Below are 1,084,855 nucleotides of genomic sequence, written 5' to 3' on the forward strand. Positions count from 1 at the left end.
CCTGCAATACCTGCAATCTCCCCCATCCCACCTACTCCCAAAAGTGTAAAGCCCGACCACCTCCAACCACTCCTGAACTCACCATGACTGTCCGTCCCCTGGACGCCCCCACCCCTCCTGGCAATTCCCTTCGTCCCCCCCCCCCCCCACCGCTGAGGACATCATCAGGTTCCTTACCATCGTCCTCCAGAATGTTCATCCCTTTCAGCGCCCACACACCCTCCAACAGATCTCCCTCGCCGCCTGTTCCATATTCCAACTCAAGATGTACGCCACCTACTCCAACAACCAGGCCCATTTCACCTTCTCCCGCCTCGACACCCTCGTCTAAATCCCTATCATGGCGCGACAGCAACGTATCCTTTTCAACAACATCCGCTCCCTACCCGCCAACAGGAACCTCTTCCTGCACACCCTTGCCACCCACCGCGTGGATGCCTTCCTCCTTAATGAAACCTTCCTCCAACCCCACCACACCATTCACACTTCGCCCTACCTCCTCCACCGCTCCGATAATCTCCTCCCGATTGCGCGTGGCGGAGTTGCCATTGGTCACCACCTCCAGATCCCCATTCGGCTCCAACCTCTCCTTCGCCATCCACCCCCACCGTCCTACCTTACCCCCACAGGCCGTTCTCCTCCTCCGTGAATCCCGTCGTCTCTACCGTGCCTTCCTCCCCACGCGTGACCCAGACACACTACGACGCCACCGGCGACTCCAGCGACATGTTCGTAATTTGCTCGCAGCTAAGAAACGCCGGGACTGGCGACATACATGCACCCGTTTAAATGCAACCCTACCAATCAACTCGTCCAAGTTCTGGTCGGCCTTCCGTCGCCTTACCGGAACTAATCCCTCCCCCTATTATCCTCTTCTCCATGATGATCACCCTTTCCCTGACTCCCTTAGTAAGGCCAATCATATTGCCTCCTACCTCTCCGATGTATTTTCCGTCCCCGATGATCCCCAGTTCGATTACTCCCTCTTCCCAGATATCCGCGATCGAACTGACACCTCTTCCCCTCCCCTCGCTCCTGGCTTCCAGTACTTGGACAACATTACACACACGGAACTCAATGCCCCTATCACTCCACAGGATCTCATTGATACACTCCGCACAAAACGCAACACCGCTCCTGGTCACGATCGTGCCACCTACCGTCACCTTCGTGAAGCTCCTGTCTCTTTCCTCTCCACCCTGGCCAGGCTCTACAATGTAGTCCTGTCCACCGGTTACTACCCCGACCTGTGGAAAACCTCCCGTATCCTCATGTTCCTTAAACCTGGCAAACCGCCGTCCGCCGTCTCCTCCTACCGTCCCATCAGCCTTACCTCGGTCTTCAGCAAGGTCCTCGAATCTATCCTCACCCGCCGCATCCACCAGCATCTCCGCCAGCACCGCCTCCTTCCCGTCACCCAGTGTGGCTTTCGGCCCTCCTCCTCTTCCGACGATCTTCTCCTTCACCTCACTCATCTCCTTTCCGAACAGCTTAATTCCCGTTGCTCCGCCATCTTCCTCTCACTTGACCTCGAACGCGCTTATGACCGCGTCTGGCATTCCGGTCTCCTCTTCAAGGTCCAAACCTTTGCCCTTCCCATTAACTACAACCGTCTGATCGGTTCTTTTCTCTCCCGCCGTCCTTCCTATGTCACCATCCATAACACCGATTCCTACACCTTTTTCCCCTCCGCCGGTGTGCCCCAAGACTCCGTCCTCTCCCCCCTTCTGTACCTTTTGTACACGGCGGACATGCCGCCGCCGTCGCCCCCCGTCCACCTCCTCCAGTTTGCCGATGACACCGCCTTCCTCGCCCTTGCCCCCACCCTGCAACGCTCCCAACGCCTTCTCCAATCCCATCTTGACCGGTTCACCACTTGGTGCAACCAGTGGTTGCTCAAGGTCAGTCCCTCCAAAACCCAGGCGATCAGTGTAGGCAAAACCACCCCTTCCTTCCGCCTCCTTGATTTCTATCTCACCGTCTATGGCCGTCCTATCGCCCTCACTCCCACCCTTAAGTACCTTGGCGTCACCCTCGACCGTCGCCTCTCCTGGACTCCCCATCTCCAGACAATCCAAGCCAAGGCACGTTCCCGACTCCGTCTCCTCAAGCTCCTTTCCGGCCGCACGTGGGGTCTGGACCCCTCCACAATCCTCCACACCTATAAATCCCTCATCCGCCCTATCCTTTGTTACGCCCATCCAGCCTGGATCTCCGCCCCCCCTACCTTCTATAAATCCCTCCAAATCCTTGAACGCCATGCTCTCCGCCTTGCCTATCGCATCCGTCTCCCCTCCCCCACGCGGATCCTGTATGATCTCATCCCCTTCCCCCACCTCCTCCTTTTCCTTGAAAGGATACGTATCCTGTACACCTCACGTAAACTTGATCCTCCTCACCCGCTCATTTCCCCGATCCTCTCCCACCCCCGCCCACTGCCGCGCCTGTATTCCCACGTCCCACCCGGTCTCCATCTCTCCACCCTCCATACCCTCTCCCAAGGTGGCTTCCGCCAGCTCCCTCTCCCTGATGATGTCCTCGTCCCCTCCATCTACCCCTCCTATCAACTTTGACCCTGCCCCGCCCCCCACTTCCCGTGTCCTTTCCTTTCGGCACCCTCCCTCCCTTCTCTTCTCTTCCCTTCTTTTTCCATCTCCCTGTCCCCTCCCTTCCCCCTCTTCCCCCGGGCTTCCTCTCCCCCTTCCTCCCTCCCCCCTATCACCCCTGCCCGTGGCATCTCTGCTCTCCCCTCTCGCTCTCCCACTCCCCTTCCTCCTCCTCCTCTCTTGGCAGGTCCCCGGACTCGCACACGTATAGTGAACATTCGCGCTTTGGAGATCGTCGCCTTTTGTGTCTCGTGTGTGTGACGTCGTATAGTGTTTTTGGTGTCCGCCGTCCCACTCCTACGTTCACTTGTGCCGTCGGACTCATCAGTGTTTTGTGCGCCGTGCCAACGTGTTTTCAGTGTTGTTATCGTCACATGTGAACGCCTCCGTGTTTTTTATGTCTCTGTGACCTCTCTCTTTTGCCTGTCACTTTGTTCATTGTCATTCACCGTTTTTTATACTCTTGTAAACCGCTATGGCTGAAGAGCGGCGTAGTGTGCCGCTGCCAGCCTACCTGAGTTGTACAGGTTTTAAAATAACAATAAAGTAAAAAAAAAAAAAAAACTATTCGCCGGAATTCGAGGGTCGGATTCCCTCTCTTCTTCATCGAAGAGCCCTGCCGTGTCGTCTGCTTGCCGTCCATACTGCCTGCCGGCGCTCGCCGCCGCCGCCGCCGCCGCCGCCGCCACCGCCGTCGTCGCCGCCTGCAGGGGCTCGCCGCCCCCGCCTGACCGCCGCCGCCCGCTGATCGCCGCCGCCGCCGCCGTCGCCGCCTGACGGGGCTCGCCGCCGCCGCCGCCATCCGGTGCCCGCCGCCGCCGCCATCCGTAGCCGCCTGGTCGCCACCATCGCCGCCGTCCTGACCCTGGTCTACGGCCGTCTTCGTCTTTGTCTGTCCCCAGTTTCTGTCCTCTCCTCTTCGCTCTGTTCGTTCTTGTTTCTCTCTCCCATCATGTCCGCCCCCACCACCACTGTCACTACTACCACCACCGCCATTGTCTATACCTCCCCTTCCGCCGCCTCCACCACTATAACTTGGTGTGCCCAGTCCCACCCCCCTCCTTCCATTCCGCCTCTCCTCACTCTCCCTTCACCCTCTATCTTTTTCGCCCCCTCTCCCGCTTCTTCCTCCCGCTCCTCTCGCTCTGATCCCTTCCCCCCACTCCCCCAGCCTGTCACTGCAGCTCCAGCTCGGGTGGTGGCCCGTCGGGCCACTGCCCACGCCCAGCTCTCCACGTCACCTTCGCCTTCACCGCCGCCACTGCCACCGTCATCGTCATCGTCGCCGTCGCCTTCGCCTTCACCGTCACCGTCACCATCTCCGGCGCCGACTCCGGCCCCGGGACCTGCCACTCCCCGCCACATTCCCGTTGTTCCCATCCCCCACACCTCCTCCGCCGCCGTCAAGCGCCACAGTGGCACTCCTGCTTCCTCTGCTTCTAAAAGGGCTGTGCCTCGTCCTCCTTCCCCCACCCATGATGCCATGGAAGTCTCCCCGCCTGTCCCTGCCCCCTCATCCTCCTCCTCTCCCCCTTCCTCCTACCGCTACCTCCTCTCCCGTTCTGATCCCTCTCTCCTTGAAGCCCGGAACCTCACCCTCTTCCTTCGCCAGCATTGTCCTGGTGCCCCCATCTCCCTCCTCACTCCTCGCCGAGATTCGGTCCTCATCTCCTCCCCCATCCCAACCCTCCACACCTACCTCCTTTCCCGCATCCCTGTCACCCGCTTTGGCCCTCATGCCTCTCTCACCCCTGCTCCTTCACCACCTCCCCCCCGCCAACCCCAACCTCCGCGTCGCCCGCCAACTCTCACCGCCGTGATCACTCGGCTTAGTCCAGTGATCACGGAGGAGGAGGTGTTGGCGGAGCTCAAGGCGCATCCCCATTTGGAGGTGCGTGCGGTTCGCCGCATACATAACGCTACCGGCCCCACCCGCCTTATGCGGGTTTTTTCTGAGCACGCCCCCTCCATTGACCGTCTAATGAAGGAGGGTGCCCTCCTTTTTAACCAGCGGTACAAGGTCGACCCCTCCCGTTCCCCTCCTCAATCCCTGCGCTGCCAGAGGTGTCTGCGCTATAACGCGCACCCCACAGCTGAGTGCCGCGAGGCCCCCACCTGCCCGCATTGTCGGCAAGCGCACTTCCTCAGACAGTGCCCTAACCTCCAATCCCCTCCTTCCTGCAATACCTGCAATCTCCCCCATCCCACCTAATCCCAAAAGTGTAAAGCCCGACCCCCTCCAACCACTCCTGAACTCACCGTCCCTGTCCGTCCCCTGGACGCCCCCACCCCTCCTGGCAATTCCCTTCGTCCCCCCCCCCCCCCACCGCTGAGGACATCATCAGGTTCCTTACCATCGTCCTCCAGAATGTTCATCCCTTTCAGCGCCCGCACACCCTCCAACAGATCTCCCTCGCCGCCCGTTCCATATTCCAACTCAAGATGTACGCCACCTACTCCAACAACCAGGCCCATTTCACCTTCTCCCGCCTTGACACCCTCGTCTAAATCCCTATCATGGCGCGACAGCAACGTATCCTTTTCAACAACATCCGCTCCCTACCCGCCAGCAGGAACCTCTTCCTGCACACCCTTGCCACCCACCGCGTGGATGCCTTCCTCCTTAATGAAACCTTCCTCCAACCCCACCACACCATCCACACTTCGCCCTACCTCCTCCTCCGCTCCGATAATCCCCTCCCAATTGCGCGTGGCGGAGTTGCCATTGGTCACCACCGCCAGATCCCCGTTCAGCTCCAACCTCTCCTTCCCGACCCCACCGAACACCTGATCCTTATTCTCTTCTTCCCCGGCCTTACCGTTACCTGCGCCACCATCTATGTCCGCCCCAACGCTCCTATTCCCTTCGACTTTCTCTCCCACGTCGATCGTACCTTTTCCTCCTACGTGATCGCCGCCGACCTCACCATCCATAGTCGTTCCGCTGCCCAGTTGCGACGGTGGCATCGGTTCCTCTCCACCCTTCAAGGCGACCTTGTCCCCATCCCACAGCATACCCGTCCAGAATCCAACTCCACTCCTGATGTTATCCTCTCCTTCCCCAACCTCCTTGGCCGCATAACGGTGGATGTCCTGGAGCCCCGACCCTCGTACTGACCCTCCCCCTAAGTTTGTCCACGACTATTCCCGTGCCGACTGGAATGCCTACCGGGCTACCCTTTCCACCCAGGTCGATAGCCACCCCTTCCCCTACCACCACCCTGACGATGTCACCCATGCCGCCTCCTTTCTCCAACAGACCTTGTCTGAGGCCGTGGAGGCCCACGTCCCTACTGTCGCCATCCACACCCACCGTCCTACCTTACCCCCACAGGCTGTTCCCCTTCTCCGTGAATCCCGTCGTCTCTACCATGCCTTCCTCCGCACGCGTGACCTGGACACACTACGACGCCCCCGGCAACTCCAGCGACACATTCGTAATTTGCTCGCGGCTAAGAAACGCCGGGACTGGCGACAGACATGCAACCGTTTAAATGCTACCCTGCCAATCAACTCGTCCAAGTTCTGGTCAGCCTTCCGTCGCCTTACTGGAACTAAACCCTCCCCCTATTATCCTCTTCTCCATGATGATCACCCTTTCCCTGACACCCTTAGTAAGGCCAATCACTTTGCCTCCTACCTCTCTGATGTCTTTTCCATCCCCGATGATCCCCAGTTCGATTACTCCCTCTTCCCGGATGTCCACGATCGAACTGACACCTCCGTCCCTCCCCTCACCCCGGGTTTCCAGTACTTGGACAACATTGCACACACGGAACTCAACGCCCCTATCACTACACAGGATCTCATTGCTACACTCCGCACAAAACGCAACACCGCTCCTGGTCACGATCATGTCACCTACCGTCACCTTCGTGAAGCTCCTGTCTCTTTCCTCTCCACCCTGGCCAGGCTCTACAATGTAGTCCTGTCCATCGGTTACTACCCCGACCTGTGGAAAACCTCCCGTATCCTCATGTTCCTTAAACCTGGCAAACCGCCGTCCGCCGTCTCCTCCTACCGTCCCATCTGCCTTACCTCGGTCTTCAGCAAGGTCCTGGAATCTATCCTCACCCGACGCATCCACCAGCATCTCCGCCAGCACCGCCTCCTTCCTGTTACCCAGTGTGGCTTTCGGCCGTCCTTCTCTTCCGACGACCTTCTCCTTCACCTCACTCATCTCCTTTCTGAACAGCTTAATTCGCGTCGCTCCGCAATCTTCCTCTCCCTGGACCTCGAACGTGCATATGACCGCGTATGGCATTCCGGTTTCCTCTTCAAGCTCCAAACCTTCGCCCTTCCCATTAACTACGTCCTTCTGATCGGCTCCTTTCGCTCCCGCCGTCCTTCCTATGTCACCATCCATAACACCGATTCCTACACCTTTTTCCCCTCCGCCGGTGTGCCCCAAGGCTCCGTCCTCTCCCCCCTCCTGTGTCTTTTGTACACGGCGGACATGCCGCCGCCGTCACCCCCCGTCCACCTTCTCCAGTTTGCCGATGACACCGCCTTCCTTGCCCTTGCCCCCACCCTGCAACGCTCCCAACGCCTTCTCCAATCCCATCTTGAACGATTCACCGCTTGGTGTAACCAGTGGTTGCTCAAGGTCAATCCTTCGAAAACCCAGGCGATCAGTGTAGGCAAAACCACCCCTTCCTTCCGCCTCCTTGATTTCTATCTCACTGTCTATGGCCGTCCCATCGCCCTCACTCCCACCCTTAAATACCTTGGTGTCACCCTCGACCGTCGCCTCTCCTGGACTCCCCATCTCCGTACAATCCAAGCCAAGGCACGTTCCCGACTCCGTCTCCTCAAGCTCCTTTCCGGCCGTACGTGGGGTCTGGACCCTTCCACAATCCTCCACACCTATAAATCCCTCATCCGCCCTATCCTTTGTTATGCCCATCCAGCCTGGATCTCCGCCCCCCCTACCTTTTATAAATCCCTCCAAATCCTTGAACGCCATGCTCTCCGCCTCGCCTATCGCATCCGTCTCCCCTCCCCCACGCGGATCCTGTACTATCTCATCCCCTTCCCCCACCTCATCCTTTTCCTTGAAAGGATACGGATCCTGTACACCTCCCGTAAACTTGATCCTCCTCACCCGCTCGTATCCCCGATCCTCTTCCATCCCCGCCCGCTGCCGCGCCTGTATTCCCACGTCCCACCCGGTCTCCATCTCTCCACCCTCCTTACTCTCTCCCAAGGTGGCTTCCGCCAGCTCCCCCTCCCTGATAATGTCCTTCTCCCCTCCATCTACCCCTCCTATCAACTTTGACTCTGCCCCACCACCCACTTCCAGTGTCCTTTCCTTTAGGCACCCTCCCTCCCTCCCTTCTCTTCCCTTCCCTCCCCTTCTCTTTCATTTTCCCCCGTCCCCTCCCTCCACCCCTCTTCCCCCTGGGCTTCCCCTCCCCCTTCCTCCCTCCTCCCCTTTCTCTCCTTCCCGTTGCGTCTCTGCTCTCCCCTCTCCCTCTCCCACTCCCCTTCCTCCTCCTCCTCTCTTGGCAGGTCCCCGGACTCGCACACGTATAGTGAACATTCGCGCGCCGGAGATCATCGCCCTCGGTTTAGTGTCTGTGCCGTCGTGTTTGTGCATCAGTGTTTTTCGCCATGCACGCTCCATCGTTCACATGTGTCGTCTAACTCGTCGGTGTTTGAGCATAGTGCCGACAGTTTTCTTCTTTGTTTCGTCGAGTGTGAACGGCTTCATGTTTTTTAATTATTGTATCTACTGTTTTTTAAGCCGCCAGTCTGTTACTTTTCTGTCTCCATTTCACTTTTATTGTACTACTTATGGCTGAAGAGCGGAGTACACTTTTCCGCTGCCAGCCCACCTTGTATGGGGTGTTCAAATTACAATAAAGAAAAAAAAAAAAAAAAACTAAAGGCCATCAGAGGGTTGGATTCCCTCATTCGAAGGCGCCAGTTTCCAAGGCCTGGGCTACTCCCTGGTTGGAATCTTCGCTTTCGAAGATTCTGTCTGTCTGTCTGTCTTTCTGTTGAAGCTGTTCGTCCGTCCACCCGTCCGTCCGTCCGCCTGCCTGCCTAACTGCCTGCTCGCTGTCCGTTTCGCCTGCTGTCCGTCCGTCCGTCTGTTCACCGCCGCCGCCTGCTGTCCGTCCGTCCGTCCGTCTGTTCGCCGCCGCCGCCGCCGCCGCCGCCGCCGTCCGCCCTGGTCGTCCGACCCTGGTCTGCGTCCGTGTCTGCGTCTTCGCCGTTTCCCAGTTTGTGTCCTTTCCTTTTCGTGCTGTGCGTTTTTTCTTCCTGTCGTCATGTCCGCCCCCACCACCACTGTCACTACTACCACCACCGCCATCGTCTATACATCCCCTTCCGCCGCCTCCACCACTATAACTTGGTGTGCCCAGTCCCACCCCCCTCCTCACTCTCCATTCACCCTCTATCTTTGTCGCCCCCTCTCCCGCTTCTTCCTCCCGCTCCTCTCGTTCTGATCCCTTCCCCCCACTCCCCCAGCCTGTCACTGCAGCTCTGGCTCGGGTGGTGGCCCGTCGGGCCACTGCCCACGCCCAGCTCTCCCCGTCACCTTCGCCATCGCCGCCGCCACTGCCACCGTCATCGTCATCGACGCCGTCGCCTTCACCTTCACCGTCGCCGTCACCATCTCCGGCGCTGACTCCAGCCCCGGGACCTGCCACTCCCCGCCACATTCCAGTTGTTCCCATCCCCCACACCTCCTCCGCCGCCGTCAAGCGCCCCAGTGGCACTCCTGTCTCGTCTGCTCCCAAAAAGGCTCCGCCTCGTCCCCCTTCCCCCACCCCTGATGCCATGGATGTCTCCCCGCCGTCCCTGCCCCCTCCTCGTCCTCCTCTACCCACTCCTCCTACCGCTACCTCCTCTCCCGTCCTGATCCCTCCCTCCTGGAAGCCCGGATCCTCACCCTCTTCCTTCGCCAGAATTGTCCTGGTGCCCCCATCTCCCTCCTCACTCCTCGCCGTGATTCGGTACTCCTCTCCTCCCCCAGCCCTACCCTCCACATGGACATCCTTTCCCGCATCCCTATCACCCGCTTTGGCCCTCATGCCTCTCTCATCCCTGCTCCCTCGCCACCTCCCTCCCGCCAACCCCACTCTCCGCGTCGCCCGCCGACCCTCACCGCCGTGATCACTCGGCTCAGTCCAGTGATCACGGAGGAGGAGGTGTTGGCGGAGCTTCAGGCCCATCCCCATCTGGAGGTGCGTGCGGTTCGCCGGATCCATAACGCTGCCGGCCCCACCCGCCTTATGCGCGTTTTTTCTGAGCACGCCCCTTCCATAGACCGTCTCCTGAAGGAGGGTGCCCTCCTTTTTAACCAGCGTCATAAAGTTGACCCCTCCCGTTCCCCTCCTCAATCCCTCCGCTGCCAAAGGTGCTTGCGATATAATGCGCACCCAACATCTGAGTGCCGCGAGGCCCCCACCTGCCCGCACTGTAGGCAAGCCCACTTTTTACGGCAGTGCCCCAATCTCCAGTCCCCCCCTCCTGTAATACCTGTAACCACCCTCATCCCACCTACTCCCAGAAGTGTAAGGCCTGACACCCTCCTACCACTCCTGAACTCACCGTTCCTGTCCGCCCTCTGGACGCCCCCACCCCTCCCGGCAACTCCCTTCGCCCACCCCCTACCGCTGAGGACATCATCCGATTCCTCACCATTGTCCTGCAGAATGTACATCCTTTTCAGCGCCCACACACCCTCCATCAGATCTCCCTCTCCGCCCGATCCGTTTTCTACCTCAAAATGTACGCCACCTAATCCAACAACCAGGTCCATTTCAACTTCTCCCGTCTTGACACCCTCGTTTAAATCCCTGTCATGGAGCGACAGCACCGTATCCTTTTCAACAACATCTGCTCCCTTCCCGCCAACAAGAACTTCTTTCTCCATACCCTTGCCACCCACCACGTGGACACCTTCCTCCTAAATGAAACCTTCCTCCAACCCCACCACACCGTCCACACTTCGCCCTACCTCCTCCACCGCTCTGACAATCCCCTCCAAATTGCGCGTGGCGGAGTTGCCATTGGGCACCATCGCCAGATCCCCGTTCGGCTCCAACCTCTCCTTCCCGACCCGACCGAACACCTGATCCTTAGTCTCTTCTTCCCTGGCCTTACCGTTACCTGCGCCACCATCTATGTCCGCCCTAACGCCCCTATTCCCTTCGACTTCCTCTCCCACATTGACCGTACCTTCTCCTCCTACGTGATCGCCGCCGACCTCAACATCCATAGTCGTTCCGCCGCCCAGTTACGGCGGTGGCATCGGTTCCTCTCCTCCCTTCAAGGCGACCTCATTCCCATCCCCCAGCACACCCGTCCCGAATCCAACTCCACTCCTGATGTTATCCTCTCCTCCCCCAACCTCCTTGGCCGCATCACGGTGGATGTCCTGGAGCCTATTGGTAGCGACCATCTCCCTGTCCTCCTCACCGTTTCAGACGGTCGTCGCCCTCACCCCGACCCTCGTACCGACCCTCCTCCTAAGTATGTCCACGACTATTCCCGCGCCGACTGGAATGCCTACCGGGATACCCTTTCCACCCAGGTCGATAGCCACCCTCTCACCTACCACCACCCAGACGATGTCACCCAAGCCGCCTCCTTTCTCCAGCAGACGTTGTCTGAGGCTGTGGAGGCCCACGTCCCTACTGTCGCCATCCACCCCCACCGTCCTACCTTACCCCCACAGGCCGTTCTCCTCCTCTGTGAATCCCGTCGTCTCTACCGTGCCTTCCTCCACACGCGTGACCTGGACACACTACGACGCCACCGGCAACTCCAGCGACACGTTCGTAATTTGCACGCGGCTAAGAAACGCCGGGACTGGCGACAGACATGCACCCATTTAAATGCAACCCTACCAATCAACTCGTCCAAGTTCTGGTCGACCTTCTTTCGCCTTACCGGAACTAAACCCTCCCCCTACTATCCTCTTCTCCACGATGATCACCCCTTCCCGCACACCCTTAGTAAGGCCAATCACTTTGCCTCCTACCTCTCTGATGTTTTCTCCATCCCCGACGATCCCCAGTTCGATTACTCCCTCTTCCCGGATATCCGCAATCGAACTGACACCTCTGTCCCTCCCCTTGCTCCTGGTTTCCAGTACTTGGACAACATTACACACACGGAACTCAATGCCCCTATTACTACACAGGATCTCATTGATACACTCCGCACAAAACGCAACACCACTCCTGGTCACGATCGTGCCACCTACCGTCACCTTCGTGAAGCTCCTGTCTCTTTCCTCTCCACCCTGGCCAGGCTCTACAATGTAGTCCTGTCCACCGGTTACTACCCCGACCTGTGGAAAACCTCCCGTATCCTCATGTTCCTTAAACCTGGCAAACCGCCGTCCGCCGTCTCCTCCTACCATCCCATCAGCCTTACCTCGGTCTTCAGCAAGGTCCTGGAATCAATCCTCACCCGCCGGATCCACCAGCATCTCCGCCAGCACCGCCTCCTTCCCGTCACCCAGTGTGGCTTTCGGCCATCCTTCTCTTCCGACGATCTTCTCCTTCACCTCACTCATCTCCTTTCCGAACAGCTTAATTCCCGTCGCTCCGCAATCTTCCTCTCCCTTGACCTCGAACGCGCTTATGACCGCGTCTGGCATTCCGGTCTCCTCTTCAAGCTCCAAACCTTTGCCCTTCCCATTAACTACGTCCGTCTGATCGGTTCCTTTCTCTCCCGCCGTCCTTCCTATGTCACCATCCATAACACCGATTCCTACACCTTTTTCCCCTCCGCCGGTGTGCCCCAAGGCTCCGTCCTCTCCCCCCTTCTGTACCTTTTGTACACGGCGGACATGCCGCCGCCGTCGCATCCCGTCCACCTCCTCCAGTTTGCCGATGACACCGCCTTCCTCGCCCTTGCCCCCACCCTGCAACGCTCCCAACACCTTCGCCAATCCCATCTTGACCGGTTCACCGCTTGGTGCAACCAGTGGTTGCTCAAGGTCAATCCCTCCAAAACCTAGGCGATCATTGTAGGCAAAACCACCCCTTCCTTCCGCCTCCTTGATTTCTGTCTCACTGTCTATGGCCGTCCTATCGCCCTCACTCCCACCCTTAAGTACCTTGGCGTCACCCTCGACCGTCGCCTCTCCTGGACTCCCCATCTCCGGACGATCCAAGCCAAGGCACGTTCCCGACTCCATCTCCTCAAGCTCCATTCCGGCCGCACGTGAGGTCTGGACCCCTCCACCATCCTCCACACTTATAAATCCCTCATCCGCCCTATCCTTTGTTATGCCCATCCAGCCTGGATCTCCGCCCCCCCTACATTCTATAAATCCCTCCAAATCCTTGAACGCCATGCTCTCCGCCTCGCCTATCGCATCCGTCTCCCCTCCCCCACGCGGATCCTGTATGATCTCATCCCCTTCCCCCGCCTCCTCCTTTTCCTTGAAAGGATACGGATCCTGTACACCTCCCGTAAACTTGATCCTCCTCACCCGCTCGTGTCCCCGATCCTCTCCCACCCCCGCCCGCTGCCGCTCCTGTATTCCCACGTCCCACCCGGTCTCCATCTGTCCACCCTCCTTACCCTTTCCCAAGGTGGCTTCCGCCAGCTGCCTCTCCCTGATGATGTCCTCGTCCCCTCCATCTACCCCTCCTATCAACTTTGACCCTGTCCCGCCCCCCACTTCCCGTGTCCTTTCCTTTCGGCACCCTCCCTCCCTTCTCTTCTCTTCCCTTCTTTTTCCATCTCCCCGTTTCCTCCCTTCCCCCTCTTCCCCCGGGCTTCCTCTCCCCCTTCGTCCCTCTCCCCTATCTCCCCTGCCCGTGGCATCTCTGCTCTCCCCTCTCGCTCTCCCACTCCCCTTCCTCCTCCTCCTCTCTTGGCAGGTCCCCAGACTCGCACACGCATAGTGAACATTTGCGCGCCGGAGATCGTCGCCTTCTGTGTCTCGTGTGTGTGACGTCGTATAGTGTTTTTGGTGTCCGCCGTCCCACTCCCACGTTCACTTGTGCCGTCGGACTCATCGGTGTTTTGTGCGCCGTGCCAACGTGTTTTCAGTGTTGTTATCGTCACATGTGAACGACTCCATGTTTTTTGTGTCTCTGTGACCTCTCTCTTTTGCCCGTCACTTTGTTCATTGTCATTCACCGTTTTTTATACTCTTGTAAAACGCTATGGCTGAAGAGCGGCGTAGTGTGCCGCTGCCAGCCTACCTGAGGTGTACAGGTTTTAAAATAACAATTAAGTAAAAAAAAAATAACTAAGGGCACATTCGAGGGTTGGATTCCCTCACTTCCTCATCGAGGACTCGCACTGCCTGGGCTACTCTCAGGGTGTATCTTCGACGTGGAAGAGCCCCAATCGTGCTTGTCGTGCTGTTGCCCGTCTGCACGCCGTCACTGCTGCCCGCCACCGCCGCCGCCGCCGCCGTCGTCGTCTGTTCGCCGCCGCCCGGTGCTTGCCGCCGCCGCCGCCGCCGTCGCCGCTTGGTCGCCGTCTGTCGGTGCTCGCCGCTTCCTCTTCTGCCGCCACCACCTGGTCGCCGCTTCTTCAGCCGCCGCCGCTGTCCCTGTCTCTTGGTGCTCGCCGCTTCTTTTGCCGCCGTCTCTCGGTGCTCGCCGCTGCCGCCGTCCCTCGGTGTTCGCTGCCGCCTGTGATCATGGACGCCCCAACTACCACCATCATCTACACCTCTCCTTCACCTGCCCCCACTGTAACGTCATGGAGTGCTTCCTCTGGGATTCACCCGTCTCATGCACCTCCCCTACTCACAGTCTCCTCCCCATCTATCTCCTCTCCATCGATGCATCCCCACCTGTACGTCACTCCTGCTCCTACCCCTGCTACTGCCCCTGCTGCTTCTCCCGCACCTGCCTCTGTCCCTGCTCCCAACCCCCCTCCCCCTCCTGTCGCCCGCCGAGACGACTTTCCCCCTCTCCCCCCTGCGACTACCGCTGCTTCCCCTGCCAGAGTCTCCGCCCGCCGCGCCACAGTCGCCACCACGGAGCGCCCTACCCTCTCATCCGGTGCTTCTGCGTCACAGGAGGGCCCTGCCTCCCACCACCTCCCCATCCATCCAGTCCCTCATCCCTCCTCCCAGGCCACACCTGCCAAAAAATCTTCCAAACGGCCCAGTGGCGACCTCTCCTCTACTCCTTCCTCCAAAAAGCCAGTGCCCGCCCCACCTCCCACTGACCCCGCTACGGATACCACCCCACCTCCCTCCTCTCCAGCCCCCTCCCTGTATACCTTTGTCCTAGCCAACCCTGATCCGATATTCCTAGATGCCCGCACCCTCACCCTTGAAATCCGGAAGTACATCCCCAGTGCACCCATCACCCAACTTATCCCTCGCAGAGACTCTGTCCTCATCAAGTCTCCCTCTCCGTCCTTCCATACTGATCTCCTCCGGCACCTTCCCCGCATCACGTTTGGGCCCCACGCATCCCTCACCCCATTCCTTACATCCTCCTCTCCTCGTCAACCCCAACCGCCTCGTCGTCCGCCGACCCTCACTGCCGTCATCACAAAACTCAGCCCTGTGATCACGGAGGCTGAGGTGTTGGCGGAACTGAATGCCCACGCCTCCCTGGAAGTCCGCTCTGCCCGCCGTATTTACAACTCCTCTGGCCCTACTTTCCTCATGCGTATCTTTACAGAGTCCGCCTCCTCCATCGACCACCTCCTCACGCAGGGAGCCCTGATTTTCAACCACCGCCACCCTGTTGACCTGTTCCCCTCCTCAATCCTACCGCTGCCAGCGTTGTCTCCTGTACAATGACCATCTCACCCAAAACTGCAAGAACCCACCCACCTGCCCCCATTGTAAAGCCTCCCACTTCCTTAAACAGTGTCCCAACTTCGCCTCCCCCCCATCCTGCAACACCTGCAATGAAACTCACCCCACCTATTCCTCCAAATGCAAAGCCAAGTCCCCTCCCACCAACCCTGAACTCACTGTCCCCGTTCGCCCCATTGACCCACCTATCCACCCTAACAATTCCCTCCGCCCTCCCCCAACAGCAGAAGACATCATCCGGTTCCTCACCGTCGTCCTGCAGAACATCCACCCCTTCCAGCGCCCCCACACACTCCAGCAGATTTCCCTCGCTGCCCGCTCTGTTCTCCACTTAAACACCTACGCCACATACTCCCACAACCAGGCCCACTTTACCTTCACCCGCCTAGACACCCTCGTTTAAGCCCCTCTCTCCCGTTCCCACACCCTTCCCGCACCGAACGCCATGGCTCGTCAACAGTATCGTCTCCTCTACCTCAACATTCGCTCCCTCCCTGCAAACAAATGCCTCTTCATGCATACCCTCTCCCAGCACCAGGTTGACTCCTTCATCCTTAATGAAACCTTCCTCCAACCCCACCATGTGGTCCGCGTCTCCCCTTATCTCCTTCACCACACTGACAATCCCCTTCCCCTAGCTCGAGGCGGGGTCGCAATCGGCCACCTCCGGCATCTCCCTGTCCGGCCACAACCCCTCCTCAATGACCCTACCGAACACCTTCTCCTCAGCCTCTTTTTTCCCTCCCTCACCGTCACCTGTGCCACTATCTATATTCGCCCCGCAGCTCCTCTCCCCTTTGACTTCATTTCCCATGTTGACCGTACCTTCTCCACCTATGTGATCGCCGCTGATCTCAACATCCACAGCCGTGACCCTGCCACCCTTCGGCGGTGGCATCAGTTCCTTGCCACCCTCCATGGTGACCTTGTTCCTCTCCCACAGCACACCCGTCCTGAAAGTAACTCCACCCCCGATGTTATCCTCGCTTCCCCCAACCTCCTTGGTCGCATTGCCGTTGATGTCCTCGATCCCGTCGGTAGTGACCATCTCCCTGTCCTTCTCACCATCTCCTCTACCCGTCCTGCCACTGCAGCCACCCGCCCACCTGCCCCTCCAAAATCTGTCCATGACTACCACCGTGCCAATTGGGATGCCTACCGGGACTCCATTGCCTTACAGGTCGAAAGCCACCCCCTCACTTTCCACCACCCTGATGACATCACCCATGCCTCTTCCTTCCTTCAGAAGACCATCACTGACGCTGTGGAGGCTCATGTCCCTACCAAACTCTTCCACCTCACCGCCCTACGCTTCCTCCACAGGCCGTCCTTCTTCTGCGTGAATCCCGCAGGCTCTACCGCTCCTTCCTCCGCACTCGTGACCGGGATACTCTCACCCGCCACCGGCAATTACAGCGACATATCCGGAACCTCCTTACAGCAAAGAAACGCCGGGACTGGCGTCAGACATGCACATGCCTCAACTCCACCCTCCCTGTCAACTCCTCCAAGTACTGGTCAGCCTTCCACCGCCTTACTGGTAGCCATCCCACCCCGCATTACCCCATCCTCCATGACGATCGACCCTTTCCCGACAACCTCAGTAAGGCTAACCATTTTGCTTCCCACCTGTCCGAGGTCTTCTCCATTCCTGACGATCCCCATTTTGATTACTCCCTCTTCCCATCTGTCCTTGACCGCACTGACACCTCTGTCCCCCGCTAGCCCCTAGCTTCCAGTACTTGGATCGGCTACCCCCCTCCCGCATCAACACTCCCATCACCATGCAAGACATCACACTCGTCCTCCGCTCCAAACGCAACACCGCCCCTGGTCATGATGGCGTCACGTACCGTCACCTCAAGGAATCCCCTCCATCCTTCCTGTCTGTCCTTGCTACCCTGTACAATGTCCTCTTCTCCACTGGATTTTACCCTGACCTGTGGAAGACTTCCCGTGTCCTGCTGTTCCCTAAGCCTAACAAACCCCCCTCTGCTACCTCTTCCTATCATCCCATCTGCCTCACCTCCGTGTTCAGTAAGGTCTTTGAGGCCATCCTCTCTCGCCGTATCCACCACCACCTTAACCTGCACCGCCTCCTTCCTCTTACCCAATGTGGCTTCCGGCCTTCCTTCTCTGCTGACGACCAGCTCCTTAAACTTACCCATCTTCTTTCCCTCCAACTTAACTCCCGTCGCTCTGCTATCTTTGTGTCCCTTGATCTCCAGAACGCCTATGACCCAGGCTCCTTTTCAAACTCCAGACCTATGCTCACCCCATCAACTTCGTCCGTCTCGTTGCTTCCTTCCTCTCCCATCGTCCCTCCTATGTGACTATCCACAATTCCAACTCCCGTACTTTCTACCCCTCTGCCGGTGTGCCCCAAGGTTCTGTCCTTTCCCCTCTCCTCTATCTCCTGTATACTGCTGATATGCCCAAATCTCCCCCTCCTGTTCATCTTCTCCACTTCCCTGATGACACCGCCTTCCTAGCCCTTTATCCTACCCTTCAACGGGCCCAACGTACCCTCCAAACCCACCTTGACCAATTCACCGCTTGGTGTAACCAGTGGTTCCTCCGTGTTCATCCCTCCAAGACCCAGGCGATCATCATAGGCCGCACCACCCACTCCTTCCGCCTCCATGATTTCTACCTCACCATTTACGGCCGTCCTATCCACCTCACTCCTACCCTCAAATACCTTGGCCTCACACTCGACCGCCACCTCACCTGGACTCCCCATCTCCTTACCATCCAAAACAAAGCTCACAACCGCCTCCGCCTCCTGAAACTCCTGTCCGGCCGGACGTGGGGTCTGCATCCTTCCACCATCCTTCACACCTACAAATCCATGATCCGCCCCATCCTTTGTTATGCCAGCATCGCTTGGATTTCCGCCCCTCCCCGGTTCTATAAAGCCCTCCAAATCCTCGAACGCCATGCACTCCGCCTCGCCTTCCGCATCCGCCTTCCGTCCCCCACGCGCATTCTCTATGACCTCATCCCCTTGCCCCACCTTCTCCTTTTCCTTGAACATATCCGCACACTATATATTGTCCGCCGCCTTGATCCCCCTCACCCCCTGGTGTCTCACTTCCTCTCCACTCTCAACCAGTTGCCGCGCCTTTACCGTTGTGTCCCTCCCTCTCTCCATCTCCACACCCTCCATCTCCTTTCCCAACACAACTTCCACCGTCTACCACTCCCGGATGATGAGCTTCGCCCTGACATCTACCCTTCCTACCAACTCTAACCCCCTCTTCCTGCCTCCTCCTCAGGGCTCCCTCTCCTCCCCCTCCCTCCTTCTCAGCGGATTTCCCCTCCTACTCCCCGTCCATCTCTTGTGCCTTCTTTCAGTGTCTCTGCGCTCCCTCCTGCCCTGTCTTCCCTTTTCCTCTCCCGCCCCATGTGTCTCCTGCCTCTTCGTGAACCCACAGTTGCCCCTCCTCTCTTCCTCCCATCGCTTCCCCAGCTGCCCCATGCTCTCCCCTCCTTTTCCATCCTCTCTGCCCTTTCCCTCGGCAGGTCCCGCCTGGTAGTTTTACTCTTCGTCGTGTGTGCTCCAAGTGGATTTTAAGTGTGTTGTCTTCGGAGTGTTTTTCATACTGTGGCCAACTTTTAAACTGTGCATGTGCATCCAGTGTCTTCCCTGTGTTTTAAGAATCTCCAACTGTGTTTTTTAACTTTCTGGTGACTATTTTAACTGTCCCCAATGAACTTCTACATGTCAGTGATTTTTACCTCCATTTTCTCCCCTTACTCTGTTTTATGTTCCCCTTTTTCTTACCTCCTTATGTATGTATTATTTTATTCTTGTTTTAGTTGTTATGTCACTCGGCTGAAGAGCAGCGGATTGTGCTGCTGACAGCCCTCCCCTGCCCATATGGGGCAGGGGCATGAAATCACAATAAAGAAAAAAAAAATTACTAAGGGCAAACCTACGCCCTTCCTATCAACTACATCTGTCTGGTGGCCTCCTTCCTCTCCCACCGCCCTCCTATGTTACCGTCCATCATGCCAATTCCCACACCTTCTACCCCTCTGCCGGTGTGCCCCAGTGCTCTGTCCTCTCCCCTCTCCTCTACCTCCTGTACACGGCAGATATGCCCCAACCCCCCCCCTCCAGTACACCTCTTGCAATATGCTGATGACACCGCATTCCTCGCCCTCGCTCCTACCCTCCAACGGTCCCAACGCCTTCTCCAGAATCACCTTGACCTTTTTGCTGCATGGTGTAACCAATGGCTCCTGAAACTCAATCCTTCCAAGACCCAGGCAATCATCGTAGGTCGAACCACTCGCTCCTTCCGACTCCTGGATTTCTCCCTTACTGTCTGCGCACTTCCTGTTCGCCTCACCCCCACCCTCACCTACCTTGGCCTCACCATTGACCGTCACCTCACCTGGATACCTCATCTCTGCTCCATCCAATCCAAAGCCCACAACCGCCTCCGACTCCTCAAACTCCTCTCTGGTCGGACATGGGGGTTGCTCCCCTCTACCATCCTCCACACCTACAAATCCTTCATCCGTCCCATCCTCTGTTATGCCAGTCCTGCCTGGATATCTGCCCCCCCCAAATTCTATCAGTCCCTCCAGATCCTTGAGCGTCATGCACTCCGCCTCGCCTTCCGTATCCGCCTCCCGTCCCCCACGCGGATCCTCTATGATCTCATTCCTTTCCCCCATCTGCTCCTATTCCTCGAACATATCCGCATCCTCTACACCTCCCGCCGTCTTGAACCCCCTCACCCCCTGGCTGCTCCTCTCCTCTCCCGTCCCCACCCCCTGCCACGTCTTCACCGTTGTGTCCCCCCTACCCTCCATCTCTACACCCTCCATCTCCTTTCCCAAGGTGGCTTCCGTCACCTCCCCCTCCCGGATGATGCCCTCTCTCCCTCCATTTATCCTTCCTATCAACTCTGATCCTCAATCCCCCTCCTTTCCTCTGTCCTTTCCCTGGGCTCCCTCTCCCCCCCCCCTTCTGTCCTGTTTTTCTCCCCACTAAACCTCTCCCTACCTCCCTTCTCCCCCCCCAGTCCTTTTGTATTCCCCTCCTCTGCCTACCCCACTCCCTGTCGCGTCTGCCCCCCACCCCTCTTATGGGTCCTCATCCTCCTTCAGCTCCATTCCCGGATCCCACCTTCGCTTTTACTCTCCTTTCCCCCCCTTTTTCGTTTTCCCATCTTCTGTCCAGTTTCCCCCCACCTGCTCTCGACTGTGGTGTCACATTTGCCAACTTTTTAGTGCAGTGTTCCAGTGACTAATCAGTGTTGTTTGTCTTTCTCATGTTGCGAACAGAAACCATGCTGTCATTCGATGTGAATTTTATTTCCTTTGCGAACAGAATCCAGACTGTCGCCGTGTTTTTTTAATTGTCTATTGTTTCCCCTGTCTACTTCGTATGTATTTTTATTAGCGTCATCATCCCTGTGTTGTTGTTTTAAGTTCCACGATTTCTTTTCGCCTTGTTACTCCCTAAGTGTCCGATTTTATCGCCTGTTTTTTATTATTTGTTCTCTTGATCTTTGTCACAAAATCTGTCGGCTGAAGAGCGGCGTACTAAGCTGCTGCCAGCCCGCCCCCTTCAAGGGGAATTGAAATTCAATAAATGAAAAAAAAAAAATTACTAAGGGTGAACCTCCTTACAGCAAAGAAACGCCGGGACTGGCGTCAGACATGCACATGCCTCAACTCCACCCTCCCTGTCAACTCCTCCAAGTACTGGTCAGCCTCCCACCGCCTTACTGGTAGCCATACCACCCCGCATTACCCCATCCTCCATGACGATCGACCCTTTCCCGACAACCTCAGTAAGGCTAACCATTTTGCTTCCCACCTGTCCGAGGTCTTCTCCATTCCTGACGATCCCCATTTTGATTACTCCCTCTTCCCCACTGTCCTTGACCGCACTGACACCTCTGCCCCCCCGCTAGCCCCTAGCTTCCAGTACCTGGATCGGCTACCCCCCTCCGACATCAACACTCCCATCACCATGCAAGACATCACACTTGTCCTCCGCTCCAAACGCAACACCGCCCCTGGTCATGATGGCGTCACGTACCGTCACCTCAAGGAATCCCCTCCATCCTTCCTGTCTGTCCTTGCTACCCTGTACAATGTCCTCCTCTCCACTGGATTTTACCCTGACCTGTGGAAGACTTCCCGTGTCCTGCTGTTCCCTAAGCCTAACAAACCCCCCTCTGCTACCTCTTCCTATCGTCCCATCTGCCTCACCTCCGTGTTCAGTAAGGTCTTTGAGGCCATCCTCTCTCGCCGTATCCACCGCCACCTTAACCTGCACCGCCTCCTTCCTCTTACCCAATGTGGCTTCCGGCCTTCCTTCTCTGCTGACGACCAGCTCCTTAAACTTACCCATCTTCTTTCCCTCCAACTTAACTCGCGTCGCTCTGCTATCTTTGTGTCCCTTGATCTCCAGAACGCCTATGACCGTGTCTGGCATCCCAGGCTCCTTTTCAAACTCCAGACCTATGCTCTCCCCATCAACTTCGTCTGTCTCGTTGCTTCCTTCCTCTCCCATCGTCCCTCCTATGTGACTATCCACAATTCCAACTCCCGTACTTTCTACCCCTCTGCCGGTGTGCCCCAAGGTTCTGTCCTTTCCCCTCTCCTCTATCTCCTGTACACTGCTGATATGCCCAAACCTCCCCCTCCTGTTCATCTTCTCCAGTTCGCTGATGACACCGCCTTCCTAGCCCTTTATCCTACCCTTCAATGGGCCCAACGTACCCTCCAAACCCACCTTGACCAATTCACCGCTTGGTGTAACCAGTGGTTCCTCCGTGTTCATCCCTCCAAGACCCAGGCGATCATCATAGGCCGCACCACCCGCTCCTTCCGCCTCCATGATTTCTACCTCACCATTTACGGCCGTCCTATCCACCTCACTCCTACCCTCAAATACCTTGGCCTCACACTCGACCGCCACCTCACCTGGACTCCCCATCTCCTTACCATCCAAAACAAAGCTCACAACCGCCTCCGCCTCCTGAAACTCCTGTCCGGCCGGACGTGGGGTCTGCATCCTTCCACCATCCTTCACACCTACAAATCCATGATCCGCCCCATCCTTTGTTATGCCAGCATCGCTTGGATTTCCGCCCCTCCCCGGTTCTATAAAGCCCTCCAAATCCTCGAACGCCATGCACTCCGCCTTGCCTTTCGCATCCGCCTTCCGTCCCCCACGCACATCCTCTATGACCTCATCCCCTTCCCCCACCTACTCCTTTTCCTTGAACATATCCGCACACTATATATTGTCCGCCGCCTTGATCCCCCTCACCCCCTGGTGTCTCCCTTCCTCTCCACTCCGAACCAGTTGCCACACCTTTACCGTTGTGTCCCTCCCTCTCTCCATCTCCACACCCTCCATCTCCTTTCCCAACACAACTTCCACCGTCTACCACTCCCGGATGATGAGCTTCGCCCTGACATCTACCCTTCCTACCAACTCTAACCCCCTCTTCCTGCCTCCTCCTCAGGGCTCACTCTCCTCCCCCTCCCTCCTTCTCAGCGGATTTCCCCTCCTACTCCCCATCCATCTCTTGTGCCTTCTTTCGGTGTCTCTGCGCTCCCTCTTGCCCTGTCTTCCCTTTTCCTCTCCCGCCCCATGTGTCTCCTGCCTCTTCGTGAACCCACAGTTGCCCCTCCTCTCTTCCTCCCGCCGCTTCCCCAGCTGCCCCATGCTCTCCCCTCCTTTTCCATCCTCTCTGCCCTTTCCCTCGGCAGGTCCCGCCTGGTAGTTTTACTCTTCGTCGTGTGTGCTCCAAGTGGGTTTTAAGTGTGTTGTCTTCGGAGTGTTTTTAATACTGTGGCCACCTTTTAAACTGTGCATGTGCATCCAGTGTCTTCCCTGTGTTTTAAGAATCGCCAACTGTGTTTTTTAACTTTCTGGTGACTCTTTTAACTGTCCCCAATGAACTTCTACATGTCAGTGATTTTTACCTCCATTTTCTCCCCTTACTCTGTTTTATGTTCCCCTTTTTCTTACCTCCTTATGTATGTATTATTTTATTCTTGTTTTAGTTGTCATGTCACTCGGCTGAAGAGCGGCGGATTGTGCTGCTGACAGCCCTCCCTGCCCATATGGGGCAGGGGCATGAAATCACAATAAAGAAAAAAAAAAAGAAAATTACTAAGGGTGCCCCTCCCCGGTCCTATAAAGCCCTCCAAATCCTCGAACGCCATGCACTCCGCCTCACCTTCCGCATCCGCCTTCCGTCCCCCACGCGCATCCTCTATGACCTCATCCCGTTCCCCCAATTTCTCCTTTTCCTTGAACACATCCGCACACTATATATTGTCTGCCGCCTTGATCCCCCTCACCCCCTGGTGTCTCACTTCCTCTCCACTCCCAACCAGTTGCCGCGCCTTTACCGTTGTGTCCCTCCCTCTCTCCATCTCCACACCCTCCATCTCCTTTCCCAACACAGCTTCCACCGTCTACCACTCCCAGATGATGAGCTTCGCCCTGACATCTACCCTTCCTACCAACTCTAACCCCCTGTTCCTGCCTCCTCCTCAGGGCTCCCTCTCCCCCCCTCCCTCCTTCTGAGCGGATTTCCCCAGCTACTCCCCGTCCATCTCTTGTGCCTTCTTTCAGTGTCTCTGCGCTCCCTTCTGCCCTGTCTTCCCTTTTCCTCTCCCGCCCCATGTGTCTCCTGCCACTTCGTGAACCCACGGTTGCCCCTCCTCTCTTCATCTCGCCGCTTCCCCAGCTGCCCCATGCTCTCCCCTCCATTTCCATCCTCTCTGACCTTTCCCTCGGCAGGTCCCGCCTGGTAGTTTTATTCTTCGTCGTGTGTGCTCCAAGTGGGTTTTAAGTGTGTTGTTTCGGAGTGTTTTTAATACTGTGGCCAACTTTTAACCTGTGCATGCGCATCCAGTGTCTTCTCTGTGTTTTAAGAATCGCCAACTGTGTTTTTTAACTTTCTGGTGACTTTTTTAACTGTTCCCAATGAACTTCTCAATGACAGTGTATTTTTACCTCCATTTTCTCCCCTTAATCTGTGTTTATGTTCCCCTTTTTTCTCTCCTTATGTATGTATTAATTTATTCTTGTTTTAGTTATCATGTCACTCGGCTGAAGAGCGGCGGATTGTGCTGCTGACAGCCCTCCCCTGCCCATATGGGGCAGGGGCATGAAATCACAATAAAGAAAAAAAAATTACTAAGGGGTGTGCCCCAAGGCTCTGTCCTCTCCCCCCTTCTGTACCAGTTGTACACGGCGGACATGCCGCCGCCGTCACCCCCCGTCCACCTTCTCCACTTTGCCGATGACACCGCCTTCCTTGCCCTTGCCCCCACCCTACAGCGCTCCCAACGCCTTCTCCAATCCCATCTTCACCGGTTCACCGCTTGGTGCAACCAGTGGTTGCTCAAGGTCAATCCTTCGAAAACCCAGGCGATCATTGTAGGCAAAACCACCCCTTCCTTCCGCCTCCTTGATTTCTATCTCACCGTCTATGGCCGTCCCATCGCCCTCACTCCCACCCTTAAGTACCTTGGCGTCACCCTCGACCGTCGCCTCTCCTGGACTCCCCATCTCCATACAATCCATGCCAAGGCACGTTCCCGACTCCGTCTCCTCAAGCTCCTTTCCGGCCGTACGTGGGGTCTGGACCCTTCCACAATCCTCCACACCCATAAATCCCTCATCCGCCCTATCCTTTGTTATGCCCATCCAGCCTGGATCTCCACCCCCCTACCTTTTATAAATCCCTCCAAATCCTTGAACGCCATGCTCTCCGCCTTGCCTATCGCATCCGTCTCCCCTCCCCCACGCGGATCCTGTATGATCTCATCCCCTTCCCCCACCTCCTCCTTTTCCTTGAAAGGATACGGATCCTGTACACCTCCCGTAAACTTGATCCTCCTCACCCGCTCGTATCCCCGATCCTCTCCCATCCCCGCCAACTGCCGCACCTGTATTCCGACATCCCGCCCGGTCTCCATCTCTCCACCCTCCTTACTCTCTCCCAAGGTGGCTTCCGCCAGCTCCCCCTCCCTGATGATGTCCTCCTCCCCTCCATCTACCCCTCCTATCAACTTTGAGCCTGCCCCACCACCCACTTCCGGTGTTCTTTCCTTTAAGCACCCTCCCTCCCTCCCTTCTCTTCCCTTCCCTCCCCTTCTCTTTCCTTTTCCCCCGTCCCCTCCCTCCACCACTCTTCCCCCCGGGCTTCCCCTCCCCCTTCCTCCCTCCCCCCCTTTCTCCCCTGCCCGTGGCATCTCTGCTCTCCCCTCTCCCTCACCCACTCCCCTTCCTCCTCCTCCTCTCTTGGCAGGTCCCCGGACTCGCACACGCATAGTGAACATTCGCGCGCCGGAGATCATCGCCATCAGTGTCTAGTGTGTGTGCTTCGTTTTGTGTTTCATGCAGTTACAACTCAACTGTTCACATGTGCCGTCGCAGTTCTCCGTGTTTTGTGTGCCGTGTCAACAAGTGTTAGTGTTTTTATCGTGCAACGTGAACGGCTTCTTGTTTATTGTTTTTTGTATCTCCATTTTTTGCCCGCCGTTTTTTGTATTGACTGTATCACCTCTATGTCATGTTATTTTTCCACTTAAGGCTGAAGAGCAGCGTACTATGCTGCTGACAGCCCGCCTGTATAGGTGATAAAAATTACAATAAAGGAAAAAAAAAAGAGGGATGTTAGTCAAAATTACCTATTATTTTAATTTACATTTTACTGTATGCACTAGAGAGCTCCCCGGCAAATAGATTGATAATGTTATAAGGCGTAAAGTGGCGAGGGATGAGAGTCAAAATTACATGTCTGTAAGTACACGGTTTTATTTTAATTTGCTGAATGCACTAGAGAGCTCCCCATTTCTCCCCAGCCACCATGCATGGAGAGCTGCATCAAGCCAGTACCTGGGCTGAAGACGCCTACAACAACAACCCTTGTCCTGAAGATGGTTGCTGCTGCATATGTTATTTCTGGTCATTTGATTGTTTTATAATGTTTTAAATTTGCAACTACGGACAGCCGTTTTTTGTTGTATGTTTTTTTTACTGATTTAATTTTCCTTAGTGAGGTTTTTATTCTATTTTGCCATGCTCCTCATTTAGATTTCCCATTATGATGTCACCTAAATATTTAAATTTATCATCGATTTTTATTTCCTGTTCTTCCGCTGTATTTTTGTGGACCAGCTGGCATAATATGTTTTTGCAAATGATATTCTGAGGCTGAGTTTCTGTGCTATTTTTTAATGATTTAACTACTTTAGTAGTTTCTTGAACGTTCTTGGCTAGGAGCATATTATCAGCAACAAATCCCAAGCAGTTTAAACTTTTATCAGTTTTCACACTTCCAATTCTTATGTTCTTTGCATTATCCTTGTACCATTCTCTCATTACATATTCCAGTGCTCAGTCGAACAGTAATGATAATAGGCATTCACCTCGTCTTACACCTGTTTTTATGAGGAATGTTACAGATTTTTTTCTCTAAACCTTACTTTCAATTTAGTGTTGTTTAGAGTAAGTTCTACTAGTTTAATTAATTTTGGATAAAGTCTAATGATCTGCTCTGCACAAATTCTCCATGGTCTGAAACCTTCCAGATTTCCTCGTAACTCCTGTTTCAGTTGTCCCTTGATTGTTCCACATAGAATCTAGGACTAAGTCTTGCATGTGGAGTCTAGGAGAGAGATTGCTCTGTAGATATTCAGACTGCTGTTATCCCCCATCTGGATGACGGTAGTGGTATAATGTTCAGGGAATGGCTATGTCGTCCATCTTTCTGTTAGAGTTATGTGTAAGGAGATATTAACAGTGTGACTTAAATATATTCACATTTCAGAAACAACCTTACCAGTTTTTGATCTGTGAGTTCTCCTTCAACATACAGCAAATTTTAAGAACCTGATTTGTTAGGTTTGGTTTTTGTTGTGTTATTTACACTGGTCTGTAAGATATATTTGCCTTTTTCACAGCCCAAACGCTTATTAAATGCTTCTGTCATGGTTTCAGCACTTTATTTGTTACTGTGTGTCTTCTATCTTTATTCTCAAATATTACCGTAAATTGTTAGTACTACTGCAGTTGTTTCCAAATGATTTTGCAGTAACTCCTGGAAGTTGTTTTGTTGTTTTGACGCTGATAGTTTTTTGTTGATCAGTTCACCTAGGTCATTTCTTAATTTAATGCTTTCTTTTATTTGGTGCTACTTGTCATTTTTAACAGTTGACGTGGGTTGTAACTCATTTTCTTGAAAGGTGTGAATTTGATATTAATTTCAACTATATAGTGGTCTGAGCCTGTGTGTTCTCCTCTCATTGAAGTCGTGGTGTAATTTTGTAGATAGAGGACTACTCAATAAGCGGTGGTAGGAGAAAACATATACAAATATTGTAGAAATACTCCAGTTTAGGAGCCAGTGGCTCCTTCTTCTTGTAGAAGAATTGAAGGGGAAACAAGTGGGGTCAAGGATAAGGCTGGTGAGGTTTGGGAAATGTGTAGTGTGTGAGAAAGCCACCCAGAACACTGGGTCTAGGGAGATTTACCCAGTGGATGAGAAAGAGGAAGTCTTTCCCTCCTCTGGTTCAATTTATGTCATACCAGGAAGAGAGAGCTGTGTTTAATGCAGAGAACTAGCTGTAATCAGGACTTTAAAATCACCCATGGACAATATTGTAATTATCTTGACTTTCTCATCCAAACATAAAAAAATTAATTATGGATTAAAACACTTGATCCCTCAGTTACCAAATGTGGAGCAATGTTACCCATGAAACAAATGACATGTAAAACAAATGACGATCAACTCCCCTATGACAATAGCTGCAAGGAACCACTCTTCTTGACGTTCATCTTATAATCTCTTTTCGAGACACTATTTCTTCCATTCAACTTACCCTGCAAGACCTTTGCCAACAGTGACAGAACTGTACTGTCATTGGCAAACCTTAAACCTATAATTTCTTCTTCATGAACTATAAAAACATGTCCAAATTTTTATCAGTGTCCTTGACAGCTTGTTCAGTGCACAGATTGAATGACACGGTGAATAGACTACAACCCTGCCTCAGTCCCTTCTCAACCACTGTTCTACTTTCACGCCCTTTGCCTTTTACAACTGCTGTCGTAGATTATGATCCAACTGTCCATTTATTGCCCAATAACTTATGAAATACAGCATATGTATGGCTGTAAAAAACTACCAGGAAATATCTAAAAGATGAGTGAATAGGCATGAAATTACTTTTGAATACATTGTGGGATTATGCAGTGATCAATGCTATTACAAATATTTAATATCAAAAACAGTCTTGATCACAAATTATTTATTCCAGAGACCGGGTTCGACCACAACTGTGCTCATCTTAATATCAATGAGTATGAACCTCCTCCTGCTGGTAAATCACTACAGTGCCAGTGTAATCACTACTGTGATTTACCACCAGAAGGAGGTTCTTAATCATTGGTCTGAAAATGACCAAAGTTGTGGTCGAAACCAGTCACCAGAATGAATAATTTGTGATCGAGAGTGTTTTTGATTGTAAATGTTAGTAATACGTGACCTCAAGAATCATCAGATCAGGTTTAGGAGTAAGGTAAGAACAGAAGAAGCAATACTGATTTATTTTGTAAATGAATGGGAATATTACGAAAACAAACACATCCATTTTTGACAGCATGAGTTACATATGTGTTTGTGCTTTAAGGATGTAGCCCAATCAAGATGTAACGAAATCCCATATGTCCTGGAACATTTTGTATTGTTATGCAGCCATTGTTATCACATTCTCTCGAAGTGAAAGCCCACAGGTACAAAAGATTTGGGCTCGCAAAAAATTTTATACTATCAACTCAGTTTAAGGCAGGGAGAATAATCAATATTCCTCTTACTCTTTTATTAATCTTTTTTGTTATTGGTGGTAAGATGTCAGACAGTCGTGATGTTAGTGACAAATATCTGGGGGTAATGGAAAAAGAAAGAATGCAGTGGAGGTTCCAAAACATATAGCCATATAGCGAGCAGAGTGAAAATGAAGCATATATAAATTGGAGAGGGTATAGATACCAACCAAAACGTAATGGCTATATCAGCATGCGTGTCTTAACCTGAAATTTAGTATTACTTCAAAATCAACGTTTAACTACCACAGCGAACATAATAATGTAGAACGTTAAGTTCAACTGAATATGTCATTCTATTTCCAGTTGTCAGATGAAAAGCATGACAACTGAGATGACAGAGGGCAGCAAGATAGAACAAAAAATGAACAGGATGGAATCGTTCAAAGCCTCATAGAAGTAAAACAAGTGGCAAGAAAGAAACCTAGAAGTGATAAGGAATTTAGTGGGAAGAAACCAAAATTGTAGTCATACATTTGTTGGCTATCAAGGTCTGAAGGAAAAATTCAAGTTTGTAAAACTGCCTTCCAAGGTGTTGGTGATGTCAGCAATGGGCGAATATAGCAATATGTTAAAAGACGGTACATCTCCAAGAGATAAAGGAGGAAACCTGGAATGAATTCACAGTTGCGAAAATGGACAACCAACGGCTGTATAATGGAGTGATGACAATGAAAATTTGTTCCAGAGTGGCACTCGAATCCAGATAACACACTTATCAAGAGGATCCTTGTCCCATGGAATATTGCATCGTAATTCAGAATAACACAGGCACTGGTGTGTTGTAAGAGGGGAAAATGTATCCCTGGCGATGCAGAACCAGTGGCTTAAGAAGTGGAAATAAAAAGCACATCGACTCATTTCCAATCCGGGAAGCACATTATGCCAATGAAGAACCTAATTATCTTGACCCCAATCATGTGCAGATTATGTGGCACATGTTCAAAACTATTAAAATGGATATTCAAGTTGATTATCAATTTTATTTGAAAACTTTCCATTTTAATTTAAAATCTGGGGAACCACAGGTGTATATGAGCAGTACATGTGAAGAGATTTGGATAAAAATCAAAAGTCGATCTCTGAATGATGCTGGTAAAAGGGCAGCAATAGCTGAGTTAATAGTGCACAAGAGGTGTGGTGATTAATTCTTCAAGAAATTACACGCAGTTACAGCAAAAACTGACACTGATTCTACTATTGCAGGCCTCTCATTTGATTGTATGCAGAATTTGCAATTACCTCAGATACCAATTCAATTTCCATTTAACTTGGGTCAGATTTCATTAAATATCTTTAATGTGCACAAGTTACAGAGTGCAAGGGCCATATGTTACCTCTATCACGAAAAAGCTCTGATAAAGCCTGTTTTGGAGGCAACAACAAAAACCATGCACTGGTGAGGTTTTTTTAATGCTTGTGGTAGAGTGAAGGTTTCAATTCATCTCCCATTACTTTCCAACAGGAGGGTAGTGCAACCTTGCACATGATAGAGATTTCAACAGATAAAGAGGAAAATTAGGAAGATGGATAGGATATATTTTGTGAAGAAAGATGCAGAATTAGTAATTGACTCCCACAAAAAGATGAATTTTGAAATGAAAATATCAAAAACAGGAGAGGTGCTAATGTTTAATGAATGGTGGCCAAAACTGTACAGAAAGAATAATATTTCTGTTGAAAGTAAAGGAAGGGCTTCACACAGAAATAACTAACAGCACTGCCAGGTAACTCAATTTGTGCAATTCTGTTGTTCACAAGTTAGCCCATTCATTGATGCTTCTGAAGATCACACATTCCAACTGTCTGATCAGACTGGAGTTCTACCAAGCCCAGTTGGGGTCATGTACCCATAAATGAGAAGAACATACAATCTAAGGTGATTTCTACCATTCCTACCAAAAGAAGGAATCATCAAGAGTTTCTAATCTAATGTATACAACTGACCATATGTCAAAGAATGAACCATGAGTAGAGTATAATGCCAAAGACACTGGGAACTAGCCATAATTTGTACGATTTTTGTTTCTACTGGCAAGAAACTCTGAGTTATGAACTGAGTTATGTGCATTTATTACAATATATTCAGAAAAGCCATATGTTCAATTCATAAATTTTAACAGAACATCCAGAAAAATATATTAGGATTACTGGCAGAGCATTGGCATTCATTCCTCCACATTCATTTTAATGGAGTAGAAAAGAATAATTTAAGCATAATATTAAGACATAGAATAATATCTGAGTTATGTAGTGATTTATGTGCATTTATTGCAATACATGCAGAAAGGCCATGTGTTCACTTAAGACATTTTATCAAAATGTTAAGCAAACATATTAGGATTTGCTGCAGAGCATTAGCCTTAATCCCTCCACATTCATCTTAATGGAGTAGAAAAAGAAAATTTTAGCATAATATTAATACATGGAAAATGTATTGTATCATCTGAAAAGTTTAGTATCTTGAAGATGTGGGATATCTCAACATTCCGATTCAAATGTGGAATTGAAGTTCTTCAAGGTACTGGATGAGCAGTGTGATGCTCTTCCACTTTTACAGTTTCAAATAATGACAGCATCTGGAGTAAGTGTAGTTGCTGGGATATGGGTTGTTGTGGGAATGAAGAGAAATATCTCTGAAAATGAACTGAATAATGGGAAATACTAATTGTGAATTAATGGTACAGCCGTGTATATACGTTTCCGTGTTTTCTAAAATGCGTTTTGTACTTGGAATGCTTGAAGTGCAATAAGTCTACTAAAGAGATTGCTTATAAATCAATTATGCGACCCATCTTAGATTACTGGTCAAGTGTGTGGACCTATACTAGATATACTTATATACTGAATTTATACAGAGAAGGGCAGCATCTGTGACCACAAATTTGTTTAATTCATGGGATAGTGTCATATACACACTGAAGGAACTGAAATGGCAAACTCTTGAAGACAGACATAAACTACCCCAAGAAAATCTGTTAAAGTTTTGAGAAAACGCTATAAATGATTACTCTAGAAATATACTACACCCCCCATGTATTTCTCATGCAGGGATTGTGAGTGTGTCAAACAATGATTATTCCCATGCTCCATTCGAGAATGAAACAGGAAGTAACCCTATTAACTGCTACAGTGGGACATACCCTCTGCCATAGACCCCATGGAGGTTTGCAATAGGGCTACACAACCCGAAACTTTAAGTTGACAAACATTTTCAACTACAATAAGCACATTAGACCATAGGAGCAATGCGTAAATTACAATTCTAGGCACAAATGACAAATATATTTAGCAATTTGGAAAGTATTTTTGTTTAGAAACGTCAACTTACACGATGGCCAGAGATAATGGACTACCTTAGTGGTCATAGTTATTGTTTATGACAATGCTGTGTACAAATTATCCAGTTAATAAGCACTTTAAAACAAATAAAAAGGCATTTGTGATAACACTGTATAGAAAGTCCATCTCTTATTTGTGATTAATGAGTTAACTTCGTAAAATAGAGGTATGAACTTGGACATCCATGATGCCCTTTTGCCTACGATAGCTAAAAGTGTCTTTTGTATTAAAATTTTCAGAAAATGGTAAGTCATGGCACAAAATGGAATGCAGTGCCAAATAAAACTCTTTCTAGTGATACCACATTCGGCTGTGTACAATTAGTAAATGTTCACAAGAGATTTGTTGTCTTGAGAAATAACATATTATGCTCTTCTTCTCATAGCACTGGCCAATTTAGAAAGAGATTGTAACAATGTTTACTTATATACACTCTTTGAGGTTTGAAGTTATCACAGATTTTTAGAAATTGGAGTGAACAATTATTCAAGACTTGTACAGAAACAAGACTGCAGTTACAAGAGTCACAGAATGTGAAAAGAAAGCAGTGGGTAAGTGGGGAAAACTGGGTTGTAGTGTACCACTGGTGTTATTCAGTCTGTACATTGAGTATGGAGTAAAGGAAATCAAGGAGAAATTTGTGAGGGAAATTAAAGTTCTGGGACAAACAACAAAGGCTTTGAGTTTTTCTAATGATATTGTAATTCTCTCAGAGACAGCAAAAGGCTATAAAGAGCAGTTGAATGGAATGAACAGTGTGTTGAAAATTGGTCATATGAAGAACAGTGACAAAAATAAAACAAGGGTACAGCTATGTAGTTGAAACAAACCAGCTCATGCTGAGGGAATTAGACTAGAAAATGACACACTGAAGTAGTATACGACTTTACCCAATTAGGTGGCAAAATTGATTCTGACTGAAGTGAAGAGGATATAAAATGTTATAACAAAAAAAAAGCATTTCTTGTTGCTGAATAATACAGCTAGCTATGAATACTTCTGAAATGTTACAAAATAACTTCATGTACTGAGACACTATATTGACATCAGCCATTTGGACCAGAAGAAAATTTGTGCCGGACCGGGATTCAAACCCAGATTTGTTGCTTACCACAAGCACTTGCCTCAAGAACTACAATTACCTGAGCACACTTCCAGTATCAATCAAAACTTACACGTGTCACATAGTCACAACCCTTATACTTGCACAATTCATGATTCCCACACGGGGAAAAACCTCTAAGGCAGAAAAAAACAGCTCACCTTGAAGAAATTGTCCACATGGGACCAAAATTGATGGATGTTATATACATGTACAGTCAACCAAATGATCAGAAATACAGAAAAATTGGACAACTTATTCAAGAGAAAGAGCTTCACAAATGGAGCAAGGCAGTAATGTGTTGATGCGCCATTGGTCCTTACATAAGCTGTTATTTGGCTTTGCATTGATTGATAGATTTGTTAGATGTCCTCTTGAGGGATGTCGAGCCATATACTGTCCAGCTGGTGCTTTAGCTCATCATAATCCTGAGCTGGTCAGAGGGCCTCACCAATAATGTTACATACGTTTTCAGATGAGGAGCGATCCTGCGTCCTCACTGGCCAAGGAAGGGTTTTTTATGCAAGAAGACAAGCAGTAGAAAGTGTCGCTGTGTGGAGATGGGCATTATCTTTCTGAAATGTAAGCCCAGAATGGCTTTCCATACAGGGCTACAAATGGGTGCATAGAATATCACCGACATACAACTGTGCTCTATCAGCCATTGCAGATCAGATGGTGACAGGAGACGGGTGGTAAAAGGATCGCCATATTTATCCCGACATTGTGCCAAGCTCACATCTGTTAGTGACACCAAGCAACAGTGCAAGCAATGGAGAACCTTTTATTTGATGTCACAATTAGAAGCTTTATCTATGTTTATTGCTTACTTATAGTTTGTTAACAAAGTTGGTAAAAGTGCTCAAGTTTATTAATTATTTGCAAAGAGAATTCTTCACACTCAGCAACACTTGTGGAGATGCATTGATTCAAAAAAGAAAAAAAAATCCAATAGAAAGCTCACAACTGCCTCTGACTCATTCAAATCCTTTCTGTCTGGACATGAGGTTTGAACCCCTCTACCATCCTCCACGCCTACAATTCCTTAATTCATCCTATCCTCTCTTATGCTAGTCCCACCTCGATATTTGCCCCCCCCCCCCCTGCCCCCCAAATTCTACGAGTCCCTCCAGATCCTTGAGCGCGATGCACTCTGTCTCACCATCCATTTACACCTCCCGTCCCCACGTGGATCCTCTATGACCTGATTGCTTTCCCCCAGCTGCTCATTTTCCTCAAACATATCCGGATCCTTTACACCTCCCGCAAACTCAATACCCCTCATCCCCTGGTTGCCCTTCTCCTCTCCAACCCTTGCCTTCTCCCGCACCTTCACCATTGTGTCCCCCCTACCCTCCGCCTCTGCACCCTTAATCTCCTTTCCCAAAGTGGCTTCCACCAACTCCCGCTCCCGGATGATGACCTCTCTCCCTCCATTTATCCCTCCTATCAACCCTGCTCCTCACCTCCCCCTCCGTTCCTCCATCCTTTTCCCAGGCTCCCCCTCCCTGTCCTTCCATCCTTTTTTTTTTCCCTGCCTACCCTCCCTCTTCCCATCCTTCGATCCTGTTTTTCCCCTGCCTGCCCTTGCTCTTGACACCCTTCTTTCCCCTGAGCCCTTCTGCTCTCCCCTCCACTGCCTTTCCCACTTCTTGCGTCCACCCAGCCCCCCTTTTTTCTATGTCCCCTCCCTCCATTGGCTCCCCCCTTTTTTTCCTCTCTCCTCCCCCTTTTCCCCCTCATTGGTCTGGGTCCTTCCTCCCTCCATCTGTTGTCATGTTGCCTCTATAGTGCTGTTTCAACTGAGTGTTCAGTGTTGTGTGTCCCCTGACAGTGTTGTGAACAGCCACCATTCTGTCGCTAGTTGTGTTTTTTATCTTGTGAAAACAGAAACCAGACTGTCACTGTGATTTTTTAAATTGTGCTTGTTTATTTACTATGTGTTTTAATCAGCATCACAGACTGTTTGCTTTTATGTTTTCTTTGCATCTTTTTCTCCATTTTTCGATTTTTAACAGTCTCCATTTTATCGCCTGGTTTTATTGTCCTCATATCTCCTAATTCTGTTTGTTAACTTACCTGTAGGCTGCAGGGCAGTGTATTGTGCTGTTGCGAGGCCCCTCCCCCTCCCACCACTCTGGGGGAAATCGAAATCCAATAAAGGAAAAAAAAGAAAAAAATTGAAATAGATATTTGCAAGTGTGAAGGTAAACAGAGTTGGGAAGTAACACAGTTCACAGAAGTTACCCAATCCGCTTCAACTACTGTGTACTGTCTTAACGATCTCAGACTATGCCCAAATACTGATGCTGCTGCAAGCTTGAGGAATGCGCATAAAATACAGCATCGTTAAATGCTTGAAGAATGACTATAGATTATTGGCTTATTTAAGATACCTGTGCAGAAAGAGTAGGTTATGGGAATGCTCAAAAAATGACTGTATTCCAATCATGGGATGGCAAGTAATGTTGTGAAATAAATAGCTAATGATGTGCACATTCAATGTAGTTTTATTATTCCTATCAAAAAGTGAAGAACAGTACTTGGTACATTTATTGAGTTTTATCTTTTGTGGCCATTATTCTGATGCAGTTTTAAACTCTTATTTTGACGTGTATATAAAGATTTTTCTTTGTATTAATGTCCCATTCTCGGAAGAACTTGCTTCTATTCTACATTAGTCATCAACATGATAATCAAAAATGGTTAACATAGTGTCTATTCTTGTTAGCTAACATCAGTACTCACTGTAATCTGTACAGTATTGATAGTATATTTACACGCTGTACTGTGATTTTTGCAATTACATTTTCACAGATTTATTATTCAGTTGTGGCAAAGGAAATGCACTGAGAGTAAAGATGAGCAAAATGTGAAATTGTAACTGTATTAAACATTACAGTATTGATTGAGATTTTATTACACCGGCATTCATTGTCTAATAATCCAGGTTCAACTTGGTTTGCAGGGAACAAGGGCATAAGGTATATTGCATTAGTAACACCACTGACAAACTATTGGCAACAGATGTGAATTTTACCTTGAGGGAGTATCCTGTAAGCTTGCCTCCTGTGTTGAAATACGTATCTAATACTCTTTATTTGTGTGAAAGCCATTTCTAAGTAGCCATTTTTTAATCACTGATCTTGTAACACTGAAATAAATAATATCGCAAACATACAAATCTGCTAGGGGAGAAAATATTACCCAGAATACCTAAATATCTGGAGCCCGTAATGATTAAAAATTATTTTGTATTTAATGTTTTTTGTGTAAACATGCTGAAGTCTGTGAGTTACATATTACACCAAGGAACTTGTGCAAGTCAATTGCACCTTAGTTTCCTGTGCTCACAACGCAATAAAAATGAAACCAATATTTTCCTTGGCCAATGGTCTTGCCACAGTGGTAACATCAGTTCCCGTCAGATCACCGATACTAAGAGCTGTTGGGCTCAGCTAGCACTCGGATGGGTCACCATCGGGGTCTGCGCAGTGCTGTTGGCAAGCGAGGTGCACTCAGTTCTTGTCTCGAGATGTATTCTAACAACCAATCCGATTTTTTAGTTGTGCCATTAATTTCTCTTCTTACCAAATTTATTCAGTACCAGCTATTTAGTTATCCGGTGTACCCATATAATCTTCACCATTCTTCCATAACACTACCTTTCAGATGCTATATTCTTACTCAAATTAATTTTCGGGATGTGTAAACACCTACATTATATCCCTAAATGAACGCTGACATAATAAGATTGAACAGGCGTTTTGTTGTGATGACTGATGTGTAGTGTAACCAGAGGATTAGGTTAGTATGGTTAGGTGACAGTTCGGTTGCGTGTGGCCAAGCTGAATGTGGAAACAGAGTGTTAAGAGTGAAGTATTGTCCCATACCTGGCAGATGGTATTGTATGGGTGGGTACAGTGGAAGTGATGAGGATTTCGTTGTGTGCGAGCACTATCTGGAAGGGGGGATTCTGAGGCCTACTCAAAAGCAGAACTCCTAAGCTACAGTTCAGCGAGTCTGCGAAAGATCATACGGACAGCTCATCCCAGTATGACTAATAATATAACTGACTGGAGTGCCTAATAAGAAAATCACCCTATTAACAATTAATGCAACTGCTGATAGTGGACCAAGCACACTGCTCAGAAGATTATTGCAGACTAAGATGGTCACTCCTTCATAACGAAAAGGTAGACACATCTGGAGCTGTGTGGGTGCCAAGCTATTTGGAGCTTGATGTAACATATTGATTTGTAGAGTAGCATGATGTCTATGTTCATGCCATATTTAGTGCACTTTTTGTTATAAAACGAACTGTAAGGTAAATTCAGAAAGCACATAAGGGATAATAAACAATTATCTCATGAGTGCTTGACATATATTGTACATAATCTACAAAAAATGCAGTGGGGGAATGTCATACTGTCTTTTAACTACATACAATAAATAGTTCATTTGTTTCATGATAAATAGTTGAGAAGATCTAACTTATATTATTACATTACTTCATTATATCACTGTTTGCATTCCATGCAATGACTGAAATTTAAGTATTACATTATTTGGCCAACTTTTCATATTTACTGATACTGCTACAAACACATGGACAAACCCATGAAAAAGGAAACAATTACTTTTCTTTCATAGAACAGTATTACAAATGTTCAGTTATATTAGTAGGACATTGCATAAAACAAATTTACAGAATTTGTATGAAAAGAAAGAAGTCATTGTATGAGAGTCTGCCAGAACAAGAAAGGAACTGTAGTTTTTATATGGGTAGTACTGAGCAAATTGCTTTGCTGGGAGCATCTGCATTCAATGCAATCAAGGAGCTATCTGCTGTTGTGTGTATGCAATCTCCTCTTAACAGACTGTATATAAAGTGAAGACAATGACGTGCTACTGCCTAAGAATCCACATTTACCATTTTGTGGTGATGACTCATGATTATTCTTATATATAAATGTCAGGTCATTAAAAAATAAAATTGGTAATCTTAGTAGTCTATTAGGTGTAAACAAGAAGACTACATTGTGTGTTAATAAACACTGGCTCAGTGAAGGTAAGCTACAACTGAACATATCACAGGGGATGGTCGTGGCATACTTTGGCAGATGGAGCTGGCTTCCGCCACCTGCTCTAATTACACTGCAACTACTACCAATAATTTTTTTCTCTCTTTTCTGACCTTGGGCATCTTTTGGTTCTGATTTTCAGTAATATTTGTATGTGATGTAGGCATAAATCTGCCCATTTGTTATTTAGGTCAGATTTCATTATTACAGTTGTAGTCTCAGTATCTGACAGCAAAAATACAATTAGTTTTGTTTAAAACCATGTTAATTAAAAGTTATGTCTGATTAAAAATTTTACTATAGTAAAAAGCAGTGAAAATATTTTGAGCTAATAAATAGATTTGTTAAGGATGATACCACTCATTGTAAAGACTTGCATTCCAATTTGTCATTAACATAGTTAAAATTTTATGGAAAAAATTAACTTACATGAAAATTATCATTAAAGTTCAGAAGTAGACACATTTTACGTTGTAGATTTTGGCTCTGTGCTTATTAGATTTCATCTTTTACTGCTGTACTTCTGTTACTCCACTTTCTATGCACAAGGTGGCTCACTTCACTAACTGATTGATCCATTAGTTATGAATATTGTATAATTTCCCATGATGTTCAGTATTGAACTTGTACCTGTAAACGCATTAATGCCAATGCCGATGTGTAAAATGATTCCATATACTTTTCCAAAGTCCTAGATCACTACACATCTTACTAACAAAATTATTGTTAATAATTACAGTCTAACCTGAGTAGCAATTTTTTCATATGAAGTTAAGAAATTGGTCACCATCCATCAATAGGACCCTGAAGACAACATATGAAACAGTGAAATCAAAATTGTGGTGTGTGTGTGTAGTTTTGAGGAAACACCATCCTGAACTCATTAAGCTTTTCAGCTTTATGACTTCAGACTGATGTGCTACCGAAGAAGCATCATAGAAGAGACTACATAAATCAGGCTGATGGGCTTACAGTACTTGTGCAGTACAGTGTCCTTAGTGTGGATGATACAAGCCTAGGAAGTTCAATGGAAGCAGCGGCACTGTTACAGCCCATGTTAAAAATCGTAACTATATTTTTGTACTGTATGCTAGACACTAATATTGAAGCATTTGGGCAGTTCTTGGAGAAAATGGAGTTATTTTTTGCATATATATATATATAAAAATAAAAACAAAGATGATGTGACTTACCAAACGAAGTGCTGGCAGATCGATAGACACACAAACTAACACAAACAAACACACAAAATACTAGCTTTCGCAACCAGCGGTTGCATCATCAGGAAAGAGGAAAGGAGAGGGAAAGATGAAAGGATGTGGGTTTTAAGAGAGAGGGTAAGGAGTCATTCCAATCCTGGGAGCGGAAAGACTTACCTTAGGGGGAAAAAAGCACAGGTATACACTCGCACACACACACATATCCATCCACACATATACATCCGCACATACACAGACACAAGCAGACATTTGTAAAGGCAAAGAGTTTGGGCTCTCTGCCCAAACTCTTTAGTTTCCTTAAAATGGATGATTTGTATTGTGTTAATGATTGTTCATAATAATTTTTCTGTCATCATCAGGATTCATTAACAATGCTTCAGAGAACGGCAGGGTTTCGACTACCTCTCATCATGTCCTGAATTGAAAAATATCCCCCCCCCTCCCCCTCCCCCCCTACAGACACCCCAATTTTCCCATGGAGCTTATCCTGTAATAGATGCAAAACCTGAACCATGTGACAACATGCTCCAGTCCTGTCCCAGGCATCTCCCATCCCATCAAAGGTAGGGACAAATGTGAAAGGAGTCATGTGATCTACCAAGTTATCTGCAACCACTTTCAGTCATTCTACATGTCAGGACCACTGCCAAGTTGTGTGTCCACATGAATGGCCAGTGCCAAACTGGCCAAGGACAACTGGATCACCCATTTGCAGAGCATGCCACCGAACATGATATGCCCGAACTCAACGACTGCTCCACTGACTGGATTCTTTCCACCCACACCGCTGCCTGATCTCAACCTACCCTCCTTCCACTCGAGCCCTACACAACCGTCTATCCCACCGGCGCAGTGGCAGAATCCTTTTACCTTCTCTACTTTACTCCACTTCCCCCACAGTCCCAGCATAGCCTGCAGATGCTGCAATTAGCAGCTCATTATCCTGTCTCTAGTATGTCCCAGCATGCTCGCTCGCTCACTCGCTCACTCGCTGTGTCAATGAGTGCACTGTACAGTATAGAACTTAGTATTGCAGTTTTGGGCACCCTGTTTTTTCAGTTGAAAAGGAAGTTCCTTACAAAATGCTTTTTTTTTTAATGTGCACTGCTCTCATACTTAGTTGTATGGGTTGGCGCATTTTATGTTTAAAGCATCTTTAGGAAGCTCTTCATCATCATTAGGGATTCTCAGTTGCCCAGTGAAAAGCTAAACATACTACGTAGCATTACTGACCTGGTTATATAGCTGGTATTCTTTCGTAATGCTAAACTTCTGAAGTCTCATTCTCTGAAATTGGTTGAAATTGTAATATAATATTTCAGTGATGGACATGACATCATTGATTTAAACTTGAGATTACTTCACATTTCTTGGTGCCAAAACACACAATGATGATTAACTTCTGCTATCAACTATTTTTATAATTCAAATAAACCAAGTCAGCTACTACACTTTATGAACCCTAAACAGTGGCAGGTTCTTTCCGTGGTGAAGTCATCATCCAAATCTACAAAAAAGTAAATCTTCAGAAAATAACATTTCATAGAACTTTGTCTCCAAAACTTTACTAACACTTTAATACAAAGAAGTTATGTGGACGACTAGACAGATTTTCCAAACAAGTTCATTAAATAATCACACTGAGTGACTGTAAAAGTAAGATCTGCTCATATTAGTGACTGACATTGGAATGTGGAATGTTTGAGTGAACTCTATGAATGTTCGCATCGAGATATTAAGGTGAAAGTAGCTAGTCGTGACTCTGCCGTGCAGAAGTTCCTGTAACTTTTACTAGGACCTGATTTCCTGTTGCTATATAAAGAGAGCAATTTCGAAATTAGTGGCAATGACATTATGGGGAAGAAAAATAATAATTTGGATTACTTTATTCATACCATGTGCACTTCCATGAGAATTTACTTACCAGCTTGTACATTTAACAAGATAGTTTTCTTCCTTTCTTAATTGTCAAATTACTCTGATAACCAAAGCTATTTTCTAGTTCAGAAAAATTACAGCAAGAAATTATTACAGCTATTATTTTATAAACATACTTAAAGGTCCAAATAATATTATTTTCTGGGTATGGAAACTTTAATTGTGAACAACATTTTAGTTAACGACTTTTCACAAATAACAAGATGTTTACTGATAGCGTGAAATGAGTGCTTTCAAATAATTTGTCATTCTGGAAATATTCAACTGCTAGCTCACAATATGTTTCTGAGCATATGGCTTCTGAATAAAGCAAATTAAATATTTCTCTTAAAAGAACACGTACAGTGAAAAATTAACTATACCATTGGCATTAGCAGAACTCAGATAAACTGATGAATAATTAATTTTACTGATACATTACCTAAATATGACTTTTTACTCCAACTTGCTAAGTTTCAAGTTCCTCATCTGTACACTAGAAGCATGTACTCTGGTGCCCTCACCCCAAAAAAGTGAGTCTACAGTTCTCAAATCCAAAATTGTGCATGTCAATCAGTGTTTATTAAGCTACTGTTGATTGCTTTAGCACTGCAGATAATCTAGCTGGATTATGAAAACCTACCAGATTTGGGATATATTTAATCCAACACACAGCTGCAAGTTTGAGGTGAACACAGTATTAAAAAAAATAAAATGCTGTGAAACAGTAATAGAGCACTTGTGTACATAGAACACAGATCTACAAAAGCAAACATAAGATAGAGTGGCATTCAAGGGCAGTGAGATTAATATGAAAAAGATGGGAAAAAAAGTAAGTAAACTATTCATTAATACAGAAATACTTGCCATAGTTGTTAACACATTTACAACGGTCAATGCCTTGGTGGAAAAATGTTTGCAGTTGCCAGGCACGTACCTCTTTATCTGAACCAAAGGGACAGCCATGAATACCTTTCTTCAGGGCTCTAAAAATATGGAAATCACATGAGGACAGATTGGGACTTTATGGATAATATGTGTTTCCCAGCGAAACTTCTACAGCATACTCTGTACAATCTTGGCAGGCACTTTATTGGCAGGTTGCTTAAACTGTGCCGCAGTTTTGTCTGGGAGGCCTTCACACAACCTCCATAGCATCCCAGTCTCTCCTCGTGTGATTTCCATATTTTTGGAGCCCTAAAAATACATTCTTGGCCATTTGTTAGTTCACACCAAGAGGTGCACACTTGGGGAACAAATATGGTTTCATAGATAACCACAAACATTTTTCCATGGAGTGATTGACCATCTTGTCTCACAGTGGCATAAATGTATTCACAGAGATGGTGATTACTTTTGTAATACTAAACATTTTACTTACTTTTTCCATCAGTCTTATTTTCATTTGACATCCCCTCATACATGGAGCTTTTATCTTGTGTACTCTTTCTGAAGTTTTGCATCAGTGTATCCAAATATACTACAACAAAAAAGATGAATATGACAGAGTTTAGATCCCATGCAGAGCCAATAATAAAATATTTTGATTTCATTCCTCACTTTCAAATTGATTTATTAATTCTGCTATGTTGACTCAATGATAAATCTATAATGGCAGATCCATGATGAGGTTGGGATTTCTTAATTAACACATGCTAAGAGAGATTTTTCCATGTGAGCAGTGCAAACCATACCCTCTGTTTCCACCCTCCCCCCTCCACCACACAAAAATTCATAAGATCAATTTCATGTATCAGTTTCTTTGGGGGGAACAAGGACATAATTCAAAGGAAAATTTAAAACATATCTCATTAGTGACTCCTTCTACTGATTGTCTTACAAACAGATGGCATGACAGTGTACGTTATAACAAATCCAAAGAGGAAAGGCCACTGGACCTGATGGGATACCAGATCGATTTTACACAGAGTACGTGAAGGAACTTGCCCCTCTTCTTGCAACAGTGTACCGTAGGTCTCTAGAAGAGCATGCTGTCCCAAAGGATTGGAAAAGGGCACATGTCACCTCTGTTTTGAAGAAGGAACGTCAAACATATGTGCACAGCTGTAGACCTATATCTCTAACGTCGATCAGTTGTAGAATTTTGGAACACGTATTATGTTCGAGTACAATGACTTTTCTGGAGACTAGAAATCTACTCTGTAGGATTCAGCATGGGTTTCGAAAAAGACGGTTGTGTGAAATCCAGCTCACTCTATTCGTCCACAAGACACAGAGGGCCATAGACACGGGTTCCCAGGTAGATGCCGTGTTTCTTGACTTCCGCAAGGCATTCGATACAGTTCCCCACAGTCGTTTAATGAACAAAGTAAGAGCATATGGACCATCAGACCAATTGTGTGATTGGATTGAAGAGTTCCTAGATAACAGAATGCAGCATGTCATTCTCAATGGAGAGAAGTCTTCCAAAGTAAGAGTGATTTTAGGTGTGCCACAGGGGAGTGTCGTAGGACCATTGCTATTCACAATATACATAAATGACCTTGCGGATGACATCGGAAGTTCACTGAGGCTTTTTGCGGATGATGCTGTGGTATATCGAGAGGTTGTAACAATGGAAAATTGTACTGAAATGCAGGAGGATCTGCAGCGAGTTGACGCATGGTGCAGGGAATGGCAATTGAATCTCAATGTAGACAAGTGTAATGTTCTGCGAATACATAGAAAGAAAGATCCTTTATCATTTAGCTAAAATATAGCAGGTCAGCAACTGGAATCAGTTAATCCATAAATTATCTGGGAGTACGCATTAGGAGGGATTTATAATGGAATGATCATATAATGTTAATCGTTGGTAAAGCAGATGCCAGACTGAGATTCATTGGAAGAATCCTAAGGAAATGCAATCCGAAAACAAAGGAAGTAGGTTACAGTACGCTTGTTCGCCCAGTGTTTAAGTACTGCTCAGCAGTGTGGGATCCGTACCAGATAGAGTCGATAGAAGAGAGAGAGAAGATCCAACGGAGAGCAGCGCACTTCGTTACAGGATCATTTAGTAATTGCAAAAACGTTACGGAGTTGATAGATAAACTCCAGTGGAAGACTTTGCAGGAGAGACACTCAGTAGTTCTTGTACGGGCTTTTGTTAAAGTTTCAAGAACATACCTTCACCAAAGCGTCAAGCAGTATATTGCTCCCTCCTACGTATATCTTGCGAAGAGACCGTGAGGATAAAATCAGAGAGATTAGAGCCCACACAGAAGCGTACCAACAATCCTTCTTTCCACGAACAATACGAGACTGGAATAGAAGGGAGAACCGATAGAGGTACTCAAGGTACCCTCTGCCACACACCTCAGGTGGCTTGCGGAGTATGGATGTAGATGTAGATGCAGATGTAGAACCATAATGGAGGTGCTGAGTTATAGATACATACAATAGAAAGACTGTCAAACAAAGCTTTTGGCCAAACAGCCCTTCATAAGAATCTCTCTCACTCTCTCTCTCTCTCTCTCTCTCTCTCTCTCTCTCTCTCTCTCTCTCTCACACACACACACACACACACACACACACACACACACACACAAAAGCAGAAGTGCAAGATGCTCAAAGTCTTTCCTTGGCAGCCAGAGCCGCAATAGTTACAGCATCAAAAACCAACCAACAAGAATCATTAGCAGTCACAGCAACATCAGAAACAGTAGTTCCAACATCAATAAACAAGCAACCAGAATCACTGACATTCACTGCAACAGCACACAGCAGCAGCAGCAGTGGAAATAGGAGCAGTCATCACACCAGAAGAAGGCAGCCACCCTTGAGAAGCCAGGATTTTTGCTGGGGCAAAACAGTGAACAACAGCACCTTGTAACAGTGTAAGAGAAAATGCATCAACAGAGTGTAAAGTCACAGGTCAGTTGGATTGTTCAAATCAGCTAAGAATTTTCAGTTTGAACATTCAGTGTCTTAAAAACAAGTACCTTGAACTTGAGGTAGCAGCAAATAGTGACCATATTGATTGTTTATGTGTTATGGAACACTGGTGCAGGGACAGTGAACTAAACAGCATAAACTTAAGCCAATATAAACGTGCCAGTCAGTACTGTAGGCAAAATGCCAAAGGTGGTGGTGTATGCATTTATCTAAATCCCAAGCTTAAATTTAAGTTAAGATACGAGGCTAAACCGTTAATCATAGAAAAGAATTTTGAGGCAGTAGCCATTCAGTTATATAGTTTAAGGAAGAAAATAATTGTTGCAGCAATATACAGGTCACCATCTGGAGATACTGAAGTCTTTCTTAAGAATTTGGAAGAAATGCTCAACATTTTCTCAAATGAGAACTCTACCATAATTCTTTGCAGTGACTTTAATATTAATCTATTGGTCCAGAGTCCAGTAAAAAACAAGTTTTTAGACATACTAAAAAGCTTCAACATGTTCCCCCACATATCAGCTCCCATTAGAACAACAGATTCCAGTGAAAGCCTAATAGATAACATCTTCTCAAATGTGGACACACATGAAATTGCAGTTACAAATGTGTATATAGGATTATCAGATCATAATTCACTAACCTTTAATCTCACTGCAACTCCCAAGGAGGAGGAAAATAAAAAGGAGTACAAATGATTTTTCTCTACTGATAATTGTAATCAGTTCAAAAATAATTTAAAAAATGCAGTTTGGTCAGAGGTCCTGGCACAAACAAACACAAATGATGCTTACAATATATTTGCTTCCACTTTTATGACATACTTTGAAATGTGTTTCCCAAAAAAGCTTTTGAGTTATAGATCATCTGGATCCAAAGGGACCTGGATTACACCCGGAATTAAAAAGTCAAGTGAAACCATGAAATTACTAAGTTTAAAGTTAAAAACATGTCATGATCAGCAGTTTGTTGAGTATGTGAGGACATACAAAAAGACTTACCGCAAAGTAATACCAAAAGCAAAATTATTAAGTAATGATAGATTAATAAGGCAGGCTAATAACAAGTCCAGAATGATGTGGAAAATGGTAAAAAAAAGAAACTGGGGGTCAAACTAAAGAACAGGAAATCAATCTTAAAAATAATGAAAATATTCCCATAGAAAAAGATGCCATGGCAAACTATGTAAACAATTATTTTGTAAATATTCCCCTTACTTTAAGTAGTAAATTTAAGCAACAACCAACAGCGACAACTCTAATGGTAAATACCAGCATGATGGCAATGCGAACAGATGAGCATGAAGTTCTAAAATTCATTAAATGCTTGAAATCCAAAATGTCCTCTGGGTTGGATGATGTACCTGTATCAATAATTAAGAAAATTGCTCCATGTGTTGTCAAACCTATAGTGCACATAGCAAACTTGTCCCTTAGTGAAGGGATATTTCCGGACAAACTTAAAATCTCCAAAGTGATTCCTCTATACAAAAATGGTGACAGACATAAAATAGAAAATTACCGACCTATATCTCTCCTTCCAGCCTTCTCCAAAATACTTGAGGAATTAATGAAAATCAGGGTTACAAAATATCTAGAAAAACATAAACTAATAAATAACAGTCAACATGGCTTTCGAGCAGGGCACAATACAGAAACAGCCATATTGGACTACACAACAGAAATAGTAAGAAATTTGGAGTCAAATAAACAGGTTGTTTACACAACTAGATTTATCCAAAGCCTTTGATACTGTGAACCATGTAATATTACTAGAGAAACTTGAAGCAATAGGCATCAGGGGTACTGTTACAAAATGGTTTGAATCTTATCAGCAAAACAGGTCACAAGTTGTTGAGCTGAGGTCATCCAACAATCTTCACAATTTTAAACTCATATCTGAACCAAAACAAATTGAAATAGGTGTTCCACAGAGCAGCATTCTGGGCCCATTGTTATTTCTAATTTATATCAATGATATACAAGCTCCAGACAGCTCAGCCAAAATTCTACTATTTGCAGATGACACGAGTATCATAATTAGTGATATAAAAGAATCATTGTGTACTACAGCAGAGAAAACGCTCTCATACATACAGTCATGGTTTTATTCAAATAAGCTGACATTAAATACAAAGAAAACAAACTTTATACAGTATGGAAGCAAGTGTCAAGGGGAAAATATGTGCCTTATGGTGGATAGCAAACAAATAGAAAAAGTGTACACCACAAAGTTTCTGGGAATGCGAATTGACCAAGATTTAAACTGGAATGAACACAGTGTATATCTTACTCAGAAACTTAGCTCAGCATGTTTTGCCTTAAGAATAATATCCAAGGTATGCAGCAAAGAATGTATTAGAGCAGTGTATTTCAGTTGTTTCCAATCAGTGGCATAAGTTTTTGGGGAAAAACCAGGTCAAGACTAAATGACATTTTCATTATGCAAAAAAGAGTTATTCGTATCATGACACACAGCCCACCACAAACTCACTGTAGAACCTTATTCAGACAACTAAAGATACTTACAATACCATCAATATATATTTTTAAATGCCTGGAAATGATAAGTAAAAATAACTGCGATCTCCAAACCAACTCAAGCTACCATGATCACAATTCAAGGCATTGTAAAGAGTTCCACATTCCCTATATAGCAAAAACTAGAAGTCAGAAACATGTTAGCCACTTAGGAATAAAGCTTTTAAATGCACTTCCATCTCAAATTAAAGAATTGAAAGGCAAAAATAATTTCAAGCATGAAGTAAAAAAATACTTGATGGAAAAATGCTACTACAGTGTAAATGAATACCTGTCTCAGACTGTGGATTGAAACCTGTAGCCTACTTATTTTTTAAAAATTCAGACTAATTAAATTATGTTTTCAACTTTGTAATTATGATACTTAGGAAAAATCTGTTAAATGTCCGTAATACGTTTTGCGTATATCTGTAACATGTTTTGTGTATAAGGCATAGTTCATTATCTAAAATTGTTTATCGCGAGCATGTACTTTTGTTGTTTGGGTAATAAGTTCTTGTACACTACTTATGTACTATGTGTATGTAATTTTTTTGCTGTTTGTATATGTTTGTCAATTTACTATGTGTATGTGTTGTTATGTGTTACGTGTAATCAAATGACAAATCCTGTATCACATGTGTGATCTACTGGATGCTAAATAAATAAATAAATAAATAGAATGTGGCCACATCAGCACACATTGCATTTGTGTGTTGTGTGCAGTCTAAATCTAATGAATACTTACTGTATCCAAAAGCAGTGTTTGACAGTCATTTTGTTGTGCTTATCTGTGAATCAGCGACTCCCACTGTATGGTGAGTAGCAACTATTCTTTTCATAATACTGTCAAACATAAATCTTCCTTTTTTTATTGGTGTGAGATGACAAAGAAAAACCAAACAATTGCTTTTGTTGTTATAACCAGTCCTCTATTTGTGATGTTACGCCATACTGATACCTCTGGTAAGTCACAGTACTGGTACCTCTTCTATTTTACAAATCAAGCACTGGTCATAACTGTTGCTACTCCTACTTGTTTTATTCCTTCAAGATCAGGTTGCATCCAAAGGTCAAACCAAACTGCACATATCTAGAAGAAACTGTTGTAAATAACGGTTCATTTTCATAGCCCATTACATGCTCTCACGGACAGATCAATCTGAAGTTACAAACAGAGGAGAGGTGATGTGTGGAAAGAATCAAGGAAAAAGAACTGAATACATGACAAATAAAAAGCTGTGTATCATTGGCTGAATGTGTTACAAGTGGCTCATTATACCTTATTCTAAACATATACATGATGAATCTCTGATGAGGTTCCTAGGACAGATGAATATTCAGTATTTCTTCATCCCATAAAAATTCAGATTGCTGGAAGTTATGCAGTCAAAAGACTGGTTCAGTAACATCTGACTGCAAACCCAGAACATCTATGATACTACTACAGACCATGAAATAACATTAATATATTACCCGACACATTAATTTGGCACAGATGGTAAAATAAGAATAATGATCTTGGGTATTTTCTTTCGCCTATCCCTAGTAACCACCCCAGAAAATATAATGTTGTGGCAGAGAACATTTGGTTGTGCAATCCTGTAGCCATTCTGTTGTGGTACTGGCTTTGCAATGTGTTTCTGAAAATAAATCAAAGGTATATTGAATGAATTATAGAATATTTTATAGAACCTGGCAGTAATGGAAAGAACAAATATAAGCAGAATAACATCACTAGATATCAAATTAGAAAACATCATTAGAATAACATCACTACATGTTGCAAAAGTTCTACAAAGTAAAGTTGTACGGATGAAGGAAGACGGACCTGGCATGGAAAAGGACAAAGAGGATGGAATACAAGTAAATGAAGGAGGAAAAATTAGGAAGAAGGAAATATAAGGTGTAGATCAGATCTATATACTGGTACTTGGAATGTGAGATCCCTATAGTGACCAGGAGCACTGAAAGTAATGATGGATCAAATAATGAGTCTGAAGCAAAGTATAAAAGCACTACAAGAAATTAAATGGACAGGGAGTGGAGTTTTAGAAAAGAAAGAGGTGAATATATTCTACAGCTGCAGTGGAAGAAATCACCAGCTGGGGACAGTATTTGTTGTACATAATCAATTAAAGCATTTGGTAATAGGATTTACACCCATTAGTCCAAGATTATCAACACTCAGGATAAAGGGGAAATACTTTACCTACTCCATAATTAATGCCCATGCGCCAACAAGAAGAATCCGAAGAAGAAGAGAAAGAAGCATTCTATGAATCTTTGGAAAGAGTATATGATGAGTGCCCAGGGCATGATATTAAAATAACAGCTGGAGACCTAAACGCTCAGGTGGGGAAAGAACAGATTTAGAGACTGATAATTGGCCCCCACAGCAAACACGCAACACATAATGATAATGGAACAGGCTTATACTCTTTGTAGCATCTAGAAATATCATAATAGAATCAAAACTGTTCCCACATAAAGAAATTCATAAGGGAACATGAAACTTATCCGATGGAAACACAGTAAACCAGATTGACCATGTGTTGATAGATGTGAGACACAAATCGGACCTATTGGACGTGAGGAGTCTCAGAGGCCCAATCATAGATACAGATCATTTTCTGGTATGGGTACGCAGTGAAAAGAGACTGACCCAGGGCACAGAAATCTAAAATAACAACTTTAGAATCAGTGGAAGTAAGAGAACAGTATCAGGAGAAGATAACTCGGATTCTGGAAAACGCTGATGAATATAACAATATTAAAGATCAGTGGGAAGCCATAAAAATGACGGTGAAGACATTGGCAAGAGAGATACTTGGAATTGGGACAAGACCAGTAAGACCATCATGGTTTGATACTGAATGTGAAATAGTAACTGAAGCAAAGAACAAAGTATATAGAAGGACACTGCAATCACACTGTACGAGGAGGATAGTAGAAGAATACAAAGAAAAACGGAGGATTGAAAAGAGGACTCACCAAAGAAAAAAAGAGAGAATGGATGAAAGCAAGTGTCAAAGAAATGGAGCTCATGAGAAGCAAAACTGAAATAAGAAAATTCTATAGAGAGGTGAATGCGGACGGAAGACTTTTGGTAGCAAAACAAGCTTAATAAAAAATGAGACAGGGAATATAATAAGTGAAGGGAAGGGAATATGGAAAAAATGGTGCAGGTACTTTGACAGTCTCCTCAATCATAGAAGAACTATGCCAGAGAACCCAAGAGACACGAATGGGGAAGAGGACCCAGACAACAATACTACCCCACCAAATATAGAAGTGAAAATTGCCATGAAGAAATTGAAAAACAACAAGGTGGCAGGGACAGATGGTATTCCAGCAGAACTGTTTAAGCAAGGAGGCAGAGAGCTGGAACAAAGCCCTCTGAAAACGGTCACCAGAATATGGGAAGAGGAGAAAATGCCCCAACAATGGAAAGAGGGTATCATGTGTCCCATATATAAGAAAGGAGATAACATGGAGTGCGGCAGTTACAGAGGGATCACAGTACTTAATTTGGGATATAAAATACTCTCTAATATACTATTTGACAGAATACTCCCAGTCATACAGAGAGAGACGGGGCCGTACCAATGCGGGTTCCTTCCGGGGAAGTCAACCATAGATCAAATATTCACCGTAAGACAAATCTTGGAAAAAACAAATGAATACGGAGTTGGCACGCATCACCTCTTTATAGATTTGAAAGCAGCTTATGATAGCATGAATAGAGAGCAGTTATATCAAGCTCTAGATGAACTGGGAATCTCTAGAAAGTTGGTAAGGCTGGTGAGAATGACAATGAGCGAAACACAAGGTAGTGTAAGAATAGGAGGAATGATGTCCAACACAATGAGTATTAAAAATGGAGTGCAACAAGGGGATGCTTTGGCATGCCTTCTCTTTAATGCTGCCCTGGAGAAGGTGATGAGAAACGCAAACCTTCTGAACAGAGGAACGATCTTCTATAAATCAGTGCAGATACTGGCCTATGCAGATGACATAGATATAATAGCAAGAACCCAAAAAGCAGTGGAAGAGACATTCACAGCTCTTGAACAGGCCAGTAGGAACATGGGGTTAATTATTAATGAACAAAAAACAAAATATATGGCAGCTGGAAAAGCACATAGAGAAAATATGCCAAATGTAATAACAATGGGCAATTATACATTTGAGAGAGTTGAACATTTCAAGTATCTGGGCTTGACAGTTACACATCTAAATGATACCTCCTTTGAAATTAAGCAGAGATTAATACTAGCCAACAGAGCCTACTTTGCCATAACAAGACTTCTATCCTCAAGGCTACTGATTCGTACCACGAAATTAACTATGTATAAATCACTTATACGACCAGTGCTTACATATGCCTCTGAAGCCTGGACATTAACAGCTAAAGATATTGAAACACTGGATGCATTTGAAAGAAAGGTACTTAGACGAATTATGGGCCCAATCTGTGAAAGAGGAAGATGGAGGAGGAGATACAACCATGAGTTGTATACCATATACAAAGACCAGCCCATCAGAAGGGTAGTGAAATTGTCCAGACTGAGGTGGGCGGGACATGTGGCTCGCTTGAATGATACAGAAGTAGCAAAAAGAAGGAAAGCCAGGAGGGCAGAGAGGATGTGGTCAACTAAGAGCCAGATGGGAAGTTGGAGTAATCGAAGATCTTAGGAAGATGGGCTATAGAAACTGGAGAGTATTGGCAAAGGACAGAGAGAGATGGAAGGAAACTGTAGAAGAGGCCAAGGCTCATCACGAGCTGTAGAGCCAAGAATGAAGAAAGACAAGTCAAATTAGAAAATAATTAAGAATGCAGTGATCAGTAACATGTATTTTTTATGTAGATTACAACACTCTGTCATCAATGAGGTGCAAATCAATCACAAAAGAAGTACCTAGAAGTAAAAATTTCTACTTTTGAGCACATATCAAGTTGTCAAATGGTGAAACATATAATCAGCTAATCTGATAATGTATCGAATTCACATTGCAAGTGGGCAGCTGAAAATAGTGATGCTGCAGATTTATCGACAGTCATTATATAGGTACATGTTCAAGGCATTAAGCATTCTAACAGCACCTTCACATTTATACATTTACTAATGTGGCTTGATATAAATAAACCATCACAATTTCAAAAGAATAGAGACTACTTCTACTCATTCATCACATTCTGTATGTCCCATAATGAAGGTGAACCTACAAGGCCAAGGAACATGTGAGGGTTCACACTAAAAAAAGACAACCAAACATTGCTTAAACTGTACACTATATTAACAAGAAACTATCACAATACTGCTTACTATTAGTTCTGTTTTTGTGCCAGTTAAATGTTTTCTAGTGAATTGGAAAGAAAGCTGCTGCTACTTTAGTTATATTAGGAAGCTGCAGGCTGTCTTATCATGAACTTAATATTTACTTCATTAATCAATTAATTTTTCAAAGAAAACAGTAACCTAAATAAGTAATTACACAGGACAGTTTACAACACAGTACTTGCCACCCATCTAAAGAAGGAGTCAAATTCTTGCACTAAGATAATCAGTAGAAGGAGTCACTAATGAGATATGTTTTAAATTTTCTTTTGAATTGGCTGAGATAACTAATTACTTACTGTATGTTAGATGTGAACTGCTCAAATATCTTCATACCATAGTACATAACTTTGTTAAATCCTAGGTAAGAATGCAATGTTTACACAAAAGTTATTTTTGTATCTTGTATTTATAGTGCAGATCACAGTTCAGCTTGAACTGATTTTTCACAGCCACACTACACCTTGACTAAAATAACTCTGTGATTGTGGCAAAGACTGGGAGTCAGCCAACTGCAGTTCTTTCTTGACACCTATGTGCCCGCTATAATGACTGATTTTTTAGGCACCACACAGCTTTCCCCTGCACAGTACAATGCACAGGAAGGGGAGAGCCAGCTGTTGCCTATCCACCTTCCCCAAAGATGTACTTCCCACTGCTGCTGACAACGACAACAATAAAAGTAATCTGAACATACGTTTTATTCTATTTGCATTGCATGTGCAGCTCTTGCTCATTCTAAGTATGTGGAATGATGTATATAATAAACAACCCAGTGTCACCATAGCTGTCTGTCAACCAAGAGATTATTTTAACCAAACTTAGAAGAAAACATAATAATCGTTTATCACTAAGTGGGCCAATGGTTCACGAAAACGTTCAACACCAAATTTTTCTATTATTTTCCCACTAATATGATCTGACAGGTGCCAAAAATTTTTTTAACTTTTCAGAAATTACTGCTATCAGCCACCTTTTGTATTATTTTTCAATCTTTATTTGCCAAGACCAGTTTTGAATCACTATCAGCAGATGGTAAATATTTATTGGATGTTTGCAGCATTGTTGGAATTGTGCAGCTGTGGCCAGGCATGAACTGTTATCTTGCCATATCCACATGAGCCACAAGAATGCTGCAAATATGTAATAAATATGTCCCATCTGATGACACATCACTTGTCAATTGAAAATTGGTCGTGGTAAATAGAAACTGAAGAATAAAACTGAAGGCAACTGGCTACTGTAAACGTTTACACAAACTTAAATCTGAACTCAAATTGCTTCTTCTGGCGGCAACTTCTGCTCTAAATATGGATTTTAACAAAAAACTTGTGGTGTAAAAGACTACAATTATTGCTTGTACAATTTAGAAGTAGATCTAAACATTCTGTAACAGTAACATGAACAGTGACAGAGTCCAATGTGTTCATTATCATTACTTTTCAGGAAATAAGCTGGCTGGTAATCTGTAAATAGCCAGTATGTAGCCATAAACACAAAAAAGACAAAGAGTGTAAAACCAATGTAATCTACGTCATTTTGATAGAAGCAGACCGATGATCCTTGGAACATAGCATTATTTTTAAGTAATTAAAATGCACACAAACTATATCTGAAGAACAAAATCAATTTACATAAAGTGATCTAATTCTCTATTATAAAATGTAGAGTGGTGCAAAGTCATGACTCCACCTGATTTTTTTGACTAATAATGCCATCGACGTGGTGTACACTATTTCAAGCACATACAACATGGCGACCATGACATCAATCATTACACTGTGAACGTGAACAGAATGAATCTAAACGGACAACCAAATGAAGAGGGAAAGCTTAATAAATGATAGTAAGAAAAATGACATCACTGCAAAACAAATATTCATCTAAAAATCAAGCACATGAAATCCTCACAATTTAACACAAAAAAGAAAACTTTTGGTTTTGTAAATTTTGTGTGATGTTTATATCTGAAATGAAGTACTCAGTACCAGTAACCCATACAGAACTCAAAAACTCAACACGATTTTCACTTGACCTACATAGCTCCAACAAAGCCCTGAAATTTCACTTCACCCACGTAGCTCAAGCAAAGGCCTAGATACCACACTTTCACTTTCTCTATCTAAACCAAAGTTCTCAGTACAATACACCAAACCATGCTCACATGACTAATATCAGAAATGTATCCTAACCAACGATGGTATGTCAGTACCCATGATACCTACCAATAACAATCCAACAATTGCCAAATCCTAACAAGGAAATCCCCAAAATTCATGAAACCTTTCATCACCATTGATATCAATATACACAAACAACTTTGCCCATTGCAACAAGCAATGAGCTACTCATAAATACCTGTATCTTCTTCACAATTAAAGGAAACAGAAAAATATTATATCTTCAACCACAAGAAACACATGTCACTAGTATTTCCAAACATAAAAATGAATCCATTACCCAAAATATGAAAATTCAAAGTATCTCACCAGAAAGCCAGCGCAAATTCTTTCATTAGCAACCTGAAACATTCAATTCGTGTCAAACAACTCACTACCAGACATCCAGCACAAGACAGCGCCACAAAATACTACAACACACAATCTACAAACACAAAGACTCAAAAACATAAAGGCTCATGGGCCAAAGCAGATGGGTGTAACATCAGCACCTGACCTTGTGCGAATAACATCATGTTATGTAGGAAATGGTGTTGAGACAATGACTGCCAGTTGGCAAGAAAACAGAACTAAATTGGCATAATGAAGCTTAATTACTGTAGGACATTTGTTCAGAGTCTGCATATTTTCGGTACTACCCAAAAAGGCCAATACTGCCTGCTTTGCACTTAGGGGATCTTTCTCACTATACTGGCCCACAAACAGGACTGACAACATATGTTTATTCCATATGTCCTACAGCATTTTCTTTCTAAGCAGTGCAGCTAACATCTAAAAATAGTCCATTCTAACACTGAAGCTCTAATACTTACATCCAAAACCATTTACTCCCTAATGGTACATGTGTTTAATAATAAATTTACTAGTCACTGATTTGATTTACGAATTTTCTGAATGTCCGGTGAGACATTCATATAAATCCTTCTCTGCTATTTCTGCATCTTGTTTTGCAAATGCAAATTTTCCACAGCATCTCCAGTTTTGCTGCATTCTCTTCCTGTTTTTAGTGAGTTTCATCGCTATATACTTGAGAGACTAAAAATAAAGTTCAACTCAGTTTCTTAACATCTTGATATGTTTAAATGAGGGTTACTTTTGAATAACCCTTCCAACAGCCACTACATCAGTACTAAGTTGCATACAACACAGCTATTAAACTAAGTCTGTCATTTATAATGTGCATGAGTACAACACTACACGTGCAGCTTGAGTACATACATCACAGCATTAAATAAAGTCTATACATTTATATTCTATGGGAAAATACGTTATGCTAACCAAAATCATTTTAACTGATAAACTTACTTGCCTCCCAGAAATGCGAATGCATATTATGATTCCTGTTTTCTCTCCAGCAATTTTGTGTTCCATTTTTCATCTCTTACAAACCACAGTAGCACAAAGCCTATTACTCAGTTATAACAACAATTCCATGCAGCATCTGCCACCTTGACGAAAACAATAACAAACACAGACCTTTCTGTCAAGTGTCAACTCAAAATTTTGTCTTCAAAGTTATTAGTCGCAACGACATTAACTGGATGTGGTAACTTCTGTTAACTGTGTCAATTCCGGTGTTTCGCTGTCGCTAGAGTCTTCCAGTTGAAGGCGTTGCGAGTATTAAATTTGAAGACGAAATTTTTGGCAGACAGTTAGATCTGTGTTTGTTATTGTTTTCGTCGAGGTGGTACATGTTGCGTGGAACTGTTGTAGTAACTCAGGTAAATACGGAAGCGTCTGGTCCCACCCATCTGCTTTGACCCATGACGTCACGAATACGGCAGAAACGACCATATACTACGATTCCAATATGGCATATATAAAGTCGTTACATACACATTATAAAGACGAAAATACATCGAAAAACAAACACACACACGTTCCAAAAATAAGCCAAGTAACACTAACGGGACACACGGGCGAAATTGGGGGGGGGGGGGGACAAACTAAATATAAAGAAAATTAGACACCCACTCCCATGCAAAACCATGCAAAACAGCCAAAAAAACAACATCACAAAACTCCCCAAATTCCACTAAACACGATATCAACTGGAATCAGACACTACCCTTGACCTATATAGCTTAACAGCAGCTCCCGATCCCATAAATTGGGATCAAACACTTCCCTTGACCTATATAGCTCAAAAACATCTCCCAATACCAATTCACAGCCACACATTGGGATCGAACACTTCCCTTGACCTATATAGCTCAACAGCAGCTCCCGATCCAATAAATTAGGATCAAACACTTCCCTTGACCTATATAGCTCAAAAACATCCCTCCACCCCCTCACAAACACTCTAACACGAAATAAACCACCCACCCCACCCTGAGCCGCAGCCACCCACCCACCCACCCACCCGCCCACCCAAACCACCCTAACTAACCATTTTCGGCCTATATATTTTACTAACAGCCCTTAAAATAACCCAAAAACCATAATAGCCATCAGCGACACTCTTCCGCCAACAGTACTCATCCAAATGAGACTGAAGGTTGGAAGAGCGCCGCTTCCCCCTCCCAGGAACTGACTTAACAGCCCCCCCCACATCCCCTCTATTGTATTTGTACAAGCCCCTGTCTCATAATTTTTGAACTCTAAGCTATGGTTAATGACTAATTGATTAAATCCCCTCTCACCCATCCCCCTATATGAAGAAAATGCATCTGAAACTACTGTGGATCCCGGTTGTATGTACTCCTCAATTATCCCCCCCCCAATTCCACCCTAGACCTCCCTTCCACAATCCTAAAAACACATTCAGAACACCCACCCCCTGGAACAACAGCCCCCCACACCCAGACACCAACCACAGACTTACCCCTCCCATACTTCCTTTTCCCAAACTGCGACTCGTCCACCTCCACAACAACCCCATGTCCCCCCAACTTACCCCTGTACTTAATAAACTCAGAACACACTTCACGGCAAAAAGAAAACCAATCAAACGCTCTCCTCTCATGCACACCAGTCTAATGCACACAAAAACTGTGTGGGGATCTATAACAAAAATAATAAGTCACCAGTACAATCTTGTACATGCCCAACTTAGACTTCTCGAACCAGGAACTATGCTGTATGGAACGCCAAATGTCATCCTTTCGACAACACCACATATAACAACCGTCCCTGGTTCGAGATGCCAAAACTTTAGCCAACTTCATTTGTTCGCCACAAATAGAGCACTTCACGATCTTGGCAATTAAACCAAACAGCTGCAAAAACTTTATCAGTTCCAAATCGGAGTTTCCCATCATTTCCCGCAGACGTGCACTATTAATTTTATCCTTCATATCCATTCCTGAACAAAAACAACAACTGATTAATTTACTAAAATTATCACATGACCTACAGCGAACAGTACTAAATCAACCTTCACACAAAACCACTAAATTGTTAACTCAATGAAACGAATTCCACTACAAACACAGCCAGCACTGGAACAATTCTGTATAATGAGCAAGACCAAACTGAGTCCATTACACGACACAAACAAAAGCCTTGAACATACCACCATAGAGCACAACAAATCACAACATGCTGACATCTACAAACATGCCATACTCACAAACCAAACTCTGCGCCGTCATGACATCACGTAACACAACACTCTTATGTCACGGGTCAAAGCCGACGCCTGGGATTGGATGCTTCTGTCGACCCTAACTCAGTAATAGGCTTTGTGCTATTGTGATTTCTAAGAGATGAAAAGTGGAGAGAAAACAGGAAATGTAATATACAATCATATTCTGGGAGGCAAGTAAGTTTATCGGCTAAAATGATTGTGGTTAGCATTTCATATTTTCCCATAGAATATAAATGTACAGGATTTATTTGATACTGTGGCGTATGTACTCAAGCTGCACGTGTAGTGTTATACTCATGAACGTTATAAACGGCAGATTCAGTTTCATAGCCGTGTTGTATGCAACTTAGTACTGTTGTGGCTGTTGGAAGGCTTCTTCAAACGTAACTCTCGTTTAAACATATCGATATGTTAAGTAATGGAGTAGTTGAACTTTATTTTTACTCACTGAAGTATGTAGTGATGAAACTCGATAAAAACAGGAAGAGAAATGCAACAAAACTGCAATACTGTGGGAAATATGCATTTGCAAAACAAGGTGCTCAAATAGCAGGTAACGATTCTTATGAATGTGGCGCCGGACATTCAGAAAATTCATAAATCAAATCAGTGTCTAGTACATTCACTCTTTATTATTATTCATAAGTACTATTAGGGAGTAAATGGCTTAGGATTTAAGTATTAGAATTTCAGTGTTAGAATGGACTACTTTTAGATCTTAGCTGCGCTGGTTAGAAAGAAAATGCTGTAGGGCAGATGGAATAAAAGTATGCTGTCAGTCCTGTTTGTGAGGTAGTATGGAGAGAATGATCTAAGTGCAAAGCAGGCAGTACTGGCCTTTTTGGGTGGTACCAAAAAGATGCAAACTCTGAACAATTGGCAGCCATTGCCTCATCACTGTTTCCTACCTGAGGCTAAGATGAGGCTATTCGCACAAGCTAAGGTGCTACACCCATCTGCTTTGACCCATAATGTCATGGTGAGCCTTGATGTTTTTGAGTCTTTGTATTTGTAGATTGTGTGTTGTAGTATTTGGTGGTGCTGTCTTGTGCTGGAGGTTTGTTAGTGAGTTGTTTAAAATGTATTGAATGTTTCAGGTTGCTATTAAAAGAATTTGTGCTGGCTTTCTGGTGAATTACTTTGAATTTGCATATTTTGGCTGATGGATTCTTTTCTATGTTTGGAAATATTAGTGCTGTCTGTATTTTGTGGTCAGAGATTTTATATTTTTCTCTTTCCTTCAGTTGTGAAGAAGATACAGATATTTATGAGTAGCTCATTGCTTGTTGCAATGGGCAAAGTTGTTTGTGTATGTTGACATCGATGGTGATGAAAGTTTTCACAAATTTTCGGGATTTCCTTGTTAGAGTTTTGTAATTGTTGGATTGTTATTGGTAGGTATCACGGGTACTGTTGTATTCTCATTGGTTAGGATATATTTCTGATATTAGTCATGTGAGAATTGTTTGATTTGTTGTACTGAGAACCTTGATTTAGATAAAGTAAGTGAAAGTGTGGTATCTTGGGCTTTGCTTGAGCTATGTGGGTGACGTGAAATTTGCAATACCATGTTTTAGAGTAGTTGGTTCCTGGTATTGAGAGCTACTAGTATTCCCAGTCTGAGATATGTAGGTCACATGAAAATTACGACACCAATAGTTTTCATTTTTGTAATTATTTGTTAAATTTTGAGGATTTTGTGTGCTTGATTTTGGGTGAATTTTTGTTTCGCAGTGAGTGTAAGAAATCGCTATTCTTTTGAAATTTTGATTGTTTATTTATGTCACACCACATTAGTAAATGTTTATATTGTGTAGGTGCTGTGATGAGAATGCTTAATGCCTTGAAGATGCATCTACAAAAATGACTGTTGTTAAACACCAGCGCCACTATCTCCAGCTTCCCATTTACAGTGTGATGTAATATGTGATCAGATTAACTGGATATGTTCTTCAGCATTTGAGAACTTAATATTTGTTCAAGTGCAGGAATTTTTACTCATAGGTACTTCATTTGAGGTTGTTTTGGATCACATTGGCAAGAGTATGTACCCTACATACAAAATTGATTGGTTTCCAGAAAGGTTTTTCAACAGAAAATGCCATATATGCTTTCACCAGTCAAATTTTGAATGATCTGAATAACCGAACACCACCCATTGGGATTTTTTGTGATCTCTCAAAGGCTTTTGATTGTGTAAATCATGAAATTCTGCTAGACAAGCTCAAGTATTGTGGCATGAGTGGGACAGTGCACAAATGGTTTAATTCGTACCTAACTGGAAGAGTGCAGAAAGTTGAAATAAGTAGTTTTCGTAACATGCAAAGATCAGCACATTCCTCAAACTGGGGAACTATCAAGAATGGGGTTCCACAAGGGTCAGTCTTGGGTCCTTTGTTGTTCTTATTATATATTAATGACTTGCCATTCTATATTCATGAAGAGGCGAAGTTAGTTCTCTTCGCTGATGATACAAGTATAGTAATCACACCTGAGAAACAAGAATTAACTGATGAAATTGTCAATACTGTCTTTCAGAAAATTACTAAGTGGTTCCTTGTAAATGGACTCTCACTGAATTTTGATAAGACACAGTACATACAGTTCCTTACAGTGAATGGTATGACGCCATTAATAAATATAGACCTTAATCAGAAGCATATAGCTAAGGTAGAATATTCCAAATTTTTAGGTATGTCCATTGATGAGAGATTAAATTGGAAGAAACACATTGATGATCTGCTGAAACGTTTGAGTTCAGCTACTTATGCAATAAGGGTCATTGCAAATTTTGGTGATAAACATCTTAGTAAATTAGCTTACTATGCCTATTTTCACTCATTGCTTTCATATGGCATCATATTTTGGGGTAATTCATCACTGAGGAATAAAGTATTTATTGCACAAAAGCGTGTAATCAGAATAATAGCTGGAGTCCACCCAAGATCATCCTGCAGACATTTATTTAATGATCTAGGGATATTCACAGTAGCTTCTCAGTATATATACTCTCTTATGAAATTTGTTATTAACAACCAAACCCAATTCAAAAGTAATAGCAGTGTGCATAACTACAATACTAGGAGAAAGGACGATCTTCACTATTCAAGATTAAATCTAACTTTGGCACAGAAAGGGGTGAATTATACTGGCACTAAAGTCTTTGGTCACTTACCAAATAGTATCAAAAGTCTGACAGATAACCAACAAGTATTTAAGAAGAAATTAAAAGAATTTCTGAATGACAACTCCTTCTACTCCATAGAGGAATTTTTAGATATAAATTAAGAAAAAAAAGAAAAAAAAACAAAAATATTAAAAAAAATTTTTAAAAAAAATAAAAAATAAAGAAAAACAAAAAAAACACAAAAAAATAAACTTGTTATATTAACTTAAGTATGTTGTTAAATTAACCTAATTATGTCATGTATTGGAAAATTCGACTCGTTCCACATCATTACGAAATATCGTATTCATGATCCATGGAACTAGTATTAATCTAATCTAATCTAATCTAATCTAATCAATGTACATAATTTTTTTCTAATTTGACATGTAGTGTTAATATTCTACTTATGTTTGTTCTTTTCATTACTGCCATGTTCCATCAAAAATATTCATTATTTCATTCAGTATACCTTTGATATATTTTCAGAAACATATCACAAATCCAGTACCACACCATAACTACAGGATTGTACTACCAAACATTCTCTGCCACCACCCTATATTTTCTAGGATGGATACTAAGGATAGGCCATGGCGAATACCCAAGATCATTATTTTATATTTTACCACCTGTGAAAATTAATGTGTCTGGTAAAATTTTAATGTTATGGGACTGCCAATAGTAGTATCATAGATACACATTAAGAAAATGAAATGGTTTACATTCCACTGTGAAAACCCACTGTCATAAAATGTTTATTGAAGTGGATGACACTTGTATCTCTTATGTTGGAGTTACTGTTACAATGAATGTGATTTTTTAGTATGAAATCTGAAAAACAACTGCAGCAAAATAAATTTGTTTATTGGAAAAGGAGTTATGTCTCTTACATATGTTATATTGGCCCGTTTTATATGTGTGTTGTTCACAATCCCTGCTCCCATCACTGACCAGAGAAAGCAATTACAGAATCATTGTATAATGTTACATCATGTGTGTGTGTGTGTGTGTGTCTTGGAAGGGTGGAGTAGTGCACACACTTTTGGGAAGAGTTTATTGGTCGATCCACTAATGATTATAGGTCCAAGGATAATATTTTTTGATGGAGTAGCTTACATTTATTCATAACATTGTCATTATTACATAATGGATTTTCCATTGTGTGAAGATTAGTGTTTAATGTCCCATTAACCACAGTAATAAGGACAGACTATCAGGTTTCTAACAACAGACAGTACATGCAATGGATATCTTGCCAAGAGTGGTGCTTACCTCTTACTCTGTGGTCTCCATGTAGATGGACACAATCTCCTTCAAGGCTTTTTGCTTCAGATCTGTGGCTGACTATCAGCCAACTGAATGTTGCCTCAAACCGAATTAGTGATAAGTAAAAATAAATAAACAGAAAAGAAATTTGTTCAGGGCATATACTTGAAACTGATATTAAATTGACAGATTCTTTGACCAAAAGTTGACTTACACTGCACAAAGCATTTTTGCAGTAGAAGTTTTCTTCATAACTGAACTTCATGACAGTTTCTCTTCATAAGTATTTTTGGGAATTATTTCCATACTAGAAATATATATAAAAAGATTTTAGTGCCAACTGAAATATAGTAAGTTTGATTTCTTGGTTATTATTTATTTCTGTTTATCTCCTTACCTTTCCTGATTTTCTTCAGCTGGCATATGTGCCACAGCTGTTTCTGCCAGAATGATGGATTTTCATTTTCTTAAAATGCAACTGAAGGTGGAAAAAAATACTGTTGTATTCAAACAAGGTAAAAAGTAGGAAATTCCATGTAACTGCAAAAGAATTGTAGTGTCGCAGAATAGTAAAGAGTAGGAAACATGGAATATTGTCAAAGTTTCGTTGTCTATGCCGAGAGCCAGAAGCAGCAGGTTAACCAAGAGGTAAGAGAATTGCACACTTATTGGAATGTTTTGTCATACAGGTGCAGTGACCTGGTTACACACAACAGGCGAGAGAGAATTGCTTAGCATGTGGGTTTGTGTTAGACGGAGACTTTCGTAGAGTGTAAGACAGAGGTATAGCGTCAGCTGTACTGTATTTAACAACTTCGCGTAAGTCTGCTGTAACAACATGTAACTCTATCGCAAGAACACCTAAGGGGCGAGTACGGCAGATAAGCCAGCAGTATAAGTGGAATGAATGCATTCATTACAAACGAGCATGACGTCAGGACATTGCTCGTGCTTCCTTTAAATATGCCAGCTTTGATAGCAACAAGGCACTCGGAGTTAGACTTGCAGTTAGATGTGTACTGGGTCGCTGCGTAGGACTCAGCTTGGTGATTGAGATGTTAATCTTTATTAAGGAGATGTTGCAGTAAGGGCAGTCCATCCAGCATCAGACGTGAGGGGACAGTACCAGCTCTGGTTCTCTCTTCTGCTGCCACTGTCAATCGTCGACCCAGGATTAGCAGACATCACAGCAGACTCACTCACTGCCAATGCTGACCACATCAGTGAGCTGTCATCGAGATCGTGTAGGGCCTAGGCCCTGTGCATCCGCCGTCACGACCGGGTGAGCCGACGACGCTGGGGGACTGCAGCCTGTTCCGCCCTTCCACCATGGACGAGCCACCAGGAGGAGCACAGAAGAAGACGGGGTGGGATAGAGTACACTCTGCACTATGAGGATGCCTCTCGTGCCGACAACGCCGGGACTCCAACCCAGAGCCTCTTACGTGCAGCAGCTTGCTGTCCGCAGCCAAGCCAGCTGGCCAGCCGGGTGCCACCAGCTACGCACAGCTGAAGTACGATGTAAGGACATTTCGCCGCTACGTCAGAGTGCGCAGCACTGCGCTAGCAAGACTGGTGCGGCCCAGAGCTGGTGTCATCACTACGAGTCAGCGAGGACTCAGGAAAGGTCGTTGATATCACACAAACTCAGCCAGCCTGTGTTACGCGGGCCACATTGTACTCAGCAGGAATAAAGGGGTTATGAATTAATAATGTTTCTTTAGCGTTTCTGACGCGTCCACAGTCATTTCCTAGCATCCTGACAACTGGAGAGGTCACCACTCGGCTTCCAGTCCACCATTGGCGACCGGGACCACCGGAGCGCCTACAGAATGAGATACTGCGTAATTGGAGCTTCAGTAGTTACATGAGTCTATTTATTTGTATGGAGACTGAGAAGCTGGAAGACTGCAGCGAAGTGCAGGAAGACTTGCAGAGAATCAACAATTGGTGGAGCAGCTGCCGCTGTGAATAACTGTCAAGACAGACCTCCACATTGCTGCACCATATCCTAGTGAGCAACAGTTTGTCATTGAAGAGATCACTCCAATTTATGTTAGCTGAAGTTTTGGTACAAGAACTGCTGTCAACAGAACAATGACCTGTGCTTGTGCACATTTTTGCATTTGTGCAAAAGCAGAGTCAGTTACTTTGCATTTGTTTCTTCAGTGACAGTACGTCTGTAGGTAATAAGTTTCCAGTAACATTACAGTGAGAGAGATACAGTAGATGAAATGGGTTGTGGCCAAGACTGAATTCGTTTGTTTTTCAGGTGCATAGTACAATCATGTAAATTCTTTATCAGTGGTCATCAACTTATTTGGACATAAACCCACAAGAATGAAGTCACTTCTTTTGTATTGGATGAATACAGTTTAAAATAATATAACATATCATACGGCTATGTTACTTACTTGGTTTATGCTTCAGGATCAAAGGGTGTGAGAATTTCAGGTCTTCTGATGCAATAAATCCATCATTTTAGGATGATCTGGGCAATAATTCACTTATTTCTGCAAACATATTTGGGAAAAATAACTTCTTAATAGAGACTCTGCTTCTGTGTATTTAACAAGATAATATTAATGACAAGATTTCTGTGATTGAAATGGAAATGTCTAGTTGGAGGCACTGATTTGATTTTGTAACTTAAGCCATAGCTATTGTAAATGTAAATGATGTGGTTGAGAGATGGTTATGACAATTCATTTCGTGATGTATGGCTGGTGAGTGCCATGTCTAGACATTTGTGAGGGAGGGGGGGGGGGGGGGGGGGGAAGGAGGGGGGGGGAGAGGTTGTGTGAAAGTTTACACATCTCATATCTGTAACCGAGTAGGCTGATGACCAAACAAAAAGATAGCACCACTGTAGTTTCTTTGTCGCGGTAAACATGATGGTGCTACAGTTTCGATGTCTGTCTGATGTCTCTCCTGCTGTGTAATGCTGTGATGGGAGACATCAGCAACATCTTTTGACATGCATCTGGCTGGTGTTAGGCACTTTTCCAGATGACTGAACCCCACTCACAAGAGTTTCACTAAGATATTGACGGCAATGATACAATTAACTCTGAAACACACACTGCCTGAGAAAGCGGATAAATGTGCTTATAATTTTTGCAGAAAAGTTGCTGAAAATATCAAAAATGTTTTGTGTTCAGTAGCTGCAGAAGACTGTTATAATCAAGACTGCTATGCTAAATTAGTGTCAAACCCCTCAACTGTTTGAAATGGGGGGTGGGGGCACAGTATTGGTACCAAGTTTGATGCTGCTTTGCAGGAAGTATGCAATTTTCTAGATTCCTCAGAGAAATCCCAATTTTCACTGTAGGATTTATTGCAGGATGTCAATGAATGACTCTTAGACTGAGATACAATTACTATGAAAATGCTTAGAATGCAAACTGACCAAACATTACAGTTATGGAGTCATTCCCCAAATATTCAATGATCCATCTCCCAACCCCCCAGTCTTGTTAAGGTTTGTTGATGGTACATATTAACAATCTGGACTCAGGGTCAAGGCAACCTATCCACATTCCTTCAGAACCTCAACACCCTTTCTCCTACGTGCTTCACCTGGTACTCCTCTACACAATGTGCCACCTTCCTGGAAGGTGACCTCCACCTCTGTGATGGCTCCATCCACACCTCAGTTAACATCAAACTCACTAACCACCAACAGCACCTGCATTTTGACAGCTGCCGTCCCTTTCACACAAAAAAATCCCTCCACCTACAGCTTAGCCACCTGTGGACGACATATCTGCTCTGAGAACTCTCTTGCCCCGTACGCTGAAGGGCTCACATAGGCCTTCGCAGACAGCAACATTCCCCCAGTCTAGTCCACAAATAAATTTCCAATGCTGTATCCTCACACACCCATAATCCTTCCACCATCCCCAAGAAGCAGCTAAAAGGAGTATCCCCTCATCACCCAATATCACTGTGGAGTGGAACAGGTGAACCATATTGTTCACCAGGGCTTCATCTCTCTTCCCGCCCTGAAGAGGGGCATCGTACCCAAGAACCTTTGCACCCCTCCTAAAGTGGTGTTTCGCTGGACACCCAACCTACACATCATCCTAGTGTATCTCTGTGCCACGCCCACACTCATCTGCTTATCACAAAGATCTTATACATGGGGCAGACCAAAGTACAAGATCTGCCTAACCCACACACTCAGCACCTACTACACTACTTGTGTCACTGGCTCATCCTACCACATTAGAGGCTGGGCCACCTGTGAAAGCAGACATCATATACCAGCTCTGTTGCAATCACTGCACAGCTTTCTGTTTTGGATGACTACCAACCAGCTGTCTACCAGGATAATGGGCACCCCCAAACTGTGGCCAAAAGCAAAGTAGACCGTTCTTGTGGCACAACTTGGAGCTGAATATAAAATGATTGATTTTAATGGCTGGTTCACAACCCAGATTATATAGATCCTCCCCTCCACCATTAGAATTTCTGAACCACACAGACCAGAGTTACCCTTAAAGCATTTTCTCTGTTTCTGAAATTATCCCGGCCTCAACCTACATTAACCTGCTGCCCCTAAATCCTCAACCTAATTTCTGTCCTCTCTGTCCTGTCACCCCTCCCAAGTTAAGTTGCTTTCCTCCCCTCCACCATTAGCTTTTCTGAACCACACAGACCAGAGTTACCCATAAAGCATTTTCTCTGTTTCTGAAATTATCCCGGCCTCAACCTACATTAACCTGCTGTCCCTAAATCCTCAACTTAATTTCTGTCCTCTCTGTCCTGTCACCCCTCCCAAGTTAAGTTGCTTTTCTCCCCTCCACCATTAGCTTTTCTGAACCACACAGACCAGAGTTACCCTTAAAGCATTTTCTCTGTTTCTGAAATTATCCTGGCCTCAACCTACATTAACCTGCTGTCCCTAAATCCTCAACCTTATTTCTGTCGCCTCTGTCCTGTCACCCCTCCCAAGTTAAGTTGCTTTCAGCATGTGCCCCTTCCCACTGGCCACTACAATTGTGCCATCCCATATATCTGCCACCCCTCCCTCCCACATTCCTAGCAGGCAAATTGGCCCTCTATGTCCAAGCTGCTAGCTACCCGTTACCAGCTCACCTCGCTGCCTCCCACATCCTTTCTCTTGACCCACTCCACTTGACACTACCCCGCCACAATCAGCCCACCTGCCACAAAATCAAAATATCACCTACATGTCAGTCCAGCTGGCAGCATGGAGACAGAGAGAGAGAGTGAGAGAGAGAGAGAGAGAGATAGAGAGAGAGAGTTTGTTTTTGTTAGTCTAGCTCGTCAAAGGATAAGTCTTAAAGCTAGCAAGTTTTCTTTCTTTTGTTTGTGTCTATCGGCAACTCCACATCTACATCTACATTTATACTCCGCAAGCCACCCAACGGTGTGTGGCGGAGGGCACTTTACGTGCCTTTGTCATTACCTCCCATTTCTGTTCCAGTCGCGTACGGTTTGCGGGAAGAACGACTGTCTGAAAGCCGCTGTGCGCACTCGAATCTCTCTAATTTTACATTCGTGATCTCCTCGGGAGGTATAAGTAGGGGGAAGCAATATATTCGATACCTCATCCAAAAATGCACCCTCTTGAAACCTGGCGAGCAAACTACACCGCGATGCCGAGCGCCTCTCTTGCAGAGTCTGCCACTTGAGTTTGTTAAACATCTCCCCAACGCTATCACGGTTACCAAATAACCCTGTGACAAAATGCGCCGCTCTTCTTTGGATCTTCTCTATCTCCTCCGTCAACCCGATCTGGTACGGATCCCACACTGTTGAGAAATACTCAAGTATAGGTCGAACGAGTGTTTTGTAAGCCACCTCCTTTGTTGATGGACTACATTTTCTAAGGACTCTCCCAATGAATCTCAACCTGGTACCCGCCTTACCAACACTTAATTTTATATGATCATTCCACTTCAAATCGTTCTGCACGCATACTCCCAGATATTTTACAGAAGTAACTGCTACCAGTGTTTGTTCCGCTATAATATAATCCTACAATAAAGGATCCTTCTTTCTATCTATTCGCAATACATTACATTTGTCTATGTTAAGGGTCAGTTGCCACTCCCTGCACCAAGTGCCTATCCGCTGCAGATCTTCCTGCATTTCGCTACAATTTTCTAATGCTGCAACTTCTCTGTATACTACAGCATCATCCACGAAAAGCCGCATAGAACTTCTGACACTATCTACTAGGTCATTTATATATATTGTGAAAAGCAATGGTCCCATAACAGTCCCCTGTGGCACGCCAGAGGTTACTTTAACGTCTGTAGATTCAATACTTCTGTTTTCCGATGAGTGGTCTCCTGTAATCCTAACATGTTTGTCTTGTTTAAAACATGCATATGAACTTCTTTGAGCAGAATTTCACTAGAAATATTTTTCATAGTAATAGACGTCTTTGAATGATGAACTGTTTTTCACAAAAACAGAAAAATAAAGTTCAAAAAATTGAATTAAAGGGCGGTGGAGGCAGACGCTCACCCACAAGGAGAGGGAACTTTTCTGTTTCTCATTACTAAATCCAGTATGGGTATTTTCCTAAAGTTTCAAAAGCTTATAAATTATTTCCCCTATTTCTCTTAATTATGCAGGGGGCATGAGAAAGGCGACTAGCTACAGGTTGTCCATTGATTATCCTAAACTTTTTTTTTTAAAGTTACCTGAAAGAAATAACACAGATAAATAACTATCAACTATATTCCCTGAGTAACACATATTTAGAACCATGGGTATGGCATGTCATTAACAACATGACTTAACACTGTATCTTATTTTTATTAATGTTAGCAGATGCAAACTGCTCCATTGCTATTCAAGCCTGCCCTCCAACCCCCACCCCCACCCCCAAAAAAATTAAAGGTAAGGTTATCATCCTCCCCCCTCTCCCCTCCCCTGCCCCTAGTCTCCTCCATCAGGGGAAGAGCAGGCTGTTTGAGTGCATGCTAATTACCCTTTCCAGCCATAGGTATTAACAACTTTTACTTTTATTGCATTTATACCCCCTTTTCTTGCAAAAAGCAGATAATTTCTTTTGTTCGATCTTACTATTTTAAACTATTTCTTTAAACTGCTGTTACAAATTTGACACAGAAATAATACACATAGCTAAAGAAAAGACAAGAACTTTGAATTTATATGTGGTACTTGTATAGCTAAGGGATATATTATAAGAAAATGACAAGTAAATAATGTTATGCATTGGGGTTTTTTTCCTCAGGTTCCAGGTTTAGCTGGGACTAATATTTTCCTTTCCAATATGGTAGCCAAAATGGTCTGCCATGGTGTCTCATAGACGACTCAGTCTTCGGTGTCTTTAATCTTCTTCAATGTTGCTGATATTATGATTCAGCTCTTCCTGCTGTGCCAGCCACCCTTTGTAGTATCTTACTTCATCAGCTATCATTGTTTGGGCAATCTTCACTGTTCGAGTTGATCTGACTCTATCCTCTCAGGTAGCCTCTGTCATTCGTGTTGCGCAGTTGGCCAACATCACCTTTTTGCCTTTCATCTCAGGGTGATCACTGTGGATGTCCATCTGGGGTGTCAGTGTCTTTCGTGTTGTTGAGAGTGATCTTTAATTTGGGAGGCTGTTATACACCCATTTGTGCACTGACCTGCATCAAGCATGGCTCAGCTTGTGCTCGCCGGTGGTGGGCTGCTCAGTAGGTGGTAGGCTTCCTTCAGTAGGGGTCAGGCGGCTTCCAACTGAACAGATTGTATGCTCCTTGCAACGAAATTATAAAGGGTTACCAATGAAGTACGTCAATGATTGTGATGATTCTCGTTGTAAATAGGTCAAATCCATGTTCACCTATAGTAAATTCATTAACGAACTAGAAATGTGCAAATTAAAGATGTGTCTTATTGTAACTATGATTCGACAGAACTTTATAAAGTCAACACAAGACCATTCCCACATCAAAACATGGGAAGTAACATTGTTCACAGAAGATACCGCATCCGCTTCAACTACTGTGTATTGTCTTAACGCTCTCAGACTATGCCCAAATACTGATGCTGCATGCTTGAGGAATGTGCATAAAGTACAGCATCGTTAAGTGCTTCAAGAATGACTACAAGTTTTTGGCTTATTTCTACATTAGTCATAAACATGCTAATAAACAATGGTTAATGTATTGTCTATTCTTGTTAGCAAATAACAGTACTCACTCTAATCGGTACAGTATTGATAGTATGTTTAAACGCTGTACTGTGATTTTTGCAATTACATTTTTACAGATTTATTATTCAGTTGTGGCAAAGGAAATGCACTGAGAGTAAAGATGAGCAAAATGTGTAATTGTAACTGTATTAAACATTACAGTATTCATTGAGGTTTTATTACACGGGCATTCATTGTCTAATATTCCAGGTTCAACTTGGTTTTCAGGGAACAAGGGCATAAGTTATAATGCATTATTAACACCACTGACAAAGTATTACCAACAGACGTGAATTTTACCTTGAGGGAGTATCCTGTAAGCTTGCTTCCTGTGTTGAAATACGTATCTAATACTCTTTATTTGTGGGGAAGCAATTTGCAAGTAGCCATTAATATCGCAAACATACAAATCTCCTAGGGGTGAAAATATTACACAGAATACCTAAATATTTGGTGCCCATAATGATTAAAAATTATTTTGTATTTAATGTTTTTTGTGTAAACATGCTGAAGTTTGTGAGTTACATATTACACCATGGAACATGCGCAAGTCAATTGCACCTTAGTTTCCTGTGGTCACAACACAATAAAAAAGGAAACCAATATTTTTCTTGGTCAATGGTCTTGCCACAGTGGTAACATCAGTTCCCGTCAGATTATCGATACTAAGAGCTGTTGGGCTTGGCTAGCACTCGGATGGGTCACCATCGGGGTCTGCGCAGTGCTGTTGGCAAGCGAGGTGCACTCAGTTCTTGTGAGGCCTATTGAGAGCTGCTTAACTGAGAAGTAGCGACACTGGTCACGAAAGCTGACAGTGGCTGGGAGAGTTGTGTGCTGACCACACGCCCCTCTGTATCCACACCCGGTGATGACTAAGGCTGAGGATGACACAGGAGCCAGTCAGTACCGTTGGTCCTTCAAAGGCTGTTCAGATGGAGTTTTTTCTTGTAAACTTTCTTCAACATGCTGGATCATATTATAAATGCATTATAAATACATCTACATTCACTGACTATTATATCAAATGTTTGTTGATAGTAAGTATTTGAAATGAGAATAGTTAATTGAAAATAAAAGTGATGCAGACTTGTATTTGATACCCCTGACAATTTGTACTGATGCACAAATCCATTAGGATATCATACTTAAAAGCATGGGCTGTAACTGTAATTAATTTATTGAGGAAACTTGGATACATTTTGTTATAAGGCACAGCTTCCATTATATTTTATTATAAAGCACAACTTACATCCATTTGAACCTGCATACCATAGTCAGACCTAGGTGCACCTCTGTAATTTTTAACCCACCCACTTCCCTTCAGTACCAAATTTACTTGACTATTCCTTCATGCCTCAAGATGTGTCCTAACAGGCAGTCCCATTTTTCAGTTGTGCCATTAAATTATCACCTTATAATAGTATAAGTAATACATTATTTGGTCATCTTTTCATATTTACTGTTGATGCTACAAATGCATAGACAAATCCATGAAAAAGGAAACAATTACTTTCCTTTCATTGGACAGTATTACAAATGTTCAATTGTATTAGTAGGACATTGCATAAAACAAATACACAGAATTTTGTATGAAAAGAAAGAAGTCATTGTATGAGAGTCTGCCAGAACAAGAAAGGAACCGTGATTTTTATGTGGGTCGTTCTGAGCAAATTACTTTGCCGGGGGCATCTGCATTCAATGCAATCAAGGAGCTATCTGCTGTTGTGTGTATGCAATCTCCTCTTAACAGAAGACTGTGTATAAAGTGAAGACAATGACGTGCTACTGCCTAAGAATCCACATTTACCATTTTGTGGTGATGACTCATGATTATTCTTATATGTAAATGTCAGGTCATTAAAAAATAAAATTGGTAATCTTAGTAGTCTATTAGGTGTAAACAAGAAGACTACATTGTGTGTTAATAAACACTGGCTCAGTGAAGATAAGCTACAACTGAACATATCACAGGGGATGGTCATGGCATACTGTGGCAGATCAAGCTGGCATCCGTCACCTGCTCTAATTACACCGCAACTACTACCAATATTTTTTTTCTCTCTTTTCTATCTCTGGCTGTTTTGGTTCTGATTTTCAGTAATATTTGTATGTGATGTAGGCGTAAATTGCTCATTGGTTATTTAGGTCAGATTTCATTGTTACTGTTGTGACAGTGCCACGACATGATGTCCACCTCATATCTGAGGACATTCCGTATCAACAGCTGGATGGCTTGTGTTCTGAATTTTCGTCCGTGTTCTATGCTGGTCTGGGTCATGCCAAGGATTTTGAAGCCCACATTACTCTTAAACCTACAGCTCGCCCTAAGTTTTTCCGGGCACGCCCTATTCCGGTAGCGTTGCGTGCACCTGTCAAGGCTGAGATAGACAGGTTAACAGCTTCAGGGATTCTCCTTCCTGTTGCCTCCAGCGAATGTGCATCGCCAATCGTGGTGGTTTCTAAACCAAACGGGAGTCTGCGATTGTGTGGTGATTTTAAAGCCACTGTGAACGCTCAGAGCCTCATTGACACTTATCCTCTTCCCCGTCCTGAGGAGTTATTTACCAACCTCGCTAGGGGCCAGTTCTTTTCCAAACTTGACTTATCGTCCCGTGAGGGTATACGTCCTCTACGTCAGCACGTTGCGGCCATTAACACTCTACCCCGGCCGTCTATGGTCAAAGAACTTCAGGTGTTTCTAGGCAAGATTGCTTATTATCACAAATTCATTCCACCCGCGGCGGCGGTAGCTCATCCTCTGCATCAGCTGTTACGAAAAAACGTCCCTTTCTGTTGGTCCGACGAGTGTGAGCAGGCTTTTGTCCGCCTGAAGGCTCAATTGCAGTCGGCGCCTTGTCTTGCCACATTCCGTCCGGGTCAGCAGTTGGTTCTGGCGACTGACGCGTCACAGTATGGCCCAGGGGCTATTCTCGCCCATCGGTATGAGGATGGGTCGGAACGACCCATCGCCTATGCTTCCAAGACCCTCAACGATGCGCAACGGCGTTACTCTCAAATCGAAAAGGAGGCGCTCACTATCATTTATACTCTAATAAAGTTCAGAATTTTTTTGCATTGTTCTAAGTTTCACCTCATCACCGACCACAAGCCACTGGTCTCTCTGTTCGGCCCATCGGCCTCACTTCCGGATAAGGCAGCTCACCGCCTGCAACGTTGGGCCTTATACTTGTCTCGTTTTCACTATGATATTCACTATCGCCCAACGGCATGAAGGCCATTGGGGGATTTCTCGAACTAAGTCCCTGGCCCGCAGGCACGTTTATTGGCCTGGTATTGATTTGGACATCGCCCACATGGTTGCTGCGTGTGGTCAGTGTGCTCAACAACTGGCTGCACCTCGTCCAATGCCCTCTCCGTGGCCTGATCGGGCGCAGCCATGGGAATGGGTGTATGCTGACTTTGCCGGCCCCTTCCTCGGTACTTATTTGCTAGTTGATTGACTCCTTCACGAAGTTTCCGTTTGTTGTTCGATGTCCGTCGCCCACCACTGCGGCGACGACGCTGGCTTTGTCCAAAATCTTTGCGCTAGAAGGCCTTCCATCCACGATCGTCACGGACAATGGCCCTCAGTTCTCTTTGCAGGCCTTCCGTAATTTTTGTACTGGACAAGGGATTCATCATGTTACAGCACCGCCCTTCCATCCGCAATCGAATGGGGAGGTCGAGCGCCTCGTCCGCACTTTCAAAAGCCAGATGAAAAAATTCCTTAGTTATTTTTCCACAGATGACGCTCTGCTGCAATTTCTGAGTTCTTATCGCTTCACGCCTCTGGGTGATCGCAGCCCTGCTGAACTCTTGCATGGCCGCCAACCGCGCACTCCACTGCACCTGCTTCACCCTGTCAGGCCTTGTGCTGTGTCCCCTAGTGCGGGAAAATACTCGGTGGGCGCCGACGTGTGGTCACGAGGGTATGGATCTCGCCCTAAATGGATTCCAGGGGTGGTCAAGCCTCTTCGCAGCCGCCGGCTTTGTGACATACGTACGGACGACGGCACGGTTGTTCGCTATTACGACCAGATGCGCCGACGAGTGGTGGCCACGCCGGTGCCACCGCCCCCTCCTTCGCCTCCACCAGCCCGAGAAGCCAGTCCTGTCGCTGCTGTCGATCTACCGTACGTGTTGATGCAGCCGACGTCGCTACCACATCCGAGTACGCCGGAACCGGCCCCAGTCGCGACGCCGCCTTCCCCGGAACCCATCTCGCTGGAGAACACCCCCAGGTCCACGACACCTATGGATGCTGCTCCGGAGTTTTCACCCATCATCTCGTCCAGGAGGCACGTTCCACTCACGAGCTTCCGTCCTGGACATTTTCGACCATACTCTCGTGTCTCTCTGCGGGATCTTCTCGGGGCCTCATAAGAGGCCACGAATGTCTCCGCACTGTCCGTATCTCCAAGGAAGTGAGTGTTTTTTTTTTCAAGGGTGGGGAAAGTGTTGTGACAGTGCCACGAGATTTAACAGTGCCGCCACGACAGTACGCGCAAACGACAATAGAGGCGCTCTGCAACTCGGCTGAGCGCGGGAGCGCCACCTAGCTACGAACGGCGCCGGCCGCATGTCACGGCACGGCAGTCGAATGAGAGATACTGAGTTGTTATCATGTAACCAGCTATTGTTTCTAAGTGAGTGTGTTTGAATATCCACGCAATTATTGGTGATTAAAGGTTATAACAGGTGTACTGTCCAGTTTGTAAGATATTGAATGCCTTGGCCAGGCTGCTATTGGGAGCATTAGTTTCAGCATCTTATTCGTGAGGTCAGGGTCACCTGCCTTCCTTGCATTGAGGTGGTTGGAGTCGTCACTCTTTCTGCAGTGATTTCTTCAGTGTGGCAGTTTTTGTCCTGTCCCGCCATGAATATTTGTAGCTGTCCCACTGCTTCTGGAACGTGGTCTCGGTTGGTAGGTTCATTGATGCGGATGAAGTCATTGGTGAAGACTTCTACGAGAGTGTCTGCCTTAGCGTCTGGGTCAATTCTGCATTTTTTTTTTTTGTAAGTGAGGAGTACAGTAGGCTCTTGCAGCTCACATGCCCACCTGCGGGCTACCTGATGCCCACAGACTCTGTATGAGTGAAGGCAACCTGCCTGTAGCATACGTGACCATGCTGCCGGGTGTCCAGGTGCTAACCCATATTTCGAATTCGTGCCTATAGTAACTGCACTTATCTCAGAGTGAGCTGACAGGTTCCCATGTAGCACCAGGAGTCTCCAGCAGGGGGACTGTGCAGACTAAACTGCGGAAGTTAAGAAGAGAGAAACAGAATTAACTGTAGAGGATATGCAGATACAGTATGTGATGAAAAGTATCCGGACACCCCCAAACGTTTTTCATCTTAGGTTCACCGTGCTGCCACCTACTGCCAGGTACTCCATATCAGCGTCCTCAGTAGTCATTAGACATCGTCAGAGAGCAGAATAGGGCGCTCCACACAACTCATGGACTTTGAACGTAGTCAGGTGATTGGGTGTCACTTGTGTCATACGTCTGTATGCGAGATTCCCACGCTCCTAAACATTACTATGTCCACTGTTTTCGATGTGATAGTGAAGTGGAAACGTGGAGGGACATGTACAGTGCAAAAGCATAGAGGCTGACCTCGTCTGTTGACTGACTGAGACCGCCGACAGCTGAAGAGGGTCGTAATGTGTAATAGGCAGACATCTATCCAGAACATCACACTGGAATTCCAAACTGCATCAGGATCCACTGCAAGTACTATGACAGTTGGGTGAGAGGTGAGTGAACTTGGATTCCATGGTCGAGCGACTGCTCGTAAGCCACAAATCACGCCAGTAAATGCCAAACGATGCATCGCTTGGTGTAAGGAGCGTAAACATTGGACGATCGAACAGTGGTAAAACATTGTGTGCAGTGACGAATCATGGTACACACTGTGGCGATTCAATGGCAGGGTGTGGGTATGGCAAATGCCCGGTGAACGTCATCTGACAGCGTGTGTAGTGCCAATAGTGAAACTCAGAGGCGGTGGTGTTAGGGTGTGCTATGGTCGCAGGTTCGAATCCTGCCTCGGGCATGGATGTGTGTGATGTACGTAGGTTAGTTAGGTTTAAGTAGTTCTAAGTTCTAGGGTACTGATGACCACAGATGTTAAGTCCCATAGCGCTCAGAGCCATTTGAACCATTTTTTGTTAGGATGTGTTCGTGTTTTCAGTGGAGGGAGCTTGTAGCCTTTGTTGTTTTGCGTGGCACTATCACAGCACAGCCCTACATTGATGTTTTATGCACCTTCTTGCTTCCCACTGTTGGAGAGCCATTTGGGGATAGCGATTGCATTTTTCAACACGATGGAGCACCTGTTCACAATTCACGGCCTGTGGCGGAGTGGTTACACGACAATAACATCCCTGTAATGGACTGACCTGCACAGAGTCCTGACCTGAATCCTGTGGAGCACATTTGGGATGTTTTGGAATGCCGAGTTCGTGCCAGGCCTCACCAACCGGCGTCAATACCTCTCCTCAGTGCAGCACTCCGTGAAGAATGGGCTGCCATTCCCCAAGAAACCTCCCAGCACCTGATTGAACGTATGCTTGCGGGAGTGGAAGCTGCCATCAAGGCTAAGGGTGGGCCAACACCATATCGAATTCCAGCATTACCGATGGAGGGCGCCACTAACTTGTAAGTCATTTTCAGCCAGGTGTCCGGATACTTTTGATCGCATAGTGTATGTAAATACTGTAAAGTAAGAAGCAAGGGGGAATTGCCGCTGGTACCTCTTTTTGAAGCCCTTATCTAATACAAAATACTATCTGCTCACCATTTGGTCTGACTTCTCATGGTTTGGTGGTGTTTACTTGTATTTGAGACTCCAGATGAGAAATAGGCAGAGTAGATGCCATTTTTATTAATGACACAGGAGTTGGAAGTCGTTTCAGATCACAAAGGTTTAACTTGCATTTAAATTGCAGCTACACTTATGAGATACTTGGTCATAGACTTAACAAGAGACGTTGGACCAGCAACATATTAAACATGTTGGCGTTTGTCACACACTTTTAATTTTGTATGAAACACGTTAGAAAAGCTACATTAATAAACAGAAATTTGTCTAACCTCATGATATTGCGGAATTTTCGCACTTCTGGTGACACTGTCGTAACACGAGGTGCACCTGAAAAGTTCGCTGATACTCTCTGAAAATAAAGGAAACAAAAGTTGCTAGCAAAGTTCCTTTAGTGGCCTGCAGAGCAATCACCATTAAATACAAGAAACTTTTGACACTGGTTGTAAAACTATTCGAACCTATCATCAAGTGCTTCTTGTGGAATCTGTACGCACAGTGGTCTCACATTGTTGGATATTTACGAAGTTTGCGAATATTTGTGAATAAAGTACACACATCAAAAAATGTTTTGCATCACTGTAGTTTCGAGAGTTCGGGAACCTGTACACAAAATTGGAATAGGGATCAACATAAACATCATTTCCGCCCTTTTTATTGCTCATGCAAACCACAAATTGCATGTTGTATCACCAACATAGCGAGACCTTCAGAGGTGGTGGTCCAGATTGCTGTACACACTGGTACCTCTAATACGCCCTCTTGAATTGATGCATATCTGTATTCGTCGTGGCATACTGTCCACAAGTTCATCAAGGCAGTGGTGGTCCAGACTGACCAACTCCGCAATGGAGATTCGGCCTAGATCCCTCAGAGTAGTCGTCCATAAACAGCCCTTTTCAATCTATCCCAGGCATGTTTGATAGGGTCCATGTCTAGAGAACATGCTGGCCACTTTAATCGACCGATGGTGTTATCCTGAAGGAAGTCGTTCACAAGATGCCCACGATGGGGGCGCGAATTGTCGCCCACGAAGACGAATGCCTCGCCAGTATGCTACCAATATGCTTGCTCTATCGGTTGGACGATGGCATTCACGTATCGTACAGCTGTTACAGGGCCTTCTCTGACTACCAGCGGCGTACGTCGGCAGCACATAATTCCACCCCGAAACAGCAGGGAACCTCTGCCTTGCTGCACTCGCTGGACAGTGTGTCTAAGGCATTCAGCCTGACAGGGATTCCTCCAAACACGTCTCCGACGATTGTCTGGTTGAAGGCATATGCGACATTCGTTGGTGAATAATGGTCCATTCAGCATGTTGTTGGGCCCATCTGTACCGCCCTGCATATTGTCGTGGTTGTAAAGATGGACTTTGCCACAGACGTCCATCGTGAAGTTACCCATCGTGCAGCCTATTGCGCACAGTTTGTCGTCACAGGACGTCCTGTCTACTCGAAAAGCATTATTCGACATGGTAGCATTGCGCCAGGGTTCGCCCGAGCCAAAATTCATAGATGGCAGTCATCCACTGCAGTAGTAGCCCTTGGGCGGGCTGAGCGAGATATGTCATCGACAGTTCCAGTCACTCTGTATCTCCTCCATGTCCAAACACAATCGGTTTAGTTCTCTCCGAGACACCTGGAAACTTTCCTTGTTGAGAGGCCTTCCTGGCCCAAAGTAACAATACGGATGCGATCAAACCGCGGTACTGACCGTCTAGGCGCGGTTGAACTACAGACAACACGAGCCATGTACCTCCTTCCTGGTGGAATGACTGGAACTGATCGGCTGTCCGACCCCCTCCATCTAATACGTGCTGCTCATGCGTGGTTGTTTACATCTTTCGGCGGGTTTAGTGACATCTCTGAACAGCCAAAGCGACTGTGTCTGTGGCACAATATTCAGTCATCATCTGTCTTCAGGAGTTCTGGGAACTGGGGTGATACAGAATTTTTTTTGATGTGTGTGTTTACTGTCTTAGCTTATTTTCAACTCTTCTGTTCTCATTGTTAAAGTTTGTCGCCAGTCATCCAGAAGCATCCGTCACTCTCCCTTGAGGCTGTTTGGGACTGTGCATGTTGGCTTGAATGCGGCTTATCCTCAACACCCTCCTTTCCGTCTCTGAAGCGTTTACACACACACACACACACACACACACACACACACACACACACACACACACACACACACACACACATACCTCCGTTTGAGACTCATACAGATTCCCGTATGGAGGACACAGTGATAGACATCCCTGGGCTTATGAAACAGCTGAATGGGTTGAAAATAAATAAATCACCAGGTCCTGATGGGATTCAAATTCGGTTTTTCAGAGAGTACTCTACTGCATTGGCTCCTTACTTAGCTTGCATTTATCGCGAATCTCTTGTCCCGAGCGACTGGAAAAAGCACAGGTGACGCCTGTGTATAAGAAGAGTAGAAGGACGGATCCTCAAAATTACAGACCAATATCCTTAACATCGGTTTGTTGCAGGATTCTCGAACATATTCTCAGTTCGCATATCCTGAATTCCCTTGAGAGAGAAGTTGCTGTCCATGCATCAGCACGGCTTTAGAAAGCATCGCTCCTGCGAAACGCAACTCGCCCTTCTTTCACATAATATCTTGCGAACCATGGATGAAGGGTATCAGATGGATGCCATATTTTTTGACTTCCGGAAAGCGTTTGACTCGGTGCCCCACTGCAGACTCCTAACTAAGGTATGAGCATATGGGATTGGTTCCCAAGTATGTCAGTGGCTCGAAGACTTCTTAAGTAATAGAACCCAGTACGTTGTCCTCGATGGTGAGTGTTCTTCGGAGGTGAGGGTATCATCTGGAGTGCCCCAGGGAAGTGTGGTAGGTCCATTGTTGTTTTGTATCTACATAAATTATCTTTTGGATAGGGTGGATAGCAATGTGCGGCTGTTTGCTGATGATGCTGTGATGTACGGGACGGTGTCGTCGTTGAGTGACCGTAGGAGGATACGAGATGACTTGGACAGGATTTGTGATTGGTTTAAAGAATGGCAGCTAACTCTAAATAAAGCTGAATGTAAATTAATGCAGATGAATAGGAAACAGAATCCCATAATGTTTGAATACTCCATTAGTAGTGTAGCACTTGACACAGTCACGTTGATTAAATATTTGAGCGTAACATTGCAGAGTGATATGAAGTGGGACAAGCATGTAGTGGCAGTTGTGGGGAAGGCGGATAGTCGTCTTTGGTTCATTGGCAGAATTTGGGGAAGATGTGGTTTATCTGTAAAGGAGACCGCTTATAAAATACTAATACGACCTATTCTCGAGTACTGCTCGAGCGTTTGGGATCCCTATCAGGTCGGATTGAGGGAGGACGTAGAAGCAATTCAGAGGCGGGCTGCTAGATTTGTTACTGGTAGATTTGATCATCACGCGAGTGTTACGGAAATGCTTCAGCAACTCCGGTGGGAGTCTCTGGAGGAAAGGAGGCGATCTTTTCGTGAATCGCTACTGAGGAAATTTAGAGAACCAGCATTTGAGGCTGACTGCAGTACAATTTATTGCCGTCAACTTATATTTCGCGGAAAGACCACAAAGATGAGAGAGATTAGGGCTCGTACAGAGGCATATAGGCAATAATTTTTCCCCTCGTTCTGTTTGGGAGTGGAACAGGGAGAGAAGATGGTAGTTGTGGTACGAGGTTCCCTCCGCCACGCACCGTATGGTAGACTGCGGAGTATGCATGTAGATGTAGATGTAGATATAGACGTACAGTCGTGGACAAAACGAGCGAGATCCCTCGCCTTTTCGTTACGCTGATCCGCACAGCTTTAAAGTCTGCTACACAGCATAACAGACAAGGCGACGAAGTGCTACCAACATAATATGCACAGGCGTGAGATTGAAAAACTATCTGAAATTTGTCAGACGGTTTTCAATCATGTGTAAGACTATATTAATACTGATTAGTGTGTTAACCACAACACCTAAATATAAGATATAAATGAAAGAATAAACGCTAATTAGCATGAACTGTACTAATAAAAATGAATATCAGCTTATCGAGATAACATAACTGTTTTAGTAAGACTAAGTACTCCAGATCGTTACGAATTAGCAAAATATTATGCGCATTCTTTCCCGAAATGATCTGTGTCAACGTTCAGACCAGTCATACTGGTTTACCGTTGCTGACCTACCATGAACGTGTGCAAATTTAGCAATGCGTGAAGATTCATAACGAAATTCAGTTAAAAATCATTCAGTTATTGACAGAAGCGGAAAAAGTAGGCAGTAACAAGTATGAAATTCTACAAGAGTTTCACATCGATATCCACAGGGCGCCAGTACAGAATTAAGGTAGCAATAAAACCTATTGGGGGCGGGAGAATTTTTTAAAATTCCTTTACTGATAGTCTATCTGCCTCCATCGAATAGAAAACAAACCAGACCTCCCTTGCAGTAGCAAACACCTTTCACTACGATAGGAGACAATCCAGGCAAACAGCCCTCTATTATTACCCCAGACATGAATAAGCCGGCAATTTCGCAATGAAAATGGCAAAATGATCTGCATTTTCTGTTGGATGAAGTTTTCTGGACTCAAAAACATGAATCGTCTACCTGTATGTCACCGCTTATGTGACAATCATTCGGGATGTTTATCGAAATAACAAAAAATTGTTATCAGCGAGTAAATTTAGTAAGATAATGCTGCACCACCCCAGGAAATAAACGGCGACGCAGCTGCCAAACGTATTCTAAAATGTTTCGAATTCTCCATTCTGCCACAGCCAGAAATCGTTTATTAGCCGACGTGTTCCTTAAGGTAGCTAGTAATGGGAATGCTCGCACATTTAAAACGCGGTTGCATTAATAGTGGGATCTGAATTACCACGTGTATAGGCAAACTGATTTTATTTGCATTCCTTTAAACGTGATTTGGATCCTAAGCGTAGCTACGATTAGTATGCTGATGTATCGAATGCAACTGAAACATTTCGAATAAAGAGTAGGGGAAATTATTATGCGGCCCTTATATTCAGTAACTGTGGTAACTATTTTCGTTGTTAGGATTTCGTCACGTAAATCGGTAAAAATCGTATCACTTTCTTGACCGTCTGTCTGTCTACCTAACCCTTAAAACACGTTTACCTCGAGTACGGGTCGACATAATAAGTGGAAATGTATCGCACTTTCTGCGGTATACGGGCCCTTGGTGGTGTAAAAAAGTGAGCTATGTCAACGCAATCTCAAGATACGGCCGTTTATGTAAAGAAAATTTACGCGAAAGGTCAAAAGATGGCTCTAAGAACTTTGCCAACAAACTGCTTAGGTCATCACTCCCCTAGATCTAGAACTACTTCAACCTACCTAACCTGACACTGAAAGAAGGCCCCCAGAGTAGACAACATTCCATTAGAACTAGTGACAGCCTTGGGAGAGCCAGTCCTGACTAAACTCTACCATCTGATGAGCAAGAAGTATCAAACAGGCGAAATACCCTCAGACTTCAAGAAGAATATTATAATCCCAATCCCAAAGAAAGCAGGTGTTGACAGATGTGAAAATTACCGAACTATCAGGTTAATAAGTCACAGCTGCAAAATACTAACACGAATTCTGTACAGACAAATGGAAAAACTGATAGAAGCCGACCTCGGGGAAGATCAGTTTGGATTCCGTAGAAATCTTGGAACACGTGAGGCAATACTGACCCTACGACTTATCTTCGAAGAAAGATTAAGGAAAGGCAAAAATTCTGAAGGTGGCAGGAGTAAAATACAGGGAAAGATAGGCTATTTACAATTTGTACAGAAACAAGATGGCAGTTATAAGAGTCGAGGGGTATGAAAGGGAAGCAGTGGTTGGGAAGGGAGTGACACAGGGTTGCAGCCTGTCCCCGATGCTATTCAATCTGTATATTGAGCAAGCAGTAAAGGAAACAAAAGAAAAGTTCGGAGTAGGTATTAAAATCCTTGGATAAGAAATAAAAACTTTGAGGTTCGCCGATGAAATTGTAATTCTGTCAGAGACAGCAAAGGACTTGGAAGAGCGGTTAAACGGAATGGATAGTGTCTTGAAAGGAGGATATATGATGAACATCAACAAAAGCAAAACGAGGATAATGGAATGTAGTCGAATTAAGTTGGGTGATGCTGAGGGAATTAGATTAGGAAATGAGGCACTTCGTAAAGGAGTTTTGCTATTTGGGGAGAAAAATAACTGATGATGGTCGAAGTAGGGAGGATATAAAGTGTAGACTGGCAATGTCAAGGAAAGCATTTCTGAAGAAGAAAAATTTGTTAACATCGAGTATAGATTTAAATGTCAGGAAGTCGTTTCTGAAAGTATTTGTATGGAGTGTAGCCATGTAGGGAAGTGAAACGTGGATGATAAATAGCTTATACAAGAAGAGAATAGAAGCTTTCGAAATGTGGTGTTACAGAAGAATGCTGAAGATTAGATGGGTAGATCACATAAGTAATGAGGAGATATTAAATACAATTGGGGAGGATTTTGTGGCACAACTTGACTAGAAGAAGGGATCGGTTGGTAGGACATGTTCTGAGACATCGAGGAATCACCAATTTAGTATTGGAGGGCAGCGTGGAGGGTAAAAATCGTAGAGGGAGACCAAGAGATGAATACACTAAGCAGATTCAGAAGGATGTAGGCTGCAGTAGGTACTGGGAAATGAAGCAGCTTGCACAGGATAGAGTAGCATGGAGAGCTGCATCAAACCAGTCTGAGGACTGAAGACAACAACAACAACAACAACAACCTAACAGATATCCATGCCCGGGGAAGGATTTGAACTGACGGCGCAAGGAGCAAGTCGGTCCGCGATATGACGCCGTTGAGTGCACGGCTAACCCGCGCCGGCAAGCTGTTAATATCATCTGGTGTTACTAAAAAGTTACTCACTTCTGGTGAATGATTTTCTCCGCAGTTCATTTAAAAAAGAATAACTAAAATATATTTGATGTTATGGAAGAGGTTGGACGCTTAATTCATTTCCCCTTGTCTTTATTCATGATGTTAGATTCGCAATCTGAGCATACATACTATCCATAACCACGCTTTAGATACAAGTCATAGTCATATATATGCAAATACAACACCTTGGCTTATACTTGAGGTATTTCGTTTCACACGAATGGTTGGCAGAGGATGCTGTTTCTCCAGTGCTAACTATCTCAGCAATCAGCTGACAAGGAGATGGTACGACCGTGGGGTCGGGGATTTGTCCGAAATTTTGTGTGGTGAAAGAGGACCCCTAACACCTCGCGTGGTTAAAATATTTGGACGCACTACCCGGAAAATCCCAGGGAAAATCGATCGAAAGTTTTTTAGGTGCCTTATGAACATAAAATGTTAGCCCACTGACCAGCCGCCGTGTGGCCTGGATGTTTAGGGCGCAGAGTTTTCCGCCAGAGGTCTCGGGTTCGATTCCTCCTCCAGCACTATTTTTTCTGTCCTGTTTCATTTTCTTTTGTTATTCCACCAATTATTCAGAAAGCTTCCCAAACCTACATTATCTTTAACAAATTAGTTACATTATTGAATAAAAAGTATTTTCTTTTTGTCCAACAACAGTGGGATTTCCATTTTTCATTGTAAAGTAGATGAGGAGCAACATTGGGTTTTTAATCAGAATAACAAAGTCGATTGGGAAACATTCAATTATTTTTATACATATAATAATTATAAACAAGAATCGCAGTGGTAATTATCGTAGAAACAAAGAAAGCAATAATTTTTGCAACATCTTGCGCAGCACATAATAGCGTATTTTTTACAATCACAGGGCGTTTGCAATAAATCTGTACAAAAACATGCCCCATTAACATTTACGAAAATGTTTTGAGTTTCTGATAATTTTGAGGCAAACCGGGCATATTTAATCATGTCTCGGGATATTGGTGACGATAATTGAGAGTGAATTATAGAATGAACTTTTATACAATCTTCCTGGGAATTAATTTCACGCTTCTCCTGTAACAATGCGCTGCAATTTTGCAAGCAACAGAAGAAAAAAAAGTACCGGAGCAGGAACGAACCCGAGACATCTGGCGTAAGGGTCCGAGCTCTAACCATGTAGGTTAGACAGCGGTTTGGCAATGGACTAATATTTTGTACTCATAAGCCATCTAAGAAACTTTGGATCGATTTTTCTCGGGATTTTCCGAGTAGTGCGTCCTACTATTTTAACCATGTGAGATGTTAGGGGTCGTGTTTCACCACACAATTTCGGACAAATACACCACGGTCGTGCCATCTCCTTGTGAGTGAACTTGCATATTATACTGGTAGCACTTCGTCGCCTTGTCTGTTATGCTGTGGAGCACACATTAAAGCTGTGCGGATCAGCATAACGAAAAGGCGAGGGGTCTCGCTCGTTTTGTCCACGACCGTACGTCTATATCTACATCTACATACACACTCCGCAATCCACCATACGGTGCATGGCGGAGGGTACATCGTACCACAACTACCATCTTCTCTCCCTGTTCCACTCCCAAACAGCACGAGGGAAAAATGACTGCCTATATGCCGCTGTACGAGCCCTAATCTCTCTTATCTTATGCTTGTGGTCTTTCGGCGAAATGTAAGTTGGCGGAAGTAAAATTGTACTGCAGTCAGCCTCAAATGCTGGTTCTCTAAATTTCCTCAGTAACGATTCACGAAAAGAACGCCTCCTTTCCTCTAGAGACTCCCACCGGAGTTGCTGAAGCATTTCCGTAACACTCGGGTGATGTTCAAACCTAGCAGTAACAAATCTAGCAGCCCGCCTCTGAATTGCTTCTATGTCCCCCCTCAATCCGACCTGATAGGGATCCCAAACGCTCGAGCAGTATTCGGGAATAGGTCGTATTAGTGTTTTATAAGCGGTCTCCTTTACAGATGAGCCACATCTTCCCAAAATTCTACCAATGAACCGAAGACGACTATCCGCCTTCCCCACAACTGCCATTACATGCTTGTCCCACTTCATATCACTAAATGATTTTTAACTGAATTTCGTTATGAATCTTCACGCATGGCAAAATTTGCACTCTTTCATGGTAGGTCAGCAACGGTAAACCAGTATGACTGGTCTGAACGGTGACATAGATCATTTCGGGAAAGAATGCGCATAATATTTTGCCAATTCGTAACTATCTGGGGTACTTAGTCTTACTAAGACAGTTATGTTATCTCGATAAGCTGAAATTCATTTTTATTAGTACAGTTCATGCTAATTCATCTACATCTACATCTACATCCATACTCCGCAAGCCACCCGGCGGTGTGTGGCGGAGGGTACCTTGAGTACCTCTACTGATTCTCCCTTCTATTCCAGTCTCGTATTGTTCGTGAAAAGAAGGATTGTCTGTATGCTTCTGTGTGGGCTCTAATATCTCTGATTTTATCCTCATGGTCTCTTCGCGAGATATACGTAGGAGGGAGCAATATGCTGCTTGACTCTTCGGTGAAGGTATGTTCTCGGAAATTTAACAAAAGCCCGTACAGAGCTACTGAGCGTCTCTCCTGCAGAGTCTTCCGCTGGAGTTTATCTATCATCTCCGTAACGCTTTCGCGATTACTAAATGATCCTGTAACGAAGAGCGCTGCTCACCGTTGGATCTTATCTATCTCTTCTATCATCTGGTACGGATCCCACACTGCTCAGCAGTATTCAAGCAGTGGGCGAACAAGCATACTGTAACCTACTTCCTTTGTTTTCGGATTGCATTTCCTCAGGATTCTTGTAATGAATCTCAGTCTGTCATATGCTTTACCGACGATCAACTTTATATGGTCATTCCATTTTATATCACTCCTAATGCGTACTCCCAGATAATTTATGGAATTAACTGCTTCCAGTTGCCGACCTGCTATTTTGTAGCTAAGTGATAAGGGATCTATCTTTCTATGCATTCGCAGCACATTACACTTGTCTACATTGAGATTCAGTTGCACCATGCGTCAATTCGCTGCAGATCCTCCTGCATTTCAGTACAATTTTCCATTGTTACAACATCTCGATAGACCACAGCATCATCTGCAAAAATCCTCAGTGAATTTCCTATGTCATCCACAAGGTCATTCATGTATATTGTGAATAGCAACGGTCCTACGACACTCCCCTGCAGCACACCTGAAATCACTCTTACTTCGGAAGACTTCTCTCCATTGAGAATGACATGCTGCCGTCTGTTATCTAGGAACTCTTTAATCCCATCACACAGTTGGTCTGATAGTCCATATGCTCTTATTTTGTTCATTAAACGACTGTGGGGGAACTGTATCGAACGCCTTGCGAAAGTCAAGAAACACGGCATCTACCTGGGAACCCGTGTCTATGGCCCTCTGACTCTCGTGGACTAATGGCGCGAGCTGGGTTTCACACGATCGTCTTTTTCGAAACCCATGCTGATTCCTACACAGTAGATTTCTAGTCTCCAGAAAGTCATTATACTCGAACATAATACGTGTTCCAAAATTCTACAACTGATCGACGTTAGAGATATAGGTCTATAGTTCTGCACATCTGTTTGACGTCCCTTCTTGAAAACGGGGATGACCTGTGCCCTTTTCCAATCCTTTGGAACGCTACGCTCTTCTAGAGATCTACCTAGCGTTTATTCTTTCATTTCTATCTTATATTTAGGTGTTGTGGTTAACACACTAATCAGTATTAATATAGAATGAGATTTGCACTCTGCAGCGGAGTGTGCGCTGATATGAAACTTCCTGGCAGATTTAAACTGTGTGCCCGACCGAGACTCAAACTCGGGATCTTTGCCTTTTGCGGGCAAGTGCTCTACCATCTGAGCTACCGAAGCACGACTCACACCCGGTACTCACAGCTTTACTTCTGCCAAGTTTGGAAGGTAGGAGACGATATACTGGCAGAAGTAAAGCTGTGAGTACCGGGCGTGAGTTGTGCTCCGGTAGCTCAGACGGTAGAGCATTTGTCCGCGAAAGGCAAAGGTCCCGAGTTCGAGTCTCGGTCAGGCACATAGTTTTAATCTGCCACTAAGTTTCAGTATTAATATAGTCTTACACATGATTGAAAACAGTCTGACAAATTTCGGATGGTTTTTCAATTTCACGCCTGTGCATAGTATTTTGGTAGCACTTCGTCGCCTTGCCTGATACGCTGTGTAGCAGACTTTAAAGCTGTGCGAATCAGCATAACGAAAAGGCGAGGGGTCTCGCTTGTTTTGTCCACGACTGTACATTTTACCTCCTGCTTCGATACTGCAGACCTGCATTGGTATTCGATGAATTTCTGTCGCTTCTTTCCCTAATTTGAAGCAGAACTTCATGTTAATGCGTGGCTCCATTTTGTGCTTTTGACCGCGAATGCCTTTGTGGGGTGTGGCGTGCGTATGAGCACGAGCATATTGACAGCCGTGGCCGTTGCACGGCTTTTGCAGTACCTGGAGATGCGCTTCGGCGTGGCGGCCCAGCTGTGCGCCAGCATTGCCTTCTCGCTGCAGATGGTGCTCTACATGGGCATAGTGCTGTACGCGCCCGCGCTCGCCATCCGCGCCACCACAGGACTTGTAGTGTTTCCTTTTCCTTCGGGGTTCTGCCGTGAAAATATAAAATAGAAAATCTGTTTGGGTTTTGAATTTTGGTGGTTTCAGTTACGGATAAGGCGGACTTCGTATTATTGATTGAGATCGTGCTGTAATTTGACCGTGCATGCCAGACCGGGTCGGCAACACTACAAAAAGCGACTGTACGGAAATAGCATCAGAAACTAATTGAAATTTACCTTATAATCTTGTTAGATATGCAGTATTAATTGCAATATAGTCTTCATGGCTGTCCTCCTAATTTCTCTTGTAGGACGACCTGTCTTTCACTTTTCTCCGTCTGTTGAAAACTTCTTCAAGTTGTCACTGTCATGATCAATTTACAAATTTATCGATAACCACCTCAAATCACTATTGAAACAACCTCGCTTTGTAATATAATTTTAATTTCCACCCAATAGCACTTTCAACACATCGCCGAAAAATACACGTCTTTCGTATGAAGACAAGAGAGAGAGTGTCATCAATTAGTTGTTAAAAACAAAAACCTACGCAAAAAGTAAAAAGACGAACAAAATTATTTATAAAAATCGGTCGCTGGCGCAGCGCTCTTCTGCGTGCGCGATCTTAAATTATACCTTTGTATTGGCGGAGGCGCGGTAGTCAAAGTACCATTACAATGCCTCCTCTACTGACACGCTCCGCAAGCGAGCGTGGCAGTATAGAAAATTTACATAGATACATATATATATATGAGAAAATAAGAAATTTACATATTACAAAAAATATTTCTGAGCACAATGCTCTTTGCATATCAGTCTTTATATACAGTCTTTTTGGTGTGTATCTTCTTTAGGAGTCGTAACATTAATGTCTTTGAATTGCAGCGTATTATCATTGCTTAGCACAGCGTTTGAATTCAGTTCACATGATTCGTGTTTACAATGGAATTAATTCGAACAATAAATGTTTCTTTAATATTGCTCCAATCTCTTTAAACGTAGTATCGGATTCTGAGTGTGTGTGTAGTGCCTGGATCAATTGCGTGTGACTTGAAGAAAATCCAAAGTTTGTGCAATGTGTCAACACGAATTTGTGATCTCCAGCAGTCGAATTTTGGTGGCGTCTACCGGGGTATAAATGGTCAATGAGGGCACAGGAAACACCTCACTGCCTACGACAGGTAATGAGCTTGTCTTTTACACCAACCTGAAGACCTGCCGGCTTCCACTACAACATACACTTCAAGACATATTGGTACTACGTAAATATTTCTTGACCAGTGTTCCATCACGTTAGTTTCTTCTTTGCATTTTCAGTTCTATTTACATGAATCATGTGCTACATGCACAAGTCCTTTACAGTTCATTAACATCTCCTTAAAATACATTTCTTGATATAGTAAGTACATAAATATACAAATATTTAAATTAATCATTACATGAGATAGTTACATTGTTGTCATATAGTACATATACAGAATTAAATAATAAATATAGTAAATTTTTACGTTACATTCAATATCATTGTGCTGACTTGTGAATTACATTACATTCAGATTGAAATATACATTTTATTTATTTTATTTGTTAGCTCATTCTTTTTCCTTTCATTCCTTTTTTTTGCGTTACACTAGCAACATTTGAAGATAATTGTGGCAACTCGCTAGAATATTCAACTTAAAATTCATCTTGCCTCCTGGAATAAAATTTACACATGTTTCAAGCTTCAAGACAGCCCTCTGTAGGAGGATAGGTTCATGGGATGGTTGCTAACTACTTCATAAATACTAGTAAAGTCATCTCCTACAGTGGCCTACACAAAATAAAATATGATAAATAAAGTACATGTTAACTTATTAGGCTATAGTGTAAAAGTTCCTGTACATAATACCGTATCTAAGTGTGGTGTCCCCACTATTGCTGTTTCTAAGAGTGGTACCCCTCTATTAGGCTACCGTTTCTAAGAGCGGTGCCCCTCTAAATATCTTAGGATCCTAAAAGTATGTACATCCGTATGGTAAGTGTATGTCAATCATGTTCTTACAATTTTTGTGTACTTCATCTCCTTCCTTTCATGAGTATCAAGCAATATAAATAAATGTTTTACTTAGTAAATAAATAAATCTTCTTGGATAATTGGTGCTACGTTCCATGCTGTATATCCATTCTGTATTTACCTTGTGGTACCTGTAAAATTCTATTCATAAATAAATATGTGTGTATGTCTCTCCATACTGTCAGATAATCATGAATTATATAATGTCAAATATTTCATCAACATGTATAAATTTTTCTAATGGAGGGATGAGAGTATGAGCCGCAACAGAGGACTGATGTTTTGTTTTCTCCTTATTCTCCTTTCTGTTTAATGGTGCATTAGTTCAGTACAGTAGATGAGCTTTAATTATGTCATTAGATGACTGCTAAATATGTTCTCTTAAATAATTCTTCCAATCTGAAGTGTCAAGCCTACATAACTCCAATAATTTCACTACAAGTTCCCATTAGTTTAGTGTTTAAGTGTTACAGATTTAAGTCTTCTGGTATATTTCCAACAGTGGCCGCTGTAAACAATTCTTTCCACATAAATCTATACTTTCACCTTTAGTTATAAGAATATATAAGACATCACATAAGTTCTTATCTCAGGCATACCAATCTTTCAATAAATAATATTCTTTCCACTACTTTCATTCTGTATTCCATGAGTACATGTGATATAGCGTTCAAATCTCTTTTCTCTCCTCTCAACATATTCTCAATTACTCATAACATTCTCACCTATCCATTATTCATTCTTCACGAAATAACATACGTATTCCTCATATATATATATATATATATATATATATATATATATATGTTTATAATAGAAGGAAACATTCCACGAAGGAAAATATACCTAAAAACAAAGATGATGTGACTTACCAAATGAAAGTGCTGGCAGGTCGACAGACACACAAACGAACACAAACATACACACAAAATTCAAGCTTTCACAACAAACTGTTGCCTTATCAGGAAAGAGGGAAAGACGAAAGGATGTGGGTTTTAAGGGAGAGGGTAAGGAGTCATTCCAGTCCCGGGAGCGGAAAGACTTACCTTAGGGGCAAAAAGGGACGGGTATACACTCGCACACACACACACACACACACACACACACACACACACACACATATACAGACACAAGCAGACATAAATAAAATATGCTGCATTATCCGTGATCATAACTTCAGGTTTTCCTATTCTTACAAAATAATCTGTTAATAGACGTCTGGTAATAGCAGTGGTAGAACTGAACGTAAAGCATATAATTTTAAATACTTTGTGGAAACATCTAACACAGCAGGGATGTATTTCATTCCTCCACGTGCTTGTGGATAGGGTCCTACAATATCTAAAGAAATTAGCTGTAATGGCCTCTTAGGTATGATTGGGTGCAATTCATTCATGCTTGTGCGATTAGAATATTTGGCTTTCTGACATATTATGCATTTCCTAATATTACACAATACTCTTCACCTTAAGTTTGGAAAATAGCAGTATTGTATAATCTTATCTGTACATTTGGTTACACCATAGTGTCCCCAAGTTCTGTGTGTAAATAAAATAAAATCGTCGACATGAGCTTCAGGTAAGCAAACACACCAATGCTGTGATTCAGGGTTTCGTCGGTGAAATAATACTTCTTTGTGTAATGTGTAATATTTTTCAAGATGTGGGTGTGTTCCTGCACGTAATTTATTCTTTATCTGGATCCACCTGGGATCATTGTCCTGCAATATGGCTAAGTTCCTGCATTTGTAGTAAGGTGCAAATGTACTGTCATACATGAGTAAAATTTTGAAATCTGATGTTTGTTCTGTCACATCTGAAAATTCTTGTAGGCCTTGTGGCAAACGAGATAGAGCATTGGCTATAATGTTGGATTCTCCTTGATGATCAGTATAAAGCTTAGTACGTTTTCCCCATAGAAAGTAGCGAAACTTTCAAAATGCCCATACTATGGCAAGTGTTTCGCGCTCGGTCACTGAATATGACTTTTCGCATTCAGTGAGCGTACGGCTAGCAAAACTTGTAGGTTTGATGACTGTTTGTTCAATTTTTACATGAATTTGGAATAAAAATGCTCTGAGCCCATAGGAACTTGCATCTGTTACTAGGCAAAAGTCTGACCTCAGGTCAGGATGACATAACAACGGTGCATTAACTAAAGCATTCTTAATCGCTTCAAAATCTGTCTGACAGAACTCTGTCCATTTCCAAATATTATTTCTTTTGAGTAAAGATAGATGTGGACTGTTAAGAAGGTGGTAGGGTACAAATTTCCTAAAGAATGAAGATAGACCAAGAAAGGCTTTGAGTTGTTTACGATTCTGTGGGGATGGAAAATTCTTTATTGCATCAATTTTTCTTGAGTCTGGATAAATTCCTTCCGTTGATATGATGTGACCAAGGAATTTGATTTCTCTCCTCCCTAATTTCGTCTTTGATATATTGATAGTGACAACTGCGTCAGAAAATTTAGTCAGAAGTTGCTTCAAAAGATTAACATGTTCTTCCCAAGTAGTGGTGGCAATGACAATGTTGTCAACATAAACTGTGATTTGCGATAACAATTGTGGTCCAAGAACAGCATCTAAGGCTTCAATAAATACTCCAGCACTCACTTGTAGACCAAAGGGTAGAACACAAAATTGGTAACTACGTCCCTCACATAGAAATGCAGTGTATTTACGACTGTTTTTATGGAGGTTCACCTGCCAAAACGATGAGCGGAGGTCGATATTGGTTAAATACTGTACATTATGAAATTTTAAAAGTTGTTCTTCCAGATTTATAGGTCGTGTGTTGATTGGGATTATAACTTTGTTAATATCTTGTGCGTCCAGCTCTAACCTTACACTACCATCCTCTTTATTAACTGCTAGGATCGGACTGCAATATGGTGAAATTGACATTACAATGATACCCCAAGCTTGCATTTTTTCAATCTCTTTCAAAACTGTGGGTTTCTTTGACCAAGGAATATTATAATATGTTCTACAGTATGTTTTGTGTGGTTTAACATCCATCTCATAAGTATAGGTTTCTCCACAAATACCTCAGCAAATTGCTGCAAAACTTCAAGTAATTAAAGTTGTTGTTCCTTTGTCAGATATTCAGATTCTGTGCATTTTTCATATAAATCATTAGGTTTAATTCCCTGAGCTACAGCTTCATTAAAAGTTAAATCACATATGTTTGTTGCTGGTGGATACACCAAATGTAACTGTTCAAACTTACTCTGTTTACTGTTTAAGTTTTTACCCTGTGTTAACTCTATTGTCAGTTGTTGTTGGTTTACGGTTAAATGACATTTCCCTTTTCCTAAATCTGTGATTGCTTGATATTCATTCAAAAAGTCAATTCCTAATATGCAATGCATAACTAATTTGTCTACTACCAGAAAACTGTAATTGAGTGGTATATTTGAAAATGTGAAGTTAATTAGCGCTTGAAATTTCACATTCTTTGATTTGTTCCCGGTGGCACTTATAATGTGACAATTCTGTACTGGCAATGTTTGTATGTTCATTATTTGTTTGAGTTCATTATATAAGGACATTGAAATGACACTTGCTGCTGCTCCTGTATCTGACATTACTTCCACTTCATCACTACCAATCATAACTCGTGTTATAGCCTGAATAATCTTCTTTGTTTTACTGGTACTATTAAAATCTACATCCTGATATAATTCTTTTTCTATTTGTTACTGTCATCATATCGGAGAAAACAAATCGTCGGTTCCGTTGCGCTCTGCTCCCTATCGACCGTAACTCAAGCGCTTAGCTCGGTCGTCGTTCGTTTTCCGGTAAATTCGGTTGTTGCTGCGGGTTAGGTTCATTGCCCAACTCAATAATATTTACATTTCTGTCGCGCGTCACCCAAGTATCAGCTGTTTGGTTGTTGAAATTAACTCGCGTCGCATTGGGAGTTCCGTTAGGTAGGAATTGAGGGTTGCTGTATTGCATGTGTCGTGCCGGTGGTCCATTGTGATTTCCCCATACATTATTTCGTCTTTGACTGTAACTGGAATTGTCATTACTGTTATTCCTGCAATACATGTTTGGATGTCGTTTCTCTGAAAATATCCTGGATGGTACCTGTTATCCTCTCTTCTTTGATCTCTATGATTTCGGTTCCTTCCTCTGTTGTTGTTATTTTGAATATAACTGTTATTGTTCTGATTGTAATTACTGTTCGGATAACCATTATAGTAATAATTACTGTTTCCTTGCCACTGCTGCGAGTTGTTTCTCCTAATATTGAATGGATTTGTCCCAGTGTAGTGCGAATTGTTTCTTTGGGTGTTTTGTTGTGGTGTCTGAGGCAGATTTCAATAGCCTCTGTCATTTCTGTTGTGCGTACGCGAATTGCTTGGATGGATCGGATACTATTGATTGAAATTCCTGATCTCATCTCTGTAAACATCATCTATCTCATCAACATAACTGAAAAAATTCTTTATGTTGTCCTCGGACACTCCTATTAATTTATCACGGTAAGGAAATGGTAAGTGGCTTTTAAGTGTTCTAATTACGTCTGGTAAATCTGCTGGTTTTGTCCAATATAATGTTTTGTCTAGGTAGCGTTCAAAGTATTGACGTAAAGTCTCTTTCTTCCGGTTGTAAATTTCTGGATTGTATACTTCTCGTTTTAAACTTTGCTGTTCTGTGATCGACCAGAATTCCTCAAGAAATGCTTGTTCAAACTGTTCAAATGTTAAACATCGTCTTTTCATTGCTGCTCCCCACTTAGCTGCTCTTCCACGTAACAAATTTGTAACATATCGAATTTTATCGGCTTCTAACCAATGTCTCAGGAAAATACCATCAAAAGAGTGGATGAAAACAGTCGGATGCACTTTGTCTTTCTCATCACATGAAAATGTCTGAAAGTATCCATGTCGTACTAATGTTTCATCAGCTACTCCCGATGGTATTATGGGTGCTGCATTTTGTGTCAAACTGTGCATAGTATGTGGTGATGTCTGATAGCAATTTTGATCTTGTGGTAGCATTGAAAATGGTTCATTGGGATTTGTATCACTCATTGGTAATTCTATTTTCGGCTGTATGCTGGGTCTAGCATTATTCGGATTCTCATTTGTGTTTTGGTTGCCTGTTATGCGTTTTGGTATCACTGACAATCTCGGTATTACATTTTCTTTAAGTTTACGTACCTCTTTCTGAATATTATCTGTTTCTCCCTTTACTTGTTCCTTTGTCTTATCTAAAATGATCTGTGTCATTGTCTCAAACTTCTCATCTAAATAATCATCACATAATTTGCATTCATGTACAAGTTTCTCTGCTAGAGTTGTGTCATTCTTTAAAGATGCTACATCTGCTCTGTCTTCAAGTTTTTCTAACTTTTCCTGTAAGGATTTCTGCTCCAATGTTACATCATTTAATCTGTCTGAAAGGTCTGTTATCGTCAGGTCTAAGTGTTCTTGGTTTGTTTTTACGGAATTGTGTGACTGTCGTAATTCGTCAACTTGGGTACTGGTTTTCTGTTGTTCAAAAACTACTGTTAACAATTTCTCATTACATCGTTGTAAGTCAGTTTTTGTCTCGTCACTGAATTCCACAAATACCTTTTCTTGTCTCGTAACCTTGTCTGGTAAGTCAGTAAATTTCCTTTCAAGACTACTGGTGGTTTCTGTCAAGTCGACAATTTGTCTAGATTGTTTTTCAAAATTTTGTTTTATGTCCCGTGTCAGTTCATCGAATTTAGTGTCAAATTTCCCAATGTCACGTTTTAAATTGTCATTTTTCTCGTCTAAAGTGTCAAATCTTTTGTCAAATTTTCTGTTTTGGTCACCAAGCCTCGGTCTCACTCTGCAATTTCTGTCCCCCACACTTCCTGTCCGTTACCAAACTGATGATTCTTTGATGCCTCCAGATGTGTACCACTCATCTGATCTCCTTTTTTTGTTTAGGTGTGCCACAATTATTTTCTCTCCAATTTGATTTGGTACCTCTTCCGTAATTATCCGAACTACCCACATATCTCTTGGCATTCTTCTGTAGCACCCATTTTGAAAACGTTCTATTTTCTTTTTGTCTGTAGTGTTTATTGTTTTTGTCTTACTTTCATATAATGATACATTCCAAACAGATTCTTCCAGAAAAGACTTACTTAAATATGTGTTAGAAATTAAGGTATTTCTCTTTTTCAGAAAAGTTTCCCTTTCCCTCCTTCATCCTCTCTGCCCTCATTGTCACAATCAGTGGCTCCTTTTCATTTTGGTGTCCAGGTGAGCTACCCCTCCTTCTAACATTCCCCAATCTATCCATCTCTGTTCCCTGAGAAAGAAACTAATAGTGCCACAGTGCCAACTGCAATGATTAGCCCTTTTGCTTTAGATCTGTCTATAAAATAATTGTCAATTAGGATGGGCAGTACTCTGATAGATCCTTAAGTGTGAATAAATGAAAGATAAAACGTATTATAAAAGGAGGGAACCTGATAGCACTCAGTTAAAAAATGGGTGATAGCTTCTGTAGGCTTTCGTATCACCTGTCTCAAGATAATACTAAGAATGATTATAAAATGAAATCTCGAAACCAGTTGTAGCAAAAGTTCTGAAAAACCAGGACTTGGGAGGGTCCTGAGAATATGCAATACATGTGTGAAGGGAAGAAAGTAAGGAAGGAAAAATTAGTATTTAATCCAGTCGACATTGAGATCAATAGAGACGGAGCAGAAGCTCAGGATGTTCAAGGATTTGGAAAAAAAATTGGCCATGCCCTTCCAAAGGCATCATCCTGGAGTTTGGCTGGATTGATTTTGAGAAATCATGGAAAACCTAAACGTGGATGACCAGACACAGATTTGAACTATGGCCCTCCCAGGTAGGAGTCCAGCATGCTAACCAGTGCACCAGCTCGCTTGGTATCTGTAAAGGAATTGACACATGAGACACCAGTTTTAGCAATGCAAGACTGCTGTTCCAGTGTTAAGGTCAATGTACTGACCTGATGGCAGCCACCCATGAAACTGAGACAGACATTGCGAGAATTATAACAGCTCAGTATAGGTCATATAACAGTTTTAGCTTACTGAACTTGTGCATAAACATCTGCAGCTTCTGCTGCTTGATAGTTGGATGTGGTACACTGTTATTAAATGATATCCCAACACTGTGGAATAATGTGTTCGTTTCTCTTCACATTTATTAACACACAGTTCAATTGATGGTCAGCTTTGTGAACTATAGAATGTCCATATCTTTGCCGACATCATTAAGTGGCAGCAATCAGTAAAAAGTCCACCAACACAAATGACACTGTTTTGCACTGTTCCATTGTTGTTTCACAGTTGTGAGGCTATACCAATTCCTTCGTTTTTGTTTCAGCTAGATTGGTGATTGACATATGTCCAAGTGATTAGCAGTAAAATAAAATAAACAGTGAGTTAGGTAACAAAAAAAATTCATGGGCCATGCACGAAAGTGACACAGATGGTGAGCTAGCAGCAAAACCCCCTAATGAAGCTGTCCCCTATGAGTTAATTAGTAATCAAATAATTGGTTGGTTGGGGTCCGATGCAGCTGTATACCGTGGGTCATTACCAAGAAGTAACACCTATCCGTGGCAACGAAGCGACGTAATGAAAGTTTATTTCATTATTGTTTAGTTAAGCAATGCTTTAGCAAGGGTATGTAAGTTTATTTTATGGTTATGTAATCAAACTAAGATTGAACAACGAATTTGCTCACACGTCTTAACCTCGGTATCATAAAGACCACTGCTGTTTACAAGTGTACAAAGTATACCGTGTGCCGGCTTGTGTTACGAAAAACGGTGAACCCACTGGATGGTTAAGTTCGTTTCCTGTTGCTTCACTTTTAAGGGTAGTAATCGGTGACATTTTTCCTCGTTACTTTTCTTAACAATCAACACGAATTTCCCAAATACTTTGGTATCAGAAATGGCAGTATTAGTCTTGCCCAGATTGCATAAATATTGACAGATGCCCACGAGGCTTTCTCATCCTTCAGTTCTTTCTCCTCACCGTCAACTGAAAGAGTGACGTGAACTTTTCTCAGATCCCTGCAGACTCTTTTGACTATTTTTCAGCCCCTCTTCCCACTGAACGCCTACTGCTACGTGACGGTGTTGCAGAGAGCCATAATAGGCCTGGCCACGGGGCTCGCCTTCTCCATGTGGGTCGGCTTCGGCGTCCCCCGGCCAGACGCAGTAAGGCTGCCCACCAGGAGGGACGGCTGCGACTTCAACATTACGGCCACACCGCCGCCACCCACCCAGGACTCCAGGTCGGCCGCAGCATCTCCTCTCACATTTCCGCAGCGTCATAAATTAACACTGTACTTTTTGGGTGCTTAGCTGAGTTGTCCGTTCCATTATTCCACACGATACTTCAACGACTGACCCAGTCATCTTCTTCAGTTGACGTGAGATGTATTATTAAGTGTACCTGCTGCCTGGACTCTCAAAAAATTCAATTTTTTTCCTTTTTTTCACACATTATATCACCTTTGCTATCACTTGCATGACAGTAAAATATTTAGTTTATAAGCTTGAAGGCACACATTCTTTTGATCCCTTTGGGGGAAGGTTTGGGTCATAAGTTGTTAGTTCCACACCTCACGGGTTCCATGCTACAGAGGAAAAACTTTGCTTATTGATATGTAATTTTTAATGTCACGTAGAACCTGTTTTGGGGTCTAGATTCTTCTTCATAAATGTCATTTCTTAGTAACAGTATTGTGAAAAGGATAGTTGCTACTTACCATATAGCAGAGATACTGAGTTGCAGACAGGCACCAGAAAATGAGTTTTTGGCCAACAAGCCCTCATTGGTTGCGCGCGCCCACACACACACACACACACACACACACACGTACGCAAATGGGGCTCATGCATACATGACAGCAGTCCCTGTCTTATGAGGCCACAAACCAAGTCAGGTCTCAGTAGCCAGAGACTGCAATTATCTTTTTCATAATGTTATTACATTCCACCCTAGATTTTCCTCTTTTTTTTTTTTAAGAAAGTCATACGAGGGCTATTCGGAAAGTAAGGTCCAATCAGTTGCAGAAAAGGAAACCACGGTGGAAGCCTGATGAAGTTTTGCACAGATGTGTAGGACAGTGTCTCTAGTACACCTGTCGATCGCGTCACATCCCTCTTTACAGTTCTGAGTGCACAGTGAGCAAGTAAAGATGCCCCAATTTGGAAGGGAGGGGGGGTGCACAGAGATTCCCAAAGATTCCACCTAATGACTTACTTTGTACTAATTGGTCTATTTTGTTGAGTAATGGATGGAAATTCCCATATTATAGTTCCTTACATGGGTGCTGAAAGACATGTTTCCATGTTCTCATAGAATATGACTTTGTTTTTGACTTGGAGATATCTTTTTGTAAAGAATGATGTTAAAATTTGTATCACACCACTATTTATAGCCGAGTTTGACTCCTAGCTCCTGCTGCACTGCTTCACATGTTTGTTTTACAGAGATGACACGATTTTGCCTGAAATACACATTCTCTTGGTGTTCCAGATATTTTGCTAGCCGGTATGTAGTGGGTGTTCTAAAGCCACCGTGTCCTGCTGTATGATTAAAATATGTTTGAATAACTGTTGCAATAAAAAGTCACACGTCTGTCTGTGGACACGATATGTAGAGTTGACTAAAAGAAATTGCAGGGCTCAGGTGCTAGAAATATTTCATTAACATAGCAAACAATAAATAGTTAAGAATAACACTCATCTTAAGTACATTGTTGTACTTGTTGTTCTTGCTTGCTGTCTGGAAAAAAAAGTGGGGTATGATTTTACCAAAAGGGTGTTTGGATCTTGAAAACGTTTCAGAACAATATATCCTTCTCCTTCTTGGTCTCAGGATACTAGCACAATTCATTCATCCAGTAAAATAGTCAACAATGCATTTCTGTCATGTTCTCAGAATTATCTAATCAGGTGTAAAAAAAAAAAAAAAAAAAAAATCAGTTTTTCAGATTTGTTCACCCGTGAACAATGTGTTTCACATGGGTGCAGTGGAGAGAAGTTGCAGTTTCACATGTCTGATCATCGACACAGTTACAAAACGGGTTCCTTTCTCCACAGCTCACTGCCAACTACCTCCAGCTAGAGAAACATAAACCAAAGATACAAGATGGATTGTAGAGTATCACTCATATCGGTATTTGTTCACAAATGGAATGTGTATAATACTTTAATCAAATAGTAATTGAAGTTTTTTTAAGCTTGAATAATCAATTAGTGTTAGATGCAATAAATTTAAAATGGGGTTTTAACAGTTTTAAATATTGTTAAGACCAAAATTCTCTGCTGATAATTGATAAGTGGGAACATAATTTTTCACATATGGTCATCAATATTTCATCCTGGAAACTCAAAATACAAAGGCATAGGCGTTCAGAAATAAAGGAAAATAATTGAATGTGATGTAGGAAAAAACATGGGTCCCAAAACATCAAAATAAATCAATACATTCAAACTAAGGAAATACACTTTGCTAGTGTTACAAAATATTATAATAACAAAAAGTATATTACGTTATACATTAGTTGCAGCTGTATCACTATCCACTGCACTCCAGAACTACACAGGTGTAGGCTGATTGTACTGTGCCGTTATTACCAATGTCTCCTGAAATCAGTAGGCCTGTATGGAAAATGGCATCCACAGTATTTCAGTCACGTCAACAAAGATAAGCAATGTGGCTAGCAATGTTAGAGATGATTTGCTTCTCAGGAGGTCAAGTGTATGTAGCATATCTTACATGGGGCAGACTAGTAGAACAGTTGAGGACAGTTCACTGACACACCCAACTAAAACAGCTCAGCAAATCAGCTGTCACTGAGCACTGCGTCTGATATAATCTTGAGATGAAATGCTGTAAGGCCAGTGTCCTCGTGTAAACACAAAGTTTCTGGGATGCTGTAATTAAGGATTCTAGTAATACAAAGAAGTCCATAAAGTGTAGTAAACTGGGATGGAGATATCAGTTTAAATAAGGCTGGGCACCTTGCTCACAAGGGGTGGTAAACACTGAAGGCATTTGCATTTCACGGAATATCAGTGCGGTCTCTGAAAAACAAAAGAGGATCACAGTGTGTAACTGGCACTAGGAATCAGTCTCAGCTACGAATAACTGTGCGACGTAGACAGTGTTTCGGTCCAGTTGTAGGCCAGGCAGCAAGTATGCATAGTGACCCAGCTAGCAGCTCCCAAAGGTGACGACTGTGTCCGTTGTTGAAATATCATACAGGAACGTGCATTTCACAACTCAGCTGATCACCTGGAAGCACAGTGTCAAGAGCTTCACTGTCCACGGTGGTGTCGGCCTGCAGTAGTAGTGGGGCAGTGAGGAGGTTGTGGACAGTGGGTGCCAAAAGTCACCAGAGCAGGCATGGAGCAGCTACTGCCACATCTCGTACACTTTCTACCTTCCATAGCATATAGGACTTATATTCATAAATCTTTTTAATAAAATATCGAGTAACAATTCAGCGATAACTTCAGCCTGGGATAATGTTAGCCACAGATAATGCAGTATCAACACCACAACCTGCCTTCCTATGTTCTCACCTGGAACTAAAAGAGAAAATTAGTGAAGATCAGCTTTGCACTACCTGTCTTAGTTAAGGCTGTAGATCACGAGTGTGTAAAAAGAGCACCGATGCTATTACACTGAACGATATAAGGATTGGTTCCAGTGTTTATCACAACATGTTCCCATTGCACACCTGGATATGCACAAAATGTGAATATATATTTCGTTATTTATTATTATTAATTTTTATTGCTGTTGTTGTGGCCTTCAGTCCAGAGACTGGTTTGATGCAGCTCTCCATGCTACTCTAGCCTGTGCAAGACTCTCTATCTCTGAGTAACTACTGCAACGTACATCCTACTGAATCTGCTTACTCTGTTCATGTCTTGGTCTCCCTGTATGATTTTTACAGCCCCCTTCCCTCCCACCCCCACTTCCCTCCAGTACAGAATTGGTGATCACCTGGTATCTCAGAATGTCTCCTATCAACCGATTCCTTCTTCTAGTCAGGCTGTGCCCCTCAACTGTATTTAGTACCTCCTCATTAGTTACACAACCTAGGCATTAAATTTACAACATTCTTTTATAGCACCCCATTTCAGAGGCTTCTAGTCTCTTCATGTGTGAACTCTTATCTTCCGAACATACACTGATAAAAATAGCTTCAGAAATGACTTCCTAAAGCTTAAATTGATACTCAATTTTTACATAATTTATCTTCTTCAGAAACGCTTTACTTGCCATTGCCAGTCTAAATTTTATGTCCTCTCTACTCCAGTCATCCTAAGTTATTTTGCTGCCCAAATAACAAAACTCGTCTACTGTTTCAAGTGTGTCATTTCCTAATTTAATTCCCATAGCATAACTTGGTTTAATTAAACTATATCCAATTATCCTTGTTTTGCTTTAGTTGATGTTTATCTTATATCCTCCTCTCAAGACACTGTCCATAATTTTCAACTGCACTTCCAAGGCCTTCGCTGCCTCTGAGGGAATTACACTGTCATTGACAGACCTCAGAAGTTTTATTTCTTCTCCATTCCTACTCCAAATATTTCTTAGGTTTCCTTTTCTTCTTGCTCAATGTACTGATTGAATAACATTAGTGATAGGCCTACAACCCTGCCTCACTCACTCAATGACTTCTTTCCTCTGTTCCCTCAACTGTTATAACTTCCACATGGTGTAAATAGCCTCTTGCTCCCTGTATTTTACCCCTACTACCTTCAGGATTTAAGGAGAGCATTCCAGGCACGGCTGTCAAAAGCTTTCCTAAGTCCACAAATACTGTAAATGTAGGGTTGCCTTTCCTTAATGTATCTTCTAAGATAAGTTGTAGGATCACTATTGCCTCATATTTTGCTGCATTTCTCCAGAATCTATACAAACTTTCCACCAGGTCAGCTTCTACCAGTTCTTCCATTCTTCTGTAAAGAATTTGTTTTAGTATTTTACAACCATGACTTACTAAACTGATAGTCTGGTAATATTCACACACGTCAGCAACTGCTTTCATTCTAATCAATACTAACTTCTTGATTATTCTTAACATTTCTGCATATATGAGTACTTCAATACATTTTTACTGTTCCTAATAATTTATTGAAAAGCTATTGAAACACTGTGCACCTTCCACTTACAAGCAACTATTAATGAAATTCAATGTCTCATAAAACGAGATTAACATAAAATCAGCAAAGAATATACAGAAAACAATCAAATATGGCTCATAATAGTGGAATGAAGCATCACCTGAGAATAAAAGGCTGGAAGTTTGAAAAAATGCACACTGTATGGGGTATTTTAATAAACGGAAAGAGTAGCGTTCAATTAAAATTCCGTATTGACAGTAGAAATGTTGTAACACGTGAGGCTATACTGACCCTATGACTTGTCTTAGAGAATAGATTAAGGAAAGGCAAGCCTGTGTTTGACGAAGTTGATTGGAATACTCTCTTTCAAATTCTGAAGGTGGCAGCAGTAAAATACAGGGAGAGAAAGACTATTTACAATTTGTACAGAAACCAGATGGCAGTTATAAGACTCAAGGGGCATGAAAGGGAAGCAGTGGCTGGGAAGGGACTGTGACAGGGTTGTAGCCTATCCCCAATGTTATTCAATCTGTATATTGAGCAAGCAGTAAAGGAAGCAAAAGAAAAATTTGGAGTAGGTATTAAAATCCATGGAGGAGAAACAAAAACTTTGACGTTTGCCGATGACATTGTAACTCTGTCAGAGACAGCAAAGGACCTGGAAGAGCAGCTAAACGGAATGGACAGTGTCTCGAAAGGATGATATAAGATGAAATCAACAAAAGCAAAATGAGGATAATGGAATGTAGTCGAATTAAATTGGGCGATGCTGAGGGAATTATATTAAGAAATGAGACGCTTAAAGTAGTAAATGAGTTTTGCTATTTGGGGAGCAAAATAACTCACAATGGTCAAAGTAGAGAGGATATAAAATGTAGACTGGCAATGGCAAGAAAAGCATTTCTGAAGGAGAGAAATTTGTTAACATTGAGTATAGATTTGTGTCAGGAAGTCGTTTCTGAAAGTATTTGTATGGGGTGTAGAAATGTATGGAAGTGAAATGTGGATGATAAGTAGTCTAGACAAGAAGAGAATAGAAGTTTTCAAAATGTGGTGCTACAGAAGAATGCTCAAGATTAAATGGGTGGATCACATAACTAATGAGGAGGTACTGAACAGAATTGGGGAGAAGAGGAGTTTGTGGCACAACTTGACTAGAAGAAGGGATCAGTTGGTAGGACATGTTCTGAGGCATCAAGGGATCACCAATTTAGTATTGGAGGGCAGTGTGGAGGACAAAAATCGTAGAGGGAGACCAAGAGATGAATACACTAAACGGATTCAGAAGGATGTAGGCTGCAGTAGGTACTGGAAGATGAAGAAGCTTGCACAGGATAGGGTAGCACGGAGAGCTGCATCAAACCCGTCTCTGGACTGAAGACCACAACAACAACATTGGCAGTTATATCGTGATGTCACACGCACCCCTCACTTGGGATCCACATGTTACACTGTGGGGCGGCGGATGTATAAGTTTGTAAAAAGTAATTAATCTATTGCTGTATAAACGCTTGCGTGTTGAATCAGTTCTGGCTTTTGGAATGTTGTTATTGCTGTCTTTTGCCGTTCTCAACACTGGCTCTCTATTTACTCCGTGACCCCCAGAAAGTGATTTAATAAAACTTGGAGCCAGTAAATAGATATCCTAGTGCCCACTTTACCTGAGAATGTTCTTATAGCTGCAGCTTATAGCTCTGAGGAATTAGGAGATTGTCCGGGATTTCTAATCAAAAAACAGTTTTCCAAAATAGTTGAGTATATTCTGAAATTCACTAATAAAAACCACAAGTATCCCTACAACCTAACTAACAGAACAGTTCAGAGTCTAATACGCTGATGCAACTATAAATGTCCGAATCAAATGTTAAAAAGAATGCTCGCCATAATTTGATGAAAATATTTCATCAAACGCCACGCTAAATGTTTGGTAGAATGTCTGTCCCGCGACGGCACGTGAAAATATGACAAAACGCAAACTGAAGCTGGATAATGAAAATCATTCCAGAATTAACACTTCACATAAAATGTTTTCATAGTTCCGCGTATCTCTAGTAACTTAATACGGCACCCGAGGCTGTTTGTAGCAGATACACTGATGCGACGCGACTGCCGACACAGATGGCGTGTCATTCAGCGTCTGGAGAGAACTGGGGCCTTTTTTCCTCGCGCAGTGTTCATATATATAAAGCCGCGGTGCGGACGGCTGAGGGATCGCCTGATCTTTCCGGCTCTCTCGACTAGCCGCTGGGCTAGTAACGCACCACTTCAAGTTACATAATAATTTATAGCTTCTTTGGCTGATGGCCGCGGAAGCTCTTAATTTAAACGTGCATTCAGCACGCAGGTAAGTATTGATAATAAAATTTTGACGTGGCTAAGTTGAATACTTTCGGCGAGAGAATTAATTTAATTGCCCTGCACGCAGCAGATGAGCTCTGAACTGTCCCTTTTGAGATCCGCTATCGCTATAATTTTATAGGTATTAAAAAGAAACTTTACACATTTTCATAATCATAGCGGACCTCCAACCTATTTAAATCTAAACATCCTAGCCTTATTTACTAGCCTACTTAATCTATCTTGCTTCCTTCAGTTTTGAGACGAAAACCAGAAAATCATGAATGTCCACTAAAGTCTTAATTTGTGAAATCCAAAGTACTGTTTTTATTAAATTATTATGAAAGATGAATCTAAATATAAATTTTGAAGTCTCCAGCTCTGTTCTGTTGCGCCAATGATTTTTCCAGAAAAACGTCCAAATCTCGGAAATGGCTGAAGTTATCGAACTAATATTTAACACACATTAATTTAGTATTATATCTGACATGCTAGAAAAGTTTTAGTTCATTTGCTTGATTTTTAAGGTATTGCGCAACATTTATGATGTCAGAGCTAGTTACAGCAGACTGGCTGACACACAATGGAAACTGATGTGAATTTATTACAGCGTGAGTAGGCTGCTTCCCTACATCACCCTCTACTTAAATTTTTTGTTTATGAATGTTAATGAATGAAAAAAAAATTTAATTACAAAAAGGGAAGCAAGAGTACAGTTTAACTCCCTATGAAAACCAAAATTGAAATATAAACCTGTAGAAACATTAAAGAAAACTTATTACCTACATTAATTATTTAAATTGTAGGCATGTTCACTGCCTTTTAAACAATGTCATTACCCAAAATTTTAAGCAAAGTCAACGAAATATTTTGGCATACATATTGCCTTAGACAAACAAACACATAGAAATTGAAAAATTATAAAATCTTAACTACATTAAATACATTTTTACATACACAAATTCAAAGAAAATAACATGATACATAAACAGATGATTATCTCTTAACAGTCTTTTGTAAACCTGAAAGAAAAGTTCACAAATAATTTTTACACACGTGGTTGTAGCCGCTTTGGCTGGCGTCCTACACTTTCATTCACCAGGGTAGAGAAGGGGAAGTTGCTATGGTGTGCGTCCTTCACGTTCTCTCTAAATTACATGGGGGAAAGGGGAGGGGTCACTGTGAGTTGTGTCCAAGTCACTCCACGCTTTCACGCAGCTACCAGGCTGCCATTATCTGGTTTGTCCTGTAGAACAAACAAAAAGAGTGCCTCAGACTCTGTTCACTTAATATGTAAGGGTGGGTCACAAAGAAATGGGGATATATACATTTTATCCTTTAATATGTTGCTGGAACAAAGTTAACAGAATTTTTTTTTTCAATTCTACTCTCGTGGTTACTTAATTGTCATAAAATCGGTAAACAAATGGTTCAAAACGCCATTAGTCACTTTAGAGAAAATTTATGCTCAAGGCATATAATCATAAATCCTATTTAATCTGAATTTATTAGTTCTGGGCCGGAACACTGAACCAATGCTCGGTATATTCCTGACAAATCTGCATCTTATTTACTTAACTGACTCATCTTTGGTTACTTTATTCTTAGAGATAGTATGAGTATGATTAGTGGTTGTTTTCTCAGCTTCTTTGTACATGTGAGTAACCTTTGGTAATAGTACAGTTGTGAGTGTTCAAAACACACTACGTTCAGTTGACTACAAAATCCACTTATTGGTCCTCTGCTGTTGCCAGTTCCACATCTGCAATTAGGTACTTACTTACTTTGAAGTGTATTTATGCGGAGCTAAAGTAATGTTTTACGTCTGTCAGTATGTTATTTGTTTATTTCGCTAGTGTATGTACTTATTTAACACTCACTCCATTAAAATTTGAAGCACAGGATAGCACGTTTATTTCATATTCATAGTGTACTGCAGTTGATTAGTTTGCTCACGCGACAATCCATTTCCACTCGATCGGACGCTGAAACCTCAGGTAGTCTCTCTCGGACCTACCACTAAACTACATCAAATAATTATGGACGAATGTAATGCTAAATTCCTTAAACCTATAGGACACCATGAGCTGCTCTGTCTCATCTAACATAAGGGTACCTATGGTCGCATTCACGCCTCCAACTCATAACCTCAATACGTGTAGGTGTATCCTGTCACACACTACACTAAAGTAATGGCCAGCTCCAACCTTATAAATACTTCCGGGACGTGTCCTTCACGTCTCAACCACAAACACTGCCCAATTCCATCACACTGCTTTTCCCTGCTACACCAGGTGAGTCTAATCTTACAACTTATCTGCATATTTTTCCTAACACTAAGCAATCTCTTTTACTATTTATTAGTTAGCTTTAATGCATACACTAGGTTTCACTACCACTTCAGATCTTGCTTGTACATGAATTCATACATCTTTTTAAGTTACTGTTGGTGGACCATTTCCAGTAAAACAACACTTTGTACTTATTATATTACCAGGGTACTATACATAATTGTTACTTCAATACATTTTATATCTTAATTACGTCATACTTCTCTATTGTTTGTCACTATTAGGTTTGTCACATTAGGTATTTTTCGTCACTAATCGGTAGATAGAATGGTTACATAACTCATGGCTTGATAGCCATGACAGAAAATTTTAATGTCTGGAAAGAAAAGGTCAAAATTTTTGTAGATAGGAAAGATGAAGAATGAGTGAGATCTGAAATGGGAAAGAAGATCTCACACAGCTGGGACTGCACAGCTGCCACACTGTGTAGAGGTCACAGAACAACCTCCTCCCTACAGCATTCATTCACTACCTATAAATTTCTTTAGGTCGATCACGTTCCTGAGACCTAATAGCTTCTTACTTTTTGGGTATTCCAGCCTATATGCATTGGCATGTGGTTTTCCTATTATCCTGAAAGGCCCTTGGTATACAAACATGAATTTCTTGGTTTCTGCATTTACTTTCTTTGATTTTTCTTTGGTTTTGACAAGGACTAATTGACCTATTTCAAAGCTAGTAGGTACAGCTTTTGCGTCATGACGCTTCTTCCTATCCAACGCTCTTTTTCTCATATTAGCCCTAGCCTTTAGTTTCTTCTCGTCTGTGGATATTTGCGTTAGAATAGGGAATTCTACCATATCTGCAATCACATTGTGCGGTTCTTGGCCAAACATCAATTCACAAGGTGCAAAACCAGTTGCATCATGTCTTAGGTTGTTAATTACATTCTCAAAATACTTAATGTGCTCTGCCCAACTTGAGTGTTTCCGAGCACAATAAGTTCTGCAAAGCCTATTCAATTCCCTCATAATACGTTCACTCATATTTCCTTGAGGGAAATACGCAGATATTTTCAGATGTTTCACGCCGGCCTTATCTAGACATTCCTTAAATCTATCAGAAGTAAATTGAGGCCCATTGTCTGACAGCAAATTCTTCGGAACGCCAACGTTCACGAAGAAATCTTTTTCCAACTTTTCAACCAATGTTTTTGCATTTGCTCTTTTAATTGGGTATAGTTTAACATACTTACTGAATCCATCCACCACAACAAAAACATGGGTGCAACCACCTCTCGAAACAGGAAGAGGGCCAAACAAATCACAAGCCAGTAATTCTAGGGTTTCAGTTGGCTCTACTGAATGCATATCTCCTTGTATTCTGGTGTTGGCAGCACGGACTTTCTGGCACACTACACACGATGCTAGACGCTTGGCCACACGGCGGTACATGTTGTCAAACACAACCTTCTCTTGTAATTTTGCAATGCACTTCTTTGCACCGTAGTGCCCATACCTCAGGTGTACATAGTCGATTAGTAAGTCTACATGTTGTGAGGGAAAGCACAGCTTCCACTCAGAAACACCTACCTTTTTCCTTCTAAACAGAATACCTTTATGCAGACAATAGTATTGTGAAACCTTAGGATAGTTCGCATTTCCTAAATAGCTCTTCACTAATTTCAATTGGTCATCTGCATTCTGCTCACGTCTCAAGTTCTTAATCACTCTCTTTAATGCACTTTCTTCCTTTACTTCGTGCAATGCAAACATTCGAATTTCATTTGGGTCTGTTGCTGCAATTCCCGCGTCATCACAGAGTTCCGCACTTCTAGATAACCCATCAGCTACCAGATTGTCTTTCCCTTGAATATACCTAACCTCAAGGTCAAACTGCTGGAGATACAAAGACCATCTTACCAAACGAGAATTCCTCAACTTACAGGTCTTTAAAAAGGTCAATGCCTTATGGTCACTGTAAACAATTATCTTGTGACCTAATAAATACTGCTCAAACTTCTGTACCCCAAATACAATTGCTAATGCTTCCAATTCTGAGATGCCATAATTTCTCTCTGCTGCCTGTAAAGATCGACTTGCGAAAGCTATAGTCTTGTGCACTTCTTGTTCGTTCTCTATTTCTATTTGGAATATCTCCACAGCTATACCATAGCCACTAGCATCAACAGACATACAGAATGGTTTTTCAAAGTCAGGATGATGCAAAATTGGACTATTAATTAAAGATTGTTTAAGTACCTCAAACGCCTGTTGACATTCTGCTGTCCAAACCCAAGGGGTATTCTTTTTCAGCAGGAGGTGAAGACAGGGAGCATTAAAAGCCTGATCACTAACAAAACGTCTATAGAAGCCGAAAAGACCGAACATTGATCTCAATTGCTTCTTGTTTCTGGGAGCCTCAAATTTTTCAATGACTGCTAGCTTGCCTGGGTCAGGCAGAATACCTTTTCCACTTATTCTATATCCCAAGAAACCTATTTCTTCTTTAACGCACTCTGTCTTTTCAATCTTTAGTTTCATGCCACCTCTCTCAATAGCCTCTAACACTTTCCCTAATAAAGCTATGTGTTCTTCCCAGGTAGGAGTTGCTATTAATAGATCATCTACGTAAACTGTTATTTTATTGCTTAAAGCTGGTCCTAAAACATGGCACATCACACGTACGAAGGCACAAACAGAGATATTAAGTCCGAAAGGTACCACACGGTATTGGTAACAAACTCCTTCGTACAAGAAAGCTGTGTACTTCCTTGAATTTTCCGCCAGTGGCAAATTCCAATACCCACACGTGATGTCCATGGACGTTAAGAATTTTACTCCCCGGAATTTTTGCAGTAACTCGTCCATGTTCTGCGGTCTATCACTTTCCCTAACCACTAGTTCATTCAACCAACGAGCGTCTAAGACCAATCTGACACTCCCGTCTCTTTTTGGTACAACAACAAGAGGATTATTGTACTCACTGACCGCTTTTTCAATCACACCCCACTCTAGCATTCTCTGTATCTCCTTCCGAACTGCCTCCTTCCTAGCTATATGTATTTGGTATGGCTTCCTGAAGAACACTTGGCCGGGTTTCACTTGTAATTGACATTCATAACCCTTGACTATGCCAGGTCGATCCGAAAATACCTTATGATGCCTTTTTAGAACCTGTCTCAGTTCTTCCTTTTGATTGTCTGAAATCCTATCGATTTCCTGCAATTTAGCTTCTATTTTGTCTAAAATAATTGCTTCTTCTTCCTCTTCTGTGTTCAGCTTATTGTCATTACGATTAACACCTTCGTCCCAATATCTCCTGTTTTTCAGAACTCGTATAGGCAGCTCCCAAGTTTCATGATCAGTTACTACATGTTTATCACTAAAAGGGACTGTAATTACTCCGGTTATTGGCAAGACCATTTTTAACTGGCTTCTTTCAAAATCAACAACACTCTGATATTTTGACAAGAAATCTATGCCAATTAAAACCTCAATACTGAGATTGTTTACAATTAAACATGGATGATCAATTAAATTACCATTAATGTTAAAGGGTAGTAAAGCTTCTTGCTTTACCGTTTTTGACACCTTGCCAGTAGCACCAATTATTCTTAGTCCTGATACCCTCATTACAGTAAGCTTGTCTTTACCAGGTAATGCATCAAAGAAGGACTGCGATATTGCACTCACCTCACTTCCACTGTCTAAGAGACAACGTACATTGATACCCAACATATTCACTATTATTATAGGGTGGCTTATTCTAGGTTGTACAGGTGGTTCCTTAGATTCATCTAATAGTTCCTTTTGGATTTGTCTCCAACTAAAGTGATCAACATCTGTCTTCATTACATTTAGGTCACAGTGTGTAGGGGTTTCCTGAATTACATTTTCAGCTGCCTTTTCCAGTCGGTCTATTAATTTCAAATCGAAACACCGCACGACTTCATTACACTTAGTTTGCTGAACATGACCCAAATCACTGTAGTCTGAGCGATTCTGCGCCTCCAGACCGGGCATAACATTAGTTACAGCTAAACCACTTTCACCATTATCGTCAGTTTCCTTCTCAAGTGACAACTGGTCACAGCTACTGGGTTCATCGACCCCAAACAGCCTACCCTCTACATTCCCACTTATCTCCTGTCCTAAATCTATTAGTACATTATCAACATCCTGCACAGGCACTTTAGATAAGAGCACATCGTCCTCATCGTAAATATAAGCATGAATTTCTTCTGCTTCTTCACCTGACAATTTAGTATTTTGTAGCTCATCCCTACTGTTACACAGTTGCGCCTTCTCTTTCTCTTCCCACTTAGAAAGCGTCTCTAACACGGTATCTATCAAATACTGTGAGTGATCTAATATTTCTGTTGTATCCTTAGGTGCTACCAACATTTCATCCATCTGTTCAGTTTGAGTATTCTGATCTGTCTTACCAATTCCCTTAACTACTGGCTTAGGAAAAGTAACCGCCTGGTGAGCGCCAGTGTCCTCATAGACGGGAACTAGTTTTCCTGCCTAGGTCTACTACTGTTTCCTTTATTTTCATTATAGTTAGCTGGCATAGCCTTACTTTCCGTGCTGTTGTTTACATGCATATTTCTGTTTGGAACAAAATTATTATCCCTTGGACGCCATTGTTGGTTCTGATAATTGTTTCCCCAATTCCTATCTCTCTTAGGATGACGAACACCTACTGTTCTGATGTTTACATTGCCATTTTGCTCGTTCCTAAAATTACTACTATTATTGTTATTGACATTTCTGTTATTACGTGCTTGCTCCTCATTGGCAGCAACACGTTCTACACGTTCCAAATACTCAATGAAACGATCCAGATTGTCTCTAGGGGCTGATATAATTCTAGTTTGCCAGTACCATGGCAGTTTAGCTTCCAGACCTAGTATAATCATTTCTGGTTTTAGCTTTTCCGCCAAATGTGACAAACGTGAAATCCATGACCTAGCAAACTCTTTAATAGATTCCTTGCCTGCATTGAAGCGTTTTCCACTCCAAAATTCTCTCAACACTTCATTTTGCTTATTGCTAGACCAATATTCATTAATAAAAGCTGTTTTAAATTCCGCTAATGTTTTACATTTCAACATAACATCAGCTGACCAACGCATGGCGTCACCTGCTAAATGGCTTCTAATAAATGATATTTTCTCTCGCTCAGACCAAGTTGGTGGAATCACATCTTCAAAATCGTTCCAGAAATCTAGCGGGTGGATATTTTTATCTGGATCGAACCGCAAAAACTGCCGACACCCGATAAAAGCGGCGTTTGCAGCTACAACTTGTTGTATGTTACCATTACCAGAAGTTACTGAAGCTACTTTACTCTCAATGTTAGCAATGTTAGTACTGATATTTTCTACTTTCATTTCAACATTATCTACTCTTTGCACAATATGAGTAGTGTCAGTTTTGATTGCTTCTACTTCTGCTTGACATATGTTTACTTTTATATTAACATCTTTAAATCTATCTGAGCACAGTTCAGACTCCGCCTCGATCTTTTCTGTTAACTTGTGCTCCAGCTTCGCATCTTCCATTTGGAAGTCTTTGCGAACCTCAGCGACTTCGGATTTTATTGTCTTATACATTTCAGAAAATTGTTGAGCAACCTTTTTCTTAATATCCTCATGATTGCAATCAATTTTATAATTCAAACTGTCTAGATCTTCTTTCAACTTATTGCAACCAGCCTTGAAAGTATCGTCCATTACCTCCAATCGTTTATTAAAATTTGTTTGGCTGGCCACAATCTCAGACTTTAATTCAGCATTACTGTTTTTGACCTCAGTTATTTCAAACTTTAACTCAGCATTCATTCTAGCATTACTGGCTGACATTTCAGCATTACTGCTTTTGACCTCAGTTATTTCAGACTTTAATTCAGCATTGCTGGCAGCTATTGCTTGTAATATAACATTTAAATCAACAGCCCCAGCATCTTTGGGTTGCTCACGAGCTGGCTTTTTATCACACCCAGGTGACGAAAAACTAGCTCCAATACCAGAATCATCAAAACTACATGAAACTTCTGATTGATTAGTCATATCTAACTTCTCCTTCTTAAACTCTACCATCTCTGATGACTGTTTCATTTTTAATTCATCAGAGAAACTATCATCCAATAAATTTACAATTTCTACTTTCCGCTTTACTACCGGGGTCTCTATTATTGAATCATTGCCCCTTCCCACACTACTGTCAGGAGACAATACTTCATATTTCACCTTAACATTACTACTTTCAAGCATATTTACACTTGAACCGTTGTCTGTATTTACAGTTCCCTCAACAGACATAGGTTCTGATTTAAGTTTAACCTCAGTTTCTTTTGGCGGTTCCATCGCCGACAGTCTTTTGGTACAGGTTAGTAAAATTTTTAACAGCTTTTCACTTAACTTAGTTCCTTCTGCACGACGTATAGCGTTGCCGGCGCGGCGTACCAGGATTCCTGATGCGACGTGGCACGTTGAACTGCAGACGGCTCTCCGACGGCTGTTGTGTGTTTGCGTGGCCCGCAATTGCAGGCTCTGCGCCGGCTGCTCCAGCGGACGACTGCGGTGAGGCGAGACTGGCTTTTCGCGATGCCGGCAGCACCGCTAGACTCAGTGCCAGCTCCGTCAATCCAGATGTGTTGTTAATCCAATTGCGTCGTCCACATGCACACGTAACACATTCACTGTTTTATGCTCAGTTGCGTGTCGCATTTCACTCGCGAATCCGAATAGTTAAAATCACTTTCACTTAGTTGATTTCCCGGCCGATGCACCATATGTGGGGCGGCGGATGTATAAGTTTGTAAAAAGTAATTAATCTATTGCTGTATAAACGCTTGCGTGTTGAATCAGTTCTGGCTTTTGGAATGTTGTTATTGCTGTCTTTTGCCGTTCTCAACACTGGCTCTCTATTTACTCCGTGACCCCCAGAAAGTGATTTAATAAAACTTGGAGCCAGTAAATAGATATCCTAGTGCCCACTTTACCTGAGAATGTTCTTATAGCTGCAGCTTATAGCTCTGAGGAATTAGGAGATTGTCCGGGATTTCTAATCAAAAAACAGTTTTCCAAAATAGTTGAGTATATTCTGAAATTCACTAATAAAAACCACAAGTATCCCTACAACCTAACTAACAGAACAGTTCAGAGTCTAATACGCTGATGCAACTATAAATGTCCGAATCAAATGTTAAAAAGAATGCTCGCCATAATTTGATGAAAATATTTCATCAAACGCCACGCTAAATGTTTGGTAGAATGTCTGTCCCGCGACGGCACGTGAAAATACGACAAAACGCAAACTGAAGCTAGATAATGAAAATCATTCCCGAATTAACACTTCACATAAAATGTTCTCATGGTTCCGCGTATCTCTAGTAACTTAATACGGCACCCGAGGCTGTTTGTAGCAGATACACTGATGCGACGCGACTGCCGACACAGATGGCGTGTCATTCAGCGTCTGGAGAGAACTGGGGCCTTCCTTCCTCGCGCAGTGTTCTTATATATAAAGCCGCGGTGCGGACGGCTGAGGGATCGCCTGATCTTTCCGGCTCTCTCGACTAGCCGCTGGGCTAGTAACGCACCACTTCAAGTTACATAATAATTTATAGCTTCTTTGGCTGATGGCCGCGGAAGCTCTTAATTTAAACGTGCATTCAGCACGCAGGTAAGTATTGATAATAAAATTTTGACGTGGCTAAGTTGAATACTTTCGGCGAGAGAATTAATTTAATTGCCCTGCACGCAGCAGATGAGCTCTGAACTGTCCCTTTTGAGATCCGCTATCGCTATAATTTTATAGGTATTAAAAAGAAACTTTACACATTTTCATAATCATAGCGGACCTCCAACCTATTTAAATCTAAACATCCTAGCCTTATTTACTAGCCTACTTAATCTATCTTGCTTCCTTCAGTTTTGAGACGAAAACCAGAAAATCATGAATTTCCACTAAAGTCTTAATTTGTGAAATCCAAAGTACTGTTTTTATTAAATTATTATGAAAGATGAATCTAAATATAAATTTTGAAGTCTCTAGCTCTGTTCTGTTGCGCCAATGATTTTTCCAGAAAAACGTCCAAATCTCGGAAATGGCTGAAGTTATCGAACTAATATTTAACACACATTAATTTAGTATTATATCTGACATGCTAGAAAAGTTTTAGTTCATTTGCTTGATTTTTAAGGTATTGCGCAACATTTATGACGTCAGAGCTAGTTACAGCAGACTGGCTGACACACAATGGAAACTGATGTGAATTTATTACAGCGTGAGTAGGCTGCTTCCCTACAACACGTATGTACCATATGTATTATCCCCCACATTGCAGCGAGTACTTCTACCTGCACTGCGTGTCGTACCTGTGGGTCGTCGTGCTGGGATTCCTGCTGACACTCATCGTGGGTGGCGGGTGTCGCCTGCGAGGGGGACCGCAGCATGCCGCCGCCAGACCCCGACCTCTTCGTGCCGCCAGTCCGGTGGGCACTGCTCGCGAGGAGAGGGCGCAGGGTGAGTGGCAGTGGTAACAGTGGCAGCACTGTCTCCAGCTGAGCGATGTCCTGACAAGTGATTAGGCAGTCAATTTCAAATATAATCTGTTTGGAGACACATCTACTGTTGAATGAAAAGCTGTTTTAGTGGTGGAGTTAATTATGAAGTGTTTCTGAAATAAACCTCTTTCACTTGTATATGAACTATTATGGGAACACAAAAACTTTCGTGATTTCAAATCACATCTTCAGGTGTACAAGATAGGAAATGTACAATGAACATTATGATAAACAGATAGCTATCATGATGATCACCCCTTCCCTGACACCCTTAGTAAGGCCAACAACTTTGCCTCCTACCTCTCCGATGTATTTTCCGTCCCCGATGATCCCCAGTTCGATTACTCCCTTTTCCCGGATATCCGCGATCGAACTGACACCTCTGTCCCTCCCCTCACTCCTGGTTTCCAGTACTTGGACAACATTGCACACCCGGAACTCAATTCCCCTATCACTACACAGGATCTCATTGCTACACTCCGCACCAAACTCTACACCGCTCATGGTCACGATCGTGTCACCTACCGTCACCTTCGTGAAGCTCCTGTCTCTTTCCTCTCCACCCTGGCTAGGCTCTACAATGTAGTCCTGTCCACCGGTTACTACCCCAACCTGTGGAAAACCTCCCGTATCCTCTTGTTCCTTAAACCTGGCAAACCGCCGTCCGCCGTCTCCTCCTACCGTCCCATCAGTCTTACCTCGGTCTTCAGCAAGGTCCTGGAATCTATCCTCACCCGCCGCATCCACCAGCATCTCCGACAGCACCGCCTCCTTCCAGTTACCCAGTGTGGCTTTCGGCCATCCTTCTCTTCCGACGACCTTCTCCTCCACCTCACTCATCTCCTTTCCGACCAGCTTAATTCCCGTCGCTCCACAATCTTCCTCTCCCTGGACCTTGAACGTGCTTATGACCGCATATGGCATTCCGGTCTCCTCTTCAAGCTCCAATCCTTCGCCCTTCCAATTAACTACGTCCGTCTGATCGGCTCCTTTCTCTCCCGCCGTCCTTCCTATGACACCATCCATAACACAGATTCCTACACCTTTTTCCCCTCCGCCAGTGTGCCCCAAGGCTCCGTCCTCTCCCCCCTTCTGTACCGTTTGTACATGGCGGACATGCCGCCGCCGTCACCCCCCGTCCACCTTCTCCAGTTTGCCAATGACACCGCCTTCCTAGCCCTTGCCCCCACCCTGCAGCGCTCCCAACACCTTCTCCAATCCCATCTTGACCAGTTCACCGCTTGGTGCAACCAGTGGTTGCTCAAGGTCAATCCCTCCAAAACCCAGGCGATCATTGTAGGCAAAACCACCCCTTCCTTCCGCCTCCTTGATTTCTATCTCACCATCTATGGCCGTCCTATCGCCCTCACTCCCAACCTTAAGTACCTTGGCGTCACCCTCGACTGTCGCCTCTCCTGGACTCCCCACCTCCGGACAATCCAAGCCAAGGCAAGGTCCCGACTCAGTATCCTCAAGCTCCTCTCTGGCCGTACGTGGGGTCTGGACCCCTCCACCATCCCCCACACCTATAAATCCCTCATCCGCCCTATCCTTTCTTATACCCATCCGGCTTGGATCTCCGCCCCCCCTACAATTATAAATCCCTCCAAATCCTTGAACGCCATGCTCTCCGCCTCGCCTATTGCATCCGTCTCCCCTCCCCCACGCGGATCCTGTACGATCTCATCCCCTTCCCCCACCTCCTCCTTTTCCTTGAAAGGATACGGATCCTGTACACCTCCCGTAAACTCGATCCTCCTCACCCGTCTCCCCAGTCCTCTCCCACCCCCGCCCGCTGCCGCGCCTGTATTCCCACGCACCCACCCGGTCTCCATCTCTCCACCCTCCTTACCCTCTCCCAAGGTGGCTTCCGCCAGCTCCCCCTCCCTGATGCTGTCCTCCTCCCCTCCATCTACCCCTCCTACCAACTGTGATCCTCCCTCCCTCTTCCTGTATCTGTTCCTTTGGGCACCCTCCATCTCTCCTCCCCTTCTCCCCACTCCTCCCCCGGGCCTCCCCTCCCCTGTCCATCTGCTCCTCCTCCCATCTCCTCAGCCATTGGCATCAATGTTCTCCCCTCTCCACCCTCTCCACCCGCCCTCACCCTTCTTCCCCTCTTGGCAGGTCCCCGGACTCGCACACGCTACGTGGACTTTCGCGTGCCGGAGATCATCGCCATCAGTGTCTCACGTGTGTGACGTTGTTTTGTGTTTTTAGTGTCCACCGTCACGCTTCTACGTTCACTTGTGCCGTCGGATTCATCAGTGTTACGTGCGCCGTGTCAACGTGTTTTCAGTGTCGTTATCGTCGAGTGTGAACGGCTCCGTGTTTTTGTGTATCTGTGACCACTATTTTTTGCCCGTCACTCTTTTCATTTTAATTCTCTGTTCTTGTACTGTTATTGACACCACTATGGCTAAAGAGCAGCGTCGCATGCTGCTGCCAACCTACCTGATTGTTCAGGTGTTAAAATAACAATAAAGAGAAAAAAAAGATAGCTATCCTAATAACCTATGCTGATGACAACCAATATGAAATACACATCAGTGAAATGTTTAAACCCTGATACAAAAAGGAATGGGAGTCGACAACTCAAAGTAAAGTACTGTTACCCACAACAAGCTGGATGTTGTAATTCAAATTAACAGGTTGAAAACTGAAATATTAAATGTGCACCTACCTACAGTTAAAAGAGCAAAATAACAAAACAAGAAAAGTAAAAGCCCCAGCTAGATACATTGAGCGCCCCTGGTTATGAATCCTCACTTCATACTGGGAAGCTGCAGACAGCAATGCTTCAGCCTGCTCAGTGTGCCAGTGTGTTCATGTGTATTATGGAGGGAACTACCATCACCGTGTATATAGCAGGGAAAGCCACAAACATTTTTATTCAATCTAAATATCTTGGGAATGTTTGAGGCCTCTGTTACACAGCATAATCATATAAATTTGTGGATGTCAGAGCAATATATTTTCTAAAGCAAGCAGCAGATTTCCAACTTTAATAGACAGTTATCCAGTGAAGAATCACAATACTACAACGTAAAAGTCCATGCAAGAAAAATATCAGAGCTATAGGATCTCATGCAAGACCTCATGGAAGAATTACAAAATGTGTGAAAATAAATATATTTACTCTTATATAAATGGTATGCAAATAAATGAATACTTGCTTTCCAATTAGTAATCAATCACACCACTTAATACCTCAATATTATGAACATTTGTTGGCTGCTTTCATAGAAGGAGTAATAACTCCATACACCAAAATTCCAGATTTTATTTCTCAAGTTATTACTCTTTCCATTCACTGCAGTATTTTCAAAAATGACAGTCCTGTGATGCAACTTCCTTGGGGGTGACAATCTCCCATCCCCATGCATCAGTAATTACATAAAGATATGCATTGGACAAACCAGTAATATCACTTTTTATCCACTGAAATAACGCCTTTCCAGCATTTCCATAGTTTTGATATAAGCACGCTGTAGGAATGTCATTTTTAAAATGGATTATTTCTCTGTGTGTAACAATCTCCCTTACCTCACAAAAAAGACTTTGCATTTCAGACATAACACAGACAGAATTGTATGAGGTAATGGAGCAGGATGAAATGTAAATATGTGGTACAGTGGGCTGTGTCTTCTGCTGTGCACTTCATAATGAACTTCAGAATTAACTGAAATGTGTAATAAGTGTAATCACTAGAGATGAAATCAGTGAAGATAGGAGGGAGGTCTCGAAAGTTCTCTGCCTCATATTGAAAAACGTGCATTTATGTTTGCAGAATGTTTTTCATCATAATCTTCTTTAACATTAACATATTTCATCCAGTGAAATTTCATCTTTGTAGTGTACCATTGGAAGGATTCTCTTCCACATCTGGAGTTGCTTCTGTGTTAGGTGAAAAATGCTGATGAACAAGTGTAACTTTGAATTTTAAGAAGAAATGCAAGTCTGAGTGAAACATGCTAGGGGAATAGGCTGAACTTTCATCCAACACTTCACAGTGCATATCTAAAAGTAAATTATGTCAAGGTTGTCTATTTACTGCCATTAGGGAAACTCCATGATATACAGTCACTGCAAAGAAACTTCTGAACAAACAAAGATTACTGCATAATAGGTGTAAAACAAATAGTAGGGCTATAGATAGATGCATAATGAAATGCATTTGGCTGTCAAGTTATCAATTAGTGATGCCTTCAATGACTACCATAGCAGAATATTGTGAAAATGACATTTTACAAAAACCAAAGAAATTCTGTTCCTGTGTAAAGGCTGTTGATGCACAAAGTTAGCGTCCAGCCCTAGCGAATGAGACAGGAACTTAAATTGAGGGTAGCAGAGCAAAAGCTGAAATGCGTAACTACAGTTTCAAATTTCCTTTGCAAAGTAAGACCCAGGAGAATTGCTCCAATTTAGTCCTTGTACCACTGAAAAGATGAATGAAAGAAGTATTGGTGCCAGTGGCGTTAAGAAATGGCTGAGATTGTTAAAGCTGATCAAAGCTCCAGGCCCGATGGAATCCCTGTCAGATTCTATACTGAATTTGTGGCTGAGTGAGCCCATCTTCTAAGTATAATCTATTGTAGATCCCTGAAACGAAAAACTGTGTCCAGTTCTTGGAAAAAGGTATAGGTCACACCTATCTACAAGATAGGTAGTAGAAGTGATCCACAAAAATGTCATCTAATATCCTTAACATCAATATGTTGTAGAATCTTAGAACATATTCTGAGCTCAAACAAAATGATGTACATTTAATAGAATGACCTCCTCAATGCCAGACAGCAGGGCTTTCAAACCAAACTTTCACTTTTCTCACATGACATATTGAAAGCTTTGGATCAAGGAAACCAGGTGGAAGTGATGTTTCTTGATTTCTGAAAAGCATTTGACTTAGTACTGCAGCTTTGCTTATTGTCAAAAGTATGATCGTATGAGGTATCAAGTGAAATTTGTGACTGGATTGAGGACGTTTTGGTAAGAAGGACACAGCATGCTATCTTGGATGGGGAGTCGTTGTCAGATGCAGAAGTAATTTTGGCTGTGCCCCAAGGAAGTGTGTTGGGACCCTCGCTGTTCTTGTTGTATGTTAATGACCTTGCAGACAATATTAATAGTAAAATCAGGATTTTTGCAGATTTATTTATTTATCATCATCCCAATGATCACATTTGTGATGTAGGATTTGTCAGGGGACATTTTAACAACTATATAATATCTTTACAAAATTTGTATCTGTGCTGAATTCATATTAATCTATCTTATGTTTAATACGATGTACAACTAATAAGTGTTTTTATAACATAATTTATTATGCACTGATGTAATTTCATTTGTCACATTATCTTAAACATATATTTTATACAGTTGCGCAGAGATATTCACTTATGCTGTAATAGCATTTGTCAAGCATGTGGTTCTTTAGAACAGTTTTAAATTTATCCTCATTTTCCAGCTCTTTGATATGTTTTGGTAGTGCATTAAAAAGTTTGATGCCTTGATTACATACATGTTTCTGGCTTCAGGTCCTTGTTACAGCTTGTATGTGGACATCTTTACATTGCCGTGTATCGTAATTATGGAAGTCTTTATTGGTTTTCATTTTGTCCTGATTTCTTTTGATCACCAACAGACATTTCAGAATGTATAATGATGGAATTGTTAAAACTATGCAGTTATCTGTAATGAAGTACTATCTGAAACATAGTGGGATAAATATTCAGTTAGATCTTAATAAGATTTCAGTGTGATGCAGAGATTGGCAATTTTCTCTACATGTTCAAAAATGTAAAATTTTGCACTCGACATAATGAAAAAACTCATTACCCTATTACTATAATATCAATGAGCCACAGTTCAGATTGGCCAGCTCATACAAATACCTGGTTGTAACGATTTGTAGGGATATGTAATGGAATATTCATACAGGCTCATTTGTGGGTAAAGCAGCTGTTAGACTTTGATTCATTGGTAGAATACTGTTGAAATGGATTCAGTCTACACAGGAGATTGCTTACAAATCACTTGTGTGGCTGGTTCAAGAATATTGCTCAAGTGTGGGACCCATACCAGACAGGACTAACAGGAGATATTGAACGTACATTCTGACAGCTATTGAACTATATGAAATAAAATCATCGGAACTTCTGAACGGCTTGCGTTAGGATGTTCAAATTACATGGTTGGCTGCAGGGCAGGATGGGAATTAGTATGTGGGTACACACAGGTCTTTCACCATTTGCGCATGAAAATGTCACAGTACAGCGTGCCTGAGTGTATAGCACTTGTAAAGGCCTACCATACGAGCAATAACACCCCAACTGTGCTCCGAAGGAAATTTGCAACGAGTTCAAGCTGAAGACAACTAGTCCAAGTGTGCTAACAATCAAGAATTTGATTCGCAAGTTTGAGAGAATGGGTTTTGTCATGAGGACAGTGTCGGCAATATCGGTCATCGAAAAAGGCTGAAAACATCGAGGATCCGTGTGCTGTGTTTCAAACCGGCCACAGGAAATTGATCTGATGAGCTGCACAACAGGTGGGAACCAACCGGAGATACTGCGACAAATTGTTGTTGAAACATGCGTCTCTTCCCATACAAAATTCAAACCCATATGCCGTTAAGCCCCAAGGGTATGGAACAGTGGTTGTGTTTCATCAGCAGTATTGTCCACAGAACTGACAAACAGGACTTTGATCTGATTATTGTTCGGTTTAATGGAAAAGTGCATTTTCATTTAGATGAGTCCGTCAATAAGCAAAATTGGTGCATTTGGGGGGACTGAGAATCTGCATTTCATTATCGAGAAGTCTCTTCACCTTCAATGGGTGTCTGTGTGGTGTGCAATGCCCAGTCATGGAACAATCGGTGCCATATCTCTTGCTGGCACAGTAACTACCTAACAGTATGTGAAAGTTTTGCAGGACCATTTTGTCCCCATTATTTAAAGTGTCCCTTATTTCGACAATAAGTGGTTCATGCAAGACACAACTTAACCCCACAGAAGCAGGAGTGTGTTTAATGCCCTGGAGGAGCACTTTGGGGACCCCATTCTGGCTCTGGAGTACCCAGAGGCCACTGGCACAGGCCACATTCCCCTCATCCAGATTCTCTGGATCTGAAAACATTTGACTGCTTTTTGTGGGGCTATATTAAAGACAAGGTGTACACAATAGCCCCAAAACCATTGCCGAGCTGGAAAATGCCATTTCGGAGGTCATCAACAGCATCATTGTTCAGACAATTCAACAAGTCATGTACAATTTCACTATTCATCTGTGCCACATCATTGCCAATGTTGGCAGATATATCAAACGTGTCATAACCTAAATCCATATATCTGTAGTGACATTTACATGTTGAATAAAGTGTATGCATGCCGTAGTTTGTAACTAATTTACCTTTTTTTTCATATAGTTCAATAGTTGTCACCCTGTATACAGAGCAGGGCAGCACAAATAATCACAGGTTTGTTTAATCCGTGGAAGACTGTCAGAGAGATACTGAAGGACCTGAACTGGAAGACTATCAAAGATAGATGTAAAATATCCCCAGAATGTCTACTGACAGAGTTTCAAGATGCAGCTTTAAATGATTACTCTAGGGATATACTACAATCCCAAATGTATAACTCACACAGGGACTGTGAGGATAAGATTAGAATAATTACTGCATGCACAGAGGCATTCAATCATTCTTCCCGCACTCCATACATGAGCGGAACAGGAAGAAAGCCTAATAACTGGTACAATGTTATGTATCCTCTGCCACGCACCTCACAGTGGATTGCAGAATATGGATGTAGATGTAGATATGAATTTCAATTATGTATGACTCAATATAGTGTAAATAGTATAAAATATGCAACATATCTTCTCATTGTAGAAGAGACTGTGATTACGTTATCAGCCTTATTTCTGCAGCAAAGCTCTACAATCCTTCCCCCTGCCTGCAAATACTCTCCTCCAACAATTCATTGCTGCCTCAGGATTAAGTCCTCTCAATCAAACTACTCTTTCTGTCAAGTTGTGCAATAAATTTCTTTTTTTTTCCATAATTTGGTTCTGTACCTCCACGTTAGTCTACCCATCTAATCTTCAGAATTCTCCCATAGCACCATGTTTCTTCGCAGAAATCCATATTGTTGACATTTGACTTCTATACGGAGCTGCACTTAAGAAAGATACTTTCAGATGAGACCCCTTAACACTTAAATTTGTGTTTGATGTTAATAAATTTCTTTTTTTGTGAATAATTACCTTCCTATTTGCATTTTACATCCTCTCTATGTAGGTCATTGTCATTTATTTTGCTGTCCATATAGCAAAACTCATCTGTAGCTTTCAGTGTCTCATTTCCTAATAAAATATCCCTGCCCCCTCCTTATTTTATTAGGCTACATTCCACTAGCCTTGCTTTACTTTTATTGGTGTTCACCTTGTAACCTCTTCTGAAGGCATTATCCATTCCATTCGACTGATTCCCCTAGTCCTTTGCAGTCTCTGCTACAATTATGATGTTATCAATAAACTTCAGTTTTTTGTCTGCTACCTAAATTTTAATTCCCTGTCCAAAATTGTCTGTTTTCCTTTTCTATTGCTAAATGTGCAAACTGAGTAACTTAGGATATAGGCTAAAACCTGGTCTCATTCCTTTTGTGTCCTTCAGTTCTTCTCTCTGCAGTCTGGTTTGCTACAACCCTGACTCTTTCTTCTCATGCTTTTTAATTCCTATACCTGTACTCTGGTTTCTTTACAGACTGTAAGCTTGTGCACCCTGAATTTTATTCCTGCTATCTTAGCAACTTCAAAGAGGAGATTCTCCTCTGATTTGGCTTGTATGATTCTTTCCATTCTTCTATAAATAATTTGCTAGAAGTTTGCAGTCATGAATTATTAAACTTATGGTTCAGTATTATCACACCTGTCATTTGCCTTCACACCTGTCACTTGCCTTTTTTGAAATAGCAGTTATAAAATTTTTCTTGATGTTTGTGGGTATTTCACCTGTAACACATGTCTTGAACACCAGGCAGCATAGTTTTGTCATGGCTGACTCTTCCAAGGAGCTCAGTATTTCTGGGGGAATTTCATCTATTTCCAAGTGCCTTGTTTTCGCTTACATCTTTCAATGTTCTGTCCGACTCTTCTCACAATGTCATATCTCCCATATCATGTTCATCTACCGCCTCTGTATATATCCTTCCACATTTCAGCCTTCCTTTCTTTGCTAAATATGAGTTTGCCCTCTGAGCTTTTCCAAAGGTTTCTTTAATTTCCCTTTACACAGCATGTATGTTTCCCACAACCACGTAAACTGAATGTCCAGTGTGTGTGACTGTTTGTTTTCCCTGTTATTGTGTTGCAGGTGCTGATTTGTGGGTTCCCAGCCTGAGACATTCCAGCCTTCTCTACAGAGGCTGCAACAACTTGGTCTATTTATTTTCTAGTTTTGTAAAAAAGGAAAAAATTATAAACACTCAGTATTGCTCGGTTTGCAATAGCTGTGCTTTTTATTCTCAGTTCTCTTCTGTTCAGCTGAATTGCTGCAAATAATGAAGCGCTCCAACTGAAGTTAACTGGTATTGCAATACTGCGCAGTGTAGAAACTTTCACAAATGTAACATTTCAGTGGCCTTATTAAATATGGGCAATTGCTTACCTGGTAAACTGTGAGCAAAAGTATGACAATAATTATTACAATATTGGAAAAAGTTCTGACCAGGAAATCAATAATCGTGTGATGAAGAACAATACTACAGGACGGTGGAGGCATTGGATGGTGTAAAGATGGCTGAATAATATTGTTGAATGGCATAGAAAAGATGCCTCCAAAATAAAACTAGTTGCCTATAAAAGGTCACAGTTACAAACCAATCACAAAATTTGCACCTGTACATTTTCCATCATATTTGCTGCACTGTAATTATTTTTCTAGAGCACATTACACTTTAGAAGAATCTGTCTTGCCAAAGTAAATTTTTTTAAGGTTAAAACCATTTTGCCATTTCAGCTTTAAAATTTTTTTAAATATGAATGTTTCTGTATTTCATCATTCACTCACCCACTGTCAGCTGATTTTTGGCACCTGTAGTAAATTGAGTAATTCGAAATCAAGCTGCATCTGTACTTCACTCTTTTGAATAATGCATCAGATTAAATAGAACTCAATACAACACACTGCATTGCTATCTGCACCACTTCCATCACGGCTGAACTTATACAAACACATATTGCATAAATGGCAAAGAAATCAACAAATATGGTATTTCTAATGTGGGTTCAACTTGTACAGTGTAAAAAGAATTTAGTGGTAAACATGTTTTTCATCCATTCATTCACACATTTTGTTCTGGCTCCACATTAGGGGTATGGAGTGAGTTAAAGTATTCATTAAAAGGTGTGAGTAGAGACATGAAATTTGTCGAACATTTGCTGTTGTGTTATCCCTGCTTTTTTCAAGTCATCTTTACTGTCATGACAAGTTCCATTGTCTGTATTCTAGCTTTACTGCTGGTTTTGTACAGCTCCGCAACTTACCTGGTTAATCTGGTTGACTGCATTCTTTTAATATCCCATAGAAGTTTAGTGCATACTTTTACATGTGAAGAAATACTGATCTAATTTAGAATCTGCTTGTTTGCTTCTTCATACATCCTTTTTTTAACAAAATAATTTGTGATTACTTTCTTCTCTTCTATATTTCCTCGGTGCCTCTTTGCCCATTTTAAATACTTTGTCAGTGGGCTACATCCATACTGTTTTCAAAACTAGTTCCTAGAACAATTTATCCAAATATTTGACTCAAGAATCACTTAATTGTTTTGTATTTAGTTTCTAGAATTTTGTTTGGCAGAATGTAGTTGGACATTAGCAACATTATTATTTTTTAAAGGAAATTACTGATCTTCTTATCATACTACTAGCTGCTGTTTTTATCTAATAGTTTTGTGTAAATTTGCACAGAACAGTGTCATCTGCCTACAGAACATTAATGTTAAAGCACAGTTTAACATATACGGTCATGATATTCATTGCTGTGGGAACTGTTACCATCTGCAAGCTGGAACAACACTAGTGCACATTGCAGCGAGAAAGCCTGCAGGATTATTGCTTTTGACATTTTATTGTAATGTCTGTGTGGTTTCACCTTCAGCAGCATCTGTGGAGGCATATGTAGTACATTAAATAATGCAGGTATTGCGTTCCAAACAGCTTTCCTACATTACATATTCTCTGATTTGATTGGAACTGTAATGGAAAGAGTTAACATCATTGAGTAGATACTCAACATGGGTGTCTTTCTGCAAAAAGTCAGTTCTTCTGCTGTTTACTAGTACTTTTTGTTCTTAAGACCTTAACCCAAAACATCTCTCAAGTATGTAACAAGAAACATGTCTCCTAAAGCTTGTAATATTGTTATCACATATCCCCACATTAGCTGACAAAAATTAAGTGAATAGTCAACTGTTTCATATTACGAGTAGATGCAATACTATTGAGAACTTACAGTATTCAAAATGAATACAAAACATGTGTGCAGTCATTTAGTAAGAATCTTGAAATGATTTAATATTGTGACATCAATCACGATGTTCATGAGTATAAATGAAAGATTGCAGAAAATGCAAACAAAAGCAATTCAGAGAACTTTTTCGAATGTTGGCTGAGCACGATTGATGCACTTATGAGACCACCAGTTCTTTTTTTTATGCTGGGTACTTTATACACATCTTCTTCTTTTCCCTTCTATCATTTGGTATGCCTCTAAGAAGTCATCAAATAAATTCTCCTGTGTTTGAGATTTAATAGGCATTTGCACCAAAATTCGATTTTTGCTTTTAGTAGAACCATTCCTCTTTCCAAAATATTATGCTGAGCTGTTTTTCTTGCTGTAACAGACCGAATGTTTCTACTTGAAATTATCTTTGCCATAAAATTACTGTGTTTGCTGTGAGTAATTAGCTGTGGTACAATTCAAACAGGCTCTCCTTCCAGTAAAGCACTGATTGTCGTCACCAGTATCACTCCTGTTTCATGGTGACCATCAGCTACTAAAGTCAGAATCGGCATTAGAATCATCAAAAATGTTATCGTTTTTCCCATTTTCCTCTTCGTCTTCTTTGGTTCAACTGCATAAATCTTATTCTTCTTAGAAAGTTGCTGCATGATGAAGTCAAAAATAACAAATTCACACATACAATAAAATGCTATAAAATAAGAATACTCAAAATAGCAACTGAAAGCAAAATATGTAGTAACTAGAAACATGCAGTGTATTGGACCTACCTAATTATTACACATAATGTGAAACGTGGTCACACAGGCACTCAATTTTGCACTAACTTCTAAATAATATGTCTTATTAATAGGTTGACAAAGTCAAGCTCATTGTTGGATGTTGCTTTACACGCCACATGTTTTAGAATGAATGTTTAAAATGAATGATGGGTCTGAGAGACTATTGTTTTGGGTCAAGGGTTAAAGAAAAAAAAAAAACATTCTTCACCAAATATCTGTAGGCTATAAGGGAATTATAAACAAACTATTCTGTAACGGACTGTTTTATACCTCCCAAGGCCATTAGGAAACTAAAGAAAGACAAATGTGGTCTCACCCACTCTTCCTTCTTTTTCTTTCTTAGTTAGTGCTTATTTTTACGGCAGTACATGAAGTTCCCTATTGTAAAAACTGTTGGAAATCAACATAAATGATACTGTTTGCACTAGTCTGATACCATATTTGTAAACGTAGCTTTCTGTTGGCTTGGAATGCTGCTGTTGCAATATATAACAAAAATGAGTCGGAATGTCGTGACTGTATGTGTTAGACCATAGTTAAACCCGACTAATTATCAGTGTTGGGCATTTAAAACTCCATTGTTCTGATAACCTGTAAGTGTGATGGTGCCACTACACCTTAGTTTTGAATATTTGGAGATTTCCAGTTCTCTACCTGATGTCTGTTGACAACCTTCCAAAAACATTTTCACCAGAACATAAAACTCAGTCCCAAACCCCAGTTAGGAATCATAGTCTACATGAAAAGCATTTTTACTTCTAGTATTTTGGCAGTTTGTCCTAAATTCATTATTATTTACCTCAGATAAGACAAAAGAGTGAACATATGTTTATCTGTTGATGTTGGTTTTTCCACTTTACTCAATATTCTCACTATAGACTAAGTACTTTTTTGGCCTCTGCTTCTCTGCGATAGAGCCTCAATTGGTAGTGAGTGTGCTTTGTGGATGCTTCCTAGAGTGGCTGCTTCTGCCTGGTGATCCATGACTCATATCAGCCCGAATTGCTGCAGGCTCTCCACTATGATGGGATTTACCGTACACAGTATGTGAATTAATGAATGAGTGAAGATTATGCCACAGACCAACATTGAGTGAAAATGTGCGAGGTACACTGTTACCAACCACTCAAATTCCACAGACTGTTTTCATTTTTTACCGCAAAACACAGTAAGTTTTGGACACAAATAGTGTTCTAAGAATTCTGGCTGTGATGAAAAACAGTGACAACATTGCATTGCAGACTGAAGTACAGAACTGCAAAAATTAGCCACAATGTTTACTACTTTACCTGTATGTGCATCCACTGCCTAGAACCTCTTCTGAATCCTATGTAGTTTTCTTTTTGTATTCCACTAGCTATATAATCCATCCAAAACTGTCATCACATCACATTTTGGAAAATGTGGCAAAGGGACCAACAGTATCCAAATAAATGTCAGGCCGATTTATTTTTTAATGTAAAGTATTACATCATCCTCCACAATTTGGCACCATCTCCATGACATTCCGCATGTCGTTATCCCTTGGCCGGACATTTTTCAATATATAGCCCCTCTGTCTTTCATTAAAGTTCATCCTGTCTCTGGTAATCTGTCCACTAGTTAACACTGTCTTCAGTTCCCACTGAGTGGCTATAGGATTTGCAGGGGGTACACTGATTGCACCACCAGTGAAATAGGTGTGGGTTACAAAACTATCCCCAGTCAAAAATAAACTTTTTCAAGACAGTGGTAAAACCTGCTCAGCTCACAGTTAATGCTTTCATGGCAAGTTGTCTTAGTTGCTAACGAATCTTCCAACTTGTGTGGTTAACATTTTAGGTCTCGCATTTTGTCCAGAGCTGTGTTTTGACACCTTCAGAGATGCTCCTGGTGCCACTTTGTTTTGCCGAATGAAGAGTTAGGCATTGGAAAGAGATGTAAATACAAATATTTCATATACAGTGATGAAATATTGTCCACAGCTATATAGAGAAGCCATCAAAGTACATAAATACATGGATGATTTTAACAGAAAAGAAGCCAGGAGACTTAGTGGTATGTGGATTGATAAAAATATTTAATAATGAACATACAGCACTGGAATTGTTACAGATCATAGCCCTCTAGACAACACAACTATTCAACATAGTTGCCATGCATTTATACACATTTGCACCATCATTGAACCCAGACATCAAAACCAAATTTTGGGGGGGGGGGAATCACACTTTTGCTTCTTAACCTATTTTTGTCACCATGTCTGTCACTGTGAATCACTTCAAGAACACATCCTCAATTGACATCTGTAACATATGTTGGAACAGCAGTATCTGTTTCTCTGTAACCCGACTCTTTCATGCAATACCACACACAGCTGATGTCGACTGCAGCATCACTGCACGCTTGGTTCATGGATGACATAAAATCAGCTTTAAAACAGTGGGTCAAGAAGCAAAATACTGAACTATTCCAAACCGGCTTTGATGCATGTTTTAAACAATGGCATAGATGCACTGTCACAATTTTAAATACCAGTGTTATGCAGGGACACTTTGGCCAATGATCTGTACTAATTCTGCTGTTCTTTGTCCACTATTAATTTCTTGATGAACAGTAGCTCCAAAGAATCAATAGTTAAGTTTCATTTTTGCTGGATGTCTGTCAATAACATTAAAACACATACCATGCCCCCTTTTCACAATATTCATGTCACATGCCTGACCTGAGTCTCAGCAAGACATGGCAGAATCAGAAGCAGCTGTGGAAATATCTGACTCTGCTCTATATGACATGTCAGGGCCAAAAACATTTGTGGACCACGAAAGTGCAACCCCAAAGATTTGCCAGCAATTAAAATCTTCTCAATCTGACTGTCTGCTGCCTCGTCTCTATTACATTTTGTATGTTACTTCCTAATCCTTCTAGCAATGTGCCTTTGGCATCTCAAGTAATGTAATTTGTGTCCTAACAAAAATAAATATTCTAATAAAATACAGTTCTCAGTGATGAATGTCTTGTCAGAAAATCACGATTGGAACATATCAAGTTCCTAGAAAAACAAAAATTACATTAGAAATACAGAAAACTCTGCCATTTATGTCGCCTCCCAACTAGTGTTGTCAGACTCACTCACTACCAACTTTGGTCGATTTTCTGCTTGTCCCAGAGCTTAAAAATGAACATAAACAGTCTCGACTGCAAAAAACTTTATTTCTGTAGTTATCGGTTTCTGTCAGTTACTGACCACCTTCAGACCACATATAATGCTGACAGGTGTTGGCAGAGAACAGAGCAGACATTACGAACTGCATTAATGTCAACTGCGGAGTTTTGTGGAGTCCATACCACCTACCATCCGATAGTAACGGAAGGAAACTAGCAACCACAAAAATAACGGTTCTTGTGGTCGAGACTGTTTATGTACATTTTAAAGAACTAAAGAAAACTACTGTTCAAGAAAAATGTTCTCAAAAATTACTGTCCCAGAGCTATCACTGTTTTGAAGTTTTGGGTTGAGAAAGGAGAGATGAATTTGAGGTGGGCTTCTGACTTAATAATTTCGATCTCTTTCTGGTAAACTGTTGAAGAGATTTCATTTTGTTCCAGAGTGCAATAGATCTCGAAGATATGCTTAGCAGTTCTGGCACATACTGTAGCTGCATACATTCTCAATATTTTGTGGTTGTCACGTTTTTTCACTGGACATGTGGAAGGCTGAGCAACAGCTTCCTCCCACACGTAGGAATACTCTATATTACAGATACTGAAGGGTACCGGATATTGTATAGAGGAAGTAATGACTGTGTCCTAGTCATTTGGTACTATGACAACCAGATTCTTCGCAAAGAAAATTAATGAGAAATCCTGATTTGGGGGAAAAATGGCCTCTGTTGGGTTGAAGGTAAGCTATGATGGTCAGGTAGTAAAACAATGAGTGACTTTGAGCTCATGCTAGCTTTCTCACAAAAATAACCTGTGTCAGATGACAGAAACTCTTTCTGCCATAAACTTTTTGGAGACAGGATTTTTTTAACCATCTAACTGTGGATTAGAGATATAACTGGGTGATGAAAATTTTGGGTTTTGGCTGTGGCTGCTGTGATACTGGTTTTCTCAGATGTACTTAATGTGGGTCATCTTCAAGGATCTTAGGGACACATTTAAACATGAAAACCCTTCTTTTAATGGCAGAAAATGAGATGAGTCCCTACTTGAGTGTACTGTGCATGAGTGTGTTTCGAATTAATTAATTCTAAAGGAAAAAATTAAAAAATGGAATATTAAGTTTCATAAATACTGTCACGAATACTGGCAACTTACCCGCTTTTAGCAGTTATTTAAGACTGTCATTACTCTCCGCTATTGCCCTGACCATCAGTCCTCACTTTCATTCTTCATCACCATCCATTTGACACCCACTACTAAATAAAAGCTGCCTCTTCACTTTGCCACACCTTACAAATTTTCACCCACATCCATTCCTACTGCTGCTGCTTGTCATTTTCTAATGTCATCTACTCATTTGTGTAGCTACATGTCCCACCCACCTCCATTTCATTTTGTTTTCATAAACATGTTTCCCATTTCCCACTGTTCCCTGACCCATATGTTGGCTTTCCTGTGTCTGCCACTAATTCCCAGTTTGCTTGCTGTGGATCCTCCCAACATTTGAATAGAATTCTCTTTAAAACTGCAGGTTTCACTCCAACTCCATGTACCAACCTATTATACTACACTCAGTCTAAAACAGAGCATTGGCTCAACAGAAATGCAGTTACCTCAGCTGGATCTTTGCCTGGAACTGTTAGCTGTTATGTAGTGCTGTTACCAAACCGGGCGGTCTTGTGTTGCCATACTTGTGTTTATGTGAGTTCCATCGAAATGTGAGGACACAAGTGGCTACAACTCACGAGAAAGATCCACTATTTTGTACTTGAAGTCCTAATTATTACTGTAGGCAAATTTGTTGGAAGCTCACTGATTACACTTATGTGGCCAGGAGTTGGGAGGTATTGTGTAATGCTGAACTCTTTGTTGAAAATGTTTGTTGCAATAGTAAAACAATCGCAGGCATATCATTTCATAAAGAGGACTTGTGCAGATTAAGGGAAGTTGTGTGAGGCCAAGAACTTGCCAATACAAGTGGAATCTTTTGGATAAGTGTTAAAATAGGAAAAAAAATTTTGGGTAACATAAATTGTGGGGAATTAATATATAAAGCTGTACTTTGCTCCATTGGCATATTTGGGGAAAATTTTCTATTGTATCCAATTAATCTTCTCGTATTCCTCTGACACTGGGTGATCCATGTCATAAGAACTGAGGGCAGCCTTCTTCTGTAACCTTTGAACCAAATGTTGGTTCTCTTGGATTATCTCATGTCCTGTGCCATGTGTTTCATTTCTGTATTGGGTTGATAGTGTAGACGTTCCTTGATCAGTGTACTGATCTTACATCCTAACAGGCTTCACGACATTGTAATATGGTTCATAACATACCTCCATCAATTATAGGACCAATGCAGGAGTAGTGGCATGTCGTAATGGCGTTTGAAGGGTGTATCCTGTTGGTGGAATACTCTGGCTGCTCTTGACAGGCAGTGGTACCTTTGCCATCTAAAGATGGCTCCATATATCTAACATGTCTGTCCTTTGCTCTCCTACTTCTCCACAAGCTGTTCATCTTTCATATCTTAAAAAGACATATCACACTCAAAACTCAAAGTAAATCATTCCCAAAGGTAAATACTTGTGGTGAAGCCCCTTCTTTTTTTGAAAGATTTCCTTTATCAGATTATTCCACATGATATTTCTAGCAGGCCGCTACTTATTGTGATAGCGTGGCAACCAAAATCACAGATAAGTAAATAAAAAATGAAAAATAATTAATAAATAATTAAAAAAAACCTCATCGAGTTTTCCATTGAGGTTTTTGAATATCCATTGGTTGGGGAAAGAACACTGATGAGCTGTATAGGGATGTATCAAACAGAAAGGAGTAAGAGCCACTTTAGGAAAAACTTGATTTAAATCATTCCTAATGTAGTTTGGTGGTTATTGGCTATGTCTTGTTGTTAAGTTATCTGCACATAAAAATGTAATGTGATAGTGTATGACTGCCTTATTGTAGTGGCACATGGGAACTGGTAATGGAAAATACTTTGACATGCTGGTGCATCCTTAGGTTCCTAATACCGTGTGTGTGTGTGTGTGTGTGTGTGTGTGTGTGTGTGTGTGTGTGTGTGTGTGTGTGTTTTTGTGGTTCTACAGGAGTGTATGTGCAGTGTTTGTTGTACTTATAATTAAAAGAAATGTGCCAGCAATATTGTTGTTTGAGGAAGATAAAAGTATTTCCACTTCTGAAATAACTGAGAAGCTAAGTTTCCTGGTCAGAATTTTGTAATCAGTTTGTATTGGAGTGTGTGTGTGGATGAATTCTTCTGCACATGGGTTTCCATTATTGTCATTGCAATGCGTGTTTGGCAATTGCCAACACACACAGACAGACAATATCACATGTAGAAAATGCACATCTCCATTGAGCTTTTGGTAAGTGCCTTTTGTCTGTCATTGTTAATTTTGCAGTTCATTGCAGTAGATTACTTGTTAAATGCCTAATTTGCACAAAAAGCTTGTACTCTTTCCAAATGTCTTCCAGCAACAAGAAGTGATGAAGAGAATGTGTGTTCAGTGAAAAAAGTTTATATTAGTGTTTAAGTGAGAGCATTTAGCAGTATTATAGTGACAACTGTGGTATACAGAATGTGTTAGTGATGTGGGGAAAGAATAATAAACTTTTTGAGATAATAACTTATAACCTGTGCTGTAAATCTGCAGACCACTTCAACAATAGACTCCTACTCCATTCTTCCTTCCTCATGTTTTTATTATTGTTATTGGTTAATATAACTGTTAATTTGTTACACAAAAGATGTGCACTAAACTGCATTTAATGGTCATCACACAGGCCGTATTTTCACATCACTGAAATGTGCAAAGAAGATGGAAGCAGCAGTTGCATCTGAAAACAGTGAAAAGATGGCAGGAAGTAGTCTCCATATACTGGAGGTTCAATATGGTACATCAGGACCAAAGCTTCCTAGAGCTACTATTCAATGCTGAATACAGTGCTTAATAAGGAACAAGGAAATTATAGGAACATAATACATTGGGATGAACTGGTAGTAAACCTTTTAATATGCTCTGCGATTATGCACACTAAATGAAATACAGTGAATCAGCAGGGATGCTGCCATTTTTAACAATGCTGCTACTGACTCAGTTGTACCAGATATTCACTGTTCATCTTGTATTCGTAGCTTAATGTTTACTTGAGTGGATTTCTGTGTTTTGCAGAAAATGCTTCCCTACAACTGTAACAAAGTTGTTGCTGTAATGTTATATCACCAGTTGTGCATCTTTATAGCCCATACTGTTACTTGTCAGTAGCTGACAGTAACGTTTAAACCTTGAATGTAGGTAGTCAGGTCAGTTGTGGAGGAAGTGCATTCATTTAATTTTTTGTTTAACTGGTGGCAATTTGCAGTGTCATGTTTTGTGTTAAGTGGAAGCTAATCCACTGAAATAAATACAGGAGGTACATAAAGTCTGGGAACACTTTCAATTATTTATTGCACAAAAACCAAACACTGTACAGATATCATAGATATGTCATTTTGAAGAGAAACCATGAAAGTTTTTTTTTTTTCTTCACTTATACCGCCACAGTGTAGTTTGGTAATTTGCTTATAGTCAGCGCCAGTCGCAAACATGGCAAGTTCAGGTGCGGAGCAAGCTTTCTGTGTGTTGGGAGTTCGAAATGACCTCCCAGATCCCCAGATGTCACTCTGTGTGACTTCTTTCTGTGGGGACATATTAAAGATGTGGTGCATTTACCGCCTCTACCACGTGATGCAGGAGAGCTCTGGGAGAGAATACGGGAAGCGACTGCCACAGTCAACAATGCAATGCTCAGACAGGTATGGCAGGAATTTGATTACCATATTGACATCTGCCAGCTCACTCATGGTTCACACATCGAATGTTTGGGGGAGAAAAAAACACTTTCAGATTTCCTCTTCAAAATGCCATCTGTATGACATTTCTACAATATTTAGTTCTTGTGCAATAAATAATTCAAAGTGTTCCCAAACTTTATGTACATCCTGTATTTTATTCCTTTAAAGAATTTTCCCAGTCAGCATACTATTAGTCTGTAGAAATGTCATTCCTCGAACAGCATAATTTCTCTGGATGTAACATACCCTTTTACTTTACTATAAATACTTTGCATTTTAAACACAGTACAAACAGATTTATACAAGCTACTGGAATTGGAAGATGTATCAATTACAACAGGAAGTATTTTGTGCCATGCACTTCACACTGACTGCAGAATATTATGTAGCTGTGGAACTATCATGTTTTTTTCATAATCAGTCACTGTAACATATATAAATTATGTTAAAATACTCCCTCTGTCAACAAAGTTTCAGGACAGGTTTTTCTTTTTTTTTTTTATTTCCAAGTTTGCAAAACTGAAAAATGTTGTTTTTATGTGACATGGTACGAGTGTGTCCTTGAAATGAACTTGGCCACATTGCCATGTAAAATCACTAAGTGACAGGACTGTGCTTAGCAACACGCTGTTTAGGTTTTGGTTATGGTCACACAATGAATGCCGATTGTGAGCAATGAATTAACATTATGTTCTGCTTTACGCTCTGGAAAACCACTTGTAAAAATTGGACAATCCCTCATTTCTGTCAAAGGTTATTACTGAGGAAGAAAGTTGGTGCTACCAGTATAGCCCTCACAACAAGTGTCAAAGTGCTGAGTGAAAGGGTGACTGAAAGGAAAGCTCCATCAGGATGTTGCAGACATCCAACGGGCTGTGAGAAATGACCTTACAGCAATTGCAGTTGATAATTTTCCAAACGTTGGCCACTGTGTATAGAGAGCCAAGGGGACTAATTTCGATAGGAGCTACGATAATTACTTGGTAAGTGTAATTTTCTATTTTTTTAAAATACCTGTCCTGGAACTTTTCTGACAAAGGGAGTAAATTCACACCAGAAACCAATGAACTCTGAAGCAACATACTGAAGAGATTTGCAAATTATGTGGCAACAAATTAAAATTATGGCAGTTTTTAAAAAAATACTTTTATAAGCTCACCAGACCCAGAACAACGTGATGTGATAAATCTCAAATTGTTGAACCACTCTTTGTATGGTAAACTTTATCATTGCAGGCAGAATAACTTTTACTGGATGCTGCATTACACTTCCAAGTGACACAGATATGTGGCACTATTTTTTTCAGCACAGTTGCCAAGTCTCTGTAAACAATGGTCAGAACGTTGAACAGTTGTTCGGTTCCTCAACAATAGAAATCTGCTCCTAGGCTGTGGAACCATGCTGTATGAATGTTGACATTATTGGAAAAGCTCTCCCCCCACCCCCCTTGCCGAAAATTGCACAGTGGAAGACCTGGAGTTACCAACTAGCATTGCCCAGGTCTGTTCGACCTTGGTCAAATTGTTGGCACAATTTCATTGCGGATGGACATGACATTGCATTTGGTCCATACACCAAAAGGCATTCACAGAAATTCAGTACACTACACCTTATATATGAACTTACAGTAAATTTCCAGTCGGTACTGTAACACACCAGTATGTCCTGGAAACCTGCAATGTGTACCCTTTCTGACAATGCGTCAATCTCCTTGGACAGTGATCTTTGCATGGGATGATATGTGTAACTTGTCTTCTAAGGTCCCTTCATGCTTACCACACCAGAATCCTGACCACATGTTGACATTTGCACGGCACTGCCCATGAAGTTTTTATAGAGTAGTGTTTTCCATTGCAGATTTAGTCAGAGCCACTGTTAGACTCTGGACTTCAACTACTTTCTTACCTTAAATTTTCTATACCATCAGATGTACAGCATTGATGAATCAACATACTGATTATTTCAAGTAATCCATTTCAATTTGCACTTTTTCTCATTCATATAGAAGACAAGGCTCACAATGCAGAAGAAAAATAATGTTCATTATTGTAAATTTTTAGCCAGCAAAGTTGTATGTAATTCAGAATTCTGTTGATTCTTTAGGCCATAAAAAACTAAATTCCAATCAAGCCATATTTCATTGCATTATGTTCTTTTCTAAATAATAATTCATTCTTACCTACATCTATAAGTAGTTAGACATCACCCAGAAAAGCCAGTCCACAGTTGAATGGACTGGCAAGTGATTGGGCAACAAGTGAATGGGCAACTACTATGTTGGAGGTGCCAGCATTTCAAGTTACTGTCAACAGGTTCATTTCATTTCTCTAGACAGCAAATAATGTCTTTTTTTTCCCTCACTGTCTTTGTGGGTGTTCTACCTTGTGTACTGAATAATATAAACAGTAATCCATAAAAATCACTGACTTATTTTGTAAAGTTTTTAAGTACAGTATCCTAAAACCATTTTACAAAAGTCCTGTTCCTCACCTCTTCTTCGGAGGTCTTCTGCGAACTTAATAACAGCAGACAACTAGGAATGAAACTTTCTGAAGTTCCAGTGTGCTCTACAGTTATTTTACTTCTCTATGTCAGTTTGAGCTGCCACACTACTGCTGATGGTAACATATTTACAACCTTTTCCAAAGCTGTATCCCGCTTTTACCCAGGTTTCATCAAGCCAAATGATTTTGTAAAAATTCGTCCCTACTGATTCAGTCAGACAACGGCAGTGCCAGGCTGTAGTATCTTGGTGCTGCATTAATAACATCCAGCCACAAACAGGCATGTAATGGAATCCTAACTTTCTTATAAATTGAGGCAATAACGATTAACTACCCTGAAACAGGTCTGCTGCGACAAGAGATGCAGACAGTTTTATATGCATTGGCTGTTCCTTTCTCGAATAATACACAAACTGTATATTTTATGATGAGAAAGAATACAATTTGCGACTGTCCTCTTGAGGTGCTTCTGCTTCCCACGCATCACCAATTTAGATGATGTCTAATCTTCTTTTGCTAATGTCTCACTGTTAATTCTTATTATTTGTCATTCACTAATTTTTAGAGCATCAGTAGTTGCTTATCATTTTGTCCAAAGACACCTGTGTGCAACATATTGATGCATTTGAGCCTTGGTGCTGACAGATTACTATACATGAAATGGATGGAGAGAAGAACAGATGTTTGTTGTTGAGCAACTGAATATCTCCAGATGCCTTTCTTCTTGTATCAATCAAAAAATTCTCCACCCTTAGGCCATACTGTGAGAAGATGTGGAGAAAATAATCTCGGAAGGGAACATCGAGGGCAAGAGACCGAGGAGAAGATAATCTCTGGTCTACTTCTTCAACAGGGCCTAACAGGATGAAGACACTCCGTTTGTGGAGTCATAATGCTCCATGATGAGCATGAAAACTTGTGATGATGAAATAACAAAATAGCACCAGTTGTTATTTCCCGTGATCTATCTAAGACATCTGAGTGTGTAAATCACAACATTCTTGTAGATGATCTGAGGTTTTATGGAATTGATGGCACAGCCAACCAACAGATAATATCATACATAACCAATGGAATGTGAAAAGTTATGCATAGTAAACCAACCAATGTAATCAGGGTAGATTCTTCTAATGAGAGAAATCACATATAGGGTTTCCCAAGGTCCCGTCATAGATCTGCTATCATGTAAATTATCACTCGTCTAACACACAACAAACAGAGTTAGTTCATTTTGTAGGTGACACTAGTTTTGCAATCAATCCAAGCATGTATACAGCAGGAGAAGAAATGAGAAACAGTCTTCTTAAACATATCATTGACTGTTTTCTTCACATGGTCTTGCTCTCAATTTCAAAAGGCACAAATTATGCAGTTCTGCTCTCATAGGGGTACTAAACCCATAATAAATGTAACAAATAGGGGGTGGGGGATGATACATAGGGTGGAACATCAAAATTTTCTTAATGTCTATATTGATTAGACTTACTAGGGAAATAAAAAGCGTTCGTAAGTCCTAAAACAAGTTAGTACGGCCATATTTGCACTCGAAAACCTCACAGATATTGGGGAGAGGCAACATATTTTCCATACTTCCATTCAATAATGTCACGTGGAATAAAGTTCTGGTGTAACTTATCTTTGAGAAAGTCTTCTTTGCTCGGAAAAGTGCTGTAAGAATAATATGTGGTGCTTACCCATGGTCAGCTTGTAGACATCTGTTTCAGGAGTTTGTTATTTTGACTACTGCATCACAATATGCTAACTCCCTCATTAAGTTTGCTGTATATAATCCACTTCAATTCAAAAGGAGCAATGATGTGCATAATTACAATACCAGAAGAAAAAAAAAATAATGTTCACTATCCATGTTTGAGGTTGTCTTTTGCACAAAAGGTGAAGCACAATACTACTATCAAAATTTTGATCAGAGACATGTGACACACGGGAAAGTTAAATTTGAAAACCAACTGAAAAGATTCTCCTCGATAACAACTGTTCTGTATTTCTGTTTGTGTACTGATAATGTGTAAAATGTGGTTGGTAGTAATTGGTAATTAACTTCTTTATAAAAAAAAAATAATAAAAACACCCTGTAAATAGTCTGGATGTAGCAGCATATTGTAAATTTGTTACTTGAGCGTAAAATGGTTCTTTCCACATCATTACAACTTGTTGTGCAAATGATCCAGGGAATACGAAAGTACCGTACTGATTCCAAGTTTTTTTTTCTTTTTCATAGTAGTGCAAAAAGTAATAGTAAATTTAGAAGTCCTATAACACTGTACTGTATATATGTGTTATTAAAACTGTCTAAATAACGAACTGCAGAAGGACTGGAATCGGTAAACAGAATAAACCAATTAGGTCAATTGGGGTTACTGATTCCAATATTTGTTACTTTCCCGTAGTAGTTCAGATAGTAATTATTAATGGTGACACCCTATTACCCAGGGCCCAAACCTGTTGGATAAACGATCTAAATAATGAACCATGAAATGGCTGGAATCGGTAAATAGAACTGACCTACATCGTTTAATGCTACTTACTGGTGCCAGCATTTGTTACTTTATGTGACTGTTCATTACTTGTATACCGACAGCTCTTTCAGGATTTGTGTGTCAGTTTCTTCACTTTTCTTGCTACTGTTTTTGTAATGTTTCATATATGTTACGATTTATTTCATTTTCTGTTATTGTGTTACATTTTAGTTTCTCCATGCACAAAAACTCCCACTTTCCCTCAGTAGAATTTTTAGATTCATAATTATTATATATTAACGCTATTTTATAATATAATGACTTCACCACATGCTATACTGTAATAGATTTAAAGGTTATCTGTCCTTTTCTTACTCACATAAATTACGATATTAATTTATTTCAGACATGGATATTACTCTTTTTCTGTTATTTATTTTCGTTACCTTCAGTTCTTTCTGATATAAATCTTGGCTAAGTAATTAATCACCTGTGATTATACATAATTTTATAGTATGGTACATTCTTTTTTTTTATCAGTTACTTTTTTGATCAATTACTTTCAAAGATTATCTCAATGTAGCGTCTTTGCCTTAGATATGACATCACTGTTCAAAGCCGATGGTTGGAATCAGACACTACAATTGACCCTTCAACTGGATGTCGTAACTTATGTGAACTACGTCCCTTACTCTGTCAGTGTAGCCAACAGCTTGCCTTACAACATAAACTTTTAAAACAACACGTTCCTACATACAAGTATACACCACAAAATGTACTGGAGAATGATGAATACAAATTATACTGGAACAGAACCATTATAACAGATAAAACAACGCCACATAACAAACCTGACATCATACTCACCAATAAAAAGAAGAAATTAACACAACTAATTGAAATATCCATACCCAATACAGCAAATATACAGAAGAAAACAGGAGAAAAAATTGAAAAATACATCCAACTGGCTGAGGAAGTCAAGGACATGTGGCATCAGGATAAAGTTGACATTATACCAATTATACTTTCAACTACAGGAGTCATACCACGCAATATCCACCAGTACCTCAATGCAATACAGCTACATCCAAACTTATATATACAACTTCAGAAATCCGTAATTATTGATACATGTTCAATTACCCGAAAGTTCCTAAACGCAATGTAACATATACCGTACAGTTAAAAGGAAGTGACGCTTGATCAAGGTCCGCGTCACTTTCATTCCGAACCAGACCTAAGGTCTGAGAAAGGAAAGAAAATAATAATACGATTAAGCGTGGAATATACCAAGGAGACTCATTAAGTACTTTCTGGTTCTGCCTTGCTCTGAACCCACCATCCAACAATCTAAATAATACAAATTATGGATACAATATTACTGGAACATACGAACACAAAATCACACATTTGCTATACATGGATGATCTAAAACTACTGGCAGCAACAAATCAACAACTCAAACAATTACTAAAGATAACAGAAGTACTCACCAGTGATATAAATATGGCTTTTGGAATAGACAAATGTAAGAAAAATAGCATAGTCAAGGGAAAACATGCTAAACAATTAGATTACATATTGGATAACCACAGCGACTGCATAGAAGCGATAGAAAAAACAGATGCCTATAAATATCTAGGATACAGACAAAAAATAGGAATAGATAATACAAATATCAAAGAAGAACTAAAAGAAAAATATAGACAAAGACTAACAAAAATACTGAAAACAATTGAGAGCAAGAAACAAGACAAAAGCTATAAATACCTATGCTATACCAATATTGAGCTACTCATTTGGAGTAGTGAAATGGAGTAACACAGACCTACAAGCACTCAATACACTTACACGATCACAATGCCACAAATATAGAATACATCACATACATTCAGCAACAGAAAGATTCACATTAAGCAGAAAGAAAGGAGAAAGGGGATTTATCGACATAAAAAACCTACATTACGGACAGGTGGACAATTTAAGAAAATTCTTTATAGAACGAACAGAAACTAGCAAAATACACAAAGCAATCACTCATATAAATACATCAGCTACACCACTGCAATTTCATAGCCACTTCTACAACCCTTTAGATCACATAACATCAACAGATACGAAGAAAGTAAATTGGAAAAAGAGAACACTACACCCATATCATCTAACACAGCCACACATCGATCAAGATGCATCCAACACATGGCTAAGAAAAGGAAACATATACAGTGAGACAGAAGGATTCGTGATTGCAATACAGGATCAAACAATAAACACCAGATATTACAGCAAGCATATTATTAAAGATCCCAATACCAAAACAGATAAATGCAGACTTTGCAAACAACAAATAGAAACAGTAGATCACATCACAAGCGGATGTACAATACTAGCAAATACAGAATACCCCAGAAGACATGACAATGTAGCAAAAATAATACATCAACAACTTGCCATACAACATAAACTAATAAAACAACACGTTCCCACATACAAGTATGCACTACAAAATGTACTGGAGAATGATGAATACAAATTATACTGGAAACGAACCATTATAATGGATAAAACAACACCACATAACAAATATGACATCATACTCACCAATGAAAAGAAGAAATTAACACAACTAATCGAAATATCCATACCCAATACAACAAATATACAGAAGAAAACAGGAGAAAAAATTGAAAAATACATCCAACTGGCTGAGGAGGTCAAGGACATGTGGCATCAGGATAAAGTTGACGTTATACCAATTATACTATCAACTACAGGAGTCATACCACACAATATCCACCAGTACATCAACGCAATACAGCTACATCCAAACACATATATACAACTACAAAAATCTGTAATTATTGATACATGTTCAATTACCAGAAAGTTCCTAAAAGCAATATAACATATACCGTACAGATAAAAGGAAGTCACGCTTGATCAAGGTTTGCGTCACTTTCCATCTTTGACCAGACATGGCGTCTGAGAGGGGAGAGAAATAATAATAACTTGTAGATCACAGCAGTAGCCATTACAATGTTACCAGTGGAAGCTGCTGTGTCAGAGCACAAGAGCTCGTGAGCACCCTAAGTTTTGACACCTTCTGGATTTATTGTTTTCTTTTATTTCTGAATGCTGTTAAAACGTAATGTATATGTGGTAATCTGAAATACATGGCATTAAGTCTACCGCGCTGTGCTGGATTACTCCTCTAGATTCGGTGGAAACTGGCATCAGGATCATGAGCACACCTTCACTTGTGCAATTTTAAGGAGCTTCTGTGCATGCGCAACTAGCGTGTTGTAATTGCCTTACGGGCCTAATAGATACAAATTTCATAAACAACGTGTAGTGTTCATAGCGTGCACAGCTATACTCCTTACGGCGAGAGAAGAGCTCCGACAGTTGACGCGGCCTCGGCGCACTTGCTTCTCGCATCCGCGACGGCCAATCGGATCATGAGCTTTTGTTTACGTTGCCGTGGCAATGCCCCAGTGTTGCCATAGTGCTCGCCAAACCACTGCGAGTTGTGCCTCGTGCTACGTTCAGGTTTGTGTGTACATGTGTGCGTGCTGCTACATCTGTGAGTCTTGCCATATAAGTGCAAAAGCGTGTATAAGGGGAAAAGGGTTTTTGGGAAAGGAGCTACGCTGAAATTCTAAGCACACAAATTTATATACAGATTGCGTGTTTACTTTGAAAGGGAAAGGGTCATTGGTGGGCCTTTTGTTATCAGTGAGAAAATTGGTTGACTGAAAGGCAGAAGCATTGCACATCTCTGCAGCAACAGTGAAGAGAGTTACAAATGCTGAAGAAGCTGCCAATTCAGCTGCGAGCCCTGTTATTGCGATGCCTGGAAACTCCAGGAAGAGATCGTGTTGTGTGACTGAAACAGACAACTTTGTCGAAAGTGCTATCAGGCAACACATATACGCGTACTACAGCAGGAAGGAGAATTCGAAACTTAAAATGTTGATGGCATCACTGTCGGACAGTGATTTGTTCGCAGGCAGAACGACAAGTCTCTCCATTGTTCTGGAGAGGGGGAAAAAAAAAAAAATTGGCTTCCATTGGAAAAAGTTCTCAGTACGAAAGGCATTAACGGAATGCAGAGACACTGTAGCACGGAGATGTCGATTCCTGCACGAGTTGCTAGCAGTCAATCTGGAAAACGTAATACGGATGGACGAAACATGGGTCAATGTGCGTCACGCACATTCTGTCACAAGGACAGACGACACGTGCCACGGAACTATGTGTGTACCAACTGGTAAGGGAGGGCAACTAATTATATGCCATGCTGGCTCTATGAACGGTTTTGTGCCCAGTGCTATGATGATGTTTCAGTCAATAAAATCTCTCATCTACCATGAGGAGATGAATTCAGATACATTCAAAGACTGGTTTGTTACTCATTTGCTACCAAACGTCAGTTCTGGTAGTGTTTTTGTAAAGCACAACGCGCCATACCATTTGTACAATTAGATAAGGCACCAACAGCTGCTGCAAGGAGAGGCGGAGTAGTCAGCTGGTTGAAAGATAATAAAACTGGCTTCGAACAGAATATGTGGAAAGCGGAACTTCTGGAAGTAGTCAAATGATACAAACCACAGAAGATGCATTATGTGATTGATACGTTAGCAGATAACCATGGCTACAAAGTTATTTGTCTTCCACCGTACCACTGCCATTACAACACAACTAAACTCATCTCGGCTCAAATAAAAGTAGATGTTGCGGAGCGAAAAAAAAAAAAAAAAAAAAAAAAAACCTTTACATTGGGTGACACAGAGAGGCTGGTAAACGAGAATGTCATATGAATAACGCCATAAAAATGGAAGAATGTCGTGAACCAGGTTTAGGAGATGGGTAGGGTTTGGAAAAGCCACCCAGAACACTGGGTCTGGGGAGACTTACCAGATGGATGAGAAGGAAGAAGTCTTTCCTTCTTCTGGTTCAATCTACGTTATACTGGGAAGAGAGGGCTGTGTATGTGTAAGGAGATCTTGACTGTGTCACATTTTAACAACCAATTTACAATTTTTTGACCTCTGATATCTTTTTCTACATCTGGGCAATTTGGGGGGACTGATTTGTTAGGTTTGGTTTTTGTTGGGTTGCTTACATTGGTCAGTAACCAGTCCAAAAGTTTATTAAATACTTCTGTCATGGTTTCAGCATTTTCTTTGTTACTGTGTGAGTGTCTTCTAGCTTTATCCTTAAATATTACCGTAGGTAGTTCATACTATTGCAATTAATTCCCAAGGATTTTGTAGAATCTCCTGGAATTTTTGTGATTTTGAGGTTTATGGTTCTTTTTAATTTAATGATTTGTTTTATTTGGTGGTACTTCTCATTTTTAATCAGCTGATGTAGGTTGTATCTAATTTTCTTTAAAGGTGTAAATTTGATATTAATTTCAGCTATGTAGTGGTCTGAGCTAGTGTCTTCTGCTCTCATTGAAGACGTAATGTAATTTTGTAGATTCAGATCCACTCAATAACTGGTGGCACAAGAAAAGATATACAAAGATTATAGAAATGTGCAAGATTTTGGAGGCAGTGGCTCCATCTTCTTGTAGAAGGATTGAAGAGGAAAGAAGAGGGGCGAAGGAAAAGGACTGGTTAGGTTTATGAGATGGGTAAGTTTTGGGAAAGGCACCCAAAAACTGTGTCTGGGGAGACCTACCACATGGATGAAAAGCAAGAAGTCTTTCCTTCATCTGGATCAATGTATGTTGTACTGGGAAGAGAGAGCTGTGTTTAATGCAGAGAACTAGCTGTAATGAAGACTTTAAAATTTCCCATGGACCATATTGTAAATAACTTGACCCAGTTATCAAAAGATAACAACTTTTAATAATGGATTAAAGCACTTGATCCTTCAATTACCAAATGTGGAGCACTGTTACCCACGAAACAAATGACATGTAAAACAAATGACGATCAACTCCCTAATGACAGTAGCTGAAGGATACCACTTTTCTTGTTGTTCATCTTATACACTCTTTTAGAGACACTATTCCTTCCATTCAACTTACCCTCCAAGTCCTTTGCCGACTGTGACAGAACTACACTCTCATTGGCAACCCTTAAAGCTGTAATTTCTTATTCATGAACTGTAAAATCATGTCTAAACTTTTCTTGGTGTCCTTGACAGCTTGTTCAGTGCACAGATGGAATGACACGGTGAATAGGCTACAACCCTGTCTCAGTCCCTTCTCAGCCACTGTTCTACTTTCATGCCCTTTGCCTCTTACACTTGCAGTTGTAGGTTATGATCCATCTGTCCATTTTATGTCTAACAACGTACTAAATCCTGAGTATTTATGACTGAAAAATACTATCAGGAATTGTATACAGAAGTAGTGAATAGATAGTAAAACATGACCTCAAGAAAGATCAGATAAGATTTAGGAATAAGGTAAGAACACAAGAAGCAATACTGAATTATTTTGTAAATGAATGGGAATATTAAGAAAATACACACATCCATTTTTTGACAACAGTGAGTTAGGTATGGTTTTGTGCTATAGTGATGTAGTCTGATTAAGATGTATAAAAATCCCATATGTTCTGGTACTTTTTGTATTATTATGCAGTCATTATTATCACTTTCACTGAAGAGAATGCCCACAGGTACAAAATCAAGATTGGCGCTCACACAAAATTTAATATTGTCAGCACAATTTTAAGAAGGGCAAATAATCATTATTGCCTCATTCTCATTGATTAATCTCTATTGTCATTGGTGATAAAATGTCAGACAGTCATAAAGTTAGTGACAAATGTCAGGGAGTGATGAAGAAAGAAAGAATGTAGTGGAGCTCCCAAAACATGTAGCCATAGAGCGAGCAGAGTGATAAATGAAGCTTGTATGAATTGGAGAGGGAACCGAGTTCAACCAAAACGTCATGGTTCTAACAGCATGTGAGTTCTAACCTGAAATGTAGTATTACTTCAGAATTAAAGTTTAACTACCACAGTGAACATTATAATGTAGAACATGAAGTTCAGCTGAATATGTCATTATGTTTCCACGTGTCAGATGAAAGGCATGACAAGATAACAGAGGGGAGCACAATAGAACAAAAAATGAACAGGATGGAATCATTCAAAGCCTCAGAGAAGTAAAACAAGTGGCAAAGAAGAAGCCTAGAAGTGATAAGGAATTTAGGTGGAAGAAACCAAAATTGCAGTCATGCATTTATCGGTTATCAAGGTCTGAAAAAAATATTCAGTTTTGGAAAACAGCCTTCCAAATTGTTGCTGGTGTCAGCAATGGCTGAGTAGGGCAATATGTTGAAAGAAGGTAAATCTCCAAGAGATAAGAGGGGAAAACATGAAATATATTCACAGTTGTGAATATGGACAACCATCAGCTGTATGATGGAATGACGACAATGACAATTTGTGCCATACTCGGACTCGAATCCAGATAACCCACTTATTAAGAGGAGGCATATCCGAAGGGACATTGTATCATAATTCAGAATAACACAGGTGCTGGAGTATTGCAAGAGGGGAAAATGACATACTGGCAGTGCAAAACCAGTGGCTTAATAAGTGGAAATGAAAAATCACATCAAATCATTTCCAGTCCAGAAAGCACATTATTGCCAATATGAAGATTATGCGGCAGATGTTCAAAACTTTTAAACCGGATATTCAAGTTGATTATAAACTTTATCTGAAAATTAAGCATGGACATTTTAATTTACAATTTGGGCAACCACAAGTGTCTGCGAGCAGTACATGTGAAAAGTCTTGGGTACATATGAAAAGTCCATCTCTGAATGATGATGCTAAAAGGCCAGCATAGCTGAGTTAATAGTGCACAAGAAATTACACCCAGTTACAGCAAAAACTGACACTGATTCTACCATTGCAGGCCTCTCGTTTGATATAATGCAGAATTTGCAATTCCTCAGATACAAAGACAACTTACATTTCACTTGTGGCAGCTTTCATTAATTCTTTTAATGCGCATAAATTACCAGTGGAACAGCCAGGTTTTTGTCTCTATCATGAAGGAACAGCACGAAAAAGTCCTGATGAAGCATGTTCATTTCTTTTTAATTATATAAATGAAAATGGTGGACAACGTGTTAAAGACTTTCACTCATTCTTTGACTGTTGTGGAGGCCAAAATTAAAACCATTCAATGCTGAGGTTTGTTTAATGCTTGTGGCACAGGGAAGGTTTCAGTTCATCACCCATTACTTTCCAACTGGAGGGTAGTCCTACCTTGCACATGATAGGCATACCAACAGACAAAAAGGAAAATTAGCAAGATGGATAGGATATATGTTCTGAAAGAATATGCAGAATTAATAACTGAATCCTGCACAAAGAGGAATTTTGAAGTGAAAATATCAAAAACAGAAGAGGTTCCAAATTTGAAGGAGTGGTGGCCAAAATTCCATAGAAATTCTAATATTTCTGTTGAAAGGAAAGGAAGGGCTTCACACAGAAACTAACAGCTCTTTTATGTGACACAATTTGTGCAGTTCTGTTGTTCACAAGACACTCGTGGTGTTGTTAAAGTAAAGCCATTCATTGATGTGGCAGAAGAGCACACATTCCAACTTTCTGATCAAACTGCAGTTCCACCAAGCCCTGTAAATCAGGCTTAATTGGGTTCATGTAACCATAAATGAGAGGAACATGCACCATCTAAGGCGATTTCTATCATTCCTCCCAAAAGATGACATCATAAAGAACTTCTATTCTAACATATACAACTTACCATATGTCAAAGAATGAACCACGAGTGGAGTATAATGCGAAAGACAATGGGAATTAGCCACAATTTACTTGATTTTTGCCCATATTACAATAAACTGAGTTACGTATTGATTTATGTACATTTATTGCACTGTATTCAAGAAGGCCATATGTTCACTTAATAAATTTTAACAGAACGTCAAGAAAATATATTAGGTTTACCAGCAGAGCATCTGCATTCATCCCTCCATAGCATAATGCTAGTGTTCACTGCAATTAGTCTGTGTTTGCTCCGCTATACAGGTACTGCAGAGCAAACGGTGACAGGAGATGGAGGTGAAAGGCTCGCCATGTTTTCCCCGGCAGCCCGCCGCGCTGACATCTGTCGGTGACGCCAAGCAACAGGGCTTTCAACCTACGGCCGATTATTCGATGTCGAAATAAGAAGCTCACCAGGAACTGGTTGGAAATAACAAAAGCCTCCCTATCTACTGCAGTTGAATGTGTTTAGTTTCTTAACAAAGGTGGTAAACTCATCGTGTCTCTTTTTTATTTACAAAGACAATTTTTCACACTCAGCAATATTTGTGATAACATGTTCGTTAAAAATGAGAAAGAGATACGTAGGTGTGCATGCATACAGAACTTTAGATTTCTTTAATTTTTGGAGGGTTTGTGCCGTTAGGTGCGAACCGGCAATTAGATTGACGATGTTGCAAGTCGCAAAGTGGTGAGGCATGTTAATGAAAATTACATGTCTCGCTAGTTACCATGCATAGTGAGCTGCATCGAGCCTGTAGCTGGACTGAAGGCGCCTAAATATTTAAATTGATTTATCGATTTTGATTTCCTGTTCTTCCGCTGTATTTTTGTGGACACGCTGACATAATTTGTTTTTGCAAATGATATTCTGAGGCTGAGTTTCTGTGCTATTTTTTAATGATTTAACTACTTTGGTAGTTTCTTGAATGTTCTTGACTTGGAGCATAATATCAGCAACAAATCCCAAGCAGTTTAAGCTTTTATCAGTTTTCACACTTCCAGTTCTTATGTTCTTTGCGTTATCCTTGTACCATTCTCTCATTACATATTCCAGTGCTCAGTCGAACAGTAATGGTAATAGGCCTGTTTTTATGAGGAATGTTTCAGAATTTTTTTCTCTAAGCCTTACTTTCAATTTAGCGTTGTTTAGAGTAAGTTCTACTACTTCAATTAATTTTGGATAAAGTCTTAGATTTCTTAGAATTTTTAAAACTGGAGTTCCATGGAGACATTGGATGGCTTCTTAAAGTTTACAAACGTTATTGCCATAGATTTGTTCTGTCTCCTACAGCACACAATAATCAACTTTAAACTAATGATCTGCTCTTCACAAATTCTCCATGGTCTGAAACCTTCTAGATTTCCTCGTAACTCCTGTTTTAGTTGTACCTAAAACTTTAAGTCGACAAACATTTTCAGCTACAATAAGCACATTAGGCCGTAGGAGCAATACGTAAATTACAATTCAAGGCAACAATGACAAATATATTTAGCAATTCGGACAGTATATTCGTTTTGAAACGTCAACTTGCACGATGGCCAGAGATATTGAACTACCTTAGTGGTCATGGTTATTGTTTATGACAATGCTGTGTACAAATTATCCAGTTAATAAGCACTTTAAAACAAATGAAAAGGCATTTGTGATAAGGTTGTATAGAAAAACCGTCTCTAATTCGTGATTAATGAGTTAGCTTCGTAAAATAGAGGTATGAACCTGTGCATCCATGATGCCCTTTTGCCTACAATAGCTAAAATTATCATTTGCATTAAAATTTAAAAAAAATAGTAAGTCATAGCAATAAATTGGTATGCAGTGCCAAATAAAACTATTTCTAGTGATACCACATTCGGCTGTGTACAATTAGTACATGTTCACAAAATATTTGTTGTCTTGAGAAATAATATATTATACTCTTCTTCTCGTAACATTGGCCGATTTAGAAAGAGATTGTGACAATTTTTACTTATATACCAAACTTTGAAGTTTGAAGGTATCACAGACTTTTAGAAAATGGAGTGAACGATTATTCAAGACATGTACAGAAACCAGAATGCAGTTGCAAAAGTCATAGAATGTGAGAGGAAAGCGGTGGCTAAGGGGGAAAAGTGGGTTGTAGTGTACGACTGGTGTTATTCAGTCTGTACACTGAGTAAGGAGAAAAGGAAATCAAGGAGTAATTTGTGAGCGAAATTTAAGTTCTGAGACAAACAACAAAGGCATTGAGGTTTTCTAATGATATTGTAATTCTCTCAGACACAGCAAAAGGCTATGAAGAGCAGTTGAACGGAATGAACAGTAGTATGGAAAAAAAAGCATTTCTTGTTGCTGAATAATGCAGCTAGCTACGAATACTTCCGAAATGTTACAAAATAACTTCACGTACTGAGACAGTATATTGACGTCAGCCATTTGGACCAGAAGAAAATTTGTGCCAGATCAGGATTCGAACACAGATTTGTTGCTTACCACAAGCGCTCGCCTTAAGAACTACAACTACCTGAGCACACTTCCAGTATCAATCGAAACTTACACGTGTCACATAGTCACAACCCTTATACTTGCACAATTCGTGATTCCCACACGGGGAAAACCTTTAAGACAGAAAAAATAGCAACTCACCTCGACGAAATTGTCCACTTGGGACTGAAATTGGTAGACGTTATGTACATGTACAGCCAACCAAATGGTCACAATTGCAGAAAAATTGGGCGACTTATTCAAGAGAAAGAGCTCCACAAATTGATCAAGTCAGTAAAGTGTTGGTCTACCACTGGTCCTCATATTAGCAGTTATTTGGCTTGGCATTGATTGATAGATTTGTTAGATGTCCTCTTGAGGGATGTCTAGCCATATACTGTCCAGTTGGCGCTTTAGCTCATCAAAATCCGGAGCTGGTCAGATGGCCTCACCAAAAATGTTACATACGTTTTCAGATGGGAGCGAACCTGCGGCCTCTCTGGCCAAGGAAGGGTTTTTAAGCATGAAGACAAGCAGTAGAAACTATCGCTATGTGCAGATGTGCATTATCTTGCTGAAATGTAAGCCAAGGATGCCTTTCCGTAGAGTGCTACAAATGGGTGCATAGAATATCACCGACATACGACTGTGCTCTAACAGTACTGTGGATGACAACTAAAGGGGTCCTACTACAAAATGAAATGGCACCCTGGACCAAGGCTCCACATTGACGGTCAGTGTGGTGGGTGACAGTCAGATTGGTATCCCATGGCTGTGTGTAGCGTCTCCCGACACTTCTTTGCTCCTCATCCAGGCTGAGTTACAAGTGGGATTCGTCACTGAAGACAATTCTACTCCAGCCAACGAAATTCCAGGTCTAATATGTGTTTCAAGACGCCCTGAACAGCGGTGGGACACCAACCTGAATGTTGCCCACCATGTGGCCTGACAACCATATGGTCTGGGGTGCCATGTCTTTTCATAGCAGAGCCCCACTGGTTGCCATCTGTGTCACCCATACAGTACAGAGATAAGTCGAGGACATTCTATGCACCATTTTGTTTCCCTTCATAACAAGCCACCCTGGGCTCACATTTCAGCAACATTATATGCGTGTACACTGTGAGAGTTTCTACTGGTTGTCTTTGTGGTTGTCAAACCCTATCTTGGACACCATAGCCGCTGGTTCTCTCCCCAACTGAGAATGTTTGGAGCATTATGGCCAGGGCAGGGCCATCAAACCTGCTCAGGATTTTCATCTATTGATTTCTGTCTCATTTCGCCATTTCATGCATAGTATTATTTTGTGTGTGTTATATCGTGATTTTTTGCGGTAGAGGAATAGATACATCATTGATTGTTCCAATATTGTGTTTATACAGTGACCGTATCTTTACAGCATATTCCTTCAAACATCCATACACATCTGAGAGAGCAGAAACCTCACATGCCGTTACAGCTATGGTAAACATTACAAAATAGCTTTGCATACTGCGGCTATACTTTGATGTCAGATGTTTGTGACACGTGAAAATTTGTTCTTGTCTGGGACTTAAACCCGTAATGTTCACCACTGCTATAATTGCCAATGACAGTGCCTGTTCCTTCAGATTTGCATGCCGTTCTGAAGGAGATAGTATTGTGAAGACACAGATACTGCATAAACAGTTTCGAAGTGCCATATTTCAGTACCATAAGTGGCCTTGGGAATCTGTGCCCATCTTCACGTGGCTGACGTTTCCAGTTACATTTATGTATGCATCAACAGCATGTCGTCAGCTCCTGCACTATGTTCCAGTAGACTATGGTTTGTCTTCCATCAATACATATGTTGTTCTGCGACCTTAGCAAGACAAAGCGTTGTGCATTGGAACATATGAAATAATAGACATCATCAGAAGAGTGGCACACCCAAGGGGAGAAGAAGTTAAAAAAATGCAATAATAAATGGTTTATATAAGAAAAGGGTTCCATAGAACCAAAATTGCACGTAATGCATAATATAAAAATACACTGAACAATATATAGGAAAAAGCAACTTAAAAGAAGAATAACCCAAACCAAATTTTTTTAAAAACTCACATCAGGATGTCAAAGTAATTCTGATTCTTCCAATTTAACAAGAAGGTCACTTTTTTGCCACTTTCTGGCATAACTCAGAATCTGGAGATCATCCAGCATGGGTGGTCGATGCCCTGTTGACTTAAAATTCTCAACAGAGGCAGAATGCTGCTTCATCTGGCCAAAGTCTTAAACCTCCCACCAGTCATAAAAGTTTTGGCAGACATTACACTCCAGTTTATATAGTGGGTGGGGGGAGTAGTTAGCACTTCTGTGTTTATGAGGCTATTCATTAGGTACATGATTGTGCTGGGTTTTGCTGTGGACTTCTAGAAGAATTGTAAATTATCAAACATGGATATGGAGTTAATGATCACCTGCTTAGTGATCAGCTGATTAGTAAGGATCAGAACTACCTTGACACCACGATGTCAATTTTTGAAATATTTACTTAGCCAGTTTTTTTACTTTAGTTATTCTGCATTCAAATTGCTTTTTTGTACTGTGTATTAATTTATGTATTTTTACATGATGCATTTCCAGCCAGTTTTTATGCTTCAGTTCGCTTTGTTTATATTAAGTGTTTGATCAGTTTATTTGAGCCCTCAAATTGAACTCCCCTCAGATACCCCTTTTCTCTAAATGTTAATTCCTTTATATTTTGTATCCTGTAGATATATACATGCAATCTTTGTATTTTTCTAAAGCTACAAATTTACTTTTTAAATTTTAACTGCCAAACAGGGTTTTTGTCATTGTAATTCAAGTTTAGGTGGTAACACTTGCATATTTTACTTCACTTTCTCCTTCCTGCGGATCGTGTCACTCGCAATCTTGTGCACTATGCACGTGGCGTTATTAATTTGTAATGTGTTTCCTGTCAGTCTCACTATTTCACTGTAGTTGTTCGTTTGTCCAAAGCTTGTCTGCTAGTGACAGCTTCCCAACGTTTTGTGAACTTCTGCATACCAGATAGAGCGCCTTCATTGTTGAGCTGTCTGATTATTCGGGTTACCTCACTGAAAGCCCTTGTACTCTTATGGATTTATGGGCAGCACGGCAGGGTTCACGGTGTCAATTCCTTTTAGAACTACTTCAGACGTTAGTTGAGTCCATGCCACATCGTGTTATGCCACCTCTACGTGCTCTCAGGGACCCCGCAACATATTAGGCAGGTACACCAGTTTCTTTGCCCCTTCAGTTTACAACAGAAACATATACTTCCACAACGTAAATTAACTACTTTGTGCTCATTATCACATAGAAAAAGTGTCCAACGAAGTCGGACATTCTGCCACTGTAGCATAATTAACCACACTCTGAACATCTACATCTACATTTATACTACGCAAGCCACCCAACGGTGTGTGGCGGAGGGCACTTTACGTGCCACCGTCATTACCTCCCGTTTCTGTTCCAGATGCGTACGGTTCGCGGGAAGAACGACTGTCTGAAAGCCTCCGTGCGCGCTCGAATCTCTCTAATTATATATTCGTGATCTCCTCGGGAGGTATAAGTAGGGGGAAGCAATATATTCGATACCTCATCCAGAAACGCACCCTCTCGATATCTGGCGAGCAAGCTACACCGCGAAGCACAGCGCCTCTCTTGCAGAGTCTGCCACTTGAGTTTGCTAAACATCTCCGTAACGCTATCACGATTACCAAATAACCCTGTGACGAAACGCGCCGCTCTTCTTTGGATCTTCTCTAACTCCTCCGTCAACCCGATCTGGTACGGATCCCACACTGATGAGCAATACTCAAGTATAGGTCGAACGAGTGTTTTGTAAACCACTTCCTTTGTTGATGGACTACATTTTCTAAGGACTCTCCCAATGAATCTCAACCTGGTACCCGTCTTACCAAGAATTAATTTTATATGATCATTCCACTTCAAATCGTTCCGCACGCATACTCCCAGATATTTTACTGAAGTAACTGCTACCAGTGTTTGTTCTGCTATCATATATTCATACAATAAAGGATCCTTCTTTCTATGTATTCGCAATACATTACATTTTTCTACGTTAAAGGTCAGTTGCCACTCCCTGCACCAAGTGCCTATCCGCTGCAGATCTCACTTTGTTTATCAGGCGACAGTGCGGAACTATATCGAACGCCTTCCGGAAGTCAAGGAAAATAGCATTTACCTGGGAGCCTGTATCTAATATTTTCTGGGCCTCATGAACAAATAAAGCGAGATGGGTCTCACACGATCGCTGTTTCCGGAATCCATGTTGATTCCTACAGAGTAGATTTTGGGTCTCCAAAAACGACATGATACTCGAGCAAAAAACATGTTCTAAGATTCTACAACAGATCGACGTCAAAGATATAGGTCTATAGTTTTGCGCATCTGCTCGACGACCCTTCTTGAAGACTGGGACTACCTGTGCTCTTTTCCAATCATTTGGAACCTTCCGTTCCTCTAGAGACTTGCGGTACACGGCTGTTAGAAGGGGGAAAGTTCTTTCGCGTACTCTGTGTAGAATCGAATTGGTATCCCGTCAGGTCCAGTGGACTTTCCTCTGTTGAGTGATTCCAGTTGCTTTTCTATTCCTTGGACACCTATTTCGATGCCAGCCATTTTTCTCGTTTGTGCGAGGATTTAGAGAAGGAACTGCAGTGAGGCCTTCCTCTGTGAAACAGCTTTGGAAAAAGGTGTTTAGTATTACAGCTTTACGCGTGTCATCCTCTGTTTTAATGCCATCATCATCCCGGAGTGTCTGGATATGCTGTTTCGAGCCATTTACTAATTTAACGTAAGACCTGAACTTCCTAGGATTTTCTGTCAAGTCGGTACATAGAATTTTACTTTCGAATTCACTGAACGCTTCACGCATAGCCCTCCTTACGCTAACTGTGACATCATTTAGCTTCTGTTTGTCTGAGAGGTTTTGGCTGCGTTTAAACTTGGAGTGAAGCTCTCTTTGCTTTCGCAGTAGTTTCCTAACTTTGTTGTTGAACCACGGTGGTTTTTTCCCGTCCCTCACAGTTTTACTAGGCACGTACCTCTCTAAAACGCATTTTACGATTGCCTTAAACTTTTTCCATAAACACTCAACATTGTCAGTGTCTGAACAGAAATTTTCGATTTGATCTGTTAGTTAGACTGAAATCTGCCTTCTATTACTCTTGCTAAACAGGTAAACCTTCCTCCATTTTTTTATATTCCTATTAATTTCCATATTCAGGGATGCTGCAACGGCCTTATGATCACTGATTCCCTGTTCTGCACTTACAGAGTCGAAAAGTTCGGGTCTGTTTGCTATCAGTAGGTCCAAGATATTATCTCCACGAGTCGGTTCTCTGTTTAATTTTTCGAGGTAATTTTCGGATAGTGCACTCAGTATAATTGTCACTCAATGCTCTGTCCCTACCAGCCATCCTAAACATCTGAGTGTCCCATTCCATATCTGGTAAATTGAAATCTCCACCTAAGACTATAACATGCTGAGAAAATGTATGTGAAATGTATTCCAAATTTTCTCTCAGTTGTTCTGCCACTAATGCTGCTGAGTCGGGAGGTCGGTAAAAGGAGCCAATTATTAACCTAGCTCGGTTGTTGAGTGTAACCTCCACCCTTATTAATTCACAGGAACTATCCACTTCTACTTCACTACAGGATAAACTACTACTAACAGCGATAAACACGCCACCACCGTTTGCATGCAATCTATTCTTCCTAAACACCGTCGGTACCTTTGTAAAAATTTCGACTGAATTTATCTCTGGCTTCAGCCAGATTTCTGTACCTATAACGATTTGAGCTTCGGTGCTTTCTATCAGCGCTTGAAGTTCCGGTACTTTACCAATGCAGCTTCGACAGTTGACAATTTCAATACCGATTGCTACTTGGTCCCCGCATGTCCTGACTTTGCCCCGCACCCTTTGAGGCTGTTGCCCTTTCTGTACTTGCCCGAGGCCATCTAACCTAAAAAACCGCCCAGTCCACGCCACACAATCCCTGCTACCCGTGCAGCCGCTTGCTGCGTATAGTGGACTCCTGACCTATCCAGCGGAACCCGAAACCCCACCACCTTATGGCGCAAGTCGAGGAATCTGTAGCCCACACGGTCGCAGAACAGTCTCAGCCTCTGATTCAGACCCTCCACTCGGCTCTGTACCAAAGGTCCGCAGTCAGTCCTGTCGACGATGCTGCAGATGGTGAGCTCTGCTTTCATCCCGCTAGTGAGACTGGCAGTCTTCACCAAATCAGATAGCCGCCGGAAGCCAGAGAGGATTTCCTCCGATCCATAGCGACACACATCATTGGTGCTGACATGAGCGACCACCTGCAGATGGGTGCACCCTGTACCCTTCATGGCATCCGGAAGGACCCTTTCCACATCTGGAATGACTCCTCCCGGTATGCACACGGAGTGCACATTGGTTTTCTTCCCCTCTCTTGCTGCCATATCCCTAAGGGGCCCCATTATGCGTCTGTGTTTTGAAGAGATCATGAGTGCTGTGTATCACTGAAACTACATATTTTCGTAAGACGCATGTATAAATATGAAAAAAATCAATTACGGCCTGTCCGTTTCTAAGGTGGTGGTCCCTTCTGACTCTAATCGCTGGTGAGAGTAGGAAAGTGGATTCACAAAATAATAGCGATTTTAATATTTGTGGCACGGTGTTTATCTTTCATCCCGTATGTTTGTGAAACTTGTCTGGTAATTACAGTAACTGAGGACAGCGTGTGAAGTACTCGCCACGTTCGTTTCGAGACAGATGCAGCTGATTTACGTGCATCTTATAACAGCAAAAAGCCGAACTGCAGCACTCGTCTTCAAGCACAGAGCCGCCGTGGTATCCATCCCATCATTGTAGGTTAGAATATAGCCTACTTCATACATAAAATAGGTTCTGACCTAACCTAACCTCCTCGATCTCGTCAAAAACTAACGAATCAGGTGGGACACACAGTGACCAAGCTGTCAGACGATGTTGGAGGGCAACCTTTGGCGACGGAGTCTGACGACCGTTGTCGGTGGCAATGTGAGCGCAGCCTTATCGCACGTCCCACAATCTTCTGCACCACTGGTCCGTCACAAGTCAACGCGGACGACTTGCCATAGACGAAACAAAATTAATTTCTTCCTTCTATCGTCATCTGAATAGTGAAGCAATGGAGGACTGACCCCAAACCAATTGGAAGAAAAATGCAATTTCACGGCATTTATCCAGCACTTGACATCGTAACGTGAAAGTCATAGAAGCTCCTTAGTTTTGAAATTTGTGGTAACTGAAGTTGATGATTGGATGGGTAGGGAAATAAATAAACAGCAGAATAAAAAATTATTATGCTGCAGTTCTGTAAACCCGATAGTCCTTGTAAACAAAGCACAAGCGTCACATCTTTCCGAAGGGTAAAGTTTGGAAATACTACAGCTCGCGACTCTCACGTTTTATTGCGAGAACTGTTGAAAACTGAGGGTTGGTTTGAGAGGAATGTGGAGTTGCGTTTGGGAGTTACCAGCATCACACATCTCACAACTCATGAGCATGCAGTCACCCACATCACACTCACTACACCGAGCGAGGTTGCGCAGTGGTTAGAGCGCTGGACTCGCATTCGGGAGGACGGCGGTTCAAATTCGTGTCCGCCAACCTGATTTAGGATTTCCGTGTTTCCTTCCCTAAATCGCTTCAGGCAAATGCCAGAATGGTTCCTTTGAACGTCACGGCCGACCCCTTATAGTATGTTTATCCGTTTCAAACGGAATACTGAACAAATCGAATTCAGTAATTGTCCACAGACATACACATAAAATTTTGACACACGCCTCATAAAGTCTGTAGCTGTAATTCAATGACTCGTGAACTGCCGCCACGTATTTGTCAGCTTCTGAAAAAATTCAGACGCAAATATTTTTCCTTTTCTTCGCTGCTTTGACTTGCATCACCAACAATGCAGGTGACACACACAACAATCCTGTGTGGATATCACTGCATTTCATTGCAAGTATTTCGCAACAGTAGCGTTGTATTGGATATGTGTGTGTGTGTGTGTGTGTGTGTGTGTGTGTGTGTGTGTGTGTGTGTAGCTGTGTGAGGTTAGCGCCAAAGAAACCGAATCACTTGTGTTCCTTTCGCTCATTATTCGTCCGACAGTACTGTCTTTCATTCGTACTGCGTAAAATCTAGTTCGTAAGTTCAGGCCAACTGTAGGGAACACTATCATTATTCAGAGGACTGGTCGTTCGCCTGTTGTTTACTCCAGCGCACAGGCATTGCAGAGCAATCGGACCCAGGAGACGGAGGTTTTTTCCGGCAGCGTAACGAGCTGACATCTGTCGGCGACGCCAGGCAACAGTGCATTCAACCGACGGCCGTTTATTCGATGTTGCAATAATAAGCTTAACAGCAAACGGTTGGAAGTAAGAAAAATCACCTTATCTGCGTCTATTGAGTATCGACTGTCTGTTAACAAAGGGGTAATCCCGTTCATGTCTCTTGTTTATTTCCAAAGACAGTTCTACATACTCAGCAACACTAGTGATGATGCATTCGTTAAAAAAGTGAAAGATACGCAGCAAATTCCATCATTCGACAGTTGGATCCCTCACTTCCTTAATGAGGACTCACTCTGCCTGGGTTACACTTAGGGTGTACCTTCGACTTGGAAGATCCCACACTTTACCTGTCGTGTTTTCTGCATGCTGTGACTGCTCGCCGTCGGGGCCTCCTCGCCGCCGCCGTCTTCGCCCCCCCCCCCCCTTCGCGCGCCGCCACCATGTCCCAACCCACCACCACTATCATTTTCCCCTCTCCCTCTGCTGCTCCTACCACCATCATATGGTGCTCATCATCCACCTCCATTCCGGTCCTTCCTTCCCTCCCTGTCCACCCCACTCCTGCGCCATTTTCGGCTGTAACTCCCCCCAACTCTCCCTCCTTTGTCACTGTCGCCCCATCGACATCTGCAGACTTTCCGCCGCTCCCTGCACCACCTCTGACAGGCTTTAAGCCGGCACAGATTTTGGCTGGATTTCGGCTCGCCATTACACAGTCTCTGTGACACCCACGCCCCCTCCCTCTGCGTCCGTCTGCCCCCCACCATCTCCACCTGCAACCCATCCCCCAGCACCGTCTCCACCCTGTCATGACCACAAAACCTTCAAAGCGCCCGAATGTTGACCCTTCACCCGAAGTCTCCTCCAAAAAAAACCCCAATCCCCGTGATCCACCCACCCACATGGACGCGGCCCCGACCCCCGCCCCCGCCACGCCTGCCACACACACCTTTGTGCTCTCCAATCCTTACCCTCAATTCCTTGATACCCGCACCCTCACCCTCGCCATCCGGAAATACTACCCCAATGCCCCCATCTCCCTTCTGATTCTTCGCAAGGACTCGGACTTCATTAAATCCCCCATTGCTCCCTTACACACCGATCTCCTCTCCCACATCCCATGCATCCAATTTGGCTAACATGCATCTCTTACCCCTACCACACCCTGTCCTCTCCCCGTCAGCCTCAACCTTCCCGACGTCCATCAACCTTCACCGCTGTGATCACGAAGCTTAGCCCTGTGGTCACAGAGGTTGAGGTGTTGGCGGAACTCAACTCCCGGCCCAACATCGAAATCCCCTTGGCCCATCCCATCTTTAATGATGCCGGGCCGACTTATCTAATGCGGATATTCAGTGAATCCTCCTCCTCAACTGACCGCCTCCTCACCGAGGGAGCCCTCATCTACGATCGCTGTCATGAGGTGGACCCCTCCCGTTCCCCAGTCCAATCTTACCACTGCCAAAGCTGCCTCTCATACAATGACCAAGTTACCTCTACCTGCAAGAACCCCCCTACTTGTCCCCACTGCTAAGCTTCCCACTTCCTCAAGAACTGCCCCAACCTCACCTCTCCCTCCTCCTGCAACACCTGTAACAAACCACATCCTACCTTCTCCTCGAAGTGTAAAGCGAAACCTCCTCCAGTGACCCGTGAGGTCACAGTCGCTGCCCGTCCTGTTGATGATCCCATCCACCCCAAAAACTCGCTCCGCACTCTGCCCACTGCAGAGGACATAATCTGTCTCATCACCATTGTGCTCCAAAACATCCACCCCTCAGTGTCCCCACACCCTTCCCCAAATCGCCTTCGATGCCCGTTCCATCTTACATCTTACCACCTATGCCACCTACTCTCACAACCAGGCCCACTTCACCTTCACCCCCCTCACCACCCTCGTCTTGCTCTCCCCTCCCATGGTACAACAACCCTAACATATCCTGTACCACAATATTTGCTCCCTGCCCACCCACAAACTCCTCTTCCTCCACACCATCCATCAGCACCACATGGATGCCTTCGTCCTAAATGAAACCTTCCTTCAACCCTGTATCTCCATCTCCACACCTCCTTACACCCTTCACCGCACCGATAACCCATACCCTCTGGCGCATGGCAGAGTTGCTATAGGCCACCTCAAGCACCTCCCTGTCCAGCCCCAACCTCCCCTTAACATTCCTGCCGAGCATCTCACCCTCAGCCACTTCTTCCCCACCCTTACCGTCACCTGTGCCACCATTTATGTCCGCCCTCGCACCCCAATCCCGTACGATTTCCTGGCCCACATTGACTGCACCTTCCCCACCTACATGATTGCCACTGACCTCAATATCCACAGCCGTGATCCTGCCAATCTCCAGTGGTGGCATCGGTTTATCACCACCCTCCAGGGAGACCTGGTCCCCTCCCCAAGCACACCCGACCCGAACCCAACACCACTCCCGATGCCCCATTCCATGACGTCCCTCCTAAACTTGTCCATGATTACTCCTGTGCCAACTGGGATGCCTACCGGGACTCCATTCCACCCAGGGTGATGTCCACGAACCAATCTCCTGATGACATCTCTCGCATTGCCGACTTACTGCACCAGACCTTGTCTGACGCCATCTCCACTCATATCTCCATCCAAGCCATCCACGCTCACCGGCCCGCCCTGCCTCTAGAGGCCGTCCACCTTCCAGAGTCCCGCCACCTCTACCACTCTTTTCTCCGCACTCATGGCTGGGACACACTTACCCGTTACCGGCAATTATGACAACACATCTGCAACCTGCTTACTGCGAAGAAACGCCGTGCCTGGCGCCAGACATGTACACAACTCAACACCACGCTCCCAATAAACTCTTCCAAGTACTGATTTGCTTTCCACGGCCTTACTGGAAACCGCCCCACCCCACAGTACCCTCTCCTCCTTGATGACCATCCCTTTCTTGACAACCTCAGTACGGCCAACCACTTTGCCTCTCAACTCTCTGATGTTTTTTCAGTACCAGATGATCCCCAATTTGATTATTCCCTCTTCCCTGACCTCATGGACCGTACGAATACCTCTGTTCCTCCCCTTACCCCTAGCTTCGAGTACTTGGGCCACACACCATCATATAAACTTGACACTCCCATCAGTACACAGGACCTCAGCGTCACACTCCACACTAAATGCAACACTGCTCCCGGCTACGACTGCATTACCTACCACCACCTTAAACACTGCCCTCCCTCCTTCCTTTCAGTCCTTGCCACCCTCTACAATATCATCCTTGCGACTGGTTTCTACCCCGACCTGTGGAAAACCTCCCGTATCCTGATGTTCTCCAAACCCAACAAGCCTCCATCTGATGCCTCTTCCTATCGTCCTATCTGTCTCACATCAGTGTTAAGCAAGCTCTTGGAATCCATCCTTTCCCGGATCATCCATCACCACCTCTACCAAAACCACCTCCTCCCTGACACCCAATTTGGCTTTCGACCTTCCTTCTCTGCCAATGACCGACTCCTCCGCCTCACTCATCTCCCCTCCCTCCAGCTTAACTCCCGTCACTCCACCATTTTCGTCTGCCTCGACCTCGAAAAGGCCTACGACCATGTCTGGCATCCTGGTCTCCTGTTTAAACTCCAAGCCAACGCCCTTCCTGTCAACTACATCCGTCTGACGGCCTCCTTCCTCTCCCATCGCCCCTCATACGAGTATGTTATCATCCATAATGCCAATTCCCACACCTTCTACCCCTCTGCAGGGGTGCCCCAGGGCTCTGTCCTCTCCCCTCTCCTCTACCTCCTGTACATGGCAGATGCGCCCCAACACCCCCACCAGTACGCCTATTGCAATGTACCATGACACTGCATTCCTCGCCCTCACTCATACCCTCCAACGGTCCCAACACCTTCTCCAGAATCCACTTGACCTTTTTGCTGCATGGTGTATCCAGTGGTGCCTACCGTATACGCCTTCCGTTCCCCATGTGGATGCTCTATGACCTCATTCCTTTCCCCCATCTGCTCCAATTCCCTGAACATATCCACCTACTCTACACCTCCCACCACCTTGATTCCCCTCACCCCCTGGTGGCTCCTCTCCTCTCCTGTCCCCACCTCCTGCCACGCCTTCACTGTTGTGTCCCCCCTACCCTCTATCTCTACACCCTTCATCTCCTTTCCCAAGGTGGCTTCCATCAACTACCCCTCCTGGATGATACCCTCTTTCCCTCCATCTATCACTCTTACCCTGCATCTATCCCTCTTATCAAATCTGATCCTCACCCCCCTCCTTTCCTCAGTCCTTTCCCTGGGCTCCCTCTCCCCCCTTCCATCCTGTTTTCTCGCAGCCAAACCTCTCCCTACGTCCCTTCTCCCCCCCTGCCAAGTCCTTTTGTATTCTCCTCCTCTGCCTTCCCCACTGCCTGTCGCATCTGCCCAGCACCCCTCCATTGGCTCCTTTCCTCCCTCCATCCCCTTCGCTTTTCCTCTCCATCCCCCCCCCTTTTTTATTTTCCCATCATCTGTCCATCATCTGTCTCAGCTGTGGTATGTTACATTTGCCAACTTTATAGTGCAGTGTTCCAGTGAATGTTCAGTGTTGTTCGCCTTTCTAGTGTTGCGAAGAGAAACCATGCCGTCGCTGGGTGAGAATTTTAAGTCTTTTGCGAACAGAAACCAGACTGTCGCCATGTGTTGTTAATTGTTTGTATTTTTTTACCCGTCTGCTTCGTATGTATTTTATTTGCGTCATCATCCCTTCGTTCTATGTTTTATGTTCCACGATTTTTTCGTCATGTTACTATTTAAGTCTCTGGTATTATCGCCTGTTTTTATTATTTATTATCTTCATGTTTTTAAAACAAAGTCTGTAGGGAAAAAAAACAAATTCCATCTCTGGCAGTACCTCAAAAGAGTACCGCCCTTCAGTCATGGCATAGCCACTTATCGAAGTGTTAGGTGTTCCAGGACCTGCCAGCCTGCCATCCCAGCAGCATCTGCGGTCACCTCCCGCCAGCAGCAGTGGAGTGGGGATTCGGCCCCAGTCAGCATTTTGTCCGTCTTTGTGAGCTCGTTGTTTTCTTCTCTAGTTTTGTCCAGTCCTGTCCTGTTCTTTTCCTTCATTTCTCATTGTAATCATGACAACCAGCACTACCACCACCAGCACTACCACCACCACCGCCATTGTATATACCTCTCCCTCTGCCGCCACCACCACAATTACATGGTGTGCCCAATCGCCACCCTCATTCCATCCCCCCAAGCTTCTCACCCTCCTTTCTCCTTCTCCTTCGCTCTTTGTAGCCTCATCCCCTGCTCCTTCCTCCCTCACCTCTTCCTCAGATCCCTTCCCTCCACTCCCTCACCCTGTTCCCTCTGTCTCTGCAGCCCCCGCCAGGGTGGAGGCCCGTCACCATCCCCATCTTTGGCGCCAGCACCAGCAGCCATGCCACGACCTGCCACCTCCACGATCTCCCAGTTGCTCCTGTCCCACACCTCCTCTGATACTTCAGTCGCTGTTAAGTGCCCCAGTGGCACCCCTGCCTCCTCTGCTCCCAAAAAGTCCCAGTCCCCTCCTCTTACCCCCCCCCCCCCAGGATGGCATGGATGTCTCCTCACCTGTCCCCTCTGCCACCACCACTACCTCCTCCTCCTCCTCCTCCTCCTCCTACAAATACCTCCTATGCCGTCCTGATCCCCCACTCCTCGAGGCCCACAACCTCATGAAGCTCCTCTGCCAACTCTATCTCGAAGCTCCCATCTCCCTCCTCACTCCCTGTTGGGACTCCGTTCTCATCACCTCCCCTTGCCCCACCCTTCACTCAGACATCCTTTCCCGAATCCCCATCACCTGCTTTGTCCCCAATGCCTCTCTCTCCCCTGCTCCTTCCCTTCCCACTCCCACCAACCCCAAGCCCCGCGTTGCCCGCCAACCCTTACCGCTATGACCACTTAGCTTAGTCTGACGATCACGGAGGAGGTGGTGCTGTTGGAGCTTAAGGCGCATCCCTACCTAGACGTCCGTGCAGTGCACCGGATTTTCAATCCTGCCGGCCCCACCCTCCTTAGGCCCAGCGCTCACTGCATGCAGCAGAGGCAGAGCCGAGGCAGAGCTGCTTTTGTAGAGCACGCATTCCAATGGGGCACCGCATACTGCACGCAGCCGAGGCGCAGGGCAGGATTAGCTGGGTCAGCCCTCTGTCCCTCTGTCCGAGCTGCACAGTTTTCCTCTGCCTGCGGCCTGAGGGGCCTGTTATCTCTGATCCCATCTCTGTCAGCAGTTCGCACCACCACAGAGGTGGTCTCTGGCACCGCGTTGCGCTTGGCCAGTAGTGACTTTCCAGCAGCAGTGTGTGTGTCTGCGACAGTACCTCACTTTCGTTCTTGTACAAAGTCTTTTAGTTATGGAACATTTCATTCAGTTAGTTCAGGACAACCCAGTGCTGTACGACACCAGTCATCTGGACTACATGCAGAGTAAATTGAAGGACGAAATACGGAAGAAGGTTGCAGAGGAATTACATTACAGCAATTGTAAGTATTATTTATTAATTGATTTATTTATTTTATATGCATTTTCACAATATTAATGACGTAAGTCGTTCTCTTTAGTATTGGCCTCTTTTGATAGCTGCATACTGCCATTGAACAGAACCTTCTGGTGAATTAAAACACTCATTAAATTTTTCTCTCATAAGAAACGCTTCACTCGTGTTTCTGCACCTACTTGGAGCAGGCGACAGAAGCTGGTTGGTACTCAGTGGCCCCATGTCGTCCTCCTCGGCGAGATCATTTGACGTAATGTTATCGGTCCTCAAGTAATTATGAAGTGCACATGTAGCTATCACAATTCTATCTACAGTCTTTGGTTTACACTCAAAAGGCCGTTTAAACATACGAAATCGGGAACTCAAGATACCAAATGCACACTGTACAGTTTGACGAGCACGAGACAGTCTGTACTTATAAACTTTATTTTTGTCATTGCCAGTAACTCTGCATTTAGGGTACGGTCGCATTAAGTTTTTTAATAATGGAAATGCCTCATCACCTACGAAAACGTAAGGGGCTCTATTTTGTTGTCCAGGAAGCGATATATCTCCTGGGATTTTTAAAGTTCTGTCAGTCAGTTTTCTTCCTAATACTGAATTAGAAAAAATATTTCCATCACTAAATCTGCCCATTGAACCGACGTGTATAGAGGTAAATCTGTAATGAGCATCGACAGTAGCCATTAATACTGCAGAGCAATGCTGTTTATAATTGAAAAATGAGGAACCAGATATTTGAGGTTTTCGCAAAATGATATGTTTCCCATCAACAGCTCCAAGACAATTGTAAAACTGCCATTTCCTCTCAAAGTCAGAAGCAATATTTTCCAACATAACTGTTGTTGGCTCAGGTAGATAAATGGGTTGTAGATGCTTCCATATCGCTCCACACACATCATAAACTATCTTCGACACTGTCCTTTGACCCATGCAGTAGCTTAGAGCGATGGTTTTAAACATGTCCCCCGTCGTTAAATACCTAAAATGAAAAAAGACAAGAATCCGTTTATGTCGCATAAGCAGAGTGGACAGAAAGTTACTAAGTGTTTCGACATTTGTGGTACGTGTACACGAAATCACAGATTGTTTCTGTCACTACTAGGGAATGGGGCAAAACTAATCGAAAATGTAACTGTTCACCTTTCTTACGTCACTTTATACGGAAATACATGAAAAACTAAATTCAGCAATTCCTTGTTGCAGGAGAAACAGCGAAAGAAAATTGGAGAGAACTTAGCGATCGTCATCAAGATGGCCTCCGTAGACAGAAAAAGAAGAGTGGGCAGGCAGCGACCTCAGTCCGCCCATGGCTGTACCAAAATCAGATGGAATTTTTAGTTCCATATATGGCCACCAGAGGTACCGTAACAAATATGATGGAAGAGGTAAACGCTACAACGAACGTTGCAAATGATGGTGGAGAACGTGACGTAACAGACACACAGAGAAACGAAACACAAGACGACTTGGGGACGCCATTGACAAAGAAGAATAAGAAAGCAGATGTCAGTAAAATCATTCTTGAAAGTATTAACAGCTACGAAGAGAGAGCTAAGAAAAGAGACATTTTACGTGAAAGATCACTGCATCAAGAAAATGACGCCTTACACCAATTTTTCATGTCGATGTACCTATCAACAAAAGAGATGCCAAAGGCGTACCGAGTGTTGGTAAAGAAAAAAGTGTTTCAGTTAGTACCTGAAACGGAGGAGGAAATTTGACTAAATCAGTGGCTCCACATCATTCATCAATACCATCGTGCAGCACAGAAAATAGTTCGTCTACCACGTCAATATCTGACTCTCCTGGTACGGAGTTTTAACCTTCAGCACCACATTTACTATAAACAGTGTTATCATGTTCATTATTTTAACAAATTTACAGATGGAAATTGTTTCTCTAAAGTTTAATAAATATTGAGAGAAAAAATACTTTATTTCAATTGAATACCTTAAACATACAGCTAATTTTTCTTCTGTAGGTATGGGCTCCCGCTTTTCCTCTTATGTCTTGCTCTATCAGTGTATGAACCTCTTCAAACTGCCGTCTGTTCAGTCGGAAGCTTTCCCTGAATACGTGATCAGAAACTTCCGTAGACAACGCGTATTCGCCATGTGTTCTTCGCTTTTGCATGTACTTGCTTTTCCATAGAGATCTTTCTCTGTTCTTGTATGCACTGTACAATAAAATAACACTCCTGAGTTCCGAATCAGAATCGGAATCTAAGTCTAACTGCATAGACAGACCCACGGTGTACATTGCTGGGCGTTCTGTGTTTCGCGAGCACTGGTTTACCACTGACCTCTGCCGTGCCTCTGCTGCATGTAGTGTGCGCTGACCGGCGAAACCTATGTTGCTCTGCTACGCCTCTGCTCTGCCTCTGCTGCATGCAGTGTTCGGCGGGCCTTATAAAGGGGTCCAGTCCTGTCCTGTCCTTTTCCTTCGTTTCTCGTTGTAAGCACCACCACCAACACCACCATCACCACCACCACCGCCATTGTATATAGCTCTCCCTTTTGCTGCCACCACTACAATTACGTGGTGTGCCCAATCAGCCCCCCCTCATTCCATTCCCCAAGCTTCTCACCCTCTCTTCTCCTTCTCCTGAAGGAGGGTGCCCTTCTGTTCCACCGTTGGTACAAAGTCAACACCTCCTATTCCCCTCCTCAGTCCATCTGCTGCCAGATGTGCCTGCACTACAACGCACACCCAACATCAGAGTGCTGCAAGGACCCCATCTGCCCACACTGCAAACAGGCGCACTCCCTCCCCAGTAACAGCGGTCGCATAGGTTCCTCTCCTCCCTCCAAGGTGACCTCGTCCCCATTCCCCAGCACAACCGCCCTGAATCCAACTCCACTCCCGATGTCATCCTCTCCTTCCCTAACCTCCTTGGCCGCATTGCGTTGGATGTCTTGGGGATCCATTGGTAGCGACCATCTCTCTGTCCTCCTCACCGTTTCAGACAGTCGTCGCCTCTACCCCGACCCTCGTAATGACCCTCCCCCAAAGTACATCCATGATTATTCCCATTCCCCTTTACCCCCACAGGCCGTCCTTCCCCTCCATGAATCCCGGTGCCTCTACCATGCCTTCATTCACACGTGTGACCCGGACACACTACGACGCCACCAACAACTACAAAGACACGTCCAAAACTGGCACATGGCTAAGAATCGCCGCGACTGACGACAGACATGCACCTGTCATAATGTTACACTTCCTGTCAACTCGTCCAAGTACTGGTCTGCCTCCCCCCCCTCTCCCCCCCCCTGTACCATCCTCTCCCTCATCATGTCCAAAATTTCCCTGACAACCTTAGTAAGGCCAATCACTTTGCCTCCTACCTGTCCAATATCTTTACCCTCCCTTACGATCCCCAGTTTGATTACTCCCTCTTCCCACAGAACACCTATGTCCTCCATTTGCCCCTGGCTTCCAGTACTTGGACAACATTACACCCAACGAACTCAATGCCCACATCACTACTCAGGATATCATCACTACACTCTGCACGAAACACAACACCACTCCCAGTCACGATAGTGGTATCTATCGCCACCTCCGTGAAGCTCCCACCTCCTTTCTCTCCACCCTAGCCAGACCTCCCTTTATCCTGATGTTCCTCAAACCCGACAAACCGCCATCTGCTGTCACCTCCTACCATCCCATCAGCCTTACCTCGGTCTTTAGCAAGGTCCCAGAATCCATCCTTACCCGACGCATCCACCAGCATCTCCGCCATTGCCGCCTCCTTTCTGTTAACCAAGTGTGGCTTTCGACCATCGTTCACTACTGATGACCTTCTCCTTCACCTCACTCATCTCCTCTCCGAACAGCTCTTTTCCTGTCACTCCGCCATCTTCCTCTCCCTCGAACTGGAACGCGCCTACGACGGTGTGTAGCATTCTGGTCGCCTCTTCAAGTTCCAAATCTTCGCACTTCCTATCGACTACGTCTGTCTGATAGGGTCCTTACTTTCCCAACGTCCTTCCTATGTCACCATCCATAACATAGATTCCTACACCTTCTACCCCTCTGCCGGTGCACCCAAGGTTCCATCCTCTCCCCTCTTCTATACCTTTTGTATATGTTGGATATGCCGCCACCTTCACCCTCCATCCACCTACTCCAGTACTTCGATGAAATAACCTCTCTTTCCCTCACCCCCACCCTGCAATGCTGCCAACACTTTCTCCAATCTCATCTTGACTGGGTGACCCAGGCGTTCATTGTAGGCAAAACCACCCCTTCCTTCTGTCTCCTCGACTTCTAACTCACCATCTATGGCCGTCCTATCGTCCTCACCCCCACCATGAAGTACCTTGGCGTCACCCTTGACCACCTATAAATCCCTCCAAATCCTCGAACACCATGTGCTCTGCCTCACCTTCTGCATCCGCTTTCCGTCCCCCACGCGCATCCCTCACCCCCTTCCCCCACCTCCTCCTTTTCTTGAACAAATCTGTACACTGTATATTGTCCGCCGCGTTGATCCCCCTCACCCCCTGGTGTCTCCCTTGCTCTCCACCCCCAATCCATTGCGGCACCTTTACCATTGTGTCCCACCCTCTCTCCATCTCCACACCCTCTGCCTCTTTGCCCAACGCAACTTCCACCATCTACCCCTGCCATATGATGTGCTTTGCCCTCACATCTACCCTTCCTACCAACTCTAACCCCATCTTCCTGCCCCTTCTTCAGGGCTCCCTCTCCTCCCCCTCCCTTCTCCTGAGTGGCTTCCCCATCCTACTCCCCCTCCCTCTGTTGTGCTCCCCTTCAGTGTCTCTGCACTCCCTCCTGCCTTGTCTTCCCTCTTCATCTCCTGCCCCACCAGTCTCCTGGCTGCTGACTCTCTTCATCCCACCACCGCCCTTGCTGCCCCTTGCTCCCCCCTTCTTCTCCATCCTCTCTGGCCTCTCCCTCAGCAGGTCCCACATGGTAGTTTTATTCTTCATGGTGTGTGCTCCAAGTGGGTTTTAAGTGCGTTGTTCTGGAGGGTTATTAATACTGTGGCCGACTTTTAGTCTTTGCGTGTGCCTTCAGTGTCTTCTTTGTGTTTTTTAACCTTATGTCGACTTTTTTGTCACCCCATGAACATCTCCATGTCAGTGTCTTTTTACCTCCATTATCTCCGCTTGCTCTGTTTTAAGTTCCCCATTTTTATTGCCTTATGCATGTAACATTTTATTCTTGTCATAATTGTCATGTCACTCAGCAGAAGAGCAGTGGATTGTGCCACTGACAGGCCTTCCCTGCCCATATGGGACGTTGGAATGAAATCACAATAAAGAAAGCACTCCGTCTTCAGGCCGCAAATGGCCCATCGGACCGCAGTATCATAGGGGATAGGAGGGGCATGCAGTCAGCACACTGCTCTCCCAGTCATTATGATGGTTTTCTTTGACCGGAGCCGCTACTATTGAGTCGAGTAGCTTCTCAGTTGGCATCATGAGGCTGAGTGCACCCCGAAAAATGGCAACAGCACATAGCGGCTGGATGGTCACCCATCCAACTGCCAGCTACACCCGACAGCGCTTAACCTGTGATCTCACGGGAACCGGTGTATCCACTGCGGCAACGCCGTTCCCACAGTAAAGAAAAAAAAAAAGCAACAAATTCCTATACATGAAACCATTAAATGTTTACGAAATTTTGGAGGGCTTCTGCTGTGTTGTGCGAGCCGTCAAATAGTTCGTGAATGTTAGATGTTGGGGTGACAGTAACAGTAACACGTTTGCAATTACCCATTCTTGTTTACTTTTCGAATGCACTACAAAACTCATCCCTTCCCTCCAGCTACCGTGCATGGAGAACTGCATCATGCCAGTACATGGACTGAAGACGATAACAACAACAACGGTCGTTTTGAAGATGGTTGCAGATGCATATGTTATTTCTGGTTGTGTAACTGTTCTACAATGTTTTAAATTTGCAACTATAGACAGGCTTTTTTATTGTATGCGTTTTTGCTAATGTAATTTTCCTTGATGTGGTTCTTATTCTACTTTGTCATGTTTGTTTCTCATTTAGATTTCCAGTTATGATGTCACCTAAATATTTAAATTGATCAACGATTTTGATTTCCTGTTCTTCCACTGATATTTTGTGGACCAGCTGCCATAATATGTTTTTTCAAATGATATTCTGAGGGTGACTTTCTGTGATATTTCTTAGAGATGTAAATAGTTTAGTGGTTTCTTGAACATTCGTGGTTAGGAGAGTAAGATCATCAGCAAATCTCAAGCAGTTTCAACTTTTACCATTTGTCACACTTCCAGTTCTTATATTCTTTGCGTTACCTTGTACCATTCGGTCATTACATATTCCAGTGCACAGTCGAACACTAATGGTGATAGGCATTCCCCTTGTCTTAAGCCTCTTTTTATGAAGAATGGTTGAGAAATTTTTCTCTAAGCTTTACTTTGAAATTGACGTTGTTTATAGTAAGTTCTACTAGATTCATTAATTGCATCGTAATTCGGAGTAACACAGGCGCTGGAGTATTGTAAGAGGGGAAAATGTCATCCTGGCGGTGCAAAACTAGTGGCTTAGGAAGTGGAAATGAAAAATCACATCAACTCATCTCCAGTCCAGAAAGCACATTATGCCAATGAAGAACAGAATTATCTGGACCATAAACATGTGTAGATTATGTGGCAGATGTTCAAAACCTTTGAACCCCATATTCAAGTTGATTATAAGTTTTATTTGAAAATTAAGCATGGACATTTTAATTTAAAATTTGGGCAACCACAGGTGTATGCGCCCCCCCATGAACCATGGACCTTGCCGTTGGTGGGGAGGCTTGCGTGCCCCAGCGATACAGATGGCCGTTACCGTAGGTGCAACCACAATGGAGGGGTGTCTGTTGAGAGGCCAGACAAACATGTGGTTCCTGAAGAGGGGCAGCAGCCTTTTTAGTAGTTGCAGGGGCAACAGTGTGGATGATTGACTGATCTGGCCTTGTAACATTAACCAAAACGGCCTTACTGTGCTGGTACTGCAAACGGCTGAAAGCAAGGGGAAACAACAGCTGTAATTTCTCCCGAGGACATGCAGCTTTACTGTATGATTAAATGATGATGGCATCCTCTTGGGGGAAAATTCAGAGGTAAAATAGTCCCCCATTCGGATCTCTGGGCGGGGACTACTGAAGAGGACATCGTTATCAGGAGAAAGAAAACTGGCATTCTACAGATCGGAGCGTGGAATGTCAGATCCCTTAATCGGGCAGGTAGGTTAGCAAATTTAAAAAAGGGAAATGGATAGGTTAAAGTTAGATATAGCGGGAATTAGTGAAGTTCGGTGGCAGGAGGAACAAGACTTTTGGTCAGGTGATTACAGGGTTATAAATACAAAATCAAATAGGGGTAATGCAGGAGTAGGTTTAATAATGAATAAAAAAAATAGGAGTGCTGGTTAGCTACTACAAACAGCATAGTGAACGCATTATTGTGGCCAAGATAGACACAAAGCCCATGCCTACTACAGTAGTACAAGTTTATATACCAACTAGCTCTGCAGATGATGAAGAAATTGATGACGAGATAAAAGAAATTATTCAGGTAGTGAAGGGAGACGAAAATTTAGTAGTCATGGATGACTGGAATTCGTCAGTGGAAAAGGGAGAGAAGGAAACATAGGTGAATATGGATTGGGGAGAAGAAATGAAAGAGGAAGCCACCTTGTAGAATTTTGCACAGAGCATAACTTAATCATAGCTAACACTTGGTTCAAGAATCATGAAAGAAGGTTGTATACCTGGAAGAACCCTGGAGATACTAAAAGGTATCAGATAGATTACATAATGGTAAGACAGAGATTTAGGAACCAGGTTTTAAATTGTAAGACATTTCCAGGGGCAGATGTGGATTCTGACCACAATCTATTGGTTATGAACTGCAGATTGAAACTGAAGAAACTGCAAAAAGGCGGGAATTTAAGGAGATGGGACCTGGATAAACTGAAAGAACCAGAGGTTGTACAGAGTTTCAGGGAGAGCATAAGAGAACAATTGACAGGAATGGGGGAAAGAAATACAGTAGAAGAAGAATGGGTAGCTCTGAGGGATGAAGTAGTGAAGGCAGCAGAGGATCAAGTAGGTAAAAAGACGAGGGCTAATAGAAATCCTTGGGTAACAGAAGAAATATTGAATTTAATTGTTGAAAGGAGAAAATATAAAAATGCAGTAAATGAAGCAGGCAAAAAGGAATACAAACGTCTCAAAAATGAGATCGACAGGAAGTGCAAAATGGCTAAGCAGGGATGGCTAGAGGACAAATGTAAGGATGTAGAGGCGTGTCTCACTAGGGGTAAGATAGATACTGCCTACAGGAAAATTAAAGAGACCTTTGGAGAGAAGAGAACCACTTGTATGAATATCAAGAGCTCAGATGGCAACCCAGTTCTAAGCAAAGAAGGGAAGGCAGAAAGGTGGAAGGAGTATATAGAGGGTTTATACAAGGGCGATGTACTTGAGGACAATTTTATGGAAATGGCAGAGGATGTAGATGAAGATGAAATGGGAGATAAGGTACTGCGTGAAGAGTTTGACAGAGCACTGAAAGACCTGAGTGGAAACAAGGCCCCGGGAGTAGACAACATTCCATTAGAACTACTGATGGCCTTGGGAGAGCCAGTCATGACAAAACTCTACCATCTGGTGAGCAAGATGTATGAGACAGGCGAAATACCCACAGACTTCAAGAAGAATATAATAATTCCAATCCCAAAGAAAGCAGGTGTTGACAGATGTGAAAATTACCGAACTGTCAGTTTAATAAGTCAAAGCTGCAAAATACTAACGCAAATTCTTTACAGACGAATGGAAAAACTGGTAGAAGCGGACCTCGGGGAAGATCAGTTTGGATTCCGTGGAAATGTTGGAACATGTGAGGCAATACTAACCTTACGACTTATCTTAGAAGAAAGATTAAGAAAAGGCAAACCTACGTTTCTAGCATTTGTAGACTTAGAGAAAGCTTTTGACAACGTTAACTGGAATACTCTCTTTCAAATTCTGAAGGTGGCAGGGGTAAAATACATGGAGCGAAAGGCTATTTTACAATTTGTACAGAAACCAGATGGCAGTTATAAGAGTCGAGGTGCATGAAAGGAAAGCAGTGGTTGGGAAAGGAGTGAGACAGTGTTGTAGCCTCTCCCCGATGTTATTCAATCTGTATATTGAGCAAGCAGTAAAGGAAACAAAAGAAAAATTCGGAGTAGGTATTATAATCCATGGAGAAGAAATAAAAACTTTGAGGTTCGCCGATGACATTGTAATTCTGTCAGAGACAGCAAAGGACTTGGAAGAGCAGTTGAACGGAATGGACAGTGTCTTGAAAGGAGGATATAAGATGAACATCAACAAAAGCAAAACGAAGATAATGGAATGTAGTCAAATTAAATCGGGTGATGCTCAGGGGATTAGATTAGGAAATGAGACACTTAAAGTAGTAAAGGAGTTCTGCTATTTGGGGAGCAAAATAACTGGTGATGGTCGAAGTAGAGAGGATATAAAATGCAGACTGGCAATATCAAGGAAATCGTTTCTGAAGAAGAGAAATTTGTTAACATCGAGTATAGGTTTAAGTGTCAGGAAGTCGTTTCTGAAAGTATTTGTATGGAGTGTAGCCATGTATGGAAGTGAAACATGGACGATAACCAGTTTGGACAAGAAGAGAATAGAAGCTTTCGAAATGTGGTGCTACAGAAGAATGCTGAAGATAAGGTGGGTAGATCACATAACTAATGAGGAGGTATTGAATAGGATTGGGGAGAAGAGAAGTTTGTGGCACAACTTGACTAGAAGAAGGGATCGGTTGGTAGGACATGTTTTGAGGCATCAAGGGATCACAAATTTAGCATTGGAGGGCAGCGTGGAGGGTAAAAATCGTGGAGGGAGACCAAGAGATGAATACACTAAGCAGATTCAGAAGGATGTAGGTTGCAGTACGTACTGGGAGATGAAGAAGCTTGCACAGGATAGAGTAGCATGGAGAGCTGCATCAAACCAGTCTCAGGACTGAAGACTACAACAACAACAACAAGGTGTATGCGAGCAGTACATGTGAAGAGCCTCAGATAAATATGATAAATCCCTCTCTGAATGTTGCTGCTAAAAGGCCAGCAAAGCTGAGTTAATAGTGCACAAGAAATTACACCCAGTTACAGCAAAAACTGACACTGATTCTACCATTGCAGGCCGCTCGTTTTATATAATGCAGAATTTGCAATTACCTCAGATACAAGGACAAGTTACATGTCACTTGTAGCAGCTTTCATTAATTTCTAAAATGCGCAGAATTACAGAGTGGAACAGCCAGGTTTTTGTCTCTATCATGAAGGAATAGCACGAAAAAGCTCTGATGAAGCCTGTTCATTTCTTTTTAATTATATAAATGAAAATGTTGGACAACATGTTAAAGACTTTAACTCATTCTCTGACGTTTGTGGAGGCCAAAATAAAAACCATTCAATGGTGAGGTTTGTTTAATGCTTGTGGCACAGGGAAGGTTTCAGTTCATCACCCATTACTTTCCAACTGGAGGGTAGTCCTACCTTGCACATGATAGGCATATCAACAGACAAAAAGGAAAATTAGAAAGATTGATAGGATATATGTTCTGAAAGCATATGCAGAATTAATAACTGAATCCCGCACAAAGAGGAATTTTGTAGTGAAAATATCAAAAACAGAAGATTTTAAGGAGTGGTGGCCAAAATTCCATAGAAATACTAATATTTCTGTTGAAAGGAAAGGAAGGGCTTCACACAGAAACTATCAGCTCTTTTATGTAACACAATTTTTGCAATTCTGTTGTTCACAAGACACTCGTGGTGTTGTTAAAGTTAAGATATTCATTGATGTGGCAGAATAGCACACATTCCAACTTTCTGATCAAACTGTAGTTCCACCAAGCCCTGTAAATCTGGCTCAATTGGGCTCATGTAACGATAAATGAGAGGAACATGCACCATCTAAGGCGATTTCTTCCATTCCTCCCAAAACAAGACATCATAAAGAACTTCTATTCTAACATTTACAATTGGTCATATGTCAAAGAATGAACCACGAGTGGAGTATAATCCGAAGGACAATGGGAATTAGCCTTACTTTACTTGATTTTTGCCCATATTACAAAAAACTGAGTTACGTATTGATTTATGTACATTTATTGCACTGTATTCAAGAAGGCCATATGTTCACTTAATAAATTTTAACAGAACGTCAAGAAAATATATTAGGTTTACCAGCAGAGCATTTGCATTCACCCCTCCATAGAATAATGCTAGTGTTCACTGCAATTAGTCTGTGTTTGCTCCGCTATACAGCCACTGCAGAGCAGTCAGCGACAGGAGATAGAGATGAAAGGCTCGCCATGGTTTTCCCGGCAGCGTACCGCTCTGACATCTGTCGGCGATGCCAAGCAACAGGACATTCAACCTACGGCCGATTATTCGATGTTGAAATAGGAAGCTTAACAGGAAATGGTTGTAAATAACGAAAACCTCCTTATCTACTGCAATTGAATATGTTTAGTTTTTAAACAAGGGTGGAAAGCTCATCCATACCGGTTTTTTTTTTTTTTTTTTATTTGCAAAGGCAATTTTTCATACTCAGCAGTATTTGTGGTGACATGTTGGTTAAAACTGAGAAGGTCAGTAACTATTCGCCTTTTTCCCCTCCGCCGGTGTGCCCCAAGGCTCCGTCCTCTCCCCCCTTCTGTACCTTTTGTACACGGCGGACATGCCGCCGCCGTCGCCCCCCCGTCCACCTCCTCCAGTTTGCCGATGACACCGCCTTCCTCGCCCTTGCACCCACCCTGCAACGCTCCCAACGCCTTCTCCAATCCCATCTTGACCAGTTCACCGCTTGGTGCAACCAGTGGTTGCTCAAGGTCAATCCCTCCAAAACCCAGGCGATCATTGTAGGCAAAACCACCCCTTCCTTCCGCCTCCTTGATTTCTATCTCACCGTCTATGGCCGTCCTATTGCCCTCACTCCCACCCTTAAGTACCTTGGCGTCACCCTCGACCGTCGCCTCTCCTGGACTCCCCATCTCCAGACAATCCAAGCCAAGGCATGTTCCCGCCTCCTTCTCCTCAAGCTCCTTTCCGGCCGCACGTGGGGTCTGGACCCCTCCACAATCCTCCACACCTATAAATCCCTCATCCGCCCTATCCTTTGTTACGCCCATCCAGCCTGGATCTCCGCCCCCCCTACCTTCTATAAATCCCTCCAAATCCTTGAACGCCATGCTCTCCGCCTTGCCTATCGCATCCGTCTCCCCTCCCCCACGCGGATCCTGTATGATCTCATCCCCTTCCCCCACCTCCTCCTTTTCCTTGAAAGGATACGTATCCTGTACACCTCACGTAAACTTGATCCTCCTCACCCGCTCATTTCCCCGCTCCTCTGCCACCCCCGCCCGCTGCCGCGCCTGTATTCGCACGTCCCACCCGGTCTCCATCTCTCCACCCTCCATACCCTCTCCCAAGGTGGCTTCCGCCAGCTCCCTCTCCCTGATGATGTCCTCGTCCCCTCCATCTACCCCTCCTATCAACTTTGACCCTGCCCCACCCCCCACTTCCCGTGTCCTTTCCTTTCGGCACCATCCCTCCCTTCCCTTCTTTTTCCATCTCCCTGTCCCCTCCCTTCCCCCTCTTCCCCCGGGCTTCCTCTCCCCCTTCCTCCCTCCCCCCTATCTCCCCTGCCCGTGGCATCTCTGCTCTCCCCTCTCGCTCTCCCACTCCCCTTCCTCCTCCTCCTCTCTTGGCAGGTCCCCGGACTCGCACACGTATAGTGAACATTCGCGCGCCGGAGATCGTCGCCTTTTGTGTCTCGTGTGTGTGACTTCATATAGTGTTTTTGGTGTCCGCCGTCCCACTCCTACGTTCACTTGTGCCGTCGGACTCACCAGTGCTTTGTGCGCCGTGCCAACGTGTTTTCAGTGTTGCTATCGTCACATGTGAACGACTCCGTGTTTTTTATGTCTCTGTGACCTCTCTCTTTTGCCCGTCACTTTGTTCATTGTCATTCACCATGTTTTATACTCTTGTAAAACGCTATGGCTGAAGAGCGGCGTAGTGTGCCGCTGCCAGCCTACCTGAGTTGTACAGGTTTTAAAATAACAATAAAGTAAAAAAAAAAAAAAAAAATAACTATTCGGCCGATGATGTCACCCATGCCGCCTCCTTTCTCCAGCAGACCTTGTCTGAGGCCGTGGAGGCCCACGTCCCTACTGTTGCCATCCACCCCCACCGTCCTACTTTACCACCACAGGCCGTCCTCCTCCTCCGTGAATCCCGTCGTCTCTACCGTGCCTTCCTCCGCACGCATGATCCGGACACCCTACGACGCCACCGGCAACTACAGCGACACATTCGAAATTTGCTCGCGGCCAAGAAACGCCGGGACTGGCGACAGACATGCACCCGATTAAATGCTACCCTCCCTATAAACTCGTCCAAGTTCTGGACCGCCTTCCGTCGCCTTACCGGAACTAAACCCTCCCCCTACTATCCTCCTCCCCATGATGATCACCCCTTCCCTGACGCCCTTAGTAAGGCCAATCACTTTGCCTCCTACCTGTCCGATGTGTTTTCCATCCCTGATGATCCCCAGTTCGATTACTCCCTCTTCCCAGATATCCGCGATCGAACTGACACCTCTGTCCCTCCCCTCGCTCCTGGTTTCCAGTACTTGGACAACCTTCCACACACGGACCTTAATGCCCCCATCACCACACAGGATCTCATCAATACACTCCGCACCAAACGCAACACCGCTCCTGGTCACGATCGTGTCACCTACCGTCACCTTCGTGAAGCTCCTGTCTCTTTTCTCTCCACCCTGGCCAGGCTCTACAATGTAGTCCTGTCCACCGGTTACTACCCCGACCTGTGGAAAACCTCCCATATCCTCATGTTCCTCAAACCTGGCAAACTGCCGTCCGCCATCTCCTCCTACCGTCCCATCAGCCTTACCTCGGTCTTCAGCAAGGTCCTCGAATCTATCCTCACCCGCCGCATCCACCAGCATCTCCGCCAGCACCGCCTCCTTCCCGTCACCCAGTGTGGCTTTCGGCCATCCTTCTCTTCCGACGATCTTCTCCTTCACCTCACTCATCTCCTTTCCGAACAGCTTAATTCCCGTCGCTCCGCCATCTTCCTCTCACTTGACCTCGAACGCGCTTATGACCGCGTCTGGCATTCCGGTCTCCTCTTCAAGCTCCAAACCTTTGCCCTTCTCTTTAACTACGTCCGTCTGATCGGTTCCTTTCTCTCCCGCCGTCCTTCCTATGTCACCATCCATAACACCGATTCCTACACCTTTTTCCCCTCCGCCGGTGTGCCCCAAGGCTCCGTCCTCTCCCCCCTTCTGTACCTTTTGTACACGGCGGACATGCCGCCGCCGTCGCCCCCCGTCCACCTCCTCCAGTTTGCCGATGACACTGCCTTCCTCGCCCTTGCCCCCACCCTGCAACGCTCCCAACGCCTTCTCCAATCCCATCTTGACCGGTTCACCGCTTGGTGCAACCAGTGGTTGCTCAAGGTCAATCCCTCCAAAACCCAGGCGATCATTGTAGGCAAAACCACCCCTTCCTTCTGCCTCCTTGATTTCTATCTCACCGTCTATGGCCGTCCTATCGCCCTCACTCCCACCCTTAAGTACCTTGGCGTCACCCTCGACCGTCGCCTCTCCTGGACTCCCCATCTCCAGACCATCCAAGCCAAGGCACGTTCCCGACTCCGTCTCCTCAAGCTCCTTTCCGGCCGCACGTGGGGTCTGGACCCCTCCACAATCCTCCACACCTATAAATCCCTCATCAGCCCTATCCTTTGTTACGCCCATCCAGCCTGGATCTCCGCCCCCCCTACCTTCTATAAATCCCTCCAAATCCTTGAACGCCATGCTCTCCGCCTTGCCTATCGCATCCGTCTCCCCTCCCCCATGCGGATCCTGTATGATCTCATCCCCTTCCCCCACCTCCTCCTTTTCCTTGAAAGGATACGTATCCTGTACACCTCACGTAAACTTGATCCTCCTCACCCGCTCATTTCCCCGATCCTCTCCCACCCCCGCCCGCTGCCGCGCCTGTATTCCCACGTCCCGCCCGGTCTCCATCTCTCCACCCTCCATACCCTCTCCCAAGGTGGCTTCCGCCAGCTCCCTCTCCTGATGATGTCCTCGTCCCCTCCATCTACGCCTCCTACCAACTTTGACCCTGCCCCGCCCCCCACTTCCCGTGTCCTTTCCTTTCGGCACCCTCCCTCCCTTCTCTTCTCTTCCCTTCTTTTTCCATCTCCCTGTCCCCTCCATTCCCCCTCTTCCCCCGGGCTTCCTCTCCCCCTTCCTCCCTCCCCCCTATCTCCCCTGCCCGTGGCATCTCTGCTCTCCCCTCTCGCTCTCCCACTCCCCTTCCTCCTCCTCCTCTCTTGGCAGGTCCCCGGACTCGCACACGTATAGTGAACATTCGCGCGCCGGAGATCGTCGCCTTCTGTGTCTCGTGTGTGTGACGTCGTATAGTGTTTTTGGTGTCCGCCGTCCCACTCCTACGTTCACTTGTGCCGTCGGACTCATCAGTGTTTTGTGCGCCGTGCCAACGTGTTTTCAGTGTTGTTATCGTCACATGTGAACGACTCCGTGTTTTTTATGTCTCTGTGACCCCTCTCTTTTGCCCGTCACTTTGTTCATTGTCATTCACCCTGTTTTATACTCTTGTAAAACGCTATGGCTAAAGAGCGGCGTAGTGTGCCGCTGCCAGCCTACCTGAGTTGTACAGGTTTTAAAATAACAATAAAATAAAAAAAAAATAACTTTTCGCCCGATGATGTCACCCATGCCGCCTCCTTTCTCCAGCAGACCTTGTCTGAGGCCGTGGAGGCCCACGTCCCTACTGTTGCCATCCACCCCCACCGTCCTACTTTACCACCACAGGCCATCCTCCTCCTCCGTGAATCCCGTCGTCTCTACCGTGCCTTCCTCCGCACGCGTGACCCGGACACCCTACGACGCCACCGGCAACTACAGCGACACATTCGAAATTTTCTCGTGGCCAAGAAACGCCGGGACTGGCGACAGACATGCACCCGATTAAATGCTACCCTCCCTATAAACTCGTCCAAGTTCTGGACCGCCTTCCGTCGCCTTACTGGAACTAAACCCTCCCCCTACTATCCTCTTCTCCACGATGATCACCCCTTCCCTGACGCCCTTCGTAAGGCCAATCACTTTGCCTCTTACCTGTCCGATGTGATTTCCATCCCTGATGATCCCCAGTTCGATTACTCCCTCTTCCCAGATATCCGCGATCGAACTGACACCTCTGTCCCTCCCCTCGCTCCTGGTTTCCAGTACTTGGACAACCTTCCACACACGGACCTTAATGCCCCCATCACCACACAGGATCTCATCAATACACTCCGCACCAAACGCAACACCGCTCCTGGTCACGATCGTGTCACCTACCGTCACCTTCGTGAAGCTCCTGTCTCTTTTCTCTCCACCCTGGCCAGGCTCTACAATGTAGTCCTGTCCACCGGTTACTACCCCGACCTGTGGAAAACCTCCCGTATCCTCATGTTCCTCAAACCTGGCAAACCGCCGTCCGCCGTCTCCTCCTACCGTCCCATCAGCCTTACCTCAGTCTTCAGCAAGGTCCTGGAATCTATCCTCACCCGCCGCATCCACCAGCATCTCCGCCAGCACCGCCTCCTCCCCGTTACCCAGTGTGGCTTTCGGCCGTCCTTCTCTTCCGACGATCTTCTCCTTCACCTCACTCATCTCCTTTCCGAACAGCTCAATTCCCGTCGCTCCGCAATCTTCCTCTCTCTTGACCTCGAACACGCATATGACCGCGTATGGCATTCCGGTCTCCTCTTCAAGCTCCAAACCTTCGCCCTTCCCATTAACTACGTTCGTCTGATCAGTTCCTTTCTCTCCCGCCGTCCTTCCCATGTCACCATCCATAATACCGATTCCTACACCTTTCTCCCCTCCGCCGGTGTGCCCCAAGGCTCCGTCCTCTCCCCCCTTCTGTACTTGTTGTACACGGCGGATAAGCCACCGCCGTCACCCCCCGTCCACCTTCTCCAGTTTGCCGATGACACCGCCTTCCTTGCCCTTGCCCCCACCCTGCAACGCTCCCAACAGCTTCTCCAATCCCATCTTGACCGGTTCACCGCTTGGTGCAACCAGTGGTTGCTCAAGGTCAATCCTTCCAAAACCCAGGCGATCATTGTAGGCAAAACCACTCCCACCTTCCGCCTCCTTGATTTCTATCTCACCGTTTATGGCCGTCCCATCGCTCTCACCCCCACCCTTAAGTACCTTGGCGTCACCCTCGACCGTCGCCTCTCCTGGACTCCCCATCTCCAGACAATCCAAGCCAAGGCACGTTCCCGACTCCGTCTCCTCAAGCTCCTTTCCGGCCGAACGTGGGGTCTGGACCCCTCCACCATCCTCCACACCTATAAGTCCCTTATCCGCCCTATCCTCTGTTACGCCCATCCAGCCTGGATCTCCGGCCCCCCTTCCTTTTATAAATCCCTCCAAATCCTTGAACGCCATGCTCTCCGCCTTGCCTATCGCATCCGTCTCCCTTCCCCCACGCGGATCCTGTATGACCTTATCCCCTTCCCCCACCTCCTCCTCTTCCTCGAAAGGATACGCATCCTATACACCTCCCGTAAACTCGATCCACCTCACCCGCTCGTCTCCCCGATCCTCTCCCACCCCCGCCCGCTGCCGCGCCTGTACTCCCATGTCCCACCCGGTCTCCATCTCTCCACCCTACTTACCCTCTCCCAAGGTGGCTTCCACCAGCTCCCCCTCCCTGATGATGCCCTCCTCCCCTCCATCTACCCCTCCTACCAACTTTGATCCTCCCGCCCTCCTCCTGTGCTTGCTCCTCCGGGCACCCTCCCTCCCTTCTCTCCCTTTTCCCTCCCTCCTCCTTTTCTCGTCCCTCGTCCCCCGGGCCCCCCTCCCCTGTCCCTATCCTCCTGTCCCCGTCTCCTAAGCCGTGGCATCCTCTTTCCCTCCCCTCTCCCCCTCCTCATCCCTACTGCCCTCTTGGCAGGGCCCCGGACTCGCACATGCTCCGTGGACATTCGCGCGCCGGAGATCACCGCCATCAGTGTATCGTGTGTGCCGTCATGTTTAGTGTTCCGCTTCGCCGTCACACTCCATTGTTCACCAGTGACATCGTCTTCTTCAGTGGTTGTGCGTCGGGTCTCCAGTTCATAGTGTGGATTGTCATCAAGTGTGAACGGCTTATTGTGCTTTTATATTCTTGTGTCTCCTGTTTTTTCCCGCCGTTTTTCTATGTAATGTCTCTTCTTTGTTTATCTCCATGTACTCTCTTCGGCTGAAGAGCGGCGTATTGTGCTGCTGCCAGCCTACCTGGTTGTTCAGGTTTCAAAAATACAATAAAGTAAAAAAAAAAAAATAATAACTATTCGCAGCATTCGAGGGTTGGATTCCCTCTCTTCTTCATCGAAGAGTTTCACTGCCTGGGCTACTCTCAGGGTGCACCTTCGACGTGGAAGATCCCTGCCGTGTCGTCTGCTTGCCGTCCATACTGCCTGCCGGTGCTCGCCGCCGCCGCCGCCGCTTGGTCGCTGCCTTCCGTTCCTCGCCGCCGCCGCCGCCGACGCCGCCGCCGCTTGCCGGGGCTCGCCGCCTCGCCTGGTCGCCGCCTGCCGGTGCTCGCCGTCGTCGCTGCCGCCGCCGCCGCCGCCCCCTGCTGATCGCCGCCGCCGCCGCCAGCCGGTGCCCGCCGCCGCCGCCGCCGCCGCCGCCGCCGGTGCCCGCCGCCGCCGCCGCCATCCGGTGCCGCCTGGTCGCCGCCATCGCCGCCGTCCTGACCGTGGTCTACGGCCGTCTTCATCCGTCTTCGTCTTTGTCTGTCCCCAGTATCTGTCCTCTCCTCTTCGTTCTGTTCGTTCTTGTTTCTCTCTCCCGTCATGTCCGCCCCCACCACCACTGTCACTACTACCACCACCGCCATTGTCTATACCTCCCCTTCCGCCGCCTCCACCACTATAACTTGGTGTGCCCAGTCCCACCCCCCTCCTTCCATTCCACCTCTCCTCACTCTCCCTTCACCCTCTATCTTTGTCGCCCCCTCTCCCGCTTCTTCCTCCCGCTCCTCTCGTTCTGATCCCTTCCCCCCACTCCCCCAGCCTGTCACTGCAGCTCCAGCTCGGGTGGTGGCCCGTCGGGCCACTGCCCACGCCCAGCTCTCCCCGTCACCTTCGCCTTCACCGCCGCCACTGCCACCGTCATCGTCATCGTCGCCGTCGCCTTCGCCTTCACCGTCACCGTCACCATCTCCGGCGCCGACTCCGGCCCCGGGACCTGCCCCTCCTTGCCACATTCCCGTTGTTCCCATCCCCCACACCTCCTCCACCGGCGTCAAGCGCCCCGGTGGCACTCCTGCTTCCTCTGCTTCCAAAAAGGCTGCGCCTCGTCCTCCTTCCCCCACCCATGATGCCATGGAAGTCTCCCCGCCTGTCCCTGCCCCCTCATCCTCCTCCTCTCCCCCTTCCTCCTACCGCTACCTCCTCTCCCGTCCTGATCCCTCTCTCCTTGAAGCCCGGAACCTCACCCTCTTCCTTCGCCAGCATTGTCCTGGTGCCCCCATCTCCCTCCTCACTCCTCGCCGAGATTCGGTCCTCATCTCCTCCCCCAGCCCAACCCTCCACACCTACCTCCTTTCCCGCATCCCTGTCACCCGCTTTGGCCCTCATGCCTCTCTCACCCCTGCTCCTTCACCACCTCCCTCCCGCCAACCCCAACCTCCGCGTCGCCCGCCAACTCTCACCGCCGTGATCACTCGGCTTAGTCCAGTGATCACGGAGGAGGAGGTGTTGGCGGAGCTCCAGGCGCATCCCCATTTGGAGGTGCGTGCGGTTCGCCGCATACATAACGCTACCGGACCCACCTGCCTTATGCGGGTTTTTTCTGAGCACGCCCCCTCCATTGACCATCTCCTGAAGGAGGGTGCCCTCCTTTTTAACCAGCGGTACAAGGTCGACCCCTCCCGCTCCCCTCCTCAATCCCTGCGCTGCCAGAGGTGTCTACGCTATAACGCGCACCCCACAGCTGAGTGCCGCGAGGCCCCCACCTGCCCGCATTGTCGGCAAGCGCACTTCCTCAGGCAGTGCCCCAACCTCCAATCCCCTCCTTCCTGCAATACCTGCAATCTCCCCCATCCCACCTACTCCCAAAAGTGTAAAGCCTGACCACCTCCAACCTCTCCTGAACTCACCATGACTGTCCGTCCCCTGGACGCCCCCACCCCTCCTGGCAATTCCCTTCGTCCCCCCCCCCCCCCCCCCACCGCTGAGGACATCATCAGGTTCCTTACCATCGTCCTCCAGAATGTTCATCCATTTCAGCGCCCACACACCCTCCAACAGATCTCCCTCGCCGCCTGTTCCATATTCCAACTCAAGATGTACGCCACCTACTCCAACAACCAGGCCCATTTCACCTTCTCCCGCCTCGACACCCTCGTCTAAATCCCTATCATGGCGCGACAGCAACGTATCCTTTTCAACAACATCCGCTCCCTACCCGCCAACAGGAACCTCTTCCTGCACACCCTTGCCACCCACCGCGTGGATGGCTTCCTCCTTAATGAAACCTTCCTCCAACCCCACCACACCATTCACACTTCGCCCTACCTCCTCCACCGCTCCGATAATCTCCTCCCGATTGCGCGTGGCGGAGTTGCCATTGGTCACCACCTCCAGATCCCCATACGGCTCCAACCTCTCCTTCGCCATCCACCCCCACCGTCCTACCTTACCCCCACAGGCCGTTCTCCTCCTCCGTGAATCCCGTCGTCTCTACCGTGCCTTCCTCCCCACGCGTGACCCAGACACACTACGACGCCACCGGCGACTCCAGCGACATGTTCGTAATTTGCTCGCGGCTAAGAAACGCCGGGACTGGCGACAGACATGCACCCGTTTAAATGCAACCCTACCAATCAACTCGTCCAAGTTCTGGTCGGCCTTCCGTCGCCTTACCGGAACTAATCCCTCCCCCTATTATCCTCTTCTCCATGATGATCACCCTTTCCCTGACTCCCTTAGTAAGGCCAATCATATTGCCTCCTACCTCTCCGATGTATTTTCCGTCCCCGATGATCCCCAGTTCGATTACTCCCTCTTCCCAGGTATCCGCGATCGAACTGACACCTCTGTCCCTCCCCTCGCTCCTGGCTTCCAGTACTTGGACAACATTACACACACGGAACTCAATGCCCCTATCACTCCACAGGATCTCATTGATACACTCCGCACAAAACGCAACACCGCTCCTGGTCACGATCGTGCCACCTACCGTCACCTTCGTGAAGCTCCTGTCTCTTTCCTCTCCACCCTGGCCAGGCTCTACAATGTAGTCCTGTCCACCGGTTACTACCCCGACCTGTGGAAAACCTCCCGTATCCTCATGTTCCTTAAACCTGGCAAACCGCCGTCCGCCGTCTCCTCCTACCGTCCCATCAGCCTTACCTCGGTCTTCAGCAAGGTCCTCGAATCTATCCTCACCCGCCGCATCCACCAGCATCTCCGCCAGCACCGCCTCCTTCCCGTCACCCAGTGTGGCTTTCGGCCCTCCTCCTCTTCCGACGATCTTCTCCTTCACCTCACTCATCTCCTTTCCGAACAGCTTAATTCCCGTTGCTCCGCCATCTTCCTCTCACTTGACCTCGAACGCGCTTATGACCGCGTCTGGCATTCCGGTCTCCTCTTCAAGGTCCAAACCTTTGCCCTTCCCATTAACTACAACCGTCTGATCGGTTCCTTTCTCTCCCGCCGTCCTTCCTATGTCACCATCCATAACACCGATTCCTACACCTTTTTCCCCTCCGCCGGTGTGCCCCAAGGCTCCGTCCTCTCCCCCCTTCTGTACCTTTTGTACACGGCGGACATGCCGCCGCCGTCGCCCCCCGTCCACCTCCTCCAGTTTGCCGATGACACCGCCTTCCTCGCCCTTGCCCCCACCCTGCAACGCTCCCAACGCCTTCTCCAATCCCATCTTGACCGGTTCACCGCTTGGTGCAACCAGTGGTTGCTCAAGGTCAGTCCCTCCAAAACCCAGGCGATCAGTGTAGGCAAAACCACCCCTTCCTTCCGCCTCCTTGATTTCTATCTCACCGTCTATGGCCGTCCTATCGCCCTCACTCCCACCCTTAAGTACCTTGGCGTCACCCTCGACCGTCGCCTCTCCTGGACTCCCCATCTCCAGACAATCCAAGCCAAGGCACGTTCCCGACTCCGTCTCCTCAAGCTCCTTTCCGGCCGCACGTGGGGTCTGGACCCCTCCACAATCCTCCACACCTATAAATCCCTCATCCGCCCTATCCTTTGTTACGCCCATCCAGCCTGGATCTCCGCCCCCCCTACCTTCTATAAATCCCTCCAAATCCTTGAACGCCATGCTCTCCGCCTTGCCTATCGCATCCGTCTCCCCTCCCCCATGCGGATCCTGTATGATCTCATCCCCTTCCCCCACCTCCTCCTTTTCCTTGAAAGGATACGTATCCTGTACACCTCACGTAAACTTGATCCTCCTCACCCGCTCATTTCCCCGATCCTCTCCCACCCCCGCCCACTGCCGCGCCTGTATTCCCACGTCCCACCCGGTCTCCATCTCTCCACCCTCCATACCCTCTCCCAAGGTGGCTTCCGCCAGCTCCCTCTCCCTGATGATGTCCTCGTCCCCTCCATCTACCCCTCCTATCAACTTTGACCCTGCCCCGCCCCCCACTTCCCGTGTCCTTTCCTTTCGGCACCCTCCCTCCCTTCTCTTCTCTTCCCTTCTTTTTCCATCTCCCTGTCCCCTCCCTTCCCCCTCTTCCCCCGGGCTTCCTCTCCCCCTTCCTCCCTCCCCCCTATCACCCCTGCCCGTGGCATCTCTGCTCTCCCCTCTCGCTCTCCCACTCCCCTTCCTCCTCCTCCTCTCTTGGCAGGTCCCCGGACTCGCACACTTCTAGTGAACATTCGCGCTTTGGAGATCGTCGCCTTTTGTGTCTCGTGTGTGTGACGTCGTATAGTGTTTTTGGTGTCCGCCGTCCCACTCCTACGTTCACTTGTGCCGTCGGACTCATCAGTGTTTTGTGCGCCGTGCCAACGTGTTTTCAGTGTTGTTATCGTCACATGTGAACGCCTCCGTGTTTTTTATGTCTCTGTGACCTCTCTCTTTTGCCTGTCACTTTGTTCATTGTCATTCTCCATGTTTTATACTCTTGTAAACCGCTATGGCTGAAGAGCGGCGTAGTGTGCCGCTGCCAGCCTACCTGAGTTGTACAGGTTTTAAAATAACAATAAAGTAAAAAAAAAAAAAAACTATTCGCCGGAATTCGAGGGTCGGATTCCCTCTCTTCTTCATCGAAGAGCCCTGCCGTGTCGTCTGCTTGCCGTCCATACTGCCTGCCGGCGCTCGCCGCCGCCGCCGCCGCCGCCGCCGCCACCGCCGTCGTCGCCGCCTGCAGGGGCTCGCCGCCCCCACCTGACCGCCGCCGCCCGCTGATCGCCGCCGCCGCCGCCGTCGCCGCCTGACGGGGCTCGCCGCCGCCGCCGCCATCCGGTGCCCGCCGCCGCCGCCATCCGTAGCCGCCTGGTCGCCACCATCGCCGCCGTCCTGACCCTGGTCTACAGCCGTCTTCGTCTTTGTCTGTCCCCAGTTTCTGTCCTCTCCTCTTCGCTCTGTTCGTTCTTGTTTCTCTCTCCCATCATGTCCGCCCCCACCACCACTGTCACTACTACCACCACCGCCATTGTCTATACCTCCCCTTCCGCCGCCTCCACCACTATAACTTGGTGTGCCCAGTCCCACCCCCCTCCTTCCATTCCGCCTCTCCTCACTCTCCCTTCACCCTCTATCTTTTTCGCCCCCTCTCCCGCTTCTTCCTCCCGCTCCTCTCGCTCTGATCCCTTCCCCCCACTCCCCCAGCCTGTCACTGCAGCTCCGGCTCGGGTGATGGCCCGTCGGGCCACTGCCCACGCCCAGCTCTCCCCGTCACCTTCGCCATCACCGCCGCCGCTGCCACCGTCATCGTCATCGCCGCCGTCGCCTTCGCCTTCACCGTCACCGTAACCATCTCCGGCGCCGACTCCGGCCCCGGGACCTGAAACTCCCCGCCACATTCCCGTTGTTCCCATCCCCCACACCTCCTCCGCCGCCGTCAAGCGCCACAGTGGCACTCCTGTTTCCTCTGCTTCTAAAAGGGCTGTGCCTCGTCCTCCTTCCCCCACCCATGATGCCATGGAAGTCTCCCCGCCTGTCCCTGCCCCCTCATCCTCCTCCTCTCCCCTTTCCTCCTACCGCTACCTCCTCTCCCGTTCTGATCCCTCTCTCCTTGAAGCCCGGAACCTCACCCTCTTCCTTCGCCAGCATTGTCCTGGTGCCCCCATCTCCCTCCTCACTCCTCGCCGAGATTCGGTCCTCATCTCCTCCCCCATCCCAACCCTCCACACCTACCTCCTTTCCCGCATCCCTGTCACCCGCTTTGGCCCTCATGCCTCTCTCACCCCTGCTCCTTCACCACCTCCCTCCCGCCAACCCCAACCTCCGCGTCGCCCGCCAACTCTCACCGCCGTGATCACTCTGCTTAGTCCAGTGATCACGGAGGAGGAGGTGTTGGCGGAGCTCAAGGCGCATCCCCATTTGGAGGTGCGTGCGGTTCGCCGCATACATAACGCTGCCGGCCCCACCCGCCTTATGCGGGTTTTTTCTGAGCACGCCCCCTCCATTGACCGTCTAATGAAGGAGGGTGCCCTCCTTTTTAACCAGCGGTACAAGGTCGACCCCTCCCGTTCCCCTCCTCAATCCCTGCGCTGCCAGAGGTGTCTGCGCTATAACGCGCACCCCACAGCTGAGTGCCGCGAGGCCCCCACCTGCCCACATTGTCGGCAAGCGCACTTCCTCAGACAGTGCCCTAACCTCCAATCCCCTCCTTCCTGCAATACCTGCAATCTCCCCCATCCCACCTAATCCCAAAAGTGAAAGCCCGACCCCCTCCAACCACTCCTGAACTCACCGTCCCTGTCCGTCCCCTGGACGCCCCCACCCCTCCTGGCAATTCCCTTCGTCCCCCCCCCCCCACCGCTGAGGACATCATCAGGTTCCTTACCATCGTCCTCCAGAATGTTCATCCCTTTCAGCGCCCACACACCCTCCAACAGATCTCCCTCGCCGCCCGTTCCATATTCCAACTCAAGATGTACGCCACCTACTCCAACAACCAGGCCCATTTCACCTTCTCCCGCCTTGACACCCTCGTCTAAATCCCTATCATGGCGCGACAGCAACGTATCCTTTTCAACAACATCCGCTCCCTACCCGCCAGCAGGAACCTCTTCCTGCACACCCTTGCCACCCACCGCGTGGATGCCTTCCTCCTTAATGAAACCTTCCTCCAACCCCACCACACCATCCACACTTCGCCCTACCTCCTCCTCCGCTCCGATAATCCCCTCCCAATTGCGCGTGGCGGAGTTGCCATTGGTCACCACCGCCAGATCCCCGTTCAGCTCCAACCTCTCCTTCCCGACCCCACCGAACACCTGATCCTTATTCTCTTCTTCCCCGGCCTTACCGTTACCTGCGCCACCATCTATGTCCGCCCCAACGCTCCTATTCCCTTCGACTTTCTCTCCCACGTCGATCGTACCTTTTCCTCCTACGTGATCGCATAGTCGTTCCGCTGCCCAGTTACGACGGTGGCATCGGTTCCTCTCCACCCTTCAAGGCGACCTTGTCCCCATCCCACAGCATACCCGTCCAGAATCCAACTCCACTCCTGATGTTATCCTCTCCTTCCCCAACCTCCTTGGCCGCATAACGGTGGATGTCCTGGAGCCCCGACCCTCGTACTGACCCTCCCCCTAAGTTTGTCCACGACTATTCCCGTGCCGACTGGAATGCCTACTGGGCTACCCTTTCCACCCAGGTCGATAGCCACCCCTTCCCCTACCACCACCCTGACGATGTCACCCATGCCGCCTCCTTTCTCCAACAGACCTTGTCTGAGGCCGTGGAGGCCCACGTCCCTACTGTCGCCATCCACACCCTCCGTCCTACCTTACCCCCACAGGCTGTTCCCCTTCTCCATGAATCCCGTCGTCTCTACCATGCCTTCCTCCGCACGCGTGACTCGGACACACTACGACGCCCCCGGCAACTCCAGCGACACATTCGTAATTTGCTCGCGGCTAAGAAACGCCGGGACTGGCGACAGACATGCAACCGTTTAAATGCTACCCTGCCAATCAACTCGTCCAAGTTCTGGTCAGCCTTCCGTCGCCTTACTGGAACTAAACCCTCCCCCTATTATCCTCTTCTCCATGATGATCACCCTTTCCCTGACACCCTTAGTAAGGCCAATCACTTTGCCTCCTACCTCTCTGATGTCTTTTCCATCCCCGATGATCCCCAGTTCGATTACTCCCTCTTCCCGGATGTCCACGATCGAACTGACACCTCCGTCCCTCCCCTCACCCCGGGTTTCCAGTACTTGGACAACATTGCACACACGGAACTCAACGCCCCTATCACTACACAGGATCTCATTGCTACACTCCGCACAAAACGCAACACCGCTCCTGGTCACGATCATGTCACCTACCGTCACCTTCGTGAAGCTCCTGTCTCTTTCCTCTCCACCCTGGCCAGGCTCTACAATGTAGTCCTGTCCATCGGTTACTACCCCGACCTGTGGAAAACCTCCCGTATCCTCATGTTCCTTAAACCTGGCAAACCGCCGTCCGCCGTCTCCTCCTACCGTCCCATCTGCCTTACCTCGGTCTTCAGCAAGGTCCTGGAATCTATCCTCACCCGACGCATCCACCAGCATCTCCGCCAGCACCGCCTCCTTCCTGTTACCCAGTGTGGCTTTCGGCCGTCCTTCTCTTCCGACGACCTTCTCCTTCACCTCACTCATCTCCTTTCTGAACAGCTTAATTCGCGTCGCTCCGCAATCTTCCTCTCCCTGGACCTCGAACGTGCATATGACCGCGTATGGCATTCCGGTTTCCTCTTCAAGCTCCAAACCTTCGCCCTTCCCATTAACTACGTCCTTCTGATCGGCTCCTTTCGCTCCCGCCGTCCTTCCTATGTCACCATCCATAACACCGATTCCTACACCTTTTTCCCCTCCGCCGGTGTGCCCCAAGGCTCCGTCCTCTCCCCCCTCCTGTGTCTTTTGTACACGGCGGACATGCCGCCGCCGTCACCCCCCGTCCACCTTCTCCAGTTTGCCGATGACACCGCCTTCCTTGCCCTTGCCCCCACCCTGCAACGCTCCCAACGCCTTCTCCAATCCCATCTTGAACGATTCACCGCTTGGTGTAACCAGTGGTTGCTCAAGGTCAATCCTTCGAAAACCCAGGCGATCAGTGTAGGCAAAACCACCCCTTCCTTCCGCCTCCTTGATTTCTATCTCACTGTCTATGGCCGTCCCATCGCCCTCACTCCCACCCTTAAATACCTTGGTGTCACCCTCGACCGTCGCCTCTCCTGGACTCCCCATCTCCGTACAATCCAAGCCAAGGCACGTTCCCGACTCCGTCTCCTCAAGCTCCTTTCCGGCCGTACGTGGGGTCTGGACCCTTCCAGAATCCTCCACACCTATAAATCCCTCATCCGCCCTATCCTTTGTTATGCCCATCCAGCCTGGATCTCCGCCCCCCCTACCTTTTATAAATCCCTCCAAATCCTTGAACGCCATGCTCTCCGCCTCGCCTATCGCATCCGTCTCCCCTCCCCCACGCGGATCCTGTACTATCTCATCCCCTTCCCCCACCTCATCCTTTTCCTTGAAAGGATACGGATCCTGTACACCTCCCGTAAACTTGATCCTCCTCACCCGCTCGTATCCCCGATCCTCTCCCATCCCCGCCCGCTGCCGCGCCTGTATTCCCACGTCCCACCCGGTCTCCATCTCTCCACCCTCCTTACTCTCTCCCAAGGTGGCTTCCGCCAGCTCCCCCTCCCTGATAATGTCCTTCTCCCCTCCATCTACCCCTCCTATCAACTTTGACTCTGCCCCACCACCCACTTCCAGTGTCCTTTCCTTTAGGCACCCTCCCTCCCTCCCTTCTCTTCCCTTCCCTCCCCTTCTCTTTCATTTTCCCCCGTCCCCTCCCTCCACCCCTCTTCCCCCTGGGCTTCCCCTCCCCCTTCCTCCCTCCTCCCCTTTCTCTCCTTCCCGTGGCGTCTCTGCTCTCCCCTCTCCCTCTCCCACTCCCCTTCCTCCTCCTCCTCTCTTGGCAGGTCCCCGGACTCGCACACGTATAGTGAACATTCGCGCGCCGGAGATCATCGCCCTCGGTTTAGTGTCTGTGCCGTCGTGTTTGTGCATCAGTGTTTTTCGCCATGCACGCTCCATCGTTCACATGTGTCGTCTAACTCGTCGGTGTTTGAGCATAGTGCCGACAGTTTTCTTCTTTGTTTCGTCGAGTGTGAACGGCTTCATGTTTTTTAATTATTGTATCTACTGTTTTTTAAGCCGCCAGTCTGTTACTTTTCTGTCTCCATTTCACTTTTATTGTACTACTTATGGCTGAAGAGCGGAGTACACTTTTCCGCTGCCAGCCCACCTTGTATGGGGTGTTCAAATTACAATAAAGAAAAAAAAAAAAAAAACTAAAGGCCATCAGAGGGTTGGATTCCCTCATTCGAAGGCGCCAGTTTCCAAGGCCTGGGCTACTCCCTGGTTGGAATCTTCGCTTTCAAAGATTGTGTCTGTCTGTCTGTCTTTCTGTTGAAGCTGTTCGTCCGTCCACCCGTCCGTCCGTCCGCCTGCCTGCCTAACTGCCTGCTCGCTGTCCGTTTCGCCTGCTGTCCGTCCGTCCGTCTGTTCGCCGCCGCCGCCTGCTGTCCGTCCGTCCGTCCGTCTGTTCGCCGCCGCCGCCGCCGCCGCCGCCGCCGTCTGCCCTGGTCGTCCGACCCTGGTCTGCGTCCGTGTCTGCGTCTTCGCCGTTTCCCAGTTTGTGTCCTTTCCTTTTCGTGCTGTGCGTTTTTTCTTCCTGTCGTCATGTCCGCCCCCACCACCACTGTCACTACTACCACCACCGCCATCGTCTATACATCCCCTTCCGCCGCCTCCACCACTATAACTTGGTGTGCCCAGTCCCACCCCCCTCCTCACTCTCCATTCACCCTCTATCTTTGTCGCCCCCTCTCCCGCTTCTTCCTCCCGCTCCTCTCGTTCTGATCCCTTCCCCCACTCCCCCAGCCTGTCACTGCAGCTCTGGCTCGGGTGGTGGCCCGTCGGGCCACTGCCCACGCCCAGCTCTCCCCGTCACCTTCGCCATCGCCGCCGCCACTGCCACCGTCATCGTCATCGACGCCGTCGCCTTCACCTTCACCGTCGCCGTCACCATCTCCGGCGCTGACTCCAGCCCCGGGACCTGCCACTCCCCGCCACATTCCAGTTGTTCCCATCCCCCACACCTCCTCCGCCGCCGTCAAGCGCCCCAGTGGCACTCCTGTCTCGTCTGCTCCCAAAAAGGCTCCGCCTCGTCCCCCTTCCCCCACCCCTGATGCCATGGATGTCTCCCCGCCGTCCCTGCCCCCTCCTCATCCTCCTCTACCCACTCCTCCTACCGCTACCTCCTCTCCCGTCCTGATCCCTCCCTCCTGGAAGCCCGGAACCTCACCCTCTTCCTTCGCCAGAATTGTCCTGGTGCCCCCATCTCCCTCCTCACTCCTCGCCGTGATTCGGTACTCCTCTCCTCCCCCAGCCCTACCCTCCACATGGACATCCTTTCCCGCATCCCTATCACCCGCTTTGGCCCTCATGCCTCTCTCATCCCTGCTCCCTCGCCACCTCCCTCCCGCCAACCCCACTCTCCGCGTCGCCCGCCGACCCTCACCGCCGTGATCACTCGGCTCAGTCCAGTGATCACGGAGGAGGAGGTGTTGGCGGAGCTTCAGGCCCATCCCCATCTGGAGGTGCGTGCGGTTCGCCGGATCCATAACGCTGCCGGCCCCACCCGCCTTATGCGCGTTTTTTCTGAGCACGCCCCTTCCATAGACCGTCTCCTGAAGGAGGGTGCCCTCCTTTTTAACCAGCGTCATAAAGTTGACCCCTCCCGTTCCCCTCCTCAATCCCTCCGCTGCCAAAGGTGCTTGCGATATAATGCGCACCCAACATCTGAGTGCCGCGAGGCCCCCACCTGCCCGCACTGTAGGCAAGCCCACTTTTTACGGCAGTGCCCCAATCTCCAGTCCCCCCCTCCTGTAATACCTGTAACCACCCTCATCCCACCTACTCCCAGAAGTGTAAGGCCTGACACCCTCCTACCACTCCTGAACTCACCGTTCCTGTCCGCCCTCTGGACGCCCCCACCCCTCCCGGCAACTCCCTTCGCCCACCCCCTACCGCTGAGGACATCATCCGATTCCTCACCATTGTCCTGCAGAATGTACATCCTTTTCAGCGCCCACACACCCTCCATCAGATCTCCCTCTCCGCCCGATCCGTTTTCTCCCTCAAAATGTACGCCACCTAATCCAACAACCAGGCCCATTTCAACTTCTCCCGTCTTGACACCCTCGTTTAAATCCCTGTCATGGAGCGACAGCACCGTATCCTTTTCAACAACATCTGCTCCCTTCCCGCCAACAAGAACTTCTTTCTCCATACCCTTGCCACCCACCACGTGGACACCTTCCTCCTAAATGAAACCTTCCTCCAACCCCACCACACCGTCCACACTTCGCCCTACCTCCTCCACCGCTCTGACAATCCCCTCCAAATTGCGCGTGGCGGAGTTGCCATTGGGCACCATCGCCAGATCCCCGTTCGGCTCCAACCTCTCCTTCCCGACCCCACCGAACACCTGATCCTTAGTCTCTTCTTCCCTGGCCTTACCGTTACCTGCGCCACCATCTATGTCCGCCCTAACGCCCCTATTCCCTTCGACTTCCTCTCCCACATTGACCGTACCTTCTCCTCCTACGTGATCGCCGCCGACCTCAACATCCATAGTCGTTCCGCCGCCCAGTTACGGCGGTGGCATCGGTTCCTCTCCTCCCTTCAAGGCGACCTCATTCCCATCCCCCAGCACACCCGTCCCGAATCCAACTCCACTCCTGATGTTATCCTCTCCTCCCCCAACCTCCTTGGCCGCATCACGGTGGATGTCCTGGAGCCTATTGGTAGCGACCATCTCCCTGTCCTCCTCACCGTTTCAGACGGTCGTCGCCCTCACCCCGACCCTCGTACCGACCCTCCTCCTAAGTATGTCCACGACTATTCCCGCGCCGACTGGAATGCCTACCGGGATACCCTTTCCACCCAGGTCGATAGCCACCCTCTCACCTACCACCACCCAGACGATGTCACCCAAGCCGCCTCCTTTCTCCAGCAGACCTTGTCTGAGGCTGTGGAGGCCCACGTCCCTACTGTCGCCATCCACCCCCACCGTCCTACCTTACCCCCACAGGCCGTTCTCCTCCTCTGTGAATCCCGTCGTCTCTACCGTGCCTTCCTCCACACGCGTGACCTGGACACACTACGACGCCACCGGCAACTCCAGCGACACGTTCGTAATTTGCTCGCGGCTAAGAAACGCCGGGACTGGCGACAGACATGCACCCATTTAAATGCAACCCTACCAATCAACTCGTCCAAGTTCTGGTCGACCTTCTTTCGCCTTACCGGAACTAAACCCTCCCCCTACTATCCTCTTCTCCACGATGATCACCCCTTCCCGCACACCCTTAGTAAGGCCAATCACTTTGCCTCCTACCTCTCTGATGTTTTCTCCATCCCCGACGATCCCCAGTTCGATTACTCCCTCTTCCCGGATATCCGCAATCGAACTGACACCTCTGTCCCTCCCCTTGCTCCTGGTTTCCAGTACTTGGACAACATTACACACACGGAACTCAATGCCCCTATTACTACACAGGATCTCATTGATACACTCCGCACAAAACGCAACACCACTCCTGGTCACGATCGTGCCACCTACCGTCACCTTCGTGAAGCTCCTGTCTCTTTCCTCTCCACCCTGGCCAGGCTCTACAATGTAGTCCTGTCCACCGGTTACTACCCCGACCTGTGGAAAACCTCCCGTATCCTCATGTTCCTTAAACCTGGCAAACCGCCGTCCGCCGTCTCCTCCTACCATCCCATCAGCCTTACCTCGGTCTTCAGCAAGGTCCTGGAATCAATCCTCACCCGCCGGATCCACCAGCATCTCCGCCAGCACCGCCTCCTTCCCGTCACCCAGTGTGGCTTTCGGCCATCCTTCTCTTCCGACGATCTTCTCCTTCACCTCACTCATCTCCTTTCCGAACAGCTTAATTCCCGTCGCTCCGCAATCTTCCTCTCCCTTGACCTCGAACGCGCTTATGACCGCGTCTGGCATTCCGGTCTCCTCTTCAAGCTCCAAACCTTTGCCCTTCCCATTAACTACGTCCGTCTGATCGGTTCCTTTCTCTCCCGCCGTCCTTCCTATGTCACCATCCATAACACCGATTCCTACACCTTTTTCCCCTCCGCCGGTGTGCCCCAAGGCTCCGTCCTCTCCCCCCTTCTGTACCTTTTGTACACGGCGGACATGCCGCCGCCGTCGCATCCCGTCCACCTCCTCCAGTTTGCCGATGACACCGCCTTCCTCGCCCTTGCCCCCACCCTGCAACGCTCCCAACACCTTCGCCAATCCCATCTTGACCGGTTCACCGCTTGGTGCAACCAGTGGTTGCTCAAGGTCAATCCCTCCAAAACCTAGGCGATCATTGTAGGCAAAACCACCCCTTCCTTCCGCCTCCTTGATTTCTGTCTCACTGTCTATGGCCGTCCTATCGCCCTCACTCCCACCCTTAAGTACCTTGGCGTCACCCTCGACCGTCGCCTCTCCTGGACTCCCCATCTCCGGACGATCCAAGCCAAGGCACGTTCCCGACTCCGTCTCCTCAAGCTCCATTCCGGCCGCACGTGAGGTCTGGACCCCTCCACCATCCTCCACACCTATAAATCCCTCATCCGCCCTATCCTTTGTTATGCCCATCCAGCCTGGATCTCCGCCCCCCCTACATTCTATAAATCCCTCCAAATCCTTGAACGCCATGCTCTCCGCCTCGCCTATCGCATCCGTCTCCCCTCCCCCATGCGGATCCTGTATGATCTCATCCCCTTCCCCCGCCTCCTCCTTTTCCTTGAAAGGATACGGATCCTGTACACCTCCCGTAAACTTGATCCTCCTCACCCGCTCGTGTCCCCGATCCTCTCCCACCCCCGCCCGCTGCCGCTCCTGTATTCCCACGTCCCACCCGGTCTCCATCTGTCCACCCTCCTTACCCTTTCCCAAGGTGGCTTCCGCCAGCTGCCTCTCCCTGATGATGTCCTCGTCCCCTCCATCTACCCCTCCTATCAACTTTGACCCTGTCCCACCCCCCACTTCCCGTGTCCTTTCCTTTCGGCACCCTCCCTCCCTTCTCTTCTCTTCCCTTCTTTTTCCATCTCCCCGTTCCCTCCCTTCCCCCTCTTCCCCCGGGCTTCCTCTCCCCCTTCGTCCCTCTCCCCTATCTCCCCTGCCCGTGGCATCTCTGCTCTCCCCTCTCGCTCTCCCACTCCCCTTCCTCCTCCTCCTCTCTTGGCAGGTCCCCAGACTCGCACACGCATAGTGAACATTTGCGCGCCGGAGATCGTCGCCTTCTGTGTCTCGTGTGTGTGACGTCGTATAGTGTTTTTGGTGTCCGCCGTCCCACTCCCACGTTCACTTGTGCCGTCGGACTCATCGGTGTTTTGTGCGCCGTGCCAACGTGTTTTCAGTGTTGTTATCGTCACATGTGAACGACTCCATGTTTTTTGTGTCTCTGTGACCTCTCTCTTTTGCCCGTCACTTTGTTCATTGTCATTCACCGTTTTTTATACTCTTGTAAAACGCTATGGCTGAAGAGCGGCGTAGTGTGCCGCTGCCAGCCTACCTGAGGTGTACAGGTTTTAAAATAACAATTAAGTAAAAAAAAAAAATAACTAAGGGCACATTCGAGGGTTGGATTCCCTCACTTCCTCATCGAGGACTCGCACTGCCTGGGCTACTCTCAGGGTGTATCTTCGACGTGGAAGAGCCCCAATCGTGCTTGTCGTGCTGTTGCCCGTCTGCACGCCGTCACTGCTGCCCGCCACCGCCGCCGCCGCCGCCGTCGTCGTCTGTTCGCCGCCGCCCGGTGCTTGCCGCCGCCGCCGCCGCCGTCGCCGCTTGGTCGCCGTCTGTCGGTGCTCGCCGCTTCCTCTTCTGCCGCCACCACCTGGTCGCCGCTTCTTCAGCCGCCGCCGCTGTCGCCGTCTCTTGGTGCTCGCCGCTTCTTTTGCCGCCGTCTCTCGGTGCTCGCCGCTGCCGCCGTCCCTCGGTGTTCGCTGCCGCCTGTGATCATGGACGCCCCAACTACCACCATCATCTACACCTCTCCTTCACCTGCCCCCACTGTAACGTCATGGAGTGCTTCCTCTGGGATTCACCCGTCTCATGCACCTCCCCTACTCACAGTCTCCTCCCCATCTATCTCCTCTCCATCGATGCATCCCCACCTGTACGTCACTCCTGCTCCTACCCCTGCTACTGCCCCTGCTGCTTCTCCCGCACCTGCCTCTGTCCCTGCTCCCAACCCCCCTCCCCCTCCTGTCGCCCGCCGAGACGACTTTCCCCCTCTCCCCCCTGCGACTACCGCTGCTTCCCCTGCCAGAGTCTCCGCCCGCCGCGCCACAGTCGCCACCACGGAGCGCCCTACCCTCTCATCCGGTGCTTCTGCGTCACAGGAGGGCCCTGCCTCCCACCACCTCCCCATCCATCCAGTCCCTCATCCCTCCTCCCAGGCCACACCTGCCAAAAAATCTTCCAAACGGCCCAGTGGCGACCTCTCCTCTACTCCTTCCTCCAAAAAGCCACTGCCCGCCCCACCTCCCACTGACCCCGCTACGGATACCACCCCACCTCCCTCCTCTCCAGCCCCCTCCCTGTATACCTTTGTCCTAGCCAACCCTGATCTGATATTCCTAGATGCCCGCACCCTCACCCTTGAAATCCGGAAGTACATCCCCAGTGCACCCATCACCCAACTTATCCCTCGCAGAGACTCTGTCCTCATCAAGTCTCCCTCTCCGTCCTTCCATACTGATCTCCTCCGGCACCTTCCCCGCATCACGTTTGGGCCCCACGCATCCCTCACCCCATTCCTTACATCCTCCTCTCCTCGTCAACCCCAACCGCCTCGTCGTCCGCCGACCCTCACTGCCGTCATCGCAAAACTCAGCCCTGTGATCACGGAGGCTGAGGTGTTGGCGGAACTGAATGCCCACGCCTCCCTGGAAGTCCGCTCTGCCCGCCGTATTTACAACTCCTCTGGCCCTACTTTCCTCATGCGTATCTTTACAGAGTCCGCCTCCTCCATCGACCACCTCCTCACGCAGGGAGCCCTGATTTTCAACCACCGCCACCCTGTTGACCTGTTCCCCTCCTCAATCCTACCGCTGCCAGCGTTGTCTCCTGTACAATGACCATCTCACCCAAAACTGCAAGAACCCACCCACCTGCCCCCATTGTAAAGCCTCCCACTTCCTTAAACAGTGTCCCAACTTCGCCTCCCCCCCATCCTGCAACACCTGCAATGAAACTCACCCCACCTATTCCTCCAAATGCAAAGCGAAGTCCCCTCCCACCAACCCTGAACTCACTGTCCCCGTTCGCCCCATTGACCCACCTATCCACCCTAACAATTCCCTCCGCCCTCCCCCAACAGCAGAAGACATCATCCGGTTCCTCACCGTCGTCCTGCAGAACATCCACCCCTTCCAGCGCCCCCACACACTCCAGCAGATTTCCCTCGCTGCCCGCTCTGTTTTCCACTTAAACACCTACGCCACATACTCCCACAACCAGGCCCACTTTACCTTCACCCGCCTAGACACCCTCGTTTAAGCCCCTCTCTCCCGTTCCCACACCCTTCCCGCACCGAACGCCATGGCTCGTCAACAGTATCGTCTCCTCTACCTCAACATTCGCTCCCTCCCTGCAAACAAATGCCTCTTCATGCATACCCTCTCCCAGCACCAGGTTGACTCCTTCATCCTTAATGAAACCTTCCTCCAACCCCACCATGTGGTCCGCGTCTCCCCTTATCTCCTTCACCACACTGACAATCCCCTTCCCCTAGCTCGAGGCGGGGTCGCAATCGGCCACCTCCAGCATCTCCCTGTCCGGCCACAACCCCTCCTCAATGACCCTACCGAACACCTTCTCCTCAGCCTCTTTTTTCCCTCCCTCACCGTCACCTGTGCCACTATCTATATTCGCCCCGCAGCTCCTCTCCCCTTTGACTTCATTTCCCATGTTGACCGTACCTTCTCCACCTATGTGATCGCCGCTGATCTCAACATCCACAGCCGTGACCCTGCCACCCTTCGGCGGTGGCATCAGTTCCTTGCCACCCTCCATGGTGACCTTGTTCCTCTCCCACAGCACACCCGTCCTGAAAGTAACTCCACCCCCGATGTTATCCTCGCTTCCCCCAACCTCCTTGGTCGCATTGCCGTTGATGTCCTCGATCCCGTCGGTAGTGACCATCTCCCTGTCCTTCTCACCATCTCCTCTACCCGTCCTGCCACTGCAGCCACCCGCCCACCTGCCCCTCCAAAATCTGTCCATGACTACCACCGTGCCAATTGGGATGCCTACCGGGACTCCATTGCCTTACAGGTCGAAAGCCACCCCCTCACTTTCCACCACCCTGATGACATCACCCATGCCTCTTCCTTCCTTCAGAAGACCATCACTGACGCTGTGGAGGCTCATGTCCCTACCAAACTCATCCACCTCACCGCCCTACGCTTCCTCCACAGGCCGTCCTTCTTCTGCGTGAATCCCGCAGGCTCTACCGCTCCTTCCTCCGCACTCGTGACCGGGATACTCTCACCCGCCACCGGCAATTACAGCGACATATCCGGAACCTCCTTACAGCAAAGAAACGCCGGGACTGGCGTCAGACATGCACATGCCTCAACTCCACCCTCCCTGTCAACTCCTCCAAGTACTGGTCAGCCTTCCACCGCCTTACTGGTAGCCATCCCACCCCGCATTACCCCATCCTCCATGACGATCGACCCTTTCCCGACAACCTCAGTAAGGCTAACCATTTTGCTTCCCACCTGTCCGAGGTCTTCTCCATTCCTGACGATCCCCATTTTGATTACTCCCTCTTCCCATCTGTCCTTGACCGCACTGACACCTCTGTCCCCCGCTAGCCCCTAGCTTCCAGTACTTGGATCGGCTACCCCCCTCCCGCATCAACACTCCCATCACCATGCAAGACATCACACTCGTCCTCCGCTCCAAACGCAACACCGCCCCTGGTCATGATGGCGTCACGTACCGTCACCTCAAGGAATCCCCTCCATCCTTCCTGTCTGTCCTTGCTACCCTGTACAATGTCCTCTTCTCCACTGGATTTTACCCTGACCTGTGGAAGACTTCCCGTGTCCTGCTGTTCCCTAAGCCTAACAAACCCCCCTCTGCTACCTCTTCCTATCATCCCATCTGCCTCACCTCCGTGTTCAGTAAGGTCTTTGAGGCCATCCTCTCTCGCCGTATCCACCACCACCTTAACCTGCACCGCCTCCTTCCTCTTACCCAATGTGGCTTCCGGCCTTCCTTCTCTGCTGACGACCAGCTCCTTAAACTTACCCATCTTCTTTCCCTCCAACTTAACTCCCGTCGCTCTGCTATCTTTGTTTCCCTTGATCTCCAGAACGCCTATGACCCAGGCTCCTTTTCAAACTCCAGACCTATGCTCACCCCATCAACTTCGTCCGTCTCGTTGCTTCCTTCCTCTCCCATCGTCCCTCCTATGTGACTATCCACAATTCCAACTCCCGTACTTTCTACCCCTCTGCCGGTGTGCCCCAAGGTTCTGTCCTTTCCCCTCTCCTCTATCTCCTGTATACTGCTGATATGCCCAAATCTCCCCCTCCTGTTCATCTTCTCCACTTCCCTGATGACACCGCCTTCCTAGCCCTTTATCCTACCCTTCAACGGGCCCAACATACCCTCCAAACCCACCTTGACCAATTCACCGCTTGGTGTAACCAGTGGTTCCTCCGTGTTCATCCCTCCAAGACCCAGGCGATCATCATAGGCCGCACCACCCACTCCTTCCGCCTCCATGATTTCTACCTCACCATTTACGGCCGTCCTATCCACCTCACTCCTACCCTCAAATACCTTGGCCTCACACTCGACCGCCACCTCACCTGGACTCCCCATCTCCTTACCATCCAAAACAAAGCTCACAACCGCCTCCGCCTCCTGAAACTCCTGTCCGGCCGGACGTGGGGTCTGCATCCTTCCACCATCCTTCACACCTACAAATCCATGATCCGCCCCATCCTTTGTTATGCCAGCATCGCTTGGATTTCCGCCCCTCCCCGGTTCTATAAAGCCCTCCAAATCCTCGAACGCCATGCACTCCGCCTTGCCTTCCGCATCCGCCTTCCGTCTCCCACGCGCATTCTCTATGACCTCATCCCCTTGCCCCACCTTCTCCTTTTCCTTGAACATATCCGCACACTATATATTGTCCGCCGCCTTGATCCCCCTCACCCCCTGGTGTCTCACTTCCTCTCCACTCTCAACCAGTTGCCGCGCCTTTACCGTTGTGTCCCTCCCTCTCTCCATCTCCACACCCTCCATCTCCTTTCCCAACACAACTTCCACCGTCTACCACTCCCGGATGATGAGCTTCGCCCTGACATCTACCCTTCCTACCAACTCTAACCCCCTCTTCCTGCCTCCTCCTCAGGGCTCCCTCTCCTCCCCCTCCCTCCTTCTCAGCGGATTTCCCCTCCTACTCCCCGTCCATCTCTTGTGCCTTCTTTCAGTGTCTCTGCGCTCCCTCCTGCCCTGTCTTCCCTTTTCCTCTCCCGCCCCATGTGTCTCCTGCCTCTTCGTGAACCCACAGTTGCCCCTCCTCTCTTCCTCCCGCCGCTTCCCCAGCTGCCCCATGCTCTCCCCTCCTTTTCCATCCTCTCTGCCCTTTCCCTTGGCAGGTCCCGCCTGGTAGTTTTACTCTTCGTCGTGTGTGCTCCAAGTGGATTTTAAGTGTGTTGTCTTCGGAGTGTTTTTCATACTGTGGCCAACTTTTAAACTGTGCATGTGCATCCAGTGTCTTCCCTGTGTTTTAAGAATCTCCAACTGTGTTTTTTAACTTTCTGGTGACTATTTTAACTGTCCCCAATGAACTTCTACATGTCAGTGATTTTTACCTCCATTTTCTCCCCTTACTCTGTTTTATGTTCCCCTTTTTCTTACCTCCTTATGTATGTATTATTTTATTCTTGTTTTAGTTGTTATGTCACTCGGCTGAAGAGCAGCGGATTGTGCTGCTGACAGCCCTCCCCTGCCCATATGGGGCAGGGGCATGAAATCACAATAAAGAAAAAAAAAATTACTAAGGGCAAACCTACGCCCTTCCTATCAACTACATCTGTCTGGTGGCCTCCTTCCTCTCCCACCGCCCTCCTATGTTACCGTCCATCATGCCAATTCCCACACCTTCTACCCCTCTGCCGGTGTGCCCCAGTGCTCTGTCCTCTCCCCTCTCCTCTACCTCCTGTACACGGCAGATATGCCCCAACCCCCCCCTCCAGTACACCTCTTGCAATATGCTGATGACACCGCATTCCTCGCCCTCGCTCCTACCCTCCAACGGTCCCAACGCCTTCTCCAGAATCACCTTGACCTTTTTGCTGCATGGTGTAACCAATGGCTCCTGAAACTCAATCCTTCCAAGACCCAGGCAATCATCGTAGGTCGAACCACTCGCTCCTTCCGACTCCTGGATTTCTCCCTTACTGTCTGCGCACTTCCTGTTCGCCTCACCCCCACCCTCAGCTACCTTGGCCTCACCATTGACCGTCACCTCACCTGGATACCTCATCTCTGCTCCATCCAATCCAAAGCCCACAACCGCCTCCGACTCCTCAAACTCCTCTCTGGTCGGACATGGGGGTTGCTCCCCTCTACCATCCTCCACACCTACAAATCCTTCATCCGTCCCATCCTCTGTTATGCCAGTCCTGCCTGGATATCTGCCCCCCCCAAATTCTATCAGTCCCTCCAGATCCTTGAGCGTCATGCACTCCGCCTCGCCTTCCGTATCCGCCTCCCGTCCCCCACGCGGATCCTCTATGATCTCATTCCTTTCCCCCATCTGCTCCTATTCCTCGAACATATCCGCATCCTCTACACCTCCCGCCGTCTTGAACCCCCTCACCCCCTGGTTGCTCCTCTCCTCTCCCGTCCCCACCCCCTGCCACGTCTTCACCGTTGTGTCCCCCCTACCCTCCATCTCTACACCCTCCATCTCCTTTCCCAAGGTGGCTTCCGTCACCTCCCCCTCCCGGATGATGCCCTCTCTCCCTCCATTTATCCTTCCTATCAACTCTGATCCTCAATCCCCCTCCTTTCCTCTGTCCTTTCCCTGGGCTCCCTCTCCCCCCCCCCCCTCTATCCTGTTTTTCTCCCCACTAAACCTCTCCCTACCTCCCTTCTCCCCCCCCAGTCCTTTTGTATTCCCCTCCTCTGCCTACCCCACTCCCTGTCGCGTCTGCCCCCCACCCCTCTTATGGGTCCTCATCCTCCTTCAGCTCCATTCCCGGATCCCACCTTCGCTTTTACTCTCCTTTCCCCCCCTTTTTCGTTTTCCCATCTTCTGTCCAGTTTCCCCCCACCTGCTCTCGACTGTGGTGTCACATTTGCCAACTTTTTAGTGCAGTGTTCCAGTGACTAATCAGTGTTGTTTGTCTTTCTCATGTTGCGAACAGAAACCATGCTGTCGTTCGATGTGAATTTTATTTCCTTTGCGAACAGAATCCAGACTGTCGCCGTGTTTTTTTAATTGTCTATTGTTTCCCCTGTCTACTTCGTATGTATTTTTATTAGCGTCATCATCCCTGTGTTGTTGTTTTAAGTTCCACGATTTCTTTTCGCCTTGTTACTCCCTAAGTGTCCGATTTTATCGCCTGTTTTTTATTATTTGTTCTCTTGATCTTTGTCACAAAATCTGTCGGCTGAAGAGCGGCGTACTAAGCTGCTGCCAGCCCGCCCCCTTCAAGGGGAATTGAAATTCAATAAATGAAAAAAAAAAAATTACTAAGGGTGAACCTCCTTACAGCAAAGAAACGCCGGGACTGGCGTCAGACATGCACATGCCTCAACTCCACCCTCCCTGTCAACTCCTCCAAGTACTGGTCAGCCTCCCACCGCCTTACTGGTAGCCATACCACCCCGCATTACCCCATCCTCCATGACGATCGACCCTTTCCCGACAACCTCAGTAAGGCTAACCATTTTGCTTCCCACCTGTCCGAGGTCTTCTCCATTCCTGACGATCCCCATTTTGATTACTCCCTCTTCCCCACTGTCCTTGACCGCACTGACACCTCTGCCCCCCCGCTAGCCCCTAGCTTCCAGTACCTGGATCGGCTACCCCCCTCCGACATCAACACTCCCATCACCATGCAAGACATCACACTTGTCCTCCGCTCCAAACGCAACACCGCCCCTGGTCATGATGGCGTCACCTACCGTCACCTCAAGGAATCCCCTCCATCCTTCCTGTCTGTCCTTGCTACCCTGTACAATGTCCTCCTCTCCACTGGATTTTACCCTGACCTGTGGAAGACTTCCCGTGTCCTGCTGTTCCCTAAGCCTAACAAACCCCCCTCTGCTACCTCTTCCTATCGTCCCATCTGCCTCACCTCCGTGTTCAGTAAGGTCTTTGAGGCCATCCTCTCTCGCCGTATCCACCGCCACCTTAACCTGCACCGCCTCCTTCCTCTTACCCAATGTGGCTTCCGGCCTTCCTTCTCTGCTGACGACCAGCTCCTTAAACTTACCCATCTTCTTTCCCTCCAACTTAACTCCCGTCGCTCTGCTATCTTTGTTTCCCTTGATCTCCAGAACGCCTATGACCGTGTCTGGCATCCCAGGCTCCTTTTCAAACTCCAGACCTATGCTCTCCCCATCAACTTCGTCTGTCTCGTTGCTTCCTTCCTCTCCCATCGTCCCTCCTATGTGACTATCCACAATTCCAACTCCCGTACTTTCTACCCCTCTGCCGGTGTGCCCCAAGGTTCTGTCCTTTCCCCTCTCCTCTATCTCCTGTACACTGCTGATATGCCCAAACCTCCCCCTCCTGTTCATCTTCTCCAGTTCGCTGATGACACCGCCTTCCTAGCCCTTTATCCTACCCTTCAATGGGCCCAACGTACCCTCCAAACCCACCTTGACCAATTCACCGCTTGGTGTAACCAGTGGTTCCTCCGTGTTCATCCCTCCAAGACCCAGGCGATCATCATAGGCCGCACCACCCGCTCCTTCCGCCTCCATGATTTCTACCTCACCATTTACGGCCGTCCTATCCACCTCACTCCTACCCTCAAATACCTTGGCCTCACACTCGACCGCCACCTCACCTGGACTCCCCATCTCCTTACCATCCAAAACAAAGCTCACAACCGCCTCCGCCTCCTGAAACTCCTGTCCGGCCGGACGTGGGGTCTGCATCCTTCCACCATCCTTCACACCTACAAATCCATGATCCGCCCCATCCTTTGTTATGCCAGCATCGCTTGGATTTCCGCCCCTCCCCGGTTCTATAAAGCCCTCCAAATCCTCGAACGCCATGCACTCCACCTTGCCTTTCGCATCCGCCTTCCGTCCCCCACGCACATCCTCTATGACCTCATCCCCTTCCCCCACCTACTCCTTTTCCTTGAACATATCCGCACACTATATATTGTCCGCCGCCTTGATCCCCCTCACCCCCTGGTGTCTCCCTTCCTCTCCACTCCGAACCAGTTGCCACACCTTTACCGTTGTGTCCCTCCCTCTCTCCATCTCCACACCCTCCATCTCCTTTCCCAACACAACTTCCACCGTCTACCACTCCCGGATGATGAGCTTCGCCCTGACATCTACCCTTCCTACCAACTCTAACCCCCTGTTCCTGCCTCCTCCTCAGGGCTCACTCTCCTCCCCCTCCCTCCTTCTCAGCGGATTTCCCCTCCTACTCCCCGTCCATCTCTTGTGCCTTCTTTCGGTGTCTCTGCGCTCCCTCTTGCCCTGTCTTCCCTTTTCCTTTCCCGCCCCATGTGTCTCCTGCCTCTTCGTGAACCCACAGTTGCCCCTCCTCTCTTCCTCCCGCCGCTTCCCCAGCTGCCCCATGCTCTCCCCTCCTTTTCCATCCTCTCTGCCCTTTCCCTCGGCAGGTCCCGCCTGGTAGTTTTACTCTTCGTCGTGTGTGCTCCAAGTGGGTTTTAAGTGTGTTGTCTTCGGAGTGTTTTTAATACTGTGGCCACCTTTTAAACTGTGCATGTGCATCCAGTGTCTTCCCTGTGTTTTAAGAATCGCCAACTGTGTTTTTTAACTTTCTGGTGACTCTTTTAACTGTCCCCAATGAACTTCTACATGTCAGTGATTTTTACCTCCATTTTCTCCCCTTACTCTGTTTTATGTTCCCCTTTTTCTTACCTCCTTATGTATGTATTATTTTATTCTTGTTTTAGTTGTCATGTCACTCGGCTGAAGAGCGGCGGATTGTGCTGCTGACAGCCCTCCCTGCCCATATGGGGCAGGGGCATGAAATCACAATAAAGAAAAAAAAAAAGAAAATTACTAAGGGTGCCCCTCCCCGGTCCTATAAAGCCCTCCAAATCCTCGAACGCCATGCACTCCGCCTCACCTTCCGCATCCGCCTTCCGTCCCCCACGCGCATCCTCTATGACCTCATCCCGTTCCCCCAATTTCTCCTTTTCCTTGAACACATCCGCACACTATATATTGTCTGCCGCCTTGATCCCCCTCACCCCCTGGTGTCTCACTTCCTCTCCATTCCCAACCAGTTGCCGCGCCTTTACCGTTGTGTCCCTCCCTCTCTCCATCTCCACACCCTCCATCTCCTTTCCCAACACAGCTTCCACCGTCTACCACTCCCAGATGATGAGCTTCGCCCTGACATCTACCCTTCCTACCAACTCTAACCCCCTGTTCCTGCCTCCTCCTCAGGGCTCCCTCTCCCCCCCTCCCTCCTTCTGAGCGGATTTCCCCAGCTACTCCCCGTCCATCTCTTGTGCCTTCTTTCAGTGTCTCTGCGCTCCCTTCTGCCCTGTCTTCCCTTTTCCTCTCCCGCCCCATGTGTCTCCTGCCACTTCGTGAACCCACGGTTGCCCCTCCTCTCTTCATCTTGCCGCTTCCCCAGCTGCCCCATGCTCTCCCCTCCATTTCCATCCTCTCTGACCTTTCCCTCGGCAGGTCCCGCCTGGTAGTTTTATTCTTCGTCGTGTGTGCTCCAAGTGGGTGTTAAGTGTGTTGTTTCGGAGTGTTTTTAATACTGTGGCCAACTTTTAACCTGTGCATGCGCATCCAGTGTCTTCTCTGTGTTTTAAGAATCGCCAACTGTGTTTTTTAACTTTCTGGTGACTTTTTTAACTGTTCCCAATGAACTTCTCAATGACAGTGTATTTTTACCTCCATTTTCTCCCCTTAATCTGTGTTTATGTTCCCCTTTTTTCTCTCCTTATGTATGTATTAATTTATTCTTGTTTTAGTTATCATGTCACTCGGCTGAAGAGCGGCGGATTGTGCTGCTGACAGCCCTCCCCTGCCCATATGGGGCAGGGGCATGAAATCACAATAAAGAAAAAAAAATTACTAAGGGGTGTGCCCCAAGGCTCTGTCCTCTCCCCCCTTCTGTACCAGTTGTACACGGCGGACATGCCGCCGCCGTCACCCCCCATCCACCTTCTCCACTTTGCCGATGACACCGCCTTCCTTGCCCTTGCCCCCACCCTACAGCGCTCCCAACGCCTTCTCCAATCCCATCTTCACCGGTTCACCGCTTGGTGCAACCAGTGGTTGCTCAAGGTCAATCCTTCGAAAACCCAGGCGATCATTGTAGGCAAAACCACCCCTTCCTTCCGCCTCCTTGATTTCTATCTCACCGTCTGTGGCCGTCCCATCGCCCTCACTCCCACCCTTAAGTACCTTGGCGTCACCCTCGACCGTCGCCTCTCCTGGACTCCCCATCTCCATACAATCCATGCCAAGGCACGTTCCCGACTCCGTCTCCTCAAGCTCCTTTCCGGCCGTACGTGGGGTCTGGACCCTTCCACAATCCTCCACACCCATAAATCCCTCATCCGCCCTATCCTTTGTTATGCCCATCCAGCCTGGATCTCCACCCCCCTACCTTTTATAAATCCCTCCAAATCCTTGAACGCCATGCTCTCCGCCTTGCCTATCGCATCCGTCTCCCCTCCCCCACGCGGATCCTGTATGATCTCATCCCCTTCCCCCACCTCCTCCTTTTCCTTGAAAGGATACGGATCCTGTACACCTCCCGTAAACTTGATCCTCCTCACCCGCTCGTATCCCCGATCCTCTCCCATCCCCGCCAACTGCCGCACCTGTATTCCGACATCCCGCCCGGTCTCCATCTCTCCACCCTCCTTACTCTCTCCCAAGGTGGCTTCCGCCAGCTCCCCCTCCCTGATGATGTCCTCCTCCCCTCCATCTACCCCTCCTATCAACTTTGACCCTGCCCCACCACCCACTTCCGGTGTCCTTTCCTTTAAGCACCCTCCCTCCCTCCCTTCTCTTCCCTTCCCTCCCCTTCTCTTTCCTTTTCCCCCGTCCCCTCCCTCCACCACTCTTCCCCCCGGGCTTCCCCTCCCCCTTCCTCCCTCCCCCCTTTCTCCCCTGCCCGTGGCATCTCTGCTCTCCCCTCTCCCTCACCCACTCCCCTTCCTCCTCCTCCTCTCTTGGCAGGTCCCCGGACTCGCACACGCATAGTGAACATTCGCGCGCCGGAGATCATCGCCATCAGTGTCTAGTGTGTGTGCTTCGTTTTGTGTTTCATGCAGTTACAACTCAACTGTTCACATGTGCCGTCGCAGTTCTCCGTGTTTTGTGTGCCGTGTCAACAAGTGTTAGTGTTTTTATCGTGCAACGTGAACGGCTTCTTGTTTATTGTTTTTTGTATCTCCATTTTTTGCCCGCCGTTTTTTGTATTGACTGTATCACCTCTATGTCATGTTATTTTTCCACTTAAGGCTGAAGAGCAGCGTACTATGCTGCTGACAGCCCGCCTGTATAGGTGATAAAAATTACAATAAAGGAAAAAAAAAAGAGGGATGTTAGTCAAAATTACCTATTATTTTAATTTACATTTTACTGTATGCACTAGAGAGCTCCCCGGCAAATAGATTGATAATGTTATAAGGCGTAAAGTGGCGAGGGATGAGAGTCAAAATTACATGTCTGTAAGTACACGGTTTTATTTTAATTTGCTGAATGCACTAGAGAGCTCCCCATTTCTCCCCAGCCACCATGCATGGAGAGCTGCATCAAGCCAGTACCTGGGCTGAAGACGCCTACAACAACAACCCTTGTCCTGAAGATGGTTGCTGCTGCATATGTTATTTCTGGTCATTTGATTGTTTTATAATGTTTTAAATTTGCAACTACGGACAGCCGTTTTTTGTTGTATGTTTTTTTTACTGATTTAATTTTCCTTAGTGAGGTTTTTATTCTATTTTGCCATGCTCCTCATTTAGATTTCCCATTATGATGTCACCTAAATATTTAAATTTATCATCGATTTTTATTTCCTGTTCTTCCGCTGTATTTTTGTGGACCAGCTGGCATAATATGTTTTTGCAAATGATATTCTGAGGCTGAGTTTCTGTGCTATTTTTTAATGATTTAACTACTTTAGTAGTTTCTTGAACGTTCTTGGCTAGGAGCATATTATCAGCAACAAATCCTAAGCAGTTTAAACTTTTATCAGTTTTCACACTTCCAATTCTTATGTTCTTTGCATTATCCTTGTACCATTCTCTCATTACATATTCCAGTGCTCAGTCGAACAGTAATGATAATAGGCATTCACCTTGTCTTACACCTGTTTTTATGAGGAATGTTACAGATTTTTTTCTCTAAACCTTACTTTCAATTTAGTGTTGTTTAGAGTAAGTTCTACTAGTTTAATTAATTTTGGATAAAGTCTAATGATCTGCTCTGCACAAATTCTCCATGGTCTGAAACCTTCCAGATTTCCTCGTAACTCCTGTTTCAGTTGTCCCTTGATTGTTCCACATAGAATCTAGGACTAAGTCTTGCATGTGGAGTCTAGGAGAGAGATTGCTCTGTAGATATTCAGACTGCTGTTATCCCCCATCTGGATGACGGTAGTGGTATAATGTTCAGGGAATGGCTATGTCGTCCATCTTTCTGTTAGAGTTATGTCTAAGGAGATATTAACAGTGTGACTTAAATATATTCACATTTCAGAAACAACCTTACCAGTTTTTGATCTGTGAGTTCTCCTTCAACATACAGCAAATTTTAAGAACCTGATTTGTTAGGTTTGGTTTTTGTTGTGTTATTTACACTGGTCTGTAAGATATATTTGCCTTTTTCACAGCCCAAACGCTTATTAAATGCTTCTCTCATGGTTTCAGCACTTTATTTGTTACTGTGTGTCTTCTATCTTTATTCTCAAATATTACCGTAAATTGTTAGTACTACTGCAGTTGTTTCCAAATGATTTTGCAGTAACTCCTGGAAGTTGTTTTGTTGTTTTGACGCTGATAGTTTTTTGTTGATCAGTTCACCTAGGTCATTTCTTAATTTAATGCTTTCTTTTATTTGGTGCTACTTGTCATTTTTAACAGTTGACGTGGGTTGTAACTCATTTTCTTGAAAGGTGTGAATTTGATATTAATTTCAACTATATAGTGGTCTGAGCCTGTGTGTTCTCCTCTCATTGAAGTCGTGGTGTAATTTTGTAGATAGAGGACTACTCAATAAGCGGTGGTAGGAGAAAACATATACAAATATTGTAGAAATACTCCAGTTTAGGAGCCAGTGGCTCCTTCTTCTTGTAGAAGAATTGAAGGGGAAACAAGTGGGGTCAAGGATAAGGCTGGTGAGGTTTGGGAAATGTGTAGTGTGTGAGAAAGCCACCCAGAACACTGGGTCTGCGGAGATTTACCCAGTGGATGAGAAAGAGGAAGTCTTTCCTTTCTCTGGTTCAATCTATGTCATACCAGGAAGAGAGAGCTGTGTTTAATGCAGAGAACTAGCTGTAATCAGGACTTTAAAATCGCCCATGGACAATATTGTAATTATCTTGACTTTCTCATCCAAACATAAAAAAATTAATTATGGATTAAAACACTTGATCCCTCAGTTACCAAATGTGGAGCAATGTTATCCATGAAACAAATGACATGTAAAACAAATGACGATCAACTCGCCTATGTCAATAGGTGCAAGGAACCACTCTTCTTGATGTTCATCTTTCAATCTTTTTTCGAGACACTATTTCTTCCATTCAACTTACCCTGCAAGACCTTTGCCAACAGTGACAGAACTATACTGTCATTGGCAAACCTTAAACCTATAATTTCTTCTTCATGAACTATAAAAACATGTCCAATTTTTATCAGTGTCCTTGACAGCTTGTTCAGTGCACAGATTGAATGACACGGTGAATAGACTACAACCCTGCCTCAGTCCCTTCTCAACCACTGTTCTACTTTCACGCCCTTTGCCTTTTACAACTGCTGTTGTACATTATGATCCAACTGTCCATTTATTGCCCAATAACTTATGAAATACAGCATATGTATGGCTGTAAAAAACTACCAGGAAATATCTAAAAGATGAGTGAATAGGCATGAAATTACTTTTGAATACATTGTGGGATTATGCAGTGATCAATGCTATTAGAAATATTTAATATCAAAAACAGTCTTGATCACAAATTATTTATTCCAGAGACCGGGTTCGACCACAACTGTGCTCATCTTAATATCAATGAGTATGAACCTCCTCCTGCTGGTAAATCACTACAGTGCCAGTGTAATCACTACTGTGATTTACCACCAGAAGGAGGTTCTTAATCATTGGTCTGAAAATGACCAAAGTTGTGGTCGAAACCAGTCACCAGAATGAATAATTTGTGATCGAGAGTGTTTTTGATTGTAAATATTAGTAATACATGACCTCAAGAATCATCAGATCAGATTTAGGAGTAAGGTAAGAACAGAAGAAGCAATACTGATTTATTTTGTAAATGAATGGGAATATTACGAAAACAAACACATCCATTTTTGACAGCATGAGTTACATATGTGTTTGTGCTTTAAGGATGTAGCCCAATCAAGATGTAACGAAATCCCATATGTCCTGGAACATTTTGTATTGTTATGCAGCCATTGTTATCACATTCTCTCGAAGTGAAAGCCCACAGGTACAAAAGATTTGGGCTCGCAAAAAATTTTATACTATCAACTCAGTTTAAGGCAGGGAGAATAATCAATATTCCTCTTACTCTTTTATTAATCTTTTTTGTTATTGGTGGTAAGATGTCAGACAGTCGTGATGTTAGTGACAAATATCTGGGAGTAATGGAAAAAGAAAGAATGCAGTGGAGGTTCCAAAACATATAGCCATATAGCGAGCAGAGTGAAAATGAAGCATATATAAATTGGAGAGGGTATAGATACCAACCAAAATGTAATGGCTATATCAGCATGCGTGTCTTAACCTGAAATTTAGTATTACTTCAAAATCAACGTTTAACTACCACAGCGAACATAATAATGTAGAACGTTAAGTTCAACTGAATATGTCATTCTATTTCCAGTTGTCAGATGAAAAGCATGACAACTGAGATGACAGAGGGCAGCAAGATAGAACAAAAAATGAACAGGATGGAATCGTTCAAAGCCTCATAGAAGTAAAACAAGTGGCAAGAAAGAAACCTAGAAGTGATAAGGAATTTAGTGGGAAGAAACCAAAATTGTAGTCATACATTTGTTGGCTATCAAGGTCTGAAGGAAAAATTCAAGTTTGTAAAACTGCCTTCCAAGGTGTTGGTGATGTCAGCAATGGGCGAATATAGCAATATGTTAAAAGACGGTACATCTCCAAGAGATAAAGGAGGAAACCTGGAATGAATTCACAGTTGCGAAAATGGACAACCAACGGCTGTATAATGGAGTGATGACAATGAAAATTTGTTCCAGAGTGGCACTCGAATCCAGATAACACACTTATCAAGAGGATCCTTGTCCCATGGAATATTGCATCGTAATTCAGAATAACACAGGCACTGGTGTGTTGTAAGAGGGGAAAATGTATCCCTGGCGATGCAGAACCAGTGGCTTAAGAAGTGGAAATAAAAAGCACATCGACTCATTTCCAATCCGGGAAGCACATTATGCCAATGAAGAACCTAATTATCTTGACCCCAATCATGTGCAGATTATGTGGCACATGTTCAAAACTATTAAAATGGATATTCAAGTTGATTATCAATTTTATTTGAAAACTTTCCATTTTAATTTAAAATCTGGGGAACCACAGGTGTATATGAGCAGTACATGTGAAGAGATTTGGATAAAAATCAAAAGTCGATCTCTGAATGATGCTGGTAAAAGGGCAGCAATAGCTGAGTTAATAGTGCACAAGAGGTGTGGTGATTAATTCTTCAAGAAATTACACGCAGTTACAGCAAAAACTGACACTGATTCTACTATTGCAGGCCTCTCATTTGATTGTATGCAGAATTTGCAATTACCTCAGATACCAATTCAATTTCCATTTAACTTGGGTCAGATTTCATTAAATATCTTTAATGTGCACAAGTTACAGAGTGCAAGGGCCATATGTTACCTCTATCACGAAAAAGCTCTGATAAAGCCTGTTTTGGAGGCAACAACAAAAACCATGCACTGGTGAGGTTTTTTTAATGCTTGTGGTAGAGTGAAGGTTTCAATTCATCTCCCATTACTTTCCAACAGGAGGGTAGTGCAACCTTGCACATGATAGAGATTTCAACAGATAAAGAGGAAAATTAGGAAGATGGATAGGATATATTTTGTGAAGAAAGATGCAGAATTAGTAATTGACTCCCACAAAAAGATGAATTTTGAAATGAAAATATCAAAAACAGGAGAGGTGCTAATGTTTAATGAATGGTGGCCAAAACTGTACAGAAAGAATAATATTTCTGTTGAAAGTAAAGGAAGGGCTTCACACAGAAATAACTAACAGCACTGCCAGGTAACTCAATTTGTGCAATTCTGTTGTTCACAAGTTAGCCCATTCATTGATGCTTCTGAAGATCACACATTCCAACTGTCTGATCAGACTGGAGTTCTACCAAGCCCAGTTGGGGTCATGTACCCATAAATGAGAAGAACATACAATCTAAGGTGATTTCTACCATTCCTACCAAAAGAAGGAATCATCAAGAGTTTCTAATCTAATGTATACAACTGACCATATGTCAAAGAATGAACCATGAGTAGAGTATAATGCCAAAGACACTGGGAACTAGCCATAATTTGTACGATTTTTGTTTCTACTGGCAAGAAACTCTGAGTTATGAACTGAGTTATGTGCATTTATTACAATATATTCAGAAAAGCCATATGTTCAATTCATAAATTTTAACAGAACATCCAGAAAAATATATTAGGATTACTGGCAGAGCATTGGCATTCATTCCTCCACATTCATTTTAATGGAGTAGAAAAGAATAATTTAAGCATAATATTAAGACATAGAATAATATCTGAGTTATGTAGTGATTTATGTGCATTTATTGCAATACATGCAGAAAGGCCATGTGTTCACTTAAGACATTTTATCAAAATGTTAAGCAAACATATTAGGATTTGCTGCAGAGCATTAGCCTTAATCCCTCCACATTCATCTTAATGGAGTAGAAAAAGAAAATTTTAGCATAATATTAATACATGGAAAATGTATTGTATCATCTGAAAAGTTTAGTATCTTGAAGATGTGGGATATCTCAACATTCCAATTCAAATGTGGAATTGAAGTTCTTCAAGGTACTGGATGAGCAGTGTGATGCTCTTCCACTTTTACAGTTTCAAATAATGACAGCATCTGGAGTAAGTGTAGTTGCTGGGATATGGGTTGTTGTGGGAATGAAGAGAAATATCTCTGAAAATGAACTGAATAATGGGAAATACTAATTGTGAATTAATGGTACAGCCGTGTATATACGTTTCCGTGTTTTCTAAAATGCGTTTTGTACTTGGAATGCTTGAAGTGCAATAAGTCTACTAAAGAGATTGCTTATAAATCAATTATGCGACCCATCTTAGATTACTGGTCAAGTGTGTGGACCTATACTAGATATACTTATATACTGAATTTATACAGAGAAGGGCAGCATCTGTGACCACAAATTTGTTTAATTCATGGGATAGTGTCATATACACACTGAAGGAACTGAAATGGCAAACTCTTGAAGACAGACATAAACTACCCCAAGAAAATCTGTTAAAGTTTTGAGAAAACGCTATAAATGATTACTCTAGAAATATACTACACCCCCCATGTATTTCTCATGCAGGGATTGTGAGTGTGTCAAACAATGATTATTCCCATGCTCCATTCGAGAATGAAACAGGAAGTAACCCTATTAACTGCTACAGTGGGACATACCCTCTGCCATAGACCCCATGGAGGTTTGCAGTAGGGCTACACAACCCGAAACTTTAAGTTGACAAACATTTTCAACTACAATAAGCACATTAGACCATAGGAGCAATGCGTAAATTACAATTCTAGGCACAAATGACAAATATATTTAGCAATTTGGAAAGTATTTTTGTTTAGAAACGTCAACTTACACGATGGCCAGAGATAATGGACTACCTTAGTGGTCATAGTTATTGTTTATGACAATGCTGTGTACAAATTATCCAGTTAATAAGCACTTTAAAACAAATAAAAAGGCATTTGTGATAACACTGTATAGAAAGTCCATCTCTTATTTGTGATTAATGAGTTAACTTCGTAAAATAGAGGTATGAACTTGGACATCCATGATGCCCTTTTGCCTACGATAGCTAAAAGTGTCTTTTGTATTAAAATTTTCAGAAAATGGTAAGTCATGGCACAAAATGGAATGCAGTGCCAAATAAAACTCTTTCTAGTGATACCACATTCGGCTGTGTACAATTAGTAAATGTTCACAAGAGATTTGTTGTCTTGAGAAATAACATATTATGCTCTTCTTCTCATAGCACTGGCCAATTTAGAAAGAGATTGTAACAATGTTTACTTATATACACTCTTTGAGGTTTGAAGTTATCACAGATTTTTAGAAATTGGAGTGAACAATTATTCAAGACTTGTACAGAAACAAGACTGCAGTTACAAGAGTCACAGAATGTGAAAAGAAAGCAGTGGGTAAGTGGGGAAAACTGGGTTGTAGTGTACCACTGGTGTTATTCAGTCTGTACATTGAGTATGGAGTAAAGGAAATCAAGGAGAAATTTGTGAGGGAAATTAAAGTTCTGGGACAAACAACAAAGGCTTTGAGTTTTTCTAATGATATTGTAATTCTCTCAGAGACAGCAAAAGGCTATGAAGAGCAGTTGAATGGAATGAACAGTGTGTTGAAAATTGGTCATATGAAGAACAGTGACAAAAATAAAACAAGGGTACAGCTATGTAGTTGAAACAAACCAGCTCATGCTGAGGGAATTAGACTAGAAAATGACACACTGAAGTAGTATATGACTTTACCCAATTAGGTGGCAAAATTGATTCTGACTGAAGTGAAGAGGATATAAAATGTTATAACAAAAAAAAGCATTTCTTGTTGCTGAATAATACAGCTAGCTATGAATACTTCTGAAATGTTACAAAATAACTTCATGTACTGAGACACTATATTGACATCAGCCATTTGGACCAGAAGAAAATTTGTGCCGGACCGGGATTCAAACCCAGATTTGTTGCTTACCACAAGCACTTGCCTCAAGAACTACAATTACCTGAGCACACTTCCAGTATCAATCAAAACTTACACGTGTCACATAGTCACAACCCTTATACTTGCACAATTCATGATTCCCACACGGGGAAAAACCTCTAAGGCAGAAAAAAACAGCTCACCTTGAAGAAATTGTCCACATGGGACCAAAATTGATGGATGTTATATACATGTACAGTCAACCAAATGATCAGAAATACAGAAAAATTGGACAACTTATTCAAGAGAAAGAGCTTCACAAATGGAGCAAGGCAGTAATGTGTTGATGCGCCATTGGTCCTTACATAAGCTGTTATTTGGCTTTGCATTGATTGATAGATTTGTTAGATGTCCTCTTGAGGGATGTCGAGCCATATACTGTCCAGTTGGTGCTTTAGCTCATCATAATCCTGAGCTGGTCAGAGGGCCTCACCAATAATGTTACATACGTTTTCAGATGAGGAGCGATCCTGCGTCCTCACTGGCCAAGGAAGGGTTTTTTATGCAAGAAGACAAGCAGTAGAAAGTGTCGCTGTGTGGAGATGGGCATTATCTTTCTGAAATGTAAGCCCAGAATGGCTTTCCATACAGGGCTACAAATGGGTGCATAGAATATCACCGACATACAACTGTGCTCTATCAGCCATTGCAGATCAGATGGTGACAGGAGACGGGTGGTAAAAGGATCGCCATATTTATCCCGACATTGTGCCAAGCTCACATCTGTTAGTGACACCAAGCAACAGTGCAAGCAATGGAGAACCTTTTATTTGATGTCACAATTAGAAGCTTTATCTATGTTTATTGCTTACTTATAGTTTGTTAACAAAGTTGGTAAAAGTGCTCAAGTTTATTAATTATTTGCAAAGAGAATTCTTCACACTCAGCAACACTTGTGGAGATGCATTGATTCAAAAAAGAAAAAAAAATCCAATAGAAAGCTCACAACTGCCTCTGACTCATTCAAATCCTTTCTGTCTGGACATGAGGTTTGAACCCCTCTACCATCCTCCACGCCTACAATTCCTTAATTCATCCTATCCTCTCTTATGCTAGTCCCACCTCGATATTTGCCCCCCCCCCCCCCCCTGCCCCCCAAATTCTACGAGTCCCTCCAGATCCTTGAGCGCGATGCACTCTGTCTCACCATCCATTTACACCTCCCGTCCCCACGTGGATCCTCTATGACCTGATTGCTTTCCCCCAGCTGCTCATTTTCCTCAAACATATCCGGATCCTTTACACCTCCCGCAAACTCAATACCCCTCATCCCCTGGTTGCCCTTCTCCTCTCCAACCCTTGCCTTCTCCCGCACCTTCACCATTGTGTCCCCCCTACCCTCCGCCTCTGCACCCTTAATCTCCTTTCCCAAAGTGGCTTCCACCAACTCCCGCTCCCGGATGATGACCTCTCTCCCTCCATTTATCCCTCCTATCAACCCTGCTCCTCACCTCCCCCTCCGTTCCTCCATCCTTTTCCCAGGCTCCCCCTCCCTGTCCTTCCATCCTTTTTTTTTTCCCTGCCTACCCTCCCTCTTCCCATCCTTCGATCCTGTTTTTCCCCTGCCTGCCCTTGCTCTTGACACCCTTCTTTCCCCTGAGCCCTTCTGCTCTCCCCTCCACTGCCTTTCCCACTTCTTGCGTCCACCCAGCCCCCCTTTTTTCTATGTCCCCTCCCTCCATTGGCTCCCCCCTTTTTTTCCTCTCTCCTCCCCCTTTTCCCCCTCATTGGTCTGGGTCCTTCCTCCCTCCATCTGTTGTCATGTTGCCTCTATAGTGCTGTTTCAACTGAGTGTTCAGTGTTGTGTGTCCCCTGACAGTGTTGTGAACAGCCACCATTCTGTCGCTAGTTGTGTTTTTTATCTTGTGAAAACAGAAACCAGACTGTCACTGTGATTTTTTAAATTGTGCTTGTTTATTTACTATGTGTTTTAATCAGCATCACAGACTGTTTGCTTTTATGTTTTCTTTGCATCTTTTTCTCCATTTTTCGATTTTTAACAGTCTCCATTTTATCGCCTGGTTTTATTGTCCTCATATCTCCTAATTCTGTTTGTTAACTTACCTGTAGGCTGCAGGGCAGTGTATTGTGCTGTTGCGAGGCCCCTCCCCCTCCCACCACTCTGGGGGAAATCGAAATCCAATAAAGGAAAAAAAAGAAAAAAATTGAAATAGATATTTGCAAGTGTGAAGGTAAACAGAGTTGGGAAGTAACACAGTTCACAGAAGTTACCCAATCCGCTTCAACTACTGTGTACTGTCTTAACGATCTCAGACTATGCCCAAATACTGATGCTGCTGCAAGCTTGAGGAATGCGCATAAAATACAGCATCGTTAAATGCTTGAAGAATGACTATAGATTATTGGCTTATTTAAGATACCTGTGCAGAAAGAGTAGGTTATGGGAATGCTCAAAAAATGACTGTATTCCAATCATGGGATGGCAAGTAATGTTGTGAAATAAATAGCTAATGATGTGCACATTCAATGTAGTTTTATTATTCCTATCAAAAAGTGAAGAACAGTACTTGGTACATTTATTGAGTTTTATCTTTTGTGGCCATTATTCTGATGCAGTTTTAAACTCTTATTTTGACGTGTATATAAAGATTTTTCTTTGTATTAATGTCCCATTCTTGGAAGAATTTGCTTCTATTCTACATTAGTCATCAACATGATAATCAAAAATGGTTAACGTAGTGTCTATTCTTGTTAGCTAATATCAGTACTCACTGTAATCAGTACAGTATTGATAGTATATTTACACGCTGTACTGTGATTTTTGCAATTACATTTTCACAGATTTATTATTCAGTTGTGGCAAAGGAAATGCACTGAGAGTAAAGATGAGCAAAATGTGAAATTGTAACTGTATTAAACATTACAGTATTGATTGAGATTTTATTACACCGGCATTCATTGTCTAATAATCCAGGTTCAACTTGGTTTGCAGGGAACAAGGGCATAAGGTATATTGCATTAGTAACACCACTGACAAACTATTGCCAACAGATGTGAATTTTACCTTGAGGGAGTATCCTGTAAGCTTGCCTCCTGTGTTGAAATACGTATCTAACAATCTTTATTTGTGTGAAAGCCATTTCTAAGTAGCCATTTTTTAATCACTGATCTTGTAACACTGAAATAAATAATATCGCAAACATACAAATCTGCTAGGGGAGAAAATATTACCCAGAATACCTAAATATCTGGAGCCCGTAATGATTAAAAATTATTTTGTATTTAATGTTTTTTGTGTAAACATGCTGAAGTCTGTGAGTTACATATTACACCAAGGAACTTGTGCAAGTCAATTGCACCTTAGTTTCCTGTGCTCACAACGCAATAAAAATGAAACCAATATTTTCCTTGGCCAATGGTCTTGCCACAGTGGTAACATCAGTTCCCGTCAGATCACCGATACTAAGAGCTGTTGGGCTCAGCTAGCACTCGGATGGGTCACCATCGGGGTCTGCGCAGTGCTGTTGGCAAGCGAGGTGCACTCAGTTCTTGTGAGGCCTATTGAGAGCTGCTGGACTGAGAAGTAGCGACACTGGTCACGAAAGCTGACAGCGGCTGGGAGAGTTGTGTGCTGACCACACGCCCCTCTGTATCCACACCCGGTGGTGACTAAGGCTGAGGATGACACGGCAGCCAGTCAGTACCGTTGGTCCTTCAAGGGATGTGTGGATGGAGTGTTTTTCTTGTACACTTTTTTCAGCATGCTGGATCATACTATAAATGCGTTATAAATACGTCTACATTCACTGACTATTATATCAAATGTTTGTTGATAGTAAATATTTGAAATGAGAATAGTTAATTGAAAATAAAAGTGATACAGACTTGTATTTGTTACCCCTGACAATTTGTACTGATGCACAAATCCATGAGTATATCACACTTAAAAGCATGGGCTGTAACTGTAATTAATTTATTCAGGAAACTTGGATACATTTTGTTATAAGGTACAGCTTAAATTACATTTTGTTATAAAGCACAACTTACATCCATTTGAAACCGCATACCATAGTCCAACCTAGGTGCGCCTCTGTAATTTTACCCCACCCACTTCCCTCCAGTACCAAATTTACTTGACAATTCCCCCATGTCTCGAGATGTATTCTAACAACCAATCCGATTTTTTAGTTGTGCCATTAATTTCTCTTCTTACCAAATTTATTCAGTACCAGCTATTTAGTTATCCGGTGTACCCATATAATCTTCACCATTGTTCCATAACACTACCTTTCAGATGCTATATTCTTACTCAAATTAATTTTCGGGATGTGTAAACACCTACATTATATCCCTAAATGAACGCTGACATAATAAGATTGAACAGGCGTTTTGTTGTGATGACTGATGTGTAGTGTAACCAGAGGATTAGGTTAGTATGGTTAGGTGACAGTTCGGTTGCGTGTGGCCAAGCTGAATGTGGAAACAGAGTGTTAAGAGTGAAGTATTGTCCCATACCTGGCAGATGGTATTGTATGGGTGGGTACAGTGGAAGTGATGAGGATTTCGTTGTGTGCGAGCACTATCTGGAAGGGGGGATTCTGAGGCCTACTCAAAAGCAGAACTCCTAAGCTACAGTTCAGCGAGTCTGCGAAAGATCATACGGACAGCTCATCCCAGTATGACTAATAATATAACTGACTGGAGTGCCTAATAAGAAAATCACCCTATTAACAATTAATGCAACTGCTGATAGTGGACCAAGCACACTGCTCAGAAGATTATTGCAGACTAAGATGGTCACTCCTTCATAACGAAAAGGTAGACACATCTGGAGCTGTGTGGGTGCCAAGCTATTTGGAGCTTGATGTAACATATTGATTTGTAGAGTAGCATGATGTCTATGTTCATGCCATATTTAGTGCACTTTTTGTTATAAAACGAACTGTAAGGTAAATTCAGAAAGCACATAAGGGATAATAAACATTTATCTCATGAGTGCTTGACATATATTGTACATAATCTACAAAAAATGCAGTGGGGGAATGTCATACTGTCTTTTAACTACATACAATAAATAGTTCATTTGTTTCATGATAAATAGTTGAGAAGATCTAACTTATATTATTACATTACTTCATTATATCACTGTTTGCATTCCATGCAATGACTGAAATTTAAGTATTACATTATTTGGCCAACTTTTCATATTTACTGATACTGCTACAAACACATGGACAAACCCATGAAAAAGGAAACAATTACTTTTCTTTCATAGAACAGTATTACAAATGTTCAGTTATATTAGTAGGACATTGCATAAAACAAATTTACAGAATTTGTATGAAAAGAAAGAAGTCTTTGTATGAGAGTCTGCCAGAACAAGAAAGGAACTGTGGTTTTTATATGGGTAGTACTGAGCAAATTGCTTTGCTGGGAGCATCTGCATTCAATGCAATCAAGGAGCTATCTGCTGTTGTGTGTATGCAATCTCCTCTTAACAGAAGACTGTATATAAAGTGAAGACAATGATGTGCTGCTGACTAAGAATCCACATTTACCATTTTGTGGTGATGACTCATGATTATTCTTATATATAAATGTCAGGTCATTAAAAAATAAAATTGGTAATCATAGTAGTCTATTAGGTGTAAACAAGAAGACTACATTGTGTGTTAATAAACACTGGCTCAGTGTAGGTAAGCTACAAATGAACATATCGCAGGGGATGGTCGTGGCATACTTTGGCAGATGGAGCTGGCTTCCGCCACCTGCTCTAATTACACTGCAACTACTACCAATAATTTTTTTCTCTCTTTTCTGACCTTGGGCATCTTTTGGTTCTGATTTTCAGTAATATTTGTATGTGATGTAGGCATAAATCTGCCCATTTGTTATTTAGGTCAGATTTCATTATTACAGTTGTAGTCTCAGTATCTGACAGCAAAAATACAATTAGTTTTGTTTAAAACCATGTTAATTAAAAGTTATGTCTGATTAAAAATTTTACTATAGTAAAAAGCAGTGAAAATATTTTGAGCTAATAAATAGATTTGTTAAGGATGATACCACTCATTGTAAAGACTTGCATTCCAACTTGTCATTAACATAGTTAAAGTTTTATGGAAAAAATTAACTTACAAGAAAATTATCATTAAAGTACAGAAGTAGACACATTTTACGTTGTAGATTTTGGCTCTGTGCTTATTAGATTTCATCTTTTACTGCTGTACTTCTGTTACTCCACTTTCTATGCACAAGGTGGCTCACTTCACTAACTGATTGATCCATTAGTTATGAATATTGCATAATTTCCCATGATGTTCAGTATTGAACCTGTACCTGTAAATGCATTAATGCCAATGCCGATGTGTAAAATGATTCCATATACTTTTCCAAAGTCCTAGATCACTACACATCTTACTAACAAAATTATTGTTAATAATTACAGTCTAACCTGAGTAGCAATTTTTTCATATGAAGTTAAGAAATTGGTCACCATCCATCAATAGGACCCTGAAGACAACATATGAAACAGTGAAATCAAAATTGTGGTGTGTGTGTGTGTGTGTGTGTGTGTGTAGTTTTGAGGAAACACCATCCTGAACTCATTAAGCTTTTCAGCTTTATGACTTCAGACTGATGTGCTACCGAAGAAGCATCATAGAAGAGACTACATAAATCAGGCTGATGGGCTTACAGTACTTGTGCAGTACAGTGTCCTTAGTGTGGATGATACAAGCCTAGGAAGTTCAATGGAAGCACTGTTACAGCCCATGTTAAAAAATCATAACTATATTTTTGTACTGTATGCTAGACACTAATATTGAAGCATTTGGGCAGTTCTTGGAGTAAATGTATATATATATATATATATATATATATATATATATATATATATATATATATATATATATATATATATATATAAAAAAAACAAAGATGATGTGACTTACCAAACGAAGCGCTGGCAGGTCGATAGACACACAAACTAACACAAACAAACACACAAAATACTAGCTTTCGCAACCAGCGGTTGCAACGTCAGGAAAGAGGGAAGGAGAGGGAAAGATGAAAGGATGTGGGTTTTAAGAGAGAGGGTAAGGAGTCATTCCAATCCTGGGAGCGGAAAGACTTACCTTAGGGGGAAAAAAGGACAGGTACACACACACACACACACACACACACACACACATATCCATCCACACATGTACATCCGCACATACACAGACACAAGCAGACATTTGTAAAGGCAAAGAGTTTGGGCTCTCTGCCCAAACTCTTTAGTTTCCTTAAAATGGATGATTTGTATTGCATTAATGATAGTTCATAATAATTTTTCTGTCATCATCAGGATTCATTAACAATGCTTCAGAGAATGGCAGGGTTTCGACTACCTCTCATCATGTCCTGAATTGAAAAATATCCCTCCCCCCCCCCACACACACACCCCAATTGTCCCATGGGGCTTATCCTGTAATAGATGCAAAACCTGAACCATGTGACAACATGCTCCAGTCCTGTCTCAGGCATCTCCCATCCCATCAAAGGTAGGGACAAATGTGAAAGCAGTCATGATCTACCAAGTTATCTGCAACCACTTTCTGTCATTCTACATGTCAGGACCACTGACAAGTTGTGTGTCCACATGAATGGCCAGTGCCAAACTGGCCAAGGACAACTGGATCACCCATTTGCTGAGCATGCCACCGAACATGATATGCCCGAACTCAACGACTGCTTCACTGACTGGATTCTTTCCACCCACACCACTGCCTGATCTCAACCTACCCTCCTTCCACTCGAGCCCTACACAACCGTCTATCCCACCGGCGCAGTGGCAGAATCCTTTTACCTTCTCTACTTTACTCCACTTCCCCCACAGTCCCAGCATAGCCTGCAGATGCTGCAATTAGCAGCTCATTATCCTGTCTCTAGTATGTCCCAGCATGCTCGCTCGCTCACTCGCTCGCTCGCTGTGTCAATGAGTGCACTGTACAGTATAGAACTTAGTATTGCAGTTTTGGGCACCCTGTTTTTTCAGTTGAAAAGGAAGTTCCTTACAAAATGCTTTTTTTTTTAATGTGCACTGCTCTCATACTTAGTTGTATGGGTAGGCACATTTTATGTTTAAAGCATCTTTAGGAAGCTCTTCATCATCATTAGGGATTCTCAGTTGCCCAGTGAAAAGCTAAACATACTACGTAGCATTACTGACCTGGTTATATAGCTGGTATTCTTTCGTAATGCTAAACTTCTGAAGTCTCATTCTCTGAAATTGGTTGAAATTGTAATATAATATTTCAGTGATGGACATGACATCATTGATTTAAACTTGAGATTACTTCACAATTCTTGGTGCCAAAACACACAATGATGATTAACTTCTGCTATCAACTATTTTTATAATTCAAATAAACCAAGTCAGCTACTACACTTTATGAACCCTAAACAGTGGCAGGTTCTTTCTGCGGTGAAGTCATCATCCAAATCTACAAAAAAGTAAATCTTCAGAAAATAACATTTCATAGAACTTTGTCTCCAAAACTTTACTAACACTTTAATTCAAAGAAGTTATGTGGACGACTAGACAGATTTTCCAAACAAGTTCATTAAATAATCACACTGAGTGACTGTAAAAGTAAGATCTGCTCATATTAGTGACTGACATTGGAATGTGGAATGTTTGAGTGAACTCTATGAATGTTCGCATCGAGATATTAAGGTGAAAGTAGCTAGTCGTGACTCTGCCGTGCAGAAGTTCCTGTAACTTTTACTAGGACCTGATTTCCTGTTGCTATATAAAGAGAGCAATTTCGAAATTAGTGGCAATGACATTATGGGGAAGAAAAATAATAATTTGGATTACTTTATTCATACCATGTGCACTTCCATGAGAATTTACTTACCAGCTTGTACATTTAACAAGATAGTTTTCTTCCTTTCTTAATTGTCAAATTACTCTGATAACCAAAGCTATTTTCTAGTTCAGAAAAATTACAGCAAGAAATTATTACAGCTATTATTTTATAAACATACTTAAAGGTCCAAATAATATTATTTTCTGGGTATGGAAACTTTAATTGTGAACAACATTTTAGTTAACGACTTTTCACAAATAACAAGATGTTTACTGATAGCGTGAAATGAGTGCTTTCAAATAATTTGTCATTCTGGAAATATTCAACTGCTAGCTCACAATATGTTTCTGAGCATATGGCTTCTGAATAAAGCAAATTAAATATTTCTCTTAAAAGAACACGTACAGTGAAAAATTAACTATACCATTGGCATTAGCAGAACTCAGATAAACTGATGAATAATTAATTTTACTGATACATTACCTAAATATGACTTTTTACTCCAACTTGCTAAGTTTCAAGTTCCTCATCTGTACACTAGAAGCATGTACACTGGTGCCCTCACCCCAAAAAAGTGAGTCTACAGTTCTCAAATCCAAAATTGTGCATGTCAATCAGTGTTTATTAAGCTACTGTTGATTGCTTTAGCACTGCAGATAATCTAGCTGGATTATGAAAACCTACCAGATTTGGGATATATTTAATCCAACACACAGCTGCAAGTTTGAGGTGAACACAGTATTAAAAAAAATAAAATGCTGTGAAACAGTAATAGAGCACTTGTGTACATAGAACACAGATCTACAAAAGCAAACATAAGATAGAGTGACATTCAAGGGCAGTGAGATTAATATGAAAAAGATGGGAAAAAAAGTAAGTAAACTATTCATTAATACAGAAATACTTGCCATAGTTGTTAACACATTTACAACGGTCAATGCCTTGGTGGAAAAATGTTTGCAGTTGCCAGGCACGTACCTCTTTATCTGAACCAAAGGGACAGCCATGAATACCTTTCTTCAGGGCTCTAAAAATATGGAAATCACATGAGGACAGATTGGGACTTTATGGATAATATGTGTTTCCCAGCGAAACTTCTACAGCATACTCTGTACAATCTTGGCAGGCACTTTATTGGCAGGTTGCTTAAACTGTGCCGCAGTTTTGTCTGGGAGGCCTTCACACAACCTCCATAGCATCCCAGTCTCTCCTCGTGTGATTTCCATATTTTTGGAGCCCTAAAAAAACATTCTTGGCCATTTGTTAGTTCACACCAAGAGGTGCACACTTGGGGAACAAATATGGTTTCATAGATAACCACAAACATTTTTCCATGGAGTGATTGACCATCTTGTCTCACAGTGGCATAAATGTATTCACAGAGATGGTGATTACTTTTGTAATACTAAACATTTTACTTACTTTTTCCATCAGTCTTATTTTCATTTGACATCCCCTCATACATGGAGCTTTTATCTTGTGTACTCTTTCTGAAGTTTTGCATCAGTGTATCCAAATATACTACAACAAAAAAGATGAATATGACAGAGTTTAGATCCCATGCAGAGCCAATAATAAAATATTTTGATTTCATTCCTCACTTTCAAATTGATTTATTAATTCTGCTATGTTGACTCAATGATAAATCTATAATGGCAGATCCATGATGAGGTTGGGATTTCTTAATTAACACATGCTAAGAGAGATTTTTCCATGTGAGCAGTGCAAACCATACCCTCTGTTTCCACCCTCCCCCCTCCACCACACAAAAATTCATAAGATCAATTTCATGTATCAGTTTCTTTGGGGGGAACAAGGACATAATTCAAAGGAAAATTTAAAACATATCTCATTAGTGACTCCTTCTACTGATTGTCTTACAAACAGATGGCATGACAGTGTACGTTATAACAAATCCAAAGAGGAAAGGCCACTGGACCTGATGGGATACCAGATCGATTTTACACAGAGTACGTGAAGGAACTTGCCCCTCTTCTTGCAACAGTGTACCGTAGGTCTCTAGAAGAGCATGCTGTCCCAAAGGATTGGAAAAGGGCACATGTCACCTCTGTTTTGAAGAAGGAACGTCAAACATATGTGCACAGCTGTAGACCTATATCTCTAACGTCGATCAGTTGTAGAATTTTGGAACACGTATTATGTTCGAGTACAATGACTTTTCTGGAGACTAGAAATCTACTCTGTAGGATTCAGCATGGGTTTCGAAAAAGACGGTTGTGTGAAATCCAGCTCACTCTATTCGTCCACAAGACACAGAGGGCCATAGACACGGGTTCCCAGGTAGATGCCGTGTTTCTTGACTTCCGCAAGGCATTCGATACAGTTCCCCACAGTCGTTTAATGAACAAAGTAAGAGCATATGGACCATCAGACCAATTGTGTGATTGGATTGAAGAGTTCCTAGATAACAGAATGCAGCATGTCATTCTCAATGGAGAGAAGTCTTCCAAAGTAAGAGTGATTTTAGGTGTGCCACAGGGGAGTGTCGTAGGACCATTGCTATTCACAATATACATAAATGACCTTGCGGATGACATCGGAAGTTCACTGAGGCTTTTTGCGGATGATGCTGTGGTATATCGAGAGGTTGTAACAATGGAAAATTGTACTGAAATGCAGGAGGATCTGCAGCGAGTTGACGCATGGTGCAGGGAATGGCAATTGAATCTCAATGTAGACAAGTGTAATGTTCTGCGAATACATAGAAAGAAAGATCCTTTATCATTTAGCTAAAATATAGCAGGTCAGCAACTGGAATCAGTTAATCCATAAATTATCTGGGAGTACGCATTAGGAGGGATTTATAATGGAATGATCATATAATGTTAATCGTTGGTAAAGCAGATGCCAGACTGAGATTCATTGGAAGAATCCTAAGGAAATGCAATCCGAAAACAAAGGAAGTAGGTTACAGTACGCTTGTTCGCCCAGTGTTTAAGTACTGCTCAGCAGTGTGGGATCCGTACCAGATAGAGTCGATAGAAGAGAGAGAGAAGATCCAACGGAGAGCAGCGCACTTCGTTACAGGATCATTTAGTAATTGCAAAAACGTTACGGAGTTGATAGATAAACTCCAGTGGAAGACTTTGCAGGAGAGACACTCAGTAGTTCTTGTACGGGCTTTTGTTAAAGTTTCAAGAACATACCTTCACCAAAGCGTCAAGCAGTATATTGCTCCCTCCTACGTATATCTTGCGAAGAGACCGTGAGGATAAAATCAGAGAGATTAGAGCCCACACAGAAGCATACCAACAATCCTTCTTTCCACGAACAATACGAGACTGGAATAGAAGGGAGAACCGATAGAGGTACTCAAGGTACCCTCTGCCACACACCTCAGGTGGCTTGCGGAGTATGGATGTAGATGTAGATGCAGATGTAGAACCATAATGGAGGTGCTGAGTTATAGATACATACAATAGAAAGACTGTCAAACAAAGCTTTTGGCCAAACAGCCCTTCATAAGAATCTCTCTCACTCTCTCTCTCTCTCTCTCTCTCTCTCTCTCTCTCTCTCTCTCTCTCTCTCACACACACACACACACACACACACACACACACACACACACACACACACACACACACACACACACACACACAAAAGCAGAAGTGCAAGATGCTCAAAGTCTTTCCTTGGCAGCCAGAGCCGCAATAGTTACAGCATCAAAAACCAACCAACAAGAATCATTAGCAGTCACAGCAACATCAGAAACAGTAGTTCCAACATCAATAAACAAGCAACCAGAATCACTGACATTCACTGCAACAGCACACAGCAGCAGCAGCAGTGGAAATAGGAGCAGTCATCACACCAGAAGAAGGCAGCCACCCTTGAGAAGCCAGGATTTTTGCTGGGGCAAAACAGTGAACAACAGCACCTTGTAACAGTGTAAGAGAAAATGCATCAACAGAGTGTAAAGTCACAGGTCAGTTGGATTGTTCAAATCAGCTAAGAATTTTCAGTTTGAACATTCAGTGTCTTAAAAACAAGTACCTTGAACTTGAGGTAGCAGCAAATAGTGACCATATTGATTGTTTATGTGTTATGGAACACTGGTGCAGGGACAGTGAACTAAACAGCATAAACTTAAGCCAATATAAACGTGCCAGTCAGTACTGTAGGCAAAATGCCAAAGGTGGTGGTGTATGCATTTATCTAAATCCCAAGCTTAAATTTAAGTTAAGATACGAGGCTAAACCGTTAATCATAGAAAAGAATTTTGAGGCAGTAGCCATTCAGTTATATAGTTTAAGGAAGAAAATAATTGTTGCAGCAATATACAGGTCACCATCTGGAGATACTGAAGTCTTTCTTAAGAATTTGGAAGAAATGCTCAACATTTTCTCAAATGAGAACTCTACCATAATTCTTTGCAGTGACTTTAATATTAATCTATTGGTCCAGAGTCCAGTAAAAAACAAGTTTTTAGACATACTAAAAAGCTTCAACATGTTCCCCCACATATCAGCTCCCATTAGAACAACAGATTCCAGTGAAAGCCTAATAGATAACATCTTCTCAAATGTGGACACACATGAAATTGCAGTTACAAATGTGTATATAGGATTATCAGATCATAATTCACTAACCTTTAATCTCACTGCAACTCCCAAGGAGGAGGAAAATAAAAAGGAGTACAAATGATTTTTCTCTACTGATAATTGTAATCAGTTCAAAAATAATTTAAAAAATGCAGTTTGGTCAGAGGTCCTGGCACAAACAAACACAAATGATGCTTACAATATATTTGCTTCCACTTTTATGACATACTTTGAAATGTGTTTCCCAAAAAAGCTTTTGAGTTATAGATCATCTGGATCCAAAGGGACCTGGATTACACCCGGAATTAAAAAGTCAAGTGAAACCATGAAATTACTAAGTTTAAAGTTAAAAACATGTCATGATCAGCAGTTTGTTGAGTATGTGAGGACATACAAAAAGACTTACCGCAAAGTAATACCAAAAGCAAAATTATTAAGTAATGATAGATTAATAAGGCAGGCTAATAACAAGTCCAGAATGATGTGGAAAATGGTAAAAAAAAGAAACTGGGGGTCAAACTAAAGAACAGGAAATCAATCTTAAAAATAATGAAAATATTCCCATAGAAAAAGATGCCATGGCAAACTATGTAAACAATTATTTTGTAAATATTCCCCTTACTTTAAGTAGTAAATTTAAGCAACAACCAACAGCGACAACTCTAATGGTAAATACCAGCATGATGGCAATGCGAACAGATGAGCATGAAGTTCTAAAATTCATTAAATGCTTGAAATCCAAAATGTCCTCTGGGTTGGATGATGTACCTGTATCAATAATTAAGAAAATTGCTCCATGTGTTGTCAAACCTATAGTGCACATAGCAAACTTGTCCCTTAGTGAAGGGATATTTCCGGACAAACTTAAAATCTCCAAAGTGATTCCTCTATACAAAAATGGTGACAGACATAAAATAGAAAATTACCGACCTATATCTCTCCTTCCAGCCTTCTCCAAAATACTTGAGGAATTAATGAAAATCAGGGTTACAAAATATCTAGAAAAACATAAACTAATAAATAACAGTCAACATGGCTTTCGAGCAGGGCACAATACAGAAACAGCCATATTGGACTACACAACAGAAATAGTAAGAAATTTGGAGTCAAATAAACAGGTTGTTTACACAACTAGATTTATCCAAAGCCTTTGATACTGTGAACCATGTAATATTACTAGAGAAACTTGAAGCAATAGGCATCAGGGGTACTGTTACAAAATGGTTTGAATCTTATCAGCAAAACAGGTCACAAGTTGTTGAGCTGAGGTCATCCAACAATCTTCACAATTTTAAACTCATATCTGAACCAAAACAAATTGAAATAGGTGTTCCACAGAGCAGCATTCTGGGCCCATTGTTATTTCTAATTTATATCAATGATATACAAGCTCCAGACAGCTCAGCCAAAATTCTACTATTTGCAGATGACACGAGTATCATAATTAGTGATATAAAAGAATCATTGTGTACTACAGCAGAGAAAACGCTCTCATACATACAGTCATGGTTTTATTCAAATAAGCTGACATTAAATAGAAAGAAAACAAACTTTATACAGTATGGAAGCAAGTGTCAAGGGGAAAATATGTGCCTTATGGTGGATAGCAAACAAATAGAAAAAGTGTACACCACAAAGTTTCTGGGAATGCGAATTGACCAAGATTTAAACTGGAATGAACACAGTGTATATCTTACTCAGAAACTTAGCTCAGCATGTTTTGCCTTAAGAATAATATCCAAGGTATGCAGCAAAGAATGTATTAGAGCAGTGTATTTCAGTTGTTTCCAATCAGTGGCATAAGTTTTTGGGGAAAAACCAGGTCAAGACTAAATGACATTTTCATTATGCAAAAAAGAGTTATTCGTATCATGACACACAGCCCACCACAAACTCACTGTAGAACCTTATTCAGACAACTAAAGATACTTACAATACCATCAATATATATTTTTAAATGCCTGGAAATGATAAGTAAAAATAACTGCGATCTCCAAACCAACTCAAGCTACCATGATCACAATTCAAGGCATTGTAAAGAGTTCCACATTCCCTATATAGCAAAAACTAGAAGTCAGAAACATGTTAGCCACTTAGGAATAAAGCTTTTAAATGCACTTCCATCTCAAATTAAAGAATTGAAAGGCAAAAATAATTTCAAGCATGAAGTAAAAAAATACTTGATGGAAAAATACTACTACAGTGTAAATGAATACCTGTCTCAGACTGTGGATTGAAACCTGTAGCCTACTTATTTTTTAAAAATTCAGACTAATTAAATTATGTTTTCAACTTTGTAATTATGATACTTAGGAAAAATCTGTTAAATGTCCGTAATACGTTTTGCGTATATCTGTAACATGTTTTGTGTATAAGGCATAGTTCATTATCTAAAATTGTATATCGCGAGCATGTACTTTTGTTGTTTGGGTAATAAGTTCTTGTACACTACTTATGTACTATGTGTATGTAATTTTTTTGCTGTTTGTATATGTTTGTCAATTTACTATGTGTATGTGTTGTTATGTGTTACGTGTAATCAAATGACAAATCCTGTATCACATGTGTGATCTACTGGATGCTAAATAAATAAATAAATAAATAGAATGTGGCCACATCAGCACACATTGCATTTGTGTGTTGTGTGCAGTCTAAATCTAATGAATACTTACTGTATCCAAAAGCAGTGTTTGACAGTCATTTTGTTGTGCTTATCTGTGAATCAGCGACTCCCACTGTATGGTGAGTAGCAACTATTCTTTTCATAATACTGTCAAACATAAATCTTCCTTTTTTTATTGGTGTGAGATGACAAAGAAAAACCAAACAATTGCTTTTGTTGTTATAACCAGTCCTCTATTTGTGATGTTACGCCATACTGATACCTCTGGTAAGTCACAGTACTGGTACCTCTTCTATTTTACAAATCAAGCACTGGTCATAACTGTTGCTACTCCTACTTGTTTTATTCCTTCAAGATCAGGTTGCATCCAAAGGTCAAACCAAACTGCACATATCTAGAAGAAACTGTTGTAAATAACGGTTCATTTTCATAGCCCATTACATGCTCTCACGGACAGATCAATCTGAAGTTACAAACAGAGGAGAGGTGATGTGTGGAAAGAATCAAGGAAAAAGAACTGAATACATGACAAATAAAAAGCTGTGTATCATTGGCTGAATGTGTTACAAGTGGCTCATTATACCTTATTCTAAACATATACATGATGAATCTCTGATGAGGTTCCTAGGACAGATGAATATTCAGTATTTCTTCATCCCATAAAAATTCAGATTGCTGGAAGTTATGCAGTCAAAAGACTGGTTCAGTAACATCTGACTGCAAACCCAGAACATCTATGATACTACTACAGACCATGAAATAACATTAATATATTACCCGACACATTAATTTGGCACAGATGGTAAAATAAGAATAATGATCTTGGGTATTTTCTTTCGCCTATCCCTAGTAACCACCCCAGAAAATATAATGTTGTGGCAGAGAACATTTGGTTGTGCAATCCTGTAGCCATTCTGTTGTGGTACTGGCTTTGCAATGTGTTTCTGAAAATAAATCAAAGGTATATTGAATGAATTATAGAATATTTTATAGAACCTGGCAGTAATGGAAAGAACAAATATAAGCAGAATAACATCACTAGATATCAAATTAGAAAACATCATTAGAATAACATCACTACATGTTGCAAAAGTTCTACAAAGTAAAGTTGTACGGATGAAGGAAGACGGACCTGGCATGGAAAAGGACAAAGAGGATGGAATACAAGTAAATGAAGGAGGAAAAATTAGGAAGAAGGAAATATAAGGTGTAGATCAGATCTATATACTGGTACTTGGAATGTGAGATCCCTATAGCGACCAGGAGCACTGAAAGTAATGATGGATCAAATAATGAGTCTGAAGCAAAGTATAATAGCACTACAAGAAATTAAATGGACAGGGAGTGGAGTTTTAGAAAAGAAAGAGGTGAATATATTCTACAGCTGCAGTGGAAGAAATCACCAGCTGGGGACAGTATTTGTTGTACATAATCAATTAAAGCATTTGGTAATAGGATTTACACCCATTAGTCCAAGATTATCAACACTCAGGATAAAGGGGAAATTCTTTACCTACTCCATAATTAATGCCCATGCGCCAACAAGAAGAATCCGAAGAAGAAGAGAAAGAAGCATTCTATGAATCTTTGGAAAGAGTATATGATGAGTGCCCAGGGCATGATATTAAAATAACAGCTGGAGACCTAAACGCTCAGGTGGGGAAAGAACAGATTTAGAGACTGATAATTGGCCCCCACAGCAAACACGCAACACATAATGATAATGGAACAGGCTTATACTGTTCATAGCATCTAGAAATATGATAATAGGATCAACACTGTTCCCACATAAAGAAATTCATAAGGGAACATGAAACTTATCCGATGGAAACACAGTAAACCAGATTGACCATGTGTTGATAGATGTGAGACACAAATCGGACCTATTGGACGTGAGGAGTCTCAGAGGCCCAATCATAGATACAGATCATTTTCTGGTATGGGTACGCAGTGAAAAGAGACTGACCCAGGGCACAGAAATCTAAAATAACAACTTTAGAATCAGTGGAAGTAAGAGAACAGTATCAGGAGAAGATAACTCGGATTCTGGAAAACGCTGATGAATATAACAATATTAAAGATCAGTGGGAAGCCATAAAAATGACGGTGAAGACATTGGCAAGAGAGATACTTGGAATTGGGACAAGACCAGTAAGACCATCATGGTTTGATACTGAATGTGAAATAGTAACTGAAGCAAAGAACAAAGTATATAGAAGGACACTGCAATCACACTGTACGAGGAGGATAGTAGAAGAATACAAAGAAAAACGGAGGATTGAAAAGAGGACTCACCAAAGAAAAAAAGAGAGAATGGATGAAAGCAAGTGTCAAAGAAATGGAGCTCATGAGAAGCAAAACTGAAATAAGAAAATTCTATAGAGAGGTGAATGCGGACGGAAGACTTTTGGTAGCAAAACAAGCTTAATAAAAAATGAGACAGGGAATATAATAAGTGAAGGGAAGGGAATATGGAAAAAATGGTGCAGGTACTTTGACAGTCTCCTCAATCATAGAAGAACTATGCCAGAGAACCCAAGAGACACGAATGGGGAAGAGGACCCAGACAACAATACTACCCCACCAAATATAGAAGTGAAAATTGCCATGAAGAAATTGAAAAACAACAAGGTGGCAGGGACACATGGTATTCCAGCAGAACTGTTTAAGCAAGGAGGCAGAGAGCTGGAACAAAGCCCTCTGAAAACGGTCACCAGAATATGGGAAGAGGAGAAAATGCCCCAACAATGGAAAGAGGGTATCATGTGTCCCATATATAAGAAAGGAGATAACATGGAGTGCGGCAGTTACAGAGGGATCACAGTACTTAATTTGGGATATAAAATACTCTCTAATATACTATTTGACAGAATACTCCCAGTCATACAGAGAGAGACGGGGCCGTACCAATGCGGGTTCCTTCCGGGGAAGTCAACCATAGATCAAATATTCACCGTAAGACAAATCTTGGAAAAAACAAATGAATACGGAGTTGGCACGCATCACCTCTTTATAGATTTGAAAGCAGCTTATGATAGCATGAATAGAGAGCAGTTATATCAAGCTCTAGATGAACTGGGAATCTCTAGAAAGTTGGTAAGGCTGGTGAGAATGACAATGAGCGAAACACAAGGTAGTGTAAGAATAGGAGGAATGATGTCCAACACAATGAGTATTAAAAATGGAGTGCAACAAGGGGATGCTTTGGCATGCCTTCTCTTTAATGCTGCCCTGGAGAAGGTGATGAGAAACGCAAACCTTCTGAACAGAGGAACGATCTTCTATAAATCAGTGCAGATACTGGCCTATGCAGATGACATAGATATAATAGCAAGAACCCAAAAAGCAGTGGAAGAGACATTCACAGCTCTTGAACAGGCCAGTAGGAACATGGGGTTAATTATTAATGAACAAAAAACAAAATATATGGCAGCTGGAAAAGCACATAGAGAAAATATGCCAAATGTAATAACAATGGGCAATTATACATTTGAGAGAGTTGAACATTTCAAGTATCTGGGCTTGACAGTTACACATCTAAATGATACCTCCTTTGAAATTAAGCAGAGATTAATACTAGCCAACAGAGCCTACTTTGCCATAACAAGACTTCTATCCTCAAGGCTACTGATTCGTACCACGAAATTAACTATGTATAAATCACTTATACGACCAGTGCTTACATATGCCTCTGAAGCCTGGACATTAACAGCTAAAGATATTGAAACACTGGATGCATTTGAAAGAAAGGTACTTAGACGAATTATGGGCCCAATCTGTGAAAGAGGAAGATGGAGGAGGAGATACAACCATGAGTTGTATACCATATACAAAGACCAGCCCATCAGAAGGGTAGTGAAATTGTCCAGACTGAGGTGGGCGGGACATGTGGCTCGCTTGAATGATACAGAAGTAGCAAAAAGAAGGAAAGCCAGGAGGGCAGAGAGGATGTGGTCAACTAAGAGCCAGATGGGAAGTTGGAGTAATCGAAGATCTTAGGAAGATGGGCTATAGAAACTGGAGAGTATTGGCAAAGGACAGAGAGAGATGGAAGGAAACTGTAGAAGAGGCCAAGGCTCATCACGAGCTGTAGAGCCAAGAATGAAGAAAGACAAGTCAAATTAGAAAATAATTAAGAATGCAGTGATCAGTAACATGTATTTTTTATGTAGATTACAACACTCTGTCATCAATGAGGTGCAAATCAATCACAAAAGAAGTACCTAGAAGTAAAAATTTCTACTTTTGAGCACATATCAAGTTGTCAAATGGTGAAACATATAATCAGCTAATCTGATAATGTATCGAATTCACATTGCAAGTGGGCAGCTGAAAATAGTGATGCTGCAGATTTATCGACAGTCATTATATAGGTACATGTTCAAGGCATTAAGCATTCTAACAGCACCTTCACATTTATACATTTACTAATGTGGCTTGATATAAATAAACCATCACAATTTCAAAAGAATAGAGACTACTTCTACTCATTCATCACATTCTGTATGTCCCATAATGAAGGTGAACCTACAAGGCCAAGGAACATGTGAGGGTTCACACTAAAAAAAGACAACCAAACATTGCTTAAACTGTACACTATATTAACAAGAAACTATCACAATACTGCTTACTATTAGTTCTGTTTTTGTGCCAGTTAAATGTTTTCTAGTGAATTGGAAAGAAAGCTGCTGCTACTTTAGTTATATTAGGAAGCTGCAGGCTGTCTTATCATGAACTTAATATTTACTTCATTAATCAATTAATTTTTCAAAGAAAACAGTAACCTAAATAAGTAATTACACAGGACAGTTTACAACACAGTACTTGCCACCCATCTAAAGAAGGAGTCAAATTCTTGCACTAAGATAATCAGTAGAAGGAGTCACTAATGAGATATGTTTTAAATTTTCTTTTGAATTGGCTGAGATAACTAATTACTTACTGTATGTTAGATGTGAACTGCTCAAATATCTTCATACCATAGTACATAACTTTGTTAAATCCTAGGTAAGAATGCAATGTTTACACAAAAGTTATTTTTGTATCTTGTATTTATAGTGCAGATCACAGTTCAGCTTGAACTGATTTTTCACAGCCACACTACACCTTGACTAAAATAACTCTGTGATTGTGGCAAAGACTGGGAGTCAGCCAACTGCACTTCTTTCTTGACACCTATGTGCCCGCTATAATGACTGATTTTTTAGGCACCACACAGCTTTCCCCTGCACAGTACAATGCACAGGAAGGGGAGAGCCAGCTGTTGCCTATCCACCTTCCCCAAAGATGTACTTCCCACTGCTGCTGACAACGACAACAATAAAAGTAATCTGAACATACGTTTTATTCTATTTGCATTGCATGTGCAGCTCTTGCTCATTCTAAGTATGTGGAATGATGTATATAATAAACAACCCAGTGTCACCATAGCTGTCTGTCAACCAAGAGATTATTTTAACCAAACTTAGAAGAAAACATAATAATCGTTTATCACTAAGTGGGCCAATGGTTCACGAAAACGTTCAACACCAAATTTTTCTATTATTTTCCCACTAATATGATCTGACAGGTGCCAAAAATTTTTTTAACTTTTCAGAAATTACTGCTATCAGCCACCTTTTGTATTATTTTTCAATCTTTATTTGCCAAGACCAGTTTTGAATCACTATCAGCAGATGGTAAATATTTATTGGATGTTTGCAGCATTGTTGGAATTGTGCAGCTGTGGCCAGGCATGAACTGTTATCTTGCCATATCCACATGAGCCACAAGAATGCTGCAAATATGTAATAAATATGTCCCATCTGATGACACATCACTTGTCAATTGAAAATTGGTCGTGGTAAATAGAAACTGAAGAATAAAACTGAAGGCAACTGGCTACTGTAAACGTTTACACAAACTTAAATCTGAACTCAAATTGCTTCTTCTGGCGGCAACTTCTGCTCTAAATATGGATTTTAACAAAAAACTTGTGGTGTAAAAGACTACAATTATTGCTTGTACAATTTAGAAGTAGATCTAAACATTCTGTAACAGTAACATGAACAGTGACAGAGTCCAATGTGTTCATTATCATTACTTTTCAGGAAATAAGCTGGCTGGTAATCTGTAAATAGCCAGTATGTAGCCATAAACACAAAAAAGACAAAGAGTGTAAAACCAATGTAATCTACGTCATTTTGATAGAAGCAGACCGATGATCCTTGGAACATAGCATTATTTTTAAGTAATTAAAATGCACACAAACTATATCTGAAGAACAAAATCAATTTACATAAAGTGATCTAATTCTCTATTATAAAATGTAGAGTGGTGCAAAGTCATGACTCCACCTGATTTTTTTGACTAATAATGCCATCGACGTGGTGTACACTATTTCAAGCACATACAACATGGCGACCATGACATCAATCATTACACTGTGAACGTGAACAGAATGAATCTAAACGGACAACCAAATGAAGAGGGAAAGCTTAATAAATGATAGTAAGAAAAATGACATCACTGCAAAACAAATATTCATCTAAAAATCAAGCACATGAAATCCTCACAATTTAACACAAAAAAGAAAACTTTTGGTTTTGTAAATTTTGTGTGATGTTTATATCTGAAATGAAGTACTCAGTACCAGTAACCCATACAGAACTCAAAAACTCAACACGATTTTCACTTGACCTACATAGCTCCAACAAAGCCCTGAAATTTCACTTCACCCACGTAGCTCAAGCAAAGGCCTAGATACCACACTTTCACTTTCTCTATCTAAACCAAAGTTCTCAGTACAATACACCAAACCATGCTCACATGACTAATATCAGAAATGTATCCTAACCAACGATGGTATGTCAGTACCCATGATACCTACCAATAACAATCCAACAATTGCCAAATCCTAACAAGGAAATCCCCAAAATTCATGAAACCTTTCATCACCATTGATATCAATATACACAAACAACTTTGCCCATTGCAACAAGCAATGAGCTACTCATAAATACCTGTATCTTCTTCACAATTAAAGGAAACAGAAAAATATTATATCTTCAACCACAAGAAACACATGTCACTAGTATTTCCAAACATAAAAATGAATCCATTACCCAAAATATGAAAATTCAAAGTATCTCACCAGAAAGCCAGCGCAAATTCTTTCATTAGCAACCTGAAACATTCAATTCGTGTCAAACAACTCACTACCAGACATCCAGCACAAGACAGCGCCACAAAATACTACAACACACAATCTACAAACACAAAGACTCAAAAACATAAAGGCTCATGGGCCAAAGCAGATGGGTGTAACATCAGCACCTGACCTTGTGCGAATAACATCATGTTATGTAGGAAATGGTGTTGAGACAATGACTGCCAGTTGGCAAGAAAACAGAACTAAATTGGCATAATGAAGCTTAATTACTGTAGGACATTTGTTCAGAGTCTGCATATTTTCGGTACTACCCAAAAAGGCCAATACTGCCTGCTTTGCACTTAGGGGATCTTTCTCACTATACTGGCCCACAAACAGGACTGACAACATATGTTTATTCCATATGTCCTACAGCATTTTCTTTCTAAGCAGTGCAGCTAACATCTAAAAATAGTCCATTCTAACACTGAAGCTCTAATACTTACATCCAAAACCATTTACTCCCTAATGGTACATGTGTTTAATAATAAATTTACTAGTCACTGATTTGATTTACGAATTTTCTGAATGTCCGGTGAGACATTCATATAAATCCTTCTCTGCTATTTCTGCATCTTGTTTTGCAAATGCAAATTTTCCACAGCATCTCCAGTTTTGCTGCATTCTCTTCCTGTTTTTAGTGAGTTTCATCGCTATATACTTGAGAGACTAAAAATAAAGTTCAACTCAGTTTCTTAACATCTTGATATGTTTCAATGAGGGTTACTTTTGAATAACCCTTCCAACAGCCACTACATCAGTACTAAGTTGCATACAACACAGCTATTAAACTAAGTCTGTCATTTATAATGTGCATGAGTACAACACTACACGTGCAGCTTGAGTACATACATCACAGCATTAAATAAAGTCTATACATTTATATTCTATGGGAAAATACGTTATGCTAACCAAAATCATTTTAACTGATAAACTTACTTGCCTCCCAGAAATGCGAATGCATATTATGATTCCTGTTTTCTCTCCAGCAATTTTGTGTTCCATTTTTCATCTCTTACAAACCACAGTAGCACAAAGCCTATTACTCAGTTATAACAACAATTCCATGCAGCATCTGCCACCTTGACGAAAACAATAACAAACACAGACCTTTCTGTCAAGTGTCAACTCAAAATTTTGTCTTCAAAGTTATTAGTCGCAACGACATTAACTGGATGTGGTAACTTCTGTTAACTGTGTCAATTCCGGTGTTTCGCTGTCGCTAGAGTCTTCCAGTTGAAGGCGTTGCGAGTATTAAATTTGAAGACGAAATTTTTGGCAGACAGTTAGATCTGTGTTTGTTATTGTTTTCGTCGAGGTGGTACATGTTGCGTGGAACTGTTGTAGTAACTCAGGTAAATACGGAAGCGTCTGGTCCCACCCATCTGCTTTGACCCATGACGTCACGAATACGGCAGAAACGACCATATACTACGATTCCAATATGGCATATATAAAGTCGTTACATACACATTATAAAGACGAAAATACATCGAAAAACAAACACACACACGTTCCAAAAATAAGCCAAGTAACACTAACGGGACACACGGGCGAAATTGGGGGGGGGGGGGGGGGGGGGGGACAAACTAAATATAAAGAAAATTAGACACCCACTCCCATGCAAAACCATGCAAAACAGCCAAAAAAACAACATCACAAAACTCCCCAAATTCCACTAAACACGATATCAACTGGAATCAGACACTACCCTTGACCTATATAGCTTAACAGCAGCTCCCGATCCCATAAATTGGGATCAAACACTTCCCTTGACCTATATAGCTCAAAAACATCTCCCAATACCAATTCACAGCCACACATTGGGATCGAACACTTCCCTTGACCTATATAGCTCAACAGCAGCTCCCGATCCAATAAATTAGGATCAAACACTTCCCTTGACCTATATAGCTCAAAAACATCCCTCCACCCCCTCACAAACACTCTAACACGAAATAAACCACCCACCCCACCCTGAGCCGCAGCCACCCACCCACCCACCCACCCGCCCACCCAAACCACCCTAACTAACCATTTTCGGCCTATATATTTTACTAACAGCCCTTAAAATAACCCAAAAACCATAATAGCCATCAGCGACACTCTTCCGCCAACAGTACTCATCCAAATGAGACTGAAGGTTGGAAGAGCGCCGCTTCCCCCTCCCAGGAACTGACTTAACAGCCCCCCCCACATCCCCTCTATTGTATTTGTACAAGCCCCTGTCTCATAATTTTTGAACTCTAAGCTATGGTTAATGACTAATTGATTAAATCCCCTCTCACCCATCCCCCTATATGAAGAAAATGCATCTGAAACTACTGTGGATCCCGGTTGTATGTACTCCTCAATTATCCCCCCCCAATTCCACCCTAGACCTCCCTTCCACAATCCTAAAAACACATTCAGAACACCCACCCCCTGGAACAACAGCCCCCCACACCCAGACACCAACCACAGACTTACCCCTCCCATACTTCCTTTTCCCAAACTGCGACTCGTCCACCTCCACAACAACCCCATGTCCCCCCAACTTACCCCTGTACTTAATAAACTCAGAACACACTTCACGGCAAAAAGAAAACCAATCAAACGCTCTCCTCTCATGCACACCAGTCTAATGCACACAAAAACTGTGTGGGGATCTATAACAAAAATAATAAGTCACCAGTACAATCTTGTACATGCCCAACTTAGACTTCTCGAACTAGGAACTATGCTGTATGGAACGCCAAATGTCATCCTTTCGACAACACCACATATAACAACCATCCCTGGTTCGAGATGCCAAAACTTTAGCCAACTTCATTTGTTCGCCACAAATAGAGCACTTCACGATCTTGGCAATTAAACCAAACAGCTGCAAAAACTTTATCAGTTCCAAATCGGAGTTTCCCATCATTTCCCGCAGACGTGCACTATTAATTTTATCCTTCATATCCATTCCTGAACAAAAACAACAACTGATTAATTTACTAAAATTATCACATGACCTACAGCGAACAGTACTAAATCAACCTTCACACAAAACCACTAAATTGTTAACTCAATGAAACGAATTCCACTACAAACACAGCCAGCACTGGAACAATTCTGTATAATGAGCAAGACCAAACTGAGTCCATTACACGACACAAACAAAAGCCTTGAACATACCACCATAGAGCACAACAAATCACAACATGCTGACATCTACAAACATGCCATACTCACAAACCAAACTCTGCGCCGTCATGACATCACGTAACACAACACTCTTATGTCACGGGTCAAAGCCGACGCCTGGGATTGGATGCTTCTGTCGACCCTAACTCAGTAATAGGCTTTGTGCTATTGTGATTTCTAAGAGATGAAAAGTGGAGAGAAAACAGGAAATGTAATATACAATCATATTCTGGGAGGCAAGTAAGTTTATCGGCTAAAATGATTGTGGTTAGCATTTCATATTTTCCCATAGAATATAAATGTACAGGATTTATTTGATACTGTGGCGTATGTACTCAAGCTGCACGTGTAGTGTTATACTCATGAACGTTATAAACGGCAGATTCAGTTTCATAGCCGTGTTGTATGCAACTTAGTACTGTTGTGGCTGTTGGAAGGCTTCTTCAAACGTAACTCTCGTTTAAACATATCGATATGTTAAGTAATGGAGTAGTTGAACTTTATTTTTACTCACTGAAGTATGTAGTGATGAAACTCGATAAAAACAGGAAGAGAAATGCAACAAAACTGCAATACTGTGGGAAATATGCATTTGCAAAACAAGGTGCTCAAATAGCAGGTAACGATTCTTATGAATGTGGCGCCGGACATTCAGAAAATTCATAAATCAAATCAGTGTCTAGTACATTCACTCTTTATTATTATTCATAAGTACTATTAGGGAGTAAATGGCTTAGGATTTAAGTATTAGAATTTCAGTGTTAGAATGGACTACTTTTAGATCTTAGCTGCGCTGGTTAGAAAGAAAATGCTGTAGGGCAGATGGAATAAAAGTATGCTGTCAGTCCTGTTTGTGAGGTAGTATGGAGAGAATGATCTAAGTGCAAAGCAGGCAGTACTGGCCTTTTTGGGTGGTACCAAAAAGATGCAAACTCTGAACAATTGGCAGCCATTGCCTCATCACTATTTCCTACCTGAGGCTAAGATGAGGCTATTCGCACAAGCTAAGGTGCTACACCCATCTGCTTTGACCCATAATGTCATGGTGAGCCTTGATGTTTTTGAGTCTTTGTATTTGTAGATTGTGTGTTGTAGTATTTGGTGGTGCTGTCTTGTGCTGGAGGTTTGTTAGTGAGTTGTTTAAAATGTATTGAATGTTTCAGGTTGCTATTAAAAGAATTTGTGCTGGCTTTCTGGTGAATTACTTTGAATTTGCATATTTTGGCTGATGGATTCTTTTCTATGTTTGGAAATATTAGTGCTGTCTGTATTTTGTGGTCAGAGATTTTATATTTTTCTCTTTCCTTCAGTTGTGAAGAAGATACAGATATTTATGAGTAGCTCATTGCTTGTTGCAATGGGCAAAGTTGTTTGTGTATGTTGACATCGATGGTGATGAAAGTTTTCACAAATTTTCGGGATTTCCTTGTTAGAGTTTTGTAATTGTTGGATTGTTATTGGTAGGTATCACGGGTACTGTTGTATTCTCATTGGTTAGGATATATTTCTGATATTAGTCATGTGAGAATTGTTTGATTTGTTGTACTGAGAACCTTGATTTAGATAAAGTAAGTGAAAGTGTGGTATCTTGGGCTTTGCTTGAGCTATGTGGGTGACGTGAAATTTGCAATACCATGTTTTAGAGTAGTTGGTTCCTGGTATTGAGAGCTACTAGTATTCCCAGTCTGAGATATGTAGGTCACATGAAAATTACGACACCAATAGTTTTCATTTTTGTAATTATTTGTTAAATTTTGAGGATTTTGTGTGCTTGATTTTGGGTGAATTTTTGTTTCGCAGTGAGTGTAAGAAATCGCTATTCTTTTGAAATTTTGATTGTTTATTTATGTCACACCACATTAGTAAATGTTTATATTGTGTAGGTGCTGTGATGAGAATGCTTAATGCCTTGAAGATGCATCTACAAAAATGACTGTTGTTAAACACCAGCGCCACTATCTCCAGCTTCCCATTTACAGTGTGATGTAATATGTGATCAGATTAACTGGATATGTTCTTCAGCATTTGAGAACTTAATATTTGTTCAAGTGCAGGAATTTTTACTCATAGGTACTTCATTTGAGGTTGTTTTGGATCACATTGGCAAGAGTATGTACCCTACATACAAAATTGATTGGTTTCCAGAAAGGTTTTTCAACAGAAAATGCCATATATGCTTTCACCAGTCAAATTTTGAATGATCTGAATAACCGAACACCACCCATTGGGATTTTTTGTGATCTCTCAAAGGCTTTTGATTGTGTAAATCATGAAATTCTGCTAGACAAGCTCAAGTATTGTGGCATGAGTGGGACAGTGCACAAATGGTTTAATTCGTACCTAACTGGAAGAGTGCAGAAAGTTGAAATAAGTAGTTTTCGTAACATGCAAAGATCAGCACATTCCTCAAACTGGGGAACTATCAAGAATGGGGTTCCACAAGGGTCAGTCTTGGGTCCTTTGTTGTTCTTATTATATATTAATGACTTGCCATTCTATATTCATGAAGAGGCAAAGTTAGTTCTCTTCGCTGATGATACAAGTATAGTAATCACACCTGAGAAACAAGAATTAACTGATGAAATTGTCAATACTGTCTTTCAGAAAATTACTAAGTGGTTCCTTGTAAATGGACTCTCACTGAATTTTGATAAGACACAGTACATACAGTTCCTTACAGTGAATGGTATGACGCCATTAATAAATATAGACCTTAATCAGAAGCATATAGCTAAGGTAGAATATTCCAAATTTTTAGGTATGTCCATTGATGAGAGATTAAATTGGAAGAAACACATTGATGATCTGCTGAAACGTTTGAGTTCAGCTACTTATGCAATAAGGGTCATTGCAAATTTTGGTGATAAACATCTTAGTAAATTAGCTTACTATGCCTATTTTCACTCATTGCTTTCATATGGCATCATATTTTGGGGTAATTCATCACTGAGGAATAAAGTATTTATTGCACAAAAGCGTGTAATCAGAATAATAGCTGGAGTCCACCCAAGATCATCCTGCAGACATTTATTTAATGATCTAGGGATATTCACAGTAGCTTCTCAGTATATATACTCTCTTATGAAATTTGTTATTAACAACCAAACCCAATTCAAAAGTAATAGCAGTGTGCATAACTACAATACTAGGAGAAAGGACGATCTTCACTATTCAAGATTAAATCTAACTTTGGCACAGAAAGGGGTGAATTATACTGGCACTAAAGTCTTTGGTCACTTACCAAATAGTATCAAAAGTCTGACCGATAACCAACAAGTATTTAAGAAGAAATTAAAAGAATTTCTGAATGACAACTCCTTCTACTCCATAGAGGAATTTTTAGATATAAATTAAGAAAAAAAAGAAAAAAAAACAAAAATATTAAAAAAAAATTTTAAAAAAAATAAAAAATAAAGAAAAACAAAAAAAACACAAAAAAATAAACTTGTTATATTAACTTAAGTATGTTGTTAAATTAACCTAATTATGTCATGTATTGGAAAATTCGACTCGTTCCACATCATTACGAAATATCGTATTCATGATCCATGGAACTAGTATTAATCTAATCTAATCTAATCTAATCTAATCAACGTACATAATTTTTTTCTAATTTGACATGTAGTGTTAATATTCTACTTATGTTTGTTCTTTTCATTACTGCCATGTTCCATCAAAAATATTCATTATTTCATTCAGTATACCTTTGATATATTTTCAGAAACATATCACAAATCCAGTACCACACCATAACTACAGGATTGTACTACCAAACATTCTCTGCCACCACCCTATATTTTCTAGGATGGATACTAAGGATAGGCCATGGCGAATACCCAAGATCATTATTTTATATTTTACCACCTGTGAAAATTAATGTGTCTGGTAAAATTTTAATGTTATGGGACTGCCAATAGTAGTATCATAGATACACATTAAGAAAATGAAATGGTTTACATTCCACTGTGAAAACCCACTGTCATAAAATGTTTATTGAAGTGGATGACACTTGTATCTCTTATGTTGGAGTTACTGTTACAATGAATGTGATTTTTTAGTATGAAATCTGAAAAACAACTGCAGCAAAATAAATTTGTTTATTGGAAAAGGAGTTATGTCTCTTACATATGTTATATTGGCCCGTTTTATATGTGTGTTGTTCACAATCCCTGCTCCCATCACTGACCAGAGAAAGCAATTACAGAATCATTGTATAATGTTACATCATGTGTGTGTGTGTGTGTGTGTCTTGGAAGGGTGGAGTAGTGCACACACTTTTGGGAAGAGTTTATTGGTCGATCCACTAATGATTATAGGTCCAAGGATAATATTTTTTGATGGAGTAGCTTACATTTATTCATAACATTGTCATTATTACATAATGGATTTTCCATTGTGTGAAGATTAGTGTTTAATGTCCCATTAACCACAGTAATAAGGACAGACTATCAGGTTTCTAACAACAGACAGTACATGCAATGGATATCTTGCCAAGAGTGGTGCTTACCTCTTACTCTGTGGTCTCCATGTAGATGGACACAATCTCCTTCAAGGCTTTTTGCTTCAGATCTGTGGCTGACTATCAGCCAACTGAATGTTGCCTCAAACCGAATTAGTGATAAGTAAAAATAAATAAACAGAAAAGAAATTTGTTCAGGGCATAAACTTGAAACTGATATTAAATTGACAGATTCTTTGACCAAAAGTTGACTTACACTGCACAAAGCATTTTTGCAGTAGAAGTTTTCTTCATAACTGAACTTCATGACAGTTTCTCTTCATAAGTATTTTTGGGAATTATTTCCATACTAGAAATATATATAAAAAGATTTTAGTGCCAACTGAAATATAGTAAGTTTGATTTCTTGGTTATTATTTATTTCTGTTTATCTCCTTTCCTTTCCTGATTTTCTTCAGCTGGCATATGTGCCACAGCTGTTTCTGCCAGAATGATGGATTTTCATTTCCTTAAAATGCAACTGAAGGTGGAAAAAAATACTGTTGTATTCAAACAAGGTAAAAAGTAGGAAATTCCATGTAACTGCAAAAGAATTGTAGTGTCGCAGAATAGTAAAGAGTAGGAAACATGGAATATTGTCAAAGTTTCGTTGTCTATGCCGAGAGCCAGAAGCAGCAGGTTAACCAAGAGGTAAGAGAATTGCACACATATTGGAATGTTTTGTCGTACAGGTGCAGTGACCTGGTTACACACAACAGGCGAGAGAGAATTGCTTAGCATGTGGGTTTGTGTTAGACGGAGACTTTCGTAGAGTGTAAGACAGAGGTATAGCGTCAGCTGTACTGTATTTAACAACTTCGCGTAAGTCTGCTGTAACAACATGTAACTCTATCGCAAGAACACCTAAGGGGCGAGTACGGCAGATAAGCCAGCAGTATAAGTGGAATGAATGCATTCATTGCAAACGAGCATGACGTCAGGACATTGCTCGTGCTTCCTTTAAATATGCCAGCTTTGATAGCAACAAGGCACTCGGAGTTAGACTTGCAGTTAGATGTGTACTGGGTCGCTGCGTAGGACTCAGCTTGGTGATTGAGATGTTAATCTTTATTAAGGAGATGTTGCAGTAAGGGCAGTCCATCCAGCAGCAGACGTGAGGGGACAGTACCAGCTCTGGTTCTCTCTTCTGCTGCCACTGTCAATCGTCGACCCAGGATTAGCAGACATCACAGCAGACTCACTCGCTGCCAATGCTGACCACATCAGTGAGCTGTCATCGAGATCGTGTAGGGCCAAGGCCCTGTGCATCCGCCGTCACGACCGGGTGAGCCGACGACGCTGGGGGACTGCAGCCTGTTCCGCCCTTCCACCATGGACGAGCCACCAGGAGGAGCACAGAAGAAGACGGGGTGGGATAGAGTACACTCCGCACTACGAGAATGCCTCTCGTGCCGACAGTGCCGGGACTCCAACCCAGAGCCTCTTACGTGCAGCGGCTTGCTGTCCGCAGCCAAGCCAGCTGGCCAGCCGGGTGCCACCAGCTACGCACAGCTGAAGTACGATGTAAGGACATTTCGCCGCTACGTCAGAGTGCGCAGCACTGCGCTAGCAAGACTGGTGCGGCCCAGAGCTGGTGTCATCACTACGAGTCAGCGAGGACTCGGGAAAGGTCGTTGATATCACACAAACTCAGCCAGCCTGTGTTACGTGGGCCACATTGTACTCAGCAGGAATAAAGGGGTTATGAATTAATAATGTTTCTTTAGCATTTCTGATGCGTTCACAGTCATTTCCTAGTATACTGACAACTGGAGAGGTCACCACTCGGCTTCCAGTCCACCATTGGGGACCGGGACCACCAGAGCGCCTACAGAATGAGATACTGCGTAATTGGAGCTCCAGTAGTTACATGAGTGTATTTATTTGTATGGAGACTGAGAAGCTGGAAGACTGCAGCAAAGTGCAGGAAGACTTGCAGAGAATCAACAATTGGTGGAGCAGCTGCCGCTGTGAATAACTGTCAAGACAGATCTCCACATTGCTGCACCACATCCTAGTGAGCAACAGTTTGTCATTGTAGAGTTCACTCCAATTTCTGTCAGCTGAAGTTTTGGTACAAGAACTGCTGTCCACAGAACAATGACCTGTGCTTGTGCACACTTTTGCATTTGTGCAAAAGCAAAGTCAGTTACGTTGCATTTGTTTCTTCAGTGACAGTACATCTGTAGGTAATAAGTTTCCAGTAACATTACAGTGAGAGAGATACAGTAGATGAAATGGGTTGTGGCCAAGACTGTGAATTCGTCTGTTTTTCAGGTGCATAATATGATCATGTAAATTCCTTATGAGTGGTTATCAACTTATTTGGACATAAACCCACAAGAATGAAGTCACTTTTTTTGTATTGGATGAAGACAGTTTAAAATAATATAACATATCATACGGCTATGTTACTTACCTGGTTTATGCTTCAGGATCAAAGATTGTGAGAATTTCAGGTCTTCTGATGCAATAAATCCATCATTTTAGGATGATCTGGGCAATAATTCACTTATTTCTGCAAACATATTTGGGAAAAATAACTTCTTAATAGAGACTCTGCTTCTGTGTATTTAACGAGATAATATTAATGACAAGATTTCTGTGATTGAAATGGAAATGTCTAGTTGGAGGCACTGATTTGATTTTGTAACTTAAGCCATAGCTATTGTAAATGTAAATGATGTGGTTGAGAGATGGTTATGACAATTCATTTCGTGAGTGCCATGTCTAGACATTTGTGAGGGAGTGGGGGGAGGGAGGGGGGGAGGGAGGGGGGGGGGAGAGGTTGTGTGAAAGTTTACGCATCTCATATCTGTAACTGAGTAGGCTGATGACCAAACAAAAAGATAGCACCACTGTAGTTTCTTTGTCGCGGTAAACATGATGCTGCTACTGTTTCGATGTCTGTCTGATGTCTCTCCTGCTGTGTAATGCTGTGATGGGAGACCTCAGCAACATCTTTTGACATGCATCTGGCTGGTTTTAGGCACTTTTCCAGATGACTGAACCCCATTCACAAGAGTTTCACTAAGATATTGATGGCAATGATACAATTAACTCTGAAACACACACTGCCTGAGAAAGCGGATAAATGTGCTTATAATTTTTGCAGAAAAGTTGCTGAAAATATCAAAAATGTTTTGTGTTCAGTAGCTGCAGAAGACTGTTATAATCAAGACTGCTATGCTAAATTAGTGTCAAACCCCTCAACTGTTTGAAATGGGGGGTGGGGGCACAGTATTGGTACCAAGTTTGATGCTGCTTTGCAGGAAGTATGCAATTTTCTAGATTCCTCAGAGAAATCCCAATTTTCACTGTAGGATTTATTGTAGGATGTCAATGAATGACTCTTAGACTGAGATACAATTACTATGAAAATGTTTAGAATGCAAACTGACCGAACATTACAGTTATGGAGTCATTCCCCAAATATTCAATGATCCATCTCCCAACCCCCCAGTCTTGTTAAGGTTTGTTGAAGGTACATCTTAACAATCTGGACTCAGGGTCAAGGCAACCTATCCACATTCCTTCAGAACCTCAACACCCTTTCTCCTACGTGCTTCACCTGGTACTCCTCTACACAATGTGCCACCTTCCTGGAAGGTGACCTCCACCTCTCTGATGGCTCCATCCACACCTCAGTCAACATCAAACTCACTAACCACCAACAGCACCTGCATTTTGACAGCTGCCGTCCCTTTCACACAAAAAAATCCCTCCACCTACAGCTTAGCCACCTGTGGACGACATATCTGCTCTGAGAACTCTCTTGCCCCGTACGCTGAAGGGCTCACATAGGCCTTCGCAGACAGCAACATTCCCCCAGTCTAGTCCACAAATAAATTTCCAATGCTGTATCCTCACACACCCATAATCCTTCCACCATCCCCAAGAAGCAGCTAAAAGGAGTATCCCCTCATCACCCAATATCACTGTGGAGTGGAACAGGTGAACCATATTGTTCACCAGGGCTTCATCTCTCTTCCCGCCCTGAAGAGGGGCATCGTACCCAAGAACCTTTGCACCCCTCCTAAAGTGGTGTTTCGCTGGACACCCAACCTACACATCATCCTAGTGTATCTCTGTGCCACACCCACACTCATCTGCTTATCACAAAGATCTTATACATGGGGCAGACCAAAGTACAAGATCTGCCTAGCCCACACACTCAGCACCTACTACACTACTTGTGTCACTGGCTCATCCTACCACATTAGAGGCTGGGCCACCTGTGAAAGCAGACATCATATACCAGCTCTGTTGCAATCACTGCACAGCTTTCTGTTTTGGATGACTACCAACCAGCTGTCTACCAGGATGAATGGGCACCCCCAAACTGTGGCCAAAAGCAAAGTAGACCGTTCTTGTGGCACAACTTGCAGCTGAATATAAAATGATTGATTTTAATGGCTGGTTCACAACCCAGATTATATAGATCCTCCCCTCCACCATTAGCTTTTCTGAACCATACAGACCAGAGTTACCCTTAAAGCATTTTCTCTGTTTCTGAAATTATCCCGGCCTCAACCTACATTAACCTGCTGTCCCTAAATCCTCAACCTAATTTCTGTCCTCTCTGTCCTGTCACGCCTCCCAAGTTAAGTTGCTTTCAGCATGTGTCCCTTCCCACTGGCCGCTACAATTGTGCCAGCCCATATATCTGCCACCCCTCCTTCCCACATTCCTAGCAGGCAAACTGGCCCTCTCTGTCCAAGCTGCTAGCTACCCATTACCAGCTCATCTCGCTGCCTCCCACCTCCTTTCCCTTGACCCACCTCACTTGACACTACCCCGCCACAATCAGCCCACCTGCCACAAAATCAAAATATCACTGACAAGTCAGTCTAGCTGGCAGCATGGAGAGAGAGAGAGAGAGAGAGAGAGAGAGAGAGAGAGAGAGAGAGAGAGAGACAGAGAGAGAGAGAGTAAGTTTGTTTTTGTTTGTATAGCTTGTCAAAGGATAAGTCTTAAAGCTAGCAAGTTTTCTTTCTTTTGTTTGTGTCTATCAGCAACTCAATACTTCTGTTTTCCGGTGAGTGGTCTCCTGTAATCCTAACATGTTTGTCTTGTTTAAAACATGTATATGAACTTCTTTGAGCAGAATTTCACTAGAAATATTTTTCATCGTAATAGACGTCTTTGAATGATGAACTGTTTTACACAAAAACAGAAAAATAAAGTTCAAAAAATTGAATTAAAGGGCGGTGGAGGCAGACGCTCACCCACAAGGAGAGGGAACTTTTCTGTTTCTCATTACTAAATCCAGTATGAGCATTTTCCTAAAGTTTCAAAAGCTTATAAATTATTTCCCATATTTCTCTTAATTTGCCAGGGGCATGAGAAAGGCGACTAGCTACAGGTTGTCCATTGATTATCCTCAACCTTTTTTTTTTTTAAAGTTACCTGAAAGAAATAACACAGATAAATAACTATCAACTATATTCCCTGAGTAACACATATTTAGAACCATGGGTATGGCATGTCATTAACAACATGGCTTAACACTGTATCTTATTTTTATTAATATTAGCAGATGCAAACCGCTGCATTGCTATCCAAGCCTGCCCTTCATCCCCCACCCCCACCCCCAAAAAAATTAAAGGTAAGGTTATCATCCTCCCCCCTCCCCCCTCCCCAGCCCCTAGTCTCCTCCATCAGGGGGAAGAGCAGGCTGTTTGAGTGCATGGTAACTACCCTTTCCAGCCATAGGTATTAACAACTTTTACTTTTATTGCATTTATATCTCTTTTCTTGCAAAAAGTAGATAATTTCTTTTGTTCGATCTTACCATTTTAAACTATTTCTTTAAACTGCTGTTACAAATTTGACACAGAAATAATACACATAGCTAAAGAAAAGACAAGAACTTTGAATTTATATGTGGTACATGTATAGCTAAGGGATATATTATAAGAAAATGACAAGTAAATAATGTTATGCGTTGGGGTTTTTTTCCTCAGGTTCCAGCTTTAGCTGGGACTAATCTTTTCCTTTCCAATATGGTAGCCAAAACGGTCTGCCATGGTGTCTCATAGATGACTCAGTCTTCGGTGTCTTTTATCTTCTTCAATGTTGCTGATATTATGATTCAGTTCTTCCTGCTGTGCCAGCCACCCTTTGTAGTGTCTTACTTCATCAGCTATCATTGTTTGGGCAATCTTCACTGTTCGAGTTGATCTGACTCTATCCTCTCAGGTAGCCTCTGTCATTCATGTTGCGCAGTTGGCCAACATCACCTTTTTGCCTTTCATCTCAGGGTGATCACTGTGGATGTCCATCTGGGGTGTCAGTGTCTTTCATGTTGTTGAGAGTGATCTTTAATTTGGGAGGCTGTTATACACCCATTTGCGCACTGACCTGCATCAATCACGGCTCAGCTTGTGCTCGCCGGTGGTGGGCTGTTCAGTAGGTGGTAGGCTTCCTTCAGTAGGGGTCAGGCTGCTTCCAACTGAACAGATTGTATGCTCCTTGCAACAAATTTGTAAAGGATTACGAATGAAGTACGTCAACGAGTGTGACGATTCTCGTTGTAAATAGTTCAAATCCATGTTCACCAATAGTAAATTCATTAACGAACAAGAAATATGTAATTTAAAGATGTGTCTTATTGTAACTATGATTTGACAGAACTTTATAAAGTCAACACAAGACCATTCCCACATCAAAACATGGGAAGTAACATTGTTCACAGAAGATACCGCATCCGCTTCAACTACTGTGTATTGTCTTAACGCTCTCAGACTATGCCCAAATACTGATGCTGCATGCTTGAGGAATGTGCATAAAGTACAGCATCGTTAAGTGCTTCAAGAATGACTACAGGTTTTTGGCTTATTTCTACATTAGTCATAAAAATGCTAATAAACAATGGTTAATGTAGTGTCTATTCTTGTTAGCTAATAACAGTACTCACTCTAATCGGTACAGTATCGATAGTATATTTAAATGCTGTACTGTGATTTTTGCAATTACATTTTTACAGATTTATTATTCAGTTGTGGCAAAGGAAATGCACTGAGAGTAAAGATGAGCAAAATGTGTAATTGTAACTGTATTAAACATTACAGTATTGATTGAGGTTTTATTACACGGGCATTCATTGTCTAATATTCCAGGTTCAACTTGGTTTTCAGGGAACAAGGGCATAAGTTATATTGCATTATTAACACCACTGATAAAGTATTGCCAACAGACGTGAATTTTACCTTGAGGGAGTATCCTGTAAGCTTGCTTCCTGTGTTGAAATACGTATCTAATACTCTTTATTTGTGGGGAAGCAATTTGCAAGTAGCCATTAATATCACAAACATACAAATTTCCTAGGGGTGAAAATATTACACAGAATACCTAAATATTTGGTGCCCATAATGATTAAAAATTATTTTGTATTTAATGTTTTTTGTGTAAACATGCTGAAGTTTGTGAGTTACATATTACACCATGGAACATGCGCAAGTCAATTGCACCTTAGTTTCCTGTGGTCACAACACAATAAAAAAGGAAACCAATATTTTTCTAGGTCAATGGTCTTGCCACAGTGGTAACATCAGTTCCCGTCAGATTATCGATACTAAGAGCTGTTGGGCTTGGCTAGCACTCGGATGGGTCACCATCGGGGTCTGCGCAGTGCTGTTGGCAAGCGAGGTGCACTCAGTTCTTGTGAGGCCTATTGAGAGCTGCTTAACTGAGAAGTAGCGACACTGCTCACGAAAGCTGACAGCGGCTGGGAGAGTTGTGTGCTGACCACACGCCCCTCTGTATCCACACCCGGTGGTGACTAAGGCTGAGGATGACACGGCAGCCAGTCAGTACCGTTGGTCCTTCAAGGGCTGTTCAGATGGAGTTTTTTCTTGTAAACTTTCTTCAACATGCTGGATCATATTATAAATGCATTATAAATACATCTACATTCACTGACTATTATATCAAATGTTTGTTGATAGTAAGTATTTGAAATGAGAATAGTTAATTGAAAATAAAAGTGATGCAGACTTGTATTTGATACCCCTGACAATTTGTACTGATGCACAAATCCATTAGGATATCACACTTAAAAGCATGGGCTGTAACTGTAATTAATTTATTGAGGAAACTTGGATACATTTTGTTATAAGGCACAGCTTCCATTATATTTTATTATAAAGCACAACTTACATCCATTTGAACCTGCATACCATAGTCAGACCTAGGTGCACCTCTGTAATTTTTAACCCACCCACTTCCCTTCAGTACCAAATTTACTTCACTATTCCTTCATGTCTCAAGATGTGTCCTAACAGGCAGTCCCATTTTTCAGTTGTGCCATTAAATTATCACCTTATAATAATATAAGTAATACATTATTTGGTCATCTTTTCATAGTTACTGTTGATGCTACAAATGCATAGACAAATCCATGAAAAAGGAAACAATTACTTTCCTTTCATTGGACAGTATTACAAATGTTCAATTATATTAGTAGGACATTGCATAAAACAAATACAAAGAATTTTGTATGAAAAGAAAGAATTCATTGTATGAGAGTCTGCCAGAACAAGAAAGGAACGGTGATTTTTATGTGGGTGGCTCTGAGCAAATTACTTTGCTGGGGGCATCTGCATTCAATGCAATCAAGGAGCTATCTGCTGTTGCGTGTATGCAATCTCCTCTTAACAGAAGACTGTGTATAAAGTGAAGACAATGATGTGCTACTGCCTAAGAATCCACATTTACCATTTTGTGGTGATGACTTATTTATTATTCTTATATATAAATGTCAGGTCATTAAAAAATAAAATTGGTAATCATAGTAGGCTATTAGGTGTAAACAAGAAGACTACATTGCGTGTTAATAAGCACTGGCTCAGTGAAGATAAGCTACAACTGAACATATCACAGGGGATGGTCATGGCATACTGTGACAGATCAAGCTGGCATCTGTCACCTGCTCTAATTACACTGCAACTACTACCAATAATTTTTTTCTCTCTTTTCTATCTCTGGGTGTTTTGGTTCTGATTTTCAGTAATATTTGTATGTGATGTAGGCATAAATCTGCTCATTGGTTATTTAGGTCAGATTTCATTGTTACTGTTGTGACAGTGCCACGACATTTAACAGTGCCGCCACAACAGTACGTGCAAACGGCGATAGAGGCGCTCCGTAACTCGGTTGAGCGTGGGAGCGCCACCTAGCTACGAACGGCGCCGACCGCATGTCACGGCACGGCAGTCGAATAAGAGATACTGAGTTGTTATCATGTAACCAGCTATTGTTTCTAAGTGAATGTGTTTGAATATCCACGCAATTATTGGTGATTAAAGGTTATAACACTTTTTGGCGACGGGGTCAGATATTTTCACTGCATTGTGGATTTGTGTGTTCGTGACGGGGCAGACATGGAACAGCTTATGCAAGCGCCCATTGAACAACAAACACGGCTGCTATTCAGGCATTGTCAACGTCACTTACTCATCGTCTGTCTTCCTCTTCTCCGCCTCCGTTCCCTCCTTACGACGAGGCCACTGAAGACTGGGAGGATTATGAGAAGCGTTTGCGGCAACACTTCTTGGCTTTCGGCATTGTCGACGCTCCTATGTGTAAGTCGGTATTTCCATCTTGGATTTCCCCACGGATCTATCAGCTGCTATCTCAGTTAGCCCCTCTGCAGGAACCTGCCTCTCTGTCCTTCCAAGAAATGTATGACTTATTGTCTAACTATTACCGAAAAAACACCCACGTCGTTGCCGCCCGCGTGGCGTTCTACAAGTGTCGTAAACAGCCCCATCAATCTTACCGGACTTGGGCGGCAGAACTACACGGTCTGAGTAGGAAATGTCAGTTTGTCACGGACACTCATCATGAGTCTTATGCTGATTCAATGGTTAGGGATGCTATTCTACGGCTTGCTCCTGATGAAGAAGTTCGGCAACGCGCCCTACAACTGCCAAACCCGTCGTTGTCGGAAGTTCTAAGCATCGCTCAATCCTTTGAAGTGTCTCACGCTGCTGGCGCGCAAGTAGACGCGTGGTGTGATGTAGGCGCTGTACAGTCAACTTTCGACACGAACAATTTGCCTGTTTCACAGGAGAACGAAGATGTGGCGGCGGTTCACTCGCATACACAACGTCGCGGTGGGCTGCAACGCTTCCAGCGACAACAGCACCCACAGAAGCAAGTTCGTTCTGCACTTCCTTCTTGTCCACGTTGTTTCGTACAGCATGACAGGGCCACGTGTCCAAAACGTTGGGCCACGTGTAATTCATGTAGGAAAAAAGGCCACATTGCTTCTGTGTGTCAGTCCCCTAAAGTTCCTGTCGATGAGGACGAGGCATCGGACATGGATGTTAACTGTGTGCTTTCTCAAACAAATAAGTTGTTTGTTACTGTTCGTGTTCTGGATAAAGACATTCGCATGGAAGTGGACATTGGCCCTGCAGTAACTCTCATTAATTCTCGCACATATTTGGAGTTGGGCTCCCCTCCCTTGTCTCCAGTTACGCGAAAACTGAGAACTTATAATAAACAGAAAATTCCTATCATTGGCCAGTGTGATGCTTCCACTGCCTACAAGTCTGTTGTTAGGCCCCTCACGTTTTATGTGGTGGATCACGCGGGCACTGAAAACCTGTTCGGCTATGATGCTTTCCAGTTATTCGGGTTCTCCATTGATGGTGATGTGCACCTCATATCTGAGGATATTCCGTATCAACAGCTGGATGGATTGTGTTCTGAACTTTCGTCCGTGTTCTCTGCTGGTCTGGGTCGTGCCAAGGATTTTGAAGCCCACATTACTCTTAAACCTACAGCTCGCCCTAAGTTTTTCCGGGCACGCCCTATTCCGGTAGCGTTGCGTGCACCTGTCAAGGCTGAGATAGACAGGTTAACAGCTTCAGGGATTCTCCTTCCTGTTACCTCCAGCGAATCGGCATCGCCAATCGTGGTGGTTTCTAAACCAAACGGGAGTCTGCGATTGTGTGGTGATTTTAAAGCCACTGTGAACGCTCAGAGCCTCATTGACACTTATCCTCTTCCCCGTCCTGAGGAGTTATTTACCAACCTCGCTAGGGGCCAGTTCTTTTCCAAACTTGACTTATCGGATGCATACCATCAGTTGCCGTTGGATGCTTCTTCCAAGGAATTTCTCATCTTCAACACTCCTTGTGGGTTGTAGCAGTACCAGCGGTTACCATTTGGCGTCGCTAGCGCGCCGGCCATTTTTCAGCGGTTTTTGGAACAGCTCACGGCTTCTGTTCCCGGCTGCCCCCGTGACATTGTTGTCACGGGGTCCTCCACTGAGTAGCACCTTCGCAATTTGCGTTCACTGTTTCGGGTTTTGCATTCGGCTGGGTTGAGGTGCAATCTGGACAACTCATAGTTCTTCGAACCCTCCATTGTATCTTGGTTTCCACTTGTCCCGTGAGGGTGTACGTCCTCTACGTCAGCACGTTGCGGCCATTAACGCTCTACCCCGGCCGTCTACGGTAAAGAACTTCAGGTGTTTCTAGGCAAGATTGCTTATTATCACAAATTCATTCCATCCGCGGCGGCGGTAGCTCATCCTCTGCATCAGCTGTTACGAAAAAACGTCCCTTTATGTTGGTCCGAAGAGTGTGAGCAGGCTTTTGTCCGCCTGAAGGCTCAATTGCAGTCGGCCCCTTGTCTTGCCACATTCCGTCCGGGTCAGCAGTTGGTTCTGGCGACTGACGCGTCACAGTATGGCCCAGGGGCTATTCTCGCCCATCGGTATGAGGATGGGTCGGAACGACCCATCGCCTATGCTTCCAAGACCCTCAACGATGCGCAACGGCGTTACTCTCAAATCGAAAAGGAGGCGCTCACTATCATTTATGCTCTAATAAAGTTCAGAATTTTTTTGCATTGTTCTAAGTTTCGCCTCATCACCGACCACAAGCCACTGGTCTCTCTGTTCAGCCCATTGGCGTCACTTCCGGATAAGGCAGCTCACCGCCTGCAACGTTGGGCCTTATACTTGTCTCGTTTTCACTATGATATTCACTGTCGCCCAACGGCATGAAGGCCATTGGGGGATTTCTCAAACTAAGTCCCTGGCCCGCAGGCACGTTTATTGGCCTGGTATTGATTTGGACATCGCCCACATGGTTGCTGCGTGTGGTCAGTGTGCTCAACAACTGGCTGCACCTCGTCCAATGCCCTCTCCGTGGCCTGATCAGGCGCAGCCATGGGAATGGGTGCATGCTGACTTTGCCGGCCCCTTCCTCGGTACTTATTTGATAGTTGATTGACTCCTTCTCGAAGTTTCCGTTTGTTGTTCGATGTCCGTCGCCCACCACTGCGGCGACGACGCTGGCTTTGTCCAAAATCTTTGCGCTAGAAGGCCTTCCATCCACGATCGTCACGGACAATGGCCCTCAGTTCTCTTTGCAGGCCTTCCGTAATTTTTGTACTGGACAAGGGATTCATCATGTTACAGCACCGCCCTTCCATCCGCAATCGAATGGGGAGGTCGAGCGCCTTGTCCGCACTTTCAAAAGCCAGATGAAAAAATTCCTTAGTGATTTTTCCACAGACGACGCTCTGCTGCAATTTCTGAGTTCTTATCGCTTCACGCCTCTGGGTGATCGCAGCCCTGCTGAACTCTTGCATGGCCGCCAACCGCGCACTCTACTGCACCTGCTTCACCCTGTCAGGCCTTGTGCTGTGTCCCCTAGTGCGGGAAAATACTCGGTGGTCGCCGACGTGTGGGCACGAGGGTACGGATCTCACCCTAAATGGATTCCAGGGGTGGTCAGGGCTCTTCGCGGCCGCCGGCTTTGTGAAATACGTACGGACGACGGCACGATTGTTCGCCATTACGACCAGATGCGCCCACGAGTGGTAGCCTCGCCGATGCCACCGCCCCTTCCTTCACCTCCACCAGCCCGAGAACCAGTCCTGTTGCTGCTGCCGATCTACCGTACGTGTTGATGCAGCTGACGTCGCTACCACTTCCGAGTACGCTGGAACCGGCCCCAGTCGCGACGCCGCCTTCTCCGGGACCCATCTCGCTGGAGCACATCCCCAGGTCCACGACACCTATGGATGCTGCTACGGAGTTTTCACCCATCATCTCGTCCAGGAGGCACGTTCCACGCACGAGCTCCGTCCTGGACATTTTCGACCATACTTCGTGTCTCTCTGTGGAATTTTCTCGGGGCCTCACAAGAGGCCACGAATGTACCCGCACTGTCCGTGTCTCCAAAGAAGTGAGTGTTTTTTTTTTTCAAGGGTGGAGAAAGTGTTGTGACAGTGACACGACATTTAACAGTCCCGCCACGACAGTACGCGCAAACGGCGATAGAGGCGATCCGCAACTCGGCTGAGCGCGGGAGCGCCACCTAGCTACGAACGGCGCCGGCCGCATGTCACGGCATGGCAGTCGAATGAGAGATACTGAGTTGTTATCATGTAACCAGCTATTGTTTCTAAGTGAGTGTGTTTGAATATCCACGCAATTATTGGTGATTAAAGGTTATAACAGGTGTACTGTCCAGTTTGTAAGATATTGAATGCCTTGGCCAGGCTGCTATTGGGAGCATTAGTTTCAGCATCTTATTCGTGAGGTCAGGGTCACCTGCCTTCCTTGCATTGAGGTGGTTGGAGTCGTCACTCTTTCTGCAGTGATTTCTTCAGTGTGGCAGTTTTTGCCCTGTCTCGCCATGGATATTTGTAGCTGTCCCACTGCTTCTGGAACGTGGTCTCGGTTGGTAGGTTCATTGATGCGGATGAAGTCATTGGTGAAGACTTCTACGAGAGTGTCTGCCTTAGCGTCTGGGTCAATTCTGCATTTTTTTTTTTGTAAGTGAGGAGTACAGTAGGCTCTTGCAGCTCACATGCCCACCTGCGGGCTACCTGATGCCCACAGACTCTGTATGAGTGAAGGCAACCTGCCTGTAGCATACGTGACCATGCTGCTGGGTGTCCAGGTGGCTAACCCATATTTCGAATTCGTGCCTATAGTAACTGCACTTATCTCAGAGTGAGCTGACAGGTGCCCATGTAGCACCAGGAATCTCCAGCAGGGGGACTGTGCAGACTAAACTGCGGAAGTTAAGAAGAGAGAAACAGAATTAACTGTAGAGGATATGCAGATACAGTTTGTGATGAAAAGTATCCGGACACCCCCAAACGTTTTTCATCTTAGGTTCACCGTGCTGCCACCTACTGCCAGGTACTCCATATCAGCGTCCTCAGTAGTCATTAGACATCGTCAGAGAGCAGAATAGGGCGCTCCACACAACTCATGGACTTTGAACGTAGTCAGGTGATTGGGTGTCACTTGTGTCATACGTCTGTATGCGAGATTCCCACGCTCCTAAACATTACTATGTCCACTGTTTTCGATGTGATAGTGAAGTGGAAACGTGGAGGGACATGTACAGTGCAAAAGCATAGAGGCTGACCTCGTCTGTTGACTGACTGAGACCGCCGACAGCTGAAGAGGGTCGTAATGTGTAATAGGCAGACATCTATCCAGAACATCACACTGGAATTCCAAACTGCATCAGGATCCACTGCAAGTACTATGACAGTTGGGTGAGAGGTGAGTGAACTTGGATTCCATGGTCGAGCGACTGCTCGTAAGCCACAAATCACGCCAGTAAATGCCAAACGATGCATCGCTTGGTGTAAGGAGCGTAAACATTGGACGATCGAACAGTGGTAAAACATTGTGTGCAGTGACGAATCATGGTACACACTGTGGCGATTCAATGGCAGGGTGTGGGTATGGCAAATGCCCGGTGAACGTCATCTGACAGCGTGTGTAGTGCCAATAGTGAAACTCAGAGGCGGTGGTGTTAGGGTGTGCTATGGTCGCAGGTTCGAATCCTGCCTCGGGCATGGATGTGTGTGATGTACGTAGGTTAGTTAGGTTTAAGTAGTTCTAAGTTCTAGGGTACTGATGACCACAGATGTTAAGTCCCATAGCGCTCAGAGCCATTTGAACCATTTTTTGTTAGGATGTGTTCGTGTTTTCAGTGGAGGGAGCTTGTAGCCTTTGTTGTTTTGCGTGGCACTATCACAGCACAGCCCTACATTGATGTTTTATGCACCTTCTTGCTTCCCACTGTTGGAGAGCCATTTGGGGATAGCGATTGCATTTTTCAACACGATGGAGCACCTGTTCACAATTCACGGCCTGTGGCGGAGTGGTTACACGACAATAACATCCCTGTAATGGACTGACCTGCACAGAGTCCTGACCTGAATCCTGTGGAACACATTTGGGATGTTTTGGAATGCCGAGTTCGTGCCAGGCCTCACCAACCGGCGTCAATACCTCTCCTCAGTGCAGCACTCCGTGAAGAATGGGCTGCCATTCCCCAAGAAACCTCCCAGCACCTGATTGAACGTATGCTTGCGGGAGTGGAAGCTGCCATCAAGGCTAAGGGTGGGCCAACACCATATCGAATTCCAGCATTACCGATGGAGGGCGCCACTAACTTGTAAGTCATTTTCAGCCAGGTGTCCGGATACTTTTGATCGCATAGTGTATGTAAATACTGTAAAGTAAGAAGCAAGGGGGAATTGCCGCTGTATAATTAGCTGGTACCTCTTTTTGAAGCCCTTATCTAATACAAAATACTATCTGCTCACCATTTGGTCTGACTTCTCATGGTTTGGTGGTGTTTACTTGTATTTGAGACTCCAGATGAGAAATAGGCAGAGTAGATGCCATTTTTATTAATGACACAGGAGTTGGAAGTCGTTTCAGATCACAAAGGTTTAACTTGCATTTAAATTGCAGCTACACTTATGAGATACTTGGTCATAGACTTAACAAGAGACGTTGGACCAGCAACATATTAAACATGTTGGCGTTTGTCACACACTTTTAATTTTGTATGAAACACGTTAGAAAAGCTACATTAATAAACAGAAATTTGTCTAACCTCATGATATTGCGGAATTTTCGCACTTCTGGTGACACTGTCGTAACACGAGGTGCACCTGAAAAGTTCGCTGATACTCTCTGAAAATAAAGGAAACAAAAGTTGCTAGCAAAGTTCCTTTCGTGGCCTGCAGAGCAATCACCATTAAATACAAGAAACTTTTGACACTGGTTGTAAAACTATTCGAACCTATCATCAAGTGCTTCTTGTGGAATCTGTACGCACAGTGGTCTCACATTGTTGGATATTTACGAAGTTTGCGAATATTTGTGAATAAAGTACACACATCAAAAAATGTTTTGCATCTCCTTAGTTCCGAGAGTTCGGGAACCTGTACAGAAAATTGGAATAGGGATCAACATAAACATCATTTCCGCCCTTTTTATTGCTCATGGAAACCACAAATTGCATGTCGTATCACCAACATAGCGAGACCTTCAGAGGTGGTGGTCCAGATTGCTGTACACACTGGTACCTCTAATACGCCCTCTTGCATTGATGCATATCTGTATTCGTCGTGGCATACTGTCCACAAGTTCATCAAGGCAGTGGTGGTCCAGACTGACCAACTCCGCAATGGAGATTCGGCCTAGATCCCTCAGAGTGATCGTCCATAAACAGCCCTTTTCAATCTATCCCAGGCTTGTTTGATAGGGTCCATGTCTAGAGAACATGCTGGCCACTCTAATCGACCGATGGTGTTATCCTGAAGGAAGTCGTTCACAAGATGCCCACGATGGGGGGGCGAATTGTCGCCCACGAACACGAATGCCTCGCCAGTATGCTACCAATATGCTTGCACTATCGGTTGGAAGATGGCACTCACGTATCGTACAGCTGTTACAGCACCTTCTCTGACTACTAGCGGCGTATGTCGGCAGCACATAATTCCACCCAGAAACAGCAGGGAACCTCTGCGTTGCTGCACTCACTGGACAGTGTGTCTAAGGCATTCAGCCTGACAGGGATTCCTCCAAACACGTCTCCGACGATTGTCTGGTTGAAGGCATATGCGACATTCGTCGGTGAATAATGGTCCATTCAGCATGTAGTTGGGCCCATCTGTACCGCCCTGCATATTGTCGTGGTTGTAAAGATGGACTTTGCCACAGACGTCCGTGGTGAAGTTACCCATCGTGCAGCCTATTGCGCACAGTTTGTCGTCACAGGACGTCCTGTCTACTCGAAAAGCATTATTCGACATGGTAGCGTTGCGCCAGGGTTCGCCTGAGCCAAAATTCATAGATAGAGGTCATCCACTGCAGTAGTAGCCCTTGGGCGGGCTGAGCGAGATATGTCATCGACAGTTCCAGTCACTCTGTATCTCCTCCATGTCCAAACACAATCGGTTTAGTTCTCTCCGAGACACCTGGACACTTTCCTTGTTGAGAGGCCTTCCTGACCCAAAGTAACAATACGGACGCGATCAAACCGCGGTACTGACCGTCTAGGCACGGTTGAACTACAGACAACACGAGCCATGTACCTCCTTCCTGGTGGAATGACTGGAACTGATCGGCTGTCCGACCCCCTCCATCTAATACGTGCTGCTCATGCGTGGTTGTTTACATCTTTCGGCGGGTTTAGTGACATCTCTGAACAGCCAAAGCGACTGTGTCTGTGGCACAATATTCAGTCATCATCTGTCTTCAGGAGTTCTGGGAACTGGGGTGGTACAGAATTTTTTTTGATGTGTGTGTTTACTGTCTTAGCTTATTTTCAACTCTTCTGTTCTCATTGTTAAAGTTTGTCGCCAGTCATCCAGAAGCATCCGTCACTCTCCCTTGAGGCTGTTTGGTAATGTGCATGTTGGCTTGAATGCGGGTTATCCTCAACACCCTCCTTTCCGTCTCTGAAGCGTTTACACACACACACACACACACACACACACACATACCGCCGTTTGAGACTCGTACAGATTCCCGTATGGAGGACACAGTGATAGACATCCCTGGGCTTATGAAACAGCTGAATGGGTTGAAAATAAATAAATCGCCAGGTCCTGATGGGATTCAAATTCGGTTTTTCAGAGAGTACTCTACTGCATTGGCTCCTTACTTAGCTTGCATTTATCGCGAATCTCTTGTCCCGAGCGACTGGAAAAAGCGCAGGTGACGCCTGTGTATAAGAAGGGTAGAAGGACGGATCCTCAAAATTACAGACCAATATCCTTAACATCAGTTTGTTGCAGGATTCTCGAACTTATTCTCAGTTCGCATATCCTGAATTCCCTTGAGAGAGAAGTTGCTGTCCATGCATCAGCACGGCTTTAGAAAGCATCGCTCCTGCGAAACGCAACTCGCCCTTCTTTCACATAATATCTTGCGAACCATGGATGAAGGGTATCAGATGGATGCCATATTTTTCGAGTTCCGGAAAGCGTTTGACTCGGTGCCCCACTGCAGACTCCTAACTAAGGTACGAGCATATGGGATTGGTTCCCAAGTATGTCAGTGGCTCGAAGACTTCTTAAGTAATAGAACCCAGTACGTTGTCCTCGATGGTGAGTGTTCTTCGGAGGTGAGGGTATCATCTGGAGTGCCCCAGGGAAGTGTGGTAGGTCCATTGTTGTTTTGTATCTACATAAATTATCTTTTGAATAGGGTGGATAGCAATGTGCGGCTGTTTGCTGATGATGCTGTGATGTACGGGACGGTGTCGTCGTTGAGTGACCGTAGGAGGATACGAGATGACTTGGACAGGATTTGTGATTGGTTTAAAGAATGGCAGCTAACTCTAAATAAAGCTGAATGTAAATTAATGCAGATGAATAGGAAACAGAATCCCATAATGTTTGAATACTCCATTAGTAGTGTAGCACTTGACTCAGTCACGTCGATTAAATATTTGAGTGTAACATTGCAGAGTGATATGAAGTGGGACAAGCATGTAGTGGCAGTTGTGGGGAAGGCGGATAATCGTCTTTGATTCATTGGCAGAATTTGGGGAAGATGTGGTTCATCTGTAAAGGAGACCGCTTATAAAACACTAATACGACCTATTCTCGAGTACTGCTCGAGCGTTTGGGATCCCTGTCAGGTCGGATTGAGGGAGGACGTAGAAGCAATTCAGAGGCAGGCTGCTAGATTTGTTACTGGTAGATTTGATCATCAAGCGAGTGTTACGGAAATGCTTCAGCAACTGCGGTGGGAGTCTCTGGAGGAAAGGAAGCGTTCTTTTCGTGAATCGCTACTGAGGAAATTTAGAGAACCAGCATTTGAGGCTGACTGCAGTACAATTTATTGCCGTCAACTTATATTTCGCGGAAAGACCACAAAGATGAGAGAGATTAGGGCTCGTACGGAGGCATATAGGCAATAATTTTTCCCTCGTTCTGTTTGGGAGTGGAACAGGGAGAGAAGATGGTAGTTGTGGTACGAGGTTCCCTCCGCCATGCACCGTATGGTGGATTGCGGAGTATGCATGTAGATGTAGATACAGACGTACAGTCGTGGACAAAACGAGCGAGATCCCTCGCCTTTTCGTTACGCTGATCCGCACAGCTTTAAAGTCTGCTACACAGCATAACAGACAAGGCGACGAAGTGCTACCAACATAATATGCACAGGCGTAAAATTGAAAAACTATCCGAAATTTGTCAGACGGTTTTCAATCATGTGTAAGACTATATTAATACTGATTAGTGTGTTAACCACAACATCTAAATATAAGATATAAATGAAAGAATAAACGCTAATTAGCATGAACTGTACTAATAAAAATGAATATCAGCTTATCGAGATAACATAACTGTTTTAGTAAGACTAAGTACTCCAGATCGTTACGAATTAGCAAAATATTACGCGCATTCTTTCCCGAAATGATCTGTGTCGACGTTCAGACCAGTCATACTGGTTTACCGTTGCTGACCTACCATGAAAGTGTGCAAATTTAGCAATGCGTGAAGATTCATAACGAAATTCAGTTAAAAATCATTCAATTATTGACAGAAGCGGAAAAAGTAGGCAGTAACAAGTATGAAATTCTACAAGAGTTTCACATCGATATCCACAGGGCGCCAGTACAGAATTAAGGTAGCAATAAAACCTATTGGGGGCGGGAGAATTTTTTAAAATTCCTTTACTGATAGTCTATCTGCCTCCATCGAATAGAAAACAAACCAAACCTCCCTTGCAGTAGCAAATACCTTTCACTACGCTAGCAGACAACCCAGGCAAGCAGCCCTGTATTATTACCCCAGACGTGAATAAACCGGCAATTTCGCAATGAAAATGGCAAAATGATCTGCATTTTCTGTTGGATGAAGTTTTCTGGACTCAAAAACATGAATCGTCTACCTGTATGTCACCGCTTATGTGACAATCATTCGGGATGTTTATCGAAATAACAAAAAATTGTTATCAGCGAGTAAATTTAGTAAGATAATGCTGCACCACCCCAGGAAATAAACGGCGACGCAGCTGCCAAACGTATTCTAAAATGTTTCGAATTCTCCATTCTGCCACAGCCAGAAATCGTTTATTAGCCGACGTGTTCCTTAAGGTAGCTAGTAATGGGAATGCTCGCACATTTAAAACGCGGTTGCATTAATAGTGGGATCTGAATTACCACGTGTATAGGCAAACTGATTTTATTTGCATTCCTTTAAACGTGTTTTGGATCCTAAGCGTAGCTACGATTTGTATGCTGATGTATCGACTGCAACTGAAACATTTCGAATAAAGAGTAGGGGAAATTATTATGCGGCCCTTATATTCAGTAACTGTGGTAACTATTTTCGTTGTTAGGATTTCGTCACGTAAATCGGTAAAAACTTGTATCACTTTCTTGACCGTCTGTCTGTCTACCTAACCCTTAAAACACGTTTACCTCGAGTAGGGGTGGACATAATAAGTGGAAATGTATCGCACTTTCTGCGGTATACGGGCCCTTGGTGGTGTAAAAAAGTGAGCTATGTCAACGCAATCTCAAGATACGGCCGTTAATGTAAAGAAAATTTACGCGAAAGGTCAAAAGATGGCTCTAAGAACTTTGCCAACAAACTGCTTAGGTCATCACTCCCCTAGATCTAGAACTACTTCAACCTACCTAACCTAACACTGAAAGAAGGCCCCCAGAGTAGACAACATTCCATTAGAACTAATTACAGCCTTGGGAGAGCCGGTCCTGACTAAACTCTACCATCTGGTGAGCAAGAAGTATCAAACAGGCGAAATACCCTCAGACTTCAAGAAGAATATTATAATCCCAATCCCAAAGAAAGCAGGTGTTGACAGATGTGAAAATTACCGAACTATCAGTTTAATAAGTCACAGCTGCAAAATACTAACACGAATTCTGTACAGACGAATGGAAAAACTGATAGAAGCCGACCTCGGGGAAGATCAGTTTGGATTCCGTAGAAATGTTGGAACACATGAGGCAATACTGACCCACCGATTTATCTTCGAAGAAAGATTAAGGAAAGGCAAAAATTCTGAAGGTGGCAGGAGTAAAATACAGGGAAAGATAGGCTATTTACAATTTGTACAGAAACAAGATGGCAGTTATAAGAGTCGAGGGGTATGAAAGGCAAGCAGTGGTTGGGAAGGGAATGAGACAGGGTTGCAGCCTGTCCCCGATGCTATTCAATCTGTATATTGAGCAAGCAGTAAAGGAAACAAAAGAAAAGTTCGGAGTAGGTATTAAAATACTTGGAGAAGAAATAAAAACTTTGAGGTTCGCCGATGACATTGTAATTCTGTCAGAGACAGCAAAGGACTTGGAAGAGCGGTTAAACGGAATGGATAGTGTCTTGAAAGGAGGATATATGATGAACATCAACAAAAGCAAAACGAGGATAATGGAATGTAGTCGAATTAAGTTGGGTGATGCTGAGGGAATTAGATTAGGAAATGAGGCACTTAGTAAAGGAGTTTTGATATTTGGGGAGAAAAATAACTGATGATGGTCGAAGTAGGGAGGATATAAAATGAAGACTGGCAATGGCAAGGAAAGCATTTCTGAAGAAGAAAAATTTGTTAACATCGAGTATAGATTTAAATGTCAGGAAGTCGTTTCTGAAAATATTTGTATGGAGTGTAGCCATGTATGGAAGTGAAACGTGGATGATAAATAGCTTACTTTTAAGCAGCACTGTCACAACACTAAAAAAAAGGTCTGTGCCAGGAACAACATACTGCGGAAGCTAACAGGTTCATCGTGGGAAGCTCAACCACACGTTTTGCGCACCACGGGTCTGGCGCCGAGTATCTCAGCAGCGGAATATGCGGCGCCAGTCTGGAGGAACTCAGCTCACACTAAGCAAGTTGACGTCGCCGTAAACGAAACTGTACGTATTGCCACAGGATGCCTCAAACCAACTCCCACAGACATCATTTACCCCATCATAGGCATAGCACCACCCACTATCCGCAGACAAGTAGCCGCCGAGATCGAAAGATCAAAACAAAAGAATGATCCTCGACACCCGTTGCATATGCACCGAAAACAACGTGTCCGGCTGAAATCCCGCAGGAGTTTCATTGAAACTACTGAAGAGCTCGTCACCAAACCCGCCGCAAGGCGGCTAGCTCTTTGGGAAGAAATGGTGCCACACTCCACAATAGATCTACTTGAGGAGGGATCTGCAGGATTTCAACTACCTTTTACAACTTGGAGGTCATTAAACCGGCTGCGCACTGGAGTAACTGGGTGCAAATCAAACCTATTTAAATGGGGTTACAGTGATAGCGATAGGTGTGAATGCGGAGCAATACAGGACTTGGACCACCTACTGATATGCCCAGATATGTCTATGACATGCACTAAAGATGATATTTTGAAAGTCAATGACAAAGCAATCTACGTTGCTAATTTCTGGGAAGGGAAGATATAATTGGTGCATCCGGACACGGAAGAAGAAGAAGAAGAAATAGCTTATACAAGAAGAGAATAGAAGCTTTCGAAATGTGGTGTTACAGAAGAATGCTGAAGATTAGATGGGTAGATCACATAAGTAATGAGGAGATATTAAATACAGTTGGGGAGGAGTTTGTGGCACAACTTGACTAGAAGAAGGGATCGGTTGGTAGGACATGTTCTGAGACATCGAGGAATCACCAATTTAGTATTGGAGGGCAGCGTGGAGGGTAAAAATCGTAGAGGGAGACCAAGAGATGAATACACTAAGCAGATTCAGAAGGATGTAGGCTGCAGTAGGTACTGGGAAATGAAGCAGCTTGCACAGGATAGAGTAGCATGGAGAGCTGCATCAAACCAGTCTGAGGACTGAAGACAACAACAACAACAACAACAACCTAACAGATATCCATGCCCGGGGAAGGATTTGAACTGACGGCGCAAGGAGCAAGTCGGTCCGCAATATGACGCCGTTGAGCGCACGGCTAACCCGCGCCGGCAAGCTGTTAATATCATCTGGTGTTACTAAAAAGTTACTCACTTCTGGTGAATGATTTTCTGCGCAGTTCATTTAAAAAAGAATAACTAAAATATATTTGATGTTACGGAAGAGGTTGGACGCTTAATTCATTTCCCCTTGTCTTTATTCATGATGTTAGATTCGCAATCTGAGCATACATACTATCCATAACCACGCTTTAGATACAAGTCATAGTCACATATATGCAAATACAACACGTTGGCTTATACTTGAGGTATTTCGTTTCCCACGAATGGTTGGCAGAGGATGCTGTTTCTCCAGTGCTAGCTATCTCAGCAATCAGCTGACAAGGAGATGGCACGACCGTGGGGTCGGGGATTTGTCTGAAATTTTGTGTGGTGAAAGAGGACCCCTAACACCTGGCGTGGTTAAAATATTTGGACGCACTACCCGGAAAATCCCAGGGAAAATCGATCGAAAGTTTTTTAGGTGCCTTATGAACATAAAATGTTAGCCCACTGACCAGCCGCCGTGTGGCCTGGATGTTTAGGGCGCAGAGTTTTCCGCCAGAGGTCTCGGGTTCGATTCCTCCTCCAGCACTATTTTTTCTGTCCTGTTTCATTTTCTTTTGTTATTCCACCAATTATTCAGAAAGCTTCCCAAACCTACATTATCTTTAACAAATTAGTTACATTATTGAATAAAAAGTATTTTCTTTTTGCCCAACAACACAATTCATGGCGGTGGGATTTCCATTTTTCATTGTAAAGTAGATGAGGAGCAACATTGGGTTTTTAATCAGAATAACAAAGTCGATTGGGAAACATTCAATTATTTCTATACATATAATAATTATAAACAAGAATCGCAGTGGTAATTATCGTAAAAACAAAGAAAGCAATAATTTTTGCAACATCTTGCGCAGCACATAATAGCGTATTTTTTACAATCACAGGGCGTTTGCAATAAATCTGTACAAAAACATGCCCCATTAACATTTACGAAAATGTTTTGAGTTTCTGATAATTTTGAGGCAAACCGGGCATATTTAATCATATCTCGGGATATTGGTGACGATAATTGAGAGTGAATTATAGAATGAACTTTTATACAATCTTCCTGGGAATTAATTTCACGCTTCTCCTGTAACAATGCGCTGCAATTTTGCAAGCAACAGAAGAAAAAAAAGTACCGGAGCAGGAACGAACCCGAGACATGTGGCGTAAGGGTCCGAGCTCTAACCATGCAGGTTAGACAGCGGTTTGGCAATGGACTAATATTTTGTACTCATAAGGCATCTAAGAAACTTTGGATCGATTTTTCTCGGGATTTTCCGAGTAGTGCGTCCTACTATTTTAACAATGTGAGATGTTAGGGGTCGTGTTTCACCACACAATTTCGGACAAATCCATCACGGTCGTGCCATCTCCTTGTGAGTGAACTTGCATATTATGTTGGTAGCACTTCGTCGCCTTGTCTGTTATGCTGTGGAGCACACATTAAAGCTGTGCGGATCAGCATAACGAAAAGGCGAGGGGTCTCGCTCGTTTTGTCCACGACCGTACGTCTATATCTACATCTACATACACACTCCGCAATCCACCATACGGTGCGCGGCGGAGGGTACATCGTACCACAACTACCATCTTCTCTCCCTGTTCCACTCCCAAACAGCACGAGGGAAAAATGACTGCCTATATGCCGCTGTACGAGCCCTAATCTCTCTTCTCTTATCTTTGTGGTCTTTCGGCGAAATGTAAGTTGGCGGAAGTAAAATTGTATTGCAGTCAGCCTCAAATGCTGGTTCTCTAAATTTCCTCAGTAGCGATTCACGAAAAGAACGCCTCCTTTCCTCTAGAGACTCCCACCGGAGTTGCTGAAGCATTTCCGTAACACTCGGGTGATGATCAAACCTAGCAGTAACAAATCTAGCAGCCCGCCTCTGAATTGCTTCTATGTCCTCCCTCAATCCGACCTGATAGGGATCCCAAACGCTCGAGCAGTATTCGGGAATAGGTCGTATTAGTGTTTTATAAGCGGTCTCCTTTACAAATGAACCACATCTTCCCAAAATTCTACCAATGAACCGAAGACGACTATCCGCCTTCCCCACAACTGCCATTACATGCTTGTCCCACTTCATATCGCTAAATGATTTTTAACTGAATTTCGTTATGAATCTTCACGCATTGCTAAATTTGCACTCTTTCATGGTAGGTCAGCAACAGGAAACCAGTATGACTGGTCTGAACGGTGACATAGATCATTTCGGGAAAGAATGCGCATAATATTTTGCCAATTCGTAACTATCTGGAGTACTTAGTCTTACTAAGACAGTTATGTTAGCTCGATAAGCTGAAATTCATTTTTATTAGTACAGTTCATGCTAATTCATCTACATCTACATCTACATCCATACTCCGCAAGCCACCCGGCGGTGTGTGGCGGAGGGTACCTTGAGTACCTCTACTGATTCTCCCTTCTATTCCAGTCTGTATTGTTCGTGAAAAGAAGGATTGTCGGTATGCTTCTGTGTGGGCTCTAATATCTCTGATTTTATCCTCATGGTCTCTTCGCGAGATATACGTAGGAGGGAGCAATATGCTGCTTGACTCTTCGGTGAAGGTATGTTCTCGAAACTTTAACAAAAGCCCGTACAGAGCTACTGAGCGTCTCTCCTGCAGAGTCTTCCGCTGGAGTTTATCTATCATCTCCGTAACGCTTTCGCGATTACTAAATGATCCTGTAACGAAGAGCGCTGCTCTCCGTTGGATCTTCTCTATCTCTTCTATCATGTGGTACGGATCCCACACTGCTCAGCAGTATTCAAGCAGTGGGCGAACAAGCGTACTGTAACCTACTTCCTTTGTTTTCGGATTGCATTTCCTCAGGATTCTTGTAATGAATCTCAGTCTGTCATATGCTTTACCGACGATCAACTTTATATGGTCATTCCATTTTAAATCACTCCTAATGCGTACTCCCAGATAATTTATGGAATTAACTGCTTCCAGTTGCCGACCTGCTATTTTGTAGCTAAGTGATAAGGGATCTGTCTTTCTATGCATTCGCAGCACATTGCACTTGTCTACATTGAGATTCAGTTGCACCATGCATCAATTCGCTGCAGATCCTCCTGCATTTCAGTACAATTTTCCATTGTTACAACATCTCGATAGACCACAGCATCATCTGCAAAAATCCTCAGTGAATTTCCTATGTCATCCACAAGGTCATTCATGTATATTGTGAATAGCAACGGTCCTACGACACTCCCCTGCAGCACACCTGAAATCACTCTTACTTCGGAAGACTTCTCTCCATTGAGAATGACATGCTGCCGTCTGTTATCTAGGAACTCTTCAATCCCATCACACAATTGGTCTGATAGTCCATATGCTCTTATTTTGTTCATTAAACGACTGTGGGGGAACTGTATCGAACGCCTTGCGGAAGTCAAGAAACACGGCATCTACCTGGGAACCCGTGTCTATGGCCCTCTGAGTCGCGTGGACGAATAGCGCGAGCTGGGTTTCACACCATCGTCTTTTTCGAAACCCATGCTGATTCCTACGGAGTAGATTTCTAGTCTCCAGAAAAGTCATTATACTCGAACATAATACGTGTTCCAAAATTCTACAACTGATCGACTTTAGAGATATAGGTCTATAGTTCTGCACATCTGTTCGACGTCCCTTCTTGAAAACGGGGATGACCTGTGCCCTTTTCCAATCCTTTGGAACGCTACGCTCTTCTAGAGATCTACCTAGCGTTTATTCTTTCATTTCTATCTTATATTTAGGTGTTGTGGTTAACACACTAATCAGTATTAATATGGAATGAGATTTTCACTCTGCAGCGGAGTGTGCGCTGATATGAAACTTCCTGGCAGATTTAAAGTGTGTGCCCGACCGAGACTCAAACTCGGGATCTTTGCCTTTCGCGGGGAAGTGCTCTACCATCTGAGCTACCGAAGCACGACTCACGCCCGGTACTCACAGCTTTACTTCTGCCAAGTTTGGAAGGTAGGAGACGATATACTGGTAGAAGTAAAGCTGTGAGTACTGGGCGTGAGTCGTGCTCCGGTAGCTCAGACAGTAGAGCATTTGTCCACGAAAGGCAAAGGTCCCGAGTTCGAGTCTCGGTCAGGCACACAGTTTTAATCTGCCACTAAGTTTCAGTATTAATATAGTCTTACACATGATTGAAAACAGTCTGACAAATTTCGGATAGTTTTTCAATTTCACGCCTGTGCATAGTATTTTGGTAGCACTTCGTTGCCTTGCCTGATATGCCGTGTAGCAGACTTTAAAGCTGTGCGAATCAGCATAACGAAAAGGCGAGGGGTCTCGCTTGTTTTGTCCACGACTGTACATTTTACCCCCTGCTTCGATACTGCAGACCTGCATTGGCATTCGATGAATTTCTGTCGCTTCTTTCCCTAATTTGAAGCAGAACTTCATGTTAATGCGTGGCTCCATTTTGTGCTTTTGACCGCGAATGCCTTCGTGGGGTGTGGCGTGCGTATGAGCACGAGCATATTGACAGCGGTGGCCGGTGCACGGCTTTTGCAGTACCTGGAGATGCGCTTCGGCGTGGCGGCCCAGCTGTGCGCCAGCATTGCCTTCTCGCTGCAGATGGTGCTCTACATGGGCATAGTGCTGTACGCGCCCGCGCTCGCCATCCGCGCCACCACAGGACTTGTAGTGTTACCTTTTCCTTCGGGGTTCTGCCGTGAAAATATAAAATAGAAAATCTGTTTGGGTTTTGAATTTTGGTGGTTTCAGTTACGGATAAGGCGGACTTCGTATTATTGATTGAGATCGTGTTGTAATTTGACCGTGCATGCCAGACCGGGTCGGCAACACTACAAAAAGCGACTGTACGGAAATAGCATCAGAAACTAATTGAAATTTATCTTATAATCTTGTTAGATATGCAGTATTAATTACAATATAGTCTTCATGGCTGTCCTCCTAATTTCTCTTGTAGGACGACCTGTCTTTCACTTTTCTCCGTCTGTTGAAAACTTCTTCAAGTTGTCACTGTCATGATCAATTTACAAATTTGGCGATAACCACCTCAAATCACTATTGAAACAACCTCGCTTTGTAATATAATTTTAATTTCCACCCAAAAGCACATTCAACACATCGCCGAAAAATACACGTCTTTCGTATGAAGACAAGAGAGAGAGTGTCATCAATTAGTTGTTAAAAACAAAAACCTACGCAAAAAGTAAAAAGACGAACAAAATTATTTATAAAAATCGGTCGCTGGCGCAGCGCTCTTCTGCGTGCGCGATCTTAAATTATACCTTTGTATTGGCGGAGGCGCGGTAGTCAAAGTACCATTACAATGCCTCCTCTACTGACACGCTCCGCAAGCGAGCGTGGCAGTATAGAAAATTTACATAGATACATATATATATATGAGAAAATAAGAAATTAACATATTACAAAAAATATTTCTGAGCACAATGCTCTTTGCATATCAGTCTTTATATACAGTCTTTTTGGTGTGTATCTTCTTTAGGAGTCGTAACATGAATGTCTTTGAATTGCAGCGTATTATCGTTGCTTAGCACAGCGTTTGAATTCAGTTCACATGATTCGTGTTTACAATGGAATTAATTCGAACAATAAATGTTTCTATTATATTGCTCCAATCTCTTTAAACGTAGTATCGGATTCTGAGTGTGTGTATAGTGCCTGGATCAATTGCGTGTGACTTGAAGAAAATCCAAAGTTTGTGCAATGTGTCAACACGAAATTGTGATCTCCAGCAGTCGAATTTTGGTGGCGTCTACCGGGGTATAAATGGTCAATGAGGGCACAGGAAACACCTCACTGACTACGACAGGTAATGAGCTTGTCTTTTACACCAACCTGAAGACCTGCCGGCTTCCACTACAACATACACTTCAAGACATGTTGGTACTACGTAAATATTTGTTGACCAGTGTTCCATCACGTTAGTTTCTTCTTTGCATTTTCAGTTCCATTTACATGAATCATGTGCTACATGCACAAGTCCTTTGCAGTTCATTAACATCTCCTTAAAATACATTTCTTGATATAGTAAGTACATAAATATACAAATATTTAAATTAATCATTACATGAGATAGTTACATTGTTGTCATATAGTACATATACAGAATTAAATAATAAATATAGTAAATTTTTACGTTACATTCAATATCATTGTGCTGCCTTGTGAATTACATTACATTCAGATTGAAATATACATTTTATTTGTTAGCTCATTCTTTTTCCTTTCATTCCTTTTTTTTCCGTTACACTAGCAACATTTGAAGATAATTGTGGCAACTCGCTAGAATATTCAACTTAAAATTCATCTTGCCTCCTGGAATAAAATTTACACATGTTTCAAGCTTCAGACAGCCCTCTGTAGGAGGATAGGTTCATGGGATGGTTGCTAACTACTTCATAAATACTAGTAAAGTCATCTCCTACAGTGGCCTACACAAAATAAAATATGATAAATAAAGTACATGTTAACTTATTAGGCTATAGTGTAAAAGTTCCTATTCGTAATACCGTATCTAAGTGTGGTGTCCCCACTATTGCTGTTTCTAAGAGTGGTACCCCTCTATTAGGCTACCGTTTCTAAGAGCGGTGCCCCTCTAAATATCTTAGGATCCTAAAAGTATGTACATCCGTATGGTAAGTGTATGTCAATCATGTTCTTATAAAGTTTGTGTACTTCATCTGCTTCCTTTCATGAGGATCAAGCAATATAAATAAATGTTTTACTTAGTAAATAAATAAATCTTCTTGGATAATTGCTGCTGCGTTCCATGCTGTATATCCATTCTGTATTTACCTTGTGGTACCTGTAAAATTCTATTCATAAATAAATACGTTTGTATGTCTCTCCATACTGTCAGATAATCATGAATTATATAATGTCAAATATTTCATCAACATGTATAAATTTTTCTAATGGAGGGATGAGAGTATGAGCCGCAACAGAGGACTGATGTTTTGTTTTCTCCTTATTCTCCTTTCTGTTTAATGGTGCATTAGTTCAGTACAGTAGATGAGCTTTAATTATGTCATTAGATGACTGCTAAATATGTTCTCTTAAATAATTCTTCCAATCTGAAGTGTCAAGCCTACATAACTCCAATAATTTCATTACAAGTTCCCATTAGTTTAGTGTTAAAGTGTTACAGATTTAAATCTTCTGGTATATTTCCAACAGTGGCCACTGTAAATAATTCTTTCCACATAAATCTATACTTTCACCTTTAGTTATAAGAATATATAAGACATCACATAAGTTATTATCTCAGGCATACCAATCTTTCAATAAATAATATTCTTTCCACTACTTTCATTCTGTATTCCATGAGTACATGTGATATAGCGTTCAAATCTATTTTCTTTCCTCTCAACATATTCTCAATTACTCATAACATTCTCACCTATCCAGTATTCATTCTTCACGAAATAACATACTTATTCCTCAGCATATATATATATATATATATATATATATATATATATATATATATATATATAAAAAATTGCTGCTGCGTTCCATGCTGTATATCCATTCTGTATTTACCTTGTGGTACCTGTAAAATTCTATTCATAAATAAATATGTGTGTATGTCTCTCCATACTGTCAGATAATCATGAATTATATAATGTCATAATGTATATTTTTCCTTCGGGTTATAATAGAAGGAAACATCCCACGAAGGAAAAATATACCTAAAAACAAAGATGATGTGACTTACCAAATGAAAGTGCTGGCAGGTCGACAGACACACAAACGAACACAAACATACACACAAAATTCAAGCTTTCGCAACAAACTGTTGCCTCATCAGGAGAGAGGGAAGGAGAGGGAAAGACGAAAGGATGTGGGTTTTAAGGGAGAGGGTAAGGAGTCATTCCAGTCCCGAGAGCGGAAAGACTTACCTTAGGGGGAAAAAAGGACGGGTATACACTCGCGCGCACACACACACACATATCCATCCACACATATACAGACACAAGCGCAGACATAAATAAAATATGCTGCATTATCCGTGATCATAACTTCAGGTTTTCCTATTCTTACAAAATAATCTGTTAATAGACGTCTGGAAATAGCAGTGGTAGAAACTGAACGTAAAGCATATAATTTTAAATACTTTGTGGAAACATCTAACACAGCAGGGATGTATTTCATTCCTCCACGTGCTTGTGGATAGGGTCCTGCAATATCTAAAGAAATTAGCTGTAATGGCCTCTTAGGTATGATTGGATGCAATTCATTCATGCTTGTGCGATTAGAATATTTGGCTTTCTGACATATGATGCATTTCCTAATATTACACAATACTCTTCACCTTAAATTTGGAAAATAGCAATATTGTATAATCTTATCTGTACATTTGGTTACACCATAGTGTCCCCAAGTTCTGTGTGTAAATAAAATAAAATCATCGACATGAGCTTCAGGTAAGCAAACACACCAATGCTGTGATTCAGGGTTTCGTCGGTGAAATAATACTTCTTTGTGTAATGTGTAATATTTTTCAAGATGTGGGTGTGTTCCTGCACGTAATTTATTCTTTATCTGGATCCACCTGGGATCATTGTCCTGCAATATGGCTAAGTTCCTGCATTTGTAGTAAGGTGCAAATGTACCGTCATACATGAGTAAAATTTTGAAATCTGATGTTTGTTCTGTCTCATCTGAAAATTCTTGTAGGCCTTGTGGCAAACGAGATAGAGCATTGGCTATAATGTTGGATTCTCCTTGATGATCAGTATAAAGCTTAGTACGTTTTCCCCATAGAAAGTAGCGAAACTTGCAAAATGCCCATACTATGGCAAGTGTTTCGCGCTCGGTCACTGAATATGACTTTTCGCATTCAGTGAGCGTACGGCTAGCAAAACTTATAGGTTTGATGACTGTTTGTTCATTTTCTACATGAATTTGGAATAAAAATGCTCTGAGCCCATAGGAACTTGCATCTGTTACTAGGCAAAAGTCTGACCTCAGGTCAGGATGACATAACAACGGTGCATTGACTAAAGCATTCTTAATCGCTTCAAAATCTGTCTGACAGAACTCTGTCCGTTTCCAAATATTATTTCTTTTGAGTAAAGATAGATGTGGACTGTTAAGAAGGTGGTAGGGTACAAATTTCCTAAAGAATGAAGATAGACCAAGAAAGGCTTTGAGTTGTTTACGATTCTGTGGGGATGGAAAATTCTTTATTGCATCAATTTTTCTTGAGTCTGGATAAATTCCTTCCGTTGATATGATGTGACCAAGGAATTTGATTTCTCTCCTCCCTAATTTCGTCTTTGATATATTGATAGTGACAACTGCGTCAGAAAATTTAGTCAGAAGTTGCTTCAAAAGATTAACATGTTCTTCCCAAGTAGTGGTGGCAATGACAATGTTGTCAACATAAACTGTGATTTGCGATAACAATTGTGGTCCAAGAACAGCATCTAAAGCTTCAATAAATACTCCAGCACTCACTTGTAGACCAAAGGGTAGAACACAAAATTGGTTACTACGTCCCTCACATAGAAATGCAGTGTATTTACAACTGTTTTTATGGAGGTTCACCTGCCAAAACGATGAGCGGAGGTCGATATTGGTTAAATACTGTACATTATGAAATTTTAAAAGTTGTTCTTCCAGATTTATAGGTCGTGTGTTGATTGGGATTATAACTTTGTTAATATCTTGTGCGTCCAGCTCTAACCTTACACTACCATCGTCTTTATTAACTGCTAGGATCGGACTGCAATATGGTGAAATTGACATTACAATGATACCCCAAGCTTGCATTTTTTCAATCTCTTTCAAAACTGTGGGTTTCTTTGACCAAGGAATATTATAATATGTTCTACAGTATGTTTTGTGTGGTTTAACATCCATCTCATAAGTATAGGTTTCTCCACAAATACCTCAGCAAATTGCTGCAAAACTTCAAGTAATTCAAGTTGTTGTTCCTTTGTCAGATATTCAGATTCTGTGCATTTTTCATATAAATCATTAGGTTTAATTCCCTGAGCTACAGCTTCATTAAAAGTTAAATCACATATGTTTGTTGCTGGTGGATACACCAAATGTAACTGTTCAAACTTACTCTGTTTACTGTTTAAGTTTTTACCCTGTGTTAACTCTATTGTCAGTTGTTGTTGGTTTACGGTTAAATGACATTTCCCTTTTCCTAAATCTGTGATTGCTTGATATTCATTCAAAAAGTCAATTCCTAATATGCAATGCATAACTAATTTGTCTACTACCAGAAAATTGTAATTGAGTGGTATATTTGAAAATGTGAAGTTAATTAGCGCTTGAAATTTCACATTCTTTGATTTGTTACCGGTGGCACTTATAATGTGACAATTCTGTACTGGCAATGTTTGTATGTTCATTATTTGTTTGAGTTCATTATATAAGGACATTGAAATGACACTTGCTGCTGCTCCTGTATCTAACATTACTTCCACTTCATCACTACCAATCATAACTCGTGTTATAGCCTGAATAATCTTCTTTATTTTACTGGTACTATTAAAACCTACATCCTGATATAATTCTTTTTCTATTTTCTTACTGTCATCATATCGGAGAAAACAAATCATCGGTTCCGTTGCGCTCTGCTCCCTATCGACCGTAACTCAAGCGCTTAGCTCGGTCGTCGTTCGTTTTCCGGTAAATTCGGTTGTTGCTGCGGGTTAGGTTCATTGCCCAACTCAATAATATTTACATTTCTGTCGCGCGTCACCCAAGTATCAGCTGTTTGGTTGTTGACATTAACTCGCGTCGCATTGGGAGTTCCGTTAGGAAGGAATTGAGGGTTGCTGTATTGCATGTGTCGTGGCGGTGGTCCATTGTGATTTCCCCATACATTATTTCGTCTTTGACTGTAACTGGGATTGTCATTACTGTTATTCCTGAAATACACGTTTGGATGTCGTTGGATGTCGTTTCTCTGAAAATATCCTGGATGGTACCTGTTATCCTCTCTTCTTTGATCTCTATGATTTCGGTTCCTTCCTCTGTTGTTGTTATTTTGAATATAACTGTTATTGTTCTGATTGTAATTACTGTTCGGATAACCATTATAGTAATAATTACTGTTTCCTTGCCACTGCTGCGAGTTGTTTCTCCTAATATTGAATGGATTTGTCCCAGTGTAGTGCGAATTGTTTCTTTGGGTGTTTTGTTGTGGTGTCTGAGGCGGATTTCAATAGCCTCTGTCATTTCTGTTGTGCGTACGCGAATTGCTTGGATGGATCGGATACTATTGATTGAAATTCCTGATCTCATCTCTGTAAACAACATCTATCTCATCAACATAACTGAAAAAATTCTTTATGTTGTCCTCGGACACTCCTATTAATTTATCACGGTAAGGAAATGGTAAGTGACTTTTAAGTGTTCTAATTACATCTGGTAAATCTGCTGGTTTTGTCCAATATAATGTTTTGTCTAGGTAGCGTTCAAAGTATTGACGTAAAGTCTCTTTCTTCCGGTTGTAAATTTCTGGATTATATACTTCTCGTTTTAAACTTTGCTGTTCTGTGATCGACCAGAATTCCTCAAGAAATGCTTGTTCAAACTGTTCAAATGTTAAACATCGTCTTTTCATTGCTGCTCCCCACTTAGCTGCTCTTCCACATAACAAATTTGTAACATATCGAATTTTATCGGCTTCTAACCAATGTCTCAGGAAAATACCATCAAAAGAGTGGATGAAAACAATCGGATGCACTTTGTCTTTCTCATCACGTGAAAATGTCTGAAAGTATCCATGTCGTACTAATGTTTCATCAGCTACTCCCGATGGTATTATGGGTGCTGAATTTTGTGTCAAACTGTGCATAGTATGTGGTGATGTCTGATAGCAATTTTGATCTTGTGGTAGCATTGAAAATGGTTCATTGGGATTTGTATCACTCATTGGTAATTCTATTTTCGGCTGTATGCTGGGTCTAGCATTATTTGGATTCTCATTTGTGTTTTGATTGCCTGTTATCGGTTTTGGTATCACTGACAATCTTGGTATTACATTTTCTTTAAGTTTACGTACCTCTTTCTGAATATTATCTGTTTCTCCCTTTACTTGTTCCTTTGTCTTATCTAAAATGATCTGTGTCATTGTCTCAAACTTCTCATCTAAATAATCATCACATAATTTGCATTCATGTACAAGTTTCTCTGCTAGAGTTGTGTCATTCTTTAAAGATGCTACATCTGCTCTGTCTTCAAGTTTTTCTAACTTTTCCTGTAAGGATTTCTGCTGCAATGTTACATCATTTAATCTGTCTGAAAGGTCTGTTATCGTCAGGTCTAAGTGTTCTTGGTTTGTTTTTACGGAATTGTGTGACTGTCGTAATTCGTCAACTTGGGTACTGGTTTTCTGTTGTTCAAAAACTACTGTTAACAATTTCTCATTACATCGTTGTAAGTCAGTTTTTGTCTCGTCACTGAATTCCACAAATACCTTTTCTTGTCTCGTAACCTTGTCTGGTAAGTCAGTAAATTTCCTTTCAAGACTACTGGTGGTTTCTGTCAAGTCGACAATTTGTCTAGATTGTTTTTCAAAATTTTGTTTTATGTCCCGTGTCAGTTCATCGAATTTAGTGTCAAATTTCCCAATGTCACGTTTTAAATTGTCATTTTTCTCGTCTAAAGTGTCAAATCTTTTGTCAAATTTTCTGTTTTGGTCACCAAGCCTCGGTCTCACTCTGCAATTTCTGTCCCCCACACTTCCTGTCCGTTACCAAACTGATGATTCTTTGATGCCTCCAGATGTGTACCACTCATCTGATCTCCTTTTTTTGTTTAGGTGTGCCACAATTATTTTCTCTCCAATTTGATTTGGTACCTCTTCCGTAATTATCCGAACTACCCACATATCTCTTGGCATTCTTCTGTAGCACCCATTTTGAAAACGTTCTATTTTCTTTTTGTCTGTAGTGTTTATTGTTTTTGTCTTACTTTCATATAATGATACATTCCAAACAGATTCTTCCAGAAAAGACTTACTTAAATATGTGTTAGAAATTAAGGTATTTCTCTTTTTCAGAAAAGTTTCCCTTTCCCTCCTTCATCCTCTCTGCCCTCATTGTCACAATCAGTGGCTCCTTTTCATTTTGGTGTCCAGGTGAGCTACCCCTCCTTCTAACATTCCCCAATCTATCCATCTCTGTTCCCTGAGAAAGAAACTAATAGTGCCACAGTGCCAACTGCAATGATTAGCCCTTTTGCTTTAGATCTGTCTATAAAATAATTGTCAATTAGGATGGGCAGTACTCTGATAGATCCTTAAGTGTGAATAAATGAAAGATAAAACGTATTATAAAAGGAGGGAACCTGATAGCACTCAGTTAAAAAATGGGTGATAGCTTCTGTAGGCTTTCATATCACCTGTCTCAAGATAATACTAAGAATGATTATAAAATGAAATCTCGAAACCAGTTGTAGCAAAAGTTCTGAAAAACCAGGACTTGGGAGGGTCCTGAGAATATGCAATACATGTGTGAAGGGAAGAAAGTAAGGAAGGAAAAATTAGTATTTAATCCAGTCGACATTGAGATCAATAGAGACGGAGCAGAAGCTCAGGATGTTCAAGGATTTGGAAAAAAAATTGGCCATGCCCTTCCAAAGGCATCATCCTGGAGTTTGGCTGGATTGATTTTGAGAAATCATGGAAAACCTAAACGTGGATGACCAGACACAGATTTGAACTGTGGCCCTCCCAGGTAGGAGTCCAGCATGCTAACCAGTGCACCAGCTCGCTTGGTATCTGTAAAGGAATTGACACATGAGACACCAGTTTTAGCAATGAAAGACTGCTGTTCCAGTGTTAAGGTCAATGTACTGACCTGATGGCAGCCACCCATGAAACTGAGACAGACATTGCGAGAATTATAACAGCTCAGTATAGGTCATATAACAGTTTTAGCTTACTGAACTTGTGCATAAACATCTGCAGCTTCTGCTGCTTGATAGTTGGATGTGGTACACTGTTATTAAATGATATCCCAACACTGTGGAATAATGTGTTCGTTTCTCTTCACATTTATTAACACACAGTTCAGTTGATGGTCAGCTTTGTGAACTATAGAATGTCCATATCTTTGCCGACATCATTAAGTGGCAGCAATCAGTAAAAAGTCCACCAACACAAATGACAGTTTTGCACTGTTCCATTGTTGTTTCACAGTTGTGAGGCTATACCAATTCCTTCGTTTTTGTTTCAGCTAGATTGGTGATTGACATATGTCCAAGTGATTAGCAGTAAAATAAAATAAACAGTGAGTTAGGTAACAAAAAAAATTCATGGGCCACGCACGAAAGTGACACAGATGGTGAGCTAGCAGCAAAACCCCCTAATGAAGCTGTTCCCTACGAGTTAATTAGTAATCAAATAATTGGTTGGTTGGGGTCCGATGCAGCTGTATACCGTGGGTCATTACCAAGAAGTAACACCTATCCGTGGCAACGAAGCGATGTAATGAAAGTTTATTTCATTATTGTTTAGTTAACCAATGCTTTAGCAAGGGTATGTAAGTTTATTTTATGGTTATGTAATCAAACTAAGATTGAACAATGAATTTGCTCACACGTCTTAACCTCGGCATCATAAAGACCACTGCTGTTTACAAGTGTACAATGTATACCCTGTGCCGGCTTGTGTTACGAAAAACGGTGAACCCACTGGATGGTTAAGTTCGTTTCCTGTTGCTTCACTTTTAAGGGTAGTAATCGGTGACATTTTTCTTCGTTACTTTTCTTAACAATCAACACGAATTTCCCAAATACTTTGGTATCAGAAATGGCAGTATTAGTCTTGCCCAGATTGCATAAATATTGACAGATGCCCACGAGGCTTTCTCATCCTTCAGTTCTTTCTGCTCACCGTCAACTGAAAGAGCGACGTGAACTTTTCTCAGATCCCTGCAGACTCTTTTGACTATTTTTCAGCCCCTCTTCCCACTGAACGCCTACTGCTACGTGACGGTGTTGCAGGGAGCCATAACGGGCCTGGCCACGGGGCTCGCCTTCTCCATGTGGGTCGGCTTTGGCGTCCCCCGGCCAGACGCAGTAAGGCTGCCCACCAGGATGGACGGCTGCGACTTCAACATTACGGCCACACCGCCGCCGCCCACCCAGGACTCCAGGTCGGCCGCAGCATCTCCTCTCACATTTCCGCAGCGTCATAAATTAACACTGTACTTTTTGGGTGCTCAGCTGAGTTGTCAGTTCCATTATTCCACACGATACTTCAACGACTGACCCAGTCATCTTCTTCAGTTGACGTGAGATGTATTATTAAGTGTACCTGCTGCCTGGACTCTCAAAAAATTCAATTTTTTTCCTTTTTTTTCACACATTATATCACCTTTGCTATCACTTGAATGACAGTAAAATATTTAGTTTATAAGCTTGAAGGCACACATTCTTTTGATCCCTTTGGGGGAAGGTTTGGGTCATAAGTTGTTAGTTCCACACCTCATGGGTTCCATGCTACAGAGGAAAAACTTTGCTTATTGATATGTAATTTTTAATAGCATGTAGAACCTGTTTTGGGGTCTAGATTCTTCTTCATAAATGTCATTTCTTAGTAACAGTATTGTGAAAAGGATAGTTGCTACTCACCATATAGCAGAGATACTGAGTTGCAGACAGGCACCAGAAAATGAGTTTTTGGCCAACAAGCCCTCATTGGGTGCGCGCGCCCACACACACACACACACACACACACACACACACACACACACACACACACACACAAATGGGGCTCACGCATACATGATAGCAGTCCCTGTCTTATGAGGCCACAAACCAAGTCAGGTCTCAGTAGCCAGAGACAGCAATTATCTTTTTCATAATGTTATTACAGTCCACCCTGGATTTTCCTTTTTTTTAAAGAAAGTCATACGAGGGCTATTCAGAAAGTAAGGTCCAATCAGTTGCAGAAAAGGAAACCACGGTGGAAGCCTGATGAAGTTTTCTTTTTGTATTCCACTAGTTATATAATCCATCCAAAACTGTCGTCACATCACATTTTGGAAAATGTGGCAAAGGGACCAACAGCATCCAAATAAATGTCAGGCCGATTTATTTTTTAATGTAAAATATTACATCATCCTCCACAATTTGGCACCATCGCCATGACATTCCGCATGTCGTTATCCCTCGGCCGGACATTTTTCAATATATAGCCCCTCTGTCTTTCATTAAAGTTGCATCCTGTCTCTGGTAATCTGTCTACTAGTTAACACTGTCTTCAGTTCCCACTGAGTGGCTATAGGATTTGCAGAGGGTACACTGATTGCACCACCAGTGAAATAGGTGTGGGTTACAAAACTATCCCTAGTCAAAAACAAACTTTTTCAAGACAGTGGTAAAACCTGCTCAGCACACAGTTAATGCTTTCATGGCAAGTTGTCTTAGTTGCTAACGAATCTTCCAACTTGTGTGGTTAACATTTTAGGTCTCGCCTTTTGTCCAGAGCTGTGTTTTGATATCTTCAGAGATGCTCCTGGTGCCACTTTGTTTTGCCAAATGAAGAGTTAGGTATTGGAAAGAGATGTAAATACAAATATTTCATATACAGTGATGAAATATTGTCCACAGCTATATAGAGAAGTCATCAAAGTACATAAATACGTGAATGATTTTAACAGAAAAGAAGCCATGAGACTTAGTGGTATCTGGATTGATAAAAATATTTAATAATGAACATACAGCACTGGAATTGTTACAGATCATAGCCCTCTAGACAACACAACTATTCAACATAGTTACCATGCATTTATACACATTTGCACCATCATTGAACCCAGACATCAAAACCAAATTTTGGGGGGGGGGGGGGGGGGAATCACACTTTTGCTTCTTAACCTATTTTTGTCACCATGTCTGTCACTGTGAATCACTTCAAGAACACATCCTCAATTGACATCTGTAACATATGTTGGAACAGCAGTATCTGTTTCTCTGTAACCCGACTCTTTCATGCAATACCACACACAGCTGATATCGACTGCAGCATCACTGCACGCTTGGTTCATGGATGACATAAAATCAGCTTTAAAACAGTGGGTCAAGAAGCAAAATACTGAACTATTCCAAACTGGCTTTGATGCATGTTTTAAACAATGGCATAGATGCACTGTCACAATTTTAAATACCAGTGTTGTGCAGGGACACTTTGGCCAATGATCTGTACTAATTCTGCTGTTCTTTGTCCACTATTAATTTCTTGATGAACAGTAGCTCCAAAGAATCAATAGTTAAGTTTCATTTTTGCTGGATGTCTGTCAATAACATTAAAACGCATACCATGCCCCCTTTTCACAATATTCATGTCACATGCCTGACCCGAGTCTCAGCAAGACATGGCAGAATCAGAAGCAGCTGTGGAAATATCTGACTCTGCTCTATATGACATGTCAGGGCCAAAAACATTTGTGGACCACTAAAGTGCAACCCCGAAGATTTGCCAGCAATTAAAATCTTCTCAATCTGACTGTCTGCTGCCTCGTCTCTATTACATTTTGTATGTTACTTCCTAATCCTTCTAGCAATGTGCCTTTGACATTTCAAGTAATGTAATTTGTGTCCTAACAAAAATAAATATTCTAATAAAATACAGTTCTCAGTGATGAATGTCTTGTCAGAAAATCACGATTGGAACATATCAAGTTCCTAGAAAAACAAAAATTACATTAGAAATACAGAAAACTCTGCCATTTATGTCGCCTCCCAACTAGTGTTGTCAGACTCACTCACTACCAACTTTGGTCGATTTTCTGCTTGTCCCAGAGCTTAAAAATGAACATAAACAGTCTCGACTGCAAAAAACTTTATTTCTGTAGTTATCGGTTTCTGTCAGTTACTGACCGCCTTCAGACCACATATAATGCTGACAGGTGTTGGCAGAGAACAGAGCAGGCATTACGAACTGCATTAATGTCAACTGCGGAGTTTTGTGGAGTCCATACCACCTACCATCAGATAGTAACGGAAGGAAACTAGCAACCACGAAAATAACGGTTCTTGTGGTCGAGACTGTTTATGTACATTTTAAAGAACTAAGGAAAACTACTGTTCAAGAAAAATGTTCTCAAAAATTACTGTCCCAAAGCTATCACTGTTTTGAAGTTTTGGGTTGAGAAAGGAGAGATGAATTTGAGGTGGGCTTCTGACTTAATAATTTCGATCTCTTTCTGGTAAACTGTTGAAGAGATTTCATTTTGTTCCAGAGTGCAATAGATCTCGAAGATATGCTTAGCAGTTCTGGCACATACTGTAGCTGCATACATTCTCAATATTTTGTAGTTGTCACGTTTTTTCACTGGACATGTGAAAGGCTGAGCAACAGCTTCCTCCCACATGTAGGAATACTCTATATTACAGATACTGAAGGGTACCGGATATTGTATAGAGGAAGTAATGACTGTGTCCTAGTCATTTGGTACTATAACAACCAGATTCTTCGCAAAGAAAATTAATGAGAAATCCTGATTTGGGGGAAAAATGGCCTCTGTTGGGTTGAAGGTAAGCTATAATGGTCAGATAGTAAAACAATGAGTGACTTTGAGCTCATGCTAGCTTTCTCATAAAAATAACCTGTGTCAGATGACAGAAACTCTTTCTGCCATAAACTTTTTGGAGACAGGATTTTTTTAACCATCTAACTGTGGATTAGAGATGTAACTGGGTGATGAAAATTTTGTGTTTTGGCTGTGGCTACTGTGATACTGGTTTTCTCAGATGTACTTAATGTGGGTCATCTTCAAGGATCTTAGGGACACATTTAAACATGAAAACCCTTCTTTTAATGGCAGAAAATGAGATGAGTCCCAACTTGAGTGTACTGTGCATGAGTGTGTTTCGAATTAATTAATTGTAAAGGAAAAAATTAAAAAATGGAATATTAAGTTTCATAAATACTGTCACAAATACTGAGAACTTACCCGCTTTTAGCAGTTATTTAAGACTGTCATTACTCTCCGCTATTGCCCTGACCATCAGTCCTCACTTTCATTCTTCATCACCATCCATTTGACACCCACTACTAAATAAAAGCTGCCTCTTCACTTTGCCACACCTTACAAATTTTCACCCACATCCATTCCTACTGCTGCTGCTTGTCATTTTCTAATGTCATCTACTCATTTGTGTAGCTACATGTCCCACCCACCTCCATTTCATTTTGTTTTCATAAACAGGTTTCCCATTTCCCACTGTTCCCTGACCCATATGTTGGCTTGCCTGTGTCTCCCACTAATTCCCAGTTTGCTTGCTGAGGATCCTCCCAACATTTGAATAGAATTCTCTTTAGAACTGCAGGTTTCACTCCAACTCCATCTACCAACCTATTATACTACACTCAGTCTAAAACAGAGCATTGGCTCAACAGAAATGCAGTTACCTCAGCTGGATCTTTGCCTGGAACTGTTAGCTGTTATGTAGTGCTGTTACCAAACCGAGCGGTCTTGTGTTGCCATAATTGTGTTTATGTGAGTTCCATTGAAATGTGAGGACACAAGTGGCTACAACTCACGAGAAAGATCCACTATTTTGTACTCGAAGTCCTAATTATTACTGTAGGCAAATTTGTTGGAAGCTCACTGATTACACTTATGTGGCCAGGAGTTGGGAGGTATTGTGTAATGCTGAACTCTTTGTTGAAAATGTTTGTTGCAATAGTAAAACAATCGCAGGCATAGCATTTCATAAAGAGGACTTGTGCAGATTAAGGGAAGTTGTGTGATGCCAAGAACTTGCCAATACAAGTGGAATCTTTTGGATAAGTGTTAAAATAAGAAAAAAGTTTTGGGTAACATAAATTGTGGGGAATTAATATATGAAAGCTGCACTTTGCTCCATTGGCATATTTGGGGAAAATTTTCTATTGTATGCAATTAATCTTCTCGTATTCCTCTGACACTGGGTGATCCATGTCATAAGAACTGAGGGCAGCCTTCTTCTGTAACCTTTGAACCAAATGTTGGTTCTCTTGGATTATCTCATGTCCTGTGCCATGTGTTTCATTTCTGTATTGGGTTGATAGTGTAGACGTTCCTTGATCATTGTACTGATCTTACATCCTAACAGGCTTCACGACATTGTAATATGGTTCATAACATACCTCCATCAATTATAGGACCAATGCAGGAGTAGTGGCACGTCGTAATGGCGTTTGAAGGGTGTATCCTGTTGGTGGAATACTCTGGCTGCTCTTGACAGGCAGTGGTACCTTTGCCATCTAAAGATGGCTCCATATATCTAACATGTCTGTCCTTTGCTCTCCTACTTCTCCACAAGCTGTTCATCTTTCATATCTTAAAAAGACACATCACACTCAAAACTCAAAGTAAATCATTCCCAAAGGTAAATACTTGTGGTGAAGCCCCTTCTTTTTTTGACAGATTTCCTTTATCAGATTATTCCACATGATATTTCTAGCAGGCTGCTACTTATTGTGATAGCGTGGCAACCAAAATCACAGATAAATAAATAAAAAATGAAAAATAATTAATAAATAATAAAAAAAACTCATCGAGTTTTCCATTGAGGTTTTTGAATATCCATTGGTTGGGGAAAGAACACTGATGAGCTGTATAGGGATGTATCAAACAGAAAGGCGTAAGAGCCACTTTAGGAAAAACTTGATTTAAATCATTCCTAATGTAGTTTGGTGGTTATTGGCTATGTCTTGTTGTTAAGTTATCCGCACATAAAAATGTAATGTGATAGTGTATGACTGCCTTAGTGTAGTGGCACATGGCAACAGGTAATGGAAAATACTTTGACATGCTGGTGCATCCTTAGGTTCCTAATACCTTGTGTGTGTGTGTGTGTGTGTGTGTGTGTGTGTGTGTGTGTGTGTGTGTGTGTGTGTGTGTGTGTGTTTCTGCAGGAGTGTATGTGCAGTGTTTGTTGTACTTATAATTAAAAGAAATGTGCCAGCAATATTGTTGTTTGAGGAAGATAAAAGTATTTCCACTTCCGAAATAACTGAGAAGCTAAGTTTCCTGGTCAGAATTTTGTAATCAGTTTGTATTGGAGTGTGTGTGTGGATGAATTCTTCTGCACATGGGTTTCCATTATTGTCATTGCAATGTGTGTTTGGCAATTGCCAACACACACAGACAGACAATATCACATGTAGAAAATGCACATCTCCATTGAGCTTTTGGTAAGTGCCTTTTGTCTGTCATTGTTAATTTTGCAGTTCATTGCAGTAGATTACTTGTTAAATGCCTAATTTGCACAAAAAGCTTGTACTCTTTCCAAATGTCTTCCAGCAACAAGAAGTGATGAAGAGAATGTGTGTTCAGTGAAAAAAGTTTATATTAGTGTTTAAGTGAGAGCCTTTAGCAGTATTATAGTGACAACTGTGGTATACAGAATGTGTTAGTGATGTGGGGAGAGAATAATAAACTTTTTGAGATAATAACTTATAACCTGTGCTGTAAATCTGCAGACCACTTCAACAATAGACTCCTACTCCCTTCTTCCTTCCTCATGTTTTTATTATTGTTATTGGTTAATATAACTGTTAATTTGTTACACAAAAGATGTCCACTAAACTGCATTTAATGGTCATCACACAGGCTGTATTTTCACATCACTGAAATGTGCAAAGAAGATGGAAGCAGCAGTTGCATCTGAAAACAGTGAAAAGATGGCAGGAAGTAGTCTCCATATACTGGAGGTTCAATATGGTACATCAGGACCAAAGCTTCCTAGAGCTACTATTCAATGCTTAATAAGGAACAAGGAAATTATAGGAACATAATACATTGGGATGAACTGGTAGTAAACCTTTTAATATGCTCTGTGATTATGCACACTAAATGAAATACAGTGAATCAGCAGGGATGCTGCCATTTTTAACAATGCTGCTACTGACTCAGTTGTACCAGATATTCACTGTTCATCTTGTATTCGTAGCTTAATGTTTACTTGAGTGGATTTCTGTGTTTTGCAGAAAATGTTTCCCTACAACTGTAACAAAGTTGTTGCTGTAATGTTATATCACCAGTTGTGCATCTTTATAGCCAATACTGTTACTTGTCAGTAGCTGATAGTAACGTTTAAACCTTGAATGTAGGTAGTCAGGTCAGTTGTGGAGGAAGTGCATTCATTTAATTTTTTGTTTAACTGGTGGCAATTTGCAGTGTCATGTTTCGTGTTACGTGGAAGCTAATCCACTGAAATAAATACAGGAGGTACATAAAGTCTGGGAACACTTTCAATTATTTATTGCACAAAAACCAAACACTGTACAGATATCATAGATATGTCATTTTGAAGAGAAACCCTGAAAGTTTTTTTTTTTTTTTTTTTCTTCACTTATACCGCCACAGTGTAGTTTGGTAATTTGCTTATAGTCAGCGCCAGTCGCAAACATGGCAAGTTCAGGTGTGGAGCAAGCTTTCTGTGTGTTGGGAGTTCGAAATGACCTCCCATATCCCCAGATGTCACTCTGTGTGACTTCTTTCTGTGGGGACATATTAAAGATGTGGTGCATTTACTGCCTCTACCACGTGATGTAGGAGAGCTCCGGGAGAGAATACGGGAAGCGACTGCCACAGTCAACAATGCAATGCTCAGACAGGTATGGCAGGAATTTGATTACCATATTGACATCTGCCAGCTCACTCATGGTTCACACATCGAATGTTTGGGGGAAAAAAAAAAAAAAAACTCTTTCAGATTTCCTCTTCAAAATGCCATATGTATGACCTTTCTACAATATTTAGTTCTTGTGCAATAAATAATTCAAAGTGTTCCCAAACTCTATGTACATCCTGTATTTTATTCCTTTAAAGAATTTTCCCAGTCAGCATACTATTAGTCTGTAGAAATGTCATTGCTCGAACAGCATAATTTCTCTGGATGTAACATACCCTTTTACTTTACTATAAATACTTTGCATTTTAAACACAGTACAAACAGATTTATACAAGCTAATGGAATTGGAAGACATATCAATTACAACAGGAAGTACTTTGTGCCATGCACTTCACACTGACTGCAGAATACTATGTAGCTGTGGAACTATCATGTTTTTTTCATAATCAGTCACTGTAACATATATAAATTATGTTAAAATACTCCCTCTGTCAACAAAGTTTCAGGACAGGTTTTTCTTTTTTTTATTTCCTAGTTTGCAAAACTGAAAAATGTTGTTTTTATGTGACATGGTACGAGTGTGTCCTTGAAATGAACTTGGCCACATTGCCATGTAAAATCACTAAGTGACAGGACTGTGCTTAGCAACACGCTGTTTAGGTTTTAGTTATGGTCACACAATGAATGCCGATTGTGAGCAATGATTTAACATTATGTTCTGCTTTACGCTCTGGAAAACCACTTGTGAAAATTGGACAATCCCTCATTTCTGTCAAAGGTTATTACTGAGGAAGAAAGTTGGTGCTACCAGTATAGCCCTCACACCAAGTGTCAAAGTGCTGAATGGCGGAGACCTGGATTACCAGCCTAAAAAGTACAAGTCAAATGACAACCTTTGAGAATATAGGAAATGTTGACCACATCCTTTGATAGGGATTATTCGCCATGAGTATGCTCCTACAGTTCAAACAGTGAACCAAACTCTTTACACTGAAGTCATGAAACATTTACGACAAGTCATTTGATATCACCGCCCTGATTTGTGACATTCTCAGTACTGGTTTTCACTGCATGACAATGCAATACCCCAAAGCTGGGCAGACATTCTGTTATTGCCATCCCACATCAACCATATTCACCTGACCTTTCACCTCACAGTTTTTTGTTTTTTCCTTGTTTGAGTGAAAGGGTGACTGAAAGGAAAGCTCCATCAGGATGTTGCAGACATCCAACGGGCTGTGAGAAATGACCTTACAGCAATTGCAGTTGATAATTTTCCAAACGTTGGCCACTGTGTATAGAGAGCCAAGGAGACTAATTTCGATAGGAGCTAAGATAATTACTTGGTAAGTGTAATTTTCTATTTTTTAAAATACCTGTCCTGGAACTTTTCTGACAAAGGGAGTAAATTCACACCAGAAACCAATGAACTCTGAAGCAACATACTGAAGAGATTTGCAAATTATGTGGCAACAAATTTAAATTATGGCAGTTTTTTAAAAAATACTTTTATAAGCTCACCAGACCCAGAACAATGTGACGTGATAAATCTCAAATTGTTGAACCACTCTTTGTATGGTAAACTTTATCACTGCAGGCAGAATAACTTTTACTGGATGCTGCATTACACTTCCAAGTGACACAGATATGTGGCACTATTTTTTTCAGCACAGTTGCCAAGTCTCTATAAACAATGGTCAGAACGTTGAACAGTTGTTCAGTTCCTCAACAATAGAAATCTGCTCCTAGGCCGTGGAACCATGCTGTATGAATGTTGACATTATTGGAAAAGCTCTCCCGCCCCCCCCCCCCCCCCCTGCCGAAAATTGCACAGTGGAAGACCTGGAGTTACCAACCAGCATTGCCCAGGTCTGTTCGACCTTGGTCAAATTGTTGCCACAATTTCACTGCGGATGGACATGACATTGCATTTGGTCCATACACCAAAAGGCATTCACAGAAATTCAGTACACTGCACCTTATATATGAACTTACAGTAAATATCCAGTCGGTACTGTAACACACCTGTATGTGCTGGAAACCTGCAATGTGTACCCTTTCTGACAATGCGTCAATCTCCTTGGACAGTGATCTTTGCATGGGATGATATGTGTAACTTGTCTTCTAAGGTCCCTTCATGCTTACCACACCAGAATCCTGACCAAATGTTGACATTTGCACGGCACTGCCCATGAAGTTTTTATGGAGTAGTGTTTTCCATTGCAGATTTAGTCAGAGCCACTGTTACACTCTGGACTTCAACTACTTTCTTACCTTAAATTTTCTATACCATCAGATGTACAGCATTGATGAATCAACATACTAATTATTTCAAGTAATCCATTTCAATTTGCACTTTTTCTCACTCATATAGAAGACAAGGCTCACAATGCAGAAGAAAAATAATGTTCATTATTGTAAATTTTTAGCCAGCAAACTTGTATGTAATTCAGAATTCTGTTGATTCTTTAGGCCATAAAAAACTAAATTCCAATCAAGCCATATTTCATTGCATTATGTTCTTTTCTAAATAATAATTCATTCTTACCTACATCTATAAGTAGTTAGACATCACCCAGAAAAGCCAGTCCACAGTTGAATGGACTGGCAAGTGATTGGGCAACTACTATGTTGGAGGTGCCAGCATTTCAAGTTACTGTCAACAGGTTCATTTCATTTCTCTAGACAGCAAATAATGTCTTTTTTTTCCCTCACTGTCTTTGTGGGTGTTCTACCTTGTGTACTGAATAATATAAACAGTAATCCATAAAAATCACTGACTTATTTTGTAAAGTTTTTAAGTACAGTATCCTAAAACCATTTTACAAAAGTCCTGTGCCTCACCTCTTCTTCGGAGGTCTTCTGCGAACTTAATAACAGCAGACAACTAGGAATGAAACTTTCTGAAGTTCCAGTGTGCTCTACAGTTATTTTACTTCTCTATGTCAGTTTGAGCTGCCACACTACTGCTGATGGTAACATATTTACAACCTTTTCCAAAGCTGTATCCCGCTTTTACCCAGGTTTCATCAAGCCAAGTGATTTTGTAAAAATTCGTCCCTACTGATTCAGTCAGAAAACGGCAGTGCCAGGCTGTAGTATCTTGGTGCTGCATTAATAACATCCAGCCACAAACAGGCATGTAATGGAATCCTAACTTTCTTACAAATTGAGGCAATAACGATTAACTACCCTGAAACAGGTCTGCTGCGACAAGAGATGCAGATAGTTTTATATGCATTGGCTGTTCCTTTCTCGAATAATACACAAACTGTATATTTTATGATGAGAAAGAATACAATTTGCGACTGTCCTCTTGAGGTGCTTCTGCTTCCCACGCATCACCAATTTAGATGATGTCTAATCTTCTTTTGCTAATGTCTCACTGTTAATTCTTATTATTTGTCATTCACTAATTTTTAGAGCATCAGTAGTTGCTTATCATTTTGTCCAAAGACACGAGAGATGCACCTGTGTGCAACATATTGATGCATTTGAGCTTTGGTGCTGACAGATTACTATACATGAAATGGATGGAAAGAAGAACAGATGTTTGTTGTTGAGCAACTGAATATCTCCAGATGCCTGCTTCTTGTATCAATCAAAAAATTCTCCACCCTTAGGCCATACTGTGAGAAGATGTGGAGAAAATAATCTCGGAAGGGAACATCGAGGGCAAGAGACCGAGGAGAAGATAATCTCTGGTCTACTTCTTCAACAGGGCCTAACAGGATGGAGACACTCTGTTTGTGGAGTCATAATGCTCCATGATGAGCATGAAAACTTGTGATGATGAAATAACAAAATAGCACCAGTTGTTATTTCCCGTGATCTATCTAAGACATCTGAGTGTGTAAATCACAACATTCTTGTAGATGATCTGAGGTTTTATGGAATTGATGGCACAGCCAACCAACAGATAATATCATACATAACCAATGGAATGTGGAAAGTTATACATAGTAAACCAACCAATGTAATCAGGGTAGATTCTTCTAATGAGAGAAATCACATATAAGGTTTCCCAAGGTCCCGTCATAGATCTGCTATCATGTAAATTATCACTCGTCTAACACACAACAAACAGAGTTAGTTCATTTTGTAGGTGACACTAGTTTTGCAATCAATCCAAGCATGTATACAGCAGGAGAAGAACTGAGAAACAGTCTTCTTAAACATATCATTGACTGTTTTCTTCACATGGTCTTGCTCTCAATTTCAAAAGGCACAAATTATGCAGTTCTTCTCTCATAGGGGTACTAAACCCATGATAATTGTAACAAATGGGGGGTGGGGGATGATACATAGGGTGGAACATCAAAATTTTCTTAATGTCTATATTGATTAGACTTACTAGGGAAATAAAAAGCGTTCGTAAGTCCTAAAACAAGTTAGTACGGCCATATTTGCACTCGAAAACCTCGCAGATATTGGGGAGAGGCAACATATTTTCCATACTTGCATTCAATAATGTCACGTGGAATAAAGTTCTGGTGTAACTTATCTCTGAGAAAGTCTTCTTTGCTCGGAAAAGTGCTGTAAGAATAATATGTGGTGCTTACCCATGGTCAGCTTGTAGACATCTGTTTCAGGAGTTTGTTATTTTGACTACTGCATCACAATATGTTAACTCCCTCATTAAGTTTGCTGTATATAATCCACTACAATTCAAAAGGAGCAATGATGTGCATAATTACAATACCAGAAGAAAAAATATATAATGTTCACTATCCATGTTTGAGGTTGTCTTTTGCACAAAAAGTGAAGCACAATACTACTATCAAAATTTTGATCAGAGACATGTGACACACGGGAAAGTTAAATTTGAAAACCAACTGAAAAGATTCTCCTCGATAACAACTGTTCTGTATTTCTGTTTGTGTACCGATAATGTGTAAAATGTGGTTGGTAGTAATTAGTAATTAACTTCTTTATAAATAAAAAATAATAAAAACACCCTGTAAATAGTCTGGATGTAGCAGCATATTGTAAATTTGTTACTTGAGCGTAAAATGATTCTTTCCACATCATTACAACTTGTTGTGCAAATGATCCAGGGAATACGAAAGTACCGTACTGATTCCATGTTTTTTTTCTTTTTCATAGTAGTGCAAAAAGTAATAGTAAATGTAGAAGTCCTATAACACTGTACTGTATATATGTGTTATTAAAACTGTCTAAATAACGAACTGCAGAAGGACTGGAATCGGTAAACAGAATAAACCAATTAGGTCAATTGGGGTTACTGATTCCAATATTTGTTACTTTCCTGTAGTAGTTCAGAGAGTAATTATTAATGGTGAAACCCTATTACCCAGTGCCCAAACCTGCTGGATAAACTATCTAAATAATGAACCATGAAATGGCTGGAATCGGTAAATAGAACTGACCTACATCGTTTAATGCTACTTACTGATGCCAACATTTGTTACTTTATGTGACTGTTCATTACTTGTATACCGACAGCTCTTTCAGGATTTGTGTGTCAGTTTCTTCACATTTCTTGCTACGATTTATTTCATTTTCTGTTATTGTGTTACATTTTAGTTTCTCCATGCACAAAAACTCCCACTTTCCCCCAGTACAATTTTTAGATTCAATAATTATTATATATTAACGCTATTTTATAATATAATGATTTCACAACATGCTATACTGTAATAGATTTAAAGGTTATCTGTCCTTTTCTTACTCACATAAATTACGATATTAATTTATTTCAGACATGGATATTACTCTTTTTCTGTTATTTATTTTCGTTACCTTCAGTTCTTTCCGATATAAATCTTGGCTAAGTAATTAATCACCTGTGATTGTACATAACTTTATACTATGCTACATTCTTTTTTTTTTTTTTTTTTTTTTTTTAATCAGTTACTTTTTTGATCAGTTACTTTCAAAGATTACCTCAATGTAGCGTCTTTGCCTTAGATATGACATCACTGTTCAAAGCCGATGGTTGGAATCAGACACTACAATTGACCCTTCAACTGGATGTCGTAACTTATGTGAACTACGTCCCTTAGTCTGTCGGTGTAGTCTTGTCTCTCCTGTCGCCGTCTGCTGTGTAGTGACTGTGCACCGCAGCAAACACAAGTGAACGAGCAATCCAGACAACAGTTCACTACAATTCACTTGTACTTACGAAAAAGTGTTTACACTAGACGAGCGAAAGAAAGCACCAGCAAACGAGTATTGAGAGAGTGAACAAAAGCGAAGTCTGCGATAGTGAAATAGTTGCAATGAAAACAGTGATATCTAGACAGGATTGTCATGTATGTCAACTGCGCTGTTGCTGATGCAGGAAACAAAGCAGCGAAGGAAGAGAAAAATTTCGGTCTGAATTTTTGTGGAAGCGTCAGATATTTGGTGGCAGTTCACTAGTCACTAACTTCATAAGGCCTGCTTCGATATGTATTTTGGTGGATGATTTTCGCTGGTTGGTAACACGTATTGAAAGGAAAACTAAAATCAAGACCGTGGCTATAGACTAGAGACCTCGGCTGAAGAGAGACTCGCACTTACGCTCCGTGCCAACAACTGGAAACATTTACACAAGTCTAAAACATTTATTTCGAATTTCAACAACAGCTGCATCACACAGAGTTCCTGAAATCTGCAGTGGCACATATGCGAAGCACTCGAGGATTATATCAAGGTCGGGAAAATAATTTCAGTAAATATGAACCATGTAAATTCAAAATATAGAAATGACCTGCTATAGTCGATAAAGTATATGTTACTTCTTGCCTGTGGTGGCAACCATTATAAGGTCATTGTCCCTACCCCTGAGTGTGTAAGGTATCAGCTAATTCCCCCTCCCTCCTATATCACAAACATTATTGCCAAACTTAATTTTAGAAAAAAATTTGACTAGTTTTATTTATAAAATGATTAAAGATAAATAATATTTGGTTCTTGTTTCTATTACACTGAAGCAAGAACTAGTGAGTCTGTGAGATATGGGTGATGCTCTTTTTTTTTTTTTTTTTTTTTTTTTTTTTTTTTTTTTTTTTTTTTTTTACATCTGGTTTCTTCTCAGGCACTACACATTGTAAGTCATGCACAAAGTCTATTCAGGTTCTTTTTCTTTCATTGATATCATAATCAAAAATCTACTTTCATATCAGTATATCTTGAATGCAGTGTTTCTCAAAAATGTTCAATTGTGTGTGAAATCTTATGGGACTTAACTGCTAAGGTCATCAGTCCCGAAGCTTACACACTACTTAACCTAAATTATCCTAAGGACAAACGCACACACCCATGCCCAAGGGAGGACTCTAATCTTCACCGGCACCAGCCGCACAGTCCATGACTGCAGTGCAGTGTTTCTTTCAGTGTGTGTGTGTGTGTTGCAGCAGTCTGTGAGCTAAAATGAACGGTAAAGTAATTCCCAGTGCATCACAAGTGCCATCAACAACTCCACCTCAGAAAAGAAATGTGCACTGTCCTACCTACTGGCATTTACTTCTTCCACACACTTTGCCCTCAGATAAAATAAACACAGTTAAAATGTGGTTCTTCCTGTTTGGAAATTATTTGATTGCTGGACAACCTTCCATACTAGCAGAAATTAGAAGGCTTCAATATGCCAATGCTTCATGTCTGAGCACTCCCACTAAATAATAATAATAATAATAATAATAATAATACAACAAATATTGGAAATATACAAAGTAGATCCTAAATTGATACAGTTCCTAAACATAGTAATGAAAAATTGGAAAACCACACTTAATATCCAAACAAATTCAAATAATATCACATCACAGCCAATACAGATTAAGCGTGGAATATACCAAGGAGACTCATTAAATGCTTTCTGGTTCTGCCTTGTCGGAACCCACTATCCAACATGCTAAATAATACAAATTATGGATACAATATTACTGGAACATACCCACACAAAATCACACATTTGCTATACATGGATGATCTAAAACTACTGGCAGCAACAAATCAACAACTCAACCAATTACTAAAGATAACAGAAGGATTCAGCAATGATATAAGTATGGCTTTTGGAACAGACAAATGTAAGAAAAATAGCATAGTCAAGGGAAAACATACTAAACAAGAAGATTACATATTGGATAACCACAGCGACTGCATAGAAGCGATGGGAAAAACGGATGCCTATAAATATCTAGGATACAGGCAAAAAATAGGAATAGATAATACAAATATCAAAGAAAAAGTAAAAGAAAAATATAGACAAAGACTAACAAAAATACTGAAAACAGAATTGACAGCAAGAAACAAGAAGAAAGCTATAAATACTTATGCTATACCAATATTGACCTACTCATCTGGAGTAGTGAAATGGAGTAACACAGACCTAGAAGCACTCAATACACTTACACGATCACAATGCCACAAATATAGAATACATCACATACATTCAGCAACAGAAAGATTCACATTAAGCAGAAAGGAAGGAGGAAGGGGATTTATCGACATAAGAAACCTACATTATGGACAGGTAGACAATTTAAGAAAATTCTTTCTAGAACGAGCAGAAACTAGCAAAATACACAAGGCAATCACCCATATAAATACATCGGCTACACCACTGCAATTTCATAACCACTTCTACAACCCTTTAGATCACATAACATCAACAGACATGAAGAAAGTAAATTGGAAAAAGAAAACACTACATGGCAAGCACCCGTATCATCTAACACAGCCACACATCGATCAAGACGCATCCAACACATGGCTAAGAAAAGGCAATATATACAGTGAGACAGAAGGATTCATGATTGCAATACAGGATCAAACAATAAACACCAGGTATTACAGCAAGCATATTATTAAAGATCCCAATACCACAACGGATAAATGCAGACTTTGTAAACAACAAATAGAAACAGTAGATCACATCACAAGCGGATGTACAATACTAGCAAATGCAGAATACCCCAGAAGACATGACAATGTCGCAAAAATAATACATCAACAGCTTGCCTTACAACATAAACTTTTAAAACAACACGTTCCTACATACAAGTATACACCACAAAATGTACTGGAGAATGATGAATACGAATTATACTGGAACAGAACCATTATAACAGATAAAACAACGCCACATAACAAACCTGACATCATACTCACCAATAAAAAGAAGAAATTAACACAACTAATCGAAATATCTATACCCAATACAACAAATATACAGAAGAAAACAGGAGAAAAAATTGAAAAATACATCCAACTGGCTGAGGAGGTCAAGGACATGTGGCATCAGGATAAAGTTGACATTATACCAATTATACTAGCAACTACAGGAGTCATACCACACAATACCCACCAGTACATCAACACAATACAGCTACATCGAAACATATATATACAACTACAGAAATCTGTAATTATTGATACGTGTCCAATTAGCCGAAAGTTCCTAAATGCAATGTAACATATACCGTACAGTTAAAGGAAGTCACGCTCGATCAAGGTTCGCGTCACTTTCCATCTTTGACCAGACGTGGCATCTGAGAGGGGAGAGAAATAATAATAACTTGTAGATTACTGCAGTAGCCATTACAATGTTACCAGTGGAAGCTGCTGTGTCAGAGCACAAGAGCCCGTGAGCACCCTAACTTTTGACACCTTCTGTATTTATTGTTTTCTTTTATTTGTGAATGCTGTTAAAATGTAATGTATATGCTGTACTCTGAAATACATGGCACTAAGTCTACCGCGCTGTGCTGGATTACTCCTCTAGATTCGGTGGAAACTGGGATCAGGATCGTGAGCACACCTTCACTTGTGCAATTTTAAGGAGCTTCTGAGCATGCACAACTGGCATGATGCAATTGCCTTATGGGCCAAATAGATACAAATTTGATAAACAACGTGTAGTGTTCACAGCGTGCACAGCTATACTCCATACGGCGAGAGAAGAGCTCCGACAGTTGACGCGGCCTCGGCGCACTTGCTTCGCGCATCCGCGACGGCCAATGGGATCGTGAGCTTTTGTTTACGTTACCGTGACAACACCCCAGTGTTGCCGTAGTGCTGGCTGGACCACTGCTTTCAGTCAGTTGTGCCTCGTGCTACGTTCAGGTTTGTGTGTACACGTATGCGTGCTGCTGCATCTGTGAGTCTTGCCGTGTAAGCGCAAAAGTGTGTGCAAGGGGAAAATGGCTTTTGGGAAAAAAGCTACGCTATAATCCCAAGCACACTAATTTATATACAGATTGTGTGTTTACTTTGAAAGGGAAAGGGACATTGGTGGGCCTTTTGTTATCAGTGAGAAAATTGGTTGACTGAAAGGCAGAAGGATTGCACATCTCTGCAGCAACAGTGAAGAGAGTTACAAATGCTGAAGAAGCTGCCAATTCAGCTGCGAGCCCTGTTATTGAGACGGCTGGAAACTCCAGGAAGAGATTGTGTTTTGTGACTGAAACAGACAAGTTTGTCAAATGTGCTATCAGGCAACACATATACGCGTACTACAGCAGGAAGGAGAATTTGAAACTTAAAAAGTTGATGGCATCACTGTCAGACAGTGGTTTGTTCGCAGGCAGAATGACAAGTCTCTCCATTGTTCTGAAAAAAAAAAAAATGGCTTCTATTGGAAAAAGTTCTCAGTATGAAAGGTATTAACGGAATGCGGAGACACTGTAGCATGGAGATATCGTTTCCAGCGCGAGTTGCCAGCAGTCAAGCTGGAAAATGTAATATGGATGGACGAAACGTGGGTCAATGTGCGTCACGCACGTTCTGTCACAAGGACAGACGACACGCACCATGGAACTATGTGTGTACCAACTGGTAAGGGAGGGTGACTAATTATATGCCATGCTGGCTCTATGAACGGTTTTGTGCCCAGTGCTATGATGATGTTTCAGTCAATAAAATCTCTCATCTACCATGAGGAGATGAATTCAGATACATTCAAAGACTGGTTTGTTACTCGTTTGCTACCAAACGTCAGTTCTGGTAGTGTTTTTGTAAAGGACAACGCGCCATACCATTTGTACAATTAGATAAGGCACCAACAGCTGCTGCAAGGAGAGGCGGAGTAGTCAGCTGGTTGAAAGATAATAAAACTGGCTTCGAACAGAATATGTGGAAAGCGGAACTTCTGGAAGTAGTCAAATGATACAAACCACAGAAGATGCATTATGTGATTGATACGTTAGCAGATAACCATGGCTACAAAGTTATTTGTCTTCCACCGTACCACTGCCATTACAACACAACTGAACTCATCTCGGCTCAAATAAAAGTAGATGTTGCGGAGCGAAAAAAAAAAAAAAAACCTTTACATTGGGTGACACAGAGAGGCTGGTAAACGAGAATGTCATATGAATAACGCCAGAAAAATGGAAGAATGTCGTGAACCAGGTTTAGGAGATGGGTAGGGTTTGGAAAAGCCACCCAGAACACTGGGTCTGGGGAGACTTACCAGATGGATGAGAAGGAAGAAGTCTTTCCTTCTTCTGGTTCAATCTACGTTATACTGGGAAGAGAGGGCTGTGTATGTGTAAGGAGATCTTGACTGTGTCACATTTTAACAACCACCTTACAATTTTTTGACCTCTGATTTCTTTTTCTACATCTGGGCAATTTGGGGGGACTGATTTGTTAGGTTTGGTTTTTGTTGGGTTGCTTACATTGGTCAGTAAGAGATCTTTGCCTCTTCACAGTCCAAAAGTTTATTAAATACTTCTGTCATGGTTTCAGCATTTTCTTTGTTACTGTGTGAGTGTCTTCTAGCTTTATCCTTAAATATTACCGTAGGTAGTTCATACTATTGCAATTAATTCCCAAGGATTTTGTAGAATCTCCTGGAATTTTTGTGATTTTGAGGTTTATGGTTCTTTTTAATTTAATGATTTGTTTTATTTGGTGGTACTTCTCATTTTTAATCAGCTGATGTAGGTTGTATCTAATTTTCTGTGTAAATTTGATATTAATTTCAGCTATGTAGTGGTCTGAGCTAGTGTCTTCTGCTCTCATTGAAGACGTAATGTAATTTTGTAGATTCAGATCCACTCAATAACTGGTGGCACAAGAAAAGATATACAAAGATTATAGAAATGTGCAAGATTTTGGAGGCAGTGGCTCCATCTTCTTGTAGAAGGATTGAAGAGGAAAGAAGAGGGGCGAAGGAAAAGGACTGGTTAGGTTTATGAGATGGGTAAGTTTTGGGAAAGGCACCCAAAAACTGTGTTTGGGGAGACCTACCACATGGATGAAAAGCAAGAAATATTTCCTTCATCTGGATCAATGTATGTTGTATTGGGAAGAGAGAGCTGTGTTTAATGCAGAGAACTAGCTGTAATCAAGACTTTAAAATTGCCCATGGACAATATTGTAAATAACTTGACCCAGTTATCAAAAGATAACAACTTTTAATAATAGATTAAAGCACTTGATCCTTCAATTACCAAATGTGGAGCACTGTTACCCACGAAACAAATGACATGTAAAACAAATGACGATCAACTCCCTAATGACAATAGCTGAAGGATACCACTTTTCTTGTTGTTCATCTTATACACTCTTTTAGAGACACTATTCCTTCCATTCAACTTACCCTCCAAGTCCTTTGCCAACAGTGACAGAACTACACTGTCATTGGCAACCCTTAAAGCTGTAATTTCTTATTCATGAACTGTAAAATCATGTCTAAACTTTTCTTGGTGTCCTTGACAGATTGTTCAGTGCACAGATTGAATGACACGGTGAATAGGCTACAACCCTGTCTCAGTCCCTTCTCAGCCACTGTTCTACTTTCATGCCCTTTGCTTCTTACACTTGCAGTTGTAGGTTATGATCCATCTGTCCATTTTATGTCTAACAACGTACTAAATCCAGAGTATTTATGGCTGAAAAATACTATCAGGAATTGTATACAGAAGTAGTGAATAGAGAGTAAAACGTGACCTCAAGAAAGATCAGATAAGATTTAGGAGTAAGGTAAGAACACAAGAAGCAATACTGAATTATTTTGTAAATGAATGGGAATATTAAGAAAACACACACATCCATTTTTTGACAACAGTGAGTTAGGTATGGTTTTGTGCTATAGTGATGTAGTCCGATAAAGATGTATAAAAATCCCATATGTTCTGGTACTTTTTGTATTGTTATGCAGTCATTGTTATCACTTTCACTGAAGAGAATGCCCACAGGTACAAAAGATTGGCGCTCACACAAAATTTAATATTGTCAGCACAATTTTAAGAAGGGCAAATAATCATTATTGCCTCATTCTCATTGATTAATCTCTATTGTCATTGGTGATAAAATGTCAGACAGTCATAACGTTAGTGACAAATGTCAGGGAGTGATGAAGAGAGAAAGAATGTAGTGGAGCTCCCAAAACATGTAGCCATAGAGCGAGCAGAGTGAAAAATGAAGCTTGTATAAATTGGAGAGGGAACAGAGTTCAACCAAAATGTCATGGTTCTAACAGCATGTGAGTTCTAACCTGAAATGTAGTATTACTTCAGAATTAAAGTTTAACTACCACAGTGAACATTATAATGTAGAACATTAAGTTCAGCTGAATATGTCATTCTGTTTCCACATGTCAGATGAAAGGCATGACAAGATAACAGAGGGCAGCACAACGGAACAAAAAATGAACAGGATGGAATCATTCAAAGCCTCAGAGAAGTAAAACAAGTGGCAAGGAAGAAGCCTAGAAGTGATAAGGAATTTAGGTGGAAGAAACCAAAACTGCAGTCATGCATTTATCGGTTATCAAGGTCTGAAAAAAAGATTCAGTTTTGGAAAACAGCCTTCCAAATTGTTGCTGGTGTCAGCAATGGCTGAGTAAGGCAATATGTTGAAAGAAGGTAAATCTCCAAGAGATAAGAGGGGAAAACATGAAATGTATTCACAGTTGTGAAGATGGACAACCATCAGCTGTATGATGGAATGACGACAATGACAATTTGTGCCATACTCGGACTCGAATCCAGATAACCCACTTATTAAGAGGAGGCATATCCGAAGGGACTTTGTATTGTAATAGTAGTAGTAGTAGTAGTAGTAGTAGTTTATTCATCCAGAGACAATTTACATTGCATGGATTTCGTCAAAAAATACATAGTATATATATACACACATATAGGGTGAACAATACTATACAAAATACAGATGTGCATAGTGGACTACATAACATCAGACCACATTGAAATAGCATGTACAACTTTGATTATTTACATTGATGTATGAGAAAGACTTTTTACATGGAATACACAGTTGACATTTAGATATAACACATACAATTCTAGCACTTTTGTACATATTATTTATTTCGATCATAGCAACAGTCAGATAAAAATTACTATTGGCACAGAGTACATCACTATAATTGTTTAGTATGAAGCTATTCCAGGTATTCTTTTACACTATAATAGCAGTTGGTCATTAAAAATATGAATACTGCTTCTTTAAATGAAGACAATTTTTTTATTTCTTTTATCTTTACCGGTAGTTTGTTATACAATCTGCTTCCTTGTATGTTTGTTTGTTTCTGCGCCAAAGCCTTGTTAACTCTTTTTATATGAATGTCATTGCACTTTCTTGTGTTGTAAGTATGTAGATCCGAGTTGGATTGGAAATTGTTAATATTTCGTTTTACATTAATTACGCTTTTCTGTATATAGAGGCATGGTAGGGGTAGAATATTCATCTGTTTAAATAATTGCTTTGAAGGAGTTAGCCTTGAACTGTTGGTAATTATTCTAACAGCTCGTTTTTGTAGAATGAAGATGGTTTTGAGATTTTTCTTACTATGACCCCAGAAGATGAGGCCATAGGTAATAGCAGAATGTATATAAGCAAAGTAAACAGCTCTGCTACATTCCCTACTACATACAAAGCTAATAACGTGTAAAGCAAAGCAAGCAGAGCTTAACTTATGCGAGAGATACAGGATATGGGATTTCCAGTCTAAATTTTCATCTATATGAACACCTAAGAATTTTGTGGTAGCAACTCTCACAATTTCCTTATTTTGTATTCTAAGATCTAGATCAGAGTGTGACTTTGCTTTCCTGTAATGGATATAATTAGTTTTAGAGATATTTATGGTTAATTTGTTCACTTCAAACCAATTTTGCAAATATTCTATAACTCTGGTTGCAGATGTTGGCAATACCCGGTTTATGTCAGTTACTACAATGTTTGTGTCATCCGCAAACAGGGTTATATGAGTACCATTTACTGGAATCTTGATATCATTTATGTAAAGAAGAAATAGGAGAGGTCCTAGAACACTCCCCTGTGGTACCCCTATTGGCACAGTCTGAATATCCGATCTGTAAACAATACTTTGGTTTTTACTGTTTGTTGTTGCAATTTCTACTACCTGTTTCCTATTATGGAGATATGACTGAAACCACTTTTTAGCTACTCCTCGTATACCGACATATTCTAATTTGTCTAGCAGGATATGATGTTGGACAGTATCGAATGCCTTTGAGAGGTCCAAATTTATTCCTATTGTACTGTTGTTCTTATCTACCCCCGTTACAATATTTTCAATGAATTGGGTGATGGCTGACTCTGTACTCATTCCTCTGCGAAAGCCGTGTTGGTTTACAGACAATAGATTGAATTTCTCGAGGTAATTTGTAATTCTGTTTTTCATGACTGTCTCTATTACTTTTGAAAATACCGATAATAAAGCTATTGGTCTATAGTTTCCCACTTCATGTATATTGCCCTTTTTATACAATGGTTTTACTTTTGCAATTTTTAATCGTTGTGGAAAGACACCTTCTGAAAATGATATGTTTATGATGTGTGAGAGTGGGTCTGATATGACACTAGCACATCTCATCATGACTGAGCAAGGTATCTCGTCAATCCCTGAGGACATTTTATTCTTCATTGTTTTTATTATTCGATTAACTTCCAATTTGTTTGTGGGAGGTAACAATAATGAATTAACACTTTGTTCTTCTGGGATTTATGTTCTACTAATCTTAGAACAATTTTTATGCAGATTGATGGGACTATTTATGAAGTAGTCATTAATGTAATTTGCTAAAGTACGATTTCTGACTAGCACACCTTGATCATCTTTTAAAACAAAGTCCTCTGGATTTCTAATATTTTTGCTTGTGCCTATTTCTTTTTTTACTACATTCCATATAGCTTTTGATTTGTTTGCTGACCCAGCAATTACACTGTCATTGTGCATTGTCTTGGCTTTTTTGATCACCTTCCTGTAAATTTTCTTGTATGTCTTAACATAATCTGTGAAGTGTTCATCTTTGTTATCTTTTTTGAGTTGACTGATATGTTTTAGTGTTTGACTAGATACTCTAATAGCAGGTGTTATCCACTGGCTTGTGTTCCTAGGCATGACATTGATCTTTGTGAGCTTTTTTGGGAAACACATCTCAAATAGGGACATGAATGTACTAGAAAAAGCATTGAAAGATTCCTCGGTTGTTGTTTGTGCAAAGACATCTTCCCAGGTTTCATTAGCTAACAACTGGATGAAACTATTTACTTTTTCTGTATAGAAGTGCCTTTTGTATCCCCACTTATAATTTACTGTCTTGTGGATAGAGTAATTTATGTATGTTAATAGTGTATTGTGATCCGAAAGACCTAAGTTTACGTTTAGTGGCTCAGTGATACCATTCTCCATATTTGAGAAAATATTGTCTATAAGAGAAGATGACAGTTCTGTTATTCTGGTGGCATCTGTAAAGAGTGGTTTCATGTGGAAGCTGCTGAGTATACTCAAAAGCTGTCTTTTTTCATCACTTTCAATTAACAGGTTAATATTAAAATCTCCACATAAAAATAATTTCACTTCATTACTATAAAAGGTGTTTAATGCTGCTTCTATTTTTTTGAAGAATATGTTTTTGTCACCCAGTGGAGATCTATATACTGTAATGACAACTAGTTTTTCACTCTTCTCCTCAGTTTTTAACTCTATGGCACATGATTCAAAATGTTTTTCTATATTTAGATGGTCCAATTCTGTTTTCACTTTGAACTGCAGTCCTACTCTAGAGTAAATGCATACCCCACCACTTTTAAAAACACTTCGGCAATAATGTGTTGCTAAATTAAACTTGCTTATATTTATGAGACTTAATTCACTAGCCTTGCACCAGTCTTCAGATAAACAAATACAAGAGACATCAGCAAGATTATTTAAGGCTACTTCTAGATCTAGTACTTTGTTTCTGAGGCATTGAATATTCTGACTCATTATCCTGACTGTTTTGCAAGTATTTTTTCTTTTGTCATTACCTGGTAATGTGCTGCTTTTTCCATAGTATTTGTGACTTATCTGCAAATTTTCTTGCTGATTTGTCACAATCTTTTCCATTTCTTTGTCTGAAGCCATAAAAAATCCTTATTTAATGATGTAGATTTACCTTGTCTTTGACTCCTCCTTAGGCAGTGTTGTGTTGCTGATACTGTTGTTGATGGTTTTGTTGCTGCTGCTACTGTTGTTGTTGGTTCAGTTGCTGCTGCTGTTGCAGCTGCTGCTGTTTCTGTGGCTGGAGGTGGTGGTGGTGGTGGTGGTAGTGGTAGTGGATGTGGTGGTGGTGCTGACAGGATTCTTCGTGCTGTTGCTGCCTTTGATTCTTTTATTGGCACTGTTTCTGTTGGTGGTGGATCTGTTGATGTAGTATCTGTTGGTTTTGCCCTGTAATTACTGATGCCTGTGGTTCCCTTCCTCTTTTCTGCCAGTGACTGTAGTGGAACTGCTACAGTTGTTGACACCATTTCTGCTTCTGTTGCTTGTGCTGCTGCTGTTATTGGTCTTGTTGCTTGAGCTGGTTCAGATGTTGCTGGTTTTGCTGGTGCTGCAGTTGTTACTGAATTTGATCGTGCTGCTGTAGCAATTTGTGGTTCTGCAGCTGCTTTAGTTGTTGTCTCCAAGACAGATTCACTTCCTCCATGGTTGCTTCCAGTAATGTATTGGTAGTTCATTACAATGGCTGGTACTGACTCATAGATACTTGGTTTTTTATATGGTTCTAACGTTTCGTAAATTGCTTTGCACAGAGATGACTTGCCTTTTCTATTCAGGTGCATGCCGTGTTTTGTAAAGCTGCATCTATCCAGGAAATCGATTGATAGAAATCTTATGTTTGGGTACACTTTACACGCTGTTTGTATCTCTTTATTTGCTTCCTTAATTTCGGCGTTCACACATGAAGCAGATATGAGGTCATGCCTATGTGGTATACCAATAACAGTTACTTTTTGGTTTTTTATCGAACTGAGGACACTTTTGAGACTGATAATAGCGTTAGCTAACTCGTTACAATACACGTCATTTGCTCCTCCAATTAATACAACATGACGATTTTTGTTGTCTTGTTTGTCCAGTAAAACGTCCCTAATAATTTCCCGCATTGGTGCTCCTGGTTTCACAAGACTGCATACTTTCAGATCGTAATGGTTTCGTAGTAACTCCGCCAGTCCGCGTCCGTGGCTATCTGAGTAGATATTTAACTCAGTGAGATTTCGTGAAGATTGATTATTTATTCTTGGAGACAAATATTTTACTTGGGCACAGATTTTCGCTTCGCTGGTATGCATTTTCTGTTGAAATTCATCGATCTCTGCGTGTTTTCTATGTGAGGCCTGTCTTTGTAGTTCATTAGTTAATGAACGTATTATTATTTTTGCTTCTTGCAGTTCGCTTTTATACTTTAATATATCAGGCTGTAGGTCTTCTTGTGTTAAGGCCTCATATTTACGTTTTAAAATGCCGATCTCAGTTAGCAACGTTGCAATCACTTCACTTTCGCATTCTGCACTGATCAATTTTTTTTTCAATGTCGTCTACATAACATTCCCGACAAGCCCAGAATTTTTGTTTCGGATTAGCACTTGCACAACTGTAATGGTGTGAGGTTTTGCATTTAACACACATAATACCTTTCGCCGCACGCTTGTTGCAGTAGCATTTGTCTGAGTATACACGATAATGTTCACCACGAGGTTGACCGGAAGACGATGTGGACGCTATACTCGCGATTGCGTTAACGAAATTTGTCGATTTTCCCATCCTTTCTTCTGATATTTTTACAATCATATGGCATGTAACACATTTCTCTACACTGTAAATGTTTTGTTTCTTACATTTTGCACACTTTTTACCACTGTTTTTGTTCACATTTGCGGAACTAACACACACTATATCTTCACTTTCCGCCATCTTACTGGAGTATTGCAAGAGGGGAAAATGACATACTGGCAGTGCAAAACCAGTGGCTTAAGAAGTGGAAGTGGAAATGAAAAATCGGATCAAATCATTTCCAGTCCAGAAAGCACATTATGCCAATGAAGAATGGAATTATCTTGACCATAAACATCTGAAGATTATGCGGCAGATGTTCAAAACTTTTAAACCGGATATTCAAGTTGATTATAAACTTTATCTGAAAATTAAGCATGGACATTTTAATTTACAATTTGGGCAACCACAAGTGTCTGCGAGCAGTACATGTAAAGAGCCTTGGGTAAATATGAAAAGTCCATCACTGAATGATGCTGCTAAAAGGCCAGCATAGCTGAGTTAATAGTGCACAAGAAATTACACCCAGTTACAGCAAAAACTGACACTGATTCTACCATTGCAGGCCTCTCGTTTGATATAATGCAGAATTTGCAATTACCTCAGATACAAAGACAACTTACATTTCACTTGTAGCAGCTTTCATTAATTCTTTTAATGCGCACAAATTACAGAGTGGAACAGCCAGATTTTTGTCTCTATCATGAAGGAACAGCACGAAAAAGCCCTGATGAAGCCTGTTCATTTCTTTTTAATTATATAAATGAAAATGGTGGAGAATGTGTTAAAGACTTTCACACATTCTTTGACTGTTGTGGAGGCCAAAATAAAAACCATTTAATGGTGAGGTTTGTTTAATGCTTGTGGCACAGGGAAGGTTTCAGTTCATCACCCATTACTTTCCAACTGGAGGGTAGTCCTACCTTGCACATGATAGGCATATCAACAGACAAAAAGGAAAATTAGCAAGATGGATAGGATATATGTTCTGAAAGAATATGCAGAATTAATAACAGAATCCTGCACAAAGAGGAATTTTTAAGTGAAAATATCAAAAACAGAAGAGGTTCCAAATTTGAAGGAAAGTGGCCAAAATTCCATAGAAATACTAATATTTCTGTTGAAAGGAAAGGAAGGGCTTCACAAAGAAACTAACAGCTCTTTTATGTAACACAATTTGTGCAGTTCTGTTGTTCACAAGACACTCGTGGTGTTGTTAAAGTAAAGCCATTCATTGATGTGGCAGAAGAGCACACATTCCAACTTTCTGATCAAACTGCAGTTCCACCAAGCCCTGTAAATCAGGCTTAATTGGGCTCATGTAACCATAAATGAGAGGAACATGCACCATCTAAGGCGATTTCTATCATTCCTCCCAAAAGAAGACATCATAAAGAACTTCTATTCTAACATATACAATTTACCATATGTCAAAGAATGAACCACGAGTGGAGTATAATGCGAAAGACAATGGGAATTAGCCATAATTTACTTGATTTTTGCCCATATTACAATAAACTGAGTTACGTATTGATTTATGTGTATTTATTGCACTGTATTCAAGAAGGCCATATGTTCACTTAGTAAATTTTAACAGAACGTCAAGAAAATATATTAGGTTTACCAGCAGAGCATCTGCATTCATCCCTCCATAGAATAATGCTAGTGTTCACTGCAATTAGTCTGTGTTTGCTCCGCTATACAGCCACTGCAGAGCAAACGGCGACAGGAGATGGAGGTGAAAGGCTCGCCATGTTTTCCCCGGCAGCCCGCCGCGCTGACATCTGTCGGTAACGCCAAGCAACAGGGCTTTCAACCTACGGCCAAATATTCGATGTCGAAATATGAAGCTCACCAGGAAATGGTTGGAAATAACAAAAACCTCCCTATCTACTGCAATTGAATGTGTTTAGTTTCTTAACAAAGGTGGTAAACTCATCGTGTCTCTTTTTTATTTACAAAGACAATTTTTCACACTCAGCAATATTTGTGGTGACATGTTCATTAAAAATGAGAAAGACCTACTTAGGTGTGCATGCATACAGAACTTTAGATTTCTTCAATTTTTGGAGGGTTTGTGCCGTTAGGTGCGAACCGGCAATTAGATTGACGATGTTGTAAGTCGGAAAGTGGTGAGGCATGTTAATCAAAGTTACGTGCCTCGCTAGTTACCATGCATAGTGAGCTGCATCGAGCCAGTAGCTGGACTGAAGGCGCCTAAATATTTAAATTGATTTATCGATTTTGATTTCCTGTTCTTCCGCTGTATTTTTGTGGACACGCTGACATAATTTGTTTTTGCAAATGATATTCTGAGGCTGAGTTTCTGTGCTATTTTTTAATGATTTAACTACTTTAGTAGTTTCTTGAATGTTCTTGACTAGGAGCATAATATCAGCAACAAATCCCAAGCAATTTAAACTTTTATCAGTTTTCACACTTCCAGTTCTTATGTTCTTTGCGTTATCCTTGTACCATTCTCTCATTACATATTCCAGTGCTCAGTCGAACAGTAATGGTAATAGGCCTGTTTTTATGAGGAATGTTTCAGAATTTTTTTCTCTAAGCCTTACTTTCAATTTAGCGTTGTTTAAAGTAAGTTCTACTACTTCAATTAATTTTGGATAAAGTCTTAGATTTCTTAGAATTTTTAAAACTGGAGTTCCATGGAGACATTGGATGGCTTCTTAAAGTTTACAAACGTTATTGCCATAGATTTGTTCTGTCTCCTAGAGCACACCATAATCAACTTTAAACTAATGATCTGCTCTTCACAAATTCTCCATGGTCTGAAACCTTCTAGATTTCCTCGTAACTCCTGTTTTAGTTGAACCTAAAACTTTAAGTCGACAAACATTTTCAGCTACAATAAGCACATTAGGCCGTAGGAGCAATACGTAAATTACAATTCAAGGCAACAATGACAAATATATTTAGCAATTCGGACAGTATATTCGTTTTGAAACGTCAACTTGCACGATGGCCAGAGATATTGAACTACCTTAGTGGTCATGGTTATTGTTTATGACAATGCTGTGTACAAATTATCCAGTTAATAAGCACTTTAAAACAAATGAAAAGGCATTTGTGATAAGATTGTATAGAAAAACCGTCTCTAATTCGTGATTAATGAGTTAGCTTCGTAAAATAGAGGTATGAACCTGTGCATCCATGATGCCCTTTTGCCTACAATAGCTAAAATTATCATTTGCTTTAAAATTTTAAAAAAAAATAGTAAGTCATAGCAATAAATTGGTATGCAGTGCCAAATAAAACTATTTCTAGTGATACCACATTCGGCTGTGTACAATTAGTACATGTTCACAAAATATTTGTTGTCTTGAGAAATAATATATTATACTCTTCTTCTCGTAACATTGGCCGATTTAGAAAGAGATTGTAACAATTTTTACTTATATACCAAACTTTGAAGTTTGAAGGTATCACAGACTTTTAGAAAATGGAGTGAACGGTTATTCAAGACATGTACAGAAACCAGACTGCAGTTGCAAAAGTCATAGAATGTGAGAGGAAAGCGGTGGCTAAGGGGGAAAAGTGGGTTGTAGTGTACGACTGGTGTTATTCAGTCTGTACACTGAGTAAGGAGAAAAGGAAATCAAGGAGTAATTTGTGAGCGAAATTAAAGTTCTGGGACAAACAACAAAGGCTTTGAGGTTTTCTAATGATATTGTACTTCTCTCAGAGACAGCAAAAGTCTATGAAGAGCAGTTGAACGGAATGAACAGTATTATGGCAAAAAAAAAGCATTTCTTGTTGCTGAATAATGCAGCTAGCTACGAATACTTCCGAAATGTTACAAAATAACTTCACGTACTGAGACACTATATTGACGTCAGCCATTTGGACCAGAAGAAAATTTGTGCCAGATCAGGATTCGTACACAGATTTGTTGCTTACCACAAGCGCTCGCCTTAAGAACTACAACTACCTGAGCACACTTCCAGTATCAATCGAAACTTACACGTGTCACATAGTCACAACCCTTATACTTGCACAATTCGTGATTCCCACACGGGGAAAACCTTTAAGACAGAAAAAATAGCAACTCACCTCGACGAAATTGTCCACTTGGGACTGAAATTGGTAGACGTTATGTACATGTACAGCCAACCAAATGGTCACAATCGCAGAAAAATTGGTCGACTTATTCAAGAGAAAGAGCTCCACAAATTGAACAAGTCAGTAAAGTGTTGGTCTACCACTGGTCCTCATATTAGCAGTTATTTGGCTTGGCATTGATTGATAGATTTGTTAGATGTCCTCTTGAGGGATGTCTAGCCATATACTGTCCAGTTGGCGCTTTAGCTCATCAAAATCCGGAGCTGGTCAGATGGCCTCACCAATAATGTTACATACGTTTTCAGATGGGAGCGAACCTGCGACCTCACTGGCCAAGGAAGGGTTTTTAAGCATGAAGACAAGCAGTAGAAACTATCGCTATGTGCAGATGTGCATTATCTTGCTGAAATGTAAGCCAAGGATGCCTTTCCGTAGAGTGCAACAAATGGGTGCATAGAATATCACCGACATACGACTGTGCTCTAACAGTACTGTGGATGACAACTAAAGGGGTCCTACTACAAAATGAAATGGCACCCTGGACCACGGCTCCACATTGACGGTCAGTGTGGTGGGTGACAGTCAGATTGGTATCCCATGGCTGCGTGTAGCGTCTCCCGACACTTCTTTGCTCCTCATCCAGGCTCAGTTACAAGTGGGATTCGTCACTGAAGACAATTCTACTCCAGCCAACGAAATTCCAGGTCTAATATGTGTTTCAAGACGCCCTGAACAGCGGTGGGACACCAACCTCAATGTTGCCCACCATGTGGCCTGACAACCATATGGTCTGGGGTGCCATGTCTTTTCATAGCAGAGCCCCACTGGTTGCCATCTGTGTCACCCATACAGTACAGAGATAAGTCGAGGAGATTCTATGCACCATTTTGTTTCCCTTCATAACAAGCCACCCTGGGCTCACATTTCAGCAACATTATATGCCTGTACACTGTGAGAGTTTCTACTGCTTGTCTTTGTGGTTGTCAAACCCTATCTTGGACACCATAGCCGCTGGTTCTCTCCCCAACTGAGAATGTTTGGAGCATTATGGCCAGGGCAGGGCCATCAAACCTGCTCAGGATTTTCGTCTATTGATTTCTGTCTCATTTCGCCATTTCATGCATAGTATTATTTTGTGTGTGTTATATCGTGATTTTTGGCGGTAGAGGAATAGATACATCGTTGATTGTTCCAATATTGTGTTTATACAGTGACCGTATCTTTACAGCATATTCCTTCAAACATCCATACACATCTGAGAGAGCAGAAACCTCACATGCCGTTACAGCTGTGGTAAACATTACAAAATAGCTTTGCATACTGCGGCTATACTTTGATGTCAGATGTTTGTGACATGTGAAAATTTGTTCTTGTCTGGGACTTAAACCCATAATGTTCACCACTGCTATAATTGTCAATGATAGTGCCTGTTCCTTCAGATTTGCATGCCGTTCTGAAGGAGATAGTATTGTGAAGACACAGATACTGCATAAACAGTTTCGAAGTGCCATATTTCAGTACCATAAGTGGCCTTGGGAATCTGTGCCCATCTTCACGTGGCTGACGTTTCCAGTTACATTTATGTATGCATCAACAGCATGTCGTCAGCTCCTGCACTATGTTCCAGTAGACTATGCTTTGTCTTCCATCAATACATATGTTGTTCTGCGACCTTAGCAAGACAAAGCGTTGTGCATTGGAACATATGAAATAATAGACATCATCAGAAGAGTGGCACACCCAAGGGGAGAAGAAGTTAAAAAAATGCAATAATAAATGGTTTATATAAGAAAAGGGTTCCATAGAACCAAAATTGCACGTAATGCATAATATAAAAATACACTGAACAATATATAGGAAAAAGCAACTTAAAAGAAGAATAACCCAAACCAAAATTTTTTAAAAACTCACATCAGGATGTCAAAGTAATTCTGATTCTTCCAATTTAACAAGAAGGTCACTTTTTTTGCCACTTTCTGGCATAATTCAGAATCTGGAGATCATCCAGCATGGGTGGTCGATGCCCTGTTGACTTAAAATTCTCAACAGAGGCAGAATGCTGCTTCATCTGGCCAAAGTCTTCAACCTCCCACCAGTCATAAAAGTTTTGGCAGACATTACACTCCAGTTTATATAGTGGGTGGGGGGGAGTAGTTAGCACTTCTGTGTTTATGAGGCTATTCATTAGGTACATGATTGTGCTGGGTTTTGCTGTGGACTTCTAGAAGAATTGTAAATTATCAAACATGGATATGGAGTTAATGATCACCTGCTTAGTGATCAGCTGATTAGTAAGGATCAGAACTACCTTGACACCACGATGTCAATTTTTGAAATATTTACTTAGCCAGTTTTTTTACTTTAGTTATTCTGCATTCAAATTGCTTTTTTGTACTGTGTATTAATTTATGTATTTTTACATGATGCATTTCCAGCCAGTTTTTATGCTTCAGTTCGCTTTGTTTATATTAAGTGTTTGATCAGTTTATTTGAGCCCTCAAATTGAACTCCCCTCAGATACCCCTTTTCTCTAAATGTTAATTCCTTTATATTTTGTATCCTGTAGATATATACATGCAATCTTTGTATTTTTCTAAAGCTACAAATTTACATTTTAAATTTTAACTGCCAAACAGGGTTTTTGTCATTGTAATTCAAGTTTAGGTGGTAACACTTGCATATTTTACTTCACTTTCTCCTTCCTGCGGATCGTGTCACTCGCAATCTTGTGCACTATGCACGTGGCGTTATTAATTTGTAATGTGTTTCCTGTCAGTCTCACTATTTCACTGTAGTTGTTCGTTTGTCCAAAGCTTGTCTGCTAGTGACAGCTTCCCAACGTTTTGTGAACTTCTGCATACCAGATAGAGCGCCTTCATTGTTGAGCTGTCTGATTATTCGGGTTACCTCACTGAAAGCCCTTGTACTCTTATGGATTTATGGGCAGCACGGCAGGGTTCACGGTGTCAATTCCTTTTAGAACTACTTCAGACGTTAGTTGAGTCCATGCCACATCGTGTTATGCCACCTCTACGTGCTCTCAGGGACCCCGCAACATATTAGGCAGGTACACCAGTTTCTTTGCCCCTTCAGTTTACAACAGAAACATATACTTCCACAACGTAAATTAACTACTTTGTGCTCATTATCACATAGAAAAAGTGTCCAACGAAGTCGGACATTCTGCCACTGTAGCATAATTAACCACACTCTGAACATCTACATCTACATTTATACTACGCAAGCCACCCAACGGTGTGTGGCGGAGGGCACTTTACGTGCCACCGTCATTACCTCCCGTTTCTGTTCCAGATGCGTACGGTATGGATCCCACACTGATGAGCAATACTCAAGTATAGGTCGAACGAGTGTTTTGTAAACCACTTCCTTTGTTGATGGACTACATTTTCTAAGGACTCTCCCAATGAATCTCAACCTGGTACCCGTCTTACCAAGAATTAATTTTATATGATCATTCCACTTCAAATCGTTCCGCACGCATACTCCCAGATATTTTACTGAAGTAACTGCTACCAGTGTTTGTTCTGCTATCATATATTCATACAATAAAGGATCCTTCTTTCTATGTATTCGCAATACATTACATTTTTCTACGTTAAAGGTCAGTTGCCACTCCCTGCACCAAGTGCCTATCCGCTGCAGATCTCCCTGCATTTCGCTACAATTTTCTAATGCTGCAACTTCTCTGTATACTACAGCATCATCCGCGAAAAGCCGCATGGAACTTCCGACACTATCTACTAGGTCATTTATATATATTGTGAAAAGCAATGGTCCCATAACACTCCCCTGTGGCACGCCAGAGGTTACTTTAACGTCTGTAGACGTTTCTCCATTGATAACAACATGCTGTGTTCTGTTTGCTAAAAACTCTTCAATACAGCCACACAGCTGGTCTGATATTCCGTAGGCTCTCACTTTGTTTATCAGGCGACAGTGCGGAACTATATCGAACGCCTTCCGGAAGTCAAGGAAAATAGCATTTACCTGGGAGCCTGTATCTAATATTTTCTGGGCCTCATGAACAAATAAAGCGAGTTGGGTCTCACACGATCGCTGTTTCCGGAATTCATGTTGATTCCTACAGAGTAGATTTTGGGTCTCCAAAAACGACATGATACTCGAGCAAAAAACATGTTCTAAGATTCTACAACAGATCGACGTCAAAGATATAGGTCTATAGTTTTGCGCATCTGCTCGACGACCCTTCTTGAAGACTGGGACTACCTGTGCTCTTTTCCAATCATTTGGAACCTTCCGTTCCTCTAGAGACTTGCGGTACACGGCTGATAGAAGGGGGAAAGTTCTTTTGCGTACTCTGTGTAGAATCGAATTGGTATCCCGTCAGGTCCAGTGGACTTTCCTCTGTTGAGTGATTCCAGTTGCTTTTCTATTCCTTGGACACCTATTTCGATGCCAGCCATTTTTCTCGTTTGTGCGAGGATTTAGAGAAGGAACTGCAGTGAGGCCTTCCTCTGTGAAACAGCTTTGGAAAAAGGTGTTTAGTATTACAGCTTTACGCGTGTCATCCTCTGTTTCAATGCCATCATCATCCCGGAGTGTCTGGATATGCTGTTTCGAGCCACTTACTAATTTAACGTAAGACCAGAACTTCCTAGGATTTTCTGTCAAGTCGGTACATAGAATTTTACTTTCGAATTCACTGAGCGCTTCACGCATAGCCCTCCTTACGCTAACTGTGACATCATTTAGCTTCTGTTTGTCTGAGAGGTTTTGGCTGCGTTTAAACTTGGAGTGAAGCTCTCTTTGCTTTCGCAGTAGTTTCCTAACTTTGTTGTTGAACCACGGTGGTTTTTTCCCGTCCCTCACAGTTTTACTAGGCACGTACCTCTCTAAAACGCATTTTACGATTGCCTTAAACTTTTTCCATAAACACTCAACATTGTCAGTGTCTGAACAGAAATTTTCGATTTGATCTGTTAGTTAGACTGAAATCTGCCTTCTATTACTCTTGCTAAACAGGTAAACCTTCCTCCATTTTTTTATATTCCTATTAATTTCCATATTCAGGGATGCTGCAACGGCCTTATGATCACTGATTCCCTGTTCTGCACTTACAGAGTCGAAAAGTTCGGGTCTGTTTGCTATCAGTAGGTCCAAGATATTATCTCCACGAGTCGGTTCTCTGTTTAATTTTTCGAGGTAATTTTCGGATAGTGCACTCAGTATAATTGTCACTCAATGCTCTGTCCCTACCAGCCATCCTAAACATCTGAGTGTCCCATTCTATATCTGGTAAATTGAAATCTCCACCTAAGACTATAACATGCTGAGAAAATGTATGTGAAATGTATTCCAAATTTTCTCTCAGTTGTTCTGCCACTAATGCTGCTGAGTCGGGAGGTCGGTAAAAGGAGCCAATTATTAACCTAGCTCGGTTGTTGAGTGTAACCTCCACCCTTATTAATTCACAGGAACTATCCACTTCTACTTCACTACAGGATAAACTACTACTAACAGCGATAAACACGCCACCACCGTTTGCATGCAATCTATTCTTCCTAAACACCGTCGGTACCTTTGTAAAAATTTCGACTGAATTTATCTCTGGCTTCAGCCAGATTTCTGTACCTATAACGATTTGAGCTTCGGTGCTTTCTATCAGCGCTTGAAGTTCCGGTACTTTACCAATGCAGCTTCGACAGTTGACAATTTCAATACCGATTGCTGCTTGGTCCCCGCATGTCCTGACTTTGCCCCGCACCCTTTGAGGCTGTTGCCCTTTCTGTACTTGCCCGAGGCCATCTAACCTAAAAAACCGCCCAGTCCACGCCACACAATCCCTGCTACCCGTGCAGCCGCTTGCTGTGTGTAGTGGACTCCTGACCTATCCAGCGGAACCCGAAACCCCACCACCTTATGGCGCAAGTCGAGGAATCTGTAGCCCACACGGTCGCAGAACAGTCTCAGCCTCTGATTCAGACCCTCCACTCGGCTCTGTACCAAAGATCCGCAGTCAGTCCTGTCGACGATGCTGCAGATGGTGAGCTCTGCTTTCATCCCGCTAGTGAGACTGGCAGTCTTCACCAAATCAGATAGCCGCCGGAAGCCAGAGAGGATTTCCTCCGATCCATAGCGACACACATCATTGGTGCTGACATGAGCGACCACCTGCAGATGGGTGCACCCTGTACCCTTCATGGCATCCGGAAGGACCCTTTCCACATCTGGAATGACTCCTCCCGGTATGCACACGGAGTGCACATTGGTTTTCTTCCCCTCTCTTGCTGCCATATCCCTAAGGGGCCCCATTATGCGTCTGTGTTTTGAAGAGATCATGAGTGCTGTGTGTCACTGAAACTACATATTTTCGTAAGACGCATGTATAAATATGAAAAAAATCAATTACGGCCTGTCCGTTTCTAAGGTGGTGGTCCCTTCTGACTCTAATCGCTGGTGAGAGTAGGAAAGTGGATTCACAAAATAATAGCGATTTTAATATTTGTGGCACGGTGTTTATCTTTCATCCCGTATGTTTGTGAAACTTGTCTGGTAATTACAGTAACTGAGGACAGAGTGTGAAGTACTCGCCACGTTCGTTTCGAGACAGATGCAGCTGATTTACGTGCATCTTATAACAGCAAAAAGCCGAACTGCAGCACTCGTCTTCAAGCACAGAGCCGCCGTGGTATCCATCCCATCACTGTAGGTTAGAATATAGCCTACTTCATACATAAAATAGGTTCTGACCTAACCTAACCTCCTCGATCTCGTCAAAAACTAACGAATCAGGTGGGACACACAGTGACCAAGCTGTCAGACGATGTTGGAGGGCAACCTTTGGCGACGGAGTCTGACGACCGTTGTCGGTGGCAATGTGAGCGCAGCCTTATCGCACGTCCCACAATCTTCTGCACCACTGGTCCGTCACAAGCCAACGTGGACGGCTTGTCATAGACGAAAACAAATTAATTTCTTCCTTCTATCGCCATCTGAATAGTGAAGCAATCGAGGACTGACCCCGAACCAATTGGAAGAAAAATGCAATTTCACGGCATTTATCCAGCACTTGACATCGTAACGCGAAAGTCATAGAAGCTCCTTAGTTTTGAAATTTGTGGTAACTGAAGTTGATGATTGGATGGGTAGGGAAATAAATAAACAGCAGAATAAAAAATTATTATGCTGCAGTTCTGTAAACCCGATAGTCCTTGTAAACAAAGCACAAGCGTCACATCTTTCCGAAGGGTAAAGTTTGGAAATACTACAGCTCGCGACTCTCACGTTTTATTGCGAGAACTGTTGAAAACTGAGGGTTGGTTTGAGAGGAATGTGGAGTTGCGTTTGGGAGTTACCAGCATCACACATCTCACAACTCATGAGCATGCAGTCACTTACATCACACTCACTACACTGAGCGAGGTTTCGCAGTGGTTAGAGCGCTGGACTCGCATTCGGGAGGACGCCGGTTCAAACTCGTGTCCGCCAACCTGATTTAGGATTTCCGTGTTTCCTTCCCTAAATCGCTTCAGGCAAATGCCAGAATGGTTCCTTTGAACGTCACGGCCGACCCCTTATAGTACGTTTATCCGTTTCAAACGGAATACTGAACAAATCGAATTCAGTAATTGTCCACAGACATACACATAAAATTTTGACACACGCCTCATAAAGTCTGTAGCTGTAATTCAATGACTCGTGAACTGCCGCCATGTATTTGTCAGCTTCTGAAAAAATTCAGACGCAAATATTTTTCCTTTTCTTCGCTGCTTTGACTTGCATCACCAACAATGCAGGTGACATACACAACAATCCTGTGTGGATATCACTGCATTTCATTGCAAGTATTTCGCAACAGTAGCGATGTATTGGATATCTGTGTGTGTGTGTGTGTGTGTGTGTGTGTGTGTGTGTGTGTGTGTAGCTGTGTGAGGTTAGCGCCAAAGAAACCGAATCACTTGTGTTCCTTTCGCTCATTATTCGTCCGACAGTACTGTCTTTCATTCGTACTGCGTAAAATCTAGTTCGTAAGTTCAGGCCAACTGTAGTGAACACTATCATTATTCAGAGGACTGGTCGTTCGCCTGTTGTTTGCTCCGGCGTACTGGCATTGCAGAGCAATCGGACCCAGGAGACGGAGGTTTTTCCCGGCAGCGTAACGAGCTGACGTCTGTCGGCGACGCCAGGCAACAGTGCATTCAACCGACGGCAGTTTATTCGATGTCGCAATAATAAGCTTAACAGCAAACGGTTGGAAGTAAGAAAAATCACCTTATCTGCGTCTATTGAGTATCGATTGTCTCTTAACAAAGGGGTAACCCCGTTCATGTCTCTTGTTTATTTCCAAAGACAGTTCTACATACTCAGCAACACTAGTGATGATGCGTTCGTTAAAAAAGTGAAAGATACGCAGCAAATTCCATCATTCGACAGTTGGATCCCTCACTTCCTTAACGAGGACTCACTCTGCCTGGGTTACACTCAGGGTGTACCTTCGACTTGGAAGATCCCACACTTTACCTGTCGTGTTTTCTGCATGCTGTGACTACTGCTCGCCGTCGGGGCCTCCTCGCCACCGCCGTCTTCGCCCCCCCCCCCGCCCCCCCTTCGCGCGCCGCCACCATGTCCCAACCCACCACCACTATCATTTTCCCCTCTCCCTCTGCTGCTCCTACCACCATCATATGGTGCTCATCATCCACCTCCATTCCGGTCCTTCCTTCCCTCCCTGTCCAACCCACTCCTGCGCCATTTTCGGCTGTAACTCCCCCCAACTATCCCTCCTTTGTCACTGTCGCCCCATCGACATCTGCAGCCTTTCTGCCGCTCCCTGCACCACCTCTGACAGGCTCTAAGCCGGCACAGATTTTGGCTGGATTTCGGCTCGCCATTACACAGTCTCTGTGACACCCACGCCCCCTCCCTCTGCGTCCGTCTGCCCCCCGCCATCTCCACCTGCAACCCATCCCCCAGCACCGTCTCCACCCTGTCATGACCACAAAACCTTCAAAGCACCCAAATGTTGACCCTTCACCCGAAGTCACCTCCAAAAAAAACCCCAATCCCCGTGATCCACCTACCCACATGGATGCGGCCCCAACCCCCGCCCCCGCCACGCCTGCCACACACACCTTTGTCCTCTCCAATCCTTACCCTCAATTCCTTGATACCCGCACCCTCACCCTCGCCATCCGGAAATACTACCCCAATGCCCCCATCTCCCTTCTGATTCTTCGCAAGGACTCGGACTTCATTAAATCCCCCATTGCTCCCTTACACACCAATCTCCTCTCCCACATCCCATGCATCCAATTTGGCTGACATGCATCTCTCACCCCTACCACACCCTGTCCTCTCCCCGTCAGCCTCAACCTCCCCGACGTCCGTCAACCTTCACCGCTGTGATCACGAAGCTTAGCCCTGTGGTCACGGAGGTTGAGGTGTTGGCGGAACTCAACTCCCGGCCCAACATCGAAATCCCCTTGGCCCATCCCATCTTTAATGATGCCGGGCCGACTTATGTAATGTGGATATTCACTGAATCCTCCTCCTCAACTGACCGCCTCCTCACTGAGGGAGCCCTCATCTACGATCGCTGTCATGAGGTGGACCCCTCCCGTTCCCCAGTCCAATCTTACCACTGCCAAAGCTGCCTCACATACAATGACCATGTTACCTCTACCTGCAAGAACCCCCCTACTTGTCCCCACTGCTAAGCTTCCCACTTCCTCAAGAACTGCAACAACCTCACCTCTCCCTCCTCCTGCAACAACTGTAACAAACCACATCCTACCTTCTCCTCGAAGTGTAAAGCGAAACCTCCTCCAGTGACCCCTGAGGTCACCGTCCCTGCCTGTCCTGTTGATGATCCCATCCACCCCAAAAACTCGCTCCGCACTCTGCCTACTGCAGAGGACATAATCTGTCTCATCACCATTGTGCTCCAAAACATCCACTTCACCTTCACCCCCCTCACCACCCTCGTCTTGCTCTCCCCTCCCATGGTACAACAACCCTAACATATCCTGTACCACAATATTTGCTCCCTGCCCACCCACAAACTCCTCTTCCTCCACACCATCCATCAGCACCACATGGATGCCTTCGTCCTAAATGAAACCTTCCTTCAACCCTGTATCTCCATCTCCACACCTCCTTACACCCTTCACCGCACCGATAATCCATACCCTCTGGCGCATGTCAGAGTTGCTATAGGCCACCTCAAGCACCTAACTGTCGAGCCCCAACCTCCCCTTAACATTCCTGCCGAGCATCTCACCCTCAGCTACTTCTTCCCCACCCTTACCGTCACCTGTGCCACCATTTATGTCCGCCCTCGCACCCCAATCCCGTACGATTTCCTGGCCCACATTGACTGCACCTTCTCCACCTACATGATTGCCACTGACCTCAATATCCACAGCCGTGATCTTGCCAATCTCCAGTGGTGGCATCGGTTTATCACCACCCTCCAGGGAGACCTGGTCCCCTCCCCAAGCACAGCCGACCCGAACCCAACACCACTCCCGATGCCCCTTGCCATGACGTCCCTCCTAAACTTGTCCATGATTACTCCTGTGCCAACTGGGATGCCTACCGGGACTCCATTCCACCCAGGGTGATGGCCATGAACCAATCTCCTGATGACATCTCTCGCACTGCCGACTTACTGCACCAGACCTTGTCTGACGCCATCTCCACTCATATCCCTATCTAAGCCATCCACGCTCACCGGCCCGCCCTGCCTCTAGAGGCCGTCCACCTTCCAGAGTCCCGCCACCTCTACCACTCTTTTCTCCGCACTCATGGCTGGGACACACTTACCCGTTACCGGCAATTATGACAACACATCTGCAACCTGCTTACTGCGAAGAAACGCCGTGCCTGGCGCCAGACATGTACACAACTCAACACCACGCTCCCAATAAACTCTTCCAAGTACTGATTTGCTTTCCACGGCCTTACTGGAAACCGCCCCACCACACAGTACCCTCTCCTCCTTGATGACCATCCCTTTCTTGACAACCTCAGTACGGCCAACCACTTTGCCTCTCAACTCTCTGATGTTTTTTCAGTAGCAGATGATCCCCAATTTGATTATTCCCTCTTCCCTGACCTCATGGACCGTACGAATACCTCTGTTCCTCCCCTTACCCCTAGCTTCGAGTACTTGGGCCACACACCATCATATGAACTTGACACTCCCATCAGTACACAGGACCTCAGCGTCACACTCCACACTAAATGCAACACTGCTCCTGGCTACGAATGCATTACCTACCGCCACCTTAAACACTGCCCTCCCTCCTTCCTTTCAGTCCTTGCCACCCTCTACAATATCATCCTTGCGACTGGTTTCTACCCCGACCTGTGGAAAACCTCCCGTATCCTGATGTTCTCCAAACCCAACAAGCCTCCATCTGATGCCTCTTCCTATCGTCCTATCTGTCTCACATCAGTGTTAAGCAAGCTCTTGGAATCCATCCTTTCCCGGATCATCCATCACCACCTCTACCAAAACCACCTCCTCCCCGACACCCAATTTGGCTTTCGACCTTCCTTCTCTGCCAATGACCGACTCCTCCGCCTCACTCATCTCCCCTCCCTCCAGCTTAACTCCCGTCGCTCCACCATTTTCGTCTCCCTCGACCTCGAAAAGGCCTACGACCATGCCTGGCATCCTGGTCTCCTGTTTAAACTCCAAGCCAACGCCCTTCCTGTCAACTACATCCGTCTGACGGCCTCCTTCCTCTCCCATCGCCCCTCATACGAGTATGTTATCATCCATAATGCCAATTCCCACACCTTCTACCCCTCTGCAGGGGTGCCCCAGGGATCTGTCCTCTCCCCTCTCCGATACCTCCTGTACATGGCAGATGCGCCCCAACACCCCCACCAGTACGCCTATTGCAATGTACCGATGACACTGCATTCCTCGCCCTCGCTCATACCCTCCAACGGTCCCAACACCTTCTCCAGAATCCACTTGACCTTTTTGCTGCATGGTGTATCCAGTGGTGCCTACCGTATACGCCTTCCGTTCCCCATGTGGATGCTCTATGACCTCATTCCTTTCCCCTATCTGCTCCAATTCCCTGAACATATCCACCTACTCTACACCTCCCACCACCTTGATTCCCCTCACCCCCTGGTGGCTCCTCTCCTCTCCTGTCCCCACCTCCTGCCACGCCTTCACTGTTGTGTCCCCCCAACCCTCTATCTCTACACCCTTCATCTCCTTTCCCTAGGTGGCTTCCATCAACTACCCCTCCTGGATGATACCCTCTTTCCCTCCATCTGTCCCTCTTACCCTGCATCTATCCCTCTTATCAACTCTGATCCTCACCCCCCTCCTTTCCTCAGTCCTTTCCCTGGGCTCCCTCTCCCCCCTTCCATCCTGTTTTCTCCCAGCCAAACCTCTCCCTACCTCCCTTCTCCCCCCCCTGCCACGTCCTTTTGTATTCTCCTCCTCTGCCTTCCCCACTGCTTGTCGCATCTGCCCAGCACCCCTCCATTGGCTCCTTTCCCCCCTCCATCCACTTCGCTTTTCCTCTCCATCCCCTCCTTTTTTATTTTCCCATCATCTGTCCATCATCTGTCTCGGCTGTGGTATGTCACATTTGCCAACTTTATAGTGCAGTGTTCCAGTGAATGTTCAGTGTTGTTCGCCTTTCTAGTGTTGCGAAGAGAAACCATGCCGTCGCTGGGTGAGAATTTTAAGTCTTTTGCGAACAGAAACCACACTGTCGCCATATGTTGTTAATTGTCTGTATTTTTTTACCCGTCTGCTTCGTATGTATTTTATTTGCATCATCATCCCTTCGTTCTATGTTTTATGTTCCACGATTTTTTCGTCATGTTACTATTTAAGTCTCCGGTATTATCGCCTGTTTTTATTATTTATTATCTTCATGTTTTCAAGACAAAGTCTGTAGGGAAAAAAAAACAAATTCCATCTCTGGCAGTACCTCAAAAGAGTACCGCCCTTCAGTCATGGCATAGCCACTTATCGAAGTGTTAGGTGTTCCAGGACCTGCCAGCCTGCCATCCCAGCAGCATCTGCGGTCACCTCCCGCCAGCAGCAGTGGAGTGGGGATTCGGCCCCAGTCAGCGTTTTGTCCGTCTTTGTGAGCTCGTTGTTTTCTTCTCTAGTTTTGTCCAGTCCTGTCCTGTTCTTTTCCTTCATTTCTCATTGTAATCATGACAACCAGCACTACCACCACCACCACTACCACCTCCACCGCCATTGTATATACCTCTCCCTCTGTCGCCACCACCACAATTACATGGTGTGCCCAATCGCCACCCTCATTCCATCCCCCCAAGCTTCTCACCCTCTCTTCTCCTTCTCCTTCGCTCTTCATAGCCTCATCCCCTGCTCCTTCCTCCCTCACCGCTACCTCTGATCCCTTCCCTCGACTCCCTCACCCTGTTCCCTCCGTCTCTGCAGCCCCCGCCAGGGTGGAGGCCTATCACCATCCCCGTCTTTGGCACCTGCACCAGCAGCCATGCCACGACCTGCCACCTCCGCCATCTCCCAGTTGCTCCTGTCCCACACAGTTCCTGTGACACTTCAGTCGCTGTGAAGTGCCCCAGTGGCACCCCTGCCTCCTCTGCTCCCAAAAAGTCCCAGTCCCCTCCTCTTACCCCCCCCCCCCCCCAGGACGGCATGGATGTCTCCTCACCTGTCCCCATCTGCCACCACCACTACTTCCTCTTCCTCCTCCTCCTCCTCCTCCTACATATACCTCCTATCCCATCCTTATCCCCCACTCCTCGAGGCCCACAACCTCATGAAGCTCCTCTGCCAACTCTATCCCGAAGCTCCCATCTCCCTCCTCACTCCCTGTTGGGACTCCGTTCTCATCACCTCCCCTTGCCCCACCCTTCACTCAGACATCCTTTCCCGAATCCCCATCACCTGCTTTGTCCCCAATGCCTCTCTCTCCCCTGCTCCTTCCCTTCCCACTCCCACCAAACCCAAGGCCTGCATTGCCCACCAACCCTTACCGCCATGACCACTTAGCTTAGTCTGACGATTACGGAGGAGGAGGTGCTGTTGGAGCTTAAGGCACATCCCTACCTAGACGTCCATGCAGTGCACCGGATTTTCAATTCTGCCGGCCCCACCCTCCTTAGGCCCAGCGCACATTACACGCAGCAGAGGCAGAGCCGCTTTTGTAGAGCACGCATTCCAATGGGGCACCGCATACTGCACGCAGCCGAGGCGCAGGGCAGGATTAGCTGGGTCAGCCCTCTGTCCCTCTGTCCGAGCTGCACAGTTTTCCTCTGCCTGCGGCCTGAGGGGCCTGTTATCTCTGATCCCATCTCTGTCAGCGGTTCGCACCACCACAGAGGTGGTCTCTGGCACCGCGTTGCGCTTGGCCAGTAGTGACTTTCCAGCAGCAGTGTGTGTGTCTGCGACAGTACCTCACTTTCGTTCTTGTACAAAGTCTTTTAGTTATGGAACATTTCATTCAGTTAGTTCAGGACAACCCAGTGCTGTACGACACCAGTCATCTGGACTACATGCAGAGTAAATTGAAGGACGAAATACGGAAGAAGGTTGCAGAGGAATTACATTACAGCAATTGTAAGTATTATTTATTAATTGATTTATTTATTTTATATGCATTTTCACAATATTAATGACGTAAGTCGTTCTCTTTAGTATTGGCCTCTTTTGATAGCTGCATACTGCCATTGAACAGAACCTTCTGGTGAATTAAAACACTCATTAAATTTTTCTCTCGTAAGAAACGCTTCACTCGTGTTTCTGCACCTACTTGGAGCAGGCGACAGAAGCTGGTTGGTACTCAGTGGTCCCATGTCGTCCTCCTCGGCGAGATCATTTGACGTAATGTTATCGGTCCTCAAGTAATTATGAAGTGCACATGTAGCTATCACAATTCTATCTACAGTCTTTAGTTTACACTCAAACGGCCGTTTAAACATACGAAATCGGGAACTCAAGATACCAAATGCACACTCTACAGTTTGACGAGCACGAGACACTCTGTGATTATAAACTTTATTTTTGTCATTGCCAGTAACTCTGCATTTAGGGTACGGTCGCATTAAGTTTTTTAATAATGGAAATGCCTCATCACCTACGAAAACGTAAGGGGCTCTATTTTGTTGTCCAGGAAGCGATATATCTCCTGGGATTTTTAAAGTTCTGTCAGTCAGTTTTCTTCCTAATACTGAATTAGAAAAAATATTTCCATCACTAAATCTGCCCATTGAACCGACGTGTATAGAGGTAAATCTGTAATGAGCATCGATAGTAGCCATTAATACTGCAGAGCAATGCTGTTTATAATTGAAAAATGAGGAACCAGATAATTGAGGTTTTCGCAAAATGATATGTTTCCCATCAACAGCTCCAAGACAATTGTAAAACTGCCATTTCCTCTCAAAGTCAGAAGCAATAGTTTCCAACATAACTGTTGTTGGCTCAGGTAGATAAATGGGTTGTAGATGCTTCCATATTGCTCCACACACATCATAAACTATCTTCGACACTGTCCTTTGACCCATGCAGTAGCTTAGAGCGATGGGTTTAAACATGTCCCCCGTCGTTAAATACCTAAAATGAAAAAAGACAAGAATCCGTTTATGTCGCATAAGCAGAGTGGACAGAAAGTTACTAAGTGTTTCGACATCTATGGTACGTGTACACGAAATCACAGATTGTTTCTGTCACTACTAGGGAATGGGGCAAAACTATTCGAAAATGTAACTGTTCACCTTTCTTACGTCACTTTATACGGAAATATATGAAAAACTAAATTCAGCAATTCCTTGTTGCAGGGGAAACAGCGAAAGAAAATTGGAGAGAACTTAGGGATCGTCATCAAGATGGCCTCCGTAGACAGAAAAAGAAGAGTGGGCAGGCAGCGACCTCAGTCCGCCCATGGCTGTACCAAAATCAGATGGAATTTTTAGTTCCATATATGGCCACCAGAGGTACCGTAACAAATAGAATGGAAGAGGTAAATGCTACAACGAGCGTTGCAAATGATGGTGGAGAACGTGACGTAACAGACACACAGAGAAACGAAACACAAGACGACTTGGGGACGCCATTGACAAAGAAGAATAAGAAAGCAGATGTCAGTAAAATCATTCTTGAAAGTATTAACAGCTACGAAGAGAGAGCTAAGAAAAGAGACATTTTACGTGAAAGATCACTGCATCAAGAAAATGACGCCTTACACCAATTTTTCATGTCGATGTACCTATCGACAAAAGAGATGCCAAAGGCGTACCAAGTGTTGGTAAAGAAAAAAGTGTTTCAGTTAGTACCTGAAACGGAGGAGGAAATTTGACTAAATCAGTGGCTCCACATCATTCATCAATACCATCGTGCAGCACAGAAAATAGTTCGTCTACCACGTCAATATCTGACTCTCCTGGTACGGAGTTTGAACCTTCAGCACCACATTTACTATAAACAGTGTTATCATGTTCATTATTTTAACAAATTTACAGATGGAAATTGTTTCTCTAAAGTTTAATAAATATTGAGAGAAAAAATACTTTATTTCAATTGAATACCTTAAACATACAGCTAATTTTTCTTCTGTAGGTATGGGCTCCCGCCTTTCCTCTTATGTCTTGCTCTATCAGTGTATGAACCTCTTCAAACTGCCATCTGTTCAGTCGGAAGCTTTCCCTGAATACGTGATCAGAAACTTCCGTAGACAACGCGTATTCGCCATGTGTTCTTCGCTTTTGCATGTACTTGCTTTTCCATAGAAATCTTTCTCTGTTCTTGTATGCACTGTACAATAAAATAACACTCCTGAGTTCCGAATCAGAATCGGAATCTAAGTCTAACTGCATAGACAGACCCACGGTGTACATTGCTGGGCGTTCTGTGTTTCGCGAGCGCTGTGTTACCACTGACCTCTGCCGTGCCTCTGCTGCATGTAGTGTGCGCTGACCGGCAAAACCTATGTTGCTCTGCTACGCCTCTGCTCTGCCTCTGCTGCGTGCAGTGTTCGGCGGGCCTTATAAAGGGGTCCAGTCCTGTCCTGTTCTTTTCCTTCGTTTCTCGTTGTAAGCACCACCACCAACACCACCATCACCACCACCTCCGCCATTGTATATAGCTCGCCCTTTGCTGCCACCACTACAATTACGTGGTGTGCCCAACCAGCCCCCCCTCATTCCATTCCCCAAGCTTCTCACCCTCTCTTCTCCTTCTCCTGAAGGAGGGTGCCCTTCTGTTCCACCGTTGGTACAAAGTCAACCCCTCCTATTCCCCTCCTCAGTCCATCTGCTGCCAGATGTGCCTGCACTACAACGCACACCCAACATCAGAGTGCTGCAAGGACCCCATCTGCCCACACTGCAAACAGGCGCACTCCCTCCCCAGTAACAGCAGTCGCATAGGTTCCTCTCCTCCCTCCAAGGTGACCTCGTCCCCATTCCCCAGCACAACCGCCCTGAATCCAACTCCACTCCCGATGTCATCCACTCCTTCCCTAACCTCCTTGGCCGCATAGAGGTGGATGTCTTGGGGATCCATTGGTAGCGACCATCTCTCTGTCCTCCTCACCGTTTCAGACAGTCGTCGCCTCTACCCCGACCCTCGTAATGACCCTCCCCCAAAGTACATCCATGATTATTCCCATTCCCCTTTACCCCCACAGGCCGTCCTTCCCCTCCATGAATCCCGGCGTCTCTACCATGCCTTCATTCACACATGTGACCCGGACACACTACGACGCCACCAACAACTACAAAGACACGTCCAAAACTGGCACATGGCTAAGAATCGCCGCGACTGACGACAGACATGCACCTGTCATAATGTTACACTTCCTGTCAACTCGTCCAAGTACTGGTCTGCCTCCCCCCCCTCCCCCCCCCCCCCCCCCGCTGTACCATCCTCTCCCATTTCCCTCTCCCCATTTCTCCTCTCACCATTTCCCTGACAACCTTAGTAAGGCCAATCACTTTGCCTCCTACCTGTCCAATATCTTTACCCTCCCTTACGATCCCCAGTATGATTACTCCCTGTTCCCACAGAACACCTATGTCCTCCATTCGCCCCTGGCTTCCAGTACTTGGACAACATTACACCCAACGAACTCAATGCCCACATCACTACTCAGGATATCATCACTACACTCTGCACGAAACACAACACCACTCCCAGTCACGATAGTGGTATCTATCGCCACCTCCGTGAAGCTCCCACCTCCTTTCTCTCCACCCTAGCCAGACCTCCCTTTATCCTGATGTTCCTCAAACCCGACAAACCGCCATCTGCTGTCACCTCCTACCATCCCATCAGCCTTACCTCGGTCTTTAGCAAGGTCCCAGAATCCATCCTTACCCGACGCATCCACCAGCATCTCCACCATTGCCGCCTCCTTTCTGTTAACCAAGTGTGGCTTTCGACCATCCTTCACTACTGATGACCTTCTCCTTCACCTCACTCATCTCCTCTCCGAACAGCTCATTTCCTGTCACTCTGCCATCTTCCTCTCCCTCGAACTGGAACGCGCCTACGACGGTGTGTAGCATTCTGGTCGCCTCTTCAAGTTCCAAATCTTCACACTTCCTATCGACTACGTCTGTATGATCGGGTCCTTACTTTCCCAACGTCCTTCCTATGTCACCATCCATAACACAGATTCCTACACCTTCTACCCCTCCGCCGGTGCGCCAAAGGTTCCATCCTCCCCCCTCTTCTATACCTTTTGTATATGTCGGATATGCCGCCACCTTCACCCCCCATCCACCTTCTCCAGTACTTCGATGAAATAACCTCTCTTTCCCTCACCCCCACCCTGCAATGCTGCCAACACTTTCTCCAATCTCATCTCGACTGGGTGACCCAGGCGTTCATTGTAGGCAAAACCACCCCTTCCTTCTGTCTCCTCGACTTCTAACTCACCATCTATGGCCGTCCTATCGTCCTCACCCCCACCATGAAGTACCTTGGCGTCACCCTTGACCATCACCTCTCCTGGACCCCATCTCTGGACAATCCGTGCCAAGGAACGCTCTCGACTCCGTCTCCTCGAGCTCCTTTCTGGCAGCACATGGGGTCAGGACCCCTCCATCATCCTCCACACCTATAAATCCCTTATCCGCCCTATCCTCTGCTACGCTCATGCCATCTGGATCTCTGTCCCTCCTACCTTTTACAAATCCCTTCAAATTCTAGAACGCCATGAGCTCCACCTCGCCTATCACATCTGTCTCCCATCCCCCACGCGGATCCTATATTACCTTATTCTGATCCCCCACCTCCTTCTCTTCCTCGAATAGATACGGAACCTCTATATCTTCTGCAAACTTGATCCCCCTCACCTGCTTGTCCCTCCCATCCTCTCCACCTACGTCCTGTGCCACACCTTCATTCCCACATCCCACCTCCACTCCATCTTTCCACTCACCATACCCTCTCCCAAGGTGGCTTCCACCAACTCCCCCTCCCTGATGATGCCTTCATCCCCTCCATCTACCCCTCCTGCCAACTTTGATCCTCCTCTACAACACCCTGTGTTTTTCCCGAGGGCACTCTCTCTTCCTTCTCTCCCTCCTCCTTTCCTTCCTCCCTCCTCACCCGGGCTTCCCCTACCCCCTTTACCTTCTTTCCTGCCACTCCCATCTCCTCTGCCACTGGCATCTATGCACTCCCCTCTCCCTCCTCTCCCCTTTTTCCCCTTTTGGCAGGTTCCCGGACCCGTACACGTATAGTGAACTTTTGCGCACCAGAGATCATCGCCTAGTGTTTGTGTGTGCCGTCGTGTTTGTCCTCAAGTGTTCCAGTGTTTAATCGTTTGTGCTCCAAAGTTTGCCTGTGTCATCTGTCATCCCTGCGCCTGTCCACGTGTCTGAACATTATTAATTTGGACTCTGCGCTTGTGAACAGCTCCATGTGTTTTAATTTTGTATGTCTACGTTTGTTTATCCACCATGTCTGTTCTGTGATTGTCTTCTTTTGTATCATTAGTTTTATCTGTGTCTGAAGAGCAGCATAGTATGCTGTTGCTGGCCTACCTGTATAAGGTGTGATATTAACAATAAAGGGGAAAAAAGCAAATTCGTTCCAGGCCCTATAAATCCCTCCAAATCCTCGAACACCATGTGCCCTGCCTCACCTTCTGCATCCGCTTTCCGTCCCCCACGCGCATCCCTCACCCCCTTCCCCCACCTCCTCCTTTTCTTGAACAAATCTGTACACTGTATATTGTCCGCCGCGTTGATCCCCCTCACCCCCTGGTGTCTCCCTTGCTCTCCACCCCCAATCCATTGCCGCACCTTTACCATTGTGTCCCACCCTCTCTCCATCTCCACACCCTCTGCCTCCTTGCCCAACGCAACTTCCACCATCTACCCCTGCCATATGATGTGCTTTGCCCTCACATCTACCCTTCCTACCAACTCTAACCCCATCTTCCTGCCGCTTCTTCAGGGCTCCCTCTCCTCCCCCTCCCTTCTCCTGAGCGGCTTCCCCATCCTACTCCCCCTCCCTCTGTTGTGCTCCCCTTCAGTGTCTCTGCACTCCCTCCTGCCTTGTCTTCCCTCTTCATCTCCTGCCCCACCAGTCTCCTGGCTGCTGACTCTCTTCATCCCACCACCGCCCTTGCTGCCCCTTGCTCCCCCCTCCTTCTCCATCCTCTCTGGCCTCTTCCTCAGCAGGTCCCACGTGGTAGTTTTATTCTTCATGGTGTGTGCACCAAGTGGGTTTTAAGTGCGTTGTTCTGGAGGGTTATTAATACTGTGGCCGACTTTTAGTCTTTGCGTGTGCCTTCAGTGTCTTCTTTGTGTTTTTTAACCTTATGTCGACTTTTTTGTCACCCCATGAACATCTCCATGTCAGTGTCTTTTTACCTCCATTATCTCCCCTTGCTCTGTTTTAAGTTCCCCATTTTTATTGCCTTATGTATGTAACATTTTATTCTTGTCATAGTTGTCATGTCACTCGGCAGAAGAGCAGTGGATTGTGCCACTGACAGGCCTTCCCTGCCCATATGGGGCATTGGAATGAAATCACAATAAAGAAAGCACTCCGTCTTCAGGCCGCAAATGGCCCATCGGACCGCAGTATCATAGGGGATAGGAGGGGCATGCGGTCAGCACACTGCTCTCCCAGTCATTATGATGGTTTTCTTTGACCGGAGCCCCTACTATTCAGTCGAGTAGCTCCTCAGTTGGCATCATGAGGCTGAGTGCACCCCGAAAAATGGCAACAGCGCATAGCGGCTGGATGGTCACCCATCCAACTGCCAGCTACACCCGACAGCGCTTAACCTGTGATCTCACGGGAACCGGTGTATCCACTGCGGCAACGCCGTTCCCACAGTAAAGAAAGAAAAGCAACAAATTCCTATACATGATACCATTAAATGTTTACGAAAGTTTGGAGGGCTTCTGCTGTGTTGTGCGAGCCGTCAAATAGTTCGTGAATGTTAGATGTTGGGGTGACAGTAACAGTAACACGTTTGCAATTACCCATTCTTGTTTATTTTTCGAATGCACTACAAAACGCATCCCTTCCCTCCAGCTACCATGCATGGAGAACTGCATCATACCAGTACATGGACTGAAGACGATAGCAACAACAACGGTCGTTTTGAAGATGGTTGCAGATGCATATGTTATTTCTGGTTGTGTAACTGTTCTACAATGTTTTAAATTTGCAACTATAGACAGGCTTTTTTATTGTATGCGTTTTTGCTAATGTAATTTTCCTTGATGTGGTTTTTATTCTACTTTGTCATGTTTGTTTCTCATTTAGATTTCCAGTTATGATGTCACCTAAATATTTAAATTGATCAACGATTTTGATTTCCTGTTCTTCCACTGATATTTTGTGGACCAGCTGCCATAATATGTTTTTTCAAATGATATTCTGAGGGTGACTTTCTGTGATATTTCTTAGAGATGTAAATAGTTTAGTGGTTTCTTGAACATTCGTGGTTAGGAGAGTAAGATCATCAGAAAATCTCAAGCAGTTTCAACTTTTACCATTTGTCACACTTCCAGTTCTTATATTCTTTGCGTTACCTTGTACCATTCGGTCATTACATATTCCAGTGCACAGTCGAACACTAATGGTGATAGGCATTCCCCTTGTCTTAAGCCTCTTTTTATGAAGAATGGTTGAGAAATTTTTTCTCTAAGCTTTACTTTGAAATTGACGTTTTTTGGAGTAAGTTCTACTAGATTCATTAATTGCATCGTAATTCGGAGTAACACAGGCGCTGGAGTATTGTAAGAGGGGAAAATGTCATCCTGGCAGTGCAAAACTAGTGGCTTAGGAAGTGGAAATGAAAAATCACATCAACTCATCTCCAGTCCAGAAAGCACATTATGCCAATGAAGAACAGAATTATCTGGACCATAAACATGTGAAGATTATGTGGCAGATGTTCAAAACCTTTGAACCCCATATTCAAGTTGATTATAAGTTTTATTTGAAAATTAAGCATGGACATTTTAATTTAAAATTTGGGCAACCACAGGTGTATGCGCCCCCCCATGAACCATGGACCTTGCCGTTGGTGGGGAGGCTTGCGTGCCTCAGCGATACAGATGGCCGGACCGTAGGTGCAACTACAATGGAGGGGTATCTGTTGAGAGGCCAGACAAACATGTGGTTCCTGAAGAGGGGCAGCAGCCTTTTTAGTAGTTGCAGGGGCAACAGTCTGGATGATTGACTGATCTGGCCTTGTAACATTAACCAAAACGGCCTTGCTGTGCTGGTACTGCAAACGGCTGAAAGCAAGGGGCAACTACAGCCGTAATTTTTCCCAAGGACATGCAGCTTTACTGTATGATTAAATGATGATGGCATCCTCTTGGGTGAAATATTCCAGAGGTAAAATAGTCCCCCATTGGGATCTCTGGGCGGGGACTACTCAAGAGGACATCGTTATCAGGAGAAAGAAAACTGGCATTCTACGGATCGGAGCGTGGAATGTCAGATCCCTTAATCGGGCAGGTAGGTTAGCAAATTTAAAAAGGGAAATGGATAGGTTAAAGTTAGATATAGCGGGAATTAGTGAAGTTCGGTGGCAGGAGGAACAAGACTTTTGGTCAGGTGATTACAGGGTTATAAATACAAAATCAAATAGGGGTAATGCAGGAGTAGGTTTAATAATGAATAGGAAAATAGGAATGCGGGTAAGCTACTACAAACAGCATAGTGAACGCATTATTGTGGCCAAGATAGATACGAAGCCCACGCCTACTACAGTAGTACAAGTTTATATGCCAACTAGCTCTGCAGATGATGAAGAAATTGATGACGAGATAAAAGAAATTATTCAGGTAGTGAAGGGAGACGAAAATTTAATAGTCATGGGTGACTGGAATTCGTCAGTAGTAAAAGGGAGAGAAGGAAACATAGTAGGTGAATATGGATTGGGGAGAAGAAATGAAAGAGGAAGCCGCCTTGTAGAATTTTGGACAGAGCATAACTTAATCATAGCTAACACTTGGTTCAAGAATCATGAAAGAAGGTTGTATACCTGGAAGAACCCTGGAGATACTAAAAGGTATCAGATAGATTACATAATGGTTAGACAGAGATTTAGGAACCAGGTTTTAAATTGTAAGACATTTCCAGGGGCAGATGTGGATTCTGACCACAATCTATTGGTTATGATCTGCAGATTGAAACTGAAGAAACTGCAAAAAGGCGGGAATTTAAGGAGATGGGACCTGGATAAACTGAAAGAACCAGAGGTTGTACAGAGTTTCAGGGAGAGCATAAGCGAACAATTGACAGGAATGGGGGAAAGAAACACAGTAGAAGAAGAATGGGTAGCTCTGAGGGATGAAGTAGTGAAGGCAGCAGAGGATCAAGTAGGTAAAAAGACGAGGGCTAATAGAAATCCTTGGGTAACAGAAGAAATACTGAATGTAATTGATGAAAGGAGAAAATATAAAAATGCAGTAAATGAAGCAGGCAAAAAGGAATACAAACGTCTCAAAAATGAGATCGACAGGAAGTGCAAAATGGCTAAGCAGGGATGGCTAGAGGACAAATGTAAGGATGTAGAGGCGTGTCTCACTAGGGGTAAGATAGATACTGCCTACAGGAAAATTAAAGAGACCTTTGGAGAGAAGAGAACCACTTGTATGAATATCAAGAGCTCAGATGGCAACCCAGTTATAAGCAAAGAAGGGAAGGCAGAAAGGTGGAAGGAGTATATAGAGGGTTTATACAAGGGCGATGTACTTGAGGACAATATTATGGAAATGGAAGAGGATGTAGATGAAGATGAAATGGGAGATAAGATACTGCGTGAAGAGTTTGACAGAGCACTGAAAGACCTGAGTCGAAACAAGGCCCCAGGAGTAGACAACATTCCATTAGAACTACTGATGGCCTTGGGAGAGCCAGTCATGACAAAACTCTACCGTCTGGTGAGCAAGATGTATGAAACAGGCGAAATACCCACAGACTTCAAGAAGAATATAATAATTCCAATCCCAAAGAAAGCAGGTGTTGACAGATGTGAAAATTACCGAACTGTCAGTTTAATAAGTCACAGCTGCAAAATACTAACGCAAATTCTTTACGGACGAATGGAAAAACTGGTAGAAGCGGACCTCGGGGAAGATCAGTTTGGATTCCGTGGAAATGTTGGAACATGTGAGGTAATACTAACCTTACGACTTATCTTAGAAGAAAGATTAAGAAAAGGCAAACCTACGTTTCTAGCATTTGTAGACTTAGAGAAAGCTTTTGACAACGTTAACTGAAATACTCTCTTTCAAATTCTGAAGGTGGCAGGGGTAAAATACATGGAGCGAAAGGCTATTTACAATTTGTACAGAAACCAGATGGCAGTTATAAGAGTCGAGTTGCATGAAAGGAAAGCAGTGGTTGGGAAAGGAGTGAGACAGTGTTGTAGCCTCTCCCCGATGTTATTCAATCTGTATATTGAGCAAGCAGTAAAGGAAACAAAAGAAAAATTCGGAGTAGGTATTAAAATCCATGGAGAAGAAATAAAAACTTTGAGGTTCGCCGATGACATTGTAATTCTGTCAGAGACAGCAAAGGACTTGGAAGAGCAGTTGAACGGAATGGACAGTGTCATGAAAGGAGGATATAAGATGAACATCAACAAAAGCAAAACGAGGATAATGGAATGTAGTCAAATTAAATCGGGTGATGCTCAGGGGATTAGATTAGGAAATGAGACACTTAAAGTAGTAAAGGAGTTCTGCTGTTTGGGGAGCAAAATAACTGATGATGGTCAAAGTAGAGAGGATATAAAATGCAGACTGGCAATGGCAAGGAAATCGTTTCTGAAGAAGAGAAATTTGTTAACATCGAGTATAGGTTTAAGTGTCAGGAAGTCGTTTCTGAAAGTATTTGTATGGAGTGTAGCCATGTATGGAAGTGAAACATGGACGATAACCAGTTTGGACAAGAAGAGAATAGAAGCTTTCGAAATGTGGTGCTACAGAAGAATGCTGAAGATAAGGTGGGTAGATCACATAACTAATGAGGAGGTATTGAATAGGATTGGGGAGAAGAGAAGTTTGTGGCACAACTTGACTAGAAGATGGGATCGGTTGGTAGGACATGTTTTGAGGCATCAAGGGATCACAAATTTAGCATTGGAGGGCAGCGTGGGGGGTAAAAATCGTAGAGGGAGACCAAGAGATGAATACACTAAGCAGATTCAGAAGGATGTAGGTTGCAGTAGGTACTGGGAGATGAAGAAGCTTGCACAGGATAGAGTAGCATGGAGAGCTGCATCAAACCAGTCTCAGGACTGAAGACTACAACAACAACAACAAGGTGTATGCGAGCAGTACATGTGGAGAGCCTCAGATAAATATGATAAATCCCTCTCTGAATGTTGCTGCTAAAAGGCCAGCAAAGCTGAGTTAATAGTGCACAAGAAATTACACCCAGTTACAGCAAAAACTGACACTGATTCTACCATTGCAGGCCTCTCGTTTGATATAATGCAGAATTTGCAATTACCTCAGATACAAGGACAACTTACATGTCACTTGTAGCAGCTTTCATTAATTTCTTAAATGCGCAGAATTACAGAGTGGAACAGCCAGGTTTTTGTCTCTATCATGAAGGAATAGCACGAAAAAGCTCTGATGAAGCCTGTTCATTTCTTTTTAATTATATAAATGAAAATGTTGGACAACGTGTTAAAGACTTTCACTCATTCTCTGACTGTTGTGGAGGCCAAAATAAAAACCATTCAATGGTGAGGTTTGTTTAATGCTTGTGGCACAGGGAAGGTTTCAGTTCATCACCCATTACTTTCCAACTGGAGGGTAGTCCTACCTTGCACATGATAGGCATATCAACAGACAAAAAGGAAAATTAGAAAGGTTGATAGGATATATGTTCTGAAAGCATATGCAGAATTAATAACTGAATCCCGCACAAAGAGGAATTTTGTAGTGAAAATATCAAAAACAGAAGATTTTAAGGAGTGGTGGCCAAAATTCCATAGAAATACTAATATTTCTGTTGAAAGGAAAGGAAGGGCTTCACACAGAAACTATCAGCTCTTTTATGTAACACAATATTGGCAATTCTGTTGTTCACAAGACACTCGTGGTGTTGTTAAAGTTAAGCCATTCATTGATGTGGCAGAATAGCACACATTCCAACTTTCTGATCAAACTGTAGTTCCACCAAGCCCTGTAAATCTGGCTCAATTGGGCTCATGTAACGATAAATGAGAGGAACATGCACCATCTAAGGCGATTTCTTCCATTCCTCCCAAAACAAGACATCATAAAGAACTTCTATTCTAACATATACAATTGGTCATATGTCAAAGAATGAACCACGAGTGGAGTATAATCCGAAGGACAATGGGAATTAGCCATAATTTACTTGATTTTTGTCAATATTACAATAAACTGAGTTACGTATTGATTTATGTACATTTATTGCACTGTATTCAAGAAGGCCATATGTTCACTTAATAAATTTTAACAGAACGTCAAGAAAATATATTAGGTTTACCAGCAGAGCATTTGCATTCACCCCTCCATAGAATAATGCTAGTGTTCACTGTAATTAGTCTGTGTTTGCTCCGCTATACAGCCACTGCAGAGCAGTCGGCGACAGGAGATAGAGGTGAAAGGCTCGCCATGTTTTTCCCGGCAGCGTACCGCTCTGACATCTGTCGGCGACGCCAAGCAACAGGACATTCAACCGCCGGCCGATTATTCGATGTTGAAATAGGAAGCTTAACAGGAAATGGTTGTAAATAACGAAAACCTCCTTATCTACTGCAATTGAATATGTTTAGTTTTTCAACAAAGGTGGAAAGCTCATCCATGTCTGTTTCTTTTTTTTTTTTTTATTTGCAAACGCAATTTTTCATACTCAGCAGTATTTGTGGTGACATGTTGGTTAAAACTGAGAAGGTCAGTAACTGTTCGCCCCCTTCCAGACAACCTCAGTAAGGCCAACCACTTCGCTTCCCACCTTTCCGAGGTCTTCTCCATCCCCGATGATCCCCACTTTGATTATTCTCTTTTCCCCACCGTCATGGCACGTGCTGATACCTCAGTCGCTCCACTTGCTCCTAGTCTCCAGTACTTGGGGCAGTTGCCCCCCTCCGACGTCAACACTCCCATCACAGCACAAGACATTAAACTTCTCCTCCAGTCCAAACGCAACACGGCCCCTGGTCACGACTGTGTCACCTACCGTCACCTTCGAGAAAGCCCCTATTCCTTCCTAACTGTCCTCGCCCATCTCTATAATGTCATCCTCTCTACTGGCTTCTACCCTGACCTCTGGAAGACCTCCCGCGTCCTCCTCTTCCTCAAACCCAACAAACCCCCTTCTGCCGCCTCTTCCTATCGTCCCATCTGCCTCACCTCCGTCTTCAGTAAGGTCCTTGAATCCATCCTCTCCCACCGTATCCATCGGCACCTTGCTCAACACCACCTCCTCCCCCTTACCCAGTGTGGCTTCCGACCCTCCATCTCTGCTGACGACCAACTCCTCAACCTTGTTCACCTTCTGTCCCTCCAGCTCAACTCACGTCGCTCCGCCATTTTTGTTTCCCTTGACCTCCAAAATGCCTATGACCGTGTATGGCATCCCGGTCTCCTCTTTAAACTCCAAACCTACGCCCTGCCTATCAATTTTGTCCGTCTGGTCGCTTCCTTCCTCTCGCACCGTCCTTCCTATGTCACCCTCCACAACACCGACTCCCGTATCTTTTATCCCACGGCTGGCGTCCCCCAGGGTTCTGTCCTCTCCCCTCTCCTTTATCTCTTGTATACAGCTGATATGCCCAAGCCACCCCCACCAGTTCACCTTCTCCAATATGCTGATGACACCGCCTTCCTGGCTCTCTATCCTACCCTTCAACGGTCTCAACGTACCCTCCAAACCCACCTTAACCAGTTCACCACTTGGTGTAATCAGTGGCTCCTCCGTCTCAACCCCTCCAAAACCCAGGCAATCATCATAGGCCGTACCACTCGCTCCTTTCGCCTCCAAGATTTCTACCTCACCCTTTATGGTCGTCCTATCCAACTCACCCCCACCCTGAAATACCTTGGCCTCACCCTTGACCGACACCTCACCTGGACCCCTCATCTCCTGACCATCCAGCAGAAAGCCCATTCCCGCCTCCGCCTGCTGAAACTCCTGTCCGGCCGGACATGGGGATTGCATCCTTCTACCATCCTCCACACCTACAAATCCCTCATCCGTCCTATCCTCTGTTATGCCAGCGTCGCCTGGATCTCCGCCCCCACCCACTTTTACAAGGCTCTCCAAATCCTTGAACGCCATGCGCTCCGCCTTGCCTTCCGTATCCGCCTTCCTTCCCCGACACGGCTCCTGTATGAACTGATCCCCTTCCCCCACCTCCTCTTGTTCCTCCAACATCTCCGCATCCTTTACATTGTTCGCAGGCTTGATCCCCCCCACCCTCTGGTTTCCTCCTTCCTCTCCACCCCCTGCCCGTTGCCGCGCCTCTATCGCTGTATCCCTCCCTCTCTCCACCTCCACACCCTCCATCTCCTTCATCAGGGCAATTTCCAACGCCTCCCCCTCCCGGATGACGAACTTCGCCGTGACATATACCCTTCCTTCCAACTATAACCCGGCCTTGTTCCCCCCCCCTCCCCAGGGCCCCCTTCTCCTCTTTCTTCCTTCTCCCAGAGCGGATTTTCCTCCATCCCCCCCCTCCCCTGAGACCCTGCACCCCATACTTGCCTCTCTCCTTCCCACATCCCTCCCTACCTGGCCCTCTTCCGAGCGCCCCCCATTCCCCTCCCCCATCTCTTCCCCTCCCTCCCTTCTTCAGGTCTCCCTCATCTCCTTGAACCTGGCAGATCCTCTGTATTGCTCATCATCAGTGTGCCACGTCAGTGTTGTGTTTCGTGCTGTTTCTCGTGTGCGTCAAGAGGTGTGATTTTAATTGTGTACTGCCTTGAGGTTCGCCGTCAGTGTTACGCTGTGTGCTATGCCATCCGTCAACACCTTTATGCTCCAGTCATACTGTGCCTTGTGTTCTTTTAATCGTCGCAGTGTGTGGCTTTTTGTGTGTGCTACTTTTAAACAGTTTTTTATCTCCATTTTACAGTCACCCCGTTTTTTGTATATTGCCTTCCATGATGTTCTCCCTTTTTATATCTATGTTCGCCTTCTTCTCTCCTTTGCTGTTTTTAAATGTCTTCTCTTGTTTTGTTCTATGTCTTTCGGCTGAAGAGCAGCGCATATGCTGCTGCCAGCCCGCCCCGATGGGGAATTGAAATACAATAAAGAAAAAAAAAAAAATTATTATGGCACACATTCGAGGGTTGGATTCCCTCTCTTCTTCATCGAAGAGTTTCACTGCCTGGGCTACTCTCAGGGTGCGCCTTCGACGTGGAAGATCCCTGCCGTGTCATCTGCTTGCCGTCACCGCCGCCGCCGCTTGGTCGCCGCCTTCCGGTCCTTGCAGCCGCCGCAGCCGTCGCCGCCTGCCGGGGCTCGCCGCCGCCTCCGCCGCCTTAAGGGGCTCGCCGCCTGAAGGGGCTCGCCGCCGCCGCCGCCGCCGCCGCCGCCGCCGTCCGGTGCCACCGTCCTGACCCTGGTCTACGGCCGTCTTCGTCTTCATCCGTCTTCGTCTTTGTCTGTCCACAGTTTCTGTCCTCTCCTCTTCGTTCTGTTCGTTCTTGTTTCTCTCTCCCGTCATGTCCACCCCCACCACCGCTGTCACTACTACCACCACCGCCATTGTCTATACCTCCCCTTCCGCCGCCTCCACCACTATAACTTGGTGTGCCCAGTCCCACCCCCCTCCTTCCATTCCACCTCTCCTCACTCTCCCTTCACCCTCTATCTTTGTCCCCCCTCTCCCGCTTCTTCCTCCCGCTCCTCTCGTTCTGATCCCTTCCCCCCACTCCCCCAGCCTGTCACTGCAGCTCCAGCTCGGGTGATGGCCCGTCGGGCCACTGCCCACGCCCAGCTCTCCCCGTCACCTTCGCCATCACCGCCGCCACTGCCACCGTCATCGTCATCGTCGCCGTCGCCTTCGCCTTCACCGTCATAGTCACCATCTCCGGCGCCGACTCCGGCCCCGCTACCTGCCCCTCCCCGCCACATTCCCGTTGTTCCCATCCCCCACACCTCCTCCACCGCCGTCAAGCGCCCCGGTGGCACCCCTGCTTCCTCTGCTTCCAAAAAGGCTGCGCCTCGTCCTCCTTCCCCCACCCATGATGCCATGGAAGTCTCCCCGCCTGTCCCTGCCCCCTCATCCTCCTCCTCTCCCCCTTCCTCCTTCCGCTACCTCCTCTCCCGTCCTGATCCCTCTCTCCTTGAAGCCCGGAACCTCACCCTCTTCCTTCGCCAGCATTGTCCTGGTGCCCCCATCTCCCTCCTCACTCCTCGCCGAGATTCTGTTCTCATCTCCTCCCCCAGCCCAACCCTCCTTACTGACATCCTCTCCCGTCTCCCCATCACCCGTTTTGGTCCCAACGCCTCCCTTACCCCTGCTCCTTCTCCCTCTCCTACCCGCCAACCCCAACCCCCGCGTCGCCCGCCGACCCTCACCGCCGTGATCACGCGGCTCAGTCCGTCGATCACGGAGGAGGAGGTGTTGGCGGAGCTCCAGGCCCATCCCACGCTGGAGGTGCGGGCGGTCCGCCGCATTTTCAACTCGGCCGGCCCCACCCGCCTTATGCGAGTTTTCTCTGAGGACGCCCCCTCCATTGACCGTCTCCTGAAGGAGGGTGCCCTCATCTTCCACCAGCGGTACAAGGTCGACCCTTCCCGTTCCCCTCCTCAATCCCTGCGCTGCCAGAGGTGTCTACGCTATAACGCGCACCCCACAGCTGAGTGCCGCGAGGCCCCCACCTGCCCGCATTGTCGGCAAGCGCACTTCCTCAGGCAGTGCCCCAACCTCCAATCCCCTCCTTCCTGTAATACCTGCAATCTCCCCCTTCCCACCTACTTCCAAAAGTGTAAAGCCCGACCCCCTCCAACCACTCCTGAACTCACCGTCCCTGTCCGTCCCCTGGACGCCCCCACCCCTCCTGGCAATTCCCTTCGTCCCCCTCCCACCGCTGAGGACATCATCAGGTTCCTTACCATCGTCCTCCAGAATGTTCATCCCTTTCAGCGCCCTCACACCCTCCAGCAGATCTCCCTTGCTGCCCGTTCCATCTTCCAACTCAAGATGTACGCCACCTACTCCAACAACCAGGCCCATTTCACCTTCTCCCGCCTCGACACCCTCGTCTAAATCCCTATCATGGCGCGACAGCAATGTATCCTTTTCAACAACATCCGCTCCCTACCTGCCAACAGGAACATCTTCCTGCACACCCTTGCCACCCACCGCGTGGATGCCTTCCTCCTTAATGAAACCTTCCTCCAACCCCACCACACCATTCACACTTCGCCCTACCTCCTCCACCGCTCCGATAATCCCCTCCCGATTGCGCGTGGCGGAGTTGCCATTGGTCACCACCGCCAGATCCCTGTTCGGCTCGAACCTCTCCTTCCCGAACCCACCGAACAACTGATCCTTAGTCTCTTCTTCCCCGGCCTTACCGTTACCTGCGCCACCATCTATGTCCGCCCCAACGCTCCTATTCCCTTCGACTTCCTCTCCCACGTCGATCGTACCTTTTCCTCCTACGTGATCGCCGCCGACCTCAACATCCATAGTCGTTCCGCTGCCCAGTTACGGCGATGGCATCGGTTCCTCTCCACCCTTCAAGGTGACCTCGTCCCCATCCCCCGGCATACCCGTCCTGAATCCAACTCCACTCCTGATGTTATCCTCTCCTCCCCCAACCTCCTTGGCCGCATAACGGTGGATGTCCTGGAGCCTATTGGTAGCGACCATCTCCCTGTCCTCCTCACCGTTTCAGACGGTCGTCGCCCTCGCCCCGACCCTCGTACTGACCCTCCCCCTAAGTATGTCCACGACTATTCCCGAGCCGACTGGAATGCCTACCGGGATACCCTTTCCACCCAGGTCGATAGCCACCCTCTCACCTACCACCACCCTGACGATGTCACCCATGCTGCCTCCTTTCTCCAGCAGACCTTGTCTGAGGCCGTGGAGGCCCACGTTCCTACTGTCGCCATCCACCCCCACCGTCCTACCTTACCCCCACAGGCTGTTCTCCTCCTCCGTGAATCCCGTCGTCTCTACCGTGCCTTCCTCCACACGCGTGACCCGGACACACTACGACGCCACCGGCAACTCCAGCGACACGTTCGTAATTTGCTCGCGGCTAAGAAACGCCGGGACTGGCGACAGACATGCACCCGTTTAAATGCCACCCTACCAATCAACTCGTCCAAGTTCTGGTCGGCCTTCCGTCGCCTTACCGGAACTAAACCCTCCCCCTACTACCCTCATCTCCACGATGATCACCTCTTCCCTTACACCCTTAGTAAGGCCAATCACTTTGCCTCCTACCTCTCCGATGTTTTCTCCATCCCCGACGATCCCCAGTTCGATTACTCCCTCTTCCTGGATATCCGCGATCGAACTGACACCTCTGTCCCTCCCCTCGCTCCTGGTTTCCAGTAGTTGGACAACATTACACCCACGGAACTCAATGCCCCTATCACTACACAGGATCTCATTGATACACTCCGCACAAAACGCAACACCGCTCCTGGTGACGATCGTGCCACCTACCGTCACCTTCGTGAAGCTCCTGTCTCTTTCCTCTCCACCCTGGCCGGGCTCTACAATGTAGTCCTGTCCACCGGTTACTACCCCGACCTGTGGAAAACCTCCCGTATCCTCATGTTCCTTAAACCTGGCAAACAGCCGTGCGCCGTCTCCTCCTACCGTCCCATCAGCCTTACCTCGGTCTTCAGCAAGGTCCTAGAATCTATCCTCACCCACCGCATCCACCAGCATCTCCGCCAGCACCGCCTCCTTCCCGTCACCCAGTGTGGCTTTCGGCCATCCTTCTCTTCCGACGATCTTCTCCTTCACCTCAGTCATCTCCTTTCCGAACAGCTTAATTCCCGTCGCTCCGCCATCTTCCTCTCACTTGACCTCGAACGCGCTTATGACCGCGTCTGGCATTCCGGTCTCCTCTTCAAGCTCCAAACCTTTGCCCTTCCCATTAAGTACGTCCGTCTGATCGGTTCCTTTCTTTCCCGCCGTCCTTCCTATGTCACCATCCATAACACCGATTCCTACACCTTTTTCCCATCCGCCGGTGTGCCCCATGGCTCCGTCCTCTCCCCCCTTCTGTACCTTTTGTACATGGCGGACATGCCGCCGCCGTCGCCCCCCGTCCACCTCCTCCAGTTTGCCGATGACACCGCCTTCCTCGCCCTTGCCCCCACCCTGCAACGCTCCCAACGCCTTCTCCAATCCCATCTTGACTGGTTCACCGCTTGGTGCAACCAGTGGTTGCTCAAGGTCAATCCCTCCAAAACCCAGGCGATCATTGTAGGCAAAACCAGCCTTCCTTCCGCCTCCTTGATTTCTATCTCACCATCTATGGCCGTCCTATCGCCCTCACTCCCACCCTCCAGTACCTTGGCGTCACCCTCGACCGTCGCCTCTCCTGGACTCCCCATCTCCAGACAATCCAAGCCAAGGCACGTTCCCGACTCCGTCTCCTCAAGCTCCTTTCCGGCCGCACGTGGGGTCTGGACCCCTCCACAATCCTCCACACCTATAAATCCCTCATCCGCCCTATCCTTTGTTACGCCCATCCAGCCTGGATCTCCGCCCCCCCTAACTTCTATAAATCCCTCCAAATCCTTGAACGCCATGCTCTCCGTCTTGCCTATCGCATCCGTCTCCCCTCCCCCACGCGGATCCTGTATGATCTCATCCCCTTCCCCCACCTCCTCCTTTTCCTTGAAAGGATACGGATGCTGTACACCTCCCGTAAACTTGATCCTCCTCACCCGCTCGTGTCCCCGATCCTCTCCCACCCCCGTCCGCTGCCGCGCCTCTATTCCCACGTCCCACCTGGTCTCCATCTCTCCACCCTCCTTACCCTCTCCCAAGGTGGCTTCCGCCAGCTCCCTCTCCCTGATGATGTCCTCGTCCCCTCCATCTACCCCTCCTATCAACTTTGACCCTGCCCCGCCCCCCTCTCCCGGTGTCCTTTCCTTTCGGCGCCCTCCCTCCCTTCTCTTCCCTTCCCTTCTCTTCCCTTTTCCCCTGTCCCCTCCCTCCACCCCTCTTCCCACGGGCTTCCTTTCCCCATTCCTCCCTCCCCCCTTTCTCCCCTGCCCGTGGCATCTCTGCTCTCCCATCTCGCTCTCCCACTCCCCTTCCTCCTCCTCCTCCTCTATTGGCAGGTCCCCGGACTCGCACACGCTCAGTGGACATTCGCGCGCCGGAGATCACCGCCGTCAGTGTATCGTGTGTGCTGTCATGTTTAGTGTTCAGTGTTTCACCGTCACACTCCATCGTTCACCAGTGCCGTCGTCTTCTTCCGTGTTTGTGCATCATGTCAACCGTTCGTCGTCTGGATTGTCATCGAGTGTGAACGGCTTCTTGTGTTTTTATGTTCATGTGTCTACTGTTTTTTCCCGCCGACTTTTTACGTGATGTCTCTTCTCTGTTTATCTCATTGTACTCTCTTCGGCTGAAGAGCGGCGTTTTGTGCTGCTGCCAGCCTACCTGATTGTTCAGGTGTCAAAATAACAATAAAGTAAAAAAAAAATTATTATGGGACATTCGAGGGTTGGATTCCCTCTCTTCTTCATCGAAGAGTTTCACTGCCTGGGCTACTCTCAGGGTGCGCCTTCGACGTGGAAGATCCCTGCCGTGTCGTCTGCTTGCCGCCTTCCGGTCCTCGCCGCCGCCGTCGCCGCCTGCCGGGGCTCGCCGTCCCCGCCTGGTCGCCGCCTGCCGGTGCTCGCCGCCGCCGCCGCCGCCTGCTGATCGCCGCCGACGCCGCCGACGCCGCCGCCGTCGCCGCCCGCCGGTGCCCGCCGCCGCCGCCGCCGGTGCCCGCCGCCGCCGCCGCCGGTGCCCGCCGCCGCCGCCGCCGCCGCCGCCGCCGCCGCCGCCGCCATCCGGTGCCCGCCGCCGCCGCCATCGCCGCCGTCCTGACCCTGGTCTATGGCCGTCTTCGTCTCCATCCGTCTTCGTCTTTGTCTGTCCCCAGTTTCTGTCCTCTCCTCTTCGTTCTGTTCGTTCTTGTTTCTCTCTCCCGTCATGTCCGCCCCCACCACCACTGTCACTACTACCACCACCGCCATTGTCTATACCTCCCCTTCCGCCGCCTCCACCACTGTAACTTGGTGTGCCCAGTCCCACCCCCTTCCTTCCATTCCACCTCTCCTCACTCTCCCTTCACCCTCTATCTTTGTCGCCCCCTCTCCCGCTTCTTCCTCCCGCTCCTCTCGTTCTGATCCCTTCCCCCCACTCCCCCAGCCTGTCACTGCAGCTCCAGCTCGGGTGGTGGCCCGTCGGGCCACTGCCCACGCCCAGCTCTCCCCGTCACCTTCGCCATCACCGCCGCCACTGCCACCGTCATCGTCATCGTCGCCGTCGCCTTCGCCTTCACCGTCACAGTCACCATCTCCGGCGCCGACTCCGGCCCTGGGACCTGCCCCTCCCCGCCACATTCCCGTTGTTCCCATCCCCCACACCTCCTCCACCGCCGTCAAGCGCCCCGGTGGCACTCCTGCTTCCTCTGCTTCCAAAAAGGCTGCGCCTCGTCCTCCTTCCCCCACCCCTGATGCCATGGCAGTCTCCCCGCCTGTCCCTGCCCCCTCATCCTCCTCCTCTCCCCCTTCCTCCTACCGCTACCTCCTCTCCCGTACTGATCCCTCTCTCCTTGAAGCCCGGAACCTCACCCTCTTCCTTCGCCAGCATTGTCCTGGTGCCCCATCTCCCTCCTCACTCCTCGCCGAGATTCGGTCCTCATCTCCTCCCCCAGCCCAACCCTCCACACCTACCTCCTTTCCCGCATCCCTGTCACCCGCTTTGGCCCTCATGCCTCTCTCACCCCTGCTCCTTCACCACCTCCCTCCCGCCAACCCCAAACCTCCGTGTCGCCCGCCAACTCTCACCACCGTGATCACTCGGCTTAGTCCAGTGATCACGGAGGAGGAGGTGTTGGCGGAGCTCCAGTCGCATCCCCATTTGGAGGTGCGTGCGGTTCGCCGCATACATAACGCTGCCGGACCCACCCGCCTTATGCGGGTTTTTTCTGAGTACGCCCCCTCCATTGACCGTCTCCTGAAGGAGGGTGCCCTCCTTTTTAACCAGCGGTACAAGGTCGACCCCTCCCGTTCCCCTCCTCAATCCCTGCGCTGCCAGAGGTGTCTACGCTATAACGCGCACCCCACAGCTGAGTGCCGCGAGGCCCCCACCTGCCCGCATTGTCGGCAAGCGCACTTCCTCAGGCAGTGCCCCAACCTCCAATCCCCTCCTTCCTGCAATACCTGCAATCTCCCCCATCCCACCTACTCCCAAAAGTGTAAAGCCCGACCCCCTCCAACCACTCCTGAACTCACCGTCCCTGTCCGTCCCCTGGACGCCCCCACCCCTCCTGGCAATTCCCTTCGTCCCCCTCCCCACCGCTGAGGACATCATCAGGTTCCTTACCATCGTCCTCCAGAATGTTCATCCCTTTCAGCGCCCACACACAATCCAACAGATCTCCCTCGCCGCCCGTTCCATATTCCAACTCAAGATGTACGCCACCTACTCCAACAACCAGGCCCATTTCACCTTCTCCTGCCTCGACACCCTCGTCTAAATCCTTATCATGGCGCGACAGCAATGTATCCTTTTCAACAACATCCGCTCCCTACCCGCCAACAGGAACCTCTTCCTGCACACCCTTGCCACCCACCGCGTGGATGCCTTCCTCCTTAATGAAACCTTCCTCCAACCCCACCACACCATTCACACTTCGCCCTACCTCCTCCACCGCTCCGATAATCCCCTCCCGATTGCGCGTGGCGGAGTTGCCATTGGTCACCACCGCCAGATCCCCGTTCGGCTCCAACCTCTCCTTCCCGACCCCACCGAACACCTGATCCTTAGTCTCTTCTTCCCCGGCCTTACCGTTACCTGCGCCACTATCTATGTCCGCCCCAACGCTCCTATTCCCTTCGACTTCCTCTCCCACGTTGATCATACCCTTTCCTCCTACGTGATCGCCGCCGACCTCAACATCCATAGTCGTTCCGCTGCCCAGTTACGGCGATGGCATCGGTTCCTCTCCACCCTTCAAGGTGACCTCGTCCCCATCCCCCGGCATACCCGTCCTGAATCCAACTCCACTCCTGATGTTATCCTCTCCTCCCCCAACCTCCTTGGCCGCATAACGGTGGATGTCCTGGAGCCTATTGGTAGCGACCATCTCCCTGTCCTCCTCACCACTTCAGACGGTCGTCGCCCTCGCCCCGACCCTCGTACTGACCCTCCCCCTAAGTATGTCCACGACTATTCCTGAGCCGACTGGAATGCCTACCGGGATACCCTTTCCACCCAGGTCGATAGCCACCCTCTCACCTACCACCACCCTGACGATGTCACCCATGCCGCCTCCTTTCTCCAGCAGACCTTGTCTGTGGCCGTGGAGGCCCACATTCCTACTGTCGCCATCCACCCCCACCGTCCTACCTTACCCCCACAGGCCGTTCTCCTCCTCCGTGAATCCCGTCGTCTCTACCGTGCCTTCCTCCGCACGCGTGACCCGGACACACTACGACGCCACCGGCAACTCCAGCGACACGTTCGTAATTTGCTCGCGGCTAAGAAACGCCGGGACTGGCGACAGACATGCACCCGTTTAAATGCCACCCTACCAATCAACTCGTCCAAGTTCTGGTCGGCCTTCCGTCGCCTTACCGGGACTAAACCCTCCCCCTACTATCTTCTTCTCCACGATGATCACCCCTTCCCTGACACCCTTAGTAAGGCCAATCACTTTGCCTCCTACCTCTCCGATGTTTTCTCCATCCCCGACGATCCCCAGTTTGATTACTCCCTCTTCCCGGATATCCGAGATCGAACTGACCCCTCTGTCCCTCCCCTCGCTCCTGGTTTCCAGTACTTGGACAACATTACACACACGGAACTCAATGCCCCTATCACTACACAGGATCTCATTGATACACTCCGCACAAAACGCAACAACGCTCCTGGTCACGATCGTGCCACCTACCGTCACCTTCGTGAAGCTCCTGTCTCTTTCCTCTCCACCCTGGCCAGGCTCTACAATGTAGTCCTGTCCACCGGTTACTACCCCGACCTGTGGAAAACCTCCCGTATCCTCATGTTCCTTAAACCTGGCAAACCGCCGTCCGCCGTCTCCTCCTACCGTCCCATCAGCCTTACCTCGGTCTTCAGCAAGGTCCTGGAATCTATCCTCACCCGCCGCATCCACCAGCATCTCCGCCAGCACCGCCTCCTTCCCGTCACCCAGTGTGGCTTTCGGCCATCCTTCTCTTCCAACGATCTTCTCCTTCACCTCAGTCATCTCCTTTCCGAACAGCTTAATTCCCGTCGCTCCGCAATCTTCCTCTCCCTTGACCTCGAACGCGCTTATGACCGCGTCTGGCATTCCGGTCTCCTCTTCAAGCTCCAAACCTTTGCCCTTCCCATTAACTACGTCCGTCTGATCGGTTCCTTTCTCTCCCGCCGTCCTTCCTATGTCACCATCCATAACACCGATTCCTACACCTTTTTCCCCTCCGCCGGTGTGCCCCAAGGCTCCGTCCTCTCCCCCCTTCTGTACCTTCTGTACACGGCGGACATGCCGCCGCCGTCGCCCCCCGTCCACCTCCTCCAGTTTGCCGATGACACCGCCTTCCTCGCCCTTGCCCCCACCCTGCAACGCTCCCAACGCCTTCTCCAATCCCATCTTGACCGGTTCACCGCTTGGTGCAACCAGTGGTTGCTCAAGGTCAATCCCTCCAAAACCCAGGCGATCATTGTAGGCAAAACCACCCCTTCCTTCCGCCTCCTTGATTTCTATCTCACCGTCTATGGCCGTCCTATCGCCCTCACTCCCACCCTTAAGTACCTTGGCGTCACCCTCGACCGTCGCCTCTCCTGGACTCCCCATCTCCAGACGATCCAAGCCAAGGCACGTTCCCGACTCCGTCTCCTCAATCTCCTTTCCGGCCGTACGTTGGGTCTGGACCCCTCCACAATCCTCCACACCTATAAATCCCTCATCCGCCCTATCCTTTGTTACGCCCATCCAGCCTGGATCTCCACCCCCCCTACCTTCTATAAATCCCTCCAAATCCTTGAACGACATGCTCTCCGCCTTGCCTATCGCATCCGTCTCCCCTCCCCCACGCGGATCCTGTATGATCTCATCCCCTTCCCCCACCTCCTCCTTTTCCTTGAAAGGATACAGATCCTGTACACCTCCCGTAAACTTGATCCTCCTCACCCGCTCGTGTCCCCAATCCTCTCCCACCCCCGCCCGCTGCCGCGCCTGTATTCCCACGTCCCACCTGGTCTCCATCTCTCCACCCTCCTTACCCTCTCCCAAGGTGGCTTCCGGCTGCTCCCCCTCCCTGATGATGTCCTCGTCCCCTCCATCTACCCCTCTTATCAACTTTGATCCTCCCCCCACCTCCTGTGTCCTCTCCTTTAGGCACCCTCCCTCCCTTCCCTTCCCTCCTCTTTCCTTTCCCCCCTCCCTCCTCCCCTCTCCGCCGGTCTTCCCCCCCCTTCCTCCCTCCCCCTCTCTCCTTTGCCCATGGCATCTCTGCTCCCCCCTCTCCCATTCCCCTTCCCATTCCTCCTCCTCCACCTCCTCTCTTGGCAGCTCTCCGGGCTCGTACACGCTCAGTGAACATTCGCGCGCCGGAGATCATCGCCGTCAGTGTTTCGTGTGTGTGCCTTCGTTTGTGTGTAGTGTTGTTCGCCGTCACGCCACCACTGTTCACGTGTGCCGTCGCCATCATCCATGTTCTGTGCATCGTGTCGCCCAGTGTTAGTGATGTTTCTCGTCCAGCGTGAACGGCTACATGTTTTTTCGATTTTTAGTGTCTACATTTTTTATTGCCCACCGTTTTTACTGTCTACTCTGTGCCACCTTTATGTCCTACTTGTTGTAACACTCAAGACTGAAGAGCGGCGTATTGTGCTGCTGCCAGCCCGCCTTTGTCTAAGGTGTTAAAATCACAATAAAGAAAAAAAAAAAAAAAAAATTATTATGGGACACATTCGAGGGTTGGATTGCCTCTCTTCTTCATCGAAGAGTTTCACTGATTGGGCTACTCTCAGGGTGCGCCTTCGACGTGGAAGATCCCTGCCGTGTCGTCTGCTTGCCGCCGCCGCCGCCGCCGCCGCCGCCGCTTGGTCGCCGCCTTCCGGTGCTCGCCGCCGCCGCCGCCGCCGTCGACGCCTGCCGGGGCTCGCCGCCCCCGCCTGGTCGCCGCCTGCCGGTGCTCGCCACCGCCGCCGCCGCCGCCGCCGCCTTCGCCGCCTGCCGGGGCTCGCCGCCGCCGCCATCCGGTGCCGCCTGGTCGCCGCCATCGCCGCCGTCCTGACCCTGGTCTACGGCCGTCTTCGTCTCCATCCGTCTTCGTCTTTGTCTGTCCCCAGTTTCTGTCCTCTCCTCTTCGTTCTGTTCGTTTTTGTTTCTCTCTCCTGTCATATCCGCCCCCACCACCACTGTCACTACTACCACCACCGCCATTGTCTATACCTCCCCTTCCGCCGCCTCCACCACTATAACTTGGTGTGCCCAGTCCCACCCCCCTCCTTCCATTCCACCTCTCCTCACTCTCCCTTCACCCTCTATCTTTGTCGCCCCCTCTCCCGCTTCTTCCTCCCGCTCCTCTCGTTCTGATCCCTTCCCCCCACTCCCCCAGCCTGTCACTGCAGCTCCAGCTCGGGTGGTGGCCCGTCGGGCCACTGCCCACGCCCAGCTCTCCCCGTCACCTTCGCCATCACCGCCGCCACTGCCACCGTCATCGTCATCGTCGCCGTCGCCTTCGCCTTCACCGTCACAGTCACCATCTCCGGCGCCGACTCCGGCCCCGGGACCTGCCCCTCCCATCCACATTCCCGTTGTTCCCATCCCCCACACCTCCTCCACCGCCGTCAAGCGCCCCGGTGGCACTCCTGCTTCCTCTGCTTCCAAAAAGGCTGCGCCTCGTCCTCCTTCCCCCACCCATGATGCCATGGCAGTCTCCCCGCCTGTCCCTGCCCCCTCATCCTCCTCCTCTCTCCCTTCCTCCTACCGCTACCTCCTCTCCCGTCCTGATCCCTCTCTCCTTGAAGTCCGGAACCTCACCCTCTTCCTTCGTCAGCATTGTCCTGGTGCCCCATCTCCCTCCTCACTCCTCGCCGAGATTCGGTCCTCATCTCCTCCCCCAGCCCAACCCTCCACACCTACCTCCTTTCCCGCATCCCTGTCACCCGCTTTGGCCCTCATGCCTCTCTCACCCCTGCTCCTTCACCACCTCCCTCCCGCCAACCCCAAACCTCCACGTCGCCCGCCAACTCTCACCGCCGTGATCACTCGGCTTAGTCCAGTGATCACGGAGGAGGAGGTGTTGGCGGAGCTCCAGTCGCATCCCCATTTGGAGGTGCGTGCGGTTCGCCGCATACATAACGCTGCCGGCCCTACCCGCCTTATGCGGGTTTTTTCTGAGTACGCCCCCTCCATTGACCGTCTCCTGAAGGAGGGTGCCCTCCTTTTTAACCAGCAGTACAAGGTCGACCCCTCCCGTTCCCCTCCTCAATCCCTGCGCTGCCAGAGGTGTCTACGCTATAACGCGCACCCCACAGTTGAGTGCCGCGAGGCCCCCACCTGCCCGCATTGTCGGCAAGCGCACTTCCTCAGGCAGTGCCCCAACCTCCAATCCCCTCCTTCCTGCAATACCTGCAATCTCCCCCATCCCACCCACTCCCAAAAGTGTAAAGCCCGACCCCCTCCAACCACTCCTGAACTCACCATCCCTGTCTGTCCCCTGGACGCCCCCACCCCTCCTGGCAATTCCCTTCGTCCCCCCCCCCCCCGCGGAGGACATCATCAGGTTCCTTACCATCGTCCTCCAGAATGTTCATCCCTTTCAGCGCCCACACACCCTCCAACAGATCTCCCTCGCCGCCCGTTCCATATTCCAACTCAAGATGTACGCCACCTACTCCAACAACCAGGCCCATTTCACCTTCTCCCGCCTCGACACCCTCGTCTAAATCCCTATCATGGCGCGACACCAATGTATCCTTTTCAACAACATCCGCTCCCTACCCGCCAACAGGAACCTCTTCCTGCACACCCTTGCCACCCACTGCGTGGATGCCTTCCTCCTTAATGAAACCTTCCTCCAACCCCACCACACCATTCACACTTCACCCTACCTCCTCCACCGCTCCGATAATCCCCTCCCGATTGCGCGTGGCGGAGTTGCCATTGGTCACCACCGCCAGATCCCCGTTCCGCTCCAACCTCTCCTTCCCGACCCCACCGAACACCTGATCCTTAGTCTCTTCTTCCCCGGCCTTACCGTTACCTGCGCCACCATCTATGTCCGCCCCAACGCTTCTATTCCCTTCGACTTCCTCTCCCACGTCGATCGTACCTTTTCCTCCTCCGTGATCGCTGCCGACCTCAACATCCATAGTCGTTTCCGCTGCCCAGTTACGGCGATGGCATCGGTTCCTCTCCACCCTTCAAGGTGACCTCGTCCCCATCCCCCGGCATACCCGTCCTGAATCCAACTCCACTCCTGATGTTATCCTCTCCTCCCCCAACCTCCTTGGCCGCATAACGGTGGATGTCCTGGAGCCTATTGGTAGCGACCATCTCCCTGTCCTCCTCACCGTTTCAGACGGTCGTCGCCCTCGCCCCGACCCTCGTACTGACCCTCCCCCAAGTATGTCCACGACTATTCCCGAGCCGACTGGAATGCCTACCGGGATACCCTTTCCACCCAGGTCGATAGCCACCCTCTCACCTACCACCACCCTGACGATGTCACCCATGCCGCCTCCTTTCTCCAGCAGACCTTGTCTGAGGCCGTGGAGGCCCACGTTCCAACTGTCACCATCCACCCCCACCGTCCTACCTTACCCCCACAGGCTGTTCTCCTCCTCCGTGAATCCCGTCGTCTCTACCGTGCCTTCCTCCACAGGCGTGCCCCGGACACACTACGACGCCACCGGCAACTCCAGCGACACGTTCATAATTTGCTCGCGGCTAAGAAACGCCGGGACTGGCGACAGACATGCACCCGTTTAAATGCCACCCTACCAATCAACTCGTCCAAGTTCTGGTCGGCCTTCCGTCGCCTTACCGGAACTAAACCCTCCCCCTACTACCCTCTTCTCCACGATGATCACCCCTTCCCTGACACCCTTAGTAAGGCCAATCACTTTGCCTCCTACCTCTCCGATTTTTTCTCCATCCCCGACGATCCCCAGTTCGATTACTCCCTCTTCCCGGATATCCGTGATCGAACTGACCCCTCTGTCCCTCCCCTCGCTCCTGGTTTCCAGTACTTAGACAACATTACCCACACGGAACTCAATGCCCCTATCACTACACAGGATCTCATTGATACACTCCGCACAAAACGCAACACCGCTCCTAGTCACGATCATGCCACCTACCGTCACCTTCGTGAAGCTCCTGTCTCTTTCCTCTCCACCCTGGCCAGGCTCTACAATGTAGTCCTGTCCACCAGTTACTACCCCGACCTGTGGAAAACCTCCCGTATCCTCATGTTCCTTCAACCTGGCAAACCGCCGTCCGCCGTCTCCTCCTACCGTCCCATCAGCCTTACCTCGGTCTTCAGCAAGGTCCTGGAATCTATCCTCACCCGCCGCATCCACCAGCATCTCCGCCAGCACCGCCTCCTTCCCATCACCCAGTGTGGCTTTCGGCCATCCTTCTCTTCCGACGATCTTCTCCTTCACCTCAGTCATCTCCTTTCCGAACAGCTTAATTCCCGTCGCTCCGCAATCTTCCTCTCCCTTGACCTCGAACGCGCTTATGACCGCGTCTGGCATTCCGGTCTCCTCTTCAAGCTCCAAACCTTTGCCCTTCCCATTAACTACGTCCGTCTGATCGGTTCCTTTCTCTCCCGCCGTCCTTCCTATGTCACCATCCATAACACAGATTCCTACACCTTTTTCCCCTCCGCCGGTGTGCCCCAAGGCTCCGTCCTCTCCCCCCTTCTGTACCTTCTGTACACGGCGGACATGCCGCCGCCGTCGCCCCCCGTCCACCTCCTCCAGTTTGCCGATGACACCGCCTTCCTCGCCCTTGCCCCCACCCTGCAACGCTCCCAACGCCTTCTCCAATCCCATCTTGACCGATTCACCGCTTGGTGTAACCAGTGGTTGCTCAAGGTCAATCCCTCCAAAACCCAGGCGATCATAGTAGGCAAAACCACCCCTTCCTTCCGCCTCCTTGATTTCTATCTCACCGTCTATGGCCGTCCCATCGCCCTCACTCCCACCCTTAAGTACCTTGGCGTCACCCTCGACCGTCGCCTCTCCTGGACTCCCCATCTCCACACAATCCAAGCCAAGGCACGTTCCCGACTCCGTCTCCTCAATCTCCTTTCCGGCCGTACGTGGGGTCTGGACCCTTACACAATCCTCCACACCTATAAATCCCTCATCCGCCCTATCCTTTGTTATGCCCATCCAGCCTGGATCTCCGCCCCCCTTACCTTTTATAAATCCCTCCAAATCCTTGAACGCCATGCTCTCCGCCTCGCCTATCGCATCCGTCTCCCCTCCCCCACGCGGATCCTGTATGATCTCATCCCCTTCCCCCACCTCCTCCTTTTCCTTGAAAGGATACGGATCCTGTACACCTCCCGTAAACTTAATCCTCCTCACCCGCTGGTGTCCCCGATCCTCTCCCACCCCCGCCCACTGCCGCGCCTGTATTCCCACGTCCCACCCGGTCTCCATCTCTCCACCCTCCTTACCCTCTCCCAAGGTGGCTTCCGCCAGCTCCCCCTCCCTGATGATGTCCTCGTCCCCTCCATCTACCCCTCTTATCAACTTTGATCCTCCCCCCCACCTCCTGTGTCCTCTCCTTTAGGCACCCTCCCTCCCTCCCTTCCCTTCCCTCCTCTTTCCTTTCCCCCCTCCCTCCTCCCCTCTCCGCCGGGCTTCCACTCCCCCTTCCTCCCTCCCCCTCTCTCCTTTGCCCATGGCATCTCTGCTCCCCCCTCTCCCATTCCCCTTCCCATTCCACCTCCTCTCTTGGCAGGTCCCCGGACTCGTACACGCTCAGTGAACATTCGCGCGCCGGAGATCATCGCCGTCAGTGTTTCGTGTGTGTGCCATCGTTTGTGTGTAGTGTTGTTCGCCGTCACGCCCCCACCGTTCACGTGCCGTCGCCATCATCCCTGTTCTGTGCATCGTGTCGCCCAGTGTTAGTGATGTTTCTCGTCCAGCGTGAACGGCTCCATGTTTTTTCGATTTTTATTGTCTACATTTTTTTGCCCACCGTTTTTACTGTCTACTCTGTGCCACCTTTATGTACTACTTGTTGTACCACTCAAGGCTGAAGAGCGGCGTATTGTGCTGCTGCCAGCCCGCCTTTGTATAAGGTGTTAAAATCACAATAAAGAAAAAAAAAAAAATATTATGGGAACTCCTGGTGCCAATTTCCGAAGAGGAAATTACACTAGCCCTCTTATCCGGCTAACAAAATGCTGCACCTGGCAGGGACCAAATTACCAGCAAAATGCTCTCGGCCACACCTCGCCACATGCTCCTTACGACTCTAAGCCGTCTTTACAACGCTGCGCTCTGTCTAGGGATAGTGCCGAAGCAATGGAAAAACGCAAACGTTATCATGATACACAAACCTGGAAAGCCGATTAATAAACCTACTTCATATCGCCCAATCTCGCTTCTACCAGTAATAGGCAAAATATTTGAATCCATTCTAAATAACAGGACCCACAAATTCATAAACAAACTAAAGATCCTCCCTCCAGAACAAGCCGGCTTTAGGCAGGAACATTCAACCATGGACCCTATCATCAGACTAGTCAGCACAACAACAGAAGCCCTAAACAGAGGCGACTGCGTATTGGCACTGTTCCTAGATATCGAGCGAGCTTTCGATAAGGTGTGGCACTGCGGGCTGGCGTATAAAATGGCCAAGCAAAATTTCCCACCACACTATGTACGCCTTATTCTCGACATAATTTCCAATAGAACTGCAACAGTATCGGTCGGTAACCAACTCTCCAAAAAATTCTCTCCTGCTGCTGGAGTAGCGCAAGGTGCCGTCCTCTCACCCACGCTCTACAGCTTATACACCGCCGACATCCCTCGCCCCAACAAGTGGAACGAACACTTCGCCCTCTATGCAGACGACACCGCCTACTGGTGCACGGTGCACTCGGTAGAGGAAGCGAAGAATGTAATAGCCTCCTACACACCCCAGCTAGAACAGTGGATGGCCAAATGGCGCATCAAACCCAATCCAGCAAAGAGCCAGCTGCTACTTTTTAGACACCGCAACCAAACACAAAGTGCCAGACTAAAACAAGACGACCTCCACATAACCCTATGGCAAAAGAGAGTCAGCCCTGTACAGAGTGCAAAATATCTAGGGATGACTCTCGACTCTACTCTATCATGGAAGCACCACACCGATAACATCATCAGCAAATGTAAACAAAGAATGAACCTTGTGAAGCTAATCAGCTCAAAATTCGGGGGCGCCAGCCCAGATGCAGTGCTACACACCTACAGAACATTTGTCCGACCGATCCTAGAGTACGGTTCCTGTCTGTGGACGGCCTCCAGGGCGCAGTATGAAAGAGTTGCCGCATTTGACCGCCACAACTTAAGACGAGCGGGAAAGCTGCACTACACAACCGCCAACGACCTAGTCTATGCGGGCACCAACACCTGCCCTATATTAGACAAGATCACTCCTGAGGTAGCCAAATACGGCCGGAACAGAGTGAGAATAGATGGGTTAATGAAAGACGTAATATGCAACCCAATTCACGAATACAGGATCACTCTATTTAGATACCCTTACCCCGCCAGACTTCATTGCCCATGCAATTCAACGAACATTCCCGAACAGCAAAGAACTCATAGATAAAATTAGAAAAAGAAGAGTGTAGTAAATACAGTGAAGTGAAGTGGCCCACTATCTCCCCCCAACTCTCTCCAACCACCCCAGTGAAGTGAAGTGCAAAGACCCTCCACAAACCGTCGAACCCACAACTCAGATTAAGTTAGGAATAGAATTCACCATTTAAACTATTAGTCAGACACATCCTAAAATAGAGCAGTAGGTTAGACGATATAAATAACTCTAGAACAAAACTCTAAACAGAGATGAAACAATCTACCAATAGATCACTATTTAGTATAAACCTAGCATAATAAACACATTTCAACAGACGATAACCCAGTGCCATCCCGACTGGGGTTTTGGTGGTTTCCCTCAGTTGTAAGGCGAATGCCGGGATGTGGAATTCCACCACTTAGACATAAGAAAACTGACTACAAAATGGCATGAGCCAAAACATACAGAAAATCCAAGTAGGCAGGTTTCCCCACTGAAACTAGTAAACAGAGTCCCAACAGCATCAAACAACCCCAGGCTGAGAAGGACCCGGGTCCTCAGCAGCCGCCACTACCCGAAAGGGTATGGCAATCCTTAAAAAAAAAAAAAAAAAAAAAAAAAAAAATATTCGAGTGTCGGATTCCCTCACTTCCTCATCGAGGACTCGCACTGCCTGGGCTACTCTCAGGGTGTATCTTCGACGTGGAAGAGCCCCAATCGTGCTTGTCGCGCTGTTGCCCGTCTGCACGCCGTCACTGCTGCCCGTCGCCGTCGCCGTCGCCTGTTCGCCGCTGCCCGGTGCTTGCCGCCGCCACGGTCGCCGCTTGGTCGCCGTCTGTCGGTGCTCGCCGCTTCCTCTTTTGCCGCCATCACCTGGTCGCCGCTTCTTCAGCCGCCACCGCCGCTGCCGCTGTCACCGTCTCTTGGTGCTCGCCGCTGCCGCCGCCTCTGGGTGTTCGCTGCCGCCTGCGATCATGGACGCCCCAACTACCACCATCATCTACACCTCTCCTTCACCTGCCCCCACTGTAACGTCATGGAGTGCTTCCTCTGGGATTCACCCGTCTCATGCACCTCCCCTACTCACAGTCTCCTCCCCATCTATCTCCTCTCCATCGATGTATCCACACCTGTACGTCACTCCTGCTCCTACCCCTGCTACTGCCCCTGCTGCTTCTCCCGCTCCTGCCTCTGTCCCTGCTCCCAACCCCCCTCCCCCTCCTGTCGCCCGCCGAGACGACTTTCCCCCTCTCCCCCCTGCGACTACCGCTGCTTCCCCTGCCAGAGTCTCCGCCCGCCGTGCCACAGTCGCCACCACGGAGCGCCCTACCCTCTCATCCGGTGCTTCTGCTGCATAGGAGAGCCCTGCCTCCCATCACCTCCCTATCCATCCAGTCCCTCATCCCTCCTCCCACGCCACACCTGCCAAAAAATCTTCCAAACGGCCCAGTGGCGACCTCTCCTCTACTCCTTCCTCCAAAAAGCCACTGCCCGCCCCACCTCCCACTGACCCCGCTATGGATACCACCCCACCTCCCTCCTCTCCAGCCCCCTCCCTGTATACCTTTGTCCTAGCCAACCCTGATCTGAAATTCCTAGATGCCCGCACCCTCACCCTTGAAATCCGGAAGTACATCCCCAGTGCACCCATCACCCAACTTATCCCTCGCAGAGACTCTGTCCTCATCAAGTCTCCCTCTCTGTCCTTCCATACTGATCTCCTCCGGCGCCTTCCCCGCATCACCTTTGGGCCCCACGCATCCCTCACCCCATTCCTTACATCCTCCTCTCCTTGTCAACCCCAACCGCCTCGTCGTCCGCCGACCCTCACTGCCGTCATCACAAAACTCAGCCCTGTGTTCACGGAGGCTGAGGTGTTGGCGGAACTGAATGCCCACCCCTCCCTGGAAGTCCGCTCTGCCCACCGTATTTACAACTCCTCTGGCCCTACTTTCCTCATGCGTATCTTTACGGAGTCCGCCTCCTCCATCGACCACCTCCTCACGCAGGGAGCCCTGATTTTCAACCGCCGCCACCCTGTTGACCCGTCCCGTTCCCCTCCTCAATCCTACCGCTGCCAGCGTTGTCTTCTGTACAATGACCACCTCACCCAAAACTGCAAGAACCCACCCACCTGCCCCCATTGTAAAGCCTCCCACTTCCTCAAACAGTGTCCCAACCTCGCCTCCCCCCCATCCTGCAACACCTGCAATGAAACTCACCCCACCTATTCCTCCAAATGCAAAGCCAAGCCCCCTCCCACCAACCCTGAACTCACTGTCCCCGTTCGCCCCATTGACCCACCTATCCACCCTAACAATTCCCTCCGCCCTCTCCCTACAGCAGAAGACATCATCCGGTTCCTCACCGTCGTCCTGCAGAACATCCACCCCTTCCAGCGCCCCCACACACTCCAGCAGATTTCCCTCACTGCCCGCTCTGTTTTCCACTTAAACACCTACGCCACATACTCCCACAACCAGGCCCACTTTACCTTCACCCGCCTAGACACCCTTGTTTAAGCCCCTCTCTCCCCTTCCCACACCCTTCCCGCACCCAACGCCATGGCTCGTCAACAGTATCGTCTCCTCTACCTCAACATTCGCTCCCTCTCTGCAAACAAATGCCTCTTCATGCATACCCTCTCCCAGCACGAGGTTGACTCCTTCATCCTTAATGAAACCTTCCTCCAACCCCACCATGTGGTCCGCGTCTCCCCTTATCTCCTTCACCGCACTGACAATCCTCTTCCCCTAGCTCGAGGCGGGGTCGCTATCGGCCACCTCCGGCATCTCCCTGTCCGGCCACAACCCCTCCTCAATGACCCTACCGAACACCTTCTCCTCAGCCTCTTTTTTCCCTCCCTCACCGTCACCTGTGCCACTATCTATATTCGCCCCGCAGCTCCTCTCCCCTTTGACTTCATTTCCCATGTTGACTGTACCTTCTCCACCTATGTGATCGCCGCTGATCTCAACATCCACAGCCGTGACCCTGCCACCCTTCGGCGGTGGCATCAGTTCCTTGCCACCCTCCATGGTGACTTTGTTCCTCTCCCACAGCACACCCGTCCTGAAAGTAACTCCACCCCCGATGTTATCCTCGCTTCCTACCACCGTGCCAATTGGGATGCCTACCGGGACTCCATTGCATTACAGGTCGAAAGCCACCCCCTCACTTTCCACCACCCTGATGACATCACCCATGCCTCTTCCTTCCTTCAGAAGACCATCACTGACGCTGTGGAGGCTCATGTCCCTACCAAACTCATCCGCCCTCACCGCCCTACGCTTCCTCCACAGGCCGTCCTTCTTCTGCGTGAGTCCCGCAGGCTCCTTCCTCCGCACTCATGACCGGGATACTCTCACCCGCCACCAGCAATTACAGCGACATATCCGGAACCTCCTTACAGCAAAGAAACGCCGGGACTGGCGTCAGACATGCACACGCCTCAACTCCACCCTCCCTGTCAACTCCTCCAAGTACTGGTCAGCCTTCCACCGCGTTACTGGTAGCCATCCCACCCCGCATTACCCCAACCTCCATGACGATCGACCCTTTCCCGACAACCTCAGTAAGGCTAACCATTTTGCTTCCCACCTGTCCGAGGTCTTCTCCATTCCTGACGATCCCCATTTTGATTACTCCCTCTTCCCCACTGTCCTTGACCGCACTGACACCTCTGTCCCCCCGCTAGCCCCTAGCTTCCAGTACTTGGATCGGCTACCCCCCTCCGTCATCAACACTCCCATCACCATGCAAGACATCACACTCGTCCTCCGCTCCAAACGCAACACCGCCCCTGGTCATGATGGCGTCACCTACCGTCACCTCAAGGAATCCCCTCCATCCTTCCTGTCTGTCCTTGCTACCCTGTACAATGTCCTCCTCTCCACTGGATTTTACCCTGACCTGTGGAAGACTTCCCGTGTCCTGCTGTTCCCTAAGCCTAACAAACCCCCCTCTGCTACCTCTTCCTATCGTCCCATCTGCCTCACCTCCGTGTTCAGTAAGGTCTTTGAGGCCATCCTCTCTCGCTGTATCCACCGCCACCTTAACCTGCACCGCCTCCTTCCTCTTACCCAATGTGGCTTCCGGCCTTCCTTCTCTGCTGACGACCAGCTCCTTAACTTTACCCATCTTCTTTCCCTCCAACTTAACTCCCATCGCTCTACAATCTTTGTTTCCCTTGATCTCCAGAACGCCTATGACCGTGTCTGGCATCCCGGGCTCCTTTTCAAACTCCAGACCTATGCTCTCCCCATCAACTTCGTCCGTCTCGTTGCTTCCTTCCTCTCCCATCGTCCCTCCTATGTGACTATCCACAATTCCAACTCCCGTACTTTCTACCACTCTGCCGGCGTGCCCCAAGGTTCTGTCCTTTCCCCTCTCCTCTATCTCCTGTACACTGCTGATATGCCCAAACTGCCCCCTCCTGTTCATCTTCTCCAGTTCACTGATGACACCGCCTTCCTAGCCCTTTATCCTACCCTTCAACGGTCCCAACATACCCTCCAAACCCACCTTGACCAATTCACCGCTTGGTGCAACCAGTGGTTCCTCCGTGTTAATCCCTCCAAGACCCAGGCGATCATCATAGGCCACATGACCCGCTCCTTCCGCCTCCATGATTTCTACCTCACCATTTACGGCCGTCCTATCCACCTCACTCCTACCCTCAAATACCTTGGCCTCACACTCGACCGCCACCTCACCTGGACTCCCCATCTCCTTACCATCCAAAACAAAGCTCACAACCGCCTCCGCCTCCTGAAACTCCTGTCCGGCCGGACGTGGGGTCTGCATCCTTCCACCCTCCTTCACACCTACAAATCCATGATCCGCCCCATCCTTTGTTATGCCAGCATCGCTTGGATTTCCGCCCCTCCCCGGTTCTATAAAGCCCTCCAAATCCTCGAACGCCATGCACTCCGCCTCGCCTTCCGCATCTGCCTTCCGTCCCCCACGCGCATCCTCTATGACCTCATCCCCTTCCCCCACCTTCTCCTTTTCCTTGAACATATCCGCACACTATATATTGTCCGCCGCCTTGATCCCCCTCACCCCCTGGTGTCTCCCTTCCTCTCCACTCCCAACCAGTTGCCGCGCCTTTACCGTTGTGTCCCTCCCTCTCTCCATCTCCACACCCTCCATCTCCTTTCCCAACACAACTTCCACCGTCTACCACTCCGGATGATGAGCTTTGCCCTGACATCTACCCTTCCTACCAACTCTAACCCCCTCTTCCTGCCTCCTCCTCAGGGCTCCCTCTCCTCCCCCTCCTTCCTTCTCAGCGGATTTCCCCTCCTACTCCCCATCCATCTCTTGTGCCTTCTTTCGGTGTCTCTGCACTCCCTCCTGCCCTGTCTTCCCTTTTCCTCTCCCGCCCCATGTGTCTCCTGCCTCTTCCTGAACCCACAGTTGCCCCTCCTCTCTTCCTCCCGCCGCTTCCCCAGCTGCCCCATGCTCTCCCCTCCTTTTCCATCCTCTCTGCCCTTTCCCTCGGCAGGTCCCGCCTGGTAGTTTTACTCTTCGTCGTGTGTGCTCCACATGGGTTTTAAGTGTGTTGTCTTCGGAGTGTTTTTAATACTGTGGCCAACTTTTAAACTGTGCATGTGCATCCAGTGTCTTCTCTGTGTTTTAAGAATCGCCAACTGTGTTTTTTTTTTTTTTAACTTTCTGGTGACTATTTTAACTGTCCCCAATGAACTTCTACATGTCAGTGATTTTTACCTCCATTTTGTCCCCTTACTCTGTTTTATGTTCCCCTTTTTTTACCTCCTTATGTATGTATTATTTTATTCTTGTTTTAGTTGTCATGTCACTCGGCTGAAGAGCGGCGGATTGTGCTGCTGACACCCCTATCCTGCCCATATGGGGCAGGGGCATGAAATCACAATAAAAAAAAAAATTATTATGGGAAAACACATGAAACATTTATAATCATCAATTTTGGAGAGTTCGTGCCGTTAGTTGCGAACCGGCAAATAGATTGATAATGTTATACGGCGTGAAGTGGTGAAGGCTGGAGGGTGCGAACCGGCAAATGCATCTGTAAGTACACGGTATTACCTTCAATTAAAAAACGTTGTAATTCGTATTATTATTTACAATTTTTGGAGGGTTCGTGCCGTTAGGTGCGAACCGGCAAATACACTGATAATGTTATAAGGCGTAAAGTGGCGAGGGATGTTAGTCAAAATTACTTATTATTTTAATTTACATTTTACTGTATGCACTAGAGAGCTCCCTGGCAAATAGATTGATAATGTTATAAGGCGTAAAGTGGCGAGGGATGAGAGTCAAAATTACATGTCTGTAAGTACACGGTTTTATTTTAATTTGCTGAATGCACTAGAGAGCTCCCCATTTCTCCCCAGCCACCATGCATGGAGAGCTGCATCGAGCCAGTACCTGGGCTGAAGACGCCGACAACAACAACCCTTGTCCTGAAGATGGTTGCTGCTGCATATGTTATTTCTGGTCATTTGATTGTTTTATAATGTTTTAAATTTGCAACTACAGACAGCCGTTTTTTGTTGTATGTTTTTTTTACTGATTTAATTTTCCTTAGTGAGGTTTTTATTCTATTTTGCCATGCTCCTCATTTAGATTTCCCATTATGATGTCACCTAAATATTTAAATTGATCATCGATTTTTATTTCCTGTTCTTCCGCTGTATTTTTGTGGGCCAGCTGGCATAATCTGTTTTTGCAAATGATATTCTGAGGCTGAGTTTCTGTGCTATTTTTTAATGATTTAACTACTTTAGTAGTTTCTTGAACGTTCTTGGCTAGGAGCATATTATCAGCAAGAAATCCCAAGCAGTTTAAACTTTTATCAGTTTTCACACTTCCAATTCTTATGTTCTTTGCATTATCCTTGTACCATTCTCTCATTACATATTCCAGTGCTCAGTCAAACAGTAATGATAATAGGCATTCACCTTGTCTTACACCTGTTTTTATGAGAAATGTTACAGAATTTTTTTCTCTAAACCTTACTTTCAATTTAGCGTTGTTTAGAGTAAGCTCTACTAGTTTAATTAATTTTGGATAAAGTCTAATGATCTGCTCTGCACAAATTCTCCATGGTCCGAAACCTTCCAGATTTCCTCGTAACTCCTGTTTTAGTTGTCCCTTGATTGTTCCACATAGAATCTAGGACTAAGTCTTGCATGTGGAGTCTAGGAGAGAGATTGCTCTGTAGATATTCAGACTGCTGTTATTCCCCATCTGGATGACGGTTGTGGTATAATGTTCAGGGAATGGCTACATCGTCCATCTTTCTGTTAGAGTTATGTGTAAGGAGATATTAACAGTGTGACTTAAATATATTCACATTTCAGAAACAACCTTACCAGTTTTTGATCTGTGAGTTCTCCTTCAACATATAGCAAATTTTAAGAACCTGATTTGTTAGGTTTGGTTTTTGTTGTATTATTTACACCATTCTGTAAGATATATTTGCCTTTTTCACAGCCCAAACGTTTATTAAATGCTTCTGTCATGGTTTCAGCACTTTCTTTGTTACTGCGTGTCTTCTATCTTTATTCTCAAATATTACCGTAAATAGTTAGTACTACTGCAGTTGTTTCCAAATGATTTTGCAGTAACTCCTGGAAGTTGTTTTGTTGTTTTGACACTGATAGTTTTTTGTTGATTTTTGTACTAGATATCAGTTCACCTAGGTCATTTCTTAATTTAATGCTTTTTTTTTTATTTGGTGCTACTTGTCATTTTTAACAGTTGACGTGGGTTGTAACTCATTTTCTTGAAAGGTGTGAATTTGATATTAATTTCAACTATATAGTGGTCTGAGCCTGTGTGTTCTCCTCTCATTGAAGTCGTAGTGTAATTTTGTAGATAGAGGACTACTCAATAAGCGGTGGTAGGAGAAAACATATACAAATATTGTAGAAATACTCCAGTTTAGGAGCCAGTGGCTCCTTCTTCTTGTAGAAGCATTGAAGGGGAAACAAGTGGGGTCAAGGATAAGGCTGGTGAGGTTTGGGAAATGTGTAGTGCGTGAGAAAGCCACCCAGAACACTGGGTCTAGGGAGATTTACCCAGTGGATGAGAAAGAGGAAGTCTTTCCCTCCTCTGGTTCAATCTATGTCATACCAGGAAGAGAGAGCTGTGTTTAATGCAGAGAACTAGCTGTAATCAGGACTTTAAAATCACCCATGGACAATATTGTAATTATCTTGACTTTCTCATCCAAACATAAAAAAATTAATTATGGATTAAAACACTTGATCCCTCAGTTACCAAATGTGGAGCAATGTTACCCTTGAAACAAATGACATGTAAAACAAATGACGATCAACTCCCCTATGACAATAGCTGCAAGGAACCACGCTTCTTGACGTTCATCTTATAATCTCTTTTCGAGACACTATTTCTTCCATTCAACTTACCCTGCAAGACCTTTGCCAACAGTGACAGAACTATACTGTCATTGGCAAACCTTAAAACTATAATTTCTTCTTCATGAACTATAAAAACATGTCCAAATTTTTTTATCAGTCTCCTTGACAGCTTGTTCAGTGCACAGACTGAATGACACGGTGAATAGACTACAACCCTGCCTCAGTCCCTTCTCAACCACTGTTCTACTTTCACGCCCTTTGCCTTTCACAACTGCTGTTGTAGATTATGATCCATCTGTCCATTTATTGCCCAATAACTTATGAAATACAGCATATGTATGGCTGTAAAAAACTACCAGGAAATATCTACAAGATGAGTGAATAGGCAGCAATACATGAAATTACTTTTGAATACATTGTGGGATTATGCAGTGATCAATGCTATTACAAATATTTAATATCAAAAACAGTCTTGATCACAAATTAGTTATTCCAGAGACCGGGTTCGACCACAACTGTGCTCATCTTAATATCAATGAGTAAGAACCTCCTCCTGCTGGTAAATCACTACAGTGCCAGTGTAATCACTACTGTGATTTACCACCAGAAGGAGGTTCTTAATCATTGGTCTGAAAATGACCAAAGTTGTGGTTGAAACCAGTCATCAGAAAAAATAATTTGTGATCAAGAGTGTTTTTGATTGTAAATATTAGTAATACATGACCTCAAGAATTATCAGATCAGATTTAGGAGTAAGGTAAGAACAGAAGAAGCAATACTGATTTATTTTGTAAATGAATGGGAATATTACGAAAACAAACACATCCATTTTTGACAGCATGAGTTACATATGTGTTTGTGCTTTAAGGATGTAGCCCAATCAAGATGTAATGAAATCCCATATGTCCTGGAACATTTTGTATTGTTATGCAGCCATTGTTATCACATTCTCTCGAAGTGAAAGCCCACAGGTACAAAAGATTTGGGCTCGCAAAAAATTTTATACTATCAACTCAGTTTAAGGCAGGGAGAATAATCAATATTCCTCTTACTCTTTTATTAATCTTTTTTGTTATTGTTGGTAAGATGTCAGACAGTCGTGATGTTAGTGACAAATATCTGGGGGTAATGGAAAAAGAAAGAATGCAGTGGAGGTTCCAAAACATATAGCCATATAGCGAGCAGAGTGAAAATGAAGCATATATAAATTGGAGAGGGAATAGATACCAACCAAAACGTAATGGTTATATCAGCATGCGTGTCTTAACCTGAAATTTAGTATTACTTCAAAATCAACGTTTAACTACCACAGCGAACATAATAATGTAGAACGTTAAGTTCAACTGAATATGTCATTCTATTTCCAGTTGTCAGATGAAAAGCATGACAACTGAGATGACAGAGGGCAGCAAGATAGAACAAAAAATGAACAGGATGGAATCGTTCAAAGCCTCATAGAAGTAAAACAAGTGGCAAGAAAGAAACCTAGAAGTGATAAGGAATTTAGTGGGAAGAAACCAAAATTGTAGTCATACATTTGTTGGCTATCAAGGTCTGAAGGAAAAATTCAAGTTTGTAAAACTGCCTTCCAAGGTGTTGGTGATGTCAGCAATGGGCGAATATAGCAATATGTTAAAAGACGGTACATCTCCAAGAGATAAAGGAGGAAACCTGGAATGAATTCACAGTTGCAAAAATGGACAACCAACAGCTGTATAATGGAGTGATGACAATGAAAATTTTTGCCCGAGTGGCACTCGAATCCAGATAACCCACTTATCAAGAGGATCCTTGTCCCATGGGCTATTGCATCATAATTCAGAATAACACAGGCACTGGTGTGTTGTAAGAGGGGAAAATGTAACCCTGGCCATGCAGAACCAGTGGCTTAAGAAGTGGAAATAAAAAGCACATCGACTCATTTCCCATCCGGGAAGCACATTATGCCAATGAAGAATCTAATTATCTTGATTCCAAACATGTGCAGATTATGTGGCACATGTTCAAAACTATTAAAATGGATATTCAAGTTGATTATCAATTTTATTTGAAAACTTTCCATTTTAATTTCAAATCTGGGGAACCACAGGTGTATATGAGCAGTACATGTGAAGAGATTTGGATAAAAATCAAAAGTCCATCTCTGAGTGATGCTGGTAAAAGGGCAGCAATAGCTGAGTTAATAGTGCACAAGAGGTGTGGTGATTAATTCTTCAAGAAATTACACGCAGTTACAGCAAAAACTGACACTGATTCTACCATTGCAGGCCTCTCATTTGATTGTATGCAGAATTTGCAATTACCTCAGATACCAATTCAATTTCCATTTAACTTGGGTCAGATTTCATTAAATATCTTTAATGTGCACGAGTTACAGAGTGCAAGGGCCATATGTTACCTCTATCACGAAAAAGCTCTGATAAAGCCTGTTTTGGAGGCAACAACAAAAACCATGCACTGGTGAGGTTTTTTTAATGCTTGTGGTAGAGTGAAGGTTTCAATTCATCTCCCATTACTTTCCAACAGGAGGGTAGTGCAACCTTGCACATGATAGAGATTTCAACAGATAAAGAGGAAAATTAGGAAGATGGATAGGATATATTTTGTGAAGAAAGATGCAGAATTAGTAATTGACTCCCACAAAAAGATGAATTTTGAAATAAAAATATCAAAAACAGGTGAGGTGCTAATGTTTAAGGATTGGTGGCCAAAACTGTACAGAAAGAATAATATTTCTGTTGAAAGTAAAGGAAGGGCTTCACACAGAAATAACTAACAGCACTGCCAGGTAACACAATTTGTGCAATTCTGTTGTTCACAAGTTAGTCCATTCATTGATGCTTCTGAAGATCACACATTCCAACTGTCTGATCAGACTGGAGTTCTACCAAGCCCAGTTGGGGTCATGTACCCATAAATGAGAAGAACATACAATCTAAGGTGATTTCTACCATTCCTACCAAAAGAAGGAATCATCAAGAGTTTCTAATCTAATGTATACAACTGACCATATGTCAAAGAATGAACCATGAGTAGAGTATAATGCCAAAGACACTGGGAACTAGCCATAATTTGTACGATTTTTGTTTCTACTGGCAAGAAACTCTGAGTTATGAACTGAGTTATGTGCATTTATTACAATATATTCAGAAAAGCCATATGTTCAATTCATAAATTTTAACAGAACATCCAGAAAATATATTAGGATTACTGGCAGAGCATTGGCATTCAATCCTCCACATTCATTTTAATGGAGTAGAAAAGAATAATTTAAGCATAATATTAAGACATAGAATAATATCTGAGTTATGTAGTGATTTATGTGCATTTATTGCAATATATGCAGAAAGGCCATGTGTTCACTTAAGACATTGTATCAAAATGTTAAGCAAACATATTAGGATTTGCTGCAGAGCATTAGCCTTAATCCCTCCACATTCATCTTAATGGAGTAGAAAAAGAAAATTTTAGCATAATATTAATACATGGAAAATGTATTGTATCATCTGAAAAGTTTAGTATCTTGAAGATGTGGGATACCTCAACATTCCAATTCAAATGTGGAATTGCAGTTCTTCAAGGTACTGGATGAGCAGTGTGATGCTCTTCCACTTTTACAGTTTCAAATAATGACAGCATCTGGAGTAAGTGTAGTTGCTGGGATATTGGTTGTTGTGGGAATGAAGAGAAACATCTCTGAAAATGAACTGAATAATGGGAAATACTAATTGTGAATTAATGGTACAGCCTTGTATATACGTTTCCGTGTTTTCTAAAATGCATTTTGTACTTGGAATGCTTGAAGTGCAATAAGTCTACTAAAGAGATTGCTTATAAATCAATTATGCGACCCATCTTAGATTACTGGTCAAGTGTGTGGACCTATACTAGATATACTTATATACTGAACTTATACAGAGAAGGGCAGCATCTGTGACCACAAATTTGTTTAATTCATGGGATAGTGTCATATACACACTGAAGGAACTGAAATGGCAAACTCTTGAAGACAGACATAAACTACCCCAAGAAAATCTGTTAAAGTTTTTAGAAAACGCTATAAATGATTACTCTAGAAATATACTACACCCCCCCCCCCCCCCCCCCATGTATTTCTCATGCAGGGATTGTGAGTGTGTCAAACAATGATTATTCCCATGCTCCATTCGAGAATGAAACAGGAAGTAACCCTATTAACTGCTACAGTGGGACATACCCTCTGCCATAGACCCTATGGAGGTTTGCAGTAGGGCTACACAACCAGAAACTTTAAGTTGACAAACATTTTCAACTACAATAAGCACATTAGACCATAGGAGCAATGCGTAAATTACAATTCAAGGCACACATGACAAATATATTTAGCAATTTGGAAAGTATATTTGTTTAGAAACGTCAACTTGCACGATGGCCAGAGAGAATGGACTACCTTAGTGGTCATAGTTATTGTTTATGACAATGCTGTGTACAAATTATCCAGTTAATAAGCACTTTAAAACAAATAAAAAGGCATTTGTGATAACACTGTATAGAAAGTCCATCTCTTATTTGTGATTAATGAGTTAACTTCGTAAAATAGAGGTATGAACTTGGACATCCATGATGCCCTTTTGCCTATGATAGCTAAAAGTGTCTTTTGTATTAAAATTTTCAGAAAATGGTAAGTCATGGCACAAAATGGAATGCAGTGCCAAATAAAACTCTTTCTAGTGATACCACATTCGGCTGTGTACAATTAGTAAATGTTCACAAGAGATTTGTTGTCTTGAGAAATAACATATTATGCTCATCTTCTCATAGCACTGGCCGATTTAGAAAGAGATTGTAACAATGTTTACTTATATACACTCTTTGAAGTTTGAAGTTATCACAGATTTTTAGAAATTGGAGTGAACAATTATTCAAGACTTGTACAGAAACAAGACTGCAGTTACAAGAGTCACAGAATGTGAAAGGAAAGCAGTGGGTAAGTGGGGAAAACTGGGTTGTAGTGTACCACTGGTGTTATTCAGTCTGTACATTGAGTACGGAGTAAAGGAAATCAAGGAGAAATTTGTGAGGGAAATTAAAGTTCTGGGACAAACAACAAAGGCTTTGAGGTTTTCTAATGATATTGTAATTCTCTCAGAGACAGCAAAAGGCTATGAAGAGCAGTTGAATGGAATGAACAGTGTGTTGAAAAGTGGTCATATGAAGAACAGTGACAAAAATAAAACAAGGGTACAGCTATGTAGTTGAAACAAACCAGCTCATGCTGAGGGAATTAGACTAGAAAATGACACACTGAAGTAGTATACGACTTTACCGTATTAGGTGGCAAAATAACTGATTCTGGCTGAAGTGAAGAGGATATAAAATGTTATAACAAAAAAAAGCAATTCTTGTTGCTGAATAATACAGCTAGCTATGAATACTTCTGAAATGTTACAAAATAACTTCATGTACTGAGACACTATATTGACATCAGCCATTTGGACCAGAAGAAAATTTGTGCCGGACCGGGATTCGAAACCAGATTTGTTGCTTACCACAAGCACTTGCCTCAAGAACTACAATTACCTGAGCACACTTCCAGCATCAATCAAAACTTACACGTGTCACATAGTCACAACCCTTATACTTGCACAATTCATGATTCCCACACGGGGAAAAACCTCTAAGGCAGAAAAAAAACAGCTCACCTTGAAGAAATTGTCCACATGGGACCAAAATTGATGGATGTTATATACATGTACAGTCAACCAAATGATCAGAAATGCAGAAAAATTGGACAACTTATTCAAGAGAAAGAGCTTCACAAATGGAGCAAGGCAGTAATGTGTTGATGCACCATTGGTCCTTATATAAGCTGTTATTTGGCTTTGCATTGATTGATAGATTTGTTTGATGTCCTCTTGAGGGATGTCGAGCCATATACTGTCCAGTTGGTGCTTTAGCTCATCATAATCCTGAGGTGGTCAGAGGGCCTCACCAATAATGTTACATACGTTTTCAGATGAGGAGCGATCCTGCGACCTCACTGGCCAAGGAAGGGTTTTTTATGCAAGAAGACAAGCAGTAGAAAGTGTCGCTGTGTGGAGATGGGCATTATCTTTCTGAAATGTAAGCCCAGAATGGCTTTCCATACAGGGCTACAAATGGGTGCATAGAATATCACCGACATACAACTGTGCTCTATCAGCCACTGCAGATCAGATGGTGACAGGAGACAGGTGGTAAAAGGATCGCCATATTTTTCCTGACATCGTGCCAAGCTCACATCTGTTAGTGACACCAAGCAACAGTGCAAGCAATGGAGAACCTTTTATTTGATGTCACAATTAGAAGCTTTATCTATGTTTATTGCTTACTTATAGTTTGTTAACAAAGTTGGTATAAGTGCTCAAGTTTATTAATTATTTGCAAAGAGAATTCTTCACACTCAGCAACACTTGTGGTGATGCATTGATCCAAAAAAGAAAAAAAAAAACCAATAGAAAGCTCACAACTGCCTCTGACTCATTCAAATCCTTTCTGTCCGGACATGAGGTTTGAACCCCTCTACCATCCTCCACACCTACAATTCCTTAATTCATCCTATCCTCTCTTATGCTAGTCCCACCTCGATATTTGCCCCCCCCCCCTGCCCCCCAAATTCTACGAGTCCCTCCAGATCCTTGAACGCGATGCACTCTGTCTCACCATCCATTTACACCTCCCGTCCCCACGTGGATCCTTTATGACCTGATTGCTTTCCCCCATCTGCTCATTTTCCTCAAACATATCCGGATCCTTTACACCTCCCGCAAACTCAATACCCCTCATCCCCTGGTTGCCCTTCTCCTCTCCAACCCTTGCCTTCTCCCGCACCTTCACCATTGTGTCCCCCCTACCCTCCGCCTCTGCACCCTTAATCTCCTTTCCCAAAGTGGCTTCCACCAACTCCCGCTCCCGGATGATGACCTCTCTCCCTCCATTTATCCCTCCTATCAACCCTGCTCCTCACCTCCCCCTCCCTTCCTCCATCCTTTTCCCGGGCTCCCCCTCCCTGTCCTTCCATCCTTTTTTTTCCCTGCCTACCCTCCCTCTTCCCATCCTTCGATCCTGTTTTTCCCCTGCCTGCCCTTACTCTTGACTCCCTTCTCTCCCCTGAGCCCTTCTGCTCTCTCCTCCACTGCCTTTCCCACTTCTTGCATCCACCCAGCCCCCCTTTTTTCTATGTCCCCTCCCTCCATTTGCTCCCCCCCTTTTTTCCCCTCTCCTCCCCCTTTTCCCCCTCTTTGGTCTGGGTCCTCCCTCCCTCCATCTGATGTCATGTCGCCTCTATAGTGCTGTTTCAACTGAGTGTTCAGTGTTGTGTGTCCCCTGACAGTGTTGTGAACAGCCACCATTCTGTCGCTAGTTGTGTTTTTTATCTCGTGAAAACAGAAACCAGACTGTCACTGTAATTTTTTAAATTGTGCTTGTTTATTTACTATGTGTTTTAATCAGCATCACAGACTGTTTGCTTTTATGTTTTCTTTGCATCTTTTTCTCCATTTTTCGATTTTTAACAGTCTCCATTTTATCGCCTGCTTTTATTGTCCTCATATCTCCTAATTCTGTTTGTTAACTTATCTGTAGGCTGCAGGGCGGCGTATTGTGCTGTTGCGAGGCCCCCCCCCCCCCCCCCCCACCCACCACTCTGGGGGAAATCGAAATCCAATAAAGGAAAAAAAAGAAAAAAATTGAAATAGATATTTGCAAGTGTGAAGCTAAACAGAGTTGGGAAGTAACATAGTTCACAGAAGTTACCCAATCCGCTTCAACTACTGTGTACTGTCTTAACGCTCTCAGACTATGCCCAAATACTGATGCTGCTGCAAGCTTGAGGAATGCGCATAAAATACAGCATCGTTAAATGCTTCAAGAATGACTATAGATTATTGGCTTATTTAAGATACCTGTGCAGAAAGAGTAGGTTATGGGAATGCTCAAAAAATGACTGTATTCCAATCATGGGATGGCAAGTAATGTTGTGAAATAAATAGCTAATGATGTGCACATTTAATGTAGTTTTATTATTCCTATCAAAAAGTGAAGAACAGTACTTGGTACATTTATTGAGTTTCATCTTTTGTGCCCATTATTCTGATGCAGTTTTAAACTCTTATTTTGACGTGTATATAAAGATTTTTCTTTGTATTAATGTCCCATTCTTGGAAGAATTTGCTTCTATTCTACATTAGTCATCGACATGATACTCAAAAATGGTTAACGTAGTGTCTATTCTTGTTAGCTAATATCAGTACTCACTGTAATCAGTACAGTATTGATAGTATATTTACACGCTGTACTGTGATTTTTGCAATTACATTTTTACAGATTTATTATTCAGTTGTGGCAAAGGAAATGCACTGAGAGTAAAGATGAGCAAAATGTGAAATTGTAACTGTATTAAACATTACAGTATTGATTGAGATTTTATTACACCGGCATTCATTGTCTAATAATCCAAGTTCAACTTGGTTTGCAGGGAACAAGGGCATAAGGTTTATTGCATTATTAACACCACTGACAAACTATTGCCAACAGATGTGAATTTTACCTTGAGGGAGTATCCTGTAAGCTTGCCTCCTGTGTTGAAATACGTATCTAACACTCTTTATTTGTGTGAAAGCCATTTCTAAGTAGCCATTTTTTAATCACTGATCTTGTAACACTGAAATAAATAATATCGCAAACATACAAATCTGCTAGGGGAGAAAATATTACCCAGAATACCTAAATATTTGGAGCCCGTAATGATTAAAAATTATTTTGTATTTAATGTTTTTTGTGTAAACATGCTGAAGTCTGTGAGTTACATATTACACCAAGGAACTTGTGCAAGTCAATTGCACCTTAGTTTCCTGTGCTCACAACGCAATAAAAAATGAAACCAATATTTTCCTTGGCCAATGGTCTTGCCACAGTGGTAACATCAGTTCCCATCAGATCACCGATACTAAGAGCTGTTGGGCTCAGCTAGCACTCGGATGGGTCACCATCGGGGTCTGCGCAGTGCTGTTGGCAAGCGAGGTGCACTCAGTTCTTGTGAGGCCTATTGAGAGCTGCTTAACTGAGAAGTAGCGACACTGGTCACGAAAGCTGACAGCGGCTGGGAGAGTTGTGTGCTGACCACACGCCCCTCTGTATCCACACCCAGTGGTGACTAAGGCTGAGGATGACACGGCAGCCAGTCAGCGAGTCTGCGAAAGATCATATGGACAGCTCATCCCAGTATGACTAATAATATAACTGACTGGAGTGCCTAATAAGAAAATCACCCTATTAATAATTAATGCAACTGCTGATAGTGGACCAAGCACACTGCTCAGAAGATTATTGCAGACTAAGATGGTCACTCCTTCATAACAAAAAGGTAGACACATCTGGAGCTGTGTGGGTGCCAAGCTATTTGGAGCTAGATGTAACATATTGATTTGTAGAGTAGCATGATGTCTATGTTCATGCCATATTTAGTGCACTTTTTGTTATAAAACGAACTGCAAGGTTAATTCAGAAAGCACATAAGGGATAATAAACAACTATCTCATGAGTGCTTGACATATATTGTACATAATCTACAAAAGATGCAGTGGGGGAATGTCAGACTGTCTTTTAACCACATACAATAAATAGTTCATTTGTTTCATGATAAATAGTTGAGAAGATCTAACTTATATTATTACATTACTTCATTATATCACTTTTTGCATTCCATGCAATGACTGAAATTTAAGTATTACATTATTTGGCCATCTTTTCATATTTACTGATACTGCTACAAACTCATGGACTAACCCATGAAAAAGGAAACAATTACTTTTCTTTCATAGAACAGTATTACAAATGTTTAATTATATTAGTAGGACATTGCATAAAACAAATATACAGAATTTGTATGAAAAGAAAGAAGTCATTGTATGAGAGTCTGCCAGAACAAGAAAGGAACTGTGGTTTTTATATGGGTAGTACTGAGCAAATTGCTTTGCTGGGAGCATCTGCATTCAATGCAATCAAGGAGCTATCTGCTGTTGTGTGTATGCAATCTCCTCTTAACAGAAGACTGTGTATAAAGTGAAGACAATGATGTGCTACTGACTAAGAATCCACATTTACCATTTTGTGGTGATGACTCATGATTATTCTTATATATAAATGTCAGGTCATTAAAAAATAAAATTGGTAATCTTAGTAGTCTATTAGGTGTAAACAAGAAGACTACATTGTGTGTTAATAAACACTGGCTCAGTGAAGGTAAGCTACAACTGAACATATCACAGGGGATGGTCGTGGCATACTTTGGCAGATCGAGCTGGCTTCCGCCACCTTCTCTAATTAAGCTGCAACTACTACCAATAATTTTTTTCTCTCTTTTCTGACCTTGGGCGTCTTTTGGTTCTGATTTTCAGTAATATTTGTATGTGATGTAGGCATAAATCTGCCCATTTGTTATTTAGGTCAGATTTCATTATTACAGTTGTAGTCTCAGTATCTGACAGCAAAAATACAATTAGTTTTGTTTAAAACCATGTTAATTAAAAGTTATGTCTGATTAAAAATTTTACTACAGTAAAAAGCAGTGAAAATATTTTGAGCTAATAAATAGATTTGTTAAGGATGATACCACTCATTGTAAAGACTAGCATTCCAACTTGTCATTAACATAGTTAAAGTTTTATGGAAAAAATTAACTTACAAGAAAATTATCATTAAAGTTCAGAAGTAGACACATTTTACGTTGTAGATTTTGGCTCTGTGCTTATTAGATTTCATCTTTTACTGCTGTACTTCTGTTACTCCACTTTCTATGCATAAGGTGGCTCACTTCACTAACTGATTGATCCATTAGTTATGAATATTGCATAATTTCCCATGATGTTCAGTATTGAACTTGTACCTGTAAACGCATTATTGCCAATGCTGATGTGTAAAATGATTCCATATACTTTTCCAAAGTCCTAGATCACTACACTTCTTACTAACAAAATTATTATTAATAATTACAGTCTAACCTGAGTAATAATTTTTTCATATGAAGTTAAGAAATTGGTCACCATCCATCAATAGAACCCTGAAGACATCATACGAAACAGTGAAACCAAAATTGTGGTGTGTGTGTGTAGTTTTGAGGAAACACCATCCTGAACTCATTAAGCTTTTCAGCTTTATGACTTCAGACTGACGTGCTACCGAAGAAGCATCATAGAAGAGACTACATAAATCAGGCTGATGGGCTTACACACACACACACACACTCACACACACACACACACACACACACACACACACACACACACACACACACACACACACACACACACACACACACACACACACACACACACAGATATATATATATATATATCTAAAAAGAAAGATGATGAAACTTACCAAACAAAAGCGCTGGCAGGTCGATAGACACACAAACAAACACAAACATACACACAAAATTCTAGCTTTTGCAACCAATGGTTGCCTCGTCAGGAAAGAGGGAAGGAGAAGGAAAGACAAAAGGATATGGGTTTTAAGGGAGAGGGTAAGGAGTCATTCCAATCCCGGGAGCGGAAAGACTTACCTTAGGGGGAAAAAAGGACAGGTATACACTCGCACACACACACACATATCCATCCACACATACACAGACACAAGCAGACATTTGTAAAGGCAAAGAGTTTGGGCATTTTTTGGGCAGAGATGTCAGTCGGGGCGGATGTACAGAGGCAAAGATGAAGTTGAAAGACAGGTGAGGTATGAGCGGCGGCAAATTGAAATTAGAAATTAGCGGAGATTGAGGCCTGGCGGATAGCGAGAAGAAAGGATATGCTGAAGGGCAAGTTCCCATCTCTGGAGTTCTGACAGGTTGGTGTTAGTGGGAAGTATCCAGATAACCCGGACGGTGTAACACTGTGCCAAGATGTGCTGGCCGTGCACCAAGGCATGTTTAGCCACAGGGTGATCCTCATTACCAACAAACACTGTCTGCCTGTGTCCATTCATGCGAATGGACAGTTTGTTGCTGGTCATTCCCACATAGAACGCTTCACAGTGTAGGCAGGTCAGTTGGTAAATCACGTGGGTGCTTTCACACGTGGCTCTGCCTTTGATCGTGTACACCTTCCGGGTTACAGGACTGGAATAGGTGGTGGTGGGAGGGTGCATGGGACAGGTTTTACACCGGGGGCGGTTACAGGGGTAGGAGCCAGAGGGTAGGGAAGGTGGTTTGGGGATTTCATAGGGATGAACTAAGAGGTTGCGAAGGTTAGGTGGACGGCGGAAAGACACTCTTGGTGGAGTGGGGAGGATTTCATGAAGGATGGATCTCATTTCAGGGCAGGATTTGAGGAAGACGTATCCCTGCTGGAGAGCCACATTCAGAATCTGATCCAGTCCCGGAAAGTATCCTGTCACAAGTGGGGCACTTTTGGGGTTCTTCTGTGGAAGGTTCCGGGTTTGAGGAGATGAGGATGTGGCTCTGGTTATTTGCTTCTGTACCAGGTCGGGAGGGTAGTTACGGGATGCAAAAGCTGTTTTCAGGTTGTTGGTGTAATGGTTCAAGGATTCCGGACTGGAGCAGATTCGATTGCCACGAAGACCTAGGCTGTAGGGAAGGGACCGTTTGATGTGGAATGGGTGGCAGCTGTCATAATGGAGGTACTGTTGCTTGTTGGTGGGTTTAATGTGGACAGATGTGTGAAGCTGGCCATTGGACAGGTGGAGGTCAACGTCAAGGAAAGTGGCATGGGATTTGGAGTAGGACCAGGTGAATCTGATGGAACCAAAGGAGTTGAGGTTGGAGAGGAAATTCTGGAGTTCTTCTTCACTGTGAGTCCAGATCACGAAAATGTCATCAATAAATCTGTACCAAACTTCGGGTTGGCAGGCCTGGGTAACCAGGAAGGCTTCCTCTAAGCGACCCATGAATAGGTTGGCATACGAGGGGGCCATCCTGGTACCCATGGCTGTTCCCTTTAATTGTTGGTATGTCTGGCCTTCAAAAGTGAAGAAGTTGTGGGTCAGGATGAAGCTGGCTAAGGTAATGAGGAAAGAGGTTTTAGGTAGGGCGGCAGGTGATCAGCGTGAAAGGAAGTGCTCCATCGCAGCGAGGCCCTGGACATGCGGAATATTTGAGTATAAGGAAGTGGCATCAATGGTTACAAGGATGGTTTCCGGGGGTAACAGACTGGGTAGGGATTCCAGGCGTTTGAGAAAGTGGTTGGTGTCTTTGATGAAGGATGGGAGACTGCATGTAATGGGTTGAAGGTGTTGATCTACGTAGGCAGAGATGCGTTCGGTGGGGGCTTGGTAACCAGCTACAATGGGACGGCCGGGATGATTGGGTTTGTGAATTTTGGGAAGAAGGTAGAAGGTAGGGGTGCGGGGTGTTGGTGGGGTCAGGAGGTTGATGGAGTCGGGTGAAAGGTTTTGTAGGGGGCCTAAGGTTCTGAGGATTCCTTGAAGCTCCGCCTGGACATCAGGAATGGGATTGCCTTGGCAAACTTTGTAAGTAGTGTTGTCTGAAAGCTGACGCAGTCCCTCAGCCACATACTCCCGACGATGAAGTACCACAGTTGTGGAACCCTTGTCCGCCGGAAGAATGACGATGGATCGGTCAGCCTTCAGATCACGGATAGCCTGGGCTTCAGCAGTGGTGATGTTGGGAGTAGGATTAAGGTTTTTTAAAAAGGATTGAGAGGCAAGGCTGGAAGTCAGAAATTCCTGGAAGGTTTGGAGAGGGTGATTTTGAGGAAGAGGAGGTGGGTCCCGCTGTGACGGAGGACGGAACTGTTCCAGGCATGGTTCAATTTGGATAGTGTCTTGGGGAGTTGGATCCTTAGGAGTAGGATTAGGATCATTTTTCTTCGTGGCAAAGTGATATTTCCAGCAGAGAGTACGAGTGTAGGACAGTAAATCTTTGACGAGGGCTGTTTGGTTAAATCTGGGAGTGGGGCTGAAGGTGAGGCCTTTGGATAGGACAGAGGTTTCGGATTGGGAGAGAGGTTTGGAGGAAAGGTTAACTACTGAATTGGGGTGTTGTGGTTCCAGATTGCGTTGATTGGAATTTTGAGGTTTTGGAGGGAGTGGAGCTGGAAGTGGGAGATTGAGTAGATGGGAGAGACTGGGTTTGTGTGCAATGAGAGGAGGTTGAGGTTTGCTGGAAAGGTTGTGAAGGGTGAGTGAGTTGCCTTTCCGGAGGTGGGAAACCAGGAGATTGGATAGTTTTTTAAGGTGGAGGGTGGCATGCTGCTCTAATTTGCGGTTGGCCTGTAGGAGGATGTTCTGAACAACAGGTGTGGATGTGGGAGAGGAAAGATTGAGGATTTTTATAAAGGATAGGAGTTGATGGGCGTGTTGATTGGCTGAGTGGATGTGTAGGTGAAGGATTAGGTGGGTGAGGGCGATGGATTGTTTGGTTTGGAACTGGTATAGGGACTGATGGAAAGAAGGGTTGCAGCCAGAGATGGGAACTTTAAGTGTGAGGCCTTTGGGGGTGATGCCAAATGTCAGACAAGCCTGAGAAAATAAAATATGGGAGTGTAATCTGGCTAGGGCGAAGGCATGTTTGCGGAGGGAATGTAAATAAAACTTAATGGGGTCGTTGTGAAGGTGTTGTGAGGGTGACATGGTACTAGAAGGTGGAAAGTGGAACACGAGGCTGAAATGAAAATGAGAATAAATATGAAAAAATATATGGGGAGAGATAAAGGTAAAATTAGAAAGCAAATGGAGATCTGGTGTGAAAAAAGGCGAAAAAGGGTTGGTTAGGGCTGGGCTATGTTGATCCTGTGGTGAACTTGTGTAGGTAGATAATGATGTGCATAAAGGTTAGGTGGTTGTGTTGCCGCCAAAACACGTTAAAGGGTGGAGAAATTCGGGAAAATTTCGAAAAAACTACGTGAGGATGTATTAAAAGGAGTGGTTTGGTGGTGGCAGATTATGGAAATGAAGCTAACAATTGTTTGATGAAGAAATAATGACGTTAAAACCTGTGGGAAGCGGCTAAAAATGATCGGTGATGTGAGAAAAACGGAAATGGAAATAAAGCAAAAGTTATTAAAACTGCCGAAAGGGTTGTTTAATAGCTGAAAGGAACTGTTTGTGGACTGGAAACGGTGGATTTTATAGCAGCAAAGCGGAAAAAAAAATTTTTTTTTTTTTTTTTTTTGGTTATGGTTTGGAAGTGATTTACGTATTATTACGTATTATTGAGTGTATATCGACGGGATAAAATTGTATACTGGATTACGGTAAAAAAGGAGAAGGTGAATAGAAAGTGATGGCAAAAACAGAAGGAGGAAATAAGACGACAGAAAAGACTTCGAAATGTAACAGTGACAATAACAATAACGATAACAATAACAAACGTGATTGTTGGCTTCAAATTAATGATATGAATATAATAGAGGGAAACATTCCACGTGGGAAAAATATATCTAAAAAGAAAGATGATGAAACTTACCAAACAAAAGCGCTGGCAGGTCGATAGACACACAAACAAACACAAACATACACACAAAATTCTAGCTTTCGCAACCAATGGTTGCCTCGTCAGGAAAGAGGGAAGGAGAAGGAAAGACAAAAGGATATGGGTTTTATGGGAGAGGGTAAGGAGTCATTCCAATCCCGGGAGCGGAAAGACTTACCTTAGGGGGAAAAAAGGACAGGTATACACTCGCACACACACACATATCCATCCACACATACACAGACACAAGCAGACATTTGTAAAGGCAAAGAGTTTGGGCATTTTTTGGGCAGAGATGTCAGTCGGGGCGGATGTACAGAGGCAAAGATGAAGTTGAAAGACAGGTGAGGTATGAGCGGCGGCAAATTGAAATTAGAAATTAGCGGAGATTGAGGCCTGGTGGATAGCGAGAAGAAAGGATATGCTGAAGGGCAAGTTCCCATCTCCGGAGTTCTGACAGGTTGGTGTTAGTGGGAAGTATCCAGATAACCCGGACGGTGTAACACTGTGCCAAGATGTGCTGGCCGTGCACCAAGGCATGTTTAGCCACAGGGTGATCCTCATTACCAACAAACACTGTCTGCCTGTGTCCATTCATGCGAATGGACAGTTTGTTGCTGGTCATTCCCACATAGAACGCTTCACAGTGTAGGCAGGTCAGTTGGTAAATCACGTGGGTGCTTTCACACGTGGCTCTGCCTTTGATCGTGTACACCTTCCGGGTTACAGGACTGGAATAGGTGGTGGTGGGAGGGGCCTCATTACCTTAGCCAGCTTCATCCTGACCCACAACTTCTTCACTTTTGAAGGCCAGACATACCAACAATTAAAGGGAACAGCCATGGGTACCAGGATGGCCCCCTCGTATGCCAACCTATTCATGGGTCGCTTAGAGGAAGCCTTCCTGGTTACCCAGGCCTGCCAACCCGAAGTTTGGTACAGATTTATTGATGACATTTTCGTGATCTGGACTCACAGTGAAGAAGAACTCCAGAATTTCCTCTCCAACCTCAACTCCTTTGGTTCCATCAGATTCACCTGGTCCTACTCCAAATCCCATGCCACTTTCCTTGACGTTGACCTCCACCTGTCCAATGGCCAGCTTCACACATCCGTCCACATTAAACCCACCAACAAGCAACAGTACCTCCATTATGACAGCTGCCACCCATTCCACATCAAACGGTCCCTTCCCTACAGCCTAGGTCTTCGTGGCAATCGAATCTGCTCCAGTCCGGAATCCTTGAACCATTGCACCAACAACCTGAAAACAGCTTTTGCATCCCGTAACTACCCTCCCGACCTGGTACAGAAGCAAATAACCAGAGCCACATCCTCATCTCCTCAAACCCGGAACCTTCCACAAAAGAACCCCAAAAGTGCCCCACTTGTGACAGGATACTTTCCGGGACTGGATCAGATTCTGAATGTGGCTCTCCAGCAGGGATACGACTTCCTCAAATCCTGCCCTGAAATGAGATCCATCCTTCATGAAATCCTCCCCACTCCACCAAGAGTGTCTTTCCGCCGTCCACCTAACCTTCGCAACCTCTTAGTTCATCCCTATGAAATCCCCAAACCACCTTCCCTACCCTCTGGCTCCTACCCCTGTAACCGCCCCCGGTGTAAAACCTGTCCCATGCACCCTCCCACCACCACCTATTCCAGTCCTGTAACCCGGAAGGTGTACACGATCAAAGGCAGAGCCACGTGTGAAAGCACCCACGTGATTTTCCAACTGACCTGCCTACACTGTGAAGCGTTCTATGTGGGAATGACCAGCAACAAACTGTCCATTCGCATGAATGGACACAGGCAGACAGTGTTTGTTGGTAATGAGGATCACCCTGTGGCTAAACATGCCTTGGTGCACGGCCAGCACATCTTGGCACAGTGTTACACCGTCCGGGTTATCTGGATACTTCCCACTAACACCAACCTGTCAGAACTCCAGAGATGGGAACTTGCCCTTCAGCATATCCTTTCTTCTCGCTATCCGCCAGGCCTCAATCTCCGCTAATTTCTAATTTCAATTTGCCGCCGCTCATACCTCACCTGTCTTTCAACTTCATCTTTGCCTCTGTACATCCGCCCCGACTGACATCTCTGCCCAAAAAATGCCCAAACTCTTTGCCTTTACAAATGTCTGCTTGTGTCTGTGTATGTGTGGATGGATATGTGTGTGTGTGTGCGAGTGTATACCTGTCCTTTTTTCCCCCTAAGGTAAGTCTTTCCACTCCCGGGATTGGAATGACTCCTTACCCTCTCCCTTAAAACCCATATCCTTTTGTCTTTCCTTCTCCTTCCCTCTTTCCTGACGAGGCAACCATTGGTTGCGAAAGCTAGAATTTTGTGTGTATGTTTGTGTTTGTTTGTGTGTCTATCGACCTGCCAGCGCTTTTGTTTGGTAAGTTTCATCATCTTTCTTTTTAGATATATTTTTCCCACGTGGAATGTTTCCCTCTATTATATTCATATCATTAATTTGAAGCCAACAATCACGTTTGTTATTGTTATCGTTATTGTTATTGTCACTGTTACATTTCGAAGTCTTTTCTGTCGTCTTATTTCCTCCTTCTGTTTTTGCCATCACTTTCTATTCACCTTCTCCTTTTTTACCGTAATCCAGTATACAATTTTATCCCGTCGATATACACTCAATAATACGTAATAATACGTAAATCACTTCCAAACCATAACCAAAAAAAAAAAAAAAAAAAATTTTTTTTTCCGCTTTGCTGCTATAAAATCCACCGTTTCCAGTCCACAAACAGTTCCTTTCAGCTATTAAACAACCCTTTCGGCAGTTTTAATAACTTTTGCTTTATTTCCATTTCCGTTTTTCTCACATCACCGATCATTTTTAGCCGCTTCCCACAGGTTTTAACGTCATTATTTCTTCATCAAACAATTGTTAGCTTCATTTCCATAATCTGCCACCACCAAACCACTCCTTTTAATACATCCTCACGTAGTTTTTTCGAAATTTTCCCGAATTTCTCCACCCTTTAACGTGTTTTGGCGGCAACACAACCACCTAACCTTTATGCACATCATTATCTACCTACACAAGTTCACCACAGGATCAACATAGCCCAGCCCTAACCAACCCTTTTTCGCCTTTTTTCACACCAGATCTCCATTTGCTTTCTAATTTTACCTTTATCTCTCCCCATATATTTTTTCATATTTATTCTCATTTTCATTTCAGCCTCGTGTTCCACTTTCCACCTTCTAGTACCATGTCACCCTCACAACACCTTCACAACGACCCCATTAAGTTTTATTTACATTCCCTCCGCAAACATGCCTTCGCCCTAGCCAGATTACACTCCCATATTTTATTTTCTCAGGCTTGTCTGACATTTGGCATCACCCCCAAAGGCCTCACACTTAAAGTTCCCATCTCTGGCTGCAACCCTTCTTTCCATCAGTCCCTATACCAGTTCCATACCAAACAATCCATTGCCCTCACCCACCTAATCCTTCACCTACACATCCACTCAGCCAATCAACACGCCCATCAACTCCTATCCTTTATAAAAATCCTCAATCTTTCCTCTCCCACATCCACACCTGTTGTTCAGAGCATCCTCCTACAGGCCAACCGCAAATTAGAGCAGCATGCCACCCTCCACCTTAAAAAACTATCCAATCTCCTGGTTTCCCACCTCCGGAAAGGCAACTCACTCACCCTTCACAACCTTTCCAGCAAACCTCAACCTCCTCTCATTGCACACAAACCCAGTCTCTCCCATCTACTCAATCTCCCACTTCCAGCTCCACTCCCTCCAAAACCTCAAAATTCCAATCAACGCAATCTGGAACCACAACACCCCAATTCAGTAGTTAACCTTTCCTCCAAACCTCTCTCCCAATCCGAAACCTCTGTCCTATCCAAAGGCCTCACCTTCAGCCCCACTCCCAGATTTAACCAAACAACACTCGTCAAAGATTTACTGTCCTACACCCGTACTCTCTGCTGGAAATATCACTTTGCCACGAAGAAAAATGATCCTAATCCTACTCCTAAGGATCCAACTCCCCAAGACACTATCCAAATTGAACCATGCCTGGAACAGTTCCGTCCTCCGTCACAGCGGGACCCACCTCCTCTTCCTCAAAATCACCCTCTCCTAACCTTCCAGGAATTTCTGACTTCCAGCCTTGCCTCTCAATCCTTTTTAAAAAACCTTAATCCTACTCCCAACATCACCACTGCTGAAGCCCAGGCTATCCGTGATCTGAAGGCTGACCGATCCATCGTCATTCTTCCGGCGGACAAGGGTTCCACAACTGTGGTACTTGATCGTCGGGAGTATGTGGCTGAGGGACTGCGTCAGCTTTCAGACAACACTACTTACAAAGTTTGCCAAGGCAATCCCATTCCTGATGTCCAGGCGGAGCTTCAAGGAATCCTCAGAACCTTAGGCCCCCTACAAAACCTTTCACCCGACTCCATCAACCTCCTGACCCCACCAACACCCCGCACCCCTACCTTCTACCTTCTTCCCAAAATTCACAAACCCAATCATCCCGGCCGTCCCATTGTAGCTGGTTACCAAGCCCCCACCGAACGCATCTCTGCCTACGTAGTTCAACACCTTCAACCCATTACATGCAGTCTCCCATCCTTCATCAAAGACACCAACCACTTTCTCAAATGCCTGGAATCCCTACCCAGTCTGTTACCCCCGGAAACCATCCTTGTAACCATTGATGCCACTTCCTTATACACAAATATTCCGCATGTCCAGGGCCTCGCTGCGATGGAGCACTTCCTTTCACGCCGATCACCTGCCGCCCTACCTAAAACCTCTTTCCTCATTACCTTAGCCAGCTTCATCCTGACCCACAACTTCTTCACTTTTGAAGGCCAGACATACCAACAATTAAAGGGAACAGCCATGGGTACCAGGATGGCCCCCTCGTATGCCAACCTATTCATGGGTCGCTTAGAGGAAGCCTTCCTGGTTACCCAGGCCTGCCAACCCGAAGTTTGGTACAGATTTATTGATGACATTTTCGTGATCTGGACTCACAGTGAAGAAGAACTCCAGAATTTCCTCTCCAACCTCAACTCCTTTGGTTCCATCAGATTCACCTGGTCCTACTCCAAATCCCATGCCACTTTCCTTGACGTTGACCTCCACCTGTCCAATGGCCAGCTTCACACATCCGTCCACATTAAACCCACCAACAAGCAACAGTACCTCCATTATGACAGCTGCCACCCATTCCACATCAAACGGTCCCTTCCCTACAGCCTAGGTCTTCGTGGCAATCGAATCTGCTCCAGTCCGGAATCCTTGAACCATTACACCAACAACCTGAAAACAGCTTTTGCATCCCGTAACTACCCTCCCGACCTGGTACAGAAGCAAATAACCAGAGCCACATCCTCATCTCCTCAAACCCGGAACCTTCCACAGAAGAACCCCAAAAGTGCCCCACTTGTGACAGGATACTTTCCGGGACTGGATCAGATTCTGAATGTGGTTCTCCAGCAGGGATACGACTTCCTCAAATCCTGCCCTGAAATGAGATCCATCCTTCATGAAATCCTCCCCACTCCACCAAGAGTGTCTTTCTGCCGTCCACCTAACCTTCGCAACCTCTTAGTTCATCCCTATGAAATCCCCAAACCACCTTCCCTACCCTCTGGCTCCTACCCCTGTAACCGCCCCCGGTGTAAAACCTGTCCCATGCACCCTCCCACCACCACCTATTCCAGTCCTGTAACCCGGAAGGTGTACACGATCAAAGGCAGAGCCACGTGTGAAAGCACCCACGTGATTTACCAACTGACCTGCCTACACTGTGAAGCGTTCTATGTGGGAATGACCAGCAACAAACTGTCCATTCGCATGAATGGACACAGGCAGACAGTGTTTGTTGGTAATGAGGATCACCCTGTGGCTAAACATGCCTTGGTGCATGGCCAGCACATCTTGGCACAGTGTTACACCGTCCGGGTTATCTGGATACTTCCCACTAACACCAACCTGTCAGAACTCCGGAGATGGGAACTTGCCCTTCAGCATATCCTTTCTTCTCGCTATCCGCCAGGCCTCAATCTCCGCTAATTTCTAATTTCAATTTGCCGCCGCTCATACCTCACCTGTCTTTCAACTTCATCTTTGCCTCTGTACATCCGACCCGACTGACATCTCTGCCCAAAAAATGCCCAAACTCTTTGCCTTTACAAATGTCTGCTTGTGTCTGTGTATGTGTGGATGGATATGTGTGTGTGTGCGAGTGTATACCTGTCCTTTTTTCCCCCTAAGGTAAGTCTTTCCGCTCCCGGGATTGGAATGACTCCTTACCCTCTCCCTTAAAACCCATATCCTTTTGTCTTTCCTTCTCCTTCCCTCTTTCCTGACGAGGCAACCATTGGTTGCGAAAGCTAGAATTTTGTGTGTATGTTTGTGTTTGTTTGTGCGTCTATCGACCTGCCAGCGCTTTTGTTTGGTAAGTTTCATCATCTTTCTTTTTAGATATATTTTTCCCACGTGGAATGTTTCCCTCTATTATATATATATATATATATATATATATATATATATATATATAAAACAAAGATAAGGTGACTTACCGAACAAAAGCGCTGGCAGGTCGATAGACACACAAACATACACACAAAATTCAAGCTTTCGCAACAAACTGTTGCCTCATCAGGAAAGAGGGAAGGAGAGGGGAAGACGAAAGGAAGTGGGTTTTAAGGGAGAGGGTAAGGAGTCATTCCAATCCCGGGAGCGGAAAGACTTACCTTAGGGGGAAAAAAGGACAGGTATACACTCACACACACTCACATATCCATCCACACATACAGACACAAGCAGACATATTTAAAGACAAAGAGTTTGGGCAGAGATGTCAGTCGAGGCAGAAGTGTAGAGGCAAAGAAGTTGTTGAAAGACAGGTGAGGTATGAGTGGCGGCAACTTGAAATTAGCGGAGATTGAGGCCTGGCGGATGACGAGAAGAGAGGTTATACTGAAGGGCAAGTTCCCATCTCCGGAGTTCGGATAGGTTGGTGTTGGTGGGAAGTATCCAGATAACCCGGACGGTGTAACACTGTGCCAAGATGTGCTGGCTGTGCACCAAGGCATGTTTGGCCACAGGGTGATCCTCATTACCAACAAACACTGTCTGCCTGTGTCCATTCATGCGAATGGACAGTTTGTTGCTGGTCATTCCCACATAGAATGCATCACAGTGTAGGCAGGTCAGTTGGTAAATCACGTGGGTGCTTTCACACGTGGCTCTGTCTTTGATCGTGTACACCTTCCGGGTTACAGGACTGGAGTAGGTGGTGGTGGGAGGCTGCATGGGACAGGTTTTGCGTCGGTGGTGGTTACAAGGATAGGAGCCAGAGGGTAGGGAAGGTGGTTTGGGGATTTCATAGGGATGAACTAACAGGTTACGAAGGTTAGGTGGACGGTGGAAAGACACTCTTGGCGGAGTGGGGAGGATTTCATGAAGGATGGATCTCATTTCAGGGCAGGATTTGAGGAAATCGTATCCCTGCTGGAGAGCCACATTCAGAGTCTGGTCCAGTCCCGGAAAGTATTCTGTCACAAGTGGGGCACTTTTGTGGTCCTTCTGTGGGGGATTCTGGGTTTTAGGGGACGAGGAAGTGGCTCTGGTTATTTGCTTCTGTACCAGGTCGGGAGGGTAGTTGCGGGATGTGAAAGCTGTTTTCAGGTTGTTGGTGTAATGATTCAGGGATTCCGGACTGGAGCAGATTCGTTTGCCACGAAGACCTAGGCTGTAGGGAAGGGACCGTTTGATGTGTAATGGGTGGCAGCTGTCATAATGGAGGTACTGTTGCTTGTTGGTGGGTTTGATGTGGACGGACGTGTGAAGTTGGCCATTGGACAGGTGGAGGTCAACGTCAAGGAAAGTGGCATGGGATTTGGAGTAGGACCAGGTGAAACTGATGGAACCAAAGGAGTTGAGGTTGGAGAGGAAATTCTGGAGTTCTTCTTCACTGTGAGTCCAGATCATGAAGATGTCACCAATAAATCTGTACCAAACTTTGGGTTGGTAGACTTAGGTAACCAAGAAGGCTTCCTCTAAGTGACCCATGAATAGGTATTCTATTTTCTCAGGCTTGTCTGACATTTGGCATCACCCCCAAAGGCCTCACACTTAAAGTTCCCATCTCTGGCTGCAACCCCTCCTTCCATCAGTCCCTATACCAGTTCCAAACTGAACAATCCATTGACCTCACGCACCTAATGCTTCACCTACACATCAACTCAGCCAATGAACACACCCGTCAACTCCTATCCTTAATAAAGGTCCTTAATCTTTCCTCTCCCACATCCACACCGGCTGTTCAGAGCATCCTCCTACAGGCCAACCGTAAATTAGAACAGCATGCCACCCTCCACCTCAAAAAACTATCCAATCTCCTGGTTTCGCACCTCCGGAAAGGCAACTCACTCACCCTTCACAACCTTTCCAGCAAACCTCAACCTCCTCTCATTGCACACAAACCCAGTCTCTCCCATCTACTCAATCTCCCACTTCCAGCTCCACTCCCTCCAAAACCCCAAATTCCGATCAACACAATCTGGAACCACAACACCCTAATTCAGTAGTTAACCTTTCCTCCAAACCTCTCTCCCAATCCGAAACCTGTGTCCTATCCAAAGGCCTCACCTTCAGCCCCACTCCCAGATTCAACCAAACAGCCCTCGTCAAAGATTTACTGTCCTACACTCGTACTCTCTGCTGGAAGTATCACTTTGCCACGAAGAAAAATGATCCTAATCCTACTCCTAATGATCCGACTCCTCAAGACACCATCCAAATTGAACCCTGCCGGGAACAGTTCCGTCCTCCGTCACAGCGGGACCCACCTCCTCTTCCTCAAAATCACCCTCTCCAAACCTTCCAGGAATTTCTGACTTCCAGCCTTGCATCTCAATCCTTCTTAAAAAACCTTAATCCTACACCCAACATCACCACTGCTGAAGCCCAGGCTATCCGTGATCTGAAGGCTGACCGATCCATCGTCATTCTTCCGGCGGACAAGGGTTCCACGACCGTGGTACTTGATCGTCGGGAGTATGTGGCTGAGGGACTGCGTCAGCTTTCAGACAACACCACATACAAAGTTTGCCAAGGTATACCCATTCCCGATGTCCAGGCGGAGCTTCAAGGAATCCTCAGAACCTTAGGCCCCCTGCAAAACCTTTCACCTGACTCCATCAACCTCCTGACCCCACCGACACCCCGCACCCCTACCTTCTACCTTCTTCCTAAAATCCACAAACCCAATCATCCCGGCCGCCACATTGTAGCTCGTTACCAAGCCCCCACAGAACGTATCTCTGCCTACGTAGATCAACACCTTCAACCCATTACATGCAGCCTCCCATCCTTCATCAAGGACACCAACCACTTCCTTGAACGCCTGGAATCCTTACCCGATCTGTTACCCCCGGAAACCATCCTTGTAACCATTGATGCCACGTCCTTATACACAAATATTCCGCACGTCCAGGGCCTCGCTGCGATGGAGCATTTCCTTTCACGCCGATCACCTGCCACCCTACCTAAAACCTCTTTCCTCATCACCTTAGCCAGCTTCATCCTGACCCACAACTTCTTCACTTTTGAAGGCCAGACATACCAACAATTAAAGGGAACAGCCATGGGTACCAGGATGGCCCCCTCGTACGCCAACCTATTCATGGGTCGCTTAGAGGAAGCCTTCTTGGTTACCCAAGTCTGCCAACCCAAAGTTTGGTACAGATTTATTGATGACATCTTCATGATCTGGACTCACAGTGAAGAAGAACTCCAGAATTTCCTCTCCAACCTCAACTCCTTTGGTTCCATCAGTTTCACCTTGTCCTACTCCAAATCCCATGCCACTTTCCTTGACGTTGACCTCCACCTGTCCAATGGCCAACTTCACACGTCCGTCCACATCAAACCCACCAACAAGCAACAGTACCTCCATTATGACAGCTGCCACCCATTACACATCAAACGGTCCCTTCCCTACAGCCTAGGTCTTCGTGGCAAACGAATCTGCTCCAGTCCGGAATCCCTGAATTATTACACCAACAATCTGAAAACAGCTTTCACATCCCGCAACTACCCTCCCGACCTGGTACAGAAGCAAATAACCAGAGCCACTTCCTCGTCCCCTAAAACCCAGAATCCCCCACAGAAGAACCACAAAAGTGCCCCACTTGTGACAGAATACTTTCCGGGACTGGACCAGACTCTGAATGTGGCTCTCCAGCAGGGATACGACTTCCTCAAATCCTGCCCTGAAATGAGATCCATCCTTCATGAAATCCTCCCCACTCCACCAAGAGTGTCTTTCCACCGTCCACCTAACCTTCGTAACCTGTTAGTTCATCCCTATGAAATCCCCAAACCACCTTCCCTACCCTCTGGCTCCTATCCTTGTAACCGCCCCTGATGCAAAACCTGTCCCATGCACCCTCCCACCACCACCTACTCCAGTCCTGTAACCTGGAAGGTGTACACGATCAAAGGCAGAGCCACGTGTGAAAGCACCCACGTGATTTACCAACTGACCTGCCTACACTGTGATGCATTCTATATGGGAATGACCAGCAACAAACTGTCCATTCGCATGAATGGACACAGGCAGACAGTGTTTGTTGGTAATGAGGATCACCCTGTGGCCAAACATGCCTTGGTGCACAGCCAGCACATCTTGGCACAGTGTTACACCGTCCGGGTTATCTGGATACTTCCCACCAACACCAACCTATCCGAACTCCGGAGATGGGAACTTGCCCTTCAGTATATCCTCTCTTCTCGTCATCCGCCAGGCCTCAATCTCCGCTAATTTCAAGTTGCCGCCACTCATATTTCACCTGTCTTTCAACAACTTCTTTGCCTCTACACTTCTGCCTCGACTGACATCTCTGCCCAAACTCTTTGTCTTTAAATATGTCTGCTTGTGTCTGTATGTGTGGATGGATATGTGCATGTGTGTGAGTGTATACCTGTCCTTTTTTCCCCCTAAGGTAGGTCTTTCCGCTCCCGGGATTGGAATGACTCCTTACCCTCTCCCTTAAAACCCACTTCCTTTCATCTTCCCCTCTCCTTCCCTCTTTCCTGATGAGGCAACAGTTTGTTGCAAAAGCTTGAATTTTGTGTGTTTGTTTGTGTGTCTATTGACCTGCCAGCGCTTTTGTTCGGTAAGTCACCTTATCTTTGTTTTTATATATAATTTTTCCCACGTGGAATGTTTCCTCCATTATATATATATATATATTATTATTATTATTATTATTAGCGAATGTCCCCATGGGAGAACGATAAGCAGGTGATTAACATTTCTTAATGTTCTTCTTATTTCCCCAGTATTTCTTCATTGCTCCCCAAAGGCCTTCTTCCTTTCTTCGGTCCACTTTGGTCGGAAAGGTTTAGATTCCGTCTCTGGAGTAAACTTCCACTTGTCGATTTTTCTTCTGAATGTATCCCGGTCTGATGTGTTTGTTATGTCAATTTTTGCCTTTTTCAAATCCTTCTTAACTTCAGTTACCCAGGGTATTGTTGCCTTAAGTGATGTCATATAGTCCAATAGACGTTTAGTTAACCTGTTTCCAGGTAATCTGTCTATATGTCCATAAAACTTCATCCGCCTCTTCCTGATATCTGCCTCGATGTTTGATATTTTTTCGGTTGTCTCGGTAGTCTGCAGCCTGTATCCATCTTGTGTGTATCGTGGTCCTAGGATTTTTCTAATAATTTTTCTCTCTACTTTCTTAATTTCGTGTAAATCTAATTTTCTATTCAGGGAGAGTGTTTCACTTGCATATGTGACTGTTGGTTTGATGACTGTGTTGTAGTGTCTGATTTTAGTGCCTTTTGATAGACATTTCTTGTTATATATATTTTGAATAAGTCCGAATACTTTCTTGATTTTCTGTAATCGGTTTTTTTGTGCTATTTTCTCAAGTCCTGTTGGTTCAATAACTTCACCGAGATACTTAAAGTGCTTGACTCTAGTTATTTCACCATACTTTGTTTTTAGTTTCGAAATATCTAATTTTGAGCAGATGAATTCTGTCTTCTCAAAGGAGATTTGCAGGCCAACCTTCTCAGCACATTCTTTAAGTGTCTCAATTTGTTTTACTGCTGTTTCTTCACTGTCAGTTATAATTGCCAAGTCATCTGCAAACGCTAAATAAGGGATGTTCAATTTTCCTTTACCTCTTCCTAGTTCAATTGGCTTCCAAAAGCTTTGTTTCCTTAGTGTTACTTCCCACTCTTTCATAACTTTGTCCAAAACTATATTGAATAATAGTGGTGAGATCCCATCTCCTTGTCTTACTCCTGTTTTAATTGAGAATGGTTCCGAAATTTCCCCTCTGAATTTAATTTTTGATTTGGTTTCTGTTAGTGTTTGTTCAATTAGTTTTCGGGTTTTAGTGTCTAGGCCTCGTTCTTCGAGAATGTGACATAGAGACTGTCTGTCTATGGAATCGTATGCCTTTTTGAAATCAACGAATGTGCAGATTATTGGTTTTGACCTGATTGCTTTAATCTTTAAAATAGTTTTAAGGTTGAATATCTGTTCCGGGCATGATCTATTAGGACGAAAGCCTGCTTGGTAGTCTGAAATTGTATGTTCTAGTTGTTCTTGTGCCCTCTTTAGGAGACATGCAGATAGAATTTTGTAGGTAACTGGTAAAAGTGAAATGCCTCTGTAGTTGTTTACGTCTGATCTCTCTCCCTTTTTGTGCAATGGGTGAATTAGTGCACACTTCCACTCCTCTGGGATATTTTCTGTCTGCCAAATTTCTTTGATGATGCTAGTGATCTCTTTTAACGAATTTGGACCAAGGTTTTTCAGTAGTTCAGCTACAATTCCATCTTCTCCCGATGATTTATTATTTTTGAGTTTTCTAATGTGACTATAAATTTCTTCTTGAGATGGTGGTAGTGAAGTCTCATTCGTGTGTTCTGGTTGTAATCTGGGGAATCTTGTACTTGGTTGTGGGCAATTTAGGAGTTGTGAGAAATATTTAGCTAGTTCTTGGCAATTTTCTTTGTTAGTTAGTGCCAATTTTCCATTCTGTTTCCGGAAGCAGAGATTTTGTGGAGTGTATCCTTTGATTTGATTTGCGAATATTTTATAAAAATCTTGAGTGTTGTGGTTCTTAAAGTTTTCTTCAATTGTGTTTAGCTGTTCATTAAGGTATTTTCTTTTAGTTTGTCTAAGTATTTTAGCTGTTTGTTTTCTCACTTTGAAAAATGTTTGTTGTGTGGTTTCTGATTTGTCACAATTGTAATTTAAAAAGGCTTGTTGTCTCTCTTCTAATGCGTTATCACAATTCGAATTCCACCATGGATGCTTGGATATTTTCTTTAACGGAATCAAATCTCTTGCTTTCTGTATAATTTTCGTTCGGAAATCTTTCCAGTTGTTTGTTGGTTGTTTATCCCATGCTTCTGTAATTTCTGATTCCTTGATATTTTTCAAGTCAAATTTGGGAATTAGTGGTGATTTCCTTTGGCGTTTCCTTTTTGGAGTGAATTTAATTTTAACTCTGGTAAGGTAGTGGTCAGAATCTATATTTGCCCCTCTGCGGACTTGAACGTCGTGTATTTCTCTCTGGAAGTCATAGGAGATCGCAACATGGTCTATTTGAAATTCACCAAGCTGAAGGTTTGGTGATCTCCATGTTTTTTGTTTCTTGGGGTCTTTTCGAAGTGATGTTGTCACGATTTTTAGGTTGTTTTGCTGACATAACTCGATGAGTCTCATGCCGTTCTTGTTTGTGAATTTGTGTGCAGGGTAATTACCGACTGTTTTTTTATATTTCCTCTCTTTGCCAATTTGCGCGTTGAAATCCCCTAGAAGAATTTTTACATCCTCCTTTGGAATTTTGGACATTTCAGTTTCGAGTTTTTCCCAAAATTTTTCTGTCTTCTCCGGTTCTTTTTTGTTGGCAATGTTGGTAGGTGCATGAACATTAATAAATGTATATATTTTGTTGGTGTGCTTGATTCGCATGGTCATTAGTCTGTTACTGATTTGATTCATGTCTATAACAGAGTCAAGGGTGTCCTTATTTACAACCGGGCTTGGGACCGGCTTAGGCGGAGTATATATATATATATATATATATATATATATATATATATATATATATATATATATATATATATATATATATATATATATATATGAACACACACACACACACACACACACACACACACACACACACACACACACAGAAACAAACACAAACATACACACAAAATTCAAGCTTTCGAAATTTCGAAACCAACGGTTGCTTCATCAGGAAAGAGGGAAGGAAAGGGAAAGATGAAAGGATGTGGCTTTTAAGAGAGAGGGTAAGGAGTCATTCCAATCCTGGGAGCGGAAAGACTTACCTTATGGGGAAAAAAGGACAGGTATATACTCGCGCACACACACACACATCAATCCACACATACAGACACAAGCAGACATTTGTAAAGGCAAAGAGTTTGGGCTCTCTGCCCAAACTCTTTAGTTTCCTTAAAATGGATGATTTGTAATGCGTTAATGATAGTTCATAATAATTTTTCTGTCATCATCAGGATTCATTAACTATGCTTCAGAGAACAGTAGGGTTTCGACTACCTATCATCATGTCCTAAATTGAAAAATATTCCCCCCCCCCCCCCCCCACGCACACACACACCCCAATTGTCCCATGGGGCTTATCCTGTAATAGATGCAAAACCTGAACCATATGACAACATGCTCCAGTCCTGTCCCAGGAATCTTCCATCCCATCAAAGGCAGGGATAAATGTGAAAGCAGTCATGATCTACCAAGTTATCTGCAACCACTTTCAGTCATTCTACATGTCAGGACCACTGCCAAGTTGTGTGTCCACATGAATGGCCAGCGCTAAACTAGCCAAGGACAACTGGAACACCCATTTGCTGAGCATGCCACCGAACATGATATGCCCGAACTCAACGACTTCTTCACTGACTGGATTCTTTCCACCCACACCACTGCCTGATCTCAACCTACCCTCCTTCCACTCGAGCCCTACACAACCGTCTATCCCACCGGTGCAGTGGCAGAATCCTTTTACCTTCTCTACTTTACTCCACTTCCCCCACACTCCCAGCATAGCCTGCAGATGCTGCAATTAGCAGCTCATTATCCTGTCTCTAGTATGTCCCAGCATGCTCGCTCGCTCACTCGCTCGCTCGCTGTGTCAATGAGTGCACTGTACAGTATAGAACTTAGTATTGCAGTTTTGGGCACCCTGTTTTTTCAGTTGGAAAGGAAGTTCCTCACAAAATGATTTTTTTTTTTTTTAATGTGCACTGCTCTCATACTTAGTTGTATGGGTAGGCACATTTTATGTTTAAAGCATCTTTAGGAAGCTCTTCATCATCATTAGGGATTCTCAGTTGCCCAGTGAAAAGCCAAACACACTACGTAGCATTACTGACCTGGTTATATAGCTGGTATCTTTCGTAATGCTAAACTTCTGAAGTCTCATTCTCTGAAATTGGTTGAAATTGTAATCTAATATTTCAGTGATGGACATGACATCATTGATTTAAACTTGAGATTACTTCACATTTCTTGGTGCCAAAACACACAATGATGGTTAACTTCTGCTATCAACTATTTTTATAATTCAAATAAACCAAGTCAGCTACTACACTTTATGAACCCTAAACAGTGGCAGGTTCTTTCCGTGGTGAAGTCATCATCCAAATCTACAAAAAAGTAAATCTTCAGAAAATAACATTTCATAGAACTTTGTCTCCAAAACTTTACTAACACTTTAATACAAAGAAGTTATATGTGGACGACTAGACAGATTTTCCAACCAAGTCATTAAATAATCACACTGAGTGACTGTAAAAGTAAGATCTGCTCATATTAGTGACTGACATTGGAATGTGGAATGTTTGAGTGAACTCTATGAATGTTCACATCGAGATATTAAGGTGAAAGTAGCTAGTCGTGTCTCTGCCATGCAGAAGTTCCTGTAACTTTTATTAGGACCTGAATTCCTGTTGCTATATAAAGAGAGCAATTTCGAAATTAGTGGCAATGACACTATGGGGAAGAAAATAATAATTTGATTTATGTATGTGATAGATGATTGGGAAATAAAAAAGTTGGCGGATTACTTTATTCATACCATGTGCACTTCCATGAGAATTTACTTACCCGCTTGTACATTTAACAAGATAGTTTTCTTCCTTTCTTAATTGTCAAATTACTCTGATAACCAAAGCTATTTTCTAGTTCAGAAAAATTACAGCAAGAAATTATTACAGCTATGATTTTATAAACATACTTAAAGGTCCAAATAATATTATTTTCTGGGTATGGAAACTTTAATTGTGAACAACATTTTAGTTAATGACTTTTCACAAATAACAAGATGTTTACTGATAGAGTGAAATGAGTGCTTTCAAATAATTTGTCATTCTGGAAATATTCAACTGCTAGCCCACAATATGTTCCTGAGCATATGGCTTCTGAATAAAGCAAATTAAATATTTCTCTTAAAAGAACATGTACAGTGAAAAATTAACTATACCATTGGCATTAGCAGAACTCAGATAAACTGATGAATAATTAATTTTACTGAAACATTACCTAAATATGACTTTTTACTCCAACTTGCTAAGTTTAAAGATCCTCATCTCTACACTAGAAGCATGTATTCTGGTGCCCTCACCTCAAAAAAGTGAGTCTACAGTTCTCAAATCCAAAATTGTGCATGTCAATCAGTGATTATTAAGCTACTGTTGATTGCTTTATCACTGCAGATAATCTAGCTGGATTATGAAAACCTACCAGATTTGGGATATATTTAATCCAGCACACAGCTGCAAGTTTGAGGTGAACACAGTATTAAAAAAAATAAAATGCTGTGAAACAGTAATAGAGCAGTTGTGTACATAGAACACAGATCTACAAAAGCAAACTTAAGATAGAGTGGCATTCAAGGGCAGTGAGATTAATACGAAAAAGATGGGAAAAAAGTAAGTAAACTATTCATTAATACAGAAATACTTGCCATAGTTGTTAACACGTTTACAACGGTCAATGCCTTGGTGGAAAAATGTTTGCAGTTGCCAGGCACGTACCTCTTTATCTGAACCAAAGGGACAGCCATGAATACCTTTCTTCAGGGCTCTAAAAATATAGAAATCACATGAGGACTGATTGGGACTTTATGGATAATGTGTGTTTCCCATCGAAACTTCTACAGCATACTCTGTACAATCTTGGCAGGCACTTTATTGGCAGGTTGCTTAAACTGTGCCGCAGTTTTGTCTGGGAGGCCTTCACACAACCTCCATAGCATCCCAGTCTCTCCTCGTGTGATTTCCATATCTTTGGAACCCTAAAAAACATTCTTGGCCATTCGTTAGTTCACACCAAGAGGTGCACACATGGTACAATTACGGTTTCATAGATAACTGCAAACATTTTTCCATGGAGTGATTGACCATCTTGTCTCACAATGGCATAAATGTATTCACAGATATGGTGATTACTTTTGTAATACTAAACATTTTACTTACTTTTTCCATCAGTCTTATTTTCATTTGACAGCCCCTTATACATGGAGCTTTTATCTTGTGTACTCTTTCTGAAGTTTTGCATCAGTGTATCCAAATATATTACGACAAAAAAGATGAATATGACAGAGTTTAGATCCCATGCAGAGCCAATAATAAAATATTTTGGTTTCATTCATCACTTTCAAATTAATTTATTAATTCTGCTATGTTGACTCAATGATAAATCTATAATGGCAGATCCATGATGAGGTTGGGATTTCTTAATTAACACATGCTAAGAGAGATTTTTCCATGTGAGCAGTGCAAACCATACCCTCTGTTTCCACCCTCCCCCCTCCACCACACAAAAATTCATAAGATCAATTTGATTTATCAGTTTCTATGGGGGAAACAAGGACATAATTCAAAGGAAAATTTAAAACATATCTCATTAGTGACTCCTTCTACTGACTGTCTTACAAGGAGATGGCACAACGGTGGACGTTATAACAAATCCAAAGAGGAAAGGCCGCTGGACCTGATGGGATACCAGTTCGATTTTACACAGAGTACGCGAAGGAACTTGCCCCCCTTCTTGCAACAGTGTACCGTAGATCTCTAGAAGAGCGTGCTGTCCCAAAGGATTGGAAAAGGGCACATGTCACCTCTGTTTTGAAGAAGGGACGTCGAACAGATGTGCACAACTATAGACCTATATCTCTAACGTCGATCATTTGTAGAATTTTGGAACACATATTATGTTCGAGTACAATGACTTTTCTGGAGACTAGAAATCTACTCTGTAGGATTCAGCATGCATTTCGAAAAAGACGGTTGTGTGAAATCCAGCTCACTCTATTCGTCCACGAGACACAGAGGGCCATAGACACGGGTTCCCAGGTAGATGCCATGTTTCTTGACTTCCGCAAGGTGTTCAATATAGTTCCCCACAGTCGTTTAATGAACAAAGTAAGAGCATATGGACCATCAGACCAATTGTGTGATTGGATTGAAGAGTTCCTAGATAACAGAATGCAGCATGTCATTCTCAATGGAGAGAAGTCTTCCGAAGTAAGAGTGATTTTAGGTGTGCCACAGGGGAGTGTCGTAGGACCTTTGCTATTCACAATATACATAAATGACCTTGCGGATGACATCGGAAGTTCACTGAGGCTTTTTGCGGATGATGCTGTGATATATCAAGAGGTTGTAACAATGGAAAATTGTACTGAAATGCAGGAGGATCTGCAGCGAGTTGACGCATGGTGCAGGGAATGACAATTGAATCTCAATGTAGACAAGTGTAATGTGCTGCAAATACATAGAAAGAAAGACCCTTTATCATTTAGCTAAAATATAGCAGGTCAACAACTGCAAGCAGTTAATTCCATAAATTATCTGGGAGTACGCATTAGGAGTGATTTATAATGGAATGATCATATAACATTAATCGTTGGTAAAGCAGATGCCAGACTGAGATTCATTGGAAGAATCCTAAGGAAATGCAATCCGAAAACAAAGGAAGTAGGTTACAGTACGCTTGTTCGCCCACTGCTTGAGTACTGCTCAGCAGTGTGGGATCCGTACCAGATAGGGTCGATAGAAGAGAGAGAGAAGATCCAATGGAGTGCGCTGCGCACTTCGTTACAGGATCATTTAGTAATTGCGAAAGTGTTACGGAGATGTTAGATAAACTCCAGTGGAAGACTCTGCAGGAGAGACGCTCAGTAGCTCGGTACGGGCTTTTGTTAAAGTTTCGAGAACATACCTTCACCGAAGAGTCAAGCAGTATCTTGCTCCCTCCTACGTATATCTTGCAAAGAGATGATGAGGATAAAATCAGAGAGATTAGAGCCCACACAGAAGCATACCGACAATCCTTCTTTCCATGAACAATACGAGACTGGAATAGAAGGGAGAACCGATAGAGGTACTCATGGTACCCTCCGCCACACACCTCAGGTGGCTTGCGGAGTATGGATGTAGATGTAGATGCAGATGTAGATCCATAATGGAGGTGCTGAGTTATAGATACATACAATAAAAAGACTGTCAAACAAAGCTTTTGGCCAAACAGCCCTTCATAAGAATCTCTCTCTCTCTCTCTCTCTCTGTCTCTGTCTCTCTTTCTCTCTCTCTCTCTCTCTCTCTCTCTCTCTCACACACACACACACACACACACACACACACACACACACACACACACACAAGCAGCAGTGCAAGATGCTCAAAGTCTTTCCTTGGCAGCCAGAGCCGCAATAGTTACAGCGTCAAAAACCAACCAACCAGAATCATTAGCAGTCACAGCAACATCAGAAACAGTAGTTCCAACATCAATAACCAAGCAACCAGAATCACTGACATTCATTGCAACAACACACAGCAGCAGCAGTGGAAATAGGAGCAGTCATCACACCAGAAGAAGGCTGCCACCCTTGAGAAGCCAGGATTTTTGCTGGGGCAAAACAGTGAACAACAGCACATAACAGGGAAACAGGGAAATGTTTGCAAGCAGAGGAATCTACAACAAGGTATGAAATCTTGTAACAGTGTAAGAGAAAATGCATCAAAAGAGTGTAAAGTCACAGGTCAGTTGGATTGTTCAAATCAGCTAAGAATTTTGAGTTTGAACATTCACTGTCTTAAAAACAAGTACCTTTAACTTGAGGTAGCAGCAAATAGTGACCATATTGATTGTTTATGTGTTATGGAACATTGGTGCAGGGACAGTGAACTAAACAGCACAAACTTAAGCCAATATAAACTTGCCAGTCAGTACTGTAGGCAAAATGCCAAAGGTGGTGGTGTATGCATTTATCTAAATCCCAAGCTTAAATTTAAGTTAAGATATGAGGCTAAACCATTAATCAAAGAAAAGGATTTTGAGGCAGTAGCCATTCAGTTATACAGTTTAAAGAAGAAAATAATTGTTGCAGCAATATACAGGTCACCATCTGGAGATACTGAAGTCTTTCTTTAGAATTTGGAAGAAATGCTCAACATTTTCTCAAATGAGAACTCTTCCATAATTGTTTGTGGTGAATTTAATATTAATGTATTGGTCCAGAGTCCAGTAAAAAACAAATTTTTAGACATACTAAAAAGCTTCAACATGTTCCCCCACATATCAGCTCCCATTAGAACAACAGATTCCAGTGAAAGCCTAATAGATAACATCTTCTCAAATGTGGACACACATGAAGTTGCAGTTACAAATGTGTATATAGGATTATCAGATCATAATGCACTAACCTTTAATCTCCTTGCAACTCCCAAGGAGGAGGAAAATAAAAAGGAGTACAAACGATTTTTCTCTACTGAAAATTGTAATCAGTTCAAAAATAATTTAAAAAATGGAGTTTGGTCAGAGGTCCTGGCACAAACAAACACAAATGATGCTTACAATATATTTGCTTCCACTTTTATGACATACTTTGGAATGTGTTTCCCTAAAAAGCTTTTGAGTTATAGATCATGTGGATCCAAAGGGACCTGGATTACACCCGGAATTAAAAAGTCAAGTGAAACCATGAAATTACTAAGTTTAAAGTTAAAAACATGTCATGATCAGTAGTTTGTTGAGTATGTGAGGACATACAAAAAGACTTACCGCAAAGTAATAGCAAAAGCAAAATTATTAAGTAATGATAGATTAATAAGGCAGAGTAGTAACAAGTCCAGAATGATGTGGAAAATGGTAAAAAAAGAAACTGGGGGTCAAACTAAAGAACAGGAAATCAATCTTAAAAATAATGAAAATATTCCCATAGAAAAAGATGCCATGGCAAACTATGTAAACAATTATTTTGTAAATATTCCCCTTACTTTAAGTAGTAAATTTAAGCAACAACCAACAGTGACAACTCCAATGGTAAATACCAGCGTGATGGCTATGCCAACAGATGAGCATGAAGTTCTAAAATTCATTAAATGCTTGAAATCCAAAATGTCCTCTGGGTTGGATGATGTACCTGTATCAATAATTAAGAAAATTGCTCCATGTGTTGTCAAACCTATAGTGCACATAGCAAACTTGTCCCTTAGTGAAGGGATATTTCCGGACAAACTTAAAATCTCCAAAGTGATACCTCTATACAAAAATGGTGACAGACATAAAATAGAAAATTACCAACCTATATCTCTCCTCCCAGCCTTCTCCAAAATACTTGAGGAATTAATGAAAATCAGGGTTACAAAATATCTAGAAAAACATAAACTAATAAATAACAGTCAACATGGCTTTCGAGCAGGGCACAATACAGAAACAGCCATATTGGACTACACAACAGAAATAGTAAGAAATTTGGAGTCAAATAAACAGGTTGTTGGAATTAATCTAGATTTATCCAAAGCCTTCGATACTGTGAACCATGTAATATTACTAGAGAAACTTGAAGCAGTAGGCATCAGGGGTACTGTTACAAAATGGTTTGAATCTTATCTGCAAAACAGGTCACAAGTTGGTGAGCTGAGGTCATCCAACAATCTTCACAATTTTAAACTCATATCTGAACCAAAACAAATTGAAATAGGTGTTCCACAGGGCAGCATTCTGGGCCCATTGTTATTTCTAATTTATATCAATGATATACAAGCTCCAGACAGCTCAGTCAAAATTCTACCAATTGCAGATGACATGAGTATCATAATTAGTGATATAAAAGAATCATTGTGTACTACAGCAGAGAAAACGCTCTCATACATACAGTCATGGTTTTATTCAAATAAGCTGATATTAAATACAAAGAAAACAAACTTTATACAGTATGGAAGCAAGTGTCAAGGGGAAAATATGTGCCTTATGCTGTATAGCAAACAAATAGAAAAAGTGTGCACCACAAAGTTTCTGGGAATGCAAATTGACCAAGATTTAAACTGGAATGAACACAGTGTATATCTTACTCAGAAACTTAGCTCAGCATGTTTTGCCTTAAGAATAATATCCAAGGTACGCAGCAAAGAATGTATTAGAGCAGTGTATTTCAGTTATTTCCAATCAGTTGCAAGCTATGGCATAAGTTTTTGCGGAAAAACCAGGTCAAGACTAAATGACATTTTTATTATGCAAAAAAGAGTTATTCATATCATGACAAACAGCCCACCACAAACTCACTGTAGACCCTTATTCAGACAACTAAAGATACTTACAATACCATCAATATATATTTTTAAATTCCTGGAAATGATAAGTAAAAATAACTGCGATCTCCAAACCAACTCAAGCTACCATGATCACAATACAAGGCATTGTAAAGACTTACACATTCCCTATGTAGCAAAAACTAGAAGTCAGAAACATGTTAGCCACTTAGGAATAAAGCTTTTAAATGCACTTCCATCTCAAATTAAAGAATTGAAATGCAAAAATAATTTCAAGCATGAGGTAAAAAAATACTTGATGGAAAAATGCTACTACAGTGTAAATGAATACCTGTCTCAGACTGTGGATTGAAACCTGTAGCCTACTTATTTTTTAAAAATTCAGACTAATTAAATGATGTTTTCAACTTTGTAATTATGATACTTAGGAAAAATCTGTTAAATATCTGTAATAAGTTTTGTGTATATCCGTAACATGTTTTGTGTATAAGGCATAGTTCATTATCTAAAATTGTTTATCGTGGGCATGTACTTTTGTTTTTTGGGTAATAAGTTCTTGTACACTACTTATGTACTATGTGTATGTAATTTGTTTGCTGTTTGTATATGTTTGGCAATTCATTATGTGTATGTGTTGTTATGTATTACGTGTAATCAAATGACAAATCCTATATCACATGTGTGATCTACTGGATGAGAAATAAATAAATAAATAAATAAATAGAATGTGGCCACATCAGCACACATTGCATTTTTGTGTTGTGTGCAGTCTAAATCTAATGAATACTTACTGTAGCCAAAAGCAGTGTTTGACAGTCATTTTGTTGTGCTTATCTGTGAATCAGCGACTCCCACTGTATGGTGAGTAGCAACTGTTCTTTTCATAATACTGTCAAACATAGATCTTCATTTTTTTATTGCTGTGAGATGACAAAGGAAAACCAAACAATTGCTTTTGTTGTTATAACCAGTCCTCTATTTGTGATGTTACGCCATACTGATACCTCTGGTAAGTCACAGTACTGGTACCTCTTCTATTTTACAAATCAAGCACTGGTCATAACTGTTGCTACTCCTACTTGTTTTATTCCTTCAAGATCATGTTGCATCCAAACGGTCAAACCAAACTGCACATATCTAGAAGAAACTGTTGTAAATAACGGTTCATTTTCATAGCCCATTACATACTCTCATGGACAGATCAATCTGAAGTTACAAACAGAGGAGAGGTGATGTGTGGAAAGAATCAAGGAAAAAGAACTGAATACATGACAAATAAAAAGCTGTGTATCATTGGCTGAATGTGTTACAAGTGGCTCATTATACCTTATTCTAAACATATACATGATGAATCTCTGATGAGGTTTCTAGGACAGATGAATATTCAGTATTTCTTCATCCCATAAAAATTCAGATTGCTGGAAGTTATGCAGTCAAAAGACTGGTTCAGTAACATCTGAGTGCAAACCCAGAACATCTATGATACTACTACAGACCACAACATAACATTAATATATTACCCGACACATTAATTTGGCACAGATGGTAAAATAAAAATAATGATCTTGGGTATTTTCTTTCGCCTATCCCTAGTAACCATCCCAGAAAATATAGTGTTGTGGCAGGGAACATTTGGTTGTGCAATCCTGTAGCCATTCTGCTGTGGTACTGGCTTTGCAATGTGTTTCTGAAAATAAATCAAAGGTATATTGAATGAATTATAGAATATTTTATAGAACCTGGCAGTAATGGAAAGAACAAACACAAGCAGAATAACATCACTAGATATCAAATTAGAAAACATCATTAGAATAACATCACCACATGTTGCGAAAGTTCTACAAGGTAAAGTTGGATGGATGAAGGAAGACGGACCTGGCATGGAAAAGGACAAAGAGGATGGAATACAAGTAAATGAAGCAGGAAAAATTAGGAAGAAGGAAATATAAGGCATAGATGAGATCTATATACTGGTACTTGGAATGTGAGATCCCTATATCGACCAGGAGCACTGAAAGTAATGCTGCATCAAATAATGAGTCTGAAGCAAAGTATAATAGCACTACAAGAAATTAAATGGACAGGGAGTGGAGTTTTAGAAAAGAAAGAGGCGAATATATTCTATAGCTGCAGTGGAAGAAATCACCAGCTGGGGACAGTATTTGTTGTACATCATCAATTAAAGCATTTGGTAATAGGATTTACACCCATTAGTCCAAGATTATCAACACTCAGGATAAAGGGGAAATTCTTTACCTACTCCATAATTAATGCCCATGTGCCAACAGAAGAATCTGAAGAAGAAGAGAAAGAGTATATGATGAGTGCCCAGGGCATGATATTAAAATAATAGCTGGAGACCTAAACGCTCAGGTGGGGAAAGAACAGGTTTAGAGACCGATAATTGGCCCCCACAGCAAACACGCACAAGTAATGATAATGGAACAGGCTTATACTGTTCGTAGCATCTTGAAAGATGGTAGTAGGATCAACACTGTTCCCACATAAAGATATGTATAAGGGAACATGAAACTCATCTGATGGAAACACAATAAACCAGATCGACCATGTGTTGATAGATGTGAGACACAAATCGGACCTATTGGACGTGAGAAGTCTCAGAGGCCCAAACATAGATACAGATCATTTTCTGGTATGGGTAAGCAGTGAAAAGAGACTGACCCAGGGCACAGAAATATAAAATAACAAATTTAGAATCAGTGGAAGTAAGAGAACAGTATCAGGAGAAGATAACTCGGATTCTGGAAAACACTGAAGAATATAACAATGTTGAAGATCAGTGGGAAGCGACAAAAACGACGGTGACGACATCAGTAAGAGTGATACTTGGAATTGGGACAAGACCAGTAAGACCATCATGGTTTGATACTGAATGCAAAATAGTAACTGAAGCAAAGAACAAGGTATATAGAAGGACACTGCGATCACACTGTACGAGGAGGATAGTAGAAGATTACAAAGAAAAACGGAGGATTGGAAAGGGGACTCACCAAAGAAAAAAAGAGAGAATGGATGAAAGCAAGTGTCAAAGAAATGGAGCTCATGAGAAGCAAAAATGAAATAAGAAAATTCTACAGAGAGGTGAATGCGGCACGGAAGACTTTTGGTAGCAAAACAAGCTTAATAAAAGATGAGACAGGGAATACAATAAGTGAAGGGAAGGGAATATGCAAAAAATGGCGCAGGTATTTAGATAGTCTCCTCAACCCTAGAAGAACTATGCCAGAGAACCCAAGAGACATGAATGGGGAAGAGGACCCAGACAACAACTCTACCCCACCAAATATTGAAGTGAAAACTGCCATGAAGAAATTGAAAAACAACAAGGTGGCAGGGACAGATGATATTCCAGCAGAACTGTTTAAGCAAGGAGGCAGAGAGCTGGAACAAAGCCCTCTGAAAATGGTCACCAGAATATGGGAAGAGGAGAAAATGCCCCAACAATGGAAAGAGGGTATCATATGTCCCATATATAAGAAAGGAGATAACATGGAGTGCAGCAGTTACAGAGGGATCACACTACCTAATTTGGGATATAAAATACTCTCTAATATACTATTCGACAGAATACTCCCAATCATACAGAGGGAGACGGGGCCGTACCAATGCGGGTTCCTTCCTGGGAAGTCAACCATAGATCAAATATTCACCGTAAGAGAAATCTTGGAAAAAACAAACGAATACGGAGTTGGCACGCATCACCTCTTTATAGATTTGAAAGCAGCTTATGATAGCATAAATAGAGAGCAGTTATATCAAGCTCTATATGAGCTGGGAAACTCTAGAAAGTTGGTAAGGCTGGTGAGAATGACAATGAGCGAAACACAAGGTAGTGTAAGAATAGGAGGAATGATGTCCAACACAATGAGTATTAAAAGTGGAGTGCGACAAGGGGATGCTTTGGCATGCCTTTTTTTTTATGCCGCCCTGGAGAAGGTGATGAGAAACGCAAACCTTCTGAACAGAGGAACAATCTTCTATAAATTGATGCAGATACTGGCCTATGCAGATGACATAGATATAATAGCAAGGACCCAAAAAGCAGTGGAAGAGACATTTACAGCTCTTGAACAGGCCAGTAGGAACATGGGGTTAATTATTAATGAACAAAAAACAAAATATATGGCAGCTGGAAAAGCACATAGAGTAAATATGCCAAATGTAATAACAATGGGCAATTATACATTTGAGAGAGTTGAACATTTCAAGTATCTGGGCTTGACAGTTACACATCTAAATGATACCTCCTTTGAAATTAAGCAGAGATTAATACTGGCCAACAGAGCCTACTTTGCCATAACAAGACTTCTATCCTCAAGGCTACTGATTCGTACCACGAAATTAACTATGTATAAATCACTTATATGACCAGTGCTTACATATGCCTCTGAAGCCTGGACATTAACAGCTAAAGATATTGAAACACTGGATGCATTTGAAAGAAAGGTACTTAGACGAATTATGGGCCCAATCTGTGAAAGAGGAAGATGGAGGAGGAGATACAACCATGAGTTGTATACCATGTACAAAGACCAGCCCATCAGAAGGATAGTGAAATTGTCCAGACTGAGGTGGGCGGGACATGTGGCTCGCTTGAATGATACAGAAGTAGCAAAAAGAAGGAAAGCCAGGAGGGCAGAGAGGACGTGGTCGGCTAAGAGCCAGATGGGAAGTTGGAGTAATCGAAGATCTTAGGAAGATGGGCTATAGAAACTGGAGAGTATTGGCAAAGGACCAAGAGAGATGGAAGGAAATTGTAGAAGAAGCCAAGGCTCATCACGAGCTGTAGAGCCAAGAATGAAGAAAGACATGTCAAATTAGTAAAGAATTAAGAATGCAGTGATCAGTAACATGTATTTTGTACATAGATTGGCTTGATTACAACACTCTGTCACCAATGAGGTGCAAATCAATCACAAAAGAAGTACCTAGAAGTAAAAACTTCTACTTTTGAGCACATATCAAGTTGTCAAATGGTGAAACATATAATCAGCTAATCTGATAATGTATTGCATTCACATTGCAAGTGGGCAGCTGAAAATAGTGATGCTGCAGATTTATCGACAGTCATATATAGGTGCATGTTCAAGGCATTAAGCATTCTAACAGCACCTTCACATTATATACATTTACTAATGTGGCTTGATATAAATAAACCATCACAATTTCAAAAGGATAGAGACTACTTCTACTCATTCATCACATTCTGTACATCCCATAATGAAGGTGAACCTACAAGGCCAAGGAACATGTGAGGGTTCACACTAAAAAAAGACAACCAAACATTGCTTAAACTGTACACTATATTAACAAGAAACTATCACAATACTGCTTACTATTAGTTCTGTTTTTGTGCCGGTTAAATGTTTTCTAGTGAATTAGAAAGAAAGCTGCTGCTACTTTAGTTATATTAGGTAGCTGCAGGCTGTCTTATCACAAACTTAATATTTACTTCATTAATCAATTAATTTTTCAAAGAAAACAGTAACCTAAATAAGTAATTACACAGGACAGTTTACAACACAGTTCTTGCCACCCATCTAAAGAAGGAGTCAAATTCTTCCACTAAGATAGTCAGTAGAAGGAGTCACTAATGAGATATGTTTTAAATTTTCCTTTGAAATGGCTGAGATAACTAATTACTTACTGTATGTTAGATGTGAACTGCTCAAATATCTTCATACCTTAGTACACAACTTTGTTAAACCCTAGGTAAGGATGCAATGTTTACACAATAGTTATTTTTGTGTCTTGTATTTATAGTGCAGATCACAGTTCAGCTTGAACTGATTTTTCAGAGCCACACTACACCTTGACTAAAATAACTCTGTGAGTGTGGCAAAGGCTGGGAGTCAGCCAACTGCAGTTCTTTCTTGACACCTATGTGCCCAGTATAATGTCTGATTTTTTAGGCACCACACAGCTTTCCCTTGCACAGTACAATGCACAGGAAGGGGAGAGCCAGCTGTTGCCTATCCACCTTCCCCACTCATGTACTTCCCACTGCTGCTGACAACGACAACAATAAAAGTAATCTGAACATATGTTTTGTTCTATTTGCATTGCATGTGCAGCTCTTGCTCATTCTAAGTATGTGGAATGATGTATATAATAAACAACCCAGTGTCACCATACCTGTCTGTCAACCAAGAGATTATTTTAACCAAACTTAGAAGAAAATATAATAATCGTTTATCACTAAGTGGGCCAAAGGTTCATGAAAACGTTCAACACCAAATTTTTCTATTATTTTCCCACTAATATGATCTGACAGGTGCCAAAAATTTTTTTAACTTTTCAGAAATTACTGCTATCAGCCACCTTTTGTATTATTTTTCAATCTTTATTTGCCAAGACCAGTTTTGAATCACTATCAGCAGATGGTGCATATTTATTGGATGTTTGTAGCATTGTTAGAATTGTGCAGTTGTGGCCAGGCATGAACTGTTCTCTTGCCATATCTACATGAGCCACAAGAATGCTGCAAATATGCAATAAATATGTCCCATCTGATGACACATCACTTGTCAACTGAAAATCGGTCGTGGTAAATAGAAACTGAAGAATAAAACTGAAGGCAACTGGCTACTGTAAACCTTTACACAAACTTAAATCTGAACTCAAATTGCCTCTTCTGGTGGCAACTTCTGCTCTAAATATGGATATTTAACAGAAAACTTGTGGTGTAAAAGACTACAATTATTGCTTGTGCAATTTAGAAGTAGATCTAAACATTCTGTAACAGTAACATGAACAGTGACAGAGTCCAATGTGTTCATTATCATTACTTTTCAGGAAATAAGCTGGCTGGTAATCTATAAATAACCAGTATGTAGCCATAAACACAAAAAAGACAAAGAGTGTAAAACCAATGTAATCTACGTCATTTTGATAGAAGCAGACCGATGATCCTTGGAACATAGCATTATTTTTAATTAATCAAAATGCACACAAACTATATCTGAAGAACAAAACCAGTTTATATAAAGTGATCTACTTCTCTATTATAAGATGTAGAGTGGTGTAAAGTCATGACTCCACCTGGCTATTTTGACTAATAATGCCATCGACGTGGTGTACACTATTTCAAGCACATACAACATGGCGACCATGACATCAATCATTACACTGTGAACGTGAACAGAATGAATCCAAACGGACAACCAAATGAAGAGGGAAAGCTTAATAAATGATAGTAAGAATAATGACATCGCTACAAAACAAATATTCATCTAAAAATCAAGCACATTAAATCCTCACAATTTAACACAAAAAAGAAAACTTTTGGTTTTGTAAATTTTGTGTGATGTTTATATCTGAAATGAAGTACTCAGAACCAGTAACCCATACAGAACTCAAAAACTCAACACAATTTTCACTTGACCTACATAGCTCCAACAAAGCCATGAAATTTCATTTCACCCACATAGCTCAAGCAAAGCCCTAGATACCACACTTTCACATTCTCTATCTAAACCAAAGTTCTCAGTACAACACACCAAACCATGCTCACATGACTAATATCAGAAATGTATCCTAACCAACGATGGTACGTCAGTGATACCTACCAATAACAATCCAACAATTGCCAAATCCTAACAAGGAAATCCCCAAAATTCATGAAACCTTTCATCACCATTGATATCAATATACACAAACAACTTTGCCCATTGCAACAAGCAATGAGCTACTTATAAATACCTGTATCTTCTTCACAATTGAAGGAAAGAGAAAAATATTATATCTCCAACCACAAGAAACACATGTCACTAATATTTCCAAACATAAAAATGAATCCATTACCCAAAATATGCAAATTCAAAGTACCTCACCAGAAAGCCAGCACAAATCCTTTCATTAGCAACCTGAAACATTCAATTCATGTCAAACAACTCACTGCCAGACATCCAGCACAAGACAGCACCACAAAATACTACAACACACAATCTACAAACACAAAGACTCAAAAACATCAAGGCTCATGGACCAAAGCAGATGGGTGTAACATCAGCACCTGACCTTGTGTGAATAACATCACGTTAGGTAGGAAACAGTGTTGAGACAATGACTGCCAGTTGGCAAGAAAACAGAACTAAATTGACAGAATGAAGCTTAATTACTGTAGGACATTTGTTCAGAGTTTGCATCTTTTCGGTACTACCCAAAAAGGCCAATACTGCCTGCTTTGCACTTAGGGGATCTTTCTCACTATACTGGCCCACAAACAGGACTGACAGCATATGTTTATTCCATCTGTCCTACAGCATTTTCTTTCTAAGCAGCGCAGCTAAGATCTAAAAATAGTCCATTCTAACACTGAAGCTCTAATACTTACATCCAAAACCATTTACTCCCTAATGGTACATGTGTTTAATAATAAATTTACTAGTCACTGATTTGATTTACGAATTTTCTGAATGTCCAGCGAGACATTCATATAAATCCTTCTCTGCTATTTCTGCATCTTGTTTTGCAAATGCAAATTTTCCACAGTATCTCCAGTTTTGCTGCATTCTCTTCCTGTTTTTAGCGAGTTTCATTGCTATATACCTGAGAGACTAAAAATAAAGTTAAACTCAATTTATTAACGTCTTGAGATGTTTAAATGAGGGTTACTTTTGAAGAACCCTTCCAACAGCCACTACAACAGTACTAAGTTGCATACAACACAGCTATTAAACTAAGTCTGTCATTTATAATGTGCATGAGTACAACACTACACATGCAGCTTGAGTACATACATCACAGCATTAAATAAAGCTTATACATTTATATTCTATGGGAAAATACGTTATGCTAACTAAAATCATTTTGACTGATAAACTTACTTGCCTCCCAGAAATGCGAATGCATATTATGATTCCTGTTTTCTCTCCAACAATTTTGCGTTCCATTTTTCATCTCTTACAAACCACAATAGCACAAAGCCTATTACTCAGTTATAACAACAATTCCATGCAGCATCTGCCACCTTGACGAAAACAATAACAAACACAGACCTTTCTGTCAAGTGTCAACCCAAAATTTTATCTTCAAAGTTATTAGTCGCAACGACATTAACTGGATATGGTAACTTCTTTTCACTATGTCAATTCCGGTGTTTTGCTGTCGCTAGAGTCTTCCAGTTGAAGGCGTTGTGAGTATTAAATTTGAAGACGAAATTTTTGGCGGACAGTTAGATCAGTGTTTGTTATTGTTTTCATCGAGGTGGTAAATGTTGCGTGGAACTGTTGTAGTAACTCAGGGAAATATGGAAGCATCCGATCCCACCCATCTACTTTGACCCATGACGTCATGAATATGGCAGAAACGACCATATACTACGATTCCAATATGGCATATGTAAAGTCGTTACGTACACATTATAAAGACAAAAATGCATCAAAAAACAAACACACACACGTTCCAAAAAAAACCTAGTGACACTAACGGACACACGCGTGAAATTGGGGGGGGGGAAACTAAATATAAAGATTAGACACCCACCCCCGTACAAAACCATGCAAAACGGCCAAAAAAACTGACATCACAAAACTCCCCAAATTCCACTAAACACGATATCAACTGGAATCAGACACTACCCTTGACCTATATAGCTTAACAGCACCTCCCGATCCCATAAATTGGGATCAAACACTTCCCTTGACCTATATAGCTCAAAAACATCTCCCAATACCAATTCACAGCCACACATTGTGATCGAACACTTCCCTTGACCTATATAGGTCAACAGCAGCTCCAGAACCCATAAATTAGGATCAAACGCTTCCCTTGACCTATATAGCTCAAAAACATCCCTCCACCCCCTCACAAACACTCTAACATGAAATAAACCACCCACCCCACCCTGAGCCGCAGCCACCCACCCACCCACCCGCCTACCCAAACCACCCTAACTAACCACTTTCTGCCTATACATTTTACTAACAGCCCTTAAAAAAACCCAAAAAACACAATAGCCCTCAGGGACATTCTTCTGCCAACAGTACACATCTAAATGAAACTGAAGGTTGGAAGAGCGCCACTTCCCCCTCCCAAGAACTGACTTAACAGCGCCCCCACATTCCCCCTATTGTATTTGTACAAGCCCCTGTCTCATAATTTTTGAACTCTAAGCTATGGTTAATGACTAATTGATTAAATCCCCTCTCACCCAAACCCCTATATGAAGAAAATTCATCTGAAACTACTGTGGACCCCGGTTCTATGTACTCCTCAATTATCCCCACTAATTCCACCTTAGACCTCCCTTCCACAATCCTAAAAACACATTCAGAACATCCACCCCCTGGAACAAAAGCCCCCCACACCCAGAAACCAACCACAGGCTTACCCCTCCCATACTTCCTTTTCCCAAACTGCGACTCATCCACCTCCACAACAACCCTATGCCTCCCCAACTTACCCCTGTACTTAATAAACTCAGAACACACTTCACGGCAAAAAGAAAACCAATCAGACACACTCCTCTCACGCACACCAGTCTATTGAACACAAAAACTGTGTGGGGATCTATAACAAAAATAATAAGTCACCAGTACAATCTTGTACATGCCGAACTTAGACTTCTCGAACCAGGAACTATGCCGTATGGAACGCCAAATGTCATCCTTTCGACAACACCACATATAACAACTGTCCCTGGTTCGAGATGCCAGGACATTAGCCAACTGCCTTTCTTTGCCACAAATAGAGCACTTCACGATCTCGGCAATGAAACCAAACAGCTGCAAAAACTTTATCAGTTCCAAAGTGGAGTTTCCCATCATTTCCCACAGACGCGCACTATTAATTTTATCCTTCATATCCATTCTTGAACAAAAACAACAACCGATTAATTTCCTAAAATTATCACACGACCTACAGCGAACAATACTAAATCTACCTTCACACAAAACCAGTAAATTGTTGACTCACTGAAACAAATTCCACTACAAACACAGCCAGCACTCAAACAATTCTGTATAATGAGCAAGATCAAACTAAGTCCATTTCACCACACAAACAAAAGCCTTGAACATACCACCAGAGAGCACAACAAACCACAACACGCTGACATCTACAAACACGCCATACTCACAAACCAAACTCTGCGCCGTCATGACATCACATAACACAACACTCTTATGTCACGGGTCAAAGCCGACACCTGGGATCGGATGCTTCTGTCGACCCTAACTCAGTAATAGGCTTTGTGCTATTGTGATTTCTAAGAGATGAAAAGTGGAGAGAAAACAGGAAATGTAATATACAATCGTATTCTGGGAGGCAAGTAAGTTTATCGGTTAAAATGATTGTGGTTAGCATTTCGTATTTTCCCATAGAATATAAATGTGCGGGATTTATTTGATACTGTGACGTATGTACTCAAGCTGCACGTGTAGTGTTATACTCATGAACGTTATAAACGGCAGATTCAGTTTCATAGGGGTGTTGTATGCAACTTAGTACTGTTGTGGCTGTTGGAAGGCTTCTTCGAAGGTAACTCTCATCTAAACATATTGATATGTTAAGTAATGGAGTAGTAGAACTTTATTTTTTATCACTGAAGTATGTAGTGATGAAACTCGATAAAAACAGGAAGAGAAATGCAACAAAACTGCAATACTGTGGGAAATATGCATTTGCAAAACAAGGTGCTCAAATAGCAGGTAACGATTCATATGAATGTGTCGCCGAACATTCAGAAAATTCATAAATCAAATCAGTGTCTAGTACATTCACTCTTTATTAGTATTCATAAGTACTATTAGGGAGTAAATGGCCTAGGATTTAAGTATTAGAATTTCACTTTAGAATGGACTATTTTTAGATCTTAGCTGCGCTGGTTAGAAAGAAAATGCTGTAGGGCAGATGGAATAAAAGTATGCTGTCAGCCCTGTTTGTGAGGTAGTATGGTGAGAATGATCTAAGTGCAAAGCAGACAGTACTGGCCATTTTGGGTGGTACCAAAAAGATGCAAACTCTGAACAATTGGCAGCCATTGCCTCATCACAATTTCCTACCTGAGGCTAAGATGAAGCTATTCGCACAAGCTAAGGTGCTACACCCATCTGCTTTGGCCCATAATGTCATGGTGAGCCTTGATGTTTTTGAGTCTTTCTATTTGTAGATTGTGTGTTGTAGTATTTGGTGGTGCTCTCTTGTGCTGGAGGTTTGTCAGTGAGTTGTTTGAAATGTATTGAATGTTTCAGGTTGCTATTAAAAGAATTTGTGCTGGCTTTCTGGTGAATTACTTTGAATTTGCATATTTTGGCTGATGGATTCTTTTCTATGTTTGGAAATATTAGTGCTGTGTGTATCTTGTGGTCAGAGATTTTACATTTTTCTCTTTCCTTCAGTTGTGAAGAAGATACAGGTATTTATGAGTAGCTCATTGCTTGTTGCAATGGGCAAAGTTGTTCGTGTATGTTGACATCGATGGTGATGAAAGTTTTCATAAATTTTTGGCATTTCCTTGTTAGAATTTTGTAATTGTTGGATTGTTATTGGTAGGTATCATGGGTACAGTTGTATTCCCATTGGTTAGGATATATTTCTGATATTAGTCACGTGGGAATTGTTTGATTTGTTGCACTGAGAACCTTGATTTAGATAAAGTAAGTGAAAGTGTGGTATCTTGGGCTTTGCTTGAGCTATGTGGGTGAAGTGAAATTAGCATTACCATGTTTTAGAGTAGTTGGTTCCTGGTATTGAGAGCTACTAGTATTGAGGTCTTCCCAATCTGAGATATGGAGGTCACATGAAAATTACGACACCAATAATTTTCATTTTTGTAATCATTTGTTAAATTTTGAGAATTTTGTGTGCTTGATTTTGGGTGAATTTTTGTTTTGCAGTGAGTGTAAGAAATCGCTATTCTTTTGAAATTTTGATTGTTTATTTATGTCACATCACATTAGTAAATGTTTATATTGTGTAGGTGCTGTGATGAGAATGCTTAATGCCTTGAAGATGCATCTACAAAAATGACTGTTGTTAAACACCAGCGCCACTATCTCCAGCTTCCCATTTACAGTGTGATGTAATATGTGATCAGATTAGCTGGATATGTTCTTCAGCATTTGAGAACTTAATATTTGTTAAAATTCAGGAATTTTTACTCATAGGTACTTCATTTGAGGTTGTTTTGGATCACATTGGCAACAGAATGGTGTACTCTTTGTACAAAATTGATGTTACTAATCACAACGTACATAATTTTTTTCGAATTTCACATGTAGTGTTAATATTCTACTTATGTTTGTTCTTTTCATTACTGCCATGTTCTATCAAAAAGTATTCAATATTTCATTCAGTATACATTTGATATATTTTCAGAAACATATCACAAATCCAGTACCATACCAGAACTACTGGATTGTACAACCAAATGTTCTCTGACACCACCCTATATTTTCTAGGATGGTTACTAGGGATAGGCCATGGCGAATACCCAAGATCATTATTTTATATTTTACCACTTGTGAAAATTAATGGGTCTGGCATTATTTTAATGTTATGGGACTGTCAATAGTAGTGTCATAGATACACATTAAGAAAATGAAATGGTTTACATTCCACTGTGAAAACCCACTGTCATAAAATGTTTATTTAAGTGGATGACACTTGTATCTCTTATGTTGGAGTTACTGTTGCAATGAATGTGATTTCTTAGTATGAAATCTGAAAAACAACTGCAGTAAAATAAATTTGTTTATTGGAAAAGGAGTTATGTCTCTTACATATGTTATATTGGCCCATTTTATATGTGTATTGTTCACAATCCCTGCTCCCATCGCTGACCAGAGAAAGCAATTACAGAATCATTGCATAATGTTACATCATGTGTGTGTGTGTGTGTGTGTGTGTGTGTGTGTGTGTGTCTTGGAAGGGTGGAGTAGTGCACGCACTTTTGGGAAGAGATTATTGGTCGATCCACTAATGATTATAGGTCCAAGGATAATATTTTTTGATAGAGTAGCTTACATATCTTCATAACATTGTCATTATTACATAATGGATTCTTGTGTGAAGATTAGTGTTTAATGTCCCATTAACCACAGTAATAAGGACAGACTATGAGGTTTCTAACAACAGACAGTACATGCAATGGATATCTTGCCAAGAGTGGTGCTTACCTCTTACTCTGTGGTCTCCATGAAGATGGACACAATCTCCCTCAAGGCTTTTCGCTTCAGATCTGTGGCTGACTATCAGCCAACTGAATGTTGCCTCAAACCGAATTAGTGATAAGTAAAAATAAATAAACAGAAAGGAAATTTGTTCAGGGTATAAACTTGAAACTGATATTAAATTGACAGATTCTTTGACCAAAAGTTGACTTACATTGCACAAAGCATTTTTGCAGTAGAAGTTTTATTCATAACTGAACTTCATAACAGTTTCTCTTCATAAATACTTTTGGGAATTATTTCCATACTAAAAATATATATAAAAAGATTTTAGTGCCAACTGAAATATAGTAAGTTTGATTTCTTGGCTATTATTTATTTCCATTTATCTGCTTTCCTTTCCTGATTTTCTTCAGCTGGCATATGTGCCACAGCTGTTTCTGCCAGAATGATGGATTTTCATTTCCTTAAAATGCAACTGAAGGTGGAAAAAAATACTGTTGTAGTCAAACAAGGTAAAAAGTAGGAAATTCCATATAACTGCAGAAGAATTGTAGTGACGCAGAATAGTAAAGAGTAGGAAACGTGGAATATTGTCAAAGTTTCGTTGTCTATGCCGAGAGCCAGAAGCAGTAGGTTAGCCAAGAGGTAAGAGAATTGCACACATATCGGAATGTGTGGTCACACAAGGGCAGTGACCCAGTTACACACAACAGGTGAGAGAGAATTGCTTAGCATGTGGGTTTGTGTTAGACGGAGACTTTCGTAGAGTGTAAGACAGAGGTATAGCGTCAGCTGTACTGTATTTAACAACTTCACATAAGTCTGCTGTAACAACATGTAACTCTATCGCAAGAACACCTACGGGGCAAGTACGGCAGATAAGCCAGCAGTATAAGTGGAATGAATGCATTCATTGCAAATGAGCATGATGTCAGGACGTGCTTCCTTTAAATACGCCAGCTTTGATAGCAACAAGGTACTCACAGTTAGACTCGCAGTTAGATGTGTACTGGGTCACTGCGTAGCACTCAGCTTCGTGATCAACATGTTAATCTTTATTAAGGAGATGTTGCAGTAAGGGCGGTCCATCCAGCAGCAGACGTGAGGGGACAGTACCAGCTCTGGTTCTCTCTTCTGCTGCTGCTGTCAATTGTCGACCCAGGATTAGCAGACATCACAGCAGACTCACTCACCGCCAATGCTGACCACATCAGTGAGCTGTCGTCAAGATTGTGCAGGGCCTAGGCCCTGTGCATCCGCCGTCACGATCGGGTGAGCCAACGACACTGGTGTCTGCAGCCGCTCCACCCTTCCACCACGGACGAGCCACCAGGAGGAGCAGGGAAGAAGACGGGGTGGGATAGAGTGAAAGTTTACACATCTCATATCTGTAACCGAGTAGGCTGATGACCAAACAAAAAGATAGCACCACTGTAGTTTCTTTGTCGCGGTAAACATGATGGTGCTACAGTTTCGATGTCTGTCTGATGTCTCTCCTGCTGTGTAATGCTGTGATGGGAGACATCAGCAACATCTTTTGACATACATCTGGCTGGTGTTAGGCACTTTTCCAGATGACTGAACCCCACTCACAAGAGTTTCACTAAGATATTGATGGCAATGATACAATTAACTCTGAAACACACACTGCCTGAGAAAGCGGATAAATGTGCTTATAATTTTTGCAGAAAAGTTGCTGAAAATATCAAAAATGTTTTGTGTTCAGTAGCTGCAGAAGACTGTTATAATCAAGACTGCTATGCTAAATTAGTGTCAAACCCCTCAACTGTTTGAAATGGGGGGTGGGGGCACAGTATTAGTACCAAGTTTGATGCTGCTTTGCAGGAAGTATGCAATTTTCTAGATTCCTCAGAGAAATCCCAATTTTCACTGTAGGATTTATTGCAGGATGTCAATGAATGACTCTTAGACTGAGATACAATTACTATGAAAATGCTTAGAATGCAAACTGACCGAACATTACAGTTATGGAGTCATTCCCCAAATATTCAATGATCCATCTCCCAACCCCCCAGTCTTGTTAAGGTTTGTTGAAGGTACATATTAACAATCTGGACTCAGGGTCAAGGCAACCTATCCACATTCCTTCAGAACCTCAACACCCTTTCTCCTATGTGCTTCACCTGGTACTCCTCTACACAATGTGCCACCTTCCTGGAAGGTGACCTCCACCTCTCTGATGGCTCCATCCACACCTCAGTCAACATCAAACTCACTAACCACCAACAGCACCTGCATTTTGACAGCTGCCATCCCTTTCACACAAAAAAATCCCTCCACCTACAGCTTAGCCACCTGTGGACGACATATCTGCTCTGAGAACTCTCTTGCCCCGTACGCTGAAGGGCTCACATAGGCCTTCGCAGACAGCAACATTCCCCCAGTCTAGTCCACAAATAAATTTCCAATGCTGTATCCTCACACACCCATAATCCTTCCACCATCCCCAAGAAGCAGCTAAAAGGAGTATCCCCTCATCACCCAATATCACTGTGGAGTGGAACAGGTGAACCATATTGTTCAACAGGGCTTCATCTCTCTTCCCGCCCTGAAGAGGGGCATCGTACCCAAGAACCTTTGCACCCCTCCTAAAGTGGTGTTTCGCTGGACACCCAACCTACACATCATCCTAGTGTATCTCTGTGCCACGCCCACACTCATCTGCTTATCACAAAGATCTTATACATGGGGCAGACCAAAGTACAAGATCTGTCTAACCCACACACTCAGCACCTACTACACTACTTGTGTCACTGGCTCATCCTACCCCTTTAGAGGCTGGGCCACCTGCGAAAGCAGAAATCATATACCAGCTCTGTTGCAATCACTGCACAGCCTTCTGTTTTGTATGACTACCAACCAGCTGTCTACCAGGATGAATGGGCACCCCCAAACTGTGGCCAAAAGCAAAGTAGACCGTTCTTGTGGCACAACTTGCAGCTGAATATAAAATGATTGATTTTAATGGCTGGTTCACAACCCAGATTATATAGATCCTCCCCTCCACCATTAGCATTTCTGAACCACACAGACCAGAGTTACCCTTAAAGCATTTTCTCTGTTTCTGAAATTATCCCGGCCTCAACCTACATTAACCTGCTGCCCCTAAATCCTCAACCTAATTTCTGTCCTCTCTGTCCTGTCACCCCTCCCAAGTTAAGTTGCTTTCCTCCCCTCCACCATTAGCTTTTCTGAACCACACAGACCAGAGTTACCCTTAAAGCATTTTCTCTGTTTCTGAAATTATCCCGGCCTCAACCTACATTAACCTGCTGTCCCTAAATCCTCAACCTAATTTCTGTCCTCTCTGTCCTGTCACCCCTCCCAAGTTAAGTTGCTTTCCTCCCCTCCACCATTAGCTTTTCTGAACCACACAGACCAGAGTTACCCTTAAAGCATTTTCTCTGTTTCTGAAATTATCCCGGCCTCAACCTACATTAACCTGCTGTCCCTAAATCCTCAACCTAATTTCTGTCCTCTCTGTCCTGTCGCGCCTCCCAAGTTAAGTTGCTTTCAGCATGTGTCCCTTCCCACTGGCCGCTACAATTGTGCCAGCCCATATATCTGCCACCCCTCCTTCCCACATTCCTAGCAGGCAAACTGGCCCTCTCTGTCCAAGCTGCTAGCTACCCATTACCAGCTCATCTCGCTGCCTCCCACCTCCTTTCCCTTGACCCACCCCACTTGACACTACCCCGCCACAATCAGCCCACCTGCCACAAAATCAAAATATCACTGACAAGTCAGTCTAGCTGGCAGCATGGAGAGAGAGAGAGAGAGAGAGAGAGAGAGAGAGAGAGAGAGAGAGAGAGAGACAGAGAGAGAGAGAGTAAGTTTGTTTTTGTTTGTATAGCTTGTCAAAGGATAAGTCTTAAAGCTAGCAAGTTTTCTTTCTTTTGTTTGTGTCTATCAGCAACTCAATACTTCTGTTTTCCGGTGAGTGGTCTCCTGTAATCCTAACATGTTTGTCTTGTTTAAAACATGTATATGAACTTCTTTGAGCAGAATTTCACTAGAAATATTTTTCATCGTAATAGACGTCTTTGAATGATGAACTGTTTTACACAAAAACAGAAAAATAAAGTTCAAAAAATTGAATTAAAGGGCGGTGGAGGCAGACGCTCACCCACAAGGAGAGGGAACTTTTCTGTTTCTCATTACTAAATCCAGTATGAGCATTTTCCTAAAGTTTCAAAAGCTTATAAATTATTTCCCATATTTCTCTTAATTTGCCAGGGGCATGAGAAAGGCGACTAGCTACAGGTTGTCCATTGATTATCCTCAACCTTTTTTTTTTTTAAAGTTACCTGAAAGAAATAACACAGATAAATAACTATCAACTATATTCCCTGAGTAACACATATTTAGAACCATGGGTATGGCATGTCATTAACAACATGGCTTAACACTGTATCTTATTTTTATTAATATTAGCAGATGCAAACCGCTGCATTGCTATCCAAGCCTGCCCTTCATCCCCCACCCCCACCCCCAAAAAAATTAAAGGTAAGGTTATCATCCTCCCCCCTCCCCCCTCCCCTGCCCCTAGTCTCCTCCATCAGGGGGAAGAGCAGGCTGTTTGAGTGCATGGTAACTACCCTTTCCAGCCATAGGTATTAACAACTTTTACTTTTATTGCATTTATATCTCTTTTCTTGCAAAAAGTAGATAATTTCTTTTGTTCGATCTTACCATTTTAAACTATTTCTTTAAACTGCTGTTACAAATTTGACACAGAAATAATACACATAGCTAAAGAAAAGACAAGAACTTTGAATTTATATGTGGTACATGTATAGCTAAGGGATATATTATAAGAAAATGACAAGTAAATAATGTTATGCGTTGGGGTTTTTTTCCTCAGGTTCCAGCTTTAGCTGGGACTAATCTTTTCCTTTCCAATATGGTAGCCAAAACGGTCTGCCATGGTGTCTCATAGATGACTCAGTCTTCGGTGTCTTTTATCTTCTTCAATGTTGCTGATATTATGATTCAGTTCTTCCTGCTGTGCCAGCCACCCTTTGTAGTGTCTTACTTCATCAGCTATCATTGTTTGGGCAATCTTCACTGTTCGAGTTGATCTGACTCTATCCTCTCAGGTAGCCTCTGTCATTCATGTTGCGCAGTTGGCCAACATCACCTTTTTGCCTTTCATCTCAGGGTGATCACTGTGGATGTCCATCTGGGGTGTCAGTGTCTTTCATGTTGTTGAGAGTGATCTTTAATTTGGGAGGCTGTTATACACCCATTTGCGCACTGACCTGCATCAATCACGGCTCAGCTTGTGCTCGCCGGTGGTGGGCTGTTCAGTAGGTGGTAGGCTTCCTTCAGTAGGGGTCAGGCTGCTTCCAACTGAACAGATTGTATGCTCCTTGCAACAAATTTGTAAAGGATTACGAATGAAGTACATCAACGAGTGTGACGATTCTCGTTGTAAATAGGTCAAATCCATGTTCACCTATAGTAAACTCATTAACGAACTAGAAATATGCAATTTAAAGATTTGTCTTATTGTAACTATGATTTGACAGAACTTTATAAAGTCAACACAAGACCATTCCCACATCAAAACATGGGAAGTAACATTGTTCACAGAAGATACCGCATCCGCTTCAACTACTGTGTATTGTCTTAACGCTCTCAGACTATGCCCAAATACTGATGCTGCATGCTTGAGGAATGTGCATAAAGTACAGCATCGTTAAGTGCTTCAAGAATGACTACAGGTTTTTGGCTTATTTCTACATTAGTCATAAAAATGCTAATAAACAATGGTTAATGTAGTGTCTATTCTTGTTAGCTAATAACAGTACTCACTCTAATCGGTACAGTATCGATAGTATATTTAAATGCTCTACTGTGATTTTTGCAATTACATTTTTACAGATTTATTATTCAGTTATGGCAAAGGAAATGCACTGAGAGTAAAGACGAGCAAAATGTGGAATTGTAACTGTATTAAACATTACAGAATTGATTGAGATTTTATTACACCGGCATTCATTGTCTAATATTCCAGGTTCAACTTGGTTTGCAGGGAACAAGGGCATGAGGTATATTGCATTAGTAACACCACTGACAAACTATTGCCAACAGATGTGAATTTTACCTTGAGGGAGTATCCTGTAAGCTTGCTTCATGTGTTGAAATACGTATCTAATACTCTTTATTTGTGGGGAAGCAATTTGCAAGTAGCCATTTTTTAATCACTGATCTTGTAACACTGAAATAAATAATATCGCAAACATACAAATCTGCTAGGGGTGAAAATATTACACAGAATACCTAAATATTTGGAGCCCATAATGATTAAAAATTATTTTGTATTTAATGTTTTTTGTGTAAACATGCTGAAGTTTGTGAGTTACGTATTACACCAGGGAACATGCGCAAGTCAATTGCACCTTAGTTTCCTGTGGTCACAACACAATAAAAAACGAAACCAATATTTTCCTTGGCCAATGGTCTTGCCGCAGTGGTAACATCAGTTCCCGTCAGATCACTAATACTAAGAGCTGTTGGGCTCGGCTAGCACTCAGGTGGGTCACCATCGGGGTCTGCGCAGTGCTGTTGGCAAGCGAGGTGCACTCAGTTCTTGTGAGGCCTATTGAGAGCTGCTTAACTGAGAAGTAGCGACACTGGTCAGGAAAGCTGACAGCGGCTGGGAGAGTTGTGTGCTGACCACACGCCCCTCTGTATCCACACCCAGTGATGACTAAGGCTGAGGATGACACGGCAGCCAGTCAGTACCGTTGGTCCTTCAAGGGCTGTGTGGATGGAGTGTTTTTCTTGTACACTTTCTTCAACATGCTGGATCATATTATAAATGGGTCTACATCAACAGACTATTATATCAAATGTTTGTTGCTAGTAAATATTTGAACTGAGAATAGTTAATTGAAAATAAAAGTGATACAGACTTGTATTTGATACCCCTGACAATTTGTACTGATGCACAAATCCATGAGGATATCACACTTAAAAGCATGGGCTGTAACTGTAATTAATTTATTCAGGAAACTTGGATACATTTTGTTACAAGGCACAGCTTCCATTACATTTTATTATAAAGCACAACTTACATCCATTTGAACCTGCATACCATAGTCAGACCTAGGTGCACCTCTGTAATTTTTAACCCACCCACTTCCCTTCAGTACCAAATTTACTTGACTATTCCTTCATGTCTCAAGATGTGTCCTAACAGGCAGTCCCATTTTTCAGTTGTGCCATTAAATTATCACCTTATAATAATATAAGTAATACATTATTTGGTCATCTTTTCATAGTTACTGTTTATGCTACAAATGCATAGACAAATCCATGAAAAAGGAAACAATTACTTTCCTTTCATTGGACAGTATTACAAATGTTCAATTATATTAGTAGGACATTGCATAAAACAAATACAAAAAATTTTGTATGAAAAGAAAGAAGTCATTGTATGAGAGTCTGCCAGAACAAGAAAGGAACGGTGATTTTTATGTGGGTGGTTCTGAGCAAAAAAATTTTGTATGAAAAGAAAGAAGTCATTGTATGAGAGTCTGCCAGAACAAGAAAGGAACGGTGATTTTTATGTGGGTGGTTCTGAGCAAATTACTTTGCTGGGGGCATCTGCATTCAATGCAATCAAGGAGCTATCTGCTGTTGCGTGTATGCAATCTCCTCTTAACAGAAGACTGTGTATAAAGTGAAGACAATGATGTGCTACTGCCTAAGAATCCACATTTACCATTTTGTGGTGATGACTTATTTATTATTCTTATATATAAATGTCAGGTCATTAAAAAATAAAATTGGTAATCATAGTAGTCTATTAGGTGTAAACAAGAAGACTACATTGTGTGTTAATAAGCACTGGCTCAGTGAAGATAAGCTACAACTGAACATATCACAGGGGATGGTCATGGCATACTGTGGCAGATCAAGCTGGCATCCGTCACCTGCTCTAATTACACCGCAACTACTACCAATAATTTTTTTCTCTCTTTTCTATCTCTGGGTGTTTTGGTTCTGATTTTCAGTAATATTTGTATGTGATGTAGGCATAAATCTGCTCATTGGTTATTTAGATCAGATTTCATTGTTACTGTTGTGACAGTGCCATGACATTTAACAGTGCCGCCACGACAGTACGCGCAAACAGCGATAGAGGCGCTCCGTAACTCGGCTGAGCGCGGGAGCGCCACCTAGCTACGAACGGCGCCGACCGCATGTCACGGCACGGCAGTCGAATAAGAGATCTCGAGTTGTTATCATGTAACCAGCTATTGTTTCTAAGTGAGTGTGTTTGATTATCCACGCAATTATTGGTGATTAAAGGTTATAACACTTTTTGGTGAAGAGGTCAGATATTTTCACTGCGTTGTGGATTTGTGTGTTCGTGACGGGGCAGACATGGAACAGCTTATGCAAGCGCCCATTGAACAACAAACACGGCTGCTATTCAGGCGTTGTCAACATCGCTTACTCATCGTCTGTCTTCCTCTTCTCTGCCTCCGTTCCCTCCTTTCGACGAGGCCACTGAAGACTGGGAGGATTATGAGAAGCGTTTGCGGCAACACATCTTGGCTTTCGGCATTGTCGACGCTCCTATGTGTAAGTCGTTATTTCTATCTTGGATTTCCCCACGGATCTATCAGCTGCTATCTCAGTTAGCCCCTCTGCAGGAACCTGCCTCTCTGTCCTTCCAAGAAATGTGTGACTTATCGTCTAACTATTACCGAAAAAACACCCACGTCGTTGCCGCCCCGCGTGGCGTTATACCAGTGTTGTAAACAGCCCCATCAATCTTACCGGGCTTGGGCGGCAGAACTACACGGTCTGAGTAGGAAATGTCAGTTTGTCACGGACGCTCATCATGTGTCTTATGCTGATTCAATAGTTAGGGATGCTATTCTACGGCTTGCTCCTGATAAAGAAGTTCGGCAGCGTGCCCTACAACAGCCAAACCCGTCGTTGTCGGAAGTTCTAAGCATCGCTCAATCCTTTGAAGTGTCTTACACTGCTGGGGCGCAAATAGACGCGTGGTGTGATGTAGGCGCTGTACAGTCAACTTTCGACACGGACAATTTGCCTGTTTCACAGGAGAACGAAGATGTGGCGGCGGTTCACTCGCATACACAACGTCGCGGTGGGCCGCAACGCTTGCAGCGACAACAGCACCCACAGAAGCAAGTTCGTTCTGCACTTCCTTCTTGTCCACGTTGTTTTTTACAGCATGACAGGCCGCGTGTCCAAAACGTTGGGCCACGTGTAATTCATGTAGGAAAAAAGGCCACATTGCTTCTGTGTGTCAGTCCCCTAAAGTTCCTGTCGACGAGGACGAGGCATCGGACATGGATGTTAACTGCGTGCTTTCTCAAACAAATAAGTTGTTTGTTACTGTTCGTGTTCTGGATAAAGACATTCACATGGAAGTAGACACTGGCCCTGCAGTAACTCTCATTAATTCTTGCACGTATTTGGAGTTGGGCTCCCCTCCCTTGTCTCCAGTTACGCGAAATCTGAGAACTTATAACAAACAGAAAATTCCTATCATTGGCCAGTGTGATGCTTCCACTGCCTACAAGTCTGTTGTTAGGCCCCTCACGTTTTATGTGGTGGATCATGCGGGCACTGAAAACCTGTTCGGTTATGATGCTTTCCAGTTGTTCGGGTTCTCCATTGATGATGATGTGCACCTCATATCTGAGGACATTCCGTATCAACAGCTGTATGGCTTGTGTTCTGAATTTTCGTCCGCGTTCTATGCTGGTCTGGGTCGTGCCAAGGATTTTGAAGCCCACATTACTCTTAAACCTACAGCTCGCCCTAAGTTTTTCCGGGCACGCCCTATTCCGGTAGCGTTGCGTGCACCTGTCGAGGCTGAGATAGACAGGTTAACAGCTTCAGGGATTCTCCTTCCTGTTACCTCCAGCGAATGGGCATCGCCAATCGTGGTGGTTTCTAAACCAAACGGGAGTCTGCGATTGTGTGGTGATTTTAAAGCCACTGTGAACGCTCAGAGCCTCATTGACACTTATCCTCTTCCCCGTCCTGAGGAGTTATTTACCAACCTCGCTGGGGCCCAGTTCTTTTCCAAACTTGACTTATCGGAGGCATACCATCAGTTGCCGTTGGATGCTTCTTCCAAGGAATTTCTCATCTTCAACACTCCTTGTGGGTTGTAGCAGTACCAGCGGTTACCATTTGGCGTCGCTAGCGCGCCGGCCATTTTTCAGCGGTTTTTGGAACAGCTTACGGCTTCCGTTCCCGGCTGCCCCCGTGACATTGTTGTCATGGGGGCCTCCACTGAGTAGCACCTTCGCAATTTGCGTTCACTGTTTCGGGTTTTGCATTCGGCTGGGTTGAGGTGCAATCTGGACAACTCATAGTTCTTCGAACCCTCCATTGTATCTTGGTTTCCACTTGTCCCGTGAGGGTGTACGTCCTCTACGTCAGCACGTTGCGGCCATTAACGCTCTACCCCAGCCGTCTACGGTCAAAGAACTTCAGGTGTTTCTAGGCAAGATTGCTTATTATCACAAATTCATTCCATCTGCGGCGGCGGTAGCTCATCCTCTGCGTCAGCTGTTACGAAAAAACGTCCCTTTCTGTTGGTCCGACGAGTGTGAGCAGGCTTTTGTCCGCCTGAAGGCTCAATTGCAGTCGGCGCCTTGTCTTGCCACATTCTGTCCGGGTCAGCAGTTGGTTCTGGCGACTGACGCGTCACAGTATGGCCCAGGGGCTATTCTCGCCCATCGGTATGAGGATGGGTCGGAACGACCCATCGCCTATGCTTCCAAGACCCTCAACGATGCGCAACGGAGTTACTCTCAAATCGAAAAGGAGGCGCTCACTATCATTTATGCTCTAATAAAGTTCAGAATTTTTTTGCATTGTTCTAAGTTTCGCCTCATCACCGACCACAAGCCACTGGTCTCTCTGTTCAGCCCATCGGCGTCACTTCCGGATAAGGCAGCTCACCGCCTGCAACGTTGGGCCTTATACTTGTCTCATTTTCACTATGATATTCACTATCGCCCAACGGCATGAAGGCCATTGGGGGATTTCTCAAACTAAGTCCCTGGCCCGCAGGCACGTTTATTGGCCTGGTATTGATTTGGACATCGCCCACATGGTTGCTGCGTGTGATCAGTGTGCTCAACAACTGGCTGCACCTCGTCCAATGCCCTCTCCGTGGCCTGATCAGGCGCAGCCATGGGAATGGGTGCATGCTGACTTTGCCGGCCCCTTCCTCGGTACTTATTGGCTAGTTGATTGACGCCTTCTCGAAGTTTCCGTTTGTTGTTCGATGTCCGTCGCCCACCACTGCGGCGACGACGCTGGCTTTGTCCAAAATCTTTGTGCTAGAAGGCCTTCCATCCACGATCGTCACGGACAATGGCCCTCAGTTCTCTTTGCAGGCCTTCCGTAATTTTTGTACTGGACAAGGGATTCATCATGTTACAGCACCGCCCTTCCATCCGCAATCGAATGGGGAGGTCGAGCACCTCGTCCGCACTTTCAAAAGCCAGATGAAAAAATTCCTTAGTTATTTTTCCACAGATGACGCTCTGCTGCAATTTCTGAGTTCTTATCGCTTCACGCCTCTGGGTGATCGCAGCCCTGCTGAACTCTTGCATGGCCGCCAACCGCGCACTCCACTGCACCTGCTTCACCCTGTCAGGCCTTGTGCTGTGTCCCCTAGTGCGGGAAAATACTCGGTGGGCGCCGACGTGTGGTCACGAGGGTATGGATCTCGCCCTGAATGGATTCCAGGGGTGGTCAAGCCTCTTCGCAGCCGCCGGCTTTCTGAAATACGTACGGACGACGGCACGGTTGTTCGCTATTACGACCAGATGCGCCCACGAGTGGTGGCCACGCCGGTGCCACCACCCCCTCCTTCGCCTCCACCAGCCCGAGAAGCCAGTCCTGTCGCTGCTGTCGATCTACCGTACGTGTTGATGCAGCCGACGTCGCTACCACCTCCGAGTACGCCGGAAACGGCCCCAGTCGAACGCCGCCTTCCCCGGAACCCATCTCGCTGGAGAACACCCCCAGGTCCACGACACCTATGGATGCTGCTCCGGAGTTTTCACCCATCATCTCGTCCAGGAGGCACGTTCCACGCACGAGCTTCCGTCCTGGACGTTTTCGACCATACTCTCGTGTCTCTCTGCGGGATCTTCTCGGTGCCTCACAAGAGGCCACGAATGTCTCCGCACTGTCCGTGTCTCCAAGGAAGTGAGTGTTTTTTTTCAAGGATGGGGAAAGTGTTGTGACAGTGCCACGAGATTTAACAGTGCCGCCACACAGTACGCGCAAACGACAATAGAGGCGCTCTGCAACTCGGCTGAGCGCGGGAGCGCCACCTAGCTACGAACGGCGCCGGCCGCATGTCACGGCACGGCAGTCGAATGAGAGATACTGAGTTGTTATCATGTAACCAGCTATTGTTTCTAAGTGAGTGTGTTTGAATATCCACGCAATTATTGGTGATTAAAGGTTATAACAGGTGTACTGTCCAGTTTGTAAGATATTGAATGCCTTGGCCAGGCTGCTATTGGGAGCATTAGTTTCAGCATCTTATTCGTGAGGTCAGGGTCACCTGCCTTCCTTGCATTGAGGTGGTTGGAGTCGTCACTCTTTCTGCAGTGATTTCTTCAATGTGGCAGTTTTTGTCCTACATCTACATCTACATCTATACTCCGCGAGCCACCTTACGGTGTGTGGCGGAGGGTACTTATTGTACCACTATCTGATCCCCCCTTCCCTGTTCCATTCACGAATTGTGCGTGGGAAGAACGACTGCTTGTAAGTCTCCGTATTTGCTCTAATTTCTCGGATCTTTTCGTTGTGATCATTACGCGAGGTATATGTGGGTGGTAGTAATATGTTGCCCATCTCTTCCCGGAATGTGCTCTCTCGTAATTTCGATAATAAACCTCTCCGTATTGCGTAACGCCTTTCTTGAAGTGTCCGCCACTGGAGCTTGTTCAGCATCTCCGTAACGCTCTCGCGCTGACTAAATGTCCCCATGACGAATCGCGCTGCTTTTCGCTGGATCATGTCTATCTCTTCTATTAATCCAACCTGGTAAGGGTCCCATACTGATGAGCAATACTCAAGAATCGGAAGAACAAGCGTTTTGTAAGCTACTTCTTTCGTCGATGAGTCACATTTTCTTAGAATTCTTCCTATGAATCTCAACCTGGCGCCTGCTTTTCCCACTATTTGTTTTATGTGATCATTCCACTTCAGATCGCTCCGGATAGTAACTCCTAAGTATTTTACGGTCGTTACCGCTTCCAATGATTTACCACCTATGGCATAATCGTACTGGAATGGATTTCTGCCCCTATGTATGCGCATTATATTACATTTATCTACGTTTAGGGAAAGCTGCCAGCTGTCGCACCATGCATTAATCCTCTGCAGGTCCTCCTGGAGTACGTACGAGTCTTCTGATGTTGCTACTTTCTTGTAGACAACCGTGTCATCTGCAAATAGCCTCACGGAGCTACCGATGTTGTCAACTAAGTCATTTATGTATATTGTAAACAATAAAGGTCCTATCACGCTTCCCTGCGGTACTCCCGAAATTACCTCTACATCTGCAGATTTTGAACCGTTAAGAATGACATGTTGTGTTCTTTCTTCTAGGAAATCCTGAATCCAATCACAAACCTGGTCCGATATTCCGTAAGCTCGTATTTTTTTCACTAAACGTAAGTGCGGAACCGTATCAAATGCCTTCCTGAAGTCCAGGAATACGGCATCAATCTGCTCGCCAGTGTCTACGGCACTGTGAATTTCTTGGGCAAATAGGGCGAGCTGAGTTTCACATGATCTCTGTTTGCGGAATCCATGTTGGTTATGATGAAGGAGATTTGTATTATCTAAGAACGTCATAATACGAGAACACAAAACATGTTCCATTATTCTACAACAGATTGACGTAAGCGAAATAGGCCTATAATTATTCGCATCTGATTTATGACCCTTCTTGAAAATGGGAACGACCTGCGCTTTCTTCCAGTCGCTAGGTACTTTACGTTCTTCCGGCGATCTACGATAAATTGCTGATAGAAAGGGGGCAAGTTCTTTAGCATAATCACTGTAGAATCTTAAGGGTATCTCGTCTGGTCTGGATGCTTTTCCGCTACTAAGTGATAGCAGTTGTTTTTCAATTCCGATATCGTTTATTTCAATATTTTCCATTTTGGCGTCCGTGCGACGGCTGAAGTCAGGGACCGTGTTACGACTTTCCGCAGTGAAACAGTTTCGGAACACTGAATTCAGTATTTCTGCCTTTCTTCGGTCGTCCTCTGTTTCGGTGCCATCGTGGTCAACGAGTGACTGAATAGGGGATTTAGATCCGCTTACCGATTTTACATATGACCAAAACTTTTTAGGGTTCTTGTTTAGATTGTTTGCCAATGTTTTATGTTCGAATTCGTTGAATGCTTCTCTCATTGCTCTCTTTACGCTCTTTTTCGCTTCGTTCAGCTTTTCCTTATCAGCTATGATTCGACTACTCTTAAACCTATGATGAAGCTTTCTTTGTTTCCGTAGTACCTTTCGTACATGATTGTTATACCACGGTGGATCTTTCCCCTCGCTTTGGACCTTAGTTGGTACGAACTTATCTAAGGCGTACTGGACGATGTTTCTGAATTTTTTCCATTTTTGTTCCACATCCTCTTCCTCAGAAATGAACGTTTGATGGTGGTCACTCAGATATTCTGCGATTTGTGCCCTATCACTCTTGTTAAGCAAATATATTTTCCTTCCTTTCTTGGCATTTCTTATTACACTTGTAGTCATTGATGCAACCACTGACTTATGATCACTGATACCCTCTTCTACATTCACGGAGTCGAAAAGTTCCGGTCTATTTGTTGCTATGAGGTCTAAAACGTTAGCTTCACGAGTTGGTTCTCTAACTATCTGCTCGAAGTAATTCTCGGACAAGGCAGTCAGGATAATGTCACAAGAGTCTCTGTCCCTGGCTCCAGTTCTGATTGTGTGACTATCCCATTCTATACCTGGTAGATTGAAGTCTCCCCCTATTACAATAGTATGATCACGAAACTTCTTCACGACGTTCTGCAGGTCCTCTCTGAGGCGCTCAACTACTACGGTTGCTGATGCAGGTGGTCTATAGAAGCATCCGACTATCATATCTGACCCACCTTTGATACTTTGATCTCGCCATGAATATTTGTAGCTGTCCCACTGCTTCTGGAACGTGGTCTCGGTTGGTAGGTTCATTGATGCGGATGAAGTCATTGGTGAAGACTTCTACGAGAGTGTCTGCCTTAGCGTTTGGGTCAATTCCGCATTTTTTTTTCAGTAGGTGAGGAGTACAGTAGGCTCTTGCAGCTCACATGCCCACCTGCGGGCTACCTGATGCCCACAGACTCTGTATGAGTGAAGGCAACCTGCCTGTAGCATACGTGACCATGCTGCCGGGTGTCCAGGTGCTAACCCATATTTCGAATTCGTGCCTATAGTAACTGCACTTATCTCAGAGTGAGCTGACAGGGTCCCATGTAGCACCAGGAATCTCCAGCAGTAGGACTGCGCAGACTAAACTGCGAAAGTTAAGAAGAGAGAAACAGAATTAACTGTAGAGGATATGCAGATACAGTTTGTGATGAAAAGTATCCGGACACCCCAAACGTTTTTCATCTTAGGTGCACTGTGCTGCCACCTACTGCCAGGTACTCCATATCAGCGTCCTCAGTAGTCATTAGACATCGTCAGAGAGCAGAATTGGGCGCTCCACACAACTCAAGGACCTCGAATGTGGCCAGGTGATTGGGTGTCACTTGCGTCATACGTCTCTATGCGAGATTTCCACGCTCCTAAACATCACTAGGTCCACTGTTTTCGATGTGATAGTGAAGTGGAAACGTGGAGGGACATGTACAGTGCAAAAGCATAGAGGCTGACCTCGACTGTTGACTGACAGAGACCGCAGACAGCTGAAGAGGGTCGTAATGTGTAATAGGCAGACATCTATCCAGAACATCACACTGGAATTCCAAACTGCATCAGGATCCACTGCAAGTTCTATGACAGTTGGGTGAGAGGTGAGTGAACTTGGATTTCATGGTCGAGCGACTGCTCGTAAGCCACACATCACGCCGGTAAATGCCAGACGATGCATCACTTGGTGTAAGGAGCGTAAACATTGGACGATCGAACAGTGGTAAAACATTGTGTGGAGTGACGAATCATGGTACACACTGTGGCGATTCAATGGCAGGGTGTGGGTATGGCAAATGCCCGGTGAACGTCATCTGACAGCGTGTGTAGTGCCAATAGTGAAACTCAGAGGCGGTGGTGTTAGGGTGTGCTACGGTCGCAGGTTCGAATCCTGCCTCAGGCATGGATGTGTGTGATGTCCGTAGGTTAGTTAGGTTTAAGTAGTTCTAAGTTCTAGGGGACTGATGACCACAGATGTTAAGTCCCATAGTGCTCAGAGCCATTTGAACCATTTTTTGTTAGGGTGTGGTCGTCTTTTCAAAGGAGGAAGCTTCCAGCCTTTGTTGTTTTGCGTGGCACTATCACAGCACAACCCTACATTGATGTTTTGTGCACCTTCTTGCTTCCCACTGTTGGAGAGCCATTTGGGGATAGCGATTGCATCTTTCAACACGATGGAGCACCTGTTCACAATTCACGGCCTGTGGCGGAGTGGTTACACGACAATAACATCCCTGTAATGGACTGACCTGCACAGAGTCCTGACCTGAATCCTATGGAACACATTTGGGATGTTTTGGAATGCCGAGTTCGTGCCAGGCCTCACCAACCGGCGTCAATACCACTCCTCAGTGCATCACTCCGTGAAGAATGGGCTGCCATTCCCCAAGAAACCTCCAAGCACCTGAATGAACGTATGCTTGCGAGAGTGGAAGCTGCCATCAAGGCTAAGGGTGGGCCAACACCATATCGAATTGCAGCATTACCGATGGAGGGCGCCACGAACTTGTAAGTCATTTTCAGCCAGGTGTCCGGATACTTTTGATCGCATAGTGTATGTAAATACTGTAAAGTAAGAAGCAAGGGGGAATTACCGCTGTATAATTAGCTGGTACTTCTTCCTGAAGCCCTTATCTAATACAACATACTATCTGCTCACCATTTGGTCTGACTTCTGGTGTTTGAGACTCCAGATGAGAAATAGGCAGAGTAGATGCCATTTTTATTAATGACACGGGTGTTGGAAGTCGTTTCAGATCACAAAGGTTTAACCTGCATTTAAATTTCAGCTACACTTATGAGATACTTGGTCATAGACTTAACAAGAGACGTTGGACCAGCAACATATTAAACATGTTGGCGTTTGTCACATACTTTTAATTTTGTATGAAACACGTTAGAAAAGCTACATTAATAAACAGAACTTTGTCTAAGCTCATGTTATTGCGGAATTTTCACACTTTTGGTGAATCTGTCGTAACATGAGGTGCTTCTGAAAAGTTCGCTGAATGGTCTCTGAAAATAAAGGAAACAAAAGTTGCTAGCAAAGTTCCTTTACTGGCCTGCAGAGCAATCACCATTAAATACAAGAAACTTCTGACACTGGTTGTAAAACTATTCGAACCTATCAACAAGTGCTTCTTGTGAAATCTGTACGTACAGTGGTCTCACGTTGTTGGATATTTACGAAGTTTGCGAATATTTGTGAATAAAGTACACACATCAAAAAATGTTTTGCATCTCCTTAGTTCCGAGAGTTCGGGAACCTGTACACAAAATTGGAATAGGGATCAACATAAACATCATTTCCGCCCTTTTTATTGCTCATGGAAACCACAAATTGCATGTTGTATCACCAACATAGCGAGACCTTCAGAGGTGGTGGTCCAGATTGCTGTACACACTGGTACCTCTAATACGCCCTCTTGCATTGATGCATGTCTGTATTCGTCGTGGCATACTGCCCACAAGTTCATCAAGGCACTGGTGGTCCAGATTGACAAACTCCGCAATGGAGATTCGGCCTAGATCCCTCAGAGTAGTCGTCCATAAACAGCCCTTTTCAATCTATCCCAGGCATGTTTGATAGGGTTCATGTCTAGAGAACATGCTGGCCACTTTAATCGACCGATGGTGTTATCCTGAAGGAAGTCGTTCACAAGATGCCCACGATGGGGGCGCGAATTGTCGCCCACGAAGACAAATGCCTCGCCAGTATGCTACCAATATGCTTGCTCTATCGGTTGGACGATGGCATTCACGTATCGTACAGCTGTTACAGCGCCTTCTCTGACTACCAGCAGCGTATGTCGGCCGCACATAATTCCACCCCGAAACAGCAGGGAACCTCCGCCTTGCTGCACTCACTGGACAGTGTGTCTAAGGCGTTCAGCCTGACAGGGATTCCTCCAAACACGTCTCCGACGATTGTCTGGTTGAAGGCATATGCGGCACTCGTCAGTGAATAATGGTCCATTCAGCATGTTGTTGGGCCCATCTGTACCGCCCAGCATATTGTCGTGGTTGTAAAGATGGACCTTGCCACAGACGTCCGTGGTGAAGTTACCCATCGTGCAGCCTATTGCGCACAGTTTGTCGTCACAGGACGTCCTGTCTACTCGAAAAGCATTATTCGACATGGTGGCGTTGCGCCAGGGTTGGCCCGAGCCAAAATTCATAGATAGCGGTCATCCACTGCAGTAGTAGCCCTCGGGCCGGCTGAGCGAGATATGTCATCGACTGTTGCAGTCACTCTGTATCTCCTCATGTCCAAACACAATCGGTTTAGTTCTCTCCAAGACACCTGGACAATTTCCTTGTTGAGAGCTCTTCCTGGCCCAAAGTAACAATGTGGATGCAATCAAACCGCGGTACTGACCGTCTATGCACAGTTGAACTACAGATGACACGAGCCATGTACCTCCTTCCTGGTGGAATGACTGGAACTGATCGGCTGTCCGACCCCCTCCATCTAATATGTGCTGCTCATGCGTGGTTGTTTACATCTTTCGGCAGGTTTAGTGACATCTCTGAACAGCCAAAGCGACTGTGTCTGTGGCACAATATTCAGCCATCATCTATCTTCAAGAGTTCTGGGAACTGGGGTGATACAGAATTTTTTTTTTATGTGTGTGTTTACTGTCTTAGCTTATTTTAAACTCCTCTGTTCTCACTGTTAAAGTTCGTTGCATAATGAATTCCCTTGAGACAGAGAAGTTGCTGTCCACGCATCAGCACGGCTTTAGAAAGCATCGCTCCTGCAAAACGCAACTCGCCCTTCTTTCACAAAATATCTTGCGAACCGTGGATGAAGGGTATCAGACAGATGCCATATTTCTCGACTTCTGGAAAGTGTTTGATTCGGTGCCCCACTGCAGACTCCTAACTAAGGTACGGGCATATGGGATTGGTTCCCAAGTGTGTCAGTGGCTCGAAGACTTCTTAAGTAATAGAACCCAGTACGTTGTCCTCGATGGTGAGTGTTCATCGGAGGTGAGGGTATCATCTGGAGTGCCCCAGGGAAGTGTGGTAGGTCCGTTGTTGTTTTCTATCTACATAAATTATCTTTTGGATAGGGTGGATAGCAATGTGCAGCTGTTTGCTGATGATGCTGTGATGTACGGGACGGTGTCGTCGTTGAGTGACTGTAGGATGATACGAGATGACTTGGACAGGATTTGTGATTGGTGTAAAGAATGGCAGCTAACTCTAAATATAGATGAATATAAATTAATACAGATGAATAGGAAACAGAATCCCGTAATGTTTGAATACTCCATTAGTAGTGTAGCGCTTGACACAGTCACGTCGATTAAATAGTTGAGCGTAACATTGCAGAGCGATATGAAGTGGGACAAGCATGTAATGGCAGTTGTGGGGAAGACGGATAGTCGTCTTTGGTTCATTGCTAGAATTTGGGGAAGATGTGGTTCATCTGTAAAGGAGACCGCTTATAAAACACTAATACGACCTGTTCTCGAGTACTGCTCGAGCGTTTGGAATCCCTATCAGGTCGGATTGAGGGCGGACGTAGAAGCAATTCAGAGGCGGGCTGCTAGATTTGTTACTGGTAGATTTGATCATCAAGCGAGTGTTACGGAAATGCTTCAGGAACTCGGGTGGGAGTCTCTAGAGGAAAGGAGGCGTTCTTTTCGTGAATCGCTACTGAGGAAATTTAGAGAACCAGCATATGAGGCTGACTGCAGTACAATTTATTGCCGCCAACTTATATTTCGCGGAAAGACCACAAAGATGAGAGAGATTAGGGCTCGTACAGAGGCATGTAGGTAATCATTTTTCCCTCGTTCTGTTTGGGAGTGGAACAGGAAGAGAAGATGCTAGTTGTGATGCGAGGTACCCTCTGCCACGCACCGTATGGTGGATTGCGGAGTATGCATGTAGATGTAGATATAGACGTACAGTCGTGGACAAAACGAGTGAGACCCCTCGCCTTTTCGTTACGCTGATCCGCACAGCTTTAAAGTCTGCTACACAGCATAACAGACAAGGCGAGGAAGTGCTACCAACATAATAGGCACAGGCGTGAAATTGAAAAACTATCCGAAATTTGTCAGACGGTTTTCAATCATGTGTAAGACTATATTAATACTGATTAGTGTGTTAACCACAACACCTAAATATAAGATATAAATGAAAGAATAAACGCTAATTAGCACGAACTGTACTAACAAAAATGAATTTCAGCTTATCGAGATAACATAACTGCTCTAGTAACCCTAAGTACCCCAGATCGTTACGAATTAGCAAAATATTATGCGCATTCTTTCCCGAAATGATCTGTGTCAACGTTCAGACCAGTCATACCGGTTTACCGTTGCTGACCTACCATGAAAGTGTGCAAATTTAGCAATGCGTGAAGATTCATAACGAAATTCAGTTAAAAATCATTCAGTTATTGACAGAAGCGGAAAAAGTAGGCAGTAACAAGTATGAAATTCTACAAGAATTTCACATCGATATCCACAGGGCGCCAGTACAGAATAAAGGTAGCAATAAAACCTATTGGGGGCGGGAGAATTTCTTAAAATTCCTTTACTGATAGTCTATCTGCCTCCATCGAATAGAAAACAAACCAGACCTCCCTTGCAGTAGCAAACACCTTTCACTACGCTAGCAGACAACCCAGGCAAACAGCCCTCTATTATTACCCCAGACATAAATAAGCCAGCAATTTCGCAATGAAAATGGCAAAATGATCTGCATTTCGTGTTAGATGAAGTTTTCTGGACTCAAAAACATGAATCGTCTACCTGTATGTCACCGCTTATGTGACAATCATTCGGGATGTTTATCGAAATAACAAAAAATTGTTATTAGCGAGTAAATTTAGTAAGATAATTCTGCACCCCCCCCCCTCCCCCCCGCATTCTGTCACAGCCAGAAAACGTTTATTAGCCGACGTGTTCCTTAAGGTAGCTAGTAATGGGAATGCTCGCACATTTAAAACGCGGTTGCATTAATAGTGGGATCTGAACTACCACGTGTATAGGCAAACTGATTTTATTTGCATTCCTTTATACGTGATTTGGATCCTAAGCGTAGCTACGATTAGTATGCTGATGTATCGACTGCAACAGAAACATTTCGAATAAAAAGTAGCGGAAATTCTTATGCGGCCCTCATATTCAGTAACTGTGGAAATTATTTTCGATGTTAGGATTTTGTCACGTAAATCGGTAAAAACTCGTATCACTTTTTTGACCGTCTGTCTGTCTACCTAACCCTTAAAACACGTTTACCTCGACTAGGGGTGGACATAATAAGTGGAAATGTATCGCACTTTCTGCGGTATACGGTCCCTTGGTGGTGTAAAAAAGTGAGCTATGTCGACGCAATCTAAAAATACGGCCGTTTATGTAAAGAAAATTTACGCGAAAGGTCAAAAGATGGCTCTAAGAACTAAGCCAACAAACTGCTTAGGTCATCAGTCCCCTGGATCTAGAACTACTTCAACCTACCTAACCTAACACTGAAACAAGGCCCCCAGAGTAGACAACATTCCATTAGAACTAGTGACAGCCTTGGGAGAGCCAGTCCTGACAAAACTCTACCATCTGGTGAGCAAGATGTATGAAACAGACGAAATACCCTCAGACTTCAAGAAGAATATTATAATCCCAATCCCAAAGTAAACAGGTGTTGACAGATGTGAAAATTACCGAACTATCAGTTTAATAAGTCACGGCTGCAAAATACTAACGCAAATTCTGTACAGACGAATGGAAAAACTGATAGAAGCCGACCTCGGGGAAGATCAGTTTGGATTCCGTATAAATGTTGGAACACGTGAGGCAATACTGACCCTACGACTTATCTTCGAAGAAAGATTAAGGAAAGGCAAAAATTCTGAAGGTGGCAGGAGTAAAATACAGGGAAAGAAAGGCTATTTACAATTTGTACAGAAACAAGACGGCAGTTATAAGAGTCGAGGGGTATGAAAGGGAAGCAGTGGTTGGGAAGGGAATGAGACAGGGTTGTAGCCTGTCCCCGATGCTATTCAATCTGTATATTGAGCAAGCAGTAAAGGAAACAAAAGAAAAGTTCGGAGTAGGTATTAAAATCCTTGGAGAAGAATTAAAAACTTTGAGGTTCGCTGATGACATTGTAATTCTGTCAGAGACAGCAAAGGACTTGGAAGAGCGGTTGAACGGAATGGATAGTGTCTTGAAAGGAGGATATATGATGAACCTCAACAAAAGCAAAACGAGGATTATGGAATGTAGTCGAATTAAGTCGGGTGATGCTGAGGGAATTAGATTAGGAAATGAGGCACTTAGAAAAAGGAATTTTGCTATTTGGGGAGCAAAATAACTGATGATGGTCGCAGTAGGGAGGATATAAAATGTAGACTGGCAATGGCATGGCAAGGAAAGCATTTCTGAAGAAGAAAAATTTGTTAACATCGAGTATAGATTTAAATGTCAGGAAGTCGTTTCTGAAAATATTTGTATGGAGTGTAGCCATGTATGGAAGTGAAACATGGATGATAAATAGCTTAGACAAGAAGAGAATAGAAGCTTTCGAAATGTGGTGCTACAGAAGAATGCTGAAGATTAGATGGGTAGATCACATAAGTAATGAGGAGTTATTGAATACAATTGGGGAGGAGTTTGTGGCACAACTTGACTAGAAGAAGGGATCGGTTATAGGACATGTTCTGAGACATCGAGGGATCACCAATTTAGTATAGGAGGGCAGCGTGGAAGGTAAAAATCGTAGAGGGAGACCAAGAGATCAATACACTACGCAGATTCAGAAGGATGTAGGCTGCAGTAGGTACTGGGAGATGAAGCAGCTTGCACAGGATAGAGTAGCATGGAGAGCTGCATCAAACCAGTCTGAGGACTGAAGGCAACAACAACAACAACAACTTAACAGATATCAATGCCCAGCGAAGGATTCGAACTGACGTTACAAGGAGCAAATCGGGCTGCAATATGACGCCGTTGAGCGCACGGCTAACCCGCGCCGGCAAGCTGTTAATATCATCTCGTGTTACTAAAAAGTTACTCACTTCTGGTGAATTATTTTCTGCGCAGTTCATTTAAAAAAGAATAATTAAAATATATTTGATGTTACAGAAGAGATTGGACGCTTAATTCATTTCCCCTTGTCTTTATTCATGATGTTAGATTCGCAATCTGAGCATACGTACTATACATAACCACACTTTAGATACAAGTCATAGTCACATATATGCAAATACAACACGTTGGCTTGTACTTGAGGTATTTCGTTTCCCACGAAGTGGTGGCAGCGGATGCTGTTTCTCCAGTGCTAGCTATCTCAGCAATCAGCTGACAAGGAGACGGCACGACCATGGGGTCGGGGATTTGTCTGAAATTTTGTGTGGTGAAAGAGGACCCCTAACACCTCGCGTGGTTAAAATATTTGGACACACTACCCGGAAAATCCCGTGAAAAATTTATCTAAAGTTTCTAGGTGCCTTACGAACATAAAATGTTAGCCCACTGACCAGCCACCGTGTGGCCTGGATGTTTAGGGCGCGGAGTGTTATGCCAGAGGTCTAGGGTTCGATTCCTCCTCCAGCACAATTTTTTCTGTTCTGTTTCATTTTCTTTGGTTATTCCACCAATTATTCAGAAAGCTTCCCAAACCTACATTATGTTTAACAAATTAGTTACATTATTGAATAAAAAGTATTTTCTTTTTGTCCAACAACACAATTCATGGCGGTGGGTTTTCCATTTTTCATTGTAAAGTAGATGAGGAGCAACATTGGGTTTTTAATCAGAATAACAAAGTCGATTGGGAAACATTCAATTATTTTTATACATATAATAATTGTGTTGTTGTTGTTGTGGTCTTCAGTCCTGAGACTGGTTTGATGCAGCTTTCCATGCTACTCTATCCTGTGCAAGCTTTTTCATCTCCCAGTACCTACTGCAACCTACATCCTTCTGAACCTGCTTAGCGTATTCATCTCTTGGTCTCCCTCTACGATTTTTACCCTCCACGCTGCACTCCAATACTAAATTGGTGATCCCTTGATGCCTCAGAACATGTCCTACCAACTGATCCCTTCTTCTGGTCAAATTGTGCCACAAACTTCTCTTCTCCCCAATCCTATTCAATACTTCCTCATTAGTTATGTGATCTACCCATCTAATCTTCAGCATTCTTCTGTAGCACCACATTTCGAAAGCTTCTATTCTCTTCTTGTCCAAACTATTTATCGTCCATGTTTCACTTCCATACATGGCTACACTCCATACAAATACTTTCAGAAAGGACTTCCTGACACTTAAATCTATACTCAATGTTAACAAATTTCTCTTCTTCAGAAACGCTTTCCTTGCCATTGCCAGTCTACATTTTATATCCTCTCTACTTCGACCATCATCAGTTATTTTGCTCCCCAAATAGCAAAACTCCTTTACTACTTTAAGTGTCTCATTTCCTAATCTAATTCCCTCAGCATCACCCGACTTAATTAGACTACATTCCATTATCCTTGTTTTGCTTTTGTTGATGTTCATCTTATATCCTCCTTTCAAGACACTGTTCATTCCATTCAACTGCTCTTCCAAGTCCTTTGCTGTCTCTGACAGAATTACAATGTCATCGGCGAACCTCAAAGTTTTAATTCTTCTCCATGAATTTTAATACCTACTCCGAATTTTTCTTTTGTTTCCTTTACTGCTTGCTCAATATACAGATTGAACAACATCGGGGAGAGGCTACAACCCTGTCTTACTCCCTTCCCAACCACTGCTTCCCTTTCATGTCCCTCTCTGACAGAATTACAATGTCATCGGCGAACCTCAAAGTTTTTATTTCTTCTCCATGAATTTTAATACCTACTCCAAATTTTTCTTTTGTTTCCTTTACTGCTTGCTCAATATACAGATTGAACAACATCGGGGAGAGGCTACAACCCTGTCTTACTCCCTTCCCAACAACTGCTTCCCTTTCATGTCCCTCGACTCTTATAACTGCCATCTGGTTTCTGTACAAATTGTAAATAGCCTTTCGCTCCCTGTATTTTACCCCTGCCACCTTTAGAATTTCAAAGAGAGTATTCCAGTCAACATTGTCAAAAGCTTTCTCTAAGTCTACAAATGCTAGAAACGTAGGTTTGCCTTTCCTTAATCTTTCTTCTAAGATAAGTCGTAAGGTCAGTATTGCCTCACATGTTCCAGTGTTTCTACGGAATCCAAACTGATCTTCCCCGAGGTTGGCTTCTACTAGTTTTTCCATTCGTCTGTAAAGAATTCGTGTTAGTATTTTGCAGCTGTGACTTATTAAACTGATAGTTCGGTAATTTTCACATCTGTCAACACCTGCTTTCTTTGGGATTGGAATTATTATATTCTTCTTGAAGTCTGAGGGTATTTCGCCTGTTTCATACATCTTGCTCACCAGATGGTAGAGTTTTGTCAGGACTGGCTCTCCCACGGCCGTCAGTAGTTCCAATGGAATATTGTCTACTCCGGGGGCCTTGTTTCGACTCAGGTCTTTCAGTGCTCTGTCAAACTCTTCACGCAGTATCATATCTCCCATTTCATCTTCATCTACATCCTCTTCCATTTCCATAATATTGTCCTCAAGTACATCGCCCTTGTATAGACCCTCTATATACTCCTTCCACCTTTCTGCTTTCCCTTCTTTGCTTAGAACCGGGTTTCCATCTGAGCTCTTGATATTCATACAAGTCGTTCTCTTATCTCCAAAGGTCTCTTTAATTTTCCTGTAGGCGGTATCTATCTTACCTCTAGTGAGATAGGCCTCTACATCCTTACATTTGTCCTCTAGCCATCCCTGCTTAGCCATTTTGCACTTCCTGTCGATCTCATTTTTGAGACGTTTGTATTCCTTTTTGCCTGTTTCACTTACTGCATTTTTATATTTTCTCCTTTCATCAATTAAATTCAATATTTCTTCTGTTACCCAAGGATTTCTACTAGCCCTCGTCTTTTTACCTACTTGATCCTCTGCTGCCTTCACTACTTCATCCCTCAAAGCTACCCATTCTTCTTCTACTGTATTTATTTCCCCCATTCCAGTCAATTGCTCCCTTATGCTCTCCCTGAATCTCTGTACAACCTCTGGTTCTTTTAGTTTGTCCAGGTCCCATCTCCTTAAATTCCCACCTTTTTGCAGTTTCTTCAGTTTTAATCTACAGGTCATAACCAATAGATTGTGGTCAGAGTCCACATCTGCCCCTGGAAATGTCTTACAATTTAAAACCTGGTTCCTAAATCTCTGTCTTACCATTATATAATCTATCTGATACCTTTTAGTATCTCCAGGGTTCTTCCATGTATACAACCTTCTTTCATGATTCTTAAACCAAGTGTTAGTTATGATTATGTTGTGCTCTGTGCAAAATTCTACCAGGCGGCTTCCTCTTTCATTTCTGTCCCCCAATCCATATTCACCTACTATGTTTCCTTCTCTCCCTTTTCCTACACTCGAATTCCAGTCACCCATGACTATTAAATTTTCGTCTCCCTTCACAATCTGAATAATTTCTTTTATTTCATCAAACATTTCTTCAATTTCTTCGTCATCTGCAGAGCTAGTTGGCATATAAACTTGTACTACTGTAGTAGGCGTGGGCTTCGTATCCATCTTGGCCACAATAATGCGTTCACTATGCTGTTTGTAGTAGCTTACCCGCATTCCTATTTTCCTATTCATTATTAAACCTACTCCTGCATTACCCCTATTTGATTTTGTGTTTATAACCCTGTATTCACCTGACCAGAAGTCTTGTTCCTCCTGCCACCGAACTTCACTAATTCCCACTATATCTAACTTCAACCTATCCATTTCCCTTTTTAAATTTTCTAACCTACCTGCCCGATTAAGGGATCTGACATTCCACGCTCCGATCCGTAGAATGCTAGTTTTCTTTCTCCTGGTAACGACATCCTCTTGAGTAGTCCCCGCCCGGAGATCCGAATGGGGGACTATTTTACCTCCGGAATATTTTACCCAAGAGGACGCCATCATCATGTAATCATACAGTAAAGCTGCATGCCCTCGGGAAAAATTACGGCTGTAGTTTCCCCTTGCTTTCAGCCGTTTGCAGTACCAGCACAGCAAGGCCGTTTTGGTTATTGTTACAAGGCCAGATCAGTCAATCATCCAGACTGTTGCCCTTGCAACTACTGAAAAGGCTGCTGCCCCTCTTCAGGAACCACACGTTTGTCTGGCCTCTCAACAGACACCCCTCCGTTGTGGTTGCACCTACGGTACGGCTATCTGTATCGCTGAGGCACGCAAGCCTCCCCACCAACGGCAAGGTCCATGGTTCATGGGGGGGGATATAATAATTATAAACAAGAATCGCAGTGGTAATTATCGTAAAAACAAACAAAGCAATAATTTTTGCAACATCTTGCGCAGCACATAAAAGCGGATTTTTTACAATCACAGGGCGTTTGCAATAAATCTGTACAAAAACATGCCCCATTAATATTTACGAAAATGTTTTGAGTTTCTGATAATTTTGAGGCAAACTGGGCTTATTTAATCATGTCTCGGGATATTGGTGACGATAATTGAGGGTGAATTATAGATCTTCCCAGGAATTAATTTCACGATTCTCCTGTAACAATGCGCTGTAATTTTGCAAGCAACAGAAGAAAAAAAAGTACCAGAGGAGGAATCGAAGCCGAGACCTCTGGCGTAAGCTCTAACCATGTAGGTTAGACAGCAGTTTGGCAATGGACTAATATTTTATACTCATAAGGCATCTACGAAACTTTGGATCGATTTTTCTCGGGATTTTCCGAGTAGTGGGTCCTACTATTTTAACCACGTGAGATGTTAGGGGGCGTGTTTCACCACACAATTTCGGACAAATCCCCGACCCCACGGTCGTGCCATCTCCTTGTGAGTAAACTTGCATATTATGTTGGTAGCACTTCGTCGCCTTCTCTGTTATGCTGTGTAGCACACATTAAAGCTGTGCGGATCAGCATAACGAAAAGGCGAGGGGTCTCGCTCGTTTTGTCCACGACCATACGTCTATATCTACATCTACATACACACTCCGCAATCCACCATACGGTGCGTGGCGGAGGTACCTCGTACCACAACTACCATCTTATCTCCCTGTTCCACTCCCAAACAGAACGAGGGAAAAATGACTGCCTATATGCCTCTGTACGAGCCCTAATCTCTCTTATCTTATCTTTGTGGTCTTTCGGCGAAATGTAAGTTGGCGGCACTAAAATTGTACTGCAGTCAGCCTCAAATGCTGGTTCTCTAAATTTCCTCAGTAGCGATTCACGAAAAGAACGCCTCCTTTCCTCTAGAGACTCCCACCAGAGTTCCTGAAGCATTTCCGTAACACTCGTGTGATGATCAAACCTACCAGTAACAAATCTAGCAGCCCGCCTCTGAATTGCTTCTATGTCCTCCCTCAATCCGACCTGATAGGGATCCCAAACGCTCAAGCAGTACTCGAGAATATTTTGTATTAGTGTTTTATAAGCGGTCTCCTTTACAGATGAACCACATCTTCCCCAAATTCTACCAATGAACCGAAGACGACTATCTGCCTTCCCCACGACTGCCATTACATGCTTGTCCCACCTCATATCGCTAAATGATTTTTAACTGAATTTCGTTATGAATCTTAACGCATTGCTAAATTTGCACACTTTCATGGTAGGTCAGCAGCGGTAAACCAGTATGACTGGGCTGAACGTTGACACAGATCATTTCGGGAAAGAATGCGCATAATATTTTGCTAATTCGTAACTATCTGGGGTACTTAGTCTTACTAAAACAGTTACGTTATCTCGATAAGCTGAAATTCATTTTCATTAGTTACAATTCATGCTAATTCATCTACATCTACATCCATACTCCGCAAACCACCCGAGTGTGTGTGGTGGAGGGTACCTTGAGTACCTCTACCGGTTCTCCCTTCTATTCCATTCTCGTATTGTTCGTGGAAAGAAGGATTGTCGGTATGCTTCTGTGTGGGCTCTAATCTCTCTGATTTTATCCTCATGGTCTCTTCACGAGATATACGTAGGAGGGAGCAATATACTGCTTGACTCTTCGGTGAAGGTATGTTCTCGAAACTTTAACAAAAGCCCGTACCGAGCTACTGAGCGTCTCTCCTGCAGAGTCTTCCACTGGAGATTATCTATCATTTCCGTAACGCTTTTGCGATTACTAAATGATCCTGTAACGAAGTGCGCTGCTCTCCGTTGGGTCTTCTCTCTCTCTTCTATCGACCCTATCTGGTGCGGATCCCACACTGCTGAGCAGTACTCAAGCAGTGGGCGAACAAGCGTACTGTAACCTACTTCCTTTGTTTTCGGATTGCATTTCGTTAAGATTCTTCCAATGAATCTCAGTCTGGCATATGCTTTACCAACGATTAACGTTATATGATCATTCCATTATAAATCACACCTAATGCGACCTCCCAGATAATTTATGGAATTAACTGCTTCCAGTTGCCGATCTGCTATTTTGTAGGTAAATGATAAGGGATCTATCTTTCTATGCATTCGCAGCACATTACACTTGTCTACATTGAGATTCAGTGGCCATTCCCTGCACCATGTGTCAATTCGCTGCAGATCCTCCTGCATTTCAGTACAATTTTCCATTGTTACAACATCTCGATAGACCACAGCATCATCTGCAAAAATCCTCAGTGAACTTCCGATGTCATCCACAAGGTCATTCATGTATATTGTGAATAGCAACGGTCCTACGACACTCCCCTGCGGCACACCAGAAATCGCTCTTACTTCGGAAGACTTCTCTCCATTGAGAATGACATGCTGCATTCTGTTATCTAGGAACTCTTCAATCCCATCACACAATTGGTCTGATGGTCCATATGCTCTTACTTTGTTCGGTAAACGACTGTGGGGGAACTGTATCGAACGCCTTGCGGAAATCAAGAAACACGGCATCTACCTGGGAACCCGTGTCTATGGCCCTCTGAGTCTCGTGGACGAATAGCGCGAGCTGGGTTTCACACCATCGTCTTTTCGAAACCCATGCTGATTCCTACAGAGTAGATTTCTAGTCTCCAGAAAAGTCATTATACTCGAACATAATACGTGTTCCAAAATTCTACAACTGATCGACGTTAGAGATATAGGTCTATAGTTGTGCACATCTGTTCGACATCCCTTCTTGAAGACGGGGATGACCTGTGCCCTTTCCCAATCCTTTGGAACGCTACGCTCTTCTAGAGACCATCCTATCGTTTATTCTTTCATTTCTATCTTATATTTAGGTGTTGTGGTTAACACACTAATAAGTATTAACATAGAATGAGATTTTCACTCTGCAGCGGAGTGTGCGCTGTAATGAAACTTCCTGGCAAATTAAAACTGTGTGCCCAACCGAGACTCGAACTCAGGACCTTTGCCTTTCGCTGGCAAGTGCTCTACCATCTGAGCAACCGAAGCACGACTCACGCCCACTACTCACAGCCTTACTTCTGTCAGTATCTCGTCTCCTACCTTCCAAACTTTACAATAGCTCTCCTGCAAACCTTGCAGAACTAGCACTCCTGAAAGAAAGGATATTGTGGAGACACGGCTTAGCCACAGCCAGGGGGATGTTTCCAGAATGAGATTTTCACTATGCAGCGGAGTGTGCGCTGATATGAAACTTCCTGGCAGATTAAAACTGTGTGCCCGACCGAGACTCGAACTCGGGATCTTTGCCTTTGGTGGGGAAGTGCTCTACCATCTGAGCTACCGAAGCACGACTCACGCCCGGTACTCACAGCTTTACTTCTGCCAAGTTTGGAAGGTAGGAGACGAGATACTGGCAGAAGTAAAGCTGTGAGTACCGGGCGTGAGTCGTGATTTGGTAGCTCAGATAGTAGAGCACTTGCCGGCGAGAGGCAAAGGTCCCGAGTTCGAGTCTCGGTTGGGCACACAGTTTTAATCTGCCAGGAAGTTTCAGTATTAATATAGTCTTACACATGATTGAAAACAGTCTGACAAATTTTGGATAGTTTTTCAATTTCACGCCTGTGCATAGTAAGTTGGTAGCACTTCGTCACCTTGCCTGTTAAGCTGTGTAGCAGACTTTAAAGCTGTGCGTATCAGCATAACGAAAAGGCGAGGGGTCTCGCTCGTTTTGTCCACGACTGTACATTTTACCCCCTGCTTCAATACTGCAGCCCTGCATTGGTATTCGATGAATTTCGGTCGCTTCATTCCCTAATTTGAAGCACAACTTCATGTTAATGCGTGGCTCCATTTTGTGCTTTTGACCGCGTATGCCTTTGTCGGCTGTGGTGTGCGTATGAGCACGAACGTATTGACAGCCGTGGCCGGTGCTCGGCTTTTGCAGTACCTGGAGATGCGCTTCGGCGTGGCGGCCCGGCTGTGCGCCAGCATTGCCTTCTCGCTGCAGATGGTGCTCTACATGGGCATAGTGCTGTACGCACCCGCGCTAGCCATCCGCGCCACCACAGGACTTGTAGTGTTTCCTTTTCCTTCGGGGTTCTGCCGTGAAAATATAAAATAGAAAATCTGATTGGGTTTTGAATTTTGGTGGTTTCAGTTACGGATAAGGCGGACTTCGTATTATTGATTGAGATCGTGCTGTAATTTGACCGTGCATGGCAGACCGGGTCGGCAACACTACCAAAAAGCGAGTGTATGGAAATAGCATCAGAAACTAATTGAAATTTACCTTATAATCTTGTTAAATACGCAGTATTAATTACAATATAGTCTTCATGGCTGTCCTCCTAATTTCTCTTGTAGGACGACCTGTCTTTCACTTTTCTCCGTTTGTTGAAAACTTCTTCAAGTTGTCACTGTCATGATCAATTTACAAATTTGGCGATAACCACCTCGAATCACTATTGAAACAACCTCGCTTTGTAATATAATTTTAATTTCCACCCAAAAGCACATTCAACACATCGCCGAAAAATACACGTCTATCGTGTAAGACAAGAGAGAGAGTGTCATCAATTAGTTGTTAAAAACAAAAACCTACGCAAAGAGTAAAGAGACGAACAAAATTATTTATAAAAATCGGTCGCTGGTGCAGCGCTCTTCTGCGTGCGCGATCGTAAATTATATCTTTGTATTGGCGGAGGCGCGGTAGTCAAAGTACCGTTACAATGCCTCCTCTACTGACACGCTCCGCAAGCGAGCGTGGCAGTATAGAAAATTTACATAGATACATATATATATATATATGAGAAAATAAGAAATTTACATATTACAAAAAATATTTCTGACCACAATGCTCTATGCTTATCAGTCTTTATATACAGTCCTTTCGGTGTGTATCTCCTTTAGCAGTCGTAACATTAATGTCTTTGAATTGCAGCGTATTATCGTTGCTTAGCACAGTGACAGGCGTCGAAAGCACGAGGCATTATACGTAGCTATTTCAACTGGCACCGATATCTCATTGGTTGGCGGTAAGAGCCAATGAGATGTACCTGCTTGTAGGTAGATCTTTGAACGCTTCGTATGATTTTCGCGGGACCCATCTTGGTGTGTGGTGCTTTTATGAATTCATCGTCGCAAGGTACACTATGGATAATGTTGAACGGACTCGTGGTGTGGCAGGCTTGTGTGAAGTGTGTGGAACAAATTTTAATACAAGAAAAAGCTTGTACCGACATATGAGGATGAAGCATCGCAAGAATATTTATGTACAGCCTAGGAAAGAAATATGTAATATCTGCGACAAGTTGGTAACAGACGTAAACAAACACATGAAGAGACACAATTTCGTGTCTGGAAAGGTAGGAGGCAAGTTGGTTACCTCTCTGTCACCATATGAGTGCTGCGTGAATCTTAATGTAACTGCAAGCAGATGGCTGGTTCATAGTGAAGCGTGCTATATTGGCGAAGCGTGCTATATTGGCGAAAACGTTATGGAGATATCACCAGTGTGATATCGGGGATGCGGCCTTTCCTCTAAATTTTTAAAGTAGTTTCATGAAGCACAAATAACTTATTTTAGATATTTAAGTAATGCAGGGCCTAGCTTCTCACCGCGGCTTCACTGTGTTGTTCCACATCCCTGAAGATTCTCCTTCATAATTGGCAGTATGAAACATGATGGACGAATAAGTGCATTAATTGTGCTTACACGTTCTTTTTCCGTTGCAGTACGCTATTAAGATATTAAGCAAAAACCTGTTTTTTTTTGTTATTTAGATGACATGTACCGAGTGCAATACATTTAGATGCTCTCGGAGGCAAGAACTGATACACCATTTGGAGTGTGTTCACCAACAGAAAATGGAGTGCAAGGAAATGACATTTAATTCTGTGGAAGGTGAGGAAACAAAAGTATAGTTTATTATTTGTATTTGCCAGATAACTGATGTTGTACATTGTTTGTATATGTAGGACTTTCCAGTGAGTTTATGATATGATTTAGTATTTATTAGTGTTCATGTTGGGTGTCATTTATGTAAATATAGGTAAGAAAGTATCATAGGGTAATCAATGATTGGCAATATATCTTCAGTGTATAACTTAAAACTACTCTAAACTGTTGGACTTGTTAAGTTGTTAATCTGGATTTGCCCCAGCATGCTACATGTTTCTAAATCTTGGTGGTGGCGACAGGCTGATCTGTAGTGTAGCCCTAGGCTTAGTTTGGAATGTTGGCATAAAGCAGTCTGACATTGATTGTATGTACATACCACAACCATTTTTAGATTCTTATGACACATGAGTAGGAGAGACTGTCTCCATTACCATTATTTCACAGGCACCTTGCTTATAATAATTATTAGAGAGCTGCTAATATGTTTTGATCTTACTCAGTGTTATCTTGTGTATTTCAACTAAATTATTTCCTCAGAATAACACACAAATGCTGTACTTAAGTTTGTATTACTTATGCATTGTAATTTTATTTTCAGAGTTCTTTCTGTGGAAGGAACAGATGGAAGCTGAAGAGAAGGTTTCCTTCATGAGAACAAGGGGAAAACAGAAATGTGATTATTTTGTTTGCCACCGTTCTGGATATGTTGACAAAACAGCTTCAGGCAGAAGGTTAAGGGAACCTTCAATCAAAATTGGCGGCACGTGCCCTGCCTGTTTGGTAGTAAAAAATGTGTCATCTAACATGGTTAATGTCAAGTTCTACAGGACACACACAGGACACAGTCTCTCTGTGGGTAGCCTACATCTGACCACAGCTGACAGGGCAATGGTTGCTGAATTAATTGCACAAGGTGTTCCTGATACTACAATTTTGAAGAAAGTGAGAGAGAGCATTCAAGTTGGACTCTTCAGAAGAGTTCATCTTTTAAGCAAACAAGATATTAGAAATATTAGGAAAGAATACAAGCTGGACGATAGTAGTGCACACCAAGATGATGCAACCAGTGTTGATCTGTGGGTGAGACAACAAGAGCGCCTAGGGAAAGATTCCCCGGTGATTTATTACAAAGCCCAAGGCACTGAGGATAATGGAAACAAATTAACAGAAAGTGACTTTATGATAGTCCTTATGACTGAGTATCAGCAGAAAATGGCAAAAAAATTCTGTGCGGAAAAAGTTTTGATAGACAGCACACATGGCACTAATAAGTACAAATTTTATCTGACCACACTGTTGACCGTGGATGAATTTGGTGCTGGATGTCCAGTTTCTTATTGGCTCAGTACACATACTGACACAAGGTCCATGCAAGTTTTCTTTGAGCAGATTAAAAAATGTATTGGAAACATCAAAACAAAGGTAAGAAGACAGTTTCGTTAGAGAATGTTTGATCCACTGCTTGCTGAAAATAACTATAGCATTAACATGTGTGTTTGATTTTTATAGGTATTCATGTCTGATGACTGTGACTGCTACTACAGTGCCTGGAGTGTAGTTATGGGCCATAGTGAACATAGGTTGTTATGTACCTGGCACGTTGATCGGGCATGGAGACGGAATATATGTGCAAAAGTAAATGGGAATGCAATGCTGAAGAGTACTGTATACAAAGCTCTGAAAACTTTGCACTTACAGACAGATAGAGAGAAATTCTCAGAGCTGCTGGATGGCTTTCTTACTTGGTGTGCAGAGGAGGAAGGAACTGAGGAGTTTGGCAAGTACTTTAAAGATAGATATTCATGGAGGGCACATATGTGGGCATACAGCTACAGAATTGGACTTGGCCTTAATACAAATATGTTCTTAGAAGCAAACCATAAAACTCTTAAATACTCATACTTACTGAAGAAAATAAATAACAGAGTAGATAAATGTATCCAGGCCCTGTTGCACAGAACGAGGGACTCACTTTTTCAAAGATTAATAAGGCTTTGTAAGGGGACAGAGAGAACTACACGCAGTGCTGAAATAAGTAAGAGTCACAGAAGAGGTTGTGGTATCAATAAGGAACTGATACACTGTGTTGAAGATGGCACATGGCATGTATACACCGTTTCTGATCGGCCCCCATATACTGTCACCTATACAGAGAACTCTTGCACTGCATGCCCATTGTCCTGTACTGAGTGCAAGGTATGTACACTTATTTTCAACAGTTAAATTCCTAGGTGTAACAACCATTTGTGCCAATTTAAGAGATGTTAATCCACATGTGTGTATTATGTATTATTTTGTATTTCTTTTCAGATCTGTGTGCTCAGTTGTGTGTGTTCTTGCACAGACAATTTGATGAAGGGTAACCTCTGTGAACACATTCATGCAGTGGAAATCAGCAAAGGAACTGTAAAGCTCCCTATGCAAGACAGCTTCTGCAGAGAGTCATCTGTGCAGGAGTTAACACAAATAGTTGCTCAGCAGACTTCAGGTGCTGGCAGCACTGTTGACTACCGAGCTGCTTTGGAAGACAGGCTGACTATTGTGCAACAATTAGCAAGAAGTGCTAACAGTGAAACTGCTGGCTCTCTCCTTGTGTCATTTGATAAATCAATTAAAGAAATGAGGGCAGGCATTGCATCGCAAAAAGAACTCGTTGGTCCACATTTTCCAGTAACTTCAGCTCCACCAAATGAGACTTGCAGGATTCAGAGACAGTTCCAATCAGTAAGGAAGACATGTGAAAAGAAGGAACATTCATTTGCAACACCATCCTGTGCAGAAATTGAGACGATTATACAAGACCTCTTGGGAAGTGGAAACAGTAGCTGAGACCATGTATATGCAAAAGACAAGTAAGGAAACCATCCAGTAGCTCTGAGATTTTTTTTTTTTTTTGTGCGCTTGGATGTGCAGGTTTTTCAGCACAGTGTACACAGTACTCTTCAACACTGAATTGCCATTTATGTTTTGCGCATGTCCTCTGACTCCACTTCTGGCCAGCATGCAAGGCACACAACCTGTGGTAAGTATAAACCACAACTACACTCTCCTGGAATTGTAGTAGCTGTCACAATCACCAAACTGTATTGATAAAAGCTTTGATGATGAGACTGTCGTCTTGTGTTTGGTGTTTCTAGTAAACTTTTGTATCTGATCTAAGAAAAACCTGCATAGAAGACGCTTAGTGTGTGTGTAGTGAGGCAGTAAATAACGGGATCTTGCACCTGATTCATCCACAGTCAACAGTGGTGTTACACAGCACATTTGCACTAATAGGTATAATTTCTTCTCAAGATTGTAGCATTAGAACACCATATGCAATTAACTCGGGAACATTTGCTCTTTCAGCTGTAGGCTACCAACAGAGAGATTGTGCTTTGTGCATGCTATATAGAACTTTACACTAACCGTGCCATATTACATCCTGTAAAACTATGAAAGAGGCACCACAGCTGTGACCATATTCTGAATGGGATTGCCCTTTACCTTTTGACTGAGCTGCTCATTACATTACATTAAATTAATACTTATTCCATAGTTCATGAATACTACATTTAATAGTGGAATGTTATTGTTACACAGTTTTTTTTACAATTACTACTTCATATGCAAAAATCATAACTAAAAATTCAAATGTTTGGCTATCAGACTTTTAATGCTATTAGGTAAATGAACAAAGATTTTTGTGGCAGTGTAATTCACCCCTTTTCATCCCAAAGTCAGATATAACCCACAATAGTGAAGATCATACTTTATTTTACTGTTATAGCTATGCACTTTGCTGTTATTTTTGAATTGGGATGAATTATTAACAACAAAAAAGTTCATAAGTGAATATTTGTTTAGTGAAGGTTCTGTGAATATCCTGAGTTCCTTAAATAAAGGTCTGCAAGCTGATCTTAGATGGATTGCAGGCATTATTCTGATTTGCACTTATGTGCGATGAATACTTTCTCTCTTAATGATGAATTACCGCAAAATGTGACAGCATATGAAAGCAGTGAATGAAAATAGGCATAGTAAGCTAATTTACTGGTATGCTTACCACAAAAATTTGCAATAACCCTAATAGCATAAGTTCGTAGCCTAAAAACGAGTTACCCCCGCAAGTTTGTGCCTGCCCCCCCCCCCCCCCCCTCAAGATTTTGCTTTTCACCCCTTTGCTATTCAGATGCTGGCCATGCCTTGTAAAGTCCCACCTACCAATGCATCAACAGGAACGAAACCTATGCCTGACTAAGTAGTTGCCTGAAGCAGATGATCTAGCTGTGTATTGACCCTCCTGACGGAGCTGTTCAGTTGGGCCATCATACTGCATATAAGCAGGAACCAAGTCAACATTAGTATCATTCATTGCAGATGGTATTGGTACCTGTCATCTAATTTTTCCACAAGGTCTGGCCCATGCCTCTCCCATAGCTGCTAGTTAGCAGGACTTTCCTCCTATGTTCTACTATTTTTATTTATTTATTTTTGAAACAGTTGGTTTCCTGGTGAAAGTGTTGATATCTCCTCTGTCCAGATTTATTTGTAAGGATTTCTGTTAACTATGTAATTTTATTATGAAATATAAAAAAAAAAAGTTTCTTAACTGATTATTCTTGTTGTATTGGGATTGGCTGACAGTAAAGCTTTTGTTTTTCATAATGAGTTACAGAGAAAGAATGATGATGTATAGCATCTCATAAGATAAATCACTAAGTAATCCTGTCACATAAGTAGAATAGTGTTTAACTTAAGGAATGTAAATGTCACCTAGAAGCATTGTCATATCCTTTATTTCCAGTTGAGTACAAAGATAAATTACCCACTATTTCCAAATGTTACACATCTTTTTGTTGAATTGTACATATGTCCTTGTCTTGTTGTATATGTCTGTTCAAGGTTTTTCCTTTAGCTGGTGTCTGTTTATAATAATGTGGGTTCATGTACAACATGATGGTTGTCATATATTTATACTCTTTTTGATTTTTGGTAATGACTGGTGTAATGTTTCCCTCTGTTTCTTAAGATATGTTTTCTTATGTTTATGAAAGATTTCAAGCATTTTTGTTACTTCTGTATGTAATGGAAATGTGTCCTGAAGAGACTTAATAATCAAATAAAATATTTTTTATATCATTTAATGTGTTTTATTGATCCTTGGATGATAAGATTGTTACCTTAGTGATAGCAGCATAGTTGCAGATCGGTGATGTGAACCAAGTAGACTATAATCTCAATGTTGGTATGGACTATCTTTGGTGCCAGTAAGTAAATTCTTTCAGAACTTAGTTTAATACAGGTGCTAAGTGTTCAACTTCTACTCCTGTGTTTCAAACCTTAACTAACTGTGTCAATGTTTATTTCATTCACCTGCACATGAACACAAAATGGAAGATAAACTGTTAAGAACTGAGCAACTGAAATGTAACGGAGTTTTGTTAAGTGGTGATTTACAGCTATTCAGAACTTTCTGAACAACATTTCTTGCACACAGCTGTATCGATTTTGGTCACTTCAGACCACCTTCAAGATTATGTACATCTGATCATGTTATTCAGATACATCTGTAACATTCACTGACAGGAAATGGAATCAGTTGTAATTAGTTATACATGGAGATTAATTGGACATTACAGTTGCTTTTGAATACATTCTGAATAACATGGTGTACATCTAATGTGTTATAACCTTAACAATCGTCTGTAGCAAGCAAAATTGGTTGTAATGAATAAATTCATATAACTGTGGGCAAGAAATGTTATTTCAATGTAATGTAACAGTTAATGTCTGTCACAAACCCAGGCTAATGCTACTGCAATTGTAAATCTCAAATGCATGTAGTAATCAAAATTTGAATTAGTTACATGGTTGAATTCTTGGGGTGGTGGTCCGTAGTAATTTGCTGACACTGCAATTCTACTACAGAATGTTCAGAACAATGTTGGGAAGATAATTTTTCCCCGCAGAGCATTTGACAAATCTTGTTTTAAGTTTTTGTTATCTCCTTCTTATTGAAAGAAAAATTTATTGTATCTTGAAAATAACTACAATTATAAAGGTCTGCAATGTTTGAGGCATAAAGGACAATGAATGGTAACAACGTAGGTTGAAAGATCATATTGTAAGAGTAGTTCACCAAAGTAAAGAATACGTTAGCTCGAAAAATGTCTTGATCATTACGTACTCTTTGAAAGAATCTACGACCTAGTTCTCTGAACATGTGCCCTCTTGCAGCTACAGCATGCACAATTCATTTCAACAAGTGATTATCCAAAGAAGCTAATTGCTTTGAAAAGTACCAAAATGTGACATGAGCGTTACTTAAAAATATTCCTGCACCTGTTTCATTACAGGTAAAAGCATTTTGTGAACTTCAAGGTTGTATGTAACTCCGCCTGTCACTACCAATTCATCTTCACTCAAAGTTACAATGGTTACGGAGAAAATGCATTTTTTTTTTTTTTTTTTTTTGTAGAAACTCTAATGTTCACTCCATGAATATCGAAGCTGTGCAGTTTCAACAAACTGGTAACTGTATATATCATAACTACAATCAAATTTCAAAAGCAATGCATTGTAGGTGTGAACTATAATGAAATGTCCCACAGGTTATAACAAACACTTGACCTGCAGCCTTCCTTTCATTTTGTAGTATGAGTGATGCCTATAAAACTGTATTAACTATGAATTTCCAGACTGTACTAATTGTAAGATCATAGTGAGCAGCAGGAAATTCTTTGGTGTTAGCTGTTTCCAAAAATTGTACAAGTATGCTGCAATACTGATCTCACTGTTATTATATAGGGCATCCAACTTTGCTTTTAACAGCTTACTTTGTGCAGTAAGAAATGCAGGTGGATGCACTGTATAAAGGTCTTACTTGTACGGACTGAAAACAATGTAACATTCGCCTTCCTTGTTCAGACTCAAAAATTGTTTTTGCGACAAGAGAAAAGTGATACAGTGATTAATTCAAGGAGGAGAGCCTTTCAAAATATTTCTGCTGTCACATCCTAACTTACTTGGTATGACAAGCACGAGTACATACTTTTGCACTGTGCACATAATGAATATCAGATCATCCTGCTCCCACAATGGGTTACTTTGTTCTCAGATGCTGACATGTTGATTAGATTGAAAATTAATATCACATCTCTAGTATGTATTGATACGACTTAAGCAAGCAGTGGAAAATTTTAATACTGTCAAGAAATGTCCTATCACTTACTGCACCGCTCTTTCCAATTACTTCCAGGGATCAGGTTGGCAGATGTAATGTATCCAAACTAGTTTGTTATGTATGCAGCATTCTTAAAAATTTTCATTGAAATCAGCTTTTATCTTTTTTCCACATGGCAAAGTGTATTTGAGGACATTGCTGTTAACACTTTTTTCACTATCAGTTGGAAGGGAATAGAAAGTGTCCACCTCCTGCACAAATTTTCATACCTCTATAGGCTAATGTGCTCATCATGAAACAGAGCTCTTGTTTCAGAACAGAGACTGAGCAAATGGTCTATCACTCTAAATGTACAGTTTTGTTACAAAGTGGCAAAACCCATTAGCAGTCATAGTGAGAGAAAATATATGTTTGCAGATGAAATACGTGAAGTGAGTAACATGTAAATATTATTTTCTAAACATCCACAATTATCATCTTAGCAGAAAGCAACCCTTTTCAGTTAATTTGAAAACTGTAGACACCAGCTGTGGCTCTGTCACTGATGACAAAGTTATCATATCACTAATTTTTAGAGCCTTTAGATATTGGGAATACACAGTCCTGGAAAGGTGAGTACTCTCAATACAAAATTTTCAACAAATTTCAGTTTGTTGACTCACTGCTTGGCAAGTTCGAGACCTCTAATATGTAACACTGGCTAGCAGGTGAGATAACATGGTATCCTGAGACACTATTATGGCGGAGTAGCCTATATCACCTTTGTGTTTTGTGGAATTCACCTCAAAATTGCAGTTTTTTGCCTAAAGTTTACAGTGGGCCGCCCATGTGCAGATGTTGGCAACACCCATGCATGTATGATGAAGAGCGAATGTGTTCTTACTTTTGACAAAATCTGATCACTTATCTTCCCCCACTCATGTTTTAATTTGAGGGAAAAAAAAAAATCATATGAAACGTTGATTCACAAATCAGCTGTTCCGCAGTCTTAAATTTCCCCAAAAGCCCTTTGTAAAGTTTTACCATTTTTTTCGTATCCCTCTGCACACCATTAATGTCTCTAACTTTCAAATGACAGTCTCTCAGTGAAAAAACACATATTGCTTTTCAATTTTGCACTTCTGGAGGAAGAGTGTCACCAGTTTTATGTGAAGGCCTAATTTAGAAAACATATACGGATCTGAATTTTATGGAGTATGAGGAACCCCTATGCAGAAAAATGTCAAAATCCTGTATGGATTTAAAGTTGTGGAGAAGTAAATGTGCTAAATTACTGTTGACAGTTTCAATGTAAAGCTTTCTGGATGGCAACACACAATTTGTGTTCGCAAACAAATAGCAGATGATTGTTTGCCACTGAAGAAAGCAGTCTAAAACTCATTAACAGCCTGCAAATTAATCATTAGGTCTACCCTGATTAACTCTCAACGAACAGAAATTCCAAATTGCATCACCTACTTGACAAGCACGCAATACATGCTAGCCTATATACTTTTCCACACTTCACTGTTCAGGATAACAGCCTACTCTGCAGTTGGCCAATAACACAAGACAACCACTTTTGATTGACCAATGCTGGCAGTATCACCTACAGCAACTACTGTTCTAGGAACTTCTGTCTTATTATGATTCTACGAAACCAATCACTGATCATTTAAAACAATGCTTATCTGTGATTCGATCATGTAACGCTGCTTTTGAAGCGATAAAACAGGTTGAGACGGGCAGCTGCTTAGGGAAGAAAATGCTTAACGCTACGTATTAAGACTTCCGAAACAGCAACTGATAGTTCCCTGAATGTTGAAATACGTTTTGTCAAGAATGTTGCCCCAGGTAAATTTAAACCACAAAATTGACCTAATCTTTCCCCAGGTGCTAAAAAATATTCTTCAGCATTTCAAAATGAATGAATTATTCTAAGGTCATTATCCATGTAAAGCATTCACAAAAACTGCACATCGGAAACAACTGCTATAAACTTAAAAGGCCATGACATAGATCAGTTAGGAAATGACACGACGCTGAAATCAGATGATCCAAAATTAGTATACACAACATTTTTATTTCATTCCACATGTTAATATCGTAAAAAATGCAAAACACAAAATGTGACATTTTTCGACATTAAAGATGGGAGGGATATTAACTGACCCATGATTTCAAATCAAATATCTTCACTTCGTAAATTTTCGATATACGTCCATTTAATGCTCTCAGTTACGAAAGGCACAACAAATACACACTTCAAGATGGCTCCCCCCTTCCCCTCAGAAATCATAAATAAAGTAGATGTTCAAAGATCTACCTACAAGCAGGTACGTCTCATTGGCCCTTACCGCCAACCAATGAGATATCGGTGCCAGTTGCAATAGCTATGTATAATGCCTCGTGTCGAAAGCTAGCGAAATGAGGGATGCTCAACTACCGGACCTAACGATAGATGGCTCTACCAGCTGATTACTATCGTCTGTATTGCCCGCCATATTTGAATTTGCCAAGAAGTTTCTCTCGGTCTGTATGGTGTATAAGGAATTAAGGATTATCGAAATGGTGATTTCTTGTTCCGCTTTCAATTGTACGAAGCGATGGAGTAAGGAAAGTGACTTACCATTTCACAGGTAATAGAACAACCGATACAATATGACAACAATACAGACTTAGTGCGTTTGCTAATTCGATGTTTTTGAACAGGTTTCCTCTAAAGTACTCAGAGCTGCTAAAGAAGTGGATTACTTCCGTGAAGCGGAAAGATTTTAAACCTACATCTTGCAGTTTTCTTTGCGGAAACCTTTTCCGACAAGATGATTACGTAGTGAGCCCTGGAACGTGGAAGAAACGTCTCAGACCCGAAGCAGTGCCATCAGTTTTTGACTTTCCGACACATTTGATGCCACCAAATAAACAGCCACGACGACATGTTAGGATTTTGAGTGACAACGATGCTTCTCCATTTGAGGTAGCTAATTAATTCCCTTGCTATGTGTGTGGTTTTGACTTTTGTGAATTTATTTCGTACGGACACAAATGGGCTGCATAGGTCTAAGCAATGTTGTAATACAGTTCCATATTTTTGTTTTTAGCGTTCTGTCCTGGAATCCGTGCTTGATTTGCCCTCTGCAGAAGCTACTGATTGTGTAGAGAATGTTGTCAATGAGAATTTTTCCGTGGAAAGCATGTCCCATTTATCCAATGCAGAAGCTGCGAATTGTGTCGAAAGCGTTAGTATAAGGATGCTTTCACACCCCCAAAGTTTTCTTGTAATATTTTTTCATCAAGCCTTGAGTTATTTCAAGCATATATAACGAAATTATTTCTTTATTTCAGAGTGCAGTTGGTTCTCAAGTAATTGATTGTGGTATACAGTCGAAAGTAGAAATGGAAGACAAGGCGGCGGAAACTTGCAATTTTTTGGCTAAAAAAATGGTTCAAATGGCTCTGAGCACTATGGGACTCAACTGCTGTGGTCATCAGTCCCCTAGAACTTAGAACTACTTAAACCTAACTAACCTCAGGACATCACACACATCCATGCCCGTGGCAGGATTCGAACCTGCGACCGTAGCAGTCGCACGGTTCCGGACTGCGCGCCTAGAACCGCGAGACCACCGCGGCCGGCTGCAATATGTCCTCAGACATCGTGCACGAATTAAAACGTAAACTGAAGTGTGTCCGTGAAAAACTTTGAAGAAGAGAGAAGAAAGTGTTTTCCATGGATGACATCATAAGTTCATTGAAGGAGAAGGGGCATCTTCCTATGAAGTTACGTAACTTCCTCAATCGTCAGGAAGGAACACAAGTGGAATTAGTGTGCAATTTAGTGGACAACTCTCTCTCATCAACGGGTAATAGATACACAACAAATGTGAAAATGTTTGCGATGACTGTGTACTTTTATTCACCAGCAGCATATGAATACCTGCAAAAATTAATGCCTCTGACCCATAAATCATTGAGTTCCAAATGGGTGGCAAGTGTCGACTGTGAAACTGGCTTCTTAAAAGATGTTTTTAAGTACGTTGATTCGAACCCAATTGTAAGGGACCAGTTCAGCGATTCATGTCTAATTGTAGACAGTGTGGCAATTAGGAAGCAAGTAGTTTGGGACCAAGGAACTAAGCAATACACAGGTTTTTTAGAGTTTGGTGGGGAAGTGCCAAAAGAAGTAATAGAGGCATCTGAGGCTCTGGTTTTCATGCTTGTCTCTATTAAAGGCAAATTTATATGCCCGATTGCATATTTCTTTATCAACGGTGTACAGGCAAATAATCAGGCCACACTGATAAAATCCGCTTTAGAGAGGCTGCAGAGTTATGGCATTAGGGTTTGATGTGTTACATGTGCAAGGCAAATATAAGCACTTTACGTACACTTGGCTGTACTTAAAATTTTCCAAGGGTGATTTTAAGAGCTACAATGTTTATTGTATCTTGGACATGTCATATGATTAAGTTTGCCAGAAATGCTCTAGCAGAAGTATCTGCTATTGAGTCTCCAACTGGCATTATTAGATGGCATTTCATTGAGCAATTGAACAAGGTACAAGAAGAAGAAGGTATGACATTTGTCAGCAAACTATCAGGACAACATATAAGTTATGTAAATAGAAAAATGAATGTTTAATTCCACAGTCTTTGAGTTCTAGTGTGGCAGATAGTATAGAGTTTTTGAGGAGGGTTGGTGATCCAAATATTAAAGGAAGTGAAGCAACAGTAGAATTTTTGTATAATATTGATAGGATTTTTGATATTCTGAACTCCAGAAATCCATTAGGTAAAGGGTATAAGAGCCCCCTGAGACTTGACAACAAATCTTATTGGCTTGATATTTACAAAAAAAAAAAAGAAAAAGAATGGTTCAAATGGCTCTGAGCACTATGGGACTTAACATCTATGGTCATCAGTCCCCTAGAACTTAGAACTACTTAAACCTAACTAACCTAAGGACATCACACAACACCCAGTCAACACGTTGGTATTTTCAGACACTGAAAATTATATCAAAAGCTTAAAAATCATTGGTGTTCCATTGCTGCTCCATGCAAGAAATACTTTTGCTTTAGGGATAATTTTCAATATGGAATCAGTAAGGCACATAGCTCTGACAAGTATGCTTCGTGTTGAATCTCCTTTGAAGTATTTGCTAACATATAAACTGTCACAAGACCACATAGAGCTTTTTTTTCCCCTGCATTCGGTCCAGATGTGGTTGGAACAACAATCCAAATGCATACCAGTTCAAATGTGCCATGAGAAAGTTGCTCTTGGGTAACAGTGTCACTGCAATGAATGGGAATTGCTCAAATTTTAATGTGTGTTGTTTGCCACCTGTTTATGATTTTCGTGCAAGAAAGCATGTAGTAGAAAGTGATGAAAGTGCTGCAGAAAATGAAGTAGAGGAGTGGTGTGCACTTCTTGATGATCAGATTAAGTTCTCATTTCACAAGTAAAACATACTCTATTATATTGCAGGGTATGTGTCATTGCACCTTTCAAGGCAGATCACATGCAAAGACTGTCTTCACATACTGAAGCCACCAGTAGTTAAATTTGCATTAGAATGTGATTCTCTCTATGCTTTTCCCAATATGGCCAATAAAAATGCATTTGTAAATTTTGTTAACCGGGGAAAACTGGTTAAAACAAGTGACTGCGTGTACTCGGTTGTTGAATACTCAGAAACTGTTTCAGATGTTTGTGATTGCTGGGGATATGAGACAGAAATATATACAGGCCAAGATTTTGCTTTGTGTTAAAAATAAATTTGTAGATTACCCATTTCCTGCTCTTGGTCATGATTACCATTATGAAATTAGGATTGAGGACTTACATCAGACTCAACTTGTTTGTAAGATTGCATCCCTATACTGCTGCATACACTTAAAAACATGTGGAAAAAAAGCCTGCTAAGAAAATTTTAAACAACAAATCAAGTATAAGGCAGAAGTTAAATAAACTCATATTGTTTAATCATTTATAGTGCTCAAATTCGAAAAATTATGTAATGGGACATTCCATGCAGATGGGTGTGACATTTTGACAGATTTTTTAAAACTATTTTGTCCATAGATTTGTTGTTGTATAATGATGAACTTCAAAAGATGAATCACATTGAAGTAAAATTAAGTCTTTACATCCTGTGTAGATATTGTAACAAAATTATAATTGTTTATTATATAAGCTTATTTTAAGATGTTTGGTGTTACAAAATATGCACTTTCATTAAAAACGGGTGATTTGTGTGAAATTAATGGAAAAAAATGTTCTGAGACTTATTTGACAGATGGCTTTCAGTGTGAGAAAATATTTCCCTCAATAACTATGTTAACTTGAATTTTTCACTTTAAGAAAACAGTTTAATCACAGGATGGGTGTGATCTAATGAAGTATGCAGTGGCCCTATGTTTCAAACAGTAATGTTTGTGGATATTCTGCAACATAAGAGCAATAAAATTGTTACTCTGTTAATTCTTGTTTTAATACTTCCTATAATGAACACAATGTTCCAGTTGATCATAACCATTCTTATTACTTTATAACCATTCTAGAATAAGGGGACTTGAGTCAGGCAAAACCTAATTTTCTGAATTTTGTCTTTATTTTGCTAGGATGTCTTTCTATTATATTTTCCTGTGTTCAGGGGGGGGGGGGGGGAGAATGCAAATAATCATATAGAATTATCTTTCTAGCACTACAAAGTACAGTGATACATGCCTAATTTTCAACAACATTTACCTTAATTATACGGTTACACTTTTTGCTGACTTGAACTGTGTACTACATGTTAAAAAGATTTTGTTTGGCCATAGTAATAAAAGCATTTCATTTTATTAGTTCATATGTCCCATACAGAACTGAAATTATCGAGTTATGATGACAAAGGAAGGAAATAACATTAAGGAATCTTACTTCACAGAAATTATGTAACAATGGTTACACTTTTTGCTAGTTAACTTTAACATGAACCATTTAGTTTTCCATTAAGAGTGAAAGCAGTTGCACGAGTCACGTAAAGAACAAAGTTTCCCATAGGGAACTAAAGTATTTTTCGTTTGAGTTATTGCAGACCCAAAGTATTGTGATCTTCATATTTCTATTTAAAAAAGTTTGTAACTCAAATTCACAGACATTTTGGAATCTGTACATACATGTGTGTAGCAAGGTACTTTTCATGTGCCATGTGGAACCTTTAATTTTCCGGTTTAAATATAGTTTATTTCATGAATTACCTTTAATACCAGCACTGTCTGAATGCATTATTTACCATTTAGAAGAAGAAATATTAGTGTACAGAATAACAAACCTCATGAAAAATGCGAGAGATTGTTCTGTACAGAACTTGGAATGTCTCTTTATCAATAGCAGGTAAAAAAGAAGGCTTCTATTAAATGTTCAAAGAAACCAGTCAGTACCTCTTAATTCACCATAGAGGTGATACAGTAATAAAACAATTTACTTTTTTCAGAATTTCTGCTAAGTATTAAAAGTGTGAAGACCTATTCAATTAGTATTTGCTTTACCAATAACCTGTAGTACAAGCACACGTATAAGTATATAATTACGGGAGTCAAGAGTTATGTTTAAATTAAAGATACTGACTGTTATTACTTGCTCAAAAAGCATTGTAGTTGCTGTACAGTTTATGCTGTATGTGGTGTACCCAATGTGATTCCTGGAGGACATAATATTCTGTTATCCTATGGGAGTGCACTGGTACCACACCTACTGAAAGTACGTTTTGTTGTGGAATAGTTGTATCAGATGTCTGTACTAGAAAACAAATCTCCACTGTGACACCCTCATGTTCTTGGTATGCTATTAGCTATTATTACAGGAATACTCTTCACATGGAGGAGGAAGCATAGTGAGATTTTCTTTTCCATCATTTCCAACATTGTACTCAACTTTCTTGCACTTTTATGTTATCAAATTTTTCCCTTGACAATCGAAAAGAGAGAGGGGGAAAAAAAAATTAAGCGAGCTTTCATAACTGAAAACTCTACTTGCGTCATTTGTTATTTTCAAAATGTTTCTCTCTTTCCAAATACTGTCCTATTTCTTCAAACCAATTTTGAATTTCTCAGGTTATTACATATTATTTACTGTACATTGTCCACCAATACTTCTGTTGTTACTAGATAGTTTGTAATGTGGCACTACCTTTGTGCCACTGGTATTGGCTAGTGTACTTTTGCAGATAAGAAAATCGACTGGACTAGATTGTCCTGTCAGTATAGGACAAATTCAGACAATATGGAGCTTTTTACACTAAATTTGCAATATAATGTCACCCTTGTCTCACACAGATTGTAGCAACCATTGGGGTGCCTGTCTGGCCAGCTTCTGCAGCTTTCACTCTCAGGTTTGTTTATTGCTTGGGCCGTATACTGACAACCAGTCATTCCAGTGATTGACACCATGTCAAAGACTGGAACCAAGATTCACAGAAATAGAATTCTATGATTGTAATTCAAAGTGTAATTAATTTTGCTCACTGGCGTGTTTTGAATTCAATTTTAAAATTGTTTGGGTGTCAGACTGGAAAATTACAGTTTTAAGACACCCCAACCTTAAAATTAACAGCTGTGTTCGAGGTTATTTTCGACAAGTTCCTTCACTTCCTACATCATCATGGATTAGTCCAATATAATATTATTACTAGACTTAACTTCCAAATGATACAAGTCATGCATTTAAGAGAAGCCTTAACGTTGGGCTTTGTGTTTGTCTCATTTAAATGTATTTCTTGTCTCGTATCAAAGACTGAAGCACTGTTAAAAACTGGTGCTTCTACCATATCACTCAGTTTAAATACACCGTGTCATGTATAGGCGTTAATAAAATCATGGCATTTAAATTACTGATCAAAGAGAGAGCCAAATTCGTAAGTGCATGTTGCAATTACAGTGTCAGCATATATGCAGATCGGTAATGCATCACTTCAGATAAAGAAAAAATAACGATTTTTTCCGTTTATACGTAAGTAATACTTTAATAGTTCAGTTGTAATTTCTGTTGTCAGTAAAGATACCCCTAAGCAAACAATGTCAACTTTTTTTCAAGAGACGTCTTCACTGTTGTCCACACTTGATTTTCCGAATTATACCAGTAGTTAAAAGCTTCGGCAAGTAAGGTAATTTGTTGACCTCCATTGCATCTTAAATAGTGTTTAAAACGGGCAAATACGTAAAGCACTCATAAAATAGTAAACAATTTATGGGTCAGCTTGTCAAGCTATCAAAACACACTCGAATTTAGGAATTTCATAGCAGAACCGTCACTGTTTTTTCTCGCTAGATTAGAAACACTTCATTATGTTGATGTGTAGGTATCTAGAACATCCAATATAAAATACCTATGAGGGTGCAGAACGAAAAACATTTTCATCCGTGTTTCGACACTTCGTTTTTTGCCAAATTCAGATATGGCGGACACTCAATGATATAATCTCTTGCCGGCACGCGCTAGAGCCATCTATCGGTAGGTCCGGTAGTTGAGCATCCCTCATTTCGCTAGCTTTAGACGCCTGTAGCACAGCGTTTGAATTCAGTTCACATGATTCGTGTTTACAATGGATTTAATTCAAACAATAAATGTTTCTATTATATTGCTCCAATGTCTTTAAACGTAGTATCGGATTCTGAGTGTGTGTGTACTGCCTGGATCTCTTGCGTGTGACTTGAAGAAAATCCAAAGTTTGTTCAATGTGTCAACACGAAATTGTGATCTCCAGCAGTCGGAATTTGGTGGCGTCTACCGGGGTATAAATGGTCAATTAGGCACAGGAAACACCTCACTGCCTACGACAGGTGATGAGCTTGTCTTTTACACCAACCTGAAGACTTGCCGGCTTCCACTACACCATACACTTCAAGACATATTGGCACTACGTAAATATTTCTTGACCAGTGTCCCATCACGTTGGTTTCTTCTTTGCATTTTCAGTTCCATATATATGAATCATGTGCTATATGCTCAAGTCCTTTGCAGTTCATTAACATCTCCTTAAAATACATTTCTTGATATAGTAAGTACATAAATATACAAATATTTACAATTATACATTACATGAGATAGTTACATTGTTGTCATATAGTACATATACAGAATTAAATGATAAATATAGTAAATTTTTACGTTACATTCAATATCATTGTGCTGACATGTGAATTACATTACATTCAGATTGAAATATACATTTTATTTGTTAGCTCATTCTTTTTTCTTTCATTCCTTCCTTTTTTTCCGTTACACTTGCAAGATATGAAGATAATTATGGAAACTCGCTAGAATATTCAATTTAAAATTCATCTTACCTCCTGGAATAAAACTTACACATATTTCAAGCTTCAAGACAGCCCTCTGTAGGAGGATAGGTTCATGGGATGGATGCTAACTACTTCGTAAATACTAATAAAGTCATCTCCTACAGTGGACTACACAAAATAAAATATGATAAATAAAATACATGTTATCTTAATATAATGTACAAGTTTCTATACCTAATACCGTTTCTAAGTGTGGTGTCCCCACTATTGCTGTTTCTAAGAGAGGTACCCGTCTATTACCTTTTCTAAGAGCGGTGCCCCTCTAAATATGTTAGGATCCTACAAGTATGTACATCAGTATGGTAAGTGTGTGTATATATATATATGTGTGTGTGTGTATACATATATATGTATATATATGTGTGTGTGTGTGTGTGTGTGTGTGTGTGTGTGTGTGTGTGTGTGTGTGTGTGTGTGTGTGTGTGTGTGTGTGTATATATATATATATATATATATATATATATATATATATATATATATATATATATATATATAAAAAACAGAGGGAAACATTCCACGTGGAAAAAATATATGTAAAAAGAAAGATGATGAGACTTACCAAACAAAAGCGCTGGCAGGTCGATAGACACACAAACAAACACAAACATACACACAAAATTCTAGCTTTCGCAACAAACGGTTGCTTCGTCAGGAAAGAGGGAAGGAGAGGGAAAGATGAAAGGAAGTGGGTTTTAAGGGAGAGGGTAAGGAGTCATTCCAATCCCGGGAGCAGAAAGACTTACCTTAGGGGGAAAAAAGGATGGGTATACACTCGCACACACACACATATCCATCCGCATATACACAGACACAAGCAGACATTTGTAAAGGCAAAGAGTTTGGGCAGAGATGTCAGTCGAGGCGGAAGTACAGAGGCAAAGGTGATGTTGAAAGACAGGTGAGGTACGAGCGGCGGCAAATAGAAATTAGAAATTAGCGGAGATTGAGGCCTGGCGGGTAGCGAGAAGAGAGGATATGCTGAAGGGCAAGTTCCCACCTCCGGAGTTCTGACAGGTTGGTGTTACTGGGGGGAGTATCCAGATAACCCGGACGGTGTAACACTGTGCCAAGATGTGCTGGCCATGCACCAAGGCATGTTTAGCCACAGGGTGATCCTCATTACCAACAAACACTGTCTGCCTGTGTCCATTCATGCGAATGGACAGTTTGTTGCTGGTCATTCCCACATAGAAGGCTTCACAGTGTAGGCAGGTCAGTTGGTAAATCACGTGGGTGCTTCCACATGTGGCTCTGCCTTTGATCGTGTACACCTTCCGGGTTACAGGACTGGAGTAGGTGGTGGTGGGAGGGTGCATGGGACAGGTTTTACACCGGGGGCGGTTACAAGGGTAGGAGCCAGAGGGTAGGGAAGGTGGTTTGGGGATTTCATAGGGATGAACTAAGAGGTTACGAAGGTTAGGTGGATGGCGGAAAGACACTCTAGGTGGAGTGGGGAGGATTTCATGAAGGATGGATCTCATTTCAGGGCAGGATTTGAGGAAGTCCTATCCCTGCTGGAGAGCCACATTCAGAATCTGATCCAGTCCCGGAAAGTATCCTGTCACAAGTGGGGCACTTTCGGGGTTCTTCTGTGGAAGGTTCCGGGTTTGAGGAGATGAGGAAGTGGCTCTGGTTATTTGCTTCTGTACCAGGTCGGGAGGGTAGTTACAGGATGCGAAAGCTGTTTTCATGTTGTTGGCATAATGGTTCAAGGATTCCGGACTGGAGCAGATTCGTTTGCCACGAAGACCTAGGCTGTAGGGAAGGGACCATTTGATGTGGAATGGGTGGCAGCTGTCATAATGGAAGTACTGTTGCTTGTTGGTGGGTTTGATGTGGACAGATGTGTGAAGCTGGCCATTGGACAGGTGGAGGTCAACGTCTAGGAAAGTGGCATGGGATTTAGAGTAGGACCAGGTGAATCTGATGGAACCAAAGGAGTTGAGGTTGGAGAGGAAATTCTGGAGTTCTTATTCACTGTGAGTCCAGATCATGAAAATGTCATCAATAAATCTGTACCAAACTTTGGGTTGGCAGGCCTGGGTAACCAAGAAGGCTTCCTCTAAGCGACCCATGAATAGGTTGGCGTACGAGGGGGCCATCCTGGTACCCATGGCTGTTCCCTTTAATTGTTGGTAAGTCTGGCCTTCAAAAGTGAAGAAGTTGTGGGTCAGGATGAAGCTTGCTAAGGTGATGAGGAAAGAGGTTTTAGGTAGGGTGGCAGGTGATTGGCGTGAAAGGAAGTGCTCCATCGCAGCGAGGCCCTGGACATGCGGAATATTTGTGTATAAGGAAGTGGCATCAATGGTTACAAGGATGGTTTCCGGGGGTAACAGACTGGGTAGGGATTCCAGGCGTTCGAGAAAGTGTTTGGTGTCTTTGATGAAGGATGGGAGACTGCATGTTATGGGTTGAAGGTGTTGATCTACATAGGCAGAGATGCGTTCTGTGGGGGTTTGGTAACCAGCTGCAATGGGACGGCCGGGATGATTGGGTTTGTGAATTTTAGGAAGAAGGTAGAAGGTAGGGGTGCGGGGTGTTGGCGGGGTCAGGAGGTTGATGGAGCCAGGTGAAAGGTTTTGTAGGGGGCCTGAAAACATGAAAACAGCTTTTGCATCCCGTAACTACCCTCCCGACCTGGTACAGAAGCAAATAACCAGAGCCGCTTCCTCATCTCCTCAAACCCGGAACCTTCCACAGAAGAACCCCGAAAGTGCCCCACTTGTGACAGGATACTTTCCGGGACTGGATCAGATTCTGAATGTGGCTCTCCAGCAGGGATAGGACTTCCTCAAATCCTGCCCTGAAATGAAATCCATCCTTCATGAAATCCTCCCCACTCCACCTAGAGTGTCTTTCCGCCGTCCACCTAACCTTCGTAACCTCTTAGTTCATCCCTATGAAATCCCCAAACCACCTTCCCTACCCTCTGGCTCCTACCCTTGTAACCGCCCCCGGTGTAAAACCTGTCCCATGCACCCTCCCACCACCACCTACTCCAGTCCTGTAACCCGGAAGGTGTACACGATCAAAGGCAGAGCCACATGTGGAAGCACCCACGTGATTTACCAACTGACCTGCCTACACTGTGAAGCCTTCTATGTGGGAATGACCAGCAACAAACTGTCCATTCGCATGAATGGACACAGGCAGACAGTGTTTGTTGGTAATGAGGATCACCCTGTGGCTAAACATGCCTTGGTGCACGGCCAGCACATCTTGGCACAGTGTTACACCGTCCGGGTTATCTGGATACTCCCCCCAGTAACACCAACCTGTCAGAACTCCAGAGGTGGGAACATGCCCTTCAGCATATCCTCTCTTCTTGCTAGCCGCCAGGCCTCAATCTCCGCTAATTTCTAATTTCTATTTGCCGCCGCTCGTGCCTCACCTGTCTTTCAACATCACCTTTGCCTCTGTACTTCCGCCTCGACTGACATCTCTGCCCAAACTCTTTGCCTTTACAAATGTCTGCTTGTGTCTATGTATATGCGGATGGATATGTGTGTGTGTGCGAGTGTATACCCATCCTTTTTTCCCCCTAAGGTAAGTCTTTCTGCTCCCGGGATTGGAATGACTCCTTACCCTCTCCCTTAAAACCCACTTCCTTTCATCTTTCCCTCTCCTTCCCTCTTTCCTGACGAAGCAACCGTTTGTTGCGAAATCTAGAATTTTGTGTATGTTTGTGTTTGTTTGTGTGTCTATCGACCTGCCAGCGCTTTTGTTTGGTAAGTCTCATCATCTTTCTTTTTAGATATGTATATATATATATATATATACACACACACAAACACACACACATCTAGTTCAAGTCAGTCATGTTCTTATAAAGTTTGTTTAGTTCATCTCCTTCCTTTCCTGCGTATCAAGCAATATAAATAAATGTTTTACTTAATAAATAAATAAATCTTCTTAGATAATTGCTGCTGTGTTCCATGCTGTATATCCATTCTGTATTTATCTTGTGGTACCTGTAAAATTCTATTCATAAATAAATATGTGTGTATATCTCTCCATACTGTCAGATAATCACGAATTATATAATGTGAAATATTTCATCATCATGTATATATTTTTCTAAGGGAGGCATGAGAGCATGACCCACAACAGAGGACTGATGTTTTGTTTACTCCTTTCTATTTAATGGTGCATTAGTTCAGTACAGTAGATGAGCTTTAATTATGTCATTAGATGACTGCTAAATATGTTCTCTAAAATAATTCTTCCAATCTGAAGTGTCAAGCCTACATAACTCCAAAGATTTCATTACAAATTCCCATTAGTTTAGTGTTAAAGTGTTATAGATTTAAATCTTCTGGTATACACTCCTGGAAATGGAAAAAAGAACACATTGACACCGGTGTGTCAGACCCACCATACTTGCTCCGGACACTGCGAGAGGGCTGTACAAGCAATGATCACACGCACGGCACAGCGGACACACCAGGAACCGCGGTGTTGGCCGTCGAATGGCGCTAGCTGCGCAGCATTTGTGCACCGCCGCCGTCAGTGTCAGCCAGTTTGCCGTGGCGTACGGAGCTCCATCGCAGTCTTTAACACTGGTAGCATGCCGCGACAGCGTGGACGTGAACCGTATGTGCAGTTGACGGACTTTGAGCGAGGGCGTATAGTGGGCATGCGGGAGGCCGGGTGGACGTACCGCCGAATTGCTCAACACGTGGGGCGTGAGGTCTCCACAGTACATCGATGTTGTCGCCAGTGGTCAGCGGAAGGTGCACGTGCCCGTCGACCTGGGACCGGACCGCAGCGACGCACGGATGCACGCCAAGACCGTAGGATCCTACGCAGTGCCGTAGGGGACCGCACCGCCACTTCCCAGCAAATTAGGGACACTGTTGCTCCTGGGGTATCGGCGAGGACCATTCGCAACCGTCTCCATGAAGCTGGGCTATGGTCCCGCACACCGTTAGGCCGTCTTCCGCTCACGCCACAACATCGTGCAGCCCGCCTCCAGTGGTGTCGCGACAGGCGTGAATGGAGGGACGAATGGAGACGTGTCGTCTTCAGCGATGAGAGTCGCTTCTGCCCTGGTGCCAATGATGGTCGTATGCGTGTTTGGCGCCGTGCAGGTGAGCGCCACAATCAGGACTGCATACGACCGAGGCACACAGGGCCATCACCCGTCATCATGGTGTGGGGAGCGATCTCCTACACTGGCCGTACACCACTGGTGATCGTCGAGGGGACACTGAATAGCGCACGGTACATCCAAACCGTCATCGAACCCATCGTTCTACCATTCCTAGACCGGCAAGGGAACTTGCTGTTCCAACAGGACAATGCACGTCCGCATGTATCCCGTGCCACCCAACGTGCTCTAGAAGGTGTAAGTCAACTACCCTGGCCAGCAAGATCTCCGGATCTGTCCCACATTGAGCATGTTTGGGACTGGATGAAGCGTCGTCTCACGCAGTCTGCACGTCCAGCACGAACGCTGGTCCAACTGAGGCGCCAGGTGGAAATGGCATGGCAAGCCGTTCCACAGGACTACATCCAGCATCTCTACGATCGTCTCCATGGGAGAATAGCAGCCTGCATTGCTGCGAAAGGTGGATATACACTGTACTAGTGCCGACATTGTGCATGCTCTGTTGCCTGTGTCTATGTGCCTGTGGTTCTGTCAGTGTGATCATGTGATGTATCTGACCCCAGGAATGTGTCAATAAAGTTTCCCCTTCCTGGGACAATGAATTCACGGTGTTCTTATTTCAATTTCCAGGAGTGTATTTCCAACAGTGGCTGCCGTAAATAATTCTTTCCACATAAATCTATACTTTCACCTGTAGTTATAAGAATATATAAGACATCACATATGTTATTATCTCAGGCATACCAATCTTTCAATAAATAATATTCTTTCCACTACTTTCATTCTGTATTCCACGAGTACATGTGATATAGCGTTCAAATCTAGTTTCTCTCCTCTCAACATATTCTCAATTACTTATCCATTATTCATTCTTCACGAAGTAACATACTTATTCCTCAGCATGTTTTATATATATATATATATATATATATATATATATATATATATATATATATATGCACTCTCCTGGAAATTGAAATAAGAACACCGTGAATTCATTGTCCCAGGAAGGGGAAACTCTATTGACACATTCCTGGGGTCAGATACATCACATGATCACACTGACAGAACCACAGGCACATAGACACAGGCAACAGAGCATGCACAATGTCGGCACTAGTACAGTGTATATACACCTTTTGCAGCAATGCAGGCTGCTATTCTCCCATGGAGACGATCGTAGAGATGCTGGATGTAGTCCTGTGGAACGGCTTGCCATGCCATTTCCACCTGGCACCTCAGTTGGACCAGCGTTCGTGCTGGACGTGCAGACTGCGTGAGACGACGCTTCATCCAGTCCCAAACATGCTCAATGGGGGACAGATCCGGAGATCTTGCTGGCCAGGGTAGTTGACTTACACCTTCTAGAGCACGTTGGGTGGCACGGGATACATGCGGACGTGCATTGTCCTGTTGGAACAGCAAGTTCCCTTGCCGGTCTAGGAATGGTAGAACAATGGGTTCGATGACGGTTTGGATGTACCGTGCACTATTCAGTGTCCCCTCGACGATCACCAGTGGTGTACGGCCAGTGTAGGAGATCGCTCCCCACACCATGATGCCGGGTGTTGGCCCTGTGTGCCTCGGTCGTATGCAGTCCTGATTGTGGCGCTCACCTGCACGGCGCCAAACACGCATACGACCATCATTGGCACCAAGGTAGAAGCGACTCTCATCGCTGAAGACGACACATCTCCATTCTTCCCTCCATTCACGCCTGTCGCGACACCACTGGAGGCGGGCTGTACGATGTTGGGGCATGAGTGGAAGACGGCCTAACGGTGTGCGGGACCATAGCCCAGCTTCATGGAGACGGTTGCGAATGGTCCTCGCCGATACCCCAGGAGCAACAGTGTCCCTAATTTGCTGGGAAGTGGTGGTGCGGTCCCCTACGGCACTGCGTAGGATCCTACGGTCTTGGCGTGCATCCGTGCGTCACTGCGGTCCGGTCCCAGGTCGACGGGCACATGCACCTCCCGCCGACCACTGGCGACAACATCGATGTACTGTGGAGACCTCACACCCCACGTGTTGAGCAATTCGGCGGTACGTCCACCCGGCCTCCCGCATGCCCATTATACGCCCTCACTCAAAGTCCATCAACTGCACATACGGTTCACGTCCACGCTGTCACGGCATGCTACCAGTGTTAGAGACTGCGATGGAGCTCCGTATGCCACGGCAAACTGGCTAACACTGACGGCGGCGGTGCACAAATGCTGCACAGCTAGCGCCATTCGACGGCCAACACCGCGGTTCCTGGTGTGTCCGCTGTGCCGTGCGTGTGATCATTGCTTGTACAGCCCTCTCGCAGTGTCCGGAGCAAGTATGGTGGGTCTGACACACCGGTGTCAATGTGTTCTTTTTTCCATTTCCAGTAATACAAATTTGGCCGTTAAAGATTTTTATATATATATATATATATATATATATATATATATATATATATATATATATATATATATATATATATATATATATATAATACAAATTTGGCCGTTAAAGACCGTGAAAACAGTTATTTCTTGCGCTTCTGGGAAGTCTTCTTTCTCTCAGTCCACACTTCTTTCATTCTTGCGCTGAAGGCGGCTTTTCTCTCTTCAGACCATTTAGTTCCACAAGTCTTCTTAATTTTCACACCGAAACCCATGAATGAATTCAGTTTTTTTTCTAAAAAGGTTTCTGTTAAATATTGTTTCCTGACTATGTCCATTTCTTTTAGATCTCTTTCTGTGTTGATAAACCATAAATTTTAATTTTTTAGATTTGCGATGTACGAAAATATTTGTTTTGTAAGCCTATTTGGTTCATCCTCATGATGTGAGCATAAAAGGAGCATCTTCTTTTTCTAATTTCGTCTGTAATTTTGCTGCACTTCGTATACACTTCTTTGTTGCTTTTTAGTCTGTATACAGGCTTGCCTTGATCATCTGTTATTTTCCTGTGTCCAAGAATTGTCCTCACAGTTCTTCTTTCACGATTTTCTATCTGTTCTGCGTATGTAAAATTTGCCAGTGTTTCTGATGCATATAGTATCTACGGTCTAATGACAGTCTGGTAGTGTCTGAGTTTAATGTTTTTGGATATACATTTTTTGAATACATTTGTCTGCAGTAGTGAGTTGCTGTCTCTAGTTTTTGTATTCTAGCCCTACAGGCTAGATGACCTTTTGCCATGGGGTCATTCCATATCAAATCATCCAATAAAAAATAAATTTTACACCCACCTCCTTAGATTTTCATGAAATTTGGCTCAAATGGTTCTAATACCATCCTGACAACACCTGCAATTTTTTTTGCTGTATCTCTTAGTTTTTATTTATAAATTTTAAAGTTTTTATGTTTTGCGTTTTCTGAACCTTCGGAAATGGTCAATTTAATTTGTATTCATACCTTTAAATTTGCTTATCTTAAAAACTTTTAGATAACATCATGAATTTTTGCAGCAAGTTCTTTTATTACCCGTATTTGAAGATAAAAATGATGCTATTAAAATATATTAATATTTTCTATGAAAAAAATATATTTTTTTCTTTTATTTTAACGGATGTTTCGATTTATAAGAATTGCAATATCTAGAGTCTCAGACCTAATAGAGTGCTCAAATTTGTTTTAATTTACTCTTAAACATATAGGCTACTTGATAAAACAAAAATAATGATGGCTTTTTAACATGTTTATTAATTATAGTAGATTACATTAGAATTATGTACGAAGATAGTTTACTTACGACACTTATGTATAACCCAACTGATTGCTTGAAACATTGAATTTTTTGAGTAATTTTGTCTTTTTAATAAACATTGACGCTGATTCAAACTGTTTTTCCACTTCATCCAAGAGCTTTCAGTTCTTTTGATACAGTCTTTTTTGAAGTAATACATTCTCCCAGTGCCGCTTGATTGAGGTGCGTCTACTACACAGACTATGTGCTCCAAAGGCACTATGCAGGAATCTTCTCTTTCAGGCCAATAAAATGATGCAGCTGGTCCTGAAGGATGTAGAAATAGAATTTCTGCATCTTCTTCATAATTGAATATTGTTTTTACCAGTCCAAAGTACCAGTTACCATCATAATTTGCAGCCACATAGCTATTTACGGATGATTCAACACAAACCCAATCAGAAGAAGAATGGAAAGAAAAGACTAAGGAGGGTTTTACACTATCTGTAGTCCTTCTAATTTCAAGGTTGTTTGTTGGAAGTGGTTTGAAGTTATGAAAACTTCTAGTTCCAGGAATGGTTCGGGTTGCTGAAAAACGTTTATCTAGTTTTAACCGTAGCAAATCAGGTTCTTTTTTGTCAACAAAGTGAAAATGAATGTTTGCAATATTTTTTTCACAAAACTTGTACACATCGATTGCTGTCATTATTTGATCTTCGTCTGAAAGCTCTAGACTGGCTTTCCTTAAAATTCTTTTAATAGTTCCTCCTAGGCCATCACAAATTGACTTCCCATGACTTGTTGCAAAAAAAGAGTGTTGGGCCTTCAAATTAAAGTCTCTCAAGTGTTCAGTCAAATTTTTAAAACTGTTTCTATTTTTGTACTGCCCAGCACAACCATCTGTAAAGTAGTGAACTGAGTCAATGTCAGTATGATGTAATGACAGCCACTTTGTAATTTCTTTTTGTACAAAGTTAACAAAACCAGTGTCATGTTCCTGGTCGTCACGAATAAAACAGTGGTGGGAAACGAAAACATTGTTTTCCTCATTTCTTAGAAAAACTCCAACTGGGTGTAGAGTACAGCCACATCTATTCCAGTGGTAACTTTGGATCTCATATTGTATAACAAAGGAATAATTTTCACTGAAATCCATCACAATAATTCCTGTTTTGGGTCGTGGGTCTTCTTTCAATCTTTTAAAGGCTGCTGATTGGGATTTTGCTATAAACGAGTGTGGGGTGAGCTTTTCCAATGACCTAACTAATAAAGAAATGTAGTCTTCAACACTGATAGACTGTTTGATCATTTCTGCCCTGTCTGTGTTAACCCACTGACTGATTACAATTTCTTCTTCTAAATCATAATCTTCACTTAGTTTTTCAGTTAAGTACTCAGTTAGTGCAGCATTTGCAGGACAGCTGTCGCAATGATGTAGCATGCAGTTTTGGTTTTCCGTGTTGCACACAAGCATCTTAATTAGGTCTTTATAAGATTCTTCAATTTTCACAGCATCCAGTAATAGTTTAACATTCTGGTGGATACTGCATACACATACAGTGTGTGCGCCTGCAGCACCAGCAAGGATACACCATTTAGGTCTCAAGAAACAAAACTTTGAAAATCCTACTTCTACCTCGGGATTCTCCCATTTGAAAGAATAATAGAGTTCTCTCAAGTTACACAAAATGAGTCTTTTTTGCATGTACACATTTTTTTGAACACTTACGTTGTCTTTTGTTCCAGGTAGCACTCTGGAACTTTCATCCTTTTCATAAAAATCTGTTACAAGTCTTACTGTATTTTCAGAAAGAGTTTTACCTTTTTTTGGACCAGGAGTTTCCAAAATACCCTTTTCAGATTTTAACTTTCTAGCTTGTCGCACCATGTACTCACTTACATTAAATTCTTTCATCACTTTATTTCGAGTCCAAGAATCTGGAGCCAAGGTCAGAATCTGGAGCCAAGGTCAGAATCTGGATTTTTCTAGACCTCCCAACAGATGAAATCTTCTCTTTCATAAGAGAAATCATTACATCAAAATCCTTTGCTTTCTCAACCACACTTTTATCTTCTTCATCATCATCAGAACTTGGTGCATCATATTTTAATGCTTTTTAAACCACCTTTTTTGCAGTCTTTTCAATACTGCTAACCTTCCTTTTAAAATAGGACCCTTTACTTTGTTCTGACAAGCCATGAAGCTTTATCGGTGTTAAACCTAAATAATCAAGAGCAATGTTTGTTTGTACGAGGGATTCATTTCTGGATTCCAATGATTCTAATTCAACCATGACTTCATCATCTGTTTCACTTTCATTGACTTCAACTCTTAATTTTTCCTCACAAAAGTTACGGCATGTTGAGCAAAGCTTTTGTCCAGGTTTTATGCTACTATTTTTTGTCAGTAATTGTTTAGAAAGATCCAAGCCTACACTTCTCAACGATTTTTTGATGGGCTTTTTGTGTTGTTTTAGCGGGTCTACACATGTTGTTTGATACTTTTCAAAAACATTTATAAAGTAGTAGCTGTGGTGTGAACATATATTCTTAAATTCACGCAGATTAATTCCAGATCGTAAGTGGATCAAATCTTTTTCTTCCTCACTCAATTCAGGTACCGGTTGCAACTTTTTTGAAGGTGTGTAGGTTGTTTGGAAACAGTCAGATTTTTTAAATAACCCTATACTACAGGTTTGAATATCTGACATACTGATTTCACTTTTGGTCTGATTACTGTTCTGGTTACTTTTATTGGATATTGGAAAAGAATCTCTGTAAACTAAGTAACAGTACTTAATGAGAGTTCGAATAAACTTAATAATATACTATCCAATAACTATTTAACACTGTAATAGTTTTTTTACTTCAAAACACAGGAGTAACATACAAAATCCAAGTGTACATTGTTACTCCAAGAAGACAAAAACTTATTTTCGGTGTCTAAGTCACTTGGTATTTTTTATTTTTAAAGTATAATTAATATTATTTTAAAAATTAGATAACTATTAAACGGGTTAAAGAGCCAACATAATTTTTCTTTTATCTAATAGCCTATACAATTAAGAGTATTTTAAAGCAAATTTGAGCTTTCTATCAGGTCTGAGACTCTAGATATTGCAGTTTTTGTAAAACTAAACATCCGTTAGCTAAAAAAAAATAAAAAACTATAAATTTTTTTTCATTTGGAAGAATTTAATATATCCTTATGGTAATTTTTTTTAACATTTAGATATAATACACAAACATATTCCAAAATTTCGTACTGATATCTTGACTATTCTTTAATCTACAAATTTTTTTAGTTGTGAGGTCACGTTTAAGTTTCAGTTTCCGACTGCTGAAACAACACCAAATCTAAAAACTTTAAAATTTATGAAAAAAACTATAAGAGATAGAGCAAAAAATTTTACAAGTGCTTTCATGATGATAAAAGAAGTAATTGTACCAAGTTTCATCAAAATATGACATGGTTGGTGTCAAGGCCTGGGTGACTTGACCTGGAATGACCCGACTGGCTTTCCTTAAAATTTTTTTAATAGTTCCTCCTAGGCCATCACAAATTGACTTCCCATGACTTGTTGCAAAAAAAGAGTGTTGGGCCTTCAAATTAAAGTCTCTCAAGTGTTCAGTCAAATTTTTAAAACTGTTTCTATTTTTGTACTGCCCAGCACAACCATCTGTAAAGTAGTGAACTGAGTCAATGTCAGTATGATGTAATGACAGCCACTTTGTAATTTCTTTTTGTACAAAGTTAACAAAACCAGTGTCATGTTCTTGGTCGTCACGAATAAAACAGTGGTTGGAAACGAAAACATTGTTTTCCTCATTTCTTAGAAAAACTCCAACTGGGTCTAGAGTACAGCCACCTCTATTCCAGTGGTAACTTTGGATCTCATTTTGTATAACAAAGGAATAATTTTCACTGAAATCCATCACAATAATTCCTGTTTTGGGTCGTGGGTCTTCTTTCAATCTTTTAAAGGCTGCTGATTGGGATTTTGCTATAAACGAGTGTGGGGTGAGCTTTTCCAATGACCTAACTAATAAAGAAATGTAGTCTTCAACACTGATAGAGTGTTTGATCATTTCTGCCCTGTCTGTGTTAACCCACTGACTGATTACAATTTTTTCTTCTAAATCATAATCTTCACTTAGTTTTTCAGTTAAGTGCTCAGTTAGTGCAGCATTTGCAGGACAGCTGTCGCAATGATGTAGCATGCAGTTTTGGTTTTCCGTGTTGCACACAAGCATCTTAATTAGATCTTTATAAGATTCTTCAATTTTCTCAGCATCCAATAATAGTTTAACATTCTGGTGGATACTGCATACACATACAGTGTGTGTGCCTGCAGCACCAGCAAGGATACACCATTTAGGTCTCAAGAAACAAAATTTTGAAAATCCTACTTCTACCTCGGGATTATCCCATTTAAAATAATAATAGAGTTCTCTCAAGTTACACAAAATGAGTCTTTTTTGCATGTACACATTTTTTTGAACACTTACGTTGTCTTTTGTTCCAGGTAGCACTCTGGAACTTTCATCCTTTTCATAAAAATCTGTTACAAGTCTTACTGTATTTTCAGAAAGAGTTTTACCTTTTTTTGGACCAGGAGTTTCCAAAATACCCTTTTCAGATTTTAGCTTTCTAGCTTGTCGCACCATGTACTCACTCACATTAAATTCTTTCATCACTTTATTTCGACTCCAAGAATCTGGAGCCAAGGTCAGAATCTGGATTTTTCTAGACCTCCAACAAATGACATCTTCTCTTTCATAAGAGAAATCATTACATCAAAATCCTTTGCTTTCTTGTATCTTCTTTGTCATCATCAGTACTTGGTGCATCATATTTTAATGCTTTTGAAACCGCCTTTTTTGCAGTCTTTTCAATACTACTAACCTTCCTTTTAAAATAAGACCCTTTACTTTCTTCTGACAAGCCATGAAGTTTTATCGGTGTTAAACCTAAATTATCAAGAGCAATGTTTGTTTGTACGAGGGATTCATTTCTGGATTCCAATGATTCTAATTCAACCATGGCTTCATCATCTGTTTCACTTTCATTTATTTATTTATTTATTTATTTATTCTTTGCCCATGGACTCCAGCTGAAAATCCAGCTGAGAGTATTGGGTGTGTCATACAATAGCCTATTAACATCAAACTTGATTTCAATATATATATATATAAATGAAACAAATTATTAAACAGAAATAGTCCATAATCATACAAAGGTTTTACATGTTTCACATTATACATACACACAAATCGAAAAAAACATACAGAAATGATAATTTTTACAGGTACATTTCAGTAATGATATATTTAAACACCATCTTAGTATTCACTCAAACTGTATATACATTTCTCTGTGAGATATAGTTTCAAATGATTTTTAAAACATTTTAGATCTGTTTCTTTTTTAATGATTTTGGGGAGTTTATTAAAAAACCTTTTGCCTGCTTCTTCTGGGGCAGTCATAGACAGTTTTAGATTTCTGTTTATCATGTAGTAATTTTCATTTCCTCTTGTACCGTGTTTGTGTACATCTTTATTTAGGAGGTGTTTATCACTTGACCTTACCACCATTATGCTTTGGTATATATACAGTGAATATACTGTCATAATATTATAGTGTATAAAAGCTTGCCTACAGGTATGTCTTGGTGGTATTTTTGCAATGCATCTCACTGCCCTTTTCTGAATTGTGAATATTCTTTTTAGGTAGCCAGCTTGTGCATTTCCCCATATATGAACTGAATAAGACAAATGTGGGAAGACAAGTCCATAATACATTGATCTGAGGACTTTATCATCCACAGTCTTAGCTGTTTTATGCATGATGAAGATCTGTTTGTTTATCTTTTTACACAGTGCATCTATGTGCTCCCCCCATGCCAAATGTTTGTCTATTATAGTTCCTAGAAAATTTGTGCTGGTTACTTCTTTAATAGTCTTTCCATTTATATTAAGATTTATATTATAATTTTCACTATGCTTGGTCTGAAATACTACATTCATTGTTTTAGACTGATTCATAAACAGGTTGTTTTGTGTTAAATATTTATTTGCATTTTCAATAGTCAGGAGTGCTTCCTTCTCAAGCTCCTCCTTTGTGTCAGCTGTGCAAATGATTGTTGTGTCATCAGCATACATTATAAGTTTCTGATTTATATAGCTAGGGAAGTCATTTACATAGAGTATAAATAGTATTGGCCCAAGCACAGATCCTTGCGGCACACCGTGTTTAACTGTTTGTAATTCTGATATGTAGTTTGTTATATTTCCCCCACTAGTATGTCTGATTTCTGTGCATTGTTTCCTATTTGTAATGTATGATTTAAGTATGTCATAGCATTTTCCTCTAATTCCATACTGATATAATTTCATCATTAATTTTGAGTGGTTCACACAATCAAATGCCTTAGATAGGTCCATAAAAATCCCACAAGTCTTTTGCTGCCTGTCAAGTAAATTAAGAATGTGCTCAATTATATCTGTTGATGCTGTTTTTGTTGACTTCCCTTCTCTGAAACCATGCTGTGATGAATGCAGTATACTGTACTTTGTTATAAAACTTACAATTCTATTCTTTATTATCATTTCATAGATTTTAGCAAAAGTTGAGATCAATGATATTGGCCTGTAATTTCCTAATTCATCCCTGTTCCCTTTCTTAAATATTGGCTTCACTTTACTTACTTTCAGTGAATCTGGAAATATACCTTCTTCTATCGCAGCATTCAGCATGTGTGTCAATGGTTTTAATATACATTCTCTGCATTCCTTTATGAGATGTGATGTAACACCATCCAAGCCAGAAGAGTGTTTAATTTTAAGTTGTTTTATTAGGTTTGACACTTCTGCATCTGTTGTAGGTATGAAAACCATAGTATGATTTGTATGTGGGGGGTTTAACAATTTACTTACTGCATTTATTTTATTTTGACTTATTAATTCGTCTGCTACAGTAGTATAATATCTGTTAAAAGTATTGGCTACTTCTAGAGGGTTTGCGTTGCTTTTCCCACTCATCTGTGGGCAGATGTCCTCTGCCCAATTTGTTACTTTTCCTCTCTCTCCATTAATGAACGACCATAAACCTTTTGAGTAGTTCTTTCCCTTATCTATAGACATCCTGATGAATGATGCTTTAGTTTCTCTGATAAAACTACAGTACTCTTTCTTTTTTATTTTATACAGTGTGTTGTAGGCCTCATTATTTTTTTGTTTGGAGAGGTCATAATACACTCTCAGATTATTTCTGGCATGGATTACTTCTCCAGTCACCCAGCTTTTCTTTTTTTGTTGCTGTTTGACAAGCCTTTTACTAACAGGACATGTAACATCATAATAATAATTGAATAAAGAATAAAACTGGTTCCATTTGGTGTTTGCATCTTTAGCTGCATATATTGTTTCCCAGTTTTCTGCCTCTAACACCTTTTTTAGCAGTTTTATGTTATGTGGGTAGTTCTGTCTTCTCATCTCCCATATCTTCTGCACTGAATCACTAGTCTTTATATTTATGTCTATCATGATTGCAAAATGGTCTGCTAATGTGGAGTTTATTACCTGTGTGTCACAATAGCATGTAGGAATATTTGTTATTACATGATCAATAATAGTTTCACTATGCTTTGTTACTCTGGTTGGTTTATCTATTTTTATTTTTAGATTGTATATGCACAATAAGTCCAGTAGGGTCTTAGTATTGTCTGTATTTTTACTCGTGTCTATGTTCAGATCTCCTATAATGATCAAATAAGCATATGTTTTTGAGAGGTGTTGGATTATATCTTCCAGCTGTTCAAAGAAGGTTTTAATTATACCATTTGGTGATCGATACAAACCTAATACACAACATAAATTCCCAGCAATTTTAGTTTCCAGTGCTGTAGCTTCAAAGCTCAATTCTATAGCATATTTTGTTATATTTATGGCTTTAGTTGATTTATAGTTAGAAAAAATGGCAACCCCACCACCTTTATAGGAAGTTCTGCAAAAACTGGCTACTTTCACATAATTCTTCAAGTTGTAAATTCCTATGTGATTTTCTTTTAGCCCATGTTCTGTAACTACTAGAATGTTTGGCCTATACTCCTGTAATATTACCTCTAGTTCCTCTGTTTTATTGTTTATGTATTGAACATTTTGGTGAAGTATTCTAACAGTTGGCTTTAAATGTAATAGTTCCCCTTCCTGTAATACACTAAGCACTTCACTTGCCTTTGCTTCTGGTACTATGCAGTGATTTTTTTCAGTTTGTGTCATTAAACCTGGATCGTATCTTTGTCCGGTGTTTATATTCCTCTCACTATTGTCACACTGGTATTTAAGATGGACAGTTTTACTTACATCTTTTTCCATGTTCTCTTTCTGCTTACTCGGTACCATAAAAAATCCTCACTAAGTGTAGCAGGTCTCCTAGTTCTCAGGCATCTGTCTTGATTGGAAGCTGCTGCTGCTGTTGATCTCCCAGGCCTCAGGCACCTCTTCTGTGTGGTTGCTGTTGCTGGTGGCTCCTGTGCTCCCCGACTTGGTGACTGCCCTTCTTTGTTAGCTGCTGCGGCTAATGACCTTTGTATGTTTTCCTCACATGCATTTTCATTGCCTTGAGGTAGCATTATGGGGTCTGCTGTTCTGGATGCTGTTGCTGATGATTGTGGTGATTCTGCTGCTATTGGTTTATCTGACACTGCTGGTGAGAATATCTGAGCCTTTGCTGCTGCTACTGGTGTTTGTTGCAGCTCTACTGCAGATAATGATGGTTCCACTGTTACAGACAACTCTTGTTTTGGCGGAATTGGGATTGGAGACACTTCCATTACAGATGACTCATTAATAAATTTAAATATTTCGGCACTAATAATCTTTTTCCCTTTTACGTTCATGTGGAGACCATGTCTTGTGAAGTGCTCTCTTTGAACACTGTTTATCTCTACGAAAGTCGTATTCTGGAAACCTCTGCATATTTTCTCAAATAGCCTGTTAGCTGTAACAATCTCGATGTTTACGCACGAGTTTTCCATCAGATCGTGCCTCCTGGGGATACTAACAATGTAGAAATGCACTCGAGGCATCCTTTTGATTGTTTCCTTTAGGATTCTCGTTGCACGCCAAGTTTCATTACAGTAAACATCATTTGCGCCTCCTATTATGATGCAGCTGTTACCCGTCGTTAATATGTTGTCACTGTTTTTCAGAATTTCGCGTAATGGCGCGCCTGGTTTGATGATGCCTGTTACATTAAGGTGTGGGTGATTTCTTCTCATAATTTCCGTAACTCCTCTCCCATGACTATCTGCAAAAATATATGTCTGTTGCTTGTATCCTTGCTTATGCATAACGTGGTTGTTTACTTTTTTTTCCTTACGAATATTTACCTTGTGTTTTTCTCCGTTTAATCCACTTGTATATTTTTGTGTGGATAGTTTGTTCATATTTTTATCCATAGATGCACTATTAACACTTTCTTTTCTTGCGTTTAATTCACTTGTGTCTTTTAGAGTGATCAGTTCGTTCATATTTCTAGTTACAGTCGCACTGTTTACACTTTGTACATTTGGTTGTGGATACCTACGAATTTTATGGCTAGCATTAATGAGATCTTGTTGCCTTGACGATTCAGACAGTTCCCGTGTGGTTAGTACCAAATTTTCCATTGTTTTTACATATTTTTTTATAATGTCAAGTTCTTTTTTAAGTTCGTCATGCACGCTGTCTTCTATTCCCGCGTAGCACTTTTCACTCGCGATCTCGCGGCCGTTACACTCTATGTCACATTTACACTGTATTTGTAAATCTTCTTGAGCATAGCAGCGTGAATGGCACCATTTATGTTTAAACACGCATATTCTAACTCCATTTAGCACTGTTTCGTCACAAACAATACACTTGATTGAAATTAAGTCCTCAAAAACTGCAGAGCGGTTTAAAGTTACGTGTACACTTGCCGCCATATTGGAACTCCAACTCTTAATTTTTCCTCACAAAAGTTGCGGCATGTTGAGCAAAGCTTTTGTCCAGGTTTTATGCTACTATTTTTTGTCAGTAATTGTTTAGAAAGATCCAAGCCTACACTTCTCAACGACTTTTGATGGGCTTGTTATTTTTTTTTAGTTGGTCTACACATGCTGTTCGATACTTTCCAAAAACATTTAAAAAGTAGTAGCTGTGGTGTGAACATATATTCTTAAATTCAAACAGATTAATTCCAGATCGTAAGTGGATCAAATCTTTTTCTTCCTCACTCAATGCAGGTACCGTTTGTAACGTTTTTGAAGGTGTGTATGTTGTTTGGAAACAGTCAGATTTTTTAAATAACCCTACGCTACTGGTTTCAATATCTGACATACTGATTTCACTTTCGGTCTGATTAATGTTCTGGTTACTTTATAGGATATTGGAAAAGAATCTCTGTAACTAAGTAACAGTATTTACTGAAAGTTCGAATAAATTTAATAAAATACTATCCAAGCACTATTTAACACTGTAATAATTTTTTACTTCAAAACACAGGAATAACAAAACAAAATCCAAGCATACATTGTTACTCCAAGAAGACAAAAACTTATTTTCGGTGTTTAAGTCACTTGGTACTTTTTATTTTTAAAATATAATTAATATTATTTAAAAAATTAGATAACTATTGAACAGGTTAAAAAGCCAACATAATTTTTCGTCTCTAATACCCTATACAATTAAGAGTATTTTAAAACAAATTTGAGCTTTCTCTCAGGTCTGAGACTCTAGATATTGCAGTTTTTGTAAAACTAAACAAAAAAAACCCAACAACTACTTGTAATTTTTTTTTCATTTGGAAGATTTTAATATATCTTTATGGTAATTTTTTTAACATTTAGATATAATACACAAACTTATTCCAAAATTTCATACTGATATCTTGAGTATTCTTTAACATACAAATTTTTTTAGTTGTGAGGACACGTTTAAGTTACGTTTCCCAACTGCTGAAACAACGCCATATCTAAAAACTTTAAAAATTTATAAAAAAAAAACTATACGAGATAGAGAAAAAAAATTTTACAAGTGCTTTCAGGATGATAAAAGAAGTAATTGTACCAAGTTTCATCAAAATCTGACATGGTTGGTGTCAAGGCCTGGGTGATTTGACATGGAATGACCCAACAGGCTGAATTAGTTCACTAAGATATTTAAAATGTTTAGATACCTGTATTTTCCCGTATTTCGTAGTTATTTTCTTTGGTGGATTTTTGATATTTGTAATTATTTCTGTCTTTTCAAATGAAATTTGCAAGCCTGCTTTTTCAGCACTTTCTTTAAGTAATTCTATTTGTTTTATTGTGTCTTTTTGTGTGTAAGCTAAACAGGCGAGATCGTCAGCGAAGGCAAAACAGTTGGTTTCAATGGCTTTGTAGTACTTCCCTCCAATTTGGACTTTCTCAACTCCATGTTTTTGCGTGAGTTTTCTCAATTCTGCTATGACTTTATCCAGAACACAGTTGAAGAGTATCGGGGACAGCGCATCTCCTTGTCTGACGCCGGTTTTGACCTCGAAGTGCCATGAAATTTCTCCTTGGAATTTTACTTTTGATGTTGTATTTGTTAATGTTTCTTTGAATATGGTGATTGTTGTTTCATCTATTTCATATTCTCGAAGTGTTTTGATGAGTGTGTCCCTATCGATTGAGTCATAAGCTTTTTTGAAATCAATGAATGTTATAAATATTTCGTGCTCCTTGTAGATAAATAGTTCATTGTTGTTTTGAGGTTAAAAATTTGTTCGACGCAGGATCTTCCTGGTCTGAAGCCAGCTTGATATTCTCCCAAGTTTTCCCTATATAATTGGTGATACACGATTGAGCAGGGCTTTTGATAGAATTTTGTATGGGACTGGGAGAAGCGATATTCCACGATAGTTGTTAACATCCCTTTTGTCACCTTTTTTAAACAAAGGGTGAATTAGGGCAGTTTTCCAGTGACTTGGGATTTTCTTGGTTTCCCATACTTGTTCAAGTTCTTTGTGTAGTGCTTCTACTGATGTTTCTCCCCCAAGCTTGAGCATTTCTGCTGTAATTGTGTCTTCTCCACATGCTTTCCTGTTTTTGAGATTTTTGATTATGTTTGTGGTTTCCTCTCGTGTCGGAGGTGTTGAATGTGTTGGTAATGTTTCTGGTTGCATAAAACTGAGAGTGTGGATGGGTGTTTGGCAGTTTAGGAGTGTCTCAAAATATTCAGCCAGGATTTCACAGTTTTCAGTATTGTTGGCGGCGAGAGTCTTATTATTTCTCATAAGGTTTAGGCAAGGGGACTGGTATCCTCGGAGTTTCTGGTTGAATGTTTTGTACCAAGCTGCCGTGTTGCATTTCTTGAAATTCTCTTCGATTGAGTCCAGTTGTTGTTTTTCATGTCTCTTGGTGTTGCGAATAGTTTTCGAGGCATTCTTTCTGGCTTGCTTAAATTCATCAAAGTTGTTTTCGGTTTTATGTGAGTTCCAATTTTTCCAGACTTTAAGTCTTTCATGCAGAACTTCATTACAGTTGCTGTCCCACCACTGGTGTCTCGGTTTGCTCTTTTTTGGAAAGGTTGTTTCTGTTGCCTCAATCAAGTTGTTCTGAAATTCTTGGAGGTTTTGTGAAGGGGAGAAAATCTTTAGTTTTTTCTGAAAATCCTTGAGGTTAGAGTTGGACTTAAGGTTGTAGTATCAAAATTTATTTTATTTCTGTTTTTATATTCACCGTTTCTGCTTTTCTGTTTGTTTTGTGGGATCAGTTTAGTTTTTATTTTTGTGAGGTAGTGACCGGAGCCGAGGTTTAGAGATTTTTGGACACATGTGTTCAATATTTCTTTTTCACATTTGGAGAAGATGCCAACGTGATCTATTTGAAATTCTCTGATACTCTTTATCGGAGATACCCAGATTTTTTGTTTTCTGGGAAGATGTTTAAAACGTGTTGACATTAGCTTGAGTTTAAACTGCTTACAGAGCATAATTAACCTTTCTCCATTTTTGTTGGTTCGTTTGTGTGCGGGAAAGTTGCCGACAATATCGCGGAATTTCTTTTCTTTTCCAATCTGAGAGTTAAAATCTCCTAGAAGTATTTTTGCATTGTTTTCTGGGATTTCTGATATATGGTCCTTAAGGTTTTCCCAGAATTCATCTGTTTCTTCCCTAGTTTTAGCATTATTTTTGTCATTTGTGGGAGCGTGAACAATGATTAATGTGTATTTTCTATTTGCACATCGAAAAGTGAGGAAAGATGTTCTCGATGATGTTGACCAAATATGTTCGACAGAGTTCAGAATTTTTGTGTTTACAGCAAAAGCTGTGCCAAGCTGAGGGCATTTCTTCATTATAATTTTTCCAGGTTTTCCTTTAAATATTCTGAATTTGTTTGATTCAAATGTGTTTTCATCAGTGAAGCGAGTTTCTTGTAGCGCCACAATTTGTATGTCTTCCGTGTGTAACTGGTCTGTAAGGTGCTTAAGTTTTCCCACTTTGAGAAGGGAGTTTATGTTGAGAGTTGCTATGTTGAAGATTTTTCTGGGTTTAATCTTGTTGGATTTGCATGGTGTTGCAGACTCCCCAGAATCCATTGGTCTGCTTGCGTCGTTGCCGATGGTGGATTGGCCACCTGGGGTAGTTTCGTTATTGAAAGACATTTCCATCATGCGTTAAGATTGTAACTGTTGAAAATCTTCAAAGTTGGGGAGATTACTTGCGTAACCTACCAGGAATACGACTAACGTTGTCAGCGTTAGAAGGTTTTCTTGAAACAGCCGCCTCTAACATAAGGAACGGACGCTGCCCACAAGCCGCCCAATCTGGGTACAGACGCTTGCAGTTATAGATTTTTGGTTCCTCTGCTCTCTCAGCCGTTGGGAGTTAAAAATTCCTCATCCGCCTATGAGACCGTTGACCGGTTTTCACCCGTAACCCTAGGCAGGGGCCCTCACAGGGTGCTACCATCCGGAGCCAGATGGACCCAGGTTTTTTTACGAGGTTGTTACTCCTCCCCCTCCTCCTCCCTCATCACTTGTAAGATGAGGATCCGGGCTTGGGACCGGCAATGACGGAGTTTTATATATATATATATATATATATATATATATATAAAACTCCGTCATTGCCGGTCCCAAGCCCGGATTTGTTCTTAGTAAAACTAACTCATCAACTTGAAATGTTTGTGCTTTCCTGACACCTCTGCCATATTTCTGCTTTCTTTCCTTAGCTTTGTCACATAATGTTGTGTAAGCTTGTTTTACCTTTTCTTCTAAACTAACATGATTTGTTGTTGCTGTAAATTTAGGTAGAGGGTCTGTCCATTCATTTCTTTCTGTTTTATCCACAATTAATTCAGTTGGTGTGTATCCAGTAGAAATGTAAGTTAAATTGTTCACTATTTGTTCAAATGGTGCTAGGTATTCTACCCATTTTGTGTGCTTTTCTGGTGTGTGTGTTCTCATAAACTGTCCAAATTCCCGAAATGTTCTTTCTACTGGGTTTCCTGCCACGGGAAATCTTGAAATTGAAATATGTTTAACATTCTGTTCTTCAATAAAGTCTTCCATTTTAAACTGGTAAAATATGTTGCATTATCCGTGATCATAACTTCAGGTTTTCCTATTCTTACAAAATAATCTGTTAATAGACGTCTGGTAATAGCAGTGGTAAAAACTGAACGTAAAGCATATAATTTTAAATACTTTGTGGAAACATCTAACACAGCAGGGATGTATTTCATTCCTCCACGTGCTTGTAGATAGGGGCCTGCAATATCTAAAGAAATTAGCTGTAATGGCCTCTTAGGTATGATTGGGTGCAATTCATTTGTGCTTGTGCGATTAGAATATTTGGCTTTCTGACATATGATGCATTTCCTAATATTACTCAATACTCTTCGCCTTAAATTTGGAAAATAGCAATATTGTATAATCTTATCCATACATTTGGTTACACCATAGTGTCCCCAAGTTCTGTGTGTAAATAAAATAAAATCATCGACATGAGCTTCAGGTAAGCAAACACACCAATGCTGTGATTCAGGGTTTCGTCGGTGAAATAATGCTTCTTTGTGTAATGTGTAATATTTTTCGAGATGTGGGTCTGTTCTGCACGTAATTTATTCTTTTTCTGGATCCACCTGGGATCATTGTCCTGCAATATGGCTAGCTTCCTGCACATGTTTTTGTGGTAAGGTGCAAATGTACCGTCATACATGAGTAAAATTTTGAAATCTGATGTTTGTTCTGTCACATCTGAAAATTCTTGTAGGCCTTGTGGCAAACGAGATAGAGCATTGGCTATAATGTTGGATTCTCCTTTTATATATATAATATCAAAATCATATTCTTGTAGTGATGCACACCAGCGTGCAAGACGTGAATGTAATAACTTGCATGATAGCAGGAAAGAAAGAGCTTGATGATCAGTATAAAGCTTAGTACGTTTTCCCCATAGAAAGTAGCGAAACTTGCGAAATGCCCATACTATGGCAAGTGTTTCGCGCTCGGTCACTGAATATGCCTTTTCGCATTCAGTGAGCGTGCGGCTAGCAAAACTTATAGGTTTGATGACTGTTTGTTCAGTTTCTACATGAATTTGGAATAAAAATGCTCCGAGCCCATAGGAACTTGCATCTATTACTAGGCAAAAGTCTGACGTCATGTCAGGATGACATAACAACGGTGCATTAACTAAAGCATTCTTAATCGCTTCAAAATCTGTCTGACAGAACTCTGTCCATTTCCAAATATTATTTCTTTTGAGTAAAGATAGAAGATGTGGACTGTTAAGAACGTGGTAGGGTACAAATTTCCTAAAGAATGAAGATAGACCAAGAAAGGCTTTGAGTTGTTTACGATTCTGTGGGGATGGAAAATGTTCTACAGTATGTTTTGTGTGGTTTAACATCCATCTCATAGGTATTGCCTCTAACAATTCGAGGTTTCTCCACAAATACCTCAGCAAATTGCTGCAAAACTTCAAGTAATTCAAGTTGTTGTTCCTTTGTCAGATATTCAGATTCTGTGCATTTTTCATATAAATCATTAGGTATAATTCCTGAGCTACAGCTTCATTAAAAGTTAAATCACGTATGTTTGTTGCTGGTGGATACACAAAATGTAACTGTTCAAACTTACCTTGTTTACTGTTTAAGTTTGTACCCTGTGTTCCCTTTTCCTAAATCTATGATTGCTTGATATTCATTCAAAAAGTCAATTCCTAATATGCAATGCATAACTAATTTGTCTACTACCAGAAAATTGTAATTGAGTGGTATATTTGAAAATGTGAAGTTAATTAGCGCTTGAAATTTCACATTCTTCGATTTGTTACCGGTGGCACTTATAATGTGACAATTCTGTACTGACAATGTTGTATGTTCATTATTTGTTTGAGTTCATTATATAAGGACATTGAAATGAAACTTGCTGCTGCTCCTGTATCTAACATTACTTCCACTTCATAACTACCAATTGTAACTCGTGTTATAGCCTGAATAATCTCCTTTGTTTTACTGGTACTATTAAAATCTACATCCTGATATAATTCATTTTCTATTTTCTTACTGTCATCATATCGGAGAAAACAAATCGTCGGTTCCGTTGCGCTCTGCTCCCTATCGACCGTAACTCGAGCGCTTAGCTCGGTTGTCGTTCGTTTTCTGGTAAATCCAGTTGTTGCTGCGGGTTGGGTTCATTGCCCAACTCAATAATATTTACATTTCTGTCACGCGTCACCCAAGTATCAGCTGTTTGGTTGTTGACATTAATTCGCGTCGCATCGGGAGTTCCGTTAGGTAGGAATTGAGGGTTGCTGTATTGCATGTGTCGTGGCGGTGGTCCATTGTGATTTCCCCGTACATTATTTCGTCCATGACTGTAACTGGTATTGTCATTACTGTAATTCCTGCAATACATGTTTGGATGTTGTTGTACGTTGTTTCTCTGAAAATATCCTGGATGGTACCTGTTATCCTCTCTTCTTTGATCTCTATGATTTCGGTTCCTTCTTCTGTTGTTGTTATTTTGAATATAACTGTTATTGTTCTGATTGTAATTACTGTTTGGATAACCATTATAGTAATAATTACTGTTTCCTTGCCAATGCTGCGAGTTGTTTCTCCTAATATTGAATGGATTTGTCCCAGTGTAGTGCGTATTGTTTCTTTGAGTGTTTTGTTGTGGTGTCGGAGGCAGATTCCAATAGCCTCTGTCATTTCTGTTGTGCGTACGCGAATTGCTTGGATGGATCGGATACAACTGATTGAAATTCCTGATCTCATCTCTGTAAACAACATCTATCTCATCAACATAACTGAAAAAATTCTTTATGTTGTCCTCGGACACTCCTATTAATTTATCACGGTAAGGAAATGGTAAGTGGCTTTTAAGTGTTCTAATTACGTCTGGTAAATCTGCTGGTTTTGTCCAATATAATGTTTTGTCTAGGTAGCGTTCAAGGTATTGTCGTAAAGTCTCTTTCTTCGGGTTGTAAATTTCTGGATTGTATACTTCTCGTTTTAAACTTTGCTGTTCTGTGATCGACCAGAATTCCTCAAGAAATGCTTGTTCAAACTGTTCAAATGTTAAACATCATCTTTTAATTGCTGCTCCCCACTTAGCTGCTCTTCCACGTAACAAATTTGTAACATATCGAATTTTGTCGGCTTCTAACCAATGTCTCGGGAAAATACCATCAAAAGAGCGGATGAAAACAATCGGATGCACTTTGTCTTTCTCATCACTTGAAAATGTCTGAAAGTATCCATGTCGTACTAATGTTTCATCAGCTATTCCCGATCGTATTATGGGTCCTGCATTTTGTGTCAAACTGTGCATAGTATGTGGTGATGTCTGATAGCAATTTTGATCTTGTGGTAGCATTGAAAATGGTTCATTGGGATTTGTATCACTCATTGGTAATTCTATTTTTGGCTGTGTGCTGGGTCTAGCATTATTCGGATTCTCATTTGTGTTTTGGTTGCCTGTTATGGGTTTTGGTATCACTGACAAACTTGGTATTACATTTTCTTTAAGTTTACGTACCTCTTTTTGAATATTATCTGTTTCTCCCTTTACTTGTTCCTTTGTCTTATCTAAAATGATCTGTGTCATTGTCTCAAACTTCTCATCTAAATAATCATCACATAATTTGCATTCATGTACAAGTTTCTCTGCTAGAGTTCTGTCATTCTTCAGAGATGCTACATCTGCTCTGTCTTCAAGTTTTTCTAACTTTTCCTGTAAGGATTTCTGCTCCAATGTTACATAATTTAATCTGTCTGAAAGGTCTGTAATCGTCAAGTCTAAGTGTTCTTGGTTTGTTTTTACGGAATTGTGTGACTATCGTAATTCGTCAACTTGGGTACTGGTTTTCTGTTGTTCAAAAATTACTGTTAACAATTTCTCATTACATCGTTGTAAGTCAGTTTTCGTCTCGTCACTGAATTCCACAAATACCTTTTCTTGTCTCGTAACCTTGTCTGATAAGTCAGTAAATTTCCTTTCAAGACTACTGGTGGTTTCTGTCAAGTCTGCAATTTGTCTCGATTGTTTTTCAAAATTTTGTTTTATGTCCCGTGTCAGTTCATCAAATTTAGTGTCAAATTTCCCAATGTCACGTTTTAAATTGTCATTTTTCTCTTCTAAAGCGTCAAATCTTTTGTCAAATTTTCTGTTTTGGTCACCAAGTAACTTCAGAATCTGGCTGAGCATGTCAGAGTCCTGTGTCTTAGTTTCATCATTTTTTCGTGTCTGATTGATGTCTGGTTCTGAAGTTGACGTTGTCAATGTCGCGTTTTGTCGCGTAGTACTCACTCTCCATTCGCCTGTATATCTGTTTAAATATAGGGGTTGTTGTCTTAATCGATCCGGTAAAATTATGTCTTGAACATCTCACAATTAAGTTCAATATTCATTTGACTGTCGGACATGTTTTGCAATGTGTCACTTTCACTAAGCTCGTCCGCGGAAACAATTTCTATGCATCTAGCATCCATCTTGCGGTTTTCATAATTAATTGCAAATAAAATTTTCCAATGGCAAAAAAAAAAAAATAAAATATGATATGTTGAAATCTGAAATTTCTCTTATGGAAATGGTTATTTCGATATGATTTTTAGTTAGAAATTGAATTATTATTAAACTGGTACTGAAATTTCCCTCTCACAAATAAATGACTGTGAATATGCTCTTCACTTATCATTTGCAATAATAGTAAATCAATTTTAACTACAATTTGAAAAAATAATTGCGAAACAAATGGATCGGAATAAAGGAAGTACAGGTGGCTGCTTGAAACTGGAAAAAATGTAAATTTCTGTACTCACCATTTTTTTTTTATTTTTATTTTTTTTTCAGTCTTATGTTGAGAATGTAGCGTCAAATATACAGTTTTCAATCCAAAATTTTTCTTTCGCGTCCGTGCAAATTATTTTATGGAACGTTATCCTTTTTCCTTTTTTTTATTTTTTAATTTTTTTACCAAATTAATTTCCTCAACATGAAAATGAAAATTAACACGAATTAATAACAGGGAAAACAATATTGTTGTAAATTTCATGCACGTAACATTACAATTGAAATGAATTAGACTTAGTCCAAATTCATTTTCTGATGCTATTAAGTGGTTAAAATTAGATACAATGTCCAAAATTTATAATAATTGCACCTGTATCAAATCCGGATATTGTAAGTCCTGTCACCAGGACGCCAATTGTAGTGTTTTCTTTTTCTCAGGGTTCTGCCGTGAAAAATATAAAATAGAAAATCTGATTGGGTTTTGAATTTTGGTGGTTTCAGTTACAGATAAGGCGGTCTTCGTATTATTGATTGAGATCGTGCTGTAATTTGACCGTGCATGGCAGACCGGGTCGGCAACACTACAAAAAGCGACTGTACGGAAATAGCATCACAAACTAATTGAAATTTACCTTATAATATTGTTAGATACGCAGTATTAATTACAATATAGTCTTCATGGCTGTCCTCCTAATTTCTCTTGTAGGACGACCCGTCTTTCACTTTTCTCCATCTGCTGAAAACTTCTTCAAGTTGTCACTGTCATGATCAATTTACAAATTTGGCGATAACCACCTCGAATCACTATTGAAACAACCTCGCTTTGTAATATAATTTTAATTTCCACCCAAAAGCACATTCAACACATCGCCGAAAAATACACGTGTTTCGTATGAAGACAAGAGAGAGAGTGTCATCAATTAGTTGTTGAAAACAAAAACCTACGCAAAAAGTAAAAAGATGAACAAAATTATTTATAAAAATAGGTCGCTGGCGCAGCGCGATCGTAAATTATATCTTTGTATTGGCGGAGGCGCGGTAGTCAAAGTACCATTACAAGTACTAGAAGTGGCTAAAGAATGTCTTGGAACAGTAGTGTGTGAAAGTAGGATGAAGCAAACAGCTTGGTGGAATGACACAGTCAAGGCAGCCTGTAAAAGGAAAAAGAAGGCGTATCAGAAATGGCTACATACTAGAACTCAAGTAGACAGAGAAAATTTTGTTGAAGAAATGGCTACATACTAGAACTCAAGTAGACAGAGAAAGTTTTGTTGAAGAAAGAAACAAAGCCAAACAGATAATTGCAGCATCCAAGAAGAAATCTTGGGGAGACTTTGAAAACAGGTTGGAGACTATGGGTCAAGCTGCTGGAAAACCATTCTGGAATGTAATTAGCAGTCTTTGAAAGGGAGGTAAGAAGGAAATGACAAGTATTTGGGACAGGTCAGGAAAACTGCTGGTGAATCCTGTGGATACCTTGGGCAGATGGAGGGAATATTTTGAAGAGTTGCTTAATGTAGGTGAAAATGCGATCAGTAATGTTTCAGATTTCGTGGTAGAATGAGATAGGAATGATGATGGAAATAGGATCACATTTGAGGAAGTGGAGAAAATGGTTAATAGATTGCAGTGCAATAAAGCAGCTGGGGTGGATGAAATTAAGTCAGTGGCTACACAGGATAACTGAAATGGCCTGGGAGTCGGGACAGGTTCCATCAGACTGGACAAAAGCAGTAATCACACCAATCTTTAAACATAGAAACAGAAAAGGTTGTAACAACTACAGAGGTATCTCTTTAATCAGCGTTGTGGGTAAAATCTTCTCAGATATTGTTGAAAAGAAAGTGCGAGTATTAGTTGAGGACCAATTGGATGAAAATCAGTGTGGGGTTAGGCGTCTTAGAGGTTGTCAGGACCAGATCTTTAGCTTACGGCAAATAATGGAGAAGTGTTATGAGTGGAACAGGGAATTGTATCTGTGCTTTATAGATCTAGAAAAGGCATATGACTGGGTTCCTAGGAGGAAATTATTGTCTGTTCTATGAGATTATGGAATAGAAGGCAAACTTTTGCAAGCAATTAAAGGTCTTTACATGGATAATCAGGCAGCAGTTAGAGTTGACGGTAAATTGAGTTCATGGTTCAGAGTAGTTTCAGGGGTAAGACAAGGCTGCAACCTGTCTCCACTGTTGTTCATATTATTTATGGATCATATGTTGAAAACAATATACTGGCTGGGTGAGATTAAGATATGTGAACACAAAATAAGCAGTCTCGCATATGCGGATGACTTAGTTGTGATGGCAGATTCGATTGAAAGCTTGCAAAGTAATATTTGAGAGCTAGATCAGAAATGTAAGGACTATGGTATGAAGATTAGCATCTCCAAAACGAAAGTAATGGCAGTGGGAAAGAAATATAAATGGATTGAGTGCCAAATAGGAGGAATAGAGTTAGAACAGGTGGACGGTTTCAAGTACTTAGGATGCATATTCTCACAGGATGGCAACATAGTGAAAGAACTGGAAGCGAGGTGTAGCAAAGCTAATGCAGTGAGCACTCAGCTACGATCTTCTCTCTTCTGCAAGAAGGAAGTCAGTACCAAGAGTAAGTTATCTGTGCACCGTTCAATCTTCCGACCAACTTTGTTGTATGGAAGTGAAAGCTCGGTGGATTCAGGTTACCTTATTAATAAGGTTGAAGTTACGGATAGGAAAGTAGCTAGGATGATTGCAGGTACTAGTAGATGGGAACAATGGCAGGAGGGTGTCCACAATGTGGAAATCAAAGAAAAACTGGGAATGAACTCTATAGATGTAGCAGTCAAGGCGAACGGGCTTAGATGGTGGGGTCGTCTTACACGCATGGGAGAAGCAAGATTACCCAAGAGACTCATGGATTCAGCAGTAGAGGGTAGGAGGAGTCGGGGCAGACCAAGGAGAAGGTACCTGGATTTGGTTAAGAATGATTTTGAAGTAATAGGTTTAACATCAGAAGTGGCACCAATGTTAGCACTGAATAGGGGCTCATGGAGGAATTTTATAAGGGGGGCTATGCTCCAGACTGAATGCTGAAAGGTATAATCAGTCTTAAATGATGATGATGATTAATTAATCCAATATATTTTCTGTTCCATGTACTATGTATTAAGAATATGATTGCAAGAGTTGAAGAAGATTAAGCAGTTCACTCATGATGTCTTAGTCATGAACGCTTGATACACTGATGTGATCTATTCGGCCTGTTGTAGGGGCCCAACTGTACCATGCTGCACGGTGTCGTGGTTGCACAGCTGGATCTTGCCACGGACGTCAGGAGGGACGTTGCAGTCCGTGCAGCCTATTGGGCACAGTTTGAGTCGAGTCATGACATCCTGTGGTTGCACAAAAATCATTATTCAACATCGTAGCATTGCTGACAGAGTTCCTCTGAGCCATAGTCTATAGGTAGCGGTCATCCACTGCAGTAGTAGCCCTTGGACGGCCTGATTGAAGCATGTCATCAACAGTTTCTGTCTCTCTGTATCTCCTCCATGTCCGAACAACATCGCTTTGATTCACACTGAGACGCCTGGACACTTCCTTTGTTGAGAGCCTTCCTGGCACAAAGTTACAATGCAGACATGATCAAACTGCAGTACTAACCATCTAGGCATGGTTGAACTATAGACAACATGAGCCATGTACCTCCTTCATGTGGAATCACTGGAACTGATTGGCTGTCAGTCCCCTCCATTTAATAGGTGCTGCTCATGCATGGTTGTTTACATCTTTGGGCACTTTTAGTGGAGCTCTGAACAGTCAAAGGGACTGTGTCTGTGACACAAGATCCACAGACAACATCTATCTTCAGGAGTTCTGGGAACCAGGGTGATGCAAAGCTTTTTTTTTATGTGTTTATGTGATTTAATGTACAGTTTGGAAGTTAGGAGATGAGGTACTGGCAGAAGTAAAGCTTTGAGGACGGGGCATGAGTTGTGCTTGGGTAGCCCAGTTGGTAGAGCTTGGTAGAGCACTTGCCCACGAAAGGCAAAGATCCTGAGTTCGAGTCTCAGTCCGGCATACAGTTTTAATCTGCCAGGAAGTTTCATATCAGCGCACACTCCGCTGCAGAGTGAAAATCTCATTCTGGAAACATATATTACCTGCCATATCATCCTATTAGAAATATCTTTAAAAACAGTAGTTTTGAGTGCATTTTTGAATGGATATTTTAAATATGTATTTTTATAATGTATTTTGAAAGATATTTTGATTTTTACAGGTTTACTTGAATGTTCCTCTCGTGCTGTCATATCTATGTCATCATTTACTGCTGTACTTTAAACACACTTTAAACACAACTTTAAACATAAATCACCATACTGGCAGGAGAATATGTACTTCATGTGATGTCAGTTTAAGTTTCCTGTATCGCCTCAATTTTTATCTTTTACAGTGTATATTCTGATGATGCTCTTGTTAATCTGAAGAGTGAAACCAGTCAATACAACAAAAAAAGTGTGATTTGTAGCTGTTTGCAAAAATTTAATTTTGATATTGCATAATTAGAAAATCTGCCCAAATGGAAAGTCAATATGAGGCCTCTGCAGGTGCTGATAACGCTTCTCAGATGATTATGCAGCTTCTCTGTCTCCTTCACAGTGACCACTTAATGTCCTAATCTGTTCATGCCTTTTTTATATTGTACCAGACCTGGTAACAACACAAAACATAAAAAACAGTAATGCACTCTTATGGCCATTCTACCCGTTGCTGGTGTGTGTGTGTGTGTGTGTGTGTTGTGTGTGTGTGTGTGTGTGTGTGTGTGTGTGTGTGTGTGTGTGTATGCATGCTCTGTTACATTAACATCTGATCAGTCTTCAGAGTGCTTCACTTTCTTGGCCAGGCAGTGTATATAATTATTGCTCTTGACTCCAATAAAACTTACAGCAATATCATAAACTTTCTTTCCAATTTTTGACAGTAAATAGGTATCTAAGTATCTAATGAAATTAGATGCTTTATTTCAGAAACAAATTTGGTTCTTGTTACATAATTTATAAGGTAATTTGAGATAATTTTGTGATAGAGCAAGGAGTACTGTTAGTCTTGCATGAAGTTTGAAAAGTACTGGAGAGGCACTGGCAATAGTCAGACTGTGAGGACGGGGTGCGAACTGTACCAGGGTAGTTCAGCCAGGAAGAGCATTCCACTGAATGGTGACATTTCAGGTTTGAATCCTGGTCCGAACCAAGTTTTAGTCTGCTAGGAAGTTCCAAATTACAATGCAGTTGTGGTAACTGAACTGAGAGGTATTTGACAAGATATCAGGCAGATGTCAGTCCATCCTGTGTTTACCTGAGTCAGCGCTGTCACAGTCTCCTGTGCTGGATGTAATGCAGCTGCCCTCAGAATGACACGAGCACTTCATTTGCAGCTGATGCCGTTGTATGTGGTGGACACAATGAGCGGCATGCCGGGCTTGTCGGGCCTCTTCATCGCTGGCATCTTCAGTGGTTCCCTGAGAACCGTCTCGTGGGCCGTCAACTCACTGGCTGCCGTCACATTGGAGGATTACTTTAAGGTGAGGCCTACTGCAGCTGTGATGAGAGGAATATGTGGGCTATGGGTGGATAGGTGTCATATGTCCATGTATTAAAAACAGTTGATGTATGATGTTTGTGCACCAGTGTGTGTGTGTGTGTGTGTGTGTGTGTGTGTGTGTTTTTAAATGCATTAACTGGATGGGCCTACTTTCTTATTTGTTTTGAATTGTAGATCATTTTTGTTGTCTGGAGCCTGGTTTGCACAGGAGAAGATACAGGAGAATGAGCATCTGCCAAGAAATGTTCTGTCTTTTGTAAATGGTACGTAAGTGAACAGCCTTTGATTACATTTGGTTCACAGTTACTTACACTCACACTTGTTCCACTGGTTGAATTGGAGTGAGTGATGGAGTGGTCTGGAAAAAAAAAACCAAGTAATGTTGGTGATACAGCACTATATGTATCATATATGCTTCTGGGAGCCAAGCGATCCACACAACAAGTGCGAAACAAAAAGAAATATGATAAGTAGATAGTTGCCAAAGCTCTTACAGGTCCAGCTGGGGATGTGAGAATGATGATAAATCCATTACATGCTTCTATCAGGTGAGAACGGAGCCAATAAGTACAAGCTTTCTTGTTTCTTCTTGTTAAAATGGAAAAGCATAACATAATTCTGCAAAAGTAAACAAGTATGAATGTGTGTCTATTGTGCTGACTAAACTAAAAATGTACAAAATACTTTATCATTCTCTCTGCTTAAGAGCATGGTAGCTGTAATTAAATTGATGATGCCTGTCATTTTAGAGGTTTTTAATGTTAGACCTGAATAAAGAAAAATCTTTTTCATTGATTATGCAATCTCTCTTCTAACTCATTTGACGTGTTTACATGCATTTGATGCTTCATTAATCATACTTTCACATTATAATCATTATAAGTAGTAGCGTGCATGATAATGGGATGTTCGCGCTAGAACACTTGTCTCATTAAATTTAATTTTATGATTCCCATCTCGAAAAACATGCTCAGCTACGGCCGATTTTTTTATGTGTCCTAAGCGACAGTTTCTTTTATGTTCAGCTAAGCGTGTATTTACACTTCTTTTCGTTGTTCCAATATATACTTGTCTGCAACTGCATGGAATTTTGTATACCCCAGGTGTCGCTAGGGGATGTCGGGCGTCTTTTGCAGTTCTTAAATATTCCTTAGTCTTCTTGGTGGGTCTGAAGATTGTTTCGATCCCATACTTGGCCAGAATTTTCCTGACACGGTCCGTAACCTTATTAATAAATGGTAGGAAAACTTTTCCAGTAGGTGACCGTTGTTGCTCTGGACATAGCAGATTTTGTTGGCTCTGGCCACCAAGGTTTTAATGACACCTCTTTTTTGCCTAGGATGATGGTTAGATTCCTTGTGAAGGTATCAATCTGTGTGAGTGTTCTTTCTATATACCTTGTGGCCCAGCGTCCCATCCACCCGTTTAATTACCGACACATCCAGGAAATTGAGTTGACCATTGCTCTTTTTCTCCATCGTAAACTGTATCTTCGGATTAATGCTGTTCAGGTGCACCAAGAAGACATCCAACTCTTCTTCACCATGAGTCCACACTACAAATGTGTCATCAACATAGCAGTACCATATAGCAGGCTTTTTACTGGCAGTCTGCAGCATTGGCTGTTCGAAGATCTCCATAAATAAATTGGCAACAGCTGGGCTGAGAGGGCTTCCCATAGCCACCCTGTCAATCTGTTCGTAAAACTAGTTATACTGGAAATAAGTTGTCATCAGGCAGTGTTTAAATAAAGCCACTATGTCAGTCGTAAAAATATCTGCTATATATGAAATAGCTTCGTTTACAGGCACAATGGTAAACACTACATCGAAGCTCACAAGAATATCACTTGGGCTGATGTTAATCTCCCTCAGTTTTTCAATAAAATGCGCCGAGTTGTTAATGTAACTGTCCGTTCTGCCGATGTGTGGTTGCAGCAAGCAGATGAGATATCTGGCCACCTCTTGTGTCGGAGATCCTATGGCACTCACAATTGGTCTCAACGGGACCTGAGGTTTATGCACCTTTGGGAGTCCAAAAAGTCTTTGTGGATAAGCTTCGTTTTGCAGAGTTGTTTTTTATCATCCAAAGAAAGAGAAGATTGTTTCACCAGTTGATTGGTATTTCTCAATATTTTGGTTGTAGGATCCTTCTGAAGCTTTTTGTACATAGTGGGATCCAAAAGATGACTAATCTTCTTGTGATAATTTTCGGTGTTGAGCAAAACCGTAGCATTTTCTTTATCAGCTGCAAGTACAATAATGCTCTTACGCGCATTGATCTCCCTCAGTGCCCTCCTTTCCGATTGAGACAAATTGCTGGTAGATGGTTTCGCTTGGCGTAATATTCTGGCTGTTTCAGTCCCGATTTCATCCGCGGAGTGCGATGGTAACAAACGGATTCCTGCCTCCACATTCGCAATAATTTCCTCCGTAGGAACCTTTAGTGGCGTGACTGGAAAGTTGCCTCCTTTCGACAGAACTGAATGTTCCTCTTTTGTTAATTCTCTCCCAGACATGTTAATCACAGTTCGAGAGTTGCCAGCGACTGATGTTTCACCTGTAGGCCATGGAATTTCCTCTTTTGCCTATTAGTTGCCATTTCTGCACTGAGCTCCATAGTCCTGAATGTTAGACAGTCCACCTTATTCCAGTCATAACACTGCATTATGTTACTGATGTATAAATGGAGATGTAAGAGCTTACCGCTAGTTTCCGCTAGTTCACGCTGCGTATGGTGAAGTCGTTCAGATATCGCTAAGACTGCCATCCGTGCCTCTTCACAGAGCAGGTGGAGAGAGGTATCGGTTCCTGTGTTAGTGCAGCAGCTCTGCAAATGCGGTCGCTAGCCAGCTGTGCGATTGCCGTTCGTGACGAAACACTGACGCAGTTTCGCGGTGTTCGGCAGCCACTGTACGTGCGGTACCGGGGCCACCCGCTGTGGGAGTCGCGGTCGCCGCTTGTGGGGAAGCTGCTGGCACTGGTGTTCGGACTGCTGTTCCTGGGACTGGCCTTCATGGCGCAGTTCCTGGGTGGCGTGCTGCAGGCGAGCCTCACGATATTCGGCGCCATCGGCGGACCCGTGCTCGGCTTCTTCTCGCTCGGCATGTTCCTGTCCCACGCCAACGAGCCGGTACGTACTCCTCGTCCTGCTGCCTCGCCAGAGACTCTGCTAGAGAGGTCTGGTGTGTAGAACTGGGATGCCGAGGTATACCGGTAGTGAACTCACTTATCTATTGTTATTGGCACTGTGATGAAATAACTGAAGTAAAGCAGATGAGACATAGCAAGCCTGACAAACTCCCACAGTGATCTGTTTGTACCATTACCCCTCAGTGTTCTCAGAAGTAAATACAAGAGACGACATGAGACCTGTTTTCCTGTCAGTGTTGAAATAAATGATTTTGTTTTATTTGCCATTCAGTGTTAATTCATTATCAGGGTTTGTTGTGGCTTGCACAAGGCATCTACAGACGCAGAAGAGATTTTAGGGTTCAAATTTCGTTGTGTGTACTATATTAAAAGATCTGTAACAGGCAGGTTACTTCGTTTCTCCACATTTCATTCAATCTTTACTGATAATTTACATCTATATTTCTACCATACACGTCACTGTGAAGTGCATAACAGATGGTATGTCCCACTGTACCAGTTATTAGGATTTCTTCCCATTGCATTCATGTACGGAGTGCAGGAAGAATGATTTTTGAATGCCTCTGTTCATGCAGTAATTATTCTAATCTTACCCTCACAATCCCTATCTGAATTGTCGCATCCTGTACAACACAATGCACCTTGCCTTTATGCTACACGGAAACTTACTTCCAAAACATGTCAGACTGTAACTGGTGCTGCTCGCCAAGGGTCAGTGGGTCCAAAACATCCAAAGATATTGCTTGCTGTAAGTATCAATCACATCGTAAATATAAGCAACTTTGTGCATATTTCATTTATAATTAATTTTTAATTTTTGTAGTTCAGTATCCAATATTAATGCCAACAGTAGTAGTAATTGTGGTGATGGTGAGGAGGAGGAGGGGGAGAATGTTTCTAGTTACATGAATGCACAAAATATGCATGACAGTTTTAAAATTACATTATTTGCGTGAAAATATTTTTCCTTATATAAATTTTTGTTACTTTGTGTGTGAATGTTACACTAATTTTTTAATGTTGTAATCCAAAAAAATTGTGGAAGATATCTTGTTGCATCATAACGTAAATTAGGAGTCCATCACATACTTCACTGATACTATTGAGCTGTTCCATTACATACTGAACATCACCAACAAACTGGTTACATACAGCTCTCCCCAAACACGTTATGTCTAAGCTGCTTAATGACTGCAACCTTCATTACTTGAGCCTGCTTGCTGTGTTTGAGCCTCGGTCTCCCTCTGCAATTTCTGTCCCCCACACTTACCGTCCGTTACCAAACTGATGATTCTTTGATGCCTCCAGATGTGTACCACTCATCTGATCTTTTTTTGTTCAGGTGTGCCACAATTATTTTCTCTCCAATTTGATTTGGTACCTCTTCTGTAATTATCCAAACTACCCACATGTCTCTTAGCATTCTTCTGTAGCACCCATTTTGAAAACGTTCTACTTTCTTTTTGTCTGTAGTGTTTATTGTTTTTGTCTAACTTCCATATAATGATACATTCCAAACAAATTCTTCCAGAAAAAACTTACTTAAATATGTGTTAGATATTAAGGTATTTCTCTTTTTCAGAAAAGTTTCCCTTTCCCTCCTTCATCCTCTCTGCCCTCATTGTCACAATCAGTGGCTCCTTTTCATTCTGGTGTCCAGGTGAGCTACCCCTCCTTCTAACATTCCCCAATCTTTCCATCTCTGTTCCCTGAGAAAGGAACTAATAGTGCCATAGTGCCAACTGCAATGATTAGCCCTTTTGCTTTAGATCGGTCTATAAAATAATTGTCAATTAGGATGAGCAGTACTCTGATAGATCTTTAAGTGTGAATAAATGAAAGATAAAAGGTATTATAAAAGGAGGGAACCTGATAGCACTCATTTAAAAAATGGATGATAGCTTGTGTAGGCTTTCATATCACCTGTCCAAAGATAATACCAAGAATGATTATAAAATGAAATCTCGAAACCAGTTGTAGCAAAAGTTCTGAAAAACCAGGACTTGGGAGGGTCCTGAGAATATGCAATACATGTGTGAAGGGAAGGAAGGAAGGAAGAAAGAAAGAAAGGAAGGAAAAATTAGTATTTAATCCAGTCGACATTGAGATCAATAGAGACGGAGCAGAAGCCCAGGATGTTCTAGGATGTGGAAAAAAATTGGCTATTCCCTTCCAAAGGCATCATCCTGGAGTTTGGCTGGATTCATTTTGAGAAATCATGGAAAACCTAAACGTGGATGACCAGACACAGATTTGAACTGTGGCCCTCCCAGGTAGGTGTCCAGCGTGCTAACCAATGCACCAGCTCGCTTTGTATCTGTAAAGGAATTGACACATGAGACACCAGTTTTAGCAATGCAAGACTGCTATTCCAGTGTTAAGGTCAACTTACTGACCTGACGGCAGCCATCCGTGAAACTGAGACAGACATTGCGAGAATTGTAACAGCTCAGTATATGTCATATAACAGTTTTAGCTTACCGAACTTGCACATAAACATCTGCACCTTCTGCTGCTTGATAGTTGAATGTGGTGCACTGTTATTAAATGATATCCCAACAATGTGTTCGTTTCTCTTCACATTTATTATCACACAGCTCAGTTGATGGTCAGCTTTGTGAACTATAGAATGTCCGTATCTTTGCCGACATCATTAAGCGGCAGCAATCAGTAAAAAGTCCGCCAACACAAATGACACTGTTTTGCACTATTCCATTGTTGTTTCACAGTTGTGGGGCTATACCAATTCCTTCGTTTTTGCTTCAGCTAGATTGGTGATTGACATATGTCCAAGTGATTAGCAGTAACATAAAATAAACAGCGAGTTAGGAAACAAAAAAAATTCATGGGCCACGCACGAAAGTGACACAGATGGTGAGCTAGCAGCAAAACCCCCTAATGAAGCTGTTCCCTACGAGTTAATTAGTAATCAAATAATTGGTTGGTTGGGGTCTGATGCAGCTGTATACCATGGGTCATTACCGAGAAGTAACACCTATCCGTGGCAACAGAGCGATGTAATGAAAGTTTATTTCTTTATAGTTTAGTTAAGCAATGCTTTAGCAAGGGTATGTAAGTTTATTTTACGGTTGTGTAATCAAACTAAGATTAAACAATGATTTTGCTCACACATCTTAATCTTGGTATCATAAAGACCACTACTCTTTACAAGTGTACAAAGTATACCGTATGCCGGCTTGTGTTACGAAAAATGGTGAACCCACTGGATGGTTAAGTTCGTTTCCCGTTGCTTCACTTTTAAGGGTAGTAATCAGTGACATTTTTCCTCGTTACTTTTCTTAACAATCGACACGAATTTCCCAAATACTTTGGTATCAGAAATGGCAGTATTAGTCTTGCCCAGATTGCATAAATATCTACAGATGCCCACGAGGCTTTCTCATCCTTCAGTTCTTTCTGCTCACCGTCAACTGAAAGAGCGACGTGAACTTTTCTCAGATGCCTGCAGACTCTTTTGACTATTTTTCATCACCTCTTCCCACTGAGGCCTACTGCTACGTGACGGTGTTGCAGGGAGCCATAACGGGCCTTGCCACGGGGCTCACCTTCTCCATGTGGGTCGGCTTCGGCATCCCCCGGCCGGACGCAGTAAGGCTGCCCACGAGGATGGATGGCTGCGATTTCAACATTACGGCCACACCGCCGCCGCCCACCCAGGACCCCAGGTCGGCTGCAGCATCTCCTCAAACATTTCCGCAGCGTCATAAATTGACACTGTACTTTTGGGTGCTCAGCAGAGTTGTCAGTTCCATTATTCCACACGATACTTCAACGACTGACGCAGTCATCTTCTTCAGTTGATGTGAGATGTATTGTTAAGTGTACCTGCTGCCTGGACTCTCACAAAATTCAATTTTTTCCCTTTTTTCACACATTATATCACCTTTGCTATCACCTGCATGACATTAAAATATTTAGTTTATAACCTTGAAGGCACACATTCTTTTGATCCCTTTGGGGGAAGGTTTGGGTCATAAGTTGTTAGTTCCACACCTCATGGGTTCCATGCTACAGAGGAAAAACTTTGCTTATTGATATGTAATTTTTAATAGCACATAGAACCTGTTTTGGGGTCTAGATTCTTCTTCATAAATCTCATTTCTTAGTAACAGTATTGTGAAAAGTATAGTTGCTACTCACCATATAGCAGATATACTGAGTTGCAGACAGGCACCAGAAAATGAGTGTCTGGCCAACAAGACCTCATTGGGTGCGCATCCCCCCCCCCCCCCCCCCCCCCCCACACACACAGACATGCAAATGGGGCTCACTCATAGATGACAGCAGTCTCTGTCTGATGAGGCCACAAACCAAGTCAGGTCTCAGTAGCCAGAGACTGCAATTATCTTTTTCATAATGTTATTACATTTCACACTGGATTTTCCCTTTCTTTTTTTTTTTAAGAAAGTCATACGAGGGCTATTCAGAAAGTAGGGTCCAATCAGTTGCAAAAAAGGAAACCACAGTGGTAGCCTGATGAAGTTTTGCACAGATCTGTAGGACAGTGTCTGTAATACACCTGTCGATTGCGCGTCACATCGCTCCTCACAGTTCTGAGTGCACAGTGAGAATGTAAAGATGCCCCAATTTGGAAGGGAAGGGGGGGGGGGGTGCACAGAGATTCCCAAGGATTCCACCTAATGACTTATTTTGTACTAATTACTCTATTTTGTTGAGTAATGAAGGGAAGTTCCCAGATTATAGTTCCTTACATGGGTGCTGAAAGACATGTTCCCATGTTCTCATAGAATATGACTTTGTTTTTGACTTGGAGATATCTTTTTGTAAAGAATGATGTTAAAATTTGTATTACACCACTATTTATAGCTGAGTTTGACTCCTAGCTCCTACTGCACTGCTTCACATGTTTGTTTTACTGAGATGACACGATTTTTTCTGAAATACACATTCTTTTGGTGTTCCAGATATTTTGCTAGCTGGTATGTAGTGGGTGTTTTAAAGCCATCGTGTCCTGCTGTATGATTAAAATATGTTTGAATGACTGTTGCAATAAAAAGTCACACGTCCGTCTGTGGACACGATATGTAGAGTTGACTAAAAGAAATTGCAGGGCTCAGGTGCTAGAAATATTTCATTAACATAGTGAACAATAAATAGTTAAGAATAACACTAATTGTAAGTACATTGTTGTACTTGTTGTTCTTGCTTGCTGTCTGGAAAAAAAATGGGGTATGATTTTACCAAAAGGGTGTTTGGATCTTGACGTTTCAGAACAATATATCCTTCTCCTTCTTGGTCTCAGGATACTAGCACAATTCATTCATGCAGTAAAATAGTCAACAATGCATTTCTGTCATGTTCTCAGAATTATCTAATCAAGTATAAAATAAAATTCTTAAAAGAAAATAAAGAAATAAATAAAATAATAAATTTCAGTTTTTCAGATTTGTTCACACATAAACAATGTGTTTCACATGGGTGCAATGGAGAGAAGTTGCAGTTTTGCCTCCACATGTCTGATCATCAACACAGTTACAAAACGGGTTCCTTTCTCCACAGCTCACTGCCAACTACCTCCAGCTAGAGAAACATAAACCAAAGATATAAGATGGATTGTACAGTATCACTCATATCGGTATTTGTTCACAAATGGAATGTGTATAATACTTTAATCAAATAGTAATTTAAGTTTTGTTAAGCTTGAATAATCAATTAGTGTCAGATGTAATAAATTTTAAATAGGGTTTTAACAGTTTTAAATATTGATAAGACCAAAATTCTCTGCTGATAATTGATAAGTGGGAACATAATTTTTCACATATGGTAATCAGTATTTCATCCTGGAAACTCAAAATACAAAGGCATAGGCTTTCAGAAATAAAGGAATATAGTTAAATGTGACATAAGAAACATGGGTCCCCAAACACCAAAATAAATCAATAAATTAAAACTAAGGAAATACACTTTGCTAGTGTTACAAAATATTATAATAACAAAAGATATATTACTTCATACATTAGTTCCAGCTGAATCACTATCCGATGTACTCTAGAACTACACAGGTGTAGGCTCATTGTACTGTGCCATTATTACGAACTATGGGCGTTGCAGCAAAGCCTTCCTTGCGTAGTGTCATATCATGAGAGCACTGCTGCAGAATTATATCATCTACAAGAAGTGTATTGAAATAGGGGTTAGTTGGATTGGTACACTGAGTGGGCTTTGTAATCAACTCCTGAGATACAGGGGGGGGGGGGGGGAGGTTACATACAAATAATTACTCAATATCTACTGAAATTAGTATGCCGGTATGGAAAATGGCATCCACAGTCTTTCACTCACGTCAACAAAGATAAGCAATGTGGCTTGCAATGTTAGAGATGACGTGCTTCTCAGAAGGTCAAGTGTATGTAGCATATCTTACATCGGTCAGACTAGTAGAACAATTGAGAACAGGTTCATTGGCACACCCAACTAAAACAGCTTGGCAAATCAGTTGTTGCTGAGCACTGCCTCTGATATAATCTCAAGATGAAATGCTCTAAGGCCAGTGTCCTCGTGTAAACACAAAGTTTCTGGGACGCTGTAATTAAGGATTCTAGCAATACAAAGAAGTCCAAAAAGTTTAGTAAACTGGGATGGAGATAGCAGTTTAAATAAGGCTGGGCACCTTGCCCACCAGGGGTGGTAAACACTGAAGGCATTTGCATTTCACAGAATATCAGTGCGGTCTCTGAAAAACAAAAGAGGATCACAGTGTGTAACTGGCACTAGGTATCAGTCTCAGCTACGAATAACTGTGTGACGTAGACAGTGTTTCGGTCCAGTTGTAGGCCAGGCAGCAAGTATGCATAGTGACCCAGCTAGCAGCTCCCAAAGGTGACGACTGTGTCTGTTGTTGAAATATCATACAGGAACGTGCATTTCACAACTCAGCTGATCACCTGGAAGCACAGTGTCAAGAGCTTCACTGTCCACGGTGGTGTCGGCCTGCAGTAGTAGTGGGGCAGTGAGGAGGTTGTGGACAGTGGGTGCCAAAAGTCACCAGAGCAGGCATGGAGCAGCTACTGCCACATCTCGTACACTTTCCACCTTCCATAGCATATAGGACTTATATTCATAAATCTTTTTAATAAAATATCGAGTAACAATTCAGCGATAACTTCAGCCTGGGAGAATGTTAGCCACAGATAATGCAGTGTCAACACCACAACCTGCCTTCCTATGTTCTCACCTGGAACTCAAAGAGAAAATTAGTGAAGATCAGCTTCGCACTACCTGTCTTAGTTAAGGCTGTAGATCATGAGAGTGTAAGAAGAGCGCCGATGCTATTACACTGAACGATATAAGGATTGGTTCCAGTGTTTATCACCACATGTTCCCATTGCACACCTGGACATGCACAAAATGTGAACATATATTTTGTTATTTATTATTATTATTTGTCATTGCTGTTGTTGTGGCCTTCAGTCCAGAGACTGGTTTGATGCAGCTCTCCATGCTACTCTAGCCTGTGCAAGACTCTCCATCTCTGAGTAACTACTGCAACGTACATCCTACTGAATCTGCTTACTCTGTTCATGTCTTGGTCTCCCTGTATGATTTTTACAGCCCCCTTCCCTCCCACCACCACTTCCCTCCAGTACAGAATTGGTGATCACCTGGTATCTCAGAATGTCTCCTATCAACCGATTCCTTCTTCTAGTCAGGCTGTGCCCCCCAACTGTATTTAATACCTCCTCATTAGTTACACAATCTAGGCATTAAATTTTCAACATTCTTCTATAGCACCCCATTTCAGAGGCTTCTAGTCTCTTCATGTGTGAACTCTTATCTTCCGAACATACACTGATAAAAATAGCTTCAGAAATGACTTCCTAAAGCTTAAATTGATACTCAATTTTAACATAATTTCTCTTCTTCAGAAACGCCTTACTTGCCATTGCCAGTCTAAATTTTATGTCCTCTCTACTCCAGTCATCCTAAGTTATTTTGCTGCCCAAATAACAAAACTCGTCTACTGTTTCAAGTGTGTCATTTCCTAATTTAATTCCCATAACATAACTTGGTTTAATTAAACTATATCCAATTATCCTTGTTTTGCTTTAGTTGATGTTTATCTTATATCCTCCTCTCAAAACACTGTCCATAATTTTCAACTGCACTTCCAAGGCCTTTGCTGCCTCTGAGGGAATTACACTGTCATTGACAGACCTCAGAATTTTTATTTCTTCTCCTTGAAATTTAATGCCTACTCCAAATATTTCTTAGGTTTCCTTTTCTTCTTGCTCAATGTACAGATTGAATAACATTAGTAATAGGCCTACAACCCTGCCTCACTCACTCAATGACTGCTTTCCTCTGTTCCCTAAACTGTTATAACTTCCACATGGTGTAAATAGCCTCTTGCTCCCTGTATTTTACCCCTACTACCTTCAGGATTTAAGGAGAGCATTCCAGGCACGGCTGTCAAAAGCTTTCTTAAGTCTACAAATACTGTAAATGTAGGGTTGCCTTTCCTTAATTTATCTTCTAAGATAAGTTGTAGGATCACTATTGCCTCATATTTTGCTGCATTTCTCCAGAATCTATAGAAACTTGCCACCAGGTCAGCTTCTACCAGTTCTTCCATTCTTCTGTAAAGAATTTGTTTTAGTATTTTACAACCATGACTTACTAAACTGATAGTCTGCTAATATTCACACACGTCAGCAACTGCTTTCATTCTAATCAATACTAACTTCTTGATTATTCTTAACATTTCTGCATATATCAGTACTTCAATACATTTTTACTGTTCCTAATAATTTATTGAAAAGCTATTGAAACACTGTGTACCTTCCACTTACAAGCAACTATTAATGAAATACAATGTCTCATAAAACGAGATTAACATAAAATCAGCAAAGAATATGCAGAAAACATTCAAATATGGCTCATAATAGTGGAATGAAGCATCACCTGAGAATAAAAGGATGGAAGTATGAAAAAATGCACAGTGTATGGGGTAGTTTAGTAAACGGAAAGAGTAGCGTTCAATTAAAATTCCGTATTGGCAGTAGAAATGTTGGAACACGTGAGGCTATGCTGACCCTATGACTTATCTTAGAGAACAGATTAAGGAAAGGCAAGCTTGTGTTTCACAAAGTTGATTGGAATACTCTCTTTCAAATTCTGAAGGTGGCGGGAGTAAAATACAGGGAGAGAAAGGCTATTTACAATTTGTACAGAAACCAGATGACAGTTATAAGACTCAAGTGGCATGAAAGACAAGCAGTGGTTGGGAAGGGACTGTGACAGGGTTGTAGCCTATCCTCAACGTTATTCAAAAATGGCTCTGAGCACTATGGGACTTAACTGCTGAGCTCATTAGTCCCCTAGAACTTAGAACTACTCACACCAAACTAACCTAAGGACATCACACACATCCATGCCCGAGGCAGGATTCGAACCTGCGACCGTAGCGGTCACGCAGTTCCAGACTGTAGCGCCTAGAACTGCTCGGCCACACTGGCCGGCCCCAATGTTATTCAATCTGTATATTGAGCAAGCAGTAAAGGAAGCAAAAGAAAAATTTGGAGTAGGAATTAAAATCCATGGAGGAGAAATAAAAACTTTGAGGTTTGCCGATGACATTGTAATTCTGTCAGAGACAGCAAAGGACCTGGAAGAGCAGCTGAATGGAATGGACAGTGTCTTGAAAGGATGATATAAGATGAACATCAACAAAAGCAAAACGAGGATAATGGAATGTAGTCGAATTAAATCAGGTGATGCTGAGGGAATTATATTAAGAAATGAGACACCTAAATTAGTAAAGGGGTTGTGCTATTTGGGTAGCAAAATAACTGATGATGGTCGAAGTAGAGAGGATATCAAATCTAGACTGTCAATGGCAAGAAAAGCGTTTCTGAAGAAGACAAATTTGTTAACATTGGGTATAGATTTAAGTGTCAGGAAGTCGTTTCCGAAAGTATTTGTATGGAGTGTAGAAATGTATGGAAGTGAAATGTGGATGATAAGTAATTTAGACAAGAAGAGAATAGACGTTTTCAAAATGTGGTGCTACAGAAGAATGCTCAAGATTAAATGGGTAGATAACATAACTAATGAGGAGGTATTGAACAGAATTGGGGAGAAAAGGAGTTTGTGGCACAACTTGACTAGAAGAAGAGATCGGTTGGTAGGACATGTTCTGAGGCATCAAGGGATCACCAATTTAGTATTGGAGGGCAGTGCGGAGGGTAAAAATCATAGAGGGAGACCAAGAGATGAATACACTAAACAGATTCAGAAGGATGTAGGTTGCAGTAGGTACTGGGAGATGAAGAAGCTTGCACAGGTTAGAGTAGCATGGAGTGCTGCATCAAACCAGTCTCTGGACTGAAGACCACAACAACAACATTGGCAGTTATATCATGATGTCACACGCACACCACACCTGGGATCCACACGTTACACGTATGTACAATACGTATTATCCCCCACATTGCAGCGAGTACTTCTACCTGTACCGCGTGTCGTACCTGTGGGTTGTCGTGCTGGGATTCCTGCTGACACTCGTCGTGGGCGAAGTCGCGTCGTGGGTGGCGGGCGTCACCTGCAAGGGGAACCGCAGCGTGCCGCCGCCAGACCCCGACCTCTTCGTGCCGCCAGTCCGGAGGGCGCTGCTCGCGAGGAGAGGGCACAGGGTGAGTGGCAGTGGTAACAGTGGCAGCACTGTCTCCAGCTGAGCGATGCCCTGACAAGTGATTAGGCAGTCAATTTCAGATATAATCTGTTTGAAGACACATTTAGTATTGGATTAAAAGCTGTTTTAGTGGTGGAGTTGATTATAAAATGTTTCTGAAATAAACCTCTTTCACTTGTATATGAACTATTATGGGAACACAAAAACTTTCGTGATTTGAAATCACATCTTCAGGTGTACAAGACAGGAAATGTACAATGAACATTATGATAAACAGATAGCTATCCTAATAACCTATGGTGATGACAACCAATATGAAATACACATCAGTGAAATGTTTAAACCCTGATACAAAACGGAGTAGGAGTGGACATCTCAAAGTAAAGTACTGTTACCCATAACAAGCGGGATGTCATAATTCAAATTTACAGGTTGAAAACTGAAATATTAAATGTGCACCTACCTACAGTGAAAAGAGCAAAATAACAAAACAAGAAAAGTAAAAGCCCCAGCTAGATACATTGAACGCCCCTGGTTATGAATCCTCACTTCATACTGGGAAGCTGCAGACAGCAATGCTTCAGCCTCCTCAGTGTGCCAGTGTGTTCATGTGTATCATGGAGGGCACAAGCATCACCATGCACATAGCAGGGAAAGCTACAAACATTTTTATGCAATCCAAATATTTTGGGAATATTTGAGGCCTCTGTTACACAGCATAATCATATAAATTATAAAATATGTCAGCAAAAAAATTGTAAAACCAAATAGACCAGAAACAACAAGCCCAGGATCAATAACCTAGCAAATATCACACTACATCTTTGAAAGGCGATCAAAGATAGACAGTATATTGTAACGTCGTAACTCCAGCTGATTGTTAAGGGTATGTTTGGGGTATAACTTTAGACTCTTCCACAGCGTTTAAGATCTGGTCCTTCACTTCTCTGTCTAAGACTTTTGAATTATTGACTACACCTGTTATGGAGTGGCCTGAATCACGTAAGCTGCTACTTAAAGTGGACTTTGAATTTCTCAGACTATCGTGTTCTCGAAACGTAATAGCAGACCCTCTGCCAGTCTGCCACACATACCTGGCAGGACAATTGTCACAACTGATGCAATATATACCAACAGTGTCGTACTTTTCACAGGCCACATACTATTTATTTACAAGTGTTTGACCAAGATTCTGTGGGATAAAGAACACCTGCTTTATCTCTTTTGTCCTTTACTTTATTATTAAACTTAATTTATTTAATTTTATTATTAAATTATAGAGTGTCCTTCTTGACTGCAGACTTATTTAGTCTAGTGGCTTAAATGGCTCTCAAGAGACCAATCTTGGTACTTAGTTTTAAAAAAAAGTCACATGAGCCATTCTGGTATGACCCCACTGGGGCCGATCTGACAACTCAGCTTCTGTGATGTAGCTACACAATATGCTCTATGACTTAATGGGCGCTGAGAGTCAGAAGAATGGCTCCACTATATATGCCGATCATTTGTCAAAGGTCGTCTCGCTCATCAGAGAGATTGAGCGTACAGGAAATGCCGTGTGTCATGCTGGATCACATATAGCAGTGTTGGGGTGACCGAAAAGCTCAATATTTGTGCAAACAAGGCAACTTAAGGTACAAGGAGAACCACCAAGAAACTGATAATAAAATGGGGAGCAAGTAAGAGCCTCACAAATTATATTTAGACATGGCAGAATGTAGTAAGGTACTGTTCCTCCACTTATTGTGATGTCACCCATTACATATACAGGGTATTATAGCATATTGTCACATATACCTATAGGAGCTAATATTGGTCAAAAATGGAATAAAAGATGTGTCCGGAAACCAGTATCTGTTGAGAAATGGCTCAATGTGTTCTCTCATTCCCATCTGTGTGTTACATAGAAATATATGCTACAGGCATGCACTTACCATGCATTCTGATGCATTCTTCAGTGCTACTTCACAGTGAATAAGCATTCTTTCAGATATACGGAGCACCATTTGGATTGTGTTTTGTGCATTGGCCACAAGCTACTGCAACATCTTGACATTGTTGATGGGTCGGGCACACATCAATGTTGTTAAATATCCCCAGAGCCAGAAATCCAACGGATTCAGATTTGGTCAATGAGGGGACCATGGTACTGGACCTCCCCAGTCAATCCATTACCCTTGAACATTGCAGTGAGATACTGTTACACAATCTGTAGAAAATTGGGTGGTGACCTGTCATGCATAAAGCAGTCATCATTCTGTAATGGTAATGTTCTCCATTAGTGCTAATAATTTATTGTACAGAAAACTGATATGCGGCACCTGTTTAACTGTATCGTAAAGTCTACGGCCCTAAGAACCTTTCACTGACAATTCCCAGCCATACATTCATTCTGAAGTGATCCTGATGCCTTATCACTGTGATTGCTCAAGTATTGCATTGGTCCATACATGCATACTGTAGTAATTTACTATGGCATCTCTTGTGAATTCTGCCTCATCTGTAAATAAAATACAGTTTGAGAACTGCAGATTTTCAACAGCTCATGTCATAACAGGTATTGATTTTTGGACATATCAAAATAAGTACTTTCCTTCTATTATTCACCAATACTAACTCGTATAGGAATATATGACACTATATTTAAACACCCTGTATTTAATGTATAGGTTGTTTGTTTTGGTATAGAACAACTAAATAGCTCCAAAAAATGTGAATTGTATGAAAAAATGTTCCAGATAAAAAGTTAATATTTTCAAAGGAGGCATATATCTGTGCTGCCCACTAACTTGTCTCCCCACAATGCAGTGGTCAATTATTTATTTTCAAATGGAAATCTTCATTTTATCGCAGATTTGGAGTCGATGCCAAAAAGTACCTAGGGTTTACCTGAAACTTTCTTTTCATTTGTGGTAGGTGGGGCAGTAATGAACAGATTTCAGATTCTCTGGCTTTTGCAATTAAGAACTGACTCATTTCATTCTACATTGCATTTGTGATAAAAGTGTAAACTTTCCTCTTCTGAACAGTTGTGCTTGTGTTCAAAACTTGATTGCACAGTAAAATTTTTTTGTTTAGACCTCTGAAAATGTGGAAAAGAAGCTACTTTCACTACAACATGGTGTTCTGTTCCCTACAGCACCAGGATGATGGATTTTAGTGAGTCCCCTCAAATCTCAATGTGTTCTTCCACACAATTCTAGTACACACTTAAAATTTTGATCATAAAACTAGAACCAGCTACATCTACATCTACATCTACATCTATACTCCGCGAGCCACCTTACGGTGTGTGGCGGAGGGTACTTATTGTACCACTATCTGATACCCCCTTCCCTGTTCCATTCACGAATTGTGCGTGGGAAGAACGACTGCTTGTAAGTCTCCGTATTTGCTCTAATTTCTCGGATCTTTTCGTTGTGATCATTACGCGAGATATATGTGGGCGGTAGTAATATGTTGCCCATCTCTTCCCGGAATGTGCTCTCTCGTAATTTCGATAATAAACCTCTCCGTATTGCGTAACGCCTTTCTTGAAGTGTCCGCCACTGGAGCTTGTTCAGCATCTCCGTAACGCTCTCGCGCTGACTAAATGTCCCCATGACGAATCGCGCTGCTTTTCGCTGGATCATGTCTATCTCTTCTATTAATCCAACCTGGTAAGGGTCCCATACTGATGAGCAATACTCAAGAATCGGACGAACAAGCGTTTTGTAAGCTACTTCTTTCGTCGATGAGTCACATTTTCTTAGAATTCTTCCTATGAATCTCAACCTGGCGCCTGCTTTTCCCACTATTTGTTTTATGTGATCATTCCACTTCAGATCGCTCCGGATAGTAACTCCTAAGTATTTTACGGTCGTTACCGCTTCCAATGATTTACCACCTATGGCATAATCGTACTGGAATGGATTTCTGCCCCTATGTATGCACATTATATTACATTTATCTACGTTTAGGGAAAGCTGCCAGCTGTCGCACCATGCATTAATCCTCTGCAGGTCCTCCTGGAGTACGTACGAGTCTTCTGATGTTGCTACTTTCTTGTAGACAACTGTGTCATCTGCAAATAGCCTCACGGAGCTACCGATGTTGTCAACTAAGTCATTTATGTATATTGTAAACAATAAAGGTCCTATCACGCTTCCTTGCGGTACTCCCGAAATTACCTCTACATCTGCAGATTTTGAACCGTTAAGAATGACATGTTGTGTTCTTTCTTCTAGGAAATCCTGAATCCAATCACAAACCTGGTCCGATATTCCGTAAGCTCGTATTTTTTTCACTAAACGTAAGTGCGGAACCGTATCAAATGCCTTCCTGAAGTCCAGGAATACGGCATCAATCTGCTCGCCAGTGTCTACGGCACTGTGAATTTCTTGGGCAAATAGGGCGAGCTGAGTTTCACATGATCTCTGTTTGCGGAATCCACGTTGGTTATGATGAAGGAGATTTGTATTATCTAAGAACGTCATAATACGAGAACACAAAACATGTTCCATTATTCTACAACAGATTGACGTAAGGGAAATAGGCCTATAATTATTCGCATCTGATTTATGACCCTTCTTGAAAATGGGAACGACCTGCGCTTTCTTCCAGTCGCTAGGTACTTTACGTTCTTCCAGCGATCTACGATAAATTGCTGATAGAAAGGGGGCAAGTTCTTTAGCATAATCACTGTAGAATCTTAAGGGTATCTCGTCTGCTCCGGATGCTTTTCCGCTACTAAGTGATAGCAGTTGTTTTTCAATTCCGATATCGTTTATTTCAATATTTTCCATTTTGGCGTCCGTGCGACGGCTGAAGTCAGGGACCGTGTTACGATTTTCCGCAGTGAAACAGTTTCGGAACACTGAATTCAGTATTTCTGCCTTTCTTCGGTCGTCCTCTGTTTCGGTGCCATCGTGGTCAACGAGTGACTGAATAGGGGATTTAGATCCGCTTACCGATTTTACATATGACCAAAACTTTTTAGGGTTCTTGTTTAGATTGTTTGCCAATGTTTTATGTTCGAATTCGTTGAATGCTTCTCTCATTGCTCTCTTTACGCTCTTTTTCGTTTCGTTCAGCTTTTCCTTATCAGCTATGATTCGACTACTCTTAAACCTATGATGAAGCTTTCTTTGTTTCCGTAGTACCTTTCGTACATGATTGTTATACCACGGTGGATCTTTCCCCTCGCTTTGGACCTTAGTCGGTACGAACTTATCTAAGGCGTACTGGACGATGTTTCTGAATTTTTTCCATTTTTGTTCCACATCCTCTTCCTCAGAAATGAACGTTTGATGGTGGTCACTCAGATATTCTGCGATTTGTGCCCTATCACTCTTGTTAAGCAAATATATTTTCCTTCCTTTCTTGGCATTTCTTATTACACTTGTAGTCATTGATGCAACCACTGACTTATGATCACTGATACCCTCTTCTACATTCACGGAGTCGAAAAGTTCCGGTCTATTTGTTGCTATGTTTTTTGTGCATTCAGATAGTTGTTAATCAAAATAACTTAATTGCTTAATGTATATATATTTTCTCTACTTTCCTGTCTTTTATGTTACTGTTGAAATTCAACAACTGCATAATTTATTAAAATTAAAATTTAAAACAGTCTTGATTTTAACTACTTTTAAGATCACTGACTATGTTTTCAAAAATCTTATACATAATTTATTGTTCTGTAAAGACAGATTTATATGGATCTGTAAATAGCTGCTGCTACAGAGCAGAGGGCAGTTCGTGCACAATCGTATACAGTCACCGGGCTGGTCAGTCAGTATAAAGTCACTTCTCCAAATTCTCAGTTGTACAATTACTTACAATAGACAAAATATTATTGCTACTTATTAATTTTTTTAAACTCCTTCTGAAAAGCCATTGGCACTGAAATGTGAATTTGTCTCTTTTTTTTTATAAAGCGGTTTCACTGTCGAGTTCTTTAATCATTCAGGAAACTAAACATTCCTAAAAGAAGAATTACAAATTTGGCCAAGTACTGGACCAACATAGGCAGCACAGTGCTTTAGTATTCCGCTAGATAATCCATCGTGTACCTGAGAGTTCTTAGTCTTCACTTATTTACTCAGTGACTGAATCTCCACCTTTCCAGTATCATAGAGGTGTATTTCAGATAGCAGTCTTTGAAAGCCATTTCCTAAGAGAATTAGATAATTACCTGGAGAAACTAAGATTTTATTTAACTTACCCACTATATTCAGAAAGTTACTGTTAACTACTCTACATTGTACTTATTGTTGAAAGTTACTTAAAGTTCACTTATAACTTCCCAGCAACTGACTTATGAAGTAGAAGAAGAAGAAGAAGAAGAAGAAGATGATGATGATTTCAGAGTAACCAAACTAACGGGACTGTAAACTTAAAGAAAGGCAAAACTACACTGTACACAAACAGGCTTCAGTGATAGGCCTGGGTGTAGCTATTCTGGCCTGCTGTGAAGGTATTGTGATGTGGTTGTGCTGCAAATGTCTGCATATCATAGACATTTGCAACCCAACATTTACATTATGCACTGTGTGTTGTTTGGAAACACATTTGTTCCATTTGCTCGCAATTCTTGCTGCCAACATCAGTAATGTCCATTTTAATCTTTCCCCTCAAGCTGGATTTTCAAACAGCTCAGTACTTTCTCAGGTTTCTTTTCTGGCAGTGTTAGCTGTATGTTAACAGTGGTGCAGAGTAGTATGGATCAAGTTGGCCAATATATCTAGTGTGAAGGTTCACTGAATGCAGTGGAAGGAACAATACAGTGATGCTATAATGAAATATTCTCACATGGATGGCAAACCATATCATAATATCTTCATACCACATCAGAAAAGCTACAACCAGTGAACAGTGGAATTCTGTGTCTCTGTGAGTTCAATGTCCTGTTAATTAGATTGCTCTGTAATCATCATCTCCTTGTAAAGTCAATTGCGGGCAGTTACAAGTGAAGTCCAAAAATTTTTCCATGACAATACAATATACAGTATTTAACAATTAGGTCCCGTATATAGCAGCTGAGTCAAATAAAAGCTTAGTTTGCAGCCCAATCCAGATATGAAAAAAAAATTGTGTAAAGAGTCAAACTAGAAGCAATTATTCTGTAAAAAGCCACTGGATAGCATGGATTTCTCATACCAATACGCCCAGAAATATTGCTCAAGAATCTCTACATCACATTTTATTTAGGGCAAAACAGTAGTGGGCCAAATACTGATCCTTGTGGATCTTCATACTTAGTGCATTTCTCACTGTGAATTTGGTTTTATTCCTGTATTATAATTTGTTAATGTGATCTGTTTTCTGTAACTGAGACAAGACTCTGTTCACAATGCAACATTTTATAGTTTCTCTTGTAGAATTAAAAGATCTGTGCATCTGAAGACCTTGGAAAAGTTCCATAAAATATTGACAGTTTAAAGTTTTTCCTATTTGGCTCTAGCACAGTCAGTGGGTGCAGCCAGTATGTATGTGTGTGCAGGGCTCCAACCCGGTGCAGCTGACACGTGTGGCCGGTGACCTGTCCAATGGTGTGGGACCAGCTGCAGACACCAAGAGCCAGGAGGAGCCACTCAATGGCATAGGTGGCCACCACGTCACCCCAATGTGATGTCGACAGAGTACAGTGGGGACTGCTGTGAGCTGAAAGGTGAATCCACATGGCATGTGACCATGAATGTTTGTTTCCTGTACTTGAGGGATCATCATAATTTGACCCAAGATAAACAACAGACCTGGTACTGCCACTTATGGGACCCACATTTGATGTTATACAATTGTCAAGTTTGTTTCGTTCTTGTGTCTAAGCGCACCAGTGCGACCCTCTACTTTCTATTCTGAAGGTTAGATGCCATTTGTAGAAGGCATGATGTCACAGACTGTAGCAAGGTCACAGAGTATACTGACTGGATAATTTTTCTTGTTTACCTGTGCCAGAACTTAATTTGTGAGGTCATGCTCAGCTATATGTGTGTTAGTCCTTTCATCACCACCACCTGGTACCAAATTATACAGGGTGTTAGAAAAAGGTACGGCCAAACTTTCAGGAAACATTCTTCACACACAAATAAAGAAAAGATGTTATGTGGACATGTGTCCGGAAACGCTTAATTTCCATGTTAGAGCTCATTTTAGTTTCGCCAGTATGTACTATACTTCCTCGATTCATCACCAGTTGGCCCAATTGAAGGAAGGTAATCTTGACTTCGGTGCTCGTGTTGACATGCGACTCATTGCTCTACAGTACTAGCATCAAGCACATCAGTACATAACATCGACAGATTAGTGTTCATCATGAACGTGGTTTTGCAGTCAGTGCAATGTTTACAAATGCGGAGTTGGCAGATGCCCATTTGATGTATGGATTAGCACGGGGCAATAGCTGTGGCGCGGTGCATTTGTACCAACACAGATTTCCAGAATGAAGGTGTCCCGACAGGAAGACATTCGAAGCAATTGATCGGCGTCTTAGGGAGCACGGAACATTCCAGCCTACGACTCGCGAGTGGGGAAGACCTAGAACGACGAGGACACCTGCAATGGATGAGGCAATTCTTCGTGCAGTTGATGATAACCCTAATGTCAGCGTCAGAGAAGTTGCTGGTGTACAAGGTAACGTTGACCACGTCACTGTATGGAGAGTGGTATGGGAGAACCAGTTGTTTCCGTACCGTGTACAGCATGTGCACACACTATCAGCAGCCGATTGGCCTCCAGGGGTACACTTTTGCAAATGGTTCATCTGACAATGTGTCGATCCTCATTTCAGTGCAAATGTTCTCTTTACGGATGAGGCTTCATTCCGACGTGATCAAATTGTACATTTTCACAATCGACATGTGTGGGCTGACGAGAATCCGCATGCAATTGTGCAATCACGTCATCAACACAGATTTTCTGTGAATGTTTGGTCAGGCATTGTTGGTGATGTCTCAATTGGGCCCCATGTTCTTCCACCTACGCTCAATGGAGCACGTTATCATGATTTCATACGGGATACTCTACCTGTGCTGCTAGAACATGTGCCTTTACAAGTACGACACAACATGTGGTTCATGCACGATGGAGCTCCTGCACATTTCAGTTGAAGTGTTCGTACGCTTCTCGACAACAGAATCGGTGACCGATGGATTGGTAGAGGCTACCAATTCCGTGGCCTCCATGCTATCCTGACCTCAACCGTCTTGACTTTCATTTATGGGGGCATTTGAAAGCTCTTGTCTACGCAACGCCGGTACTAAATGTTGAGACTCTTCGTGCTCGTATTGTGGATGGCTGTGATACAATACGCCATTCTCCAGGGCTGCATCAGCGCATCAGGGATTCTGTGCGACGGAGGGTGGATGGATGTATCCTCACTAACGGAGGACATTTTGAACATTTCCTGTAACAAAGTGTTTGAAGTCACGCTGATACGTTCTGTTGCTGTGTGTTTCCATTCCATGATTAATGTGATTTGAAGAGAAGTAATAAAATGAGCTCTAACATGGAAAGTAAGCATTTCCGGACACATGTCCACCTAACATATTTTCTTTCTTTGTGTGTGAGGAATGTTTCCTGAAAGTTTGGCCGTACCTTTTTGTAACACCCTGTATAAATATTTTTGTGGATTTGTGGATGTCAGAGCAACACATTTTCTTAAGCAAGCAGCAGATTTCCAACTTTAATAGACAGTTATCCAGTGAAGAATCACAATACTACAACGTAAAAGTCCATGCAAGAAAAATATCAGAGCTATAGGATCTCATGGAAGACCTCATGGAAGAATTACAAAATGTGTGAAAAGAAATATATATACTCTTATATAAATGGTATGCAAATAAATGAATACTTGCTTTCCAAATAGTAATCAGTTACACCACTGAATACCTCAATATTATGAACATTTGTTGCCTGCTTTCATAGAAGGAGCAATAACTCCATACACCAAAATTTCAGAGTTTATTCCTCGAGTCATTACTCTTTCCATTCACTGCAGTATTTTCAAAAATGGCATTCCTGTGATGCAACTTCCTTGGGGGTGACAATCTCCCACCCCCTTGCATCAGTAATTACATAAAGATATCATGCATTGGACAAACCAATAATACCACTTTTTATCCACTGAAATAACGCCTTTCCAGCATTTCCATAGGTTTGATATAATCACGCTGTAGGAATGTCATTTTTAAAATGGTATATTTCTCTGTGTGTAACTATCTCCCTTACCTCACAAAAAAGACTTTGCATTTCAGACATAATACAGACAGAATTGTACGAGGTAATGGAGCAGGATGGAATGTAAATATGTGGTACAGTGGGCTGTGTCTTCTGCTGTGCACTTCATAATGAACTTCAGAATTAAATGAAATGTGTAATAAGTGTAATCAGTAGAGATGAAATCAGTGGTGGTAGGAGGGAGGTCTCGAAAGTTCTCTGCCTCATACTGAAAAACGTGCATTTATGTTTCCAGAATGTTTTTCAACATAATCTTCTTTAACATTAACATATTTCATCCAGTGAAATTTCGTCTTTGTAGTGTACCATTGGAAGGGCTGCAAGGCACTCTTCCACAGCTGGAGTTGCTTCTGTGTTAGGTGAAAAATGCTGATGAACAAGAGCAACTTTGAATTTTAAGAGGAAATGGAAGTCTGAGTGAAACATGCCAGGGGAATAGGCTGAACTTTCATCCAACACTTTACAGTGCATATCAAAAAGTAAATTATGTCAAGGTTGTCTATTTACTGCCATTAGGGAAACTCCATGATACACTGTCACTGCAAAGAAACTTCTAAACAAACAAAGATTACTGCATAACAGGCGTAAAACAAATAGTAGGGCTATAGATAGGTGCTGAATGAAATGCATTTGGCTGTCAAGAGATCAATTACTGATGCCTTCAATGACTACCATAGCAGAATATTGTGAAAATGACATTTCACAAAAACCAAAGAAATTCTGTTCCTATGTAAAGGCTGTTAATGCACAAAGTTAGCGTCCAGCCCTAGTGAATGAGACAGGAACTGAAATTGAGGGTAGCAGAGCAAAACCTGAAATGCTTAACTACATTTTCAAATTTACTTTGCAAAGGAAAACCCAGGAGAATTGCTCAACTTTAGTCCTTGTACCACTGAAAAGATGAATCAAAGAAGTATTAGTGTCAGTGGTGTTAAGAAATAGCTGAGATTGTTAAAACTGAACAAAGCTGCAGGCCCGATTGAATCCCTGTCAGAGTCTATACTGAATTTGTGGCTGAGTCAGCCCATCTCATAACTGTAATCTCTCATAGATCCCTTAAACAAAAAACTGTGTCAAGTTCTCCGAAAAAGGTATAGGTCACACCTATCTACAAGAAAGGTAGTAGAAGTGATCCACAAAACTGTCATCTAATATCCTTGACATCAATTTGTTGTAGAATCTTAGAACATTTTCTGAGCTCAAACAATATGATGTACATTGAATAGAATGACCTCCTCAATGCCAGACAGCATGGTTTTCAAACCAAACTTTCACATTTCTCCCATGACATATTGAAAGCTTTGGATCAAGGCAACCAGGTGGATGTTATGTTTCTTGTTTTCTGAAACGGATTTGACTTAGAACCACAGCTTTGCTTATTGTCAAAAGTATGATCATATGAGGTATCAAGTGATATTTGTGACTGGATTGAGGACTTTTTGGTAAGAAGGATGCAGCATGCTATCTTGGATGGAGAGTCATTGTCAGATGCAGAAGTCATTTTAGCTGTTGTGATGCAAGTAGTGTTCTTGTTGTATGTTAATGACCTTGCAGATAGTATTAATAGTAAAATCAGGATTTTCACAGATGATGCAGTTATCTATAATGAAGTACTATCTGAAAGAAAGTGGGATAAATATTTTATAAATATTCAGTTAGATCTTGTTAAGATTTCAGTGTGGTGCAGAGATTGGCAACTTTCTCTAAATGTTCAAAAATGTAAAATTTTGCACTCAACAAAATGAAAAAATGCAGTATCCTATGACTATAACATCAATGAGCCACAGTTTGGATTATCCAGCTCATACAAATAACTGGTTGTAATGCTTTGTAGGGATATGAAATGGGATGTTCACTCAGGCTCAGTTGTGGGTAGTTGCTGCTGTTAGACTGTGCTTCATTGGTAGAATACTGTGGAAGTGCATTCAGTCTACAAAGGAGATTGCTTACAAATCACTTGTGCGGCTCGTTCAAGAATATTGCTCAAGGGTGGGACCCATACCAGACAGGACTAACAGGAGATATTGAACGTACATTCTGACAGCTATTGAACTATATGAAATAAAATCATCATCAAATTCTGAATGGCTTGCGTTAGGATGTTCAAACTACACGGTTGGCTGCAGGGCATGATGGGAATTGGTATGTGAATTCACACATGCCTTTCACCATTTGCATGCGAAAATGTCACAGCACAGTGTGCCTGAGTGTATAGTGCTTGTAAAGGCCTACCATACGAGCAATAGCACCCCAACTGTGGTCCGAAGGAAATAGTTCAAGCTGAAGACAACTGGTCCAAGTGTGCTAACAATCAACAATTTGATTTGCAAGTTTGAGAGAATGGGTAGTGTCGTGAGGACAGTGTCAGCAATATTGGTCATCCAAAAAGGTTGAAAACTTCAAGAATATGCATGCTGTGTTTCAAACCGGCCACAGGAAATTGATGAGATGAGCTGCACAACAGGTGGGAACCAACCGGAGATACTGCGACAAATTGTTGTTGAAACATGCGTCTATTCCCGTACAAAATTCAAACCCGTCAGCCGTTTAGCCCCAAGGGTATGGAACAGTGGTTGTGTTTCATCAGCACTATTGCACACAGAAGTGACAAACAGGACTTTGATCTGAATATTGTTCGGTTTAACGGAAAAGTGCATTTTCATTTAGACGAGTCCGTCAACAAGCAAAATTGGTGCATTTGGGGGGACTGAGAATCTGCATTTCATTATCGAGACGTCTCTTCACCTTCAGTGGGTGTCTGTGTGGTGTGCAATGTCCAGTCATGGAATAATCGGTGCTATCTCTCTTACTGGCACAGTAACTTCTTAATAGTATGTGAATGTTTTGTAAGACAATTTTGTCCCCATTATCTAAAGTGACCCTTATTTGTACAATAAGTGGTTCATGCAAGACAGAACTTAACCCCACGAAAGCAGGAGTGTGTTTAATGCCCTGGAGGAGCACTTTGGGGACCCCATTCTGGCTCTGGAGTACCCAGAGGCCACTGGCACAAGCCACATTCCCCTCATCCAGATTCTCTGGATCTGAAAACATGTGACTGCATTTTGTGGGGCTATATTAAAGACAAGGTATACACAATAACCCCAAAACCATTGCCGAGCTGGAAAACGCCATTTCGGAGGTCATCGACAGCATCAATGTTCAGACAATTCAACAAGTCGTGTACAATTTCGCTATTCATCTGTGCCACATCATTGCCAATGTTGGCAGATATATCAAACGTGTCATAACCTAAATCCAAATATCTGTAGTGACATTTACATGTTGAATAAAGTGTATGCATGCCATAGTTTGTAACTAATTTAACTTTTTTTCATATAGTTCAATAGTTGTCACCCTGTATACAGAGCAGGGCAGCTCAAATAATCACAGGTTTGTTTAATCCGTGGAAGATTGTCAGATAGATACTGAAGGACCTGAACTGGAAGACTCTCAAAGATAGGTGTAAAGTATCCCCAGAATGTCTACTGACAGAGTTTCAAGAAGCAGCTTTAAATGATTACTCTAGGGATATACTACAATTCCAAATGTATAACTCACACAGGGACTGTGAGGATAAGATTAGAATAATTACTGCATGGACAGAGGCATTCAATCATTCTTCCCGCCCTCCGAACATGAACGGAACAGGAAGAAAGCCTAATAACTGGTACAATGTTATGTATCCTCTGCCACGCACCTCACAGTGGATTGCAGAATATGGATGTAGATGTAGATATGAATTTCAATTATGTATGACTCAATATAGCGAAAATAGTACCAAATATGCAACATATCTTCTCATTGTAAAAGAGACTGAGATTACGTTGTTATCAGCCTTATTTCTGCAGCAAAGCTCTACAATTTCCCCCCCCCCCTCCCTGCAGATACTCCCCCCCAACAATTCATTGCTGCCTCAGGATTAAGTCCTCTCAATCAAACTACTCTTTCTGTCAAGTTGAACAATAAATTTCTTTTTTTTCCATAATTTGGTTCTGTACCTCCACATTAGTCTACCCATCTAATCTTCAGAATTCTCCCATAGCACCATGTTTCTTCCCAGAAGTCCATATTGTTGACATTTGACTTCTATACAGGGCTGCAATTAAGAAAGATACTTTCAGAAGAGACTCCTTAACACTTAAATTTGTATTTGATGTTAATAAATTTCTCTTTTTTGTGAATAATTACCTTCCTATTTGCATTTTACATCCTCTCTACTTTGGTCATTGTCATTTATTTTGCTGTCCATATAGCAAAACTCATCTGTAGCTTTCAGTGTCTCATTTCCTAATAAAATAGCCCTGCCCCCTCCTTATTTAATTAGGCTACATTCCACTAGCCTTGCTTTACTTTTGTTGGTGTTCACCTTGTAACCTCTTCTGAAGGCGTTATCCATTCCATTCGACTGATTCCCGCAGTCCTTTGCTGTCTCTGATACAATTATGATGTTATCAATAAACTTCGATTTTTTGTCTGCTCCCTAAATTATAATTCCCTGTCCAAAATTGTCTGGTTTCCTTTTCTATTGCTCAATGTACAAACTGAGTAACTTGGGATATAGGCTAAAACCTGGTCTCATTCCTTTTGTGTCCTTCAGTTCTTCTCTCTGCAGTCTAGTTTGCTACAACCCTGACTCTTTCTTCTCATGCTTTTTAATTCCTATACCTGTACTCTGGTTTCTTTACAGACTGTAAGCTTGTGCACCATGAATTTTATTCCTGCTATCTTAGCAACTTCAAAGAGGAGATTCTCCTCTGATTTGGCTTGTATGATTCTTTCCATTCTTCTATAATTTGCTAGAAGTTTGCAGTCATGAATTATTAAACTTATGGTTCAGTATTATCACACCTGTCATTTGCCTTCACACCTGTCACTTGCCTTTTTTGAAATAGAAGTTATAAAATTTTTCTTGATGTTTGTGGGTATTTCACCTGTAACACATGTCTTGAACACCAGGCAGCATAGTTTTGTCATGGCTGACTCTTCCAAGGAGCTCAGTATTTCTGGGGGAATTTCATCTATTTCCAAGTGCTTTGTTTTCACTTACATCTTTCAATGCTCTGTCAGACTCTTCTCACAATGTCATATCTCCCATATCATGTTCATCTACTGCCTCTGTATATTTCTTCCACATTTCAGCCTTCCTTTCTTTGCTAAATATGAGTTTGCCCTCTGAGCTTTTCCAAAGGTTTCTTTAATTTCCCTTTACACAGCATCTATGTTTCCCACAACCACGTAAACTGAATGTTTGAAATCCAGTGTGTGTGACTGTTTGTTTTCCCTGTTATTGTGTTGCAGGTGCTGATCTGCAGGTTCCCAGCCTGAGACATTCCAGCCTTCTCTACAGAGGCTGCAACAACTTAGTCTATTTATTTTCTAGTTTTGTAAAAAAGGAAAAAAATGTAAACACTCAGTATTCCTCAGTTTGTAATAGCTGTGCTTTTTATTCTCAGTTCTCTTCTGTTCAGCTGAATTGCTGCAAATAATGAAGCACTGCAAAATCAGTTTTATAGGTGCATGAAGTCTCGACAGAAGCAGCCAAAGAGAGTGGGAGAGATTATATGAGACAGCAAAATGTTGCTGAAGTTAACTGGTGATGCAATACTGCGCAGTGTAGAAACTTTCACAAATGTAACATTTCAGTGGACTTGTTAAATATGGGCAATTGCTTACCTGGTAAACTGTGAGCAAAAGTATGACAATAATTATTACAATATTGGAAAAAGTTCTGACCAGGAAATCAATAATCGTGTGATGAAGATCAATACTACAGGAGGGTGGAGGCATTGGATGGTGTAAAGATGGCTGAATAATATTGTTGAATGGCATAGAAAAGATGCCTCCAAAATAAAACTAGTTGCCTATAAAAGGTCACAGATACAAACCAATCACAAAATTTGCACATGTACATTTTCCATCATATTTGCTGCACTGTAATTATTTTTCTAGAGCACATTGCACTTTAGAAGAATCTGTCTTGTCTTGTGTGTATGGGTTCCTAGCCAAAGTAAATTTTTTGAAGGTTAAAACCATTTTGCCATTTCAGCTTTAAAATTTTTTTAAATATGAATGTTTCTTTATTTCATCATTCACTCAACCACTGTCAGCTGATTTTTGGCACCTGTAGTAAATTGAGTAATTCGAAATCAAGCTGCATCTGTACTTCACTCTTTTGAATAATGCATCAGTTTAAATAGAACTCAATACAACACACTGCATTGCTATCTGCACCATTTCCACCACAGCTGAACTTATACAAACACATATTGCATAATTGGCAAAGAAATCAACAAATATGGTATTTATAATGTGGGTTCAACTTGTACAGTGTAAAAAGAATTTAGTGGTAAACATGTTTTTCATCCATTCATTCACCCATTTTGTTCTGGCTCCACATTAGGGGTATGGAGTGAGTTAAAGTATTCATTAAAAGGTGTGGGTAGAGACATGAAATTTGTTGAACATTAGCTGTTGTGTTATCCCTGCTTTTTTCAAGTCATCTTTACTGTCATGACAAGTTCCATTGTCTGTATTCTAGCTTTACTGCTGGTTTTGTACAGCTCCACAACTTACCTGGTTAATGTGGTTGACTGCATTCTTTTAATATCCCGTAGAAGTTTAGTGCATATTTTTACAAGTGAAGAAATACTGATCTAATTTAGAATCTCCTTGTTTGCTCCTTCATCCATCCTTTTTTTAACAAAATAATTTGTCATTACTTTCTTCTCTTCTATATTTCCTCAGTGCCTCTTTGCCCATTTTAAATACTTTGTCAGTGGGCTACGCTACATCCATTATGTTTTCAAAACTAGTTCCTAGAACAATTTATCCAAATATTTGACTCAAGAAACACTTAATTGTTTTGTATTTAGTTTCCAGAATTTTGTTTAGCAGAATGTAGTTGGACAAGAGCAACATTATTATTTTTTAAAGGAAATTACTGATCATCTTATCATACTACTAGCTGCTGTTTTTATCTAATAGTTTTGTGTAAATTTGCACAGAACAGTGTCAGCTGCCTACAGAACATTAAAGTTAAAGCACAGTTTAACATATATGGTCATGATATTCATTGCTGTGGGAACTGTTACCATCTGCAAGCTGGAACAACACTAGTGCACATTGCAGCGAGAAAGCCTGCAGGATTATTGCTTTTGACATTTTACTGTAATGTCTGTGTGGTTTCACCTTCAGCTGCATCTGTGGAGGCATATGTAGTACATTAAATAATGCAGGTATTGTGTTCCAAACAGCTTTCCTACATTACATATTCTGTGATTTGATTGGAACTGTAATGAAAAGAGTTAACATCATTGAGTAGATACTCAACATGGGTGTCTTTCTGCAAAAAGTCAGTTCTTCTGCTGTTTACTAGTACTTTTTGTTCTTAAGACCCTAACCCAAAACATCTCTCAAGTATGTAACAAGAAACATGTCTACTAAAGCTTGTAATATTGTTATCACATATCCCCACATTAGCTGACAAAAATTAAGTGAATAGTCAACTGTTTCATATTATGAGTAGATGCAATACTATTGAGAACTTACAGTATTCAAAATGAATACAAAACATATGTGCAGTCATTTAGTAAGAATCTTGAAATGATTTAATATTGTGACATCAATCACGATGTTCATGAGTATAAATGAAAGATTGCAGAAAATGCAAACAAAAGCAATTCAGAGAACTTTTTCACACTCAATGCACATCTTCCTATTGCATTCCATGAATGTTGGCTGAGCACGATTGATGCACTTATGAGACCACCAGTTCTTTTTTTATGCTGGGTACTTTATACACATCTTCTTCTTTTCCCTTCTATCATTTGGTATGCCTCTAAGGTGTCATCAAACAAATTCTCCTGTGTTTGAGATTTAATAGGCATTTGCACCAAAATTCGATTTCTGCTTTTAGTAGAACCATTCCTCTTTCCAAAATATTATGCTGAGCTGTTTTTCTTGCTGTAACAGACTGAATGTTTCTGCTTGAAATTATCTTTGCCATAAAATTACTGTGTTTGCTGTGAGTAATTAGCTGTGGTACAATTCAAACAGGCTCTCCTTCCAGTAAAGCAACGTCTTCACCGTTCCACTCCTGTTTTATGGTGACCATCAGCTACTACAAAGTCAGAATCGATACTAGAATCATCAAAAATGTTATTGTTTTTCCCATTTTCCACTTCATCTTCTTTGGTTCAACTGCAGACCCCTTAGTCTTCTTAGAAAGTTGCTGCATGCTGAAGCTAAAAATAGCATAAATTCACACATACAATAAAATGCTATAAAATAAGAATATCCAAAATATCAACTGAAAGCAAAATATGTATTGACTAGAAACATGCAGTGTGTTGGACCCACCTAATTATTACACATAATGTGAAACGTGGTCACACAGGCACTCAATTTTGCACTAATTTCGAAATGATATGTCTTATTGCTAGGCTGACAAAGTCAAGCTCATTGTTGAATGTTGCCACATGTTTTAGAATGAATGTTTAAAATGAATGATGGGTCTGAGAGACCATTGGTTTGGGTTAAGGGTTAAAAAAAAAACATGCTTCAGCAAATATCTGTAGGCTATAAGGGAACTATAAACAAACTATTCTGTAACGGACTGTTTTATACCTCCCAAGGCCCTTAGGAAACTAAAGAAAGACAAATGTGGTCTCACCCACTCTTCCTTCTTTTTATTTCTTAGTTAGTGCTAATTTTTACGGCAGTACATGAAGTTCCCTATTGTAAAAACTGTTAGAAACCAACATAAATGATACTTTTTGCACTAGTCTGATACCATATTTGTAAACGTAGCTTTCTGTTGGCTTGGAATGCTGCTGTTGCAATATATAACAAAAATGAGTCGGAATGTCATGACTGTATGTGTTAGACCCTAGTTAAACCTGACTAATTATCAGTGTTAGGGCATTTAAAACTCCATTGTTCTGATAACCTGTAAGTGTGATGGTACCACTGCACCTTAGTTTTGAATATTTGGAGATTTCCAGTTCTCTACCTGATGTCTGTTGGCAACATTCCAATAACATTTTCACCAGAACATAAAACTCAGTCCCAAACCCCAGTCAGGAATCATAGTCTACATGAAAAGCATTTTTACTTCTAGTATTTTGGCTGTTTGTCTTAAATTCATTATTATTTACCTCAGATAAGACAAAAGAGTGAACATATGTTTATCTGTTGATGTTGGTTTTTCCACTTTACTCAATATTCTCACTATAGACTAAGTACTTTTTTGACCTCTGCTTCTCTGCGATAGAGCCTCAATTGGTAGTGAGTGTGCTTTGTGGATGTTTCCTAGAGTGGCTGCTTCTGCCTGGTGATCCATGACTCATATCAGCCCGCATTGCTGCAGGCTCTCCACTATGATGGGATTTACCGTACACAGTATGTGAATTAATGAATGAGTGAAGATTATGCCATAGGCCAACACTGAGTGAAAATGTGCGAGGTACACTGTTACCAAGCACTCAAATTCCACAGACTGTGTTCATTTTTTACCGCAAAACACAGTAAGTTTTGGACACAAATTGTGTTCTAAGAATTCTGGCTGTGATGAAAAACAGTGACAACATTGCATTGCAGACTGAAGTACAGAGCTGCAAAAATTAGCCACAAAGTTTACTACTTTACCTGTGTGTGCATCCACTGCCTAAAACCTCTTCCGAATCCTATGTAGTTTTCTTTTTGTATTCCACTAGTTATATAATCCATCCAAAACTGTCGTCACATCACATTCTGGAAAATGTGGCAAAGGGACCAACAGCATCCAAATAAATGTCAGACCGATTTATTTCTTAATGTTAAGTATTGCATCATCCTCCACAATTTGGCACCATCGCCATCACGTTCCGCATATCGTTATCCCTCGGCCGGACATCTTTCAATATATAGCCCCTTTGTCTTTCATTAAAGTTGCATCCTGTCTCTAAGTCTCTGGTAATCTGTCCACTAGTTAATACTGTCTTCAGTTCCCACTGAGTGGATATAGGATTTGCAGGGGGTACACTGATTGCACCAACACTGAAATAGGTGTGGGTTACAAAACTATCCCCAGTCAAAAATAAACTTTTTAAAGACAGTGGTAAAACCTGCTCAGCACACAGTTAATGCTTTCATGGCCAGTTGTCTTAGTTGCTAACGAATCTTCCAACTTGTGTGGTTAATGTTTTAGGTCTCGCATTTTGTCCAGAGCTGTGTTTTGACATCTTCAGAGATGCTCCTGGTGCCACTTTGTTTTGCCGAATGAAGAGTTAGGCATTGGAAAGAAATGTAAATACAAATATTTCATATACAGTGATGAAATGTTGTCCACAGCTATATAGAGAAGCCATCAAAGTACATAAATATCTGGATGATTATAACAGAAAAGAAGCCATGAGACTTAGTGGTATGTGGATTGATAAAAATATTTAATAATGAACATACAGCACTGGAATTGTCACAGATCATAGCCCTCTAGACAACACAACTATTCAATATAGTTGCCATGCATTTATACACATTTGCACCATCACTGAACCCAGGCATCAAAACCAATTTGGGGAAAAACAAAATCACACTTTTGCTTCTTAACCTATTTTTGTCACCATGTCTGTCACTGTGAATCACTTCAACAACACATCCTCAATTGACATCTGTGACATATGTTGGCACAGCAGTATCTGTTTCTCTGTAACCCAACTCTTTCACGCAGTACCACACACAGCTGATGTCGACTGCAGCATCACCGCACGCTTGGTTCATGGATGACATAAAATCACCTTAAAACAGTGGATCAAAAAGAAAAATACTGAACCCCTATTCCAAACTGGCTTTGATGCATGTTTTAAACAATGGCATAGATGCACTGTCACAATTTTAAATACCAGTGTTATGCAGGGACACTTTGGTCAATGATCTGTACTAATTCTGCTGTTCTTTGTCCACTATTAATTTCTTGATGAACAGTAGCTGCAAAGAATCAATAGTTAAGTTTCATCTTTGCTGGATGTCTGTCAATCACATTAAAACACGTACCATGCCCACTTTTCACAATATTCGTGTCACATGACTGACCTGAGTCTCAGCAAGACATGGCAGAATCAGAAGCAGCTGTGGAGATATCTGACTCTGCTCTATATGACATGTCAGGGCCAAAAATATTTGTGGACCATGAAAGTGCAACCCCAAAGATTTGCCAGCAATTAAAATCTTCTCAATCTGACTGTCTGCTGTCTCGTCTCCATTACATTTTGTATGTTACTTCCTAATCCTTCTAGCAATGTGCCTTTGGCATCTCAAGTAATGTAATTTGTGTCCTAACAAAAATGAATATTCTAATAAAATACAGTCCTCAGTGATGAATGTCTTGTCAGAAAATCACGCTTGGAACATATCAAGTTCCTAGAAAAACAAAAATTACATTAGAAATGCAGAAAACTCTGCCATTTATGTTGCCTCCCAACTAGTGTTGTCAGACTCACTCACTACCAACTTTGGTTGATTTTCTGCTTGTCCCAGAGCTTAAAAATGAACATAAACAGTCTCGACTGCAAAAAACTTTATTTCTGTAGTTATCGGTTTCTGTCAGTTACTGACCACCTTCAGACCACATATAATGCTGACAGGTGTTGGCAGAGAACAGAGCAGGCATTACGAACTGCATTAATGTCAACAGCGGAGTTTTGTGGAGTCCATACCACCTACCATCAGATAGTAACGGAAGGAAACTAGCAACCTCAAAAATAACGGTTTTTGTGGTCGAGACTGTTTATGTACATTTTAAAGTACTAAGGAAAACTACTGTTCAAGAAAAATGTTCTCAAAAATTACTGTCCCAAAGCTATCACTGTTTTGAAGTTTTGGGTTGAGAAAGGAGAGATGAATTTGAGGTGGGCTTCTGACTTAATAATTTCGATCTCTTTCTGGTAAACTGTTGAAGAGATTTCATTTTGTTTCAGAGTGCAATAGATCTCGAAGATATGCCTAGCAGTTCTGGCACATACTGTAGCTGCATACATTCTCAATATTTTGTGGTTGTCACGTTTTTTCACTGGACATGTGAAAGGCTGAGCAACAGCTTCCTCCCACACGTAGGACTACTCTATATTACAGATACTGAAGGGTACCGTATATTGTATAGAGGAAGTAATGACTGTGTCCTAGTCATTTGGTACTATGACAACTAGATTCTTCACAAAGGAAATTAATGAGAAATCCTGATTTGGGGGAAAAATGGCCTCTGTTGGGTTGAAGGTAAGCTATGATGGTCAGGTAGTGAAACAATGAGTGACTTTGAGCTCATGCTAGCTTTCTCACAAAAATAACCTGTGTCAGATGACAGAAACTCTTTCTGCCATAAACTTTTTGGAGACAGGATTTTTTTAACCATTTAACTGTGGATTAGAGATGTAACTGGGTGATGAAAATTTTGCGTTTCGGCTGTGGCTACTGTGATACTGGTTTTCTCAGATGTACTTAATGTGGGTCATCTTCAAGGATCTTAGGGACACATTTAAACATGAAAACCCTTCTTTTAATGGCAGAAAATGAGATGAGTCCCTACTTGAGTGTACTGTGCATGAGTCTGTTTCGAATTAATTAATTCTCAAGGAAAAAATTAAAAAATGGAATATTAAGTTTCATAAATACTGTCACGAATACTGGCAACTTACCCGCTTTTAGCAGTTATTTAAGACTGTCATTACTCTCCGCTATTGCCCCTGACCATCAGTCCTCACTTTCATTCTTCATCACCATCCATTTGACACCCACTACTAAATAAAAGCTGCCTCTTCACTTTGTTACACCTTACAAATTTTCACCCACATCCATTCCTACTGCTGCTGCTTGTCATTTTCTAATGTCATCTACTTATTTGTGTAGCTATTGGCTTCCATGTGTCTCCCACTAATTTCCAGTTTGCTTGCTGAGGATCCTCCCAACATTTGAACAGAATTCTCTTTAAAACTGCAGGTTTCACTCCAACTCCATCTACCAACCTATTATACTACACTCAGTCTAAAACAGAGCATTGGCTCAACAGAAATGCAGTTACCTCAGCTGGATCTTTGCCTGGAACTGTTAGCTGTTATGTAGTGCTGTTACCAAACCGGGCAGTCTTGTGTTGCCATACTTGTGTTTATGTGAGTTCCGTTGAAATGTGAGGACACAAGTGGCTAAAACTCACGAGAAAGATCCACTATTTTGTACTCGAAGTCATAATTATTACTGTAGGCCAATTTGTTGGAAGCTCACTGATTACACTTATGTGGCCAGGAGCTCGGAGGTATTGTGTAATGCTGAACTCTTTGTTGAGAATGTTTGTTGCAATAGTAAAACAATCACAAGCATATCATTTCATAAAGAGGACTTGTGCAGATTAAGTGAAGTTGTGTGAGGCCAAGAACTTGCCAATACAAGTGGAATCTTTTGGATAAGTGTCAAAATAAGAAAAAAAAAATTGGGTAACATAAATTGCGGGGAATTAATATATGAAAGCTGTACTTTGCTCCATTGGCATATTTGGGGAAAATTTTCTATTGTATCCAATTAATCTTCTCGTATTCCTCTGACGCTGGGTGATCCACGTCATAAGAACTGAGGGCAGCCTTCTTCTGTAACCTTTGAACCAAATGTTGGTTCTCTTGGATTATCTCATGTCCTGTGCATCATATGTTTCATTTCTGTATTTGGTTGATAGTGTAGATGTTCCTTGATCAGTATACAACATTCTTGGTACTGATCTTACATCCTAACAGGCTTCAGGACATTCTAATATGGTTCATAACATACCTCCATCAATTATAGGACCAATGCAGGAGTAGTGGCATGTCGTAATGGCGTTTGAAGGGTGTATCCTGTTGGTGGAATATCCTGGCTGCTCTTGACAGGCAGTGGTACCTTTGCCATCTAAAGACGGCTCCATATATCTAACATGTCTGTCCTTTGCTCTCCTACTTCTCCACTAGCTGTTCATCTTTCATATCTGTAAAAAGACACATCACACTCAAAACTCATAGTAAATCATTCCCAAAGGTAAATACTTGTGGTGAAGCCCCTTCTTTTTTTGAAAGATTTCCTTTATCAGATTATTCCACATGATATTTCTAGCAGGCTGCTACTTATTGTGATAGCGTGGCAACCAAAATCACAGATAAATAAATAAAAAATGAAAAATAATTAATAAATAATAAAAAAACTCATCAAGTTTTCCATTGAGGTTTTTGAATATCCATTGGTTGGGGAAAGAACACTGATGAGCTGTATAGAGATGTATCAAACAGAAAGGAGTAAGAGCCACTTTAGGAAAAACTTGATTTAAATCATTCCTAATGTAGTTTGGTGATTATTGCCTATGTCTTGTTGTTAAGTTATCCGCACATAAAAATGTAATGTGATAGTGTATGACTGCCTTATTGTAGTGGCACATGGCAACTGGTAATGGAAAATACTTTCACCTGCTGGTGCATCCTTAGGTTCCTAATACCCTGTGTGTGTGTGTTTTTGTGGTTCTGCAGGAGTGTATGTGCAGTGTTTGTTGTACTTATAATTAAAAGAAATGTGCTAGCAATATTGTTGTTTGAGGAAGATAAAAGTGTTTCCACTTTCGAAATAACTGAGAAGCTAAGTTTCCTGGTCAGAATTTTGTGATCAGTTTGTATTGGAGTGTGTGTGTGTGTGTGTGGATGAATTCTTCTGCACATGGGTTTCCATTATTGTTATTGCAATGCGTGTTTGGCAACTGCCAACACACACAGACAGACAATATCATATGTAGAAAATGCACATCTCCATTGAGCTGTTGGTAAGTGCCTTTTGTCTGTCATTGTTAATTTTGCAGTTCATTGCAGTAGATTACTTGTTAAATGTCTAATTTGCACAAAAAGCTTGTACTCTTTCCAAATGTCTTCCAGCAACAAGAAGTGATGAAGAGAATGTGTGTTCAGTGAAAAAAATTTATATTAGTGTGTAAGTGAGAGCATTCAGCAGTATTATAGTGACAACTGTGGTATACAGAATGTGTTAGTGATGTGGGAAAAGAATAATAAACTTTTTGAGATAATAACTTATAACCTGTGCTGTAAATCTGCAGACCACTTCAACAATGGACTCCTACTCCATTCTTCCTTCCTCATGTTTTTATTATTGTTATTGGTTAATATAACTGTTAATTTGTTACACAAAAGGTGTCCATTAAACTGCATTTAATGGTCATCACACAGGCTGTATTTTCACATCACTGAAATGTGCAAAGAAGATGTAAGCAGCAGTTGCATCTGAAAACAGTGAAAAGATGGCAGGAAGTAGTCTCCATATACTGGAGGTTCAATATGGTACATCAGGACCAAAGCTTCCTAGAGCTACTATTCAATGCTGAATACAGTGCATAATAAGGAACAAGGAAATTATAGGAACATAATACATTGGAATGAACTGGTAGTAAACCTTTTAATATGCTCTGCGATTATGCACATTAAAAGAAATACAGTGAATCAGCAGGGATGCTGCCATTTTTAACAATGCTGCTACTGACTCAGTTGTACCAGATATTCACTGTTCATCTTGTATTGGTAGCTTAATGTTTACTTGAGTGGATTTCTGTGTTTTGCAGAAAATGCTTCCCTACAACAGTAACAAAGTTGTTGTTGTAATGTTATATCACCAGTTGTGCATCTTTATAGCCAATACTGTTACTTGTCAGTAGCTGACAGTAACGTTTAAACCTTGAATGTAGGTAGTCAGGTCAGTTGTGGAGGAAGTGCATTTATTTAATTTTTTGTTTAACTGGTGGCAATTTGCAGTGTCATGTTTTGTGTTAAGTGGAAGCTAATCCACTGAAATAACTGGGAACACTTTCAATTATTTATTGTACAAAAACCAAACACTGTACAGATATCATAGATATGTCATTTTGAAGAGAAACCCTGAAAGTTTTTTTTTTCTTCACTTATACCGCCACAGTGTAGTTTGGTAATTTGCTTATAGTCAGCGCCAGTCACAAACATGGCAAGTTCAGGTGCGGAGCAAGCTTTCTGTGTGTTGGAGTTCGAAATGACCTCCCAGATCCCCAGATGTCACTCTGTGTGACTTCTTTCTGTGGGGACATATTAAAGATGTGGTGCATGTACCGCCTCTACCACATGATGTAGGAGAGCTCCGGGAGAGAATACGGGAAGCGACTGCCACAGTCAACAATGCAATGCTCAGACGGGTATCGCAGGAATTTGATTACCGTATTGACATCTGCCAGCTCACTCATGGTTCACACATCGAATGTTTGGGGGAAAAAAAACACTTTCAGATTTGCTCTACAAAATGCCATATGTATGACATTTCTACAATATTTAGTTCTTGTGCAATAAATAATTCAAAGTGTTCCCAAACTTTATGTACATCCTGTATTTTATTCCTTTAAAGAATTTTCCCAGTCAGCATACTATTAGTCTGTAGAAATGTCATTGCTCGAACAGCATAATTTCTCTGGATGTAACATACCCTTTTACTTTACTATAAATACTTTGCATTTTAAACACAGTACAAACAGATTTATACAAACTAATGGAATTGGAAGACGTATCAATTACAACAGGAAGTACTTTGTGCCATGCACTTCACACTGACTGCAGAATACTATGTAGCTGTGGAACTATCATGTTTTTTTCATAATCAGTCACTGTAACATATATAAATTATGTTAAAATACTCCCTCTGTCAAAAAAGTTTCAGGACAGGTTTTTCTTTTTTTTTTATTTCAAAGTTTGCAAAACTGTAAAACATTGTTTTTATGTGACATGGTACGAGTGTGTCCTTGAAATGAACTTGGCCACATTGCCATGTAAAATCACTAAGTGACAGGACTGTGCTTAGCAACACGCTGTTTAGGTTTTAGTTATGGTCACACAATGAATGCCGATTGTGAGCAATGATTTAACATTATGTTCTGCTTTACGCTCTGGAAAACCACTTGTGAAAATTGGACAATCCCTCATTTCTGTCAAAGGTTATTACTGAGGAAGAAAGTTGGTGCTACCAGTATAGCCCTCACACCAAGTGTCAAAGTGCTGAATGGCGGAGACCTGGATTACCAGCCTAAAAAGTACAAGTCAAATGACAACCTTTGAGAATATAGCAAATGTTGACCGCATCCTTTGATAGGGATTATTCACCATAAGTATACTCCTACAGTTCAAACAGTGAACCAAACTCTTTACACTGAAGTCTTGAAACATTTACGACAAGTCATTTGATATCACCGCCCTGATTTGTGACATTCTCAGTACTGGTTTTCACTGCATGACAATGCAATACCCCAAAGCTGGGCAGACATTCTGTTATTGCCATCCCACATCCACCATATTCACCTGATCTTTCACCTCACAGTTTTTTGTTTTTTCCTTGTTTGAGTGAAAGGGTGACTGAAAGGAAAGCTCCATCAGGATGTTGCAGACATCTAACGGGCTGTGAGAAATGACCTTACAGCAATTGCAGTTGAAAATTTTCCTGCTTGCTTCCAAGACCTCCAGAAACGTTGGCCACTATGTATAGAGAGCCAAGGGGACTAATTTCGATAGGAGCTAAGATAATTACTTGGTAAGTGTAATTTTCTAATTTTTAAAATACCTGTCCTGGAACTTTTCTGACAAAGGGAGTAAATTCACACCAGAAACCAATGAACTCTGAAGCAACATACTGAAGAGATTTGCAAATTATGTGGCAACAAATTCAAATTATGGCAGTTTTTTAAAAAATACTTTTATAAGCTCACCAGACCCAGAACAACGTGACGTGATAAATCTCAAATTGTTGAACCACTCTTTGTATGGTAAACTTTATCATTGCAGGCAGAATAACTTTTACTGGATGCTGCATTACACTTCCAAATGACACAGATATGTGGCACTATTTTTTTCAGCACAGTCGCCAAGTCTCTGTAAACAATGGTCAGAACGTTGAACAGTTGTTCAGTTCCTCAACAATAGAAATCTGCTCCTAGGCCATGGAACCATGCTGTATGAATGTTGACATTATTGGAAAAGCTCTCCCCCCCCTTGCCGAAAATTGCACAGTGGAGGACCTGGAGTTAAGTTACCAACCAGCACTGCCCAGGTCTGTTCGACCTTGGTCAAATTGTTGCCACAATTTCACTGCGGATGGACATGACATTGCATTTGGTCCATACACCAAAAGGCATTCACAGAAATTCAGTACACTGCACCTTATATATGAACTTACAGTAAATTTCCAGTCGGTACTGTAACACACCTGTATGTGCTGGAAACCTGCAATGTGTACCCTTTCTGACAATGCGTCAATCTCCTTGGACAGTGATCTTTGCATGGGATGATATGTGTAACTTGTCTTCTAAGGTCCCTTCATGCTTACCACACCAGAATCCTGACCACATGTTGACATTTGCACGGCACTGCCCATGAAGTTTTTATACAGTAGTGTTTTCCATTGCAGATTTAGTCAGAGCCACTGTTAGACTCTGGACTTCAACTACTTTCTTACCTTAAATTTTCTGTACCATCAGATGTACAGCACTGATGAATCAACATACTGATTATTTCAAGTAATCCATTTCAATTTGCACTTTTTCTCATTCATATAGAAGACAAGGCTCACAATGCAAAAGAAAAATAATGTTCATTTTTGTAAATTTTTAGCCAGCAAAGTTGTATGTAATTCAGAATTCTGTTGATTCTTTAGGCCATAAAAAACTAAATTCCAATCAAGCCATATTTCTTTGCATTATGTTCTTTTCTAAATAATACGAGGGTTATTCCAAAAGTAAGGTCCGATCAGTCGCGAAATGGAAACGACTATGAAAATCCGATAAAGCTTTGCACAGATGTGTTGGGTAGTGTCTCTAGTATAACCCCAGTTAGCATCACGTCGCTCTTCTCATTTCTGAGCTCGCAGTGAGTGCGTAAAGATGTCTAGAAAATAGTGTCTGCCGCCAAGTACGAGGGCCTGGTGAGAAATTTCGCCTGAAGCTATGCAGCCAACATTACATAACTGTCGTGCTGTTTCGTCTTCACGACAATTCTCAGCCGCATTCTGCAGGGGCAATGAAGATGCTCCTGCATCATTTTCAAATGGAAATGTTAGATTACCCACAATACAGTCCGCAATTGTCTCCCCCTGAGTTTCATCTCTGGTCACATGAACCGCTGTCTTTGAAGACAACATTTTGACACAGACAACGAGGTGTAGGCCAGCGTGGAGAATTGGCGGAAAGCACTGGCGGCTGCCTTCTATGATGAGGCTATTGAAAAGTTGGTACAACGCTATGACAAAAGTCTAAGTCAGAACGGCGACTACGTAGAGAAGTAGCTGAAAGGTGTAGCTAATTGTTACAAGTAAAACATTTCTGATGTTCACTGTGGTTTCAATTTGGCAATCAATCGGACCTTACTTTTGGAATAACCCTCGTAATTCATTCTTACCTACATCTATAAGTAGTTAGACATCACCCAGAAAAGCCAGTCCACAGTTGAATGGACTGGCAAGTGAATGGGCAACTACTATGTTGGAGGTGCCAGCATTTCAAGTTACTGTCAACAGGTTCGTTTCATTTCTCTAGGCAGCAAATAATGTCTTTTTTTTCCCCTCACTGTCTTTGTGGGTGTTCTACCTTGTGTACTGAATAATATAAATAGTAATCCATAAAAATCACTGACTTATTTTGTAACGTTTTTAAGTACAGTATCCTAAAACCATTTTACAAAAGTCCTGTGCCTCACCTCTTCTTCGTAAGTCTTCTGCGAACTTAATAACAGCAGACAACTAGGAATGAAACTTTCTGAAGTTCCAGTGTGCTCTACAATTATTTTACCTCTCTATGTCAGTTTGAGCTGCCACACTACTGCTGATGGTATCATATTTACAACCTTTTCCAAAGCTGCGTCCCGCTTTTACCCAGGTTTCATCAAGCCAAATGATTTTGCAAAAAATTGTCCCTACTGATTCACTCAGAAAACGGCAGTGCCAGGCTGTAGTATCTTGGTGCTGCATTAATAACATCCAGCCACAAACAGGCATGTAATGGAATCCTAACTTTCTTACAAATTGAGGCAAGAACGATTAACTACCCTGAAACAGGTCTGCTGCCACAAGAGAAGCAGATAGTTTTATATGCATTGGCTGTTCCTTTCTCGAATAATACACAAACTGTATATTTTATGATGAGAAAGAATACAATTTGCGACTGTCCTCTTGAGGTGCTTCTGCTTCTCAAGCATCACCAATTTAGATGATGGCTAATCTTCTTTTGCTAATGTCTCACTGTTAATTCTTATTATTTGTCATTCACTAATTTTTAGAGCATCAATAGTGCCCATCATTTTGTCCAAAGACACGAGAGACGCACGTGTGCAGCATAGTGATGCATTTGAGCTTTGGTGCTGACAGATTACTGTACATAAAATGGATGGAAAGAAGAACAGATGTTTGTTGTTGAGCAACTGAATATCTCCAGACGCCTTTCTTCTTGTATCAATCAAAAAATTCTCCACCCTTTGGCCATACTGTGAGAAGATGTGGAGAAAATAATCTCGGAAGGGAACATCGATGGCAAGAGACCGAGGAGAAGATAATCTCTGGTCTACTTCTTCAACAGGGCCTAACAGGATGGAGACACTCAGTTTCTGGAGTCATAATGCTCCATGAAGCGCATGAAAACTTGTGACGTGAAGTAACAAAATAGCACCAGTTGTTATTTTCCGTGATCTATCTAAGACATCTGAGTGTGTAAATCACAACATTCTTGTAGATGATCTGAGGTTTTATGGAATTGATGGCACAGCCAACCAACAGATAATATCATGCATAACCAATAGAATGTGAAAAGTTATGCATAGTAAACCAACCAATGTAATCAGGGTAGATTCTTCTAATGAGAGAAATCATATATAGGTTTCCCCAAGGACCCATAATAGATTTGCCATCATGTAAATTACCACTCATCTAACACACAACAAACAGAGTTAGTTCCTTTTGTAGATGACACTAGTTTTGCAATCAATCCAAGCATGTATACAGCAGGAGAAGAAATGAGAAACAGTCTTCTTAAACGTATCATTGACTGTTTTCTTCACATGGTTTCGCTCTCAATTTCAAAAGGCACAAATTATGCAGTTTCTTAGGGGTACTAAACCCATGATAACTGTAACAAATGTTGGGGGGGGGGAAATGATACATAGGGTGGAACATCAAAATTTTCTTAGTATCTGTATTGATTAGACTTACTAGGGAAATATAAAGCTTTTGTAAGTCCTAAAACAACTTAGTTCACATTTGCACTCGAAAACCTTGCAGATATTGGGGAGAGGCAGCATATTTTCCATACTTCCATTCAATAATGTCACGTGGAATAAAGTTCTGGTGTAACTTATCTTTGAGAAAGTCTTCTTTGCTCGGAAAAGTGCTGTAAGAATAATATGTGGTGCTTACCCATGGTCAGCTTGTAGACATCTGTTTCAGGAGTTTGTTATTTTGACTACTGCATCACAATATGTTAACTCCCTCATTAAGTTTGCTGTATATAATCCACTACAATTCAAAAGGAGCAATGATGTGCATAATTACTATACCAGAAGAAAAAAAATGACGTTCACTATCCATGTTTGAGGTTGTCTTTTGCACAAAAAGTGAAGCACAATACAACTATCAAAATTCTGATCAGAGACATGTGACATGCGGCAAAGTTAAATTTGAAAACCAACTGAAAAGATTCTCCTCGATAACAACTGTTCTGTATTTCTGTTTGTGTACCGATAATGTGTAAAATGTGGTTGGTAGTAATTAGTAATTAACTTCTTTATAATTAAAAAATAATAAAAACACCCTGTAAATAGTCTGGATGTAGCAGCATATTGTAAATTTATTACTTGAGCGTAAAATGATTCTTTCCACATCATTACAACTTGTTGTGCAAATGATCCAGGGGATACGAAACTACCATACTGATTCCAAGTTTTTTTTCTTTTTCATAGTAGTGCAAAAAGTAATAGTAAATGTAGAAGTCCTATAACACTGTACTGTATATATGTGTTATTAAAACTGTCTAAATAACGAACTGGGGAAGGACTGGAATCGGTAAATAGAATAAACCAATTAGGTCAATTGGGGTTACTGATTCCAATATTTGTTACTTTCCCGTAGTAGTTCAGAGAGTAATTATTAATGGTGAAACCCTATTACCCAGTGCACAAACCTGCTGGATAAACTATCTAAATAATGAACCATGAAATGACTGGAATCGGTAAATAGAACTGACCTGCATCGTTTAATGCTACTTACTGATGCCAACATTTGTTACTTTATGTGACTGTTCATTACTTGTATACCGACAGCTCTTTCAGGATTTGTGTGTCAGTTTCTTCAGATTTCTTGCTACTGTTTTTGTAATGTTTCATATATGTTCGATTTATTTCATTTTCTGTTATTGTGTTACATTTTAGTTTCTCCATGCACAAAAACTCCCACTTTCCCACAGTAGAATTTTTAGATTCAATAATTATTATATATTAATGCTATTTTATAATATAATGACTTCACCACATGCTATACTGTAATAGATTTAAAGGTTATCTGTCCTTTTCTTACTCACATAAATTACGATATTAACTTATTCCAGGGTGCGATTTGTGCTTCTACCAGTGGGGGGGAAGTCATAGGGGGTTAGTAGAATTATATATGTTACTAGCTTGGACCATGGCATTACGCATGGTTAAACAGCTATTTATAAATAGATGTTAAAGCCGAAACTCACTATTGACGCGTATGCACTATCAGAAATGCCATCCCCTGTTATATCTTTAAAAGTACATAATAGGTAAAGCTTATTTACAAAATCATCTACATACAGGTACAGATTCACAAGGGGAATTCAAAACGTAGAGGCACATTTGTGAAAAGTTGTACTTATGGTGATGATGGAAAACTGAAACATATTAATAGTGTTAATAGACATACTTTGTGTTCGGCTCCACAAATTTACATTATATGTCAAGTTTTACTCCAGTGCGTGGGAAATAAACATCCCAGGTTGGGATGCATAAACCAAAACCAGACGAGGGGATGGTCTGATTCAGAAAGGGGGGATCCCTCCCATCCCCCCTGCAAATCGCACACTGATTTATTCCAGACATGGATATTACTCTTTTTCTGTTATTTTATTTTCATTACCTTCAGTTCTTTCCGATATAAATCTTGGCTAAGTAATGAATCACCTATGATTGTACATAATTTTATAGTATGCTATATTCGTTTTTCTTTTATCAGTTACTTTTTGATCAGTTACTTTCATAGATTACCTCAATGTAGCGTCTTTGCCTTAGATATGACATCACTTTTCAAAGCCGACAGTTGGAATCAGACACTGCAATTAACTCTTCAACTGGATGTCGTAACTTATGTGAACTACGTCCCTTACTCTGTCGGTGTAGTCTTGTCTCTCCTGTCGCCGTCTGCTGTGTAGTGACTGTGCACCGCAGCAAACACAAGTGAACGAGCAATCCAGACAACAGTTCACTACAATTCGCTTGTACTTACGAACAAGTGTTTACACTAGACGAGTGAAAGAAAGCACCACCAAACGAGTATTGAGAGAGCGAACAAAAGTGAAGTCTGCGATTTTGTTTCTTTGGCACTAAACTTACTTACACAGATACCCGATAGAACCACACTGCAGTGAAATAGTTGCGATGAAAACAGTGATATCTAGACAGGATTGTCATGTATGTCAACTGCGCTGTTGCTGATGCAGGAAACAAAGCAGCGAACGAAGAGAAAAATTTCGGTCTGAATTTTTGTGGAAGCGTCAGATATGTGGTGGTAGTTCACTAGTCACTAACTTCATAAAGCCTGCTTCGATATGTATGTTGGTGGATGATTTTTGCTGGTTGGTAACACGTATTGAAAGGAAAACTAAAATCAAGACTGTGGCTATAGACTAGAGACCTCGGCTGAAGAGAGACTTGCACTTACGCTCCGTGCCAACAACTGGAAACATTTACACAAGTCTAAAACATTTATTTCGAATTTCAACAACAGCTGCATCACACAAAGTTCCTGAAATCTGCAGTGGCACATATGCGAAGCACTCGAGGATTATATCAATGTCGAGAAAATAATTTCAGTAAATATGAACAATGTAAATTCAAAATATAGAAATGACCTGCTATAGTCGATAAAGTATATGTTACTTCTTGCCTGTGGTGGCAACAATTATAAAGTCATTGTCCCTACCCTTGAGTGTGTAAGGTATTAGCTAATTCCCCCTCCCTCCTATATCACAAACATTATTTCCAAACTTAATTTTAGAAAAAAATTCTATTAGTTTTATTTTAAAATGATTAAAGATAAATAATATTTGGTTCTTGTTTCTATTATACTGAACCAAGAACTAGTGAGTCTGTGAGATATGGGTGCTGCTTATTTTTATTCATTTTTTTTTTTTTTACATCTGGTTTCTTCTTAGGCACTACACATTGTAAGTCATGCACAAAGTCTATTCAGGTTTTTTTTGTTTCATTGATATCATAATCAAAAATCTACTTTCAAATGAGTAAATCTTGAATGCAGTGTTTCTCAAAAATGTTCAAATGTTTGTGAAATCTTATGGGACGTAACTGCTAAGGTCATCAGTCCCTATGCTTACACATTACTTAACTTAAACTATCCTAAGGACAAACGCACACACCCATGCCCGAGGGAGGACTCTAATCTTCGCTGGCACCAGCCGCACAGTCCATGACTGCAGTGCAGTGTTTCTTTCATTGTGTGTGTGTTGCAGCAGTCTGTGAGCTAAAATGAACGGTAAAGTAATTCCCAGTGCATCACAAGTGCCATCAACAACTCCACCTCAGAAAAGAAATATGCACTGTTCTACCTACTGGCATTTACTTCTTCCACAGACTTTGCCCTCAGATAAAATCAACACACTTAAAATGTGGTTCTTCCTGTTTGGAAATTATTTGATTGCTGGACAACCTTCCATACTAGCAGAAATTAGAAGGCTTCAGCATGCCAATGCTTCATGTCTTAGCACTCCCACTAAATAATAATAATAATAATAATAATAATAATAATAATAAGCGTGGAATATACCAAGGAGACTCATTAAGTACTTTCTGGTTCTGCCTTGCTCTGAACCCACTATCCAACAATCTAAATAATACAAATTATGGATACAATATTACTGGAACATACCAACACAAATTTACACATTTGCTATACATGGATGATCCAAAAATACTGGCAGCAACAAATCAACAACTCAAACAATTACTAAAGATAACAGAAGTACTCAGCAGTGACAGAAATATGGCTTTTGGAATAGACAAATGTAAAAAAAATAGCATAGTCAAGGGAAAACACGCTAAACAATTAGATTACATATTTGATAACCACAGCGACTGCATAGAAGCAATATAAAAAACAGATGCCTATAAATATCTAGGATACAGACAAAAAATAGGAATAGATAATACAAATATCAAAGAAGAACTAAAAGAAAAATATAGACAAAGACTAACAAAAATACTGAAAACAGAATTGACAGCAAGAAACAAGACAAAAGCTATAAATACCTATCCTATACCAATATTGAGCTAATCATTTGGAGTAGTGAAATGGAGTAACACAGACCTAGAAGCACTCAATACACTTACACGATCACAATGCCACAAATATAGAATACATCACATACATTCAGCAACAGAAAGATTCACATTAAGCAGAAAGGAAGGAGGAAGGAGATTTATCGACATAAAAAACCTACATTACGGACAGGTAGACAATTTAAGAAAATTCTTTATAGAACGAGCAGAAACTAGCAAAATACACAAGGCAATCACTCATATAAATACATCGGCTACACCACTGCAATTTCATAGCCACTTCTACAACCCTTTAGATCACATAACATCAACAGATATGAAGAAAGTAAATTGGAAAAAGAGAACACTACATGGCAAGCACCCGTATCATCTAACAAAGCCACACATCGATCAAGACGCATCCAACACGTGGCTAAGAAAAGGCAACATATACAGTGAACTGGAGGATTCGTGATTGCAATACAGGATCAAACAATAAATACCAGATATTACAGCAAGCATATTAGTAAAGATCCCAATACGACAACAGATAAATGCAGACTTTGCAAACAACAAATAGAAACAGTAGATCACATCACAAGCGGATGTACGATACTAGCAAATATAGCATACCCCAGAAGACATGACAATGTAGCAAAAATAATACATCAACAACTTGCCATACAACATAAACTAATAAAACAACACGTTCCCACATACAAGTATGCACCACAAAATGTACTGGAGAATGATGAATACAAATTATACTGGAACCGAACCATTATAATGGATAAAACAACACCACATAACAAACCTGACATCATACTCACCAATAAAAAGAAGAAATTAACACAACTAATCGAAATATCCATACCCAATACAACAAATGTACAGAAGAAAACAGGAGAAAAAATTGAAAAATACATCCAACTGGCTGAGGAGGTCAAGGACATGTGGCATCAGGATAAAGTTGACGTTATACCAATTATACTATCAACTACAGGAGTCATACCACACAATATCCACCAGTACATCAATGCAATACAGCTACATCTAAACTTATATATACAATTACAGAAATCTGTAATTATTGATACATGTTCAATTACCAGAAAGTTCCTAAAAGCAATATAACATATACCGTACAGATAAAAGGAAGTCACGCTTGATCAAGGTTTGCGTCACTTTCCATCTTTGACCAGACATGGCGTCTGAGAGGGGAGAGAAATAATAACAACTTGTAGATCACAGCAGTAGCCATTACAATGTTACCAGTGGAAGCTGCTGTGTCAGAGCACAAGAGCTCGTGAGCACCCTAAGTTTTGACACCTTCTGGATTTATTGTTTTCTTTTATTTCTGAATGCTGTTAAAACGTAATGTATATGTGGTAATCTGAAATACATGGCATTAAGTCTACCGCGCTGTGCTGGATTACTCCTCTAGATTCGGTGGAAACTGGCAACAGGATCGCGAGCACACCTTCACTTGTGCAATTTTAAGGAGCTTCTGCGCATGCAAAACTGGTGTGATGTAATTGCCTTATGGGCCAAATAGATACAAATTTGATAAACAACGTGTAGTGTTCACAGCGTGCACAGCTATACTCCATACAGCAGAGAGAAGAGCCCCGACAGTTGACGCGGCCTCGGCGCACTTGCTTCGCGCATCCGCAACGGCCAATCGGATCATTAGCTTTTGTTTACGTTACCGTGGCAATGCCTCAGTGTTGCCGTAGTGCTCGCCGAACCACTGCGAGTTGTGCCTCGTGCTTCTTTCAGGTTTGTGTGTACACGTGTGCGTGCTGCTACATCTGTGAGTCTTGCCGTCTAAGTGCAAAAGTGTGTACAAGGGGAAAATGGATTTTGGGAAAGAAGCTACGCTGAAATCCCAAGCACATGAATTTATATACAGATTGCGTGTTTACTTTGAAAGGGAAAGGGTCATTGGTGGGCCTTTTGTTATCAGTGAGAAAATTGGTTGACTGAAAGGCAGAAGCATTGCACATCTCTGCAGCAACAGTGAAGAGAGTTACAAATGCTGAAGAAGCTGCCAATTCAGCTGCGAGCCCTGTTATTGTGACGCCTGGAAACTCCAGGAAGAGATCGTGTTGTGTGACTGAAACAGACAACGTTGTCGAAAGTGCTATCAGGCAACACATATACGCGTACTACAGCAGGAAGGAGAATTCGAAACTTAAAAAGTTGATGGCATCACTGTCGGACAGTGGTTTGTTTGCAGGCAGAACGACAAGTCTCTCCATTGTTCTGGAGAGGGGGAAAAAAAAATTGGCTTCCATTGGAAAAAGTTCTCAGTACGAAAGGTATTAACGGAATGCGTAGACACTGTAGCACGGATATGTCGATTCGTGCACGAGTTGCTAGCAGTCAATCTGGAAAATGTAATATGGATGGACGAAACGTGGGTCAATGTGCGTCACGCACATTCTGTCACAAGGACAGACGACACGCACCATGGAACTATGTGTGTACCAACTGGTAAGGGAGGGTGACTAATTATATGCCATGCTTGCTCTATGAACGGTTTTGTGCCCAGTGCTATGATGATATTTCAGTCAATAAAATCTCTCATCTACCATGAGGAGATGAATTCAGATACATTCAAAGACTGGTTTGTTACTCGTTTACTACCAAACGTCAGTTCTGGTAGTGTTTTTGTAAAGGACAACGCGCCATACCATTTGTACAATTAGATAAGGCACCAACAGCTGCTGCAAGGAGAGGCGGAGTAGTCAGCTGGTTGAAAGATAATAAAACTGGCTTCGAACAGAATATGTGGAAAGCGGAACTTCTGGAAGTAATCAAATGATACAAGCCATAGAAGACGCATTATGTGATTGATAAGTTAGCAGATAACCACGGCTACAAAGTTATTTGTCTTCCACCGTACTACTGCCATTACAACACAACTGAACTCATCTCGGCTCAAATAAAAGTAGATGTTGCGGAGCGAAAAAAAAAACCTTTACATTGGGTGACACAGAGAGGCTGGTAAACGAGGCTGCCATATGAATAACACCAGAAAAATGGAAGAATGTCGTGAACCAGGTTTAGGAGATGGGTAGGGTTTGGAAAAGCCACCCAGAACACTGGGTCTGGGGAGACTTACCAGATGGATGAAAAGTAAGAAGTCTTTCCTTCTGGTTCAATCTAAGTTATACTGGGAAGAGAGGGCTGTGTATGTGTAAGGAGATCTTGGCTGTGTCACAATTTTCTGACCTCTGATTTCTTTTTCTACATCTGGGAAATCTGAAGGGACTGATTTGTTAGGTTTGGTTTTTGTTGGGTTGCTTACATTGGTCAGTAAGAGGTCTTTGCCTTCTTCACAGTCCAAAACTTTATTAAATACCTCTGTCATGGTTTCAGCATTTTCTTTATTAGTGTGTGAGTGTCTTCTAGCTTTATCCTTAAATATTACCATAGGTAGTTCATACTATTGCAATTAATTCCCAAGGATTTTGTAGAATCTCCGGGAATTTTTGTGATTTTGAGGTTTATGGTTCTTTTTAATTTAATGATTTGTTTTATTTGGTGGTACTTCTCATTTTTAATCAGCTGATGTAGGTTGTATCTAATTTTCTTTAAAGGTGTAAATTTGATATTAATTTCAGCTATGTAGTGGTCTGAGGCAGTGCCTCCTCCTCTCATTGAAGACGTAATGTAATTTTGTAGATGCTGATCTACTCAATAACTGGTGGCAGGAGAAAAGATATACAAAGATTATAGAAATGTGCAAGATTTTGGAGGCAGTGGCTCCATATTCTTGTAGAAGGATTGAAGAGGAAAGAAGAGGGGCGAAGGAAAAGGACTGGTTAGGTTTAGGAGATGGGTAGGTTTTGGGAAAGGCACCCAAAAACTGTGTCTGGGGAGACCTACCACATGGATGAAAAGCAAGAAGTCTTTCCTTCATCTGGATCAATGTATGTTGTACTGGGAAGAGAGAGCTGTGTTTAATGCAGAGAACTAGCTGTAATGAAGACTTTAAAATTGCCCATGGACCATATTGTAAATAACTTGACCCAGTTATCAAAAGATAACAACTTTTAATAATGGATTAAAGCACTTGATCCTTCAATTACGAAATGTGGAGCACTGTTACCCACGAAACAAATGACATGTAAAACAAATGACAATCAACTCCCTAATGACAATAGCTGAAGGATACCACTTTTCTTGTTGTTCATCTTATACACTCTTTTAGAGACACTATTCCTTCCATTCAACTTACCCTCCAAGTCCTTTGCCAACAGTGACAGATCTACACTGTCATTGGCAACCCTTAAAGCTGTATTTTCTTATTCATGAACTGTAAAATCATGTCTAAACTTTTCTTGGTGTCCTTGACAGATTGTTCAGTGCACAGATGGAATGACACGGTGAATAGGCTACAACCCTGTCTCAGTCCCTTCTCAGCCACTGTTCTACTTTCGTGCCCTTTGCTTCTTACACTTGCAGTTGTAGGTTATGATCCATCTGTCCATTTTATGTCTAACAACGTACTAAATCCAGAGTATTTATGGCTGAAAAATGCTATCAGGAATTGTATACAGAAGTAGTGAATAGATAGTAAAACATGACCTCAAGAAAGATCAGATAAGATTTAGGAGTAAGGTAAGAACACAAGAAGCAATACTGAATTATTTTGTAAATTAATGGGAATATTAAGAAAATACACACATCCATTTTTTGACAACATTGAGTTAGGTATGGTTTTGTGCTATAATGATGTAGCCTGATAAAGATGTATAAAAATCCAATTTGTTCTGGTACTTTTTGTATTGTTATGCAGTCATTATTATCACTTTCACTGAAGAGAATGCCCACAGGTACAAAAGATTGGGGTTCACACAAAATTTTATATTGTCAACACAATTTTAAGAAGGGCAAATAATCATTATTGACTCATTCTCATTGATTAATCTCTATTGTCGTTGGTGATAAAATGTCAGACAGTCATAACGTTAGTGACAAATGTCAGGGAGTGATGAAGAAAGAAAGAATGTAGTGGAGCTCCCAAAACATGTAGCCATAGAGCGAGCAGAGTGAAAAATGAAGCTTGTATAAATTGGAGAGGGAACAGAGTTCAACCAAAACGTCATGGTTCTAACAGCATGTGAATTCTAACCTGAAATGTAGTATTACTTCAGAATTAAAGTTTAACTACCACAGTGAACATTATAATGTAGAACATGAAGTTCAGCTAAGTATGTCATTCTGTTTCCACGTGTCAGATGAAAGGCATGACAAGATAACAGAGGGCAGAACAAAAAAAGAACAGGATGAAATCATTCAAAGCCTCAGAGAAGTAAAACAAGTGGCAAGGAAGAAGCCTAGAAGTGATAAGGAATTTAGGTGGAAGAAACCAAAATTGCAGTCATGCATTTATCGGTTATCAAGGTCTAAAAAAAAGGATTCAGTTTTGGTAAACAGCCTTCCAAATTGTTGGTGGTGTCAGCAATGACCAATGGCCGAGTAAGGCAATATGTTGAAAGAAGGCAAATCTCCAAGAGATAAGAGGGGAAAACATGAAATATATTCACAGTTGTGAATATGGACAACCATCAGCTGTATGATGGAATGACGACAATGAAAATTTGTGCCATACTCGGACTCCAATCCAGATAACCCACTTATTAAGAGGAGGCATATCCGAAGGGACATTGTATCATAATTCAGAATAACACAGGTGCTGGAGTATTGCAAGAGGGGAAAATGACATACTGGCAGTGCAAAACCAGTGGCTTAAGAAGTGGAAATGAAAAATCGCATCAAATCATTTCCAGTCCAGAAAGCACATTATGCCAATGAAGAATGGAATTATCTTGACCATAAACATGTGAAGATTATGTGGCAGATGTTCAAAACTTTTAAACCAGATATTCAAGTTGATCATAAATTTTATCTGAAAATTAAGCATGGACATTTTGATCTAAAATTTGGGCAACCACAGGTGTATGGGAGCAGTATATGTGGAGAGCCTCAGATAGTTCGTGCCGTTAGGTGCGAACCGGTAAACACATTGATAATGTTATACGGCGTGAATTTGCGAAGGTTGGAGGGTGCGAACCCGCAAATACACTGATAATGTTATATGGCGTGAAGTGGCGAAGGATGTTATTCAAAATTACGTGTCTGTAAGTACACGGTCTTACCTTAATTTACATTTTACTGAATACACTAGAGAGCTGCCGGGCAAATAGATTGATAATGTTGTAAGGCGTAATATTATTTACAATTTTTGGAGGGTTCGTGCCGTTAGGTGCGAACCGGCAAATAGATTGATAATGTTATAAGGCGTAAAGTGGCGAGGGATGTTAGTCAAAATTACGAGGGCAGTTCAATAAGTAATGCAACAAATTTTTTTTCTCGGCCAATTTTGGTTGGAAAAACCGGAAATTTCTTGTGGAATATTTTCAAACATTCCCGCTTCGTCTCGTGTAGTTTCATTGACTTCCGACAGGTGGCAGCGCTGTACGGAGCTGTTAAAATGGCGTCTGTAACGGATGTGCGCTGCAAACAATGGGCAGTGATCGAGTTTCTTTTGGCGGAAAACCAGGGCATCTCAGATATTCATAGGCACTTGCAGAATGTCTATGGTGATCTGGCAGTGGACAAAAGCACGGTGAGTCATTGGGCAAAGCGTGTGTCATCATCGCTGCAAGGTCAAGCAAGACTGTCTGATCTCCCGCGTGCTGGCCGGCCGTGCACAGCTGTGAATCCTTCAATGGCGGAGCGTGCGAACACACTCGTTCGAGATGATCGACGGATCACCATCAAACAACTCAGTGCTCAACTTGACATCTCTGTTGGTAGCGCTGTCACAATTGTTCACCAGTTGGGATATTCAAAGGTTTGTTCCCGCTGTGTCCCTCGTTGTCTAACCGAACACCATAAAGAGCAAAGGAGAACCATCTGTGCTGAATTGCTTGCTCGTCATGTGGCTGAGGGTGACAATTTCTTGTCAAAGATTGTTACAAGCAATGAAACATGGGTTCATCAATTCGAACCTGAAACAAAACGGCAATCAATGGAGTGGCGCCACACCCACTCCTCTACCAAGAAAAAGTTTAAAGCCATACCCTCAGCCGGTAAAGTCATGGTTACAGTCTTCTGAGACGCTGAAGGGGTTATTCTGTTCGATGCCCTTCCCCATGGTCAAACGATCAACTCTGAAGTGTATTGTGCTACTCTTCAGAAATTTAAGAAACGACTTCAGCGTGTTCGTAGGCACAAAAATCTGAACGAACTTCTCCTTCTTCATGACAACGCAAGACCTCACACAAGTCTTCGCACCCGAGAGGAGCTCACAAAACTTCAGTGGACTGTTCTTCCTCATGCACCCTACAGCCCCGATCTCGCACCGTCGGATTTCCATATGTTTGGCGCAATGAAGGATGCAATCCGTGGGAGGCACTACGCGGATGATGAAGAATTTATTGATGCAGTACGACGTTGGCTCCGACATCGACCAGTGGAATGGTACCGTGCTGGCATACAGGCCCTCATTTCAAGGTCGCGTAAGGCCGTAGCATTAAATGGAGATTACATTGAAAAATAGTGTTGTGTAGCTAAAAGATTGGGGAATAACCTGGTGTATTTCAATGCTGAATAAAACAACCCCTGTTTCAGAAAAAAATGTGTTGCATTACTTATTGTACTGCCCTCGTACATGCCTGTAAGTACAGTACCTGGGCTGAAGACGCCAACAACAACCCTTGCTCTGAAGATGGTTGCTGCTGCATATGTTATTTCTGGTCATTTGGTTGTTTTATAATGTTTTAAATTTGCAACTACAGACAGCCGTTTTTTGTTGTATGTTTTTATTTGCTGATTTAATTTTCCTTAGTGAGGTTTTTATTCTATTTTGCCATGTTCCTCATTTAGATTTCCCATTATGATGTCACCTAAATATTTAAATTGATTACCGATTTTGATTTCCAGTTCTTCCGCTGTATTTTTGTGGACCAGCTGGCATAATTTGTTTTTGCAAATGATATTCTGAGGATGAGTTTCTGTGCTATTTTTTAATGATTTAACTACTTTAGTAGTTTCTTGAACGTTCTTGACTAGGAGCATAATATCAGCAACAAATCCCAAGCAGTTAAGCTTTTATCAGTTTTCACACTTCCAATTCTTATGTTCTTTGCATTATCCTTGTTCATTCTCTCATTACATATTCCAGTGCTCAGTCGAACAGTAATGGTAATAGGCCTGTTTTTATGAGAAATGTTACAGAATTTTTTTCTCTAAGCCTTACTTTCAATTTAGCATTGTTTAGAGTAAGTTCTTCTACTTTAATTAATTTTGGATAAAGTCTTAGATTTCTTAGAATTTTTAAAACTGGAGTTCCATGGAGACATTGGATGGCTTCTTAAAGTTTACAAACGTTATTGCCATAGATTTGTTCTGTCTCCTACAGCACACCATAATCAACTTTAAACTAATGATCTGCTCTGCACAAATTCTCCATGGTCTGAAACCTTCCAGATTTCCTCGTAACTCCTGTTTTAGTTGTACCTAAAACTTTAAGTCGACAAACATTTTCAGTTACAATAAGCACATTAGGCCGTAGGAGCAATACGTAAATTACAATTCAAGGCAACAATGACAAATATATTTAGCAATTCGGAAAGTATATTCGTTTTGCAACGTCAACTTGCACGATGGCCAGAGATATTGGACTACCTTAGTGGTCATGGTTATTGTTTATGACAATGCTGTGTACAAATTATCGAGTTAATAAACACTTTAAAACAAATGAAAAGGCATTTGTGATACGATTGTATAGAAAAACCGTCTCTAACTCATGATTAATGAGTTAGCTTCGTAAAATAGAGGTATGAACCTGGGCATCCATGATTCCCTTTTGCCTACAATAGCTAAAAGTATATTTTGCATTAAAATTTTCAAAAAATAGTAAGTCATAGCACTAAATTGGTATGCAGTGCCAAATGGAACTATTTCTAGTGATACCACATTCAGCTGTGTACATTTAGTACATGGTCACAAAATATTTGTTGTCTTGAGAAATAATATATTATACTTTTCTTCTCGTAACATTGGCCGATTTAGAAAGAGATTGTAACAATTTTTACTTATATACCAAACTTTGAAGTTTGAAGGTATCACAGATTTTTAGAAAATGGAGTGAACGATTATTCAAGACATGTATAGAAACCAGACTGCAGTTCAAGAGTCACAGAATGTGAAAGGAAAGCAGTGGCTAAGGGGGAAAAGTGGGTTGTAGTGTACCACTGGTGTTATTCAGTCTGTACACTGAGTAAGGAGAACAGGAAATCAAGGAGTAATTTGTGAGCGAAATTTAAGTTCTGGGACAAACAAAAAAGGCATTGAGGTTTTCTAATGATATGGTAACTCTCTCAGAGACAGCAAAAGGCTATGAAGAGCAGTTGAACGGAATGAACAGTATTATGGCAAAAAAAGCATTTCTTGTTGCTGAATAGTGCAGCTAGCTACGAATACTTCCGAAATGTTACAAAATAACTTCACGTACTGAGACACTATATTGACATCAGCCATTTGGACCAGAAGAAAATTTGTGCCAGACCAGGATTCGAACCCAGTTTTGTCGCTTACCACAAGTGCTCGCCTTAAGAACTACAACTACTTGAGCACACTTCCAGTATCAATCAAAACTTACACGTGTCACATTGTCTCAACCCTTATACTTGCACAATTCGTGATTCCCGCACGGGGAAAACCTTTAAGACAGAAAAAAAAAGCAACTCACCCACAAGAAATTGTCCACTTGGGACTGAAATTGGTAGACGTTATGTACATGTACAGCCAACCAAATGGTCACAACTTGTAATGGTCGCCTAGTCGTAGATATTCCTAATTGCTATAATCGCACTATTTCACTCCCATTTACGGAGCTTGTTAGCACTTGATGTTAGGTTGGCGCCATTAAAATGCATTGTGTTGTGGTAATCGCTGCTACTTGCTGGATCGCTGCTGTGTCTCGATGCTGATGCTGACTCTAAATCTGGTTGTCTGGGGTTAAAAACATGAGGTCCCGTGTTTTTTATGTGCTTTTGATGATAAAGAACAAGCGAGACCAACAAATATGTAAACATCAATTATTTATTATTCTGGTGGCCATCTTAATTCCACAGTCCACCAAAGACCATGACACAACACAAAGTAGTACTTCCTTTACATGTTCTCTGCATTGTTTATCCACCTCAAACAATAACACACAAACACACTTTACGAAAGTGACATTCCGACTGCCTCCCGACCCTTCTTGCTGCTTGTATTTATAACACTGTCAAAGAGCTACTAAAAAGAGATATAGTTTATAAGTCACATGTACATCTGTTATCATAATTTGTGCAGAAAAATTATTAATTTGCATCAAGTGACATAATTTAACATGTTATTAAAATGACAGACAGATTTGTTGACTTGACAGAATAATTCTTTGTTTCAAAAAGGCCGTCTTTTAGAAGTTTGTCAATTGACTTCTCTAATTTGCATAAATAAGTAAATAACATGAATTATTAAGAATTACATTGGTTTTCGTCTAAAATAGGATTGATTTCATGAATACTGAGTGAAAACGCTCCTAGTGAACAAATAGGTTTCACTGGGTGATTTTTATTTAAGGAGATCCAAAATACCGAAGTTGGCCACTATTTTTCGTACTTCATATTAATTATTTAAGATGGACTTAGTGTTTTTACATGATGACATTTGCTGTATCAGTGATCAAGTGATATTAACTTTTGTGTGGGTCAGTTATTCAGTATAATTTAATGGGTTGACTGTTTATGGAGACATGTTATGCAATCACTGTTAACATACACAATAACTTTTCTATAATCATAAATACTCGTTAAAATGGTTGAATTTGGAGGGTATCACATACTTCGGTACAGTAAAGCCTTTAATATGTTCCGTTACAAACTGCAGAAAAATTGGTCGACTTATTCAAGAGAAAGAGCTCCACAAATTGAGTAAGTCAGTAAAGTGTTGGTCTACCACTGGTCCTCATATTAGCAGTTATTTGGCTTGGCATTGTTTGATAGATTTGTTGGATGTCCTCTCGAGGGATGTCAAGCCATATACTGTCCAGTTGGCGCTTTAGCTCATCAAAATCCTGAGCTGGTCAGATGACCTCACCAATAATGTTACATACGTTTTCAGATGGGAGCGAACCTGCGACCTCACTGGCCAAGGAAGGGTTTTTAAGCATGAAGACAAGCAGTAGAAACTATCGCTATGTGCAGATGTGCATTATCTTGCTGAAATGTAAGCCCAGAATGGCTTTCCATACAGGGCTACAGCTTAACTCCCGTTGCTCCACCGTTTTTGTCTCCCTCGACCCCGAAAAGGCCTACGACCATGTCTGTCATCCCGGTCTCCTGTTTAAACTCAAAACCTATGCCCTTCCTGTCAACTACATCCATCTGATGGCCTCCTTCCTCTCCCACCGCCCCTCCTATGTTACCGTCCATAATGCCAATTCCCACACCTTCTACCCCTCCGCAGGGGTGCCCCAGGGCTCTGTCCTCTCCCCTCTCCTCTACCTCCTGCACATGGCAGATATGCCCCAACCCCCTCTCCAGTGCACCTCTTGCAATATGCCGATGACACTGCATTCCTCGCCCTCGCTCCCACCCTCCAACGGTCCCAACGCCTTCTCCAGAATCCACTTGACCTTTTTGCTGCATGGTGTATCCAGTGGCTCCTGTGTTGAGTGGTACTTAAGATAGGTGAATAAATTAGTGAAATCAATGTGAAGTGAAGTGGAAATTAGAAAATAAATGAAAAACTTAGTTTGGAAGAATTACACACTGGCAAACAGCTGGCAGAGCAGCGGTGATAGAATAGCCAATGACCATGAAATCAGCATGTTGAGGAGAAGCCATAGCCCTCCCCACATAAGTGAACGCCGTCAATTCAGCCGTTAGTATATCACCCAACCGGCTCACGAGTTTCTCAGTTGTCACATGTGGTCAAAGGCCCTCACCTACATTCCAAGAGCTGTCAATTCAGCCGTCAGAGTATCGCCCGACTGGCTCACGTGTTTCTCAATTGTCACATGTGATCAAAGGCCCTCGCCTACATTCCAAGAGCCAATGGCCGACATTAAGAAGATTCTTCGAGAAACTTTTCAACGTGACAGAAGAGGCAATGACCATGAAGTCGTTCACCTCCAGTGAACTGAAGTGAATAAATACGCGAGACGCAGTGGGCCTGAGAGTAGTAGTTTTCAGTTCAGTTTAGGAACTGAAGACCGTCATGCAAGAAGAGACTACATCGTACACAGAAGCACCAAGTCCGCCGCTGTAGTGGAATAGCAAGTAGCAGCCTCGCCACCAGAAGACAGCAGTTAGAAGGTATTCTAAGACTGATTTTTACATACCCAGGTGACTTTTGAGGACGGGAAGGAGACGGCCTCACATCAACAGTCACCTGTGAGCTGGGATGAAGATCTGACAGCCAAAGACTGACAACATGGAGTCCATTGTTTGAGTCTGGGACACTGGGCTTCCCTCGCCGCGCCGCTCCGCTGGCCGATGCACAACACTGTCACACGCGGCCGCATAGAGAAGAGAAACACTGGGACACCAAATCCAAGGTATCACCATCTGATTCACGACTTCATTCTCAATAATTAAAGGGGCCACAGCATGATGCGTGTCTCCAGTCAACTGGGCGAGACGGCGAAACGAGATACACACCGCCAGGCGTAATCAGGCGCTGCCGCTGCCGCTGCCGCAGCAGAAGGCTTCACAAACGACACAGCTGCCGCTCTCCCAACCAGAACCGTCCAGTACAGAAACCGTTGTACAAATCTTTCAATAAAAGTTATCTTATGTAAAAATGCTGTTTCATTCTACCTCATGCCCGAGCCAAGGAAGGACCCACCCTTCCCACATGTTGTTAAGAGAGAAAAAGTAATTTATTTAGTGTTTTTTCACCCTGCCATAATGCTTTAGAATCAAATGCCCTTTGCAGTAATGCTCATCCTGACGATTGACTAGCATCAAAAGAGAAAACCCAGTTACATTTGGTGTCAGAGAAAAAAACCCTTTGCTCAATATGAGGTGTGAATGACAGTCACTAAAGGTCCACAGTTAGTATTGTTTAATGTGTGAAAGGATAGAGGTTTGCATAGCAGTCGTAATATTTTCTTTGTTTAGAAGTGCGTTTTTTCTCATAATTTTAAGAGTTTGTCGAAAATATTTAAACATCTTTTGAATTCAGTGTAGTAAGATGGTGTAACTAATAGGTTGTAAAATGATGACACGAAATCGTACAAAGTCAGAGTCAGCACCACAAGCGGTTTCTACTGAGGAAGCTATTCAGAGCTTAGTTAATCAAATAGTGCAGCTTAAAAATGATAGTAATGCCTTATTTAAACAGTTGTGTGAGGTTAGGCAAACCGGTTCAATCCCTCCCACCCTAGATTCCTCAGCAGCAGCCTTGGTAACTCCTTTTTCAGGTAAACCTGGCGAGGACATAACAGCCTTTTTTGACAATTTAGTCGCAGCTGCAAAGTTAGGATCATGGTCAGATGAATAGTTCTTACAAATGACAAAGTTAAGACTGATAGGAGAGGCTAAAGCATACGTATTATACCATGAAGAATTATGGAATGCACTAACATTTGAGGAATTGAAGAAAGGATTACTTAAACGTTTTCACAAACAGAACAGCTGTTGACTTTATAGGGAAAAATTAAACACTATCGCTCAGAGGCAAAACGAGTTGTTAGAAAGCTTTGTATATAGGATTAGAAAATTTAATATTAACACCTATCAGTTGACAACTAGTGATGAAGCAAATAAACTTATTTTAACAGAGGCAGAAGATAGAGCTCTGGATACATTTTTACGTGGGTTACCTCCTGAAACGTCCTGACATGTAAGGGCAGAGTTTCCTAAAAATTTATGGGAATAGTGTTTCAGCTAGGTGACACCACCGCAAAGGGCCTGCTGCCGCAAGATTTCCCAACCGGAAGGGCAAATCAACTACACTGCGTGCAACGTCCTTGAAGGTTGATTCGCGGGATAAGATACCATTTGGCTCAGGAAAACTGTTTTGGATGACTGTTGACCCTGAGGTACCTACAGATACAGTGCATCTAATAGAGCCATTAGACGAAAATGAGGAATTAGATGTATCACTTTGTTTTGTACGTAGAAGTGTTGTACGGGTTCAAGACGTTGAAGGAGAAAGAAAAGTACCGGTACATATTGACAATTTCGGAGTGGAGGACAAAGAGTTGCATAAGGGAATATTAGTAGCTACAGTCAGTACTTTTGAAGAAGAAGATTTCATTTGGTCAAATATTACTGATGGTCAGAAACCAGACGCCTATAAAACCGCATTATGCCAGAGGATTGAGCATTTGAAAGGAAATGTTAGAGACACGATAGACGCAGTTTTAGTTGAGTTTAATGCAGAAGGTCCACTGCCAGCAAGAGATATCACACAGCTTAGGATTCCAGCAGGAAATATCCCCCAGTTTATAGGAAGCCATATAGAGTTCCGTATCACTTACAGCCAGTACTGGATGAATTTTTAGAACAGCATCTAAAAGATGGAATTATAGAATATTCTGATTCGCCTTATAATTCAAATATTGTAATTATTCCAAAGAAGTCTCCCGATGGTACAAAACGTTATAGATTTTGTTGTGACTATAGACACCTTAACAAACAAACAATCTCAGATGTTTATCCTCTTCCAAACATTACAGATATCATTGACAGTTTGGGTAACAGTAAATAGTTTTCAACAATTGATTTACGTAGCGGATATCATCAATTGGAAGTTGCACTTGAAGATAGGCATAAAACAGCATTTTCTACCGCTGGAGGCCACTGGCAATTTAAAAGAATGCCTTTTGTTTGAAAAACGCACCAGCAACTTTTCAAAACTCAGCGATGTTGTGTATATCTAGACGATATTATTGTATTCTCCAAAGACATTAATGAACATGCTGTGCGTCTGCGTAAATTTTTCAGAGACTTAGAAAAGCTAAATTAACATTAAATATGTAAAAATGTAGTTTTGCGTTGACAGAGGTTACATACCTAGGGCATGTCATTAGTGAAAAAGGAATTAAAACAGATCCTCGATTAATTCAGCAGTTAAGGACTTCTCAACACCACAGTGTGTTAAGGAAGTACAAAGTTTCATTGGTCTCGCATCATATTACCGAAAATACGTTCAAAATTTTGCTGAAATTGCCCGACCCTTAATCAATTATTGAAAAAGGGTGCAAAATTTCATTGGTCTGAAGACTGTGAATCAGCATTTCAAACCCTTAAAGATAAGTTGACACATAGTCCAGTATTAGCCTACCCAGATTATTATTATTATTATTTTCGAATATTTCCATTTAAGAGAGCGTTTGAACTTGAATTCCTTTATGATGATTGTTTGTTTTTTCTGAGCCCAAATTTTCTTCATGTGTTCACTGTGTTGTTTCTTTCGCTCCGCTGTCCATTTGCATCCTGGTCAAATTTATGTTTTTTGATGATGTTCCTGAATTCAGTTCTATTTTCTGCATCGTTTACTGTTATGTGTGCTTGTCTGAGGTCCTCTTCAACTTCTTTTATCCATTTTGTTTTTCCCCTGCCTGAGTTGATGACTTTAAGAATTCGCTTTGAAATTCTGTTTTCATTCATCCTGTGGATATGTCCGTAGAACTGCATTCTTCTTTTCCTTATTGTATCCGTAATCTTGTCTGTGTATTTGTATAATTATGATGTTGGTCTCTTCATCCAGATTCCTTGCTCTTGTATCGGGCCAAAAATTTTCCTGAGAATTTTTTCTTTCATGTTTCTCTATTTCTTTGATTTTAGTTTGCCCACCTATTTGTGTAGTTTCAGAAGCATACAGTGCCTCTGGAAGTACGACAGTGTTGTAGTGCCTCAATTTTGCGTTAATGGATATGGACTTTTTGTTATAATAGTTCCATGTGAGTTTATATGATTTCTGTAGTTTTTTTATTCTTTCCTCATTGGCCTTTAGGTTGATCCTTGATGGCTGGGTGATTTCTCCCAGGTACTTAAAATGTGGTACTTGTACGATTTTCCCATGGATTGTCACAATAGGCAATTTGTCTTGTGGCACTCTCTCTATGTACTGGGTTTTCTCATATGAGATTTGCAGGCCAGTTCTTTGTGCAATTTCGTGTAACTTCTCTATGGCGTTAGTGGCTTCTTTTCTATTATTTGTGAGGATTGCAAGGTCATCCGCAAAAGCTAAACACTTCAAATTGAATCTATTATCTTTTCTAATGCCAATTTGGATTCCTTTGACTTCTTTTTCCCATGTCCTGATAATTTTTTCAAGAATTATATTAAAGAGTAATGGTGAAAGTCCATCACCCTGTCGCACTCCAGTTTGGATTTCAAATGGAGCCTACCCAGGTTATAATAAAGAATTTATTTTATCCTGTGACGCAAGTGGTCATTCAGTAGGAGTTGTTTTGTGTCAGAATATTAATGGTGCGGAACACCCCATAGCCTATGCTTCGAGACAACTAACAATGGCAGAAAGAAATTATTCCACAACAGAGAAAGAATTGTTAAGTGTTATTTATGACATCAAATACTTTAAATGCTACTTGTATGGTAGAAAATTCAAGGTTATTACAGACCACGGATACAGAATGCAAAAAATACGCAACTAAAAAACAATTTTGCTTTGAAAATGGTGTATTATGCCGTAAAACAAAACTTGGACCGCGAATTGTTGTTCCCCAACACCTTAGACAAGAAATAATGGCCCACGATCATATCCTTGCAGGACACGGTGGACAGCGGACAACTGAAAGACGCATAGCTGGGCAACTTTGGTGGCAAATCAGAAAGCAGGATGTTGCGCAGTACGTTCGTAATTGCATTGTGTCTGCACAACGAGCTGAACTTTCTCGTTTAAAAATAACCTTACAGAGGCTCCCCGAGGCTTCATGCCCATTTCAAATCTGCGGAGTAGATATCTACACTCTGTTTGGTGAAACTCCTGATGGTAGTAAGTATGTTCTTATGATTATAGGTCACTTTTCACGCTATCTAGCTATGGTGAGTCTCCCAGATCAGCAAGCAAATACAGTTGCCCAAATTTTAGTTAACAACTGGATACTTAAATTTGGCGTAACTGAAGGTATTATCAGAGATCAGGGATGTAATTTTATGTCTGAATAAATGAAACAGCTATGCCACTTACTAAAAATACGTAAATTATGCACAACTCCGTTACACCCTCAGTGCAACGGACGCACAGAAAGAGTTCATCGGACAATTGGCAAGATGCTTAGTTATTATATTAAAGAACAACATTCTAATTGGGATACGTATTTACCAATAATCGTATCTGTATACAACGCCAAAACGCATGAAGTAACTGGCATGTCACCTTATGAAGTGGCCTATGGGATAAAAATGCCGTCATCTTTTGATATAATCAGGCAGAAAAACGGAAAAGTCGGAGAAACAGTAAAAGATTTCTGTCGAATGATGAAGGATGTATGGAAAAAGGTTCAAAAAGCTAATACAAAGGCTAAATATCCACATCAGTCAGTGGGTAATGCTGTCAACCCCATACATTGCGAAAGGAAAAGCGAAGAAATTTGTAACAAACTACAGAGGTCCTTATCAAAATATTGAGATCACATCACCAGCCAACGTTAAACTGAAACTGCCCACCCGAACTACTATTGTCCATGCAAGTCGTTTAAAGCCTTTTAAAGGCACTCCAGATGTAATTCCTTCAACAATAGTGTCTGCTTTTCCGAAGAGTGGAGGAAGTGCCCAAAAAGGAAAAAGAGTGGCCACGCCAGCACAACATACAGACATGGCACCATACCATATTCGACCAAGGGTGCAAATGTCCTAGTTGAATCATGGTAGACTGTGGATAGTATACAAATGTAAATAATTAATAAATGATAATGGTTTATTTTTTAAGAAAAAAAGGTTGAACGTAGAAACATGTATTTCTTGTAGTTAACAATATATTCCTTCTTTCCTTTGTTTTTGTTTTTACTAGCATTTCCTACACAAAACCTATCCTACCTCAATTACTCCCATGACAGTTCCCTTCTGAAATCATTAGATATGTTCATAAACTCACAGCAAGGCAAAATTGATGTGAATGTTATGATGCAACATGCCTTAAAGTTAAAAAGTGAACACAAAACTAAAATTATAATGCTAAGAACGGGTATATCTGGAACCTTATTGTTGGTGTTTCTGCTTTGTACCGTTTTGTTTTATTTAAGACGAAAAAGTAAGCCAAATAATAATATACCACTTCATCAAATCCCTGTTAACTGGATACCACACCCCTAACTGGTTTACTTCAGTGGTTACTTTTGAGCATTAGTGTATTAATTTTGTTTATTGTACTTCAGTCTTTATTAAACAGACTCATGTTAAAATAAACAATACTGTAGAATAGATATTCTTGCATTAATATAGGGTAGATTAAACAGGTGTTGCTATGTAATTTTCTAAGTGAAAAATCTATTTTTGTTTATTCATTGTCATCAAGATTTGTTACACTTATTATAACAATTTATGTGTCAACTATGTGATTCATGAGTGTACAGTGCTTTAGTAAAGTGATAAAGTATTTTCAACATACTTAATGTGAAGCGTGTGTAATCATCTAAGTCGTGAGTTTTCATAGCTTACGTTAGTGCTTTTACCGCGTGAAGAGTGGAGGAATGTGGAGTGGTAAATTCGAGGGTGAATTTCTCCGAGTGGAGGAATGTTGATTGGTACAAAACTTTCAATAAAAGGTATGTAAAAATGCTGTTTCATTCTACCTCATACCCGAGCCAAGGAAGAAATCACCCTGCCCCCATGTTGTTAAGAGAGAAAAAGTAATTTATTTAGTGTTTTTTCACCCTGTCATAATGCTTTAGAATCAAATGCCCTTTGCAGTAATGCTCATCCTGACGATTGACTAGCATCAAAAGAGAAAACCCAGTTACACCTGAAAATCAATCCTTCCAAGACCCAGGCAATCATCGTAGGTCGTACCACTCGCTCCTTCCAGCTCCTGGATTTCTCCCTTACCGTCTGTGCCCGTCATGTCAGCTCTCCCCCACCCTCACCTACCTTGGCCTTACCATTGACCATCACCTCCCCTGGATCCCTCATCTCCGCTCCATCCAATCCAAAGCCCACAACCACCTCCTAATCCTCAAACTCCTCTCGGGCTGGACATGGGGGTTGCACCCTTCTACCATCCTCCACACCTTTAAATCCTTAATCCATCCCATCCTCTGTTGTGCCAGTCCTGCCTGGATATCTGCCCCCCCCCCCCCCAAATTCTATTAGGCCCTCCAGATCCTTGAGCATCATGCACTCCGCCTCGTCTTCCGTATACGCCTCCCGTCCCCCATGTGGATCCTCTATGACCTCATTCCTTTCCCCCATCTGCTCCTATTCCTCGAACATATCCGCATACTCTACACCTCTCCTCTCCTGTCCTCTCCCCCTGCCACACCTTCACTGTTGTGACCCCCCTACCCTCCGTCTCTACACCCTTTATCTCCTTTCGCAAGGTGGCTTTCATCAACTCCCCCTCCTGGATGATGCCCTCTTTCTCCCCACCAAATCTCTCCATACCTCCCTTCTCCCCTGAGTCCTTTTGTATTCCCCTCCTCTGCCTTCCCCACTCCCTGTCGCATCTGCCCAGCACTCCCCTCCCCTCTTACAGTTCCTCATCTTCCATTGGCTCCTTTCCCTTCTCCCCCATTCGCTTTTCCTCTCCTTCCCCCCCTTTTTTATTTTCGCATCATCTGTCCAGTTTCCCCCACCTGCTCCCACCTGTGGTATGTCACATTTGCCAACTTTTTAGTGCAGCATTCCAGTGAATGTTCAGCACTGTTCGTCTTTCTAGTGTTGTGAACAGAAACCATGCTGTTGCTGGGTGTGAATTTTATGTCTTTTGCGAGCAGAAACCAGTCTGTCACCGTGTGTTTTTAATTGTCTGTCTATTTTTTTACCTGTCTGCTTTGTATGTATTTTATTCGTGTCATCATGCCCCATACTTCGAAAGACTACCGCCGTGCGGTCACGGCATAGCCAGTTATCGAAGTGTTAGGTGTTCCAGGACCTGCCAGCCTGCCAGCCTGCCAGCCCGGCAGCCTCTGCAGTCACCTCCTGCCAGCGGCAGTGGAGTGGGACTTCGGCCTCAGTCTTCTTTTTGTCCGTCTTTGTGAGCTCCTTGTTTTCTTCTTTAGTTTTGCCCAGTCCTGTCCTGTTCTTTTCCTTCTTTTCTCGTTGTAATCATGACAAGCACCACCACCACTACCACCACCACCACTATTGTATATAGCTCTCCCTCTGCCACCACTACCACAATTACGGGGTGTAATCACCTCCCCCCCCCCCCTCATTCCATCCCCCAAGCTTCTCACCCTCCCTTCTCCTTCTCCTTCTCCTTCACTCTTCGTAACCCCGTCCCCTGGTCCTTCCTCCCTCGCCTCCTCCTCTGATCCCTTCCTTCCATTCCCTCACCCTGTTCCTTCTGTCTCTGGAACCCCTGCGATGGTGGAGGCCCATCACCATCCCCGTATTCGGAGCCAGCACCAGCATCCATGCTGGGACCTGCCACCCCCCACCATCTCCCAGTGGCTCCTTTCCCACACACCTCCTCTCACCCTTCAGTCGCTGTTAAGTGCCCCAGTGGCACCCCTGCCTCCTCCACTCCCAAAACGTCCCAATCTCCTCCTCCTACCCCCCCCCCCCTGTCCCTTCTGCCACCACTGCTACCTCCTCCTCCACTTCTTCCTCCTCCTCCTCCTCATCCTCCTCCTCCTCCTCCTCCCCTCCTCTTTCAAATACCTCCTATCCTGTCCTGACCCCTCACTCCTCGAGGCCCAGAACCTCATGAAGCTCCTCTGCCAACACTACCCCGGAGTTCCCATCTGCCTCCTCACTCCCCATCGGGACTCTGTTCTCATCACCTCCCCTTGCTCCACCCTTCACTCAGACATCCTCTCCCGAATCCCCATCACCCTCTTTCCCCCCAGTGCCTCTCTCTCCCCTGCTCCTTCCCCTTCCGCCTCCCGCCAACCTCAAGCCCCACGTTGCCCGCCAACCCTTACCGGCATGATCACTTAGCTTAGTCTGACGATCACGGAAGAGGAGGTACTGTTGGAGCTTCAGGCGCATCCCTACCTAGACGTCCGTGCGGAGCACCGGAATTTCAATTCTGCCGGCCCCACCCACCTTATGTGGGTGTCCAGTCCTGTCCTGTTCTTTACGTTCTTTTCTTGTTGTAATCATGACAACCACCACCACCGCCGCCATTGTATATAGCTCTCCCTCTGCCGTCACCACCAGAATTATGTGGTGTGCCCAATCGCCGCCCCCCACTCATTCATCCCCCAAGCTTCTCACCCTCTCTTCTCCTACTCCTGAAGGAGGGTGCCCTTCTGTTCCATCGCTGGTACAAGGTCAACCCCTCCCATTCCCCTCCTCAATCCATCCGCTGCCAGAGGTGCCGGTGCTACAACGCACACCCAACATCAGAGTGCTGCGAGGCCCCCATCTGCCTGCACTGCAGACAGGTGCACTTCCTCAGGCTGTGTCCTGCAATACCTGCAACCTCCCGCATCCCACCTACTCCCAGAAATGCAAGGCCCCCCCCTCCCCACAACTCCTGAACTAACCGTCCCCACCCGCCCTCTGGATGCCCCACTCCTCCTGGCAACTCCGTCCGTACCCCCCCCCCCTCCCCACTTCTGAGGACATCATCTGGTTTGTCACCATCGTCCTCCAGAATGTCCACCCGTTACAGTGCCCCCTCACCCACCAGCAGATATCCCTCGCCACCCAATCCGCCTTCCGCCTTAACGCTTATGCCACCTATTCCCACAACCAAGCCCACTTCACCTTCGCCCGTCTCGGCACCCTTGTCTAAACTCCTGTCATGATGCGACAGCACTGTATTTTGTTTAACAACATCCGCTCCCTACCCACCAACAAGAACCTCTTCATGCACACCCTTACGACCCATGGTGTGGATGCCTTCCTCTTAAACAAAACCTTTCTACAGCCCCAGCGTAATGTCCACACTTCTCCCTACCTCCTCTACCACTCCGATAATCCCCTCCCGATCGTGCATGGTGGAGTCGCCCCCATACCAATCCTCACATCACCCCTCCTCTGAAAGACATCCATGAATAATCCCGTGTCGACTGGGATTCCTACTGGGGTACCCTCTCTACCCAGGTCGATAGCCACTCCCTCACCTTTTTTTTTGGTCATCAGTCTATTGACTGGTTTGATGCGGCCCACCACAAATTCCTTTCCTGTGCTAACCTCTTCATCTCAGAGTAGCACTTGCAACCTAGGTCCTCAATTATTTGCTTGACGTATTCCATTCTCTGTCTTCCTCTACAGTTTTTGGCCTCTACAGCTCCCTCTAGTACCATGGAAGTCGTTCCCTCATGTCTTAGCAGATGTCCTATCATACTGTCCCTTCTCGTTATCAGTGTTTTCCACATATTCCTTTCATCGCCGATTCTGCGTAGAACCTCCTCATTCCTTACCTTATCAGTCCACCTAATTTTCAACATTCATCTGTAGCACCACATCTCAAAGGCTTCGATTCCTTCTGTTCCGGTTTTCCCACAGTCCATGTTTCACTACCATACAATGCTGTACTCCAGACGTACATCCTCAGAAATTTCTTCCTCAAATTAAGGCCGGTGTTTGATATTAGTAGACTTCTCTTGGCCAGAAATGCCTTTTTTGCCATAGCGAGTTTGCTTTTGATGTCCTCCTTGCTCTGTCCGTCATTGGTTATTTTACTGCCTAGGTAGCAGAATTCCTCAACTTCATTGACTTCGTGACCATCAATCCTGATGTTAAGTTTCTCACTGTTCTCATTTCTACTACTTCTCATTACCTTCGTCTTTCTCCGATTTACTCTCAAACCATACTGTGTACTCATTAGACTGTTCATTCCGTTCAGCACATCATTTAATTCTTCTTCACTTTCACTCAGGATAGCAATGTCATCAGCGAATCATATCATTTATATCCTTTCACCTTGTATTTTAATTCCACTCCTGAACCTTTCTTTTATTTCCATCATTGCTTCCTCGATGTACAGATTGAAGAATAGGGGCGAAAGGCTACAGCCTTGTCTTACACCCTTCTTAATACAAGCACTTCGTTCTTGATCGTCCACTCTTACTATTCCCTCTCGGTTGTTGTACATATTGTATATGACCCGTCTCTCCCTATAGCTTACCCCTACTTTTTTCAGAATCTCGAACAGCTTGCACCATCTTATATTGTCGAACGCTTTTTCCAGGTTGACAAATCCTACGAAAGTGTCTTGATTTTTCTTTAGCCTTGCTTCCATTGTTAGCCATAACATCAGAATTGCCTCTCACGTCCCTTTACTTTTCCTAAAGCCAAACTGATCGTCACCTAGCGCATTCTCAATTTTCTTTTCCATTCTTCTGTATATTATTCTTGTAATCAACTTTGATGCATGAGCTGTTAAGCTGATTGTGCGATAATTCTCGCACTTGTCAGCTCTTGCCGTCTTCGGAATGTGTGGATGATGCTTTTCCGAAAGTCAGATGGTATATCGCCAGACTAGAATGATCTTTAAACCAGTCGTGAACAATTGTGGCTCGGTGATACGTTTGGGGACATGAAGACACTGAATATGTCGACTGAACAAAGACATCATCATATCATATATTCTACACACCAATGTGAATAGTCGTTTTGTTGCCACTTCCCCCAATGATTTTAGAAATTCTGATGGAATGTTATCTATCCCTTCTGCCTTATTTGACCATAAGTCCTCCAAAGCTCTTTTAAATTCCGATTCTAATACTGGATCCTCTATCTCTTCTAAATCAACTCCTGTTTCTTCTTCTATCACATCAGACAAATCTTCACCCTCATAGAGGCTTTGAATGTATTCTTTCCACCTATCTGCTCTCTCCTCTGCATTTGACAGTGGAATTCCTGTTGCATGCTTAATGTTCCCACCATTGCTTTTAATGTCACCAAAGGTTGTTTTGACTTTCCTGTATGCTGAGTCTGTCCTTCCGACAATCATATCTTTTTCGATGTCTTCACATTTTTCCTGCAGCCATTTCGTCTTAGCTTCCCTGCACTTCCTATTTATTTCATTCCTCAGCGACTTGTATTTCTGTATTCCTGATTTTCCCGGAACATGTTTGTACTTCCTCCTTTCATCAATCAACTGAAGTATTTCTTCTGTTACCCATGGTTTCTTCGCAGCTACCTTCTTTGTACCTATGCTTTCCATCCAACTTCTGTGATGGCCCTTTTTAGAGATGTCCATTCCTCTTCAACTGTACTGCCTACTGCGCTATTCCTTATTGCTGTATCTGTAGCGTTAGAGAACTTCAACTGTATCTCGTCATTCCTTAGTACTTCCGTATCCCACTTCTTTGCGTATTGATTCTTCCTCTTTCATTCCTTATCCCAAGCCCATATTCTCCTGTAACCTTTTCTTCTACTCCTTCCCCTACAACTGCATTCCAGTCGCCCATGACTATTAGATTTTCGTCCCCCTTTACATATTGCATTACCCTTTCAATATCCTCATACACTTTCTCTATCTGTTCATCTTCAGCATGCGATGTCGGCATGTATACCTGAACTATCGTTGTTGGTTTTGGTCTGCTGTCGATTCTGATTAGAACAACCCTGTCACTGAACTGTTCATAGTAACACACCCTCTGCCCTACCTTCCTATTCATAACGAATCCTACACCTGTTATACCATTTTCTGCTGCTGTTGATATTACCCAATACTCATCTGACCAGAAATCCTTGTCTTCCTTCCACTTTACTTCACTGACCCCCACTATATCTAGATTGAGCCTTTGCATTTCCCTTTTCAGATTTTCTAGTTTCCCTACCACGTTCAAGCTTCTGACATTCCATGCCCCGTCTTGTAGATCGTTATCCTTTCATTGATTATTCAATCTTTTTCCCATGGTAACCTCCCCCTTGGCAGTCCCCTCCTGGAGATCCGAATGTGGGGCTATTCCGGAATCTTTTGCCAATGCAGAGATCATTATGACACTTCTTCAATTACAGGCCACATGTCCTGTGGATACACATTACGTGTCTTTAATGCAGTGGTTTCAATTGCCTTCTGCATCCTCATGTCGTTGATCATTGCTGATTCTTCCGCCCTTAGGGGCAATTTCCCACCCCTAGGACAAGAGAGTGCCCTGAACCTCTATCCGCTCCTCCACCCTCTTTGACAAGGCCGTTGGCAGAATGAGGCTGACTTCATATGCCGGAAGTCCCACTTTACCCCCACAGACCGTCATTCTCCTCCATGAATCCCAGCGTCTCTAACATGCCTGGACACACTATGACACTATTGGCAACTACAAAGACACGTTCAAACCTTGCACACCAAAAGAACCGCCATGACTGGTGATAGACATGCACCCGTCTTAATGTTACACTTCCTATCAAATTGTCCAAGTACAGGTCTGCCTTCCGCCACCTTACCAGATCTAAACACCCCCCTACTACCCTATATTCATAAATCTTTTTAATAAGGTATCGAGTAACAATTCAGCGATAACTTCAGTCTGGGATAATGTTAGCTACAGATAATGCAGTGTCAACACCACAACCTGCCTTCCTATGTTCTCACCTGGAAGTAAAAGAGAAAATTAGTGAAGATCAGCTTTGCACTACCTCTCTTAGTTAAGGCTGTAGATCACGAGTGTGTAAAAACAGCACCAATGCTATTACACTGAATGATATAAGGATTGGTTCCAGTGTTTATCACCACATGTCCCCATTGCACACCTGGACATGCACAAAATGTGAACATATATTTCGTTAATTATTATTTGTTATTGCTGTTGTTGTGGCCATCAGTCCAGAGACTGGTTTGATGCAGCTCTCCATGCTACTCTAGCCTGTGCAAGACTCTCCATCTCTGAGTAACTACTGCAACGTACATCCTACTGAATCTGCTTACTCTGTTCTTGTCTTGGTCTCCTTCTATGATTTTTACAGCCCCCTTCCCTCCCACCCCCACTTCCCTCCAGTACTGAATTGGTGATCACCTGGTATCTCAGGATGTCTCCTATCAACCAATTCCTTCTTCTAGTCAGGTTGCACCCCCCCCCCCCCCCTCCAACTGTATTTTGTACCTCCTCATTAGTTATACAATCTAGGCATTAAATTTTCAACATTCTTCCATAGCACCCCATTTCAGAGGCTTCTAGTCTCTTCATGTGTGAACTCTATCTTCAGAACATGGCTATATACACTGATAAAAATAGCTTCAGAAATGACTTCCTAAAGCTTAAATTGATACTCAATTTTAACATAATTTCTCTTCTTCAGAAACACTTTACTTGCCATTGCCAGTCTAAATTTTATGTCCTCTCTACTTCAGTCATCCTAAGTTATTTTGCTGCCCAAATAACAAAACTCGTCTACTGTTTCAAGTGTGTCATTTCCTAATTTAATTCCCATAGCATAACTTGGTTTAATTAAACTATATCCAATTACCCTTGTTTTGCTTTAGTTGATGTTTCTCTTATATCCTCCTCTCAAGACACTATCCATAATTTTCAACTGCGCTTTCAAGGCCTTTGCTGCCTCTGAGGGAATTACACTGTCATTGACAAACCTCAGAAGTTTTATTTCTTCTCCTTGAACTTTAATGCCTACTCCTAATATGTCTTAGGTTTCCTTTCTTCTTGCTCAATGTACAGATTGAATAACATTAGTAATAGGCCTACAACCCTGCCTCACTAACTCAACGACTGCTTTCCTCTGTTCCCTCAACTGTTATAACTTCCATATGGTGTAAATAGGCTCTAGCTCCCTGTATTTTACCCCTACTACCTTCAGGATTTAAAAGAGAGCATTCCAGGCAAGGCTGTCAAAAGCTTTCTTAAGTCTACAAATACTGTAAATGTAGGGTTGCCTTTCTTAATTTATCTTCTAAGATAAGTTGTAGGATCACTATTGCCTCATATTTTGCTGCGTTTCTCCAGAATCTATACAAACTTTCCACCAGGTCAGCTTATACCAGTTCTTCCATTCTTCTGTAAAGAATTTGTTTTAGTGTTTTACAACCATGACTTACTAAACCGATAGTCTGGTAATATTCACACACGTCAGCAACTGCTTTCATTCTAATCAATACTAACTTCTTAATTAGTCTTAACATTTCTGCATATATGAGTACTTCAATACATTTTTACTGTTCCTAATAATTTATTGAAAAGCTATTGAAACACTATGCATCTTCCACTTACAAGCAACTATTAATGAAATGCAATGTCTCATAAAATGAGATTAACATAAAATCAACAATGAATATACAGAAAACAATCAAATATGGCTCATAATAGTGGAATGAAGCATCACCTGAGAATAAAAGGATGGAAGTATGAAAAAATGCACAGTGTATGGGGTAGTTTAGTAAACGGAAAGAGTAGCGTTCAATTAAAATTCCGTATTGACAGTAGAAATGTTGTAACACGTGAGGCTATACTGACCCTATGACTTATCTTAGAGAATAGATTAAGGAAAGGCAAGCCTGTGTTTGACAAAGTTGATTGGAATATTCTCTTTCAAATTCTGAAGGTGGCAGGAGTAAAATACAGGGAGAGAAAGACTATTTACAATTTGTACAGAAACCAGATTGAAATTATAAGACTCAAGGGGCATGAAAGGGAAGCAGTGGTTGGGAAGGGACTGTGACAGGGTTGTAGCCTATCCCCAATGTTATTCAATCTGTATATTGAGCAAGCAGTAAAGGAAGCAAGAGCAAAATTTGGAGTATGAATTAAAATCCATGGAGGATAAATAAAAACTTTGATGTTTGCTGATGACATTGTAATTCTGTCAGAGACAGCAAAGGACCTTGAAGAGCAGCTGAATGGAATGGACAGTGTCTTGAAAGGATGATATAAGATGAACATCAACAAAAGCAAAACGAGGATAATGGAATGTAGTCGAATTAAATTGGGTGATGCTAAGGGAATTATATTAAGAAATGAGACGCTTAAAGTAGTAAATGAGTTTTGCTATTTGGGGAGCAAAATAACTCACAATGGTCAAAGTAGAGAGGATATAAAATGTAGACTGGCAATGGCAAAAAAAGCATTTCTGAAGGAGATAAATTTGTTAACATTGAGTATAGATTTAAATGTCACGAAGTCGTTTCTGGAAGTATTTGTATGGAGTGTAGAAATGTATGGAAGTGAAATGTGGATGATAAGTAGTTAAGACAAGAAGAGAATAGAAGTTTTCAAAATGTGGTGCTACAGAAGAATGTTCAAGATTAAATAGGTGGATCACATAACTAATGAGGAGGTATTGAACAGAATTGGGGAGAAGAGGAGTTTGTGGCACAACTTGACTACAAGAAGGGATCGGTTGGTAGGACATGTTCTGAGGCATCAAGGGATCACCAATTTAGTATTGGAGGGCAGCGTGCAGGGCAAAAATCGTAGAGGGAGACCAAGAGATGAATACACTAACGGATTCAGAAGGATGTAGTCTGCAGTAGGTACCGGAAGATGAAGAAGCTTGCACGGGATAGATAGCACGGAGAGCTGCATCAAACCAGTCTCTGGACTGAAGACCACAACAACAACATCGGCAGTTATATCATGATGTCACATGCACCCCACTCCTGGGAACCACACGTTACATGTATGTATTATGTGTATTATTCCCCACATTGCAGCGAGTACTTCTACCTGTACCGCGTGTCGTACCTGTGGGTCGTCGTGCTGGGATTCCTGCTGACACTCGTCGTGGGCGCCGTCGTGTCGTGGGTGGCGGGCGTCACCTGCAAGGGGGACCGCAGCGTGCCGCCGCCAGACCCCGACCTCTTCGTGCCGCCAGTCCGGAGGGCGCTGCTCGCGAGGAGAGGGCACAGGGTGAGTGGCAGTGGTAACAGTGGCAGCACTGTCTCCAGCTGAGCGATGTCCTGACAACTGATTAGGCAGTCAATTTCAGATATAATCTGTTTGGAGACACATTTGCTGTTGAATTAAAAGATGTTTTAGTGGTGGAGTTAATTATGAAGTGTTTCTGAAATAAACCTCTTTCACTTGTATATGAACTATTATGGGAACACACAAACTTTCGTGATTTAAAATCACATCTTCAGGTGTACAAGATAGGAAATGTACAATGAACATTATGATAAACAGATAGCTATCCTAATAACCTATGGTGATGACAACCAATATGAAATACACATCAGTGAAATGTTTAACCCCTGATACAAAAAGGAGTGGGGGACGACATCTCAAAGTAAAGTACTGTTACCCACAACAAGCGGGATGTCGTAATTCAGATTGACAGGTTGAAAACTGAAATATTAAATGTGCACCTACCTACAGTGAAAAGAGCAAAATAACAAAACAAGAAAAGTAAAAGCCCCAGCTAGATACATTGAACGCCCCTGGTTATGAATCCTCACTTCATACTGGGAAGCTGCAGACAGCAATGCTTCAGCCTGCTCAGTGTGCCAGTGTGTTCATGTGTATCATGGAGGGCACTACCATCACCATGCACATAGCAGGGAAAGCTACAAATATTTTTATTCAATCCAAATATCCTGGGAATGTTTGAGGCCTCTGTTACACAGCATAATCATATAAATTATAAAATATGTCAGCAAAAAAATTGTAAAACCAAATAGACCAGATGTAGGAACATGTAACAACAAGCCCAGGATCAATAACCAAGCAAATACGACACTACGTCTTTGAAAGGTAATCAAAGTTAGACAGTATATTGTAAAGTCTTAACTCCAGCTGATTGTTAAGGGTGTGTTTGGGGTATAGCTTTAGACTCCACATAATTTCAATCTCATCCTTTAAAGATCTAGTCCTTGACTTCTCTGTGTAAGACCTTTAAATTATTGACTACACCTGTTATGGAGTGGCCAGAATCACATAAGTGGCTACTTAGAGTAGACCTCGAATTTCTCAGACTATCGTGTTCTCGAAACATAATAGCAGACCCTCTGCCAGTCTGCCTCACCTCACATACCTGGGAGGATAATTGTCACAACTGATGTGATATATACCAGCAGTGTCGTACTTTTCACAGGCCACATACTCTTTATTTACATGTGTTTGACCAAGATTCTGTGGGATAAAGAACACTAGCTTTATCTCTTTTGGCCTTAACTTTATTTATTTAATTTTATTATTAAATTATAAAGTGTCTTTCTTGACTGCAGAATCTATTTAGTCTAGCGGCTTCAATGGCTCTCAAGAGAATAATCTTGGCACTTAGTTTTAAAAAACGTTACATGAGCCATTCTGCTGTGACCCCACTGGGGCCGATCTGACAACTCAGCTTCTATGATGTAGCTACACAACATGCTCTGTGACTAAATGGACACTGAGAGTCAGAAGAATGGCTCCACTATATATGCCGATCATTTGTCAATGGTCGTCTTGCTCACCAGAGAGATTGAGCTTACAGGAAATTCCGTGTGTCATGTTGGATTGCATATAGCGGTGTCAGGGTGACCAAAAAGCTCAATATTCCTGCAAACGAGGCAACTTAAGGTAAAGGGAGAACGGCCAAGAAACTGATAATAAAATGGGGAGAAAGTAAGAACCTGACATATTATATTTAGACATGGCAGAATGTAGTGAGGTACAGTTCCTCCACTTACTGTGATGTCACCCATTACATATACAGGGTATTATAGTAAATTGTTACATATACCTATAGGAGCTAATATTGGTCAAAAATGGAATAAAAGATGTGTTCGGAAACCAGTATCTGTTGAGATATGCCTCAATGTGTCCTCTCATTCCTATCTGTGTGTTACATAGAAGTATATGCTACAGCACTTACCATGCATTCTGATGCATCCTTCAGTGCTACTTCACAGTGAATAGGCATTTTTTCAGATATACGGAGCACCATTTGGATTGTGTTTTGTGCATTGGTCACGTGCTACTGCAACATCTGGAGATTGTTGATGGGTCGGGCATACATCAATGTTGTTAAATATCCCCAGAGCCAGAAATCCAATGGATTCAGATTTGTTCAATGCGGGGACCATGGTACTGAACCTCCCCAGTCAATCCATTACCCATGAACATTGCAGTGAGATACTGTTACACAATCTGTAGAAAATTGGGTGGTGACCTGTCATGCATAAAACAGTCATCATTCTGTAATGGTAATGTTCTCCATTAGCGGTAATAATTTATTGTACAGAAAATGCTGATACGTGGCACCTGTTTAACTGTTTGGTAAAGTCTATGGTCCTAAGAGCCTTTCACTGACAATTCCCACCCGTACATTCATTCTGAAGTGATCCTGATGCCTTATCACTGTGATTGCTCAAGTATTGCATTGGTCCATACATGCATAGTGTAATAATTTACTATGGCATCTCTTGTGAATTCTGCTTCATCTGTAAATAAAATACAGTCTGTGAACTGTGGATTTTCAACAGCTCATGTCATAACAGGTATTGATTTTTGGACATATTAAAATAAGTACTTTCCTTATATTATTCACCAATACTAACTCGTGTAGGAATATATGACAGTATGTTTAAACACCCTGTATATAATGGGTAGGGTGTTTGTTTTGGCATAGAACAACTAAATAGCTCCAAAAAATGTGAATTGTATGAAAAAAATGTTCCAGATAAAAAGTTAATGTTTTCAAAGGGGACATATATATGTGCTACCCACTAACTTCCATTCCCACAACGCAGTGGTCAATTTTTTATTTTCAAATGGAAATCTTCATTTCATCGCAGATTTGGAGTCTATGCCAAAAAATACCTAGGGTTTACCTGAAACTTTCTTTGCATTTGTGGTAGGTGGGGCAGTATTGAACAGATTTCAGATTCTCTGGCTTTTGCAATTAAGAACTGACTCATTTCATTCTACATTGCATTTGTGATAAATGTGTAAACTTTCCTCTTCTGAACCGTTGTGCTTGTGTTCAAAACTTGATTTCACAGTAAAATTTTTTCGTTTAGAACTTTGAAAATGTGGAAAAGAAGTTACTTTTAATATAACATGGTGTTCTGTTCCCTACAGCACCAGGATGATGGATTTTAGTGAGACCCCTCAAATCTCAATGTTTCCTTCCACACAATCCTAGTACACGCTTAAAATTTTGCTCATAAAACCAGAACCAGCTACATGTGCTGTTTTTTGTGCATTCATATAGTTGTTAATCAAAATAACTTAATTGCTTAATGTATGTATGTTTTCTCTACTTTCCTGTCTTTTATGTTACTGTTGAAATTCAACAACTGCATAATTTATTAAAATTAAAATTTAAAACAGTCTTGATTTTAACTACTTTTAAGATCACTGACTATGTTTTCAAAAATCTTATACATAATTTATTGTTCTGTAATGACAGATTTATATGCATCTATAAACAGCTGCTGCTACAGAGCAGAGGGCAGTTCGTTCACAACCATGTACCGTCATCGGGCTGGTCAGTCAGTATAAAGTCACTTCTGCAAATTCCCAGTTTCACAATTACTTACAATAGACAAAATATTATTGCTACTTATTAATTTTTTAAACTCCTTCTGAAAAGCCATTGGCACTGAAATGTGAATTTGTCTCCATTATCCATTTCTTTTTTATTTATTTTTTTATAAAGTGATTTCACTGTTGAGTTCTTTAATCATTCAGGAAACTAAATATTCCTAAAAGAAGAATTACAAATTTGGCCATGTACTGGACCAACATAGGCACCACAGTGCTTTAGTATTCAGCTAGATAATCCATCGTGCACCTGAGAGTTCTTAGTCTTCACTTATTTACTCAGTGACTGAATCTCTACCTTTCCAGTATCATAGAGGTGTATTTCAGATAGCAGTCTTTGAAAGCCATTTCCTAAGAGAATTAGATAATTACCTGGAGAAACTAAGATTTTATTTAACTTACCCACTATATTCAGAAAGTTACTGTTAACTACTCTACATTGTACTTATTGTCGAAAGTTACTTAAAGTTCACTTATAACTTCCAGCAACTGACTTATGTAGTAGTAGTAGAAGAAGAAGCAGTTATCTGAGTAACCAAAGTAACAGGACTGTAAACTTAAAGACAGGCAAAACTACACTGTACACAAACAGGCTTCAGTGATAGGCCTGGGTGTAGCTTTTCTGGCCTGCTGGGAAGGTATTGTGATGTGGTTGTGCTGCAAATGTCTGCATATCATAGACATTTGCAACCCAACATTTACAGTATGCACTGTGCGTCTTGTTTGGAAACAAATTTGTTCAATTTGCTCACAATTCTTGCTGCCAACGTCAATAATGTCCATTTTAGTCTTTGCCCTCAAGCTGGATTTTCAAACAGCTCAGTACTTTCTCAGGTTTCTTTTCTGGCAGTGTTAGCTGTATGTTAACAGTGGTGCAGAGTAGTATGGATCGAGTTGGCCAATACATCTAGTGTGAAGGTTCACTGAATGCAGTGGAAGGATCAATACAGTCATGCTATAATGAAATATTCTCACATGGATGGCAAACCATATCATAGTATCTTCATACCAGATCAGAAAAGCTACAACCAGTGGACAGTGTAGTTCTGTGTCTCTGTAAGTTCAATGTCCTGTTAATTAGATTGCTTTGAAATCTTTATATTCTTGTAAAGTCAGTTGCAGGGAGTTATAAGTGACGTCCAAATAGCTTACCATGACAATACAATATACAGTATTTAACAATTAGGTCCGGAATATAGCAGCTGAATAAAATAAAAGCTTAGTTCACAGCCCAATCCAGATATAAAAAAAGTTTGTGTAAAGTGTCAAACTAGATGCAGTTATTCTGTAACAAGCCACTGGATAGCATGGATTTCTCATACCAAAACGCTCAGAAATATTGCTGAACAATCTCTATATCACATTTTATTTAGGTCAAAACAGTAGTGGGCCAAATACTGAACCTTGTGGATCCCCATACTTAGTGTTTTTCTCACTGTGAATTAGGTTTTATTCCTGTATTACAATTTGTTAATGTGATCTGTTTTCTGTCACTGAAACAAGACTCTATTCACAATGCAACATTTTATAGTTTCTCTTGTAGAATTAAATGATCTGTGCATCTGAAGGCCTTGGAAAAGTTCCATAAAATATTGACAGTTTAAAGTTTTTCATATTTGGCTCTAGTACAGTCAGTGGGTACAGCCAATATACATCTGTGTGCAGGGCTCCAACTCGCTGCAGCTGACACGTGTGGCCGGTGACCTGTCCAATGGTGTGGGACCAGCTGCAGACACCAAGAGCCAGGAGGAGCCGCTCAATGGCATAGGTGGCCACCACGTCACCCCAATGTGATGTCGACAGAGTACAGTGGGGACTGCTGTGAACTGAAAGGTGAATCCACATGGCATGTGACCATGAATTTTTGTTCCCTGTACTTGAGGGATCATCATAATTTGACCTAAGATAAACAACAGACCTGGTACTGACACTTATGGGACCCACATTTGATGTTATACAATTGTCAAGTTTGTTTCGTTCTTGTGTCTAAGTGGACCAGTGTGACCCTCTACTTTCTATTCTGGAGGTTAGATGCCATTTGTAGAAGGCATGATGTCACAGACTGTAGCAAGGTCACAGAGTATACTGACTTGATAATTTTTCTTGTTTACCTGTGCCAGAACGTAATTTGTGAGGTCGTGCTCAGCTATATGTGCATTAGTCCTTTCATCACCACCACCAATCACAATACTACAAGCATGTAAAAGTCCATGAAAGCAAAATATCAGAGCTATAGGATCTCATGGAAGACCTCATGGAAGAATTCAAAATGTGTGAAAAGAAATATATATATAAATGGTATGCAGATAAATGAATACTTTCTTTCCAAATAGTAATCAGTCAGTCACACCACTTAATACCTCAATATTATGAACATTTGTTGCCTGCTTTCATAGAAGGAGTAATAACTCCATACACCAAAATTCCAGAGTTTATTTCTCGAGTCATTACTCTTTCCATTCACTGCATTTTCAAAAATGGCATTCCTGTGATGCAACTTCCTTGGGGATGACAATCTCCCATCCCCTTGCGTCAGTAATTACATAAAGATATCATGCATTGGACAAACCAATAATATCACTTTTTATCCACTGAAATAACGCCTTTCCAGCATTTCCATAGTTTTGATATAATCACGCTGTAGGAATGTCATTTTTAAAATGTATTATTTCTCTGTTTGTAACAATCTCCCTTACCTGACAAAAATGACTTTGCGTTTCAGACATAATACAGACAGAATTGTACGAGGTAATGGAGCAGGATGAAATGTAAATATGTGGTACAGTGGGCTGTGTCTTCTGCTGTGCACTTCATAATGAACATCAGAATTAACTGAAATGTGTAATAAGTGTAATCAGTAGAGATGAAATCAGTGAAGATAGGAGGGAGGTTTCGAAAGTTTTCTGCCTCATACTGAAAAACGTGCATTTATGTTTCCAGAATATTTTTCAAAATAATCTTCTTTAACAATAACATATTTCATCCAGTGAAATTTTATCTTTGTAGTGTACAATTGGAAGGATTCTCTTCCACAGCTGGAGTTGCTTCTGTGTTAGGTGAAAAATGCTGATGAACAAGTGCAACTTTGAATTTTAAGAAGAAATGCAAGTCTGAGTGAAACATGCCAGGGGAATAGGCTGAACTTTCATCCAACACTTCACAGTGTATATCTAAAAGTAAATTATGTCAAGGTTGTCTGTTTACTGCCATTAGGGAAACTCCATGATATATAGTCACTGCAAAGAAACTTCTAAACAAACAAATATTACTGTATAATAGGTGTAAAACAAATAGTAGGCTATAGATAGATGCTGAATGAAATGCATTTGGCTGTCAAGATATCAATTAGTGATACCTTCAATGACTACCATAGCAGAATATTGTGAAAATGACATTTCACAAAAACCAAAGAAATTCTGTTCCTGTGTAAAGGCTGTTAATGCACAAAGTATTTTTATTGTATTGTATTTTTTTTCTTTTTTTTTGCGTGGAGACACCAACTGGTGTCTATTGCAAACGTCATAGCATTTTTTTACAAGTTATGTACAGTCATATATACATATGTGATTACATATACATGATACAAATGTACCATTGGACCTAATAAGGCACAATATTGGGTGTTACATCGTACCTATTACAAATATTCAGATTTTACACAACACTATATATATATATATATATATATATATATATATATATATATATATATATATATATATATATATATAGAGAGAGAGAGAGAGAGAGAGAGAGAGAGAGAGAGAGAGAGATGATGTGACTTACCAAACAAGAGTGCTGGCAGGTTGATACACACACAAACAAACACAAACACACACACAAAATTCAAGCTTTCGCAAAAAACTGTTGCCTCATAAGGAAAGAGGGAAGGAGAGGGAAAGACGAGAGGATGTGGGTTTTAAGGGAGAGGGTAAGGAGTCATTCCAATCCCGGGAGTGGAAAGACTTACCTTAGGGGGAAAAAAGGATGGGTATACACTAGCACACACACACATATCGATCCACACATATACAGACACAAGCAGACATCTCACAAGCAGTCTGGGTGTTCGGCTCCACAAATTTACATTATATGTCAAGTTTTACTCCAGTGCGTGGGAAATAAACATCCCAGCTTGGGATGCATAAACTAAAACCAGAGGAGGGGATGGTCTGATGCAGAGGGGGGGGGGGAATCCCCCGCATCCCCACTGCAAATCGCACACTGATTTATTTCAGACATGGATATTACTCTTTTTCTGTTATTTATTTTCATTACCTTCAGTTCTTCCCGATATAAATCTTGGCTAAGTAATTAATGACCTGTGATTGTACATAATTTTATAGTATGCTATATTCGTTTTTCTTTTATCAGTTATTTTTTTGATCAGTTACTTTCAAAGATTACCTCAATGTAGCGTCTTTGCCTTAGATATGACATCACTGTTCAAAGCCGACAGTTGGAATCAGACACTGCAATTAACTCTTCAACTGGATGTCGTAACTTATGTGAACTATGTCCCTTACTCTGTCGGTGTAGTCTTGTCTCTCCTGTCGCCATCTGCTGTGTAGTGACTGTGCACCTCAGCAAACACATGCGAACGAGCAATCCAGACAACAGTTCACTACAATTCGCTAGTACTTACGAACAAGCGTTTACACTAGACGAGCGAAAGAAAGCACTGCCAAACGAGTATTGAGAGAGTGAACAAAACTGAAGTCTGTGATTTTGTTTCTTTGGCACTAAACTTACTTACACAGATACCCGATAGAACCACACCACAGTCAAATAGTTGCGATGAAAACAGTGATATCTAGACAGTATTGTCATGTATGTCAACTGCGCTGTTGCTGATCCAGGAAACAAAGCAGCGAAGGAAGAGAAAAATTTCGGTCTGAATTTTTGTGGAAGCTTCAGATATGTGGTGGCAGTCCACTAGTCACTAACTTCATAAGGCCTGCTTCGATATGTATGTTGGTGGATGACTTTCACTGGTTGGTAACACGTATTGAAAGGAAAACTAAAATCAAGACCGTGGCTATAGACTAGAGACCTCGGCTGAAGAGAGACTCGCACTTACGCTCTGTGCCAACAACTGGAAACATTTACACAAGTCTAAAACATTTATTTCGAATTTCAACAACAGCTGCATCACACAGAGTTCCTGAAATCTGCAGTGGCACATATGTGAAGCACTCGAGGATTATATCAATGTCGGGAAAATAATTTCAGTAAATATGAACAATGTAAATTCAAAATATAGAAATGACAATGACCTGCTATGGTCGATAAAGTATATGTTACTTCTTGCCTGTGGTGGCAACAATTATAAGGTCATTGTCCCTACCCCTGAGTGCGTAAGGTATTAGCTAATTCCCCCTCCCTCCTATATGACAAACATTATTGCAAAACTTAATTTTAGAAAAAAATTCTATTAGTTTTATTTTAAAATGATTAAAGATAAATAGTATTTGGTTCTTGTTTCTATTATACTAGTGAGTCTGTGAGATATGGGTGCTGCTTATTTTTATTCATTTTTTTTTTACATCTGGTTTCTTCTCAGGCACTACACATTGTAAGTCATGCACAAAGTCTATTCAGGTTTTTTTTTGTTTCATTGATATCATAATCAAAATTCTACTTTCATATCAGTATATCTTGAATGCAGTGTTTCTCAAAAATGTTCAATTGTGTGTGAAATCTTATGGGACTTAACTGCTAAGGTCATCAGTCCCTAAGCTTACACACTACTTAACCTAAATTATCCTAAGGACAAACGCACACACCCATGCCCGAGGGAGGACTCTAATCTTCGCCAGCACCAGCCGCGCAGTCCGTGACTGCAGTGCAGTGTTTCTTTCAGTGTGTGTGTGTTGCAGCAGTCTGTGAGCTAAAATGAACGGTAAAGTAATTCCCAATGCATCACAAGTGCCATCAACAACTCCACCTCAGAAAAGAAATATGCACTGTTCTACCTACTGGCATTTACTTCTTCCACACACTTTTCCCACAGATAAAATCAACACAGTTAAAATGTGGTTCTTCCTCTTTGGAAATTATTTGACTGCTGGACAACCTTTCATACAAGCAGAAATTAGAAGGCTTCAGTATGCCAATGCTTCATGTCCGAGCACTCCCACTGAATAATAATAATAATAATAATAATAATAATAATAATAATAATAAAGGCCCGGGAAAAGAATAGGCCTCTGGTATGTTCTGCCAGTCATAAAAGGTGACAAAAAGAACAAACCACTAATAGGGCTAGCCCCCGTTTTAGTGTGATTAGTTGGTTCAGGGCAGAACTAAAGAAGCCTCGGACAAGGGCCGTCATGGTCGGGGACGACGCTTGATCCCTATGCCCGCCCACAATGGTAACGACACTGCTAGCCAACTGGAAAATGATTCAAATCCAAATAGAGGTGTTTTGCAGGGTATGCTTCCTGCAACCACCCTAGAAGGAAAACAAAGACAGAGGATGAGATGGTCAGATGAAGTTAATTGACACCTCATGTTCTGTTATTACCAAGCAACAAACCTAGGAACCAACACAAGTGGATACAGATCACAAGTATACACAACATTTATTACCAGAAATTTTTAACAGAACAACGACTAGCTGATCAGATCCGTGTAATAATCAAAAATAACAGGGTACCCCAGTCAGAATTAGAAAACATCAAACAACAAGTACAACAAATACTGGAACAAAATAATGTGCAATCAGAAGAAGAAGAAAATACAGTAATGAACTCAAACATCCCAGAGCAAACAAACAAAGAACAACACACATCAATTAAACAGTCAGAGGAAAACGAAATCTTAAGACAGCGACCAGAACAAGCACAAATAGAACACGAAGTGACACACATGTTAGATATAGAAGAAAAATTTCAGCTGACATATATGGAATACAAAGACACAAATACAGACATTAGACCATTCTTGCATAGACCGCCAAATAACCCACAATTCGAAACAACAATAACAACTATCAACACAATCATACACAACAAAATAAATGAAAACACAACTATGAAAGAGTTACAATTACTGGTTTATATAGGAGCACTCACTACACTAAATATACACACTAGGCAGAGATCAGAACCAACCAACACACAGAAGAAACCCACAAAACCAGCATGGCAACACAGGCTACAGATCAGAATAGAAAGACTGAGAAAAGACATCGGACAGCTAACACAATTTATAAGAAATGAAATGTCAGAAAAAAAACGAAAAAGGTTAGGTAAAATCTCACAACAAGAAGTGATAGAGCAATTAGATGAAAAGAAGCAGAAATTACAAGCATTGGCCAAACGATTTAGAAGATACAAAAAAAGTGAAAATAGAAGGAAACAAAACCAAACATTCAACACAAACCAAAAGAAATTTTACCAGACAATAGATAACACACACATTAAAATAGACAATCCACCAAACATAGAAGACATGGAACACTTCTGGAGCAACATGTGGTCACACCCCGTACAACATAACAGGCATGCACGGTGGATACAAGCAGAAACAGATACATACAAGATGATACCACAAATGCCTGAAGTGATAATTTTGCAACATGAAGTCACCCAAGAAATTAATTCTACTCACAATTGGAAAGCCCCTGGAAAAGATAAAATAGCAAGTTTCTGCCTAAAGAAATTCACCTCAAGACATTCACATCTAACTAAATTATTTAACAGTTACATTGCAGACCCATACACATTCCCTGATACACTTACACTTGGAATAACTTATCTGAAACCTAAAGATCAAGCAGACACAGCAAACCCAGCTAAATATCGCCCCATAACATGCCTACCAACAATATACAAAATATTAACTTCAGTCATTACACAGAAATTAATGACACATACAACACAGAACAAAATTATAAATGAAGAACAAAAAGGCTGTTGCAAAGGAGCACGAGGATGTAAAGAGCAACTGATAATACACTCCTGGAAATAGAAAAAAGAACACTTTGACACCGGTGTGTCAGACCCACCATACTTGCTCCGGACACTGCGAGAGGGCTGCACAAGCAATGATCATACGCACGGCACAGCGGACACACCAGGAACCGCGGTGTTGGCCGTCGAATGGCGCTAGCTGCGCAGCATTTGTGCACCGCCGCCGTCAGTGTCAGCCAGTTTGCCGTGGCATACGGAGCTTTATCGCAGTCTTTAACACTGGTAGCATGCCGCGACAGCGTGGACGTGAACCGTATGTGCAGTTGACGGACTTTGAGCGAGGGTGTATAGTGGGCATGCGGGAGGCCGGGTGGACGTACCGCCGAATTGCTCAACACGTGGGGCGTGAGGTCTCCACAGCACATCGATGTTGTCGCCGGTGGTCGGCGCAAGGTGCACATGCCCGTCGACCTGGGACCGGACTGCAGCGATGCACGGATGCACGCCAAGACCGTAGGATCCTACGCAGTGCCGTAGGGGACCGCACTGCCACTTCCCAGCAAATTAGGGACACTGTTGCTCCTGGGGTATCGGCGAGGACCATTCGCAATCGTCTCCATGAAGCTGCGCTACGGTCCCGCACACCGTTAGGCCGTCTTCCGCTCACGCCCCAACATCGTGCAGCCCGCCTCCAGTGGTGTCGCGACAGGCGTGAATGGAAGGACGAATGGAGACGTGTCGTCTTCAGCGATGACAGTCGCTTCTGCCTTGGCGCCAATGATGGTCGTATGCGTGTTTGGCGCCGTGCAGGTGAGCGCCACAATCAGGACTGCATACGACCGAGGCACACAGGGCCAACACCCGGCATCATGGTGTGGGGAGCGATCTCCTACACTGGCCGTACACCACTGGTGATCGTCGAGGGGACACTGAATAGTGCACGGTACATCCAAACCGTCATCGAACCCATCGTTCCACCATTCCTAGACCGGCAATGGAACTTGCTGTTCCAACAGGACAATGCACGTCCGCATGTATCCCGTGCCACCCAATGTGCTCTAGGAGGTGTAAGTCAACTACCCTGGCCAGCAAGATCTCCGGATCTGTCCCCCATTGAGCATGTTTGGGACTGGATGAAGCGTCGTCTCACGCGGTCTGCATGTCCAGCACGAACGCTGGTCCAACTGAGGCGCCAGGTGGAAATGGCATGGCAAGCCGTTCCACAGGACTACATCCAGCATCTCTACGATCGTCTCCATGGGAGAATAGCAGCCTGCATTGCTGCGAAAGGTGGATATACACTGTACTAGTGCCGAAATTGTGCATGCTCTGTTGCCTGTGTCTATGTGCCTGTGGTTCTGTCAGTGTGATCATGTGATGTATCTGACCCCAGGAATGTGTCAATAAAGTTTCCCCTTCCTGGGACAATGAATTCACGGTGTTCTTATTTCAGTTTCCAGGAGTGTAGATGCAGAGGTGACATATCAAGCTAAAACTAAACAAAGGTTGCTACACTATGCATACATTGATTACCAAAAAGCTTTTGATAGTGTACCCCACTCATGTTTACTACAAATATTGGAAATATACAAAGTAGATCCTAAATTGATACAGTTCCTAAACATAGTAATGAAAAATTGGAAAACCATACTTAATATCCAAACAAATTCAAATAATATCACATCACAGCCAATACAGATTAAGCATGGAATATATCAAGGAGACTCATTAAGTCCTTTCTGGTTCTGCCTTGTCGGAACCCACTATCCAACATGCTAAATAATACAAATTATGGATACAATATTACTGGAACATACCCACATAAAATCACACATCTGCTATACATGGATGATCTAAAACTACTGGCAGCAACAAATCAGCAACTCAACCAATTACTAATGATAACAGAAGTATTCAGCAATGATATAAATATGGCTTTTGGAACAGACAAATGTAAGAGAAATAGCATAGTCAAGGGAAAACACACTAAACAAGAAGATTACATGTTGGATAACCACATCGACTGCATAGAAGCGATGGAAAAAACAGATGCCTATAAATATCTAGGATACAGACAAAAAATAGGAATAGATAATACAAATATTAAAGAAGAACTAAAAGAAAAATATAGACAAAGACTAACAAAAATCCTGAAAACAGAATTGACAGCAAGAAACAATGCTATACCAGTATTGACCTACTCATTTGGAGTAGTGAAATGGACCTAGAAACACTCAATACACTTACACGATCACAATGCCACAAATGAAGAATACATCACATACATTCAGCAACAGAAAGATTCACATTAAGCAGAAAGGAAGGAGGAAGGGGATTTATCAACATAAAAAACCTACCTTATGGACAGGTAGACAATTTAAGAAAATTCTTTATAGAACGAGCAGAAACTAGCAAAATAAACAAAGTAATCACTCATATAAATACATCGGCTACACCACTGCAATTTCATAACCACTTCTAGAACCCTTAAGATCACATAACATCAACAGATACGAAGAAAGTAAATTGGAAAAACAAAACACTACATGGCAAGCACCCGTATCATCTAACACAGCCACACATCGATCAAGACGCATCCAACACGTGGGTAAGAAAAGGCAATATATACAGTGAGATGGAAGGTTTCATGATTGCAATACAGGGTCAAACAATAAACACCAGATATTACAGCAAGCATATTAGTAAAGATCCCAATACGACAACAGATAAATGCAGACTTTGCAAACAACAAATAGAAACAGTAGATCACATCACAAGCGGATGTACAATACTAGCAAATACAGAATACCCCAGAAGACAAGACAATGCAGCAAAAATAATACATCAACAACTTGCCATAAAACATAAACTATTAAAACAACACGTTCCCACATACAAGTATGCACCACAAAATGTACTGGAGAATGATGAATACAAATTATACTAGAACAGAACCATTATAACAGATAAAACAACACCACATAACTAACCTGACATCATACTCACCAATAAAAAGAAGAAATTAACACAACTAATCGAAATATCCATACCCAATACAACAAATATACAAAAGAAAACAGGAGAAAAAATTGAAAAATTCATCGAACTGGCTGAGGAAGTCAAGGGCACGTGGCATCAGGATAAAGTTGACATTATACCAATTATACTAGCAACTACAGGAGTGATACCACACAATACCCACCAGTACATCAACACAATACAGCTACATCCAAACTTATATATACAACTACAGAAATCTGTAATTATTGATACATGTTCAATTACCCGAAAGTTCCTAAATGCAATATAACATATACCGTACAGTTAAAAGGAAGTCACGCTCGATCAAGGTTTGCGTCACTTTCCATCTTTGACCAGACGTGGCGTCTGAGAGGGGAGAGAAATAATAATAACTTGTAGATCACAGCAGTAGCCATTACAATGTTACCAGTGGAAGCTGCTGTGTCAGAGCACAAGAGACCGTGAGCACCCTAACTTTTGACACCTTCTGGATTTATTGTTTTCTTTTATTTCTGAATGCTGTTAAAATGTAATGTATATGCGGTAATCTGAAATACACGGCACTAAGTCTACCACGCTGTGCTGGATTACTCCTCTAGATTCGGTGGAAACTGGCATCAGGATCACGAGCACACCTTCACTTGTGCAATTTTAAGGAGCTTCTGCGCATGCACAACTGGCATGATGTAATTGCCTTACGGGCCAAATAGATACAAATTTGATAAACAATGTGTAGTGTTCACAGCGTGCACAGCTATACTCCATACAGCAGAGAGAAGAGCCCCGACAGTTGACGCGGCCTCGGCGCACTTGCTTCGCGCATCCGCAACGGCCAATCGGATCATGAGCTTTTGTTTACGTTACCGTGGCAATGCCTCAGTGTTGCCGTAGTGCTCGCCGAACCACTGCGAATTGTGCCTCGTGCTACTTTCAGGTTTGTGTGTACACGTGTGCGTGCTGCTACATCTGTGAGTCTTGCCGTCTAAGTGCAAAAGTGTGTACAAGGGGAAAATGGATTTTGGGAAAGAAGCTACGCTGAAATCCCAAGCACACGAATTTATATACAGATTGCGTGTTTACTTTGAAAGGGAAAGGGTCATTGGTGGGCCTTTTGTTATCAATGAGAAAATTGGTTGACTGAAAGGCAGAAGCATTGCACACATCTGCAGCGACAGTGAAGAGAGTTACAAATGCTGAAGAAGCTGCCAATTCAGCTGCGAGCCCTGTTATTGTGATGCCTGGAAACTCCAGGAAGAGATCGTGTTGTGTGACTGAAACAGACAACTTTATCGAAACTGCTATCAGGCAACACATATACGCGTACTACAGCAGGAAGGAGAATTCAAAACTTAAAAAGTTGATGGCATCACTATCGGACAGTGGTTTGTTTGCAGGCAGAAGGACAAGTCTCTCCATTGTTTTGAAAAAAAAAAAAGAAAATTGGCTTCCATTGGAAAAAGTTCTCAGTACGAAAGGTATTAACGGAATGCGGAAACACTGTAGCACGGAGATGTTGTTTCCTGCGCGAGTTGCTAGCAGTCAATCTGGAAAATGTAATACGGATGGACGAAACGCGGGTCAATGTGCGTCACGCACATTCTGTCACAAGGACAGACGACACGTGCCACGGATCTATGTGTGAACCAACTGGTAAGGGAGGGCGACTAATTGTATGCCATGCTGGCTCTATGAACGGTTTTGTGCCCAGTGCTATGATGATGTTTCAGTCAATAAAATCTCTCATCTACCATGAGGAGATGAATTCAGATACATTCAAAGACTGGTTTGTTACTCATTTGCTACCAAACGTCAGTTCTGGTAGTGTTTTTGTAAAGCACAACGCGCCATACCATTTGTACAATTAGATAAGGCACCAACAGCTGCTGCAAGGAGAGGCGGAGTAGTCAGCTGGTTGAAAGATAATAAACAGGCTTCGAACAGAATATGTGGAAAGCGGAACTTCCGGAAGTAGTCAAATGATACAAGCCACAGAAGACGCATTATATGATTGATACGTTAGCAGATAACCACGGCTACAAAGTTATTTGTCTTCCACCGTACCACTGCCATTACAACACAACTAAACTCATCTCGGCTCAAATAAAAGTAGATGTTGCGGAGCGGAAAAAAAAAAAAAAACCTTTACATTGGGTGACACAGAGAGGCTGGTAAACGAGAATGTCATATGAATAACGCCAGAAAAATGGAAGAATGTCGTGAACCAGGCTTAGGACATGGGTAGGGTTTGGGAAAGCCACCCAGAACACTGGGTCTGGGGACACTTATCAGATGGATGAAAAGTAAGAAGTCTTCCCTTCTTCTGGTTCAATCTACGTTATACTGGGAAGAGAGGGCTGTGTATGTGTAAGGAGATCTTGGCTGTGTCACATTTTAATAACCACCTTACAGTTTTTTGACCTCTGATTTCTTTTTCTACATCTGGGAAATCTGAAGGGACTGATTTGTTAGGTTTGGTTTTTGTTGGGTTGCTTACATTGGTCAGTAAGAGATCTTTGCCTTCTTCATAGTCCAAAACTTTATTAAATACTTCTGTCATGGTTTCAGCATTTTCTTTATTAGTGTGTGAGTGTCTTCTAGCTTTATCCTTAAATATTACCATAGGTAGTTCATACTATTGCAATTAATTCCCAAGGATTTTGTAGAATCTCCTGGAATTTTTGTGATTTTGAAGTTTATGGTTCTTTTTAATTTAATGATTTGTTTTATTTGGTGGTACTTCTCATTTTTAATCAGCTGATGTAGGTTGTATCTAATTTTCTTTAAAGGTGTAAATTTGATATTAATTTCAGCTATGTAGTGGTCTGAGCCAGTGCCTCCTCCTCTCACTGAAGACGTAATGTAATTTTGTAGATGCTGATCTACTCAATAACTGGTGGCAGGAGAAAAGATATACAAAGATTATAGAAATGTGCAAGATTTTGGAGGCAGTGGCTCCATCTTCTTGTAGAAGGATTGAAGAGGAAAGAAGAGGGGCGAAGGAAAAGGACTGGTTAGGTTTAGGAGATGGGTAGGTTTTGGGAAAGGCACCCAAAAACTGTGTCTGGGGAGACCTACCACATGGATGAAAAGCAAGAAGTCTTTCCTTCATCTGGATCAATGTATGTTGTACTGGGAAGAGAGAGCTGTGTTTAATGCAGAGAACTAGCTGTAATCAAGACTTTAAAATTGCCCATGGACAATATTGTAAATAACTTGACCCAGTTATCAAAAGATAACAACTTTTAATAATGGATTAAAGCACTTGATCCTTCAATTACCAAATGTGGAGCACTGTTACCCACGAAACAAATGACATGTAAAACAAATGACTATCAACTCCCTAATGACAGTAGCTGAAGGATACCACTTTTCTTGTTGTTCATCTTATACACTCTTTTAGAGACACTATTCCTTCCATTCAACTTACCCTCCAAGTCCTTTGCCGACTGTGACAGAACTACACTGTCATTGGCAACCCTTAAAGCTGTAATTTCTTATTCATGAACTGTAAAATCATGTCTAAACTTTTCTTGGTATCCTTGACAGATTGTTCAGTGCACAGATTGAATGACACGGTGAATAGGCTACAACCCTGTCTCAGTCCCTTCTCAGCCACTGTTCTACTTTCGTGCCCTTTGCCTCTTACACTTGCAGTTGTAGGTTATGATCCATCAGTCCATTTTATGTCTAACAACGTACTAAATCCTGAGTATTTATGACTGAAAAATACTATCAGGAATTGTATACAGAAGTAGTGAATAGAGAGTAAAACATGACCTCAAGAAAGATCAGATAAGATTTAGGAGTAAGGTAAGAACACAAGAAGCAATACTGAATTATTTTGTAAATGAATGGGAATATTAAGAAAATACACACATCCATTTTTTGACAACAGTGAGTTAGGTATGGTTTTGTGCTATAGTGATGTAGCCTGATAAAGATGTATAAAAATCCCATATGTTCTGGTACTTTTTGTATTGTTATGCAGTCATTATTATCACTTTCACTGAAGAGAATGCCCACAGGTACAAAATCAAGATTGGCGCTCACACAAAATTTTATATTGTCAACACAATTTTAAGAAGGGCAAATAATCATTATTGACTCATTCTCATTGATTAATCTCTATTGTCATTGGTGATAAAATGTCAGACAGTCATAAAGTTAGTGACAAATGTCAGGGAGTGATGAAGAAAGAAAGAATGTAATGGAGCTCCCAAAACATGTAGCCATAGAGCGAGCAGAGTGATAAATGAAGCTTGTATGAATTGGAGAGGGAACCGAGTTCAACCAAAACGTCATGGTTCTAACAGCATGTGAGTTCTAACCTGAAATGTAGTATTACTTCAGAATTAAAGTTTAACTACCACAGTGAACATTATAATGTAGAACATGAAGTTCAGCTGAATATGTCATTATGTTTCCACGTGTCAGATGAAAGGCATGACAAGATAACAGAGGGGAGCACAATAGAACAAAAAATGAACAGGATGGAATCATTCAAAGCCTCAGAGAAGTAAAACAAGTGGCAAAGAAGAAGCCTAGAAGTGATAAGGAATTTAGGTGGAAGAAACCAAAATTGCAGTCAAGAATTTATCGGTTATCAAGGTCTGAAAAAAAGATTCAGTTTTGGAAAACAGCCTTCCAAATTGTTGCTGGTGTCAGCAATGGCTGAGTAGGGCAATATGTTGAAAGAAGGTAAATCTCCAAGAGATAAGAGGGGAAAACATGAAATGTATTCACAGTTGTGAATATGGACAACCATCAGCTGTATGATGGAATGACGACAATGACAATTTGTGCCATACTCGGACTCGAATCCAGATAACCCACTTATTAAGAGGAGGCATATCCGAAGGGACATGGTATCGTAATTCAGAATAACACAGGTGCTGGAGTATTGCAAGAGGGGAAAATGACATACTGGCAGTGCAAAACCAGTGGCTTAATAAGTGGAAATGAAAAATCACATCAAATCATTTCCAGTCCAGAAAGCACATTATTGCCAATGTGAAGATTATGCGGCAGATGTTCAAAACTTTTAAACAGGATATTCAAGTTGATTATAAACTTTATCTGAAAATTAAGCATGGACATTTTAATTTACAATTTGGGCAACCACAAGTGTCTGCGAGCAGTACATGTGAAAAGCCTTGGGTACATGTGAAAAGTCCATCTCTGAATGATGATGCTAAAAGGCCAGCATAGCTGAGTTAATAGTGCACAAGAAATTACACCCAGTTACAGCAAAAACTGACACTGATTCTACCATTGCAGGCCTCTCGTTTGATATAATGCAGAATTTGCAATTCCTCAGATACAAAGACGACTTACATTTCACTTGTGGCAGCTTTCATTAATTCTTTTAATGCGCATAAATTACCAGTGGAACAGCCAGGTTTTTGTCTCTATCATGAAGGAACAGCACGAAAAAGTCCTGATGAAGCCTGTTCATTTCTTTTTAATTATATAAATGAAAATGGTGGACAACGTGTTAAAGACTTTCACTCATTCTTTGACTGTTGTGGAGGCCAAAATTAAAACCATTCAATGCTGAGGTTTGTTTAATGCTTGTGGCACAGGGAAGGTTTCAGTTCATCACCCATTACTTTCCAACTGGAGGGTAGTCCTACCTTGCACATGATAGGCATATCAACAGACAAAAAGGAAAATTAGCAAGATGGATAGGATATATGTTCTGAAAGAATATGCAGAATTAATAACTGAATCCTGCACAAAGAGGAATTTTGAAGTGAAAATATCAAAAACAGAAGAGGTCCCAAATTTTAAGGACTGGTGGCCAAAATTCCATAGAAATACTAATATTTCTGTTCAAAGGAAAGGAAGGGCTTCACACAGAAACTAACAGCTCTTTTATGTAACACAATTTGTGCAGTTCTGTTGTTCACAAGACACTCGTGGTGTTGTTAAAGTAAAGCCATTCATTGATGTGGCAGAAGAGCACACATTCCAACTTTCTGATCAAACTGCAGTTCCACCAATCCCTGTAAATCAGGCTTAATTGGGCTCATGTAACCATAAATGAGAGGAATATGCACCATCTAAGGCGATTTCCATCATTCCTCCCAAAAGAAGACATCATAAAGAACTTCTATTCTAACATATACAATTTGCCATATGTCAAAGAATGAACCACGAGTACAGCATAATGCGAAAGACAATGGGAATTAGCCATAATTTACTTGATTTTTGCCCATATTACAATAAACAAAGTTACGTATTGATTGATGTGCATTATTGCACTGTATTCAAGAAGGCCATATGTTCACTTAGTAAATTTTAACAGAACGTCAAGAAAATATATTAGGTTTACCAGCAGAGCATTTGCATTCATCCCTCCATAGCATAATGCTAGTGTTCACTGCAATTAGTCTGTGTTTGCTCCGCTATACAGGTACTGCAGAGCAAACGGCGACAGGAGATGGAGGTGAAAGGCTCGCCATGTTTTCCCCGGCAGCCCGCCGCGCTGACATCTGTCGGTAACGCCAAGCAACAGGGCTTTCAACCGACGGCCGATTATTCGATGTCGAAATAAGAAGCTCACCAGGAAATTTTTGGAAATAACAAAAACCTCCTTATCTACTGAAATTGAATATGTTTTGTTTCTTAACAAAGATGGTAAACTCATCCGTGTCTCTTTTTTATTTACAAAGACAATTTTTCATGCTCAGCAATATTTGTGGTGACATGTTGGTTAAGAAAGAGAATGACAATGGTTCCGTGGTGTCTTAGTCGATGACTTTTGGGGAATTTTATTCAATTTTTGGAGGGTTTGTGCCGTTAGGTGCGAACCGGCAATTAGATTGAAGATGTTTTAAAGCGTAAAGTGGTGGGGCATATTAACTAAAGTTCCGTGTCTTGCTAGTCACCATGTATGGTGCGCTGCATCGAGCCTGTAGCTGGACTGAAGACGCCTAAATATTTAGATTGATTTATCGGTTTTGATTTCCTGTTCTTCCGCTGTATTTTTGTGGACACGCTGGCATAATTTGTTTTTGCAAATGATATTCTGAGGCTGAGTTTCTGTGCTATATTTTAATGATTTAACTACTTTAGTAGTTTCTTGAACATTCTTGACTAGGAGCATAATATCAGCAACAAATCCCAAGCAGTTTATGCTTTTATCAGTTTTCACACTTCCAGTTCTTATGTTCTTTGCGTTATCCTTGTACCATTCTCTCATTACATATTCCAGTGCTCAGTCGAACAGTAATGGTAATAGGCCTGTTTTTATGAGGAATGTTTCAGAATTTTTTTCTCTAAGCCTTACTTTCAATTTAGCGTTGTTTAGAGTAAGTTCTACTACTTCAATTAATTTTGGATAAAGTCTTAGATTTCTTAGAATTTTTAAAACTGGAGTTCCATGGAGACATTGGATGGCTTCTTAAAGTTTACAAACGTTATTGCCATAGATTTGTTCTGTCTCCTACAGCACACCATAATCAACTTTAAACTAATGATCTGCTCTTCACAAATTCTTCATGGTCTGAAACCTTCTAGATTTCCTCGTAACTCCTGTTTTAGTTGTACCTAAAACTTTAAGTCGACAAACATTTTCAGCTACAATAAGCACATTAGGCCGTAGGAGCAATACGTAAATTACAATTCAAGGCAACAATGACAAATATATTTAGCAATTCCGACAGTATATTCGTTTTGCAACGTCAACTTGCACGATGGCCAGTGATATAGAACTACCTTAGTGGTCATGGTTATTGTTTATGACAATGCTGTGTACAAATTATCCAGTTAATAAGCACTTTAAAACAAATGAAAAGGCATTTGTGATAAGATTGTATAGAAAAACCGTCTCTAATTCGTGATTAATGAGTTAGCTTCGTAAAATAGAGGTATGAACCTGTGCATCCATGATGCCCTTTTGCCTACAATAGCTAAAATTATCATTTGCATTAAAATTTTAAAAAATAGTAAGTCATAGCAATAAATTGGTATGCAGTGCCAAATAAAACTACTTCTAGTGATACCACATTCGGCTGTGTACAATTAGTACATGTTCACAAAATATTTGTTGTCTTGAGAAATAATATATTATACTCTTCTTCTCGTAACATTGGCCGATTTAGAAAGAGATTGTAACAATTTTTACTTATATACCAAACTTTGAAGTTTGAAGGTATCACAGACTTTTAGAAAATGGAGTGAACGGTTATTCAAGACATGTACAGAAACCAGACTGCAGTTGCAAAAGTCATAGAATGTGAGAGGAAAGCGGTGGCTAAGGGGGAAAAGTGGGTTGTAGTGTACGACTGGTGTTATTCAGTCTGTACACTGAGTAAGGAGAAAAGGAAATCAAGGACTAATTTGTGAGCGAAATTTAAGTTCTGGGACAAACAACAAAGGCATTGAGGTTTTCTAATGATATTGTAATTTTCTCAGACACAGCAAAAGGCTATGAAGAGCAGTTGAACGGAATGAACAGTACTACGGCAAAAAAAAAAGCATTTCTTGTTGCTGAATAATGCAGCTAGCTACGAATACTTCCGAAATGTTACAAAATAACTTCACGTACTGAGACACTATATTGACGTCAGCCATTTGGACCAGAAGAAAATTTGTGCCAGATCAGGATTCGTACACAGATTTGTTGCTTACCACAAGTGCTCGCCTTAAGAACTACAACTACCTGAGCACACTTCCAGTATCAATCGAAACTTACACGTGTAACATAGTCACAACCCTTATACTTGCACAATTCGTGATTCCCACACGGGGAAAACCTTTAAGACAGAAAAAATAGCAACTCACCTCGACGAAATTGTCCACTTGGGACTGAAATTGGTAGACGTTATGTACATGTACAGCCAACCAAATGGTCACAATCGCAGAAAAATTGGTCGACTTATTCAAGAGAAAGAGCTCCACAAATTGAACAAGTCAGTAAAGTGTTGGTCTACCACTGGTCCTCATATTAGCAGTTATTTGGCTTGGCATTGATTGATAGATTTGTTAGATGTCCTCTTGAGGGATGTCTAGCCATATACTGTCCAGTTGGCGCTTTAGCTCATCAAAATCCGGAGCTGGTCAGATGGCCTCACCAATAATGTTACATACGTTTTCAGATGGGAGCGAACCTGCGACCTCACTGGCCAAGGAAGGGTTTTTAAGCATGAAGACAAGCAGTAGAAACTATCGCTATGTGCAGATGTGCATTATCTTGCTGAAATGTAAGCCAAGGATGCCTTTCCGTAGAGTGCAACAAATGGGTGCATAGAATATCACCGACATACGACTGTGCTCTAACAGTACTGTGGATGACAACTAAAGGGGTCCTACTACAAAATGAAATGGCACCCTGGACCACGGCTCCACATTGACGGTCAGTGTGGTGGGTGACAGTCAGATTGGTATCCCATGGCTGCGTGTAGCGTCTCCCGACACTTCTTTGCTCCTCATCCAGGCTCAGTTACAAGTGGGATTCGTCACTGAAGACAATTCTACTCCAGTCAACAAAATTCCAGGTCTAATACGTGTTTCAAGACGCCCTGGACAGCGGTGGGACACCAACCTCAATGTTGCCCACCATGTGGCCTGACAACCATATGGTCTGGGGTGCCATGTCTTTTCATAGCAGAGCCCCACTGGTTGCCATCTGTGTCACCCATACAGTACAGAGATAAGTCGAGGACATTCTATGCACCATTTTGTTTCCCTTCATAACAAGCCACCCTGGGCTCACATTTCAGCAACATTATATGCCTGTACACTGTGAGAGTTTCTACTGGTTGTCTTTGTGGTTGTCAAACCCTATCTTGGACACCATAGCCGCTGGTTCTCTCCCCAACTGAGAATGTTTGGAGCATTATGGCCAGGGCAGGGCCATCAAACCTGCTCAGGATTTTCATCTATTGATTTCTGTCTCATTTCGCCATTTCGTGCATAGTATTATTTTGTGTGTGTTATATCGTGATTTTTTGCGGTAGAGGAATAGATACATCATTGATTGTTCCAATATTGTGTTTATACAGTGACCGTATCTTTACAGCATATTCCTTCAAACATCCATACACATCTGAGAGAGCAGAAACCTCACATGCCGTTACAGCTATGGTAAACATTACAAAATAGCTTTGCATACTGCAGCTATACTTTGATGTCAGATGTTTGTGACATGTGAAAATTTGTTCTTGTCTGGGACTTAAACCCGTAATGTTCACCACTGCTATAATTGCCAATGACAGTGCCTGTTCCTTCAGATTTGCATGCCGTTCTGAAGGAGATAGTATTGTGAAGACACAGATACTGCATAAACAGTTTCGAAGTGCCATATTTCAGTACCATAAGTGGCCTTGGAAATCTGTACCCATCTTCACATGGCTGACGTTTCCAGTTACATTTATATATTCATCAACAGCATGTCGTCAGCTCCTGCACTATGTTCCAGTAGACTATGCTTTGTCTTGCATCAGTCCATATGTTTTTCTGCGACCTTAGCAAGACAAAGCGTTGTGCATTGGAACATACGAAATAATAGACATCATCAGAAGAGTGGCACACCCAAGGGGAGAAGAAGTTAAAAAAATGCAATAATAAATGGTTTATATAAGAAAAGGGTTCCATAGAACCAAAATTGCACGTAATGCATAATATAAAAATACACTGAACAATATATAGGAAAAAGCAACTTAAAAGAAGAATAACCCAAACCAAATTTTTTTAAAAACTCACATCAGGATGTCAAAGTAATTCTGATTCTTCCAATTTAACAAGAAGGTCACTTTTTTTGCCACTTTCTGGCATAACTCAGAATCTGGAGATCATCCAGCATAGGTGGTCGATGCCCTGTTGACTTAAAATTCTCAACAGAGGCAGAATGCTGCTTCATCTGGCCAAAGTCTTAAACCTCCCACCAGTCATAAAAGTTTTGGCAGACATTACACTCCAGTTTATATAGTGGGTGGGGGGGGGGGGGGGGGAGTAGTTAGCACTTCTGTGTTTATGAGGCTATTCATTAGGTACATGATTGTGCTGGGTTTTGCTGTGGACTTCTAGAAGAATTGTAAATTATCAAACATGGATATGCAGTTAATGATCACCTGCTTAATGATCAGCTGATTAGTACGGGTCAGAACTACCTTGACACCACAATGTCAATTTTTGAAATATTTACTTACCCAGTTTTTTTACTTTAGTTATTCTGCATTTAAATTGCTTTTTTTTACTGTGTATTAATTTATGTATTTTTACATGATACATTTCCAGCCAGTTTTAATGCTGCAGCTCCCTTTATTTATGTTAAGTGTTTGATCAGTTTATTTGAGCATTCAAATTGAACTCCCCTCAGATACCCCTATTTTCTAAATGTTAATTTCTTTATATTTTTTATCCTGTAGATATATACATGCAATCATTGTATTTTTCTAAGGCTACAAATTTACTTTTTAAATTTTAACTGCCAAACAGGGTTTTTGTCATTGTAATTCAAGTTTAGGTGGTAACACTTGCATATTTTACTTCACTTTCTCCTTCTTGAGGATTGTGTCACTCGCAATCTTGTGCACTATGCACGTGGCATTATTAATTTGTAATGTGTATCCTGTCAGTCTCATTATTTCGCTGTAGTTGTTCGTTTGTCCAAATTTGTCTGCTAGTGACAGCTTCCCAACGTTTTGTGAACTTCTGCATACCAGATAGAGCGCCTTCATTGTTGAGCTGTCTGATTATTCGGGTTACCTCACTGAAAGCCCTTGTACTCTTACGGATTTGTGGGCAGCTCGGCACGGTTCATGGTGTCAATTGCTTTTAGAAGTACTTCAGATGTTAGTTGAGTCCATGCCACGTCGTGTTATGCCACCTCTACATGCTCGCAGGTGCCTTGCACCATATTAGTCAGGTACATCAGTTTCTTTGCCGCTTCAGTATATAATAGAAACATATACTTCCATAACGTAAATTAACTACTATCTGCTCATTATCACATAGAAAAAATGTCCAATAAAGTCGTACATCCTGCCACTGTGTCATAATGAACCACACTCAGAACAATGTGTGTTGGAGAGATCATGAGTGATGTGTATCACTGAAACTACATATTTTCGTAAGACGCATGTATAAATATGAAAAAAATCATTTACGGCCTGTTCGTTTCTAAGGTGGTGGTCCATTCTGACTCTAATCACTGGTCAGAGTAGGAAAGTGGCTTCACAAAATAATAGCGATTTTAATATTTGTGGCACGGTGTTTATCTTTCATCCCATATGTTTGTGAAACTTGTCTGGTAATTACAGTAACTGCGGACAGAGTGAGCAGTACTCTCCACGTTCGTTTCGAGACAGATGCAGCTGATTTATGTGCATCTTATAACAGCAAAAAGCCGAACTGCAGCACTCGTCTTCAAGCACAGAGGCGACGTGGTATCCATCCCATCATTGTAGGTTAGAATATAGCCTACTTCATACATAAAATAGGTTCTGACCTAACCTAACCTCCTCAATCTCATCAGAAACTAATGAATCAGCTGGGACGCAGAGTGACCAAGCTGTCAGACGATGTTGAAGGGCAACCTTTGGTGACGGAGTCTGACGACCGTTGTCGGTGACAATGTGAGTGCAGCCCTAAAGCACGTCCCGCAATCTTCTGCACCACTGGTCCATCATAAGTCAACGCGGACGGCTTGCCATAGATGAAAAAAAATTAATTTCTTTGTTCTATCGTCATCTGAATAGCGAAGCAACAGAGGACTGACCCCGAAGCAATTGGAAGAAAAATGCAATTTCACGGCATTTATCCAGCACTTGACATCGTAATGCGAAAGTCATAGAAGCTCTTTAGTTTTGAAATTTGTGGTAACTGAAGTTGATGATTGGATGGGTAGGGAAATAAATAAACAGCAGAATAAAAAATTATTGCGCTGCAGTTCTGTAAACTCGATAGTCCTTATAAATGAAGCAAAAGTGTCACATATTCCCGAAGGGTAAAGTTGTGAAATACTACAGCTAGCGACTCTCACGTTTTATTGCGAGAACTGTTGAAAACTGAGGTTTGGTTTGAGAGGAATGTGGAGGTGCGTTTGGGAGTTACCAGCATCACACATCTCACGACTCATGAGCATGCAGTCATCCACATCACACTCACTACACTGAGCGAGGTGGCGCAGTGGTTAGAGGGCTGGAATCGTATTCGGGAGGACGGCGGTTCAAACTCGTGTCCGCCAACCTGATTTAGGATTTCCGTGTTTTCTTCCTTAAATCACTTCAGGCAAATGCCAGAATGGTTCCTTTGGACGTCACGGCTGACCCCTTTCCCATCCTACCCTAATCCAATGCGACCGACGACCTCACTGTTTTGTCCCCTTCCCCTAAAACAACCAACACCTACTTACAATTATCTATCGTCTACCGGCTTGTATCACAGAATACAAGCTGTCCAAAATTGTCACAAATGTACACGAAATCAAACACGAAGATTATCCCCACATTGCGAACACATCACCATGAACGTTGCTGACATTGACATCATAACCAAAAATTGGCTTACAAATATCTATATCTCGAATTCAGTGTTCCTTTCAGGATGCTATGTTTGAGGTAACATGAATGATGTAGCAATTCCTGGTGCTTCCCAGGTGGTATCAACAACTCTTCCTCAGGAAAGGGAGCTGCACTGACCTACCTACTGGCATTTTCTTCTTCCACACCCACTACCTTCAGGTAAAAAACAGCCCAGTGGAAATGTGTTGCTTGTTATTACCTTTTGCAAATTATTTGATTGCTGGACTTCCATACTGGCAGAATTTAGAAAACTTCAGCATGTCAGTACTTCATGTCTAAGTACCGGCACTAGTAATATTGTATAAAGCAGTACAGTAGCCATTACATAGTCCCTGTTGTTTTACCACTTAGTATGTTTATCTGTTTCAAACGGAATACTGAAGAAATCGAATTTAGTAATCGTCCACAGACACACACACAAAATCTCGACACGGGGCTAATAAAGTCTGGAGCTGTAACTCAATGACTCGCGAACTGCCGCCACGTATTTGTCAGCTTCTGTAAAAATTCAGACGCAAATATTTTTCCTTTCCTTCGCTGCTTTGCTTTCTGCATCACCAACAGCGCAGCTGACATACACAACTATCCTGTGTGGATATCACGGCTTTTCATTGCAAGTATTTTGCTACAATAGCGTTCTATTGGTCATATTTGTGTGTGTGTGTGTGTGTGTGTGTGTGTGTGTGTGTGTGTGTGAGTGTGAGTGTGTGTGTGTGTGTGTGAGTGTAGCTGTGTGAGGTTAGCGCCTAAGAAAGAGAATCGCTTGTGTTATTTCGCTAATTATTCGTTCGACAGTAGTCTTTCATTTGTATTGCGTAAAATCTTGTTCGTAATTTCAGGCGAACTGTAGTGAACACTAGCATTATTCTGTGGACTGGTCGTTCGCCTGTTGTTTGCTCCGGCGTACAGGCATTGCAGAGCAATCGGAGACAGGAGACGGAAGTTTTTCCCTGCAGCGAAACGAGCTGACATCTCTCGGCGACACCAGGCAACAGTGCATTCAACGGACGGCCGTTTATTCGATGTCGCAGTAAGAAACTTAACAGGAAACGGTTGGAAGTAAGAAAAGTCACCTTATCTGTGTCTATTGAGTATCGATAGTCTGATAACAAAGGGGTAACCCCGTCCATGTCTCTTGTTTATTTCCAAAGACAGTGCTTCATACTCAGCAACACTAGTGATGATGCGTTCATTAAAAAAGTGAAAGATATGCAACAAATTCCGTCATTTGAGGGTTGGATTCCCTCACTTCCTTATCGAGGACTCACACTGCCTGGGCTACACTCAGGGTGTATCTTTGACGTGGAAGACCACACACCTTACCTGCCGTGTTGTCTGCACGCCGTCACTACTGCCAGCCGTCCAGGCTTTGTCGCCATTGCTGCCGCCGCCTTGTCTTCGTCCCCCTCTCGCGCGCCACCACTATGTCCCAACCCAAAACCACTATCATTTTCCCCTCTCCCTCCACTGCTCCAACCACCATCACATGGAGCTCATCCTCCTTCCTTCCCTCCCTGTCCACCCTACTCCTGCACCATTTTCGGCTGTAACTACCCCCAACTCTCCCTCCTCTGTCACTGTCGCCCCATCGACATCTGTAGACTTTCCGCCGCTCCCTGCACCACCTCCGACAGGCTCTAAGCCGGCACGGATTTCGGCTGGATTTCGGCGTGTGCGAGTCCGGGGACCTGCCAAGAGAGGAGAAGGAGGAAGGGAAGTGGGAGAGCGAGAGGAAGAGCAGAGATGCCACGGGCAGGGGAGATAGGGGGGAGTGAGGAAGGGGGGAGGGAGGAAGGGGGAGGGGAAGCCCAGTGGAAGAGGGCTGGAGGGAGAGGACAGGGGAAAAGGAAAGAGAAGGGAAGGGAAGAGAGGGGAGGGAGGGTGCCTAACGGAAAGGACACCGGAAGTGGGGAGTGGGGCAGGGTCAAAGTTGATAGGAGGGGTAGATGGAGGGGAGGAGGACATCATCAGGGAGGGGGAGCTGGCGGAAGCCACCTTGGGAGAGGGTAAGGATGGTTGAGAGATGGAGACCATGTGGGACGTGGGAGTACAGGCGTGGCAGCGGGCGGGGGTGGGAGAGGATCGGGGAGACTAGTGGGTGAGGAGGATCGAGTTTACGGGAGGTGTACAGGATCCATATCCTTTCAAGGAAAAGGAGGAGGTGGGGGAAGGGGATGAGATCATACAGGATCCGCGTAGGGGAGGGGAGACGGATGCGATAGGCGAGGCGGAGAGCATGGCATTCAAGGATTTGGAGGGATTTCTAAAAGATAGGGGGGGGGGGGCGGAGATCCAAGCCAGATGGGCATAACAAAGGATAGGGCAGATGAGGGATTTATAGGTGTGGAGGATGGTGGAGGGGTCCAGACCCCACGTACGGCCGGAGAGGAGCTTGAGGAGACTGAGTAGTGAGCGTGCCTTGGCTTGGATTGTCCGGAGGTGGGGAGTCCAGGAGAGGCGACTGTCGAGGGTGACGCCAAGGTACTTAGGGGTGTGAGTGAGGGCGATAGGATGGCCATAGATGGTGATGTAGAAATCAAGGAGGCAGAAGGAAGGGGTGGTTTTGCCTACAATGATCGCCTGGGTTTTGGAGGGATTGACCCTGAGCAACCACTGGTCGCACCAAGCGGTGAACCGGTCAAGATGGGTTTGGAGAAGGTGTTGGGAGCGCTGTGGGGTGGGGGCAAGGGCAAGGAAGGCAGTGTCATCGGCAAACTGGAGGAGGTGGGCGGGGGGTGACGGCGGCGGCATGTCCGCCGTATACAAAAGGTACAGAAGGGGGGAGAGGACGGAGCCTTGGGGCACACCAGTGGAGGGGAAAAAGGTGTAGGAGTCGGTGTTATGGATGGTGACGTAGGAAGGACGGTGGGAGAGAAAGGAGCCGATCAGACGGACGTAGTTAATGGGAAGGGCAAAGGTTTGGAGCTTGAAGAGGAGACCGGAATGCCATACGCGGTAATAAGCGCGTTCGAGGTCAAGAGAGAGGAAGATGGCGGAGCGACGGGAATTGAGCTGTTCGGAAAGGAGATGAGTGAGGTGAAGGAGAAGATCGTCAGAAGAGAAGGACGGCCGAAAGCCACACTGGTTAACGGGTAGGAGGCGGTGCTGGCGGCGATGCTGTTGGAGGCTGCGGGTGAGGATAGATTCCAGGACCTTGCTGAAGACGGAGGTAAGGCTGATGGGACGGTAGGAGGAGACGGCAGATGGCGGTTTGCGGGGTTGAAGGAACATCAGAATACAGGAGGTTTTCCACAGGTCGGGGTAGTAACCGGTGGACAGGACTACATTGTAGAGCCTGGCCAGGATGGAGAGGAGAGAGACAGGAGCTTCACGAAGTTGACAATAGGTGACACGATCGTGACCAGGACCGGTGTTGCGTTTTGTGCGGAGTGTAGCAATGAGATCCTGGGTAGTGATAGGGGCATTGAGTTCCGTGTGTGCAATGTTGTCCAAGTGCTGGAATCCAGGAGCAAGGGGAGGGACAGAGGTGTCAGTTCGATCGCGGACATCCGGGAAGAGGGAGTAAACGAACTGTGGATCATCGGGGATGGAAAAGACATCGGAGAGGTAAGAGGCAAAGTGATTGGCCTTACTAAGGGAGTCAGGCAAGGGGTGATCATCAGGGAGAAGAGGATAGTAGGGTGAGGGTTTAGTTCCGGTAAGGCGACTGAAGGCCGACCAGAACTTGGACGAGTTGATTGGTAGGGTTGCATTTAAATGGGTGCATGTCTGTCGTCAGTCCCGGCGTTTCTTAGCCGTGAGCAAATTACGAATGTGTTGCTGGAGTTGCCGGTGGCGTTGTAGGGTGTCCGGGTCACGCGTGCGGAGGAAGGCATGGTAGAGACGGCGGGATTCACAGAGGAGGAGGACGGCCTGTGGGGGTAGGCGGGGGTGGGCGGTAACAATAGAGACGTGGGCCTCCACGGCCTCAGACAAGGTCTGCTGGAGAAAGGAGGCGGCATGGGTTACATCGTCAGGGTGGTGGTAGGTGAAGGGGTGGCGATCGACCTGGGTGGAAAGGGTATCCCGGTAGGCATTCCAGTTGGCACGGGAATAGTCATGGTTGTACTTAGGGGGAGGGTCATTACGAGGGTCAGGGCGGGGGCGACGACCATCTGAAACGGTTAGGAGGACAGGGAGATTGTCGCTAGCAATAGGCTCCAGGACATCCACCATTATGCGGCCAAGGAGGTTGGGGGAGGAAAGGATAACATCGGGAGTGGTGTTGGATTCGGGACGGGTGTGCTGGGGGATGGGGATGAGGTCGCCTTGGAGGGAGAATAGGAACTGATGCCATCGCCATAACTGGGGGGCGGAACGACTATGGATGTTGAGGTTGGCAGCAATCACGTAGGAGTTGAGGGTACGGTCAATGTGGGAGAGGAAGTCAAAGGGAATAGGGGCATTAGGGCGGACATAGATGGTGGCGCAGGTAATGGTATGGCCGGGGAAGAAGAGACTAAGGATCGAGTGTTCGGTGGGGTCGGGAAGGAGAGGTTGGAGCTGAACGGGGATCTGGTGGTGGTGACCAATGACAACTCCGTCACGCGCAATCGGGAAGGGATAATCGGAGCGGTGGAGGAGGTAGGGCGAAGTGTGGACGGTGTGGTGGGGTTGGAGGAAGGTTTCATTAAGGAGGAAGGCGTCCTCGCGGTGGGTGGCAAGGGTGTGTAGGAAGAGGTTCTTGTTGGCGGGAAGGGAGCGGATGTTGTTGAAAAGGATACGGTGCTGCCGTGCCATGACAGGGATTTAAACGAGGGTGTCAAAACGGGAGAAGGTGAAATGGGCCTGGTTGTTCGAGTAGGTGGCGTACATTTTGAGGTGGAAAACGGAACGGGCGGCGAGGGAGATCTGTTGGAGGGTGTGTGGGCGCTGAAAAGTTGAACATTCTGCAGGACAATGGTGAGGAATCCGATGATGTCCTCAGCGGTAGGGAGTGGGCGAAGGGAGTTGCCGGGAGGTGTGGGGGCGTCCAGAGGGCGGACAGGAACAGTGAGTTCAGGAGTGGTAGGAGGGGGTCGGGCCTTACACTTCTGGGAGTAGGTGGGATGAGGGAGGTTTCAGGTATTACAGGACGGGGGGCACTGGTGATTGGGGCACTGCCGTAAAAAGTGGGCTTGCCTACAGTGCGGGCAGGTGGGGGCTTCGCGGCACTCAGATGTTGGGTGCGCATTTTACCGCGAGCACCTTTGGCAGCGGAGGGATTGAGGAGGGGAACGGGAGGGGTCAACTTTATAACGCTGGTTAAAAAGGAGGGCACCCTCCTTCAGGAGACGGTCTATGGAGGGGGCGTGCTCAGAAAAAACCCGCATATGGAGGGTGGGGCTGGCAGCATTATGGATGCGGCGAACCACACGCACCTCCAGATGGGGATGGGCTTGAAGCTCCGCCAACACCTCCTCCTCTGTGATCACTGGACTGAGCCGAGTGATCACGGTGGTGAGGGTCGGTGGGCGACGCGGAGGTTGGGGTTGGCGGGAGGGAGGTGGCGAAGGAGCAGGGGTGAGAGAGGCATGAGGGCCAAAGCGGGTGACAGGGATGCGGGAAAGGAGGTCTGTGTGGAGGGTAGGGCTGGGGGAGGAGATGAGTACCGAATCACGGCGAGGAGTGAGGATGGAGATGGGGGCACCAGGACAATGCTGCCGAAGGAAGAGGGTGAGGTTCCGGGCTTCAAGGAGGGAGGGATCCGGGCAGGAGAGGAGGTAGCTGTAGGACGAGGGGGTAGAGGAGGAGGAGGAGGGGGCAGGGACGGGCGGGGAGACTTCCATGGCATCATGGGTGGGGGAAGGGGGACGAGGCGGAGCCTTTTTGGGAGCAGAGGAGGCAGGGGTGCCGCTGGTGTGCTTGACGGCGGTGGAGGAGGTGTGGGGGATGGGAACAACTGGAATGTGGCGGGGAGTGGCAGGTCCCGGGGCTGGAGTCGGCGCCGGAGACGGTGAGGGCAATGGCGAAGGCGATGGTGAAGCCGATGACGAAGACGATGAAGGTGAAGGGGAGAGTGGAGCATGGGCAGTAGCCTGCCGGGCGACCACCCTGGTGGGGGCCGCAGAAACGGAAGGGGCAGAGGGAGGGAGTGGAGGGAAGGGATCAGAGGGGGCGTGGGAGGGAGGAGCCGGGGACGGGGTGACAAATAGGGAGGGAGATGAGAGAGTGAGGAGTGGGGGGTTGGACTGAGGGGGGAGTGAAGCTGCACACCACGTGATAGTGGTGGCAGCCACGGAGGGGGAGGTGTAGATAATGGCAGTGGTGGTGGCGGTAGAAGAGGTGGTGGGGGTGGACATGATGATAAGGGGGGAAAAAAAACACAGTACTAGACAAAGAAGCAAACGAGAGACACAGAGGAGAGAGGGACAGAGAATGAAGAAGGAGATTGGGGCCGAAGCCCCACTTTTCTGCCGCTGGGGGGGGGGGGGGGGGGGGTCGACCCGGCCGGCTGGCTAGTGGGGACGCCTCGGCTGCTGCTGCTGCTGTTGCTGTTGGGGGCAGCTAGGACCACCGCTGGCCGTTGGCTGCAACCGCTGGTGGCGGGACCACTGCTGGCCGCTGGATGCTGGATGCTGGGTGGTGGCCACGGGCTGGTCGCCGCTGGCTGCCGGCTGCTGGCTGCCGGCTGCTGGCTGGGGCCAGTGTAGGCGAGGACCGCTGCTTGCTGCTGGCGGGGACGCTGCTGGCTGCTGGCGTAGACCGCTGCTGGCGGGGACCGCTGCTGGCGGGGACCGCTGCTGGCTGCTGGCTGCTGGCTGCTGCACGTCGATGGGCTGGCTGGCTGGCTGGCTGGCACCTGCAACACCTAACACTTCGATCGGTACCAGAAGAGCACAGATCGAAGGGCAGTATTCGACTGAATTACCGCCGAAGATGCGTCCCTACAGTAGCGTTCTATCGGATATTTGCGTGGGTGTGTGTATGTGTGTGTGTGTGTGTGAGGTTAGCGCCAAACAAACAGAATGGCTTGTGTTCCCACGCTCATTATTCGTCCGACAGTACTGTCTTTGATTCATACTGCGTAATATCTTGTTCATAAGTTCAGGCCAACTGTAGTGAACACTAGCATTATTGTGTGAACTAGTCGTCCGCCTGTTGCTGCTCAAGCATACAGGCATTGCACAGCAATCGGAGACAGGAGATGAAGGTTTTTCCCGACAGCATAACGAGCTGACATCTGTCGGCAACGCCAGGCAACAGTGCATTCAACGGACGGCCGTTTATTCGATGTCGCAATAATAAGCTTAACAGGAAACGGTTGGAAGTAAGAAAAGTCACCTTATCTGTGTCTATTGAGTATCGATAGTCTGATAACAAAGGCGTAACCCCGTCCATGTCTCTTGTTTATTTCCAAAGACAGTGCTTCATACTCAGCAACACTAGTGATGATGTGTTCGTTAAAAAAGTGAAAGATATGCAACAAATTCCATCATTCGAGGGTTGGATTTCCTCACTTCCTTATCGAGGACTCACACTGCCTGGGCTACACTCAGGGTGTATCTTTGACGTGGAAGACCACACACCTTACCTGCCGTGTTGTCTGCACGCCGTCACTACTGCCAGCCGTCCAGGCTTTGTCGCCATTGCTGCCGCCGCCTTGTCTTCACCCTCCTCTCATGTGCCGCCACCATGTCCCAACCCACCACCACAATTATTTACCCCTCTCCCTCCGCTGCTCCAACCACCATCACATGGAGCTCGTCCTCCACCTCCATTCCTGTCCTTCCTTCCCTCCCTGTCCACGCCACTCCTGCGCCATTTTCGACTGTAACTACCCCCAACTCTCCCTCCTCTGTCACTGTCACCTCATCGACATCTGCAGACTTTCCGCCGCTCACTGCACCACCTCCAACAGGCTCTAAGCCGGCACAGATTTTGGCTAGATGTCGGCTCGCCATTACACAGTCTCTGTGACACCAACCCCCCTCCCTCTGCGTCATCCGCTCCTCAGGGTGGTACTGCCCCCTGTCATCTCCCCCTGCAACCCATACCCCAGCGCCCTCTCCACCCTGTTGTGACCACGAAACCTTCCAAGTGCCCTAATGTTGACCCTTCCCCCGAAATCTCCTCGAAGAAAACCCCCAATCCTCGTGACCTACCAACCCCCATGGACACGACCCCACCCCTGCCACGTCTGCCATCCACACCTTTGTCCTCTCCAATCCTGACCCTCAATTCCTTGATACCCACGCCCTCACCCTCGCCATCCAGAAATAGTACCCCAGTGCCCCCGTCTACCTTCTTATTCCTCGCAAGGACTCGGACCCCATTAAATCCCCCAATGCTTCCTTCCACTCCGGTCACCTGTCCTGCATCCCACGTATCCAATTTGGCCAATGTGCAACCCTCACCCCCTACCAAACCCCGTCCTCTCCCCGTCAACCTCAACCTCCCTGACATCTGCCAACCTACACCACTGTGATCACATAGCTTAGCCCCGTGGTCACGGAGGTTGAGGTGTTGGCGGAAATCAACTCCCGGCCCAAGATCGAAATCCGCTCGGCCCATTGCATCTTTAATGATGACGGGCCGACTTATCTAATGCGGATAATCACCAAATCCCCCTCCTCCATTGACTGCCTCCTCACTGAGGTAGCCCTCATCTATAATCGCCATCATAAGGTGGACCCCTCCCGTTACACAGTCCAATCCTACCACTGCAAATGCTGCCTCACATACAATGACCATGTTACATCTGCCTGCAAGAAACCCCCTACTTGTCCCTATTGCAAAGCTTCCCATTTTCTCAAGAACTGTCCCAACCTCACCTCTTCCCCCTCCTGCAACACCTGTAACGAACCACATCCTACCTTCTTCTCAAAGTGTAAAGCGAAACCTCCTCCAGTCACCCCTGAGCTCACTGTCCCTGCTCGTCCTGTTGATGATCCCAACGACCCCAAAAACTCGCTCCGCCCTCTGCCTACTGCAGAGGACATCATCCGTTTCATCACCATTGTGCTCCAAAACATCCACCCCTCAGTGCCCACACCCTTTCCCAGATCGCCCTCGATGCCCATTCCATCTTCCATCTTACCACCTATGGCACCTACTCCCACAATCAGGCCCACTTCACCTTCACCCTCCTCACCACCCTCGTCTAGCTCTCCCCTCCCATGGAACAACAACCCTACCATATCCTGTACCACAATATTCGCTCCCTGCCCACCCACAAACTCCTCTTCCTCCACACCATCCAACAGCACCACGTGGATGCTTTCATCCTAAATGAAACCTTCCTTCAACCCCGTATCCCCATCTCCACAGCTCCTTACACCCTTCACAGCACCGATAACCCATACCCTCTGGTGCGTGGCAGAGTTGCTATAGGCCACCTCAAGCACCCCCCTGTCTAGCCCCAACATCTCCTTAACAATCCTGCCGAGCATCTCACCCTCAGCCTCTTCTTCCCCACCCTTACAGTCACCTGTGCCACCATTTATGTCTGCCCTCGCACCCCGATCCCGTACGATTTCCTAGCCCACATTGACCGCACCTTCTTCACCTACGTGATTGCCACTGACCTCAATATCCACAGCCGTGATCCTGCCAATCTCTAGTGTTGGTATCAGTTTATCACCTCCCTCCAGGGAGGCCCGGTCCCCTCCCCCAGCACACCCGACCCGAATGCAACACCACTCCCAATGTGGTCCTTGCCTCTCCCAACCTCCTTGGGCGCATCACTGCAGATGTCCTTCACCTCATTGGCAGTGACCATGCTCCTGTTCTCCTCACTATCTCTAGTGGTCGCGATCCCTGCCCAGCTCCTCGCCATGACGTCCCTCTTACACTGGCCCATGATTACTCCTGTGCCAACTGGGATACCTACCAGGACTCCATTCACACCCAGGTTGACGGCCACGACCTCGCCCTCCAATCTCCTGATGACCTCTCTCGCACTGCCGCCATACTACACCAGACCTTGTCTGACGCCATCGCCACCCATATCTCCATCTAAGCCATCCACCCTCACCACCCCGCCCTGCCTCCACAGGCCGTCCTTCTCCTTCGAGAGTCCCGCCGCCTCTACCGCTCTTTTCTCCAAACTCGTGACTGGTACACACTTAACCGCCACCGGCAATTATGACGACACATCTGCAACCTGCTTACTGCGAAGAAACGCTGTGCCTGCCGCCAGACATGTACACAACTCAACACCACGCTTCCAATAAACCCTTCCAAGTATTGGTCTGCTTTCCACCGCCTTACTGGAAACCGCCCCACCCCCGGTACCCTCTCCTCCTTGATGACCGTCCCTTTCCTCACAACCTCAGTACGGCTAACCACTTTGCCTCTCACCTCTCTGATGATTTTTCAGTACCAATTTGATTATTCCCTCTTCCCTGACGTCATGGCCTGTATGAATACCTCTGTTACTCCCCTTACCCCTAGCTTCCAGTACTAGGGCCACACACCACCATATCAACTTGACACTCCCATCAGTACACAGGACCTCTGCCTCACACTCCGCACTAAACACAACACTGCTCCCAGCCACGACTGCATTACCTACCGCCACCTCAAACACTGCCCTCCCTCCTTCCTTTCAGTCCTTGCCACCCTCTACAATATCATCCTTGCCACTGGCTTCATCCCTGACCTGTGGAAAACCACCCGTATCCTGATGTTCTCCAAACCCAAGCCTCTTCCTATCGTCCTATCTGTCTCACATCTGTGTTCAGCAAGCTCTTGGAATCCATCCTTTCCCAGCGCATCCATCACCACCTCCGCCAAATCCACCTCCTCCCCGCCACCCAATGTGGCTTTCGACCTTCCCTCTCTGCTGATGACCAACAACTCTGTCTCACTCATCTCCTCTCCTCTCCCAGCTTAACTCCCGTCACTCCGCCAATGTTGTCTCCCTCGACCTCGAAAAGGCCCACGACCGTGTCTGGCATCCCGGTCTCCATTTTAAACTCCAAACCGACGCCCTTCCTATCAACTACATCCGTCTGGGTGGCTTCCTTCCTCTCCCGCCGCTCTCCTATGTTACCATCCATAATGCCAATTCCCACACCTTCTACCCCTCTGCAGGGGTGCTCAAGGGCTCTGTGCTCCCCTCTCCTCTACCTCCTGTACATTACAGCTGTGCCCCAACACCCCCTCCAGTACACCTCTTGCAATATGCCGATGACACTTCATTCCTCGCCCTCGCTTCTACCCTCCACGTTCCCAATGCATTCTCCAGAATCACCTTGACGTTTCTGCCAAATGGTGTAACCAGTGGCTCCTGAAAATCAATCCTTCCAAGACCCAGGCAATCATCGTAGTTTGTACCACTCGCTCCTTCCTGCTTCTGGATTTCTTCCTTACCGTCCTCGCCCATCACGTCCGCCTCTCCCCCACCCTCACCTACCTTGGACTTACCATTCACCGTCACCTCACCTGGATCCCTCATCTCTGCTCCATCCGATCCAAAGCCCACTACGGCCTCTGAATCCTCAAACTCCTCTCTGGCAGGACATGGGGGTTGCACCCCTCTACCATCCTACACACCGACAAATCCTTAATCTGTCCCAACTTCTGTTATGACACTCCCACCTAGATATCTGCTCCCCCCCCATCCAGATCCTTGAGCGTCATGCTCTACGCCTTGCGTTCCATATACGCCTTCCGTCCCCCATGTGGATCCTCTATGACCTCATTCCTTCCCCCCATCTGCTCCTATTCCCTGAACATATCCGCCTACTCTACACCTCCCACTGCCTTGATTCCCTTCACCCCCTGGTGGCTCCTCTCCTGTCCTGCCACCGCGTCCTGCCACGCCTTCACTGTTGTGTGCCCCCTACCCTCCATCTCTACACCCTTCATCTCCTTTCCCAAGGTGGCTTCCATCAACTCCCCCTCCCGGATGATGCCCTCTTTCCCTGCATCTATCCTTCCTATCAACTCTGATCCTCACACCCCCCTCCTTTCCTCAGTTTATTCCCTGGGCTTCCTCTCCCCCCCTTCCATCCTGTTTTCTCCTAGCCAAACCTCTCCCTACCTCCCTTCTACCCCCCTTTCGAGTCCTTTTGTATTCCCCTCCTCTGCCTTCTCCACTCCCTGTCGCATCTGCCCAGCTCCCCCCACCGCTCCATTGGCTCCTTCCCCCCCCCCCTTCGCTTTTCCTCTCCATCCCCCCCTTTTTTATTTTCCCATCATCTGTCCAGTTTCCCCCCACCTGCTCTCAGCTGTGGTATGTCACATTTGCCAACTTTATAGTGCAGTGTTCCAGTGAATGTTCAGTGTTGTTCGCCTTTCTATTGTTGTGAACAGAAACCAGACTGTCGCCATGTGTCTTTAATTGTCTGTATTTTTTTTACCCATCTGCTTCGTATGTATTTTATTTGCGTCAACATCCCTTTGTTCTATGTTTTATGTTCCACGATTTTTTCGTCATGTCACTATTTAAGTCTCCGGTTTTATCGCCTGTTTTTATTATTTATTATCTTCATGCCATCCCAGCAGCGTCTGCGGTCACCTCCCGCCAGCAGCAGTGGAGTGGGGTTTCAGCCCCAGGCAGCGTTTCGTCCGTCTTCATTCATCTTTGTGAGCTCCTTGTTTTCTTCTTTAGTTTTGTCCAGTCCTGTCCTGTTCTTTTCCTTCTTTTCTCGTTGTAATCATGATAACCAGCACCACCACCACTACCACTACCACCACCATTGTATATAGCTCTCCCTCTGCCTCCACCACCACAATTACGAGGTGTAATCGTACCCCTCATTCCATCCCCCAAGCTTCTCACCCTCTCTTCTCCTTCTCCTTCACTTCTCGTAGACTCATCCCCTGCTCCTTCCTCCCTCACCTCCTCCTCTGATCCCTTCCCTCCACTCCCTCACCCTGTTCCCTCCATCTCTGCAGCCCCCGCCAGGGTGGAGGCCCATCACCATCCGCGTTTTTGGCGCCAGCACCAGCATCCATGCCAGGGGCTGCCACCTCCGCCATCTCTCAGTTGCTCCTGTACCACACACCTCCTCTCAAACTTCAGTTGCTGTTAAGTGTCCCAGTGGAGCCCTTCCGCTCCCAAAAAAGTCCCAGTCCCTTCCTCTTACCCCCTCCCCCCAGGATGGCATGAATGTCTCCTCACCTGTCCCCTCTGCCACCACCGCTACCTCCTCCTCCTCCTCCTCCTCCTACAAATACCTCCTATCCTGTCCTGATCGTTCACTCCTTGAGGCCCGGAACCTCACGAAGTTCCTCCGCCAACTCTACCCCAGAGGTCACATCTCCCTCCTCACTCCTCGTTGGGACTCGGTTCTCATCACCTCCCCTTGCCCCACCCTTCACTCAGATATCCTTTCCCGAATCCCCAACACCTGCTTTGTCCCCAATGCCTCTCTCTCCCCTGCTCCTTCCCTTCCCACTCCCACCAACCCCAAGCCCGGCGTTGCCCGCCAACCCTTACCACCATGACCACTTAGCTTAGTCTGACGATCACGGAGGAGGAGGTGCTGTTGGAACTTAAGGCACATACCTACCTAGACGTCTGTGCAGTGCACTGGAATTTCAATCCTGCCGGCCCCACCCACCTTATGCAGGTGTCCAGTCCTGTCCTGTTCTTTTCTTTCGTTCCTCGTTGTAATCATGACAACCACCACCACCACCACCACCACCACCACCGCGGTTGTATATAGCTCTCCCTTTGCTGCCACCACCACAATTACGTGGTGTGCCCAATCGGCCCCCCCTCATTCCATCCTCCAAGCTTCTCACCCTCTCTTCTCCTTCTCCTGAAGGAGGGTGCCCTTCTGTTCCATCGTTGGTACATGGTCGACCCCTCCTATTCCCCTCCTCAGTCCATCTGCTGCCAGAGGTGCCTGCACTACAACGCACACCCAACATCGGAGTGCTGCAAGGACCCCATCTGTCCATACTGCAAACAGGCGCACTTCTTCAGGCAGTGTCGCAACCTCCAGTCCCCTCTCTCCAACAACACCTACAACCACCCGCATCCCACCTACTCCCAGAAATGCAAGGCCAACCCCCCCCCCCCAATACTAATGAAATAACTGTCCCCATCCGCCCTCTGGACACCCCCACCCTCCTGGCAACAACCTCCATACCCCCCCCCCCCCTGCTGAGGACATCATCTGGTTTGTCACAATCGTCCTCCAGATTGTCCACCCGTTACAGCGCCCCCTCACCCACCAGCAGATATGCCTCACCACACAATCCGCCTTCCACCTTAACACTTATGCCACCTATTCCCAGAACCAATCCCACTTCACCTTCTCCCACCTCAGCACCCTTGTCTAAATTCCTGTCATAGCGCGACAGCACTGCATCTTGTTTAACAACATCCGGTTCCTACCCACCAACAAGAACCTCCTATGCACACCCTCACGTCCCACAGTGTGCATGCCTTCCTCTTAAACAAAACCTTTCTACAGCCTCAGCATACTGTCCACACTTCTCCCTACCTCCTCAACTGCTCCGATAATCGGCAACCACCGCCAGATCCCTACTCAGCTCCAACCCCTCCTTCCCAACCCCACAGAAAACCTGATCCTTAGTCTCTTCTTCCCTGGCCTCACCGTTACCTGTGCCACCATCCATGTCTGCCCTAACGCCCATATTCCTTATGATTTCCTTTCCCACATCGACTGCACCTTCTCCTTCTATGTAATCGCCGCCGACCTCAACATTCATGGTTTTCCACTGCCCAGTAACAGCGGTCGCATAGGTTCTTCTCCTCCCTTGAAGGCGACCTCTTTCCCATTCCCCAGCACACCCGCCCTGAATCCAACTCCACTCCCGATGTCATCCTCTCCTCCCCTAACCTCCTTGGCCGCATGACGGTGGATTTTCTGGGCCCCATTGGTAGCGACCATCTCCCTGTCCTCGTCACTGTTTCAGACGGTCGTCGCCCCAGCCCCAACCCTCGAAATGACCCTCCCCCGAAGTACATCCATGATTATTCCCGTCCCCCTTTATCCCCACAGGCCGTCCTTCCCCTCTGTGAATCCCGGCGTCTCTACCATGCCTTAATTCACACATGTGACCCGGACACACTTCGACACCACCGGCAACTACAAAGACACGTCCAAAACTTGCACACGGCTAAGAATCGCCACGACTGGCGGCAGACATGCACCTGTCATAATGTTACACTTCCTATCAACTCGTCCAAGTACTAGTCTTCCTCTCCCCCCTACCATCCTCTCCCTCATCATGACCAACATTTCCCTGAGAACCTTAGTAAGGCCAATCACTTTGTCTCCTACCTGTCCAATATCTTTACCCTCCCTTACAATGCCTAGTTTGATTACTCCCTCTTCCCAAATGTCCGCAATCGAACTGACACCTATGTCCTGCATTCGCCCCTGGCTTCCAGTACTTGGACAACATTACACCCAACGAACTCAATGCCCACATCACTACTCAGGATTTCATCACTACACTCCACACAAAACACAACACCACTCCCGGTCACGATCGTGTTATCTATCGCCACCTCCGTGAAGCTCCCACCTCCTTTCTCTCCATCCTTGCCAGACCTCCCCTTATCCTGATGTTCCTCAAACCCGACAAACCGCCATCTGCTGTCACCTCCTACCATCCCATCAGCCTTACCTCGGTCTTTAGCAAGGTCCTGGAATCCATCCTTACCCGATGCATTCACCAGCATCTCCCCCAGCGCTGCCTCCTTTCTGTTCCCCAAGTGTGGCTTTCGACTATCCTTCTCTACTGACGACCTTCTCCTTCACCTCACTCATCTCCTCACCGAACAGCTCATTTCGTGTCACTCCGCCATCTTCCTCTCCGTCAACATGGAACACGCCTACGATGGTGTGTAGCATTCTGGTCTCCTCTTCAAGTTCCAAATCTTTGCACTTCCTATCAACTACGTCTGTCTGATTGTGTCCTATCTTTCCCAACGTCCTTCCTATGTCACCATCCATAACACGGATTCCTACACCTTCTACCCCTCCGCCAGTGTGCCCAAGGTTCCGTCCTCTCCCCTCTTCTATACCTTTTGTATATGGTGGATATGCCGCCGCCTTCACCCCCCATCCACCTTCTCCAGTACTTCGATGAAATAGCCTCTCTTGCCCTCGTCTGCACCGTGCAACGCTCCCAACACTTTCTCCAATCCCATCTTGACTGGTTGACCGTTTGGTGTAACCAGTGTTGCTCAAGGTCTATCCTTCCAAGACCCAGGAGATCATTGTAGGCAAAACCACCACTTCCTTCTGCCTCCTCGACTTCTATCTCACCATTTATGGCCATCCTATCGCCCTCATCCCCACCATGAAGTACCTTGGCGTCACCCTTGACCATCACCTCTCCTGGACCCCCATCTCTGGACAATCCATGCCAAGAAACACTCTTGACTCTGTCTCCTCAAGCTCCTTTCTGGCCACACATGGGGTCAGGACCCCTCCACCATCCCCCACACCTATAAATCTCTTATCCGCTCTCGCGTCCGTCGGCCGTCGTAATTTAATATATTATTATTGTTATTATTATTATTTGATTGTTGCCGACTTACGTGGTGGGCCTTAATAAAAATGATATTCCATTTAATTTTGATTTTACCATTAAATGCTTTCCTGAAGTTCTCCTTTTTAACAATATTAATCTCAAATTATTTGTTACGTTAATGAATGTTAGACTCGCGGCATCTTAAAACATGAGCATACAAGCTGAACAATGTAATAAACTTTTCATATTAATTTCCTCGGCTAGTCAATTCACTTTAAGGCAAAATATCTTTAGTTATTAATTACAACTGCGGCCCACACACGCGCGAGAGTATTTTTTCTTACCTCCGTTAACCATTGTATTGTAGTCGGAGTCCTGGCTCTGGCTCTTGGCTATGGTACTGAAAATAAGAATCTTAAATCTAAGTATTTTTCTGCAACGTCGGGCGGCTGTGGAGAAAAATTAATATTATTTTAATAACGGGCGAGTATTTCGCTTCCGCTAATTTTCATAAGTTAATATCGCCACGTAATGGCGTCGCTGGCTGCATCGGCCACTGCGATTGTTGAGCTGTAAATTACTTGAATGCAGGTTAATTCAAGGAAGGCGGACATGAAATCGGGATCATCTCTTACAAATTAAAAGTGCACAATAATATTCAGTTAATATATTAGCTGCTTAACTCAGCACTCGAAAGATGTCCGTCTATACACACTCAAGACAAAAGAGGAAGTGAAGTCGACTAAAAAATTAACAAAAGAGCGTATCTTGTCGTCTCTTTAGATCATTTTGTCATAAATTATTTCTTTGCAATCTAAACCTACACAGAGAAATTATTATTTTACGGCTACATAATAAAAATATGGCACTGGGGACGCTATATTGCCCCCCGAAATGTTTATGTCATAAAAAATGTTCGTGTTTTTTGACATAAATATTTCCTCTTTCATGTCCACAGTGTCCACACGTAGATTTTTCTTTCACAGTCTATATATGTCACATCGTATATTTAAATTGTTAAATTACTGAGGTGTGTTGCGCACAAAGTGTAATACAGATGAAGTTATCTACATAACAATATAATATGCAATTGGTTACGTATACAGTCATGTACAGAAGGACATAGAATACCATTAGTTTTATTTTGGCTGCTTCTTCTTAGGACTGTAACTTTTGCAGTGTTTTTGGTATACAATCACAAGTTAGTCTGTAGAACTTGAAGTCCCATGGGTGTCAACTGTTCGCTCCCCATTTCGCGCGGCCGTAGGGAAACCCTGGGGAAAACCTCGGCGGAGCGACAGACTAACTGCTTTGGTTACTTTCACTTAATTGTTTCTGGGATGTCATTGGAGTACAGGATGTGCATACATTACAAATAATTTTTTTGTTGCACTATGCAAAAAATGAGGTCATTATAACAATTGATTGCGGTGTCGTTGATGATCTACGCCGCGACGTTTAGCTCGCGACGGCGTCGGTTGGTGTGTTCGGTGCTCGGCGTTCGTGGCGGCTGCAGAGAGGTCAACGCCCGCTCGACGCCAGCGTGTCTCTTGCCGTCGCGGAACGTCAGAATCAGCTGATCGGCTGCACGGTTGGCGATGCGCTTCTGTCTCGACCGGGCGTGGCGGAGTGGGATGATATCCGCCTCCCGCACTTGTTGGCAGGAGTCAGCTCTGCTACGCATCTCTGACGTAGTACATGAAACATACACACAACCAACGTAATATTTGTTTCCCGCTGCAAATGGTTACGCTAGTGGGAAAGGGGCATTTATTAGTGCGGCAGTTGTTGTTAAGTTTTTGCCAGTTTCCGAGTGTCAAGCTAGCACTGTCTTGCAGAATACATGATATGGATCTTCTCCCGTGAATGAAGTTTTGTTGCGCCATTGTTTCCATTACACGTCAGTTTTTGTCTTGATACAATTATTTATGTTTTCGCCGCACTCGCAGGCACTGGTGAGTGTCCCAGTGCGAGTTTAGCACAAACATTCGCCGTTTCTGCGGTCGCTGTTTTGCAACAGTCCACGCATCGCATTCCAATCTCGCATTATTGTGCTCACTGAAACTACAGTCTGTCCCAAAAATATTGACTGTGGGTTCACTTCACGTTAACAGTTCCCATTTATAAGCAAATTCACAGTTTTTCATGCGTAATATTGGCGTTTGGCGTCCTCACCGCTGTTGAACGTTCAATACTAGCACTTCACTGTCCATATCACAGTTTCACCTTCACAGTTTTTCACACTGCTTAAAGTAACTGTTTCGATTAGTTCACAAACACTAATGTATTTCATTCAGTCTGAACTGGATTTTGGCTCGTGCTGGATTTTACCAGTCTCTCGCACTAATTATCTCTTTTCATTTTCCACTTAGAGTCGTACTTGCCTTCAGATTTTTTTTTGACTATACAATTGTATTTCCGTCCCATCTGAGGTAAGTCCCCATGTCATGTCTGCCCACTCATTGCGTACTTGCCCTCCAGAGCCAGGCTCGACTTTACAAAAGTTTGCCTCTCGCATTATCGTACACATTTTATAATCTAGGCCTAGCGTGCAAATTCCTAGATTAGTGTTTGATTTGTAACTTTTGTTTACACGATAAATTCGTGTAAATCTCTGCCTTAGCAGATGGCAATATATTTTAACAGTGCTTAGCGGTAGTTGCGTTTACTGATTTGCTTTGTACCTTGTCCACAACACATGAGGTACCTCGGGTGATGTACAACCTGCACTCATATTGTTAAGTAAATTATGATGGAGCATATTTCAGGATCAGTATAGACATAAATACATGGAACAACATATGCACTATAATATTGAATTTCATAAGTTGCGTTACTACTACAGTTCAAAAATATTCATGACAAACAAATGAAAAATTCTTTCATCACTACATGCTGTTGAATTTTTTTTTAATATTTTTAAAGCATTTTTAAACATGAAATTTGTAAAATATTCTTAAATCTACGTTCACTTTTTTTTTCTTTCAAAATGCAATTGCTTAAAAATACTGTTATTCCTTAACATCTACAAAATTGAATCGCAATCTTGTGTGCCTCATTGTCTTTAAATATTACACTAAATCTGAACATTTACACACAGAAAAAATACACTATAAACTTAACCTACTACTCATATATGTAAACGTTGCTCTACTGAGCGAACTTCTTTAAGTCTTTGTACGTATTTTTCTTGTTTCCTTCGTATTGCCTCCTTATTTGACCATGGGATGGTATAGTTTGCGTGACAGAAAGTATCGTGAGGTACCACTTCGATGTTATAGGTGTAGCCCTCGATAACACCAGGTTTTTCCGAAAACACATTCTCATAATCTGTAAGTAGCTGAATCAATTCGTTTTGTTGTGCTTCAGTCAAATGTTCTGACTCCCTGACTTTCATGGCTATCAGTTTCCTTTTTTCCTCTTTATCTTCAGTAATAAATTCTTTATAATATGCTTGTCTTGTACTTAAGTCAGAATATAAATTCATTACCTGTATTCCTTCGAATCTCGACTGACAGTTCCGGCAATATTTACTGTGCACTTCCCGTGTCCTCAACAACGGCAAAATTACCCGTCTACCCTCATTCTTAAGGCTTACTTCCCCGCACAAGAGGTCGATTTTTGCGTCCCTCTGGCGTAAAAATTCCATTCCCAGGATGCAAGCAACACCTAATCCCTTAACTACTAGGAACGAGCTTTTCATTGCCTCATTTCCTACCGTAAACTCGACTTGCACCTGGTTCTTTATGATATGAGATTGTGCACCTGTTGCACCTGTTACACGACAATTCTTCACTGGAAATACTGGTATTCTATTATTTTGACTCAAGTACTTGTAAAAATTTGCACTGATGACATTGGTTGACGCACCGGTATCGACTATTATCTGTATTGGTGCTCCGTACATATCTGCTTGCAATATAGCCTGCACAACACTTTTGTCAGTTCGGTTACATTTCTGCGGTATGTCTACAAGTTCCTTTTCTATTTTTGTTCCCTCATTGTTTCTCAGCATACAAAGTTTATGGCCGTCATCCGTGAATGTGCCCTCACTACACCATCCTGCAGCCAACAACGGAGAGCGTATTGTGGCTGTCTTTAGTTTAATGGATGAGCATTAGTGGGTTGACAGTTGTCTGTCACTTCCACTAACCTCACATTGTGGTTCTGGTTGTTGTTGTTGCTACTGTTGGGTTGGCCGCCCTGCCTCCCTGATGGTGTATTTTGATATTGTGTATGGCTCTGGTTTTGCGGTGGTCGGTTGTAACTTCCTGACATGCTCTGTGATGGACCTGGGTTGGCGTTCCATTGTGGCACTGTGTTTTGTTGCCACTGTGGTGTCGGTTCATTACTACCGCGCCACTGGTTTCGGTTGTTCCGCCATTGTGGATTGCCGTTACCATTATATCCATTACTCATGCGTCCATCATGATGTCTCTTTCGATTTTGACGATTGTAACCGTTGCCGTTATAACCATTGCCATTGTTTGTGCCTCGATTCTGTTGCTGGTGCTCTTGCCTATTCCCGTTACCATTTGGTACTAAGTTACTACCGTTACTGTGGCTGCTATTGTAATCGGCTTTTTGTTGATTACAGCCTGCATGGTTCCACTTGTTTTTGGTTTTCATATCTTCGAGCAATACGTCAACAGAATCTACTATTTCCATGAATTGTTCTATATCGTATTCCGGCACATTGATGAAATATCTTTTAATTTCACTGGGCAACTTCATTTTTATCAATCTGATTATGTCACGATCGGACATTGGCTCGTCCCAGTACCTAGTTTTGTTTATATACTTTTCGAAATATTTGCGTAACGTTCCCATCTTAGGATTGTACATTTCTGGACTGTACAACTCCTTTCGTAGTCTTTCTTGGACGCTATCGGACCAGAATTTTTGCAAGAAAGTTCCTTCAAACTGTTGCATCGTTAGACATTTTTCGGACACGTCGGTGGCCCACAGTGCCGCGTCACCTTGAATAAAGGAGACCACGAACTGTATTCTTCGTCTTTCCGTCCATGTCCTGGAAAACACATTCCTGAAGCTCTTAATAAATACCACAGGGTGGACATTTCGTTTTTTGCTATTGAAGGGTTGGAATGTCCTGTGTTTTATTACATTGTCCTCTTTTTTGCACATCTGATTGCTACATTCTGGGACATTCATTACTTCGTGATGTGCGCTGCACGGTATCGCATGTTGTTCGTGCTCATAATTCGTATTAGGTTGCGGTTGCGCACTCGCACCCTGCCTACCGTCAGGGTTATTATAGTAATCAGTATGCCGAGTCGGATTCATTATCTGTCCGCCACTGTTTACATTGCTTTCCAACACATACAGTCTCCGCGCGACCTCCTGTTGCCAATTTGGCAACTCCGCTGTCACATGTCACTACATTCGGCATGTAGTGCGACAGCGCTAGCGTCAATATTTACACTCGCGGCCGCAGTCGCTTGTTCTACAGCTGTTTTTACATCGCTTTCAATCTTTGCAGATATCTTGCGATCCTTTACTTCTAGCCATTCATTTAATTCTTTTTCTACTTTTTGAGCTTCCACTTCCAAATATGTATCAATACTTTTCCGTGCATCTATCTCCACATTATCCACGCGGGTGGTTAAAGTCTGGACATTATCTTCAAGCCTAGCCTGCGATATCTGTAATTTTTGCATCTCGCCGGCTAAGCTTTGCACAAGATCGGGTATTTCTTTACACGCGTCCCGCATCTCAGCAAGTTCGCTTTGGATACTGTCTAGTTTTGCTTCACTGCGCTGCTCTTGCTCAATGAGCTTTTGCGTTAATTCTTTCCCTTGGTCATGTAGCATTTGTGTTAATTTTTTCTCCAGCTCATGTAGCATCTGAGCCAGTTTTTGATCTCTCTCCCTATCCCTTTCTTCTAACCTGCGCAGAAATTCTGCAAATGGGTCTGCAATTGGTGAGCATACTGGTGTCCCGCTCAATCTAGCACTTGATTGGCCCCCTGCCCAGGCAGTGGAGTTGTTACTCTATTCCCATTCTGCTGTGGAGCATCATTCACCGTCCACAGATCCTCGCCCCCCGCTCCGGAAATTATGTTACCGGAGGCGGTGGCTTGGGATTCGTTTACGTTTTGCAAATGGTCCTCACTTTCCATATTAACAGAATTTTGTTCTTCTGGTACAGATGCTTTAGGTTGTCCTATCTTACCCATACTAAATTCACTTTAAGCCACTGACAAATCTTTAACTCTGATACACACACGAATAATTATCCCCTCCAAAAATAAACATATAAATAAACAAAACGAATAATTATCCCCTCCAAAAATAAACACATAAATACACAAAACACCGAAGGTATCTCATGTGCACATGGGTTCGATATTCCGCACAGAACTACACAGGATGCTTGCACAATAGGCCTTACCTTTATTTTTCTTTATCGTAATCCTTTTTCCTTTCTACACTTTTTCCTCTCCAGATCTCCTCAGGGTGTGGTTTTGTTGTTGTACATGTAAAAGAATTCATATAAGCATTAATATTTTACAACAATTAGACACATACATAATTAAATTCATTACAGTACAGTCAGATTTAGTAAATTTCGTATTTTCTTTGATCGGGCCCCAAAGTTGCGGCGCCAATCTCGCGTCCGTCGGCCGTCGTAATTTAATATATTATTATTGTTATTATTATTATTTGATTGTTGCCAACTTACGTGGTGGGCCTTAATAAAAATGATATTCCATTTAATTTTGATTTTACCATTAAATGCTTTCCTGAAGTTCTCCTTTCTAACAATATTAATCTCAAATTATTTGTTTCGTTAGTGAATGTTAGACTCGCGGCATCTTAAAACATGAGCATACAAACTGAACAATGTAATAAACTTTTCATATTAATTTCCTCGGCTAGTCAATTCACTTTAAGGCAAAATATCTTTAGTTATTAATTACAACTGCGGCCCACACACGCGCGAGAGTATTTTTTCTTACCTCCGTTAACCATTGCATTGTAGTCGGAGTCCTGGCTCTGGCTCTCGGCTGTGGTACTGAAAATAAGAATCTTAAATCTAAGTATTTTTCTGCAACGTCTGGCGGCTGTGGAGAAAAATTAATATTATTTTAATAACGGGCGAGTATTTCGCTTCCGCTAATTTTCATAAGTTAATATCGCCACGTAATGGCGTCGCTGGCTGCATCGGCCACTGCGATTGTTGAGCTGTAAATTACTCGAATGCAGGTTAATTCAAGGAAGGCGGACATGAAATCGGGATCACCTCTTACAAATTAAAAGTGCACAATAATATTCAATTAATATATTAGCTGCTTAACTCAGCACTCGAAAGATGTCCGTCTATACACACTCAAGACAAAAGAGGAAGTGAAGTCGACTAAAAAATTAACAAAAGAGCGTATCTTGTCGTCTCTTTAGATCATTTTGTCATAAATTATTTCTTTGCAATCCAACCCTACACAGAGAAATTATTATTTTACGGCTACATGATAAAAATATGGCACTGGGGACGCTATACCGCCCTATCCTGTGCTATGCTCATTCCACCTGGATCTCCATCCCTCCTACCTTTTACAAATCCCTTCAAAGCCTAGAACGCCATGAGCTCCACCTCGCATATCGCATCCGTCTCCCGTCCCCCACGCAGATCCTATATTACCTTATTCCAATCCCGCACCTCCTTCTCTTCCTCGAATGGATACAGATCCTCTACATCTCCTGCAAACTTGATCCTCCTCACCCGCTTGTTTCACCCATCCTCTCCCACCCACGTCCTGTGTCGCACCTTCATTCCCACATCCCACCTGCACTCCATCTTTCCACTCTCCATACCCTCTCCCAAGGAGGCTTCCACCATCTCCCCCTCCCTGATGATGGCCTCATCCCCTCCATCTACCCCTCCTGCCAACTTTGATCCTCCTCTACCACACCCTGTGTTTTTTCCCCGAGGCACTCTCTCTTCCTTCTCTCCCTCCTCCTTTCCTTCCTCCCTCCTCCCCCAGGCTTCCCCTACCCCCCTTACCTTCTCTCCTGCTCCTCCCATCTCCCCTGCCACTGGCATCTACACACTCCCCTCTCCCTCATCCCCCTTTTTTCCCTTTTGCAGGTCCTCAGACCCGTACACGTATTGTGAACTTTTGCGTGCCGCAGATCATCGCCTAGTGTTTGTATGTGACGTCGTGTTTGTCCTCAAGTGTTCCAGTGTTTAATCGTTTGTGCTCCAAAGTTTGTGTGTGTCATCTGTCATCTCTGCGCATGTCCACATGTCTGAACATTTTTAATTTGGACTCTGCGCTTGTGAATGGCTCCGTGTGTTTTAATTTTGTATGTCTACGTTTGTATATCCACCATGTCTGTTCTGTGATTGTCTTCTTTTATATCATTAGTTTCATCTGTGTCTGATGAGCGGCGTAGTATGCTGCTGCTGGCCTTCCTGTATAAGGTGTGAAATTAACAATAAAGGGGGAAAAAGCAAATTCGTTCCAGGCCCTATAAATCCCTCCAAATCCTCGAACACCATGTGCTCCGCCTCGCCTTCCGCATCCGCTTTCCGTCCCCCATGCGCGTCCCTCACCCCCTACCCCCACCTCCTCCTTTTCTTGAACACATCTGTACACTGTATATTGTCCACTGCGTTAATCCCCCTCTCCCCCTCGTGTCTCCCTTGCTTTCCACGCCCAGTCCGTTGACGCACCTTTGCCGTTGTGTCCCACCCTCTCTCCATCTCCACAGCCTCCGCCTCCTTGTCCAGTGCTACTTCCACCAACCACCCCTGCCAGATGATGCCCTTTGCCCTCACATCTACCCTTCCTACCAACTCTAATCCCATCTTCCTGCCTCTTCTACAGGGCTCCCTCTTCTCCCCCTCCCTTCTCCTGAGCGGCTTCCCTGTCCTACTACCCCTCCCTCTCTTGTGCTCCCTTTCAGTGCCTCTGCACTTCCTCCTGGCTTGTCTTCCCTCCTCATCTCCTGCCCCACCAGTCTTCTGCCTGCTAACGCCCCTACCCTATTCATCCCACTGCCTCCCCGGCTCCCCCTTACATTCCCCTCCTTCTCCATCCTCTCTGGCCTCTCCCTCAGCAGGTCCCTCGTGGTAGTTTTATTCTTCATGGTGTGTGCTCCAAGTGGGTTTTAAGTGCGTTGTTCTGGAGGTTTTTTAATACTGTGGCCGACTTTTAATCTGTGCGTGTGCCTTCAGTGTCTTCTATGTGTTTTTTTAACCTTATGTTGACTTTTTTAATTGTCACCCCATGAGCGTCTCCATGCCAGTGTCTTTTTACCTCCATTATCTCCCCTTGCTCTGTTTTAAGTTCCTCATTTTTATCGCCTTATGTATGTAACATTTTATTCTTGTCATAGTTGTCATGTCACTCGGCAGAAGAGCAGTGGATTGTGCCACTGACAGGCCTTCCCTGCCCATATGGGGGGGGGGGGGGGCATTGGAATGAAATCACAATAAAGGAAGCACTCGGTCTTCAGGCTGCAAGTGGCCCATCAGACCGCCGTATCATCCTCTGCAGAGGACGGGGATAGGAGGGGCATGCGGTCAGCACACTGCTCTCCCAGTCGTTATGATGGTTTTCTTTGACCGGAGCGCTACTATTCAGTCGAGTAGCTCCTCAGTTGGCATCATGCGTCTGAGTGCACCCTGAAAAATGGCAACAGCGCATGGCAGCTGGATGGTCACCCATCCAACTGCCAGCCACGCCCGACAGCGCTTAATGCCTGTGATCTCACGGGAAGCGGTGTATCCACTGCGGCAACTCCGTTCCCACAGTAAAGAAAAAAAGCAACAAATTCCTATACATGAAACCATTAAATGTTTACGAAATTTTGGAGGGCTTCTGCTGTGTTGTGCGAGCCATCAAATAGTTCGTGAATGTTAGATGTTGGGGTGCCAGTTACAGTAACACGCTTGCAATTACCTATTCTTGCTTATTTTTCGAATGCACCACTAAACTCATCCCTTCCCTCCAGCTACCATGCATGGAGAACTGCATCACGCCAGTACATGGACTGAAGACGACAACAACAACAACGGTCGTTTTGAAGATGGTTGCAGATGCATATGTTATTTCTGGTTGTGTAACTGTTCTACAATGTTTTAAATTTGCAACTATAGACAGGCTTTTTTGTTTTATGCGTTTTTGCTAATGTAAATTTCCTTGATGGGGTTTTTATTCTACTTTGTCATGTTTTTTTCTCATTTTGATTTCCAGTTATGATGTCACCTAAATATTTAAATTGATCAACGATTTTGATTTCCTGTTCTTCCACTGAAATTTTATGGACCAGCTGGCATAATATGTTTTTTCATATGATATTCTGAGGGTGACTTTCTGTGATATTTCTTAGAGATGTAAATAGTTTAGTGGTTTCTTGAACATTCGTGGTTGGGAGAGTAAGATCTGCAGCAAATCCCAAGCAGTTTCAACTTTTACCATTTGTCACACTTCCAGTTCTTATATTCTTTGCGTTACCTTGTACCATTCGGTCATTACATATTCCAGTGCACAGTCGAACAGTAATGGTGATAGGCATTCACCTTGTTTTAAGCCTCGTTTTATGAAGAATGGTTGAGAAATTTTTTCTCTAAGCTTTACTTTCAAATTGACGTTGTTTGGAGTAAGTTCTACTAGATTCATTAATTGCATCGTAATTCGGAGTAACACAGGCGCTGGAGTATATTAGAGGGGAAAATGTCATCCTGGTGGGGCAAAACTAGTGGCTTAAGAAGTGGAAATGAAAAATCACATCAACTCATTTCCAGTCCAGAAAGCACATAATGCCAATGAAGAATAGAATCATCTGGACCATAAACATGTGAAGATTATGTGGCAGATGTTCAAAACTTTTGAACCCCATATTCAAGTTGATTATCAGTTTTATTTGAAAATTGAGCAAGGACATTTTAATTTAAAATTTGGGCAACCACAGGTGTATGCGAACAGTATATGTGGAGAGCCTCAGATAAATATGAAAGGTCCATCTCTGAATGTTGCTGCCAAAAAGCCAGCACAGCTGAGTTAATAGTGCACAAGAAATTACACCCAGTTACAGCAAAAACTGACACTGATTCTACCATTGCAGGTCTATTGTTTAATATAATGCAGAATTTGCAATTACCTCAGATACAAAGACAACTTACATGCCACTTGTGGCAGCTTTCATTAATTTCTTAAATGCGCAGAATTACAGAGTGGAACAGTCAGGTTTTTATCTCTATAATGAAGGAATAGCACGAAAAAGCTCTGATGAAGCTTGTTCATTTCTTTTTAATTATATAAATGAAAATGTTGGACAATGTGTTAAAGACTTTCACTCATTCTCTGGCTGTTATGGAGGCCAAAATAAAAACCATTCAATGGTGAGGTTTGTTTAGTGGCGGAGTTGCCATTGGGCACCACCGCCAGATCCCCGATCGGATGCAACCTCTCCTTCCCGATCCCACCGGACACCTGATCCTTAGTCTCTTCCTCCCCGGCCTTACCTGCGCCACCATCTATGTCTGCCCCAACGCCCCTATTCCCTTCGACTTCCTCTCCCACATCGACCGTACCTTCTCCTCCTACGTGATCGCCGCCGACCTCAACATCCATAGTCGTTCCGCTGCCCAGTTACAGCGGTGGCATCGGTTCCTTTCCTCCCTTCAAGGCGACCTAATCCCCATCCCCCAGCACACCCGTCCCGAATCCAATTCCACTCCTGATGTTATCCTCTCCTCCGCCAACTTCCTTGGCGGCATAACGGTGGATGTCCTGGAGCCTATTGGTAGTGACCATCTCCCTGTCCTCCTCACTGTTTCAGGCGGTCGTGGCCCCCAACCCGACCCTCGTAATGACCCTCCCCCTAAGTACGTCCATGACTATTCCCGTGCCAACTGGAATTACTACCGGGATACCCTCTCCACCCAGGTCGATACCACCACCCCGATGATGTCACCCATGCCGCCTCCTTTCTCCAGCAGACCTTGTCTGAGGCTGTGGAGGCCCACGTCCCTACTGTCGCCATCCACCCCCACCGTCCTACCTTATCCCCACAGGCCGTCCTCCTCCTCCGGGAATCCCGCCGTCTCTACCGTGCCTTCCTCCGCACGCGTGACCCAGACACCCTACAACGCCACCGGCGACTCCAGCGACACATTCGTAATTTGCTCGCGGCTAAGAAACGCCGGGACTGGCGTCAGACATGCACCCATTTAAATGCTACTCTACCTATCAACTCGTCCAAGTTCTGGTCAGTCTGCCGTCTCCTTACCAGAACTAAGCCATCCCCCTACTATCCACTGCTCCATGATGATCACCCCTTCCCTGACGCCCTTAGTAAGGCCAATCACTTTGCCTCCTACCTGTCCGATGTGTTTTCCATCCCCGACGATCCCCAGTTCGATTACTCCCTCTTCCCGGACATCCACGATCGAACTGACACCTCTGTCCCTCCCCTCGCTCCTGGTTTCCAGTACTTGGACAACATTCCACACACGGAACTCAATGCCCCTATCACTACTCAGGATCTCATTGCTACACTCCGCACAAAACGCAACACCGCTCCTGGTCACGATCGTGTCACCTACCGTCACCTTCATGAAGCTCCTGTCTCTTTCCTCTCCACCCTGGCCAGGCTCTACAATGTAGTCCTGTTCACCGGTTACTACCCCGACCTGTGGAAAACCTCCCGTATCCTCATGTTCCTTAAACCTGGCAAACCGCCGTCCGCCGTCTCCTCCTACCGTCCCATCAGCCTTACCTCGGTCTTCAGCAAGGTTCTGGAATCTATCCTCACACGCTGCATCCACCAGCATCTCCGCCAGCACCGCCTCCTTCCTATCACCTAGTGTGGCTTTCGGCCGTCGTTCTCTTCCGACGACCTTCTCCTTCACCTCACTCATCTCCTTTCTGACCAGCTTAATTCCCATCGCTCCGCAATCTTCCTCTCCCTGGACCTCGAATGTGCTTATGACCACGTATGGCATTCCGGTCTGCTCTTCAAGCTCCAATCCTTCGCCCTTCCCATTAACTATGTCCGTCTGATCGGCTCCTTTCTCTCCCGCCGTCCTTCCTATGTCACCATCCATAACACAGATTCCTACACCTTTTTCCCCTCTGCCAGTGTGCCCCAAGGCTCCGTCCTCTCCCCCCTTCTGTACCTTTTGTACACGGCGGAAATACCGCCGCCGTCACCCCCCGCCCACCTTCTACAGTTTGCTGATGACACCGCCTTCATTGCCCTTGCCCCCACCCTACAGTGCTCCCAACACCTTCTCCAATCCCATATTGACCAGTTCACCATTTGGTGCAACCAGTGGTTGCTCAAGGTCAATCCCTCCAAAACCCAGGCGATCATTGTAGGCAAAACCACCCCTTCCTTCCGCCTGCTTGATCTCTATCTCACCATCTATGGCCATCCTATCGCCCTCACTCCCACCCTTAAGTACCTTGGCGTCACCCTCAACCGTCGCCTCTCCTTGACTCCCCACCTCCGGACAATCCAAGCCAAGGCACACTCACGACTCAGTCTCCTCAAGCTCCTCTCCGGCCGTACGTGGGTCTGGACCCCTCCACCATCCTCCACACCTATAAGTCCCTCATCCGCCCTATCCTTTGTTATGCCCATCCGACTTGGATCTCCGCACCCCCTACCTTTTACAAGTCCCTCCAAATCCTTGAATGCCATGCTCTCCGCCTCGCCTATCGCATCCGTCTCCCCTCCCCCACGCGGATCCTGTACGATCTCATCCCCTTCCCCCACCTCCTCCTTTTCCTTGAAAGGATACGGATCCTGTACACCTCCCGTAAACTCGATCCTCCTCACCCACTAGTCTCCCCGATCCTCTCCCACCCCCGCCCGCTGCCGCGCCTGTACTCCCACGTCCCACCCGGTCTCCATCTCTCAACCCTCCTTACCCTCTCCCAAGGTGGCTTCTGCCAGCTCCCCCTCCCTTATGATGTCCTCCTCCCCTCCATCTACCCCTCCTATCAACTTTGATCCCCCCCCCCCGTTCCTGTGTCCTTTCCTTTAGGCACCCTCCCTCCCTCCCTTCCCTTCCCTTCTCTTTCCTTTCCCCCTTCCTCCTCCCCTCTTCCCCCGGGCTTCCCCTCCCCATTCCTCCCTCCCCCTCTGTCCTCTGCCCATGGCATCTCTGCTCTCCCCTCTCCCATTCCCCTCCTCCTCCTCCTCCTTCTCCACTCTTGGCAGGTCCCTGGACTCGTACACGCTCAGTGAACATTCGTGCGCCAGAGATCATGGCTGTCAGTGTTTCGTGTATGTGCCGTCGTTTGTGTGTAGTGTTGTTTGCCGTCACGCCACCACCGTTCACATGCCATCACCATCATCCATGTTCTGTGCACCGTGTCGCCTAGTGTTAGTGCTGTTTCTCGTCTAGCGTGAACGGCTCCATGTTTTTTCGATTTTTAGTGTCTACATTTTTTGCCCACCGTTTTGACTGTCTTCTCTGTGCCACCTTTATGTACTACTTGTTGTCAAACTCGAGGCTGAAGAGCGGCGTATTGTGCTGCTGCCAGCCCGCCTTTGTATAAGGTGTTTAAAATCACAATAAAGAAAAAAAAAAAAGAAACAGTAGGGTTTAGTATATCATAAACGTATTCTTTACAATTTTTGGAGGTTTCATGCCCTTAGGTGCGAACCGGCAATTAGATTGATAATGTTATAAGTATTCTTTACAATTTTTGGAGGGTTCATGCCGTTAGGTGCTAACCGGCAATTAGATTGATAATGTTATAAGGCGTCAAGTGGCGAGGGATTTTTGACACGAATTCTTTACAATTTTTGGAGGGTTCGTGTCGTTAGGTGGAAAGCAAATACATTGATAATGTTATAAGGCGTACAGTGGCGAGGTATGTTAGTCAAAATTACTTATTATTTTAATTTACATTTTACTGAATGTACTAGAGAGCTCCCCGGCAAATAGATTGATAATGTTATAAGGCATAAAGTGGCGAGGGATGTGAGTCAAAATTACGTGTCTGTAAGTACACGGTATTATTTTAATTTACTGAATGCACTAGAGAGCTCCCCATTTCTCACCAGCCACCATGCATGGAGAGCTGCATCGAGCCAGTACCTGGACTGAAAACGCCGACAACAACACCCCTTGTCCTGAAGATGGTTGCTGCTGCATATGTTATTTTTGGTCGTTTAATTGTTTTATAATGTTTTAAATTTGCAACTACAGACAAAAGTTTTTTGTTGTATGTTTTTTTTTGCTGATTTAATTTTCCTTAGTGAGGTTTTTATTCTATTTTGCCATGTTCCTCATTTAGATTTCCTGTTATGATGTCACCTAAATATTTAAATTGATTATCGATTTTGATTTCCTGTTCTTCCGCTGTATTTTTGTGGACCAGCTGGCATAATTTGTTTTTGCAAATGATATTCTGAGGCTGAGTTTCTGTGCTATTTTTTAATGATTTAACTACTTTAGTAGTTTCTTGAACGTTCTTGGCTAGGAGCATATTATCAGCAACAAATCCCAAGCAGTTTAAGCTTTTATCTGTTTTCACACTTCCAATTCTTATGTTCTTTGCGTTATCCTTGTACCATTCTCTCATTACATATTCCAGTGCTTAGTCGAACAGTAATGATAACAGGCATTCACATTGTCTTATGCCTGTTTTTATGAGGAATGTTTCAAAAATTTTTTCTCTAAGCCTTACTTTCAATTTAGCATTGTTTAGAGTTAGTTCTACTAGTTTAATTAATTTTGGATAAAGTCTTAGATTTCTTGGAATTGTTAAAACTGCAGTTCCATGGAGACATTGGATGGCTTCTTAAAGTTTACAAACGTTATTGCCAGAGATTGTTCTGTCTCCTACAGCACACCATAATCAACTTTAAACTTACGATCTGCTCTGCACAAGTTCTCCATGGTCTGAAACCTTCCAGATTTCCTCGTAACTCCTGTTTTAGTTGTCCCTTGATTGTTCCACACTGAATCTAGGACTAAGTCTTGCATGTGGAGTCTAGGAGAGAGATTGCTCTGTAGATATTCAGACTGCTGTTATCCCCCATCTGGATGACGGTTGTGGTATAATGTTCAGGGAATGGCTACATCGTCCATCTTTCTGTTAGAGTTATGTGTAAGGAGATATTGACTGTGTGACTTAAATATATTCACATTTCAGCCACAACCTTACCAGTTTTTGATCTGTGAGTTCTCGTTCAACATCTAGGAAATTTTAAGATCCTGATTTGTTAGGTTTGGTTTTTGTTGTGTTATTTACACCGGTCTGAAAGATATATTTGCCTTTTTCACAGTCCAAGCGTTTATTAAATACTTCTGTCATGGTTTCAGCACTTTCTTTGTTACTGTGTGTCTTCTATCTTTATTCTCAAATATTACCATAAATAGTTAGTACTACTGCAGTTGTTTCCCAAGGATTTTGCAGTAACTCCTGGAAGTTGTTTTGTTGTTTTGAGGCTGATAGTTTTTTGTTGTTTCTTGTACTAGATATCAGTTCACCTAGGACATTCTTAATTAAATGCTTTGTTTTATTTGGTGTTACTTGTCATGTTTAATCAGTTGAGGTGGGTTGTAACTCATTTTCTTTAAAGGTGTGAATTTGATATTAATTTCAACTATTATATAGTGGTCTGAGCCTGTGTCTTTTCCTCTCATTGAAGTCGTAGTGTGTTTTGTAGATACAGGTCTACTCAATAAGCGGTGGCAGGAGAAAACATATTCAAATATTGTAGAAATACTCAAGTTTAGGAGCCAGTGGCTCCTTCTTCTTGTAGAAGAATTGAAGGGGAAACAAGAGGGGTGAATGATAAGGCTGGTGAGGTTTGGGAAATGTGTAGTGTCTGAGAAAGCCACCCAGAACACTGGGTCTGGGGAGATGTACCCAGTGGATGAGAAAGAGGAAGTCTTTCCTTCCTCTGGTTCAATCTATGTCATACTAGGAAGAGAGAGCTGTGTTTAATGCAGAGAACTAGCTGTAATCAAGACTTCAAAATCGCCCATGGACAATATTGTAATTATCTTGACTTTCTCATCAAAACATAAAAAAATTAATTATGGATTAAAACACTTGATCCCTCAGTTACCAAATGTGGAGCACTGTTACCCATGAAACAAATGACATGTAAAACAAATGACGATCAACTCCCCTATGACAATAGCTGCAAGGAACCACTTTTCTTGATGTTCATCTTATAATCTCTTTTCGAGACACTATTCCTTCCATTCAACTTACCCTGCAAGACCTTTGCCAACAGTGACAGAACTATACTGTCATTGGCAAACCTTAAACCTATAATTTCTTCTTCATGAACTATAAAAACATGTCCAATTTTTATCAGTGTCCTTGACAGCTTGTTTAGTGCACAGATTGAATGACACGGTGGATAGACTACTACCCTGCCTCAGTCCCTTCTCAACCACTGTTCTACTTTCACGCCCTTTGCCTTTTACAACTGCTGTTGTAGATTATGATCCTTCTGTCCATTTATTGCCTAATACCTTATGAAATACAGCATATGTATGGCTGTAAAAAACTACCAGGAAATATCTACAAGATGAGTGAATAGGCAGTAATTCATGAAATTACTTTTGAATACATTGTGGGATTATGCAGTGATCAATGCTATTACAAATATTTAATATCAAAAACAGTCTTGATCACAAATTATTTATTCCAGAGACCAGTTTCGACCACAACTGTTGTTATCTTAATATCAATGAGTAAGAACCTCCTGCTGGTAAATCACTACAGTGCCAGTGTAATCACTACTGTGATTTAACACCAGATGGAGGTTCTTAATCATTGGTCTGAAAATGACCACAGTTGTGGTCGAAACCGGTCACCAGAATAAATAATTTGTGATCAAGAGTGTTTTTGATTGTAAATATTAGTAATACATGACCTCAAGAATTATCAGATCAGATTTAGGAGTAAGGTAAGAACAGAAAAAGCAATACTGATTTATTTTGTAAATGAATGGGAATATTAAGAAAACAAACACATCCATTTTTGACAGCATTGAGTTACATATATGATTGTGCTTTAACGATGTAGCCCAATCAAGATGTAAAGAAATCCCATATGTCCTGGAACATTTTGTATTGTTATGCAGCCGTTGTTATCACATTCTCTCAAAGTGAAAGCCCACAGGTACAAAAGATTTGGGCTCGCTAAAAATTTTATACTATCAACTCAGTTTAAGGCAGGGAGAATAATCAATATTCCTCTTACTCTTTTATTAATCTATTTTGGTATTGGTGGTAAGATGTCAGACAGTCGTGATGTTAGTGACAAATATCAGGGAGTAATGGAAAAAGAAACAATGCAGTGGAGGTTTCAAAACATATAGCCATATAGCGAGCAGAGTGAAAATGAAGCATATATAAATTGGAGAGAAATAGAGACCAATCAAAACGTAATGGTTATATCAGCATGTGTGTCTTAACCTGAAATTTAGTACTACTTCAAAATTAACGTTTAACTACCACAGCGAACATAATGTAGAACATTAAGTTCAACTGAATATGTCGTTCTGTTTCCAGTTGTCAGATGAAAAGCATAACAACTGAGATGACAGAGGGCAGCAAGATAGAACAAAAAATGAACAAGATGGAATCGTTTAAAGCCTCATAGAAGTAAAACAAGTGGCAAGAAAGAAGCCTAGAGGTAATAAGGAATTTAGTGGGAAGAACCCAAATTGTAGTCATGCATTTGTTAGCTATCAAGGTCTGAAGGAAAGATTCAAGTTTGTAAAACTGCCTTCCAAAGTGTTGGTGATGTCAGCAATGGGCGAATATAGCAATATGTTAAAAGAAGGTAAATCTCCAAGAGATAAAGGAGGAACCCTGGAATGAATTCACAGTTGCGAAAATGGACAACCAACAGCTGTATAGTGGAGTGATGACAATGAAAATTTGTTCCAGAGTGGCACTCGAATCCAGATAACCCACTTATCAAGAGGGTCCTTGTCCCATGGGACATTGCATCATAATTCAGAATAACACAGGCACTGGTGTGTTGTAAGAGGGGAAAATGTAACCCTGGCCATGCAGAACCAGTGGCTTAAGAAGTGGAAATAAAAAGCACATCGACTCATTTCCAATCTGGGAAGCACATTATGCCAATGAAGAATGTAATTATCTTGACCCCAAACATGTGTAGATTATGTGGCACATGTTCAAAAGTATTAAAATGAATATTCAAGTTGATTATCAATTTTATTTGAAAACTTTCCATTTTAATTTAAAATCTGGGGAACCACAGGTGTATACGAGCAGTACATGTGAAGAGATTTGGATAAAAATCAAAAGTCCATCACTGAATGATGCTGGTAAAAGGGCAGCAATAGCTGAGTTAATAGTGCACAGGAGGTGTGGTGATTAATTCTTCTAGAAATTACACGCAGTTACAGCAAAAACCGACACTGATTCTACCATTGCAGGCCTCTCATTTGATTGTATGCAGAATTTGCAATTACCTCAAGTACCAATTCAATTTCCATTTAACTTCCGTCAGATTTCATTAAATATCTTTAATGTGCATGAGTTACAGAGTGCAAGGGCCATATGTTACCTCTATCATGAAAAAGCTCTGATGAAGCCTGTTTTGGAGGCAAAAATAAAAACCATGCACTGGTGAGGTTTGTTTAATGCTTGTGGCAGAGTGAAGGTTTCAATTCATCACCCATTACTTTCCAACAGGAGGGTAGTGCTACCTTGCACGTGATAGAGATTTCAACAGATAAAGAGGGAAATTAGGAAGATGGACAGGATATATTTTCTGAAGAAAGATGCAGAATTAATAATTGACTCCCACGAAAAGATGGAATGAAAATATCAAAAACAGGAGACATGCTAACGTTTAAGGAATGGTGGCCAAAATTCTACAGAAAGAATAATATTTCTGTTGAAAGTAAAGGAAGGGCTTCACACAGAAATAACTAACAGCACTGCCAGGTAAAATAATTTGTGCAATTCTGTTGTTCACAAGTTAGCCCATTCATTGATGCTTCTGAAGATCACACATTCCTACTGTCTGATCAGACTGGAGTTCTACCAAGCCCAATTGGTTCATGTACCCATAAATGAGAAGAACATACCATCTAAGGCGATTTATACCAATACTACCAAAAGAAGGAATCATTAAGAGTTTCTAATCTAATGAATACAACTGACCATATGTCAAAGAATGAACCATGAGTTGAGTAAAATGCCAAAGACACTGGGAACTAGCCATAATTTGTACGATTTTTGCTTCTATTGGCAAGAAACTCTGAGTTATGAACTGAGTTATGTGCATTTATTACAATATATTCAGAAAGGCCATATCTTCAATTCATAAATTTTAACAGAACATCCAGAAAATATATTAGGATTACTGGCAGAGCATTGGCATTCATTCCTCCACATACATTTTAATGGAGTAGAAAAACATAATTTAAGCATAATATTAAGAAATAGAACAATATCTGAGTTATGTAGTGATTTATGTGCATTTATTGCAATAGACACTGCTGGCCACCGTAAATGCAACACCAAGAAAGACAAGAGGTAGCACAACAAAATTTATTTTGTAGATAACATGTTGACCAAGTATCACATGATTGCGTTTACAGACGTCTGTGACATGTGGTTCCTGCCAGAATCAGTAGCCAGAGTAGCCGCCATTGTTGGAGATCACCGCTGCCACACGTCTTGGCATTGAGTCAAAGAGACGTTGGATGTGTTCCTGGGGTACAGCAGCCCAAGCAGCTTCCACATGTTGCCAAAGATCATCTGGTGTGGCAGCTGGGGATGTAATCTGGCTCACTCGTTGAGCAACCATGGACCACATGTTATCTGTCGGCGAAAGATCCGGAGAGCGAGCCAGACAGGGAAGCAATTCAATCTGGTTATTGACGAAGAACCTTTGGACAATGCGTGCCACGTGTGGTCGCGCATTATCCTGTTGAAATATGGCTGTGGCCGAGCCCTGAAGGTAAGGAAGGACAACTGGCTCCAGCACCTCGGATATGTAGCGCCGGCTATTTAAAGTACCGGCAGTGCGTACTAGAGGCGTGCGAGAGTAATATCCAATACCGCCCCATACCATAATACCCGGTGCAAGACCAGTGTGGCGGTGCATAATGCAGCTGTCCAGCATCCTCTCTCCACGGTGTCTCCACACTCGAATCCGACCATCGTGGTGCTGCAGACAGAAGCGTGCCTCGTCAGTAAAGACAACGTCATTCCATTCTGCCGTCCACATCCGTCTGTCATCACACCATTGGCGACGGAGACGTCTGTGGTTCTGCGTCAATGGTAGACGAAGCAATGGACGTCTTGCGGACAGACCACTCTGCTGTAAACGGCGTCGAATGGTACGCGCAGACACTGGATGATGCGTTACAGACGCAATGTGCTGTGCTACGGTTCGGGATGTCACTGAGCGATCCGTCACTGCCGTGCGCACAATTTGCCTATCAGCACGTGCAGTGGTGCACCGAGGTGAATGCGATCGACCACGTCGGTCCGTCATACCCTCCTGCATCCAACGGTCACATATCCGCATTACAGTTGTTTGGTTTCGTCCAACACGACTAGCGATTTCTCTGTATGATAATCCACAATCTCGGTAAGCCACTATCCTTCCTCTGTCGAACTCGGATACTTGATCAAACGATGTTCGCTGTTGTCTACGAGGCATAACTGATCGTCTTGTGAAACAACCACAAGGTAAACACACGTGCCGAACGTACACTCGTCGAAATCGCCAAGCCTTAAATGGCGCTATGAGGTGGCGCCACAGGCGCACGTGATGTGCGTCTGCGCTGAAACTCTAATCAGTTGCATATCTCATCGCTGCAAACCCATGGTGTAAATTTCACTTGATTCGGATGCTTCCTTCAGGGTGTTGCATTTACGGTGGCCAGCAGTGTATAAAGAAATGCCATGTATTCACTTAACACATTTTATCAAAACGTTAAGCAAACATATTAGGATTTGCTGCAGAGCATTAGCCTTAATTCCTCCACATTCATCTTAACGGAGTAGAAAAAGAAAATTTTAGCATAATATTAATACATGGAAAATGTATTGTATCGTCTGAAAAGTTTAGTGTCTTGAAGATGTGGGATATTTCAACATTCCAATTCAAATGTGGAATTGCAGTTCTTCAAGGTACCAGAAGAGCAGTGTGATGCTCTTCCACTTTTACAGTTTTAAATAATGACAGCACTTGGAGTAAGTGTAGTCGCTGAGATATGGGTTGTAGTGGGAATGAAGAGAAACATCTCTAAAGCGTGTTTTGTACTTGTAATGCTTAAAGTGCAATATGTCTACTAAAGAGATTGCTTATAAATCATGCGACCCATCCTAGATAACTGGTCAAGTGTGTTGACCTATACCAGATACGACTAACATGGGATACTGAACTTATACAGAGAAGGGCAGCATCTGTGACCACAAATTTGTTTAATCTATGGGAGAGTGTCGACACATTGAAGGAACTGAAATGGCCAACTCTTGAAGGCAGACATAAACTACCTCAAGAAAATCTGTTAACAAAGTTTTGAGAAAATGCCTTAAATGATTACTCTAGAAATATGCTATACCCTATATGTATTGCTCACACAGGGATTGTGAGGATAGCATTAGAATAGTGCTTCATGCACAGAGACAGTCAAACAATGGTTATTCCCATGCTCCATACGAGAATTAACTGGTAGAGTGGGACTTACCCTCTGCCATAGAGCCCATGGCGGTTTGCAGTAGGGCTACACAACCTAAAACTTTTAAGTCGACAAACATTTTCAGCTACAGTAAGCACATTGGGCCACAGGAGCAATACGTATATTACAATTCAAGGCAACAATGACAAATATATTTAGCAACTCGGAAAGTATATTTGTTTAGAAACGTCAACTTGCTTGATGGCCAGAGATATTGGACTACCTTAGTGGTCATGGTGTAATGTCTCTTGCAGCGGTCTCTCCGCGATATTTTCAGAAATTTTATAAATTATATAACTCAGAACATATCTCGAAATATCTCTTATAATCTTACCGATTATCAATGCAAAGTGGTTTCAAGCCCAATTATTCCTTGCAGCGTCCATTTACTCCATGGAATAGCTTCTCTGCTAGCTATGTTTTCTCTAATAAAAAGAATGAAGGAATTCTTACCGATTAGTCGTGAAAGAAGGAGGATGTATATGTGTGTATTGTTGAGCTAGTCACCATCTTGATGAGATTCTGTATGAGAAGGAATTTAACACATGAACTAAACTAAAGTAAGTGTGTTCGCGTATTATTATCTGATTATTATTGACAGTGTCTGCTTACTACGCTGTATTGCATGGGATCAGTGGGGAACGTCTGATTTACGCTGGACGAACCTGCCATTTTGTATGCTCAAGATATCCAGTTACTTCAAATAAACAGGCTAACACGGTCTTACCAGCAGATCTCCGGTCTTTCCCATGTGGTCACCGAAAGTTAATAATTATTACAAATGTTTTCAGGAGATCGACTGACAATTTTCGTCGCACCGAGACTTCGAAATTGCTTCACTGCCTTATGGAATTTAAGTTCAATTTAATCAAGATAGAACAGTATTCAACTGCGTGAATGTGATAAGCCTGCTTTGTGAATGAAAATTCCCTTAACATACGCATGTTTTTACTATCCTGATCAGTGAAGCTAAATCAGGCCGGTGTGAGACAGGTTTCTTAAATTTTAGATCCCACAAAAAAAATATTAAATTTGGCTTCACTGTGACAGGAGACATTTTTGAGCATTACTTAAACATTGTGTGAATTTTATGTTGCATTTGCACGAGAGAAAAGAAGACGAGGCCTGTTCCAGAAGTCACAATTTCGCTACAACCTACGAGAATGTCGCTCAGGCCAGACAATATACAATCAAATTTTTGTAGATAGAAATTTAGAATAACTATTTAAATGTCTAGCGGTTTGAATCAGATTGATTGAGTGACTGTTGGGTTGAACTTTAGATAGGAAGTGTTTATTATAAGTGAGTATTATGCAACGTTTAGGTCAGTGACATTATTAACTCAGGTGCGAGTGACTTTATATATTTGTTGTTCTGTGTATTAATGGTTCTTACTAGGGTGGCTTATAAAATGGCAATGCAACAGCCGAGCGAATCACAACAGCCCGAAGCTGGTTCTGAGGTTAGTGAAACATTAGACGCTAGCTTAACTGAAGTAGTGCCTAGCGGCAGCATTAGTCAGGCCCCACAACAAAACTTAAGTGTTTCGATGTGATCTGAGCAGGACGAAATAAACCCATTGACTGTAATCATGCAGCAGTTAACACTGTTAGCCAAAAATGTAACAGACTTAACTAAAGCGCAAATAGAGACTAAAAGGGAATTAACTAAAGCACAAATAGAGACTAAAAGGGAAATGAATGAACAATTAGCAGCCAATCAAGTGAAAGTCCAGGAGCAGTTAGAAGCTAATCAAGTGGAATTAAATAATAAATTAGTAGAGAGTTTTCAGAAACTTGATGATAAATTAAATAAAACTGCAAAAGAATTGAAAATACTGAATGAAAAGACAGAATTAAAATTAGCTGCTGAAATTGAGCAAGTCACTCAGCAGTCTAATGAAAATGCGAAGAAGTTACACCTAGAGCTAACTGAGTATGTTGCTACTAAGCTTGATACTATTAAAGAACAGGTCGAGTCAATCCCACAGATAGTTCAAGCGCAAGAACAGATGCAATGTTCTATGGCGGTAATTCCGGTATTAGTTGAAGTTCAAGATGAATTAAAGCAACAAGTAAATGAGATGTCAGTAGATATGCAGGATTTGAGACAATCACAAGACAAGATCCCAAAGGACATCCAAAATTTGGATAAATCCATAAATAACATAAAGGAGGGACAAGACGAGGTTGATCATAAGGTAAACATTCTCGCAGGAAAATTCTCGCAGTTAAGTTTGAAAAGGCAAAGCATTTCTTCAGACAATATTGAACATACAGACAGGGCAGCTATACAATCAATGACCGAAAGTTCTCGAAAGTTATGAAAAAATTTTATTTAAGAAAGGTTTTCGAGAAGCCAGAGAACAACTGGGTGAAGAACTTAAACAATGAAAAGAAAACATTGAGAGATCCTTAAATCTATCTCGAGAAGATTTGTGTTCCACCAAGGAAATGAACCCATAACAAGATCTATCAATGAAGCTACATTATTTAACCGATCAAGTACAGACAGGGACATTAATGTGCACGTTCGTTTTTGCAATCAACATCAATCACAACACTATGAGGGTAGTCATAATGACTTTCGTTTTTGCAATCAACATCAATCACAACACTATGAGGGTAGTCATAGTGACTGTAATTGTAAAAGCAATACACATTGAGAGATCTTTAAATCTATCTCGAGAAGATTTGTGTTCCACGCAAGGAAATGAACCCATAACAAGCTCTATCAATGAAGCTCCATTATTTAACCGATCAAGTACAGACAGGGACATTAATGCGCACGTTCGTTTTTGCAATCAACATCAATCACAACACTATGAGGGTAGTCATAATGACTGTAATTGTAAAAGCAATACTGAGGAGAAAATGCTGAAACAACGTCAATTCCAGATGTACAACCCAGACAAGAAAAATGTTCATCCTGTAGTGTTTATAAGAAGTTTTAGGGAGTATTGCCAAAAAATTGGAGTGAGTAGCCAAAGGTTAGTCTCGTGACCGGTTATATTCAGGGGTCAGGAGCTATAAGGGCATCTGATATGATATCAACTTGGGACACATATGAAGATTTTGAACAAGCATTTTTATCCAAATACTGGTCTGAAGGAGTACAAGAATGTTTAAGGCAGGAGGTATTATACCCGGAACCTTTTTCCTTTTCACGTGGGTCTTTAAAGAAATACTTTCAGAAATATATAAACAAATCACGGTATTGGGATAAGCCTATGCCTCTACAAGACGTGATTGGCATATTAAAATCTCGACTTCCAGCCAGCATCAGAAATAGAATGCTGTATATTAATGAGCATGACCTTGACTGTTTCATGACTACACTTGACACTATAGATATGATCGAGGAAGATGAACATCGGCCAAGACAACCGGTTATACAGGGGAGAGCGATTGAGGCGCCAAACACAAACCGGAACGGAAACGGATTTAAAAATTATTATACTAGGAATAGTCAGAGATTTAACAGAAACAATTGCAATGGAAATGGAAATTTTAATAACAGTGCTGTGAGGGGCAGATTCAGAGACAATCGAACAGGTCGCAGATACAACCCAATGTTTGGAAATGCAAGAGATTATCAGAACCAGCAGTTGTCAAATAATAATAATGCGTGCAGAAATTCTGACCCTCGATTTGAAGCAAATAACACAACCAGTCATCAACAACAACCAGTCATAACAGAAGTAGTAGATGATTCAAGAGGAAATAACAATCGACATTTAAACTGAAGAGGGCCGCTTTATGCTCCGTAAAGTCGCCGGGGCATACAAAAGGGGCAAACCTGTTTTAAATGAAATTAATTCCGTGGCAATGTTGAGATATAATGAAGGCGAATTAATGACAGATGAATTGACGAGAGACGTAGAGGCCTGTGTAGTTGAAGATAAAAGGGTTCCTGTGTCTGAGATCATCACAGAAGTGGGACGAATTTTAACTAATGTTGTATTGCACACAGCTTCATCTACAGACGTAGTATCTGGAACTTTGTTTCGCAGAATAAGTAAAATTAAGAAAATCCCTGTCCTACCAGTACAAAATTGTCGAGTGGCAGGTGCAGTGGGAGCAAAATCCCGGAACGTCAAGATACAAACGCTTATAGAGATAAAATTGGAAAATGTAGCTAAACAATGCACATTCCTTGTAGTGGAAAAGTTGGTAGTAGATTGTATTCTTGGCACTGGAATTTTGCAAGCCTGCAATTGCAAGTTGGACTTGGTAGAAGGAAAGGTGCATTTCAAAATCGAAGATCAATTTGTTACACTGATCTTACTGAGAAAGGAGGCAGTGTATGAGCGATATTTCCGTGGTGCTGCTGTGCAGTTGATTTGTGCTGAAAATAGTAATATGTACCGACTACCGATCAAGTCAATTCAAGTAGAGGATTTCAGACAAACAGTCGAACAGAAGATTGCTGAGTCAGATTGCCTAACGGATAGTCAGAGGGAACAATTATTCAATATATTAACAGAATATGAGTCAGTTTTCGATGAAAAGACCGGAATTATTAGAGGATATGTTTGTACATTACAGATTAAGCCCCATAAGACATTTTGCCGCACACACTATTCCATTCCCTGGCGATTAAAACAACCAGTTCAGGAAGAGATACAAAAAATGTTAAACTGGAATCTCATTGAACCGTCGAACAGCCCATATTGTTCTCTGTTTCTTGTTGTACCAAAGCCAGGAGGAAATGTTCGATTGGTATTAGATGCAAGGGAAATTAACAAAATTATAGTACCTGTGCGCACACATCCAGAGAACATCGATGAGTTAATACAGAAATTTCAAGATGTATCCTATTTAACCAGTATTGATTTGAGAAGTTCGTTCTGGCAAGTCCAGTTAGACAAGGACTCAAGAAAATATACTGCTTTTATATATGGAGGGAGAAGCTATCAGTTCAAAATCGTTCCGTTTGGTCTCAATATCAGCTCTGGAGTTTTTATTTCTACGTTGGACTATGCCCTAGGACCAGAACTACGTAGTCGAATAACAATTTTTGTGGACGATCTATTAATTGCCTCTAAAACTTGGGAGGAACATGTACAACTTATTGGGAGGATTTTTGCTGTGTTCAAACAAACTGGTATAACTGCAAATCGTAAAAAAATCCCAATTTTCTCTACAGAGAATTAAATTCTTAGGACATATGATTAATGCAAAAGGCATTCTTCCAACAGAAGCGAAGATGAGTGCGATAAAAAATTTTCCAACTCCAAGAAACAGAAGACAACTGAAAGGCTTTATAGGCTTGGCTTCATTTTTTCGTCGATTGATTAAAACTCAAGCAATGAACTCTGAAGCACTAAACTGGCTCCTGAGGAAAGATGTACCATGGCAATGGTCTAATGATTGTGAAAAGGCTTTTTGTGAAATAAAGGATCAACTGATAAATGCTTTGTTATTATGCCACCCTGATATGAATGTCGGATTCTGTTTAGCCACTGATTCATCAGATGTGGGATTAGGATCTTGTTTATTTCAAATTAGGTACATCGATGGTGTAAAAACCTTTTGTCCAATTGCATTTGCTAGCAGAGTTTTATCCACCTGTGAAAGAGCATATACCACTACGGAATTGGAAGCTTTAGCAGTTATTTGGTCTTTGAAATGGTTTAATTATTATGTATATGGTTCAAGGATAGCCGTTTATTGTGACCACCAATCACTAGCCTTTTTACAAACTTGTAAGTTGCTGCATCCTCGCTTGTCAAGGTGGACGCTGGCACTGTAAGAATATCAGTTTCAAATTATTCATGTAGCCGGTAAAGAAAATATTATAGCTGACGCATTGTCAAGATCTCCAGAAGGAATAACATCTGAACTGGATGTAAATAATAAGGCAGAATTTCCAGTGCTTCTTCTTCAAGAAAATAATCACAAGTTATATTATATTCATTTATGTAAGACAATGGCTCAGCTTCAGAAGAAGGATCGACGATAGAATGCTATAATACGACAATTCAATCAACAAAATCCTATGGTCAATTTGGAATACTACTGGCTTGTGAATAATATTTTATTTTTTAAATCTGGGAAGGCTGAGAATCCAAAGTGGTGTGTCTGCATACCCGAAGAATATGAAGAACGATTAATTTGGTTTACACATTTGACCTGGGGTCTTGTTGGTGTTGTAAAGTGTGATAATAAGATTAGATATTATTGTTACTTCCCAAATATAAGGCGAAAAGTGCACAAAGTCATACAGAAATGTGTTCTCTGTCAAAAGGCTAAGCTGGACAACAAGGGAAATAAAATTGCGCTTCACTCAATAATACCTGAAGCACCAAGATCACTTATATCATGTGATATTTGCGGACCACTTCCTAGAGCCAGGGGTGGTGTTAAGTACATTATTGGATTCTGTGATGTGTTTACAAAATATGTTAAACTATATCCTATAAAATCAGCAACTGCAAGAGCTGCCGCAGTAAAGTTTGTAAATGACTACATTCCTCATGCAGGGATTCCAAAATCTATAATCTCTGACAATGCGAAGATATTTACTGGATATTGATGGAGAAAATTAGTATCACAACTAGGAATAAAACCAGATATTTACATCTTGCTATCATCCACAAGGGAATTTAATTGAACAGGTTTTTCGAGAACTAAACAGATTCATGAGAACGTACTGTCATGATAAACAAACTACCTGGATAAACTATTTGACTGAGTTTGAGCAGATTTATAATAATTTACCTCATAGTTCCACAAACTTTACCCCGAATGAACTGATGTTCAGAGATAACGAAAGAAACTTTTGGGTAGATAACTTGCCTAAACTCGAGGAGACCAAAATGTCGTGGGAAGAAAAAATTCGCAATGCTCTCATTAATATTACGGAGAAAGCAAGACAGCGAAAGGAAATCCATGACAGAAACATCAAACGGATTCAGACTTTCAATATCGGACAGAAAATTCTTTTAAGAAGGCACATCAAGTCATCAAGGTTGAAGAAGACCATCAGAAAATGGAATCTAATTTATACAGGTCCATATATAATAGTTGATATACCGAATCCTGGTGCATATTTATTAGCATATCCGGATTCGGGAAGAACAAAAGGATTATTTCCCCATGTAGACCGAAAGAGGTACTTTTAAGGAAAGTGTTTCAAATTAAATGAGAAGTCTGTATGAAGTATTTGGGTGTTGAAAAAAAAAATTGAAATGCGAAGGACAGTATGCCTCAGCTACTGTGATAGATTAAATGACAGCATGCCAAGCATCTGTGATAGTTTAATGAACAGTAAGCGATTGCTTCTGTGATAGTACAGGAATATTTGGAAAAGTAAGTGGAACTGTAGGTATTGCTGCTATGAAGACTTACGAATTATCTGTCTACACGATGATCACCAAAGATGCTTGTGCTGTGAAATAATATACATTCACGGAGTGTTAATCTCCAGTGAGAATAAGTTTACTGACACTATATGATCGAATATGGCGCTTGCGTGTGAAGTTAACGTTTGTAAACTGACAGTTCACAGGAGAACAAATGAACCGCGTTAGGAAATTAGAATTGATTGCTACTGTCCACAGATATAAAGACTCGCTGTTTTTTTTGTTTTTTTTTTTTGGCGCAAGCTAAATTCTATTCAAGAGAATTTAATTAACTAGCTTAGTGTGTGTTTATAAAATTACAGTTAATAAGAAAGTTCTTCATTGAATTTATAATAATGTGTCATTTTCCAGTTGGATTTGTTTATTGTTATATTGCATCCATATATCTTCATGAGAAAATGCGGAATCGGAGTATAAAAGAGAAAAATTTGATCGTCAATCAATACTAACAAAGATTAATTTCAGCTGGAGAGGTCATGCAGCAAGACTTAATTAAACGTTCTCTTTCAGCAAAATTTCATTTTAATCATGTATGAGTAAGATATAATTTTTTTTGGAAATTGTCTCAAATAATAAAGTTTTTAACATTCTGACATGGTATCCACATTCGTACTTGAAACCAAATTAGGAAAGATTCAGTTCTACTTCCACCTGGTAAAGCCAACGAAAAAAAAAAAAAATAAATAATTAAAACCAGGATTAGAACCTTTCGGCTTACTCAAGAAGATGGATGAAATTATCCATGTTTTCAAAATTGTTTTCCGATCTGGAGTTGTGATATTGTGCAACTACAGTATCGATTAAGACACCTAGGTGTGGAGAGTATAAGACGAATGGATTTTCCCATTCCTCAGATGGAAGATTGGATGGATCAGGTCCATATTTGAGTTCAAAATAAATCTGGAGAAATTCGACTAACCCTTCTCTTCCAGGAATCTTTAATAGTTGACCATTCCTTAGACGAATTTTGATTGTTTCAAGCCACAATCCTGAGTACCTGTTCCTGAGGTTCCTTCTGGTCTCTCAAATCCGTTACGTCTCCTGTCTGGTACGCCAATGCCACGCTTATCCTCCGTGCCGTGTCACATGTTCCTGTATGATCAGTTTCACCGCAGTACAGCATGACATCGATGAAGAAGATTTTTCAGAAGATTGTAAAAAATTTGCATGTGTAAAGATTTTTTTTTTTTTTTTTTTTGGCTATGAGGCAGATTTTATCTTTCCTATGAATTCTAGAATATCTCTCAAATTTCTAAATTATTCTGTCTTTCCTATCATCTGTGATACCTAGTTGGGGTCTAAGCCTCCAGGTTTTCTGGGGTTTCCCTGTGAAGGCCAGTTCCTGAATAGGTAGACCTGATTAACAACTATGTAAGTCCATCTTCCCTCGTTGTGTACGTGGGATGCGGGTATGCCCCAGTACACGTGAAAGCAGCAACTAGGTATCTAGGTAACGAAGATACCAAATCTCGTTCAATTCTTGTAATAAAAAAAAATCTAACTTCTTAAAATTTATAGGAACGTATGTTCCACAAATTCTAACGAGTTAGCTAGGCCAATAGTTAGCTCGCAAAGTGGATACATATCAATTCTGCTCGCTGCGAGCGGCGATGTAATGTCTCTTGCAGCGGTCTCTCCGCGATATTTTCAGAAATTTTATAAATTATATAACTCAGTACATATCTCGAAATATCTCTTCTTACCTTACCGATTATCAATGCAAAGTAGTTTCAAGCCCAGTTATTCCTTGGAGCGTTCATTTACTCCATGGAATAGCTTCTCTGCTAGCTATGTTTTCTCTAATAAAAAGAATGAAGGAATTCTTACCGATTAGTCGTGAAAGAAGGAGGATGTATATGTATGTATTGCTGAGCTAGTCAGCATCTTGATGAGATTCTGTATGAGAAGGAATTTAATACATGACCTAAAGTAAGTGTGTTCGCGTATTATTTAACTGATTATTATCGACAGTGTCTGCTTACTACGCTGTGTTGCACGGGATCAGTGGGGAACATCTGATTTACACTGGACGAACCTGCCGTTTTGTATGCTCAAGATATCCAGTTACTTCATATAAACAGGCTAACACGGTCTTACCAGCAGATCTCCGGTCTTCCCCATGTGATCACCGAAAGTTAATAATTATTACAAATGTTTTCAGGAGATCGACTGACAATTTTCGTCGCACCGAGACTTCGAAATTGCTTCACTGTCTTATGGAATTTAAGTTCAATTTAATCAAGATAGAACAGTATTCAACTGTGTGAATGTGATAAGCCTGCTTTGTGAATGAAAATTCCCTTAACATACGCATGTTTTTACTATCCTGATCAGTGAAACTAAATCAGGCCGGTGTGAGAGAGGTTTTTTAAATTTTAGATCCCACAAAAAAAATATTAAAATGGTTATTGTTTATAACAATGCTGTGTACAAATTACCCAGTTAATAAGCACTTTAAAATAAATGAAAAGGCATTTGTGATAAGATTGTATAGAAAAACCGTCTCTAATTCGTGATTAATGAGTTAGCTTCATAAAATAGAGGTATGAACCTGGGCATCCATGATGCCCTTTTGCCTACAATAGCTAAAAGTATCTTTCGCATAAAAATTTTAAAAAAATAGTACATCATAGCACTAAATTGGTATGCAGTGCCCAATAAAACTATTTCTAATGATATCACATTCGACTGTGTACAATTAGTACATGTTCACAAAATATTTGTTGCCTTGAGAAATAATATATTATACTCTTCTTCTCGTAACATTGGCTGATTTAGAAAGAGATTGTAACAATTTTTACTTATATACCAAACTTTGAAGTTTGAAGGTATCACAGATTTTTAGAAAATGGAGTGAACGATTATTCAAGATATGTACAGAAACCAGACTGCAGTTGCAAGAGTCACAGAATGTGAAAGGAAAGCAGTGGCTAAGGGGGAAAAGTGGGTTGTAGTGTACGACTGGTGTTATTCAATCTGTACACTGAGTAAGGAGAAAAGGAAATCAAGGAGTAATTTGTGAGTGAAATTAAAGTTCTGGGACAAACAACAAAGGCTTTGAGGTTTTCTAATGATATTTTAATTCTCTCAGAGACAGCAAAAGGCTATGAAGAGCAGTTGAATGGAATGAACAGTATGTTGAAAAGCGGTTGTATGAATAACAGTGACAAAAATAAAACAAGGATACAGCTCGCCTTAAGAACTACAACTACCTGAGGACACTTCCAGTATCAATCGAAACTTACACGCGTCACATAGTCACAACCCTTATACTTGCACAATTCGTGATTCCCACACGGGGAAAACCTTTAAGACAGAAAAAAAAGCAACTCACCTACAAGAAATTGTCCACTTGGGACTGAAATTGGTAGACGTTATGTACATGTACAGTCAACCAAATGGTCACAAATCAGAATTATTGGTCGACTTATTCAAGAGAAAGAGCTCCACAAATTGAGCAAGTCAGTAAAGTGTTGGTCTCCACTGGTCCTTATATTAGCAGTTATTTGGCTTCGCATTGATTGATAGATTTGTTGGATGTCCTCTTGAGGGATGTCAAGCTATGTACTGTCCAGTTGGCGCTTTAGCTCATCAAAATCCTGAGATGGTCAGATGGCCTCACCAATAATGTTACATACGTTTTCAGATGGGAGCGAACCTGCGACCTCACTGGCCAAGGAGGGGTTTTTAAACATGAAGACAAGCAGTAGAAACTATCGCTATGTGCAGATGTGCATTATCTTGCTGAAATGTAAGCCAAGGATGCCTATCCATAGAGTGCTACAAATGGGTGCATAGAATATCACCGACATACGACTGTGCTCTAACAGTACTGTGGATGACAACTAAAGGGGTCCTACTACAAAATGAAATGGCATCCTGGACCAAGGCTCCACATTGACGGTCAGTGTGGTGGGTGACAGTCAGATTGTTATCCCATGGCTGTGTGTAGCGTCTCCCGACACTTCTTTGCTCCTCATCCAGGCTCAGTTACAAGTGGGATTCGTCACTGAAGACAATTCTACTCCAGTCAACGAAATTCCAGGTCGAATACGTGTTTCAAGACGCCCAGGACAGCAGTGGGATGCCAACCTCAATGTTGCCCACCATGTGGCCTGACAACCATATGGTCTGGGGTGCCATGTCTTTTCATAGCAGAGCCCCACTGGCTGCCATCTGTGACACCCATACAATGCACAGATAAGTCGAGGACATTCTATGCACCATTTTGTTTCCCTTCATAACAAGCCATCCTGGGCTTACATTTCAGTAACATAATCTGCCTGTACGTTGTGAGAGTTTCAAGTGCTTGTCTTTGTGGTTGTCAAACCCTATCTTGGACACCATAGCCGCTGGTTCTCTCCCCAACTGAGAATGTTTGGAGCATTATGGCCAGGGCAGGGCCATCCAACCAGCTCAGGATTTTCATCTATTGATTTCTGTCTCATTTCGCCATTTCATGCATAGTATTATTTTGTGTGTTATATCGTGATTTTTTGCAGTAGAGGAATAGATACATCATTGATTACTCCCATATTGTGTTTATACAGCAAGACAAAGTGTTGTGCATTGGAACATATGAAATAATAGACATCATTAGAAGGGTGGCATACCCAAGGGTAGTACAAGTTAAAAAAAATGCAATAATAAATGGTTTACATAAGAAAAGTGTTCCATAGCATAAAAAATGGCAGGTAATGCATAATATAAAAATAAATTGAACAATATATAGGAAAAAGTGACTTAAAAGTAAAATAACCAAAACCAAAAATTTTTAAAAACTCACATCAGGATGTCAAAGTAATTCTGATTCTTCCAATTTAACAAGAAGGTCATTTTTATTGCCGCTTTCTGGCATAATTCAGAATCTGGAGATCATGCAGCATGGGTGGCCGATGCCCTGTTGACTTAAAATTCTCGACAGAGCCAGAATGCTGCTTCATCTGGCCAAAGTTTTAAACCTCCCACCAGTCATAAAATTTTTGGCAGACATTACACTCCAGTTTATATTCTGGGAGGGGGAGGGTAACACTTCTGTGTTTATGAGGCTATTCAGTAGGAACATGATTGTGCTGGGTTTTGTTCTGGACTTCTAGAAGAATTGTAAATTATCAAACATGGATATGCAGTTAATGATCACTTGCTTAATGATCAGCTGATTAGTACGGGTCAGAACTACCTTGACACCACAATGTCAATTTTTGAAATATTTACTTACCCAGTTTTTTTACTTTAGTTATTCTGCATTTAAATTGCTTTTTTTTTACTGTGTATTAATTTATGTATTTTTACATGATGCATTTCCAGCCAGTTTTAATGCTGCAGCTCCCTTTATTTATGTTAAGTGTTTGATCAGTTTATTTGAGCATTCAAATTGAACTCCCCTCAGATACCCCTATTTTCTAAATGTTAATTTCTTTATATTTTTTATCCTGTAGATATATACATGCAATCATTGTATTTTTCTAAAGCTACAAATTTACTTTTTAAATTTTAACTGCCAAACAGGGTTTTTGTCATTGTAATTGAAGTTTAGGTGGTAACACTTGCATATTTTACTTCACTCTCTCCTTCTTGAGGATCGTGTCACTCGCAATCTTGTGCACTATGCTCGTGGCATTATTAATTTGTAATGTGTATCCTGTCAGTCTCATTATTTCGCTGTAGTTGTTCGTTTGCCCAAAGCTTCTCTGCTAGTGATAGCTTCCCAACGTTTTGTGAACTTCTGCATTCCAGATAGAGCGCCTTCATTGTTGAGCTGTCTGCTTATTCGGGTTACCGCACTGAAAGCCCTTGTACTCTTACGGATTTATGGGGAGCTTGGCAGGGTTCATGGTGTCAGAACTACTTCAGACGTTAGTTGAATCCATGCCACATCGTGTTATGCCACCTCTACGTGCTCGAACCATATTAAGCCCGCACCATATTAGGCAGGTACACCAGTTTCTTTGCCCATTCAGTGTATAATAGAAACATATACATCCATAACGTAAATTAACTACTTTATGATCATTGTCACATAGAAAAAATGTCCAACGAAGTCGGACATCTTGCCACTGTAGCATAATTAACCACACTCTGAACAATGTGTTTTGGAGAGATCACGAGTACTCTGTATCACTGAAACTACATATTTTCGTAAGACGCGTGTGAGAGTAGGAAAGTGGCTTCACAAAAGAATAGCAATTTTAATATTTGTGGCACGGTGTTTATCTTTCATCCCGTATGTTTGTGAAACTTGTCTGGTAATTACAGTAACTGAGAACAGAGTGTGCAGTAGTCGCCACGTTCATTTCGAGACAGATGGAGCTGATTTACGTGCATCTTATAGCGGCAAAAGCCGAACTGCAGCACTCGTCTTCAAGCACAGAGGCGCCGTGGTATCCATCCCATCATTGTAGGTTACAACATAGCCTACTTTCTTACATAAAATAGGTTCTGACCTATCCGAACCTCCTCGATCTCGTCAAAAACTAACGAATGAGGTGGGACACACAGTGACCAAGCTGTCAGACGATGTTGGAGGGCAACCTTTGGCGACGGAGTCTGACGACCGTTGTCGGTGACAATGTGAGCGCAGCCTTATCGCACGTCCCACAATCTCCTGCACCACTGGTCCGTCACAAGTCAACGTGGACGGCTTGCCATAGACGAAAAAAAATTAATTTCTTCCTTCTATCGTCATCTGAATAGTGAAGCAATTGAGGACTGACCCCGAACCAATTGGAAGAAAAATGCAATTTCACGGCATTTATCCAGCACATGACATCGTAACGCGAAAGTCATCGAAGCTATTTAGTTTTGAAATTTAAGGTAACTGAAGATGATGATTGGATGGGTAGGGAAAGAAATAAACAGCAGAGTAAAAAATTATTGCGCTGCAGTTCTTTAAATTCAATAGTCCTTGTAAACAAAGCAAAAGCATCACATCTTTCCGAAGGGTAAAGTTTGGAAACACTACAGCTCGCGACTCTCACGTTTTATTGCGAGATCTGTTGAAAACTGAGGGTTGGCTTGAGAGGAATGTGGAGTTGCGTTTGGGAGTTACCAACATCACACATCTCAAGACTCATGAGCTTGCAGTCACCCACATCACACTCACTACACCGAGCGAGGTTGCGCAGTGGTTAGAGCGCTGGACTCGCATTCTGGAGGACGGCAGTTCAAACACGTGTCCGCCAACCTGATTTAGGATTTCAGTGTTTTTTTCCCCCCTAAATCGCTTCAGGCAAATGCCAGAATGGTTTCTTTGAACGTCACGGCTGACCCCTTTCCCATTCTACCCTAATCCAATGCGACCGACGACCTCACTGTTTTGTCCCCTTCCCCTAAAACAACCAACACCCACTTACAATTATCCATCGTCTACCGGCTCGTATCACAGAATACAAGCTGTCCAAAATTGTCACAGATGTACACGAAATCAAACACGTACATTATCCCCACATTGCGATCACATCACCATGAACGTTTCTGACATTGATATCATAACCAAAAATCGGCTTACAAATATCTATATCTCGAATTCAGTGTTCCTTTCAGGATGCTATGTTTGAGGTAACATGAATGATGTAGCAATTCCTGGTGCTTCCCAGGTGGTATCAACAACTCTTCCTCAGGAAAGGGAGCTGCACTGACCTACCTACTGGCATTTTCTTCTTCCACACCCACTACCTTCAGGTAAAAAACAGCCCAGTGGAAATGTGTTGCTTATTATTACCTTTTGCAAATTATTTGATTGCTGGACTTCCATACTGGCAGAATTTAGAAAACTTCAGCGTGTCAGTACTTCATGTCTAAGTACCAGCACTAGTAATATTGTATAAAGCAGTACAGTAGCCATTACATAGTCCCTGTTGTTTTACCACTTAGTATGTTTATCTGTTTCAAACGGAATACTGAAGAAATCGAATTTAGTAATCGTCCACAGACACACACACAAAATCTCGACACGGGGCTAATAAAGTCTGGAGCTGTAATTCAATGACTCGTGAACTGCCGCCACGTATTTGTCAGCTCCTGCAAAAATTCAGACGCAAATATTTTTCCTTTCCTTCGCTGCTTTGCTTTCTGCATCACCAACAGCGCAGCTGACATACACAACTATCCTGTGTGGATATCACGGCTTTTCATTGCAAGTATTTCGCTACAATAGCGTTCTATTGGTCATATTTGTGTGTGTGTGTGTGTGTGTGTGTGTGTGTGTGTGTGTGTGTGTGTATGTGTGTTAGTGTAGCTGTGTGAGGTTAGCGCCTAAGAAAGAGAATCGCTTGTGTTTTTTCGCTAATTATTCGTCCGACAGTACTGTCTTTCATTTGTATTGCGTAAAATCTTGTTCGTAAGTTCAGGCCAACTGTAGTGAACACTAGCATTATTCTGTGGACTGGTCATTCGCCTGTTGTTTGCTCCGGCGTACAGGCATTGCAGAGCAATCGGAGACAGGAGACGGTTTTTCCCGGCAGCGAAACGAGCTGACATCTGTCGGCGACACCAGGCAACAATGCATTCAACAGTCGGCCGTTTATTCGATGTCGCAATAAGAAACTTAACAGGAAACGGTTGGAAGTAAGAAAAGTCACCTTATCTGTGTCTATTGAGTATCGATAGTCTGTTAACAAAGGGGTAACCCCGTCCATGTCTCTTGTTTATTTCCAAAGACAGTGCTTCATACTCAGCAACACTAGTGATGATGCGTTCGTTAAAAAAGTGAAAGATATGCAACAAATTCCGTCATTTGAGGGTTGGATTCCCTCACTTCCTTATCGAGGACTCACACTGCCTGGACTACACTCAGGGTGTATCTTTGACGTGGAAGACCGCACAGCTTACCTGCGGGGTTGTCTGCATGCTGTCACTACTGCCAGCCGTCCGGGTATCCTCGCCTTCGCCGCCGCTGCCTTGTCTTCGTCCCCCTCTCGCGCGCCACCACTATGTCCCAACCCAAAACCACTATCATTTTCCCCTCTCCCTCCGCTGCTCCAACCACCATCACATGGAGCTCATCCTCCTTCCTTCCCTCCCTGTCCACCCTACTCCTGCACCATTTTCGGCTGTAACTACCCCCACCTCTCCCTCCTCTGTCACTGTCGCCCCATCGACATCTGTAGACTTTCCGCCGCTCCCTGCACCACCTCCGACAGGCTCTAAGCCGGCACGGATTTCGGCTGGATTTCGGCTCGCCATGACACTACCCCGACCCTCACCACTGCCACGTCTGCCATCCACACCTTTGTTCTCTCTAATCCTGACCCTCAATTCCTTGATACCCGCACCCTCACCCTCGCCATCCAGAAACAGTACCCCAGTGCCCCCGACTCCCTTCTTATTCCTCGCAAGGACTCGGTCCTCATTAAATCCCCCAATGCTTCCTTCCACTCCGGTCACCTCTCCTGCATCCCACGTATCCAATTTGACCAACGTGCAACCCTCACCCCCTGCCACACCCTATCCTCTCCCCATCAGCCTCAACCTCCCCAACGTCTGCCAATCTTCACCGCTGTGATCACATAGCTTAGCCCCGTGGTCACGGAGGTTGAGGTGTTGGCAGAACTCAACTCCCGGCTCAACATCGAAATCTGCTTGGCCCATTGCATCTTTAATGATGACGGGCTGACTTAACTAATGCGGATATTCACCAAATCCCCCTCCTCCATTGACTGCCTCCTCACTGAGGTAGCCCTCATCTACAATCATCATCATAAGGTGGACCCATCCCGTTCCACAGTCCAATCCTACCACTGCAAACACTGCCTCACATACATTGACCATGTTACCTCTGCCTGCAAGAACACCCCTACTTGTCCCCATTGCCAAGATTCTCACTTCCTCAAGAACTGCCCCAACCTCACCTCTCCACCTCCTGCAACACCTGTAACAAACCACATCCTACCTACTCCTCAAAGTGTAAAGCAAAACCTCCTCCAGTCACCCCTGAGCTCACTGTCCCTGTCCATCCTGTTCATGACCCCATCCACCCCAACAACTCCCTCCGCCCTCTGCCTACTGCAGAGGATATCATTCGTTTCATTACCATTGTGCTCCAAAATATCCACCCCTCAGCGCTCGCACACACTTTCCCAGATCGCCCTCGCTGCCCATTCCATCTTCCATCTTACCACCTATGCCACCTACTCCCACAACCAGGCCCACTTCACCTTCACCCCCATCGTCTAACCCTCCCCTCCCATGGTACAACAACCCTACCATTCCTGTACCACAATATTCGCTCCCTGCCCACCCACAAACTCCTCTTCCTCCACATCCTCCATCAGCACCGTGTGGATGCCACGTCCTAAATGAAACCATCCTTCAACCCCGTAGCTGCATCTCCATAGCTCCTTACACCCTTCACCACACCAATAACTCATACCATCTGGCATGTGGTATAGGCCACCTCAAGCATCTCCCTGTCCGGCCCGAACCTCTCCTTAACAATCCTGCTGAGCATCTCACCCTAAGCCTCTTCTTCCCCACCCTTACTGTCACATGTGCCACCATTTATGTCCGCCCTCCCACCCCCATCCGGTACAATTTCCTGGCCCACATTGACCGCACCTTCTCCACCTATGTGATTGCCACCGACCTCAATATCCACAGCCATGATCCTGCCAATCTCCAGTGGTGGCATCCAGGGAGACCTGGTTCTCTTCCCCCAGCACACCCGAGCCAAATCTAACACAACTCCTGATGTGGTCCTTGCCTCTCCCAACCTCCTTGGTCGCATCACCACAGATGTCCTTGACCTCATTGGCAGTGACCGTGCTCCTGTTCTCCTCACTATCTCTAGTGGTCGCCATTCCCGCCCCTCTCCTCGCCATGTCATCCCTCCTAAAGTTGTCCATGATTACTCTTGTGTGAACTGGGACGCGTGCCGGGACTCCATTCCCACCCAGGTTGACGGCCACGACCTTACCCTTCAATCTCCTGATGACATCTCTCACACTGCCGCCATACTGCACCAAACCTTGTCTGACGCCATCGCCACCCAAATCTCCACCAGAGCCATCCACCCTCACCGCCCCGCCCTGCCTCCACAGGCCGTCCTCCTCCTTCGAGAGTCCCACCGCCTCTGCCGTTTCTTTCTCCACACTCGTGACCGGGGCACACTTAACCGCCACCGGCAATCACAACGACACATCTGCAACCTGCTTTCTGTGAAGAAACACTGCACCTGGCGCCAGACATGTACACAACGCAACACCATACTCCCAATAAACTCTTCCAAGTATTGGTCTGCTTTCCACTGCCTTACTGGGAACCGCCCCACCCCCAGTACCCTCTCCCCCTTGATGACCATCCCTTTCCTGAGAACCTCAGCATGGCCAACCACTTTGCCTCTCACCTCTCTGACGTTTTTTCCGTACCAGATGATCCCCAATTTGATTATTCCTCTTCCCTGACGTCATGGGCCATACAAATACCTCTGTTCCTCCCCTTGCTCCTAGCTTCCAGTACTTGGGCCACACACCACCATATGAACTTGACACTCCCATCACTACACAGGACCTCAGCCTCACACTCCACACTAAACGCAACACTGCTCCCGGCCACAACTGCATTACCTACCGCCACCTCAAACACTGCCCTCCCTCCTTCCTTTCAGTCCTTGCCATCCTCTACAATGTCATCGTGGCCACTGGCTTCTACCCCGACCTGTGGAAAACCTCCTGTATCCTGATGTTCTCCAAACCCAACAAGCCTCCATCTGATGCCTCCAGCTATCGTCCTATCTGTCTCACATCTGTATTCAGCAAGCTCTTGGAATCCATCCTTTCCCGGTGCATCCATCACTACCTTCACCAAAACCACCTCCTCCCCGACACCCAATGTGGCTTTCGACCTTCCTTCTCTGCCGATGACCAACTCCTACGCCTCACTGATCTCCTCTACCTCCAGCTTAACTCCCGTCGCTCCACCATTTTTGTCTCCCTCGATCCCAAAAAGGCCTACGACCGTGTCTGGTATCCCGGTCTCCTGTTTAAACTCGAAACCTATGCCTTCCTGTCAACTACATCCATCTGATGGCCTCCTTCCTCTCCCACCGCCCCTCCTATTTTACCATCCATAATGCCGATTCCCACATCTTCTACCCCTCTGCAGAGGTGCCCCAGAACTCTGTCGTCACCCTCTCCTCTACCTCCTGTACATGGCAGATATCCCCCAACCCCCCCTCCAGTGCACCTCTTGCAATATGCCGATGACAATGCATTCCTCACCCTCGCTTCTACCCTCCAACGGTCCCACGCCTTCTCCAGAATCCACTTGACCTTTTTGCTGCATGGTGTATCCAGTGGCTCCTGTGTTGAGTGGTACTTAAGATAGGTGAATAAATTAGTGAAATCAATGTGAAGTGAAGTGGAAATTAGAAAATAAATGAAAAACTTAGTTTGGAAGAATTACACACTGGCAAACAGCTGGCAGAGCAGCGGTGATAGAATAGCCAATGACCATGAAATCAGCATGTTGAGGAGAAGCCATAGCCCTCCCCACATAAGTGAACGCCGTCAATTCAGCCGTTAGTATATCACCCAACCGGCTCACGTGTTTCTCAGTTGTCACATGTGGTCAAAGGCCCTCACCTACATTCCAAGAGCTGTCAATTCAGCCGTCAGAGCATCGCCCGACTGGCTCACGTGTTTCTCTATTGTCACATGTGATCAAAGGCCCTCGCCTACATTTCAAGAGCCAATGGCCGACGTTAAGAAGATTCTTCAAGAAACTTTTCAATGTGACAGAAGAGGCAATGACCGTGAAGTCGTTCACCTCCAGTGAACTGAAGTGAACAAATACGCGAGACGCAGTGGGCCCGAGAGTAGTAGTTTTCAGTTCAGTTTAGGAACTGAAGACCGTCATGCAAGAAGAGACTACATCGTACACAGAAGCACCAAGTCCGCCGCTGTAATGGAATAGCAAGCAGCAGCCTCGCCGCCAGAAGACAGAAGTTAGAAGGTATTCTAGGACTGATTTTTACGTACCCAGGTGACTTGTGAGGACGGGAAGGAGACGGCCTCACATCAACAGTCACCTGTGAGCTGGGATGAAGATCTGACAACCGAAGACTGACAAGCTGGAGTTCATTGTTCGAGTGTGGGACACTGGCCTTCCCCCGCCGCGCCGCTCCGTTGGCCGATGCACAACACTGTCACACGCGGCCGCATAGAGAAGAGAGACACTGGGACGCCAAATCCAAGGTATCACCATCTGATTCACGACTTCATTCTCAATAATTAAAGGGGCCACAGCATGATGCGTGTCTCCAGTCAACTGGGCGAGACGGCAACACGAGATACACACCGCCAGGCGTAATCAGGCGCCGCCGCTGCCACAGCAGAAGGCTTCGCAAACGACACAGCTGCCGCTCTCCCAGCCAGAACAATCCAGTAAGGAAACCATTGTACAAATCTTTCAATAAAATTTATCTTATATAAAAATGCTGTTTCATTCTACCTCATGCCTGAGCCAAGGAAGGACCCACCCTTCCCACATGTTGTTAAGAGAGAAAAAGTAATTTATTTAGTGTTTTTTCACCCTGCCATAATGCTTTAGAATCAAATGCCCTTTGCAGTAATGCTCATCCTGACAATTGACTAGCATCAAAAGAGAAAACCCAGTTACATTTGGTGTCAGAGAAAAAACCCTTGGCTCAATATGAGGTGTAAATGACAGGCACTAAAGGTCCACAGTTAGTATTGTTTAATGTGTGAAAGGACAGAGGTTTGCATAGCAGTCGTAATATTTTCTTTGTTTAGAAGTGCATTTTTTCCCATAATTTTAAGAGTTTGTCGAAAATATTTAAACATCTTTTGAATTCAGTGTAGTAAGATGGTGTAACTAATAGGTTGTAAAATTATGACACGAAATCGTACAAAGTCAGAGTCAGCACCAGAATCAGTTTCTACTGAGGAAGCTATTTCGAGCTTAGTTAATCAAATAGCGCAGCTTAAAAATGATGGTAATGCCTTATTTAAACAGTTGTGTGAGGTTAGGCAAACCGGTTGAATCCCTCCCACCCTAGATTCCTCAGCAGCAGCCTTGGTAACTCCTTTTTCAGGTAAACCTGGCGAGGACATAACAGCCTTTTTTGACGATTTAGTAGCAGCTGCAAAGTTAGGATCATGGGCAGATGAACAGCTTTTACAAATGACAAAGTTAAGACTGATAGGAGCGGCTAAAGCACACATGTTATACCATTAAGAATTATGGAATGCACTAACATTTGAGAAATTGCAGAAAGGATTACTTAAACGTTTTCAAAAACAGGACAGCTGTTGACTTTATACGGAAAAATTAAACACTATCACTCAGAGGCAAAACGAGTCGTTAGAAAGTTTTGTAGATAGGATTAGAAAATTTAATATTAACACCTATCAGTTGACAACTAGTGATGAAGCAAATAAACTTATTTTAAGAGAGGCAGAAGATAGAGCTCTGGATACATTTTTACGTGGGTTACCTCCTGAAACGTCCCGACATGTAAGGGCAGAGTTTCCTAAAAATTTATGGGAATAGTGTTTCAGCTAGGTGACACCACCGCAAGGGGCCTGCTGCCGCAAGATTTCCCCAACCGGAAGGCCAAATCAACTACACTGCATGCAACGTCCTTGAAGGTTGATTCGCGGGATAAGATACCATTTGGCTCAGGAAAACTTTTTTGGATGACTGTTGACCCCGAGGTACCTACAGATACAGTGTATCTAATAGAGCCATTAGACGAAAATGAGGAATTAGATGTATCACTTTGTTTTGTACGTAGAAGTGTTGTACGGGTTCAAGACGTTGAGGGAGAAAGAAAAGTACCAGTACATACTGACAATTTCGGAGTGGAGGACAAAGAGTTGCATAAAGGAATGTTAGTAGCTACAGTCAGTACTTGTGAAGAAGAAGATTTCATTTGGTCAAATATTACTGATGGTCAGAAACCAGACGCCTATAAAACCGCATTACACCAGAGGATTGAGCATTTGAAAGGAAATGTTAGGGACACGATAGACGCAGTTTTAGTTGAGTTCCAAGATTTATTTAATCCAGAAGGTCCACTGCCAGCAACAGATATCACACAGCATAGGATTCCAACAGGAAATAGCCCCCAGTTTATAGGAAGCCATATAGAATTCCGTATCACTTACAGCCAGTACTGGATGAATTTTTAAAACAGCATCTAAAAGATGGAATTATAGACTATTCTGATTCGCCTTATAATTCAAATATTGTAATTATTCCAAAGAAGTCTCCCGACGGTACGAAACGATATAGATTTTGTTGTGACTACAGACACCTTAACAAACAAACTATCTCAGATGTTTATCCTCTTCCAAACATTACGGATATCATTGACAGTTTGGGTAACAGTAAATAGTTTTCAACAATTGATTTACATAGCAGATATCATCAATTGGAAGTTGAACCTGAAGATAGGCATAAAACAGCATTTTCTACTGCTGGAGGCCACTGGCAATTTAAAAGAATGCCTTTTGGTTTGAAAAACGCACCAGCAACTTTTCAAAACTCAGCAATGTTGTATATATCTAGACGATATTATTGTATTCTCCAAACACATTAATGAACATGCTGTGCGTCTGCGTAACGTTTTTCAGAGACTTAGAAAAGCTAAATTAACATTAAATATGTAAAAATGTAGTTTTGCATTGACAGAGGTTACATACCTAGGGCATGTCATTAGTGAAAAAGGAATTAAAACAGATCCTCGATTAATTCAGCAGTTAAGGACTTCTCAACACCACAGTGCATTAAGGAAGTACAAAGTTTCATTGGTCTCGCATCGTATTACCGAAAATATGTTCAAAATTTTTCTGAAATTGCCCGACCCTTAATCAATTACTGAAAAAGGGTGCAAAATTTCATTGGTCTGAAGACTGTGAATCAGCATTTCAAACCCTTAAAGATAAGTTGACACATAGTCTAGTATTAGCCCACCCAGATTATTATTATTATTATTATTATTTTCGATTATTTCCATTTAAGAGAGCGTTTGAACTTGAATTCCTTTATGATGTTTGTTTATGTTTCTTCTGAGTCCAAATTTTCTTCATGTGTTCACTGTGTTGTTTCTTTCGCTCCGCTGTCCATTTGCATCCTGGTCAAATTTATGTTTTTTGATGATGTTCTTGAATTCAGTTCTATTTTCTGCATCATTTACTGTTATGTGTGCTTGTCTGAGGTCCTCTTCAACTTCTTTTATCCATTTTGTTTTTCCCCTGCCTGAGTTGATGACTTTAAGAATTCGCTTTGAAATTCTGTTTTCATTCATCCTGTGGATATGTCCGTAGAACTGCATTCTTCTTTTCCTTATTGTATCCGTAATCTTGTCTGTGTATTTGTATAATTATGATGTTGGTCTCTTCATCCAGATTCCTTGCTCTTGTTTCGGGCCAAAAATTTTCCTGAGAATTTTCCTTTCTTGTTTCTCTATTTCTTTGATTTTAGTTTGCCCACCCATTTGAGTTGTTTCAGATGCATTCAGTGCCTCCGGAAGTACGACAGTGTTGTAGTGCCTCAATTTTGTGTTAATGGATATGGACTTTTTGTTATAATAGATCCACGTGAGTTTATATGCTTTCTGCAGTTTTTTTATTCTTTCCTCATCGGCCTTTAGGTTGATCCCTGATGGCTGGATGATTTCTCCCAGGTACTTAAAATGTGGTACTTGTACGATTTTCCCATGGGTTGTCACAATAGGCAATTTGTCTTGTGGCACTCTTTCTATGTACTGAGTTTTCTCATATGAGATTTGCAGGCCAGTTCTTTGTGCAATTTCGTGTCTCTATGGCGTTAGTGGCTTCTTTTCTATTATTTGTGAGGATTGCAAGGTCATCCGCAAAAGCTAAACACTTCAAATTGAATCTATTATCTTTTCTAATGCCAATTTGGATTCCTTTGACTTCTTTTTCCCATGTCCTGATAATTTTTTCAAGAATGATATTAAAGAGTAATGGTGAAAGTCCATCACCCTGTCGCACTCCAGTTTGGATTTCAAATGGAGCCTACCCAGATTATAATAAAGAATTTATTTTATCCTGTGATGCAAGTGGTCATTCAGTAGGAGTTGTTTTGTGTCAGAATATTAATGGCGCGGAACACCCCATAGCCTACGCTTCGAGACAACTAACAATGGCAGAAAGAAATTATTCCACAACACAGAAAGAATTGTTAAGTGTTATTTATGACATCAAATACTTTAAATGCTACTTGTATGGTAGAAAATTCAAGGTTATTACAGACCACGCAGCTTTAAAATGGTTGCTTGGGTTAAAGGATCCATCTAGTCGTCTCACCTGTTGGGCCCTATTTCTTTCCGAAATGGATTTCGAAGTTATCCATAAACCAGGCAAAAAACACACGAATGCAGATTCCCTTAGTCGGAAAATAGCACTTTTGGAAGCAACAGGCCTAGATACTGAGGAATGGAGAAAGGCACAAGATGAGGATACAGAATGCAAAAAATACGCAACTAAAAAACAATTTTGCTTTGAAAATGGTGTATTATGCTGTAAAACAAAACTTGGACCGCGAATTGTTGTTCCCCAACACCTTAGACAAGAAATAATGGCCCACGTTCATATCCTTGCAGGACACGGTGGACAGCGAACAACCAAAAGACGCGTAGATGGGCAATTTTGGTGGCAAATCAGAAAGCAGGATGTTGCGCAGTACGTTCGTAATTGCATTGCGTCCGCACAATGGGCTGAACTTTCTCGTTTAAAAATAACCTTACAGAGGCTCCCCGAGGCTTCATGCCCATTTCAAATCTGCGGAGTAGATATCTACACTCCGTTTCATGAAACTCCTGATGGTAATAAGTATGTTCTTACGATGATAGATCACTTTCCACGCTATCTAGCTATGGTGAGTCTCCCAGATCAGCAAGCAAATACAGTTGCCCAAGCTTTAGTTAACAACTGGATACTTAAATTTGGCGTACCTGAAGCTATTATCACAGATCAGGGATGTAATTTTATGTCTGAATAAATGAAACAGCTATGCCACTTACTAAAAATTCGTAAATTATGCACAACTCCGTTACACTCTCAGTGCAACGGACCCACAGAAAGAGTTCATCAGACAATTGGCAAGATGCTTAGTTATTATATTAACGAACAACATTCTAATTGGGATACGTATTTACCAATAATCGTATCTGTATACAACGCCAAAACGCATGAAGTAACTGGCATGTCACCTTATGAAGTGGCCTATGGGATAAAAATGCCGTCATCTTTTGATATAATCAGGCAGAAAAACGTTAGTCGGAGAAACAGTAAAAGATTTCTGTCGAATGATGAAGGATGTATGGAAAAAGGTTCAAAAATCTAATACAAAGGCTTTGGAATGACAGGAAAGATTAGGTAATGCCCAAGCTAAATATCCACATCAGTCAGTGGGTGATGCTGTCAACCCCATACATTACGAAAGGAAAAACGAAGAAATTTGTAACAAACTACAGAGGTCCTTATCAAAATATTGAGATCACATTACCAGTCAACGTTAAACTGAAACTGCCCACCCGAACTACTATTGTCCATGCAAGTCGTTTAAAGCCTTTTAAAGGCGCTCCAGATGTAATTCCTTCAACAATAGTGTCTGCTTTTCCGAAGGGTGGAGGAAGTGCCCGAAAAGGAAAAAGAGTGGCCACGCCAGCACAACCTACAGATATGGCACCATACCATATTCGACCAAGGGTGCAAATGTCCTAGTTGAATCATGGTAGACTGTGGATAGTATACAAATGTAAATAATTAATAAATGATAATGGTTTATTTTTTAAGAAAAAGAAGGTTGAACATAGAAACATGTAATTCTTGTAGTTAACAATATATTCCTTCTTTCCTTTGTTTTTGTTTTTACTAGCATTTCCTACACAAAACCTATTCTACCTCAATTACTCCCATGACAGTTCCCTTCTGAAATCATTAGATATGTTCAGAAACTCACAGCAAGGCAAAATTGATGTGAATGTTATGATGCAACATGCCTTAAAGTTAAAAAGTGAACACAAAACTAAAATTATAATGCTAAGAACGGGTATATCTGGAACCTTTGTGTTGGTGTTTCTGCTTTGTACCGTTTTGTTTTATTTAAGACGAAAAAGTAAGCCAAATAATAATATACCACTTCATTAAATCCCTGTTAACTGGATACCACACTCGTAACTGGTTTACTTCAGTGGTTACTTTTGAGCATTAGTGTATTAATTTTGTTTATTGTACTTCAGTCTTTATTAAACAGTCTCATGTTAAAATAAACAATACTGTAGAATAGATATTCTTGCATTAATGTAGGGTAGATTAAACAGGTATTGCTATGTAATTTTCTAAGTGAAAAATCTATTTTTGTTTATTCATTGTCATCAAGATTTGTTACACTTATTATAACGATTTATGTGTGAACTATGTGATTCATGAGTGTACAGTGCCTTAGTAAAGTGATAAAGTATTTTCAACATACTTAATGTGAAGCATGTGTAATCGTCTAAGTCGAGAGTTTTCATAGCTCATGTTAGTGCTTTTACCGCGTGAAGGGTGGAGGAATGTGGAGTGGTAAATTCGAGGGCGAATTTCTCCGAGGAGTGGAGGAACGTTGAGTGGTACAAAACTTTCAATAAAAGGTATGTAAAAATGCTGTTTCATTCTACCTCATACCCAACCCAAGGAGGAACTCACCCTGCCCCCATGTTGTTAAGAGAGAAAAAGTAATTTAGTGTTTTTTCACCCTGTCATAATGCTTTAGAATCAAATGCCCTTTGCAGTAATGCTCATCCTGACTATTGACTAGCATCAAAAGAGAAAACCCAGTTACACCTGAAAATCAATCCTTCCAAGACCCAGGCAATCATCGTAGGTCGTACCACTTGCTCCTTCCGGCTCCTGGATTTCTCCCTTACCGTCTGTGCCCGTCATGTCTGCTCTCCCCCATCCTCACCTACCTTGGCCTTACCATTGACCATCACCTCCCTTGGATCCCTCATCTTCGCTCCATCCAATCCAAAGCCCACAACCGTCTCCTAATCCTCAAACTCCTCTCTGGCTGGACATGGGGGTTGCACCCCTCTACCATCCTCCACACCTTTAAATCCTTAATCCGTCCCATCCTCTGCTGTGCCGGTCCTGCCTGGATATCTGCCCCCCCCCCCCCAAATTCTATAAGGCCCTCCAGATCCTTGAGCATCATGCACTCCGCCTCGTCTTCCATAAACGCCTCCCGTCCCCCATGTGGATCCTCTATGACCTCATTCCTTTCCCCCATCTGCTCCTATTCCTCGAACATATCCGCATACTCTACACCTCCCACCACCTTGATTCCCCTCAACCCCTGGTGGCTCCTCTCCTCTCCTGTCCCCACCCCCTGCCACACCTTCACTGTTGTGACCCCCCCACCCTCCATCTCTACACCCTTCATCTCCTTTCCCAAGGTGGGTTTCATCAACTGCCCCTCCTGGATGATGCCCTCTTTCCCTCCATCTATCCCTCCTATCAACTCTGATCTTCACCCCCCCCCCCTCCTTTCCTCCGTCCATCCCCTGGGCTCCGTATTCCCCCCTTCCATCCTGTTTTCTCCCCACCAAATTTCTCCATACCTCCCTTCTCCCCCGAGTCCTTTCGTATTCCCCTCCTCTGCCTTCCCCACTCCCTGTCGCATCTGCCCAGCACCCCCCACCCCACTTATGGGTCCTCATCCTCCATTGGCTCCTTTCCCCTCTACCCCATTCGCTTTTCCTCTCCTTCCCCCCTTTTTTATATTCGCATCATCTGTCCAGTTTCCCCCACCTGCTCCCAGCTGTGGTATGTCACATTTGCCAACTTTTTAGTGCAGCGTTCCAGTGAATGTTCAGTGCTGTTCATCTTTCTAATGTTGCGAACAGAAACCATGCGGTTGCTGGGTGTGAATTTTATGTCTTTTTCGAGCAGAAACCAGACTGTCACCGTGTGTTTTTAACTGTCTGTCTATTTTTTTACCTGTCTGCTTTGTAAGTATTTTATTCGTGTCATCATCCCCCATACCTCGAAAGACTACCGCCGTGCAGTCACGGCATAGCCAGTTATCGAAGTGTTAGGTGTTCCAGGACCTGCCAGCCTGCCAGCCTGCCAGCCCGGCAGCCTCTGCAGTCACCTCCTGCCAGCGGCAGTGGAGTGGGACTTCGGCCTCAGTCTTCTTTTTGTCCGTCTTTGTGAGCTCCTTATTTTCTTCTTTAGTTTTGCCCAGTCCTGTCCTGTTCTTTTCCTTCTTTTCTCGTTGTAATCATGACAAGCACCACCACCACTACCACCACCACCACTATTGTATATAGCTCTCCCTCTGCCACCACTACCACAATTACGGGGTGTAATCACCTCCCCCCCCCCCCCTCATTCCATCCCCCAAGCTTCTCACCCTCCCTTCTCCTTCTAATTCACTCTTCATAACCCCGTTCCCTGCTCCTTCCTCCGTCGCCTCCTCCTCTGATCCCTTCTTGTAAGCAGCTTCGATGCATGAGCTGTTCAGCTGATTGTGCGATAATTCTCGCACTTGTCAGCTCTTGCCGTCTTCGGAATGTGTGGATGATGCTTTTCCAAAAGACAGATGGTATATAGCCACACTCATATATTCTACACACCAACGTGAATAGTCGTTTTGTTGCCACTTCCCCCAATGATTTTAGAAATTCTGATGGAATGTTATCTATCCCTTCTGCCTTATTTGACCATAAGTCCTCCAAAGCTCTTTTAAATTACGATTCTAATACTGGATCCCCTATCCCTTCTAAATCGACTCCTGTTTCTTCTTCTATCACATCAGACAAATCTTCGCCCTCATAGAGGTTTTCAATGTATTCTTTCCACCTATCTGCTCTCTCCTCTGCATTTAACAGTGGAATTCCCGTTGAACTCTTAATGTTACCACCGTTGCTTTTAATGTCACCAAAGGTTGTTTTGAATTTCCTGTATGCTGAGTCTGTCCTTCCGATAATCATATCTTTTTCGATGTCTTCACATTTTTCCTGCAGCCATTTCGTCTTAGCTTACCTGCACTTCCTATTTATTTCATTCCTCAGCGACTTGTATTTCTGTATTCCTGATTTTCCTGGAACATGTTTGTACTTCCTCCTTTCATCAATCAACTGAAGTATTTCTTCTGTTACCCATGGCTTCTTCGCAGCTACCTTCTTTGTACCTATGTTTTCCTTCCCAACTTCTGTGATGGCCCTTTTTAGAGATGTCCATTACTCTTCAACTGTACTGCCTACTGCGCTATTCCTTATTGCTGTATCTATAGCATTAGAGAACTTCAAACGTATCTCGTCATTCCTTAGTACTTCCGTATCCCACTTCTTTGCATATTGATTCTTCCTCTTTCATTCCTTATCCCAAGCCCATATTCTCCTGTAACCTTTTCTTCTACTCCTTCCCCTACAACTGCATTCCAGTCGCCCATGACTATTATATTTTCGTCCCCCTTTACATACTGCATTACCCTTTCAATATCCTCATACACCTTCTCTATATGTTCATCTTCAGCTTGCGACGTCGGCATGTATACCTGAACTATCGTTGTCGGTTTTGGTCTGCTGTCGATTCTGATTAGAACAACCCGGTCACTGAACTGTTCATAGTAACACACCCTCTGCCCTACCTTCCTATTCATAACGAATCCTACACCTGTTACACCATTTTCTGCTGCTGTTGATATTACCCGATACTCATCTGACCAGAAATCCTTGTCTTCCTTCCACTTTACTTCACTGACCCCCACTATATCTAGATTGAGCCTTTACATTTCCCTTTTCAGATTTTCTAGTTTCCCTATCACGTTCAAGCTTCTGACATTCCACGCCCCGCCTCATAGAACATTATCCTTTCGTTGATTATTCAATCTTTTTCCCATGGTAACCTCCCCCTTGGCAGTCCCCTCCCGGAGATCCGAATGGGGGACTATTCCGGAATCTTTTGCCAATGGACAGATCATCATGACACTTCTTCAATTACAGGGCACATGTCCTGTGGATACACGTTATGTGTCTTTAATGCAGTTGTTTCCATTGCCTTCTGCATCCTCATGTCGTTGATCATTGCTGATTCTTCCGCCTTTAGGGGAAATTTCCCACCCCTAGGACAAGACAGTGCCCTGAACCTCTATCCGCTCCTCCGCCCTCTTTGACAAGGCCGTTGGCAGAATGAGGCTGACTTCTTATGCCGGAAGTCCCACTTTACCCCCACAGGCCGTCATTCTCCTCTGTGAATCCCAGCATCTCTAACATGCCTGGACACACTACGACACCATCGGCAACTACAAAGACACGTCCAAACCTTGTACACGACTAAGAACCACCGTGACTGGTGACAGACATGCACCCGTCTTAATGTTACACTTCCTATCAACTTGTCCAAGTACAGGTCTGCCTTCCGTCACCTTACCGGATCTAAACTCCCCCCCCCCCCCCCCCTACTACCCTACATTCATAAATCTTTTTAATAAAATATCGAGTAACAATTCAGCGATAACTTCAGCCTGGGATAATGTTAGCCACTGATAATACAGTGAAAACACCACAACCTGCCTTCCTATGTTCTCACCTGGAACTAAAAGAGAAAATTAGTGAAGATCAGCTTTGCACTACCTGTCATAGTTAAGGCTGTAGATCACGAGTGTGTAAAAAGAGCACCGATGCTATTACACTGAATGATATAAGGATTGGTTCCAGTGTTTATCACCACATGTCCCCATTGCACACCTGGACATGCACAAAATGTGAACATACATTTCGTTATTTATTATTATTATTATTTTTTATTGCTGTTGTTGTGGTCTTCAGTCCAGAGACTGGTTTGATGCAGCTCTCCATGCTACTCTAGCCTGTGCAAGACTCTCCATCTCTGAGTAACTACTGCAACGTACATCCTACTGAATCTGCTTACTCTGTTCATGTCTTCGTCTCCCTCTATGATTTTTACAGCGCCCGTCTCTCCCACCCCCACTTCCCTCCAGTACAGAATTGGTGATCACCTGGTATCTCAGAATGTCTCCTATCAACCGATTCATTCTTCTAGTCAGGTTGTGCCCACCCAACTGTATTTAGTACCTCCTCATTAGTTACACAACTAGGCATTAAATTTTCAACATTCTTCCATAGCACCCCATTTCAGAGGCTTCTAGTCTCTTCATGTGTGAACTCTATCTTCCAAACATGGCTACATACACTGATAAAAATAGCTTCAGAAATGACTTCCTAAAGCTTAAATTGATACTCAATTTTAACATAATTTCTCTTCTTCAGAAACACCTTACTTGCCATTGCCAGTCTAAATTTTATGTCCTCTCTACTCCAGTCATCCTAAGTTATTTTGCTGCCCAAATAACAAAACTCGTCTACTGTTTCAAGTGTGTCATTTCCTAATTTAATTCCCATAGCATAACTTGGTTTAATTAAACTATATCCAATTATCCTTGTTTTGCTTTAGTTGATGTTTATCTTATATCCTCCTCTCAAGACACTGTCTATAATTTTCAACTGCACTTTCAAGGCCTTTGCTGCCTCTGAGGGAATTACACTGCCATTGACAGACCTCAGAGGTTTTATTTCTTCTTCTTGAACTTTAATGCCTACTCCAAATATTTCTTAGGTTTCCTTTTCTTCTTGTTCAATGTACAGGCCTACAACCCTGCCTCACTCACTCAACGACTGCTTTCCTCTCTTCCCTCAACTGTTATAACTTCCACATGGTGTAAATAGCCTCTTGCTCCCTGTATTTTACCCCTACTACCTTCAGGATTTAAAAGAGAGCATTCCAGTCAAGGCTGTCAAAAGCTTTCTTAAGTCTACAAATACTGTAAATGTAGGGTTGCCTTTCCTTAATTGATCTTCTAAGATAAGTTGTAGGATCACTATTTCCTCATATTTTGTTGCATTTCTCCAGAATCTATACAAACTTTCCACCAGGTCAGCTTCTACCAGTTCTTCCATTTTTCTGTAAAGAATTTGTTTTAGTGTTTTACAATCATGACCTACTAAACTGATAGTTTGGTAATATTCACACACGTCAGCAACTGCTTTCATTCTAATCAATACTAACTTCTTGATTATTCTTAACATTTCTGCATATATGAGTACTTCAATACATTTTTACTGTTCCTAATAATTTATTGAAAAGCTATTGAAACACTGTGCATCTTCCACTTACAAGCAACTATTAATGAAATACAATGTCTCATAAAACGAGATTAACATAAACTCAGCAATGAATATACAGAAAACAATCAAATATGGCTCATAATAGTGGAATGAAGCATCACCTGAGAATAAAAGACTGGAAGTATGAAAAAATGCACACTGTATGGGGTAGTTTAGTAAATGGAAAGAGTAGCGTTCAATTAAAATTCCATATTGACAGTAGAAATGTTGGCACACGTGAGGCTATACTGACCCTATGATTTATCTTAGAGAATAGATTAAGGAAAGGCAGGCCTGTGTTTGACAAAGTTGATTGGAATACTCTCTTTCAAATTCTGAAGGTGGCAGGAGTAAAATACAGGGAGAGAAAGACTATTTACAATTTGTACAGAAACCAGATTGCAGTTATCAGAGTCAAGGGGCATGAAAGGGAAGCAGTGGTTGGGAAGGGACTGTGACAGGGTTGTAGCCTATCCCCAATGTTACTCAATCTGTATATTGAGCAAGCAGTGAAGGAAACAAAAGAAAAATTCGGCTTAGGTATTAAAATCGATGGAGAAGAAATAAAAACTTTGAGGTTCGCCGATAACATTGTAATTCTGTCAGAGACAGCAAAGGACCTGGAAGAGGAGCTGAACGGAATGGACAGTGTCTTGAAAGGATGATATAAGATGAACATCAACAAAAGCAAAACGAGGATAATGGAATGTACTCGAATTAAATTGGGTGATGCTGAGGGAATTATATTAAGAAATGAGACGCTTAAAGTAGTAAATGAGTTTTGCTATTTGGGGAGCAAAATAACTCACAATGGTCAAAGTAGAGAGGATATAAAATGTAGACTGGCAATGGCAAGAAAAACATTTCCGAAGGAGAGAAATTTGTTAACATTGAGTATAGATTTAAGTGTCAGGAAGTCGTTTCTGAAAGTATTTGTGTGGAGTGTAGAAATGTATGGAAGTGAAATGTGGATGATAAGTAGTTTAGACAAGAAGGAATAGAAGTTTTCAAAATGTGGCGCTACAGAAGAATGCTCAAGATTAAATGGGTGGATCACATAACTAATGAGGAGGCATTGAACAGAATTGGGGAGAAGAGGAGTTTGGGGCACAACTTGACTAGAAGAAGGGATCGGTTGGTAGGACATGTTCTGAGGCATCAAGGGATCACCAGTTTAGTATCGGAGGGCAGTGTGGAGGGTGGAAATCGTAGAGGGAGACCAAGAGATGAATACACTAAACGGATTCAGAAGGATGTAGTCTGCAGTATGTACTGGAAGATGAAGAAGCTTGCACGGGATAGAGTAGCATGGAGAGCTGCATCAAACCAGTCTCTGGACTGAAGACCACAACAACAACATCGGCAGTTATGTTGTGATGTCACATGCACCCCACTCCTGGGATCCACACGTTACATGTATGTATAATATGTATTATCCCCCACATTGCAGCGAGTACTTCTACCTGTACTGCGTGTCGTACCTGTGGGTCGTCGTGCTGGGATTCCTGCTGACACTCGTCGTGGGCGCCGTCGCATCGTGGGTGGCGGGCGTCGCCTGCAAGGGTAACCGCAGCGTGCCGCCGCCAGACCCCGACCTCTTCGTGCCGCCAGTCCGGAGGGCGCTGCTCGCGAGGAGAGGGCGCAGGGTGAGTGGCAGTGGTAACAGTGGCAGCACTGTCTCCAGCAGAGCGATGCCCTGACAAGTGATTAGGCAGTCAATTTCAGATATAATCTGTTTGGAGACACATTTACTGTTGAATGAAAAGCTGTTTTAGTGGTGGAGTTAATTATGAAGTGTTTCTGAAATAAACCTCTTTCGCTTGTATATGAACTATTATGGGAACACAAAAACTTTCGTGATTTCAAATCACATCTTCAGGTGTACAAGATAGGAAATGTACAATGAACATTATGATAAACAGATAGCTATCCTAATAACCTATGCTGATGACAACCAATATGAAATACACATCAGTGAAACATTTAAATCCTGATACAAAAAGGAGTGGGAGTCGACATCTCAAAGTAAAGTACTGTTACCCACAACAAGCGGGATGTCGTAATTCAAATTGACAGGTTGAAAACTGAAATATTAAATGTGCACCTACCTACAGTTAAAAGAGCAAAATAACAAAACAAGAAAAGAAAAAGCCCCAGCTAGATACATTGAACGCCCCTGGTTATGAATCCTCACTTCATACTGGGAAGCTGCAGACAGCAATGCTTCAGCCTGCTCAGTGTGCCAGTGTGTTCATGTGTATCACGGAGGGCACTAGCATCACCGTGCACATAGCAGGGAAAGCTACAAACATTTTTATTCAATCAAAATATCTTGGGAATGTTTGAGGCCTCTGTTACACAGCATAATCATATAAATTATAAAATATGTCGGCAAAAAAATTGTAAAACCAAATAGACCAGATGTAGGAACATGTAACAACAAGCCCAGGACCAATAACCAAGCAAATATGACACTACATCTTTGAAAGGTAATCAAAGTTAGACAGTATATTGTAACATCTTAACTCCAGCTGATTGTTAAGGGTGTGTTTGGGGTATAGCTTCAGACTCCACATAATTTCAATCTCGTCCTTTAAAGATCTAGTCCTTCACTTCTCTGTGTAAGACCTTTAAATTATTGACTACACCTGTTATGGAGTGGCCAGAATCACGTAAGTTGCTACTTAAAATAGACTTTGAATTTCTCAGACTATCGTGTTCTCGAAACATAATAGCAGACCCTCTGCCAGTCTGCCACACATACCTGGTGGGACAATTGTCACAACTGATGCGATATATATACCAGCAGTGTCGTACATTTCACAGGCCACATACTCTTTATTTACAAGTGTTTGACCAAGATTCTGTGGGGTAAAGAACACTTGCTTTATCTCTTTTGGCCTTAACTTTATTATTAAACTTAATTTATTTAATTTTATTATTAAATTATAAAGTGTCTTTCCTGACTGCAGACTTATTTAGTCTAGTGGCTTAAATGGCTCTCAAGAGACCAATCTTGGTACTTAGTTTTAAAAAAAGTCACACGAGCCAGTCTGCTATGACCCCACTGGGGCCGATCTGACAACTCAGCTTCAATGATGTAGCTACACAATATGCTCTATGACCTAATGGACGCTGAGAGCCAGAAGAATGGCTCCACTATATATGCCGATCGTTTGTCAAAGGTCGTGTTGCTCACCAGAGAGATTGAGCTTACAGGAAATGCCATGTGTCATGCTGGATCACATATGGCGGTGTTGGGGTGACCGAAAAGCTCAATATTTGTGCAAACAAGGCAACTTAAGGTAAAAGGAGAACTACCAAGAAACTGATAATAAAATGCGGAGAAAGTAAGAGCCTCACAAATTGTATTTAGACATGGTAGAATGTAGTGAGGTACAGTTCCTCCACTTACTGTGATGTCACCCATTACATATACAGGGTACTATAGAAAATTGTTACATATACCTATAGGAGCTAATATTGGTCAAAAATGGAATAAAAGATGTGTCCGGAAACCAGTATCTGTTGAGATATGGCTCAAAGTGTTCTCTCATTCCCATCTGTGTGTTACATAGAAGTATATGCTACAGGAATGCACTTACCATGCATTCTGAAGCATTCTTCAGTGCTACTTCACAGTGAATAAGCATTCTTTCAGATATACAGAGCACCATTTGGATTGTGTTTTGTGCATTGGTCACAAGCTACTGCAACATCTCGACATTGTTGATGGGTCAGGCACACATCAATGTTGTTAAATATCCCCAGAGCAAGAAATCCAATGGAGTCAGATTTGGTCAATGAGGAGACCATGGTACTGGACCTCCCCAGTCAATCCATTACCCATGAACATTGCAGTGAGATACTGTTACACAATCAGTAGAAAATTGGGTGGTGACCTGTCATGCATAAAACAGTCATCATTCTGTAATGGTAATGTTCTCCATTAGCGCTAATAATTTATTGTACAGAAAACGCTGATACGTGGCACCTGTTTAACTGTTTGGTAAAGTCTATGGCCCTAGGAGCCTTTCACTGACAATTCCCACCCGTACATTCATTCTGAAGTGATCCTGATGCCTTATCACTGTGATTGCTCAAGTACTGCATTGGTCCATACATGCATAGTGTAATAATTTACTATGGCATCTCTTGTGAATTCTGCCTCATCTGTAAATAAAATACAGTCTGTGAACTGTGGATTTTCAACAGCTCATATCATAACAGGTATTGAATTTTGGACATATCGAAATAAGTACTTTCCTGCTATTATTCACCAATACTAACTCGTGTAGGAATATATGACACTACGTTTAAACACCCTGTATATAGTGGGTAGGGTGTTTGTTTTGGCATAGAACAACTAAATAGCTCCAAAAAATGTGAATTGTATGAAAAAAATGTTCCAGATAAAAAGTTAATGTTTTCAAAGTGGACATATATATGTGCTACCCACTAACTTCCATTCCCACAATGCAATGGTCAATTTTTTATTTTCAAATGGAAATCTTCATTTCATCGCAGATTTGGAGTCTATGCCAAAACATACCTAGGGTTTACGTGAAAATTTCTTTTCATTTGTGGTAGGTGGGGCAGTAATGAACAGATTTCAGATTCTCTGGCTTTCGCAATTAAGAACTGACTCATTTCATTCTACATTGCATTTGTGATAAATGTGTAAACTTTCCTCTTCTGAACCGTTGTGCTTGTGTTCAAAACTTGATTTCACAGTAAAATTTTTTCGTTTAGAACTTTGAAAATGTGGAAAAGAAGTTACTTTTAATATAACATGGTGTTCTGTTCCCTACAGCACCAGGATGATGGATTTTAGTGAGTCCCCTCAAATCTCAATGTTTCCTTCCACACAATCCTAGTACACGCTTAAAATTTTGCTCATAAAACTAGAACCAGCTACATGTGCTGTTTTTTGAGCATTCAGCTAGTTGTTAATCAAAATAACTTAATTGCTTAATGTATATATGTTTTCTCTACTTTTCTGTCTTTTATGTTACTGATGAAATTCAACAACTGCATAGTTTATTAAAATTAAAATTTAAAAGAGTCTTGATTTTAACTACTTTTAAGATCACTGACTATGTTTTCAAAAATTTTATACATAATTTATCGTTCTGTAAAGACAGATTTATATGCATCTGTAAATAGCTGCTGCTACAGAGCTGAGGGCAGTTCGTGCACAACCATGTACAGTCACCGGGCTGGTCAGTCAGTATAAAGTCACTTCTGCAAATTCCCAGTTGCACAATTACTTACAATAGACAAAATATTATTGCTACTTATTAATTTTTTTAAACTCCTTCTGAAAATCCATTGGCACTGAAATGTGAATTTGTCTCCATTATCCATTTCTTTTTTTTTTTTTTTTTTTATAAAGTGGTTTCACTGTTGAGTTCTTTAATCATTCAGGAAACTAAACATTCCTAAAAGAAGAATTACAAATTTGGCCAAGTACTGGACCAACATAGGCAGCACAGTGCTTTAGTATTCCGCTAGATAATCCATCATGCACCTGAGAGTTCTTAGTCTTCACTTATTTACTCAGTGACTGAATCTCCACCTTTCCAGTATCATAGAGGTATATTTCAGATAGCAGTCTCTGAAAGCTGTTTCCTAAGAGAATTAGATAATTCCCTGGAGAAACTAAGTTTTTATTCAACTTACCCACTATATTCAGAAAGTTACTGTTGACTACTCTACATTGTACTTATTGTTGAAAGTTACTTAAAGTTCACTTATAACTTCCAGCAACTGATTTACGTAGTAGTAGTTGTAGTAGAAGAAGAAGAAGAAGAAGATTTCAGAGTAACCAAACTAACAGGACTGTAAACTTAAGGAAAGGCAAAACTACACTGTACACAAACAGGCTTTAGTGATAGGCCTGGGTGTAGCTTTTCTGGCCTGCTGTGAAGGTATTGTGATGTGGTTGTGCTGCAAATGTCTGCATATCATAGACATTTGCAACCCAACATTTACATTATGCACTGTGTGTCTTGTTTGGAAACAAATTTGTTCAATTTGCTCACAATTCTTGCTGCCAACGTCAATAATGTCCATTTTAGTCCTTGCCCTCAAGCTGGATTTTCAAACAGCTCAGTACTTTCTCAGGTTTCTTTTCTGGCAGTGTTAGCTGTATGATAACAGTGGTGCAGAGTAGTATGGATCGAGTTGGCCAATACATCTAGTGTGAAGGTTCACTGAATGCAGTGGAAGGAACAATACAGTGATGCTATAATGAAATATTCTCACATGGATGGCAAACCAGATCATAATATCTTCATACCAGATCAGAAAAGCTACAACCAGTGGACAGTGTAGTTCTGTGTCTCTGTAAGTTCAATGTCCTGTTAATTAGATTGCTTTGAAATCTTTAATTCTTGTAAAGTCAGTTGCAGGGAGTTATAAGTGACGTCCAAATAGCTTACCATGACGATACAATATACAGTATTTAACAATTAGGTCCCGAATATAGCAGCTGAATCAAATAAAAGCTTAGTTCGCAGCCCAATCCAGTTATGAAAAAAATTTGTGCAAAGAGTCAAACTAGAAGCAGTTATTCTGTAAAAAGCCACTGGATAGCATGGATTTCTCATATAAAACGCTCAGAAATATTGCTCAACAATCTCTATATCACGTTTTAATTAGGCCAAAACAGTAGTGGGCCAAATACTGAACCTTGTGGATCTCCATACTTAGTGTTTTTCTCACTGTGAATTTGGTTTTATTCCTGTATTACAATTTGTTAATGTGATCTGTTTTCTGTCACCGAGACAAGACTCTATTCACAATGCAACATTTCGTAGTTTCTCTTGTAGAATTAAATGATCTGTGCATCTGAAGGCCTTGGCTCTAGTACAGTCAGTGGGTACAGCCAGTATATATCTGTGTGCAGGGCTCCAACTCGCTGCAGCTGACACGTGTGGCCGGTGACCTGTCCAATGGTGTGGGACCAGCTGCAGACACCAAGAGCCAGGAGGAGTCGCTCAATGGCATAGATGGCCACCACGTCGCCCCAATGTGATGTCGACAGAGTACAGTGGGGACTGCTGTGAGCTGAAAGGTGAATCCACATGGCAGGTGACCATGAATTTTTGTTCCCTGTACTTGAGAGATCATCATAATTTGACCTAAGATAAACAACAGACCTGGTACTGACACTTATGGGACCCACATTTGATGTTATACAATGGTCAAGTTTGTTTCGTTCTTGTGTCTAAGTGCACCAGTGTGACCCTCTACTTTCTATTCTGAAGGTTAGATGCCATTTTTAGAAGGCATGATGTCACAGACTGTAGCAAGGTCACAGGGTATACTGACTGGATAATTTTTCTTGTTTACCTGTGCCAGAACTTAATTTGTGAGGTCATGCTCAACTATATGTGCATTAGTCCATTCATCACCACCACCTGGTGCCAAATTATATAAATATTTTTGTGGAATTGTGGATGTCAGAGCAACATATTTTCTAAAGCAAGCAGCAGATTTCCAACTTTAATAGACAGTTATTCAGTGAAGAATCACAATACTAAAACCATGTAAAAGTCCATGAAAGCAAAATATCAGAGCTATAGGATCTCATGGAAGACCTCATGGAAGAATTACAAAATGTGTGAAAAGAAATATATATATATAAATGGTATGCAAATAAATGAATACTTGCTTTCCAAATAGTAATCAATCACACCACTTAATACCTCAATATTATGAACATGTGTTGCCTGCTTTCATAGAAGGAGTTAATAACTCCATACACCAAAATTCCAGAGTTTATTTCTCGAGTCATTACTCTTTCCATTCACTGCAGTATTTTCAAAAATGGCAGTCCTGTGATGCAACTTCCTTGGGGGTGACAATCTCCCATCCCCTTGCATCAGTAATTACATAAAGATATCATGCATTGGACAAACCAATAATACCACTTTTTATCCATTGAAATAACGCCTTTCCAGCATTTCCATAGTTTTGATGTAATCACGCTGTAGGAATGTCATTTTTAAAATGGATTATTTCTCTGTGTGTAACAATCTCCCTTACCTCACAAAAAAGACTTTGCATTTCAGACATAATACAGACAGAATTGTATGAGGTAATGGAGCAGGATGAAACGTAAATATGTGGTAGAGTGGGCAGTGTCTTCTGCTGTGCACTTCATAATGAACTTCAGAATTAACTGAAATGTGTAATAAGTGTAATCAGTAGAGATGAAATCAGTGGAGATAGGAGGGAGGTCTCGAAAGTTCTGTGCCTCATACTGAAAAACGTGCATTTATGTTTCCAGAATGTTTTTCAACATAATCTTCTTTAACATTAACATATTTCATCCAGTGAAATTTCATCTTTGTAGTGTACCATTGGAAGGGCTGCAAGGCACTCTTCCACAGCTGGAGTTGCTTCTGTGTTAGGTGAAAAATGCTGATGAACAAGAGCAACTTTGAATTTTAAGAAGAAATGGAAGTCTGAGTGAAACACGCCAGGGGAATAGGCTGAACTTTCATCCAACACTTCACAGTGCATATCTAAAAGTAAATTATGTCAAGGTTGTCTATTTACTGCCATTAGGGAAACTCCATGATATACAGTCACTGCAAAGAAACTTCTAAACAAACAAAGATTACTGCATAATAGGTGTAAAACAAATAGTAGGGCTATAGATAGATGCTGAATGAAATGCATTTGGCTGTCAAGATATCAATTAGTGATGCCTTCAATGACTACCATAGCATAGAAGAAATGTCTTCCAGCAACAAAAAGTGTTGAAGAGAATGTGTGTTCAGTGAAAAAAATTTATATTAGTGTATAAGTGAGAGCATTTAGCAATATTATAGTGACAACTATGGTATACAGAATGTGTTAGTTATGTGGGAAAAGAATAATAAACTTTTTGAGATAATAACTTGTAACCTGTGCTGTAAATCTGCAGACCACTTCAACAATAGACTCCTACTCCATTCCTCCTTCCTCATGTTTTTATTATTGTTATTGGTTAATATAACTGTTAATTTGTTACACAAAAGGTGTCCACTAAACTGCATTTAATGGTCATCGCACGGGCTGTATTTTCACATCACTGAAATGTACAAAGAAGATGGAGGCAGCAGTTGCAATCTGAAAGTAGTGAAAAGATGGCAGGAAGTAGTCTCCACATACTGAAGATTCAATATGGTACATCAGGACCAAAGCTTCCTAGAGCTACTATTCAATGCTGAATACAGTGCTTAATAAGGAACAAGGAAATTACAGGAACATAGACATTGGGATGAACTGTTACTAAATCTTTTAATATGCACTGTGATTATGCCCGCTAAATGAAATATAGTGAATCAGCAGGAATTCTGCCTTTTTTAACAATGCTGCTACTGACTCAGTTGTACAAGATATTCACTATTTATCTTGCATTGGTAGCTTAATGTTTACTTGAGTGGATTTCCGTGTTTCGCAGAAAATGCTTCCCTACACCTGTATCAAAGTTGTTGTTATGTTATATCACCACTTGTGCATCTTTATAGCAAATACTGTTACTTGTCAGTAGCTGACAGTAATGTTTAAACCTTGTATGTAGGTAGTCAGGTCAGTCGTGGTAGAAGTGCATTCGTTTAGTTTTTTGTTTAACTGGTGGCAATTTGCAGTGTCATGTTTTGTGTTAGGTGGAAGCTAATCCACTGAAATAAATACAGGAGGTACATAAAGTCCGGGAACACTTTCAGTTATTTATTGCACAAAAACCAAACACTGTCAGATATCATACATATGTCATTTTGAAGAAAAACCCTGAAAGTTTTTTTTTTTCTTTCTTCACTTATATCGCCACAGTGTAGTTTGGTAATTTGCCGATAGTCAGTGCCAGTCACAAACATGTCGATTTCAGGTGCAGAGCAAGCTTTCTGTGTGTTGGAGTTCGAAATGGTCTTCCAGATCCCCAGATGTCACTCTGTGTGACTTCTTTTGGTGGGGACATGTCAAAGATGTGGTGCATGTACCGCCTCTACCACGTGATGTAGGAGAGCTCCGGGAGAGAATACGGGAAGCGACTGCCACAGTCGACAATGCAATGCTCAGACGGGTATGGCAGGAATTTGATTACCGTATTGACACCTGCCAGATCACTCATGGTTCACACATCGAATGTTTTGGGAGGGGGGGGGGGGGGGAGGGGGGAGGGGGGGGGCGGGGGGAGGGGGGGACCCCACACTTTCAGATTTCCGCTTCAAAGTGCCATATGTATGACATCTCTACAATATTTAGTTCTTGTGCAATAAATAATTCAAAGTGTTCCCAAACTGCATGTACATCCTGTATTTTATTCCTTTAAAGAATGTTCCCAATCAGCATACTATTAGTCTGTAGAAATGTCATTGCTCGAACAGCATAATTTCTCTGGATGTAACATACCCTTTTACTTTACTATAAACACTTTGCATTTTAAACACAGTACAAACATATTTATACAAGCTAATGGAATTGTAAGATGTACCAATTACAACAGGAAGTACTTTGTGCCAATCACTTCACACTGACTGCAGAATAGGATGTAGCTGTGGATCTATCATGTTTTTTTCATAATCAGTCTCTGTAACATATATAAATTATGTTAAAATACTCCCTCTGTCAAAAAAGTTTCAGGACATGTTTTTCTTTTTTTTTTATTTCCAGGTTTACAAAACTGAAAAATGTTGTTTTTATGTGACGTGGTATGTGTATGTCCTTCAAATAAACTTGGACAGGTTGCCATACAAAATCACTAAGTGACAGGACTGTGCTTAGCAACATGCTGTTTAGGTTTTAGTTATGGTCACACAATGAATGCCGATTGTGAGCAATGAATTAACATTATGTTCTGCTTTACTTCTGAAAATTGGACAATCCCTCATTTCTGTCAAAGGTTATTACTGAGGAAGAAAGTTGGTGCTACCAGTATAGCCCTCACACCAAGCGTCAAAGTGCTGAGTGGTGGAGACCTGGATTACCAGCCTAAAAACAACAGGTCAAATGACAACCTTTGAGAATATAGGAAATGTTGACCGCATTCTTTGATAAGGATTATTCGCCACGAGTAGCTCCTACCGTTCAAACAGTGAACCAAACTCTTTACACTGAAGTCTTGAATTTGTGACATTCTCAGTACTGGTTTTCACTGCATGACGATGCAGTACCCCAAAGCTGGGCAGACATTCTGTTATTGCCATCCCACATCCACCATATTCACATGACCTTTCACCTCACAGTTTTTTTCCTTGTATGAGTGAAAGGGTGACTGAAAGGAAAGCTCCATCAGGATATTGCAGACATCCAACGGGCTGTGAGAAATGACCTTACAGCAATTGCAGTTGAAAATTTTCCTGCTTGCTTCCAAGACCTCCAGAAACGTTGGCCACTGTGTATAGAGAGCCAAGGGGACTAATTTCGATAGGAGCTAAGATAATTACATGGTAAGTGTAATTTTCTATTTTTTAAAATACCTGTCCTGGAACTTTTCTGACAAAGGGAGTAAATTCACACCAGAAACCAATGAACTCTGAAGCAACTTACTGAAGAGATTTGCAAATTATGTGGCAACAAATTCAAACTATGGCAGTTTGTTTCAAAAATACTTTTATAAGCTCACCTGACCCAGAACAATGTGACGTGATAAATCTCAAATTGTTGAACCACTCTTTGTATGGTAAACTTTATCATTGCAGGCAGAATAACTTTTTCTGGATGCTGCATTACACTTCCAAGTGACACAGATATGTGGCACTATTTTTTTCAGCACAATCGCCAAGTCTCTGTAAACAATGGTCAGAACATTGAACAGTCGTTCAGTTCCTCAACAATAGAAATCTGCTCCTAGGCTATGGAACCATGCTGTATGAATGTTGACACTATTGGAAAAGCTCTCCCCCCCCCCCCCCCCCCCCCCTTGCCGAAAATTGCACAGTGGAAGACCTGGAGTTACCAACCAGCATTGCCCAGGTCTGTTCGACCTCGGTCAAATTGTTGGCACAATTTCACTGCAGATGGATGTGACATTGCATTTGGTCCATACACCAAAAGGCATTCACAGAAATTCAGTGCACTGCCCCTTATACATGAACTTACAGTAAATTTCCAGTCAGTACTGTAACACACCTGTATGTGCTGGAAACCTGCAATGTGTACCCTTTCTGACAATGTGTCAATCTCCTTGGACAGTGATCTTTGCATGGGATGATATGTGTAACTTGTTTTCTAAGGTCCCTTCATGCTTACCACACCAGAATCCTGACCACATGTTGACATTCGCATGGCGCTGCCCATAAAGTTTTTATACAGTAGTGTTTTCCATTGCAGATTTAGACAGAGCCACTGTTAGACTCTGGACTTCAACTACTTTCTTACCTTAAATTTTCTGTACCACCAGATGTACAGCATTGATGAATCAACATAATGATTATTTCAAGTAATCCATTTCAATTTGCACTTTTTCTCATTCATATAGAAGACAAGGCTCACAATGCAGAAGAAAAATAATGTTCATTATTGTAAATTTTTAGCCAGCAAAGTTGATTGTAATTCAGAATTCTGTTGACTCTTTAGGCCATAAAAAACTTAATTCCAATCAAGCCATATTTCATTGCATTATGTTCTTTTCTAAATAATAATTCATTCTTACCTACATCTATAAGTAGTTAGACATCACCCAGAAAAGTCAGTCCACAGTTGAATGGACTGGCAAGTGAATGGGCAACAAGTGAATGGGCAACTACTATGTTGGAGGTGCCAGCATTCCAAGTTACTGTCAACAGGTTTGCTTCATTTCTCTAGACAGCAAATAATGTCGTTTTTTCCCCCTCACTGTCTTTGTGGGTGTTCTGCCTTGTGTACTGAATAATATAAATAGTAATCCATAAAGATCACAGATTTATTTTGTAACGATTTTAAGTACAGTATCCTAAAACCATTTTACAAAAGTCCTGTGCCTCACCTCTTCTTTGGAGGTCTTCTGCGAACTTAATAACAGCAGACAACTAGGAATGAAACTTTCTGAAGTTCCAGTGCGCTCTACAATTATTTACTTCTCTATGTCAGTTTGAGCTGCAACACTGCTGCTGATGGTATCATATTTACAACCTTTTCCAAAGCTGTGTCCCGCTTTTACCCACGTTTCATCAAGCCAAATGATTTTGCAAAAATTCGTCCCTACTGATTCACTCAGAAAACGGCAGTGCCAGGCTGTAGTATCTTGGTGCTGCATTAATAACATCCAGCCACAAACAGGTATGTAATGGAATCCTAACTTTCTTACAAATTGAGGCAATAACGATTAACTACCCTGAAACAGGTCTGCTGCCACAAGAGAAGCAGATAGTTTTATATGCATTGGCTGTTCCTTTCTCGAATACACAAACTGTATATTTTATGATAAGAAAGAATACAATTTGCGACTGTCCTCTTGAGGTGCTTCTGCTTCCCAAGCATCACCAATTTAGATGATGGCTAATCTTATTTTGCTAATGTCTCACTGTTAATTCTTATTATTTGTCATTCACTAATTTTTAGAGCATCAATAGTTGCCCATCATTTTGTCCAAAGACATGAGAGATGCACCTGTGTGTAGCATAGTGATGCATTTGAGCTTTGGTGCTGACAGATTACTGTACATAAAATGGATGGAAAGAAGAACAGATGTTTGTTGTCGAGCAACTGAATATCTCCAGACGGCTTTCTTCTTGTATCAATCAAAAAATTCCCCACCCTTTGGCCATACTGTGAGAAGATGTGGAGAAAATAATCTCGGAAGGGAACATCGAGGGCAAGAGACCGAGGAGAAGATAATCTCTGGTCTACTTCTTCAACAGGGCCTAACAGGATGGAGACACTCAGTTTGTGGAGTCACAATGCTCCATGATGAGCATGAAAACTTGTGACGTGAAATAACAAAATAGCACCAGTTGTTATTTTCCGTGATCTATCTAAGACATCTGAGTGTGTAAATCACAACATTCTTGTAGATGATCTGAGGTTTTATGGAATTGATGGCACAGCCAACCAACAGATAATATCATGCATAACCAATAGAATGTGAAAAGTTATGCATAGTAAACCAACCAATGTAATCAGGATAGTTTCTTCTAATGAGAGAAATCATATATAGGGTTCCCCAAGGTCCCATCATAGATCTGCCATAATGTAAATTATCACTCATCTAACACACAACAAGCAGAGTTAGTTCCTTTTGTAGATGACACTAGTTTTGCAATCAATCCAAGCATGTATACAGCAGGAGAAGAAGTGAGAAACAATCTTCTTAAACATATCATTGACTGTTTTCTTCACATGGTCTCGCTCTCAATTTCAAAAGGCACAAATTATGCAGTTCTGCCCTCTTATGGGTACTCAACCCATGATAACTGTAACAAATCGTGGGGAAATGATACATAGGGTGGAACATCAAAATTTTCTTAATGTCTATATTGATTATACTTACTAGGGAAATAAAAAGCTTTTGTAAGTCCTAAAACAACTTAATTCAGCCACATTTGCACTCGAAAACCTCGCAGATATTGGGGAGAGACAACGTATTTTCCATACTTCCATTCAATAATGTCACGTGGAATTAAGTTCTGGTGTAACTTATCTTTGAGAAAGTCTTTTTTGCTCGGAAAAGTGGTGCTTACCCATGGTCAGCTTGTAGACATCTGTTTCAGGAGTTTGTTATTCTGACAACTGCATCACAATATGTTAACTCCCTCATTAAGTTTGCTGTATATAATCCACTACAATTCAAAAGGAGCAATGATGTGCATAATTACAATACCAGAAAAAAAAATGATGTCCACTATCCATGTTTGAGGTTGTCTTTTGCACAAAAAGTGAAGCACAATACTACTATCAAAATTTTGATCAGAGACATGTGACACACGGCAAAATTAAATTTGAAAACCAGCTGAAAAGATTCTCCTCGATAACAACTGTTCCGTATTTCCGTTTGTGTACCAATAATGTGTAAAATGTGGTTGGTAGTAATTAGTAATTAACTTCTTTATAATTAAAAAATAATAAAAACACCCTGTAAATAGTCTGGATGTAGCAGCATATTGTAAATTTGTTACTTGAGCGTAAAATGATTCTTTCCACATCATTACAACTTGTTGTGCAAATGATCCAGGGAATACGAAAGTACCGTACAGATTCCAAGCTTTTTCATAGTAGTGCAAAAAGTAATAGTAAATGTAGAAGTCCTATAACACTGCACTGTATATATGTGTTATTAAAACTGTATAAATAACGAACTGCGGAAGGACTGGAATCGGTAAATAGAATAAACCAATTAGGTCAATTGGGGTTACTGATTCCAATATTTGTTACGTTCCCATAGTAGTTCAGAGAGTAATTGTTAATGGTGAAACCCTATTACCCAGTGCACAAACCTGCTGGATAAACTATCTAAATAATGAACCATGAAATGACTGGAATCGGTAAATAGAACTGACCTACATCGTTTAATGCAACTTACTGATGCCAACATTTGTTACTTTATGTGACTGTTCATTACTTGTGTAACGACAGCTCTTTCAGGATTTGTGTGTCAGTTTCTTCACATTTCTTGCTACAGTTTTTGTAATGTTTCATATATGTTACCATTTATTTCATTTTCTGTTATTGTGTTACATTTTAGTTTCTCCATGCACAAAAACTCCCACTTTCCCACAGTAGAATTTTTAGATTCAATAATTATTATATATTAACACTGTTTTATAGTATAATGACTTCACCACATGCTATACTGTAATAGATTTAAAGGTTATCTGTCCTTTTCTTACTCACATAAATTACGATATTAATTTATTCCAGACATGGATATTACTCTTTTTCTGTTCTTTCCGATATAAATCTTGGCTAAGTAATTAATCACCTGTGATTGTACATAATTTTATAGTATGCTACATTTGTTTTTTTTTATCAGTTACTTTTTTGATCAGTTACTTTCAAAGATTACCTCATTGTAGCATCTTTGCCTTAGATATGACATCACTGTTCAAAGCCGACGGTTGGAATCAGACACTACAATTGACTCTTCAACTGGATGTCGTAACTTATGTGAACTATGTCCCTTACTCTGTCGGTGTAGTCTTGTCTCTCCTGTCACCGTCTGCTGTGTAGTGACTGTGCACCGCAGCAAGCACAAGCGAACGAGCAATCCAGACAACAGTTCACTACAATTCGCTTGTACTTACAAACAAGCATTTACACTAGACGAGCGAAAGAATGCACTGCCAAACGAGTATTGAGAGAGCGAACAAAAGCAAAGTCTGTGATTTTGTTTCTTTGGTACTAAACTTACATACACAGATACCCGATAGAACCACACCACAGTGAAATAGTTGCGATAAAACAGTGATATCTAGACAGGATTGTCGTGTATGTCAACTGCGCTGTTGCTGATCCAGGAAACAAAGCAGCGAAGGAAGAGAAAAATTTCGGTCTGAATTGTTGTGGAAGCGTCAGATATGTGGTGGCAGTTCACTAGTCACTAACTTCATAAGGCGTGCTTCGATATGTATGTCGGAGGATGATTTTCGCTGCTTGGTAACATGTATTGAAAGGAAAACTAAAATCAAGACTGTGGCTATAGACTAGAGACCTCGGCTGAAGAGAGACTCGCACTTACGCTCCGTGCCAACAACTGGAAACATTTACACAGGTCTAAAACATTTATTTCGAATTTCAACAACAGCTGCATCACACAGAGTTCCTGAAATCTGCAGTGGCACATATGTGAAGCACTCGAGGATTATATCAATGTCGGGAAAATAATTTCAGTAAATATGAACAATGTAAATTAAAAATATGGAAATGACCTGCTATAGTCGATAAAGTATATGTTACTTCTTGCCTGTGGTGGCAACAATTATAAGGTCATTGTCCCTACCCCTGAGTGTGTAAGGTGTTAGCTAATTCCCCCTCCATCCTATATCACAAACATTATTGCCAAACTTAATTTTAGAAAAAAATTTGATTAGTTTTATTTATAAAATGATTAAAGATAAATAATATTTGGTTCTTGTTTGTATTATACTGAACCAAGAACTAGTGAGTCTGTGAGATATGGGTGCTGCTTATTTTTATTGATTTTTTTTTTTTTACATCTGGTTTCTTCTCAGGCACTACACATTGTGTCATGCACAAAGTCTATTCAGGTTCTTTTTGTTTCATTTATATCATAATCAAAAATCTACTTTCAAATGAGTATATCTTGAATGCAGAGTTTCTCAAAAAATGTTCAGATGTGTGTTAAATCTTATGGGACTTAACTGCTAAGGTCATCAGTCCCTAAGCTTACACACTACTTAACCTAAATTATCCTAAGGACAAACGCACACACCCATGCCCGAGGGAGGACTCTAATCTTCGCCAGCACCAAGAAATGTGCACTGTCCTACCTACTGACATTTACTTCTTCCACACACTTTGCCCTCATATAAAACCAACACAGTTAAAATGTGGTTCTTCCTCTTTGGAAATTATTTTATTGCTGGACAACCTTCCATACTAGCAGAAATTAGAAGGCTTCAGCATGACAATGCTTCATGTCCGAGCACTCTCACTAAATAATAATAATAATAATAATAAAGGCCCGGGAAAAGAATAGGCCTCCGGTATGTTCTGCCAGTTGTAAAAGGCGACGAAAGGAACAAACCACTAATAGGGCTAACCCCCCTTTTAGTGTGATTAGTTGTTTCAGGACAGAACTAATGAAGCCTCGGACAAGCGCTGTCATGGTGGTCAACGACGCTTGAACCCTATGCCCGTCCACAATGGTAATGACACTGCTAGCCACACGGAAAATGATTTAAATCCAAATAGAGGTGTTTTGCTGGATATGCTTCCTGCAACCACTCTAGAAGGAAAACAGACAGAGGATGAGATGGTCAGATGAAGTTAACAGACACCTCATGTTCTGTTATTACCAAGCAACAAACTTAGGAACCAACACAACTGGATACAGATCACAAGTATACACAACATTTATTACCAGATACCCAGAATTAAAATTTTTAACAGAACAACGACTAGCTGATCAGATCCGTGTAATAATCAAAAATAACAGGATACCCCAGTTAGAATTAGAAAACATCAAACAACAAGTACAACAAATACTGGAATAAAATAATGTGCAATCAGAAGAAGAAGAAGAAAATACAGTAATGGACTCATACATCCCAGAGCAAACAAACAAAGAACACCACGCATCAATTAAACAATCAGAGGAAAACGAAATCTTAAGACAGCTACCAGAACAAGCACAAATGGAACATGAAGTGACACACATGTTAGATATAGAAGAAAAATTATAGCTGACATATACAGAATACAAAGACACAAATACAGACATTAGACCATTCGTGCATGGACCACCAAATAACCCACAAGTCGAAACAACAATAACAACTATCAACACAATCATACACAACAAAATAAATGAAAATACAACTATGGAAGAGTTACAACTACTGATTTGTATAAGAGCACTCACTACACTAAATATACACACTAGGCAGAGATCAGAACCAACCAAGACACAGAAGAAACCCACAAAACCAGCATGGCAACACAGGCTACAGATCAGAATAGAAAAACTGAGAAAAGACATCGGACAGCTAACACAATTTATAAGAAATGAAATGTCAGACAAAAAACGAAAAAGGTTAGGTACAATCTCACAACAAGAAGCGATAGAGCAATTAGATGAAAAGAAGCAGAAATTACAAATATTGGCCAAACGACTTAGAAGATACAAAAAAAGTGAAAATAGAAGGAAATAAAACCAAACATTCAACACAAACCAAAAGAAATTTTACCAGACAATAGATAACACACACATTAAAATAGACAATCCACCAAACATAACAGACATGGAACACTTCTGGAGCAACATATGGTCAAACCCGGTACAACATAACAGGCATGCATGGTGGATACAAGCAGATACAAATACATACAAGATGATACCACAAATTCTGAAGTGATAATTTTGCAACATGAAGTCAACCAAGCAATTAATTCTACTCACAATTGGAAAGCCACTGGAAAAGAAGGATTGAGAGGCAAGGCTGGAAGTCAGAAATTCCTGGAAGGTTTGGAGAGGGTGATTTTGAGGAAGAGGAGGTGGGTCCCGCTGTGACGGAGGACGGAACTGTTCCAGGCAGGGTTCAATTTGGATAGTGTCTTGGGGAGTTGGACCATACCAGAACCTCCCACAGAAGAACCACAAAAGTGCCCCACTTGTGACAGGATACTTTCCGGGACTGGATCAGACTCTGAATGTGGCTCTCCAGCAGGGATACGACTTCCTCAAATCCTGCCCTAAAATGAGATCCATCCTTCATGAAATCCTCCCCACTCCACCTAGAGTGTCTTTACGCCGTCCACCTAACCTTCGTAACCTCTTAGTTCATCCCTATGAAATCCCCAAACCACCTTCCCTACCCTCTGGCTCTTACCCTTGTAACCGCCCCCAGTGTAAAACCTGTCCCATGCACCCTTCTACCACCACCTACTCCAGTCCTGTAACCTGGAGGGTGTACACAATCAAAGGCAGAGCCACGTGTGAAAGCACCCACGTGATTTACCAACTGACCTGCCTACACTGTGAAGCTTTCTATGTGGGAATGACCAGCAACAAACTGTCCATTCGCATGAACGGACACAGGCAGACAGTGTTTGTTGGTAATGAGGATCACTCTGTGGCTAAACATGCCTCAGTGCACGGCCAGCACATCTTGGCACAGTGTTACACCGTCCAAGTTATCTGGATACTTCCCACTAACACCAACCTGTCAGAACTCCGGAGATGGGAACTTGCCCTTCAGTATATCCTCTCTTATCGTTATCCGCCAGGCCTCAATCTCTGCTAATTTCAATTTGCCGCCGCTGATACCTCACCTGTCATTCAACAACATCTTTGCCTCTACACTTCCACCTCGACTGACATCTCTGCCCAAACTCTTTGTCTTTGAATATGTCTGCTTGTGTCTGTATATGTGTGGATGGATATGTGTGTGTGTGTGCGCGCGAGTGTATACCTGTCCTTTTTTCCCCCTAAGGTAAGTCTTTCCGCTCCCGGGATTGGAATGACTCCTTACCCTCTCCCTTAAAACCCACATCCTTTCGTCTTTCCCTCTCCTTCCCTCTTTCCTGATGAGGCAACAGTTTGTTGCGAAAGCTTGAATTTTGTGTGTGTGTTTGTGTTTGTTTGTGAGTCTATCGACCTGCCAGCACTTTTGTTCGGTAAGTCACATCATCTTTGTTTTTAGATATAAATTATTTAACAGTTACATTGCAGACCCATACACATTTCCTGATACACTTATGCATGGAATAACTTATCTGAAACCTAAAGATCAAGCAGACACAGCAAATCCAGCTAAATATCACCTTATAACATGCCTACCAACAGTATACAAAATATTAACTTCAGTCATTACACAGAAATTAATGACATATACAACACAGAACAAAATTATAAATGAAGAACAAAAAGGCTGTTGCAAAGGAGCACGAGGATGTAAAGAGCAACTGATAATAGATGCAGAGGTGACATATCAAGCTAAAACTAAACAAAGGTCGCTACACTACGCATATATTGAATACCAAAAAGATTTTGATAGTGTACCCCACTCATGGTTACTACAAATATTGGAAATATACAAAGTAGATCCTAAATTGATACAGTTCCTAAACATAGTAATGAAAAACTGGAAAACCACACTTAATATCCAAACAAATTCAAATAATATCACATCACAGCCAATACAGATTAAGCGTGGAATATACCAAGGAGACTCATTGAGTCCTTTCTGGTTCTACCTTGCTCTGAACCCACTAGCCAACATGCTAAATAATATAAATTATGGATACAATGTTACTGGGACATACCCACATAAAACCATACATTTGCTATACATGGATGATGTAAAACTACTGGCAGCAACAAATCAACAACTCAACCAATTACTAAAGATAACAGATGTATTCAGCAATGATCTAAATATGGGTTTTGGAACAGACAAATGTAAGAAAAATAGTATAGTCAAGGGAAAACACACTAAACAGGAATATTACGTATTGGATAACCACAGCGACTGCATAGAAGCGATGGAAAAAACAGATGCCTATAAATATCTAGGATACAGACAAAAAATAGGAATAGATAATACAAATATTAAAGAAGAACTAAAAGAAAAATATAGACAAAGACTAACAAAAATATTGATAACAGAATTGACAGCAAGAAACAAGACAAAAGCTATAAATACTTATGCTATACCTTTATTGACCTACACATTTGGAGTAGTGAAATGGAGTAACACAGACCTAGAAGCACTCAATACACTTACACGATCACAATAGCAAAAATATAGAATACAACACATACATTCAGCAACAGAAAGATTCACATTAAGCAGAAAGGAAGGAGGAAGGGGATTTATCGACATAAAAAACCTACATTATGGACAGGTAGACAATTTAAGAAAATTCTGTATAGAATGAGCAGAAACTAGCAAAATACACAAAGCAATCACTCATATAAATACATCGGCTACACCATTGCAATTTCATAACCACTTCTACAACCCTTAAGATCACATAACATCAACAGTTACGAAGAAAGTAAATTGGAAAAAGAAAACACTACATGGCAAGCACTCGTATCATCTAACACAGCCACACATCGATCAAGACGCATCCAACACATGGCTAAGAAAAGGCAATATATACAGTGAGATGGAAGGATTCATGATTGCAATACAGGATCAAACAATAAACACCAGATATTACAGCAAGCATATTATTAAAGATCCTAATACCAAAACAGATAAATGCAGACTTTGAAAACAACAAATAGAAACAGTAGATCACATTACAAGCGGATGTACAATACTAGCAAATACAGAATACCCCACAAGACATGACAATGTAGCAAAAATAATACACCAACAGCTTGCCTTACAACATAAACTTATAAAACAACACGTTCCCCCATACAAGTATGTACCACAAAATGTGCTGGAGAATGATGAATACAAATTATACTGGAATAGAACCATTATAACAGATAAAACACCACCACATAACAAACCTGACATCATACTCACCAATAAAAAGAAGAAATTAACAACTAATCGAAATATCCATACCCAATACAAAAAATATACGAAAGAAAACAGGAGAAAAAATTGAAAAATACATCCAACTGGCTGAGGAAGTCAAGGACATGTGACATCAGGATAAAGTTGACATTATACCAATTATACTATCAACTACAGGAGTCATACCACACAATATCCACCAGTACATCAATGCAATACAGCTACATCCAAACTTATATATACAACTACAGAAATCCGTAATTATTGATACATGTTCAATTACCCGAAAGTTCCTAAATGCAATATAACATATACCGTACAGTTAACAGGAAGCCACGCTCGATCAAGTTTCGCCACACTTTCCATCTTTGACCAGATGTGGCGTCTGAGAGGGGAGAGAAATAATAATAACTTGTAGATCACTGCAGTAGCCATTACAGTGTTACCAGTGGAAGCTGCTGTGTCAGAGCACAAGAGCCTGGGAGCACCCTAACTTTTGACACCTTCTGGATTTATTGTTTTCTCTTATTTCTGAATGCTGTTAAAATGTAATGTATATGCAGTAATCTGAAATACACCGCGCTGTGCTGGATTACCCTCTAGATTTGGTGGAAACTGGCATCAGGATCGCGAGCTCACCTTCACTTGTGCAATTTTAAGGAGCTTCTGCGCATGCACAACTGGCGTGATGTAATTGCCTTATGGGCCAACTAGATACAAATTTGATAAACAATGTGTAGTGTTCACACCATGCACAGCTATACTCCATACGGTGAGAGAAGAGCTCCGACAGTTGACGCGGCCTCAGCGCACTTGCTTCGCGCATCCGCGACGGCCGATCGGATCGTGAGCTTTTGTTTACATCACCGTGGCAACGCCCCAGTGTTGCCGTACTGCTGGCCGGCCCACAGCTTTCATTCAGTTGTGCCTCGTGCTACGTTCAGGTTTGTGTGTACACGTGTGCATGCTGCTACATCTGTGAGTCTTGCCGTATAAGTGCAAAAGTGTGTATAAGGGGAAAATGGCTTTTGGGAAAGGAGCTATGCTGAAATTCTAAGCACACAAATTTATATACAGATTGCTTGTTTACTTTGAAAGGGAAAGGGTCATTGGTGGGCCTTTTGTTATCAGTGAGAAAATTGGTTGACTGAAAGGCAGAAGCATTGCACATCTCTGCAGCAGCAGTGAAGAGAGTTACAAATGATGAAGAAGCTGCCAATTCAGCTGCGATCCCTGTTATTGTGACACCTGATAACTCCAGGAAGAGATCATGTCGTGTGACTGAAACAGACAACTTTGTCGAAAGTGCTATCAGGCAACACATATACGCGTACTACAGCAGGAAGGAGAATTCGAAACTTAAAAAGTTGATGGCATCACTGTTTGACAGTGGTTTGTTTGCAGGCAGAACGACAAGTCTCTCCATAGTTTTGAAAAAAAAAAACTTTGCTTCCATTGGAAAAAGTTCTCAGTACGAAAGGTATTAACGGAATGCGGAAACACTGTAGCACGGATTTGCTAGCAGTCAATCTGGAAAATGTAATATGGATGTTCGAAATGTGGGTCAATGTGTGTCACGCACGTTCTGTCACGACAGACGACACGCGCCACGGAACTATGTGTGTACCAACTGGTAAGGGAGGGCGACTAATTATATGCCATGCTGGCTCTGTGAACAGTTTTGTGCCCAGTGCTATAATGATGTTTCAGTCAATAAAATCTCTCAACTACCATTAGGAGATGAATTCAGATACATTCAAAGACTGGTTTGTTACTCATTTGCTACCAAACGTCAGTTCTGGTAGTGTTTTTGTAATGGACAACGCGCCATACCTTTTGTACAATTAGATAAGGCACCAACAGCTTCTGCAAGGAGAGGGAGAGTAGTCAGCTGGTTGAAAGATAATAAAACGGGCTTCAAACAGAATATGTGGAAAGCGGAACTTCTGGAAGTAGTCAAATGATACAAGCCACAGAAGATGCATTATGTGATTGATACGTTAGCAGATAACCACGGCTACAAAGTTATTTGTCTTCCACCGTACCACTGATATTACAACGCAACTGAACTCATCTCGGCTCAAATAAAAGTAGATGTTGCGGAGCGAAAAAAAATCTTTACACTGGGGACACAGAGAGGCTGGTAAATGAGGCTGTCATATGAATAACGCCAGACAACTGGAAGAATGTCGTGAACCAGGTTTAGGAGATGGGTAGGGTTTGGGAAAGCCACCCAGAACACTGGGTCTGGGGAGACTTACCAGATGGATGAGAAGGAAGAAGTATTTCCTTCATCCGGTTCAATGTATGTGTTTAATGCAGAGAACTAGCTGTAATCAAGACTTTAAAATTGCCCATGGACAATATTGTAAATAACTTGACCCAGTTATCAAAAGATAACAACTACTTTCATGCCCTTTGCCTCTTACACTGATCCATCTGCCCATTTTATGTCTAACAACATACGAAATCCAGAGTATTTATGGCTGCAAAATACTATCAGGAACTGTATACAGAAGTAGTGAATAGATAGTAAAACATGACCTCAAGAAAGATCAGATAAGATTTAGGAGTAAGGTAAGAACACAAGAAGCAATACTGAATTATTTTGTAAATGAATGGGAATATTAAGAAAATACACACATCTAATTTTTGACAACATTGAGTTAGGTACGGTTTTGTGCTATAAGGATGTAGCCTGATAAAGATGTATAAAAATCCCATATGTTCTGGTACTTTTTGTATTGTTATGCAGTCATTGTTATCACTTTCACTGAAGAGAATGACCACACATACAAAAGATTGGGGCTCACACAAAATTTTATATTGTCAGCACAATTTTAAGAAGGGCAAATAATCATTATTGCCTCATTCTCATTGATTAATCTCTATTGTCATTGGTGATAAAATGTCAGACAGTCATAATGTTAGTGACAAATGTCAGGGAGTGATGAAGAATGAAAGAATGTAGTGGAGCTCCCAAAACATGTAGCCATAAAGCGAGCAGAGTGAAAAATGAAGCTTGTATAAATTGGAGAGGGAACAGAGTTCAACCAAAATGTCATGGTTCTAACAGCATGTGAGTTCTAACCTGAAATGTAGTATTACTTCAGAATTAAAGTTTAACTACCACAGTGAACATTATAATGTAGAACATTAAGTTCAGCTGAATATGTCATTCTGTTTCCACTTGTCAGATGAAAGGCATGACAAGATAACAGAGGGCAGCACAATAGAACAAAAAATGAACAGGATGGAATCATTCAAAGCCTTATAGAAGTAAAACAAATGGCAAGGAAGAAGCCTAGAAGTGATAAGGAATTTAGGTGGAAGAAACCAAAATTGCAATCATGCATTTATCGGTTATCAAGGTCTGAAAAAAGATTCAGTTTTGGAAAACAGCCTTCCAAATTGTTGGTGGTGTCAGCAATGGCCGAGTAAGGCAATATGTTGAAAGGAGGTAAATCTCCAAGAGATAAGAGGGGAAAACATGAAATGTATTCACAGTTGTGAATATGGACAACCATCAGCTGTATGATGGAATGACAATGAAAATTTGTGCCATACTCGGACTCAAATCCAGATAACCCGTTTATTAAGAGGGACATTGTATCGTAATTCAGAATAACACAGGTGCTGGAGTATTGCAAGAGGGGAAAATGACATACTGGCAGTGCAAAACCAGTGGCTTAAGAAGTGGAAATGAAAAATCACATCAAATCATTTCCAATCCAGAAAGCACATTACGCCAATGAAGAATGGAATTTTCTTTACCATAAACATGTGAAGATTATGTGGCAGATGTTCAAAACTTTTAAACTGGATATTCAAGTTGATTATAAATTTTATCTGAAAATTAAGCATGGACATTTTAATTTACAATTTGGGCAGCCACAAGTGTCTGCGAGCAGTACATGTGAAAAGCCTTGGGTACATATGAAAAGCCCATCTCTGAATGATGATGCTAAAAGGCCAGCATAGCTGAGTTAATAGTGCAGAAGAAATTACACCCAGTTACAGCAAAAACTGGCACTGATTCTACCACTGCAGGCCTCTCGTTTGATATAATACAGAATTTGCAATTACCTCAGATACAAAGACAACTTACATTTCACTTGTGGCAGCTTTCAGTAATTCTTTTATTACAAAGTGGAACAGCCAGGTTTTTATCTGCATCATGAAGGAACAGCACAAAAAAGCCCTGATGAAGCCTGTTCATTTCTTTTTAATTATATAAATGAAAATGGTGGACAACATGTTAAAGACTTTCACTCATTCTCTGACTGTTGTGGAGGCCAAAATAAAAACCATTCAATGGTGAGGTTTGTTTAATGCTTGTGGCACAGGGAAGGTTTCAGTTCATCACCCATTACTTTCCAACTGGAGGGTAGTCCTACCTTGCACATGATAGGCATATCAACAGACAAAAAGGAAAATTAGCAAGGTGGATAGGATATATGTTCTGAAAGAATATGCAGAATTAATAACTGAATCCCGCAAAAAGAGGAATTTTTAAGTGAAAATATCAAAAACATAAGGGGTTCCACATTTTAAGGGGTGGTGGCCAAAATTCCATAGAAATACTAATATTTCTGTTGAAAGGAAAGGAAGGGCTTCACACAGAAACTAACAGCTCTTTTATGTAACACAATTTGTGCAATTGTGTTGTTCACAATACACTCGTGGTGTTAAAGTTAAGCCATTCATTGATGTGGCAGAAGAGCACACATTCCACCTTTCTGATCAAACTGCAGTTCCACCAAGCCCTGTAAATCAGGCTCAATTGGGCTCATGTAATGATAAATCAGACGAACATGCACCATCTAAGGCGATTTCTACCATTCCTCCAAAAACAAGACATCATAAAGAACTTCTATTCTAACATATACAATTGGCCATATGTCAAATAATCAACCACGAGTGGAGTATAATGCGAAAGACAAAGGGGAATTAACCATAATTTACTTGATTTTTGCCCATATTACAATTTTTTTTTCTTTATTGTATTTCAATTCCCCATCGGGGCGGGCTGGCAGCAGCATATGAGCTGCTCTTCAGCCGAAAAACATAGAACAAACAATAGAAGACATTTAAAAATAACAAAGGAGAGAATATGGTGAACATTATATATATATATATATATATATATATATATATATATATATATATATATATATATATATATATATATATATATATATATATATATATATATAAAGGGTGAACATCATGGAAGGCCATAGACAAAAAACGGGGTGACTGTAAAATGGAGATAAAAAACTGTTTAAAAGTAGCACACACAAAAAGCCATACACTGCGACAGTTAAAAGAACACAAGGCACAGTATGACTGGAGCATAAAAGGTACCGATGGATGGCGTAGCACAGGCTTCTCCCAAGGTGGCTTCCGCCAGCTCCCCCTCCCTGATGATGTCCTCCACCCCTGCATCTACCCCTCCTATGAACTTTGATCCTCCCCCCCACCTCCTGTGTCCTTTCCTTTAGGCACCCTCCCTCCCCCCCTTTCCCTTCCCTTCTCTTTCCTTTCCCCCCTCCCTCCTACCCTCTCCCCCGGGCTTCCCCTCCCCCTTCCTCCCTCCCCCTCTCTCCTTTGCCCATGGCATCTCTGCTCTCCCCTCTCCCATTTCCCCCTCCTCCTCCAACATCTCCTCTCTCGGCAGGTCCCCGGACTCGTACACGCTCAGTGAACATTCGCACGCCGGAGATCATCGCCATCAGTGTTTAGTGTGTGTGCATCGTTTTGTGTTTCGTGCAGTTACAACTCAACTGTTCACATGTGCCGTCGCCGTTCTCCATGTTTTGTGCGCCGTGTCTCCAAGTGTTAGTGTTTTTTTTTTTTTTTCATCCAACGTGAACGGCTTCTTGTTTCTTGTTTTTTTTTTGTATCTCCATTTTTTGCCCGCCGTTTTTTGTATTGTATATATATGTTTATTGTTCCACTTAAGGCTGAAGAGCAGCGTACTATGCCGCTGACAGTCCGCCTGTATAGGTGTTTAAAACTACAACAAAAGGAAAAAAAAAAAGAAAGGCGTAGCACATATACACTGACGGCGAACCTCAAGGCAGTACACAATAAAAATCACACCTCTTGACGCACAGGAGCCCATATTAAAATATTTTTTTTTTCCTTTATTGTAATTTTCAGCACCTCATACAAGGCGGGCTGGCAGCAGTTTAATACGCCGCTCTTCAGCCTTATGGGGTACAATAATATGAGATAGGTGACACAGAAAATACAAAAAATGGCGGGCAAAGAAAGTAGTTACAAAAAAACAAAAAACAAGAAGCCGTTCACGTTGGACGAAAAAACACTAACACTTGTTGACATGGTGCACAAAACACGGAGAACTGCGACGGCACATGTGAACAGTTGAGTTGTAACTGCACGAAACACAAAACGAAGCACACACACTAGACACTGATGGCGATGATCTCCGGTGCGCGAATGTTCACTATGCGTGTGCGAGTCCGGGGACCTGCCAAGAGAGGAGGAGGAGGAAGGGGAGTGGGAGAGGGAGAAGAGAGAGCAGAGATGCCACGGGCAGGGGAGAAAGGGGGGAGGGAGGAAGGGGGAGGGGAAGCCCAGGGGGAAGAGTGGTGGAGGGAGGGGACGGGGGAAAAGGAAAGAGAAGGGGAGGGAAGGGAAGAGAAGGGAGGGAGGGAGGGTGCCTAAAAAAAAGGACACCGGAAGTGGGTGGTGGGGCAGGGTCAAAGTTGATAGGAGGGGTAGATGGAGGGGAGGAGGACATCATCAGGGAGGGGGAGCTGGCGGAAGCCACCTTGAGAGAGAGTAAGGAGGGTGGAGAGATGGAGACCGGGCGGGACGTGGGAATACAGGTGCGGCAGCGGGCGGGGATGGGAGAGGATCTGGGATACGAGCGGGTGAGGAGGATCAAGTTTACGGGAGGTGTACAGGATCCGTATCCTTTCAAGGAAAAGGAGGAGGTGGGGGAAGGGGTTGAGATCATACAGGATCCGCATGGGGGAGGGGAGACGGATGCGATAGGCGAGGCGGAGAGCATGGCGTTCCAGGATTTGGAGGGATTTATAAAAGGTAGGGAGGGCAGAGATCCAGGCTGGATGGGCGTAACAAAGGATAGGGCGGATGAGGGATTTATAGGTGTGGAGGATTGTGGAAGGGTCCAGACCCCACATACGGCCGGAAAGGAGCTTGAGGAGACGGAGTCGGGAACGTGCCTTGGCTTGGATTGTACGGAGATGGGGAGTCCAGGAGAGGCGACGGTCGAGCGTGACGCCAAGGTACTTAAGGGTGGGAGTGAGGGCGATGGGACGGCCATAGACGGTGAGATAGATATCAAGGAGGCGGAAGGAAGGGGTGGTTTTGCCTACAATGATCGCCTGGGTTTTCGAAGGATTGACCTTGAGCAACCACTGGTTACACCAAGCGGTGAATCGGTCAAGATGGGATTGGAGAAGGCGTTGGGAGCGTTGCAGGGTGGGGGCAAGGGCAAGGAAGGCAGTGTCATCGGCAAACTGGAGAAGGTGGACGGGGGGTGACGGCGGCGGCATGTCCGCCGTGTACAAAAGATACAGGAGGGGGGAGAGGACGGAGCCTTGGGGCACACCGGCGGAGGGGAAAAAGGTGTAGGAATCCGTGTTATGGATGGTGACATAGGAAGGACGGCGGGAGTGAAAGGAGCCGATCAGACGGACGTAGTTAATGGGAAGGGCGAAGGTCTGGAGTTTGAAGAGGAGACCGGAATGCCATACGCAGTCATATGCACGTTCGAGGTCCAGGGAGAGGAAGATTGCGGAGCGATGGGAATTAAGCTGGTCAGAAAGGAGATGAGTGAGGTGAAGGAGAAGGTCGTCGGAAGAGAAGGATGGCCGAAAGCCACACTGGGTAACGGGAAGGAGGCGGTGCTGGCGGAGATGCTGGTGGATGCGTCGGGTGAGGATAGATTCCAGGACCTGGCTGAAGACCGAGGTAAGGCAGATGGGACGGTAGGAGGAGACGGCGGACGGCGGTTTGCCAGGTTTAAGGAACATGAGGATATGGGAGGTTTTCCACAGGTCGGGGTAGTAACCGGTGGACAGGACTACATTGTAGAGCCTGGCCAGGGTGGAGAGGAAAGAGACAGGAGCTTCACGAAGGTGACGGTAGGTGACACGATCGTGACCAGGAGCGGTGTTGCGTCTTGTGCGGAGTGTAGCAATGAGATCCTGTGTAGTGATAGGGGCATTGAGTTCCGTGTGTGTAATGTTGTCCAAGTACTGGAAACCTGGGGCGAGGGGAGGGACGGAGGTGTCAGTTCGATCGCGGACATCCGGGAAGAGGGAGTAATCGAACTGGGGATCATCGGGGATGGAAAAGACATCGGAGAGGTAGGAGGCAAAGTGATTGGCCTTACTAAGGGTGTCAGGGAAAGGGTGATCATCATGGAGAAGAGGATAATAGAGGGAGGGTTTTGTTCCGGTAAGGCGACGGAAGGCCAACCAGAACTTGGACGAGTTGATTGGCAGGGTAGCATTGAAACGGGTGCATGTATGTCACCAGTCCTGGCATTTCTTACCCGCGAGCAAATTACGAATGTGTCGCTGGAGTTGCCGGTGGCGTCGTAGTGTGTCCGGGTCACGCGTGCGGAGGAAGGCACGGTAGAGACGACGGGATTCACGGAGGAGAAGAACAGCCTGTGGGGGTAAGGTAGAACGGTGGGGGTGGATGGCGACAGTAGGGACGTGGGCCTCCACGGCCTCAGACAAGGTCTGCTGGAGGAAGGAGGCGGCATGGGTGACATCGTCAGGGTGGTGGTAGGGGAAGGGGTGGCTAACGACCTGGGTGGAAAGGGTAGCCCGGTAGGCATTCCAGTCGGCTCGGGAATAGTCGTGGACAGACTTAGGGGAAGGATTCGTACGAGGGTCGGGGCGAGGGCGACGACTGTCTGAAATGGTGAGGAGGACAGGGAGATGGTCGCTACCAATAGGGGGTCGGGCTTTACACTTTTGGGAGTAGGTGGGATGGGGGAGATTGCAGGTATTGCAGGAAGGAGGGGATTGGAGGTTAGGGCACTGCCTGAGGAAGTGCGCTTGCCGACAATGCGGGCAGGTGGGGGCCTCGTGGAACTCAGTTGTGGGATGCGCGTTATAGCGCAAACACCTCTGGCAGCGCAGGGATTGAGGAGGGGAACGGGAGGGGTCGACCTTGTACCGCTGGTTAAAAAGGAGGGCACCCTCCTTCAGGAGACGGTCAATGGAGGGGGCGTGCTCAGAAAAAACCCGCATAAGGCGGGTGGGGCCGGCAGCGTTATGTATGCGGCGAACCGCACACACCTCCAAACGAGGATGCACTTTGAGCTCCGCCAACACCTCCTCCTCCGTGATCGACGGACTAAGCCGAGTGATCACGGCGGTGAGAGTTGGCGGGCGACGCGGAGGTTGGGGTTGGCGGGAGGGAGGTGGTGAAGGAGCAGGGGTGAGAGAAGCATGAGGGCCAAAGCAGGTGACAGGGATGCGGGAAAGGAGGTAGGTGTGGAGGGTTGGGCTGGGGGAGGAGATGAGGACCGAATCACGGCGAGGAGTGAGGAGGGAGATGGGGGCACCAGGACGATGCTGGCGAAGGAAGAGGGTGAGGTTCTGGGCTTCAAGGAGAGAGGGATCAGGACGGGAGAGGAGCTAGCGGTAGGAGGAGGGGGTAGAGGAAGAGGATGAGGGGGCAGGGACAGGTGGGGAGACATCCATGGCATCATGGGTGGGGGAAGGAGGACGAGGCGGAGCCTTTTTGGAAGCAGAGGAAGCAGGGGTGCCACTGGGGCGCTTGACGGCGGTGGAGGAGGTGTGGGGGATGGGAACAACGGGAATGTGGCGGGGAGGGGCAGGTCCCGGGGCTGGAGTCGGCGCTGGTGACGGTGACGGTGAAGGCGAAGGCGACGGCGACGATGACGATGACGGTGGCAGTGGCAGTGGCGGCGGTGATGGCGAAGGTGACGGGGAGAGCTGGGCGTGGACAGTGGCCCGACGGGCCACCACCCAAGCCGGAGCTGCAGTGACAGGCTGGGGGAGTGGGGGGAAAGGATCAGAACGAGAGGAGCGAGAGGAAGAAGCGGGAGAGGGGGCGACAAAGATAGAGGGTGAAGGGAGAGTGAGGAGAGGTGGGATGGAAGGAGGGGGGTGGGACTGGGCACACCAAGTTATAGTGGTGGAGGCGGCGGAAGGGGAAGTATAAACTATGGCGGTGGTGGTAGCGCTGGCAGCGGTGGTGGGGGCGGATATGACGGTAGAGAGAAACAATAACGAACAGAACGAAGAGGAAAGGACAGAAACTGGGGACAGACAAAGACGAAGACGGATGAAGACGAAGACGGCCGTAGACTAGGGTCAGAAGGGGGGAGAGGACGGAGCCTTGGGGCACACCGGCGGAGGGGAAAAAGGTGTAGGAATCTGTGTTATGGATGGTGACATAGGAAGGAAGGCGGGAGAGTAAGGAATCGATCAGACGGACGTAGTTAATGGGAAGGGCAAAGGTTTGGAGCTTGAAGAGGAGACCGGAATGCCAGACGTGGTCATAAGCGCGTTCGAGTTCAAGGGAGAGGAAGATTGCGGAGCGATGGGAATTAAGCTGTTCAGAAAGGAGATGAGTGAGGTGAAGGAGAAGATCGTCGGAAGAGAAGGATGGCCGAAAGCCACACCGGGTGACGGGAAGGAGGCGGTGCTGGCGGAGATGCTGGTGGATACGGCGGGTGAGGATAGATTCCAGGACCTTGCTGAAGACCAAGGTAAGGCTGATGGGACGGTAGGAGGAGATGGCGGACGGCGGTTTGCCAGGTTTAAGGAACATGAGGATACGAGAGGTTTTCCACAGGTCGGGGTAGTAACCGGTGGACAGGACTACATTGTAGAGCCTGGCCAGGGTGGAGAGGGAAGAGACAGGAGCTTCACGAAGGTGACGGTAGGTGGCACGATCGTGACCAGGAGCGGTGTTGCGTTTTGTGCGGAGTGTATCAATGAGATCCTGTGTAGTGATAGGGGCATTGAGTTCTGTGTGTGTAATGTTGTCCAAGTACTGGATCCAGGAGCGAGGGGAGGGACAGAGGTGTCAGTTCGATCGCAGATATCCGGGAAGAGGGAGTAATTGAACTGGGGATCGTCGGGGATGGAGAAAACATCGGAGAGGTAGGAGGCAAAGTGATTGGCCCTACTAAGGGTGTCAGGGAAGGGGTGATCATCGTGGAGAAGAGGATAGTAGGGGGAGGGTTTAGTTTCGGTAAGGCGACGGAAGGCCGACCAGAACTTGGACGAGTTGATTGGTAGGGTTGCATTTAAACGGGTGCATGTCTGTCGCCAGTCCCGGCGTTTCTTAGCCGCGAGCAAATTACGAACGTGTCGCTGGAGTTGCCGATGGCGTCGTAATGTGTCCGGGTCACGCATGCGGAGGAAGGCACGGTAGAGACGACGGGATTCACGGAGGAGGAGAACGGCCTGTGGGGGTAAGGTAGGACAGTGGGGGTGGATGGCGACAGTAGGAACGTGGGCCTCCACGGCCGCAGACAAGGTCTGCTGGAGAAAGGAGGCGGCATGGGTGACATCGTCAGGGTGGTGGTAGGTTAGAGGGTCTCTATCGACCTGGGTGGAAAGGGTATCCCGGTAGGCATTCCAGTCGGCTCGGGAATAGTCGTGGACATACTTAGGGGGAGGATTCGTACGAGGGTCGGGGCGAGAGCGACGACCGTCTGAAATGGTGAGGAGGACAGGGAGATGGTCGCTACCAATAGGCTCCAGGACATCCACCGTTATGCGGCCAAGGAGGTTGGGGGAGGAGAGGATAACATCAGGAGTGGAGTTGGATTCGGGACGCGTGTGCTGGGGGATGGGAATGAGGTCGCCTTGAAGGGAGGAGAGGAACCGATGCCACCGCCGTAACTGGGCGGCGGAACGACTATGGATGTTGAGGTCGGCGGCGATCACGTAGGAGGTAAAGGTACGATCGACGTGGGAGAGGAAGGCGAAGGGAATAGGAGCGTTGGGGCGGACATAGATGGTGGCGCAGGTAACGGTAAGGCCGGGGAAGAAGAGACTAAGGATCAGGTGTTCGGTGGGGTCGGGAAGGAGAGGTTGGAGCCGAACGGGGATCTGGCGGTGGTAGCCAATGGCAACTCCGCCACGCGCAATTGGGAGGAGATTATCGGAGCGGTGGAGGAGGTAGGGCGAAGTGTGAATGGTGTGGTGGGGTTGGAGGAAGGTTTCATTAAGGAGAAAGGCATCCACGCGGTGGGTGGCAAGGGTGTGCAGGAAGAGGTTCCTGTTGGCGGGTAGAGAGCGGATGTTGTTGAAAAGGATATGTTGCTGTCGCGCCATGATCGGGATTTAGACGAGGGTGTCAAGGTGGGAGAAGGTGAAATGGGCCTGGTTGTTGGAGTAGGTGGCGTACATCTTGAGTTGGAATATGGAACGGGCGGCAAGGGAGATCTGCTGGAGGGTATGGGGGCGCTGAAAGGGATGAACATTCTGGAGGACGATGGTAAGGAACCTGATGATGTCCTCAGTGGCGGGGGGGGGGGGACGAAGGGAATTGCCAGGAGGGGTGGGGGCGTCCAGGGGACGGACAGGGACGGTGAGTTGAGGAGTGTTTGGAGGGGGTCGGGCTTTACATTTTTGGGAGTAGGTGGGATGGGGGAGATTGCAGGTATTGCAGGAAGGAGGGGATTGGAGGTTAGGGCACTGCCTGAGGAAGTGCGCTTGCCGACAATGCGGGCAGGTGGGGGCCTCGCGGCACTCAGCTTTGGGGTGCGCGTTATAGTGCAGACACCTCTGGCAGTGCAGGGATTGAGGAGGGGAACGGGAGGGGTCGACCTTGTACCGCTGGTTGAAAAGGAGGGCACCCTCCTTCAGGAGACGGTCAATGGAGGGGGCGTGCTCAGAAAAAACCCGCATAAGGCGGGTGGGGCCAGCAGCATTATGTATGCGGCGAACCGCACGCACCTCTAAATGGGGATGCGCCTTGAGCTCCGCCAACATCTCCTCCTCCGTGATCACTGGACTAAGCCGAGTGATCACGGCGGTGAGAGTTGGCGGGCGACGCGGAGGTTGGGGTTGGCGGGAGGGAGGTGGTGAAGGAGCAGGGGTGAGAGAGGCATGAGGGCCAAAGCGGGTGACAGGGATGCGGGAAAGGAGGTATGTGTGGAGGGTTGGGCTGGGGGAGGAGATGAGGACCGAATCACGGCGAGGAGTGAGGAGGGAGATGGGGGCACCAGGACAATGCTGGCGAAGGAAGAGGGTGAGGTTCCGGGCTTCAAGGAGAGAGGGATCAGGACGGGAGAGGAGGTAGCGGTAGGAGGAGGGGGTAGAGGAGGAGGATGAGGGGGCAGGGACAGGCGGGGAGACATCCATGGCATCATGGGTGGGGGAAGGAGGACGAGGCGGAGCCTTTTTGGAAGCAGAGGAAGCAGGTGTGCCACTGGGGCGCTTGACGGCGGTGGAGGAGGTGTGGGGGATGGGAACAACGGGAATGTGGCGGGGAGGGGCAGGTCCCGGGGCCGGAGTCGGCGCCGGAGATGGTGACGGTGACGGTGAAGGCGAAGGCGACGGCGACGATGACCATGACGGTGGCAGTGGCAGTGGCAGTGGCGGCGGTGATGGCGAAGGTGACGGGGAGAGCTGGGCGTGGACAGTGGCCCGACGGGCCACCACCCGAGCCAGAGCTGCAGTGACAGGCTGGGGGAGTGGGGGGAAAGGATCAGAACGAGAGGAGCGAGAGGAAGAAGCGGGAAAGGGGGCGACAAAGATAGAGGGTGAGGGGAGAGTGAGGAGAGGTGGGATGGAAGGATGGGGGTGGGACTGGGCACACCAAGTTATAGTGGTGGAGGCGGCGGAAGGGGAAGTATAAACTATGGCGGTGGTGGTAGCGGTGGCAGCGGTGGTGGGGGCGGACATGACGGTAGAGAGAAACAATAACGAACAGAACGAAGAGGAAAGGACAGAAACTGGGGACAGACAAAGACGAAGACGGATGAAGACGAAGACGGCCGTAGACCAGGGTCAGGACGGCGGCGACGGCGGCGACCAGGCGGCAACGGCGGCGGCGGCGGCGGCGGCGGGCACCGGCTGGCGGCGGGCACCGGCTGGCGGCGGGCACCGGCTGGCTTCGGCGGCGGCGGCGGCGGCTGGCACCGGCTGGCGGCGGCGGCGGCGGGCACCGGCGGCGGTGGGCACCGGCTGGGGGCGGCGACGAACAGAGGGACGGACGGACAGCAGACGGCGGCGAACAGGCAGACGGACGGACGGATGGACAGCAGGCAGCAGCGGCGGCGGCGGACAGCGAGCAGGCAGGCGGACAGACGGACGAACAGCGACAGCAGGAAGCAACGGGCAGGCAGGCAGGCAATCAGACAGACAGACAGACAGACACAACCGCCGAAGACGGAGATTACAACCTGAGAGTAGCCCAGGCGTTGCAACCTGACGTCGTCGACTGAGGGGATCCAACCCTCTGATGCATATTACAATAAATTTTTTTTTTTTCATTTATTGAATTTCCGTTCCCCCCGAAGGGGGCTTACAATTTTTTTTTTTTTTTTTTTTTTCCTTTATTGAATGTCAATTCCCCCCGAAGGGGGCGGGCTGGCAGCAGCTTAGGACGCCGCTCTGCAGCCTACAGGTTTTCTGACAAAGAGCAGGAGAATAAATAATAATAAAAAACAGGCGATAAAATCGGGGACTCATTGAGTAACAAGGTGAAAAGAAAATGGGGAAATGAAAACAAACAACAGAGGGATGATGAAGCGAATAAAAATACATACGGAGCAGACAGGGGAAACAATAGACAATTAAAAAAAACACGGCGACAGTCTGGATTCTGTTCGCAAAGTATATAAAACGCACACCCAGCGACAGCATGGTTTCTGTTCGCAACACAACACTGAATAGTCACTAGAACACAGCACGAAAAAGTCGGCAAAGGTGACACCACAGTCGAGAGCAGGTGGGGGGAAACTGAACAGGAGATGGGAAAACAAAAAGGGGGGGAAAGGAGAGTAAAAGCGAAGGGGGGGGGGGACCGGGAAAGGAGCTGATGGAGGATGAGGACCCATAAGAGGGGTGGGGGGCAGACGCGACAGGGAGGGGGGTAGGCAGAGGAGGGGAATACAAAAGGACTGGGGGGGAGAAGGGAGGTAGGGAGAGGTGTAGTGGGGAGGAAACAGGACGGAAGGGGGGGGGAGAGGGAGCCCAGGGAAAGGACAGAGGAAAGGAGGGGGAGTGAGGATCAGAGTTGATAGGAAGGATAAATGGAGGGAGAGAGGGCATCATCCGGGAGGGGGAGTTGACGGAAGCCACCTTGGGAAAGGAGATGGAGGGTGTAGAGATGGAGGGTAGGGGGGCCACAACGGTGAAGACGGGGCAGGGGGCGAGGATGGGAGAGGAGAGGAGCAACCAGGGGGTGATGGGGTTCAAGACGGCGGGAGGTGTAGAGGATGCGGATATGTTCGAGGAAGAGGAGCAGATGGGGGAAAGGAATGAGATCATAGAGGAGCCGCGTGGGGGACGGGAGGCGGATACGGAAGGCGAGGCGGAGTGCATGACGCTCAAGGATCTGGAGGGACTGATAGAATTTGGGGGGGGCAGATATCCAGGCAGGACTGGCATAACAGAGGATGGGACGGATTAAGGATTTGTAGGTGTGGAGGATGGTAGAGGGGTGCAACCCCCATGTCCGGCCAGAGAGGAGTTTGAGGAGGCGGAGGCGGGTGTGGGCTTTGGATTGGATGGATCGGAGATGAGGGGTCCAGGTGAGGTGACGGTCAATGGTGAGGCCAAGGTAGGTGAGGGTGGGGGTGAGACGGACAGGACGTGCGCAGACAGTAAGGGAGAAATCCAGGAGCCGGAAGGAGCGAGTGGTACGACCTACGATGATTGCCTGGGTCTTGGAAGGATTGAGTTTCAGGAGCCATTGGTTACACCATGCAGCAAAAAGGTCAAGGTGATTCTGGAGAAGGCGTTGGGACCGTTGGAGGGTAGGAGCGAGGGCGAGGAATGCGGTGTCATCAGCATATTGCAAGAGGTGCACTGGAGGGAGAGGGTTGGGGCATATCTGCTGTGTACAGGAGGTAGAGGAGAGGGGAGAGGACAGAGCCCTGGGGCACACCGGCAGAGGGGTAGAAGGTGCGGGAATTGGCATGATGGATGGTAACGTAGGAGGGGCGGCGGGAGAGGAAGGAGGCCACCAGACGGATGTAGTTGATAGGAAGGGCGTAGGTTTGGAGTTTAAACAGGAGACCGGGATGCCAGACACGGTCGTAGGCCTTTTCAAGGTCAAGTGAGACAAAAATGGCGGAGCGACGGGAGTTAAGCTGGAGGGAGAGGAGATGAGTGAGGCGGAGGAGTTGGTTATCAGCAGAGAAGGAAGGTCGAAAGCCACATTGGGTGTTTGGGAGGAGGTGGTTTTGGTGGAGGTGGAGATGGATGCGCCGGGAAAGGATGGATTCCAAGAGCTTGCTGAACACCGACGTGAGACAGATAGGACGATAGGAAGAGGCATCAGATGGAGGCTTATTGGGTTTGGAGAACATCAGGATACGGGAGGTTTTCCACAGGTCGGGATAGAAGCCAGTGGCAAGGATGACATTGTAGAGGGCGGCAAGGAGGGAAAGGAAGGAGGGAGGGCAGTGTTTGAGGTGGCGGTAGGTAACGCAGTCGTGGCCGGGAGCAGTGTTGCGTTTAGTGCGGAGTGTGAGGCTGATGTCCTGTGTAGTTATGGGAGTGTTAAGTGCAGATGGTGGGGTGTGGCCCAAGTACTGGAAGCTAGGAGCAAGGGGAGGAACAGAGGTATTCGTACGGTCCATGACATCAGGGAAGAGGGAATAATCAAAGTGGGGATCATCTGGGATGGAAAAAACATCAGAGAGGTGGGAGGCAAAGTGGTTGGCCTTACTGAGGTTGTCAGGAAAGGGACGGTCATTAAGGAGGAGAGGGTACTGGGGGTGGGGCGGTTCCCAGTAAGGCGGTGGAAAGCAGACCAATACTTGGAAGAGTTGATAGGGAGCGTGGTGTTGAGGTGGGTACATGTCTGGCGCCAGGCTCGGCGTTTCTTCACAACAAGCAGGTTGCGGATGTGTCGCTGTAATTGCCGGTGGCGGGTAAGTGTATCCCGGTCACGAGTGCGGAGAAAAGAGCGGTAGAGGCGGCGGGACTCCCGAAGGAGAAGGACGGCCTGTGGAGGCAGGGCGGGGCGGTGAGGGTGGACGGCTTTGGTGGGGATATGGGTGGCGACGGCGTCAGACAAGGTCTGGTGCAGGAAGGCAGCAGTGCGAGAGATGTCATCAGGAGACTGGAGGGTAAGGTCGTGGCTGTCAACCTGGGTGTGAATGGAATCCCGGTAGGCATCCCAGTTGGCACGGGAGTAATCATGGACAAGTTTAGGAGGGACGTCAGGGCGAGGAGCGTGGCGGGGATGGCGACCGTTAGAGATAGTGAGGAGGACAGGAGCATGGTCACTGCCAATGAGGTCAAGGACATCTGCGGTGATGCGCCCAAGGAGGTTGGGAGAGGCAAGGACTACATCAGGAGTGGTGTTGGATTCGGGCCGGGTGTGCTGGGGCAGGGGAACCAGGTCTCCCTGGAGAGTGGTGAGAAACTGATGCCACCGCCGGAGGTCGGCAGGATCGCGGCTGTGGATATTGAGGTCGGCGGCAATCACGTAGGTGGAGAAGGTGCGGTCAATGTGGGCCAGGAAATCATACGGGATGGGGGTGCGAGGGCGGACATAAATGGTGGCACAGATGATGGTAAGGGCGGGGAAGAAGAGGCTGAGGGTGAGATGCTCGGCAGGATTGTTAAGGAGAGGTTGGGGCCGGACAGGGAGGTGCTTGAGGTGGCCTATAGCAACTCCGCCACGTGCCAGAGGGTACGGGTTATCGGTACGATGTAGGGTGTAAGGGGCAGTGGAGACGGAGATACGGGGCTGAAGGAAGGTTTCATTGTGGACGAAGGCATCCACGCGGTGCTGACGTAGGGTGTGGAGGAAGAGGAGTTTGTGGGTGGGCAGGGAGCGAATGTTGTGGTACAGGATACGGTACGGTTGTTGTACCATGGGAGTGGAGAGTTAGACGAGGGTGGTGAGGGGGGTGAAGGTGAAGTGGGCCTGGTTGTGGGAGTAAGTGGCATAGGTGGTAAGATGGAAGATGGAACGGGCAGCGAGGGCGATTTGGGAAAGAGTGTGGGAGCGCTGGAAGGGGTGGATGTTTTGGAGCACAATGGTGGTGAAACGGATGATGTCCTCAGCAGTAGGGGGAGGGCGGAGCGAGTTGTTGGGGTGGATGGGGTCATCAACAGGACGGACAGGGACGGTGAGCTCAGGGGTTACTGGTGGAGGTTTCGCTTTACACTTCGAGGAGTAGGTAGCATGTGGTTCATTACAAGTGTTGCAGGAGGGGGGAGAGGTGAGGTTGGGGCAATGCTTGAGGAAGTGGGAGGCTTTGCAGTGGGGACAAGTAGGGGGGTTCTTGCAGGCAGAGGTAACGTGGTCATTGTAGGTGAGACAGAGTTGGCAGCGGTAGGATTGGACAGGGGAACGGGAGGGGTCCACCTTATGGCGCTGATTGTAGATGAGGGCTCCCTCGGTGAGGAGGCGGTCAATGGAGGAGGAGGATTCAGTGAATATCCGCATGAGAAAAGTCGGCCCGGCATCATTGAAGATGCGACGGGCCGAGCGGATTTCGATGTCGGGCCGGGAGTTGAGTTCCGCCAACACCTCAGCCTCCGTGATCACGAGGCTAAGCTTCGTGATCACAGCGGTGAAGGTCGGCGGACGTCGGGGAGGTTGAGGCTGACGGGGAGAGGAAGGGGTGTGGTAGGGGGTGAGGGTTGCACGTTGGCCAAATTGGATACGAGGGATGCGGGAGAGGAGGTCGGTGTGGAAGGAAGCATTGGGGGATTTTATGAGGACCGAGTCCTTGCGAGGAATCAGTTGGGAGATGGGAGGGGCTTACAATAAACTGAGTTATGTATTCATTTATGTGCATTTATTGCACTGTATTCAAGAAGGCCATACGTTCACTTAATAAATTTTAACAGAACGTCAAGAAAATATTTTAGGTTTACCAGCAGAGCATTTGCATTCACCCTTCCATAGAATAATGCTAGTGTTCACTGCAATTAGTTTGTGTTTGCTCCGCTATACAGGCACTGCAGAGCAGACGGCGACAAGGGATGGAGCCTGAAAGGCTCGCCATGTTTTTCCCGGCAGCGCGCCGCGCTGACATCTGTCGGCAACGCCAAGCAACAGGGCCTTCAATCGACGGCCGATTATTCGATGTCGAAATAAGAAGCTTAACAGGAAATGGTTGGAAATAACAAAAATCTCCTTATCTACTGCAATTGAATATGTTTAGATTCTTAACAAAGGTGGTAAACTCATCCGTGTCTCTTTTTTATTTGCAAAGATAATTTTTCATACTCAGTAATATTTGTGGTGACATGTTGGTTAAAAATGAGAAAGACATATATCGAATGTTCAGCATCTCCGGCGGTACACCGAAAGGTTACCGCCCTTCGATAGTGCACTCTTCGCGCTCATCGAAGTGCTAGGGGTTCCAGGTGCCAGCCAGCAGCAGCAGCAGCAGCAGCAGCAGCAGCAGCAGCAGCAGCAGCAGTTCCCGGTCCCGGTCCCGGCCTGCAGCAGTGGTCCCGCAGCCAGCCAGCCCTCCGGTGGCAGCAGCAGTCCAGTCAGTAGCAGCAGCCGCCGCCCCGGCCCCGTCCGCGGCAGCAGCGTCCCTGCCTCTCGCCGTCGCCGTCGCCGTCGCCGTCGCCGTCCGTCGTCTCCCAGTGTGTGTCCTGTCCTTTTAGTGCTGTGTTTTTTTCTTTCTTCTTCTTGTCGTCATGTCCGCCCCCACCACCACCGTCACTACTCCCACCACCGCCATCGTGTATACGTCCCCTTCCGCCGCCTCCACCACTATCACTTGGTGTGCCCAGTCCCACCCCCCTCCTTCCATCCCTCCCCTCCTCTCTATCCCTTCGCCCTCGCTCTTTGTCGCCCCCTCTCCCGCTTCTTCCCCTCGTTCTGATCCTTTCCCCCCACTCCCCCAGCCTGTCACTGCAGCTCCGGCTAGGGTGGTGGCCCGTCGGGCCACTGCCCACGCCCAGCTCTCCCCGTCGCCATCGCCATCACCGCCGCCACCGCCACCGCCACCACCGTCATCATCGTCGCCATCACCATCACTGACACATTCGCCTGCACCGTCACAGTCACTATCTCCGGCGCCGACTGCTGTGTCCGTGCCGGGACCTGTCCCTTCCCACCACCTCCCCATCGTTCCCGTCCCTCATATCACCACCCGCCCATCTGCCGCTGTCAAACGCCCTAGTAGCGCCTCCACTTCCTCTGCTCCTAAAAAGGCTCCACCCCGCCCCCCATCCCCACCCCAAAATGCCATGGACGTCTCCCCACCACACCCCGCTCCCTCCTCCTCCTCCTCCTCCCCACCCGGTCTCTACAAATATCTCCTGTCCCGTCCCGATCCTTCCTTCCTCGAGGCCCGGAATCTCTCCCTCCTCCTCCGCCAACATTTCCCTGGCGCCCCCATCTCTCTCCTTACTCCCAGACGGGATTCTGTTCTTATCTCCTCCCCCAGCCCAACCCTCCATACTGACATCCTCTCCCGCCTCCCCATCACCCGTTTTGGTCCTCACGCATCCCTCACCCCTGCTCCCTCCCCATCTCCTACCCGCCAACCCCAACCCCCGCGTCGCCCGCCGACCCTCACCGCCGTGATCACTCAGCTTAGCCCGTCGATCACGGAGGAGGAGGTGCTGGCGGAGCTGAAGGCCCATCCCACCCTGGAGGTGCGGGCAGGCCGCCGCATTTTCAACGCGACCGGCCCCACCCGCCTTATGCGGGTTTTCTCTGAGGACGCCCCCTCCATTGACCGTCTCCTGAAGGCGGGTGCCATCCTCTTCAATCAGCGGTACAAGGTCGACCCCTCCCGTTCCCCCCCTCAATCCCTGCGCTGCCAGAGATGTCTGCGCTACAATGCACATCCAACAGCAGAGTGCCGCGAGGCCCCCACCTGCCCGCATTGTCGGCAAGCGCACTTCCTCCGGCAGTGCCCCAACCTCCAATCCCCTCCCTCCTGTAATACCTGCAGCCTCCCCCACCCCACCTACTCCCAAAAGTGTAAAGCCCGACCCCCTCCCACCACTCCTGAACTCACCGTACCTGTCCGTCCCCTGAATGCCCCCACCCCTCCTGGCAATTCCCTTCGTCCCCCCCCCTCCCACTGCTGAGGACATCATCAGGTTCCTCACCATTGTCCTCCAAAACGTCCATCCCTTTCAGCGCCCCCACACCTTACAACAGATCTCCCTCGCCGCCCGTTCCATATTCCACCTTAAAATGTACGCCACCTTTTCCAATAACCAGGCCCATTTCACCTTCTCCCGCCTTGACACCCTCGTATAAGTCCTTAACATGGCGCGACAGAATCGTATCCTTTTCAACAATATCCGCTCCCTTCCCGCCAACAAGAACCTCTTCCTGCCCACCCTTGCTACCCACCGTGTGGATGCCTTCCTCCTCAATGAAACCTTCCTCCAACCCCACCACTCCATCCACACCTCCCCCTATCTCCTCCACCGCTCCGATAATCCCCTCCCAGTTGCGCGTGGCGGAGTTGCCATTGGCCACCACCGCCAGATCCCCGTTCGGCTCCAACCTCTCCTTCCCGACCCCACCGAACACCTGATCCTTAGTCTCTTCTTCCCCGGCCTTACCATTACCTGTGCCACCATCTATGTCCGCCCCAACGCCCCTCTTCCTTTCGACTTCCTCTCCCACATCGACCGTACCTTCTCCTCCTATGTGATCGCCGCCGACCTCAACATCCATAGTCGCTCCGCTGCCCAGTTACGGCGGTGGCATCGGTTCCTCTCCTCCTTCAAGGCGACCTCATCCCCATCCCCCAGCACACCCGTCCCGAATCCAACTCCTCTCCCGATGTTATTCTCTCCTCCCCCAACCTCCTTGGTCGCATTACGGTGGATGTTCTGGAGCCTATTGGTAGCGACCATCTCCCTGTCCTCCTCACCATTTCAGACGGCCGTCGCCCCCGCCCCGACCCTCGTCATGACCCTCCCCTTCCCTGACGCCCTTAGTAAGGCCAATCACTTTGCCTTCTACCTGTCCGATGTGTTTTCCATCCCTGATGATCCCCAGTTCGATTACTCCCTCTTCCCAGATATCCGCGATCGAACTGACACCTCTGTCCCTCCCCTCGCTCCTGGTTTCCGGTACTTGGACAAAATTCCACACACGGAACTTAATGCCCCCATCAGCACACAGGATCTCATCACTACACTCCGCACCAAACGCAACACCGCTCCTGGTCACGATCGTGTCACCTACCGTCACCTTCATGAAGCTCCTGTCTCTCTTCTCTCCACCCTGGCCAGGCTCTACAATGTAGTCCTGTCCACCGGTTACTACCCCGACCTGTGGAAAACCTCCCGTATCCTCATGTTCCTCAAACCTGGCAAACCGCCGTCCGCCGTCTCCTCCTACCGTCCCATCAGCCTTACCTCGGTCTTCAGCAAGGTCCTGGAATCTATCCTCACCCGCCGCATCCACCAGCATCTCCGCCAGCACCGCCTCCTCCCCGTTACCCAGTGTGGCTTTCGGCCGTCCTTCTCTTCCGACGATCTTCTCCTTCACCTCACTCATCTCCTTTCCGAACAGCTCAATTCCCGTCGCTCCGCAATCTTCCTCTCTCGTGACCTCGAACGCGCATATGACCACGTCTGGCATTCCGGTCTCCTCTTCAAGCTCCAAACCTTCGCCCTTCCCATTAACTACGTTCGTCTGATCGGTTCCTTTCTCTCCTGCCGTCCTTCCCATTGCCCCATCCATAACACCGATTCCTACACCTTTTTCCCCTCCGCCGGTGTGCCCCAAGGCTCCGTCCTCTCCCCCCTTCTGTACTTGTTGTACACGGCGGACATGCCGCCGCCGTCACCCCCCGTCCACCTTCTCCAGTTTGCCGATGACACCGCCTTCCTTGCCCTTGCCCCCACCCTGCGACGCTCCCAACACCTTCTGCAATCCCATCTTGACCGGTTCACCGCTTGGTGCAACCAGTGGTTGCTCAAGGTCAATCCTTCCCAAACCCAGGCGATCATTGTAGGCAAAACCACTCCCTCCTTCCGCCTCCTTTATTTCTATCTCACCGTTTATGGCCGTCCCATCGCTCTCACCCCCACCCTTAAGTACCTTGGCGTCACCCTCGACCGTCGCCTCTCCTGGACTCCCCATCTCCAGACAATCCAAGCCAAGGCACGTTCCCGACTCTGTCTCCTCAAGCTCCTTTCCGGCCGAACGTGGGGTCTGGACCCCTCCACCATCCTCCACACCTATAAGTCCCTCATCCGCCCTATCTTCTGTTACGCCCATCCAGCCTGGATCTCCGCCCCCCCTTCCTTTTATAAATCCCTCCAAATCCTTGAACGCCATGCTCTCCGCCTTGCCTATCGCATCCGTCTCCCTTCCCCCACGCGGATCCTGTATGACCTTATCCCCTTCCCCCACCTCTTCCTCTTCCTCGAAAGGATACGAATCCTATACACCTCACGTAAACTCGATCCTCCTCACCCGCTCGTCTCCCCCATCCTCTCCCACCCCCGCCCGCTGCCGCGCCTGTACTCCCATGTCCCACCCGGTCTCCATCTCTCCACCCTCCTTACCCTCTCCCAAGGTGGTTTCCGCCAGCTCCCTCTCCCTGATGATGTCCTCGTCCCCTCCATCTACCCCTCCTATCAACTTTGACCCTGCCCCCCCTCCCTCCTGGTGTCCTTTCCCTTCGGCACCCTCCCTCCTTTCTCTTCCCTTCCCTTCTCTTTCCTTTTCCCCCATCCCCTCCCTCCACCCCTCTTCTTCCGGGCTTCCCCTCCCCCTTCCTCTCTCCCCCCTCTTTCCCCTGCCCGTGGCGTCCCTGCTCTCCCCTCTCGCTTTCCCACTCCCCCTCCTCCTCCTCCTCCTCCCCCTCTCTTGGCAGGTCCCCGGACTCGCTCACGCATCGTGAACTTTCGCGCGCCGGAGATCATCGCCCTCGGTTTAGTGTCTGTGCCGTCGTGTCTGTGCCTCAGTGTTTTTCGCCGTCAACGCTCCTTCGTTCACGTGTGTCATCTACCTCGTCAGTGTTTGTGCCCAGTGCCGACGGTTTTTCTTGTTTGTTTCGTCAAGTGTGAACGGCTTCATGTTTTTTAACTATTGTATCTCCTGTTTTTTAAACCGCCATTCTGCTACTTGTCTGTCTCCCTTTCTTTTTTATTGTACTGCTTATGGCTGTAGAGTGGAGTACACTGTTCCGCTGCCAGCCCACCTTGTATGGGGTGTCCAAATTACAATAAAGAAAAAAAAAATATCGAATGTTCATCTCCGGCGGTACACCGAAAGGTTGCCGCCCTTCGATAGTGCGATTCCAGCGCTCATCGAAGTGCTAGGTGTTACAGGTGCCAGCCAGCCAGTCAGCCAGCCAGCCAGCCAGCCAGCCAGCCAGCCCTCTTCCTGTGGCAGCAGCAGCAGCAGCAGCAGCAGCAGCCCCGGCCCCGGCCCCAGCCCCGTCCGCGGCAGCAGCAGCAGCTGCGGCGTTCCTGCCGTCGCCGTCGCCGTCGCCGTCCGACCCTGGTCGTCCGACCCTGGTCTTCGTTCGTCTGAGTCTTGGTCTTCGTCTGTTCCCAGTTTGTGTCCTTTCCTTTTCGTGCTGTGCGTTTTTTCTCCCTGTCGTCATGTCCGCCCCCACCACCACCGCCACCACTACCACCACCGCCATAGTCTATACCTCACCTTCCGCCGCCTCCACTGCTATAACTTGGTGTGCTCAGTCACACCCCCCTCCTTCCATCCCACCTCTCCTCACTCTCCCTTCGCCCTCGCTGTTTGTCGCCCCCTCTACCCCGTCTTCCTCTCGCTCCTCTCGTTCTGATCCTTTCCCCCCACTCCCCCAGCCTGTCACTGCAGCTCCAGCTAGGGTGGTGGCCCGTCGGGCCACTGTCCACGCCCAGCTCTCCCCGTCGCCTTCGCCATCACCGCCACCGCCGTCATCATCGTCGCCGTCACCTTCGCCTTCGCCTTCACCGTCACCATCTCCGGCGCCAACTGCTGCGTCCACGCCGGGACCTGTCCCTTTCCACCACCTCCCCATCGCTCCCGTCCCTCATGTCACCACCCGCCCTTCTGCCGCCGTCAAACACCCTAGTGGCACCCCCACCTCCTCCGCTCCCAAAAAGGCCCCGCCCCGACCTCCATCCCCCCCCAGGGTGCCATGGATGTCTCCCCGCCTGGCCCTGCTCTCACCTCCTCCTCCTCCTCCCCCCCCAGTTAATACAAATATCTCCTGTCCCATCCCGATCCTTCCTTCCTCGAGGCCCGGAACCTCTCCCTCCTCCTCCGCCAACATTTCCCTGGTGCCCCCTGGTGATCCCAGACGGGATTCTGTTCTCATCTCCTCCCCCAGCCCAACCCTACATACTGACATCCTCTCCCGTCTCCCCATCGCCCGTTTTGGTCACAACGCCTCCCTTACCCCTCCTCCTTCTCCATCTCCTACCCGCCAACCCCAACCCCGGCGTCGCCCGCCGACCCTCACCGCCGTGATCACGCGGCTCAGTCCGTCGATCACGGAGGAGGAGGTGTTGGCGGAGCTCAAGGCCCATCCCACGCTGGAGGTGCGGGCGGTCCGCCGCATTTTCAACTCGGCCGGCCCCACCCGCCTTATGCGGGTTTTCTCTGAGGACGCCCCCTCCATTGACCGTCTCCTGAAGGAGGGTGCCCTCCTCTTCCACCAGCGGTACAAGGTCGACCCCTCCCGCTCCCCTCCTCAATCCCTGCGCTGCCAGAGGTGTCTGCGCTATAAAGTGCACCCCACAGCTGAGTGCCGCGAGGCCCCCACTTGCCCGCATTGTCGGCAAGCACACTTCCTCCGGCAGTGCCCTAACCTCCAATCCCCTCCCTCCTGTAATACCTGCAGTCTCCCTCATCCCACCTACTCCCAAAAGTGTAAAGCCCGACCCCCTCCAACCACTCCTGAACTCACCGTACCTGTCCGTCCTATGGACGCCCCCACCCCTCCTGGCAATTCCCTTCGTCCCCCACCCACTGCTGTGGACATCATCACGTTCCTCACCATCGTCCTCCAGAATGTTCATCCCTTTCAGCGCCCCCACACCCTCCAACAGATCTCCCTCGCCGCCCGTTCCATTTTTCACCTTAGATTGTACGCCACCTATTCCAACAACCAGGCCCATTTCACCTTCTCCCGTCTGGACACCCTCGTCTAAATCCCTGTCATGGCGCGACAGCACCGTATCCTTTTCAACAACATCCGCTCCCTTCCCGCTAACAAGAACCTCTTCCTGCACACCCATGCTACCCACCGTGTGGATGCCTTCCTCCTCAATGAAACCTTCCTCCAACCCCACCACTCCATCCACACCTCCCCCTATCTCCTCCACCGCTCCGATAATCCCCTCCCAGTTGCGCGTGGCGGAGTGGCCATTGGTCACCACCGCCAGATCCCCGTTCTCCTCCAACCTCTCCTTCCTGACCCCACCGAACCCCTGATCCTTAGTCTCTTCTTCCCCGGCCTTACCATTACCTGTGCCACCATCTATGTCCGCCCCAACGCCCCTCTTCCTTTCGACTTCCTCTCCCACATTGACCGTACCTTCTCCTCCTACGTGATCGCCGCCGACCTCAACATCCATAGTCGCTCCGCTGCCCAGTTACGGCGGTGGCATCGGTTCCTCTCCTCCCTTCAAGGCGACCTCATCCCCATCCCCCAGCACACCCGTCCCGAATCCAACTCCACTCCCGATGTTCTTCTCTCCTCCCCCAACCTCCTTGGTCGCATTACGGTGGATGTCCTGGAGCCTATTGGTAGCGACCATCTCCCTGTCCTCCTCACTATTTCAGACGGTCCTCGCCTCCGCCCTGACCCTCGTACTGACCCTCCCCCTGAGTACGTCCATGACTATTCCTGTGCCAACTGGAATGCCTACCGGGATGCCCTCTCCACCCAGGTCGATAGCCACCCTCTCACCTATCGCCTTCCCGATGATGTCACCCATGCCGCCTCCTTTCTCCAGCAGACCTTGTCTGAGGCCGTGGAGGCCCACGTCCCTACTGTTGCCATCCACCCCCACCGTCCTACCTTACCCCCACAGGCCGTCCTTCTCCTCCGGGAATCCCGTCATCTCTACCGTGCCTTCCTCCGCACGCGTGACCCGGACACACTACGACGCCACCGGCAACTCCAGCGACACATTCGTAATTTGCTCGCGGCTAAGAAACGCCGGGACTGGCGACAGACATGCACCCGTTTAAATGCTACCCTCCCTATAAACTCGTCCAAGTTCTGGTCCGCCTTCCGTCGCCTTACCGGAACTAAGCCCTCCCCCTACTATCCTCTTCTCCATGATGATCACCCCTTCCCAGACGCCCTTAGTAAGTCTAACCACTTTGCCTCCAACCTGTCCGATGTATTTTCCATCCCCGATGATCCCCAGTTCGACTACTCCCTCTCCCCGGATATCCGCGATCGAACTGACACCTCTGTCCCTCCCCTCGCTCCTGGTTTCCAGTACTTGGACGACATTGCACACACGGACCTCAATACTCCTATCACTACACAGGATCTCATTGCTACACTCCGCACAAAACGCAACACCGCTCCTGGTCACGATCGTGTCACCTACCGTCACCTTCGTGAAGCTCCTGTCTCTTTCCTCTCCACCCTGGCCAGGCTCTACAATGTAGTCCTGTCCACCGATTACTACCCCGACCTGTGGAAAACCTCTCGTATCCTCATGCTCCTTAAACCTGGCAAACCGCCGTCCGCCGTCTCCTCCTACCGTCCCATCAGCCTTACCTCGGTCTTCAGCAAGGTCCTGGAATCTACCCTCACCCGCCGCCTCCACCAGCATCTCCGCCAGCACCGCCTCCTTCCCGTCACCCAGTGTGGCTTTCGGCCGTCCTTCTCTTCCGACGATCTTCTCCTTCACTTCACTCATCTCCTTTCCGAACAGCTCAATTCCCGTCGCTCCGCCATCTTCCTCTCTCTTGACCTCGAACGCGCTTATGACCGCGTATGGCATTCCGGTCTCCTCTTCAAGCTCCAAACCTTCGCCCTTCCCATTAACTACGTCCGTCTGATCGGTTCCTTTCTCTCCCGCCGTCTTTCCTATTTCACCATCCATAACACCGATTCCTACACCTTTTTCCCCTCCGCCGGTGTGCCCCAAGGCTCCGTCCTCTCCCCCCTTCTGTACCTGTTGTACACGGCGGACATGCCACCGCCGTCACCCCCCCATCCACCTTCTCCAGTTTGCCGATGACACTGCCTTCCTTGCCCTTGCCCCCACCCTGCAACGCTCCCAACACCTTCTCCAACCCCATCTTGACCGATTCACCGCTTGGTGTAACCAGTGGTTGCTCAAAGGTCAATCCTGTGGAAACCCAGGCGATCATTGTAGGCAAAACCACCCCTTCCTTCCGCCTCCTTGATTTCTATCTCACCGTCTATGGCCGTCCCATCGCCCTCACGCCCACCCTTAAGTACCTTGGCGTCACGCTCGACCGTCACCTCTCCTGTCCTCCCCATCTCCGTACAATCCAAGCCAAGGCACGTTCCCGACTCCGTCTCCTCAAGCTCCTTTCCGGCCGTACGTGGGGTCTGGACCCTTCCACAATCCTCCACACCTATAAATCCCTCATCCGCCCTATCCTTTGTTATGCCCATCCAGCCTGGATCTCCGCCCCCCCTACCTTTTATAAATCCCTCCAAATCCTTGAACGCCATGCTCTCCGCCTTGCCTATCGCATCCGTCTCCCCTCCCCCACGCGGATCCTGTATGATCTCATCCCCTTCCCCCACCTCCTCCTTTTCCTTGAAAGGATACGGATCCTGTACACCTCCCGTAAACTTGATCCTCCTCACCCGCTCGTATCCCCGATCCTCTCCCAACCCCGCCCGCTGCCGCGCCTGTATTCCCACGTCCCGCCCGGTCTCCATCTCTCCACCCTCCTTACTCTCTCCCAAGGTGGCTTCCGCCAGCTCCCCCTCCCTGATGATGTCCTCCTCCCCTCCATCTACCCCTCCTATCAACTTTGAACCTGCTCCTCCCACTTCCGGTGTCCTTTCCCTTAGGCACCCTCCCTCCCTTCTCTTCCCCTCCCTTCTCTTTCCTTTTCCCCCGTCCCCTCCAGCGTCTCTGCTCCCCCCGTCCCCTCCCTCCACCCCTCTTCCCCCGGGCTTCCCCTCCCCTTCCTCTCTCCCCCCCTCTCTCCCCTGCCTGTAGCGTCTCTGCTCTCCCCTCTCGCTCTGCTCCTGCCCCTCCTTCTCCTCCTCTCCTCCTCCTCCTCCTCTCCTGGCAGGTCCCCGGACTCGCACACGCATTGTGAACATTCGCGCCCCGGAGATCATCGCCCTCGGTTTAGTGTCTGTGCCGTCGTGTTTGTGCATCAGTGTTTTTCGCCGTCCACACTCCTTCGTTCACATGTGTCGTCTAACTCGTCAGTGTTTGTGCATAGTGCCGACAGTTTTCTTGTTTGTTTCGTCGAGTGTGAATGGCTTCATGTTTTTTAATTATTGTATCTACTGTTTTTTAAGCCACCAGTCTGTTACTTTTCTGTCTCCATTTCACTTTTATTGTACTACTTATGGCTGAAGAGCGGAGTACACTTTTCCGCTGCCAGCCCACCTTGTATGGGGTGTTCAAATTACAATAAAGAAAAAAAAAATCGAATTTTTCATCTAGAGGGTTGGATCCCCTCCTTCGAAAGCGTCAGATTGCAAAGCCTGGGCTACTCTCAGGGTGGAATCTCCGTCTTCGAAGATTGTGTGTGTTTGTCTGTCTGTCTGTCTGTCTGTCTGTCTGCCCGCTGCTTGCTGCTGTCGCTGTTCATCCGTCCGTCCGTCCGTCCGCTTGCCTGCTGGCTGTCCATCGCCGTCGTCGTAACCGCTGCCGCCGCCGCCGCCTGCTGTTCGTCCGTCTGTTCGCCGCCGACCATCGCCGACGCCGACGCTGCTTGCTGTTCGTCCGTCTGTTCGCCGCTGCCCATCGCCGACGCCGACGCCACCTGCTGTACGTCCGTCTGTCCGTCGCCGTTCGTCTGCAATGAGTACTCCCACCTCCACCGTCATCTACACCTCCCCCTCCCCCTCTCCCACAGTCACTTCCTGGAGTGCCGCCCCTAGCCTCCCTCCTTCCACCTCCCCTTCCCTTTCCCCACTTACCCATCCCCCTATCTCCTCCCCTGCTGTATACCCACACCTCTACACCCTTCCTCCAGCCTCCACACCCTCAACAGCTCCCACTACTACCCCCGCCCTCACGTACGCCTCTGTTACCGCCCCTCAGGTGGTTGGCTTCCCCTCTCTCACCGACCCCGTCGCTTCGTCTTCTGCATCTCCCGCACACATCACGTCACGCCGAGCCACCATCGCCACCACTGAACCAGCTGCTTCTCCCGGTGCCTCCACTACGCCACAGGGATCTGCCACCCGCCACCTCCCTCTCCTCCCCGTCCCTCTCCCCTCCTCCCAGCCTCCAGTCTCCAAAAAACCCCAAAAGCGCATCCTTACCGACTCTGCTCCTGCCACTTCCCACAAAAAATCAACACCACCTCCCCCTCCCCCTGCCGTCACCATGGACACCACCCCTCCTCCTGCCACCCCTACCTTGGCCCCCACCCTCCACACCTTTGTCCTGTCAACTCCCGATCCTAAGGTCCTCAACGCTCGTACCCTCACCATGGAAATACGTAAGTACTTACCTGGTGCTCCCATCTCCCAACTTATTCCCCGCAGGGACTCAGTCCTTATCAAGTCCCCGTCCCCATCCTTTCACGCAGACCTCCTGCGAAAACTCCCACGAGTTATGTTTGGCCCCCACGCCTCTCTGACACCCTTCCTTTCCGCTTCCACTCCTCGTCAGCCCCAGCCTCCCCGTCGCCCCCCCACCTACACCGCTGTGATCACCAAGCTCAGCCCGGTGATCACAGAGGATGAAGTGTTGGTAGAACTGAACTCCCACCCGGACATGGAAATCCGCTCTGCCCGCCGTATCCACAATGCCTCTGGTCCCACCTACCTCATGCAGGTATTCTCAGAGTCCGCCCCATCCATAGACCATCTCCTCACCCAGGGTGCCCTGATATACCACCGTCGCCACCCTGTTGAATCCTCCAAATCCCCTCCCCAATCCTACCGTTGCCAGCTGTGCCTGATGTACAATGACCACCTGACTCCCAACTGCAAAAAGCCCCCCACCTGTCCCCATTGCAAGGCCTCCCACTTTCTCAAGAACTGCCCCAACCTCGCTGCTCCTCCTTCCTGTAATACCTGCAATGGCCCCCATCCCACATACTCCCACAAGTGTAAAGCTAAACCCCCTCCAGCCACCCCTGAACTTACAGTCCCAGTTCGTCCCGTCGATCCTCCTGTCCATCCTAACAATTCCCTCCGTCCACCCCACACGGCCGAGGACATCATCTGGTTCATTACCGTTGTACTCCAAAACATTCACCCTTTTCAGCGCCTGCACACCTTCCAACAAATATCCCTTGCTGCTCGCTCTGTTTTCCACCTGAACACCTTCACCACTTACTCCCACAACCAAGCCCACTTCACCTTCACCCGCCTCGACACCCTAGTTTAAGTCTCTTCCCTTCCCTCTCTTCCCCCCCTCCTTCCCGTCATGGTGCGGCACCAGTCTCGCATCCTCTTCCAGAACATTCGCTCCTTCCGCTCCAACAAATACCTCCTCATGCACACCCTCTCCCGCCACCAGGTCGACACCTTCCTCTTGAACGAAACCTTTCTCCAGCCCCACCATTCTATCCACACCTCCCCCTATATCCTCCACCGCACTGACGCTCCTGGTCCTCGTGCGCAGGGTGGAGTCGCGATTGGCCACCTTAAGCATATCCCCGTCCGGCCACAACCTCTTCTCAATGACCCCACTGAACACCTTATCATTAGCGTCTTCTTCCCCTCCCTCACCATTACCTGTGCCACCATCTATGTCCGCTCCACTGCTCCTCTTCCTTATGACTTCATCTCACACACTGACCACACCTTCTCCACCTATGTGATTGCCGCCGGCCTCAACATCCATAGCCGCACTCCTGCTGCCCTTCAGCGGTGGCATCAGTTCCTCTCCACAATGCAGGGTGACCTTGTTCCCATTCCCCAGCACACCCGACCCGAAAGTAACACCACCCCCGATGTTGTCATTGCCTCCGCCAGCCTCCTTGGGCGTATCACTGTCGCCGTCCTTGACCCCACAGGAAGCGATCACCTCCCTGTCCTTCTCACCATAACGTCTGCAAACCGCCCCCCTCCGGCTCCGCAACCTGCACCCCCTCCCAAGGTCGTCCATGACTATCGCCGTGCCAACTGGGATGCCTACCGGGACTCCATCTCCACCCAGGTCGAAAGCCACCCTCTTACCTATCGCCATCCTGACGACATCATCCGCACCTCGTCCTTCCTTCAGACGGTTATTACTGACGCTGTGGAGGCCCATGTTCCTACTAAAACCATCCACCCACACCGTCCCACTCTCCCTCCGTGGGCTGTCCTCCTCCTCCGTGAATCCCGGCGCCTCTATCGCTCCTTCCTGCGCACTCGTGACAGGGATAGACTCCAACACCACCGGCAAATACAGCGACACGTACGGAACCTTATTACAGCCACGAAACGCCGGGACTGGCGCCAGACCTGCACACGACTCAATGCCACCCTCCCTATCAACTCCTCCAAGTACTGGTCCGCCTTCCATCGTCTTACTGGTTCCCTTTCCGCTCCCCACTACCCCCTTCTCCATAACGATCGCCACCTTCCAGACAACCTCAGTAAGGCCAACCACTTCGCTTCCCACCTTTCCGAGGTCTTCTCCATCCCCGATGATCCCCACTTTGATTATTCTCTTTTCCCCACCGTCATGGAACGTGCTGATACCTCGGTCGCTCCACTTGCTCCTAGTCTCCAGTACTTGGGGCAGTTGCATCCCTCCGACGTGAACACTCTCATCACAGCACAAGACATTAAACTTCTCCTCCAGTCCAAACGCAACACAGCCCCTGGTCACGACTGTGTCACCTACCGTCACCTTCGAGAAAGCCCCTATTCCTTCCTAACTGTCCTCGCCCATCTCTATAATGTCATCCTCTCTACTGGCTTCTACCCTGACCTGTGGAAGACCTCCCGCGTCCTCCTATTCCTCAAACCCAACAAACCCCCTTCTGCCGCCTCTTCCTATCGTCCCATCTGCCTCACCTCCGTCTTCAGTAAGGTCTTTGAATCCGTCCTCTCCCACCGTATCCATCAGCACCTTGCTCAACACCACCTCCTCCCCCTTACCCAGTGTGGCTTCCGACCCTCCTTCTCTGCTGACGACCAACTCCTCAACCTTGTTCACCTTCTGTCCCTCCAGCTCAACTCCTGTCGCTCCGCCATTTTTGTTTCCCTTGACCTCCAAAATGCCTATGACCGTGTATGGCATCCCAGTCTCCTCTTTAAACTCCAAACCTACGCCCTGCCTATCAATTTTGTCCGTCTGGTCGCTTCCTTCCTCTTGCACCGTCCTTCCTATGTCACCCTCCACAACACCAACTCCCGTATCTTTTATCCCATGGCTGGCGTCCCCCAGGGTTCTGTCCTCTCCCCTCTCCTTTATCTCTTGTATACAGCTGATATGCCCAAGCCACCCCCACCAGTCCACCTTCTCCAATATTCTGATGACACCGCCTTCCTGGCTCTCTATCCTACCCTTCAACGGTCTCAACGTACCCTCCAAACCCACCTTAACCAGTTCACCACTTGGTGTAACCAGTGGTTCCTCCGTCTCAACCCCTCCAAAACCCATGCAATCATCATAGGCTGCACCACTCGCTCCTTTCGCCTCCATGATTTCTACCTCACCCTTTATGGTCGTCCTATCCAACTCACCCCCACCCTGAAATACCTTGGCCTCACCCTTGACCGCCACCTTACCTGGACCCCTCATCTCCTGACCATCCAGCAGAAAGCCTGTTCCCACCTCCGCCTGCTGAAACTCCTGTCCGGCCGGACATGGGGTTTGCATCCTTCTACCATCCTCCACACCTACAAATCCCTCATCCATCCTCTCCTCTGTTATGCCAGCGTCGCCTGGATCTCCGCCCCCACCCGCGTTTACAAGGCCCTCCAAATCCTTGAACGCCATGCGCTCCGCCTTGCCTTCGGTATCCACCTTCCTTCCCCCACACAGCTCCTGTATGAACTGATCCCCTCTCCCCACCTCCTCTTGTTCCTCCAACATCTCCGCATCCTTTACATTGTTCGCAGGGTTGATCCCCCCCACCCTCTGGTTTCCTCCTTCCTCTCCACCCCCTGCCCGTTGCCGCGCCTCTATCGCTGTATCCCTCCCTCTCTCCACCTCCACACCCTCCATCTCCTTCATCAGGGCAATTTCCAACGCCTCCCCCTCCCGGATGACGAACTTCGCCGTGACATCTACCCTTCCTTCCAACTATAACCTGGCCTTGTTCCTCCCCCCCTCCCCAGGGCCCCCCTTCTCCTCTTTCCTCCTTCTCCCAGAGCGGATTTTCCTCCATCCCCCCCTCCCTTGAGACCCTGCACCCCATACTTGACTCTCTCCTTCCCACATCCCTCCCTACCTGGCCCTCTTCCGCGCGCCCCCCATTCCCCTCCCCCATCTCTTCCCCTCCCTCCCTTCTTCAGGTCTCCCTCCTCTCCTAGAACCTGGCAGATCCTCTGTATTGATCATCGTCAGTGTGCCACATCAGTGTTGTGTTTAGTGCTTTTCTCGTGTGCGTCAAGAGGTGTGATTTTAATTGTGTACAGCCTTGAGGTTCGCCGTCAGTGTTACGTTATGTGCTATGCCATCCGTCAACACCTTTATGCTCCAGTCACACTGTGCCTTGTGTTCTTTTAATCGTCGCAGTGTGAGGCTTTTGTGTGTGCTACTTTTAAACAGTTTTTTATCTCCATTTTACAGTCACCCCGTTTTTTTTGTCTATTGCCTTCCATGATGTTCTCCCTTTTTTATATCTATGTTCGCCTTCTTCTCTCCTTTGCTGTTTTTAAATGTCTTCTATTGTTTTGTTCTATGTCTTTCGGCTGAAGAGCAGCGCATATGCTGCTGCCAGCCCGCCCCGATGGGGAATTGAAATACAATAAAGAAAAAAAAAAATCGAATGTTGTTACTTAGTATTTTTGGGGGGTTTGTGCCGTTGGGTGCGAACCGGCAAAAAGATTCATAATTTATTTTAATTTGCCGAATATACTAGATATCTCCCCATTTCTCTCCAGCTACCATGCATGGAGAGCTGCATCGAGCCAGTACCTGGACTGAAGACGTCGAGAACAACAACCCTTGTACTGAAGATGGCTGCTGCTGCATATGTTATTTCTGGTCGTGTGATTGTTTTATAATGTTTTACATTTGCAACTACACACAGCCGTTTTTGGTTGTATGTTTTCTTGCTGATTTAATTTTCCTAAGTGAGGTTTTTTATTTTATTTTGCCATGTTCCTCATTTAGATTTCCCGTTATGATGTCACCTAAATATTTAAATTGATTTATCGATTTTGATTTCCTGTTCTTCCGCTGTATTTTTGTGGACCAGCTGGCATAATTTGTTTTTGCTGAGTTTCTGTGCAATTTTTTTATGTTTTAACTACTTTAGTAGTTTCTTGAACGTTCTTGACTAGGAGCATAATATCAGCAACAAATCCCAAGCAGTTTAAGCTTTTATCAGTTTTCACACTTCCAGTTCTTATGTTATTTGCGTTATTCTTGTGCCATTCTCTCATTACGTATTCCAGTGCTCAGTCGAACAGTAATGATAAGAGGCCTTCACCTTGTCTTATGCCTGTTTTTATGAGGAATGTTTCAGAATTTTTTTTCTCTAAGCCTTACTTTCAATTTAGCGTTGTTTAGAGTAAGTTCTACTAGTTTAATTAATTTCGGATAAAGTCTTAGAATTTTTAAAACTGGAGTTCCATGGAGACATTGGATGGTTTCTTAAAGTTTACAAACGTTATTGCCAGAGATTGTTCTGTCTCCTACAGCACACCATAATCAACTTTAAACTTATGATCTGCTCTGCACAAATTCTCCATGGTCTGAAACCTTCCAGATTTCCTCGTAACTCATGTTTTAGTTATACCTAAAACTTTAAGTCGACAAACATTTTCAGCTACAATAAGCACATTAGGCCATAGGAGCAATACGTAAATTACAATTCAAGGCAACAATGACAAATATATTTAGCAACTCGGAGAGTATATTTGTTTACAAACGTCAACTTGCACGATGGCCTAAGATATTGGACTACCTTAGTGGTCATGGTTATTGTTTATGACAATGCTGTGTACAAATTATCCAGTTAATAAGCACTTTAAAACAAATGAAAAGGCATTTGTAATAAGATTGTATAGAAAAACCGTCTCTAATTCGTGATTAATGAGTTAGCTTCGTAAAATAGAGGTATGATCCTGGGCATCCATGATGCCCTTTTGCCTACAATAGCTAAAATTATCTTTTGCATTAAAATTTTTAAAAAATAGTAAGCCATAGCACTAAATTGGTATTCAGTGCCAAATAAAAGTATTTCTACTGATACCACATTCGACTGTGTACAATTAGTACATGTTCACAAAATATTTGTTGTCTTGAGAAATAATATATGATACTCCTCTTCTCGTAACATTGGCCGATTTAGAAAGAGATTTAAAAAATTTTTACTTATATACCAAACTTGGAAGTTTGAAGGTATCACAGATTTTCAGAAAATGGAGTGGACGATTATTCAAGACTTGTACAGAAACCAGACTGCAGTTGCATGAGTCACAGAATGTGAAAGGAAAGCAGTGGCTAAGGAGGAAAAGTGGATTGTAGTGTACGACTGGTGTTATTCAGTCTGTACACTGAGCAGGGAGAAAAGGAAATCAAGGAGTAATTTGTGAGCGAAATTAAAGTTCTGGGACAAACAACAAAGGCTTTGAGGTTTTCTAACGATATTGTAATTCTCTCAAAGACAGCAAAGGGCTATGAAGAGCAGTTGAACGGAATGGACAGTATTATGGCAAAAAAAAGCATTTCTTGTTGCTGAATAATGCAGCTAGCTACGAATACTTCCGAAATGTTACAAAATAACTTCACGTACTGAGACACTATATTGACATCAGTCATTTGGACCAGAAGAAAATTTGTGCCAGACCAGGATTCGAACACAGATTTGTCGCTTACCACAAGTGCTCACCTTAAGAACTACAACTACCTTAGCACACTTCCAGTATCAATCGAAACTTACACGTGTCACATAGTCACAACCCTTATACTTGCACAATTCGTGATTCCCACACGGGGAAAACCTTTAAGACAGAAAAAAAAGCAACTCACCTCGAAGAAATTGTCCACTTGGTACTGAAATTGGTAGACATTATGTATATGTACAGCCTACCAAATGGTCACAACTGCAGAAAAATTGGGCGACTTATTCAAGAGAAAGAGCTCCACAAATTGAGCAAGTCAGTAAAGTGTTGGTCTACCACTGGTCCTTATATTAGCAGTTATTTGGCTTGGCATTGATTGATAGATTTGTTGGATGTCCTCTTGAGGGATGTCGAGCCATATTCTGTCCAGTTGGCACTTTAGCTCATCAAAATCCTGATCTGGTCAGATGGCCTCACCAAAAATGTTACATACGTTTTCAGATGGGAGCGAACCTGCGACCTCACTGGCCAAGGAACGGTTTTTAAGCATGAAGACAAGCAGTAGAAACTATCGCTATGTGCAGATGTGCTTTTCCGTAGAGTGCTACAAATGGATGCATAGAATATCACCGACATACGACTGTGCTCTAACAGTACTGTGGATGACAACCAAAGGGGTCCTACTACAAAACGAAATGGCACCCTGGACCACGGCTCCACATTGACGGTCAGTGTGGTGGGTGACAGTCAGATTGTTATCCCATGGCTGTGTGTAGCGTCTCCCGACACTTCTTTGCTCCTCATCCAGGCTCAGTTACAAGTGGGATTCGTCACTGAAGACAATTCTACTCCAGTCAACGAAATTCCAGGTCGAATATGTGTTTCAAGATGCCCTGGACAGCAGTGGGATACCAACCTGAATGTTGCCCACCATGTGGCCTGACAACCATATGGTCTGGGGTGCCATGTCTTTTCAGAGCAGAGCCTCACTGTTTGCATCTGTGGCACCCATACAAGGCACAGATAAGTCGAGGACATTCTATGCACCATTTTGTTTCCCTTCATAACAAGCCATCCTGGGCTTACATTTCAGCAAAGTAATCTGCCTGTACGTTGTGAGAGTTTCAAGTGCTTGTCTTTGTGGTTGTCAAACCCTATCTTGGACACCATAGCCGCTGGATCTCTCCCCAACTGAGAATGTTTGGAGCATTATGGCCAGGGCAGGGCCATCAAACCTGCTCAGGATTTTCATCTATTGATTTCTGTCTCATTTCGCCATTACATGCATAGTATTATTTTGTGTGTGTTATATCGTGATTTTTTGCGGTAGAGGAATAGATACATCATTGATTGTTCCAATATTGTGTTTATACAGTGACCGTATCTTTACAGTATATTCCTTCAAACATCCATACACATCTGAGAGAGCAGAAAGCTCACTGGCCATTACAGAAGTAGTAAACATTACAAAATAGCTTTGCATACTGCGGCTATACTTTGATGTCAGATGTTTGTGACACGTGAAAATTTGTTCTTGTCTGGGACTTAACCCCGTAATGTTCACCACTGCTATAATTGTCAATGACAGTGCCTGTTCCTTCAGATTTGCATGCCGTTCTGAAGGGCATAGTATTGTGAAGACACAGATACTGTATAAACAGTTTCGAAGTGCCTTATTTCAGTGCCATAACTGGCCTTGGGAATCTGTGCCCATCTTCACATGGCTGACGTTTCCAGTTATATTTATGTATTCATCAACAGCATGTCGTCAGCTCCTGCACTATGTTCCAGTAGACTATGCTTTGTCTTGCATCAGTCCATATGTTTTTCTGCGACCTTAGCAAGACAAAGCGTTGTGCATTGGAACATATGAAATAATAGACATCATCAGAAGAGTGGCACACACAAGTTAAAATAAAATGCAATAATAAATGGTTTATATAAGAAAAGGCTTCCACAGAACCAAAATTGCACGTAATGCATAATATAAAAATACACTGAACAATATATAGGAAAAAGCAACTTAAAAGAAGAATAACCAAAACCAAAATTTTTTAAAAACTCACATCAGGATGTCAAAGTAATTCTGATTCTTCCAATTTAACAAGAAGGTCACTTTTCTTGCCGCTTTCTGGCATAATTCAGAATCTGGAGATCATCCAGCATGGGTGGTCGATGCCCTGTTGACTCAAAATTCTCAACAGAGGCAGAATGCTGCTTCATCTGGCCAAAGTCCTAAACCACCCACCAGTCATAAGATTGTGCTGGGTTTTGTTGTGGACTTCTAGAATAATTGTAAATTATCAAACATGGATATGGAGTTAATGATCACCAGTTTAATGATCAGCTGATTAGTAAGGATCAGAACTACCTTGACACCACGATGTCAATTTTTGAAATATTTACTTAGCCAGTTTTTTTACTTTAGTTATTCTGCATTCAAATTGATTTTTTTTTACTGTGTATTAATTTATGTATTTTTACATGTTGCATTTCCAGCCAGTTTTTATGCTTCAGTTCGCTTTGTTTATGTTAAGTGTTTGATCAGTTTATTTGAGCCCTCAAATTGAACTCCCATCAGATACCCCTTTTCTCTAAATGTTAATTCCTTTATATTTTTTATCCTGTAGATATATACATGCAATCTTTGTATTTTTCTAAAGCTACAAATTTACTTTTTAAATTTTAACTGCCAAACAGGGTTTTTGTCATTGTAATTCAAGTTTAGGTGGTAACACTTGCATATTTTACTTCACTTTCTCCTTCTTGCGAATCGTGTCACTCACAATCTTGTGCACTACGCACGTGGCATTATTAATTTGTAATGTGTTTCCTGTCAGTCTCATTATTTCACTGTAGTTGTTCGTTTGTCCAAAGCTTGTCTGCTAGTGACAGCTTCCCAACGTTTTATGAACTTCTGCATACCAGCCGGCCGCGGTGGTCTCGCAGTTAAGGCACTCAGTCCGGCACCGCGCGACTGCTACGGGCGCAGGTTCGAATCCTGCCTCGGGCATGGATGTGTGTGATGTCCTTAGGTTAGTTAGGTTTAAGTAGTTCTAAGTTCTAGGGAACTGATGACCACAGATGTTAAGTCCCATAGTGCTCAGAGCCTTTTTTTCTGCATACCAGATAGAGCGCCTTCATTGTTGAGCTGTCTGATTATTCGGGTTACCTCACTGAAAGCCCTTGTACTCTTACGGATTTTTGGGCAGCTCGGCAGGGTTCATGGTGTCAGTTTCTTTCAGAACTACTTCAGACGTTAGTTGAGTCCATGCCACATCGTGTTATGCCACCTCTACGTGCTCGCAGGGGCCCCACACCATATTAGGCAGGCACACCAGTTACTTTGCCCCTTCAGTTTATAATAGAAACATATACTTCCATAACGTAAATTAACTACTTTGTGCTCATTATCACATAGAAAAAATGTGCAACGAAGTAGGACATCCTGCCACAGTAGCATAATTAACCACACTCTGAACATCTAAGTCTACATTTATACTCCGCAAGCCACCCAAACGGTGTGTGGCAGAGGGCACTTTACGTGCCACTGTCATTACCTCCCGTTTCTGTTCCAGTCGCGTACGGTTCGCGGGAAGAACGACTGCCGGAAAGTCTCCGTGCGCGCTCGAATCCCTCTAATTTTACATTCGCGATCTCCTCGGGAGGTATAAGTAGGGGGAAGCAATATATTCGATACCTCATCCAGAAACGCACCCTCTCGAAACCTGGCGAGCAAGCTACACTGCGATGCAGAGCGCCTCTCTTGCAGAGTCTGCCACTCGAGTTTGCTAAACATCTCCGTAACGGTATCACGGTTACCAAATAACCTTGTGTTGAAACGCGCCGCTATTCTTTGGATCTTCTCTAACTCCTCTGTCAACCCGATCTGGTACGGATCCCACACTGATGAGCAATACTCAAGTATAGGTCGAACGAGCGTTTTGTAAGGCACCTCCTTTGTTGATGGACTACATTTTCTAAGGACTCTCCCAATGAATCTCAACCTGGTACCCGCCTTACCAACAATTAATTTTATATGATCATTCCACTTCAAATCATTCCGCATGCATTCTCCCAGATATTTTACAGAAGTAACTGCTACCAGTGTTTGTTCCGCTATCATATATTCATACAATAAAGGATCCTTCTTTCTATGTACGCGTAATACATTACATTTGTCTATGTTAAGGGTCAGTTGCCACTCCCTGCACCAAGTGCCCATCCTCTGCAGATCTCCCTACATTTCGCTACAATTTTCTAATGCTGCAACTTCTCTGCATACTACAGCATCTTCCGCAAAAAGCCGCATGGAACTTCCTACACTATCTACTAGGTCATTCATATATATTGTGAAAAGGAATGGTTCCATAACACTCCCCTGTGACACACCAGAGGTTACTTTAACGTCTGTAGACGTCTCTCCATTGATAACAACATGCTGTGTTCTGTTTGCTAAAAACTCTTCAATCCAGCCACACAGCTGGTCTGATATTCCGTAGGCTCTTACTTTGTTTATCAGGCGACAGTGCGGAACTGTATCGAATGCCTCCCGGAAGTCAAGGAAAATGGCATCTACCTGGGAGCCGGTATCTAATATTTTCTGTGTCTCATGAACAAATAAAGCGAGATGGGTCTCACACGATCGCTGTTTCCGGAATCCATGTTGATTCCTACAGAGTAGATTTTGGATTTCCTAAAACGACATGATACTCGAGCAAAAAACATGTTCTAAAATTCTACAACAGATCGAAGTCAAAGATATAGGTCTATAGTTTTGCGCATCTGCTCGACGACCCTTCTTGAAGACTGGGACTACCTGTGCTCTTTTCCAACCATTTGGAACCTTCCGTTCCTCTAGAGACTTGCGGTACACGGCTGTTAGAAGGGGGGGGGGGGGGGAGTTCTTTTGCGTACTCTGTGTAGAATCGAATTGGTATCCCATCAGGTCCAGTGGACTTTCCTCTGTTGAGTGATTCCAGTTGCTTTTCTATTCCTTGGACACTTATTTCGATGTCAGCCATTTTTTTCGTTTGTGCGAGGATTTAGAGAAGGAACTGCGGTGCGGTCTTCCTCTGTGAAACAGCTTTGGAAAAAGGTGTTTAGTATTCCAGCTTTACGCGTGTCATCCTCTGTTTCAATGCCATCATCATCCTAGAGTGTCTGGATATGCTGTTTCGAGCCACTTACTGATTTAGCGTAAGACCAGAACTTCCTAGGATTTTCTGTCAAGTCGGTACATAGAATTTTACTTTCGAATTCACTGAACGCTTCACGCATAGCCCTCCTTACGCTAACTTTGACATCATTTAGCTTCTGTTTGTATGAGAGGTTTTGGCTGCGTTTAAACTTGGAGTGAAGCTCTCTTTGCTTTCGCAGTAGTTTCCTAACTTTGTTGTTGTACCAGGTTGGGTTTTTCCCGTCCCTCACAGTTTTACTCGGCACGTACCTGTCTAAAACGCATATTACGATTGCCTTAAACTTTTTCCATAAACACTCAACATTGTCAGTGTCGGAACAGAAATTTTCGTTTTGATCTGTTAGGTAGACTGAAATCTGCCTTCTATTACTCTTGCTAAACAAATAAATTTTCCTCCCTTTTTTATATTCCTATTAATTTCCATATTCAGGGATGCTGCAACGGCCTCATGATCACTGATTCCCTGTTCTGCACTTACAGAGTCGAGAAGTTCGGGTCTGTTTGTTATCAGTAGGTCCAAGAGTCGGTTCCCTGTTTAATTGTTTGAGGTAATTTTCGGATAGTGCACTCAGTATAATGTCACTCGATGGTCTGTCCCTACCACCCGTCCTAAAATTCTGAGTGTCCCAGTCTATATCCGGTAAATTGAAATCTCCACCTAAGACTATAACACGCTGAGGAAATTTATGTGAAATGTGTTCCAGATTTTCTCTCAGTTGTTCTGCCACTAATGCTGCTGAGTAGGGAGGTCGGTAAAAGGAGCTAATTATTAACCTAGCTCGGTTGTTGAGTGTAACCTCCACCCATAATAATTCACAGGAACTATCCACTTCTACTTCACTACAGGATAAGCTACTACTAAAAGCGACAAACACGCCACCACCAGTTGCATGCAATCTATCCTTTCTAAACACTGTCTGTGCCTTTGTAAAAATTTCGGCTGAATTTATCTCTGGCTTCAGCCAGCTTTCTGTACCTATAACGATTTCAGCTTCGGTGCTTTCTATCAGCACTTGAAGTTCCGGTACTTTACCAATGCAGCTTCGACAGTTTACAATCACAATACCGATTGCTGCTTGGTCCCCGCGTGTCCTGACTTTGGCCCATACCCTTTGAGGCAGTTACCCTTTCTGTACTTGCCCGAGGCCATCAAACCTAAAAAACCGCCCAGTCCACGCCACATAACCCCTGCTACCCGTGTAGCCGCTTGCTGCGTGTAGTGGACTCCTGACCTATCCAGCGGAACCCGAAACCCCACCACCGTATGGCGCAAGTCGAGGAATCTGCAGCCCACACGGTCGCAGAACAGTCTCAGGCTCTGATTCAGACCCTCCACTCGGCTCTGTACCAAAGGTCCGCAGTAAGTCCTGTCGACGATGCTGCAGATGATGAGCTCTGCTTTCATCCCGCTGACTGGCAGTCTTCACCAAATCAGATAGCCGCCTGAAGCCAGAGAGGATTTCCTCCCCCTCTCTTGCTGCCATATCCCTAAGGGGCCCCATTATGCGCCTGTGTTTTGGAGAGATCATGAGTACTGTGTATCACTGAAACTACATATTTTCGTAAGACGCGTGTATAAATATGAAAAAAAACAATTACGGCCTGTTCGTTTCTAAGGTGGTGGTCCCTTCTGACTCTAATCGCTGGTGAGAGTAGGAAAGTGGATTCACAAAATAATAGCGATTTTAATATTTGTGGCACGGTGTTTATCTTTCATCCCGTATATTTGTGAAACTTGTCTGGTGATCACAATAACTGAGGACAGAGTGTGCAGTACTCGCCACGTTCGTTTCGAGACAGATGCAGCTGATTTACGTGCATCTTATAACAGCAAAAGCCGAACTGCAGCACTCCTCTTCAAGCACAGAGGTGCTGTGGTATCTATCCCATCATTGTAGGTTACAACTTAGCCTACTTCATACATAATATAGGTTCTGACCTAACCGAACCTCCTCGATCTCGTCAAAAACTAACGAATCAGGTGGGACGCACAGTGACCAAGCTGTCAGACGATGTTGGAGGGCAACCTTTGGCGACGGAGTCTGACGACCGTTGTCAGGGACAATGTGAGCGCAGCCTTATCGCACGTCCCACAATCTTCTGCACCACTGGTCCGTCACAAGTCAACGTGGACGGCTTGCCATAGACGAAAAAAAATTAATTCTTCCTTCTATCGTCATCTGAATAGTGAACCGATGGAGGACTGACACCGAACCAATTGGAAGAAAAATGCAATTTCACGGCATTTATCCAGCACTTGACATCGTAACACGAAAGTCACAGAAGCTCTTTAGTTTTGAAATTTGTGGTAACTGAAGTTGATGATTGGATGGGTAGGGAAAGAAATAAACAGCAGAGTAGAAAGTTATTGCGCTGCAGTTCTGTAAACTCGATAGTCCTTGTAAACAAAGCAAAAACGTCACATCTTTCCGAAGGGTAAAGTTTGGAAATACTACAGCTCGCGACTCTCACGTTTTATTGCGAGAACTGTTGAAATCTGAGGGTTGGTTTGAGAGGAATGTGGAGTTGCGTTTGGGAGTTAGCAGCATCACACATCTTACAACTCATGAGCATGCAGTCACCCACTTCACACTCACTACACCGAGCGAGGTTGCGCAGTGGTTAGAGCGCTGGACTCGTATTCGGGAGGACGGCGGTTCAAACTCGTGTCCGCCAACCTGATTTAGGATTTCCGTGTTTTCTTTCCTAAATCGCTTCAGGCAAATGCCAGAATGGTTCCTTTGAACGTCACGGCCGACCTCTTTTCCGTCCTACCCCCTATCCAATGCGACTGACGACCTCACTGTTTTGTCCCCTTCCCCTAAAACAACAAACACCCGCTTACAATTATCTATCGTTTACTGGCTCGAATCACTGTCCAAAATTGTCACAAATGTACACGAAATCAAACACGTACATTATCCCCACATTGCTGTCACATCACCATGAACGTTGCTGACATTGACATCATAACCAAAAATCGGCTTTCAAATATCTGTATCTTGAATTCAGTGGTCCTCTCAGGATGCTATGTTTGAGGTAACATGAATGACGTAGCAATTCCTGGTGCTTCCCAGGTGGTATCAACAACTCCTCCTCAGGAAAGGGAGCTGCACTGACCTACCTACTGGCATTTTCTTCTTACACACCCTCTAGCTTCAGGTAAAAAACAGCCCAGTAGAAATGCGTTGCTTGTTATTACCTTTTGCAAATTATTTGATTGCTGGACTTGCATACTGGCAGAATTTAGAGAACTTCAGCATGTCAGTACTTCATGTCTAAGTACCGGCACTAGTAATATTGTATAAAGCAGTACAGTAGCCATTACATAGTCCCTGTTGTTTTACCACTTAGTATGTTTATCCGTTTCAAACGGAATACTGAACAAATCGAACTCAGTAATTGTCCACAGACAAAGTCTGTAGCTGTAAATCAATGACTCGTGAACTGCCGCCTCGTATTTGTCAGCTTCTGTAAAAATTCAGACGCAAATATTTTTCCTTTCCTTCGCTGCCTTGCTTTCTGCATCACCAACAGCGCAGCTGACATACACAACTATCCTGTGTGGGTATCACGGCTTTTCATTGCAAGTATTTCGCTACAATAGCGTTCTATTGGATATGTGTGTGTGTGTGTGTGTGTGTGTGTGTGTGTGTGTGTGTGTGTTAGTAGCTGTGTGAGGTTAGCGTCTAAGAAAGAGAATCGCTTGTGTTCCTTCGCTCATTATTCGTCCGACAGTACTGTCTTTCATTCGTACTGCGTAAAATCTTGTTCGTAAGTTCAGGCCAACTGTAGTGAACACTATCATTATTCTGAGGACTGGTCGTTCGCCTGTTGTTTGCTCTGGCGTACAGGCATTGCAGAGCAATCGGAGACAGGAGACGGAAGTTTTTCCCGGCAGCGTAACGAGCTGACATCTGTCGGCGACACCAGGCAACAGTGCATTCAACGGACGGCCGTTTATTCTATGTCGCAATAATAAGCTTAAGAGGAAACGTTTGGAAGTAAGAAAAGTCACCTTATCTGCGACTATTGAGCATCGATTGTCTGTTAACAAAGGGGTAACCCCGTTCATGTCTCTTGTTTATTTCCAAAGACAGTGCTTCATACTCAGCAACACTAGTGATGATGCGTTCGTTAAAAAAGTAAAAGATATGCAACAAATTCCATCATTCCACCTCCCCATCCATCCAGTCCCTCATCCCTCCTCCCAGGCAACACCCGCCAAAAAATCTTCCAAACGGCCCAGTGGCGACCTCTCCTCTACTCCTTCCTCCAAAAAGCCACTGCCCACCCCACCTCCCGCTGACCCCTCTCCAGCACCCTACCTGTATACCTTTGTCCTAGCCAACCCTGATCCGAAATTCCTACTCTTGAAATCCGGATGTACATCCCCAGTGCACCCATCACCCAACTTATCCCTCACAGAGACTCTGTCCTCATCAAGTCTCCCTCTCCGTCCTTCCATACTGATCTCCTCCGGCGCCTTCCCCGCATCACCTTTGGGCCCCGCGCATCCCTCACCCCATTCCTTACATCCTCCTCTCCTCGTCAACCCCAACCGCCTCGTCGTCCGCCGACCCTCACTGCCGTCATCACAAAACTCAGCCCTGTGGTCACAGAGGCTGAGGTGTTGGCGGAACTGAATGCCCACCCCTCCCTGGAAGTCTGCTCTGCCCGCCGTATTTACAACTCCTCTGGCCCTACTTTCCTCATGCGTATCTTTACAGTGTCCGCCTCCTCCAACGACCACCTCCTCACGCAGGGAGCCCTGATTTTCAACTGCCGCCACCCTGTTGACCCGTCCCGTTCCCCTCCTCAATCCTACCGCTGCCAGCGTTGTCTTCTGTACAATGACCACCTCACCCAAAACTGCAAGAACCCACCCACCTGCCCCCATTGTAAAGCCTCCCACTTCCTCAAACAGTGTCCCAACCTCGCCTCCCCCCATCCTGCAACACCTGCAATGAACCTCACCCCACCTATTCCTCCAAATGCAAAGCCAAGCCCCCTCCCACCAACCCTGAACTCACTGTCACCGTTCGCCCCATTGACCCACCTATCCACCCTAACAATTCCCTCTGCCCTCCCCCTACAGCAGAAGACATCATCCGGTTCCTCACCGTCGTCCTGCAGACCATCCACCCCTTCCAGCGCCCCCACACACTCCAGCAGATTTCCCTCGCTGCCCGCTCTATTTTCAACTTAAACACCTACGCCACGTACTCCCACAACCAGGCCCACTTTACCTTCACCCGCCTAGACACCCTCGTTTAAGCCCCTCTCTCCCCTTCCCACACCCTTCCCACACCCAACCCCATGGCTTGTCAACAGTATCGTCTCCTCTACCTCAACATTCGCTCCCTCCCTGCCAACAAATCCCTCTTCATGCATACCCTCTCCCAGCACCAGGTTGACTCCTTCATCCTTAATGAAACTTTCCTCCAACCCCACCGTGTGGTCTGCATCTCCCCTTATCTCCTTCACCGCACTGACAATCCCCTTCCCCTAGCTCAAGGCGGGGTCGCTATCGGCCACCTCCAGCATCTCCCTGTCCGGCCACAACCCCTCCTCAATGACCCAACCAAACACCTTCTCCTCAGCCTCTTTTTTCCCTCCCTCACCATCACCTGTGCCACTATCTATATTCACCCCGCAGCTCCTCTCCCCTTTGACTTCATTTCCCATGTTGACCATACCTTCTCCACCTATGTGATCCCCGCTGACCTCAACATCCACAGCCGTGACCCTGCCACCCTTCGGCGGTGGCATCAGTTCCTTGCCACCCTCCATGGTGACCTTGTTCCTCTCCCACAGCACACCCGTCCTGAAAGTAACTCCACCCCCGATGTTATCCTCGCTTCCCCCAACCTCCTTGGTTGCATTGCTGTTGATGTCCTCGATCCCGTCGGTAGTGACCATCTCCCTGTCTTTCTCACCATCTCCTCTACCCGTCCTTCCACTGCAGCCACCCGCCCACCTGCCCCTCCAAAATCTGACCATGACTACCACCATGCCAATTGGGATGCCTACCGGGAATCCATTGCCTTACAGGTTGAAAGCCACCCCCTCACTTTCCACCACCCTGATGACATCACCCATGCCTCTTCCTTCCTTCAGAAGACCATCACTGACGCTGTGGAGGCTCATGTCCCTACCAAACTCATCCACCCTCACTGCCCTACGCTTCCTCCACAGGCCGTCCTTCTTCTGCGTGAATCCCGCAGGCTCTACCGCTCCTTCCTCTGCACTTGTGACCGGGATACTCTCACCCGCCACCGGCAATTACAGCGACATATCTGGAACCTCCTTACAGCAAAGAAACGCCGGGACTGGCGTCAGACATGCACACGCCTCAACTCCACCCTCCCTGTCAACTCCTCCAAGTACTGGTCAGCCTTCCACCGCCTTACTGGTAGCCATCCCACCCCGCATTACCCCATCCTCCATGACGATCGACCCTTTCCTGACAACCTCAGTAAGGCTAACCATTTTGCTTCCCACCTGTCCGAGGTCTTCTCCATTCCTGACGATCCCCATTCTGATTACTCCCTCTTCCCCACTGTCCTTGACCACACTTACACCTCTGTCCCCCCGCTCGCCCCTAGCTTCCAGTAGTTGGATCGGCTACCCCCCTCCGACATCAACACTCCCATCACCATGCAAGACATCATACTCGTCCTCCGCTCCAAACAAAACACCGCCCCTGGTCATGATGGCGTCACCTACCGTCACCTCAAGGAATCCCCTCCATCCTTCCTGTCTGTCCTTGCTACGCTGTACAATGTCCTCCTCTCCACTGGATTTTACCCTGACCTGTGGAAGACTTCCCGTGTCCTGCTGTTCCCTAAGCCTAACAAACCCCCCTCTGCTACCTCTTCCTATCGTCCCATCTGCCTCACCTCCGTGTTCAGTAAGGTCTTTGAGGCCATCCTCTCTCGCCGTATCCACCGCCACCTTAACCAGCACCGCCTCCTTCCTCTTACCCAATGTGGCTTCCGGCCTTCCTTCTCTGCTGACGACCAGCTCCTTAACCTTACCCATCTTCTTTCCCTCCAAATAACTCCCGTCGCTCTGCTATCTTTGTTTCCCTTGATCTCCAGAACGCCTATGACCGTGTCTGGCATCCCGGGCTCCTTTTCAAACTCCAGACCTATGCTCTCCCCATCAACTTCGTCCGTCTCGTTGCTTCCTTCCTCTCCCATCGTCCCTCCTATGTGACTATCCACAATTCCAACTCCCGTACTTTCTACCCCTCTGCCGGCGTGCCCCAAGGTTCTGTCCTTTCCCCTCTCCTCTATCTCCTGTACACTGCTGATATGCCCAAACCTCCCCCTCCTGTTCATCTTCTCCAGTTCGCTGATGACACCGCCTTCCTAGCCCTTTATCCTACCCTTCAACGGTCCCAACATACCCTCCAAACCCACCTTGACCAATTCACCGCTTGGTGCAACCAGTGATTCCTCCGTGTTAATCCCTCCAAGACCCAGGCGATCATCATAGGCCGCACCACCCGCTCCTTCCGCCTCCATGATTTCTACCTCACCATTTACGGCCGTCCTATCCACCTCACTCCTACCCTCAAATACCTCAGCCTCACACTCGACCGCCACCTCACCTGGACTCCCCATCTCCTTACCATCCAAAACAAAGCTCACAACCACCTCCACCTCCTGAAACTCCTGTCCGGCCGGACGTGGGGTCTGCATCCTTCCACCATCCTTCACACCTACAAATCCATGATCCGCCCCATCCTTTCTTATGCCAGCATCGCTTGGATTTCCGCCCCTCCCCGGTTCTATAAAGCCCTCCAAATCCTCGAACGCCATGCACTCCACCTCGCCTTCCGCATCCGCCATCCGCCCCCCACGCGCATCCTCTATGACCTCATCCCCTTCCCCCACCTTCTCCTTTTCCTTGAACACATCCGCACACTATATATTGTCCGCCGCCTTGATCCCCCTCACCCCCTGGTGTCTCCCTTCCTCTCCACTCCCAACCAGTTGCCGCGCCTTTACCATTGTGTCCCTCCCTCTCTCCATCTCCACACCCTCCATCTCCTTTCCCAACACAACTTCCACCGTCTACCACTCCCGGATGATGAGCTTCGCCCTGACATCTACCCTTCCTACCAACTCTAACCTCCTCTTCCTGCCTCCTCCTCAGGACTCCCTCTCCTCCCCCTCCCTCCTTCTCCGCAGATTTCCCCTCCTACTCCCCGTCCATCTCTTGTGCCTTCTTTCAGTGTCTCTGCGCTCCCTCCTGCCCTGTTTTCCCTTTTCCTCTCCCGCCCCATGTGTCTCCTGCCTCTTCGTGAACCCACGGTTGCCCCTCCTCTCTTCATCCCGCAGCTTCCCCAGCTGCCCCATGCTCTCCCCTCCTTTTCCATCCTCTCTGCCCTTTCCCTCGGCAGGTCCTGCCTGGTAGTTTTACTCTTCGTCGTGTGTGCTCCAAGTGGGTTTTAAGTGTGTTGCTTTTCGGAGTGTTTTTAATACTGTGGCCAACTTTTAAACTGTGCATGCGCATCTAGTGTCTTCTCTGTGTTTTAAGAATCGCCAACTGTGTTTTTTAACTTTCTGGTGACTATTTTAACTGTCCCCAATGAACTTCTACATGTCAGTGATTTTTACCTCCATTTTCTCCGCTTACTCTGTTTTATGTTCCCCTTTTTTTACCTCCTTATGTATGTATTATTTTATTCTTGTTTTAGTTGTCATGTCACTCGGCTGAAGAGCGGCGGATTGTGCTGCTGACAGCCCTCCCCTACCCATATGGGGCAGGGGCATGAAATCACAATAAAGAAAAAAAAAAATCCATCATTCGAGGGTTGGATTCCCTCACCTATTCGTCGAAGACTTTCACAGCCTGGGCTACTCACAGGGTGCATCTTCGACGTGGAAGATCCCCACCATTTCCTTGCCATGTTGTCTGCTTGCCTGCACTACCGCTCGCCGTCTGGTCCTCTGCGCCGCAGCCGCCGCCGCCGCCGCCGCCTGGTCGCCGCCTGCCGGTGCTCGCCGCCGCCGCCGTTCGGTCGCTGCCTGCAGCAGCCTGGTCGCCGCTGCCGCTGCCGCCGCCGCCTGGTCGCCGCCTGCCGGTGCTCACCGCCGCCGCCTTCTCGCGCGCCGCCACCATGTCCCAACCAACAACCACCATCATTTTCACCTCTCCCTCCGCTGCTCCAACCACCATCACATGGAGCTCATCCTCCACCCCACTTCCCGTCCTTCCTTCTCTCCCTGTCCACCCCACCCCTGCACCACTTTCGGCTGTAACCAACCCCAACTCCTCCTCCCCTATCACTGTCGCCCCATCGACAGCTACTGACTTTCTGCCGCTCCCTGCACCGACTCCGACAGGCTCCAAGCCAGCACGGATTTCGGCTCGACGTTCCACAGTCACTGTGACACCCACGCCTCCTCCGTCTGCATCATCCGCTGCTCAGGGTGGTCCTGTCCCCCGCCATCTCCCCCTGCAACCCGTCCCCCTGCCCGCTCTACACCCGGTCGTGACCACGAAACCTTCAAAGCGCCTGAATGTTGACCCTTCCCCTGAAGTCTCCTCCAAAAAAACCCCCAATACCCGGACCCACCCGCCCCCATGGACGCATCCCCGACCCCCTTCCCTATCATGCCTGCCACCCACACCTTTGTCCTCTCCAATCCTGACCCTCAATTCCTTGATGCCCGCTCCCTGACCCTCGCCATCTGGAAATACTACCCCAATGCCCCCACCTCCCTTCTGATTCCTCGCAAGGACTAGGTCCTCATTAAATCGCCCAATGCTTCCTTCCACACCGATCTCCTCTCCCGCATCCCCCGTATCCAATTTGGCCAACGTGCAACCCTCGCCCCCTACCACACCCCGTCCTCTCCCCGTCAGCCTCAACCTCCTCGACGTCCGCCAACCTTCACCGCTGTGATCACGAAGCTTAGCCCCGTGATCACGGAGGCTGTGTTGGTAGAACTCAACTCCCGACCCGACATTGAAATCCGCTTGGCTCGTCGCATCTTCAATGATGCCGAGCCGACTTTTCTCCTGCGGATATTCACCGAATCCTCCTCCTCCTCCATTGACCGCCTCCTCACCGAGGGAGCTTTCATCTGCGATCGCCGTCATAAGGTGGACCCCTCCCGTTCCCCAGTCCAATCTTACCACTGCCAAAGCTGCCTCACATACAATGACCATGTTACCTCTGCCTGCAAGAACCCCCCTACTTGTCCCCACTGCAAAGCTTCCCACTTCCTCAAGAACTGCCCCAACCTCACCTCTCCCCCTCCTGCAACACCTGTAATAAACCACATCCTATCTTCTCCTCGAAGTGTAAAGCGAAACCTCCTCCACTCACCCCTGAGCTCTCCGTCCCTGCTCGTCCTGTTGATGATCCCATTCACCCCAAACACTCGCTCTGCCCTCCGCCTACTGCAGAGAACATAATCCGTTTCATCACCATTGTGCTCCAAAACATCCACACCTCAGTGCCCCCACACCCTTCCCCAGATCGCCCTCAATTCCCGTTCCATCTTCCATCTTATCACCTATGCCACCTACTCCCACAACCAGGCCACCTTCACCCCACTCACCACCCTCATCTTGCTCTCCCCTCCCATGGTACAACATCCCTAACATATCCTGTACGACAATATTTGCTCCCTGCCCACCCACAAACTCCTCTTCCTCCACACCATCCATCAGCACCACATGGATGCCTTTGTCCTAAATGAAACCTTCCTTCAACCCCGTATCTCCATCTCCTCACCTCCTTACACCCTTCACCGCACCGATATCCCATACCCTCTGGCGCATGGCAGAGCTGCTATAAGCCACCTCAAGCACCTCCCTGTACGGCCCCAACCCCTCCTTAACAATCTTGCTGAGTATCTCACCCTCAGCCTCTTCTTCCCCACCCTTACTGTCACCTGTGCCACCATTTATGTCCGCCCTCACATCCCCATCCCGTACAATTTCCTGGCCCACATTGACCGCACCTTCTCCACCTACGTGATTGCCACTGACCTCAGTATCCACAGCCGTGATCCTGCCAATGTCCAGTGGTGGCATTGGTTTATCACCACCCTCCAGGGAGACCTGGTCCCCTCCCCAAGCACACCCGACCCGAATCCAACACCACTCCCAATGTGGTCCTTGCCTCTCCCAACCTCCTTGGGCGCATCACCGCAGATGTCCTTCACCTCATTGGCAGTGACCATGCTCCTGTTCTCCTCACTATCTCTAGTGGTCGCAATCCCCACCCCACTGCTCGCCATGACGTCCCTCTTAAACTTGTCCATGATTACTCCTGTGCCAACTGGGATGCCTACTGGGACTGCATTCCACCCAGGGTGATGGCCATGACCTTGCCCTCCAATCTCCTGATGACATCTCTCGCATTGCCGACTTACTGCACCAGACCTTGTGTGACGCCATCACCACCCATATCTCCATCTAAGCCATCCACCCTCACCGGCCCGCCCTGCCTCCACAGGCCGTCCTAATTCGATAGTCCCGCCACCTCTACCGCTCTCTTCTCCGCACTCGTGGCCGGGACACACTTACCCGCTACCGGCAATTACGACGACAAATCTGCAACCTGCTTACTACGAAGAAACGCCGTGCCTGCCGCCAGACATGTACACAACTCAACACCACGCTCCCAATAAACTCTTCCAAGTATTGTTCTGCTTTCCACTGCCTTACTGGAAACCTCCCCACTCCCCCAGTACCCTCTCCTCCTTGATAACCGTCCCTTTCCTGACAACCTCAGTACGGCCAACCACTTTACCTCTCAACTCTCTGATGTTTTTTCAGTACCAGATGATCCCCAATTTGATTATTCCCTCTTCCTTGACCTCATGGACCGCATGAATACCTCTGTTCCTCCACTTACCACTAGCTTCCAGTATTTGGGCCACACACCACCATATGAACTTGACACTCCCATCAGTACACAGGACCTCTGCCTCACACTCTGCACTAAACGCAACACTGCTCCCGGCCACGACTGCATTACCTGTCGCCACCTCAAACACTGCCCTCTCTCCTTCCTTTCAGTCCTTGCCACCCTCTAGAATATCATCCTTACCACTGGTTTCTACCCTGACCTGTGAAAAACCTCCCGTATCCTGAAGTTCTCCAAACCCAACAAGCCTCCATCTGATGCCTCTTCCTAATGTCCTATCTGTCTCACATCGGTGTTTAGCAAGCTCTTGGAATCCATTCTTTCCCGGCGCATCCATCACCACATCCGCCAAAACCACCTCCTCCCCGACACCCAATGTGGCTTCCAACCTTCCTTCTCTGCTGATGACCGACTCCTCCACCTCACTCATCTCCTCTCCCTCCAGCTTAACTCCTGTCGCTCCGCCATTTTCGTCTCCCTCGACCTCGAAAAGGCCTACGACTGTGTCTGGCATCCTGGTCTCCTGTTTAAACTCCAAACCTACGCCCTTCCTGTCAACTACATCTGTCTGATGGCCTCCTTCCTCTCCCGCCGCCCCTCATATGTTACCAGCCATAATGCCAATTCCCACACCTTCTACCCCTCTGCTGGGGTGCCCCAGGGCTCTGTCCTCTCCCCTCTCCTCTACCTCCTGTACATGGCAGATGTGCCCCAACACCCTCTCCAGTACACCTCTTGCAATATGTCGATGACACTGCATTCCTCGCACTCGCTCCTACCCTCCAACAGTCCCAACGCCTTCTCCAGAATCCACTTGACCTTTTTGCCGCATGGTGTATCCAGTGGCGCCTTGCGTATACGCTTTCTGTCCCCCACGTGGATCCTCTATGACCTCATTCCTTTCCCCCATCTGCTCCTATTCCCCGAACATATCCACCTACTCTACGCCTCCCACTGCGTTGATTCCCCTCACCCCCTGGTGGCTCCTCCCCTGTCCTGTCCCCACCTCCTGCCACGCCTTCACTGTTGTGTCCCCTCTACCCTCCATCTCTACACCCTTCATCTCCTTTACCAAGGTGGCTTCCATCAACTCCCCGTCCTGGATGATGCCCTCTTTCCCTCCATATTTCCCTCCTATCAACTCTGATCCTCACCCCCCTCCTCTCCTCAGTAAATTCCCTGGGCTCCCTCCCCAGCCTTCCATCCTGTTTTCTCCCAGCCAAACCTCTCCCTACCTCCCATTCCCCCCCCCCCCCCCCCCCGCCGAGTACTTTTGTATTCCCCTCCTCTGCCTTCCCCACTGCCTGTCGCATCTGCCCAGCACCCCTCACCCCTCCATTGGCTCCTTTGCACCTCCACCCCCTTCACTTTTCCTCTCCATCCCCCCTTTTTTATTTTCCCATCATCTGTCCATCATCTGTCCATCATCTGTCCCGGCTGTAGTACGTCACATTTACCTACTTTACAGTGCAGTGTTCCAGTGAATGTTTAGTGTTGTTCGCCTTTCTAGTGTTGCGAAGAGAAACCATCCTGTCGCTGGGTGAGAATTTTAAGTCTTTTGCGAACAGAAACCAGACTGTCGCCATATGTTGTTAATTGTCTGTATTTTTTTACCCGTCTGCTTCGTATGTATTTTATTTATGTCATCATCCCTTCGTTCTATGTTTTATGTTCCACGATTTTTTCGTCATGTTACTATTTAAGTCTCCGGTTTTATCGCCTGTTTTTATTACTTATTATCTTCATATTTTTAAAACAAAGTCTGTAGGAAGAAAATAAACAAATTCCATCTCTGGCGGTACCTCAAAAGAGTACCGCCCTTCAGTCATGGCATAGCCACTTATCGAAGTGTTAGGTGTTCCTGGACCTGCCAGCCTGCCATCCCAGCAGCCTCTGCGGTCACCTCCTGCCAGCAGCAGTGGAGCGGGGATTCGGCCCCAGTCAGCGTTTCGTCTGTCTTTGTGAGCTCCTTGTTTCCTTCTTTAGTTTTGTCCAGTCCTCTCCTGTTCTTTTCCTTCTTTTCTCGTTGTAATCATGACAACCACCACTACCACCACCACCACTACCACCACCACCACCGCCATTGTATATACCTCTCCCTCTGCCGCCACCACCACTATTACGTGGTGTGTCCAATCGCCACCCTCATTCCATCCCCCAACCCTCCCTTTTCCTTCTCCTTCGCTCTTCATAGCCTCATCCCCTGCTCCTTCCTCCCTCACCGCTACCTCTGATCCCTTCCCTCGACTCCCTCACCCTGTTCCCTCCATCTCTGCAGCCCCCGCCAGGGTGGAGGCCTATCACCATCCCCGTCTTTGGCACCTGCACCAGCAGCCATGCCACGACCTGCCACCTCCGCCATCTCCCAGTTGCTCTTGTCCCACACAGTTCCTGTGACACTTCAGTCGCTGTGAAGTGCCCCAGTGGCACCCCTGCCTCCTCTGCTCCCAAAAAGTCCCAGTCCCCTCCTCTTACCCCCCCCCCAGGACGGCATGGATGTCTCCTCACCTGTCCCCTCTGCCACCACCACTACTTCCTCTTCCTCCTCCTCCTCCTCCTCCTACATATACCTCCTATCCCATCCTTATCCCTCACTCCTCGAGGCCCACAACCTCACGAACCTCCTCCGCCAACTCTACCCTGGAGCTCCCATCTCCCTCCTCACTCCCTGTTGGGACTCCATTCTCATCACCTCCCCTTGCCCCACCCTTCACTCAGACATCCTTTCTCGAATCCCCATAACCTGCTTTGTCCCCAATGCCTCTCTCTCCCCTGCTCCTTCCCCTTCCCACTCCCACCAACCCCAAGCCCTGCGTTGCCCGCCAACCCTTACCGCCATGACCACTTAACTTAGTCTGACGATCACAGAGGAGGAGGTGCTGTTGGAGCTTAAGGCGCATCCCTACCTAGACATCCGTGCAGTGCACCGGATTTTCAATCCTGCCGGCTCCACCCTCCCTGTGCAGGGGTCCAGTCCTGTCCTGTTCTTTTCCTTTGTTTCTCATTGTAAGCACCACCACCACCACCACCACCACCACCACCACCACCACCACCACCACCACCAACGCCACCGCCGCCATTGTATATAGCTCTCCCTTTGCTGCCACCACCACAATTATGTGGTGTGCCCAATCGGCCCCCCCTCATTCCATCCCCCAAGCTACTCGTCCTCTCTTCTCCTTCTCCTGAAGGAGGGTGCCCTTCTGTTCCATCGTTGGTACATGGTCAACCCCTCCTATTCCCCTTCTCAGTCCATCTGCTGCCAGAGGTGCCTGCACTACAACGCACACCCAACACCAGAGTGCTGCAAGGACCCCATCTGCCCACACTGCAAACAGGCGCACTTCCTCAGGTACTGTTGCAACCTCCAGTCCCCTCTCTCCTGTAACACCTGCAACCACCCGCATCCCACCTACTCCCAGAAATGCAAGGCCAACACCCTCCATACTCCTGAAATAACTGTCCCCATCCGCCCTCTGGACACCCCCACCCCTCCTGGCAACTCCCTCCATCCCCCTCCCCCCACTGCTGAGGACATCATCTGGTTTGTCACAATCATCCTCCAGGATGTCCACCCGTTACGGTGCCCCCTCACCCACCAGCAGATATCCCTCGCCACCCAATCCGCCTTCAACCTTAACACTTATGCACCTATTCCCACAACCAATCCCACTTCACCTTCTCCCGCCTCGGCACCCTTGTCTAAATTCCTGTCATAGCGCGACAGCACTGTATCTAGTTTAACAACATCCAGTCCCTACCCACCAACAAGAACCTCCTCATGCACACCCTCACGACCCACAGTGTGCACGCCTTCCTCTTAAACAAAACCTTTCTACAGCCTCAGCATACTGTCCACACTTCTCCCTACCTCCTCAACTGCTCCGATAATCGGCCACCACCGCCAGATCCCTACTCAGCTCCAACCCCTCCTTCCCAACCCCACAGAACACCTGATCATTAGTCTCTTCTTCCCCAGCCTCGCCGTTACCTGCGCCACCATCCATGTCTGCCCTAACGCCCCTATTCCTTTTGACTTCCTTTCCTACATCGACTGCACCGTCTCCTTCTACGTAATCGCCGCCGACCTCAACATTCATAGTTGTTCCGCCGCCCAGTAACAGCGGTCGCATAGGTTCCTCTCCTCACTCCAAGGTGACCTCGTCCCCATTCCCCACCACAACCACCCTGAATCCAACTACACTCCCGATGTCATCCTCTCCTCCCCTAACCTCCTTGGCCGCATAGCGGTTGATGTTCTGGACCCCATTGGTCTGTCCTCCTCACCGTTTCAGACGGTCGTCACCCCCGCCTGACCCTCATAATGACCCTCCCCCGAAGTACGTCCATGATTATTCCCATTCCCCTTTACTCCCACAGGCCGTCCTTCCCCTCCGTGAATCCCGACGTCTCTATCATGCCTTCATTCACACGTGTGACCCGGACACTACGACGCCACTGGCAACTACAAAGACACGTCCAAAACTGGCTCAAGTCTAAGAATCGCCGCGACTGGCGACAGAAATGCACCTGTCATAATGTTACACTTCCTATCAACTCGTCCAAGTACTGGTCTGAATCCCCCCACCCAGTACCATCCTCTCCCTCATCATGACCAACATTTACCTGACAACCTTAGTAAGGCCAATCACTTTGCCTCCTACCTGTCCAATATCTTTACCCTCCCTTACGATCCCCAGTTCGATTACCCCCTCTTCCCAGATGTCCGCGTTCGAACTGACACCTATGTCCTCCATTCGATCCTGGTTTCCAGTACTTGGAAAACATTACACACAACGAACTCAATGCCCACATCACTACTCAGGATTTCATCACTACACTCTGCACGAAACACAACACCACTCCCGGTCACGATCATGTTAACTATCGCCACCTCCGTGGAGCTCCCACCCCCTTTCTCTCCATCCTAGCCAGACTTCCCCTTATCCTGATGTTCCTCAGGCCTGACAAACCGCCATCCGCTGTCACCTCCTACCATTCCATCAGCCTTACCTCGGTCTTTAGCAAGGTCCTGGAATCCATCCTTACCCGACGCAACCACCAGCATCTCTGCCATCGCTGCCTCCTTTCTGTTACCCAAGTGTGGCTTTCGACCATCCTACTCTACTGACGACCTTCTCCTTCACCTCACTCATCTCCTCTCTGAACAGCTCATTTCCTGTCACTCCACCATCTTCCTCTACCTCGACCTGGAACGCGCCTACGACAGTGTGTAGCATTCTGGTGTCCTCTTTAAGTTCCAAATCTTTGCACTTCCTATCAACTACGTCTGTCTGATCGGGTCCTTTCTTTCCCAACGTCCTTCCTATGTCACGATCCAAAACATGGATTCCTACACCTTCTACCCCTCTGCCGGTGTGCCCAAGGCTCCATCCTCTCCCATCTTCTATACCTTTTGTATACGGCGGATATGCCGCAACCTTCACCCCCCATCCACTTTCTCCAGTATTTCGATGAAACAACCTCTCTTTCACTCACCCCCACCCTGCAACGCTCCCAACACTTTCTCCAATCCCATCTTGAATGGTTGACCGTTTGGTGTAACCAGTGTTGCTCAAGGTCTAACCTTCCAAAACCTAGGCGATCATTGTAGGCAAAACCACCCCTTCCTTCAGTCTCCTCGACTTCTAACTCACCATTTATGGCCGTCCTATCGTCCTCACCCCCACCATGAAGTACCTTGGCGTCACCCTTGACCATCACCTCTCCTGGACCCCCATCTCTGGACAATCCATGCCAAGGAACACTCTCGACTCTGTCTCCTCAATCTCCTTTCTGGCCGCACATGGGGTCAGGACCCCTCCACCATTCTCCACACCTATAAATCCCTAATCCGCCCTATCCTCTGCTACACTCATCCCACCTGGATCTCTGTCCGTCCTACCTTTTACAAATCCCTTCAAATTCTAGAACGCCATGAGCACCACCTCGCCTATCGCATCCGTCTCCCGTCCCCCACGCGGATCCTATATTATCTTATTCTGATCCCGCACCTCCTTCTCTTCCTTGAATGGATACGGATCCTCTACATCTCCTGCAAACTTGATCCCCCTCACCCGCTTGTCTCTCCCACCCACGTCCTGTGTCGCACCTTCATTCCCACATCCCACCTGCACTCCATCTTTCCACTTTCCATACCCTCTCCCAAGGTGGCTTCCACCAACTCCCTGATGATGCCCTCATCCCCTCCATCTACCCCTCCTGCCAACTTTGATTCTCCTCTACCACACCCTGTGTTTTTCCCCGATGGCACTCTCTCTTCTTTCTCTCCCTCCTCCTTTCCTTTCTCCCTCCTCCCCCGGGCTTCCCCTACCCCCCTTACCTTCTTTCCTGCCCCTCCCATCTCTTCTGCCACTGGCATCTACACACTCCCCTCTCCCTCCTCCCCCCTTTTGGCAGGTCCCCAGACCCGTACATAGTGAACTTTTGCGCACCAGAGATCATCGCCTAGTGTTTGTGTGTGCCGTCGTGTTTGTCCTCAAGTGTTCCAGTGTTTAATAGTTTGTGCTCCAAAGTTTGCGTGTGTCATCTGTCATCTCTGCGCATGTCCACGTGTCTCAACATTTTTAATTTGGACTCTGCGCTTGTGAACGGCTCCGTGTGTTTTAATTTTACGTTTGTATATCCACCATGTCTGTTCTGTGATTGTCTTCTTTTGTATCATTAGTTTTATCTGTGTCTGAAGAGCGGCGTTGTATGCTGTTGGTGACCTACCTGTATAAGGTGTGAAATTAACAATAAAGGGGAAAAAAGCAAATTCGTTCCAGGCCCTATAAATCCCTCCAAATCCTTGAACAGGATGTGCTCCGCCTCACCTTCCGCATCCACTTTCCGTCCATCACGCGCATACCTCACCCCCTTCCCCCACCTCCTCCTTTTCGTGAACACATCTGTACACTGTATATTGTCCGCCGTGTTGATCCCCCTCACCCCCTGGTATCTCCCTTGCTCTCCACCCCCAACCCGTTGCCGCACGTTTGCTGTTGTGTCCCACCTTCTCTCCATCTCCACACCCTACCGCCTCCTTGCCCAATGCAACTTCCACCATCTACCCTTGCCAGATGATGCGCTTTACCCTCAGATCTACCCTTCCTACCAACTCTAACCCCATCTTCCTGCCTCTTCTTCAGGGCTCCCTCTCTTCCCCCTCCCTTCTCCCGAGCGGCTTCCCCATCCTACTCCCCCTCCCTCTCTTGTGCTCCCCTTCAGTGTCTCTGCATTCCCTCGTGCCTTGTCTTCCCTCTTCATCTTCTTCCCCACCAGTCTCCTGCCCGCTGACGTCCCTACTCTTTTCATCCCACCACCTCCCTTGCTGCCCCTTGCTCTCCCCTCCTTCTCCATCCTCTCTGGCCTCTCCCTCAGTAGCTCCCACGTGGTAGTTTTATTCTTCATGGTGTGTGCTCCAAGTGGGTTTTAAGTGCGTTATTCTGGACGGTTTTTAATACTGTGGCCGACTTTTAATCTGTGCATGTGCCTTCAGTGTCTTCTTTGTGTTTTTTAACCTTATGTCGACTTTTTTAATTGTCACCCCATGAACATCTCCATGTCACTATCTGTTTACCTCCATTATCTCCCCTTGCTCTGTTTTAAGTTCCCCATTTTATCGCCTTATGTATGTAACATTTTATTCTTGTCATAGTTGTCACGTCACTCGGCAGAAGAGCAGTGGATTGTGCCGCTGACAGGCCTTCCCTGCCCATATGGGACATTGGAATGAAATCACAATAAAGAAAGCACTCCGTCTTCAGGCCACCCATCCAACTGCCAGCCACGCCTGACAGCGCTTAACTCCTGTGATCTCACGGGAACCAGTGTATCCACTGCGGCAACGCCGTTCCCACAGTAAAGAAAAAAAGCAACAAATTCCTATACATGAAACCATTAAATGTTTACGAAATTTTGGAGGGCTTCTGCTGTGTTGTGCGAGCCGTCAAATAGTTTGTGAATGTTAGATGTTGGGGCGCCAGTTACAGTAACACGTTTGCAATTACCCATTCTTGTTTATTTTTCGAATTCACTACAAAACTCATCCCTTCCCTCCAGCTACCATGCATGGAGAACTGCATCACGCCAGTACATGGTCTGAAGACGACGACAACAACAACAACGGTAGTTTTGAAGATGGTTGCAGATGCATATGTTATTTCTGGTTGTGTAACTGTTGTACAATGTTTTAAATTTGCAACTATAGACAGGCTTTTTTGTTGTATGCGGTTTTTGCTAATGTAAATTTCCTTGATGGGGTTTTTATTCTACTTTGTCATGTTTGTTTCTCATTCAGATTTCCGGTTATGATGTCACCTAAATATTTAAATTGATCAACGATTTTTATGTCCTGTTCTTCCACTGAAATTTTGTGGACCAGCTGGCATAATGTGTTTTTTCAAATGATATTCTGAGGGTGACTTTCTGTGATATTTCTTAGAGATGTAAATAGTTTAGTGGTTTCTTGAACATTCGTGGTTAGGAGAGTAAGGTCTGCAGCAAATCCCAAGCAGTTTCAACATTTACCAATTGTCACACTTCCAGTTCTTATTTTCTTTGTGTTACCTTGTACCATTCGGTCATTACATATTCCAGTGCACAGTCGAACACTAATAGTGATAGGCATTCACCTTGTCTTAAGCCCCTTTTTATGAAGAATGGTTGAGAAATTTTTTCTCTAAGCTTTACTTTCAAATTGACGTTGTTTGGAGTAAGTTCTACTAGATTCATTAACTGCATCGTAATTCGGAGTAACACAGGCGCTGGAGTATTGTAAGAGGGGAAAATGTCATCCTGGCAGTGCAAAACTAGTGGCTTAGGAAGTGGAAATGAAAAATCACATCAACTCATTTCCAGTCCAGAAAGCACATTATGCCAATGAAGAACAGAATTATCTGGACCATAAACATGTGAAGATTATGTGGCAGATGTTCAAAACTTTTGAACTCCATATTCAAGTTGATTATCAGTTTTATTTGAAAATTAAGCATGGACATTTTAATTTAAAATTTGGGGAACCACAGGTGTTTGCGAGCAGTACATGTGGAGAGCCTCAGATAAATATGAAAAGTCCATCTCTGAATGATGCTGCTAAAAGGCCAGCAAAGCTGAGTTAATAGTGCACAAGAAATTACACCCAGTTACAGCAAAAACTGACACTGATTCTACCATTGCAGGCCTCTCGTTTGATATAATGCAGAATTTGCAATTACTTCAGATACAAAAGACAACTTACATGTCACTTGTGGAAGCTTTTATTAATTTCTTAAATCCGCAGAATTACAGAGTGGTACAGCCAGGTTTTTGTCTCTATCATGAAAAGGAATAGCACGAAAAAGCTCTGATGAAGCTTGTTCATTTCTTTTTAATTATATAAATGAAAATGTTGGACAACGTGTTAAAGACTTTCACTTCTGACTGTTGTGCAGGCCAAAATAAAAACCATTCAATGGCGAGGTTTGTTTAATGCTTGTGGCACAGGGAAGGTTTCAGTTCATCACCCATTACTTTCTAACTGGAGGGTAGTCCTACCTTGCACATGATAGGCATATCAACAGACAAAAAGGAAAATTAGAAAGGTTGATAGGATATATGTTCTGAAAGAATATGCAGAATTAATAACTGAATCCCGCACAAAGAGGAATTTTGTAGTGAAAAATATCAAAAACATAAGAGGTTCCAAATTTTAAGGGCTGGTGGCCAAAATTCCACAGTAATACTAATATTTCTGTTGAAAGGAAAGGAAGGGCTTCACACAGAAACTAACAGCTCTTTTATGTAACACAATTTGTGCAATTCTGTTGTTCAGAAGACACTCGTGGTGTTGTTAAAGTTAAGCCATTCATTGATGTGTCAGAATAGTACACATTTTAACTTTCTGATCAAACCGCAGTTCCACCAAGCACTGTAAATCAGGCTCAATTGGGTTCATGTAACGATAAATGAGAGGAGCATGCACCATCTAAGGCGATTTCTACCATTCCTCCAAAAACAAGACATCATAAAGAACTTCTATTCTAACATATACAATTGGCCATATGTCAAAAAATCAACCACGAGTGGAGTATAATGCGAAAGACAATGGCAATTAGCCATACTTTACTTGATTTTTGCCCATACTACAATAAACAGAGTTACGTATTGAATTATGTACATTTATTGCACTGTATTCAACAAGGCCATATGTTCACTTAATAAATTTTAACAGAACGCCACGAAAATATATTAGGTTTACCAGCAGAGCATTTGCATTCACCCCTCCATAGAATAATGCTAGTGTTCACTGCAATTAGTCTGTTTGCTCCGCTATACAGGCACTGCAAAGCAGACGGCGACAGGAAATGGAGGTGAAATGCTCGCCAATCGCCATGTTTTTCCCGGAGCGCACCGCGCTGACATCTGTCGGCAGCGCCAAGCAACAGGGCATTCAACCGCCGGCCGATTATTCGATTTCGAAATAGGAAGCTTAACAGGAAATGGTTGGAAATAACAAAAACCTCCTTATCTACTGCCATTGAATAGATTTAGTATCTTAACAAAGCTGGAAAGCTCATCCGTGTCTCGTTTTTATTTGCAAAGACAATTTTTCATACTCAACAATATTTGTGGTGACATGTTAGTTAAGATTGAGAAAGTCAGATATCAGTTGATGTGGATTGCTGAATTGGAAGCTAGAAATTTTTGGAGGGTTCGTGCCGACAGGTGCGAACCGACAATTGTATTGAAAATGCTGTTAGGCTATTTCCTTATTATCGAATAATCGTGCCGACAGGTGCGAACCGACAATTGTATTGAAAATGCTGTTAGGCTATTTCCTTATTATCGAATAATCGGCCGGTGGCTGAATGCCCTGTTGCTTGGCGCTGCCGAAGGAAATGCGGCTTACCACCGTGTGAAAAAGTTACATCTGTCAACACAGAAAATTGCATCTCAACAAACCTGTCATTGGAAAGTATGCTTTACGTTTTTTCTTCCATTGGCTTTAATTTTGTACTAAAGAAACAACTGTGTAAATATTAGTAGTGTAATTAATATGTAAGTAGCCGTACAGTACCGTAATAGTTCGTGTTTAGAAAATGAATTCTAACATATTGTTATGTCCACAGGTACCTGAACTACATTTCAGTCACTCAGCAAAGTGATAACTCAAAATATCATTGTCAACAGATCTGAAGAAATTGCCACTGCGTCATTAGACCGTTTTCGTCAGACGAGAGGTTAGTTTGTAAGCGTTTCGATGGACTAATTACTTCACCGAGCCGTTCGTGCAAATGTGACATTCATTATAGCAAATATTAGCAATCTACTCTGTCAATTATATTGCTAGTAATTAGTGACAGCAAAAATTGTTTAATAATCCTTGTGTTTTTGCAGACGCAGTTCTGACTCTGATTACTGGTTGCTGTACGTATCTATCCACATCAAGGCTGTTGAGAGAGACTCGTGAAGATTCAAGACAGCTCTTAGAGGATTTGCAGTTTAAAAGTGAAATAAGTGTGTGAATGATTAAACTGTGTTTTATTGAAGTTGTTGTGCGATTTTTAAGGAATAATAAACGTTAAATACAGTGAGTGAATAATAAGAATCTCATTTTCCACATGTTAAGCCGTCCAATACCCGTAATTTTCCATGCAGCCCCCCCCCCCCCCCTTTTCTCCACAATCTTGGTGTGACACTGACCTGTAACATATCCCGAAGTCTACAATATGCATTTTGAGGCCGTTGATATGAAAGTGGGAAGTACAGATCTTCCAGTTAAATCAGGAATAGCTGAAGTGCATTACTTGAAAGTAACACGGGAAAAGCTTACTTAAGTAGGTGGTAGTAGTGTCGGCAAAAAGTTCTTGTGTGTGAAGTTGCCATGTAGAACACCAGGTGTAAAACTTTTCTCCCGAGGCTTGAACTGTGTCGGAAGAAAAGTGAGGCATTCATATGACTGTTTTCATTTCGCTACACTTATACAGATGTCTGAGTTCTGCTGTGTTAACATTGCAAAGACCTGTAGGCATGTGGAGTATTAACCAAAACTGTCATATTGGAAGCAGAATCAAACACATTTGTTACGTTACTTGATATTTTCAGGAGAAAAAGGCAATGTAGGTTCTTATTAATATAATACATTCAGAGTCACAGCAGTATTTGATCAACCATAACTGATGTTGAATGTGCATGTCGTCATATAATATGAAGGGCTTATTTCAATAGTGGTACAAGTCCATTACCTCCACTTTTCTGTCTATAGTGCTTCTGAAATTAATGATCCAAACAAACATAAATAAAGGTTCATCTCTAGCAAGAAGCCATATGCTTGAATATTTCTGGTATCTCAACTGCAGAATTATCAGCACTCATTTAACTTTGCGACTCTGTATCTCAAAATGAACGAAAATTGACTTGTACCACTATTGAAATAAGCCCTTTTTAATTGTAAATATTAGTAATACATGACCTCAAGAATGATCAAATCAGATTTAGGAGTAAGGTAAGAACAGAAGAAGCAATACTGATTTATTTTGTAAATGAATGGGAATATTAAGAAAACAAACACATCCATTTTTGACAGCATTGAGTTACATATGTGTTTGTGTTTAAGGATGTAGCCCAATCAAGATGTAAAGAAATCCCATATGTCCTGGAACATTTTGTATTGTTATGCAGCCGTTGTTATCACATTCTCTCAAAGTGAAAGCCCACAGGTACAAAAGATTTGGGCTCCCTAAAAATTTTATACTATCAACTCAGTTTAAGGCAGGGAGAATAATCAATATTCCTCTTACTCTTTTATTAATCTATTTTGTTATTGGTGGTAAGATGTCAGACAGTGGTGAAGTTAGTGACAAATATCAGGGAGTAATGGAAAAAGAAAGAATGCAGTGGAGGTTCCAAAACATATAGCCATATAGCGAGCAGAGTGAAAATGAAGCATATATAAATTAGAGAGGGAATAGATACCAACCAAAACGTAATGGTTATATCAGCACGTGTGTCTTAACCTGAAATTTAGTATTACTTCAAAATTAACATTTAACTACCACAGCAAACATAATAATGTAGAACGTTAAGTTCGACTGAATATGTCATTCTGTTTCCAGTTGTCAGATGAAAAGCATGGCAACTGAGATGACAGAGGGCAGCAAGATAGAACAAAAAATGAACAGGATGGAATCGTTCAAAGCCTCATAGGAGTAAAACAAGTGGCAAGAAAGAAGCCTAGAAGTGATAAGGAATTTAGTGGGAAGAAACCAAAATTGTAGTCATGCATTTGTTGGCTATCAAGGTCTGAAGGAAAGATTCAAGTTTGTAAAACTGCCTTCCAAAGTGTTGGTGATGCCAGCAATGGGCGAATATAGCAATATGTTAAAAGAAGGTAAATCTCCAAGAGATAAAGGTGGAAACCTGGAATGAATTCACAGATGCGAAAATGGACAACCAACAGCTGTATAATGGAGTGATGACAATGAAAATTTGTTCCAGAGTGGCACTTGAATCCAGATAACCCACTTATCAAGAGGGTCCTTGTCCCATGGGACATTGCATCGTAATTCAGAATAACACAGGCACTGGTGTGTTGTAAGAGGGGAAAATGTAACCCTGGCCGTGCAGAACCAGTGGCTTAAGAAGTGGAAATAAAAAGCACATCGGCTCATTTCCAATCCGGGAAGCACATTATGCCAATGAAGAATCTAATTATCTTGACCCCAATCATGTGCAGATTATGTGGCACTTGTTCAAAACTATTAATATGGATATTCAAGTTGATTATCAATTTCTATTTTAATCTAAAATCTGGGGAACCACAGGTGTATACGAGCAGTACATGTGAAGAGATTTGGATAAAAATCAAAAGTCCATCTCTGAATGATGCTGGTAAAAGGGCAGCAATAGCTGAGTTAATAGTGCACAAGAGGTGTGGTGATTAATTCTTCAAGAAATTACACACAGTTACAGCAAAAACTGACACTGATTCTACCATTGCAGGCCTCTCGTTTGATTGTATGCAGAATTTGCAATTACCTCAGATACCAATTCAATTTCCATTTAACTTGGGTCAGATTTCATTAAATATCTTTAATGTGCACGAGTTACAGAGTGCAAGGGCCATATGTTACCTCTATCATGAAAAAGCTCTGATAAAGCCTGTTTTGGTGGCAACAACAAAAACCATGCACTGGTGAGGTTTGTTTAATGCTTGTGGTAGAGTGAAGGTTTCAATTCATCTCCCATTACTTTCCAACAGGAGGGTAGTGCAACCTTGCACATGATAGAGATTTCAACAGATAAAGTGGAAAATTAGGAAGATGGATAGGATATATTTTGTGAAGAAAGACGCAGAATTAATAATTGACTCCCACGAAAAGACGAATTTTGAAATGAAAATATCAAAAACAGGAGAGGTGCCAATCTTTAAGGAATGGTGGCCAAAACTGTACAGAAAGAATAATATTTCTGTTGAAAGTAAAGGAAGGGCTTCACACAGAAATAACTAACAGCACTGCCAGGTAACACAATTTGTGCAATTCTGTTGTTCACAAGTTAGCCCATTCATTGATGCTTCTGAAGATCACACATTCCAACTGTCTGATCAGACTGGAGTTCCACCAAGCCCAGTTGGGGTCATGTACCCATAAATGAGAAGAACATACCATCTAAGGTGATTTCTACCATTCCTACCAAAAGAAGGAATCATCAAGAGTTTCTAATCTAATGTATACAACTGACCATATGTCAAAGAATGAACCATGAGTAGAGTATAATGCCAAAGACACTGGGAACTAGCCATAATTTGTACGATTTTTGCTTCTATTGGCAAGAAACTCTGAGTTATGAACTGAGTTATGTGCATTTATTACAATATATTCAGAAAAGCCATATGTTCAAGTCATAAATTTTAACAGAACATCCAGAAAATATATTAGGATTACTGGCAGAGCATTGGCATTCATTCCTCCACATTCATGTTAATGGAGTAGAAAAATATAATTTAAGCATAATATTAAGACATAGAATAATATCTGAGTTATGTAGTGATTTATGTGCATTTATTGCAATATATACAGAAAGGCCATGTTTTCACTTAACACATTTTATCAAAACATTAAGCAAACATATTAGGATTTGCTGCAGAGCATTAGCCTTAATTCCTCCACATTCATCTTAACAGAGTAGAAAAAGAAAATTTTGGCATAATATTAATACATGGAAAATGTATTGTATCATCTGAAAAGTTTAGTATCTTGAAGATGTGGGATATCTCAACATTCCAATTCAAATGTGGAATTTCAGTTCTTCTAGCTACTGGATGAGCAGTGTGATGCTCTTCCACTTTTACAGTTTCAAATAATGACAGCATCTGGAGTAAGTGTAGTTGCTGGGATATGGGATGTTGTGGGAATGAAGAGAAACATCTCTGAAAATGAACTGAATAATGGGAAATACTAATTGTGAATTAGTGGTACAGCCTTGTATATATGTTTCCATGTTTTCTAAAATGCGTTTTGTACTTGGAATGCTTGAAGTGCAATAAGTCCACTAAAGAGATTGCTTATAAATCAATTATGTGACCCATCTTAGATTACTGGTCAAGTGTGTGGACCTATACTAGATATACTTATATACTGAACTTATACAGAGAATGGCAGCATCTGTGACCACAAATTTGTTTAATTCATGGGATAGTGTCATATACACACTGAAGGAACTGAAATGGCAAACTCTTGAAGACAGACATAAACTACCCCAAGAAAATCTGTTAAAGTTTTGAGAAAAAGCTATAAATGATTACTCTAGAAATATGCTACACCCCCCATGTATTGCTCATGCAGGGATTGTGAGTGTGTCAAACAATGATTATTCCCATGCTCCATTCGAGAATGAAACAGGAAGTAACCCTATTAACTGCTACAGTGGGACATACCCTCTGCCATAGACCCCATGGAGGTTTGCAGTAGGGCTACACAACCTGGAACTTTAAGTTGACAAACATTTTCAACTACAGTAAGCACATTAGACCATAGGAGCAATGCATAAATTACAAATCAAGGCACAAATGACAAATATATTTAGCAATTCGGAAAGTATATTTGTTTAGAAACGTCAACTTGCACGATGGCCAGAGGGAATGGACTACCTTAGTGGTCATAGTTATTGTTTATGACAATGCTGTGTACAAATTATCCAGATAATAAGCACTTTAAAACAAATAAAAAGGCATTTGTGATAACACTGTATAGAAAGTCCAGCTCATATTTGTGATTAATGAGTTAACTTCATAAAATAGAGGTATGAACCTGGACATCCATGATGCCTTTTTGCCTACGAAAGCTAAAAGTGTCTTTTGTATTAAAATTTTCAAAAAATAGTAAGTCATGGCACAAAATGGTGTGCAGTGCCAAATAAAACTCTTTCTAGTGATACCACATTCGGCTGTGTACAATTAGTAAATATTCACAAGAGATTTGTTGTCTTGAGAAATAACATATTATGCTCTTCTTCTCATAGCACTGGCCGATTTAGAAAGAGATTGTAACAATGTTTACTTATATACACTCTTTGAAGTTTGAAGGTATCACGGATTTTTAGAAATTGGAGTGAACAATTATTCAAGACTTGTACAGAAACAAGACTGCAGTTGCAAGAGTCACAGAATGTGAAAGGAAAGCAGTGGGTAAGTGGGGAAAACTGGGTTGTAGTGTACCACTGGTGTTATTCAGTCTGTACATTGAGTATGGAGTAAAGGAAATCAAGGAGAAATTTGTGAGGGAAATTAAAGTTCTGGGACAAACAACAAAGGCTTTGAGGTTTTCTAATGATATTGTAATTCTCTCAGAGACAGCAAAAGGCTATGAAGAGCAGTTGAATGGAATTAACAGTGTGTTGAAAAGTGGTCATATGAAGAACAGTGACAAAAATAAAACAAGGTACAGCTATGTAGTTGAAACAAACCAGCTGATGCTGAGGGAATTAGACTAGAAAATGACACACTGAAGTAGTATACGACTTTACCCAATTAGGTGGCAAAATAACTGATTCTGGCTGAAGTGAAGAGGATATAAAACGTTATAACAAAAAAAAAAAAAGCATTTCTTGTTGCTGAATAATACAGCTATCTATGAATACTTCCGAAATGTTACAAAATAACTTCATGTACTGAGACACTATATTGACGTCAGCCATTTGGACCAGAAGAAAATTTGTGCCAGACCGGGATTCAAACCCAGATTTGTCGCTTACCACAAGCACTTGCCTCAAGAATAACAATTACCTGAGCACACTTCCAGTATCAATCGAAACTTACACGTGTCACATAGTCACAACCCTTATACTTGCACAATTCGTGATTCCCACATGGGGAAAAACCTCTAAGACAGAAAAAAACAACTCACCTTGAAGAAATTGTCCACATGGGACCGAAATTGATGGATGTTATATGCATGTACAGTCAACCAAATGATCAGAAATGCAGAAAAATTGGACGACTTATTCAAGAGAAAGAGCTTCACAAATGGAGCAAGGCAGTAATGTGTTGATGCACCATTGGTCCTTACATAAGCTGTTATTTGGCTTTGCATTGATTGATAGATTTGTTAGATGTCCTCTTGAGGGATGTCGAGCCATATACTGTCCAGTTGGTGCTTTAGCTCATCATAATCCTGAGCTGGTCAGAGGGCCTCACCAATAATGTTACATACGTTTTCAGATGAGGAGCGATCCTGTGACCTCACTGGCCAAGGAATGGTTTTTTTATGCAAGAAGACAAGCAGTAGAAAGTGTCGCTGTGTGGAGATGGGCATTATCTTTCTGAAATGTAAGCCCAGAATGGCTTTCCATACAGGGCTACAAATGGGTGCATAGAATATCACCGACATACGACTGTGCTCTATCAGCCACTGCAGATCAGATGGTGACAGGAGACAGGTGGTAAAAGGATCGCCATATTTTTCCCGGCATCATGCCAAGCTCACATCTGTTAGTGACACCAAGCAACAGTGCAAGCAATGGAGAACCTTTTATTTGATGTCACAATTAGAAGCTTTATCTATGTTTATTGCTTACTTATAGTTTGTTAACAAAGTTGGTATAAGTGCTCAAGTTTATTAATTATTTGCAAAGAGAATTCTTCACACTCAGCAACACTTGTGGTGATGCATTGATTCAAAAAAGAAAAAAAAAATCCAATAGAAAGCTCACAACCGCCTCTGACTCATTCAAATCCTTTCTGTCCGGACATGGGGTTTGAACCCCTTTACCATCCTCCACGCCTACAATTCCTTAATTCATCCTATCCTCTCTTATGCTAGTCCCACCTGGATATCTGCTCCCCCCCCCCCCCCTGCCCCCCAAATTCTACGAGTCCCTCCAGATCCTTGAGCGCGATGCACTCTGTCTCACCATCCATTTAGACCTCCCATCCCCACATGGATCCTCTATGACCTGATTGCTTTCCCCCATCTGCTCATTTTCCTCGAACATATCCGGATCCTTTACACTTCCCGCAAACTTGATATCCCTCATCTCCTGGTTGCCCTTCTCCTCTCCAACCCTTGCCTTCTCCCGCACCTTCACCATTGTGTCCCCCCTACCCTCCGCCTCTGCACCCTTAATCTCCTTTCCCAAAGTGGCTTTCACCAACTCCCGCTCCCAGATGATGACCTCTCTCCCTCCATTTATCCCTCCTATCAATCCTGATCCTCACCTCCCCCTCCCTTCCTCTATCCATTTCACGGGCTCCCCCTCCCCGTCCTTCCGTCCTGTTTTTTCCCTGCCTACCCTCCCTCTTCCCATCCTTCGATCCTGTTTTTCCCCTGCCCGCCCTCGCTCTTGACTCCCTTCTCTCCCCTGAGCCCTTCTGCTCTCCCCTCCACTGCCTTTCCCACTTCTTGCGTCCACCCAGACCCCCTTTTTTCTATGTCCCCTCCCTCCATTTGCTCCCCCCCTTTTTTCCCCTCTCCTCCCCCTTTTCCCCCTCTTTGGTCTGGGTCCTCCCTCCCTCCATCTGATGTCATGTCGCCTCTATAGTGCTGTTTCAACTGAGTGTTCAGTGTTGTGTGTCCCCTGACAGTGTTGTGAACAGCCACCATTCTGTCGCTAGTTGTGTTTTTTATCTCGTGAAAACAGAAACCAGACTGTTGCTGTGATTTTTTAAATTGTGCTTGTTTATTTACTATGTGTTTTAATCAGCATCGCTGACTGTTTGCTTTTATGTTTTCTTTGCATCTTTTTCTCCATGTTTCAATTTTTAACAGTGTCCATTTTATCGCCTGCTTTTATTGTCCTCATATCTCCTAATTCTGTTTGTTAATTTATCTGTAGGCTGCAGGTCGGTGTATTGTACTGTTGCGAGCCCCCCCCCCCCCCCCCTCCTGACTCTCAGGGGGAAATCGAAATCCAATAAAGGAAAAAAAAGAAAAAAATTGAAATAGATATTTGCAAGTGTGAAGCTAAACAGAGTTGGGAAGTAACATAGTTCACAGAAGTTACCCAATCCGCTTCAACTACTGTGTACTGTCTTAATGCTCTCAGACTATGCCCAAATACTGATGCTGCTGCAAGCTTGAGGAATGCGCATAAAATACAGCATCGTTAAGTGCTTCAAGAATGACTATAGATTTTTGGCTTATTTAAGATACCTGGGCAGAAAGAGTAGTTTACGGGAATGCTCAAAAAATGACTGTATTCCAATCATGGGATGGCAAGTAATGTTGTGAAATAAATAGCTAATGATGTGCACATTTAATGTAGTTTTATTGTTCCTATCAAAAAGTGAAGAACAGTTCTTGGTACATTTATTGAGTTTCATCTTTTGTGGCCATTATTCTGATGCAGTTTTAAACTCTTATTTTGACGTGTATATAAAGATTTTTCTTTGTATTAATGTCCCATTCTCGGAAGAACTTGCTTCTATTCTACATTAGTCATCAACATGATAATCAAAAATGGTTAACATAGTGTCTATTCTTGTTAGCTAACATCAGTACTCACTGTAATCTGTACAGTATTGATAGTATATTTACACGCTGTACTGTGATTTTTGCAATTACATTTTTACAGATTTATTATTCAGTTGAGGCAAAGGAAATGCACTGAGAGTAAAGACGAGCAAAATGTGGAATTGTAACTGTATTAAACATTACAGAATTGATTGAGATTTTATTACACCGGCATTCATTGTCTAATATTCCAGGTTCAACTTGGTTTGCAGGGAACAAGGGCATGAGGTATATTGCATTAGTAACACCACTGACAAACTATTGCCAACAGATGTGAATTTTACCTTGAGGGAGTATCAGCTGCTTAACTGAGCAGTAGCAACACTGGTCACGAAAGCTGACAGCGGCTGGGAGAGTTGTGTGCTGACCACACGCCCCTCTGTATCCACACCCGGTGATGACTAAGGCTGAGGATGACACGGCAACCAGTCAGTACCGTTGGTCCTTCAAGGGCTGTTCGGATGGAGTTTTTTCTTGTACACTTTCTTCAACATGCTGGATCATATTATAAATGGGTCTACATCAACAGACTATTATATCAAATGTTTGTTGATAGTAAGTATTTTAATGAGAATAGTTAATTGAAAATAAAAGTGATACAGACTTGTATTTGACACCACTGACAATTTGTACTGATGCACAAATCCATGAGGATATCACACTTAAAAGCATGGGCTGTAACTGTAATTAATTTATTGAGGAAACTTGGATACATTTTGTTATAAGGCACAGCTTACATTACATTTTGTTATAAAGCACAACTTACATCCATTTGAAACCACATACCATAGTCCAACCTAGGTGCGCCTCTGTAATTTTACCCCACCCACTTCCCTCCAGTACCAAATTTACTTGACAATTCCCCGATGTCTCGAGATGTATTCTAACAACCAATCCGATTTTTTAGTTGTGCCATTAATTTCTCTTCTTACCAAATTTATTCAGTACCAGCTATTTAGTTATCCAGTGTACCCATATAATCTTCACCATTCTTCCATAACACTACCTTTCAGATGCTATATTCTTACACAAATTAATTTTGAGGATGTGTAAACACCTACATTATCTCCCTAAATGAACGCTGACATAATAAGATTGAACAGGCGTTTTGTTGTGATGACTGATGTGTAGTGCAACCAGAGGATTAGGTTAGTGTGGTTAGGTGACAGTTCAGTTGCGTGTGGCCAAGCTGAATGTGGAAACAGAGTGTTAAGAGTGAAGTATTGTCCCATACCTGGGCAGATGGTATTGTATGGGTAGGTACAGTGGAAGTGATGAGGATTTCGTTGTGTGTGAGCACTATCTGGAAGGGGGGATTCTGAGGCCTACTCAAAAGCAGAACTCCTAAGCTACAGTCAGCGAGTCTGCGAAAGATCATATGGACAGCTCATCCCAGTATGACTAATAATATAACTGACTGGAGTGCCTAATAAGAAAATCACCCTATTAGTAATTAATGCAACTGCTGATAGTGGACCAAGCACACTGCTCAGCAGATTATTGCAGACTAAGATGGTCACTCCTTCATAACAAAAAGGTAGACACATCTGGAGCTGTGTGGGTGCCAAGCTATTTGGAGCTAGATGTAACATTTTGATTTGTAGAGTAGCATGATGTCTATGTTCATGCCATATTTAGTGCACTTTTTGTTATAAAACGAACTGCAAGGTAAATTCAGAAAGCACATAAGGGATAATAAACAATTATCTCATGAGTGCTTGACATATATTGTACATAATCTACAAAAAATGCAGTGGGGGAATGTCATACTGTCTTTTAACCACATACAATAAATAGTTCATTTGTTTCATGATAAATAGTTGAGAAGATCTAACTTATATTATTACATTACTTCATTATATCACTGTTTGCATTCCATGCAATGACTGAAATTTAAGTATTACATTATTTGGCCATCTTTTCATATTTACTGATACTGCTACAAACACATGGACAAACCCATGAAAAAGGAAACAATTACTTTCCTTTCATAGAACAGTATTACAAATGTTCAGTTATATTAGTAGGACATTGCATAAAACAAATATACAGAATTTGTATGAAAAGAAAGAAGTCGTTGTATAAGAGTCTGCCAGAACAAGAAAGGAACTGTGGTTTTTATATGGGTAGTTCTGAGCAAATTGCTTTGCTGGGAGCATCTGCATTCAATGAAATCAAAGAGGTATCTTCTGTTGTATGTATGCAATCTCCTCTTAACAGAAGACTGTGTATAAAGTGAAGACAATGATGTGCTGCTGACTAAGAATCCACATTTACCATTTTGTGGTGATGACTCATGATTATTCTTATATATACATGTCAGGTCATTAAAAAATAAAATTGGTAATCATAGTAGTCTATTAGGTGTAAACAAGAAGTCTACATTGTGTGTTAATAAACACTGGCTCGGTGAAGGTAAACTACAACTGAACATATCACAGGGGATGGTCGTGGCATACTTTGGCAGATCAAGCTGGCTTCCGCCACCTGCTCTAATTACACTGCAACTACTACCAATAATTTTTTTCTCTTTTTTCTGACCTTGGGCGTCTTTTGGTTCTGATTTTCAGTAATATTTGTATGTGATGTAGGCATAAATCTGTTATTTTGTTATTTAGGTCAGATTTCATTATTACAGTTGTAGTCTCAGTATCTGACAGCAAAAATACAATTAGTTTTGTTTAAAACCATGTTAATTAAAAGTTATGTCTGATTAAAAATTTTACTATAGTAAAAAGCAGTGAAAATATTTTGAGCTAATAAATAGATTTGTTAAAGATGATACCACTCATTGTAAAGACTAGCATTCCAACTTGTCATTAACATAGTTAAAGTTTTATGGAAAAAATTAACTTACAAGAAAATTATCATTAAAGTACAGAAGTAGACACATTTTACGTTGTAGATTTTGGCTCTGTGCTTATTAGATTTCATCTTTTACTGCTGTACTTCTGTTACTCCACTTTCTATGCACAAGGTGGCTCACTTCACTAACTGATTGATCCATTAGTTATGAATATTGCATAATTTCCCATGATGTTCAGTATTGAACCTGTACCTGTAAACGCATTAATGCCAATGCCGATGTGTAAAATGATTCCATATACTTTTCCAAAGTCCTAGATCACTACACATCTTACTAACAAAATTATTGTTAATAATTACAGTCTAACCTGAGTACTAATTTTTTCATATGAAGTTAAGAAATTGGTCACCATCCATCAATAGGACCCTGAAGACAACATATGAAACAGTGAAATCAAAATTGTGGTGTGTGTGTGTGTGTGTGTGTAGTTTTGAGGAAACACCATCCTGAACTCATTAAGCTTTTCAGCTTTATGACTTCAGACTGATGTGCTACCGAAGAAGCATCATAGAAGAGACTACATAAATCAGGCTGATGGGCTTACAGTACTTGTGCAGTACAGTGTCCTTAGTGTGGATGATACAAGCCTAGGAAGTGCAATGGAAGCACTGTTACAGCCCATGTTAAAAAATCATAACTATATTTTTGTACTGTATGCTAGACACTAATATTGAAGCATTTGGGCAGTTCTTGGAGTAAATGGATATATATATAAAACAAAGATGATGTGACTTACCAAACGAAGCGCTGGCAGGTCGATAGACACACAAACTAACACAAACAAACACACAAAATACTAGCTTTCGCAACCAGCGGTTGCAACGTCAGGAAAGAGGGAAGGAGAGGGAAAGATGAAAGGATGTGGGTTTTAAGAGAGAGGGTAAGGAGTCATTCCAATCCTGGGAGCGGAAAGACTTACCTTAGGGGGAAAAAAGGACAGGTACACACACACACACACACACACACACACATATCCATCCACACATATACATCCGCACATACACAGACACAAGCAGACATTTGTAAAGGCAAAGAGTTTGGGCTCTCTGCCCAAACTCTTTAGTTTCCTTAAAATGGATGATTTGTATTGCATTAATGATAGTTCATAATAATTTTTCTGTCATCATCAGGATTCATTAACAATGCTTCAGAGAATGGCAGGGTTTCGACTACCTCTCATCATGTCCTGAATTGAAAAATATCCCTCCCCCCCCCCCCCCCCCCACACACACACCCCAATTGTCCCATGGGGCTTATCCTGTAATAGATGCAAAACCTGAACCATGTGACAACATGCTCCAGTCCTGTCTCAGGCATCTCCCATCCCATCAAAGGTAGGGACAAATGTGAAAGCAGTCATGATCTACCAAGTTATCTGCAACCACTTTCTGTCATTCTACATGTCAGGACCACTGACAAGTTGTGTGTCCACATGAATGGCCAGTGCCAAACTGGCCAAGGACAACTGGATCACCCATTTGCTGAGCATGCCACCGAACATGATATGCCCGAACTCAACGACTGCTTCACTGACTGGATTCTTTCCACCCACACCACTGCCTGATCTCAACCTACCCTCCTTCCACTCGAGCCCTACACAACCGTCTATCCCACCGGCGCAGTGGCAGAATCCTTTTACCTTCTCTACTTTACTCCACTTCCCCCACAGTCCCAGCATAGCCTGCAGATGCTGCAATTAGCAGCTCATTATCCTGTCTCTAGTATGTCCCAGCATGCTCGCTCGCTCACTCGCTCACTCGCTGTGTCAATGAGTGCACTGTACAGTATAGAACTTAGTATTGCAGTTTTGGGCACCCTGTTTTTTCAGTTGAAAAGGAAGTTCCTTACAAAATGCTTTTTTTTTTAATGTGCACTGCTCTCATACTTAGTTGTATGGGTAGGCACATTTTATGTTTAAAGCATCTTTAGGAAGCTCTTCATCATCATTAGGGATTCTCAGTTGCCCAGTGAAAAGCTAAACATACTACGTAGCATTACTGACCTGGTTATATAGCTGGTATTCTTTCGTAATGCTAAACTTCTGAAGTCTCATTCTCTGAAATTGGTTGAAATTGTAATATAATATTTCAGTGATGGACATGACATCATTGATTTAAACTTGAGATTACTTCACATTTCTTGGTGCCAAAACACACAATGATGATTAACTTCTGCTATCAACTATTTTTATAATTCAAATAAACCAAGTCAGCTACTACACTTTATGAACCCTAAACAGTGGCAGGTTCTTTCCATGGCGAAGTCATCATCCAAATCTACAAAAAAGTAAATCTTCAGAAAATAACATTTCATAGAACTTTGTCTCCAAAACTTTACTAACACTTTAATACAAAGAAGTTATGTGGACGACTAGACAGATTTTCCAAACAAGTTCATTAAATAATCACACTGAGTGACTGTAAAAGTAAGATCTGCTCAAATTAGTGACTGACATTGGAATGTGGAATGTTTGAGTGAACTCTATGAATGTTCGCATCGAGATATTAAGGTGAAAGTAGCTAGTCGTGACTCTGCCGTGCAGAAGTTCCTGTAACTTTTACTAGGACCTGATTTCCTGTTGCTATATAAAGAGAGCAATTTCGAAATTAGTGGCAATGACATTATGGGGAAGAAAAATAATAATTTGGATTACTTTATTCATACCATGTGCACTTCCATGAGAATTTACTTACCAGCTTGTACATTTAACAAGATAGTTTTCTTCCTTTCTTAATTGTCAAATTACTCTGATAACCAAAGCTATTTTCTAGTTCAGAAAAATTACAGCAAGAAATTATTACAGCTATTATTTTATAAACATACTTAAAGGTCCAAATAATATTATTTTCTGGGTATGGAAACTTTAATTGTGAACAACATTTTAGTTAACGACTTTTCACAAATAACAAGATGTTTACTGATAGCGTGAAATGAGTGCTTTCAAATAATTTGTCATTCTGGAAATATTCAACTGCTAGCTCACAATATGTTTCTGAGCATATGGCTTCTGAATAAAGCAAATTAAATATTTCTCTTAAAAGAACACGTACAGTGAAAAATTAACTATACCATTGGCATTAGCAGAACTCAGATAAACTGATGAATAATTAATTTTACTGATACATTACCTAAATATGACTTTTTACTCCAACTTGCTAAGTTTCAAGTTCCTCATCTGTACACTAGAAGCATGTACTCTGGTGCCCTCACCCCAAAAAAGTGAGTCTACAGTTCTCAAATCCAAAATTGTGCATGTCAATCAGTGTTTATTAAGCTACTGTTGATTGCTTTAGCACTGCAGATAATCTAGCTGGATTATGAAAACCTACCAGATTTGGGATATATTTAATCCAACACACAGCTGCAAGTTTGAGGTGAACACAGTATTAAAAAAAATAAAATGCTGTGAAACAGTAATAGAGCACTTGTGTACATAGAACACAGATCTACAAAAGCAAACATAAGATAGAGTGGCATTCAAGGGCAGTGAGATTAATATGAAAAAGATGGGAAAAAAAGTAAGTAAACTATTCATTAATACAGAAATACTTGCCATAGTTGTTAACACATTTACAACGGTCAATGCCTTGGTGGAAAAATGTTTGCAGTTGCCAGGCACGTACCTCTTTATCTGAACCAAAGGGACAGCCATGAATACCTTTCTTCAGGGCTCTAAAAATATGGAAATCACATGAGGACAGATTGGGACTTTATGGATAATATGTGTTTCCCAGCGAAACTTCTACAGCATACTCTGTACAATCTTGGCAGGCACTTTATTGGCAGGTTGCTTAAACTGTGCCGCAGTTTTGTCTGGGAGGCCTTCACACAACCTCCATAGCATCCCAGTCTCTCCTCGTGTGATTTCCATATTTTTGGAGCCCTAAAAAAACATTCTTGGCCATTTGTTAGTTCACACCAAGAGGTGCACACTTGGGGAACAAATATGGTTTCATAGATAACCACAAACATTTTTCCATGGAGTGATTGACCATCTTGTCTCACAGTGGCATAAATGTATTCACAGAGATGGTGATTACTTTTGTAATACTAAACATTTTACTTACTTTTTCCATCAGTCTTATTTTCATTTGACATCCCCTCATACATGGAGCTTTTATCTTGTGTACTCTTTCTGAAGTTTTGCATCAGTGTATCCAAATATACTACAACAAAAAAGATGAATATGACAGAGTTTAGATCCCATGCAGAGCCAATAATAAAATATTTTGATTTCATTCCTCACTTTCAAATTGATTTATTAATTCTGCTATGTTGACTCAATGATAAATCTATAATGGCAGATCCATGATGAGGTTGGGATTTCTTAATTAACACATGCTAAGAGAGATTTTTCCATGTGAGCAGTGCAAACCATACCCTCTGTTTCCACCCTCCCCCCTCCACCACACAAAAATTCATAAGATCAATTTCATTTATCAGTTTCTTTGGGGGGAACAAGGACATAATTCAAAGGAAAATTTAAAACATATATCATTAGTGACTCCTTCTACTGATTGTCTTACAAGGAGATGGCACGACGGTGGACGTTATAACAAATCCAAAGAGGAAAGGCCGCTGGACCTGATGGGATACCAGTTCGATTTTACACAGAGCACGTGAAGGAACTTGCCCCCATTCTTGCAACAGTGTACCGTAGGTCTCTAGAAGAGCATGCTGTCCCAAAGGATTGGAAAAGGGCACATGTCACCTCTGTTTTGAAGAAGGAACGTCGAACATATGTGCACAGCTGTAGACCTATATCTCTAACGTCGATCAGTTGTAGAATTTTGGAACACGTATTATGTTCGAGTACAATGACTTTTCTGGAGACTAGAAATCTACTCTGTAGGATTCAGCATGGGTTTCGAAAAAGACGGTTGTGTGAAATCCAGCTCACTCTATTCGTCCACAAGACACAGAGGGCCATAGACACGGGTTCCCAGGTAGATGCCGTGTTTCTTGACTTCCGCAAGGCATTCGATACAGTTCCCCACAGTCGTTTAATGAACAAAGTAAGAGCATATGGACCATCAGACCAATTGTGTGATTGGATTGAAGAGTTCCTAGATAACAGAATGCAGCATGTCATTCTCAATGGAGAGAAGTCTTCCAAAGTAAGAGTGATTTTAGGTGTGCCACAGGGGAGTGTCGTAGGACCATTGCTATTCACAATATACATAAATGACCTTGCGGATGACATCGGAAGTTCACTGAGGCTTTTTGCGGATGATGCTGTGGTATATCGAGAGGTTGTAACAATGGAAAATTGTACTGAAATGCAGGAGGATCTGCAGCGAGTTGACGCATGGTGCAGGGAATGGCAATTGAATCTCAATGTAGACAAGTGTAATGTTCTGCGAATACATAGAAAGAAAGATCCTTTATCATTTAGCTAAAATATAGCAGGTCAGCAACTGGAATCAGTTAATCCATAAATTATCTGGGAGTACGCATTAGGAGTGATTTATAATGGAATGATCATATAATGTTAATCGTTGGTAAAGCAGATGCCAGACTGAGATTAATTGGAAGAATCCTAAGGAAATGCAATCCGAAAACAAAGGAAGTAGGTTACAGTACGCTTGTTCGCCCAGTGTTTAAGTACTGCTCAGCAGTGTGGGATCCGTACCAGATAGAGTCGATAGAAGAGAGAGAGAAGATCCAACGGAGAGCAGCGCACTTCGTTACAGGATCATTTAGTAATTGCAAAAACGTTACGGAGTTGATAGATAAACTCCAGTGGAAGACTTTGCAGGAGAGACACTCAGTAGTTCTTGTACGGGCTTTTGTTAAAGTTTCAAGAACATACCTTCACCAAAGCGTCAAGCAGTATATTGCTCCCTCCTACGTATATCTTGCGAAGAGACCGTGAGGATAAAATCAGAGAGATTAGAGCCCACACAGAAGCATACCAACAATCCTTCTTTCCACGAACAATACGAGACTGGAATAGAAGGGAGAACCGATAGAGGTACTCAAGGTACCCTCTGCCACACACCTCAGGTGGCTTGCGGAGTATGGATGTAGATGTAGATGCAGATGTAGAACCATAATGGAGGTGCTGAGTTATAGATACATACAATAGAAAGACTGTCAAACAAAGCTTTTGGCCAAACAGCCCTTCATAAGAATCTCTCTCACTCTCTCTCTCTCTCTCTCTCTCTCTCTCTCTCTCTCTCTCTCTCTCTCTCACACACACACACACACACACACACACACACACACACACACACACACAAAAGCAGAAGTGCAAGATGCTCAAAGTCTTTCCTTGGCAGCCAGAGCCGCAATAGTTACAGCATCAAAAACCAACCAACAAGAATCATTAGCAGTCACAGCAACATCAGAAACAGTAGTTCCAACATCAATAAACAAGCAACCAGAATCACTGACATTCACTGCAACAGCACACAGCAGCAGCAGCAGTGGAAATAGGAGCAGTCATCACACCAGAAGAAGGCAGCCACCCTTGAGAAGCCAGGATTTTTGCTGGGGCAAAACAGTGAACAATAGCACCTTGTAACAGTGTAAGAGAAAATGCATCAACAGAGTGTAAAGTCACAGGTCAGTTGGATTGTTCAAATCAGCTAAGAATTTTCAGTTTGAACATTCAGTGTCTTAAAAACAAGTACCTTGAACTTGAGGTAGCAGCAAATAGTGACCATATTGATTGTTTATGTGTTATGGAACACTGGTGCAGGGACAGTGAACTAAACAGCATAAACTTAAGCCAATATAAACGTGCCAGTCAGTACTGTAGGCAAAATGCCAAAGGTGGTGGTGTATGCATTTATCTAAATCCCAAGCTTAAATTTAAGTTAAGATACGAGGCTAAACCGTTAATCATAGAAAAGAATTTTGAGGCAGTAGCCATTCAGTTATATAGTTTAAAGAAGAAAATAATTGTTGCAGCAATATACAGGTCACCATCTGGAGATACTGAAGTCTTTCTTAAGAATTTGGAAGAAATGCTCAACATTTTCTCAAATGAGAACTCTACCATAATTATTTGCAGTGACTTTAATATTAATCTATTGGTCCAGAGTCCAGTAAAAAACAAGTTTTTAGACATACTAAAAAGCTTCAACATGTTCCCCCACATATCAGCTCCCATTAGAACAACAGATTCCAGTGAAAGCCTAATAGATAACATCTTCTCAAATGTGGACACACATGAAATTGCAGTTACAAATGTGTATATAGGATTATCAGATCATAATTCACTAACCTTTAATCTCACTGCAACTCCCAAGGAGGAGGAAAATAAAAAGGAGTACAAATGATTTTTCTCTACTGATAATTGTAATCAGTTCAAAAATAATTTAAAAAATGCAGTTTGGTCAGAGGTCCTGGCACAAACAAACACAAATGATGCTTACAATATATTTGCTTCCACTTTTATGACATACTTTGAAATGTGTTTCCCAAAAAAGCTTTTGAGTTATAGATCATCTGGATCCAAAGGGACCTGGATTACACCCGGAATTAAAAAGTCAAGTGAAACCATGAAATTACTAAGTTTAAAGTTAAAAACATGTCATGATCAGCAGTTTGTTGAGTATGTGAGGACATACAAAAAGACTTACCGCAAAGTAATACCAAAAGCAAAATTATTAAGTAATGATAGATTAATAAGGCAGGCTAATAACAAGTCCAGAATGATGTGGAAAATGGTAAAAAAAAGAAACTGGGGGTCAAACTAAAGAACAGGAAATCAATCTTAAAAATAATGAAAATATTCCCATAGAAAAAGATGCCATGGCAAACTATGTAAACAATTATTTTGTAAATATTCCCCTTACTTTAAGTAGTAAATTTAAGCAACAACCAACAGCGACAATTCTAATGGTAAATACCAGCATGATGGCAATGCGAACAGATGAGCATGAAGTTCTAAAATTCATTAAATGCTTGAAATCCAAAATGTCCTCTGGGTTGGATGATGTACCTGTATCAATAATTAAGAAAATTGCTCCATGTGTTGTCAAACCTATAGTGCACATAGCAAACTTGTCCCTTAGTGAAGGGATATTTCCGGACAAACTTAAAATCTCCAAAGTGATTCCTCTATACAAAAATGGTGACAGACATAAAATAGAAAATTACCGACCTATATCTCTCCTTCCAGCCTTCTCCAAAATACTTGAGGAATTAATGAAAATCAGGGTTACAAAATATCTAGAAAAACATAAACTAATAAATAACAGTCAACATGGCTTTCGAGCAGGGCACAATACAGAAACAGCCATATTGGACTACACAACAGAAATAGTAAGAAATTTGGAGTCAAATAAACAGGTTGTTTACACAACTAGATTTATCCAAAGCCTTTGATACTGTGAACCATGTAATATTACTAGAGAAACTTGAAGCAATAGGCATCAGGGGTACTGTTACAAAATGGTTTGAATCTTATCAGCAAAACAGGTCACAAGTTGTTGAGCTGAGGTCATCCAACAATCTTCACAATTTTAAACTCATATCTGAACCAAAACAAATTGAAATAGGTGTTCCACAGAGCAGCATTCTGGGCCCATTGTTATTTCTAATTTATATCAATGATATACAAGCTCCAGACAGCTCAGCCAAAATTCTACTATTTGCAGATGACACGAGTATCATAATTAGTGATATAAAAGAATCATTGTGTACTACAGCAGAGAAAACGCTCTCATACATACAGTCATGGTTTTATTCAAATAAGCTGACATTAAATACAAAGAAAACAAACTTTATACAGTATGGAAGCAAGTGTCAAGGGGAAAATATGTGCCTTATGGTGGATAGCAAACAAATAGAAAAAGTGTACACCACAAAGTTTCTGGGAATGCGAATTGACCAAGATTTAAACTGGAATGAACACAGTGTATATCTTACTCAGAAACTTAGCTCAGCATGTTTTGCCTTAAGAATAATATCCAAGGTATGCAGCAAAGAATGTATTAGAGCAGTGTATTTCAGTTGTTTCCAATCAGTGGCATAAGTTTTTGGGGAAAAACCAGGTCAAGACTAAATGACATTTTCATTATGCAAAAAAGAGTTATTCGTATCATGACACACAGCCCACCACAAACTCACTGTAGAACCTTATGCAGACAACTAAAGATACTTACAATACCATCAATATATATTTTTAAATGCCTGGAAATGATAAGTAAAAATAACTGCGATCTCCAAACCAACTCAAGCTACCATGATCACAATTCAAGGCATTGTAAAGAGTTCCACATTCCCTATATAGCAAAAACTAGAAGTCAGAAACATGTTAGCCACTTAGGAATAAAGCTTTTAAATGCACTTCCATCTCAAATTAAAGAATTGAAAGGCAAAAATAATTTCAAGCATGAAGTAAAAAAATACTTGATGGAAAAATGCTACTACAGTGTAAATGAATACCTGTCTCAGACTGTGGATTGAAACCTGTAGCCTACTTATTTTTTAAAAATTCAGACTAATTAAATTATGTTTTCAACTTTGTAATTATGATACTTAGGAAAAATCTGTTAAATGTCCGTAATACGTTTTGCGTATATCTGTAACATGTTTTGTGTATAAGGCATAGTTCATTATCTAAAATTGTTTATCGTGAGCATGTACTTTTGTTGTTTGGGTAATAAGTTCTTGTACACTACTTATGTACTATGTGTATGTAATTTTTTTGCTGTTTGTATATGTTTGTCAATTTACTATGTGTATGTGTTGTTATGTGTTACGTGTAATCAAATTACAAATCCTGTATCACATGTGTGATCTACTGGATGCTAAATAAATAAATAAATAAATAGAATGTGGCCACATCAGCACACATTGCATTTGTGTGTTGTGTGCAGTCTAAATCTAATGAATACTTACTGTATCCAAAAGCAGTGTTTGACAGTCATTTTGTTGTGCTTATCTGTGAATCAGCGACTCCCACTGTATGGTGAGTAGCAACTATTCTTTTCATAATACTGTCAAACATAAATCTTCCTTTTTTTATTGGTGTGAGATGACAAAGAAAAACCAAACAATTGCTTTTGTTGTTATAACCAGTCCTCTATTTGTGATGTTACGCCATACTGATACCTCTGGTAAGTCACAGTACTGGTACCTCTTCTATTTTACAAATCAAGCACTGGTCATAACTGTTGCTACTCCTACTTGTTTTATTCCTTCAAGATCAGGTTGCATCCAAAGGTCAAACCAAACTGCACATATCTAGAAGAAACTGTTGTAGATAATGGTTCATTTTCATAGCCCATTACATGCTCTCACGGACAGATCAATCTGAAGTTACAAACAGAGGAGAGGTGATGTGTGGAAAGAATCAAGGAAAAAGAACTGAATACATGACAAATAAAAAGCTGTGTATCATTGGCTGAATGTGTTACAAGTGGCTCATTATACCTTATTCTAAACATATACATGATGAATCTCTGATGAGGTTCCTAGGACAGATGAATATTCAGTATTTCTTCATCCCATAAAAATTCAGATTGCTGGAAGTTATGCAGTCAAAAGACTGGTTCAGTAACATCTGACTGCAAACCCAGAACATCTATGATACTACTACAGACCATGAAATAACATTAATATATTACCCGACACATTAATTTGGCACAGATGGTAAAATAAGAATAATGATCTTGGGTATTTTCTTTCGCCTATCCCTAGTAACCACCCCAGAAAATATAATGTTGTGGCAGAGAACATTTGGTTGTGCAATCCTGTAGCCATTCTGTTGTGGTACTGGCTTTGCAATGTGTTTCTGAAAATAAATCAAAGGTATATTGAATGAATTATAGAATATTTTATAGAACCTGGCAGTAATGGAAAGAACAAATATAAGCAGAATAACATCACTAGATATCAAATTAGAAAACATCATTAGAATAACATCACTACATGTTGCAAAAGTTCTACAAAGTAAAGTTGTACGGATGAAGGAAGACGGACCTGGCATGGAAAAGGACAAAGAGGATGGAATACAAGTAAATGAAGGAGGAAAAATTAGGAAGAAGGAAATATAAGGTGTAGATCAGATCTATATACTGGTACTTGGAATGTGAGATCCCTATAGCGACCAGGAGCACTGAAAGTAATGATGGATCAAATAATGAGTCTGAAGCAAAGTATAATAGCACTACAAGAAATTAAATGGACAGGGAGTGGAGTTTTAGAAAAGAAAGAGGTGAATATATTCTACAGCTGCAGTGGAAGAAATCACCAGCTGGGGACAGTATTTGTTGTACATAATCAATTAAAGCATTTGGTAATAGGATTTACACCCATTAGTCCAAGATTATCAACACTCAGGATAAAGGGGAAATTCTTTACCTACTCCATAATTAATGCCCATGCGCCAACAAGAAGAATCCGAAGAAGAAGAGAAAGAAGCATTCTATGAATCTTTGGAAAGAGTATATGATGAGTGCCCAGGGCATGATATTAAAATAACAGCTGGAGACCTAAACGCTCAGGTGGGGAAAGAACAGATTTAGAGACTGATAATTGGCCCCCACAGCAAACACGCAACACATAATGATAATGGAACAGGCTTATACTGTTTGTAGCATCTAGAAATATCATAATAGAATCAAAACTGTTCCCACATAAAGAAATTCATAAGGGAACATGAAACTTATCCGATGGAAACACAGTAAACCAGATTGACCATGTGTTGATAGATGTGAGACACAAATCGGACCTATTGGACGTGAGGAGTCTCAGAGGCCCAATCATAGATACAGATCATTTTCTGGTATGGGTACGCAGTGAAAAGAGACTGACCCAGGGCACAGAAATCTAAAATAACAACTTTAGAATCAGTGGAAGTAAGAGAACAGTATCAGGAGAAGATAACTCGGATTCTGGAAAACGCTGATGAATATAACAATATTAAAGATCAGTGGGAAGCCATAAAAATGACGGTGAAGACATTGGCAAGAGAGATACTTGGAATTGGGACAAGACCAGTAAGACCATCATGGTTTGATACTGAATGTGAAATAGTAACTGAAGCAAAGAACAAAGCATATAGAAGGACACTGCAATCACACTGTACGAGGAGGATAGTAGAAGAATACAAAGAAAAACGGAGGATTGAAAAGAGGACTCACCAAAGAAAAAAAGAGAGAATGGATGAAAGCAAGTGTCAAAGAAATGGAGCTCATGAGAAGCAAAACTGAAATAAGAAAATTCTATAGAGAGGTGAATGCGGACGGAAGACTTTTGGTAGCAAAACAAGCTTAATAAAAAATGAGACAGGGAATATAATAAGTGAAGGGAAGGGAATATGGAAAAAATGGTGCAGGTACTTTGACAGTCTCCTCAATCATAGAAGAACTATGCCAGAGAACCCAAGAGACACGAATGGGGAAGAGGACCCAGACAACAACACTACCCCACCAAATATAGAAGTGAAAATTGCCATGAAGAAATTGAAAAACAACAAGGTGGCAGGGACAGATGGTATTCCAGCAGAACTGTTTAAGCAAGGAGGCAGAGAGCTGGAACAAAGCCCTCTGAAAACGGTCACCAGAATATGGGAAGAGGAGAAAATGCCCCAACAATGGAAAGAGGGTATCATGTGTCCCATATATAAGAAAGGAGATAACATGGAGTGCGGCAGTTACAGAGGGATCACAGTACTTAATTTGGGATATAAAATACTCTCTAATATACTATTTGACAGAATACTCCCAGTCATACAGAGAGAGACGGGGCCGTACCAATGCGGGTTCCTTCCGGGGAAGTCAACCATAGATCAAATATTCACCGTAAGACAAATCTTGGAAAAAACAAATTAATACGGAGTTGGCACGCATCACCTCTTTATAGATTTGAAAGCAGCTTATGATAGCATGAATAGAGAGCAGTTATATCAAGCTCTAGATGAACTGGGAATCTCTAGAAAGTTGGTAAGGCTGGTGAGAATGACAATGAGCGAAACACAAGGTAGTGTAAGAATAGGAGGAATGATGTCCAACACAATGAGTATTAAAAATGGAGTGCAACAAGGGGATGCTTTGGCATGCCTTCTCTTTAATGCTGCCCTGGAGAAGGTGATGAGAAACGCAAACCTTCTGAACAGAGGAACGATCTTCTATAAATCAGTGCAGATACTGGCCTATGCAGATGACATAGATATAATAGCAAGAACCCAAAAAGCAGTGGAAGAGACATTCACAGCTCTTGAACAGGCCAGTAGGAACATGGGGTTAATTATTAATGAACAAAAAACAAAATATATGGCAGCTGGAAAAGCACATAGAGAAAATATGCCAAATGTAATAACAATGGGCAATTATACATTTGAGAGAGTTGAACATTTCAAGTATCTGGGCTTGACAGTTACACATCTAAATGATACCTCCTTTGAAATTAAGCAGAGATTAATACTAGCCAACAGAGCCTACTTTGCCATAACAAGACTTCTATCCTCAAGGCTACTGATTCGTACCACGAAATTAACTATGTATAAACCACTTATACGACCAGTGCTTACATATGCCTCTGAAGCCTGGACATTAACAGCTAAAGATATTGAAACACTGGATGCATTTGAAAGAAAGGTACTTAGACGAATTATGGGCCCAATCTGTGAAAGAGGAAGATGGAGGAGGAGATACAACCATGAGTTGTATACCATATACAAAGACCAGCCCATCAGAAGGGTAGTGAAATTGTCCAGACTGAGGTGGGCGGGACATGTGGCTCGCTTGAATGATACAGAAGTAGCAAAAAGAAGGAAAGCCAGGAGGGCAGAGAGGATGTGGTCAACTAAGAGCCAGATGGGAAGTTGGAGTAATCGAAGATCTTAGGAAGATGGGCTATAGAAACTGGAGAGTATTGGCAAAGGACAGAGAGAGATGGAAGGAAACTGTAGAAGAGGCCAAGGCTCATCACGAGCTGTAGAGCCAAGAATGAAGAAAGACAAGTCAAATTAGAAAATAATTAAGAATGCAGTGATCAGTAACATGTATTTTTTATGTAGATTACAACACTCTGTCATCAATGAGGTGCAAATCAATCACAAAAGAAGTACCTAGAAGTAAAAATTTCTACTTTTGAGCACATATCAAGTTGTCAAATGGTGAAACATATAATCAGCTAATCTGATAATGTATCGAATTCACATTGCAAGTGGGCAGCTGAAAATAGTGATGCTGCAGATTTATCGACAGTCATTATATAGGTACATGTTCAAGGCATTAAGCATTCTAACAGCACCTTCACATTTATACATTTACTAATGTGGCTTGATATAAATAAACCATCACAATTTCAAAAGAATAGAGACTACTTCTACTCATTCATCACATTCTGTATGTCCCATAATGAAGGTGAACCTACAAGGCCAAGGAACATGTGAGGGTTCACACTAAAAAAAGACAACCAAACATTGCTTAAACTGTACACTATATTAACAAGAAACTATCACAATACTGCTTACTATTAGTTCTGTTTTTGTGCCAGTTAAATGTTTTCTAGTGAATTGGAAAGAAAGCTGCTGCTACTTTAGTTATATTAGGAAGCTGCAGGCTGTCTTATCATGAACTTAATATTTACTTCATTAATCAATTAATTTTTCAAAGAAAACAGTAACCTAAATAAGTAATTACACAGGACAGTTTACAACACAGTACTTGCCACCCATCTAAAGAAGGAGTCAAATTCTTGCACTAAGATAATCAGTAGAAGGAGTCACTAATGAGATATGTTTTAAATTTTCTTTTGAATTGGCTGAGATAACTAATTACTTACTGTATGTTAGATGTGAACTGCTCAAATATCTTCATACCATAGTACATAACTTTGTTAAATCCTAGGTAAGAATGCAATGTTTACACAAAAGTTATTTTTGTATCTTGTATTTATAGTGCAGATCACAGTTCAGCTTGAACTAATTTTTCACAGCCACACTACACCTTGACTAAAATAACTCTGTGATTGTGGCAAAGACTGGGAGTCAGCCAACTGCAGTTCTTTCTTGACACCTATGTGCCCGCTATAATGACTGATTTTTTAGGCACCACACAGCTTTCCCCTGCACAGTACAATGCACAGGAAGGGGAGAGCCAGCTGTTGCCTATCCACCTTCCCCAAAGATGTACTTCCCACTGCTGCTGACAACGACAACAATAAAAGTAATCTGAACATACGTTTTATTCTATTTGCATTGCATGTGCAGCTCTTGCTCATTCTAAGTATGTGGAATGATGTATATAATAAACAACCCAGTGTCACCATAGCTGTCTGTCAACCAAGAGATTAATTTTAACCAAACTTAGAAGAAAACATAATAATCGTTTATCACTAAGTGGGCCAATGGTTCACGAAAACGTTCAACACCAAATTTTTCTATTATTTTCCCACTAATATGATCTGACAGGTGCCAAAAATTTTTTTAACTTTTCAGAAATTACTGCTATCAGCCACCTTTTGTATTATTTTTCAATCTTTATTTGCCAAGACCAGTTTTGAATCACTATCAGCAGATGGTAAATATTTATTGGATGTTTGCAGCATTGTTGGAATTGTGCAGCTGTGGCCAGGCATGAACTGTTATCTTGCCATATCCACATGAGCCACAAGAATGCTGCAAATATGTAATAAATATGTCCCATCTGATGACACATCACTTGTCAATTGAAAATTGGTCGTGGTAAATAGAAACTGAAGAATAAAACTGAAGGCAACTGGCTACTGTAAACGTTTACACAAACTTAAATCTGAACTCAAATTGCTTCTTCTGGCGGCAACTTCTGCTCTAAATATGGATTTTAACAAAAAACTTGTGGTGTAAAAGACTACAATTATTGCTTGTACAATTTAGAAGTAGATCTAAACATTCTGTAACAGTAACATGAACAGTGACAGAGTCCAATGTGTTCATTATCACTACTTTTCAGGAAATAAGCTGGCTGGTAATCTGTAAATAGCCAGTATGTAGCCATAAACACAAAAAAGACAAAGAGTGTAAAACCAATGTAATCTACGTCATTTTGATAGAAGCAGACCGATGATCCTTGGAACATAGCATTATTTTTAAGTAATTAAAATGCACACAAACTATATCTGAAGAACAAAATCAATTTACATAAAGTGATCTAATTCTCTATTATAAAATGTAGAGTGGTGCAAAGTCATGACTCCACCTGATTTTTTTGACTAATAATGCCATCGACGTGGTGTACACTATTTCAAGCACATACAACATGGCGACCATGACATCAATCATTACACTGTGAACGTGAACAGAATGAATCTAAACGGACAACCAAATGAAGAGGGAAAGCTTAATAAATGATAGTAAGAAAAATGACATCACTGCAAAACAAATATTCATCTAAAAATCAAGCACATGAAATCCTCACAATTTAACACAAAAAAGAAAACTTTTGGTTTTGTAAATTTTGTGTGATGTTTATATCTGAAATGAAGTACTCAGTACCAGTAACCCATACAGAACTCAAAAACTCAACACGATTTTCACTTGACCTACATAGCTCCAACAAAGCCCTGAAATTTCACTTCACCCACGTAGCTCAAGCAAAGGCCTAGATACCACACTTTCACTTTCTCTATCTAAACCAAAGTTCTCAGTACAATACACCAAACCATGCTCACATGACTAATATCAGAAATGTATCCTAACCAACGATGGTATGTCAGTACCCATGATACCTACCAATAACAATCCAACAATTGCCAAATCCTAACAAGGAAATCCCCAAAATTCGTGAAACCTTTCATCACCATTGATATCAATATACACAAACAACTTTGCCCATTGCAACAAGCAATGAGCTACTCATAAATACCTGTATCTTCTTCACAATTAAAGGAAACAGAAAAATATTATATCTTCAACCACAAGAAACACATGTCACTAGTATTTCCAAACATAAAAATGAATCCATTACCCAAAATATGAAAATTCAAAGTATCTCACCAGAAAGCCAGCGCAAATTCTTTCATTAGCAACCTGAAACATTCAATTCGTGTCAAACAACTCACTACCAGACATCCAGCACAAGACAGCGCCACAAAATACTACAACACACAATCTACAAACACAAAGACTCAAAAACATAAAGGCTCATGGGCCAAAGCAGATGGGTGTAACATCAGCACCTGACCTTGTGCGAATAACATCGTGTTATGTAGGAAATGGTGTTGAGACAATGACTGCCAGTTGGCAAGAAAACAGAACTAAATTGGCATAATGAAGCTTAATTACTGTAGGACATTTGTTCAGAGTCTGCATATTTTCGGTACTACCCAAAAAGGCCAATACTGCCTGCTTTGCACTTAGGGGATCTTTCTCACTATACTGGCCCACAAACAGGACTGACAACATATGTTTATTCCATATGTCCTACAGCATTTTCTTTCTAAGCAGTGCAGCTAACATCTAAAAATAGTCCATTCTAACACTGAAGCTCTAATACTTACATCCAAAACCATTTACTCCCTAATGGTACATGTGTTTAATAATAAATTTACTAGTCACTGATTTGATTTACGAATTTTCTGAATGTCCGGTGAGACATTCATATAAATCCTTCTCTGCTATTTCTGCATCTTGTTTTGCAAATGCAAATTTTCCACAGCATCTCCAGTTTTGCTGCATTCTCTTCCTGTTTTTAGTGAGTTTCATCGCTATATACTTGAGAGACTAAAAATAAAGTTCAACTCAGTTTCTTAACATCTTGATATGTTTAAATGAGGGTTACTTTTGAATAACCCTTCCAACAGCCACTACATCAGTACTAAGTTGCATACAACACAGCTATTAAACTAAGTCTGTCATTTATAATGTGCATGAGTACAACACTACACGTGCAGCTTGAGTACATACATCACAGCATTAAATAAAGGCTATACATTTATATTCTATGGGAAAATACGTTATGCTAACCAAAATCATTTTAACTGATAAACTTACTTGCCTCCCAGAAATGCGAATGCATATTATGATTCCTGTTTTCTCTCCAGCAATTTTGTGTTCCATTTTTCATCTCTTACAAACCACAGTAGCACAAAGCCTATTACTCAGTTATAACAACAATTCCATGCAGCATCTGCCACCTTGACGAAAACAATAACAAACACAGACCTTTCTGTCAAGTGTCAACTCAAAATTTTGTCTTCAAAGTTATTAGTCGCAACGACATTAACTGGATGTGGTAACTTCTGTTAACTGTGTCAATTCCGGTGTTTCGCTGTCGCTAGAGTCTTCCAGTTGAAGGCGTTGCGAGTATTAAATTTGAAGACGAAATTTTTGGCAGACAGTTAGATCTGTGTTTGTTATTGTTTTCGTCGAGGTGGTACATGTTGCGTGGAACTGTTGTAGTAACTCAGGTAAATACGGAAGCGTCTGGTCCCACCCATCTGCTTTGACCCATGACGTCACGAATACGGCAGAAACGACCATATACTACGATTCCAATATGGCATATATAAAGTCGTTACATACACATTATAAAGACGAAAATACATCGAAAAACAAACACACACACGTTCCAAAAATAAGCCAAGTAACACTAACGGGACACACGGGCGAAATTGGGGGGGGGGGGGGGACAAACTAAATATAAAGAAAATTAGACACCCACTCCCATGCAAAACCATGCAAAACAGCCAAAAAAACAACATCACAAAACTCCCCAAATTCCACTAAACACGATATCAACTGGAATCAGACACTACCCTTGACCTATATAGCTTAACAGCAGCTCCCAATCCCATAAATTGGGATCAAACACTTCCCTTGACCTATATAGCTCAAAAACATCTCCCAATACCAATTCACAGCCACACATTGGGATCGAACACTTCCCTTGACCTATATAGCTCAACAGCAGCTCCCGATCCAATAAATTAGGATCAAACACTTCCCTTGACCTATATAGCTCAAAAACATCCCTCCACCCCCTCACAAACACTCTAACACGAAATAAACCACCCACCCCACCCTGAGCCGCAGCCACCCACCCACCCACCCACCCGCCCACCCAAACCACCCTAACTAACCATTTTCGGCCTATATATTTTACTAACAGCCCTTAAAATAACCCAAAAACCATAATAGCCATCAGGGACACTCTTCCGCCAACAGTACTCATCCAAATGAGACTGAAGGTTGGAAGAGCGCCGCTTCCCCCTCCCAGGAACTGACTTAACAGCCCCCCCCACATCCCCTCTATTGTATTTGTACAAGCCCCTGTCTCATAATTTTTGAACTCTAAGCTATGGTTAATGACTAATTGATTAAATCCCCTCTCACCCATCCCCCTATATGAAGAAAATGCATCTGAAACTACTGTGGATCCCGGTTGTATGTACTCCTCAATTATCCCCCCCCCAATTCCACCCTAGACCTCCCTTCCACAATCCTAAAAACACATTCAGAACACCCACCCCCTGGAACAACAGCCCCCCACACCCAGACACCAACCACAGACTTACCCCTCCCATACTTCCTTTTCCCAAACTGCGACTCGTCCACCTCCACTACAACCCCATGTCCCCCCAACTTACCCCTGTACTTAATAAGCTCAGAACACACTTCACGGCAAAAAGAAAACCAATCAAACGCTCTCCTCTCATGCACACCAGTCTAATGCACACAAAAACTGTGTGGGGATCTATAACAAAAATAATAAGTCACCAGTACAATCTTGTACATGCCCAACTTAGACTTCTCGAACCAGGAACTATGCTGTATGGAACGCCAAATGTCATCCTTTCGACAACACCACATATAACAACCGTCCCTGGTTCGAGATGCCAAAACTTTAGCCAACTTCATTTGTTCGCCACAAATAGAGCACTTCACGATCTTGGCAATTAAACCAAACAGCTGCAAAAACTTTATCAGTTCCAAATCGGAGTTTCCCATCATTTCCCGCAGACGTGCACTATTAATTTTATCCTTCATATCCATTCCTGAACAAAAACAACAACTGATTAATTTACTAAAATTATCACATGACCTACAGCGAACAGTACTAAATCAACCTTCACACAAAACCACTAAATTGTTAACTCAATGAAACGAATTCCACTACAAACACAGCCAGCACTGGAACAATTCTGTATAATGAGCAAGACCAAACTGAGTCCATTACACGACACAAACAAAAGCCTTGAACATACCACCATAGAGCACAACAAATCACAACATGCTGACATCTACAAACATGCCATACTCACAAACCAAACTCTGCGCCGTCATGACATCACGTAACACAACACTCTTATGTCACGGGTCAAAGCCGACGTCTGGGATTGGATGCTTCTGTCGACCCTAACTCAGTAATAGGCTTTGTGCTATTGTGATTTCTAAGAGATGAAAAGTGGAGAGAAAACAGGAAATGTAATATACAATCATATTCTGGGAGGCAAGTAAGTTTATCGGCTAAAATGATTGTGGTTAGCATTTCATATTTTCCCATAGAATATAAATGTACAGGATTTATTTGATACTGTGGCGTATGTACTCAAGCTGCACGTGTAGTGTTATACTCATGAACGTTATAAACGGCAGATTCAGTGTTGTATGCAACTTAGTACTGTTGTGGCTGTTGGAAGGCTTCTTCAAACGTAACTCTCGTTTAAACATATCGATATGTTAAGTAATGGAGTAGTTGAACTTGATTTTTACTCACTGAAGTATGTAGTGATGAAACTCGATAAAAACAGGAAGAGAAATGCAACAAAACTGCAATACTGTGGGAAATATGCATTTGCAAAACAAGGTGCTCAAATAGCAGGTAACGATTCTTATGAATGTGGCGCCGGACATTCAGAAAATTCATAAATCAAATCAGTGTCTAGTACATTCACTCTTTATTATTATTCATAAGTACTATTAGGGAGTAAATGGCTTAGGATTTAAGTATTAGAATTTCAGTGTTAGAATGGACTACTTTTAGATCTTAGCTGCGCTGGTTAGAAAGAAAATGCTGTAGGGCAGATGGAATAAAAGTATGCTGTCAGTCCTGTTTGTGAGGTAGTATGGAGAGAATGATCTAAGTGCAAAGCAGGCAGTACTGGCCTTTTTGGGTGGTACCAAAAAGATGTAAACTCTGAACAATTGGCAGCCATTGCCTCATCACTGTTTCCTACCTGAGGCTAAGATGAGGCTATTCGCACAAGCTAAGGTGCTACACCCATCTGCTTTGACCCATAATGTCATGGTGAGCCTTGATGTTTTTGAGTCTTTCTATTTGTAGATTGTGTGTTGTAGTATTTGGTGGTGCTGTCTTGTGCTGGAGGTTTGTTAGTGAGTTGTTTAAAATGTATTGAATGTTTCAGGTTGCTATTAAAAGAATTTGTGCTGGCTTTCTGGTGAATTACTTTGAATTTGCATATTTTGGCTGATGGATTCTTTTCTATGTTTGGAAATATTAGTGCTGTCTGTATTTTGTGGTCAGAGATTTTATATTTTTCTCTTTCCTTCAGTTGTGAAGAAGATACAGATATTTATGAGTAGCTCATTGCTTGTTGCAATGGGCAAAGTTGTTTGTGTATGTTGACATCGATGGTGATGAAAGTTTTCACAAATTTTCGGGATTTCCTTGTTAGAGTTTTGTAATTGTTGGATTGTTATTGGTAGGTATCACGGGTACTGTTGTATTCTCATTGGTTAGGATATATTTCTGATATTAGTCATGTGAGAATTGTTTGATTTGTTGTACTGAGAACCTTGATTTAGATAAAGTAAGTGAAAGTGTGGTATCTTGGGCTTTGCTTGAGCTATGTGGGTGACGTGAAATTTGCAATACCATGTTTTAGAGTAGTTGGTTCCTGGTATTGAGAGCTACTAGTATTCCCAGTCTGAGATATGTAGGTCACATGAAAATTACGACACCAATAGTTTTCATTTTTGTAATTATTTGTTAAATTTTGAGGATTTTGTGTGCTTGATTTTGGGTGAATTTTTGTTTCGCAGTGAGTGTAAGAAATCGCTATTCTTTTGAAATTTTGATTGTTTATTTATGTCACACCACATTAGTAAATGTTTATATTGTGTAGGTGCTGTGATGAGAATGCTTAATGCCTTGAAGATGCATCTACAAAAATGACTGTTGTTAAACACCAGCGCCACTATCTCCAGCTTCCCATTTACAGTGTGATGTAATATGTGATCAGATTAACTGGATATGTTCTTCAGCATTTGAGAACTTAATATTTGTTCAAGTGCAGGAATTTTTACTCATAGGTACTTCATTTGAGGTTGTTTTGGATCACATTGGCAAGAGTATGTACCCTACATACAAAATTGATTGGTTTCCAGAAAGGTTTTTCAACAGAAAATGCCATATATGCTTTCACCAGTCAAATTTTGAATGATCTGAATAACCGAACACCACCCATTGGGATTTTTTGTGATCTCTCAAAGGCTTTTGATTGTGTAAATCATGAAATTCTGCTAGACAAGCTCAAGTATTGTGGCATGAGTGGGACAGTGCACAAATGGTTTAATTCGTACCTAACTGGAAGAGTGCAGAAAGTTGAAATAAGTAGTTTTCGTAACATGCAAAGATCAGCACATTCCTCAAACTGGGGAACTATCAAGAATGGGGTTCCACAAGGGTCAGTCTTGGGTCCTTTGTTGTTCTTATTATATATTAATGACTTGCCATTCTATATTCATGAAGAGGCGAAGTTAGTTCTCTTCGCTGATGATACAAGTATAGTAATCACACCTGAGAAACAAGAATTAACTGATGAAATTGTCAATACTGTCTTTCAGAAAATTACTAAGTGGTTCCTTGTAAATGGACTCTCACTGAATTTTGATAAGACACAGTACATACAGTTCCTTACAGTGAATGGTATGACGCCATTAATAAATATAGACCTTAATCAGAAGCATATAGCTAAGGTAGAATATTCCAAATTTTTAGGTATGTCCATTGATGAGAGATTAAATTGGAAGAAACACATTGATGATCTGCTGAAACGTTTGAGTTCAGCTACTTATGCAATAAGGGTCATTGCAAATTTTGGTGATAAACATCTTAGTAAATTAGCTTACTACGCCTATTTTCACTCATTGCTTTCATATGGCATCATATTTTGGGGTAATTCATCACTGAGGAATAAAGTATTTATTGCACAAAAGCGTGTAATCAGAATAATAGCTGGAGTCCACCCAAGATCATCCTGCAGACATTTATTTAATGATCTAGGGATATTCACAGTAGCTTCTCAGTGTATATACTCTCTTATGAAATTTGTTATTAACAACCAAACCCAATTCAAAAGTAATAGCAGTGTGCATAACTACAATACTAGGAGAAAGGACGATCTTCACTATTCAAGATTAAATCTAACTTTGGCACAGAAAGGGGTGAATTATACTGGCACTAAAGTCTTTGGTCACTTACCAAATAGTATCAAAAGTCTGACAGATAACCAACAAGTATTTAAGAAGAAATTAAAAGAATTTCTGAATGACAACTCCTTCTACTCCATAGAGGAATTTTTAGATATAAATTAAGAAAAAAAAGAAAAAAAAAACAAAAATATTAAAAAAAATTTAAAAAAAATAAAAAATAAAGAAAAACAAAAAAAACACAAAAAAATAAACTTGTTATATTAACTTAAGTATGTTGTTAAATTAACCTAATTATGTCATGTATTGGAAAATTCGACTCGTTCCACATCATTACGAAATATCGTATTCATGATCCATGGAACTAGTATTAATCTAATCTAATCTAATCTAATCTAATCAACGTACATAATTTTTTTCTAATTTGACATGTAGTGTTAATATTCTACTTATGTTTGTTCTTTTCATTACTGCCATGTTCCATCAAAAATATTCATTATTTCATTCAGTATACCTTTGATATATTTTCAGAAACATATCACAAATCCAGTACCACACCATAACTACAGGATTGTACTACCAAACATTCTCTGCCACCACCCTATATTTTCTAGGATGGATACTAAGGATAGGCCATGGCGAATACCCAAGATCATTATTTTATATTTTACCACCTGTGAAAATTAATGTGTCTGGTAAAATTTTAATGTTATGGGACTGCCAATAGTAGTATCATAGATACACATTAAGAAAATGAAATGGTTTACATTCCACTGTGAAAACCCACTGTCATAAAATGTTTATTGAAGTGGATGACACTTGTATCTCTTATGTTGGAGTTACTGTTACAATGAATGTGATTTTTTAGTATGAAATCTGAAAAACAACTGCAGCAAAATAAATTTGTTTATTGGAAAAGGAGTTATGTCTCTTACATATGTTATATTGGCCTGTTTTATATGTGTGTTGTTCACAATCCCTGCTCCCATCACTGACCAGAGAAAGCAATTACAGAATCATTGTATAATGTTACATCATGTGTGTGTGTGTGTGTCTTGGAAGGGTGGAGTAGTGCACACACTTTTGGGAAGAGTTTATTGGTCGATCCACTAATGATTATAGGTCCAAGGATAATATTTTTTGATGGAGTAGCTTACATTTATTCATAACATTGTCATTATTACATAATGGATTTTCCATTGTGTGAAGATTAGTGTTTAATGTCCCATTAACCACAGTAATAAGGACAGACTATCAGGTTTCTAACAACAGACAGTACATGCAATGGATATCTTGCCAAGAGTGGTGCTTACCTCTTACTCTGTGGTCTCCATGTAGATGGACACAATCTCCTTCAAGGCTTTTTGCTTCAGATCTGTGGCTGACTATCAGCCAACTGAATGTTGCCTCAAACCGAATTAGTGATAAGTAAAAATAAATAAACAGAAAAGAAATTTGTTCAGGGCATAAACTTGAAACTGATATTAAATTGACAGATTCTTTGACCAAAAGTTGACTTACACTGCACAAAGCATTTTTGCAGTAGAAGTTTTCTTCATAACTGAACTTCATGACAGTTTCTCTTCATAAGTATTTTTGGGAATTATTTCCATACTAGAAATATATATAAAAAGATTTTAGTGCCAACTGAAATATAGTAAGTTTGATTTCTTGGTTATTATTTATTTCTGTTTATCTCCTTTCCTTTCCTGATTTTCTTCAGCTGGCATATGTGCCACAGCTGTTTCTGCCAGAATGATGGATTTTCATTTCCTTAAAATGCAACTGAAGGTGGAAAAAAATACTGTTGTATTCAAACAAGGTAAAAAGTAGGAAATTCCATGTAACTGCAAAAGAATTGTAGTGTCGCAGAATAGTAAAGAGTAGGAAACATGGAATATTGTCAAAGTTTCGTTGTCTATGCCGAGAGCCAGAAGCAGCAGGTTAACCAAGAGGTAAGAGAATTGCACACATATTGGAATGTTTTGTCATACAGGTGCAGTGACCTGGTTACACACAACAGGCGAGAGAGAATTGCTTAGCATGTGGGTTTGTGTTAGACGGAGACTTTCGTAGAGTGTAAGACAGAGGTATAGCGTCAGCTGTACTGTATTTAACAACTTCGCGTAAGTCTGCTGTAACAACATGTAACTCTATCGCAAGAACACCTAAGGGGCGAGTACGGCAGATAAGCCAGCAGTATAAGTGGAATGAATGCATTCATTACAAACGAGCATGACGTCAGGACATTGCTCGTGCTTCCTTTAAATATGCCAGCTTTGATAGCAACAAGGCACTCGGAGTTAGACTTGCAGTTAGATGTGTACTGGGTCGCTGCGTAGGACTCAGCTTGGTGATTGAGATGTTGATCTTTATTAAGGAGATGTTGCAGTAAGGGCAGTCCATCCAGCAGCAGACGTGAGGGGACAGTACCAGCTCTGGTTCTCTCTTCTGCTGCCACTGTCAATCGTCGACCCAGGATTAGCAGACATCACAGCAGACTCACTCACTGCCAATGCTGACCACATCAGTGAGCTGTCATCGAGATCGTGTAGGGCCTAGGCCCTGTGCATCCGCCGTCACGACCGGGTGAGCCGACGACGCTGGGGGACTGCAGCCTGTTCCGCCCTTCCACCATGGACGAGCCACCAGGAGGAGCACAGAAGAAGACGGGGTGGGATAGAGTACACTCTGCACTATGAGGATGCCTCTCGTGCCGACAACGCCGGGACTCCAACCCAGAGCCTCTTACGTGCAGCGGCTTGCTGTCCGCAGCCAAGCCAGCTGGCCAGCCGGGTGCCACCAGCTACGCACAGCTGAAGTACGATGTAAGGACATTTCGCCGCTACGTCAGAGTGCGCAGCACTGCGCTAGCAAGACTGGTGCGGCCCAGAGCTGGTGTCATCACTACGAGTCAGCGAGGACTCGGGAAAGGTCGTTGATATCACACAAACTCAGCCAGCCTGTGTTACGCGGGCCACATTGTACTCAGCAGGAATAAAGGGGTTATGAATTAATAATGTTTCTTTAGCGTTTCTGACGCGTCCACAGTCATTTCCTAGCGTCCTGACAACTGGAGAGGTCACCACTTGGCTTCCAGTCCACCATTGGCAACTGGGACCACCGGAGCACCTGCAGAATGAGATACTGCGTAATTGGAGCTCCAGTAGTTACATGAGTGTATTTATTTGTATGGAGACTGAGAAGCTGGAAGACTGTAGCGAAGTGCAGGAAGACTTGCAGAGAATCAACAATTGGTGGAGCAGCTGCCGCTGTGAATAACTGTCAAGACAGATCTCCACATTGCTGCACCATATCCTAGTGAGCAACAGTTTGTCATTGAAGAGATCACTCCAATTTCTGTTAGCTGAAGTTTTGGTACAAGAACTGCTGTCAACAGAACAATGACCTGTGCTTGTGCACATTTTTGCATTTGTGCAAAAGCAAAGTCAGTTACGTTGCATTTGTTTCTTCAGTGACAGTACATCTGTAGGTAATAAGTTTCCAGTAACGTTACAGTGAGAGAGATACAGTAGATGAAATGGGTTGTGGCCAAGACTGAATTCGTTTGTTTTTCAGGTGCATAGTACAATCATGTAAATTCTTTATCAGTGGTCATCAACTTATTTGGACATAAACCCACAAGAATGAAGTCACTTCTTTTGTATTGGATGAAGACAGTTTAAAATAATATAACATATCATACGGCTATGTTACTTACCTGGTTTATGCTTCAGGATCAAAGATTGTGAGAATTTCAGGTCTTCTGATGCAATAAATCCATCATTTTAGGATGATCTGGGCAATAATTCACTTATTCCTGCAAACATATTTGGGAAAAATAACTTCTTAATAGAGACTCTGCTTCTGTGTATTTAACGAGATAATATTAATGACAAGATTTCTGTGATTGAAATGGAAATGTCTAGTTGGAGGCACTGATTTGATTTTGTAACTTAAGCCATAGCTATTGTAAATGTAAATGATGTGGTTGAGAGATGGTTATGACAATTCATTTCGTGAGTGCCATGTCTAGACATTTGTGAGGGAGTGGGGGGAGGGAGGGGGGGAGGGAGGGGGGAGGGAGAGGTTGTGTGAAAGTTTACGCATCTCATATCTGTAACTGAGTAGGCTGATGACCAAACAAAAAGATAGCACCACTGTAGTTTCTTTGTCGCGGTAAACATGATGGTGCTACACTTTCGATGTCTGTCTGATGTCTCTCCTGCTGTGTAATGCTGTGATGGGAGACCTCAGCAACATCTTTTGACATGCATCTGGCTGGTTTTAGGCACTTTTCCAGATGACTGAACCCCATTCACAAGAGTTTCACTAAGATATTGATGGCAATGATACAATTAACTCTGAAACACACACTGCCTGAGAAAGCGGATAAATGTGCTTATAATTTTTGCAGAAAAGTTGCTGAAAATATCAAAAATGTTTTGTGTTCAGTAGCTGCAGAAGACTGTTATAATCAAGACTGCTATGCTAAATTAGTGTCAAACCCCTCAACTGTTTGAAATGGGGGGTGGGGGCACAGTATTGGTACCAAGTTTGATGCTGCTTTGCAGGAAGTATGCAATTTTCTAGATTCCTCAGAGAAATCCCAATTTTCACTGTAGGATTTATTGTAGGATGTCAATGAATGACTCTTAGACTGAGATACAATTACTATGAAAATGTTTAGAATGCAAACTGACCGAACATTACAGTTATGGAGTCATTCCCCAAATATTCAATGATCCATCTCCCAACCCCCCAGTCTTGTTAAGGTTTGTTGAAGGTACATCTTAACAATCTGGACTCAGGGTCAAGGCAACCTATCCACATTCCTTCAGAACCTCAACACCCTTTCTCCTATGTGCTTCACCTGGTACTCCTCTACACAATGTGCCACCTTCCTGGAAGGTGACCTCCACCTCTCTGATGGCTCCATCCACACCTCAGTCAACATCAAACTCACTAACCACCAACAGTACCTGCATTTTGACAGCTGCTGTCCCTTTCACACAAAAAAATCCCTCCATCTACAGCTTAGCCACCTGTGGACGACATATCTGCTCTGATCACTCTCTTGCCCCGTATACTGAAGGGCTCACAAAGGCCTTCGCAGACAGCAACATTCCCCCAGTCTAGTCCACAAATAAATTTCCAATGCTGTATTCTCACACACCCCCAATCCTTCCACCATCCCCAAGAAGCAGCTAAAAGGAGTATCCCCTCATCACCCAATATCACTCTGGAGTGGAACAGGTGAACCATATTGTTCACCAGGGCTTCATCTCTCTTCCCGCCCTGAAGAGGGGCATCATACCCAAGAACCTTTGCACCCCTCCTAAAGTGGTGTTTCGCTGGACACCCAACCTACACATCATCCTAGTGTATCTCTGTGCCACGCCCACACTCATCTGCTTATCACAAAGATCTTATACATGGGGCAGACCAAAGTACAAGATCTGCCTAACCCACACACTCAGCACCTACTACACTAGTTGTGTCACTGGCTCATCCTACCCCTTTAGAGGCTGGGTCACCTGTGAAAGCAGACATCAAATACCAGCTCTGTTTCAATCACTGCACAGCTTTCTGTTTTGGATGACTACCAACCAGCTGTCTACCAGGATGAATGGGCACCCCCAAACTGTGGCCAAAAGCAAAGTAGACCGTTCTTGTGGCACAACTTTCAGCTGAATATAAAATGATTGATTTTAATGGCTGGTTCACAACCCAGATTATATAGATCCTCCCCTCCACCATTAGCTTTTCTGAACCACACAGACCAGAGTTACCCTTAAAGCATTTTCTCTGTTTCTGAAATTATCCCGGCCTCAAACTACATTAACCTGCTTCCCCTAAATCCTCAACCTAATTTCTGTCCTCTCTGTCCTGTCACCCCTCCCAAGTTAAGTTGCTTCCCTCCCCTCCACCATTAGCTTTTCTGAACCACACAGACCAGAGTTACCCTTAAAGCATTTTCTCTGTTTCTGAAATTATCCCGGCCTCAACCTACATTAACCTGCTGCCCCTAAATCCTCAACCTAGTTACTGTCCTCTCTGTCCTGTCACCCCTCCCAAGTTAAGTTGCTTTCAGCATGTGCCCCTTCCCACTGGCCGCTACAATTGTGCCAGCCCATATATCTGCCACCCCTCCTTCCCACATTCCTAGCAGGCAAACTGGCCCTCTCTGTCCAAGCTGCTAGCTACCCATTACCAGCTCATCTCGCTGCCTCCCACCTCCTTTCCCTTGACCCACCTCACTTGACACTACCCCGCCACAATCAGCCCACCTGCCACAAAATCAAAATATCACTGACAAGTCAGTCTAGCTGGCAGCATGGAGAGAGAGAGAGAGAGAGAGAGAGAGAGAGAGAGAGAGAGAGAGAGAGAGAGAGAGAGAGTAAGTTTGTTTTTGTTTGTATAGCTTGTGTCAAAGGATAGGTCTTACAGCTAGCAAGTTTTCTTTCTTTTGTTTGTGTCTATCAGCAACTCAATACTTCTGTTTTCCGGTGAGTGGTCTCCTGTAATCCTAACATGTTTGTCTTGTTTAAAACATGTATATGAACTTCTTTGAGCAGAATTTCACTAAGAATATTTTTCATCATAATAGACGTCTTTGAATGATGAACTGTTTTACACAAAAACAGAAAAATAAAGTTCAAAAAATTGAATTAAAGGGCGGTGGAGGCAGACGCTCACCCACAAGGAGAGGGAACTTTTCTGTTTCTCATTACTAAATCCAGTATGAGTATTTTCCTAAAGTTTCAAAAGCTTATAAATTATTTCCCATATTTCTCATAATTTGCCAGGGGCATGAGAAAGGCGACTAGCTACAGGTTGTCCATTGATTATCCTCAACCTTTTTTTTTTTAAAGTTACCTGAAAGAAATAACACAGATAAATAACTATCAACTATATTCCCTGAGTAACACATATTTAGAACCATGGGTATGGCATGTCATTAACAACATGGCTTAACACTGTATCTTATTTTTATTAATATTAGCAGATGCAAACCGCTCCATTGCTATCCAAGCCTGCCCTTCATCCCCCACCCCCACCCCCAAAAAAAATTAAAGGTAAGGTTATTATCCTCCCCCCTCCCCTGCCCCTAGTCTCCTCCATCAGGGGGAAGAGCAGGCTGTTTGAGTGCATGCTAACTACCCTTTCCAGCCATAGGTATTAACAACTTTTACTTTTATTGCATTTCTTGCAAAAAGTAGATAATTTCTTTTGTTCGATCTTACCATTTTAAACTATTTCTTTAAACTGCTGTTACAAATTTGACACAGAAATAATACACATAGCTAAAGAAAAGACAAGAACTTTGAATTTATATGTGGTATATGTATAGCTAAGGGATATATTATAAGAAAATGACAAGTAAATAATGTTATGTGTTGGGGTTTTTTTCCTCAGGTTCCAGCTTTAGCTGGGACTAATCGTTTCCTTTCCAATATGGTAGCCAAAATGGTCTGCCATGGTGTCTCATAGATGACTCAGCCTTCGGTGTCTTTTATCTTCTTCAATGTTGCTGATATTATGATTCAGTTCTTCCTGCTGTGCCAGCCACCCTTTGTAGTGTCTTACTTCATCAGCTATCATTGTTTGGGCAATCTTCACTGTTCGAGTTGATCTGACTCTATCCTCTCAGGTAGCCTTTGTCATTCATGTTGCGCAGTTGGCCAACATTGCCTTTTTGCCTTTCATCTCAGGGTGATCACTGTGGATGTCCATCTGGGGTGTCAGTGTCTTTCATGTTGTTGAGAGTGATCTTTAATTTGGGAGGCTGTTATACACCCATTTGCGCACTGACCTGCATCAATCACGGCTCAGCTTGTGCTCGCCGGTGGTGGGCTGTTCAGTAGGTGGTAGGCTTTCTTCAGTAGGGGTCAGGCTGCTTCCAACTGAACAGATTGTATGCTCCTTGCAACAAATTTGTAAAGGATTACGAATGAAGTACGTCAACGAGTGTGACGATTCTCGTTGTAAATAGGTCAAATCCATGTTCACCTATAGTAAACTCATTAACGAACTAGAAATATGCAATTTAAAGATGTGTCTTATTGTAACTATGATTTGACAGAACTTTATAAAGTCAACACAAGACCATTCCCACACCAAAACACGGGAAGTAACATTGTTCACAGAAGATACCGCATCCGCTTCAACTACTGTGTATTGTCTTAACGCTCTCAGACTATGCCCAAATACTGATGCTGCATGCTTGAGGAATGTGCATAAAGTACAGCATCGTTAAGTGCTTCAAGAATGACTACAGGTTTTTGGCTTATTTCTACATTAGTCATAAAAATGCTAATAAACAATGGTTAATGTAGTGTCTATTCTTGTTAGCTAATAACAGTACTCACTCTAATCGGTACAGTATCGATAGTATATTTAAATGCTTGATTTTTGCAATTACATTTTTACAGATTTATTATTCAGTTATGGCAAAGGAAATGCACTGAGAGTAAAGACGAGCAAAATGTGGAATTGTAACTGTATTAAACATTACAGAATTGATTGAGATTTTATTACACCGGCATTCATTGTCTAATATTCCAGGTTCAACTTGGTTTGCAGGGAACAAGGGCATGAGGTATATTGCATTAGTAACACCACTGACAAACTATTGCCAACAGATGTGAATTTTACCTTGAGGGAGTATCCTGTAAGCTTGCTTCATGTGTTGAAATACGTATCTAATACTCTTTATTTGTGGGGAAGCAATTTGCAAGTAGCCATTTTTTAATCACTGATCTTGTAACACTGAAATAAATAATATCGCAAACATACAAATCTGCTAGGGGTGAAAATATTACACAGAATACCTAAATATTTGGAGCCCATAATGATTAAAAATTATTTTGTATTTAATGTTTTTTGTGTAAACATGCTGAAGTTTGTGAGTTACGTATTACACCAGGGGACATGCGCAAGTCAATTGCACCTTAGTTTCCTGTGGTCACAACACAATAAAAAACGAAACCAATATTTTCCTTGGCCAATGGTCTTGCCGCAGTGGTAACATCAGTTCCCGTCAGATCACCGATACTAAGAGCTGTTGGGCTCGGCTAGCACTCAGATGGGTCACCATCGGGGTCTGCGCAGTGCTGTTGGCAAGCGAGGTGCACTCAGTTCTTGTGAGGCCTATTGAGAGCTGCTTAACTGAGAAGTAGCGACACTGGTCAGGAAAGCTGACAGCGGCTGGGAGAGTTGTGTGCTGACCACACGCCCCTCTGTATCCACACCCAGTGATGACTAAGGCTGAGGATGACACGGCAGCCAGTCAGTACCGTTGGTCCTTCAAGGGCTGTGTGGATGGAGTGTTTTTCTTGTACACTTTCTTCAACATGCTGGATCATATTATAAATGGGTCTACATCAACAGACTATTATATCAAATGTTTGTTGCTAGTAAATATTTGAACTGAGAATAGTTAATTGAAAATAAAAGTGATACAGACTTGTATTTGATACCCCTGACAATTTGTACTGATGCACAAATCCATGAGGATATCACACTTAAAAGCATGGGCTGTAACTGTAATTAATTTATTCAGGAAACTTGGATACATTTTGTTACAAGGCACAGCTTCCATTACATTTTATTATAAAGCACAACTTACATCCATTTGAACCTGCATACCATAGTCAGACCTAGGTGCACCTCTGTAATTTTTAACCCACCCACTTCCCTTCAGTACCAAATTTACTTGACTATTCCTTCATGTCTCAAGATGTGTCCTAACAGGCAGTCCCATTTTTCAGTTGTGCCATTAAATTATCACCTTATAATAATATAAGTAATACATTATTTGGTCATCTTTTCATAGTTACTGTTTATGCTACAAATGCATAGACAAATCCATGAAAAAGGAAACAATTACTTTCCTTTCATTGGACAGTATTACAAATGTTCAATTATATTAGTAGGACATTGCATAAAACAAATACAAAAAATTTTGTATGAAAAGAAAGAAGTCATTGTATGAGAGTCTGCCAGAACAAGAAAGGAACGGTGATTTTTATGTGGGTGGTTCTGAGCAAAAAAATTTTGTATGAAAAGAAAGAAGTCATTGTATGAGAGTCTGCCAGAACAAGAAAGAAACCGTGATTTTTATGTGGGTGGTTCTGAGCAAATTACTTTGCTGGGGGCATCTGCATTCAATGCAATCAAGGAGCTATCTGCTGTTGCGTGTATGCAATCTCCTCTTAACAGAAGACTGTGTATAAAGTGAAGACAATGATGTGCTACTGCCTAAGAATCCACATTTACCATTTTGTGGTGATGACTTATTTATTATTCTTATATATAAATGTCAGGTCATTAAAAAATAAAATTGGTAATCATAGTAGTCTATTAGGTGTAAACAAGAAGACTACATTGTGTGTTAATAAGCACTGGCTCAGTGAAGATAAGCTACAACTGAACATATCACAGGGGATGGTCATGGCATACTGTGGCAGATCAAGCTGGCATCCGTCACCTGCTCTAATTACACCGCAACTACTACCAATAATTTTTTTCTCTCTTTTCTATCTCTGGGTGTTTTGGTTCTGATTTTCAGTAATATTTGTATGTGATGTAGGCATAAATCTGCTCATTGGTTATTTAGATCAGATTTCATTGTTACTGTTGTGACAGTGCCATGACATTTAACAGTGCCGCCACGACAGTACGCGCAAACAGCGATAGAGGCGCTCCGTAACTCGGCTGAGCGCGGGAGCGCCACCTAGCTACGAACGGCGCCGACCGCATGTCACGGCACGGCAATCGAATAAGAGATACTGAGTTGTTATCATGTAACCAGCTATTGTTTCTAAGTGAGTGTGTTTGAATATCCACGCAATTATTGGTGATTAAAGGTTATAACACTTTTTGGTGAAGAGGTCAGATATTTTCACTGCGTTGTGGATTTGTGTGTTCGTGACGGGGCAGACATGGAACAGCTTATGCAAGCGCCCATTGAACAACAAACACGGCTGCTATTCAGGCGTTGTCAACATCGCTTACTCATCGTCTGTCTTCCTCTTCTCTGCCTCCGTTCCCTCCTTTCGACGAGGCCACTGAAGACTGGGAGGATTATGAGAAGCGTTTGCGGCAACACTGCTTGGCTTTCGGCATTGTCGACGCTCCTATGTGTAAGTCGTTATTTCTATCTTGGATTTCCCCACGGATCTATCAGCTGCTATCTCAGTTAGCCCCTCTGCAGGAACCTGCCTCTCTGTCCTTCCAAGAAATGTGTGACTTATCGTCTAACTATTACCGAAAAAACACCCACGTCGTTGCCGCCCCGCGTGGCGTTATACCAGTGTTGTAAACAGCCCCATCAATCTTACCGGGCTTGGGCGGCAGAACTACACGGTCTGAGTAGGAAATGTCAGTTTGTCACGGACGCTCATCATGTGTCTTATGCTGATTCAATAGTTAGGGATGCTATTCTATGGCTTGCTCCTGATAAAGAAGTTCGGCAACGTGCCCTACAACAGCCAAACCCGTCGTTGTCGGAAGTTCTAAGCATCGCTCAATCCTTTGAAGTGTCTTACACTGCTGGCGCGCAAATAGACGCGTGGTGTGATGTAGGCGCTGTACAGTCAACTTTCGACACGGACAATTTGCCTGTTTCACAGGAGAACGAAGATGTGGCGGCGGTTCACTCGCATACACAACGTCGCGGTGGGCCGCAACGCTTGCAGCGACAACAGCACCCACAGAAGCAAGTTCGTTCTGCACTTCCTTCTTGTCCACGTTGTTTTTTACAGCATGACAGGCCGCGTGTCCAAAACGTTGGGCCACGTGTAATTCATGTAGGAAAAAAGGCCACATTGCTTCTGTGTGTCAGTCCCCTAAAGTTCCTGTCGACGAGGACGAGGCATCGGACATGGATGTTAACTGCGTGCTTTCTCAAACAAATAAGTTGTTTGTTACTGTTCGTGTTCTGGATAAAGACATTCACATGGAAGTAGACACTGGCCCTGCAGTAACTCTCATTAATTCTTGCACGTATTTGGAGTTGGGCTCCCCTCCCTTGTCTCCAGTTACGCGAAATCTGAGAACTTATAACAAACAGAAAATTCCTATCATTGGCCAGTGTGATGCTTCCACTGCCTACAAGTCTGTTGTTAGGCCCCTCACGTTTTATGTGGTGGATCATGCGGGCACTGAAAACCTGTTCGGTTATGATGCTTTCCAGTTGTTCGGGTTCTCCATTGATGATGATGTGCACCTCATATCTGAGGACATTCCGTATCAACAGCTGGATGGCTTGTGTTCTGAATTTTCGTCCGCGTTCTATGCTGGTCTGGGTCGTGCCAAGGATTTTGAAGCCCACATTACTCTTAAACCTACAGCTCGCCCTAAGTTTTTCCGGGCACGCCCTATTCCGGTAGCGTTGCGTGCACCTGTCAAGGCTGAGATAGACAGGTTAACAGCTTCAGGGATTCTCCTTCCTGTTACCTCCAGCGAATGGGCATCGCCAATCGTGGTGGTTTCTAAACCAAACGGGAGTCTGCGATTGTGTGGTGATTTTAAAGCCACTGTGAACGCTCAGAGCCTCATTGACACTTATCCTCTTCCCCGTCCTGAGGAGTTATTTACCAACCTCGCTGGGGGCCAGTTCTTTTCCAAACTTGACTTATCGGAGGCATACCATCAGTTGCCGTTGGATGCTTCTTCCAAGGAATTTCTCATCTTCAACACTCCTTGTGGGTTGTAGCAGTACCAGCGGTTACCATTTGGCGTCGCTAGCGCGCCGGCCATTTTTCAGCGGTTTTTGGAACAGCTTACGGCTTCCGTTCCCGGCTGCCCCCGTGACGTTGTTGTCATGGGGGCCTCCACTGAGTAGCACCTTCGCAATTTGCGTTCACTGTTTCGGGTTTTGCATTCGGCTGGGTTGAGGTGCAATCTGGACAACTCATAGTTCTTCGAACCCTCCATTGTATCTTGGTTTCCACTTGTCCCGTGAGGGTATACGTCCTCTACGTCAGCACGTTGCGGCCATTAACGCTCTACCGCAGCCGTCTACGGTCAAAGAACTTCAGGTGTTTCTAGGCAAGATTGCTTATTATCACAAATTCATTCCATCCGCGGCGGCGGTAGCTCATCCTCTGCGTCAGCTGTTACGAAAAAACGTCCCTTTCTGTTGGTCCGACGAGTGTGAGCAGGCTTTTGTCCGCCTGAAGGCTCAATTGCAGTCGGCGCCTTGTCTTGCCACATTCCGTCCGGGTCAGCAGTTGGTTCTGGCGACTGACGCGTCACAGTATGGCCCAGGGGCTATTCTCGCCCATCGGTATGAGGATGGGTCGGAACGACCCATCGCCTATGCTTCCAAGACCCTCAACGATGCGCAACGGAGTTACTCTCAAATCGAAAAGGAGGCGCTCACTATCATTTATGCTCTAATAAAGTTCAGAATTTTTTTGCATTGTTCTAAGTTTCGCCTCATCACCGACCACAAGCCACTGGTCTCTCTGTTCAGCCCATCGGCGTCACTTCCGGATAAGGCAGCTCACCGCCTGCAACGTTGGGCCTTATACTTGTCTCGTTTTCACTATGATATTCACTATCGCCCAACGGCATGAAGGCCATTGGGGGATTTCTCAAACTAAGTCCCTGGCCCGCAGGCACGTTTATTGGCCTGGTATTGATTTGGACATCGCCCACATGGTTGCTGCGTGTGATCAGTGTGCTCAACAACTGGCTGCACCTCGTCCAATGCCCTCTCCGTGGCCTGATCAGGCGCAGCCATGGGAATGGGTGCATGCTGACTTTGCCGGCCCCTTCCTCGGTACTTATTGGCTAGTTGATTGACGCCTTCTCGAAGTTTCCGTTTGTTGTTCGATGTCCGTCGCCCACCACTGCGGCGACGACGCTGGCTTTGTCCAAAATCTTTGTGCTAGAAGGCCTTCCATCCACGATCGTCACGGACAATGGCCCTCAGTTCTCTTTGCAGGCCTTCCGTAATTTTTGTACTGGACAAGGGATTCATCATGTTACAGCACCGCCCTTCCATCCGCAATCGAATGGGGAGGTCGAGCGCCTCGTCCGCACTTTCAAAAGCCAGATGAAAAAATTCCTTAGTTATTTTTCCACAGATGACGCTCTGCTGCAATTTCTGAGTTCTTATCGCTTCACGCCTCTGGGTGATCGCAGCCCTGCTGAACTCTTGCATGGCCGCCAACCGCGCACTCCACTGCACCTGCTTCACCCTGTCAGGCCTTGTGCTGTGTCCCCTAGTGCGGGAAAATACTCGGTGGGCGCCGACGTGTGGTCACGAGGGTATGGATCTCGCCCTGAATGGATTCCAGGGGTGGTCAAGCCTCTTCGCAGCCGCCGGCTTTGTGAAATACGTACGGACGACGGCACGGTTGTTCGCTATTACGACCAGATGCGCCCACGAGTGGTGGCCACGCCGGTGCCACCGCCCCCTCCTTCGCCTCCACCAGCCCGAGAAGCCAGTCCTGTCGCTGCTGTCGATCTACCGTACGTGTTGATGCAGCCGACGTCGCTACCACCTCCGAGTACGCCGGAACCGGCCCCAGTCGAACGCCGCCTTCCCCGGAACCCATCTCGCTGGAGAACACCCCCAGGTCCACGACACCTATGGATGCTGCTCCGGAGTTTTCACCCATCATCTCGTCCAGGAGGCACGTTCCACGCACGAGCTTCCGTCCTGGACGTTTTCGACCATACTCTCGTGTCTCTCTGCGGGATCTTCTCGGTGCCTCACAAGAGGCCACGAATGTCTCCGCACTGTCCGTGTCTCCAAGGAAGTGAGTGTTTTTTTTCAAGGATGGGGAAAGTGTTGTGACAGTGCCACGAGATTTAACAGTGCCGCCACACAGTACGCGCAAACGACAATAGAGGCGCTCTGCAACTCGGCTGAGCGCGGGAGCGCCACCTAGCTACGAACGGCGCCGGCCGCATGTCACGGCACGGCAGTCGAATGAGAGATACTGAGTTGTTATCATGTAACCAGCTATTGTTTCTAAGTGAGTGTGTTTGAATATCCACGCAATTATTGGTGATTAAAGGTTATAACAGGTGTACTGTCCAGTTTGTAAGATATTGAATGCCATGGCCAGGCTGCTATTGGGAGCATTAGTTTCAGCATCTTATTCGTGAGGTCAGGGTCACCTGCCTTCCTTGCATTGAGGTGGTTGGAGTCGTCACTCTTTCTGCAGTGATTTCTTCAATGTGGCAGTTTTTGTCCTACATCTACATCTACATCTATACTCCGCGAGCCACCTTACGGTGTGTGGCGGAGGGTACTTATTGTACCACTATCTGATCCCCCCTTCCCTGTTCCATTCACGAATTGTGCGTGGGAAGAACGACTGCTTGTAAGTCTCCGTATTTGCTCTAATTTCTCGGATCTTTTCGTTGTGATCATTACGCGAGGTATATGTGGGTGGTAGTAATATGTTGCCCATCTCTTCCCGGAATGTGCTCTCTCGTAATTTCGATAATAAACCTCTCCGTATTGCGTAACGCCTTTCTTGAAGTGTCCGCCACTGGAGCTTGTTCAGCATCTCCGTAACGCTCTCGCGCTGACTAAATGTCCCCATGACGAATCGCGCTGCTTTTCGCTGGATCATGTCTATCTCTTCTATTAATCCAACCTGGTAAGGGTCCCATACTGATGAGCAATACTCAAGAATCGGAAGAACAAGCGTTTTGTAAGCTACTTCTTTCGTCGATGAGTCACATTTTCTTAGAATTCTTCCTATGAATCTCAACCTGGCGCCTGCTTTTCCCACTATTTGTTTTATGTGATCATTCCACTTCAGATCGCTCCGGATAGTAACTCCTAAGTATTTTACGGTCGTTACCGCTTCCAATGATTTACCACCTATGGCATAATCGTACTGGAATGGATTTCTGCCCCTATGTATGCGCATTATATTACATTTATCTACGTTTAGGGAAAGCTGCCAGCTGTCGCACCATGCATTAATCCTCTGCAGGTCCTCCTGGAGTACGTACGAGTCTTCTGATGTTGCTACTTTCTTGTAGACAACCGTGTCATCTGCAAATAGCCTCACGGAGCTACCGATGTTGTCAACTAAGTCATTTATGTATATTGTAAACAATAACGGTCCTATCACGCTTCCCTGCGGCACTCCCGAAATTACCTCTACATCTGCAGATTTTGAACCGTTAAGAATGACATGTTGTGTTCTTTCTTCTAGGAAATCCTGAATCCAATCACAAACCTGGTCCGATATTCCGTAAGCTCGTATTTTTTTCACTAAACGTAAGTGCGGAACCGTATCAAATGCCTTCCTGAAGTCCAGGAATACGGCATCAATCTGCTCGCCAGTGTCTACGGCACTGTGAATTTCTTGGGCAAATAGGGCGAGCTGAGTTTCACATGATCTCTGTTTGCGGAATCCATGTTGGTTATGATGAAGGAGATTTGTATTATCTAAGAACGTCATAATACGAGAACACAAAACATGTTCCATTATTCTACAACAGATTGACGTAAGCGAAATAGGCCTATAATTATTCGCATCTGATTTATGACCCTTCTTGAAAATGGGAACGACCTGCGCTTTCTTCCAGTCGCTAGGTACTTTACGTTCTTCCAGCGATCTACGATAAATTGCTGATAGAAAGGGGGCAAGTTCTTTAGCATAATCACTGTAGAATCTTAAGGGTATCTCGTCTGGTCCGGATGCTTTTCCGCTACTAAGTGATAGCAGTTGTTTTTCAATTCCGATATCGTTTATTTCAATATTTTCCATTTTGGCGTCCGTGCGACGGCTGAAGTCAGGGACCGTGTTACGATTTTCCGCAGTGAAACAGTTTCGGAACACTGAATTCAGTATTTCTGCCTTTCTTCGGTCGTCCTCCGTTTCGGTGCCATCGTGGTCAACGAGTGACTGAATAGGGGATTTAGATCCGCTTACCGATTTTACATATGACCAAAACTTTTTAGGGTTCTTGTTTAGATTGTTTGCCAATGTTTTATGTTCGAATTCGTTGAATGCTTCTCTCATTGCTCTCTTTACGCTCTTTTTCGCTTCGTTCAGCTTTTCCTTATCAGCTATGATTCGACTACTCTTAAACCTATGATGAAGCTTTCTTTGTTTCCGTAGTACCTTTCGTACATGATTGTTATACCACGGTGGATCTTTCCCCTCGCTTTGGACCTTAGTCGGTACGAACTTATCTAAGGCGTACTGGACGATGTTTCTGAATTTTTTCCATTTTTGTTCCACATCCTCTTCCTCAGAAATGAACGTTTGATGGTGGTCACTCAGATATTCTGCGATTTGTGCCCTATCACTCTTGTTAAGCAAATATATTTCCTTCCTTTCTTGGCATTTCTTATTACACTTGTAGTCATTGATGCAACCACTGACTTATGATCACTGATACCCTCTTCTACATTCACGGAGTCGAAAAGTTCCGGTCTATTTGTTGCTATGAGGTCTAAAACGTTAGCTTCACGAGTTGGTTCTCTAACTATCTGCTCGAAGTAATTCTCGGACAAGGCAGTCAGGATAATGTCACAAGAGTCTCTGTCCCTGGCTCCAGTTCTGATTGTGTGACTATCCCATTCTATACCTGGTAGATTGAAGTCTCCCCCTATTACAATAGTATGATCACGAAACTTCTTCACGACGTTCTGCAGGTCCTCTCTGAGGCGCTCAACTACTACGGTTGCTGATGCAGGTGGTCTATAGAAGCATCCGACTATCATATCTGACCCACCTTTGATACTTTGATCTCGCCATGAATATTTGTAGCTGTCCCACTGCTTCTGGAACGTGGTCTCGGTTGGTAGGTTCATTGATGCGGATGAAGTCATTGGTGAAGACTTCTACGAGAGTGTCTGCCTTAGCGTTTGGGTCAATTCTGCATTTTTTTTTCAGTAGGTGAGGAGTACAGTAGGCTCTTGCAGCTCACATGCCCACCTGCGGGCTACCTGATGCCCACAGACTCTGTATGAGTGAAGGCAACCTGCCTGTAGCATACGTGACCATGCTGCCGGGTGTCCAGGTGCTAACCCATATTTCGAATTCGTGCCTATAGTAACTGCACTTATCTCAGAGTGAGCTGACAGGTTCCCATGTAGCACCAGGAATCTCCAGCAGGAGGACTGCGCAGACTAAACTGCGAAAGTTAAGAAGAGAGAAACAGAATTAACTGTAGAGGATATGCAGATACAGTTTGTGATGAAAAGTATCCGGACACCCCAAACGTTTTTCATCTTAGGTGCACTGTGCTGCCACCTACTGCCAGGTACTCCATATCAGCGTCCTCAGTAGTCATTAGACATCGTCAGAGAGCAGAATTGGGCGCTCCACACAACTCAAGGACCTCGAATGTGGCCAGGTGATTGGGTGTCACTTGCGTCATACGTCTCTATGCGAGATTTCCACGCTCCTAAACATCACTAGGTCCACTGTTTTCGATGTGATAGTGAAGTGGAAACGTGGAGGGACATGTACAGTGCAAAAGCATAGAGGCTGACCTCGACTGTTGACTGACAGAGACCGCAGACAGCTGAAGAGGGTCGTAATGTGTAATAGGCAGACATCTATCCAGAACATCACACTGGAATTCCAAACTGCATCAGGATCCACTGCAAGTTCTATGACAGTTGGGTGAGAGGTGAGTGAACTTGGATTTCATGGTCGAGCGACTGCTCGTAAGCCACACATCACGCCGGTAAATGCCAGACGATGCATCACTTGGTGTAAGGAGCGTAAACATTGGACGATCGAACAGTGGTAAAACATTGTGTGGAGTGACGAATCATGGTACACACTGTGGCGATTCAATGGCAGGGTGTGGGTATGGCAAATGCCCGGTGAACGTCATCTGACAGCGTGTGTAGTGCCAATAGTGAAACTCAGAGGCGGTGGTGTTAGGGTGTGCTACGGTCGCAGGTTCGAATCCTGCCTCAGGCATGGATGTGTGTGATGTCCGTAGGTTAGTTAGGTTTAAGTAGTTCTAAGTTCTAGGGGACTGATGACCACAGATGTTAAGTCCCATAGTGCTCAGAGCCATTTGAACCATTTTTTGTTATGGTGTGGTCGTCTTTTCAATGGAGGAAGCTTCCAGCCTTTGTTGTTTTGCGTGGCACTATCACAGCACAACCCTACATTGATGTTTTGTGCACCTTCTTGCTTCCCACTGTTGGAGAGCCATTTGGGGATAGCGATTGCATCTTTCAACACGATGGAGCACCTGTTCACAATTCACGGCCTGTGGCGGAGTGGTTACACGACAATAACATCCGTGTAATGGACTGACCTGCACAGAGTCCTGACCTGAATCCTATGGAACACATTTGGGATGTTTTGGAATGCCGAGTTCGTGCCAGGCCTCACCAACCGGCGTCAATACCACTCCTCAGTGCATCACTCCGTGAAGAATGGGCTGCCATTCCCCAAGAAACCTCCAAGCACCTGAATGAACGTATGCTTGCGAGAGTGGAAGCTGCCATCAAGGCTAAGGGTGGGCCAACACCATATCGAATTGCAGCATTACCGATGGAGGGCGCCACGAACTTGTAAGTCATTTTCAGCCAGGTGTCCGGATACTTTTGATCGCATAGTGTATGTAAATACTGTAAAGTAAGAAGCAAGGGGGAATTACCGCTGTATAATTAGCTGGTACTTCTTCCTGAAGCCCTTATCTAATACAACATACTATCTGCTCACCATTTGGTCTGACTTCTGGTGTTTGAGACTCCAGATGAGAAATAGGCAGAGTAGATGCCATTTTTATTAATGACACGGGTGTTGGAAGTCGTTTCAGATCACAAAGGTTTAACCTGCATTTAAATTTCAGCTACACTTATGAGATACTTGGTCATAGACTTAACAAGAGACGTTGGACCAGCAACATATTAAACATGTTGGCGTTTGTCACATACTTTTAATTTTGTATGAAACACGTTAGAAAAGCTACATTAATAAACAGAACTTTGTCTAACCTCATGTTATTGCGGAATTTTCACACTTTTGGTGAATCTGTCGTAACATGAGGTGCTTCTGAAAAGTTCGCTGAATGGTCTCTGAAAATAAAGGAAACAAAAGTTGCTAGCAAAGTTCCTTTACTGGCCTGCAGAGCAATCACCATTAAATACAAGAAACTTCTGACACTGGTTGTAAAACTATTCGAACCTATCAACAAGTGCTTTTTGTGAAATCTGTACGTACAGTGGTCTCACGTTGTTGGATATTTACGAAGTTTGCGAATATTTGTGAATAAAGTACACACATCAAAAAATGTTTTGCATCTCCTTAGTTCCGAGAGTTCGGGAACCTGTACAGAAAATTGGAATAGGGATGAACATAAACATCATTTCCGCCCTTTTTATTGCTCATGCAAACCACAAATTGCATGTTGTATCACCAACATAGCGAGACCTTCAGAGGTGGTGGTCCAGATTGTTGTACACACTGGTACCTCTAATACGCCCTCTTGCATTGATGCATATCTGTATTCGTCGTGGCATACTGTCCACAAGTTCATCAAGGCACTGGTGGTCCAGATTGACAAACTCCGCAATGGAGATTCGGCCTAGATCCCTCAGAGTGGTCGTCCATAAACAGCCCTTTTCAATCTATCCCAGGCATTTTTGATAGGGTCCATGTCTAGAGAACATGCTGGCCACTCTAAACGACCGATGGTGTTATCCTGAAGGAAGTCGTTCACAAGATGGCCACGATGGGGGCGCGAATTGTCGCCCACGAACACGAATGCCTCGCCAGTATGCTACCAATATGCTTGCACTATCAGTTGGACGATGGCATTCACGTATCGTTCAGCTGTTACAGCGCCTTCTCTGACTACCAGCGGCGTATGTCGGCAGCACATAATTCCACCCCGAAACAGCAGGGAACCTCCGCCTTGCTGCACTCACTGGACAGTGTGTCTAAGGCGTTCAGCCTGACAGGGATTCCTCCATGCACGTCTCCGACGATTGTCTGGTTGAAGGCATATGCGGCACTCGTCAGTGAATAATGGTCCATTCAGCATGTTGTTGGGCCTATCTGTACCGCCCAGCATATTGACATGGTTGTAAAGATGGACCTTGCCATAGACGTCCGTGGTGAAGTTACCCATCGTGCAGCCTATTGCGCACAGTTTGTCGTCACAGGACGTCCTGTCTACTCGAAAAGCATTATTCGACATGGTGGCGTTGCGCCAGGGTTGGCCCGAGCCAAAATTCATAGATAGCAGTCATCCACTGCAGTAGTAGCCCTTGGGCGAGCTGAGCGAGATATGTCATCGACAGTTCCGGTCACTCTGTATCTCCTCCATGTCCAAACATAATCGGTTTAGTTCTCTCCGAGACACCTGGACACTTTCCGTGTTGAGAGCCCTTCCTGGCCCAAAGTAACAATGCGGATGCGATCAATCCGCGGTACTGACCGTCTATGCACAGTTGAACTACAGACGGCACAAGCCATGTACCTCCTTCCTGGTGGAATGACTGGAACTGATCGGCTGTCCGACCCCCTCCATCTAATACGTGCTCCTCATGCGTGGTTGTTTACATCTTTCGGCGGGTTTAGTGACATCTCTGAACAGCCAAAGCGACTGTGTCTGTGGCACAACATTCAGCCATCATCTATCTTCAAGAGTTCTGGTAACTGGGGCGATACAGAATTTTTTTTTGATGTGTGTGTTTACTGTCTTAGCTTATTTTCAACTCCTCTGTTCTCATTGTTAAAGTTCGTCGCATAATGAATTCCCTTGAGACAGAAGTTGCTGTCCACGCATCAGCACGGCTTTAGAAAGCATCGCTCCTGCGAAACGCAACTCGCCCTTTTTTCACAAAATATCTTGCAAACGATGGATGAAGGGTATCAGACGGATGCCATATTTCTCGACTTCCGGAAAGTGTTTGATTCGGTGCCCCACTGCAGACTCCTAACTAAGGTACGGGCATATGGGATTGGTTCCCAAGTGTGTCAGTGGCTCGAAGACTTCTTAAGTAATAGAACCCAGTACGTTGTCCTCGATGGTGAGTGTTCATCGGAGGTGAGGGTATCACCTGGAGTGCCCCAGGGAAGTGTGGTAGGTCCGTTGTTGTTTTCTATCTACATAAATTATCTTTTGGATAGGGTGGATAGCAATGTGCGGCTGTTTGCTGATGATGCTGTGATGTACGGGACGGTGTCGTCGTTGTGTGACTGTAGGAGGATACGAGATGACTTGGACAGGATTTGTGATTGGTGTAAAGAATGGCAGCTAACTCTAAATATAGATGAATATAAATTAATACAGATGAATAGGAAACAGAATCCCGTAATGTTTGAATACTCCATTAGTAGTGTAGCGCTTGACACAGTCACGTCGATTAAATAGTTGAGCGTAACATTGCAGAGCGATATGAAGTGGGACAAGCATGTAATGGCAGTTGTGGGGAAGGCGGATAGTCGTCTTTGGTTCATTGCTAGAATTTGGGGAAGATGTGGTTCATCTGTAAAGGAGACCGCTTATAAAACACTAATACGACCTATTCTCGAGTACTGCTCGAGCGTTTGGAATCCCTATCAGGTCGAATTGAGGGAGGACGTAGAAGCAATTCAGAGGCGGGCTGCTAGATTTGTTACTGGTAGATTTGATCATAACGCGAGTGTTACAGAAATGCTTCAGGAACTCGGGTGGGAGTCTCTAGAGGAAAGGAGGCGTTCTTTTCGTGAATCGCTACTGAGGAAATTTAGAGAACCAGCATATGAGGCTGACTGCAGTACAATTTATTGCCGCCAACTTATATTTCGCGGAAAGACCACAAAGATGAGAGATATTAGGGCTCGTACAGAGACATATAGGTAATCATTTTTCCCTCGTTCTGTTTGGGAGTGGAACAGGAAGAGAAGATGCTAGTTGTGGTGCGAGGTACCCTCTGCCACGCACCGTATGGTGGATTGCGGAGTATGCATGTAGATGTAGATATAGACGTACAGTCGTGGACAAAACGAGTGAGACCCCTAGCCTTTTCGTTACGCTGATCCGCACAGCTTTAAAGTCTGCTACACAGCATAACAGACAAGGCGACGAAGTGCTAGCAACATAATAGGCACAGGCGTGAAATTGAAAAACTATCCGAAATTTGTCAGACGGTTTTCAATCATGTGTAAGACTATATTAATACTGATTAGTGTGTTAACCACAACACCTAAATATAAGATATAAATGAAAGAATAAACGCTAATTAGCACGAACTGTACTAACAAAAATGAATTTCAGCTTATCGAGATAACATAACTGTTCTAGTAAGACTAAGTACCCCAGATCGTTACGAATTAGCAAAATATTATGCGCATTCTTTCCCGAAATGATCCGTGTCAACGTTCAGACCAGTCATACTGGTTTACCGTTGCTGACCTACCATGAAAGTGTGCAAATTTAGCAATGCGTGAAGATTCATAACGAAATTCAGTTAAAAATCATTCAGTTATTGACAGAAGCGGAAAAAGTAGGCAGTAACAAGTATGAAATTCTACAAGAATTTCACATCGATATCCACAGGGCGCCAGTACAGAATAAAGGTAGCAATAAAACCTATTGGGGGCGGGAGAATTTCTTAAAATTCCTTTACTGATAGTCTATCTGCCTCCATCGAATAGAAAACAAACCAGACCTCCCTTGCAGTAGCAAACACCTTTCACTACGCTAGCAGACAACCCAGGCAAACAGCCCTCTATTATTACCCCAGGCATGAATAAGCCAGCAATTTCGCAATGAAAATGGCAAAATGATCTGCATTTCGTGTTAGATGAAGTTTTCTGGACTCAAAAACATGAATCGCGTACCTGTATGTCACCGCTTATGTGACAATCATTCGGGATGTTTATCGAAATAACAAAAAATTGTTATTAGCGAGTAAATTTAGTAAGATAATTCTGCACCCCCCCCCCCCCCCAGCAAATAAACGGCGACGCAGCTGCCAAACGTATTCTAAAATGTTTCGAATTCTCCATTCTGTCACAGCCAGAAATCGTTTATTAGCCGACGTGTTCCTTAAGGTAGCTGGTAATGGGAATGCTCGCACATTTAAAACGCGGTTGCATTAATAGTGGGATCTGAACTACCACGTGTATAGGCAAACTGATTTTATTTGCATTCCTTTATACGTGATTTGGATCCTAAGCGTAGCTACGATTAGTATGCTGATGTATCGACTGCAACAGAAACATTTCGAATAAAGAGTAGCGGAAATTCTTATGCGGCCCTCATATTCAGTAACTGTGGTAATTATTTTCGATGTTAGGATTTTGTCACGTAAATCGGTAAAAACTCGTATCACTTTCTTGACCGTCTGTCTGTCTACCTAACCCTTAAAACACGTTTACCTCGAGTAGGGGTGGACATAATAAGTGGAAATGTATCGCACTTTCTGCGGTATACGGTCCCTTGGTGGTGTAAAAAAGTGAGCTATGTCGACGCAATCTAAAAATACGGCCGTTTATGTAAAGAAAATTTACGCGAAAGGTCAAAAGATGGCTCTAAGAACTAAGCCAACAAACTGCTTAGGTCATCAGTCCCCTGGATCTAGAACTACTTCAACCTACCTAACCTAACACTGAAACAAGGGCCCCAGAGTAGACAACATTCCATTAGAACTAGTGACAGCCTTGGGAGAGCCAGTCCTGACAAAACTCTACCATCTGGTGAGCAAGATGTATGAAACAGGCGAAATACCCTCAGACTTCAAGAAGAATATTATAATCCCAATCCCAAAGGAAACAGGTGTTGACAGATGTGAAAATTACCGAACTATCAGTTTAATAAGTCACGGCTGCAAAATACTAACGCAAATTCTGTACAGACGAATGGAAAAACTGATAGAAGCCAACCTCGGGGAAGATCAGTTTGGATTCCGTAGAAATGTTGGAACACGTGAGGCAATACTGACCCTACGACTTGTCTTAGAAGAAAGATTAAGGAAAGGCAAAAATTCTGAAGGTGGCAGGAGTAAAATACAGGGAAAGAAAGGCTATTTACAATTTGTACAGAAACAAGACGGCAGTTATAAGAGTCGAGGGGTATGAAAGGGAAGCAGTGGTTGGGAAGGGAGTGAGACAGGGTTGTAGCCTGTCCCCGATGCTATTCAACCTGTATATTGAGCAAGCAGTAAAGGATACAAAAGAAAAGTTCGGAGTAGGTATTAAAATCCTTGGAGAAGAAATAAAAAGTTTGAGGTTCGCTGATGACATTGTAATTCTGTCAGAGACAGCAAAGGACTTGGAAGAGCGGTTGAACGGAATGGATAGTGTCTTGAAAGGAGGATATATGATGAACATCAACAAAAGCAAAACGAGGATTATGGAATGTAGTCGAATTAAGTCGGGTGATGCTGAGGGAATTAGATTAGGAAATGAGGCACTTAGTAAAGGAGTTTTGCTATTTGGGGAGCAAAATAACTGATGATGGTCGCAGTAGGGAGGATATAAAATGTAGACTGGCAATGGCAAGGAAAGCATTTCTGAAGAAGAAAAATTTGTTAACATCGAGTATAGATTTAAATGTCAGGAAGTCGTTTCTGAAAATATTTGTATGGAGTGTAGCCATGTATGGAAGTGAAACATGGATGATAAATAGCTTAGACAAGAAGAGAATAGAAGCTTTCGAAATGTGGTGCTACAGAAGAATGCTGAAGATTAGATGGGTAGATCACATAAGTGATGAGGAGGTATTGAATACAATTGGGGAGGAGTTTGTGGCACAACTTGACTAGAAGAAGGGATCGGTTGGTAGGACATGTTCTGAGACATCGAGGGATCACCAATTTAGTATAGGAGGGCAGCGTGGAAGGTAAAAATCGTAGAGGGAGACCAAGAGATGAATACACTAAGCAGATTCAGAAGGATGTAGGCTGCAGTAGGTACTGAGAGATGAAGCAGCTTGCACAGGATAGAGTAGCATGGAGAGCTGCATCAAACCAGTCTGAGGACTGAAGGCAACAACAACAACAACAACAACAACCTAACAGATATCCATGCCCGGGGAAGGATTCGAACTGACGGTACAAGGAGCAAGTCGGGCTGCAATATGACGCCGTTGAGCGCACGGCTAACCCGCGCCGGCAAGCTGTTAATATCATCTCGTGTTACTAAAAAGTTACTCACTTCTGGTGAATTATTTTCTGCGCAGTTCATTTAAAAAGGAATAACTAAAATATATTTGATGTTACAGAAGATGTTGGACGCTTAATTCATTTCCCCTTGTCTTTATTCATGATGTTAGATTCGCAATCTGAGCATACGTACTGTCCATAACCACACTTTAGATACAAGTCATAGTCACATATATGCAAATACAACACGTTCGCTTGTACTTGAGGTATTTCGTTTCCCACGAAGTGGTGGCAGAGGATGCTGTTTCTCCAGTGCTAGCTATCTCAGCAATCAGCTGACAAGGAGACGGCACGACCGTGGGGTCGGGGATTTGTCTGAAATTTTGTGTGGTGAAAGAGGACCCCAAACACCTCGCGTGGTTAAAATATTTGGACACACTACCCGGAAAATCCCGTGAAAAATTTATCTAAAGTTTCTTAGGTGCCTTACGAACATAAAATGTTAGCCCACTGACCAGCCGCCGTGTGGCCTGGATGTTTAGGGCGCGGAGTGTTACGCCAGAGGTCTAGGGTTCGATTCCTCCCCCAGCACAATTTTTTCTGTTCTGTTTCATTTTCTTTGGTCATTCCACCAATTATTCAGAAAGCTTCCCAAACCTACATTATCTTTAACAAATTAGTTACATTATTGAATAAAAAGTATTTTCTTTTTGTCGAACAACACAATTCATGGCGGTGGGTTTTCCATTTTTCATTGTAAAGTAGATGAGGAGCAACATTGGGTTTTTAATCAGAATAACAAAGTCGATTGGGAAACATTCAATTATTTTTATATATATAATAATTATAAACAAGAACCGCAGTGGTAATTATCGTAAAAACAAACAAAGCAATAATTTTTGCAACATCTTGCGCAGCACATAAAAGCGGATTTTTTACAATCACAGGGCGTTTGCAATAAATCTGTACAAAAACATGCCCCATTAACATTTACGAAAATGTTTTGAGTTTCTGATAATTTTGAGGCAAACTGGGCATATTTAATCATGTCTCGGGATATTGGTGACGATAATTGAGGATGAATTATAGAATGATTTTTTTTTCAATCTTCCCGGGAATTAATTTCACGATTCTCCTGTAACAATGCGCTGTAATTTTGCAAGCAACAGAAGAAAAAAAAAGTACCAGAGGTGGAATCGAACCCGAGACCTCTGGCGTAAGGGTCCGAGCTCTAACCATGTTCTTTTTTTTTTTTTTTTTTTTTTTTTTTTTTTTTTTTTTTTTTTGACCTCTTCCACTTCAGGCGTTGGCCCCTATCATCCATATCACCCCCAAAATCCTATCTAACCTAACCTAAAAAAAAAAAAAAAAAAAAAAAAAAATCTGTTGCCACCGCCACTTTCACCCTAACTTAACCTACTTTTTTATTTATTTTTTTCATTATTTTTTTTTTAATATATAAAGGAACTGAATAATTCTTCTTGCCGTGACAATCTGTCCAATACCCGTGAAACAGAAGAACACGAAATCAATCAAGCACTTCTGATTTGTTTTATGTTACGGCTTCTGGCAAAATTAGTTTTCCTGAGGCACTTTCACTTGCTGTACTATAAAAATAAGTAAATAAATAAATGCCAACTTAATTATAAAGAAACACAATTAGTATCGACTCGCTGTAGTGTTGTGCACCAACCAAAAATAAAATAAAATTTACCGCTTCATTATGGCAAAGTGTGAAGTAAGAAATTTTGAAACAAGGCTTTGTATTTCCGACTCGTTTTAAGGTTGTAGTGTTCTTCCATAATATACTGTATATACTCGTCTATACTCGCATGTGTATTCGTAACTGCAAAATATGCAAACTGGCCGATAATCCAAGCATAGCTGTTGTGCTTTGTTGCAGGAAAGAAATGCCAGTCTGGTTGAAGTACATCTTTAAGTGTTATAGCAGAGTCTGTGGTTCTAGTAATTATTGCGAGTTTTTTTCTAGTCCAGTTCCATATGTAGTATTGGTCGCGGCAGATGAGAATGTGTGCCAAGGTATCTACAGTATGGCAATGACCGCAGTACGGACTCTGCTTCATTTTGATATTGTGCAACTTTTCACCTGTGGGGACCTTCTCGTTCACAATGTCATACCACGTGGACACTACTTTGGAGTGGAGGATGGGATTGTTAATGTTTTTCCAGACGTTACTCCAGTTGACCGCTGGATATTTCGCTTCAATTGGGTTTTGCCTATGGTGTCTCGTGAGGTGGTAATAGGTCCAAATTCAAATGGTTCAAATGGCTCTGAGCACTATGGGACTTAACATCTGAGGTCATCAGTCCCCTAGAACTTAGAACTACTTAAACCTAACTAACCTAAGGACATCACACACATCCATGCCCGAGGCAGGATTCGAACCTGCGACCGTAGCAGCAGCGCGGGTCCGGACTGAAGCGCCTAGAACCGCTCGGCCACACTGGCCGGCCGGTAATAGGTCCTTCTGGTGTTAAGCAGCTGTGAAGTATCTTGAATATAGCTCATTTCCAGGTAATAAGTCCGGACGTGATCGAGTTGAGCGCTGATGCGACCAACATCGACTGGGGCCTTTTTGCTCGTTGGGGCTAACCTGTTGAATAAAGTTTTCGTAATTGTCGGATAGGGTGACTGCAGTATTTTGCGGATTCGGTCCATATATAGGGCAGTGCATTGGTTCTTGATGTCTTTGACGCCCAACCCACCAGCGGCGCGGGTTAACACTATGGTTGGCATGGCGACTTTAAAGATGTTTCCGCTCCATATGAACCAATACGCTGCAGCTAAAAGCTTTTGCGCTGTATCCTTGGGTACTGGTAACACTGCTGCGATGTGGTATATTTTGCTTAGCGCATAGCTGTTAATCAATAGAGCTCTCTGTATCGGATTGAGCGTTCTAGTTTTGTGTTCACGGAGAGTAGCCCTGAATATATGTAGTTTATGGTCCCAGTTGGCTACTGTCATCTCTCTGGGGTTGGCCATTAGAATCATACCTAAGTGGTTCGTCTTCTCTGTTCTTTGTAGCCATGTTCTTTGAATGGTCTCCGTATGGGGTCCGACAGGTAAAATTTTCGATTTTTGTTCATTGAGTTTGGCTCCGGAAGAAGTGGCGTAAGCGTGGATTATTTGTTGAACGACTTCCATTTCTGAGTGCGTGTTAACTACTACACTGACGTCATCAGCATAAGCGTGACACACGGTTTTTGTACCCAACACCTGTAGACCTTGTAACCTGTGATGCAGGTTTAACAGTAACGGTTCTACGGCGATTGCGTATAGTGCCATAGAAAGGGGGCAGCCTGGTCTCACTGATTGCTTGATCGGGACTGGTGAACTTAGCTGACCGTTAATTTTGATTCGAGAGGAAGTGCCGACTATACATTTGCGTATGATCTGAATAAAATGAGCACTGAATCCCATCCGTTGCATTACAGTTAGTAGAAAGTGGTGGTTGATGCGGTCAAAAGCCTTATCGAAGTCTAAAAACATGAGACCAACATTGCATTTGCATAGCCACAACAAATATATTATGTCTCTATATTCACATAATGCATTCGACATTGATCTCCCTGGGACGGCACTCATTTGATAAGGGCCAAGTACTTTCGGCAGTACCATCTTCAGTCTACAGTGTATGAGTCGGGTGAAGATTTTATAGTCGGAATTGAGGAGTGTTAGTGGTCGAAAATCCTTCAGCGTAGCGCTACGTGGTTTTTTGGGGATCAGTACAATCATTCCTTCGGTAAACTGAGATGGCATCTGCACGTCTCCCAATAATTCATTGCATATTTTGGTGAATTCCGGTCCTATGATGTGCCAAAAACAAGCATAAAATTCTATGGGTAGGCCATCTAAACCAGCAGATTTCTTTGTAGGCGAGTCTTTGATTATGGCACATACTTCTTCCTCAGTTATGTGGGCTACAAGGTCGGCGTTGTCAGTCGGATGGACCGTGGATTGAATGTTGGATAAAAGCGGCTCACTTGCCGTCGCGTCAGTCGCCGATGCGGAGTAAAAATCTGTATAATGTTGCACCACGTAGTTTTTTACTGCGACCTGTTGATCGTATTCGTTCCCCTGTTCATCACTGAGAGTGTGGATTAACTTTTGTTTACCTCTCTTGGCTTCCCGTATCACGTGATATACGGACGTATTCTCCTGCGTCAGTTCAATCGGAGGACGCGATCGAACTTTTTTCCCCTCTAGTGATTGTCGTACCAACGCCGTTATTCTTGCTTTAGTGCGTTTTATTCTAGAGCTGTTTGCTACTAATCCCATGGGGTCATCATATAGTTCGCGGAGGCAAAGAAAGTGATACTCCAAGGTGCGTTTTCGCCAGTACGCTTTCATGCGACCATATCGTGCGATGCATTTTTTTATCTGCGGTTTCGCAGACTGTAGCCACCACATGATGCGTGTTGGATATCTGGATTGCATCCGAAGACAACGCTGCCATGTAGCATGGACCTCCTGTTTCAGTACTGCGTCCTCCAAAAGTGACACGTTTAGCTGCCATACGCCCCTTCCCAGGAATGTTTTTTGTTTAGTATGCTTCGCGGTTATATGAAATGCGCAGTGATCCGAGAAGTTAAGAGGCCAAATTTCACAGTCAGTTATATTATGGATAAAACCTTTCGTTACATACAGCCTGTCTAGTCTGCTTGCCGAAGTACTGGATACGTACGTGTATCTTCGGGTGTGCGGGCGAAGGTGGCACCAAGCATCTATCATATCTAGCCCGTTAATTAACAGCAACAGCTCCTCACAAAAGTTGAAGTTCGGGATTTGATCTTCGGGACGCAATACGCAGTTAAAATCTCCACCCAAAATTATGTGCAGTCGAGGATCCGTTATTAATGGGACAATTTCGTCCCGGAACAGGTTGCCCCTTGCTCGTTTTCCGCTGGATCCAGAGGGAGCATATATATTAACAAGAAGCAGATCATATATTTGTGCAGTTATGCCTCGTCCAGATTCAAGTAATGCTTTTGCTGTACATGGTATGCCGTGTTTGAACAGTATTCCTGTTCCACATTCATTGCCTATGTTTAAGATCGCCTCATATCCATACACATCCGCTATTTTGTTCGTAACTACCTCTTGTAGCATCGCTATGTCAATGTCGGCGGCATATAAGTAGTCCTTCACAGATTGTAACTTTACGTCCGAAACTATTCGGTTTACATTGAGAGTGGCGATTTTATACGCCTGCGTCATTCGCTAGTCCAACTAAGCGCATTCAGTGTCGTCAGACCATGCTGTCCCCGTATCAGTTCCGCAGCGGTCAACAGTGTCCATTGGTTCTTCAATTCGAGGGGCGAGGTTCATCTGTACGTCCTCATTCGGGTTGGGGATGTCTGGTTTTCCGATGTCTACCACGCCTTGCTTTCCTCTTCGATCTGTTTTAAGAATTTTTTTGGTACGGGAGAGTTTTTTCTCCAGTTCTTGGATCTCTTCAGGGCTCTGTTTTCGTGTTTGCCGTTTAGGTTTCACCGGCTGCTGTCTGATGTTGTCTTCCTCAGCATTCTTCAAATCTTCTAAGCGGGTGGTGTTTCGAGCTAAATTGTCGACCGTGCTCTTGGTGGATGATGGGGTCAATAGAGAGATCGGTTCACTATGAGGTTGCTCATTCCGGGATGGTTCTTGCATGTCATTCTCAACAGCGGAGGAATCGGGTAATTTGCTGTGGCTCCCAATATCTTTCGGTGTCTGTTGTGTTGAAACCGTTACAGCTGTCACGATTTCTTTAGGTTCGGGTGGTCTAGCTTCTGTCGTGTCAGTGGTGGCAATCTGGGCTTCTTCTCGGGTTGGATGGTTCTCCGTGTTCACATCAGGGCTTGGGGTCAGGACTTGGCCGCGGGCTGCCGTAGCGTAAGTCGCTGGCAGCGCAGTCATAGCCGGCGGTCGCGGCGCCTCGCCAGCCGGCAGCTGCGCCACTCGCCGCTGTAAACACTCCGCGCGGACGTGGCCGGGAGAGTTGCACGCCGCGCACGTCCTCGGCTGGCCGTCGTATATGACGATACCTCGGTATCCACAGACGCTGATGTATGACGGTACATGTTTGTGCAAATCGACCTTTAATTGCCTCACTCCGTTGAGAACTTGGAATTTGCGCGCGTTGGACCACCGTTCGGCAACATTGCTGAGAACTTTACCGTACGGCGCTATCACTGCGTTTATTTGTTCCGCCGGTACTTCGAATGGTAGTTCGAATATCCTGATAGTTCGTATTCCAAACCGTGCATGCGTTACGGTGACTTCGCCTACGTTTCCGTCACAATGTTTAAATTTCATAATTCCTCCGCAAGACTCAACTATTTTGTCACATAAGTTAGCATTCCTCAATTTCACAAATACAACGCTGCTCACTATCGAAAGATGCATTCCAATGACATCCTCTGAATCAACTTTCACTTCGTATTCCAACCAATCTTCGATTTCGTGTAGTTTAGGTCGGGCGTAATTACGATCAAACGAGAATTTCAAAGTATCTTGTCTGTTCAAGTGGGCCATCACGGATTCATATTTCAAATTTCAATATGCGTAGAAGTCCTGCAACGATGCAAGAAGCACTGCGACTTACCACGCCGAAGCACAGCAGACCGCGGCGCACGAAACTCAGCACACGTCCGCACAGCACGGCTGACGCGGCGAGACTGTAGGTTAGACAGCAGTTTGGCAATAGACTAATATTTTATACTCATAAGACATCTAAGAAACTTTGGATCGATTTTTCTCGGGATTTTCCGAGTCGTGGGTCCTACTATTTTAACCACGTGAGATGTTAGGGGTCGTGTTTCACCACACAATTTCGGACAAATCCACGACCCCACGGTCGTGCCATCTCCTTTTGAGTGAATTTGCATATTATGTTGGTAGCACTTCGTCGCCTTCTCTGTTATGCTGTGTAGCACACATTAAAGCTGTGCGGATCAGCATAACGAAAAGGCGAGGGGTCTCGCTCGTTTCGTCCACGACCGTACGTCTGTATCTTCATTTACATACACACTCCGCAATCCACCATACGGTGCGTGGCGGAGGGTACCTCGTACCACAACTACCATCTTATCTCCCTGTTCCACTCCCAAACAGAACGAGGGAAAAATGACTGCCTATATGCCTCTGTACGAGCCCTAATCTCTCTTATCTTATCTTTGTGGTCTTTCGGCGAAATGTAAGTTGGCGGCAGTAAAATTGCACTGCAGTCAGCCTCAAATACTGGTTCTCTAAATTTCCTCAGTAGCGATTCACGAAAAGAACGCCTCTTTTCCCCTAGAGACTCCCACCGAAGTTCCTCAAGCATTTCCGTAACACTCGCGTGATGATCAAACCTACCAATAACAAATCTAGCAGCCCGCCTCTGAATTGCTTCTATGTCCTCCCTCAATCCGACCTGATAGGGATCCCAAACGCTCGAGCAGTACTCGAGATTATTTTGTATTAGTGTTTTATAAGCGGTCTCCTTTACAGATGAACCACATCTTCCCCAAATTCTACCAATGAACCGAAGACGACTATCTGCCTTCCCCACGACTGCCATTACATGCTTGTCCCACTTCATATCGCTAAATGATTTTTAACTGAATTTCGTTATGAATCTTCACACATTGCTAAATTTGCACACTTTCATGGTAGGTCAGCAACGGTAAACCAGTATGACTGGACTAAACGTTGACACAGATCATTTCGGGAAAGAATGCGCATAATATTTTGCTAATTCGTAACTATCTGGGGTACTTAGTCTTACTAAAACAGTTATGTTATCTCGATAAGCTGAAATTCATTTTCATTACTACAGTTCATGCTAATTCATCTACATCTACATCCATACTCCGCAGATCACCCAAGTGTGTGTGGTGGTGGGTACCTTGAGTACCTCTACCAGTTCTCCCTTCTATTCCATTCTCGTATTGTTCGTGGAAAGATGGATTGTCGGTATGCTTCTGTGTGGGCTCTAATCTCTCTGATTTTATCCTCATGGTCTCTTCACGAGATATACGTAGGATGGAGCAATATACTTCTTGACTCTTCGGTGAAGGTATGTTCTCGAAACTTTAACAAAAGCCCGTACCGAGCTACTGAGCGTCTCTCCTGCAGAGTCTTCCATTGGAGTTTATCTATCATCTCCGTAACGCTTTCGCGATTACTTAATTATCCTGTAACGAAGTGCGCTGCTCTCCATTGGATCTTCTCTCTCTCTTCTATCGACACTATCTGGTACAGATCCCACACTGCTGAGCAGTACTCAAGCAGTGGGCAAAAACGCATACCGTAACCTACTTCCTCTGTGTGGTGTCACCGCCAGACACCACACTTGCTAGGTGGTAGCTTAAATCGGCCGCGGTCCATTAGTACATGTCGGACCCGCGTGTCGCCACTGTCAGTGATCAGACCGAGCGCCACCACACGGCAGGTCTCGAGAGACGTACTAGCACTCGCCCCAGTTGTACTGACGACATTGCTAGCGACTAGACGTATGAAGCCTTCTCTCTCATTTGCCGAGACACAGTAGAATAGCCTTCAGCTAAGTTAATGGCTACGACCTAGCAAGGCGCCATTTGTAACAGTGCATGTATCTTAAAAGTCTCATTTGTATAATCAGGAGAGATGTATTCCCAAGGAAGTAAAGTTAAGTAAACCTAAGCTCCGTTCTTTTCTTTATAGTATTCATACGTATCCTGTTACAGAATTCACGCCCGTCTGCGTTAGTTTAGCGTGCATAGTGGTCTCATCAAACCACACTGTGTCGGCACTTCTGTCGACACATCACTCTGTTTTCGGATTGCATTTCCTTAGGATTCTTCCAATGAATCTCAGTCTGGCATATGCTTTACCAACGATTGACGTTATACGATCATTCCATTATAAATCACACCTAATGCGTACTCCCAGATAATTTATGGAATTAACTGCTTCCAGTTGCCGATCTGCTATTTTGTAGCTAAGTGATAAGGGATCTTTCTTTCTATGCATTCGCAGCACATTACACTTGTCTACATTGAGATTGAGTTGCCATTCCCTGCACCATGCGTCAATTCGCTGCAGATCCTCCTGCATTTCAGTACAATTTTCCATTGTTACAACATCTCGATAGACCACAGCATCATCTGCAAAAATCCTCAGTGAACTTCCGATATCATCCACAAGGTCATTCATGTATATTGTGAATAGCAACGGTCCTACGACACTCCCCTGTGGCACACCAGAAATCACTCTTACTTCGGAAGACTTCTCTCCATTGAGAATGACATGCTGCGTTCTGTTATCTAGGAACTCTTCAATCCCATGACACAATTGATCTGATTGTCCATATGCTCTTACTTTGTTCGTTAAACGACTGTGGGGGAACTGTATCGAACGCCTTGCGGAAGTCAAGAAACACGGCATCTACCTGGGAACCCGTGTCTATGGCCCTCTGAGTCTCGTGGACGAATAGCGCGAGCTGGGTTTCACACCATCGTCTTTTCGAAACCCATGCTGATTCCTACAGAGTAGATTTCTAGTCTCCAGAAAAGTCATTATACTCGAACATAATACGTGTTCCAGAATTCTACAACTGATCGACGTTAGAGATATAGGTCTATAGGTCTGCACATCTGTTCGACGTCCCTTCTTGAAGACGGGGATGACCTGTGCCTTTCCAATCCTTTGGAACGCTACGCTCTTCTAGAGACCTACCTAGCGTTTATTCTTTAATTTCTATCTTATATTTAGGTGTTGTGGTTAACACACTAATCAGTATTAATATAGAATGAGATTTTTACTCTGCAGCAGAGTGTGCGCTGATATGAAACTTCCTGGCAAATTAAAACTGTGTGCCCGACCGAGACTCGAACTCGGGACCTTTGCCTTTCGCCGGCAAGTGCTTTACCATCTGAGCTACCGAAGCACGACTCACGGCAGGTACTCACAGCTGTACTTCTGCCAAGTCTGGAAGGTAGGAGACGAGATACTGGCAGAAGTAAAGCGTTGAGTACCGGCCGTGAGTCGTGCTTCGGTAGCTCAGATAGTAGAGCACTTGCCGGCGAGAGGCAAATGTCCCGAGTTCGAGTCTCGGTCGGGCACACAGTTTTAATCTGCCAGGAAGTTTCAGTATTAAAATGGTCTTACACGTGGTTGAAAACAGTCTGACAAATTTCGGATAGTTTTTCAATTTCACGCCTGTGCATAGTAAGTTGGTAGCACTTCGTCGCCTTGCCTGACACGCTGTGTAGCAGACTTTAAAGCTGTGCGAATCAGCATAACGAAAAGACCAGGGGTTTCGCTCGTTTTGTCCACGACTGTACATTTTACCCCCTGCTTCGATACTGCAGCTCTGCTTTGGTATTCGATGAATTTCGGTCGCTTCATTCCCTAATTTGAAGCAGAACTTCATGTTAATGCGTGGCTCCATTTTGTGCTTCTGACCGCGAATGCCTTTGTCGGCTGTGGTGTGCGTATGAGCACGAGCGTATTGACAGCCGTGGCCGGTGCTCGGCTTTTGCAGTACCTGGAGATGCGCTTCGGCGTGGCGGCCCGGCTGTGCGCCAGCATTGCCTTCTCGCTGCAGATGGTGCTCTACATGGGCATAGTGCTGTACGCGCCCGCGCTAGCCATCCGCGCCACCACAGGACTTGTAGTGTTTCCTTTTCCTTCGGGGTTCTGCCGTGAAAATATAAAATAGAAAATCTGATTGGGTTTTGAATTTTGGTGGTTTCAGTTACGGATAAGGCGGACTTCATATTATTGATTGAGATCGTGCTGTAATTTGACCGTGCATGCCAGACCAGGTCGGCAACACTACAAAAAGCGACTGTACGGAAATAGCATCAGAAACTAATTGAAATTTACCTTATAATCTTGTTAAATACGCAGTATTAATTACAATATAGTCTTCATGGCTGTCCTCCTAATTTCTCTTGTAGGACGACCCGTCTTTCACTTTTCTCCGTTTGTTGAAAACTTCTTCAAGTTGTCACTGTCATGATCAATTTACAAATTTGGCGATAACCACCTCGAATCACTATTGAAACAACCTCGCTTTGTAATATAATTTTAATTTCCACCCAAAAGCACATTCAACACATCGCCGAAAAATACACGTCTTTCGTATAAAGACAAGAGAGAGAGTGTCATCAATTAGTTGTTAAAAACAAAAACCTACGCAAAGAGTAAAGAGACGAACAAAATTAGTTATAAAAATCGGTCGCTGGTGCAGCGCTCTTCAGCGTGCGCGATCGTAAATTATATCTTTGTATTGGCGGAGGCGCGGTAGTCAAAGTACCATTACAATGCCTCCTCTACTGACACGCTCCGCAAACGAGCGTGGCAGTATAGAAAATTTACATAGATACATATATATATATGAGAAAATAAGAAATTTACATATTACAAAAAATATTTCTGAGCACAATGCTCTTTGCTTATCAGTCTTTATATACAGTCTTTTCGGTGTGTATCTTCTTTAGGAGTCGTAACATTAATGTCTTTGAATTGCAGCGTATTATCGTTGCTTAGCTCAGCGTTTGAATTCAGTTCACATGATTCGTGTTTGCAATGGATTTAATTCGAGCAATAAATGTTCTGTTATATTGCTCCAATGTCTTTAAACGTAGTATCGGATTCTGAGTGTGTGTGTACTGCCTGGATCTCTTGCGTGTGACTTGAAGAAAATCCAAAGTTTGTGCAATGTGTCAACACGAAATTGTGATCTCCAGCAGTCGAATTTTGGTGGCGTCTACCGGGGTATAAATGGTCAATGAGGGCACAGGAAACACCATCTCTCCGGCGGTACACCGCAAGGTTACCGCCCTTCGATAGTGCCATTTTCGCGCTAATCGAAGTGCTAGGGGTTCCAGGTGCCAGCCAGCCAGCCAGTCAGCCAGCCAGCCAGCCAGCCAGCCAGCAGTTCCCGGTCCCGGCCTGCAGCAGTGGTCCCGGCCTGCAGCAGTGGTCTCGCAGCCAGCCAGCCAGCCAGCCAGCCAGCCAGCCAGCCAGCCAGCCAGCCAGCCAGCCAGCCCTCCGGTGGCAGCAGCAGTCCAGCCAGCAGCAGTAGCAGCAGCAGCAGCAGCAGCCGCCGCCGCCGCCGCCGCCGCCCCGGCCCCGTCCGCGGCAGCAGCGTCCCTGCCTCTCGCCGTCGCCGTCGCCGTCGCCGTCGCCGTCGCCGTCGCCGTCGCCGTCGCCGTCGCCGTCGCCGTCGCCGTCGCCGTCGCCGTCCCCCAGTGTGTGTCCTGTCCTTTTAGTGCTGTGTTTTTCTTTCTTCTTCTTGTCGTCATGTCCGCCCCCACCACCACCGTCACTACTACCACCACCGCCATCGTGTATACGTCCCCTTCCGCCGCCTCCACCACTATCACTTGGTGTGCCCAGTCCCACCCCCCTCCTTCCATCCCTCCCCTCCTCTCTATCCCTTCGCCCTCGCTCTTTGTCTCCCCATCTCCCGCCTCTTCCTCTCGTTCTGATCCTTTCCCCCCACTCCCCCAGCCTGTCACTGCAGCTCCGGCTAGGGTGGTGGCCCGTCGGGCCACTGCCCACGCCCAGCTCTCCCCATCGCCATCGCCATCGCCATCACCGCCACCACCGTCGTCATCGTCACCTTCACCATCACTGCCACATTCGCCTGCACCGTCACAGTCACTATCTCCGGCGCCGACTGCTGCGTCCGTGCCGGGACCTGTCCCTTCCCACCACCTCCCCATCGTTCCCGTCCCTCCTGTCACCACCCGCCCATCTGCCGCTGTCAAACGCCCTAGTGGCGCCTCCACTTCCTCTGCTCCTAAAAAGGCTCCACCCCGCCTGCCATCCCCACCCCAAAATGCCATGGACATCTCCCCACCAGGCCCCGCTCCCTCCTCCTCCTCCTCCTCCCCCTCCCCCTCCTCCCCACCCGGTCTCTACAAATATCTCCTGTCCCGTCCCGATCCTTCCTTCCTCGAGGCCCGGAATCTCTCCCTCCTCCTCCGCCAACATTTCCCTGGCGTCCCCATCTCTCTCCTTACTCCCAGACGGGATTCTGTTCTTATCTCCTCCCCCAGCCCAACCCTCCATACTGACATCCTCTCCCGCCTCCCCATCACCCGTTTTGGTCCTCACGCCTCCCTCACCCCTGCTCCCTCCCCATCTCCTACCCGCCAACCCCAACCCCCGCGTCGCCCGCCGACCCTCACCGCCGTGATCACTCGGCTTAGCCCGTCGATCACGGAGGAGGAGGTGCTGGCGGAGCTGAAGGCCCATCCCACCCTGGAGGTGCGGGCGGTCCGCCGCATTTTCAACGCGACCGGCCCCACCCGCCTTATGCGGGTTTTCTCTGAGGACGCCCCCTCCATTGACCGTCTCCTGAAGGAGGGTGCCCTCCTCTTCAATCAGCGGTACAAGGTCGACCCCTCCCGTTCCCCCCCTCAATCCCTGCGCTGCCAGAGATGTCTGCGCTACAATGCACATCCAACAGCAGAGTGCCGCGAGGCCCCCACCTGCCCGCATTGTCGGCAAGCGCACTTCCTCCGGCAGTGCCCCAACCTCCAATCCCCTCCCTCCTGTAATACCTGCAGCCTCCCCCACCCCACCTACTCCCAAAAGTGCAAAGCCCGACCCCCTCCCACCACTCCTGAACTCACCGTACCTGTCCGTCCTCTGGACGCCCCCACCCCTCCTGGCAATTCCCTTCGTCCCCCCCCCCCACTGCTGAGGACATCATCAGGTTCCTCACCATTGTCCTTCAAAACGTCCATCCCTTTCAGCGCCCCCACACCTTACAACAGATCTCCCTCGCCGCCCGTTCCATATTCCACCTTAAAATGTACGCCACCTTTTCCAATAACCAGGCCCATTTCACCTTCTCCCGCCTTGACACCCTCGTATAAGTCCTTATCATGGCGCGACAGCATCGTATCCTTTTCAACAATATCCGCTCCCTTCCCGCCAACAAGAACCTCTTCCTGCACACCCTTGCTACCCACCGTGTGGATGCCTTCCTCCTCAATGAAACCTTCCTCCAACCCCACCACTCCATCCACACCTCCCCCTATCTCCTCCACCGCTCCGATAATCCCCTCCCAGTTGCGCGTGGCGGAGTTGCCATTGGCCACCACCGCCAGATCCCCGTTCGGATCCAGCCTCTCCTTCCCGACCCCACCGAACACCTGATCCTTAGTCTCTTCTTCCCCGGCCTTACCATTACCTGTGCCACCATCTATGTCCGCCCCAATGCCCCTCTTCCTTTCGACTTCCTCTCCCACATCGACCGTACCTTCTCCTCCTATGTGATCGCCGCCGACCTCAACATCCATAGTCGCTCCGCTGCCCAGTTACGGCGGTGGCATCGGTTCCTCTCCTCCCTTCAAGGCGACCTCATCCCCATCCCCCAGCACACTCGTCCCGAATCCAACTCCACTCCCGATGTTATCCTCTCCTCCCCCAACCTCCTTGGTCGCATTACGGTGGATGTCCTGGAGCCTATTGGTAGCGACCATCTCCCTGTCCTCCTCACCGTTTCAGACGGCCGTCGCCCCCGCCCCGACCCTCGTCATGACCCTCCCCCTAAGTACATCCATGACTATTCCCGTGCCAACTGGAATGCCTACCGGGATACCCTCTCCACTCAGGTCGATAGCCACCCTCTCGCCTACCGCCGTCCCGATGATGTCACCCATGCCGCATCCTTTCTCCAGCAGACCTTGTCTGAGGCCGTGGAGGCCCACGTCCCTACTGTTGCCATCCACCCCCACCGTCCTACCCTACCACCACAGGCCGTCCTCCTCCTCCGTGAATCCCGTCGTCTCTACCGTGCCTTCCTCCGCACGCGTGACCCGGACACACTACGACGCCACCGGCAACTACAGCGACACATTCGAAATTTGCTCGCGGCCAAGAAACGCCGGGACTGGCGACAGACATGCACCCGTTTAACTGCTACCCTCCCTATAAACTCGTCCAAGTTCTGGACCGCTTTCCGTCGCCTTACCGGAACTAAACCCTCCCCCTACTATCCTCTTCTCCACGATGATCACCCCTTCCCTGACGCCCTTAGTAAGGCCAATCACTTTGCCTCCTACCTGTCCGATGTGTTTTCCATCCCTGATGATCCCCAGTTCGATTACTCCCTCTTCCCAGATATCCGCGATCGAACTGACACCTCTATCCCTCCCCTCGCTCCTGGTTTCCAGTACTTGGACAACATTCCACACACGGACCTTAATGCCCCCATCACCACACAGGATCTCATCAATACACTCCGCACCAAACGTAACACCGCTCCTGGTCACGATCGTGTCACCTACCGTCACCTTCGTGAAGCTCCTGTCTCTTTTCTCTCCACCCTGGCCAGGCTCTACAATGTAGTCCTGTCCACCGGTTACTACCCCGACCTGTGGAAAACCTCCCGTATCCTCATGTTCCTCAAACCTGGCAAACCGCCGTCCGCCGTCTCCTCCTACCGTCCCATCAGCCTTACCTCGGTCTTCAGCAAGGTCCTGGAATCTATCCTCACCCGCCGCATCCACCAGCATCTCCGCCAGCACCACCTCCTCCCCGTTACCCAGTGTGGCTTTCGGCCGTCCTTCTCTTCCGACGATCTTCTCCTTCACCTCACTCATCTCCTTTCCGAACAGCTCAATTCCCGTCGCTCCGCAATCTTCCTCTCTCTTGACCTCGAACGCGCATATGACCGCGTCTGGCATTCCGGTCTCCTCTTCAAGCTCCAAACCTTCGCCCTTCCCATTAACTACGTTCGTCTGATCGGTTCCTTTCTCTCCCGCCGTCCTTCCTATGTCACCATCCATAACACCGATTCCTACACCTTTTTCCCCTCCGCCGGTGTGCCCCAAGGCTCCGTCCTCTCCCCCCTTCTGTACTTGTTGTACACGGCGGACATGCCGCCGCCGTCACCCCCCGTCCACCTTCTCCAGTTTGCCGATGACACCGCCTTCCTTGCCCTTGCCCCCACCCTGCGACGCTCCCAACACCTTCTCCAATCCCATCTTGACCGGTTCACCGCTTGGTGCAACCAGTGGTTGCTGAAGGTCAATCCTTCCAAAACCCAGGCGATCATTGTAGGCAAAACCACTCCCTCCTTCCGCCTCCTTGATTTCTATCTCACCGTTTATGGCCGTCCCATCGCTCTCACCCCCACCCTTAAGTACCTTGGCGTCACCCTCGACCGTCGCCTTTCCTGGACTCCCCATCTCCAGACAATCCAAGCCAAGGCACGTTCCCGACTCCGTCTCCTCAAGCTCCTTTCCGGCCGAACGTGGGGTCTGGACCCCTCCACCATCCTCCACACCTATAAGTCCCTCATCCGCCCTATCCTCTGTTACGCCCATCCCGCCTGGATCTCCGCCCCCCCTTCCTTTTATAAATCCCTCCAAATCCTTGAACGCCATGCTCTCCGCCTTGCCTATCGCATCCGTCTCCCTTCCCCCACGCGGATCCTGTATGACCTTATCCCCTTCCCCCACCTCCTCCTCTTCCTCGAAAGGATACGAATCCTATACACCTCCCGTAAACTCGATCCTCCTCACCCGCTCGTCTCCCCGATCCTCTCCCACCCCCGCCCGCTGCCACGCCTGTACTCCCACGTCCCACCCGGTCTCCATCTCTCCACCCTCCTTACCCTCTCCCAAGGTGGCTTCCGCCAGCTCCCCCTCCCTGATGATGCCCTCCTCCCCTCCATCTACCCCTCCTACCAACTTTGATCCTCCCACCCTCCTCCTGTGCTTGCTCCTCGGGGCACCCTCCCTCCCTTCTCTCCCTTTTCCCTCCCTCCTCCTTTTCTCGTCCCTCGTCCCCCGGGCCCCCCCCTCCCCTGTCCCTATCCTCCTGTCCCCGTCTCCTAAGCCATGGCATCCTCTTTTCCTCCCCTCTCCCCCTCCTCATCCCTGTTGCCCTCTTGGCAGGTCCCCGGACTCGCACACGCTCAGTGGACATTCGCGCGCCGGAGATCACCGCCATCAGTGTATCGTGTGTGCCGTCATGTTTAGTGTTCAGTGTTTACCGTCACACTCCATCGTTCACCAGTGCCATCGTCTCCTTCAGTGTTTGTGCGTCGTCTCAACAGTTTGCAGTGTGGCTTATCGTCGAGTGTGAACGGCTCCGTGTTTGTTTCTCTGTGTCTCCTGTTTTATTGCCCACCATTTTGTAACTTTTATGTTTTTCTCCTGTTTTTGCTGATTGTACCTTCTATGGCTGAAGAGCAGCGTAGTATGCTGCTGACAGCCTGCCTGCTGTACAGGCTTTAAAATAACAATAAAGTAAAAAAAAAAAAAAAACAGGAAACACCTCACTGCCTACGACAGGTGATGAGCTTGTCTTTTACACCAATCTGAAGACCTGCCAGCTTCCACTACACCATACACTTCAAGACATATTGGCACTACGTAAATATTTCTTGACCAGTGTTCCATCACGTTAGTTTCTTCTTTGCATTTTCAGTTCCATTTATATGAATCATGTGCTATATGCACAAGTCCTTTGCAGTTCATTAACATCTCCTTAAAATACATTTCTTGATATAGTAAGTACATAAATATAGAAATATTTACAATTAATCATTACATGAGATAGTTACATTGTTGTCATATAGTACATATACAGAATTAAATGATGAATATAGTAAATTTTTAAGTTACATTTAATATCATTGTGCTGACATTGAATTACATTACATTCAGATTGAAGTATACATTTTATTTGTTAGCTCATTCTTTTTTCTTTCATTCCTTCTTTTTCTCCGTTACACTTGCAACATTTGAAAATATTTTGGCAACTCGCTAGAATATTCAATTTAAAATTCATCTTGCCTCCTGGAATAAAATTTACACATATTTCAAGCTTCAAGACAGCCCTCTGTAGGAGGGTAGCTTCATGGGATGGTTGCTAACTACTTCATAAATACTAGTAAAGTCATCTCCTACAGTGGACTACACAAAATAAAATATGATAGATAAAATACATGTTAACTTAATATAATGTAAAAGTTCCTATACCTAATACCGTTTCTAAGTGTGGTATCCCCACTATTACTGTTTCTAAGAGAGGTACCCGTCTATTACCGTTTCTAAGAGCAGTGCCCCTCTAAATATGTTAGGATCCTACAAGTATGTACATCAGTATGGTAAGTGTATATATATAATGTCAAATATTTCATCATCATGTATAAATTTTTCTAAGGGAGGGATGAGAGTATGAGCCACAACAGAGGACTGATGTTTTGTGTACTCCTTTCTATTTAATGGTGCATTAGTTCAGTACAGTAGATGAGCTTTAATTATGTCATTAGATGACTGCTAAATATGTTCTCTTAAATAATTCTTCCAATCTGAAGTGTCAAGCCTACATAACTCCAAAAATTTCATTACAAGTTCCCATTAGTTTAGTGTTAAAGTGTTATAGATTTAAATCTTCTGGTATATTTCCAACAGTGGCTGCTGTAAATAATTCTTTCCACATAAATCTATACTTTCACCTGTAGTTATAAGAATATAGAAGACATCACATATGTTATTATCTCAGGCATACCAATCTTTCAATAAATAATATTCTTTCCACTACTTTCATTCTGTATTCCATGAGTACATGTGATATAGCGTTCAAATCTAGTTTCTCTCCTCTCAACATATTCTCAATTACTCATCCATTATTCATTCTTCACGAAATAACATACTTATTCCTCAGCATGTTTATATATATATATATATATATATATATATATATATATATATATATATATATATATATCTAAAAAGAAAGATGATGAGACTTACCAAACAAAAGCGCTGGCAGGTCGATAGACACACAAACAAACACAAACATACACACAAAATTCTAGCTTTCACAACAAACAGTTGCTTCGTCAGGAAAGAGGGAAGGAGAGGGAAAGATGAAAGGAAGTGGGTTTTAAGGGAGAGGGTAAGGGGTCATTCCAATCCCGGGAGCGGAAAGACTTACCTTAGGGGGAAAAAAGGACGGGTATACACTCACACAAACACATATCCATCCGCATATACACAGACACAAGCAGACATTTGTAAAGGCAAAGAGTTTGGGCAGAGATGTCAGTCAAGGCGGAAGTACAGAGGCAAGAGTGATATTGAAAGACAGGTGAGGTATGAGCGGCGGCAAATAGAAATTAGCGGAGATTGAGGCCTGGCGGATAGCGAGAAGAGAGGATATGCTGTAGGGCAAGTTCCCACCTCCGGAGTTCTGACAGGTTGGTGTTAGTGGGAAGTATCCAGATAACCCGGACGGTATAACACTCTGCCAAGATGTGCTAGCCGTGCACCAAGGCATGTTTAGCCACAGGGTGATCCTCATTACCATCAAACACTGTCTACCTGTGTCCATTCATGCGAATGGACAGTTTGTTGCTGGTCATTCCCACATAGAAGGCTTCACAGTGTAGGCAGATCAGTTGGTAAATCACATGGGTACTTTCACACGTGGCTCTGCCTTTGATCGTGTACACCTTCCGGGTTACAGGACTGGAGTAGGTGGTGGTGGGAGGGTACATGGGACAGGTTTTAGACCGGGGGCAGTTACAAGGGTAGGGAAGGTGGTTTGGGGATTTCATAGGGATGAACTAAGAGGTTACGAAGGTTAGGTGGACGGCGGAAAGACACTCTAGGTGGAGTGGGGAGGATTTCATGAAGGATGGATCTCATTTTAGGGCAGGATTTGAGGAAGTCGTATCCCTGCTGGAGAGCCACATTCAGAATCTGATCCAGTCCCGGAAAGTATCCTGTCACAAGTGGGGCACTTTTGGGGTTCTTCTGTGGAAGGTTCCGGGTTTGAGGAGATGAGGAAGTGGCTCTGGTTATTTGCTTCTGTACCAGGTCGGGAGTGTAGTTACGGGATGCGAAAGCTGTTTTCAGGTTGTTGGTGTAATGGTTCAAGGATTCTGGACTGGAGCAGATTCGTTTGCCACGAAGACCTAGGCTGTAGGGAAGGGACCGTTTGATGTGGAATGGGTGGCAGCTGTCATAATGGAGGTACTGTTGCTTGTTGGTGGGTTTGATGTGGACGGGCGTGTGAAGCTGGCCATTGGACAGGTGGAGGTCAACGTCAAGGAAAGTGGCATGGGATTTAGAGTAGGACCAGGTGAATCTGATGGAACCAAAGGAGTTGAGGTTGGAGAGGAAATTCTGGAGTTCTTCTTCACTGTGAGTCCAGATCATGAAAATGTCATCAATAAATCTGTACCAAACTTTGGGTTGGCAGGCCTGGGTAACCAAGAAGGCTTCCTCTAAGCGACCCATGAATAGGTTGGCGTACGAGGGGGCCATCCTGGTACCCATGGCTGTTCCCTTTAATTGTTGGTATGTCTGGCCTTCAAAAGTGAAGAAGTTGTGGGTCAGGATGAAGCTTGCTAAGGTAGTGAGGAAAGAGGTTTTAGGTAGGGTGGCAGGTGATCGGCATGAAAGGAAGTGCTCCATTGCAGCGAGGCCCTGGACATGCGGAATATTTGTGTATAAGGAAGTGGCATCAATGGTTACAAGGATGGTTTCCGGGGGTAACAGACTGGGTAGGTATTCCAGGCGTTCAAGAAAGTGGTTGGTGTCTTTGATGAAGGATGGGAGACTGCATGTGATGGGTTGAAGGTGTTGATCTACGTAGGCAGAGATGCGTTCTGTGGGGGCTTGGTAACCAGCTACAATGGGACGGCCGGGATGATTGGGTTTGTGAATTTTAGTAAGAAGGTAGAAGGTAGGGGTGCGGGGTGTTGGTGGGGTCAGGAGCTTGATGGAGTCAGGTGAAAGGTTTTGTAGGGGGCCTAAGGTTCTGAGGATTCCTTGAAGCTCCGCCTGGACATCAGGAATAAGATTACCTTGGCAAACTTTGTAAGTAGTGTTGTCTGAAAGCTGACGCAGTCCCTCAGCCACATACTCCCGACGATCAAGTACCACAGTCGTGGAACCCTTGTCAGCCGGAAGAATGACGATGGATTGGTCAGCCTTCAGATCACGGATAGCCTGGGCTTCAGCAGTGGTGATGTTGGGAGTAGGATTAAGGTTTTTTAAGAAGGATTGAGAGGCAAGGCTGGAAGTCAGAAATTCCTGGAAGGTTTGGAGAGGGTGATTTTGAGGAAGAGGAGGTGGGTCCCACTGTGACGGAGGACGGAACTTACTATCTATCCGAACGCCTAGGAATTTGAACTGTTCCGTCTCGCTTATAATATGCCCAGTCTGTCTGATCAAAATATCGGTTCTTGTTGAATTGTGAGTTAGAAACTGTAAAAACTGAGTCTTACTGTGATTTAGCATCAAATTATTTTCCACAAGCCACGAACTTATTTCATGAACTACATTATTTGTTACTGTTTCAATATTACACACAAGATCCTTCACTATCAAGCTGGTGTCATCAGCAAACAGAAATATTTTTGAATCACCTGTAATACTAGAAGGCATATCATTTATATAAATAAGAAACAGCAGCGGCCCCAGCACCGACCCTTGGGGAACGCCCCACTTCACAGTGCCCCATTGGGACTGAACATCACTACCACTCTCAATATTGCGGAGAATTACCCTCTGCTTTCTGTTCTTAAAGTAAGAGGCGAACCAATTGTAAGCTGCTCCCCTTACTCCGTAATGGTCCAACTTCTGCAGTAATATTTTGTGGTCAACACAGTCAAAAGCCTTCGTTAAATCAAAGAAAACACCTAGCGTTTGCAACCTTTTATTTAATCCATCAAAAACCTCACAGAGAAAAGAGAATACAGCATTTTCAGTTGTTAAACCATTTCTAAAACCAAACTGAACATTTGACAGCAAATTATGTGAATTTAAATTCTCCAGTAACCTTGTATATACAACCTTCTCGATAACTTTAGCAAACACCGATGGCATAGAAATAGGTCTAAAATTGTCAACATTATCAATGTCTCCCTTTTTATAAAGTGGCTTCAATACAGAGTACTTTAATCGGTCAGGAAACCGACCACTCCTAAAGGAAAAGTTACAGATATGGCTAAGTACTGGGCTAACATACATGGAACAATATTTCAGTATTCTGCTAGATACCCCGTCATATCCATGAGAGTTCTTGGTCTTTAGTGATTTAATTATTAACTCAATCTCCCTCTTGTCAGTATCATGGAGGAGCATTTCAGGTAACAGTCTCGGAACACTTTTTTCTAGGAGCGCTATATGATTCCCTGTTGGGACTAGGTTTCTATTTAGTTCACCTGCTATATTCAGAAAGTGATTATTAAATACTGTACATATACGCGACTTATCAGTAACACGGACATTCCCACTACGCACTGATTCTACATCCTCGACCTGTCTCTGCAGACCAGCAACTTCCTTTACGACTGACCATATGGTTTTAATTTTATCCTGAGACTTAGCTATTCTATCTGCATACCACATACTTTTTGCCTTCCTAATAACATTTTTAAGCATCTTACAATACTGTTTGTAATGGGCTGCTGCATTTAGATTTTGACTGTTTCTAACGTTTTGATATAATTGCCATTTTGTTCTACAAGATATTCTTATCCCTCTAGTCAGCCACCCAGGCTGCCTGTTTGTGCTAGTACCCTGTTTTAAACGTTGTAACTGAAAGCAACTTTCAAAGAGCATGAGGAAAGTCTTGAGAAAAGCATTATATTTATACTCTACTGTATCGGCGCTATAAACATCTTGCCACTCTTGTTCCTTTATAAGGTTTACAAAGGTCTCTACAGCAACCGGATCAGCTTTCCTGAACAGCTGATGACTATATTTAACACGTGTTGCAGCATAAAAATCTTTTAAAGTTAAAATTTGCGCATCATGATCTGAAAGGCCATTCACCTTTTGCTAACAGAATGCCCTTCTAGTAATGAGGAATGAACAAAAAAAAAATGTTGTCTATGGTTGTTCTACTGTTCCCTTGCACTCTCGTTGGAAAGAATACGGTTTGCATAAGATTATATGAATTAAAGATGTCTACCAGATCCTCTTCCTTGCACAATCACTTATACAATTAATATTGAAGTCACCACATATAACTAACTTTTTGTATTTCCTATAAAGTGAACCAAGAACCTCCTGTAGCTTTAGCAAAAAATGCTGTGAAATCGGAGTCTGGGGATCTATAAATAACAACAGTTACAAGTTTAGCTCCGTTAAATTTAACCACACATGCACAACATTCAAACACCTTTTCAGTGCAGTACTTTGAAACATCAATTGACTCAAATGCGATGCCGTTTTTCACATACATGGCTCCTCCCCCACACCGCAAAGAGCTCCTCAAAAAGCAACCAGCCAACCTGTATCCTGGTAAAGGAAGCCTCTGAATTATCTCCTTATTTAAGAAGTGTTCAGATATACTAATAATTTCAGAGTCAACATCTGTAAGCAGTTCACTAACTTTATCTCTAATACCTTGTATATTTTGATGAAATATACTAATTCCCTCATTACTCGGATACCTAAGCTTTGTCAAAAGTGATTCCCTTGTTAGACAGACTTCCCTTAAGCAGTCTAAAAAAGGTGCAGCTCTAACACCCACTACTGCAGGAATTTTCCCATGAGTGATCCCACCACCCCCACCTATGCTGTCACCTATAAGCTTTGCCAACCTCCCCTTCCCATACCTGTTGAGGTGCAGGCCGTGCCTAGTGAAACCCGTCCTGCTGATAGACTCCACCGACACCACTGAAATGTGACCCATGCTTTCTGTCATCAGCGCACCCCCAAGTCTCATGTTATTACGCCTGACGGCTGTATTAAGATAAGGCCGATCGTGACGCTGAAACAGTTCCACGAAATGCACATTCGTGTTGCCAGTCTGAGTGGCTATCTTTTCCAGGTCACCATCTATGTCATACTCCCTATCCCTATCAATACTATTACCAGCCCCACCCACAATCACTACCTGATCCTCTTTAGTAAAATCCCTACATAACCCCCCTATGTTAACAGTCACCTGAGCCAACCCTGCATTAGGCTTCACAATGCTGGTGACCTGGTACTCACCCCCCAGCACTTCCTGCAACTGCTGGCCTACACCTCTGCCATGAGAACTACCTAACAGCAGAACCTTCTTCTTCCTCTTCGACTTTGGAACTGTTCTAGGCACAGTAACTACTGAGGTCTGCTGCATGCTTCCTACATCTACAGCTACTAGAGATTCCTCTCCACTAGACTCTGACAGTTGGTCATATCTATTGTAAACACCAATAGTAAAACTATCTGAAAATCTTCTTCTCCTAGCAGATCTCTTGCCAACAGCCAGCTCCCATTCCCCAAACCCCTTCTCCCTCCTCATCCTATCTAGCTGCTCCTGTGCATTTTTCAACTGCGCCTGAAGGGCACAGATCTTACGCTCCTGTTCCTCTATCAATTTACTCTTACTACATAACCTGCAGTTCCAGGAGAGAATCTCGCCAGAATGCCCACTGGCTTCCCCACTGCATTCCCTCCAGTGAAAATAATTCGAACAAGTCTCACACCGCAATCCACTACTTACGAACCTATGGCAAAGCCCACACTTCTCACTCATGGTAAAATTTTACTTTTTCTAAGTTCCGCTACTACAATAAGAAGATGCTAAAAACCTGACTACAATAATCACAAACTTACTCTACAAGGGAAGTAACTACTATTATTAACAGTATTAATAAACAACAAATGTGAATATAACAAAAGACTAATACAGAAAGAGAATCAAACGTCTAATGACACAGTAACAAAGCTGTAAACAGTTCCCAAAAGGTTCTTCTGAACTCTGCCCATTTCCAAATATTATTTCTTTTGAGTAAAGATAGAAGATGTGGACTGTTAAGAAGGTGGTAGGGTACAAATTTCCTAAAGAATGAAGATAGACCAAGAAAGGCTTTTGAGTTGTTTACGATTCTGTGGGGATGGAAAATTCTTTATTGCATCAATTTTTCTTGAGTCTGGATAAATGCCTTCAGTTGATATGATGTGACCAAGGAATTTGATTTCTCTCCTCCCTAATTTCGTCTTTGATATATTGATAGTGACAACTGCGTCAGAAAATTTAGTCAGAAGTTGCTTCAAAAGATTAACATGTTCTTCCCAAGTAGTGGTGGCAATGACAATGTCGTCAACATAAACTGTGATTTGCGATAACAATTGTGGTCCAAGAACAGCATCTAAGGCTTCAATAAATACTCCAGCACTCACTCGTAGACCAAAGGGTAGAAAACAAAATTGATAACTACGTCCCTCACATAGAAATGCAGTGTATTTACGACTGTTTTTATGGAGGTTCACCTGCCAAAACGATGAGCGGAGGTCGATATTGGTTAAATACTGTACATTATGAAATTTTAAAAGTTGTTCTTCCAAATTTGTCGGTTGTGTGTTGATTGGGATTATAACTTTGTTAATGAACCATGGACCTTGCCGTTGGTGGGGAGGCTTGCGTGCCTCAGCGATACAGATAGCCGTACCGTAGGTGCAACCACAACGGAGGGGTATCTGTTGAGAGGCCAGACAAACGTGTGGTTCCTGAAGAGGGGCAGCAGCCTTTTCAGTAGTTGCAAGGGCAACAGTCTGGATGATTGACTGATCTGGCCTTGTAACAATAACCAAAACGGCCTTGCTGTGCTGGTACTGCGAACGGCTGAAAGCAAGGGGAAACTACAGCCGTAATTTTTCCCGAGGGCATGCAGCTTTACTGTATGATTACATGATGATGGCGTCCTCTTGGGTAAAATATTCCGGAGGTAAAATAGTCCCCCATTCGGATCTCTGGGCGGGGACTACTCAAGAGGATGTCGTTATCAGGAGAAAGAAAACTGGCGTTCTACGGATCGGAGCGTGGAATGTCAGATCCCTTAATCGGGCAGGTAGGTTAGAAAATTTAAAAAGGGAAATGGATAGGTTGAAGTTAGATATAGTGGGAATTAGTGAAGTTCGGTGGCAGGAGGAACAAGACTTCTGGTCAGGTGACTACAGGGCTATAAACACAAAATCAAATAGGGGTAATGCAGGAGTAGGTTTAATAATGAATCGGAAAATAGGAATGCGGGTAAGCTACTACAAACAGCATAGTGAACGCATTATTGTGGCCAAGATAGATACGAAGCCCACGCCTACTACAGTAGTACAAGTTTATATGCCAACTAGCTCTGCAGATGACGAAGAAATTGAATAAATGTATGATGAAATAAAAGAAATTATTAAGATTGTGAAGGGAGACGAAAATTTAATAGTCATGGGTGACTGGAATTCGAGTGTATGAAAAGGGAGAGAAGGAAACATAGTAGGTGAATATGGATTGGGGGACAGAAATGAAAGAGGAAGCCGCCTGGTCAAATTTTGCATAGAGCACAACATAATCATAACTAACACTTGGTTTAAGAATCATGAAAGAAGGTTGTATACATGGAAGAACCCTGGAGATACTAAAAGGTTTCAGATAGATTATATAATGGTAAGACAGAGATTTAGGAACCAGGTTTTAAATTGTAAGACATTTCCAGGGGCAGATGTGGACTCTGACCACAATCTATTGGTTATGACCTGTAGATTAAAACTGAAGAAACTGCAAAAAGGTGGGAATTTAAGGAGATGGGACCTGGATAAACTAAAAGAACCAGAGGTTGTACAGAGATTCAGGGAGAGCATAAGGGAGCAATTGACAGGAATGGGGGAAATAAATACAGTAGAAGAAGAATGGGTAGCTCTGAGGGATGAAGTAGTGAAGGCAGCAGAGGATCAAGTAGGTAAAAAGACGAGGGCTAGTAGAAATCCTTGGGTAACAGAAGAAATATTGAATTTAATTGATGAAAGGAGAAAATATAAAAATGCAGTAAGTGAAACAGGCAAAAAGGAATACAAACGTCTCAAAAATGAGATCGACAGGAAGTGCAAAATGGCTAAGCAGGGATGGCTAGAGGACAAATGTAAGGATGCAGAGGCCTATCTCACTAGGGGTAAGATAGATACCGCCTACAGGAAAATTAAAGAGACCTTTGGAGATAAGAGAACGACTTGTATGAATATCAAGAGCTCAGATGGAAACCCAGTTCTAAGCAAAGAAGGGAAAGCAGAAAGGTGGAAGGAGTATATAGAGGGTCTATACAAGGGCGATGTACTTGAGGACAATATTATGGAAATGGAAGAGGATGTAGATGAAGATGAAATGGGAGATACGATACTGCGTGAAGAGTTTGACAGAGCACTGAAAGACCTGAGTCGAAACAAGGCCCCGGGAGTAGACAACATTCCATTGGAACTACTGACGGCCGTGCGAGAGCCAGTCCTGACAAAACTTTACCATCTGGTGAGCAAGATGTATGAAACAGGCGAAATACCCTCAGACTTCAAGAAGAATATAATAATTCCAATCCCAAAGAAAACAGGTGTTGACAGATGTGAAAATTACCGAACTATCAGCTTAATAAGTCACAGATGCAAAATACTAACACGAATTCTTTACAGACGAATGGAAAACCTAGTAGAAGCGAACCTCGGGGAAGATCAGTTTGGATTCCGTAGAAACACTGGAACACGTGAGGCAATACTGACCTTACGACTTATCTTAGAAGAAAGATTAAGGAAAGGCAAACCTACGTTTCTAGCATTTGTAGACTTAGAGAAAGCTTTTGACAATGTTGACTGGAATACTCTCTTTCAAATTCTAAAGGTGGCAGGGGTAAAATACAGGGAGCGAAAGGCTATTTACAATTTGTACAGAAACCAGATGGCAGTTATAAGAGTCGAGGGACATGAAAGGGAAGCAGTGGTTGGGAAGGGAGTAAGACAGGGTTGTAGCCTCTCCCCGATGTTGTTCAATCTGTATATTGAGCAAGCAGTAAAGGAAACAAAAGAAAAATTCGGAGTAGGTATTAAAATTCATGGAGAAGAAATAAAAACTTTGAGTTTCGCCGATGACATTGTAATTCTGTCAGAGACAGCAAAGGACTTGGAAGAGCAGTTGAATGGAATGGACAGTGTCTTGAAAGGAGGATATAAGATGAACATCAACAAAAGCAAAACAAGGATAATGGAATGTAGTCTAATTAAGTCGGGTGATGCGGAGGGAATTAGATTAGGAAATGAGGCACTTAAAGTAGTAAAGGAGTTTTGCTATTTGGGGAGCAAAATAACTGATGATGGTCGAAGTAGAGAGGATAAAAAAAGTAGGCTGGCAATGGCAAGGAAAGCGTTTCTGAAGAAGAGAAATTTGTTAACATCCAGTATTGATTTAAGTGTCAGGAAGTCATTTCTGAAAGTATTCGTATGGCGTGTAGCCATGTATGGAAGTGAAACATGGACGATAAATAGTTTGGACAAGAAGAGAATAGAAGCTTTCGAAATGTGGTGCTACAGAAGAATGCTGAAGATTAGATGGGTAGATCACATAACTAATGAGGAAGTATTGAATAGGATTGGGGAGAAGAGAAGTTTGTGGCACAACTTGACCAGAAGAAGGGATCGGTTGGTAGGACATGTTCTGAGGCATCAAGGGATCACCAATTTAGTATTGGAGGGCAGCGTGGAGGGTAAAAATCGTAGAGGGAGACCAAGAGACGAATACACTAAGCAGATTCAGAAGGATGTAGGTTGCAGTAGGTACTGGGAGATGAAAAAGCTTGCACAGGATAGAGTAGCATGGAGAGCTGCATCAAACCAGTCTCAGGACTGAAGACCACAACAACAACAACATAATTTCTCGTGCATCCAGCACTAACCTTACACTACCATCCTCTTTATTAACTGCGAGGATCGGACTGCAATATGGTGAATGTGACCTTTCAATGATACCCCAAGCTTGCATTTTTTCAATCTCTTTCAAAACTGTGGGTTTCTTTGACCAAGGAATATTACAATATGTTCTACAGTATGTTTTGTGTGGTTTAACATCCATCTCATAAGTATAGCCTCTAATAATTCCAGGTTTCTCCACAAATACCTCAGCAAATTGCTGCAAAACTTCTAGTAATTCAAGTTGTTGTTCCTTTGTCAGATATTCAGATTCTGTGCATTTTTCATATAAATCATTAGGTATAATTCCTGAGCTACAGCTTCATTAAAAGTTCAATCACATATGTTTGTTGCTGGTGGATTCACAAAATGTAACTGTTCAAACTTCCCTTGTTTACTTTTTAAGTTTGTACCCTGTGTTAACTCTATTGTCAGTTGTTGTTGGTTTACGGTTAAATGACATTTCCCTTTTCCTAAATCTATGATTGCTTGATATTCATTCAAAAAGTCAATTCCTAATATGCAATGCATAACTAATTTGTCTACTACCAGAAAATTGTAATTGAGTGGTATATTTGAAAATGTGAAGTTAATTAGCGCTTGAAATTTCACATTCTTCGATTTGTTACCGGTGGCACTTATGATGTGTCAATTCTGTACTGGCAATGTTTGTATGTTCATTATTTGTTTTAGTTCATTACATAAGGACATTGAAATGACACTTGCTGCTGCTCCTGTATCTAACATTACTTCCACTTCATAACTACCAATCGTAACTCGTGTTATAGCCTGTATAATCTTCTTTGCTTTACTGGTACTATTAAAATCTACATCCTGATATAATTCTTTTTCTATTTTCTTACTGTCATCATATCGGAGAAAACAAATCGTCGGTTCCGTTGCACTCTGCTCCCTATCAACCGTAACTCGAGCGCTTAGCTCGGTCGTCGTTCGTTTTCTGGTAAATTCGGTTGTTGCTGCGGGTTGGGTTCATTGCCCAACTCAATAATATTTACATTTCTGTCGCGCGTCACCCAAGTATCAGCTGTTTGGTTGTTGACATTAACTCGCGTCGCATTGGGAGTTCCGTTAGGTAGGAATTGAGGGTTGCATGTGTCGTGGCGGTGGTCCATTGTGATTTCCCCATACATTATTTCGTCCATGACTGTAACTGGTATTGTCATTACTGTTATTCCTGCAATACATGTTTGGATGTTGTTGTACGTTGTTTCTCTGAAAATATCCTGGATGGTACCTGTTATCCTCTCTTCTTTGATCTCTATGATTTCGGTTCCTTCTTCTGTTGTTGTTATTTTGAATGTAACTGTTATTGTTCTGATTGTAATTACTGTTAGGATAACCATTATAGTAATAATTACTGTTTCCTTGCCAATGCTGCGAGTTGTTTCTCCTAATATTGAATGGATTTGCCCCAGTGTAGTGTGAATTGTTTCTTTGAGTGTTTTGTTGTGGTGTCGGAGGCGGATTCCAATAGCCTCTGTCATTTCTGTTGTGCGTACGCGAATTGCTTGGATGGATTGGATACAATTGATTGAAATTCCTGATCTCATCTCTGTAAACAACATCTATCTCATCAACATAACTGAAAAAATTCTTTATGTTGTCCTCGGACACTCCTATTAATTTATCACGATAAGGAAATGGTAAGTGCCTTTTAAGTGTTCTAATTACGTCTGGTAAATCTGCTGGTTTTGTCCAATATAATGTTTTGTTTAGGTAGCGTTCAGAGTATTGACGTAAAGTCTCTTCCTTCGGGTTGTAAATTTCTGGATTGTACACTTCTCGTTTTAAACTTTGCTGTTCTGTGATCGACCAGAATTCCTCAAGAAATGCTTGTTCAAACTGTTCAAATGTTGAACATCGTCTTTTCATTGCTGCTCCCCACTTAGCTGCTCTTCCACATAACAAATTTGTAACATATCGAATTTTATCGGCTTCTAACCAATGTCTCGGGAAAATACCATCAAAAGAGTGGATGAAAACAATCGGATGCACTTTGTCTTTCTCATCACATGAAAATGTCTGAAAGTATCCATGTCGTACTAATGTTTCATCAGCTACTCCCGATGGTATTATGGGTCCTGCATTTTGTGTCAAACTGTGCATAGTATGTGGTGATGTCTGATAGCAATTTTGATCTTGTGGTAGCATTGAAAATGGTTCATTGGGATTTGTATCACTCATTGGTAATTCTATTTTTGGCTGTGTGCTGGGTCTAGCATTATTCGGATTCTCATTTGTGTTTTGGTTGCCTGTTATGGGTTTTGGTATCACTGACAAACTTGGTATTACATTTTCTTTAAGTTTACGTACCTCTTTCTGAATATTATCTGTTTCTCCCTTTACTTGTTCCTTTGCCTTATCTAAAATGATGTGTGTCATTGTCTCAAACTTCTCATCTAAATAATCATCACATACTTTGCATTCATGTACAAGTTTCTCTGCTAGAGTTCTGTCATTCTTCAGAGATGCTACATCTGCTCTGTCTTCAAGTTTTTCTAACTTTTCCTGTAAGGATTTCTGCTCTAATGTTACATCATTTAATCTGTCTGAAAGGTCTGTAATCGTCAGGTCTAAGTGTTCTTGGTTTGTTTCTACGGAATTGTGTGACTGTCGTAATTCGTCAACTTGGGTACTGGTTTTCTGTTGTTCAAAAACTACTGTTAACAATTTCTCATTACATCGCTGTAAGTCAGTTTTTGTCTCGTCACTGAATTCCACAAATACCTTTTCTTGTCTGATAAGTCAGTAAATCTCCTTTTAAGACTACTGGTAGTTTCTGTCAAGTCGGCAAATTGTCTCGATTGTTTTTCAAAATTTTGTTTTATGTCCCGTGTCAGTTCATCGAATTTAGTGTCAAATTTCCCAATGTCACGTTTTAAATTGTCATTTTTCTCGTCTAAAGTGTCAAATTTTTGGCAAATTTTCTGTTTTGGTCACCAAGTAACTTCAGAATCTGGTTGAGCATGTCAGAGTCCTGTGTCTTAGTTTCGTCATTTTTTCGTGTCTGATTGATGTCTGGTTCTGAAGTTGATGTTGTCAGTGTCACGTTTTGTCGCGTAGTACTCACTCTCCATTCGCCTGTATATCTGTTTAAATATAGGGGTTGTTGTCTTAATCGATCCGGTAAAATTATGTCTTGAACATCCTCAATTAAGTTCAATATTCATTTGACTGTCGGACATGTTTTGCAATGTGTCACTTTCACTAAGCTTGTCTGCGGAAACAATTTCTATGCGTCTAGCGTCCATCTTGCGGTTTTCGTAATTAATTGCAAATAAAATTTTCCAATGGCAAAAAAAAAAAAAAAATTTAAAATATGATATGTTGAAATCTGAAATTTCTCTTATGGAAATGGATATTTCGATATGATTTTTAATTAGAAATTGAATTATTAAACTGGTACTGAAATTTCCCTCTCACAAATAAATGACTGTGAATATGCTCTTTACTTATCATTTGCAATAATAGTAAATCAATTTTAACTACAATTTGAAAAAATAATTGCGAAATACATGGATCGGAATAAAGGAAGTAGTCAAATATACAGTTTTCAAACCAAAATTTCTCTTTCGCGTCCGTGCAAATTATTTTATGGATCATTATCCTTTTTCCTTTTTTTTATTTTTTTATTTTTTTTTTTTTACCAAATTAATTTCCTCAGCATGAAAATGAAAATTAACACGAATTAATAACAGGGAAAACAATATTGTTGTAAATTTCATGCACGTAACATTACAATTGAAATGAATGAGACTTAGTCCAAATTCATTTTCTGATGCTATAAAGTGGCTAAAATGAGATCAAATGTCCAAAATCTATAATAATTGCACCTGTATCAAATCCGGAGATTGTAAGTCCTGTCACCAGGACGCCAATGGTAGTGTTTCCTTTTTCTCAGGGTTCTGCCGTGAAAAATATAAAATAGAAAATCTGATTGGGTTTTGAATTTTGGTGGTTCAGTTACGGATAAGGCGGACTTCGTATTATTGATTGAGATCGTGCTGTAATTTGACCGTGCATGGCAGATCTGGTCGGCAACACTACAAATAGCGACTGTACGGAAATAGCATCAGAAACTAATTGAAATTTACCTTATAATCTTGTTAGATACGCAGTATTAATTACAATATAGTCTTCATGGCTGTCCTCCTAATTTCTCTTGTAGGACGACCCGTCTTTCACTTTTCTCCGTCTGTTGAAAACTTCAAGTTGTCACTGTTGTGATCAATTTACAAATTTGGCGATAACCACCTCGAATCACTATTGAAACAACCTCGCTTTGTAATATAATTTTAATTTCCACCCAAAAGCACATTCAACACATCGCCGAAAAATACATGTGTTTCGTATGAAGACAAGAGAGAGTGTCATCAATTAGTTGTTAAAAACAAAAACCTACGCAAAAAGTAAAAAGACGAACAAAATTATTTATAAAAATCGGTCGCTGGCGCAGCGCTCTTCTGCGTGCGCGATCGTAAATTATATCTTTGTATTGGCGGAGGCGCGGTAGTCAAAGTACCATTACAAGTACTAGAAGTGGCTAGAACTCAAGTAGACAGAGAAAGTTATGTTGAAGAAAGAAACAAAGCCAAACAGATAATTGCAGCATCCAAGAAGAAATCTTGGGAAGACTTTGAAAACAGGTTGGAGACTATGGGTCAAGCTGCTGGAAAACCATTCTGGAATGTAATTAGCAGTCTTCGAAAGGGAAGTAAGAAGGAAATGACAAGTATTTTGGACAGGTCAGGACAACTGCTGGTGAATCCTGTGGATACCTTGGGCAGATGGAGGGAATATTTTGAAGAGTTGCTCAATGTAGGTGAAAATGCGATCAGTAATGTTTCAGATTTCGTGGTAGAATGGGATAGGAATGATGATGGAAATAGGATCACATTTGAGGAAGTGGAAAAAATAGTCAATAGATTGCAGTGCAATAAAGTGGGTGGGGTGGATGAAATTAAGTCGGAACTCATCAAATACAGTGGAATGTCAGGTCTTAAATGGCTACACAGGATAACTGAAATGGCCTGGGAGTCGGGACAGGTTCCATCAGACTGGACAAAAGCGGTAATCACACCAATCTTTAAACATAGAAACAGAAAAGATTGTAACAACTATAGAGGTATCTCTTTAATCAGCGTTGTGGGTAAAATCTTCTCAGGTATTGTTGAAAGGAAAGTGCGAGTATTAGTTGAGGACCAATTGGATGAAAATCAGTGTGGGTTTAGGCCTCTTAGAGGTTGTCAGGACCAGATCTTTAGCTTACGGCAAATAATGGAGAAGTGTTATGAGTGGAACAGGGAATTGTATCTGTGCTTTATCGATCTAGAAAAGGCATATGACCGGGTTCCTAGGAGGAAGTTATTGTCTGTTCTACAAGATTATGGAATAGGAGGCAAACTTTTGCAAGCAATTAAAGGTCTTTACATGGATAATCAGGCAGCAGTTAGAGTTGACGGTAAATTGAGTTCATGGTTCAGAGTAGTTTCAGGGGTAAGACAAGGCTGCAACCTGTCTCCACTGTTGTTCATATTATTTATGGATCATATGTTGAAAACAATAGACTGGCTGGGTGAGATTAAGATATGTGAACACAAAATAAGCAGTCTCGCATATGCGGATGACTTAGTTGTGATAGCAGATTAGATTGAAAGTTTGCAAAGTAATATTTCAGAGCTAGATCAGAAATGTAAGGACTATGGTATGAAGATTAGCATCTCCAAAACAAAAGTAATGGCAGTGGGAAAGAAATATAAATGGATTGAGTGCCAAATAGGAGGAATAGAGTTAGAACAGGTGGACGGTTTCAAGTACTTAGGATGCATATTCTCACAGGATGGCAACATAGTGAAAGAACTGGAAGCGAGGTGTAGCAAAGCTAATGCAGTGAGCCCTCAGCTACGATCTACACTCTTCTGCAAGAAGGAAGTCAGTACCAAGAGTAAGTTATCTGTGCACCGTTCAATCTTCCGACCAACTTTGTTGTATGGAAGCGAAAGCTCGGTGGGTTCAGATTACCTTATCAACAAGGTTGAGGTTACGGATAGGAAAGTAGCTAGGATGATTGCAGGTACTAGTAGATGGGAACAATGGCAGGAGGGTGTCCACAATGAGGAAATCAAAGAAAAACTGGGAATGAACTCTATAGATGTAGCAGTCAGGGCGAACAGGCTTAGATGGTCGGGTCATGTTACACGCATGGGAGAAGCAAGGTTACCCAAGAGACTCGTGGATTCAGCAGTAGAGGGTAGGAGGAGTCGGGGCAGACCAAGGAGAAGGTACCTGGATTCGGTTAAGAATGATTTTGAAGTAATAGGTTTAACATCAGAAGTGGCACCAATGTTAGCACTGAATAGGGGCTCATGGAGGAGTTTTATAAGGGGGGCTATGCTCCAGACTGAATGCTGAAAGGTATAATCAGTCTTAAATGATGATGATGATTAATTAATCCAATGTATTTTCTGTTCCATGTACTATGTATTAAGAGTATGATTGCAAGAGTTGAAGAAGATTAAGCAGTTCACTCATGATGTCATAGTCATGAACGCTTGATACACTGATGTGATCTATTCGGCCTGTTGTAGGGGCCCAACTGTACCACACTGCACGGTGTCGTGGTTGCACAGCTGGATCTTGCCACGGACGTTGGGAGGGAAGTTACAGACCGTGCAGCCTATTGGGCACAGTTTGAGTTGAGTCATGACATCCTGTGGTTGCACAAAAAGCATTATTCAACATCGTGGCATTGCTGACAGAGTTCCTCTGAGCCATAGTCGATAGGTAGCAGTCATCCACTGCAGCAGTATTACGGCCTGATTGAGGCATGTCATCAACAGTTTCTGTCTCTCTGTATCTTCTCCCTGTCCGAACAACATCGCTTTGGTTCACACTGAGACGCCTGGACACTTCCTTTGTTGAGAGCGTTCTTGGCACAAAGTTACAATGCAGACATGATCAAACTGCAGTATTAACTGTCTAGGCATGGTTGAACTATAGACAACATGAGCCGTGTACCTCCTTCGTGGTGGAATCACTGGAACTGATTGGTTGTCAGTCCCGTCCATCTAATAGGTGTATAATAAATTCTCACTACTTTGTAAATGATGAAAGTCTATGTGAATGCAGCTTGCCGCTAACTTGGTGTAATGTTTTGTCTGTACAGAAGTGTATCTGTCGCCTTTATCGCTCTTTCACTCTCACACATAAATCGGTACAATAAAGTCAGGGCTTCGTGTTTTCTAATTAGGCTGATCTGTGAAAAGACAGACAAACAATTATACTAATGGAGGATTCTGAGTAAATTCTCGAATTCCATTCGCTCTCTCTCTCTCTCTCTCTCTCTCTCTCTCTCTCTATCTGTCCTTTATCTGTGTACAGTTTAAATATATTAATTACGTGAAATCAGCCTAGTAGAATCTCTGGTGGAGCCCTTCGTCTTAATATTCAGCGGCTGGCTTGCTAGAAAAGATCTTTGCATTTGTTATTATTATTAAGCGCTGCATTCAGTTGGGAAAAATCGATCGTTTGAACAATTCGTTCAGTTTACGACAGATCTAAAATTTCAGATGTGGACGAAGCCTTTTTGGACGATTTATAAAAACTCAGAGATTGCAGGCTCTCTTCGTCACAGCTGAAACTTCCCAATTAATTACAGGGCCCAGACAATCTTCAATGATTCAGACAGGGAACTCATTCGTCATTCACTCTCGAATAAAATGGTCACAAACCTTATTTCTGAGGCAAATGTATATTGAATCCATTTCCGTACATGTTCCGTTTTCTGTTGGTTCCAAGTCTCATGTAATTTGCTTTTACAGGTTTTTCTTTCTCTTTACCTATCACGCTAGCGGCACAAACTTTCCTAACTCGCTTTAGAGCGAAGAAGAGTAAAAAAAAAATCTCTTTTAGCAATCCGACAATCTTCCAACCGATACTTCCGAAGCTCTTCCCTTCTCTCTCTATAATAACCATGGAGCATACATTTCTGTACCTCTGTTGTTCCAAAGAATAAACGTACTAGAAAAATACCTTGGCGTCGACGAGCTGTCGGCGCATATATTACTAGAAAATCTGATCAGATACTTTTCAAACGTAAATACATGTGGATGATTTGGTTGACCATTATTAATTATTGCGTGGTAGAGGGTAATTTTCCGTGGGGAGATTACAGGTGCTGCTCATGCATGGTTGTTTACATCTTTAGGCACTTTTAGTGGAGCTCTGAACAGTCAAAGGGACTGTGTCTGTGATACAATATTACAATATCCACAGACAATATCTGTCTTCAGGAGTTCTGGGAACCGGGGTGATGCAAAGCTTTTTTTGATGTGTGTATATGATTTAATATACAGTTTGGAAGTTAGGAGATGAGGTACTGGCAGAAATAAAGCTTTGAGGACGGGGCGTGAGTCGTGCTTGGGTAGCCCAGGTGGTAGAGCTTGGTAGAGCACTTGCCCACGAAAGGCAAAGATCCTGAGTTCGAGTCTCAGTCCGGCATACAGTTTTACTCTGCCAGGAAGTTTCATATCAGCGCACACTCCGCTGCAGAGTGAAAATCTCATTCTGGAAACATATATTACTTGCCATATCATCCTATTAGAAATATCTTTAAAAACAGTAGTTTTGAGTGCATTTTTGAATGGATATTTTAAATATGTATTTTTATAATGTATTTTGAAAGATATTTTGATTTTTACAGATTTACTTGTATGTTCCTCTCGTGCTGTCATATCTATGTCATTGTTTACTGCTGTACTTTAAACACACTTTAAACACAAGTTTAAGTACTATAGTAGAGCCACATTAATCTTTAGGCCTGTCAGCCAACTTTAAATGTAAATCACCATACTGGAAGGAGAATATGTACTTCATGTGATGTCAGTGTAAGTTTCCTGTATTGCCTCAATTTTTATCTTTTACAGTGTATATTCTGATGATGCTCTTGTTAATCTGAAGAGTGAAACCAGTCAATACAACAAAAAAAGTGTGACTTGTAGCTGTTTTCAAAAATTTAATTTGGATATTGCATAATTAGAAAATCTGCCCAAATGGAAACTCAATATGAGGCCTCTGCAGGTGCTGATAACGCTTCTCACATGATTATGCAGCTTCTCTGTCTCCTTCACAGTGACCACTTAATGTCCTAATCTGTTCATGCCTTTTTTATGTTGTACCAGACCTGGTAACAACACAAAACATAAAAAACAGTAATGCACTCTTATGGCCATTCTACCTGTTGCAGGTGTGTGTGTGTGTGTGTGTGTGTGTGTGTGTGTGTGTGTGTGTGTGTGTGTGTTTGTTTGTTTGTTTGTTTGTTTTTAAATGCATTAACTGGATGGGCCTACTTTCTTATTTGTTTTGAATTGTAGATCATTTTTGTTGTCTGGAGCCTGGTTTGCACAGGAGAAGATACAGGAGAATGAGCATCTGCCAAGAAATGTTCTGTCTTTTGTAAATGGTACGTAAGTGAACAGCCTTTGATTACATTTGGTTCACAGTTACTTACACTCACACTTGTTCCACTGGTTGAATTGGAGTGAGTGATGGAGTGGTCTGGAAAAAAAAACCAAGTAATGTTGGTGATACAGCACTATATGTATCATATATGCTTCTGGAAGCCAAGTGATCCACACAACAAATGCGAAACAAAAAGAAATATGATAAGTAGATAGTTGCCAAAGCTCTTACAGGTCCAGCTGGGGATGTGAGAATGATGATAAATCCATTACATGCTTCTATCAGGTGAGAACGGAGCCAATAAGTACAAGCTTTCTTGTTTCTTCTTGTTAAAAAGGAAAAGCATAACATAATTCTGCAAAAGTAAACAAGTATGAATGTGTGTCTATTGTGCTGACTAAACTAAAAATGTACAAAATATTTTATCATTCTCTCTGCTTAAGAGCATGGTAGCTGTAATTAAATTGATGATGCCTGTCATTTTAGAGGTTTTTAATGTTAGACCTGAATAAATAAATATCTTTTTCATTGATTATGCAATCTCTCTTCTAACTCATTTGACACGTTTACATACATTTGATGCTTCATTAATCATACTTGCACATTATAATCATTATAAGTAGTAGCGCGCATGATAATGGGATGTTCGTGCTAGAACACTTGTCTCATTAAATTTAATTTCATGATTCCCATCTCGAAAAACATGCTCAGCTACGGCCGATTTTTTGATGTGTCCTAAGCAACAGTTTCTTTTATGTTCAGCTAAGCGTGTATTTACACTTCTTTTCGTTGTTCCAATATATACTTGTCCGCAACTGCATGGAATTTTGTATACCCCAGGTGTTGCTAGGGGATGTCGGGCGTCTTTTGCAGTTCTTAAATATTCCTTAATCTTCTTGGTGGGTCTGAAGATTGTTTCGATCCCATACTTGGCCAGAACTTTCCCGACACGGTCCGTAACCTTATTAATAAATGGTAGGAAAACTTTTCCAGTAGGTGACCATTGTTGCTCTGGACATAGCTGATTTTGTTGGCTCTGGCCACCAAGGTTTTAATGACACCTCTTTTTTGCCTAGGATGATGGTTAGATTCCTTGTGAAGGTATCAATCCGTGTGAGTGTTCTTTCTATATACCTTGTGGCCCAGCGTCCCATCCACCCGTTTAATTACCGACGCATCCATGAAATTGAGTTGACCATTGCTCTTTTTCTCCATCGTAAACTGTATCTTCGGATTAATGCTGTTCAGGTGCACCAAGAAGACATCCAACTCTTCTTCACCATGAGTCCACACTACAAATGTGTCAACATAGCGGTACCATTTAGCGCGCTTTTTACTGGCAGTCTGCAGCGTTGGCTGTTCGAAGATCTCCATAAATAAATTGGCAACAGCTGGGCTGGGAGGGCTTCCCACAGCCACCCTGTCGATCTGTTCGTAAAACTAGTTATACTGGAAATAAGTTGTCGTCAGGCAGTGTTTAAATAAAGCCACTATGTCAGTCATAAAAATATCTGCTATATATGAAATAGCTTCGTTTACAGGCACAATGGTAAACACTACATCGAAGCTCACAAGAATATCACTTGGGCTGATGTTAATCTCCCTCAGTTTTTCAATAAAATGCGCCGAGTTGTTAATGTAACTGTCCGTTCTGCCGATGTGTGGTTGCAGCAAGCAGGTGAGATATCTGGCCACCTCTTGTGTCGGAGATCCTATGGCACTCACAATTGGTCTCAACGGGACCTGTGGTTTATGCACCTTTGGGAGTCCAAAAAGTCTTTATGGATAAGCTTCGTTTTGCAGAGTTGTTTTTTATCATCCAAAGAAAGAGAAGATTGTTTCACCAGTTGATTGGTATTTCTCAATATTTTGGTTGTAGGATCCTTCTGAAGCTTTTTGTACATAGTGGGATCCAAAAGGTCACTAATCTTCTTGTGATAATCTTCGGTGTTCAGCAAAACAGTAGCATTTCCTTTATCAGCTGCAAGTACAATAATGCTCTTACGCGCATTGATCTCCCTCAGTGCCCTCCTTTCCGATTGAGACAAATTGCTGGTAGATGGTTTCGCTTGGCGTAATATTCTGGCTGTTTCAGTCCCGATTTCATCCGCGGAGTGCGATGGTAACAAACGGATCCCTGCCTCCACATTCGCTATAATGTCCTCCGTAGGAACCTTTAGTGACGTGACTGGAAAGTTGCCTCCTTTCGACAGAACTGAATGTTCCTCTTTTGTTAATTCTCTCCCAGACGTGTTAATCACAGTTCGAGAGTTGCCAGCGACTGATGTTTCACCTCTGCCTTTCTGTAGGCCATCGAATTTCCTCTTTTGCCTATTAGTTGCCATTTCTGCACTGAGGTCCATGGTCCTGAACCATAGACAGTCCACCTTCCGGTCATAACACTGCATTATGTTACTGATGTATAAATGGAGATGTAAGAGCTTACTGCTAGTTTCCGCTAGTTCTCGCCGCTTATGGTGAATTCGTTCAGATATCGCTGAGACTGCCATCCGTGCTTCTTCACAGAGTAGGCAAGCCACCGACCTCCACACTCTGTTAACTGGCACAGACATTAAACACCTTGTCACTGACTTTAGATTCCACCACCCTTCGACCACTGTCCGTAGATGCTAATGACGGTAGTACGGCAAAATCCAATGAGCTGTGCAGTTTCCACAGTGCTCGTAGCGACTTGTTCTCACATCAGATACCTACAGTGCACCAGGCTGCACTGAATCTGGCAATAGGCAGCGGCCTCACAATTTTGGCCTATCGGTGTAAATACGGATTACTGTCACGATACCGTGAGCAGACTGCCGAGAGACCACCGCCGGAACATTGCGGAGACAGGTATCGGTTCCCGTGTTAGTGCAGGGGCTCTGCGTACGTGGTCGCTAGCCAGCTGTGCGATTGCCGTTCGTGACGAAACGGTGACGCAGTTTTGCGGTGTTCGGCAGCCACTGTACGTGCGGTACCGGGGCCACCCGCTGGGGGAGTCGCGGTCGCCGCTTGTGGGGAAGCTGCTGGCACTGGTGTTCGGACTGCTGTTTCTGGGACTGGCTTTCATGGCGCAGTTCCTCGGTGGCGTGCTGCAGGCCAGCCTCACGATATTCGGCGCCGTCGGCGGACCCGTGCTCGGCTTCTTCTCGCTCGGCATGTTCCTGCCCCACGCCAACGAGCCGGTACGTACTCCTCGTCCTGCTGCCTCGCCAGAGACTCGGCTAGAGAGGTCTGGTGTGTAGAACTGGGATGCCGAGGTATACCGGTAGTGAACTCGCTTATCTGTTGTTATTGGCACTGTGATGAAATAACTGAAGTAAAGCAGATGAGACATAGCAAGCCTGACAAACTCCTACAGTGATCTGTTTGTACCATTACCCCTCAGTGTTCTCAGAAGTACATACAAGAGACGACATGAGACCTGTTTTTCTGTCAGTGTTGAAATAAATGATTTTGTTTTATCTGCCATTCAGTGTTAATTCATTATCAGGGTTTGTTGTGGCTTGCACAAGGCATCTACAGATGCGGAAGAGATTTTAGGGTTCAAATTTCGTTGTGTGTACTATATTAAACGATCTGTAACAGGCAGGTTACTTCTTTTCTCCACATTTCATTCAATCTTTACTGATAATTTACATCTATATTTCTACCATACACATCACTCTGAAGTGCGTAACAGATGGTATGTCCCACTGTACCAGTTATTAGGATTTCTTCCCATTGCATTCACGTACGGACTGCAAGAAGAATGATTTTTAAATGCCTCTGTTCATGCAGTAATTATTCTAATCTTACCCTCACAATCCCTATCTGAATTGTCGCATCCTGTACAACACAATGCACCTTGCCTTTATGCTACACGGAAACTTACTTCCAAAACATGTCAGACTGTAACTGGTGCTGCTCGCCAAGGGTCAGTGGGTCCAAAACATCCAAAGATATTGCTTGCTGTAAGTATCAATCACATCGTAAATATAAGCAACTTCTTGCATATTTCATTTATAATTAATTTTTAATTTTTGTAGTTCAGTATCAGCCCGCATCTCGTGGTCGTGCGGTAGCGTTCTCGCTTCCCACACCCGGGTTCCCGGGTTCGATTCCCGGCGGGGTCAGGGATTTTCTCTGCCTCGTGGTGGCTGGGTGTTGTGTGCTGTCCTTAGGTTAGTTAGGTTTAAGTAGTTGTAAGTTCTAGGGGACTGATGACCATAGATGTTAAGTCCCATAGTGCTCAGAGCCAGTTCAGTATCCAATGTTAATGCCAACAGTAGCAGTAATTGTGGTGATGGTGAGGAGGAGGAGGGGGAGAATGTTTCTAGTTACATGAATGCACAAAATATGCATGACAGTTTTAAAATTACATTATTTGTGTGAAAATATTTTTCCTTATATAAATTTTTGTTAGTTTGTGTGTGAATGTTACACTAATTTTTTAATGTTGTAATCCAAAAAAATTGTGGAAGATATCTTGTTGTACCATAAAGGAAATTAGGAGTCTATCACATACTTCACTGATACTATTGAGCTGTTCCATTACATACTGAACATCACCAACAAACTGGTTACATACAGCTCTCCCCAAACACGTCATGTCTAAGCTGCTTAATGACTGCAACCTTCATCACTTGAACCTGCTTGCTGTGTCTGAGCCTCGGTCTCCCTCTGCAATTTCTGTCCCCCATACTTACCGTCCGTTACCAAACTGATGATTCTTTGATGCCTCCAGATGTGTACCACTCATCTGATCTTTTTTCAGGTGTGCCACAATTATTTTCTCTCCATTTTGATTTGGTACCTCTTCCGTAATTATCCAAACAACCCACATGTCTCTTAGCATTCTTCTGTAGCACCCATTTTGAAAATGTTCTATTTTCTTTTTGTCTGTAGTGTTTATTGTTTTTGTCTAACTTCCATATAATGACACATTCCAAACAAATTCTTCCAGAAAAAACTTACTTAAATATGTCAATATAATGGAAGGAAACATTCCACGTGGGAAAAATTATATATAAAAACAAAGATGAGGTGACTTACCGAACAAAAGCGCTGGCAGGTCGATAGACACACAAACAAACACAAACATACACACAAAATTCAAGCTTTCGCAACAAACTGTTGCCTCATCAGGAAAGAGGGAAGGAGAGGGGAAGACGAAAGGAAGTGAGTTTTAAGGGAGAGGGTAAGGAGTCTTTCCGCTCCCGGGATTGGAATGACTCCTTACCCTCTCCCTTAAAACTCACTTCCTTTCGTCTTCCCCTCTCCTTCCCTCTTTCCTGATGAGGCAACAGTTTGTTGCGAAAGTTTGAATTTTGTGTGTATGTTTGTGTTTGTTTGTGTCTCTATCGACCTGCCAGCGCTTTTGTTCGGTAAGTCACCTCATCTTTGTTTTTACTTAAATATGTGTTAGAAATTAAGGTATTTCTCTTTTTCAGAAAAGTTTCCCTTTCCCTCCTTCATCCTCTCTGCCCTCATTGTCACAATCAGTGGCTCCTTTTCATTCTGGTGTCCAGGTGAGCTACCCCTCCTTCTAACATTCCCCAATCTATCCATCTCTGTTCCCTGAGAAAGGAACTAATAGTGCCATAGTGCCAACTGCAATGATTAGCCCTTTTGCTTTAGATCGGTCTATAAAATAATTGTCAATTAGGATGAGCAGTACTCTGATAGATCCTTAAGTGTGAATAAATGAAAGATAAAAGGTATTATAAAAGGAGGGAACCTGATAGCACTCAGTTAAAAAATGGATGATAGCTTGTGTAGGCTTTCATATCACCTGTCCGAAGATAATACTAAGAATGATTATAAAATGAAATCTCGAAACCAGTTGTAGCAAAAGTTCTGAAAAACCAGGACTTGGGAGGATCCTGAGAATATGCAATACATGTGTGAAGGGAAGGAAGGAAGAAAGAAAGAAAGGAAGGAAACATTAGTATTTAATCCAGTCTACATTGAGATCAGTAGACGGAGCAGAAGCTCAGGATGTTCAAGGATGTGGAAAAAAATTTGCTATGCCCTTCCAAAGGCATCATCCTGGAGTTTGGCTGGATTCATTTTGAGAAATCATGGAAAACCTAAATGTGGATGACGAGACACAGATTTGAACTGTGGCCCTCCCAGGTAGGAGTCCAGCGTGCTAACCAATGCACCAGCTCGCTTTGTATCTGTAAAGGAATTGACGCATGAGACACCAGTTTTAGCCATGCAAGACTGCTATTCCAGTGTTAAGGTCAACTTACTGACCTGACGGCAGCCATCCGTGAAACTGAGACAGACATTGCGAGAATTGTAACAGCTCAGTATATGTCATATAACAGTTTTAGCTTACCGAACTTGCACATAAACATCTGCACCTTCTGCTGCTTGATAGTTGAATGTGGTGCACTGTTATTAAATGATATCCCAACACTGTGGAACAATGTGTTCGTTTCTCTTCACATTTATTAACACACAGCTCAGTTGATGGTCAGCTTTGTGAACTATAGAATGTCCGTATCTTTGCCGACATCATTAAGCAGCAGCAATCAGTAAAAAGTCCGCCAACACAAATGACACTGTTTTGCACTATTCCATTGTTGTTTCACAGTTGTGGGGCTATACCAATTCCTTCGTTTTTGCATCAGCTAGGTTGGTGATTGACATATGTCCAAGTGATTAGCAGTAACATAAAATAAACAGCGTGTTAGGAAACAAAAAAAATTCATGGGTCACGCACGAAAGTGACACAGATGGTGAGCTAGCAGCAAAACCCCCTAATGAAGCTGTTCTCTACGAGTTAATTAGTAATCAAATAATAGGTTAGTTGGGGTCTGATGCAGCTGTATACCGTGGGTCATTACCGAGAAGTAACACCTATCCTTGGCAACAGAGCGACGTAATGAAAGTTTATTTCATTATAGTTTAGTTAAGCAATGCTTTAGCAAGGGTATGTAAGTTTATTATACGGTTGTGTAATCTAACTAAGATTAAACAATGATTTTGCTCACACATCTTAATCTCGGTATCATAAAGACCACTACTCTTTACAAGTGTACAAAGTATACCGTATGCCGGCTTGTGTTATGAAAAATGGTGAACCCACTGGATGGTTAAGTTCGTTTCCCATTGCTTCACTTTTAAGGGTAGTAATCAGTGACATTTTTCCTCGTTACTTTTCTTAACAATCGACACGAATTTCCCAAATACTTTGGTATCAGAAATGGCAGTATTAGTCTTGCCCAGATTGCATAAATATCTACAGATGCCCACGAGGCTTTCTCATCCTTCAGTTCTTTCTGCTCACCGTCAACTGAAAGAGCGACGTGAACTTTTCTCAGATGCCTGCAGACTCTTTTGACTATTTTTCATCACCTCTTCCCACTGAGGCCTACTGCTATGTGACGGTGTTGCAGGGAGCCATAACGGGCCTTGCCACGGGGCTCACCTTCTCCATGTGGGTCGGCTTCGGCGTCCCCCGGCCGGACGCAGTAAGGCTGCCCACGAGGACGGATGGCTGCGACTTCAACATAACGGCCACACCGCTGCCGCCCACCCAGGACCCAAGGTTGGCCGCAGCATCTCCTCAAACATTTCCGCAGCGTCATAAATTAACACTGTACTTTTGGGTGCTCAGCAGAGTTGTCAGGTCCATTATTCCACACGATACTTCAACGACTGATGCAGTCATCTTCTTCAGTTGACGTGAGATGTATTGATAAGTGTACCTGCTGCCTGGACTCTCACAAAATTCAATTTTTTTCCCTTTTTTCACACATTATATCACCTTTGCTATCACCTGCATGACATTAAAATATTTAGTTTATAACCTTGAAGGCACACATTCTTTTGATCCCCTTGGGGGAAGGTTTGGGTCATAAGTTGTTAGTTCCACACCTCACGGGTTCCATGCTACAGAGGAAAAACTTTGCTTATTGATATGTAATTTTTAATAGCACATAGAACCTGTTTTGGGGTCTAGATTCTTCTTCATAAATCTCATTTCTTAGTAACAGTATTGTGAAAAGTATAGTTGCTACTCACCATATAGCAGATATACTGAGTTGCAGACAGGCACCAGAAAATGAGGGTTTGGCCAACAAGACCTCATTGGGCGCACGTCCCCCCCCACACAGAGACATTCAAATGGGGCTCACTCACACATGACAGCAGTCTCTGTCTGATGAGGCCACAAACCAAGTCAGGTCTCAGTAGCCAGAGACTGCAATTATCTTTTTCATAATGTTGTTACATTCCACACTTGATTTACCTTTTTTTTTTTTTTTTTTTTTTTTTTTTTTTTTTTTTTTTTTTTTAAGAAAGTCATACGAGGGCTATTCAGAAAGTAAGGTCCAATCAGTTGCAAAAAAGGAAACCACAGTGAAACCCTGATGAAGTTTTGCACAGATCTGTAGGACAGTGTCTGTAATACACCTGTCGACCGCGCGTCACATCGCTCCTCACAGCTCTGAGTGCACAGTGAGAATGTAAAGATGCCCCAATTTGGAAGGGAAGGAAGGGGGGGGGGGTGCACAGAGATTCCCAAGGATTCCACCTAATGACTTATTTTGTACTAATTGGTCTATTTTGTTGAGTAATGGAGGGAAGTTCCCAGATTATAGTTCCTTACATGGGTGCTGAAAGACATGTTCCCATGTTCGCATAGAATATGACTTTGTTTTTGACTTGGAGATATCTTTTTGTAAAGAATGATGTTAAAATTTGTATTACACCACTATTTATAGCTGAGTTTGACTCCTAGCTCCTGCTGCACTGCTTCACATGTTTGTTTTACTGAGATGACACAATTTTTTCTGAAATACACATTCTCTTGGTGTCCCAGATATTTTGCTAGCTGGTATGTAATGGGTCTTCTAAAGCCACCGTGTCCTGCTGTATGATTAAAATATGTTTGAATAACTGTTGCAATAAAAAGTCACACGTCTGTCTGTGGACACGATATGTAGAGTTGACTAAAAGAAATTGCAGGGCTCAGGTGCTAGAAATATTTCATTAACATAGTGAACAATAAATAGTTAAGAATAACACTAATCATAAGTACATTGTTGTACTTGTTGTTCTTGCTTGCTGTCTGGAAAAAAAATGGGGTATGATTTTATCAAAAGGGTGTCTGGATCTTGACAACGTTTCAGAACAATATATCCTTCTCCTTCTTGGTCTCAGTATACTAGCACAATTCATTCATGCAATAAAATAGTCAACAATGCATTTCTGTCATGTTCTCAGAATTATCTAATCAGGTATAAAATAAAATTCTTAAAAAAAAATAAAGAAATAAATAAAATAATAAATTTCAGTTTTTCAGATTTGTTCACACATAAACAATGTGTTTCACATGGGTGCAATGGAGAGAAGTTGCAGTTTTGCCTCCACATGTCTGATCATCAACACAGCTACAAAACGGGTTCCTTTCTCCACAGCTCACTGCCAACTACCTCCAGCTAGAGAAACATAAACCAAAGATATAAGATGGATTGTAGAGTATCACTCATATCAATATTTGTTCACAAATGGAATGTGTATAATACCTTAACCAAATAGTGATTTAAGTTTTGTTAAGCTTGAATAATCAATTAGTGTCAGATGCAATAAATTTAAAATGGGGTTTTAACAGTTTTAAATATTGATAAGACCAAAATTCTCTGCTGATAATTGATAAATGGGAACATAATTTTTCACATATGGTTATCAGTATTTCATCCTGGAAACTCAAAATACAAAGGCATAGGCTTTCAGAAATAAAGGAATATAGTTAAATGTGACATAAGAAACATGGGTCCCCAAACATCAAAATAAATCAATAAATTAAAACTAAGGAAATACACTTTGCTATTGTTACAAAATATTATAATAACAAAAGATATATTACTTTATACATTAGTTCCAGCTGAATCACTATCCGATGTACTCCAGAACTACACAGGTGTAGGCTCATTGTACTGTGCCATTATTACGAACTATGGGCATTGCAACAAAGCCTTCCTCGTGTAGTGTCATATCATGAGAGCACTGCTGCAGAATTATATCATCTACAAGAAGTGTATTGAAATAGAGGTTAGTTGGATTGGTACACTGAGTGGGCTTTGTAATCAACTCCTGAGATACAGGGGGGTGGGGGTGGGGTGGGGGGGGGGAGGTTACATACAAATAATTACTCAATATCTACTGAAATTAGTATGCCTGTATGGAAAATGGCATCTACAGTCTTTCACTCACGTCAACAAAGATAAGCAATGTGGCTTGCAATATTAGAGATGATGTTCTTCTCAGAAGGTCAAGTGTATGTAGCATATCTTACATCGGGCAGACTAGTAGAACAATTGAGAACAGGTTCACTGGCACACCCAACTAAAACAGCTTGGCAAATCAGTTGTTGCTGAGCACTGCCTCTGATATAATCTCAAGATGAAATGCTCTAAGGCCAGTGTCCTCGTGTAAACACAAAGTTTCTGGGACGCTGTAATTAAGGATTCTAGCAATACAAAGAAGTCCAAAAAGTTTAGTAAACTGGGATGGAGATAGCAGTTTAAATAAGGCTGGGCACCTTGCCCACCAGGGGTGGTAAACACTGAAGGCATTTGCATTTCACGGAATATCAGTGCGGTCTCTGAAAAACAAAAGAGGATCACAGTGTGTAACTGGCACTAGGAATCAGTCTCAGCTACGAATAACTGTGTGACGTAGACAGTGTTTCGGTCCAGTTGTAGGCCAGGCAGCAAGTATGCATAGTGACCCAGCTAGCAGCTCCCAAAGGTGACAACTGTGTCTGTTGTTGAAATATCATACAGGAACGTGCATTTCGCAACTCAGCTGGTCACCTGGAAGCACAGTGTCAAGAGCTTCACTGTCCACGGTGGTGTCAGCCTGCAGTAGTAGTGGGGCAGTGAGGAGGTTGTGGACAGTGGGTGCCAAAAGTCACCCGAGCAGGCATGGAGCAGCTACTGCCACATCTCGTACACTTTCTACCTTCCATAGCATATAGGACTTATATTCATAAATCTTTTTAATAAAATATCGAGTAACAATTCAGCGATAACTTCAGCCTGGGATAATGTTAGCCACAGATAATGCAGTGTCGACACCACAACCTGCCTTCCTATGTTCTCACCTGGAACTAAAAGAGAAAATTAGTGAAGATCAGCTTTGCACTACCTGTCTTAGTTAAGGCTGTAGATCACGAGTGTGTAAAAAGAGCACCGATGCTATTACACTGAACGATATAAGGATTGGTTCCAGTGTTTATCACCACATGTTCCCATTGCACACCTGGACATGCACAAAATGTGAACATATATTTTGTTATTTATTATTATTATTATTATTATTATTATTATTATTTGTTATTGCTGTTGTTGTGGCCTTCAGTCCAGAGACTGGTTTGATGCAGCTCTCCATGCTACTCTAGCCTGTGCAAGACTCTCCATCTCTGAGTAACTACTGCAACGTACATCCTACTGAATCTGCTTACTCTGTTCATGTCTTGGTCTCCCTGTATGATTTTTACAGCCCCCTTCCCTCCCACCCCCACTTCCCTCCAGTACAGAATTGATCACCTGGTATCTCAGAATGTCTCCTATCAACCGATTACTTCCTCTAGTGCGGTTGTGCCCCCCAACTGTATTTAGTACCTCCTCATTAGTTACACAATCTAGGCATTAAATTTACAACACTCTTCTATAGCACCCCATTTCAGAGGCTTCTAGTCTCTTCATGTGTGAACTCTATCTTCCGAACATGGCTACATACACTGATAAAAATAGCTTCAGAAGTGACTTCCTAAAGCTTAAATTGATACTCAATTTTAACATAATTTCTCTTCTTCAGAAACGCCTTACTTGCCATTGCCAGTCTAAATTTTATGTCCTCTCTACTTCAGTCATCCTAAGTTATTTTGATGCCCAAATAACAGAACTCGTCTACTGTTTCAAGTGTGTCATTTCCTAATTTAATCCCCATAGCATAACTTGGTTTAATTAAACTATATCCAATTATCCTTGTTTTGCTTTAGTTGATGTTTATCTTATATCCTCCTCTCAAGACACTGTCCATAATTTTCAACTGCACTTCCAAGGCCTTTGCTGCCTCTGAGGGAATTACACTGTCATTGACAGACCTCAGAAGTTTTATTTCTTCTCCTTGAACTTTAATGCCTACTCCAAATATTTCTTAGGTTTCCTTTTCTTCTTGCTCAATGTACAGATTGAATAACATTAGTGATAGACCTACAATCCTGCCTCACTCACTCAATGACTGCTTTCCTCTATTCCCCCAACTGTTATAACTTCCACATGGTGTAAATAGCCTCTTGCTCCCTGTATTTTACCCCTACTATCTTCAGGATTTAAAAGAGAGCATTCCAGTCAAGGCTGTCAAAAGCTTTCTTAAGTCTACAAATACTGTAAATGTAGTGTTGCCTTTCCTTAATGTATCTTCTAAGATAAGTTGTAGGATCACTATTGCCTCATATTTTGCTGCATTTCTCCAGAATCTATACAAACTTTCCACCAGGTCAGCTTCTACCAGTTCTTCCATTCTTCTGTAAAGAACTTGTTTTAGTATTTTACAACCATGACTTACTAAACTGATAGTCTGGTAATATTCACACACGTCAGCAACTGCTTTCATTCTAATCAATACTAACTTCTTGATTATTCTTAACATTTCTACATATATGAGTACTTCAATACATTTATACTGTTCCTAATAATTTATTGAAAAGCTATTGAAACACTGTGTACCTTCCACCTACAAGCAACTATTAATGAAATACAATGTCTCATAAAACGAGATTAACATAAAATCAGTAAAGAATATGCAGAAAACATTCAAATGTGGCTCATAATAGTGGAATGAAGCATCACCTGAGAATAAAAGGATGGAAGTATGAAAAAATGCACAGTGTATGGGGTAGTTTAGTAAACGGAAAGAGTAGCGTTCAATTAAAATTCCGTATTGGCAGTAGAAATGTTGGAACATGTGAGGCTATACTGACCCTATGACTTATCTTAGAGAATAGATTAAGGAAAGGCAAGCCTGTGTTTGACAAAGTTGATTGGAATACTCTCTTTCAAATTCTGAAGATGGCAGGAGTAAAATACAGGGAGAGAAAGGCTATTTACAATTTGTACAGAAACCAGATTGCAGACTTAAGGGGCATGAAAGGGAAGCAGTGGTTGGGAAGGGACTGTGACAGGGTTGTAGCCTATCCCCAATGTTATTCAATCTGTATATTGAGCAAGCAGTAAAGGAAGCAAAAGAAAAATTTGGAGTAGGAATTAAAATCCATGGAGGAGAAATAAAAACTTTGTGGTTTGCCGATGACATTGTAATTCTGTCAGAGACACCTAAGAACCTGGAAGAGCAGCTGAACGGAATGGACAGTGTCTTAAAAGGATGATATGAGATGAACATCAACAAAAGCGAAACGAGGATAATGGAATCTACTCGAATTAAATTGGGTGATGCTGAGGGAATTATATTAAGAAATGAGACGCTTAAAGTAGTAAATGAGTTTTGCTATTTGGGGCGCAAAATAACTCACAATGGTCAAAGTAGAGAGGATATAAAATGTAGACTGGCAATGGCTAGAAAAGCATTTCTGAAGGAGAGAAATTTGTTAACATTGAGTATAGATTTAAGTGTCAGGAAGTCGTTTCTGAAAGTATTTGTATGGAGTGTAGAAACGTATGGAAGTGAAATGTGGATGATAAGTAGTTTAGACAAGAAGAGAATAGAAGTTTTCAAAATGTGGTGCTACAGAAGAATGCTCAAGATTAAATGGGTAGATCACATAACTAATGAGGAGCTATTGAACAGAATAGGGGAGAAGAGGAGTTTGTGGCACAACTTGACTAGAAGAAGGGATTGGTTGGTAGGACATATTCTGAGGCATCAAGGGATCACCAATTTAGTATTGGAGGGCAGCGTGGAGCGTAAAAATCGTAGAGGGAGACCAAGAGATGAATACAATAAACAGATTCAGAAGGATGTAGGATGCAGTAAGTACTGGGAGATGAAGAAGCTTGCACAGGTTAGAGTAGCACGGAGAGCTGCATCAAACCAGTCTCTGGACTGAAGACCACAACAAGAACATCGGCAGTTATATCGTGATGTCACACGCACCCCACTCCTGGGATCCACATGTTACACGTATGTACAATACGTATTATCCCCCACATTGCAGCGAGTACTTCTACCTGTACCGCGTGTCGTACCTGTGGGTCGTCGTGCTGGGATTCCTGCTGACACTCGTCGTGGGCGCCGTTGCGTCGTGGGTGGCGGGCATCACCTGCGAGGGGGACCGCAGCGTGCCGCCACCAGACCCCGACCTCTTCGTGCCGCCAGTCCGGAGGGCGCTGCTCGTGAGGAGAGGGGCAGGGTGAGTGGCAGTGGTAACAGTGGCAGCACTGTCTCCAGCTGAGCGATGCCCTGACAAGTGATTAGGCAGTCAATTTCAGATATAATCTCTTTGGAGACACATTCACTGTTGAATTAAAAACTGTTTTAGTGGTGGAGTTAATTATGAAGTGTTTCTGAAATAAACCTCTTTCACTTGTATATGAACTATTATGGGAACACAAAAACTTTCGTGATTTAAAATCACATCTTCAGGTGTACAAGATAGGAAATGTACAATGAACATTATGATAAACAGATAGCTATCCTAATAACCTATGCTGATGACAACCAATATGAAATACACATCAGTGAAATGTTTAACCCCTGATACAAAAAGGAGTGGGGGACGACATCTCAAAGTAAAGTACTGTTACCCACAACAAGCGGGATGTCGTAATTCAAATTGACAGGTTGAAAACTGAAATATTAAATGTGCACCTACCTACAGTGAAAAGAGCAAAATAAAAAAACAAGAAAAGTAAAAGCCCCAGCTAGATACATTGAACGCCCCTGGTTATGAATCCTCACTTCATACTGGGAAGCTGCAGACAGCAATGCTTCAGCCTGCTCAGTGTGCCAGTGTGTTCATGTGTATCATGGAGGGCACTAGCATCACCGTGCACATAGCAGGGAAAGCTACAAACATTTTTATTCAATCAAAATATCTTGGGAATGTTTGAGGCCTCTGTTACACAGCATAATCATATAAATTATAAAATATGTCGGCAAAAAAATTGTAAAACCAAATAGACCAGATGTAAGAACATGTAACAACAAGCCCAGGATCAATAACCAAGCAAATATGACACTACATCTTTGAAAGGTAATCAAAGTTAGACAGTATATTTTAACGTCTTAACTCCAGCTGATTGTTAAGGATGTGTTTGGGGTATAGCTTTAGACTCCACATAATTTCAATCTCATCCTTTAAAGATCTAGTCCTTCACTTCTCTGTGTAAGACCTTTAAATTATTGACTACATCTGTTATGGAGTGGCCAGAATCACATAAGTGGCTACTTAAAGTAGACCTCAAATTTCTCAGACTATCATGTTCTCGAAACGTAATAGCAGACCCTCTGCCAGTCTGCCACACATACCTGGCAGGACAATTGTCACAACTGATGCGATATATACCAGCAGTGTCGTACTTTTCACAGGCCACATACTATTTATTTACATGTGTTTGACCAAGATTCTGTGGGATAAAGAACACTAGCTTTATCTCTTTTGTCCTTAACTTTATTATTAAACTTAATTTATTTAATTTTATTATTAAATTATAAAGTGTCTTTCTCGACTGCAGAATGTATTTAGTCTAGTGGCCTAAATGGCTCTCAAGAGACTAATCTTGGCACTTAGTTTTAAAAAAAGTCACATGAGCCATTCTGCTGTGACCCCACTGGGGCCGATCTGACAACTCAGCTTCTATGATGTAGCTACACAACATGCTCTGTGACTTAATGGATGCTGAGAGTCAGAAGAATGGCTCCACTATATATGCCGATCATTTGTCGAAGGTCATCTCGCTCACCAGAGAGATTGAGCTTACAGGAAATGCCGTGTGTCATGTTGGATCGCATATAGCGGTGTCGGGGTGACCGAAAAGCTCAATATTTCTGCAAACAAAGCAACTTAAGGTAAAAGGAGAACTACCAAGAAACTGATAATAAAATGGGGAGAAAGTAAGAGCCTGACATATTATATTTAGACATGGCAGAATGTAGTGAGGTACAGTTCCTCCACTTACTGTGATGTCACCCATTGCATATACAGGGTATTATAGAAAATTGTTACATATACCTATAGGAGCTAATATTGGTCAAAAATGGAATAAAAGATGTGTTCGGAAACCAGTATCTGTTGAGATATGGCCCAATGTGTCCTCTCATTCCCATCTGTGTGTTACATAGAAGTATATGCTACAGGCATGCGCTTACCATGCATTCTGATGCATCCTTCAGTGCTACTTCACAGTGAATAGGCATTCTTTCAGATATACGGAGCACCATTTGGATTGTATATATATGTGCTACCCACTAACTTCCATTCCCACAATGCAGTGGTCAATTTTTTATTTTCAAATGGAAATCTTCATTTCATCGCAGATTTGGAGTCTATGCCAAAAAATACTTAGGGTTTACCTGAAACTTTCTTTTCATTTGTGGTAGGTGGGGCAGTATTGAACAGATTTCAGATTCTCTGGCTTTTTCAATTAAGAACTGACTCATTTCATTCTACATTGCATTTGTGATAAAAGTGTAAACTTTCCTCTTCTGAACAGTTGTGCTTGTGTTCAAAACTTGATTGCACAGTAAAATTTTTTCGTTTAGAACTTTGAAAATGTGGAAAAGAAGCTACTTTTACTATAACATGGTGTTCTGTTCCCTACAGCACCAGGATGATGGATTTTAGTGAGACCCCTCAAATCTCAATGTTTTCTTCCACACAATCCTAGTACACGCTTAAAATTTTGCTCATAAAACCAGAACCAGCTACATGTGCTGTTTTTTGTGCATCCAGCTAGTTGTTAATCAAAATAACTTAATTGCTTAATGTATATATGTTTTCTCTACTTTTCTGTCTTTTATGTTACTGTTGAAATTCAACAACTGCATAGTTTATTAAAATTAAAATTTAAAAGAGTCTTGATTTTAACTACTTTTAAGATCACTGACTATGTTTTCAAAAATCTTATACATAATTTATTGTTCTGTAAAGACAGATTTATGTGCATCTGTAAATAGCTGCTGCTACAGAGCAGAGGTCAGTTCGTGCACAACCATGTACAGTCACTGGGTTTGTCAGCCAGTATAAAGTCACTTCTGCAAATTCCCAGTTGCACAATTACTTGAATTAGACAAAATATTATTGCTACTTATTAATTTTTTTAAACTTCTTCTGAAAAGCCATTGGCACTGAAATGTGAATTTGTCTCCATTATCCTTTTCTCTCTTTTTTTTATAAAGTGGTTTCACTGTTATGTTCTTTAATCATTCAGGAAACTAAACATTCCTAAAAGAAGAATTACAAATTTGGCCATGTACTGGACCAACATAGGCAGCACATTGCTTTAGTATTCCGCTAGATAATCCATCATGTACCTGAGAGTTCTTAGTCTTCACTTATTTACTCAGTGACTGAATCTCCACCTTTCCAGTATCATAGAGGTGTATTTCAGATAGCAGTCTTTGAAAGCCATTTCCTAAGAGAATTAGATAATTCCCTGGAGAAACTAAGTTTTTATTTAACTTACCCACTATATTCAGAAAGTTACTGTTAACTACTCTACATTGTACTTATTGTTGAAAGTTACTTAAAGTTCACTTATAACTTCCAGCAACTGGCTTATGTAGTAGTAGTAGTAGTAGTAGTAGTAGTAGAAGAAGAAGAAGATTTCAGAGTAACCAAACTAACAGAACTGTAACCTTAAAGAAAGGCAAAACTACACTGTACACAAACAGGCTTCAGTGATAGGCCTGGGTGTAGCTTTTCTGGCCTGCTGTGAAGGTATTGTGATGTGGTTATGCTGCAAATGTCTGCATATCATAGACATTTGCAACCCAACATTTATTTTATGCACTGTGTGTCTTGTTTGGAAACAAATTTGTTCAATTTGCTCACAGTTCTTGCTGCCAATGTCAATAATGTCCACTTTAGTCCTTGCCCTCAAGCTGGCTTTTCAAACAGCTCAGTACTTTCTCAGGTTTCTTTTCTGGCAGTGTTAGCTGTATGTTAACAGTAGTGCAGAGTAGTATGGATCGAGTTGGCCAATACATCTAGTGTGAAGGTTCACTGAATGCAGTGGAAGGAACAATACAGTGATGCTATAATGAAATATTCTCACATGGATGGCAAACCATATCATAATATCTTCATACCAGATCAGAAAAGCTACAACCAGTGGACAGTGTAGTTCTGTGTCTCTGTAAGTTCAATGTCCTGTTTATTAGATTGCTTTGAAATCATTATATTCTCGTAAAGTCAGTTGCAGGGAGTTATAAGTGACGTCCAAATAGCTTACCATGACAGTACAATATACAATATTTAACAATTAGGTCCCGAATATAGCAGCTGAATCAAATAAAAACTTAGTGCACAGCCCAATCCAGATATGAAAAAAATTTGTGTAAAGTGTCAAACTAGATGCAGTTATTCTGTAACAAGCCACTGGATAGCATGGATTTCTCATAACAAAACGCTCAGAAATATTGCTCAACAATATATCACGTTTTATTTAGGTCAAAACAGTAGTGGGCCAAATACTGAACCTTGTGGATCTCCATACTTAGTGTTTCTCTCACTGTGAATTTGGTTTTGTTCCTGTATTACAATTTGTTAATGTGGTCTGTTTTCTGTCCTTGAGACAAGACTCTATTCACAATGCAACATTTTATAGTTTCTCTTGTAGAATTAAATGATCTGTGCATCTGAAGGCCTTGGAAAAGTTCCATAAAATATTGACAGTTGAAAGTTTCTCATATTTGGCTCTAGTACAGTCAGTGGCTACAGCCAGTATATATCTGTGTGCAGGGCTCCAACTCGCTGCAGCTGACACGTGTGGCCGGTGACCTGTCCAATGGTGTGGGACCAGCTGCAGACACCAAGACCCAGGAGGAGCCGCTCAATGGCATAGATGGCCACCATGTCGCCCCAATGTGATGTCGACAGAGTACAGTGGGGACTGCTGTGAGCTGAAAGGTGAATCCACATGGCATGTGACCATGAATTTTTGTTCCCTGTACTTGAGGGATCATCATAATTTGACCTAAGATAAACAACAGACCTGGTACTGTCACTTATGGGACCCACATTTGATGTTATACAATTGTCAAGTTTGTTTCGTTCTTGTGTCTAAGTGCACCAGTGGGACCCTCTACTTTCTATTCTGAAGGTTAGATGCCATTTGTAGAAGGCATGATGTCACAGACTGTAGCAAGGTCACAGAGTATACTGACTGGATAATTTTTCTTGTTTACCTGTGTCAGAACTTAATTTGTGAGGTCGTGCTCAGCTATATGTGCATTAGTCCTTTCATCACCACCACCTGGTGCCCTATTATATAAATATTTTTGTGGATTTGTGGATGTCAGAGCAACATATTTTCTAAAGCAAGCAGCAGATTTCCAACTTTAATAGACAGTTATTCAGTGAAGAATCACAATACTACAAGCATGTAAAAGTCCATGAAAGCAAAATATCAGAGCTATAGGATCTCATGGAAGACCTCATGGAAGAATTACAAAATGTGTGAAAAGAAAAATATATATATATATGTCTAAAAAGAAAGATGATGAAACTTACCAAACAAAAGCGCTGGCAGGTCGATAGACACACAAACAAACACAAACACACACACAAAATTCCAGCTGAAAATGTCTGCTTGTGTCTGTGTATGTGTGGATGGATATGTGTGTGTGTGCGAGTGTGTGCCTGTCCTTTTTTCCCCCTAGGGTGGGTCTTTCCGCTCCCGGGATTGGGGTGGCTCCTTGCCCTCTCCCTTGAAACCCGTATCCTTTTGTCTTTCCTTCTCCTTCCCTCTTTCCTGACGAGGCGACCATTGGTTGCGAAAGCTGGAATTTTGTGTGTATGTTTGTGTTTGTTTGTGGTCTATCGACCTGCCAGCGTTTTTGTTCGGTAAGTCACCTCATCTTTGTATTTATATATATATATATATATATAAATATAATAGAGGGAAACATTCCACGTGGGAAAAATATATCTAAAAAGAAAGATGATGAAACTTACCAAACAAAAGCGCTGGCAGGTCGATAGACACACAAACAAACACAAACATACACACAAAATTCTAGCTTTCGCAACCAATGGTTGCCTCGTCAGGAAAGAGGGAAGGAGAAGGAAAGACAAAAGGATATGGGTTTTAAGGGAGAGGGTAAGGAGTCATTCCAATCCCGGGAGCGGAAAGACTTACCTTAGGGGGAAAAAAGGACAGGTATACACTCGCACACACACACATATCCATCCAAACATACACAGACACAAGCAGACATTTGTAAAGGCAAAGAGTTTGGGCAGAGATGTCAGTCGGGGCGGATGTACAGAGGTAAAGATGAAGTTGAACGACAGGTGGGGTATGAGCGGCGGCAGATTGAAATTAGAAATTAGCGGAGATTGAGGCCTGGCGGATAGCGAGAAGAAAGGATATGCTGAAGGGCAAGTTCCCATCTCCGGAGTTCTGACAGGTTGGTGTTAGTGGGAAGTATCCAGATAACCCGGACGGTGTAACACTGTGCCAAGATGTGCTGGCCGTGCACCAAGGCATGTTTAGCCACAGGGTGATCCTCATTACCAACAAACACTGTCTGCCTGTGTCCATTCATGCGAATGGACAGTTTGTTGCTGGTCATTCCCACATAGAACGCTTCACAGTGTAGGCAGGTCAGTTGGTAAATCACGTGGGTGCTTTCACACGTGGCTCTGCCTTTGATCGTGTACACCTTCCGGGTTACAGGACTGGAATAGGTGGTGGTGGGAGGGTGCATGGGACAGGTTTTACACCGGGGGCGGTTACAGGGGTAGGAGCCAGAGGGTAGGGAAGGTGGTTTGGGGATTTCATCCACCAAGAGTGTCTTTCCGCCGTCCACCTAACCTTCGCAACCTCTTAGTTCATCCCTATGAAATCCCCAAACCACCTTCCCTACCCTCTGGCTCCTACCCCTGTAACCGCCCCCGGTGTAAAACCTGTCCCATGCACCCTCCCACCACCACCTATTCCAGTCCTGTAACCCGGAAGGTGTACACGATCAAAGGCAGAGCCACGTGTGAAAGCACCCACGTGATTTACCAACTGACCTGCCTACACTGTGAAGCGTTCTATGTGGGAATGACCAGCAACAAACTGTCCATTCGCATGAATGGACACAGGCAGACAGTGTTTGTTGGTAATGAGGATCACCCTGTGGCTAAACATGCCTTGGTGCACGGCCAGCACATCTTGGCACAGTGTTACACCGTCCGGGTTATCTGGATACTTCCCACTAACACCAACCTGTCAGAACTCCGGAGATGGGAACTTGCCCTTCAGCATATCCTTTCTTCTCGCTATCCGCCAGGCCTCAATCTCCGCTAATTTCTAATTTCAATCTGCCGCCGCTCATACCCCACCTGTCTTTCAACTTCATCTTTACCTCTGTACATCCGCCCCGACTGACATCTCTGCCCAAACTCTTTGCCTTTACAAATGTCTGCTTGTGTCTGTGTATGTTTGGATGGATATGTGTGTGTGTGCGAGTGTATACCTGTCCTTTTTTCCCCCTAAGGTAAGTCTTTCCGCTCCCGGGATTGGAATGACTCCTTACCCTCTCCCTTAAAACCCATATCCTTTTGTCTTTCCTTCTCCTTCCCTCTTTCCTGACGAGGCAACCATTGGTTGCGAAAGCTAGAATTTTGTGTGTATGTTTGTGTTTGTTTGTGTGTCTATCGACCTGCCAGCGCTTTTGTTTGGTAAGTTTCATCATCTTTCTTTTTAGATATATATATAAATGGTATGCAAATAAATGAATACTTGCTTTCCAAATGGTAATGAATCACACCACTTAATACCTCAATATAATGAACATTTGTTGCCTGTTTTCATAGAAGGAGTAATAACTCCATACACCAAAATTCCAGAGTTTATTTCTTGAGTCATTACTCTTTCCATTCACTGCAGTATTTTCAAAAATGGCATTCCTGTGATGCAACTTCCTTGGGGGTGACAATCTCCCATCCCCTTGCATCAGTAATTACATAAAGATATCATGCATGGGACAAACCAATAATATCACTTTTTATCCACTGAAATAATGCCTTTCCAGCATTTCCATAGTTTTGATATAGTCATGCTGTAGGAATGTCATTTTTAAAATGGATTATTTCTCTGTGTGTAACAATCTCCCTTACCTCACAAAAAAGACTTTGCATTTCAGACATAATACAGACAGAATTGTATGAGGTAATGGAGAAGGATGAAATGTAAATATGTGGTACAGTGGGCTGTGTCTTCTGCTGTGCACTTCATAATGGACTTCAGAATTAACTGAAATGTGTAATAAGTGTAACCAGTAGAGATGAAATCAGTGAAGATAGGAGGGAGGTCTCGAAAGTTCTCTGCCTCATACTGAAAAACGTGCATTTATGTTTACAGAATGTTTTTCAACATAATCTTCTTTAACATTAACATATTTCATCCAGTGAAATTTCATCTTTGTAGTGTACCATTGGAAGGGTTCTCTTCCACAGCTGGAGTTGTTTCTGTGTTAGGTGAAAAATGCTGATGAACAAGAGCAACTTTGAATTTTAAGAAGAAATGCAAGTCTGAGTGAAACATGCCAGGGGAATAGGCTGAACTTTCATCCAACACTTCACAGTGCATATCTAAAAGTAAATTATGTCAAGGTTGTCTATTTACTGCCATTAGGGAAACTCTATGATATACAGTCACTGCAAAGAAACTTCTAAACAAACAAAGATTACTGCATAATAGGTGCAAAACAAATAGTAGGGCTATAGATAGATACTGAATGAAATGCATTTGGCTGTCAAGATATCAACTAGTGATGCCTTCAGTGACTACCATAGCAGAATATTGTGAAAATGACATTTCACAAAAACCAAAGAGATTCTGTTCCTGTGTAAAGGCTGTTAATGCACAAAGTTAGCGTCCAGCCCTAGTGAATGAGACAGGAACTGAAATTGAGGGTAGCAGAGCAAAAGCTGAAATGCTTAACTACATTTTCAAATTTCCTTTGCAAAGTAAAACCCAGGAGAATTTCTCCAGTTCAGTCCTTGTACCACTGAAAAGATGAATGAAAGAAGTATTGGTGCCAGTGGTGTTAAGAAATGGCTGAGATTGTTAAAGCTGATCAAAGCTTCAGGCCCGATGGTATCCCTGTCAGATTCTATACTGAATTTGGCTGAGTCAGCCCATCTTCTAAGTATAATCTATTGTAGATCCCTCAAACAAAAAACTGTGTCCAGTTCATGGAAAAAGGTATAGGTCACACCTATCTACAAGAAAGGTAGTAGAAGTGATCCACAAAAATGTCATCTAATATCCTTCACATCAATTTGTTGTAGAATCTTAGAACATATTCTGAGCTCAAACAAAATGATGTACATTGAATAGAATGACCTCCTCAATGCCAGACAGCATGGTTTTCAAACCAAACTTTCACTTTTCTCACATGACATATTGAAAGCTTTGGATCAAGGAAACCAGGTGGAAGTGATATTTCTTGATTTTTGAAAAGCATTTGACTTAGTACTGCAGCTTTGCTTATTGTAAAAAGTATGATCATATGAGGTATCAAGTGAAATTTGTGACTGGATTGAGGACTTTTTGGTAAGAAGGACACAGCATGCTATCTCGGATGGGGAGTTGTTGTCAGATGCAGAAGTAATTTTGGTTGTGCCCCAAGGAAGTGTGTTGGACCCACGCTGTTGTTGTATGTTAATGACCTTGCAGACAATATTAATAGTAAAAATCAGGATTTTTGCAGATGATGCAGTTATCTATAATGAAGTACTATCTGAAACAAAGTGGGATAAATATTCAGTTAGATCTTAATAAGATTTCAGTGTGATGCAGAGATGATTGGCAATTTTCTCTACATGTTCAAAAATGTAAAATTTTGCACTCGACAAAATGAAAAAACTCATTATCCTATTACTATAATATCAATGAGCCACAGTTCAGATTGGCCAGCTCATACAAATACCTGGTTGTAACGATTTGTAGGGATATGTAATGGAATGTTCATACAGGCTCATTTGTGGGTAAAACAGCTGTTAGACTTTGATTCATTGGTAAAATACTGTTGAAATGCATTCAGTCTACACGGGAGATAGCTTACAAATCACTTGTGTGGCTGGTTCAAGAATATTGCTCATGTGTGGGACCCATACCAGACAGGACTAACAGGAGATATTGAACATACATTCTGACAGCTATTTACATGGTTGGCTGCAGGGCATGATGGGAATTAGTATGTGGATACACACAGGTCTTTCACCATTTGCACATGAAAATGTCACAGTACAGCGTGCCTGAGTGTATAGCACTTGTAAAGGCCTACCATACGAGCAATAACACCCCAGCTGTGGTCCGAAGGAAATTTGCAACCGAGTTCAAGCTGAAGACAACTAGTCCAAGTGTGCTAACAATCAAGAATTTGATTCACAAATTTGAGAGAATGGGTAGTGTCGTGAAGACAGCGCCGGCAATATCAGTCATCGAAAGAGGCTGAAAACATCGAGGATACATGCGTTGTGTTTCAAACCGGCCACAGGAAATTGATCAGATGAGCTGCACAACAGGTGGGGACCAACCGGAGAGAATTGTTGTTGAAACATGCGTCTCTTCCCATACAAAATTCAAACCCGTCAGCCATTAAGCCCCAAGGGTATGGAACAGTGGTTGTGTTTCACCAGCACTATTATCCACAGAACTGACAAACAGGACTTCAATCTGAATATTGTTCGGTTTAACGGAAAAGCGTATTTTCATTTAGATGAGTCCGTCAATAAGCAAAATTGGTGCATTTGGGAGGACTGAGAATCTGCATTTCAATATCGAGAAGTCTCTTCACCTTCAGTGGGTGTCTGTTTGGTGTGCAATGCCCAGTCGTGGAATAATCGGTGCCGTATCTCTTGCTGGCACAGTAACTACCTAACAGTATGTGAATGTTTTGTAAAACGATTTTGTCCCCATTATCTAAAATGATCCTTATTTTGTCAGGAGGTGGTTCATGCAAAACAGAGTTTAACCTCATGGAAGCAGGAGAGTGTTTGATGCCCTGGAGGAGCACTTTGGGGACCCCATCCTGGCTCTGGAGTACCCATAGGCCACTGGCATGGGCCTCATTCCTCTCATTCAGGTTCTCTGGATCTGAAAACATGTGACTGCTTTTTGTGGGGCTATATTAAAGACAAGGTGTACACAATAACCCCAAAACCATTGCCGAGCTGGAAAATGCCATTTCGGAGGTCATCAACAGCATCAAAGTTCAGACAATTCAGCAAATCATGTACAATTTTGCTATTCATCTGCGTCACATCATCGCCAATGTTGGCAGACATATCAAACATGTCATAACCTAAACCCAAATATCTGCAGTGACATTTACATGTTGAATAGAGTGTATGCATGCCATAATTTGTAATTAATTTAACTTTTTTTCATATAGTTCAATAGTTGTCACCTTGTATACAGAGCAGGGCAGCTTGAATAATCACAGGTTTGTTTAATCCATGGAAGATTGTCAGAGAGATACTGAAGGACCTGAACTGGAAGACTCTCAAAGATATGTGTAAAGTATCCCCAGAATGTCTACTGACAGAGTTTCGAGAACCAGCTTTAAATGATTACTCTAGGGATATATTACAATCCCAAATGTATAACTCACACAGGGACTGTGAGGATAAGATTAGAATAATTACTGCGTGCACAGAGGCATTCAATCAATCTTCCTGGACTCCATACATCAATGGAACAGGAAGAAAGTTTAATAACTGGTACAATGTTATGTATCCTCTGCCGTGCACCTCACAGTGGATTGAAGAATATGGATGTAGATGTAGATATGAATTTCAGTTATACATGACTGAACATAATGAAAATAGTATAAAATATGCAATATGCCTTCTCATGGTAAAAGAGATTGAGATTAGGTTTGTATCAGCCTTATTTCTGCAGCAAAGCTCTACCATTTCTCCTTCCCTCCCCTGCAGATTCTCCCCTCCAACAATTCATTGCTGCCTCAGGATTAAGCCCTCGCAATTAAACTGCTCTTTCTGTCACGTTGTGCCATAAATTTCCTTTTTTTCCATAATTTGGTTTTTCCATAATTTGGTTTTCCAGTCTATCCATCTAATCTTCAGAATTCTCCTATAGCACCATGTCTCTTCCCAGAAATCGATATCATTGACATTAAACTTCTATACAGGGTGGAACTTAAGGGAGATACTTTCAGAACAGACTGACGTAACACTTAAATTTGTATTTGATGTTAATAAATTTCTCTTTTTTGGGAAAACTTATCATCCTATTTACATTTGACATCGTGTCTGCTTTGGTTATTTTGCTGCCCAAATAGCAAAACTCATCTGTAGCTTTCAGTGTCTCATTTCCTAATAAAATATTCCTGACCCCTCCTTTTTTAATTAGGCTACATTGCACTAGCCTTGCTTTACTTTTGTTGGTGTTCACCTTGTAGCCTCTTCTGAAGGCATTATCCACTCCATTCGTCTGATTCTCCTAGTCCTCTGCTGTCTCTGAGACAATTATGATGTTATCAATAAACAACAATTTTTTGTCTGCTCCCTAAATTTTAATTCCCTGTCCAAAATTGTCTGGTTTCCTTTTCTGTTGCTCAATGTACAAACTGAGTGACTTGGGAGATAGGCTACAACCTGGTCTCATTCCTTTTGTGTCCTTCAGTTCTTCTAACTGCAGTCTGGTTTGCTGCAACCCTGACTCATTCCTCTCACACCTTTTAATTCCTATAACTATACTCTGGTTTCTTTACTGACTGTAAGCTTTTGCATCCTGAATTTTATTCCTGCTGTCTTAGCAACTGCAAAGAGAATATTCTCCTCCAAATTGGCTTGTATGATTCTTTCCATTCTTCTATAAATAATTTGCCAGTAGTTTGCAGTCATGAATTATTAAATTTATGGTTCAGTATTTTCACACCTGTCATTTGCCTTCAAACCTGTCACTTGCCTTTTTTGAAATGTTGTTGTTGTTGTGGTCTTCAGTCCTGAGACTGGTTTGATGCAGCTCTCCATGCTACTCTATCCTGTGCAAGCTTTTTCATCTCCCAGTACCTACTGCAACCTACATCCTTCTGAATCTGCTTAGTGTATTCATCTCTTGGTCTCCCTCTACGATTTTTACCCTCCACGCTGCCCTCCAATACTAAATTGGTGATCCCTTGATGCCTCAAAACATGTCCTACCAACCGATCCCTTCTTCTGGTCAAGTTGTGCCACAAACTTCTCTTCTCCCCAATCCTATTCAATACTTCCTCATTAGTTATGTGATCTACCCATCTAATCTTCAACATTCTTCTGTAGCACCACATTTCAAAAGCTTCTATTCTCTTCTTGTCCAAACTATTTATCATCCATGTTTCACTTCCATACATGGCTACACTCCATACGAATACTTTCAGAAATGACTTCCTGACACTTAAATCAATACTGGATGTTAACAAATTTCTCTTCTTCAGAAACGCTTTCCTTGCCATTGCCAGCCTACATTTTATATCCTCTCTACTTCGACCATCATCAGTTATTTTGCTCCCCAAATAGCAAAACTCCTTTACTACTTTAAGTGCCTCATTTCCTAATCTAATTCCCTCAGCATCACCCGACTTAATTAGACTACATTCCATTATCCTTGTTTTGCTTTTGTTGATGTTCATCTTATATCCTCCTTTCAAGACACTGTCCATTCCATTCAACTGCTCTTCCAAGTCCTTTGCTGTCTCTGACAGAATTACAATGTCATCGGCGAACCTCAAAGTTTTTATTTCTTCTCCATGAATTTTAATACCTACTCCGAATTTTTCTTTTGTTTCCTTTACTGCTTGCTCAATATACAGATTGAACAACATCGGGGAGAGGCTACAACCCTGTCTTACTCCCTTCCCAACCACTGCTTCCCTTTCATGTCCCTCGACTCTTATAACTGCCATCTGGTTTCTGTACAAATTGTAAATAGCCTTTCGCTCCCTGTATTTTACCCCTGCCACCTTTAGAATTTGAAAGAGAGTATTCCAGTCAACATTGTCAAAAGCTTTCTCTAAGTCTACAAATGCTAGAAACGTAGGTTTGCCTTTCCTTAATCTTTCTTCTAAGATAAGTCGTAAGGTCAGTATTGCCTCACGTTTTCCAGTGTTTCTACGGAATCCAAACTGATCTTCCCCGAGGTTGGCTTCTACTAGTTTTTCCATTCGTCTGTAAAGAATTCGTGTTAGTATTTTGCATCTGTGACTTATTAAGCTGATAGTTCGGTAATTTTCACATCTGTCAACACCTGCTTTCTTTGGGATTGGAATTATTATATTCTTCTTGAAGTCTGAGGGTATTTCCCCTGTTTCATACATCTTGCTCACCAGATGGTAGAGTTTTGTCAGGACTGGCTCTCCCACGGCCGTCAGTAGTTCCAATGAAATATTGTCTACTCCGGGGGCCTTGTTTCGACTCAGGTCTTTCAGTGCTCTGTCAAACTCTTCACGCAGTATCGTATCTCCCATTTCATCTTCATCTACATCCTCTTCCATTTCCATAATATTGTCCTCAAGTACATCGCCCTTGTATAGACCCTCTATATACTCCTTCCACCTTTCTGCTTTCCCTTCTTTGCTTAGAACTGGGTTTCCATCTGAGCTCTTGATATTCATACAAGTCGTTCTCTTATCTCCAAAGGTCTCTTTAATTTTCCTGTAGGCGGTATCTATCTTACCCCTAGTGAGATAGGCCTCTGCATCCTTACATTTGTCCTCTAGCCATCCCTGCTTAGCCATTTTGCACTTCCTGTCGATCTCATTTTTGAGACGTTTGTATTCCTTTTTGCCTGTTTCACTTACTGCATTTTTATATTTTCTCCTTTCATCAATTAAATTCAATATTTCTTCTGTTACCCAAGGATTTCTACTAGCCCTAGTCTTTTTACCTACTTGATCCTCTGCTGCCTTCACTACTTCATCCCTCAAAGCTACCCATTCTTCTTCTACTGTATTTATTTCCCCCATTCCTGTCAATTGCTCCCTTATGCTCTCCCTGAATCTCTGTACAACCTCTGGTTCTTTTAGTTTATCCAGGTCCCATCTCCTTAAATTCCCACCTTTTTGCAGTTTCTTCAGTTTTAATCTACAGGTCATAACCAATAGATTGTGGTCAGAGTCCACATCTGCCCCTGGAAATGTCTTACAATTTAGAACCTGGTTCCTAAATCTCTGTCTTACCATTATATATTCTATCTGATACCTTTTAGTATCTCCAGGGTTCTTCCATGTATACAACCTTCTTTCATGATTCTTAAACCAAGTGTTAGTTATGATTATGTTGTGCTCTGTGCAAATTTCGACCAGGTGGCTTCCTCTTTCATTTCTGTCCCCCAATCCATATTCACCTACTACGTTTCCTTCTCTCCCTTTTCCTACACTCGAATTCCAGTCACCCATGACTATTAAATTTTCGTCTCGCTTCACAATCAGAATAATTTTTTTTTTTTTTTTTTTTTTTTTTTTTTTTTTTTTTTTTTTTTTTTTTTTTTTTTTTAAAATAGCAGTTATAAAATTTTTCTTTATGTTTGTGGGTATTTCACCTGTATCATATGTCTTGCACACCAGGCAGCATAGTTTTGTCATGGCTGACTCTTCCAAGGAGCTCAGTATTTCTGGGGGAATTTAATCTATTTCCAAGTACCTTGTTTTCACTTACATCTTTCAATGCTCTGTCAGACTCTTCTCACAATGTCATATCTCCCATATCATGTTCATCTACTGCCTCTGTATATTTCTTCCACATTTCAGCCTTCCTTTCTTTGCTAAATATGAGTTTGCCCTCTGAGCTTTTCCAAAGGTTTCTTTAATTTCTCTTTACACAGCTTGTATGTTTCCCACAACCACGTAAACTGGATGTTTGAAATCCAGTATGTGTGACTGTTTGTTTTCCCTGTTACTGTGTTGCAGGTGCTGATCTGTGGGTTCTCAGCCTGAGACATTCCAGCCTTCTCTACAGAGGCTGCAACAACTTGGTCCATTTATTTTCTAGTTTTGTAAAAAAGGAAAAAATTGTAAACACTCAGTATTCCTCAGTTTGTAATAGCTGTGCTTTTTATTGTCAGTTCTCTTCTGTTCAGCTGAATTGCTGCAAATAATGAAGCACTGCAAAATCAGTTTTATAGGTGCATGAAGCTTCGACAGAAGCAGCCAAAGAGAGTGGGAGAGATTATATGAGGCAGAAAAATGTTGCTAAAGTTAACTGGTGATGCAATACTGTGCAGTGTAGAAACTTTCACAAATGTAACATTTCAGTGGACTTATTAAATATGGGCAATTGCTTACCTGGTAAACTGTGAGCAAAAGTATGACAATAATTATTACAATATTGGAAAAAGTTCTGACCAGGAAATCAATAATCGTGTGATGAAGAACAATACTACAGAAGGGAGGAGGCATTGGATGGTGTAAAGATGGCTGAATAATATTGTTGAATGGCATAGAAAAGATGCCTCCAAAATAAAACTAGTTGCCTATAAAAGGTCACAGATACAAACCAATCAAAAAATTTGCACATGTACGTTTTCCATCATATTTACTGCACTGTAATTATTTTTCTAGAGCATGTTGCACTTTAGAAGAATCTGTCTTGTCTTGTGTGTATGGGTTCCTTGCCAAAGTAAATTTTTTTAAGGTTAAAACCATTTTGCCATTTCAGCTTTAAAATTTTTTTAAATATAAATGTTTCTTTATTTCATCATTCACTCACCCACTGTCAGCTGATTTTTGGTACCTGTATTAAATTGAGTAATTCGAAATCAAGCTGCATCTGTACTTCACTCTTTTGAATAATGCATCAGTTTAAATAGAACTCAATACAACACACTGCATTGCTATCTGCACCACTTCCGTCACGGCTGAACTTATACAAACACATATTGCATAAATGGCAAAGAAATCAACAAATATGGTATTTCTAATGTGGGTTCAACTTGTACAGTGTAAAAAGAATTTAGTGGTAAACATGTTTTTCATCCATTCATTCACCCATTTTGTTCTGGCTCCACATTAGGGGTATGGAGTGAGTTAAAGTATTCATTAAAAGGTGTGCGTAGAGACATGAAATTTGTCGAACATTGGCTGTTGTGTTATCCCTGCTTTTTTCAAGTCGTCTTTACTGTCATGACAAGTTCCATTGTCTGTATTCTAGCTTTACTGCTGGTTTTGTAGAGCTCCACAACTTACCTGGTTAATCTGGTTGACTCTATTCTTGTAATATCCCATAGAAGTTTAGTGCATATTTTTACATGTGAAGAAATATTGATCTAATTTAGAATCTCCTTGTTTGCTCCTTCATCCATCCTTTTATTAACAAAATAATTTGTGATTACTTTCTTTTCTTTTATATTTCCTCAGCGCCTCTTTGCCCATTTGAAATACTTTGTCAGTGGGCTACATCCATACTGTTTTCAAAACTAGTTCCTAGAACAATTTATCCAAATATTTGACTCAAGAATCACTTAATTGTTTTGTATTTAGTTTCTAGAATTTTGTTTGGCAGAATGTAGTTGGACATTAGCAACATTATTATTTTTTAAAGGAAATTACTGATCTTCTTATCATACTACTAGCTGCTGTTTTTATCTAATAGTTTTGAGTAAATTTGCACAGAACAGTGTCAGCTGTCTACAGAACATTAAAGTTAAAGCACAGTTTAACATATATGGTCATGATATTCATTGCTGTGGGAACTGTTACTGTCTGCAAGCTGGAACAACACTAGTGCACATTGCAGCGAGAAATCCTGCAGGATTATTGCTTTTGGCATTTTATTGTAATGTCTGTGTGGTTTCACCTTCAGCTGCATCTGTGGAGGCATATGTAGTACATTAAATAATGCAGGTATTGCGTTTCAAATAGCTTTCCTACATTACATATTCTCTGATTTGATTGGAACTGTAATGAAAAGAGTTAACATAATTGAGTAGATACTCAACATGGGTGTCTTTCTGCAAAAAGTCAGTTCTTCTGCTGTTTACTAGTACTTTTTGTTCTTAAGACCTTAACCCAAAACATCTCTCAAGTATGTAACAAGAAACATGTCTCCTAAAGTTTGTAATATTGTTATCACATATCCCCACATTAGCTGACAAAAATTAAGTGAATAGTCAACTGTTTCATATTACGAGTAGATGCAATACTATTGAGAACTTACAGTATTCAAAATGAATAAAAAACATATGTGCAGTCATTTAGTAAGAATCTTGAAATGATTTAATATTGTGACATCAATCACGATGTACATGAGTATAAATGAAAGATTGCAGAAAATGCAAACAAAAGCAATTCAGAGAACTTTTTCACACTCGATGCACATCTTCCTATTGCATTCCATGAATGTTGGCTGAGCACGATTGATGCACTTATGAGACCACCAGTTCCTTTTTTTATGCTGGGTACTTTATACACATCTTCTTCTTTTCCATTCTATCATTTGGTATGCCTCTAAGGTGTCATCAAATAAATTCTCCTGTGTTTGAGATTTAATAGGCATTTGCACCAAAATTCGATTTTTGCTTTTAGTAGAACCATTCCTCTTTCCAAAATATTATGCTGAGCTGTTTTTCTTGCTGTAACAGACTGAATGTTTCTACTTGAAATTATCTTTGCCATAAAATTACTGTGTTTGCTGTGAGTAATTAGCTGTAGTACAATTCAAACAGGCTCTCCTTCCAGTAAAGCAACGTCTTTATTGTACCACTCCTGTTTTGTGGTGACCATCAGCTACTACAAAGTCAGAATCGATACTAGAATCATCAAAAATGTTATTGTTTTTCCCATTTTCTGCTTCCTCTTCTTTGGTTCAACTGCAGACCCCTTTGTCTTCTTATAAAGTTGCTGCATGCTGAAGCTAAAAATAGCATAAATTCACACATACAATAAAATGCTATAAAGTAAGAATATCCAAAATATCAACTGAAAGCAAAATATGTACTGACTAGAAACATGCAGTGTGTTGGACCTACCTAATTATTATACATAATGTGAAACGTGGTCACAAAGGCACTCAATTTTGCACTAACTTCGAAATGATATGTCTTATTGCTAGGCTGACAAAGTCAAGCTCATTGTTGAATGTTGCCACATGTTTTAGAATGAATGTTTAAAATGAATGATGGGTCTGAGAGACCATTGGTTTGGGTTAAGGGTTAAAAAAAACATGCTTCAGCAAATATCTGTAGGCTATAAGGGAAACATAAACAAACTATTCTGTAACGGACTGTTTCATACCTCCCAAGGCCCTTAGGAAACTAAAGAAAGACAAATGTGGTCTCGCCCACCCTTCCTTCTTTTTCTTTCTTAGTTAGTGCTTATTTTTACGGCAGTACATGAAGTTCCCTATTGTAAAAGCTGTTAGAAATCAACATAAATGGTACTGTTTACACTAGTCTGATACCATATTTGTAAACGTACCTTTCTGTTGGCTTGGAACACTGCTGTTGCAATATATAACATAAATGAGTCGGAATGTCACGACTGTATGTGTTAGACCGTAGTTAAACCTGACTAATTATCAGTGTTAGGGCATTTAAAACTCCATTGTTCTGATAACCTGTAAGTGTGATGGTACCACTGCACCTTAGTTTTGAATATTTGGAGATTTCCATTTCTCTACCTGATGTCTGTTGGCAACCTTCCAAAAACATTTTCACCAGAACAAAAAACTCAGTCCCAAACCCCAGTCAGGATTCATAGTCTACATGAAAAGCATTTTTACTTCTAGTATTTTGGCAGTTTGTCCTAAATTCATTATTATTTACCTCAGATAAGACAAAAGAGTGAACATATGTTTATCTGTTGATGTTGGTTTTTCCACTTTACTCAATATTCTCACTATAGACTAAGTAGTTTTTTGACCTCTGCTTCTCTGCGATAGAGCCTCAATTGGTAGTGAGTGTGCTTTGTGGATGTTTCCTAGGCTGGCTGCTTCTGCCTGGTGATCCATGACTCATATCAGCCCGCATTGCTGCAGGCTCTGCACTATGATGGGATTTACCGTACACAGTATGTGAATTAATGAATGAGTGAAGATTATGCCACAGGCCAACACTGAGTGAAAATGTGTGAGGCACACTGTTACCAAGCACTCAAATTCCACAGACTGTGTTCATTTTCTACTGGAAAACACAGTAAGTTTTGGATGCAAATTGTGTTCAGAGAATTCTGGCTGTGATGAAAAACAGTGACAACATTGCATTGCAGACTGAAGTACAGAGCTGCAAAAATTAGCCACATGTTTACTACTTTACCTGTATGTGCATCCACTGCCTAGAACCTCTTCTGAATCCTATGTGGTTTTCTTTTTGTATTCCACTAGTTATATAATCCATCCAAAACTGTCATCACTTCATATTTTGGAAAATGTGGCAAAGGGACCAACAGCATCCAAATAAATGTCAGGCCGATTTATTTTTTAATGTTAAGTATTACATCATCCTCCACAATTTGGCACCATCGACATCACATTCCGCATGTTGTCATCCCTTGGCCGAACATCTTTCAATATATAGCCCCTCTGTCTTTCATTAAAGTTGCATCCTGTCTCTAAGTCTCTGGTAATCTGTCCACTAGTAAACACTGTCTTCAGTTCCCACTGAGTGGCTATAGAGTTTGCAGGGGGTACACTGATTGCACCACCAGTGAAATAGGTGTGGGTTACAAAATATCCCCAGTCCAAAATAAACTTTTTCAAGACAGTGGTAAAACCTGCTCAGCACACAGTTAATGCTTTCATGGGCAGTTGTCATAGTTGCTAACGAATCTTCCAACTTGTGTGGTTAACGTCCAGAGCTGTGTTTTGACATCTTCAGAGATGCTCCTGGTGCCACTTTGTTTTGCCAAATGAAGAGTTAGGCATTGGAAAGAAATATAAATACAAATATTTCATATTCAGTGATCAAATGTTGTCCACAGCTATATAGAGAAGCCATCAAAGTACATAAATACGTGGATGATTTTAACAGAAAAGAAGCCATGAGACTTAGTGGTATGTGGATTGATAAAAATATTTAATAATGAACATACAGCACTGGAATTGTTACAGATCTTAGCCCTCTAGACAACACAACTATTCAACACAGTTGCCATGCATTTATACACATTTGCACCATCATTGAACCCAGGCATCAAAACCAATTTGGGGGAAAAAAGTCACACTTTTGCTTCTTAACCTATTTTTGTCACCATGTCTGTCACTGTGAATCACTTCAACAACACATCAATTGACATCTGTGACATATGTTGGCACAGCAGTATCTGTTTCTCTGTAACCCATCTCTTTCACGCAGTACCACACACAGCTGGTGTTGACTGCAGCATCACCGTACGCTTGGTTGATGGATGACATAAAATCAGCTTTAAAACGGTGGGTCAAGAAGCAAAATACTGAATTATTCCAAACTGGCTTTGATGCATGTTTTAAACAATGGTATAGATGCACTGTCAGAATTTTAAATACCAGTGTTATGCAGGGACACTTTGGTCAATGATCTGTACTAATTCTGCTGTTCTTTGTGCACTATTAATTTCTTTATGAATCAAGAATCAATAGTTAAGTTTCATCTTTGATGGTGATTACGTCTGTCAATCACATTAAAACACGTACCATGCCCCCTTTTCACAATATTCGTGTCACATGCCTGACCTGAATCTCGGCAAGACATGGCAGAATCAGAAGCAGCTGTGGAGATATCTGACTCTGCTCTATATGACATGTCAGGGCCAAAAACATTTGTGGACCATGAAAGTACAACCCCAAAAAATTTGCCAGCAACTAAAATCTTCTCAATCTTACTGTCTGCTGTCTCGTCTCATTACATTTTGTATGTTACTTCCTAATCCTACTAGCATGTGCCTTTGGCATCTCAAGTAATGTAATTTGTGTCCTAACAAAAATAAATATTCTAATAAAATACAGTCCTCAGTGATGAATGTCTTGTTACAAAATCATGCATGGAACATATCAAGTTCCTAGAAAAACAAAAATTACATTAGAAATGCAGAAAACTCTGCCATTTATGTTGCCTCGCAACTAGTGTTGTCAGACTCACTCACTACCAACTTTGGTCAATTTTCTACTTGTCCCAGAGCTTAAAAATGAAGATAAACAGTCTCGACTGCAAAAAACTTTATTTTTGTAGTTACTGGTTTCTGTCAGTTACTGACCACCTTCAGACCACATATAATGCTGACAGGTGTTGGCAGAGAAGAGAGCAGGCATTACAAAATGCATTAATGTCCACTGCGGAGTTTTGTGGAGTCCATACCACCTACCATCAGATAGTAACAGAAGGAAACTAGCAACCACAAAAATAACGGTTCTTGTGGTCGAGACTGTTTATGTACATTTTAAAGTATTAAGGAAAACTACTGTTCAAGAAAATTGTTCTCAAAAATTACTGTCCCAAAGCTATCACTGTGTTGAAGTTTTGGGTTGAGAAAGGAGAGATGAATTTGAGGTGGGCTTCTGACTTAATAATTTCGATCTCCTTCTGGTAAACAGTTGAAGAGACTTCATTTTGTTCCAGAGTGCAATAGATCTTGAAGATATGCATAGCAGTTCTGGCACATACTGTAGCTGCATACATTCTCAATATTTTGTGATTGTCATGTTTTTTCACTGGACATATGAAAGGCTGAGCAACAGCTTCTTCCCACATGGAGGACTACTCTATATTACAGATACTGAAGGGTACCGGATATTGTATAGAGGAAGTAATGACTGTATCCTAGTCATTTGGTACTATGACAATTAGATTCTTCACAAAGGAAATTAATGAGAAATCCTGATTTGGGGGGAAAATGGCCTCTGTTGGGTTGAAGGTAAGCTATGATGGTCAGGTAGTGAAGCAATGAATGACTTTGAATTCATGCTAGCTTTCTCACAAAAATAACCTGTGTCAGATGACAGAAACTCTTTCTGCCATAAACTTTTTGGAGACAGGATTTTTTTAACCACTCTAACTGTGGATTAGAGATGTAACAGGGTGGTGAAAATTTGGGTTTCAGCCATGGCTACTGTGATACTGGTTTTCTCAGATGTACTTAATGTGGGTCATCTTCAAGGATCTTAGGGACACATTTAAACATGAAAACCCTTCTTTTAATGGCAGAAAATGAGATGAGTCCCTACTTGAGTGTACTGTACATGAGTTTGTTTCAAATTAATTAATTCTCAAGAAAAAATTAAAAAAATGGAATATTAAGTTTCATAAATACTGTCACAAATACTGAGAACTTACCCGCTTTTAGCAGTTATTTAAGACTGTCATTACTCTCCGCTATTGCCCCTGACCATCAGTCCTCACTTTCATTCTTCATCACCATCCATTTGACACCCACTACTAAATAAAAGCTGCCTCTTCACTTTGCCACACCTTACAAATTTTCACCCACATCCATTCCTACTGCTGCTGCTTGTCATTTTCTAATGTCATCTACTTATTTGTGTAGCTATTGGCTTCCATGTGCCTCCCACTAATTCCCAGTTTGCTTGCTGACGATCCTCCCAACATTTGAACAGAACTCTCTTTAAAACTGCAGGTTTCACTCCAACTCCATCTACCAACCTACTATACTACACTCAGTCTAAAACAGAGCATTGGCTCAACAGAAATGCAGTTACCTCAGCTGGATCTTTGCCTGGAACTGTTAGCTGTTATGTAGTGTTGTTACCAAACCGGGCGGTCTTGTGTTGCCATACTTGTGTTTATGTGAGTTCCATTGAAATGTGAGGACACAAGTGGCTAAAACTCACGAGAAAGATCCACTATTTTGTACTCGAAGTCCTAATTATTACTGTAGGCCAATTTGTTGGAAGCTCACTGATTACACTTATGTGGCCAGGAGCTCGGAGGTATTGTGTAATGTGAACTCTTTGTTGAAAATGTTTGTTGCAATAGTAAAACAATCACAAGCATATCATTTCATAAAGAGGACTTGTGCAGATTAAGTGAAGTTGTGTGAGGCCAAGAACTTGCCAATACAAGTGGAATGTTTTGGATAAGTGTTAAAATAAGAAAATAAATTTTGGGTAACGTAAATTGTGGGGAATTAATGTATGAAAGCTGTACTTTGCTCCATTGGCATATTTGGGGAAAATTTTCTATTGTATCCAATTAATCTTCTCATATCCCTCTGACGCTGGGTGATCCACATCATAAGAACTGAGGGCAGCCTTCTTCTGTAACCTTTGAACCAAATGTTGGTTCTCTTGGATTATCTCATGTCCTGTGCCATATGTTTCATTTCTGTATTGGGTTGATGGTGTAGATGTTCCTTGATCAGTGTACAACATTCTTGGTACTGATCTTACATCCTAACAGGCTTCAGGACATTCTAATATGGTTCATAACATACCTCCATCAATTATAGGACCAATGCAGGAGTAGTGGCATGTTGTAATGGTATTTGAAGGTTGTATCCTGTTGGTGGAATACCCTGGCTGCTCTTGACAGGCAGTGGTACCTCTGCCATCTAAAGACGGCTCCATATATCTAACATGTCTGTCCTTTGCTCTCCTACTTCTCCACTAGCTGTTCATCTTTCATATCTGTAAAAAGACACATCACACTCAAAACTCATAGTAAATCATTCCCAAAGGTAAATACTTGTGGTGAACCCCTTCTTTTTTTAAAGCTTTCCTTTATCAGATTATTCCACATGGTATTTCTTGCAGGCTGCTATTTATTGTGATAGCATGGCAACCAAAATGTACAGATGAACAAATAAAAAATGAAAAATAAATAATAAAAAAGCTCTCATCAAGTATTACATTGAGGTTTTTGAATATCCATTGGTTGGGGAAAGAACACTGATGAGCTCTATAGGGATGTATCAAACAGAAAGGAGTAAGAGCCACTTTAGGAAAAACTTGATTTAAATCATTCCTAATGTAGTTTGGTGATTATTGGCTATGTCTTGTTGTTAAGATATCCGCACATAAAAATGTAATGTGATCGTGTATGACTGTCTTATTGTAGTGGCACATGGCAACTGGTAATGGAAAATACTTTGACATGCTGGTGCATCCTTAGGTTCCTATTACCCTGTGTGTGTGTGTGTGTGTGTGTGTGTGTGTGTGTGTGTGTGTGTGTGTGTGTGTGTGTGTGTGTTGTGGATCTGCAGGAGTGGATGTGCAGTGTTTGTTGTACTTATGATTAAAAGAAATGTGCTAGCAATTTGTTGTTTTAAGAAGATAAATGTGTTTCCACTTCCGAAATAACTGAGAAGCTGTTTCCTGGTCAGAACTTTGTAATCGGTTTGTATTGGCATGTGTGTGTGTGTGTGTGTGTGTGTGTGTGTGTGTGGATGAATTCTTCTGCACATGGGTTTCCATTATTGTTATTGCAATGCGTGTTTGGCAATTGCCAACACACACACACACACACAGACAGACAGACAATACCATATGTAGAAAATGCACTTCTCCATTGAGCTGTTGGTAATTGCCTTTTGTCTGTCATTGATAATTTTGCAGTTCATTGCAGTAGATTACTTGTTAAATGTCTAATTTGCACAAAAAGCTTGTACTCTTTCCAAATGTCTTACAGCAACAAGAAGTGATGAAGAGAATGTGTGCTCAGTGAAAAAAATTTATATTAGTGTATAAGTGAGAGCATTTAGCAGTATTATAGTGACAACTGTGGTATACAGAATGTGTTAGTGATGTGGGAAAAGAATAATAAACTTTTTGAGATAATAACTTATAACAATAGACTCCTACTCCATTCTTCCTTCCTCATGGTTTTATTATTGTTATTGGTTAATATAACTTAATTTGTTACACAAAAGGTGTCCACTAAACTGCATTTAATGATCATCACACGGGCTGTATTTTCACATCGTTGGAATGTGCAAAGAAGATGTAAGCAGCAGTTGCAATCTGAAAACAGTGAAAAGATGGCAGGAAGTAGTCTCCATCTACTGAAGGTTCAATATGGTGCATCAGGACCAAAGCTTCCTAGAGCTACTATTCAATGCTGAATACAGTGCTTAATAAGGAACAAGGAAATTATAGGAAAATAATACATTGGGATGAACTGTTACTAAACCTTTTAATATGCTCAGTGATTATGCCCGCTAAATGAAATATAGTGAATCAGCAGGAATGCTGCCATTTTTAACAGTGCTACTACTGACTCAGTTGTACCAGATATTCACTGTTTATCTTGTATTGGTAGCTTAATGTTTACTTGAGCGGATTTCCGTGTTTTGCAGAAAATGTTTCCCTACACCGGTAACAAAGTTGTTGTTATGTTATATCACCACTTGTGCATCCTTATTTCCCCAACGCCCCTATTCCCTTCGACTTCCTCTCCCACATCGACCGTACCTTCTCCTCTTACGTGATCGCCGCCGACCTCAACATCCATAGTCGTTCCACCGCCCAGTTATGGCGGTGGCGGTGGCATCAGTTCCTCTCCTCCCTTCAAGGCGACCTAATCCCCATCCCCCAGCACACCCGTTCCGAATCCAATTCCACTCCTGATGTTATCCTCTCCTCCCCCAACTTCCTTGGCCGCATAACGGTGGATGTCCTGGAGCCTATTGGTAGCGACCATCTCCCTGTCCTCTTCACCGTTTCAGACAGTCGTCGCCCCCGCCCTGACCCTCGTCATGACCCTCCCCCTAAGTATGTCCATGACTATTCCTGTGCCGACTGAAATGCCTACCGGGATACCCTTTCCACCCAGGTCAATAGCCACCCCTTCACCTACCACCACCCTGACGATGTCACCCACGTCGCCTCTTTTCTCCAGCAGACCTTGTCTGAAGCCGTGGAGGCCCACGTCCCTACTGTCGCCATCCTTCCCCACCGTCCTACCTTACCCCCACAGGCCGTCCTCCTCCGTGAATCCCGTCGTCTCTTCTGTGCCTTCCTCCGCACGCGTGACCCGGACACACTACGACGCCACCGGCAACTCCAGCGACACATTCGTAATTTGCTCGCGGCTGAGAAACGCCGGGACTGGCGACAGACATGCACCAGTTTAAATGCTACCCTACCAATAAACTCGTCCAAGTTCTGGTCGGCCTTCCGTCGCCTTACCGGAACTAAACCCTCCCCCTATTATCCTCTTCTCCATGATGATCACCCTTTCCCTGACACCCTTAGTAAGGCCAATCACTTTGCCTCCTACCTCTCCAATGTCTTTTCCATCGCCGATGATCCCCAGTTCGATTACTCCCTCTTCCCGAATATCCGCAATCGAACTGACACCTCTGTCCCTCCCCTTGCTCCTGGTTTCCAGTACTTGGACAACATTGCACACACGGAACTCAATGCCCCTATCACTACACAGGATCTCATTGATACACTCTGCACAAAATGCAACACCGCTCCTGGTCACAATCGTGTCACCTACCGTCACCTTCGTGAAGCTCCTGTCTCTTTCCTCTCCACCCTGGCCAGCCTCTACAATGTAGTCCTGTCCACCGGTTACTACCCCAACCTGTGGAAAACCTCCCGTATCCTCATGTTCCTTAAACCTGGCAAACTGCCGTCCGCCGTCTCCTCCTACGGTCCCATCAGCCTTACCTCGGTCTTCAGCAAGGTCCTGGAATCTATCCTCACCCGACGCATCCACCAACATCCCCGCCAGCACCGCCTCCTTCCCGTTACCCAGTGTGGCTTTCGGCCGTCCTTCTCTTCTGACATCCTGCTGCTCCACCTCACTCATCTCCTTTCCGACCAGCTTAATTCCCGTCACTCTGCAATCTTCCTCTCCCTGGACCTCGAACGTGCATATGACCGCGTATGGCATTCCGGTCTCCTCTTCAGGCTCCAAACCTTTGCCCTTCCCATTAACTACGTCCGTCTGATCGGCTCCTTTCTCTCCCGCCGTCCTTCCTATGTCACCATCCATAACACTGATTCCTACACCATTTTCTCCTCTGCCGGTGTGCCCCAAGGTTCCGTCCTCTCCCCCCTTCTGTACCTTTTGTACACGACGGACATGCCGCCGCCGTCACCCCCCGTCCACCTTCTCCAGTTTGCCGATGACACCGCCTTCCTTGCCCTTGCCCCCACCCTCCAGCGCTCCCAACACCTTCTCCAATCCCATCTTGACCGGTTCACCGCTTGGTGCAACCAGTGGTTGCTCAAGGTATATCCCTCCAAAACCCAGGTGATCATTGTAGGCAACACCACCCCTTCCTTCCGCCTCCTTGATTTCTATCTCACCATCTTTGGCCGTCCTATCACCCTCATTCCCACCCTTAAGTACCTTGGCGTCACCCTCGACCGTCGCCTCTCCTGGACTCCCCGCCTCCGGACAATCCTAGCCAAGGCACGCTCCCGACTCAGTCTCCTCGAGCTCCTCTCTGGCCGTACATGGGGTCTGGACCCCTCCACCATCCTCCACACCTATAAGTCCCTCAACCGCCCTATCCTTTGTTATGCCCATCCAGCTTGGATCTCCGCCCCCCCCTACCTTTTATAAATCCCTCCAAATCCTAGAACGTCATGCTCTCCGCCTCGCCTATCGCATCCGTCTCCCCTCCCCCACGTGGATCCTGTACAATCTCATCGCCTTCCCCCTCCTTTTCCTTGAAAGGATACGGATCTTGTACACCTCCCGCAAACTCGATCCTCCTCACCCGCTCGTCTCCCCGATCCTCTCCTACCCTCACCTGCTGCCGTGCCTGTATTCACACGTCCCACCCGGTCTCCATCTCTCCACCCTCCTTACCCTCTCCGAAGGTGGCCTCCGCCAGCTCCCCCTCCCTGATGATGCCCTCCTCCCCTCCATCTACCCCTTCTACCAACTTTGATCCGCCCTCCCTCCTCCTGTGCTTGCTCCTCTGGGCACCTTCCCTCCCTTTTCCCTCCCTCCCTCCTTTTCTCCCCCTCCTCCCCCGGGCATCCCCTCCCCTGTCCCTCTCCTCCTGCCCCCGTCTCCTCAGCCATTGGCATCCTTTTTCTCCCCTCTCCCCCACCTCACCGCTGTTCACCTCTTGGCAGGTCCCCGGACTCGCACACGCTACGTGGACATTCGCGCGCCGGAGATCACCGCCATCAGTGTTTTGTGTGTGCCGTCGTGTTTAGTGTTCAGTGTTCACCGTCCACTCCATCGTTCACCAGTGCCATCGTCATCTTCAGTGTTTGTGCGTCGTCTCATCAGCTAGCAGAGTGGATTATCAACGAGTGTGAACGGCTCCGTGTTTGTCTATATGTGTCTCCTGTTTTATTGCCCACTGTTCTGTGACTTATGTGTCTTCTCACTGCTTTTGCTCCTTGTATATTCTATGGCTGAAGAGCAGCGGAGTGTGCTGCTGACAGCCTGCCTGTTGTACAGGTTTTAAAATAACAATAAAGTAAAAAAAAAAAAACAATAACGAGAGTTTGTAGATCCCATTATATTACATGCAATTTTTGGAGAGTTCATGCCATTAGGTGCGAACCGGCAAAAAGATTAATAATAATATGAGGTAGTGATGGGCTAAACTGCGATGTTCCGATATCAGTGATTTTTGTGAATGCTACTTTTCAGTATCTGTTATTCTTAACTGTGATTTGTCGCAGTTAAGAGTCGCAGTTAAGGAACATAGGTCGTGAATCCCTCTGCCACTGCTATTTGTGCGATTTCTGCGACTTCTGCTATTTCTGTGACTTCTGCGATTTCTGTGACTCCTGCGATTTCTGCGACTTACCACTGTATGAAAAAGTTACATCTGTCAACTCAGAAAATTGCATCGCAACAAACCTGTCATTGGCAAGTATGTTTTACGTTTTTTCTCCCGTTGGCTTTAATTTTGTATTAAAGAAACAACTGTGAAAATATTAATAGTGTAATTAATATGTAAGTAGCCGTACAGTACCGTAATAGTTCGTGTTTAGAAAATGAATTCTAACATATTGTTATGCTCACAGGTACCTGAACTACATTTCAGTCACTCAGTAAAGTGATAACTCAAAATATCGTTGTCAACAGATCTGAAGAAATTGCCTCTGCGTCTTTAGACTGTTTTCGTCAGACGAGAGGTTAGTTTCTAAGCGTTTCGATGGACTTAATTACTTCAGTGAGATCGTTCTTGCAAATGTGACATTCATTATAGCAAATATTACCAATCTACTCTGTCAATTATATTGCTAGTAATTAGTGACACCAAAAATTGTTTAATAATCCTTGTGTTTTTGCAGACGCAGTTCTGACTGATTACTGGTTGCTGTACGTATCTATCCACATCAAGGCTGTTGAGAGAGACTCGTGAAGATTCAAGACAGGTCTTAGAGGATATTCAGTTTAAAAGTGAAATAATTGTGAAATAAGTGTGTGAATGATTAAACTGTGTTTTATTGAAGTTGTTGTGCGATTTTAAAGGCATAATAAATATTAAATACAGTGAGTGAATAATAAAAATCTCATTTTTAACATGTTAAGTCGTCCAATACCCGTAATTTTCCGCCACTTACTTATTGGCAAAACACTTGTTGGAGAGTGACATGCCGCCCCTCCCCCCCCCCCCCCCCCTTTCTCCACAATCTTGGTGTGACACTGACCTGTTACATATCCTGAAGTATACAATATGCATTTTGAGGATGTTGATGTGAAAGTGGGAAGTACAGATCTTCCAGTTAAATTGGGAATAGCTTAAGTGCATTACTTGAAAGTAACACAGGAAAAGCTTACTTATGTAGGTGGTAGTAGTGTCGGCAAGAAGTTCTTGTGTGTGAAGTTGCCATGTAGAACACCAGGTGTAAAACTTTTCTCCCGAGTCTTGAACTGTGTCGGAACAAAAGTGAGTCATTCATATGACTGTTTTCATTTAACTACACTTATACAGATGTCTGAGTCCTGCTGTGTTAACATTGCAAAGTCCTGTAGGCATGTGGAGTATTAACCAAAACTGTCATATTGGAAGCAGAATCAGACACATTTGTTACGTTACTTGTTATTTTCAGGAGAAAAAGGCAATGTTGCTTCTTATTAATATAATACATTCAGAGTCACAGCAGTATTTGACCAACCATAACTGATCCTGAATGTGCATGTCGTCATATAATATGAAGGGCTTATTTCAATAGTGGTAGAAGTCCATTACCTCCACTTTTCTGTCTATAATGCTTCTGAAATTAATGATCCAAACAAACATAAATAAAGGTTCATCTCTAGTAAGAAGCCATATGCTTGAATATTTCTGGTATCTCAACTGCAGATTTTTCAGCGGTCATTTAACTTTACGACTCTGTATCTCAAAATGAACAATAATGGACTTGTACCACTATTGAAATAAGCCCTTCATATGCACACACAGCACATCGATCTCGTGAGGCACAAGGCTCTCATAACGAAGTACGTACGTCGGTCAACAGATGGCATTAGAAAAAGTATGTTAACTGCGCTTTTTAGTTGCTACTTGCGACTCTTAGTTGTGACTTGTCACGGAAATCGCAGTTTCACTCGATAGCGTGTCGCAGAGATGAGCGTAGTACGAACTTAGGCCTACCGATGGCAGTGCTAACTGCTCTTTTTAGTTGCTACTTGCGACTCTTAGTTGCGACTTGTCACAGAAATCGCAGTTGGACTCCGTAGCGTGTCCCAGAGACGAGCGTAGTACGAACTTTGGCCTACAGAAGAGTTGCGATTTGTCACAGAAATCGCAGTTGGACTCCGTAGCGTGTCCCAGAGACGAGCGTAGTACGAACTTTGGCCTACAGATGGCAATGTTAACTGCGCTTTTTAGTTGCTACTTGCGACTCCTAGCCGCGACTTGTCACTGAAATCGCAGAAAGGAGTATGGAAATCGGCCAACAAATGGCTCACGGCGTTGAATGTGAAATGCTACTTGCGACTGCTAACTGTGACTGAAATTGCAGTTAGATTTTGTAAAGTTGTTATTGTGATATCTGTGACTTCTCAATCACTGTGATTTCGAACAGATACGCGATTTCCTGCCCACCACTAATATGAGGCGTAAAGTGGTAAGGGATGTTAGTCAAAATTACGTGTCTGTAAGTACACGGTTTTATTTTAATTTGCTGAATGCACTAGATAGCTCCCCATTTCTCTCCAGCTACCATGCATGGAGAGCTGCATCGAGCCAGTACCTGGACTGAAGACGTCGACAACAACAAGCCTTGTCCTGAAGATGGTTGCTGCTGCATATGTTATTTCTGGTCGTGTGATTGTCTTACAATGTTTTAAATTTGCAACTACAGACAGCCGTTTTTTGTTGTATGTTTTCTTGCTGATTTAATTTTCCTCAGTGAGGTTTTTTATTCTATTTTGCCATGTTCCTCATTTAGATTTCCCGTTATGATGTCGCCTAAATATTTAAATTGATTTTTCGATATTGACTTCCTGTTCTTCCGATGTATTTTTGTGGACCAGCTGGCATTATTTGTTTTTGCAATCGATATTCTGAGGCTGAGTTTCTGTGCTATTTTTTAATGTTTTAACTACTTTAGTAGTTTCTTGAACGTTCTGGACTAGGAGCATAATATCAGCAACAAATCCCAAGCAGTTTAAGCTTTTATCAGTTTTCACACTTCCAGTTCTTATGTTCTTTGCGTTATCCTTGTACCATTCTCTCATTACATATTCCAGTGCTCAGTCGAACAGTAATGGTAACAGGCCTTCACCTTGTCTTATGCCTGTTTTTATGAGGAATGTTTCAGAATTATTTTCTCTAAGCCTTACTTTCAATTTAGCGTTGTTTAGAGTAAGCTACTAGTTTAATTAATTTTGGATATAGTCTTATTTTTCTTAGAATTTTTAAAACTGGAGTTCTATGGAGACATTGGATGGCTTCTTAAAGTTTACAAACGTTATTGCCAGAGATTGTTCTGTCTTCTAAGCACACCATAATCAACTTTAAACTTATGATCCGCTCTGCACAAATTCTCCATGGTCTGAAACCTTCCAGATTTCCTCGTAACTCATGTTTTAGTTGTACCTAAAACTTTAAGTCGACAAACATTTTCAGCTACAATAAGCACATTAGGCCATAGGAGCAATACGTAAATTACAATTCAAGGCAACAATGACAAATATATTTAGCAACTCGGAGAGTATATTTGTTTAGAAACGTCAACTTGCACGATGGCCAGAGCTATTGGACTACCTTAGTGGTCATGGTTATTGTTTATGACAGTGCTGTGTACAAATTATCCAGTTACTAAGCACTTTAAAACAAATGAAAAGGCATTTGTGATAAGATTGTATAGAAAAACCGTCTCTAATTCGTGATTAATGAGTTAACTTCGTAAAATAGAGGTATGAACCTGGGCATCCATGATGCCCTTTTGCCTACAATAGCTAAAATTATCTTTTGCATTAAAATTTTTAAAAAATAGTAAGTCATAGCACTAAATTGGTATGCAGTGCCAAATAAAAGTATTTCTACTGATACCACATTCGGCTGTGTACAATTAGTAAATGTTCTCAAAATATTTGTTGTCTTGAGAAATAATACTTTATACTCCTCGTAACATTGGCCGATTTAGAAAGAGATTTAAAAAATTTTTACTTATATACCAAACTTTGAAGTTTGAAGTATCACAGATTTTTAGAAAATGGAGTGAACGATTATTCAAGACTTGTACAGAAACCAGACTGCAGTTGCAAGAGTCACAGAATGTGAAAGGAAAGCGGTGGCTAAGGGTGAAAAGTGGGTTGTAGTGTACGACTGGTGTTATTCAGTCTGTACACTGAGTAAGGAGAAAAGGAAATCAAGGAGTAATTTGTGAGCGAAATTAAAGTTCTGGGACAAACAACAAAGGCTTTGAGGTTTTCTAATGATATTGTAATTCTCTCAAAGACAGCAAAGGGCTATGAAGAGCAGTTGAACGGAATGGACAGTATTATGGCAAAAAAAAGCATTTCTTGTTGCTGAATAATGCAGCTAGCTACGAATACTTCCGAAATGTTACAAAATAACTTCACGTACTGAGACACTATATTGATATCAGCCATTTGGACCAGAAGAAAATTTGTGCCAGACCAGGATTCGAACCCAGATTTGTCGCTTACCACAAGCGCTCGCCTTAAGAACTACAACTACCTGAGCACACTTCCGGTATCAATCGAAACTTACACGTGTCACATAGTCACAACCCTCATACTTGCACAATTCGTGATTTCCACATGGGGAAAACCTCTAAGACAGAAAAGAAAGCAACTCACCTTGAAGAAATTGTCCACTTGGGACTGAAATTGGTAGACGTTATGTACTTGTACAGCCAACCAAATGGTTACAACTGCAAAAAAATTGGTCGACTTATTCAAGTGAAAGAGCTCCACAAATTGAGCAAGTCAGTAAAGTGTTGGTCTACCACTGGTCCTTATATTAGCAGTTATTTGGCTTGGCATTGATTGATAGATTTGTTGGATGTCCTCTTGAGGGATGTCGAGCCATATACTGTCCAGTTGGCGCTTTAGCTCATCAAAATCCTGAGCTGGTCAGATGACCACACCAATAATGTTACATACGTTTTCAGATGGGAGCGAACCTGCGACCTCACTGGCCAATGAACGGTTTTTAAGCATGAAGACAAGCAGTAGAAACTATCGCTATGTGCAGATGTGCATTATCTTTCCGAAAAGTAAGCCCGGAATGGCTTCCCATACAGGGCTACAAATGGGTGCATAGTATATCACCGACATACGACTGTGCTCTAACAGTACTGTGGATGATAACTAAAGGGGTCCTACTACAAAATGAAATGGCACCCTGGACCACGGCTCCACATTGACGGTCAGTGTGGTGGGTGACAGTCAGATTGTTATCCCATGGCTGTCTGTAGCGTCTCCCGACACTTCTTTGCTCCTCATCCAGGCTGAGTTACAAGTGGGATTCGCCACTGAAGACAATTCTACTCCAGTCAACGAAATTCCAGGTCGAATACGTGTTTCAAGACGCCCTGGACAGCAGTGGGATACCAACCTGAATGTTGCCCACCATGTGGCGTGACAACCATATGGTCTGGGGTGCCATGTCTTTTCATAGCAGATCCCCACTGGTTGCCATCTGTGGCACCCATACAGTACAGAGATCAGTCGAGGAGATTCTATGCACCATTTTGTTTCCCTTCATAACAAGCCACCCTGGTCTTACATTTCAGCAACATTATATGCCTGTACACTGTGAGAGTTTCTACTGCTTGCCCGCATCTCATGGTCATGCGGTAGCGTTCTCGCTTCCACGCCCGGGTTCCCAGGTTCGATTCCCGGCGAGGTCACGGATTTTCTCTGCCTCGTGATGGCTGGGTGTTGTGTGCTGTCCTTAGGTTAGTTAGGTTTAAGTAGTTCTAAGTTCTAGGGGACTGATGACCATAGATGTTAAGTCCCATAGTGCTCAGAGCCATTTTTTTCTACTGCTTGTCTTTGTGGTTGTCAAACCCTATCTTGGACACCATAGCCGCTGGTTCTCTCCCCAACTGAGAATGTTTGGAGCATTATGGCTAGGGCAGGGCCATCAAACCAGCTCAAGATTTTCATCTATTGATTTCTGTCTCATTTCGCCATTTCATGCATAGTATTATTTTGTGTGTGTTATCTCGTGATTTTTACGGTAGAGGAATAGATACATCATTGATTGTTCCAATATTGTGTTTATGCAGTGACCGTATCTTTACAGTATATTCCTTCAAACATCCATACACATCCGAGAGAGCAGAAATCTCACTGGCCGTTACAGCAGTGGTAAACATTACAAAATAGCTTTGGATACTGCGACTGTACATTGATGTCAGATGTTTGTGACTCGTGAAAATTTGTTCTTGTCTGGGACTCAAACCCGTAATGTTCACGACTGCTATAATTGTCAATGACAGTGCCCGTTCCTTCCGATTTGCATGCCGTTCTGAAGGACATAGTATTGTGAAGACACAGATACCGTATAAACAGTTTCGAAGTGCCTTGTTTCAGTGCCATAATTGGCCTTACGAATCTGTGCCCATCTTCACATGGCTGACGTTTCCAGTTACATTTATGTATTCATCAAAAGCATGTTGTCAGCTCCAGCACTATGTTCCAGTAGACTATGCTTCGTCTTCCATCAATACATATGTTTTTCTGCGACCTTAGCAAGACAAAGCGTTGTGCATTGGAACAAATGAAATAATTGACATCTCAGAAGAGTGGCATACCCAAGGGGAGTACAAGTTAAAAAAATGCAATACTAAATGGTTTACATAAGAAAAGGGTTCCACAGCATAATAAATGGCAGGTAATGCATAATATAAAAATACCTTACCAAAACTGCACGTAATGCATAATATAAAAATACACTGAACAATAAATAGGAAAAAGTGACTTAAAAGTAAAATAACCAAAACCAAAAATTTTTAAAAACTCACATCAGGATGTCAAAGTAATTCTGATTCTTCCAATTTAACAAGAAGGTCATTTTTATTGCCGCTTTCTGGCATAATTCAGAATCTGGAGATCATCCAGCATGGGTGGCCGATGCCCTGTTGACTTAAAATTCTCGACAGAGCCAGAATGCTGCTTCATCTGGCCAAAGTTTTAAACCTCCCACCAGTCATAAAATTTTTGGCAGACATTACACTCCAGTTTATATTCTGGGAGGGGGAGGGTAACACTTCTGTGTTTATGAGGCTATTCAGTAGGAACATGATTGTGCTGGGTTTTGATCTCGACTTCTAGAAGAATTGTAAATTATCAAACATGGATATGCAGTTAATGATCACCTGCTTAATGATCAGCTGATTAGTAAGGGTCAGAACTACCTTGACACCACAATGTCAATTTTTGAAATATTTACTTACCCAGTTTTTTTACTTTAGTTATTCTGCATTTAAATTGCTTTTTTTTTACTGTGTATTAATTTATGTATTTTTACATGATGCATTTCCAGCCAGTTTTAATGCTGCAGCTCCCTTTATTTATGTTAAGTGTTTGATCAGTTTATTTGAGCATTCAAATTGAACTCCCCTCAGATACCCCTATTTTCTAAATGTTAATTTCTTTATATTTTTTATCCTGTAGATATATACATGCAATCATTGTATTTTTCTAAGGCTACAAATTTACTTTTTAAATTTTAACTGCCAAACAGGGTTTTTGTCATTGTAATTCAAGTTTAGGTGGTAACACTTGCATATTTTACTTCACTTTCTCCTTCTTGGGGATCATGTCACTCGCAATCTTGTGCACTATGCACGTGGCATTATTAATTTGTAATGTGTATCCTGTCAATCTCATTATTTCACAATAGTTGTTTGTTTGTCCAAAGCTTTTCTGCTAGTGACAGCTTCCCAACGTTTTGTGAACTTCTGCATTCCGGATAGAGTGCATTCATTGTTGAGCTATCTGATTATTGGGGTTACCTCACTGAAAGCCCCTGTACTCTTACGGATTTATGGGCAGCTCGGCAGGGTTCATGGTGTCAATTGCTTTTAGAAGTACTTCAGATGTTAGTTGAGTCCATGCCACGTCGTGTTATGCCACCTCTACATGCTCGCAGGTGCCTCGCACCGTATTAGTCAGGTACATCAGTTTCTTTGCCGCTTCAGTATATGATAGAAACATATACTTCCATAACGTAAATTAACTACTATCTGCTCATTATCACATAGAAAAAATGTCCAATAAAGTCGTACATCCTGCCACTGTGTCATAATGAACCGCACTCAGAACAATGTGTTTTGGAGAGATCATGAGTGATGTGTATCACTGAAACTACATATTTTCGTAAGACGCATGTATAAATATGAAAAAAATCATTTACGGCCTGTTCGTTTCTAAGGTGGTGGTCCCTTCTGACTCTAATCACTGGTCAGAGTAGGAAAGTGGCTTCACAAAATAATAGCGATTTTAATATTTGTGGCACGGTGTTTATCTTTCATCCCGTATGTTTGTGAAACTTGTCTGGTAATTACAGTAACTGCGGACAGAGTGTGCAGTACTCGCCACGTTCGTTTCGAGACAGATGCAGCTGATTTACGTGCATCTTATAACAGCAAAAGCCGAGCTGCAGCACTCGTCTTCAAGCACAGAGGCGCCGTGGTATCCATCCCATCATTGTAGGTTAGAATATAGCCTACTTCATACATAAAATAGGTTCTGACCTAATCTAACCTCCTCGATCTCATCAGAAACTAACGAATCAGCTGGGACGCAGAGTGACCAAGCTGTCAGACGATGTTGAAGGGCAACCTTTGGTGACGGAGTCTGACAACCGTTGTCGGTGACAATGTGAGCGCAGCCCTAAAGCACGTCCCACCATCTTCTGCACCACTGGTCCATCATAAGTCAACGCGGACGGCTTGCCATAGACGAAAAAAAATTAATTTCTTTGTTCTATCGTCATCTGAATAGCGAAGCAACAGAGGACTGACCCTGAAGCAATTGGAAGAAAAATGCAATTTCACGGCACTTATCCAGCACTTGACATCGTAATGCGAAAGTCATAGAAGCTCTTTAGTTTTGAAATTTGTGGTAACTGAAGTTGAAGATTGGATGGGTAGGGAAAAAAATAAACAGCAGAGTAAAAAATTATTGCGCTGCAGTTCTGTAAACTCGATAGTCCTTATAAATGAAGCAAGAGTGTCACATCTTCCCGAAGGGTAAAGTTGTGAAATACTACAGCTAGCGACTCTCACGTTTTATTGCGAGAACTATTGAAAACTGAGGTTTGGTTTGAGAGGAATGTGGAGGTGCGTTTGGGAGTTACCAGCATCACACATCTCACGACTCATGAGCATGCAGTCACCCACATCACACTCACTACACCGAGCGAGGTGGCGCAGTGGTTAGAGGGCTGGAAGGACGGGAGGACGGCGGTTCAAACTCGTGTCCGCCAACCTGATTTAGGATTTCCGTGTTTTCTTCCCTAAATCACTTCAGGCAAATGCCAGAATGGTTCCTTTGGACGTCACGGCTGACCCTTTTCCCATCCTACCCTAATCCAATGCGACCGACGACCTCACTGTTTTGTCCCCTTCCCCTAAAACAACCAACACCTACTTACAATTATCTATCGTCTACCGGCTTGTATCATAGAATACAAGCTGTCCAAAATTGTCACAAATGTACACGAAATCAAACACGAAGATTATCCCCACATTGCGAACACATCACCATGAACGTTGCTGACATTGACATCATAACCAAAAATTGGCTTTCAAATATCTGTATCTTGAATTCAGTATTCCTTTCAGGATGCTATGTTTGAGCTAACATGAATGATGTAGCAATTCTTGATGCTTCCTAAGTGGTATCAACAACTCTTCCTCAGGAAAGGGAGCTGCACTGACCTACCTACTGGCATTTTCTTCTTCCACATCCTCTACCCTCAGGTAAAATACAGCCCAGTAGAAATTTGTTGCTTGTTATTACCTTTTGCACATTATTTAATTGCTGGACTTCCATACTGGCAGAATTTAGAAAACTTCAGCATGTCAGTACTTCATGTCTATGTACCGGCACTAGTAATATTGCATAAAGCAGTACAGTAGCTATTACATAGTCCCTGTTGTTTTACCACTTAGTATGTTTATCTGTTTCAAAGGGAATACTGACCAAATCGAATTCAGTAATCGTCCACAAACACACACACAAAATCTTGACACAGGGCTAATAAAGTCTGTAGCTGTAATTCAATGACTCGTGAACTGCCGCCACGTATTTGTCAGCTTCTGTAAAAATTCAGACGCCCATAATTTTCTTTTTCTTCGCTGTTTTACTTTCTGCATCACCAATAGCACAGCTGACACACAACAATCCTGTGTGGATACCACTGCTTTTCATTGCATGTATTTCCCTACAGTAGTTTTTTTTTTCTTTATTCTAATTTTAATCACCTATACAGGTGGGCTGTCAGCAGCATATTACGCTGCTCTTCAGCCTTAAGTGGAACAATAACATGACATAGAAGTGATACAGATAATACAAAAAGCGGCGGGCAAAAAAATGGAGATACAAAAAACAATAAACATGAAGCCGTTCACGCTGGAAGATAAAAACACTAACACTTGTTGACACGGCGCACAAAACACGGAGGACGGCGACGGCACATGTGAACAGTGGAGTTGTAACTGCGAAAGAACGCGAAACACAAAATGAAGCACACACACGAGACACTGATGGCGATGATCTCCGGTGCGCGAATGTTCACTATGCGTGTGCGAGTCCGGGGACCTGCCAAGAGAGGAGAAGGAGGAAGGGAAGTGGGAGAGCGAGAGGGAGAGCAGAGATGCCACGGGCAGGGGAGATAGGGGGGAGTGAGGAAGGGGGGAGGGAGGAAGGGGGAGGGGAAGCCCAGTGGAAGAGGGCTGGAAGGAGGGGACGGGGGAAAAGGAAAGAGAAGGGAAGGGAAGAGAGGGGAGGGAGGGTGCCTAACGGAAAGGACACCGGACGTGGGGAGTGGGGCAGGGTCAAAGTTGATAGGAGGGGTAGATGGAGGGGAGGAGGACATCATAAGGGAGGGGGAGCTGGCGGAAGCCACCTTGGGAGAGGGTAAGGATGGTTGAGAGATGGAGACCGTGTGGGACGTGGGAGTACAGGCGCGGCAGCGGGCGGGGGTGGGAGAGGATCGGGGAGACTAGTGGGTGAGGAGGATCGAGTTTACGGGAGGTGTACAGGATCCGTATCCTTTCAAGGAAAAGGAGGAGGTGGGGGAAGGGGATGAGATCGTACAAGATCCGCGTAGGGGAGGGGAGACAGATGCGATAGGCGAGGCGGAGAGCATGGCGTTCAAGGATTTGGAGGGATTTCTAAAAGATAGGGGGGGGGGCGGAGATCCAAGCCGGATGGGCATAACAAAGGATAGGGCAGATGAGGGATTTATAGGTGTGGAGGATGGTGGAGGGGTCCAGACCCCACGTACGGCCGGAGAGGAGCTTGAGGAGACTGAGTCGTGAGCGTGCCTTGGCTTGGATTGTCCGGAGGTGGGGAGTCCAGGAGAGGCGACTGTCGAGGGAGACGCCAAGGTACTTAAGGGTGGGAGTGAGGGCGATAGGACGGCCATAGATGGTGATGTAGAAATCAAGGAGGCAGAAGGAAGGGGTGGTTTTGCCTACAATGATCGCCTGGGTTTTGGAGGGATTGACCCTGAGCAACCACTGGTCGCACCAAGCGGTTAACCGGTCAAGATGGGTTTGGAGAAGGTGTTGGGAGCGCTGTAGGGTGGGGGCAAGGGCAAGGAAGGCAGTGTCATCGGCAAACTGGAGGAGGTGGACGGGGGGTGACGGCGGCGGCATGTCCGCCGTATACAAAAGGTACAGAAGGGGGGAGAGGATGGAGCCTTGGGGCACACCGGTGGAGAGGAAAAAGGTGTAGGAGTCGGTGTTATGGATGGTGACGTAGGAAGGACGGTGGGAGAGAAAGGAGCCAATCAGACGGACGTAGTTAATGGGAAGGGCAAAGGTTTGGAGCTTGAAGAGGAGACCGAAATGCCATACGCGGTCATAAGCTCGTTCAAGGTCCAGGGAGGGGAAGATTGCGAAGCAACGGGAATTAAGCTGGTCGGAAAGGAGATGAGTGAGGTGAAGGAGAAGATCGTCAGAAGAGAAGGACGGCCGAAAGCCACACTGAGTAACGGGTAGGAGGCGGTGCTGGCGGAGATGCTGTTGGAGGCCGCGGGTGAGGATAGATTCCAGGACCTTGCTGAAGACCGAGGTAAGGCTGATGGGACGGTAGGAGGAGACGGCAGATGGCGGTTTGCCGGGTTGAAGGAACATCAGAATACAGGAGGTTTTCCACAGGTCGGGGTAGTAACCGGTGGACAGGACTACATTGTAGAGCATGGCCAGGACGGAGAGGAGAGAGACAGGAGCTTCACGAAGGTGACAATAGGTGACACAATCGTGACCAGGACCAGTGTTGCGTTTTGTGTGGAGTGTAGCAATGAGATCCTGTGTAGTGATAGGGGCATTGAGTTCCGTGTGTGCAATGTTGTCCAAGTGCTGGAAACCAGGAGCGAGGGGAGGGACAGAGGTGTCAGTTCGATCGCGGCCATCCGGGAAGAGGGAGTAAACGAACTGTGGATCATCGGGGATGGAAAAGACATCAGAGAGGTAAGAGGCAAAGTGATTGGCCTTACTAAGGGAGTCAGGCAAGGGGTGATCATCAGGGAGAAGAGGATAGTAGGGTGAGGGTTTAGTTCCGGTAAGGCGACGGAAGGCTGACCAGAACTTGGACGAGTTGACAGGTAGGGTAGTATTTGACCAGGTGCATGTCTGTCGTCAGTCCCGGCGTTTCTTAGCCGTGAGCAAATTACGAATGTGTTGCTGGAGTTGCCGGTGGCGTTGTAGGGTGTCCGGGTCACGCGTGCGGAGGAAGGCACGGTAGAGACGGCGGGATTCACAGAGGAGGAGGACGGCCTGTGGGGGTAAGGTAGGACGGTGGGGGTGGACGGTGACAATAGAGACGTGGGCCTCCACGGCCTCAGACAAGGTCTGCTGGAGAAAGGAGGCGGCATGGGTTACATTGTCAGGGTGGTGGTAGGTGAAGGGGTGGCGATCGACCTGGGTGGAAAGGGTATCCCGGTAGGCATTCCAGTTGGCACGGGAATAGTCATGGATGTGCTTAGGGGGAGGGTCATTACGAGGGTCAGGGCGGGGGCGACGACCGTCTGAAACGGTAAGGAGGACAGGGAGATGGTCGCTAGCAATAGGCTCCAGGATATCCACCATTATGCGGCCAAGGAGGTTGGGGGAGGAAAGGATAACATCGGGATTGGTGTTGGATTCGGGACAGGTGTGCTGGGGGATGGGGATGAGGTCGCCTTGGAGGGAGGAGAGGAACCGATGCCATCGCCATAACTGGGGGGCGGAACGACTATGGATGTTGAGGTCGGCAGCAATCACGTAGGAGGAGAAGGTACGGTCAATGTGGGAGAGGAAGTCAAAGGGAATAGGGGCGTTAGGGCGGACATAGATGGTGGCGCAGGTAATGGTAAGGCCGGAGAAGAAGAGACTAAGCATCGAGTGTTCGGTGGGGTCGGGAAGGAGAGGTTGGAGCCGAACGGGGATCTGGCGGTGGTGACCAATGGCAACTCCGCCACACGCAATCGGGAAGGGATAATCGGAGCGGTGGAGGAGGTAGGGCGAAGTGTGGACGGTGTGGTGGGGTTGGAGGAAGGTTTCATTAAGGAGGAAGGCGTCCTCGCGGTGGGTGGCAAGGGTGTGTAGGAAGAGGTTCTTGTTGGCGGGAAGGGAGCGGATGTTGTTGAAAAGGATACGGTGCTGCCGTGCCATGACAGGGATTTAAACGAGGGTGTCAAAATGGGAGAAGGTGAAATGGGCCTGGTTGTTCGAGTAGGTGGCGTACATTTTGAGGTGGAAAACGGAACGGGCGGCGAGGGAGATCTGTTGGAGGGTGTGTGGGCGCTGAAAAGGTGAACATTCTGCAGGACAATGGTGAGGAATCTGATGATGTCCTCAGCGGTAGGGAGTGGGCGAAGGGAGTTGCCGGGAGGCGTGGAGGCGTCCAGAGGGCGGACAGGAACGGTGAGTTCAGGAGTGGTAGGAGGGGGTCGGGTCTTACACTTCTGGGAGTAGGTGGGATGAGGGAGGTTACAGGTATTACAGGAGGGGGGGCACTGGTGGTTGGGGCACTGCTGTAAAAAGTGGGCTTGCCTACAGTGCGGGCAGGTGGGGGCTTCGCGGCACTCAGATGTTGGGTGCGCATTATACCGCGAGCACCTTTGGCAGCGGAGGGATTGAGGTGGGGAACGGGAGGGGGTCAACTTTATAACGCTGGTTAAAAAGAAGGGCACCCTCCTTCAGGAGACGGTCTATGGAGGGGGCGTGCTCAGAAAAAACCCGCATATGGCGGGTGGGGCTTGCAGCATTATGGATGCGGCGAACCACATGCACCTCCAGATGGGGATGGGCTTGAAGCTCCGCCAACACCTCCTCCTCCGTGATCGCTGGACTGAGCCGAGTGATCATGGTGGTGAGGGTTGGCGGGCGACGCGGAGGTTGGGGTTGGCGGGAGGGAGGTGGCGAAGGAGCAGGGGTGAGAGAGGCATGAGGGCCAAAGCGGGTGACAGGGATGCGGGAAAGGAGGTCTGTGTGGAGGGTAGGGCTGGGGGAGGAGATGAGTACCGAATCACAGCGAGGAGTGAGGATGGAGATGGGGGCACCAGGACAATGCTGCCGAAGGAAGAGGGTGAAGTTCCGGGCTTCAAGGAGGGAAGGATCCGGGCGGGAGAGGAGGTAGCTGTAGGAGGAGGGGGTAGAGGAGGAGGAGGAGGGGGCAGGGACGGGCGGGGAGACATCCATGGCATCAGGGGTGGGGGAAGGGGGACGAGGCGGAGCCTTTTTGGGAGCAGAGGAGGCAGGGGTGCCGCTGGTGTGCTTGACGGCGGTGGAGGAGGTGTGGGGGATGGGAACAACTGGAATGTGGCGGGGAGTGGCAGGTCCCGGGGCTGGAGTCGGCGCCGGAGACGGTGAGGGCGATGGCGAAGGCGATGGTGAAGCCGATGACGAAGACGATGAAGGTGAAGGGTAGAGTGGAGCATGGGCAGTAGCCTGCCGGGCGACCACCCTGGTGGGGGCCGCAGAAACGGAAGGGGCATAGGGAGGGAGGGGAGGGAAGGGATCAGAGGAGGCACAGGAGGGAGGAGCCGGGGACGGGGCGACAAATAGGGAGGGAGATGAGAGAGTGAGGAGTGGGGGGTTGGACTGAGGGGGGAGTGAAGCGGCACACCACGTGATAGTGGTGGCAGCAGCGGAGGGGGAGGTGTAGATAATGGCAGTGGTGGTGGCGGTAGAAGAGGTGGTGGGCGTGGCCATGATGATAAGGGGGGAAAAAAACACAGTACTAGACAAAGAAGCAAACGAGAGACACAGAGGAGAGAGGGATGGAGAATGAAGAAGGAGATTGAGGCCGAAGCCCCACTTTTCTGCCGCTGGGGGGGGGGGGTGGGTCGACCCGGCCGGCTGGCTAGTGGGGACGCCTCGGCTGCTGCTGCTGCTGTTGCTGTTGGGGGCAGCTAGGACCACCGCTGGCCGTTGGCTGCAACCGCTGGTGGCGGGACCGCTGCTGGCCGCTGGATGCTGGATGCTGGGTGGTTGCCGCGGGCTGGTCGCCACTGGCTGCCGGCTGCTGGCTGCCGGCTGCTGGCTGGGGCCGGTGTAGGCGAGGACCGCTGCGTGCTGCTGGCGGGGACGCTGCTGGCTGCTGGCGTAGACCGCTGCTGGCGGGGACCGCTGCTGGCGGGGACCGCTGCTGGCGGGGACCGCTGCTGGCTGCTGGCTGCTGCACGTCGATGGGCTGGCTGGCTGGCTGGCTGGCACCTGCAACACCTAACACTTCGATCGGTACCAGAAGAGCACAGATCGAAGGGCGGTATTCGACTGAATTACCACCGAAGATGCGTCCCTACAGTAGCGTTCTATCGGATATTTGCGTGTGTGTGTGTGTATGTGTGTGTGTGTGTGAGGTTAGCGCCAAACAAACAGAATGGCTTGTGTTCCCTCGCTCATTATTCGTCCGACAGTACTGTCTTTGATTCATACTGCGTAATATCTTGTTCATAAGTTCAGGCCAACTGTAGTGAACACTGGCATTATTGTGTGAACTGGTCGTCCGCCTGTTGCTGCTCAAGCATACAGGCATTGCAGAGCAATCGGAGACAGGAGATGGAGGTTTTTCCTGACAGCGTAACGAGCTGACATCTGTCGGCGACGCCAGGCAACAGTGCATTCAACGGACGGCCGTTTATTCGATGTCGCAATAATAAGCTTAACAGGAAACAGTTGGAAGTAAGTAAAGTTACCTTATCTGCGTCTATTGAGTATCGATAGTCTGATAACAAAGAGGTAACCCCGTCCATGTCTCTTGTTTATTTCCAAAGACAGTGCTTCATACTCAGCAACACTAGTGATGATGTGTTCGTTAAAAAAGTGAAAGATATGCAACAAATTCCATCATTCGAGGGTTGGATTTCCTCACTTCCTTATCGAGGACTCACACTGCCTGGGCTACACTCAGGGTGTATCTTTGACGTGGAAGACCGCACACCTTACCTGCCGTGTTGTCTGCACGCCGTCACTACTGCCAGCCGTCCGGGCCTCCTCGCCATCGCCGCCGCCGCCTTGTCTTCGCCCTCCTCTCATGTGCCGCCACCATGTCCCAACCCACCACCACAATTATTTACCCCTCTCCCTCCGCTGCTCCAACCACCATCACATGGAGCTCGTCCTCCACCTCCATTCCTGTCCTTCCCTCCCTCCCTGTCCACGCCACTCCTGCGCCATTTTCGACTGTAACTACCCCCAACTCTCCCTCCTCTGTCACTGTCACCTCATCGACATCTGCAGACTTTCCGCCGCTCACTGCACCACCTCCAACAGGCTCTAAGCCGGCACAGATTTTGGCTGGATGTCGGCTCGCCATTACACAGTCTCTGTGACACCCACCCCCCTCCCTCTGCGTCATCCGCTCCTCAGGGTGGTACTGCCCCCTGTCATCTCCCCCTGCAACCCATACCCCAGCGCCCTCTCCACCCTGTTGTGACCACGAAACCTTCCAAGTGCCCTAATGTTGACCCTTCCCCCGAAATCTCCTCGAAGAAAACCCCCAATCCTCGTGACCTACCAACCCCCATGGACACGACCCCGACACCCACCCCTGCCACGTCTGCCATCCACACCTTTGTCCTCTCCAATCCTGACTCTCAATTCCTTGATACCCACGCCCTCACCCTCGCCATCCAGAAATAGTACCCCAGTGCCCCCGTCTACCTTCTTATTCCTCGCAAGGACTCGGACCCCTTTAAATCCCCCAATGCTTCCTTCCACTCCGGTCACCTCTCCTGCATCCCACGTATCCAATTTGGCCAATGTGCAATCCTCACCCCCTACCAAACCCCGTCCTCTCCCTGTCAACCTCAACCTCCCTGACATCTGCCAACCTACACCACTGTGATCACATAGCTTAGCCCCGTGGTCACGGAGGTTGAGGTGTTGGCGGAAATGAACTCCCGGCCCAAGATCGAAATCTGCTCGGCCCATTGCATCTTTAATGATGACGGGCCGACTTATCTAATGCGGATAATCACCAAATCCCCCTCCTCCATTGACTGCCTCCTCACTGAGGTAGCCCTCATCTATAATCGCCATCATAAGGTGGACCCCTCCCGTTCCACAGTCCAATCTTACCACTGCAAATGCTGCCTCACATACAATGACCATGTTACATCTGCCTGCAAGAAACCCCCTACTTGTCCCTATTGCAAAGCTTCCCATTTTCTCAAGAACTGTCCCAACCTCACCTCTTCCCCCTCCTGCAACACCTGTAACGAACCACATCCTACCTTCTTCTCAAAGTGTAAAGCGAAACCTCCTCCAGTCACCCCTGAGCTCACCGTCCCTGCTCGTCCTGTTGATGATCCCAACCACCCCAAAAACTCGCTCCGCCCTCTGCCTACTGCAGAGGACATCATCCGTTTCATCACCATTGTGCTCCAAAACATCCACCCCTCAGTGCCCACACCCTTTCCCAGATCGCCCTCGATGCCCGTTCCATCTTCCATCTTACCACCTATGGCACCTACTCCCACAATCAGGCCCACTTCACCTTCACCCCCCTCACCACCCTCGTCTAGCTCTCCCCTCCCATGGAACAACAACCCTACCATATCCTGTACCACAATATTCGCTCCCTGCCCTCCCACAAACTCCTCTTCCTCCACACCATCCAACAGCACCACGTGGATGCTTTCATCCTAAATGAAACCTTCCTTCAACCCCGTATCCCCATTTCCACAGCTCCTTACACCCTTCACAGCACCGATAACCCATACCCTCTGGTGCGTGGCAGAGTTGCTATAGGCCACCTCAAGCAGCCCCCTGTCTAGCCCCAACATCTCCTTAACAATCCTGCCTAGCATCTCACCCTCAGCCTCTTCTTCCCCACCCTTACAGTCACCTGTGCCACCATTTATGTCTGCCCTCGCACCCCGATCCCGTACGATTTCCTAGCCCACATTGACCGCACCTTCTTCACCTACGTGATTTTCACTGACCTCAATATCCACAGCCGTGATCCTGCCAATCTCCAGTGTTGGTATCAGTTTATCACCTCCCTCCAGGGAGGCCCAGTCCCCTCCCCCAGCACACCCGACCCGAATGCAACACCACTCCCAATGTGGTCCTTGCCTCTCCCAACCTCCTTGGGCGCATCACTGCAGATGTCCTTCACCTCATTGGCAGTGACCATGCTCCTGTTCTCCTCACTATCTCTAGTGGTCGCGATCCCTGCCCAGCTCCTCGCCATGACGTCCCTCTTACACTGGCCCATGATTACTCCTGTGCCAACTGGGATACCTACCAGGACTCCATTCACATCCAGGTTGACAGCCACGACCTTGCCCTCCAATCTCCTGATGACCTCTCTCGCACTGCCGCCATACTACACCAGACCTTGTCTGACGCCATCGCCACCCATATCTCCATCTAAGCCATCCACCCTCACCACCCCGCCCTGCCTCCACAGGCCGTCCTTCTCCTTCGAGAGTCCCGCCGCCTCTACCGCTCTTTTCTCCAAACTCGTGACTGGTACAGACTTAACCGCCACCGGCAATTATGACGACACATCTGCAACCTGCTTACTGCGAAGAAACTCCGTGCCTGCCGCCAGACATGTACACAACTCAACACCACGCTTCCAATAAACCCTTCCAAGTATTGGTCTGCTTTCCACCGCCTTACTGGAAACCGCCCCACCCCCGGTACCCTCTCCTCCTTGATGACCGTCCCTTTCCTCACAACCTCAGTACGGCTAACCACTTTGCCTCTCACCTCTCTGATGATTTTTCAGTACCAATTTGATTATACCCTCTTCCCTGACCTCATGGCCTGTATGAATACCTCTGTTACTCCCCTTACCCCTAGCTTCCAGTACTAGGGCCACACACCACCATATCAACTTGACACTCCCATCAGTACACAGGACCTCTGCCTCACACTCCGCACTAAACACAACACTGCTCCCAGCCACGACTGCATTACCTACCGCCACCTCAAACACTGCCCTCCCTCCTTCCTTTCAGTCCTTGCCACCCTCTACAATATCATCCTTGCCACTGGCTTCATCCCTGACCTGTGGAAAACCACTCGTATCCTGATGTTCTCCAAACCCAAGCCTCTTCCTATCGTCCTATCTGTCTCACATCTGTGTTCAGCAAGCTCTTGGAATCCATCCTTTCCCAGCGCATCCATCACCACCTCCGCCAAATCCACCTCCTCCCCGCCACCCAATGTGGCTTTCGACCTTCCCTCTCTGCTGATGACCAACAACTCTGTCTCACTCATCCCCTCTCCTCTCCCAGCTTAACTCCCGTCACTCCGCCAATGTTGTCTCCCTCGACCTCGAAAAGGCCCACGACCGTGTCTGGCATCCCGGTCTCCATTTTAAACTCCAAACCTACGCCCTTCCTATCAACTACATCCGTCTGGGTGGCTTCCTTCCTCTCCCGCCGCTCTCCTATGTTACCATCCATAATGCCAATTCCCACACCTTCTACCCCTCTGCAGGGGTGCCCAAGGGCTCTGTGCTCCTCTCTCCTCTACCTCCTGTACATTACAGCTGTGCCCCAACACCCCCTCCAGTACACCTCTTGCAATATGCCGATGACACTGCATTCCTCGCCCTCGCTTCTACCCTCCACGTTCCCAATGCATTCTCCAGAATCACCTTGACGTTTCTGCCAAATGGTGTAACCAGTGGCTCCTGAAAATCAATCCTTCCAAGACCCAGGCAATCATCGTAGTTTGTACCACTCACTCCTTCCTGCTTCTGGATTTCTTCCTTACCGTCCTCGCCCATCACGTCCTCCTCTCCCCCACCCTCACCTACCTTGGCCTTACCATTCACCGTCACCTCACCTGGATCCCTCATCTCTGCTCCATCCGATCCAAAGCCCACTACGGCCTCTGAATCCTCATACTCCTCTCTGGCAGGACATGGGGGTTGCACCCCTCTACCATCCTACACACCGACAAATCCTTAATCTGTCCCAACTTCTGTTATGACAGTCCCACCTAGATATCTGCTCCCCCCCCCCTCCAGATCATTGAGCGTCATGCTCTACGCCTTGCGTTCCGTATACGCCTTCCGTCCCCCATGTGGATCCTCTATGACCTCATTCCTTCCCCCCATCTGCTCCTATTCCCCGAACATATCCGCCTACTCTACACCTCCCACTGCCTTGATTCCCTTCACCCCCTGGTGGCTCCTCTCCTGTCCTGCCACCGCGTCCTGCCACGCCTTCACTGTTGTGTGCCCCCTACCCTCCATCTCTACACCCTTCATCTCCTTTCCCAAGGTGGCTTCCATCAACTCCCCCTCCCGGATGATGCCCTCTTTCCCTGCATCTATCCCTCCTATCAACTCTGATCCTCACACCCCCCTCCTTTCCTCAGTTTATTCCCTGGGCTTCCTCTCCCCCCCTTCCATCCTGTTTTCTCCTAGCCAAACCTCTCCCTACCTCCCTTCTACCCCCCTTTTGAGTCCTTTTGTATTCCCCTCCTCTGCCTTCCCCATTCCCTGTCGCATCTGCCCAGCTCCCCCCACCGCTCCATTGGCTCCTTCCCCCCCCCCCTTCGCTTTTCCTCTCCATCCCCCCCTTTTTTATTTTCCCATCATCTGTCCAGTTTCCCCCCACCTGCTCTCAGCTGTGGTATGTCACATTTGCCAACTTTATAGTGCAGTGTTCTAGTGAATGTTCAGTGTTGTTCGCCTTTCTATTGTTGTGAACAGAAACCAGACTGTCGCCATGTGTCTTTAATTGTCTGTATTTTTTTTACCCATCTGCTTCGTATGTATTTTATTTGCGTCAACATCCCTTCGTTCTATGTTTTATGTTCCACGATTTTTTCGTCATGTCACTATTTAAGTCTCCGGTTTTATCGCCGGTTTTTATTATTTATTATCTTCATGCCATCCCAGCAGCGTCTGCGGTCACCTCCCGCCAGCAGCAGTGGAGTGGGGTTTCAGCCCCAGGCAGCGTTTCGTCCGTCTTCATCCATCTTTGTGAGCTCCTTGTTTTCTTCTTTAGTTTTGTCCAGTCCTGTCCTGTTCTTTTCCTTCTTTTCTCGTTGTAATCATGATAACCAGCACCACCACCACTACCACTACCACCACCATTGTATATAGCTCTCCCTCTGCCTCCACCACCACAATTATGAGGTGTAATCGTCCCCCTCATTCCATCGCCCAAGCTTCTCACCCTCTCTTCTCCTTCTCCTTCACTTCTCGTAGACTCATCACCTGCTCCTTCCTCCCTCACCTCCTCCTCTGATCCTTTCCCTCCACTCCCTCACCCTGTTCCCTCCATCTCTGCAGCCCCCGCCAGGGTGGAGGCCCATCACCATCCCCGTTTTTGGCGCCAGCACCAGCATCCATGCCAGGGGCTGCCACCTCCGCCATCTCTCAGTTGCTCCTGTACCACACACCTCCTCTCAAACTTCAGTTGCTGTTAAGTGTCCCAGTGGCGCCCTTCCGCTCCCAAAAAAGTCCCAGTCCCTTCCTCTTACCCCCTCCCCCCAGGATGGCATGAATGTCTCCTCACCTGTCCCCTCTGCCACCACCACTACCTCCTCCTCCCTCTCCTCCTCCTACAAATACCTCCTATCCTGTCCTGATCGCTCACTCCTTGAGGCCCGGAACCTCACGAAGCTCCTCCACCAACTCTACCCCAGAGATCGCATCTCCCTCCTCACTCCTCGTTGGGACTCCGTTCTCATCACCTCCCCTTGCCCCACCCTTCACTCAGATATCCTTTCCCGAATCCCCAACACCTGCTTTGTCCCCAATGCCTCTCTCTCCCCTGCTCCTTCCCTTCCCACTCCCACCAACCCCAAGCCTGGCGTTGCCCGCCAACCCTTACCACCATGACCACTTAGCTTAGTCTGACGATCACGGAGGAGGAGGTGCTGTTGGAACTTAAGGCACATACCTACCTAGACGTCTGTGCAGTGCACTGGAATTTCAATCCTGCCGGCCCCACCCACCTTATGCAGGTGTCCAGTCCTGTCCTGTTCTTTTCTTTCGTTTCTCGTTGTAATCATGACAACCACCACCACCACCACCACCACCACTACCACCACCACCACCACCACCACGGTTGTGTATAGCTCTCCCTTTGCTGCCACCACCACAATTACGTGGTGTGCCCAATCGGCCCCCCCTCATTCCATCCCCCAAGCTTCTCACCCTCTCTTCTCCTTCTCCTGAAGGAGGGTGCCCTTCTGTTCCATCGTTGGTACATGGTCGACCCCTCCTATTCCCCTCGTCAGTCCATCTGCTGCCAGAGGTGCCTGCACTACAACGCACACCCAACATCGGAGTGCTGCAAGGACCCCATCTGTCCATACTGCAAACAGGCGCACTTCTTCAGGCAGTGTCGCAACCTCCAGTCCCCTCTCTCCCACAACACCTGCAACCACCCGCATCCCACCTACTCCCAGAAATGCAAGGTCAACCCCCCCCCCAATACTAATGAAATAACTGTCCCCATCCGCCCTCTGGACACCCCCACCCTCCTGGCAACAACCTCCATACCCCCCCCCCTGCTGAGGACATCATCTGGTTTGTCACAATCGTCCTCCAGATTGTCCACCTGTTACAGCGCCCCCTCACCCACCAGCAGATATGCCTCACCACACAATCCGCCTTCCACCTTAACACTTATGCCACCTATTCCCACAACCAATCCCACTTCACCTTCTCCCACCTCAGCACCCTTGTCTAAATTCCTGTCATAGCGCGACAGCACTGCATCTTGTTTAACAACATCCGGTTCCTACCCACCAACAAGAACCTCCTATGCACACCCTCACGTCCCACAGTGTGCATGCCTTCCTCTTAAACAAAACCTTTCTACAGCCTCAGCATACTGTCCACACTTCTCCCTACCTCCTCAACTGCTCCGATAATCGGCCACCACCGCCAGATCCCTACTCAGCTCCAACCCCTCCTTCCCAACCCCACAGAAAACCTGATCCTTAGTCTCTTCTTCCCTGGCCTCACCGTTACCTGCGCCACCATCCATGTCTGCCCTAACGCCCATATTCCTTTTGATTTCCTTTCCCACATCGACTGCACCTTCTCCTTCTATGTAATCGCTGCCGACCTCAACATTCATAGTTTTTCCGCTGCCCAGTAACAGCAGTCGCATAGGTTCTTCTCCTCCCTTGAAGGCGACCTCTTTCCCATTCCCCAGCACACCCGCCCTGAATCCAACTCCACTCCCGATGTCATCCTCTCCTCCCCTAACCTCCTTGGCCGCATGACGGTGGATTTTCTGGGCCCCATTGGTAGCGACCATCTCCCTGTCCTCGTCACTGTTTCAGACGGTCGTCGCCCCAGCCCCAACCCTCGAAATGACCCTCCCCCGAAGTACATCCATGATTATTCCCGTCCCCCTTTATCCCCACAGGCCGTCCTTCCCCTCTGTGAATCCCGGCGTCTCTACCATGCCTTAATTCACACATGTGACCAGGACACACTTTGACGCCACCGGCAACTACAAAGACACGTCCAAAACTTGCACACGGCTAAGAATCGCCACCACTGGCGGCAGACATGCACCTGTCATAATGTTACACTTCCTATCAACTCGTCCAAGTACTAGTCTTCCTCTCCCCTCTACCATCCTCTCCCTCGTCATGATCAACATTTCCCTGAGAACCTTAGTAAGGCCAATCACTTTGTCTCCTACCTGTTCAATAGCTTTACCCTCCCTTACAATCCCTAGTTTGATTACTCCCTCTTCCCAAATGTCCGTGATCGAACTGACACCTATGTCCTGCATTCGCCCCTGGCTTCCAGTACTTGGACAACATTACACCCAACGAACTCAATGCCCACATCACTACTCAGGATTTCATCACTACACTCCACACAAAACACAACACCACTCCTGGTCATGATCGTGTTATCTATCGCCACCTCCGTGAAGCTCCCACCTCCTTTCTCTCCATCCTAGCCAGACCTCCCCTTATCCTGATGTTCCTCAAACCCGACAAACCGCCATCTGCTGTCACCTCCTACCATCCCATCAGCCTTACCTCGGTCTTTAGCAAGGTCCTGGAATCCATCCTTACCCGATGCATTCACCAGCATCTCCCCCAGCGCTGCCTCCTTTCTGTTCCCCAAGTGTGGCTTTCGACCATCTTTCTCTACTGATGACCTTCTCCTTCACCTCACTCATCTCCTCACCGAACAGCTCATTTCCTGTCACTCCGCCATCTTCCTCTCCGTCAACATGGAACACGCCTACGATGGTGTGTAGCATTCTGGTCTCCTCTTCAAGTTCCAAATCTTTGCACTTCCTATCAACTACGTCTGTCTGATTGTGTCCTATCTTTCCCAACGTCCTTCCTATGTCACCATCCATAACACAGATTCCTACACCTTCTACCCCTCCGCCAGTGTGCCCAAGGTTCCGTCCTCTCCCCTCTTCTATACCTTTTGTATATGGTGGATATGCCGCCACCTTCACCCCCCATCCATCTTCTCCAGTACTTCGATGAAATAGCCTCTCTTGCCCTCGCCTGCACCGTGCAACGCTCCCAACACTTTCTCCAATCCCATCTTGACTGGTTGACCATTTGGTGTAACCAGTGTTGCTCAAGGTCTATCCTTCCAAGACCCAGGAGATCATTGTAGGCAAAACCACCACTTTCTTCTGTCTCCTCGACTTCTATCTCACCATTTATGGCCATCCTATCGCCCTCATCCTCACCATGAAGTACCTTGGCGTCACCCTTGACCATCACCTCTCCTGGACCCCCATCTCTGGACAATCCATGCCAAGGAACACTCTTGACTCTGTCTCCTCAAGCTCCTTTCTGGCCACACATGGGGTCAGGACCCCTCCACCATCCCCCACACCTATAAATCTCTTATCCGCTCTCGCGTCCGTCGGCCGTCGTAATTTAATATATTATTATTGTTATTATTATTATTTGATTGTTGCCGACTTACGTGGTGGGCCTTAATAAAAATGATATTCCATTTAATTTTGATTTTACCATTAAATGCTTTCCTGAAGTTCTCCTTTTTAACAATATTAATCTCAAATTATTTGTTACGTTAATGAATGTTAGACTCGCAGCATCTTAAAACATGAGCATACAAGCTGAACAATGTAATAAACTTTTCATATTAATTTCCTCGGCTAGTCAATTCACTTTAAGGCAAAATATCTTTAGTTATTAATTACAATTGCGGCCCACACACGCGCGAGAGTATTTTTTCTTACCTCCGTTAACCATTGTATTGTAGTCGGAGTCCTGGCTCTGGCTCTTGGCTATGGTACTGAAAATAAGAATCTTAAATCTAAGTATTTTTCTGCAACGTTGGGCGGCTGTGGAGAAAAATTAATATTATTTTAATAACGGGCGAGTATTTCGCTTCCGCTAATTTTCATAAGTTAATATCGCCACGTAATGGCGTCGCTGGCTGCATCGGCCACTGCGATTGTTGAACTGTAAATTACTTGAATGCAGGTTAATTCAAGGAAGGCGGACATGAAATCGGGATCACCTCTTACAAATTAAAAGTGCACAATAATATTCAATTAATATATTAGCTGCTTAACTCATACAAATATGCTTACATTTGTCAGCACTCGAAAGATGTCCGTCTATACACACTCAAGACAAAAGAGGAAGTGAAGTCGACTAAAAAATTAACAAAAGAGCGTATCTTGTCGTCTCTTTAGATCATTTTGTCATAAATTATTTCTTTGCAATCTAAACCTACACAGAGAAATTATTATTTTACGGCTACATAATAAAAATATGGCACTGGGGACGCTATATTGCCCCCCGAAATGTTTATGTCATAAAAAATGTTCGTGTTTTTTGACATAAATATTTCCTCTTTCATGTCCACAGTGTCCACACGTAGATTTTTCTTTCACAGTCTATATATGTCACATCGTATATTTAAATCGTTAAATTACTGAGGTGTGTTGCGCACAAAGTGTAATACAGATGAAGTTATCTACATAACAATATAATATACAATTGGTTACGTATACAGTCATGTACAAAAGGACATAGAATACCATTAGTTTTATTTTGGCTGCTTCTTCTTAGGACTGTAACTTTTGCAGTGTTCAAGGTATACAATCACAAGTTAGTCTGTAGAACTTGAAGTCGCAGGGGTGTCAACTGTTCGCTCCCCATTTCGCGCGGCCGTAGGGAAACCCTGGGGAAAACCTCGGCGGAGCGACAGACTAACTGCTTTGGTTACTTTCACTTAATTGTTTCTGGGATGTCATTGGAGTACAGGATGTGCATACATTACAAATAATTTTTTTGTTGCACTATGCAAAAAATGAGGTCATTATAACAATTGATTGCGGTGTCGTTGATGATCTACGCCGCGAAGTTTAGCTCGCGACGGCGTCGGTTGGTGTGTTCGGTGCTCGGCGTTCGCGGCGGCTGCAGAGAGGTCAACGCCCGCTCGACGCCAGCGTGTCTCTTGCCGTCGCGGAACGTCAGAATCAGCTGATCGGCTGCACGGTTGGCGATGCGCTTCTGTCTCGACCGGGCGTGGCGGAGTGGGATGATATCCGCCTCCCGCGCTTGTTGGCAGGAGTCAGCTCTGCTACGCATCTCTGACGTAGTACATGAAACATACACACAACCAACGTAATATTTGTTTCCCGCTGCAAATGGTTACGCTAGTGGGAAAGGGGCATTTATTAGTGTGGCAGTTGTTGTTAAGTTTTTGCCAGTTTCCGAGTGTCAAGCTAGCACTGTCTTGCAGAATACATGATATGGATCTTCTCCCGTGAATGAAGTTTTGTTGCGCCATTGTTTCCATTACACGTCAGTTTTTGTCTTGATACAATTATTTATGTTTTCGCCGCACTCGCAGGCACTGGTGAGTGTCCCAGTGCGAGTTTAGCACAAACATTCGCCGTTTCTGCGGTCGCTGTTTTGCAACAGTCCACGCATCGCATTCCAATCTCGCATTATTGTGCTCACTGAAACTACAGTCTGTCCCAAAAATATTGACTGTGGGTTCACTTCACGTTAACAGTTCCCATTTATAAGCAAATTCACAGTTTTTCGTGCGTAATATTGGCGTTTGGCGTCCTCACCGCTGTTGAACGTTCAATACTAGCACTTCACTGTCCATATCACAGTTTCACCTTCACAGTTTTTCACACTGCTTAAAGTAACTGTTTCGATTAGTTCACAAACACTAATGTATTTCATTCAGTCTGAACTGGATTTTGGCTCGTGCTGGATTTTACCAGTCTCTCGCACTAATTATATCTTTTCATTTTCCACTTAGAGTCGTACTTGCCTTCAGATTTTTTTTTGACTATACAATTGTATTTCCGTCCCATCTGAGGTCAGTCCCCATGTCATGTCTGCCCACTCATTGCGTACTTGCCCTCCAGAGCCAGGCTCGACTTTACAAAAGTTTGCCTCTCGCATTATCGTACACATTTTATAATCTAGGCCTAGCGTGCAAATTCCTAGATTAGTGTTTGATTTGTGACTTTTGTTTACACGATAAATTCGTGTAAATCTCTGCCTTAGCAGATGGCAATATATTTTAACAGTGCTTAGCGGTAGTTGCGTTTACTGATTTGCTTTGTACCTTGTCCACAACACATGAGGTACCTCGGGTGATGTACACCCTGCACTCATATTGTTAAGTAAATTATGATGGAGCATATTTCAGGATCGGTATAGACATAAATACATGGAACAACATATGCACTATAATATTGAATTTCATAAGTTGCGTTACTACTACAGTTCAAAAATATTCATGACACACAAATGAAATATTCTTTCATCACTACATGCTGTTGAATTTTTTTTAATATTTTTAAAGCATTTTTAAACATGAAATTTGTAAAATATTCTTAAATCTACGTTCATTTTCTTTTCTTTCAAAATGCAATTGCTTAAAAATACTGTTATTCCTTAACATCTACAAAATTGAATCGCAATCTTGTGTGCCTCATTGTCTTTAAATATTACACTAAATCTGAACATTTACACACAGAAAAAATACACTATAAACTTAACCTACTACTCATATATGTAAACGTTGCTCTACTGAGCGAACTTCTTTAAGTCTTTGTACGTTTTTTCTTGTTTCCTTCGTATTGCCTCCTTATTTGACCATGGGATGGTATAGTTTGCGTGACAGAAAGTATCGTGAGGTACCACTTCGATGTTATAGGTGTAGCCCTCGATAACACCAGGTTTTTCCGAAAACACATTCTCATAATCTGTAAGTAGCTGAATCAATTCGTTTTGTTGTGCTTCAGTCAAATGTTCTGACTCCCTGACTTTCATGGCTATCAGTTGTCTTTTTTCCTCTTTATCTTCAGTAATAAATTCTTTATAATATGCTTGTCTTGTACTTAAGTCAGAATATAAATCCATTACCTGTATTCCTTCGAATCTCGACTGAAAGTTCCGGCAATATTTACTGTGCACTTCCCGTGTCCTCAACAACGGCAAAATTACCCGTCTACCCTCATTCTTAAGGCTTACTTCCCCGCACAAGAGCTCGATTTTTGCGTCCCTCTGGCGTAAAAATTCCATTCCCAGGATGCAAGCAACACCTAATCCCTTAACTACTAGGAACGAGCTTTTCATTGCCTCATTTCCTACCGTAAACTCGACTTGCACCTGGTTCTTTATGATATGAGATTGTGCACCTGTTACACCTGTTACACGACAATTCTTCACTGGCAATACTGGTATTCTATTATTTTGACTCAAGTACTTGTAAAAATTTGCGCTCATGACATTGGTTGACGCACCGGTATCGACTATTATCTGTATTGGTGCTCCGTACATATCTGCTTGCAATATAGCCTGCACAACACTTTTGTCGGTTCGGTTACATTTCTGCGGTATGTCTACAAGTTCCTTTTCTATTTTTATTCCCTCATTGTATCTCAGCATACAAAGTTTATGGCCGTCATCCGTGAATGTGCCCTCACTACACCATCCTGCAGCCAACAACGGAGAGCGTATTGTGGCTGTCTTTAGTTTAATGGATGAGCATTAGTGGGTTGACAGTTGTCTGTCACTTCCACTAACCTCACATTGTGGTTCTGGTTGTTGTTGTTGCTACTGTTGGGTTGGCCGCCCTGCCTCCCTGATGGTGTATTCTGATATTGTGTATGGCTCTGGTTTTGCGGTGGTCGGTTGTAACTTCCTGACATGCTCTGTGATGGACCTGGGTTGGCGTTCCATTGTGGCGCTGTGTTTTGTTGCCACTGTGGTGTCGGTTCATTACTACCGCGCCACTGGTTTCGGTTGTTCCGCCATTGCGGATTGCCATTACCATTATATCCATTACTCATGCGTCCATCATGATGTCTCTTTCGATTTTGACGATTGTAACCATTGCCGTTATAACCATTGCCATTGTTTGTGCCTCGATTCTGTTGCCGGTGCTCTTGCCTATTCCCGTTACCATTTGGTACTAAGTTACTACCGTTACTGTGGCTGCTATTGTAATCGGCTTTTTGTTGATTACAGCCTGGATGGTTCCACTTGTTTTTGGTTTTCATATCTTCGAGCAATACGTCAACAGAATCCACTATTTCCATGAATTGTTCTATATCGTATTCCGGCACATTGATGAAATATCTTTTAATTTCACTGGGCAACTTCATTTTTATCAATCTGATTATGTCATGATTGGACATTGGCTCGTCCCAGTACCTAGTTTTGTTTATATACATTTCGAAATATTTGCATAACGTTCCCATCTTAGGATTGTACATTTCTGGACTGTACAACTCCTTTCGTAGTCTTTCTTGGACGCTATCGGACCAGAATTTTTGCAAGAAAGTTCCTTCAAACTGTTGCATCGTTAGACATTTTTCGGACACGTCGGTGGCCCACAGTGCCGCGTCACCTTGAATAAAGGAGACCACGAACTGTATTCTTTGTCTTTCCGTCCATGTCCTGGAAAATACATTCCTGAAGCTCTTAATAAATACCACAGGGTGGACATTTCGTTTTTCGCTATTGAGGGGTTGGAATGTCCTGTGTTTTATTACATTGTCCTCTTTTTTGCACATCTGATTGCTACATTCTGGGACATTCATTACATCGTGATGTGCGCTGCACGGTATCGCATGTTGTTCGTGCTCATAATTCGTATTAGGTTGCGGTTGTGCACTCGCACCCTGCCTACCGTCAGGGTTATTATAGTAATCAGTACGCCGAGTCGGATTCATTATCTGTCCGCCACTGTTTACATTGCTTTCCAACACATACAGTCTACGCGCGACCTCCTGTTGCCAATTTGGCAACTCCGCTGTCACACAGGATTTGATCTGTGTTAATTCGGCATGTAGTGCGACAGCGCTAGCGTCAATATTTACACTCGCGGCCGCAGTCGCTTGTTCTACAGCTGTTTTTACATCGCTTTCAATCTTTGCAGATATCTTGCGATCCTTTTCTTCTAGCCATTCATTTAATTCTTTTTCTACTTTTTGAGCTTCCACTTCCAAATATGTATCAATACTTTTCCGTGCATCTATCTCCACATTATCCACGCGGGTGGTTAAAGTCTGGACATTATCTTCAAGCCTAGCCTGCGATATCTGTAATTTTTGCATCTCGCCGGCTAAGCTTTGCACAAGATCGGGTATTTCTTTACACGCGTCCCGCATCTCAGCACGTTCGCTTTGGATACTGTCTAGTTTTGCTTCACTGCGCTGCTCTTGCTCAATGAGCTTTTTCGTTAATTCTTTCCCTTGGTCATGTAGCATTTGCGTTAATTTTTTCTCCTGCTCATGTAGCATCTGAGCCAGTTTTTGATCTCTCTCCCTATCCCTTTCTTCTAACCTGCGCAGAAATTCTGCAAATGGGTCTGCAATTGGTGAGCATACTGGTGTCCCGCTTAATCTAGCACTTGATTGGCCCCCCTGCCCAGGCAGTGGAGTTGTTACTCTATTCCCATTCTGCTGTGGAGCGTCATTCACCATCCACAGATCCTCGCCCCCCGCTCCGGAAATTATGTTACCGGAGGCGGTGGCTTGGGATTCGTTTACGTTTTGCAAATGGTCCTCACTTTCCATATTAACAGAATTTTGTTCTTCTGGTACGGATGCTTTAGGTTGTCCTATCTTACCCATACTAAATTCACTTTAAGCCACTGACAAATCTTTAACTCTGATACACACACGAATAATTATCCCCTCCAAAAATAAACATATAAATAAACAAAACGAATAATTATCCCCTCCAAAAATAAACACATAAATACACAAAACACCGAAGGTATCTCATGTGCACATGGGTTCGATATTCCGCACAGAACTACACAGGATGCTTGCACAATAGGCCTTACCTTTATTTTTCTTTATCGTAATCCTTTTTCCTTTCTACACTTTTTCCTCTCCAGATCTCCTCAGGGTGTGGTTTTGTTGTTGTACATGTAAAAGAATTCATATAAGCATTAATATTTTACAACAATTAGACACATACATAATTAAATTCATTACAATACAGTCAGATTTAGTAAATTTCGTATTTTCTTTGATCGGGCCCCAAAGTTGCGGCGCCAATCTCCCGTCCGTCGGCCGTCGTAATTTAATATATTATTATTGTTATTATTATTATTTGATTGTTGCCGACTTACGTGGTGGGCCTTAATAAAAATGATATTCCATTTAATTTTGATTTTACCATTAAATGCTTTCCTGAAGTTCTCCTTTTTAACAATATTAATCTCAAATTATTTGTTTCGTTAGTGAATGTTAGACTCGCGGCATCTTAAAACATGAGCATACAAGCTGAACAATGTAATAAACTTTTCATATTAATTTCCTCGGCTAGTCAATTCACTTTAAGGCAAAATATCTTTAGTTATTAATTACAATTGCAGCCCACACACGCGCGAGAGTATTTTTTCTTACCTCCGTTAACCATTGTATTGTAGTCGGAGTCCTGGCTCTGGCTCTTGGCTATGGTACTGAAAATAAGAATCTTAAATCTAAGTATTTTTCTGCAACGTCGGGCGGCTGTGGAGAAAAATTAATATTATTTTAATAACGGGCGAGTATTTCGCTTCCGCTAATTTTCATAAGTTAATATCGCCACGTAATGGCGTCGCTGGCTGCATCGGCCACTGCGATTGTTGAACTGTAAATTACTTGAATGCAGGTTAATTCAAGGAAGGCGGACATGAAATCGGGATCACCTCTTACAAATTAAAAGTGCACAATAATATTCAATTAATATATTAGCTGCTTAACTCATACAAATATGCTTACATTTGTCAGCACTCGAAAGATGTCCGTCTATACACACTCAAGACAAAAGGGGAAGTGAAGTCGACTAAAAAATTAACAAAAGAGCGTATCTTGTCGTCTCTTTAGATCATTTTGTCATAAATTATTTCTTTGCAATCTAACCCTACACAGAGAAATTATTATTTTACGGGTACATGATAAAAATATGGCACTGGGGATGCTATACCGCCCTATCCTGTGCTATGCTCATTCCACCTGGATCTCCGTCCCTCCTACCTTTTACAAATCCCTTCAAAGCCTAGAACGCCATGAGCTCCACCTCGCATATTGCATCCGTCTCCCGTCCCCCACGCAGATCCTATATTACCTTATTCCAATCCCGCAACTCCTTCTCTTCCTCGAATGGATACAGATCCTCTACATCTCCTGCAAACTTGATCCTCCTCACCCGCTTGTTTCACCCATCCTCTCCCACCCACGTCCTGTGTCGCACCTTCATTCCCACATCCCACCTGCACTCCATCTTTCCACTCTCCATACCCTCTCCCAAGGAGGCTTACACCATCTCCCCCTCCCTGATGATGGCCTCATCCCCTCCATCTACCCCTCCTGCCAACTTTGATCCTCCTCTACCACACCCTGTGTTTTTTCCCCCGAGGCACTCTCTCTTCCTTCTCTCCCTCCTCCTTTCCTTCCTCCCTCCTCCCCCAGGCTTCCCCTACCCCCCTTACCTTCTCTCCTGCTCCTCCCATCTCCCCTGCCACTGGCATCTACACACTCCCCTCTCCCTCATCCCCCTTTTTTCCCTTTTGGCAGGTCCTCAGACCCGTAAACGTATTGTGAACTTTTGCGTGCCGCAGATCATCGCCTAGTGTTTGTATGTGACGTCGTGTTTGTCCTCAAGTGTTCCAGTGTTTAATCGTTTGTGCTCCAAAGTTTGTGTGTGTCATCTGTCATCTCTGCGCATGTCCACATGTCTGAACATTTTTAATTTGGACTCTGCGCTTGTGAATGGCTCCGTGTGTTTTAATTTTGTATGTCTACGTTTGTATATCCACCATGTCTGTTCTGTGATTGTCTTCTTTTATATCATTAGTTTCATCTGTGTCTGATGAGCGGCGTAGTATGCTGCTGCTGGCCTTCCTGTATAAGGTGTGAAATTAACAATAAAGGGGGAAAAAGCAAATTCGTTCCAGGCCCTATAAATCCCTCCAAATCCTCGAACACCATGTGCTCCGCCTCGCCTTCCGCATCCGCTTTCCGTCCCCCATGCGCATCCCTCACCCCCTACCCCCACCTCCTCCTTTTCTTGAACACATCTGTACACTGTATATTGTCCACTGCGTTAATCCCCCTCTCCCCCTCGTGTCTCCCTTGCTTTCCACGCCCAGTCCGTTGACGCACCTTTGCCGTTGTGTCCCACCCTCTCTCCATCTCCACAGCCTCCGCCTCCTTGTCCAGTGCTACTTCCACCAACCACCCCTGCCAGATGATGCCCTTTGCCCTCACATCTACCCTTCCTACCAACTCTAATCCCATCTTCCTGCCTCTTCTACAGGGCTCCCTCTTCTCCCCCTCCCTTCTCCTGAGCGGCTTCCCTGTCCTACTACCCCTCCCTCTCTTGTGCTCCCTTTCAGTGCCTCTGCACTTCCTCCTGGCTTGTCTTCCCTCCTCATCTCCTGCCCCACCAGTCTTCTGCCTGCTAACACCCCTACCCTCTTCATCCCACCGCCTCCCCGGCTCCCCCTTACATTCCCCTCCTTCTCCATCCTCTCTGGCCTCTCCCTCAGCAGGTCCCTCGTGGTAGTTTTATTCTTCATGGTGTGTGCTCCAAGTGGGTTTTAAGTGCGTTGTTCTGGAGGTTTTTTAATACTGTGGCCGACTTTTAATCTGTGCGTGTGCCTTCAGTGTCTTCTATGTGTTTTTTTAACCTTATGTTGACTTTTTTAATTGTCACCCCATGAGCGTCTCCATGCCAGTGTCTTTTTACCTCCATTATCTCCCCTTGCTCTGTTTTAAGTTCCTCATTTTTATCGCCTTATGTATGTAACATTTTATTCCTGTCATAGTTGACATGTCACTCGGCAGAAGAGCAGCGGATTGTGCCACTGACAGGCCTTCCCTGCCCATATGGGGGGGGGGGGGGGCATTGGAATGAAATCACAATAAAGGAAGCACTCGGTCTTCAGGCTGCAAGTGGCCCATCGGACCGCCGTATCATCCTCTGCAGAGGACGGGGATAGGAGGGGCATGCGGTCAGCACACTGCTCTCCCAGTCGTTATGATGGTTTTCTTTGACCGGAGCGCTACTATTCAGTCGAGTAGCTCCTCAGTTGGCATCATGCGTCTGAGTGCACCCTGAAAAATGGCAACAGCGCATGGCAGCTGGATGGTCACCCATCCAACTGCCAGCCACGCCCGACAGCGCTTAATGCCTGTGATCTCACGGGAAGCGGTGTATCCACTGCGGCAACGCCGTTCCCACAGTAAAGAAAAAAAGCAACAAATTCCTATACATGAAACCATTAAATGTTTACGAAATTTTGGAGGGCTTCTGCTGTGTTGTGCGAGCCATCAAATAGTTCGTGAATGTTAGATGTTGGGGTGCCAGTTACAGTAACACGCTTGCAATTACCTATTCTTGCTTATTTTTCGAATGCACCACTAAACTCATCCCTTCCCTCCAGCTACCATGCATGGAGAACTGCATCACGCCAGTACATGGACTGAAGACGACAACAACAACAACGGTCGTTTTGAAGATGGTTGCAGATGCATATGTTATTTCTGGTTGTGTAACTGTTCTACAATGTTTTAAATTTGCAACTATAGACAGGCTTTTTTGTTTTATGCGTTTTTGCTAATGTAAATTTCCTTGATGGGGTTTTTATTCTACTTTGTCATGTTTTTTTCTCATTTTGATTTCCAGTTATGATGTCACCTAAATATTTAAATTGATCAACGATTTTGATTTCCTGTTCTTCCACTGAAATTTTATGGACCAGCTGGCATAATATGTTTTTTCATATGATATTCTGAGGGTGACTTTCTGTGATATTTCTTAGAGATGTAAATAGTTTAGTGGTTTCTTGAACATTCGTGGTTGGGAGAGTAAGATCTGCAGCAAATCCCAAGCAGTTTCAACTTTTACCATTTGTCACACTTCCAGTTCTTATATTCTTTGCGTTACCTTGTACCATTCGGTCATTACATATTCCAGTGCACAGTCGAACAGTAATGGTGATAGGCATTCACCTTGTTTTAAGCCTCGTTTTATGAAGAATGGTTGAGAAATTTTTTCTCTAAGCTTTACTTTCAAATTGACGTTGTTTGGAGTAAGTTCTACTAGATTCATTAATTGCATCGTAATTCGGAGTAACACAGGCGCTGGAGTATATTAGAGGGGAAAATGTCATCCTGGTGGGGCAAAACTAGTGGCTTAAGAAGTGGAAATGAAAAATCACATCAACTCATTTCCAGTCCAGAAAGCACATAATGCCAATGAAGAATAGAATCATCTGGACCATAAACATGTGAAGATTATGTGGCAGATGTTCAAAACTTTTGAACCCCATATTCAAGTTGATTATCAGTTTTATTTGAAAATTAAGCAAGGACATTTTAATTTAAAATTTGGGCAACCACAGGTGTATGCGAACAGTATATGTGGAGAGCCTCAGATAAATATGAAAGGTCCATCTCTGAATGTTGCTGCCAAAAAGCCAGCAAAGCTGAGTTAATAGTGCACAAGAAATTACACCCAGTTACAGCAAAAACTGACACTGATTCTACCATTGCAGGTCTATTGTTTAATATAATGCAGAATTTGCAATTACCTCAGATACAAAGACAACTTACATGCCACTTGTGGCAGCTTTCATTAATTTCTTAAATGCGCAGAATTACAGAGTGGAACAGTCAGGTTTTTATCTCTATAATGAAGGAATAGCACGAAAAAGCTCTGATGAAGCTTGTTCATTTCTTTTTAATTATATAAATGAAAATGTTGGACAATGTGTTAAAGACTTTCACTCATTCTCTGGCTGTTATGGAGGCCAAAATAAAAACCATTCAATGGTGAGGTTTGTTTAGTGGCGGAGTTGCCATTGGGCACCACCGCCAGATCCCCGATCGGATGCAACCTCTCCTTCCCGATCCCACCGGACACCTGATCCTTAGTCTCTTCCTCCCCGGCCTTACCTGCGCCACCATCTATGTCTGCCCCAACGCCCCTATTCCCTTCGACTTCCTCTCCCACATCGACCGTACCTTCTCCTCCTACGTGATCGCCGCCGACCTCAACATCCATAGTCGTTCCGCTGCCCAGTTACAGCGGTGGCATCGGTTCCTTTCCTCCCTTCAAGGCGACCTAATCCCCATCCCCCGCACACCCGTCCCGAATCCAATTCCACTCCTGATGTTATCCACTCCTCCGCCAACTTCCTTGGCGGCATAACGGTGGATGTCCTGGAGCCTATTGGTAGTGACAATCTCCCTGTCCTCCTCACTGTTTCAGGCGGTCGTGGCCCCCAACCCGACCCTCGTAATGACCCTCCCCCTAAGTACGTCCATGACTATTCCCGTGCCAACTGGAATTACTACCGGGATACCCTCTCCACCCAGGTCGATACCACCACCCCGATGATGTCACCCATGCCGCCTCCTTTCTCCAGCAGACCTTGTCTGAGGCCGTGGAGGCCCACGTCCCTACTGTCGCCATCCACCCCCACCGTCCTACCTTATCCCCACAGGCCGTCCTCCTCCTCCGGGAATCCCGCCGTCTCTACCGTGCCTTCCTCCGCACGCGTGACCCAGACACCCTACAACGCCACCGGCGACTCCAGCGACACATTCGTAATTTGCTCGCGGCTAAGAAACGCCGGGACTGGCGTCAGACATGCACCCGTTTAAATGCTACTCTACCTATCAACTCGTCCAAGTTCTGGTCAGCCTGCCGTCTCCTTACCAGAACTAAGCCATCCCCCTACTATCCACTGCTCCATGATGATCACCCCTTCCCTGACGCCCTTAGTAAGGCCAATCACTTTGCCTCCTACCTGTCCGATGTGTTTTCCATCCCCGACGATCCCCAGTTCGATAACTCCCTCTTCCCGGACATCCGCGATCGAACTGACACCTCTGTCCCTCCCCTCGCTCCTGGTTTCCAGTACTTGGACAACATTCCACACACGGAACTCAATGCCCCTATCACTACTCAGGATCTCATTGCTACACTCCGCACAAAACGCAACACCGCTCCTGGTCACGATCGTGTCACCTACCGTCACCTTCATGAAGCTCCTGTCTCTTTCCTCTCCACCCTGGCCAGGCTCTACAATGTAGTCCTGTTCACCGGTTACTACCCCGACCTGTGGAAAACCTCCCATATCCTCATGTTCCTTAAACCTGGCAAACCGCCGTCCACCGTCTCCTCCTACCGTCCCATCAGCCTTACCTCGGTCTTCAGCAAGGTTCTGGAATCTATCCTCACACGCTGCATCCACCAGCATCTCCGCCAGCACCGCCTCCTTCCTATTACCTAGTGTGGCTTTCGGCCGTCGTTCTCTTCCGACGACCTTCTCCTTCACCTCACTCATCTCCTTTCTGACCAGCTTAATTCCCATCGCTCCGCAATCTTCCTCTCCCTGGACCTCGAATGTGCTTATGACCGCGTATGGCATTCCGGTCTCCTCTTCAAGCTCCAATCCTTCGCCCTTCCCATTAACTATGTCCGTCTGATCGGCTCCTTTCTCTCCCGCCGTCCTTCCTATGTCACCATCCATAACACAGATTCCTACACCTTTTTCCCCTCTGCCGGTGTGCCTCAAGGCTCCGTCCTCTCCCCCCTTCTGTACCTTTTGTACACGGCGGAAATACCGCCGCCGTCACCCCCCGCCCACCTTCTACAGTTTGCTGATGACACCGCCTTCCTTGCCCTTGCCCCCACCCTACAGTGCTCCCAACACCTTCTCCAATCCCATATTGACCAGTTCACCATTTGGTGCAACCAGTGATTGCTCAAGGTCAATCCCTCCAAAACCCAGGCGATCATTGTAGGCAAAACCACCCCTTCCTTCCGCCTGCTTGATCTCTATCTCACCATCTATGGCCATCCTATCGCCCTCACTCCCACCCTTAAGTACCTTGGCGTCACCCTCAACCGTCGCCTCTCCTTGACTCCCCACCTCCGGACAATCCAAGCCAAGGCACACTCACGACTCAGTCTCCTCAAGCTCCTCTCCGGCCGTACGTGGGTCTGGACCCCTCCACCATCCTCCACACCTATAAGTCCCTCATCCGCCCTATCCTTTGTTATGCCCATTCGACTTGGATCTCCGCACCCCCTACCTTTTACAAGTCCCTCCAAATCCTTGAATGCCATGCTCTCCGCCTCGCCTATCGCATCCGTCTCCCCTCCCCCACGCAGATCCTGTACGATCTCATCCCCTTCCCCCACCTCCTCCTTTTCCTTGAAAGGATACGGATCCTGTACACCTCCCGTAAACTCGATCCTCCTCACCCACTAGTCTCCCCGATCCTCTCCCACCCCCGCCCGCTGCCGCGCCTGTACTCCCACGTCCCACCCGGTCTCCATCTCTCAACCCTCCTTACCCTCTCCCAAGGTGGCTTCTGCCAGCTCCCCCTCCCTTATGATGTCCTCCTCCCCTCCATCTACCCCTCCTATCAACTTTGATCCCCCCCCCGTTCCTGTGTCCTTTCCTTTAGGCACCCTCCCTCCCTCCCTTCCCTTCCCTTCTCTTTCCTTTCCCCCTTCCTCCTCCCCTCTTCCCCCGGGCTTCCCCTCCCCATTCCTCCCTCCCCCTCTCTCCTCTGCCCATGGCATCTCTGCTCTCCCCTCTCCCATTCCCCTCCTCCTCCTCCTCCTTCTCCACTCTTGGCAGGTCCCTGGACTCGTACACGCTCAGTGAACATTCGTGCGCCAGAGATCATGGCCGTCAGTGTTTCGTGTATGTGCCGTCGTTTGTGTGTAGTGTTGTTTGCCGTCACGCCACCACCGTTCACATGCCATCACCATCATCCATGTTCTGTGCACCGTGTCGCCTAGTGTTAGTGCTGTTTCTCGTCTAGCGTGAACGGCTCCATGTTTTTTCGATTTTTAGTGTCTACATTTTTTGCCCACCGTTTTGACTGTCTTCTCTGTGCCACCTTTATGTACTACTTGTTGTCAAACTCGAGGCTGAAGAGCGGCGTATTGTGCTGCTGCCAGCCCGCCTTTGTATAAGGTGTTTAAAATCACAATAAAGAAAAAAAAAAGAAACAGTAGGGTTTAGTATATCATAAACGTATTCTTTACAATTTTTGGAGGTTTCATGCCCTTAGGTGCGAACCGGCAATTAGATTGATAATGTTATAAGTATTCTTTACAATTTTTGGAGGGTTCATGCCGTTAGGTGCTAACCGGCAATTAGATTGATAATGTTATAAGGCGTCAAGTGGCGAGGGATTTTTGACACGAATTCTTTACAATTTTTGGAGGGTTCGTGTCGTTAGGTGGAAAGCAAATACATTGATAATGTTATAAGGCGTACAGTGGCGAGGTATGTTAGTCAAAATTACTTATTATTTTAATTTACATTTTACTGAATGTACTAGAGAGCTCCCCGGCAAATAGATTGATAATGTTATAAGGCATAAAGTGGCGAGGGATGTGAGTCAAAATTACGTGTCTGTAAGTACACGGTATTATTTTAATTTACTGAATGCACTAGAGAGCTCCCCATTTCTCACCAGCCACCATGCATGGAGAGCTGCATCGAGCCAGTACCTGGACTGAAAACGCCGACAACAACACCCCTTGTCCTGAAGATGGTTGCTGCTGCATATGTTATTTCTGGTCGTTTAATTGTTTTATAATGTTTTAAATTTGCAACTACAGACAAAAGTTTTTTGTTGTATGTTTTTTTTGCTGATTTAATTTTCCTTAGTGAGGTTTTTATTCTATTTTGCCATGTTCCTCATTTAGATTTCCTGTTATGATGTCACCTAAATATTTAAATTGATTATCGATTTTGATTTCCTGTTCTTCCGCTGTATTTTTGTGGACCAGCTGGCATAATTTGTTTTTGCAAATGATATTCTGAGGCTGAGTTTCTGTGCTATTTTTTAATGATTTAACTACTTTAGTAGTTTCTTGAACGTTCTTGGCTAGGAGCATATTATCAGCAACAAATCCCAAGCAGTTTAAGCTTTTATCTGTTTTCACACTTCCAATTCTTATGTTCTTTGCGTTATCCTTGTACCATTCTCTCATTACATATTCCAGTGCTTAGTCGAACAGTAATGATAACAGGCATTCACATTGTCTTATGCCTGTTTTTATGAGGAATGTTTCAGAAATTTTTTCTCTAAGCCTTACTTTCAATTTAGCATTGTTTAGAGTTAGTTCTACTAGTTTAATTAATTTTGGATAAAGTCTTAGATTTCTTGGAATTGTTAAAACTGCAGTTCCATGGAGACATTGGATGGCTTCTTAAAGTTTACAAACGTTATTGCCAGAGATTGTTCTGTCTCCTACAGCACACCATAATCAACTTTAAACTTACGATCTGCTCTGCACAAGTTCTCCATGGTCTGAAACCTTCCAGATTTCCTCGTAACTCCTGTTTTAGTTGTCCCTTGATTGTTCCACACTGAATCTAGGACTAAGTCTTGCATGTGGAGTCTAGGAGAGAGATTGCTCTGTAGATATTCAGACTGCTGTTATCCCCCATCTGGATGACGGTTGTGGTATAATGTTCAGGGAATGGCTACATCGTCCATCTTTCTGTTAGAGTTATGTGTAAGGAGATATTGACTGTGTGACTTAAATATATTCACATTTCAGCCACAACCTTACCAGTTTTTGATCTGTGAGTTCTCGTTCAACATCTAGGAAATTTTAAGATCCTGATTTGTTAGGTTTGGTTTTTGTTGTGTTATTTACACCGGTCTGAAAGATATATTTGCCTTTTTCACAGTCCAAGCGTTTATTAAATACTTCTGTCATGGTTTCAGCACTTTCTTTGTTACTGTGTGTCTTCTATCTTTATTCTCAAATATTACCATAAATAGTTAGTACTACTGCAGTTGTTTCCCAAGGATTTTGCAGTAACTCCTGGAAGTTGTTTTGTTGTTTTGAGGCTGATAGTTTTTTGTTGTTTCTTGTACTAGATATCAGTTCACCTAGGACATTCTTAATTAAATGCTTTGTTTTATTTGGTGTTACTTGTCATGTTTAATCAGTTGAGGTGGGTTGTAACTCATTTTCTTTAAAGGTGTGAATTTGATATTAATTTCAACTATTATATAGTGGTCTGAGCCTGTGTCTTTTCCTCTCATTGAAGTCGTAGTGTGTTTTGTAGATACAGGTCTACTCAATAAGCGGTGGCAGGAGAAAACATATTCAAATATTGTAGAAATACTCAAGTTTAGGAGCCAGTGGCTCCTTCTTCTTGTAGAAGAATTGAAGGGGAAACAATAGGGGTGAATGATAAGGCTGGTGAGGTTTGGGAAATGTGTAGTGTCTGAGAAAGCCACCCAGAACACTGGGTCTGGGGAGATGTACCCAGTGGATGAGAAAGAGGAAGTCTTTCCTTCCTCTGGTTCAATCTATGTCATACTAGGAAGAGAGAGCTGTGTTTAATGCAGAGAACTAGCTGTAATCAAGACTTCAAAATCGCCCATGGACAATATTGTAATTATCTTGACTTTCTCATCAAAACATAAAAAAATTAATTATGGATTAAAACACTTGATCCCTCAGTTACCAAATGTGGAGCACTGTTACCCATGAAACAAATGACATGTAAAACAAATGACGATCAACTCCCCTATGACAATAGCTGCAAGGAACCACTTTTCTTGATGTTCATCTTATAATCTCTTTTCGAGACACTATTCCTTCCATTCAACTTACCCTGCAAGACCTTTGCCAACAGTGACAGAACTATACTGTCATTGGCAAACCTTAAACCTATAATTTCTTCTTCATGAACTATAAAAACATGTCCAATTTTTATCAGTGTCCTTGACAGCTTGTTTAGTGCACAGATTGAATGACACGGTGGATAGACTACTACCCTGCCTCAGTCCCTTCTCAACCACTGTTCTACTTTCACGCCCTTTGCCTTTTACAACTGCTGTTGTAGATTATGATCCTTCTGTCCATTTATTGCCTAATACCTTATGAAATACAGCATATGTATGGCTGTAAAAAACTACCAGGAAATATCTACAAGATGAGTGAATAGGCAGTAATTCATGAAATTACTTTTGAATAAATTGTGGGATTATGCAGTGATCAATGCTATTACAAATATTTAATATCAAAAACAGTCTTGATCACAAATTATTTATTCCAGAGACCAGTTTCGACCACAACTGTTGTTATCTTAATATCAATGAGTAAGAACCTCCTGCTGGTAAATCACTACAGTGCCAGTGTAATCACTACTGTGATTTAACACCAGATGGAGGTTCTTAATCATTGGTCTGAAAATGACCACAGTTGTGGTCGAAACCGGTCACCAGAATAAATAATTTGTGATCAAGAGTGTTTTTGATTGTAAATATTAGTAATACATGACCTCAAGAATTATCAGATCAGATTTAGGAGTAAGGTAAGAACAGAAAAAGCAATACTGATTTATTTTGTAAATGAATGGGAATATTAAGAAAACAAACACATCCATTTTTGACAGCATTGAGTTACATATGTTTGTGCTTTAACGATGTAGCCCAATCAAGATGTAAAGAAATCCCATATGTCCTGGAACATTTTGTATTGTTATGCAGCCGTTGTTATCACATTCTCTCAAAGTGAAAGCCCACAGGTACAAAAGATTTGGGCTCGCTAAAAATTTTATACTATCAACTCAGTTTAAGGCAGGGAGAATAATCAATATTCCTCTTACTCTTTTATTAATCTATTTTGGTATTGGTGGTAAGATGTCAGACAGTCGTGATGTTAGTGACAAATATCAGGGAGTAATGGAAAAAGAAACAATGCAGTGGAGGTTTCAAAACATATAGCCATATAGCGAGCAGAGTGAAAATGAAGCATATATAAATTGGAGAGAAATAGAGACCAATCAAAACGTAATGGTTATATCAGCATGTGTGTCTTAACCTGAAATTTAGTACTACTTCAAAATTAACGTTTAACTACCACAGCGAACATAATGTAGAACATTAAGTTCAACTGAATATGTCGTTCTGTTTCCAGTTGTCAGATGAAAAGCATAACAACTGAGATGACAGAGGGCAGCAAGATAGAACAAAAAATGAACAAGATGGAATCGTTTAAAGCCTCATAGAAGTAAAACAAGTGGCAAGAAAGAAGCCTAGAAGTAATAAGGAATTTAGTGGGAAGAACCCAAATTGTAGTCATGCATTTGTTAGCTATCAAGGTCTGAAGGAAAGATTCAAGTTTGTAAAACTGCCTTCCAAAGTGTTGGTGATGTCAGCAATGGGCGAATATAGCAATATGTTAAAAGAAGGTAAATCTCCAAGAGATAAAGGAGGAACCCTGGAATGAATTCACAGTTGCGAAAATGGACAACCAACAGCTGTATAGTGGAGTGATGACAATGAAAATTTGTTCCAGAGTGGCACTCGAATCCAGATAACCCACTTATCAAGAGGGTCCTTGTCCCATGGGACATTGCATCATAATTCAGAATAACACAGGCACTGGTGTGTTGTAAGAGGGGAAAATGTAGCCCTGGCCATGCAGAACCAGTGGCTTAAGAAGTGGAAATAAAAAGCACATCGACTCATTTCCAATCTGGGAAGCACATTATGCCAATGAAGAATGTAATTATCTTGACCCCAAACATGTGTAGATTATGTGGCACATGTTCAAAAGTATTAAAATGAATATTCAAGTTGATTATCAATTTTATTTGAAAACTTTCCATTTTAATTTAAAATCTGGGGAACCACAGGTGTATACGAGCAGTACATGTGAAGAGATTTGGATAAAAATCAAAAGTCCATCACTGAATGATGCTGGTAAAAGGGCAGCAATAGCTGAGTTAATAGTGCACAGGAGGTGTGGTGATTAATTCTTCTAGAAATTACACGCAGTTACAGCAAAAACCGACACTGATTCTACCATTGCAGGCCTCTCATTTGATTGTATGCAGAATTTGCAATTACCTCAAGTACCAATTCAATTTCCATTTAACTTCCGTCAGATTTCATTAAATATCTTTAATGTGCATGAGTTACAGAGTGCAAGGGCCATATGTTACCTCTATCACGAAAAAGCTCTGATGAAGCCTGTTTTGGAGGCAAAAATAAAAACCATGCACTGGTGAGGTTTGTTTAATGCTTGTGGCAGAGTGAAGGTTTCAATTCATCACCCATTACTTTCCAACAGGAGGGTAGTGCTACCTTGCACGTGATAGAGATTTCAACAGATAAAGAGGGAAATTAGGAAGATGGACAGGATATATTTTCTGAAGAAAGATGCAGAATTAATAATTGACTCCCACGAAAAGATGGAATGAAAATATCAAAAACAGGAGACATGCTAACGTTTAAGGAATGGTGGCCAAAATTCTACAGAAAGAATAATATTTCTGTTGAAAGTAAAGGAAGGGCTTCACACAGAAATAACTAACAGCACTGCCAGGTAACATAATTTGTGCAATTCTGTTGTTCACAAGTTAGCCCATTCATTGATGCTTCTGAAGATCACACATTCCTACTGTCTGATCAGACTGGAGTTCCACCAAGCCCAATTGGTTCATGTACCCATAAATGAGAAGAACATACCATCTAAGGCGATTTATACCAATACTACCAAAAGAAGGAATCATCAAGAGTTTCTAATCTAATGAATACAACTGACCATATGTCAAAGAATGAACCATGAGTTGAGTAAAATGCCAAAGACACTGGGAACTAGCCATAATTTGTACGATTTTTGCTTCTATTGGCAAGAAACTCTGAGTTATGAACTGAGTTATGAACTGAGTTATGTGCATTTATTACAATATATTCAGAAAGGCCATATCTTCAATTCATAAATTTTAACAGAACATCCAGAAAATATATTAGGATTACTGGCAGAGCATTGGCATTCATTCCTCCACATACATTTTAATGGAGTAGAAAAACATAATTTAAGCATAATATTAAGAAATAGAACAATATCTGAGTTATGTAGTGATTTATGTGCATTTATTGCAATAGACACTGCTGGCCACCGTAAATGCAACACCAAGAAAGACAAGAGGTAGCACAACAAAATTTATTTTGTAGATAACATGTTGACCAAGTATCACATGATTGCGTTTACAGACGTCTGTGACATGTGGTTCCTGCCAGAATCAGTAGCCAGAGTAGCCGCCATTGTTGGAGATCACCGCTGCCACACGTCTTGGCATTGAGTCAAAGAGACGTTGGATGTGTTCCTGGGGTACAGCAGCCCAAGCAGCTTCCACATGTTGCCAAAGATCATCTGGTGTGGTAGCTGGGGATGTAATCTGGGTCACTCGTTGAGCAACCATGGACCACATGTTTTCTGTCGGCGAAAGATCCGGAGAGCGAGCCGGCCAGGGAAGCAATTCAATCTGGTTATTGACGAAGAACCTTTGGACAATGCGTGCCACGTGTGGTCGCGCATTATCCTGTTGAAATATGGCTGTGGCCGAGCCCTGAAGGTAAGGAAGGACAACTGGCTCCAGCATCTCGGATATGTAGCGCCGGCTATTTAAAGTACCGGCAATGCGTACTAGAGATGTGCGAGAGTAATATCCAATACCGCCCCATACATAATACCCGGTGCAAGACCAGTGTGGCGGTGCATAATGCAGCTGTCCAGCATCCTCTCTCCACGGTGTCTCCACACTCGAATCCGACCATCGTGGTGCTGCAGACAGAAGCGTGCCTCGTCAGTAAAGACAACGTCATTCCATTCTGCCGTCCACATCCGTCTGTCATCACACCATTGGCGACGGAGACGTCTGTGGTTCTGCGTCAATGGTAGACGAAGCAATGGACGTCTTGCGGACAGACCACTCTGCTGTAAACGGCGTCGAATGGTATGCGCAGACACAGGATGATGCGTTACAGACGCAATGTGCTGTGCTATGGTTCGGGATGTCACTGAGCGATCCGTCACTGCCATGCGCACAATTTGCCTATCAGCACGTGCATAGGTGCACCGAGGTGAATGCGATCGACCACGTCGGTCCGTCGTACCCTCCTGCATCCAATGGTCACATATCCGCATTACAGTTGTTTGGTTTCGTCCAACACGACTAGCGATTTCTCTGTATGATAATCCACAATCTCGGTAAGCCACTATCCTTCCTCTGTCGAACTCGGATACTTGATCAAACGATGTTCGCTGTTGTCTACGAGGCATAACTGATCGTCTTGTGAAACAACCACAAGGTAAACACACGTGCCGAACGTACACTCGTCGAAATCGCCAAGCCTTAAATGGCGCTATGAGGTGGCGCCACAGGCGCGCGTGATGTGCGTCTGCGCTGAAACTCTAATCAGTTGCATATCTCATCGCTGCAAACCCATGGTGTAAATTTCACTTGATTAGGATGCTTCCTTCAGGGTGTTGCATTTACGGTGGCCAGCAGTGTATAAAGAAATGCCATGTATTCACTTAACACATTTTATCAAAACGTTAAGCAAACATATTAGGATTTGCTGCAGAGCATTAGCCTTAATTCCTCCACATTCATCTTAACGGAGTAGAAAAAGAAAATTTTAGCATAATATTAATACATGGAAAATGTATTGTATCGTCTGAAAAGTTTAGTGTCTTGAAGATGTGGGATATTTCAACATTCCAATTCAAATGTGGAATTGCAGTTCTTCAAGGTACCAGAAGAGCAGTGTGATGCTCTTCCACTTTTACAGTTTTAAATAATGACAGCACTTGGAGTAAGTGTAGTCGCTGAGATATGGGTTGTAGTGGGAATGAAGAGAAACATCTCTAAAACGTGTTTTGTACTTGTAATGCTTAAAGTGCAATATGTCTACTAAAGAGATTGCTTATAAATCATGCGACCCATCCTAGATAACTGGTCAAGTGTGTTGACCTATACCAGATACGACTAACATGGGATACTGAACTTATACAGAGAAGGGCAGCATCTGTGACCACAAATTTGTTTAATCTATGGGAGAGTGTCGACACATTGAAGGAACTGAAATGGCCAACTCTTGAAGGCAGACATAAACTACCTCAAGAAAATCTGTTAACAAAGTTTTGAGAAAATGCCTTAAATGATTACTCTAGAAATATGCTATACCCTATATGTATTGCTCACACAGGGATTGTGAGGATAGCATTAGAATAGTGCTTCATGCACAGAGACAGTCAAACAATGGTTATTCCCATGCTCCATACGAGAATGAAACAGGAAGTAACCCTATTAACTGGTAGAGTGGGACTTACCCTCTGCCATAGAGCCCATGGCGGTTTGCAGTAGGGCTACACAACCTAAAACTTTTAAGTCGACAAACATTTTCAGCTACAGTAAGCACATTGGGCCACAGGAGCAATACGTATATTACAATTCAAGGCAACAATGACAAATATATTTAGCAACTCGGAAAGTATATTTGTTTAGAAACGTCAACTTGCTTGATGGCCAGAGATATTGGACTACCTTAGTGGTCATGGTGTAATGTCTCTTGCAGCGGTCTCTCCGCGATATTTTCAGAAATTTTATAAATTATATAACTCAGAACATATCTCGAAATATCTCTTATAATCTTACCGATTATCAATGCAAAGTGGTTTCAAGCCCAATTATTCCTTGGAGCGTCCATTTACTCCATGGAATAGCTTCTCTGCTAGCTATGTTTTCTCTAATAAAAAGAATGAAGGAATTCTTACCGATTAGTCGTGAAAGAAGGAGGATGTATATGTGTGTATTGTTGAGCTAGTCACCATCTTGATGAGATTCTGTATGAGAAGGAATTTAACACATGAACTAAACTAAAGTAAGTGTGTTCGCGTATTATTATCTGATTATTATTGACAGTGTCTGCTTACTACGCTGTATTGCATGGGATCAGTGGGGAACGTCTGATTTACGCTGGACGAACCTGCCATTTTGTATGCTCAAGATATCCAGTTACTTCAAATAAACAGGCTAACACGGTCTTACCAGCAGATCTCCGGTCTTTCCCATGTGGTCACCGAAAGTTAATAATTATTACAAATGTTTTCAGGAGATCGACTGACAATTTTCGTCGCACCGAGACTTCGAAATTGCTTCACTGCCTTATGGAATTTAAGTTCAATTTAATCAAGATAGAACAGTATTCAACTGCGTGAATGTGATAAGCCTGCTTTGTGAATGAAAATTCCCTTAACATACGCATGTTTTTACTATCCTGATCAGTGAAGCTAAATCAGGCCGGTGTGAGACAGGTTTCTTAAATTTTAGATCCCACAAAAAAAATATTAAATTTGGCTTCACTGTGACAGGAGACATTTTTGAGCATTACTTAAACATTGTGTGAATTTTATGTTGCATTTGCACGAGAGAAAAGAAGACGAGGCCTGTTCCAGAAGTCACAATTTCGCTACAACCTACGAGAATGTCGCTCAGGCCAGACAATATACAATCAAATTTTTGTAGATAGACATTTAGAATAACTATTTAAATGTCCAGCGGTTTGAATCAGATTGATTGAGTGACTGTTGGGTTGAACTTTAGATAGGAAGTGTTTATTATAAGTGAGTATTATGCAACGTTTAGGTCAGTGACATTATTAACTCAGGTGCGAGTGACTTTATATATTTGTTGTTCTGTGTATTAATGGTTCTTACTAGGGTGGCTTATAAAATGGCAATGCAACAGCCGAGCGAATCACAACAGCCCGAAGCTGGTTCTGAGGTTAGTGAAACATTAGACGCTAGCTTAACTGAAGTAGTGCCTAGCGGCAGCATTAGTCAGGCCCCACAACAAAACTTAAGTGTTTCGATGTGATCTGAGCAGGACGAAATAAACCCATTGACTGTAATCATGCAGCAGTTAACACTGTTAGCCAAAAATGTAACAGACTTAACTAAAGCGCAAATAGAGACTAAAAGGGAATTAACTAAAGCGCAAATAGAGACTAAAAGGGAAATGAATGAACAATTAGCAGCCAATCAAGTGAAAGTCCAGGAGCAGTTAGAAGCTAATCAAGTGGAATTAAATAATAAATTAGTAGAGAGTTTTCAGAAACTTGATGATAAATTAAATAAAACTGCAAAAGAATTGAAAATACAGAATGAAAAGACAGAATTAAAATTAGCTGCTGAAATTGAGCAAGTCACTCAGCAGTCTAATGAAAATGCGAAGAAGTTACACCTAGAGCTAACTGAGTATGTTGCTACTAAGCTTGATACTATTAAAGAACAGGTCGAGTCAATCCCACAGATAGTTCAAGCGCAAGAACAGATGCAATGTTCTATGGCGGTAATTCCGGTATTAGTTGAAGTTCAAGATGAATTAAAGCAACAAGTAAATGAGATGTCAGTAGATATGCAGGATTTGAGACAATCACAAGACAAGATCCCAAAGGACATCCAAAATTTGGATAAATCCATAAATAACATAAAGGAGGGACAAGACGAGGTTGATCATAAGGTAAACATTCTCGCGGGAAAATTCTCGCAGTTAAGTTTGAAAAGGCAAAGCATTTCTTCAGACAATATTGAACATACAGTCAGGGCAGCTATACAATCAATGACCGAAAGTTCTCGAAAGTTATGAAAAAATTTTATTTAAGAAAGGTTTTCGAGAAGCCAGAGAACAACTGGGTGAAGAACTTAAACAATGAAAAGAAAACATTGAGAGATCCTTAAATCTATCTCGAGAAGATTTGTGTTCCACCAAGGAAATGAACCCAAATTTTATTTAAGAAAGGTTTTCGAGAAGCCAGAGAACAACTGGGTGAAGAACTTAAACAATGAAAAGAAAACATTGAGAGATCCTTAAATCTATCTCGAGAAGATTTGTGTTCCACCAAGGAAATGAACCCATAACAAGATCTATCAATGAAGCTACATTATTTAACCGATCAAGTACAGACAGGGACATTAATGTGCACGTTCGTTTTTGCAATCAACATCAATCACAACACTATGAGGGTAGTCATAATGACTTTCGTTTTTGCAATGAACATCAATCACAACACTATGAGGGTAGTCATAGTGACTGTAACTGTAAAAGCAATACACATTGAGAGACCTTTAAATCTATCTCGAGAAGATTTGTGTTCCACGCAAGGAAATGAACCCATAACAAGCTCTATCAATGAAGCTCCATTATTTAACCGATCAAGTACAGACAGGGACATTAATGCGCACATTCGTTTTTGCAATCAACATCAATCACAACACTATGAGGGTAGTCATAATGACTGTAATTGTAAAAGCAATACTGAGGAGAAAATGCTGAAACAACGTTAATTCCAGATGTACAACCCAGACAAGAAAAATGTTCATCCTGTAGTGTTTATAAGAAGTTTTAGGGAGTATTGCCAAAAAATTGGAGTGAGTAGCCAAAGGTTAGTCTCGTGACCGGTTATATTCAGGGGTCAGGAGCTATAAGGGCATCTGATATGATATCAACTTGGGACACATATGAAGATTTTGAACAAGCATTTTTATCCAAATACTGGTCTGAAGGAGTACAAGAATGTTTAAGGCAGGAGGTATTATACCCGGAACCTTTTTCCTTTTCACGTGGGTCTTTAAAGAAATACTTTCAGAAATATATAAACAAATCACGGTATTGGGATAAGCCTATGCCTCTACAAGACGTGATTGGCATATTAAAATCTCGACTTCCAGCCAGCATCAGAAATAGAATGCTGTATATTAATGAGCATGACCTTGACTGTTTCATGACTACACTTGACACTATAGATATGATCGAGGAAGATGAACATCGGCCAAGACAACCGGTTATACAGGGGAGAGCGATTGAGGCGCCAAACGCAAACCGGAACGGAAACGGATTTAAAAATTATTATACTAGGAATAGTCAGAGATTTAACAGAAACAATTGCAATGGAAATGGAAATTTTAATAACAGTGCTGTGAGGGGCAGATTCAGAGACAATCGAACAGGTCGCAGATACAACCCAATGTTTGGAAATGCAAGAGATTATCAGAACCAGCAGTTGTCAAATAATAATAATGCGTGCAGAAATTCTGACCCTCGATTTGAAGCAAATAACACAACCAGTCATCAACAACAACCAGTCATAACAGAAGTAGTAGATGATTCAAGAGGAAATAACAATCGACATTTAAACTGAAGAGGGCCGCTTTATGCTCCGTAAAGTCGCCGGGGCATACAAAAGGGGCAAACCTGTTTTAAATGAAATTAATTCCGTGCCAATGTTGAGATATAATGAAGGCGAATTAATGACAGATGAATTGACGAGAGACGTAGAGGCCTGTGTAGTTGAAGATAAAAGGGTTCCTGTGTCTGAGATCATCACAGAAGTGGGACGAATTTTAACTAATGTTGTATTGCACACAGCTTCATCTACAGACGTAGTATCTGGAACTTTGTTTCGCAGAATAAGTAAAATTAAGAAAATCCCTGTCCTACCAGTACAAAATTGTCGAGTGGCAGGTGCAGTGGGAGCAAAATCCCGGAACGTCAAGATACAAACGCTTATAGAGATAAAATTGGAAAATGTAGCTAAACAATGCACATTCCTTGTAGTGGAAAAGTTGGTAGTAGATTGTATTCTTGGCACTGGAATTTTGCAAGCCTGCAATTGCAAGTTGGACTTGGTAGAAGGAAAGGTGCATTTCAAAATCGAAGATCAATTTGTTACACTGATCTTACTGAGAAAGGAGGCAGTGTATGAGCGATATTTCCGTGGTGCTGCTGTGCAGTTGATTTGTGCTGAAAATAGTAATATGTACCGACTACCGATCAAGTCAATTCAAGTAGAGGATTTCAGACAAACAGTCGAACAGAAGATTGCTGAGTCAGATTGCCTAACGGATAGTCAGAGGGAACAATTATTCAATATATTAACAGAATATGAGTCAGTTTTCGATGAAAAGACCGGAATTATTAGAGGATATGTTTGTACATTACAGATTAAGCCCCATAAGACATTTTGCCGCACACACTATTCCATTCCCTGGCGATTAAAACAACCAGTTCAGGAAGAGATACAAAAAATGTTAAACTGGAATCTCATTGAACCGTCGAACAGCCCATATTGTTCTCTGTTTCTTGTTGTACCAAAGCCAGGAGGAAATGTTCGATTGGTATTAGATGCAAGGGAAATTAACAAAATTATAGTACCTGTGCGCACACATCCAGAGAACATCGATGAGTTAATACAGAAATTTCAAGATGTATCCTATTTAACCAGTATTGATTTGAGAAGTTCGTTCTGGCAAGTCCAGTTAGACAAGGACTCAAGAAAATATACTGCTTTTATATATGGAGGGAGAAGCTATCAGTTCAAAATCGTTCCGTTTGGTCTCAATATCAGCTCTGGAGTTTTTATTTCTACGTTGGACTATGCCCTAGGACCAGAACTACGTAGTCGAATAACAATTTTTGTGGACGATCTATTAATTGCCTCTAAAACTTGGGAGGAACATGTACAACTTATTGGGAGGATTTTTGCTGTGTTCAAACAAACTGGTATAACTGCAAATCGTAAAAAAATCCCAATTTTCTCTACAGAGAATTAAATTCTTAGGACATATGATTAATGCAAAAGGCATTCTTCCAACAGAAGCGAAGATGAGTGCGATAAAAAATTTTCCAACTCCAAGAAACAGAAGACAACTGAAAGGCTTTATAGGCTTGGCTTCATTTTTTCGTCGATTGATTAAAACTCAAGCAATGAACTCTGAAGCACTAAACTGGCTCCTGAGGAAAGATGTACCATGGCAATGGTCTAATGATTGTGAAAAGGCTTTTTGTGAAATAAAGGATCAACTGATAAATGCTTCGTTATTATGCCACCCTGATATGAATGTCGGATTCTGTTTAGCCACTGATTCATCAGATGTGGGATTAGGATCTTGTTTATTTCAAATTAGGTACATCGATGGTGTAAAAACCTTTTGTCCAATTGCATTTGCTAGCAGAGTTTTATCCACCTGTGAAAGAGCATATACCACTACGGAATTGGAAGCTTTAGCAGTTATTTGGTCTTTGAAATGGTTTAATTATTATGTATATGGTTCAAGGATAGCCGTTTATTGTGACCACCAATCACTAGCCTTTTTACAAACTTGTAAGTTGCTGCATCCTCGCTTGTCAAGGTGGACGCTGGCACTGCAAGAATATCAGTTTCAAATTATTCATGTAGCCGGTAAAGAAAATATTATAGCTGACGCATTGTCAAGATCTCCAGAAGGAATAACATCTGAACTGGATGTAAATAATAAGGCAGAATTTCCAGTGCTTCTTCTTCAAGAAAATAATCACAAGTTATATTATATTCATTTATGTAAGACAATGGCTCAGCTTCAGAAGAAGGATCGACGATAGAATGCTATAATACGACAATTCAATCAACAAAATCCTATGGTCAATTTGGAATACTACTGGCTTGTGAATAATATTTTATTTTTTAAATCTGGGAAGGCTGAGAATCCAAAGTGGTGTGTCTGCATACCCGAAGAATATGAAGAACGATTAATTTGGTTTACACATTTGACCTGGGGTCTTGTTGGTGTTGTAAAGTGTGATAATAAGATTAGATATTATTGTTACTTCCCAAATATAAGGCGAAAAGTGCACAAAGTCATACAGAAATGTGTTCTCTGTCAAAAGGCTAAGCTGGACAACAAGGGAAATAAAATTGCGCTTCACTCAATAATACCTGAAGCACCAAGATCACTTATATCATGTGATATTTGTGGACCACTTCCTAGAGCCAGAGGTGGTGTTAAGTACATTATTGGATTCTGTGATGTGTTTACAAAATATGTTAAACTATATCCTATAAAAACAGCAACTGCAAGAGCTGCCGCAGTAAAGTTTGTAAATGACTACATTCCTCATGCAGGGATTCCAAAATCTATAATCTCTGACAATGCGAAGATATTTACTGGATATTGATGGAGAAAATTAGTATCACAACTAGGAATAAAACCAGATATTTACATCTTGCTATCATCCACAAGGGAATTTAATTGAACAGGTTTTTCGAGAACTAAACAGATTCATGAGAACGTACTGTCATGATAAACAAACTACCTGGATAAACTATTTGACTGAGTTTGAGCAGATTTATAATAATTTACCTCATAGTTCTACAAACTTTACCCCGAATGAACTGATGTTCAGAGATAACGAAAGAAACTTTTGGGTAGATAACTTGCCTAAACTCGAGGAGACCAAAATGTCGTGGGAAGAAAAAATTCGCAATGCTCTCATTAATATTACGGAGAAAGCAAGACAGCGAAAGGAAATCCATGACAGAAACATCAAACGGATTCAGACTTTCAATATCGGACAGAAAATTCTTTTAAGAAGGCACATCAAGTCATCAAGGTTGAAGAAGACCATCAGAAAATGGAATCTAATTTATACAGGTCCATATATAATAGTTGATATACCGAATCCTGGTGCATATTTATTAGCATATCCGGATTCGGGAAGAACAAAAGGATTATTTCCCCATGTAGACCGAAAGAGGTACTTTTAAGGAAAGTGTTTCAAATTAAATGAGAAGTCTGTATGAAGTATTTGGGTGTAGAAAAAAAAAATTGAAATGCGAAGGACAGTATGCCTCAGCTACTGTGATAGATTAAATGACAGCATGCCAAGCATCTGTGATAGCTTAATGAACAGTAAGCGATTGCTTCTGTGATAGTACAGGAATATTTGGAAAAGTAAGTGGAACTGTAGGTATTGCTGCTATGAAGACTTACGAATTATCTGTCTACACGATGATCACCAAAGATGCTTGTGCTGTGAAATAATATACATTCACGGAGTGTTAATCTCCAGTGAGAATAAGTTTACTGACACTATATGATCGAATATGGCGCTTGCGTGTGAAGTTAACGTTTGTAAACTGACAGTTCACAGGAGAACAAATGAACCACGTTAGGAAATTAGAATTGATTGCTACTGTCCACAGATATAAAGACTCGCTGTTTTTTTTGTTTTTTTTTTTTTGGCGCGAGCTAAATTCTATTCAAGAGAATTTAATTAACTAGCTTAGTGTGTGTTTATAAAATTACAGTTAATAAGAAAGTTCTTCATTGAATTTATAATAATGTGTCATTTTCCAGTTGGATTTGTTTATTGTTATATTGCATCCATATATCTTCATGAGAAAATGCGGAATCGGAGTATAAAAGAGAAAAATTTGATCGTCAATCAATACTAACAAAGATTAATTTCAGCTGGAGAGGTCATGCAGCAAGACTTAATTAAACGTTCTCTTTCAGCAAAATTTCATTTTAATCATGTATGAGTAAGATATAATTTTTTTTGGAAATTGTCTCAAATAATAAAGTTTTTAACATTCTGACATGGTATCCACATTCGTACTTGAAACCAAATTAGGAAAGATTCAGTTCTACTTCCACCTGGTAAAGCCAACGAAAAAAAAAATAAATAATTAAAACCAGGATTAGAACCTTTCGGCTTACTCAAGAAGATGGATGAAATTATCCATGTTTTCAAAATTGTTTTCCGATCTGGAGTTGTGATATTGTGCAACTACAGTATCGATTAAGACACCTAGGTGTGGAGAGTATAAGACGAATGGATTTTCCCATTCCTCAGATGGAAGATTGGATGGATCAGGTCCATATTTGAGTTCAAAATAAATCTGGAGAAATTCGACTAACCCTTCTCTTCCAGGAATCTTTAATAGTTGACCATTCCTTAGACGAATTTTGATTGTTTCAAGCCACAATCCTGAGTACCTGTTCCTGAGGTTCCTTCTGGTCTCTCAAATCCGTTACGTCTCCTGTCTGGTACGCCAATTCCACGCTTATCCTCCGTGCCGTGTCACATGTTCCTGTATGATCAGTTTCACCGCAGTACAGCATGACATCGATGAAGAAGATTTTTCAGAAGATTGTAAAAAATTTGCATGTGTAAAGATTTTTTTTTTTTTTTTTTTTTTGGCTATGAGGCAGATTTTATCTTTCCTATGAATTCTAGAATATCTCTCAAATTTCTAAATTATTCTGTCTTTCCTATCATCTGTGATACCTAGTTGGGGTCTAAGCCTCCAGGTTTTCTGGGGTTTCCCTGTGAAGGCCAGTTCCTGAATAGGTAGACCTGATTAACAACTATGTAAGTCCATCTTCCCTCGTTGTGTACGTGGGATGCGGGTATGCCCCAGTACACGTGAAAGCAGCAACTAGGTATCTAGGTAACGAAGATACCAAATCTCGTTCAATTCTTGTAATAAAAAAAAATCTAACTTCTTAAAATTTATAGGAACGTATGTTCCACAAATTCTAACGAGTTAGCTAGGCCAATAGTTAGCTCGCAAAGTGGATACATATCAATTCTGCTCGCTGCGAGCGGCGATGTAATGTCTCTTGCAGCGGTCTCTCCGCGATATTTTCAGAAATTTTATAAATTATATAACTCAGTACATATCTCGAAATATCTCTTCTTACCTTACCGATTATCAATGCAAAGTAGTTTCAAGCCCAGTTATTCCTTGGAGCGTTCATTTACTCCATGGAATAGCTTCTCTGCTAGCTATGTTTTCTCTAATAAAAAGAATGAAGGAATTCTTACCGATTAGTCGTGAAAGAAGGAGGATGTATATGTATGTATTGCTGAGCTAGTCAGCATCTTGATGAGATTCTGTATGAGAAGGAATTTAATACATGACCTAAAGTAAGTGTGTTCGCGTATTATTTAACTGATTATTATCGACAGTGTCTGCTTACTACGCTGTGTTGCACGGGATCAGTGGGGAACATCTGATTTACACTGGACGAACCTGCCGTTTTGTATGCTCAAGATATCCAGTTACTTCATGTAAACAGGCTAACACGGTCTTACCAGCAGATCTCCGGTCTTCCCCATGTGATCACCGAAAGTTAATAATTATTACAAATGTTTTCAGGAGATCGACTGACAATTTTCGTCGCACCGAGACTTCGAAATTGCTTCACTGTCTTATGGAATTTAAGTTCAATTTAATCACGATAGAACAGTATTCAACTGTGTGAATGTGATAAGCCTGCTTTGTGAATGAAAATTCCCTTAACATACGCATGTTTTTACTATCCTGATCAGTGAAACTAAATCAGGCCGGTGTGAGAGAGGTTTTTTAAATTTTAGATCCCACAAAAAAAATATTAAAGTGGTTATTGTTTATAACAATGCTGTGTACAAATTACCCAGTTAATAAGCACTTTAAAATAAATGAAAAGGCATTTGTGATAAGATTGTATAGAAAAACCGTCTCTAATTCGTGATTAATGAGTTAGCTTCATAAAATAGAGGTATGAACCTGGGCATCCATGATGCCCTTTTGCCTACAATAGCTAAAAGTATCTTTCGCATAAAAATTTTAAAAAAATAGTACATCATAGCACTAAATTGGTATGCAGTGCCCAATAAAACTATTTCTAATGATATCACATTCGACTGTGTACAATTAGTACATGTTCACAAAATATTTGTTGTCTTGAGAAATAATATATTATACTCTTCTTCTCGTAACATTGGCTGATTTAGAAAGAGATTGTAACAATTTTTACTTATATACCAAACTTTGAAGTTTGAAGGTATCACAGATTTTTAGAAAATGGAGTGAACGATTATTCAAGACATGTACAGAAACCAGACTGCAGTTGCAAGAGTCACAGAATGTGAAAGGAAAGCAGTGGCTAAGGGGGAAAAGTGGGTTGTAGTGTACGACTGGTGTTATTCAATCTGTACACTGAGTAAGGAGAAAAGGAAATCAAGGAGTAATTTGTGAGTGAAATTAAAGTTCTGGGACAAACAACAAAGGCTTTGAGGTTTTCTAATGATATTTTAATTCTCTCAGAGACAGCAAAAGGCTATGAAGAGCAGTTGAATGGAATGAACAGTATGTTGAAAAGCGGTTGTATGAATAACAGTGACAAAAATAAAACAAGGATACAGCTCGCCTTAAGAACTACAACTACCTGAGGACACTTCCAGTATCAATCGAAACTTACACGCGTCACATAGTCACAACCCTTATACTTGCACAATTCGTGATTCCCACACGGGGAAAACCTTTAAGACAGAAAAAAAAGCAACTCACCTACAAGAAATTGTCCACTTGGGACTGAAATTGGTAGACGTTATGTACATGTACAGTCAACCAAATGGTCACAAATCAGAATTATTGGTCGACTTATTCAAGAGAAAGAGCTCCACAAATTGAGCAAGTCAGTAAAGTGTTGGTCTCCACTGGTCCTTATATTAGCAGTTATTTGGCTTCGCATTGATTGATAGATTTGTTGGATGTCCTCTTGAGGGATGTCAAGCTATGTACTGTCCAGTTGGCGCTTTAGCTCATCAAAATCCTGAGATGGTCAGATGGCCTCACCAATAATGTTACATACGTTTTCAGATGGGAGCGAACCTGCGACCTCACTGGCCAAGGAGGGGTTTTTAAACATGAAGACAAGCAGTAGAAACTATCGCTATGTGCAGATGTGCATTATCTTGCTGAAATGTAAGCCAAGGATGCCTATCCATAGAGTGCTACAAATGGGTGCATAGAATATCACCGACATAAGACTGTGCTCTAACAGTACTGTGGATGACAACTAAAGGGGTCCTACTACAAAATGAAATGGCATCCTGGACCGCGGCTCCACATTGACGGTCAGTGTGGTGGGTGACAGTCAGATTGTTATCCCATGGCTGTGTGTAGCGTCTCCCGACACTTCTTTGCTCCTCATCCAGGCTCAGTTACAAGTGGGATTCGTCACTGAAGACAATTCTACTCCAGTCAACGAAATTCCAGGTCGAATACGTGTTTCAAGACGCCCAGGACAGCAGTGGGATACCAACCTGAATGTTGCCCACCATGTGGCGTGACAACCATATGGTCTGGGGTGCCATGTCTTTTCATAGCAGAGCCCCACTGGCTGCCATCTGTGACACCCATACAATGCACAGATAAGTCGAGGACATTCTATGCACCATTTTGTTTCCCTACATAACAAGCCATCCTGGGCTTACATTTCAGTAACATAATCTGCCTGTACGTTGTGAGAGTTTCAAGTGCTTGTCTTTGTGATTGTCAAACCCTATCTTGGACACCATAGCCGCTGGTTCTCTCCCCAACTGAGAATGTTTGGAGCATTATGGCCAGGGCAGGGCCATCCAACCAGCTCAGGATTTTCATCTATTGATTTCTGTCTCATTTCGCCATTTCATGCATAGTATTATTTTGTGTGTTATATCGTGATTTTTTGCAGTAGAGGAATAGATACATCATTGATTACTCCCATATTGTGTTTATACAGCAAGACAAAGTGTTGTGCATTGGAACATATGAAATAATAGACATCATTAGAAGGGTGGCATACCCAAGGGTAGTACAAGTTAAAAAAATGCAATAATAAATGGTTTACATAAGAAAAGTGTTCCATAGCATAAAAAATGGCAGGTAATGCATAATATAAAAATAAATTGAACAATATATAGGAAAAAGTGACTTAAAAGTAAAATAACCAAAACCAAAAATTTTTAAAAACTCACATCAGGATGTCAAAGTAATTCTGATTCTTCCAATTTAACAAGAAGGTCATTTTTATTGCCGCTTTCTGGCATAATTCAGAATCTGGAGATCATGCAGCATGGGTGGCCGATGCCCTGTTGACTTAAAATTCTCGACAGAGCCAGAATGCTGCTTCATCTGGCCAAAGTTTTAAACCTCCCACCAGTCATAAAATTTTTGGCAGACATTACACTCCAGTTTATATTCTGGGAGGGGGAGGGTAACACTTCTGTGTTTATGAGGCTATTCAGTAGGAACATGATTGTGCTGGGTTTTGTTCTGGACTTCTAGAAGAATTGTAAATTATCAAACATGGATACGCAGTTAATGATCACTTGCTTAATGATCAGCTGATTAGTAAGGGGCAGAATTACCTTGACACCACAATGTCAATTTTTGAAATATTTACTTACCCAGTTTTTTTACTTTAGTTATTCTGCATTTAAATTGCTTTTTCTTACTGTGTATTAATTTATGTATTTTTACATGATGCATTTCCAGCCAGTTTTAATGCTGCAGCTCCCTTTGTTTATGTTAAGTGTTTGATCAGTTTATTTGAGCATTCAAATTGAACTCCCCTCAGATACCCCTATTTTCTAAATGTTAATTTCTTTATATTTTTTATCCTGTAGATATATACATGCAATCATTGTATTTTTCTAAAGCTACAAATTTACTTTTTAAATTTTAACTGCCAAACAGGGTTTTTGTCATTGTAATTCAAGTTTAGGTGGTAACACTTGCATATTTTACTTCACTCTCTCCTTCTTGAGGATCGTGTCACTCGCAATCTTGTGCACTATGCACGTGGCATTATTAATTTGTAATGTGTATCCTGTCAGTCTCATTATTTCGCTGTAGTTGTTCGTTTGCCCAAAGCTTCTCTGCTAGTGATAGCTTCCCAACGTTTTGTGAACTTCTGCATTCCAGATAGAGCGCCTTCATTGTTGAGCTGTCTGCTTATTCGGGTTACCGCACTGAAAGCCCTTGTACTCTTACGGATTTATGGGGAGCTTGGCAGGGTTCATGGTGTCAATTGCTTTTAGAACTACTTCAGACGTTAGTTGAATCCATGCCACATCGTGTTATGCCACCTCTACATGCTCGAACCATATTAAGCCCGCACCATATTAGGCAGGTACACCAGTTTCTTTGCCCATTCAGTGTATAATAGAAACATATACATCCATAACGTAAATTAACTACTTTATGATCATTGTCACATAGAAAAAATGTCCAACGAAGTCGGACATCTTGCCACTGTAGCATAATTAACCACACTCTGAACAATGTGTTTTGGAGAGATCACGAGTACTCTGTATCACTGAAACTACATATTTTCGTAAGACGCGTGTGAGAGTAGGAAAGTGGCTTCACAAAAGAATAGCAATTTTAATATTTGTGGCACGGTGTTTATCTTTCATCCCGTATGTTTGTGAAACTTGTCTGGTAATTACAGTAACTGAGAACAGAGTGTGCAGTAGTCGCCACGTTCATTTCGAGACAGATGGAGCTGATTTACGTGCATCTTATAGCGGCAAAAGCCGAACTGCAGCACTCGTCTTCAAGCACAGAGGCGCCGTGGTAACCATCCCATCATTGTAGGTTACAACATAGCCTACTTTCTTACATAAAATAGGTTCTGACCTATCCGAACCTCCTCGATCTCGTCAAAAGCTAACGAATCAGGTGGGACATACAGTGACCAAGCTGTCAGACGATGTTGGAGGGCAACCTTTGGCGACGGAGTCTGACGACCGTTGTCAGTGGCAATGTGAGCGCAGCCTTATCGCACGTCCCACAATCTCCTGCACCACTGGTCCGTCACAAGTCAACGTGGACGGCTTGCCATAGACGAAAAAAAATTAATTTCTTCCTTCTATCGTCATCTGAATAGTGAAGCAATTGAGGACTGACCCCGAACCAATTGGAAGAAAAATGCAATTTCACGGCATTTATCCAGCACATGACATCGTAACGCGAAAGTCATCGAAGCTATTTAGTTTTGAAATTTAAGGTAACTGAAGATGATGATTGGATGGGTAGGGAAAGAAATAAACAGCAGAGTAAAAAATTATTGCGCTGCAGTTCTTTAAATTCAATAGTCCTTGTAAACAAAGCAAAAGCATCACATCTTTCCGAAGGGTAAAGTTTGGAAACACTACAGCTCGCGACTCTCACGTTTTATTGCGAGATCTGTTGAAAACTGAGGGTTGGCTTGAGAGGAATGTGGAGTTGCGTTTGGGAGTTACCAACATCACACATCTCAAGACTCATGAGCTTGCAGTCACCCACATCACACTCACTACACCGAGCGAGGTTGCGCAGTGGTTAGAGCGCTGGACTCGCATTCTGGAGGACGGCAGTTCAAACACGTGTCCGCCAACCTGATTTAGGATTTCAGTGTTTTTTTCCCCCCTAAATCGCTTCAGGCAAATGCCAGAATGGTTTCTTTGAACGTCACGGCTGACCCCTTTCCCGTTCTACCCTAATCCAATGCGACCGACGACCTCACTGTTTTGTCCCCTTCCCCTAAAACAACCAACACCCACTTACAATTATCCATCGTCTACCGGCTCGTATCACAGATACAAGCTGTCCAAAATTGTCACAGATGTACACGAAATCAAACACGTACATTATCCCCACATTGCGATCACATCACCATGAACGTTTCTGACATTGATATCATAACCAAAAATCGGCTTACAAATATCTATATCTCGAATTCAGTGTTCCTTTCAGGATGCTATGTTTGAGGTAACATGAATGATGTAGCAATTCCTGGTGCTTCCCAGGTGGTATCAACAACTCTTCCTCAGGAAAGGGAGCTGCACTGACCTACCTACTGGCATTTTCTTCTTCCACACCCACTACCTTCAGGTAAAAAACAGCCCAGTGGAAATGTGTTGCTTATTATTACCTTTTGCAAATTATTTGATTGCTGGACTTCCATACTGGCAGAATTTAGAAAACTTCAGCGTGTCAGTACTTCATGTCTAAGTACCGGCACTAGTAATATTGTATAAAGCAGTACAGTAGCCATTACATAGTCCCTGTTGTTTTACCACTTAGTATGTTTATCTGTTTCAAACGGAATACTGAAGAAATCGAATTTAGTAATCGTCCACAGACACACACACAAAATCTCGACACGGGGCTAATAAAGTCTGGAGCTGTAATTCAATGACTCGTGAACTGCCGCCACGTATTTGTCAGCTCCTGCAAAAATTCAGACGCAAATATTTTTCCTTTCCTTCGCTGCTTTGCTTTCTGCATCACCAACAGCGCAGCTGACATACACAACTATCCTGTGTGGATATCACGGCTTTTCATTGCAAGTATTTCGCTACAATAGCGTTCTATTGGTCATATTTGTGTGTGTGTGTGTGTGTGTGTGTGTGTTAGTGTAGCTGTGTGAGGTTAGCGCCTAAGAAAGAGAATCGCTTGTGTTTTTTCGCTAATTATTCGTCCGACAGTACTGTCTTTCATTTGTATTGCGTAAAATCTTGTTCGTAAGTTCAGGCCAACTGTAGTGAACACTAGCATTATTCTGTGGACTGGTCGTTCGCCTGTTGTTTGCTCCGGCGTACAGGCATTGCAGAGCAATCGGAGACAGGAGACGGTTTTTCCCGGCAGCGAAACGAGCTGACATCTGTCGGCGACACCAGGCAACAGTGCATTCAACAGTCGGCCGTTTATTCGATGTCGCAATAAGAAACTTAACAGGAAACGGTTGGAAGTAAGAAAAGTCACCTTATCTGTGTCTATTCAGTATCGATAGTCTGTTAACAAACGGGTAACCCCGTCCATGTCTCTTGTTTATTTCCAAAGACAGTGCTTCATACTCAGCAACACTAGTGATGATGCGTTCGTTAAAAAAGTGAAAGATATGCTACAAATTCCGTCATTTGAGGGTTGGATTCCCTCACTTCCTTATCGAGGACTCACACTGCCTGGACTACACTCAGGGTGTATCTTTGACGTGGAAGACCGCACAGCTTACCTGCGGGGTTGTCTGCATGCTGTCACTACTGCCAGCCGTCCGGGTATCCTCGCCTTCGCCGCCGCTGCCTTGTCTTCGTCCCCCTCTCGCGCGCCACCACTATGTCCCAACCCAAAACCACTATCATTTTCCCCTCTCCCTCCGCTGCTCCAACCACCATCACATGGAGCTCATCCTCCTTCCTTCCCTCCCTGTCCACCCTACTCCTGCACCATTTTCGGCTGTAACTACCCCCACCTCTCCCTCCTCTGTCACTGTCGCCCCATCGACATCTGTAGACTTTCCGCCGCTCCCTGCACCACCTCCGACAGGCTCTAAGCTGGCACGGATTTCGGCTGGATTTCGGCTCGCCATGACACTACCCCGACCCTCACCACTGCCACGTCTGCCATCCACACCTTTGTTCTCTCTAATCCTGACCCTCAATTCCTTGATACCCGCACCCTCACCCTCGCCATCCAGAAACAGTACCCCAGTGCCCCCGACTCCCTTCTTATTCCTCGCAAGGACTCGGTCCTCATTAAATCCCCCAATGCTTCCTTCCACTCCGGTCACCTCTCCTGCATCCCACGTATCCAATTTGACCAACGTGCAACCCTCACCCCCTGCCACACCCCATCCTCTCCCCATCAGCCTCAACCTCCCCAACGTCTGCCAATCTTCACCGCTGTGATCACATAGCTTAGCCCCGTGGTCACGGAGGTTGAGGTGTTGGCAGAACTCAACTCCCGGCTCAACATCGAAATCTGCTTGGCCCATTGCATCTTTAATGATGACGGGCTGACTTAACTAATGCGGATATTCACCGAATCCCCCTCCTCCATTGACTGCCTCCTCACTGAGGTAGCCCTCATCTACAATCATCATCATAAGGTGGACCCATCCCGTTCCACAGTCCAATCCTACCACTGCAAACACTGCCTCACATACATTGACCATGTTACCTCTGCCTGCAAGAACACCCCTACTTGTCCCCATTGCCAAGATTCTCACTTCCTCAAGAACTGCCCCAACCTCACCTCTCCACCTCCTGCAACACCTGTAACAAACCACATCCTACCTACTCCTCAAAGTGTAAAGCAAAACCTCCTCCAGTCACCCCTGAGCTCACTGTCCCTGTCCATCCTGTTCATGACCCCATCCACCCCAACAACTCCCTCCGCCCTCTGCCTACTGCAGAGGATATCATTCGTTTCATTACCATTGTGCTCCAAAATATCCACCCCTCAGCGCTCGCACACACTTTCCCAGATCGCTCTCGCTGCCCATTCCATCTTCCATCTTACCACCTATGCCACCTACTCCCACAACCAGGCCCACTTCACCTTCACCCCCATCGTCTAACCCTCCCCTCCCATGGTACAACAACCCTACCATTCCTGTACCACAATATTCGCTCCCTGCCCACCCACAAACTCCTCTTCCTCCACATCCTCCATCAGCACCGTGTGGATGCCACGTCCTAAATGAAACCATCCTTCAACCCCGTAGCTGCATCTCCATAGCTCCTTACACCCTTCACCACACCAATGACTCATACCATCTGGCATGTGGCGAAGTTGGTATAGGCCACCTCAAGCATCTCCCTGTCCGGCCCGAACCTCTCCTTAACAATCCTGCTGAGCATCTCACCCTAAGCCTCTTCTTCCCCACCCTTACTGTCACATGTGCCACCATTTATGTCCGCCCTCCCACCCCCATCCGGTACAATTTCCTGGCCCACATTGACCGCACCTTCTCCACCTATGTGATTGCCACCGACCTCAATATCCACAGCCATGATCCTGCCAATCTCCAGTGGTGGCATCCAGGGAGACCTGGTTCTCTTCCCCCAGCACACCCGAGCCAAATCTAACACCACTCCTGATGTGGTCCTTGCCTCTCCCAACCTCCTTGGTCGCATCACCACCGATGTCCTTGACCTCATTGGCAGTGACCGTGCTCCTGTTCTCCTCACTATCTCTAATGGTCGCCATTCCCGCCCCTCTCCTCGCCATGTCATCCCTCCTAAAGTTGTCCATGATTACTCTTGTGTGAACTGGGACGCGTGCCGGGACTCCATTCCCACCCAGGTTGACGGCCACAACCTTACCCTTCAATCTCCTGATGACATCTCTCACACTGCCGCCATACTGCACCAAACCTTGTCTGACGCCATCGCCACCCAAATCTCCACCAGAGCCATCCACCCTCACCGCCCCGCCCTGCCTCCACAGGCCGTCCTCCTCCTTCGAGAGTCCCGCCGCCTCTGCCGTTTCTTTCTCCACACTCGTGACCGGGGCACACTTAACCGCCACCGGCAATTACAACGACACATCTGCAACCTGCTTTCTGTGAAGAAACACTGCACCTGGCGCCAGACATGTACACAACGCAACACCATGCTCCCAATAAACTCTTCCAAGTATTGGTCTGCTTTCCACTGCCTTACTGGGAACCGCCCCACCCCCCAGTACCCTCTCCCCCTTGATGACCATCCCTTTCCTGAGAACCTCAGCATGGCCAACCACTTTGCCTCTCACCTCTCTGACGTTTTTTCCGTACCAGATGATCCCCAATTTGATTATTCCTCTTCCCTGACGTCATGGGCCATACAAATACCTCTGTTCCTCCCCTTGCTCCTAGCTTCCAGTACTTGGGCCACACACCACCATATGAACTTGACACTCCCATCACTACACAGGACCTCAGCCTCACACTCCACACTAAACGCAACACTGCTCCCGGCCACAATTGCATTACCTACCGCCACCTCAAACACTGCCCTCCCTCCTTCCTTTCAGTCCTTGCCATCCTCTACAATGTCATCGTGGCCACTGGCTTCTACCCCGACCTGTGGAAAACCTCCTGTATCCTGATGTTCTCCAAACCCAACAAGCCTCCATCTGATGCCTCCAGCTATCGTCCTATCTGTCTCACATCTGTATTCAGCAAGCTCTTGGAATCCATCCTTTCCCGGTGCATCCATCACTACCTTCACCAAAACCACCTCCTCCCCGACACCCAATGTGGCTTTCGACCTTCCTTCTCTGCCGATGACCAACTCCTACGCCTCACTGATCTCCTCTACCTCCAGCTTAACTCCCGTCGCTCCACCATTTTTGTCTCCCTCGATCCCAAAAAGGCCTACGACCGTGTCTGGTATCCCGGTCTCCTGTTTAAACTCGAAACCTATGCCTTCCTGTCAACTACATCCATCTGATGGCCTCCTTCCTCTCCCACCGCCCCTCCTATTTTACCATCCATAATGCCGATTCCCACATCTTCTACCCCTCTGCAGAGGTGCCCCAGAACTCTGTCGTCACCCTCTCCTCTACCTCCTGTACATGGCAGATATCCCCCAACCCCCCCTCCAGTGCACCTCTTGCAATATGCCGATGACAATGCATTCCTCACCCTCGCTTCTACCCTCCAACGGTCCCACGCCTTCTCCAGAATACACTTGACCTTTTTGCTGCATGGTGTATCCAGTGGCTCCTGTGTTGAGTGGTACTTAAGATAGGTGAATAAATTAGTGAAATCAATGTGAAGTGAAGTGGAAATTAGAAAATAAATGAAAAACTTAGTTTAGAAGAATTACACACTGGCAAACAGCGGGCAGAGCAGCAGTGATAGAATAGCCAATGACCATGAAATCAGCATGTTGAGGAGAAGCCATAGCCCTTTCCACATAAGTGGACGCTGTCGATTCAGCCGTTAGTATATCACCCAACCGGCTCACGTGTTTCTCAGTTGTCACATGTGGTCAAAGGCCCTCACCTACATTCCAAGAGCTGTCAATTCAGCCGTCAGAGCATCGCCCGACTGGCTCACGTGTTTCTCTATTGTCACATGTGATCAAAGGCCCTCGCCTACATTTCAAGAGCCAATGGCCGACGTTAAGAACATTCTTCAAGAAACTTTTCAATGTGACAGAAGAGGCAATGACCGTGAAGTCGTTCACCTCCAGTGAACTGAAGTGAACAAATACGCGAGACGCAGTGGGCCCGAGAGTAGTAGTTTTCAGTTCAGTTTAGGAACTGAAGACCGTCATGCAAGAAGAGACTACATCGTACACAGAAGCACCAAGTCCGCCGCTGTAATGGAATAGCAAGCAGCAGCCTCGCCGCCAGAAGACAGAAGTTAGAAGGTATTCTAGGACTGATTTTTACGTACCCAGGTGACTTGTGAGGACGGGAAGGAGACGGCCTCACATCAACAGTCACCTGTGAGCTGGGATGAAGATCTGACAACCGAAGACTGACAAGCTGGAGTTCATTGTTCGAGTGTGGGACACTGGCCTTCCCCCGCCGCGCCGCTCCGTTGGCCGATGCACAACACTGTCACACGCGGCCGCATAGAGAAGAGAGACACTGGGACGCCAAATCCAAGGTATCACCATCTGATTCACGACTTCATTCTCAATAATTAAAGGGGCCACAGCATGATGCGTGTCTCCAGTCAACTGGGCGAGACGGCAACACGAGATACACACCGCCAGGCGTAATCAGGCGCCGCCGCTGCCACAGCAGAAGGCTTCGCAAACGACACAGCTGCCGCTCTCCCAGCCAGAACAATCCAGTAAGGAAACCATTGTACAAATCTTTCAATAAAATTTATCTTATATAAAAATGCTGTTTCATTCTACCTCATGCCTGAGCCAAGGAAGGACCCACCCTTCCCACATGTTGTTAAGAGAGAAAAAGTAATTTATTTAGTGTTTTTTCACCCTGCCATAATGCTTTAGAATCAAATGCCCTTTGTAGTAATGCTCATCCTGACAATTGACTAGCACCAAAAGAGAAAACCCAGTTACATTTGGTGTCAGAGAAAAAACCCTTGGCTCAATATGAGGTGTAAATGACAGGCACTAAAGGTCCACAGTTAGTATTGTTTAATGTGTGAAAGGACAGAGGTTTGCATAGCAGTCGTAATATTTTCTTTGTTTAGAAGTGCATTTTTTCCCATAATTTTAAGAGTTTGTCGAAAATATTTAAACATCTTTTGAATTCAGTGTAGTAAGATGGTGTAACTAATAGGTTGTAAAATTATGACACGAAATCGTACAAAGTCAGAGTCAGCACCAGAATCAGTTTCTACTGAGGAAGCTATTTCGAGCTTAGTTAATCAAATAGCGCAGCTTAAAAATGATGGTAATGCCTTATTTAAACAGTTGTGTGAGGTTAGGCAAACCGGTTGAATCCCTCCCACCCTAGATTCCTCAGCAGCAGCCTTGGTAACTCCTTTTTCAGGTAAACCTGGCGAGGACATAACAGCCTTTTTTGACGATTTAGTAGCAGCTGCAAAGTTAGGATCATGGGCAGATGAACAGCTTTTACAAATGACAAAGTTAAGACTGATAGGAGCGGCTAAAGCACACATGTTATACCATTAAGAATTATGGAATGCACTAACATTTGAGAAATTGCAGAAAGGATTACTTAAACGTTTTCAAAAACAGGACAGCTGTTGACTTTATACGGAAAAATTAAACACTATCACTCAGAGGCAAAACGAGTCGTTAGAAAGTTTTGTAGATAGGATTAGAAAATTTAATATTAACACCTATCAGTTGACAACTAGTGATGAAGCAAATAAACTTATTTTAACAGAGGCAGAAGATAGAGCTCTGGATACATTTTTACGTGGGTTACCTCCTGAAACGTCCCGACATGTAAGGGCAGAGTTTCCTAAAAATTTATGGGAATAGTGTTTCAGCTAGGTGACACTACCGCAAGGGGCCTGCTGCCGCAAGATTTCCCCAACCGGAAGGCCAAATCAACTACACTGCATGCAACGTCCTTGAAGGTTGATTCGCGGGATAAGATACCATTTGGCTCAGGAAAACTTTTTTGGATGACTGTTGACCCCGAGGTACCTACAGATACAGTGTATCTAATAGAGCCATTAGACGAAAATGAGGAATTAGATGTATCACTTTGTTTTGTACGTAGAAGTGTTGTACGGGTTCAAGACGTTGAGGGAGAAAGAAAAGTACCAGTACATACTGACAATTTCGGAGTGGAGGACAAAGAGTTGCATAAAGGAATGTTAGTAGCTACAGTCAGTACTTGTGAAGAAGAAGATTTCATTTGGTCAAATATTACTGATGGTCAGAAACCAGACGCCTATAAAACCGCATTACACCAGAGGATTGAGCATTTGAAAGGAAATGTTAGGGACACGATAGACGCAGTTTTAGTTGAGTTCCAAGATTTATTTAATCCAGAAGGTCCACTGCCAGCAACAGTTATCACACAGCATAGGATTCCAACAGGAAATAGCCCCCAGTTTATAGGAAGCCATATAGAATTCCGTATCACTTACAGCCAGTACTGGATGAATTTTTAAAACAGCATCTAAAAGATGGAATTATAGATTATTCTGATTCGCCTTATAATTCAAATATTGTAATTATTCCAAAGAAGTCTCCCGACGGTACGAAACGATATAGATTTTGTTGTGACTACAGACACCTTAACAAACAAACTATCTCAGATGTTTATCCTCTTCCAAACATTACGGATATCATTGACAGTTTGGGTAACAGTAAATAGTTTTCAACAATTGATTTACATAGCAGATATCATCAATTGGAAGTTGCACCTGAAGATAGGCATAAAACAGCATTTTCTACTGCTGGAGGCCACTGGCAATTTAAAAGAATGCCTTTTGGTTTGAAAAACGCACCAGCAACTTTTCAAAACTCAGCAATGTTGTATATATCTAGACGATATTATTGTATTCTCCAAAGACATTAATGAACATGCTGTGCGTCTGCGTAACGTTTTTCAGAGACTTAGAAAAGCTAAATTAACATTAAATATGTAAAAATGTAGTTTTGCATTGACAGAGGTTACATACCTAGGGCATGTCATTAGTGAAAAAGGAATTAAAACAGATCCTCGATTAATTCAGCAGTTAAGGACTTCTCAACACCACAGTGCATTAAGGAAGTACAAAGTTTCATTGGTCTCGCATCGTATTACCGAAAATATGTTCAAAATTTTTCTGAAATTGCCCGACCCTTAATCAATTACTGAAAAAGGGTGCAAAATTTCATTGGTCTGAAGACTGTGAATCAGCATTTCAAACCCTTAAAGATAAGTTGACACATAGTCTAGTATTAGCCCACCCAGATTATTATTATTATTATTATTATTATTTTCGATTATTTCCATTTAAGAGAGCGTTTGAACTTGAATTCCTTTATGATGTTTGTTTATGTTTCTTCTGAGCCCAAATTTTCTTCATGTGTTCACTGTGTTGTTTCTTTCGCTCCGCTGTCCATTTGCATCCTGGTCAAATTTATGTTTTTTGATGATGTTCTTGAATTCAGTTCTATTTTCTGCATCATTTACTGTTATGTGTGCTTGTCTGAGGTCCTCTTCAACTTCTTTTATCCATTTTGTTTTTCCCCTGCCTGAGTTGATGACTTTAAGAATTCGCTTTGAAATTCTGTTTTCATTCATCCTGTGGATATGTCCGTAGAACTGCATTCTTCTTTTCCTTATTGTATCCGTAATCTTGTCTGTGTATTTGTATAATTCTGATGTTGGTCTCTTCATCCAGATTCCTTGCTCTTGTTTCGGGCCAAAAATTTTCCTGAGAATTTTCCTTTTTTGTTTCTCTATTTCTTTGATTTTAGTTTGCCCACCCATTTGAGTTGTTTCAGATGCATTCAGTGCCTCCGGAAGTACGACAGTGTTGTAGTGCCTCAATTTTGTGTTAATGGATATGGACTTTTTGTTATAATAGTTCCACGTGAGTTTATATGCTTTCTGCAGTTTTTTTATTCTTTCCTCACCGGCCTTTAGGTTGATCCCTGATGGCTGGATGATTTCTCCCAGGTACTTAAAATGTGGTACTTGTACGATTTTCCCATGGGTTGTCACAATAGGCAATTTGTCTTGTGGCACTCTTTCTATGTACTGAGTTTTCTCATATGAGATTTGCAGGCCAGTTCTTTGTGCAATTTCGTGTCTCTATGGCGTTAGTGGCTTCTTTTCTATTATTTGTGAGGATTGCAAGGTCATCCGCAAAAGCTAAACACTTCAAATTGAATCTATTATCTTTTCTAATGCCAATTTGGATTCCTTTGACTTCTTTTTCCCATGTCCTGATAATTTTTTCAAGAATGATATTAAAGAGTAATGGTGAAAGTCCATCACCCTGTCGCACTCCAGTTTGGATTTCAAATGGAGCCTACCCAGATTATAATAAAGAATTTATTTTATCCTGTGATGCAAGTGGTCATTCAGTAGGAGTTGTTTTGTGTCAGAATATTAATGGCGCGGAACACCCCATAGCCTACGCTTCGAGACAACTAACAATGGCAGAAAGAAATTATTCCACAACACAGAAAGAATTGTTAAGTGTTATTTATGACATCAAATACTTTAAATGCTACTTGTATGGTAGAAAATTCAAGGTTATTACAGACCACACAGCTTTAAAATGGTTGCTTGGGTTAAAGGATCCATCTAGTCGTCTCACCTGTTGGGCCCTATTTCTTTCCGAAATGGATTTCGAAGTTATCCATAAACCAGGCAAAAAACACACGAATGCAGATTCCCTTAGTCGGAAAATAGCACTTTTGGAAGCAACAGGCCTAGATACTGAGGAATGGAGAAAGGCACAAGATGAGGATACAGAATGCAAAAAATACGCAACTAAAAAACAATTTTGCTTTGAAAATGGTGTATTATGCTGTAAAACAAAACTTGGACCGCGAATTGTTGTTCCCCAACACCTTAGACAAGAAATAATGGCCCACGTTCATATCCTTGCAGGACACGGTGGACAGCGGACAACCAAAAGACGCGTAGATGGGCAATTTTGGTGGCAAATCAGAAAGCAGGATGTTGCGCAGTACGTTCGTAATTGCATTGCGTCCGCACAACGAGCTGAACTTTCTCGTTTAAAAATAACCTTACAGAGGCTCCCCGAGGCTTCATGCCCATTTCAAATCTGCGGAGTAGATATCTACACTCCGTTTCATGAAACTCCTGATGGTAATAAGTATGTTCTTACGATGATAGATCACTTTCCACGCTATCTAGCTATGGTGAGTCTCCCAGATCAGCAAGCAAATACAGTTGCCCAAGCTTTAGTTAACAACTGGATACTTAAATTTGGCGTACCTGAAGCTATTATCACAGATCAGGGATGTAATTTTATGTCTGAATAAATGAAACAGCTATGCCACTTACTAAAAATTCGTAAATTATGCACAACTCCGTTACACTCTCAGTGCAACGGACCCACAGAAAGAGTTCATCAGACAATTGGCAAGATGCTTAGTTATTATATTAACGAACAACATTCTAATTGGGATACGTATTTACCAATAATCGTATCTGTATACAAAGCCAAAACGCATGAAGTAACTGGCATGTCACCTTATGAAGTGGCCTATGGGATAAAAATGCCGTCATCTTTTGATATAATCAGGCAGAAAAACGTTAGTCGGAGAAACAGTAAAAGATTTCTGTCGAATGATGAAGGATGTATGGAAAAAGGTTCAAAAATCTAATACAAAGGCTTTGGAATGACAGGAAAGATTAGGTAATGCCCAAGCTAAATATCCACATCAGTCAGTGGGTGATGCTGTCAACCCCATACATTACGAAAGGAAAAACGAAGAAATTTGTAACAAACTACAGAGGTCCTTATCAAAATATTGAGATCACATTACCAGTCAACGTTAAACTGAAACTGCCCACCCGAACTACTATTGTCCATGCAAGTCGTTTAAAGCCTTTTAAAGGCGCTCCAGATGTAATTCCTTCAACAATAGTGTCTGCTTTTCCGAAGGGTGGAGGAAGTGCCCGAAAAGGAAAAAGAGTGGCCACGCCAGCACAACCTACAGATATGGCACCATACCATATTCGACCAAGGGTGCAAATGTCCTAGTTGAATCATGGTAGACTGTGGATAGTATACAAATGTAAATAATTAATAAATGATAATGGTTTATTTTTTAAGAAAAAGAAGGTTGAACATAGAAACATGTAATTCTTGTAGTTAACAATATATTCCTTCTTTCCTTTGTTTTTGTTTTTACTAGCATTTCCTACACAAAACCTATTCTACCTCAATTACTCCCATGACAGTTCCCTTCTGAAATCATTAGATATGTTCAGAAACTCACAGCAAGGCAAAATTGATGCGAATGTTATGATGCAACATGCCTTAAAGTTAAAAAGTGAACACAAAACTAAAATTATAATGCTAAGAACGGGTATATCTGGAACCTTTGTGTTGGTGTTTCTGCTTTGTACCGTTTTGTTTTATTTAAGACGAAAAAGTAAGCCAAATAATAATATACCACTTCATTAAATCCCTGTTAACTGGATACCACACTCGTAACTGGTTTACTTCAGTGGTTACTTTTGAGCATTAGTGTATTAATTTTGTTTATTGTACTTCAGTCTTTATTAAACAGTCTCATGTTAAAATAAACAATACTGTAGAATAGATATTCTTGCATTAATGTAGGGTAGATTAAACAGGTATTGCTATGTAATTTTCTAAGTGAAAAATCTATTTTTGTTTATTCATTGTCATCAAGATTTGTTACACTTATTATAACGATTTATGTGTGAACTATGTGATTCATGAGTGTACAGTGCCTTAGTAAAGTGATAAAGTATTTTCAACATACTTAATGTGAAGCATGTGTAATCATCTAAGTCGAGAGTTTTCATAGCTCGTGTTAGTGCTTTTACCACATGAAGGGTGGAGGAATGTGGAGTGGTAAATTCGAGGGCGAATTTCTCCGAGGAGTGGAGGAACGTTGAGTGGTACAAAACTTTCAATAAAAGGTATGTAAAAATGCTGTTTCATTCTACCTCATACCCGACCCAAGGAGGAACTCACCCTGCCCCCATGTTGTTAAGAGAGAAAAAGTAATTTAGTGTTTTTTCACCCTGTCATAATGCTTTAGAATCAAATGCCCTTTGCAGTAATGCTCATCCTGACTATTGACTAGCATCAAAAGAGAAAACCCAGTTACACCTGAAAATCAATCCTTCCAAGACCCAGGCAATCATCGTAGGTCGTACCACTTGCTCCTTCCGGCTCCTGGATTTCTCCCTTACCGTCTGTGCCCGTCATGTCTGCTCTCCCCCATCCTCACCTACCTTGGCCTTACCATTGACCATCACCTCCCTTGGATCCCTCATCTTCGCTCCATCCAATCCAAAGCCCACAACCGTCTCCTAATCCTCAAACTCCTCTCTGGCTGGACATGGGGGTTGCACCCCTCTACCATCCTCCACACCTTTAAATCCTTAATCCGTCCCATCCTCTGCTGTGCCGGTCCTGCCTGGATATCTGCCCCCCCCCCCCAAATTCTATAAGGCCCTCCAGATCCTTGAGCATCATGCACTCCGCCTCGTCTTCCGTAAACGCCTCCCGTCCCCCATGTGGATCCTCTATGACCTCATTCCTTTCCCCCATCTGCTCCTATTCCTCGAACATATCCGCATACTCTACACCTCCCACCACCTTGATTCCCCTCAACCCCTGGTGGCTCCTCTCCTCTCCTGTCCCCACCCCCTGCCACACCTTCACTGTTGTGACCCCCCCACCCTCCATCTCTACACCCTTCATCTCCTTTCCCAAGGTGGGTTTCATCAACTGCCCCTCCTGGATGATGCCCTCTTTCCCTCCATCTATCCCTCCTATCAACTCTGATCTTCACCCCCCCCCCTCCTTTCCTCCGTCCATCCCCTGGGCTCCGTATTCCCCCCTTCCATCCTGTTTTCTCCCCACCAAATTTCTCCATATCTCCCTTCTCCCCCGAGTCCTTTCGTATTCCCCTCCTCTGCCTTCCCCACTCCCTGTCGCATCTGCCCAGCACCCCCCACCCCACTTATGGGTCCTCATCCTCCATTGGCTCCTTTCCCCTCTACCCCATTCGCTTTTCCTCTCCTTCCCCCCTTTTTTATATTCGCATCATCTGTCCAGTTTCCCCCACCTGCTCCCAGCTGTGGTATGTCACATTTGCCAACTTTTTAGTGCAGCGTTCCAGTGAATGTTCAGTGCTGTTCATCTTTCTAATGTTGCGAACAGAAACCATGCGGTTGCTGGGTGTGAATTTTATGTCTTTTTCGAGCAGAAACCAGACTGTCACCGTGTGTTTTTAACTGTCTGTCTATTTTTTTACCTGTCTGCTTTGTAAGTATTTTATTCGTGTCATCATCCCCCATACCTCGAAAGACTACCGCCGTGCAGTCACGGCATAGCCAGTTATCGAAGTGTTAGGTGTTCCAGGACCTGCCAGCCTGCCAGCCTGCCAGCCCGGCAGCCTCTGCAGTCACCTCCTGCCAGCGGCAGTGGAGTGGGACTTCGGCCTCAGTCTTCTTTTTGTCCGTCTTTGTGAGCTCCTTATTTTCTTCTTTAGTTTTGCCCAGTCCTGTCCTGTTCTTTTTCTTCTTTTCTCGTTGTAATCATGACAAGCACCACCACCACTACCACCACCACCACTATTGTATATAGCTCTCCCTCTGCCACCACCACCACAATTACGAGGTGTAATTGCCCCCCCTCATTCCATTCCCCAAGCTTCTCACCCTCCCTTCTCCTTCTAATTCACTCTTCATAACCCCGTTCCCTGCTCCTTCCTCCGTCGCCTCCTCCTCTGATCCCTTCTTGTAAGCAGCTTCGATGCATGAGCTGTTCAGCTGATTGTGCGATAATTCTCGCACTTGTCAGCTCTTGCCGTCTTCGGAATGTGTGGATGATGCTTTTCCAAAAGACAGATGGTATATAGCCACACTCATATATTCTACATACCAACGTGAATAGTCGTTTTGTTGCCACTTCCCCCAATGATTTTAGAAATTCTGATGGAATGTTATCTATCCCTTCTGCCTTATTTGACCATAAGTCCTCCAAAGCTCTTTTAAATTACGATTCTAATACTGGATCCCCTATCCCTTCTAAATCGACTCCTGTTTCTTCTTCTATCACATCAGACAAATCTTCGCCCTCATAGAGGTTTTCAATGTATTCTTTCCACCTATCTGCTCTCTCCTCTGCATTTAACAGTGGAATTCCCGTTGAACTCTTAATGTTACCACCGTTGCTTTTAATGTCACCAAAGGTTGTTTTGAATTTCCTGTATGCTGAGTCTGTCCTTCCGATAATCATATCTTTTTCGATGTCTTCACATTTTTCCTGCAGCCATTTCGTCTTAGCTTACCTGCACTTCCTATTTATTTCATTCCTCAGCGACTTGTATTTCTGTATTCCTGATTTTCCTGGAACATGTTTGTACTTCCTCCTTTCATCAATCAACTGAAGTATTTCTTCTGTTACCCATGGCTTCTTCGCAGCTACCTTCTTTGTACCTATGTTTTCCTTCCCAACTTCTGTGATGGCCCTTTTTAGAGATGTCCATTACTCTTCAACTGTACTGCCTACTGCGCTATTCCTTATTGCTGTATCTATAGCGTTAGAGAACTTCAAACGTATCTCGTCATTCCTTAGTACTTCCGTATCCCACTTCTTTGTATATTGATTCTTCCTCTTTCATTCCTTATCCCAAGCCCATATTCTCCTGTAACCTTTTCTTCTACTCCTTCCCCTACAACTGCATTCCAGTCGCCCATGACTATTATATTTTCGTCCCCCTTTACATACTGCATTACCCTTTCAATATCCTCATACACCTTCTCTATATGTTCATCTTCAGCTTGCGACGTCGGCATGTATACCTGAACTATCGTTGTCGGTTTTGGTCTGCTGTCGATTCTGATTAGAACAACCCGGTCACTGAACTGTTCATAGTAACACACCCTCTGCCCTACCTTCCTATTCATAACGAATCCTACACCTGTTACACCATTTTCTGCTGCTGTTGATATTACCCGATACTCATCTGACCAGAAATCCTTGTCTTCCTTCCACTTTACTTCACTGACCCCCACTATATCTAGATTGAGCCTTTACATTTCCCTTTTCAGATTTTATAGTTTCCCTACCACGTTCAAGCTTCTGACATTCCACGCCCCGCCTCATAGAACATTATCCTTTCGTTGATTATTCAATCTTTTTCCCATGGTAACCTCCCCCTTGGCAGTCCCCTCCCGGAGATCCGAATGGGGGACTATTCCGGAATCTTTTGCCAATGGACAGATCATCATGACACTTCTTCAATTACAGGGCACATGTCCTGTGGATACACGTTATGTGTCTTTAATGCAGTTGTTTCCATTGCCTTCTGCATCCTCATGTCGTTGATCATTGCTGATTCTTCCGCCTTTAGGGGAAATTTCCCACCCCTAGGACAAGACAGTGCCCTGAACCTCTATCCGCTCCTCCGCCCTCTTTGACAAGGCCGTTGGCAGAATGAGGCTGACTTCTTATGCCGGAAGTCCCACTTTACCCCCACAGGCCGTCATTCTCCTCCGTGAATCCCAGCATTTCTAACATGCCTGGACACACTACGACACCATCGGCAACTACAAAGACACGTCCAAACCTTGTACACGACTAAGAACCACCGTGACTGGTGACAGACATGCACCCGTCTTAATGTTACACTTCCTATCAACTTGTCCAAGTACAGGTCTGCCTTCCGTCACCTTACCGGATCTAAACTTCCCCCCCCCCCCCCTACTACCCTACATTCATAAATCTTTTTAATAAAATATCGAGTAACAATTCAGCGATAACTTCAGCCTGGGATAATGTTAGCCACTGATAATACAGTGAAAACACCACAACCTGCCTTCCTATGTTCTCACGTGGAACTAAAAGAGAAAATTAGTGAAGATCAGCTTTGCACTACCTGTCATAGTTAAGGCTGTAGATCACGAGTGTGTAAAAAGAGCACCGATGCTATTACACTGAATGATATAAGGATTGGTTCCAGTGTTTATCACCACATGTCCCCATTGCACACCTGGACATGCACAAAATGTGAACATACATTTCGTTATTTATTATTATTATTATTTTTTATTGCTGTTGTTGTGGTCTTCAGTCCAGAGACTGGTTTGATGCAGCTCTCCATGCTACTCTAGCCTGTGCAAGACTCTCCATCTCTGAGTAACTACTGCAACGTACATCCTACTGAATCTGCTTACTCTGTTCATGTCTTCGTCTCCCTCTACGATTTTTACAGCCCCCGTCTCTCCCACCCCCACTTCCCTCCAGTACAGAATTGGTGATCACCTGGTATCTCAGAATGTCTCCTATCAACCGATTCATTCTTCTAGTCAGGTTGTGCCCCCCCAACTGTATTTAGTACCTCCTCATTAGTTACACAACTAGGCATTAAATTTTCAACATTCTTCCATAGCACCCCATTTCAGAGGCTTCTAGTCTCTTCATGTGTGAACTCTATCTTCCAAACATGGCTACATACACTGATAAAAATAGCTTCAGAAATGACTTCCTAAAGCTTAAATTGATACTCAATTTTAACATAATTTCTCTTCTTCAGAAACACCTTACTTGCCATTGCCAGTCTAAATTTTATGTCCTCTCTACTCCAGTCATCCTAAGTTATTTTGCTGCCCAAATAACAAAACTCGTCTACTGTTTCAAGTGTGTCATTTCCTAATTTAATTCCCATAGCATAACTTGGTTTAATTAAACTATATCCAATTATCCTTGTTTTGCTTTAGTTGATGTTTATCTTATATCCTCCTCTCAAGACACTGTCTATAATTTTCAACTGCACTTTCAAGGCCTTTGCTGCCTCTGAGGGAATTACACTGCCATTGACAGACCTCAGAGGTTTTATTTCTTCTTCTTGAACTTTAATGCCTACTCCAAATATTTCTTAGGTTTCCTTTTCTTCTTGTTCAATGTACAGATTGAATAACATTAGTGATAGGCCTACAACCCTGCCTCACTCACTCAACGACTGCTTTCCTCTCTTCCCTCAACTGTTATAACTTCCACATGGTGTAAATAGCCTCTTGCTCCCTGTATTTTACCCCTACTACCTTCAGGATTTAAAAGAGAGCATTCCAGTCAAGGCTGTCAAAAGCTTTCTTAAGTCTACAAATACTGTAAATGTAGGGTTGCCTTTCCTTAATTGATCTTCTAAGATAAGTTGTAGGATCACTATTTCCTCATATTTTGCTGCATTTCTCCAGAATCTATACAAACTTTCCACCAGGTCAGCTTCTACCAGTTCTTCCATTCTTCTGTAAAGAATTTGTTTTAGTGTTTTACAATCATGACCTACTAAACTGATAGTCTGGTAATATTCACACACGTCAGCAACTGCTTTCATTCTAATCAATACTAACTTCTTGATTATTCTTAACATTTCTGCATATATGAGTACTTCAATACATTTTTACTGTTCCTAATAATTTATTGAAAAGCTATTGAAACACTGTGCATCTTCCACTTACAAGCAACTATTAATGAAATACAATGTCTCATAAAACGAGATTAACATAAACTCAGCAATGAATATACAGAAAACAATCAAATATGGCTCATAATAGTGGAATGAAGCATCACCTGAGAATAAAAGGCTGGAAGTATGAAAAAATGCACACTGTATGGGGTAGTTTAGTAAATGGAAAGAGTAGCGTTCAATTAAAATTCCGTATTGACAGTAGAAATGTTGGCACACGTGAGGCTATACTGACCCTATGATTTATCTTAGAGAATAGATTAAGGAAAGGCAGGCCTGTGTTTGACAAAGTTGATTGGAATACTCTCTTTCAAATTCTGAAGGTGGCAGGAGTAAAATACAGGGAGAGAAAGACTATTTACAATTTGTACAGAAACCAGATTGCAGTTATCAGAGTCAAGGGGCATGAAAGGGAAGCAGTGGTTGGGAAGGGACTGTGACAGGGTTGTAGCCTATCCCCAATGTTACTCAATCTGTATATTGAGCAAGCAGTGAAGGAAACAAAAGAAAAATTCGGCTTAGGTATTAAAATCGATGGAGAAGAAATAAAAACTTTGAGGTTCGCCGATAACATTGTAATTCTGTCAGAGACAGCAAAGGACCTGGAAGAGGAGCTGAACGGAATGGACAGTGTCTTGAAAGGATGATATAAGATGAACATCAACAAAAGCAAAACGAGGATAATGGAATCTACTCGAATTAAATTGGGTGATGCTGAGGGAATTATATTAAGAAATGAGACGCTTAAAGTAGTAAATGAGTTTTGCTATTTGGGGAGCAAAATAACTCACAATGGTCAAAGTAGAGAGGATATAAAATGTAGACTGGCAATGGCAAGAAAAACATTTACGAAGGAGAGAAATTTGTTAACATTGAGTATAGATTTAAGTGTCAGGAAGTCGTTTCTGAAAGTATTTGTGTGGAGTGTAGAAATGTATGGAAGTGAAATGTGGATGATAAGTAGTTTAGACAAGAAGGAATAGAAGTTTTCAAAATGTGGTGCTACAGAAGAATGCTCAAGATTAAATGGGTGGATCACAAAACTAATGAGGAGGCATTGAACAGAATTGGGGAGAAGAGGAGTTTGGGGCACAACTTGACTAGAAGAAGGGATCGGTTGGTAGGACATGTTCTGAGGCATCAAGGGATCACCAGTTTAGTATCGGAGGGCAGTGTGGAGGGTGGAAATCGTAGAGGGAGACCAAGAGATGAATACACTAAACGGATTCAGAAGGATGTAGTCTGCAGTATGTACTGGAAGATGAAGAAGCTTGCACGGGATAGAGTAGCATGGAGAGCTGCATCAAACCAGTCTCTGGACTGAAGACCACAACAACAACATCGGCAGTTATGTTGTGATGTCACATGCACCCCACTCCTGGGATCCACACGTTACATGTATGTATAATATGTATTATCCCCCACATTGCAGCGAGTACTTCTACCTGTACTGCGTGTCGTACCTGTGGGTCGTCGTGCTGGGATTCCTGCTGACACTCGTCGTGGGCGCCGTCGTGTCGTGGGTGGCGGGCGTCACCTGCAAGGGTAACCGCAGCGTGCCGCCGCCAGACCCCGACCTCTTCGTGCCGCCAGTCCGGAGGGCGCTGCTCGCGAGGAGAGGGCGCAGGGTGAGTGGCAGTGGTAACAGTGGCAGCACTGTCTCCAGCAGAGCGATGCCCTGACAAGTGATTAGGCAGTCAATTTCAGATATAATCTGTTTGGAGACACATTTACTGTTGAATGAAAAGCTGTTTTAGTGGTGGAGTTAATTATGAAGTGTTTCTGAAATAAACCTCTTTCGCTTGTATATGAACTATTATGGGAACACAAAAACTTTCGTGATTTCAAATCACATCTTCATGTGTACAAGATAGGAAATGTACAACGAACATTATGATAAACAGATAGCTATCCTAATAACCTATGCTGATGACAACCAATATGAAATACACATCAGTGAAACATTTAAATCCTGATACAAAAAGGAGTGGGAGTCGACATCTCAAAGTAAAGTACTGTTACCCACAACAAGCGGGATGTCGTAATTCAAATTGACAGGTTGAAAACTGAAATATTAAATGTGCACCTACCTACAGTTAAAAGAGCAAAATAACAAAACAAGAAAAGAAAAAGCCCCAGCTAGATACATTGAACGCCCCTGGTTATGAATCCTCACTTCATACTGGGAAGCTGCAGACAGCAATGCTTCAGCCTGCTCAGTGTGCCAGTGTGTTCATGTGTATCACGGAGGGCACTAGCATCACCGTGCACATAGCAGGGAAAGCTACAAACATTTTTATTCAATCAAAATATCTTGGGAATGTTTGAGGCCTCTGTTACACAGCATAATCATATAAATTATAAAATATGTCGGCAAAAAAATTGTAAAACCAAATAGACCAGATGTAGGAACATGTAACAACAAGCCCAATACCAATAACCAAGCAAATATGACACTACATCTTTGAAAGGTAATCAAAGTTAGACAGTATATTGTAACATCTTAACTCCAGCTGATTGTTAAGGGTGTGTTTGGGGTATAGCTTCAGACTCCACATAATTTCAATCTCGTCCTTTAAAGATCTAGTCCTTCACTTCTCTGTGTAAGACCTTTAAATTATTGACTACACCTGTTATGGAGTGGCCAGAATCACGTAAGTTGCTACTTAAAATAGACTTTGAATTTCTCAGACTATCGTGTTCTCGAAACATAATAGCAGACCCTCTGCCAGTCTGCCACACATACCTGGTGGGACAATTGTCACAACTGATGCGATATATATACCAGCAGTGTCGTACATTTCACAGGCCACATACTCTTTATTTACAAGTGTTTGACCAAGATTCTGTGGGGTAAAGAACACTTGCTTTATCTCTTTTGGCCTTAACTTTATTATTAAACTTAATTTATTTAATTTTATTATTAAATTATAAAGTGTCTTTCCTGACTGCAGACTTATTTAGTCTAGTGGCTTAAATGGCTCTCAAGAGACCAATCTTGGTACTTAGTTTTAAAAAAAGTCACACGAGCCAGTCTGCTATGACCCCACTGGGGCCGATCTGACAACTCAGCTTCAATGATGTAGCTACACAATATGCTCTATGACCTAATGGACGCTGAGAGCCAGAAGAATGGCTCCACTATATATGCCGATCGTTTGTCAAAGGTCGTGTTGCTCACCAGAGAGATTGAGCTTACAGGAAATGCCATGTGTCATGCTGGATCACATATGGCGGTGTTGGGGTGACCGAAAAGCTCAATATTTGTGCAAACAAGGCAACTTAAGGTAAAAGGAGAACTACCAAGAAACTGATAATAAAATGCGGAGAAAGTAAGAGCCTCACAAATTGTATTTAGACATGGTAGAATGTAGTGAGGTACAGTTCCTCCACTTACTGTGATGTCACCCATTACATATACAGGGTACTATAGAAAATTGTTACATATACCTATAGGAGCTAATATTGGTCAAAAATGGAATAAAAGATGTGTCCGGAAACCAGTATCTGTTGAGATATGGCTCAAAGTGTTCTCTCATTCCCATCTGTGTGTTACATAGAAGTATATGCTACAGGAATGCACTTACCATGCATTCTGAAGCATTCTTCAGTGCTACTTCACAGTGAATAAGCATTCTTTCAGATATACAGAGCACCATTTGGATTGTGTTTTGTGCATTGGTCACAAGCTACTGCAACATCTCGACATTGTTGATGGGTCAGGCACACATCAATGTTGTTAAATATCCCCAGAGCAAGAAATCCAATGGAGTCAGATTTGGTCAATGAGGAGACCATGGTACTGGACCTCCCCAGTCAATCCATTACCCATGAACATTGCAGTGAGATACTGTTACACAATCAGTAGAAAATTGGGTGGTGACCTGTCATGCATAAAACAGTCATCATTCTGTAATGGTAATGTTCTCCATTAGTGCTAATAATTTATTGTACAGAAAATGCTGATACGTGGCAACTGTTTAACTGTTTGGTAAAGTCTATGGCCCTAAGAGCCTTTCACTGACAATTCCCACCCGTACATTCATTCTGAAGTGATCCTGATGCCTTATCACTGTGATTGCTCAAGTACTGCATTGGTCCATACATGCATAGTGTAATAATTTACTATGGCATCTCTTGTGAATTCTGCCTCATCTGTAAATAAAATACAGTCTGTGAACTGTGGATTTTCAACAGCTCATATCATAACACGTATTGAATTTTGGACATATCGAAATAAGTACTTTCCTGCTATTATTCACCAATACTAACTCGTGTAGGAATATATGACACTACGTTTAAACACCCTGTATATAGTGGGTAGGGTGTTTGTTTTGGCATAGAACAACTAAATAGCTCCAAAAAATGTGAATTGTATGAAAAAAATGTTCCAGATAAAAAGTTAATGTTTTCAAAGTGGACATATATATGTGCTACCCACTAACTTCCATTCCCACAATGCAATGGTCAATTTTTTATTTTCAAATGGAAATCTTCATTTCATCGCAGATTTGGAGTCTATGCCAAAACATACCTAGGGTTTACGTGAAAATTTCTTTTCATTTGTGGTAGGTGGGGCAGTAATGAACAGATTTCAGATTCTCTGGCTTTCGCAATTAAGAACTGACTCATTTCATTCTACATTGCATTTGTGATAAATGTGTAAACTTTCCTCTTCTGAACCGTTGTACTTGTGTTCAAAACTTGATTTCACAGTAAAATTTTTTCGTTTAGAACTTTGAAAATGTGGAAAAGAAGTTACTTTTAATATAACATGGTGTTCTGTTCCCTACAGCACCAGGATGATGGATTTTAGTGAGTCCCCTCAAATCTCAATGTTTCCTTCCACACAATCCTAGTACACGCTTAAAATTTTGCTCATAAAACTAGAACCAGCTACATGTGCTGTTTTTTGTGCATTCAGCTAGTTGTTAATCAAAATAACTTAATTGCTTAATGTATATATGTTTTCTCTACTTTTCTTTCTTTTATGTTACTGATGAAATTCAACAACTGCATAGTTTATTAAAATTAAAATTTAAAAGAGTCTTGATTTTAACTACTTTTAAGATCACTGACTATGTTTTCAAAAATTTTATACATAATTTATCGTTCTGTAAAGACAGATTTATATGCATCTGTAAATAGCTGCTGCTACAGAGCTGAGGGCAGTTCGTGCACAACCATGTACAGTCACCGGGCTGGTCAGTCAGTATAAAGTCACTTCTGCAAATTCCCAGTTGCACAATTACTTACAATAGACAAAATATTATTGCTACTTATTAATTTTTTTAAACTCCTTCTGAAAATCCATTGGCACTGAAATGTGAATTTGTCTCCATTATCCATTTCTTTTTTATTTTTTTTTTATAAAGTGGTTTCACTGTTGAGTTCTTTAATCATTCAGGAAACTAAACATTCCTAAAAGAAGAATTACAAATTTGGCCAAGTACTGGACCAACATAGGCAGCACAGTGCTTTAGTATTCCGCTAGATAATCCATCATGCACCTGAGAGTTCTTAGTCTTCACTTATTTACTCAGTGACTGAATCTCCACCTTTCCAGTATCATAGAGGTATATTTCAGATAGCAGTCTCTGGAAGCTGTTTCCTAAGAGAATTAGATAATTCCCTGGAGAAACTAAGTTTTTATTCAACTTACCCACTATATTCAGAAAGTTACTGTTGACTACTCTACATTGTACTTATTGTTGAAAGTTACTTAAAGTTCACTTATAACTTCCAGCAACTGATTTACGTAGTAGTAGTTGTAGTAGAAGAAGAAGAAGAAGATTTCAGAGTAACCAAACTAACAGGACTGTAAACTTAAGGAAAGGCAAAATTACACTGTACACAAACAGGCTTTAGTGATAGGCCTGGGTGTAGCTTTTCTGGCCTGCTGTGAAGGTATTGTGATGTGGTTGTGCTGCAAATGTCTGCATATCATAGACATTTGCAACCCAACATTTACATTATGCACTGTGTGTCTTGTTTGGAAACAAATTTGTTCAATTTGCTCACAATTCTTGCTGCCAACGTCAATAATGTCCATTTTAGTCCTTGCCCTCAAGCTGGATTTTCAAACAGCTCAGTACTTTCTCAGGTTTCTTTTCTGGCAGTGTTAGCTGTACGATAACAGTGGTGCAGAGTAGTATGGATCGAGTTGGCCAATACATCTAGTGTGAAGGTTCACTGAATGCAGTGGAAGGAACAATACAGTGATGCTATAATGAAATATTCTCACATGGATGGCAAACCAGATCATAATATCTTCATACCAGATCAGAAAAGCTACAACCAGTGGACAGTGTAGTTCTGTGTCTCCGTAAGTTCAATGTCCTGTTAATTAGATTGCTTTGAAATCTTTAATTCTTGTAAAGTCAGTTGCAGGGAGTTATAAGTGACGTCCAAATAGCTTACCATGACGATACAATATACAGTATTTAACAATTAGGTCCCGAATATAGCAGCTGAATCAAATAAAAGCTTAGTTCACAGCCCAATCCAGTTATGAAAAAAATTTGTGCAAAGAGTCAAACTAGAAGCAGTTATTCTGTAAAAAGCCACTGGATAGCATGGATTTCTCATATAAAACGCTCAGAAATATTGCTCAACAATCTCTATATCACGTTTTAATTAGGCCAAAACAGTAGTGGGCCAAATACTGAACCTTGTGGATCTCCATACTTAGTGTTTTTCTCACTGTGAATTTGGTTTTATTCCTGTATTACAATTTGTTAATGTGATCTGTTTTCTGTCACCGAGACAAGACTCTATTCACAATGCAACATTTCGTAGTTTCTCTTGTAGAATTAAATGATCTGTGCATCTGAAGGCCTTGGCTCTAGTACAGTCAGTGGGTACAGCCAGTATATATCTGTGTGCAGGGCTCCAACTCGCTGCAGCTGACACGTGTGGCCGGTGACCTGTCCAATGGTGTGGGACCAGCTGCAGACACCAAGAGCCAGGAGGAGTCGCTCAGTGGCATAGATGGCCACCACGTCGCCCCAATGTGATGTCGACAGAGTACAGTGGGGACTGTTGTGAGCTGAAAGGTGAATCCACATGGCAGGTGACCATGAATTTTTGTTCCCTGTACTTGAGAGATCATCATAATTTGACCTAAGATAAACAACAGACCTGGTACTGACACTTATGGGACCCACATTTGATGTTATACAATGGTCAAGTTTGTTTCGTTCTTGTGTCTAAGTGCACCAGTGTGACCCTCTACTTTCTATTCTGAAGGTTAGATGCCATTTTTAGAAGGCATGATGTCACAGACTGTAGCAAGGTCACAGGGTATACTGATTGGATAATTTTTCTTGTTTACCTGTGCCAGAACTTAATTTGTGAGGTCATGCTCAACTATATGTGCATTAGTCCATTCATCACCACCACCTGGTGCCAAATTATATAAATATTTTTGTGGAATTGTGGATGTCAGAGCAACATATTTTCTAAAGCAAGCAGCAGATTTCCAACTTTAATAGACAGTTATTCAGTGAAGAATCACAATACTAAAACCATGTAAAAGTCCATGAAAGCAAAATATCAGAGCTATAGGATCTCATGGAAGACCTCATGGAAGAATTACAAAATGTGTGAAAAGAAATATATATATATAAATGGTATGCAAATAAATGAATACTTGCTTTCCAAATAGTAATCAATCACACCACTTAATACCTCAATATTATGAACATGTGTTGCCTGCTTTCATAGAAGGAGTTAATAACTCCATACACCAAAATTCCAGAGTTTATTTCTCGAGTCATTACTCTTTCCATTCACTGCAGTATTTTCAAAAATGGCAGTCCTGTGATGCAACTTCCTTTGGGGTGACAATCTCCCATCCCCTTGCATCAGTAATTACATAAAGATATCATGCATTGGACAAACCAATAATACCACTTTTTATCCATTGAAATAACGCCTTTCCAGCATTTCCATAGTTTTGATGTAATCACGCTGTAGGAATGTCATTTTTAAAATGGATTATTTCTCTGTGTGTAACAATCTCCCTTACCTCACAAAAAAGACTTTGCATTTCAGACATAATACAGACAGAATTGTATGAGGTAATGGAGCAGGATGAAACGTAAATATGTGGTAGAGTGGGCAGTGTCTTCTGCTGTGCACTTCATAATGAACTTCAGAATTAACTGAAATGTGTAATAAGTGTAATCAGTAGAGATGAAATCAGTGGAGATAGGAGGGAGGTCTCGAAAGTTCTGTGCCTCATACTGAAAAACGTGCATTTATGTTTCCAGAATGTTTTTCAACATAATCTTCTTTAACATTAACATATTTCATCCAGTGAAATTTCATCTTTGTAGTGTACCATTGGAAGGGCTGCAAGGCACTCTTCCACAGCTGGAGTTGCTTCTGTGTTAGGTGAAAAATGCTGATGAACAAGAGCAACTTTGAATTTTAAGAAGAAATGGAAGTCTGAGTGAAACACGCCAGGGGAATAGGCTGAACTTTCATCCAACACTTCACAGTGCATATCTAAAAGTAAATTATGTCAAGGTTGTCTATTTACTGCCATTAGGGAAACTCCATGATATACAGTCACTGCAAAGAAACTTCTAAACAAACAAAGATTACTGCATAATAGGTGTAAAACAAATAGTAGGGCTATAGATAGATGCTGAATGAAATGCATTTGGCTGTCAAGATATCAGTGATGCCTTCAATGACTACCATAGCATAGAAGAAATGTCTTCCAGCAACAAAAAGTGTTGAAGAGAATGTGTGTTCAGTGAAAAAAATTTATATTAGTGTATAAGTGAGAGCATTTAGCAATATTATAGTGACAACTATGGTATACAGAATGTGTTAGTTATGTGGGAAAAGAATAATAAACTTTTTGAGATAATAACTTGTAACCTGTGCTGTAAATCTGCAGACCACTTCAACAATAGACTCCTACTCCATTCTTCCTTCCTCATGTTTTTATTATTGTTATTGGTTAATATAACTGTTAATTTGTTACACAAAAGGTGTCCACTAAACTGCATTTAATGGTCATCGCACGGGCTGTATTTTCACATCACTGAAATGTACAAAGAAGATGGAGGCAGCAGTTGCAATCTGAAAGTAGTGAAAAGATGGCAGGAAGTAGTCTCCACATACTGAAGATTCAATATGGTACATCAGGACCAAAGCTTCCTAGAGCTACTATTCAATGCTGAATACAGTGCTTAATAAGGAACAAGGAAATTACAGGAACATAGACATTGGGATGAACTGTTACTAAATCTTTTAATATGCACTGTGATTATGCCCGCTAAATGAAATATAGTGAATCAGCAGGAATTCTGCCTTTTTTAACAATGCTGCTACTGACTCAGTTGTACAAGATATTCACTATTTATCTTGCATTGGTAGCTTAATGTTTACTTGAGTGGATTTCCGTGTTTCACAGAAAATGCTTCCCTACACCTGTATCAAAGTTGTTGTTATGTTATATCACCACTTGTGCATCTTTATAGCAAATACTGTTACTTGTCAGTAGCTGACAGTAATGTTTAAACCTTGTATGTAGGTAGTCAGGTCAGTCGTGGTAGAAGTGCATTCGTTTAGTTTTTTGTTTAACTGGTGGCAATTTGCAGTGTCATGTTTTGTGTTAGGTGGAAGCTAATCCACTGAAATAAATACAGGAGGTACATAAAGTCCGGGAACACTTTCAGTTATTTATTGCACAAAAACCAAACACTGTCAGATATCATACATATGTCATTTTGAAGAAAAACCCTGAAAGTTTTTTTTTTTCTTTCTTCACTTATACCGCCACAGTGTAGTTTGGTAATTTGCCGATAGTCAGTGCCAGTCACAAACATGTCGATTTCAGGTGCAGAGCAAGCTTTCTGTGTGTTGGAGTTCGAAATGGTCTTCCAGATCCCCAGATGTCACTCTGTGTGACTTCTTTTGGTGGGGACATGTCAAAGATGTGGTGCATGTACCGCCTCTACCACGTGATGTAGGAGAGCTCCGGGAGAGAATACGGGAAGCGACTGCCACAGTCGACAATGCAATGCTCAGACGGGTATGGCAGGAATTTGATTACCGTATTGACACCTGCCAGATCACTCATGGTTCACACATCGAATGTTTTGGGGGGGGGGGGGGGGGAGGGGGGGAGGGGGAGGGGGGACCCCACACTTCCAGATTTCCGCTTCAAAGTGCCATATGTATGACATCTCTACAATATTTAGTTCTTGTGCAATAAATAATTCAAAGTGTTCCCAAACTGCGTGTACATCCTGTATTTTATTCCTTTAAAGAATGTTCCCAATCAGCATACTATTAGTCTGTAGAAATGTCATTGCTCGAACAGCATAATTTCTCTGGATGTAACATACCCTTTTACTTTACTATAAACACTTTGCATTTTAAACACAGTACAAACATATTTATACAAGCTAATGGAATTGTAAGATGTACCAATTACAACAGGAAGTACTTTGTGCCAATCACTTCACACTGACTGCAGAATAGGATGTAGCTGTGGATCTATCATGTTTTTTTCATAATCAGTCTCTGTAACATATATAAATTATGTTAAAATACTCCCTCTGTCAAAAACGTTTCAGGACATGTTTTTCTTTTTTTTTTATTTCCAAGTTTACAAAACTGAAAAATGTTGTTTTTATGTGACGTGGTATGTGTATGTCCTTCAAATAAACTTGGACAGGTTGCCATACAAAATCACTAAGTGACAGGACTGTGCTTAGCAACATGCTGTTTAGGTTTTAGTTATGGTCACACAATGAATGCCGATTGTGAGCAATGAATTAACATTATGTTCTGCTTTACTTCTGAAAATTGGACAATCCCTCATTTCTGTCAAAGGTTATTACTGAGGAAGAAAGTTGGTGCTACCAGTATAGCCCTCACACCAAGCGTCAAAGTGCTGAGTGGTGGAGACCTGGATTACCAGCCTAAAAACAACAGGTCAAATGACAACCTTTGAGAATATAGGAAATGTTGACCGCATTCTTTGATAAGGATTATTCGCCACGAGTAGCTCCTACCGTTCAAACAGTGAACCAAACTCTTTACACTGAAGTCTTGAATTTGTGACATTCTCAGTACTGGTTTTCACTGCATGACGATGCAGTACCCCAAAGCTGGGCAGACATTCTGTTATTGCCATCCCACATCCACCATATTCACATGACCTTTCACCTCACAGTTTTTTTCCTTGTATGAGTGAAAGGGTGACTGAAAGGAAAGCTCCATCAGGATATTGCAGACATCCAACGGGCTGTGAGAAATGACCTTACAGCAATTGCAGTTGAAAATTTTCCTGCTTGCTTCCAAGACCTCCAGAAACGTTGGCCACTGTGTATAGAGAGCCAAGGGGACTAATTTCGATAGGAGCTAAGATAATTACATGGTAAGTGTAATTTTCTATTTTTTAAAATACCTGTCCTGGAACTTTTCTGACAAAGGGAGTAAATTCACACCAGAAACCAATGAACTCTGAAGCAACTTACTGAAGAGATTTGCAAATTATGTGGCAACAAATTCAAACTATGGCAGTTTGTTTCAAAAATACTTTTATAAGCTCACCTGACCCAGAACAATGTGACGTGATAAATCTCAAATTGTTGAACCACTCTTTGTATGGTAAACTTTATCATTGCAGGCAGAATAACTTTTTCTGGATGCTGCATTACACTTCCAAGTGACACAGATATGTGGCACTATTTTTTTCAGCACAATCGCCAAGTCTCTGTAAACAATGGTCAGAACATTGAACAGTCGTTCAGTTCCTCAACAATAGAAATCTGCTCCTAGGCTATGGAACCATGCTGTATGAATGTTGACACTATTGGAAAAGCTCTCCCCCCCCCCCCCCCCTTGCCGAAAATTGCACAGTGGAAGACCTGGAGTTACCAACCAGCATTGCCCAGGTCTGTTCGACCTCGGTCAAATTGTTGGCACAATTTCACTGCAGATGGACGTGACATTGCATTTGGTCCATACACCAAAAGGCATTCACAGAAATTCAGTGCACTGCCCCTTATACATGAACTTACAGTAAATTTCCAGTCAGTACTGTAACACACCTGTATGTGCTGGAAACCTGCAATGTGTACCCTTTCTGACAATGTGTCAATCTCCTTGGACAGTGATCTTTGCATGGGATGATATGTGTAACTTGTTTTCTAAGGTCCCTTCATGCTTACCACACCAGAATCCTGACCACATGTTGACATTTGCATGGCGCTGCCCATAAAGTTTTTATACAGTAGTGTTTTCCATTGCAGATTTAGACAGAGCCACTGTTAGACTCTGGACTTCAACTACTTTCTTACCTTAAATTTTCTGTACCACCAGATGTACAGCATTGATGAATCAACATAATGATTATTTCAAGTAATCCATTTCAATTTGCACTTTTTCTCATTCATATAGAAGACAAGGCTCACAATGCAGAAGAAAAATAATGTTCATTATTGTAAATTTTTAGCCAGCAAAGTTGATTGTAATTCAGAATTCTGTTGACTCTTTAGGCCATAAAAAACTTAATTCCAATCAAGCCATATTTCATTGCATTATGTTCTTTTCTAAATAATAATTCATTCTTACCTACATCTATAAGTAGTTAGACATCACCCAGAAAAGTCAGTCCACAGTTGAATGGACTGGCAAGTGAATGGGCAACAAGTGAATGGGCAACTACTATGTTGGAGGTGCCAGCATTCCAAGTTACTGTCAACAGGTTTGCTTCATTTCTCTAGACAGCAAATAATGTCGTTTTTTCCCCCTCACTGTCTTTGTGGGTGTTCTGCCTTGTGTACTGAATAATATAAATAGTAATCCATAAAGATCACAGATTTATTTTGTAACGATTTTAAGTACAGTATCCTAAAACCATTTTACAAAAGTCCTGTGCCTCACCTCTTCTTTGGAGGTCTTCTGCGAACTTAATAACAGCAGACAACTAGGAATGAAACTTTCTGAAGTTCCAGTGCGCTCTACAATTATTTACTTCTCTATGTCAGTTTGAGCTGCAACACTGCTGCTGATGGTATCATATTTACAACCTTTTCCAAAGCTGTGTCCCGCTTTTACCCACGTTTCATCAAGCCAAATGATTTTGCAAAAATTTGTCCCTACTGATTCACTCAGAAAACGGCAGTGCCAGGCTGTAGTATCTTGGTGCTGCATTAATAACATCCAGCCACAAACAGGTATGTAATGGAATCCTAACTTTCTTACAAATTGAGGCAATAACGATTAACTACCCTGAAACAGGTCTGCTGCCACAAGAGAAGCAGATAGTTTTATATGCATTGGCTGTTCCTTTCTCGAATACACAAACTGTATATTTTATGATAAGAAAGAATACAATTTGCGACTGTCCTCTTGAGGTGCTTCTGCTTCCCAAGCATCACCAATTTAGATGATGGCTAATCTTATTTTGCTAATGTCTCACTGTTAATTCTTATTATTTGTCATTCACTAATTTTTAGAGCATCAATAGTTGCCAATCATTTTGTCCAAAGACATGAGAGATGCACCTGTGTGTAGCATAGTGATGCATTTGAGCTTTGGTGCTGACAGATTACTGTACATAAAATGGATGGAAAGAAGAACAGATGTTTGTTGTCGAGCAACTGAATATCTCCAGACGGCTTTCTTCTTGTATCAATCAAAAAATTCCCCACCCTTTGGCCATACTGTGAGAAGATGTGGAGAAAATAATCTCGGAAGGGAACATCGAGGGCAAGAGACCGAGGAGAAGATAATCTCTGGTCTACTTCTTCAACAGGGCCTAACAGGATGGAGACACTCAGTTTGTGGAGTCATAATGCTCCATGATGAGCATGAAAACTTGTGACGTGAAATAACAAAATAGCACCAGTTGTTATTTTCCGTGATCTATCTAAGACATCTGAGTGTGTAAATCACAACATTCTTGTAGATGATCTGAGGTTTTATGGAATTGATGGCACAGCCAACCAACAGATAATATCATGCATAACCAATAGAATGTGAAAAGTTATGCATAGTAAACCAACCAATGTAATCAGGATAGTTTCTTCTAATGAGAGAAATCATATATAGGGTTCCCCAAGGTCCCATCATAGATCTGCCATAATGTAAATTATCACTCATCTAACACACAACAAGCAGAGTTAGTTCCTTTTGTAGATGACACTAGTTTTGCAATCAATCCAAGCATGTATACAGCAGGAGAAGAAGTGAGAAACAATCTTCTTAAACATATCATTGACTGTTTTCTTCACATGGTCTCGCTCTCAATTTCAAAAGGCACAAATTATGCAGTTCTGCCCTCTTATGGGTACTCAACCCATGATAACTGTAACAAATCGTGGGGAAATGATACATAGGGTGGAACATCAAAATTTTCTTAATGTCTATATTGATTATACTTACTAGGGAAATAAAAAGCTTTTGTAAGTCCTAAAACAACTTAATTCAGCCACATTTGCACTCGAAAACCTCGCAGATATTGGGGAGAGACAACGTATTTTCCATACTTCCATTCAATAATGTCACGTGGAATTAAGTTCTGGTGTAACTTATCTTTGAGAAAGTCTTTTTTGCTCGGAAAAGTGGTGCTTACCCATGGTCAGCTTGTAGACATCTGTTTCAGGAGTTTGTTATTCTGACAACTGCATCACAATATGTTAACTCCCTCATTAAGTTTGCTGTATATAATCCACTACAATTCAAAAGGAGCAATGATGTGCATAATTACAATACCAGAAAAAAAAATGATGTCCACTATCCATGTTTGAGGTTGTCTTTTGCACAAAAAGTGAAGCACAATACTACTATCAAAATTTTGATCAGAGACATGTGACACACGGCAAAATTAAATTTGAAAACCAGCTGAAAAGATTCTCCTCGATAACAACTGTTCCGTATTTCCGTTTGTGTACCAATAATGTGTAAAATGTGGTTGGTAGTAATTAGTAATTAACTTCTTTATAATTAAAAAATAATAAAAACACCCTGTAAATAGTCTGGATGTAGCAGCATATTGTAAATTTGTTACTTGAGCGTAAAATGATTCTTTCCACATCATTACAACTTGTTGTGCAAATGATCCAGGGAATACGAAAGTACCGTACTGATTCCAAGCTTTTTCATAGTAGTGCAAAAAGTAATAGTAAATGTAGAAGTCCTATAACACTGCACTGTATATATGTGTTATTAAAACTGTATAAATAACGAACTGCGGAAGGACTGGAATCGGTAAATAGAATAAACCAATTAGGTCAATTGGGGTTACTGATTCCAATATTTGTTACGTTCCCATAGTAGTTCAGAGAGTAATTGTTAATGGTGAAACCCTATTACCCAGTGCACAAACCTGCTGGATAAACTATCTAAATAATGAACCATGAAATGACTGGAATCGGTAAATAGAACTGACCTACATCGTTTAATGCAACTTACTGATGCCAACATTTGTTACTTTATGTGACTGTTCATTACTTGTGTAACGACAGCTCTTTCAGGATTTGTGTGTCAGTTTCTTCACATTTCTTGCTACAGTTTTTGTAATGTTTCATATATGTTACCATTTATTTCATTTTCTGTTATTGTGTTACATTTTAGTTTCTCCATGCACAAAAACTCCCACTTTCCCACAGTAGAATTTTTAGATTCAATAATTATTATATATTAACACTGTTTTATAGTATAATGACTTCACCACATGCTATACTGTAATAGATTTAAAGGTTATCTGTCCTTTTCTTACTCACATAAATTACGATATTAATTTATTCCAGACATGGATATTACTCTTTTTCTGTTCTTTCCGATATAAATCTTGGCTAAGTAATTAATCACCTGTGATTGTACATAATTTTATAGTATGCTACATTTGTTTTTTTTTATCAGTTACTTTTTTGATCAGTTACTTTCAAAGATTACCTCATTGTAGCATCTTTGCCTTAGATATGACATCACTGTTCAAAGCCGACGGTTGGAATCAGACACTACAATTGACTCTTCAACTGGATGTCGTAACTTATGTGAACTATGTCCCTTACTCTGTCGGTGTAGTCTTGTCTCTCCTGTCACCGTCTGCTGTGTAGTGACTGTGCACCGCAGCAAGCACAAGCGAACGAGCAATCCAGACAACAGTTCACTACAATTCGCTTGTACTTACAAACAAGCATTTACACTAGACGAGCGAAAGAATGCACTGCCAAACGAGTATTGAGAGAGCGAACAAAAGCAAAGTCTGTGATTTTGTTTCTTTGGTACTAAACTTACATACACAGATACCCGATAGAACCACACCACAGTGAAATAGTTGCGATAAAACAGTGATATCTAGACAGGATTGTCGTGTATGTCAACTGCGCTGTTGCTGATCCAGGAAACAAAGCAGCGAAGGAAGAGAAAAATTTCGGTCTGAATTGTTGTGGAAGCGTCAGATATGTGGTGGCAGTTCACTAGTCACTAACTTCATAAGGCGTGCTTCGATATGTATGTCGGAGGATGATTTTCGCTGCTTGGTAACATGTATTGAAAGGAAAACTAAAATCAAGACTGTGGCTATAGACTAGAGACCTCGGCTGAAGAGAGACTCGCACTTACGCTCCGTGCCAACAACTGGAAACATTTACACAGGTCTAAAACATTTATTTCGAATTTCAACAACAGCTGCATCACACAGAGTTCCTGAAATCTGCAGTGGCACATATGTGAAGCACTCGAGGATTATATCAATGTCGGGAAAATAATTTCAGTAAATATGAACAATGTAAATTAAAAATATGGAAATGACCTGCTATAGTCGATAAAGTATATGTTACTTCTTGCCTGTGGTGGCAACAATTATAAGGTCATTGTCCCTACCCCTGAGTGTGTAAGGTGTTAGCTAATTCCCCCTCCATCCTATATCACAAACATTATTGCCAAACTTAATTTTAGAAAAAAATTTGATTAGTTTTATTTATAAAATGATTAAAGATAAATAATATTTGGTTCTTGTTTGTATTATACTGAACCAAGAACTAGTGAGTCTGTGAGATATGGGTGCTGCTTATTTTTATTGATTTTTTTTTTTTACATCTGGTTTCTTCTCAGGCACTACACATTGTGTCATGCACAAAGTCTATTCAGGTTCTTTTTGTTTCATTTATATCATAATCAAAAATCTACTTTCAAATGAGTATATCTTGAATGCAGAGTTTCTCAAAAAATGTTCAGATGTGTGTTAAATCTTATGGGACTTAACTGCTAAGGTCATCAGTCCCTAAGCTTACACACTACTTAACCTAAATTATCCTAAGGACAAACGCACACACCCATGCCCGAGGGAGGACTCTAATCTTCGCCAGCACCAAGAAATGTGCACTGTCCTACCTACTGACATTTACTTCTTCCACACACTTTGCCCTCATATAAAACCAACACAGTTAAAATGTGGTTCTTCCTCTTTGGAAATTATTTTATTGCTGGACAACCTTCCATACTAGCAGAAATTAGAAGGCTTCAGCATGACAATGCTTCATGTCCGAGCACTCTCACTAAATAATAATAATAATAATAATAAAGGCCCGGGAAAAGAATAGGCCTCCGGTATGTTCTGCCAGTTGTAAAAGGCGACGAAAGGAACAAACCACTAATAGGGCTAACCCCCCTTTTAGTGTGATTAGTTGTTTCAGGACAGAACTAATGAAGCCTCGGACAAGCGCTGTCATGGTGGTCAACGACGCTTGAACCCTATGCCCGTCCACAATGGTAATGACACTGCTAGCCACACGGAAAATGATTTAAATCCAAATAGAGGTGTTTTGCTGGATATGCTTCCTGCAACCACTCTAGAAGGAAAACAGACAGAGGATGAGATGGTCAGATGAAGTTAACAGACACCTCATGTTCTGTTATTACCAAGCAACAAACTTAGGAACCAACACAACTGGATACAGATCACAAGTATACACAACATTTATTACCAGATACCCAGAATTAAAATTTTTAACAGAACAACGACTAGCTGATCAGATCCGTGTAATAATCAAAAATAACAGGATACCCCAGTTAGAATTAGAAAACATCAAACAACAAGTACAACAAACACTGGAATAAAATAATGTGCAATCAGAAGAAGAAGAAGAAAATACAGTAATGGACTCATACATCCCAGAGCAAACAAACAAAGAACACCACGCATCAATTAAACAATCAGAGGAAAACGAAATCTTAAGACAGCTACCAGAACAAGCACAAATGGAACATGAAGTGACACACATGTTAGATATAGAAGAAAAATTATAGCTGACATATACAGAATACAAAGACACAAATACAGACATTAGACCATTCGTGCATGGACCACCAAATAACCCACAAGTCGAAACAACAATAACAACTATCAACACAATCATACACAACAAAATAAATGAAAATACAACTATGGAAGAGTTACAACTACTGATTTGTATAAGAGCACTCACTACACTAAATATACACACTAGGCAGAGATCAGAACCAACCAAGACACAGAAGAAACCCACAAAACCAGCATGGCAACACAGGCTACAGATCAGAATAGAAAAACTGAGAAAAGACATCGGACAGCTAACACAATTTATAAGAAATGAAATGTCAGACAAAAAACGAAAAAGGTTAGGTACAATCTCACAACAAGAAGCGATAGAGCAATTAGATGAAAAGAAGCAGAAATTACAAACATTGGCCAAACGACTTAGAAGATACAAAAAAAGTGAAAATAGAAGGAAATAAAACCAAACATTCAACACAAACCAAAAGAAATTTTACCAGACAATAGATAACACACACATTAAAATAGACAATCCACCAAACATAACAGACATGGAACACTTCTGGAGCAACATATGGTCAAACCCGGTACAACATAACAGGCATGCATGGTGGATACAAGCAGATACAAATACATACAAGATGATACCACAAATTCTGAAGTGATAATTTTGCAACATGAAGTCAACCAAGCAATTAATTCTACTCACAATTGGAAAGCCACTGGAAAAGAAGGATTGAGAGGCAAGGCTGGAAGTCAGAAATTCCTGGAAGGTTTGGAGAGGGTGATTTTGAGGAAGAGGAGGTGGGTCCCGCTGTGACGGAGGACGGAACTGTTCCAGGCAGGGTTCAATTTGGATAGTGTCTTGGGGAGTTGGACCATACCAGAACCTCCCACAGAAGAACCACAAAAGTGCCCCACTTGTGACAGGATACTTTCCGGGACTGGATCAGACTCTGAATGTGGCTCTCCAGCAGGGATACGACTTCCTCAAATCCTGCCCTAAAATGAGATCCATCCTTCATGAAATCCTCCCCACTCCACCTAGAGTGTCTTTACGCCGTCCACCTAACCTTCGTAACCTCTTAGTTCATCCCTATGAAATCCCCAAACCACCTTCCCTACCCTCTGGCTCTTACCCTTGTAACCGCCCCCAGTGTAAAACCTGTCCCATGCACCCTTCTACCACCACCTACTCCAGTCCTGTAACCTGGAGGGTGTACACAATCAAAGGCAGAGCCACGTGTGAAAGCACCCACGTGATTTACCAACTGACCTGCCTACACTGTGAAGCTTTCTATGTGGGAATGACCAGCAACAAACTGTCCATTCGCATGAACGGACACAGGCAGACAGTGTTTGTTGGTAATGAGGATCACTCTGTGGCTAAACATGCCTCAGTGCACGGCCAGCACATCTTGGCACAGTGTTACACCGTCCAAGTTATCTGGATACTTCCCACTAACACCAACCTGTCAGAACTCCGGAGATGGGAACTTGCCCTTCAGTATATCCTCTCTTATCGTTATCCGCCAGGCCTCAATCTCTGCTAATTTCAATTTGCCGCCGCTGATACCTCACCTGTCATTCAACAACATCTTTGCCTCTACACTTCCACCTCGACTGACATCTCTGCCCAAACTCTTTGTCTTTGAATATGTCTGCTTGTGTCTGTATATGTGTGGATGGATATGTGTGTGTGTGTGCGCGCGAGTGTATACCCATCCTTTTTTCCCCCTAAGGTAAGTCTTTCCGCTCCCGGGATTGGAATGACTCCTTACCCTCTCCCTTAAAACCCACATCCTTTCGTCTTTCCCTCTCCTTCCCTCTTTCCTGATGAGGCAACAGTTTGTTGCGAAAGCTTGAATTTTGTGTGTGTGTTTGTGTTTGTTTGTGAGTCTATCGACCTGCCAGCACTTTTGTTCGGTAAGTCACATCATCTTTGTTTTTAGATATAAATTATTTAACAGTTACATTGCAGACCCATACACATTTCCTGATACACTTATGCATGGAATAACTTATCTGAAACCTAAAGATCAAGCAGACACAGCAAATCCAGCTAAATATCACCTTATAACATGCCTACCAACAGTATACAAAATATTAACTTCAGTCATTACACAGAAATTAATGACATATACAACACAGAACAAAATTATAAATGAAGAACAAAAAGGCTGTTGCAAAGGAGCACGAGGATGTAAAGAGCAACTGATAATAGATGCAGAGGTGACATATCAAGCTAAAACTAAACAAAGGTCGCTACACTTCGCATATATTGAATACCAAAAAGATTTTGATAGTGCACCCCACTCATGGTTACTACAAATATTGGAAATATACAAAGTAGATCCTAAATTGATACAGTTCCTAAACATAGTAATGAAAAACTGGAAAACCACACTTAATATCCAAACAAATTCAAATAATATCACATCACAGCCAATACAGATTAAGCGTGGAATATACCAAGGAGACTCATTGAGTCCTTTCTGGTTCTACCTTGCTCTGAACCCACTAGCCAACATGCTAAATAATATAAATTATGGATACAATGTTACTGGGACATACCCACATAAAACCATACATTTGCTATACATGGATGATGTAAAACTACTGGCAGCAACAAATCAACAACTCAACCAATTACTAAAGATAACAGATGTATTCAGCAATGATCTAAATATGGGTTTTGGAACAGACAAATGTAAGAAAAATAGTATAGTCAAGGGAAAACACACTAAACAGGAATATTACGTATTGGATAACCACAGCGACTGCATAGAAGCGATGGAAAAAACAGATGCCTATAAATATCTAGGATACAGACAAAAAATAGGAATAGATAATACAAATATTAAAGAAGAACTAAAAGAAAAATATAGACAAAGACTAACAAAAATATTGATAACAGAATTGACAGCAAGAAACAAGACAAAAGCTATAAATACTTATGCTATACCTTTATTGACCTACACATTTGGAGTAGTGAAATGGAGTAACACAGACCTAGAAGCACTCAATACACTTACACGATCACAATAGCAAAAATATAGAATACAACACATACATTCAGCAACAGAAAGATTCACATTAAGCAGAAAGGAAGGAGGAAGGGGATTTATCGACATAAAAAACCTACATTATGGACAGGTAGACAATTTAAGAAAATTCTGTATAGAATGAGCAGAAACTAGCAAAATACACAAAGCAATCACTCATATAAATACATCGGCTACACCATTGCAATTTCATAACCACTTCTACAACCCTTAAGATCACATAACATCAACAGTTACGAAGAAAGTAAATTGGAAAAAGAAAACACTACATGGCAAGCACTCGTATCATCTAACACAGCCACACATCGATCAAGACGCATCCAACACATGGCTAAGAAAAGGCAATATATACAGTGAGATGGAAGGATTCATGATTGCAATACAGGATCAAACAATAAACACCAGATATTACAGCAAGCATATTATTAAAGATCCTAATACCAAAACAGATAAATGCAGACTTTGAAAACAACAAATAGAAACAGTAGATCACATTACAAGCGGATGTACAATACTAGCAAATACAGAATACCCCACAAGACATGACAATGTAGCAAAAATAATACACCAACAGCTTGCCTTACAACATAAACTTATAAAACAACACGTTCCCCCATACAAGTATGTACCACAAAATGTGCTGGAGAATGATGAATACAAATTATACTGGAATAGAACCATTATAACAGATAAAACACCACCACATAACAAACCTGACATCATACTCACCAATAAAAAGAAGAAATTAACAACTAATCGAAATATCCATACCCAATACAAAAAATATACGAAAGAAAACAGGAGAAAAAATTGAAAAATACATCCAACTGGCTGAGGAAGTCAAGGACATGTGACATCAGGATAAAGTTGACATTATACCAATTATACTATCAACTACAGGAGTCATACCACACAATATCCACCAGTACATCAATGCAATACAGCTACATCCAAACTTATATATACAACTACAGAAATCCGTAATTATTGATACATGTTCAATTACCCGAAAGTTCCTAAATGCAATATAACATATACCGTACAGTTAACAGGAAGCCACGCTCGATCAAGTTTCGCCACACTTTCCATCTTTGACCAGATGTGGCGTCTGAGAGGGGAGAGAAATAATAATAACTTGTAGATCACTGCAGTAGCCATTACAGTGTTACCAGTGGAAGCTGCTGTGTCAGAGCACAAGAGCCTGGGAGCACCCTAACTTTTGACACCTTCTGGATTTATTGTTTTCTCTTATTTCTGAATGCTGTTAAAATGTAATGTATATGCAGTAATCTGAAATACACCGCGCTGTGCTGGATTACCCTCTAGATTTGGTGGAAACTGGCATCAGGATCGCGAGCTCACCTTCACTTGTGCAATTTTAAGGAGCTTCTGCGCATGCACAACTGGCGTGATGTAATTGCCTTATGGGCCAACTAGATACAAATTTGATAAACAATGTGTAGTGTTCACACCATGCACAGCTATACTCCATACGGTGAGAGAAGAGCTCCGACAGTTGACGCGGCCTCAGCGCACTTGCTTCGCGCATCCGCGACGGCCGATCGGATCGTGAGCTTTTGTTTACATCACCGTGGCAACGCCCCAGTGTTGCCGTACTGCTGGCCGGCCCACAGCTTTCATTCAGTTGTGCCTCGTGCTACGTTCAGGTTTGTGTGTACACGTGTGCATGCTGCTACATCTGTGAGTCTTGCCGTATAAGTGCAAAAGTGTGTATAAGGGGAAAATGGCTTTTGGGAAAGGAGCTATGCTGAAATTCTAAGCACACAAATTTATATACAGATTGCTTGTTTACTTTGAAAGGGAAAGGGTCATTGGTGGGCCTTTTGTTATCAGTGAGAAAATTGGTTGACTGAAAGGCAGAAGCATTGCACATCTCTGCAGCAGCAGTGAAGAGAGTTACAAATGATGAAGAAGCTGCCAATTCAGCTGCGATCCCTGTTATTGTGACACCTGATAACTCCAGGAAGAGATCATGTCGTGTGACTGAAACAGACAACTTTGTCGAAAGTGCTATCAGGCAACACATATACGCGTACTACAGCAGGAAGGAGAATTCGAAACTTAAAAAGTTGATGGCATCACTGTTTGACAGTGGTTTGTTTGCAGGCAGAACGACAAGTCTCTCCATAGTTTTGAAAAAAAAAAACTTTGCTTCCATTGGAAAAAGTTCTCAGTACGAAAGGTATTAACGGAATGCGGAAACACTGTAGCACGGATTTGCTAGCAGTCAATCTGGAAAATGTAATATGGATGTTCGAAATGTGGGTCAATGTGTGTCACGCACGTTCTGTCACGACAGACGACACGCGCCACGGAACTATGTGTGTACCAACTGGTAAGGGAGGGCGACTAATTATATGCCATGCTGGCTCTGTGAACAGTTTTGTGCCCAGTGCTATAATGATGTTTCAGTCAATAAAATCTCTCAACTACCATTAGGAGATGAATTCAGATACATTCAAAGACTGGTTTGTTACTCATTTGCTACCAAACGTCAGTTCTGGTAGTGTTTTTGTAATGGACAACGCGCCATACCTTTTGTACAATTAGATAAGGCACCAACAGCTTCTGCAAGGAGAGGGAGAGTAGTCAGCTGGTTGAAAGATAATAAAACGGGCTTCAAACAGAATATGTGGAAAGCGGAACTTCTGGAAGTAGTCAAATGATACAAGCCACAGAAGATGCATTATGTGATTGATACGTTAGCAGATAACCACGGCTACAAAGTTATTTGTCTTCCACCGTACCACTGATATTACAACGCAACTGAACTCATCTCGGCTCAAATAAAAGTAGATGTTGCGGAGCGAAAAAAAATCTTTACACTGGGGACACAGAGAGGCTGGTAAATGAGGCTGTCATATGAATAACGCCAGACAACTGGAAGAATGTCGTGAACCAGGTTTAGGAGATGGGTAGGGTTTGGGAAAGCCACCCAGAACACTGGGTCTGGGGAGACTTACCAGATGGATGAGAAGGAAGAAGTATTTCCTTCATCCGGTTCAATGTATGTGTTTAATGCAGAGAACTAGCTGTAATCAAGACTTTAAAATTGCCCATGGACAATATTGTAAATAACTTGACCCAGTTATCAAAAGATAACAACTACTTTCATGCCCTTTGCCTCTTACACTGATCCATCTGTCCATTTTATGTCTAACAACATACGAAATCCAGAGTATTTATGGCTGCAAAATACTATCAGGAACTGTATACAGAAGTAGTGAATAGATAGTAAAACATGACCTCAAGAAAGATCAGATAAGATTTAGGAGTAAGGTAAGAACACAAGAAGCAATACTGAATTATTTTGTAAATGAATGGGAATATTAAGAAAATACACACATCTAATTTTTGACAACATTGAGTTAGGTACGGTTTTGTGCTATAAGGATGTAGCCTGATAAAGATGTATAAAAATCCCATATGTTCTGGTACTTTTTGTATTGTTATGCAGTCATTGTTATCACTTTCACTGAAGAGAATGACCACACATACAAAAGATTGGGGCTCACACAAAATTTTATATTGTCAGCACAATTTTAAGAAGGGCAAATAATCATTATTGCCTCATTCTCATTGATTAATCTCTATTGTCATTGGTGATAAAATGTCAGACAGTCATAATGTTAGTGACAAATGTCAGGGAGTGATGAAGAATGAAAGAATGTAGTGGAGCTCCCAAAACATGTAGCCATAAAGCGAGCAGAGTGAAAAATGAAGCTTGTATAAATTGGTGAGGGAACAGAGTTCAACCAAAATGTCATGGTTCTAACAGCATGTGAGTTCTAACCTGAAATGTAGTATTACTTCAGAATTAAAGTTTAACTACCACAGTGAACATTATAATGTAGAACATTAAGTTCAGCTGAATATGTCATTCTGTTTCCACTTGTCAGATGAAAGGCATGACAAGATAACAGAGGGCAGCACAATAGAACAAAAAATGAACAGGATGGAATCATTCAAAGCCTTATAGAAGTAAAACAAATGGCAAGGAAGAAGCCTAGAAGTGATAAGGAATTTAGGTGGAAGAAACCAAAATTGCAATCATGCATTTATCGGTTATCAAGGTCTGAAAAAAGATTCAGTTTTGGAAAACAGCCTTCCAAATTGTTGGTGGTGTCAGCAATGGCCGAGTAAGGCAATATGTTGAAAGGAGGTAAATCTCCAAGAGATAAGAGGGGAAAACATGAAATGTATTCACAGTTGTGAATATGGACAACCATCAGCTGTATGATGGAATGACAATGAAAATTTGTGCCATACTCGGACTCAAATCCAGATAACCCGTTTATTAAGAGGGACATTGTATCGTAATTCAGAATAACACAGGTGCTGGAGTATTGCAAGAGGGGAAAATGACATACTGGCAGTGCAAAACCAGTGGCTTAAGAAGTGGAAATGAAAAATCACATCAAATCATTTCCAATCCAGAAAGCACATTACGCCAATGAAGAATGGAATTTTCTTTACCATAAACATGTGAAGATTATGTGGCAGATGTTCAAAACTTTTAAACTGGATATTCAAGTTGATTATAAATTTTATCTGAAAATTAAGCATGGACATTTTAATTTACAATTTGGGCAGCCACAAGTGTCTGCGAGCAGTACATGTGAAAAGCCTTGGGTACATATGAAAAGCCCATCTCTGAATGATGATGCTAAAAGGCCAGCATAGCTGAGTTAATAGTGCAGAAGAAATTACACCCAGTTACAGCAAAAACTGGCACTGATTCTACCACTGCAGGCCTCTCGTTTGATATAATACAGAATTTGCAATTACCTCAGATACAAAGACAACTTACATTTCACTTGTGGCAGCTTTCAGTAATTCTTTTATTACAAAGTGGAACAGCCAGGTTTTTATCTGCATCATGAAGGAACAGCACAAAAAAGCCCTGATGAAGCCTGTTCATTTCTTTTTAATTATATAAATGAAAATGGTGGACAACATGTTAAAGACTTTCACTCATTCTCTGACTGTTGTGGAGGCCAAAATAAAAACCATTCAATGGTGAGGTTTGTTTAATGCTTGTGGCACAGGGAAGGTTTCAGTTCATCACCCATTACTTTCCAACTGGAGGGTAGTCCTACCTTGCACATGATAGGCATATCAACAGACAAAAAGGAAAATTAGCAAGGTGGATAGGATATATGTTCTGAAAGAATATGCAGAATTAATAACTGAATCCCGCAAAAAGAGGAATTTTTAAGTGAAAATATCAAAAACATAAGGGGTTCCACATTTTAAGGGGTGGTGGCCAAAATTCCATAGAAATACTAATATTTCTGTTGAAAGGAAAGGAAGGGCTTCACACAGAAACTAACAGCTCTTTTATGTAACACAATTTGTGCAATTGTGTTGTTCACAATACACTCGTGGTGTTAAAGTTAAGCCATTCATTGATGTGGCAGAAGAGCACACATTCCACCTTTCTGATCAAACTGCAGTTCCACCAAGCCCTGTAAATCAGGCTCAATTGGGCTCATGTAATGATAAATCAGACGAACATGCACCATCTAAGGCGATTTCTACCATTCCTCCAAAAACAAGACATCATAAAGAACTTCTATTCTAACATATACAATTGGCCATATGTCAAATAATCAACCACGAGTGGAGTATAATGCGAAAGACAAAGGGGAATTAACCATAATTTACTTGATTTTTGCCCATATTACAATTTTTTTTTCTTTATTGTATTTCAATTCCCCATCGGGGCGGGCTGGCAGCAGCATATGAGCTGCTCTTCAGCCGAAAAACATAGAACAAACAATAGAAGACATTTAAAAATAACAAAGGAGAGAATATGGTGAACATTATATATATATATATATATATATATATATATATATATATATATATAAAAAGGGTGAACATCATGGAAGGCCATAGACAAAAAACGGGGTGACTGTAAAATGGAGATAAAAAACTGTTTAAAAGTAGCACACACAAAAAGCCATACACTGCGACAGTTAAAAGAACACAAGGCACAGTATGACTGGAGCATAAAAGGTACCGATGGATGGCGTAGCACAGGCTTCTCCCAAGGTGGCTTCCGCCAGCTCCCCCTCCCTGATGATGTCCTCCACCCCTGCATCTACCCCTCCTATGAACTTTGATCCTCCCCCCCACCTCCTGTGTCCTTTCCTTTAGGCACCCTCCCTCCCCCCCTTTCCCTTCCTTTCTCTTTCCTTTCCCCCCTCCCTCCTACCCTCTCCCCCGGGCTTCCCCTCCCCCTTCCTCCCTCCCCCTCTCTCCTTTGCCCATGGCATCTCTGCTCTCCCCTCTCCCATTTCCCCCTCCTCCTCCAACATCTCCTCTCTCGGCAGGTCCCCGGACTCGTACACGCTCAGTGAACATTCGCACGCCGGAGATCATCGCCATCAGTGTTTAGTGTGTGTGCATCGTTTTGTGTTTCGTGCAGTTACAACTCAACTGTTCACATGTACCGTCGCCGTTCTCCATGTTTTGTGCGCCGTGTCTCCAAGTGTTAGTGTTTTTTTTTTTTTCATCCAACGTGAACGGCTTCTTGTTTCTTGTTTTTTTTTGTATCTCCATTTTTTGCCCGCCGTTTTTTGTATTGTATATATATGTTTATTGTTCCACTTAAGGCTGAAGAGCAGCGTACTATGCCGCTGACAGCCCGCCTGTATAGGTGTTTAAAACTACAACAAAAGGAAAAAAAAAAGAAAGGCGTAGCACATATACACTGACGGCGAACCTCAAGGCAGTACACAATAAAAATCACACCTCTTGACGCACAGGAGCCCATATTAAAATATTTTTTTTTTCCTTTATTGTAATTTTCAGCACCTCATACAAGGCGGGCTGGCAGCAGTTTAATACGCCGCTCTTCAGCCTTATGGGGTACAATAATATGAGATAGGTGACACAGAAAATACAAAAAATGGCGGGCAAAGAAAGTAGTTACAAAAAAAACAAAAAACAAGAAGCCGTTCACGTTGGACGAAAAAACACTAACACTTGTTGACATGGTGCACAAAACACGGAGAACTGCGACGGCACATGTGAACAGTTGAGTTGTAACTGCACGAAACACAAAACGAAGCACACACACTAGACACTGATGGCGATGATCTCCGGTGCGCGAATGTTCACTATGCGTGTGCGAGTCCGGGGACCTGCCAAGAGAGGAGGAGGAGGAAGGGGAGTGGGAGAGGGAGAAGAGAGAGCAGAGATGCCACGGGCAGGGGAGAAAGGGGGGAGGGAGGAAGGGGGAGGGGAAGCCCAGGGGGAAGAGTGGTGGAGGGAGGGGACGGGGGAAAAGGAAAGAGAAGGGGAGGGAAGGGAAGAGAAGGGAGGGAGGGAGGGTGCCTAAAAAAAAGGACACCGGAAGTGGGTGGTGGGGCAGGGTCAAAGTTGATAGGAGGGGTAGATGGAGGGGAGGAGGACATCATCAGGGAGGGGGAGCTGGCGGAAGCCACCTTGAGAGAGAGTAAGGAGGGTGGAGAGATGGAGACCGGGCGGGACGTGGGAATACAGGTGCGGCAGCGGGCGGGGATGGGAGAGGATCTGGGATACGAGCGGGTGAGGAGGATCAAGTTTACGGGAGGTGTACAGGATCCGTATCCTTTCAAGGAAAAGGAGGAGGTGGGGGAAGGGGATGAGATCATACAGGATCCGCATGGGGGAGGGGAGACGGATGCGATAGGCGAGGCGGAGAGCATGGCGTTCCAGGATTTGGAGGGATTTATAAAAGGTAGGGAGGGCAGAGGTCCAGGCTGGATGGGCGTAACAAAGGATAGGGCGGATGAGGGATTTATAGGTGTGGAGGATTGTGGAAGGGTCCAGACCCCACATACGGCCGGAAAGGAGCTTGAGGAGACGGAGTCGGGAACGTGCCTTGGCTTGGATTGTACGGAGATGGGGAGTCCAGGAGAGGCGACGGTCGAGCGTGACGCCAAGGTACTTAAGGGTGGGAGTGAGGGCGATGGGACGGCCATAGACGGTGAGATAGATATCAAGGAGGCGGAAGGAAGGGGTGGTTTTGCCTACAATGATCGCCTGGGTTTTCGAAGGATTGACCTTGAGCAACCACTGGTTACACCAAGCGGTGAATCGGTCAAGATGGGATTGGAGAAGGCGTTGGGAGCGTTGCAGGGTGGGGGCAAGGGCAAGGAAGGCAGTGTCATCGGCAAACTGGAGAAGGTGGACGGGGGGTGACGGCGGCGGCATGTCCGCCGTGTACAAAAGATACAGGAGGGGGGAGAGGACGGAGCCTTGGGGCACACCGGCGGAGGGGAAAAAGGTGTAGGAATCCGTGTTATGGATGGTGACATAGGAAGGACGGCGGGAGTGAAAGGAGCCGATCAGACGGACGTAGTTAATGGGAAGGGCGAAGGTCTGGAGTTTGAAGAGGAGACCGGAATGCCATACGCAGTCATATGCACGTTCGAGGTCCAGGGAGAGGAAGATTGCGGAGCGATGGGAATTAAGCTGGTCAGAAAGGAGATGAGTGAGGTGAAGGAGAAGGTCGTCGGAAGAGAAGGATGGCCGAAAGCCACACTGGGTAACGGGAAGGAGGCGGTGCTGACGGAGATGCTGGTGGATGCGTCGGGTGAGGATAGATTCCAGGACCTGGCTGAAGACCGAGGTAAGGCAGATGGGACGGTAGGAGGAGACGGCGGACGGCGGTTTGCCAGGTTTAAGGAACATGAGGATATGGGAGGTTTTCCACAGGTCGGGGTAGTAACCGGTGGACAGGACTACATTGTAGAGCCTGGCCAGGGTGGAGAGGAAAGAGACAGGAGCTTCACGAAGGTGACGGTAGGTGACACGATCGTGACCAGGAGCGGTGTTGCGTCTTGTGCGGAGTGTAGCAATGAGATCCTGTGTAGTGATAGGGGCATTGAGTTCCGTGTGTGTAATGTTGTCCAAGTACTGGAAACCTGGGGCGAGGGGAGGGACGGAGGTGTCAGTTCGATCGCGGACATCCGGGAAGAGGGAGTAATCGAACTGGGGATCATCGGGGATGGAAAAGACATCGGAGAGGTAGGAGGCAAAGTGATTGGCCTTACTAAGGGTGTCAGGGAAAGGGTGATCATCATGGAGAAGAGGATAATAGAGGGAGGGTTTTGTTCCGGTAAGGCGACGGAAGGCCAACCAGAACTTGGACGAGTTGATTGGCAGGGTAGCATTGAAACGGGTGCATGTATGTCGCCAGTCCTGGCATTTCTTACCCGCGAGCAAATTACGAATGTGTCGCTGGAGTTGCCGGTGGCGTCGTAGTGTGTCCGGGTCACGCGTGCGGAGGAAGGCACGGTAGAGACGACGGGATTCACGGAGGAGAAGAACAGCCTGTGGGGGTAAGGTAGAACGGTGGGGGTGGATGGCGACAGTAGGGACGTGGGCCTCCACGGCCTCAGACAAGGTCTGCTGGAGGAAGGAGGCGGCATGGGTGACATCGTCAGGGTGGTGGTAGGGGAAGGGGTGGCTAACGACCTGGGTGGAAAGGGTAGCCCGGTAGGCATTCCAGTCGGCTCGGGAATAGTCGTGGACAGACTTAGGGGAAGGATTCGTACGAGGGTCGGGGCGAGGGCGACGACTGTCTGAAATGGTGAGGAGGACAGGGAGATGGTCGCTACCAATAGGGGGTCGGGCTTTACACTTTTGGGAGTAGGTGGGATGGGGGAGATTGCAGGTATTGCAGGAAGGAGGGGATTGGAGGTTAGGGCACTGCCTGAGGAAGTGCGCTTGCCGACAATGCGGGCAGGTGGGGGCCTCGCGGAACTCAGTTGTGGGATGCGCGTTATAGCGCAAACACCTCTGGCAGCGCAGGGATTGAGGAGGGGAACGGGAGGGGTCGACCTTGTACCGCTGGTTAAAAAGGAGGGCACCCTCCTTCAGGAGACGGTCAATGGAGGGGGCGTGCTCAGAAAAAACCCGCATAAGGCGGGTGGGGCCGGCAGCGTTATGTATGCGGCGAACCGCACACACCTCCAAATGAGGATGCACTTTGAGCTCCGCCAACACCTCCTCCTCCGTGATCGACGGACTAAGCCGAGTGATCACGGCGGTGAGAGTTGGCGGGCGACGCGGAGGTTGGGGTTGGCGGGAGGGAGGTGGTGAAGGAGCAGGGGTGAGAGAAGCATGAGGGCCAAAGCAGGTGACAGGGATGCGGGAAAGGAGGTAGGTGTGGAGGGTTGGGCTGGGGGAGGAGATGAGGACCGAATCACGGCGAGGAGTGAGGAGGGAGATGGGGGCACCAGGACGATGCTGGCGAAGGAAGAGGGTGAGGTTCTGGGCTTCAAGGAGAGAGGGATCAGGACGGGAGAGGAGGTAGCGGTAGGAGGAGGGGGTAGAGGAAGAGGATGAGGGGGCAGGGACAGGTGGGGAGACATCCATGGCATCATGGGTGGGGGAAGGAGGACGAGGCGGAGCCTTTTTGGAAGCAGAGGAAGCAGGGGTGCCACTGGGGCGCTTGACGGCGGTGGAGGAGGTGTGGGGGATGGGAACAACGGGAATGTGGCGGGGAGGGGCAGGTCCCGGGGCTGGAGTCGGCGCTGGTGACGGTGACGGTGAAGGCGAAGGCGACGGCGACGATGACGATGACGGTGGCAGTGGCAGTGGCGGCGGTGATGGCGAAGGTGACGGGGAGAGCTGGGCGTGGACAGTGGCCCGACGGGCCACCACCCAAGCCGGAGCTGCAGTGACAGGCTGGGGGAGTGGGGGGAAAGGATCAGAACGAGAGGAGCGAGAGGAAGAAGCGGGAGAGGGGGCGACAAAGATAGAGGGTGAAGGGAGAGTGAGGAGAGGTGGGATGGAAGGAGGGGGGTGGGACTGGGCACACCAAGTTATAGTGGTGGAGGCGGCGGAAGGGGAAGTATAAACTATGGCGGTGGTGGTAGCGCTGGCAGCGGTGGTGGGGGCGGATATGACGGTAGAGAGAAACAATAACGAACAGAACGAAGAGGAAAGGACAGAAACTGGGGACAGACAAAGACGAAGACGGATGAAGACGAAGACGGCCGTAGACTAGGGTCAGAAGGGGGGAGAGGACGGAGCCTTGGGGCACACCGGCGGAGGGGAAAAAGGTGTAGGAATCTGTGTTATGGATGGTGACATAGGAAGGAAGGCGGGAGAGTAAGGAATCGATCAGACGGACGTAGTTAATGGGAAGGGCAAAGGTTTGGAGCTTGAAGAGGAGACCGGAATGCCAGACGTGGTCATAAGCGCGTTCGAGTTCAAGGGAGAGGAAGATTGCGGAGCGATGGGAATTAAGCTGTTCAGAAAGGAGATGAGTGAGGTGAAGGAGAAGATCGTCGGAAGAGAAGGATGGCCGAAAGCCACACCGGGTGACGGGAAGGAGGCGGTGCTGGCGGAGATGCTGGTGGATACGGCGGGTGAGGATAGATTCCAGGACCTTGCTGAAGACCAAGGTAAGGCTGATGGGACGGTAGGAGGAGATGGCGGACGGCGGTTTGCCAGGTTTAAGGAACATGAGGATACGAGAGGTTTTCCACAGGTCGGGGTAGTAACCGGTGGACAGGACTACATTGTAGAGCCTGGCCAGGGTGGAGAGGGAAGAGACAGGAGCTTCACGAAGGTGACGGTAGGTGGCACGATCGTGACCAGGAGCGGTGTTGCGTTTTGTGCGGAGTGTATCAATGAGATCCTGTGTAGTGATAGGGGCATTGAGTTCTGTGTGTGTAATGTTGTCCAAGTACTGGATCCAGGAGCGAGGGGAGGGACAGAGGTGTCAGTTCGATCGCAGATATCCGGGAAGAGGGAGTAATTGAACTGGGGATCGTCGGGGATGGAGAAAACATCGGAGAGGTAGGAGGCAAAGTGATTGGCCCTACTAAGGGTGTCAGGGAAGGGGTGATCATCGTGGAGAAGAGGATAGTAGGGGGAGGGTTTAGTTTCGGTAAGGCGACGGAAGGCCGACCAGAACTTGGACGAGTTGATTGGTAGGGTTGCATTTAAACGGGTGCATGTCTGTCGCCAGTCCCGGCGTTTCTTAGCCGCGAGCAAATTACGAACGTGTCGCTGGAGTTGCCGATGGCGTCGTAATGTGTCCGGGTCACGCATGCGGAGGAAGGCACGGTAGAGACGACGGGATTCACGGAGGAGGAGAACGGCCTGTGGGGGTAAGGTAGGACAGTGGGGGTGGATGGCGACAGTAGGAACGTGGGCCTCCACGGCCGCAGACAAGGTCTGCTGGAGAAAGGAGGCGGCATGGGTGACATCGTCAGGGTGGTGGTAGGTTAGAGGGTCTCTATCGACCTGGGTGGAAAGGGTATCCCGGTAGGCATTCCAGTCGGCTCGGGAATAGTCGTGGACATACTTAGGGGGAGGATTCGTACGAGGGTCGGGGCGAGAGCGACGACCGTCTGAAATGGTGAGGAGGACAGGGAGATGGTCGCTACCAATAGGCTCCAGGACATCCACCGTTATGCGGCCAAGGAGGTTGGGGGAGGAGAGGATAACATCAGGAGTGGAGTTGGATTCGGGACGCGTGTGCTGGGGGATGGGAATGAGGTCGCCTTGAAGGGAGGAGAGGAACCGATGCCACCGCCGTAACTGGGCGGCGGAACGACTATGGATGTTGAGGTCGGCGGCGATCACGTAGGAGGTAAAGGTACGATCGACGTGGGAGAGGAAGGCGAAGGGAATAGGAGCGTTGGGGCGGACATAGATGGTGGCGCAGGTAACGGTAAGGCCGGGGAAGAAGAGACTAAGGATCAGGTGTTCGGTGGGGTCGGGAAGGAGAGGTTGGAGCCGAACGGGGATCTGGCAGTGGTAGCCAATGGCAACTCCGCCACGCGCAATTGGGAGGAGATTATCGGAGCGGTGGAGGAGGTAGGGCGAAGTGTGAATGGTGTGGTGGGGTTGGAGGAAGGTTTCATTAAGGAGAAAGGCATCCACGCGGTGGGTGGCAAGGGTGTGCAGGAAGAGGTTCCTGTTGGCGGGTAGAGAGCGGATGTTGTTGAAAAGGATATGTTGCTGTCGCGCCATGATCGGGATTTAGACGAGGGTGTCAAGGTGGGAGAAGGTGAAATGGGCCTGGTTGTTGGAGTAGGTGGCGTACATCTTGAGTTGGAATATGGAACGGGCGGCAAGGGAGATCTGCTGGAGGGTATGGGGGCGCTGAAAGGGATGAACATTCTGGAGGACGATGGTAAGGAACCTGATGATGTCCTCAGTGGCGGGGGGGGGGGACGAAGGGAATTGCCAGGAGGGGTGGGGGCGTCCAGGGGACGGACAGGGACGGTGAGTTCAGGAGTGGTTGGAGGGGGTCGGGCTTTACATTTTTGGGAGTAGGTGGGATGGGGGAGATTGCAGGTATTGCAGGAAGGAGGGGATTGGAGGTTAGGGCACTGCCTGAGGAAGTGCGCTTGCCGACAATGCGGGCAGGTGGGGGCCTCGCGGCACTCAGCTTTGGGGTGCGCGTTATAGTGCAGACACCTCTGGCAGTGCAGGGATTGAGGAGGGGAACGGGAGGGGTCGACCTTGTACCGCTGGTTAAAAAGGAGGGCACCCTCCTTCAGGAGACGGTCAATGGAGGGGGCGTGCTCAGAAAAAACCCGCATAAGGCGGGTGGGGCCGGCAGCATTATGTATGCGGCGAACCGCACGCACCTCTAAATGGGGATGCGCCTTGAGCTCCGCCAACATCTCCTCCTCCGTGATCACTGGACTAAGCCGAGTGATCACGGCGGTGAGAGTTGGCGGGCGACGCGGAGGTTGGGGTTGGCGGGAGGGAGGTGGTGAAGGAGCAGGGGTGAGAGAGGCATGAGGGCCAAAGCGGGTGACAGGGATGCGGGAAAGGAGGTATGTGTGGAGGGTTGGGCTGGGGGAGGAGATGAGGACCGAATCACGGCGAGGAGTGAGGAGGGAGATGGGGGCACCAGGACAATGCTGGCGAAGGAAGAGGGTGAGGTTCCGGGCTTCAAGGAGAGAGGGATCAGGACGGGAGAGGAGGTAGCGGTAGGAGGAGGGGGTAGAGGAGGAGGATGAGGGGGCAGGGACAGGCGGGGAGACATCCATGGCATCATGGGTGGGGGAAGGAGGACGAGGCGGAGCCTTTTTGGAAGCAGAGGAAGCAGGTGTGCCACTGGGGCGCTTGACGGCGGTGGAGGAGGTGTGGGGGATGGGAACAACGGGAATGTGGCGGGGAGGGGCAGGTCCCGGGGCCGGAGTCGGCGCCGGAGATGGTGACGGTGACGGTGAAGGCGAAGGCGACGGCGACGATGACCATGACGGTGGCAGTGGCAGTGGCAGTGGCGGCGGTGATGGCGAAGGTGACGGGGAGAGCTGGGCGTGGACAGTGGCCCGACGGGCCACCACCCGAGCCAGAGCTGCAGTGACAGGCTGGGGGAGTGGGGGGAAAGGATCAGAACGAGAGGAGCGAGAGGAAGAAGCGGGAAAGGGGGCGACAAAGATAGAGGGTGAGGGGAGAGTGAGGAGAGGTGGGATGGAAGGATGGGGGTGGGACTGGGCACACCAAGTTATAGTGGTGGAGGCGGCGGAAGGGGAAGTATAAACTATGGCGGTGGTGGTAGCGGTGGCAGCGGTGGTGGGGGCGGACATGACGGTAGAGAGAAACAATAACGAACAGAACGAAGAGGAAAGGACAGAAACTGGGGACAGACAAAGACGAAGACGGATGAAGACGAAGACGGCCGTAGACCAGGGTCAGGACGGCGGCGACGGCGGCGACCAGGCGGCAACGGCGGCGGCGGCGGCGGCGGCGGGCACCGGCTGGCGGCGGGCACCGGCTGGCGGCGGGCACCGGCTGGCTTCGGCGGCGGCGGCGGCGGCTGGCACCGGCTGGCGGCGGCGGCGGCGGGCACCGGCGGCGGTGGGCACCGGCTGGGGGCGGCGACGAACAGAGGGACGGACGGACAGCAGACGGCGGCGAACAGGCAGACGGACGGACGGACGGACAGCAGGCAGCAGCGGCGGCGGCGGACAGCGAGCAGGCAGGCGGACAGACGGACGAACAGCGACAGCAGGAAGCAACGGGCAGGCAGGCAGGCAATCAGACAGACAGACAGACAGACACAACCGCCGAAGACGGAGATTACAACCTGAGAGTAGCCCAGGCGTTGCAACCTGACGTCGTCGACTGAGGGGATCCAACCCTCTGATGCATATTACAATAAATTTTTTTTTTCATTTATTGAATTTTCGTTCCCCCCGAAGGGGGCTTACAATTTTTTTTTTTTTTTTTTTTTTTCCTTTATTGAATGTCAATTCCCCCCGAAGGGGGCGGGCTGGCAGCAGCTTAGGACGCCGCTCTGCAGCCTACAGGTTTTCTGACAAAGAGCAGGAGAATAAATAATAATAAAAAACAGGCGATAAAATCGGGGACTCATTGAGTAACAAGGTGAAAAGAAAATGGGGAAATGAAAACAAACAACAGAGGGATGATGAAGCGAATAAAAATACATACGGAGCAGACAGGGGAAACAATAGACAATTAAAAAAAACACGGCGACAGTCTGGATTCTGTTCGCAAAGTATATAAAACGCACACCCAGCGACAGCATGGTTTCTGTTCGCAACACAACACTGAATAGTCACTAGAACACAGCACGAAAAAGTCGGCAAAGGTGACACCACAGTCGAGAGCAGGTGGGGGGAAACTGAACAGGAGATGGGAAAACAAAAAGGGGGGGAAAGGAGAGTAAAAGCGAAGGGGGGGGGGGACCGGGAAAGGAGCTGATGGAGGATGAGGACCCATAAGAGGGGTGGGGGGCAGACGCGACAGGGAGGGGGGTAGGCAGAGGAGGGGAATACAAAAGGACTGGGGGGGAGAAGGGAGGTAGGGAGAGGTGTAGTGGGGAGGAAACAGGACGGAAGGGGGGGGGAGAGGGAGCCCAGGGAAAGGACAGAGGAAAGGAGGGGGAGTGAGGATCAGAGTTGATAGGAAGGATAAATGGAGGGAGAGAGGGCATCATCCGGGAGGGGGAGTTGACGGAAGCCACCTTGGGAAAGGAGATGGAGGGTGTAGAGATGGAGGGTAGGGGGGACACAACGGTGAAGACGGGGCAGGGGGCGAGGATGGGAGAGGAGAGGAGCAACCAGGGGGTGATGGGGTTCAAGACGGCGGGAGGTGTAGAGGATGCGGATATGTTCGAGGAAGAGGAGCAGATGGGGGAAAGGAATGAGATCATAGAGGAGCCGCGTGGGGGACGGGAGGCGGATACGGAAGGCGAGGCGGAGTGCATGACGCTCAAGGATCTGGAGGGACTGATAGAATTTGGGGGGGGCAGATATCCAGGCAGGACTGGCATAACAGAGGATGGGACGGATTAAGGATTTGTAGGTGTGGAGGATGGTAGAGGGGTGCAACCCCCATGTCCGGCCAGAGAGGAGTTTGAGGAGGCGGAGGCGGGTGTGGGCTTTGGATTGGATGGATCGGAGATGAGGGGTCCAGGTGAGGTGACGGTCAATGGTGAGGCCAAGGTAGGTGAGGGTGGGGGTGAGACGGACAGGACGTGCGCAGACAGTAAGGGAGAAATCCAGGAGCCGGAAGGAGCGAGTGGTACGACCTACGATGATTGCCTGGGTCTTGGAAGGATTGAGTTTCAGGAGCCATTGGTTACACCATGCAGCAAAAAGGTCAAGGTGATTCTGGAGAAGGCGTTGGGACCGTTGGAGGGTAGGAGCGAGGGCGAGGAATGCGGTGTCATCAGCATATTGCAAGAGGTGCACTGGAGGGAGGGGGTTGGGGCATATCTGCTGTGTACAGGAGGTAGAGGAGAGGGGAGAGGACAGAGCCCTGGGGCACACCGGCAGAGGGGTAGAAGGTGCGGGAATTGGCATGATGGATGGTAACGTAGGAGGGGCGGCGGGAGAGGAAGGAGGCCACCAGACGGATGTAGTTGATAGGAAGGGCGTAGGTTTGGAGTTTAAACAGGAGACCGGGATGCCAGACACGGTCGTAGGCCTTTTCAAGGTCAAGTGAGACAAAAATGGCGGAGCGACGGGAGTTAAGCTGGAGGGAGAGGAGATGAGTGAGGCGGAGGAGTTGGTCATCAGCAGAGAAGGAAGGTCGAAAGCCACATTGGGTGTTTGGGAGGAGGTGGTTTTGGTGGAGGTGGAGATGGATGCGCCGGGAAAGGATGGATTCCAAGAGCTTGCTGAACACCGACGTGAGACAGATAGGACGATAGGAAGAGGCATCAGATGGAGGCTTATTGGGTTTGGAGAACATCAGGATACGGGAGGTTTTCCACAGGTCGGGATAGAAGCCAGTGGCAAGGATGACATTGTAGAGGGCGGCAAGGAGGGAAAGGAAGGAGGGAGGGCAGTGTTTGAGGTGGCGGTAGGTAACGCAGTCGTGGCCGGGAGCAGTGTTGCGTTTAGTGCGGAGTGTGAGGCTGATGTCCTGTGTAGTTATGGGAGTGTTAAGTGCAGATGGTGGGGTGTGGCCCAAGTACTGGAAGCTAGGAGCAAGGGGAGGAACAGAGGTATTCGTACGGTCCATGACATCAGGGAAGAGGGAATAATCAAAGTGGGGATCATCCGGGATGGAAAAAACATCAGAGAGGTGGGAGGCAAAGTGGTTGGCCTTACTGAGGTTGTCAGGAAAGGGACGGTCATTAAGGAGGAGAGGGTACTGGGGGTGGGGCGGTTCCCAGTAAGGCGGTGGAAAGCAGACCAATACTTGGAAGAGTTGATGGGGAGTGTGGTGTTGAGGTGGGTACATGTCTGGCGCCAGGCTCGGCGTTTCTTCACAACAAGCAGGTTGCGGATGTGTCGCTGTAATTGCCGGTGGCGGGTAAGTGTATCCCGGTCACGAGTGCGGAGAAAAGAGCGGTAGAGGCGGCGGGACTCCCGAAGGAGAAGGACGGCCTGTGGAGGCAGGGCGGGGCGGTGAGGGTGGACGGCTTTGGTGGGGATATGGGTGGCGACGGCGTCAGACAAGGTCTGGTGCAGGAAGGCAGCAGTGCGAGAGATGTCATCAGGAGACTGGAGGGTAAGGTCGTGGCTGTCAACCTGGGTGTGAATGGAATCCCGGTAGGCATCCCAGTTGGCACGGGAGTAATCATGGACAAGTTTAGGAGGGACGTCAGGGCGAGGAGCGTGGCGGGGATGGCGACCGTTAGAGATAGTGAGGAGGACAGGAGCATGGTCACTGCCAATGAGGTCAAGGACATCTGCGGTGATGCGCCCAAGGAGGTTGGGAGAGGCAAGGACTACATCAGGAGTGGTGTTGGATTCGGGCCGGGTGTGCTGGGGCAGGGGAACCAGGTCTCCCTGGAGAGTGGTGAGAAACTGATGCCACCGCCGGAGGTCGGCAGGATCGCGGCTGTGGATATTGAGGTCGGCGGAAATCACGTAGGTGGAGAAGGTGCGGTCAATGTGGGCCAGGAAATCATACGGGATGGGGGTGCGAGGGCGGACATAAATGGTGGCACAGATGATGGTAAGGGCGGGGAAGAAGAGGCTGAGGGTGAGATGCTCGGCAGGATTGTTAAGGAGAGGTTGGGGCCGGACAGGGAGGTGCTTGAGGTGGCCTATAGCAACTCCGCCACGTGCCAGAGGGTACGGGTTATCGGTACGATGTAGGGTGTAAGGGGCAGTGGAGACGGAGATACGGGGCTGAAGGAAGGTTTCATTGTGGACGAAGGCATCCACGCGGTGCTGACGTAGGGTGTGGAGGAAGAGGAGTTTGTGGGTGGGCAGGGAGCGAATGTTGTGGTACAGGATACGGTACGGTTGTTGTACCATGGGAGTGGAGAGTTAGACGAGGGTGGTGAGGGGGGTGAAGGTGAAGTGGGCCTGGTTGTGGGAGTAAGTGGCATAGGTGGTAAGATGGAAGATGGAACGGGCAGCGAGGGCGATTTGGGAAAGAGTGTGGGAGCGCTGGAAGGGGTGGATGTTTTGGAGCACAATGGTGGTGAAACGGATGATGTCCTCAGCAGTAGGGGGAGGGCGGAGCGAGTTGTTGGGGTGGATGGGGTCATCAACAGGACGGACAGGGATGGTGAGCTCAGGGGTTACTGGTGGAGGTTTCGCTTTACACTTCGAGGAGTAGGTAGGATGTGGTTCATTACAAGTGTTGCAGGAGGGGGGAGAGGTGAGGTTGGGGCAATGCTTGAGGAAGTGGGAGGCTTTGCAGTGGGGACAAGTAGGGGGGTTCTTGCAGGCAGAGGTAACGTGGTCATTGTAGGTGAGACAGCGTTGGCAGCGGTAGGATTGGACAGGGGAACGGGAGGGGTCCACCTTATGGCGCTGATTGTAGATGAGGGCTCCCTCGGTGAGGAGGCGGTCAATGGAGGAGGAGGATTCAGTGAATATCCGCATGAGAAAAGTCGGCCCGGCATCATTGAAGATGCGACGGGCCGAGCGGATTTCGATGTCGGGCCGGGAGTTGAGTTCCGCCAACACCTCAGCCTCCGTGATCACGGGGCTAAGCTTCGTGATCACAGCGGTGAAGGTCGGCGGACGTCGGGGAGGTTGAGGCTGACGGGGAGAGGATGGGGTGTGGTAGGGGGTGAGGGTTGCACGTTGGCCAAATTGGATACGAGGGATGCGGGAGAGGAGGTCGGTGTGGAAGGAAGCATTGGGGGATTTTATGAGGACCGAGTCCTTGCGAGGAATCAGTTGGGAGATGGGAGGGGCTTACAATAAACTGAGTTATGTATTACTTTTTTTTTTTTTTTTTTTTTTTACTTTATTGTTATTTGAAAGCCTGTACAGCAGGCAGGCTGTCAGCAGCATACTACGCTGCTCTTCAGCCATAGAAGGTACAATCAGCAAAAACAGGAGAAAAACATAAAAGTTACAAAATGGTGGGCAATAAAACAGGAGACACAGAGAAACAAACACGGAGCCGTTCACACTCGACGATAAGCCACACTGCAAACTGTTGAGACGACGCACAAACACTGAAGGAGACGATGGCACTGGTGAACGATGGAGTGTGACGGTAAACACTGAACACTAAACATGACGGCACACACGAGACACTGATGGCGGTGATCTCCGGCGCGCGAATGTCCACTGAGCGTGTGCGAGTCCGGGGACCTGCCAAGAGGGCAACAGGGATGAGGAGGGGGAGAGGGGAGGAAAAGAGGATGCCATGGCTTAGGAGACGGGGACAGGAGGATAGGGACAGGGGAGGGGGGGGCCCGGGGGACGAGGGACGAGAAAAGGAGGAGGGAGGGAAAAGGGAGAGAAGGGAGGGAGGGTGCCCCGAGGAGCAAGCACAGGAGGAGGGTGGGAGGATCAAAGTTGGTAGGAGGGGTAGATGGAGGGGAGGAGGGCATCATCAGGGAGGGGGAGCTGGCGGAAGCCACCTTGGGAGAGGGTAAGGAGGGTGGATAGATGGAGACCGGGTGGGACGTGGGAGTACAGGCGTGGCAGCGGGCGGGGGTGGGAGAGGATCGGGGAGACGAGCGGGTGAGGAGGATCGAGTTTACGGGAGGTGTATAGGATTCGTATCCTTTCGAGGAAGAGGAGGAGGTGGGGGAAGGGGATAAGGTCATACAGGATCCGCGTGGGGGAAGGGAGACGGATGCGATAGGCAAGGCGGAGAGCATGGCGTTCAAGGATTTGGAGGGATTTATAAAAGGAAGGGGGGGCGGAGATCCAGGCGGGATGGGCGTAACAGAGGATAGGGCGGATGAGGGACTTATAGGTGTGGAGGATGGTGGAGGGGTCCAGACCCCACGTTCGGCCGGAAAGGAGCTTGAGGAGACGGAGTCGGGAACGTGCCTTGGCTTGGATTGTCTGGAGATGGGGAGTCCAGGAGAGGCGACGGTCGAGGGTGACGCCAAGGTACTTAAGGGTGGGGGTGAGAGCGATGGGACGGCCATAAACGGTGAGATAGAAATCAAGGAGGCGGAAGGAGGGAGTGGTTTTGCCTACAATGATCGCCTGGGTTTTGGAAGGATTGACCTTGAGCAACCACTGGTTGCACCAAGCGGTGAACCGGTCAAGATGGGATTGGAGAAGGTGTTGGGAGCGTCGCAGGGTGGGGGCAAGGGCAAGGAAGGCGGTGTCATCGGCAAACTGGAGAAGGTGGACGGGGGGTACTGAGTTATGTATTCATTTATGTGCATTTATTGCACTGTATTCAAGAAGGCCATACGTTCACTTAATAAATTTTAACAGAACGTCAAGAAAATATTTTAGGTTTACCAGCAGAGCATTTGCATTCACCCTTCCATAGAATAATGCTAGTGTTCACTGCAATTAGTTTGTGTTTGCTCCGCTATACAGGCACTGCAGAGCAGACGGCGACAAGGGATGGAGCCTGAAAGGCTCGCCATGTTTTTCCCGGCAGCGCGCCGCGCTGACATCTGTCGGCAACGCCAAGCAACAGGGCCTTCAATCGACGGCCGATTATTCGATGTCGAAATAAGAAGCTTAACAGGAAATGGTTGGAAATAACAAAAATCTCCTTATCTACTGCAATTGAATATGTTTAGATTCTTAACAAAGGTGGTAAACTCATCCGTGTCTCTTTTTTATTTGCAAAGATAATTTTTCATACTCAGTAATATTTGTGGTGACATGTTGGTTAAAAATGAGAAAGACATATATCGAATGTTCAGCATCTCCGGCGGTACACCGAAAGGTTACCGCCCTTCGATAGTGCACTCTTCGCGCTCATCGAAGTGCTAGGGGTTCCAGCAGCAGCAGCAGCAGCAGCAGCAGCAGCAGCAGGTCCGGTCCCGGTCCCGGTCCCGGTCCCGGTCCCGGTCCCGGCCTGCAGCAGTGGTCCCGCAGCCAGCCAGCCCTCCGGTGGCAGCAGCAGTCCAGTCAGTAGCAGCAGCCGCCGCCCCGGCCCCGTCCGCGGCAGCAGCGTCCCTGCCTCTCGCCGTCGCCGTCGCCGTCCGTCGTCTCCCAGTGTGTGTCCTGTCCTTTTAGTGCTGTGTTTTTTTCTTTCTTCTTCTTGTCGTCATGTCCGCCCCCACCACCACCGTCACTACTACCACCACCGCCATCGTGTATACGTCCCCTTCCGCCGCCTCCACCACTATCACTTGGTGTGCCCAGTCCCACCCCCCTCCTTCCATCCCTCCCCTCCTCTCTATCCCTTCGCCCTCGCTCTTTGTCGCCCCCTCTCCCGCTTCTTCCCCTCGTTCTGATCCTTTCCCCCCACTCCCCCAGCCTGTCACTGCAGCTCCGGCTAGGGTGGTGGCCCGTCGGGCCACTGCCCACGCCCAGCTCTCCCCGTCGCCATCGCCATCACCGCCGCCACCGCCACCGCCACCACCGTCATCATCGTCGCCATCACCATCACTGACACATTCGCCTGCACCGTCACAGTCACTATCTCCGGCGCCGACTGCTGTGTCCGTGCCGGGACCTGTCCCTTCCCACCACCTCCCCATCGTTCCCGTCCCTCATATCACCACCCGCCCATCTGCCGCTGTCAAACGCCCTAGTAGCGCCTCCACTTCCTCTGCTCCTAAAAAGGCTCCACCCCGCCCCCCATCCCCACCCCAAAATGCCATGGACGTCTCCCCACCACACCCCGCTCCCTCCTCCTCCTCCTCCTCCCCACCCGGTCTCTACAAATATCTCCTGTCCCGTCCCGATCCTTCCTTCCTCGAGGCCCGGAATCTCTCCCTCCTCCTCCGCCAACATTTCCCTGGCGCCCCCATCTCTCTCCTTACTCCCAGACGGGATTCTGTTCTTATCTCCTCCCCCAGCCCAACCCTCCATACTGACATCCTCTCCCGCCTCCCCATCACCCGTTTTGGTCCTCACGCATCCCTCACCCCTGCTCCCTCCCCATCTCCTACCCGCCAACCACAACCCCCGCGTCGCCCGCCGACCCTCACCGCCGTGATCACTCAGCTTAGCCCGTCGATCACGGAGGAGGAGGTGCTGGCGGAGCTGAAGGCCCATCCCACCCTGGAGGTGCGGGCAGGCCGCCGCATTTTCAACGCGACCGGCCCCACCCGCCTTATGCGGGTTTTCTCTGAGGACGCCCCCTCCATTGACCGTCTCCTGAAGGCGGGTGCCCTCCTCTTCAATCAGCGGTACAAGGTCGACCCCTCCCGTTCCCCCCCTCAATCCCTGCGCTGCCAGAGATGTCTGCGCTACAATGCACATCCAACAGCAGAGTGCCGCGAGGCCCCCACCTGCCCGCATTGTCGGCAAGCGCACTTCCTCCGGCAGTGCCCCAACCTCCAATCCCCTCCCTCCTGTAATACCTGCAGCCTCCCCCACCCCACCTACTCCCAAAAGTGTAAAGCCCGACCCCCTCCCACCACTCCTGAACTCACCGTACCTGTCCGTCCCCTGAATGCCCCCACCCCTCCTGGCAATTCCCTTCGTCCCCCCCCCTCCCACTGCTGAGGACATCATCAGGTTCCTCACCATTGTCCTCCAAAACGTCCATCCCTTTCAGCGCCCCCACACCCTCCAACAGATCTCCCTCGCCGCCCGTTCCATATTCCACCTTAAAATGTACGCCACCTTTTCCAATAACCAGGCCCATTTCACCTTCTCCCGCCTTGACACCCTCGTATAAGTCCTTATCATGGCGCGACAGAATCGTATCCTTTTCAACAATATCCGCTCCCTTCCCGCCAACAAGAACCTCTTCCTGCCCACCCTTGCTACCCACCGTGTGGATGCCTTCCTCCTCAATGAAACCTTCCTCCAACCCCACCACTCCATCCACACCTCCCCCTATCTCCTCCACCGCTCCGATAATCCCCTCCCAGTTGCGCGTGGCGGAGTTGCCATTGGCCACCACCGCCAGATCCCCGTTCGGCTCCAACCTCTCCTTCCCGACCCCACCGAACACCTGATCCTTAGTCTCTTCTTCCCCGGCCTTACCATTACCTGTGCCACCATCTATGTCCGCCCCAACGCCCCTCTTCCTTTCGACTTCCTCTCCCACATCGACCGTACCTTCTCCTCCTATGTGATCGCCGCCGACCTCAACATCCATAGTCGCTCCGCTGCCCAGTTACGGCGGTGGCATCGGTTCCTCTCCTCCCTTCAAGGCGACCTCATCCCCATCCCCCAGCACACCCGTCCCGAATCCAACTCCACTCCCGATGTTATTCTCTCCTCCCCCAACCTCCTTGGTCGCATTACGGTGGATGTCCTGGAGCCTATTGGTAGCGACCATCTCCCTGTCCTCCTCACCATTTCAGACGGCCGTCGCCCCCGCCCCGACCCTCGTCATGACCCTCCCCCTAAGTACATCCATGACTATTCCCGTGCCAACTGGAATGCCTACCGGGATACCCTCTCCACTCAGGTCGATAGCCACCCTCTCGCCTACCGCCGTCCCAATGATGTCACCCATGCCGCCTCCTTTCTCCAGCAGACCTTGTCTGAGGCCGTGGAGGCCCACGTCCCTACTGTTGCCATGCACCCCCACCGTCCTACCTTACCACCACAGGCCGTCCTCCTCCTCCATGAATCCCGTCGTCTCTACCGTGCCTTCCTCCGCACGCGTGACCCGGACACCCTACGACGCCACCGGCAACTACAGCGACACATTCGAAATTTGCTCGCGGCTAAGAAACGCCGGGACTGGCGACAGACATGCACCCGTTTAAATGCTACCCTCCCTATAAACTCGTCCAAGTTCTGGACCGCCTTCCGTCGCCTTACCGGAACTAAACCCTCCCCCTACTATCCTCTTCTCCACGATGATCACCCCTTCCCTGACGCCCTTAGTAAGGCCAATCACTTTGCCTTCTACCTGTCCGATGTGTTTTCCATCCCTGATGATCCCCAGTTCGATTACTCCCTCTTCCCAGATATCCGCGATCGAACTGACACCTCTGTCCCTCCCCTCGCTCCTGGTTTCCGGTACTTGGACAAAATTCCACACACGGAACTTAATGCCCCCATCAGCACACAGGATCTCATCACTACACTCCGCACCAAACGCAACACCGCTCCTGGTCACGATCGTGTCACCTACCGTCACCTTCATGAAGCTCCTGTCTCTTTTCTCTCCACCCTGGCCAGGCTCTACAATGTAGTCCTGTCCACCGGTTACTACCCCGACCTGTGGAAAACCTCCCGTATCCTCATGTTCCTCAAACCTGGCAAACCACCGTCCGCCGTCTCCTCCTACCGTCCCATCAGCCTTACCTCGGTCTTCAGCAAGGTCCTGGAATCTATCCTCACCCGCCGCATCCACCAGCATCTCCGCCAGCACCGCCTCCTCCCCGTTACCCAGTGTGGCTTTCGGCCGTCCTTCTCTTCCGACGATCTTCTCCTTCACCTCACTCATCTCCTTTCCGAACAGCTCAATTCCCGTCGCTCCGCAATCTTCCTCTCTCGTGACCTCGAACGCGCATATGACCACGTCTGGCATTCTGGTCTCCTCTTCAAGCTCCAAACCTTCGCCCTTCCCATTAACTACGTTCGTCTGATCGGTTCCTTTCTCTCCTGCCGTCCTTCCCATTGCCCCATCCATAACACCGATTCCTACACCTTTTTCCCCTCCGCCGGTGTGCCCCAAGGCTCCGTCCTCTCCCCCCTTCTGTACTTGTTGTACACGGCGGACATGCCGCCGCCGTCACCCCCCGTCCACCTTCTCCAGTTTGCCGATGACACCGCCTTCCTTGCCCTTGCCCCCACCCTGCGACGCTCCCAACACCTTCTGCAATCCCATCTTGACCGGTTCACCGCTTGGTGCAACCAGTGGTTGCTCAAGGTCAATCCTTCCCAAACCCAGGCGATCATTGTAGGCAAAACCACTCCCTCCTTCCGCCTCCTTTATTTCTATCTCACCGTTTATGGCCGTCCCATCGCTCTCACCCCCACCCTTAAGTACCTTGGCGTCACCCTCGACCGTCGCCTCTCCTGGACTCCCCATCTCCAGACAATCCAAGCCAAGGCACGTTCCCGACTCTGTCTCCTCAAGCTCCTTTCCGGCCGAACGTGGGGTCTGGACCCCTCCACCATCCTCCACACCTATAAGTCCCTCATCCGCCCTATCTTCTGTTACGCCCATCCAGCCTGGATCTCCGCCCCCCCTTCCTTTTATAAATCCCTCCAAATCCTTGAACGCCATGCTCTCCGCCTTGCCTATCGCATCCGTCTCCCTTCCCCCACGCGGATCCTGTATGACCTTATCCCCTTCCCCCACCTCTTCCTCTTCCTCGAAAGGATACGAATCCTATACACCTCACGTAAACTCGATCCTCCTCACCCGCTCGTCTCCCCCATCCTCTCCCACCCCCGCCCGCTGCCGCGCCTGTACTCCCATGTCCCACCCGGTCTCCATCTCTCCACCCTCCTTACCCTCTCCCAAGGTGGTTTCCGCCAGCTCCCTCTCCCTGATGATGTCCTCGTCCCCTCCATCTACCCCTCCTATCAACTTTGACCCTGCCCCCCCTCCCTCCTGGTGTCCTTTCCCTTCGGCACCCTCCCTCCTTTCTCTTCCCTTCCCTTCTCTTTCCTTTTCCCCCATCCCCTCCCTCCACCCCTCTTCTTCCGGGCTTCCCCTCCCCCTTCCTCTCTCCCCCCTCTTTCCCCTGCCCGTGGCGTCCCTGCTCTCCCCTCTCGCTTTCCCACTCCCCCTCCTCCTCCTCCTCCTCCCCCTCTCTTGGCAGGTCCCCGGACTCGCTCACGCATCGTGAACTTTCGCGCGCCGGAGATCATCGCCCTCGGTTTAGTGTCTGTGCCGTCGTGTCTGTGCCTCAGTGTTTTTCGCCGTCAACGCTCCTTCGTTCACGTGTGTCATCTACCTCGTCAGTGTTTGTGCCCAGTGCCGACGGTTTTTCTTGTTTGTTTCGTCAAGTGTGAACGGCTTCATGTTTTTTAACTATTGTATCTCCTGTTTTTTAAACCGCCATTCTGCTACTTGTCTGTCTCCCTTTCTTTTTTATTGTACTGCTTATGGCTGTAGAGTGGAGTACACTGTTCCGCTGCCAGCCCACCTTGTATGGGGTGTCCAAATTACAATAAAGAAAAAAAAAATATCGAATGTTCATCTCCGGCGGTACACCGAAAGGTTGCCGCCCTTCGATAGTGCGATTCCAGCGCTCATCGAAGTGCTAGGTGTTACAGGTGCCAGCCAGCCAGTCAGCCAGCCAGCCAGCCAGCCAGCCAGCCAGCCCTCTTCCTGTGGCAGCAGCAGCAGCAGCAGCAGCAGCAGCCCCGGCCCCGGCCCCAGCCCCGTCCGCGGCAGCAGCAGCAGCTGCGGCGTTCCTGCCGTCGCCGTCGCCGTCGCCGTCCGACCCTGGTCGTCCGACCCTGGTCTTCGTTCGTCTGCGTCTTGGTCTTCGTCTGTTCCCAGTTTGTGTCCTTTCCTTTTCGTGCTGTGCGTTTTTTCTCCCTGTCGTCATGTCCGCCCCCACCACCACCGCCACCACTACCACCACCGCCATAGTCTATACCTCACCTTCCGCCGCCTCCACTGCTATAACTTGGTGTGCTCAGTCACACCCCCCTCCTTCCATCCCACCTCTCCTCACTCTCCCTTCGCCCTCGCTGTTTGTCGCCCCCTCTACCCCGTCTTCCTCTCGCTCCTCTCGTTCTGATCCTTTCCCCCCACTCCCCCAGCCCGTCACTGCAGCTCCAGCTAGGGTGGTGGCCCGTCGGGCCACTGTCCACGCCCAGCTCTCCCCGTCGCCTTCGCCATCACCGCCACCGCCGTCATCATCGTCGCCGTCACCTTCGCCTTCGCCTTCACCGTCACCATCTCCGGCGCCAACTGCTGCGTCCACGCCGGGACCTGTCCCTTTCCACCACCTCCCCATCGCTCCCGTCCCTCATGTCACCACCCGCCCTTCTGCCGCCGTCAAACACCCTAGTGGCACCCCCACCTCCTCCGCTCCCAAAAAGGCCCCGCCCCGACCTCCATCCCCCCCCAGGGTGCCATGGATGTCTCCCCGCCTGGCCCTGCTCTCACCTCCTCCTCCTCCTCCCCCCCCAGTTAATACAAATATCTCCTGTCCCATCCCGATCCTTCCTTCCTCGAGGCCCGGAACCTCTCCCTCCTCCTCCGCCAACATTTCCCTGGTGCCCCCTGGTGATCCCAGACGGGATTCTGTTCTCATCTCCTCCCCCAGCCCAACCCTACATACTGACATCCTCTCCCGTCTCCCCATCGCCCGTTTTGGTCACAACGCCTCCCTTACCCCTCCTCCTTCTCCATCTCCTACCCGCCAACCCCAACCCCGGCGTCGCCCGCCGACCCTCACCGCCGTGATCACGCGGCTCAGTCCGTCGATCACGGAGGAGGAGGTGTTGGCGGAGCTCAAGGCCCATCCCACGCTGGAGGTGCGGGCGGTCCGCCGCATTTTCAACTCGGCCGGCCCCACCCGCCTTATGCGGGTTTTCTCTGAGGACGCCCCCTCCATTGACCGTCTCCTGAAGGAGGGTGCCCTCCTCTTCCACCAGCGGTACAAGGTCGACCCCTCCCGCTCCCCTCCTCAATCCCTGCGCTGCCAGAGGTGTCTGCGCTATAAAGCGCACCCCACAGCTGAGTGCCGCGAGGCCCCCACTTGCCCGCATTGTCGGCAAGCACACTTCCTCCGGCAGTGCCCTAACCTCCAATCCCCTCCCTCCTGTAATACCTGCAGTCTCCCTCATCCCACCTACTCCCAAAAGTGTAAAGCCCGACCCCCTCCAACCACTCCTGAACTCACCGTACCTGTCCGTCCTATGGACGCCCCCACCCCTCCTGGCAATTCCCTTCGTCCCCCACCCACTGCTGAGGACATCATCACGTTCCTCACCATCGTCCTCCAGAATGTTCATCCCTTTCAGCGCCCCCACACCCTCCAACAGATCTCCCTCGCCGCCCGTTCCATTTTTCACCTTAGATTGTACGCCACCTATTCCAACAACCAGGCCCATTTCACCTTCTCCCGTCTGGACACCCTCGTCTAAATCCCTGTCATGGCGCGACAGCACCGTATCCTTTTCAACAACATCCGCTCCCTTCCCGCTAACAAGAACCTCTTCCTGCACACCCTTGCTACCCACCGTGTGGATGCCTTCCTCCTCAATGAAACCTTCCTCCAACCCCACCACTCCATCCACACCTCCCCCTATCTCCTCCACCGCTCCGATAATCCCCTCCCAGTTGCGCGTGGCGGAGTGGCCATTGGTCACCACCGCCAGATCCCCGTTCTCCTCCAACCTCTCCTTCCTGACCCCACCGAACCCCTGATCCTTAGTCTCTTCTTCCCCGGCCTTACCATTACCTGTGCCACCATCTATGTCCGCCCCAACGCCCCTCTTCCTTTCGACTTCCTCTCCCACATTGACCGTACCTTCTCCTCCTACGTGATCGCCGCCGACCTCAACATCCATAGTCGCTCCGCTGCCCAGTTATGGCGGTGGCATCGGTTCCTCTCCTCCCTTCAAGGCGACCTCATCCCCATCCCCCAGCACACCCGTCCCGAATCCAACTCCACTCCCGATGTTATTCTCTCCTCCCCCAACCTCCTTGGTCGCATTACGGTGGATGTCCTGGAGCCTATTGGTAGCGACCATCTCCCTGTCCTCCTCACTATTTCAGACGGTCCTCGCCTCCGCCCTGACCCTCGTACTGACCCTCCCCCTGAGTACGTCCATGACTATTCCTGTGCCAACTGGAATGCCTACCGGGATGCCCTCTCCACCCAGGTCGATAGCCACCCTCTCACCTATCGCCTTCCCGATGATGTCACCCATGCCGCCTCCTTTCTCCAGCAGACCTTGTCTGAGGCCGTGGAGGCCCACGTCCCTACTGTTGCCATCCACCCCCACCGTCCTACCTTACCCCCACAGGCCGTCCTTCTCCTCCGGGAATCCCGTCATCTCTACCGTGCCTTCCTCCGCACGCGTGACCCGGACACACTACGACGCCACCGGCAACTCCAGCGACACATTCGTAATTTGCTCGCGGCTAAGAAACGCCGGGACTGGCGACAGACGTGCACCCGTTTAAATGCTACCCTCCCTATAAACTCGTCCAAGTTCTGGTCCGCCTTCCGTCGCCTTACCGGAACTAAGCCCTCCCCCTACTATCCTCTTCTCCATGATGATCACCCCTTCCCAGACGCCCTTAGTAAGTCTAACCACTTTGCCTCCAACCTGTCCGATGTATTTTCCATCCCCGATGATCCCCAGTTCGACTACTCCCTCTCCCCGGATATCCGCGATCGAACTGACACCTCTGTCCCTCCCCTCGCTCCTGGTTTCCAGTACTTGGACGACATTGCACACACGGACCTCAATACTCCTATCACTACACAGGATCTCATTGCTACACTCCGCACAAAACGCAACACCGCTCCTGGTCACGATCGTGTCACCTACCGTCACCTTCATGAAGCTCCTGTCTCTTTCCTCTCCACCCTGGCCAGGCTCTACAATGTAGTCCTGTCCACCGATTACTACCCCGACCTGTGGAAAACCTCTCGTATCCTCATGCTCCTTAAACCTGGCAAACCGCCGTCCGCCGTCTCCTCCTACCGTCCCATCAGCCTTACCTCGGTCTTCAGCAAGGTCCTGGAATCTACCCTCACCCGCCGCCTCCACCAGCATCTCCGCCAGCACCGCCTCCTTCCCGTCACCCAGTGTGGCTTTCGGCCGTCCTTCTCTTCCGACGATCTTCTCCTTCACTTCACTCATCTCCTTTCCGAACAGCTCAATTCCCGTCGCTCCGCCATCTTCCTCTCTCTTGACCTCGAACGCGCTTATGACCGCGTATGGCATTCCGGTCTCCTCTTCAAGCTCCAAACCTTCGCCCTTCCCATTAACTACGTCCGTCTGATCGGTTCCTTTCTCTCCCGCCGTCTTTCCTATTTCACCATCCATAACACCGATTCCTACACCTTTTTCCCCTCCGCCGGTGTGCCCCAAGGCTCCGTCCTCTCCCCCCTTCTGTACCTGTTGTACACGGCGGACATGCCACCGCCGTCACCCCCCCATCCACCTTCTCCAGTTTGCCGATGACACTGCCTTCCTTGCCCTTGCCCCCACCCTGCAACGCTCCCAACACCTTCTCCAACCCCATCTTGACCGATTCACCGCTTGGTGTAACCAGTGGTTGCTCAAAGGTCAATCCTGTGGAAACCCAGGCGATCATTGTAGGCAAAACCACCCCTTCCTTCCGCCTCCTTGATTTCTATCTCACCGTCTATGGCCGTCCCATCGCCCTCACGCCCACCCTTAAGTACCTTGGCGTCACGCTCGACCGTCACCTCTCCTGTCCTCCCCATCTCCGTACAATCCAAGCCAAGGCACGTTCCCGACTCCGTCTCCTCAAGCTCCTTTCCGGCCGTACGTGGGGTCTGGACCCTTCCACAATCCTCCACACCTATAAATCCCTCATCCGCCCTATCCTTTGTTATGCCCATCCAGCCTGGATCTCCGCCCCCCCTACCTTTTATAAATCCCTCCAAATCCTTGAACGCCATGCTCTCCGCCTTGCCTATCGCATCCGTCTCCCCTCCCCCACGCGGATCCTGTATGATCTCATCCCCTTCCCCCACCTCCTCCTTTTCCTTGAAAGGATACGGATCCTGTACACCTCCCGTAAACTTGATCCTCCTCACCCGCTCGTATCCCCGATCCTCTCCCAACCCCGCCCGCTGCCGCGCCTGTATTCCCACGTCCCGCCCGGTCTCCATCTCTCCACCCTCCTTACTCTCTCCCAAGGTGGCTTCCGCCAGCTCCCCCTCCCTGATGATATCCTCCTCCCCTCCATCTACCCCTCCTATCAACTTTGAACCTGCTCCTCCCACTTCCGGTGTCCTTTCCCTTAGGCACCCTCCCTCCCTTCTCTTCCCCTCCCTTCTCTTTCCTTTTCCCCCGTCCCCTCCAGCGTCTCTGCTCCCCCCGTCCCCTCCCTCCACCCCTCTTCCCCCGGGCTTCCCCTCCCCTTCCTCTCTCCCCCCCTCTCTCCCCTGCCTGTAGCGTCTCTGCTCTCCCCTCTCGCTCTGCTCCTGCCCCTCCTTCTCCTCCTCTCCTCCTCCTCCTCCTCTCCTGGCAGGTCCCCGGACTCGCACACGCATTGTGAACATTCGCGCCCCGGAGATCATCGCCCTCGGTTTAGTGTCTGTGCCGTCGTGTTTGTGCATCAGTGTTTTTCGCCGTCCACACTCCTTCGTTCACATGTGTCGTCTAACTCGTCAGTGTTTGTGCATAGTGCCGACAGTTTTCTTGTTTGTTTCGTCGAGTGTGAATGGCTTCATGTTTTTTAATTATTGTATCTACTGTTTTTTAAGCCACCAGTCTGTTACTTTTCTGTCTCCATTTCACTTTTATTGTACTACTTATGGCTGAAGAGCGGAGTACACTTTTCCGCTGCCAGCCCACCTTGTATGGGGTGTTCAAATTACAATAAAGAAAAAAAAAATCGAATTTTTCATCTAGAGGGTTGGATCCCCTCCTTCGAAAGCGTCAGATTGCAAAGCCTGGGCTACTCTCAGGGTGGAATCTCCGTCTTCGAAGATTGTGTGTGTTTGTCTGTCTGTCTGTCTGTCTGTCTGTCTGCCCGCTGCTTGCTGCTGTCGCTGTTCATCCGTCCGTCCGTCCGTCCGCTTGCCTGCTGGCTGTCCATCGCCGTCGTCGTAACCGCTGCCGCCGCCGCCGCCTGCTGTTCGTCCGTCTGTTCGCCGCCGACCATCGCCGACGCCGACGCTGCTTGCTGTTCGTCCGTCTGTTCGCCGCTGCCCATCGCCGACGCCGACGCCACCTGCTGTACGTCCGTCTGTCCGTCGCCGTTCGTCTGCAATGAGTACTCCCACCTCCACCGTCATCTACACCTCCCCCTCCCCCTCTCCCACAGTCACTTCCTGGAGTGCCGCCCCTAGCCTCCCTCCTTCCACCTCCCCTTCCCTTTCCCCACTTACCCATCCCCCTATCTCCTCCCCTGCTGTATACCCACACCTCTACACCCTTCCTCCAGCCTCCACACCCTCAACAGCTCCCACTACTACCCCCGCCCTCACGTACGCCTCTGTTACCGCCCCTCAGGTGGTTGGCTTCCCCTCTCTCACCGACCCCGTCGCTTCGTCTTCTGCATCTCCCGCACACATCACGTCACGCCGAGCCACCATCGCCACCACTGAACCAGCTGCTTCTCCCGGTGCCTCCACTACGCCACAGGGATCTGCCACCCGCCACCTCCCTCTCCTCCCCGTCCCTCTCCCCTCCTCCCAGCCTCCAGTCTCCAAAAAACCCCAAAAGCGCATCCTTACCGACTCTGCTCCTGCCACTTCCCACAAAAAATCAACACCACCTCCCCCTCCCCCTGCCGTCACCATGGACACCACCCCTCCTCCTGCCACCCCTACCTTGGCCCCCACCCTCCACACCTTTGTCCTGTCAACTCCCGATCCTAAGGTCCTCAACGCTCGTACCCTCACCATGGAAATACGTAAGTACTTACCTGGTGCTCCCATCTCCCAACTTATTCCCCGCAGGGACTCAGTCCTTATCAAGTCCCCGTCCCCATCCTTTCACGCAGACCTCCTGCGAAAACTCCCACGAGTTATGTTTGGCCCCCACGCCTCTCTGACACCCTTCCTTTCCGCTTCCACTCCTCGTCAGCCCCAGCCTCCCCGTCGCCCCCCCACCTACACCGCTGTGATCACCAAGCTCAGCCCGGTGATCACAGAGGATGAAGTGTTGGTAGAACTGAACTCCCACCCGGACATGGAAATCCGCTCTGCCCGCCGTATCCACAATGCCTCTGGTCCCACCTACCTCATGCAGGTATTCTCAGAGTCCGCCCCATCCATAGACCATCTCCTCACCCAGGGTGCCCTGATATACCACCGTCGCCACCCTGTTGAATCCTCCAAATCCCCTCCCCAATCCTACCGTTGCCAGCTGTGCCTGATGTACAATGACCACCTGACTCCCAACTGCAAAAAGCCCCCCACCTGTCCCCATTGCAAGGCCTCCCACTTTCTCAAGAACTGCCCCAACCTCGCTGCTCCTCCTTCCTGTAATACCTGCAATGGCCCCCATCCCACATACTCCCACAAGTGTAAAGCTAAACCCCCTCCAGCCACCCCTGAACTTACAGTCCCAGTTCGTCCCGTCGATCCTCCTGTCCATCCTAACAATTCCCTCCGTCCACCCCACACGGCCGAGGACATCATCTGGTTCATTACCGTTGTACTCCAAAACATTCACCCTTTTCAGCGCCCGCACACCTTCCAACAAATATCCCTTGCTGCTCGCTCTGTTTTCCACCTGAACACCTTCACCACTTACTCCCACAACCAAGCCCACTTCACCTTCACCCGCCTCGACACCCTAGTTTAAGTCTCTTCCCTTCCCTCTCTTCCCCCCCTCCTTCCCGTCATGGTGCGGCACCAGTCTCGCATCCTCTTCCAGAACATTCGCTCCTTCCGCTCCAACAAATACCTCCTCATGCACACCCTCTCCCGCCACCAGGTCGACACCTTCCTCTTGAACGAAACCTTTCTCCAGCCCCACCATTCTATCCACACCTCCCCCTATATCCTCCACCGCACTGACGCTCCTGGTCCTCGTGCGCAGGGTGGAGTCGCGATTGGCCACCTTAAGCATATCCCCATCCGGCCACAACCTCTTCTCAATGACCCCACTGAACACCTTATCATTAGCGTCTTCTTCCCCTCCCTCACCATTACCTGTGCCACCATCTATGTCCGCTCCACTGCTCCTCTTCCTTATGACTTCATCTCACACACTGACCACACCTTCTCCACCTATGTGATTGCCGCCGGCCTCAACATCCATAGCCGCACTCCTGCTGCCCTTCAGCGGTGGCATCAGTTCCTCTCCACAATGCAGGGTGACCTTGTTCCCATTCCCCAGCACACCCGACCCGAAAGTAACACCACCCCCGATGTTGTCATTGCCTCCGCCAGCCTCCTTGGGCGTATCACTGTCGCCGTCCTTGACCCCACAGGAAGCGATCACCTCCCTGTCCTTCTCACCATAACGTCTGCAAACCGCCCCCCTCCGGCTCCGCAACCTGCACCCCCTCCCAAGGTCGTCCATGACTATCGCCGTGCCAACTGGGATGCCTACCGGGACTCCATCTCCACCCAGGTCGAAAGCCACCCTCTTACCTATCGCCATCCTGACGACATCATCCGCACCTCGTCCTTCCTTCAGACGGTAATTACTGACGCTGTGGAGGCCCATGTTCCTACTAAAACCATCCACCCACACCGTCCCACTCTCCCTCCGTGGGCTGTCCTCCTCCTCCGTGAATCCCGGCGCCTCTATCGCTCCTTCCTGCGCACTCGTGACAGGGATAGACTCCAACACCACCGGCAAATACAGCGACACGTACGGAACCTTATTACAGCCACGAAACGCCGGGACTGGCGCCAGACCTGCACACGACTCAATGCCACCCTCCCTATCAACTCCTCCAAGTACTGGTCCGCCTTCCATCGTCTTACTGGTTCCCTTTCCGCTCCCCACTACCCCCTTCTCCATAACGATCGCCACCTTCCAGACAACCTCAGTAAGGCCAACCACTTCGCTTCCCACCTTTCCGAGGTCTTCTCCATCCCCGATGATCCCCACTTTGATTATTCTCTTTTCCCCACCGTCATGGAACGTGCTGATACCTCGGTCGCTCCACTTGCTCCTAGTCTCCAGTACTTGGGGCAGTTGCATCCCTCCGACGTGAACACTCTCATCACAGCACAAGACATTAAACTTCTCCTCCAGTCCAAACGCAACACGGCCCCTGGTCACGACTGTGTCACCTACCGTCACCTTCGAGAAAGCCCCTATTCCTTCCTAACTGTCCTCGCCCATCTCTATAATGTCATCCTCTCTACTGGCTTCTACCCTGACCTGTGGAAGACCTCCCGCGTCCTCCTATTCCTAAAACCCAACAAACCCCCTTCTGCCGCCTCTTCCTATCGTCCCATCTGCCTCACCTCCGTCTTCAGTAAGGTCTTTGAATCCGTCCTCTCCCACCGTATCCATCAGCACCTTGCTCAACACCACCTCCTCCCCCTTACCCAGTGTGGCTTCCGACCCTCCTTCTCTGCTGACGACCAACTCCTCAACCTTGTTCACCTTCTGTCCCTCCAGCTCAACTCCTGTCGCTCCGCCATTTTTGTTTCCCTTGACCTCCAAAATGCCTATGACCGTGTATGGCATCCCAGTCTCCTCTTTAAACTCCAAACCTACGCCCTGCCTATCAATTTTGTCCGTCTGGTCGCTTCCTTCCTCTTGCACCGTCCTTCCTATGTCACCCTCCACAACACCAACTCCCGTATCTTTTATCCCATGGCTGGCGTCCCCCAGGGTTCTGTCCTCTCCCCTCTCCTTTATCTCTTGTATACAGCTGATATGCCCAAGCCACCCCCACCAGTCCACCTTCTCCAATATTCTGATGACACCGCCTTCCTGGCTCTCTATCCTACCCTTCAACGGTCTCAACGTACCCTCCAAACCCACCTTAACCAGTTCACCACTTGGTGTAACCAGTGGTTCCTCCGTCTCAACCCCTCCAAAACCCATGCAATCATCATAGGCTGCACCACTCGCTCCTTTCGCCTCCATGATTTCTACCTCACCCTTTATGGTCGTCCTATCCAACTCACCCCCACCCTGAAATACCTTGGCCTCACCCTTGACCGCCACCTTACCTGGACCCCTCATCTCCTGACCATCCAGCAGAAAGCCTGTTCCCACCTCTGCCTGCTGAAACTCCTGTCCGGCCGGACATGGGGTTTGCATCCTTCTACCATCCTCCACACCTACAAATCCCTCATCCATCCTCTCCTCTGTTATGCCAGCGTCGCCTGGATCTCCGCCCCCACCCGCGTTTACAAGGCCCTCCAAATCCTTGAACGCCATGCGCTCCGCCTTGCCTTCGGTATCCACCTTCCTTCCCCCACACAGCTCCTGTATGAACTGATCCCCTCTCCCCACCTCCTCTTGTTCCTCCAACATCTCCGCATCCTTTACATTGTTCGCAGGGTTGATCCCCCCCACCCTCTGGTTTCCTCCTTCCTCTCCACCCCCTGCCCGTTGCCGCGCCTCTATCGCTGTATCCCTCCCTCTCTCCACCTCCACACCCTCCATCTCCTTCATCAGGGCAATTTCCAACGCCTCCCCCTCCCGGATGACGAACTTCGCCGTGACATCTACCCTTCCTTCCAACTATAACCTGGCCTTGTTCCTCCCCCCCTCCCCAGGGCCCCCCTTCTCCTCTTTCCTCCTTCTCCCAGAGCGGATTTTCCTCCATCCCCCCCTCCCTTGAGACCCTGCACCCCATACTTGACTCTCTCCTTCCCACATCCCTCCCTACCTGGCCCTCTTCCGCGCGCCCCCCATTCCCCTCCCCCATCTCTTCCCCTCCCTCCCTTCTTCAGGTCTCCCTCCTCTCCTAGAACCTGGCAGATCCTCTGTATTGATCATCGTCAGTGTGCCACATCAGTGTTGTGTTTAGTGCTTTTCTCGTGTGCGTCAAGAGGTGTGATTTTAATTGTGTACAGCCTTGAGGTTCGCCGTCAGTGTTACGTTATGTGCTATGCCATCCGTCAACACCTTTATGCTCCAGTCACACTGTGCCTTGTGTTCTTTTAATCGTCGCAGTGTGAGGCTTTTGTGTGTGCTACTTTTAAACAGTTTTTTATCTCCATTTTACAGTCACCCCGTTTTTTTTGTCTATTGCCTTCCATGATGTTCTCCCTTTTTTATATCTATGTTCGCCTTCTTCTCTCCTTTGCTGTTTTTAAATGTCTTCTATTGTTTTGTTCTATGTCTTTCGGCTGAAGAGCAGCGCATATGCTGCTGCCAGCCCGCCCCGATGGGGAATTGAAATACAATAAAGAAAAAAAAAAAATCGAATGTTGTTACTTAGTATTTTTGGGGGGTTTGTGCCGTTGGGTGCGAACCGGCAAAAAGATTCATAATTTATTTTAATTTGCCGAATATACTAGATATCTCCCCATTTCTCTCCAGCTACCATGCATGGAGAGCTGCATCGAGCCAGTACCTGGACTGAAGACGTCGAGAACAACAACCCTTGTACTGAAGATGGCTGCTGCTGCATATGTTATTTCTGGTCGTGTGATTGTTTTATAATGTTTTACATTTGCAACTACACACAGCCGTTTTTGGTTGTATGTTTTCTTGCTGATTTAATTTTCCTAAGTGAGGTTTTTTATTTTATTTTGCCATGTTCCTCATTTAGATTTCCCGTTATGATGTCACCTAAATATTTAAATTGATTTATCGATTTTGATTTCCTGTTCTTCCGCTGTATTTTTGTGGACCAGCTGGCATAATTTGTTTTTGCTGAGTTTCTGTGCAATTTTTTTATGTTTTAACTACTTTAGTAGTTTCTTGAACGTTCTTGACTAGGAGCATAATATCAGCAACAAATCCCAAGCAGTTTAAGCTTTTATCAGTTTTCACACTTCCAGTTCTTATGTTATTTGCGTTATTCTTGTGCCATTCTCTCATTACGTATTCCAGTGCTCAGTCGAACAGTAATGATAAGAGGCCTTCACCTTGTCTTATGCCTGTTTTTATGAGGAATGTTTCAGAATTTTTTTTCTCTAAGCCTTACTTTCAATTTAGCGTTGTTTAGAGTAAGTTCTACTAGTTTAATTAATTTCGGATAAAGTCTTAGAATTTTTAAAACTGGAGTTCCATGGAGACATTGGATGGTTTCTTAAAGTTTACAAACGTTATTGCCAGAGATTGTTCTGTCTCCTACAGCACACCATAATCAACTTTAAACTTATGATCTGCTCTGCACAAATTCTCCATGGTCTGAAACCTTCCAGATTTCCTCGTAACTCATGTTTTAGTTATACCTAAAACTTTAAGTCGACAAACATTTTCAGCTACAATAAGCACATTAGGCCATAGGAGCAATACGTAAATTACAATTCAAGGCAACAATGACAAATATATTTAGCAACTCGGAGAGTATATTTGTTTACAAACGTCAACTTGCACGATGGCCTAAGATATTGGACTACCTTAGTGGTCATGGTTATTGTTTATGACAATGCTGTGTACAAATTATCCAGTTAATAAGCACTTTAAAACAAATGAAAAGGCATTTGTAATAAGATTGTATAGAAAAACCGTCTCTAATTCGTGATTAATGAGTTAGCTTCGTAAAATAGAGGTATGATCCTGGGCATCCATGATGCCCTTTTGCCTACAATAGCTAAAATTATCTTTTGCATTAAAATTTTTAAAAAATAGTAAGCCATAGCACTAAATTGGTATTCAGTGCCAAATAAAAGTATTTCTACTGACACCACATTCGACTGTGTACAATTAGTACATGTTCACAAAATATTTGTTGTCTTGAGAAATAATATATGATACTCCTCTTCTCGTAACATTGGCCGATTTAGAAAGAGATTTAAAAAATTTTTACTTATATACCAAACTTGGAAGTTTGAAGGTATCACAGATTTTCAGAAAATGGAGTGGACGATTATTCAAGACTTGTACAGAAACCAGACTGCAGTTGCATGAGTCACAGAATGTGAAAGGAAAGCAGTGGCTAAGGAGGAAAAGTGGATTGTAGTGTACGACTGGTGTTATTCAGTCTGTACACTGAGCAGGGAGAAAAGGAAATCAAGGAGTAATTTGTGAGCGAAATTAAAGTTCTGGGACAAACAACAAAGGCTTTGAGGTTTTCTAACGATATTGTAATTCTCTCAAAGACAGCAAAGGGCTATGAAGAGCAGTTGAACGGAATGGACAGTATTATGGCAAAAAAAAGCATTTCTTGTTGCTGAATAATGCAGCTAGCTACGAATACTTCCGAAATGTTACAAAATAACTTCACGTACTGAGACACTATATTGACATCAGTCATTTGGACCAGAAGAAAATTTGTGCCAGACCAGGATTCGAACACAGATTTGTCGCTTACCACAAGTGCTCACCTTAAGAACTACAACTACCTTAGCACACTTCCAGTATCAATCGAAACTTACACGTGTCACATAGTCACAACCCTTATACTTGCACAATTCGTGATTCCCACACGGGGAAAACCTTTAAGACAGAAAAAAAAGCAACTCACCTCGAAGAAATTGTCCACTTGGTACTGAAATTGGTAGACATTATGTATATGTACAGCCTACCAAATGGTCACAACTGCAGAAAAATTGGGCGACTTATTCAAGAGAAAGAGCTCCACAAATTGAGCAAGTCAGTAAAGTGTTGGTCTACCACTGGTCCTTATATTAGCAGTTATTTGGCTTGGCATTGATTGATAGATTTGTTGGATGTCCTCTTGAGGGATGTCGAGCCATATTCTGTCCAGTTGGCACTTTAGCTCATCAAAATCCTGATCTGGTCAGATGGCCTCACCAAAAATGTTACATACGTTTTCAGATGGGAGCGAACCTGCGACCTCACTGGCCAAGGAACGGTTTTTAAGCATGAAGACAAGCAGTAGAAACTATCGCTATGTGCAGATGTGCTTTTCCGTAGAGTGCTACAAATGGATGCATAGAATATCACCGACATACGACTGTGCTCTAACAGTACTGTGGATGACAACCAAAGGGGTCCTACTACAAAACGAAATGGCACCCTGGACCACGCTCCACATTGACGGTCAGTGTGGTGGGTGACAGTCAGATTGTTATCCCATGGCTGTGTGTAGCGTCTCCCGACACTTCTTTGCTCCTCATCCAGGCTCAGTTACAAGTGGGATTCGTCACTGAAGACAATTCTACTCCAGTCAACGAAATTCCAGGTCGAATATGTGTTTCAAGATGCCCTGGACAGCAGTGGGATACCAACCTGAATGTTGCCCACCATGTGGCCTGACAACCATATGGTCTGGGGTGCCATGTCTTTTCAGAGCAGAGCCTCACTGTTTGCATCTGTGGCACCCATACAAGGCACAGATAAGTCGAGGACATTCTATGCACCATTTTGTTTCCCTTCATAACAAGCCATCCTGGGCTTACATTTCAGCAAAGTAATCTGCCTGTACGTTGTGAGAGTTTCAAGTGCTTGTCTTTGTGGTTGTCAAACCCTATCTTGGACACCATAGCCGCTGGATCTCTCCCCAACTGAGAATGTTTGGAGCATTATGGCCAGGGCAGGGCCATCAAACCTGCTCAGGATTTTCATCTATTGATTTCTGTCTCATTTCGCCATTACATGCATAGTATTATTTTGTGTGTGTTATATCGTGATTTTTTGCGGTAGAGGAATAGATACATCATTGATTGTTCCAATATTGTGTTTATACAGTGACCGTATCTTTACAGTATATTCCTTCAAACATCCATACACATCTGAGAGAGCAGAAAGCTCACTGGCCATTACAGAAGTAGTAAACATTACAAAATAGCTTTGCATACTGCGGCTATACTTTGATGTCAGATGTTTGTGACACGTGAAAATTTGTTCTTGTCTGGGACTTAACCCCGTAATGTTCACCACTGCTATAATTGTCAATGACAGTGCCTGTTCCTTCAGATTTGCATGCCGTTCTGAAGGGCATAGTATTGTGAAGACACAGATACTGTATAAACAGTTTCGAAGTGCCTTATTTCAGTGCCATAACTGGCCTTGGGAATCTGTGCCCATCTTCACATGGCTGACGTTTCCAGTTATATTTATGTATTCATCAACAGCATGTCGTCAGCTCCTGCACTATGTTCCAGTAGACTATGCCTTGTCTTGCATCAGTCCATATGTTTTTCTGCGACCTTAGCAAGACAAAGCGTTGTGCATTGGAACATATGAAATAATAGACATCATCAGAAGAGTGGCACACACAAGTTAAAATAAAATGCAATAATAAATGGTTTATATAAGAAAAGGCTTCCACAGAACCAAAATTGCACGTAATGCATAATATAAAAATACACTGAACAATATATAGGAAAAAGCAACTTAAAAGAAGAATAACCAAAACCAAAATTTTTTAAAAACTCACATCAGGATGTCAAAGTAATTCTGATTCTTCCAATTTAACAAGAAGGTCACTTTTCTTGCCGCTTTCTGGCATAATTCAGAATCTGGAGATCATCCAGCATGGGTGGTCGATGCCCTGTTGACTCAAAATTCTCAACAGAGGCAGAATGCTGCTTCATCTGGCCAAAGTCCTAAACCACCCACCAGTCATAAGATTGTGCTGGGTTTTGTTGTGGACTTCTAGAATAATTGTAAATTATCAAACATGGATATGGAGTTAATGATCACCAGTTTAATGATCAGCTGATTAGTAAGGATCAGAACTACCTTGACACCACGATGTCAATTTTTGAAATATTTACTTAGCCAGTTTTTTTACTTTAGTTATTCTGCATTCAAATTGATTTTTTTTTTACTGTGTATTAATTTATGTATTTTTACATGTTGCATTTCCAGCCAGTTTTTATGCTTCAGTTCGCTTTGTTTATGTTAAGTGTTTGATCAGTTTATTTGAGCCCTCAAATTGAACTCCCATCAGATACCCCTTTTCTCTAAATGTTAATTCCTTTATATTTTTTATCCTGTAGATATATACATGCAATCTTTGTATTTTTCTAAAGCTACAAATTTACTTTTTAAATTTTAACTGCCAAACAGGGTTTTTGTCATTGTAATTCAAGTTTAGGTGGTAACACTTGCATATTTTACTTCACTTTCTCCTTCTTGCGAATCGTGTCACTCACAATCTTGTGCACTACGCACGTGGCATTATTAATTTGTAATGTGTTTCCTGTCAGTCTCATTATTTCACTGTAGTTGTTCGTTTGTCCAAAGCTTGTCTGCTAGTGACAGCTTCCCAACGTTTTATGAACTTCTGCATACCAGCCGGCCGCGGTGGTCTCGCAGTTAAGGCACTCAGTCCGGCACCGCGCGACTGCTACGGGCGCAGGTTCGAATCCTGCCTCGGGCATGGATGTGTGTGATGTCCTTAGGTTAGTTAGGTTTAAGTAGTTCTAAGTTCTAGGGAACTGATGACCACAGATGTTAAGTCCCATAGTGCTCAGAGCCTTTTTTTCTGCATACCAGATAGAGCGCCTTCATTGTTGAGCTGTCTGATTATTCGGGTTACCTCACTGAAAGCCCTTGTACTCTTACGGATTTTTGGGCAGCTCGGCAGGGTTCATGGTGTCAGTTTCTTTCAGAACTACTTCAGACGTTAGTTGAGTCCATGCCACATCGTGTTATGCCACCTCTACGTGCTCGCAGGGGCCCCACACCATATTAGGCAGGCACACCAGTTACTTTGCCCCTTCAGTTTATAATAGAAACATATACTTCCATAACGTAAATTAACTACTTTGTGCTCATTATCACATAGAAAAAATGTGCAACGAAGTAGGACATCCTGCCACAGTAGCATAATTAACCACACTCTGAACATCTAAGTCTACATTTATACTCCGCAAGCCACCCAAACGGTGTGTGGCAGAGGGCACTTTACGTGCCACTGTCATTACCTCCCGTTTCTGTTCCAGTCGCGTACGGTTCGCGGGAAGAACGACTGCCGGAAAGTCTCCGTGCTTGCTCGAATCCCTCTAATTTTACATTCGCGATCTCCTCGGGAGGTATAAGTAGGGGGAAGCAATATATTCGATACCTCATCCAGAAACGCACCCTCTCGAAACCTGGCGAGCAAGCTACACTGCGATGCAGAGCGCCTCTCTTGCAGAGTCTGCCACTCGAGTTTGCTAAACATCTCCGTAACGGTATCACGGTTACCAAATAACCTTGTGTTGAAACGCGCCGCTATTCTTTGGATCTTCTCTAACTCCTCTGTCAACCCGATCTGGTACGGATCCCACACTGATGAGCAATACTCAAGTATAGGTCGAACGAGCGTTTTGTAAGGCACCTCCTTTGTTGATGGACTACATTTTCTAAGGACTCTCCCAATGAATCTCAACCTGGTACCCGCCTTACCAACAATTAATTTTATATGATCATTCCACTTCAAATCATTCCGCATGCATTCTCCCAGATATTTTACAGAAGTAACTGCTACCAGTGTTTGTTCCGCTATCATATATTCATACAATAAAGGATCCTTCTTTCTATGTACGCGTAATACATTACATTTGTCTATGTTAAGGGTCAGTTGCCACTCCCTGCACCAAGTGCCCATCCTCTGCAGATCTCCCTACATTTCGCTACAATTTTCTAATGCTGCAACTTCTCTGCATACTACAGCATCTTCCGCAAAAAGCCGCATGGAACTTCCTACACTATCTACTAGGTCATTCATATATATTGTGAAAAGGAATGGTTCCATAACACTCCCCTGTGACACACCAGAGGTTACTTTAACGTCTGTAGACGTCTCTCCATTGATAACAACATGCTGTGTTCTGTTTGCTAAAAACTCTTCAATCCAGCCACACAGCTGGTCTGATATTCCGTAGGCTCTTACTTTGTTTATCAGGCGACAGTGCGGAACTGTATCGAATGCCTCCCGGAAGTCAAGGAAAATGGCATCTACCTGGGAGCCGGTATCTAATATTTTCTGTGTCTCATGAACAAATAAAGCGAGATGGGTCTCACACGATCGCTGTTTCCGGAATCCATGTTGATTCCTACAGAGTAGATTTTGGATTTCCTAAAACGACATGATACTCGAGCAAAAAACATGTTCTAAAATTCTACAACAGATCGAAGTCAAAGATATAGGTCTATAGTTTTGCGCATCTGCTCGACGACCCTTCTTGAAGACTGGGACTACCTGTGCTCTTTTCCAACCATTTGGAACCTTCCGTTCCTCTAGAGACTTGCGGTACACGGCTGTTAGAAGGGGGGGGGGGGGGGGAGTTCTTTTGCGTACTCTGTGTAGAATCGAATTGGTATCCCATCAGGTCCAGTGGACTTTCCTCTGTTGAGTGATTCCAGTTGCTTTTCTATTCCTTGGACACTTATTTCGATGTCAGCCATTTTTTTCGTTTGTGCGAGGATTTAGAGAAGGAACTGCGGTGCGGTCTTCCTCTGTGAAACAGCTTTGGAAAAAGGTGTTTAGTATTCCAGCTTTACGCGTGTCGTCCTCTGTTTCAATGCCATCATCATCCTAGAGTGTCTGGATATGCTGTTTCGAGCCACTTACTGATTTAGCGTAAGACCAGAACTTCCTAGGATTTTCTGTCAAGTCGGTACATAGAATTTTACTTTCGAATTCACTGAACGCTTCACGCATAGCCCTCCTTACGCTAACTTTGACATCATTTAGCTTCTGTTTGTATGAGAGGTTTTGGCTGCGTTTAAACTTGGAGTGAAGCTCTCTTTGCTTTCGCAGTAGTTTCCTAACTTTGTTGTTGTACCAGGTTGGGTTTTTCCCGTCCCTCACAGTTTTACTCGGCACGTACCTGTCTAAAACGCATATTACGATTGCCTTAAACTTTTTCCATAAACACTCAACATTGTCAGTGTCGGAACAGAAATTTTCGTTTTGATCTGTTAGGTAGACTGAAATCTGCCTTCTATTACTCTTGCTAAACAAATAAATTTTCCTCCCTTTTTTATATTCCTATTAATTTCCATATTCAGGGATGCTGCAACGGCCTCATGATCACTGATTCCCTGTTCTGCACTTACAGAGTCGAGAAGTTCGGGTCTGTTTGTTATCAGTAGGTCCAAGAGTCGGTTCCCTGTTTAATTGTTTGAGGTAATTTTCGGATAGTGCACTCAGTATAATGTCACTCGATGGTCTGTCCCTACCACCCGTCCTAAAATTCTGAGTGTCCCAGTCTATATCCGGTAAATTGAAATCTCCACCTAAGACTATAACACGCTGAGGAAATTTATGTGAAATGTGTTCCAGATTTTCTCTCAGTTGTTCTGCCACTAATGCTGCTGAGTAGGGAGGTCGGTAAAAGGAGCTAATTATTAACCTAGCTCGGTTGTTGAGTGTAACCTCCACCCATAATAATTCACAGGAACTATCCACTTCTACTTCACTACAGGATAAGCTACTACTAAAAGCGACAAACACGCCACCACCAGTTGCATGCAATCTATCCTTTCTAAACACTGTCTGTGCCTTTGTAAAAATTTCGGCTGAATTTATCTCTGGCTTCAGCCAGCTTTCTGTACCTATAACGATTTCAGCTTCGGTGCTTTCTATCAGCACTTGAAGTTCCGGTACTTTACCAATGCAGCTTCGACAGTTTACAATCACAATACCGATTGCTGCTTGGTCCCCGCGTGTCCTGACTTTGGCCCATACCCTTTGAGGCAGTTACCCTTTCTGTACTTGCCCGAGGCCATCAAACCTAAAAAACCGCCCAGTCCACGCCACATAACCCCTGCTACCCGTGTAGCCGCTTGCTGCGTGTAGTGGACTCCTGACCTATCCAGCGGAACCCGAAACCCCACCACCGTATGGCGCAAGTCGAGGAATCTGCAGCCCACACGGTCGCAGAACAGTCTCAGGCTCTGATTCAGACCCTCCACTCGGCTCTGTACCAAAGGTCCGCAGTAAGTCCTGTCGACGATGCTGCAGATGATGAGCTCTGCTTTCATCCCGCTGACTGGCAGTCTTCACCAAATCAGATAGCCGCCTGAAGCCAGAGAGGATTTCCTCCCCCTCTCTTGCTGCCATATCCCTAAGGGGCCCCATTATGCGCCTGTGTTTTGGAGAGATCATGAGTACTGTGTATCACTGAAACTACATATTTTCGTAAGACGCGTGTATAAATATGAAAAAAACAATTACGGCCTGTTCGTTTCTAAGGTGGTGGTCCCTTCTGACTCTAATCGCTGGTGAGAGTAGGAAAGTGGATTCACAAAATAATAGCGATTTTAATATTTGTGGCACGGTGTTTATCTTTCATCCCGTATATTTGTGAAACTTGTCTGGTGATCACAATAACTGAGGACAGAGTGTGCAGTACTCGCCACGTTCGTTTCCAGACAGATGCAGCTGATTTACGTGCATCTTATAACAGCAAAAGCCGAACTGCAGCACTCCTCTTCAAGCACAGAGGTGCTGTGGTATCTATCCCATCATTGTAGGTTACAACTTAGCCTACTTCATACATAATATAGGTTCTGACCTAACCGAACCTCCTCGATCTCGTCAAAAACTAACGAATCAGGTGGGACGCACAGTGACCAAGCTGTCAGACGATGTTGGAGGGCAACCTTTGGCGACGGAGTCTGACGACCGTTGTCAGGGACAATGTGAGCGCAGCCTTATCGCACGTCCCACAATCTTCTGCACCACTGGTCCGTCACAAGTCAACGTGGACGGCTTGCCATAGACGAAAAAAAATTAATTCTTCCTTCTATCGTCATCTGAATAGTGAACCGATGGAGGACTGACACCGAACCAATTGGAAGAAAAATGCAATTTCACGGCATTTATCCAGCACTTGACATCGTAACACGAAAGTCACAGAAGCTCTTTAGTTTTGAAATTTGTGGTAACTGAAGTTGATGATTGGATGGGTAGGGAAAGAAATAAACAGCAGAGTAGAAAGTTATTGCGCTGCAGTTCTGTAAACTCGATAGTCCTTGTAAACAAAGCAAAAACGTCACATCTTTCCGAAGGGTAAAGTTTGGAAATACTACAGCTCGCGACTCTCACGTTTTATTGCGAGAACTGTTGAAATCTGAGGGTTGGTTTGAGAGGAATGTGGAGTTGCGTTTGGGAGTTAGCAGCATCACACATCTTACAACTCATGAGCATGCAGTCACCCACTTCACACTCACTACACCGAGCGAGGTTGCGCAGTGGTTAGAGCGCTGGACTCGTATTCGGGAGGACGGCGGTTCAAACTCGTGTCCGCCAACCTGATTTAGGATTTCCGTGTTTTCTTTCCTAAATCGCTTCAGGCAAATGCCAGAATGGTTCCTTTGAACGTCACGGCCGACCTCTTTTCCGTCCTACCCCCTATCCAATGCGACTGACGACCTCACTGTTTTGTCCCCTTCCCCTAAAACAACAAACACCCGCTTACAATTATCTATCGTTTACTGGCTCGAATCACTGTCCAAAATTGTCACAAATGTACACGAAATCAAACACGTACATTATCCCCACATTGCTGTCACATCACCATGAACGTTGCTGACATTGACATCATAACCAAAAATCGGCTTTCAAATATCTGTATCTTGAATTCAGTGGTCCTCTCAGGATGCTATGTTTGAGGTAACATGAATGATGTAGCAATTCCTGGTGCTTCCCAGGTGGTATCAACAACTCCTCCTCAGGAAAGGGAGCTGCACTGACCTACCTACTGGCATTTTCTTCTTACACACCCTCTAGCTTCAGGTAAAAAACAGCCCAGTAGAAATGCGTTGCTTGTTATTACGTTTTGCAAATTATTTGATTGCTGGACTTGCATACTGGCAGAATTTAGAGAACTTCAGCATGTCAGTACTTCATGTCTAAGTACCGGCACTAGTAATATTGTATAAAGCAGTACAGTAGCCATTACATAGTCCCTGTTGTTTTACCACTTAGTATGTTTATCCGTTTCAAACGGAATACTGAACAAATCGAACTCAGTAATTGTCCACAGACAAAGTCTGTAGCTGTAAATCAATGACTCGTGAACTGCCGCCTCGTATTTGTCAGCTTCTGTAAAAATTCAGACGCAAATATTTTTCCTTTCCTTCGCTGCCTTGCTTTCTGCATCACCAACAGCGCAGCTGACATACACAACTATCCTGTGTGGGTATCACGGCTTTTCATTGCAAGTATTTCGCTACAATAGCGTTCTATTGGATATGTGTGTGTGTGTGTGTGTGTGTGTGTGTGTGTGTGTGTGTGTGTGTGTGTGTTAGTAGCTGTGTGAGGTTAGCGTCTAAGAAAGAGAATCGCTTGTGTTCCTTCGCTCATTATTCGTCCAACAGTACTGTCTTTCATTCGTACTGCGTAAAATCTTGTTCGTAAGTTCAGGCCAACTGTAGTGAACACTATCATTATTCTGAGGACTGGTCGTTCGCCTGTTGTTTGCTCTGGCGTACAGGCATTGCAGAGCAATCGGAGACAGGAGACGGAAGTTTTTCCCGGCAGCGTAACGAGCTGACATCTGTCGGCGACACCAGGCAACAGTGCATTCAACGGACGGCCGTTTATTCTATGTCGCAATAATAAGCTTAAGAGGAAACGTTTGGAAGTAAGAAAAGTCACCTTATCTGCGACTATTGAGCATCGATTGTCTGTTAACAAAGGGGTAACCCCGTTCATGTCTCTTGTTTATTTCCAAAGACAGTGCTTCATACTCAGCAACACTAGTGATGATGCGTTCGTTAAAAAAGTAAAAGATATGCAACAAATTCCATCATTCCACCTCCCCATCCATCCAGTCCCTCATCCCTCCTCCCAGGCAACACCCGCCAAAAAATCTTCCAAACGGCCCAGTGGCGACCTCTCCTCTACTCCTTCCTCCAAAAAGCCACTGCCCACCCCACCTCCCGCTGACCCCTCTCCAGCACCCTACCTGTATACCTTTGTCCTAGCCAACCCTGATCCGAAATTCCTACTCTTGAAATCCGGATGTACATCCCCAGTGCACCCATCACCCAACTTATCCCTCACAGAGACTCTGTCCTCATCAAGTCTCCCTCTCCGTCCTTCCATACTGATCTCCTCCGGCGCCTTCCCCGCATCACCTTTGGGCCCCGGCGCCTTCCCCGCATCACCTTTGGGCCCCGCGCATCCCTCACCCCATTCCTTACATCCTCCTCTCCTCGTCAACCCCAACCGCCTCGTCGTCCGCCGACCCTCACTGCCGTCATCACAAAACTCAGCCCTGTGGTCACAGAGGCTGAGGTGTTGGCGGAACTGAATGCCCACCCCTCCCTGGAAGTCTGCTCTGCCCGCCGTATTTACAACTCCTCTGGCCCTACTTTCCTCATGCGTATCTTTACAGTGTCCGCCTCCTCCAACGACCACCTCCTCACGCAGGGAGCCCTGATTTTCAACTGCCGCCACCCTGTTGACCCGTCCCGTTCCCCTCCTCAATCCTACCGCTGCCAGCGTTGTCTTCTGTACAATGACCACCTCACCCAAAACTGCAAGAACCCACCCACCTGCCCCCATTGTAAAGCCTCCCACTTCCTCAAACAGTGTCCCAACCTCGCCTCCCCCCATCCTGCAACACCTGCAATGAACCTCACCCCACCTATTCCTCCAAATGCAAAGCCAAGCCCCCTCCCACCAACCCTGAACTCACTGTCACCGTTCGCCCCATTGACCCACCTATCCACCCTAACAATTCCCTCTGCCCTCCCCCTACAGCAGAAGACATCATCCGGTTCCTCACCGTCGTCCTGCAGACCATCCACCCCTTCCAGCGCCCCCACACACTCCAGCAGATTTCCCTCGCTGCCCGCTCTATTTTCAACTTAAACACCTACGCCACGTACTCCCACAACCAGGCCCACTTTACCTTCACCCGCCTAGACACCCTCGTTTAAGCCCCTCTCTCCCCTTCCCACACCCTTCCCACACCCAACCCCATGGCTTGTCAACAGTATCGTCTCCTCTACCTCAACATTCGCTCCCTCCCTGCCAACAAATCCCTCTTCATGCATACCCTCTCCCAGCACCAGGTTGACTCCTTCATCCTTAATGAAACTTTCCTCCAACCCCACCGTGTGGTCTGCATCTCCCCTTATCTCCTTCACCGCACTGACAATCCCCTTCCCCTAGCTCAAGGCGGGGTCGCTATCGGCCACCTCCAGCATCTCCCTGTCCGGCCACAACCCCTCCTCAATGACCCAACCAAACACCTTCTCCTCAGCCTCTTTTTTCCCTCCCTCACCATCACCTGTGCCACTATCTATATTCACCCCGCAGCTCCTCTCCCCTTTGACTTCATTTCCCATGTTGACCATACCTTCTCCACCTATGTGATCCCCGCTGACCTCAACATCCACAGCCGTGACCCTGCCACCCTTCGGCGGTGGCATCAGTTCCTTGCCACCCTCCATGGTGACCTTGTTCCTCTCCCACAGCACACCCGTCCTGAAAGTAACTCCACCCCCGATGTTATCCTCGCTTCCCCCAACCTCCTTGGTTGCATTGCTGTTGATGTCCTCGATCCCGTCGGTAGTGACCATCTCCCTGTCTTTCTCACCATCTCCTCTACCCGTCCTTCCACTGCAGCCACCCGCCCACCTGCCCCTCCAAAATCTGACCATGACTACCACCATGCCAATTGGGATGCCTACCGGGAATCCATTGCCTTACAGGTTGAAAGCCACCCCCTCACTTTCCACCACCCTGATGACATCACCCATGCCTCTTCCTTCCTTCAGAAGACCATCACTGACGCTGTGGAGGCTCATGTCCCTACCAAACTCATCCACCCTCACTGCCCTACGCTTCCTCCACAGGCCGTCCTTCTTCTGCGTGAATCCCGCAGGCTCTACCGCTCCTTCCTCTGCACTTGTGACCGGGATACTCTCACCCGCCACCGGCAATTACAGCGACATATCTGGAACCTCCTTACAGCAAAGAAACGCCGGGACTGGCGTCAGACATGCACACGCCTCAACTCCACCCTCCCTGTCAACTCCTCCAAGTACTGGTCAGCCTTCCACCGCCTTACTGCTAGCCATCCCACCCCGCATTACCCCATCCTCCATGACGATCGACCCTTTCCTGACAACCTCAGTAAGGCTAACCATTTTGCTTCCCACCTGTCCGAGGTCTTCTCCATTCCTGACGATCCCCATTCTGATTACTCCCTCTTCCCCACTGTCCTTGACCGCACTTACACCTCTGTCCCCCCGCTCGCCCCTAGCTTCCAGTAGTTGGATCGGCTACCCCCCTCCGACATCAACACTCCCATCACCATGCAAGACATCATACTCGTCCTCCGCTCCAAACAAAACACCGCCCCTGGTCATGATGGCGTCACCTACCGTCACCTCAAGGAATCCCCTCCATCCTTCCTGTCTGTCCTTGCTACGCTGTACAATGTCCTCCTCTCCACTGGATTTTACCCTGACCTGTGGAAGACTTCCCGTGTCCTGCTGTTCCCTAAGCCTAACAAACCCCCCTCTGCTACCTCTTCCTATCGTCCCATCTGCCTCACCTCCGTGTTCAGTAAGGTCTTTGAGGCCATCCTCTCTCGCCGTATCCACCGCCACCTTAACCAGCACCGCCTCCTTCCTCTTACCCAATGTGGCTTCCGGCCTTCCTTCTCTGCTGACGACCAGCTCCTTAACCTTACCCATCTTCTTTCCCTCCAAATAACTCCCGTCGCTCTGCTATCTTTGTTTCCCTTGATCTCCAGAACGCCTATGACCGTGTCTGGCATCCCGGGCTCCTTTTCAAACTCCAGACCTATGCTCTCCCCATCAACTTCGTCCGTCTCGTTGCTTCCTTCCTCTCCCATCGTCCCTCCTATGTGACTATCCACAATTCCAACTCCCGTACTTTCTACCCCTCTGCCGGCGTGCCCCAAGGTTCTGTCCTTTCCCCTCTCCTCTATCTCCTGTACACTGCTGATATGCCCAAACCTCCCCCTCCTGTTCATCTTCTCCAGTTCGCTGATGACACCGCCTTCCTAGCCCTTTATCCTACCCTTCAACGGTCCCAACATACCCTCCAAACCCACCTTGACCAATTCACCGCTTGGTGCAACCAGTGATTCCTCCGTGTTAATCCCTCCAAGACCCAGGCGATCATCATAGGCCGCACCACCCGCTCCTTCCGCCTCCATGATTTCTACCTCACCATTTACGGCCGTCCTATCCACCTCACTCCTACCCTCAAATACCTCAGCCTCACACTCGACCGCCACCTCACCTGGACTCCCCATCTCCTTACCATCCAAAACAAAGCTCACAACCACCTCCACCTCCTGAAACTCCTGTCCGGCCGGACGTGGGGTCTGCATCCTTCCACCATCCTTCACACCTACAAATCCATGATCCGCCCCATCCTTTCTTATGCCAGCATCGCTTGGATTTCCGCCCCTCCCCGGTTCTATAAAGCCCTCCAAATCCTCGAACGCCATGCACTCCACCTCGCCTTCCGCATCCGCCATCCGCCCCCCACGCGCATCCTCTATGACCTCATCCCCTTCCCCCACCTTCTCCTTTTCCTTGAACACATCCGCACACTATATATTGTCCGCCGCCTTGATCCCCCTCACCCCCTGGTGTCTCCCTTCCTCTCCACTCCCAACCAGTTGCCGCGCCTTTACCGTTGTGTCCCTCCCTCTCTCCATCTCCACACCCTCCATCTCCTTTCCCAACACAACTTCCACCGTCTACCACTCCCGGATGATGAGCTTCGCCCTGACATCTACCCTTCCTACCAACTCTAACCTCCTCTTCCTGCCTCCTCCTCAGGACTCCCTCTCCTCCCCCTCCCTCCTTCTCCGCAGATTTCCCCTCCTACTCCCCGTCCATCTCTTGTGCCTTCTTTCAGTGTCTCTGCGCTCCCTCCTGCCCTGTTTTCCCTTTTCCTCTCCCGCCCCATGTGTCTCCTGCCTCTTCGTGAACCCACGGTTGCCCCTCCTCTCTTCATCCCGCAGCTTCCCCAGCTGCCCCATGCTCTCCCCTCCTTTTCCATCCTCTCTGCCCTTTCCCTCGGCAGGTCCTGCCTGGTAGTTTTACTCTTCGTCGTGTGTGCTCCAAGTGGGTTTTAAGTGTGTTGCTTTTCGGAGTGTTTTTAATACTGTGGCCAACTTTTAAACTGTGCATGCGCATCTAGTGTCTTCTCTGTGTTTTAAGAATCGCCAACTGTGTTTTTTAACTTTCTGGTGACTATTTTAACTGTCCCCAATGAACTTCTACATGTCAGTGATTTTTACCTCCATTTTCTCCGCTTACTCTGTTTTATGTTCCCCTTTTTTTACCTCCTTATGTATGTATTATTTTATTCTTGTTTTAGTTGTCATGTCACTCGGCTGAAGAGCGGCGGATTGTGCTGCTGACAGCCCTCCCCTACCCATATGGGGCAGGGGCATGAAATCACAATAAAGAAAAAAAAAAATCCATCATTCGAGGGTTGGATTCCCTCACCTATTCGTCGAAGACTTTCACAGCCTGGGCTACTCACAGGGTGCATCTTCGACGTGGAAGATCCCCACCATTTCCTTGCCATGTTGTCTGCTTGCCTGCACTACCGCTCGCCGTCTGGTCCTCTGCGCCGCAGCCGCCGCCGCCGCCGCCGCCTGGTCGCCGCCTGCCGGTGCTCGCCGCCGCCGCCGTTCGGTCGCTGCCTGCAGCAGCCTGGTCGCCGCTGCCGCTGCCGCCGCCGCCTGGTCGCCGCCTGCCGGTGCTCACCGCCGCCGCCTTCTCGCGCGCCGCCACCATGTCCCAACCAACAACCACCATCATTTTCACCTCTCCCTCCGCTGCTCCAACCACCATCACATGGAGCTCATCCTCCACCCCACTTCCCGTCCTTCCTTCTCTCCCTGTCCACCCCACCCCTGCACCACTTTCGGCTGTAACCAACCCCAACTCCTCCTCCCCTATCACTGTCGCCCCATCGACAGCTACTGACTTTCTGCCGCTCCCTGCACCGACTCCGACAGGCTCCAAGCCAGCACGGATTTCGGCTCGACGTTCCACAGTCACTGTGACACCCACGCCTCCTCCGTCTGCATCATCCGCTGCTCAGGGTGGTCCTGTCCCCCGCCATCTCCCCCTGCAACCCGTCCCCCTGCCCGCTCTACACCCGGTCGTGACCACGAAACCTTCAAAGCGCCTGAATGTTGACCCTTCCCCTGAAGTCTCCTCCAAAAAAACCCCCAATACCCGGACCCACCCGCCCCCATGGACGCATCCCCGACCCCCTTCCCTATCATGCCTGCCACCCACACCTTTGTCCTCTCCAATCCTGACCCTCAATTCCTTGATGCCCGCTCCCTGACCCTCGCCATCTGGAAATACTACCCCAATGCCCCCACCTCCCTTCTGATTCCTCGCAAGGACTAGGTCCTCATTAAATCGCCCAATGCTTCCTTCCACACCGATCTCCTCTCCCGCATCCCCCGTATCCAATTTGGCCAACGTGCAACCCTCGCCCCCTACCACACCCCGTCCTCTCCCCGTCAGCCTCAACCTCCTCGACGTCCGCCAACCTTCACCGCTGTGATCACGAAGCTTAGCCCCGTGATCACGGAGGCTGTGTTGGTAGAACTCAACTCCCGACCCGACATTGAAATCCGCTTGGCTCGTCGCATCTTCAATGATGCCGAGCCGACTTTTCTCCTGCGGATATTCACCGAATCCTCCTCCTCCTCCATTGACCGCCTCCTCACCGAGGGAGCTTTCATCTGCGATCGCCGTCATAAGGTGGACCCCTCCCGTTCCCCAGTCCAATCTTACCACTGCCAAAGCTGCCTCACATACAATGACCATGTTACCTCTGCCTGCAAGAACCCCCCTACTTGTCCCCACTGCAAAGCTTCCCACTTCCTCAAGAACTGCCCCAACCTCACCTCTCCCCCTCCTGCAACACCTGTAATAAACCACATCCTATCTTCTCCTCGAAGTGTAAAGCGAAACCTCCTCCACTCACCCCTGAGCTCTCCGTCCCTGCTCGTCCTGTTGATGATCCCATTCACCCCAAACACTCGCTCTGCCCTCCGCCTACTGCAGAGAACATAATCCGTTTCATCACCATTGTGCTCCAAAACATCCACACCTCAGTGCCCCCACACCCTTCCCCAGATCGCCCTCAATTCCCGTTCCATCTTCCATCTTATCACCTATGCCACCTACTCCCACAACCAGGCCACCTTCACCCCACTCACCACCCTCATCTTGCTCTCCCCTCCCATGGTACAACATCCCTAACATATCCTGTACGACAATATTTGCTCCCTGCCCACCCACAAACTCCTCTTCCTCCACACCATCCATCAGCACCACATGGATGCCTTTGTCCTAAATGAAACCTTCCTTCAACCCCGTATCTCCATCTCCTCACCTCCTTACACCCTTCACCGCACCGATATCCCATACCCTCTGGCGCATGGCAGAGCTGCTATAAGCCACCTCAAGCACCTCCCTGTACGGCCCCAACCCCTCCTTAACAATCTTGCTGAGTATCTCACCCTCAGCCTCTTCTTCCCCACCCTTACTGTCACCTGTGCCACCATTTATGTCCGCCCTCACATCCCCATCCCGTACAATTTCCTGGCCCACATTGACCGCACCTTCTCCACCTACGTGATTGCCACTGACCTCAGTATCCACAGCCGTGATCCTGCCAATGTCCAGTGGTGGCATTGGTTTATCACCACCCTCCAGGGAGACCTGGTCCCCTCCCCAAGCACACCCGACCCGAATCCAACACCACTCCCAATGTGGTCCTTGCCTCTCCCAACCTCCTTGGGCGCATCACCGCAGATGTCCTTCACCTCATTGGCAGTGACCATGCTCCTGTTCTCCTCACTATCTCTAGTGGTCGCAATCCCCACCCCACTGCTCGCCATGACGTCCCTCTTAAACTTGTCCATGATTACTCCTGTGCCAACTGGGATGCCTACTGGGACTGCATTCCACCCAGGGTGATGGCCATGACCTTGCCCTCCAATCTCCTGATGACATCTCTCGCATTGCCGACTTACTGCACCAGACCTTGTGTGACGCCATCACCACCCATATCTCCATCTAAGCCATCCACCCTCACCGGCCCGCCCTGCCTCCACAGGCCGTCCTAATTCGATAGTCCCGCCACCTCTACCGCTCTCTTCTCCGCACTCGTGGCCGGGACACACTTACCCGCTACCGGCAATTACGACGACAAATCTGCAACCTGCTTACTACGAAGAAACGCCGTGCCTGCCGCCAGACATGTACACAACTCAACACCACGCTCCCAATAAACTCTTCCAAGTATTGTTCTGCTTTCCACTGCCTTACTGGAAACCTCCCCACTCCCCCAGTACCCTCTCCTCCTTGATAACCGTCCCTTTCCTGACAACCTCAGTACGGCCAACCACTTTACCTCTCAACTCTCTGATGTTTTTT

The 1,084,855-nt window shown here is 43.7% G+C and overlaps 4 protein-coding genes across 6 annotated transcripts; all 4 read left to right on the plus strand.

Annotated features, from left to right (window-relative positions):
* The first annotated feature begins 91,322 nt into the window (after positions 1-91,322).
* LOC126426649 (putative sodium-dependent multivitamin transporter) lies at positions 91,323-595,692 on the plus strand. Its single transcript, XM_050088535.1, has 3 exons — positions 91,323-91,604; positions 100,599-100,750; positions 595,455-595,692. Exons 1-3 carry the CDS (start codon positions 91,569-91,571, stop codon positions 595,690-595,692), a joined length of 426 nt encoding a protein of 141 aa, XP_049944492.1. The 5' UTR covers positions 91,323-91,568.
* Positions 96,346-546,988, plus strand: LOC126426755 (putative sodium-dependent multivitamin transporter). Of its 2 annotated transcripts, none has more exons than XM_050088744.1 (5): positions 96,346-96,412; positions 293,262-293,413; positions 530,674-530,869; positions 538,352-538,519; positions 546,388-546,988. In XM_050088744.1, the coding sequence occupies exons 2-4, from the start codon at positions 293,301-293,303 to the stop codon at positions 538,478-538,480; spliced, it is 438 nt and encodes a 145-aa protein (XP_049944701.1). In that variant the 5' UTR covers positions 96,346-96,412; positions 293,262-293,300; the 3' UTR covers positions 538,481-538,519; positions 546,388-546,988. The 2 variants fall into 2 exon arrangements, with proteins under 2 accessions (XP_049944701.1, XP_049944700.1); XM_050088743.1 differs by lacking the exon at positions 96,346-96,412 and adding an exon at positions 283,825-284,094.
* Positions 107,837-128,718, plus strand: LOC126426756 (uncharacterized). Of its 2 annotated transcripts, none has more exons than XM_050088745.1 (3): positions 107,837-107,955; positions 118,598-118,776; positions 128,194-128,718. In XM_050088745.1, exons 1-3 carry the CDS (start codon positions 107,912-107,914, stop codon positions 128,379-128,381), a joined length of 411 nt encoding a protein of 136 aa, XP_049944702.1. In that variant the 5' UTR covers positions 107,837-107,911; the 3' UTR covers positions 128,382-128,718. The 2 variants fall into 2 exon arrangements, with proteins under 2 accessions (XP_049944702.1, XP_049944703.1); XM_050088746.1 differs by lacking the exon at positions 107,837-107,955 and adding an exon at positions 117,815-117,933.
* LOC126426750 (uncharacterized) lies at positions 337,687-340,443 on the plus strand. Its single transcript, XM_050088738.1, has 2 exons — positions 337,687-338,584; positions 339,805-340,443. The coding sequence occupies exons 1-2, from the start codon at positions 338,455-338,457 to the stop codon at positions 340,320-340,322; spliced, it is 648 nt and encodes a 215-aa protein (XP_049944695.1). The 5' UTR covers positions 337,687-338,454; the 3' UTR covers positions 340,323-340,443.
* Positions 595,693-1,084,855: the final 489,163 nt, after the last annotated feature.

Source organism: Schistocerca serialis, chromosome 11 (genome assembly GCF_023864345.2).
Source record: "Schistocerca serialis cubense isolate TAMUIC-IGC-003099 chromosome 11, iqSchSeri2.2, whole genome shotgun sequence".
NCBI classification, from domain to species: domain Eukaryota; kingdom Metazoa; phylum Arthropoda; class Insecta; order Orthoptera; family Acrididae; genus Schistocerca; species Schistocerca serialis.

Bases quoted from the DNA above. Each gene is read 5' to 3' on its own strand.
- LOC126426649 (XM_050088535.1), top strand. From the start codon at position 91,569: ATGAGGGCACAGGAAACACCTCACTGCCTACGACAG. The intron at 91,605-100,598 runs GTAATGAGCTTG...ACGGTGTTGCAG, and splicing joins CACCTCACTGCCTACGACAG to AGAGCCATAATAGGCCTGGC. The intron at 100,751-595,454 runs GTCGGCCGCAGC...CCCACATTGCAG, and splicing joins CCACCCACCCAGGACTCCAG to CGAGTACTTCTACCTGTACC.
- LOC126426756 (XM_050088745.1), top strand. From the start codon at position 107,912: ATGGCCGCGGAAGCTCTTAATTTAAACGTGCATTCAGCACGCAG. The intron at 107,956-118,597 runs GTAAGTATTGAT...CCCACATTGCAG, and splicing joins AACGTGCATTCAGCACGCAG to CGAGTACTTCTACCTGCACT. The intron at 118,777-128,193 runs GTGAGTGGCAGT...ATTGTGTTGCAG, and splicing joins TCGCGAGGAGAGGGCGCAGG to GTGCTGATTTGTGGGTTCCC.
- LOC126426755 (XM_050088744.1), top strand. From the start codon at position 293,301: ATGTGGGTCGGCTTTGGCGTCCCCCGGCCAGACGCAGTAAGGCTGCCC. The intron at 293,414-530,673 runs GTCGGCCGCAGC...CCCACATTGCAG, and splicing joins CCGCCCACCCAGGACTCCAG to CGAGTACTTCTACCTGTACC. The intron at 530,870-538,351 runs GTGAGTGGCAGT...ATGTGTGTGCAG, and splicing joins TCGCGAGGAGAGGGCACAGG to GGCTCCAACCCGGTGCAGCT.
- LOC126426750 (XM_050088738.1), top strand. From the start codon at position 338,455: ATGGAACATTTCATTCAGTTAGTTCAGGACAACCCAGTGCTGTACGAC. The intron at 338,585-339,804 runs GTAAGTATTATT...TCCTTGTTGCAG, and splicing joins GGAATTACATTACAGCAATT to GGGAAACAGCGAAAGAAAAT.